A 1,153,433-nucleotide genomic window follows, 5' to 3' on the forward strand; every position below is an offset into this window, starting at 1 on the left:
AATGCCCTCCAGCTGCACTCTAGTATTCACTTTACTTTATTAGTAACGACTGAAACTGACTGCCTTCTTTCAGAGTATGATCAACGATTACTCCCAAATCATTTTGCTTTTCAGCCTATGCCAAGGGAGACCCTTCATGTGGTGACTGCCAATTTGCCATATGCCTTCAGGGATCAATGTCACCGAATGGGATTTCCCTCAATATTATTTCATCCAAATATATTTTTTAATTTATATATATTTTATTCTTAAAATTAATTTTTAGGTCAACACTTCCCCCTAAAATATTAGTGGTCGTCAGTTGAAGGTTGGCATTTGATTGCGTCTCTGTGTGAGCAGACTCATCTAACTCCACATTAGCACCATAAATCTGCAGGTGGCCTTGCACCATTGCAACCAAATAATGCAGGTGACACCATGAGGGACAGTCACCGCATGGATATAAAATTGGCTGAATGACAGGAAGGAGAGAGTGGTGCATAGTTGTTTTTCGGACTGGAGGAAGGTATATAGTGGTGTTCCCTAGAGGTCAGTGCTAGGACCCCATGCTTTTCTTGATATATATTAATGACCTAGACTTGGGCGTACAGGGCACAAATTCAAAACTTGTGGATGACACAAAACTCAGAAGTATTGTGAACTGTGAGGAGGATAATGATAAACTTCAAGAGGACATAGACAGGCTGGTGGAATGGGCAGTCAAGTGGCTGATGAAATTTAATGTAGAAAAGTGTGAAGTGATTCATTTTGGTAGGAAGAACGAGGAGAGGCAATATAAATTAAAGGCTACAATTCTAAAGAGGGTGCAGGAGGAGAGGGACCTGGGGCTATATGTGCAGAATTCATTGAAGTCTGGAGAGCAGGTTGAGAAAGCGGTTAATAAAGCATATGGGACCCTCGGCTTTCTAAATAGGGGCATAGAGAACAAGAACAAGGAAGTTATGGTGAACATATATAAAACTGAGGTATTGTGTCCAGTTCTGGGCACCACAGTTTAGGAAGGATGTGAAGGCAATAGAGCGGTTGCAGAAAAGATTCACAAGAATGTTTCAAGGGATGAGGAACTTCAGTTACATGGATAGGTTGGAGAAGCTGGGGCTGTTCGCCTTGGAGAAGAGAAGATTAAGAAGAGATTTGATAGAGGTGTTCAAAATCATGAGGGGTCTGGACAATAGATATGGAGAAACTATTCCTATTGGCCAAAGGATCCACAACCAGAGGATACCGATTTAAGGTGATTGGCAAAAGAACCAGAGGCGACATGAGGAAAATTCTTTTTAACGCAGTGAGTGGTTAGGATTTGGAATGTTCTGCCTCAAGGTGTGGTGGAGACAGATTCAATCAAGGCCTTCAGAAGAAAATTAGACAATAATCTGAAGATAAAATTTGCAGGGCGACAGGGAAAAGGCCGGGTAGTGGGACTAGGTGAGTTGCTCTTGCAGAGAGCTGGCATGAACACGACAGGCTGAATGGCCTCCTTTTGTATGACAGACATTCTATGATTTTATGAGGCTCAGGTCACCACCTGAATTCTGGTGGAACAACACATTAGGATATTAAAGCAGTGCTTCTAATGTTTGGATAGATCACATGGGATCCTACTCTAGAGCCCCAGGAACATCTGCAAGATTATTTGTGTTTGCACAACTTTGCCATGTGGAGAATGGAATCCATGCAATCAGAAGGGCTGGCAACGAAATGTGAAATCTTGCTTGAAGAGGAGGAGGAAAAGAAGAGGGCACAGAACAGAGGGAAGGAGAAGTGGTCTCTGCTGATGCATGATCAGGCAGACTGATGCAGCTTATTGATCAGACTTTCAGTTAAAAGTAGCTCTATTGTTCTAATATGAACTGCTCTACCCTCTTTTAATCCACTCTCCCATATCAACATGCTAGGTCACATCCCCTCTCCTTCCCTATGATCCCTAAATGTTTGTCTTCAATATGTGTGGTACTTCATTGCTGCTTCTCAATGGGGACCCTGTGGCTTACCTGTAATGGATACATTGTTTCTCCTGAATCATGAAGAGACCCTTCCACTGCCATCACTGTCTTGCCATCTGTGCTGTCTGACTGCTCCCATCCTCTACCTGCCTCTCTGCAGTCCTCTAAGGGCGGCTGTTGAGAGAAGCAGCTCACCTTGAGAGTTGAAATTTTTATTCATCTCACCTCCTGCCTCAGTTTAATGTCTCATCCACAAGGTGGTATCTCCAGCAATGTAGCACTCTCTCAGTACTGCACTGAAGTGTCAGTTTAGGCCAGGGGTCAGCAAATTTTTTTTTAACTTAAGGAGCCTTTTAAAAACAAAAATTTCTTAAAATGAAAATTATTGGGAGCCACAAGACGAAAATTAATTATTTCTAAAACAAATGCATGGCAAATTGCCAAGTGTCTCTGGCAGAATGCATAATTTGCATATATAATAAATAAAATACATTTACTGAATTTACATATCAATAGAAAAACAAACAAAATTAAAATAGACCTGACCCTGAATATCTCATTTTTTAAAACATTTTTTGTGTCTCTTTTTTCATATCGCCAGTGTATGCATGTACAGGTTTTATGTAAAAATTCAATTTGCATGAATTATGTGTAAGCATATGCGAAAAGAAAATGTAAAAATGGTGAACCATGTTAATTTTATGGAAAAACACTATGTTTCCACTTTGATTAAAAAAGTAATATGAAATTTACATATAAAGCTGAAAGAATGTTTTTCATCTTTTTATTGCAATTTTTAAAATATAATTTTTAGAGCAAATCTGTGATAAATGCAATTTTTTGTAATTTTGTCAGTAAAGCCATCTTTAAAAAGAACCCTTAACTTAAGATGATTAGAATTAAGACAATTTTTCAGCTATTAATTCTCGTGATAAAAAAGTTTCTAATAGCACATTCAGAATAATTTATTGTCTCAACTATATTAGAAACAATGATGGTCACAACCATAGAACCTGTTCCTTCAACCAAAGACATTGGGTTGGATTTTATGAGCCTGCTGCTGATCTCGGTGGTGGCCAAAAAAAATGGTGGCCTGGACGCCGAGCCGCTGCAATGTCGCAAGCAGCGGCTCATTGGCATGCTGTGGTTGGGCCACCCTGCCACCCCTCAGTGACAGGGAGGAGGTGGGCTGGACAACGCCATGAATGGCGTCAACTGACAATTCAGCCGGTGCTGGTGCCTTATTTAAATGGCAGCCAGCCCTGCATTCATCCTCATTCACGATTAAACATTTGCTGCTGGAGCAGACCATCCAGCTGTGAAGTCTGAAGAGCCCCAGTTGCCAAACAACACTCCCTGCAAGACACCAGAGATGGCAGAGGTGCGAGGAAGGGTGACCTCCATGATTCAGTGATGCCTCCCTGCTCACTCTCCTCCAGGCTGCTTGGGAAAGGCGGGAGGTCCTTTTCCCCAGCGATGGTAAGATGAGGCATTCCTGCCTGACCAAGCAAGCCTGGACAGAGATTGCAGAGGAGGTAAGCTGGCATGGGGCATCCACCAAGATTGGACCAGTGCCGCAAGAGGATGAACGATCCAATGCACCCGGCAAAGGTGTCACTTAGATCTATGGCTCCGTTTGACCTGGGTGTCCCCACACAGAGTGGCACATGGGTGCCACTGCCATGTTAAAGACAGGGAGGTAGGGCGCGGAGAATTGATGCCACATGAGTGCCTACATGTGTGAAACAACTCACCCTCGTTTGCACCTCAGAACATGGCACTTACATGACAGACTGAGTCTGTATTACAGACTGAGCTTCCCCAATCTTTGGTTTTAGCTCCCTTGTTGTGACATGTGTCATGTTGTTGTCTGGCAATGTTCAAGATCTGCATTCTTGCTCTTCCAGGCGAAGAGATTCCACAATGCGAGGGAGGCCTCCAGGATCGGTGGAGGGGTGTCAGACATTACAGCGCTAACACAGGCTGAGGAGGAGGCCCTCGAGCTAGGTGGCAGCCAGGGAGGACGTCATTTTGGACGAGAAGCTTGGGGTCCCAGGTGAACATACAGCTCTTTGACAAACACAGTAATTAATCATGACTTTTCATTTTTGGACACAATTCTGTCATATTTGTGACATGTGCACTATTAAACCTAAAACTGTGCTTTTCACATTGTGTCTTACAGGGCGACTTCCAGGACCTCTGAGGGAGAGACAACCTCAGAGGACGCAGCGTCCCATGACACTCCCCCACCTTCCACCAGTGCAGAAACACTCACCTCGGTGGGAATCCTTTTGGCTTTAGAGTCTGGGTCACAAACTGGTGAGAGCACCACATACTCGCCCGAACAGCTGGCTGAGGCTAAGAAAGGCAACGCCTCTGACAGTCGGAGGACTGTGGGCGTCCAGACCCATGCTGAGCCCCAGGCTGATGATGATCCTCTGGTGTCGACAGTACAGGGCATGCTGGAGGAGTGGTAAGACAACATCAGATGGAGATGCCACGGGCCATGCGCAGCCTTGAGTGGATGATGGGGGTATCCATCCAGGCCATGACAGCTGCCATGTCCCAGGCATATGAGCGCATGGCTTCCTCCATGGAGAGGTTGGCGATCCTCATCGAGAGCCACATTCCACAGATGCGCGCTGACCTGCAAACCCTCACCTCGGTCATGAGCCGGATGCAGCAGTGGCTAGGCAAGAGAGGGACCAGGGCCTGGAGAGTGTCTCAGTTCCTGGTTCTTCTCAGGAGAGCAGCGAGGATTCTACAAGCCTTGAGAGGGAGGAGGTGAGCCAGCGGTCCATATCTGGGGTCCCTCCTCAGGGTGATTCCAATGTGGACACCGGCTGATCAGCCCCTCCACCGGTGACTCCAGCTCCAGCAGCTAAGACGTCTGAGGACAGTTCTGAACTGGTGCAGGAGGCCGTCAGGCAGCCGGGGCCCTCCAGGCCTTGTGCGCACAGAGGACAACCGCCCAAGTCGTCAAAAGTCAAGGGGCATCCTGATCAGCAGCCTGTCTCCAGTCAAGCTGCTAATGCAGAGGTAGCACCATGAAGGAGCACCCACAAACATTTCAAAAATACACCATGACGTATATGGGTTTTCACAGGTGACACGCCTATGTATTAATTCCTTCTCACTAAATGTGCTTTTCTAACATGTATTTTCTTTTTACTGTGTAAATGACGCATGCCAACATGTGCCGATTATGTGTCCTCCAATTACATCATTTACCTGACAATGTAAAGAATAACATTATCGTCATGCTAGTATGTATGACGTGGCATTGCATGGATGCAGTCACATGGGAAATGGTTCAGTCATCTGCTGCCAGTAATGGTGGAGACTCAGATGTCACAGATGCAGAAGACTGCTTACCAGATGAAGCATGGTGGTGTGTGATGTGGGGAGCATATTGTGCACTTCAAGGATTGTGGAAGTGCTCAGCAATAAGGCATGCAGCCTTTGCTCATTGCTCGCCATGTCTGTGCTGCACCGCTGCTCGTCATCCTCCCAGTCGCATGTGTTGCTGCAACTCCTCTGTGTCCTCATCATCCGAGGATGTTTCCTGCTCCCGTCTCTGATCATCCTGCAAGGCCTCCCCCCTCTGTATTTCAAAGTTGTGCAGAGCACAGCACACAGCAACGATGTGCGCAACCCTTTCTGGTGAGTACTGTAGGGTCCCACCTGATCTATCCAAGCAGCAGAAGCACATCTTTAGCATGCCAATGGTCTGCTCGATTGTAACTCGTGTTGAGCTGTGGCAGGCGTTGTATTTCTCCTCTGCATCACTGGTGGGGTTAGGAGCCATGTATGCAAGAATCCACCCCTGGATCCGAGCCAGTGCAGTGAAGAGCAGTGGTACCTGAGACTGATGCAGGATGAATGAGTCATGGCAGCTGCTTGAAAAGCAGGCACTCAAATGTATTAAGAGCTTCCTGTAGTCACATACTATCTGCATGTTGAGGGAGTAGAAGCCCTTTCTTTTGAGGCATACGGCTGGTTGTCCACCACAGATGTCAGGCTAACTGGTCTGTAATTTCCTTGGCACTGATGATTTACTTATGTTAATTGTACTAAGTCCCTGTCACCTATCGGCTATTATTTTTTTCGGGACTTCCGGCAAGTTATCCTCCTTTTCAACTGTAAATACTGAGGCAAAGTAATTGTTCAACATGTCTGCCATTTCCCCATTATCAATGACAATATCTCCAGTTGCAGCTTTTAGTGGGCCTACATTGCTCTTGACCACCCGCTTTTCCTTTATGTAACTAAAACATTTCTTCTTATTGATTTTGATGTCCCTTGCAAGTTTCCTTTCATAATCTCTTTTAGTAGCTCTTAAAAGTTGCTTTGTGACCCTTTGCTGGTCTTTGTATCGATCCCATTTGGCCGGATCTGTGCTGCGTTTTGCATTTTTGTAAGCCATTTCTTTTTGTTTTATGCTATCCCTAATCTCTTTAGTTGTCCATGGCTGTTTTTTCTCTGATGTGGAGCTTTTTCAACTCAGGGGTATATACTCGCTCTGTATTTCGTTAAATGTTTCTTTAAATATTCTCCACTGTTTTTCAGTCGTTTGACCCATTAACAGATCTACCCAGTTTACCGTGGACAGTCTCTGTCTCATCCTGGTAAAGTCAGCCTTACACAAGTCTAAAATTCTAGTTGCTGATACGTTCTTTTCACTTTCAAACGCTACCTTGAATTTGATCATGTTGTGATCACTATTTGATAAATGCTCACGCACAGTTAGGCTACTAATTAAATTTGGCTCATTACTCATAACTAAATCTAATATTGCCTGTCCCCTTGTTACATCTAGGACATATTGCTGTAGGAAACTATCCCGGACACATTCCAGAAATACACTATCTTTCTGACAGGTGCGAGTCTGCCTCTCCCAATCTATGTGTAAGTTAAAATCCCCCATTAATACTACTCTGCCTTTGATACACACTTGCCTAATTTGTGCATTTATACAATCTAACGCCTCCGAACTGCTACCAGGAGGTCTATACACAACACCTATTATAGTTTTAGATCCTTTTCTGTTCCTCAATTCCACCCGTAAGGTCTCCACTGGATGCTTTCCCTTCATTCTATCCTCCCTCACCAATGAGGTGATATTATTTCTAATCATTAAGGCTACTCCACCCCCTCTGCCATTTTCCCTGTCCCTCCTGTAAACTTTATAACCAGGTATATTTAGTTCCCAGTCCTGACCATCCTGCAGCCATGTCTCCGCAATGGCCACTACATCATAATTTACCATTTGAATTTCCGCCTGCAGCTCATCTAGTTTATTTCTTACACTCCGTGCATTTGTAAAGAGAACTCTTATTTGGGCTATACCCCCTAACCTATCCCTCAGCACTGATGCTTTATTCGCCTGTTTATTATTTCTCTCTTCTGGTTTAACCAGTATACTTCTTGCAGTTTGGTAACAATCAGCCTCACCACTAACCTGCACGCCTACCTTCTCCTTTAGCTTCCTGTTTTTCCATGTAACTGATCCTTCCCCCCCCACGATTTAGTTTAAAGCCCTATCTACAGCCCTAGTTATACGATTCGCCAGGACTCTGGTCCCAGCATGATTCAGGTGGAGCCCGTCCCATCTGAACAGCTCCCTCCTTCCCCAATATTGGTGCCAATGTCCCATGAATTCGAACCCATTTCTCCCACACCAATTTTGAGCCACGCATTTACCTCTTTAATCTTATTGACCCTTTGCCAATTTGCTCATGGCTCAGGTAGTAATCCGGAGATTATTACCTTTTTGGTAAAGGTTAGTGCACAAAGTAGGAACTCATGGTGTAGTGGGTAACATATTAGCATGGATAGAAGATTGGCTGGGTGGCAGAAAACAGAGAGTATGCATAAATGGGTCCTTTTCTGATTGGCAGGATGTGCTGAGTGGAGTCCCACAGGGGTCTGTGCTGGGGCCTCAACTTTTAAAAATTTATATCAATGATTTAGATGAGGGGAGCGATGGCATCATAGCTAAATTTGCAGATGACACAAAGATAGGTAGGAAAGTATGCTGTGAAGAGGACATAAGGAGCTTGCAGACTGATATAGATAGGTTGTGAGTGGGCAAAAAATCTGGCAGATGGAATATAATGTGGGAAAATGTGAAGTTATTCACTTTGGCAAGAAGAATGAAAAAGCAGAGTATTACTTAAATGGAGAATGACTGCAGAATTCCGAGGCACGGAGGGATCTAGATGTTCTAGTGCCTAAGTCACTAAAAGTTATTATACAGGTACAGCAGGTAATAAAGAAGGCTAATGGAATGCTATCCTTTATTACAAGAGGAATTGAAAATAAAAGTAAGGATGCTATTCTTCAGTTATATATCTTGAATACTGTGTGCAGTTTTGGTCTCCTTATTTAAGGAGGGATGTGAATGCGTTGGAGGCAGCTCAGAGGAGGTTTACTAGTTTGATACCTGGAATGAGCGGGTTGTCTGATGAGGAAAGGTTGGAGAGACTGGGCTTATTTTCACTGGAGTTTATAAGAGCGAGGGGAGACTTGATTGAAATATATAAGATCCTGAACGGTCTTGACAAGGTGAATGTGGAAAGGATGTTTCCTCTTGTGGGTGAGTCCAGAACTAGGGGACACTGTTTTAAAATATAGGGTCACCCTTTTAGGAGAGAGATGAGGAGAAATTTTTTCTCTCAGAGGGTTGTGCGACTTTGGAATTCTCTGCCTCAGAAGGTAGTGGAGGCGGGGTCATTGAATAATTTTAAGGTGGGTGTATATAGATTCTTGTTAGGCAAGGGAATTAAAGGTTATCGGGGTAGATGGGAGTGTGGAATTCGAAACACAAACAGATCAGCCATGATCTTATTGAATGGCGGAGCAGGCTGGAGGGGCCGAATGGCCTACTTCTGCTCCTAATTCGTATGTTCATATCTCCGTGTGTATGTTCATCTCACCTTGGGTCTGCTTATCTCTCTGGCCAAGCCTTGCGCTGAAATTTATGTCGCCGCTGCCATGATTGGTGGCAGCGTATAGGCCACGCTTCGTAGAGGCGCCTCGATATTAAATGCAGGGTCTCATTTAAATGGTGGGGGCTCATTTAAATGGCGGGGGCAGACCGCACCCCCCCACCCCCTGACGACATGGAGGGGCAGGCAGCCCATCCCCAGAAACGGCGTCAGGCGCCATTGCACAGGCGCCAACACCATTTTTGAGGGGCCACAAAACCCTACACCTCAATTTAAATCTTTAAAGGGATAGTGAGTTACAATGGATTTGAAAAAACTAAATAAACAAATAAATGTTTCCAGACCCTCTCCCACCACCCCAATAACCATAAAATTCATCCCCTGCCCTCTCCCCCCCGAAATACTTACCTTGTGCATCTGAACTTCCCCCCCCGCCTCACAAAGTTCACACACCATGCACTTTACCTCTTCCCACCATCCCCTATAGCAATCAGAAGAGTTTGACCCCATTCCCACCCCTCCTGCACTGAAATACTTACCTGCTGCTCCCTCCCCACCAGTGTTATGCCTTGGATCTCTGGACAGAGATCCAAAGGCATGGGACTGACGGCCACCGGCAACAAAATCGGAGTGGAATGGACGACAGGAGCAGGTAAGTCATTAATTCCTTCATTAGCATATTTTTATATCTGTAAATTTGGCTTCCATCGCCAAGCGGTGGGAGGGGGGCTGCCACGAGGGCTCACTGCCGCGGGCAATATGGGGCTGGGCCTCCCTGCGTCGGGGAGCCTGGCAGGCCTCTCCCGGAGTTATTTTCCGGCCCCCCTGCTGCCACATCCCATGTTGGGAGGGCCGTAAAATCCAGCCCCTTATTTCCATATGCTTTGTAGTCCCCCTACTTTTGTAGAACTGAATTAACGATTTACTGTTATGTTTTGTCCTTGCACTGGGTTTCTTCTCAGTCTTTCCCTGTCACTCTGATCACCCTTTTAACTGGTTTCAGTATTTTCTGATATTCATCCCATTAAATCCACCGGGAACTGGATAGGAGGCGGGAGTTGGTAAAATCATGTGGGAGGGGGCGAGGTGGCAAACGGGCAACCTGACATGAGGCCAATTGTGGCCTTTAAGTGGCCAATTATTGGCAACCTAAAGGCCTCTTTCTGCCACTGCTGGTATTTTACTTCAGCACCTGAGGCAGTCATCTAGTAAAACCTGGTGGTCTCCCTGTGCGCTAGGGGGGACCCTCCTGTTCGGGCACCCTGTGCCCCATGGAGGCCCCCATTCCCCCAGCAGCACAGACTACCCCACTAAAACAACTTCCTGCCCTACACCTGGTGCTCCCCCCCCCACACCCTGGTCGGGGCCGAGCTGATTGTTCCCGGTGAGGCCCGACTCCAGTTACCTGCTCCGCACCCGGTTTCCATGTGACTCCTATCGCTGGGTGCAGTCCCAGAAGTGGCAACCGCTCCCAAATCGGTTGACCGCTCTTGGAGGCGGGCTTCCTGCCTCGGCGGGTGGGTGGGGAGGGTGTGGCGCGTGGTGGCGGTAACCCTGACTGAAGCCAATTAAGGGCGCGACTTTCAGGCAGAGGCGGGGCCATCACGTCTCTGTTAAATTCTAGCCTCGTCTCATTACTCTCTGTAAAATTTTTAAAGGTAATTTTTTTTCTCTTTATTTCACTTTTAAGTTGTTTGGTCATCCATTTCGAGTCAAGATTGTTTAGATTGAGCTTGCTGATCATGGGTGCTATCCTCACCATTGTCATTTAGACCCCCACCTGCCAAGAATAAGGCATATTAATTTTGTCATATGAACATTGATTTTAAACTGTTGCTGGAGTGAAGAAATGACTTGTTTGAAGATCACCAGACACTGGGTTGGAAGGACATTTACACACTAAGAGATGCTGCTTGTGGAGACAAAGGACTATTCCCTGCTCCAATTAACCCAAATGGATTTTGATCATCAGACATTGAAGGTGAAAAGGAAGAGCATTCCAGAGACTGCTAAGGTAATACAATCCACAAACCTCACAGGAGAGACTGTTCCAAATAAGGAGCTAGTCACATGACTAACCTGCTGGGCAACCTCAGGTTTTTTTGAATTGTTCTACAGAGAAAGACACAGAAGACAGAAGACAGTGTGCAATTGAAGCTGGAACAAGGAAGCCGCTCTCTCTCTCTCTCACTTTCTCCCAAGCCACCAAACCCATGGAAGACACCTAAATCTCAAGAGAGAAAAGACTCCGACATCGAAACAAGTTGAAGCGTGCACTGGGCCCCAAGAAATTGCAGGACTAACTGGCAACCAAAGACTCCACAGCAAACTCAAAGGACAGTAAAATAGAAGCCCATCTATTGCCTCAAACTTTTCCCCTTTATTCTTTTCTAGTTTTTCTGTCTCTATCTGTGTGTGTGCTTATTGCATATGCAGGCTAGCATGGTCGCGTCGCATATTCGTAGTCGGTAACTGGACTAGAGTTAAAGATTAATAAACCTCCACCTTTCTTGTTTAAATCTAAGGAAACCTGTCTGATTTCATTCGCTTACAATTGGAGCATTGAACAAGGATTCACTGAGGGGGAGCTAAAAATATGGTGTTTCTAAAATTACACCCGGTTACGGTCAAACCAGACAAAGGCTGAGAGGGAACCCCTAGGCCCCTTCTCAGCTGGTCGTAACGCCATATATAGTGGGTGCTTTTGTACTAGTGTGATTTGCCAATTTAATACAGTAGATGATAAATCCATTGGACTCCCTAATGCAAAACAAAAATGATTATTGAGTTTTACATGTTCGGATCTCTATTAATATCAACATCTGTGCAGTTCCTACCATTCTGAGCAAAACACAAGACAGAAACAGTACTCATTTAATACAGCTGTCATCTAACTTTGTTTTATAGTTCATCCCTTACTTTGACGTGTGATTTTGAATATTGAGCACATGTAATTCACTGCCATCGCGCAGTTGGCCTGGCACCGCTTTTCTGGGGCAGGAGGTGTCTCTGGGCACTTCCTGTGTGGCCTACATGGCCCACATGTGTTCTATCAGGAGCATCCCCAGCATGTGCGGCAAGGACAGCTATCCTGACGTCACACAGCCTAACCGGTTAATGCAATGCCAGGACACCTAATTTGGATCCTGCGGGTCCAGGCAACAAATTTGTGTATCACTCTTCAACCATCTACTATGAAGTTGCAAGAGGTGCCTGGTACAAGCATTCCTTAAAGGGCCAAGCACACAATTGGCAGGTAAAGTATTTTTTTCAGAATTTCTGCTATTGCAAAGACTCTGGAAGTACTCTGGAGTGTTTCTGGAGATGTTGTGATGAGTCCTTGAATTCTGTAGGAAGTGTTGCTGCACCCTTACAGAGATGGCAAAGGAGTAGGTGACCTCTCCACACAAAGGTTGCAAAAGATATGGGGGAAGCAATGGCTCTGGATCTGCAGCAGACTGGGAGATTGAGCAGAGGCTGTGGAAAGGGCAAGCTTCATGCAATGGCCTCTGCCAGCTTACAGCCGGACTCTTCTTTGCTCCTTGGCAGTGACAGAAGGGTGTCTGGGTGGCCAGCCAATGCACCCAGCATCACAGTGCATGCCCATCAGCATTTTCCTGTCTGCTGCCCCATTGAGGTCCTCAAACTAAGTCCTGTGCAAAAGAACTCATCTGCGAACTCACCCTCCAGTGTGCTGCCAAATAAACCCTCCTTTACCCCCAGGCCTGGCTGCAGCTCACTTGTGCCTGGATGGCTGACCACGTGCTGATCCCAACTCTGTACTTGCCTCCATGTCTCAGTTGCTGGCTGTGAGTGTCAGATCAAGTGATAGGGTCTCTTCATCAGTGCTGTGTTGTTACTCTCTCTTTTCCTCCTGGGTCTGCTGTGGCTGAGCAGGTTACAGTTCTTTGGTGTCTCCAAGCAGGTAATCAGAAGGGGAAGGTTAGAGTGAGGTAAGTGAGGTGGGGTGGAAAGCACTGTCATGCTCATCATGCCACAAAGCAGGTTGAGGGTGAGTTCAGAAAGGGCATAATGCAGAAACGTACCATCATCCTCAATGTTCTCAGTCATGCAGTATGCCATGGGCTTTGTTGCAGCCGGTCCCATAATGGGGAGAGCCATCTCCTTTATTGGGCTTAGGAGATGCAGGCATCCTTGTCCCCGACCAGTTCTGCTCTGCTTCATTCTATTGTGTGCCTCCTCATCCTGAAAGAAACAGGGAAAGATGCCATGGTTGTGCAGCTCTGTGTTTGGGTGATTTGCCTGCCATATAGCTGAATAGCTGGAGATATGTGGAGGTAGCCAAAGGGAGTGAGGCTGGCAGCATGGATAGGTGTCTGAGAGTGAGGTCGAGGATCTGGATGTTGAGTGTGAGTCCTGAGTGCCAAGTAGTGACGCGAAGTTTATGTCAGGAGTATGGTGCATTGAGCAGAGTGAGAGGTTGGTGTTGTGATGGGTAGGAAATATCATGTGAAGATGCATTAATTAATATTGACCAGCCATGTGAGGTCATTTGACTTCTTGTGGTACTGCTGCCAGGTCCTCGGGTCCAGGGACCGGGAATTGACCCCACTGGCCACCTGTTCCCACTTCCTTCTGATGATGATCCTTGAGGGCCTCGTGGCTCCCCACAGCACTAAGGCATCTCTCCGGCCCTGCTCCATCAGGAATGCTTCCAGTGCTGTATCTGTCACCCTGGGATTCTCTGTCTGTCCTGGTGTTCAATTTGCCATAATTTAAATTCCATCGACATTATTCAGTGCAGCTTCCCTTTCGGAGGGACAGCCTGTCTTTAAGAAGAACAGGCTGGCTGAACCACATGGTATCTGCACAAAGTTGTTCGGTCCCCTGCAGACCATACAGGCAGCTGGCAAAGCACAGAAGACAAAATACGGGAGCTGCTCAGTCACATGCTATAATCACGCAGGTGAGGCGGGTGCACCAAATTTGCGTGCTGCCCATCTCACTTGGAACCGGTGCAGATAGGTTGCAAATCGCGACGCTCATGCCCAAAAACCAGGACACAAGAATTTCTAGCCCTGAGTCCGTTGTACTGAGTTATCAAACTGGTACACTTCAAAGGGTGACTGCTTAATCTGCAACAGAACGAGGCTGGGAATTCACTTCAACTTTCAGTTAAAAGTTGGCCATAATACCCCATAGCATTGGTCAGCTGCAGTAGTGAGAAAATCATGTTAGTTTGTGAAAGTGGAATCCTTCTCGATGTTGACAAGTGAACTATAAGTAATATAGTACAGTACTGTATACTGATCAAGTGTGCTTATTTATAAAATATGTTGACTGTCCAGCCCCTCTCTATTGGATAATAATTTATTTAACTGGAAACCAACTGATTATCTGTATTCAGCAAACAGCTGACTGAAGTTGCTGGAAGTCTCCATTAGCAGTTCACACTGTTACCAATTACAGGAGGCAGTTGGAAAGTGGAGACTTTGGGCAACTTCAGTCAGCAGTTGCTGGAATATTAAAAGCAGTTAAAAGAGATGGGAGGACAGCACTTTCAATAGACAAGATTTGTACCAAATGAATTCCTTCTGCTGAAACATTTTTCATTACAGTGGTCCTGCAGCGCTGAGGCACTCAGCTCCTCAGATGAATAGTCAATAGTACTTACTCATACACTAGCAAGGTGCAAAAAGCTTATTGAATTGTTCGAAATAGCATACAGGCTGAATGTGTTATAAGCGGCTCCTTTGTAATTGAATTCAATTGAAATACAAAGGGTAGCGTCATTTACCTTATATAGGTGGCTGCCTGGGATAAGTGTGGATGATCTAAGTGCTGGGGACTGTATCTGAATGACTTGCTTGTCCAACATTGGAACGGATTTTGCGGTCCCAATAGTGGCAAATGCTGAGATGTTCATTGCTATTGATGGTCGCAACGGCACCACAACTATCGATGTGCACAAGCACATGCTTGCGCCAAAAAACGGATGTTGCAGTATGTGAGAATACGCTCCACTGATGGTTCCACTTTGTGAAAAGGCAGGGACTCGTAGTTCATGCATTTGGGCTAATTGCCCGCAGCTAACGCTGACTTTTATGTGGGTTTGCTTCGAGCTGGTATTTCCAGGTGCAGAGTCTCCTTGGAGGGTTTTTTCTGTTGTGTTCCGCAGCTCCACGATTCCAGTAAGGCGTTTGCAGCAGCAGGGGGGAGCTTTCAGAGATGAGAGCAGACATTTTAAATGTTGAATTTTATTTGTTAATTGTATGTAACTTTTTAGCATGGCTTATTACACTTCTCAAATGGATTTTATTTATCAGACATTTTTTAACAAGATTGAAGTGACCTAAAAGATCTTTCAATGTTTATGACTTTTTAATCAGTATTTATCTGACTACTTTGATGTTTCAATATAAAAGACTCTTTAACAAGACTGAAGTAACTGTTAAAAATCTTTAAATGTATATAACTTATCATCATCATTTATCTGCCGTAATTTATATTTCAATGCTTTTTTAAATTTTTTCAAGGGATGTGAGTGTCACTGGCTAGGCCAGCATTTATTGCCCATCCCTAATTGTCCATGAGAATGTAAAAGACTCTTTAGTAAGAGTGAAGTGACTTTTAACAAAAGTATCTGATGTTTTAAAATCCTGCTTACATGCATATGACAAGGCAAGATGACTTCAAAATAACTGGGACTATCTTTCTAACAGATACTGCAATACTTTAAAGATTACTTTAAAGCCTTTTCCACTCTGTGCATTGGTTTTGGATTGTTTCTGTGATATGACAACCCAATACAGGGATCAACAAAGAAGAGCCAGCCACCATGCATGTAGGCTGATTAGGAAGCATTATTGCACAACTTTGCCCTGCTTGATCCTCCACCCTGCAGGCAAGATTGTGTCAGAAATGGACAAAATGGAGAATCCCAACAGGGATTGCTGGAGCCATGCCTCATGGACCACCTGAGGAACCCTGGCTGCAGCTGCCAGGATGGCTAGAGAGCAGCTAGTGGCTGATGCATTTGGACATTGAGAGTGACAAAATTCTGCTCTCTCCCCGAGGAAATCAGACAAAAGAGCAGTTTAGATGGAAAGTGAAACAAATGACATTTTATTTGAGCAGCAAAGACTCATTGCAAGACATTTGAAGTAGTTATTGCTGAACAATGTAAACTTTAGGTGCTTCGTGCAAGACTTCTAACACAATTTGTGCTAATTAGCTATTTTTCTACTTTGTAAACTGTTGTAAGGTTAAAATGGTTCATGTTAATAAAATTATTTTGCATTGTTTGGAATGACCATGGGCTAATGTGTAAAAACAACAACATACTCAAGTAGAAACAAACAGTAATTTATAAATAGTACTCAATAATTATCACAACTGTACCTGGTCCTCTCTTCATACTCATTAAGGTCCTTTGAAAAGTTTACATCACCGCGCGCACTCATCCCCCTGCCCAGTCAATGAATGCCTCTGGAATTATGAGCCATCTTAACTTTTTTTTATTCTTTCATTGGATGTGGGTGGCACTGGCAAGGACAGCATTTGTTGCCCAACCCTAATTGCCCTTAAGAAACTGGTGGTGAGTTGCCTTCTTGAACAGCTGTAGTTCTCTGGTACTCTAAACAGACATGTAAAATAAATATCAATTCTTTGTTGGTTTGGATAAGACTTGTCGGGTGGGAGATAATTTCACACTTCCACTCTGTGGGGTGCAGTAAGAGATCTTTAAAAGTAATTAGTGAGCCCTGTCTCCAAAGGCAACTGAATTTTATGACCACTTGACATCATCTAATGCTGAACACACCATCCACCCACAGACAAGATCTTCACTTCAGAATCTTTTAAAGCTTAAATGAAAATGTAAATGAAAATTTTTCCAAGAACTCTATAAACCCTGCCAGATTACATTAAATTATTTACTTACTTGCGACATTGCTTCACAGTCTGTAGAACTGTGGTCCCAGAGGATTGGAAAGCCACAAATGTAACCCTTCTATGTAAGGAGGGAGACAGAAAGCAGGAAACTGCTGCATTGTAGGGTTTATAATAGTAGCATTGTAGGGCATTCTAGAGAAAGTCTTAGATTCCAGTAAAGGTTAACTAACAACTCTTTATTATTTGCAGTTACTAAATACACTCTTCACAAGCCACCTAAGCTAGCATCCTTTGTGCTGCTATACCTTCTTCTCAAGCCTATTTCATGTGACTGTTACATCACCACTCATACAGTGGGAGGGGTCTCTCTCACTGTTTTCAGTATTAACCCTTTACATCCTTATGCTAAGTCTTCCCCCAAGTCTTTATCCAACATTTTTCCAAATATTTATACATTTATAACTTCTCTACTATTCTCTCTCCCACCCACCCCCCCCCCCCCCCCCCCCCAAAGTCTCTGACTTTACAGATTCAGTCTAATTGGAGGTTTGACAACTCTCCCCAATCTGATTGTAATCTATCTGGGATGATCAGTGGTCTTCGTAGGAAGTCTGGGTTACTGACTTGGATTTTCATTTCTACAGGTTGTAGTATTTTGTTCAGTTTGGGTTTGTTCATCTTTATCTGGATCTTGCAGATTGATTATTGGCTGTTGCTTTTGCAGAATGGGAATGATATTCTTCCGATTCCTTCGTATGTTCCCTTCATTCATTCGTATAACATACAATCGCTGATAGTCCTCCTGCTTATGGATTACTGTACCTCTCGTTCCAGATCACATATCCAAACTTTTTGACCATTGTTTAATTTGGGTAAGCTTCTCTCTCGAAATTACCTATTGTAATTCTGGGTCTGTTTCCATCTGCAGGAGTTGTCTCTTTCTCGAACTTTCTCGTAGTCTTGAGCCTTCAATCCAGGCATTAATTGTTGAGGCATGGCTGGAAGCTATGTTCTTAATTTCCTCCCCATTAGTAATTCTGCTGGGGATAATAAGGAATTGTTTACCTTTGTTTGCTTGACTTCGGCTACCTTTTCAATCAACTGCAGTTCCAAGCATGCATTCCTGCTCAGTAAAGACAATTCTTGATTGTGTAAGACATATAAGGTCTCTACCAGTTGTCTGCCTTTATGCTGAAGAGTTGCTTGGAGTTTGCCTTTTACTCACAGTTGTGTCCCGCCTGGACCATGCAACTGTATATCTGTCAGTTGCAGGTAATGTCACTCCACCCAAGGCTCTTGGTCAGACAAGCTTAAAATTTGTGAGATGTCCATTCGCGTAGATGTCTGCTGTCCAGAAATCTTGGTCTGGGTTACAGATTTCTCCCAAGAAATCTCCTTGTTCTTTCTCTTATGGGTATAACTGTACTTGATACACTGATGTTTGTGTGAAGGTCTTCTTCGTTGTACCTTTAAATGCATACATTTTGCTATGGCACATCTTCCCATAACGTCCAGCCTTTCCACACTTAAAACACTCAGCTTTACTTGCTGGGCACTGCTCTCGGGGTCTGTGGATCTTCTTGACTCCACGGCATTGGCGAGGTTTTCCTATTTCATGCACCCTCTTACCTGTGTGGGTTTTCTGTTCCTCAAAGTGTTTCCCTGGCTTTTCCTTAACCAGTTGGACGGGCATTGGACTCTTTCTCATCCACGGCTTGTCTTCAGCTCATAGGACGTCCCTATTCTGTTTGCGAACTTTGCCTATCCTACCATTTGAATGGCCTTTTCCAGTGTAAGGTCTTCCTTGAATTGCAACAGGTCTGACAAGGATTCATCCACTATGCCGATGACTATCCTGTCTCTGATTAGCTCTGCCTTTAATTCGTCATAATTGCAACCTTCTGCCAATCTATACAGGTTATAAATGTAGGAGTCTACAGATTCATCAATCATCTGCGCCCACTTATTAAATTTGGCTCTTTCCAAGATCTTATTGGTGTGGAGATTAAAATATTTATCAAAGGCTTGGAGTACCTCTTCGAATCTATTTGTAGCCTCATTGATCCCTTGTCGGACAATTACATCGTCTGCAATCACTCCTACTGAATACAGGAGGGTGTTCATTTGTTCCACTTCAGATTTTGTATGGAGTTGTAGAGTGGTTCTAAATCTTAGGAACTTTTTTCTCCGTAAAACCCAGTTTTGAATCTGATTGGGCCCCTCTTGATTTTGGAAACTCGCTGGAATTCCTAATGTTGGATCCATATTGCTTTATTGAATAGACTTTTTAGAGTGTTCCACTTTAAGAAACTCTGTTTTTTTCAGGCTGGCTTGCTTTAATGGAGGTGTCACAGTTGTTCTCGCGTGTTCCCTGCTGTTTTAATAGGATTTTTTAAAAGTATTTTCCCCTTTGCTTGTGAAATTCACTGTTGTTTTCAGGCTTAGTTGCCTTAATAGGCTTCTTTAGGGGTTTTCCCTTTCTTTGAGAACTTCAGTTGTTGGTTTTTTTCAGGTTTGCTTGCCTTAATAGAGTGGCCCTGCTGGATTCAGGGGTTTCCTATGCTTTTCAGCAGTAAGCGAGCTTTTCGGGGGTTTCCCACTCTTTGTCCTCACGTTCAGCCTGAGTGAAGGTTTGGGTTTCTTCCCCTTATTTTTCTATTCGAGCACAATGCCATAAGAAAATTATTTTAAGCTTTTCCAAGGGCTTTTCCAAGGGCTTTTCACTCACCCGATCACTGGATTCTATTTGCAGGCAACCACACTTCTGTTCTGTGGTCCAGCCTGTATTTCAGTGTTCCGATTCACCACAGCTGGGGAGCTCCACACAGCCGCTTCTGTAGGTAAGTAGTTTCCTTACTGTTCCAGGCCAGTATTTCAATTTAAATTTCTCTGTTGTTCCCCTGGTGTTTCTTCTTAAGATAAGGAGATCTTCAAATTCTTCTGGTTGCTTTCACTTTTGCTACCATATTATGTTGTAGAGTTTACATTATTAGTGTTCTATGGTGTTCTAGAGAAAGTCTTAGACTCCGGTAAAGGTTAATGAACAACTCTATTATTTACAGTTACTTTCTATACTCTCTGCAAGCCACCTAAGCTAGCATCCTTCATGCTGGTATACCTTCTTCTTCTCAAGCCTATCTCATGTAACTGTTACATCATCGCTTGTACAGTGAGAGAGGTCTCTCACTGTTTTCAGTATTAACACATTACATCCTTATTCAACAGAAACTATAGGCCCGTTAGGCTAACATCTATCATTGGGAAAATGTTGGAATCTATTATTAAGGAAGTAGTAGCGGAAAATTTAGAAAAGTATAATACAATCAAGTGGTGGCAACATGGTTTTGTGAAAGAAAAGTGTGTTTGACAAATTTATTAGAGTTCTTTAAAGATGTAACCAGCAGGGTGGATAAAGGCGAACCAGTAGATGTAGTGTCTTTGGATTTCAAAAAGGCATTTGATAAGTGCTACATGAAAGGTTACTACACAAGATAAGAGCTCATGGTGTTGGGGGTAATATATTAGCATGGATAGAGGATTAGCTAACTAACAGGAAATAGAGAATTGGGATAAATGGGTTGGCAAACTGTAACTAGTGGGGTGCCACAGGAATCAGTGCTGGGGCCTCAACTATTTACAATGTATATTAATGACTTGGATGAAGGGACCAAATGCATTTTAGCCAAATTTGTTGACAATACAAAGATAGGGAGGAAAATAAGTTGTGAGGACGACACAAAGTGTCTGCAAAGGAATATAGATAGGTTCAGTGAGTGGGCAAAAAATTGGCAGATGGAGTAGACTGTAGGCAAATGTGAGTTTAGTTTAGAGATACAGCACTGAAACAGGCCCTTCGGCCCACCGAGTCTGTGCTGACCATCAACCACCCATTTATACTAATCCTATATTCCTACCATATCCCCACCTGTCCTTACATCCTACCTATACTAGGGGCCAATTTACCTACCAACCTGTAAGTCTTTTGGCAGGAAACCGGAGCACCCGGAGAAAACCCACACAGACACAGGGAGAACTTGCAAACTCCACACAGGTAGTACCCAGAATTGAACCCGGGTCGCTGGAGCTGTGAGGCTGCAGTGCTAACTACTGTGCCATTGTGCTGCCCTTGGATGGGAGGAATAGAAAAGCAGGATATTATTTAAATAGAGACTGCAGAATGCTGCAGTACAGAGTGATCTGGGTGTCCTCGTACATGATTCAGAAAAAGTTAGCATGCAGGATAAGCAGGTAAGGCTAGTAGGAAGACAAATGAAATGTTGGCCTTTATTGCAAGGGGGAATGGAGTATAAAAGTAGGGAAGTCTTGCTACAACTATACAGTGTGTTGGTGAGACCACATCTAGAGTACTGTGTACAGTTTTGGTCTCCTTATTTAAGGAGGGATATAGTTGCATTGGAGGCATTTCAGAGAAGGTTCACTAGGTTGATTTCTGGGATAAAGGGGTTTTCTTATGAGGAAAGGTTTACTAGGTTGGGCCTATACGCATCAGAATTTAGAAGAATGGGATGTGATCTCATTGAAACATAGATTCTGAGGGGGCTTGACAGGGTAGATGCTGAGAGGATATTTCCCCTCATTGGAGAATCTAGAACTGGGGGATACAGTTTCAAATAAGGGATCTCCCATTTAAGATGGAGAGAGGAGGAATTTCTTCTCTCAGAGGTTTGTTAATCTTTGGTATGCTGTAACTTAGAGAGCAGTGGAGGCTGGATCATTGAATATATTCAAGGCTGAGTTGGACAGATTTTTGATCTACAAGGGAGCACAGGGTTATGGAGGGCAGGCAGGAAATTATAGCCATAATCAAATCAGCCATTATCATACTGAATGGCAGAGCAGGCTCAAGGGGCCAAATGGCCTACTCCTGCTCCTATTTCTTATGTTCTTATGGAACAGTACTGTTAGCAGTCACAGCCTCTGTGACCTCCTTCTACACCAAGATGCTAACTTTTCTAGGCACCCTATACTTATCGTTACCAATAAGCTGGTGACCCTTTGCCTCCATCTTATTGAAAAGTGTGTTGAAATCTTCTTCACAAAAGTTATGATACCTGTTTCTCTCATCTGCCTTTTGCACTGACATCTTTTTTTCTCTAAGCATGTGTCATGCCAACTCGTTTTCTTGAATGATAATTTTCTTTAATCCACTGACTGGATATCTGAATTTATTTTATTGAAGTAATTTAAGAAAGAGCAGATGAAGGATGACTTTGCTGGCAGCTTAGGATGGCCACCTAATTTTCAACACTATATCCTACATTGCAAGGCCTGTGAGGAGGGAGACGAAACGTCTGCTCATTTCCTAGCAAGAACTGAGACCCAGGAAGTTTAAGGGATGTTCTTTTTCTCTTAGCAAGAAGAAATACTACTAACTTCTATGTTTGAATCACTGAGTGACTGTCATGTGACAAACCCCTCCCCATTTGTGGTTTTAAACTTATGTTTTTCTGCAGCAAAGAGGAGAAGCTTTTGGACATTGACATGTACAGACCCAAGTGGGGGTCCCTCTCTCTCTTTCTCTCCCTTTCAGCTTACAAGCTTTGAACTCTGCCTGTTGACTGACCACCGTTGCCATACTCCAGCTACAATCAGAAACCCAGTTGGAGGAAATCATCTGCATCGCTGTCTCCTAGAGACCCACCGAACTAGTGATTTACCTCTTCAAACTAAAAGCCTCAGGACCACTGAATTCAGCTGGAAGCCAGCCAAATCACCCAACCCTACAGACTGTATACCCCTTTTTTCTATGGACTCTAACTCAACCAAACTACCCTTTCCACTCTGTAACCTATTTGTGTGTGTGTATACCTCTAGCATGTGTGTGAGTGAAAATTGGAACGTAGTTTATTATTTTTATTAGTTCAGTTTAGGAACAATAAAGTTAACCTCTTTCTTTGTTAAACTCAAGAAAACTTGCCTGGTTGTTTCTTGTCATGATCATAGTAAGTAATCAAACACCTACTGAATTTGCCAGTATATCCACTTTAAGAAAGAATTAAACCTGTTGTGTTCAAACAAGGAAAGAGAAAAGACGGAAACCCTTCAACCCCTCCTCACATGACCATAACACAAGTAAAATAAGTAAATACGAGCTTTTCAAAAAACTGTCCATTTTACTTAGCTTATCTTTTTAAAGACTATACAATGCACTGTCCCATTTATTTTAAAGTTTTTGAAGTTTTAAAAAGTTTTGAAAGGTTTATTAAATTATGTCGAAATGTTTAAAAGTTTTGACACATTTATAAAAGTTTTTAAATATGTTCATAAGTTTTTAAAATCATTATATAGAACTCAACTATCTTTCAGCTGAACACTGACCTTAATGGGCATCTTTTTACTTGTGACATCATCAGGGTGCCTGGTTTTACCCAAATGTGCTTCATTGCATGGTCTCATTGTTCTGTAAGTCGGCAGGCCATGCTGCAGCTAGAAATTGAAAACCTTGTCCAGGCATAGAACTAAATGAGGGCGAACTTTTGAATGTGGTCAGCGGCAAATATTGCTGCATTGCAAGTGACTGTAAAATCCGGGCCATTATTCTTTTATAAGTGTTTACTTGTGATCTAGTGAAGTGATGTTAATCATCACTTTCCAGTTTTTTTGGTTTAAGTCTTCCCTCAACTCTTTTCACCCTAATTTGCTGAAAATGTTGTGGTGTGCAAACGCCGCACACGGTTATTAATGTGCAAATTGGCCAACAACCTATGACAGGGAAGAGGTACATCACAAATCAGCACAAGTTGCTGGCCAATTTCTGTTGCTTGGCATTAGCATCGCAAAAATGACATCTCACCCTTAACCTCCCTGTGATTTTCTTGAAGTTGCTCCACTTGCACATCAATTAGCCATTAAACTTACCACAGGAAGATAAATCTAGTCATGAATAGTGTGAGTGCCTTTTTAACAATGTGATAATTATAAATGACTGACAATCAATATCTCTGGCCCAAAAAATTAATAATTAAAAGTATGGGACTGAATTTTTAAAGCCTGCTGGGTGTGGAAATGGGTGTAAGCGTGATTTATAGATCATGTTCTTGGAAGTTGGCATTGGATCCCGTCACCTCCGGAATGCAATGCCATTTTTAAAGGGACGCTGGGAGAGAGGGAACGGCAGCCCTGCATGCCTCCAATTAAGTACCTGTTGAGTTGACTGAGGAGCTCATTAACAGGTTTGTCAATAGCAGTTTTGAATTTTTAAAGGAAGGGAATGGAGAGAATGCCATGTCTGGCCCACGGCAGGGTTTAGGAAATGTGAACAATGGGGAGGGCCATAAGAGCTATGGGAAGGGCTGATTAAAATAATTCAGAGACACAAAATAAAGCTCAGCTGCTCCAAAAGTGCCACAGAGTAGCCATTGCTGGAGCTGGAAGACTTGCTTTTCTCAGTGGTGCATGGCAGGAATCTGGAGAGGGACATGAGCCCACTGGCATCACTGGGGCATGTGGAAGGTGTGGTGAATGCACAAAGCCCAGTTGAGGAAGTTGATATGGGAACAGTCTACTCTGATATTGGACAGAGCAGCCAGGATGAGCTGCAGCAGATGCAACCTCCTGGACAGCAGGAGGCCAGAGGAGCACAGCAGGAGGCTGCAAGGAGAAGAAGGCATGACCCAAGGCATTGGCTGGGATTTTATCCTGGCGATAGGGGTCTCAACGTCTGAAAAAAGCGCCACTGAAAACCCCACGTAGCCTCTTCTGTGGGAGGCCCACCGAATCTAGTGCCAATTAAGCACTTAAGTGGAAAGCAGCGGGCCAATCAGAGGCTGGCAGCTCTTTCACTGAGCAGCACCACCACAGAAGCAGTGGCTGCTGCCAGTGGAGTACCTACCCGAGGCTCAGGAATGGCGCTGGACCCAGGCTACAGGTAGGTCGGTGCAGTATGGGTCTCGCAGGTTGGGGTTTGTGGGGGAGGGAGGTGTATGGAGTCAGTAGCAAGGGTGGGGGGCACTCGCTGAGAGCCACTAAGTGCCTTTTAACAATAAAGCCCCCTGCCCCCGCCCCAACCCTGTACCCAGGAAGCAGCCACGCTGTGCTTCCCATGCAGTGACAGGGCCGCCCTGCTAATTGTGACGGTGGTGGTGGATGGGGCGCTTAATTGGGGACTAATTGTCCAGTTAATAGGAGGTGGGGCGGGAAGGCCATTCACAGGCCTTCCTGCCCCTGACTTAATTTTAGTGGAGTCCAGAAGGTGGAGGGTTACATCCCTGCCATTATCCCACCCAATTTTATGCACTCCCCACTTCCAAACGCACTTCGGGGGAGAGCATAAAATTCCCCCCAAAATTCAGCTACCTGCAAATGACAGAGGGCCAGTGCCGTCGGAGCCTGTGATATCCAGGCAGATGGCATCGAACCTTTGTGCTCTGATCCACAATGACCTGAAGCCTTGTGTCCCTCATGGCAGTCCTTTACCTGCAGCCATCAAGGTCACCATTGCCCTGCATTTGTATGCAACCATTTCATTCCAGGGATCAGCTGCTGACCTTGATGGCATCTTGCTGTCACCTGTTCATCACGCCATCAGGCTGGCCATGGATGCCACGTTCAGAAGCGCGAGGGATTACATCCACTTTGATACAGATGGGCCTTAGCAGGTACAGAAGGCATTGGGTTTCACCTCCATCACTGGATTCCCCCAGGTGCAGGGCATCATCGATTGAGCCCATTTGACCATCAAGGCACCCAGTGACCGGCCAGTGAGATCTATCACCAGGTAGGGCTTCCATCCCTCAATGTCCAACTGGTCTGCGACCACAACAAGAGCATCCTCCATGGCTTTCCTGGCAACTGCCATGACTTCTTCATCCTCTGCCAGTCCAGGCTGCCTCAGATCTTCACTCCATCCCCCAAAGTGAGTAGATGGATTCAATGGGGACAAGGGAAATCCCTAGTAGAGATGGATACTGACTCCCCAAACAGAAGTACAGAGTAGATACAACCAATACCACCTGCTCAACAGGACAACCACTGAACAGGCCAACAAGGTTTCTGCTGGGACTGGTCAGGTGATGCCCGCCAATACCCTCCTGCAATGGTCTCGATCATTGCAATAGTCTGCTGAGGTCTCCATAGCATGGCCCTCCAGACCTTGAGGACAGTGAGCTCCGAGAAGGAGAAGCTCCTTTGCTGTTCTTACACAGCTCTCTTATTTGTTCCTAGAACAAGCTGTCCTCTTTCTTATGCTGACCTGTACATACCTCATACCTGTACATACATAGAGGTTTGTACATACCTCTAGTGTTCATTTGGATCTTTCCACTTTAGAGATTTCTTTTTAATTTGTTCATGGGATGTGGCACCACTGGCAAGGCCAGCATTTATTGTCCATCCTTAATTGTCCTTGAGAAGGTGGTGCTGAGTCACCAACTTTAACTGTTGCAGTCCATGTGGTGTAGGTTCACCCACAGTGCGGTTAGTTAGGGAGTTCCAGGATTTTGATCCGGCAACAATGAAGGAACGGCGATATATTTCCAAGGCCGGATGGTGTGTGACTTGGAGGGGAACTTACAGATGGTGGTGTTCCCATGTTTCTGTTGCCCTTGTCCTTCTAGGCAATAGAGGTCATGGGTTTGGGAGTTGCCGTTAAAGAAGCATTGGTGACTTGCTCCAGTGCATCTTGTGCATGGTACACACTGCTGTCATGGTGTGCCGATGGTGGAAGGAGTGGAAGTTTAACTTGGTGGGTGGGGTGGCAATCAACTGGACTGCTTTGTATGGGATAGTGTTGAACTTCTTGAATGTTGCTGGAGCTGCACTCATCCAGGCAAATGGACAGTATTCCATCACACTCCTGACCTGTGCCTTGTAGATGGTGAACAGGCTTTGGGGAGTCAGGACCCAGCCTCAGATGTGCTCTTGCATCCACAGTATTTGTGTGACTGGTCCAGGTAAGTTTCTGGTCAATGGCAACCCCCAGGATGTCGATTGTGGATGATAGTGAATGTTGATGTCTATCCAATGTTGTTCTTTATACAGCTTAAGATCAACTTTGGATCAATTTCTTTTGCCCCCTATTTGTCCCTGGAATATTTGACTACTCTACCTCCTTTACTGCCTTTTCTGAACACATTATGAACACATATGCTTGAATATTAAATTAGGTTATCTGGTTATTTCCTTAGTCTTTTTTTAAGCTTATTGATCAAGAACAGTTATTACATCTCTTTGTCCTTTTAATGTATCGGGCTTTCTTGTTGTTAGCATTCCACAGCAAAGACACCTCATAGCTTCCCTCTTGATTTTACTTCTGTCAAATGTTGCTTCTTCAGTCACAATTGTCTGGTTTGTCCAATTTTATCTAATTTTTATTATCTCTGGTGTTCTGCTTTTAATTTTACTCATTACTGGTGACCCCATTTGAGTTTTGCTTCCTACTGTATTCTTTTTATTTCAGTTGACTCTTTTAATAGTTATATGTATAAATGCTCACGTACAGTTAAGCTCCCTTCACTAATAAATTTCTTTTTCGCTGCTGTCACTTTAAAATGCTTTATCACTGGTGCTGTCCTTTTCATTTAAGAGGCTGTCATTACTTTATTTACCAGCAAACTGTATCCAGAGATTTACAGAATGGTGCTCCTTCATTTCACTGGCAATCACAATATTGATAGCTATTGATGGAGACTATTAGACAATTCTGGTTTTACTGACCTATGTCCAGGCACTTGAAGGTGGTTAGATTCTGATACCATCGTGCAAAATCTCCACAAGGAATCCACACTATCAAATCTAACATCACAAAACATTTAATGTTGAAAGGAGAGGTGGAGATATATATATATCAGATAATACATTGGGATAGATAGATACACAGAAGCAGACACCACATGAAAGACTCTGTTCAGACCATGGAGGTGGCAATGAAATCCATTTGGTCGAGACTGAATAAAGTAGATTGTAATTAATACCTCCAGTGATACTGCTTGCACATGGTCCACTGTGAGTTTTATCTTAGAAATTTGTATTGTGTTATCTTACTTGGTTCAGTAAAAAAAAAGATAGCCCATAGCTTTCGCAAGAATTCCTAGGAGTGAAATTTACTGTCAGTAAAAGTGGAACTTGGCAGCTCTGTCATAATAGTATATCCTATATACGGTCTGTGGAAAGGACTGGGATTGGTGCATCAAATTAACATTGGATAATTTCTAGCATTCTAAATTAACCAGCTGAATATATGCAACAATTTCTGCATCGATAGAAACGATACACATAACGGACAATGCAGAGAAATGTCAGAGGCAGTTCCGGGGTTCACTCCTTCTCTGTCGCCTCGACAAATTCCTGCAACACAGGTCACTTATTTCCCTGTAAATTACCTCTGCCTGTTGCAGCTGCAAGCAATATTTTACAATCCTTAAATAAAAGCAAAATACTGCGGATGCTGGAAATCTGAAATAAAAACAAGAAATGCTGAAACCACTCAGCAGGTCTGGCAGCATCTGTGGAAAGAGAAGCAGAGTTAACGTTTCGGGTCAGTGACCCTTCTTTGGAACTAGCAAATATTAGAAATGTCAAAGGTTATAAGCAAGTGAGGCGGGGGTGGGGCAAGAGATAACAAAGGAGAAGGTGTAGATTGGACAAGGCCACATAGCTGACCAAAAGGTCATGGAGCAAAGGCAAACAATATGTTAATGGTGTGTTGAAAGACAAAGCATTAGTACAAATAGGGTGTTAACGGACTGAAGGTTGAATAGCAGCAAGTACAAACATGAAAAAAAACAGTGGGTAAGCAAACTGAACAAACTAAGATGAAATAAAATAAACATTAAAAAAAAGTGGTAAAAATGTAAAAAAGAAAACAAGAAAAAATAACTAAAAATAAAAGTAAAATGGGGGCTCACACATGCTCTGAAATGATTGAACTCAATGTTCAGTCTAGCAGGCTGTAGTGTGCCTAATCGGTAAATGAGATGCTGTTCCTCGAGCTTGCGTTGATGTTCACTGGAACATTGCAGCAATCCCAGGACAGAGATGTGAGCATGAGAGCAGGGGGGAGTGTTGAAATGGCAAGCAACCGGAAGCTCAGGGTCCTGCTTGCAGACTGAGCGGAGGTGTTCCGCAAACCCGTCACCCAGTCTGCGTTTGGTCTCCTCAGTGTAGAGGAGACCACATTGCGAGCAGTGAATACAGTATACTACATTGAAAGAAGTACAAGTAAATCGCTGCTTCACCTGAAAGGAGTGTTTGGGGCCTGGGTCCAGTGAGGAGAGAGGAGGTAAATGGGCAGTTATTACACCTCCTGCGATTGCAGGGAAAGGTGCCATGAGACGGGGATGAGGTGGTGGGGGCAATGGAGGAGTGGACCTGGGTGTCGCGGAGGGAACGATCTCTTCGGAATGCTGACAGGGGAAGGGAGGGGAAGGTGCGTTTGGTAGTGGCATCACTCTGGAGGTGGCGGAAATGGCGGAGGATGATCCTTTGGATATGGAGGCTGATGGGGTGGAAAGTGAGGACAAGGGGAACCCTGTCACGGTTCTGGGAGGGAGGGGAAGGGGTGAGGGTAGAGGTGCGGGAAATGGGCCGGACATGGTTGAGGGTCCTGTCAACAAGAGTGGGGGGGAATCCTTGGTTGAGGAAAAAGGAGGTCATATCAGAAGCACCATCATGGAAGGTAGCATCATCAGAGCAGATGCGACGGAGACGGAGAAACTGGGAGAATGGAATGGAGTCCTTACAGGAGGTAGGGTGTAAAGAAGTGTAGTCGAGGTAGCTGTGGGAGTCGGTGGGCTTATAATGGATATTAGTAGACAACCTATCCCCAGAGATGGAGACAGAGAAGTCGAGGAAGGGAAGGGAAGTGTCAGAGATGGACCATGTAAAAGTGAGAGAAGGGTGGAAATTGGAAGCAAAGTTGATAAAGTTTTCCAGTTCGGGGCGGGTGCAGGAAACGGCACCGATACAGTCATCAATATACCGGAAAAAGAGTTGGTGGAGGGGGCCTGAGTAGGACTGGAACAAAGAATGCTCGACATATCCCACAAAAAGACAGGCATAACTGGGAACCATGCGGGTACCTATAGCAACACCTTTTACTTGAAGGAAGTGAGTGGAGTTGAAGTAGAAGTTGTTCAATGTGAGAACAAGTTCAGCCAGGCGGAGGAGGGTGGTGGTGGATGGGGACTGGTTGGGCCTCTGTTCAAGGAAGAAGCGGAGAGCCCTTAAACCATCCTGGTGGGGGATGGAGGTGTAGAGCGATTGGACGTCCATAGTGAAGAGGAGACGGTTGGGACCAGGAAACTGGAAATTGTTAAAATGACGTATGGCATCAGAAGAGTCACGGATGTAGGTGGGAAGAGACTGGATCCACGGAGAAAAGATAGAGTCAAGATAGGAGTAAATGAGGTCAGTGGGGCAGGAGCAGGCTGACACAATGGGTCTGCCGGGACAGTCCCGTTTGTGGAGTTTGGGAAGGAGGTAGAAGCGGGCTGTCCGGGGTTGCGGGATTATGACTCTTTTTCCGGTACATTGATGACTGTATCGGTGGCGTTTCCTGCTCCCGCCCCAAACTGGAAAACTTTATCAACTTTGCTTCCAATTTCCACCCTTCTCTCACTTTTACATGGTCCATCTCTGACATTTCCCTTCCCTTCCTCGACTTCTCTGTCTCCATCTCTGGGGATAGGTTGTCTACTAATATCCATTATAAGCCCACTGACTCCCACAGCTACCTCGACTACACTTCTTCACACCCTACCTCCTGTAAGGACTCCATTCCATTCTCCCAGTTTCTCCGTCTCCGTCGCATCTGCTCTGATGATGCTACCTTCCATGACGGTGCTTCTGATATGACCTCCTTTTTCCTCAACCAAGGATTCCCCCCCACTCTTGTTGACAGGGCCCTCAACGGTGTCCGGCCCATTTCCCGCACCTCTACCCTCACCCCTTCCCCTCCCTCCCAGAACCATGACAGGGTTTCCCTTGTCCTCACTTTCCACCCCATCAGCCTCCATATCCAAAGGATCATCCTCCGCCATTTCCGCCACCTCCAGCGTGATGTCACTACCAAACGCACCTTCCCCTTCCTTCCCCTGTCAGCATTCCGAAGTGATCGTTCCCTCCGCAACACCCTGGTCCACTCCTCCATTGCCCCCACCACCTCGTCCCCGTCTCATGGCACCTTTCCCTGCAATCGCAGGAGGTGTAATACCTGCCCATTTACCTCCTCTCTCCTCACTGGACCCAGGCCCCAAACACTCCTTTCAGGTGAAGCAGCGATTTACTTGTACTTCTTTCAATGTAGTATACTGTATTCGCTGCTCACAGTGTGGTCTGCTCTACATTGGGGAGACCAAACGCAGACTGGGTGACCGCTTTGCAGAACACTTCCGCTCAGTCCGCAAGCAGGACCCTGAGCTTCCGGTTTCTTGCCATTTCAACACTCCCCCCTGCTCTCATGCTCACATCTCTGTCCTGGAATTGCTGCAATGTTCCAGTGAACATCAAAGCAAGCTCGAGGAACAGCATCTCATCTATCGATTAGGCACACTACAGCCTGCCGGACTGAACATTGAGTTCAATCATTTCAGAGCATGACTGGCCCCTCATTTTACTTTTATTTTTCGTTATTTTTTCTTTTTTGCATTTTTTACAATTTTTTCTTAATGTTTATTTCATTTCATATTAGTTTGTTCAGTTTGCTTACCCACTGTTTTTTTTCATGTTTGTACTTGCTGCTGTTCAACCTTCAGTCCATTAACACCCTATTTATACTAATGCTTTGTCTTTCAACACACCATTAACATATTGTTTGCCTTTGCTCCATGACCTTTTGGTCAGTTATGTGGCCTTGTCCAATCTACACCTTCTCCTTTGTGATCTCTTGCCCCACCCCCGCCTCACTTGCTTATAACCTTTGACATTTCTAATATTTGCGAGTTCCGAAGAAGGGTCACTGACCCGAAACGTTAACTCTGCTTCTCGTGCCACAGATGCTGCCAGACCTGCTGAGTGGTTTCAGCATTTCTTGTTTTTATTTTACAATCCTTCCTTTAGAATAGAATGGAGAGGGCCTGGTTTACACCAATCATACCACTCCATGCCAGAAATAAATCCATACTTGTTTGTGCCTTGTAAATAATAACATGGGATTGCTGTAAATCAATTTATTGATCTACTCATTTTATTCCCATTTTTATTAATTTTATTTAACTGCTCTGCAGTTAGGTCTTGCTGCAGGAGCCCCAGAATCAAAGTGCAAGCAGGCAATGTGCTCCAGTTCCACTTTTCTGGTGGGTAGCAGGTGATGTGATTCTCCTTGTGTGGAAGCAGCTGGCCTCCACCTGTCACCTCCCCTGACAGTAAATCTATATCATGAACTTGAAATAAGCAAAATCATGGTTATGATGTATATCCTATATTCCTTTGATATGGAGGACTTGGCCGGGATTTTATCCTGGCAACGGGGGTCTCGAGGTCCAGATAAAGCGACGCCGAGTGCCCTGTGTCACCTTATCTGTGGCAGGCCCGCCAAATCTTGTGCAAATTAGGCACTTAAGTGGACAGTGGAGGGCCTTCCATGGGATCAAGGACCCCGGTGACAGAATTCGACACTTGGTGAACTACTGGCAAATCAGAGATTGACAGCTCTTTCACTGAGCAGCGCCACCACAGAGGTGGTGGCAGCTGCTTGTTGGAGCACATACCCAAGGCCCAGGAGTGGCACTGGACCCAAGCTACAAGGAGGGTGCAGGGTGGTCAGTAGCAAGGGCAGGGGAGGTAGCTCTCAGCAGGCCCCCAACCTTCCCGATACCAGGTCCCTCATTCAGGCACTAAGTGCCTTTTAATGAGGGTCCATGTTGGAGGCGGAAAGCAGCCTGCATGGTTTTTCGGGCCGTGCATCCCATGCGGTGACAGGACTGCCCGCTGCATGGCTAATGGTCGTGGTGGCAGGATGAGGCCCTTAATTAGGCATTAATTGCCCAGTTAAGGGCTTCAATTGGTGGCGGGGCAGGAAGGCCGTTCACAAATTTTGGCGGAGGCGGGAAGGTGGCAGGGACCCCTCCAAACCCACTGCTCTCCCCCCTCCAAACCCACTGCTGGGGCAGCCTAAAATTCCACCCCACCCCACCCCGCCACCGCCCTCGCAATACTGTAATACCATATTGTTTTTCATCTATATTAGTATATTATACCTCTAACTGCCTCTCACATTCCAATAAACTATATCACGACATTATTTCTCACATATACCAATATAGTTTATTACCACACTGTCTCTCACATATACCAATATAGTTTATTACCACACTGTCTCTCACATATACCAATATAGTTTATTGCCACACTGCTTCTCACATATACCAATATAATGTATTACCACACTGCCTCTCATATCTACAAATATAGTTGATTATCACACTGCCTCTCACATATACCCATATAGTTTATTACCACTGGGTGACCACTTTGCGGAACATCGCCGCTCAGTCCGCAAGCAGGACCCTGAGCTTCTGGTTGCTTGCCATTTCAACACTCCCCCCTGCTCTCATGCTCACATCTCTGTCCTGGGATTGCTGCAATGTTCCAGTGAACATCAACGCAAGCTCGAGGAACAGCATCTCATCTACCGATTAGGCACACTACAGCCTGCCGGACTGAACATTGAATTCAATAATTTCAGAGCATGACAGCGCCCCATTTTACTTTCATTTTTAGTTATTTTTTCATTTTTTCTTTTTTACATTTTTTACAATCCTTTTTTTTGCATTTATTTCATTTCATCTTAGTTTGTTCAGTTTGCTTACCCACTGTTTTTTTTCATGTTTGCACTTGCTGCTGTTCAATATTCAGTCCGTTTAACCTAATCTGTACTAATGCTTTGTCTTTGAACACACCATTAACATATTGATTGCCTTTGCTCCATGACCTTTTGGTCAGCTATGTGGCCTTGTCCAATCTACACCTTCTCCTTTGTTATCTCTTGCTGCACTCCACCTCACCTGCTTACAACCTGTGACTTTTCTAATATTTGTCAGTTCCGAAGAAGGGTCACTGACCCGAAACGTTAACTCTGCTTCTCTTTTCACAGATGCTGCCAGACCTGCTGAGTGGTTCCAGCATTTCTTGTTTTTATTTCAGATTTCCAGCATCCGCAGTATTTTGCTTTTATTTTAGTTTATTACCACACTGCTTCTCACATATACCAATATAGTTTATGATGACACTGCCTCTCACATATACCAATACAGTGTCTTACCACACTGCTTCTCACATACACCAATATGGTGTATCACCATACTGCCTCTCGCATAAACAAATATAGATTATTATCAAACTTCCTCTCACATAGACCAGTATAGTGTATTACCACACTGCCTCTCACATATACCCCTATAGTTTATTATCAAACTTCCTCTCACATATACCAATATAGTACATTACCACACTGCCTCTCACATATACCAATATAGTTTATTATCAAACTTCCTCTCACATATACCAATATAGTACATTACCACACTGCCTCTCACATATACCAATATAGTTTATTACCACACTTCCTCTCACATTCACCAATATAATGTATTACCACACTGCCTCTAACATATACCCATATAGTTTATTACCACACTGCCTCTCACATATACCAATATAGTTGATTACCACACTGCCTCTCACATATACCAATATAGTTTATTACCACACTGTCTCTCACATATACCAATATAGAGTATTACGACATTGCCTCTCACATATACTAATACAGTGTATTACCACACTGCCTCTCACATATGCCAATATAATGTATAACCACCCTGTCTCTCACATATACCAATATTTTTTATTACCACACTGCTTCTCACATATACCAATATAGTTTATTACCACACTGCCTGTCACATAAACTAATATAGTGTATTACCACACTGCCTCTCACATATACTAGTATGGTTTATTACCACACTGCCTCTCAGATGTACCAATATAGTTTATTATCACACTGCCTTTCACATATGCCAATACATTGTATTACACCACTGTCTCTCACATTCACCAATATAGTGTATTACCACACTGTCTCTCACATATACTAATATTGTGTATCAGCATACTGCCTCTCACATATACTAATATTGTGTATCAGCATACTGCCTGTCACATACACTAATATACTTTATTACCACACTACCTCTCACATATACCAATATGAAAGGCACAATTCAACATGGTGGCACCTCATCAGACCCCTTTCCTATCCTGAGTGGCGTGAAACAGGGCTGTGTTCTCGCACCCACACTTTTTGGGATTTTCTTCTCCCTGCTGCTTTCACATGCGTTCAAGTCTTCTAAAGAAGGAATTTTCCTCCACACAAGATCAGGGGGCAGGTTGTTCAACCTTGCCCGTCAAAGAGCGAAGTCCAAAGTACAGAAAGTCCTCATCAGGGAACTCCTCTTTACTGACGACGCTGCTTTAACATCTCACACTGAAGAGTGCCTGCAGATTCTCATCGACAGGTTTGCGGCTGCCTGCAATGAATTTGGCCTAACCATCAGCCTCAAGAAAATGAACATCATGGGGCAGGACGTCAGAAATGCTCCATCCATCAATATTGGCGACCACGCTCTGGAAGTGGTTCAAGACTTCACCTACCTAGGCTCAACTATCACCAGTAACCTGTCTCCAGATGCAGAAATCAACAAGCGCATGGGAAAGGCTTCCACTGCTATGTCCAGACTGGCCAAGAGAGTGTGGGAAAATGGCGCACTGACACGGAACACAAAAGTCCGAGTGTTTCAAGGCTGTGTCCTCAGTACCTTGCTCTATGGCAGCGAGGCCTGGACAACGTATGTCAGGCAAGAGCGATGTCTCAATTCATTCCATCTTCGCTGCCTCCGGAGAATCCTTGGCATCAGGTGGCAGGACTGTATCTCCAACACAGAAGTCCTTGAGGCGGCCAACATCCCCAGCTTATACACACTACTGAGTCAGTGGCGCTTGAGATGGCTTGGCCATGTAAGCCGCATGGAAGATGGCAGGATCCCCAAAGACACTTTGTACAGCGAGCTCGCCATTGGTATCAGACCCACCGGCCGTCCATGTCTCCGCTTCAAAGACGTCTGCAAACGCGACATGAAGTCCTGTGACATTGATCACAAGTCGTGGGAGTCAGTTGCCAGCGTTCGCCAGAGCTGGCGGGCAGCCATAAAGGCGGGGCTAAAGTGTGGCGAGTCGAAGAGATTTAGCAGTTGGCAGGAAAAAAGACAGAAGCGCAAGGGGAGAGCCTACTGTGTAACAGCCCCGACAAACAAATTTTTCTGCAGCACCTGTGGAAGAGCCCGTCACTCTAGAATTGGCCTTTGTAGCCACTCCAGGCGCTGCTCCACACACCACTGACCACCTCCAGGTGCTTATCCATTGTCTCTTGAGATAAGGAGGCCAAAGAAGAAGAAGAAAGAAGACCTCTCACATATACCAATCTAGTGTATTCCCACACTGCCTCTCACATATACCAATATAGTTTATTACCACACTGCCTCTCACATATACAAAAACATTTAATACCACGCTGCCTCTCACATATACAAATACAGTTTATTACCACACTGCCTCTCCCATATACCAATATAGTGTATTACCACACTGCCTCTTACATATACCAATACAGTGTATTACCACACTGTCTCTCACAGATACCAATATAGAGTATTACGACATTGCCTCTCACATATACCAATACAGTGTATTACCACACTGTCTCTCACATATACCAATATAGAGTATTACGACATTGCCTCTCACATATACCAATACAGTGTATTACCACACTGTCTCTCACATATACCAATATACTGCACCACCACACTGAATTTCACATATGCCAGTATAGTATTTCAATGCACTGCCTCTCATATATGCCAATATACCGTAAAAGCTTTGTTATGCGGCACTTTACCAATCGGCAGGCTGTATTATCTGGAATTTCCAAAACCTTCCAATGCTCTCCTGAGCGCAGTTCATTGTTCTCGGCATTAGTTAGTGATGCTCGTTGGACATGTAATACAGGTATATTGGTGCACCAACGCCAAAGGATTAAGAGAAAATTTAAAAATCAGCTTTTCCAATGCCGGGCCCTGGGTATCCTTTGGTCTTCCAGCAATAACTTTGGAATGGAATGTCAGATCTCCACCGACCTTGGTAAGCACAACTCTTGATTAACTGGAATCTTTGATTATTTGGCAACTCTCAGGTCTGGCACATGCCAGGTAACAAAGCTTTTAACTGTAGTGTATCAGCACACTGACTCTCACATAACAGTTATCAGAATCAGACACCAATCTCACAGTTTGGGCTGGATTTTACCAGGCCTTCAACGTCAGACTCCATGTCGGGGTAGGAGGAGTGGCTGAAAGGTGGGGCCGGCAGTGGTGTGCTACGGAGGCCGACGCCGGAATGGCCCGCCCCGATCCTCCGTGGCAGACCTCCCGGCGCTGGGCGACAGAACCTGGATTTCAATGCGTAAATTAATGACACGCATAAATTTAATTGAACGTACCTGAAATCTTCCTGTCCTGCTGCAATCTTCAGTGCGGCAGCCAGCACTCCCGTGCTTTCAATTCCCCATCTGAGGAAAACTGGCGTGACATTGGTGGGGACAGAGGAGCAGTTAAGTTTTTCCTGTGCTGGGTGGGGGTGGGGTGGGGGAAATGGGGTCAAATAAACATAATGAATGTAGAGGCTGGTGAGAAGAGGTGAACTTTAAACTTTGTGCAGTTTGGGAGGGGCAGATCAGATTTGAAAGTTAAGTGTTTTGGTGGGGGAGGAAAACGCAAATAGTTAATGTAATTGTTATGGGGGGGTGGGAAAGGGGCATTAGAAATTTATTTAATAAATTTTAAGGGGCATGTATTTTTAAAAGTTCAAATTGACTGGCTGCCCTTTAGAAATGATACCAGCGACTGCACACAGGCAGCTAATGCAATTGCCTGGGACAGACAGCCCCCGACCCTCCACGTGATTGGTGGGGGGGGGGTGGCGGCAAGCTGCTCTAGCTGTTTAAATGAGCCGCCACGCGTGAGATTGTGGCGGCTCTTTGGCCATTTTCTGAGCTCGCTACCATGATTAGCGGCGGGCTCTTAAAATTCAGCCCTACTGTAAGACTGATCTTTGCCTACTTTAGTAGTTTCTGAAGTCAGGTATCCTTCAGATGGGAACATCTTAATTCGTTCAGCCAATAATTCATGAAAGCTAGCACCAATTAGAGAATGCAGAATACAAAATATGGAATAAAGAATATGGGCCGGGTTTTCAAAGAGTCGTGGGGTTGGAAGTCAGTGAGACTTGAAAATCGCAGTCCTAGAGGTTGTCTCCAGAACCCGATGCCTCCAGAATGTCCATAATCTTCAATGTGAGGGCAGGGGGATGGGAACAGGGGAAGCTGCTTGTCTCTAATTAATGGCGCATTAAGCTACTTTAGGAGCTTGTTAAGGTGCTAGGGGGGTTCACACAGGAATTTTCAATGAGGATTCTGCTGAGCCCGACCAGTCTAGTGCACAATAGTGCATGGCTGTTGGGCTCGAAGTGGGCAAGCGATAAGCATTTGTCGTGAAGACTCCATCTGCCATGAATGAGGCATATTAATTTCGTCATATGAAAAATAATTTTAAACTGTTACTGGAATGACGAAATGACTTGTTCAAAGAGATCAGCAGTGGCTGAAGAACATTTGTAAACTAAGAGACAGTGCCTGGAGGCAATAGAATGGCTCTCTGATCCAATTAACCCAAATGGATTTTGATCACCAGACATTGAACATGTAAGAAAGCCAGCATTCCAGGGTGTCTGCTCAGATGAAGAATTCACAAATGCAGGAGTTGGTTAAAATATGACTAACCTGCTGGCCCAGGTTTTGGGTTTTGAACTGATCACAGGACAGATTGGGAGATTGCAACTGAACTTGGAAGGAGAGAGCCTCTCTCCTGGCTAGCTCTCTTTCTCATGAATTTCTGGATCCACTGAAGTCACTTAAACCTCAAGACAGAAAAGACCCCTGCATCAAAACGTATTTTAAAGCATGCACTGGGCCCCAATGAAACAGCAAGACTTACTGGCCATCAAAGACTCTACATTGAACTCAAAGGACCGTAAATAAATCCCAGCTATTGCCTCAAACTTTTCCGCTTTATTCTTTCCACTTTTCTGTCTCTATCTGTGTGTGTGTTTATCGCATACGCATGCTAGCCTGGTCGCGTCGTATATTTGTAGTCGTTAACCGAATTCGAGTTTAAGGTTAATAAACTTCCACCTTTCTGGTTTAAGTCTAAGGAAACCTGTCTAGTTGATTTCTTTGCCTTACAATTGGAGAGCAGTGAACAAGGATTCACTGAGGGGGAGCTAAAAACACAGTGTTTTGAAAATTATACCTTGTTACGGTTAAACCAGGCAAAGGCTGAGAGGGAACCCCTAGACCCTTTCTCACCTGGTCATAACAGAAATTTGGGGGCTTGTCCAGGATTTGACCCACAGAGAAATGAGAAGTGGGAAATCAAATTGATCCCGATCAAAAAGGGAAAAGATTTCAATACAGGTTTTCTTGTGATTGTGTGTGATTGAATACTAACATATCTGCGACTGAAGCCAGCAGCTCCCAAAGCCAGGGTGAAGTAACTTGGGATAAGTTAAAAGCACTGTCTATGGAGGAGTTGAGAAAAATGGCTGAGTAGTGTGGGATCACTGTCTGTGCCAAGGCTGGAAAGTCTGAACTCTTAAGAATAGTGGCCAACCAGTTTTCCCTTGAATCTGAAGAAGCTGAAACAGGGTTAGAAATAGACTTCAACAGGGTATTGCTAGTAGAGATACAATTGGAACAGATGAAACTTGAATCTGAAGTAAGAGAAAGAGAAAGAGACAGACAGGATAAAGAGAAAGAAAGAGCCTCCCAGAAGGAAAGTGAGGAAAGAAAAAGATAGGAAGCAAGACTGGAGAAAGAAAAAGAGAGAGAGGAGAGAGAGAAAGAAAGAACCTTCCAGAAGGAACGTGAAGAAAAAGAGAAAGAGGAGAAAGAGAAAGCAAGACAGGAGAAAAGATAAAGAGAGAGGAGAAAGAAAGAGAAAGAGCCTTCCAGAAGGAATGCAGAGAGAGCTGAGGCAGCTCGACTTAACTAGGGGGCAACAGAGTAACTCCAGTGAAAGCATGGCCAATATGGAGGAGCATAATTCAGGGCTGGGTAGAGAATTGTTAAAACTTTCCCAATTGATTCCAAAATCAAAGGAAGATGTGGAGGCATTTTTTGCACCTTTTGAAAAACTGGCAAGGCAGTTAAAGTGGCCAGTTGAGACTTGAATTCTGTTACTACAAAGCAAGCTAACAGGAAAAGCCCATAAGGTTTATTCCCTGTTGACAGATGAGAGTTCATCAAATTACGAACTGACAAAATATGCTATCCTCGGGGCATATGAGTTAGTACCGGAAGCTTATCGCCAAAATGTTTAGAACCCTCAAGAAGCAAGTTGATCAAACTTACCTGGAGTTTGAAAGAAATAAGCAGCTGGCTTTTGACCAGAGGCTGATGGCTCTTAAAGTGCAGCTCAGCTATGAAAATCACAGAGAGGTAATTTTGCTCGAGGAATTTAAAAATTCTCTCCCACTCTCCATAAAGACACATGTAGAGGAACAGAAGGTTCATAGAGCCTGGCAAGCCGCAGTTCTGTCTGATGAGTTTACTCTCATTTATAAGTGGGTTTCCCAGGAGAAAACCTTTCCTAACCACCCCCACAAATCCGAGAAGGACAAAGGGTGGGAAGATGATAGAAGCCCAAGCAATCCTGGGAGAGAAAGAAAAGCAGGAGACACAGGGAATTAGAGTTTAAGATTAATAAACTTCCACCATCTGGTTTAAATCTAAGGAAACCTGTCTGGTTGATTTCTTTGCCTTACAATTGGAGAACAGTGAACAAGGCTTCACTGAAGGGGAGCTAAAAACATGGTGTTTTTAAAATTAAACCCTGTTGTGGTTAAACCAGGCAAAGGCTGAGAAGGAACCCCTAGACCCCTTTCTCACTTGGTCGTAACACATTTTTAGTGGAAGATGAAATGTTTTGGGCCCACGGGAACCTTATGCCAGGCCCAGCACAGGACATTTTTAATTTTAGAAGCAGTGCCTCACCTTTTTATTCCATGGGCCCTCCATGGAGCTGTTTGCTCTCATTGGTAAGGCAGCGGCAGGCCCTTTCAATGGTTGCCGCCTTTCTTTGCTGTTTGCACTCTGCAGCCAGCTCCCGCCTCCTGCAGATGCTCGGCGCCACTAATTGGGTGTTCAGCTCGACTTCTGCCCAATTAGGGCATTTGCATTTCATGATTGTGGCGCGTTAGCCTGGAAATCATCCAGATTCCCAACCCCGTTTTGAAAATTCAGCCCTGTATTCCAACAATAAGGATGATAACTGGAAATGGTATTAAAAGTGATTTAGTTTGACTTCTTTCACAAGTAGAGTAAATTCTGTTTTCCAACAATTCACAATGAATGTCTGATTTTTTTCATGTTCAATAGGGTGCTGAAAGTGGATTGAGCAGATGATTACATGGCTCGAGAGATGATGCAGAGACATTAGGACTGATTCTGGGGTAGATGGGATCTGTACAGGCTGGATACATTGATTTGCTCGTGGTACTGGGTAGGTTTAAACTAACTTGGCAGTGGTGTGGGAACCATTAGGTAATATTAGACAGGAAAGTCAAGGTATAAAGAGAATTGGGAAAGACAGATCACACTAGGATAGAACTAGTAAGGTATTAGTTAGGGTCAGAGTAAGGGGGAAGGTAATAAGGTCTAAATTAGGTTTGCTGTGCATAGAAACATAGAAACATAGAAAATAGGAGCAGGAGTAGGCCATTCGGCCCTTCAAGCCTGCTCCGCCATTCATTATGATCATGGCTGATCATCCAACTCAGTAACCTGTTCCCGCTTTCGCCCCATAGCCTTTGATCCCTTTAAACCCAAGAGCTATATCTAACTCCTTCGTGAAAACATACAATGTTTTGGCCTCAACTGCTTTCTGTGGTAGCGAATTCCACAGGTTCACCACTCTCTGGGTGAAGAAATTTCTCCTCATCTCAGTCCTGAAAGGTTTACCCCGTATCCTGAGGCTATGACCCCTGGTTCTGGACTCCCCCACCATCGGGAACATCCTTCCTGCATCTACCCTGTCAAGTCCTGTTAGAATTTTATAGGTTTCTATGAGATCCCCCCCTCACTCTTTTGAACTCCAGTGAATATAATCCTAACTGACTCAATCTCTCCTCATACGTCAGTCCCACCATTCCAGGAATCAGTCTGGTAAACCTTCGCTGCACTCCCTCTATAGCAAGAACATCCTTCCTCAGATAAGGAGACCAAAACTGCACACAATATTCCAGGTGTGGCCTCACCACGGCCCTGTATAATTGCAGCAAGACATCCCTGCTCCTGTACTCGAATCCTCTCGCTATGAAGGCCAACATACCATTTGCCTTTTTTACCGCTTGTTGCACCTGCATGCTTACCTTCAGCGACTGGTGTATGAGAACACCCAGGTCTCGCTGCATATTCCCCTCTCTCAGTTTATAGTTGTTCAGATAATAATTTGCCTTCCTGTTTTTGCTGCCAAAGTGGATAACCTCACATTTATCCACATTATACTGCATCTGCCATGCATTAGCCCACTCACTCAACTTGTCCAAATCACCCTGAAGCCTCTCTGCATCTTCCTCGCAACTCACCCTCCCACCCAGTTTTGTGTCATCTGCAAATTTGGAGATATTACATTTAGTTCCCTCATCTAAATGATTAATATATATTGTGAATAGCTGGGGGTCCTAGCACCGATCTGTGCGGTACTCCACTAGTCACTGCCTGCCATTCGGAAAAACCCATTTATCCCTACTCTTTATTGCCTGTCTGCCTACCAATTTTCTATCCATTGCAATACACTACCCCCAATCCCATGCGCTTTAATTTTCCACGCGAATCTCTTATGTGGGACTTTGTCGAAAGCCTTCTGAAAGTCCAAATAATCCATATCCACTGGCTCCCCCTCAACAACTCTACTAGTTACATCCTCGAAGAATTCTAGTAGATTTGTCAAGCATGATTTCCCTTTCATAAATCGATGCTGACTCTGCCCGATTCTACCACTGTTCTCCAAGTGCTGTGCTATAAAATCTTTGATAATAGACTCCAGAATTTTCCTCACTACTGACGTCAGGCTGACTGGTCTATAATTCCCTGCTTTCTTTCTACCTCCCTTTTTAAATAATTGGGTTACATTAGCTACCCTCCAATCTGTAGGAACTGGTGCAGAGTCTATAGAATCTTTAGAATCTTTAGTATGTTTGTGAATGTGCATAACATGGTACGTAAGGTTGGTGAGCTGCAGGCACAGATGGCCTAGTGGAAATATGATGTTGTGGCGACATTGGAGACCTGGCTCAAAAAAGGGCAGAGCTGGGTGCGAAATATTCCTGAATACAAGCTGTCCAGTAAAGATAGGGAAGGAAAGAAAAGTGAAGAGGTAGCGGTATTGATTAAGGCGAACATTACCGTGCTGGAGATAAAGGATATCCTAGAGGTCAGAATCTATTTGGTTAGAGCTAAGAAACAATAGAGGTACCATTGCACTATTAGGTGTATTCTTTAGGGCACCAAATTGTGGGAAAGATATAGAAGAACAAATTTGCAAGGAAATTATAGAGAGGTGTAAGAATTATACAGTTATATAATGGGGGAACTTTAATTATCCTAAAATAAAAGCAAAATACTGCGGATGCTGGAAATCTGAAATAAAAACAAGAAATGCTGGAACCACTTAGGAGGTCTGGCAGCATCTGTGGAAAGAGGACGTTAACTCTGCTTCTCTTTCCACAGATGCTGCCAGACCTGCTGAGTGGTTCCAGCATTTCTTGTTTTTATTTTAATTATCCTAATATAGGCTGGGATAGTAATAGTATAAAGGGCAGAAAGGGCAAGAGTTTCTGAAGTGTGTTCAGGAGAATTTTCTACATCAGTATGTTTCCCATCCAACAGGAAGGAATCATTGCTGTATCTGGTTCTGGGGAATGAGGTGGGTCAAATGAATTAAGTGTCAGTAGGGGAATATTTGGGGGACAGTGACCATAGTATCATAAGATTTATATTGGCTATGGAAAAGGGCAAGAATCCAGGGGAAAAATAATTAATTGGTGAGGGACAACTTGAATGAGGTGGGAACGGATCTTTCCCAGGTAAGTTGGAATCAAAGATGGGTAGGCAAAACAGCAATGGAACAATGGGCTGCCTTTAAGGAGGAAATAGTTCGGGTACAGTCAAGGTACATTCCCACGAGGGGAAAAGATCAAGCAAACATATCTAGAGCTCCCTGGATGGCATAAGAGATAGAGAGTAAGATGAAACAGAACAAGGGTGCATATGACACATGTCAGGTGGATAATACAATTCAGAACCAGGCTGAATATGGAGGTTCAGAGGGGAAGTGAAAAAACAAATAAGAGAAACAAAGAGAGTATGAGAAGAGACTGGCAGCTAATATAAAAGGGAATCCAAAAATCTTCTATAGACATATAAATAGTAAAAGGGTGATAAGAAGAGGAGTGGGGCCCATTAGGTGCCTAAAAGGGGATTTACACCTGCAGGCAGGGGCATGGCTGAGGTACTAAATGAGTACTTTGCATTTCTCATTACCAAGGAAGAAGATGCTGCCCAAGTCAAAGTGAAAGAGGAGGTAGTTAAGACACTGGATGGGCTAAAAATTAATAAAGAGGAGATATTAGATACTTCAAGTTTATAAGTCACCAGGACTGGATGAGATACATCCAAGGATACTGAGGAAATTAAGGTTGGAAATTGTGGAGGTACTGGCCATAATCTTCCAAACCTCCTTAGATAAAGGGCTGGTGCCAGAAGACTGGAGAATTGCAAATGTAACACCCTTGTTCAAGAAAGGGGGTAACGATGAGCTCAGCAACTACAGGCCAGTCAGCTTAACCTTGGTGATGGGAAAGCATTTAGAAATGACAATTCAGGACAACATTAACTGTCACGGAGTCATAGAGGCACTTGGACCAATGTGGATTAAGTAAGGAAAGCCAGCACGATTTGTTAAGGGCAAATGGCGTTTAACTAACTTGACTGAGTTTTTGATGAGGTAACAGAGAGGGTTAATGAGAGTAATGTAGTTGATGTGGTGTGCATGGACTTCCTAAAGGCCTTTGATAAAGTACCACATAACAGGCTTATTGGCAAGGTTAGAGCTCATGGAATAAAAGAAACAGTAACAGCATGGATACAAAATTGGCTGAGTGACAGGAAACAGAGAGTTTGTGGTTTTTTGGACTGGAGGAAGTGATAGGGCTGAATTTTATTCTCCTGACGCCGGGAGCGGCAGCAGGCAAAAGAAATGGCAGCCCAAACTGCCATGCCGGCATGATCTAGCGTGTGGCAGCTCATCAACATACACAGGGCGGTCCACCTACCCAATCCTGCGGTGGGGATGGGCTCTGTGATGCCAGCAATGGTGTCAGCTGCCACTGCTCAGACGCTGGCGCCAATTTTAAAGGGCTGCCAGACCTGCACAGTTGGACAGACCACCCGACATCGACCTAGGCACCGGAAACGACAAAGGCAAACCAAGCCCTGTTGTCTCTGCAACGTCCTCCTTACTAACATCTGGGGCATTGTGCCAAAGTTGGGAGAGTTGTCCCACAGACTAGTCAAGCAACAGCCTGACATAGTCATACTCACCAAATCATACCTTACAGACAATGTCCCAGACACGACCATCACCATCCCTGGGTATGGGCTGTCCCACCAGCAGGACAGACCCAGCAGAGGTGGAGGCACAGTGGTATACAATCGGGAGGGAGTTGCTCTGGGAGTCCTCAACATTGACTCCGGACCCCATGAAGTCTCATGGCATCAGGTCAAACATGGGCAAGGAAACCTCCTGCTGATTACCACCTACCGTGCCCCCTCAGCTGATGAATCAATACTCCTCCATGTTGTACACCACATGGGTGGTAAGGGCACAGAATGTACTCTGGGTGGGGGACTTCAATGTTCATCACGAAGAGTGGCTCGGTAGCACCACTACTGACCGAGCTGGCTGAGTCCTAAAGGACATAGCTGCTGGACTGGGTCTGCAGCAGGTGGTGAGGGAACCAACAAGAGGGAAAAACATACTTGACCTCATCCTCACCTATCTGCCTGCTGCAGATGCATCTGTCCAGGACAGTATTGATAGGAGTGACCATTGCACAGTCCTTGTGGAGACAAAGTCCCGTCTTCACATTGAGGATACCGTCCATCGTGTTGTATTGCACTACCACCGTGCTAAATGGGATAGATTTTGAACAGATCTAGCAATGCAAAACTGGGCATCCATGAGGCGCTGTGGACATCAGCAGCAGCAGAATTGTACTCAACTACAATCTGTGACCTCATGGTCCGGCATATCCCCCACCATACCATTACCATCAAATCAGGGGATCAACCCCGGTTCAATGAAGAGTGCAGGCAGGCATGCCAAGAGCAACACCAGACATACCTCAGAATGAGGTGTCAACCTGGTGAAGCTACAACCCATGCATGCCAAACAGCGTAAGCAGCATGCGAAGACAGAGCTAAGTGATCCCACATCCAACGGATCAGACCTAAACTCTGCAGTCTTGCCACATCCAGCCGTGAATGGTGGTGGATAATTAAATAACTAACTGGAGGAGGTGGCTCCACAAATATCCCCATCCTCAATGACGGGGGAGCCCAGCACATCAGTGCAAAAGATAAGGCTGAAACATTTGCAACAATCTTTATCCAAAAGTGCTCAGTGGATGATCCATCCATCAGAGATGCCAGTCTTCAGCCAATTCAGTTCATTCCTCGTGATATCAAGAAATGACTGAAGGCACTGGATACTGCAAAAGCTACAGGCCTTGCCAACATTCCACCAATAGTACTGAAGACCTGTGCTCGCGAACTTGCCGCACCCCTAGCCAAGCTGTTTTAGTACAGCTACAACACTGGCATCTACCCGGCAATGTGGGAAATTGCCCAGGTATGTCCTGTACACAAAAAGCAGGACAAATCCAACCCGGCCAATTACCGCCCCATCTGTCTACTCTCGATCATCAGTAAAGTGATGGGAGGTGTCATTGACAGTGCTGTCAAGTGGAACTTGCTTAGCAATAATCTGCTCAGTGACGCTCAGTTTGGGTTCCACCAGGGCCACTCAGCTCTTGACATCATTACAGCCTTGGTTCAAACATAGACAAAAGAGTTGAACTCAAGAGGTGAGGTGAGAGTGACTGCTGTTGATATCAAGGCAGCATTTGATCGCATATGGCATCAAGGAGCCCTAGCAAAATGGGAGTCAATGGGAATCAAGGGGAAAATTCTCCACTGGTTGGAATCGTACCTAGCACAAAGGAAGATGGTTGTGGTTGTTGGAGGTCAATCATCTCAGCTCCAGAACATCACTGCAGGAGTTCCTCAGGGTAGTGTCCTAGGGCAACCATCTTCAGCTGCTTCATCAATGACCTTTCTTCAGTCATAAGGTCAGAAGTGTGGATGTTCGCTGATGATTGCACAATGTTCATCACCATTTGCGACTCCTCAGATACTGAAGCAGAATGTGTAGAAATGCAGCAAGAACTGGACAATATACAGGCTTGGGCTGATAAGTGGCAAGTAACATTCGCACCTCACAAGTGCCAGGCAATGACTATCTCCAACAAGAGAAAATCTAACCATCTCCCCTTGACATTCAATGGCATTACGATCGCTGAATCCCCCACTATCAACATCCTGGGGATTACCATTGACCAGAAACTGAATTGGAGTAGCCATATAAATACCGTGGCGACAAGAGCAAGTCAGAGACTGGGAATCCTGTGCGAGTAACTCACCTCCTGACTCCCCAAAGCCTGTCCACCATCTACAAGGCACAAGTCAGGAGTGTGATGGAATACTCTCCACTTGTCTGGTTGGGTGCAGCTCCAACAACACTCAAGAAGCTCGGCACCATTTAGAACAAAGCAACCCGCTTGATTGATACCCCATCTACAGACATTCTCTCCCTCCACCACCGGCACACAGTGGCAGCAACGCACCAAGACTACTCAGGCAGCACCTTCCAAACCTGTGACCTCTATCACCTAGAAAGACAAGGGCAGCAGATGCAAGGGAACACCATCACCTGTAAGTTCCCCTCCAAGCCACACACCATCCTGACTTGGAACTATATCACTGTTCCTTCAATGTCACTGGGTTAAAATCCTGGAACTCCTTTCCTCATAGCACTGTGTGTGTACCTACCCCACATGGACAGCAGAAGTTCAAGAAGGCAGCTCACCACCACCTTCTCAAGGGCAATTATGGATGGGCAATAAATGCTGGCTTGGCCAGCGACACCCACATCCCATGAAGCGAATAAAAAAAAGTTGAAGCCTGTACCACCACCCCGCACCCCCCCCCCCCCACTTTAAATTGAATTCTGGCTCGTAACCCCCCAATACAAAGAAAATAAATGGCTGCCCCATTCCTCACCCATGCTCACGAACACTTGCATTTAATATCTGACCTTCCCCCACCCCCTACTGCACAAAGTGCAGAGGTCACCCCTTCCCACCCTCCACACTAGGAACGCAGAGTTGACCCTGTTCCCACCCCCACTTAACTAAAAATCCTAAATTCCCCCCTTCCCCACCTTGGTGGCGCCAACGTTCCCACCGCCCAACCCACCACAGAGCCTGACGTCGGGAGCTCAATAAAATCCAGCCCATACAGTGGCATCCCCAGGGGTCAGTGCTCGGATCCCTGCTTTTCCTGATATATATTAATGACCCAGACATGGGTGTACAGGTCACAATTTCAAAATTTGCAGATAAAACAAAACTGAAGTATTGTGAACTGTGAGGAGGACTGACAGAATGGAAAGACAAGTGGCAGATGAAATTTAATTCAGAAAAAGTGCGAAGTGATTCATTTGGCAGGAAGAACGAAGAGAGGTAATATAAAATATACAATTCTAAAAGGGGTGCAGGAGCAGAGGGACCTGGGGGTACATGTGCACAAATCATTGAAGGTGGCAGGACGGGTTGAGAAAGCGGTTCATAAAGCATACTGGATCCTGGGCTTTATAAGTAGGGGCATAGAGTACAAAAGCAAGGACATTATAATAAACCTGTACAAAACACTAGTTCGGCCTCAACTGGAGTATTATGTCAATGTTCTGGACACTACATTTTAGGAAGGATGTAAAGACATTAGAAAGGGTGAAGAAAAGATTCACGAGACTGGTTCCAGGGATGAGGAGCTTTTGCTACATGGATAGATTGGAGAAGCAGGGGCTGTTCTCCTTGGAGAAGCATAGGTAGGTGAAGCCACATCTTCCCTATTCTACCCCTAACTCTACGGTTCGGCTGGGACCTATCCAAGCGGAGAAAATGGTCAAGGTGCACAGCTGTTCTTTTAATAGTTTATTATAACATTGATAAGCTTACCAAGATTAATATCATACTCACAAGCACCACTCCCTTCTGAGCTGCACTCATGCTGTTAACCCTCGAATAGCTGCTTCTGAAAAGCTGCTGCTTCGGTACTGCTGTCTGCTGCTAATACTACCATTAAAACACACATTTTTTTAAACTACCAAAAGAAAGGATATCACACCAGTCACAATGATTGCTGTAAACCCCTCCCCAAATCTGTGCCTTTTTACACATTGTAATAATCTCATGCATCCTGGGTTCACACATAGTTCATTAACATATGAAGGTGTTTCAATGGGGAAGTTTCTGGCTTATCCACATCATCAGACTTCTCTCTAATGGAACAGTTCTTTGGGTTTAGCATTTCCAAGGAATACGGGGGCACACCCAGACACAGTGGTTCCATAGCTCGTAAACTTGTAAGTATTATTTACAGTTCTATAGCAGTTCACAGCAATCCAATGGTTGAGACAAATCATTCAAATCTTCACCGGATGCATTGCATTGTGGTAACTTAATTGCCTCTGCCATCTGTTGGCTAGCATATTGAAGAAGTTACTCATTGTGTCTATGTAAGGTTTTCAAGGTTTTTTTTAGGTCCAAGGTCCCATGGAATAGTGGGAGCCAAAGTTTGTCCAATTTCAGAAAATTGTCCATTACAAACAACCTTTTTGTAATACCTTCCTTTGGACTTTATAATGTTGGTTTCTTTTAATTTGAATGTGTTTTTGCTGAAGGACTGGTTACAGAAGAGAAGATTAAGCGGAGATTTCATAGAAGTGTTCAAAATGATAAGGGGTCTGGATAGAGTAGATAGGGAGTAACTGTTCCTGTTGGCAGAACCAGAGGACACCAATTTAAGCTGACTGGCAAAAGGAGCAATCGCGACATGAGGAAAAGCTTTTTTATGCAGTAAGTGGTTAGGATCTGCAATGCACTGCCTGAGAGAGTGATGGAGGCAGATTCAATCATGGCTTTCAAAAGAGAACTGGACAATTATCTGAAGAGAAAAAAATTGCAGGGCTACAAGGAAAAGGTGGAGGAGTGGGACTAGGTGAGTTGCTTTTGCTGAGAGCCGGCTTGAACACGAGGAACTGAATGACCTCCTTCTGTGCTGTAACCATTCTATGATTATATGATTCTATGACTGATGGAATGAAAGTCTCCTCTCTTTACTGTAGGTATCCTACACAAAAGCAGGTTGGGAAGTCTCACTCCAGTTCCTTGCAGGCATGCATCTACAACAAAGTGCACGTTAGTGCAGTATTAAATTAGCAATCTCACTCCAGAAAGGGATAGTATGCCCGGCATAGGATTTCAAGAACTGAAATTCCATACTCGCCTCATTGGTGGAAATTTCACACATGCCTTGACACATTTTTTTGTTTGCTACACATTTGGGACTTCACCAGGTTTTCCGCTACCTCTCATTTATATTGTGATTGGGCACTCTCACCACTGTTTGCATACTGTGCTGGAAGTGCAAAGTGGGACTGTCTGAACAGCAGTATTTTTTTTATTCATTCATGGGATGTAGGCATCACTGGCTCGGCCAGCATTTATTGTCCATCCCTAGTTGCCCTTGAGCAGTATAAACATGATGGTACAGTTCCTTAAAGTGGCATTTGCACTGCTTGTTTGTTCCAAGTTGTTGAATTCTGCTTTTTCTCGTCTGTATTTTGCTGAGAAGATCCAGGAGTCTTCCAAATGATAGCAGGGAGGGAAGACAGCTCCCTTTTCTGAGAGATTGTGAGGGCCACCGTCATCAGCAAGCTGCATCGGGACTGCTCTGGGAAAAGGTGGCCAGGCAAGTCAATGCAGTACCTGCAATAAAGAGGTCATCCTTGCAGATAAGAAATAAATTCAACACTGTGATGAAGTTTGCCAAGATCAGTGAGTTCTTACTGTCTTCTGCAGGCTTTCGCAAAAGTGAACTCATAATTCATAGCAGGAGGTCAACTTTAAATGTACTTCTAGTGGCTGTGCACCTGCACAAGTGTGCTTAGTGTGTTAAAGTTTTTAAAAATCCGTCACGCTGGCCATGTGTTAAGTGCATTACATCAGAATTCCAAGGGCAGAAGTCAATATGGTAATGGGGTTTGACCCATGGAGCAGAACAAGCTCTAGTTAGGCCCACATGAAAACCTGGTGCGAGTGCAAAGCAGCGCAAAATGGGGAGCAGGCTTCTGCATCCCGTTTTTGAACCTCCTCAGCACCAGCTTCGCCAACAGAACTTCATGCCAGCAGAATTTCAGTTCTGTGGTTGCCACATTTTTCCCAGTTCAGTCAGGCTGCAGTTTAAAGAGCACAATACGCTGGACTTTCCACAAACCATCAGGAAAGTGGTGAGATGGGACTTCACCTGCTTGTACGATTCTGCAAGAAATCTGCCCCTTTTTCCCAGGGGTTTAGAGTTGTTTTGGAGGCTTAGAAGGAGCATGCCTGCTGCTCCTGAGCCCACAAAAATAAACACTCAAAATGTCTTGGGGCACTTTTTGAGTAGCCTCCAGTGGTCACTTTAAAGACACTGCCCAATTGTACCTGAATTTTGCAATTGAGATGCCACTGCACAGTGGCGCAGTGGTTAGTACCGCAGCCTCACAGCTCCAGGGACCCGGGTTCGATTCCGGGTACTGCCTGTGTGGAGTTTGCAAGTTCTCCCTGTGTCTGTGTGGGTTTTCTCCGGGTGCTCCGGTTTCCTCCCACAAGCCAAAAGACTTGCAGGTTGATAGGTAAATTGGCCATTATAAATTGTCACTAGTATAGGTAGGTGGTAGGGAAATATAGGGACAGGTGGGGATGTTTGGTAGGAATATGGGATTAGTGTAGGATTAGTATAAATGGGTGGTTGATGTTCGGCACAGACTCGGTGGGCCGAAGGGCCTGTTTCAGTGCTGTATCTCTAATCTAATCTAATCATACTTCAGGACCCTTATTTGCACTTTTAAGCAGCCTTACTCCTGCTATGATTTTACTTGCTCGTCCTGATATGCAGTAGTTAGGCTTTGATATATCCACATGACAAAGGATGTTTTGCACTATCAGAAATAATGGGGGTTGCTATGGCTTACAATAAAACATTGTTCTTTGATTTGTGTCTATACGTCCAATGTACACTCACTCAATGAGGTCCCACTATTGCCTGCGTTCAGAAAGCTTTAAAAGCCCAAGAAAGATGAACCCTTAAGAAGTTGAATGAAATGCTGCCAAAGAAGTCCTGATAAAGCAATTTATAGAGTGTAGACATAGTGATTTATGCCAGCACTCATGTCAGTGGCAGATGCTGTTGCACATAGTTCAACAAGAGTTAAAGGACCTGAGAACACAAATGAGGGCCTTCTGTTAAAGCCACATGTTGTACAACTGTGCTATTTATTATCTGTTAGCGAAGCTAGTACACAGTGTAAAACACAACACTGGCTTAAAGAAAGTCCTGAAAGGATAGCTTCTTTGGATTATTATGACAAAAAAAAATTGTTTTAAATTGCATTATTGCTATTGTTCTTAATGAATACGTTGCATCTGTCTTCACAAAATAGGGGGATGATGCAGATACTGTAGTTAAGGAAGAGGGGTGTGAAGTATTGGATGTGATCAATATAGGGAGAGAGGACGTATTAAAGGGATTAGCATTCTTGAAAGTTGATAAGTCACCAGGGCATGATGAAATGTAACCCAGGCTGTTAAAAGAAGCATGAGAGGAAATAACAGAACGTTTGACCATCATTTTCCAGTCCTCACTGGTGTGGTGCCGGAGGATTGGAGGACTGCTAACATTGTACCTCTGTTTAAAAAAGTAGCGAGGGATAGACTGAATAATTACAGGCCAGCCAGTCTAACCTCAGTAGCGGGAAAATTATTGGAATCTATTCAGAGAGACAAGATAAACTGTTACTTAGAAAGGCACAGATTAATCAAGGAAAGTCAGTATGGATTTGTTAAGGGAAGATCTTGTCTGATCAACTTGATCGAATTTTTTGAAGAAGTAACAAGGAAGATAGATGAGGGCAGTGCAGTTGATGTGGTCTATGTGGATTTTATCAAGGCTTTTGACAAGGTCCCACATGGCAGACTGGTTTAAAAAAAAAATCCCATGGGATCCAGGGAAATGCAGCAAGGTAGATTCAAAATTGGCTCTGTGGCAGGAAACAAAGGGTAATTGTTGACAGGTGTTTTTGTGACTGGAGGGCTGTTTCCAGTGGTGTTCCACAGGGCTCAATACTGGGTCCCCCACTTTTTGTGGTATATATTAACGATTTGGATGTAAATGTGGGGGGCATGATCAAGAAGTTTGCAGATGATACAAAGATTGGCTGTGTGGTAGATAATGAGGAGGATAGCTGTAGGCTGTAGAAAGATATTGATGGTCTGGTCAAATGGGCAGAAAAGTGGCAAATGGAATTCAACCTGGAGAAGTGTGAGGTGATGTACTTGGAGAGGTCAAACAAGGCAAAGGAATACACGATTAATGGGAAAATGCTGAGTGGTATAGAGGAAGTGAGGGACCATGGAGTAAATGTCCACAGATCCCTGAAGGTAGCAGGACAGGTCAATAAGGTGGTTAAGAAGGCATATGGAATCCTTTCCTTTATTAGTCGAGGTATAGAATATAAAAGTTATGCTGGAACTGTATAACTCATTGGTTAGGCCACAACTTGAATACTGTGTGCAGTTCTGGTCACCTCATTACAGAAAGGATGTAATTGCACTAGAGAGGGTACAGAGGAGATTTATGAGGATGTTACCAGGACTGGAAAAATGCAGCTACGAGGAAAGTTTGGATAGGCTGGGGTTGTTCTCCTTGGAACAAAGAAGGCTGAGGGGAGATCTGATTGAAATACACAAAATTTTGAGGTGCCTGGATAAAGTGGAGGTGAAGTGCCTATTTACCTTAGCAGAGCGGTCAGTGACTAGGGGGCATAGATTTAAAATGATTTGTTAGAAGGATTAGAGGGGAGATGAGGAAAAGATTTTTCACCCGGAGGTTGGGGGGGTGTGGCGGGGGGACGTCTGGAACTCACTGTCTGAAAGGGTAGTTGAGGCAGAAATCCTCAACTCATTCAACAGAAGTCTGGATATGCACCTCGAGTGCCATAATCTGCAGGGCTACAGACCAAGTGCTGGAAGGTGGGATTAAAATGGGTAGAACGTTTTTCGGCACAGATATGATGGACCAAGTAGCCTCTTTCTGTGCCATAAAGTTTCGATGGTTCTATGATTCCACATTGCCGACAAAATTATGAGGGAGTGCAAAAAGTACACCATTGTTCATTAAATAGAAACATCAGATCTACAATGTTCCTTCCATTATCCTGTTGGAAATTGGGTGGGATAGCAGTGGGTAAGGGGGAGAAATTGACCAGTATATCTTCTCCCCAATAACTTGTGAGACCCTTTCTTCTGTACCTGTAATATGCAAATATCCAGTGGAGGCAAGGTCTTGATTTTCACCCCATTTCCCTCCTGCCAGATAAAGTACTAGTCCTTCAGCAGTACAGTTGGTAGAATCTTCAGGGTTCCCCTGCCCCTTTAATATGGCTCTCTTCATCTGGTGTTGCAGCAGCAGAACCACTCCAGCACTTCTGGTATTTCAGTTAGTGCCAATGGCAGGCTCCGGCTTGTTGGAGAGAATCCTGCCAGGAGCCCACCACAAAGGAGCTGATGCAATGATTCTTTGCATTGCAATCAGTCACTAAGCATATTGTAATATCACTGATATCTGCAGTAAAAACTTCAATTATGCAACTAGTAAGTTCAGTGGCTACATCTCACAGATGTTCAAACCACTGCTATGGAGGTTATGGGAAAAGATGTAATCGTGGCAATCTTGGAGAACAGTTCAGGCAACCACAAGAGAGGGATTCCGAAACTTCTGAGATTCCTAGTGTTCTGTACTCAAACAGATCATTGAGCATCATGAGCAGATGTCCTCTACTAATGACATGTTTGAAGTCGCACATGAGCAGCTGGTTGGCATTCATGTCAGTGAGAGATGAATGCCATTACATGGCCTTAAACAAGTGAGGGTAGCTTTCACATCTAAGCCCAAAACAACCAAAGTAGCAGAAGTTCACCCCACCCCAAGAATTAGGACACGTCCATTGGAGTTAGTTGCAGATACAAGTGGTAGATCTATATATACTGCATCACTGCACCTGGCTATGCACACATGTGGGAAAAAAAGGAATGAAATACATTAAATATTCATACCACTATCACTTCACAAATTAATTCAATGAATTATCTTTTATTCATCTTGCAGTCTATTCTTCTTTCATCATACAAAATGAAGAGTCAGAAGTGAACATATGCAGTATACTTAGTTGCTAAGGGTCTTGCCACTGTGTTTAAAGGTTGTACCCATTGTAAGACTTGATCAGATAATCAAGGTGGACACTTCAATGCAGGACTGAAGTAATATTATTGGAAATGATATCTTTAGGATCATACATTAAATTGAGGGCATGTCGTCATCTTCAGCTGCATGTAAAAGATCCTATGACAAATTTCAATAGAACATGTTCTCTGAGTGTGTTGGCCAACATTGCCTTCTCAACCAAAATCAATCTCTTATGAACTGCTTGGGGGACCTTGATATACACAAATTAAAAAAAAAACTGTTGCCTGGAGTTACCTCCATACTGGAGAAGTGACCAAGCCATTGATTCCAGATAAATTTCTGAAATGTTTCATAATCACAAAGATGATATCAGTCATGGAAAACAGTAGTTATGAGAAGAGACATCAGATCTTAAAAGGGGTGGTTAATGAGTTAGTAGATGCGTTGGTGTTAATTTTTCAAAATTCGCTAGATTCTGGAAAGGTTCCATCGGACTGGAAAGTAGCAAATATAACCCCTCTATTCAGGAAGGGAGGGAGGCAGAAAACAGATAACTATAGGCCAGTTAGCTTGATGTCTGTCATGGGGAAGTTTTTAGAATCGATCATTAAGGAGGTTGTAGCTGGGCACTTAGAAAAACTCAAGGTAATCGGGAATAGTCAGCATGGTTTTGTGAAAGGGAAATCATGTTGAACCAATTTGTTGGAGTTCTTTAGCATGGATAGAAGATTGGCCGGCTGGCAGAAAACAGAGAGTATGCATAAATGGGTCCTTTCCTGATTGGCAGGATGTGATGAGTGGTGTCTCGCAGGGATCTGTGCTGGGGCCTCAACTTTTTACAATTTATATCAATGACATAGATGAGGGGAACGATGGCTCGGTAGCTAAATTTGCAGATGACACAAAGATAGGTAGGAAAGTATGTTGTGAGGAGGACATAAGGAGCTTGCAGACCGATATAGATAGGTTGAGTGAGTGGGCAAAAATCTGGCAGATGGAATATAATGTGGGAAAATGTGAAATTATTCACTTTGACAGGAAGAATAAAACAACAGAGTATTACTTAAACGGAGAACAACTGTAGAATTCTGAGGTACAGAGAGATCTAGGTGTTCTAGTGCAGGAGTCACAAAGAGTTAGTCTGCAGATACAGCAGGTAATAAAGAAGGCTAATGGAATGCTATCCTTTTTTATGAGAGGAATTGAAAATAAAAGTAAGGATTTTATGCTTCAGTTATACAGGGCATTGGTGAGACCACATCTCAAACACGGTGTGCAGTTTTGCTTTCCTTATTTAAGGAAGGATGTAAATGCGTTGGAGGTGGTTCAGAGGAGGTTTACTAGATTGATACCTGCAATGAGCGGGTTGTCTTATGAGGAAAGGTTGGACAGACTGGGCTTATTTTCATTGGAGTTTAGAAGAGTGAGGGGAAACTTGATTGAAGTTTATAAAATCCTGAATGGTCTTGACAAGGTGGATGTGGAAAGGATGTTTCCTCTTGTGGGTGAGTCCAGAACTAGGGAGCATTGTTTTAAAATTAGGGGTCGCCCTTTTAGGACAGAAATGAGGAGAAGTTTTTTCTTTCAGTGGGGTGTGCGACTTTGGAACTCTCTGCCTCAGAAGGTGGCGGAGACGGGGTCATTGAATATTTTTAAGGCGGAGGTAGATAGATTCTTGTTAGGCAAGAGAATCAAGGGTTGTCAGGGGTAGATGGGAGTGTGGAATTCGAAACACGAAGAGATCATTCATGATCTTATTGAATGGCGGAGCAGGCTCGAGGGGTCGAAAGGCCTACTCCTGCTCCTAATTTGTATGTTCGTATGCTGGAACTATTATTACAGCAGTAGGAAAGGCGGAGAGGAGATTAATGAAACTTTTTTAAATTATGAAGAAATTTGATGAAATGAATAGAGAAAGACTATTATTTCAGGTTGGCCAGTATATTCGTTTCATGGGATGAGGATGTCACTGGCAAGGCCAGCATTTGTTGCCCATGCCTAATTGCCCTTGAAAAGGTGATGGTAAGCCGTCTTCTTGAACTGTTGCAGTCCATCTGGTGCAGGTATACCCAGAGTGCTGTTAGGGAGGGAGTTCCAGGATTTTGATCCAGCGACGGTGAAGGAGCGCCCTTATAGTTCCAAGTCAGGATGGTGTGTGGCTTGGAGGGGAACTTGTAGATGGTGGTGTTCTCACACATCTGCTGCCCTTGTCCTTCTAGGTGGAACATGTCGCGGTTTAGAAGGTGCTGTCAAAGGAGGCATGGTGAATTGCTGCAGTGCATCTTGTATATGGTACACAGTGCTGCCATTGTGTGACAGTGGTGGAGGGAGTGAATGTTTAAGGTGGTAGATGGGGTGTTGATCAAGCCAACTGCTTTGTCCTTGTAATCGGGAGTCCTCAAATTAAAATTGTCAAGACGAGACTGAAAGGATTTTGGAAAAACTTTTTATGGTAGTTATTGGCGTATGGAATACATGGACACAGAAAGTGGTTGAGGCATCTTTTAAGGGTAAAGTTGTTAAATATTTGAAGCAAAGAAGCTAAAGGGCTATAGGCCAAGAACAGGGCATTGGGATTAATTATGGATTGCTTTGGCAGAAGAGCAGGAAGAGACTTGATGAACTAAGCGCACCACCCCCACCCCCCCACTCACCATCTTCTGTGCTATAAACGTCTATGCTTCTGAGGTCGCAGTGACGTAAATGTTGAATGCAGTAGTGTCCTTCACTGCCACTGATAGTACAGCAGGGCTGGTTTACTGTCCATACAGGTCTTGTTCATGTTCCAGGATATACCTTGGTCAGAGCCAGCTAGCCTGATGGACCTGAACTTCCTCATGTATTATTGCTCCACTATGCCCATTGGCCTTGCTCATGTATTGCTGCCACATCATAGAGTCATAGGTGGCTGACTCTGTAGTAGTTGCACTGCTTGGAATTGCATTTTCTGCAGTTCATGAGCTTCTAATATGTTCTGTGCATCCAGATCTCACTCAACTCTTCCAATAGCAGTCATGGTTACTGCCCCTATGCTCTTTATCAGAAGTCATTACTATTCTCCTGCCACTTTGAACTCTTTATGCCTCAGCTCACTGAAGTTAAATACTTATTTTTCATTGTACATCCACATGGGCAAGTGAATGGTCTTTAACAAAGCACGGACAACATCAATTGCCATTTTTTCCCACAATTTTCACTAATATTTTTAACATCATTTTAAGCAATTGGAATGCTGAAAGCAATGCTTAAGTTGTACATAAAAATGTATTGATATCTTTTCCACGCATTCCACCATTCCTGTCCAGATTTTTGCGAAATATCGCAAACATGTCAGGGTCCTCATTCTTTCATTCTATATTTTTATGTTTTCTTGTTTAATGGGAAAACCAGGAACACAGCCAAAAGGTATAAAAGGTTATCTTTTGATCCTCTGCCATCATAAGAATCTAATAAAAGTCCACTGATAATCATATACAGAAAAGTCTTCTGGCTAAAATAGACAATGAGGATAATTTTAACCTCCAGAAACGGGAGGCTTTGATTCAGGTGGGAGGTTAAAAAGCTAAAAATCTGAAACAAAAACCCAACCAGTCTCGAGCCTGTCCACTTCCGGTTTCAATGGAAGCAGTAAGACGAGTATGTGACCAATCTAGTCTAAGGAGGACAGTTGATCCCATAAATATGTTAATGAAGTTGCATCCCTTCATTTTAAGAGTGTTTCTACTTTAACCACAGTCAACTGGGTTTCCCTGGTCTTGGGAAACCCAGCAGGTGAAAGGTGGCGAGAAGGGCTGAAACAACAAGGAAATTTCCTTTACAGCACGACTTGTAGACCAGGAGAAGCAGAAGTATTTCCTCGAGGCACAACAGGTTTAACTGTAAACACCACCCCACCACCTGACCTCAAATTGTCTACTCCCCCTGCCCTCACCACACCTTGGGCTGCATTTTATTCCTGAAAGGCAGGGGGTGGGGGGTGCCTTGGCCTGCAGTACTGGCATGGCCACTGCTCTCTGTGGCACTGCTGCTTTTGCAGAGCTGTCAGCCTTCCAAATGGGTGGCAGCTCTGGAGGCAAGAGCTCGTCCCTTAAAGGGACAGCATCCCCGGTGACAGGAGGCCTGCAGTACAGAGGAGAGGGAAGACCCTGGGAAAGGTGAATGGGGACAGAGTTGCCGGGGGCCCAGCAACAGGGTCTGGGGGAGGGATTGCTGAGGGTTGGGGAGTGGGTGTCTCCCCAGGGGATCAGGCGACAATTGCCAGGGGTTTTCCAGGGCTTTGCCACCATAGGAGGGATCCCGCCAAGTCCACAAAGAGGCCACCAGGCTTTACCTGACAGCGTCTCCCTGCAGCAGCGGACTCTTCAACCTTCTACGAAATTGAGGTGGAGGCACGAAGAGGCCCTTAAGTGTCTCCTCTCTCCTCTCCCCGCTCACCTCTTTCCCCTCTCTCTCCCCTCTGGCACCCACTGCCATTTTGTTGGGCCCTGCCTCTGTGCCCACCTCCAAGGGCAGAATAAAATTGTGCCCCCTGACTACCATCTGCTCCCCTCGATCACCATCTACTTTCCCTGCGCATCATCTTTCGCCTCCTGTCTAGGATCAAACAACCCATAAGCACCATTTGCCCCCCACCCCTAATTGGACTCCAACAACAACCTTCTCAGTTGTCTTTGCAATTGGAGCCCCCGACCACCAATATCACCGCATCCCCTCCAACCCCCATGATCGCTCTGAGTTTTTGTGATGTTGATTGAAGGATAAATATTGGCCAAGACACTGGGAATAACTCCCCTGCTCTTTTTCAAAATTGGACCATGGGCTCTTTTACATCCACCCAAGCAAGCAGATGGGGGATCTCCAGGGAGGCTGTCGCCGAGCAGTGCGGCATGATGGAGGAGGAGCTGAGCCATAGGGGAAGTGATGGCTACCCAATGCCTGCCACACTGCAGGTCACCAAGGTGCTGAATTTCTATGCCTCAGGATCATTCCAGGGATCCTCTGGGATATCTGTGGGATCTCCCATTCTGCGGCTCATTGCTGCATCACAATGGTCACCAATGCCATCTTCATGAGGGCCAGTCAACATATGCACTTTCATACTGATCCAGAAAGTCAAACTGAGAGGTGTGTTGTGTTTTCTTCTTCCTGTGTTAGTGTAGACTTTACGCATGTACCAACCAGGCATAAGGGATTGGTTAACTCATAATGTAGGTTCTTTATTGATGACTATTCTGCATGTGTACAACGAGGAGAAGTTTCACATTGGTCTGGTCTGGATAACTGCTCTCTCCAGACTCACACACAAAGTAGAGGTCACATGGTACATTACATCACTTCCCTTTTGCAGTTGTCCATAAAAAAAAACCACACCTTCTTAAAGGTGTATCATAACAAGGGCCATTGTGTTCAGGGCCATCACTGGTTTCCACCAGGTGCAGGGTGTCATCGATTGCATGCATGTGGCCATCAAGCCTCACAAAGACTGGGCAGCAGCCTTCATCAACAGGAAGGGCCATCACTCACTCAATGTACAATTGGTTTGCGACCACTGCAAATGGGTCCTTCAGTTGTGTGCACAGTCCCCGGGAAGTAGTCACAACACCTACATACTTAAGGCAATCCCACGTGCCAGACCTTTTCAGGCACCTTCCCCCCTCCCCACCTACAAGATTGGATACTGGGTGATGAGGGATACCCAATGAAGATGTGGCTACTGATGCCTGTCCAGCACCCAAACGTAGATGCAGAGGAGAGATACAACACCTGACACAGGACAACTCAAGCGACCATTGAGCAGGCCATAAGGCTTCTGAATGTATGATTTAGATACCCGGATCCTGGATGCATCTGGTGGAGACCTTCAGTATGCCCCAGCAAGGGTCTCATGTATCATGGTGGTGTGCTGTGCTCTGCACAACCTGGCACTACAGAGGGGAGGAGCTTTGAACAATGAGAACATCCTGGAGCGGGATGTCTCCTCCGACGATAAGGTTTGGAAAGAAGATGCTGACCAGGCACTGGATGACGAATAACACTGGGAACTGCAGGCAAGTCGCAATGAGATACAGGCAAGGGAGGCTCGTGTTGCACTAATACAGACACGTTTCAGATGATCCTTACTTACAGATCCATGCCATCCGATAAAGTTACAGCCTTCTAGAGTCATAGAGTTAAACCGCACAGAAACAGGCCCTTCAGCCCATCATGTCTGTGCCAGCCATCAAGCACCTATCTATTCTAATCCCATTTTCCAGCATTTTTTGCATTCCTGTTGCCATTTCCTTGATTGCCCTTAACATTTACCTGCATCCATCAGTACACTAGAGAGCAGTATGGGGAATACATTGATCTCACTCAATGTGGTCCTTCCCATCACACTGTTTGAGGGAACCAGGGTACTGTTAAAGGCCCAGCAGTCCACAAGAAATTGAAGGTTTCCTCTTGCCTTCCAACATTCCACATTTATTGGAAAACACAAACCTTGCAAGATTGCATACATTAAAAAAAACGTGCTTCCCCCTGCACTGTCAGCTGAGGTGGAGTCAGGCTGCTGACCTTTGTACTCCATGGCTTTCAATGACCTTGGTGATTGTCCTCTGGCTGCCTGAGGCTGGAGGGCCCCGGCATATTGAGGGCCTCTTGCACAGGTGTAGGAACCACCTTTGTCATTGCAGCTACATGAGGCACTGACAGAGGGGCTGAACAGCCACTGTCCACATCAGGAGTTCCCTGAGAGGAGCCTCCAGCTGCATCAGGCAACTGCTCCTCCACCCTTTCAGGGCACAATTGTCCCACTCTGCTCACCTGAGGAGTCTGTGATCTGTCAGTGACTCCACGCACCTCACCACCCCCCCTCACCCCCCACTGCCCAGCCTTTGTTCCATGGAGCTCATGGAGATGGCGAAGCATGCAGGTCTACATGAATCTTCAGCATCCACTGGGTGGTGTGCTGGATGTGGCTCTCAAAAGGGTCACCACTATTTCCATGGAGGAAGTCAAGCATGCACGTGCCAGAACTAGTGATGGGGATAGAGCAGGGGAATGGGATTGATCGGAATGCTCTAAAGAGAACCAGCATGGATTTAATGGGCTGAATGGCTTCCTTGTGTGCCGTAATGACTCTATGATTCTAGGACAGGTGGCTTTCATGGCTTGGATGGACTCCTCCATCAACCCGGCTAGGGTGTGTAGAGCCTCTGGAAGCTCCGCCAGATGTTCCCACACCTCATGCTGCTGTATCAGCATCTGCCCCCTTGATGACAACTCCAAATGCATGTTATCAGCCTGAAGCTCAGCATCACCCAGGCCTCCCACAGTCCTCCTGGAGTGAGTGGCTTTGGCTTTCACAGCCTCCGTCAGATGCTCAAGCACGTCTGTTGTGTGCTCACCGGGTTGTGATCCTGAATCTACGCATGCACGGATACCCACTGATGTGAGAGCATCTGCCCGGAGATTCTAGGAGAGGAACCTTCACAGAGGTTGACATGTCACAGACAGGCAATGCTGCTGCCTGTCCATTGCCAGTGACTGGGTGGGAATTCCCTCTTTACTAATCCCACATTCACACCTAGTCACACGTACAACTGCAAGGAAAGCAATATGTGGTGCACTCACCTTGGCATATCACATGAGGTCATTAGCCCTCTTGTCGCACTGCAGCCAGAATTGAGGGATGACCCCACAGCTACTGACCTCTTCTATGATCTCTGTCCAGGCTTGCTTTGTCTAGCAGGCCATTCTCCTCATCCCAAGCCTAGGAGAAGAGGATCTCCCTCCTTACCGGAGCAGCCTGGAGGAGAACCTGCAGGGAGGCATCAGTAAATTGTGGGGCCACCCTGGATCGTCCTTCAGCCATTCGAAGTAATGCCTTGTTCTTCAGATCTCCCTCTGTGTTGTCTGTGTGGATGATTCCATTTGACAGAAGGTTGACAGCCCTTTAAATATGACACCAGAGCTTCTAATGGCATGACTCCATGCCAGGTGAGGCAGATGGAATGGGGAGAGAATCATGTGCAGTATAAACGCTAGCACAGTCTTGTTGGGATAAATGGCCTATGTCTGTGCTGTATATTCTATTTTAAAAAGTTACTTCTGACTCAGAGGCGACTGCTACCCCAGAGTCACAGCTGATACCTGTCACTTTAATGGATGTTAACTCGTTCCCCAGCATTATTGCAGGTGCTTTCAAATTGGAAAATAGTTTTAATGCATCTAACCTTCCAGAAAGTACACAAGGATGTGCCATGCTGTGTAAATTTAAAAATAGAAGAAAAAACTAATTCTGATTTTATGCCTTCTCTCATTCTCTTTGTGCTCAGAGAAATTTTCCCCTTTAGGATCAAATGACCTTAAGATATACTCTGATATATGATATTGTAAAAACAGGAAAATAAGAAAATATATCAGAGACGTACCACACTGGTTTTAGTCCAGATCTAATGTTAAATTTTAACAAAGTGCATCATTATAAGGCGGCAGCATACATTCTGTTCTAATGGACCTTGGCAATCACCCAGATAGAAGCTGCATAAATACAGGAAGCAAAGGGAACGCTGCCAATTTCTTTCAGTTCACTTCTACATCAGGACAGCCATAAACCTCTTGTCTGGTTTTGAAAAGGTAGCCAAAGGATTATATTTTTATGACCTTCTTATGTCAAGGCTTTGAGTTGGAATGGTAAATGAGGCTGTGTGATGTCATCAGAAGAATTTTCTTTCACAGTGGAAAATAGCAAAGATAGAGGAATAATATTCAAATATGGCTAATGGCATTGAAGATGGTCTTTTCTTTCCATAGCAAAAAATCAAATGGACATAAATTTGAATTGTTATTATTCTAATTGAGCAATTAACATATGGCAAATCGCCTCTCCAGAGGGGGTTGCATGCAAGCAGCCTAATGCGCTCCAGTGAAATGCAGAAGTTGGTGGGTTGGAGCCAGCTTCCTGGTGTGCTGTCAATTTCTTCAGTTTTAATCCCCACCCGCGCTCAAACCCCATGTGTTCCTGCAGATTAAAATTCAGCCTTGCATGTCTCCGTTAGGATTCTATCTGATTGGTTGAAGAGCGTCGCTGTTTCTTGCTCTGCTCATAGACATCACAGATCCACGGTAGGTGCCCCACTGGATCAGATGCCAGATTTGAACAAGTCTGTGCTGGAACGTCCATGAAAATTTTTGTGGGCAGCAGTCAGTGAGGTGAACGGTGAACGCTGTTTATTTGCTGCCGACCACAAAATCCGAGCCATACTTTAATAAAATTTCTTATTGCAATCTTTGTATACATACTTTATACTATTTGATTTCTTAAGGATATGTTTCAAGTTGCTCTGAAGCTGCCACTCCACCAGGAAATATGCAAGTTGATGCAGGGATCATTTGCCTCTTTTGCCTGGCTCTCCCTACAGTGGCATAATTAGGAGGAGGCAGGAGGAAAATGATAATCACAAACATATATTTCACTAATACATGGCACAGTTTGTTAAACTCCAGAAAGCTTGTTGTGGAAGGATAATGCTGGAGCCTATATTTACTCAGTTTCACATTTATTATACAGAGTAAAAGGGTTACAAACATGTAGCTCCTCACTCAAAACCCTCCACCACTGTCAGTGTCTGCTTATAAGTGCTCAAGTAAGACCCCATTTAACACCCTCCACCTGCATATAATCAAACAATTGATACACAATTAACAGATTAACACAGTTCACTGGTGCTCTGACGTGCTGTTACATGTGGAGAAAGAACTTTATTACATTAAGCAAATACATCTTTACCATTAATTACAATTCCACTACCATCTCTGCATTTATTTTACTAAAGTTGTTACACATTCAGAGTTGAAGCAACTATTGAATTCTATACTTAATTCTTGAAGACCATCTGCAGGCAACATTTTACATCCTAAAACAAATGGGAGTTTCGGCTATTGTTGCTCAGTGATGGAGACCACAGAGAAAGTCATATGGATATTAGTTTTGATCCTGTGACATCCAGTAGAACGACACCAGGACTGACAAACTGCAGTGCATGAGCAGCAATTCAATGAAAAGCAATCACTTCCAATTCAGTTCACCAAAATTTCTGCTGTGATAGTTGCTAAAAACAAATGGATTTAAATTGGGACCTTTTTTCAGGAACTGTTTATTTTGATGATCTGCACAATACTAATTATGAGGTTGATAAACTTTAAATAAAATGCACTTGTCTAAATTTTCATTACTACTTGCTGGTAAAGACATGTAATACAGCTCCTGATAGTGATCATAATTAAAGCAAGGGGAATTTTATCTCAATACAAATGTCAATCAGTAGGTTCTTTAATTAGAGTTCTGCCAAAATGAAAGGTTAGCTGCTTGTGTTCCAGCTTTGAAGGTCAATGAACTCCCAGTTTCTATTCTGTCAAGCTTGAAAAGGAAATAGTTCTGTTCAGGGGGAAAGTGAACTGAATCAATATCTCATGATTTTTTCATTGGAACCTTCATTATGACACATGCAAGGCAGCTTAGCACTTAGCAAAATAATTTTGGGAGACATGAGCTCTGTAATAACCAGAAATGTTCCAAATTTCAACAGTATTTGTATCAATAGCTTTTAAATATCAGAAATCTGGATTGTTTTTGTAGAGCAGGCAAGGCAGAACTGGCACTGATTTTTTACGAAAGGAAAAGCAACAGACATTAGATAGTTATGGACTTCCTATGAAATCAATGATCAAAAATTTAACCACATCAGAAGCATGCTATCATACTTTCAGATCAGAGGTTATATCAGATATGGTGGTGATGTAGTAGCAATGACACTAGACTAGTGACCCAGGCTATTACTCTGGGGACATGGGTTCAAATCCCACCACAGCAAATGATGAAATTTGAATTCAATTAATCTGGGAATTAAAACGCAAGTCTAATGGTGACCATGAAACCATTGTCGATTTTTGTAAAACCCCATCTGGTTCATTAATGTCTTTCAGGGAAGGAAATCTGCTGTCCTGGTCTGGTCTACATGTGACTCCAGACCCACAGCAATGTGGCTGACTCTTAAAAAATGCTCTCTGAAATGGCCTAGCAAGGCACTCAGTTCAAGGGCAATTAGGGATGGTCATTAAATGCTGGTCTAGCCAGTGGTGGCAACATCTAATGAATTTAAAAAATCATATAAATAAACAATAACATAAAAAATGCTGCATTACCTATTTATCAGCCACTATCTAGTTAACAAATCCAAATCTAGCTTTACTCTCTCTCTATATATATAGAGAGAGAGAGAGAGTGAGGGAGAACTTATCCATAAACGTAATTATTTATTATAATCCATCTCGTGTTTTCTTTTGTTTGAGGTAAGGTATGGGAATGCTGGAAATGTTCCTCTACAGCTAATGCTAACTTCAAACAGTCCCAAGGCAGGTACAGGATTGGACCAAGCAGCTTTTACAGCCCAAGTGTAGCATTTCCATTTGCTGCTCTACTTATGCTAATATTCAGTTACAATGAGGCTGCCTAGTTAAAAATCAGTTGGCCCCACATTGAAGGCAATTTTGTGCCCTCGGGGAACAAGATACATAGAATGCCTAAATGGATTGTTTGTAAATTAATGTGGTGATGTAGGCCCAAGGTTCTTTTGACAATACATCAGGTGCAAGTCTTCAGGTTTATGTATTGAAGGACTTTATTACCAACAGTAAATAAAATAAGGTAGGGTGCGAAAGGGCTGTTAATTAAAAAGAAATTTAAAAATGCACTTAGTGGACAGCATGTCTAGAAGCCAGGAAATCGGGCAAGGAATAGGTATATAATTGACATGGATACTCTGACCGATCCTTAGAATTTATTGCAAAATAAATAATTTTGCTGTTAAGCTAGAATCCATACCTTGAAGAGAACATGAAATAACACCAGCCAATTAATATTCTCACTGACTTGTTCTTGGACTGCAATAAAAACAGAAGGTGCTGGAAATACTCAGCAGGTGAGACAGCATCTGTGGAGAGAGAAGCAGAATTAACGTTTCAGGTCTGTGACCTTTCATCAGAACTGGCAAAACCTCTGTCCAATGGAGTTGTCAGCAGGCCATGCATCTGTCAGGTTCTAATATGGGTTGGATAATACAGGACAGTGTTGTTCTACTCACAAACAACTGCATAGAATAGAGAATTCTATGTGGTCAGCAACTGCACTGATAAACGTGGATTTCTGCAGCAAAAAAAGCACATGGACCCGAGACTGCATATACATATATTACAATAGGAGATGATGTAGTTTAAAAAAGAGAATAAAGACAATAATGGTTCCATATTTTATTACTGCTACATTTATGGATACATATTTGACTGTATCATGAGTGTAAAAAAATAACACAATATCAAAAATTTCCACAAAATTTACATAGAATGTTATTTTTCCAACATTTTTCAAATTTGAACTGCAGCTAAACACTGCAGGCACAACTTGAATAACTGTTACAGTTTCAGAATTAATAGGTGTGCAAAGATTACTGAATTCTTAAGGCCTTTACAATGCAGTAAAATGAGGCAAGAAAGAAATGGTCAAAAATATATAGCCATTTGCATGACCTCTGTATACTGAGCTCATAATCAGAATCAAAACAATACTCCAGATAGAAAGGGATTTAATTCAGCAAGTGAAGCTGGTGTGTTCTTTACGTAGCCTGATTGCAAAACTGTCAAAATATTTTCTGAGGAAAAAAATTCCCCTTAATGTCATTCAGTCATTGTAAATTGTCCCAAGTATTTATCTTCGCAGGAGAATCCATTTTACTTCATTTTTACGGAGCTGCTCACATTATAAGTTCTTGTGAATCACACAGGGTGGGCAATATGGCTGTGTACTATTACAGTCACCAGCAATGTTTCTATGGGATTAGCCAGGAACAGACAAGATGTTAAAAAGTTGAGCCAAATATTGCTGACACTCACGGGCTACCTCATTCACTCCCTCAGCAACTTGCCTGAGAAGTTGTGACAAACCCAATTAAAATGAAGTCCTAGTTATAGGAAGCCCTAGGACACAAATCTATCAATTTATGGTTTGGAATAATGGGCCGCCTTTCCTTCCAATATGCCTAATGAATCCCACTGTGAAAAAAGAGAGGTAATTTTGTTTTGTGAACAATTCTCTTCTCATTGAATAAAATGTATCAGTGCTAAGGCCGACCTTTGCCCGTTCCAAATGCTGTTGCTTTGTACAAATTAAACAAACATCCTATACTATTCATAACAACTTCAGAAAACATCCCCATTGCACCTTTGTTACTTTTGCATTTCATACTCCAGCCACCTTTGTACCCTCTCTGAATTAGATTGCCAAACTCTGGCAAATAAAACAGAATAAGACAGCTTTATGTTGTGTTATTCATCCACAAACATTGGAACTCATGAAGTTAGAACATTTTATTTCAAAATTCTGAGCTGACTTCAAAGCTGTGATTTAGAGTTACAAAGGTAGAAAGTGAATTTCACAAGCGTTCTCCTACTCATCCATTGTAACTTTGCTGGATGATCCACAGAATTCTGGGGAAAATGGTGCAAATGCCATCGATGCAGATTTTTCTAGTTTTTCTGTAGCTCTTCTGCCAAACTTCAGGTGGACTAGAAGAGCACTCGTGGAAATTTTCCCCCCATGGTGTTTTGGGCAGTGCAATGGTTAGCACTCTGTCCTGTGTTAGCTGTGGCTCAATGGTAAAACTCTCACCTGAGTCAGAAGGTCAGAGGTTCAAGTGCTACCCCAGAGACTTGAGCACAAAATCTAGGCACTGGTTCAGCACACCACTGTCAGAGGGGCCATCTTTCCGATAAAGTGTTACACTGAGGCCTTATCTGCCCTTTTAGGTGGGCATAAAGGATCCAGTGACGCTATGCAAAGAATAGCTGGGGAGTTTTACCCAGTGTCCTGGCCAATATTTATCCCTAAACCAAAATCACTGAAAATGATCCTCTGATCAATACATTGCTGTTTTTGGGACCTTGTGGTAAGCAAATTGGCTGCCATGTTTCCTACAATAAAATGGTAGCTACACTTGAAAAGTTCTTCATTGGCTGTGATTTTAAGATGGCCAGCAGTTGAAAAAGGCACTACTTAGAAGCAAGTTTTTATTTCTTTTCCTCAATGGCAGTACAGTTTGGGTCCAGCTCAGATTGAAGAAATAAAAGTATTATTTCTCTACCAATGGGAAGAATTCTCTGTGAGATGTGGTTGGCCAGCCTTAACTCAGTCCTCAGCCAGTGAAAAGCAAAAGAAAAACACCCTTAATTCAATTGAAATTGACAGCTTCATTCAAAAAGGCCATAATAATCATGTACCAAGCTGTAGTTGGGTTAGGCATGTTGTTGTGGGAGTATTGAGGGAGATTTACTCTGCAGCTAACCGAGTAGTGCTTGATGTTGATACTGGGTGACAAAAATAGAAATCTTATTCCTTCCATGGCACTGATACTCCTTAATTTTTTAAGTACAAACATTTACAAGAAAAGTAAATCAAGATGAACAAAAAGCCAACCACTCTAGTCCAATTCTTGAAAGAACTGACATTTTATCCTGTGAATGTGCTTCTTACGAAATCATGTATGGAGATATCAGTTATATGAGGTTGTAGCTGGAGGATTACAAAAGGTTGGAGGCGTAATATGTAAGAAAGTAAAGAGGGACAAAGAATTTTATTATACAAATCCTTCAAAATTTATGAACATTTTTAGTTATAATGTCATAAATTTTAGTTGAGTTTAAAGTTTTGGAACAATGTTCCCTCTAATCTACATGGGTGCTTGGCTGCACAGCAATCTGGAATGTGCCGTGCAGGGAACCATCAGACCATGCACAAGCAACATTCTCTTTAAGCTGTATGCAAGTGGACCATGCGTCAATCTTAAAGGGATTGCGCAATGCAACAAGCCAGCCACGCACAGCAAACAGAAGTTAGAGGGAATGTCGCATAGGAACATTTCATTTTTGACATTTTTGCAATACAGGCCAACAAAATCAATACTTTCACATAAGATAATTTGACCTCAAGTTTCTTAATCCCATTGCACCCTACTATTTACTGACATACAGAGTAAATGCATTTTGTTTTATCTATCACATGTAAAAGCACAAGCACCACCACAGTCTGCCATAGTCAGCCATCTTGCACAACTATTTAAAATATGCTTAACATGTTCACTACTTGAAGTGAGTACCTTTCTTTTAATTTGACTCAAATGTCACCAATTTGTTATATCAGAAGAGATTGTCATTACCAAATGATGTGGTAGGAATACGGGATTAGTGTGGGATTAGTATAAATGGGTGGTTGATGGTCGGCACAGACTCGGTGGGCCGAAGGGCCTGTTTCAGTGCTGTATCTCTAAACTAAAAAAAAAAAATCCTTTCAAAGAACATTAGGCATAAAACAAAGGCCTAGATTTTACTCCAGTTGGCATGTTAGCTGTAGGGGGGAGTTTGACCTGTCCAGATGACTCCACCACATTCCCACTGATTTTTGCTTTGGGGTGGGGTAGGAGCAGTACTACCTCCTCATTGAAAGGGAGGGAGGAAATTGGAGTGCTGCTGCATTTAAAATGCTGAATCTAATCAACATGGGGAGCTGCCTGGATTTTTTGGAGAGCAGTAATGACAAGGACAGACAGAAACAGTTTCAAGAGGTAGGGGAATCAGCACTAAGACAGGAGTTGCATATTTGCACATACATCCTTGGATAATTTACTAGCTGAAATAATGATAGATGGGAGAGCCTTTTGGATATTGAGGCAAGAAGCTCCATAGTAAGGTGGTTCAATGCCTATAGATGGAGGTTGCAGTTGCAGTTACTGCAACATCTATCAATCCAAGAGCTGTCACACAGTTCAGAAAGGATCAATGATCTAACAAGAGAGGCCAGGTAAGTCAAGGCACTGTTCCTAAGGCACCTCCTGTATTAATGGTTGAGGATTCTCTCACCCCCTTACCTCATGCTCTTTCTTTGCAATCAGCTGGGTGTCAGGGAAACTGTCTTGTGCAAAGAACCACCTCTGGAAACAGTGAAGCACCATGTTAATTCATAAGCACACTGAGAACTCACTGTGCTTACCACAAGGGGTTCTAAGCATTTTGAAGGACAGTTGATTTCAGAGGACAAAACAATTATATGTCTTATCATCATGGAATGCATGTGCTCATATTGGGGAAAAGAAGTATCCATGCCACTCACATTCCTTTAACATTATGTTCTCTCCTTGCAAAGAATAGTAGCAAAAACTGCTATACTTCAAGGGTCAGGCTCAACACTTTCTCAGGGCTTATGTACCTGATTCAGACTATTTGGGCTATAATGAAGTAGCATCACAGAGCCCCACATTAGTGAGCTGGAAGGAGTGGTCACAGAGATCATGGTCTCTCTGGGGAGTGGAAATATATTTACTTCTGTAATGCGGTAATAGGGTATTGAGTAAAACAGGAAATGGACCTGTATTTCAGAATTAGTATCCTAGTTTCTAAATTATCATTAATACAATGTTGTTTCAGCACTTTAATCTTCCCAACCAAACTTTTATATCTGTATACTAATTAAATAAAATATGGAAATTCACAAGATTTTCATGAATAGCCATTGTGTAGTAATTCAGGAGCACAGGGTAACAACACCAGTTTGGTAGTGAACATGTTAAGCCACCATATTACTCAAAATAAGATATTTAAAGGCATAAACACTCAGATTGGGGTTGTTTCGAAATGTTAGTACATTCAAACATACTGTATGACTAAAACATCAGGTTACAAGTGCCTGCAGGGCTTGAAGCATCTAGTTATACCAACCTTATCAAAGTGCACAGGAGATCAACACATTTTGATTAATACTGACTGATAAAGAAGAAGGCATTCCATCATAAATAAAGATAATCAGCTAAAATGAAGGTAGTCTTAAAATGCTTCCAGGTTGTACAGCTCCAGTGAGTTCAGAACATAGCATACAACAATCTATGTGTTTTATTTCACACTAGTATGTCATAGATGCATTTAACCATGCATTCAGAAGCCCACATAGAATTTCAAGTTGTAGGGTTTCCTTTCATTGCCCTGTATAGACAAACCTAACAAAACACAATTCATCACAATGTCTTCTTTAACATACCTCATTCTTAAAATGAAATGCTTGAAACAACAATATAATTCCCATAAAAAGGAGAGCAAAGCCCAGATGATATATTGTGCACATCTTAAAATGTAATTGTCCTAAAGCTGGAATGTGTAAAACCAGAAGGGGAAAAATCTAGAAATGGATTAATATTTATTTTAAATTCTGCATTGGTGTTTAAAAATATATACAAAAATGGAGGTTAAAATATGAAGGGCAAAATAGCTAAATAACAGAATGGAATCATAGATATGGAAATCACACAAGTCCTGATTTTCAGATTATTTAACAACCTGTTTATATGCTTCAATTGTTTCAACTAGGGATGTGAGAACTGGTGTGAACATTTTTCTAAGTTTCCAAAAATGTTATCATCTTTTATCATCACCATTAAGCTATTCGTAGCCATCTAGGTTTTGCCATTTTGTGCGATTTTGCAAAGCAATCAATCAAGTATTGGCTAAAGTATTATAAAGGTATACCAGGTCAGGCATAGCAGGGCTAGATGAAGATCAAAACTCCTTCTACCTTGCCCCAATAAAACGCCTTGACGAAATCTCAGAAGGGCAATCCTACAACATCTTACGTATTTTCTCACATTTCACTGCAGACATCCTTAAGAAGAGATTGCCAATTTTTGACAAATTCTTTGTAGTTTTTTTCCTGTTCGCTCACACCCACTAGAGAACATAGGAACAGCAGTAGGCCATTCAACCCTTGGAGCCTGTTCTGCTGTTCAGTTAGATCATGGTTAATTTTAAGACTGTGCCCTCATATTCTGAATTCCACCACCAGAAGAAATAGATTATTGGGGCTGGATTTTCAAATCAGGGTCAGGAACTGGGTCCCGACCCCACATCTCACCTGCATTGCTCTGGTGATACTATTTTTAAATGTAAATACCCTAGTTGGGCAGGAGGTGAGCTTGGTGCCCAATTAGTGGCGCCAAGTGTCTCCAGGAGGCAGGAGCTGCCTGCCTGGTGGCAGCGGCAAAGACAGGTGGCAGCCATGTTGGAGACTGGTGCTGCCTTGCTGAAGAGAGCAGGTGCGTCAACGAGGATGAAAGAGGTCACGTGGGAAAAATGAAGGTCCAGCATTAGCACCAGCACAAGAAGGTCCATTAGAAAACAATTTTAAGACAAAAACAAATAAACTTTATTGACCCAGCAGTGCAGTTGTACACTCACATTCACCACACTGTTTAGGTTTGCCGAAATTAAGTTTAAAAATTCCATTCTGCACCAGACAAACCCTTTAACAAAGTCCTTAAGGAGCTTAAGGGGCTGTTAACTGGTGGTGACAGGTTTCCCATTCCTTCTCCCCACAGCCCTTTGAAGATCTGGCCCGGGTGTCGAACATATCAAATCCTTTTATAATTTTAACATTAGATTATTCCTCAATTTTCTAAACTTAAGGAAATACAACTCAAGTTTATGAAACCTGTGTTCATAATTTAACACTGTAAGCCGCAGTCTCATTCTAGTGAATCTGCACTGTGCCCACTCCAAGGCTAATATATCCTTTCTGTGGTGCTGTTTCCAAAATGGAGCACAGTACTCCAAATGAAGTCTGTGTAAAGTTCTGTACAACTAAAGTATAACTTATTCTCCTTTGTATTCTAGCCCAGTAGAACTTTTTTGATTTTTTTTTTGTACCTGTGCACTAGCTTTAATGATTTGTGTACATGGATCCTTAAATTCCTTTCTTCCTCTACAGTTCCTCATCATAAAGAAAATATTTTGATTTGTCTCTTGTGGATCCAAAGTGGATGGTTTCACATCTCCCACATTTAAATGCTCTCCTGGCCTTTCACGTAATCTGTTTAGGCCTCTCTGTAACTTCTTGCTCCCATCGACACAACTTACTGTGCCCCCTAAATTAGTGTCATCTGCAAATTTGGATATAAATCTCTCTATTCCTTCATTCAATTCACTGAAGTGTATGGTGAAAAGCTGAGGCCCGGTACAGATTCCTGAGGAACACAACATCACACATCTGCTAATCAAAGTATATTCTCTTTATCCCTAGTTACCCCAGTTACCAACCCATGTCACAAGATTACCTCCAATTCTGTGCACTTTTATTCTTGCTAACAATCTCTTGTGTGGATCTGATCAAATGCCTTCTACAAATAGATAACATCCATAAACACTTCCTTATTCACCATGTTTGTGGCCTTTCAAAAAAGTCAACTAGATTATTCAGACAAGGCCTAACTTTTACAAATTCATGCTGACTCTCTGATGAGCTCATACTTGTTTAGGTGCACAGTCACTCTGCCCCGATGATACATTCAGTTACTTCCCCACAGACAACATTAAACTGACAGGTCTGTAGTTTTCTGGTTTCTCCCTCCCACCTTTCTTAAATCATTGACTGACTTTTGTGATTTTCCAATCCAAAGGCACAACTTCCAAATAAAGAGAGCTTTGGAAAATTCTGTGTGGCATCTGCAATTTCCTTACCTGTTTCTTTTATTACCATGGAGAGGAAACCATCAAATTCTCTAGATTTGTCCATCTAATTGCAGCCAGAGAATCACCTGCATTAGCTTCTCTTACGAATCTTTCTCTGTTACCTCAGAAGTTTCCCAAAGATCTATCCTTCTATTTCTCCTCTATATGCTACCCCCTCAGCGATATTATCCAAAAGCATTAGGTTCCACATGTATACCAACACTTAGCTCTATCTCACTGCCACCTCTCTGGACTCCTGTTTGCCGACATCCAACGTTAGATGAGCAGAAATTTCCTCCAACTAAAATTGGGAAGACTGAAACCATTGTCTTTGATCCCTGCTATAAAATCCATTTCTTGGCCACTTGTTTGTGTCCCTGGTTACAGTCTTAAGCTAATCAAGACCGTTGGCAACTTTGGTGTTCTGTTTGAGACCAAGATGCGTTTCCAACAACATATCTGCACCATTATCAAGACTGTCTATTCCATCTCTATAATATTGCTCAACTCTGACCCTGCATCGGCTCATCTGCAGCTGAAACTCTTATCCATGCCTTTGTTACTTCTAGACTTGACCATTTAAATGCTCTCCTGGCTGCCCTTCCATCTTCCACCCTACATAAACTTATGGTCATCCAAAATTCTGCTGCTCCTGTCTTAACTCATTCCAAATCTCATTCACCCATCAGGCTGGATTTTACAGCCCTCACAATGTCGGGGGTCGTGGCAGGAGGGGCTGGAAAATGCCTCCAGCAGAGGCTCGCCATGGGCCTCGATGATGGGATGGCCTGACCCGATATTGTCGGTGGCAAGGCCTTGTGGCAGCCCCCCTGCCGCTCGGTGATGGGAGACAAATTTACATAGGCAAAATTATATAAATAAAGGAATTAAGTACTAACTCACTCTGGTGCCATGTTGGTGTCAGTGGCGGCACTCCCGTGCCTTCGAATCGCCGTCCAGAGATTCAAGGCGGAACACTGGTGGGGAGGGGGGAGCAGATGTTTCTCTGTGCAGGGGGGTGGGAGCAGTGTAAAACTCCTCCGATTGGTCTGGGGAGTGATGGGAAGGGGTATTGTTTAAAGTTGATGAACTTTGTGAGGGTAAAGTCGGCAGCACAAGGTAAGTGTTTTGTGGGGGGCGAGGGCAAGTGATTACTTGTATGCTTATTGGGCGGGGGTGGTTTGGGAGAGGGTCGGGATCACTTTATTCTTTTTTTAAAAATTAGTAGTCCTTTAAAAATGTTAATTATACTCTAGGGCTCAAAATCCTTCAAAAATGGCGTTGGCGCCTGTGCAGTTGCGCCTGACGCCATTGCCGGGGTTGGACCACTGGCCCCCTCCACATCATGGGTGGTGGGGGGCAGTCCGCCCCAACCATTTAAATGAGCCACCTCGTTTCGTGTGACTCCATGAAGCTTGGTCCACACGTGCGGGCCATCGACCTTCACTTGCTCCCCATCCAAGAATGCCTCAATTTTAAAATCCTCTTCCTTGGTTTCACGTCTCTCTATGGCCTCGCCCATCCCTATATCTGTAGACTCCTCTAACTCTATAAGTCTTCAAGATCTCTGCACTCTTTGAATTCTGGCCTTTTGTGCATGCCTGACTTTAATTACTCCACCATTTCAGCTGCCTTGGCCCTAAGCTCTGGAAATTCCTCCCTAAACCTCTCCAAATCTCTACCGTTCTCTCTTCTTCTAAGATGCTCCTTCTCACCTACCTATTTGATCAACAGTTTGATCATTTATTGTGATTTCTCCTTCTGTGGCTTGGTGTCAAAGATGTCAAAAATGTTCTTAGTGATATTGCTCTTGTTAACCGCCTTGGGACATTTTACTATATTAAATGCGCTATATAAATGTACATTGTTATTGTTATTATAATTCCCATTATTTTCTCCTTCCCATTTTCGAATTATGTGCCCTGTCTTGACTTATTTTTAGGTCCCTTTGTGGTGCTGGTATGTTGTTCTCTTATGGTGAAAATAGATACATGGTATTCATTTAAAAAGTCTGCAATTTCCTTATTATCCATCATCCTATCACCTGATTCTGCCTTTTCCTGGTTTGGTACCGGCAACCACTTATAGAGAATAATCTTTTCCCACTAGTGTAAGTCGACTGCAAATCCAACTCAGAATGAAAAGTCAGCTTGCGACACTCGATGCATTGGAGGGATTTTTTTCTGGATTACAAATTTAATAGGCTTGTGTGGCGCATTAACACCAACATGGCCAGCTGGGCTGAATGGCCGGTTTCTGTGCTGTAAGTTCTAAGTAATAAAAAATAAAGCAAATTACAAATTGAATTGGAAATGGGTCATGTTTAATTCTATTTGATTGATGCAAACAACTCAGTTTCCCCTGCTCCCATCACTTGCAGTGCCTCACCCAAGTGGTCATTATTCATTTGTTGGTAAGTGATGATGATTGTGGAAAGGCTATTCAATCATGCAGAGCATCACATATGAACCTAATCATGCCATTATCAAATGTCCAAACATGAAAACTTCCAACAGGATTGCTGGATAACGATTTGGAGCAGGAACCATGGATGAAAACTAAAGCTGCTGAGACTAAGTGTAAAACCCCTGCTAACACCCCGATGCAAATCAGCTAACTCAGCATAGATAGAAACATATAAAATAGGAGCAGGAGTAGGCTATTCAGCCCTTCGAGCCTGCTGCACCATTCATTATGATCATGGCTGATCATCCAAATCAGTAACCTGTTCCCGCTTTCGCCCCATACCTTTGATCCCTTTAAACCCAAGAGCTATATCAAACTCCTTCTTGAAAACATACAATGTTTTGGCCTCAACTGCTTTCTGTGGTAGTGAATTCCACAGGCTCACCATTCTCTGGGTGAAGAAATTTCTCTTCATCTCTGTCCTGAAAGGTTTACCCCGTATCCTTAGACTATGACCCCTGGTTCTGGACTCCCCCACCATCGGGAACATCCTTCCTGCATCTATCCTGTCAAGTCTTGTTAGAATTTTATAGGTTTCTATGAAATCCCCCCCTCACTCTTCTGAACTCCAGTGAATATAATCCTAACCGACTCAATCTCTCCTCATATGTCAGTCCCACCATCCCAGGAATCAGTCTGGTAAACCTTCGCTGCACTCCCTCTATAGCAAGAACATCCTTCCTCAGATAAGGAGACCAAAACTGCACACAATATTCCAGGTGTGGCCTCACCAAGGCCCTGTATAATTGCAGCAAGACATCCCTGCTCCTGTACGCGAATCCTCTTGCTATGAAGGCCAACATACCATTTGCCTTTTTTACTGCCTGTTGCACCTGCATGCTTACCTTCAGTGACGGGTGTACGAGAACACCCAGGTCTCGTTGCATATTCCCCTCTTTCAGTTTATAGCCATTCAGATAATAATCTGCCTTCCTGTTTTTGCTGCCAAAGTGGATAACCTCACATTTATCCACATTATACTGCATCTGCCATGCATTAGCCCACTCACTCAACTTGTCCAAATCACCCTGAAGCCTCTCTGCATCCTCCTCACAACTCACCCTCCCACCCGGTTTTGTGTCATCTGCAAATTTGGAGATATTACGTTTAGTTCCCTCATCTAAATCATTAATATATATTGTGAATAGCTGGGGTCCTAGCACCGATCCCTGTGGTACTCCACTAGTCACTGCCTGCCATTCAGAAAAAGACCCATTTATCCCTACTCTTTGTTTCCTGTCTGCCAACCAATTTTCTATCCATCGCAATACACTACCCCCAATCCCGTGCGCTTTAACACGCTAATTTCTCATGTGGGACTTTGTCGAAAGCCTTCTGAAAGTCCAAATAAACCACATCCACTGGCTCCCCCTCATCAACTCTACTAGTTACATCCTCAAATAATTCTAGTAGATTTGTCAAGCATGATTTCCCTTTCGTAAATCCATGCTGACTCTGCCCGATTCTACCACTGTTCTCTAAGTGCTCTGCTATAAAATCTTTGATAATGGACTATAGAATTTTCCCCACTACTGATGTCAGGCTGACTCGTCTATAATTCTCTGCTTTCTCTCTACCTCCCTTTTTAAATAGTGGGATTACATTTGCTGCCCTCCAATCTGTAGGAACTGTTCCAGAGTCTATAGAATCTTGGAAGATGACCACCAATGCATCCACTATTTCTAGGGCCACTTCTTAAGTACTCTGGGATGTAGATGATCAGGCCCTGGGGATTTATCGGCCTTCAATCCCATCAATTTCCCCAACACCATTTCTCTACTCATACTGATTTCTTTTAGTTCCTTTCTCTCACTAAGCCCTGTGTTCCCCAACATTTCTGGTAGATTATTTGTGTCCTCCTTTGTGAAGACAGAACCAAAGTATGCATTTAGTTGGTCAGCCATTTCTTTATTCCCCATAATAAATTTCCCTGTTTCTGACTGTAAGGGACCTACATTTGTATTCACCAATCTTTTTCTTTTCACATACCTATCGAAACTTTTACAGTCAGTTTTTATGTTCCCTGCAAGCTTGCTCTTGTCCTCTATTTTCCCCTTCTTAATCAATCCCTTGGTTCTCCTTTGCTGAATTCTAAACTGCTCCCAATCCTCAGGTCTGTTGTCTTTTCTGGCAAATTTATATACCTCTTCCTTGGATCTAATGCTATCTCTAATTTCCCTTGTAAGCCATGGTTTGGCTACCTTTCCCATTTTACTTTTGTGCCAGATGGATGAATCCTGGGGACTTCCTGATTTGTATGACTGAACTATTCACACTGAGCCATCAATGAAATGTACCTGTTGAATGATCATTACTTAGCATTATCCTGTTGATTTGGCAAAGGGATTTAGCAGTAAATTTTATCTTGAAGTCTGCTAAAATACAACCTGATTGGGAAAAGGTGGAAATTTGGAAAACCATCTAAAGGTACAAATTAGATAAGCAGGCATCCAAGGAAGTGAACTGAGCAACAATGCAGGTTTCTGTAGAGAACAGTTGAGCCCACTTTCCAAAAATCACGTGACTGCTTTACAATGGGTAACATAACTTTCCTGTAGCAGCCCATGTCTTAATATCAGGCATCGCTTAGTGACTGCAATTTGCTTATCTCAGGCACATTATTCACTGCTTTGAAAAAGTTAGCAAAAGTGGAAACGATTATACTAAAACTGTGAAAATGTTTTTAATGTAATTTTGAGGTTTGTGTAGATACTGTGTAAATTTGATTTTTGATACTTTCGAGTCAGTCAATGCAAGCACTGGGAATAACAACCAGCAGTTTTAAAAGTATTTTTTTTATAAACAGCTATGTACAGTTTACTTGTAAGCAATATTAGTGCAGTCATATACTTAATAAAACATTATTTTCATGAAACATTAATAAAAATGTGAACTTGCATTTTTAATAAGCTCTTCCAAACAGAATTTGATTGGATTTTAGTGACAGAACTCCATTTAGGAACAGTATACTTGTCACTTGATAGAATTTTGTTGCTTCTAATTACATTTCTCACGCCAATTGAATTATTCGGTAAGCTCTGGAAATCATGTTCAATGACTAAAGGTGGTATAACACTGTGCTGCTCTCTATGGACTGCATCATAGCAATTATCTCAAATAATTGTATTACCTTCAGAATGATCCAGCAAAGCTTAACTTGGACTGGGATTTCTAGTTTAATCTTGCCCACAACAGCAAGATTTTTTTGGGGTCAAAGGACATTACCTAAAAACTGATGTTTTCCATATACAAGAAAATAGACTGTGCAACCCAAAAGTTCCCCTAGAACTACATTTCCTTCACATAATTCCCACATGTTTTATTGTACTACACAGGGACTGCATATGACAATGGTCTTTAATTGGCTGAGCCTCTACAACACTTAATACGTTTGATCTTGTTTAGTACACAGTTAGCTGCTATTTCTGTTATGTGCATTCATAATTTCCTATATCCCACACTTCACCATTTGTAGTTACAACTGATGCTTTTAACTATCTGTCATACATTACAAAACAGTTAGTTAATGCAGAATTTGATTTGAACTCCGAAGTCGAATTTTGTCTAACATATGTACTTACAGTCTAACACTGATTCCTCTTCAGCATTAAAGAGCCCCTTTGGATATACACACAGAGAGTGAATTATATGTGTTACTGTTAACAGATTCAGTAGTTAATTCACAATTCAGGTTTGTAGTATTAGCGAAAGCACTAAAGTCTGTTCTGAAATAATCAATCCATTGCTGCTCTGCAGTTGAATATAAACCATCTAAGAGAATTACACAACTTCAGCAATGAGGCAGGCTTGGGAGGGGGTAACAACTTCAAGTTAGCAGACTTGCAAAATCAGTTGAAAGCTCTCTTCAAGTCAAAATGACCAATAAGTTTTGATGAAACTTAGCTTTTCATTCCACTCATTTTATTTTATTTCTTCTGCTTAGTACAATGAGAAATAAACCTAGCTACTTTGGTCCTCTGTACTGATTTCCTGACAGATGTTGTCTGATTGCTGAGTTTAAACCTGCTGCATCTCCCAACTTCCACCACATAACCTGCAAATGGGTCAAAATGAAACTATCATGTTGAATGGAACCATACGAGACTTCCCTCAGAGAGTACACAAAGTGCGAGGAATCAAACAATCAGTTTGTCTTTTGGCGGTCAATTATTTCCTCTAAATAAATTACACATGATGCAGATTAAAAGTTTGGCACTTACTAATTCTTTAAAGGATGAGATCTGTTTAAACTGATATCTCAATACTAACGCTGAGTTAGAGCTGTCTTCCACAACACTTAAAATCCCAACAGATTAAAAACTTTTTGGCCCTTAATAGTTCTATTAAGGACGAGGCTTGTTTATACTGATGATGTCTCCAGATTGATTCTGAGTTAGAGCTGTCTTCCATGACAGTTAAAGACCTCACAAGTGAAAAAAATAATTGGAATGCATCGTCACTCAGGAAACATTTTGCTTATTCTAAGACTTGCAACTGTTTTCAACATTGTGAAATCTTTGCTGGATGTTTAAGTCCGTTAACAGAAGTCGCACAATATTGGTACCCTTTAATGATAATTTGTTGCAGTGGAGTATTGTCTTGTTCTATGTTTTGGTATTTAGTGGAAAGAATTATAACTTGCCTGCTCGGTCACAGCAACATTCTTCATTCCATAGATTCTGACACTCCCTTGAAAAATGACAGTTTCTTACAGTTTTTTTTTATAGTTCACTACACATCAGTACAATATTTTACTTCTAAAGTCTTAATAAAATGGTACTGATGGCATTGGTATGAGTCGTTGCTCACTAATTATCTCTTCTGATCCAGATTTAACTAAATGATCTTAAGATTTCACTAGCCATTCATATACTGGTCAAGTTAATAAAAATGTTGAAGCTATTTCATTTTCACTAACATGCTGCCTTTTGGGGCTTATATTTGAGGCACCTAATGATTTCCCAATACTTAGGAATGACTAGACTATTAAAAACATTGGATTATGTTTCTGTCACAAAGAAGCTGAGTCACGGTCAATGCAGGACAAACCCCTCATCCTGGACTTCAAAATCCACATGATTGGTGCATAACTCAACTCGCTCATAAATAGGTTCCATAAACCAGTAATTTAACCAATTAAAATGGCAACATTAAACTAAGGTGATGTATTTGAAGTTAATATTAGGTTTGTATTCTTGGATTAGTATGGAGAATACGAACAGCCATACCTAAGAGTACGAATATGCCTGCTGCGCTTGCAATGAAACAAGAAACAAGTAATTCTGTTTTCTAACTGGGCTTTTCTTTTACAAAAAGTTATTTAATAAAAGTATAACAAGTGTTTCTTTAAATTCTTATCCATTCTTGCTTTGTTCGTTTTCAAAGACTAAGGATCCACGATGTGAGAGTTGGGTGGGAGGCACAGCAGGAGCTGAATGCTGTGGCACAATTTACTCACATTACACATTTCTTTGACTATAGCTTTCTCTGTTTCACTCAGGTCATTTTCATAGTCTTCTTCTTTGTCTGTTTTTTCATGCACTTCCACACCCTAAGTTTAAAAAAATAAATATTTTATTGGCAGCAACAAACAGCTAAATAAATCAGAGCACAGCTGTCATAAAACAACAACACCACATACATTCTCAGATTTGAACAGCTAAAAGATGGCAATAGGTATATTTGAAAACAAAATTCACCGAGCCAAATGTGAAATATTGAAAATACATAGGCTACTACATCAATTCTCATTTCATCAATGTGGTTTCATCATTGGCTGATTGCAACAAAACAACTTGATATGACTGTGTGACTGATTTATTCCTAATCCAGATGTTGCATTAACTGACTGAAGACCACATTCCAAAAGATTAAAACGATTTGATAAGATATAGGTGAGTCAATCTTCAAACTGGGATACACCACAGTTTGTGGGAAACTTGAGCCACATTAAGATTTGATTACTACTGTGGACTGATACTGTTGATTAACTATCATGTGATGTTTCATTAGTTCTAGAAAACACAGTGATGAGATGGAAGTGAACATTAAACATGAACTCACCATAATCCTATTTCACTTATGCACTGCCTTGAGGTCAATTGATACTGAGCACCTCTAAGGGCAGTTCTGACTGTTTATATGACCGAGAGTACAAGAGGGAGGATTCGTAAAAGAGGTTGATGGAAGTCGTGGGAGGAGGGACTAGTGTATACAACTGAGCACATTCATTTCTCTACAAATAAATCATGTGAATAGTGAACTATTTCTGCAGTTTTCAAACTATGAGGAGAGATTTTCTTAATGCCAAGGTACCTCGCCTCCCATAAATGTGTATCAGAAAACTGTGATGTAATGTATGCTTATGATGGATAAGATGATCTACCTTGTCATAGACAAAGGTTCAGAAGTGCTACTTTCATTTTAAATACTCCTTCACTGCTATCATCAGCAGAATATTGCTTTGATTGACTGATATGCAGTAAATCCTTTTTATAAACTGACGTGTCAGCAGCCCAGGGAAGACCTGGCAAAATTTGCCAAATAGTAAAGTTAAAAACAAAGAATTGCATTTATAGAGCACCCTATTATGTGCCTCAGAAACATCCCTAAATGCATTACATAAAATGGATTACACTATGTAGTTAGAGTTGTATAGATAACCATAACAACCATTTTACACATGACAGGGCCCCACAACTGGTAAATGAGATGAATGACTGATCTCTAATTATTAGTGGTGATCGTTTTGGGAGGAATTTTGGGCAGTACACTCAAAGAATTCCTTACTCTATAGTAAACTACAATGCAATAGAATCTTTAACTAGCTGGTAAGTGATGACACTATTTAGTACTGGGGGTGCACCATAGTTGAGCCTGATCTTGTCATCATTAACAGCCATACATATGCAATTCTATCAAGAATCATTTGTTAGTAATCAGGAATTGGGCCTCCAGTTGATTTCCCCCTCCTTTTCCAGCCTTGGACAATTAAGTCAATAGCAGCATTTCCTTTGTCACCCTGTCTTAGATCTGTTAAGCCCATACAGACTAAAAAGCGAAAGTAAAAGCTCCCAGTTCTGTGTAAGCACAGTATCGCTTCATGTGGCTATTTACCCACCAGTCCAAAATTCAGATCTGCAGCGCAGCTGGAGACAGTGCGACGGAGGCCGGAGGTCCTCTGAATTTGGTGCACAGCACCTCCAGCCACTTCCAGCGGAACCCGCATAACGCCCATTCTGGGAAGGGCACTCGCATAGGTGTTCCCTGCATACACCAGAAACCTTCCAACTGGTGCTATCATTTCAAACAGCCATACCAACTATTTTGATGCTTTATTTACAAGCTTGGACCATACGGATCCATTCAATGTATCCACTTGTCACTCAACAACAACAACTTATATTTATATAGCACCTTTAATGTGAACAAACATCTCAAGGCACTTCATAGGAACATTACAGAACAAAATATGGCACTGAGTCACATAACATGTTTAGGTCAGATGACCAAAAGCTTGGCCAAAGATCTAGGCTTTAAAGGGTGTCTTAAGGGAGAAAAGCAAAGTAGAGAGGTGGAGGGGTGTTGGGAGGGTATTCCAGAGCTTAGGGCCTAGGCAGCTGAAGGTGTGGCCACCAATGGTGGAGTGATTAAAATAGGGGATACACAAGAAGTCAGAAGTAGAGGAGTGCAGATATTGCGGAGCATTGTGGGGCTGGAGGAGATTACAGAGATAGGGAGTGGCAAAGCCATGGAGGGATTTGAAAACAAGGAGGAGAATTTTACAATCAAGGAGTTGCTTGACCGAGAGCCAATCTAGATCAGTGAGCACAAGGTTGATGGGAAACAGGACTTGGTGCGATTTAAGACACAGGCAGCAGAGTTTTGGATGACTTCAAGTTTAAAGAGGATAGAATGTGGGAGTCCAGCCAGGAGTGCATTGGAATAATCAAGTCCAGAGGTAACAAAAGCATGAATGAGGGTTTCAGCATCAGATAAGCTGAGACGGGGTGAAGTCTGGCAATGCTACGGAGGTGGAAATAGGCAGTCTTAGTGATGATTCATCTTGGGGTCAAATGCGACACCAAGGTTGAGAACAGACTGGCTTAATCTCAGAATGTTTCCAGGGAAAGGGATGAAGTCAGTAACGAGGGAACAGAGATTGGAGCGGGGACTGAAAACAATGACTTCAGTCTTCCCAATATGAAATTGGAGGAAATTTCTGCTGATGCAGTACTGAATGGCGGATAAGCAGTCTGATAACTTAGTAACACTGAAGGAGTCAAGAGAGGTGCTGGTGAGTTACATCTGGGTGTTGTCAGTGTGCATGTGAAAACTAACACAGTACTTTCGGATGATGTCTGAATGATCAATTACAATCTCCAGGGAAACGGTACTGAGAAAACTATTAGAACTACAGGCTGACAAGTCCCTAGAACCTTATGGCCTGCATCCTAGGGTCTTAAAAGTAGTGACTGCTGAGATAGTAGATGCATTGGTTGTGATCTTCCAAAATTCCCTAGATTCTGGAAAGGTCCCAGCAGATTGAAAAACAGCAAATCTCACTCCTATATCCAAAAAAAGGGAGACAGAAAGGAGGAAACTACAGGCCAGTTAGCCTAACATCTGTCATAGCGACAATGCTAGAATCTATTATTAAGGAGGTTACAGGATGGAATTTATAAGATTTTAATGCAATCAGGCAGAGTCAAGTGGAAATCGCGTTGGACTAATTTATTAGAGATTTTGAGGAAATAACAAGCAAGGTGTTTAAAGGGGAACCTATAGATGTGGTGTACTTGGATTTCCAAAGGGCATTTGGTAAGGTGCCACATCAAAGGTTACTACACAAAATAAGAGCTCATGGTGCAAAAGGTAACATATTAGCATGGATAGAGGGTTGGTTAGCTAACAGGAAGCAGAGAGTAGGGATAAATGGATAATTTTCAGGGTGGCAAGCTGTAACTAGTGGAGTGTCACAGGGATCAGTGCTGGGGCCTCAAATATTTACAATGTATATCAATGACTTGGATGAAGGGACCAAAAGTATGATTGCTAAATTTGCAGATGACACAAAGATAGGTGGGAGAGTAAGTTGTGAAGAGGACATAAGGAGCTGATTTAATGCTCCGTTGGAAGGTGAGATTTCTGGCGGGGGGGAGGAGAATCGACGCAGATTCCTTCGCCACGGAATCCAACATGGTAATGCCGGTTTCCAATTTTCTTGGAGGTGGTTAAGTTCCTGCCATGATGCGACGGGATCGTGGTTTAAATATGTGAAATACTGTTTTGCATCCATTAGTATCTAATTCACGCAATCCTACCAAAGGTTCACAATCTTCTGCCTGACCTGCGGCACTCTTGTGCCTTCACTTTCCCGTCTTTGAAAAGCTGGTGCCACCGAGGTGAGAGTCCTCAGAGCCTGCAAAGGTTAGGTAAGCTATACGTTGATATCTAGTTAAATTTTTTTAACGTCGGACATTGCCGCTGAGCTCTGCATATGTGAGGGGACGATGGAACTCCGCAAGTAGATACTTTTGCGGAAGGAAGGGGGGATATCTGCAAGTGGATACTGTTGCAGGGGAAAAGGGGAAAGGAGGAATTCTGTAAATGGGTACTGTTGTAGGGGAAAGGGTAAATTCTGCAAATGGGTACTGTTGGAGGGAAGGCCGAACTCTGAAAGTGGGTACTGTTGGAGGGAAGGGCAAACTCTGTAAGTGGGTACTGTTGGAGGGAAGGGCGAACTCTGTAAAAAGGTACTGTTGGAGGGAAGGGCAAACTCTGTAAATGGGTACTGTTGGAGGGAAGGGCAAACTCTGCAAGAGGGTACTGTTGGAGGGAAGGGCGAACTCTGTAAGTGGGTACTGTTGGAGGGAAGGGCAAACTCTGCAAGTGGGTACTGTTGGAGGGAAGGGCGAACTCTGTAAGTGGGTACTGTTAGAGGGAAATGCAAACTCTGCAAGTGGGTACTGTTGGAGGGAAGGGCAAACTCTGCAAGTGGGTACTGTTGGAGGGAAGGGCAAACTCTGCAAGTGGGTACTGTTGGAGGGAAGGGCGAACTCTATAAGTGCGTACTGTCAGAGGGAAGGGTGAACTCTGTTAGTGGGTACTGTTGGAGGGAAGGGTGAACTCTGTTCGTGGGTACTGTTGGAGGGAAGGGCAAACTCTGCAAATGGGTACTGTTGGAGGGAAGGGCGAACTCTATAAGTGCGTACTGTCGGAGGGAAGGGTGAACTCTGTTAGTGGGTACTGTTGGAGGGAAGGATGAACTCTGTAAGTGGGTACTGTTGGAGGGAAGGGTGAACTCTGTTAGTGGGTACTGTTGGAGGGAAGGATGAACTCTGTAAGTGGGTACTGTTGGAGGGAAGGGTGAACTCTGCAAGTGGGTACTGTTGGAGGGAAGGGTGAACTCTGTTAGTGGGTACTGTTGGAGGGAAGGGCAAACTCTGCAAGTGGGTACTGTTGGAGGGAAGCGCAAACTCTGTAAATGGGTACTGTTGGAGGGAAGGGCAAACTCTGCAAGTGGGTACTGTTGGAGGGAAGGGCAAACTCTGCAAGTGGGTACTGTTGCAGGGAAGGGCAAACTCTATAAGTGCATACTGTCGGAGGGAAGGGTGAACTCTGTTAGTGGGTACTGTTGGAGGGAAGGGTGAACTCTGTTAGTGGGTACTGTTGGAGGGAAGGGCGAACTCTATAAGTGCGTACTGTCGGAGGGAAGAGAGAATTCTGTTAGTGGGTACTGTTGGAGGGAAGGGTGAAGTCTGTTAGTGGGTACTGTTGGAGGGAACAGCGAACTCTGCAAGTGGGTACTGTTGGAGGGAAGGGCAAACTCTGCAAGTGGGTACTGTTGGAGGGAAGGGTGAACTCTGTTAGTGGGTACTGTTGGAGGGAAGGGCGAACTCTGTAAGTGGGTACTGTTACGGGGGAAAGGGGGAAAGGGTGAACTCTTTAAGTGGGTACTGTTGGAGGGAAGAGGGAACTCTGTAAGAGGGTACTGTTGGAGGGAAGGGTGTACTCTGTAAGTGGGTACTGTTGGAGGGAAGGGCGAACTCTGTAAGTGGGTACTGTTACGGGGGAAAGGGGGAAAGGGTGAACTCTGCAAGTGGGTACTGTTGGAGGGAAGGGTGAACTCTGTAAGAGGGTACTGTTGGAGGGAAGGGTGAACTCTGTAAGTGGGTACTGTTGGAGGGAAGGGTGAACTCTGTAAGTGGGTACTGTTGGACGGAAGGGCAAACTCTGCAAGTGGGTACTTTTATGGGGGAAAGGGGGAACTCTGTAAGTGGGTACTGTTGGAGGGAAGAGAGAACTCTGTAAGTGGGTACTGTACCGGGGCAAAGGGGAAAGGGCGAACTCTGTAAGTGGGTACTGTCGGAATGGAAAGGGTGAACTCTCTAAGTGGGTGCTGATGGAGGGAAGGGCGAATTCTATAAGTGGGTACTGCTCCGGGGGAAAGGGGAAAGGGTGAACTCTCTAAGTGGGTACTGATGGAGGGAAGGGCGAATTCTATAAGTGGGTACTGCTCTGGGGGAAAGGGGGATGGGCGAACTCTACAAGTGGGTACTGTTGGAGAGGAAAGGGTGAACTCTGTTAGTGGGTACTGTTGGAGGGAAGAGGAAACTCTGTAAATGGGTACTGTTGGAGGGGAAAGGGTGAACTCTGTAAGTGGGTACTGTTGGAGGGAAGAGGGAACTCTGTAAATGGGTACTGTTGGAGGGGAAAGGGTGAACTCTGTAAGTGGGTACTGTTGGAGGGAAGAGGGAACTCTGTTAATGGGTACTGTTGGAGGGGAAAGGGTGAACTCTGTAAGTGGGTACTGTTGGAGGGAAGAGGGAACTCTGTAAGTGGGTACTGTTGGAGGGAAGAGGGAACTCTGTAAATGGGTACTGTTGGAGGGGAAAGGGTGAACTCTGTAAGTGGGTACTGTTGGAGGGAAGAGGGAACTCTGTAAATGGGTACTGTTGGAGGGGAAAGGGTGAACTCTGTAAGTGGGTACTGTTGGAGGGAAGAGGGAACTCTGTAAATGGGTACTGTTGGAGGGGAAAGGGTGAACTCTGTAAGTGGGTACTGTTGGAGGGAAGAGGGAACTCTGTAAATGGGTACTGTTGGAAGGAAGGGTGAACTCTGTTAGTGGGTACTGTTGGAGGGAAGGATGAACTCTGTAAGTGGGTACTGTTGGAGGGAAGGGTGAACTCTGTTAGTGGGTACTGTTGGAGGGAAGGGCAAACTCTGCAAGTGGGTACTGTTGGAGGGAAGGGTGAACTCTGTTAGTGGGTACTGTTGGAGGGAAGGGCAAACTCTGCAAGTGGGTACTGTTGGAGGGAAGGGCAAACTCTGTAAATGGGTACTGTTGGAGGGAAGGGCAAACTCTGCAAGTGGGTACTGTTGGAGGGAAGGGCAAACTCTGCAAGTGGGTACTGTTGCAGGGAAGGGCAAACTCTATAAGTGCATACTGTCGGAGGGAAGGGTGAACTCTGTTAGTGGGTACTGTTGGAGGGAAGGGTGAACTCTGTTAGTGGGTACTGTTGGAGGGAAGGGCGAACTCTATAAGTGCGTACTGTCGGAGGGAAGAGAGAATTCTGTTAGTGGGTACTGTTGGAGGGAAGGGTGAAGTCTGTTAGTGGGTACTGTTGGAGGGAACATCTCTTTCTTTTGGGCCTCCTTATCTCGAGAGACAATGGATACGTGCCTGGAGGTGGTCAGTGGTTTGTGAAGCAGCGCCTGGAGTGGCTATAAAGGCCAATTCTGGAGTAACAGGCTCTTCCACAGGTGCTGCAGAGAAATTTGTTTGTTGGGGCTGTTGGACAGTTGGCTCTCCCCTTGCGCCTCTGTCTTTTTTCCTGCCAACTACTAAGTCTCTTCGACTCGCCACAATTTAGCCCTGTCTTTATGGCTGCCCGCCAGCTCTGGCGAATGCTGGCAACTGACTCCCACGACTTGTGATCAATGTCACACGATTTCATGTCGCGTTTGCAGACGTCTTTATAACGGAGACATGGACGGCCGGTGGGTCTGATACCAGTGGCGAGCTCGCTGTACAATGTGTCTTTGGGGATCCTGCCATCTTCCATGCGGCTCACATGGCCAAGCCATCTCAAGCGCCGCTGACTCAGTAGTGTGTATAAGCTGGGGATGTTGGCCGCTTCAAGGACTTCTGTGTTGGAGATATAGTCCTGCCACCTGATGCCAAGTATTCTCCGAAGGCAGCGAAGATGGAATGAATTGAGATGTCGCTCTTGGCTGGCATACGTTGTCCAGGCCTCGCTGCCGTAGAGCAAGGTACTGAGGACACAGGCCTGATACACTCGGACTTTTGTGTTCCGTGTCAGTGCGCCATTTTCCCACACTCTCTTGGCCAGTCTGAACATAGCAGTGGAAGCCTTACCCATGCGCTTGTTGATTTCTGCATCTAGAGACAGGTTACTGGTGATAGTTGAGCCTAGGTAGGTGAACTCTTGAACCACTTCCAGAGCGTGGTCGCCAATATTGATGGATGGAGCATTTCTGACATCCTGCCCCATGATGTTCGTTTTCTTGAGGCTGATGGTTAGGCCAAATTCGTTGCAGGCAGACGCAAACCTGTCGATGAGACTCTGCAGGCATTCTTCAGTGTGAGATGTTAAAGCAGCATCGTCAGCAAAGAGGAGTTCTCTGATGAGGACTTTCCGTACTTTGGACTTCGCTCTTAGACGGGCAAGGTTGAACAACCTGCCCCCTGATCTTGTGTGGAGGAAAATTCCTTCTTCAGAGGATTTGAACGCATGTGAAAGCAGCAGGGAGAAGAAAATCCCAAAAAGTGTGGGTGCGAGAACACAGCCCTGTTTCACACCACTCAGGATAGGAAAGGGCTCTGATGAGGAGCCACCATGTTGAATTGTGCCTTTCATATTGTCATGGAATGAGGTGATGATACTTAGTAGCTTTGGTGGACATCCGATCTTTTCTAGTAGTCTGAAGAGACCACGTCTGCTGACGAGGTCAAAGGCTTTGGTGAGATCAATGAAAGCAATGTAGAGGGGCATCTGCTGTTCACGGCATTTCTCCTGTATCTGACGAAGGGAGAACAGCATGTCAATAGTCGATCTCTCTGCACGAAAGCCACACTGTGCCTCAGGGTAGACGCGCTCGGCCAGCTTCTGGAGCCTGTTCAGAGCGACTCGAGCAAAGACTTTCCCCACTATGCTGAGCAGGGAGATTCCACGGTAGTTGTTGCAGTCACTGCGGTCACCTTTGTTTTTATAGAGGGTGATGATGTTGGCATCGCGCATGTCCTGGGGTACTGCTCCCTCGTCCCAGCACAGGCATAGCAGTTCATGTAGTGCTGAGAGTATAGCAGGCTTGGCACTCTTGATTATTTCAGGGGTAATGCTGTCCTTCCCAGGGGCTTTTCCGCTGGCTAGGGAATCAATGGCATCACTGAGTTCCGATTTGGTTGGCTGTATGTCCAGCTCATCCATGACTGGTAGAGGCTGGGCTGCATTGAGGGCAGTCTCAGTGACAGCATTCTCCCTGGAGTACAGTTCTAGGTAGTGCTCAACCCAGCGGTCCATCTGTTTGCGTTGGTCAGTGATTATGTCCCCCGATTTAGATTTGAGGGGGGTGATCTTCTTGATGGTTGGCCCAAGAGCTCTCTTCATGCCATCATACATTCCTCTGATGTTTCCGGTGTCTGAGGCCAGCTGAATATGACTGCATAGGTGTTGCCAGTAGTCGTTTGCGCAACGCCTAGCTGTTCTTTGTGCAGTACTTCTGGCTGCTTTAAGTGCTGCGGATGTTAAATCGCTGGGGGCTTTCTTGTAGTTCAAAAGTGCAATGCGCTTAGCGGCTATGACAGGTTCCAGCTCTTCATTATGAGATTGAAACCAGTCTGCATTTCTCTTCGCACTTTTGCCGTAGGTGGTCAAAGCTGACTCATAGATGGCGTCTCTGATGTGGGCCCACTTGGTCTCAGCATCCCCTGTGGGAGTGTTTTGAAGGGCTGTTACAAGTGAATTTAGAAATTTTTGTAACAGCTGTGGGTGAGAAATTCTGCTCGTGTTGATGCGCGGGTGGCCCTTCTGCTTGGAATGATGCAACTTCTTTGGTCTGAGTCTAACCTGTTAGTGGGTACTGTTGGAGGGAAGGGCGAACTCTGTAAGTGGGTACTGTTACGGGGGAAAGGGGGAAAGGGTGAACTCTGCAAGTGGGTACTGTTGGAGGGAAGGGTGAACTCTGTAAGAGGGTACTGTTGGAGGGAAGGGTGTACTCTGTAAGTGGGTACTGTTGGAGGGAAGGGCGAACTCTGTAAGTGGGTACTGTTACGGGGGAAAGGGGGAAAGGGTGAACTCTGCAAGTGGGTACTGTTGGAGGGAAGGGTGAACTCTGTAAGAGGGTACTGTTGGAGGGAAGGGTGAACTCTGTAAGTGGGTACTGTTGGAGGGAAGGGTGAACTCTGTAAGTGGGTACTGTTGGACGGAAGGGCAAACTCTGCAAGTGGGTACTTTTATGGGGGAAAGGGGGAACTCTGTAAGTGGGTACTGTTGGAGGGAAGAGAGAACTCTGTAAGTGGGTACTGTACCGGGGCAAAGGGGAAAGGGCGAACTCTGTAAGTGGGTACTGTCGGAATGGAAAGGGTGAACTCTCTAAGTGGGTGCTGATGGAGGGAAGGGCGAATTCTATAAGTGGGTACTGCTCCGGGGGAAAGGGGAAAGGGTGAACTCTCTAAGTGGGTACTGATGGAGGGAAGGGCGAATTCTATAAGTGGGTACTGCTCTGGGGGAAAGGGGGATGGGCGAACTCTACAAGTGGGTACTGTTGGAGAGGAAAGGGTGAACTCTGTTAGTGGGTACTGTTGGAGGGAAGAGGAAACTCTGTAAATGGGTACTGTTGGAGGGGAAAGGGTGAACTCTGTAAGTGGGTACTGTTGGAGGGAAGAGGGAACTCTGTAAATGGGTACTGTTGGAGGGGAAAGGGTGAACTCTGTAAGTGGGTACTGTTGGAGGGAAGAGGGAACTCTGTAAATGGGTACTGTTGGAGGGGAAAGGGTGAACTCTGTAAGTGGGTACTGTTGGAGGGAAGAGGGAACTCTGTAAGTGGGTACTGTTGGAGGGAAGAGGAAACTCTGTAAATGGGTACTGTTGGAGGGGAAAGGGTGAACTCTGTAAGTGGGTACTGTTGGAGGGAAGAGGGAACTCTGTAAATGGGTACTGTTGGAGGGGAAAGGGTGAACTCTGTAAGTGGGTACTGTTGGAGGGAAGAGGGAACTCTGTAAATGGGTACTGTTGGAGGGGAAAGGGTGAACTCTGTAAGTGGGTACTGTTGGAGGGAAGTGGGAACTCTGTAAATGGGTACTGTTGGAAGGAAGGGTGAACTCTGTTAGTGGGTACTGTTGGAGTGAAGGGTGAACTCTGTAGATGGGTACTGTTGGAAGGAAGGGTGAACTCTGTTAGTGGGTACTGTTGGAGGGAAGGGTGAACTCTGCAAGTGAGTACTGCTGGAAGGAAGGGTGAACTCTGTTAGTGGGTACTGTTGGAGTGAAGGGTGAACTCTGTTAGTGGGTACTGTTGGAGGGAAGGGTGAACTCTGTAGATGGGTACTGTTGGAAGGAAGGGTGAACTCTGTTAGTTGGTACTGTTGGAGGGAAGGGTGAACTCTGTAAGTGGGTACTGTTGGAGGGAAGGGTGAACTCTGTTAGTGGGTACAGTTGGAGGGTAGGGTGAACTCTGTTAGTGGGTACTGTTGGAGGGAAGGTTGAACTCTGTTAGTGGGTACTGTTGGAGGGAAGGGCAAACTCTGCAAGTGGGTACTGTTGGGGGGAAGGGTGAACTCTGTAAATGGGTACTGTTGGAAGGAAGGGTGAACTCTGTTAGTGGGTACTGTTGGAGTGAAGGGTGAACTCTGTAGATGGGTACTGTTGGAAGGAAGGGTGAACTCTGTTAGTGGGTACTGTTGGAGGGAAGGGTGAACTCTGCAAGTGAGTACTGCTGGAAGGAAGGGTGAACTCTGTTAGTGGGTACTGTTGGAGTGAAGGGTGAACTCTGTTAGTGGGTACTGTTGGAGGGAAGGGTGAACTCTGTAGATGGGTACTGTTGGAAGGAAGGGTGAACTCTGTTAGTTGGTACTGTTGGAGGGAAGGGTGAACTCTGTAAGTGGGTACTGTTGGAGGGAAGGGTGAACTCTGTTAGTGGGTACAGTTGGAGGGTAGGGTGAACTCTGTTAGTGGGTACTGTTGGAGGGAAGGTTGAACTCTGTTAGTGGGTACTGTTGGAGGGAAGGGCAAACTCTGCAAGTGGGTACTGTTGGGGGGAAGGGTGAACTCTGTAAGTGGGTACTGTTGGAGGGAACAGCGAACTCTGCAAGTGGGTACTGTTGGAGGGAAGGGTGAACTCTGTTAGTGGGTACTGTTGGAGGGAACAGCGAACTCTGCAAGTGGGTACTGTTGGAGGGAAGGGCGAACTCTATAAGTGCGTACTGTTGGAGGGAAGGGCAAACTCTGCAAGTGGGTACTGTTGGAGGGAAGGGTGAACTCTGTAAGAGGGTACTGTTGGAGGGAAGGGCGAACTCTGTAAGTGGGTACTGTTACGGGGGAATGAGGGAAAGGGTGAACTCTGTAAGTGGGTACTGTTGGAGGGAAGAGAGAACTCTGTAAGTGGGTACTGTACCGGGGCAAAGGGGAAAGGGCGAACTCTGTAAGTGGGTACTGTACCGGGGCAAAGGGGAAAGGGCGAACTCTGTAAGTGGGTAGTGTTGGAATGGAAAGGGTGAACTCTCTAAGTGGGTACTGATGGAGGGAAGGGTGAATTCTATAAGTGGGTACTGCTCCGGGGGAAAGGGTGAACTCTCTAAGTGGGTACTGATGGAGGGAAGGGCGAATTCTATAAGTGGGTACTGCTCTGGGGGAAAAGGGGAAAGAGTGAACTCTGCAAGTGGGTACTGTAGGGGGGAAGGGCGAACTCTACAAGTGGGTACTGTTGGAGGGAAGAGGGAACTCTGTAAATGGGTACTGTTGTAGGGGAAAGGGTGAACTCTGTAACTGGGTACTGTTGGAGGGGAAAGGGTGAACTCTGTAAGTGGGTACTGTTGGAGGGGAAAGAGCGAACTCTGTAAGTGGGTACTGTTGGAGTGAAGGGTGAACTCTGCAAGTGAGTACTGCTGGAGGGAAGGGTGAACTCTGTAGATGGGTACGGTTGGAGGGAAGGGTGAACTCTGTTAGTGTGTACTGTTGGAGTGAAGGGTGAACTCTGTAGATGGGTACTGTTCGAGGGAAGGGTGAACTCTGTTAGTGGGTACTGTTGGAGGGAAGGGTGAACTCTGTAAGTGGGTACTGTTGGAGGGAAGGGTGAACTCTGTTAGTGGGTACTGTTGGAGGGAAGGGCAAACTCTGCAAGTGGGTACTGTTGGAGGGAAGGGCAAACTCTGCAAGTGGATACTGTTGGAGGGAAGAGCAAACTCTGTAAATGGGTACTGTTGGAGGGAAGGGCGAACTCTGTAAATGGGTACTGTTGGAGGGAAGGGCAAACTCTGCAAGTGGGTACTGTTGGAAGGAAGGGCAAACTCTATAAGTGCATACTGTCGGAGGGAAGGGTGAACTCTGTTAGTGGGTACTGTTGGAGGGAAGGGCAAACTCTGCAAGTGGGTACTGTTGGAGGGAAGGGCAAACTCTGTAAATGGGTACTGTTGGAGGGAACAGCGAACTCTGTAAATGGATACTGTTGGAGGGAAGGGCAAACTCTGCAAGTGGGTACTGTTGGAGGGAAGGGCAAACTCTATAAGTGCATACTGTCGGAGGGAAGGGTGAACTCTGTTAGTAGGTACTGTTGGAGGGATGGGTGAACTCTGTTAGTGGGTACTGTCGGAGGGAAGAGAGAGCTCTGTTAGTGGGTACTGTTGGAGGGAAGGGTGAAGTCTGTTAGTGGGTACTGTTGGAGGGAAGGGCGAACTCTATAAGTGCATACTGTCGGAGGGAAGGGTGAACTCTGTTAGTAGGTACTGTTGGAGGGATGGGTGAACTCTGTTAGTGGGTACTGTCGGAGGGAAGAGAGAACTCTGTTAGTGGGTACTGTTGGAGGGAAGGGTGAAGTCTGTTAGTGGGTACTGTTGGAGGGAAGGGTGAACTGTGTTAGTGGGTACTGTTGGAGGGAAGGGTGAACTCTGTTAGTGGGTACTGTTGGAGGGAAGGGCGAACTCTATAAGTGCGTACTGTTGGAGGGAAGGGTGGACTCTGTTAGTGGGTACTGTTGGAGGGAACAGCGAACTCTGCAAGTGGGTACTGTTGGAGGGAAGGGCAAACTCTATAAGTGCGTACTGTTGGAGGGAAGGGCAAACTCTGCAAGTGGGTACTGTTACGGGGGAAAGGGGGAAGGGTGAACTCTGTAAGTGGGTACTGTTGGAGGGAAGGGCAAACTCTGCAAGTGGGTACTGTTACGGGGGAAAGGGGGAAAGGGTGAACTCTGCAAGTGGGTACTGTTGGAGGGAAGGGCGAACTCTGTAACTGGGTACAGTTACGGGGGAAAGGGGGAAAGGGTGAACTCTGTAAGTGGGTGCTGTTGGAGGGAAGAGGGAACTCTGTAAGAGGGTACAGTTGGAGGGAAGGGTGAACTCTGTAAGTGGGTACTGTTGGAGGGAAGGGCGAACTCTGTAAGTGGGTACTGTTACGGGGGAAAGGGGGAAAGGGTGAACTCTGTAAGTGGGTACTGTTACGGGGGAAAGGGGGAAAGGGTGAACTCTGCAAGTGGGTACTGTTGGAGGGAAGGGCAAACTCTGCAAGTGGGTACTGTTACGGGGGAAAGGGGGAAAGGGTGAACTCTGTAAGTGGGTACTGTTACGGGGGAAAGGGGGAAAGGGTGAACTCTGTAAGTGGGTACTGTTGGAGGGAAGGGCAAACTCTGCAAGTGGGTACTGTTACGGGGGAAAGGGGGAAAGGGTGAACTCTGCAAGTGGGTACTGTTGGATGGAAGGGCGAACTCTGTAAGTGGGTACTGTTACGGGGGAAAGGGGGAAAGGGTGAACTCTGTAAGTGGGTGCTGTTGGAGGGAAGAGGGAACTCTGTAAGAGGGTACAGTTGGAGGGAAGAGTGAACTCTGTAAGTGGATACTGTTGGAGGGAAGGGCGAACTCTGTAAGTGGGTACTGTTACGGGGGAAAGGGTGAACTCTGTAAGTGGGTACTGTTACGGGGGAAAGGGGGAAAGGGTGAACTCTGCAAGTGGGTACTGTTGGAGGGAAGGGTGAACTCTGTAAGAGGGTACTGTTGGAGGGAAGAGGGAACTCTGTAAATGGGTACTGTTGTAGGGGAACGGGTGAACTCTGTAAGTGGGTACTGTTGGAGTGAAGGGTGAACTCTGCAAGTGAGTTCTGCTGGAGGGAAGGGTGAACTCTGTTAGTGGGTACTGTTGGAGTGAAGGGTGAACTCTGTAGATGGGTACTGTTGGAGGGAAGGGTGAACTCTGTTAGTGGGTACTGTTGGAGGGAAGAGGGAACTCTGTAAATGGGTACTGTTGGAGAGGAAAGGGTGAACTCTGTAAGTGGGTACTGTTGCAGGGAAGAGGGAACTCTGTAAATGGGGACTGTTGGAGGGGAAAGGGTGAACTCTGCAAGTGGGTCCTGTTGGAGGGAAGGGTGAACTCTGCAAGTGGGTACTGTTGGAGGGAAGAGAGAACTCTGTAAGTGGGTACTGTTCTGGGGGAAAGGGGAAAGGGGGAACTCTGTAAGTAGGTGCTGTACCGGGGCAAAGGGGAAAGGGCGAACTCTGTAAGTGGGTACTGTTGGAGGGGAAAGGGTGAACTCTCTAAGTGGGTACTGATGGAGTGAAGGGTGAACTCTGTAGATGGGTACTGTTGGAGGGAAGAGGGAACTCTGTAAATGGGTACTGTTGGAGGGGAAAGGGTGAACTCTGTAAGTGGGTACTGTTGGAGGGAAGGGCAAACTCTGCAAGTGGGTACTGTTGGAGGGAAGGGCAAACTCTGCAAGTGGGTACTGTTGGAGGGAAGGGCAAACTCTGCAAGTGGGTACTGTTGGAGGGAAGGGCAAACTCTGCAAGTGGGTACTGTTGCAGGGAAGGGCAAACTCTGTTAGTGGGTACTGTTGGAGTGAAGGGTGAAGTCTGTTAGTGGGTACTGTTGGAGGGAAGGGTGAAGTCTGTTAGTGGGTACTGTTGGAGGGAAGGGTGGACTCTGTTAGTGGGTACTGTTGGAGGGAACAGCGAACTCTGCAAGTGGGTACTGTTGGAGGGAAGGGCAAACTCTGCAAGTGGGTACTGTCGGAGGGAAGGGTGAACTCTGTTAGTGGGTACTGTTGGAGGGAAGGGTGAACTCTGTTAGTGGGTACTGTTGGAGGGAAGGGAGAACTCTATAAGTGCATACTGTTGGAGGGAAGGGCGAACTCTATAAGTGCATACTGTCGGAGGGAAGAGAGAACTCTGATAGTGGGTACTGTCGGAGGGAGGAGAGAACTCTGTTAGTGGGTACTGTTGGAGGGAAGGGTGAACTCTTTTAGTGGGTACTGTTGGAGGGAAGGGTGAAGTCTGTTAGTGGGTACTGTTGGAGGGAACAGCGAACTCTGCAAGTGGGTACTGTTGGAGGGAAGGGCAAACGCTGCAAGTGGGTACTGTTGGTGGGAAGGGCGAACTCTATAAGGGCGTACTGTTGGAGGGAAGGGCAAACGCTGCAATTGGGTACTGTTGGAGGGAAGGGTGAACTCTGGAAGAGGGTACTGTTGGAGGGAAGGGCGAACTCTGTAAGTCGGTACTGTTACGGGGGAAAGGGGGAAAGGGTGAACTCTGTAAGTGGGTACTGTTGGAGGGAAGGGCGAACTCTGTAAGTGGGTACTGTTGGAGCGGAACGGGTGAACTCTGTAAATGGGCACTGTTGGAGTGAAGGGTGAACTCTGCAAGTGAGTACTGCTGGAGGGAAGGGTGAATTCTGTAGATGGGTACTGTTGGAGGGAAGGGTGAACTCTGTTAGTGGGTACTGTTGGAGGGAAGAGGGAACTCTGTAAATGGGTACTGTTGGAGGGGAAAGGGTGAACTCTGTAAGTGGGTACTGTTGGAGGGGAAAGGGCGAACTCTGTAAGTGGGTACTGTTGGAGGGAAGGGTGAACTCTGCAAGTGAGTACTGCTGGAGGGAAGGGTGAACTCTGTAAGAGGGTACTGTTGGAGGGAAGAGGGAACTCTGTAAATGGGTACTGTTGGAGAGGAAAGGGCAAACTCTGCAAGTGGGTACTGTTGGAGGGAAGGGTGAACTCTGTAAGAGGGTACTGTTGGAGGGAAGGGCGAACTCTGTAACTGGGTACTGTTAAGGGGGAAAGGGGGAAAGGGTGAACTCTGTAAGTGGGTACTGTTGGAGGGAAGAGGGAACTCTGTAAGAGGGTACTGTTGGAGGGAAGGGTGACCTCTGTAAGTGGGTACTGTTGGAGGGAAGGGCGAACTCTGTAAGTGGGTACTGTTACGGGGGAAAGGGGGAAAGGGTGAACTCTGTAAGTGGGTACTGTTACGGGGGAAAGGGGGAAAGGGTGAACTCTATAAGTGCGTACTGTTGGAGGGAAGAGGGAACTCTGTAAATGGGTACTGTTGGAGAGGAAAGGGCAAACTCTGCAAGTGGGTACTGTTGGAGGGAAGGGTGAACTCTGTAAGAGGGTACTGTTGGAGGGAAGGGCGAACTCTGTAAGTGGGTACTGTTAAGGGGGAAAGGGGGAAAGGGTGAACTCTGTAAGTGGGTACTGTTGGAGGGAAGAGGGAACTCTGTAAGAGGGTACTGTTGGAGGGAAGGGTGAACTCTGTAAGTGGGTACTGTTGGAGGGAAGGGCGAACTCTGTAAGTGGGTACTGTTACGGGGGAAAGGGGGAAAGGGTGAACTCTGTAAGTGGGTACTGTTACGGGGGAAAGGGGGAAAGGGTGAACTCTGTAAGTGGGTACTGTTACGGGGGAAAGGGGGAAAGGGTGAACTCTGCAAGTGGGTACTGTTGGAGGGAAGGGTGAACTCTGTAAGAGGGTACTGTTGGAGGGAAGGGCGAACTCTGTAAGTGGGTACTGTTGGAGGGAAGAGGGAACTCTGTAAATGGGTACTGTTGGAGGGGAACGGGTGAACTCTGTAAGTGGGTACTGTTGGAGTGAAGGGTGAACTCTGCAAGTGAGTACTGTTGGAGGGAAGGGTGAACTCTGTTAGTGGGTACTGTTGGAGGGAAGAGGGAACTCTGTAAATGGGTACTGTTGGAGGGGAAAGGGTGAACTCTGTAAGTGGGTACTGTTGGAGGGAAGGGTGAACTCTGCAAGTGGGTACTGTTACGGGGGAAAGGAGGAAAGGGGGAACTCTGTAAGTGGCTACTGTTGGAGGGAAGAGAGAACTCTGTAAGTGGGTACTGTTCTGGGGGAAAGGGGAAAGGGGGAACTCTGTAAGTGGGTACTGTTGGAGGAGAAAGCGTGAACTCTCTAAGTGGGTACTGATGGAGGGGAAAAGGTGAACTCTCTAAGTGGGTACTGATGGAGGGAAGGGCGAATTCTATAAGTGGGTACTGCTCCGGGGGAAAGGGGAAAGGGTAAACTCTGCAAGTGGGTACTGTAGGGGGGAAGGGCGAACTCTCCAAGTGTGTACTCTTACGGGGGAAAGGGGGAAAGGGGGAACTCTGTAAGTGGGTACTGTTGGAGGGAAGAGAGAACTCTGTAAGTGGGTACTGTTCTGGGGGAAAGGGGAAAGGGGGAACTCTGTAAGTGGGTACTGTTGGAGGGAAGAGAGAACTCTGTAAGTGGGTACTGTTCTGGGGGAAAGGGGAAAGGGCGAACTCTGTAAGTTGGTACTGTTGGAGGGGAAAGGGTGAACTCTTTTAGTGGGTACTGTTGGAGGGAAGGGTGAACTCTGTTAGTGGGTACTGTCGGAGGGAGGAGAGAACTCTGTTAGTGGGTACTGTTGGAGGGAAGGGTGAACTCTTTTAGTGGGTACTGTTGGAGGGAAGGGTGAAGTCTGTTAGTGGGTACTGTTGGAGGGAACAGCGAACTCTGCAAGTGGGTACTGTTGGAGGGAAGGGCAAACGCTGCAAGTGGGTACTGTTGGTGGGAAGGGCGAACTCTATAAGGGCGTACTGTTGGAGGGAAGGGCAAACGCTGCAATTGGGTACTGTTGGAGGGAAGGGTGAACTCTGGAAGAGGGTACTGTTGGAGGGAAGGGCGAACTCTGTAAGTGGGTACTGTTACGGGGGAAAGGGGGAAAGGGTGAACTCTGTAAGTGGGTACTGTTGGAGGGAAGGGCGAACTCTGTAAGTGGGTACTGTTGGAGCGGAACGGGTGAACTCTGTAAATGGGCACTGTTGGAGTGAAGGGTGAACTCTGCAAGTGAGTACTGCTGGAGGGAAGGGTGAATTCTGTAGATGGGTACTGTTGGAGGGAAGGGTGAACTCTGTTAGTGGGTACTGTTGGAGGGAAGGGTGAACTCTGTTAGTGGGTACTGTTGGAGGGAAGAGGGAACTCTGTAAATGGGTACTGTTGGAGGGGAAAGGGTGAACTCTGTAAGTGGGTACTGTTGGAGGGGAAAGGGCGAACTCTGTAAGTGGGTACTGTTGGAGGGAAGGGTGAACTCTGCAAGTGAGTACTGCTGGAGGGAAGGGTGAACTCTGTAAGAGGGTACTGTTGGAGGGAAGAGGGAACTCTGTAAATGGGTACTGTTGGAGAGGAAAGGGCAAACTCTGCAAGTGGGTACTGTTGGAGGGAAGGGTGAACTCTGTAAGAGGGTACTGTTGGAGGGAAGGGCGAACTCTGTAACTGGGTACTGTTAAGGGGGAAAGGGGGAAAGGGTGAACTCTGTAAGTGGGTACTGTTGGAGGGAAGAGGGAACTCTGTAAGAGGGTACTGTTGGAGGGAAGGGTGACCTCTGTAAGTGGGTACTGTTGGAGGGAAGGGCGAACTCTGTAAGTGGGTACTGTTACGGGGGAAAGGGGGAAAGGGTGAACTCTGTAAGTGGGTACTGTTACGGGGGAAAGGGGGAAAGGGTGAACTCTATAAGTGCGTACTGTTGGAGGGAAGAGGGAACTCTGTAAATGGGTACTGTTGGAGAGGAAAGGGCAAACTCTGCAAGTGGGTACTGTTGGAGGGAAGGGTGAACTCTGTAAGAGGGTACTGTTGGAGGGAAGGGCGAACTCTGTAAGTGGGTACTGTTAAGGGGGAAAGGGGGAAAGGGTGAACTCTGTAAGTGGGTACTGTTGGAGGGAAGAGGGAACTCTGTAAGAGGGTACTGTTGGAGGGAAGGGTGAACTCTGTAAGTGGGTACTGTTGGAGGGAAGGGCGAACTCTGTAAGTGGGTACTGTTACGGGGGAAAGGGGGAAAGGGTGAACTCTGTAAGTGGGTACTGTTACGGGGGAAAGGGGGAAAGGGTGAACTCTGTAAGTGGGTACTGTTACGGGGGAAAGGGGGAAAGGGTGAACTCTGCAAGTGGGTACTGTTGGAGGGAAGGGTGAACTCTGTAAGAGGGTACTGTTGGAGGGAAGGGCGAACTCTGTAAGTGGGTACTGTTGGAGGGAAGAGGGAACTCTGTAAATGGGTACTGTTGGAGGGGAACGGGTGAACTCTGTAAGTGGGTACTGTTGGAGTGAAGGGTGAACTCTGCAAGTGAGTACTGTTGGAGGGAAGGGTGAACTCTGTTAGTGGGTACTGTTGGAGGGAAGAGGGAACTCTGTAAATGGGTACTGTTGGAGGGGAAAGGGTGAACTCTGTAAGTGGGTACTGTTGGAGGGAAGGGTGAACTCTGCAAGTGGGTACTGTTACGGGGGAAAGGAGGAAAGGGGGAACTCTGTAAGTGGCTACTGTTGGAGGGAAGAGAGAACTCTGTAAGTGGGTACTGTTCTGGGGGAAAGGGGAAAGGGGGAACTCTGTAAGTGGGTACTGTTGGAGGAGAAAGCGTGAACTCTCTAAGTGGGTACTGATGGAGGGGAAAAGGTGAACTCTCTAAGTGGGTACTGATGGAGGGAAGGGCGAATTCTATAAGTGGGTACTGCTCCGGGGGAAAGGGGAAAGGGTAAACTCTGCAAGTGGGTACTGTAGGGGGGAAGGGCGAACTCTCCAAGTGTGTACTCTTACGGGGGAAAGGGGGAAAGGGGGAACTCTGTAAGTGGGTACTGTTGGAGGGAAGAGAGAACTCTGTAAGTGGGTACTGTTCTGGGGGAAAGGGGAAAGGGGGAACTCTGTAAGTGGGTACTGTTGGAGGGAAGAGAGAACTCTGTAAGTGGGTACTGTTCTGGGGGAAAGGGGAAAGGGCGAACTCTGTAAGTTGGTACTGTTGGAGGGGAAAGGGTGAACTCTCTAAGTGGGTACTGATGGAGGGGAAAGGGTGAACTCTCTAAGTGGGTACTGATGGAGGGAAGGGCGAATTCTATAAGTGGGTACTGCTCCGGGGGAAAGGTGAAAGGGTAAACTCTGCAAGTGGGTACTGTAGGGGGGAAGGGCGAACTCTACAAGTGGGTACTGCTGGAGGGAAGGGCGAACTCTGTGGATGGGTACTGTAGTGGGGAAGGGTGAACTCTACAAGTGGGTACTGCTGGAGGGAAGGGCGAACTCTGTAGATGGGTACTGTAGTGGGGAAGAGCGAACTCTAAGTTTTTTTAAAATCATTCATGGGATATGGGCGACGCTGGCCTGGCCAGCATTTATTGCCCATCCCTAATTGCCCTTGAGAAGGTGGTGTTGAGCTGCCTTCTTGAACCGCTGCAGTCCATTTGGGGTAGGTACACCCACAGTGCTGTTAGGAAGGTAGTTCCAGGATTTTGACCCAGCAACAGTGAAGGAACGGCGATATAGTTCCAAGTCAGGATGGTGTGTGACTTGGAGGGGAAATTGCAGGTGGTGGTGTTCCCATGTATTTGCTGCCCTTGTCCTTCAAGTTGGTAGAGGTCACGGGTTTGGAAGGTGCTGTCGAAGGAGCCTTGGTGCATCGCTGCAGTGCATCTTGTAGATGGTACACACTGTTGCCACTGTGCGCTGGTGATGGAGGGAGTGAATGTTTGTAGATGGGGTGCCAATTAAGTGGGCTGCTTTGTCCTGGATGGTGTCGAGCTTCTTGAGTGTTGTTGGAGATGCACCCATCCAGGCAAGTGGAGAGTATTCCATCACACTCCTGACTTGTGCCTTGTAGATGGTGGACAGGCTTCGGGAAGTCAGGAGGTGAGTTACTCGCCTCAGGATTCCTAGCCTCTGACCTGCTCTTGTAGCCATGGTATTTATATGGCTACTCCAGTTCAGTTTCTGGTCAATGGTAACCCCTAGGATGTTGATAGTGGGGGATTCAGCGATGGTAATACTGTTGAATGTCAAGGGAAGATGGTTAGATTCTCTCTTGTTGGAGATGGTCATTGCCTGGCACTTGTGTGGCACGAATGTTACTTGCCACTTATCAGCCCAAGCCTGGATATTGTCCAGGTCTTGCTGCATTTCCACACGGACTGCTTCAGTATCTGAGGAGTCGCAAATGGTGCTGAACGTTGTGCAATCATCCGCGAACATCCCCACTTCTGACATTATGATTGAAGGAAGGTCATTGATGAAGCAGCTGAAGATGGTTGGGCCTAGGACACTACCCTGAGGAACTCCTGCAGTGATGTCCTGGAGCTCAGATGATTGACCTCCAACAACCACAACCATCTTCCTTTGAGCTAGGTATGACTCCAGCCAACGGAGGGTTTTCCCCCTGATTCCCATTGACCTCAGTTTTGCTAGGGCTCCTTGATGCCATACTCGGTCAATTGCTGCCTTGATGTCAAGGGCAGGCACTCTCACCTTACCTCTTGAGTTCAGCCCTTTTGTCCATGTTTGAACCAAGGCTGTAATGAGGTCAGGAGCTGAGTGGCCCTGGTGGAACCCAAACTGAGCGTCACTGAGCAGGTTATTACTAAGCAAGTGCTGCTTGATGGCACTGTTGATGACACTTTACTGATGATTGAGAGTAGGCTGATGGGGCGGTAATTGGCTGGGTTGGATTCGTCCTGCTTTTTGTGTACAGGACATACCTGGGCAATTTTCCACATTGCAGGGTGGATGCCAGTGTTGTAGCTGTACTCGAACAGCTTGGCTAGGGCGTGGCAAGTTCTGGAGCACAGGTCTGCAGTACTATTGCTAGAATATTGTCAGGGCCCATAGCTTTTGCAGTATCCAGTGCCTTCAGTCGTTTCTTGATATCACGTGGAGTGAATCGAATTGGCTGAAGTCTGGCATCTGTGATGCTGGGGACTTCAGGAGGAGGCCGAGATGGATCATCAACTCGACACTTCTGGTTGAAGATTGTTGCAAATGCTTCAGCCTTATCTTTTGCACTGATGTGCTGGGCTCCCCCATCATTGAGGATGGGGATATTGGTGGAGCCACCTCCTCCAGTTTGTTGTTTAATTGTCCACCAACATTCACGGCTGGATGTGGCAGGACTGCAGAGCTTAGATCTGATCCGTTGGTTATGGGATCGCTTAGCTCTGTCTATCGCATACTGCTTACGCAGTTTGGCACGCAGATAGTCCTGTGTTGTAGCTTCATCAGGTTGACACCTCATTTTGAGGTATGCCTGGTGCTGCTCCTGGCATGCCCTCCTGCACTCTTCATTGAACCAGGGTTGGTCTCCTGGCTTGATGGTAATGGTAGTGGGGGATATGCCGGGCCATGAGGTTACAGATTGTGGTTGAGTACAATTCTGCTGCTGCTGATGGCCCACAGCACCTCATGGATGCCCAGTATTGCATTGCTAGATCTGTTCGCAATCTATCCCATTTAGCACGGTGATAGTGCCACAGAACACGATGGACTGTATCCTCAATGTGAAGGCGGGACTTCGTCTCCACAAGGACTGTGCGCTGGTCACTCCTACCAATACAGTCATGGACAGAAGCAACTGCAGCAGGCAGATTGGTGAGGACGAGGTCAAGTATGTTTTTCCCTCGTGTTGGTTCCCCCACCACCTGCTGCAGACCCAGTCTAGCAGCTATGTCCTTTAGGACTCGGCCAGTAGTTTAGTTTAGTTTAGTTTAGTTTAGTTTAGTTTAGAGATACAGCACTGAAACAGGCCCTTCGGCCCACCGAGTCTGTGCCAACCATCGACCACCCATTTATACTAATCCTACACTAATCCCGTATTCCTACCACATCCCCACCTGTCCCTATATTTCCCTACCACCTACCTATACTAGGGGCAATTTATAATGGCCAATTAACCTATCAACCTGCAAGTCTTTGGCATGTGGGAGGAAACCGGAGCACCCGGAGGAAACCCACGCAGATACAGGGAGAACTTGCAAACTCCACACAGGCAGTACCCAGAATTGAACCCGGGTCGCTGGAGCTGTGAGGCTGCGGTGCTAACCACTGCGCCACTGTGCCGCTGTTCTGTTCTGGACAAGGTATCTTGGTGCCCATTATCTAGTCCTTCAGAGTCTTAAAATCAATATTCATCTTTCATCTGTCTCTTTTCCTGTGACAATATGCCTAATTTACATAAGCACTCCTCATAATCCAATCTTTCCAGCCCCTTAATCATTCTAATTGCAGTCTATTATATGAGTCATTACGGCACAGGAGGCTGCCTTTTGGCCTAACAAGTCCACGCCAGCTCTCTGTAGATCAAGCCACTCAGTCCCATTGCCCCGCTCTATCCTCCATAGCCCTGCAAATTAATTTCTCTCAAGTGCCCATCCAATTTCCTTTTGAAATCATTCATACGAGCACACAAATTAGGAGCAGGAATAGGCCACTCGGTCCTTCAAGCCTGCTCCGCCACTCAATAAGTTCATGGCTGAACTGATTACTCCACATTTCCAACTACCCCCAATAACCTTTCACCCCCTTGCTTATTAAGAATCTATTTACCTCTGCCTTAAAAATATTCAAAGACTTTGCTTCCACCACCTTTTGAGGAATATTCCAGAGGCTTGTGACCCTCAGAGAAAAAATTTCTCCTCATCTCTGTCTTAAATGGGCGATCCCTTATTTTTAAACAGTGACCCCGAGTTCTAGATTCTTCCACAAGGGGAAACATCCATTCCACATCCACCCTGTCAAGACCCCTCAGGACTTTATATGTTTCAATCAAGTTGCCTCTTCTAAATTCCAACGGATACAAGCCTAGCCTGTCCAATCTTTCCTCGTAAGACAGCCCGCCCATTCCAGGTATTAGTTGAGTAAACCTTCTCTGTACTGCCTCCAACGCATTTACATCCTTCCTTCAATAAGGAGACCAGTACTGTACACAGTACTCGAGATGTGGTCTCACCAATACCCTGTATAGCTGAAGCATAACCTCCCTACTTTATATTCAATCCCCCTCACGATAAACGATAACATTCTATTAGCTTTCATAATTATGTGCTATACTTGCATACTAATCTTTTGCAATTCATACTCCCCGATCCCTCTGCATCTCAGAGCTCTGCAATCTCTCACCATTTAGATAATATCCTTCTTTTTTATTCTTCCTGCCAAAGTGGACACTTTCCCACATTATACTCCATTTGCCAGGTCTTTGCCCACTCACTTAACCTCTCTATATCCCTTTGTAGCCCCCTTATGTCCTGTTCACAAGTTACTTTCCTACCTATCTTTGTGTCATCAGCAAATTTAGCAACCATACCTTCAGTCCCTTCATCTAAGTCATTTATATAAATTGTAATAGGTTGAGGCCCCAGCACTGATCCCTGTGGCACACCACTCGTTACATCTTGCCAACCAGAAAATGACCCATTTATACCTACTCTCTGTTTCCTGTTAGCTAGCCAAACTTCTATCCATGTCAATATGTTACCCCCTACACCATGAACATTTATTTTCTGCAATAACCTTTGATGTGTCACCTTATCGATGCCTTCTGGAAATCTAAGTACAATACATCCACCAGTTCCCCTTTATCCACAGCACACATAACTCACTCAAAGAACTCCGATAAATTCGTTATACATGATTTCACTTTCAAAAAACCATGTTGTGTCTGCTTTATTACCTTGAATTTTTCTAAATGCCCTTTGCTTCCACCACCCTCGTAGGCAGTGAGTTCCAGGTCATTCCCGCTTGTTGCATAAAAATGTTCTTCCTCACATTTCCCCTGCATGTCTTGCCCAATATCTTAGATCTATATTTCCTAATCACTGTACCATCAGCTCATGGGAACAGCTTCTCTTTGTCTATCTTATCAAAACCCCTCACAATCTTGTACACTTCTATCAAATCTCCCCTCAACCTCCGTTGCTCCAAGGAGAACACCATCACTTTCTCCAACCTAACCTTGTTACTAAAACCCCTCTTCCCTGGAACCATTCTGGTAAATCCCCTCTGCACCGTCTCAAGGACCCTGACATGCTTCCTAAAGTGTGATGACCAGAACTGGATGCAATACTCTAGTTGGGCCTATCTAGAGCTTTATAAAGGTTCAGCAGAGCTTCCCTGCTTTTGTACTCAATACCTATATTTATGAAGCCCAAGATCTCATATGATTTGCTGATTACTCTCTCAGTATGCCCTTCTCACTGTCAAAGATCTATGCACATGAACCCCGGATCCCTCTGTCCCTGCACGCTCTTTAGGACTGTGCCATTAAGTCTATATTGCCTCTCCCTATCCCTTCTGCCAAAATACATCACTTCACACTTATTTGTAATAATTCCATCTGCCACTTGACTGCCTATTCTGCCTATGTCCTGCTGAGTCGATTGGTATCATCCTCAGGAAGTGCAAGTGGTTGCATACTAGTTGGCCATTAATTGAATGAAACCCCTTTCTGTTTATGAAGGCGGCTGGATGGTCTGTGGGAGCTTTGGTGGCCACATGTGTGCAGTCAGTCACATTGGCAGTACTGTAAGGCTTATGATGGAATTGAAAGACACATAGGGCTGCATTTTAAAAGCCCGACACCGAAACAGGCGGAAAAATTTGCAGCCCGCACACGTGGGGCCACGTCGCGATTCCAAACGCGGCAGATCATTAGCATGGTCATGGTGGCGGCAGCACCTCCCCCGATGACATGGAGGGGGCGGGTGAGCCGTCCCTGGCAATGGCGTCTGGCACCGATGCGCAGGCGCCAGTGCCATTTTTAAAGGACTTAGAGCCCTAAATGGCCTTTGAATTTTTAAAGGAAAATGACATCTCACATTATTAAATGTGATTGAAAAGTTTTTACCGTCCCCTCTCTCACGCCCCTCCCCAACAGTCTCACATTAAATTCACTGCCCGCTCACCTCCCCCAAAATACCTACCTTGATGAAGTGACCTTCCACCCCCCAAGTTCGAAAACTTGAACCCTCAACTTCCTCCCATCACACTCCAACCAATCTGAGGAGTTTGACCCGGCTCCCCCACTCCTACACTGAGAAAAGCTCCCCCCCACCCCACCCTCCCCACAGGAGTCGTGCCTCATTTCCCCGAATGGGGATTCGAAGGTACGGCATTGCCGGCTGGCGGAATGAAGACTGGAACCTGCTCTCAGAATCGCTGCGGCCGGCCTGTTAATGAAAGGTAAGTATCTAGTTGCATATTTTATCACTGAGCGGTGGTGTGGTGGGGGGGAGCCACCACGAGGCTCTGTCGCCGCTGCTGCCGAGATCGGTACAGGCCCTGCCGGCATTGGGGTCAGTGGCAGGCCTCATCCATTGTGATCTTCATTCCACCCCCCAGTCCCCCCACTCCGGCGCAACTGTTCCCGGCATCGGAGAGCCTTCAAAATCTAGCCCTTAATCACTCCAAGGTGGAATGTGGTTTTCGGACTATAAAGGCTGATGATTGGCAGGAAATCACATTTAATTCAGGTAAACATGACATATCTGTTTCACCCGCGAATACCCATATGTGTCAAGGTGCCTTTTAAATACGTTTCCGGGTGCTCTGTCGAGGTGTTACCTCTGCGCTAGCAGCTGGACTGGAGGCAGGCTGTTGATAGGATGTCCCTTGGCCTGGGATGACTTCGGTGGTCGTCCTCTGGGTGCCTGAGGTCTGCAGAGCCCCGATTGACTGAAGGCTTCCTGTACCAGTGCAGGACTCTTCTCAGGCATCACAGCTACTGGAGCTGGACTCATTCGTGGAGGGGCTGAGGAGCCCATGTTCACACTTGGATTGCCCTGAGGGGAGACTCCAAATGCGGAGCACACCCTCTCCTCCTCTCTCTCAAGGTTCATTGGAATCTCCCTGCTCTCTGGAGAAGGACTAGGGGCGAGAACACTCTCCAGGTTCCTGGAGGGTTTGCAGGGCATGGTGTATCTGTGAGATCCGGCTCTCAATTAGGGTTGCCAACCTCTTGATGGATGAAGTCATGCGGTCACATGCATGAGACATGGCAGCAGTTATGGCATGGATGGACTCCTCCATTATCTGCTCAAGGTTACACATGGCTTCTGGTATCTCCGTCAGATGTTGCCTTACCTCTCCCTCCAACTCCAACAGGACTCGTCATCAGCCTGGGGCTCAGCATGGGCCTGGACACCCACAGTCCCCCGACTGTCAGAGGCCTCAGCTGTCTCAGCCTGAGGCAACTGCTCAGGTGTGTGTGGGGTGCTCTCACCAGCTTGTGACCCTGAATCTAATGCCGATTAGATACTCACCGAGGTTAAAATGGTATCACAGCCAGGAAGGGGACAAACAAGCACAGATCTGTCAGGCAGTCAGGAAAGAGGAGGGTGAAAGGGACAGCGAGGACAAGTTCGAGGGAGGCCTGGAGGATTCCCAAATCAAACCCCCAACCGTCCAGTTAGCAAATACTGAAATGTTAGGGAAATTAGACACCGTACTCTCCTATTTAAACCAGAACAGACAGGAGACCTAACAAGGCTGCTCACAGTGTTTAAAGGGATCAGGGACAAACCAGGATGCACAACCCTAACCCTACACGATGTGGATGTAGGAGAGACCCCTCCCATAAAACAAAATCCCTACTGCCTAAGTCCCAGCAAACTGACCCAGGTTCGGGAGGAAATTCAGAATGAAGACCTAGAAATTAAAGTTTTAAATTCTGAAGGAAGACATGGAAAAGCTCATCAGCCAGAGGAAAACCCTTAGCCCAACAAGGTTTTTGTGGCAGATTTGGAGGGTGGTGATGGTGTTGGTGACTGCAAGTCAAGTATCCTAACTGAGGAGGAATTGTGGACCGGGCTGGATGAGCTGGAACAACAGGAAGAGATGCATGATGAAATTGATGGGCGGTCTCAAGCTGTAAGGAAAAAAAATCCAGCACTGGGTTCAAGTACAAAATGACTATGAAGCACTTCAAGGCAGATTTATTACATTGCCTGACAAAGTGTCTTATGATGTTATGGTGTCATTTGGCCCATTTGCATTTATGCCAGGACAGCTAATCCACATTAATGAAGTCACTGTTTTATGAAGTGACAGTTGGTTTCCAAAGTGCTCTGCAAAGCAAGCTGTTGGCCTGGTGGAGCATAGGAAAAAATATGTATAAAAAGTACTGGATGATCTTCACAAATTTATGAACAACTTTGAATCTAGGGTTGAGTTCACTGATATAGAGGAACTGGAAAAGGAAGGTATTGTTGAAATACACAAGGAAATTCAGTGTATACTGGAGCACAAGCTGGTTGAGCCCAGTCAAAGCAGCTGGAGCTCCCCAGTTGTGCTCATTCCCAATCCCTGAAAAAAAAACTGAACCAGAGCATGGCTATGACAGTGAGACTGCTGAGTGTGTGTGTGTACAGTTTCTTTTCATTTGTGATCTCATAATGGAATGGTCCAGTTGTCACATTTCATTTCACACGGTGGGGAGGTGTCACGCCAATGTGCTTTGTTGAATGATAATTTTCCTTATTCCACCAACTGGAGATCTGAATTTATATTCTTTTGAAGGAATTTAAAGAAGAACAGATAAAAAAGATGACTTGGCTGGCAGCTTAGGATGGCCACCTAATTTGCAACAATGTATCCTACATTGCAAGGCCTGTGAGGAGGGAGGCAAAATGTCTGCTCAAGCCAACAAGAACCAAGATCCAGGAAGGTTTAGGGAACTCCCCGTTCTTTTTAGCAAGAAAAGAAATACTGTGACCCTGTTTGAATCACTGGGTGACTATCATGTAACTGGGTGACTGTCTGCTGCACAGCAGGGGAGGAAAAGGGTTGGAAGAGCTATAGTGAAAGGGGATTCGATCGTAAGGGTGCAGATAGGCGTTTCTGTGGCCATAAACGAGACTCCAGGATGGTATGTTGCCTCCATGGTGCTAGGGTCAAGGATGTCTTGGAGCGGCTGCAGGACATTCTGAAAGGGGAGGGTGAGCAGCCAGAGATCATGGTACACATTGGTACTAATGACAGAGGCAGGAAGAGAGATGAGGTCCTGCAAAGTGAATAGAGGGAGTTAGGCAGAAGGTTAAAAAGCAGGACCTCGAGGGTTGTAATCTCAGGATTACTCCCTGTGCCATGTGCTAGTGAGGGTAGGAATAGGAAGATTAGGCAAATGAATGCGTGGCTGAAGAGCTGGTGTAGGTGGGAGGGCTTCAGCTACTTGGATCATTGGGATCTCTTCTGGTGCAGAGGTGACCTGTACAAGAAGGACAGGTTGCATCTAAACTGGAGGAGGACCAATATTCTTGCGGGGAGGTTTGCTAGTACTACTCGGGAGGGTTTAATCTAGTCTTGCAGGGGGGGTGGGACCCAAAGTAGTAGTCTCTCCGATGAGATAGTTGAGGCAAATGTAGAGGTTAAAGCAAGCAAGTCCAGTAGGCAGGCCGGGCAGGAGCAGGACAAGGAGCGTGGAAGGTCTGGTAGGCTAAACTGCATTTACTTTAATGCCTTACAGGTAAGGCAGATGAACTCAGAGCATAGATCGGTACATGGGATTGTGATATTATAGCTATTACGGAAATGTGTTTGAGGGATCGGCAGGACTGGCAGCTCAATGTTCCGGGGTACCGATCCTTCTGGCGTGACAGAGGTGGAGGTAAGAGAGGAGGGGGAGTTGCACTATTGATTAAGGAGGACTTCACGGCAGTACTTAGAGAGGATATCCCGGGCGGAATGTCCAGTGAGGCCATATGGGTAGAATTTAGAAATAAGAAAGGGGTGACCACTTTGATGGGATTATACTACAGGCCCCCCAATAGTCGGAGGGACGTGGAGGAGCATATATGTAGGGAAATCACAGATAGGTGTAGGAATTATAGGCTTGTAATAGTAGGTGATTTTAACTTCCCTAGTATTGACTGGGACTGCCTTAGTGCTAAAGGATCAGATGGGGAAGAATTTGTTAAGTGTGTCCAGGATAGTTTTCTGAAGCAGTATGTGGATGGCTCTACTAGAGAAGGGGCTACACTCGGCCTCCTCTTAGGAAATGAGGATGGGCAGGTGGTTGATGTGTCAGTGGGGGAGCACTTTGGGACCAGTGACCATAACTTTATTAGCTTCAAGATAGTTATGGAAAAGGATAGGACTGGTCCTCAGGTTGAAGTCCTAAATTGGGGGAAGGCTAATTTCGATGGCATCAGACAGGAACTCTCAAAAGTTGAATGGGAGAGGCTGTTTACAGGTAAAGGGACGTCTGGCAAGTGGGAGACTTTTAAAAATGTGATAGGAAGAGTTCAGGGCTGGCATGTTCCTGTTAGATGGAAGGGCAAAGCTGGCAAGTCTAGGGAACCTTGGTTGACGAGGGATATTGAGGGTCTGGTCAGAACAAAGAAGGAGGCATATGTCAGGTATAGGCAGCTGGGATCGAGCGAGTCCCTCGAGGAGTATAGGGGATGTAGGAATACACTTAAGAAGGAAATTAGGAGGGCAAAAAGGGGCCATGAGATTTCCCTGGCAGATAAGATAAAGGAGAATCCTAAAAGATTCTATAAGTACATTAAGAGTAAAAGGGTAGCTAGGGAGAGAGTAGGTCCCCTTGAGGATCAGTGTGGCAATCTATGTGTGGAGCCATGGGAAATGGGAGAGGTCTTAAATAAATATTTCTAGTCCGTATTTACCGCGGAGAAGGTTATGAAAGCTAATGAGTTCAAGGGAGGGAACAGCGATATCCTGGAGCATATCAACATTACAAAGGAGGAGGTGTTGGAGGTTTTGAAGCGCATTAAGGTGGATAAATCCCCAGGGCCTGACCAGGTGTATCCTAGGATGCTATGGGAAGCAAGGGAGGAGATTGCTGGGGCCCTGGCAGAGATTTTTGTATCATCGTTAGCCATGGGTGAGGTACCAGAAGACTGGAGGATAGCTAATGTTGTGCCTTTATTTAAGAAGGGCAGCAGGGATAAGCCAGGAAACTACAGGCCGGTGAGCCTTACATCAGTGGTGGGAAAGTTATTGGAAGGGATTCTGAAAGACAGGATTTATATGCATTTGGAAAGGCATGGTCTGAATAGGGATAGTCAGCATGGCTTTGTGCGTGGGAGATCATGTCTCACGAATTTGATTGAGTTTTTCGAGGAGGTGACCAAGAGGATTGACGAGGGCAGGGTGATGGACGTTGTCTACATGGGCTTTAGCAAGGCCTTTGACAAGGTCCCGCATGGTAGGCTGGTCCAGAAGGTTCAAACACATGGGATCCAGGGTGAGCTAGCAAATTGGATACTAAATTGGCTTGGTGATAGGAGGCAGAGGGTGGTAGTGTAGGGTTGTTTTTCAGATTGGAGGCCGGTGACCAGTGGGGTGCCGCAGGGATCGGTGCTAGGCCCTCTGTTGTTTGTCATATATATTAATGACTTGGATGTGAATGTAAGGGGCATGATTAGTAAGTTTGCAGATGACACCATAATTGGTGGTATAGTGGACAGTGAAGAAGGTTGTCTAAGGTTACAACAGGATATAGATCAACTGGGAAAGTGGGCAAGGGAGTGACAAATGGAATTTAACGCAGACAAGTGTGAAGTGATGCATTTTGGGAAGTTAAACCAGGGCAGGACATATACAGTGAATGGCAGGGCCCTGGGGAGTATTCTTGAGCAGAGAGACCTTGGGGTGCAAGTACATAGTTCCCTGAAAATGGCAACACAGGTAGACAGGGTGGTGAAGAAGGCGTATGGCATGCTTGCCATCATCAGCCGAGGCATTGAGCACAAGAGTTGGGACGTCATGTTACAGTTGTACATAAGGTTGGTTAGGCCGCATTTGGAGTACTGTGTGCAGTTCTGGTTGCCGCACTACAGGAAAGATGTGATTAATCTAGAGAGGGTGCAGAAAAGATTCACAAGGATGTTGCCTGGTTTGGAGGGCTTGAGTTATAAAGAGAGATTGGATAGGCTGGGTCTCTTTTCCCTGGAATGAAGGAGGTTGAGAGGGGACATGATAGAGGTATATAAAATTATGGAAGGCATAGGTAGGGTAGATAGCCAGAGTCCGTTTCCCATGGTAGGGGTGACTAAAACTAGAGGGTATAGATTTAAGGTGAGAGGGAGGAGGTTTAAAGGGGATCAAAGGGGTAAATTTTTCACACAATGAATAGTGGGTATCTGGAATGAGCTGCCTGAGGAGGTGGTGGAGGCAGGAACAGTAGCGATATTTAAGAGGCATCTGGACAGGTATTTGAATGAGCAAGGCATAGAGGGATATGGAATTAATGCAGGCAGGTGGGATTAGTATAGATAGGCATTATGGTCGGCATGGACATGGTGGGCCGAAGGGCCTGTTTCTGTGCTGTACGACTCTATGACTCTATGACTCTAAGCCCCTCCCCATCTGTGGTTTTAAGCTTATGTTTTTCTGCAGCAAAGAGGAGAAGCTTTTGGACTCTGACATGTGCAGATCCAAGTGGAGGTCCCTCTCTCTTTCTCTCCCTTTCAGCTTACAAGCTTCGAACTCTGCCTGTTGACTGACCACCTTTGCATACTCTAGCTACAATCAGAAACCCCGTTGAAGGAAATCATCTACATCACTGACTCCAAGAGACCCGCCGAACCAGTCATCTACCTCTTAAAACTAGAAGCCTCAGGACCACTGAATTCAGCTAGAAGCCAGCCAAATCACCAAACGCCACAGACTGTATACTCTTTTTCTTCTATGTACTCTAACTCAACCAATCTACCTTTCCCCACTCTGTAACCTACTTGTATGTGTGTAAACCTTGAGTGTGTGTGTGCATGCGTGAATGAAAGTTTGCGCATAATTAATTATTTTTATTAATTTGGTTTAGGTACAATAAAATTAACCTCTTTCTTTGGTAAACTCAAGAAAACTTGTCTGATTGGTTCTTGTTATGATCATAGCAAGTAAGTAATCAAACACCGACTGAATTTGCCAGTACATCTACTTTAAAAATGAATTAAACCTCTTGTGGTCAAACAGGGAGAGGGAAAAAAGGAAAGCCCTTTGACCCCCTCCTCAGCTGACAATAACAATATGCAGGTGTCCTCCTCCCCCACCCTGCTCTGCTTTCTTCTATTGCGTATCATTGTGTCCTGCAACAAAGAGGGAAGAATGCCAGTGAGTATGTTGCACTGTGTTTGGGTGATGTGCCTGCCACAGCTGAATAGTTGGAGGTGTGTAAAAGCAGAAGGAGCTGGGTGTGAGGCTGACATCATTGAAAGGTGTGTGAGGGTGAGGTGGGTATCTGGATGTTAGGCATGAATTCTGAACACTAGAGACTGCTAATGGGGTACGCTGCAGGTTGATGGAGTGGCGGGTAGGAGATGTCACGTAAGGATGCATTCACTGACCTTGACCACCCAGGTGAGGTCATTACACTTCTTGTGCCATTATTGCCAGGTCCTTGTGGTCAGAGGGAACTGATCACCTTGGCCACCTGCTTCCCATTTCCTTCTGATGGTGATCCTTGAGGGCCTCCTGGTCTCCCGTGGAAACATAGCATGTCTTGCCCTGCCCACCTCCATGGTCTTCAGCACGGCATCTGTGAACTTAGGAGTCCTCTCTCTTCCTTGGTGTTTCATTTGTGCAGCTCCTACATTCAGCCAGTGTCAGTACAGGCAACGAGCAACAGCTCACTTTTGAGAGGGGCAGACTACCTTTAAAGAGAGCAGGCTGGCTGTACCATGTGAGATGAGCAAACACGGCTTGGCCCCCTGCAGATTGCCCATGCAGGCAGCAGCATGGGACCTGTTTCAGCAGGAATGTTATAATTGGGTGAATGAAGAGGCAGTGCCAAATTTGCATCCTCCCTACCTCCATGCAAGGGACACAGGCAGGTTGCAAATTGCAGCTCCCATGCCCAAACAATGGTGCAGACCAATTTTCTCGCACCAAATGTTTAATGTTAAAAAGTAGAAATGAAGAGAAGTGTAAGAGATCATGTTCTGGAATAATAGTATGAATTTTAACATTGATTTAAAAGGAAAATAAAATTTGCGCAATAATTTTTCATCAAGGTCACTTAGCACAATGGGAAAAGTTTCATTCAATGACATCAATAAGTGGTTGAAGTTACTTAGTTGCCATTGGGACTGTTGTAAGGTGCAATTTGCAATACTCCTGTAAAGTTGATAGAATTAACTACTTTTTATCTGAGTAGGTGCATTTATCATACTTAAATCATACTCTGCAATTTTGTAACTGTTTTGAGTATAACCAGTACCTTGATAGCATGAACCACAGCCTCAGGTTTCTGAGGTGGTGAACTATATCCACATTTTCCACCTTGATGGCTTGTAGATGACAAAATCCCATCAGCCCCCGACATCCGCCTAAATGGAGCCTGTAAAGAACAATATATGCATTATGAATTTTAGTCCAGTTGCATTATACTAGGTTATTTCAGATGGTGTACACTGAAGAAGTAATGAGATGCAATCAGCCCTTTCCATCATCGGTAAATGTAAATATGGAGTGTTATCGATCAACTACTATGATTTGTAATATTTTCTTCTGAAAGATGCAAACAGCCCTTGTAATGGTTACTTGCTGAAAATATTGTATACCCTATCATAGAAAATTGTCTCAGATAGAAAAAAATGTATTAAAAAATCCCAGCTCAATTCACTTGCATGCAGAGTAACAAGACATGATAGAAGCAGGAAAGCTTCACACAATGTCTTTCTTCTTTCTGGAAGTCGATCCCAGGTGATATCAAAGCCTGGAAACCTGAGCCTTCTGCAAAGAATTTCAAATTCACTTAACCATCACTTATTGAACCAAGGTTATTGGAGCATGCACAAGATGATGATTTGACTGCTGGTACTCCTGTACAATTTCTCCAACTGCTCTTTCTCTGCCCTCTCGAACCACTAGAGTCAAATTCATGAGACATTTATCCTCCTACAATTGCCTCGAGCAGTACTCTGTTACCACCTAATATACAATAATAAAGAGGAAAATAGCAAATGCATTTAGAATTTTCCAGCCGATTTTTCACAGCTGAAAGAATGTGAAAACTTGCACAATGAAAATACTAATGCTCCAGAGACATGAGTTCAAATCCCAACACCAATAACTCTGGAATAAAATGCTAATCTCATTAACAAAGTTTATGAATCCACCAGATTATCATAAAAATCCATCTGGTGCACTAATGCCCTTCAGGGGCAGGAAATCTGCTGTCCTTACCTGGTCTGGCCTACATGAGGTTCCAGACTCACAGCAATGTGGTTGACTCTTAACGGCCGAGCAAGCCACTCAATTGAATCAAAATGCTACTGAAAAGTTCAATAAGAAAGAAAATGGATGGACCACCGGGCATTGTCCAGGTACTGGAAACGACAAAGGCACACCCTGCCCAGTCGACCCTACAAAGTCCTCCTCACTAACATCTGGGGACTTGTGCCAAAACTGGGAGAACTGTCCCACAGACTAGTCAAGCAACAGCCTGACATAGTCATACTCACTGAATCTATCTTACAGCCAATGTTCCAGACTCTTCCATCACCATCCGTATGTCCTGTCCTACCTGTAGGACAGACCTACCAGAGGTGGCGACCCAGTGGTATACAGTCGGGAGGGATTGGCCCTGGCAGTCCTCAACATTGACACTGGACCCCATGAAGCCTCGTGGCATCAGGTCAAACACGGCCAATGATATCTCCTGCTGATGAATGCCCTCCCTCAGCTGATGATTCAGTGCTCCTCCATTTTGAACACCACTTGGAAGAAGCACTGAAGGAAGCAAGGGTACAGAATGTACTCAGGCTGGGGGACTTCAATATCCATCAGCAAGAGTGGCTTGGTAGCACCATTACTGACTGAGTTGGTCGAGACCAGCAGGTGGTGAGGGAACCAACAAGAGGAAAAAAAACTACTTGATATCATCCTCACCAATCTACCTGTCGCAGATGCCTCTATCCATGACAGTATTAGTAGGAGTGAACACCACACAGTCTTTGCAGAGATGAAGTCCTGTCTTCACACTGAAGATACCCTCTCTTATGTTGTGTGGCACTACCACCATGCTAAGTGGGATAAACTGAGAACAGATCTAACAGCTCAAAGCTGGGCATTCATAAGGCGCTGTGGACCATCAACAGCAGCAGAATTGTATTCCACCACAATCTGTAACCTCATGGCCCAGCACATCCCTTACTCTGTCATTACTATCAAGCCAGGAGACCAATCGTGCTTCAACGAGGAGTGTATGACAGCATGTCAGGAGCAGCACCAAGCATACCTAAAAAGGAGGTGCCAACCCGGTGAAACTACAACACACGACTGCATGCATGCTAAACAGTGAAGCAGCATGCAAGAGACAGAGAAAAGCAATCCAACAACCAATGGATCAGATCAAATTCTGCAATCCCGCCACATCCAGTCATGAAAACAACTAACTGGAAGAGGAGGCTGCAAAAACATCCCCATCCTCAATGATATCCAACATGTCAGTGCAAAAGACAAGGCTGAAGCATTTGCAACCATCTTCAGCCAGAAGTGCTGAGTGGATGATCCATCTTGACCTCCTCCAGAGATTCCCAACATCACAGATGCCAGTCTTCAGACAATTCAATTCACTTCACGTTATATCAAGAAATGGCTGAAGGCACAGAATACAGCAAAGGCTATGGGCCCTGACAGCTGTAGTACTCTAGCCGCGCCCTTAGCCAAGCTGTTACAATACAGCTACAACACTGGCATCAATCCGACAATGTGGAAAATTACCCCCAGATATGTCCTGTTCACAAAATGCAAGACAAATCCAATCTGACCACCTCCTACTTTCAATCATCAGCAAAGTGATGGAAAATGTCATCTTTAGTGCTATCAAGTGGCACTTTCTCAGCAACAACCTGCTCACCAATGCTCAGTTTGGGTTCCGCCAGGACTACTCAGCTCCAGACCTCATTAAAGCCTTGGTTCAAACATGGACAAAAGAAATAAATTCCAGAGGTGAGGTGAGAGTGACTGCCCTTAACATCAAGGCAGCATTTGGCGAATTATAGTATCAAGGAGCCCTAACAAAATAGAAGTCAATGGGAATCAAGGGGAGAACTCTCCGCTGTGTGGAGTCATACCTGGCACAAACTAAGATGGTTGTGGTTGTTGGAGGCTAATCATTTCAGCCCCAAGACTTTGCTGCAGGTGTTCCTCAGGGCAGTGTCCTCGGCCCAACCATCTTCAGCTGCTTCATCAATGAGCTGCCCTCCAACATAAGGTTAGAAGTGGGGATGTTCGCTGATGATTCAGCATCACTCACAATTCCTCAGATAATGAAGCAGTCCATGCCTGCATGCAGCAGACCTGGACAACTTTCAGCATTGGGCTGATAAGTGGCAAGTGCCACACAAGTCCCAGGCAATGACCATCTCCAACAAGAGAGAATCCAACCATCTCCCCTTTGCAGTTAATGGCATGACCATCACTGAATCCCCCACTATCAACATCCTGGGGGGTTACCTTTGGTCAGAAACTGAACTGGACCCATCATTTAAATACTGTGACTACAACAGCAGGCCAGAGACTGGGAATTCTGCAGCAAGTAATTCACCTCCTGACTTCCCAAACCCTGTGCATCATCTACAAGGCAGACATCAGGAGTGTGATGGAATACTCTTCACTTGCCTGGATGAGTACAGCTCCAACAACACTCAAGATACCATCCAAGACTAAGCAGCCCGCTTGATTGGCATCCCATCCACCACTTTAAACACGTACTCCTCCACCACCGGTGCTCAGTGGCAGCAGTGTGCATCATCTGCAAGACTGCAGCAACTCGCCAAGCTTCATTTGGCAGCACCTTGCAAACCCATGACATCTACCACCTAGAAGAAAAAGGGCAGTGGACGCATGGGAATGCCACCACCTGCGAGCTCTCCGCCAAATGAGACGCCATCCTGACTTGGAACTATATCGCTGTTCCTCCACCGCTGCTGGATCAAAATCATGGAACTCTCTCCTTAATTAGCATGTAAAGGTTCACTGAATATTTGACATATCGATTGGAGGCCATCCTGGATCTTTAAATTATGCAGGGGGAGTGTTTCAGGAAATACTGACTAATTGAGCTCCTTTGAGAAATGAATTGCTGGGTTGGAGGACCAACTGTGGACTATACACAAGAAGAAAGAGCAGCTTGCAGAGATTATGCATGCAGTTCTTACCTCCGATTATGCAGAAAACAATAAGATTCAAGTGGTAATAATAAAAGTAAAATACTGCAGATGCTGGAAACCTGAAATAAAAACAAGAAATGCTGAAAATACTCAGCAGGTCTGGCAGCATCTGTGGAGAGAGGAGCAGAGTTAACGTTTCAGGTCAGTGACCCTTCATCAGAACTGGCAAATATTAGAAATGTAATAGGTTTAAGCAAGTAAAGCGGGTGTGGGGCAAAAGATAACAAAAGAGGTGTTGATAGGACAAGGTGACAGAGAATAACTGACCAGAAGGTCATGGAGCAAAGGCAAATGGTATGATATTGGTGTGGTGAAAGACAGCGTTAGTACACAGAGGGTGTTAATTGACAGAAAAATGAACAGCCCTGGCCCCAAGGACAAACATGAAAAAGACATTGGGTAGTCACAGTCGAAACAAACTAAAATAAAATAAAAAAAACAAATAAAAAATAAAAATAGCTAAAAATAAAAAGGGGGGCCCGTCATGCTCTGAAATTATTGAACTCAATGTTCAGTCTGGCAGGCTGTAGCGTGCCTAATCGGTAAATGAGATGCTGTTCCTCGAGCTTGCATTGATGTTCGCTGGAACACTGTAGCAATCCCAGGACAGAGATGTGGGCATGAGAGCAGGGGGTGGTGTTGAAATGGCAAGCAACCGGAAGCTCGGAGTCATGCTTTCGGACTGAGCGGAGGTGTTACACAAAGCAGTCACCCAATCTGTGTTTGATCTCCCCAACGTAGAGGAGACCACATTGTGAGCAGTGAATACAGTGTACTAAATTGAAAGAAGTACAAGTAAATTGCTGCTCCACCTGAAAGGAGTGTTTAGGGCCTTGGATAGTGAGGAGAGAGGAGGTAAATGGGCAGGTATTACACCTCCTGCGATTGCATGGGAAGGTGCCGTGGGAAGGGGACAAGGTGATGGGGGTAATGGAGGAGTGAACCAGGGTGACGCGGAGGGAACGATCCCTTCAGAATGCTGAAAAAGGAGAGGGGGGGAGATGCCTTTGGCAGTGGCATCATGCTGGATGTGGCGAAAATGGCGGAGGATGATCCTTTGGATGCGGAGGCTGGTGGGGTGGAAAGTGAGGACAGAATCCTGTTGTGGTGCTGGGAAGGAGGGGAAGGGGTGAGGGTAGAGGTGTGGGAAATGGGCTGGACATGGTTGAGGGCCCTGTCAACCACAGTGGGGGGGAATCCTCGGTTGAGGAAAAAGGAAGACATATCAGAAGCGCTGTCATGGAAGATAGCATCGTCAGAGCAGATGTGTTGGAGATGGAGAAACTGAGAGAATGGAATGGAGTCCATACAGGAGGCAGGGTGTGAAGACGTGTAGCCGAGGTAGCTGTGGGAGTTGCTGGGCTTATAATGAATATTAGTAGACAGCCTATTCCCAGAGATGGAGACAGAGAAGTCGAGGAAGGGAAGGGAAGTGTTGGAGATGAACCATGTAAAGATGAGAGAAGGGTAGAAATTAGAAGCAAAGTTGCTAAAGTTTTCCAGTTCGGGGCGGGAGCAGGAAACGGCACCGACACAGTCATCAATGTACCAGAAAAAGAGTTGGGGTAGGGGGCCTGAGTAGGACTGGAACAAGGAATGTTCGACATATCCCACAAAAAGACAGGCATAACTAGGATCCATGCAAGTACCCATAGCAGCACCTTTTACTTGAAGGAAGTGAGTGGAGTTGAAGTAGAACTTGTTCAATGTGAGAACAAGTTCAGCCGGGGGGGGAGGGTGGTGGTGGATGGGGACTGGTTGGGCCTCTGTTCAAGGAAGAAGCGGAGAGCACTCAAACTATCCTGGTTGGGGATGAAGGTGTATAGAGATTGGACGTCCATAGTGAAGAGGAGGCAGATAGGGCCAGGAAACTGGAAATTGTCAAAATGACGTAGGGCGTCAGAAGAAGCACGGATGTAGGTGGTAAGAGAATGGACCAGGGGAGAAAAGATAGAGTCAAGATAGGAAGAAATAAGTTCAGTGGGGCAGGAACAGGCTGAAACAATGGGTCTACCGGGACAGTCCTGTTTGTGGATTTTGGGAAGGAGGTAGAAGCAGGCTCTCTGGGGTTGTGGAACAATGAGGTTGGAAGCTGTAGAGGGAAGATGTCTAGAGGAGATAAGATCAGTGACAGTCCTTTGGACAGTAGCTTGATATTCGGTGGTGGGGTCATGGTCCGGGGGAAGTAGGAAGAAGGGTCTGAGGGTTGGCGCTCAGCCTCTGCAAGGTAGAGGTCAGTACGCCAGACAACAACAGCATCACCCTTGTCTGCAGGTTTGACGACAATGTTGAGGTTAGACCTGAGAGAACGGAGTGCAGCAAGTTCAGAGGGGGACAGGTTAGAGTGAGTGAGGGGGGCAGAGAAATTGAGACGGCTGATGTCTCGCCGACAGTTTTCAATGAAAAGATCAAGAGTGGGTAAGAGGCCAGAAGGAGGGGTCCAGGTAGAGTGAGAATGCTGGAGGCGGGTGGATGGGTCTGCTGGTTGGGGGGAGGATGCCTGGTCAAAGAAGTGAGCCCGGAGGCGAACGCATAGGTGGTAGTTGCTTGGACATGTATAAAGAATAAGCAGAAATGGAGGAGGGTAGTGTTAAAATAACCCCAACTGTTTAGGAGGAAAAGGGTTGAAATTTCTTGGCCCATTGGAATCACTGGGGGGGAAGGGAAGGTTTTGCTTTTAGAATTGCCTTCTCCTGAACTGAGAAAGTTCATTCATCTTGGCAGCTGAATAATTAAAACAGATGGGAAGAAATTAAACTCGGGAAGTGAGGCAAAGGCATGAACGATGGTTTCAGTTAACTGAAACCTGACTAAAGGAATCTAATGGAAGGACAGAGGCAGGGCAAGATGTGCTTCTGTAATGAAAGGGCTTGGGGTGGTACAGCTTATCAGAGCAGGTTTTTATGCTGCAGACAGGAAAGAACTGGCAAGTAGCAGTCTCTATTGATGGTTCGGTAAGATAGAAAGAGGGAATGTTTGTTCGGAATGTTATAGGCCATTGGAAGACAAAATGATAGAACTACTGCTGTGGGAGGTCATTAAAAAAAATCAATACTAAGGCCTCAGTTCTAATCATGAGATGTCTATTTTTGCTGATTGACACTAGGACTGACAGCAGGGATAATCTATATGCATGAGGGAGCTCAGTGAAGTACGTCAGAAAATCCCTCAACTGGAAAGGTAATGTGGTATATTAATACCAGTGCCAGTGTGCAGTGCAATGCCGTTGTTACGACCAAGTGAGAAGGGGTCTAGGGGTTCCCTCTCAGCCTTTACCTGGTTTAATTTTAGAAACACTGTGTTTTTAGCACCCCCCCTCCCCTCAGTGAATCCTCGTTCATTGCTCCAATTGTAAGGCAAAGAAATCAGACAGGTTTCCTTAGATTTAAACAGGAAAGGTGGCAGTTTATTAATCTTAAACTCTAATCCGGTTAACGACTATGAATATGCTACGTGACCACGCTAGCATGCATCCGTGATAAACACACACATGCGGATGGGTCAGGAAATGTAGAAAAGAATAAACAGGTAAAGTTTGAGGCAATATCAGAATTATAATTACAGTCCTTTGAGTTCAATGTGGAGTCTTTGGTTGATGGTAAGTCCTGCTGTTGGGGCCCAGTTCACGCTTCAACTTGTTTCAACGTCGGACTCTTTTCTCTCTTGAGCTTTACATGTCTTCTGTGGGTCTTGTGGCTTGGGAGAAATCGAGAGAGAGACAGCCAGGAGAGAGGCTTCCTTGTTCCAGCTTTAGTTGCAAACTGCCTTCTGTTCCTTTCCTTGTGGCACAATTTAAAGCTCCAAGTTGGCCAGCAGGTTAATCATGTCACTAAGTGGCTTAACCACTCCTGCGTTTGTAGATTTCAAAGCTTTTGGTTGGGGGGTGGTGGGAGGGGTGTTGGTGTAGGGCTGTCTCTTACCCCAACAAGATGTGGATCACCATTGCCCAGCCCAATCTCTGTTAATTGAATCAGTGAGCAATTTTTTTGTCTCTTCATGCACTGTCTCTTAGTATGCAAATGTCCTTCCAGCCCAAATATCTGGTGATCTCTTTAACAAGTAATTTCTTCACTCCAGCAACAGTTTAAAATTAATGTTCATATGACAAAATTAATATGCCTCATTCTTAGCAGTTGGGGGTCTGCATGACACCAGGTACGTAGGCTATACATCTCAACGATGGGTGGATCGTATCAAACAACACTTCAGCTGTTTGCAAGAGACAGCGTACTAACTGTACTCAACCAGTCCGTGTTTGCAAAACTCAGAACGCAATGTCTAACATTAGATGTGATTCGGCGATTGAACAGTACTTATTGAACAATCCTGAATGAGCTAAGAATGACATTAGCAACCAATTTAAGATTATCAGTCAGGCTCGCAATGTGCTGCACTTAACGCTTGCAAGAAGCTACAGACATTCATACACAGGGAACTGTCATCTGCAGGCGAAAGGAATATATCCAGGCGTTGTGCCTTTTTTGAATTAAAAAAAATTTAGGGGACAATGGTTCCCTGGTACATTCTTCATGGAAACGCTTCGACCAATCATAGTCGACTTGCCAACCAATCAGCACCCTTTTTTCATGCAGTATAAATTGTTGCTCCCTTTGAAATTTGGCATTGTTGCTTCTGTCCTGATGAGTGCAAGATGAAAAGCTTTGACAGCATGTCTCTTTTTTCAGCAATAATCAAGTTCTGTACTACCAAGTGACTATTTGGAGAGGTAATACTGGATTTGTTGCTAATTAATGAGAGATTTATAAGCCAAATTGAAATAAGGAAATAATTAGGGTCTGTTAATCATAACATTGTTAATTCTCAGGTTTAATAAGGATAGAACAGATGATAAAAAACGATAAAACACTGGATTCAGGCAAGCGGACTTTAAAGGATTGAAGTGCCGTATGAAAGGAATAAAACAAGAACTATTTAAGGACAGAGTTATCGATGGAAAATGAGAGAGCTTTAAAGATTACTGTTTTAACGTACAGATGTAGTTTATCCCAGAAACAAGTCAAGGACAAAACAGTCCAGTCAAGAAGCCATTAACTAAATGGTGCTATTTTAAAAAGGGGGTGCTGGAACAGTCACCTGGGGCAGAAATTTTTGAAAAACCCCATTTGAACAAATATTTGAACATTCTGGGCGATATTTTATCTGTGACATGTTGTTCCCGACAGCGGAAGTGGAAGTGGGCAGCACTTAAACTTTTGCTCGGGAGCCGGTTCTCATGCGATTAATATTAAAATATTAAGGGCCAGCGACCGGCGCGGGAGACACGTGAGATCATGTGGTGGAGGAAGCTTTTCATTGCTGAAAGCCACCATCAGTTTAACAATGCAGAAGGTATGGAAGGGCTATAAAAGAGTACCCTGGACAAACAGGCAGGCTCTGCATTATGGCCACAATGTTCCTGCCCAATTCCATAGCCTAAGTCATTTTCTATTTTTTCTGTGCAACAGATTTCGGCCCTCACCCCCACTAAAACTTCTGTCAAATCATTCATTTCCTTATTATTATTTATTGTCATTGACCACCCCACATCACATCCAATGTCTGTGAGCAGACATAGACCGGCCCCACAGTTCAGCAATGCCGCCCTTCAGGTTCTCCTCCAGGCCATTAAGGAAAGGTGGGAGGCGCTTTTACCCCCAGATGGCACCAAAAGACCCTCCAACCTGACCAAGGTGGCCTGGATGGAGGTGGCAGAGGAGATGAGCAACTGTGGGGTCCATCTAAGAATGTGCGTCCAGTGTAGGAAATGGGTCAATGACCTGCTCTGAACCGCGAAGGTAACTGTCAGGGTCACATCGTATTAAAGGGTCTCTCGTGGGGTCATCAACAATTTATATTTGTGAGTGGACAGTTATGTCAGGCATGTGAATGGGTGATCAGTTTCAGTGCTGCATGGCAATTGAGGCCCAATAGTGTGAAAGTCTGGCGTATGTGAGCACTTGGATGCAATGTGTGACTGACAGGCCAGCATGTGTGATGGGGATGTGTACAGACAACGGGGTTAGGTGTCATTTGACATGTAAATAGCTCTGCACTTTGTCATACTAAATAAGCAGATCCACAGTGGCTCAGTGGTTAGCACCGCAGCCTCACAGCTCCAGCGACCCGGGTTCAATTCTGCCTGTGTGGAGTTTGGAAGTTCTCCCTGTGACTGTGTGGGTTTTTGCCGGGTGCTCAGGTTTCCTCCCACAGCCAAAGACTTACAGGTTGATAGGTAAATTGGCCATTATAAATTGCCCCTAGTATAGGTAGGGGAATATAGGGAAGGTGGGGATGTGGTAGGAATATAGGATTAGTATAAATGGGTGGTTGATGGTCGGCACAGACTCGGTGGGCCGAAGGGCCTGTTTCAGTGCTGTATCTCTAAATAAAAAAATAAATAATGCCAGACCGGAAGCTGCTCATCCCTGCTGAGGAAAAGGCTCTGCAGCTTGCGGGACAGGAGAGAGCACGAGTAGTAGCAGACGGAGAGGCTAGAAAGGCCAGGCATTAGTGTAGCAATACATTCAACCTGGTGATGGCATATAATGAACCTTATTGTGGTTCTGTTTGTTCTCTACTGCAGTTCATTGCAATCCTCGGAAAAAGCTGCAGCCACGGTAGGAGCCTGAAGATTTCACCTCTGGAGACAAGGGCAGTGCAGTGGCTAGCACTGCAGCCTCACAGCTCCAGTGACCCGGGTTCAGTTCTGGGTACTGCCTGTGCGGAGTTTGCAAGTTCTCCCTGTGACCGTGTGGGTTTCCTCCAGGTGCTCTGCTTTCCTCCCATATGCCAAACACTTGTGGGTTGATAGGTAAATTGGCCACTGTAAAAATTGCCCCTAGTGTAGGTAGGTGGTAGGAGAATTGAGGGAAGGTGGGGATGTAAGAGGGAAAATGGGATTAATGTAGGATTAGTAAAAATGGGTGGTTGATGGTCAGCGCAGACTAGGTGGGCCGAAGGGCCTGTTTCGGCACTGTATCACTTTATGATGATACCCAGAGGATGCACCTTGACCTGCCAGTCAGTTACAATCACAAAGATCGGGGAGGGGCTGCATTTAGAATCAGGGTCACAATTTGGTGAACACAACATGGGCATGTTACAGCTGTGGATAGAGACTGTGACAACTGGGTACGCTGACACGCGGAGAACTGCTGGGGACCAGGCCCCTACTGAGCTCTACACTACTGACAGGCCTCTGGTAGTGGCCACAAGAAGCCTGCTAGACATGCAGCAAAAGGTAGGGGAACATATCTTAGAGATGCCAGAGGTCACGCGCAGCTTTACACAGGTGATGGAGGAGTTCATGCAAGCCACGAGTTCTGCCATGTCTCAGGCATGTGAGCGTATGGCTTCTTCCACAGAGAGGTTGACGACCATCATGGACAACCAGGTAGATCAGTTGACCTATATGTGCTCTGACTTGCATTCCATCGCTTTAGCCACGAGCTCAGTGCAGCAGTGGCTAGGCGAGGGGGATGAGGCACACGGACCTCCCTCCAGGTGGTTCTACCCCTTAAGGAAACAAGAAGTGCCACTATGCACCCAGATGGATGAGTAGTGTTTGCCAATTGCCCCAGGGCCATCGTCTTATGCCACCCCCAGGGTGAGTAGCCTCTCCTCATCCCCTCTGACATTGACGCCATTACCTCCAGTAGGCGAGATCAAGGAGGATGCCCCCGCACCAGTGGAGTAGACTACCATTAGATCCCAGCCCTCAAGGCCTCGGACCTCCAGAGGACGCCCGCCATGGTCATCAAAGGCAACGGGGCAGCGCATTGAGCAGATGGCTTCCACCTCTGCTGCTGATATCAGGCTTGCACCAAGACGTAAGCACAAACGTAAGAGTTACGAGAGCACAAAGGTGACATGGGTGTTTTTCAATCTTAAATGTCACATGTAAATATTTCACATTATATCTGTTTCAAATTGTTCATGTGTGCATCATCTCCATTTGGTTGGACTAGCTGAGACGGAGAGATAAATGTACTGGCAGGCCTCATGGTTGGCGTGCTGTGATGGTTACAGAGGTGGGGACATTGCCGTTAATGTGGAAGCAATGATGTTGAGTTTCAGCATTCAATCTTTAATGCATGTTCATGTTAGTGTCCAGTTTTGTACTCACCAGTCTACAGGAGGTGGCTGAACATGCAGGCTCAGCTGGCCTTCCCTTTTTTGCATTAATGAGGAATCTGTCCAACAGTAATCTCAACGGGGATAATTAAAATGGTGTAGGTGCACTGAAAGACCTGGAACAATGGTGCAGGATTTGATTTCTCGTTCATGGTAGGCTGATTGATATCCGTCAAGGTGCGACACAGATTTCCTCAGTACTAGTATTTACTAGCGAATGTGTCTGACAAAGCTCCACTCCCCATGCTATTCAAGGTGTCACAGGATGCCCGTTTGGAGGTAGCTCCACCAGGGAGGCTGGCAGGGGTTGGTCTACATCCCAGGCAGTCAATGGAATTCCAGCGAGGGGATAATGGTCATTTAGTTGCCTTATTCTTGGGTGAATTGGTTGTATGTGAGGTTGTCTCTGATATTCCGTGAACATCCCTCCATGGCCCTGGCATCCAGTAAAGTGCGATGCACGTTCTTGGTCTCCTCTTCAGGCAGATCCTAATCATCCTCATCGAGTGCTGCTCCTCCCCTTCACTGCCACACACATGGCTGCAGATCTTACTGTAAAATCTCACACATCGCAGTGACCACTTCCAGGAACAGCCTCAGTCATGTCTGACATTGCTGTCCAACATCTGCAGGTAGTGAGTTCTTGTTCTGAGTATGCAGTGACAAACCAGTGCCCGTCTTCCATGATGCCTGCCCTGACTGGCTTCATACTGACCAGCCTCCCTCTCTGGTGCTGCCTGCTGCTGGTACTGTGGCCTTAGTTTCTGAGCGGCAAGAGCCCTTCTTAGTAGCATTCTCTCCTCCTGCTCCTGAGGTTCTAAGAATATTGGGTGTATAAAACCCATGTTATTCCAACAAGATAACTGTGTGCAAAAGGCAGAAAGGGAAATGAAAACATGCTTGTCCATTGTTTTCATCCATAGAGTTGACAAGCAGTGAGTTGCAAAACTCTTTCCATTGCCCACACACACAACTCCACCGACACCACCCTGGCCTCCTCCCACTTCGATCTGCAATCCTTGCATCCCCACGTGTGTCTTGAGAAATTGGTGCGCGTGAGCTTCCAGCTCGAAGCCGTGACCCTCCACCCTCCTCCTGTCACCCTCACGCTGGTCCCCATCACCCTTGACTCTTCCAACATCACCTTGGGCCTTACATTTTTAACCCTTCAACCACACCCGATTACCCTGGACCCTGCCACCATCCAATTAGACGTGCCCCTCTCCCCCTCTGATCCTAGACCTTCCCCGCATTATCCTTCGAGTTCTTGTTAAATCCCCTGACCTGTCTTATGAGGCCATTGCTTACCCCAACGTCAGACTAGACTTGCCCCCGTACTGAATCAAACTCTCCCCCTGTGACTCTGATCGATCCCTCTGCGAGCCAGCACCCTGAGTTTAATCCATAGGACCCCAATGTGGGCCCTACTGATCTCTCCATTTAGGCCCCTCATTTTCCGCACCTAGACTGAATGCTCCCCACCCTCCTCCCACACACCCCACTGGATGCCAAGCCCTTCCTACTTCATTCCTCCAATTACCCGACTCCACCCTCTGTCTTCCCTTGGATCCCTCTGCCACTCTTCCATTTACCCGATTCCACCCTCTGTCCTCCCTTGGATCCTACTGCCACTCCTCCTTGCACCCAACTCCAATCCCCTCCCACCCCTTGCCTCTCCCGAGTCTCCAGCCAAACAGCCATTCTCCTGTTGCCCTTCCTTGTGCCGTTGAGTTCATCAACGTAAACAGCTGACCTCAGACACAACTGAACACAACCGACTGTTGCATGCCACCTTTAAACAAGCGTGAAATGGGTGACATGAGATTCCCACACGCTGCTTATTTAATCTGGAAGGTAGGGCTTAATTACAAATAATTATAAGTTAATGAGTATTCATGGCATGTAAATGTATGGAAGTTGGAACCCACCATGGGGCAGCGTGAGGACCGACCTGCCACATATATGCCACTGATGCAATCTCTGATTTGCAACCCGCCATCAGGAAAACAAAATTTCAACTCCCGCCTTAATAAGTCACCTCGCCCACCACATTTCCTGCTCTTACAGGCCTCATAAAATATGGCCCTATGTTTGTAGCCTTGTACCAATATACCAACATCTACCTCGTGAAATAAAAAGGGGGGCTCAAGGGAGGAACTTCTTTAATCCAATTCTGATATTTTGCTTGGTATTCAAACATTAACTAAAATTTAACTTACATTGCTAATTCAACATATTAATGACTTTGCAAAAAAATTTAATCCAACAGCAACTATAATTAGATGTGTAATTACAAAGAAACACACTGCACCTGACTCATACAAACATCAATGAATTCTGACATTAAACTATTTCAATGAATACATTTTCTGTAATTTGCATTTCTCTTCATTGCCTTTAGTGAGCTTTGTTAAAATTACAAAATAATTAACAAATTAAACATTTATAATGATCTGACGTATAATTATTTTTTCTGCTGAAAGCCATTAAAAATTAGTTCATTTCAAATTTTAGACATCGCTATGATGTACTACTTTTTGCTATAAAAATATATAGAACACTGCCTCTGAAGCAGATAACATTAAACTCCTTGACACACACATATTGACCCAGATTTTGCTGGACCGGGCCATCTCATGCCATGCCCCATTAGTTAGACTTGTTCGTGCATACGTTTTAGATTCTAAAAAATCTAATCTAACAGCACAGCGAGGGCATCTGGGACCTTGATGAACAACAGAACAAACAGTAGGGACTGAATTTTGACCTTACAGACTGACTTGCAGTGGGGGAAACCAGCAGTAGGTCAGGAACCCGATTGTTGCAGGAAGCGAGCTTTGCCGTGGCTGTTTAACTCAGCCACAGCATGAGCATCCCACTTCCAGGTTTCCCGAGCAATCAAAGAGTGTGGGCGTGATGATGACCCGCACATGTCAAAGGAAGGATTTCTTGTTAACGGGACCCCAATTGCAGTCAGGGTGGCTGAATTCTGCATTGCTTCTTGAAGCTTCAGCAACCACAGGAATGGAAGCAAGATGTGCAAAGGCTGCCCCGGTTTTCTGACTCTTCTCTGGTGCGGACTGTGAGTGATTGAAGTGAAGTGCTGTTTCCCGTGGATGGGAGGAAAAGACCAGCCTCTCAAACCAAACAAGCGTGGATGGAAGTGGCTGAGGAAGTGAGCAGTAAGTGTCTGGTCCCTCGACCCTTTATATAGAGCCCCAAGAGAGTCAATGACCTTATAAGGGCAGGAAATGTGAGTGGTGTCCCCCTTTCAGATGCCAAGCCCCACACTCTGACTTCCCCAGCATTATCCTGCACAGCACTCCTCAGAACAACATGCCTTGCAGCTCTACTCATTCTTCTCTCTCCAGACACCTCCTCACATCCCCATCTGAACAGTCAATGCTCACCCTTCACTCCCATCTTTCACAATCACCGTCACAACTCTCTGATTTCTCTACCTGCAAGAGAAGAGAGCACAGAACACCAGGGAGAGCCAGTGAACCTGCCAGTGGGAGCCACCCTCCATAGAGACCATAGAGATCAGCAGGGTGATGAAGTACATGGTTGTTGGTGATGAAGAAATGGGAGTCTCCCACATACCTGGTGATAGAATTAGAAATCACACTGCCACTTGACACATAACAACCACTAATGTCGATTTGCTGTCACCAGTCACTGAAATGTGAACAAATGCACAATTTTGACATTTTATCCTTTCCCGATGTCACTTCTAATTCATGTCTTTCATCTCCCACAAGTCCATCAAGCATGACACAGCAGCTGGTGCAGGAGGAGGCCGAGGAGATCTCAGAGGAGGTTGCGCACTCTGAGGAAGCTCCATCACATGACTCATGTGCACCCTCCACCAGCGCAGATACACACACCTCAGTGGAAACTCCAAGGCGATAACTAGGTTGTCACATGGTGAGGCACACATCACAAGTGAGCAGGAGCAGGTGTTAGAGACAGGAACAGTAGAGAAGATTCCTGGTCAGAGGGTTCAGGACCCTCCAAGCTCAGCTCAGCTGGATGGAGGTGCTGAGCCTCAGCGGGCATTCACAAACAGGATGCTTCTGGAGCAGCAACAGAAAATATATGAGGTTGTATCAGCATTTCCAGAGGCACTGAGCACCCTTAGAGAGAGTTTTCAGGAGTCTGTCTTAAAAATGAGTGCCTTGATGTCTAAGGCGTTTGTGTTGATGTCCACCACCACGGAAAGTGTGGCCAACTGCAGGGACCATCAGACATGGCAGACAACTAAGTGTCTTCACCATTGCCCACACACTCAGTCTTCCACTTTAAACAGGATTGGAGAAAGCTTCGCTTTGGCCATTCAGCAGCTCATTGAAGTGCAGCAAAGTGCTCTCCAGCTCCTGGCTATCAGAGAGTGTAGGTAGGAATGAGAGGGAAGATGGAGAAAGAGTACAAAGGAGTAGGGACTCTGCTCAAGATGCCTCTACTTCTCATCCCGTGGCCTCCTCCACTCCACCAGACAGAGCCCCACATGTTGCATCCTGCCCCGATGACCAAACCTGTTCCTGCACAGGTGCAGGTGGGCAGTCTTTGGCAGGGCCCTCACGATCCCCAAAACCCAGAACAGGGGATGAGCAGCCTGCCTCTAAGTCCACTTGAAGCCACAGGGGTAGCACTACATAGAGGTAATCAGAAAAAGAAAGGAAAGACCTGTAGTTGCACAAGGGGATTCACTTGAGTGATTCCAAAAATGTCAGTGTGTCAATTGCAAAATGTAAATGAGTCATGCATTTTATTTCAAGTTTCCATTGTTCAGCCATCTCCATTGTTGCCTTCTGACTTCCAAATGGACATTAGCCGTGAGGAGAATGGTATGACCTGAGTGGAAGATGAGCAAAGGGTGTGAATGAGATGGTGGGATTTCTGATTGTGGGAATGATTTGTGTTCGGTGGGAATGGAGTGGCAGGAGGGGTGGCAGTGGGTTCAGCATTGTTGTACCATAAGGCTTCACACACTCAGGTTATCTGAATCATGCCTGGATAGGTTTGTCACGGGGTGCGACGTTGCAGGTACCCTGCCACATCAGGCTCCTCCTTCTCCTCATCTGAGGATGCAAAGCTGTTCATCCTCTTGGATCTCCAGTCCTCTCTGCAATGCAATGTTTTGCAAGGCATAGCAGGTCACGACCATTCAGAAGACCCTTACTGCTGCATACTGAAGGGTGTCCCCAGATCTGTCCAGGCACTTTAATCGCACCTTCAACAACCCAATGGCTTGCTCAATGACCACCCTTGTGGCTCATGTAGCTCCAGTTGCATCTTTCCTCTACATCAGTGATAGGGCTCCTCATCAGCCAGGTCCTCGGAGAGCAGTCCTTGTCTCCAAGGAGTCTCCTGCTCAATCTGTGCGGAGGTGCGAAGACCTGTGGGAAATGTGACTGACGCAGATTGAAGGAATCATGGCAGCTTCCAGGATATCTTCTACGGACATGCAAGAAAACCATACTGTAGTCACATACCAGCTGAACACTGATGGAGTGGAATCCCCTCCAGTTGACAAAGACTGCTGGATGATCTGAGGGCTCCTTGATTGCCACATGTGTACAGTCTATGACTCCCTGTACCTGTGGGAATCCAGCCACTGCAGCAAAAGTGAGAGCCCTTGGTTCTGACTGTCCTCATCAGTAGCAAAGTGGACGCAGGTGGCAAACATGGCATCAGTCACCTGGGCATGAAATTCTGGGCAACAGATTGTGAAATCTGGAGATGTTACCAGCAGATGACTGGAAGGAGTCAGAGGCAAAGAAATTCGGGGCTGTGGTAACTTAGATGGCCACTGGAATACATGTCAGCTGGTCCACTGGGAAGGAGGTCTTGTTCCAGGAGGCCGGAGATATCAGCACCAACTTGCTGTGAAAGTCTGAGCCTCCTGAGGCACTGTTGCCCCATCATGTCGAGTAAGCTGATCCCGTGCCTGTAGACCCTATGTTGGGGGTATAGCTTTCTTTGAGCTAGAGCTTTATGTCCATCCGCTCTGACCTACAGAGAGGCATGTGGCTGAGGAAAACACATTTTCTGCTGCTTTTGGTGTTGCTTCTGCTACTTCTGGTGCTTCTGCTGGTATTGTTGGTGCTGCTCGTCTTTTTCCTCACCCAAGCTAGAGCTGCATAAGTTGCTCCCATGCTGCAGTGAAGGTTGACAGCAGGGAAGTTCAGATTAAGGTGAGTAAAGTCCAAGGTCGGTGAAATGACTTCTAAAAAGTTGGAATTCACCTGTCAATTAGTGAAAGGATGCTTTCAGCAGAAGTCCTGTGAGCAGAAGCTTTTCACATAGACTATGACTTCCTGTGCAGCAGCTGTGCAGTTTCACTCTTTAAAGGCTTTCCAGCCTCTCAATTTCACTGAGCCACCAATCCTCGCTGTGCTCTTGCCTTGTTGAACCAGGCAAGTTCCACGCAGCTTGGGAAACTCATGCACTGGCTGTTAAAACCAGAATGCTGGGTTAAAGTCAGAATTAATTACCTTTTAACATATTTAAATTAGATTAAAATACATATTTAAATTAAAGACTTGATATCTCCATGGGGGTTTTCTGTGGCCCTCTGAATGTGCCCGAGTAAAAGTTGGAAATCAGGACCATGTTGGGTTTCTGACATGTCTACATTTTTGGGGGATTTAACTTGCCCCCGCACCCAAATCTGTGCCCCCTTACCAATTAAAATTCTGTCCTTTATTTCCTTAACCAGTGAGACTTAAGGATTGAGAAATAAGCAGAGGAAGCATTGAGAAGGAGGGTGAATTATAGTGGGTGAATTCAATGTCAAATCATGTACAGAAAGAGAGAGAGAAAAAAGAGGCAAAAAGGAAAAGTATGACAAAATGTAAAATTTAACATTTTACATTTTTAAAATCTCCTCAAATAATTCACAAACTAAAGGAATGAGACTCCACACTCATAATTGTTCTCTTTCTGGGCAAGAGAGGTTGATTTGCAGTCATTAACAATTATCATTAATAGGGTATCTGCACTTTTAATTACTAGACAACTTTCTATGGTGAGTTTAATGGGCAATTAATGTGAATATGCAGCAACTTCATGACAATCACAGTGAAGAATGAGATGCCGTTTTGCGAAGCTAATGATGGAGGGTCATAAATCAGCCGGCAACTTATGGCGAATCACAATTCATGGAGTATCTCTTCCTTCCTACAAGTTGCCGGATAATTTGCATATTAATAATGGTGGGTGTTGTTCAGAAAAATCTGGCCGATGTTATATAAAATTTTCTGTTGCATGGTTAAAAATGAAAAAGAAATCTGCCTTTGATGAATAAAGCTTTGGCCCTGCATGGCTGTCTTTTCATTTTTTGCTTGGTGCTGGGGCAGTATATAATAATGCCCCAAGATGCTTTAAATGCAGAGAGAGATTTGAAAGAGCAGCAGAACTCTGACCTTGTAAGGACAATGCACAGGTTATAAAGAACACCAATGGAACTGTCTCCACAGCAGAGCATAGCAAGAAAAGCAGGGCTATTGCTTAATAGCCGAAGAGCTCAATGAAGAGGTATGACCCTGAGAGAGTGCATAGTCCTCCCAAGAGTTTCACTGCAGCTCATCCATTTATGGCCTCCAGGCCAATCCTCATGTCATTTCTCTGACAATCCTTTCCATTCTATCTAAAAGTCCTTTCATTACACCTTCAATCTTGGCCACTTGCTCTTTCTTTTACAATGCCTCCACTCTGATACATCCTCTCAGCATCATAACCTCTTCAAATGATCTCTTTAGCTATTAATCCAAGACCCTGCTTTTGTTATGATACTCTGCTGAGGTGATTCCTTCTGTGATCTTTATAACCTCTTAAATGGCTTTACTAGGCTTCTGATCAGAATTCTGCTGCTCTTGCAAATCTTCCTGCTTCATCTCCAAATCCCTTCAGGGTTCTCTTTTACCTGTTCTTCCTCTTTTGCAGCTTTTTAGTCAGAGTTAAGGCAAGTAATTCTTCTATAATTACTGATTGAAACAGTGTTTTCTGAAAGGCAGTGGTATTATCCTGCATTCTTTAATCAATTGCGAAATCAGCACATTTTATTCTCTAATCTTACTGTCAACATTTAGTAGTGTGTCTCTGGCAGTTCTGTTTCTCTCAGCTTATTTATTCTGTGTGTCCCACAGCATCAATTGCAATCAATAGAAATGTGTGATTTCATTGCCTAAAGGCAGTATTGTTTCAATCTATGATATTGAGTGGCTATAATTTAAACAATTAATAGGATGGGAAAATGAACCAAATTTCAACCTGAATTGGACATTTACAGAATTATTTGTGAATTCCTAAATTGTGCTAGTTTTGTTAGTTCGAGTATAGTGATATACTTATGAAAGCAGAGAGGTACAATGTCTATGGGTTAATGCTTTTTAAATTTGCTTTAGTATCTTACCATTGTTACAATCACCTGGTTCATGGTTTATATTAATTTTCGAGAGGTAACTTTTAATTTGGGAATTGAATTTTTTTCTGCAAGGCAAAAGAAAACACCTGGTTGGAGAAGCTGGCAAACAAACCTAGGGTGGGTACAAATCAAAGGGTGGCCCATGTTTATTTAGTAAGGTCATATTGGGAAATGTAAAGACCCTACTCAATGGAAATCCCTCTTAACTTGTTGATGGAGACTATGTGTCTAAACTACCTTAGTCAGGGGTTTAAATTATCGATATGATTTCCCAGATCAAAGAGAAGACTTGGAGTTGGAAATAATTGGTTTAAATTGCTATCTGGGACATCCCATATATACCACAAGCTATGGTGTTAGATAAGGCAAGGGGTGTCTGTTGGTTTTTTGATCTGTGTACTTGCTGATACAGTCAGTCAGTTGGCTTTTGGAAAAGCAGTTGGCTTCAGACAAGTAGTTGGCTTTTAGAAAAGCCAGTTGGCTTTTTAAAGCTGTTGGCTTTTGGCTTTAAGATACTAGTTCAGCCACAGCTGGAGTACTGCATCCAGTTCTGGGCACTGCACTTTAGGAAAGGTGTGAGGGCATTGGAGACAGTGCTCAAAAGATTCACGAGAATGGTTCCAGGGATGATGGACTTCAGTTATGAAGATAGATTGGAAAAGTTAGGACTGTTTTCCTTGGAGAAGAGAAGGCTAAGAGGTGATTTGATAGAGGTATTCAAAATCATGAGGGGTCTGGACAGAGTAGATAGAGAGAAACTGTTCCCACTCATGAAAGGATCAAGAACAAGGGGGCACAGATTTGAAGTATTTGGCAAGAGAAGCAAAAGTGACATGAGGAAGAACTTTTCACACAGAGAATAGTTAAGGTCTGGAATGCATTGCCTGAATGTGTGGTGGAGGTAGGTTCAACTGAAGCATTCAAAAGGGAATTAGACTGTTATATAAGAAGGAAGAATGTGCAGGATTATGGGGAAAAGGCAGGGGAATGGAACTGAGTAAATTGTTCTTTCAGAGAGCCAGTGCAAACACGATGGGCCAAATGGCCTCCTTCTGTACTGTAACAATTCTGTGATTCTGTGGAAGTCAGTTGAACTGAGGAACAAAGAGGCCATCGGGAACCGGAGGTGTTTCTGTACTGCGGCAGGCCCATGCTCAAGCTGGGAAGTCCAGATTCAGGAGGTGATCACATACCTTGGAAGACAGCTGAGAAATTAAGGAAATTGAAGTGAATTCCGAACAGCTGTGGTACACTATGGATTGGTCCTAGGAGAGGTGAACAAACCACCAAGATTCTGTAACATATAGGGAAACATTTGGGGTAAAAGTAAAAGTAAAATGGAAGCGTTCTGTAAGATTTTAAATTTAAAATATAAATGTCTCAAGTTGTAGTGTTCAGTTAGTAGTTTGTTGCTTTGTTTAATTTAGTTTTTTTAAATTTAGTTTAGAGATACAGCACTGAAACAGGCCCTTCGGCCCACCGAGTCTGTGCCGACCATCAACCACCCATTTATACTAATCCTACACTAATCCCATATTCCTACCACATCCCCATCTGTTCCTATATTTCCCTACCACCTACCTATACTAGTGACAATTTATAATGGCCAATTTACCTACCAACCTGCAAGTCTTTTGGCTTGTGGGAGGAAACCGGAGCACCCGGAGGAAACCCACGCAGACACAGGGAGAACTTGCAAACTCCACACAGACAGTACCCAGAATTGAACCCGGGTCGCTGGAGCTGTGAGGCTGCGGTGCTAACCACTGTGCCACTGTGCCACCCACAGTTTAATTCTTGTACAGTAAAGATTTTTTTGTTTAAAACATGAAATCTTATGGTGTAATTCTTTCGGTAATGACTGGGAACTTGACTTTCTCTTCTAAAAGTTAACGGTCCCTAACAGGATCCTAACACTATCATGCTGAACAAAAAACTCTTGACTATCAAACGTAGATAATTTCACACTACATTATACTTAATCATTTAGTTCTGCTCAGGGGAAAAATAAATGCATGGTACCTCAGGGTAAAGGGACTGCAGCAGAGAGATTACAGAAATCAGAAGAGAGAGTAAAGAAATAAAAACAAGAAATGCTGGAACCACTCAGCAGGTCTGGCAGCATCTGTGGAAAGAGAAGCAGAGTTAACGTTTCGGGTCAGTGACCCTTCTTCGGAACTGACAAATATTAGAAAAGTCACAGGTTATAAGCAAGTGAGGTGGGGGTGGGGCAAGAGATAACAAAGGAGAAGGTGCAGATTGGACCAGGCCACATAGCTGACCAAAAGGTCACGGAGCAAAGGCAAACAATATGTTAATGGTGTGTTGAAAGACAAAGCATTAGTACAGGTTAGGTGTTAATACACTGAATATTGAACAGCAGCAAGTGCAAACCTGAAAAAAAACAGTGGGTAAGCAAACTGAACAAACTAAGATGAAATGAAATAAATGCAAAAAAAAATTGTAAAAAATGTAAAACAGAATGTAAAAAAAAAGGAAGAAAAAATAACTAAAAATGAAAGTAAAATGGGGGGTTGTCATGCTCTGAAATTATTGAACTCAATGTTCAGTCCGGCAGGCTGTAGTGTGCCTAATCGGTAGATGAGATGCTGTTCCTCGAGCTTGCGTTGATGTTCACTGGAACACTGCAGCAATCCCAGGACAGAGATGTGAGCATGAGAGCAGGGGGGAGTGTTGAAATGGCAAGCAACCGGAAGCTCAGGGTCTTGCTTGCGGAATGAGCGGAGATGTTCCGCAAAGCGGTCACCCAGTCTGCGCTTGGTCTCCCCAATGTAGAGGAGACCACACTGTGAGCAGCGAATACAGTATACTACATTGAAAGAAGTACAAGTAAATCGCTGCTTCACCTGAAAGGAGTGTTTGGGGCCTGGGTCCAGTGAGGAGAGAGGAGGTAAATGGGCAGGTATTACACCTCCTGCGATTGCAGGGAAAGGTGCCATGAGACGGGGACGAGGTGGTGGGGGCAATGGAGGAGTGGACCAGGGTGTTGCGGAGGGAACAATCACTTCGGAATGCCGGACTGAACATTGAGTTCAATAATTTCAGAGCATGACAGCCCCCCATTTTACTTTCATTTTTAGTTATTTTTTCTTCCTTTTTTTTTACATTCTTTTTTACATTTTTTACAATCTTTTTTTTGCATTTATTTCATTTCATCTTAGTTTGTTCAGTTTGCTTACCCACTGTTTTTTTTCAGTTTTGCACTTGCTGTTGTTCAATATTCAGTGTATTAACACCTAATCTGTACTAATGCTTTGTCTTTCAACACACCATTAACATATTGTTTGCCTTTGCTCCGTGACCTTTTGGTCAGCTATGTGGCCTGGTCCAATCTCGACCTCCTTTGTTATCTCTTGCCCCACCCCCACCTCACTTGCTTATAACCTGTGACTTTTCTAATATTTGTCAGTTCCGAAGAAGGGTCACTGACCCGAAACGTTAACTCTGCTTCTCTTTCCACAGATGCTGCCAGACCTGCTGAGTGGTTCCAGCATTTCTTGTTTTTATTTCAGATTTCCAGCATCCGCAGTATTTTGCTTTTATTTAAGAGAGAGTAAAGATGTGGAAAATGTAGCCAGGGCAAACTTATGAGGCTGAAGTGGCGCAGTGGTTAGCACTGCAGCCTCATGGCTCCAGCGACCCGGGTTCGGTTCTGGGTACTACCTGTGCAGAGTTTGCAAGTTCTTCCTGTGACCGTGTGGGTTTCTTCCAGGTGCTCTGGTTTCTTCCCACATGCCGAAGACTTGTGGGTTGATAGATAAATTGCCCCTAGTGTTGGTAGGATGTGAGATGGGGGGTGGGAGGGAAGAGGATTAGTATAAATGGGTGGTTGATGGTCTGTGCAGACTTGGTGGGCTGAAGGGCCTGTTTCAGTGCTGTATCTCTCTAAGAGGCAATGTCATATTTGCCACATAACATGTGTTAAGTGTAGCATACTTCAAAGGAACAGATGACTCCAGACCTATGGTTCCAAAGTGCCCACCAATGGGGGTATTGCACACTTTGGACTGAAATTTGTATAGGGGCCTCAGGTCTCTACAGCGGCTCCGGATGTTGGTGCCGCTTCCACTCAAGCAGCATGCGACTGGCTGAACGCGATCACGTGGTAGCTGGGCAATGAACTCACAGGAGGCACAGTGCTTGTCCAATTAAAGAAAGAGGGCCTGAATCGAGGTGCCTATGGTGGAGTCAGCTGACTGAACAGCAGATACTGGCACCCTATTTAAAGGGCTTCCTGTCCTGCATGCACTTCTGCCTTATTTTAAATGATTACCTGACCTAATTTACAGAAGACCTCTCCTGCTGACTACAGTGCAGCAGATCCCGAAGGAACTTAACAGGAACTTGCTGCAACCATGGCAGAGGGAAGGCACCGGGCTTCTACAGATTCTCCTCCATGCTGCAAGGGCCAGGCAGGAGGCTGTCTTCCCAAGGGACAGGAAGAATAGACCATCCCACCTCATCAGGCAAGCCTGGATAGAGATTGCAGAGGAGGTCAGCAGCTGTGGGGGTCATCCCTCAAACATGGGTGCAGTGCTGCAAAAGGGTCAATGACCTCCTTTGCTCCACCGAGTTGAGTTCTCCATACCGCTTTCCTCTTTGGGGCTTGAATGTGGCAACGTGAGAGAGTGTGCTAGGTCGCTAGGGACTGATCACCCAGTCGGTGGCAAGGGCATCCGGCAGCAGCATACCTTATCAGATGCATGGCTGCATCTCAGCAAAAGGAACCCGTCTGTCTTTGCTGACCCCCACAAGGACTCTTGAGAGTGGACATATGGAGGAAGCACGCGTGAGCCCCCATTATGGACAATTGAGCTACCACCAGCATAGTTGTTATGCTAGCCTTCGTGGAGAAACTAACAGTGTTCCTCCTTCAGCTCACAGGAAAAGCGGGCACACAGCAATGAGAGGGCCAAGACTGGTGGACGCCTTCCAGATCTATGTATCCTGACCCTGCCAGAGGAGGATGCTCTGGAACTGGCTGGGTCTCGGGTGGCCGAGCAATTGCTGATGGTGAAACATGAGTGCCATCACAGGAGAGTGAGTGAACAAGTGCAAGGCACAAGGGTGCTTCTGGGCAACAGAGCAGACACAGTGCTCATGTGCCCACCACTGGACTCATGGAGTTCCATATCAGGCATGGTTGGTATGAGGAGATGGGAAGCCTTTAACCTCAAAATGATTGTGTTCTCTCATGCAGGCCTCACTAATCTCAAATGACGCAAGAGATCAGCAGCCATCCATCCACCTTTGAGGAGGAGGAGGGATCCTCAGAGGGTGCAGCGTCATGTTATTCCCACCAACCACCAGCGCAGATACTATCACATCAGTGGGTATGCACTCATGATTAGATTCTGGGCCACAAGCTGGTGAGCACATCACAGATGCACCTGAGCAGCTGACAGATGCTGTGACAGCTGTGGCCACTGACAGTTGGAGGACAGTGGGAGGCCAGGTCCACGATGAGCCCTTAGGCTGATGATGGGCCTCTGGAGTTGTTAGCAACACGGCACCTGCTGGAGCTGCAGCTGGAGTTAAGGGTCAACTTGCGGAGCTGCCAGAGGCCATGTGCATCCTGGCACAGACAATGGAGGAGTCCATCCAGGCCATGAGGGCTGCCATGACTTAGGCCTGTGCTTGCATAGCTTCCTCCACTGAGAGGTTGGCGACCCTCTTGGGGAGCCAGCTCCAACAAAACACTCAGTGGATGCCAGAGATGCACGCAGATCTGCATACTGTTGTCTTCTTCGTGAGCTCTTTGCAGCAGTGGTAAGGCGAGAGAGGCTCGAGGCGCCTGGAGTCTCCACCAGGTACTCATCCTTCTCTGGTGAGCAGGAAGGTGCAAGGGAGGAGAAAGGGCTGCCTGATGCATCTGGGGGCTCTGCTTAGGACACTGCAGGTGCGGTCAGCAGCTCCTCGGCCCATCTGCCAATGACCCCAGTGCGTCCTATAGCCACGATGACAGACGAGTGTTCTGCACCTTTGCAGGAGTTCCTCAGCATGCCAGGGCCCTTCAGGCCTCAGACAACCAGAGGACAGCTGCCAAGGTCATCCCAAGCCATGGGGCAGCACGATCAACAACTTACCGCCACCTCAGCTGCAAGCGCAGGGGTGGCTCCACGTAGAAGAGCTCCTAGATGCACTTGGGGTTCACAGGTGTTTAGATTTTGTATGTGTTAAGACTTCATTATGTTGAGTCATTTAAAAAATGTTAGAGGCACTGCTATTGGTCATTCTTTCCATTCTTGCTGCCTTGTTGGATGTCATCTTCAGGCTTGGTCCCTCAATGGGCTGCTCGTGCTGGAGTAGGCTGTGTCTGGTCAGCTCCTCAGCTTTGTCAGTGTGTGCTGTGAACCTAGGCATTAGGCAATAGAATGTGAGATGAAGGAGGTGACAGAAGGTCCACATTAAGGCGAGTCTTCATTGAACTGATTGTGAAAGGGCATCAAGGACACAAGAAACGGTTATGGATGAAAATGTCCTGAGCCTCCCTTGCGCATCTCTCATTTCCCTTTGCCTCGGGTGCGAGGTTCCTCTTCCTGTGCTGCCTACGCAGGAAGTTCCTCCACATCCTCCTCATCGGATGAGGAGTGGTGATCGATGATATTCTCATTATTCAAGGCCTCCTCCCTCTACAGTGCTGCATTGTGCAGAGCACAGCAAATCACCACGATCTGTGAGATCCTTGCTGGGGAATACTGAAGGGCTCTACTGGATTGATCTAGGCACCTGAATCTCAACTCCAGCAGCTCAATAGCCTGCTCGATTGTCGCCCAGGTATACCTGAGGCAGGTATTGTACCTCTCTTCTGCTGTAGCGCATGGGTTCCTCACAGGCGTGAGCAGCCATGTCTTCAAAGGTAGACCTAGTCCCCGAGAATTCAGCTTTGAAGGCATGCGGGAGGCCGAAACAGCCGAATTATGTAGGCGCATGGCTGCTTCCTGGGAATGGGCACACACCTGAAGGATCCACTTTCTGTGGTCACAGGCCAGTTTTGGAATGGAATGGAAGTCCTTCCTGTTGATGAAAGCTGCTGGCTGTCTGTGGGAGCCTTGATGGCCACATGTGTGTAGTTGATGACACCCTGCGCCTGAGGAAATCCAGCGATGGCCGCGAAGCTGATTGACCTCTCTGCCTAACTGTCCGGATCGGTGAGGTAGCGTACATAGTCGCCAGTCCTCTTGAACATGACATTGGTCAACTCCTTGATGCACCAATGGACCACAGCCTGGGAGATCCCACACATGTCTCCAGTGGATCCCTGGAAAGGTCTGGAGGCATAGAACTTGAGAGCCACAGTGATCTTCAGTACCACTGGCATTAGGTCCACCACCAAGCCCCATGGGTCTCAGCTCGTCCAGAAGCATTGCACATAAATTGGTGACAGCCTTCCTAGCGAGTCTCAGTCTGCATTGACATTGCCGCTTGGACATGTGGAGATAGTTCTGCTGTTAACGGTAGACGCTCTCCCAGAGATAGGCCCTTTTCGCACAGGAAGCTGTTGGCACGTCCTTCTGTGCCCTTCTCTGGCATGCCTACCCAGAGGCTGGCCCTCTTGCTGCTCCTGACATTCCTGCTGCTTCCTGCATTTCCCTCCCTCTATGCTGCTCCTCCTCCTCAGGGTGGGCCACAAAGAGTGGATAGGTCACACCCATGGTAGGTGGGTCTCTCATAGTCCTGTGCATTCTTTGCAGCCCACCTTCCCCCACACATTTCCCTAGCTTGTTCCTTGGGAGCAAGTGCCACTGTCCCTCTGTAACCCTTGCAACACACCCCTCTTTGATGCTGCCATCTTCACATGCTCCCTCCGTTGACACTGCCATCTTCACACACCCCCTTGGTTGGTGCTGCCACCTTCACACACGCCCCTCCCCCTGTTGGTGCTGCCACCTTCACACGCCCCCTCTGTTGGTGCTGTCACCTTCATACGCCCCCTCTGTTGATACTGCCACCTTCACAGGTCCCCTTGGTTGGTACTGCAACCTTTACATCCCTTCTGCTAGTGTCTGGTAGTGGCATCCATTCCTCACCCTCCTTCCAATGCACGTTGGCTCTAAGTGTGGTTGGTTGGCAGAGGCAGCACCTAACTCTCACCTCCTTGCCACCTCCTTTAGCCAGGCAGGGCTCTGAAGCCTCGTGGCTCCGTATGCCATTCATAAAATTCTAAAAACACTGTAAAATTTGAGACAATTGCCATTTTAACTACCTTAATTGATATCCCTAGTGAGAAGTCTGCCCTCCATGGTTCCCGCTGCATGTAAAATTCGGAAATCACATGACACGTCGTGCTTCTGCCGAGTGCATCCCCACCACATCTTATAGCCCCTGGTCACTGCTCTCAGTGACCCAGTAAAATTCCGGCCTTCAAGTCTGAGTCTTTTGTAGACTAATTGATTCCCATGATTAATCAACAATTCCATTACCATTGTATCATGTGACTACCAGCATGGTAGAAGACAAATAGATGAACCTTGGCCTTCTTTCATCAGCAATTCATATGTTCCTATGAGCTGATATGCCTTCTTATCAAATTTTCCGGCCTGATAAAATTGGTTGTCGCTCATCTTATAACATGAAAGCCTGAGTTGCTGTTGCTTCTGTGCCATTTATGGGACCTCGCTGTGTGCAAACTGGTTGTTCTGTTGCTGCTGACTGCACTTCGAAAGTAATCCATTGTTTGTAAAACACTTTAGAAAGTCCCAGTGATGTGAAAAGCAGCTATATAAATGCAGGATCTTTCTTTATACTAAATAGTGAAACATAACATTGTAATGAACCTTTTGCTATGTGACTATCAATTTTCTATAGGAAATAGTGAATAGTAAACTTTTCCCATCAGAGTTTTAACGTTTTGAATTAGTTCTAATAATGCATTTGTGGCCTAGAGTTGCTGTGTTAATATGTCCCGATTTCCTCTCGTGGTTAATGGCAATGACCCTACTTTAAGACTGGTGAAAAACTGTTATAAATAAACTAGTTTTGTTAGTTTCAGCACCAGGCCCTGTGTTCTACCCATTAAAGAAAGATAGTGAAATAATCAATGACATTTCCTAGAATTTCATGCTATTTCCTGTTAAGTCCAATTAAGCTCTTGTTGGCTGCCTGTCAGTGGAAACTGAAGCTGTTTCCACTGTTTGGTATGCACATGACCTGGTGTATTGTGCTCACCTGCTGTGCTGATCTTATTTTATCAGAATGAACTTTCAGCACAAAATTGCTGATATGCAAAAAGGGTTTGGGCAACATATAAATAACAAAAATATCCAGCTCTGATATTTATTTACCTACATTTAACTGAGTATCTTTGACCACAGAACAAAAAATATATAAAATGTATTTATTGTTTGTCTAGCATAAATTGTTTTGCTAAAATGTGACTTCAATGTAAAGAGTAAACCCTCATTTCAATTTTCTCCCAAAACTGTTGATTTAATGAAACCAGCAAGATTATCTAAAAGCTAATTTGCTGCAAAATTGATTAGTGATATTCTGTCACCACAAATCTCCCATTGTACCTATTACCCACCATGCACAAAAAATCCTCTCCCACAAGATATTCAGCATGAAATTCACAATCCTGTATAATCAGAAGCCACTTGTTTCCATCAGTCAGCAAGCTATGATATAACAGTAAGAGCAGAATATAATGTGCAATACAGACTCGATGAGGAGGTTCTGTCTTTCAGATGAAACATCTCAGGTGGATGTAAAAGGTCTCATGGTATTATTTTGAAGAATAGTAGGGTAATGTTCCTAGTATTCTAACCAATATTTATCTCGCAACCCACAACACTGAAACTGATTATCTGTTCATTATGTCATTGCTGCTTGTGAGACATGGGGTTGAATTTTGTGGCGCCAGTGGGGCTCCCGGCGCTGGGCCGAAAAGGTGCGGGGAATCCCGCCTCTGCCATTTGAAAACTCCCTGGCGTAATTCTAGGGCACCAGGCCAATTAACAGCCCGGCACCAGGATCCCCATCTTTCCAAGGGCTTCCGACCAATCACAGGGCCAGCAGCTTGGTAGTATCGGGAGCGGTGGCCACTGCCGGTACTGCACGAGACCTTGGACCCAATCCCAGCGCTGGAGACCCCAACCTGAAGTGAGACGGCGTTGTCGGTGCTAGTCCAGCAGGCCTCAGCGATGGGGAAGTGGGCGTTCAGTACAGGGGGCAGGGGGGTTCAGGGAGGTGGGTTGTTTGCTGGCGGGGGCTCTCTGTGGGGCACAGATTCCCCACGAAGGGGGGCTTCCCCCCAAGCCAGCAGGGAGGTGGCCTCGTTTTACTGGGTGACCTCCCTGGCTTAATGCCAGTGGTGGAGGGAAGAGGCCCTTATGAGGCTGTTATTGGGCCTCTTAAGAGCCTCTATTGGCCTCTGGACAGGAAGGCTGTCTTCAGCCTATCCTCTCCCTGACATAATTCCATTGCAATGGGAAGGCTGTCTGCCCCTCCACCTTCTACCCGTCTCCAGGGGGCCCATAAAATTTAGCCCATATTGTGCAGAACTTGGATGCTGCGTTTCTGTACATTACTACAGTGACTATTCATTTGCTGTCAAGCACTTTGGGACATTCATGAAAGGCACTACAATAAGTAAAAGTTATTTCTTTCAATCAAAAAGTGACTGCTTGCCTTCATCTAATTCAATCCCAATCAGCAATTTCATCTGTATAGGGCTTAGAGCATTATAAGGATTAAAAAAAATATTTATTGGTTCCTTACACATTCAGGCAGTTATAATGTGTGGTAAGATGTATTCATTAAATACAAGTATGAACTTGTCAACTTTAATTAACTTAGTGGTAGTGCTCTTGCCTCTGAGTCAGAAGGTTGTGGTTCAACCTCCATTCCAGGGACTTGAGCACACAATCTAGGCTGTATTCAAATGCAGCACTGAGGAAGTGCTGCATTAGGTGAGACATTCAACCAAGGTCCTGTCTGCCCTCTCAGATAGACATATGAGATGCTACTGCAGTTTTCAAAGAAGAGCAGGGGAGTTCTCCAGCTGTCCTGGCAACATATATACCTCAACACCACTAGCAGCAGATCATTTATCTCATTGATCTTTGTGGATCTTGCTGTGCACAAGTTGGGTGCTGTCTTTCTCCAACCCCAATTCTTACTGTGTCTGTCACTGGAAAATCTCTCCCGCAAGTCAATTACAACTACACTTTCAAATTTGTAATGCTCTAGCATTTGGCCCTCCTTTCACCACAATATCTCTGCAGCTACCCAATATCACTGCTCAATCATACCTTCACCTCCACCTTTTGATGTCTTTGTCCCCATTAAAAGCATTACTCTCTCTTCCCTGGTCATTCCCTCTTATACGGTCCTCACTTACACTCTCTTAAGTCCAAGGGATGCATGCTTGAATGTTTATGGTGGGCAATGGTTGAGACATTTATTGCCACATCTGGCTGGACCACATAAAACACTATCGGGTCCTGCTCTCCTCCGCCAAAACTGCTCACTATTCCAGGATCATCCTGGAATGCAAAGATAATCCCCAGCTTCTCTTTTCCACTGTACATCTCCTTCTTGCCTTTTCTATCCTTGTTTTCAACAACAAGTACGAGAAGTTCATGGACTTCTTTGTCACTAAGATTGAGACCACTCGTTCAATTGCCTCTGCTACTTCCCTCCCTCCCCCTCGACCATAGGGTCAAACTTCCCCTCAGGTTCCTCCCTGCCCTAGCCCCGAATGTGCATCTTTCTCTAGTTTTTCTTCAATCTCCCCTCATGCCCTCTCCAAACTTACCTCGTCCATGATACCCATCCCCTCCTCCCTCAACCCTCTTCACACCAAACTGCCATTCCTGGCCTTCATTTTAGTATTATAATGGATTGCAAGAACATTCTTATTGACATGTAGGTACTGCAGGATATGGAACCTGTAGAAAGAAGAACCACAGCGCATGGTTGAGCCTTGCGTAGGCTATCCAACCATGAGAGCATATAAAATGCTTACGCTTGACTAAAACTAGCCATCTTTGAGAAATCTGAAGCAGGGCTGATGTGAAACAACTTGTTTTCCTCAAACTTGCTGAACTGTGAGATGTTTTTGTGAAGTAATCTTCTCATATTGAAGCCAGACATTTTTTATCAAGAGGGAACAAAGGTGAGTTATTAAACAGACCTTGAAGGTCTGCAAAACAAGACATATGTCAGTCAGTGTCTCCGGGACTTGATAAGCACAACTAATTACTAGCCGACAAATGAAGAACTCAGTCTTCATATCTGGAAGATTGCCAACTCAGTTGACTTGAACAGAGTTCAGCTGTGGGACACTGGAAGGTGAGAAACTGCCCCCAATATAGCACATGTTGATGGAACTCTAACTATACAAAAGGCTGTAACTTTAGAATTTCGGTACTGCAGTCAGAAGAAGGGTGATCTGGTCAATCACTGAAGACAAAAATCAACACCAAACTGACCATTCGCAGGAGATTTATAGTTATAGCTCTCCTTGTAATTCTATATTTCTGTGTGTTGTATTGTTTGACTAACAGAGAATTGAATGTATTGCAGTACAAAAGAGTAGTAAAGGTTTTTAGTGGTTAACTGTATGGATTGGTGCTCCCCATTTGCAGATTACCTTACTCAATGATATTCCTTGTCCATTTGCCGGAGTGCTGTTAATTCTAAGTTATTAGCACATAACTACTTACAATTCAAGCAACAGATCATGCATGAATTTAAAAGGTTCTCCAGCTCCCTCTTCACCCGTATCCATCTTGTGGCTTGTTCTTGCCCTAGCTCTCAATTTTCTTAATCCAAAATCCAAATTCCTTTTTACATTAATTTTACTCCCTCTGACAGGTTCTGTTGTGTTTAATGCTATCCTGCTTGTTTTAAAGTCAATTTCTCTGTGGAGTATGTGACAATGCCTTGATGATTTAAAATATTATCTCAGTCTATGGCCACAATAACCTTTTCATGTTATGCTGTTGTCAAGTAACTGAGCATGTCTGAGGCTCATTCTTCAGTGCAAATTCACCCTGCATTTCCATAAGTTAATTGCTTGACAGTAACAAATCACATTTGCACACTCACACTGGTATCCCAATATCATGCCATGTGTGCCATCTGATACAAGCCATTCTTGAACTTTCAGTGATCTTATCAAAAGGGAGGTGTCTGCCTCCATATCCTGCAGTCCACCCTGAAATAGGTGTGTCTGTCTGAAGATCTTTGTGTCTCTTCCCATACATGGCCCGATGTCTTGTGTAGTGGCCAGACTATCATCAAATGTAATTTTTTTTTAAAGATTCATAGGCAAGGATACAAATATCTCCAAGAGAAAGCTCTCAATTTACTATTTTCATGTAGGCTTTCTTTCCACTAGAATGTACATTGATACCAGATTGATATATTCTGTTGCACTGCATCCCAGTGATTTTTCAGATTCTCATTTGGTGATGTGATTTTTCCTGTCTCTATGTCCTATCCTCAATCATTTCTTCTCATTCAATTAGTTACCATTATACCCCATTCATGAGTCCTGGAGGAACTTTACTGTCCATTACAATATTCTCATAATTCTTTTAAAACATACAAAGCAAACATTCCCTCATGGTCCCAAGGTTTCAAAACTGACCCTTCGCAGGAGATTTGTAGGTATACCTCTCCTTCTCACAGAGTCATAGAGTTATACAGCACAGAAACAGGCCCTTCGGTCCATTGTGTCCATGCCAGCCATCAAGCACCTATCTATTCTAATCCCATTTGCCAGCACTTGGCCCGTAGCCTTGTAAGCTATGGCGTTTCAAAGTGCTCATCTAAATACTTCTTAAATGTTGTGAGGGTTCCTGCCTCTACCATCCCTTCAGACAGTGTGTTCCAGATTCCAACCACCCTCTGAGTGAAAATATTTTTCCTCAAATTCCCTCTAAACCTCTTGCCCCTTACCTTAAATCTATGCCCCCTGGTTATTGACACCTCCGCTAAGGGAAAAAGTTTCTTCCTATCAACGCTATCTATGCCCCTCATTATTTTGTATACCTCAATCAGGTCCCCCCTCAGCCTTCTCTGCTCTAAGAAAAACAACCCTAGCCTATCCAGCCTCTCTTCATAGCTGAAATGCTTCAGCTCAGGCAACATCCACGTGAATCTCCTCTGCACCCTCTCCAGTGCAATCACATCCTTCCTACAGTGTGACGACCAGAACTGTACACAGTACTCCAGCTGTGGCCTAACTAGCATTTTATACAGCTTCTAACTCCATATTTCTGTGAGTTCTATTGCTTGACTAACAGAGAATTGAATGTATTGCAGTACAAAAGAGTAATAAAGGTAAAAGTGGTTAACTGAAGCTTTTGAGTGTGATCTCATTACTTCTGTAATTCTTGAGTCAGAATTCTTATGATCCTCACTAGGAATGCAATGAGCATTTGTTTATAGCATTTGCTATGTTTAATGACATGAAGATAGTAGAAGTAAGGGAAGTCTTAGGGAGATTGAGCTCCACAGTTTTGAAACCTTGGGCAAATAAAGTGATGTACAGAACTGTAAAGACAAGCTAACTATTATGTGACCCCATAATTATTCTGGGAGGTAGAGAGATTAAAACACAGCAAAAGAATCAAAGTGCACAAATCATATGATAGGTATGTCATTTACAAAAGTGTCATAAATATTTAATAAAACTGCAAATTGCTTCAACATGAGAAGAAATTTCAATATTGCAGCCCAAATGAAAAATGATCTATATCAAGTATTCTTGTGTCAATTATGCAAGAGCCCTGACCCAATTTAAATGCAATGCTATTAAAAAATACAGTAGCTTCGAGAAGAAAATACAACTCAAAGCATTTTACTCTTTGAAAAAGTATTGATTGTTCATGATTTATGCAAATCGTAAAATTTATACCCACTTGAGTACCACACACCACTGATAAATCTTTGAGCTGGACTGAATGTTTTATTTCCTGTTAAATCCTGATGTGTAATTTGGAAATTAAATGGAGCTTGCAGATTCAGGATGGGATATCAAGTGCTGTTGTCAATTTTGCAACCAAAATGTGGGAAGAAGATTGCAGTCCATAGATTTAAAATGGTGCACTAGCAAGGTGGACTTTGACTGCCACTGACAATGCAATGCCTATTTTGCAGTTTGGCTGCACAAGGTGGCACAACTGTACATCTAGCTCCACATTGACCTGAAGCCTATGGAGGAAATGTCCTCAGTTACTGCAAGATGGCGATAGTGGAAATATGGTGTGTGGCATAACAGCTGATGCCAACTCATTCCAACTTTGATGACTGCTGATCTCCTTGGCATGTTTTCTTTCATATTGTGTCATTCAGCCTTGTAACACATAGATTCAAAGAAACCCCCATCATTACATTTCAAATTATCCAGCTGAATGGCATGAGATCCAGCAGTTTACTGTTTTATTAGACCTGGGAGATCTTATGATGGAGAAAAGGGACAAGTTGGGGGAGGGGAGACCTAAACATTTTTTCCCCTTTGTTTTAACCCCTGAAGAATATTCCTGCACTTCCTGGCCCTACAAGGAAAGCAAAAAAAAGTTTTAAAAATAACTTCTTTAGGCCTCTTCTGGCCCAAATGCTTCTGCCTGCTAGCTTTATCGGATGGAAAAGGCACATTGGTTTGCCCGCTCAGGCCAGTGTTTAAAAAAGGTCGAGGAACAGCACCTCATTTAGCGATTAGGCACGCTACAGCCTGCCGGACTGAACACTGAGTTCAATAATTTCAGAGCATGACGGGTCCCCCTTTTTATGCTTAGTTATTTTTTCTTTTCCCTTTTTTATTTGGTTACATTATTTTAGGTTTTTCAGTTTGTTTAGTTTGTCTCCACTGTGCTTACCCACTGTTTTGTTTTTTTTAATGTGTTTTTTTATGTTTGTGCTTGGAGTGCTCTGTGCTTTACAGTCATTCACACCATCTCTGTACTAACGCTTTGTCTTTCAACACACCATTAACATACTATTTGCCTTAGTTCCATGACCTTCTGGTCAGTTATTCTCTGTGACCTTGTCCTATCAACACCTTCACCTTTGTTATCTCTTGCCCCACCCCCGCTTTACTTGCTTAAAACCTTTTACATTTCTAATATTTGTCAGTTCTGAAGAAGGGTCTCTGACCTGAAAAGTTAAATCTGCTTCCCTCTGCACAGATGCTTCTAGACCTGCTGAGTATTTCCAGCATTTCTTGTTTTTATTTAAAATAGCAATCTGGCCCTTATGATGTTATTGGAACCTGATCTGCATATTTAAAGAAGGACTCTGCTGATTTCAGGTGGGTGGCCTTGCCACTTGCTCAGAAGAGCTGGTTACAATTGATGGCTGCAGGATGGGAACGGGATATGTGAGTGGAAGAAGGAGGAAACATATTGGGAATGCTGAACCACCACCCCATTGCAGCCGCAGTTGGGCAATGGGAGTGGCCATGTTGCCCTCATTCAGTTTGACAAGGTGTCCAGACCCTTACCACCTCTTCAACCAATGCCTCTCCTTGTGCAAGAAGGGAGCATCCCGTTCGAATAGTTTGAAAAGTGATCACTCAAGAAAGACACGATTGGCTCACTCCTGGGTGATAATTGGTTTGTAGGCATTTTTGTAAGCCAATAAACTTAGGACTCAGTTTGAAATCAGTGTGCGCAGTTTTCCTGTAGTAGCTGGCCACTATGCATTATCAGGTGTATGTGTATAATAACACATCAGGTATAATATCAGGTATAATAACAACAACTTATATTTATATAGCGCCTTTAACATAACCAAACATCCAAAAACGCTTTACAGGAGCATTACTAAACAAAGTATGACATCGACTCACAAAAGGAGATATTAGGTCAGATGACCAAAAACTTTGTCATAGAGGTAGGTTTTAAGGAGTGTCTTAAAGGCGGAAAGCGAGGTAGAGAGGCAGAGAGGTGTAGGGAGGGTATTCCAGAGCTTGGCCTAGGCAACTGAAGATGCAGCCACCGATGGTAGAGAGATTGAAATCAGGGATGCACAAGAGGCCAAAATTAGAGGAGCGCAGATATCTTGGAGGGTTGTGCGACTGGTGGAGATTACAGAGGTAGGGAGAGGTGAGGCCATGGAGGGATTTGAAAACAAGATGAGAATTGTAAAATCATGATGTTGCTTGAACAGGAGGCAATGGAGGTCAACAAGCACTGGGGTGATAGGGGAACAGGACCTGGTGTGAGCTAAGAAATGGGCAGCAAGGTTTTTGGATAACCTCAAGTTTACGGAGAGTAGAATGTGGGAGACCAGGCAGGTGTGCATTGGAATAGTCAAGTCTAGAAGTAACAAAGGTATAGATGAGCTGAGACAGGGGTGAAGTCGGACAATGTGACAGAGGTGGAAATAGGTGGTCTTAGTAATGACACGATTATGAGGTCGGAAGCTCCAAGGTTGTGAACATACTGGCTTAATCTCAGACTGTTGCCAGGGAAAGGGATGGAGTTGGTAGCTAGCGAACGGACTTTGCTGCAGGGACTGAAAACAATGGGCTGGATTTTATTCCATGTTGGGTGTCCCAGTGGTAGGCCAGAATGCGGGGGAGACCCTACCTTGGCCCTCTGTCAGACCCCCATTGCTATCTCAAGGTGTGCAACCAACTAACTGCCTGCTGTCGGGGATGCCTTGTCTATAAGGATGAGCTCCTGCCTCCAGAGCTGCCAGCCAATCAGAAGGCCGGCAGTTCTGCAACACCAGGAGCGGTGGCCACTGCAGTGCCGAAGATCGGAGCAAACCCCGGGAGAGGTAAGTGGGTTCAGGGTCGGTGGGTCCATGCAGGCATACCATGACGAGAGGTTGAGGGTAGGGGTGGGGGGGGTGGTGGAATGTGGTTTGGTGACATTGGGGACGGGTCTTCCTAAGGGGCCGGCCATTGCCACTGGCGGTGCACTCCAGGAGCCCTGGATTGACCTCAAAGGAGTCTGCTAGGAGGCAGCCAGGCTTTACCTGGTGGTGTCTCCACCTTAATGAAATTGAAGTGGAGGCAGGAAGAGGCACTTAAGTGACTATAAAAAGGCCTGGGGCAGGAATGCTGTTCTCGGCCTTCCCTGCCTTGGACAAAATGGCAAGGGGCCCGGGCAATGTTGTGAATGGCTCCCACAGCCATTTTAATCCCCCCAACCTCTGCCTCTGTGTCCATCCCCAAGTTCAGATTAAAATCCTGCCCAATGGCTTCAGTCTCCTTAATATCTAATTGGAGGAAATTTCTGCTCAGCCAGTAATGGATTTTGGATATGCAGTCTGATAATTTAAGAACAATAGATGAGTTAAGTGGTGGTGAGGTAGAGCTGAGTGTTGTCAACATACATGTGAAAACTAATGCCATGCTCTCGGATGATGTCGCCGAGGGGCAGTGTGTAGATGAGAAATAGGAGGGGGCCAAGGATAGATCCTTGGAGGATACCAGAGGTCACAGTGCAGGAGCAGGAGGAGAAGCCATTGCAAGTGATTCTCTGGCTACGACTAAATCAATAAGAATGGAATCAGGCACAAGCAGTTCCACCCAGTTGGCCGACAGTGTAGAGGCATTGGTGGAGGATGGTGTGGTAAACATGTCAAAGGCTGCTGACAGGTTGAGAAGGACGAGGAGGGAAAGTTTACTTTTACTTTTGTTACAGTCACATAGGATGTCATTTCTGACTTTGATAAGCGCTGTTTCGGTACTGTGCCAGGGCGGAAACCTGATTAGAGTGATTCCAAGATGAAGTTCCGTGAAAAATGGGAATGCATTTGGAGGCACAAACACATTTACGGACTTTGGAGAGGAAAGGGAGGTTGGAGATGGAATGGTAGTTTGCAAGTGCGGTAGGGGCAAGGGTTGGTTTTTTGAGGAGAAGGTGATAATGGCAGATTTAAAGGAGAGAGGGAATAGAATCAAGGGAACAGGAGGTGGGTCTCATGGACAAGATGAGCTCAGAGACGGCAACAGTGGAGATAGGAGAGAAACTAGAGAAAGAGGTGAGTTCAGGGCTAGGGTAGGGGGGAGCAGTATGGAAATTTGGTCTTTGGGTGGATATAGTTTATTGGAGGGTAGATGGACTGGAACAGATATTGAAGAGGATGGACCCTGAGGAGGTGGGGTGGAAATTGTTCAGCAAGTTGCTGCTGGTGAGGTGTTGCCTTCACATTGGTGTTGGTGCCCTCGCGGTGAGACATTGAATGTCCAACACACTTAATAAAGCCTGCCAAGAATAAAGACGTGGGCAGACCTGCAGGCAAGAGGGCAGTAAGGTGAATGCAGGAGGTCTTTAAAAGACCCATCTTGTTATTCCATGAACCTTTGTTCCAATTGCTGCTATTTATTTTATGCCTTTAATCGGCCACAGATGATTTGCTTGCAGGAATATTTTGAGTTGGCATGTTCAGAGGAATAGGGAACATGCAGAAGGATGCTAGGCTGGTTAGGCTGCCTGAGAGGTGCTCTGTACCTTCTCAACTTCAGCCAACATCTGCAGAGACAGGTAGTATGCCTCACTTTGGCAGACATTGTTGGTGGAGGTGCCACTTCCCAATCATGTCTGCCCCAGCAGATCTCCAGTGGCATCAGAACGAGATATTAAATCCTTCTGGATTCTTCAGAAGCATCTTGATCACAGCATTTCATGCTGCACATGGTATGACTTGAACAAAAGCAAGCCAGAATGATCAGGAGCCTGTTTATTTTGCACCAAACATTGTTTGCCATCAAACATTGCTGTGGGCCCTGTCAAACCCACATAGGAAAGATTGTGAGAAAGCAGGATGCACAATCTGGATCAGCACCCAGGAAGATGGCAAGTTCTGCCATCTGCTGAAAAGATACCAGCAGCTACCCTGCAGCACCAGGCTTGCAGATGTGCATGCACAGTCAGCTGTGGTCTGAAACTTAGCTGCGCCAATGCTGGCCCATGGGATGGTTCTGTGGAGTGGCACAGAGGGATCCCCCTCACAAGCACCTCATAGATGCCTTCAACAGCTATGAAAGATGAAGCAAGTGCTGGGCCGGACTATCACTTGTCTACAGCCACTCGCCTGTACCTACGGGTCCCTCTGTAATACAAGAGCCCTTTCGCTCAGCTCATTGTAATTTCAGAGATAAAACAACTTGACAGGTCTATGTTCCTCCTCCTCTTGAGGAAGATAAGAAGTAATATTGGTGCCATGTTTTTTTCTGAGTAACCAGTCATATGCAGCATCCAAACAGTAAATTGATATGCTGTAAAGTGTCAGCATAAGTTAGAAACCAGAATGGCATATTCTGTTTAATTGTTATAGGTCAGCCCTGCTTGCCACTCATTTAGTTACATCTAGTAGAGAGAAGGATAATACACTTTGTCGCTTCTAGTCTATACTAATAGTTCCTTTGAAATCAATCAAAAAAACTAGTTAGAGCAGTTTCAGAAAATAAGCTGATAACGGTGTAATTTTTCACAGAATCATAGAATCATGACAGCGCAGAAGGAGGCCATTTGGCCCATCATGTCCGCACCGGCTCTCCGAAAGAGCAACTCACTCAGTTCCATTCCCCTGCCTTCTTCCCATAACCCTGCACATTCTTCCTTTTCATATAACTGTCTAATTCCCTTTTGAATGCTTCAATTGAACCTGCCTCCACCATATTCTCAGGCAATGCATTCCAGATCTTAACCACTCGCTGCGTGAAAAAGTTTGCCCTTATGTCACTTTTGCTTCTCGTAGCAAATATTTTAAATCTCTGCCCTCTCGTTCTCGATCCTTTCATGAGTGGGAACAGGTTCTCTCTATCTACTCTGTCCAGACCCCTCACGATCTTGAATACCTCGATCAAATCACCTCTCAGCCTTCGCTTCTCCAAGGAAAACAGTCCTAACTTCTCCAATCTATTAATTTTTAATTTTAATTTAGAGATACAGCACTGAAATAGGCCCGTCAGCCCACCGAGTCTGTGCCAACCAACAACCACCTGTTTATACTAACCCTGCAGTAATCCCATATTCCCTACCTACACTAGGGGCAATTTACAATGGCCAATTTACCTATCAACCTGCATGTCTTTGGCTGTGGGAGGAAACCGGAGCACCCGACGAAAACCCATGCAGTCACAGGGAGAACTTGCAAACTCCACACAGGCAGTACCCAGAATCGAACCCAGGTCCCTGGAGCTGTGAGGCTGTGGTGCTAACCACTGCGCCACCCTATCTATCTTCATAACTGAAGTTCCTCATCCCTGGAACTATTCTCGTGAATTTCTTTTGTGGTTATCTTCCTTCAAGTGAGGAGAATGGAAATATCTAAGCACCTCCTATATTCATTCTTTGCAAGTTTATGGCTACATGGCATGCAGGTAAGAATAACAAAGATGCTAACCCCATCTGTACTTGGCCGGGTTCAGCCTTATCAAGTCAGGTTTTAATTTCTTGCAACGTGACCTTCTAAAGATAGCATAGACTGCCCAAGACAGTCCACCATAGAGAGAGTGGTCAGCACAGACTGATTGTAAATAGAGCGCATCGTAAACAGAGCTTAAAAGTTGGAAATTTGGCACAATTGGGAATTTGGTGCACAGCAGGACGAAGGTGCTGCTTTTTGCCGCCAATACTTGTAGTGGTTTGGGTTAGACAAATATTTAAATTCATTTACCTATAACTTAAACTAGATCAATTAATTAGTTAAAAAACTAAAACTATAAGCTAAGTTGATGAAACACAGGAGGTAATTAATGAATTAAATAAAACAAAGCTTTATAGGGATGGCAGTGGAGATGGTGTAGCTCAACTGCAGCATATCAAAGTTTGTGGAGAGCTTTGCCATTCCAGACAACCACATCTGCAGTAAGTGTGTGCATCTTGAAGATCTTCAGCTCAGAGTTGTTGAGCTGGGATCCGAAATGTAGATATTGCGGGGCATCAGGCAGGGAGAGAATTACCTGGAGACTATGATTCAGGAGACAGTCACATCCCTTAGGTTAGGAAGTGGTACCGGTCCACTCAGTAGTCAGGGGTAGGAGGGTGTGACTGATTGTCCGGCAGCTCTCAGTGGGTGGGACTTCTGGGGTCCTGATCCTGGTATGGCCTGCCGGTGGCCTCTCAAATGCCGGATTGGCTTGACATATGGTGGGCCTTCCTCAAAGGAGGCAACGTGGGTCTCTTGCTGGCTTTCCAGCTGGCAGCTGAGAACCCCCCTCACCTCCATAAAAATTCCCCTCAATGGATGCACTGGTTGTGATCTTCCAAAATACCCTAGACTCAGAAACAGTCCCAGTGGATTGGAAGGTAGCAAATATAACAACACTAGTCAAGAAAGGAAGGAGAGAGAAAACGGAACCAGAGGCCAGTTGGCTTGACATCAGTCCTGGGGAAATTGCTGGAATCCATTATTGGGTAATTAGTAACAAAATGCTTAGGAAGCTACAATATGATCAGGTCGAGTCAACATGGTAAGATTCTGAAGGGTTTTGACAGGGTAGACACTGAGAGGTTGTTTCCTCGGCTGGGAATCTGGAACACAGGGGCACAGTTTCAAGATAACGGGCCGATCATTTAGAACTGAGATTAGGAGAAATATCTTCACTCAGATGGTTGTGAATCTTCAGAATTCTCAACTTCAGAGGGTTGTGGTGCTCCATTATTGAGTATATTTAAGTCTGAGATATACAGATTTTTGGTCTCTCAGGGATTGAAGGAATACTGGGGAGTTGGTGAGAAAGTGAAGTCGAGGTCGAAGATCAGCCATGATCGTACTGAATGGCAGAGCAGGCTCAAGGGGGCATATGGTCCACTTTCTCTCCTATTGCTTGTGTTCTTATGTTCTTATAAAAGTGAAATTGTGCTGATAAATCTATTACAGTTTTTTGAGGATGTAACTAGCAGGGTAGGTAAAGGGGAACCAGCGGATGTAGTATATTTGAATTTTCAAAAGGCTTTCGATAAGATGCGACATGAAAGGTTGTTGAACAAGTTAAGGCCTCATGGATTAGGAGTAATACATTAACACAGAGGATTGGTCAACAGACAGTCAGCAAAGAGTAGGGATAAATGGAGCATTTTCAAGTTGGCAGGCTGTAACTACAGCGATGCCGCAAAGATCCGTGCTGGGGGCTCAGCTAGTTACAATGTATATTGATAATTTAGACGAAGGGACAAAATGTAATATATCCAAGTTTGCTGATGGTGCGAAGCTAGGTTGGACAGTCAGCTGTGAGGAGGACACAGAGAAGCTGTAAAGGAATATCAACAGGTTAAGGGAATGGGCAGTAAGGTGCCAGATGAAGTACAATATGGGGAAATGTGAGATTATTCACTTTAGTAAGAAGAATTGAAAAACTGAATATTTTTTAAATGTAAAAGGCCTTTAAATGTTGGTGTTCAGAGGTATTTAGGTGTCCTTGTTCAAGAATCAGAGAAAGTTAACATTCAGATACAGCAAGCAATTAGGAAGGCAAATTGTATGTTGGCCTTTATTGCAAGAGAGTTGGAGAACAAAAGTCTTTCTGCAATTGTACAGGGCTTTGGTCAGAGCACACCTGGAGTACAGTGTACAATATTGGTCTGTGTATCTAAGGAAGCGTATGTTTGCCTCGGTGGGTATGAAATAAAGTTTCACTAGATTGATTCCTGGGATGAGAGGGTTGTCCTATGAGGAGAGATTAAGGAGTATGGGCCTATACTGTCTGATGTTTAGAAGAGTGAGGGATGATCTCTTTGAAACATATGAGACTCTGAGAGGGTTTGACATGAGTAAATGCTGAGAGGCTGTTTCCTCTGACTGGAGAGTCTAGAACCAAGGAACAAAGTTTCAGGATAAGAGAATGGCCATTTCGGACTGAGATGGAGAGAAATTTTTTCACTCAGAGGGTTGTAAATTTTTTGCAATTCTCTACCCCAGAGGGTTGTGGTTGCTCAGTCATTGAGAGTATTCAAGGCTGAAATCGATAGATTTTAGACCCTAGGTGAATGGGGTTCGGGTAGGAAAGTGGTGCTGAGGTTGATTATTAAATGGTGGAACAGCCTCAAGGGGCTATAAGGCCTACGCTCTGATTGCTTATGTTCAAATGTTCTCAGCAGCTTGGCTAAGATCCTTCAGAAGAACTGCCTAGCTGACAGATATGATGAGCTGAATTTTGTGCTCCCGTCTAAAGCGAGTTCAGTGGCGTGGGAGGACAGAGAATTGCCGCATGCCCTCCGCCCTGAAATCCGATACTGTGCCAATCATGTCAGAGGCGGGGAAGGACGGTGGCAGTATTGACGCCTCATCGCGACGGCAATGTAATTTAAATTGTTGAAATGCTGTTTAGCATTTATTTGAATGTAATTATTTACAATTCTATGAATGGTGCATAATTTTGTGGCTGGCCCTCAAAAGCTGGTGGCACTGAGGCGAGAGGCTTGGTGCCGTGAAAGGGAAAGCAACCTGACCATAGCAGCATAGGGGAAGTGAGGGGTACAGTGGCCAGTGCCGCAACACTGAGTGTGCGAGGGGGTTTTGTTTATCGGCTGTGCTCTGCAAGGGCGATGAGTGTATTGCAGGTACTCTGCAAGGGTAGAGGTTATGTGTGTCGGGGGCCATTAAAGGGTAGCATAAATGACATTGTAATCTGTGTGGTGTCTCACACTGCTGGAAAAGATGGTAGACCAACAGTAACCTTTAGTCTTGAGGCACATCAGGCATCCAGACGAGCAAAGATTGACAAACATAGCTGCCTAGATAGGCTCATCTCTGCATTTGAAGGGAGCCATGGATCTCATACATCCTGTGTTTTTGGATCCCCTTGGCATGTTGAGGCACCTCCGATGGAGACAGGCCCAAGAGGCAGCTGCGCCTGACCCTGAAGCTCCAAGATGTGAACAGCAGCAGCAGGCCAAGCCGAGGAGGGCCCAAGTATGCCAGAGAGACTACAGAACTCGCATCACCTACCTCCGGATGTCCGAGCAACACTGTTAGCAAAGAACTATGGCTCTGCAGGGAGGTCGTCACAGACGTATGCAGCCTTCTGCAGGACGATTTGTGACCAATGGGATTTGGGAGTTCACCCTATACCTGTGGCCCTAAAGATAACCGTGGTATTCAAATTCTACACACCTGGATCATAACCAAGGATCCACTGGGGACACGTGTAGGGTCTCCCAGGCAGCAGCCCACCGCTGCATCAAGGAGATGACCAATGCCCTGTTCAAGAGGGATCGGTAACTATGTGCACTACAGGACTGACCCTGACAGTCAGATGGCAAGGGCCATCAGTTTTGGGACCGTAGCTGGATTCCCCAGGTCTAATAGATTATACGTAAGTGACCAACAAGGCTCCCATGAACCAACCAGCTGCCTTCGTCAGCAGGAAGGGCTTCCATTCAATCAATGATCAACTGGTCTGTGACCACCGAAAGCATTTCCTACAGGTGCATGCCCCCTTCCCGGGAAGCCAACATACTTTGACAGTCCCAGGTGCTTCAGTTTTTCAATCCTCCTGCCCTCAGGGGTGGCCTCTGGGGGACAGGGCTACCCATTGAAGATATGGCTTCTGACGCCTGTGAGGAACCCTTGCAATGCTGCAGAGGAGAGGTACAATGCTTGTCACGGATCCACCCAAGCAACCATCGCGCAGGTCATTGCTCTGCTGAAGATGAGATTCCACTGCTTTGATTAAGCTGGTGAAGCCCTGCAGTATGCCCCAGCGAGGGTTTCATGTATCGTGGTGGTCTGCTGTGCTCTGCATAATTTGGCACTGCAGAGGGGATAGGCTTTACATGTGGAAGCCATGCGTGAGCGACAAACATCCTCCGACAAAGAGGATGTGGAGGAGAGACAGGGCCAAGCAGCTGGGGAAGAAGACAACACAGCGATGGAGGCCAGACATGGTAATCATTGTGCAAAGGAGGCAAGAGACAACCTCATAATGACCCGCTTTCAGCCACCATGATATCTACTCGATGAGAATGCAATAAAGACTGACCTTCATGCATGTAGTCTTCTGCCTCCTTCCCATCTGTGTTACCTGAATGCAAGCAGCTACATTGTGCGCTAGTGCTCATGGGACAGCATACGCGGATTAGGTCTTCAGTCATATTGCTGTGATAATGAGGGCTGTGGTCACATTGGCACCTTACTAAGAGGTGTGTTGGAATTCAGAGGTTCAACATTAAGGCGTAATGGAAGATGCCTTTCACGCAATGACAGCTAATGATTGGCACAAAAGAGCATTTAATTACATTGCACATAACGTATTGATGTGACCCATGAATACCCATATGCAGTTAGGTGGTTTTCTTTAGATGCTTGTAGGTGCTCCTATGCGGTGTGATCCCTGTGCTAGCAGCTGTGCTGGAGGCAGGCTTCTGATCAGGCTGCTCCTTGGCCTGTGATGACTCCAGGGGCATCCTTTGGGTGCCTGAGGCCTGGAGGACCCCGGCTGCCTAAGGGTTTCCTGGACGGGTGCAAGACTCTCCTCAGGCGCACCAGCTGCTGGAGCTGGGCTTACTAGTAGAGAGGGTGAGGAGCTGGAGTCCACACTTGAAGCACCCTGAGGGGAGACCCCAGATGTGGAGTGCAGCCTCTCCTCCTCCCTCTCAAGGTTCGCAGGAACCTCCCTGCTCACCAGAGAAGGACCAGGAGTGAGAAAAGTCTCCAGGCTGCTAATCTGAGCTCATTGCCAAAGTGAGGATTTGCAGGTCCTGGCGCATCTGTGGAATGTGACTCTCCATGAGGGGTGCCAACCTCTCGATGGATAAAGCCATGCACTCATATGCCTGGGACATGGCAGCTGTCATGGCATGGATGGACTCCTCCATTTTCCACTCAAGGCTACGCATGGCCTCTGGCATCTCCGCCAGATGTTGCCTTACTTCTCCCTGCAATTCCAGCATGCTCTGTGCTGTCAACAACAGAGGCTCATCATCAGCCTTGAGATCAGCATGGGCCTGGCCAACCACCGTCTTTTGACTGGCAGAGGCCTCGGCTGACGCAGCTCAAGCCAGCTGCTCGGGCGCGTGTGCAGTGCTCTCACCAGCTAGTGACCCTAATTCTAAAGCCATGCAGCTTCCCACCGAGGTGGAAGTTGCAGAAGAAACATAGAATGGTGCATTCTCTGAGTGTTGCTCCTCCTCAGAGATTGAATGCAGTCCCTCTGGGGCTGCGGTCACCTGCGAACGCCACCCTGCAAGATACAGGAAAAACATATGTGGGTTAGCTTACACATGTCCCATTAAGGATAACATGCCAGAGCTGGCTTTCCATTATTAATGAATGTTTTGATGAGTGGCAATAATCATTCCTTTGCACAGGAACTCCGATCTCCCCATCTGATATAGTGGTCCGCCTTGACACCCTATTAGTTCTAGGGCCTCTTCTTTGGCCTGGCTGAGAGGACGCATGTCTGGCACACTGCCAGCGGTCCTGGCCATCTCCTTCCTGTTATGGGCCTACTTCTCCTGTAAAAGGAAGGATGCTACAATTATAAATTGGCATACGCTTCACCATGACTGTTCTGCTAACGTGGGCCCCTTGTCACCAACTGGGGGATGTAAGATATCTCATAGTGACTTACCCTGTCATGGGATTTCCTTGGGCTGAGGCATAAATGAAGGTGGCTGGTTTCACAGATGCAACAATGTATCTGTCATGATTTTGTTATTACCTCCTTGTCTTTGGAATGGCAGTGGCAACCTCATCATGTAGCACACCCTGTAGTGACACCCAAATCCCGCAAAGCATCTTTGGAACATCACACTTACCTTGGCTGAACGCAGGAGATCATTGACCCCATGACTGCTGACCTCCTCTGCGATCTCCATCCAGGTTTGCTTGGTCAGATGGAAGACCTCTTTTTGCCATCGTGAGGAAAGAGGACCTCCTGCCTTTCCTTTGTAGCCTGGAGGAGAATCAGCAGGGAGGCATCGCTGTAGCATGGGGCCACCCTTGCTCTAAACTCTCACCTCCTCAACAGTCTTCCTGGGGGGGCTGTTTGTTGAAGTTGTGAGTGTTGTTAATGTTGAAATGTTTCTGATGAATGAGCTGCTGTGCAATATAAGGAAAGAGTGAATGCAGGGCTGGCAGGCTTTTAAAGATGGCAGCAGCACTGCTCCAATGTCGGCTGATGCAGTGATCAGCGTCTCGCCTGCCACCCCCACCACACGATTGGGGGAGACGGCTGCCTCCATTATGTTAGATGGCCGCCCGTCGCATAATAGCAGCGGCACGGCTGCTCATGTGACACATAGGACTGCGACCATTTTGTACACACAGCCCGATAAATCTGTCAGATAATAATCATCATTGTGTCAGAATCCTTCCCAGTCTTGGAGTTCAGGAAGCATGGAATTTTTAAATTGTTGGCTGCCCCAGAATCATTTGGAAGACTGGAAATGTAGAACTGTGTCATCTCAATGGGTGTTACTGGATAATGATCCAATGCATTTGTCAACTGAAGAACTCTCAGTCTGGCTTTGCAACTTAAAATGTGAGCCTCCAGCAAGCTTCTAGTGAGGGGACAAAAACTAAAGTTTTTGCTCAGTTGCACTGTCTATCAGCACAATTCGCCCCAAATCAGCATAACTGGCACAAAAGATCCCAGAATTGTAAGTACAAATTAATTCAGTGCAAAACGCGTTTCAAAGATCTTTTGTACTATTTTCGAAAAGCATTACAAGTCAACCCCACCCACAAAACTGGCCGTGCCCCAGGATGAATTCATCACTATTGGGGAGTTTAGCTAATTGCATTCTTTTGAAGGCCTTTAAGGAGGCTCTAAAAATTAAGTTTTTTTTTTGGATTATGGGCCTTAATAAAAGCTTTTAAATGTAGTTTTTTTCAATATACTAAGAAACTGACTACTGTGTTCCAATATATCTAGCAAATGGTTCTGTTTATTTTTTCAGTCATTTTCACTCATTTAAAATCGGGCTACTCACATATGGCACACAAACACTGTGATTAAAAATGTTTATTTTTTTGTGATAAACCCATTTCAGTTGCATTATTCAAATAGCACCAAGTTACCATTCTTAAATAGATCAAGGAATGTTTATTAAAGGAATTTAAAAAAAATCAAATTAACATTCCATGAGACTGCCTGATTATTCCGGTTCATGGCAGATTTTACATTCAGCGATATGTAAGTGAGTTTGAGCAGAAACTCGAGGGAAAAAAGAATTCTCAGAAAGAACGTAATTTTGTACACAATTAGTGCCTGGATTACTGATTGCGCTGGAAGTGGAAACTCTACCCCAAGTAATGTTCTCACACATTGGAGAACAGCAATTTGATCACAAGGTATTAGAGATAGGAATACCTACACTGAACACACTTCTGAAGATGTGATTTCATCAGGTTTCCACTGAAGTACGATACCTAATTTTGCTTCTTCTTTTAACCATAATCTAACTGAGGCGATGGAAAACTGCTGCAGTAGAAAGTTTTCCTGTTAACAATTTCTTATTGTTGCCACATCCTATTACCCTGTGACTCACAATTCAAAATACAACTATAGATTTACTAACCACTTCCTCAGGTGCAATTTATGCCTTTGTATCTGTACCTATGTGTGTGTGGGAGGTAAGCAGCAATTGGCAGGTTAAGATTAACTGCTTTCTTTCGATTGACCACCATATTCACTCTGAATATCACTCTTCTCATGGTTTGAGATGGGTAGCTATTTAGAATGTAATAAAAAAAATTGTCTTCCTGGAGTCGAACAAAAAGAAAATCCAGAGCAGTTACGAGCCTATTCTGTAACCTCCCATGATTGACCCCAGGTATAAATTGGAACATAAATCCAATTATTAGAACATCCATTGACTGAACAGCACTCTTAACAATTTGAAAGCAAAAGAGTGCTATTTCCTTCTTCCTGCACAATTAATTTCACAACAGTGGCCAGTCTTAGAGAAACCTAGTGTCCCAAGCGCCTGGGTTTTTACTTTCCATTTTTCTTTGATGAAAAATAATAAATAAACCAATAGTCTGCTACAAGCTATCTCATTTAGATGGTGTAATATGGTTGTTTATTTCCATTTTCTATTTCTTTCAAGGACCATAAAAGTGAAAAATGGCTAGTAAAATGGATGTAAGGAATTCCTCCCAACTTATACTCCTCGGACTCTTTCTCAGAAGTGACACAATTGAAGAGTAATGTGTGGCCGATATAGTAGTATGTCAGCTATATATCACTGCAAGCTCCCAAATGCTTCGAGCTATTGAAGTTGCCATTAAGGTATGTTCTGCTTCTATTGAAAATGAATGATATGATGTGCTTACTTTTAACTTGACATCCCTTATTGTGGTAGGCTTACCTAAGGAAATACAATTCTTTTTCAAGACTACACATTATTCCACCATAGTCATTGCCTGAATTTTGTGGAAAATATTAGAGGATATTGTATAGATTTTTTTCATGTGTCTGTCCATGTGAAAACAGTGCACAACCACATTTACAAAAGGAAAAGGGCAGTATTGAAAGATGGACGGGCTAAAAATGTGATTGTTTATTATCCCAGCGTGGGGGTCACGACCAGTCCCAGTGGAGGCAGGCAGCACGTAAACTTTGTGAAGCCTCCTCATTTACATGACTGTGGAGTACGACCCAAGCTACTGGCTGGTTGCATGCTTTTAAGAGCGTGTGACGCCAATACGTGTTCTAGCCAGCTTCCAGCTCTTAAAGGAAGCTACACTGGAGCAGTAAAGGCTGAACAAAACATAATTGAAGATTAAAGGCAAAAAAATGGAGCACCAGACCAAGGAGAGGGCTCCAAGATTCAGTGATGTTACACTGGAGGCACTCTGAGGTGCACTCAAGGAGAGAGGCAATGTTTTCACGGTAGGGGAGGGTTTCAAGAGGTCCTCACACAAGACCCTCCAAAGGGAGTTGGAGAAGGTTGCAAGGGAGATCAATGCCCGGCATCTGACCCCAAGAACCTGGCATCAGTGCTGAAAGTTGTTTAATGACCTCATACGTGTGTGGAAGATCAACGTATCTTCACGTCAGCTCTTATTCCCATCAAACCACCAGCTTCTCATGCTGTTTAATGCACCACACCCTATCACTCAACCAGCAGCAGTACCTAACACTCAGGACTCACACCTAACATTCACATACTTCACTATACATAAACATGCCAGCCTCATAACCACCTTTAGCTGTCTACATATACATGGGATTGGCAGTGATTCCATGGAGCAGGAACTTGATGTCCTCTCTCAGGATGATGGCATTCATACTCCCACCACTGCCATTCTACCAGTGCGTTTGCTGTTGACTGTCAGCCAGCCAGCTTAGACTGTTGCTGCCCATGCCAAGGTGGTGCAGTATGAAATGGGGCCCTCAACACCCAGAGTTGCTTGAGGACGTCCTGCAAGGCCATCTGTAGTCTTCCCTCAACCATGCTGCAGCTATTGGGGATCACTGCATAGAAGCATTAGAACAGGCAAAGGCACCTGTGAGACAGGCACTTAGGGAATGCACAGGGGTAAATAGTTTGTACAATTGGATGTGTTGTTGGATAAGGATGTGATAGAAAGAATTGTGTTAGTGGCTTTTACTGTTGGATGGTGGCCAAGGTGACGTTGTGATTGTGTCCACATCTCAGGTGGACGTCACAGTGGGCAATGGTGGGTCCATGTTGGTGTGGGGAAGTTGTTTCACTGAAATCATAGCCTGGTAATCCAATCTCTCACAGCCCATCTGGTCAAAAGGGGTCCAGAATGCCTCCTGCCTGCCTCCTCCTGTTCCTCCTCCTTCTCTCGAGTTGGCCTCTACAGCCTTGGAAGTAATGACTGCGTCTCGTAATGCAGAGGTTGTGGAGGACACAGTAAACCACAACGAACTTTGAAATCCTCTCTGGCGTGTACTGCAGTGCTGCCCTGCAGAACCATTGTTTGAGGAAGCCGAGTACCTGCTTGATGATGTTCCGAATGGCTCCACGGCTCTCTTCTCTCGAGGGGGGATGGCAGAGGACAGCCACCAGCCATGCACAGAGGGAGGAGCCCTTGTACTCCAGCAGTCAGTCTCTGAGAGTGCCAAAGACGGTAGGTAGGGCCAATTGGTGCAGCATCAATGCATCATGGCTATTGCCAGGATAGCAGCATTCACTGAAACGATGGTCTTGGCATGGTTGCACACCAACTGCACATTTATAGAATGGAACTCCTTGCAATTCCTAAACCCCTTCCAGTTGACAAGGGGAGCTAGCAGAGTCATGTGCATGCACTTGGTGGGTCCCAGCACCATCAGGAATCCTGCTATCCTGAAGAAGCCACATGCCCTTTCACCCTGCTTGTTCTTCCTCAGCAAAAAGATGGTGAATTGTCCTTGTCTGGAGGATGGCCTCCACGACCTTCCAGATGCTGCAGTGGACAGCATACTGTGAAATGCTGCCGATTTCACCCACTCCCACCTAGAAGGAGCCAGTGAAATAAAAATTGATGGAGATGGTGACCTTGACAGCCACTGGCAGGGCCGTCCTCTCGCTGCTGTGTAACCCCAGGTTGGGTTGAAGGAGGTGACACAGTCAGTGACCACCTCCTTGTTAAACCTGAGTTGCCTCAGGCTGCTTCCAGATGAGGTGGAGGTAGGAGAATTGCTGTCTAAAAACCCTTCTGTGGAGAGCCCTGCCCCTCATCCCTCCTAGCAAAGCTTCCAGTCTCTGCATCCTGAGCTCCATTTTCTGGTCATGTTGCAGGCCAAGAGGCACTGCAACTATAGCCCCCATACATGGATCAGGATTTCTCTTCCCTCCCTGACTCTAAGCACCAGCTCTGTAAAACCAACTCCAATCACAAAGCAGAGACCTTCTACTGCAAAGGCACCTGACCTGAGACTTGTTGATTGGCCCTTTAAACAGGGCCCAACTTGCAGTTGAACGCTTGATTTTTGTTGTGATGTGTAAATTCATTCAATGTATTTGCGTTGTCCAAATTTGGAAAATGGGAGTCAAATCAACTGGTATGGCTATGTAGCATTATGATCTTGCCAGTTCCATTGTTTCCTGTACTCAAAGGGGAAGCCTCCATGTGCGCCCTTCTCAAACGGCGCTACTGATCTGAATTTCATGCCCGCACAACTTTAGTTTTTTTGTATTATTTGTTTCATGTTGTCAGCTTTTCCTCTCTAATGACATTGAAGCAAGCAAATTATAACAATAAACAATGTAAATGTTATAAGGATAATTGTCAATACAAGGACTGCCTCATCCTTTCTTTTGTTGACTTAAAGATACAGAAAAAACCCAATATAATTGAACCTCTTAATCTGTAACCATTTTAATAATACTGTTCTGAACATGCAAAAATGTTTTTGATAAAATTTTCCATATGAAGGTTGCATTGTTGAATCAATTTCTAAAATAGATATTGAAAAATTTTAACTAACTTACAATTGCCACCGTCTTGGTACTGTCACTTAGGTGACCATTCACACTGAAGCTTTAAGGTGCTATTATAACTATCCCTCTCCTCATGTAAACGTTTTCAACAGGGTTGGGAAAATACCTCATAGCTAAGAAAAATAGCCATTGGCATTTTTCCCATAATGGTGTGGAATGTAAATTAGTCTCATTGGAAGATGAATTGAGCCCTTAAAATAAAAAAAACTAAACTGAAGATACTTTAACAGAAGTAATAACTCAAATTCCTGCAGGATTCAATACCCCAGGAAGAACTATTTTCATATGAGCTCAGATGACAGTTTTCAAGAATTACAACTCACTTCAACTACTGAATTATGATGCTATAAATCAAGTAAAGGTTAATCCACTGAAGACACGATTCGTTTAAAGTGGTACTGCAGTACTCTGGTAAAGATTAGAATCAAGACTATATCTAAGACACCACTAGAAGGGCAAAACTAAAGTGAAGTACTGTAGATGCTAGAAATCTGGAATAGAAACAGAAAAAGCTGATAATACTCATTAGGTCAGGGAGCATCTCTGGAGACAGAAATAGAGTTAACATTTCAGGTCGATGACCTTTCATTAGAACTGGGAAAAGTTAGAGATGTAATAGGTTTTGAGCAAGTACAGTGGCAGGGAAAGTGGGGGAGGGGAGGAAAAAACAAATGGGAAGGTCTATGATAGGGTGGAAGGCAGGAGAGATGAAATGATAAAAGGGATGATGGTACAAGGCAAAGGGGGACAGTAATGGGACAAGTAAAGAAACAAAAGATGGATCGAGAAGAGGGGCAAACGAGAATAGCAGAATCATGACCAACAGCTGAAAAAATGGGAGCAGTGACGACGAGGGGGAGGAATACCTGGACACTTTGTTCCCGAAGATGGACACACCTCTTAGAACAAGGTCAGCTGTTTTGGTCTGCAGTGAGGGACTGGAGGATGTGACCATGAGTGAGGCAGGTAAAGGGACTGAGCAGACAGTAGTGGAGGAGCCTCAGACTTTGCAATTGTCGAACATCTACTTGTAGGAAAGTCTACATCAGACCAGTGGGAGTCATTCAAAAAGGAAATAGTGCGAGCTCAGGGCCAACATGTTCCCGTAAACATGAAGGGTAGGACCAACAAGTCCAGGGAACCCTGGATGTCAACGGATATAGCAAATTGGATAAGGAAAAAAAAGGAGGCTTATGGCAGATTCAGAGTGCTGAAAACAGTGGAGGCCCTAGAGGAGTATAGAAAGTGTAGGGGGGTACTTAAAAAAGTAATTAAGAGAGCAAAGAGGGGGCATGAAAAAACACTGGCGGGCAAGATAAAGGAAAATTCCAAGTCGTTTTATAAGTATATGAAGGGTAAGAGGATAACCAGGGTAAGAGTGGGGCCCATTAGGGACCAAAGTGGCAATCTGTGTGTGGAGCCGGAGGACATAGACGAGGTTTTAAATGATTACTTTTCATCTGTGTTCACTATGGAGAAGGATGATGTAGGTGTAGAGATCAGGGAGGCGGATTGTGATATACTTGAAAAATTTGCATTGAAAGGGAGGAGGTATTAGATGTTTTAGCGGGCTTAAAAGTGGTTCAATCGCCAGGCCCAGATGAGATGTATCCAAGGTATCATGTATCATGTATCACATGTTATGTGAGGCAAGGGAGGAGATAGCAGGGGCTCTGACAAATTTTCAAATCCTCGCTGGCCACAGGAAAGGTACCAGAGGACTGGAGGACAGCGAATGTGGTACCATTATTCAAGAAGGGTAGCAGGGATAAACTAGGTAATTACAGGCCAGTGAGTCTAACATCAGTGGTAGGGAATCTATTGGAATAAATTCTGAGGGACAGGATTAATCTCCACTTGGAGAGGCCAGGATTAATCAAGCATGGCTTTGTCAGGGGGAGATCATGTCTAACAAACTTGACTGAATTTTTTGAGGAGGTGACTAGATGTGTAGATGAGGGTAAAGCAGTTGATGTAGTCTACATAGACATCAGTAAGGCTTTTGATAAGGTCCCGCATGGGAGATTGGTTAAGAAGGTAAGAGCCCATGGGATCCAGGGCAATTTGGCAAATTGGATCCAAAATTGGCTTAGTGGCAAGAGGCAGAGGGTGATGGTCAAGAGTTGTTTTTGCGAGTGGAAGCCTGTGACCAATGGTATACCATAGGGATTGGTGCTGGGACCCTTGCTGTTTGTAAAGTACATTAATAATTTCGACGTGACTATAGGAGGTATGATCAGTTAGTTTGCAGATAACACGCAAATTGGTGGTGTCATAAATAGTGAGGAGGAAAGCCATAGATTACAGGATGATATAGATAGGCTGGAAAAATGGGCAGAGCAGTGGCAAATGGAATTTAATCCTGAGAAGTGTGAGGTGATGCATTTTGGGAGGACTAACAAGGCAAAGGAATATACAATGGATGGTAGGACCCTAGGAAGTACAAAGGGTCAGAGGGACCTTGGTGTACTTGTCCATAGTTCACTGAAGGCAACAGAAGAGGTAGATAAGGTAGTTAGGAAGGCATATGGGATACTTGCCTTTTTTAGCCGAGACACAGACTATAAGAGCAGGGAGGTTATGATGGAGCTGTACAAAATGCTAGTTAGGCCACAGCTGGAGTACTGTGCACAGTTCTGGTCGCCACACTATAAGAAGGATGTGATTGCACTGGAGAGGGTGCAGAGGATATTCACGAGGGTGTTGCCTGGGCTGGAGAATTTCAGCTATGAAGGGAGACTGGATAGGCTAGGGTTGTTTTCCTTAAGCAGAGAAGGTTGAGCGGGGACCTGATTGAGGTACACAAAATTATGAGGGGCACAGATAGGGTAGATAGGAAGAAACTTTTTCCCTTAGCAGAGGTGCCAATAACCAGGGGGCATAGATTTAAGGTCAGGGGCAGGAGGTTTAGAGGGGATTTGAGGAAAAAAATTTTCACCCAGAGGGTGGTTGGAATGTGGAATGCACTGCCTGATGGGGTGTAGAGGCAGGAACCCTCGCAACATTTAAGAAATATTTAGATGAGCACCTAAAACGCCATAGCATACAATGCTACGGGCCAAGTGCTGGAAAATGGGATTAGGATAGGTGCTTGATGGCCGGCACGGACACGATGGGCCGAAGGGCCTATTTCTCTGCTGTATAACTCTATGACTCTATAAACAGGTTTGAGGTGCTCTCAACCTGTGTGGACAAAAGCGAGGTCTGCATGGTGGATGAGCAGACTGGCCATGGCACTGTGGTACAGGATGCCATTCAAGTGGGGGTAGCAAAAAGGAAAGTAGTGATAGTATAGTGAGGGGGATTGACACTGTTTTGTGCAGCCGAGAGCGTGAGTCCAGAAGGCTGTGGTGCCTACCCGGTGCCAGGGTTTGAGACATCTGCTTAGGGCTGGACAGGAACTTGGAATTGGAGGGGGAGGATCCAGTTGTCATGGCCCATGTAGGTACCAATGACACAGGTAGGACTAGGAAAGAGGTTCTGCTTAGACAGTATGAGGAGATAGGCACCAAATTGAAGAGCAGCAGTTCAAAAGTAATAATCTCTGGATTATTACCTGAGCCACGCGCCAATTGGCAGACAGCACATTAGATTAGTGAAATGATACATAGCTCAAAGACTGGTGTGGGAGAAGTGGGTTTTGGTTTGTCAGGCACTGGCACTAGTACTGGGGAAATTGGGGCCTGTACCATTGGGAAGGTCTGCACTTGAACCATGGTGGGACCAGTGTTCTAGAAAAACATATAACTAGGGAAGTAGAGAGGGCTTTAAACTAAACAAGGGGTGGGGGTTGAGGGATCAAGCCTGGGTAGATGTAGCAAATCAAGGGGTAGAGTCAAGGCAGGAGAGCAGAATAGTAATAGTAATATACAGAAAATGGCAGGAAGGGACAGGGAGATAAAACCTAAGACCACACCAACAGTCAAGACTAAATGTTACAAAGATAACAAAAAGACAAAACGTAGCATTCATAACAAAGCAGATGAACTGATGGCGCACATTGAAGAAAATAAATATGATCTGACAGCCATTATCAAGACATGGTTGCAGGATGACAAGGGATTGGGTCCTGAATATTGAGGGGTATATGACATTCAAGAAGAATAGGAAGCTAGGTAAAGATGGAGGGGTAGCACCGTTAATCAAGGATGGTATTGGTGCAATAGTTAGAGATGAACTTGGTTCAGGAGATCAGGATGTAGAATCGGTTTGGGTGGAGATGAGGAATAGTAGAGGAAAGAAGTCACTAGTGGGGTTGGTCTACAGGCTCCCTAACAGTAGTCACAATGTAGGACGAAGTATACAAGAAGAAATATTGGGTGCTTGTGATAAAGGAATGGCAATAATCATGGGTGATTTTAATTTACATATACACTGGAAAAATCAGATTGGCAATAATAGCTTAGATGAGGAGTTCATAGAATGCTTTTGAGATAGTTTCTTAGAGCAGCACATTCTGGAACCAACCAGAGAGCAGCTTATATTAGACTTGGTATTATGTAATGTGACAGGATTAATTAATGACCTCAGAGTAAAGGCACCTCTAGGTAGCAGCGATCACAATATTATTGCATTTTACATCCAGTTTGAAAGAGAGAAGAGTGGGTCTAAGACTAGTATTTTAAACTTGAATAAGGGCAACTATGTGGGCATGAAAGCTGAGCTAGCTGAAGTGAACTGGGTTATTAGGTTTGGAGATAGATCAATAGAGAAGCAGTGGTAGACGTTTAAGGGGATATTTCAGAATACTCAGAATAAGTATGTTCCTACGATGAAGAAAAATTCTAAGGGGAGGACCCACCATCCGTGGCTAACTAAAGAAGTTAAAGAAAGCATCAGACTTAAGGGAAAGGCATATTATTGCGCAAAGATGAATGGTAGTTCAGATGATTGCTCAGAGTATAAAGAACGGCAGAGAAAAGGTTAATCAGGAGATAGAAATGAGAGTATGAGAGGAAGCGAGCTAGAAATGTAAAAATGGATAGCAGGAGTTTCTATAGGTATTTAAAAAGGAAAAGAGGAAGTAAAGTGAGTGTTGGTCCACTAGAGAGTGAGAATGGGGAGCTAATAGATAATAAGGAAATGGCAGATGCAATGAACAAATATTTTGCTTCTGTCTTCACTATAGAGGATACAAAAAAAACATTCCAGTAATAGCTGTAACTCAGGAGGTGGAAGGAAGAGAGGAACTTGATGAAATTACAATCACCAGGAAAGCGGTACTGACCAAACTGATGGAGCTGCGGGCTGACAAGTCCCCAGGTCCTGATGGACTTCTTCCGAGGATCTTAAAAGAGGTGGTTAATGAGGTTGTAGATGTGTTGGTGTTAATTTTTCAAAATTCGCTAGATTCTGGAAAGGTTCCATCAGTCTGGAAAGTAAGAAATATAACCCCTCGATTCAAGAACCAGGGGATGCAGAAAACAGGAACTACAGGCCAGTTAGCTTGACGTCTGTCGTGGGGAAGGTGTTAGAGTCGATCATTAAGGAGGTTGTAGCTGGGCACTTAGAAAAACTCAAGGTAATCGGGAAAGGTCAGCATGGTTTTGTGAAAGGGAAATCATGTTTGACCAATTTGTTGGAGTTCTTTGAAGGATTAACATGTGCTGTGGATAACGGGGAGCCCGTTGATGAACTGAACTTGGATTTGCAGAAGGCATTTCACAAGGTGCCACATATATGATTATTGCACAAAGTAGGAGCTCATGGTGCAGGGGGTAACATATTAGCATGGATAGAAGATTGGCTAGCTGGCAAAAAACAGAGAATGTGCATAAATGGGTCCTTGTCTGGTTGGCAGGACATGACAAGTGGAGTCCCTCAGGGCACTGTGCTGGGGCCACAACTTTTTACAATTTCTATCACTGACTTAAATGAGGAGAGCGATGGCATGGTAGCTAAATTTGCAGATGACACAAAGATAGACCGGAAAATATGCTGTGAAGAGGACATAAGGAGGTTGCAGACTGATATAGACAGGTTGAGTGAGTGAGCAAAAATCTGGCAGATGGAGTATAATGTGGGAAAATGCAAAGTTGTTCATTTTGGCAGGAAGAGTAAAAAATCAGAGTATTACTTAAATGGAGAACAACTGCAGAATTCTGAAGTGCAGAGGGATCTAGGCGTTCTAGTGCAGGAGTCATAACAAGTTAATACAAGTTAATATGCAGGTACAGCAGGTAATAAAGAAGGCTAATAGAATGCTATCCTTTATTGGAGAGGAATTGAAAACAAAAGTAAGGATGTTATGCTTCAGTTATACAGGGCATTGGTGAGACCACATCTCGAATACTGTGTGAAGTTTTAGTCTCTTTATTTAAGGAAGGATGTAAATGCATTGGAGGCGGTTCAGAGGAGGTTTACTCGATTTATCCCTGAAATGAGCGGGTTGTCTTATGAGGAAAAGTTGGACAGACTGGGCTTATTTTTACTGGAGTTCAGAAGAGTGAGGGGAGACTTGATTGAAGTTTATAAGATCCTGAATGGTCTTGACAAGGTGGATGTGGAGAGGATGTTTCCTCTTGTGGGTGAGTCCAGAACCAGGGGGCACTGTTTTAAAATTAGGGGACGCACTTTTAGGACAGAGATGAGGAGAATTCTTTTCTCTCAGAGGGTTGTGTGACTTTGGAACTCTCTGCCTCTGAAGGTGTGGATGTGAGCCCTTATTTTTAAGGCAGAGGTAGATAGATTCTTGTTAGGCAAGGGAATCAAGGGTTGTCAGGGTAGATGGGACTGTAGAATTCGAAACACAAAGAGACCAAAGAAATTATTGAATGGCAGAGCTGGCTCGAGGGGACGAATGGCCTACTTCTGCTCCTAATTGGTATGTTCGTATGATCTGAAATTGTTGAACTTAATGTTGAATCTGGAAGGCTGTAAAAGAACATACTTGTTCCTCAAGCTTCCACTGAACTTCATTAGAACAATGTAGGAGGCCAAGGTCAGACAATCAGAGTGGGAGTGGGGCAGAAATTAAATTGACAAGTAAGTGGAAGCTTAGTATCGCACTTGCAGACTGAACAGAAGTATTATGCAATGCGAGCATCTAATCTACGTTTAGCCTCTCCACTGTAGAGGAAACTGTCAGTTTGGCTGATATTTAAAACTTTTGCTGTTCTGAATGAGATACAAGCTCCACTCTAAATTTTGCCTCCACAATTAGCAGGAACCAGTTACACAAAACAATACATTCCCACTTCCATCCCACGCACTCGTACTTCATTTGTTCCTACTATGTTAGTTAATGCCATGGCTGGCAAAATCTTCCAAGATAAAGTTTTGAGCGGATGGTGTGCAAATCTTGCACAATCTATCTCTTTATTATTAAAAATTTGCATATGGCGCATACTTTCCATCGCATACTTTTATAATACAAAACATATAAGTCAATGTGTTGTAATGTAATGATCTAAGCATGTCAATATTTAATAATACAAAAAACCCCATCTAAATGCCAAAATTTCACCATCATAATTTGTTCATAAATTAGTTAATTGACTTACTGAAAATGCTTTTTGAAAAAGAAAACCTGTCCCTCATTTCATCTCAGTTGCTGAAATTTCTAATGTACAATGTTTTTTGTAAAAATCAAAAAGTCACATATTCAACATGAGTAAATGTACTTACTGAATCCCTCTTTACATATATTAATAACATCATTAAAGCTTTTTCTAGAAGGTCTCAGCCTCTCCCAAAAGCCTGAACTTCAATTTGGTACCAAATTTTTATCCTATTGATTTCAATGGAATGAAAATGGAGCAGGCTCGAGAAAGAATCATAGAATTATAGAATGGTTACAGCACAGAAGGAGGCCATTTGGCCTGCCATGTCTATGCCAGCTGTCTGCAAGAGAAACTCACCTAGTCCCACTCCCAACCTTTTTCCCGTTGCACTACAAATGTTTCTCTTCAGTTAATTAGCTAATTCTCTTTTGAAGGCCTCAAGTGAATCTGCCTCCATGACTCTCTCAGACAGTGCATTCCAGATCCTAACCACTCACTGCGTAAAAAAGTATTTCCTCATGGTACCTTTGTTTCTTTTGCCAATCACCTTAAATCAATGTCCTCTGGTTCTGGATCCTTCTGCCAATGGGAACAGTTTCTCCCTATCTACTCTGTCCAGACTCCTCATGATTTTGAACACCTCTATCAAATCTCCTCTTAATCTTCTCTTCCCCAAGGAGAACAGCAGTTGATGTGGTGTACATGAGCTTCCAAAATGTATTTGATAAAATGCCACATAACAGGCTTTTCAGCAATTTTAGATTAAAAGGGACAGAAGCAGCATGGATACAAAATTGGCTAAGTGACGGGAAACAGACAGTACTTGTGAGCCCAGCTTCTCCAATCTATCCTCATAACTGAAGTTCTTCATCCCTGGAACCATGCTTGGGAATCTTTTCTGCACCCACTCTAATGCCTTAATATCCTTCCTAAAGTATGGTGCCGAGAACTGGGCACAATACCCCAGTTGGGACTGAACCAGTGTTTTAAACAGGTTTTTTTCATAACTTCCTTGTTTTTGTACTCTATGCCCCTATTTATGAAGCCCAGGATCCCATATGCTTTATTAACCACTTTCTCAACTTGCCCTGCAACCTTCAATGATATGTGCACATATACCCCCAAGATCCCTTTGCTCCTGCACCCCCTTCAGGATTGTACCCTTTGATTTATATTGCCGCTCTTCATTCTTCCTATTAAAATGAATCACTTGAGACTTCTCTGCATTAAATTTCATCTGCCACTTGTCCACCCATTCCACGAGCCTGCCTATGTCCTCTTGAAGTTTATCACTATCCTCCTCACAGTTCACAATATTTCCAAGTTTTGTGCCATCTACAAATTTTGAAATTGTGCCCTGTACACCGAAGTCTAGGTCATTAATATATATCAAGAAAAGCACTGGTCCTAACACTAATCCCTGGGGAACCCCACTGTATACCTTCCTCTAGTCCGAAAAAGCACTGTCTGTTTCCTATCTGTTTCCTGTCACTTAGCTAATTTTGTATCTATGCTGCTTCTGTCCCTTTTAAACTAACATTGCTGACAAGCCTGTTATGTGGCATTTTATCAAATGCATTTTGGAAGTCCATGTACACCACATCAACTGTGTTACAATCATCAACACTCTCTGTTACCTCATCAAAAAACTCAAACAAGTTAGTTAAACACCCTTTGTCCTTAACAAATCTGTGCTGGCTTTCCTTAATTAATCCACATTGTCCAAGTGACTGTTAATGTTGTCCTGGATTATCATTTCTAAAACCTTACTCAAAGTTAAACTGACTGGCCTGTAGTTGCTGGGTTCATCCTTACACCCTTTTTTGAACAATGGTGCAACATTTGCCTTTTTCCAGTCGTCTGGCACCACCCCTGTATCTAAGGATGCTTGAAAGATTATGGCCAATGCTGCCGCAATTTCCTCCCTTACTTCCCTCAGTATCCTTGGATGCATCTTTATTTTAATTTATTTAGAGATACAGCACTGAAACAGGCCCTTCGGCCCACTGAGTCTGTGCCGACCAACAACCACCCATTTATACTAACCCTACAGTAATCCCATATTCCAGACCTCCACTAGGGGCAATTTACAACAGCCAATTTACCTATCACCTGCAAGTCTTTTGGCGGTGGGAGGAAACCAGAGCCCCCGGCGAAAACCCACACGGTCACAGGGAGAACTTGCAAACTCCGCACAGGCAGTACCCAGAACCGAACCCGGATCCTTGGAGCTGTGAGGCTGCAGTGCTAACCACTGCGCCACTGTGCCGCCCAATCTAATTCAGTTCCGGTGACTTATTAACTTTAAGTACAGCCAGCCTTTCTAATACCTCCTCTTTATCAATTTCTAGCCTATCCAGTGTCTCAAGTACCTCCTTTTTCATTATGACTTGGGTAGCATCTTCTTCCTTGGTAAAGACGAATGAAAAGTATTCATTTAGTACCTTAGCCTGCCCCCTGCCTCCATGAATAAATCCCCTTTTAGATCCCTAATCGGCCCCACTCCTCTTTTTACCACTCTTTTAATATGTATATGCTTGTAGAAGACTTCTAGATTCCGTTTTATGTTAGCTGCCAGTCTCTTGCTTCTTTTATTTGTTTTTTCAATTCCCCTCTGAACCTTCTATATTCAGCCTTGCTCTCCATTGTATTATCCATTTGACATCTGTCATATGCACCCTTTTTCTGCTTCATCTTTCTATCGATTTCATCATCCAGAGAGCTCTGGATCTGTTTGCGCTACCTTTCTCCCTCATCTGAATGTACCTTGACTGTCCAGGAACTATCTCCTTTTTAAAGGCAACCCATTGTTCAGTTACAGTTTTGCCTGCCAATCTTTGGTTCACATTTACTTGGGCCAGGTACATTCTCACTCCATTGAAATTGGCCCTCCCCCAATTAATTATCTTTACTCTGGATTGCTCCTTGTCCTGTTCCAATGCCAACCTAATCCTTATGATACTATGATCACTATCCCCTAAATGTTCCCCTACTGACACTTGAGTCACTTGACCCACCTCATTCCCCAGAACCAGATCCAGCAATGCCTCCTTCCTCGTTGGACTGGAAACATACTGATGTAGAAAATTCTCCTGATCATATTCTAGAAACTCTTTCCCTTCTCTTCCCTTTGCATTATTACTATCCCATTTATATTAGGATATCAGCAACGAAATGGAAGGTGTCATTGACAGTACTATCAAGCGGCACTTACTCAGAAACAACCCGCTCACTGATGCTCAATTTGGGTTCTGCCAGAGCCACTTGGCTCCAGACCTCATTACAGCTTTGGTCCAAACATGGACAGAAGAACTGAATTTCAGAAGTGAGGTGTGATTGACTGCCCTTGACATCAAGGCAGCATTTGACCAAGTGTAGCATCAAGGAGCTCTAGCAAAACTAAAGTCAGTGAAAATCAGGGGGAAAGCTCTCCACTGATTGGAGTCATACCTAGCACAAAGGAAGATGCTTGTGGTTGTTGGAATCCAATCATCTCAGCCCCAGGACATCACTGCAGGAGTTCTTCATGGTAGTGTCCTAAGTCCAACCATCTTCAGCTGCTTCAACAATGACCTTCCCCTCATCATAAGGTCAGAAGTGGGAATGTTTGCTGATGATTGCACAGTGTCCACTACCATTCGCAATTTTTCAGATACTGAAGTAGTCCATGCCCACATGCAGCAAGACATAGATAACATTCAGGCTTGGGCTGATAAGTGGCAAGTAACGTTCGTACGAGGCAATGACCATCTCCAACAAGAGAGAATCAAAACACCTCCTCTTGACATTCAACAGGCATTACCATCACTGAATCCCCCACAATTAACATCCTGAGTGTTATCATTGACCAGAAAATTCATTGGCTACAAAATCAGGTCAGAGGCTGGGAATTCTGTGGCGAGTAACTCATCTCCTGACTCCCCAATGACTGTCCACCAAATACAAGGTACAAGTCAGGAGTGTGATGGAATACTCTCCACTTGCCTGGATGAATATGGCTCCAACACAACTCAGGAAGCTCAACACCACCCATGACAAAGCAACCCGTTTGACTTGGCACCCCATCCACCACCTTAAACATTCACTTCCTTCACTGTCGGCGCACAGTAATAATGTGTACCATCGACAAAATGCACTACAACAACTCGTCAAGGCTTTTTTGACAGCACTTTCCAAACCCATGATCTCTACCACTTAGAAGAACAAGGACAGCAGGCGCATGGGAACACTGCCACCTGCAAGTTCTGCTCGAAGTCACTCATCATCCTTCACTGCCTGGGTCAAAATCCTGGAACTCCCTCCCTAACAGCACTGTGGGTGTATCTACACCACAGGGACTGCAGTGGTTCAAGAAGACCGTCACCACTACTTTCTCAAGGGCAATTATGGATGGGCAATAAAATGCCTACCTTGCCTGCAAAGCTCAAACTGATGAAGAATTTAAAAAAAGTATAAATGAAGATTAAAAGAGGAAGTGATTAGCGCCTTGATGCTTAATTTCCGTGACTCCTATTTTAACTGGATGATTGACCTGGTGGCTTAAATGATATAGCGTTGATTTTAACCCTTGGGAGGCTGAAAGAAGTGCTCAGGCTAGCCCTTTGATCCTGATAGCAGGAAGCACATCCATTTTGAGGTCCTGGGCTGAACAGGGATCTTGATTCAGTTTACCATTTCCAGTCTGGTGCAATATGATGGCCTGGAGGTTGCTGTGACAGGCAAGAAGGTAGTTTGTTTTTCTGGTGGGGGCTGGGGTGGGGAAAACTGATGATGGATGGGAAGAAACCTGCACAGGCAATGGCACACACTCTCCTTGTGAAGACTGAAGAAACACTCTTGCTCTTTCTGGCCCCACAAAAATATTATTTTACTTTCCTTTTGGGGCCAGGTGTAATTGACCTGAGCGTGATTCCCTTGGATAAAAGCAAAATACTGCGGATGCTGGAAATATGAAATAAAAACAGAAAGTGCTGGAAATACTCAGCACGTCTGGCAGCATTGTGGAGAGAAAAACAGAGTTAACCTTTTAAGTCGATGACCTTTCATTAGAGGTTCTGCTGAAAGGTCATCGACCTGAAATGTTAACTCTGTTTCTCTCTCCACAGATGCTGCCAGACCTGCTGAGTATTTCCAGAACTTTGCGATTCCCTTGGAATAGCACTCGGTTCTATGCACATCATAGGAACCTGATTTGCCTACAACAATGAGGCTCTGCATGATTCAAGCAGATGCCTGGGATGCTAAGCTGAAGGACCCAGTAAATATGGCAGCAGAGCATGGGGGAATGGGCCAGTTCGTTCATTGTGGCTATTTTAACTCTGCTACCGTTCCATTTGTAGAGTCATAGAGTCGTACAGCATAGAAGCAGGCCCTTCGGCCCACTGCGACCATGCCAATCATAATGCTTTTCTATACTAATCCCACCTGCCTGCATTAATTCCATATCCCTCTATGCCTTGCTCATTCAAGTACCTGTCCAGATGCCTCTTAAATGTCGCTACTGTTCCTGCCTCCACCACCTCCTCTGGCAGCTCATTCCAGATACCCACTATTCTTTGTGCAAAAAATTTACCCCTTTCATCCCCTTTAAACCTCTTCCCTCTCATCTTAAATCTATGCCCTCTAGTTTTAATCACCCCTACCAAGGGAAACAGACTCTGGTTATCTACCCTATCTATGCCTCTCATAATTTTATATACCTCTATCATGTCCCCTCTCAGCCTCCTTCGCTCCAGGGAAAACAGACCCAGCCTATCCAATCTCTCTTTATAACTCAAGCCCTCCAAACCAGGCAACATCCTTGTGAATCTTTTCTGCACCCTCTCTAGCTTAATCACATCTTTCCTGTAGTGCGGCGACCAGAACTGCACACAGTACTCCAAATGTGGCCTAACCAACATTATGAACAACTGTAACATGACGTCCCAACTCTTGTACTCAAGGCCTCGGCCGATGAAGGCAGCATGCCATACGCCTTTCCACTGGGCAAGACAAGTACCAACATTAAATTAACAGACAGAGCAAAGTAATGAGGACTTTTTAAGCAGGAGAAGAGGCTACAGTAAATTTCTCAGCTTAAATATTCATACAGTCCATCCACTAAATTTTTCAATTTCCCAGTATTTTGTAATAGAAAAGTGTCCAAAATCAACTTGTGTCCAATGATCCTTGCAGGCTGGTTGTTGATACGGGAAATACTGCAGGATTTGAAATTATATTGAACTTTCTTTCATTCTGATCTGCTATATTTTAAGGAAAGAAGATGAAGTGATTCAGTATCCAGAACTAAATGAGTTAAACCCTCATCTTTTTTGTCCATCGTCTACAAGGCATCCAATTACTCTCAGAACAAGATTTATTGCAGATTTGAATATCATCCAGGAAAAGAGATATTGCAGCTTGTTATAGATCAATCAGCATCTGCAGAGAGAAAAAGATGGCAAATATTTAGTGCAGTGTCCAAAACATTAACTTGTCTATTTTTGTCTACAGGTACTGACTGACCTGCTGTGCCTTTCATGCATTTTGGGCTGAATTTTCCCAGCCCTGTGGGGACGGGTTTGGAGGTGGGGAGGGACAGGGAAAATAGGGAAGAGCTGCCTCAGGCTGGCTCCCCAAAGCATTTCCACTTCCAGGTGAAATTCCCAGGGGTGGACTGGAAACAGGGTCAGCGGGAACCATTTTGCTATGTTGCCTGTAGTTTCCTGCTGTCGAACGATCCCCCCCCCCACCTCGCTGAGTGCAAAGTCCAGCAGCTCATTGGAGATGGCCTCCTGACAGCAGACTGGGTGCGGGGGAGGTCCATCAAAGCCAGGGCTCCATGCGCCAATGATGGGACCGCGAGGATAAAAGGCCGCAACCGCATCAAAAACCAATCCTGCGAAGTGGTTTCCCCTCTACCCCAATGGCCCTACCGGCTTCAGGCCTCTTAATTTGCTGACTTCTCTGCAGGCAACTGAGTGTGCCTCCACGTTGAAGCACCCTCACCATCGCCTTTCTGTCTCAGCAGTACCCACCTCTCCCAGTGGTGCTGTCAGCCATCCTGTGCTGCAGGGCCTCTCATAAGGCCTCCCGCATCAGAAACCTGCCTGCCATCCTTATTAAGACAGCAAGCCGGAGGCGGCCAATTAGGAGATCACTTCCCGTAAGTTGCGCCGGTGGGCAGGCTATGGACTCCTTTATGGGCCTGATGTCAAGAAGCAATGCCTGCTGGAAAATTTAGCCCTTTATGTTTTTGTTTCATCTTTCTAGTATTTTCAGTTTTACTTCTCTTTTCATTTGCATTTTGAGGTGTACAGATTTAAGTAATTATCTGCCAGAACTCGAGCCCCAATTTTAACATAACCTGACAAGTGAGAATGGGGCAGGTGAGCGGATAACATTGCTAACATTGATTTATTGCACCAATCTCATTGGGAATTTGACAAATATTATTTTTACTGTGAAGCAGACTCCAGTGCCAAACACACCCTCCAGAAAGACATGGGCGCCTCAACAATAAATTTGAATAATGCTGCATTTACAACGTTTGGGCCTCAACGTGATTCAACTGGGTGCATCAGAAAAGAGGGCGAGAAGCAATGAGTGCCTCCTACAAAAGACAGTACAGATGTTGGGGCTTCTGCAGATTTTGAGAAGGAAAAGAAGCAAGATTGTGCAAAAGGCAGCAATTGAGAAAAGAATGGTGCTTGTGCTGTTGTGATGGGAGCAATGAAGAGGTGAGTGTGTGTTTGTAATGAGAATGAGAAGTGGTATAATGTGGCCTTGCGCTGGGTGGTGAATGATATGATGGAAGAGGGTGGATTATTGAAAGTTGTGAGGTTGGGGGAAAGGACTGTTTCCATGGGATGAGAGAGATGGAGATATGAAGAGTCGTACACATTCTTGCTTCTCTTGAGAGATCATTGAAGCATATCCTGCTTTGGATCTAAGCCCTGAGAGTGTTGCCCCTGGAGCTGACAATCTCTGCAATGTCTCTCCATACTTGGTGGACTTGGTGATTTGTGATCATTCTCCCACTGGTTGAAACAAGAACTTCTCGATCACATTGGCCTCTTCCAGCAGGATCTCCATGGAAGTCTTAGAGAACTTGACAGCTTGAACGCAGCTCATGCTGAATCATTTCCTTCTTCCACCACTCCAACAATGAAATCAGCCAGTCGGCAATACAACCGCAGTCCAAGAAGTGCATTCCCACTTTAAGTAGGTCTCTGGCTGACCCACCAGCAACTCTCTTCTGGAAGTATTGAGTTGCCTAGTGTTCATTGAATATGAATGGAACCCACATGTGAGATTTGAATGAGTTAAAATACCCTGGGTGATTTTCTGGGGCAGCAGATGAGTTTCAAAGTCACCCTGATAACCAACTGCCCAGAGTCAAACTCCTGGATCTCTATTGTTCCTAAGGTTTGAAAGAAAAGCACTGATAATGCTCAATGAATAAAGTAAAAAAAATAACCAAAATGGTAAGCAACTTTTCAATGTATCTCAATATAACCACAATGATGTTGGCGTTCAGAGATAATTCATCCTCTTTCTAGCACTGGTCTTGCAAGCCAAGTTTTCCCTATGCTATAGCAAGGTACACAATATAGAGAATGATGATCTAATCCTAAACTTTATTCAAAAGTCTGCATTATACATAAGGGTCTACTCAATACAAACAGACAATCTGCTATTCAGTTCATCACTGCCATTGCAGATAAAATCTTCAATTGTCTGTTAAGCCCAGAAAATTGTTGAGAGGTATAGTTGAACGAAGATACTTAAGATGAAAATTGGCAAGAAATCCATCAGAATCAATGGATCCTCATTCCGACTGTAAGGAGTACAATAGCAAGTGTGATAAATCTTCAGCTATCCACTCACCACATCAACTTTGATAACCACACTATCCCATCTGCAACTGATAGTTAAGCTGACTGAGTGAAATATGCAAAAATTTCTATAGGCAAGTTTGTGATAAAGTATGTTATAAGCACCAAATTAAAAGATGTCCTTTATATCTGAGAAGTGTTTCTTTTTAATTTAAACCTCTTTGCTACCCAATGTGTGCTTCAAAATCCAAATCTGAAGGTATTGTTATCAAAATTGTACTGCAGAGCTTCTTATTGTGAAAACACTTCAGACAAAACCAAGGGGCCAGTTATAGTGTACCATCACAATGCCAGCAAGACTACAACACATGACATGATTTCAGGAGGTCATCACATTGTAATAATTAGCACACATTGCCTGCACAGATTAGCTGCTACACAATGAGAATGTTGTCATGTGAGCAAGATATCCAGCAAGTCAAAAAGGTAAGAAAATTATCCTCTTCGTGCCATTCTCAGGGTGTAAAATAGCAGCAAAAAAGTCCAATTTAAGGGTGCAACATCCCACACCCAGTTTCTGCTTGCATTAGAGATGCCACCATATTGGTAACGGCATCTTTCCAGGCATCCCTGGCACCTACCTGAAACGGGCATTAGGTGCCTTACATATGCAAATCTTGGTCTATGATCTTCTTAGTTCCAAACCTTTTCACTGTTGGTGTTCCCTTCCCAAAGCTTCAGACTTGCTGGCCTTTCCAATTTGGCCCCTTTCTTGACCTGGCTAGGCTTCCTGACCGCACCACAAACCTGCAGCTTTCCCAACCCTACTACCGTCCTGATCCTACTCCTTTGTTCTGCTTTCTTTCTGGATTCCAAGCTATTCCTGGAAATCTCCTTTCCTAGCCCAGTTTCTTTTTGCCAATGGCATTCCCAACTGCTAGCCTTGGACCCACTGCTCTTGCTGTTGCTTTCCTGAATCCTTGCTTTTAGTGCCAACCTTAAACTTTCTTGGCAGGAGAGATAAGGACACAAAGGAGAGTGAAAGTCAGAGGGACAAGTGTAGTCAGTTAGAAATGGTATAAACTGACACTAGGGGGGAGACTAGGGTGGCACAGTGGCGCAGTGGTTAGCACCGCAGCCTCACAGCTCCAGTGACCCGGGTTCAATTCTGGGTACTGCCTGTGTGGAGTTTGCAAGTTCTCCCTGTGTCTGCGTGGGTTTCCTACAGGTGCTCCGGTTTCCTCCTAGGTAAATTGGTCATTATAAATTGCCCCTAGTATCGGTAGGTGGTAGGGAAATATAGGGACAGGTGGGGATGTGGTAGGAATATGGAATTAGTGTAGGATTAGTATAAATGGGTGGTTGATGGTCGGCACAGACTCGGTGGGCCGAAGGGCCTGTTTCAGTGCTGTATAACTAAACTAAAACATGTGAGGGAGGCAGGGTGAAAAACATAAGACATCAACAATGCAGGCATGGAGGCAGAGGGATTGGAAACATAACTAGCCCAATAGATTACAAAGAATTGACAAATCTATCAAAATTTGAGGAAGCAACACTAATTTTGCCGCACAGCCTCAGTGATTGTAAGAAATTTGTGATGAACAACCAAAAATAGTGTTGTACATAGAGGAGGCACTCTGTTCGAAAGACAGACTTTTTTGTTTCTCCTCTTTAATCTTGGGGATGTTCTGTATTATGGGTCTTGCATCTTCACACAAGTTTCTCAATAATTTGTTTTCAATAGGAACAGGACAAAGGTAAAATAACTAATTGGGAACTTTTTCTTTCCTTGAGCAGGCCTGAAACACTTTGTTGCTTCAGTTGCAATATTTAATTTGGCACTCATTCTTGCTATCAACAGAAGTCAGACAAAACAAGACATTCAACCCATTTAGATGAGAAAATAATTAGAAGAATAGACAAGGAATGATGCATTCACACTAAAGAATCAACAAAGCCATTCACAAAAACCTTCCAGCAAGCCTTTTAAGAATTAAAACGAAAGTTGTCTCCTGAGTACGTTCATCTGCAATCATTGAGTATGTTCAAGACAGAAATCGATAGATTTCTGGATACTAATGACATCAAGGGATATGGGGATAGTGGGGAAAAATAGCGTAGAGGTAGATGATCAGCCATGATCTGTTTGAATGGCGGAGCAGGCTCGATGAGCCGAATGGCCTACTCCTGCTCCTATTTCCAATGATCCTGTGATCTGGACCTCAAAGTAAATGGCAATAACTACACCTAAGTGTCAATTTACACAGGGCAGAAACACCCAAAAATAGGATTGTGATTTGATTCAAATGGAAAGAAAGGACTTCAGATTAAAGAAATCCAAAGAAACTGGTCCATTATCTAATACTACAGGGTTTTATCTAACACATCAGCACAGAACGTGTATCTGCAAGCTCACTATTCTACCTGGATCAATTCTTTTCAAGTGAACTCAAGTAGACTGACTAGAAGTGTTTACAATCAATATTTGTTTCTTAATCCTATAGATACGTTTAAATTTAAAATAAATCCAATTTGTGCACAGAAAGGCTGAAGCCAGTTTATATAATTCGGAGGAAAATGTTTACAGATTGATAAATGACATATTACACCCAGAAGTCCTCCTGTTAACAGATAAATGAATGACTTTTGAGTTACACTTTTTAATAAATAAGCAATCATAATTTTAAAGTCATTCACAGTTTAAAGATTTTTGCATACCAACTTTTGGTAAGCTGCTGTTAATGGAATTGGAAAGTAGCCACCGACCTGACTAGCTGCTATATCCCACTCGGAGGCCGGAATTTTATGTTGGGCGGGAGGCCCTGCCCACCGGCTGAACAGTCAGTGGCAAGCCCGCCATTTGAATCACTCTACCCACCGCTTGATGGCAGCTTTAATTTCTCTCCTGTTGGTTGGGCTGTTACATGTAATTGCCTTTCGAAGAACATATAAAATATGTTCACTGACCTGAATCGTTAACTCTGCTTCTCTCTCCACAGATCCTGCCAGACCTGCTGAGTATTTCCAGCATTTCTTGTTTTTATTTCAGATTTCCAGCATCCGCAGTATTTTGCTTTTATTAAAATATGTTGGTCTGGATTTTACGGTCAGTGGCGATGCCAGGACATTTGCCACTGATCTCGAAGAAAGTTGCCCAAAAAGATCTAATGATCTCCATGGCAGGAATTTCCTCTTACACAATGCAGTTTAAATCTGGCACCAAGTCAAGGGGATGTTTTGGCAGGCAGGCAGCAGTGATGTTAGCAAACAGGTAAGCAGCTAATCAAATTGAAATATTCACACACAGCCAACCGGGAATTTTAAAGCACTTAAATAAAATCCTTCATTTTTTAATTTAAATTTTCAGGTGGCCAAAAAAATGTATAACTATTAAGATAGAGCTAAAATAAAGATAAACAGACTTGAAAAAAATCTGTTTTTTAAAATATGTGGAATTCTTCATTACTGTGAAGAAATTTGAGAGTCCACAAATATAAAATTAGCTTTTCAGGACCAGTAAGGGTGGTAGCAGTAATTATAAAGTTAGTACAGCATTAGAAATCCAGCAAACCTCATTCAACAAGGTGTATCTTTTCCAGGGTTTATACAGCGAGACTAACAGTGCAGAAATGGAAGTTCTCATCAATTCATGATGGCATGGGAGATCGCAGTCTGTTGGAACCTCTAAGGTGCACCCGATGGTAGAGTATAGACTCTAAGGCTGGAATTTTCCGCCCCCTAAAAGAACAGGCTGGTGGCAGGGGGTGGGGCTGGGGTGTAAAATGAAGGAGGCTGGGCAGGCCCTTCCTGACCCGCTCCTGCCACCGCTGCTAATTTACACGGGGCAGCAGCAGCAGTGCCCCAAGCCCATCAAGGCCCTTAAATGGCCAATTAACTGCCATTTAAGGGCCTCTGCCCACCGCCAAGGGTATTTTACATTTGGCTGGTGGACGGCTGAGGCCTCAGAAGACTCGTCTGATAAAACTAGGCGACCTTTTGGTGGGCTGGGGGGGCCCTCCTGATCAGAGGGTCACCCCCAAATCCCCAACCACCCCCAATGCACAACAAGTCCCCCAGACTCCCTAAGCGACCACCCCCACTCCCCCCGGCCTAGCCGGGGCCCGACCGAATCCCCCTGGTGACGCTCTAAAAACTTACCTCTTTTCTGGGGCCATCCTTCATCTTCATCCTGAAGCTGGGTGTAGTCCCGGTGGCGCTGCTGGGACTAATACCAGGAGTCAAGCCCTGAGGACCTGGATAGTGCTGCAAGAAGTTCAGTGACCTCATATGAGTGGTCACAGTCAGTGAATACATCTTCAAATGGCATATCCTACCAGCTGCATCACTTCCAACCTCATACACTCCTCAATTCACCATACTCCCATCAATCACTCACCACCAGTCTCGATCAATCAGGACTCATACCTAACATTCATATTCTCCACCTTACCCTTACACACTTAGCATTGCTGCAAGCCTCACACTCACATCTCACAGCGTGCACACACTACCATTACAGTCACAACACATTGCACAACACTCGCTGACACACTTCCCTCTCCCTTGCAAGACAAAGTGGTGCACAATTGGAGGCAACAGGACTAACCAGAGGGGGACAAACACACCTGCATATCTTAACCCCCAAGAGGAGATAGTGGATTATTGGAAGGGTAATTGCTGAGCCCTTGGCCAACAGTGGGGCTGAATCAATTGTAGATACATAATCCACCTTCTCACATCACACTTTCTCTTCATCTCACAATCTCTTCTGATTTACAAGCTGCAGATGGTGTAAGCATGTATCTCTTACTTTCACACCCCTCACCGTCCCTTCACCACAATCTTCTTCCTGTGCCTTTCTCCTTTCAGATACCCAAAAAGTATAGCCTGGCCAGAACGGCATGAAGTCAGTGATGATGGAAAAACACCTTCACTCAATTTCACACTCACAGCCACCAGCTCACATACTGGCAGTATGCATATCTACACATGGTGACACACTGGGAATGAGTGGCCTGCAGCCAGGGCAGGGGTCAGGATAGTACAGTCGTCAGCTCATTGGAGAATGATGTCACACACAAATTCTGATGCAGAAGACTCAGGTGAGGACTTCGATGGGGCAGGCTACAAAAGAAGGCTGATGGGTTTACACAACAAAATGCTTGATGCATTGGGAAGCCTGCCAAAATGTCTCTGTTGAATGTTAAGGAGCATGAAGGACTCTGGCATCAAATTGGCACAGAGCTTTGCGCAGAGCTTGGAACCCATCCTTTCCAGCATGGAAATGATCGCCAACTTCATTGGCACAATTATGGGCCATACCGTGATGCAGCATCTGATGCTGATGTCTCAGCTTCCATTCTAGCACTGGCAACTTCCACCAGAAGTCTGAGTGCTATAGTGGATATTCAAACTGAAGACATGCAGGGTCAGCTTGCTGCCATGCTGTAAGAGTAGATGATCCCTTTAAAGAGAGCTGGTGTGGTTAATGTGTTCAGCTCTGCAAGGTTATGAGAGGGCATTGCATGTTGATTGACATCAGGTTCTGCCTGCTGTGCATACTTCTGATGGACGTTAGCTGCACATGTGCTAACACCTTCACCAACATGGTGTCTTGCATGATTTGTGGCAGAAATGTGCACGTGGATCAGATGCTGTTTTAGTCCCTAAACGGTGCTTGTTGCACACAAACAACAGGCTCTACTGAGCCCAATTTAACACCCACTGTATTGTTTGTGTTTCTCAGTTTCATTTAGCCTTTTATCTTTGTAAAAGAAATTCAGTCTTAGGTTTAGGCTGTAAATGTATTCAACTTTGTGCTAAATTATTGTGACGGAAATCACACCTGCCAAAATGAGACGTATTAATTTCATCATATGGAGCATTATTTTTGAACTGTTACTGGACTTGAAATAACTTGTTAATAAAGACCACAGCAGTGGCTGAAAATATGGCTGCACCTTTGCATTCTAAAAGACAGTTACATGAAGAAGACAATGGGAGTGCCTCCCTGATTCAATTAGCCAGATGGATTTTGTCAATAGTGATGATCAAGAGACATTGAATGTGTAAGTGCTAGCATTCCACCCCCCACCACCCTTCCCCCACTGGGAAGCTTGAAGGAGTCCACATACCTCACAGGAGAGACTGTTCTAAATAAGGAGCTAGTCACACGACTAACCTGCTGGCCAATCTGGAGTTAATTGAATTGTGCACACCGAACAGTTTTGTGAAGAGACTGCAATTTGAAGACAGAAGAGAAGGAAGGTCTCTCCCTGTCTTTCTCTCTCATGCAAAGTTCCAGGGACCCAGGAAAGCATGGCCAATATGGAGAATAGTAATTCTGGGCTGTGTATGGGTTGTAAAAAATTTCCCTATTGATTCCAAAGTTCAATGAGGGAGACGTGGAAGTATTTTTTGTAACTTTTGAGAAACTTGGAAGGCAGTTAAAGTGGCCAGCTGAGGCCCGGACTCTTCTGCTGCAAAGTAAGTTCACAGGAAAAGCCCATGAGGTTTATTCCCTGTTGCCAGATGGGAGTTCATCCAATTATGAACTGACAAAAATGCTTTCCTCGGAGCATATGAGCTGGTACCGGAAGCCTACCTTCAGAAGTTTCAAATCCTCAGGAAGCAAGCTGATCAAACTTACTTGGAGTTTGAGAGAAGTAAGCAGCTGGATTTTGACTCATGGTTGAGGGCTCTTAAAGTGCAGCCCAGCTATGAAAATCTCAGAGAGGTAATTTTGCTAGAGGAATTTAAAAACTCTCTCCCCTCTCCATAAAGACTCATGTAGAGGAACAAAACGTTCATAGAGCAAGGCAAGCCACAATTCTGGCTGATGAGTTTGCTCAAATATACAAGTCAGTTCCCCAGGGGAAAATCTTTCCGAGTCACCCCCACAAATCCAAAAATGACAAAGGATGGGAAGATGATAGGAGCCCAAGCAGTCCTGGGAAAGAGAGAAAAGCAGGAGACACAGGGGGCCCTCCTCCAGCCAAAAAGGATAGTGCTTTAAGTAGGAGTGAGACCCGGAGACCTGTGTGCTTCCATTGTAATAAAGCAGGTCATCTAGGAGCTGATTGCGGGAAACTACGGGGAAAGCACGTCGGGTTAATCAAGGCACACCCACTCAGTGAAGGAGAAAGGACCCTGATGGAAAGCACAGCTGAATAAGCTGTGGCCTTAACTGCAGCAGTAGTAAGGCCCAGAAAACATACTGCTGTGCGTGCAGGAAAATGTAATAGGATTCCTGAAGGTTATCAGGATTTTGTGTCTAAAGGGAGAGTAACCCCATAACCCTCAAGTGGGGCAAGCAAGCCCATAGTACTCCGTAGGGATGCAGGGGCCACTAGATCTCTTTTCCTGGGAAAAGGCCTGACCTTTCCCCCAGAGAGTGCAGTAAATACCAGAATAGTGGTAAATGGTATTGGAGGGCAGTGTAAGCCTGTACCTTTACATCAGGTGCACTTGGAGTGCGACCTAGTTTTGGGACTGGGGACCATAGGGATTGTCCTTAGTTTGCCTGTGGACAGGGTTGCCCTGTTCCTAGGTAATGATCTGGCAGGGGCAAAAGTGGTACCATCCCCAGTAGTTGAAGAGAGACTGCAGAAGATCAGAGAGACAGGGCAGTGGCAGGAGACGATCCTCTGCAGTTCCCTTGAATGTGCAGTGAATCGGACCATGACCAAACCAGCTCCCCCATAGGAGACTGAATTGGCACTGCAGGCAGATGACCATGAGATCTGTCTGTCTGAGACTTTCTTTGGAAAGTTAGAGAACCCAGGGAATGAATTAAATGGACCTTCCCTAGCTGAGGCTCAGTAAGCCGACCCAGTACTGAAAGAGTTAGCACAGGCTGCCCAGTCTGAAATTGAAGCTCAGGGAGTCCCTGATCGCTACTATTTAAAGGACGAGGTACTGATGAGGAAGTGGAGTTCCCCACACAGACCTGAGAACGAGTGGACAGTGATTCACCAGTTAGTGGTGCCACAGAGGCACCGGAGAGAAATATTATGAATGGCCCATGAGATTACAATGGCTGTACAAGTCACGAGAAAACAAAGCCCACATAAGGCAGAAGTTTGACTGGCTAAGATGTGGTGGAGTACTGTAGGAGTTGCCACATGTGCCAGTTTGAGGGGAAACCTCAACTCACACTGAAAGCTTCACCCCTAATTCCCGTATCGGCTTTTGGTAAATCCTCCTGCAGAGGGCTGGTGAATTGTAAGGGACTCCTGCCAAGAACAAAATGGGACAGACAGGCACAGAGCTGGAAAAAAGTTAGAGAAGAAAGGGGAAACAGGGACAAAGAGGACAGGTTAAAGGAGATCTGAGAGGATTCCCAATGAAAACCGCTACTGTCTGGTCAGCCAACCCTGAAATGTTGGAAAAACTGAACCCTGCATCCTCCTATGTAAATGCAGACACCAGAAGCACCCCACCAGAGTTGCTAACAGCCTTTACAGAAACCTGCACAGCCAAAGAAATCCTCAAGAGGGCAGAGAAACCGTGAGGGTGATGCCTCACCTAGTCGAAGTGCCACAGGGGCGTGCAGTGGAATCTGGACAAATACCTGCAAGCAGGAATGTCTCAGAGGGCAAAGGGAAGATTAGTAAAGAATCATCCCCCAGAGTCAGGAGAAAAGGGAACCAACTATACCCTAAAGTGAAAAGCCCTTGCATGACTCATCAAAGCACTGCAAGAGAGATCAGAGTGTATCCACCCACTGCCGACACTCATGAGCAGACCTCCAAACCAGGGCTGACTAAATCTAACCCTCCCCCTGCAGACCTCAACAGGAAGAAAGGTACCTGAGGCAGTCATGGAAATGTGCAAACTGCACACCTCCCCAAAAGTCCCATGTTTATTGGGATGCCCATTGCCAACATATTGCAGGCTGTTAGTGAAGAAACTTCAAACCCCTTTGGACAATACATAACTATCTCAGACCCACCTCAACGGCAAAGGGGCAGTTTAAAGCAGCAGTGCTACAAAGGAAAGACAGGCTGTAAAAATTTGTAGGATTTCTGAATGAATGAGAAGGAATGAGAGAAATGCATGTGTGTTTCCTGTACTTTCTCTTCTTTCTATTTTTATAATGAAATGCTCTCCTAATATCACATTTCATTCTGCTGGATGTGGAGGTGTGACGGAAACCACACCTGCCAAAATGAGACTTATTAATTTTGTCAAATGGAACATTATTTTTGAACTGTTACTGGACTTGAAATAACTTGTTTATAAAGACCACAACAGTGGCTGAAAATATGGCTGCACATTTGCATTCTAAAAGACAGTTACATGAAGAAGACAATGGGAGTGCCTTCCTGATTCAATTAGCCAGATGGATTTTTGTCAATAGTGATGATCAAGAGACATTGAATGTGTAAGAGCCAGCATTTCACCTCCCCCCACTGTGAGTGTCTGGGAAGCTTGAAGGAATCCACAAACCTCACAGGAGGGGCTGTTCCAAATAAGGAGCTAGTCACATGACTAACCTGCTGGCCAACTTCAAGTTAATTGAATTGTGCACACTGAACAGTTTTGTGAAGAGATTGCAATTTGAAGACGAAGGAGAAGGAAGGTCTCTCCCTCTCTCTCATGCAAAGTTCCAGGGACCCACGGAAGTAACTTAAGCCTCAAGATAGAAGACCAGCCAAACAAGTTTGAAAGTGTGCCCTGGGTCCCAACGAGAACTGCAAGACTTAACTTCATAGAGAGATACAGCACTGAAACAGGACCTTTGGCCCACCAAGTCTGTGCCAGCCAACAACTACCCATTTATACTAATCCTACATTAATCCCATATTCCCTACCACATCCCTACACTAGGGGTAATTTACAATGGCCAATTTACCTACCAACCTGCAAGTCTTTGGTTGTGGGAGGAAACCAGAGCACCCAGCAGAAACCCACGCAGTCACAGGGAGAAGTTGCAAACTCTGCAGAGGCGTACCCAGTACTGAACCTGGGTCGCTGGAGCTGTGAGGCTGTGGTGCTAACCACTGCGCCACTGTAATCGTAGATTTTACATCCAGTCCAGAACCATTAACTAAATTCCATCTACTGCTTCAAACCTTTTCCCTTTGCTTCTTTCTCCTTTTCTGTCTCTATTTGCATGTGTGTTTGTTGCATATGCATGCTAGCATGGTTGCATTGTGTATTTCTAGTAGTTTTAACTGAATTAGAGTTTTAAGGTTGATAAACTTACACCTTTCTTGTTTAAATCCGAGAAAACCTGTCTAGTTGATTTCTTTGCTATTACAATTAGAGAGCAGTGAGCAAAGACTCACTGAGAGGGAAGCTAAAACACAATATTTTAAAACTTAAATCCTGTTACAGCCAAACCAGGAAAAGGTTGCGAGGGGGAGCCCTAGACCCCTTTCTCACCTGGTCATAACACTATTTATAAACAACGCATTGTTTCTGACATTGTTGGGACATAACTGACCAGAGGTATGGAGATAGATATCTTTCATTGGTTCCCTCCTAAACTGGGTATGCTGTGTATTTCCAAGGGACGGCACCTGCTGGAAGACCTACAACCAAAATCCAAGTTAAACACTGCACAGCCAATGATGGCCTGTTCACTTCAGCCTTGAACTTTTATGCCTCAGGCTCATTCCAGACAGCTGTAGGGGACACAGCAAAATCAGTCCAGCAGCAGTCAGCGAATATATTAAGCAGCTGATTGACGCCTTGTTGGCCACAGATAGCCACTTCATCACTTGGACAATCAGCACCAGAATGAGAGTACATCAGAAAGTTGATTTTCCACTACAAGCATGACTGTGGCTTTTAAGCCACATTACTGAAGTGAAGCCAGCCAGCAATACTGTGAACTGCATGCCTCCAGTTTTCTGCTTTAGCTCATTTAAATAATTAGAGGTTGACAGTGTGTAGCCCAATGGTTGGAACTTTTCTCAATATATAAATGGTGTGGACTTGGACATAGGGAGCACAATAGTGAAATATCTAATGGCTCAAAGTAGGTTTTTGGAAAACACCATACTGAATTGAAAAATAGAAAAGAAGACTTGCACTTATATTGCACCTTTTATGACCACCAGACATCTGAAAGTGATTTACAGCCAATGAAGTACTCTTGATGTGTAATCACTATTGTAATGTAGGAAACATAGCAGCCAATTTACACGCAGCGAAGTGCCACAAACAACAATGTGATAATGACCAGATAACCTACTTTTGTGATGTTGATTGAGGGATAAATATTGGCCAGGACACCAGGGATAACGCTCCTGCTCTTCTTCAAAATAATGCTATGGGATCTTTAGCATCTACTCAAGCAGGCAGATGGGGCCTCAGCTTAACATCTGCTCAGAAAGACAGCACCTCCAATAGTGAAGTACTCCTTCAATACTGCACTGAAGTGTCAGCCTTGATTTTTGCACCCATGTCTCGGAGTGGGACTTGAACCCAAGACCTCATAATTTAGAGGTGAGAGTGCTACCAACTGAGCCATGTGTGATGCCTATATGCCTCAGGCTAAATTAGATTTGATAGACAAGTGGCAAATGCAATTTAATGTAGAAAAATGTGATGTAATATACTTTGAGAGGCTAAACAAGGAATGGAAAAACAGAGAGATATGAGATTCAAATATATAATACCCTGCAAGTGCAAGTGCAGGGGAAAAAACAGAGAAAAAAGCCTTTGCATTTTGGGTTTAACAAATAAGGGTATAGAGCACAAGAGTAAAGTGGTCCTGGTAATGTTGTACAAGAAAATTATTAGGCCACAGAGTACTACAGGCAGTTTTGGAGCTATATTGTTGAAAGAAAGTTAGTTTGCTAACTAACAGCTAAATTAACCACAATAGTATTAGGGATAAGAAACTAATTATGAGAAGAGACATGAGATACTGGGATTATTTCATCTGGAGCAGAAAATGCTCTCTGGAAATGTAATAGTGGTTTTCAAAACTATTGACAGTTTTGATAGGATAAGTAGGGCAAGATTTTTTTTACTGCTTGGGAAGCCAGTATTGAGATCTATGGGATAACATTTCCGCTTAACGTATGCATGCAAGTGTGGTGATGAAAGTTATTCTACATTGAGAAAGGCAATGGTTTTATCACCTGGCGCAGTCCCATTGTTTGTCATGGAAGCAGACGCTTGGAAGTCCTCCCACAAACACTAGCGATGACCGAAGATTTTAATTTGTTAACTTTTCAGATTGTTAGCAATTCACCAGAGCGTGAAACAATACCAACATTTATGATGAAAATGAAAATCTGAAGGCATGAAATTGCCTATATTTGAGTTTCTGAATTCCACACTCTGTGCCAATTTGTTCCTACCAACCAACTCAGAATACAAATTACACACCTAGCGATTTACAGTGATCTCCAACAGCTTCTTCAAATCAAATACATCACAATTCCTAAAATAGAAACAAAAAGAATATTTATAAGTCAAAGCACAGGCTTAATTAGTTGGGATGGGCTTGGAGTGGGGGGAGGGTCCATTCTGACCTGTTAATTTTTCAGGCTGAAGTTTAATCTACATTTTCTCAGACAGGATTTATATACATTGTAAATGTGCACTTACACAGCTATCCTATCTGTAATAGAAGATTAGCAAAATACCATATTTCAGACTTCAGTCTATCCAGGCTGTTTCCCAGAGGTTCACATGGTAATATAACAAAGAAATTTAATGCCTGCTTCAAGTATGTTTGATGAAAATTTCTAAGCACCATTTATTTTCTAGGCAATGAATGCAGCCAGAATATCCCAGCAGCTTTAATAGTATTTGAGTGTATCTCTTTGGTGTTAATCATGGTAGGTCACAGGAAATGGTACAGTCCCAAATATCCACTGGTGTAATCCAAGCAGAAGTCAGCCAGGGGTGTAATAGTCGGGGTGAAAAATCAGTTGAGTCCTGGATACATTGGATTCTGTCCTAAGCTGTCAGTTTCCATCAGGATTTGTTTGGTGTGAAATCTCTATCTGACACAAATATCATGCATGACATCCAATACGAGACTTCAATATATAAAGGAGAGCTGATCTACCATGAAGCTTCTCAGGTTTAAATGAATAGGTGAATTATAAAGAAAGAGAAAATAGAACTAGCACTTTTCATGACTTCAGGATATCTCAAAAGACTTTGCAGCCAATTATGGAGATTTTGAAGTGAGGGCCGGAATTTTTCATTGGGTCGGAGGCCCCAAACATCAGCCGAAAGTCGGTGGCAAGCCTGGGGAGCCAGACAGGGGATTTTTCACTCCCCAGGCCCTTAATTAGTCTTGGGCGGGACTTCCACCTCCTTGAGGTAGGAAGTCCCACCTAATGGAGCTGCCGGACAATCAGCGGGCCGTCAGCACTTCTTCCCAGCAGCGCCATTGGGAGCGGTAGCCACTGCTGGGACTATACTCAGCCATCAGAACCATTGGGAACGATGGCCCAGGAAAAAAGGTAAGTTTTTAGGGCCTCACTGGGGACAATCGGTCAGACTCTGGTGAGGAAAGGGAGGTCGGTTAGGGGGGCATGTTGTGCATTGGGGGCAATTGGGGCGTCAGGGGTGGCCCTCCATGGGGCACAGGGTGCCTGATCAGGAGAGTCGCCTCCAGCCCGCAAAAAGGCCGCCTGGTTTCATCAGGCAGGTTTATTGAGGTCTCAGCTGCCTGCCAGCTAAGGGTAAAATACCCGTGGCGGTGGGCAGAGGCCCTTTAGTGCCAGTTAATTGGCCATTTAAGGGCCGTGATAGGCCTGGGGCGGGCGGACTGTTTCTCGCCACCGCTGCCCCAGGTAAATTTGCACAGGGTCTGGAGGGGGTCGGGAACGGCTCTCCCCCACCCCCACTCAATTTTATGCCCCTCCCCGCCACCAGCTCACTTGTTTGGGGGGCATAAAATTCCAGCCGTGGTTACTGTTGCAGTGTTGGAAACACCACACCAATGTGCACAAGGAAAGGTCCCATAAAAAACTATAATAACCAGTTACTATTTCTTTAATAATCTTGGTTGTGGGATAAATATTGACCAGGACATCAGGGAGAACTCTCCTGCTCGTCTTTAAAAGAGTGCCATGGGTTCTTTTATGTCTACCTGAGAGGACAGACAGGGCCTCAGTTTATCATCTCATCCAAAAGTACAGCACTCCCTCCATGTTGCATTGGAGTGTCAGCCTAGATTTTGTGCTCAAGTTTCAAACGTAAGACAGGAACTTACAATCTTCTGATGTCGAGACAAGAGTGCTACCACTGAGCCACAGTTGACACCATGGAATATATTATAATCACACCATTAATGTAAATATATTGTGCTGATGTTAAAGTGTAGGTGTTACTACTCTGCAAACTTGAACTCAATGGCCAGTTCTTGGTTAGACTGATTTTCTTTCTTTTTTGAAATGTTTCAGGTCGCACATTCTATTTATGAAGCAAACAGAGTCTGAGGTGAATAAAAGACTAATTGTGGTTTGGTCAGGGAATTTTATTACAGTTTAGGGAAATTGCTGGCCAGTTGTGTTGTGTGATTGCCTTTAAGAGTGATGTCCTTTTAAGATCTTAGTATGCTAATGAGTTAAGTACCAGGACATGGTCATGTGACTATGTGCCTGTCTCACTCTGGAACTGTAACACTGAGAGGCAGATCCTGTAAATAGTTAGCTCTGCACTGTATATACTTGTTAGCTGTTAATAAACCTGTTTGAGATCTTCAGTAACCTGGACCCCACGCATCAAATTATGTTGCATCAGAAAACATAAAAAGCTTCTCATGATATGTTGCACCTGTGGTTTAGTACTTTTTTTAAGACTTCCTTGGATTAGTAATGAATTGGTTAATTTTCTACTTCCAGATATCCATCATACCATTATAAATTGGGTGGTTGGGAGTGGAAATGGATTGGTATTCTGCTTCTCCAGAACTCTGCCCACTTTATTATCACTCTTGTTTGTACCGTCATATCCAATGAGAGGTTAATGGAAAAGAAAATGAAGTACAGTGCAAAAAGGGCTATTGATTCACTATGAACCTGTTTTACACCACTGACTAAGATTAATATCATCCCCATGGTCTCTGCCTGAAAGTACATTCAATCACAACTATGCAGCAAACTAAAGTAATGCATGGTAAAATGCAACAAAAAAATACAAAAAGAAACATTTTTCAGAAACCTACCTTTTCCTTTAAATAAGCCAACTTTAGCAGGCTCATGTGCTTAGTTTTTATGCATGAGATTAGTGCAATGGCCAGTGTACAGCAAAGCTTGAAGAGTTATAGCTCTATTCTAAAGCACTCGGTTCTTCCAGTTGTATAATCTGAATTTATATTGAGCATAATGTTAATGTAATGTCAGCAATATCATGCTCTGTGGGCATGAAAAGTATTGAATTTATAAAACTTCAAAGTTTATTGAATAGAGATTATAGTGAATCATTGGAGCACTCCAATTAAAAGTCATTTGGCACCCCGAATGTCACAGCTGAGAATCAAATATAATAGATGAGATTTTAACTTATTCAAAACCCAGTCACTTGCACAGAGTTAAAATCAGGTATAATCGCTGTTTCCATTTATTGATGTCTGTAAACTAGAAAAAATAGATAAGGGTGGAAGTGTAAAAGTGCATGAGATCACTTGTAGTTATTAACTATTCTTATGAACTCATTTAATAACCCAGATTTTGCTGTGATAATGACAGCGAACCTATCAGCGCTGATGGTCATTATTCTACTGACAGCAACTTTGGGAGCCTGGACATGTACAGAATAACGTGGAAATTCAGAACTTGCTGTCTGTGGGCTGGATTTTACAGTGGGGTGGGGGGGGGGGGGCACCGTCCACCAGCTGAAAAGTTGGTGGCAATCCCATCTCCGCCGGGCCTGGGGATCGAGACTAGATTTTATGGTCCCCAGGCCCATAATTGGTCTTGGGCGGGACTTCCACCTCATTGAGGCAGGTATTGACCCCATGGCTAACTGCTCCCATTGCCTTTTGACCATGTGCCTGAAGGGCCTCCTGGCCTCCAAAGATACAAGACATCTCTCCTATTTGCCACCTCCTCCACCAAGGCCTCCAGTGCAGCATCCAAAAACCTTGGAGCCCACTCTCCCCAATATTATGCCATTCTTCACTGTTCCCCTGATCAGATTCACTTGCTGCATGACTGCCAGCACCTGCTCTAGCCTCAATGTACCTCCTCTTTAAAAGATGCAGATTAGTTTTAAGCAATGCAGGCTAGATTTAAGTGGTGCTAGGAAGATACGATTTTGGGCCCCCTGCTGATGTGTGCAGTCAAAGAAGAGTGCGGTTAGTGCTGACTGCACGCAGCAATCATTTTAATGAACAGGCAGCATGAAGTTGGCATGCTGCCTGCATTTCAATCAAGGGTGCAGGTTAATCACACATTATAATCCCACGCCTATTTTGTTAGCTATCCAATTTAGCTCCCATTGCATTTAAACAGTGCAACAAAAGAAAATCATAAAGTTAGATAAACACCAATATCCATATTCTGAATCACAGAAATTGAAGTTTGTACTATGTAACCAACTGTTATAAATCTTTCTGTCTTTTTTCACCTGTGTTAGTAGTTCATTACTGTATTAAGATCATTCAACTATTCAATTGCAGTTTGGTAATAACTAGATGTTAGTAACACTCACTAGTGCTCATATTGGCATTCAACAAGAAAAATGACACCTTGGCACTAGAATGGTAAGCTGATTAATTTACTATGATTAATGACAGGTCTGCTGCTATCCCCAAATAAGACAAAAGTTCTAGGCCTTTGCAAGGAATAGTAAGAAATACATGTGAACTAATGGGTTTAACGAAATAAGTCTCAACATTATAGATGTTGACTTCAATAGTTGTAGTCATGAAAATAATGTGCAGCTTCTTTTGTGTTACTGCACACTGTTTCTTTACTTGAGAAAAGGATTTGTTCATGTCAAGTTTTCAAACTTCTATACTGGCCTGCATCTGAAAGATTTTCTTTCCTTCTACCAAACCTGCTGTGAGTAACTAGGTACTTCCTCAGAAAAATTGAAGAAAAGTAGTAGATGAAAAATTTGATGGCACCGTGCCCATTTCCTAGGCTTTAAAGGACAGCTAATCCTCTAATATGACAGGCAGGAAGTGCACATGCATTTCGAGCCAGAAATATTGGCGATATAGTTCTAAGTCAGGATGGTGTATGTCTTGAAAGGGAACTTGCAGGTGGTGGTGTTCCCCTGCTTATGCTGCCCTTGTCCTTCTAGGTGGTAGGGCATGCAGGTTTGGAAGGTGCTGTCGAAGGAGACTTAGCGAGTTGCTGCAGTGCATCTTGTGTATGGTACACACTGCTGCCACTGCCGGTGGTGGAGGGAGTGAATGATTAAGGTGGTGGATGGGGTATTGATAAAGCGGGCTGCTTTGTCCTGGATGGTATCGAGCTTCTTGAGTGTTGTTGGAGCTATACTCATCCAGGCAAGTGGAGAGTTACATCATACTCCTACTTGTGCCTTGTAGATGGTGCAGTTTTGGGGAGTCAGGGGATAATTCCTGCACCCCCTCCCCCACTCCCCATGACTTGCTCTTGTAGCCACAGTATTTATGTAAGAACATAAGAAATAGGAGCAGGAGTAGGCCCTTCAGCCCTTCGAGCCCACTCTGTCATTCAATGAGATCATGGCTGATCTTCTACTTCAATACCATTTTCCTGCACTATCCCCGTATCCCTTGATCTTTTTAATATGTAGAAATCAATTGATCTCAGTCTTGAACATACTCAACAACTGAGCCTCCACACCTCTCTGGGGCAGAGAATTCCAAAGATTGACCATCCTCTGAATGAGGAAATTCCTCCTCATCTCAGTCCTAAACGGCCTGCCCCTTATTCTGTGACTGTGTCCCCTAGTTCTAGATTCCCCAGCCAGGGGAAACATCCTTTTTGCATCTCCCCTGTCACATCCTGTAAGAATTTGATAGGTTTGAATGATATTCTCTTATTCTTCTAAACTCCAGAGAATAAAGGCTCAGTCTATTTAATCGTTCCTCATAGGACAATCCTTCCATCTCAGGAATTAGTTTGATGAACCTTCAAGTACATGTTTCCTTCAGTAAGGAGACCAAACCTGCACACAATGTGGCTGGTCCAGTTAAGTTTCTGGTCAATGGTAGCCCCATTATGTTGTTGGTGGGGGATTCAGTGATGGCAATGTCGTTGAACATCAAGGGAGATCATTAGATTCTCTTTTGTTGGAGATGGTCATTGCCTGGCACTTGTGTGGTGCGAACATTACTTGCCACTTAACAGCACAAGCCTGAAAGTTGTCCGGGTCTTGTTGCCTGTGGGCGTGGACTGCTTCAGTATCTGAGGAAATGCGAATGGTACTGAACATTGTGCATGCATCAGCGAACATCCCCACTTCTGACCTTATGTTGGAGGGAAGATCATTGATGAGGCCGCTGAAGATGATTGGGCCTGAGGAACTTGTGCAGTGATGCCCTGGAGCTGAGGTGATTGGCCTCAAACAAGCACAACCATCTTCCTTTGTGATAGGTATGACTCCAACTACTGGAGAATTTCCCCCTGTAATCATGAGGTTACAGATTGTGGTTAAATAGAATTCTGTTGCTGTGATTGCCCACTATGCCTCATGGATGCCCAGTTTTGAGCTACTAGATCTGTTCTGAATCTATCCCATTTAGCACAGTAGTAGTGCCACACAACACGATAGAGAGCATCATCATTGTAAAGACGGGACTGTCATGGACAGATGCCTTTGTGACAGGTAGATTAGTGAGGATAAGGCCAAGTAGGTTTTTCCCTCTTGTTGGTTCTCTCACCATCTGCAGGCCCAGTCTGGCAGCTATGTCCTACAGGAATTGGCCAACTTGATCAATAGTGGTGCTACTGAGTCATTCTTGATTTTGGACATTGAAGTCCCCCATCCAGAGTACATTCTGTGCCTTTACTGCTCTCAGTGTTCTTTCCAGGTGATATTCAATAAACAGAATTCTGGAATTATCAGTTGTCGGAGGGCAATAAGTGGTAATCAGCAGGAAGCTTCCTTGCCCATGTTAGACCAGATGCCATGAGACTTCAAGGGGTCCAGAGTCAATGTTAAGGACTCCCAGGGCCACTCTTTCCTGATTGTATACCTCAGTGCCACCACCTCTGGTGGGTCTGTCCTGCTGGTGGGACAGGACATGCCCAGGGATGGTGATGAAGGAGTTTTACCTTGTGACCACTTGTCTGATAATCATGTTTAATTTGAAGTAGTATTTCAAATTTGTCTTTTCTATATTGATTCCTATCTCATAAAATGAGATGGCAACACAGCCACTTACAGCTCTTGTATTGATGTAGTACGGCTCTTAACATTTTGTTCAAATTTTCTGTCATGTAGATCCCCCTTTCTGATTAGTTAAGGCAGTCTGAGCATGACCTGCCACTTGCTGTTGTTAATTGGGTAGTCACAGCAGCTGTGTGCATAGTACTAAGGAGTGGTAGCAGGAAGGAGTGTGGATGGAGCAGTGGGGAATTGACAATAGAGACCTGTGTTGTATGTGCTCCTACAGCAGGAAACAGATGAGTGAGGGATACACAATAAAACAAAAATTGTGGGCAAAAGAACTTTTTTTGACAGTAATTTGAATACTTATTAAAATGTAGAACTGAACCTAATGGGTAACGGAAGAGAAAGACTGATAACGGGAAACATTTTTCTTTGCAGCATGATTGCAACTCCAGGACCCAGTATGTGCTATGCAATTGTTTAAACAAAAATATACATATATTTTTTGGAAAACATTAGTTTCCCTGCTGGACTGGAGAACAGCAAATTGAATCTTCCTCTGCACTGGGCATTGGTGACATGAATTATGGGGAACATGCAGGAAATGACTCTTGTAAACAGCAGGGAGTGAGACATTAAACATGCCTGAGGGCCACCAGACCCTAGGAAATTGTACTACAAGTCAAGACCTTTAAAACTCTGCTATCTTAATAGAAGGTCATCAACTGAAGAGGTGCAATACTCATGTCATTGATGTTGGCTCTCCGGAACATAAATGACACAACCGCTGTGAGGTTGATGCCAGCAGTTCTTTGTCAGATGCAATTTTTTTGTCTGGCTCTTCAAGTTTGAAAAATAGACTCCACTGCTTCATGTTGTCCCTCTTAGTTATCTCATTTCAAGGCTGAAAAGCCCTAGGTTCCTAATAACTCAATTGTTTGATGGCAGGAATTGGCCTTGCAATTCTTCTCTATACTCTCTCTGTCCTTTCCATTTTGTTTCTTCCATGTTCAATTTAATTTTACTCATTGATGAGAGCTTCCAAATTATTGGCAGTGAACACAAGCCAATCCAGGTGGGGCAGATGGAAGAACAGGCACCATATGTAGAATTTCTGCTGAACCCTTCTGTACACATCATGCTTGACATCAGATCATTTTAAAATTAGTTTGCTTTCCTGCTGCAAAGAGTAATTCTATCTTTTAAAGTCAGAGCTTGCTGAATATTGAGAAATATTTTATTTCAATAGAAATATCAGCAGCATATAACTAATAAATTGGCACATGAGTGGGGCACAAACTAATTCTTATTGGCCAGACCATTATAGATGGTTAGACAATTAAATCTCAGTTCTCCAAGGACACAAGTAAATTAATGGCTTTTCTAAATCAAATGGTGTTTCCTTTTTTTTTTAGAAAGTTTGTCACAAATGTCTAAAGAAGTAATTTAGCTTTTATTTAGAATCTGCAGTTGCAGAAGTTGAAAATTTAAGGCCTTCACAATAACTTACAAATGATCGTCTGTGGAAATTTCAAGCTTTGCTGACTGCTGCTATTATTTCCTGAAGAAAGAAAGCTTCAGTTTTGTTAATGTGGTCTCCATCTCTGTGGAGGCTAAATTATCACAACTGTTCCTTAGACTCCAAATTACCCCTGAGCAACACCAAGTTGATCAGTTGGTTTACATAAATGATTAATTAAACATCTAATCATAGTAATTCAACATAAGCAACTACCAACCTATTGCTACTGCTCTGAAATTGCCCCTTCTCTCTGTGCTCTGTATTATTGTTGCACAGCCATGTAAAGAGGAGAATATTGACTGCATGTGAAAGATAGGCCTCTGTTGGGCACTTTACTCTTGTGCTTACGATGAACTTTTACTTCTGCACCAGATTCAGATGTAGGGACTAATGGCAGTTCATTAACTCAAGTACATGGTGAATTGCTAAAGTATATTCTTTTCTTTCTATGTACAATACATAACATGTTACTTTATGACAGAAATGACATAATGCTTGAATATGTACATTAATAAATATCCTCCAGCAAAAGCAGACAGCCTCAAGTCTATATTCATTTAACATCAGGCATTGAGAAAGAAAGTGCTGTGAGAGTGAAAAAAGACAAAGTAGCAGAAAGGGCAGAGACTGCCCATACAGATAATTGGCTCTCATGGGAAGATACACCAGAATTGTGGGAGGACAGTTATTCCAGCTTCCAGATGAGGGGAATGAGGGCTTTATGCCAGCATCTCCTTAAACACTGTTAGTGCCAGCAATAAAGAGGATGCACTAAGTCTTAGATTAACCATTGTTGGTTGGGGTTTTTGTACTAGGTCTCAATTAGCAATTGATTCACTGAGCATAAAAGAAGCTTCCCTCCCTACAGAAGAAATATTTATGTAAAGCATAGTATAACATTTTGCAAAAAGAGAGCCTTCAAGCACTTTACAGTCTTTTACCCTGCTACAATGTATTTCATTTTGTATGTTTTTCTCCGGTCTCTCCTGAAGGTGGTGCCTAATTCTTTGTATTTCAGTGATCATTGGTAGCTCTCCAGTAGCTTACCCAAGTGACCACTCGTAACATATCTAAACCCCATTCTATCATCATGTTATGTTTACATATGTAATTATAACAAGGATATATCAAGAGAATGAATCATTGCTAGCCATGGAATGTTGAGGACAGCTGGAGCATTCCCATCTTTGCTTTAGCTGGGATCAACAGGCTAAGCATCAATTCAAATACCTTCCTGCTCTGCACAATTCAGTCATACTCCAGCAAGGCATTTAGTCAATGAGTTATCAAGGGAACCCATTTGTATTCAAACCATTAAAACAGAAAATATTATAAAGATCATTGCAGCAGGATCTTTCTCAAGACCAAAGTCCCAGTTTTCAACCAGTGAAATTTAGAATGGACACATGTGCTTTTGAACTTTATCGCCAAGTTCAAGGTATCTGCTCTGCTGCCTCTGCCTTAGCCCACCTCTCTTGTTCCCACCGAACAAGATTCTGTAGTTTCTCTGAGCCCCTCAGCTATTACCCTGCTACACATGATTGCCACCCAACTTTTCACCCATACCACCCACATTCAAGTCAGTCCAGTTTGATTTCTAACTCATCCATAGCACCAAGACCAGCCTGGTCAAAATCACCAGGCATGTCCTCTGTAATTATGACTGTGGTATGCTATTCCACCTTGATCTTTACACAGCATTTGACAGAAATGATCATTCCACTCTCCTTCACTCCCACTGCTCTGAGGCCCATCACCCTGCCACTGCCCCCTCCTAGTTTCATTCCTACCCATCAAAATACACTCAATTAATTTCATGCAATGGTGCCCTCTCTCATGTCTGAAGAGACATCTTGTCACCTACAATATACAGAGACTGATGCTTCTGAGCTCACACTTTCAGGTACGGCACCTTTTTGTTTTAAATATAAATATATAAGGTTATCCAAAACTCCACAGACTTTCTGGAATACTTCTATTAAAACTTCGGAGATAGTTTGGCAGAACTGCTGGAGAATTGACCCAATGCTTGTGAGAGCACAGCCTCCATCTACCACTTGTAAGGCCATTGATTTAAGGGAATGTAAGGGTGATGGTCATGAGTTCTGAAGATTGAAGTTCCCATGCCATGGGTCTTCATTGGGAACTGAAATATAGTTGGTGCAAGCACGGCTGACAGTAGGGGATAACCTTGGGGTCCAGGCCAGGATTGTGACTGACACTATTGAAGATTGGTCTCCAATTTATTAAAGGCATTTTTGAACCAACTTCTTTTGAGGGGCTGTTGGGGCAACTAAAGGTTGGTTGGGAGGGTAAGGGGCAACATTCCCCCACTCTCAGTAAGACCACCTACCCCAGACTTTCAAGCATTGTTGCAAAGATGGACACACCAGATGGATTCCTAGTGACACAGACACCTGCCAATGGTACTTAAATGAAGGGAACTCCACCTGACACCACAGACTTTCACAGGGGATTGGCAGAGCTCTGGGTCAGGGTTATCAAACCCTTTTAATCAGGATATGCCACAACACAACCTTTTGAGGCTACAGTGCTTATCTTTCTACAAGTAAAGTAGATCAATTAAGATTTATCAGGGCATATATCTTTTCCTATTGACGTCATTTTTTTTAAGTATCATAAACCACTGCCATTGAATTCTCTATAATTAACTTTTGGGATTTCCATAAACATAAGAACATAAGAAATAGCAGCAGGAGTAGGCCATTCGCCCCCTCAAGCCTGCCCCGACATTCAATAAGATCATGGCTGACCTGCCCCAGACTTCAACTCCTCTTTCGAGCCAGCTCCTCATAGCCATCAACTCCCCAATATTTCAAAAATCTATCTATCTCCTCTTTAAATACTTTCAGCGATCTAGCTTAACGAAGTGATATCTCCAAGATATTTGTGCTCCTCCAATTTTGGCCTCTCATGCAACCTCAATTTTACTCCATCCTTGGCAGCTATGCCTTCAATTGCCAAGACCCTAAGCTCTGGCGTTCCCTCTATAAACTTCTCTGCCTCTCTTTCTTTCTTTCGGATGCTCCTTAAAAGCTACCTCTTTGATCTAGATTTTGGTCATCTGCTCTAATATCTGCTTTTGTGGCTTGAAGTCAAATTTTGTTTGATAACACTCCTATGAAGCACCTTGGGACATTTAACTATGTTAAAGGTGTTATATAAATACAAGTTGTTGTTGTTAATGTTCCAAAATCCAATTCAAATCACCCAGATAGATTGGGATCTAGTTTTGGGTTGGTGACATTGTCATCAGCCAACTTCCTAATCGCACTACCTGGCTCAGTAAGATAGCATAAGTGGCCCACAAGCTGCTTATCAAGCCACATTATGCCAAAACTGTTATTTTTTTATTTTACAGAGGAACCTTTGCCAACTAGCTGTAGGCATTGAGTGTAGTCAGGCAGTTTTACACTGCACCAGAGGAAAGTAGATTGAAAGGAGGAGAAGGGTTATGACACTAAACCGGAGTGTCCATGGTAAATAGTGTCTGGTTTCCTCATATACCAGGAAGGGAGTTGTTTTTGATGCATTTGTCTTCCTCATCTCAGATCAATAACTGATGAATAGATCCAAACTTTGTTTACAGTGCTTGTCTGGAACTCTTGATTGTAATATTGAGAAGAGAACTACAGAACGACATAAGTCCAGAGCTCCTTTCCAAGTTAAAAATTAAGGGGTAGATTTTCTTGGCCCCATGCCTGGCCAATTAAATTGCCTGGGTGCAGCAAATAAAGGGAAAACAGAACGAGGAGAAGAAAATGTTCCTTCGGGAACCCACCTGATTTTCTGTCCGTTTAATGAATGGACATATTGGACAGATGTATACTTCTCCTGTTAAAATTTCCCATATTCATTGTAGCCAGACAATTCAATACACCCATGCAAATGATTAACAAAATCCACTGAGAAACTCTTAACTACTTTGACAGCAGCTTCCAAACTTCAATAGCTTAATTCCATTTACACATCTCCTTTTAAATCTGTTACGTGGTGACAATGTATTGTCAATTTCTATCCATCACTTTTTAAATTAACGTTTTCTTGCATCTGTACACTTCATTACACCAATCAAATACAGATACAATGTGATCAAAATCCTACTAAACTAGTAATAACAGTCTGAAAAAGATAACTGACTTACTTCAAATTGATTTTTTTTAATCACAAATAAATTCATCTTTAATACTGATCAGATGAAAGTTTAATTTTTAAATAAAGTGCAATTACAGTAATTTTTACATGCCAAACTAAAGACCCTTGTGACGTAGGTTGATAATTGGGTGACAGGGAGGAGACAGAAAGTAAGAATAAAGGGAACATATTCTGGTTAGCAGAATATGACAAGTGGTGTTACCCAGGGATCAGTACTGGGACCTTAGCTTTTCACCGTATTTATCAATGCTTTGGATGAAAAAATAGAGATTTGTATATCCAAGTTGCAAATGATGTCCTTGGAGCTGCTGCCGCCTCCCAAATCCGTGCCCGTCTTTCCCAGAACCTCAAGTTTGAATCCCTCAATTAGATTTCCGTCCCTGCATCAATACCATAACAGCACGTATCAAAGTCACAAATGACATCCCATGTGACTCTGACAAAGGTAAACTATCCCTTCCGGACCTTCTTGAACTGTCTGCAAGTTATGACCTGGTTGACCACACCATCCTCCTCCACCATCATCCAGCTGGTTGGAACTGTACTTACCTGGTTCCATTCTTATCTATCCAGTCAAAGCCAGAGAATCACTTGCAATGGCTTCTGTTCCTGTTTTCATACCATTACCTTTAGTGTCCCTCAAGGATCTATCCTTGGCCCCCTCCTATTTCCCATCGCCATGATACATGCTGCCCTTCAATGACACTTTCCGAAAGCATAGCATAAGTTCCACGTGTACACTGATGCCACCCAGTTCTATTTCACTACCGTCTATTTCAGCCCCTCCATTGCCTCTAAAATGACTGACTGCTTGACCAACATCCAGTACTGGATGAGCAGAAACTTCCTCCAACTAGATATTGGGAAGACTGAAGCCAGCGTCTTCGGTCCTGCCATAAACTCCGTTCCCTAGCCACCGACTCCATTCCTCTCCCTGGCAAATGTCTGAGGCTGAACCAGACTGTTCACAACCTTGATGTTATATTTGACTCTGAAATGAGCTTAAGACCACATATCTAAGTCATGACTAAGAACACCTATTTCCACCTCCATAACATTGCCCGACTCTGCCCATCTGAACTCATGTGTTGCTAAAACCCTCATTCATGCCTTTGTTACCTCTAGACTTGATTATTCCAATGCACTCCTGACTGGTCTCCCATATTTTACCCTCCATAAACTTGTGGTCATCCAAAACTCTGCTGTCCATGTCCTAACTTGCACCAAATCCTGTTCAGTCATTCCCCTCTGTGTCCATTGATCTTGTTACGACCAACCGCTCCAGTCCAAAACCCCCAATCAAAATATACGATTCTGATTGTGGTGGGAGAAACGCACTGTTAATTCAATCCTGTCCCTCCATAGATCACCTAACATATCATTTTAAACTTTCCAAATTAAAGAAAGACCCAGCCAAATTGTATGATCTATTAACCCCCGAATGAGGCTAGCCAAACCAGGTATCTTTAAATCAACAAATTAGCTGTTTAATTTAAAAAACTAAGTTCTTAAACATTATGAAGATATAAACAACATTTAAAATAGAAAAAATTAGAGCCTTTGCAAATTTACAGTCCAGTGTTGCTTTAAGTCCTCACAACCGTCCAATGGGGGAAAAAGGTTCTTCCACAGTAGAACAGTCTGTAGTCTAACTCCAGCAGTAAGTGATGCTTCCTTCTTCAGTGAATTTCAACAATTAACAACTTGCAAACACTTTCAATAGAGTCAATCTGACTTCAGAGTTTTTGAGGGATAAAAGATTGTCACAGTCGAACTTCCCTTCCTTCAGTTCAAATTATCAGAGATCTCCATTTTGGCTTGACTTTTTTTTTTAGAATTTTGAGAGATAATAATAATTAAACAGACTAAAATTCTCTTCCTTCAGTTTAAATGGTTGAGAGCTCTTTCTTCAGGTACTAACCCCAGCTGTCTGTCTGTGTACTCTGTTAGAGCAAACTTTCTTCAACTAAAAGCCAGTTCAAAATTGAATTGTAACAAATGTATCGCTTGATACTCACTCCAAGTGGCTGTATCCATGGTAATGAGAGTGTACCCTTTGAATCGCAGTCTCCAAATGGTTGTATCCAACGGCAACTGAAAATGCATTTTCTCTAACTCCTGAGGCTTGCTGGTTCTCAAAGCAGTACTGATCCTTTGCCAGCCTTAAAGGCAAACCGCATATTCCCCAGAGAAAAAAATGAACTACATGACCATGACAATCTACATTGGCTCACAGTTAAGCAGCGCCTTGATTTTAAAATTCTCATCCTTGTTTTCAAAGCTCTCCATGGCCTTGTCCTGCCTATCTCTTTCATCCAGTTCAACATCCCTCCAATTCTGACCTCTTGAGCATCCCCAATTTTAATCGCTCCCCATTGGTGGCTCTGCCTTCAGCTACATCGGCCCTAAGCTCTGGAATTCCCTCCCTCAACTTCTCTGCCCCTCTACCTCTCTTTCTTCCTTTGACCTACCTCTTTGACCAAACTTTTGGCCATCAGCCCTAATATCTCCTTATGTGGCTCAGTGTCAAATTTTGTTTGATAATGTTTCTGTGAAGAACTTTGGGACATTTTTGGTAATCAATAAGCATCTCAGAACCAATGTATTCAAAAGTCTTTGATCCCCTTGTGGTTGTGAACAAAGGAAAATAAAATACTGAAACATCCAAAGGTGGCTGCAAGGATTTTAAAGAGAAGACTATGAGGGCTTTTGCCGTGCCTAAGAGGTTAGAGATATTGGATGTTTGTTAATTGTTGTATTGTTTAAATCACGTCAAATGGCCCATTGATGTGAGGAAGTACGCATGTTCTTTGTTAAGTATTGCTATGTGAAGATAAACCATTCTAATTGAATTAAGTGATTCCAATCATAATTACTGTCCTGTAAGCTTATCCACTCCTTATTGCTTCTTGTCATGCCAAGTATTTGCTTGGTCCACCTTCAGAGATATGGAAAAGGCAATGTGTGAAAGATAAGCATAGCTTGTTTAGGTCACAAGGGTATACTGCTGTTACACCTTTGGCTATGCTATCGTACAAGTATACATAAGGCACTGTGTGTCATTTCCTATAAAAGTATGATGCTCAGATCACTTACAAAAGCAACACCACTGAACCCGAGAATATATCTACAGCAGACCTGACTTTGTAGTAACAATTAACATTCTGAACCAAACCAACCATCACACAACTTAGTGAATAAGCAATAAAGATTAATGCTGTTATTTTGTTTCCACCATTAATCTGTTGTTTGCTTCTATTTACTTATTCATGTTCTCATTAATATTGATGGCTGCAGGATGATTGAGCAACAGCGTATTCTGCAAAAGAATTTCAGTATTAGAAGGTTAAAAGTCAAAGCAATCTTATGCCTTCCCCAAGGTCACATTGAATCATCAATCCACCTCTAACAACATAATTTATTTTTCAATTTTAGCTTTTGGAATTTGTGAAATGGTCTCAAAAAAATCTTTCATAGATTTTGCTAACATCTGCTAATGGCTTTTATAGTATCAGACCACTTTACAAATAAAAACTTATAACATTTATTAATTCAGAAGAACATTTTATCAGAGGTGTAATTAATGCAAAGGTTCAGAAAAAATGGCTGACTTATTTAATATGGCTTCGAAGGCTAAAGCTTAGATATTAAAATAATATTGACTAATATCTTATTTTGACTTGTAAATTGAAGAATATTGATGCATGCTAGGAATAAATACTAAAGTGAAATCTGCACTAGTCCAAATGTGACCAGTTCATAAATAACTACATTTTCCTCAGTTTGGCCTCGCTTGCCCTTTTAAACACACAGCACCAGCTAGCATCAGTGGAGAGAGCAGGGAAGTTAACATTTTAGGCTCCAGTGATTTTTCACACATGCAACATTGAAAGATGAGCAACCTTTTTAATAATCTTTTTAATAAAACCAGAACAAAAAGGAGTGGGAGGAAAAGAAAAACAGGAGATAGACAGACGGATGACCAGAAAATGGAAAGAAGCATAAAAGAAAGTAAGTACATTAGAAAAACAAAGTATGTATGAATATCTAAGACAGTGAGAGGCACACCCAAGGAGCAGACACGCCTGATGGGAGACATTAAAAGCCAGTAGAAAGGTTTGATATTAAAACATGAAACACTGGCAAAACACAGTGGAGTCTGTTGGTCCTGAAAGATGAAAAAGGTAGTGGGCAACATCAAGGGAACAAACTTCCCACTTAAAACTATGATGGAGGGTTGACCTCAAGTACTCAACTCCCCTCCCCTCCTGCAGGAAACTACTGCCAAGCCTATAAAATGATATTGTGCATGCAAATAGGATTAGAATTCTCCTCTGTCATGTGCTGAGCCAACGATTTCCTTCCATCATGATAAATAATGATTCCAATATAAAGATCCATACTAAAAAAAATTATGTTTGTTAAGGTAATAGAATGCCCTTTTAGTTGAAGTTTTATAGTGGCGTTCACGTTGAATCCCTTGCAGGTTGCAGGTGCAGCCTCCAGTCCCTAGGAATCTACTTCTGGTACGTAAAATATGGTTATCCCTCAAAAAATGTAATTGTCATCAATCAAGGGAAAAATGCCTTCCCACTTCTTCACCAATATTCAAGTTTTGGATGTGCATGATTCAAATTCAGCACCCATCAAATTTGTAGTCCAACTACATTCAAATGCTCATTTTAGCCTGTACTGACTGGAGTATTTTCAATGAAATCTGAAGGGTAGTTTTGGCCTATTGCTCTTCATCCTTAAAGGAAGGTTTTACCCTCTTAAATTGGAGAAAGTTAAATATTTAATGAAACTAGGGAATTGGAAGCCACTTCTGATACCAACATCCTGTAAGCTTCAGTACACCAATGGGAATGCAGTACTCAACATCATTAATCAAAAGAATGCAAATTTCTGCAGTTGCTCTCTCCCGTCTGCAATGAACTATGCTTCTAATTAGCTTCATTGTGCAGATTTAAACGGCAAATGTCAACCAACAAGAAAACATCAAATCAAGATGAATCTGGAGACAGACATGGTTGAATTACAATAGGTCTAAGTGATGTTTAAATTCAAAGAAAACAAACAGAAGTAGCCCATATATTTCAAAGGGTGACTAATAGTAACAGCAAAGATTCTGAGTAACTAGGCTTTTCCAAACCATGACTGAATGAAGCCTGTCAAATTGTAGCAAGTATTGCCTGCTAAAAAGGCAAATTAAAAATGCATCAACATTAGTAAATCTCCAGACAGTCACCGTTTCATCCAATAACCTTTGAGGGAGATACATTTAGAAATCAAATTTAATGGAAAAATGTGGTATCTACATACAAATCAGCTTGTACTAAAATCTGCCTATCTATCAAATGATTGTATTTATCACATTGAAAAGTAATTTCCGGTTAAGCTTAAGCTTCCATTTAAATTTAACCATTATCAGTTCAAAGAATCATCTACTTTCTTTGATTTATGTTATTTCAAGCAACTGGTATTTATTAAGGAGGCACTGGCAATATATATTCTATTAATCATTTATACCTAGTGATGAATTGCTGTTAGATATATGGTTATAACACATGTTTTTTGCAATATTAGGTGGCTTTCGATACCCTGTCAAGGTGCAGAATGCCAGTTCTAGTGAATGTAACATCATTTTATATTGACTGTTAACATCAAGCAATCCCAGGTCAACTATTAATGGATCAGACACAAGGCAATATTCTCCCTACATTGCCTTAACTCTGACTCAGAAGAAGAACTGTGCTATCGCTGCATAACACTGGAATTTCTCACACCAACTATCATTATGGAACTTTCAGAGGACCATGGCCAATTTAATACAAATTAGTCCCAAATTAAGGGCAGTTTTGTTCAGCAGAATTACATCCACTGGTGAATGGGCTGAGAAGGACAAAATATTTCATTTTCTATTCTCAACACGAGAAAATGAGGAATGTTTCAACCTTTCAATTAGGACTCGATTCAAATCTTAGCCTACATGTGCAAGGATAATATTTTAACTCCTCTGCCAACTCATCTCCATAATTTCGCCTTTCCTGGACTGCTTTTATTGGTTTTGAGCCTTGCTATGATATTTGGACAGAAAATCCTGCATGGCTTGCTGACCTATGCAACCAAATTCCCAATAATCACTCCTGGCACACAAAGCGTTGCCCCACAAGTGTGAACTCCTAAAATTTATCGGCCTGGATTTCATAGTCAGCAGCACAGTGACTGTGCTCACCACTGACCTCAAAGAAAGATTTCCACAAAGATCTAGCAATCTCGGTAGCATGGATTTCCCCTTCCTGACATTAGTTTGAATCTGGTGCCAAGTCAAGGGGATCTCCAAGCATCTAGAAACAGTGATGTCATCAAACAGGGTAAACAGCCAATCACATTGATGTATTTTCTCAGTCAGCAAACCAGGAAGTAAAATGCACTGATTCTTCTTCAATTGTTATTAAATTTTATGGAGAGTAAAATAAATAATTGGGGCATATACATCAGATTAAGATAGATGATGAAATATCATAAATAAACTTTTAAAAAGCAATCAAAAAATGTGAAGTTTTTTTTATCATAATGGAGAAATGTGACATTCCACAACTATAAAATTACTTTTTCAGGGCCGGAGAGTTTGTTCAGCAGTAATTGAGAACTTAGCATGCCATTAAAAACTCAGTTACACCTCATTCAACATGGTGTAACCTTTTCAAGGGTTTTTAGAGGGAGACTAACAGGGAAAGTTCTTATCAGATCAGTGCTTTCGAATTGAATGCAGTCTGGGGGACTTCAACAGTGCATCCTCTGCAGAAGTACAGAATCACCAACAGCAATTCCTGGATTACCGAATTTAGCTGCTTATACATGGACTCCAGAAGATGCTGTCAGTTTCAGGGGAGTAATGATGATCAACACTGACTGTTTCACCATCAATGCTACCTCAAAATTCAGGTTATCTTTTATGCTCTGCAAATATTTCAACTCCTTTTAAGTAGATATGAGTAATATTATAAGAAGCAAAGGGTCAAAATTATGGCATAGCTAAATATAAGTAAAAGACTTTGATAATATGGACCACTCTTATTTTTCTCACTGGAGGTGTACCACGTTGTCTAAGATTGCACCTGAATATTGTTACGCCAATGTGCTTTGTTGAATGATAATTTTCTTTAATCCACTGACGAGAGATCTGAATTTATATTTTTTAAAAGACATTTTAAAAAGACCAGCTAAAAGGATGACTTTGCTGGCAGATTAAGATGGCTACCTAATTTGCAATACTGTATCCTACATTGCAATGCTTGTGAGGAGGGAAACGAAATGTCTACTCACGCCCCAGCAAGAACCCGGACCCAGGAAGTTCAAAGGAACTCCCTATTCTTTTTAGCAAGAGAGAAATACTGCTAACTGCTATGTTTGAATGACTGAGTGGCTGTCATGTCACTGTGGGTATACCTACCCCAAATGGACTGCAGCGGTTCAAGAAGGCAGCTCACCACCACCTTCTCAAGGGCAATTAGGGATGGGAAATAAATGCTGGCCTGGCCAGTGACGCCTACATCCCATGAATGAATAAAAAAAAAAATCCCCTCCCCATCTGTGGTTTTAAGCTTGTGTCTTTCTGCAGCAGAAAGAGGAGAAGCAACTGGACTCTGACATGTGCAGACCCAAGTAGGAGTCTCTCTCTCCATTCCAGATTGAAAGCTTTCAAATCCTGCCTGTTGACTGACCACCTTTGCATACTCTGGCTACAATCAGAAACCCCGTTGGAGGAAATCATCTGCATCACTGTCTCCAAGAAACCCACCAAACCAGTCAACTAACTCTTCAAACTAAAAACCTCAGGACCTCCGACTTCAGCTAGAAGCCTGCCGAATCACCAATGCCACAGACTGCATACCCCTTTTTTATATGGTCTCTACCTCAACCAATCTACTTTTCCCCACTCAGTAACCTATTTGTGTGTGTGTAGACCTTCAAATTGCGTGTGTGAGTGAAATTTGGTGCATTGTTTATTATTTTATTAGTTCAGTTTAGGTGCAATAAAGTTAACCTCTTTCGTTGTTAACTCAACAAAACCTGTCTGATTGGTTCTTGTTATGATCATAGCAAGTGAGTAATCAAACACCTACTGAATTGGCCAGTACACCCACTTTAAGAATGAATCAAACCTGTTGTGGTCAAACAAGGAGAGGGTAAAGAGGGAAGCCCTTCGACCCCCTCCTCACTTGACCTTAACAGAAATCTGGGGGCCCATGTCTGGGAGTAAACCCAAAGACAAATGAGATATTGGAAGCAGGAAACCAAATTGATCCCTAGCAATAATTAAAAATTTCAATACAGGTTTACTTTTGGCTTTGAGTGCTAGAGTACTAAAATGTCCACATTCGAGGCCAGTACCTTCCTAGAACAGAGTGAAGTAACTTGGACTGGGTTAAAGGCCCTCTCTGTTGAAGAGTTGAGGAATGTAGCTGGGCCGTTAGAGATTACCATCTGCCCAAAAGCAAGGAAACCCGAAATCCTAAAACTTGTGGCCAACCTTTTTAAAATTGACATTGGAGAACCAGAGAATCTGCAATGGACAAAGTAACATTAGCTAAGGTACAACTAGAACAGAGGAGACTAGAACGAGAATTGCAGGAAAGGAAAAAAGAGCTTTCCAGAAGGAGAATGAGGAAAGGGAGTTTAGGCAGCTCAAACTAACTAGGGGAAGTCCCAATACAAACAATGAAGGCACTGCTGGTGAGGGAGTTACCCTGAGCTCAGGGCTGGGTGTTGAGATCTTAAAGTTCTCCCAGTTGATACCAAAGTTCAATAAGGGGGATGTGGAAGCAGTTTTTGCCTCTTTTGAAAAGCTTGTAAAACAGCTGAAGTGGTTGACTGAGAGCTGAATACTGTTATTGCAAAGCAAACTAACAGGAAAAGCCCATGAGGTTTATTCACTGTTGCCTGATGAGAGTTCATCAGATTATGCAATGACTAAAAATGCTATCCTGAGTGCATATGAGCTAGTACTGGAGGCGTGCTGCCAAAAATTCCGAACTCTCTGAAAGTAGCAGGAACAAACTTACATTGAGTTTGAAAGGGTTAAGCAACTCGCTTTTGACTGATGGATACAGGAATTTAAGATAGAGTCCACCTGTGAAAACCTGGGAGAGGTGATCCTCCTTGAGAAGTTCAAAAACTCATTTCCCCTTTCCATAAGAAATGACATAGAGGAACAAAAGGTTCCAAGAGCCATGCAGGCAGCAATCCTGGCTGATAATTATACACTTATTCACAAGCCCTTTCCCCATGGAAAACCCTTCCCTAGTCACTTCCAAAAACCTGAAAAGAACAGAAGGTTGAAGGGTGATAGGAGGATGAACAGCCATGAGCAAGAAGGGAGGACTAGAAACACAAGGGACCCTCCTCAGGTCAAAAAGAATGGTGCTAAGAACAGGAGTGACACCCGAAGGCCTATATGTTTCCATTGTAACAAGGCAGATCACCTTTGAGCTGACTGCTGGAAGTTACAGGGAAAACCCATAGGTTTAGTCAGGGTATACCAGAGCAGTGCAGAAAAAGGGGCCCTGATGGAAAGCACAGCGGACCAGGCTGTTGCTTTAACTGCGGCAGAAAAACCCAGTAAACCTACCACTGAGAGTGTGGGAGAACTTAACAAAATCCTTGAGAGTTACCAGGATGTTGTGTCCAAAAGAAAAGTGACCACATACCCCTCGGGTGAAGCAAGTAAGCCCATAGTCACATAATAAAAGCAAAATACTGCAGGTGCTGGAAATTTGAAATAAAAACAAGAAATGCTGGACATACTCAGCAAGTCTGGCAGCATCTGTGGCGAGAGAAGCAGAGTTAATGTTTCAGGTCAGTGACCCTTCATCAGAACCATAGTCATACTTAGGGATACAGCAGCCACCCAATCCCTACTGCTGGGAAAAGGCATGACCTTTCCCCCAGAGAGTGCATTGAATGCTAAGAGTCCTAGTAAATGGTATTGGAGGAAAGTATATGACTTTACCTTTAAATCGGGTGCACCTGGAGTTCAACCTTGTTTCAGGACCGGTAACCGTGGGGATTGTTCCTAGTTTAACTGTGGATGGGGTCAACCTGCTTTTGGGTAATGATCTGGCAGGGGAAAATGTGGTAGCTTCCCAGTGGTTTTAGAGAGACCCAAAGGGGTCAGGGAGACACACCTGTTACAGGAAAAGGTCCCTGGCATTTTTCCTGACTGTGTGGTGGCCCAGTCCATGGTCAAACAAGTTCTGTCAGAGGATGCTGAACTGGCACTGTAGACAGATGACCCTATTGTCTGGTTATCTGAAACCTTCCTTGGTAAGATAGAGGACCCAAAGGATGGGTTAAACAGGTCTTCCTGGGTTGAGGCTCAGCAAGCGGACCCAGGGTTAAAAAAGTTAGCACAGACTGCCCAAACTGAAGCTGAAGAAGGGGATATACAGAGTGCTACTATTTAAAAGATGAGGTAGTGGAGACCTCCTCACAGACCTGCAGTAGACAGTGTTTCACCAGGTAGTGGTGCCACTGAGGTATTTTTATTTATTTATTTATTTATAGATACAGCACTGAAACAGGCCCTTCGGCCCACCAAGTCTGTGCCAACCAACAAGCACCTATTTATACTAATCCTACATATTCTCTACCACATCCCCACCATTCTCCTACCACCTACCTACACTACAGGCAATTTACAATGGCCAATTTACCTGCAAGTCTTTGGCTGCGAGAGGAAACCAGAGCACCCGGTGGAAACCCACACAGACACAGGAAGAACTTGCAAACTCTGCACAGGCAGTATCCAGAACTGAACCCAGATTGCTTGACCTGTGACGCTGCAGTGCTAACTACTGCGCCACTGTGCCGCCCAAAGGTACTGTAGGAAAATATTGAGAATAGACCACGAGATTCCAATGGCTGGACATGTCGGTATCAGAAAAACCCAAGATGTCATCAGACAGTATTTTCACTGGCCACAACTCCTTAAGGATCTGGTGGAGTTCTGTAAGACTGGTCACATGTGTCAGGTTGTGGGGAAGCCTCAATCTGCAATAAAACCTGCACCCTTAATTCCCATAGCAGCTTTTGTGGAACCGTTCAGCAGAGTGCTGGTAGATTGTGTGGAACCCCTGCAAAGAACAAAAGGGGGCGGCCAGCATCTTCTCACCATTATGGATGTGGCTACTCGATTTCCAGAGGCTATCCCTCTAAGAACTGTCTCTGCCAAGGTAGTGGTGGAAAGGCTAATCCAATTCTTCACCCAATATGGGCTGCCTGTTGAGATCCAGCCGGATCAGGGCACAAATTTTATGTCCAGTATTTTTCAAAAGGCCATGGATAATCTGGGCATAACTCAGCTAAAGTCCTCAGCCTACTACCCATAGTCACAAGGGGCTTTGGAGCGGTACCACCAAACTCTAACGACAATGATCAGGGCATACTGTTATGAATACCCCCATGACTGGGACAAAGAACTGGGATTTCTTCTGTTTACTACCCAATGAGTCCACTGGCTTTAGTCACTTTGAATTAGTTTATGGACACAAGGGGAACGGTCCTGTAAAAACTAATCAAGGAGTGGTTTGGGGGGCACAGGGAAGAATCTTCCCTGTTAGACTACCTCTCCATGCTCATGAGAGCCTATGCAGTTGCTCAGGAATGCTTAAAAACCTCCCAGACAGCTATGAAAAGGCAGGAGGATAAACATGCCAAGGCCAAAACATTTCAGCCCAGAGACTATGTGTTAGTGCTCGTACCAATGCAGGGAGAACCATTGAAAGCCTGGTTCAGTGGCCCATACAGAGAAGTAAAGAGAATGAGCCAGGTGAATTATATAATTGACACCCCAAATCGTAGAAAAAAGCAAAGGCTGTGTCACATCAATATGTTAAAATGGTATCACAGACGGGAAGGGGACAAACAAGCATAAGTCTGTCTGGCAGTCAGGAAAGAGAAGGGCTAAAGGGACAGTGCGGACAAGTTAGAGGGAGGTCTGGAGGATTCCCAAATCGAACCCCCTACCATCTGGTTAGCTAACACTGAAATGTTAGGGAAATTAGACACCATACTCTCCTATTTAAATGCAAAACAGAGAGGAGACCTAACAAGGCTGCTCACAGTGCTTAATGGGCTCTGCACGGACAAACCAAGGTGCACAAACCTAACCATACATTATGTGGATGCAGGAGAGACCCCTCCCAAAAAACAAAATTCCTATCGCCTAGGTCCCAGGAAATTGATCCAGGTTTGGGAGGAAATTCAGAATGTAGACACAGAAATTAAAGATTTAAATTCTGAAGAGAGACACAGAAAAGCTCATTGGCCAATGGAAAAGCGTAAGCCCAAAACGGGTTTTTGTGGCAGATTTGGAGGTGGTTGATGGTTGTGGTGACTGCAAGTCAAGTATCCTAACTGAGGAGGTAGGGCCAGGCTGGATGAGCACAGAAAAAACGTACAAAAAGCACTGGATGATTTCACAAAGTTATGACCAACATTGAATCCAGGGTTGAGTTCACTGATATAGAGAAACTGAAAATGGAAGGTATTGTGGAAATACACAAAGAAATTCAGCATATGCTGGAGCAGAAGCTGATTGAGCCCAGTCAGAGCAGTTGGAGTTCCCCAGTTGTGCTTGTGCCCTATCCTGGATGAAAAAATACTAGAGTCTGGCTATGACACTGAGACTGATGAGTGTGTGTGTACAGTCTCTTTGTAATTTGTGACCTCATAATGAAATGTTCCTGTTGTTGCATTTTATTTCACACGGTGGGGAGTTATTATGCCGATGTGCTTTGTTGAATGAAAATTTTCTTTAATCCACCGACTGGAGATCTAAATTTTTATATATATATAAAAAAGACATTTTAAAAATGACCAGCTAAAAGGATGATCTTGCTGGCATCTTAAGACATCTATCTAATTTGCAGCACTGTATCCTACACTGCAATGCTTGTGAGGAGGGAGACAAAATGTCTGCTCATCCCCCAGCAAGAACCACGACACAGGATGTTTAAAGGAATTGTTTGGTTTTTTTTCACAAGAAGAAATACTGTTAACTGCTATGTTTAAAACACTGAGTGACTGTCGTGTGACACGCTCCTCCCATCTGCGGTTTTAAGCTTGTGTTTATCTGCAGGAGAGAGGAGAAGCTTCTGGACTCGGACATGTGCAGACCCAAGTGGGGGTCTCCTCTCTCTCTCCATTTCAGCTTACAAGCTTCGAACTCTGGACCACTGAATTCAGCTAGAAGCTAACTGAATCACAAAATGCCACAGACTGTATAACCCTTTTTTCCTATGGACTCTAAGTCAATAAATCTACCTTTCCCCACTCTGTAAACTATTTGTGTGTGAGTAAACCTCCAGAGAGTGTATGAGTGAAAGTTGGCATGTTTTTTTTATTGTATTAGTTCAGTTTAGGTACAATAAAGTTAACCTTTTTCCTTGTTAACTCAACTAGGCCTGTCCGATTGGTTCTTGTTATGATCATAGCAAGTAAGTAATAAAACACCTACTGAATTGGCCAGTACATCCACTTTAAGAAACAATTAAACCCGTTGTAGTTTAACAAGGAGAGGGAAAAGAGGGAAGCACTTCAACCGTTCCTCACTTGACCGGAACAGTACCCACAGATCACCTCTCACCAAGGTGAGTCCTCCACCCAAGAAAATATATATTTCAAATGAGGAAAGTGGATGCTTCCCTCTGAGGTGCTTCAGCTGAAGCTGCATTCTATAACCATTGCATATATAAATGTATGACTGTTTAATAATCATGCAGATTTGAAGGTTCTCATGAAAAATAGGCATCTGAAACCACACCCATAGTACTCTGAGATAAACTGTTTGTTATTTGACTGATGGCTCAGAAAATCCATTAAATTGGTCTCTTGTTGGTACACAAGACCATGACAAGCGTAGAACCGAGTTAATGGTGCTCAATTTAGACCTTTGTTCATGGCAGAAATCATTTAGGTCTATGTCCTGTACCTAAACTCTTGAATGATTGTTCTCAAGGTGATCACTTTGATTCTCTATTTTGAGGGAGTTGTATTGTTTTCTCACATTGAATCTGGATCTAAACCTTCCCGTCTTCTTTGAGAACCACCATGGCCTTCTGGGAGTTGACTGACTGCCTGTGAGAAGTCAGAGAGGAATTTTTGACAGAGCACTTTTGAATTAGCTACAAGTTTCTGTTTTCTTGCATCTTCCAAGAGATGGGGGTGGGGGATGTGGAAATGGGGGAAACAGGTACATGGAAATTACATCTGCCAAGAAAAGGGAGAAAATGCTTCTGGACCTGATGGCCTTTTCTTATCTCAGGTATGGAACATGAGATAAAAGCAAAATACTGCGGATGCTGGAAATCTGAAATAAAAACAAGAAATGCTGGAATCATTCAGCAGGTCTGGCAGCATCTGTGGAAAGAGAAGCAGAGTTAACGTTTCGGGTCAGTGACCCTTCATCGGAATCACTACACCAGAAATCTGCATAGTGCTATTTACATGGTCCTTATGGCCCAGGCCTTGTAAGGTGAGTTTAACCTTAACCTAAAGCTGTGACTGTGTTCCCTGAGTGAAAGGAACAACAGTGGTGACAGGTTGAAGCTGGTAGCCCTGTTGGGATGGCCATGGCCTTTACTTTTGGGTACAGACTCCTGTGATATTTCTGTAACAACTGGCTATGTCTGACAATACAGTGGCTGCCAGCGCCTGTCTGCTCTCAGAAACTTTCTCAAATCTTTGAAGGGCTTGTCTGGGATGATAGAATGTGTGGCCCCTTGAGAGGAATCTACCTCAATGTATGTTTCTCCCCTGGCATGCCCTCAAGGCTGGGCACACAAGCTGGGTAACCAGTGGGTTGCAATGACAGCAATCCTTAGAGTGGTAATGTCCACCATCGCTGCAAGCCTATCACATGATCCCTCTTCCTCTTTACTTTTTTATGATCTCAATTACATTTCTCCTTCCAATCTCATCCTTTGCCAAACTTTCACTACACCCTCTGAACTTTGAATCCACTCTCAGCAAGGGATATGTTAAACATTCTTTGTTCCAACCATACTCAGGTTCTCTCCCTACCCTTTTTTCCATATATCAATGACAGTGTTGGGAGATGTTGTAGATTGCCTGTGATTGTCCTTTAAGATCTTAGTATGATAATGAGCTAAGTACCAGGACATAGTCATGTGATGACAAGCCAGAGTCACTGCAACTGTAACACCCAGAGTAAGGTTCTGTAATTAGTTTGCTCTGTACTGCACATAATAGTTTAGCTGTTAATAAACCTGTTTGAGATCTTCAGCATACCTGGACTCCATGCATCTCATTTATGTTGCACCAGACAAGATAAAGAAATAATTATATGGTGACAGCTGTGGTGAGAAGAAAACAAGTCTAAGTTGAAGGCCACGGGTAAAAAAGCTTTGAAAACAACCCTTCCTACAGCCAAAGAGAGGAGGTTCCACAGAACTACTGGCCCAAACAGAAGAAAGAAAAAAGAAACTTACCCCCAGCTGTTGAAGACAGGGCACAGAATGACAGGCTGCAATGAGTCATTGTGCTTATGGTCAAGGGATTTCCATTGAAAAAAAAAAGCTTTGAAGTCCTTAAAAGATTGATGTTCTTCTAAAGACTCAGTGAAAAAAAAAACAGGGACAACCCGATTCCTCTCCCAGGCTGATCAAGGTCGAAGCAATTAAAGGAGGAGTCTGATTACAAAAAGCACAGGAAAACCCCAATCACTGCAGAGCCTCATCCAAGCAGCTAAAGGTTTAAAAAACTCATTAAATCACTCAAGTGTGAAGAAGAGCTTCCATTCACGCAGCCACAGCTATAAAATTACCATTAAACCACTCAAGTGAGAAGAACGTAAACAAACTCTAGCAAAAAAATCAATTGAACTGCCTAGTGAACAGGCCAGCTTAAGTGCTATAAGCAAGATAAGCACAGAGTACTATCAAACACCTGCTCCTTCAATTCAAGCAGCTAGTCTAAATAACAGAGAGTTTCTTAAGGGGGACACAGTGCAGAATCATAGAATAAGTCTTGAAGCAGGTTTTAAGAAAAACAGCAGCAGAAAGATGGATACCAAATTTCCCTGTATGAACTGGAAGGCCATGGATATTCTGTCTGAGTTCAAACTTTTCAAACAAAGAATGCAGTTATGCTTCATAGACCAAGTGATGCAGAACCAGAAAAACAGGCTATAAAAATACTGATAACAGTTGGAAATGAGGGATTACACAGAATCAATACCTCAGGCTTATCTGAAGAGGACCAGAAAGATCCCACAAAGATATGGAAAGTGCTAGATGATCAGCTCTGATTAAGAGTGAATTTTCAAATTGACCACCTGGAATTGATTTCCAACTGGCAACAGCCATAGGAATCAATAGACCAGTTCATAGCTGCTGGAAGATGGTAGGAAATATGAAGCTATTGTAGCTGGACAACAGCATCTGCAAGCTCTAGGTGCAGCCAAAAGTATCAGGATGATAACCAGGTTGAAAAGAGCAAGTAAGCTCTGTGGTAAATGTGGTTGGTCCCACTCACCACGAATTTGTCCTGCATTTCAAGACCTGTGCAAGGCGTGTGATGCAAAAGGATGCTGGGCCCGCCTAGGCAAGAAATCTGGCTCCAAAGACGCAGCCAGAAGTCACAGTAGGGCACAAACAAACAGACGACAGGTGCAGCAACATGGCAACAGCAGCAAGGATAGCACCAGAGACCTACGTAAATGCAAGCCGATACATGAATTGCACAGCGAAACAGAACTGAGAAAAGACCCAGAGAGAAGCAATTCTGAACCAGAAGACTAGCAAGTGTTCCACCTTGTGAACTTGACACATCATGTTGATGAAGTCAAACAACTGGAAGCTTTTGCTACCATTAACATCATGTGCCCAACAAAAGCTGGCAAACATACACTCTGGGTTAACATTATCATCAAAGCTAGTGAAAATATCCTACCAATCCGAATCCTGAAGGATATGTACTGGAGTCGTTGAAAACCAATGATACAACTGAAAACTGCAAAGTTATCTGCATACTCCGGGTCACCCATCTCTTGCAGTGGCACACTAACAATGCAATGCAGCTATGACAAGTTGGCATAGAAACCACAAATATTTTATCTGGTAGACACGAGTGAACCAGCAGTGGCAGGACTACCAGCAGTGGCAGGACCTCAACATTGTGACATTTCATGAGGTCTCCAAGGTACACGTTAAGTAGAAGTGACCAAGGGTACCCGCATTGAATCAGTCCACAACCTACAACAAATGTACCTGGACAGGGCCAACGCCATAGGAGATTTCAAAGGCGATGCCGGACTGCATCTCAAAGAGGATGCATTTCCGTCAATCGACCCTCCTAGAAAGTGCAGCATGCACATACAAGAAAAGCTTAAGCGTGAGTTAGATGACATGGAATGCAATGGCATCATCCAGCGTGTGCATCGTGACACAGACTGCTGTAGCTCAATTACATGCATGCTGAAGAAGGATGGAGCAATCAGGGTATGTCAGGTCCATGGTGTCTAAACCTCTCCCTAATGAGATGCCCTCACAAAATTCCGACATTATAGGAACTGAATCCCAACTCCACAGGAGCCAAATTCTTGTTCAAGTTGGATCCTAAACATGGATATTGGTCGGTACACTTAGCTAAGGAATCTCAGGAAGTCACCACCTTCATGGCACTGTTTGGAAGATATTGCTTCCAGGGACTATCCTTAGGCTTATCTGTCAGCCACGATCTGTTCAAGCAGCATATGGACAGAATTATAGACAATGTGCCTGGCTGCATATGCATTGCCGATGACATTATGATAATGGGCAAAACCAAAGGACAGCATGATCAAAATCTCCATTTACTGATGGCAGTAGCTCATTTCTGACAAAGCATCATCACTGAGGGAGCTCTTAAAGAAAGATGTACCATTTCTATGGCAGGAGAAACATCAGCATATGTTTCAGTCTCTCAAACAAGCATTGTCAGCTGAAACCTATACCCTGCAGTACTGCAATCCAAGGAAAAAGACAATCCTGGAAGTCGACGCCTCACAGAAAGGGCTAGGAGTGTGCATCCTGCAGGATGGCAAACCAATTGCATTTGGATCCAAATGTTTATCCCCAGCACAATCTAATTACTCAAACATAGAGCGTGAAACACTTGCTCTGGTGTTTGGGATCACAAAGTTCCACACCTACCTGTTCGGCAAGCAGTTCATGGTGGAAATTGACCACAAGCCACTGGAGATGATTTGGCACAAACTATTGACAAGTGCATCACCTCGACTACAGGAGTACGACTTTGACGTCTGCTACAAACTGGGTACCAAAATGGTCACTTCGGATATGCTGAGCAGATTGCCAAACCTGAGCAAGAATGAAGAAATTCCATTGGATCTACAAATAAACAGCATGAACATTGAGTTGGAAGATGTGCTCAAAATTGATTTATTGCATTTTGGTCAGCACAAATATGACCAACTACAATCAGAAACAGCAAATGTCCCACAACAGAAAGCACTGTGAAGAGTCATCATAGAAGGATGGCCTGACATGGTAAAAGAGGTGCCAGAAACCCTCAGATGCTTTTATGATATGAACTCGGTATCTCAAGGGTGTATCTTCAAAGGAAAACAATGATTGTGACTAAAGCTGTCCGACAGGACATTTTGTCACAACTTCACCAAGACCATATGGGCATAGAGCGAATATGACGACTGGCATGAGACACTGTATATTGGGAGGGATCAATAATGACATTAATAGGTTAGTGAGGATGTGCAAGGCATGCCAGAGGCACCAACCACAACACTGCAAAGAACCTCTACACCCTCACAAGATTCTGTCAGTCCCTTGGTCCAAAATCGCCACTGATCTATTTTCCACCAATGGAGAAGACGTTATCTTAGTCACTTATTACTTCTCCAAATTTCCAATTATCAGACAGGTAAAAGGCACTTCGAGCATGGTCGTCGCAGTCACATTGAGTGCCATATTCAACCTATTTGGTGCACCTTAAGAATTCATTTCCGACAATGGGCCACAGTATACGGTCAGACCTTTCAGGGATATGTGCGCTAAATGGGGCGTAAACCATGTAACATCCTCACCACATTACCCTAGACCTAAGGGTCTTGCTGAGCGAATGGTTCGCACAGTTAAATCACTTATCCTGAAGTGTAGGACAACAAAACAAGATTTTCATGTTGCCATGCTCCACCTCAGAGCTACACATATGGATATGGGCTTACCGTCACCAGCAGAGATCACGTTTGGCAGACAAATGCGAACGACTCTGCCAAACCATCATCTGTCCAAATTCTCCGAGATGCAGAAGACACTGCTCGAAAAATAGGGGAGAATGAAGATGGTGCATGATCGACACGCAGGGGTAGAGCTACCTCAACTACATGTAGGGCAAAATGTCAGGGTCATACACCCACAATGAGGACATGGTTACCCACAGAGGTATCCAAAATGTGCAGTGAGCCTAGGGCCTACGAGATTACAACATCTAGTGGAGCAGTGTTGAGAAGGAACCACAGCCAACTAAGAGAAGTGTGCAATACTCCAATTGTGCACAGTCAGCTTGAAAGAACATGCTCCAACGATGAGGGTGTGATGGAACAACAAGACAACAACCAACATATCGACAACATTCCGGCAAACCCAAAACAGCCAAGGGTCAAATCCACATCCTTAGAAGATTATACCATAACCAGATCTGGAAGAGTTATTAAACCACTGATATGGTATATGGACTCTTAAGCTTCTATACTTGTAAATTTTCTAATCTATAGCATTTTGATGTTACCTAATTTTATGTGATTTGACTGTTCTCATTTGAGACATAGCTTTGGAAAGAAAGGGGATGTTGTATGATTGCCTTAAATAGTGATGTCCCTTTAACATCTTAGTATGCTAATGAGCTAAGTACCAGGACATAGTCATGTGACTACAAGCCAGTCACTCTGCAACTGTAACACCCAGAGTAAGGTTCTGTAAACAGTTTGCTCTGTAACGTGCATAATAGTTTAGCTGTTAATAAACCTGTTTGAAATATTCAGCATAACTAGACTCTACGCATCTCATTTACGTTACATCAGACAACATAACACATTACAGGAGGATTCTTTCTTCTCATCCTCCCAACTGATAAGGAGCACCCTATCACCTCAGGAGGGGAAACCAGAGCAAAGGGTGGCCAGAGTAATGCTGACTCATTACATCTGAATAAATTTTGCCAGCTGTGCCACGGCAGAATAAGTAGGATTCCTGCCATACTCGGATCATATCTTATTAAGCAAGGGACCTGGATTTCTTGAATTTGTCACTACCTTGCCAGTTATTCTTGAGTATTCAGTGCTATAGAAGAAACTGACTTGTGCGTGAAACTCATTAATGTAATTGAGTATTCATGAATGCAAAGGCTTCTTGGCTGTTGGCTTGCTGAAATATTCCCACAAGATTTGCATAATAATTAAATATGTGCAGATAAGTATATATATATCGCCAACATACTCATGAAGTCTTATTATTGAAAAATAAAAGTTCTGAACTATTCAATAAATGGGTTACAGTTTTATTTTTCAATTCCTGATAAACATTTTACAAGTCGTTAACAGGGTTTTTTTTTGTTAATTCCTTATTAGGAACACGGTTTCAAATGGATTGTAAAAATATAAATGTAGGAATTACTGGACTGGCCAAGACTTTCTGTTTTTGTGAGGGTGAGACTTCTAGCTGTTACAAGGTTGCATCTCTGACCCTGGCTGATTTTCCAGGGTCAAGTAATTTGTCAGGAAGTCAACCAGAACGGGCTGGTTTTCGTTTACTGCCCTTTAAGTTTTGAAGTCCTTCCTTCACAATCCTTAGTGATGCTGAATGCTGGATGCGAGGGGTGAATTGGCATCCCTTGTGCCCTACATTGCCACAGTACATATAGTACATATGATGGGAAGTGCATCATATGACATATTCCTGGTATTTGTAAGTAATTATAATATGCCTACCCAGGTGACATCAGGCGAGCAATAGCCTAAGTGCACCTCTGGAAGAAGGTACTGCCACATTCTACTAAAGAAGCAACAGGGAGTTGGTGTAAATCCAGCAGAACGTTTAGTCTACTGCTGGAAATAATATTGGACAAAAATATGGCACATTCTTATATTTTACTGGAGGCATTAATCTTATCTCTGTTAAAACAACAGATAGAGCAATGCCCTACAACTGTCTCAACCATTTGTTACTACTGTCACCAATAGTAATTTCCAACCTCTATTGTCTTTGGAGATTTGTAAGCATTTGGAAATAAATAGTTTCTAGATTTTTGTCTGAATTATGTTCAATTTCTTAGTTCTTCCTCAGAGATGAAAGATGATCTCGTTTCTGATTTTTACCCATCAAATTGTCGAAATGTTCTCTTACGGAGTCTCTACCATCAGCATCCTGAGAAGCAGCCTGATTTCTGGTTCCACACATGAATGACTTAATTGAAAACAAATTAAAGAAAGCCTTCTAAAATTACTGTGACTGTTGTCCAGTTTATCGATAATACTTCCTGCCGCAACTTATATGAAAGCAATCTGTCAATCTGATACAGGATTTTTTTACAAAAGCAAAATACTGCAGATGCTAGAAATGCTCAGCAGGTCTGGAAGCATCTGTGGAAAGAAAAACAGAGTTAACGTTTCTGGTCTGTGGCCTTTTGTTATAAAACTCTCCTTGTCAGCTCAAAAATGAATAATGGCACATTGGACAATATATCAAAAGGCAGTCAGCACTGGGTGCAACCATACACTAGCAAGGAATCCATGTTTGGGAGAAGAAAAAAGATGTTGTGAAATACTGGTGAGAAAAGGAGAAATAATTCTTTCTGCATGAATGCAGTATCGTGTGGAACAATATTGATGTCTTTGAGCTGTGCTGCCTTTGTCTATTCTATGGAGCTTTGAAATCATGCTGTATCATACTGATGTTCAAATGCAGATTTGTTCATTTGAAATTCTTCATTCTATTATTTTGACTGTGGTATTAACCTATTTACATACAGTTTTTACTAAAATAGTGAGGAAGGCGATTTCAGATGAACATGTTGGTGTTTTCACGGTAGTGCCACACAGCATAATTTCAAGTCTCTGGTCTGATTATTCAAGAAAATGGTTTTTAGGAAAGATGCATTTCTTTACAGTAAATTAACATCTTGTACAGCAAATAACATTGGGTGTCATGTTGAATTCTTCTGGTCTGAACAATATTGACACTATCATTCCTGCTAACTTTAGTTGGCAGAATGTAAACTGCAGCATCGTTTTGGTTGACCTGAGTATAGACATAGAGACATAGGGCTGAATTTTACTCGCCCTCTGACGTCAGGAGTTGTGGCGGGGGTGCCGGAAAATTCTTCCGGGAGAGGCCCGCCACGACCCCTGAAAGATCTCGCCACATTTTACCGGCGGTGGCAAGGCCTTGATGCGGCCCTGCGGCTCTCGGCAGCGGAGCCTTCATTTCAATATGTTGATAAAGGTTAATGCATGCAAATAAACTTACTTTGTCCCGACAGCCATCCCACGCCAATATTCCAGCTGCTGGCTGGAACACCTGCGCCCTCGGATCTCCGAACGGAGATCCGAGGTGTGACTCTGGTGGGGAGGGGGAGGAGTGAAATTCTCAGGGCAGGAGGGGGTGGAGCGAGGAAAATTCTTTCAATTGGTGGGGGGAGGGGTGATGATGGGAAGGGGTTGAGGGTTAATATTATTAAAGGTCGGGATCTGAATAAATGTTTTTTGGGGGGGAATGTGCTATTAATAAATCAATTATTCCTTGGGGGTGTGGGTGAGGAGAGTGAAGATGTTATTTAATGTGTAACTTTAATTTTAAACGATTGTCCCCTTTAAAAATTCAAATGCTAGTGAAGGGCTTGAAGCCTTTTAAAAATGGTGGCGCTGCCTGCGGGGATACCATTGCTGGGGATGGAGCAGCCGCCCCATCTATGTCATCGGGGGCAGCCCCTCCGCCCCCTTCATTTACATGAGCTTCCGCACGAAATATCACGCGGGGCTCAGCGTCGCACAAGTCGCACGTGCGCCGCAACTTCTTTCAAGCTCACTGCTGTTCAGCCTATAGAGTTATAACGGCACAGAAGGAGGCCATTCAGCCCATCGCGTCCATGCGGGTCCTCTGTATAGCAATGCAGTCACTCCCATTCCCCAGCTCTAACCCCGTAGTCCAGTAGTTTATTTTCCTCAAGTGCCCATCGAATTTGATTTTGAAATCATTCATGCTGTCCGCTTCCAACACCGTTGTTGGCCGTGAGTTCCAGGTCATTATCACTCACTTCAATAAAAAGTTCTTCCTCACATTCCCCCTGCATCTCTTGCCCAAAACCTTAAATCTGTGTCCCCTAATCCTTGTACCATCACCTAAAGGGAACAGCTTTTCTTTATCTACCCTATCCAAACCTGTCAGAATCTTATACACGTCTATTAAATCACCCCCAGTTTTCAGACATCCGTTACATCATATCTCGAGATGCCACTTTATTCCCGCCTTTAATCATTTTTTTTCTCAATAATACAAACAGAACCTGAATTTTCTGCACCTGCGATCCCTGTTGTAAGTGTGGGGGGGGCGGGTGGGGGAGCTTTCACTCACTCAATGAAATGAATACTGACCCCACCACAGTATCCATGGTTAACCTCTGTTACAATATTTTAAAGTGGTTTAAATGGTCAAAGTATTCCAACATGCTTTGTTTTAATATTTTAGCCAGAGAGAGAATGTGGAGAAAAGGGGAATCTTTTGTTCCCGTGTGAACAAAATGAGCTGAGCCATGAGAATCAGGCACCGAGATAAGGGGGCAGTTGATAAGCTATCACATGCCACAGTAAAAGATAGCATTGAGATACTACAAAGACAATCAGAACTATGAAAGCCTGCAAAACTTGCAGAACAGAGATGGAGGCCAAAAAATTAGAAATAGAGCCAACAAATAAATAATTGGCCTCAGCAAAAATGCAACAATGTATACTGTTGTGTATAGGGACAGTTGAAGGTAGCCAAATAATAGAAGAATGGGTCCTGTATCCTGAAAGTTTGAGCATTCTTGGGACAACCAGAAGGTAATTTGCTGCAATGGTGACCCATGAAAGTTACAAGTCTGATCAACTTGAACAGGACTTTGTGGAGGAAACAGGTTGTATTAATTGCTCACCAGTTGTATAAAAACAATGTATACTAAAGCTTGTTGTTTAGAACTATTTGGGCCTGCGTCATGTAGAGATTATTGTTGTCGGACTAACAAATCTTTGTTGCAACCGTAACCACAGAAAATCTGCTAACAGTTTCTTTTGATGAATGATGTTGATCTCCAAGCATTGGAAAGGCTTCTCATTGGGACTGCGTTTGGGGGATGGGGAATAACATACTGCTTCAGGATTTCACTGCTTGCAACTGCTCAAATGGCCAGGTATCATTCAAAGATTTTCAGCTGGAAACCAGGAAGTTTGTTAGTGCAAAAGGTCATTCAGGCCAGCTGCAAAGTGCAAACGTTGGCATGTTCCTGCAGAAGGTGGTAGGAACAGTTTATCACTAACTGGTGAAGGGCATCACAGTGAGCTGTTTATTGCCAGTGGAAGAAAGTGACCAGAACAGCAAATGCTAAGGCAACCACCCAATGTATTCTGCATTAAATTTTCATCTTCACAGCACGTTCAACAGCAAATTAAAACTAAATCTGCTCATAATACCAAGTCAGTGAGCATCTGAAAGAGATGATAGTGTTTCAGATAAGACCCAAATAACTAACGCCTTCTTTATCAGAGTTGTGGGTTTTCTTAAGGCAGGGCACTTTTTCAAAACTTCGGTCACTTGATCCAGTTTTATTAATCCTAGTGTCTTTGCTTGTTTCCTTCTTTACACACCATCTGACAGAGGCAGATCTGAATCAATGCGATGAAAATCAGATGGGTTCTTTAACAACCAGACAGTCCTCGCCACTACATTACCACCCAAGCAGTGAACACAAAAATTTACCCCTGCCATTCAGTGCAGGAAGAAATTACAAGGCAACCTAGAAAAAAAAAAGTTAGTTACATCTTGGAAGAATGAATTAAACCAAACATGTCTGCCACTTACAATGCCATCCCTCTCATGCTGTTTTAAAGTGCTTGAATAGTTTCCATCAATCGCCAGGAGGCAGCAATGCCCTTTTCATCGTAGTCTCCATCCGAACATATTCTCTCATAAATACCTTTATATAGTAGATGCCACATAAAGCCTTGCTTGGTGCACAGAGTTAACAATTCTACTTGTGCGCTCCGAGCAGCTGTATATCACACACTTGTGCACTCCCGACCCATGATCTTCCATCTATCAAAACTGATGAATGGAAATTCACCAGTTAGGAACATTTAGATGTCAATCTCTGCTGTTGGCATATGCTGGGAGCATAGCAGCAGAGTTTTGAAAATAGTTGTCACCATGCCCATTATGGGCTGTGTGCAGACACCACGGTCATGAAATTCGGACCCGTAGCGCCACTGGTCCAGGTTCTACAGAAGCCGGGGTCTCCACAAATGTCGGCCGGACTGCTTCTGGAATGGCCTACATGATGCTCCATGATTGTAAAGGCAGTAAGACAGAAGTGCCTTGCGTGCATCAGAAGCATGCAGGCTGAGCAGATTGTGACATCAAATAGCGCCATGGCCTGCCATTTTGGACCTTGTAGGTCCTGTTAATGTCTCTCTCTTAATCACTCCCAGCTGAACATGTGTTCAGTTGCATGAGGGAATCCCCAGCACCCAACTAGCAATATTGAAAGAGATCTCCGTGGATCTTCCAGATGAGATGCTTTTGAGTTTTGTTTGCTGCTGCAGAGTTAGTAGAAGACTGTGTATAGTGTAATTGGAGATGTTTGGAAAAGTTTTTGGATTCACAAGGTGTGGTGCTGGAATTTGGCAAGGAGGCCAGAGGATTTGGAAGACCTGTCAGGAGAAAGGCTACTTTCAGTAACCGGAGCTATAGTTGCAGTCCCTGTGGGGCCGCAACATGACAGGGACTCAGCGCACAGGCAGTAGAGAGGTGAAGCTGTGCACAGAGTGAGGAGGAGGAGGACTCTCAATTAAAGGCTTTACCCACTGAGGATCTTCAGGGAGCCCTTCTCCTACCACCACTTCAGCCAGGAGCAATGCCTGAGGTGGCTACATTTCACCAAAGAAAGTGGTCTCTGAACTGTGCCACCTCCTACAAATGGAACTACAGCCACAGGGCAGCTGTCAGTGGCCATCAAGATCACTGTAACACTCATGTTCTATTCCAGCAGATCCTTCCAGGTGGGAGCAAGCAGCATTGCCAACATATCACAGTTTGGCGTCCATTGCTGCATCAGGGAGGTGACAGAGGCCCTGTCTGCCAGGAAAGAGGACTTCTCTAGCTGGAGAGAAGCAGGAGCAGTAAGCACATGACTTTTCCAGGGTAGAGGCATTCCTAATGATGCAGGGAGCCAGTGACTGCACCCATGTGGCTCTGCAGGACCCACATATTAACGGGGAGATTTCCTGCAACCGCAAGGGCTACCACTTCATGAGGGTGCCGTTGGTGTGTGGCCATGCACAGGGAATTATGTGGGTGAATGCCCGCTGTCCTGACAGCTGTCATGGCACATTCGTCCATCAAGTGCTAATCAGCCATATGTTTAAACTTTGAGGCATCACAGCAAACCAAAGGCTGGTTGTTTGGTGACAAGGGCTACCCTGTCTATGTGTGGCTTGTAACTCCCCTCTGCCATCCGGCTACTTGTGAACAGTGCACTTATAACAAGAACCATGCCATCAAGAATGTTGCAAAATAGACCACTGGCATCCTCAAACAACAGTGCCTCTGCCTGGATTGCTCAGGGGGAGCCCTCCAGTACTCGCTGGAACATGTCTCCAAATTTGTGACAGTCTGCTGCGTCCTGCACAACTTTGCTTTCATGAGAGCTCAGCCCTTGCTCCCAGGCCTTTGGAGGCACCTCAGCTGAATGGGGAAGAGAAGGAAGAAGAGGAGGAAGGAGGAGGAGGAGAAAGTGGAGGAAGAGGAAGAAGGAAGGAAGGAGGCATCCAGGACACCTTCGCTTCAGACAGGCTGTCTGTGAGCAGCTAATCAGACTCTGGTTCTCCTGAAATCACAGTCTCACATCACCGCTGCTCCAGAACTCCCCGCCATTCACTCCCTCTGCTGAGTATCTGAGCTGGTGGCTCAGACTGTCAGAGCAAGTGATGGCGTTTCTTCATCAGAGCTCTGGTGTTGTTTGCACCCTTGAGGGTGAGGTTACACTGGCAGACGGCAAATCTTGGGAATCCAATGGCAAAAGTCCAAAAGGGGAGGGTGAGGATTGGGGGATGGGTGTGGGCTAGTGGGGTGGAAAACAAGAGATCCATGGTCACACCATCTGCAGCTGTCACATCATGCCAGCTGGCAGGATGAGGGTGGAGTCAGAGTTGCAAGGTGCATAAGGCAGGAACATACCATTATCCTGAATGTTCTTGGAGACACAGGATGCAAAAGCCTCAATAACTGCCAGCACTATAATATGGAGCATTGATCTCCTCCACAAGGCTGAGCCGATGCAGGTCTGTCTGTCTTCCACTGGTTCTCTGCTGCTACCTGCAGTTATTTGCGACACTGTCCTGCAAGAGAAATAGAAAAATGTCAGTGAGTGTGTTGCAATGTATTTAGGTGATGTCCCTGCCATAGCTGAATAGCTAGAGGTATGTGGAAGCAGAGGTTGGTGTGAGGCTGGCAGCAATTGTAAGTGTCTGAGGGTGAGATGGAGTATCTGAAGTTAGGCATGTGTCCTGACTGCTGATGGGTGAGTGATGGGGCTGTGTTGCACTGAGCAGCGTGAGAGGTTGGTGGTGCAGTGGGTAGATGTCATTTAAAAATGTATTTACTGCCCCTGACCACCTGTGGGAGGTCATTGAACTTTTTCCATCATTGCAGCCAGCTATCCAGGGCCAGACTCTGGGAATTGACCTGTGTGGCCTCCTGCTCCCATTCACATTGCAAGGTATGCCTGGAGGGTCTCCTGGTCCCCTGTGGAAACATCAACTCTCTCCTCCTTAACCATCATCCATTAGTGAGACCTCCAGCACCACATCAGAGAGCCTGGTAGCCCTCTCTCTGACTTGTTTGCTCATTTGCAGTCTCTCTCCTTCCAGCAAGGCCTTTCAGGAAAGGATCCAATGACTGCTGTAGTCAGAGTGCAGCTCCCCTTTAGGAGAGGCAGCCTCCCTTTAAGACGTGCAGGCTAGCTGCACATGCCAGCTATACACGTTCCTGGGCCCCTCGCTGAGCATGCAGCCAGTCAGCAGTGTGTTTAGTGCTGGTCTGCATGGTGCAATCATGTTGCTGAGCAGGCAGCACAAAGTTTGCATGCTGCCTGCTTCGGTTTGATCGGGGGTGGCGTAATCGCACATTGTGATCCCTGCACCCGAAAATGGGACAAATCAAAATTCTTCCCTCCAGGTTTTACTGCATCTCTGAATTAAGGTGATTGGCCCTTTTGCATTTCTTCTCCCAACATAAGGCAGCCCAGCCGAGAACAGCCACGGGTGGCAGACCCCCTACGACTGAGATCTCTAACCATCAATGAGGAGTAAGTCCTGCAGATCCTGGGGAGGGAGCCTGTCCAAGTTGTAAGCAAAACCATATGTCAACTAAGGATTCATCATTCTGCTTTTCCAGCACTGGGTGTGAGCAAGGTGGCACTCAGCCACCACTGCACATAGCTCTGGTCACTGCTTTTAGTGTCCTCCTTCCATGCTAGCGACCATTCCCCTGGCAGATTTCATCCTCCGAGCAGCTGTAAGTCCACATCTAGAAATTTGTGAGCTCATCTCCTTTTGTAATCACTTGCCTGTGCCCTTCCTTATAATGCCTCAGTATATGATGTGGAAACCACAATGACGTTGTGAGAAAGCACATGGGTTCTTTTGCTATGAAATCACTGCAGCTTAATATTCTTGACAAAAGTTGCAGGAAAAAACACATACCATTTACTTGATCACCCTCCAGAAATCTGCTATCACATGAAGTTGCTGCAAGCTTTTAAATCCCAATCAACAGCACTACCAATTGACTCCCACCATACTGTATCTAAATGAGTTGACCCTGTAGATTTCAGCAGAGTCAGCAGCACACTTGGCAGTGGATGGAAGTGCTGTTAGTTAGTTAGTTAGAGATACAGCACTGAAACAGGCCCTTCGGCCCACCGAGTCTGTGCCGACCATCAACCACCCATTTATACTAATCCTACACTAATTCCATATTCCTACCACATCCCCACCTGTCCCTATATTTCCCTACCACCTACCTATACTAGGGGCAATTTATAATGGCCAATTTACCTATCAACCTGCAAGTCCTGCCACTGTTACTGCAGCATCGATGACCTCCACAGATTTTTGGCCTCAGTGTGTGTAGCTGGATTCAAATAACTTAATGATTGTATGACCTGCATACCGATTACTTGAATTGCGATGTTGATATTTTGCTTGCCAGAACTAAAATGGCCTTCTCCAAGCCATCTGTACACCAACACCTTCTACATTCTCAGTGAATGGTTGACAGCTGTTTGTTGGGGCTTTTCAAGCATTAACTTGGCCAGAACTGAGGATCCAAGAAATGCGTTAATATATAATTCATTCTGTTGGTGCAACTTTCAGATAATTTCTCAGTGAGTTTACAGATAGATGGACAGTTATAATGTGATTAACACTAGAAATGTGATTAACACTAGAGAGCCAACTGTGCAACAGCCCCAACAAACAAATTTCTCTGCAGCACCTGTGGAAGAGCCTGTCACTCCAGAATTGGCCTTTATAGCCACTCCAGGCGCTGCTTCACAAACCACTGACCACCTCCAGGCGCGTATCCATTGTCTCTCGAGATAAGGAGGCCCAAAGAAGAAGAAGAACACTAGAAAACAATTATAGTCATATTCACAATAAAAATATTTACTTTCTAGGGAATTTATTTAATGAGTATGACAAGATATTGCAATTATCTTTCCTTTCCATTATTTACTGATTAATGAATGAACCATGTGAATCTCAGTATGAAAGGAACATTAAATCAGAAAGTTGCATCAGGTGACTGATGGCATGCACCAATAGGGGCCAAATGGAAGCATGTTCAACATTAATGCTGTCATGATCTATGCCATGCAATGTGCCAGGGTATGTGTTGATCCAGAAGCCCACTGGTAGACTATATGATTATAATTCATCCAGGGAATGAATTGTATTTCATTGCATTTCCTGTATCTTCAGTTCTGGCCAAATTAATGCCCATGAAGTCCAGCAACAGTGATTGAGCCTTCTCGGAGGGTGTAGATTGTGCTGTATAACTGGCTTGAAAGGACTAATTTCTTCAGGAAGGATCACATTCTCGTGGGGAGAAGCAAGGCTGTCAATGAAAAAATGTGATGCAAGCCCCTTCAATTATATGACACCATACAGCACCCTGGAAACTACTGATCTCCACAAGCAAAGCCAATATGTTGAAATGTTTTAAATGTATTTTTTAAATTAGAAATGATAAATTGTACATTCATCCTTCTTTATACACCATTCTTAGTAATGCAGCATCACTTCAACTTTGAAGCTGATGTTAAATGCAAACTGAATCCAACAGAGATTGCTAATTTAAAATAGTAAAATATTGCACGTACCAAAGATTCTAAGAAAATGTTATCTATTTTATCATTTTATCATCATTTTATTCAGCAGAAATGAAGAACAATAAGAAGAACAAGCATTGCTCCAGGGGAACTTAGAAATGCATTAGAGAGTAAAAACATCTCATGTGGTGAACCAGAGATGACAAAGAGAATTGGTCTGGTTTTATTGAAGGACTTGTTAGTATTCAATTCAGGTGTAGCAAACAAAGCTTTAACTTTTTTTTAAGCCTCATAGAAGAAGTCAGAAGATTGTTGAACCTCACAACAACAGTTTGCAATAAAAAGAGCACAGACATTTCTAATGGTATACTGCTTTTAGACCTTGCATAAAAATCTAACTGATGCTCTAAAAATGGTCAGTCCAAATCTCTTAGCTTAGTCTGAGGGTGCCATTTTTAACTTCATCACAAGTGAAAACCTCAGTATCTCTGTCGAGCAGACTCCACTATTGCTGTATTCGGGGAAAAAAATCGATTCATAGAAAGTAATTAAATCAATTATTTCAAATGAATTGGAACAGAACTGTTATCATCTTTTGTATCATTCTCATTAAGAGAAATGATCAAGTGGCAAAATAATGGAAAGAAATAATGAAAGTGCACAGCCGGAGGTCGTGGTCCACGTTGGTACCAATGACATAGGTAGAAAGAGGGATGAGGTCCTGCAAAAAGAATTTAGGGAGCTAGGCAGTAGATTAAAAAGTAGGACCTCAAAGGTTGTTAATCTCTGGGTTTCTTCCAGTGCCACGGGCTAGTGAGTATATGAATAGCAGGTTAGAGCAGATGAATGCACAGTTCGGGAGATGGTGCAGGAGGGAGGGCTTTAGATTCTTGGATCACTGGGCCTGTTTCTGCAATAATAATAGGGTAATAATAGCAGGGGATTTCGACTTCCCCTATATTAGAGGGGATAGTATTAGTGCAAAAAGCTTAAAGGGGGTGAAGTTCTTCAAGTGCATTCAGGAGAGATTTTTGAGCCAGCACATAGAGAGTCCTACAAGAGGTGGAACACTACTGGACTTAATCCGAGGGAATGAAGCTGGACAAGTGGTAGAAGTGGCAGTGGGGGAGCATTTCGGGGATAGTGACCATAACTCTGCAACATTTAAGATTGTTATGGAAAAGGACATAGAGGGTCCGGAAATAAGAGTACTGAATGCAGGAACGGCAGATTTCAATATGATAAGACAGGATCTAGTCAAAGTGAACTGGGAGCAGCTTCTTATAGAAAAGTCTACATCAGACCAGTGGGAGTCATATAGAAGGGAAATTGTGAGGGTTCAGGTGCAGCATGTTCCTGTAAAGGTGAAGGGTAGGACCAACAGGTCAAGGGAACCCTGGATGTCAAGGGATGTAGAGGATTGGATAAGGAAAAAAAAGGAGGCATATGGCAGATTCAGAGTGCTGAAATCAGCAGAGGCCCTAGAGGAGTACAGAAAATGTAGGGGAGTACTTTAAAAAGTAATTAGGAGAGCGAAGAGGGGGCATGAAAAATCACTGTCAGACAAAAGAAAATCCCAAGGCATTTTATAAGTATGTTAAGGGAAAGAGGATAACCAAGGAAAAAGTGGGGCCCATTAGGGATCAAAGAGGCAATCTCTGTGTGGAGCCGGAGGACATAGGTGAGGTTTTGAATGATTATTTTTCATCTGTGTTCACTATGGAGAGGGACGATGTAGGTGTAGTGATCAGGGAAGGGGATTGTGATACACTTGATCAAATTAGCATTGAAAAAGAGGAGATATTAGCTGTACTAGCAGGCTTGAAGGTGGATAAATCCCCAGGCCCAGATGAGATGTATCCCAGGCCACTATGTGAGGCAAGGGAGGAGATAGCAGGGGCTCTGACATAAATTTTCAGATCCTCTCTGGCCACAGGAAAGGTACCAGAGGATTGGAGCACAGCGAATGTGATACCATTATATAAGAAGGGTAGCAGGGATAAACCAGGTAATTACAGGCCGGTGAGTCTAACATCAGTGGTAGGGAAATTATTGGAAAAAATTCTGAGGGTCAGGATTAATCTCCACATGGAAAGGCAGGGATTAATCAGGGATAGTCAGCATGGCTTTGTCGGGGGAAATCGTGTCTAACAAATTTGATAGAATTTTTCGAGGCAGTGACTAGCAGTGTAGTTGAGGGTAAACCAGTTCATGTAGTCTGCATGGACTTCAGTACGGCTTTTGATAAGGTCCCGCATGGGAAATTGGTTAAGAAAGTAAAGGCCCATGAAATCCAGGGTAATTTGGCAAACTGGATTCAAAATTGGCTTAGTGGCAGGAGGCAGAGGGTGATGGTCAAGGGTTGTTTCTGCGAGTGGAAGCCTGTGACCAGTGGTGTACTGCAGGGATCGGTGCTGGGACCCTTACTGTTTGTAGTGTACATTAATGATTTAGACGTGAATATAGGAGGTATGATCAGTAAGTTCGCAGACGACACGAAAATTGGTTGTGTTGTAAATAGTGAGGAGGAAAGCCCTAGACTACAGGATAATATCAATGGGCTGGTAAGATGGGCGGAGCAGTGGCAAATGGAGTTTCATCCTGAGAAGTGTGAGGTGATGCACTTTGGGAGGTCTAACAAGACAATGGAATATACAATTGATGGTAGGACCCTAGGGAGTGCAGAGTGTCAGAGGGACCTTGGGGTGCTTGTCCATAGATCAGTGAAGGCAGCAGCACAGGTAGATAAGGTGGTTAGGAAAGCATACGGGATACTTTCCTTTATTAGCCGAGGCATAGAATATAAGAGCATGGAGGTTATGATGGAGCTGTATAAAACGCTGGTTAGGCCACAGTTGGAGTACTGTGTACAGTTCTGGTCACCACACTATAGGAAGGATCTGAATGCAATGGGGAGGGTGCAGAGGAGATTCACCAGGATGTTGCCTGGGCTGGAGCATTTCAGTTATGAAGACAGACTAGATAGGTTGGGGTTGTTTTCATGGGAGCAGAGAGGGCTGAGGGGGGACCTGATTGAGATATACAAGATTATAAGGGGCATTGATAGGATAGATAGGAAGAGACTTTTTCCCTTAGCGAAGAGGTCAATAACTAGGGGGCATAGATTTAAGGTAAGGGGCAGGAGGTTTAGAGGGGGATTGAGGAGGAATTTTTTCACCCAGAGGGTGGTTGGAATCTGTAACACATTGTCTGAATCAGTAGTAGAGGCAGGAACACTCACGACATTCAAGAAATATTTAGATGGGCACTTGAAATGCCATAACATACTAGGCTACGGGCCAAGTGCGGGGAGTTGGGATTAGTTAGGACGGGTGCTTGATGGTCAGCGCAGGCGCGTTGGGCTGAAGGGCCTGTTTCTGTGCTGTAAAACGCTATGACTCTAAAAACATCAGACGAACATTAATTCGGCATGCCATCAGCATTACACCATTTCTTTTCTGTATCGCTGATACTTCAGTTCTGAAGAATAAAGCTCGTCACTAAATGGCGAACTTATCTGTAAGTTGCACACAAACCTCTAACTTTCACAATGTAATCTTCCACAACTGACCGCATCATTTTATTGTTTTCAGCTCTTAAGGAAAAATCAAAAGCCACTCTGCGAGAGAAAGCAGAGCTCCTGAATGTCTCACCATTCTGCCTTAGACAGAAATGTCAGTGATGGGATCATAAAGAAATAGTGGCAAGGGAATTAGGCAGCGAGATTGAAATTTAAACTATTAAAAGGTGTGTGTGCATGGTGGCTTCAAACATTATCCTTTCATCTCTAGATCTGTATTTCAACCTCATAGTTGCAGGATCATAAGAAAATAGGTTAAAGAATCTCAACAGGCTTCACAGTGGATACGTTATCATAGCAGAAAGTGTCCATAACTTGGCGATGTTGTTGACAAAAGTCATTCAAATGTCTGTTGTGGGAAATGGACTTTATCTTTACAGTGGGACAGTAATGGAGTTTGTCTAAAGATGAGGCCACCATCCATAATTTTTGCAGCAGTCACATTTGACAGAATGTTATCCCTAAGTTTTCCTGTGCTACACCTGCTGTAGGATACTGGTACAGGGTGCAAAGTTTGGGGGAAGAAAATTGTTCATTCCCCACTGATATACTGAACAAAATCATTATACCCAGCCAAGCCAAAGATTCTCAGAAAATACTGTTTTGTCTTGTACTTACAAAGCACTCAAACCAATGTACTTTCTTCTTTAATTTTTATTCCGAAAGACAAATTCATCAGAACTGCCTAATTCGAAGTATCATAGGCAAAAATATCTGTCCTGTCAGGAGCTGTTCCATTGACACAATATACTTCTTAATGCTGACACTGTCAACACTCAAAGAATCCTATCGTCCTATAGCAGTGTAAACTCTCTAAGCAATTTGTATTAAGTATCAAAATTTATGTGAGTTCCCACCAAGCCTACAATGACAAGTTTGTTCTTCACCCACCACTCAGGAGCAACAATGCAACATGTGTGACAAAGATAATCTACACACAGTGACGCACACAAATAATTGTGTACCACCTACAAGATGCACTGTAGCAACTTGCCTAAGCTCCTTCGACAACATCTGCCAAATCTGCAACTTCTACAATCTACAAAGGAACACCACCACCTGCAAGTTCCCCTTCAAGTCACATACCATCCTGACTTGGGACTATATTGTCATTCTTCACTGTCACTGGGTCAAAATCCTGGAACATCCTCCCTAACAGCACTGTGTGTGTACCCACACCACATGGACTGCAGTAGTTCAAGAAGGCAACTCACCACCACCTTCTCAAGGGCAATTAGGGATGAGCAATAAATGCTGGCCTTGCCAGTGATGCTCACATCCCAAGAACAAATAAAAAAAAAATTGCAACAGCTTTTGTCTTTTGCCTTTAAGACTCTGGGGCTAAAAATTCCCTTTTATAGCAATGCCTCTCGTGGTGCTATGGAGGCCCAGTGCCACTTTTGTGGAGTACCCTGCGCCACTAGCCACTTCCTGCATGGCCCGCGTGGCTTTGCAGCAAGAGAAGGGTGCACGTAGATGTGTCCCCTGCATGCACAGAAGGCATTGAATCCACACTATCCTGACATCACACAGCCATCCGGCTGATATGATGCCAGAATTCCAAATCTGGACTATTCAGGTTCTGTGTATGTATTCTGTCAGGCAAACCCCCCATCTGCCAAGACTGAGGCATACATGATTTCGCCACATAAACATAAATTTAAAATTGCAAGCTCCTGACTGGAAAGACATTTACATAGTAACTAGCAGAGTTGGAACAAGGGACAAAGGAACATGCCCTGACCCATTCAACCAACAATGGACTTTTGATTACCAGACGCTAAAGGTGGGGGGAGTTAGCATTCCAGGTTGACTGCTTAAGCAGAAGAAATGGTGAGACCAATTTTAGTCACATGACTAGCTGGCTGTTGAGATTTGAACTTCCATCAAGGGATTTGAACTCAGAAAGCCACGTGCTCCTGGAACTGAAGCGAAACCCTCTCCTGTCTGCCCGCTCATCTCTCAGGGAACTGAAACTTGTGAAGACACATGAACCTCAAGGAGAAAAAAGTCTCCTACAGTGAACAAGCTTTAAGAATACTTGGCCCCAACGAAAAACAAGACTACTTACAAAAGGACTAAAGTGAGCTCGAAGCACAGTAAACAAGAAACTCTTCTGATATTGCCTCAAAACCCTCGCTACTATATTTTCCTCTCCTTTTTTCTGTCCCTATTTGCATGTGTGTATCACGTGTGCATGCTAGCGTGGGCGCATCGTATATCCGTAGGCGTGAACCATATTGGATCTCAAGTTTAACTTTTAATAAAATTTCATCTTTCTTCTTTAAACCTCAGAAAGCCTGTGTGAATTGGTTTCTTTGTCTTATAATTGGAAAACTGTGAACAAAGATTCACAAAAAGGGGAGCTCAAAACACAGTGTGTTTTAAAATAAAACCCTGTTACAATAAGACCAGGCAAAGACAGCAAAAGACCCCTAGACACATTTGTCACCTGGTCGTAACAATTCGTTCACCATTCTTCAAAGATCTCAGCGTGATGTTGCAACATGGTGTCTTGACGTTCCTTAAAGGGCCAGGCGACCAAATTGGAAGCAAGGTAATTTTTGACAAGTTTTTCCTTTGCAAAGTGTGTGGAAGTACTCGGAAGTGTTTCTGGAAGTCTTTTGTGTTGCTGTGGAGTTTTACTGCATTCTTACAGGGTGTCAGGGTAATAAGTGGCCTGTCCACACAAAGGCTACAACAGGTATGGGGGCGGCTGTGGAGTGCCTCTGGGTCTGCAGGATGGCAGGGAGATGGAGAAGATGCGGCAGAGAAGGCAAGGTCTGTGCAATGCCCTCTGCCAAGTTGCTGGTCTCCTTCATGCTCCTTGACAGTGAAAGGACGCTGTCTGACAGGTCAGCCAATGCACCAGCATCTTCGTGTGCATGCCCATTAGCATTCTCCTGCATGCCGCCCCACTGATTTCCTCATTTGAGTCCTCCGTAATGGAACACGTTTGCGACCTTGCCCTCCAGGGGAGCTGACACATGAACCATCATTTACCTCTGGTCTGGCTGCAGCCCACTCATGCCCAGATTACTCACCATGTGCTGCTCCCAACACTATACTAGCCTCTAGGGTTCATACAGTGCTAGGTACCAGTTGTTAAACTTCAGAAAGCTTGTTTTGGAAGGATAATGCTGGAGCCCATCTTTACTCAGTTTCACACTTATTGTATAGAGTAAAAGGATTACAAACATATAACTCCTCACTCAAAACCCTCCACCAGTCTCAGTGAGTGTCTGCTTATAAGTGCTCAAGTAAAACCCAATTAACACCCGTCACCTGTACATAATCAAACCATTAACACCAATATCTAAGTTGGTGGCTGCGAGTGTCAGATCAAGTGACTGGGCCTCATCATCAGTACTGTGCCCTTACTCTCTCTCTTTCTTACTCTTGGAGCTGCAAAAGAGAGACAGAATGTCAGTGGCTATGTAGCACTGTGTTTGAGTGGTATGCCCGCCATTGCTGAATAGCTGTAGCTATGTCGAGGCAGTGTGGTGTGGGTGTGAGACTAGCAGCATTGGTAGATTTACGAGGGTGAGATGGAGTATCTGACTGTTAGGCGTGAGTCCTGAGTGCCAGGGACTGCTGCTGGGTAAGCAATGGGGATGTGTGGTGCATTGAGCAGTGTGAGAGATTGGTGTTGTGGTGGGTAGCTGGTGTCATGTGAAGATGCATTCACTGACCTTGACCACCTGCATGAGGTCATTAGACTTCTTGTGGCACTGCTGCCAGGTCCTCGGGTCCAGAATCCAGGAATTGACCTCCCCAGCTACCTGCTCCCTCTCCCCTCTGAAGGCCTCCTGGACCCCCACAGAACCGTGGCCTCTCTCCTCCTGCCCACTTCCACCACAAATGCATCCAGAGTCATATCGGTCATTCTGCAATCCTCTGTCTGCTGTGGTGTTCAATTTTCTATGTTTTAAATTTATTTCAGTGCAGCTTCTCTGACAGAGGCACAGCCAGCCTTTAAAAAGAACAGGCTGGCTGCACCACAAGGTTAGCAGCCATGGGGTCCTCCCCACATGAGGGTCAACGATTTCTTTCATTCTGCCAAGGTGACTGCTCCATATCTCTCTTGCTTTTAGGAATTGCAAATGTCTATGCAGGAGGAAGTGGAACATGGGGAGGGAGGCATCACAACTGCACTGGCAGAGGGGGTTAGGCATCACCTCATCCTGACAGATGCATGGCTGCATTTCGGACACAGGCCACCTTCTTTCATACTTTACCCTCATTAACTGCCCTGAGAGCGGACGGGAGCTTGAGCTCTATTTGATGCACCAGTATGGGAGGAGGCGCTGACACTAGCAGAACTGTCATGTTGATCTCTCTGCGAAGTATGATTATTTGCTTCTCCCACTTGCAGGACAAGAAGGGCCCATAACAGCAGGGAGACATCCTGGACTGGCGGAAGCATCCCAGATATTTGGCCTCTCTCCACAGCTGAGGAGGCAGCACTAGAATTAGTAGGGACCCAGGGCGGCTGCTCCATATCTAACTGAGAGACGGGACTCTCCGCATGAGAGAGTGAAGATCGTCTTCAATTGAAATATAGTTCACTTCTGGAAAACCACATCACACATGGTTGGCATGAAGAGATCTGCACAACCAAACCCACACATGTTTGTGTTCTCTCATACAGGTCATACACTCTCATACACTCGCAAGAGACTCCAGCAGAAGGGGGCCATATGTCCACCGCTGAGGAGGAACCACATTCAGGGAAAGCACTGTTCCATGACTCTCCAGCACCTTCCACCAGTGCAGATACTTTCATCTCGGTGGGTTTCCTCTCGGCTGCAGAGTCACAAGCTGGTGAGAGCACAGCACACACGCCTGAGCAGCTGGTTGAGACTGAGACAGACGAGGCCTCTGACAGTTGGAGGAATGTGACCAGGCACTTGCTGAGCCCCGGGTTCCTGACGAACCATTGGTGTTGACAGAACAGGGCATGCTGGAGCTTCACAGAGGGGTAATGCAATATCTGGCAGAGATACCAGAGGCAATGCACAGCCATGAGCAGATGATGGAGGGGTCCATCCATGCAATGACTGCTGCCATGTGAGCACATGGCTTCCTCCGTCGACAGGTTGGAGAGCCAGATCCCACAAATGCGCGCAGACCTGCACACCATTACCTTGGCCAGGAGTTCAATGCAGCAGTGGCAAGACGAAAGAAGGAAGAGGCACCTGGAGTCTTTTCCAGCTCCTTTTCCTTCTCTGGTGAGCAGGGAGGTTCAAATGAGCCTTGAAAGGGAGGACAGGCTGACATCCACAGCTCAGGGCTCCCCTCAGAGTGCTCTGAGTGTGGAGAGCGGCTCCTCAGCCTGTGAGCCAGCTCCAGGAGCTACGATGCCTGAGCAGAGTCCTGCACCTGTGCAAGAAACCCTCAGGCAGCCGGAGCCTTCCAGGCTGCAGGCAGCCAGAGAACGGCCGTCGCTCAATCTGCCTAGACCCTGGTGCAAGGGCTTCAACATCCAGTGCTGCTTGCTCCTCTCCCTCCTCCACGTCCTCCTCGTCGGTGGAGGAGTGTCACACATCATCATGCAAGGTCTCCCCCTCTGCAGTACAAGTTTGTGCAGAACACAGCAGACCACAATGATATGCGAGACCGTGGCATACTGCAGGGCTCCACCGGATTGATCTAGGCAACAGAATCTCACCTTCAGCAGCACAATGGCCTGCTCGGGTGGAGCCGTGACATGTGTTGTACCTCTCCTCTGCTGAATTGTGAGGGTTCCTCACAGGCATCAGAATCTTCACTGGGTGGCCCTTGTCCCTGAGAATCCATCCCTGAAAGAGGGAGGGAAGCCTGAAGAGCTGTGGCACCTGGGATTGTTGAAGTATGTAGGTGCTGTGGCTGTTTCCTGGCGAGCGGGCACAGACCTGCAGAAAATGCTTTCAGTGGTCGCAGACCAGTCACACGTTGATGGAATGAAAGCCCTTCCTGTTGATGAAGGTGGCTGGCTGGTCCTTGATGGCTGCATGCGTGCAATCTATCTCACCTTGCACCTGGGAGTATCTAATAGCCCTCTTGTCCTGACTGTCAGGGTCGGTTCAGTAGCACACATAGTCGCCGGTGCTCTTAAACAGGACATTGGTCACTTCCTTGATGCAGTAGTAGGCTGCTACCTGGAAGACCCCAGATATGTCCCTGGTTTATCCTTGGAATGATTCTAAAGGTTTAGGCCACGGTGAACTTCAGCGACATGGGCATCGGGTGACCATTGAATCCCATATATCACAACTCGTCCTGCAGCAGGGTGCATAAGTCAGTGACGGCCTCCCTGGAGAGCCGTAGTCTTCGCTGACTATGCCGCTTGGACGTTTGAATGTAGCTGATTTGAGTCTGTTTCACTCTCTGGCATAGGTGGGCCCTTCTTGGTATGGCTGGCTGCTGCTGCTCTCATCCTGGAGCTTCACGGGCAGACGCAGCTGCCCTTGCTCCGTCGGAGTGTGCATGACTGGATAACTCCGTGGAGAGCCGACATGGACTCGATGGGGCCAAATGGCCTCTTTCTGTGCGGTAAATGAATCCATGGCTGTTTCACGACAGCAGGGTCCAAAAAGACAGGGGGCTGGATTTCATCAAGCCCAAGACGTTAGGCTCCATGGAGTGGGGTAGGGGGGTTGGTGGTAGAGCAGAAGATGGCTGCGGCAGAGGCCGCCACAGAGACGACGCCGGAAGGGATCGTCCCAATCCTCTCAACAGCTGGGCGACGGGACCGGGATTTAAATATTTAAATTAATGAGATGAATCAATTAAAATCAACTTACCTCTGTGTCCGCCGTGATCTTCTGCGTGGCGGCTGGCACTCCCCTGCCTTCAAGTCCCCGTCTGGTGAAAACAGGCGTGACACTGGTGGAGATGGGGGAGCAGCTAAGATTTTTACTGCATCGGGGGCACGGGGTCAAATAAGCATCATCAGTGTAGGGGATAGTGGGAAGGGGTGCACTTTCAACTTTGTGCAATCTGGGGGTGGAAGGTCAGAATTCAAACGGAAGTGTTTGGGGGGGAAGGGCAAAAACCTATTCTAATTTTTACTGGAGGGTTGGAAAGGGGCGTTACAATTTTATTTTGTAAATTTTGGGGAAGTTCACTTCAAAAATTCAAATTTGCCAGCAGGACTGGCTGCCCTTTAAAAAGGGCGCCAGCGCCTGCACACAGGCAGCTGACACCACTACCGGCAACAGACAGCCTGCCCTCTCCACATGATGGTGGGGGGGCTATCCCGGCAATTTAAATGAGTCACCGCGTGGGAGATCACAGCAGCTCTTCGGCGTGTGGCCCTTGAGCTCACCACAGAGGGTAATGGTGGGCTCTTAAAATCCAGCCCACGGTGTATGACACCCATGCCAGGTGATCAGTGGGCCTCCAGAGCGCTGTCAATGCAGAGACGACCCTGCCTTGGAAGCTGTGCCTATGATACTTCTCCCGGCAGACTCCCTGATGGCCCTTGGTGCCCGCCCTTGCTGATAGTCAACCGTCTCACCCAGCAATATGGGCAACTCAACAGCTCACCCAACAGTTTGGCCACCTGATACAGTCACCTAAAACCAAGCCTCCCCCCCACCCACTTGCAGGCCACCGAGACCCTGCTCACCCAGTACTCCCACCTGAGGCCAAGACCCCCTGTTGGTTGACAATGGCATCTACGCTCCTCTCTTCCCCTATGCAGTGCTGGACATGGTTGCCTACCCGTTACGGTACTGAGGCCTCGCCTCGGTGCCACCAGCTTTCAACGGCCATAAATCTGAAGGCATGTGAAGGCCACCCATTGTCTACTTAATTCCAAGCCCCCTCATTGAATTGCAATGAAGAACATGCTAATGTATTCAAAGTGTTCTACAATTTAAATTGCTTTCCACCTGTTGACTAAATCCAGAACCAACATCACGACATTGGATTTCCAGACGAACATGTTCGGCGCGATTCTCCGGCCCCACCCCCCCATGCCTCCATTCCCGCTCCAAACACCTGCACTAAATTCAGCCCACAGTATGCAAGTAGCACCACATTTTGCATTACAAGATCACAGAGATATATGGACTAATACAAAATACTTCCCGAAACAAGCCTCATGATATAGTCCTGGAGCTGTAGATGGTTCCATGTACCATCAGTCTTCCATTACTAATAACTTTGCTATACTTCCACCTCCATGATACTATTTTTGCCACAATCGGTACACTTGTCACATAAATAAGTAATGAAAAAAAACAACTCACCCTTATATTATAAAGAACAGTAGTGAATTTAAGGCAATAATTCAATTTGAGGAGTCTTCTGATACTCATTGAAACCTTTTCATTGAATTATTGATTTGCTTGTACACAGTTTACTGTAGACCATTTCTTCCCCCATGTAAAAATAATCCTACTCATAAAACGAAACTTCACTGCCATAAAGGTGACCAAATATTGCTTAAGGGGTGTGTTAGCATTTGGGAAATATTCTCAGGCAACCCACTCCCTGTGATGACAATGGTCTGCCATATTGGCACACTGGGAAAGGTCCAAACTTAAGCAAATGGTCCAGCGACAGCAAATCAAGGCATTATTTAGTGGATTTTGTTTTTTTCTGGAAGAATTCTTTACTTTCCTGAAGTATTTAAAGTGTGTGCCAACATATACACAAGATGATAAAATGAATCACAAATAAGGCCTTGTTGTCTGTTATAAGATGATAGTTTTTAATCAGAACAATGGCCCTGTATTGCTTTTTGTGCTCAGAATGACAGGGCATGTACATATTCAAGGTTTAACCATGTCAGTATTGTTTTGGATAGGAGGGAAAATATAATTATGTTCAAGATAACCTCAGAGTATGTTCCTACTGTTAGATCAGTAAACAAGAGATTATAATCATAAAAGTGTTAGAAATACCAAAAGATGCTTAAATGTGACAGCAGCAGGTCAGCCTTCTAGCTCACTGGAATTGCTCGCTGACTTTCCCACACAGCATGCCTACAGGAGGCAATTTTTGCCAACTTCCTTCCCCTCCCCTTCATTACAACCACCAGAGCTTTGGACACTGCCAATGCATCAACAACCAATGCCATCTCTGCATTTTCCTCCAGAATTTTTCATTCACATTTGCAAACATGACCCTTGCCATCAAGACCTTATTGTGGATAATGGCATTATCATGGCTTTTGATGGAAATCATGGATGGTGACACATTGTCCTAGCTAAACTCTCCTTGCCCCTCTATGCTTCTCACCATCTGCCCTGCCCAAAACTCTGTGGTGGCCATGAAGCTTTTATCACCCTTTGGAATCCTCTGGTATCTTATCCTTCACCTTATTCCTCACACCTCTCCTTCAAAATTGTTGTTGTGTACAATCATGACCTAAATTTCTTGCTGAGATATACTCCCTCCTTTCCTTCCTCAGCACTGAGCAACTTCTCATGTTTGCTGATTTCAAAATCCAACTCAATTTACCTTAACCCTCTCTCCTTTGATTTTACTACCTTCCTGTTGTCTCTTAATCTCTACCTTCTTATGGCTACCCCCTTGGCCTTGCAATCTCATTCAGCTTCTCTACATCCATCATCTAGATTACAGATAAGATCATCTTGGACCACTTCCTTATCTCCCTCACCAGCCACATTGCCATATCCATTTCCAAACCCTCTTCCTTCTGTAACCCAGTCACTTACAACTGCACTTTCAAACTGCCAACTAGCTAGTCTATGGATCTTCATTTGCCACGATACTTCTGCAGCTGTCAACCTGCTCAACCACACCCTCACATCCATCTTTGATGCCTCTTTCCCCAGCAAATCCCTTTTTCTCTCCCACCATAACCATTTCCCCTTATGCGGCCTGCAGCATTGCTCCCTCAAGTCCAAGGGGCACAGACTTGAGGCCAGTGTATCTGATGCAGCACTGGTTTGGTTCAATTTGGCTGGACTATAACAAGCACCATCAGGCTTTGCTCTCCTCTGCCAGAACCACTCAATGCACCAGGATCATCCTGGAAAGCAAAGATCGCCTCAGGTTCTTTTTTCCACTACCAACTGGCTCCTTAGGTCCCTCTCCTCCGCCCCCACCACCCTCATCTCGAACAAAAATGTGAGTAGATCATGAAATTCCTTGTCACTCAGACTGAGATATTGTTCAGCATCCTCTGCTGTATTCCCCTCTAGCTTTTCTCAAGGTTTCCCTCTGCCTTAACCCTGAACTCACATCTCTCTCTGTTTTCCCTCTTGTATCCCCACTGGCCTTCTCCAAGATCATCTTGTCCATGAAACCTACATCCTGCTGCCTTGATACCATTCACACTAAACTGCTGTTCACCCAATTTCCTTTTATGGCTCCCATGCCAGCAGACATTGTAAATAGTTCTTTTTCCTCAGTTACTGCCCATCTCCCTTTCAAAACCAACATTATCAACTGCCACCTCATAAAACTCACCCACAGTTCCATTATCCTATCTCTAATATTCCCTTCCTCACCAATGACCTTGAATGTGTTTTCATTGCCTAAGTTTGTGCTCATTTATCCTGCAACTCCATGTTTGAATCTCTCCAATCAGGTTTCCATCCTGAAACAACTCTAACTAAGGTCACAAATGACAACCTCTGTGACAATGACCATGGTGCCATATCCCTCCTCTCTGCAGCCTTTCTGACACAACATTTTCCAACACCCCTCCTCTGTTGCCCAGATCAGTGGAGCTGCCCTCATTTGGTTCCATTCTTATCTAGCCGATCATAGCCACAGCATTTCCAGCAATGGCTTCTTTTTCTGCCCCTGCACTGCTACCTCCAAAGTCTCCCGAGGATCTATCTTTGGGTTTCCCCTCTTCCTGACCCATATGTTGGCATTAGTGATATCATCACTACTGATATCAAGACATGGGATCAGGTCTCACATGTATGCTGATGACAGCTGGCACTATCACCCCATCACATCTCTTGATCTCTCCCCTGACTCTGAGTTGTCAGCCTGCTTGTCCAATATGTCGTCTTGGATAAGCAGCAATTTCCTCCAGTTAAATATCAGGAGACCAAAATTATCTTCAGTCCCTATTGCAAACTCCATACCCTCACCTCCGAAAAGGTGGAGGGGTAGCTCTGTTAATTAATGATGGCATTAGCGCAATGGAGAGGGATGACCTAAGTTCAGGAGACCAAGATGTAGAAGCAGTTTGGGTAGAGATGAGAAATCATAAAGGCAAGAAGTCATTTGTGGGAGTGGTGTACAGGCCACCTAACATTAACCACACTGTGGGATGGGGTATAAAGGAAGAAATAATGGCTGCTTGTCAGAAAGATACAGATATAATTATGGGGGATTTTAACCTACATCTAGACTGGAAAAATCAGATGGGTAGAGGTAGCCTAGATGAGGAGTACATAGAATGTTTTCAGGATAATTTCTTGGAACAATACGTTCTGGAGCCAACTAGAGAGCAGGCTATACTAGATCTGGTATTGTGCAACGAGATAGGATTAATTAATGACCTCATAATTAAGGCACCCCTAGGTAGCAGCGATCACAATATGATTGAAGTTTACATTCAGTTTGAGGAAGAGAAGAGTGGGTCCAAGACTAGTATTTTAAACTTAAATAAGGGCAATTATGAGGGCATGAAAGCAGAGCTAGCTAAAGTGAATTGGTAAAGGGATAGGTCAATAGAGATGCAGTGGTAGGCATTTAAGGGGATATTTCAGAATACACAGACTAGATATATTTCAACGAGAAAGAAACATTCCAAGGTGGGACCCGCCATCTATGGTTAACTAAAACAGTTAAAGATAGTATCAAACTTAAAGAAAAAGCCTATAATTGTGCAAAGCTGGGAGGCAGATCAGAAGATTGGACAGAATATAAAAAACAGTAAAGAATGACTAAAAGATTAATAAGGAAGCTAAAATTAGAGTACGAGAGAAAGCTAGCTAGAAATATAAAGACAGATAGTAAGAGTTTCCATAGATATTTAAAAAAGAAAAGTTAACAAAGTGAACGTTAGTCCTCTAGAAAGTGAGTCTGGGGAATTAATAATGGATAATAAGGAGATGGCAGATGAATTGAACAGATATTTTGCATTGGTCTTCACTATTGAGGATACAAGTAACATCCCAATATTAGCTGTAAGTCAGGAAATGGAAGGGAGGGAGGAACTCAAGAAGATTACAATCACCAGGGAAGTGGTACTGAACAAATTGTTGGAGTTGTGGGTTGACAAGTCTTCGGGTCCTGATGGACTTCATCCTAGGGTTTTAAATAAAGTGAGTAGTGAGATAATTGATGCTTTAGTTTTACTTTTCCAAAATTCCCTAGATTCGGGGAAGATTCCGTTAGATTGGAAAATAGCGAATGTAACTCCTTTATTCAAAAAGGGAGGGAAACGGAAAGCAGGAAACTACAGGCCATTTGGCTTAACATCTGTCTTAAGGAAAATGTGAGAAGCTATTATTAAAGACGGTATGGTAGGGCATTTAGAAAAATTCAAGATAATCAGGCAGAGTCAACATGGTTTTGTGGAAGGGAAATCATGTTTAACCAATTTATTGGAGTTCTTTGAGGGAGTTACATGTGCTGTGGATAAAGGGGAACCAGTGGACGTATTGTACTAAGATTTCCAAAAGGCATTTGATAAGGTGCCACATCAAAGGTTATTGCAGAAAATAAAAACTCATGGTGCAGGGAGGTAACATATTGGTATGGATAGAAGATTGGCTAGCTAACAGGAAACAGACAGTAGACATAAATGGGTCATTTTCTGGTTGGCAAGATGTAATGAGTGGTGTGCCACAGGAATCTGTGCTGGGGCCTCAACTTTTTGCAATTTATATAAATTACTTAGATGAAGGGACCGAAGGTATGGTTGTTAAATTTGCTGATGACACAAAGATAAGTAGGAAAGTAACTTGTCAAGAGGACATAAGGGGGCTACAAAGGGATATAGATAGGTTAAGTGAGTGGCCAAAGACCTGGCAAATGGAGTTTAATGTGGGAAAGTGTGAAATTGTCCACTTTGGCAGGAAGAGTAAAAAAGAAGCATATTATCTAAATGGTGAGAAATTACAGAGCTCTGAGATGCAGAGGGATCTGGGTGTCCTAGTGCAAGAATCACAAAAGGTTAGTATGCAGGTACAGCACATAATTAGGAAAGCTAATAGAATGTTATTGTTTATTGCGAGGGGAATTGAATACAAAAATAGGGAGGGGAGGTTATGCTTCAGCTATACAGGGCATTGGTGAAACCAGATTTGGAATACTGTGTACAGTACTGGTCTCCTTATTTAAGGAAGGATGTAAATGCGTTGGAGGCAGTACAGAGAAAGTTTACTAGACTGATACCTGGAATGGGCGGGCTCTCTTACGAAGCAAGATTGGACAGGCTAGACTTGTATCTGCTGGAATTTAGAAGAGTAAGAGGCAACTTGATTGAAACATATAAGATCCTGAGGGGTCTTGACAGGGTGGATGTGGAAAGGATGTTTCCCCTTATGGGAGAATATAGAACTAAGGGTCACTGTTTAAAAATAAGGGGTCACCCATTTAAGACAGTGATGAGGAGAAATGTTTTCACTCTGAGGTCGTGAGTCTTTGGAATTCACTTCCTCAAAAGACGGTGGAAGCAGAGTCTTTGAATATTTTTAAGGCAGAGGGAGATAGATTCTTGATAAGCAAGGGGGTGGAAAGTTATCAGGGGTAGGTGGAAATGTGGAATAATCAGTTCAGCCAGGAACTTATTAAACGGCAGAGGAGGCTTGAATGGCCAAGTGGCCTACTGCTGCTTCTAATTCGTCTGTTCGTATTTTACCCCCTATTACGGACAGTGTGTAAAGTTCAAATAGACCTTTCAGAACCTTGTCATTCTATTTGACCCCAAAATGAGTTTCGAACAATACCCTTTCCATCACAATGACTGCCTACTTCCACTTCCATAATATCACTCATTTCTACCTCTGCTTCAGCCACTGAATCCCTCATTGTTGCCTTTGTCACCTCCAGATTTGATGAGTCCAGTGCTCTCCTGGCAGTGAACTAGAAGTGATCTACTGTCTTCAACTGAACTTTGTTCAGTGTGTGTGTGCGTGTGTGTGTGTGCAGGCAAATGAGTGAGTGGATGTGGTTGCAACAATTTAGGGATAAGGCGTATTGATCAATAAACAATTTTCTTTTTAACCTACAAGAAAACCTGTGGCTGTCTGTTTACTTGAAAAATAAAACATCAAGGGGTTAAGTCCTAATAACAAAGCACACTTGCTGTGGTCAGATGGGAGCTGAACATTGGGAACCACCAACATCTCACTATGTGGCCGTAACAAATCTAATCCATGACTTTATCAAATATGATTCTTACTGCATGAAGAAATTTCTCAGTATTCAAATGGTTAAGCAGCCAAAACTGAGATTTAGCTGAAAGAATCCTATGATATTAAAAATACATTCCAAAGCAGGTCCCTGATGGAAACTAGAAACAGGAATTTTATCTGATTGGCTAATACATCAAAGCTTACATTTGAGAGAGCAAGATCATATTTGGCAATATGTAAAAGACGATACAGTAAGGCGAAGACAAATTCAATTTACAATGTGGCATTAACATGCTCAGCTTCAGTCTCTGGACATGCAAGCATGAACATTTATGCCTCTGCATGTCAGTTCCTGACTGTGCACAGTGGCATATGTAATATATGGAAATGGATTGCATTAAAATGCCACACCAGAATTAAAGTATGACTGCAGTTTCTCCAAATGCTGATACATTTTTGTTAGTGATTAGTTGAGGGGAAAAGGAGTATTCAGTGAGTGATAGCATATGCCCAGTAAGAATTTATAATTACTCTAATTATCTAGCATGTGTGCTTTAGCACAGATTTCCATTTTGCAGTTCATGGTCTTTAAGATCATATCTGTAAATTTAGCTTCAATGTAGCCACTGCAAGGTCTTTTATGTATCATTATGTAAAAATTAGTATCGTTTCCTTTGGGGTTTAACCAAATAAACTTTAAAAAACTTATCTGTGTTCCTCCAATCTATTGAGAGTTTTAACCTTTAGAATGTGCTTTCATATTCTTCTATTGTTCCCAAAACATACTGTTATCTTTGCTGAACTGCATCTGCCTCACAGAGTCGTAGAGTCATTTACAGCACAGAAGGAGGCCATTCTTGATCATTCTGAAATAGTTTCTTAAGTGAGCAACTGGATGAACTGTATTATATCACTGCACTTGCATAAGTGCACTATCTTCTGTTTTCACTGAAGTGTTAATGTGCCACATTTAAGAAAGAGGTCAGGCTTTAAGGTAAATAAAAGCCAACTAACCTTTCATTTGACAAGTACTTAAAGTCCAACTTTCTCCTCTAACTGGTCCTAGTAAACGTTACAGGTGCAATGGAGAATACACCAGGCTGCTCTGCAAAGTGCATCCTTCCTTCTTGGTGCAACATCTGAGAAAATTATATGCAAGTTGCAGTAATAATAAAGGTTGAACACTATTTCCTCATCTTGGCACCCATTTAGCATTGTCCATATTTGAGCAACAATGGATTGAATCCTATAAGCTCTTAAAAGTGAAGCATTACTGTTACAATTAGAACATTACAGCACAGTACAGGCCCTTCGGCCCTCGATGTTGCGTCGACCTGTGAAACCATCTGACCTACACTATTCCATTTTCATCCATATGTCTATCCAATGACCACTTAAATGCCCTTAAAGTTGGCGAGTCCACTACTGTTGCAGGCAGGGCGTTCCACGCCCCTACTACTCTCTGAGTAAAGAAACTACCTCTAACATCTGTCCTATATCTATCACCCCTCAACTTAAAGCTATGTCCCCTCGTGTTTGCCATCACCATCCGAGGAAAAAGACTCTCACTATCCACCCTATCTAATCCTCTGATTATCTTATATGTCTCTATTAAGTCACCTCTCCTCCTCCTTCTCTCCAACAAAAACAACCTCAAGTCCCTATGCTTTCCTCGTAAGACCTTCCCTCCATACCAGGCAACATCCGAGTAAATCTCCTCTGCACTCTTTCCAAAGCTTCCACATCCTTCCTATAATGCGGTGACCAGAACTGCACGCAATACTCCAGGTGCGGCCTCAGCAGAGTTTTGTACAGCTGCAGCATGACCTCGTGGATCCGAAACTCGATCCCCCTACTAATAAAAGCTAACACACCATATGCCTTCTTAACAGCCCTATTAACCTGGGTCGCAACTTTCAGGGATTTATGTACCTGGACACCAAGATCTCTCTGCTCATCTACACTACCAAGAATCTTCCCATTAGCCCAGTACTCTGCATTCCTGTTACTCCTTCCAAAGTGAATCACCTCACACTTTTCCGCATTAAACTCCATTTGCCATCTCTCAGCCCAGCTCTGCAGCCTATCTATGTCCCTCTGTACCCTACAACATCCTTCGGCACTATCCACAACTCCACCGACCTTCGTGTCATCCGCAAATTTACTAACCCACCCTTCTACACCCTCATCCAGGTCATTTATAAAAATGACAAACAGCAGTGGCCCCAAAACAGATCCTTGCGGTACACCACGAGTAACTAAACTCCAGGATGAACATTTGCCATCAACCACCACCCTCTGTCTTCTTTCAGCTAGCCAATTTCTGATCCAAAGCTCTAAATCACCTTCAACCCCATACTTCCGTATTTTCTGCAATAGCCTACCGTGGGGAACCTTATCAAACGCCTTACTGAAATCCATATACACCACATCCACTGCTTTACCCTCATCCACCTGTTTGGTCACCTTCTCGAAAAACTCAATAAGGTTTGTGAGGCACGACCTACCCTTCACAAAACCGTGCTGACTATCGCTAATGAACTTATTCTTTTCAAGATGATTATAAATCCTATCTCTTATAACCTTTTCCAACATTTTACCCACAACTGAAGTAAGGCTCACAGGTCTATAATTACCAGGGCTGTCTCTACTCCCCTTCTTGAACAAGGGGACAACATTTGCTATCCTCCAGTCTTCCGGCACTATTCCTGTCGACAATGACGACATAAAGATCAAGGACAAAGGCTCTGCAATCTCGTCCCTGGCTTCCCAGAGAATCCTAGGATAAATCCCATCTGGCCCAGGGGACTTATCTATTTTCACACTTTCCAAAATTGCTAACACCTCCTCCTTGTGAACCTCAATCCCATCTAGCCTAGTAGTCTGAATCTCAGTATTCTCCTCGACAACATTTTCTTTCTCTACTGTAAATACTGACGAAAAATATTCATTTAACGCTTCCCCTATCTCCTCTGATTCCACACACAACTTCCCACTACTATCCTTGATTGGCCCTAATCTAACTCTAGTCATTCTTTTATTCCTGATATACCTATAGAAAGCCTTAGGGTTTTCCTTGATCCTATCTGCCAATGACTTCTCGTGTCCTCTCCTTGCCCTTCTTAGCTCTCCCTTTAGATCCTTCCTGGCTAGCTTGTAACTCTCAAGCGCCCTAACTGAGCCTTCACGTCTCATCCTAACATAAGCCTTCTTCTTCCTCTTGACAAGCGCTTCAACTTCTTTAGTAAACCACGGCTCCCTCGCTCGACAACTTCCTCCCTGCCTCACAGGTACATACTTATCAAGGACACGCAGTAGCTGCTCCTTGAATAAGCTCCACATTTCGATTGTGCCCATCCCCTGCAGTTTCCTTCCCCATCCTACGCATCCTAAATCTTGCCTAATCGCATCATAATTTCCTTTCCCCCAGCTATAATTCTTGCCCTGCGGTATATACCTGTCCCTGCCCATCGCTAAGGTAAACCTAACCGAATTGTGATCACTATCACCAAAGTGCTCACCTACATCTAAATCTAACACCTGGCCGGGTTCATTACCCAGTACCAAATCCAATGTGGCATCGCCCCTGGTTGGCCTGTCTACATACTGTGTCAGAAAACCCTCCTGCACACACTGGACAAAAACTGACCCATCTAAAGTACTCGAACTATAGTATTTCCAGTCAATATTTGGAAAGTTAAAGTCCCCCATAACAACTACCCTGTTACTCTCGCCCCTGTCGAGAATCATCTTCGCTATCCTTTCCTCTACATCTCTGGAACTATTCGGAGGTCTATAGAAAACTCCCAACAGGGTGACCTCTCCTCTCCTGTTTCTAACCTCGGCCCATACTACCTCAGTAGACGAGTCCTCAAACGTCCTTTCTGCCGCTGTAATACTCTCCTTGATTAACAATGCCACACCCCCCCCTCTTTTACCATCTTCTCTGTTCTTACTGAAACATCGAAATCCCGGAACCTGCAACATCCATTCCTGCCCCTGCTCTATCCATGTCTCCGAGATGGCCACAACATCGAGATCCCAGGTACCAACCCATGCTGCAAGCTCACTCACCTTATTCCGGATGCTCCTGGCGTTGAAGTGGACAATGCTCCTGGCGTTGAAGTAGACTCCATCTGCTGCCATCTTATTGAGTCTACTAGAGGTTCTTAAACTGTAGTATTTAAACATTAACAATTATTTCATAACTAAATACACTCCACACTAGCCTGTGTGTCTCCTTATAAAGCCACGCTGTATCTGTTCTTTAGTTTCTCCCACATGATCTCTTACATTATCATGATGGGCAGTAATCTTTACACTCTGTTATGAAAGTGCTTCCATTTTTTAATGTTTTAGAGGAATTGTGTTTAAAAATTGTGGAAATTGATTCATTCAAAATATGGAAGAGATTCCATAGGTGCTGGAATTATTTTTTTTTTAAAAAGGTCACTGGAAGGACTTGGGACTTGGTGTAAAAACAAAACCTTACTGGAAGTCACATGTCTTAAGCTAAGTAAACATCAGGAGCCTTGATGACTGTGGGAGTTGTTTACAGAGAAGTGACATCACAAGATTTATGGTGGTCAAGAGTTGGTTTCGTTTTTGGATATTGTTTTGGTTCAGTTGGGGGTAAGCCTGCTAAGAGAGAAGCCACCAGCTCATCCTTTTTCCACCTCTTTGAGAAACCCTGATAAATCAGTGTGATAGCTGAAACCCCTGATGCAGTGATTCTCCTGGAAAGCCTGCAAGACTAATGTTCAACATCGCCTGAAAAGAACTGCTCCAAAAGATCCCACTTTCAGCCGTCTATGCATATTTGGATGCCAGAATAAAGGATCAGCTGAGATATCCCATATCTTATCCTTTTTTCTTCAAGAATTAACAAGTATTTGGCCAAAGTGTTTTTTGTCTTTTTTGTAAAGAGATCGCTACAGAGAAAACTTGCTTACTTTTTTCTTTAACACGTATGTGTGTGCGTGTGTGTTGGGTTAATTTAGAAGAGGACTTTCATATTTCAACTTGTGTGTTGATAAGTTTTGCATCTTTATTGAATGAGTCTTGTTTTATAATAAATTAATAATTTTGTTGCTTATTAAAGAAACCTGGTTGCCGAATTTCATTCTGAAACTAAAGTAGATAAAGTATATAATTGGTATCGGTAACTGGGTAAAACATTTAAATGTATGTTGTGACCAGTGGAGAAGTGGAACTAGAGAAAGGCAATGCAATCCTCCAGCCTTGGTCCTAACATATAATTGGGGGCTCATCTGGGATAACTGAAAGCTGATGAAGTGCAATTGTAAGTGGGGGTAATAACTGAAAAGGGGAAAAGAAAAATGCCAGGTTTCCTGTACATTAAAGGAAAGCTTACACTACCGGGATGCTATTTTTGATGCAAGTGCATATGTGCAGCAGACTGGAATGGGTTATGAGTCTTTAAAGGCATTGTCCACTGACGAGCAGTCAAGTGTGGTGGAGTACTTGACGTTAAACATTAGACTGAAAGCTAGGTGGGCTGAAATTCAAAGACTAGTGGCCAGACAGCTGGAGATTGAAGTGAAAGAGCCAGAGGGACAAGTAGAATCTGAAGAAGACAAGGTAACACTGGCACAGTTTCAGTTGGACAGGAAGAAGTTAGAGCTAGAATTTCAGGTGCAAGAAAAGGAAAATGAAAGGATATTTTGAAGGGAACACGCAGAGCAGCAGCAGAGGGAGAAAAGAAAAAAGAGAGAGCATTTCAAAGGGAGTAAGCAGAGTGACAGGAGAGAGAAAGGGTAAGAGAAAGGGAGGAAAAGGAGAGAGAAAGGAAATACCAGATTAGAAGGCTGAACTAGAAAAAATGGATGCCCTTGACCCCAATAAAAATTTGGGTGTGAAAACACCTGAATCCAGCCCAGGACCCTGTGGAAACCTATTTAAATTTGTGCAAGCCCTCCAGATGTTTGAGGAAAGGGACGTAGAGGCAGTTTTCATTTCTTTTCAAAAGATAACGAAACAGTGGCTGAAAGAAAACTGGACACTGCTCATGCAAAGCAGATTGATTGGCAGAACTCATGAAGTTATGCTATGCTTTCTGAGGTGGTTTCTGCAGATTATGAGATGGTAAAAAAGGCTGTTCTCACTTCTTATGAGTTTAGTCCCTGAAGCATACCAGCAGAAATTTCAGAACCTCCAGAAACAGCTTGGGCAGAATTATATAGAATTTGATAGGGCAAAGCAAATTCACTTCGATCATTGGAACACCTAAAATCTTCCCAGAAAATCACCAGGAAATGGGCAGACAAGCATGCCAAGACCCGAACATTCCAACCAGGGGATGATGCGTTAGTATTACTGCCTTTACAGGGTGAACCACTGAACGCACGGTTCAATGAACCATGTAGTCAAAAGGATTGTTAAAGTAAATTATTTGATTGACACCCCAGATTGCTGGAAAAAGAATCAGCTGTGTCACATCAATATGTTGAAACAATATCACTGCTGGAAGCAGGATGAGCAAGAACAGGTATGTCAGGTAGTAGGGACAGTGAAGGATGAAAGGAATAGTGAGGATGAGGCAGAAGCAGGCCTGGACAATTCTCACATTGAACCTCCTACTATCCGGTTAGCTAATACTGAGTTGTTAGGGAGATTAAACACTATGCTTTCATATTTAGATGCAGAACAATGAGAAGGCCTGACAAGGCTACTCACAACATTTAAAGAAGTCTGGAGAGACAAGCCAGGATAAACAACCTTTGCCATACATGATGTGGATGTAGGAGAATCCTCTCCTATAAAACAGCATCCTTATCACTTAAGTCCAGAGAAGCAGGCCCATGTTGGAAAACCACCTAACTGAACCCAGTCAAAGCAACTGGAGTTTTTCAGTCATGGTAGCACCTAAGCCTGATGGATCAACTAGATTTTGCATAGACTACAGAAAGGTTAATGCAGTTACAAAGATAGACTCCTACCCAATTCCTCACTTGGAAGACTGTATTGACAGAGTTAGCAGTGCCATGTTTCTTAAGAATAGATTCGTTAAAGGGATACTAGCAGGTTCCTTTAACACTCTGAGCTAAAGAAATATCGGCCTTTGTCATACCAGATGGCCTTTTCCAATATCAAGTGATGCCACTCTGGCTAAAACATGTCCCAGCAACATTCCAGAGACTAATGAACCAAGCGGTAGCCAGTGTTCCTAATGGTGTGGTTTACCTTGATGATGTGCTGGTATACAGTGACACTTGGAAGGGCCACTTGGAACAACAAAAAGCTCTGTTTAGAAAATTAGTCAGCTGGTTTGGTGATAAACTTTGCCAAAAGTGAACTTGCAAAAGTGCGGGTAACTTACCTAGGGTATATAGTAGGGCAAGGACAAGAGTTGCCAAGAACAGCAAAAGTACAAGCATTGATGGAGTTCCTTGCCCCTAAGACTGAATGAGAAATCATGAGGTTTTTGGGGATGTGTGGTTTCTACCGCAAGTTTGCACCAAATTTCAGCACTATAGCTGCTCCACTGATGGATTTGCTACAAAACAAGAAAGCGAAGGTCGTGTAGTTTAGTTTAGTTTAGTTTAGAGATACAGCACTGAAACAGGCCCTTCGGCCCACCGAGTCTGTGCCGACCATCAACCACCCATTTATACTAATTTGTTTTGGTTCAGTTGGGGGTAAGCCTGCTAAGAGAGAAGCCACCAGCTCATCCTTTTTCCACCTCTTTGAGAAACCCTGAGAATACAGTGTGATAGCTGAAACCCCTGATGCAGTGATTCTCCTGGGTAGCCTGCCAGACTAATCTTCAACATCGCCTGAAAAGAGCTGCTCCAAAAAGATCCCAGTGATAGTCGTCTATGCATATTTGGATGCCAGAATAAAGGACCAACTTGGACATCCCATATCTTAATCTTTTTTTCTTCAAGAATTAACAAGTATTTGGCCAAAGTATTTTTTGTTTTATTTTGTAAAGAGATCTCTGCGGAGAAAACTTTTTTTTTTAAATGGTGTGTGTATGTATTTTGGGTTAATCTGGAAGAGAATTTTCATATTTCAACCTATGTGTTAATAAGCTTTGTATCTTTATTGAATAAGTCTTGTTTTATAATACATTAATAATTTTGTTGGTTATGAAAGAAACCTGGTTGCTGGATTTTATTCTGAAACTTAAATAGATAAAGTATATAATTGGCTGTATCAGTAATTGGGTAAAACATTTAAATATATGTTGTGACCCTTGGAGAAGTGGAACTAGAGACAGGCAGTGCACTCCTCCAGCCTCGGTCACAGTGGCGCAGTGGTTAGCACCGCAGCCTCACAGCTCCAGTGAACCAGGTTCAATTCTGGGTACTGCCTGTGCAGAGTTTGCGAGTTCTCCCTGTGACCGCGTGGGTTTTCGCTGGGTGCTCTGGTTTCTTCCCACCGCCAAAGACTTGCAGGTGATAGGTAAATTGGCCATTGTAAATTGCCCCTAGTGTTGGTAGGTGGTAGGGAATATGGGATTACTGTAGGGTTAGTATAAATGGGTGGTTCTTGGTCAGCATAGACTCGAAGGGCCTGTTTCAGTGCTGTATTTCTAAATAAATAAGTAACAACTCTCTCAAGATTAACCCTTTCATACCCTTATATTCCATCTCCCCCCAAGACTTTATCGCAATATATATTTACAGACATTCACTTTTTTTTAATTTACCTACTACCCCATCACCCCAAAGTCTCTGACTTTATAGATTCAATCTGTTATGAGGCTTCAATACTCTCCATGATTTTGTTGTCATCAGACGTGGAAGATTGGTAGTCTTTCTCTGATCACTTGTTTCTTGATTTGGACAACCTTCGTTGAGGTTTGTAGTATTCAGTGCTTTTTGAATTTCCAGTTCAATATCTGATTCATCTAAATGTATGACTGATTGACATCTTTGCTGTAAAGGAATAAGATTCCTTCTACTTCTCCATATAGTACTTTCTTGAGTTCATAGTATATAAGATCTCCATTGATTCTCCTCTCTAGAGAATTACTCCTTCTCTATTTTGGTCTCATATCCATACCTTTTGCCCTCTGACAGCTTCAGTAGGTTTCTGATATGGTATCTCCTGTTATAATTATGGGTTTCTTTGTTTCGATATGACTTTTCTTTGGCTTGTACTCTCTGATAATCCATGCTTTGTAAGCCTGGAAGTAATTTCTTGGGTAGAATTGGAAGTTGCATTTGAAGTTTTCTTCCCATTAAGAGTTCTGATGGCAATAATCTGCATAATAATGGGGTAGTCTAGTAGTGCTAACTGGAAATCTCGATTTTTCTTCAACATTGCTTAAACGGTTCTGACTGCTCACTCACCTTTTTCATTTGATTGCGGATACTTAGGAGAACTTGTTAAATGAACAAATCCCCATTTTTCCGCAAAATGCATGAAGTAATCATTTACAAATTGTGGTCAATTATTAGATACTATCTGATCAGGTATACCATGTGTTGCGAAAACATCTTGCAAAACTCTGATGACTGCTTCAGTTGTTGCTGTGTGCATCCATTTAACTTCAATCCATCTTGAGAAGCAATCAAATATAATAAGATAGGATCTCCTATCATATAAGAATAAATCCATCGCCAACCATTCCCATGGTCTAGTTGGGAATTGGGACCAAACTGATGCTCTTTGATCCTGTCTGCGAACTGCGCATACGTCACAATTTGAAATCAGTTCTTCGATGACCTTCGAGACTTTTGCCCACCACATGGGCACTTTAGCCATGCTCTACATTAGCTATGCCCATACGACCCTGATGTATTTTGTCCAATATCTCTCATCTGAGTGACTCTGGAATCACCAGTCGCTCATCATATATCAGCAAATCATCCACTATGGTGAAGTGTCTTCTGTGTTTGAAGATTTTCCTCCTCTTATCCTTGACATTCTGTTGTGGCCAACCTTGCTCGCAATTTTGGCCGATGTCTATGTATTCTTCACATTGCCTCTCTGCCTGACGAATTTGTTGGATTTGCTTATTCCCACATTCTCTGTCTGTGTAGAACTCCTGCAGGAACTTGCTGCATTTCTCTTTCTTGCTCTGGTAGTCTTTGAGCGACACTGTGGGCTGTGCTGTGTTGTACAGATTCTCCCTGTGTTGTGCGGGCTCTCTGGCGGAATCCAGACTCTCTGCAGTGCTCAGGTTGGGGTGAGGAGCTCTCCCTCTGTCCTGGCTCCTGGATTCTTGTTGTTTAACTTCTTCAACTTCTTCTGTAAGATGAAGGTCAATACAAGCTCTTCTGCTTTAGGAGTGAGAACTCCTAATTTCTCAGGACATACAGTGTATCTAATATCTGCTTTCCCTTGTATTGAAGTGTTGCCTGTAACCTCCCCTTTACTTCAAGTTCAACCTTCCTGGGCCATGTAACTGAGGTTCCGTTGGATGCAGAAAGTGTGTGAAAAGCCACAACTCTTGGTCTGATAAGACCATTACACTTGCTCCAGTGTTGAGTTTGAAATTAGTGATAAGTCCGTTGACATATACATCTGCTGACCAAAATGCTTGATTCAGATCATTGATCTTGCCAAGAAAATATTTTGATTGGTCTGCTGCAGGAGGTTGTTTAACTTCATTAACCTCTCTATTTTTAAATACTTTTTCGTTAGAGCTTGCGGTAGTCAAGATTTTATTTTGGCACATTTTACTGAAATACCCTATTTTTCTGCAATAAAAGCATTCTGCTCTATCAATAAGACATTGCTCGCACCTATGGGAACTTTTGGCCCCACATCGCATTGCTGGCAGGGTTTAATGGCATCTTTCACTTCCTCTTTAAGAAACTCTGTTTTTTTTCAGGCTAGGTTGCTTTAATGGAATGTAGCAGGTGTTTTCGAGTGTCCCCTGCTGCTTTTAATAGGTTGTTCTGGGGATTTTCCCTTTGTTTGAGCATTTCACTTTATTTGTTTATCTAATGGAGTTGACACAGCTGTTTGAAAGTTTCCTGCTGTTTCAACAGACAGTTCGAGGGTTTTCCCCTTTATTTGAGAGCTGCTTTTATTTATTTTTCTTTATCAGGCTTGTCTGCGTTAATGGAGTCTCCCTGCTCTGTTCGGGGGTTTTCCACACTTTCGGCAGTTCATGCTCTTTGCCCTCATGTTCAGCCCAAGTGAGGAATTGGGTTTTTCCCGTTTTTTTCTCTCACACGATGTCTTTAGAAAATAACTTGAAGCTCTTCAAGGCTTTTTTTTACCGGGGTTCCTCGACGTTGGTACTATGATTCACCCGATCAATTGATCTGTAGGCAGCCACACATCCATTCTGTGGAGCTTCTCTCAGCCTCCTAAGATCTGTAGTTTTTTTCTCTTTTCAGCGATTTGTTTTAAATTTTCTCTTCTGGCTGAAGGATGGGAGTTGCTTCAAACTTTTTTGCTGTTCACCATATTATAAGTTCTGTTCTGTACGTTTCATCTTATTAAATCTACCAGAGAAGCTCTTAGACTGTAGCATTTAAACATTGATATTTATTTCATGACAACTAGCCTGTGTCTCTCCATCAAAAGCCGCACTAAGTCTGTTCTTGAGTCTCTCCCAAAGATCTCTTACATCGTCGTGGTGGGCAGTAATCTTTCTCTCAAGATTAACCCTTTCATACCCTTATACTACAATTACTTTGCACCTGAAAATAATAACTTTAAATAAATGATTATGATCAACAAAACAATCTGAAGAGAGATCAGTTCAGTACAAAGCTGTTGCCTTCAGTATCATTTGTATTGCTAATAGGAAGAAGTGAAAACTGGATAGCAAGGCTTATCAAGGTTTACCCTGATGTGGAGTAAACCCCATCTCACAACCTCAACACCAACTTTTGTGATTGGGATTCTGCCAAAAATGTTGTACCATTCACAAACCTTTTCCCACACAAACAAGAGTTTAAAGCAATTTATGGAGGGAGTGCAAGGGAGGAATACTTATCCCTTTGAACATTCCCTGTCTTGTATCAGGAGACAAGAAATGAAGTTCCTCAAATTTGAAGACTTAAAATGCTGTCATTCCTGAAATGAATCATCAGATGTTTATTCAACAAAAGCGCCAATTTCTGTCCTTCCAATTACCGATAACAAAATGGAATGTGTTTATGTAGCTGTTGCCTGTCACAAATCCTTGCCATCTTAACAATGTATTCAGTGCATTTTTCTACAGGCTTTTAGTTACCTCAGTCACTTGAAGCAGGAAATAGAAAATATGTTTAGCTATTGCTGTACATTGCTGTAGAAATTGAACCAGTGAGGTAAACACATTTTTGTCAAGCAGCTATTTTATTATTGAAAATTAAATGCGTATATCATTTTATATTGCATTTATTGTTGACAGGTGAATGATCTAAGAGCTATTATAAATAGGTGCAATTAGCAGCAATCTATCTTGATATATTTCACAAGGCCAGCTCATTTAGTATGCAGACTAACCTGACTGAATAGATCTGCTGCATTCCCTTTATGTAGGTATATGGAAAAAAATACACCTTATCACATCCTCGGGACATTCCAAAGCCAATGATATACTTTTGAAATATAGTTACTGTTGTGATATAGATAACTGTGCCAGCTAATTTGCACACAGAAACAGCAAATGAATGGACAAACAGATAGTGGGCCAGAATTAGCTGGAGCAGGGCATCAGCAATGTCTGCCATTCATTAGATTTGACACTGCATCCTTCAGTATGAAGAAATATTATCGGCAAAGTTGCTGAAAGTGCGAGCTGGTACAGCACAGCAAGGTAAACAGGGCATCTGGGACCTGAGTGAAGAGGCCAATCAACAGGGTCTCTCTTAGCCAATCAGACTGAAGGATTGGGGGAGACCAGGTTATGGTGGCTTTTGACAATTTCTGGAAATTTTCACATTGAATTGTGAAGGGTAGAACCTCCATCCTCCCTACAGTGGACAAATGATGAGCATGGGTTGGAGCTTACTAAGCTAAGAGGTTCCCTGGTCCACGCCAAGGAAGGGGACATGTCGTAATAATGGCAGCTAATATACCAAGTGAGATGTAGAATACTGGCCTCCACAAGGGCATGTGACCCAGTCCAGTGGGGTCTAGGTCTGCCAAATGGTGTGTAATCCCATAAAGCAATTCTTTTTGGAAAACTACCAAATATGGATCCTTTGCTCGGGGATGTATCAGAACAGTAACAGGGTCAGGAGCTTCCCACAGGCAGCCACCTGCGTTTCTGGCCACATATGAAAGCCAGTTGCCAAAGGGGCACCCAAAGTGGCACTTGTGACTGTCTGACCCAGGCAAATGAGTTGTTGCCCACCCTCACAAATTCTGACAGGAGTCAGAGTTGTATGCCACCAGTGGGCAGCTACTGGAATGGCAGCTGCGGAATTTTAGGGCCATAATAGATAAAATGAACACAAGTGACAACCTTCCGCCCTCTTGGTTTGAAACAATCCCTTCAGTTTCCTGCCTTGTTGTTTATCAAAATAAAAGGACTTTTTTTGTCTGTGTTTCCCCTTCTTCTCCACAAGATTATCAGCCAATCAAAACTGGTGGAATTTATTTCCCATACAAAACTACATTTTGAAAGTTCACATCTTAAAGAAACTGTAATCTTCTAACGGTAACACACATAAAAAGGTACATGTAGGAGAAGGAAATAAAAAGCCTTCAGAAATTATATTGCAGCAACACAAATATTTTTGAATGCAAACCCTTTTGTATTTTTCTGCTTTTATAGATAGCATGGAACCCATGAATCATTGCTCTGTGCTAAAATATCTGACTTCTGCTCCCCTTCTCCCTTAATCTTCCAATCCAAAGAAAATCCATTAATAGAAAAAAATAAAGCAGATTGTCATTACACTTCTCTGACAATCAGTAATAGGTACCCTTTGGTTCAAACTCTATGAGCTCCTACCTGTAATATAATAATGTATTTGAAATGTGGTAAACAAGTTAGTTGTTCAGCAGGAAAGTGTAACCTATTGGAATGTATGATTATTATGTTTCATTAGTCTTTATATTCTACACCAAGAGAGGTGTCTGCAGCTTGCTGTCTCAGAGATGTGAACCAAACAACAAAACTATATAAATAAAGTATAGTTTTGCACACTTTTGTGTTGTGTCCTTGTCTTGTGATGTGCATTGCAGATGACACCTTATAGGACTAGACCAATTTATCGATAATAACCACAAAATGAAGATAAATTATTGCTGAAAAGCACAGCGAATCTCTGCCAGAAATCAATCACGTTTACATCACAAGTCATTAATCAAACAGCGCCTCTCCTGTCGGCCACTTTCCCAGATGCATTTATTAGCTCTCCATCATTCTGTTCGCAAGCCCCTGGCTCATTGCAAGGGGACAGTTCTAGGATGGCTCACAGATACCTGAAATGTGTGACTAACAAAGCCCTGATGCTCAGCCTCTTACTCTGTCTGGAAAGATTTGACTTTCACCTCTCAGTTATCAAGCCTGATCCCAAAAGGTCAGCCAAAGCACATAACTTGATAGGTCGGCAAGGTTACTTAATACAGCGGGACACTCTCCTGTCAATAACAATCACTACCTGATATTTAATGTGCTAGAACAAGATTGGGTGGAATGTTAATGGAAATATCTCACATAGACTATGCAAATATGCTTGCACCACAGCATTAGATAGAGCAGAGATGTGCTGCTACTATTTTGTAAAACTACGATTAATCTTACTTTGCAAATGTTTGTTGGCTCAATGTAATATCTCTAAAGAGGCCAAGCAGATAAGTCAATGACTTCTGTAAATGAGGTTGAGCATTATCAGATCTATCAAAAAAGACAACTTGTGTTGTCTTGCATACAGAATGAACAAGACAGATATTCTCATCACTACACTTGGTCCGATTTTATCACTCAAAGTGGCAAGTATGCCCTAAGATTGAAAAAAAAACTAAACTAAGAATAACACATTTATTGTAGCTTTCCTTCTAGTTTTTAAAATCTGATTTTGCCTTTTCTTTGCCAATTTTATCAGCCATTGTCAGCACTACAGGTTTAAGAGGTGCTCTGGGCAATCTGCCTCTTTACAGACTCAAAGAGATGCACAGCACTTTGAGCATCTAAACAGTTTACTGTAGAACTGTAATTGCCAGACTCCCAATAAAGTACCATCGTTCTTCATAGTATGTTGCATTAACCATATCTTAAATAAAGCTTTAAAGACTGATTAAATATTAACAGCATCACAATGAGGAAAATTTGAGATAAAAATTGGTGTGTGTTTCACCTGTTTTCCTAAGTAGCACAGATACAAATACCAGATTAGCAGTGGGGTGCTGCACAGGCATGATCCATTGCTAAATTTATGGAGGCCTTTTTTTTAAAAGGCATCCTGAGTGGACATCTAAAATGGGTATTAGATCCTTGAAAATGTAAATTAAGAGTCCAACACCTATTGAAAGACTTCCATCAATCATTTATTGCCAATAAGCAACGTAGACCCTGTCCTGCACAGAACTTTTCAGTGGACCCTACAGCCCCAACAAAAGGTAGACGATATTTTTTTTTAAAGTTCCTGTGGAGCCACATTGTTCCCCTCTGGCTTCACAGATATTGTGAGCACCAGCTCCCCCTCTCCAGAGAACTGGCAGCCCAAAATTAATTTCCTCACTCGTACAAGATACATTTGTAGGCACGACCAGCACCGCAGCTCCTGCCGAGTTTGCTGTTGAGGACTGAGGACCAATTTCCTCCGATCCTCAGGCCTCCCAATTTCAGCAGATTCTGGTTGCTCAACTTGAATTTAGGCCGCAAAACAGGCCCAGAACAAAATCTACCCCATTGTGTTTTATTTTGAAAAGCCATTATTCTTAGGGAGAACAGACATCTTGCGCAAAAGTATCGGCCTAATTTCATGTGGTGAAGAACTTCCACTTTGGCTGCAATCGATAATTCAGGTGCAAATTGGGCTTAAAATTCTCTTAGTTTTAAGAAGTAGTTTTCATCTTAAGTTTCCGCTTAAACTCTTCTTACATATTTCTGAACATAATATTTGTTACAAAATTGGACTGTGGTTTATAACATAATTTCTTTTTAAAATTAGCATTAAAAATATTCTTCATATATTAAAGAGTGGTAACTAGGTGCAATTTTAATACTACAGTTGAATATCGGTTTATCACAAAAAATAAGCATTTTCAATCAGTGTCTAGTCCACCACCTACAAGGAACCTGATTTTAAATAACTGAAAATGACTGTTATAAACTATACAAAACCATTTACTAGTTACATTTGTGTACCATAGTCAGTTTCTTAGTACATTTAAAAACAAAATTAGAAGCTTTTAAAATGTGTCCAGTAGTGTCCTTGCACCTAAAAGAAGCATCATTTTTTACGGTTTCCTTGAAGGCCTGCAAACAAATGCAATTAGCAGAAACTTGCAATGGTGATTAATTTGAAATAACCCAGTTTTGTGGGTGGGACAGGCTCCTAGTGCAATATTTTTTAAACCAGCGCAAAAGATTGCGGAAACTCAATTTGTGCAGAAAGTAATTTGTGCTTAAAATTCCGCAATCTTTTGCGCTGGTTTGTCTGACTTTGGGTAAAATGTGCTGGAAAAAGAACAGCACAACCTAGTGGAAACTCCTGCTCTATGTATCCAATATGACAATGGCAATTCAGTCCATCTCCATGTCCAGTCCCTGGTTGAAAGACGCTCTTTTTAATATTCCCTGAATTGACCTGCAGGTTTACATACAGGAAAGTATTTCCCTTTTAACAGAAATTCCAAACAACTGTGTAACTTTAAGGTACACTGTGCACAATTAAAACCTTAAAATAAAAACAGAAAATTTAGGAAACACATAGCACATCAGTCAATATCTGGTCGAGAAATATAAGATTAATAGTTGTAGGTGGATTTTAAGAACTCTTGATGAAATATCACACTTGAAAGTATAAGTTTGTGTTTTTTCTTTCAGATGCTTAGCTGACCTGCTGTGCATTTGCAGCATTTTCTATTTAGATTACAGTTTTCCAAGAGATGTTAAATTTAGTTTGTTGCAACTGCACTGTATGAGTTGGTTAATTATATATCAATAGGTTAGAAGTCATCACATATCAGCGATAACTTAATTTCAGACTGGTCCCAGACACTTTCTTTTCTAAAACTCACTTGATGGTTGAGAATCCAAGTAGAAGTTTGATTTCAGTCCTGTCAATCAATTAGCTACTAAAAACACAATAGTTAGGACTGAGTAATTGACTGCCAGGCGGCAAGTGCAGCCAATGTTATTAACAACATTCACAGATTTTCAACCAGATTACCTTAGGCATTGAGAAGCCATAGCTTTCCTTTCAAGGCAAGCATTTATTCACCCCTTCAATTTAGTGCACATGTATATATTCTGAGGTTAGGAATTACAAGGTGTTTCAAAAGCTGTATATTCTCACCCTTCAATTCCCCACCCCCCCCCCATCCCCCTACCATCTCCAGTTTTTTTCCCCTTTTATCTCCTTCTCTCCTGAAAGTGGCATGTCTTGCTAAGGTTTTAAAGACACTGCCAGATTTCCAGTACCTCACACAAACAGCCTTCCTTTGCGTGTGAAGCTTCACTTTTGAATGGTGGTCACTCATATTAGGGTCAAATCAAACCAGGTTCTCACCTATGCACGCAACAGGGGTCACAAGTTAGGGATCAGGGAAATATGCCTGAATTTTCCTAGAAGTAGTGGGCTGAATTTTACAGAGCCCCTGACATCAGGGGTCATGGCACGGGGGGGCCGGAAAATGCCTCCGGGAGAGGGCCGCTGCGCACCCCGACGGTGGGAGGGCCCAGCCTGATATTGGCGGCAGTGGCGAGGCCTCGTGGCGGCCCCCCACGCTGCTCGGCGAGGGGACCGCCATTTAAATATTTAAATTAATTAAAATTAATGAGACCTACGTTCCCATCGTCTGTCCCAGTTCAACCTTCGTGCCGCTGGCTGGCACTCCCACGCCTTTGGATCCCTGTCCGGGGAACCAAGCCAGAACACTGGTGGAGAGGGGTGAGGAGGTAAGTAAGGAGGTAAGGAGTGGGGGTGGGGTGGGGGGGGGGAGCGGGGTCAAAGTAATATCATTGGTGTAGTGGATGGTGGGAAAGGTTATGGTTTAAAGTACTTTGGGGGCAGGGGGATGGTCAGGTGAGCAAGGTAAGTGTTTTGGGGGGGAGAGGACACGTAATTAATCTAATTGTTATTGAGGGGTGGGAGAGGGGAAGATTAAATGTCCCGTTAAATATTTAAATGTAACGGTAGGGCTCGAAGCCCTTTAAAAATGGAATCAGTGTCTGCGTACAGGCAGCTGATGCCATTGCCAGGGATGGACAGCCTGCCCCCTCCACACCATTGGGGGTGGGGGGGGCCCGCTCCGGCTATTTAAATGAGCCGCTGTGTTTAATATCGCAGCGGTTCTGTGATGTGCCATTGTTTTTGCCCGCCGCCGATTTTGGCGGCGTGAGTATAAATGTCAGCCTTGTGTTTTAAATGTAGTCTCAGAATCATGAGGACAATCTCCACTGACAGTCTTCATTACAACAGCATTGTTCGTTTCTTTATTAGTGAAAAGTGGCTGGTTAAATAAATAATATTAAATTGCTGACTGAACATGTTGTTGGGCTTAGTGGCTATTCCTCATTTTATGTAGTCTTATATCCTTAATATTTTATAAGCTTTAGCAGGATTGATTCTGATCATTCTTTTTCCATTTTATTCAACATTAGAGCATTTAGTGGCTTTCATGTAAACATAATTTGTCTCACTTGCTGTGAGCTTGACCTACTGGTGTCTGGGAATGGATGACAATGTTATTAAGCGGAAGGTTAAGTCCCAAATTACTGCAAGATTATTTTCCTGTACAAATAATAAAGATCTAAACTTATGGACATGAAAAGGTAAAAATTACAGAATGCTTCCAGAATTTATGGAAGTTACTTATCAGTCACACAGACAAATGGCAATGATTTACTGATGTGCAGTAAAAGTTCAAATCAGAATCATTTTGGACAGCTTAAGTTCACTGATGTGTCCCAATACACTTGCTATTGTCACCACTCACTCATCTACAAAGAAGAAAAAAAATTGACTCTTCAACACAGTCATCTAAATACCCATAATAAATGTTAAAGGAAGTTCATTCTTAAATATTTTTGGACAAGTTTTAGAACTGCAGAGTTTAGTTCATAAATGAATAAAACTGGAGAATTTATATACTGTTTTCTGATGCAGGTAGTTTAATAGGAGAATGTATTGAAGCCCTGATTTTGTGAGAAAAAAAAAATCCAGGCTGAGCCACCCATGGAATCGGGGGACCCAACCTGATACCTTACCCTTTGCACAACCTCTGATCTGAGCAGTCCTAGTTGGAGGGCCTGAAGCCGAGCCATCCTTGACACTGTTGGAATTATGTGTTTGCACAGGATACCATGAACAAAATGAGTCAAGACATAAAAGGCATACATGGAGGCAGAGGGCATAGCTGAGGTATTAAATTAATACTTTGCATCTGTCTTTACCAAGGAAGAAGATGCAACCCAGGCAATTGTGAAAGAGGAGGTAATTCAAACACTAGAAGGGTTTAAAATTGATAAAGAGGGCATATTAAATACAAAGTGATTCCTGACAGCGCAGCCGGCCACTGACGTCATCAGGCTGTGTCAAGGTGTGCACATGCACAAACGGGTTCCTGCTGTCTGCGCGTGCACTGCGTTCCGACTTGCCAGGACTGGTTGACGCATGTGCTGATGACGTCATCGCGTGACGTGTGCGTCTTCGGGCAAAGCGCCTGGTCAGCCTCTGTGCATGCGCTTTACGCGCACAGCAATGCAATGCCAACGGGTATTCATCCATGTGTCAAGCTCCACTCCCCCCCCTTTGCTGCTCTCTCCAGCCGCTCCGCTCCCCCTCTCATTGCTTTCTCCGGCCACTTCGCTCCCACCCTTGCTGCTCTCTCCAGCCGCCCGGCTCTTTCAGCCGCTCCGCTCCTCCCCGTCCCTGGCCCGCTCCACTCCCCACCCCCCCTGTCCCCGGCCCACTCCCCCCCCCCGCACCCCCCATCCCTGGCCCACTTCGCTTCCCTCCCCCACCCCGTCCCCAGCCCGCTCCACTCCCCCCCCACTCCCCGTCCCATCCCGTCCCCAGCCAGCTCTGCTCCCTCGCCTCCACAGCCGGCTCCGCTCCGCCTCGCCTCGTTCCTGGCCTGCTTGCTCACTCGCTCGCTCTCTCCCTCCTGCCATTGTGTACTGCCATGTGTTTAGGTTAGGTTACCTTCGTGTGATTATTTGAGCAGCGCCATCTTTAGTCCTGGCAGCTGCCTGAAGTTGCAGACATTGACATTTTAGTGGCACATGCTGCATTTGCGCAAGTGCCACTGCAGTGCCACCTAGTGGTAGCATTGTCAGCAAACGCAGCCTATTAGATAGCCTGTCTGTACTTAAAGTGGATAAAGCACCAGAACCGGATGAGATGCATCCAAGGATATTCATGGAAGTGGACTGGAGATTTGCAAATGTTACCCCCTTGTTCAAAAACGGGTGTAAAGATAAGCCCAGCAACTACATGCCAGTCAGTCTAACTTCGGGGGTGGGGAAACTTCTAAAAAAAAATTCGGGATAAAATTAATAGTCACATGGACAAATGTGGGTTAATTAAGGAAAGCCAGCGTGGATTTCGTAAAGGAAAATCATGTTTAACTAACATGCAGGGGTTTTTTGAAGAAGTAAAAGAGAGGGTTGATGAGGGCAATGCTGTTGATGTGGTGTACATTGACTTTCAAAAGGCATTTAATACAGTGCCACACAACAGACTTGTGAGGAAACTTGTAGCTCATGGAATAAAACGGACGGTAGCAACATGGATACGGAATTGGCTGAGTGACAGAAAACAAAGAGTAGTGGTTAATGGATGTTTTCCAGGTTGGAGGAAGGTTTGTAGTGGAGTTCCCCAGGGATCAGTATTGGGACCCTTGCTTTTCCTGATATATATTAATGACCTAGACCTTGGTGTACAATTTCAAAGTTTGCAGATGATACGAAACTTGGAAGCATTGTGAACTGTGAGGAGGATAGTGTAGAACTTCAAAAGGACATAGACAAGTTGGTGGAATGGGCAGACAGGTGGCAGATGAAGTTCAATGCAAGAAATGTGAAGTGATTCATTTTGGTAGGAAGAACATGGAGAGACAACATAAAATAAAGGGTACAATTCTAAAGGGGGTGCTGGAGCAGAGGGACCTGGGTGTACATGTGCATAAGTCACTGAAGGTGGCAGGACAGATAATAAAGCATACCATATCCTGGGTTTTATTAATAGGGGTATAGATTACAAGAGCAAGGAAGTTATGTTAAACTTGTATAAGACACTAGTTCAGTCTCAGCTGGAGTATTGTGTCCAGTTCTGGGCGCCACACGTTAGGAAAACTGTGAGGGCACTGGAGAGAGTACAGAAAAGATTCATAAGAATGGTTCCAGGGATGAGGAACTTCAGTTTTGAAGATAGATTGGAGAAGTTAGGATTGTTTTCCTTGGAGAAGGCTGAGAGGAGATTTGATAGAGGTATTCAAAATCATGAGGGGTCTGGATAGAGTAGATAGAGAGAAACAGTCCCCACTGGTGAAAGGATCGAGAGCGAGAGGGCACAGATTTAAACTATTTGGTAAGAGAAGCAAAAGTGACATCAGGAAAAACTTTTTCACGCAGCGAGTGGTTAAGGTCTGGAATGCGCTGCCTGAAAGTGTGGTGGAGGCAGGTTCAATTGAAGCAATCAAAAGGGAATTAGACAATTATATGAGAAGGAAGAATGTGCAGGGTTACGGGAAGAAAGCAGGAGAATGGGACTGAGTGTGGGGACAGATCAAAAGTAAGCTAATCAGCTAACAAACTAACTGTGAAGCTGTGGAGAGACAATTTATAAAAAATAACAAGCAGAAGCTAACAGGATACTGCAGATAGCTTAATAGTAGCCTATTGTTTAATAATCAGCCTAACAGTTCAAGGAGGGGGGATGTGAAACTACTGAAATAAAATACAAGAATAAAATGCTGGGACGAATGAACCAATCATGCACTGATAATAGAAGTCTGCAAATCACTCAGAAACAAGGGGGGGTGGCGGCATTACTAGTTTTGTTTGAATAACTATAAGAAAGGCTTGCTGTAGTGAGCACAGGTTCTTTTGTTTTGTTCTTTTGCATGTTCTTTTGTTTTGCTTTTTATTCCTTTTGTATCCTTGTAATGTAACAACCATATACTGCAATAAAGTTTCTAAAAGTTACGGTCGGACTTCGTCTCTCTTTGTAACTGATGGGATCCAACACTGAGTGAGTTGCTCTTTCAGAGAGCTGGTGCGGACACAATGGGCCAAATGGCCTCCTTCTGCGCTCTAACAATTCTGTGATTCGGTGGTGTCAAGGGCCTCATCATTTCAATATTCTACTTCTGTGTTTGGTTTCTAATTGGCGTCATGAGCCATGGCTGCGAAGGGCAGCTCTGTTCTCCCAATGCAATATATTCATTTTCCCGGGAGCTTCAAATAATGATAGAATGTTGCAACAGAGAAGGAGGCCATTCAACCCAGCTGTGCCTGCTCTTTGGTAGAGCTATCCAACTCATTCCATTCCCCTGCTCTTTCCCCATAGCCCTGTTAATCTTTTTCCCTTCAAACACTATGGTCTAATGCATACTAGAGCATCATGGAGGCTCCCTGAATATTGTGAATTAACAGGCAGGATGACATTATAGTGGTTAAAAACCATCTGCATGTTTATGGAATCGTAACTCTTTTTTTGTTCAGCTATCCTTTAGGGTTGATGATGGCCACACTGATTCCATCTTGAATACCCTGGGGCTCATGAGAAGTCTGTCAGCTGGTAAAAGTGCTTTGCCCAGTTCAATTTGTCTCTCCTTTATGTGGGAGTTTCCTGGCAAACACTGCATCAGTAACTTGCTTTTTCAGCTATGAAGTGCAGGCTGGCTCTCTGAAAGATATCTCTTGCTGTGGCCTGGATGTTGCATAGCAACTGAGTCCCATTCTGACCTTCACAGTCTTTGGAAGAGACATCTCAGTGTTTGAAGTTGCCTTTCCCACAATGGAATGCAGTCAGAAGCGGGGACGGCAGAGATGCTGATCTCTGACATACCCGAGAAGAAGGGGTTTGGCCTGTAAAAACAGGTTCTTGGATGTCAGCAGAAACAAGCGTACTGCCTGAGGTGTCTTTGCACTGGAGATTTGCCAACAGGTAAAACTGTCCTCCTTGTGACATTCATGCACCCAATGGACCCCCAAAGAGATCTCCATCTATATCCAGAGTGCAGCAACAATTACCCAGTACACAGGGGAGTTTTTCCTAGAAAATGGAAAGTGTTAACAAAAAAACAGAAATGCATAAGCCAGAAAAGTTATGCAAAATGTTAACTACCCAGTGAAAAGATGCTACAGTTCATTCACAGGACTTCAGTCTCGCTTTCTGTATTAAACTAAAGTAGGTCAGTTAATCTGGCGTACGCCTTTTTTATGTAGACGAGGTGTGAATCAAGGAGTAGCTTCATCCAAAGTTTTTTTTAATTCAATGCAGGATCTCATTTGAATCACTTTAGTATTTAAATTTGTTGTTCCATTTGCCTACGATGTTGCCTCCTCTGGTTTCCAAAATTGAATGCATTAGGAATTGGCCACATGAGGTGGGGCACCCTACTTTGCAGCCTACACCTATCACCCTTAAGACTGCAGATCATCAGCAAATCCTCATAACACTGGGGAGTAGATGTACAATAAATATTTGTTAATAGGGCTAATTTTCTTGCATCCCATCAGCTTGGACACCACGGAGAAGCAATGTACCGAAACTGCAGTGTACCTGTCCAAACCCAGGAATCACCCCTATTTCCTGACACAGGTCCAAAGGCAGCTAAAGCACAGGCCTGTCCTTTGGCAGAGACTTGTGCATGTGGCAGAACCTGGAATTTGAAGCCTGCAGCTGCCTCTCTAGCCTGTGTCCTGAGTGCTGAAAGGAGAATGGGGGATCACGGGGAGACTGGGAATGGGAATTATGGAGAAAAATGGAGACTGGGGAAATGGGGTCTTGGGGGAGAGATGGGGTATTTGAGGATAGGAGGTTTTGAGAGAGAAGGGGACTGGTTGAGAGATTACAGTTCAAACAAGTGGTGGGGAGGGGAATGCGTTGGTGGTGGGCATGGTGACCAGCATTTTCCACAGAACTGAGAGCAACAGCAGTAAGTGGTGAGTGAGAGCAGCAGTGAGAGAGGAGCAGTCAGTAAAGGGATGAATGAAACTTGGGGACCTTATTGTGGGTAAACAGTGAAAGATTGTTTCCACCGGTGAGTGACTGGGGATCTAGGGAACAGAAAACACAGATTCTCACTGTAAGAAACAAGGAGGAAGGAAGGAAGTTCTTGAACTGAGGGCTATTAGACCATGTGATACTTCACCACATTATGATTGCGGTACGGATTAAGGGCTGAATTTTTACTTTCCTGACCCACAGGGAGTAAATTGGTTAGAAAGTGACAGGGATCCTGGAATACGAGATACCTCACCTGCTGTGAGCTTTAACGTGCGCATATGCCTCCAGTCAGGCACGGAGCCGGTCAGTGAAGGCTGCAGGAGTAGATGAGTCTGTGCCGGGATCAGGATGGGGGGAGGCAATCAATTATTGTGGGTGGATTGAGGAAGGAGAAGAGGAGGGACGTCAATCAGAGGGGGAAGGAGGGGAGATCGATTGGGGGTGGGGAGGTGGGGTGGCTGATCATGGCGAAAGGTGGAGCAATCAGGATGGAAAATCCAGTGATCTGCCAATCCAAGGGGGAGGGTAGTTTGTGGGCCTGGGTCGGGGGGTGGATTTGGAGGCCTGTGGGATATTGGAATTTTGGGAGGGGCAATATGACACCTGATGGTGGTGGGGGATTTGAGGGCTTTTTAGTACTGGAGAGGTTGGAGGTCTGGTTTGTAGGGGATGGTGATCAGAGGCCTTGTGGTGGTATCGAAGGCCTCAGGTGAAGGCTGGTGGGGGTGCCCGATCATGGAAGCTCTTCAGGATGCCAACTGGATCCAGCAGGTAGGTGTAAATGCACACATCTCGTGAATCTGCCAAATCCTTACCTCGATGAAGCTTCTGAATTTCCCAATGCTCGGGAAATCCGACCAACAACAGGTAACTTTGAAAAATGGAATGACAATGAGGTTTGCAGCTACATTATCATATTTAAAGTTCCAACCAGCCTCCTTGGAGTGGATTGGCTGCCCGCCCACTTTCCAGCCTCAGTTGAAGCTGGAACTGGATGGGTTCAAGGCTGGTTCGGTTCAGGAAATTGATGTTTCAGACTTTAACACCCAACCCAATACAAACCCGGCTGTGTTTTTAGATGAAAACTCCCCATAAAACTTCATTTCAAAGAGAATGGAATATATGTTGGATAAGGAAGAATGGGGTTGCAGAAGAGAGAACCATTAACGATGGCCTCTTCCTGTGCTGTAATTCTATCATTCGATGAAAACTCTCTTCCATTGATATTGAGCTTAGAGAGTGGTTTAGAAATGTGGATGTTGAGTTGAGTTTTGGACAATGTGCCTGTAACAAGTGGCCAAACCCTGATCCCACTGCCTTTTGTGTAATCACTTGGTTTAGTTCAGGTCAGTCTGTGCCGCCCGGTTTTGGTGTATGAAGTTCCCAATGCAGAGTTGTCACCTTCACACAGGACAGGAATGGAAACCAAAGTCCAAGGTGATAGGGACAGACAAGGGGTCTGTTAAAAGAGGCATCATCTGGGGAGCCTGACGAGACCTTATGCAGTGCTGTGGGACTCTGGCTATAGTTTTAGGGTAAATATCAACGTTTTATAGGATTACTACTAGTTACAGGTAGGCTATCAGGGCATTTTATCTATTATTACCAGTAACATATAGACGATCAATCAGTTAATGTATTACTGTTGGTTATGAGGGGAACCTGTGTGTTAATACTTTACTCTTAGTTATCAGTACAATTTCAGTGAATTGCCATTAGTTACTGGTGGTATCAAAGTTCCTTCCACTTCTGACTTCCCCTCTGCAACTCCCCTACCTTTGACTCCCCACTCGAGGAGGAGGGATTTTATGTAGGCGACAGGACACTCAGTCATTGGCTGAAGAGTCAGTGAGAGCAGGCACTTAAGTGGACAGCAGTGGGCCTTCCCCAGGAATAAGGACCCTGGCAATGCAAGTCCCACCTGTTCAGAGTTGCCGGCCAATCAGAGGCTGGCTGCTCTTTTACTGAGTAGTGCCACCGTAAGGCACCCACCCAAGGCCGAGGATTGTTGAGGGCCACAGGTGAGTCATGGCGGGAGAGGCTTCATGTGGTGGGGGTTGCGGGGGAGGAGGCTGTAGTGGGGTTGGCAGCAAGGGCGGGAGTGGAGTGACTCTCAGTGGGCTCCCTCCCACTGCCAGGTCCCTCAATCAGGCACTCAGTGCCTTTGAATGAGGGACACTCCGCCCACCGTGAGCTGGCAAGCAACCAACGCAGGTTTGCTTGTCGTGCTCCCCATGTGGCGACAGACCTGTCCGCGCTGGGCTAATACCGGTGGAGGCAGGATGAGGCCTTTAATTGGGCCTTAATTGCCCATTTTAGGGTCTCATTTGATCATGAGATGGGAAGACTGTCCACGGGCCTTCCTGTCATGGACTTAATTGAGGAGGAGGCGAGAAGGTGGTGAGGTCCCACCCGTCACCATCCTGTCCGCTTAATTGCTCTCCCTGCCTCCAAACCTGCTATGGTGGAGAGCATAAAATCCAGCCCTAGATTTTCTCCCTTCCCTGCCCTTTGTTTTTTCTCTTGCCCTTTAGATCCAGCCATTCAGAACATCTAATTTACCATCTCCCTATTAACTGATTTGGGGCTAGACATTTGTCTTGAATGGTGCATAATGGTTGGCACATTAGCAGTGCATGCCAGAAGTCCAAGGCACGAGGCTCGAGGCTTGACCAATGTTGGGCCTTAGGCCTGAACAGCATATTTATGGTGAGCTTAGGACCCAAGGAGATCCAGAGGCAGTTCATCAGTTTGAAGAGGATTATTTTGGTCCAGCTGCCTTAGCAACAGCAACCCTCAGTAAATCCTCAGTGGGGCAGGATGAGAAAGGAAAGGAGGTGGGTGGGGGAGGGGGTGGCTAAAGTGGGCCAGCAGTAGTGCTTTGGAGTTGGGAGAAGCATTTCTGTCCCCCAGCTCCACATGGGGATGTATGAAGTTTCGCATATCCCTTTCATTTTCATGTTTAAAGCATGGTACACACTGCTGCCATTCACCTTAACCACTCCTTGTAGTAGCAAGTTCCACATTCTAACCACTCTCTGGGTAAAGAACTTGCTCCTGAATTCCCTGTTGGATTTATTAGTGGCTATCTTATATTTGTGATCTCAAGTTTTGGCCACCCCCAAAAGTAGAAACATTTTCTTCACTTCTACCCTATCAAACCCGTTAATTTTATGAAAGACCTCGATCAGCTCATCCACCTCCCCACCCTCTCCCCCCCACCCCACCTTTTCTTTTCTAGAGAAAAGAGTATCAGCCTTATCAATCTTTCATAATAGTTATAATCTCTCAGCTCTCAGATCATCCTTGTGAATCTTTTTGTACCTTTTCCAATGTATCTACATCTTTTTTATAATATGAAGACCAGAAATGTGCACAATATTCCAAGAGTGATCTGACCAAGGTTCTAAACAACTTTCAGATAACTTCTCTGCTTTTCAATTCCTGCTCCCTAGAAATGAATCTGCTTTGCTACTTTTTAGTGATTTGTGCACCTGTATCCCGAGATCCCTTTGCTCTTCTACCCTATTTAGACTCTTATTATCCAAGCAGAATGTGGCCACCTTATTCTTCCTACAAAAATACACCACCTCACATACATCTATATTGAAATTCATTTGCCAATTGCACGCCCATTCTGCAAGTTTATTAATGTCTTCTTGTATTTTGTCACATTCTTCCTTTATATTATCTATGCTCCCAATTTGGCATTGTCCACAAATTTTGAAATTGTACTTCCGATTCCTGAGTCCAAGTCATTAATGTAAATGGCATGAATGTATCCATGTCTTGGTGATGTTTTGAAAATACTAGGGAAAGGAATAGTATTGGAGAAGCAAGATCAGGTGATATTAATAGATGTTGATTGTCATAAGGAGATGGTTTTATATAACCAATAGTCAAAAATTCTCTATTATATTCGCAGCAATCACACCTGCAGGACAATTAGGTTTTCTACTGATTTGGTTTCGCTGTTTCACTAAAATGGATAATGTTCTGTCTATCCACCAGGAGAACATGTCTGCATTAGAAATGTAAAGATTCAGTGCAGTGAGACACAGCAAAAATCTGAAATATCCTCCAACAGCTGCACAGCATATAAACACATAGGATGTGTAGTAATTATTTAAAAATTGGCAAAAATTGGCAATTACCTGGCAACGCAGGTAAATAGAGTGGTCAAGAAGGCATACGGCATGCTTTCCTTCATCGGACGGGGCATTGAGTACAAGAGTTGGCAGGTCATGTTACAGTTGTATAGGACTTTGGTTCGGCCACATTTGGAATACTGCGTACAGTTCTGGTCGCCACATTATCAAAAGGATGTGGATGCTTTGGAGAGGGTGCAGAGGAGGTTCACCAGGATGTTGCCTGGTATGGAGGGCGCTAGCTATGAAGAGAGGTTGAGCAGATTAGGATTATTTTCATTAGAAAGACGGAGGTTGAGGGGGGACCTGATTGAGGTGTACAAAATCATGAGAGGTATAGACAGGGTGGATAGCAAGAGGCTTTTTCCCAGAGTGGGGGTTTCAATTACTAGAGGACACGAGTTCAAAGTGAAAGGGGAAAAGTTTAGGGGGGATATGCGTGGAAAGTTCTTTACGCAGAGGGTGGTGGGCACCTGGAACGCATTGCCAGCGGAGGTGGTAGATGCGGGCACGATGGAGTCTTTTAAGATGTATCTAGACAGATACATGAATGGGCAGGAAGAAAAGAGATACAGAACCTTAGAAAATAGGCGACATGTTTAGAGAGAGGATCTGGATCGGCGCAGGCTTGGAGGGCCGAAGGGCCTGTTCCTGTGCTGTAATTATCTTTGTTCTTTGTTCTTTGTATTAAGAAACAGACATTGGCCGGGATTTTGTTGAGCTCCCAACATCAGGCTCCATGATGGGGGTGGGGAGGGAGGGGGGTGCTAGATGATCGCAGCGGCCCGCCACGGAGCCTGACGCCAGGATTGCCGTCCCCGACCTTCCTGGAGGCGGCGAGTCTCCACGGCAGCCCCTCCCTGCTGTTTGCGACGGGACCCAACTTTAAATAAAGGCAATGAATACATTTAAATACTATTCACCGTGACCTTATCGGCTGCTCAGGATCTTCCATATGACGGGTGGCACTCACGCTCCTTCACTTTCTCGTCCAGGGAAAGCTGGTGCCACCGAGGTGAGGAAGGGGGGGAATCTTAGAATTCTTAGTGCAGGGGTGGGGGGGGGGAGGGGGTTGAGCTCGGCATTTCTAGTGTGGGGGTGAGGGCGGAAGGGATGATCTCTGCACTTTGTGCAGTTGAGTGGGGAGGGGTGAGGTCAACTCAGCAGTTTAGGTGTTTTGGGGGGGGGGGGGCGGAGGGTGGGGAGTGGCTAACTATGCAAAGTAAATGTTTTGCGGGGGAACAGGACGACAATTTATTTCCGGTGTAGTTGGGGGGTAGGTACGGGGTTCAACTCTACCCTTTTTGTGGCGGGTCTGGCAGCCCTTTAAAAATGGTGCCAGCGCAGAGACAGCTGATGCTGTTCATGACGCCGCTGAGGCCGCCCCTGCCACGTGATTGGGTGCGGGGGGTCAGGTGGGGCAGGGGGGGGGCAGCCCGCCCTGCATATTTCAATGAGCTGCCGTGCACTAGATCGTGGTGGCATTGCGGCGCGCAGGCCATGTGCGCTGGCCGCCATTTTATTTCACCCGCCACCGCTCCCAGTGGCAGGAGAATAAAATTCAGCCCATTGTCTCTGCAAGTTTGATGAGCTATTACCAGTAATTTTCTTGCTTTTGTAAAGCAATATCTCTACTTTTCAAATGACAAATCAAAAGATACTGTTTCTGCTTTTAAATCCTTCCAAGTGACAGGAAAATGGAAGGAAAACATTTTCCTTTTTTATGAATTCATTTTGTGGCAGTTGTCTGTTGGCCACAGTAAGAAAGGTAAAAGAATGAAAGACTTCCATTTATATAGCCTTTCATGACCTCAGAATGTCCAAATTGTTTTACAGCCAATGAAGTACTTTTGAAGTGTCGTCACTGTTGCAATGTAGAAAATGCAACAGCCAATTTGCACAGCCAGCCAGGTTCCACAAACAGCAATGTAATAATGTCAGATCATCTGTTTTTGTGATGTTGATTGAGCCCAGGATACTGAATTCTGTATGTTCACCTGACAGAAGAGACTGGGCCTCAGTTTGACATTGCATTTGAGAGACAGTATCTCCGGCCGCGCAGCACATGATCAGTAATGCACTGGAGTGTAAGCCTAGATTTTTGTGTTCATGTCTCTGGAGTGGGACTTGACCCCTCAACCGTCTGGCTCAGTTCTGCCAACTAAGCCATGGCTGACATTTTGGTGTATGAAGTTTCAGATGTCCCATCCATTTTCATGTTTAAAGCAACATCATGTCATTTTGAATAAATAGTTAATTTTCTTTACTTGGGGAAGTTGTGTAGGGAAAGAAGATCAAAAGAAAAAGAGGAGCAGATCTCAACCTTCTCCCCCCAACTCCCATTCATCAACATAAATGATGCTGCAGCTTTGACAATGCACTGGCTTTTAAATATCAGTGCACTGTCTTATAGAAAAGTTGGACGTCCACGCATGGTTCCCTCTTCAAGCTGAGCTCCTATCTCAGCCCTGCTACTGTGGGAAGCTATCAAACAGATACCAAGTGCCTTTCCACAGGGAATGAGTGAAAATGGATGGATTAACATTCTTTAACACACAACTCTCAGCAGTTGCTTTCAGAAGTCATTGGCAAAAACCTGGGAATATATCACCATTCACTTGGTTGTGATTGGTGCCAAGATACCAAAACAAGTTGGGAGCAAGTACCTAATAAAGATACAATTGTATTTGCAAATACATGGCTTCACTTTGGAGATAAGAAAGCTCTCGACGGGGAAATAGGATAATTTGCTCCAATTTGTTGTATTTCTGTTTTCCTGTCTAATTCTTCCTGTGGGCCTCAATTTACTGTTATTTGTGATTAAAAACGAAGTATTTCTTTGGTCCTTTAGAACAGGTAACAAAGAGGAGTAGGTACATTACTGGTAGCAATGAAAAGTTATCACAAAGTTTCTGAATTATAACAACGATGAGCTAATTTTGAAATAAAATAGGCACTTCAGAAACAGTTTTGACAACAAATCACATGAATATCATCCATGTAATTTTTACCAAAGGAAGGACTAGTCCATAATCAGTGTGGCAGCTAGTTTAAGATTGGGGAAGTTGTATCTCTTTAATACTGGAGTTGAAGACAGATTTCTTATATGGATGTACATAATAATGCACCATTAGTAAGGCAGATGGTTAGCCCAGCTGTTAGACCTTGGTTTGAATCATAGGCTGGGGAAATGAAACACATTGCCCCAATAATAAGGTTCCACTGGCAGTTTGGATCCTCACTGATTGTGGCTGCAGGTCGTGAAATTGGGCACCCTACTTCGGGCACCCCACTTTGCCAGATATAATTTTTCTGGTCTAAAAGGGCAGCACTACTGGCAGAATGCAAATTAAGTTTTGAAAAAATTAAGTAAGATGTGACAATAAATTTTATGACTCATGAAGCTCTGCCAACATCTTCCCCACAGGATGAAGAGGGTGACATGAATAAAGTCGATGTACAGAGAGGGAGATTGTTGCTGAACTCTAGGATGGGGAATGAGCACATTTTTCCACTGTCTATCTTCATTTCTGCTACTAAAAAAACAAATATTGGTCCAGATTTTGTGGTCAGCAGTGAAGTAACAGCCCACAGACTTTTTGCAGGCTTTTGAGCAGCAACTTACTATATTTAGAGATCATTTTCAATGTGGTGTCCTTTACAAGAATCTGTGGTACGTGTGAACAGGGAAACCAACAGCATGTTTCTTCAACTGATCAGTTTGAAGAATCCTTACCATGACATGCAGGGGCTTAAACTGAATAGAACATGCAAATGGGCACAGGGATGGCTGGACGTGATTATCCCACACCCATTCACTGTGTTGAAGGTAGCACGGTAAATTTGCTGTTTTACATGATTGCTACATGCAGTCAGCACTACCATTGGTTGATGGGACCAAGTACCACGAGTGGATGGTGCTACTTAAAGGCAGACTGCAACTCTTAAAGAGGAAGGGCATTGTGGCTGCAGGAAGTGGTGGCAGCTTTTTTCAGAAGTGAATCCGTACTGTGAAAGAGTGAAGAATGGCAGACCATACAAGAAAGCGATCACCAAGGTTTTCAAACACTGCACTGGAGACCTCGGTCGAAGAGGTGGAAAGGAGGAGAGGTGTCCTGTATTCCAAGGAGAGCAGAAAGCCATCCAGACACATGATCGGGGGCAGTGGGAAGAAACAGGAGCAGAGGTCAATGCCAGGAGTGTTGTCCTAGAACCTGAATGCAATGCAGGATGCACTTTAATGATCTCACACGAGTTGTGAAGGTCAGTGAATTCATCTTCAAATGGCATATCCTACTGAGTGCACCACTCGCCTCATCCATTGCTCAATGCACTAGATCCCATCATTGATCTACCATTTATTTATCAATCAGGACTCAACCCTAACATTTATATGCTTTGACTCACCCTTATGCAATTAGAACTGTTGCAAGCCTCACACCACAACTCACAGCTTGCAAACATTGGCAGCTATTCATACATGGCAGCCACACTATCCAAACATATGGCAGGACACTCACTGATACTGTTCCTCTTTCTTGCAGAAGAAGGTGGCACATAACAGGAGGCAGCAGGAAAGAGCTGGAGGAGGACAAGCAATCCTGCATATTTAAAGCCCCCTTGGAGGAGACAGTGCTATCATGGGAAAGGGTTTCACAGGGGCCATGGCCACTGGTGGCACTTAAATGATCGATGATAAAGAAATAAGCATACTTCTCTTGCCCCACTTCTCCCTCATCCGGCAATCGCTTCTGACTCCCAAGCTACAGATGGTGTCAGCATGCACTTCTTACTTTCTTCTCCCCCTCATCACAACCTAACCCTTGTCCCTTTATCATTGCAGACGCCCAAGAACTGGAACCTGCTCAGTCAATGGAGAAAGAAGAAAGTGAAGATTACAGACACGGTCACTCAATCTTACAGTCCCAGCCACCTGGTTAGAGATCGGTACAGCGTATATTTTAGAAGCTAGAATATATGAGGTATCTGCATGTGGTAAAACATTGGGCACAAGTAAGCAGGAGCCAGAACAGGGGAAAAAGGTTCGCACAGTTGCCAGCTCACCAGAGGACATTGTCAGACACTAGTTCTGTTGTAGACGACTCAAATCAGGACTTCGATAGGCCAGGCTACTTCAGGAGTTTGATAGGTGTACACCTGCCAGAAAACCTATGCACAATATCAAAGAGCCTGGAGAAGTCCAGCACCAACTGGGCAGAGGGCTTTGTGCAGAGCTTGGAGCCCATCCTCTCCAGCGTGGAATGGGTGGTTACCTTCATCAGCACAGCTGTGGAACTCACCATGATGGTCACTGTCACAGCTTCCATTACAAAACAAACAGCTTCCATCAAATATCTGAGTGCTGCAGTGGGACCTTAGACTGTTGCCAACATGACTCTGGATACCACTATTCAGAGGGGCATTAATGACTTCACAGAAGTCCATCAAGTTATTCTCAAACAGATCAGTAGGGTTGCTAAAGCACTGCACGGGAAGAGTGTTGGTGGCTCCATGGAGCATGAATCTGCTGTTCTCTCTTATGATAAAAGCATTCCGCAGGCCCTCCTCCAGAGCCCTTGCTGTTGCCTGTAAGCCAGCCCAGACTGCTGCCGCCATGCTGAGATGGCGCACACTGAAGCCGTCCCTTCTAAGTCCAGAGCGGCTCAAGGTCGGCCTCCAAGGCCATCTGCAGATTCCTCAATGGAAGGTCAGTGGCCTCCCACTACCCATGTTGCAGCAACTAAATAAACACCTCATAGGAGCACTAGGATATACAAAGGCACATGGCACTAAAGGCAGACAGGCACGAAAGGAATGCACATGGGTGATTAGTTTATTTTTGTTTGCAGAATGTAATGATTGATTCATAAATTTAGACAGGAATGTGGAGTTTTTTAATTTTTGTGGTCGGAAACAGCATGATATCATGGTCAGTGATAGTGGAAAGGAAATTGTGGGATTGTTGGTAAAGGGGTGGTGTGGTTGAGGTTTCTGGTATTGCTCTTAAATTATTTGATCAGGTAGAGCCTGGGCAGAAAGTGACTGTCTATGTTGTAGCCTCTTTCTGTTCCTCCACTTCCTCAGTTTTTGCCTGAGAAGTGGCAGCAAGGGCTATTCCCTCACAGTGACCAGGTTGTGCAGCGTGCAGCATACTGCCACAAATCTTGATACACACTCAGCTGAGTACTGCACAGTCCCTCCAGATCAGTCCAGAGAGTGAAACCATTGCTTGAGGATGCCGATGGTGTGTTCTCTAATGATCTTTGTGGCAGCATGGCTCTCATTGTATGCCTACTGTGCACAAAACCAATTAGATTTTTTAAAAATTGCCACAAGGCTTTTATTTATTTTTAAAAATATTGCCAACAATAAATACATTCTGAAGGAATTCCACACTTGTAAATTTTAACTTTCAGTGCCAGAGAGGTTGTTTGGTAATAATTAAGACTTATCACACCATTAAAAATTCACTTACACCTGAAGGCACCAGCCTTAACTTTATCTGGCATAACTGTAACTTCATGACGTTCATGTGTTTTGATGCCAAGTCTAACAGTGAGATACCTGTGTAGCGAAGGTTATGGATGAGTAGGGAAAATCAGACAGCAGCTTCCAGATTTCCGTGTTTAACTGCACATGTGCTGATGCCAAATGTTGCTGCCTGGTTTATTCCATAATAACACTGACCATCAATAGCCTCACTTTTATTTCTATTGCACAATCTGGGCCATCATTTCTCTGAACATGCCCATCTCATCGACTAAAACTGAACTACCATTTTTCAGTTCATTCCCAGTGCTTATTAACTTTCCACAGGCCGACTCAACAACACAATCCATATTAAGGCGATATAAGATCAATATTTATTTACTTATATTTACATCAATTATGTGCTTTCAATCCGAGTCTTTTTTTTTCCCAGTAACCCCATAAGATAGATCATCCTACTAGTTAATCTGAGGCTATGTATAATTTTTACTTGACTGTATGGAGCAACTTTGGTGACAGGCTGTTGTTGGGTTTTCACTCCTGTGGGATGAAAATAGTCAAGAACATCCGGATATAGGGATATGACAATAGCTGGAGCCACACTAGACTGTGCAGTGGCATAGAAACATAGAAACATAGAAAATAGGAGGAGTAGGCCATTTGGTCCTTTGAGCCTGCTCCGCCATTCATTATGATCATGGCTGATCATCCAAATCAGTAGCCTGTTCCCGCTTTCGCCCCATACGCTTTGATCCCTTTAGACCCAAGCGCTATATCTAACTCCTTCTTGAAAACATTCAATGTTTTGGCCTCAACTTCTTTCTGTAGTAGCGAATTCCACAGGCTCACCATTCTCTGGGTGAAGAAATTTCTCCTCATCTCAGTCCTGAAAGGTTTACCCCGTATCCTTAGACTATGACCCCTGGTTCTGGACTCCCCCAACATCGGGAACATCCTTCCTGCATCTACACTGTCAAGTCCTGTTAGAATTTTATAGGTTTCGATGAGATTCCCCCCTCACTCTTCTGAACTCCAGCGAATATAATCCTAACCGACTCAATCTCTCCTAATACATCAGTCCCGCCATCCCAGGAATCAGTCTGGTAAACCTTCGCTGCACTCCCTCTATAGCAAGAACATCCTTCCTCAGAAATGGAGACCAAAACTGCACACAATATTCCAGGTGTGGCCTCACCAAGGCCCTGTATAATTGCAGCAAGACATCCCTGCTTCTGTACTTGAATCCTCTTGCTATGAAGGCCAACATACCATTTGCCTTTTTTACTACCTGTTGCACCTGTATGCTTACCTTCAGCGACTGGTGTATGAGAACACCCAGGTCTCGCTGCATAGTCCCCTCTCTCAGTTTATAGCCGTTCAGATAATAATTTGCCTTCCTGTTTTTGCTACCAAAGTGGATAACCTCACATTTATCCACAATATACTGCATCTGCCAGGCATTAGCCCACTCACTCATCTTGTCCAAATTATGCTGAAGCCTCTCTGCATCTTCCTCACAACTCACCCTCCCACCCAGTTTTGTGTCATCTGCAAATTTGGAGATATTGCACTTAGTTCCTTCATCTAAATCATGAATATATATTGTGAATAGCTGGGGTCCTAGCACTGATCCCTGCGGTATCCCATTAGTCACTGCCTGCCAATTGAAAAAAAACCCATTTATCCCTACTCTTTATTTCCTGTCCGCCAACCAATTTTCTATCCATCGCAATACACTACCCCCAATCCCATGTGCTTTAATTTTACATGCTAATCTCTTATGTGCGACTTTGTCGAAAGCCTTCTGAAAGTCCAAATAAACCACATCCACTGGCTCCCCCTCATCAACTCTACCAGTTACATCCTCGAAGAATTCTAGTAGATTTGTCCAGCATGATTTCCCTTTTGTAAATCCATACTGACTCTGTCCGATTCTACCACTGTTCTCTAAGTGCTCTGCTATAAAATCTTTGATAATGGACTCTAGAATTTTCCCCACTACCGACATCAGGCTGACTGGTCTATAATTCCCTGCTTTCTCTCTACCTCCCTTTTTAAATAGTCCGGTTACATTAGCTACCCTCCAATCTGTACGAACTGGTGCAGAGTCTATAGAATCTTGGAAGATGAACACCAATGCATCCACTATTTCTAGGGCCACGTCCTTAAGTACTCTGGGACGCATACCATCAGGCACTGGGGATTTATCGGCCTTCAATCCCATCAATTTCCCCAATACCATTTCTCTACTAATACTGATTTCTTTCAGTTCCTCTCTCTCACTAAGCCCTGTGTTCCCCAACATTTCTGATATGATATTTGTATCCTCCTTTGTGAAGACAGAACCAAAGTATGCTTTTAGTTGGTCAGCCATTTCTTTATTCCCCATAATAAATTCCCCTGTTTCTGACTGTAAGGGACCTACATTTGTCTTCACCAATCTTCTTTTCTTCACATACCTGTAGAAACTTTTACAGTCAGTTTTTATGTGCCCCGCAAGCTTGCTCCAGTACTCTATTTTCCCCTTCTTAATCAATCCCTTTGTCCTCCTTTGCTGAATTCTAAACTGCTCCCAATCCTCAGGTCTATTGTTTTTCCTGGCAAATTGATATGCCTCTTCCTTAGATCTAATGCTATCCCTAATTTCCCTTGTAAGCCAGGGTTTGGCTACCTTTCCCGTTTTACTTTTGCACCAGACAGGGATAAACAATTGTTGCAGTTCATCCATGCGCTCTTTAAATGTTTGCCATTGCCTATCCACCAACATCCCTTTAAGTAACATTTCCCAATCTGTCATGGCCAACTCGAACCTCATACCTTCGTAGTTTCCTTTACTAAGATTCAGGACCCTTGTCTCAGAATCAACTACGTCACTCTCCATCTTGATGAAGAATTCTATCATATTATGGTCGCTCATCCCCAAGGGGTCTCGCACCACTAGATAGTCAATTATTCCTCTCTCATTACACAATACCCAGTCGAGGATGGCCTGTTCTCCAGTTGATTCCTCAACGTATTGGTCCAGAAAACCATCCCATGTACACTCCAAGAATTCCTCCTCTATGGTATTGTGATGAATTTGATTTGTCCAATCTATATGCAGATTAAAGTCTCCCATAATTACGGATGTTCCTTTACCGCATGCATCTCTAATTTCCTCTTTAATGCCATTCCCAACATAACCACTACAGTTTTGGGGGTCTATATACAACCCCCACTAACATTTTTTGCCCCTTAGTGTTTCTCAGCTCTACCCATACAGATTCCACATCGTCAGAGCTAATATCTTTCCTCACTATTGCATTAATTTCCTCTTTAACCAGCAATGCAACTCCACTGCCTTTTGCTTTTTGTCTGTCCTTCCTAAATACTGAATATCCCTGGATGTTCATTTCCCATCCCTGGTCACCTTGCAGCCATGTCTCTGTAATCCTGACTATATCATACCCGTTTACATCTATTTGCGTGATTAATTCATCCACTTTATTGCGAATGCTCCGTGCGTTAAGGCACAAAGCCTTAAGGCTTGTCTTTTTAACATTACCCACTATTTTTCACTGTGGCCCTGTTTGATTTTGGCCCTTGATTTCTCTGCCTATCACTTTTCTTATTCCCCTTCCTGTCTTTTGTTCTTGCCTTTGATCCCCCCTCCTCTGACTCCTTGCAAAGGTTCCCATCCCCCTGTCACTTTAGTTTAAACCCTCCCCAACCACTCTAGCAAATCCCTAGGACATCAGTCCCGGTCCTGCCCAGGTGTAACCTGTCCAGTTTGTATTGGTCCCACCTCCCCCAGAACCAGGCCCAATGCCCCAGGAATCTAAAAGCCTCCCCCTCACACCAACTCTTCAGCTACGTATTCATCTGATATATCCTGCTATTTCTACTCTGACTAGCACGTGGCACTGGTAGTAATCCTGAGATCACTACTTTTGAGGTCCTACTTTTCAACTTACTTCCTAGCTCCCTATATTCTGCTTTTAGGACCTCATCCTTTTTTTTACCCATGTCGTTTGTACCAATGTGTACCACGACCACTGGCTGTTCACCCTCCCCCTTCAGAATGTCCAGTAACTGCTCTGAGACATCCTTCACCCTAGCACCAGGGAGGCAACATACCATCCTGGAGTCTCTTTTGCAGCCACAGAAACACCTATCTATTCCCCTTACAATTGAATCCCCAAAACTATTGCATTCCCACACTTTTTACTCTTCCCCTGTGCAGCAGAGCCAACCATGGTGCAACGAATTCAGCTATTGCTGCTTTCCCCTGAGAGGCCATTCCTCCCAACAGTATCCAAAGCAGTATACCTGTTTTGCAGAGGAATAGCCACAGGAGATTCCTGCACTGCCTGCCTAGTCCTCTTGCTCTGCCTAGTGGTCACTCATTCCCCTCCTGCCTGTGGGGTCTGAGTCTGCAGTGTGACCACCTCTCTATATGTGCTATCCACGATACTCTCCGTCTCGTGGATGCTCCACAGTGTCCCCAGCTGCCACTCCAGCTCCGAAACCCAGGCTTCCAGGAGCTGCAGCTGGACACACTTCCTGCACACATGCTGGTCCTGGGCACCGGAACTGTACCCAGCTTCCAACATGGAGCACGAGGAGCACACCACGGCTTTGAGCTGTCCTGCCATGACTTAACCCCTTAAATTAAATTAAACCTTCTGGAAGATCTTAATGTCCAATAATATCAGTTACTCTAGGGCCCTTCTTCCTTGGTCCTCGTTACTAAAGAACTCCCTAAAAAAAAACACTACTTACTTTATTTGAAATAAACTTTAAACTTTTAAACTTTTCTTACCTGAGATACTTACGCAGCTATTTAGAGCTATTCCCTAACAGCAGTGACTCACCAACCAATCACCTTGCAGCTCTCCGGTGATGTTACTGTTGGCTTTTTTTTCAAAACTCCGGTGCACTGGAAGAGCTCTGCTCCACTCCTGGAAGGTAAGAGTGGGCATCGATCCTCGGGCTCGATTTATAGGCTCCGCTCTCGGCGTTCTCCCCACAGGTCCGCTCCGCTCCCGGAAGGTAAGAGACAGTTGTTGTCAATGCTTGGCTGCCTCCTGGCATTTCACCATATCTTTGAGGGGACTGAATAGAAGGGAAGATGTGCAGCTGAACCTTCTCTGTCATGTACCAAATGTTGGGTACCTCAGTAAGATGACAAATACCCCACTCCTGCGCCGTGGCAGTCACCCGAGCCATTTTCCGCTTCGTCTGGGGATCTAAAATGGACCGGGTCCGGAGGGACACGATGTTCAAATCTCTGAACAAGGGCGGGAAAAATGTACCCAACGTGGCCCTCATCCTGATGACCACCTTCGTGTGCGGCTGCATCAAGCTATGTGTAGATCCCCAGTACGCAAACTCCAAGTGTCACTATGTGCTGAGGTTCTATCTGTCCCCGGTGTTGCGAAGGATGGGCCTGGTCACATTGCCGCGGAACGCACCATGCAGTTGGGCGGCGCCGTACCACCTATCCTTCGTGGAGCAGTTTCTGCGGAAAAACACCTTTGACCACCGGTCCATCAGGCAGTGGTCTGCACGGAATGTCCTCAAGGCCCTACGGGAAAAGGAAACGGTGGATCCTGTCGGATGGTTCCCCGAGCAGACCGTCAAAGTCATTTGGCGGAATGCCTCATCACCAGAACTTTCAAACAAGCACCAAGACGTAGCTTGGCTGGTGGTGAGAAGGGCCCTCCCCGTCAGATCCTTCATGCACACCCGAAGTCTCGCCCCCTCCGCACAGTGCCCCCGCGTTGGCTGTGGTGGGGAAGAGACGGTCGCCCACCTCCTCCTGGAATGTGCCTTTGCAAAGCAGGTGTGGAAAGAGATGCAGTGGTTTTTGTCAAGGTTCATCCCAAGCAGCTCTGTAACACAGGAGTCTGTGCTCTACGGGCTGTTCCCAGGGACGCACACCGAGACAAACATCAACTGCTGCTGGAGGGCTATCAATTCGGTGAAAGACGCCCTTTGGTCTGCCCGAAACTTGCTGGTCTTCCAGCGCAAAGAGTTGTCCACCGCCGAATGTTGCAGACTGGCACATTCCAAGGTCCAGGACTACGTGCTGAGGGACGCACTAAAGCTTGGGGCAGCCGCAGCAAAGGCTCAATGGGGAAAGACCACAGTGTAAGGTTCCCCCACCAAGCTGGACTGAGGGGCTGGATCCATGGGAAACCCCTCGAACTGTATCGTTAATATTCTGAATTGCTGTAAATGTAAAACTGTAATTGACATGACAATTGTGAAACGGAAGGGTTGGGAAGAAACTCATGACAGTATTGAAGGAAACTGATCTCCCTTGCAATGTTTGTATTTTTTGGTGCTGTTTGGAAACTGTTTGGCAATGTAATTTTTACAGATTTTTATGAATAAAGTATATTTTGGAAAAAAAAAATGATCTATATGAGAACAACCCATGGGACGTGGTCCATGTGGGATAAGCCTATCATCATTGGGCTTCTGACTGATAATCTTGACTAACAAGTTTGACAGCAACATACTGTTGGAAGCTGTCAGTAGTACTGTAAATGGTTGCACACAGTGTCAATGATACCTGCCACAAATTGGCATGGGGACAAACAGATATGGAAAGTCAACACATGGTTAAAGTGTGGGAAGAAGGGATTTCACTTAATGGGACATTAACGCCATTACTGGGACAGGAAGGAGATGTACCACTGAGATGGGCTGCACCTGAACTGAGTTGGGACCAAGGCTCTATCAGAAAGGATAACGAGGGCTGTAAAAATGAGACTTTATAAACTAATAACATGATGATGAGGGGGAGGGAGCAGCTAGAAATGACAGAAACCTAACAATAAAAGAATCAGGAAAAGAGATTAAAGGACAAACAAAGGACAAGAATAAGGATAATACAAATGGTCAGACATCAGATAAAGTTGTGGAGCAGAAAGGTAAAATAATTACTAAAAAAGAGAGGAATAATAAATAAAAACAATTTAAACTGCTAGTTATCATGAACATGCTATGCTGAATACAAACATACGAATTAGGGGCAGGAGTAGGCCACTCAGCCCCTCAAACCTGCTCCACTATTCAACAAGATTATGGCTGAACTGACTGTAACCTCAACTCCACATTCCCACCTTCCCCCTTGCTTATCAAGAATCTGCCTTAAAAATATTCAAAGACTCTACTTACACCGCCTTTTGAGGAAGAGAGTTTCAAAGATTCACGACCCTCCGAGAGAAAAAAATTCTCATCTCTGTCTTAAATGGGAAACCCCTTATTTTTAAACAGTGACCCCTAGTTCTAGATTCTCCCACAAGAAGAAACATCCTTTCCACATCCACCCTGTCAAGAGCCCTCAAGATCCGATATGTTTCAATCATGTCACCTCTTACTCTTCTAAACTCCAGCGGATAGTAGCCTAGCCCGTCCAACCTTTCCTCATAAGACAACCCGCCCAATCTAGGTATTAGTCTAGTAAATCTTCTCTGAACTGCTTCCAATGTATTTACATCCTTCCTTAAATAAGGAGACCAGTACTGTACACAGTACTCCAGATGTGGTCTCACTAATGCCCTGTATAACCTCCCTACTTTTGTATTCAATTCTCCTCGCAATAAATGATAACATTCTATTACCTTTCCTAATTACTTGCTGTACCTACATACTAACCTTTTGTGATTCATGCACTAGAACATCCAGATCCCTCTGTATCTCAGAGCTCTGCAATCTCTCACCATTTAGATAATATTCTTCCTTTTTATTCTTCCTGCCAAAATGAACAATTTCATATTTTCCCACATTATACTCCATTTGCCAGATCTTTGCCCACTCACTTAACCTATCTATATCCCTTTGTAGGCTCCTTATGTCCACTTTGCAACTTACTTTCCTATCTATCTTTGTGTCATCAGCAAATTTAGCAACCATATCTTCAATCCCTTCATCCAAATCATTTATATAAATTGTAAAAAGTTGAGGCCCCAGCACTGATCCCTGTGGCACATCACTCGTTACATCTTGGCAACCTAAAATTACCCATTTATGCCTACTCTCTCTTTCCTGTTAGCTAGCCAATCTGCTATCCATGCCAATATGTTACCCCCTACATCATGAGCTTTTATTTTCCACAATAACCTTTGACGTGGCACATTATCAAATGCCTTCTGGAAATCTAAGTACATTACATCCACCAGTTCCCCTTCATTGACTGCATGATGATTTTTAATTCATTGGTTGGAAACCCACATTAAACTTTTAAAAAGAAAGAAGGAAACCTAAATTCAACTTTTAACAAGAAAGCAGCTAAGGTGGCCCCCACAATTTCCATTGAAATACCTCACATTCCAAGGTATTGAGGTGGAGACGCATGTCTGAATAGCCCTCATCCAGAACAATAGCTTGAGCAGTTTGAATGAGCTATCTGACATTGAAAGCCATCTTGGAACATTAACACTAGTGGAGATGAACCTCAAAGAGTAAAACACTGAAACAATGAGACCTGAGCGAGATTGGAATTCTTAGCCTTGGATCACATTAAGGTGCAAAAGAGAATACACTGGGACAATCACGTGACAGTCTCTCCATCTGTGTGAAAACTTGGAGTTGCTTTGGCTACATCAGACAAGCATCCGAGTCAACCAGTGCGGGACCAAATGAGTCTGTCTGTCTCTCTCTCTCTAGGTAACACTAAGTTTCAAACCCTGCCTGTGAGCTGCAAAACATCCAAGTCTGTCATTTCTGCAGACAGAGACTCCAGGGATTCCAGTCTCCAAGAAAACGCTAGACCAGGTGGCCACCTCTAACAACCAGAAATCTCAGGACCACGAGTTCAGCCAGGAGACAATTGAATTAACAGAATCCACAGGCTGTATATTCTTTTATTTGTTCTGGACTCTAATCCAACCAATCTATCCTTTTTCACTCTGTAACCTATTTGTGTGTGTGTGCGTGTGAAAGTTGGAGCGTAGTTTATTATTTTATTTAGATCAGGTTTTGATTTTAAGTACAATAAACTAATCTCTTTCTTGTTTAAAGTCAAGAAAACCTGTCTGATTGGTTCTTTTATAATCATAGCACCTAAAAGGGTTAAACACTCACTGAATTGGTAAGCACATTCACTGTTTAAAGAAATAAACCCTGTTGCTGTCAGACAAGAGGGGAGCCTTTCGACCCCTCCTCACCTGATTGTAACAGTACAGAAATTTTTACTTTTACTTTTTACAGTATTCAAAACCCAATGGGCAATAATTTGTAGTGTGAATAGTAGGAATGACTGAAACATGGCTACATAGAAAACAGGATTGGCAACTAAATATTGCAGGATAGAAAAGGGAAGGAAGGAGTAGCTGTACTAATTAAAGATAACATAATGACTGTATAAAAAAGGATGTAACTTACAGTAAGATAGATACAGAATCCATATAGATTGAGTTAAAAGATAAGGAATCTGTCACCCTAACATGGACCACCAGATATGGAAGGGGATCGAAAGAGGAAATATATCAGAAAATCCACTTGGTGAGCAGCAGACATTTAATAATAATCATGGGAAGTTTCAACAACTCACAAATAATCTGGGAGGAAGAAGTAACAAAAGGAGAAAAGGGAATGAAGTTATTATAGTATATACAGGACTCCTTTCTCACTCAGTGGGCTGAATTTTATGCACCCGACATCGGGAGTTTTGTACAATCCCGGTCACAAGTCCAAGAAGAAAAGAATCATGCTGGGTCTTGGAACCAGGATAGATAAGAGAGGTAAGTGAAATGGAGCATCTTTGTAGCAGGGATCATAAGATTCAAGATTATGATCAAGAGTGACATAACTTGGACAAAGACAAAGTAATAGATTGGAAAAGAGCAAATTATGAGGAAATGAGGGTGGAACTATTGAAGGTAAATTGGGAGAAAATCTTGAACAAAGAGACAGGAATACAGTGGGAAATCATTAAAAATAATCAATAGTGTTGATGAGAAATGTATTCCACGAAAAGTCAATAACAAGCAAACTAACTATGGGGCGTCGTACATGAATAAAGACCTAAAGGGAACATGGCCAGGATTTTACCATTTTTGTGGAGGTCCCAACATACATACAAACATAGGAATTAGGAGCAGAAGTATGCCATTCAGCACCTCGAGCCTGCTCCGCTATTCAATAAGATCATGTCTGATCTGTTTGTGTTTCTCATTCCACACTCCCATCTCCCCCTGATTACCCTTGATTCCCTTGCCTAACAAGAATCTATCTACCTCCGCCTTAAAAATATTCAATGACCTCGCCTCCACCACTTTCTGAGGCACAGAGTTCCAAAGGCGCACAACCCTCAGAGAAAAAATTCTCCTCATCTCTGTCCTCAAAGGGGGATCCCTAATTTTAAAACAGTGCCCCGTAGTTCTGGACTCACCCACAAGAGGAAACATCCTCTCCACATCCACCTTGTCAAGACCATTCAGGATCTTATAAACTTCAATCAAGTCTCCCCTCACTCTTCTAAACTCCAGTGAAAACAAGCCCAGTATGTCCAACCTTTCCTCATAAGATAATCCGCTCATTGCAGGTATCAATCTAGTAAACCTCCTCTGAACTGCCTCCAACGCGTTTATAACCTTCCTTAAATAAGGAGACCAAAACTGCACACAGTATTTGAGATGTAGTCTCACCAATGCACTGTACAACTGAAGCATAACATCCTTACTTTTATTTTCAATTCCTCTTGAAATAAAGGATAACATTCCATTAGCTTTCTTTATTACTTGCTGTACCTGCATGCTAACCTTTTGTTACTCCTGCACTAGAACACCTAGATCCCTCTGCACCTCGGAATTCTGCAGTCGTTCTCCAATTAAGAAATACTCTGCTTTTTTATTCTTCCTGCCAAAGAGAACAACTTCACATTTTCCCACATTATACTCTATCTGCCAGATTTTTGCCCACTCACTCAACCTATCTATATCTGTCTGCAACCTCCTTATGTCCTCTTCACAACATATTTTCCAACCTATCTTTGTGTCAACTGCAAATTTAGCTACCATGCCATCGCTCTCCTCGTCTAAGTCATTGATATAAATTGTACAAAGATGAGGCCTCAGCACAGACCCCTGCGGGACTGCACTCGCCACATCCTGCCAATCAGAAAAGGACCCATTTATGCATATTCTCTGTTTTCTGCCGGCCAGCCAATCTTCTATCCATGCTAATATGTTACCCCCTACACCATGAACTGCCACATGCACAATAACCTTTTATGTGGCACCTTGTCAAATGCCTTCCGGAAATCCAAGTACAGGATGCCAACAGGCTCCCCTTGGTCAGGTAGAAACGTGTGGCGCCAGGACAGCCCTCATCATTTTACCATTAACAACTACCCCCATTACAGCAGGTAATAAAGAAAGCTAATGGAATGCTCTCCTTTATTACAAGAAGAATTGAAAATAAAAGTAAGGATGTTATGCTTCAGTTGTACAGTACATTGGTGAGACCACATCTCAAATACTGTGTGCAGTTTTGGTCTCCTTATTTAAGGAAGGTTGTAATTAATGAGTTGCCGGCAAGGGAGTCGTCCAATTAAAGGTCATGGGCAGGTTATAGTGCTGGGAGACCACACACAGCTGGGATTTTTTAAGACACTTGTGCAACAGTCAGCCAGCTTGAACCCAAAGGCAGGAAGGAGGGTTTGAACAGTTGAAAAGGCAATATAGAAATGGCAACAGAAAGAGGAAGGGTTACCCCATGTTTCAGCGATGCCTCCCTTGAGTGGAAGCAGTCCGTGAAAGGAGGCAGGTCCTCTTTCCAGAAGACAGGAGGAGTGAGCCAGCAAGTGTCACCAAGAAGGCATGGCTGGAAGAGGCAGATGTCGCAAGCAATCGAGTTATCATTGCCAGAACCTGGATCCAGCGCAGGAAGAGATTTAATGACCTGCTGTGGTCTGGAAAGGTGAGTGGCTTCTACAGTTGGCAACTGGAAGCCCAATATTAATTGAAAGGCGCACATGAAATCTGAGGCCAGGTGGTAGACTCATGCATGGGACAACACCAAGCAGCAATGTTAACATTAAGGTGTCCAGATATCATGCACCCAAGCCACAAGGTCAGTGATGAGTGAATGCTGCATTCAATCAGCTCATGGCCGCCTCACCAATCCATCCCAGTGGCTCTGTGCTGTACATTTACAGTGTCCTAGAGTGACCAGCACATAGGCACCATGAGACAATACTGACACGGCCTATGTTTATGCTTGCAGGAGAACTGCACTCAGAATGCCACGCAGCACCAATGAACTGGAGCTGGAATTGCTGTTATCGCCGTGGTGACACTGATGGAGGATAAGGCCATGCATATCGGATCGGTCACTGCAGGGGAGCCTGTCGCTAAGGGTGAGGTAGGTGTAGAAAGTATGGAGAGCGTCCAACATTCTCTACACTATGTCTGGAATGTGGGACCTGTGTAGGCCTTTACTGCCACTGGAAGCTCCTGAAAAAGGGGAGGAAAGAGACCTTGGATGAAGGACTACACGTTTCACTTTACTATTTTCTCTCCACCAGGCCCAGCAGCAGATGAGGGACAGACCAAGGATGCAGCTACACTTGAAAGCTCGCACGATGCAACACCATGTGATGACACTGGGATGGATTTTACAGACACCCCAACATCAGGGGTTGTGGCGGGGCAGGCCGGAAAATGCCTCTGGGAGAGGCCCGCCACAGACCTTGATGCTGGGAAGGCCTGGTCTGATATTGCTGGCAGTGGCGAGGCCTTGGGGCAGCACCGCACCACCCACCCGCCGCTCAGCGACAGGAGCCGAATTAAAAAATTTAAATAAATTTAAATAAATGAATGAATTACCTTCTTGCTCTTGCCGTCCATCTCGGTGCGATATTCGTGCCAGTGGCAGGCATTCCCGTGCCTTCGGATCCCTGTCCGGGGAAACGAGGCAAAACACTGGCGGGGAGGGGAGAGGAGAGGAGGTAAGTTTCTCAGTGTGGGGGGGACGGGGACGAGCAGACTCAAGGTAATATCATTGGTTTAGGGGATGGTGGGAAGAGTTATAATTTAAACTTTATGCACTTTGCGGGGGGAAAGTCAGGTGGACAAGGTAAATGTTCTTGTGGGGGGGGGGGGGGTGGAGAGGGTAAGTAATTAATTCTATGGTTATTGGGGGGGTGGGAGAAGGGCAAAATAAATTTATTTAATTTTTTAATATCAATTCTTCTTTAAATATTTCAATTTAACGATAGGGCTCAAAGCCCTTTAAAAATGGCATCAGTGCCTGCGCAAAGGCAGCTGACGCCATTACCAGGGATAGACGTCCCACCCCAGACGTCCCACCCCTTCCACATCATTCAGATGGGTGGTCCGCCTTAGCTGCAGCCACTTCCCTTCAGTGGAGTGAGGAGAAATCCAACAATGCGCAGCTCAATGCAGATGGTGAGCCTCGGGTCATAGAGTCATAAAGTCATGGAGCACAGAAACAGGCTCTTCATCCCATCATGTCTGTGCCTTGCCTTGTTAGTCCTCCCAAAATGCATCACCTCATACTTCTCAGGGTGTCAGCAGTAAACAGCAGAGGCTCCACCTAATGCATAAAATATGTGAACATCTGTTGAAATTTCCTGTGGCAGTGAAGTCCCAAGCACAAACGATGTAGGAGTCCATCCATAACACAAGTGGCTCCATTTCTCTCGCATGTGAATGCATGGTGTCCTCCATTGACAGAGTGGCAACTCTCATGGAGAGACAGATGGAGCATAGCACCGAGTGGATGAAGGGGTTGCGAACAGACATCCAGAGCATGGCCTCACCCACAAGGTCAATGGAGTGGTGCATGGGCGAGATGGGCCAGCCAAGCACTTCCCCATTGCCAGGAGCTCAACCACTCCAGGCGACCATAGGAGGGTGGGAGGGGCAGGCTTCAGGCAGTGGGCACTCTTCTCAGGGCGTTTCCACAACTGAAAACACATCTTCAGCCCTTTCAATGGTGACACTCACTGGATCCGGCTCTGGTTACTGAGGCGGCCCCTGAACAGATGCAGGGCTCCAAATGTGCTGGGCCCCAGTAGGATTCAGGTACCTCGAGGGCATAGGCCATGCCCATCTAATGCACTGGAGCAAGAAAGGCAGCAAATTGAGGTGTAGGAGGAGCACCCCATGGAAGTTACTGTGAATGTGCACCGAAATGCATGGACTAGCACTTGGGGTTCACTGGGTGATTTTTTTTTGTTTCAGTGAAACATGTTTAATATATAATGAAAGGTAAGGTTGGTGCAATGCAACCTCAACTGAATAGTATTTTTATTTCAATGCAACAGTTGACATTAGCCAGAAAGGTAAGGGACTCGTGACTGTCCGTTTTGATGAAGGCCTTTGCACATACTGGTCATGGGCACACAGAGATGTTGAGGGTCTCCAATGACAGGTCAGCAAGGACGCCTCTGGAGGAGAAATTCTTGGCTCAGCGTGCACCTCCACTTGTCCTCAAGTGAAACGTCTGCAGATCAGAGAGTCGTGACTCTCCCTGCCACGTCTGTCAATATCCTGTGGCCTGGGCCCCCCGACACCATCTTCATCAACTGGCACCTGTTGAGGTGCCTCATGATCACCTTCCTCCACTGAGGATGCAGCTCACTCAGTGTCTTCCTCTGACTCCAGTGCTACGCCCCTCTGGAGCACCAGGCTGTGCAATGCACAGTTGATGGCAAATATGTGGGATACCCTTGAGGATGCATTTGCTGTGCTCCCCCAGATCTATCGAGGTATCTAAACCTCATCTTGAAAAGGCCAATAGCCTGCTTGATGGTGGCCTTTGCAGTCATATGGCAGTGGTTACATGTGTCTTTTGCCTATGTGTTGGGGTTGCATACAAGGATCAGAAGACATGATTTCAGAGGATATGCCTTGTCCCTCAGGATCCAGCCATGAAGGCTCTCAGGTGGCCTTAAGACTTGAGACAATTAGGATTGCCTAAGGATGTAGGAGTCACACACCTGCCTGAACCACTTATGGTGGTCACACATTACCTGAACATTCAGTGAGTGGAAGTCCTTTCTGTTCACAAGGCACCTGGCACCTTGAGGGAGTCTGGATAACCCACAGCACCAGGGGAAATTCAGACCACTGCCTTCTCGGCCTGATCAGTAGTGAACTTGGACAGCCCGACAGTACAGGACATCCATGACCTTCTTCATGGAGCGATGGGCTGCTAACTGAGAGATGCCACAGAGATCGCCAGACGATCCATGGAACGATCCACTGGCAAACATTGAGTGCCAACATCACCTTTAAGGCGACAGGCATTGGGTCACTGCCACTTCCCAGTGGCTTCAACTCCTGTTCCATCATTCTGCAAAGCTCTGCCCCCACCTCCGTGGAGAGGTGCAGTCTGTGTAGGCATTGGTGCTCAGACATCTCAATGAAGCTGAGCCTCTGCCATTGAGCTGGGTAGCACCTTCTACAACCAGGCTGCACTTGTTGGCCCATGTGCCCACTTCATCCACCTCCAATGGTTTCCTCATGCTGCTGGAGCTCCCCGGCCAGTGCATAGCTGCACCATATGGCTGCCTTCCCATCACTGGGCCACTTTCCCCCTCACTGGAGGAGTCAGAGTCTGAAAGCACTAACCCCACTAACAGGATGCTGCCATCAAGTCAAAAAGACATCCTGCCTATCACACAAATCAGTAATGTGATATATAAATTCCAATGCCAGTGTGATGCTAGGTATATAGGCCATATGTCCCAAAGACTGGTGGATCATATCGAATAGCATGTCCCTTCCGCTGTTCGCAAAGGGCAAGATACAGGCCGTACCCAACCAGCCCGTACTTACAAAACTCAAAGCACAGTGTCCAACATTAGATGTGATTCTGCGATTGGACAACATTTGCTAAATAATCGTCAGCGTGCTAAGAATTACCCTGAAAATCAATTTAGGATTATCAGTAGAGCTCACAGTGTGGTGCATTTGTGCGTACTGGAAGCTACATATATTAGCAGATAGGTCTCTGTTCTTTGTAGACAGAAAGAACAGGTATAAACATTGCGCATGTTTTACCTAAACGAAATAAGTGAGAGCCATTCGCTGGTTCATTCCTCAGGGCAATGCCTTGACCAATCAGAGTCAAGCTGCCTGGTTTAAATTTCAAACAAAGCTTGGCAGTTAACTGTCAGTCACTGTAAATTGGTGCATGCTCCATGGCAACACCTCTACCAATCAGAATTCACTTGCCAACCAATCAGCACTCTCTTCTCATACAGTGTAATGTTGTTTTCCCTTACATTGATATTCTTGCAGATTGTCCTCATGAGTTCAAGACGAAAATCTTCAACAACATGTCTCTATTTTCAGCAATACTCAAGTTTCTGTACTACCAAATGACTATTTGTATACTAGATCTGCTAGTTCCTCTTTATCTACTCTACTAGTTACATCCTCAAAAACCTCTAATAAATTTGTCAAACATGATTTCCCTTTCATAAAATCATGTTGTTTCTGTCTGAGCATACCATGATTTCCTAATGCACTGTTAAGACTTCCGTAATAATAGATTCCAGCATTTTCTGAACGACTGATGTCAAACTAACTAGCCTGTAATTCCCTGTTTTCCCTCCCCCACCTTTCTTGAATAGCAGTATAAGGTTGCTAACTTCCAAATCGTTGGGACTGTTCTAGAATCTAGGGAATTTTGGAAAATCATAACAGTGCATCCACTATCTCTGCAGCTACCTCTTTTAGAACCCTAGGATGCAGGCCATCAGATCTTGGTGATTTGTATGAGCAGGATAAAATTTTAGGTAATGACAGAGAATTGGCAGAAGTATTGAATAACTAGTTCACTTCAGTTTTTACTAAAGATGATAACAAAATAGATACTTCACTGGAGGATAAGCTCAAAAAGAATATTAGTACAGTTGGGATAGAAAGGGAGAATAATTGGCAAGCCAGCAAAACTAAAAGAGGAGTAAGATCCCTTGTCTGAATGGTATGCATCTATGCACACTTTAGGAAACTAGGGAGGAGATAGCAGAGGCACTAGTAAATTCCATAGAAGAGGGGAGACAGAAAATATAACAAAAAATAGTGAGTATGGATTCCAAAAGGCTAAATCATGCTTAACTAATCTAATAGAATTCTTTGAAGAGGTAATGGAAAGGATAGACTAGGGTAATGTAGTAAATGTCGTGGTAGATTGTCAAAAGAATCAAAGGCAACATGAGGAAACAAAATGTTTACACAGCAAGTGCTTATGATCTGGAATGCATTGCCTGAGAGGGTGGTGGAGGCAGTTTCAATCCTGGCTTTCAAGAGGGAATTGGATTAGCACCTGACGAGAAACAATTTGCAGGGCTACAGGGAAAGGGCGGGATTTAAGCTGAGTTAAATTACTCTTGCAGAGAGTTGGCATGGACTTGACGAGCTGAATGGCCTCCTTCAGTGTTGTAACCATTCTATAATTCTATATAATTAGACGTTCAAAAGATCTTTGCTAAGGTATCACATGACAGGCTCATTGCAAAGGTTAGGGAGTCAGGGGACAAATAGGTGAATGGATAGAAAATTGGCCATAAAATAGATAGCAGAGAGCAACCTAAAGGGTATTATTCAGATTAGAGGAAGGTAGAAAGCAGTGTTTCACAAGTCCACAAGGATCAATGCTGGGATCATAATTATTCATAATTTGCATTAATGATTTGGACTTGGGAACAAGTACCTCAATAATCAAAATTTGCAGACGATGGCAAATTGAGGCATATAGCTAACACTGCTAAGGAATGTAACATAATGCAAGAAAACCCATCCCAGGGTTTTAAAGAAAGTAGGTGAGAACCTTGCAGTGCCCGAATTATAATCTTCCAAAGTTTTCATGATTTGGGAACTGTTCAGCATTGTCAGCAGTGTAGATGGAAGCATATAATTACAGAGTGATATTAACAGATTAAGTGAATGAGCAAAACTGTGAGGTCATCCACTTTGGACCTATAAAGGATAAAAGAGAGTACTTCCGAAACTGTGAAAAGCTAGAAATAGTGGAGGTCGAATGGGTACATAGATCATTTAGATATCATGAACAAAGAATCAAAAAGGATAACAGAATGCTGGTCTTTATATCTAAAAGACTAGAATACAAGGGGCTAGAAGTCATGCTTCAGTATACAAAGTCCTGGTTAGACTGCACCTGGAGCACTGTGAATAGTTCCGGGCTCGACACATTAGGAAAGTTTATTTTGGCCTTGGAGGGAGTGCTGTGTAAATTTACTAGAATGATACCTGGACTCCAAGAGTTAATTTACAAGGAGAGATTACACAAACGAGGGTTGTATTCCCTGGAATTTAGAAGATTAAAGAATGATTTGATTGAAATTTTCAAGATACTAAGGGGAACAGATAGAGTAGATAAGGGGAAACTATTTCCACCGGTTAGGGAGTCTAGGACAAGGGGTATAGACCACAAATTAGAACCAGATCTTTCAGGAGTGAAATCAGAAAACATAAAGGTGGTCAAAGTATGGAACTCTCTTCCACAAATGGCAATTGATGCTAGATTAATTGATAATTTAAAATATGAGGTTTTTGTTAACCAAAAATATGAAGGAACACTGAGCAAAGGTGGCTATATGAAGCTAGGTTGCAGATCAGCTATGATCTCACTGAATGGTGGAACTGGCTCAAGAGACATAATGGTCTACTGTCCTGTTCTGAAGTTCCTATGAAAGAATGTTGAGGAAATGAGCAAAGATTATCTCCAAGTTTGACAGGCTGTTCCTGAGAATACAAGAGTTAAACATTTAGAAATGTTCCATGCCTTGTACTACAAAACAGTAATCTTAGGGTTGAGTTTTTATGGGGGTTCTTCTGATTGTGTTCGTGTTTTTAACAGCTTGTGCTTGTGTTTTTGAGACAGTCCCTGATTTGAAATTGAAACTCAAGGTGCTGAATTTTGTTTTGGAAAAAAAAATGGCGGCCAGCATGCACGGGCCTCGCGCCGCCACGCCCCCGCGAACTTGAGAGTGGCGACTCATTTAAATATGCATGGTGGGCCACCGCCTCCCATCACGTGGCAGGGGTGTCCTCAGCAATGCCGTTAATGGTGTCAGCTGTCTCTGCAAAGGCGTGGCACCATTTTTAAAGGGCTGCCAGCCCTGTTCAGAGACTGCAGAGTATGTTCCTGATTTCAGATGACACAATTCCCTTAAGAAATGATACGAGACATCAGAAGTGGAGATAGTCTTGTGCAAGAGGTAGCTGAAATTTAGGAGAATTACACCTGACCACTGTCTGAGTCATCAAACGATGTATGGCATTGTAGGACCGGAAGAAGAGGAATAGAAAATGTAAACCACCAGGTAGACTGGAAACACAACTGCCTCTTTGTTAAATTAGAAGGGGAATATGTTACAACAGGAAACCATAGACATTCACAGCATGGAAAGACGCTGTTGGTGCACTAAACAAATCCTATTTCCCTGCATCTTCAGCTTCAAACATTTGTCCATTTTCCCTCAACCAATCCCGATAGCAAAGCTTTACAACACTTCTTTAACCCATCACATAACATCTCTCCTGCTAGAAATTATAATAAAGCCTTGAAAGATGATTCAATATGCAACATCACATTGTACCCACCACACCAAAAATAAATGTTCATCCCATTCCCCCTGCCCACTACACTACGAATGCAGAATTCCTCCCCTCCCCACTTCGGTGGTGCCAACTTTCCCTGGATGGGAAAGTGAAGGTGCGTGAGTGCTGCCTGTCGCAAGGAGGATCCAGATCTGACGGTAAGATCTTGGGTAATTCAATTTAAATGTATTCATAGAATTTATTTAAATATATAAAGTCGGGTTCCATCACTGAGCAGCGCAAGGGCCACCACGGAGCCTCGCTGCCACCAGGATGACTGGGCCCAGAAATCCTGGCGTCGAGCTCCATGGTGGGCCATTGCCACTCTGATCTTCCAGCCGCACCCCAGCCACAGAGCCCAATGTCAGGAGCTCAACAAAACTCAGCCCATCGTTTCCAAGTTCTGGGTAGCCAACCCAGGTTAGACAAACAAACCGTCCTGTGACTGAGAACAAGCAAGCAGTTTTTTTTAACCAAAGACACCTGACTGGAGGTTTTAGTTTCAGTTTGTCAAGAAAACTGTGCAGCCAACAAAAAGGCTGTGTGTGTTTCCTAAAAAAAATGTTGGGAAGTTGTGAAGAACTCTGAGGTGGATGGAAAATTAGGCAGATTATTTTAAAGAGACAGGCTGAGAGCTGCAAGTTTCTGGGCTTCTAGTGAATCAGACCACAAAGCAGCTGGTTCAAGCAGTTTGACTGCAGGCAAAGGAGCTTTGACTGCGGGCTGACCATCAGTGTATGACTTAAGGCAATTGTCTTTGGCAACTGAAAAGTTATCAGTAGAGCCCTGCCATCAGGACAATAGTGGGCAAGGCCAAGGTTGTTCAAGAGGTGACAAACCAAACTATTAAAGGGAAGATTGCATTGCTTGCTATAAACGGGACCTCATTACTTCAGTATTTGCATCCTGGAGGACAGAACTTGAAGAACTACCTGAGGGTGACCCTGATATTATTGAACTGTGAGACTGCTCAGCACCACCATTCTAATAAGACTATTCCGAAGATGGTAAGGACTATCTTTGTTGCATCTACTAATTAACACATAACCTTTACAATATATATATTGAGTGGTATTTAACTGTTAGTTTGTGTTTAATTTTGTTGATTTTGGTTTGAGTGTTACAGTAAAATTTATAAAAGTGAAATCTTGTCCGTTTGGTTTTTGGGGTCCTAAACTGGGGTCACTTGGTGGATACAATTCTTTTCATTTGTTGGTGGTCTCCACGGGATCATAACAGAACCGCCATGGAATATTAACATGTATACAAAAATGGACCATTCTTCCTTTAAATGAAAAAGCAGCATTTTAAAAGCTGCTTATTTCTAAATTTCCATCCCAGTCACTCCTGTAGTTATCAAATGGAATTAAGAGAAACCCAGGAGGACAGCGGAAACACTTTAGAGATATCCTCAAAGCATCCCTGAAGAGATCAAACATCCCTGTCGATGCATTGGAGTCTGTGGCTCGTGATCAGCCTAGATGGGGAAAGCCCATTTGGAAAGGCATTGCACACCTCGAGGGACTTCTACGGGAACATACAGAGGTGAAGTCGAGGCATCGGAGGGAGTGCACAAACCTCCAAACTACACATATACTTAACCCTTCAGGAACCACCTGCCCCTCATGTGGCAGAGTCAGCAGATCATGCATTGGACTTATCAGCCATCTCAGAACCCATTGAACCGGAGTGGAACCAAGTCATCCTTGATCCCGAGGGACTGCCTAAGAATAAGTATCAAATGAAAGTAAATCTAAGTGCATTGTTGGCCTTCCTTGCTGCTGGTATCGGTGCCGTGGTCAAGTGCACCTTGATTCTATTAGGCACTAATATTACAATGCACCAGACTTTGGGAAGGTTCTTACTGTCAAACTATGGAATTTTGAAATAATATAAAGACTTAAATAAAGAATTTTAAACAAAGAATCATGGAATCATAGTATATTCCACACAGGCTCTTTGCAAGAGCAATTCAGCTATGTCCACTCTGCGCCCATTTTCCCAGAACCCAGCAAATTTAAAAACAAAAATGTCAATTAAATAAACATTTGCCTCATGAATATTTAATAATATTTTACTCAAAGTCACAAAAGAAATAATTTTATTGAGCTAAGGCATAGATAAGAAAAGAGAAATCTGCTTTCCAGTCCAACCAAAACTACATCATCTTCCAACCACATAATTTTAACTCTCCAGAGGTGATACAATCATTATGTCTCTTTTATATCACATGTAGAAATCTGGGTGCTATCAATTAAAATCAGACTCCTGTTTAAATGAGTAGTGATAGCACAGAGTTCCTGACTAGTGGGCTCTCCTGTGTGTTTTGTAACAGGTGCTCTGCTCTATCAATGGCTGTCGTTGAATCTAGATAAAACTAGAAAACTCTTGGCAACATATTTTAATAATCCTGGAAAGTATTCATGATACAGCTTTGTAGTGTTCAATAATTCGAACACTTAAGGAGGTGAATGTCCTCAGGGCTTCTCCTAGTTCACTGCCATAATCTCTGCGGAAATAGAACTTTCACTGCATTAATGGGGTTTCCGCCAATTTTCCACTGAAGTTACAGCAGGCAATCAGGAGAAGCCCTGAGGAAATTCCCAGTGCAATTGTTGAACATCTGAGTAAAGCTAATTCTGCATTGACAGCACATGGAATAATGGAAACAAGCCAAATGATCCCACCCTGCAAAGTTCCTGATCGAAGCCATTTCACTATAGAATGATATCAAGCAGAAGCTATATGCCTTTCCACAAAAGAAGGGAAGGTGCATGGACAGTCATAGAATCATAGTGTCATTTATGGAACAGAAGGAGGCCATTCGGTCCATTGAGGCAGTGCCGGCTCTCCACAGAACTATGCAGTCAGTCCCATTCTCCAGCCCTGTAAGTCTATTTCTCTCAAGCGGACACCCAACATTCTCTTAAAGTCATTGATCCCCAGGATTCTCTCACACAACATCTGGTGGCTAGCTAAGACATCATCGCTGAAGAGCTGTTCACTCACCTATCATCTTGAAAACGTGCAGCTACATTCCCCAGCCCAGGAATTTCGGAATAGTCATTTTAATGGATAAAAAAATCATGGGCTGGAGAATCCATAAGCAGGAATCATCATGATAGTAAAATACTACTAATCAAGGATATTTTGTTTGGGAATAATTCATTTTGCTGTTTGAAGCTGTGATGTCCTTGAGTGCATTTGGAATGAACAGCACATAAAATACAGCAAAAGCACTACCTGTTCTAAGCCCCTTCATTAGGATGAACTACCACTTACAGTGACTGAATGTTGAAAGGAAACAGCAGCAGATACAATAGGTAATCCTAACTATTTGCCCTATACAAATCAAATGGACTGCAGCTAAACTTCTGGTAAGAATAATGACTCATTTTCTAAAAGATTCTAAATCTTGTTTCCCAAAAGACTGCCACAAGAAATCTCTATTGCATTGGCAGATGACTAAGGGTGGTTTATTCAATTATTGACAGCGGCAATGCGGAAGATTAACTTTGCCACACAAGCATTTCTATGATGTATGCATACAGATTCTACATTATTTCAGCAAGCTAATTGCCAAAAAGCCTCCACAAGTATTCAGCAGGCTGTATTTCCTGGTAAAATCTTGTCTACAGTAATTCAGACAACCAAATTTATATAAAAGCAAAATACTGCAGATGCTGGAAATCTGAAATAAAAACAGAAAGTGCTGAAAATACTCAGCAGGTCTGACAGCATCTGTGGAGACAGAAGCAGAGTAAATGTTTCAGGTCTGTCATCTTTCATCAGAACGATGAAGGGTCACTGACCTGAAACATTAAACAAATTTATATATTTGGTATAGAGACTTCATGTTCTGGGAATGTGGGCTGGAACTATGTTCTGCCAGGATTTCACCCTGTTTAGACCAGAAATTTAAATTTCAGACAGGGAGATTGTGGACGAATCTTCTACCCACTTCTTATGTCGGTAGAATAGGCTCGAGGGGCTGAATGGCCTGCTCCTGTTCTCATGTTCTCTTGTCAAGTGAGCATGTTGGCAGCATTTCCTGGGCTTTATTAAAGAAGACCACTGCCATTCCAAAAGGGTTACGAAGGTCTAACAGCAGCTTGCCACCACAGTTACTTCTCCCATTTACACAGTTTGACACAGTCAAACGAGCACCCTTTATAGTGTCACAGAGGGGAAGCACAGTGCACAGGCCCCACAGTGTTCTATTCCATGCAGACAGGTGGTGAAGGATAGAACTGGAGCCTAATTTTTACTTACAAGCTTTTACTTAACAAAGACACAAACATACACCTCCTAACCCCACAACCATAGTTTCAGTCTGCTTCTATATAAATAAGCCCAAGTGAATACAATTTATTTATTTATTTTTTAAGAGATATGGCACTGAAACAGGCCCTTCGGCCCACCGAGTCTGTGCCGACCAAGAACCACCCATTTATACTAACCCTACAGTAATCCCATATTCCCTACCACCTACCTACACTAGGGGCAATTTACAATGGCCAATTTACCTATCACCTGCAAGTCTTTGGCGGTGGGAGGAAACCGGAGCACCCAGCGAAAACCCACACGGTCACAGGGAGAACTTGCAAACTCCGCACGGGCAGTACCCAGAATTGAACCCGGGTCCCTGGAGCTGTGAGGCTGCGGTGCTAACCACTGAGCCACTGTGCCGCCCCTAACTACTCAATTACTATACAAGTAACACCCAGACCATCACTCTGGTTGGTCGCTTTGTCCTGTTTTGAATCCATCAAGTGTGCCCTCAGTCCTCCATATCCAATTATGGAGGGTGAGCATGTCATCATATTATCAGCCACTTAGTGTATATTAGCAGTTCCTTAATGTATATCTATCTACTAGAATTCACAAGTTTTGTTTCTGTGACCTTTATATTTACAGGAAGGTGGAGAGCAAGCTGGGGCTTTGGGGGGAGGTATATGCAACAAAGGTCCTGTCAAATTTAACAGCAGGGCCTCAGGATAATATTTTTCTTTCATTTTTTGCCTGCCAGCTGGTCAAATTGACAGATTGGTCAGCTGCCGGGTCGGAAAACCAGTGGCAGGAGGTCACAGCCGAGGACTCATGGGGGTGGTCACTGACAATTGGAAGGGGAACAGCTGCAGATCGGGGGAGAGTTGAGGGACAGGTGGTGGGGGTGGGAGGGGGGGGGGTGTCAGCTGTGATCGTGGGCAGCAGATCAGGGTTTGGAAGGCTGCGATCGGTAGAAGGAAGGCTGAACGCTACATTGAGGGGCCATAGGGAGCACTCCTGCTCCTCCTAACCCATAAGCAGTGCTATAAAAGGCACTATCTTCTGGAGCCCTGGGAAACCTGGTCAGTAGCAGTTAAGTTTAAATCAGGCTCCCAATTTCACTAGGGGAACTTGATTTAAATATGTTAATGAATTGCTCCATGTCTTCAAGATGGGACACTCATATACCTCACTATCCACCATTGTAAAAAATGGAGGCAGGAATGCATGTGGCAGGTTGGGGCCATGTTTCACATTTTTCCAGGTTTAACCCTCTGACCCCCACCTGTCCATCGTTGATGTAGCACACGTGTCAGATTGCTGATAGGGTCTATATTAACTATGTGATGCGACAGACCAATCAGAAACTTTGAAAACATCTTCAATCCATTTCCATCTGTCACAATGGTTTCCAGTTGCCTTTGCAAGCCTTCAAGCGGGGCATTTTACCCACACTGCCTAGTCATTTCTCCCTCCTGGAACCACTCAAGAAGTTCTGCATCACTTCCTCCCATACCTATCCTAAGTGCTCCCATACCAGCCCTGATCCCATTTTTCCACAAGGCCCATTTGATTTCTTATCTTCTACCTGCAGCACTGTTTTTGATTTTAAAAAATTATCAATAGGAGGCATTTTCTATCCACTGAACTATACTGTGAATGTCTGTCACCAGATTGACTGTGCCACATTTGAAATTCAAGACCATTGGTATATTAAAGACTGCATGACAAGCCATGCTTGCATCTGTGGCTTTGAAAAACAAAGCGTCTAATTATTCCTAGATTAATTACTGTAAATAGATCCTCAGGCAATAACATTGTAGCTATTCATCACCTTTTGATGTCTTTGTGTTATTCATCTTTCTTCAGCTTCACTTCAAAGCATTGCAGTACCATGAGACACTCATTCAATCCATCAAACATAGGCATGATATGCCAGAAATATATAGTAAACATTGAAATACTTCCCAGAATTCTGAAATTTACTGTTCCTAAAATTAATTATGTAATCATTCAGAGGACACTATAAAATATGCCTGAGGCTCAGTGATTGTAAAGATGGTAATCACTACAACTTGTTCTCATTAGAGACTGCATTTATTGTGACAATATGTCACATCTGTGCTTAACATTGACAAATGCCATTTTTGATGCACGTGGGTCAAGGCTTATTACCAGTGCTGTGATCAATGTCTGACAAGTGACTAAAAAACCAAAACTAGACATGACGTGTATGAATATGGATGATCAAAGCCCTTTGTTTGCTTCTTTCCCAGCACGAGAAGTTAGGAAAATAAAATTGACAACAATCTTGGCAAACAATGATGTATAACAGCAATGAGAAACATTTAAAACAGTGTTGAACAGAGTCCAGGAAAAATATATTCCGCTAAAAATAAGAACTAAAAAATTATGCGATACCATTAATTTGGAAAGAAGTCAAAAAAACCAATCAGGAAGACAAAAGGAAAATATGAAATTAAATTATCAAGGAACGTAAAACAAATTAGTGAAATATTCTACAGGGACATAAATTCAAAAAAAGGAAAGTCAGAATGGGAATAAGGTCACCGTGGGACAGACAGGATAAAGATCACTGGGAGTGCGAGCAAAATGGCAGAAATATTCAAAAATTATTTGGCTTCAGTATTTATCAGGGAGCTAGACCTGGTGGACATGACATCAAAATATGAGATTAGAAATGATATAATTATATTTAAGTTAAAAATAGGAGAAATATAATAAATCCAACTCAATGAGGATAAAGCCCCTGGTCTGACAGATTGCATCTGCACATTTTAAAATAATCTAGCAAAGAAATAAAAGAGGCTCTATTACTTAGCAATTCATTAGAAACAGGTATAGTGCCAGAGGACTGACAGATTATATATCTATATTTAAGAAGGGAGCTAGAACATGTTCAGGAACTATAGACCAGTCAGCTTAACATCAGTGGTAGGAAAACTAATGGAATCTCTACTAAAGGAAAAAATTGAAAAATATCTAGCAACCAAAAATATAATAGTGAATAATAATCATGGATTTCAAAAGGGGAAATCTTGCTTGACTAACCTCATTGAATTCTTTGAAAAATTAACGAGTGGACAGGGGGAATGCAGTAAATGTAACATATTTAGATTTCCAGAAGCCCTTCGATTAAGGTACCACGTAATAGATTAATGCATAAGATCAGAGCATGCGGAGTCCCACAAGGATCAGTGCTGGGACCACAGTTATTCACAACTTATATTAATGACTTAGCCTTTGGAACTCGCTACCACAGCAAGTACTTTGGTGAATAATAAAAATAAATTTAAGGGGAAGCTAGATAAGCCTAAGAGGGAGAAAGAAATAAAGGGTTATATTGAGCTGACGGAGTTAGGTGAGGAAGGATGTGAGGAGGCTTGAGTACCGTATAAATGGACAGATTAGGCTGACTGGCCTGTTTCTGTGTGGCATATTCTATGTAATTCTACGTAATTGTTAGAAATTGTTGAACGAGGATCCCTTGATCACAAAACAACTTATCTCACTGAACTGAACAGAAAAAAGTTATTTTCAATTGACCACGAAGAGAAGGACAAGTTGTCCGGGTACTCAAGGCCTTGAGCTTAATTGTATTAAACTGAAAGCTACTGTAAATTCAAATAACTTGCTGAAATAATGCTCCCAGTGAGAAGCTTCACCAGCTGGGAGCACAAAATGGAACATAATGGAACACTAACTATCTCACTATTTAAATTAACGGTCAGAAACCTTATGCAGTGTGCACCCAATTTTTTTACATACATTCCAGTGGCAAAAGCTTCCTATCGGAAGGGCAAGTCAGATAATTACCCATATTATGAGCTTCTTTTTGGTTAGTTTAATATTCATAAAACATGGAAAATTCTCACTATCTCACTTATCAATCTCTTAACTAAAATAGCAAAATAATCCATGGGCTGGATTTACCAGCCCCCCGATGTTCGGAGATCCAAGGCAGAACAGTGGTGGGGAGGGGGAGGAGTTACGTTTTTAGGGTGGGTGGGGGGAGTGGGGAGTGGGGTGAAACCTTCCTGATTGGTCTAGTGGATGGTGGGAAGGAGTAAAGGTCAGAGTAAATAAACTTTGTGGGGGGAAAGGTCAGGATCGTAAGTCTTTTTTTGGGGAGTGGAGAGGGCAACTAGTAAACTGTTTACTCATGGGGAGGGTGGGAGATGGGATTGAAACTTTTCATAAGTTTTTCATTTTAATTTTTCAGTTCCTGTTACTTTAAAAATTTAAATTGAACTGAAGGCTGGAAGTCCTTTAAAATGGCGCCAGCACCTGTGCGGTGGTGCCATACCCCGTTGCCAGGGACGGAGCGCCTGCCCCCTCAATGTCATCAGGGGCGGGCCACTGCTTTTGAACGACAGTGAGCTGGATAAATTCAGCCCCATATAATTAGGCATTTCTTTGCCCAACATGGGGTTAGAAATTGTTCAGCACCCAACATGAACATGAAATGATCGGCAATATGAAAGAGATTGCTGATAGGATCTCCTGAAATTGATCTTTGGCACTCATCTTAATTATCATGGTGAGCTGCTGGAGCTTGTTGCATCTCCAGGGACAGCTTGCCAGTTGCTGTGGGGCCAATTCAGGATGACTGGCTGCCATGATGGCAACTGTATCAGACAAGTCCTGGAAGGGGGGAAGAGAATGTAGGGATAGCTAGTGATCTGCCAGCAGCAGCCTATGATAGTGCTGAGGAGCCAAAGGAGCATTTTAGAAAGTTTTGCTTACCTTTTTGGTGACAGCCTCCAGCAGTTTCTGTAAGTACTGTTGATTAGGCTACGTCATGATCCAAAATCGGAGTGAAGCAGACCCAGAACCTTTGCCTAGTGCCTGCTTTGCTCAGCACCAATGAGATTCATGGAAAGCTCCTCAAACAGGTGTTAGGATTCTCATTAACATATTCAAGGGGGTTTAACACTCAGCCCAGTATGGAGTCGAATGTATTTCAGGCATCCTCTAAGTGTGGGACATTGCATCTTGAAAATAGTCCTTTGTTCCTGCTTTTGGCCTAGAAAATGGATGTAACTACGACCAATTTCCACCCCATAACCTATGCTCCCTTCCCGTTCCCCCCCCCCTCCCCCACCATGAGTTGTGTGGTACTGGCAACATAATCATCATTATTGTAATTCGAATGTATGAAAAACCACATACAGGAAAAGACCCACCGGTCCATCAGCCTATCCAACTAATTGTGATGTTTGTGTGTCACAATTGTTACAACCGAAGCAGGAGGAGTGCACTGTTTATTCTAGGCCCACTTCTCCACAGGTCACAACAAATATTTAAAATTTTCCCACTTACTGATACGGTCAATCATATACTCTATTTTTCCTAGAATATAACACACTAACCAGGTTTTTTAAATGAACAACAAAATTATCAGTTTATAATAAAACAAGTCTTAACTAGTAATGAAGTAAAGCATAAACATGCAGATTGAAATTTTTAAAGTTCCCTTTTTACCTTAGCCTCTTCACACTCACGCACACACGTATACATACACCAGTTAACTGGAAAAACAAAAGGAATCTTGGTTCAGAACTCAGACAAAAAACACTTGGGCTGAATACTTGCTCATTTTTGAAGAAAACAGCAGATGACGTATGCTGTTCCAAAACTGGTATACAGTCTAACTGCTGAGTACACGTAGACAGGTCAGTGAGATCTTTTAGAACAATTCTTTTTAGGCGCCATTGAGAAGTAATTTAGCATGCTTTCCTTCAAAGACAGGAGCCGAGATGAATTGACACAGTGGGCTTCTCAGGGTTTTTTAGAGATGCTGGAAAGTGAGCTGGGTTGCGATCTTCTTTCGTTCCTTCACTGCTTCAGCAGCAGGCTAACTTTATTAGCCACTTACTCCAGGAGGTAAAATACACTGACACTACAACCGAAAGCCTGTGAATTTTCTGCTCTCTCAGGTGCTCTCTGCTGCTCCCTGGGCTTGTCCAATCAAGAGGCATGCAACTGACTTCTCTGCCTACATCTTCTGATACCAGGGTTTCTGTTCTATTTTTAACTTGAGTCATGTGACAACCATGACATTATTGACGAACCAGTTCTTTCAGTGTCCCCTGATGACTTTCTTGAAAAAAAAACTGGTCCAACATTTATTCAGTTTGACTATGAACTCTTCAAAAATATTTGAACAAAAATAATCATTTCCATATCACAATACAACTCTACCCCAGCCAAATATTATGTGATCTCCTGGGAAAAGTGAAATAACAGATAAAAACCTCAGGCCAATTTGGGAAAAAGTCTGGGAAATTCCTCTTCTAGGCAATCAAAACAATTCCTCCCTGACATATTTATTTGGAACAAATTGTCAACTCAAACACAGCCCTACATCAGATCACCCTTAAGTCTACATTTCTCTAAAGTATAGAGACTCAGCTCTTTTAGCTTATCTTGAAAACTGAGCCCCTTTCAACTGGAAATTAGTCTATTGGTCCTCTTCTGCACCCTTTCTAAAGCCTCAATATCACCCACCATGTGAGGAAATCAAAACTGAATATGGTATTCCAACGGAAGCCTGACCACGGCATTGTACAAGAACAAAATACTATGCGTTGCCTTATAATCAATGATTCTATGAATGCAGCTCAACATTCTATTTGCTCTAGATATCACTTCACAGCATTGTTCATGAACCTTTAGAGATCTATGCAGTAGAATACACAGATATCCTTCTTTAGTGCTCTTCCCTGATGGGTGTGTATATATGTATATTGAGCATTCACCCTGCCTATATGTATAACACTGCACTTTTCCAAATTAACCAAAATTTATCAGTCATGAGATCAATTCCCTCAACACGTAAAGATCCACCTGAAGCAGTCAAGCATCTTCTACAGTCCTTACACTCACACAGATTTTAGTGCCATCTGGAAACTTGCAGACTGTGACACCACCTACATCTAGATCATTAATAAAAATGGTAAAGAGCAACGGTCCCAACACCAATCCCTGCAGGACATCACTGGTGATTGGTCTCGAGACACAAAACAGATGAAAATATATCTAAAACTACTTCCTGATTACATCCTTCCTGTCATTTCTCAATCCAGTTCAATATATTACTATTGATAACAGAGGCTTCGATCTTGTAGAGAAGCTTTTGTGAGGAACCTTGTCAAAGGCTTTTTGGAATTCTAAGTAGTCAGTTTGGGTTCCGCAAGGGCCACACAGCTCCTGACCTCATTACAGCCTTGGTTCAAACATGGACAAAAGAGCTGAACTCACGAGGTGAGGTGAGAGTGACAGCCCTTGACATCAAGGCAGCATTTGACTGAGTATGGCACCAAGGAGCCTTAACAAAACTGGAGTCAATGGGTATCAGGGGGAAAACACTCCGCTGTTTGGAGTCATGCCTAGCACAAAGGAAGATGATTGTGCTTGTCGGAGGTCAATCCTCTCAGCTCCAGGACATCACTGCAGGAGTTCCTCAGGGTAGTTTTCTTGGCCCAACCATCTTCAGCTGCTTCATCAATGACCTTCCTTCAATCATAAGGTCAGAAGTGGGGATAGTCGCTGATGATTGCACAATGTTCAGCACCATTCGTGACTCCTCAGACACTGAAGCAGTCCGTGGAGAAATGCAGCAAGACCTGGATAATATCCAGGCTTGGGCTGATAAGTGGCAAGTAACATTCGCGTCACACAACTGCCAGGCAATGACCATCTCCAAAAAGAGAGAATCTAACCATCTCCCCTGGACATTCAATGGCATTACGATCACTGAATCCCCCACTATCAACATCTTCGGGGTTACCATTGACCAGAAACTGCACTGGAGTAGCCACATAAATACTGTGACTACAAGAGCAGGTCAGAGGCTAGGAATCCTGCGGCGAGTAACTCACCTCCTGACTCCCCAAAGACTGTCCACCATCTACAAGGTACGAGTCAGGAGTGTGATGGAATACTCTCCCACTTGTCTGGATGGATGTAGCTCCAACAACACTCAAGAAGCTTGAAACCATCCAGGACAAAGCAGCCGGCTTGATTGGCACTTCACCCACAAACATTCATTCCCTCCACCACCGATGCACAGTGGCAGCAGTGTGTACCATCTACAACATGCACTGCAGCAATGCACCAATGTTCCTTCGACAGCACCTTCCAAACCTGCGGCTCTACCACCTAGAAGGACAAGGGAAGCAGTTGCATGGGAACACCACCACCTGCAAGTTCCCCTCCAAGCCATGCACCATCTGACTTGGAATTATATCGCCGTTCCTTCACTGTCACTGGGTCAAAATCCTGGAACTTCCTTCCTAACAGCACTGTGGGTGTACCTACCCCTCATGGACTGCAGCGGTTCAAGAAGGCAGCTCACCACCATCTTCTCAAGGGCAATTAGGGATGGGCAATAAATGCTGGCCTTGTCAGTGAAGCCCATATCCCATAAATGAATAAAAAAAAGTCAATGACTACTGGGGTTACCCACATCCACAAACTTGGTGATGTCTTTAAAAAAAAGACATTTGCAAGACGATATCCTTTTTATGAAGCCCTTGTTGGGTATGCCTAATATGTCCCTCTCAATCCAAGTAATCATATATATCTCTAATAAGTCCCTTAAGCATCATTTCTGTTACTGATATTAAACTAATTGGCCTATAGTTATCTAGTCCATCTTCCCTCCTTTTTTTAAAAAAGTGAACAAGTCAACAAGACCTGTCCCAGAGTACAGTGAGCTTATAAAAATATGGGCAAGGAACTCGCACAGCACATATCCCATCTCCCTGAGGACCCTTGGGTGGCTATCATCCAGCCTGTCTGCTCTATCTATTTTCTGGTTCTCAATCCTATCTAAAACAACATGTTCATTTATGTTAATATTATTACTATTATTATTTCCATCATTAAATTCCAGCAGTCGAACATAATCTTCAAGAGTGATGACTGATGCAAAGTACTCATTTAATATTTATGCCATATCCAGTGAGTCCTTTGTAACATTCTTCAAGGCCCCAATACAATCTTTGACAGTTCTCTGACTCTTCACATTACTGAAAAAGGTTTTCCTGTTACTGGCATAATTGTTTATAATCCTTTAGCACAGATTCTGATGAATGGAAAGGATACAAAGAACAGTAAAGGGTGACAAAATAGATAATAGGAGCTACAAAAAGGAAGTATGAAAATAAATTTGCAAGGGATATCAAAATCAACTCAAAATGTTTGTACAATTATTTTAAGAAAGAGGGTGATCAGGAGCAATGTGGGCCCCTTGATGAAAATACAAAACAGCAGACATGCTGTATAATTGCTTTGCGTCGGTTTTTACAGTAAAGGAAGAGATCAGCATGCCAGCCATCCCAAGGAAAGTAATATTGAATCAGGCACTCATCAAAATTAACATAAGCAAAATAACAGTAATAAGGGAAATAATAGCACTGAAGAGTGACAAACACCCAGGATCAGATGGTTTCCATCCTAGAATTTTACAAGTAAACACCTTAACTATAATTTTCTGAAGTACTCCAGATTCATGAACAATCCTTTTAGATTGGAAAATAACACATATTACTGCATTATTTAAGAAATGTGAGAGAGGAAAAACAGGGAATTATAGATCAGTTAGCTGAACAACTGTGGTCAGGAAATTGCTGGGGTCTATAATTAAAGACAAGGGGGCAAATTTTACAGACCCCCCAATATCCGGGGTCGTGACTGTGGGGGGCCCACCACAGACCTCGCGTCGGGAAGGCCCAGCCCCATATTGCCAGCGGCGACAAGGTCTCGTGGCAGCCCCCCTGGCTGCTCGGTGGTGGCATCAAAATGTAAATATGTAAATTTATTATGTTACGACTGGGTGAGAAAGGGATCTAGGGGTTCCTCTCAGCCTTCACCTGGTCTTACCGTTAACAGGGTCTAATTTTTAAAACACCGTGTTTTTATCTCCCCTTGGTGAATCCTTGTTCACCGCTTTCCAATTATAAGGCAAAGAAACCAGCACAAACAGGTTTTCTTAGGTTTAAAGAAGAAAAGTTGAAATTTATTAAACTTGAACTTAAACTCCAATTCGGTTGAAGCCTACGGATACACTGCGCGCCCACGCAAGCATACATACGTGGTACACACATGCAAATAGAGACAAAAAAGAGAAGAAAAATAAAATGGAAAAGTTTGTGCCAATATCTGAAGAGTTTATGTTATGGTTCTTCGAGCCCGCTGTAGAGTCCTTGCTTGTAGGTAGCTCTTGTCTTTCGTTGGGGCCCAGTATTCTTCTTAAACCTTGTTCGCTGTAGGAGACTTTTCACTCTTGGGATTCTTGTGTCTTCCATGGATTCAGGGGCTTGTGAGAAAGATATGGGAGCAGACTGGAGAGAGATATTCTCAGTCCAGGAGCAAACAGTCTTTCTAAGTTCAAACTGTCTGGGGCTAGTTCAAAAGAAAACCCTAGAAAAGCCAGTTAGTCATGTGACAAGCTGGTCTAACCAGTCCTGGTCGTGGTGGATTGTATTCTCCTTAGCAGGCCCTGGAATGCGCTTCTTCACCTTCAATGTCTGTTAGTATGTAATTTTTTTTTCAAACCACGGCTGATCTATTTAACAAGTCATTTCCTCGCTCCAACACAGTTTAAAATCAATGTTCATGAAAAAATTGATGTGCCTTATTCTTGGCAGGTGACAAGTAAACTTAGCATGACAATTAAAAGCAATGAATTAAATACTTACCTACTCCTGCCTTCGGTCCTGGTGTGATATCCCCAGTCGTAACACTGGTGGGGAGGGGGGAGCAGGTAAGTATTTCAGTGCGGGGGTGGGGGGTAGTGGGGGCAAATTAATATTATTGCTGTAGGGGATGGTGGGAAGGGTTAAAGATAAAAGTTTGTGAACTTTGTGGGGGTGGGGGGCAGTGGAGTGAAGGTCAGGCACACAAGGTAAGTCTTTTGTTGGGGGAGAGGGCAAGGAATGAATAGTTTGGTGTTTGGAGGGGTGGGAGAGAGGCAAGAAACAATTATTTAATTTTTTAGATACATTTTAATGCAAGGTCTCCTTAAAAATTTCAATTGTAATGTAGGGCTCAAGCCCTTTAAAATGGCATTGGCACCTGCGCAGTGGTGCCTGACACCATTGACAGGGATGGACCGCCCGCACCCTCCAAGTCATACAATTTCTATAATACTTTTTTTGTTCACATTATAGACAGTCAGAGGTCCAAATAGGGCCAAGAATTATGTTAGAAATGGTAGCACAGTTTCATCTGTCAACATCACTGGATTGTTTTCACTTTGACATTTTATAGATAACCTATAATTCAAATGACCTTTGGAACAAAGTTAATGCATGATCTATTCTGAGTCTTGTTATTTAGTATTAAATGGGGTCGTTTTCTTTACAATGTGCACTCCAACCTGTCTGACGCTGTGACGTTCACAGTGTCCAGTTTATCCGGTATTTTTGGGCACACACCCAGATAAACCTCCCCTATTGGGGTCAATTTTAACCCAGAGGGGGTTTGGGCGTGTGAAAGGCATCAGGGTGGAGAGTGAAAACCTCATTAGCTGACCTGAATTTCAGACCCAGGGTATTTTAACTGCAGTGCCTCATTTAAATGCCACCAGATGTCTCATCCAATGCCAAACCAGTAGCATTAAAATTGAAAATCAGCGGGAACAGAGCAGGAAATGAAACTGTTCCATCTTAACTTCCTGGCCGCTGCATTCCCCCTTTGCAGGGGAATTAAATTTGCCCCGTTATTTTGACATATAAGTATAAACTGTCTATCTGCGTTGAAAGGAATTACATTCTTATTTTATCTGTTTGATTATTTATAACGTCAAGGAAAAGTCAGAGGCTGCATTGTCAAACAATGCTTTAATTACAAAAGCTTTTACAGTCTTAGGCACTGATCCAACTGTCAAAAATACTCATACTATATTACAGGTACAAGTACAGTTAATTGCTCAGCTTGTACACCAATGATGCTCTTCTAGGAATTTATGTCAAAGCTGTTGTTAGCGACTTCAGAATGACAATTCATTTTCCAGTCACAAAACACCCATTGACCATTACCCTTTGCTTCCCACTACTAAGCCAATTTTGGGTCCAACTTGCCACTTTCCCTTGGATCCCATGGGCTTTTAATTTTCTGACTAGTCCAATTTATTGCAATGTAATTCCAATTATGAAAGCTGTTAAAGCATTTCACGGGTGCAGAACAGTTCTCCTTTTCATTGGTTGTTTTAGTGCTGTAGATCATGTAACATGGAGAGTTATCTGATCACAAAGGACAGGTCAGCCGCGCATTCCTGCTAGTTGGCGCTAATGTTTTTAAATGGCAACTTTGCCACCACTGTTTCTAGAAGCAGTGTAATTAGTTGCTGATGATGGATAATGGAAGATGGGAAGGGAGCAAGAATGAGCAGACATCCAGATTTATGGATCCATCCCATTTCCTATTGCTCCTTGCCTAATTATCAGTACCAAACAAGGCAGAGGCCAGCACAAAATGTGGGTTATGCCTCACTCCCTAACTCTTTCTGATACATTCATGAGCTCGTATTTGCTGTGCAATCACCCTGAAGCAAATTCTTGTACTTTAATAGATTTACTTGACTCCAGTGTTTGAAATTGCATCAATAATACCAACAGCAAAATTAACTTTATACAATGCCATTCCTTCTTCAATTACCAAGCCATGCCACCACAACACACGCCGAGTCCTCTGTACCTATCTCAGATAAATGTTGTCATATTGGATGCTCAAGTCTATCTCTCTCGTCATTTTGAATCAGCCAATTATGATGGTTTTCACATGCACACTAATCTGTCAGGAACTCTATTTCACGATAGAGAAATGTGCCACATGCCTAAAATAACAATAGTTTTAAACTAAACTGAAGCACAAAATTACATTCCATGGTCATAACGGACACTACAATTACAATTACCACCATTTAAAACACACATAAATTTTTTACGTCAACTTGACTGTTCTGCAAAGTGACAATTTGTGATTCCTTCATAAATAATGGATTACTATCACCCAAAATACAATCAGTTTATTCTAAGATCCAAATGAAATGAGTTCCTCAGTCATGAGTTTCACTCACAAGCTAAGAAATTCAAAGAGGTATCAATTAGCAGAATGCAGTCAAACAAATGCTATATTCTTGCAGGCAGGAGGTTAATTACCATAGTTAAGTTTTATATCATGTGATGACATTTCTACTATTTAAAAATGTGTAGCAGTTTTTCAGCTCACTGCTACTAAAATTTACATCAGATTGGAAATTGATTAGATTGATATAATAACTTGTCAAATTCTCAGGTCAAGATTACCACTGAGACCTAGTTCATCAAATACCTATTCATTAAAATGTAGCTGTCAGGAGGAACTTCAGTTCTGTTAGTTATATCTTGCCATGAAGAGAGAAAAATTAACTGCACTGAATCACATCCCTATACATCATAGTGGCAAATGAAGGGGCTACGTCTTAATGAAAAAGCATTATAAATCTTGTAAACAGCTGTAGCTATTTAGTTTGGAAACAAACAACTCCCATCATCAACAGCAGCATCATGGTAAATGTGAAATATTTTAAATTATATACCATCTTGCAATATTTCTTGTCTGGCAAAATGATTGTTTCGAGAAAGTATCATAATGGGCTGGATTTTGTAGAGGCCTCGACGTCGGGATCTGTGGTGGTGGGGGGATGGGAGGGGGGTATGAAGATTGCCCTGGATGAGGCCCGTCATGGACCTTGACACCAGCAGGGCCCATCCCGATATTGTTGGCAACAGTGAGGCCTTGTGGCAGATACCCCGCCACTCGGCAATCGGACCGTAATTTAAATATTTAAATAAATTAACTTACCTGCATTAATGACTTTCCCGTCACCTCCTGAAGGGCTGCCTCGATCTACATCCTGGCGGCTGGAACTGGCGCGCCTTCGGATCCCTGTCCAAGGGAAAGGAGGTGGAGAGGGGGGAGGAGGTAAGTCTCTCAGTGTGGGAGTGGGGGACAGGGTCAAATGTATGTCACAGGTGTAGGGGATGGTGGGAAAGGTTAAAGTTTAATGTTTGTGCAGTTGTGGGGGGAAGGTCAGATAGTAAAGGTAAGTTCTGATGAAGGGTCACTGACCTGAAACGTTAAATCTGCTTCTCTCTCCACAGATGCTGCCAGACCTGCTGAGTATTTCCAGCATTTCTTGTTTTTATTATAGTAAAGGTAAGTATTTTGGGACAGGAAAGGGCAAATAATTAATTTAATTATTATTGGGGAGGGTGGGAGAGGGGCAAAAGAGAGGTATTTATTTTTCTTAATGCCATTTCATTTTAAATGTTTAAATTTACCAGTAGGGCTGACACACAGGCAGCTGATGCCATTGCCGGGGATGGACAGCCCGCCTTCGCCACGTGATCGGGGGGAGTGGCCCGCCTTGGCTATTTAAATGACCTGCTGCACTTGGAATCACGGTGGCTCTTTGGCGTGTGGCCCGGATGTGTGGGCTGCCATTTTTTTCACTTGCCGCCAATTTCGGTGGCAGGTCTATAGAATTCAGCCCGATATATCAATAACGAAAATATTGCATGATATTGCTCTAATTTTTGATTGTATTGTAATCTAAACCTTTTTCTAGAAAAACACAAGCATGAAGAGATTCTTAACTTTTATCCATTGGTCTATTAGGCTGGTTTATAACTATTCAAAAAGGAAAAATAGACAATATAAGTACTGTGGGTTTTATCTGTTTGTTGGTGTGCTGTTCCTATACTATTACCTTCAGAGTCTCTCACTCTCATATATATATATATATATATATATATATATTGTCAAGAAAACATGCTATGCCATTTGAGGATTTTTAATTCATCAGTTGGAAATTCACATTAAACGTAAAAAAGCCAAGGAACGCTGGAATATTACAGGCAACTTTTACAAAGAATTTGCCACAGCTAAAATAATGGCCTCCACCACATGCATTTGAAAACTTGCACATTCCAAGGCATCAAAAGTACAGACACATGTCTGATTAGCCTTTACCCAAAACAACGGCTTGCCCTATTGATTGAGCTACCTGAAATTGCTTTCATTCACAAGAAATTCAAAGCCATCCTGGGATATTAACATTGAAAGGGCAAACCATTCCAGGGCAAAACATTGACACCATAAGGCTTGACAGATGGAAATTCCTAAACTTGAATCTCATTAGAAGGTACCAGAGAATACACTGAGACAGTCACGTGACCGTCTGTCCATCTCTGTGAAAGTGGGGAGTTTCCCTTGGTGGGGTATGTGAAACCTAACGGCCGGCTACTTGATCCAAGACAAAAACACTGAGAAGGAAGCCCTCTGCTCAACTGTCTCCAAGAACAATTACCAACACAAAACTTCATGACCACAAATTTAACCAGAAAACCACCAAAGTTGCCAGACAACACAGACTGTGTATTATTTTTATTTGTTCTGGACTCTAATCCAACACAAATCATTTCCTCATTACTCTGTAATCTATTTGTGTGCATGCAATTCTCATGTGTATGTGTGAAAATGTAGCGTAATTTTATTATTTTATTTAAATCGGATTTAGATTTTTAAGTGTAATAACCTCAACTCTTTCTTGTTTAAACTCAAGAAAACCTATCCAATTGGTTCTTTTAAGATCACAACAAAGGTAAAGGTAAAACACTCACTGAAGTGATAAGCACCGTTGCTGAGGTCAAATAAGAGGAAGGACAAGAGGGGAGCCTTGTGACCCAACCTCACCTGATCATAACTATATATATATTATACACACACATGTATATATATATACATACGCGCGGGAGCTCATTTAAATGGAGAGGGCGGAACGGCCGCCCCCGACTTACAGGGGGTAGCCGCTCCATCCTCATCAATGACGTCCAGCGTCACCGCATAGGCACCAGCACCATTTTTAAAGGGCTTCAGGCCCTTCATTTTTATTTACATTTTTAAAGATGCCATGTTCACACAAACTGCAGAAACATTTTAATTTATCTTTGATTCCCCTCTTCCACCAACACCCCCAATGAGTTCTCATTTAGTCGTTTGGTAGTACAGAACTTGAGAATTGCTGAAAATAAAGACACGTTGTCGAAGCTTTTCGTCTTGCACTCATCAGGACAATACGCAAGAATAATCAATGTCAGGGAAAACAACAACTTATACTGCATGAGAAGAGAGTGCTCATTGGTTGGCAAGTGAATTCTGATTAGTAAAGGCATTGCCATGGAGAATGCACCAGTTTACGGTGACTGACAGTTAACTGTCAAGCTTTGTTTGAAATTTAAACCAGGCAGCTTGACTCTGATTGGTCAAGGCAATGCCCTGAGGAATGAACCAGTGAATAGCTGTCACTTATTTTGTTCAGCTGAAACAGGCACAATGTGTGTACATGTTCTTTCTGTCTGCAAAGAACAGAGCCCTGTGTATTAATATATGTAGCTTCTAGTATGTGCAAATGCGCCACACTGCGAGCCCTACTGACAATCTTAAATTGGTTGTCAGCATAATTCTTAGCACACTGCAGATTATTTAGCAAATGTTATCCAATCATGGAATCACATCTAATGTTGGACACTGTGTTTTGAGTTTTGCAAGCACAGGCTGGTTGGGTACGGCTTGTACCTTGCTCGTTTTGGCTTGATGGCAGCATCCTGTTAGTGGGAAACACCACACGTTTTGCTACTGCATAGTAGCAGTGTGAAACAGCTAGCTTTACCTGTTGCTCAAATTTTTGGGATACATTACCCTTCCAGGGTAATTTGGGGTGGATTGAGCACTTTGCAGAGCAGAAAATGATGACCTTAGGCCCGTTCATAAGTTTGCCCGATATACAGCGAGATCTGATCTGATCAGGGTATCCACTGTCATGCAGGATATCTTTGATTCGCCCTATTTCAGTATCAAGCTTGCATGGTGAGCAAATGGCTCAGGCCCTATTTACGAGGTTGCCTATAAGGCCAATCTTATACCATGTGGAACTGTAAGAATCCCAATGCCTGGGTTGACCAGTAAAGGTAGGTTTGCGGTAGACCGTGGTAGGGAACGACTTAACAGATTTCTCAACTAGTACGTCAAGTATAGGCAAACTCATAAATAGGAACTCCCTGTCACAACCCCCGACGACGGAGGGCTGGTAAAATTCAGCCCATGGAGTCAGCTTCCACGTGTATGCTGACAAGACTCAGCTCTACGTTTCCTCCCCTCTCTCAACCCCTCCACTGTCTCTGCATTGTTAAACATTGGGAGGACTGATGTCATCATCTTGGCTACAAATTCCATACCTTGAAGCTGATTCTGTCCCCTTCCTCGGCCACTAGCCCGGGTTGATGCCAACTGTTCACATCTCAGTGTCCTAGTTGATTACGCCTGTGTGAAGGACTTTGAGATATTTTTCTACGGTAAAGGCACTATATACATTAAAATTGGTGTTGTTGTGGTAAGCGTGTCGTTGCAGCAAATCAAGGAAAATTTCAGAATAATACAACTTTGGGCTGAAGTCGGATTTCTTTTCATTCAAATATATTTCATGGAGTCAGAAAATGAAAGGTGCATCAGTGTGGCATTCCTCTGGGATGATATCGATATCATGAATCTAATATTGATGAAGCCCAAGATCTGTAATGATCTTTCTGTCAACTTGGCACTGAAGATGTTAATAAAATGTAGCAGGTGAACTACGCAGCTATTAATTTACTGAACACTAGTGATAGGTCAAAGATATTAAACAGTCATAGCATTTAAGTGAAAAGCAGGGGACTGTCAATGCATTTGATAGCTTTCATTAAGTGATTTTTTATGTAATGAGTAGAGGCCATTTGTTAATAAAGCATTGTCAGGAATACGATGTGGAGGCTTACCTAATATTCAATGAAATGAGGAGTTGAAAGGCTGTTTCAGAGGGGCTTACTTATTAATTATACGAATAGAAGATTAAATTAACCTCAATGGTGATATGCCACTAATGCCTTATGGTTTAGTCCCAAAGTAACCAACTACAGAAATCTAATCTGGTCCTCCTGAACCAGTTTCTCAGCAATGGAAATCCCTATTCCCCACCACTCAATGCAATGAAATAATGACAGATATTAAAATATTATCTATGCAGTGGGCTTGAGAAGCTGTATTAATTATGAGAATTAATTTGTAAGAGAAGGATCCTATTTATTAGTAATCTCATTCATGTACATAACGTAAACTGAATAATTCAACATATGATAGGTACATGTATATCTTATTAAATTGCAGCCTGAATGAACACCCACTGGATATTAAGGGTACTGTAGGCTGGGTAAATTATTCTACAATCCTTAAACTATTACAAAATTACTCACAAAGTTACTAAAATACAAATCAGATTTTAAAAAGTATTTAAAAAAAAATTCTACTTAAAATACTGTTGATGTGCATACAACTCGTGGCATTTGCAGACAATATTTAAGAGAGTCCAGTAATAATTAAAATAAAATAACAATGAGAGCTGCAGTTACAAATATTTTAGGGATGTCATGCATCAGAAAATTCAACGTCATCATTAAATCCTCTCCCCTGTCTCCAATCACATCAGTGGAACTAAATACCACAAATTTAAAAAAAACTGAACTACAGAATTTTTCAATTAAGAAACCTTCAAGGCTACTTGGATTTGAGTAAGTACTTAACAATATATACTTTTTTAACTTCAGCGATTGCTAAAAAATATTCCAACCTGATTAGTGGATGCAACAAACTGACTTGTACAGCCTTAATCCCTAGATTGGACATGTCATGTTTTGCTTCCGGCTTGCACTGTATGGGGGTAATTTTAACTTTTGGCAATAGTGTACAACGAATGATAAAGGATCAGCAATCCATTATACAACTCTCCCTTTCTCTTCCATCATGGTCTTGGAGCATTTGTTGGAACGTTTTAGAGTCCGGCATCACGCAATATGTGGTCCTGCAGCATGACATCACTGGTGAGAGGCTCTAAATTTTAACAGCAGTGAAAGGGGAGATGGTGGCATGGTGGTAATGTCAGTGAGCTAGTAACCCAGTAGACCTAGGCTAATGGTGTGGGGACATTGATTTAAATGTTTAAATCCCACCATAGCAGCTGAATAGAAAAAAAGGGGCTGTCCTGGGGGCTGGTAACACTGAGATAGGTCCTTGATTCTGGCTGCACTGGTAAGGATACTAACATGTGGCAGAAGTAGGCAGAAATCCTGAGGTCCAGTAGCACTTGACAGTGCCCCTTAGGCTTGGATTTTTTTCCAAATGCAGCTGATTCAGCTGCCCACTGCCTGAGAATACTGACTGCTGCATGCGTGGTACATGCTCTGCTCAGGTACAAACAAATTTTGTAAAGGGTATTGTAGTGTTATATTGTTTTGAAATTGCAAATGAATTGTGCACTCTAGAGGATGCTGTAGAACAATATGCTGAGGAAATTGAAACTAAAACAGATTAAAGAAGAGGCCTTTATATTCAGCAGCCTGTAGTCTCTGTCTCACATATCTCATACTAAACTTGGTTAAACCTCACTCCAGTCCCAAGGATATCACAGGTATCTCAACAGGCGATAGGCCCCTATTTGCACAGACAGGAGCATTTACCAATATGACTAGAGGTGCACTTCCAACATAGAACGATCATGTGCAGGCCACCCACTATATTAGACCCTTAGGCACCCAGCTTTAGGCCTGTGGTATGGCCATGTGGTGTGACGTGGGTGGTTCTCACTGTTTAACTCTCCACCTGACCACAGCAAGTGTATTTGTATTAGAGGTTAGCCCCTTGGGATTTTATTTTTAAAATAACCAGATAGCGACAGGTTTTCTTGTAGGTTTTAAAAATAGAAAGTCAATTATTTATTGATCAATATGCCTTATCACAAAATTATTATAATCGCATTGACTCATGCATTTGCTCGCGCATGCACACATACACAAGAAGAAACAGATAGAGAAGGGTAAGAGAGAGGTTTTTTTTAGTGGGGTAGAAAGATAAACCTGTTGCATTCTCTTGAGACTCAAGTTCTAGATGGATGCAGGCCTGAGATGATTGTAGATTTCTCTCTTGATTGAACATTCTGTTGAAGATGGTGGGTCCCTTCTATCTTTCTCACTCTCTGCTCGATAATGCAGATGTTGGATTTTTCAGCAGGGCATGTGCTTTCTGGCTTGCTGGAATGTCAGCTGTTACAAGTAGCTTCATCTTCTGGATCAGTCTCTCTCCCTCTCTCTCTGGCTGTCTATTTTAAGGTAAAACTGTGCCACTTCTCACCTCCTGGTAGGAGACATTCTGGTTTCTTTCCCAGGATGATCACATAATGGCCCAGGATGTGGCTATTTCATAGCTCCTTTGTTTTAGAAGACGACATTCAATTCTGGAATGTTTTTAGTACAGGTGTAAGATGGGTTTCTTTAACACCTTTTGGCTTTGAAGATTTGTCTTTTGTCTTTATCAGACAACTTGGACACACAAAAGGCCAATCTCCTTTTTCTTCGGTGGCCATTTTGGACTATTGTTCACTTTTTAAAATAAAGGTTCATTTTTTGCAAAGTCCATTTTTTCATAACTCTTCAGAGGTAGTCCATGAATGTTGAATCACATCATGTCCAATGTGCGTGAAACCTGTTAGATGGGTGCAGCCTCATTGGATTTCTAGTCCAGTATATTTAGTTAATTAAATATTTTATATCAACCTTGGTTCACTGGTGGCATTCTCACCTGTGGTTCAAGCCTCACTCCAGAGACTTCAACATATAATCTAGGCTGACACTGAGGCCCTGTTTGCCCTCTCGGATCTCATGGCACTATTCAAAGAAGTGGCACTTACCTTCAATGAATGGAGAGGAGCCAGACCTACACGGGAGCACCTAACATCGGGAGAAAATAAACAGACTGAGGCTCTAGGCTTTCACTTCACTTACCTACAGGGAGCGGAGAGGAGCCGGACCTGTATGGGAGCACCTGGACAGCTTCAGGAGTTGGCGCACGCTGACTGAGTTTGAAAAAAGGAATCACACAGTGACATCACAGGAAAGCTGTTAGGGAGTATCTGTAAATAGTTCAGTACACTGCTGTTAGGGTGTGTGTGTTAATAGCTGGAAATTTAAAAAACGTAAAATTAAAATTTAAGTAGCTACCTTATTATTAATTTAGGCATACAAGCAAAAGGGAAATAACAAGCTGGTGAGTCTATTGTTTTATTTTTAAGTGGTATTATTGTATTACCAGGGTTAAGTTAGTACAGTAAATGCTGGTGAGGAGAGGCATTAATTAAAAATTAATTAAGTAAATAATTAATTAGTTATTTGAAACACCATCGGGCAGGGCAGGTGATGTGTTGCAGCTGCAGTATGTGGGAGCTCGTGGACACCAGTGTTATCCATGGCAACTACTTCTGCAGTAAATGTCTACAGCTCTAGCAGCTTCAGCTCAGAGTTGATGATCTGAAGGCTGTGCTACAGAAACTGCGATGCATCAGGTAGGGGGAAAGTTACCAGGACACTTTGTTACAGAGGGCAGTCACACCCCTTTGGATAGAGTCTTCTGATTTGGTCAGTGGTCAGGGACAGGAGGGTGTGACTGTGAAAGGCTGAAGTGGAGGAGCCTCAGCCCTTGCAATTGTCCAACAGATTTGAGGTTCCTTCATCTTGTAAGGATGAGAGCGAGGGCTGCAGGGTGGATGAGCAAACTGACCATGGCACTATGGTACAGGAAGCCATTCAAGCAGGGAGAGTAAATAGGAGCGTAGTGGTACCAGGGGTCAGTGTAGTCAGGTGGATAGACACAGATCTGCAGCCAAGTTCGAGAGTCCAGAATGCTGTATTGCCTGCCTGGTGCCAGGGTTTGGGACATCTGCTCAGGGCTGGAGAGAAACTTGCAGTGGGGGTGGGGGAGGATCCAGTTGTCATGGTCCATGTGTGTACCAACGACATAGATAAGACTAGGAAAGAGGTTCTGCATAGCGAGTATGAGTAACTAGGGGTTAAATAAAAAAGCAGAATCTCAAAGGTAATAATCCAGAGCCACAAACAAATTAGCGTAGGATAAATAAGATTAAACAGTTAAACGTACGGCTCAAAGATCGGTATAGGAGAAATGGGTTTTGATTCATGGGGCACTGGCACGAGTACAGGGGAAAGTGGGAACTGTATTGTTGGGACAGTCTTCAACTGAACCATTCTGGGACCAGTGTTCTGGCGAGTCGCATAACTAGGGCAGTAGAGAGGGTTTTAAACTAAATACTGGGGGCAAGGGATCAAGTGAGGGAAGATTTGATAATTTAGAGAGAGAAAAGAAGGAACGAAAGCATGGTAGCAATAAGGGAATTGATAATCTGATTGTGGTAGGAAGGGAAGATTGGAGGGAAGGAAAACTGGTAACAGGAAGTAGAAAAGTAGCAAAATTAGAAGGCAGACAAAGTGAAGGCAAGCATCAAATAGGATCAGAATGCAGAATAATGCTAAAGAGGCAAAGTTAAAGGCACTCTATTTGAATGCACCCAGCATTCACAACAAGGTAGATGATTTGAAGGCACAAAAAGAGATAAAAGGGTATGAATTAATTGTCATGACAGTGTAACCAAGACTGGGAACTGAATATTCAAGGATATTCATCATTTAGGAAGGATAGGCAAAAAGGAAAAGGAGGTGGGGTACCACTCTTAATAAGGGACACGTTTAGTACATTAGTGAGAGAGGATCTTAGATGAAGGAATCAAGATGTAGAATCGGTTTGGGTGGAGCTAAGAAACAGCAAGGGCAGCAGACATTGGTGGGAGTTGTTAATAGACCACCAAACAGTAGTGGTAATGTTGGGCATGATATAAATCAGGAAATTAAAGTTACATGTAACATGGGTAATGCAGTAATAATAGGTGAATTCGATTTACATATAGAATGGGTAAACCTCATCAGTATTAATGCTGTGGAGGATGAAATCCTGGAGTGTGTACAAGATGGGTTTTTACAGCAATACATTAAAGAACCAACTAGGGGTTGGGTTATTTTAGATTTAGTATTGTGTAATGAGAATGAGCAAATTAATAACCTTGCTGCAAAGAAGGCTTTGGGTAATAGTGACCATAAAATGATAGAATTTTACATTAAGTTTGAAAGTGATATAGTTCATTCTGAAACTAGGGTCTTAAATCTGAACAAAGGAAATTATGAAGGTATGAGGAGCAAGTTGGCTATGGTGGATTGAGAAAATACATTAAAAGATTTGAAAGTAGACAAGTCATGGCTAGTATTTAAAGAAGTATTACATGGTCTGCAACAAATATACATTCCTCTAAGACACAAAAACCCAACAAGAAAGATGAATCAACCGTGGCTAACAAAAGAAGTTAAAGATTGCATGAGATCAAATGAAGTGGCTTATAAGGTTGCCAGAAAAAGTGGTAAGCCTGAGGATTGGGACCAATTTAGAATCCAGCAAAGGATGACCAAGAAACTGATAAAGAAAGGGAAAAGAGAATACGAATGCAAGCTAGTGAGAAACATAAAGGTGGACTGTAACTGCTTTTTAGATATGAGAAAAGGAAAAGATTAGCAAAGACAAATGTGGGTCCATTACAGGCGGGGACAGGAGAATTTATAATGAAGAATAGGGAAATGGCGGAGAAACTTAACAATCATTTTGTGTCTGTCTTCCTGGAGGAAGATACAGAAAATATCCTAGAAATACTAGGGAACCAAGGGACTTATGAAAATGTGGAATGGAAAGAAATTAGTATTAATAAAGAGGTAGTACTCAAAAGGTTAACTGGATTCTAGGTTGATAAATCCCGTGGACCGGATGATCCACATCCCAGAGTGTTGAAGGAGGTGGTTATAGAGATAATGGATGCATTGGTGCTTATCTTTCAAAATTTGATCCTGGAAAGGCTCCTGCAGACTGGAAAGTAGCAAATGTAACTCCACTATTTAAGGAAGGTGGGAGAGAGAAAACGGGGAACTACTGACCTATTAGTTTGACGTCCATAACAAGGAAAATGTTAGAATTTATTATAAAGGATGTGATAACTAGACATTTAGAAAATAATGATATGATTGGGCAGAGTCAACATGGATTTATGAATGAGAAATCATATTTGACAAACCTTGTGGAGTTTTATTCGGCTGTTACTTGTCGCATTGATAAAGGAGATCCAGTGGATGTCGTGTATTTGGATTTTCAGAAGGCTTTTGATAAGGTCTCACACAGGAGGTTAGTAAACAAAATTATAGCCCATGGGATTGGAGGTAATATACTGGCATGGACTGAGAATTGGTTAACAGACATACAGCAGAGAGTAGGAATAAATGGGTCATTCTCAGGATGGCAGGCTGTTACTAGTGGGGTACTGCAAGGATCAGTGATGGGGCAACAACTGCTCACAATCTATAAAAATGATTTGAATGTGGGGAACAAATGTAATATTTCCAAATTTGCTGATGACACAAAACTAGGTGAGAATATAAATTGTGAGGAGGATGCAAGGAGGCTTCAAGGGGACTTGGACAGGCCAAGTGAGTGTGCACGAACAAGGCAGATGAAATAGAATGTGAATAAGTGTGAAGTGATCCACTTTGGTAGAAAAAAGAATATTTCTTAAATGGTGAGAGGTTGGGAAGTGTTGATGTCCAAAGGGACCTGGGTATCCTTGTTCATGAGTCAATAAAAGCAAGCATGCAGGTGCAGAATGCAATTAAGAAGGCAAATAGTATGTTGGCCTTCGTCACAATAGTTTTGAATACAGGAGTAAAGAAGTTTTGCTACAATTGTATAGAGGCTTAGTGAGACCGCACCTGGAGTATTGTGTACAGTTTTGGTCTCCTTATCTAAGGAAGGATATACTTGCCATAGAAGGAGTGCAAAAGAGGTTCACCAGACTAATCCCTGGGATGGCTGGATTGTTTTATGAAGAGAGATTGAGGAAACTGGGTCATATTCTCTAGAGTTTCAAAGAATGAGAAGTGATCTCATTGAAACTTACAAAATTCTTACAGGACATGACAGGGTGGATGGAGATAGGATGTTTCTCCTGGCTGTGAGTCTAGAACCAGGGAACAGAGTCTCAGAATAAGGAATAGGCCATTTAAGACAGAGATGAGGAAGAACTTTCTCAAGAGTGGTAAATCTTGGAATTCTCTACCCCAGAAAGCTGTGGAAGCTCAATCATTGAGCATGTTCAAGACAGAAAGCAATAGATATCTGGATGCTAATGACATCAAGGGAGATGGGGACATCGCAGGAAAGTGGCGGTGAAGTAGATGATCAGCCATGATCTAATTGAATGGTGGACCAGGCTTGATGAGCTGAATGGCCTGCTCCTGCTCCAATGTTCCTAAGAGCAGGGGAGTTCACGCCAATTCCCTGGCCAAAATTATTCCTCTGCCAACAGCTGAAACAGATAATCTAGTCATTTAAATAAAAATAAAATACTGGGCTGAAATTTATGAGCATGCTGCAAATCACAGTGGTGCGTTCTGATCTCGGCAGTCTTCCCGCGTGGATGCGCCATCACTAAGCCCCCCTCGGCAACAGAGTCCGGCGCCACCGCGCAGGCGCCATTTTTAAAGGACTTCAAGCCCTTCAGGTAAATTTAAATGTTTAAAGGTCCCGCCACACTAATATTAGAAATAAAATTTTACTCAAACTTTGCATCCCCTCTCCCACCTCCCCCTCCAATGATTTCTCAATAAATAACATTACCTATACCCCAGGAAAACCAATTTTTTAAATAATGAACTTTAACCTTCAGAACATTTGACCCTCAGCCCCTTCCCACCATCCCCACAAGCAATCGTAGCGGTTTTCCCCACTCCCACACCCCTCCCGACCTGAAGATTTCACTGGCACCCCCACTCCCCACCAGTGTCACACCTGTTCTGAAGGCGCGGGAGTTCCAGCTGGCAGCCGGAATATTGGCGTGGGATGGCCACCTGAACAAGGTTGGTTTGAATCTTTTTAACATCATTGTAATATTGAAATGAAGGTAGTGCTGGGGGCCGCACCAAGGCCTTGCCGCCTCCAGTAACATGCGACGGGGCCTTCATCGACCGGGGGTCATGGCGGGCCTCTCCCAGAAGAATTTTCTAGACCACCTCCCCCCCGCTACAATCCCCGACACCAGAGGCCTCACAAAATTCAGCCCACTGTGTTTGTTGAAACTCTGAAACAAAAACGCAAAATGAAAGGTCATCAACCTGGCAGGTAAACTCTGTTTCTCTCCCCCACAGATGCTGCCTAACCTGTTGAGTGTTTACAGCATTTTCCATTTTTAGATCTAATCATTTATTTCATTGCTCTTTGTGGAAGCTTGTTGTGTGAAATGTCATTACCATATTTCCTTACATTATAATAGTAACTACACTTCAAAAGTCATTGGCTATGAAGTGCTTTCGTACACAGGTTGTAGAAGACATTGGATAAATGTACATTTTTTTTTCTTTCTTTCCATGCCATTTTGTCTTCATTTCTATTTCATTAGTAGATGTTTGATGGAAAACTTACAGTACTGGTTCAAGGACAACCAGGTAAAATGCTGGTTTGAAGCAGCATAATACAGCGGAATAGTGGTATTGCCATCCATGAGTAAAGGCAAATAAAAGGAAATTAGGGCGAATGGAAGAAAAGGTGGCCATACCGGTAACCTATTTTGTTTGATTGGAGGTTGACCAGAAATTGTTCATATAACAGTCAAATTATTCCCACTCAGAACTGAACTCGAAGAAGAAACAAGTTAGAAAAGAAAAAGAGATTAGAAGGAAATATCTACGTTAATACTGAAAGTCTAAAATAGTAGAAAATGCTGGAAATATAGAGCACGTTTGTTAGCATCTATAAAGAAGAGACATCTTAATGTGTTTGGAGACAGTTCTAATTTTCTGTATTGCCATCATTTTCTGTTCTTATTTTTTAATGTCAAAACACCCACTTTAGGCAACTCAATAAGTTACCCCAATTTACCTCCAGTGGAAAAGAAATTACAAACAATTATTCCTTCATCACACATAGAAGAAGCAAGGGTGCAATCTGCAGCAAGCTTTTTCTTTGGCTCTTTGAAAATTTTGGCATGATTTCTGGCAACATTGCATTACACATTGAAAAGGTAATATCTAAAACAGGCAGGTAATACAGAGGAACGTGCACAGTTTATTTAGGTTATAGATAGCCTGAGGAGCAGATCATTCATTGTAGAAAAGAGTAAAGTCATCCATGGCCTGAGTGTCCCTTATATGAAGCAATTAGGGGAGAATTCTAGTGTTGCCATCTGGGCAGTAATCTCGTGAAACAGATCACCTGCCTGTTGTAGAACCTTCCCATTTCCATCCATTGAGATTAAAATTGGGAGGATTCTAAATGGGACAACAATCATTCCTCACTAACATCTGGGGACTTGCACCAAAATTGGGAGAGCTGATCCACAGACTAGTCAAACAACAGTCATATTCACAGAATCGTACCTGTCAGCCAAAGTCCCAGACTCATCCATCACTATTCCTAAGTATGTCCTATCACACAGTGGTATACAGTCAGGAGGGAGTGGCCTGCAACTCAGGACCTCATGAAGTCTCATGCCATCAGAACAAATGTGGGAAAGGAAACCTCCTGCTGATTACCACAAACTGCCCTTACTGAGCTGATGAATCAGTACTCCTCCATGTTGAACACAACTTGGATGAGGTAGCAAGGGCATAGAATGTACTTTAGATGACAAAATAGGCTCCATGAACATCCCCATCCTCAATGATGGCGGCATTCAATACATGAGTGCAGAAGACAACGCTGAATTGTGTTTGCAAACATCTTTAGTCAGTGATGCCATGTGGATAATACATTTCTGCCTCCTCCTGAGGACTCCAGAATAACAGCTGCCAGTCTTTAGCCAATTTAATTCACTCATCAAGAAATGGCTGAGTGCACTGGATACAGCAAAGGCTATGTGCCCTGACAATATCCCAGTTGCAGCACTGAAGATTTGTGCTCGAGAACTAGCCGTGCTCCTAGCCAGGCTGTTCCAGTACAGCAACAACACTGGCATCTACCTGACAATGTGGAAAATTGTCCAGGTACGTTCTGTCCACAAAAAAAAGGGACAAAACCAATCCAGCCAATCAATCTATTCCCAATCAACAGCAAAGTGATGGAAGGTGTTGCTGACAGTGCTATCATGCAGCACTTACTCACCATTAACCTGCTCACTGGTGCTCAGTTTGCATTTCACTTGACTCCAGACCTCATTACAGCCTTGGTCCAAACATCGACAAAAGCACTGAGTTCCAGAGGTATGGTAAGTGTGGCTGCCCTTGACATCAAGGCAGCATTTGGCCAACAACGGCGTCAAGGAGCCCTAGCAAAATTGAAGTCAATGGGAATTGGGCGAAAACTCTGTACGGGTTGGAGTCATATTTAGAACAAAGAAAGATGGTTGTGGCTATTGGAGGCCAAATATTTCAGCCCTAGGACATTGCTGCCGGAATCCATCAGGGTAGTGTCCTAGACCCAACCATCTTCAGCTGCTTCATCAATGACCTTCCCTCCGATATAAGGACATAATTGGGGATATTTGCTGAGTCTGCATAGCGTTCAGTTCCATTTGTGACTCCTCAGATAATGAGGCAGTCTATGCCAGCATGGAGAAGACTTAGACAACATTTATGCTTGGCTTCATAAGTGGCAAGTAACATTAACACCACACAAGTGTTAGGCAATAAATATCTCCAACAAAAGGGAGTTTAATAACCTCCCCTGATATTCAATGGCATTACCATCATTGATTCCCCCACCACCAATATCCTATTTGGTCACCATTGACCAGAAATTTGACTCGAGAGGTTACATAAATACTGTGGCTACAAGAGCAGGTAAGATGCTGTGGTATATGGACTTAAATATGGGAGACATGATTGGGAAATTTGCTGATGACATAAAAATTGGCCGTGTAGTTGATAGTGAAGAGGTTAGCTGTAGACTCCAGAATTACATCAATGGTTGATTGAGTGGGCGGAAAAGTGGAAAATGGAATTCAATCCAGAGAAGTGTGACGTAATGCATTTGGGGAGGGCAAGCAAAGTGAGGGAATACACAATAAACGGGAGGATATTGAGAGGGGTAGAAGTGAGACCTTGGCGTGCATGTCCACAGGTCTCTGAAGGTGGCAGGACAGAGTGGTGAAGAAGGCATATGGAATGCTTTACTTTATTGGCCAAGGTATAGAATACAAAAGCAGGGATGTAATGCTGGAACTGTATAAAACTCTGGTTAGGCCATAGCTGGAGTACTGCATACATTTCTGGTCACCACATTACAGAAAGGACATAATTGCTCTGCAGAGAGTACAGAGGAGATTTACAAGAATGTTGCCAGGGCTTGAAAGTTGCAGCTATGAGGAAAGATTGGATCGACTAGGGTTGTTTTCCTTAGAACAGAGGAGGCTGAGGGGTGACTTAATTAAGGTGTACAAAATTATGACAGGCCTAGATAGAGTAGACAGGAAGGACCTGTTTCCCCTAGCGGAGAAGTCAATTACCAAGGGGCACAGATTCAAGGTGATTGGTAGAAAGATTAGAGGGGACATGAGGAAAAGGTTATTCACCGAGAGGGTGATGAGTGTTTGGAATTCACTGCCAGGAAAGGTGATGGAGGCGGAAACCCTCAACTCATTAAAAGGAACCTGGACATGCACCTGAAGTGCTGCAAACTGCAAGGCTACGGACCAGGTGCTGGAAGGTGGGATTAGATAGGGCGGCTAGATTTTTCAGCCAGCGCAGACACAATGGGCTGAATGGCTTCCTGTGCTGCAATTTTTCTATGGTTCTATGCTGGGTATTCTATGGTGAGTGAACCTTCTTCTATGGTGAGTGAACCTTCTTCTGACTTCCCAAAGCCTTTCTAGCAACCCAAAGGCTTAAAACAGGAAAGTGATGGAATACTCTCCACTACTGATGAATATATGAAAGATATAAAAGATATATCTGTCAGACCGGACCAGTGGCAGGTGGTGAGAAACCAACAAGAGGGAAAAACTAATTTGACCTCATCCTCACCAATCTCCTTCTCGCAGATGCATCTGTTCATCACACAGTCCTTGTGGAGATGAAGTCATGTCTTCACACTGAGGGTACCCACCATCATGTTGTGTGGCACTACCACCATGCCAAATGGAATAGATTCAGAACAGATCTAGCAGTTCATAACTGGGCCCCTGTGAGGCGCTGTGGACCATCAGCAGCAGCAGAATGGAATTCAACCACAATTTGTAACCTCACTGTGTGCCATATCCCTCACTGTACTATTCTCACCAAGCCAAGGGATCAACACTGATTCAATGAGGAGTGCAGGAGAGCATACCAGGAGCATCACCAGGCATACCTAAAAATGAGGTGCCAATCTGGTGAAGTTACAATGCAAGACTACAAGCATGCTAAACAGACCTAAACGATCCCACAACCAACGGATCAGATCTAAGCTGTGCAGTCCTGCCACATCCAGTCGTGAATGCTGGTGGACAATTAAACAACTAACTAGATGAGGAGGCTCCACAAACGTTCCCATCCTCAGTGATGGGGAGCCCAGCATGTTAGTGCAAAAGACAACGCTGAAGCATTTGCAATCATCTTCAGCCAGAAGTGCTGAGTGGATGATCAATCACAACCCCACCATTACAAATACCAGTTTTCAGACAATTCAATTCACTCCACGTGATATCAAGGAACAGCTGAATGCACAAGAGACAGCAAGGATTATGGGCCCTGACAACATCCCCGTTGCAGTACTGAAGACTTGTGCTCCAGAACTAGCCGCATCCCTAGCCAAGCTGTTTCAGTACAGCTACACCATTGGCATCTACCCAACAATGTGGAAAATTGCCCAGATATGTCCTGTTCACATAAAATAGGACAAATCTAATCTGGCCAATTACTGCCCCATCTCTCTACTCTCAATCATCAGCACAGTGATGGAAGGTGTTGTTGACAGTGCTATCACGTGCAACTTACTCAGCAATAATTCTGCTCACTGATGCTCAGTTTGGGTTCCGCCATTGCCAGTCAGCTCCAGACTTCATTACAGCCTTGATCCAAACATGGACAAAAGAGCTGAATTTCAGAGATGAGGAGAAAGTGACTGCCCTTGACATCAAGACAGCATTTGACTGAATGTGGTATCAAGGAACCCAAGCATAATTGAAGTCAATGGGGATCAGGGGGAAACACTCCACTGGTTGGAATCATACCTAGCACAAAAGAAGATAGTTGTGGTTGTTGGAGGTCAATCATCTCAGCCCCAGGACATTGCTGCAGGAGTTCTTCAGGATAATGCCTTAGGCCCAACCATCTTCAATTGCTTTATAAATAGCCTTCACTTTATCAAAAGGTCAGAACTAGGGATCTTTGCTGATGATTGCACAGTGTTCAATACCATTCGCAACTCCTCAGATACTGAAGTATCTGTACCTGCATGAAGCAAGACCTGGACAATATTCAAGCTTGAACTGATAAGTGGCAAGTAACATTTGTGCCACACAAGTACCAAACAATGACCATCTCCCCTTGACATACAAGGGCATTACCATTGCTAAATACCCTTACCATCAATATCCTGGGGGTTACCAGTGACCAGAAACCTAACTGGGCAAACCATGGTTACAAGAGCATGTCAGAGGCTAGGAATTTGATAGTCAGTAATTCAACACCTGTCTCCCCAAAGCCTGTCCACCATCTACAAGGCACAAGTCAGGAGTGTGATGGAATACTCCCCACTTGTCTGGATTAGTGCGGCTTCAACAACACTCAAGAAGCCCGACACCATCCAGGGCAAAGCAGCCCACTTGATCGGCACCCCATCTACCCATCTACAACCTTAAACGTTTACTCCCTCCTCCATCAATGCACAGTGACAGCAGTATGTACCAGCTACAAGATGCACTGCAACAACTTGCCAATGCTCCATCGACAGCACCTTCCAAACCCACGATTTCTACAACTTAGAAGAACAAAGGTAGCAGACACATGGGAACACCACCACCTACAAGTTTCCCTCCAAGACACGCAATACCCTGACTTGAAACTATATCACCTTTCCTTCACTGCTGCTGGGTCGAAAACCTGAAACTTCCATCATCAAAGCACTGTACCCATACCACAAGGATGTAGCGGTTCAAGAAGGCAGTTCAACACCACCTTTTCAAGGTCAATTAGGGATGGGAAATAAATGCTGGCCTTGCCAGCAAAGCTCACATCCCATGAATGAATACAAATAAACTTGGCTGGATGACGGCAGCTCCAATAACACTCAAGGACCTTGACAACAGACAGGACAAAGTAGCCACTTGATTGGCAACTGAACCGTCACCTTAAGCAGTCACTCCCTCCACCATTGGCTCACCATGGCTGCAGTGTGTACCATATACAGGATGCACTGCAGCAAATCAACAAGATTTCTTTGACAGCACCTCCACCACCTAGAGGAACAAGGCAGCAGATGCATGGGAACACCACCATCTAAAAGTTCTCATCCATGTCACACATAATTCTGACTTGGAAATATATCACCGTTCCTTCAATGTAGTGGGATCAAAATCCTGGAACCTCCTCCCTAGCAGCACTTTGAGAGTACCTTCACCACACGGACCGCAGCAGTTCAAGAAGTCGGTTCACCACCACCTTCTTAAGGGTAATTAGGGATCGGCGATAAATGCTGGCCTTGCCAATCACGTCCAGATCAGTAAATTCATAAAAAGATTATCATGCAGCCAGTGAAGGTGAAATTACTCCTTTATTGTCATCAGTGTTCTACAGAATTAGTAGAAGTAGTCAGAATATATTTAGAGTTGTACTATGTAGCTTAGAAAGTGAGCATCGCTACCACAGCCTGAAAAGATCTAACATGTGAAGTAAACTGGTGCACTGTTATGAATTCAGGTTTGCTGCATGCATGTTCTCAGGTTCAGTGGTGTTTGTCACTCTCTCAGGCTATCTCACTGTCTTACTTTTATTGGAGTTGACTCACACTGTCCTAAATCTACTTGTGTGCTATCGTAGCTTGTGGCATAATAATAGCACCCCCTTGTGATCTGGACTGGGTACCTGTGTCTTTTGAACGTGCATTTCTTCCATCTCTATCACAGCGGGCTGAGCTACCATGCGGTGAGCAAGGCTTGATACAATTTGTTAAGCTGCTTTAGTTGACTTTAAGGTGAACATAAAGTGAAATAGTTATGATCAGACTCACATTTCTATCAATGCAGTAGCAGATTAATAATATGAAATTAATGAATACGATATACATAATTTTTCTTGGCTTCAAGCTACCACATCTTTCCAGTATTCCATCCTTCTCACAACCCTTTACACAACCCTTAGATTTTGCAGCTCTCCAGTGTTAGCTTTTAGTCAAACTGACTATACTCCACACCCACAAAATTGACCGCTACTAAGTTTTAAATGCTTGAGAATGCAAACTTGGATTTGCTGATGAAGATCTGCAGCTCCTAATAGATTGCACGGAGCATGGAAAAGTGCTTTCTGTGATGCAATACTGATAAACTGAGAGTAAAGCAGGTATCAGAGCTTATCTCTTTGGCAGTGAATGCGAGGTCATATCCTTGGAGAAACCAACAGATAGTCACAAGAAGGTATCTGACCTCCAGTGAAGCACCAAATCAAGCAACACAGGTATCTATGGCCAAATACAAGCTGTAAGTACACAGAAAATTATAAATTTAAATCAAATTACAGGTATCAGGTGCATTTGTTTCAGTAGCGTAATATAGTTAACCTAAATTGATCCAGCAACCTGCTGCAATTGCAACTCAAAGGGAAGTATTAAAAGTCGTTGAGAACTAGGAGAGCCATAATAGCAACTTGCATTTCCATAGTAATTTTCACGTACATGATGATGCCTCAAATCACTTTATATTAAAGAGAACAAAACAGTGGATAATTGTAAATTAATAATTTGTGAATGCGTACTCATGAACTACACCATTACTATTATCTGCAGAGCAAGGTCCTAAAAGTTATCATTTAAGGGCACACTGACCAGGACTAGGAAGAAAAGAAGAATGAACCCCCTGTGGCCACATGTCCATCCACTTCATAACCTTTTACCACCTCTCTCAAGTTGAGTGACTGACATTCTATTGCACTTATTCACATGAAGAGACTTCCTGAACTGTAGCAGACCTTCCTTCACTAGCTGTGACCTGGCTTCTGTTAAATGCCACCTTCGCCTATAGAGATATATAAGACTTCCAAGATCTACTGCAGCATCATAATACCCCTTTATTAGCAGTGTCTTTTCCTTTTGAAGTCAGAGGTAGTTGCAGTTACTATTATGCATAAAGACTAATCAGATTTCATCAGAAATAATTTTACAGATTATAAGAAAATAGCTCTCAGAGGAATAGGTAACAAAAGCTACTACTAGAGTGATGACAAGGTCAAAGGAGGAGAAGGTTGTGGATAATTGAGGCAGCATTTTAGTCCGAGGTTGATAAAGGATTGCTTAGGGTCATTAATTGATTCCTTAGGGCAGAGTCAGGTGAACTTCCAGGACGTGGTTGAGGTTTTAAATGGCTAGTTTAGAACAATCTTTACTTCTGTAGACAGTGCTCAGTTACCATTAATGTGTTGTTAAATCTAAAGTTGTAAATATTATCGGAGATGCAGAACTAATTTCAGAAAGAATAAGTGATGTAAAGTCAGATTGAGTACTGGTCCATACAGCATTTACTCAAATAAAAACAAGAAATGCTGGAAATACTCAGCAGGTCTGGCAGCATCTGTGGAGAGAGAAGCAGAGTTAACGTTTCAGGTCAGTGACCCTTCTTCAGAACTGGCAAATATTAGAAATGTAAAAGGTTATAAGCAAGTAAAGCGGGGGTGGGGCAAGAGATAAAAAAGGTGTAGATAGGACAAGGTCACAGAATAGCTGATCAGAAGGTTGTGGAGCAAAGGCAAACAATATGTTAATAGTGTGTTGAATGACAAAGCATTAGTACAGATAGGGTGTTAATGGACTGAAAATTAAACAGCTACAAGTGCAAACATGAAAAAAAAACAGTGGGTAAGCAAACTGAACAAGCTAAGAGGAAATAAATGGAATAAACACAAAAAATTAAAAAAGGAAAAAGAAAAAAATAACTAAAAATAAAAGTAAAATGGGGGGCCCGTCATGCTCTGAAATTATTGACCTCAATGTTCAGTCCGGCAGGCTGTAGAGTGCCTAACTGGTAAATGAGATGCTGTTCCTCGAGCCTGCATTGATGTTCACTGGAACACTGCAGCAATCCCAGGAAAGAGATGTCAGCATGAGAGCAGGGGGGAGTGTTGAAATGGCCAGCAACCGGAAGCTTGGGGTCCAGCATTTACTCAAGGTTGTTCAAAGAAATGGGAGCAGTGCTATGTGAGTTACTCAATCCTATGCTGGAACCTGGAATCAATTGAAAGGAGACTAATATAAAAGCAAAATACTGCGGATGCTGGAAATCTGAAACAAAAACAAGAAATGCTGGATTCACTCAGCAGGTCTGGCAGCATCTGTGGAAAGAGAAGCAGAGTTAACGTTTCGGGTCAGTGACCCTTCTTCGGAACTGAAGTTTGCAGTTCCGAAGAAGGGTCACTGACCCGAAACGTTAACTCTGCTTCTCTTTCCACAGATGCTGCCAGACCTGCTGAGTGAATCCAGCATTTCTTGTTTTTGTGTGTGAAAGGAGACTAATGTTGGACTGATATTTAAAAATAGCTGAAATCAGAATCAGGAAATTTATAGTCCCATTAGCTTGAAATCAGTTGTCGGACAGTTGTTAGAATAGATCATTAGGGATGCTCTGCACAACCATCTTGACAGAGAAGGAGTTGTTAGTGTCATGCACCACGGCTTCTGGAAAAGGGCATGTGTTACCAACCTGATTGAATTCTTCGTAGTGATTACTAGGCTGATGGATGAAGGTAGACCAGTTGACATTGTAAGTTTGAACTTGCAAAAAACTTTTGGCAAGTTGTCTCACATAACAAAGTCCTCTTGGGTTAGAGGGAAATTCCTGGGTTGGATAAGGAATTGGTTGTGTTTTTAGGATTAATGGTAGCAATTACATGTGGAGACGGGTTACAAGTGGAGTTGCACAGGGATTGATGTTATGATCTGCATGAAAGCACTGAGGGCACGCTCTTCAAGTCTGCAGAAGACATGAAAATCTGTGCTATTGTCAGAACCCTTGAGGATAAAAAAAAATTACTCTATATTAATGACCTAGACGTGGGTATTGAAGGCATAATTTAAAAGTTTGCAGATGACGCATAATTTGGAAAAGTAGTAAACAGTGAAGAGGATTATAGCACATTTCAGGGAATTGTAGACAGACCTTTGAAATGGGTGGACATATTGCAGATGCAATTTAACACAGAGAAGTGTTGAGTGATGAATTCTGGAAGGAAGAATGACGAAAGGCAATAGGGAGGTTCAGGACAGACAGACCTGGGGATATACGCATACAAATCTTTGAAGGTGGCAGAATAAATTAATATGCCTGTTAAAAAAATGGACGCTTAGCTTTTTCAATAGAGGCACAGGGGATTATTTTAACCCTGAGGGCAGGTAGGAGAGGAAGCAAATGGGGTGGGTTAAAAATAAAAGAAATGAGAAACCCGACCCCTCTCATCAATCCAACCCTCTCACTTCTGGTTTTAACAGAGGCGGGTTTGGGGGCACAGGTGACCAATGTGCTCTTAGGAGGCAAGCCAACCAGTAAAATATTTTAAGGCCACGCGCCTCCATTTTAGCTAATATTTTATTTTTAACTTCTGAATGGCCGAATTTCCTGGGACTCTGGAAAGCTGGCAATGCAAGGAGGTAAGATGGGTTGGATCCATGATCGTATAAAGTGCCTTTATTGCACTGCTTGTGGGCCAGGAGGAGAAGGAGTGTTTCCCCATCCTCTCCCCCACCCCCAGCTCACTAATCTTATCTTTTAGATAACAGGTGATTGGCTGAACAGCCCCTCCACTATGTTCAATCCCCATTCCACCCATCCCAGTATCCAATCCCCTCTCCCAGTGATATTCGATCTCCCTTCCCCCCATGATGTTTGATCTCCCCTCCTCCCACAATGTCTGAGTACCCCACCCCACATGTCAGACTTAGCTGCCATCAGCTCTCTGGCTGCCTTCCAGCCCAACAAACAGCCAGTCTGTGCCTTTGACAGGCTGTCGGGCAGAAGATCTGCTGTGATAATTTGAAATGGGTCCTGGCATTAAATTCGACCAGGCTTGTGGGAAGGCCTGACAAATTCTGCCCTCACCACTACCACCCCACCACCCCCAACTCTCCTCCCAGATCCAAGTTATCATTGGGGCCTTTCATTTAGTGCCAGCATGCACTACACAGGATTGGCATCAGCCCCACCAAAATTTCCCCCTAGGTCTGTTGAGACGGAAAGAAACTTGGGTGTTACAGTGTGTGTGTCACTAAAGGCCCACAGCCAATGCTGAAAGAGTGTAGTGTAAGCAAATACAGTATGAGGATATATAGCTATGATGATTCAATAGGGTTCAAGTTTGCGCTTTAGTTGCAATCAGCGATTCCAGCACAAATTGCACTGAAAATTGTGTTGTATGATGGCCTTTAAGAGTGATGGCCCTTTAAGATCTTAGTATGCTACTGAGCTAAGTACCAGGATGCAGTCAGGTGACTTCAAGCCAGAGTCATTCTGTAACTGTAACACCCAGAGTAAGGTTCTGTAAATAGTTAGTTCTGTACTGTATACAATAGTGTAGCTATAAACAAACCTGTTTGAGATCATCAACCAACTGGGCTCCACGCATCTCATTTATGTTGCATCAAACAACAAAAAAGAAACTCATTACAAATTGAGGCTGCTTTTAATTTTTTTTTTACCCACAGGTTTCCACTCATGCTTATTTGCATATCACTGAACACAAGATCTGCCATGAACCAGCACAAATTGGCAGAGTTTTAAAATGTAATCTTTTTAAAGAAAACATTGCTTTCAAAAATATTCTTTTATATATTTAAGAGTGATAATTTGGTAAAGTTTGATTAACACAGTTGAAAATTGTTTTATCACAAAAAATAAGGATTTTAAATCACAGTGGCCCTTCGCTACCTGTCAGTAACTCGATTTTAAATGACTGAAAATGACTTTCTAGTTAGACAGTACAGTGGTCAGTTCTTTTGTGGGTTTAAAAATAAAATTAATTCAAAAGCTTTTAAAATGCATCTGTTAATGTCCTTGTGCCCAGAAGGTCCCGCTTAATTTTTGGAGCCTCCTTGAAGCCTTGCAAATGAGCACATCATTGCCTGCTTGATTGGCACCCCATCCACCACCTTCACTCCCTCCACAACCGACACATAGTGGCAGCAGTGTGTACCATCTACAAGATGCACTGCAGCAACGCACCAAGGCTCCTTAGACATCACCTTCCAAACCCGCGACCTCTACCACCTAAAAGGCCAAGGACAGCAAATGCATGGGAACACCACCACATGCAAGTTCTCCTCCAAGCCACACACCATCCTAACTTGGAGCTATATTGCTATTCCTTCACTGTCGCTGGGGCAAAATCCGGGAACTCCCTTCCTAACAGCACTGTGGGTGTACCTACCCCACATGGACTACAGCAATTCAAGAAGGCGGCTCACCACCACCTTCTCAAAGGAAATTAGCGATGGGCAATAAATACTGTCCTAGCCAATGACGCCCACATCCCATGAACAAATTTTAAAAAAATCATGGTACCACAGGGATGTCTCCTGCGGCCACTCAGTAGCAGCAGTGCATGAGCCAACTCTGACTGACCGGGGTCCTCCAAAGAGAGGCTTACATGCCTCTGACAGCCAATGATGATGCCTGAGCATTGCATGTGGCTGGGTGGGCACCCCCTTCCCAATTTCACATTCATCCTTAGACACATATTAATCCACCCTGGGAACATGGCCAGTTTTGTGGGTGTAGCCTGCTTCAAACACAACGTTTTTAAAACTAGCACTAAAGATCACGGACTTGTAATGAATGCAATTTGCACTTAAAATTCTGCAATTTTTTTCATTGGTTACGGGCAAATTGCCCCAAGTAAATAACACAATCAAGCAGAAACTCCAGGCCTGAGTCCCTGTACAAGCCATTGTTAAGCCCTATCTGGAATATTTTGTCCAGTGCTGGCCCTTTCATATAGTCTAAGATATTGAGGCCCCAGATAAAGTTCAAAGGAGGGCTACAAGGTTAATACCTAGTTTAAAACACTTTGTTATCACAATTGGGAGCTGGGTTTTCTTACTAGAAAAACATAGGCTTTGAGGAGACTTAGTTTAAGCATTTAAAATGAAAATGGACTGTTCTATGCATGTGTAGGAAGATTATTTGAATTAGATCAGTTAGGTAAATCAAGGGGACATGAATACAAGCTACATAAGCACAGAACAAGATTAAGGCTGGGATTTTACCAACAGCAACCAAGTCCTGACTTCGGTAGCGAGGCTGGAGGTTAATGACTGGTCAAGAAGCTCACTGAACTCCTTCAGTCTATGTGGGAGCAATGGAACCATCCCAGAAGAACCCAAAATGCTTCCATTGTCCACCTGTACAAACAGAAAGGAATTCACTAGTCTTGTGGCAATCATAGAGGAGTTACACTCCTCTCCAGCAAAATCTTTGCCAGAATCCTTCTGAACCACTTTGTGCAACATATTGACTAGAATCTGCGGCCAGAAAGTCAGTGCGGTTTCAGAACCGGTCGAGGAACCACTGATAATGGTGTTTACAGTTAGACAGCTCCCGGAGTAATAATAAGAGCAGAATATGGACCTCTACATCACGTTTGCTGACCTGACCAAAGCCTTCAACACAGTCAGTCGTGAGGGTCTTTGGAAGGTAATGGAGAAATTCGGCTGCCCTGAGAAATTCATTACAATGGTTCGACAGTTACAAGATGACATGTTTGTGTGTGGACTGGATGATGGTGAGTCTTCTGACCCATTCCCGGTCACCAATGGAGTTAAGTAGGGCTGTGACCTAGCACCAATCTTCTTCAGCGTGTTTTTCTCTGCCATGCTCTTCGATACTTTCCATGATGCTGATCCTGGCATCAAAATCAGATATCACATGGAAGGGAAGATGCTCAATCTGAGATGACTCGTGCAAAATCCTAGGTCTCCAAGGAAATACTTTGCGATTTTCTGTTTGCCGATGACTGTGCACCAGTTGCCGGTTCAGAGCTAGACATGCAATGTAGCGTGGACTTGTTCTCCAATACATGCAACAACCTGGCCTTACGATCAACACAAAGGAAACTGAAGTTATGTACCAGCCTGCTCCAGGGAAGCCCTATCTGAAGCCCAAGCTTTCCGTTCATGACTAGAACCTGTCAGCAGCGGATACGTTCATTTATCTCAACACCACACTCTCTCAAGCTGTCTATATTGATGACAAAACACATACAAGAATTGCCAAAACAAGTTTCGCCTTTTCCAGACTTCAACTATCAGTCTAGGAATGAAGAGGAATAAGTCTACCGACCAAACTGAAAGTCTATAGAGCAATGGTCCTGCCCACTCTGCTTTACGCATGCGAGACTTGGACTGTGTACCAGTGTCATGTCAAGAAGCTCAACCACTTTCACTTGAGCTGCTTTCGGAAGCTTCTGATGTTCGGATGGCAGGACAAAATACCAGACAATGAGGTGCTCACCCACACAGGCATGCCAGGCATCCACACCATGTTGAGACAGTCACAACTGAGTTGGGCTGGTCATGTAGCCAGAATGCCTGACACTCCCTTATAAAAGCAAATCCTCTGTGGACAGCTGGAATCTGGGGTGTGCTGTCATGCTGGTCAAAGGAAGCACCACAAGGGCACTCTGAAGGCTTCACTTAGGAGTTTTGATATCAAAACAGAGTCCTGGGAGAAGCTTGCCCAGGATCGCTGCACCTGGCGCAACCAAATAAAAAAGGGTGCAGCCTCCTTCGAAAGCAAGTGCAGAGAGAAAACACATGGAGAGGAAATCCCGAGTCAGCAATTCATTCAAAACTCATTCATCTGCGGTATCCTGCCCAATTTGCAGCAGAACCTTCCGAGCGCAGATTGGCCTTAGCAGTCATCGATGTACCCACTGGAACCTTACAAAACAGACCAGCTGATAGACATGGTCATATTTGCCTTGAAGGATGAACAACATGTGTCTTCAATGAATTCTGAAATGCTGGACCATTACAAGAATCCTTTACTTTTTTTGAAAAACTACTGTTTGCTGGCTGCCACAAAATGTGTGATGGAAAAGACCACACTGCATGAGATCCATGCATTCCCATGCTGTTGCCTCTTGTGATGATGGGTCCAGGGAAGTGGTAAGGGCATTCAAGGAAACAGCAACAGGTCTGCAGAGGTGGAAAATGTCTTGAATTGACTGGGCTTTTCAGTAAGGTTCATGTGAAATGTGCCTTGTATTAGCGAGTAGTGAGCCTCCCTTGTGCGTATCTCACTGCCTTGTCTGCAGTCCCTCAGGGTTTTCATCATGTTACGCCTCTTCGCCACCCCCCTTCATATCCTCATCCTCAGAGAAGGCATTGCACTCCAAGACGTCCTCATTGTTCAACATTTTCCCCTCTGTAGCACCAGTTTGTGCACAGCACACCACCATGACCCTTGCTGGGGTATATTGAAGGGCTCCACCAGATCTATCCAGGCATCAGAACCACATCTTCAGAAGGCCTGTGGCTTGCTCAATGGTCGCCCGCATTGTCCCATGTCAGCTGTTGTATCTCTCCTCTACATCTGTGTTAGGGTTCCTCACAGAGGTAAGCAGCTATCTCTTCAGTGGATAGCCCTCCCCACCCAGTATCCATCCATGAAGGCGTGTTGGGGCCTGAAAAGGTTGGGCACCTGGGATGGCCTTAGTATCTAGGCATCATGGCAGCTTCCCAGGAACCTCACACAAACTTGAAGGATCTGTTCCCGGTGGTCGCAGACCAGTTGTACATTGAGTAAGTGGAAACCCTTCCTGTTGATAAAGGCTGCTGCCTGGTCTGTGGGAGCCATGATGGGCCCATTCATGCAGTCAATGACACCCTGCACCTGGGGGAATCCAGCGATGGCCTCAAATTCTATAGCCTCTCAGCCTGACTCTCTGGATCAGTGCGAAACCACACGTATTGTCTGGCCCATTTGAATATGGCATTGGTAACCATCTTGATGCAGCGACGAGATCCCACACATATCTCCAGAAGATCCCTAAAATGATCGTGAGACATAGAAATTCAGCACCAAGGTGACCTTCAATGGCATAGGCATTGGATACCCATCACTTCTCATATGCTCAGTTCCTCCTCCATTTTGCGCAAAGCTTGGTGACTGCCTCCCTGGAGAGAAGCAATCTTTGGCGACACTGCTGCTCTGACATTTGCAGAAAGTTGAGCCTCTGATGGTATACACTGTCTGGACACAGGAGGCTGGTTGCCTGCCCGTCTGTGCCCCCAGTACATTAATCTTAAGGACTGTAGCAAGAATTGTGCTCCTATGGCTGTTCTTCATTTCATTTCATGCTACTTCATTAGCAGCCAGAGCTAACAGATTACAGATGGTGGCTCTAAATGCTGCACATCTCCCCTAAAATGTGTATATGAGTCACTGTGCTTTCAGTTTAGTCAAGATGTGGCTTTTTGCTTTAACACACTTTAATAATTCATTTGTGGATTTGTTTAGTTAACATCTACCTTAATTTAGACTACATTTATTATCTGCAGATTGTTAAAAATAAGAGTGCTTGCTTACATTTCATGAACTGATTTCAACAAAATTATCATACGCCTTCCTTCTTTGGCCTCCTTGACTCTTCCACAGGTGCTGCAGATAAAATTGGTTGTTGAGGCTGTTACACAGTTGGCTCTCTCCTTGTGCTTCTGTCTTTTTTCCTGCCATCTGCTAAGTCTCTTCGACTCACCACTCTTTAGCCCCGCCTTTATGGCTGTGCGCTAGCTCTGGCGATCACTGGCAACTGACTCCCACGACGTGTGATCAATGTCACAGGACTTCATGTCGCGTTTGCAGACGTCTTTAAAGTGGAGGCATGGACGGCCGGTGGGTCTGATACCAATGACGAGCTCGTTGTACAATGTGTCCTTGGGGATCCTACCATCTTCTATGCGGCTCACATGGCCAAGCCATCTCAAGCGCCGCTGGCTCCGTAGGGTGTATATGCTAGGGATGTTGGCCGCCTCGACGACTTCTGCGATGGAGATACGGTCCTGCCACCTGATGCCAAGGATTCTCCGGAGGCAGTGAAGATGGAATGAATTGAGGCACAGTGTGGCTTTCAAGCAGAGAGATCCACCATTGACATGCTGTTCTCCCTTCGCCAGCCACAAGAGAAATGCCGCGAACAACAGATGCCCCTCTACATTTCTTTCATTGATCTCACCAAAGCCTTTGGCCTCGTCAGCAGACGTGGTCTCTTCAGACTACTAGAAAAGATCAGATGTCCACCAAAGCTACTAAGTATCATCACCTCATTCCATGACAATATGAAAGGTACAATTCAGCATAGCGGTGCCTCATCAGACACCTTTCCTATCCTGAGTGGTGTGAAACAGGGCTGTGTTCTCGCACCTACACTGTTTGAGATCTTCTCCCTGCTGCTCTCACATGCGTTCAAGTCTTCAGAAGAAGGAATTTTCCTCCACGCAAGATCAGATGGCAGGTTGTTCAACCTTGCTCCTCTAAGAACGAAGACCAAAGGACAGAAGGTCCTCATCAGGGAACTCCTCTTTGCTGACGATGTTGCAGTAACATCCCACACAGAAGAGTGTCTGCACAGACTCATCGACAGGATTGCGGCTGCCTGCAACGAATTTGGCCTAACCATCAGCCTCAAGAAAACGAACATCCAGGGACAGGACGTCAGAAATGCTCCATCCATCAATATCGGCGACCACGCTCTGGAAGTGGTTCAAGAGTTCACCTACCTAGGCTCAACTATCACCAGTAACCTATCTCTCAATGTAAAAATCAATAAGCGAATGGGAAAGGCTTCCACTGCTATGTCCAGTCTGGCCAAGAGAGTGTGGGAAAATGGCGCACTGACACGGAACACAAAAGACCAAGTGTATCAAACTTGTGTCCTCAGTACTTTGCTCTACGGCAGCGAGGCCTGGACAACGTATGTCAGCCAAGAGCAATGTCTCAATTCATTCCATCTTCGCTGCCTCCGGAGAATCCTTGGCATCAGGTGGCAGGACCGTATCATAAGCCACCAAATGGATTATTATGCATTTTTCTGTCTCAAATATTGAACTACTTTTGTTGAAACTTAAATCAACTTTTGGTTGACTTTTATTCAATTCTTTCCTTTATCAATAACACAAATATTGACAATATTTTTAATAAAAGGGATGCATACTTCAATTATATTAAAGCCCTGGAACCTAAACAGGATCTTAATAGTACTGTATAATTAAGTCAAAATAATTAGTTTGAGAGAGCAAATAATGCAAGCAGATGGAGTGACAGCACTCACATTCATTTGTAAAGAAATATTGCAGGGCTACGGCGAAAAGGTGTAGAGTTGGAGTCGGTGAATTGCTCTTGCAGAGACCCATCACAGACAGGGCAGGCTGAATGGCATCCTTCCGTGCTGTAACCATTCTAAGATTCTATGCATACCAACAAGCTTCCCTTTTGGCTGACCTTAAACTATTTCTGTCTGCAACTAGAAAAAAAGTAAAATATAATCCTTAATGGATGGTTCATATGTGATTCTGTGCCACTTTTACAGCATGTCTCGAATTAGATGAATGGGCAGATGTAGCCATAGGCCACTGCAGTGTATTGCAAGCAAGCAGAAAAGAACAGCACACAATTTCAATCAGACCCAGCTTAAAACTTTTCTGGATGAGACACAGTAACGGACAGAAACACTGCTTGGTGCCCATGGAAGGAAATTGCAGAAAATGTTTTTACAGCAAACCAGTGCTGAAAAAGATCAATTAATTTGTAAGGGTAGGTAAGGCAACACACTGGGACTCAAGTCTCATGGGTACTCACCAAAAAAAAATCCTCGAGGATCATCAAACCTCTGTGGTCAATCTCCAAACATGTGCAGCAACTAATAGCTGGAACCAGAATTTACAACCTTCATTTGCAGGAAGAGCAGGGAAGCAGTTTCTGCATTCCAGGCATCAATGGAATGTGTGGCATCTTCATCGGTAATCCCACTGCCTCAGAAGTAATCTGTCGCAGTCAGTGTCTCCTCCTCCATGGAAGGAGGGACTATAACTCTGGTAAAAGTTAGGTGACAGATTAGACAATCCCTAATGGTTGGGATGCTGGCTGTTGTCTCTCAGAGCTGTCAGAACCTGATAACTGGGATTACACTGAACACTGATTGGTGGAATGGTGATGGCTGTAGATGACCTGTACATGCTTGCCATCTCTCAGGACAGCATCACGTGCCAGCCATCCTGCCCTTCTCCTCAGAGAACCATAGATGGCATGCAGGAAGTGGAAACAGACTGCCCAAGCACAAACTTCAGAGGTACCGCCAGCAGCAGGTCCATCCCAAAACCAACCTTGCATGAGAGGAGAGCTACCTCAGCCGTATGAGCCACAGGAACAGTCAACCACCTCTTGCGATACAGGTCTTTATTTTGCATCTAGCAGAAGAACTAGAGTTGTTTTAAAAAAATCACATTTAAACAATCAGAGAAGGGCGGCAAGAGGACAGAGTAAAATAGCTTATGATCATTTCTATGTTACTTGTATTAAAGGAGAATCTGCATTTATTGTGACCTCTGTTATTCATTGAGATTATAGTCATCCAGGAAAGGGTGCACTTATTATACTCATTTTGTATCAGATGTCAATATTGGCTCAGTAGTGGTATTCCTGACTCTCATTGTGACTTCAAACCCCACTACAGAGTATTGAGTGCATTATTTAGGCTGACAAGGGCAGTACTAAAGGAGTGCTCCACTGTTTGAGGTACAGTCTATCGGATGAGACATAAATTAGTACCTTTGTTCTTTCTCAAGTGGACATAAAAAAACCCATGTCATAATTTGAAGATCAGTGGTGTTCTCCTGGGACCCAGGCCACTTTAATCCCTCAGTGAAAAACCACCAAAACAGATTATCTGGTCAATTATCTCTGTTGTTTGTCGGACCTTGCTGTGACTATGCTCCAAAAGGTATTTCATTGGCCGTAAATGACTTTGGGATATTGCAACATTGTAGAAGTTGCTACATAATGCATTTTTATTCATTTACGCTAGCTCAATCAATGAGGGATTAAGACTTGATTGGCATGCCAAGGTAATGAAGTCAAATGTGATGTAATGCTCTAAGATGTTGACTGTACTGAAGGATTGCCATTTATTTGAAGATGGGAGAGAAGGAATTATGGCAGTGGTGACCAAGGTATACTGCGTTAAACGGATTAGAACACTTAAGTCATTGAGAAGCTGTTATTAATGAATCCTCTGAATGATAGTCTTTCTGGTGTTCTACGTTGTCTTGCCTCCAAATCAGGTAGGGCCACCTCCTCAGGAATCTCCATGTCCAGACCGTTATTGGATGGAAAAGTTGTACAGGGCACAGTAAGTCACCACTTTGTGCATACAGACTCTGAAACCCATTTCAAAGTCGCTCCTGATCTAACAAGACACTAAATTGTCCCTTCAAGACCCCCATGATTCTCTCAACGATCACTCTAGTAGATACATGTACTTTATTAAAGCAACACTCAGCTGTTGCTCCTGCAACTCTTAGAGGGGGCATTATCCACGGCAGCAAGAGAAATGCCTTGTCACCCATAGCCATCTGTTCACTTGACTAGCTTCCTTGAAGAGATCCTGGAGGGTATATCTGACATTTCTGTGAAGGATTTTTTGCATCTGATCACATAAAATATGGATGTTCAGTGAATAAATCCCTTAAGAAAGTTGAGGGGTTAAACAGTAGGAGCTCACAATGATGGGTGGTGGCATTTTTTTCAACCTGCACTTTGTTGCACTAGGTTATGTGATGAAACTGAACGACCCCACACACACACTACACACACTGGACGAATACTCCATCTTCCAAAGAATGTAACATTGTCCTGTCGAATACATGCTCAGATGTCTCTTTGGGTGATATTGCACAGATCCCGCTGTAGCTACTTGAAATGATCCCATGACATAAAAGCTAAATGCAGTCATCACTTTCAGAGCCATGGGCAGAGCTGTCTGGGCAGTTGATTGTGGCTGAAGATCTTCATTTTGCAGCTGACAAAGCTCCTCTACTGCCTCTTTGGTAAAGTTTCATCTTCTGATACAGAGCTTCTCACTACAGTCTTCTTCTGTTTTTCTAGTTTTGTTACTCTCTTCTTGTGTCTCTGTAACACTTGGCCCCTTTCTCTCTTTGCTTCTTTCTTTTTATTTTCTGCTCCTGGTACTTTCTTTGTTGATCCAGCACGAACTGCAGTCATCTTTTGTCAGTGAGCTGCAACCTCCCTTGAGCAAACAAGAATGGAACCCTGGGAGCTGAGATGAGAGTCACTGGGGCAGTGAGCGGGAAAAGAGAGAGCAGCAAGAACAGAAAGAAGAGCAATGGGAGGGAGTTTTATATATTGTTATATTATATGTAAAGAGCCAGGAACTAATTACCTAAGAACTAATTGTTATGGGTAAGACTGCGCCAGGCAGCCACATTCACTGTTGCACTGGAGCCATGTGATATGTAACACTACACCAGTCTACAAGCAGTTCCGACCAAGCAGCATGGATGGCTATGTGAAATAAACAAAGAGCTCCAGACTTTCCAAGCCTATAATGTGACCGTTTCTAAATTATCGTAACCAAGAGATGTAACAGTGAGTAAAAGAACAGAGTAGCTACAGACCTCCATAACTCTCATCATGTTCAATAAATAAAAATATTTTGGGAAAGAAATTTGTTCATGGCAGACGTTGACTGACTCCTCGGGGGCAGGGAGCTTCAGTTCACTACCTGTGCGGATCACTCGGTTTTCTTCAATGATATCAATGAAGAACAATGGGCTATGTGAACAAATTTCTCCCCTTGATTTTTTAGCACTTTCAATGAAGGTTATTCAATATAGATGCTCTATAAGACTGACCCATGTGTTATGACATTAATGTTAGCACTATGCCCTGAAAAGGAGAAAAATATAACTTTTAATTAATATGGTCGAATATGAACGTCCAAACTCAAGAATAGAACTATACCACAAAAGTGTTCAGATCATGGAATCAGTGACTTGTGAATACCAGAAAATATGTGCTCCTCTATTAACGATGCTTTGCCAAAAAGAGCAAACTTAAGTAAAGCTTTGTCCTCATGTCTACATTTTCAGCGAAAATAACAAAGAAGGGAAAACATAGTCACAAGTATCTAGTGTTCATAAGTAGCGATGGGGGAACAAAGTGTTCTTCACAAACAACTTACTTGGCTGGTCATTTAATACATTTCACAATACAGCTAACATATCACACATTTTCCAGTGTCAAATAATTCACAAGAGAGTCGACATTACCAATTATTTAAAAGGAACACCAATTTAAGATAACTAATTAGTTCTAATAATGGCAAAAATGTGCAAAAAGCTGCATTCTAACTAGCGTTAGTTGGATTGAAAAAGTGGTTAGATATTAACAACATCACTATCATAGGGCTGGAAATTGTGAGGTGAAATACATGGCAAAACTTCAATGCAAAAGAAACTTTTCAAAATGAATTGCGAGGCTGCAGAACTTGATGGAGAAATGATATCAGCATGCAAGGATGAATGGATAGGTGGATGAAGGAAACATTGATAAAGTGATATGGGAACTGGATGTATAAATGTGGTTACAACTATTTGTTCATGTGGACGATAAACAATACAGACTGGTTAGGCCAATTGGTCCCTTTCTGTGTTATAACTTCTATTTATTTCTATCATGTCTTACTTTTCCACTTTAAAAATTGGACAATGTAGCAGAAACAACAGATTTAAAAATTAGACATGGCTAATATAAATACCCACAAGATTAATTGTACATTGTTGGAGCCAATGCAATCAACAGTTTGCCAATGAATCTTCTAATTAGCTGAATACTGACTATTTGCTTGTCTTGAGATGGAGGCTATACAGTAATATGGTTATTTCTGCTCATAAAATGGTTCGCAAGGACATACAGTTAACTATTGAGCTGGGTTACGGACGGAGAACAGTCACGTCTCATTGAAAATACATTCACAACATGTCAATCAATTACCCAATTCAGTACATCAGCACTAGTGAAGAGTTCTGCATGACTGAACCTAAGCAGCAATTCTTCAAAGTTCCTGAGTGCCAGAAAACCATGGTAATACCTGAAACAGTAGCAAACACTGTGATCAAGGTAATAATAATGGGTTCTGCTTGCACTGTAACATAAAATCGAGGTCAATCAAAGCACTGAAGCAGCAGATTAACCTGCCTATGCTTAGTTCCACAATTTCCTGCTACAGTACAAGCAATTTGAAATTATGATTTAAAAGGAGCAGGAAATCCCCAAGGTGCATTTTTTGCTGGAAGTCCTGTACTACCCATTTTTATGGAAGAAAATGAGTCAGTCATAAATTTCTTTGGTTACTTTTTAGATACCTATTTTCTTGACAACATGACAACTCAGGAGTAAACTGTGCCGCGCTTCTCTGCTACTTCTTGATGATAAATATCTGCAATGTGCCAGGGTGAAATTACAAACTAGTCTGACAGCTGCTATGGAGCTGCCTAATCCCAGAGATCATGCTACAAGCTGAGAAGGCAGATTTCACAGCCAATTGGAAAGGTAATTTGGTAGTCTGTGGTAGACCACTGGATTGTAGAATACTAGCCTTAGCTTTCATTGAAACTTGACTATGTTCATTGGATTAGTTTGTCAGTTTGAATTCAGAAGCTGGCTTACACTCTAAAAGCACAACTCCTTTCAATCACAAAGACAGAGCTAAAAACTCAGTGGGTAATACCCTTCAACCCTATTATCGGCTGTGGAAGCAGGATATAGCAGTAAACAATCTCAAATAAATAACAAAGCTGTGCAGGTGATCTGCTGGCACACCAATGTAAGTGCTGTAATAGTTATGGGAAGCAATTTCAGTTCCTCCCTCCCTATAATGCTGAGTTCCTGATCTAAACTGCATTTTTACAAGGTGTTAATTAGAGACTAAGAGACAAGGAAGGATCGCTGAGTAAATTAAACACTGACAGTGAAGCTCCAATCAAGCTGAATTTTCATAGTCCAGCCCATCCTCTGATCAAATCAACAATAGTTTCTCGCATGGTCTGTTCAACTGCATAAAAATATTAGCCTGGATTTTGAAGTCAGCGTCGAATGAATGACACTAGCCACTCATTATACTTCCACTTACCCACAGACTTTCTATGGGCTTTTGGACTGGAACTTCTTGTAATTAAAAGGCCATTTCAGTGTATCGCCCTCTAGAGGGGATCTGAATCCTGTCTGAACAAGGCAAGCAGCTCTGTATCGCCTTAACCAATCAAATTAATTATTATTAGTGAGGTGTTCAGAGTCTAAAATAGGAAGAGTAAATTATAATATTTAATTCAATGCCAAATCATAAACAGAAAGTAGAATAAAGAGAGAAGAAAGATGAGATTCAGGGAGAGTGATTTAAAAAAACAAAATAAAAGTTAAAAAAAAGTATTTTTTTAAATCACCAAGAATAATTAAAATCCGAAGGAATGAGACTCCACTCCTGTAAAAGTAAATTTTCAGTGCTAATGGGGTTGTTTGGCAGTAATTAGGACATATCACATCATTAAAAATTTCCATATACTGGATTAGACAAGTCCTCACTTTTTCTGGTTTAGTGCGTATCTGTCAAATAAGTACAGCAACTTTGTGCCATTTCATGTATTTGATTGTGTCTATTGTGAGATGTAGCCTTAGTGAAGCTTCTGGAGGAGCAGGGTAACTGGGATATCAACTTCCTGATTTCTGTATCTAATTGTGTATGTGCGCTCTCCAGAAGTTGCTGCCCAACTTACTCTTTAATAAGAGTGAGTACTTAGAGCCTAACTGTTACTTTTACTGCAAAATCTGGCCATCATGTGCAAATTAAGAATTTGAAAGTGCAATTAAAGGCTTTATTTGGACATCAATTTCATAACACAAAAGCATGAATATCTAAAGTACATCGAGAGATTTAAGCAGTCTTGTTGGGTAATCCAGTGTATTTCTTAATTGGATTCAGATTTTGAAAGTGTGAATGTGAATCAACAGATACACTTTATGATTTTATCATTTAATTGTACATTAAACACAAAAGAATGGTAAAATACTTTGGCTGAAACGGTCAGAGCAATGGATGCCAATGATAGTGAACTATTCACCTCCTTAGTGGTCTCTGCTTCTTGCCTCTTGTTGCCTGAGATTTGACACAAAAATCTCTAACTTCTCGACATGACTAGATTAGATTGATTAAACTGTCTGTTGATTTATCTGGACAGCAAGATGCAGTTTTCGATATATTACTCCTTATACGAGCAGTGCTCTGTTGACGATGCTCCCCTGGTATTTACAGCAACAGCTATTACAACTACATATTGATGGGAAAGATATTTTTTGGGATGGACAGGGGAACTGCTGCAGTCTTTTAAGAAAAAAGCAGCCAAATTTGCACTCTATGAAAAGTGATACCTCTCCTCCTCAACTTAAACACCCAACAGACTACAGCAAAACGACAAGGACCTGGATTTGCATTACAGAGGCGAGAAACAGGAGCCAGGTCTCGTTTTGGGTCAGAAACCCACCTCCAGCGGGAAACTGATTTGATTTCAGAGTTTCAAATGGGTAAGCCCTTCATTTTTGTGGGGATGTGCTTCCTGTTCACAGAGCCGGGGGGCCGGGAATGGAGGCACATCAGATCAAGTGCGGGGCTCAAGTGGACACTCCACAGCAGCCATCACTGAGGATATTGGCAAGAGGACAAGTAATGTTAAAAAGACAAGCCTTAAGGCTTTGTGCCTTAATGCACGGAGCATTCACAATAAAGTGGATGAATTAATTGCACAAATACATATAGTCGGGATTACGGAGACATGGCTGCAAGGTGACCAGGGATAGGAAATGAACATCCAGGGATATTCAGTATTTAGGAAGGACAGACAAAAAGCAAAAGGTGGTGGAGTTGCATTGCTGGTTAAAGAGGAAATAAATGCAATAGTGAGGAAAGATATTAGCTCTGACGATGTGGAAGCTGTATGGGTAGAGCTGAGAAACAGTAAGGGACAAAAAACATTAGTGGGGGTTGTATATAGACCCCCAAACTGTAGTGGTGATGTTAGGAATGGCATTAAACAGGAAATTAGAGATGCATGCAATAAAGGAATACCTGTAATTATGGGTGAATTTAATCTGCATATAGATTGGGCAAATCAAATGAGTCACAATACCATAGAGGAGGAATTCTTGGAGTGTACATGGGATGGTTTTCTGGGCCAATACATTGAGGAACCAACTGGAGAACAGGCCATCCTAGACTGGGTATTGTGTAATGAGAGAGGAATAATTGACAATCTAGTTGTGCGAGACCCCTTGGGGTTGAGCGACCATAATAGGACAGAATTCTTCATCAAGATGGAGAGTGACGTAGTTGATTCTGAGACTAGGGTCCTGAATCTTAACAAAGGAAACTGCAAAGGTATGAGGCGCGAGTTGGCTATAATGGATTGGGAAACGTTACTTAAAGGGATGACAGTGGAAAGGCAATGGCAAACATTCAAAGAGCACATGGATGAAGTGCAATAATTGTTTATTCCTGTCTGGCGCAAAAGTAAAATGGGAAAGGTAGCCAAACCATGACTTACAAGGGAAATTAGAGATAGCATTAGATCTAAGAAAGAGGCATATAAATTCACCAGAAAAAACAACAGACCTGAGGATTGGGAGCAGTTTAAAATTCAGCAAAGGGGGACAAAGGGATTGATTAAGAAGGGAAAATAGAGTACGAGAGTAAGCTTGCGGGGAGCATAAAAACTGACTGTAAAGGTTCTATAGATATGTGAAGAGAAAAAGATTAGAGAAGACAAATGTAGGTCCCTTACAGTCAGAAACAGAGGAATTTATTATGGGGAACAAAGAAATGGCTGACCAACTAAATGCATACTTTGGTTCTGTCTTCACAAAGGAAGACACAAATATCATACCAGAAATGTCGTGGAACACAGGGCTTAGTGAGAGAGAGGAACTGAAGGAATCAGTATTAGTAGAGGAATGGTGTTGGGGAAATTGATGGGATTGAAGGCTGATAAATTCCCAGGACCTGATGGTATGCATCCCAGCGTACTTAAGGAAGTGGCCCCAGAAATAGTGGATGCATTGATGGTCATCTTCCAAGATTCTATAGACTCTGGAACAGTTCCTACAGATTGGAGGGTAGCTAATGTAACCCCACTATTTAAAAAGGGAGGTAGAGAGAAAGCAGGGAATTATAGACCAGTCAGTCTGATGTCGGTAGTGGGGAAAATTCTAGAGTCCATTATCAAAGATTTTATAGAAAAGCACTTGGAGAACAGTGGTAGAATTGGACAGAGTCAAAGGGAAATCATGCTTGACAAATCGACTAGAATTCTTCGAGGATGTAACTAGTAGAATTGATGGGGGGAGCCAGTGGATGTGGTTTATTTGGACTTTCAGAAGGCTTTCGACAAAGTCCCACAGAGCAGATTAGTGTGTAATATTAAAGTGCATGGGATTTTGGGTAGTGTATTGCGATGGATAGAAAATTGGTTGGCAGACAGGAAACAAAGAGTAGGGATAAATGGGTCTTATTCCGAATGGCAGACAGTGACTAGTGGGGCACCGCAGGGATCGGTGCTAGGACCCCTGCTAGGTCACAATATATATTAATGATTTAGATAAGGGAACTAAATGTAATATCTCCAAATTTGCAGATGACACAAAACTGGGTGGGAGGGTGAGTTGTGAAGAGGATGCAGAGAGGCTTCAGAGTGATTTGGACAAGTTGAGTGAGTGGACTAATGCATGGCAGATGCAGTATAATGCGGATAAATGTGAGGTTATCCACTTTGGTAGCAAAAACAGGAAGGCAAATTATTATCTGAATGGCTATAAACTGAGAGAGGGGAATATGCAACGAGACCTGGGTGTTCTCATACACCAGTCACTGAAGGTAAGCATGCAGGTCCAACAGGCAGTAAAAAAGGCAAATTGTATGTTGGCCTTTATAGCGAGAGGATTCGAGTACAGAAGCAGGGATGTCTTGCTACAATTATACAGGGCCTTGGTGAGGCCACACCTGGAATACTGTGTGCAGTTTTGGTCTCCTTATCTGAGGAAGGATGTTCTCGCTATAGAAGGAGTGCAGCGAAGGTTTACCAGATTGATTCCTGGGATGGTGGGACTAACGTATGAGGAGAGGTTGAGTCGATTAGGATTATATTCGCTCGAGTTCAAAAGAGTGAGGGGGGTATCTCATAGAAACCAATAAAATTCCAACAGGACTTCACAGGGCAGATGCAGGAAGGATGTTCCCGATGGTGGGGGTGTCCAGAACCAGGGGTCATAGTCTAAGGATACGGGGTAAACAATACAGGACTGAGATGAGGAGAAATTCTTCACACAGAGAGTGGTAAGCCTGTGGAACTTGCTTCCACAGAAAGCAGTTGAGGCCAAAACATTGTATGTTTTCAAGAAGGAGTTTGATATAGCTCTTGGGTTTAAAGGGATCAAAGGTTATGGGGCGAAAGCAGGAACAGGCTACTGAGTTGGATGATCAGCCATCATCATAATGAATGGCAGGCTCGAAGGGCCGAATGGCCTACCCCTGCTCCCATTTTCTATGTTTCTATGACTATCCCGTTAGCTCCTACACCCTCTTACAACTTGCTCTGGAGAGATGAAGAAAACTATAAAAATAACTACTATACATTAATACCTTGATAATATTTAAAGCAGAAATTACTACCAGCTAAAAAAAAAGTGTATTTCAATAGGGAAAAATTATGGGGCCAAAATGCCAAGGTCTCTTTGGTGTACTGCTGGTATAAGTCCAGTGGAAGCCTGCTCGGAAATAAGTCAGGACCCAGATAGATTGGTTTCTAACCTCCACCCACCCCAGGCCAGGCCACTAAAGTTGAAGGGAAAGGGACTCCCTGTGCAGGGCATTCCTGCTTCTCAGAGGTCAATATGACAAGAAGAAAGAGGCACACCTATCTCAGATACAATGGAAGTGCAGCTGACATTGACAGTCTACATCTAGGTGATAGCTCCTGGACTCCCTGAGGATGAAGTAGGGCAAAAAAAAGAATTCTATACAATTCTGATATACGGCCTGCCCAGGCAGATTGAAATACTGTGGTGGGCTCCGTTCGTTGTCAACTCATTTTAATGGATCCACATTCTAGCACATAAATTCCTGTGTCCTAACTTGAATGCAGTATGTGTGAATGTAAAAATTACTGCACACTGTTTTGTGTTACTGTTGTGTATATCTGGTACTTTCTGCAATCCTTTGGTTGTATTTTATACTCAGTAATGCATTACATGTGAACTGCTGCATTGTCTAGCCAATATAAATAGTTCTGTTATAGCATCATGTCAATCAATGCATCCCTGGCCAATTGAACTGTTGCCTACTGCAGCCATTCCTCTCAGTCCATGCAACAGTGTATTATCAAACTGGAGCAGTGCAGAAGAAATGTTCGAGGTAAAACTAGCTTAGGCCAGCAGCACGAAACGGGCTCGCGGTGAATCAGCAGCAATTTTTCACTCACCAGTTTTTATTTCCCATTGACTTGGAAAATATTGCCAAGATTTTTAATTTCAAACAAAGTAAAAGCGACAGTGAGACAAGGAAATGACTCTCCAACAAGATTTTTTAACTACTGTTCTGTAACCTTCAGTGGAAGGATGATCAGGCAAGGTGAAAAATTGACTGTCGATTCGTCAAGAGCCCATTTCACGCTGCTGTCGTAGATTAATTTCATCCCATTATCTGTTGTAAAGAAGTAAAAATAATCAAAGCTTTGGTGATCCAACCAAAACGTACAAGGGTACTGCTGAACAATTCAAGCTGTCTACATCCACGTATGCATTATTGCTTAAAACAAATACGACTCACGAAAGATGGTGACATCAGCAGGGGAAAGACTCAAGAGATGGAGACAATTCTATGAATACAGCAGGTCATTTACAAAGAAAAGGAGGCAATAACAACTGGACATTCTAAAGGCAATTTATTGTTGAAGGCGTAGGGCCCCATTTTAACCCTCAAGTAGCTCTATTTTCAACAGTTAACAAAGCGAAATACTGCATACAAAGATTTCCTGCAGAAAAGGCAGGTTCCAATATTGTGCCTAATTTCAATAATTCTTTTCAGTGAAATATATATTTAAAAACCTTTCAAATCTATTAATGTTTAAAAAAAAAGTCTCAGAGCTCACTGGCAGTGTGCAATGCAGCTGCCTGCAATCTGTTTTTGTTCCCATGGTATGCAATGCTCTGTCCCCCAAGTGCTCCACAAATGTTTGTCTCCACAAATGTTCTGCCATCCTTTCTTGCTGGCTCTGTATCTGAAGACATCGCAAATAGTGATCAAATTGTCAATTTTCTGTGAGTGAGCGGAAATAAATCAAAAGGAGCGTATTTCTGACTTGGTGGGCTGGATTTTTGTTCTGGGGTTGAGACCCCAACGTCAGGTGAATTTCCGGGTCCCAACCCCACATCGCGTTGGCGCCTGACGCCCAATGCAATCTTTGACCAGCAAGCTAATTAGTGGCCAGGGTGTGTACTCGCCATCCAATTAAGGACATCAGGTGGGCTTTCGAGGCTGGAGGGCCAATAGGAGGTTCTCAGCAATGACGCATCAGCAACCCCTCCCCCCATCCTAGGTGGGAGCTGCCAATGCAGGTAAGATAAAGTGAGGGTACCTCATGATGCAGACATCCTCTGACGAGATTTTTAAAATGTTCTTCATTATAAAGGCCACAGCTGCTAGACCATTATCTTGGGAGGGACAACCCCTCCTCTGGACAGCTACAGCTGTAGCCCAACAGCCATGGCGGGGATGGTGGGGTGAATTCCATAGCAGGATGGTGTGCTGGGCTCCAACCCTTGGCTGCGTTATGGCCTCAGTGGGGGGGCCAACCAATCAGCTTGCACTGAATGGCCTTAATAGGCCATTTAATTGGCCTAATAGGCTCTCTGCCACTAGCAGGCAGGTAGCCATTACCACCCCACCCCGGTCCTCACAGAATAATAATGGTCCGGAGGCAGGATCATTGCGGCAGACCGGCACGCTGGCCGGTGTCATGAAATTACGAGCCTGTCCGTCTCCGGTTCCACCTCTGTGGCCATTTTAAAAATTCGGCCCGGTATGTGCCAATATGACAGACACACACAAAATGAAATTATTAATTATTGGAAACAACCATATTGTTTCTACAGTTACCTCAAAATCTACTGCATATCCAATGCAAAGTAAATTCCACTGCTTAAATAACCGCAGTTCTTTTTTCGACAAAATGGCAAAAGGGATCAATGAAGGCACAGGCGCTGTAAAATCGAAATTATTCTGGACACTTGCACAAGGTGCTTATACATCATAGCTCGCAAATGTCAAACTGATTTTTCTCCCAACAAACACTTCATAGATATAGCTGTTAGGTCAACATATAATTAAAAACTTGAACAGGAATATAACAGTGATTCGAATTTTATGTGCATTTTATGATGAAAGGAAGTGTACAGAATCATAACTGATCAAACAGGTTACTACCCTTGATGTACACCACATGCTTATTGCTGCCTAGGGCACTGTGAAACCAGCAACAATCAAGCTGGTTTTGTACTGGTGAAGAAAGCGAGCAATGCAGCTGTGGAAAATATGGGAGCTGAACATGACAATGAATTTGAGGATACAGCAGACTGCGGTGGACCTATGACCCAACTGTCAATCTCTAACTATTGGTACGAATGATATTGAAGTGGAACAGAAGAATGATGTTGCTGAAGATTGCCTGTTTGTCACTTCAAAGATCCTGTGGATCTTTCAGCATCTCTTGCTTTGGGAAAACTACATCGACCAACTGTCGGTCAAAATTGGAAGCCAGGCTAAGATAACATAATTTACTGATAGAATTATCTCAGGTGCAGATAACTTTTATTGTTTTACAGTACAATAATTTGGTGACATTTTTTAAATGTTTATCCAGTTAATGGGAGGATATTTCAAAATACTTAAACTGTTTTACAACGTTAACATTGAAGTGAAAGGTTCTGATGAAGGGTCACAAGCCTGAAACTCTGTTTCTCGCTCCATAGATGCTGCCAGACCTGCTGAGTATTTCCAGCACTTTCTGTTTTTATTTCAGATTTCCAGCATCTGCAGTATTTTGCTTTTATTGAATTGAAATTAGTTTTTAAGGTTCCTAATAAAATAATTTCACCTAAGGTGCATCTTGATCTCTCCATCCTCCTCTACTATAGTCTTATTCCTAAATGCCCCAGTGTAATCAGTTGGCTACTTCATTCATGTCCGCAAAGCTATGGCCTAGAGCTGTAACGTCAGCTCCTCCTATTCCTTGTCTACTTGCTGTCCCTGAAAACATAGGGTCAATTTCCATACATATGCAGATGAAACCAAACTGTATGTATCAGCTTTCACTCATGATTCCACGACCATTGTTGGGCTGTCTGATCAAGTGTGAAACAAACCAGAGTTTTCTGCAGCTCAACATCAGCAAAACTGAGGCCCTGTTCAGTTCCTGCCAGAAATATTGTGTCATAGGTACCAATTCTCTTTCTGTCCCTGGCTGCTTGTGCAGACTGAGCCTGCAGATGCACACCCTTGTCCTGATCATCTTTGGTCTAAACTTCAAAATCCACATCAGTCCCGTGATCCAGAACACTTACGTCCACCTCCTAACAGCTTGCACCTATATTTCTGCCTTATCTGCTCGGTGCTCATCCGCACTTTCTACACCTTAAAGCTTATTTTTCCTGAAGCTATTCTCAATATTTTCCTAATCTGTAGACTACTGTCATGCTAGGCCCCCACCTGCCAAGAATGAGGCACACTAATTTTGTCATGAACATTGATTTTAAACTGTTACTGGAGTGAAGAAAGGACTTGTTAAACAGATCAGCCATGGCTGGAAAAGATATTTGCATATTAACAAACAGTGTTTGGAAGGCCAAAGCATCCATTCCCTGACACATTCAACCCACAATGGACTTTCGATCACCAGACATTGAAGGTGGGGGAGCGTTTAAGTTCAAGTTTAATAAATTTCAACTTGTCTTCTTTAAACCTAAGAAAGCCTGTTTATGCTGGCTTCTTTGCCTCATAATTGGAAAGTGGTGAACAAGGATTCACCAAGGGGGAGCTAAAAAAAGTGTGTTTAAAAATTAAACCATTACAGTAAGACCAGGTGAAGGCTGAGAGAGACCCCTCGACACCTTTCTCACCTGGTTATAAAACTACACAAACTCCAACTTATGCAGAACCCTGCAGCCCACAACGTGCCCCACACACCAATCATCCCTACCCACCAATATATTGACTTTAATATCCTCATCTTCAAATCTATTTATGGTCTCACCACTGCTGAAATCTGAAATTGTGCTTATCATAAATTGTGATCCTAATTTGTATTATATCTGCTTTAGATGTAGCAGATGGTGGCAATGAAGTTGGATATTAGCGGAAAACGTTGGGTTTTATCTGTTATTGTCCTGGGGTGGAAACCCGATGCCTGGACCATTTCCGGGTCCCGACCCCGCTACGTGTCAGTGACTATTTTCAACAGCGAAAGCAGTAATTGGCCAGGGGGCAAGATTGGTGTCCAATTAGCAGCATCGGGACCTGCATGGAGGCAGGTCTCGGTGAATGAGAGCCCTTTGAAAAGGTGAGCGGCAGCTATGTCTGGGCTTGCCGCTTGCTAAAGAAATGGAGCCGCAGGGGACTTCGAGGAGAAGCGATGAAATGGGCTGACAGGTGGCTCCACAATTCTCAGACCCCTCCCTCGAAGCATAAATGGAGGCTGTCAGTGAGAGGAGAGATGTCTTCCCATCATCTGGGAGAAGGAACCCACCAAAAAAACAAAGACATGGATGGAGGTGGTGAGTGAGGTCAGCGGCAGGGAACTGACCCAAAGGATGTGGGTCCAATGCTGGAAGAGATTCAGTGACCTCATAAGGTCTGGAAAGGTGAGTGGCAAGTGGCAGCAGGGTGCCAATGGGCCAGTTTGTGGGTGATGGGGAGACAGGAGGCCGAGATCAAATGGGTCATTTGATACAAAAACAGAAAATGCTGGAAATACTCAGCAGGTCTGGCAGCATCTGTGGAGAGAAAAACAAAATTAATGTGTCAGATCTGTGACAGACTTTAGCCGTATAACTGATGTCTTCAGTAACTCCTTCTTCCCCTTGCGGCCCCCACTGTGCTCCTCTGGCCTCCTCCTCCTGTCCAGGAGCTGCTTTGTCCAGTATCAGAGTAGCCTGTTCCCATATCAACTTCCTCAGCTGGTGCTCATTCATTCACCAGGCTTCCCCTGCCAACCCCAGTTGCCCAATTGATGCCAGTGGCCTGACATCCCTCTCAAGATTCTTACCACTCACCACTCACAAATGCAAGTCTTTCAGCTCCAGCAATGGCTACTCTGTACCAGTGTTTGAGCAGTTGAGCTTTATTCTGCACTTCTGAAATATGTTCAACAGCCCTTCCAATAGCCCTTAAGGCTCCTCCACAGTGCACATGATAATTGCACCCTACCATGTCCCGGACTTTGTGTTTTCCCTGTGCCCTCCCATTGAAAATCACAAACTGCTCCTGACAAGCCTTTTAATGATCCCCCCAACGAGCTCAACAACCAATTAATTGGAGGTGTGCGGGTTTCCCGTTCCTTCCCTCCCAACTTTCTTTTCAAAATCACTTTGTGTTCTGGTGGCATTGGGATCCGAAGCCACCTTCAAGGAACGTGATATTCAATCCTCGCCCGCACGGTTTCTTGCCACCCGACCGCATCGAAAGCCCAGCCCCTCATCTCTTGGGGATAGCTGTGTGCACTTGCAAGGAGAGGCAGTGGTGACCAAATGTGAGATTCAGAAATTACTTTGGAAAGCCCTCCAAGTGGGCAATGTCAATCTAACCAGATTCCTGTGACCATTTAACCACAGCACAAATTGTGCAGCTCCTCCATGGCCAATATTTCAGTATGATTGTTTCCATTAATAATTAATCCATAATATTAAAGAAAGCTGAATGAAGGAAAATAAATCCTGTGTTACTGTGATGTTGCATTGTTAAAAGGAAATGTTACTTGAGTAATCAGCTTTCTCACCCTCATCACCACAAAGAGGGCTGTCTGCACACTTCCACTTTTCCATATCCTTGCAGTTAATTATTTCAAAATGTTCTGCTTTGAGAAAATAATATTTGTCAGTTTAGCTTAGTATGCACTGTCACCTCTGTGGTTAATGATTCTCAATTTAAGCCTTATCTCAGGACTTGCGGAATACAAAATGCAGACCAAATACTGAGAGGGCTAAATTGACAGTGATGATGTCCTGTCTCTGTCTCTCTCTCTGTTTCTCTGTCTCTCGCTGTTTCTCTCTCTCTCTCTCTCTCTCTCTCAAGGTTTAGTCTTCCTGTTCAAATGGTCCTAAAAAAATCATGATACTATCTGAAGAACAGCAGGGAGTCCTGACCAACATTCATCCCTCAACCTACTCCACCAAAACAGATTAGAACAAAGAACAAAGAACAGTACAGCACAGGACAGGACCAGGCCATTCGGCCCTCCAAGCCTGCGCTTGATGCCTGCCTAAACTAACACCTTCTGCACTTCCGGGGCCCATATCCCTCTATTCCCTTTCTATTCATATATTTGTCAAGATGTCTCTTAAACGTCGCTGTCGTATCTGCTTCCACCACTTCCCCTGGCAGCAAGTTCCAGGCACTCACCACCCTCTGTGTAAAAAACTTGTCTCGCACATCCCCTCTAAACTTTGCCCCTCGCACCTTAAACCTATGTCTCCTAGTAACTGACTCTTCCACCCTGGGAAAAAGCTTCTGACTATCCACTCTGTCTATGCCGCTCATAACTTTATAAACCTCTATCATGTCACCCCGCCACCTCTGTCGTTCCAGTGAAAACAATCCGAGTTTTTCCAACCTCTCCTCATAGCTAATGCCCTCCCAGGCAACATCCTGGTAAACCTCCTCTGTACCCTCTCCAAAGCCTCCACGTCCTTCTGGTAGTGTGGCGACCAGAATTGCATGCAATATTCTAAGTGTGGCCTAACTAAGGTTCTGTACAGCTGCAACATGACTTGCCAATTTTTATACTCTATGCCCCGACCGATGAAGGCAAGCATGCCATATGCCTTCTTGACTACCTTATCCACCTGCGTTGCCACTTTCAGTGACCTGTGGACCTGTACTCCCAGATCTCTCTGCCTGTCAATACTCCTAAGGGTTCTACCATTTACTGTATACCTCCCACCTGCATTAGACCTTCCAAAATGCATTACCTCACATTTGTCCGGATTAAACTCCATCTGCCATTTCTCCGCCCAAGTCTCCAACCGATCTATATCCTGCTGTATCCTCTGACAATCCTCATCATTATCCGCTACTCCACCAACCTTTGTGTCGTCCGCAAACTTACTAATCAGACCAGCTACATTTTCCTCCAAATCATTTATATATACTACAAACAGCAAAATTAACTGACTGTTTAATAAAAACAGAAAGTGCTGGAAAATAGTCAGCAGGTCTGGCAGTATCTGTGGAGAGAGAAACAGATTTAACATTTCTCCATTTCTCTCTCCACAGATGCTGCCAGACCTGCTGACTATTTCCAACACTTCGTTTTCATTTCAGATTTCCAGCAATAGCAGTATTTTGTTTTTCACTAACTGACTGTTCATTTCATTTGATATATGTGGCACCTTGCTTGCACACTCTGACTACTGTGTTAGCCTAATAACCATGACTGTACTTGAAAATTGTAAGTCACTGGCTAAGAAGCCTTTAGAATATCTTGAGGACATGAAAAGTGCTTAGAAAATGCAGCATCTTTCTTTCTTTCCATCTCCTGTTTCCTAATCAGTGTCAACTGCTCCTGCTATAAGCAGGGAAGTTATGTTGCATGAAAAGCATAATAAAAATGAAACATACACAGTGGGGATAATTTTAACCCCTCAGGGCAGATGGGAGTTAAAAGGTTAAAAAAAAGGGCAACACAACACCAATCCACCACTTTAGGAGATGGGTCGATCCTTAAATTATTTTAAGGAGCTTGTTTTATTGTTCACAATGGAAGATCAAGTTTCCTGGACCTTGGAAGACATGGTAGCTGAAGGGAGACATAAAAGGCCAGATGGAACAGATCAGGTAAGTGCCTTTATAATGTTGCTTGTGTGCCAAAATGCGCGGGGGTGTTTCCCCCCAGACCAACAAGCAAATTTTATCAACCCCCCCGCACCCGACCCTCCCACTCCTCAATCTGAAGTAACCCAGCAATCTGACCCCGTCGAGATATGACTGACATCATGCCCCACCCCCCCCCCCCACCGCAGTGAACAGAACCCTCCCGGTCATTTACCCCTTACTGATGTCAAATCCCTGGTTACAACCTGGAGCCACAGGCCTACCTGGCATCAGCTAACCAGCCTCCAATCTGACTGGCTGTGACCGGAAAACAGATATTTTTCAAAAAGTCAAGTCCTGCCATTAAAGTCATCAGGGCCTTCAGAAAACTGTACTTTCAGGTCTCCTGACCACTAAACTTCTCCCTACATATTTCCAGCCTACCTGTTATTACCGGGACCAATGAGTTACTCCAGCATTTCGTTTGGTAATGAAGTGAGATATCCTCTCCAGGTAGAATTAATGACAGGAAACATTATGTAGTTTTTAGTTTATGCAAGCTCACTTTTCGTCCTGCTTGGGTGTAAATGGTGTTAACCGAACTGCTAAGAGATGATCAGGGAAAGTCATTTTAAGATTTAGCTGCAGTGTTGGTTAAGCTAAAAGTTGCCTAAAACTGATAAAGTCACTGGCAGCCCTAATCTATTTTTATTGTTTACTCGTGGTTTCCAGAATGAAGATTAAAACAAGTGATTAAAAGCTACTCATGCGACTGTGGCCTTGGTGGCACCTGCTGCCGTCTGGTTTTTAAAACCATTTAAATATTGACTTCACCCCCAATATTTTATAACTGGACCTTTTCATTCCAAAATCAATAATGCTGAAAACAATGGCTCTATTTCGATTGTGATAAGAATCACAGGAATTGGGCTGCAGGAGAGGATTTCAACTTCAGTGTTTTTTTTTACTGTCAACAGTAAATGATAGCACACAAAGCTGCATCTTACACAGTTCATCAGTCAGCAGAAATAGGAGTATTGGGTTGCAAGTCTTGCACATGAAACCGTGATGTTGACTTTTTAATTTCACAAGCCCAAAGTATTCCTAATATCTGGGTTAGTATATATGTATACATTTGAGTGATAGATATGCATGGCAGTAAAACTTGTCATATTTCATGCCCGAGAATAATAAGCTGCTCCAAGGTGAAAGAAGCTGGCTCTGCTGTCTTTGAAGGCATGATTCTATTCAAGCCTAACATTAAAAAGTGCGTACAGCAATTTTAACCTTGTAAAGGCACAAGCCTATATATACGTTTGATGAAACTGCATTAACTTTTACATAGGATTTACAGCCATTTGAACAATATTCAGTCTTAACACAAAATATCTGCTGCTCCAACAGCTTCAAAGCAAACTCATCAGGCTGGAAAATTGATTTGAGAGCAAGAAGCACTGTGGAAGAGCTAAAAGGTCACTTATCAGTACGGTCAGGATCTATTTTTGTCCAATTAAATAATGCTGTTGAAGACAGAATTGCCACCAGAACTTGTTAAGGCTATGGAGCTCCTGAGTCTTCCAATAGAATTTGATACCTGGACAATCACTTGCTGTCACAGATTTTATTAATGGCGCTTAGCTAAGCAAACCAGCTTGTGCCAGAAGTCGTTCACTGCCTCTGGTCTTGCTTCATAAAGAGGTGACCTTTGCTTTCAATTTCAGACCTGGAAGCTTCTGAACACTGTCCTGTTCATGCAAGAAGAAATTCTGAACTATATAAATGAACTTATGGAACAAACCCAAACAGACTTGAGGCGCGCCAAAAACAGCCTGGATTCAAACTGACCAATCAGGAGAAAGGATTGTGATTGGCAACGGCAGCATGAGAGTGAAGCGCCATTGCGTTCTGGAACAATGGGAGCGGAATCACTGTTGGTTAATTCAGTTATTAGCTCAAAAGTAAGAATTCCATTTTATTCCATTGAACAGGAAGAACCCTGCCTAAGATCACCATCTTTAACATGTAGGTAGAGACTGGAGATGACCTTGAACTCCCTATCTGAAAATTGAACTAGGCTTTCGCCATTGAACTGTGACTGAGATATAACAAGAGAATTCTGCAACAATACATGTGTCCTCCAGAACCTTCCGAGTTTTTTATTTTATCTTCTCCAGTGAACCAGAAAGAAAAGGAAACTCAGGCCTGCACCATTTCAAGTCTTCACCCCAAGGAAAAAGCAAGTTTTACTTTTTTTTAAAACCATCAGACCTAAACGTATATTATCTTTGGAACAAGCTGATACCTGAACAAATAGTATCCAATATAGTTTCTGGAAGGGAAGATCCTATTTGGCCAATATCATTTATATGTTTGAAAATGTGAATTCCAAAGTGGACTGGGAAAAGCCCTGGCAAGATAGGTGCTAAATTGGATAGCCCCTGAAAAAAGGCATGGAGATCGCGATGTGCAATTATCCCAAGCCTGCATGTTGTAATGCAGATATCATGGCATTTTTGTGCTGCCTGCTAACTAACATGATTTTTGTGTGCAGTCATTGCTAACTGCACTGTTGAGTGGCTGCACAAATCGGGGTGGGGGAGGTGCAAAATAGACACTTGTGAGCGCTATTTAAAAACTAGTCTGCATTGCTTAAAACTAGACTGCATCTCTAAAAGGGGTCTGTGGCTGGAGCAGGTGCTGGAAGTCCTTTATGAGCTGAATATGACCTGGGAAAAGGAGAATAATGGCTGAACATGGAAAAGAGCAGACACCCAGGTTTTCTGAAGCTGCATTGGAGGTCATGGTAAAAAGGCAGTGGAAGCAGATTGCCACAGAGGTCAATGACAGGTGTTTAGCCCCAAGGACCTAGATGCAGGGCTGCAAACAGTTTAATGCCCTCACATGAGTTAGCAAGGTCAGTAATGCATCTTAAAATGCCATAGCCTATCAACTGCATCATGAGCCTCAGTTACTGCTCAAATCATCACCATCACTCACCTACCAATAAACCTCGCTAATCTTAACTCATATCTAACGTACATAGGCTTCACCACACTCTGACACACTTGGCAAAGTTGCATGCCTCACACCCACATCTCACAGTTGTACACACTGCCAGCTATTTAACCATCACAGCCACATCGCCCAAACATATTGCACAATGCTAACTCACACACTTCCCTCTCTCTTGCAAGAGAAGATGGTACACCAAAGGCACCAGAAACTAATCAGAGGGGAACAGATGCAGTCGCATGCCCTAACCCCCATGGAGGAGACAGTGCTAGTCATTATTAGAAGGACCATTACTAAGGCCATGGGCAGTGATGGGACTGAATCCATCCCACTTGCCCCGCATCCTACAAACTCTTCTGTTTTACAGCTACAGATGGGTAAGCATGCACCTCTTAATTTCCCCTCTCCCCTCACCATAACCCTACCCTTGTGCCTTATTCCTTTCAGGTATTCAAGAAGTGCAACCAGACCAGGCAGTGGAGGAAGGTTGAGAAGACAGTGATGAAGAAAGCACCACCGCCAATTAATTCCACACTCGCAGCCACCAGCTCAGATACTGACACTGCGCACATCTTAGAGGATAGATTAAAGGCAGGATTACATGTGGTGAAGCATCAGACATGACTGTGCTACAGTCAGACAAGAGACAATATGGTGCAGGTGCCAGCTCACAGAGGGCGAGGCCACACATGAATTCTGTTGCAGAGGACTCAGATGAGGGCTTCAGTAGGCCAGGCTTCAGAAGAACACTGATGGATGTAAACAACAAAATGCTTGGTACATTGGGAATTTTGCCAGAAAGCCTGTAGTCAATGACATGTAGCATGGAGGAGCCCAGCAACAACTTGGCACAGGGCCTTTGTGCAGAGCTTGGAGTCCAACCTTTCCAGCATGGAAGTGATGGCCAGCTCCATCCGCACATTTGTGGACCCAGTCATGATGCAACGTCTGACAGATGTTGACTCAGTTTCGATTGCAGCACAAGCAGCAGCCACCCAACATGTGAGTGCTGCACTGGAAGCTCAGACTGAAGTCAAGCAAATTTGGAGTGGTAGTGGCTGCTTCAGTATCAAACTGCTGCCTTCTTTCAGGATGACAGCATTCATGCTCCACCCTGCCACTCCACCAGTGCCCTTGCCATCTGCAGTCTCCTCAACTGGAAGTCAGCAGCCTTCCACCAGCCATGCTGAAACCACTGGGGTAGTACTGCATAACAACTAGGACAGGCAAAGGTATATGGAAGACAGGCACTAAGGGTGATCAGTTTAAGTTTGTATGCAATATGGCATGATTTCATTTTTCAATTTAGTTCAGAATATTTATTTCATTTCGCTTTTTTTTAGCATTGTGGCCAAGAGGACAATATGATGGTCAGTGACAGAGGCCAGGTAAGGAGTGTGGTCTGTTGGTGGATGGGGATTTGATGCTGAGGATACTGGTATCGGACTTGAATTAATTCTTCACCTTCAGTCCGGGCAGAAAGGGGCTATCTAGTTTTCTGCCTCCCTTCCTCTTCCACCTCTTCCTCTTGCTCCTCAATTCTTACCTGATAGATGATGGCAAGGACTTGCCCCTCATGCCAGGAAGGTTGTGCAGAATGCACCATACCACCACGAATCTTGAGACCCATTCAGTTGAGTACTGCAGGATTCCTCCAGAGCGGGCCAAGCAGCAGAATTATTGCTTCAGCACATTGATGGCCCACTTTATCACATTTCTTGAGGCAGCATGGCTCTCATTGTGTGCATGCTGTGCACTAGAGTCAGTAACTATGTCATCAGCAAATAGCTCTTGTCGCCCAGTAGCCACCCTTTAGTTCGCCATGTTGGCTGAAATACAGCTGGCACTGCAGGTGCTGTAGAATGATGGCTTCATGACTGCTGTCAGGATACCGGGAATTGACCTGTATGATGCATAAGGAAATGGAATCGCTTTCAATTCTGATACGTCAGAATTGACATGTGGCGGCCGCAAAGCAATATGCATGCAGTCAATGGCACCCTGCAACATAGGGAAGCCTGCAAACCTTGCAAATCCTTGTGCTCACTCTACCTGCTTAAATCTGGCAAGAGAGAATAAAATGTATTTAGTTCTCATTGAATAGAGAGCTTGAGTGACCTCACTTATGCAACAATAGATGGAAAGCTGTGAGATGCTGCTAATAACTTCAGCAGCAGCCTGGAAGGAGCCAGATGCATAAAAGTTCATTACCAAGGTCACCTTCATAGCCACTGGCAATGCTGTCCTCACCCTGCTCTGAGGCTGCAATTAGAGGCAGATTTCAGTGACAACCTCTTTCGTGAAGCACAGGCATCTCACACATTGTTCCTCGCTGAGGTTCAGGTAGGAGAATTGCTCCCTGAACACCTTGGGCAGTTAAGGCCTCCTGTTGAGCGCCCTTCTCCTCTTCCTCAACCTCCCTTTTCAAGCAGTTTGTTCTTCTTTGCATGGCCTCTGTTCATTCTCCCAGTCTTAATCTATTTGAAGAGGAATGCCTATTAGTGCACCCATGCCTGACAGCAATTGATTTATGCAGGAGCCTTGAAGTCAGCAAAAGTACTTCAGCACCTGCCACACTACTCCCTGTAGACTTTTGAAACTTGAAGCAACTAAAGAAAGCACTCAAAACTTGTAGAATTGAAGCAACAACCAGAAAAAATTCATCAGCAACTAACCTGTAAGTAGTTGATGATCCCTTGAGATAGTACTGGTAGCAGTGTCCTTCCTGCTGCTTAAAATGTGTTCAGCTATGCAAGTTACAGAGAGAGTGTGTTGACTTAAGCATTGGGCTCCAAAATGGAAATATTGTACGTTAATTGACGGAATGATCTGCATGCTCTGCATATTTCCAGGGATATTAACTGTATACACACGCTAATGCCTTTACCAAGTTGACGTCTAGCGTGCTACACCACAGATGTGTGCGCACATGTCACAGACAACCATTTTGGAACCCTAAGGATACTCTTAGCGTCCCAAAAAACATGCGCTTCTGAGCCTAATTTTTCAGTGGTACATCTAGACTTCCAAAAGTTTTGACAAGATTCTATTTGGAGGGTTTTAAAAGTAAGCTTAAAGTGGTGCAGATTCAACATAAAACTTGGAAATTGATTAGAGTGGGAATTATGTCAGGATAGGGAGGTGCTGAATGGCATACCCCAAGAATCATTGCTGGGGTCTATTATATTAATGATTTGGATTTAGAAGATTAATGTAAACTAGTTGTCATGCAGACCCCAACCCCCCACCTGCCAAGAATGAGGCATATTAATTTTGTCACATGAACATTGATTTTAAACTATTGCTGGAGTGAAGAAAGGACTTGTTTAAAAAAATCACCAGACACTTGACTGGAAAAACATTTACATACTAACAGACAGTGTTTGGCAAGACAAAGGACTATTCCCTGGTCCACTTAACCCAAGATGGGCTGTGATCACCATACATTGAGGGTGAGGATGCTCACATTCCAGGATGACTGCTAAGATAGCAGAATCCACAAACAGAAGTGGTCAAACCAGCTAGTCACATGACTAACCTGCTGGGCAACCTGGGGTTTTTGAATTGTGCCACAAAGAAAGACAGAGGCAGTTGAAACTGAAGCTGGAACAAGGAAGCCTCTCCCTCTCTCTCACTTTCTCCCAAGCCACTGGACCCATGGAGGACATGTAAACCTCAAGAGAGAAAAGACTCCGACCTTGGAACAAGTTGAAGCGTGCACTGGGCCCCAACGATTTGCAAGTCTGACCGACAGCCAAAGACTTCACAGCAAACTCAAAGGACAGTAAAATAGAAACATATCTGGTGCCTCAAACTTTTCCCCTTTATTCTTTTCTACTTTTCTGTCTCTATCTGTGTGTGTGTTTATCGCGTATGCATGCTAGCGTGGTCACGTCGCATATTCGCAGTTGGTAACCAGATCAGAGTTTAAGATTAATAAACTTCTACCTTTTTTTTTTAAATCTAAGAAAACCTGTCTGTATTGATTTTTTTCCAATACAATTGGAGCAGTGAAGAAGGACTCACTGAGGGGAAGCTAAAAACTCCCAATTTTTAAAATTAAACCCTGTTACAGTTAAACCAGGCAAAGGCTGAGAGGGAACCCTTCCTTCTCACCTGGTCGCAACATAGTCAATTGACAGATGATACCCGACAGAGGGTGGGGAGTTGGTGGGGGCAGGAATGGTGGGGGGGGGAGGGAAAATGGCAGCATAATCTAAAAAGCCAACCAAAGAGTTAGAGCTAACTGGCTAGACTGCCCACCATCATTTCCCCACCAATTATTTGGTGGATCTGGGGCAAGTGGAGGTGGAAAGCAACTTAGTGATGTGCTTGCCTACATAGCTACCTCCCTCTTCTTTCAGTGGGTCACCTGCGATCTGAGAAACTGTGACTGCCCATTTGTGGGTGTGCACATGATAACACAATACAAAAAAAGGAAACCTGCCTGTTATGGTATGGTGAGGATCCTGAAGCCAGAAAACCAGCTGAGATCAAAGGGGAACCTCAGGGGCAAGCAGAAGTACACAACAGCTTATATTTATAAAGCACTTTTAACATAATAAAATGTCCCCAGACACTTCACAGAGGCATTATAAAATAGCATATGAGACCGAGCCACATAACGAGATATTAGGACAGATGACCAAAAATTTGGTCAACGAAGCAGGTTTTAAGGAGTGTCTTTAGGGAGGAAAGTGATGTAAGATGGAGAGGTTTAGGGAGGGAGTTCCAGAGCTTACGGCTCAGGCAACTGAAGGCACGGCCACCAACGGTGGAGCAATCAAAATTGGGGACGTTCAAGAGGCTGGAATAAGAGGAGCTCAGATATATTGGAGGGTTGTGTGGCTGGAGGAAATTACAGGGGTAGGGAGGGACCAGACCATGGAGGATTTGAAAACAATGAGAATTTTAAAATTGAGGCATCGCTTAACTGGGAGTCAATGTAGGTCCAGCAAACACAGATGTGTTGGGTGAGCAGGACTTGGTACAAGTTAGTACACAGGCAATAAAGTTTTGGATGACTCCAAGTTTACAGATGGTGGAATGTGGGAGGCCGGCTAGGGGTGCATTAGAATAGTCAAGCCTGGAGGTAACAAAGGCATAGATGAGGGTTTCAGCAACAAAACAGCTGACACAGGGGTGGAGTCAGGCAATGTTAGAGAGGTGGAAATAATCGGTCTTCATGACAGCATGGATATGTGGTTGAAATCTCATCTTGGAGTCAAATATGACACCAAGGTTGTGAACAGTCAGTTGCCAGGGTGGGAGTCGGTGGTGAGGGAGTGGAGTTTGTGGTGGGGACCGAAGACAATAGCTTCAGTCTTCCCAATATTTAATTGGAAGAAATTTCTGCTCATCCAGTACTGGGTGTCGGATAAGCGTGCTTCAATTGTGCAACTTTCAGGCCAATATGGATGAACTATTGGTGGATGAATTTTAATGTAGTCTTTTTTTATTTCCCTTTGTTCACACCCTGAAAGGCCAATCTTTGCCAAGTGTCTGGAACTAAGGGCTGCCAACACAGCCAAAACAAGCTAATTAGTTAATTATTGTTTACATTATTTGGTAAAACAGCTTTGCATTTTAGCTCATTAGTGTTTTAACAACTTTTGTCTTGGTCCTTATTTTAATTTGCGCGTATATATTTTGTTTTAAAATACAGCTCATTAATGGTAATTCTGATCGTATCTATAGGGCAGAATTAACCAGTTGATATTCAGTAGAGATTTGCTCCCTGCTCAGGTGAGATGTAGGTGGAAGAGGAGGGGCTGAATTTTCCCCTCCAAGGGGGGAAATGGGAGTCAGACGGTTTCGAGTCCTGAAACAACCTCTGGTCGGAAACTGATTAAATCAAGATTTTCACATGAGTGAGCCCTTAACTGTCATAGAGACAGGTTTCCTGTCCAATTAAGGATGGCAGGCAGGCTCTCAAAGCTGAAGGGACAACCAGAGCCCTTTCAGCTTCAGAAAAGCACCTGGTTGCAGATAAGGTAAGGAACTGAGCAGTCGCTTCAACAAGAAGGTCCCATCTCAGACACTTTTTAAAAACTTTAATAAAAAAATACAAAAAGCAGCCAGGTCACCACTGTGTGGTAGTGAGCCTCGCCATAGGGGGGCCTTTGGCTTTACCCCACCCAGGCAGACAGAGGGGGCTTGTAGGCCTGCCAAGAGCATGGCCTCCAGGCAGTTGATCTGGCCTGTCACGTCGGGAAACTGGAAACTGACTGGAAAATCCCAGTCGGCCTCCATTACCTATCTTGAAGAGGCTCCTAACGAGCTTAATAGCTTGCCCACCTTGTGGAGGCAGGCGGCCTTCCCAGGGCCCGAAACCACATCGCCCAAAATGGCTGATGTCGAGAACTGGCTCAGGAAGCCGGCAATGCTGGCTGGCTTTGCAATTTTTGGGCCCTGTCTGCCTCTGTTCCCCATGCCAGCGGGGCCTGGAAATTCAGCCCGAAGGCAAAATTCTTCCTTATGTCCTTAAATGGACAATCTCTTTAAACTTTGTGATGGCTGCAAATATTTTAAAAGTACTCATAGATCTCCCATGGCTTACAGCAAATCAAAAAGTTCAATTTATAGAACCCATAGAAAAGTTACGGCACAGAAGGAGGCCATTTAGCCCATCGTGTCTGCACCGGCTGAAAAAACTAGCCGTCCAATCTAATCACACCTTCCAGCATCTGATCCGTAGCCTTGCAGGTTACAGCACTTCAGGTGCATGTCCAGGTACCTTTTAAATGAGTTGAGGGTCTCTGCCTCCACCACCGATCTGGGCAGTGAATTCCAGACACCCACCACCCTCTGGATGAAAAAATGTTTCCTCATGTCCCCTCTAATCCTTCTACCAATCACCTTAAATCTGTGCCCCCTGGTAATTGACCTCTGCTAGGGGAAACAAGTTCTTCCTGTCTATTCTATCTAACTGACAAGATGCAGAAATTGAGCAAGTGTATAAATGAAAGGCGTCAAAAGGCCGAGTATATTATAATATGTATGGGTCAATTATAACAGAATTCTTGACAATGAGTGCAACATTGCGGATGAAAACTATTTTGAAAACATCAAAGAAACTATATCAAGTAATTTTGATGTTTATTCAGCAGGAAATCTATCAGGATTATTGCAGTTATATACTATTAATAAAGGTGGGTGATATTTGCAGGAATGACTCTCCTGCAGTGTTCAAAGATTTCCCAATCATGACCTCCAACATTTGTAAAACCAGAAACAATGAATATCAAAGGCTGATATTACAGTTGAATTGGGGAAACCTGCAGAACTATGAAATACTAAACTCATTGTTCTTTTTAATCCTTTATAAATGGCTACTGCAGTCATTAAAAGATTAATTCTCCCTTGTATCAATTTGAATACAATATAAAGAAACAATACAGTATGCGCTCACTTTTACCTTGGACTATTTGTCAAATTGTATATTCAGAATTTCTGTCACAGTGTCAGTCATTTCTAAAATAAAAACAAGAAATGCTGGAACCACTCAGCAGGTCTGGCAGCATCTGTGAAAAGAGAAGCAGAGTTAATGTTTCGGGTCAGTGACCCTTCTTCGGAACTAGCAAATGTTAGAAATGTCAAAGGTTATAAGCAAGTGAGCCGGGGGTGGGGCAAGAGATAACAAAGGAGAAAGGTGTAGATTGGACAAGGCCACATAGCTGACCAAGAGGTCATGGAGCAAAGGAAAACAATATGTTAATGGTGTGTTGAAAGACAAAGCATTAGTACAGATAGGGTGTTAATGAACTGAAGATTGAACAGCAGCAGGTACAAACATGAAAAAAAAACAGTGGGTAAGCCAACTGAACAAACTACGATGAAATGAAACAAACAAAAGAAAAAAAAATTGTAAAAAATGTAAAAAAGAAAAAATAACTAAAAATAAAAGTAAAATGGGGAGCCCGTCATGCTCTGAAATTATTGAACCCAATGTTCAGTCCGGCAGGCTGTAGTGTGCCTAATCAGAAAATGAAATGCTGTTCCTCGAACTTGCGTTGATGTTCAGTGGAACACTGCAGCAAGCCCAGGATAGAGATGTGAGCATGAGAGCAGGGGGGAGTGTTGAAATGGCCAGCAACCGGAAGCTCAGGGTCCTGCTTGCGGACTGAGCGGAGGTGTTCCGCAAAGCGGTCACCCAGTCTGCATTTGGTCTCCCCAATGTAGAGAAGACCACATTGTGAGCAGCGAATAAAGTATACTACATTGAAAGAAGTACAAGTAAATCGCTGCTTCACCTGAAAGGAGTGTTTGGGGCCTGGGATAGTGAGGAGAGAGGAGGTAAATGGGCAGGTATTACACCTCCTGCGATTGCAGGGGAAGGTGCCATGGGATGGGGACGAGGTGGTGGGGGTAATGGAAGAGTGGACCAGGGTGTCACGGAGGGAATGATCCCTTTGGAATGCTGACAGGGGAAGGGAGGGGAAGATGCGTTTGATAGTGGCATCATGCTGGAGGTGGCGGAAATGGGGGAGGATGATCCTTTGGATATGGAGGCTGATGGGGTGGAAAGTGAGGACAAGGGGAACCCTATCACGGTTCTGGGAGGGAGGGGAAGGAGTGAGGGTAGAGTTGCGGGAAATGGGCCGGACACGGTTGAGAGCCCTGTCAACAACAGTGGGGGGGAATCCTCGGTTGAGGAAAAAGGAGGTCATATCAGAAGCACCGTCATGGAAGGTAGCATCATCAGAGCAGATGCATCGGAGACGGAGAAACTGGGAGAATGAAATGGAGTCCTTACAGGAGGTAGGATGTGAAGAAGTGTAGTCGAGGTAGCTGTGGGAGTCGGTGGGCTTATAATGAATATTAGTAGATAGTCTATCCCCAGAGATAGAGACAGAGAAGTCGAGGAAGGGAAGGGAAGTGTTGGAGATGGATCAAGTAAAGGTGAGAAGGGTGGAAATTAGAAGCAAAGTTGATAAAGTTTTCCAGTTCAGGGCGAGAGCAGGAAACTGCACCAATACAGTCATCAATGTACCAGAAAAAGAGTTGGGGAGGGGGCCTGAGTAGGACAGGAACAAGGAATGTTCGACATAGCCCACAAAAAGACAGACATAACTAGGACCCATGCGGGCACCCATAGCAACACCTTTTACTTGAAGGAAGTGAGTGGAGTTGAAGGAGAAGTTGTTCAATGTTAGATCAAGTTCAGCCAGGCGGAGGAGCATGGCGGTGGATGGGGACTGGTTGCGCGTCTGCTCAAGGAAGAAGCAGAGAGCCCTCAGACCATCCTGGTGGGGGATGGAAGTGTAGAGAGATTGGACGTCTATAGTGAAGAGGAGGCGATTGGGGCAAGGAAACTGGAAATTGTCAAAATGACATAGGGCGTCAGAAGAGTAACGGATGTAGGTGGGAAGAGACTGGACCAGTTGGACGTTGAGGAACTGGAAGCCCTTCTGTTGATGGATGTCACTGGGTGCTTTGATGGCCACATCAGTGCAATTGATGCCTTGCACCAGGGGGAATCCAGCTATGGAGGTGAAATCCAATACCCTCTCTATCTATGAGGTAGTGTCAATCATTAAATGAATGTGCTGTCCAGCTCTAGCAACGAGGGCATTAGTGGCCAGTGAGATGCAGCGGTGTGCAGCCATTTTTGAGATACCACTAAGGTCCACAGCTGATGTTTCGATGGAGCCAGAAGTGAAGGAATTCAAGGCCACTGTGACTTTGCCTGCCACTGGCAGGGGATGATGACTATTGCTATGAGTTGCAAGGCCTCCTGCGGTGAGGGCACATGTGTCTGTGACCATCTGCTTGGAGAGTCGCAGTCTCCTGCGGCACTGGTTTTCGGTCATCTCCAGGTAGCTCCATCTTTGACTGTCGATCCTGTGTTGAGGGTTTGACCTCCGTTGCTGTGCTGCCCATTTTTCCTCTCCTGTGCCCTCCTGATGACCAGACCTCTGCCTTTCCTGCGAATGGTGTTGCCTCTTATCGTCATTGGGTCCAAAACCTCCCAATTGTGGCCGCCCAATTGACTGCCCCCACGATCCCTGTTCAAAGCCAGTGCGCTGAGTTCCCACTCTCTGTGCCAACTGTGCAGTGCCAAGGGCAGCCCCTTGCTAAGTGCCCAGTCCCCCTTTGCTGCACAGACCCACTTAGGGGGTCGCTACAGCCTGCTAGACTGAACATTATGTTCAATAATTTCAGAGCATGACGGGCCCCCCATTTCACTTTGATCTTTAGCTATTTTTTTCTGTGTTTATTTCATTTTAGTTTGTTCAGTTTGTTTCTACTGTGTCTACCCACTGTTTTTTTTTAATGTTTGTGCTTGTGGCTATTCAGTTTTCAGTCCATTAACACCCAATCTGTACTAATGCTTTGTCTTTCAGCATACATATTGTTTGCCTTTGCTCCATGACCTTCTGGTCAGCTATTCTGTGACCTTGTCCTGTTTACACCTTCTCCTTTGTTATCTCTTGCCCCACCCCTGCTTTACTTGCATATAACCTTTTACATTTCTTATTTCTGCCAGTTCTGAAGAAGGGTCACTGACCTGAAACATTAACTCTGCTTCTCTCTCCACAGGTGCTGCCAGACCTGCTGAGTTTTTCCAGCACTTTCTGTTTTTATTTCAGATTTCCAGCATCCGCAGTATTTTGCTTTAATTTAAGAGTTCCTGCCATGTGTGCACTCTCTTTTCTGGCAGCTGCCATGACTCCTTCATCCTCCACCAGTGAAGACTGCCTCAGATCTTCATTCCGCCCCCTAAAGTGCATGGATGAATCCTAGGGACAAGGGAAATCCCTTGAAGAGATGGCTATTGATCCCACTACAGGAGTCCCAGACAGAGGCACAAAGATGACCAATGCCACCTGCTCAGCAGAACAACCACTGAGCAGGCCATCGGGCTTCTAAAGATGCAATTTTGGTGCCTGGACCGATCGGGTGGTGCCCCCCCAATAGCCTCCTGCAAGGGTCTCGGTCACTGTGATGGTCTTCTGCACTCTCCATAACATGGCTCTTCAGAGAGGAGTGGACCTTGAGGACGGTGAGGACCTGGAAGAAGACATCTCATCGGGGGAGGAGTAAGAGCTGGAGGTAAGAAAGGAGGAGGAATTGGAGGCGCAGGAGATGATGCTGAACAGAGAGGTGCCCCTGTTGCACAATGAGGTGGATTCTTCCTGCCACCTTCCGGGTCGTGGATCTCCCTCATGTCGTCCAGCATTAGATACCAGTCGGCATCAATGAAGTGAGGATCTACCCTGCCCCGGGTGCCCAGCCTCCGGCTCCCCTGTGACATTTCACTTCCCTCTGGTGCAGTGGAAGGCTTTGGAACAAATTGTAAATCTTTCCTCAGAACAACCAGCATTCTCAGTGATGGCTGCACTGGAGTGTGACGGAAACCACACCTGCTAAAATGAGACATATTAATTTTGTCATATGGAACATTATTTGAACGCTTACTAGACATTGAATATAACTTGTTTTAAAGAGATCACAGAACAGTGGCTGAAAACATGGCTGCACATTTTCATTCTAAAAGAAAGTGGCATGGAGAGACAATAAGAATACCCTGGATTCAATTAGCCAGATGGGTTTTGTCAGTAGTGATGATCAAGAGACATTGAGAGTAATTGAATGTTGAACAGCCAGCATTCCAACCACCAACCACCCCCCTACTGAGAGTGTCTGGTAAGCTGTGAGAAATCCACAATCCTCGCAGGCGAGGCTGTCTCAAGCAAAAAGCTAGTCACATGACTAACCTGCTGGCCAACATGGGGTTCTTTGAATTGTGCCTGATACAAAACAGTTTTTGGAAGAGACTGCAATTGGACTTGAAAAGAGCACTCCCTCTCTCTGTCTCTCTCTCACAGAAAGTTCCAGGGACCAATGGAAGTAACTTAAGCCTCAAGACAGAAGACAGGCAAAACAAGTTTGGAAGTGTGCACTGGGCCCCACCGAGAACTGCAAGACTTAACTTCAATCAAAGACTTTACATCCAACCCAAAACCAGTAACTGAACTCTATTACGTCAAACCTTTCCCCTTTAATTCTTTCTCCTTTATCGCATATGCATGCTCGTGTGGTCACATCGCGTATTTTTAGTCGTTTTAACTGAGGTAGAGTTTTAAGGTTAATAAACTTACACCTTTCTTGTTTAAATCAGAGAAAACCTGAATGGTTGATTTCTTTGCAATTACAATGAGAGAAGCAGTGAGCACGGACTCACTGAGGGGAAGCTAAAAACATGGTGTTTTAACAGTTAAACCCTGTTTAAGGCCAAACCAGGAAAAGGCTGAAAGGGGAGCCCTAGACCACTTCCTCACCTGGTCATAACAGGGGTGTCTAAATGAGTCCCAAACTCCATCCGACCCACCTCCATTCCTGTCCCCACTGTTTCTAAGTGGACAGGAAACCCATCTCCTTATCAATCATGGGCTCACCGCTGTGAAAATTTGTACTTTAATCAGTTTCCCACTTGAGGTGGGTTTCTGACCCCAAAACAGGCCCAGCTCCTGTTTCCTGCCTCTGTGACGAAAATTCAACCCATAAAACAATGGCAAGTGGTGGGCTAAACCATCAAGTTTCCTGTGCCTAAGCATTATATCACTGAAGAATCTATAGCCAAAAATAAGCAATGGAAAGTAACACTGTTTGGAAAATTCAGGGATTTAGATTACCATAAGTCTGATGTTCGTGTACTTCATTTAACGCCCACAAAATTAAGCAGGATAGAGTTTTTATTTAAAAGCAATGTCATAGTTATGGGTCAGAATTTTACACCGCCCCAGTGGGTTGGATGGTGGCGTGGGGGGTGGGGGTGGGGGGCGTCGTAAAATTGAGCAGGAGGCTCCGGGAGGACTACCTGCCCCATTTCCACCTCCGACCAACTTTACGGAGGTCCGGTGGTGGGGTGGGGTGGGGGGCGGCGGGGGCGGAGTGGGGGGATGGAAACGGTCTGCCCACCCGATGCCAATCAAGACCCTTAAGTGGCCACTTAACGGCCACTTAAGGGCCCTCGCCCGCCTCCATGGGTATTTTACCAGTGGCAAGCGGGTGTGCTGGGGATGTGAAAGGCTGCCCAGTGATAGCTGCCGGTCTTTCCGTACCCCGGGGGTGGGGGGCATGGCAGTCGGGCACAGGGCGCTTGATTGAGGGCCGCCCCCGCCTCCCAACCCACACCCGGGATCCAAGATGCCTCCCTCCCAACAAACCACCACCCTAGCCTCACCAGGGCACGACCAATCTCCCTGGTGAGGCAACCCAAACTTACCTTCAGTCCCGGCGCCATGGCATCCTCCTTGGTCGACTGGGCAGCAGTCCCGGCAGTGGCCACCACTACCAGTGGCGCTGCTGAGACTAAGAACTGTCGGCCCGCTGATTGGCCGGCAGCTCACTGAGGCAGGACCTCCTCCCTCAAGTAGGTGGAAGTCCCGCCTCGGGCCAATTAAAGCCTGGGAATCCGTAAAATACGGGACGGATCCCCAGGCTGGGCAGAAGCGGGTTCGTCACCGACATTTACGTCGGAGTCCAGCTCCCGTCTGCCCACTGTAAAATTCCGGCCATGATGTGTCAATTCTCATCAAAAGCCTCTTACTTACAGTGAAAAACCAACCCAAAATATTAGCTAACGTTTAAAGTGGATGACAGGATAAGTAAAATTTAGTAATAATAAATTGGAAGAGCTTTGACAAGGCTGTCTATCCAAAGCTACTTATCAACATAAACAGGATAGTATTGAATTGATGCAGATGAAAAAATCAAATAGGACAATTGAATAAGTTGTGTTTTATGTCTATTTATCACAAGCCTCATAATTTATTAAATGATATTCTTCCTGTGCAACGCAGACTTCAAGCAGTTAACACCTCATGGAATCCATTTTATTCAGTTATTTTGTTGTCATATTTTATGCTACAAATGCACAGTCATTTTGTTTGAGTCTAAGTAGCACTGCATATCTAAACGAATACTGATAAAAGGAGGGAAACATAAGGTATGAGCTGAATGCAATGATACTGAATGCTGTGGCCTGACATTAACAGTTAAAATATGCACTTCTGTCATAACCTACCACTCACAATTCTAATAGCATGGTGAACTTGGACTGGAATTAAACACATCGTCAATGTTAGATTGCAGACAAAGGACATCACACAAAATATTCCTTTTACTGGAAACAAGACCAGATAGCAATTATTTCGTTTGTTGGGGTTAAGGGTTACTTAGTGCAAAATGGTCAAAACCTCCCGACGGAGGTCAATAGTTTTCTCAAGAGACTTTGCACTTTAGATTTGATATTGTGTCAAGGAGAATAGAAATAATTAATTTGCATTTATATAGTGTTACATAGTATCATGTCCCCAGGAAATCCCAAGGTTCAAAATAGCAAATCAGTTATTTTTGATGTGCAGTCACTGTCATTATGTAGGAAAATGAATGAGCCAAACACTCATTAAGTAACTGTTTAGAACTAATTCAGATTAAACTGAATTTTAGCTTTTCATTTCTTGAATCATGTTTGAGCTTCCTCCTTTCCTTCCTCTGCAGTGCTACACAATCTGGAATTCATCTCAAGCCTCCAACCAGGTCACTGAAAACACATCACTGTTCCTTTTCTTGATCAAAACTGCTCATCCCTCCAGACTTCAAAAGGCATAGATATTGCTTGAAAATATGTGCAGTAGTGGCAAGTTAAACTACATAAACCCCCAATCTCTGTTGCCATAGTTCCCAACTGCAGGAACATATTAATGTGTCAACTATAGTATGGTGGAAACCAAAGGTTACAATCATTTCCATCCATGCGAAGATGATGAAAATTTATCCCATGCATTTGTTGATCTTTTATCAGTCACTACCGTTAAATGATGATAGATTTATTTGGAGTAACAGATTCTCACACAATGGGCTGGATTTTCTGCTGGAGGCGGGTTTACCGGCACTGGGCCGAAAAGGAGGGGGCAGCACTGCCTCTGCCTTTTCGTGCCACCCCGCCCCCCTCCGTCCCCAGGGGTGATCTTCCAGTCTTTTAGAATCAAAGTTTTAGGAGGCGGGAACCCCATTCTTTTAGAGACTTTAATAGGACGAGGCTCCCACCTCCAAGAGCTGCCGGCCAGTCACAGAGCCGACAGCTCAGCAGTATCAGCAACACCACCAGGAGCAGTGGCCACTGCCGGTACTGCAGAGAACTTGGATCCACGCCCAGCGGTGGAACCGCGGAATAGAGGTAGCTGAGGCGGGGACTGGGACCAGTCCGGACGGCCCCGGCAAGGGGGGGTGGGGTGTTGAACATGTAGTCCAGAGGGAGAGGGTTCCAGGGGGGTTAAAGTTGATCCTGGTGGGGGTCCTCTGTGGGCCACAAATTGCCCAAGAAGGAGGGACCAGCCCCCAGGTCCACAGACAAGGTGCCTCGTGTTACAAGGCATCCTCCCCGTGTGGTGGAGAGCCCCCTCCCCCGCCACTGGTAAGATCCCACCGGTGATCGGTGGTCGTTAATAGGCCAGTAAAGGGCCTCAACTGGCTTCTGGGCGGGAAGTTTTCTGCCTATCCCACCCCTGGGAAGATCGCTGGGTGACGGGGAGGCAATGGGCCCTCTGCCCCACCACCACTCGTCATGATACTCCATGCTACCCCGTCTCCGATCCTGCCTTAGGGGGCCTCTCAAAATCCCAGCCAATGGAAACAGATGGAAAAAAGTTACACTGAGACATTTGCTGCTGCTGATGGCTGCAACGGAACCACAACTTCTGGCGATCGCACTTGTGCTGAAAACTGGAAGTTGTGGAGTGCCTCAATGTGCGCCAGAGGAGTGCACGCTAATGAACCCGCTGGGCCAGGCAGGGACCTGTAATATGGCAATTTGGCTGATTGCCCAGATGTTACACTGATTTTCATGGAGATTTTTTTAGGGCTGATACTAACAGGCGCAGAGCCTGCTCAGCAGCACATCCACCATTAGAAAGGCAGCAAATTTGAAACATTTTTCAGCTTCTTTCATTTTAAAGACTATACCCCACTGCCTTTTGCAAGGAGCTGTGCAGAATGTAACTTTTTCCCAAGCTGTTTTTAAAAAATACATTTTTTGCAGAAAGGAACAGCTCGTTGTAAGCAGAACATTAAAATGTACTCCAACACTACTGCAGTCAGCTCCATATCTACTCCCACTGAGTTTGTCCATCAGCGTGCACTCCTCCAGAGCACATTAGAGGTGGACTGCAACCTCCGGTTTTCGACGAAAGTGCATTCGCCAGAAGTTGCAGTGCCATTGCAGCCCACAACAGCAGCAAACATCTCACCATTCACCGCAGTTGAGACAGCAAAATCTGGGCCAATAAATCTTAAGTGTCTCAGTTTTTGCCCATTCAGGTTTTTAATTTAGTTTTCACTTTTGCCAGTGTTGCTGGAATGGAATGGTGACTTGAGTGTTTTGAATTGGGCAGACATTGCTTATGTTGGATCTCTACCCATTGATCCTTAGAGCAGCTTTTACTTAGCCTAAAATACCTTTGTACAAAACGTTCATTTTAATAGTAACATTAATGTTGATGAGATGAAAATCTCATATACATGAACACAAGCTTTAAATTTGGGTTTTTGGTGGTTGAATGCCCCAGTGTTCATTTTTATCTGGCAGTTAGCTTAATTTTGAACTTTTTTACTTCCAGATTTTTAGCATCAAGATCTTTAATTGCTGTAACCAAAATTCCGAACATGGACATTCCAATAGGTATTCGGTTTTCTTGTTCTTTCCATTAGATTCTAAGTTGTTTGTGATTAAATCAACATACATATTCCAGGGCAGTTGTGTTGTAGGATTGGTTTGTGAACTCCTTTTTCTAAATGTTAAAACAACAGTTCCAGTTTGAAGTGGCAGTAATAAAATAAGCACGACTTCAGGTGACGTCTCCTGTACTGTGAATACACATGGTAACTGCTGGACCCCTGAATAAATCGTCCTGTCTGAAGAAAGCATTAGAAATGTGAATGGCCCATTCAATTTCTTCAACAAGTTGTGCTAACAATGACTTTGCAGACATAGAGACTCCAGACTCAAACTCAGAATAATGGGTGTGAAAAATACATCAAAATGGCATAGAGATGGGCAACATGTCTAACAATTGCCACTCCATCAAACGCCATTTATGAAAACACAATGGGACAGAAACTTAGGTCACCTGACAGAAGGCATGACTCTGATAAAGAGATTTTAATAAGAGACATTTTCTGTGAAAAGCCAGAGAAAGCCAGAAGGAAGACAGACCCATCCCAGCAAGAAGAATCCTGCTAGAATACCATCATTAAACTACCTAGAGGCAGGGATGAAAAGGGACCATGAATCTCCCTACCTGAGAAATTTTAAGAGGATTTTTTTTGCCATTGAACTGTGACTGAGATTTAACCAGAAAAATCTGCAGCAAAACATCCGTCCACCTGAAACTTTCCAAAGTCTGACTTCGGTGAACCAGGAAAAAGGACAAACAGGCCTGCACCACTTTAAATCTTCCTCCTGGGGAAACAAGCAAGGTTTCACAACAAACTCTTTTTAAAACCATCCGACCCAAATGCATGCTATCTTTTAATCCCTACCTTTTCTTGTGTGTGTGTGGGTGGTGTGAGTATTTTCGGGTATTGCTTAATAAACGTTTATCTTTCTTTAAACCGATGAGAAAACCTGTTATTTGTCTGTTTATTGACTGTTAAAACACTCAAGGGTTAAAACACATTCTAATAAAAGCACAGTCTTTGGTCAGTTGAGAGGTGAAAAAGGGAAACCACCCAATCATTTCCCACCTGTCCATAACACTTGATAGAGTGGCATTAACAGATACTGTCAGCTTGGCGGATTTCCTAAGGTTATTAATCTTTTTGACTCATCTGCTCTCATGTCTTCTGACTGTTTGATACAACATTTCCTGTGTCCATCACCTATTACCAACCTGAGTGTATACTTCTTCCTTGGGAAGGGTAGCCTGTGGTCTGAAACAGTGAAACAATCCTTCGCTGCACTTCTTGGACAAGTGCGTGCAAAGCATCATATTCAAATGGAGGCACTTTTACATCAGCAAGCTATTTCCATTATTTTCCCCAGCAACAATCAGGCCGCACCTTTAAATAGTATTTCTCACCAACCATTGACCGTGAACTTGCCCCAAACAAGCTAAATCTGGTGAATGCATACGAGACTGATCTTGGAAAATTATGTGGAATTGCTCCAGTACTTTGTAGGTAATCAGGAACCTCACTGTTATCTAGTCCCAAAACTGTCATTGGGCCTGAGCAGGGAAGCTATCATGGGTTTTCCTGCCAGGTGAAGGTCAGTGTGAAGAGGATAGGAAGCTGATGAGTCTCTCCAAGTATGTTTATAAATTTTCATCTGTGGACAAGGAGGAGCGTGTATGTTCTTCTAGGCTCCCCAGGGAAGTTTAAGCCACCCCCAACCCAAACTCCCCCTCCTTCCATACCATTGCATATCAATTGGGTGTTAATTGTTTGCAGTTATTAACTGGGGAATCATCTATGGCAGTAACAGTCTGAAAAAGAGGTTTGTGTGGAGGTGCTCAGTAAGCAATGTCTGTCTCTTGTAAGTGACCACCGCAGTCCTTATGGAGACAAAGTCCCATCTTCACACTGAGAATACTTTCCATTGTGTTGTGTGGTACTATCACTTTGCTCAATGGGATAGATTCAGAAAAGATTTAGCAGCTCAAAACTGGGCATCCATGAGGCACTGTGGGTCATCAGCAGAACTGTATTGAACCACAATCTGTAACTCATAGCCTGGCATATCATAGGAACATAGGAAATAGGAGCAGGAGTAGGTCATTAGGCCCCTTGAGCCTGCTCCGCCATTCAACTAGATCATGGCTAATCTTATACCTCAACGCCATTTTCCTGCACTGTCCCCATTTCCCTTGTTATCTTTAATATCTAGAACTCTATCAATCTCTGTCTTGAATATACTGAATGACTGAGTTTTCACAGCCCTCTGGGGTAGAGAATTCCAAAGTTTCACCATTCTCTGGGTAAAGAAATTCCTCCTCCCCGCAGTCTTAAATGGCCTACCTCTTATTCTGAGACTGTTTCCACTGGTTCTAGAAACCCCAGCCAGGGGAAACATCCTTCCTGCAACCATCCTGTCAAACTCTAAGAATTTTGTATGCTTCTCATTCTTCTAAACTTTAGAGAATACAGGCCCAGTTTCCTCAATCTCTCCTCATAGGACAATTCTGCCATCCCAGGGATCAGTCTAGTGAACCTCCTTTGCGCTCCCTCTATGGCAAGTATATCCTTTCTTAGATGAGGAGACCAAAACTGTACCCAAGACTCTGGGCATGGTCTCACCAAGGCTCTATACAACTGCAGCAAGGCATCTTTACTCCTGTACTTAAATCTTCTTGCAATAAAGGCCAACATATCATTTGCCTTCCTAATTCCTTGCTGCACCTGCATGTTAGCTTTTAGTGACTTATGAACAAGGATACCCAGGTCCCTTTGGACATCAACACTTCCTAATCGCTCACCATTTAAGAAATACTCTGCATTTCTGTTTTTCCGACTGAAGTGGATAACTTCACATTTTCCCACATTTTATTCCATCTTCAATGTTCTTGCCCATTCACTTAGCCTGTCTAAATCCCCTTGAAGCCTCTTTGCATCCTCCTCAAAACTCACATTCCCACCTAGTTTATGTCATCAGCAAACTTGGAAATATTAGAATTGGTCCCCACATCCAAATCATTGATATAGATTGTGAGGAGCTGGGGCCCAAGCACTGATCCTTGCGGTACCCCACTAGCCACAGCCTGCCAACCTGAGAATGACCCATTTATTCCTACTCCCCGTTTTCTGTCCATTAACCAATTCTCAATCCATGCCAGTATATTACCCCCTAACCCATGTGCTCGAATTTTGCTTACTGTCACGCACACCATAAATGCGACGATACAACAATTGTGGACTAACTATGAAGCATTATGAAAAAGGACTTTGTCTTTAAAAAATGAAACTGTATTTCAAAAAGTGAACAATGGTCCAAAATGGCCACCGAAGAAAAGGGAATTGGCCTTTAGTGTATTCAAACAGTCTGACAAAGACAAAGTACAAATCTTCAAAACCAAAAGATGTTAATGGAGCCCATCTTACACCTATCTTACACCTATCCTAAAAACATGGACATGAGAGGTGATACAGTTTAATCTTAAAAAAAAAGACAGCCAGAGGGAGAGAGAGAGAGACTGAGCCAGAAGGTGAAACTACTTGTAACAGCTTGACTTCCATTCAAGCCAGGAAGCATAGTGCTGTGCTGAAAAAATCCAACATCTACAGTGTACAGCAGTGAGAACTAGAAGTAACCCACCATCTTCAACAGAAACTTCAATCAAGAGAGAAATCTACAATCATCTCAGGCCTACAACCATCTAGAACTTGTTTCTCAAGAGAGTTCAACAGGTTTATCGTAACCTTCCCCACCCCCCCCCCCCCCACCCCCGCCAAACATCAGAAATTTAAGAGAAAAAAAAATGTCTAACAAGACAGTGCTGTGCCACTCAATCCTATGGTCTCTTAACTCCAATAAACCCGATTAAAAATTCAGGTGCGCCACAACCTTCATTCTTTTGAGTTCATTTGATAAAACATCCAGGAATTCACACGTTGAATTAAGGTGTTACTTCCTCTTTCCCTTCTCAATCTGTTTCTTCTTGTGTGTGTGTGTGTGCGTGCATGAGCGAATGCGTGAGTGGATGTGGTTGCAGTAACTTCGGGAGAAAGCGTATTGATCAATAAACAAGTTACTTTCTGGTTTTTTTTAAACCTACAAGAAAACCTGTTGCTGTCTGGTTATTTGAAAAATAAAACACCAAGGGGCTAAACTATAATACTGCTGTGGTCAGGTGGGGAGATGAACGGGGGGGGGAAACACACACGCCACACCATGTGGCCGTAACGTTACTAACCTCTTGTGTGGGACCTCATCAAAAGCCTTCTGAAAATCCAAATACACCACATCCACTGTTCCCCCCTTATATATTCTGCTAGTTACATCCTCAAAAAACTCCAACAGGTTTGTTAAGCATGATTTCCCTTTCATAAATCCATGTTGAATCTGCCCAATCTTACCATTTTTTTAAAGTGTCCAGTTATCACATCCTTTATAATAGATTCTAGCACTTTTCCTCCTACTGATATCAGGCTAACAGGTCTGTAGTTTGCCAGTTTTTCTCGCCCTCCTTTCTTAAATAATGGGGTTACATTTGCTACCTTCCAATCTTCAGGAACAGCTCCAGAATCTATAGAATTTTGGAAGATGATCACCAATACATCCACTATCTCAGCAGCCACCTCTTTCAACACTGCAATGTAGATCATTTGGTCCAGGGGATTTATCAATTTTCAGTCCCATTAATTTCGCCAGTACTACTTTTTTTTTAACTAATATTAATTTCTTTCAATTCATCATTCTCGCTACTCCCTTTGTTCTCTAGTATTCCTGGGAGGTTTGTTGTATCTTCCTTTGTGAAGACAGCCACAAACTATTTATTTAGTTTCTCTGCCATTTCTTTACTCCCCGTTATAAATTCCCTTGACACTGCCTGCAATGGGCTCACATTTGTCTTTGGTAATCTTTTCCTTTTTACATACCTATAGAAGCTTTTACAGTCCGTCTTTATATTTCTCGCTAGTTTACTCTCATGCTCTATTTTCTCTTTCTCTATCAGTTTCTTTGTCCTCCTTTGCTGAATTCTAAAATGCTCCCAATCCTCAGGCTTACTACTTTTTTGGCAACTTTATAAGCCTCTTCCTTTGATCTAATACAATCTTTAACTTCTCTTGTGAACCAAGGTTGGATCCCTCACTCTACTATTACCATCAAGCCAGAGGATCAACTCTAGTTCAGTGAGGATGCGGGAGAGCATGGCAGGAGCAGCACCGGGCATACCTAAAATGAGATGCAATCTGGTGAAGCTCCATCAAAGGACTACATGCATGCTAAACAGCCAAAGCAGCATGCAATAGACAGAGCTAAGCGATTCCACAACCAACGGATCAGAATCAAGCTCTCTGCGACACTTAGTCATGAATAGTGCTGGACAATTAAATAACTAACCAAAGGAAGAGGCTCCACAAACATTCCCATCCTCAATGATGCAGGAGCCCAGCATATCAGTACAAAAGACAAAGCTGAAATATTTGCAAACATCTTCAGCCAGATGTGCCGAGTGGCCAGCATGTCCCCAGCATCACAGATACCAATATTCAGTCAATTCAACACATTCCATGTGATGTCAAGAACAGCTGAAGGCACTGGATACTGCAAATGATATGGGTCCTGACAACATCCGGCTGTAGTACTGAAACTTGTGCTCCAGAACTAGTCACACCCCTAGCCAAGCTGTTCCAGTACAGCTAAAAGACTGGCATCTGCCCGACTATGTGGAAAATTGCCCAGGTATGTCCACAAAAAGCAGGACAAATCCAATCCGGCCAATTACCGCCCCATCAGTCTACTGCCAATCATCAGCAAAGTGATGGAAGTGCCATTGACAGTGATACCAAGCAACACTTACTCAGCAATAACCTGCTTACCAATGCTCAGTTTGGGTTCTGCCAGGGCCATTCAGCTCCAGACCTCATTACAACCTTGGTCCAAATATGGACAAAAGAGCTGAACTCCAGAGGTGAGAGTGACTGCTCTTGACATCAAGGCTGCACTTGACTGAGTTTGGCATCAAAGAGCCCAAGCAAAATTCAAGGCAATGGGAATCAGAAATTCTCAACTGGTTGGGGGTCATGCCTAGCACAAAGTAAGATAGTTGTGGTTGTTGGAGGCCAATCATCTCAGCCCCCGAATGTCACTGCACAATTTCCTCAGGGTAGTGTCCTAGGCCCAATCATCTTCAGCTGCTTCATCAATGACCTTTCCCCCAACATAAGGGCAGAAATGGGGATGTTCGCTGATGATTGCAGTGTTCAGTACCATTCACAACTCTTCAGATACTGAAGCAGTCCATGCCTACATGAAAGATCTGGACAACATTGAGGCTTAGGCTTATAAGTTCAAATAACATTTGCGCCACCCAAGTGCTAGGCAATGACCATCTCCACTAAGAGAGAATCTAACCATCTCCCCTTGATGTTCAATGGCATTACCCTCATTGAATCCTTCACCATTAACATCCTGGGGATCACCCTTGACCAGAAACTTAACTGAACCAGCCCTATAAATAATGTGGCTACAAGAATAATGCACCTCATGACTTCACAAAACCTGTGCACCATCTACAAGGCACAAGTCAGGAGTGTGATGGAATACTCTCCACTTGCCTGGATGGGTGCAGCTCCAACAAGAAGAAGCTCAACACCAACCAGGAGAAAGCAGTCAGCTTGATTGGCACCCCATTCAAAACATTCAACATTCATTCCCTCCCCCATCAGCGCACAGTGGCAGCAGTGTGTACCATCTACAGGATACACTGCAGCAACTCAGCAACTTCTTCGACAGCACCTTCCAAATCTGTGACCTCCACCACCTAGAAGGACAAGGGCAGCAGATGCATGGGAACACCACCACCTGCAAAATTCCCTCCAAGCTACACACCATCCTGACTTGGAACTATATCGTCATTCTCTCACTGTCGCTGGGGCAAAAAGCTGGAACTCCCTTCCTAACAGCACTGTGAAAGTATTGACACCAGATGGACTGCAGCAGTTCAAGAGTGCAGCTCACCACCATCTTCTCAAGGACAATTAGCGATGGGCAACAAATGCTGGCCTAGCCAGCAAGGCTCACAGCTCAGGAATGAATACAAAAATAGTGAATAAAGTTATGGCTCCAGTAATCTATCCCTTACCACCTGGCTAACTGAGTTTTAACGAACACCCCATCCTCCCCACCGAGCCCTCTTCCCTACGCTTAATGGAGTGCTGGCAGGCAGCAAAATGCCACTCATTTTTGGGAGGCTGACAGCTGCTTTCTGCCTACTTCCAAGCTGGAATGCACAGGAAATGAACAGGCAACATGTTAATAAGACCCAGCATCGAAAATGCCTGTGGCCTCATGCTGCCGCAGGAAGGTGGGAAACTAACTCAAACCACCAATTTCCCACCAGAACCTGCTGCGAGTTAAATTTTGCCCCCTGTGCTTATGAGTGAGAACAAAGAAAGAAAAAAAAAGAGACTTGCATTTATCTAGCACTTTTAATGACCACAGGATGTCTCAAAATCTCACATGAAGTACTTTTGAAGTATAGTCACTGTTGTAATGTCAGAAACGCAGCAGCCAATTTGCACACATCAAGCTCCCACAAATAGCAATGTGATAATGATCTGATAATCTGCTTTTATGATGTTGATTGAGGGATAAATATTGGCCAAGCCACCAGGGATAATTCCTCTACCCTTTGAAATAGTGCCATAGGACCTTTTACGTCCACCTGAGGGGGCAGGCAGGGATTCAGTTTATCATCTCATCCAAAAGACAGCACCTTGGCAATGCAGCACTCCCTCAGTACTGCACTGAGTGTCAGCCTTGATTTTTGTGTTCAAGGCCAGAATTTTATGTCCCTCCCGGGAGTGGGCTGGAGGTGGGAGGGGGGGGCATAAAATCAGGTGAGATGCGGGGAGTTCAGTACCTGTTGCCTACCCACCTCTGCTGCCATTTTACCAGCAGTGAGGAAGGTGGCAAACAGCCAGCCCGCTCCAGGCCATTTGAGGCCCTTAAGTGGCCAATTAATTGCCACCTAAGGGCCTCCTCCTGCCACCATTGATATTTTACCAGCAGCAGCCAGGCACTTCGACAGCTGAGGAGGCCACCCCGAAATACTAGGCGGTCTCCTTGCGGGCCCAGGGGGGAGGGCGGGGGGAACCCTTCTGATCAGATACCCTGTTCCCCACAAAGGGACCCCCAGCAGCACAAACTGCTAGAGCACCTTTCCCCGCCTTCCTGATTAACTCCCACCCCCCTCGCCAGGGCCCAGCCAATTGTCCCCAGCAAGGCCCGAAACATTCCCTTACCTTTTTTGGAGCTGGCATCCATACTGCTCCTCATACTGGGTGCAGTCCCAGCAGTGGCCACTGCTCCTGGTGTCACTGCTGGAACTGAAGAGCTGCCAGCCCGCTGATTGGCCGGCAGCTCTTGGAGGCGGGACTTCCTGCCTCAGTGGGGTGGAAATCCTGCCTGAGGCCAATTAAGGGTCAGGGCCACATAAATTCACAGCATGGCTCCCAGGCCCAGCGGAGGCGAGCTTGCCCCTGACTCTTAAGCCTGTGGGCTGGGCCTACATCTCCAAGTAAAATTCTGGCACAAGTCTAGGAGTGGGATTTGAGCATGGAAGCTTATGACTCAAAGGTGAGAATGCTACCAAGTGAGCCATGGCTGACAGCTAAAATAATAGCCTCCACTTTAAGAAAATAAATCACAGAATTTGGAAGACAGAATAAAAACCCTGTTCCACAATCCTGTATGCAACTATATGAAAACCTGTAGCATAAACAAGTGAGAGACAGTGAGAAAGATGGGAATAGAAATGTTAAGCAGGGTAATACTTGTTTCTGGATAGCTGTTCTTCTCTATTCCATAAGTTTCTATATTTTAATCAGAATATCCATTCTAATCAATAATAATGCATACATATAATTTTATACACGTATGTCTAAATTTTCATCTGTTCCGGAGCTAGGCTCCTCAGATCAAATGCCACTTTTTCCAAGACCTTCAGGAATGTTATTTCTGATGTTAAAGCATTAAACCTGCTATTGATTTAATCTGCATTTTAAAAAAAATGTCCCAGAATTTGGAATACAGAATAAAAACCGTGTTCCACGATCCTCCATGTAAATGTATGAAAATCCATAGCATAACAGGTTCCTTACTAATTAAAGAATAGAAAGTTAAAAGCACAAGAATATTTGGTCAGACCATTCTTATAACATGTAAATATTAGCCTGGTCTTCTGCTTTCCAGATAGAAGACTTACATTTGACTAAACATTAGATTTTGGTTGTTTTCAGATATGAATAGGTGCCAGAAACTGTGGGCGAATAGTAACAGATTTCAGGAGGATGTAGACAGACTGGTGAAATGAGCAGACACATTGCAGATGAAATTTAATGCAGGGAAGTGTGGAATGATTCATTTTGTTTGGAAGAATGAGCAAAGCCAATATAAATTAAATGGTACAATTTTAAAGGATGTGCAGAAACAAAAATAGCTGGGGGCGTACAAACAGAAGTCTTTGCAGATGGTAGAACAAGTTGAAGAGGCTGTTAAAAAGGCAGGCAGGATCCTTGGCTTTATAAATAGAAGCATGGAGTAGAAAAGCAAGGAAGTTATGCTAAACCTTTATAAAACATTGGTTACTTCCCAGCTGGAGTATTGTGACTAATTCTGGGCATCACAGTTTAGGAAGGATGTCAAGGCTTTAGAGAGGATACAAAAGAAATTTATTAGAATGGTACCAGATATGAGGGAAATCAGTTATGTGGAAAAAACTGGAGAAGCTGAGGTTAATAGAAACAGAAAGTGCTGAAAATACTCAACAGCTCTGGCAGCATCTTTGGAGAGAGAAGCAGAGTTAACGTTTCAGGTCTGTGATCTTTCATCAGAACTAGCAAAGGTTAGAAATGTAATAACCTTTAAGCAAGTGAAGGGAGGCGGGGAAAGAGAACGAAAGGACGGGTGTTTGATAGGGCAGGAGAGATTAAATGACAATGATGTCATGGGACAAAGGCAAAGGGAGTGCTAATGGTTGTGATGAAAGACAAAGCATTAGTCCAGAGAGAATTTTAATGGCAGAGTAATGAACAGCTCTGTCCCAAAGCACAAACATGAAAAAACAAGTTTAAGGCAGGCAAATGGTTAAAAATGAAATAAAATAATAATTTAAAAAAAGGCCAGTCATGCTCTGAAATTGTTGAACTCAAGTTGAGTCCAGAAGGCCTAATTGAAAGATGAGGTGCTGTTCCTCGAGCTTACGTTGATGTTCACTGGAACACTGCAGCAGGCCAAGGACAGAAACGTGGGGGTTATGAGAGCAGGGTGGTGAATTGAAAAGGCAAGCAACCAAAAGCTAGCATTGTTCTGCTTAGAATGGTAAAGATTAAGGGGAGATTTGATAGAGGAATCTTGAAGTATTTTGATAGAGTAGATAAGCAGAAACTGTTTACTTCAGCAGAAGGGTTGGTAACTGGGGCCACAGATTCAGGTAACTGGCACAAGAACAGGGAGGAAAAAAACATTTGCATAGCATAGCTATGGTCTAGAATGCACTGCCTGAAGGATGATTGATGCAGATTCAATAATAATTTCCAAAAGGGAATTAGATAGAAACTTGAAAATGAAAACAAAAATACTGGGCTATGAGGAAAGAGCAGGGGTGTGGGATGAGTTGGATAGCACTTGCAAAGGGCCAGCACAGCATGATGGGCTGAATGGCCTCCTTCTGTGCTGTATTATTCTATGATTTTAAACTGTAAACATGTAAAGGTATTTAGAGTCCAGGACAATAATATAAATGTTCCCTTTAAGTTTAGGATGCAGTATGCATTGTACAGATAGTTCCAACACTCCAATTAGCAGACAGCAAGCTGAGCTGCAACAATTTCTTTTACAGTAAATACTTTTCTTGTTATTACTAAAACAGTATATACTTCCTGTACTCCAAGCAATGCAATACGGTAAGTTCAAGTCACCAACTCAGTTCTGAAGTGTAATGCATTTGTATAATATGCTAATGATGTGATGACATATTGATATTATGAGTAAATAAATGCTTCCTTGAACTAGCCATGCTGAGTATCCAACTTGTCTCTTAGTACCATCCAAATACATCACAGGAAGAAACATCAGGGGAGTTATTTTGGTGAAAGTGTGAAAACAGGCGCTGAATGGGTGCTGTACTAATAAGACATGACTGTTTCTAAGTCTGGTTTTAGCTTGTAATTTTGGTCCTAATTGCTGATCACCGTAATTTGAACTTGCTTGGCAGTGCTAAAACATAGACATACCTGCAGGTTTAGTACTCAAGTGCTGATTACATGTAATATTCATAGAGCAGTATATGTGGGCTCCATTCACTACCTTCACTGAAGGTGTGGAGTGGGCTGACTGACACACAGCAACAGCTTTCAGGATGGCTCAGTGAGAGGGTGCACAAGTTCTTGGATGCGGCCCTGGAGGTCCTGGTGGAGGAGGTCCAGAGAAGGAGGGATTGTCCTGTACCCACGGGGGTGGAGGTGGGGTGTGAAAAGAGTCCACCTAGCCATCCTCTCCCTCTCTCCACCACAACCTCCTCTTTCTCTTGTAGCTCCTCAAATTGACCCTCTGGCATGCATCAAGTCACCACAAATCTGGATCCCTCCTCACTGTCATCTCCCTCCTCTCTTCCAGCAGCTGGTGCTTCTCTCCTCCAGGCCTCATGCCTTCTTCCTATTCCTCCTGCAAACCAAGGGGGACCCCTAGCAAAATACTGATGACCAAGCACTCCCTTTCTCCTGGTGACTCCTATAAGGTGCCCAATAAGGCACAGTAACACAGTACTCACTCTTTTTAGGTGAAGTCATCAGAGAATTTCCAGAATAAATGTTGATAGTGTCTTGGTGAAGTCTTGACAGTGTCCTAGAAAGACTCCTGATGTGTTTCAAAAGTTCCCTTCAAGACTCCAGCAGTTAGTGAGCAGTAAATGGTGGTACATCTTTAAGTAGAAATCAAATCTTCAGCAATGAATAATTTACTCACAATCAGCTGGTCACTGTTAGCAGACTGCGTTAGATTAAGCGCTAGCCGCCAAAATACCATGCAGCCTTATTAATGAGTGATACCATCAGCTATTCAACAATCGTCAAGGTAGCTGTTCCTAGCTCAAGCTTCAATTCCTTTACCAAGATGGTGTCTTGCACTAAAGGAGGGCTAAAACAGTGTTTCAGCTTAAGATACCACCACAGAGACTCTTTAGAGTCTAAAGGATCCAGGATAAATCACTTCCTAGTGCTTTTACCATATCCTTCAAAGCTCAAGTTCCTTGTACTTTGAGGCCACTAGTTTGGCTCATTTGGGTATAAACTTCAGTAAAAATTCACTTTGTACCAATTGACTTACTTAGTATCTACCAAGCAGACTGATGTTTGAATTCTCAAAACTTTATGCATTTGTAAATAAGCAACATCATCTCACAAAAAGGTCTTTGACAACAATCGCACATTTGTAAATATGATCTGTCTTGAAGAAGTCTAATCATTTCATTTTAATGCAGAATCAGGCTCATATATAAGTTTAAACTAATGTTCCTATTAATCTGTCTTTATCTAAACTGTTCATGCTCTGATTTAGAATGTATCAAACAATGAGATAACAACACTTCCAAAACACCAGGCCCATCAAATTCAAATAAGATATATGAGCCAAATAAGAAATATAGGCTGGGAATTTCCTCAGAGCTGCTCCTGCTCTGATGAACTGCCATAATTTTACCAGAAATTTGGCTGAAACCGTTTTCTGTTCCATTTCCTGTGAGTTTACAGCAGTGGAGCAGGTGCAACTTGAAGGGAATTCTTTGCCATAAATGTAAATGGTGCTTAACTGTGACACAGGTGTCAGCTGTGACTCAGATGGTAGTATTCTCACCTCTCAGTCAAACGTTCACAGGTTCAAATCCCACTACAGGGACTCAAGATCAAAATTTAGAGATAATTTCAGCCCAGTAGTGAGGGAGTGCTGGACTATTGGAGTTGTTGTCTCTCAGATGAGATGCTGGCCCAGATCTTGCTGTAATAATGATGGTAAAACTGTCAACGTTCACTGTCATTACTCCTCTGAAACTGACAGCAACTTCTGTTGTTAACCACCACAGGTCTGAAACCTGACATGATCCCGCTCACTTTTGGAATTTACCAGAGCAAGTTTGGAGCCAAGCGGGAAACCCCCATGGAAGTAAAAACAAAAAGTGCTGGAAATACTCAGCAGGTCCTGCAGCATCTGCAGAGAGAGAAGCAGAGTTAACGTTTCAGGTTAGTGACCTTTTATCAGAACTGGCAAAGGTAAGAAATGTAATAGGTTTTAAGTAAATAAAGCAGGAGTAGGGGAAAAGAGCACAAAAGGGAAGGTGCTGTTAGGAAAGAGGGTCAGAGAGCTTAATTGACAAAGAGGTCATGGGGCAAATGCAAAGAGTGTGCTAATGATGTGGTGAAAGACAAAGAATTAGTGCAGAGAGGGTGTTAAATGATATAATAATGAACAGCCCTAGTCAAAAGCACAAATATGGAAAAAACAGTGTGCATGCACATGGTAAAAAAAAATGAATAATGAAACAAACTAAAATAAAATAATAATAAAAAATAAAAAAGGGTCAGAAATGCTCTGAAATTATTAAACTCACTTAGTTTGCAGATGACACCAAAATTGGTGGTATAGTGGACAGTGAATAAGGTTGACTAAGGTTACAACAGGATATAGATCAACTGGGAAAGTGGGCGAGGGAGTGGCAAATGGAATTTAACGCAGACAAGTGTGAAGTGATGCATTTCGGGAAGTTAAACCAGGGCAGGACATATACAGTGAATGGCAGGGCCCTGGGGAGTTTCTTGAGCAGAGAGACCTTGGGGTGCAAGTACATAGTTCCCTGAAAGTGGCAACACAGGTAGACAGGGTGGTGAAGAAGGTGTATGGTATGCTTGCCTTCATCAGCCGAGTACAAGAGTACATTGAGTACAAGAGTTGGGACGTCATGTTACAGTTGTATATAACTTTGGTTAAGCTGCATTTGGAGTACTGTGTGCAGTTCTGGTCGCCACACGACAGGAAAGATGTGATTAAGCTAGAGGGGGTGCAGAAAAGATTCACAAGGATGTTTCCTGGTTTGGAGGACTTGAGTTATAAAGAGAGATTGGATAGGGTGGGTGTGTTTTCCCTGGAACGAAGGAGGCTGAGAGGGGACATGATAGAGGGATATAAAATTAAGAGAGGCAAAGATAGGGTAGATAGCCAGAGTCTGTTTCCCATGGTAGGGGTGACTAAAACTAGAGGGCATAGATTTAAGGTGAGAGGGAGGAGGTTTAAAGGGGATCAAAGAGGTAAATTTTTCATACAAAGAATAGTGAGTATCTGGAATGAGCTGCCTGAGGAGGTGGTGGAGGCAGGAACAGTAGCGAGATTTAAGAGGCATCTGGACAGGTACTTGAATGAGCAAGGCATAGAGGGATATGGAATTAATGCAGGCAGGTGGGATTAGTATAGATAGGCATTATGGTCGGCATGGACGCGGTGGGCCGAAGGGCCTGTTTCTATGCTGTACGAATCTATGACTCAATATTCAGTCCGTTAGGCTGTATGTTCCTTATCAGTAAATGAGATGCGGTTCCTCGAGCTTGAGTTGATGTTCACTGGAACACAGAGATGTGGGAATGAGAGCAGGGGGGTGTGTTGAAATGGCAAGCGACAGGAAGCTCAGAGTCATGTTTTTGGACTGAGCGGAGGTGTTCCGCAAAGCGGTCACCCAATCTGCGTTTGATCTCCCCAATGTAGAGGAGACCGCAGATGAGCAGCTAATACAGTATACTAAATTGAAAGACGTACAAGTAAATCGCTGCTACATCTGAAAGGAATGTTTGGGGTCTTGGAGAGAGGAGGCAAAAGGGCAGGTATTATACCTCCTGCGACTGAATGGGAAGGTGCCGGGGGAAGGGAACGAGGTGTCGGGGGTAATGGAGGAGTGGACTAGGGTGTCGCAGTGGGAATGATCCCTACGGAATGCTGACAGAGACCCAACCAGTCCCCATTCACCACCGCCTTGCTGAACTTGTTCTCACATTGAACAACTTCTCCTTCAACTCCACTCACTTCCTTCAAATAAAAGGTGTTGCCATGGGTACCCACATGGGTCCTAGTTATGCCTGTCTTTTTGTGGGATATGTCGAACATTCCTTGTTCCAGTCCTACCTAGGCCCCTCCCCCAACTCTTTTTCCAGTACATTGATGATTGTATCGGTGCTATTTTCTGCTCCTGCCTTGAAATGGAAAACTTTATCGACTTTGCTTCCAATTTCTACCCTTCTCTCAACTTTACATAGTCCATCTCCGACACTTCCCGTCCCTTCCTCGACTTCTCTGTCTCCGTCTATGGGGATAGGCTGTCCACTAATATTCATAAGCACACCGACTCCCACAGCTACCTCGACTACACTTCTTCACACCCTGCCTCCTGGAAGGACTCCATTCCATTCCGCCATCTCCAGCGTGATGCCACCACCAAATGCATCTTCCCCTTCCCTCCTGTCAGCACTCGAAGGGATTGTTCCCTCCGCGACACCCTGGTGCACTCCTCCGTTACCCCCGACACATCATCCCCTTCCCATGCAATGGCAGGAGGTGTAATACCTGCTGTTACAAACAGGTGAGAAAGGTGTCCAGCAGTCCCTCTCAGCCTTCACCTGGTCTTGCCGTAACTGGGTTTAATTATAAACACCGTTTTTTAGTGCCCCCTTGATGAATCCTTGTTCACTGCTTTCCAATTATAAGGCAAAGAAACCAGCACAAACAGGCTTGCTTAGGTTTAAAGAAGAAAAGTTTAAATTTATTAAATTTAAACTTAAACTCTAATTTGGTTAATGCCTACGGATACATGACACGCCCAGGCTAGCATGCATACGTGATACGCACATTCAGATAAAAAAAGAAAAGAGCAGAAGAAAAATAAAGTGGAAAAGTTTGAGGCAATATCTGAAGAGTTTTTGTTACGATTCTTCGAACTCACATAGAGTCCTTGATTGTAGGTAGATCTTGCTTTTCCCAGTATTCTTCTTAAACCTTGTTCGCTGCAGAAGACTTTTCTCTCTTGGGATTCATGTGTCTTCAGTGGATTTAGAGGCTTGTGAGAAAAAGATGGGAGTAGGCAGACAGGAGAAGCTGTGGCGAGCCAGCCAGGAGAGATCATCTCAATCCAGGAACATTCTGCTTTCTGCCCAAACTGTTCGTACAAATTCAAAACACTCAGGTTGCCCAGCAGGTAGTCATGTGACTAGCTGGTTTGACCATGTCCGTTTGTGAATTCGGCTATTTTAGCAGTCAACCTGGAATGCGAGCTCCCCCACCTTCAATGTCTGGTGATCAAAAGTCCATTGTGGGTTGAATGTATCAGGAAGTGGTCCTTTGTTCTTTCCAAGCACTGTCTGTTAATATGCAAATATTTTTCCAGCCAAGGGTCCATTGTGGGTTGAATGTGTTAGGGAATGGCTGCTTTGTCCTTCCAAACTCTGTCTGTTAGTACGCAAACGTCTTTCCAGCCAAGATATGGCAATTTTTTAAAACAAGTCCTTTCTTCACTTCAACAACAATTTGAAATTTAATGTCATAGAGTTATACAGCATAGAAACTGGCCCTTTGGCCCTTCAGTGATCTATGGACAAGTACACCAAGGTCCCTCTGACCCTTTGTATTTCCTAGGGTCCTACCATTCATTGTATATTCCCTTGCCTTGGTAGTCCTCCCAAAATGCATCACCTCACATTTCTCAGGATTAAATACCATTTGCCACTGCTCTGCCTATCTTACTAGCCCATCTATATCATCCTGTAATCTAAGGCTTTCCACCTCACTATTTACGACACCACCAATTTTCGTGTCGTCTGCGAACTTACTGATCATACCTCCTATATTCATGTCTAAATCATTAATGTACACTACAAACAGCCAGGGTCCCAGCACCAATCCCTGCGGTACACCACTGGTCACAGGCTTCCAATCACAAAAACAACCCTCGACCATCACCCTCTGCCTCCTGCCACTAAGCCAATTTTGGATCCAATTTGCCAAATTGCCCTGGATCCCATGGGCCCTTATCTTCTTAACCAATCTCCCATGCGGGACCTTATCAAAAGCCTTACAGAAGTCCATGTAGACTACATCAACTGCTTTACCCTCATCTACACATCTAGTCAACTCCTCGAAAAATTCAATCAAGTTTGTTGGACGATCTCCCCCTGACAAAGCCATGTTGACTATCCCTGATTAATCCCTGCCTCTCCAAGTGGAGATTAATTCTGTCCCTCAGAATCTTTTCCAATAGTTTCCCTACCACTGATGTTATACTCACTGGCCTGTAATTATCTGGTTTATCCCTTCTTGAACAATGGTACCATATTTGCTGTCCTCCAGTCCTCAGTCACCTCTCCTATGGCACAGAGGATTTGAAAATTTATGTCAGAGCCCCTGCTATCTCCTCCCTTGCTTCCCATAACAGCCTGGGATACATCTCATCTGAGCCTGGGGAATTATCCACTTTTAAGCCCGCTAAAACCTCTAATACCTCCTCCCTTTCAATGCTAATTTGTTCAAGTATATCACAATCCCCCTCCCTGATTTCTACACCTACATCGTCCTTCTCCATAGTGAACACAGATCTGGCTCCACACACAGATTGCCACTTTGGTCCCTAATGGGCCCTACTCTTTCCCTGGTTATCCTTTTGCCCTTAATATACTTATAAAACGCCTTGGGATTTTCCTTTATTTTGCCTGCCAGTGTTTTTTCCTGCCCTCTCTTCGCTCTCCTAATTACTTTTTTAAGTCCCATAATTAAATGGCTGGCCCATAGAAGACAGAGGGTGGTAGTCGATGGAAAGTATTCAGCATGGAGCTCGGTGACCAGTGGTGTTCTGCAGGGATCTGTTCTGGGACCTCTGCTCTTTGTGATTTTTATAAATGACTTGGATGAGGAAGTGGAAGGCTGGGTTAGCAAGTTTGCCGATGACACGAAGGTTGCTGGAGTTGTGGATAGTGTGGAAGGCTGTTGTAGGTTGCAACGGGACATTGACAGGATGCAGAGCTGGGCTGAGAAGTGGCAGATGGAGTTCAACCTGGAAAAGTGTGAAGTGATTCATTTTGGAAGGTCGAATTTGAATGCAGAATACAGGCTTAAAGACAGGATTCTTGGTAGTGTGGAGGAACAGAGGGATCTTGGGGTCCATGTCCATAGATCGCTCAAAGTTGCCATCCAAGTTGATAGGGTTGTTAAGAAGGCGTATGGTGTGTTGGCTTTCATTAACAGGTGGATTGAGTTTAAGAGCCGCGAGGTTATGCTGCAGCTCTATAAGGCCCTAGTTCAACCACACTTGGAATATTGTGTTCAGTTCTGGTCGCCTCATTATAGGAAGGATGTGGAAGCCATAGAGAGGGTGCAGAGGAGATTTACCATGATGCTGCCTGGACTGGATGGCATGTCATACAAGGAAAGATTGAGGGAGCTAGGGCTTTTCTCATTGGAGCGAAGAAGGATGAGAGGTGACTTGATAGAGGGGTACAAGATGATGAGAGGCATAGATAGAGACTTTTTCCCAGGGAGGAAAGGGCTATCACCAGGGGGCATAATTTTAAGGTGATTGGAGGAAGGTTTCGGGGAGATGTCAGAGGTAGGTTCTTTACACAGAGAGTGGTGGGTGCGTGGAATGCGCTGCCAGCAGTGGTAGTAGAAGCAGATACATTAGGGACATTTAAGCGACTCTTGGATAGGTACATGGATGATAGTAGAATGAAGGGTAGGTAGTTAGTTTGATCTTAGAGTAGGTTAAAGGGTCGGCACAACATCGTGGGCTGAAGGGCCTGTACTGTGCTGTACTGTTCTATGTTCTATGTTCTACACTTTCTATACTCCTCTAGGGCCTCCGCTGTTTTCAGCCCTCTCAATCTCCCATAAGCCTCCTTTTCCTTATCCAATCCTCCATATCCCTTGACATCCAGGGTTCCCTGGACTTATTGGTCCTCCCCTTCACCTTTTTGGGAACATGTTGGCCCTGAACTCTATTTCCATTTTGAATGACTCCCACTGGTCTGAGGTAGACTTTCCTACAAGTAGCTGCTGTCAGTCCACTTTGGCCAGATCCTGTTTTATCAACTACCTTAAATCTTACAGAGTTATGGTCACTATCCCCAAACTGCTCAGCTACTGACACTTCTACCACTTGTCCAGCTTCATTCCCTAGGATTAGGTCCAGTACCACCCCTTCTCTTGTCGGACTTTCTACGTGCTGGCTTAAAAAGCTCTCCTGGATGCACTTTAAGAATTCCGCCCCCTTTAAGCCTTTTGCATTGACTATCCCAGTTAATACTGGGGAAGTTGAAATCCCCTACTATTATTATCCTATTATTTTTACACCTCTCTGAGATTTGCCTACATATCTGCTCCTCTATCTCTCTCTGACTGTTTGGAGGTCTGTTGTACACTCCCAACCAAGTGATTGCCCCCTTTTTGTTTTTAAGTTCTACTCATATGGCCTCATTTGAGAAACCATCTAAGATATCATCCCTCCTTACTTCAGTAATTGACTCCTTGATCAATAGTGCAATGCCACCTTCTCTGTTACACCACCCCACCCCCACCATGCCTGAAGATTCTATACCCTGGAATATTGAGCTGCCAGTCCTGCCCTTCTCTCAACCATGTCTCTGTGAAAGCAATAATATCATATTCCCATGTGTTAATCAACGCCCTTAATTCATCTGCTTTACTAGTAAGACCCCTTGCGTTAAAATAGATGCAATCCAGCCTTGCATTATTCGCTTGTGCCTTAACAGGTCTATATTTGCTCTGCGTTCCAGACTGACCAAGTTTCTCTTCTATATTTGACTGTGCATCACCCCCTACTGTACCTCCACTCTGTATCCCATCCCCCTGCCAAATTAGTTTAAACCCCCCGACAGCACTAGCAGACCTCCCAGCAAGGATGTAGGTCCCGTTCCGGTTCAGGTGAACCCGTCCATCATGTACAGGTCCCACCTTTGCCAGAAACAGACCCAGTGATCCAGGAAACTAAAGCCCTCCTGCACCATCTCTTCAGCCACGCATTCATCTGCTCTATCCTCCTATTCCTATACTCACTGGCACGTGGCACCGGGAGTAATCCAGAGATTACAACATTTGAGGTCCTGCTTTTTAATCTGCTACCTAGCTCCCTAAATTCTTGTTGCAGGATCTCATCCCTCTTTCTACTTATGTCGTTGGTACCAATATGAACCAGAACCTCTGACTGTTCACCCTCCCCCTTCAGAATGTCCTGCAGCTGCTCCATGTGGCGAAATCAATATGCCTCATGCTTGGCAGGTGGTGCTTGCATGACATTGCCCTTTTACCTCCTCTCTCCTCACTATCCAAGGCCCCAGACACTCCTTTCAGGTGAAGCAGTGATTTACTTGTACTTCTTTCAATTTTGTATACTGTTTTCACTGCTCACAATGCCCTCTCCTCTACATTGGGGAGACCAAACGCAGATTGGGTGACTGCTTTGCGGAACACCTCTGCTCAGTCCGAAAACATGACCTCGAGCTTCCTGTCGCTTGTCATTTCAACACACCTCCCAGCTCTCGTGCCCAAATCTCTGCATAGGGTTTGCTGCAGTGTTTCAGTGAACATCAACGCAGGCTCGAGGAACAGCATCTCATTTACCGATTAGGTACGCGGCAGCCTCCTGGACTGAACATTGAGCTCAGTAATTTCAGAGCATGTCTGGTCCTTTATTATTTTTATTTTATTTTAGTTTGCTTCATCATTCATTATTTTTTACCATGTGCCTGGCCACTGTTTTTCTTCATGTTTGTGCTTTTGGCTAGGCTGTTCATTATTTTGTCATTTAACACCCTCTCTGCTCTAATGCTTTGTCTTTCACCACATCATTAGCACACTCTTTTCCTTTGCGCCATGACATCCTTGTCAATTAATCTCTTTGACCTTCTGTCCTATCAACACCTTCCCTTTTTGTTCTCTTTTCCCCCACCCCACTTTATTTGCTTAAAACCTATTACATTTCTTACCTTTGCCAGTTCTGATGAAAGGTCACCGACCTGAAATCTTAACTCTGCTTCTCTCTCCACAGATGCTGCCAGACCTGATGAGTATTTCCAGCACATTTTGCTTTTACTTCAAGTTTCCAGCATCTGCAGTATTTAGCTTTTAACCCCCATGGAAATGTTAGGTCAGTCACTTAAATATGTAAACAAGCTTTACAGCTTCAGCTATGGTTCGTTTGGTGGCAAATTCATCTCTGAAAGTTCCGGGTTCAAGTCCTATTCCAGGACTTGAGCACAAAAACTAAGGCTGGCACGTCAGTGCAGTACTGAGGGAGTGCTGCACTGTCAGAGGTGCCGTCTTTTGGATGAGACATTAAACTGAGCCACCTCTGCCCTCTTAGGTGGATGTAAAAGATCCCATGGCACTATTTCAAAGAAGAGCAGGGGAGTTATCCCTCAATCAACATTACAAGTACAGATTACTGGTCATTATCACGTTGCTGTTTGTGGGAGCTTGCTGTGGGAAAATTACCTGCGTCCTACATTACAACAGTGACTATTCTTCAAAAGTACTTCATTGGTTGTAAAGTGCTTTGCGATGCACTGTGATTGTGAATGGTGCTATATAAATGCAGGACTTTCTTTCATTCTTCTTTCTTCCAATTTTCTGTGAATTTAACTCAGGATTCTGACTTTAACATCCAGTGAACGGGTTTTCCAGCTGTGTGGAACTAGCCAGGATCAACAAGGCGAGAGCACAGTGGGGAGTCATTGAACAATAAAACTGACAGGCTGGAAAGCTGAAGTGTGAAACTGCATAGCTGCTGACTTGCCTGTGTGAAAGGCTTATGCCCACAATCCTTGTTCTGAGATCCAGATTTCACAATTTTGCAGGTGATTCCCAACTTTTTAGAAACCATTTCACCTACCTTGGACTTTGTGCACCTTTGTCTGAACTTTCCTGCTGTCAGCCTTCACTGCAGCATGGGAGCAGCTTATGCAGCTTCACCTTGGACCTCTGATGAGGAATAAGAGGAGCAGACACTGCAATATTAACAGCACCAGGAGCCATACCAACAGCAATAGCAGCTGGCTTCTCCACAGCCACACACCACACCACAGGCCAGAGGGGATGGACACAGAGCTCCAGTTTGAAGGAGGAGATATCCCCAGCTCAGGATATACAGACAGAGGATCAGCTTCCTCAACATGACAGAGCAACAGTGCCTCAGGACAATCAGGCTGTCAAGGCAGATCATTGTTGACAACTGGAGCCTCCTGGAACAATACCTCCTTCCAAGACGACCAGGTGGGCACCCATTGCCAGTGGCTGTCAAGGTCACCACTGTCCTAAATTTCTTCACCTCTGGTGCCTTCCAGGATCTGCTGGTGACATCATCCATATTTCATAATCTGCTGCCCACGATTGTATCTCCCAGGTGACTGATGCCATGTTTGCGAAGGCTACCACTTGTGCCCACTTTAACACTGGCGAGGCTATTCAGACTCAGAGAGCACATGCATTTGCTGCAGTGGCTGGATTCTCACAGGTACAGAGAGTCATAGACTGTACACATGTGGCAATCAAGGCACTCTCAGATCATCTTGGACTATTTTTCAATGAGAAGGGAGTCTACTTCCTCAATGTTCAACTTATATGTGATCACTGGAAAGTTTTCATACCTGTGCAAGATATCCTAGAAACTGTCATGATTCATTCATTCTGCGACAGTCACATTTCCCATAGGTTTTCGCACCTCCACACAGAGTGAGCGGCTGCTATTCCAAGGCTACCCCCTGAGGATCTGACTGCTGAGACCTGTGAGGAGATGCACTGATGCAGAGGAGAGGTACAACAAAAGCCACATGACCACAAGGGCAATCATTAAGCTAGCTGTTGGGTTGCTGAAGATGCAATTCAGGTACCTGGACAGATCTAAGGCCACCCTTCAGTATGCACCAGCATGGGTCTCCAGAATGGTTATGGTCTGCTGTGCCGTGCACAACATCATGCTGCAGAGAGGAATGGAGCTGCAGAGGAGGAAGGTGCAGACTGCTTGGCATCTGCCTCCAAGGAGGAGGAAAAGTCATATGTGGCCACGGTGCCTGCAGCTGCTCACCTGGCCGCCAGTGAAACCTGCAGTGGCCTCATACAGCGTACTTCAGTTAATCGGAGTGTGTGAGGCCATATGGTAGTGCAACATAGACTCTGAGCCCCCCATCCCCAACAACACAAATCATTCCCATAATCAAAAATCCAACCATTATATTCACATCCTTTCCTCATCTTCCAACCTGGTCATACCATTCTCCTGAAGGCTACTGCTCATTTAGAATTTTGGATGCAACAAAGTAGATGGCAGAAGAATGAAGAAATGAAATAGAGTGTTTGATTCATTTAAATAAATATATACATAACGGCATGAATACTGTTACAAGCACCCCAGTGAATCCCCTTATACAACTAACAAGTCTTCATTGGCCGGAGAATGCTGAGGAAGTCAGAGTGTTAGGGTTGTGCCTGCAAGTGTTATGCCACTCACCTTTCCTGCCCTTATTAGGGTCATTAAACCTTTTGCAGCACCGTATCCAGCTGCAAGGGACTATAATCCTACTGCTCACAACTTCTGAGACCTCCAGCAATGCCTGAGTGGCTGGCCTCTTCCTTCTCTTCTGACGCTCATCGCCTCCAACATCACCTCCAGGGGAGAGTCAGAGAACCAGGGGCAACCTTCCCGTATCTTCCTGCTATCATTCTGTTTTCTTCTGCCTTCACAAGGAATGCTGGATGGAGCCATTATGACCTTTGCCGGGGTCCCCTTAAATACAGAGCCTTCTATTGACAGGTGCAGGTCATCATCACACCCACGCTCTGTCAGTAGTCAGGAAGTCTAGAAGTGGGATGCTAATGTGTTGGCTGAGTTAAACAGCCACGGCAAAGCCAGCTGCTGAAACAAACGGGTTCTCAACCCGCTGCCAGCTCCTGCCCCTTCCATTACAAGCAGGTCTGTTACAATAAGATTCCTCACCTGCAGTCCACACATGCAAAGTTAAATGCAGAAATCTGGAAGTTGCTGTCTGTGATACTACCCTTCTCCATAGGGTACGCTGTTGAAGTACTCGAGACTGCAATCAAATATAAATCACTGAACTGATGAGAACTTTCCCTTTTCATCTATTAATGTCACTATAAAAACCACTGAAAAAGTTATACCTTATTAAAGGAGGTGTAACAGGGTTTTTAACGACCTACTAAGTTTATAATTACTTCTGAAAAACCTTTCTGGCACTGAAAAACTAATTTTATCTTTGCAGAATATCACATTTCTCCATTATGATAAAAAGAGGTGCCATAATTTTAAAATAGTTTTAAAAGAAAATTTGTTTAAGCTATTTTAGGTTCTACCTTATACCCATTGTATCCATTTATTTAAGTCTCCGTAAAGTTTAATAAATCGTGAAGGATAATCAGTGCATTTTACTTCCTGGTTTGCTGTCTATGAGAATACTCCAAGGTGACTGGCTGCTTACCCTGCTTAATGATATCATTATCACTGGATGCTTGGCGATTCTCTTCACTTGGCACCAGATTCGAACTTACATCAAGAAAGGTGAAATCCATGCCACGCAGATCGTTTGGTCTTTGTGGGCAGCTTTCTATGGAGTCAACAACGAGTGTCATTCATCACCACTTACTGAAAAATCGAGTCTCCATCTGCCCTCGAGGTGGACATAAAAAAATCCACTGACATTATTCAAAGAAAACCAGGGGAGTTCTCCCTAGTGTCCTAGCCAATATTTATTCTTCAACCAGCATCACTAAACAGATTGTGCTGGATATTGCAGTCAGTGGCGAAGCAATAGTGCTCGCCACAGCCCTTAAAGAAAGCTCCCCACAAAGATCTAGCAACCTGTGGGGTTTGCCCCTTTCCTGATGGCAGTTTAAATCTGGCTCCAAGTCAAGGGGATGTCTTGGCATGCAGCAGTAGCGATGTCAGCAAACAGGTAAGCAGCCAGTCACATTGAAGAATTCACACACAGCAAACCAGAAAGTAAAATGCACTAACATCCTCCACTTTTAATTAAAATTTGCAGAAAGTAAAACAAATGATTATGATTGCATCAGCATAGGAGGTGAAATAAAGATGAACAAAATATGTGGGAGTTTTTATAATTATGGCAAAATTTGACATTCCACGAATATAAAATTAGCTCCTCCGGGCCAGTGAGGGTGTTTAGAAGTAAGTATGAAGTTAGTATGCAGTCACAAACCCAGTTACACCTCATTCAACAAAATATAACTTTTTTAAGGGTTTTCACAGAGAGACTGACAGAATAAGAGTGGATGTTCTCATCAATTCAATTGATTTCCCATTGATTGCAAACTGGATGTGCCTCAACAGCACACCCTCTGGAAAAGGTTAGAACCACTGACAGTTGCTGTAAGTTTCAATGGTGCAAAGATGGTGAATACTGACAGTTTCACTATCATTACTGCCACAAAATCTGGGCCAATATTTGGTCATTACCTCATTGTTGTGTGCAAGTCAGCTGTTGCCTTTCCTACATCATAACAGTTACGACACTTCAAAAGTACTTCACTGGCTGTAAAGCGCTTTGGGACGTCCTGTGATTGTGAAAGGTATTATATATATATATATATATAAAGTTTTCCTTTCCTTAATTTCCTACCTTCAAGAGCCAAATTATGCAGGGCTGGGAGTCCAAAGGTGGCCTGAGGGTTGCAGTCTGCATGTTCCTGGATTTTCCTTTAGTGTTAACAGCCTATTAACCTGCACAGGTATGTCAATGTTGTTTCTGGCATTATTTTCAAAGTCACATCATTTTGTATTAAAACCAATCATAGCAGATAGCCTAGAGTAGATAATGAAAATGCCATGAAGCAGGTTCTTCAAGCTGGTCTAACAGTTAATCCATAAACCTTCCACAAAATGGCACTAAGCACTAAATCTATTCTGTACTACTGCTGGAATTTTACATTGGGCAGGAGGCCACGCCCACCAGCTGAAAGGTCAGTGGCGAGCCCGCCTTCACCGGGCCTGGGGAGCCAGGCTGGGATTTTCCGCTCACATCCTTGAGGCAGGAAGTCCTACCTAATGGAGCTGCTGGACAATCAGCGAGCCGGCAGCTCTTAGTCCCAGCAGCTCCACTGGCTTCACCAGCTTCAGGAGGAAGAGGAAGGATAACCCGGGAAAGGAGGTAAGAATTTAGGGTCTCACTGGGGACAATCGGCCAGGGCCCGGCAAGGCAAGGGGGGGTGGGTTTGTTGGGGGAGGTGGGTGCTGTATGTGCTTTGGGGGCAGCCCTCCGTGGGGCACAGGGTGCCTGATCAGTAGGGACCCCCAGCCTGCAAGAACTAAAGAACATAAGAACATAAAAACTAGGAGCAGGAGTAGGCAATTCAGCCCCTGAAGCCTGCTCTGTCATTCAATACGATCATGGCTGATCTCATCTCGGCCTCAACTCCGCTTTCCTGCCCATCCTCCATAACCCTTCAACCAATTACTAATTAAAAATCTGTCTATCTCCTCAAATTTAGTCAATGTCCCGGCATCCATCACACTCTGGGGTAGTGAATTCCACAGACTCAGGACCCTTTGAGAAAAGTAATTTCTCATCTCTGTTTTAAATCTGCTACCCCTTATCCTAAAACTATGACCTCTTGTTATAGATTGCCCCACAAGAGGAAACATCCTCTCTACGTCTACTTTGTCAATCCCCTTAATCATCTTATATACCTCAATTAGATCGCCTCTCATTCCTCTAAACTCTAGAGAGTAAAGGCCTAAACTGCTCAATCTCTCTTTGTAAGAATAACCCCTCATCTCTGGAATCAATCTAGTGAACTTCCTCTGAACTGCCTCCAATGCAACTACATCCCTCCTCAAGTAAAGGGACCAAAACTGTACGCAATACTCTAGGTGTTGTCTCACTAATGCCTTGTACAGTTGCAACAACACTTCCCTACTTTTATACTCTATTCCTTTAGCAATAAATGCCAAAATTCCATTTGCCTTCCTTATTACCTGCTGCACCTGCATATTAGTTTTCTGCGATTCATGCATGAGGACACTCAAATCCCTCTGCATCAAAGCACTTTGAAGTTTCTCTCCGTTTAGATAATAATTTGCCTTTCTATTCTCCCGACCAAAGTGGATAACCTCACACTTATCCACATTAAACTCCAGCTGCCAAGTTTTGGCCCATTCACCTAACCTATCCATATCCATTTGTAAATGTCTTATTTCTTTATTGCAACTTACAATCCCACATATTTTAGTGTCATCTGCAAATGTAGCTACAGTACCTTCTATCCCTGCATCCAAGTCATTAATGTAGCTGGTAAGTGGTTGGGGCCCAAGGACCGAATGCTGTGGCACCCCACTAGTTACATTTTGCCAACCAGAAAAAGACCCATTTACCCCGACTCTGTTTTCTATTGGTTAGCCAATCCTCTAGAATGCTGCCTGGTTTAGCAGGTGGGGTTCTTGAGGCCTTTGCCATCCAACCACCGAGGGTAAAATACCCGCGGCAGCAGGAGGAGGCCCTTAAGAGCCAGTTAATTGGCCACTTAAGGGCCTTGATTGGCCTGGGTGGGGCGGGGGGGGGGCGGCCCCCCGCCGCCTCCCACTCAATTTTTCCCCCCTTGCAACCTGCCACCAGCCCACTCGTTTGGGGGCCATAAAATTACGGCCATTGAACTCTGATAGTTTTGAAATGGGGCAGTAGTTGAAGAACTTTCACTTACTATCTTCAGTTGTTATGAAATACTAAAAGCACGTCACTTTCCAACTGGAATGAACAAGGACATGGACCCACCTGGGGTAACATTCGGTTTTCTTCCTCTAGTTGCTTCACTCTGGTCTCCAGCTGTTTGACATAAGTAAGTGCTGGCTCTGAAACAAAGAGTCACATTTCATTAATTCAATGGATCATTCAGATGACAACTGCTTCCTTTCAACATCTTCCAAAAAAATTAAAATTCCAAGATCACGCAACATTATAAGCACCTGATCATGATCAAGGCAGCTGGTGTCACTGGAGTTCACATCAATCTTTAAATACTTTTTAAAATCAATAAAACTAATTATGGTGGTGAATCTTATAGTAATTACAAGGTTCAGACACAAAGTGGACTTTTAAACCTTTACTGTAGCCCTGGTAACCCAAAAGATGTGAAGAAGGAAAAATGTCAAATTCAACTAGGAATATTACTGATGAAAATTACTAAATAAGTGTCCCAAGTCCTTCAGCATTGCCTGAATGAAATTATATGACTTGCATAAATTTTTTATCTTCATGGTTAGCACTAAAAATAACTCTCTCACTCAACTACTTTTATGGTTGTGCTTAGTTGAAAACTATATTTACAGTTAACGGGTTTTCGATAAGCTATTTTTCAAGACTGTATAGGTATTAAATATCTACGCAGTCACGTACTGTGGAACACAAAAACAGTTAAATAGTTAGTTACTGGTAAGGCAGTTCATACAGAGCATGAGCAATTCATATTTAAATATTACACTGAAAAGATTTTGCAGAATGAATCGCTGGAATTCATTATTTATTTTTTGAATTTGAAAATAAATTGTTAAATTGGAATAGTGGCCTATAGTATGGAATAATTTATACCTGCAAGCGAATTACAAGGTTATAATCTAATCAGGGGTTTAAGGTGATAATACAAACTGTTATAAAGGACTGCTTATATTCTTGACTTTATTCCCTCATATCCACTTTTTTCTGTCTATTCTTTGTATAAATTGTCCAACTTCTATAGAGAAAAATCTGGAAGCTCCATGTGAAGCAAAGTAAAGGAAAAAGGTAACAACTTTGCCTTGCATGACACTCGAACACAAATTCTTCAAATATTCTCAAAAACTGCTACAAAACAGATAATAAAAGTGTTCCGAAGAAGGGTCACTGACCCGAAACGTTAACTCTGCTTCTCTTTTCACAGATGCTGCCAGACCTGCTGAGTGGTTCCAGCATTTCTTGTTTTTATTTTATAATAAAAATGCATGCTGGCACTATCCTCCCTCAGCTGACTATGTAGGAAAAGCAGTTGTTTCTATACAAATAGTCTAGTGTTTTTTCTCTGAAGGAATGTTTATTGACAAGACCATCATTAGTGAAAGCAGCTGAAGTAGGCCAGATGTTCAAGATGCAAACATAATGAGCAAGTAATTTGTTATAGCTAACGTAGAAGATGAAATCAAGCGTAAATTATGGAAGAAAGAGCCCAGGAAATCACAACAGGAAGATGCACCTGTGAGCATTAATATGTTTTGGATAGGCTTCCCAATCGAAATGTTGTTGCTTCTACTGGATTTTACACAGATCATGAGAGCCTATATTAGCTGCTAAATGCTTAACACATTCATACAATAATTGTATATCAACTCGTTGTTGTAATTTCTATAGCTTTAGATGGATAAGATAAAGGTGATTTAAAAATAGTTTTCCCTTGACAGTAGCTGAAAAGCAATCTCTTTGGTTCCATGGCAAAATGCTTACACAGAATAATTGGAACAAGTTGTTTCAGCTGAAAATTAGGTAGGATGTAAAAGAATTGTTTTGAGTGCTAATCAAATTACATATTGTTAAAGCAGTAATAGATGCTCAAAACCTGGATGAAGTCTAATCATTTGATGATCACGTGAGGCTATACACTGGATTCTTCTGTATCTTTGATCTTGGTTGACTGACAGCATTCAGAAGCCTGTGAACTGGGATAAATATTGCAGGATTTTCTCAATATTTGTTAGCTCAGAGTGCTGGTGAACTTGAATGCTTGAGGTTGACCTAGAAATCATGTCACCCACAGAAGGCATTAAATACGCAAGTCTGTGAAATATTTTCATCCACAATCTTGTAGATTATCGGACTGTGTAAGAAATACGGTTCAGAAATGGCATTTTAGTTCTTGTGGCATGCTTTTATCTTTATTGTTTTCTATGTGCTGTACCATCATTGACTTGTGTATCTTTCTACTGCTGTATATGATCTTATATGTAAATACATCTGATTGATAAAGCTGCCTGAATGTAACAGTGTGATAGTATGTTCTTTGTTGCCTGTCAGAGCAGAAACATAGACAACAGAATGTAAAGGGCATAACATGAGATCTTTAGTACAATAAACCATAGCTAAGGGGCAATTGTTAGTCCCTTGGGACACTATTCCAATCAAGTCGGTGATACATGTTTTAGTTCAATGGAGATTCAGTCTACTTATGGAAACTATTTTGCTGCTCTAACCTCAAGTTGAAAAGTACTTGAAAATTCCTTTTCAGTTATTTAGCCCATTAAAATAGACTAACACCTTTGCAAAAATATGGGATAAAGCCATGTCAAATGAACTTTATAAGTGTTCATTTATTACTACTGTTCGACTTGGTGAGGAAGGGGTCTCAGGCTCACCTCCCGCCCCTTTCCTGGTTTGGCCATATCAGGCTTCAACTTTTAAAACACAGTGTTTTTAGCTTCACCTCAGTGAGTCCTTGCTCACTGCTTTCTAACTGTAATTGGAAAGGAACCAATCAGACAGGATTTCTTAGGTCCAACAAGAAAGATGTACGTTTATTAGCCTTATCACTCTAACTCAGTTAAAATTACTAAAAATAAACAATGCAACCACGCTAGCATGCATGCGGGATAAACACACACGCAAATAGATACCGAGGAGCCTTTGTCTCTTACAAAGTCAGTGGCCCTCAATGTCTTTTGATCACCACTATTGACAAAACCCATCTCGCTAATTCAATCAGTGAGCACTCCCATTGTCTCCCTATGTGACTGTCTCTCGGAATGCAAATGTGCAACCATGTTTTAGCTGTTCAGATCTGTGGCCCTTTTAAACAAGCTATGTTTAATGTCCAGTAAAAACACTTCAAGCAGCATTCCCTACGATGAAATTAATACGTTTCCATTTGGCCAGTGTGGTTTCTGTCACACCTCTACCATTAGGGGGAGCATTTCATTATAAATTAGAAGGAAGAGAAAGTACAGGAAAGCACATAAGCATTTCTCTCATTTATTCAGAAATGTTTAAATTGTTACAGCCTGTCTTTTCTCTGTAACAGTGCTGCTTTAAACTGCCCCTTTTCCTTTGAGGTGGGTCCGAGATAGATATGTGTTGCCCAAGGAGGTTTAAAGATTCTTCACTATCAGCTTGCAATAAATTGGGACCAGGCAACCCAATAAACATGTGATTTTTGAGGAGGTTTGAACAAAGAACAAAGAACAGTACAGCACAGGAACAGACCATTCAGCCCTCCAAGCCTGCGCCGATCTTGATGCCTGCCTAAACTAAAACCTTCTGTACTTCTGGGGACCATATCCCTCTATTCCCAACCTATTCATGTATTTGTCAAGATGCCTCTTAAACGTCGCTATCATACCTGCTTCCACCACCTCCCCCGGCAGCAAGTTCCAGGCACTCACCACCCTCTGTGTAAAGAACTTGCCTCGCACATCCCCTCTAAACTTTGCCTCTCGCACCTTAAACCTATGTCCCCTAGTAACTGACTCTTCCACCCTGGGAAAAAACTTCTGACTATCCACTCTGTCCATGCCACTCATAACTTTGTAAACCTCTATCATGTCGCCCCTCCACCTCTGTTGTTCCGGTGAAAACAATCCGCGTTTATCCAACCTCTCCTCATAGCTAATGCCCTCCAGACCAGGCAACATCCTGGTAAACCTCTTCTGTACTCTCTCCAAAGCCTCCACGTCCTTCTGGTTGTGTGGCGACCAGAATTGCATGCAATATTCCAAGTGTGGCCTAACTAAAGTTCTGTACAGCTGCAGCATGACTTGCCAATTTTTATACTCTTTGCCCCGACCGATGAAGGCAAGCATGCCGTATGCCTTCCTGACTACCTTATCCACCTGCGTTGCCACTTTCAGTGACCTGTGGACCTGTACGCCCAGATCTCTCTGCCTGTCAATACTCCTAAGGGTTCTGCCATTTACTGTATACTTCCCACCTGCATTAGACCTTCCAAAATGCATTACCTCACATTTGTCCAGATTAAATTTTTCCGCCCAAGTCTCCAACCGATCTATATCCTGCTGGATCCTCTGACAATCCTCATCACTATCCGCAACTCCACCAACCTTTGTGTCATCCGCAAATTTACTAATCAGACCAGCTACATTTTCCTCCAAATCATTTATATATACTGCAAACAGCAAAGGTCCCAGCACTGATCCCTGACTAGTCACAGCCCTCCATTCAGAAAAGCACCCTTCCACTGCTACCCTCTGTCTTCTATGATTGAGCCAGTTCTGTATCCATCTTGCCAGCTCACTTCTGAGCCCATGCGACTTCACCTTTTGTACCAGTCTGCCATGAGGGACCTTGTCAAAGGCTTTACTGAAGTCCATATAGACAACATCCAATGCCCTTCCTTCATCAATCATCTTCATCACTTCCTCAAAAAACTCAATCAAGTTAATGAGACATGACCTCCCCTTCACAAAACCATGCCGCCTCTCGCTAATAAGTTCGTTTGTTTCCAAATGGGAGTAAATTCTGTCGCGAAGAATCCTCTCTAATAATTTCCCTACCACTGACGTAAGGCTCACTGGCCTATCATTTCCTGGATTATCCTTGCTACCCTTCTTAAACAAAGGAACAACATTGGCTATTCTCCAGTCCTCTGGGACCTCACCTGTAGCCAATGAGGATGCAAAGATTTCTGTCAAGGCCCCAGCAATTTCTTCCCTTGCCTCCCTCAGTATTCTGGGGTAGATCCCATCAGGCCCTGGGGACTTATCTACCTTAATGCTTTGCAAGACGCCCAACACCTCCTCCTTTTTGATAATGAGATGACCGAGACTATCTACACTCCCTTCCCTACACTCATCATCCACCAAGTCCTTCTCTTTGGTGAATACTGATGCAAAGTACTCAATTAGTACCTCACCCATTTCCGCTGGATCCACACATAGATTCCCTCCTCTGTCCTTGAGTGGGCCAACCCTTTCCCTGGTTAACCTCTTGCTCTTTATATACGTATAAAAAGCCTTGGGATTTTCCTTTGCACATTTCCATGATTGTCTCGGGTGTCTTTGATCATGTTGGGGTCTGCAGGGGGATGGTTAGATTTGATGAGCCCTGGTTTGGAGCTCTGATCGATCATGGGAGGCGGCATTGGGTGGATCCACTCTGACCTCACTTTCAGTACTTTGGTGAGTCATGCGTGCTGCTCACTGCAGGGTTCCCTTTTCTTCTAACTGTGGGGGAGGATTGATTGCTAATCTTCCTTTTGTCCTGTGGAATATTCCTGTTTGCAGGTATTTGTCCAGATTCTACTGCACTCCACTGCGGCAATACGGCTAGGTGAGGCATCATCCTCATGGTTTCTCTGCCCTCTTGAGGACTTTCTTTATCCCTGTATGTTTCTGTAAATGCTGTTAGCAACTCTGGTGGGGTGCTTCTGATGTCTGCATTTACATAGGAGGATGTGGGGTCTAATTTTTCAAACATTTCGGAGTTGGTTGACCAGACAGTAAGGGTATTCATTTAGGAATCCTCCCAGACCTCCTTTAACCTGCCCTCTTGGTCCCCTTTTTCCCCTTTCCTCGCTATCTTTTTTTCGACCCTGTGCCTGTCTGAATCCCTTTTGTTCTCAGCAGGGGTCCCTTACAATTCACCAGCCCTCTGCTGGAGGGTTTTCCAAAATCCTATACAGGAATTAGGGGTGCAGATTTCACTCTAGGTTGCGGTTTCCCCTTAAACTGGCACATGTGACAACTCCTACAGTACTCCACCACATCTTTGTGGTGTTTTGGCAAGTCAAACTGCTGTCTTATGCGGGCTTTGGATTTTCGTACACTGACATGCACAGCCATTGTAATCTCATGGCTCATTCTTAATATTTCTTTCCGGTGCCTCTGTGGCACACTACCTGATGAACCACTGTTCTCTCTTTGTCCTCAGCTCTGCGAGGAGAGCTCCACTTCCTCATCAGTATCTCATTCTTTAAATAGTAGCACTCAGGGATTCCCTCTGCTTCAATTTCAGTCTGGGCAGCCTGTGCTAACTTTCTCAATACTGAGTCGGCTCACTGAGCCTCAGCCAGGGAAGATCCATTTAATCCATTCCCTGGGTCCTCTAATTTCCAAAGAAAGTTTCAGACAGGCAGACAACATGGTCATCTGTCTGCAGTGCCAATTCAGTCTCCTCTGGGGGAGCTGGTTTGGTCATGGCCCGATTCACTACACAATCAGAGGTACTGCAGGGAACTGTCTCCTGCCGCTGCCCTGTGTCCCTGACCTCCTTCGGTCTCTCTTTCATTACTGGGGAAGCTATCAGCTTTGCCCTGCCAGATCATTACCTAGGAGCAGGTCAACCCCGTCCACAGGCAAACTGGGGACAATCCCTACGGTCACCTGTTCCCGAAACTAGGTTGCACTCCAAGTGCACCCGATGTAAATGTATGGGCATATACTGCCCTCCGATATCATTCACTAACACCCTGGCCTTCACTGCACTCTCTGGGGGAAAAGCAAGGCCTTTTTTCAGTAGAAGGGACTGGGTGGCCCCTGTAACCCGGAGTATAATTATGGGCTTGCTTGTCCCACTCGAGGGGTATGAGATGACACTCCCTTGGGACACAAAATCCCGATAGCCTTCAGGGATACTAGTACCTTTTCTCACACTCACAGCAATAGGTACCCTGGACCTTTTTGCTATAGTGAAAGCCACAGACTACTCAGCTGTGTTTTCCAGCAGGGTTCCTTCCCCTGCACTGAGTGGGAGTATCCTGATTAACCCTGCAGACATTCCCCATAGATTCCAGCAGTCAGCTCTTAGATGACCTACCTTATTAAAATATCAGCACACAGCCCCGATTTAGAGCATGACTACTCGACCCGAACCTGGCAGGACCTGACGACATGTATTGGGTTCAGGTCGGGTCGCTGTTCCGGGTCCAGTATTCAGGCTCGGGTCGGGTCAGGCCGGGTCGGACACACTTGATCACCACCTCCAGTACGTGGCTCCAACCTCAATGTACTTTTTAAACAACCTTTTGAGTCCAGTTACAGTTTTTGTTGCTTATCTTCACAAGCTTAAAAAGTGAGAAACGGAAGCTAGGTTAACTGAACATTCCGGTGGTCGGGTCGGGCGTGGGAAAAAATGAAAGGACTTGGGCTGTGTCGGGCTTGGGTCAGATGTGGTTCTGTCAGGCTCGGGTCAAGTTTCATTTGCTGACCCGAGCAGGACTTTACCCTGAATTACTATTTGCCCTTTCATGCTTGCCATTTCAACACTCCCCCCTGCTCTCATGCTCACATCTCTGTCCTGGGATTGCTGCAGTGTTCCAGTGAACATCAACGCAAGCTCGAGGAACAGCATCTCATTTACCGATTAGGCACACTACAGCCTGCCGGACTGAACATTGAGTTCAATAATTTCAGAGCATGACAGCCCCCCACTTTACTTTCATTTTTAGTCATTTTTAGTTATTTTTTCTTCCTTTTTTTTTTACATTCCTTTTTACATTTTTTACAATCTTTTTTTGCATTTATTTCATTTCATCTTAGTTTGTTCAGTTTGCTTACCCACTGTTTTTTTCAGGTTGTTTTTCTTCAGGTTTGCACTTGCTGCTGTTCAATATTCAGTATATTCACACCTAATCTGTACTAATGCTTTGTCTTTCAACACACCATTAACATATTGTTTGCCTTTGCTCCGTGACCTTTTGGTCAGCTATGTGGCCTGGTCCAATCTGCACCTTCTCCTTTGTTATCTCTTGCCCAACCCCCACCTCACTTGTTTATAATCTGTGACTTTTCTAATATTTGTCAGTTCCGAAGAAGGGTCACTGACCCGAAACGTTAACTCTGCTTCTCTTTCCACAGATGCTGCCAGACCTGCTGAGTGATTCCAGCATTTCTTGTTTTTGTTACTATTTGCCCTATTGGCCATGCTTTCACTGGGGTTACTCTGTGACCCCCTAGCTAACTCAAGGCACCTCTCTTTTCTCCCATTCCTTCTAGAATGTTCTTTCTCTCTCTCTCTCTCCCTTTCCCTGTCTTCTAATTAAAGTTTCCTCTGTTCCAATAGTATTTTTGTTAGCAATACCCCGTCAGAGTCTGTTTCAAACTCTGTCTCTGATTCTTCGGGTTTGATGAAAAATGGTTGGCCCCTCGTCTTCGGAGTTCCAATTTCCTAGCCTTGGCATGCAAAGTGATCCAACACTGCTCAGCCATATTGCTCAACTCCTCCGTAGACAGTGCCTTTAACATATTCCAAGTTACTTCAACAAAAAACAAAAAGTGCTGGAAATACTCAGCAGGTCTGGCAGCATCTGTGGAGAGAGAAGCAAAGTTGACGTTTCAGGTCTATGACCTCTCAAAGGAACTGGCAAAGGTTAGAGCAGAATTAGGTTTTAAGCAAGTGAAGGGGAGGTGGGTGGGGGAGAGAACAAAGGGGAAGGTGTTTGATAAGGCAGGAGATATTAAATAACAACAAAGCTGTCCTGGGACAAATGCAAAGTGTGTGTTAATGCTTGTGGTGAAAGACAAAGCATTAGTCCAGAGAGAGTGTTAATAGCAGAATAACGAGCAGCTCTGACTACAAGTCAGGAGTGTGATGGAATACTCTCCACTTGCTTAGATGAGTGCAGCTCCAACAACACTCAAGATGCTCGACACCATCCCGGATAAAGCAGTCCACTTGATTGACATCTCATCCACAAACTTAAACATTCATTCCCTCCACCACCGACAGTGGCAGCAGTGTGTACCATATACAGGACCCACTGCAGCAACTCATCATGGGCACTTCAACAGCACTTTCCAAACCCACTACCTCCAACACCTAGAAGGACAAGGGCAGGAGATGCATGGGACCACCACCACCTGCAAGTTCCCCTCCAAGCCACACACCATCCTGACCTGGAACTATATCGCCGTTTCGTCACTGTCGCTGGGCCAAAATCCTGGAATTTCGGTTGGAATTTTACGCTCCCCACAGGAGCAGGCTGGTGGCAGGTGGGGGGGGGGGGGGTTGGGGGAGGGTGGTGTCATAAAATTTAGTGGGAGTGGGGTGGGGGGGGGGGGGGGTGTGGCGGGGGGGGTGGGGGGGTGGGAGGGATGCCGTTCCTGACGCTTCCCGCCCCTGCTGCAACATTACCAGGGGCGGCAGAGACAGGAAACTGCCCGCCCGGCCCAGGCCAATCAGGCCCCCAAGAGGCTGTCAAGCAAAACTTGGTGGTTTATACATGCACCAGATGGACTGCAGCGGTCCAAGAAGGCAAATCATCACAATCTTCTCAAGGGCAATTAAGAATGGGCAACAAATGCTGGCCTTGCCAGTGATGCCCATATCTCATGAAAGAATATAAAAAAAGCAAAATATCCTTAACAGTCTTCTCAAATAGTCATTTAGTCGTGCAGAACCTGAGCATTGCTGAAAATAGTTTTCAATGGGCAAGGTAAGAGCCGTACCCAACCAGCCCATGCTTGCAAAACTCAAAACACAGGATCCAACATTAGATGTGATTCCGCAATTGGACAACATTTGCCCAGTCTACCTCAAATTACCCTGGAACCAATCAGCACTCTCTTCTCATGCAGTATAAGTTGTTGTTTTCCCTTACATTGGTTATTCTTGCGATTGTCCTGATGAGTGCAAGATGAAAAGCTTCGACAACATGTCTCTATTTTCAGCAATATTCAGTCTTCTCAACTTAAAATTTCAACTTTCGGTTTATGTTGCTTCTTCTCATTCTTCCTACCAAAATGTATCACGTCACACATCTCCGCGTTAAACTTGTTCTGTCATGTATTTGTCCATTTCACCAATCTATGCCCTCCTGAAATCTTTTCCTATTCTCCTCACTGTTCTGTATATTTTCGAGTTTTGTGTCATTTGCAAACATTAATTATACCCTGTGTACCCAAGTCCATCTCATTAACATATATTAAATACTGACCCCTGAGAGATACTACTGTATACCCCCTATTGTCTCAAAAACAACTATTCACTACTATTGTCTGCTTTCTGTCCCTTAGCCAATGTTGTGCCCTTGCAGACACTGCCCCTTTAATCCCATGGATTTCAAGTCAGTTGAGTTTATTGTATGATGCTTTATCAAATGCCTTTTGAAAGTCCATATACACCACATCAATCACACCACCCTTGCAACCCTCTTTATTACCTCATCAAAGCACTTAATCAAATTCGTCAGACACAACATGCGTTTAACTAATCTGTGCTGGCCTTCATTTCATAACCCATATTTTTCCAAATGTCAAGTAATTTTGTCCCAGATTATTGTCTTTAAAAGCTTCTGCAGCATTGCCGTTAAGCTAACTGATCTGCAGTTGCCGATTTTTGAACAGGATTGTAACATTTACAATCCTCCAGTCCTCTAGCACCACTCCCATGTCTAAGGAAAATAAGAAGATTGTGGATAGAGGATCTGCAATTTCCACCCTTACTTTCCTCAACAACCTAGGATGCATTCCATCTGGACTGGGTGGCTTTTCTGTTTTAAGAGCTGCCAAATTTCAAACCTCCTCTATCTATTTTTATACTATCCAATTTCTCTACTGCCTCCTCCTTTACAGCAACAGGTTTATTGAAAATGAAGACAATTTAGTTGTCTTCTTCAAGCATGAAATTTGTCAAGCCTGCTATATGTGTATTATAACAAAAAAATTCAAGGTTTAATTTAAGTAGTACATAAAAATCTCACGGATTTTTAAATTAGACAGGTGACAAAAGAAGAATTAGAAACAGAAGGTGTAACCTAAGCATTTAAATAATTGAGGGATTAAATCAAGGAGCAAAATAACCCATGATTACTGTACAAGCAATTTATTGCAGCATCCTCCCTATTATTATAGGAAGTTCCATTATTATAATGGCATAGGGTTAAAACTGCATACCGATGTTTTAAATTATATCATAGATGCAGTTGAGCTTGTTAGTCTTAATGAAAAAATGTTTATTGTACATACAACTATATGAAAAGAAGCATGCAAAATGACTATCAAGCATTTCATTACTCCATTAGGAATGTTAACCCCCATGAAAGGCAAAAAGGCCAGAAAGGAAAAGAATGGTGGCCATTTGCAAAATTACTTCTGGGATCTACCTCAGGAACATCACCTCAAAGCCACCTTTTTTCCAATATAAACATCCCTTTTATTTATTATCCTTTCCCATAACTCTTCGAACCATAGAAAAATTACAGCACAGAAGGAGACAATTCAGCCTGCCGTGTCTGTGGTGGCCGAAAAAACTAGCCGCCCAATCTAATTCCACTTTCCATCACCTGATCCATAGCCTCGCAGGTTACAGCACATTAGGTGCAGGTCCAGGTACCTTTTAAATGAGTTGCAATTTTTTGCCTCCATCACTGATCTGGACAATGAATTCCAGACACCCACTACCCTCTGGTTGAGAAAGATTTTCCTCATGTCCCCTCTAATCCAATGTAGTTGCCCTTCGTTGTGCTTTCTTCAAGACCAAGATGTTACCTTGTGCCCAAAATGGGACACAATGGTCAATGTGTATACATGATCTATGCATGGAACATAACAAATGAAGGATGAGAATAAGCTATTAAGTTCATCAAAATGTATCCTTCTGGAACCCAGCTTTCCCATTATAGATTACAGCTCCATTAAGCATCTTCAATATTTTTGTGTTAACTCTCCAGTAGGCAGATCATTGCAGACATTTATCATTCCGAGTAAAAGAGGGTGCAACGCATACCAATTTCTACTCCTTGCTTTCTCTCCATGTTCAATAAAAATGTACCAGGCTGTACCCCTTCTCAAACATTGCATTGGGTACTTAACTATAAAACTGGAAATCAACCTTTGGCTTTTTGTTTCACATTTGTAGCAAGTGCTAGAAAACAGCTAGCAGCACAGCGACCTTGATGGCTTTAGGCAGTGCAGTCCTAATTAATAAGGATACACTCAAGTTATCGATTCACATTAGCAAGTGTCAACAAGTGCTTTCTTGGAAAATCCCAGCTTCCGCGGGCGAAGTTTTTCTTTAAGGTTCTGTAAAGATAGCTTTGCCCTGTATGCTCTCATCCTGCGATAAGGTCTTATTCTGAGAGTTCTGAACCTGTGTGCCCATAACAGCCACTTACCATGGTCCTCATCTGACAGAATGTTAGCAGCATGAGGGGTGATAAAGTCAAGGTTGTGCAGGGTTTAGAAATTTCTCTAACCTTGAGAGAAGGGTCTGCAATGTTTACTAGATCATGCACTCATTCAAACTCTCCACTCTATTAGTAAAAATTCTGAATTCGACTTCAAGTCAAACTGTTCAGGTTAGGGCAGTAAAGGTGTGTGTGTATTTTTTTAATTGGTTCCAGATATCAATTAGTAAGATTAATTAGAGTTTGGATGACAGTTTCAGAAAAGTACATCCAACAACTGAACGTAAGGAGCAATCATTTCACCTCCATCCACAATAAATTACTGTTTTTTTAAATTCATTCATGGGATGTGGGCATCATTGGCTATGCCAGCATTTATTGCCCATCCCTAATTGCCCTTGAGAAGGTGGTGGTGAGCTGCCTTTTTGAACCGCTGCAGTCCATGTGAAGTAGATACACCCACAGTGCAGTTAGGGAGTTCCAGGAATTTGACCCAATGACAGTGAAGGAACGGTGATATAGTTCCAAGTCAGGATGGTGTGTGGCTTGTAGGGGAACTTGCAGGTGATGGTTTTCCCATGCATTTGCTGCCCTTGTCCTTCCAGTTGGTCGAGGTCGTGGGTTTGGAAGGTGCTGTCTAAGGAGCCTTGGTGCATTGCTGCAGTGGATCTTGTAGATAGTACACACTGCTGCCACTGTGCTTTGGTGGTGGAGGGTGTGAATGTTTGTAGATGGGGTGTCAATCAAGTGGGCTGCTTTGTCCTGGATAGTGTTGAGTTTCTTGAGTGTTGCTGGAGCTGCACCTGTCCAGGCAAGTGGAGAATATTCCATCATACTTGCACCTTGTAAATGGTGGACAGGCTTTGGGGAATCAGGAGGTGAGTTACTCAATGCAGGATTCCTAGCCTCTGACCGGCTATTGTAGCCATGGTATTTATATGGCTAATCCAGTTCAGTTTCTGGTCAATGGTAACCCCTAGGATGTTGATAGTCAGGGATTCAGCGATCACAATGCCATTGAATGTCAAGGGGAGATGGTTAGATTCTCTGTTGTTGGAGATGGTCATTGCCTGGCACTTGTGTGGTGCGAATGTTACTTGCCACTTATCAGCCCCAGTCTGGATATTGTCCAGGCCTTGCTGCATTTCTACACAGACTGCTTCAGTATCTGAGGAGTCGCGAATGTTGCTGAACATTATGGAATCAGCAGCGAACATCCCCACCTCTGACCTTATGATTGAAGGAAGGTCATTGATGAAGCAGCTGAAGATGGTTGGGCCTAGGACATCTTGCATCTTTTAATTTTATGCATGATTTCAGACTATCAGAAACATTTCCAACATTTAAAACTTTTCCTCTTGCAGTCTTATAGTTCAGAATTTATTTACATAAATGTCTGTGCTGAGATACTAGTAATTACTAATTAAAATGCATCAGTTCTATACATGACAAGTAAGTGGACAATTGTAATGTTATCAAAGGGGAGGGATCTGATGTTGTCAAAAATCGAAGCGAAGTGCTGGAGGTTGATAAACATCTTATAACACTCACTTGAAGCCAAAAATTAAGTTATAGTCTCGAAACTATATACAATATATGTAACTATATAGATTTTAACCTTCCCTCTTTGTGGCTGCTCATCCAAAAAAACATTGACAAGTTTGATGGAAGTAATTTGTTTTTAATTTGAAGTGGTAGCTTTCATAAAATGTCCCTCTGTTCATTATCATCAATGTTTGGAAGCATAGCTACAGCTCAGGTTAATGTGGAATGTGCTAAATGGTGCTCACCCAGTGCTCCCAGCCTTGAATCACCTTTTATTTCTCTCCTTGCCCTCACATAATACTTTGGATTTCAGAAAGACTTAGACACTCCCCATACCATGAAGTCAAAGAGAATGTTATACATTTTTCAGAAAATGTAACTATTTTAATGTTGTTTTATGTTACTAGTTTCCTCCTTTGTCTCTTTCCTTCTTTAAGACACTCCTTTAAACCTACGTCTTTAACAAAGCTTTTGTTCACCTGCCTTAATATCCCTTATATAAAAGCAAAATACTGCAGATGCTGGAAATCTGAAATAAAACCAAAAAATGCTGGAAATACTCAGCAGGTCTGGCAGCATCTGTGGAGAGAGAAGCAGAGTTAATGTTTCAGGTCAGTGACCTTACATCAGACCTTTGCCAGTTCTAATGAAAGGTCACTGACCTGAAACGTTAACTCTGCTTCTCTCGCCACAGATGCTGCCAGACCTGCTGAGTATTTCCAGCATTTTTTATATTAATATTCCTTATGTAGCTCAGTATCAAAGTTTGTTTGATAACACTCCTGTGATGCGCCTTGTAATGTCTTACTATGTTAAAAGTGCTACACAAATGCAAGTTGTTGTAATAAACGTTGCAATGCAATTTTCAAATATATTTTTCCAAATCTAAAATTCAATCCATTAACATATAAACATGTCCAATTCACATATTTGATATCGTAATTTTTTTTTTGTCCCTTTCTTTCAACACTGTTGTGATGGAGCACAAGATTCTTTGATCTCCTCTCTACTAGCCTCAAGGAGCCCAGGGAATATATTTCAGAACAAAAATGCACTAGTCAGGATTAGGGTTAGAATTGGTTTTAAATTATGATTACTGCATCTGGGTTTTGTGAAGAATTTATTTCAAATCAGGAATTTCATTACCAATCTGAGCATTTGTTTCACCCAGCAAAGACAAAAAGGATGGGTCTCCAGGAGGGATACAGTGGCATCAGAATATATATCTGGAACTCAGGAAGGGCATTTGGTTGCAATAGCATGGCTAGTGAGGGTGGCAGCAAGGTTTAGAAGGGCAGACAACAACCTTAAGCCAAAAAAGGTTTTAAACAATAACCTTAGCCCCCACTGGCAAGGGAAAAGTGTGTCTGGAGGGATGTAATAGTTAAGTTAGGCGCAGCTGAAGCAGAAATGTAGGAAGGATTCAAAGTCTTTTGCTTTTGCTAATCACGAAGGTTAACTTTTGGATCAAATTGGTTTCTAGTTGTGTTTGGAGAGTCCTCTTTCTGTAATTGGGCAGATGAACTTTATGCTTCTCTACCTCTCACCTTGCAGCAAGTTGATGTTGATTTACATATCTTGCTGCTGTTGGTGCAGATCAGGACTGCTTTATTGCAGGAAAATGTGTCCTGAATGAAGGCATGAACACTATTTAAAATTTTATAATTAAACTACTCATTTGTATTTTCTTCCTGCCACTCAGTACTACAATTATTACTTCAGGTAAGTTGTTCCATGCATCTATGCACCAAGATCCCAAATGAACTTGCAGAATTACATTTTCCCCATGGTGCCAATGAAAAAATGCCAAATTTATCCAAGCCTGAACCTATCTTCTCTCAATTTCTCGACACACACTTGCTAGCAGGTTTTCATTTGAAGACACCAAGTGCAGCCATCTGAAAAACTAATAATATTAGAGGATGTTAAACCGACAGTCAAAAGTGGTCGTCTACTAATTAATTAACATGTACTACAGAAAACTGCATTAAACTACAAGATATCCTGTCCGAAATTAAGAGAATAGCTGCCACCCAAGTGAAGTGGCAGAGGAATAGTTTCTGTTCACCATTTGTCCACATAGACCGGTGAATATCTGGTACAGACTAACTTTCTGCAAGTTTATTCTAATCAAATGATGAGTGATCCTGTGTCTTTGCTATCTGATTTAAGCAGTGCTTGGCAATGATCATTTCCAGCTTTATGATGCAATAATAGGGAAGCTTTTCTTACATTTCATTAACCGAAAGCTTAAAAAGGAGCAATTGTCAAGTAACAAAAAACAATCAACAGTGTACGCTTTGCGGTCATAATAAATCCCAGACTGATTCATACAAATGTTTGAATGTACTTCAACTGAAGGGCTAAACATTTGTTTGCGTAACACTGCTTTAAGCTGTGCTGCGAGGGTTATGTCTCTTCCCCTTGGGCAGACAGTGACGCAGGCCACATATCAATGATATCAATGAGAAACCTAACCTGGCAGCGCAGGTAACAGTCTGAGGTGCTGTCTGCCCCTGGGGAATTGATGTAGGCTTCATAGCCCCACTTTGAAGTGGCACAACATGAACAAATTTTTAGCCCTTAGTTTTGTCCATAGGTCTTCTCTTCAAACTGCACAATTCACAATTTATACTATCTAAATTTGTAGCAGTTATTACAATATAAATATCTGATTATTTCAATAAAAAGTCTGCTTTCAAAGAAACAGCTGCTTAAAACTAATATAAGATTGTGCTTTTATTTTGGTTTCCCCAAATAATTTTTGAATAATGTCACCTAGTTGAAGGTCATGAGGATTTAGAGCAACAAAGAAAAAACAAAAGGACGGTTTGGAGACCTTTGCTTCTAACTTTTTAAAACTATTATGTTAATTGCTAAGGCGGACATGAAAAACATGTTCAAGAATTTTATAAGCTATTTTATATCCAGAATAATGTGGGCTCTTATAATGAACAGAACACCTTGGATTGTTGACACCAGACATGACTAACAGAGCAGGATCTTTCTGCTTTGAAGTAAATGAAAACTAACAGGGAAACAAAGTTGAGTGCTTTCATAGAATACAAGTTAGATTAATTAGAATCACTGGGCCTCAGGTTTTGTTGGCCTGGATGTGACTTAACTGTTGTATGTTTGATTAGTATGCTGCCACCTTAATATACCTAGTTAGTCTAGCTTAGAATGATTCCTTAGTCTTGGATACTGAGAACATCAACCTTTATTACATTGTACCTATGTACAGCTTCACACCAGTCTGTGTGACTCCTCTGAGGCCATGCTGCATCTCTCTTCAATTCTCTCTCACACGTGATCTCTTACATCATCATGGTAGGAGGTATTCTTTACACTTTTTCAACATTAACCCTTTCAGACCCTGATACTACACTAACAGGTGACCGTCACTACAAAGTTAAATTTTAAAAAACTGGTGTCAGGAGGAACAGGAGTGTTCCTCCCAGATCCAAAGCACTCCCAAGGGCTACTGCCAGCCAGCCAGCTCTCCACCCCCATTCTCCTAATCTCCACCCTTTTCCCAGCACTTGGTATGAGGGCTGCTGTTGGCAAGACAGGTACCCAGAAATTGGTACCCTCAACATGGGCAACCGCCTTCTGGAGACACGACAGACACCAGCAGCTCACTTGAAATATTAAAATAAAGACCAATTTCAGGAGATCCTTGAGTCAGTCTCTTCTGGCACATGTATTATGTGCACAACCAACTTATCCCCTTAAATATTTATCTTAGCTTTTCTGAGCCTTCTGATGTCCACCATTTAATTTAGAAGTGTTAGCCATGTGGAAAGATTTTGGCTGAAAACATTTTTTAAGCCAATAGAGGCCTATATTAATGAAGATTGACACAAGCATGTCTTGACATGACAATTTCAATGTTTAATGAGATTTTCCACTCTCACCCTGTCTTCCTGAGTAATACAGTAAGGATTACGAATCTGATGCAAGATACATTAATATACCTTTATTCAGCTACATACCATATACCTGACTCTCATTTTTAGGCCAGTTATCACATTCCAATCAGACTGTCATGAGATATTTAAGCACTCTCAATTAGACTGACGTTTATTTCTTAATAAAAAAATATTTTCATGTTTTTGTGTGAGAGTGATCACCAATTCCAACTTCAGACAAAATCAGTTACACTTAAGATTTTTTGCAATAGAGGTTTAACTGAAAATGTAAAATATGCATCTAACAAATATTATTTTAGTGATAAGTTACTTGGTGAATTTTTGTTAGCATGTGTTTAACCTAGTACTAACAAAATAGCTTGAATTCAAACGTAAGTTGCAAAGACAAAAGGGCTGTGTTCCAACTCACCATCTTCAAGCAATTCTGTAACTGCATATTTCAAAGGTCTTCCAGCAAGTATTGATCAATAGAAAGGGAGAATTGCAGTGTATTCATATTCAGAATACTGGATCTATATAATCTCTGTTAGCAAGGTGGGCCACGAGTAGGTTTTATAGACCTTAAGAGAGGTTTCACCCAGAGTCAATACTGCACTGCAAATGGTCATTACATAATTCTGTAATTTACTACTTCAAAACAATTACATGGCTGCAAAATTGGACTCCACTAATGCCAGTGCTATGGAAGCCTCGAACCCAGAAAATGGCATGTGTTATGCCACTTCCGGCACAGCCCTGCTGCCCTGTACTGGGAAGGCTGTTAACCCGGGCGTGCAGTGCATACGTCAGAACATAAGAAACAGGAGTGGGAGTAGACCATACAGCCCCTTGAGCCTGCTCCACCATTCAATATGATCATGGCTGATCTTCTGCCTTAACACCACTTTCCTGACAACTCCCCATATCCCTGGATTCACTGAGAAACCAAAAATCTGTCCATTTCAGCCTTCAACAATGGAGCAGCCACAACCCTCCGGGGTCGAGAATTCCAAAGATTCACAAACATTTGAGTGAAGAAATTTCTCCTCATCTCAATCCTAAATGATTGGCTCCTTATCCTGAGACTGTGCCCCCGTGATTTAGATTCCCCAACCAGGGGAAACAAGGGAGTGAATTTTATAGACCATCCGACATTGGGGATCGTGGCAGGGAAGACCGGAAAATGCTTCCAAGAGAGGCCAGCCACAGACCTCGATGCAGTTGCAGTGCCTCTGGGTCCATGACATGATAAGGAAATGGACTAGAGGCTGCAGAGGGGTAGCTCTGGAAAGAGGAAGGAGAGGTAAGGCTCTCCACAGAAGGCCCTACGCACTACAGGTTTTCAGGGAGCACTTCTCTACCCCTACCCCACCCCGGAGCAATGCCTGAAGCACCTGAGATTCATCAAGAAGGTGGCTACAGACCTGTGTCACCTCCTTCAACAGGACCTGCAGCCTCTCAGCAGGGTGAGGACAGCGCTACCAATGGCTGTCAAGGTCATCAACACTCTAAACTTCCACACAACTGATTCTTCTAGGTGGGAGCAGGCGACATAGTGAACATATCCCAGTATACCGTCCATCCATCACTGCATCATGGAGGTGACAGAGGCCCTATATGCAAAGAGAGGCGAGTTCATCATTGTCTCTAAGCAAAGAGAAGCAGGATGAGCAGCCGCATGGCTAAGCCTGGATCATGGGATTCCCAAAGGTGTAGGGAGCCATCAATTGCATGCATGTGGCTCTGTAGGCCCCACATGTTAACAGGGTGAGGCAGAGGAACCGCAAGGGCTACCACGCTATTAATGTGCACATGGTGTGTGACCATGCATACACCATCATTTCAGTGAACACCCACATCCTGGCAGCAGCCACAATACTTTCATCCTAAGGCAGTCTGCCCTTCCTGCTGTCTACAGGCCAGCATAAGGAACCAGAGGGTGGTGACAACCTCCCCCACCCCCCCCCACCCCTCACCATCCAACTACACGAGGACAATGGGCGTACCACAAAAGCCATGCAGCCACCAGAAACATTGTGGAGCAGGCCATCAGTGTGCTTGAGCAATGGTTTCACTGCCTAGATCCTTGGGAAGCCTTTCAATACTCGCCACGGCATGTCTCCAGCTTCATGGTGCTCTGCTGCATCCTCCAGAAGATTGCTATTATGAGGGGGCAACAACTGCCACCAGGTCTCCAGAAGCCACCTCAGGAGGAGGAGGAAGATGAGGAAGCATCTTCGCTCCGTACGAGCTGACTATGAGCACATACACAGACACGGGTTCTCTTCAGAGCTTCATTCTTTCAACACCATTGTCTCACTATTTCCCACTTTCCCATCCATCTGCGACATCTCATCACAGAACCTCTTGTCCAAAATCCTGCAATAAAAGCCACCAACAAAAATCTTGCCATGACATTTAAATCCAAATACACATCAAATTATAGGAACTAAAATGAACTATTCACCCTGTACATTCCCTTACTGCCTGTCTTGCAAGTGCCTTTGCCTGACCTACTGCTTCTTAGCCAGTTGCTGCAGCCTGGCTGGTGGAAGATTGCTGACTTTCAGTGGAGAAAACTAAAATGACTTGCAGGATGCCCTCGAGCCAATGTGGGCCTGGAAGAAAACCCAGCTTCAGTCTGCACCACCTCAGCTTGGCGGAAGCAGTCTGGGCTGGCTGACAGAGAGGTACCAGCAAGGGCACTGGCTGAGTTGCAATGGTAGGAGCACAAATGCTGTTATCCTGAAACAGGACTAAGCACTATGATCCTCAGCCATGATGGCAGCAGTCTGAGCATGCCTGGCAGAAGGCATAGATGTCATGACCTACGTCTGAACTTCCACTGCAGCACTGAGACATTGGTGGCCTCCACATGTGCTGCAGTGAAAGCTAAAACAGCAGCCACCAGATGTTGCATCATGACTGGGTTTGCAAATGCTGCCATGGAGTTGGTCCTCACTTCTCTGTGTGATGCCCTCTGTCACGTTGGAGCCGGACCCCTCTATACTCCTTGACAATGACAGAAGGCTATCTAGCAGGCCTGCCAATGCACCCAGTATTTTGTTCATCAGTATTCTCCTGTAGGCCACCCCATCGATTCCCTCATCTGAGCCCCCCTGTAACAGAACTCATATGTGATCTCGCTCTCCAGTGAACTGGCAAATGTACTATCCTTTCCCCGAATTAGTGGCAGCCCACTCATGGCTAGTGTCTATGCTACCATCTAAAGTTCATACAGTGCCTGCGTTTGTCAGATCAAGTGATGGTGACTCGCCACCAGTGCTGTGGTGTTGCTCTTACCCTTCCTCCTGGGACTGTGGTGGCTGGGCAGGCAGCAGTTCTTGGCTGTCTGAAAGCAGAAAATCAGAAAGGGGAGGGTTAGGGTGAGGGAAAGGCGGGGTGGGGTGGAAAGCAAGTGGTTCATGGTCAGACCATCAGCAGCTTGTACTTGATGCCAGATTGCAGGATGAGGGTGAGGTTGGAGTTGAGAAAAGGCATAAGGCAGGAACATACGATCATCCTCAATATTCTCAGCAATGCTGGATGACTAGGTTATTCTCTGCTCTTGACCACCTGCGTGCAGTTCTTGAACTTCTTTCTGAACTGCTGCCAAACCCTTGGGTCAGACTCGGGAAGTTGACATCTCTTGCCACCTGCTCCCATTGCCTTTGGAGGATGATCCTTGAGGGAGTCCTCGCCTCATGATCTTTCGACCTCCATCACTAATGCATCCAGTACCACATCCATGAACCTTGTAGCCCTCACTCTCGGCTGTTGCTCCATCTGTTCAGCTTCTACTTGTAGCCAATTGTCGTTCAGGGTGTCAGCAGCAGCTCCCTTGTAACATGTGCAGCTCCCATTTAAGATGGCCAGGCTGTCTTTAAGAGGTGCAGGCTAGCTGGAACACATGCCAGCCATGCACACTGCTAGGCCCCCTGTTGAGCATTCAGCTAGCCAGCAGCACAGGTTGCATATGACTGCATTCATGCAAAACAGTCGGCAGAATAAAGTTTGCGTGCTGCCTTCCTCAATGGGTCTGGGCTCAGGCAGATCACCAATCTCAACCCTTACGCTTGAAAACAGGAGCAAACAAACTTTTACTCCCATATCCCTATAGTCTCTCGTCAGTTAACATGTTCAAATTGCATGCTGATAAATCTTGCACAAAATATGATATAATTATATATACCTGCATATTAAATATGAAGTCAAAATTCATTTCCTTACATTTGTAAATTTAATCTGCAGACATGGTAAAATGTATTTCAGAAGTAATAAACAATGAAAGGGTTTAAAGGCTCTTCTGTATACAGGTGAGTTCTGTTCTCTGTTTAACACCACCATCCTTCAGAATTTCAATGGAAAAAACATATGGAAATTGAGAAGTGTTATGAGACTCCAAGAGCCTGTCAAGGCCAATGCAGCCATTTGTATCTATTTAGACTGACTAAAGTCCACGACTCATTAAAATGAAATTCAGTGTCCCTTTTGATGGGCTGTACACTAGAATTTTAAACTGTCATCAATTTAAGTCAATGATTTTATCATGTCCTCATATTGTAAAATAGTATTTTAAATCAACTTAGCAGAGGAAGGAGATATCTCGGTAGCACCACTTTTAAGTCAGCAAAATTAGGGTCTAGATGGATGTCAACACAAACCTTTCTTCTCGAGGAGTCAAGTTTGAATGTAGTGCTGTTTTGTTGATTTGCATTGAGAATCCTAAATAAAATGATGGGACAGATTTAGCGAATGAGGTTACTTGTGTAAGAAATACAAATGCTGAACTGCTGAATATGTGTGCTCTTTCAAATTTGAAGTGAAGGTACACTGTTTTAGGTGTCTGAACTGTAACAGACATAACCAACACCATCTGGCAAAATTTCGTAAAACTCTGCAGGAGACTAACAAAAGAGCAAGAATAATTTCATAACTTAAAGTAATTGAAATAAGGAGATAACACCAACCCACCCACCCCCACCTTGCCCCTATCCCGACCTGCGCCCCCTCAAGAATGTTTAGATTTAGGTTCACCCAATCATGGCTGAATCTAATTTTGACACAAAAGCTAGTTGAGCTCATTACATCTCAATTATAATTATAAATAGGCAAAGAATTGCCAGAAGACAGTTAATTTGGCTCCTGTTTACTGCTATAATTATAGAAACTATCTCTGGAACAGCTGTATTGATATGCATCTGATTGACAACTTGTTGGATAGATAATCCAATATAAATTGGCTAGAATCTGACACTCTCAAGTAGGGTGCCAGCCAGTAACTTATGTTGTGTGTGAAACAGAAATGTTATTTGATTCAAAATGTTTACCTTACTATATACAGATTGCAGGTCACTAAACAGACACGACTATATATGCATTTAAATTGCTCTCAGTGTACCATGTGGTCTGGCTGCACTGATCGTTAACTTACATTCCTGTGTCTTAATTAATTGTTTTTGTTTGATGTAATTGCCTCTGGCGCAACATCTGAAAAGAGTAATGAAAAGGATCCCGGGTCTAATCTAAGCAGAGCAAGGATAGTCAAACTGAAATCATCTATCATCTTTCTACATATTCTACACATTCACTTGAAAAGGATGGGCATTCACAGAAGTTACAGATAGAAACCTGGCAATTGGTGATATTAATGGGCGAGTGCTAAATTAGTAGAGGCACTGACCTATTTAAAATAAACAAGCTAGCACCAGCATTGAAATAGCAAAACATAATCATAGAAATGGATCAAGCATACATTCACCAACATCACCTACTGCAAATAATAGGCTAGATTCACATAAAGCTTGTCCCCCAAAATTCCTCAGAAGTTCCACCAGTCTCCTGTCATAACTCCAGCTGAACATCCAGTAAAACAATGGAGACCTAATTGTGCTGAGTTTGCACCCTTTCTGGGAGTTTCAAGGCTGCTTGGAAAGGAGTGGCCTCTGTCTACTTTTTGCAAGGCAATTAGTGGTGAGGGGCTGGAACCAGGGCAGAGATTCGCTAAGCCAGGAGTTCCTGCTCCTGTTGTTCAATTGGAAGCCGGTGTAGTTATGGTGACGGGTATGCCAAATGAGTGGATGCGTATCAGCCTCCACAAGGCAGAAATGAGCCCTGGTGAAGAGATCCATATGTGTATCAATAAGAAAATAGCCAGTATGGGGACAGCTTAATCCCCACCACTGGCAGACACCAGATTTTTCAGCAGAAAATTTGTCTGAAGTGGCGTGTGTACCTACCTGAAGTGTCCTGTAACTGGTCCACAAACTTCTGCAGAGCCACCACTGCAGGGCACAATCCTGGCATAACCATTGGGATGGTGATCCAAGGAATTTCAAGGCCATTATTTTTATCGAGATGTGCCCCTTCAAAAATCTACTTTACAGAAGAAAGAAGCAACTACCTCACCAGTCTCAAAAGACATAAGAATAATAAAATAAATGGCTCCTTCAAATCTACCCACCCTGTCTTTACAGTAATAAAGGCAGAAACACAATATATTCAGCAGTAAAGGGGGAAGTGATTTTAGAGATGTGACAAATGAGAACAGAGGCTCATTCTGATCTGCAATCAGCTAATCTTGCCAATGGTCCTAATAAAATATATACAACAGCTCAAAGGTTAGCATCAAAATGCAGTCCCCCTGAACAAGTACAGTAATATTTCATAATTAAAAGCTGTCATATTGAACCTCTTACTGGAAAACATAATTATTCACGCAAATAAATAAGTTCTGCATTTGCCTTGGAGACTAGACGAAGAGACGTGATTTATTGCCATCAAGGCAATGTAAACTGGAGTCTCCCGCAATCATAGCTTCACAATTATTTTACAATGGTCTCAACTACAGCTTAATGATTGTAATTTTCCTGCTTAAATTAGTAGTGGTGTTCTAATGAAAGCTGTGAGGTAAAACAATGAATAAATACCAACAAGACCTTGACTTCATGTCATTTTCAGTTTTTGGCTGCACACATTCAATTAATCATGCGATTCACCCTGTGTGGGTAATGTTAGCATATATTGACTTCAAATTGTACTGTGCGACACCAGCAGTAATTACTATTTTGCTGCAGCTCCTATTAAAACCAGCTGTAAATGAAACCACAATTTGGTAAAAGCATCAATTATAGTCAACTATTAGGGTGGATCTTATTTGATTAAGCATTCTGCATTTTTCTCCAGGTAATGCAAAAACCAAATTAGAAGTCTAATTTACTGACTCCCATTGTTTTGAGCTGAATTTATCTATAGATATCAGTTTTTGCCCAAATATGAATCTATTGTGTGTCATCTCTTAGTATGATGCAATACCTAATACATATGGCAATGTTAATTACCAACTAATCCTTGAAAAATTAAAATTCAGATTTTGTTACATAATTCATTTTAGTCAAAAAGGCAAGAATTTTAAAGTAATTTGCCATTTTACCCCAGATATTTTTATACAGTCAGGCAAGCCCCCCCACCTACCAAGACTGAGGCACACATTATTTCGCCACATGAACATTAAAACTTAAAATTGCAAGCCCCTGACTAGAACAACATTTGCATAGTACTAGCACTGTTGGAACAAAAGGGGCCCAGTCGTTGCTTCCCCAATACACAGAAGTAGTGGTCAGACCAGTTTTGGTCACATGACTAGCTGGCTGTTGAGATTTGAACTTTCAACAAAGGATTCAAACTCAGAACACTGTATGTTCCTGGAACTGAAACAAGAATTACAGCCTCTCCTGTCTGCCTGCTCCCATCTCCTTCCCATGGAATTGAATCTTGTGAAAACACACGAAACATAAAGAGAGAAAAGTCTCCTACGTGAACAAGGTTTAAGAAGAACACTGGGCCCCAACAAAAGCAAGTCTACTTACAAAAGGACTAAACCATGAGCTTGAAGCACCATAACAAGACATTGCCTCAAACTGTTCCACCTTATCTTTTCTGTCCCTATCTGCATGTGTATATCACGTATGCATGCTAGCATGGGCGCATTGTAAATCCGTAGGCGTGAACCGTATTAGAGTTTAAGTTTAAGATTTAATAAATTTCATTTTTTCTTCTTTAAACCCGAGAAAACCTGTTGTGCTCATTTCTTTGCCTTATGATTGAAAACTGTGAACAAGGATTCACAAAAAGAGGAGCTCAAAACACAGTATGTTTAAAATTAAACCCTGTTACAATAAGAACATCTTAAGGCAAATAGTACTAGATCAATTGTACAGTGCAGTCTGCTTAAGTGAATTAAATATCAGTGCAGACTCCTTTTCTTATGACTACCTGGGTCAAACTTTATGATTTAGTGCTCTGGGCATATATCTCCATGCAACTGGAGTGCATATCGTAGAACTCAAGCAGAAAGATCGATGGTGGGCGAATTGCAGTCTGGACAATTCTTTCGTACATCAGCTTTACACTATTGCACTTCATATACGAGAGGATTTCAACTCAATGTATTTTGAAACCTTTCCAGGGTGTAAACATAAAGGGGGCATACATGTGAATATGTTGCATAAAGTGTTAATAACCTCTAGATTCAAGTTTGTCACAATTACATGTGATTGTTATTAATAAATAGTGAATGGCAGTGAGGGGACACAGTTGAGAAGATACGGTTGCCTGAGTGAGACATTTGCCACAGTGAATTGGGAAATTTGGTGCATGTGGGAATTCAGTGCAGAGGGGAAAGAGGGGCACCTTTCCTATCTTTTTCAGCCTCCAGCAGTTGGTGAGTCATCTTCTTTTGACTCTAAGGTAGATGAGTACAGCTTTCCATTATTTCAATTTGAATTATTAACTAACTGACTAAAAAAATATTCTACAGAGATGGAAGGGACAGTGGTGTGCTGCAACTGCAGCATATGGGGATCTGTGGAATGCACTGCAATCCCGGGCAACCATGTCTGCAGTAAGTATCTGCAGCTTGCACGACTTCAGCTCAGAATTGCTGAGCTAGAGACTGAGTTGCAGACATTGTGGAGCATCAGGGAGGGGGAGAGTTACCTGGACACTTTGCTCCAGGAGGCAGTCACACCCCGTAGAGTAGGGAGACCATCAGAGATGGCCAATGGTCAGGGACAGGAGGGCATGACTGCAAGTGACTGCAAGGTAGAGGGAATCAGCATGTAGTGATGGAGGAGCCTCAGCCCCTGACATTGTCCAACAGGTCCCTGCTACCAGTCTGAATGAAGAGCAGGACTGCAAGCTGGATGAGCAGACTGACCATGACACCATGCCATTCCAGTGGGGGGAGTGAAGAGGAATGTGGTAGTGATAGGAGACAGTATGGTCAGGGGTTAGATACTGTTCTCTGCAGCCGCAACCGGGAGCTCTGATGGTTAAGGACATCTCGTGGCTGGAAAGAAACCTGGAGTGGGAGGGGGAGGATACAGTTGTCATGGTCCATGTGGGAACCAATGACATGGGTAGAACCAGAAATGATGTTCTGCTTAGAGAATTGGAGGAGTTAGGGTCCAAACTAAAACGCAGAACATCAAAGGTAATCATCTCCAGATTGTTCCTGAGCCACATGCAAATTGGCACGGGGTCAGGCAGATTAGAGAATTAAATGTGTGGCTCAAAGAGTGGTGTGGGAAGAAGGGGGTTTCAATTCTTGGGGCACTGGCATCAGTACTCAGGGAAGAGGGAGCTATTCCGTTGGGATGGGCTTCACTTGAACCGGGCTGGAACCAGTGTCCTGGCCAATCACATAACTAGGGCGGTGGACAGGACTTTAAACTAAACAGAGGTGGGGGGAGGGTTTGGGTAAAGGGAAATTTAGAAATCCAAAGAGACAGGACAAGGCATCGGAGCAGGATAGTGATGCCCGGACAGAATGGGACAGGAAGGGACGGAGAGTTTAACAAAAATTGTACATTGGCAAATAAGGTCATTGCAGGGAATAGAGGTTAAAAAAAAATTAAATTAAAGTTCCTTTATCTGAATGCACGAAGCATCTGCAATAAGATAGATGAACTAATGGCACAAATAGAGGTAAATTATCTAGATTTAATTGCCATGACCGAGACATGGTTACAAGGAGATCAAGGTTGGGAATATTCCAGGGTATACATTATTTCGGAGAGACAGGCAGAATGGCAAAGGAGGAGGGGTAGACCTGATAGTAAAGGATGGCAGAAGGACATTAATAAGAAGGGATCTGGTCTCAGAAGATCATGAGGTGGAATCAGTTTGAGTGGAGATTAGGAATAGCAGGAGTCGGAAAACACCGGTGGGAGTTTACAGGCTCCCTAATAGTAGTTATATTGTTGGACAGAACATTAAATGGGAAATTATTGGAGCATGTGAAAAAGGTAATGAATTAATTGTGGGGATTTTAATCTGCATATAGACTGGGACAATCAAGTTGGCAACAGTGGTCCAGAAGATAAATTTGTAGAATGCTTTCGTGACAGTTTCTTGGAGCAATACATTGTAGAACCGACTAGGGATAAAGCTGTATTTGATCTCATATTGTATAATGAAGTAGGGTTAATAAGCAATGCCATAGTAAAAGATCCACTGGGAAAGTGTAATCATAATACCATTGAATTTCATGTTAAGTTTGAAAGTGACACATTTCAATCACAACAAGAATCTTAAACTTAAACAAAGCCAATTACGAAGGTATGAGGGGAGAACAGGCTAAGGTTAATTGGATAAATAGAATGGAAGATATGGCAGCAAATGAACAGTGGGAAATATTTAAGGAAACAATTCAAAAGGTTCAACAAAAGTACATTCAGTTCAAAAACAAAAACTCGTCAAGAAAGACCCATCTGTGGCTCACTCAGGAAGTTAAGGCGAGTATTAAAGTAAAAGAAGGGGCTTACAATGTTGTAAAAAATAGTAGCAAGTCTGAGGATTGGGAGTGTTTTAGAAACCAGCAAAGGGCCACCAAAAAGTTGATAAAAAGGGAAAAAATGTAGAATAGGAAAGTAAATTAGTCAGCAATATAAAAACAGACTGCAAGAGCGTTTATAAATACATAAAAAGGAAGGGAGTAGCTAAAATTGATGTTGGTCCCTTAGAGGCAGAGACAGGAGAAATTATCATGGAGAATGAGGAAATGGGAGAGGTATTGAACAAATATTTTGTGTCTGTCTTCACAGTAGAAGACACTAGTTCCATACCATAATTAGGCAGTAACCTAGGGGCCAAAAAGAGTGAGGAAATTAAGGATATTGATATCAGTCAATAAACAGTATTGGAGAAACTTGAGGCACTAAAATCTGACAAGTCCCCAGGACCAGATGGCCTACTCGGGTTCTAAAAGAGATAGTTACAAAGATAGTGGATGCGCTGGCTATGATTTTCCAGAATTCCTTAGATTCAGGAATGGTCCGGTCAGATTGGAAGTTGGCAAATGTTATACCACTTTTCAAGAAAGGAGGTGGAGAGAAAACAAGGAACCTCAGGCCAGTTAGCCTACCATCAGTCATTGGGAAGATGCTGGAAAATATTATTAAAGAAGTCTTAACATTGGACTTGGAAAAGCACAGTATGATTAGAACAAGTCAGCATGGTTTTACTGAAGGGAAATCCTGTTTGACAAATTTATTAGAGTTTTTTGAGGATGTAACTAGTAGGGTAGATAAAGGGGAACCAGTAGATGTAGTATACCTGGATTTTCAAAAGGCATTCAATAAGGTGTCACATAACAGATTAATACGCAAGATAAGGGCTCATGGAGTTGGGGGTAATATATGAGTGTGGACAGAAGATTGGTGGGCATAAATGGGAGATTTTCAAGTTGGCAGGCAGTGAATGTTGGGGTGTTGCAAGGATCAGTGCGGGGGCCTCAACTATTTACACTCTATATTACTGACTTGGATGAAGAGACAGAGAGTAATGTATCTAAGTTTGCTGATGATACAAAGCTCGGTGGAAAGGTAAGCTGTGGGGAGCACGTAGAAAGGATGCAAAGAGATATAGACAGTGAGTGATTGCACAACAAAATGGCAAATGGAGTATAACTTAGGGAAGTATGAAGTAGTTCACTTTGGTCGTAAAAATAGAAAAGCAGAATATTTTTTAAAAGGTGTGAAACTGGTAAATGTTGATGTTCGGAGAGACTTGGGTGTACTTGTACAAGAAATGCACAAAGTTAACATGCAGATGCAGCAGGCTATTAGGAAGGCAAATGGCATGTTGGCCTTTATTGCAAGGGGATTGGAGTACAAAAATAAAGAAATCTTACTAAAATTGTACAGGGCTTTGGTGAGACCTCATCTGGAATACTGTGTGCAGTTCTGGTCTCCATGTTTAAGAAAGGATATATTTTCACTGGATGCGGTGCAGCGAAGATTTACTAAACTTGTCCCTAGGATGAGGAGGTTGTCCTATGATGAGAGGCTGAGTAAATTGGGCCTATATTCTCTGGAGTTTAGAAGAATGAGAGGTGATCTAATTGAGACATACAAGATTCTGAAAGGGCTTGATAGGGTAGAGACTGAGAGATTGTTACCACTGGTCAGGGAATTTAGAACACGGGGCCACAGTCTCAGGATAAGGGGACGATCATTCAGGACTGAGATGAGAGAAATTACTTCACTCAAAGAGTTGTGAATCTTTGGAATTCTCGACCCAGAGGGTTGTGGATGCTCCATCATTGAGTATATTTAAGGCTGGGATAGATAGATTTTTGGTCTCGCAGGGAATCAAGGATATGGGGAGCAGGCAGGAAAGTGGAAATGAAGCCCAAGATCAGCCATGATCGTATTGAATGACGGAGCAGACTCGATGGGCCATATGGTCTATTTCTGCTTCTATTTCTAGTGTTCTTGTGTACAGAAGTCTGAAAGATCCATGGGCCACGATCCCAACATTTATGTCACAATTGCATATGTTGGTACACTCCAGCACTGACCCCCACTTGAGCATAGAGGGTCATGGGCTGTTAGAAACCTGCACCACTATTGGGAGCATTTCTATCACACTGCTGGAAACTCTCGCACATTGTTGTCCTGCGAAACCTGTCTGAACCACCTTAAAAAGGGAGCCAATTCTTTTCAAACGTCATCCTTCTGGTGCTGTGGCTGTGTCCCACTGTTGGTTTCCTCTTTTACACACTGACAGGTTTCCTCTTGTTGGCAGAATTGCAGCTGGGAGCCTACTGTGCATTATAAATAACACCCAACTCCTGGAAAAAGGTCAGGATCAGATGGGTACATGAGGACAGTTGGAAATCCTATCCCAATGGTATTGACCAGAAAAAGGAGAATCTATTCCTATCTCCCAACACATTGAATTTAAACATCAAGTCCCATTCACCCATCACCCCAGGGTTTGCTGAACTATATCAACTCCAAATCTGGCAATGCCTCAATTTTAAAATTCTCATCCTTGTTTTCAAATCCCTCCATGATCTTGCCCCTCTTTATTCCTGTAACTTCCAGCCCTACAACCCTCTGGAATCTCTGCATTCCTCCAATTCTAGCCTCTTGTGTATCCCCTATTTTAATGGCTCCACTATTGGCAGGAACTCTTTTCGGTGCCTAGGCCCTAAGCTCTGGAATTCGATCCCTAAACCTCTCTACCTCGCTCTCTTCTGTCATGCACACTGGAAGTGCGATGATACAAACTATGGACTAACAATGAAGAATTATGAAAAACTGACTTTGTCTTTTAAAAAGTGAATCTATATTTTAAAAAGTGAACGGTCCAAAATGGCCACCGAAGAAAAGGGGATTGGCCTTTTGAGTATTTAAACTGTCTGACAAAGACAAAGGTCAAATCATCAAAGCTAAGAGATGCAGAGGTCACCCCTTCCCCTCTCCCCCACACTTGAAATGCAGAGTTGACCCCATTCCCCCCTCCCCACTGCACTAAGAATCCTAAGATCCCCCCTTCCCCACCTCAGTGGCACCTGCTTTCCCTGGGCAGGGAAGTGAAGGCACATGAGTGCTGCCTGTCGCACGGAGCTCTGGATACAATCTGTCAAGCCAGAACCCTCATATGAAAATCTAAGGGAAGTGATGTTGCTGGAAGGATTTAAAAATAGCATCCCAAGTAGTATAAGAACTCATATTGCAAAACAGAGTCACAAGAGTAAGGGAATCAGTTAAAATGGCTGACAATTATGAATTAATACACAAATCCCTAACTCCAAATGAATTTGGGTCTAGTATCTCATACAAGCTAGGGAGAGATAGTAGAGAAGCAGAGGAAGCAAAAATAGGCTCAAGAGAAAAGGAGAGCAGGGAAAGTAAACCCAACCAGTCTCCAACTTTTAAAAGAAGGAACCCAGGGGATAAACCAGTAATGGTCTGCCCAGCATGTTTCCAGTGTGGCAAATCTGGGCATGTCCAGGAAAATTTTTGGTATGCCAAAAAAACCAACAGGAGACACTGCAATCAAGTCCATGTCTGAGGCTTTGAAAGTGGTAAGCCTGTGTTCTGATATCACTCAAGAGCAAAGCACCTATCAGAACTTTTTGCACAAAGCAAAATGACTGCTTTTGTGTCCCAGGCACCATACAAGGAGACAACCATCTTCAGGGACACCGGTTGTTTGCAAACCCTACTGGTAGCCAAACTGACAGATACGCCACTGGTAAGCAGAACAAATATCATGGTATTAGTAAAAGGACTTAGTGGCAAATGCTTGAAGGTTCCCTTCATTAAAATTTACCTACAGAGTAAGTTGGTCACTGGGGTAGTGACAGTTGGAATCATTCCAAGCTTGGTGGTAAACCTATTGCTGGGCAAGGACTTGGCAGGAAGCACAGTATTATACCCGGAGGGTCCAGAACAGTCCACGGAGACTGGCAAAACTGAGGGGAGAAAACAAAACTCTGAACAGCTGCAAAGGGCTGGGGAAGTCCCAAAAATCCCACAGGGGGCGACAGAGTCAGAAGTATTTAAAAGGGCCCATATAGAGCCAAAATGATTTAAAGAAGCTAAGATGAAAGTCACAAAAGTTGAAGGAATAGCATCCAAGATGTGGGTAGCTGAAACCTTTTTAAAGATTTAAATAGGGATGAGGAAAGTTCCCAAACAGGAAAGCCAAGAATGAGGGAGGTGGCTCACCTAGTTGAAGTACCACAGGGGAATGCAGTGGAAGCTGGACAACCACCTGTGAGCAGCCGTATCCCAGAGGACATAGGAACATAGGAGCAGGAGTAGGCCACTCAGCCCATCGAGCCTGCTCCACCATTCAACCCGAACATGGCCTATCATCTACCTCAATGCCACTTTCCCGCATTATCCCCATATATCTTGATGTCATTAGTTTCCAGATATCTATCAATTTCTGTGTTGAACATGCTCAGTGACGGAACGTCCCCAGCCCTCATGGACATGGGGCAGATTAGGGAAACACCTATCTTGGAAGTAAAAGGGAAAGGGAAGGTAACATACCCTAAAGTTAACCACACTTCTGAAAATCACAAGAAAACTAAAACTGAGGTCAGCATGGATCTACCCACTGAAGAATCAAACACTCAAGCTCCAAATCCAAAGCTAATCAAACCCAACAATTTAGAGTCAGAACTCAGCAAGAACCAGGGGCAAGAAGAAATCCCAGATGCTTCGCAGGGGCTAAAACAAAGCATCATCCACTATCGCCCAAGAAAGAACTATCAATGTGCCGGAACATGAATGATAAACCCCATGTTTTGTGGAAGCAATAGTTAAGGGGTTGAATCTTGTACAAACAGAAACCTTGCCAGAAGCAGTAACAGACATTTGCATACTACAAGCTTCACCAACAATCACATGGTCCTGCAGATTAACATTCCTAAAGTAGTACAAACTGGTGTGAGAGAAACTACAACCCCATTTGATAACACATAAACAAAAGAAATACCATTTTTGATGGTACCACATCCCAAAGGAAGAATGATGAAAAAACTTAAGCTTGAACCTCAAATGGCTGTTACAAGCAATGCGAGTTGTAAGATTGAGGAGTGAATGAAATGAATGCAGACAGTGGTGTGACCCCAAACCCTTTACTGTTTCTTTTTCCCTTCTTTCTCAACCCAAAAAACCCCATAAAAATGAAACCCAAGGAAGTTCATTTTTTTCCTTTTTGGGGGGGTGTCATGCCAGAAGTGCGATGATACCAACTATGGACTAACTCTGAAGAATTATGAAAAACTGATTTTGTCTTTTAAAAAATGAATCTTTATTTTAAAAGTAAACAATGGTCCAAAATGGCCATTGAACACAATGAGATTGGCCTTTTGTGTATCCAGACTGTCTGACAAACACAAAGGACAAATCTTCAAAGCTAAGAGGTGTCAATTGCATCCCATCCTAAAAACACTCCAGAATTGAATATCTTTTTCTGAAACAAAGAAGGTGTGAAGTAGTCATGTCCTGGGCCATTGTGCGATCACCATGGGCCAGAGATGAGAACATCTCCTACCAGGAAATGAGAGGTGACACAGTTTTACCTTAAAAAAGGACAGCCAGAGAGAGAGAGAAGCAACATCCTACAGCTTGTGTTCCAGCCAGCACCTGGTGTCAAATTTTCCTTGATAATGCTTCTGTGAAGTGCTCTGGGATGTTTTACTACATTAAAGGCGCTATATAAATGCAAGTTGATGTAGTTGTTATGGAACCCATGGGCCTCTGTATGTCTCTCCTTGTATCAGAATACCTTGACTGTCCATATTTTTAGTCAAGCTTTCATTCACCTTTCCTAACTTTCTCCATCACGGTTCAACTTTTGTTTACTTGCTATAATGTTTTCTCTCTAAAGCACATAAGCATGATTTTTCACATCGAAGTTGTTACATTAATGCAAGTTGCTGTGGTTATATTTTATGAAGATAAATCAAGTAAGTGAAAGCTTGTCAGAATAGTCAGTGAGAGGACAACGGCAATATCGTCATTGGCTGAACACTTGTTCTTGGACTGATGTGCTTTATTGACAGATATTATGTACCTAGCAGCATATTGAACAGATGGTATGTAATAGCTGCACAGCATATCAGACAGAAGACTCTGCTTGGGGCCAGCAGGAGAATCCAAATCTCCTTCTATGCAACAACTAATACACCTGTGCTCAAACAATCTGAAACTGCACCTGTTCTGCTCTATGCCCTAAGATCATTTTTGTTCAAGTGTACAAATTTACAGACTACATTCCATTTATCAACTGCACGAGCTTCTCTGGAAGTTGTTCATCAACAGAGTAAATACATAAGGATTTTGTAGTCCTGCCACCAGGAGTGGCGGTGTGTGTAGAAAATGGCGGCCATCCTCAAGGGACCTGCACCGCAGTGATTACACGTCAGGCAGCCACTTTACATATTGACGGCAGCTGCTCTTCCTCAATCACGTGGTGTGGGCGGCCTCGGCAACGCTGTTCATGGCGGCACCTGTTGAAGGAGCAGGTGCTGGAGGCATTTTAAAAGGCTGCCAGCCCTGTGAACAGCACACCATAACACAGAGTTCACCCCCACCCCACTCCCCATATCAATCAGAGTGCAGATTTCACCCCAACCACCCCCCCCCACCCCGCCCATTACCCATCAGAGTGCAGAGTTCACCCTTTCCCCACCCTCATATCCATCAGAGTGCAGAGTTCACCCATTCCCCTCCCCCCATACCCATCAAAGTGCAGGGTTCACACCTTCCCCACCCCCACCCAGCAGAGTGCAGGGTTCACCCCTTCCCCTCCCCCCATACCCATCAGAATGCAGAGTTCACCCTTCCCCTCCCCCTATAGTCATCAGAGCGCAGGGTTCACCCTTTCCCCTCCCCCCATCCTCATCAGAGTGCAAAGTTCACCACTTCCCCACCCCCACCCATCAGAGTGCAGAGTTCACCCATTCCCCTCCCCCCATATTCATCAGAGTGCAGAGTTCACCCCTTCCCCTCCCCCCATCCTCATCAGAATGCAAAGTTCACCACTTCCCCCCTGCAAACCCATCAGAGTGCAGGGTTCACCCTTCCCCTCCCCCCATAACCATCAGAGTGCAGGGTTCATCCCTTCCCCTCCCCCCATACCCATCAGAGTGCAGAGTTCACCCCTTCCCCACCCCCACCCAGCAGAGTGCAGGGTTCACCCCTTCCCTTCCCCCCATACCCATCAGAGTGCAGAGATCACCCCTTCCCTCCCCCCATACCCATCAGAGTGCAGAGAGCATCCCTTCCCCTCCCCCCATACTCATCAGAGTGCAGAGTTCACCCCTTTCGCTTCCCCCATACTCTTCCGAGTCCAGAGTTCACCCCTTCCCCTCCCCCCATACCCATCAGATTGCAGAATTCATCCCTTCCCGTCCCCCCATACTCGTGCAGAGTTCACTCCTTCCTCTCCCCCACCCATCAGAATGCAGCATTCACCCCTTCCCCTCCCCCCCCCAACAGAGTGCAGAGTTCACCCCCTCCGCCCATCAGAATGCAGAGGTCACCCCTTCTGCAACCCCACCCAGAGTGCTGAGTTCTCCCCTTCCCCTCTCCCAAACCCATCAGAGTGCAGAGGTCACCCCTTCCCCACCACATAACTATCAGTGCAGAGTTCATCCCTTCCTCCCCCATACTCATCAGAGTGCAGAGTTCACCCCTTCCCCTCCAACACCCAGAGTGCAGAGTTCACCCCTTCCCCACCCCCATCCATCAGATTGCAGAGTTCCCCCTTTCCCCACCTAAGTGACGCCAGCTTTCCCTGGATGCTGAAGATCGAGAACTGAAGGTAAGATCGCTGCAGTTTACATTTTTAATTAATGCAAATATGTGATTTAAATATGCTAACTCGGGTCCCATCACAGAGTGCCGAAGGGGCAGCCACGGAGCTGCCAGGAAGATCGATCCCGGCAATCCCGGTGTCGGGTTCCTTGGTGGCCGCCACTGCTCCAATTCTCCTGCCCCGCCCCGGAACCCTACATCGGGCTGGGAACAAAATCCAGCATATCCTGTAGGCTGTTCCTAATAGCTATACTGTTGTAAATATCAAATTGGGGCAGGGTTTTCACCTCAAAATAGGGGTGGGAACAGAGGTGGGTGGGCACGTAATTTTGTGCCATCGGCCGGTGTCTGTTTTTCTGGTACCATCCCACCCCCGAGCCATTGTCCTGGAACTCAGTTCAGGAGTGGAACAGCTACCCACCTGTAAGTGGCGGGTAGCTTAAATGAATTAAGAGGCCAATTAAGGCCAATGAACAGAGGCCAACTGGAATTTTCCAGTCAGCCGGTGGCAATCCAGAGGGCCAGCACTCCAGGAAGACCTTGAAGCCTCTCCCCACCTATGTGGTCACAGCTGCAGCTACAGGCCGCCCTGTTGGAGCTTCACAATGGCTATCTGGCAGCTGTGGCCATTTTTTATTTCAAAAGGTTTAAAAGTGCATAGGGAGCGCCTTAAGATGGAGGTGCCCTCTCTCTCCCTTACCTGTAGCAGCAGGCTGCAGCTCCTTCTGTACTAGAGGGCCTCCTGTTGACCCTCCAGCTTCAAGAGGCTGCTCGCTATTCTTAATTGAACAGCGAGCACGCCCTCTGACATTAATTGGCCTGCCCAGGCAAAATCGATGTCGGGTGACTGTTCCTGACACAGTGTGGGGTTAGGACCCACGTTTGATCCTGATGTCAGGGTTCAGACCCAAAATGGAAAATTCTGTCCTGGGTGTTTATCCCCAAATAAAGGTTACACACACAGCAATTTGATCATTTTTAAGTGTGTAACCCAATAATATAGATGCAGTTCCATAAACATCTGTAAAACACTTAACAGAAGTGCACTGTACTGCCACATAACATCTTCTCCTGCACCCTGTTCCTGCCCTGACACATACATTAGATCGCTAGAGAGAAGGAACATGAACCAAATGGTGTGAGATCAGAGACTGGTCATTTTATAGGGATTCCGGATGCCACTCAGAAGAAAAATCCATCCCTATATCTTTTCAATTTAAATAAAGCTGTCAATCAAATATAAACTTAAAAAAACCGAAAGGATGCTTGTATTTGAATTGAGTGGCTTGGTCACATTCTGGGAACAAAATTAATTTGTTCCAAACATATCAGACATCTCCTCATTGAGGAACACTGGGAGCAGTAAGTATTCACAAACCAGTGATGTTGAAATTATCTTCTGCATTTCAGAGTATAATATAATGGGTATTCTCTGCAACCTGGGGAAGAATTCCATCACAGAACATGGCGGCCATCCCCAACGAGACCCGTGCCACTGCGATTGGCGGCAGGCAGCCAATTTACATATTGATGGCGGCTACAGCCGCAGCCCCCGCCCATGGCGGACGGGGCCTCGGTGTCACTGTTCACATCGTCACCTGTTGAAGGAGCAGGTGCCAGCCCTGCAAACAGCAAAACATAACGCAGAGTTCACCCCTCCCCCCGCCACCCATAAGAGTGCAAAGTTCACCCCTTCTCCATCTCAGTGGCACCAGCCTTCCCTGGACAGGAAAGTGAAGGTGGGTAAGTGCTGCATGTCGCGCTGAAGATCAGGAACTGAAGGTAAGATCGCTGCGGTTTACATTTTAATTCAAGCAAATATGTAATTTAAATATGCTAACTCGGGTCCCATTGCAGAGCAACAGAGGGACTGCCACAGAGCTTCCCTGCCGCTGGGAAGATCAGGCCTGGCAATCCTGGCGACAAGTTCCATGGCAGTCGCTTCTGCTCCAATTCTCCAGCCAACCACCCCTGCCCACCCCAACCCTGCCACAGAACCCGACATCAGGCTGGGAACAAAATCCAGCCCCATGTTAAAAATGTGACCAAAACTCTCTTTCCTCACAAGAGCTAAATGTCATCTGTATTATTTGATGGAGCCAGATTAAAAGTAATCATGTTACATTAACATGGACAGGCATAATACTTGGAGCTAATTCTTTTGGCAAAGATGTAAGATGCAGAGGTGAGTGATTTGCAATGCTAATAAACATAGACTGCAAATTTCTCTTGTGACATATTACAATAATGAAAGTAATTAGAACATTAATTTACATAGCATCAAAGTGTGCACTGGCATAAACTCTGACCAGCATGGAGAGACTGTGAAAACAATAACTACAATCTATTTTTGATCAGAATTATATTTGTGCAATTAAGCAACAACCTTTATTGATAAAGAACTGTTAATGTCGAAAAAATATCCAATGTGCTTCACTGAGGAGGGAGTGGATTTGAGGCATTTGTGGGAGAGTTAGAAGAGATTGCTAAATTGGTAAATTCAAAACTGGAGCAATTCAGTGAGGGAGATTCAGAAATGGTGGAAGGCTTTGCTATTAATAGTGGAGCAGAAACAGTGGACGCACAGAGGGCAGGAGAACATGGGAGAGGATTCAAGGTTGGAGTCGGTTGCAGAGCTAAAGTAAAGCTTGTGATAGTATTTTCAGATCAGGATTTCATGGAGGTTATCCAGCTGATGCTTTAAATCTAAAATAAAGTGCGCCAGTGCATGAACCAACATGCTTACAATAGTTATTGCTCAGTTAATACAAGTTCTCACTTCATTTGGAGCTAATCGGACATTGCTACAATTTGGGAAACAAGATCAATAATTGCGCAAAATAAGCAAAGAGCCAGGTGAAAGAAATCCTCCAAGGTGTCTGCTGAAGAATGAGCTAAACAAAACAAGCCATTCCAGTGAATGAGTGGCTAATGGCACCAAGGAACTTCAGGACTGTGAATGACACTGGGACAGTGTAGAAATCAGTATTGCAATATGAGGAAAATTACTGATATATCAATTATCACAAAAACAAAGAAAATCTGGAATTATGTAACAAAAATAATAGGAAAATCTGCAGAGTATTTATGATAAAATATCTCTACAACAATATAACCTGTCAAAGGACAACTAACTACAAAAAGGCTACAAACAAGATTCAATTAAAAAATGGCAATAATAACACCATTAACAAATAGGTTGACATATGAACTTATCATTCAAAAAGGAACCTTGCATCTTCTCGTCTTGCAATTAAACAGCAGTGTAAACATGTATTGCAATTCACAACCAATCATATTCTAGGAACAGAGGTCAAACCGGTCAAGTACAATCCATCAGTTCCTCTCTTATCGCCTTCAAAATAGGCAGGCTGTCAATCTCTTTACTACAAGCACTTTGTGTCAAGTAAAATGCAAAAGAGGTCATTCAGTAACGGAGGGCACAAAAGCATGCAACTCCATTCAGTGTTCTTGCTGGCCAAACACTTTCCTGGTTGTGATAAGAGCAGGCATCAAGCTGCTTTTGTAAAACAACACATGCTCTATGTAAGCTGACCTCGAGGATGTCTCTTGTAATTTCATGTGATTAACCATTCTCTGAAAATTTGCTTCTTCTTCTTCTTTAGCCAATTGCAAATTTCAGGCATTTTTTATGTAAGAGGTTCTGGTCTTCGAAATACAATTTCAGGCAGATATGAATGATAGATCATATACCTGTTTAAATATACCAGTTATCTATGCAATACTTGTTCAAGTATACCGGTGTTAAAGACAATTCAATTTGCTTCGAAGGTACAGCACACTGCACTGCTGGAATTCTAAATCATTGATAGAAAATGAATATATTTTTAAGAATTACACCTAAAGCATAATAATAGAAACTTTAAATGGGTTATCTTGGGTTTATTTGTAAAATGCACAGTTTTATACCTCTTAACTTTGGATTCACCTGTCCTATAGTAACCTAAGAATGTTTTGTACACACTTCATAGCGTTCTGAGCATTTATTGATTTTATTCAGTGAAATATTGTATTATTTTGTTCGAATAGTTATTATCTGGGGGGCAAGATATATCTTGTTTTTATTGTTTGAGTTAAGGAGGAATGTCAAGCTGAAACTCAAGCATTGGCCTGAATCATTCTGATGAGGTAGACAAGTGATGTTCAACACAAGCAGGGCCTCTTTTTGTGAAATTGCAACATTTCACAATTCTCTTCCTCTGTAACCTTCATACTAGTGTGACTAATTAAATCTTTAAAGGAAATTTCCCTGAGCTTCTCTCCTATCCTTCTTAAGTGCTCTTTCATTCCCCTCATTCCCTAAACCGCACTCCCTGTTTCCTCACAGTGGAAAAGCAAGGGACAATACGATAAGAGCAACCACCTGTATTTATATCACACCTTTAAAGTAATAAAATGTCCCAACGCGCTTCACAGGAACAGTATAAAACAAAATATGACACAGATCCACATAAAGATATATTACGGCAGACGACCAAGAGGTAGGTTTTAAGAAGTGTCTTAAAGGGGGAAAAAGAGGTAAAGAGGCGGAGAGGTTTAGGGAGGGAATTCCAGAGCAAGGGCCTTGACAGCTGAAGATACAGCCATTAAGGGTGGAGTGATTAAAATCGAGGATGCTCAGCAGGCCAGAATTGGAGGAGCGCACATACCTTGGAGGGTTGTAGGGCTGGAGGAGACTCCAGAGATAGGGAGGGCAAGGCCATGGAGGGATTTGAAAACAAGAATAAGACTTTTAAAATTGAGGCATTGCTTAACTGGGAGGTAGCATAGGTCAGCGAGCACAGGGCTGATGGGTGAACAGGACTTGGTCTGAGTTAGGATACAGGTAATAGTGTTTTGGATGACCCCAAGTTTAGAGCTGGTAGAACATGGAGGAGGCAGTGGAAGGGTTGAGAGAGGTGATGGTGAGGTATAACTGAGTGTTGTCAGCAAAAATGTGGAAACTGAAGCTGTGGTTTTGGATGGTGTCACCTAGGGACAGCATGTAGATAAGAAATAGGAGGGGGCCAAGGATAGATCCCTGGGGGACTCCACAGGTAACAGTGCAGGTATTTCTATGGCTACGATTAGATGGTTATGAAAGGAGCTAGGCTAAGTGCAGTCCAACCCAGCTGGACAACGATGGAGAGCTGTTAGAAGAGGATAGTGTCAAAGACTGCAGACAGGTAAAGAAGGATGAGGAGGGATAGTTTCCCTTTGTCACATTCATAAAGGATGTCGTTTGCAACTTTAAGAGCTGCTTCAGTGATGTGGCAGGAGCAGAAATCTGATTGGAGGGATTCAAACATGGAGTTCCAGGAAAGATGGACGTGGATTTGGGAGGTGACAACATGTTCAAGGACTGTGGAGAGGAAAGGAGATTGGAGATGGCGGGCGGGCGGGTGGTAGTTTGTAAGGAGTAGAGGTTAATGGAAGACGAGAGATTCATGAAGACAGTAAACGTACAGTAATTAGCCTAAATAGGAAAATTATAATGGATATAATTTGTAAGATTAAACCCAAACACACCTCCAGAACCAAACAGTTTCCACCCAAGGGTACTAAACTAAATAGGCAAGGAAATTGGAAATGCTTTGGTTTATAATCTCCAAATCTCACTAGTATGAGATATAAAATGGAGAGTTGGAAGATAAAAAAAGGGAGGAAGGCATTAACCAAATAATTAGCAAAATAATAATAAAGTTCAGTTTAATAGCAGTGGGAACATTTTTTAATTCTATTAACAGAAATTAAGTATATAAGTATTTGAAAAAATATAATGTGATTAGGAAGAGCCAGTTCTGAAAAGTGAGGTCATATATAATTAACCCCATAGAGTCTGTGATGGAGCAATGAAGTAGTAGATAGAGGATGATCTATGGATGCCATTTGTCTGGACTTTCAAAAGGCTTTTGATCAGTTTAGTATATGATGGGAGAAATTGGTATACTTTGCACCCTTTTTCAAGTATGAATTGGATGTAATTTATACCAATTTCTGGGTGCGAGGTTCTGCATCCAACCTATGCTGATGGCACGGTCACTGTCATATTTGCACTCACTGTTTTTAGATGTCCAATGGTTGCCCCGAAAACACAATTATACCAAATTAAATAAGCAAAGACGGTCACTCCACCTGTTTCAACACTCTTCTGTAAAATTCATTAAAAAACAGACAGAGCATGAATCAGGCATGCATCAACTAGGTTTTACAGTTCTACAGCAGTCTAACGAAAGGTGCTTAATTGGACCACTGAAAGTTGCGAAAAAAATGTTAGGTTTTTAATGTTTACGGACCTTGATGTGCACACAGAAGAAACACTAGCTCCACAGCAAAACCTCTGGTCTCTGTTGGGCTATGCTTGCATCCCGACAATGCCCACAACCCCCATACCCCCTCCCACCACATCGCCCCTCATCCCAACACCTTACCTGACGGCTGTCTTGGCATATGGGCCTGCCTAAATTAGGAAGGCCCAGATTGGCTTCCTGCTCTTAATATAGTGAGGCTCAAGGGCCACGTTCTCGCAATGCAGGGACCTCTGTCTTTGGGGGCAGGGATCATTCCTGTCCACATTTGCTCCCTGCAAACTGCCCCAAACTAACTTCTACCCCATGAGGTTATAAGATAAAATTTGGGCATGTGGAACCGGATACAAACTCCCGATATTGATTGGAAATTTGTTGGGAGGTAGGAGGCAGAGAATTAGAACAAATGTGGCATTTGCCAATTGCTTTGCAGTGGCAAGTAGTGTGCCTCAGAAATTAGTGCTAAGGCCCCAGATTTTTACTCCATATGCAAATGATCTAGATTTGAGAATAAAGGGGAGTATATTCAAATTTGCTGTTGATAGTAAGCCGAAGATATGTGTCTAGAACTTCCTCAGGGAGTTCTTTCAAATCAACCAGAACTTTGGTAGAATATTGGTGGAAAACCTGGAGAAACAGCACGGATGGCACAGCAGCAGATACGAAGGATGGAATTGCAACTGGATCGACCCGCACGCAGCAGGGAGGATGGTAGGGTTTAGAAAACTGTTTTTCAATTGAAGCAGGCTTTGCTGTGGCTCTTTAACTCAGCCACGGCATTAGCATCTGATTCTGGATTATTTGGAGAGGGCGGGTGGGATGACGCACCAAATCTGTCAAAGGAAGGATTTCCAGTTACAGGGAAGCCAGTGGACGTCAGATTGGCTGAACTTTACATTGATTCCTAAGATTTCAGCAACCACAGGAATGGAAAGGAGATCTGGGAGGGTTGCCCCTGGGACTCTGACTCTTACCTGCTGTGGGATCTGAGGGACTGAAGTGAGCTGATGTATGCCAAGGACAGGAGGAAGTGGCCAGCCTCTCAAACCAAGCAGGCATGGATGGAAGTGACCAAGGAAGTGAGCAGCAGGAGTGTGGTCTCTCGACCTTGGATACAGTACCCCAAGAGGTTCAAGGACCTCAGAAGGGCAGGAAAGGTAAGTAGCAAAACACGTTCAGATGCAGAGCCCCACACTCTGACTTTCCCAGCATTCCCCTGCACGGCACTCCTAACACCAACACAGCAACTCATTCTTCTCTCTAAAGGCACCTCCTCACATTCCCATCTGAAGAGCCAACCCTCACACTCACCCTCATCTTTGTGTCATCTTGCACCCATGTCTCACAATTGGCCTCCACAAATGTTGTCATTTTCTCCTCTCCAAACAATCCATTTCTCACAACTCTATGCTTTTTCTCCTTGCAGGAGGAGAGTGCACAACTTGACAAGAGGCAGAGACCCGGTGATGGGGAGCCCTACAGTGACAGGCACCTTATCTGCCACCCGCAATACGTGCCTACCTGCTTCAATGGGAAGGAGGTCTTGTTCCATGAGACTGCAGATGTTAGCAATGTCTTGCTGTGAAAGCCTGAGCCTCATGAGGCACTGGTACTCACACATGTTGAGAGAGTCGATCTTCTGTCTGTAGACCCCTCTGATGGGGGAGTGTCACCTCCTTTGAGCTAGATCTCTGTGTCCATCCCCTCTGTCCTGTGAAGTGGCATGTGACTGAGGAGAAGACAGCTGGTGCTGCTGCTGGTGTTGCTCCTGCTGCTGTTGGTATTGGTGTTGCTGCTCCTCTTATTCCTCATCAGAGATACAAGGTAGAGCTGCATATATGCCCCCGTACCTCGCTGAAGGCTGACAGAAATGAAGTGCAGATCAAGGTTGGTGAAGTCCAAGACATGTGAACTGACTTCCACAAAGTTTTAAATCACTTGTCAAGCAGGAAAAAGCACTCTGAGCACCAGCCTCTCACCTAGGCATGGCTGCAGCTATTCAGTTTCACTGTTTGAAGGTTCTGAGACTGTCAGTTTCACTGAAGCATTCTGGCTTTAACAGCCAGTGCACAGGTTTCCTGGGCTGTTTGCAAAACACCAGGGTCAACAAGGCGAGAACACAGTGAGGAGTGCTTCTTCAGTGAAGCACTCCTCACTGTGTTCTCGCCTTGTTGACCCTGGTGTTTTGCAGACAGCCCAGGAAACCTGTGCACTTGCTGTTAAAGCCAGAGTGCTGGGTTAAATTCATAGTTAATTGCCTCTTTCAATATTTCAATTGCTTACCCAAGAGCCACAGAACCTGCAAACCCACCCGGGTTAAACCCAGAAGTGAGAGGGAATCATGTCAGATTCCCAAATCCAACGCCACTTTTCGGGGTTTTAGCCCCTCACCCACACCTGAACCTACCCCCCCTTGGAAATTAAAATTCTGCCTGGAGTGGAGGATATTACACTTTGCATATAAGCATAACAAATGAGAACATTGTTTATATAGAGAAGTACTATGGAATAAATAAACACAATGATTTAGAGGTCCAGGTATCTAGGTCATTAAAAGCTAGCTCAAGATGCAGTATATTATCAAAAAGGTCAATTGAATGCATTAGACAGAGAAAAAGCAGGTACTTCTACAATTATACAGAGTACTGGATAGACCATGTTTTATGTACTAAAGCTGAATTTTCCTCCAGGGTAGTTTCACTACAGAAAATGTGGTTTCACTTGGAGTAGCACATATGCCTGCTCCTTGATATAGTCATGACTGTCTGACACATTTGCCTGGGCTGGAGTTCTCTGCGGCACAGAGGGAATGCTCCAATGTCAATGAGTTAAATCCAACAGTGCTGCAGTGAGACATTTGTTGCTGTTCAGAAGGTGAAGGAGTTGTACTTAAGGGGGGCACAAGCCACCTAAAAATGAAAAGTATCTTTGGCTGATGTAGCTCAGGAAGAACCCACAAGGAAGCTCTTGGCATGTTTAGCAGAGAATAAAAAGCCAGTTTCTCTCCCTCCTTCTGTCCCTTCAGCAAAATTCCAACCACTGCTTGAGCTGGTATTGCCACCCTTCTTCTGAACTCAGTGGTACACTGCAGGGAAATAAGTGGTTATTGAGATATAGTTGCTTAAAGACACGAAGACAATATAGGAAATTGGGATTAAATAGATAAATGGCTGTCATGGCTAATTCATGTTGGATTAGGCTCAACCGAGCCAAATGGTCCATTGCTGTTCCTAGATTCTGGAGGCATTCCTTGCTGACCCATTTTACAAAAATGCTGTGCTATCCTTTCAAATGTCATTCCTTGCTACTAGAGCTGCTCTCCCAGCTCCTGAAGCACTTCTGCCTATCACTCAGGCACTTTCCTTCATCATGTTTCACTCCATGCGCCGCCCCGCCCCCCCAAACCCCATCAATCTCACAGACGTATTTTCCCTACTGCTGTGGCATTCCTTCCTACCACAGCTCCTTGGCTGCCAGATTTGACTCACAATTCACCTGGAGCTCATACTAAATTGCAAGGGTAAGCTTTCTGCTGCATCGAGAAATTCCTGATCTAGTAAAAATTGTCAGAAGATCAGCAATTGCCACCTGTAGCATGCAGCAAAGATTTCTGTTCTATATTTTCTACCATAAGGTATGCTTTCAAATTGATATTTATTGAATTTGCAAAGTTAGTTTGCACTTTTACAAGCATGGTTATACATTGGCATATGGATGGATGCAGCTTAAGGATGAATCCTTTCATTTTTCTCGAAAATCGATTGGCTTTTAAAAACATCTACAACCAGATTCAAAAATTTCAGACAATCAAGGGTACTTATTTCATGAAGTATTCATGGAATTTTTGAGATGGAATAATATGCTAATAGTGAAATTGGAAGTACAGTTCCCATAGCCCAACTTTAACAACTATCAGCTTTGAAGATTTAATTCCCAGTAGTTAAGAAAGCCAAAGCTATTTCTTATAGCCTTTGTAAGTACTGAACAACATTGGCATCCAGAAGCACTTGACGGTTTAGAAAGGCTTTTCAGAAGACAGCCCTACAATCTTTACATGATGCCCTTAATACTCAAGGTCTTGTCTCACACATTCTCCCCTGCTCATCCCTCATACTCAACAATCCTACGACATTCCAATACAACAGCGCCCGAAAAGGCTTGCCAGCATATTGGGTGGGATTTCAATTCTGTGGTCGGTACCCCAACGTCACTTTCATTTCTAGGTCCCAAACTCACATCATGTCAGCAATGCACATACATTGCGATTTCAATTCAAAAGACATTTATTTGGCCCAGAGTCACATTCTCCATCTAATTAGTGGCAGCGCGCACAGAAGGAGGCAGGACACAGGAGCAGTGGACCAAATTTAAAGGGCAAGTGGCAGCCATTGATGTAGTTGCCGTTTGTTTCAATCATGGAAGGAGAAGCTGAGCAGAGGGCAGTGGGCAGGGAGGATCCCCGTGCCAGGGCAACCCCCATTTCTCAGACGCCTTATTTGAGGTGCTGCTGGAGGGGGTGACATCATGGAGAAATATCCTATTCCCTACCAGCGGCACAAGAAGGCCTGCAAGGCAGACCAAGAAGGCAGGGCTGGAGGTGGCTCTTGAGGTCAGCAGCAGAGGAGTGGTGAGGAGAAACTGGGTCCAGTACAGGAAACGTTTCCATGACCTGCTTAGGTCTGGCCAGGTGAGTTCAAACATAGACCCAGGTGGCATACTTCCTGCTCAGCAGTCACCAGAATGCAAAAGAAAGGAGCATCCTGAGAGCACATAGAGGTCTCCTGACCACAGGAGAGATGTGTACACAGCAACACTGATGACCCATGAGCATAATTCATAACCCAAGCACTATTGGACCGTAGGCTACTGTGAAGACTGGAACATCTTATGCCAATGAAAAGCTGCAAGTGGTGAGGGAGAGAGGCATTGTTCGAACAGCATCTTTCTTCACCTCACAGGCCAAATGGGAGAACAACACCAGGGAGGGTGAGATGGAATGTTTGAACAGTGAGGTGTCCCAGCTTAACGCATTTTGAGGGGTTGGCCCTTGATCTGGCCAGAGTGACAAGCCACTGGGACATTGAAGATGGAGAAACGGGAGTCAAACATAGACAGGATGAAAAGCTGTCAACATCTCCAGGTTCAGGGGATGCATGGCAATCCTCCCCATGCAACAAACTGTCAATGCATAAGCTGTCATCTGATTATTATAAGCAGCAGAAGCATCTGTTGATTGTGCTGATTTCTCATGACCACCTTCTGTTATATTGTCCACAGGACCAGCTAAAGATGGGGGAGGAGTTGATACCCCGCTAACGTGTTCTGGAGGAGTCAGAAGAAAGGGCGGCACAGTGGCGCAGTGGTTAGCACTGCAGCCTCACAGCTGCAGGGACCCGGGTTCGATTCTTGGTACTGCCTGTGTGGAGTTTGCAAGTTCTCCCTGTGTCTGCGTGGGTTTTCTCCGGGTGCTCCGGTTTCCTCCCACAAGCCAAAAGACTTGCAGGTTGGTAGGTAAATTGGCCATTATAAATTGTCACTAGTATAGGTAGGTGGTAGGGAAATATAGGGACAGGTGGGGATGTTTGGTAGGAATATGGGATTAGTGTAGGATTAGTATAAATGGGTGGTTGATGGTCGGCACAGACTCGGTGGGCCGAAGGGCCTGTTTCAGTGCTGTATCTCTAATCTAATCTAATAATCTAAAGCCTGCACCAACACATCTTTCTTACAGACCCTTCAACAGCACAGACACTTGCACCTCGGTGGGTTCTTGCGCAGTATTAGAAACGGTAAAGTGCAGATCACTTCAGAGCGGGAGGAGAAGGGGAGGCATCGCCCCGAGGATGGAGGACAGGCGCAGTCCTGCTCAGCAGGGCGGAGATGCAGAGCCTCCGGAGTCACCAAACTGTTAGTTCTACCTGGAAAACCAGCATGAGATGTGTGTTAACATGTCAGAGCTACCTGCGGCACTGCGGAGTCATAGGATGAGCATGGAGGAGTCCATTCATCTCATGTGCTCCACAGTGTCTCAGTGCTTTGAGCGCATGAGCTCCTCCAGCACTCTGAATGGATGCAGGAACAGCGCATTGACATGCACAGAATGCATGTCAGAGTTGTAGTATTGACCTGTCAATGGCGCAAAGAAGTATGGAGTGGATGCCAGCTGTGCCCCAGCTTCCTTCTACTGATCAAGGGCTCCTTGAAAAGACTGAGGAGGCAACAGATGGTGATGAGAGTGCCAGCTCCCACAGAGCTCCATCTTAATCATCTGCCTCCATAGGCTTTCTGGTGGAGGAAGCATCTGTAGGGTTACGTCTTGTGACACAATATTCCCCTGCAGTGATGCCAGTGCAGCAGCCTTAGGAGGTGCCTCCCCAGCACAGGGATCTCAATCCCAGAGAGGTGCTAGCAAGCAGTCTGGCACCACCTCATCCTCAGCCACAGGGGGGCAACTGATAGGAGTGGCCGTGAGCAGAGGCCACCACGTCAGTAAGGTCACTTGGGTGTTTCTGTTGTAAATGATTTCAAACTATTGTGTGATTAAGCACTGGGCATGTTGTCATGATCCTGTTTTTTTTCCTTAGGAAATATTGCGGTACGCCTTTAAGGCAGTAAAAAGATCAATACTGTTCTAAGGCAACAAGCTCCAGGGACTGTAAGCCAAAGTGTATTCTGGTTACCTGTCAATAACCATACAAATCAAGAAGAGACAAAATACAATGTTGCCGTTTGACTTTGAAACTGGCTGGCAGACACAGACAGTTAGCACAGCTGTGTGCTGGCACCTGAAGGGAGAAAGAAGAGCTCTCAACCCATTTAAACTGAAGGAAAAGAAGTTAGTTTATTATTCTCTCTCAGAATTCTAAAAGTTCAAGCCAGATTAATTCCTTAAACAAAAAACAAATTATTGATCTGTGCTCATCGCTGGAAAGAAGAATTTGATACTTCAGATGCTGAACTGCTGAATTCCTATCTCTGAAAAGGTATTTGTAGCAGAGGACCGTATGTCAGGAAACATAATCTGCAAAGACTTTACTGTTATTTCTGTTTTTTTCGGGCAGCTAATTAAACACTAAACTACCGTTCGTTTGGGTATAAGTATGCGAATGCGGGAGTTAGATTTTTTTAATAAGTTGTAAGGTCTTTAGATATCGGTTTATCTTAGTAGTGTTTAAGAGTTTTTTTTATATAGTTAATTTGTTGATATCTAAAGATACCTGGTTTGGTTCGCCTCATTCAGGGGTTACTAGATTATTTCAATTCGGCTGCTGCTTTCTTTGATCTGGAAAACTTAAAGATATGTATGATACGACCTGTGGAGCGGCAGGACTGAATTGACAGTGCGTTGCTCCCACCGCAATCAGAATTATATATATATTGATTGAGGGCTTTGTCTTGAGCGGTCGCACCATTACATATTACTTCTTGCATTAAGGTCAATTGTGTCTTTCCACTTCATTATGTTGAAAAGCAGGAGAATGGAAAATAAGTGTTAGAAAAGCAAAGCAGTGTGTTGGGGAAGTGTGTGTCAGGTGGAGACTCTGTAGTCTTGCAGTGTTGTGCCATTGGAAGGTTACTGACTTGTGTTCTTAATGGATACTTGCTCTTACTCAGATGAAGGACAATCTCCTCTCCAAATGTCCTGCAGACTGAGTCTCGCTCAGGGAAAACATGTCTGCATCAGAATGTCCCGAGCCTCCCTCTCATCCTGATGTACACTGTACATCCCGAGCCTACCACGGAGACATTCTTGAAAAGCATGGGAACCATTCTCCATCTCTCCTTCAGCCATCTTCTCCTCTTCCTCCTCCAAGATGCAGTGGTTAGCAACGCAGCCTCACAGCTCCAGCGACCCAGGTTCGATTCTGGCTACTGCCTGTGCGGAGTTTGCAAGTTCTCCCTGTGACCACGTGGCTTTCCGCCGGGTACTCCAGTTTCCTCCCACAGCCAAAGACTTGCAGGTTGATAGGTAAATTGGCTATTGTAAATTTCCCCTAGTGTAGGTAGGTGGTAGGGGAATATAGAGACAAGTGGTGATGTGGTAGGAATATGGGATTAGTGTAGGATTAGTATAAATGGGTGGTTGATGGTCGGCACAGACTCGGTGGGCCGAAGGGCCTGTTTCAGTGCTGTATCTCTCTATGACTCTATGCTGTGCCGTTCCTGTACTTCTCCCTTTTCCAGGTCCAAACATCTCTGGAGGCCAATGTTATAGAGAGCGTAGCAGACCACCACAATGCGTGAGACCCTTGAGGGAGTGTACTGGAGGGTGCCACCTGACCGGTCAAGGCACCGGAACCTCATCTTCATGAGGCCGATGGCCTGCTCAACGATCACCCTTGTGCTCAGGCGCCATCAGTTACAATGTGTCTAAGCCTCTGTGGCAGGGTTACACACTGGTGTGTGACGGAAACCGCACCTGCCAAATGGAAACATATTAATTTTGTCAAATGGATCACTACTTTAACTGTTACTGGACCTTGAACATAACTTGTTTAAAAAGGACACAGAACACTGGCTGAAAACCAGGGCTGCACATTTGCATTCTGAGAGACAGTTGCCTAGAGAGACAATGGGAGTGCTCCCTGATTTAATTAGCCAGATGGCTTTTGTCAATACTGCTGATCAAAAGACATTGAGACTCATTGTCTGTCGAAGAGCCAGCATTCCACCACCGCAGCTGTATCGCGCATGCATGCTAGGGTGGTTGCGTCGTGTATTTTTAGTAGTTTTAACCGAGTTAGAGTTTTAAGGTTAATAAACATACACCGTTCTTGTTTAAACCTGAGAAAACCTGTCTGGTTGATTCCTTTACAATTACAATTATAGAGCAGTGAGCAAGGACTGACTGAGGGGAAGCTAAAAAAGAAGCACTGTTTTAATAGTTAAACCCTGTTACAGCCAAACCAGGAAAAGACCAAGAGGGGAGCCCTAGACTTCTTCCTCACCTGGTCGTAACAGATGTCCTGGGCGGGAGGTTTGCTAGAGCTCTTCGGGATGGGAACCGGAGCCACGGATCAGTGGATGGGGTAACTGTTGAACAGGCAGATACCGAGTGCAGAGAGTCTGTTAGGAAGGTTAGACAGTTGACAGGGCAAAGTTGCAGCCAGTATGATGGGTTGAAGTGTGTCTATTTATACGCTAGAAGTGTCAGGAATAAGGGTGATGAACTTAGAGCATGGATCAGTACTTGGAGCTACGATGTTGTGGCCATTACGGAGACGTGGATATCACAGGGGTAGGAATGGATGTTGGATGTTCCGGGGTTTAGATGTTTCAAAAGGAATAGGGAAGGGAGGTAAAAGAGGTGAGGGAGAGGCATTGTTAATCAGGGATAGTATCACAGCTGCAGAAAGGGAGGTCGTCGAGGAGGGTTTGTCTACTGAGTCATTATGGGTGGAAGTCAGAAACAGGAAAGGAGCAGTCACTTTGTTGGGAGTTTTCTATAGACCCCCCAATAGCAACAGAGACATGGAGGAACAGATTGGGAGGCAGATTTTGGAAAGGTGCAGGAGTAACAGGGTAGTTTTCATGGGTGACTTCAACTTCCCTAATATTGATTGGAACCTCCTTAGTGCAAATAGTTTGGATGGAGCAGTTTTTGTCAGGTGTGTCCAGGAAGGTTTCCTGACTCAATATGTAGATAGGCCGACTAGAGGGGAGACTATGTTGGACTTGGTGCTTGGCAACAAACCAGGCCAGGTGGCAGATCTCTCGGTGGGAGAGCATTTTGGTGATAGTGATCACAACTCCCCGACCTTTACTATAGTCATGGAGAGGGACAGGATCAGACGGGATGGGAAAATATTTAATTGGGGGCGGGGGAATTACAATGCTATTAGGCAGGAACTGGGGAGCATAAACTGGGAACAGATGTTCTCAGGGAAATGCACGACAGAAATGTGGAGGTTGTTTAGGGAGCACTTGCTGCGACTGCTGGATAGGTTTGTCCCGATGAGGCAGGGAAGGGATGGTAGGGTGAAGGAACCTTGGATGACAAGTGATGTGGAACAGCTAGTCAAGAGGAAGAAGGAAGCTTACTTAAGGTTGAGGAAGCAAGGATCAGACAGGGCTCTAGAGGGTTACAAGGTAGCCAGGAAGGAACTGAAGAATGGACTTAGGAGAGCTAGAAGGGGACATGACAAAGTCTTGGCGGGTAGGATTAAGGAAAATCCCAAGGCGTTCTACACTTATGTGAGGAACAAGAGGATGGCCAGAGTGAGGGTAGGGCCGATCAGGGATAGTGGAGGGAACTTGTGCCTGGAGTCGGAGGAGGTAGGGGAGGTCCTAAATGAATACTTTGCTTCAGTATTCAGTAGTGAGGGGGACCTGGTCGTTTGTGAGGACAGTGTGGAACAGGCTGATATGCTTGAACAGGTTGAGGTTAAGAGGGAGGATGTGCTGGAAATTTTGAATGATATGAGGACAGATAAGTCTCTGGGGCCAGATGGGATATACCCAAGGATATTACGGGAAGCGAGGGAAGAGATTGCTGCGCCTTTGACGATGATCTTTGCATCTTCACTGTCCACTGGAGTAGTACCGGATGATTGGAGGGTGGCAAATGTTGTTCCCTTGTTCAAGAAAGGGAATAGGGATAACCCTGGGAATTATAGACCAGTCAGTCTTACGTCGGTAGTGGGCAAATTATTGGAGAGGATTCTGAGAGACAGGATTTATGATTATTTGGAAAAGCATGGTTTGATTAGAGACAGTCAGCATGGCTTTGTGAGGGGCAGGTCATGCCTCACAAGTCTTATTGAATTCTTTGAAGATGTGACAAAACACATTGATGAAGGAAGAGCAGTGGATGTGGTGTATATGGATTTTAGCAAGGCGTTTGATAAGGTTCCCCATGGTAGGCTCATTCAGAAAGTAAGGAGGCATGGGATTCAGGGAAAGTTGGCTGCCTGGATACAAAAGTGGCTGGCCTATAGAAGTCAGAGGGTGGTAGTAGATGGAAAGTATTCAGCATGGAGCTCGGTGACCAGTGGTGTTCCACAAGGATCTGTTCTGGGACCTCTGCTCTTTGTGATTTTTATAAATGACTTGGATGAGGAAGTGGAAGGCTGGGTTAGCAAGTTTGCCGATGACATGAAGGTTGCTGGAGTTGTGGATAGTGTGAAAGGCTGTTGTAGGTTGCAACGGGACATTGACAGGATGCAGAGCTGGGCTGAGAAGTGGCAGATGGAGTTCAACCTGGAAAAGTGTGAAGTGATTCATTTTGGAAGGTCGAATTTGAATGCGGAATACAAGCTTAAAGATAGGATTCTAGGTAGTGTGGAGGAACAGAGGGATCTTGGGGTCCATGTCCATAGATCGCTCAAAGTTGAGAGGGTTGTTAAGAAGGCGTATGGTGTGTTGGCTTTCATTAACAGGTGGATTGAGTTTAAGAGCCGTGAGGTTATGCTGCAGCTCTATAAGGCCCTGGTTCGACCACACTTGGAATATTGTGTTCAGTTCTGGTCGCCTCATTATAGGAAGGACGTGGAAGCTTTAGAGAGGGTGCAGAGGAGATTTACCAGGATGCTGCCTGGACTGGAGGGCATGTCCTTTTCTCATTGGAGCGAAGAAGGATGAGAGGTGACTTGATAGAGGGGTACAAGATGATGAGAGGCATAGATAGAGTGGATAGTCAGAGACTTTTTCCCAGGGTGGAAAGGGCTATCACCAGGGGGCATAATTTTAAGGTGATTGGAGGAAGGTTTCGGGGAGATGTCAGAGGTAGGTTTTTTACACAGAGAGTGGTGGGTGCGTGGAATGCACTGCCAGCGGTGGTGGTAGAAGCAGATACATTAGGGGCATTTAAGCGACTCTTGGATAGGTACATGGATGATAGTAGAATGAAGGGTAGGTAGTTAGTTTGATCTTAGAGTAGGTTAAAGGTTTGGCACAACATCGTGGGCCGAAGGGCCTGTACTGTGCTGTACTGTTCTATGTTCTATGTTCTATGTCATCAGCCATCTCTTCAAGAAATAAGCCTTATCCGCTAACAGCCATCCACGGATTTCTGATGGCTCCATGAAGAGCTGTGGCACCTGAAATTGGTGGAGGATGAAAGCATTATGGCAGCTTCCAGGATAGCGTACACACACCTGCATAAAGCATTTGCTGTGGTCGCAGAGCAGCTGGGCATTTAGCCAGTGGAATCCCTTCCTGTTGAGGAATCTCCCTGGCTGGTCAGTTGCTGCTTTGATGGCCACAGGGGTGCAATCAATGATCCCCTACACCTGAGGGAATCCAATGAAGGAGGCAAATCCCACTGTACTTTGAGCTTGAGTGCCGCCATCCACCTTGAATTCAAGGTAATCCCCTGCCCTCTTGAACACAGCATCCATTACCTCTGTGATGCAATGATGTGCTGCTGCCTGCAAGATGCCACCAATGTCTGCTGCCACTTCTTGGAAGGACCTGATTGCAAAAAAGCGCAAAGCCACAGTGACTTTTACTGCCATGGGAAGACCGTGGCAACGGTTCCTGCGAACCCTCAGATGACCCTCAACAAGGGCACACAAGTCAGAAACCATCTGCCTGGACAGGCACAGCCTTCTGTGGCACTGACACTCCGACATGTCCAAGTAGATTTTCCTTTGGTGCTAGACTCTATTCTGAGGGCATTACCTTCATTATTTTCCTGCGCCTCATTCCTGACCCCTGTGCCCCTGCTGCCCAGGTGTCTGTCTCTGCTCCTGCAGGTGCTACTCCTCATCGCTAGCCTATCCTACCTCAGAGTAGTTTAATTCCATTTCTAGTTATGCCCTTCCTTCCTTTCAAATTGGAATATGAGTCTTCCAGAATGCCCCTTTCATAAACCCCTGAGGCCTGTATGCAGAAGGACCCTTCCACCCACACTGCCGAAGCCAACCCCCCAAAATGTCCTTGTCCAGAGTGAAGAGATATTACAGATAATTCTACTGATGCTGTACAACTGATTGCCCGTGCATGGGGGCCTTCTCTGAGACTTCCCTCTTTAATGGTGCCTATTGCTGCTGTCCTGCCATCCTGACTCGCACCCCACTATGTTACCGTCTCCTCCTCCTTGTCGTGGTTGAGACCCTGCATGGATCCCGTGCCTTAATAAGAAAATTCCAAACTGGCCGTTAACAAGCTGACAAGCTCATTAACAACCTTAACTAACTATTTAGAACCACAGAAAAGTTACAGCACAGAAATAGGCCATTCAGCCCATCATGTCTGTGCCAGCTGAAAAAACTAGCCAGCCAATTTAATCCCACCTTCCAGCACTTGGCCTTGCAGGTTTCAGCACTTCATGTGCATGTCCAGGTACCTTTTAAAGGAATTGAGGGTTTCTGCCTCCACCACCGATCCAGGCAGTGAATTCCAGACACCCACCACCCTGTGCGTGAAAAACTTTTTCTCATGTCCTTTCTAATCCTTTTACCAATCACCTTAAATTTGTGCCCCCTGTTAATGGACCTCTCCACTATGGGAAACAGGTCCTTCCTGTCTACTCTACCTGCCGTCAAATGGCTTCGGGAGTCTGATGGAGGGTCGAGGCGGGGTCTTCCCTCATCTTCCGACCTGCTACCAGGACCCCTGCGCCATAATAAAACCCAGCCCTAAGAGTCTAACTTCTTCATCTTTTACAAAATACAAGAGACTTAGCAACTCAAACCAGTCATAGTTTTCTGCTTTCCCAAAAACCTCCATCAATTAGCAGTCATCTTCACCAGACAAACCATAGAAAAATTACGACACAGAAGGAGGCCATTCAGCCAGTCATGTCCGTGCTGGCTGAAAGAAAAACTAGCCACCCAATCTAATCCCCCCTTCCAGCACCTGGTCAGTAGTTACAGCGTTTTAGATGCAAGTCCAGGTACCTTTTAAAAGGATTGAGGGTTTCTGCCTTCACCACCGTTCCTGGCAGTGAATTCCAGACACCCACCATCCTCTGGGTGAAAAAGTCTTTCCTCATGTCCCCTCCAATCCTTTTACCAATCACCTTAAATCTATGTCCCCTGGTAATTGACCTCTCCGCTAGGGGAAACAGGTCTTTCCTGTCTACTCTATCTAGGCCTCTCATAATTTTGTACACAGCTATTAAGTCACCCCTCAGCCTCCTCTGTTCTAAGGAAAACAACCCTAGTCGATCCAATCTTTCCTCATTGCTGTAACCTTTGAGCCCTGGCAACATTTTTGTAAATCTCCTCTGTACTTTCTCCAGAGCAATTATGTCCTTTCTGTAATGTGCTGACCAGAACTGTACGCAATACTCCAACTGTGGCCTAACCAGCATTTTATGCAGTTTCAGCATTACATCCCTGCTTTTGAATGCTATACCTCGGCCAATAAAGGAAAGCATTCCAAACGGTAAACCCGATGAATTGTGCCTGTACGTATTTACAGTTCTTAGATTATGTTCCATCTGGCAGACAGAAGCACAGCAGCAATTCGAAATTTTATAGCCTAAGGTTCCTGGTCATGTGCAATGCTTTGTAGGAGGTCCATGTACAACCAGGAGCCCACAGATAAATAAATGTGACAGGAGTCTCCAGTGACTCTCGGTCTGTGATCCTCAGAGTCTTTTAGCACAGTCAATGGCTACTGTCGTCATGGCAACATGTAAAACAGCAACCCAGCTAAGTTTGAGGAACATGAAAGCAATCTAAGTAACATATTAGCACTAATATGCATCCAGGAGATAGTCAGGAGGTAGATGCCACATGAAAAGTAGTGGGTGTGGGAAAAGACAGAGCAATGGACACAATGAGTATCTGATCAATGCTGGGCATTGGAGTTCAATGTAGGATTATTTGAGGAAATGCTGTTGGTAACCATATCAACTTAAAATAGGCAATGTATTGACACTGCACTGCCACTGGCTTGCTGTATTGATGTGCAACTGAGCAGGATAAGAACCATAGCCTTGATTCTCCTGTCTGTGCTGAGCTAATTCATTTCAGCCTGTGTGCTGACAGAGGTGGTATAATTTGTCTCTGTATCCTTGGATTAAGCTGGGTGCTGGTCGAGGTGGTATAATTTTGTTCAAAAAATGTCACTTAAACTATAATGTTTATATTTCCTTAAGCACAGAAAAACAACATAAATAGAACCTTGTAGTAACACTTGTGCTTTTACAAATTGTGAACCACATCACACTCAATAAACACTGGCCATTGGTGATTTGTATTTTAACCCAATTCAGCGTTCCGGTTCAGATTTTGCAGGATTTGAAACCCAGGTATGCTAAAGCTGAATCTAATGCAGAATTGATAATGGGCAACTAAATGAGTCAAAATGGCAATAATGCTCCTCAAAATAAGTAAAACCACTTTGGATCCTTCAAAGGGCTGGGGAACACGGGGGAAGAAACAGTGCAATCTGCAGTCAGATTTCTTCCACGAGTAGGACATAAGCAATAGCAAAAACAACAACTTGCATTTATATGGGTACAACATTACCTGGGCAAACATTCTCCTCTTAGTGTAAACCATTATGAGAAAAGATACTGAAAGCAAAGCAGATGTGAATTATAAATAGTCCTCAGACTGTTTTATTATTGCCTATTGGCAGTTACTTCCCATTCAGAAATGCTGGTACAGAGGCAGAGAATTTGTAGAGAAAAAAAAAACTTGCTGAAGACTTGTTTTCCAACCCTGCAAGAACTCTGTGCTCCTCCAATTCTGGCCTCTAGTTCATCGTTGATTTTCATCGCTCCACCATTGGCAGCTGTACCGTCAGCTGCCTAGGCCCTAAGCTCTGGAATTCCCTTTCTAAACATCTCCACCGCTCTATTTCTCCTTAATGATACTTCTTAAAACCTATACCTTTGACCAAGCTTTTAGTCACCTGTCCCAATATATCCTCATGTGGCTCAGTGTTAAATGTTGTTTTGTAACGCACCAGTGAAGCACCTTAGGATGTTTTACTTCATTAAAGGCGCTATATAAATTCAAGTTGTTGTTAATGTCTGAAATAAAATTGAAGGGAATAATTTTAACCTCCCTCCCACCACCACAAAAATGGGTTGGAGTTAGATTTGAAAAGACGAGAAACCCCAACCTGCTGGGAATGCTTCCTGTTTAACTGGGACAGGTTTAGGGTCAGCTGAGTAACCCACTCTGGAAAGGCAGATTGGTAATCATAATACTTAAATGATACTCCATGCCTCAGATTAGCAACAATTTGAGTTTAATATCTGCGGGTCCCAGGGCTCAGGAAATCCAGAATCTGAAGAGAGACAAGAAGTTGGCCTGCATCAGGTAAGTGCTTTACCAGCACTGCATGTAGAACAGATGGAGCAGCAGTGTTTCCCCTCAGCCCTTCAATCTAGCCTACAGTGATCCATTCCTTCTGTGCAACTGATTCCTCCAGCTTCGCGTTCTCTTCCCCCTCGATCTCTCCCCACCTCCACGATCCAAGTCCATCTCCGATCTTTCCCCAATCTGCAATCCCTTCCCACTCCCACAATCCAAGTCCACCTCTGATCTCTCCCCATCCCACGATCCAAGTACACTCCTGATCTCTCCCTACCCCTGCAATCTTCTTCTGTCCCATGATCCCTCTCCATCCTTCGATCCCCTTCTGCCCCCACGATCCGAATCCACTCCCAGTCTCTCCCCACCCCCAAGATCTCTACGCCCCTGCGATCTGAGTCCACCCGGCAATCTCTCCCCATTCTACATCAACCCCTGATCTTGTTGATTGCTCGTGACTGTTCCCACGATTCATGGCTGCTGGTTGTGCTGCAGGCTTTCCTACCTGACAACCAGCCAGCCTCTCAATCTGGCCACATACACACACTTTTATGGTACCGGTTTCCAGTCCTAACCTAGATCAAAGGAACTGTCAATTCAGATGAAGCACATGAAATACGACATGGCATTTCTTTTGCAGATGAAACTTACATTCTCTGGTGGTGAGCAAACTCCAACCAGCCAACTAAATCATCATTGTTTGACTCTGCAATGGCTGTTTAATATTTCAAGCCTTGCATATATTACATAAACACTAGTATTAGATAAAATGGGCCAACTTGTATAAAGTCATGTGATGAGCAATGCTATGGAATGTCAGTGGTGATCAATGGTAACCATCCAGTCACCAGTCATTCATTTCAGGTCAGCCTTCAACTTTACGCTGGAAGAACTGTACCAAGCTATAAAATGTTACAAACAGAGCTTTGAAATGAGCAGAGGGAGATTTGACCATGTGAAGGATAGTTCTGTGAATCAAATACCTACACATTCAAAGGAATACCGATACCTGCTCATTATCTTGGGTCAGATATAGGGAGAGCTTCTGCCACTCAAAATTAACATGGTTTGGAATCAACAGCTCAAAATCATGAATGCTAATGTGCACTATCTAGTGTTTTGTGTGATTCATTCAAATTCAGGCAATCCATGTCACCAATTGCTTGAAGAAGGAAGGTCAGATGGAGGACTGTGAGAAAAGGAAGGGAATGCAGCCCATTCTTGGCTGTCATCACGTCAGTTATTCCCCATTTTGCTCTCTCATTTGTATTGGAAAAAATACATCGTTTTCCTGTTTCTTAAGAATGGAACATTTTTACTCATTAGGGATAGCTCAACTTGCACACAATTTTCTTTTCAATAAAATAACAGAATGCAATTCATGAATACAACGGTGTGCATTCCTCCTCAGGACCAGGAGTGTACTGGCTGTCTCCAGTTAAGGAATTACAAAGCTAGCGTAATGTATGCACAACAAACCTGTGTTCTAAAAGGGACAGGAGAAGCCATTTCCTCTTTTAGAACAAAGGGTTTTTTTGTGCAATGAATTGGTAGGGTACAGTAGCACAGTGGTAATGTTACTGGACCAGTAATCCAGAGGACTGGATTAATGATCTAGTGATGTGAGTTCAAAGCCCATCATTGCAGCTGGGGAATTTAAATTCGGTTAGTTAAATAAATTTGGAATTTTAAAAAGCTATTATAAGTAATGGTGACCATGAAACTACTGTTGTAAAAAACCATCTGATTCTCATAATGTCCTTTAGGGAAGGAAATCTGCTGTTCTTACCCAATCTGGTTTATTTGTGACTCCAGACCCACAACAATGTGCTTGACTCTTAATTGTCCTCTGAAATGGCCAATCACTTAGTCATCAAGAACGTGGCTCAATCACCACCTTCTCAGGAGCCATTAGGGATGGATAATAAATGCTGACCTTGCCAGTGATGGCCACATTCTGTAAATGGATATTTAAAAAATGGAGTATTTGATGAAGCAACCAAAGTGGCCTAACTTATATGAGATCAGATTCTGAATGTGGTTCTATGCTCACCTGTTGACATGCATACATCTCTGGTATTATTTGATCAGATACATTCATTACATTGATATGGTATCATGTCAGAGCCATGGACCATCTACTTATTCTTTACTTCATTCACACAAGCTGCATTAATATAACCAGAATACATGCAGAGTAAGCAGTGCAGAGGGAAGGATAAAAATTACAAAGAGCTATAAATAGATTATTTGCACAGAACTGTGGCACATGCATTTCAATGTATGCAGATAGAACAGGGAACTTCCTAAATGGTGAAAAGCTAGAAACAGCGATGGCCCAAAGAGACTTAGGGGCTCATGTACATAGATCTTTAAAATGTCATTAACAGGTACAGAAAATAATCAAAAAGGCTAATGGAATGCTGGTATTTTTAACTGGAGAACTATAAAGCAAGGAGGTTATGCTTTGCATGTACAAAGGCCTAATTAGACCACAGATTGGGTGACTGCTTTGCGGAACACCTCCACTCAGTCTGAAAGCATGACCTCGAGCTTCCGGTTGCTGGCCATTTCAACACACCCCCCTGCTCTCATGCCCACATCTCTGTCCTGGGATTGCTACAGTGTTCCAGTGCACATCAACGCAAGCTCAAGGAACAGCACCTCAGCATGCTACAGCCTGCCGACTGAACATTGAGTTCGATAATCTCACAAAGTGATGGGCCCCGCTTTTTATTTTTAGTTATTTTTTCTTTTTTCTTTTTATTTGTTTATTTTATTTTAGTTTTTTAAGTTTGTTTCCACACTATACCTACCCACTGTTTTTTTTCATGTTTGTTCTTGGGGTCAGGCTGTTCATTTTTCGGTTAATTAACACCCTCTCTGCACTAAAGCTTTGTCTTTCAACACACCATTAACATGCCATTTGCCTTTGCTCCATGACCTTTCTGGTCAGTAATTCTCTGTGACCTTGTCCTATCAACACCTTCTCTTTGGCTATCTCTTGCCCCACCCCTGCTTTTACTCGCTTTTTGCTTTTATCTAATTAGACCACGCCTGGAGTTCTGGGCACCAGACCATAGGAAGGATATATTGGCCTTGGAGGGAGTGCAGCACAGATTTACCAGATTAATATCTGGACTCCAAGGGTTAAATTACCAGGAGAGATTAAACAAACTAGGGTTATATGCCCTGGACTTTAGAAGGTTAAGGGGTTATTTGATCAAAATTTTCAAGATATTAGTGAGAGCTGATAGAGAAACTACATCTACTGGTCGGGAAGTCTTGGACTGGGGGCACAGTATAAAAATTAGAGATAGGCCTTTCAGGAATAAAGTTAAGAAAGACTTCTACATGCAAAAGTGGTTGAAATGTGGAACACTCTTCCACAAACAGCAGTTTATGCTAGAACAATTGTTAGTTTTAAATCTGAGATCGATACATTTTTGCTAACCAATGGTGTTAAGGAATATGGAGCAAAAATGGGTATTTGAATAAGCCACAACTTAACTGAATGGCAGAAGAGACTTGAGTGACCTACAGGTGTTACTATGTTCCTAGTTCCTTTTCTTAGCTCTTTACTGCATTAGTATTTGTCGAAGTACAACTCCTAGTGCATGAAGAAACATCTAGTAACAATAAACAGGTGGCCGATACTACAAACTCGAGGGAAGTTTGGGAAACTAAAGTGACGTGAAATTCAGCAGCCAACATAAAATTCAAAGCAGAGAATATAAACTTCTTCTCGTCATGCATTCATATAATAAAACACCCTGCATACTACTCCATTGAAACAAAAAATCTAACCAACGCCTTAACAACTGCTAATTCAGTTTGGATGAAAATTTTGGCTGTTTCTTATTAAAAATGTAGCTTGTAAACACTGCAGATATGCAACGTATGCTCAGCAAAAATATAAGCCATGGCCCTGAATTTCTGCAGGGGACATCTTAACCTCCTGCATAACTTTGGTAGGACATCAACGGATCCCCTGGATAAACAATGTATTTATGAAACAGAATGGTCTGGGAACTGCCAGTCTCCCTAAAGATGGTACAAAGTCTCGTTGTAACATTCTAAAGCTGTGAGAAACAGAGCAGAAGACTGCCGAACATCAGAAGGCTGAACAGACAGATCATAGTCAGGTCGATTTTACAGGACAGAACAGGTTCTGTCTGAATGGGTTTCTTGGATCAAACCTGCAACAGTACAGTACTTTGTGTGGCTTGGCTCCAATTCAACCCATTCTGGGTTTGGCCTCCAGAGCTCATTGAAATGCCAGTCAGAACAGGAAGGAAATGAAACACAGCAACATTAAAATGACGGCAACATTTTTGTTTTGGAGTCGGGTCCCCGACATTGAACTCAAATCCTGTTCCTGACCCTGCACCATGTCTGAAATAGTCACCCGGCACAATTTTCAAAGGAATGGTCAATTAATGGCCAGAGGGTGCACTCGCTGTTTAATTAAGGATGGCGGTGGGTTCCCGACACTGCAGGACCAGTAGGAGGCCCTCCAGCACTGAGGGAGCTGCAGCCTGCTGATGCAGGTCAGGGAGAGAGAGGACACCTTAAGATGGAGACACGCTCTCAGCACTTTTTAGAAACTTAAAAAAGAAATGACCACAGCTGTTGGACCATCATTATGGAGGGCAAACGCAGCTGTGGCCAGGTAGGTAGAGTGGAGGTGGTGGCGTAGTGTTAATGTCACTGGACTCGCAATCCAGAATCCCAGGGTAATGCTAGTGGGGCATGGGTTCAAATCCCACCATGGCAGCTGGTGGAATTTAAATTCAATTAATAGATCGGGAACTAAAAAGCTAGTCTCAGTAATGGTCACCATAAAACCATTGTTGATTGTCGTAAAAACCCATCTGATTCACTAATGGCCTTTAGGGAAGGAAATCTGCCATCCTTACCTGGTCTGGCCTACATATGACTCCAGACCCACAGCAACGTGGTTGACTCTTAAATTCCCTCTGAAATGGCCCAGCAGGTTGCACCAAACTGCTAGAGAAAAGTCTAAAAGAATGAAACCGGATGGACCACCCGGCATTGATCTAGGCACCGGAAACGACAACAGCACCTGTCGACCCTGCAAAGTCCTCCTTACTAACATCTAGAAGCTTGTGCCAAAGTTGGGAATTTTGTCCCATAGACTAGTCAAGCAACAGCCTGACATAGTGATACTCATGGAATCGTACCTTACAGCTAATGTCCCAGACAGCACCATCACCATCCCTGGTTAAGTCCTGTCCCACCGGCAGGACAGGTCCACCAAAGATGGCAGCACAGTGGTATACAGTCAGGAGGGAGTTGCCTGGGAGTCCTCAAAATTGACTCCGGACCCCATGAAGTCTCATGGCATCAGATCAAACATGGGCAATGAAACCTCCTGCTGATTACTACCTACCACACCTCCGCCCCGCCCCCATCAGCTGATGAATCAGTACTCATCCATGTTGAACACCACTTGGAAGAAGCACTGAGGGTAACAAGGGCATAGAAAGTACTCTGGGTGGGAAACTTCAATGTCCATCACCAAGAGTGGCTCAGTAACACCATTACTGACTGAGCTGGCTGAGTCTTAAAGGACATAGCTGCTAAACTGGGTCTGCACCAGGTGGTGACGAAGCCAACAAGAGGGAAAAACCTACTTGACCTCGTCCTCACCAATCTACCTGTTGCAGACGCATCTGTCCATGACAGTATTGGTAGGAGTGACTACCGCACAGTCCTTGTGGAGACAAAGTCCTATCTTCATGTTGAGGATACCCTCCATCGTATTGTGTGGCCCTACCACCGTGCTAAATGGGATAGATTTCGAACAGATCTAGCAATGCAAAACTAGGCATCCATGAGGTACTGTGCGCCATCAGCAGCAGCAAAACTGTATTCAACCACAATCTAACCTCATGGCCGGCATATTCCCCACTTTACCATTATTATCAAGCCGGGGGATCAACCCTGATTCAATGAAGAGTACAGGAGGGCATGCCAGGAGCAACACCGGGCATACCTAAAAATGAGGTGTTAACCTGGTGAAGCTACAAAACAGGACTACATGCATGCAAAACAGTGGAAGCAGCATGCGATCGTCAGAGCTAAGCGATCCCACAACCAGTGGATCAGATCTGCAGTCCCGCCACATCCAGTCCTGAATGATGGTGGACAATTAAACAACTAACTGGAGGAGGTGGCTCCACAAATATCCCCCATCTTTAATGATGGGGGAGCCCAGCACATCAGTGCAAAAAACAAGGCTGAAGCATTTGCAGCCATCTTCAGCCAGAAGTGCTGAGTTGATGATCCATCTCGGCCTCCTTCCGAGGTCCCCAGCATCACAGATACCAGTCTTCAGCCAATTCGATTCACTCCACATGATATCAAGAAATGACTGAAGGCACTAGCCACTGCAAAGGCTATGGGCCCTGACAACATTCCGCCAATAGTACTGAAGACCCATGCTCCAGAACTTGCTGCACCCTTAGCCAAGCTGTTTCAGTACAGCTACAACAATACTTGGCATCAGGTGGCAGGACTATATCTCCAACACAGAAGTCCTTGAAGCGGCCAACACCCCCAGCTTATACACACTACTGAGTCAGCGGCGCTTGAGATGGCTTGGCCATGTGAGCCGCATGGAAGATGGCAGGATCCCCAAAGACACATTGTACAGCGAGCTCGCCACTGGTATCAGACCCACCGGCCGTCCATGTCTCCGTTATAAAGACGTCTGCAAACGCGACATGAAATCGTGTGACATTGATCACAAGTCGTGGGAGTCAGTTGCCAGCATTCGCCAGAGCTGGCGGGCAGCCATAAAGACAGGGCTAAATTGTGGCGAGTCGAAGAGACTTAGTAGTTGGCAGGAAAAAAGACAGAGGCGCAAGGGGAGAGCCAACTGTGCAACAGCCCCAACAAACAAATTTCTCTGCAGCACCTGTGGAAGAGCCTGTCACTCCAGAATTGGCCTTTATAGCCACTCCAGGCGCTGCTTCACAAACCACTGACCACCTCCAGGCGCGTATCCATTGTCTCTCGAGACAAGGAGGCCCAAAAGAAAGAAAGAACAACACTGGCAACTACCTGGCAATGTGGAACATTGCCCAGGTATGTCCTGTACACAAACAGCATGACAAGTCCAACCCACCAATTACTGTCCCATCAGTCTACTCTCAATCATCAGTAAAGTGATGGAAGGTGTCGTCAACAGTGGTATCAAGTGGCACTTGCTTAGCAATAACCTGCTCACAAATGCTCAGTTTGGGTTCCACCAGGGGCACTCAGCTCCTGACTTCATTACAGCCTTGGTTCAAACATGAACAAAAGAGCTGAACTCAAGAGGTGAGGTGAGGGTAACTGCCTTTGACATCAAGGCAGCATTTGACAGAGTATGGCATCAAGGAGCCCTAGCAAAACTGGAGTCAATGGGAATCGGGGGGAACTCTCCACTGAATGGAGTCATATCTAACACAAAGGAAGATGATTGTGGTTGTTGGAGGTCCTACAACACTCAAGAAGCTCAACACCATCCAGCACAAAGCAGCCCACTTGATTGGCACCCCATCCAACACCTTCCAACATTCACTCCCTCCACCACCGATACACAATGGCAACGGTGTGTACCATCTACAAGATGCACTGCAGCAACTCACCAAGGCTCCTTCAATAGCACTTTCCAAACCCGCAACGTCTACCACCTAGAAGAACAAGGGCATCAGATGCATGGGAACACCACCACTTGCAAGTTCCCTTCCAAGTCACACATCATCCTGATTTCAAATTGATACTGGAGTGGTGACCCCCGGTCTGCCACTGGGAGGCCACCTCCAGGCATCTGCAGTGCTCTGGACACTGCGAGAGTCCTGCAGGCCGACTGGAAAATTTCAATCAGCCTCTGATTATTGGCCTTAATAGGTTTTTTAACTATGTTAACAAGCTACTCACCCTGTCCAACCTGCCTCCTTAAAAATGGCCCAAAGGTGGGAAGATGCCAGCAACCTGGCATGCTGGGAAATTCTTAGCCCGCTCACAACCATTCCCACCTCCGGCAGGCTTCCAAAATCCAAGGCCTGATTACAAGACTGAACTGAAATGAAGGCAGTCTGAGGGTTCCAGTGGTATCCAGATGTACCAATAGCAAAACCCAAAATGTCAATAATATCAAGCATTCCTCAAAGCCACAAACTCCATCTCATTAAATGTAGCATGGCTCACTGTTAGTGACACTAATTGCCTGTGCTGGCACAAAACACAGCACTAATAAGAAGCACGAATATTATGAGGAACTGGATTGGATATTTCATGGGAAGATTGTGTAAAACTTTGATAGTTGTTCTAATTATTCAGTTAAATAAGATAAAATCATGCATTACAGAAGAATCTGGGAGCAAAAAGTTAGCATGCAGATACAGCAGGTAATTAGGAAGGCAAATGGAATGTCGGCCTTTATTGCAAGGGGGATAGTGTATAAAAGTAGGAAAGTTTTGCTACAACTGTAACAGGGCCTTGATGAGACCACACCTAGAGTACTGCATACACTTTTGGTCTCCTTATTCAAGGAGGGATATACTTGCATTGGAGGCAGTTCAGAGAAAGGTCAGTGGGTTTATTACTGGGATGAAGGTGTTGTCTTATGTGGAAAGGTTGATCAGGTTGGACCTATGCTCACTGGTGTTCAGGTGATCTTATTGAAACATATAAGATTCTGAGGGGGCTTGACAGGATAGATGCTTATAGGATGTTTCCCCTTGTGGGGAAATCTAGAACTCGGAGGCATAGTTTCAGAATAAGGGGTCACCCATTTAAGACAGAGATGAGGAGGAATTTCTTCACTCAGAGGGTCATGAATCTTTGAAAATCTCTACCCCAAAGAGCTCTGGAGGCTGGGTCATTGAATATATTCAAGGCTGAGATAGACAGATTCTTGAACTGTAGTGGAGTTAAGAGTTATAGGGAACAGACAGGACAGTGGAGTTGAGGTCAAGATCAAATCAGCCATGATCTTATTGAATGGTAGAGCAGCTTGAGGGCCGAATGGCCTACTGCTTTTTTTTATGTTCTTATAAGTGTTAAAGCTGAGGTAATAAAGCATAGCTTATGTCAGTTAAGGATTATGAATGAAGTACAGTAAGTTACTGAGTCTTAATAACAATCTACTTGTCTCATATTTGGCAGTTCTATTAATGTGGTTGTAACTTCTGATTCTAATATCTGAACTGTTTGACAATGTGTATGGTAATCATTAACATAATATGTTTTTATAGTAACCTTATTTTAATATATTTAGGGCAAGGCAAGAGAATTCTCATTAAATAATTCCTCTGTTTGCAATATTTACTGTGCTCTGCCAACCCAACGATTACTTGCAGAATTATAAATCCACGATATGGATTTAAGTGATCTTGTCACAAGCTTATAATGGATAATGTGGATTTTCTATTAACTCATCTGAAATAGTTCAATATGTTTCTTTCCTTTTATTTAAACTGTTAAAAGCTAAAACTTATAATGTAATAATGTGGATTAACACACAACAGGATTTGTGTGTTTGATGCACAATTTGTTTCAAGTGTTCCTTGTCTTTCTGCATGGTGCAACAACAGATTTCTGAAAGACATGATTAAATTATTTTATTTGTGATGCATTATTACTTTCATGCTGTTGATCTATAATTTAAGGCTATACAATGAGGATGTGGGAGGTGATAGTATAGAGGCCTTGATTTTGACTCCCCTCGCACAAATAGCCCCCACACCCGCCATCTGGCAGAAACCAGGCAGTGACAGTTAAAATGGAACAGAGGAATTACCCACTCTTATCTCGCTATGATCCAGCCAACTCCAATTTTAAATTGCAGGCTACAAGGACCCCGCTCCAAGTCAGTGGGTCCTTTTCAAATATGATGGTCCTTGGAATACCTCTGCCCCAGGCTTCACCCCCATCCCTTGACAAGGATTCCCCAGCGACAGTCTCCTGCTGCTGAAATTCTCACTCCTGCCATCTGGCATTGATTCCTTCAGTGTCTGACAGAAGTCTAATCTTGTATATATAAATAAGGCCCAGGAGCTAAAATTTCTCTGGGCGCCATGGACCCCCTTTCCCTCCACCTCCATGCTCCTATCCTGCCAAGAGTTAAAATCAAGGCCATAAAGACAGATTCATTCCTACAAACCTTTGTTTTAAATTATTTTCATGGTCAAGTGCATATGAAGTTACATTTTGTTACTAAACATGCGATCATACTAAACCTGCATCTTAAAAGTGGTTTTGTACCAGTTCTGCTCAAATTCACCTTAGCAGCAATTTTGGCCCAGAAATTCATGGAATGTTTTGGCATAACTATAGCATAAGAGCTGGGATGCACTGTTTTTTTCCCCCGAATGAATTTGTGTGCAACTGATTTGTGCCAGTTTGACACGACATCTGTGGAATTGAGCAGTTTCAGCCCTGGCAGTGTCCCCAAACTTCACAGCCTTATTCTGCATTTTTATATAGATTTTTTCTCGCAATTCTTTTTTTTTTGTCATTGTCACCTACACTAATCTTTAATCAATCTATGAACCCTTCTCCCCATTTCCCCACTTTATATATGCAGAAAGCAGCTGCACTGGACTTACCTAAGGGCAGGAATGTATCCAGTCAAATGTAGGTCATTACAGCCCTGACCATCTACAGTTCCCGATCCTTCCATCACTTGTGATGGATCTATGAATTATCAGACAGGGAGCTTTAAGGGTTTGTGTTCACCAGCTGGCAGGTTCCCTTTTTCAGAGGGCATCAGAATTCAGATCCTATGGTATGTCACAAGCACGAGGCAGCTCTTCAAGCTTGGCGGTTTCCCAGGGTGCAGCAAGAAATCAAAAAAACCCACGTGATTTACATTAATAATGGGGGGCTGGGGTGGTGGTACCACTTTACATGCAGAATGTGTGTGATGCATTTGGGAGTTGCCATGACAATTTCATCCTTCACAATAAGTGATTGTCCAGATGTTCAGTGAGTATAGGTGAATCGACAATTGAATTCTGTGGGGCAAAGCCCACCCCGTGATGCACGCGCAGTGGAGCAGCATTAGAACCATGGCCACTCATCAACTAGGCAGCTAGTGGAGACACCGTCAGGCTTCTTAAAGGCCAGGAGAAGTCAGCAGGTAGCCTGCAACATGCACTAGAGACAGGGCTAAAATGACTGCACTGCACAAATTTCATCTTGCAGGAAGGGCTGAGCCTGGACATCCTTGGCAAGGAGGCCTTGGAGCTAGTAGATCTTGAAGCCAAGGGGTGATGCCAGTTTTGATGACTTGTCACTTCAAACTACCAGGGCAGTCAGAGGGTAACTGTTTTCCTCCATCATCAGAACACAGTTTTCCCACATTCTCTTTTGCTCTTAGACAGTTAAGATTTTAGGAAGGCAAAGCCTGTCCATGCTCTTGGCAACACATCAACCCTCCGACCACCTCAAGAAGGAAATGCTAACTCTCATCAGCCAAATGAACAAGTTGAAAGCAGTTATGTGGATCATTCCCAAATTGGCATAAGTTACAATGCATTTTTTACATACACACAATCCAGTAAACTCTGAGCCAATCTTTAAGGCACAATTAGATTGGCTTGGTTGGGATTTACCTGCATGCACACATTCTGTAACCATAACACAGGAGTTAAGCTGCTGCTTTTAATTCAAACAAATTTTATCTGTTGATGTGTGTTAAGAAGATTGAGAAGAATCCAGAACTCTACCATTGCAAGATAGTAAATGTGAAATAAATTCATTGAGTAATCAGTAAAATATATGAAAATAATCATCCATCTAGTGCAAAGATTGAAGTATATTTCTAACTGGAGTATAAGGGGACTGTCATGAGTTCTTTGTGTTATCTTAAGCAACACAATGAGGTACGTGGATTCCACTTCCTTGAAGATCTTTAGAAGGTTTATTAACAGCTAAACTAGTATATACAATACAGAGCAAACTATATACAGAACCTTTGTTTAGGGTGTTACAATTGCAGAGTGACTATGGCTTCCAGTAACATGACTAAATCCTGATACTTAGCTCATTTAGCATACTGAGTTCTTAAAGGGACATCACTCTTAAGGTGATCATGCAACATCCTCTTTCTTTCCAAAGATAAGACTCGTATGCTATAAGTAAAAACACATAAAATTGGATAATATCAAAATTAGTTATATGGAATAGAGATCATAAAATTTACAGGTATAAGGATAGGGATTGTGACATTGATGAGTGCAGCATCTTAAGAGTCCATATATCATTTTGGTGGTTTGACAAATCTTCCAGACCTTGTTATGGTATAACCTTCTGGGGATGTGAATTTCACCCTTGGCTGTTCTTGGTTTGCAGATAGGTGGCCAATGTGTTAGTTGCTGTCCTGTTGTTCCCTCAACGTCAGGGTGTGTTCTTTCGAGTCCGCTGTGTGCAATTAGAGTATTTCACAATTCTCTTAATTGGCTTCGGTTCCTCCTCAACACTGCTCCGTTAGATGCTGTAACCTCGTAGGACCGAGGCTCACTGTATACTTTGGATACCTCTGTGGGTAACCATGTTCTCACTGTGGGGTGTATGACCCTGACCTTTTGTCCTACATGTAGCTGAGATAGTTCCACCCCTGCATGTTGGTCATGCACCATCTTCATTCTCACTTGTTTTTTGAGCAGTGTCTCTTGCATCTCTGAGAATTTAGACAGATGGTGGCTTGACAGAGTCAGTCACACTTGTCTGCCAAACATGATCTCTGCTGGTGACAATAAGCCCATATCCATAGGTGTAGCTCTGAGGTGTAACATGACAACACGAAAATCTTGTTCCATTGTCCTATGTTTCAGGATAAGTGATTTAACTGTGCAAACCATTCGCTCAGCAAGACCATTAGATCTAGGTTAATGTGGTGAGGACATCACATGGTTTATGCCCGATTTGGCACACATATCCCTGAAAGGTCTGCCAGTATTCTGTGGCCCATTCTCAGAGATAATTTTTTCAGGTGTACCAAAAAGACTGAACATGGCACTCAATGTGTCTGCGACAACCAGTTTGAAGTGTCTTTTACCTGTCTGACAATTGGAAATTTGGAGAAATAATCGATGACTAAGATAAAGTCGTCCCGATTCACGGAAAATAGATCAGTGGCGATTTTGGCCTTATAGAGATGAACTCAGTATCTCAAGAGCCGTCGTCTTCAAAGATAAACAAGTGATTGTATCCAAAGCTCTCCGACAGGACATCTTGCCACAACTACACCAAGGCCATATGGCTTTAGAGCGAATGAGACAACTGGCACCAGACACTGTTTATTGGCCAGGGATCAATGGTGACATCCAAGGGACTGATGGAATCTCGTGAGGGTGTAGAGGTTCTTTACGTTGTTGTCGCTGGTGACTCTGGCATGCCTCCCACATCCTCACTAACCAATTGATGTCACCGTTGATCTCACATTTGTGCTGACCAAAATGCAATAAATCAACTTAAGCACATCTTCCATCTCGATGTCCATGCTGCCTACTTGTAGATCCAGTGGAACTTCTTCATTCTTGTTCGGGTTTGGCAATCTGCTCAGCGTATCCGAGGTGACCATTTTAGTACCCTGTTTGTAGCAGACGTTTAAGTCGTACCTCTATACTTTCACTAAGAGTCGCTGTAGTCAATGTGGTGCACTTGTCAATGGTTTGTGCCAAATCATCTCCAGTGGTTTGTGGTCAGTTTCCACAGTGAACTACTTACCGACCAGGTAGGTGTGGAATCTTGTGATCCCAAACACCAGAGCGAATGTTTCACGCTCTATGTTTGAGTAATTGGATTGTGCTGAGGATAAACATTTGGAGCGGAATGGAACTGGTTTGGCATCCTGCAGGATGCATTCTCCTAGTCCTTTTTGTGAGGCATCGACTTCAAGGATTGTCTTCTTCCTTGGATCATAGCACTGCAGGGTACAGGTTTCTGCTGACAATGCTTGTTTGAGAGACTCAAACATATGCTAATATTCCTCCTGCCATACATATGCTATGTCTTTATTTAAGAGCTCTCTCAATGATGATGTTTTGTCAGAAAAATTTGGAACGTATGGTGCTAAGAAGTTGAAAAATCCAAGACATCTCTGTGGCTCTTCTTTGTCTTGCAGGGTAGGCATATGCCTTACATCTTCGACTTTGCCTGGGTCAGGATGGATTCCGCAACCTCAATAGATGGAGCCAAAGAAATTAATTGGACTTGCAGTCACCAGGCACTTCTTGCTGTTAAAAATGAGCCTTTTGCGATGAGCTACTGCCATCAGTGAATGAAGATTTTGATCATGCTCTTCTTTGGTTTTGTCCATTACCACAGTATCACCGGCAATGCATATACATCCAGGCAAGTTTTCTATAATTCTGTCCATATGCTGCTGTAACAGATCTTGACTGACAGATAAGCCGAAAGGTAGTGTCATGAAAACCACACCTACCTATTCATTTCATCATATGGAACATTAATTTTAAACCATTGCTGGACTGAAAGTGGCTTAGTTTAAAAGACCACTGAAAACATGGCAGCCTATTTGCATTCTTAAAAGTTATTGCCTGGAGAATACAATGGGAGTGCTTCCCCTCATTCAATTAGCCAGATGGACTTTGGATCAAGAGACATTGAATATTTAAAAGCCAGCATCCCATCCCACTAAGGGTGCCTGCTAAGATTGAAAGAATCCACAAAACCTCGCAGGAGAAGTTGTCCCAAATAAGGAGCTAGTCACATGACTAACCTGCTGGCCCAGGTTTGGCTTGAATTGTGCTCACAGAACAGTTTGAAAACAGACTGCAACTGAACTTCAAGAAGACAGCATCTCCCTGCCTCTCCCTCTCTCTCATGAAAAGCACAGAAGCAACTCAAGCCTCAAGACAGAACATCAGCAAAACAAGTTTGAAAGTGTGCACTGGGCCTCAATGAGAACTGCAAGATTTAACTGCAATCAAAGATTCTACATCCAACTCAAAACGAGTAACCGAACTCCATATTACTTCAAACATCTTCCCTTTAATTCTTTCTACTCCTCTGTCTCTATTTGCATGTATGGTTATCGCGTATGCATGCTAGCATGGTCACGTATTTCTAGTAGTTTTAACTGAATTAGAGTTTTAAGGTTAATAAGCTTACAACTTTCTTGTTTAGATCTAAGAAAACCTATTTGGTTGATTTCTTTGCCAGTACAATTAGAGAACAGTGAACAAGGATTCACTGAGGGGCAGCTTAAAACACGGTGTTTTAAAAGTCAAACCCTGTTATGGTCAAACGAAGCAAAGGCTCAGAGGGAACCCCTAGATCCCCATCTCACCTGGTCGTAACAGTAGTCTCTGGAAGCAATATCTTACAAATGGTGTTCTGAAGGTGGTGACTTCCTGAGATTCCTTAGCTGGGTGTACCGACCAATATCAATGATTAGCATCCAACCTTAAGAATTTGGCTCCTGTGAACTTGAGATTCAATTCTTCTAGTGTTGGAACCTTGTGGGGCATCTCTTTAGGGAGAGATTTAGATGTCTCGGATCTAGATATACCCTGATTGCTCCATTCTTCTTTAGTATGCACGTAATTAAGTTGCACCAGTCTGTGTGATGATGCACATGACGGAAGATGCCATTGCATTCCATGTCATCCAACCCGTGTTTAAGCTTTTCTTGTATGAGCACGCTGCACTTTCTGGGAAGGTCGACTGATGGAATTGTTTCCTCTCTGAGGTGCAGTACAGTATCGCCTTTTCCTCTGGTGTCAAACCGCTCCGAGTACATTTGTCGTAGGTCATGGATGAAGATGCTGTTGTCCAGCTATAATGGCTTCATATTTTCTGACATCTTATAGAAATGCATCAATGCTTTTACTTTTATTTTTCCTCGAGGTCTTTTTGAAATACTTCAACACACGTTGAGACAATCACCAGCTCCATTATTCAGTCCAACAGCTGAGTTTCTGAAAAATCGCATCCGCTGCCCTGACGAATTGATCTATTGATTCCTGTGGCTGCTGCCTGTCGGACATCAATTCCAGGTGATGAATTCTAAAATTCACTCTTACCTGGAGTTGATCTTCTGGGACTTTCCATATGTTTATGGGATCTTTCAGGTCCTCTTCAGATAAGCCAGGGGTATTGATTCTGTGTAACCCCTCATTTCCGACTGCTGTCAATATTTTCACAACCTGCTTCTCTGGTTCTACAACAGGTCTGTGAAGCAGAAATGCATTCTTTGTTTAAAAAGTTTGAACTCGGATAGGATATAAATGGCCTTCCAGCTCATGCTGGGAAATTTGATATCCATCTTTCTCCTGTTCTTTTGCTGTCTACTCTATATATAACTTTGTTCATCTCTGTGTGTACCTTCAGCACTTGTTATGACTTTTCTATTTGTGATTGGAAACTCGTTTTAACACTTGCTCTATTAATGCTGCGTGCTGTTCCCCTTTTAAGAAATTCTCTTTTGTTTAGACTAGCTGCTTTGATGGAAAGTAACAGGTGCTTCACAATGTTCTCTATTTATTTTGCTTTCAACACTTCAGCTTGAATGTTTACCAGCTGTTTGATAGGCAGTTCAAGAGTTTTCCCCATTGCTTTTTTTTTGCTAGAGTTTATTTATGTTCTTCATGCTTGACTGGTTTAATGATTTTTTTCAACTTTGGCCGTGTGAATGATACTCTGTTGTGTTCGGGGATTTTCCACGCTTTTTTTAATGCCTCCTGTAATGGTGTCAACCTCGATTAGCCTGAGAGAGGAATTGGGTTTTCCCCATTTTTTTCCTCTCTCCCATGGAGCCTTTGTAAAATCAATTTTTTAAGCACTTCAAAGCTATTCTTTTAAATCGGGATTCCTCAACTGTCGGCACCATGACTCACCTGGTCACAGGAATTTATTTGCAGCCTGTCGTTCAGTGCTATGTCTCCCACAGCTGGAAATAAGTTTTTTCTTCTTTCCACTGTTTGGGCCAGTACTTCTTTTGAACTTTCTCTCTGTTGGCTGTAGGAAAGGTTGCTTTTACAGCTGTTTTACCCATGGTCTTCAAGCTTAGATCTTGTCTTTTCATCACCGCTGCCACCATATCATGAGTTCTTTTTGTTATCTTAAGCAATACAGTGAGGTATGTGAAAATCCAGTTCATTGAAGATCCCTAGAAGGTTTATTAACACCAAAACTAGTATCTACAATACAAAGCAAACTATATACAGAACTTTTGTCGAGGATGTTACAGTTGCAGAGTGATTATGGCTTCTTGTCACATGACTACATCCTGGTACTTAGCTCATTAGCATGCCAATTTCTTAAAGGGACATCACTTTTAAGGTGATCATAGAACATAGAACATAGAAAAATACAGCACAGAACAGGCCCTTCGGCCCACGATGTTGTGCCGATCCTTTGTCCTCTGTCAAGGACAATTTAATCTATACCCCATCATTCTCCTTTATCCATATACCTATCTAAAAGCCGTTTGAAAGTCCCTAAAGTTTCTGACTCAACAACTTCCCCAGGCAAGGCATTCCATGCCCCGACCACTCTCTGGGTAAAGAACCTTCCCCTGACATCCCCCTTATATCTCCCACCCTTCACCTTAAATTTATGACCCCTTGTAACGCTTTGCTCCACCCGGGGAAAAAGTTTCTGACTGTCTACCCTATCTATTCCCCTGATCATCTTATAAACCTCTATCATGTCACCCCTCATCCTTCTCCGTTCTAATGAGAAGAGGCCTAGAATGTTCAGCCTTTCCTCGTAAGACTTATTCTCCATTCCAGGCAACATCCTGGTAAATCTCCTCTGCACCCTCTCCAAGGCTTCCACATCCTTCCTAAAATGAGGCGACCAGAACTGCACACAGTACTCCAAATGAGGCCTTACCAAGGTCCTGTACAGCTGCATCATCACCTCACGGCTCTTAAATTCAATCCCTCTGCTAATGAACGCTAACACCCCATATGCCTTCTTCACAGCCCTATCCACTTGAGTTGCAACTTTCAACGATCTATGCACATAGACCCCAAGGTCTCTCTGCTCCTCCACATGCCCAAGAACCCTACCGTTAACCCAGTATTTTGCATTCGTGTTTGTCCTTCCAAAATGGACGACCTCACACTTTTCAGGGTTAAACTCCATCTGCCACTTTTCAGCCCAGCACTGCAACCTATCCAAGTCCCTTTGCAGACGACAATAGCCCTCCTCGGTATCCACAACTCCACCAACCTTTGTATCATCTGCAAATTTACTGACCCACCCTTCGACTTCCTCATCCAAGTCGTTAATAAAAATCACAAACAGGAGAGGACCCAGAACTGATCCCTGTGGCACGCCACTGGTAACTGGGCTCCAGGCTGAGTATTTACCATCTAAGACCACTCTCTGCCTTCTATCAGTTAGCCAATTCTTAATCCAACTGGCCACATTCCCCACTATCCCATGCCTCCTGACTTTCTCCATAAGTCTACCATGGGGGACCTTATCAAATGCCTTACTAAAATCCATGTACACCACATCCACTGGTTTACCCTCATCCACTTGCTTGGTCACCTGCTCAAAGAATTCAATCAGGCTTGTGAGGCAAGACCTACCCCTCACAAAACCGTGCTGACTGTCCCGAATCAATCATACAACAGGGGCTAAATTCAATAGCCTGAAAACAGGAGTGGGAGCGTGGATTTCAATATACAATTAATCCCCAGCCATTGATTGAAATGCAGGCAGCGCACCAACTTCATGCTGCCTACTCACAAGAAAGATTTCTGTGTACAGCTAGTGCTAACCATACTGTTCATTGGCTGCACACATCGGCAGGGGCCCAAAATCATAACTTTCTAGCATCATTTAAAACTAGCCTGCACCGTTTAAAGCTAACCTGCACCTCTTAAAAGGAAGGTGCACTGTGGCTGGAGTAGGTGCTGGGAGGCATGCAGGAAGTGAATGTGACTTGGGAATCACTGGTATACGGCACAATATGGGAGTGTGCAGGCTCCATGGTGTTCGGATGCTGCATTTTGGTCTTGGTGGAGAAGTAGGTGAGATGTCCTGTATCCGCAAACGGTAGGAGGCCCTCCAGAAACACAGTCAAAAGGCAGTGGGAGCAGAGAGTCATGGAAGTCAATGTCAGAGGTCAAGCCCTGAGGACCTGGAATCAGTGCCGCAAGAAGTTCAATGACCTTACTCCAGTGAGTAAGGCCAGTAAATGCTTCTTCAAAGGTCATACCCTACCAGCTGCATAACTACCCGCATACATTTCTCAAATTACCACACCCCCATCACTAACCTACTAATCACCTTTATCAATCAGGACTCATATCTGACAGTTATATGATTCAAACACTTAGCTTGCTGGAGGCCTCAGATCCACATCGCACAAATTGCAAACACTTCCAGCTCTTCAACCACGATAGTCATATCATCCAAACAGATTGCACAACATTCATACATAAGAACGTATGAATTAGGAGCAGGAGTAGGCCAATCGGCCCCTCGAGCCTGCTCCACCATTCAACAAGATCATGGGTGATCTGATTGTAACCTCAACTCCACATTCCCACCTACTCCCAATAACCTTTCACCCCAGTGCTTATCAAGAATCTATTTACTTCTGCCGTAAAAATATTCAAAGACTCTGCTTCCACTGCCTTTTGAGGAAAAAGTTCCAAAGACCCTCTGAGAAAAAATGTCTCCTCATCTCTGTCTTAAATGGGCGACCATTTATTTTTAAACAGTGACCCCCAGTTCTAGATTCTCCCACAAGAGGAAACATCCTTTCCACATCCACCCTGTCAAGACCCTTCAGGATCTAAATGTTTTAATCAAGTCGCCTTTTATTCTTCTAAACTCCAGCAGATACAAGCCTAGCCTGTCCAACCTTTCCTCATAAAACAGGTATTCCAGGTATTAGTCTAGTAAACCTTCTCTGAACTGCTTCCAATGCATTTACATCCTTCCTTAAATAAGGAGACCAATAGTGTACACAGTACTCCAGATGTGGTCACACCAATGCCCTGTATAACTGAAGCATGACCTCCCTACTTTTGTATTCAACCCTTGCAATAAACGATAACATTCTATTAACTTTCCTAATTACTTGCTGTACCTGCATAATAACCTTTTGTGATTCATGCACTGGGACACCCAGACCACTCTGCATCTCAGAGCTCTACAATCTCTCACCGTTTAGATAATATGCTTCTTTTTTATTCTTCCTGCCAAAATGGGCAATTTCCCACTTTCCCACATTTTACTCCATTTACCAGATCTTTGCCCACTCACTTAACCTATCTATATCCCTTTGTAGCCTCCTTATGTCCTCTTCACAACCTACTTTCCTACCTATCTTTGTGTCATCAGCAAATTTAGCAACCATACCTTCGGTCCCTTCATCCACTTATATAAACTGTAAAACATTGATGCCTCAGCACTGATCCCTGTGGCACACCACTCATTACATCTTGTCAATGCCAATATGTTATCCCCTACACCATGAGCTTTTATTTTCTGCAATAACCTTTGATGTAACTAACACCTTATCAAATGCCTTCTGGAAATCTAAGTAAAGTACTTCCACCAGTTCCCCTTTATCCACAGCACATGTTACTTCTTCAAAGAACTCCAATAAATTGGTTAAACATGATTTCCCGTTAACAAAACCATGTTGACTCTGTTTAATTACCTTGAATTTATCGAAGTGTCCTGCTATAACGTCTTTAATAATAGCTTCTAACATTTTCCCTAAGACATATGTTAAGCTAACTGGCCTGTAGTTTCCTGCTTTCTGTTTCCCTCCCTTTTTGAGTAAAGGAGTTACATTTGCTATTTTCCAATCTAATGGAACCTTCCTCAAATCTAGGGAATTTTGGAAAATTAAAACCAACGCATCAACTATCTCACTATCCACTTCTTTTAAGACCCTAGGATGAAGTCCATCAGGACCCGGGAACTTGTCAGCCCGCAACTCCAACAATTTGCTTAGTACCACTTCTCTGGTGATTGCAATTTTCCTGAGTTCATCTCTCTCTTCCATTTCCTGACTTATAGCTATTTTTAGGATGTTACTTGTAACCACATGGTGATGCCGATGCAAAATACCGGTTCAGTTAATCTGCCATTCCCCAGACTCTCATTCTATAGGACCAACGCTCACTTTGTTAACTCTTTTCTTTTTTAAATATCGATAGAAACTCTTACTATTTGTTTTTATATTTCTAGCTAGCTTTCTCTTGTACTCTAATTTTTCCCTCATTATTAATATTTTAGTCATTCTTTGCTTTTTTATATTCTTTCCAATCTTCTGACCTGCCACCCATCTTTGCACAATCATATACTTTTTCTTTAAATTTGCTACTATCTAACATTTTTAGTTAACCATGGATGTAGTTCCTCCCCTTGGAATTTTTCTTTCTCATTGGAATGTATCTATTCTGTGTATTCTGAAATATCCCCTTAAATGTCTGCCACTGCATCTCTACTGACATATCCCTTAACCTAATTTGCCAGTTCAGTTTAGCTAGTTCTGCTTTCATACCCTCTTTATTGCCCTTATTTAAGTTTAAAGTACTAGTCTCTCCCTCAAACTGAATATAAATTTCAATCATATTATGATTGCTGCTGCCTCGGGGTACCTTCACTGTGAGGTCATTAATTAATCCTATCTCATTGCACAATACCAGGTCGAATATAGCCTGCTCTCTGGTTACAGAATGTGCTATTCTAAAAAACTATCCTGAAAACATTCTATGAACTCCTCACCTAGGCTACCTTTGCCCATCTGATTTTTCTAGCCTATATGTAGAGTAAAATCCCCCATGATTATCCCCGTACCTTAAAGCATGGCTACCCCACCCGAACCCAACCAGACTCTCTTCCGGATCCGGCATTCAGGCTCGGCTCGGGTTGGGGTCGTCGCGGACACAGTGCTGCCTTGCTCAGGGAGGGAACTTCTGCATGATTCTGCAGGAATAGCCTGCTGCCGGAACGGATGATCACAACATTTGGATAAGGTATGTTTGCTATAATTAACTTTATTACAGTAGCCGGGTCGGGCTGGGTTGGGCGTGGGAAAAAAATCAAAGGACTCGGGCCCGGGTTTCAATTTAATACCCGAGCAGGCCTTTACCGTACCTTTCTGACACCATTATTTCTTCCTTTATACCCCGTCCTACCATGTTCTTACTGCTAGAGGGCATGTACACCACTCTCACAAGTGACTTCTTGCCTTTATCATTTCTCAACTCTACCCAAACCACTTCTACATCCTGGTTTCCTGAACTTAGGCCATCCCTCTCTATTATGCTAATAACATCATTAACTAACAGAGCCACCCAACCACCTTTTCCTAGATTCCTCTCCTTCCTAAATGTCATGTACCTGTCAATATTCAGCTCCCATCCACTGATACACTTCTCTCTCTCTTGCAGGACAAGGTGGTGTACAACTGAAGGTAGCAGGAGCTAATGGGATGGGGACAAACTTGCCTACATGTCCTAGCTCCCATGCAGGAAATTGCAATGGCCAGAATTGGAGGGGCCATTACTGAGGCTGTGATTAGCAGTGGAGTTGAAACCATTGAAGATGGCAGTATCCTCATACCTAGTTCTCCTCTTAAATCCATTTTACCCCTCATTCCACAATCTCTTCAGATTTACAAACTACAAATGATGTAAGCATGAACCTCTTACTTTCCTGCCCCTCCTCTCACCACAACTTCACCTTTGTGCTTTTTTCCTTTCAGGTACCAAGACGTACAGCCTGATCAGGCAGCAGAGGAACAACTTGAAGAAGTTATGATGAACTCAATGCACCGTCACTTGACTTGAAACTAACAGCCACCAGCCCAGATACTGGCACTGCGCAAATCTTAGAAGATAGATTATATCTCAGACGATCTGCATGTAGTGAGACTCAGAGCATGAGTGGGCTGCAGTCAGGGCAGAGGGCAAGGATAGCACAGGTATCAGCTCATCCGAGATTGAGATCAAACACGGGTCCTGCAACAAAGGACTTAGATGAAGACTTGGATGGAGCAGCCTGCATAATAACACTAATGGGTATATACAACCAAATGCATTGGGAAGCCTGCCAGAAAGCCTGCGCTCAATGTCAATGAGCATGGAGCAGTCCAACACCAACTTGGTGCATGGCTTTGTGCAGAGCTTGGAGCCCATCCTTTCCAGCATGGAAGTTATCGCCAAGTCAAATAGTGCACTTATGGACCCAGCCATGATGCAGCACCTGATGACCAATGTCACAAATTCCATTGCAGCACAAATAGCAGCCACCCAACATCTGAGTGCTGCAGTGGAAGCTTAGACTGCTGTCATCATAACTGTGGATTATAATGTTCAAAGGGGCTTGCAGTGTTTAACAGCAGTACAGCAATCTGTTCTCCAACAGATTACTAGGATAGCTGAGGCACAATCCTGGTGCTCCATGGAGCACAAACTTGCTGTCCTTTCTCAGGCTGACAACATTTGTCCTCCTATCACTGCCATTCCATCAGTGCCCTTGCTGTTGCAAATCAGGCAAATCAGATTTATGCTGCCCATGCTCAGATGGTACAAACTGTAGCCAGACTTTATAGGCTCACAGATGGTCAAGGGCATCCTCTAAGGCCATCTTCAGTCTCCTCCACTGAAAGTCAGCAGCCTTCTACCAACCATACTGCAGCCACTGAGGTGGCACTGTGTGGGAGCACTTGGATAGGCAAAGGGACATGTAAGACAGGCACTGAGGGAATGAACAAGGGTAATTAGTTGACTTTTGTGTGAAATATGGGATGGTTTGATTTATAAATTTGGCTTGGAATGTTTATTTTATGGTGGCTTTTATTTTTGCATTGAAACCAAGTGGGCATTGTGATGGTCAGTTACAGAGAGAAAGTGTGGGACTGTTGGTGAATGGGAAATTGAGGTTGCAGTTACTGGTCTCACACTTGAATTAGATCTTCACGGATAGCCAAGGCAGAAAGAGGCTGTCCAGGTTGCCGTCTCCTCCTCCTGATCCTCAGCTGCTCACTGTATAGCTGGGACCAGAGCTGCACCTTCATGATGATAGGGTTGTGCAGCATGTAGCAGACCATCACAAATCTTGGCATGCACTCAGATTCCTTCTGAGCAGTCCAGGCAGTGGAAGCATTGTTTCAGCACACCAGTGGGCTGCTCATCACAGTTTGTGTGGCAGCATGGCTTTCATTGTATGCATGCTGTGCGCACCAGAGTCATCCATGTCGTCTATGGATAACCCCTGTCTCCCAGTAACCAACCTGGCCAGGGAGACTGAAATGTCATCAGCTCTCCTTGAATAGAGAGCCTCTGTGATCTCCCATACACAGCAGTGGACAACAAACTGTGAGATGTTGCAAATATCTCCAGTTCCAGCCTGGAAGGAACCACCTGCTTAACACACGTTCAGCTATGCAAGGTTAAGTGAATGCATCAGCTGGAGCAGTGAGCTCCAAAATGGAAACACTGGCATTAAGTCAGCGTTGAATGCTGTTTTGGCTCTGATTGACATCATGACCTGCCTGCTCTGCATACTTCCGGCAGACTTTAGTTGCGCAGGCACGAACACCTTCACAAACATGGCGTCTCACACGATTCATAGCAGAAATATGTGCACACATAGCGGACACCATTTTGGTCCCTGAATAGCACCCATAGGGCTGAAGTTAATGGGACCACCAGAAGCAGCTAAGAGGTGGGGAGCCCATGGAATTGTGATGGGAGGTTATGGGGGCGGACGTCTCGTCAACGTCCCGTCGCACCACAATTAAGTTTGGACGCAGATAGGCTGATGACAGCCTTCCTGCCCAGAGGCCAATTGAGGCAGTTAGAGGCCTGTTATCAGCAACTTATGCCAACAGCTGGCAGGGTGGGGGAGGCAAACTGTAGCCCACGAGGGCCCCCAGCAGTAAACAACTCACCTCCCTGAATTCCCCTCCCCCCATGCACTCAACGCCCACCCTCCCTTCCCCCATCGCCGGGGTCTGGCTGACTGGGTCCGACGACTCCACCTCACTTGCCTGAGGTCTGTGTCTCCAGTGCTGGGCCTGGTTCCAAAGCTTCCTGCAGTACAAGCAGTGGCCACCATTCCCAGTGGCACTGCCGATACTGCTGAACTGATGGCCCTCTGATTGGCCGGCGGTTCTGGGAGGCGAGATCCCTTTCTTTAACTACAGTCTGTGGGGTTCCAAACGGCCGAGGCAGGTTTCCCACCGCCTTTTCGGCCTGGCGCCAGGAGCCCCGCAGGCTCCACTAAATCCAGCCCATAGTGTCTAAACAATGAGCACTACCAACCCTAATTTCATGCCCTAAATTTCAGAGGCTGTTGGTGCTGGTAAATTAAACACCTATGATTTCCTTTAATCTTTTATCAGACTATTTTCGTATTGATGGATTGTTATTGGATTGTGAGATGCACACAGGTTCATTGAGGATTTATCCCACTATTTTCTGTTTATTGCTTCTAATGTCATAAATTGATTCTGTTTTTCTTTCAAGAGGTAATTTTCCCGAAGAATATTTGAAGTGCAACCTTAATGAGATGTCATGCAGCATTCTACCAAACAACACTGGTGCTCATCTTCTCTTGGAATTTAATTCCGAGTTAAGTACTTGGTAATATGTGACCTTCATAAATTGCTTTCTAATGAGTTCTTTCTCAAAATGTCAGTACATGAATGCCAGAATAATATAGGAGTATTTTAATTTTGTGTAAACCAGCTCAATTTAAGTTAGCTAAGTGTTTGCAGATTGCAGCGTGGGACATAAAATATCCCGTATGCAATTTGGTAATGTTCATATTATGTTAATTTTTAGCGTTGAAACAAAAATTTTTCCAGAATTTACAAGTACAACTGGCAAAAAAAAGTGATCCCATTCGGGAAGTGTGAAATATGGAAGACAAGCTGCATGCAATCTGCCTATGGAAGTTCCTTGTACCCTCTACATGTATTCTCTTGCAAACCTGCATATTGTTGGTAAAAATGATGCTAATACCTTTCTGAAGACATCACTTAACACTGTGTTGAGCCACTGAAACTCTCCTGGAAAAAAACTGGCAAGAAACACAAGACAACTCCTAAAATGTAAATGAGACTGATTGCAGCGGTACCATATGTTGCTATTTATTTTATAAGCATTGAAGATCTATAATTAGGAACTCTATTTCACAAATGGAATGAACACATTAATGCACCATTCGCAGTGTTATATTTTGTTCATTCCGCAAAATAATAGTGAAGTTATTTATAAAGAATTTCTCTCACAGCTCGAGTCTGCTCAATGAGTAGCTCAAATCAGCAGGTACCAACTTGGCCAGATCCCCAGTGCTTCACTTCTCAGCTCAGAGTATGTCATGCTAAACATCACAACTATGCTCCAGAACCCAGGCTACCCATGATCATTGAAAATCAGCAGTAGTGTGCTTTTAATATGTCAACTAGAGAGGCTCACTATTAACATTTTATTTAACAGACAGCTTGACAAAATTTTTATTAAACAGCAATTTTTTTTTGCTAAACAATGATATGAACACACAGAATGCAAAGATCAGCCTTGGTTCGGGGAAGGGGACATGACAGGCCAGAAAGTCTACCCAATGGTACCTTCTACCACACCACGCAACATTCTCATTTACAGTGATTTAAATAGTAGAATTGGAAGCTGATCTTACTCCCATAGCATACTTCATCAAGGTTCCTGTTTCAAAAGTGAAACCTACCTGTCATTCCTTTGAAATAGATGATGAGAATGTACGAGAGAGCTTTTGAACAGCGCCAGGTTCTGGATCACCCAGAAACAGCCAGCTCTATTCAAATCGCATCATTTGGGCTGTTTTTAAAAATGTCAACTTTCCAAGCACAGATTTTGCACTTTTAAGCTTTTAGTGAAACTGACAAAGGAATTTAAAGAACGTTGGGACAGTGCATGGTTAGCAATTATATTTGACAGATAGAGAAATAAAGGCTGGAAATCTCCTCGGTACTGCTCCCACTCCGCTGCTGCAACATCAAAGCAAACTGCAAACATTATAACAGATGTTCTGAAACAGCAGAATTACTGTCAAAGTGATGCCACTGTTACTACCACAGAAGTAAGATACTTCTTTACTTACAGTGATGCACAAAGATAGATAACAGACAAAACAAATGAGAGAGGCAAGGCTACAACCAAATATTTCTATTGAAATGACAAACTGAAGTTAAAGAGACCACTTAGGAAAGCATTGATGTAGATGGAGTATTTCATCTTCAAATTATTGATCTCCCTGGCATTTCTTGATTATCTGTAGATTTTTAAAATTAATTATGTCCTATTAATTTCTGTTTCACTTTGAACAGTAATGATTATCAGAATTTTATGGCTATATATAAAATCCTGTTTGTAATTTAGGCACTATCTGAACAACCATTGTTTAATTCTGTAAATAATGTCTATTCCTTCACAAGCTTGTTTCAATATCCAGGATTGAGAACAGCTGGAGCTGCACTTTGCATTCTGTCTTGTATACTGATTAGATAGCGTGCACTTCTTTTTAAACTGATGGACCGGGAAAGACCAACTGGTCCATCAAACCTGTCCCAAACAATCATGTTGCAACTAAGCATCATGACTGTCAATGCTCTCCACCCATCTGCGGCCACATAACATCCTTATAGAGGCAAAAAAAAAAGGTTAAAGAAAACATGAGACCAATGCAGGGGAAATACTAACCTAGGGAAATCCCTCTGCAATGCCCAAAGACAATCGAAACAAGGTCCAGGAGACAAATGTGACTGTAAGGCACATTGTCCGACACCCCTTTTTTTTTTGCAGTGAGCTCAGCCTTCAGCAAGAACTCACCCAACTTCCTTTTGAGCACTTGCAGCAAATCCACATTCACTGCATGAGCCAGCAACTTGTTCCTTAAGATCGCTAACCCTCTGCAAATGGAAAAACCTCACATTTATCTTTATGCTTACATCACTTACATGTAGACCTCTAGTCCTATCGAACCTATCTAATTCAAATAGTTTATCTTCAAGGACATTGTCTAGTCCCTTTATTACTTTAAATACCTCAATCAAATCTCCTCAAAGTCTATGCTTTTCTGGAGTAAGAATATCCAACTCTGTAAGCTGAGGGCTTTCAATCTACTGATCCTCTTCTGAACCTTATTCACAGATTCTACATATCATACATCGCGTGAGGGGAACCAAAACTGGGCATAGTATTCTAAATGAGGTCTGGTCAAGATCTTGTACAAGGGCAATACAGTGTTTTTGTTTTATATTGAATCATCCTAGTAACGCATCCTAAAACTCTATTTATTTTGCTATAGTCATTGCAGCAATGGTCCTGCACTATCACACCTAGGTCACCTTCTTGCTCAGCAGACTTTAATTTGGAACCCTGCATGGTACAGACATGCTTGATACTAATCCTACCCTTGTGCATAACACTACATGTATCTACATTGAATGCCATCTGCCAGATGTAAGCCCATTCCCCCATCACAACTAGATCTGATTGATTTTTTTTCTCCATTCAAGGTTAAAACTTTAGCACAAATCTTTGTGTCATCCACAAATTTGTGGACAGTTCCCTCAAAGCTTTCATCCAGTAAATTAATATAGATCGTGAAAAGCAATACAGATAGTAAAGAGCAATTGTGTTTAAACAACCTTTGTATGTATAGATCCAAACTCCGCTCAAATGAATCAGATGTAACTGCTTCACCAGTTCATTCTTAAAAGTGCTAATTCTCTTTACCTTCACTGTAGTTACATATAAAAATATGAACATTCCCAATGGAGGGTAGCATGCAATTAGCATGAGTAGTAAAGATTTAATGTCTAACTTTAACTGGCAGAAACCAGTCCGATAGTTAAAATGGCCACAGGGATTTGTGCCTATCAATTTCAATGTCTTCAAAGGATTGCAATTTTAACCTCTTCTTTTGAGCAGGCGAAAGGTATACTCATTCGAAGGCATTGGGTTCCTTCTTTAAATATGTAGATTTGGCTCCAATGGCATCAGTTAGATCAATCGAATAGATTAATTCAAATTAGATAGATTCATGTGCCATAGATAAATCAGCTTGTTGGTTTTATTAATATTGACAGAACTGCAAGCAAGTTCAAGTATTTACAAGTAGGATATCCATCAGGGTACGCAAACAACTAACCAATCCAGGTAGCTTTTCAGCACGGGATACCAAAGAATACTGAAAGTCAGGCTATTTATACATCTAGATAGGCAATATGATGACTTGCTCTGTACCTATCAATTCTGAAATAATTGTTATGTGTGGATAGAGTTTCCGCTTTGGGTACAAGCGGTGACCAGGGTGCAAATTGCATCTGTTTTGAGCAATGTTTTTTTCCCCTTGATTTTCATGCAAACTCATTTGCATATTGCCCAACATAAAATCTGGCATGAAACAGCCCAATCGGGCAGTGTTTCAAGTTGCTTTTAAAAATATTGCTTGATATATTTAAGGATCTAAATTCATGCAGTTGGATTAATGCAGCTGAAAATATCACAAAAAATAAGCATTTTATTTGCAGTGTCAATCCATCACCTGTGTTATGCCTAGTAAAGACATATCATATTCCTAACTTTTAAGATACAAACTTTATTCAATGTGGCCTCTTTGAAGCTGACTTTTCCTTTACAAATTGAACAATATGCTGCAAATATGGCTGCCAAAGGTCAGATGACCTGGCCTGTGTATTCAAAAACTGCCTTTCTGTCTCAAAAGGACAAAAGGATACATTCCAGATTAAGAGGTGTCAACTACACCCATCCTAAAACCATCAAGAGACATTTCTGAATTGAATCGGTTTCTTCTGAGACAAAGAACGTGACTGTGTCTTAACCCAACTCAGGATGAATGTCTTGCAACAATAAACCAGGGTGTGGTTAATCAATCTAAGACTACTACTATATTAGGAAAAGGAAATGTAAGCAGTCACATGGTAGGGCAGCCATGTGTGTCTTCTTTATAATCTTTCAATGCTGACTGAAAAAAGGACTAGCTGCAGACAAAGCGGTACCATCTATGCCTTTAAAGACTGGAGACTGTAATATCACAAGGTCTCCAAGCCTGTTCCATTTCAGGTCCACAAATACAGCAAACTGACCTCCCAGTAACGCAAGTACAAGCAACCAATTTCATGACCTGCAAGTTGTCAACACACTCAGGGGTTTAAAAAAAGAGAAACACATACATCCTCCTCTCAAAAGCTTATTGATTATGGACAGTTGGGAAGGGAACAAGGATTTCAGCAGTTCTTTCTCACCCTGTCCATAACACCCATAAGTAATCCAATTTTAAATTGAAAATTTATTGAAAATTACTTTTATAAATGATAGACCATTTTTAGTTATATTGTGGTACAGTAGTGAGTTTCAAAATCATATTCAAAAGCTTTTAAAAGGTGCCTATTAATGTCCTTGTACCTAAAAGTACTAGCTTAATTTTACAGCCTCCTCAAAGGCCCGCAAACGAGCACAGTTAGTGGAAACTTGCAAAGGTAATTGATTCAACCTGGGGTCATAGCCAGCTTTGTGGGAAGACCTGGCTTCCAGGGCCATGTTTTCAAACTAGCACAAAAGATCAGGGAAACTCAATTTGCACTTAACGTAATTTGCGTTTAAAATTCCATTAACTTTTGTGCAGGTTATGCCGATTTCGAGAGAAGTGCACCAGAAAATCAGCACAATTGAGCAGAAGCTACGCCATGATATTGTGAGAATAAAAAATACTGAAATGTTGTTTCTACAGCTTGTGGAAAATTACCGAGAAGTCATTTCTACACAACATAATGAAATCACTGAAAAAGAGAACTGATAAGGGTATGTAAGTAAAGACCTTGAGACAGTACAGCAGTTAAAAATTGTGCTTAGGCAGAGAAAAGAGAAATAGCAAGAGTTAGAACAAAGGATGTAGTGAATAAGAAACTGCCCCACTAAGATAAAGGCTGACAGCTGCAAGTTAAAACACACAATGGAGAGCCAAATAAGGTAAAACAACAACAAGAGTTAGGGGCTAGAAAGTTAGAGTAGGGGGAGAAGTAAACAGAGGAGGAGACTGTAGCAACTATAGGATAGGTTAGTGTCATAATATGTTATAACCAATAATGTAAACTAAAGGCGTGGAAAAATGGATTTGTATTGTATAAACATGAACTGAATATGTTGATCGGTGTGCCTGCTTGTAGGACACCCGATCTTGCAAGAACGGTAAATAAACTTACTTCTTCAGAGTTTGACTTGGTGTAAATTATCAAGTGGGCTACGTTTCTCACAATATTTACGTGTCATATGTTGCTACACCAATAGATGCCAATGTCACAACAAACGTACTCCATTCTCACTGGAATGTGGCTGATGTTTATTTCTTATCCATAGAAGATAACACAATTTTGCGTACTTATAAGCATCATTCCTCACCAGAATAATGAATGACATTAGACATGTTGGCTCCAAACAAGTAATAATTCTTTACACAAATCCTTTGATGCTTCAATTGCAGTAATCTGACACCTCCTGCTTGTTAGCATTCTCTTGTGAAATCATGATGACCTAATCACACCCATGTGTTAGTCCCCATCATACAGAATACATGCTCATAATCCAAAATGTATCGATAATGACTTCTAAAATTGCTAAGATTTTTTTTCTATTGTTAGATACTATCCTACAACCTGACTGCAGTTTTATCTCAAGGCCTGTGCGGGTAATTAAACCTGGCAGCAAGAGGAGGCTGGCCGAGGTCCAGGCCTCACTCGGAAACTTTGGGATTCCCTCCTCCTACCCTATACATAATGCCTTTGTGACCCCCCCCCACCCCGGCCTCCATCCACAACCATGTCCCTAGAGTGCTGAGGACCATTCCTTTGGGTCACTGGTGGCAGCCTCCAGTTGCCTGACATCCCACTCCTATTCACCAGCTAGCCAGTGCTTGCTGCTGGGTGAGACACCGACAAAACCTGTCCATAAAAGGCCCAGGAGCTTAAATCTACAACCTGCTTAGACATGGACCCCAACCCACACAACTCCACCACTTGGCCTGTTAACTTCACCTTTTCAATGATTTTCCAGTCTCATCATTAAGAGAGTGTGCTCAGTGACAAGGCCTAAACTTTAGCTGGAGGTACATTTTTAAGTGCAGGGCATCATTATTAATGTTTTTTTCTGTAGGTTTCCCATCCACAGCCAGCCTGATTAACAGGTTAGAGGCCTGTCGGGCTGAAACTCCTAAGGCACATGGTAACAGCCAAGCTGGCTTGAGAACAGATCAATCTAGTGGGCTAGTTGGATGGGATCCAATCACAGGGGGGAGATGGTTGTGGGGGGAGGGAATGCATCTGATGGTGGTTGGGGGGGACAGAAGGAGGTTCGGGACAGGGTTTAATGGTGTGGGGTGTGTAAGGAGACTGATCACGGAGTGGGGTTAGTTTACCGTGTAGCTTGTTGGACCTGGAGAAAACATTTCTGCTTCTTCTGGTCCATAAGGAGTGCTGTAAAAGCACGTGCCCAGGGATTCAACCTTTCTCACCTCGTTTAACATGCTGTATTTCCTGAAGTCTGGGAAACAAGGCTGACTTGAGTTAAAAATACAATGATGTTAAAATGAAGGCACACAGCCTTCTTATAATATTTAAATGTCCAACCTGCCTCCCAAAGCAATTGGTTGTCCACCTCCCCATTTTGCCTTCATGAAAACCAGAAGTGGAAGTGGGTGGTTGGGGTGGGAGTGGGTTCCAGTTCCTATTTCAGAGTTTTTGAATTTTAACCTCTGATGTGATGCAAACCATCTGTTTTGGGAGTTAAGAATCAGTCCAAAGTGCCTACATTTTAATGGTTATAGCTAAATGTACTTTTTAAAAATCCCTCACATCCCTTAATGCCATGATTGGAGTCCTGCCCCACTGAGGTGACGACTCGAGCAATGCAACCAGGTTAAGATGAAAATAGGTGGTGAGGAGTTAATGAATGCTTCGATTCTTTTTTCATTGTTGCTTTTTAAAGAAGATGGAAAATCTGGTGCATATGGTAATTCTGCTGTCTTGCACCAATTACTCTATTCTGCTCACACATGCTGTCATTTTCTGGATGATTTTTGTGAGATTGTTTCATCTATACTGGATGGATGTGAAGTGCAAACAGTGGGCTAAATTCAGTGAGTCTGCTGCAGGTCCCAGTGGCAGACCCGGAAATGGGCATTGTTCCCGTTTGTCACAAGGTGGCTGCCCAGCACGATCACGCAGTGGGTGGCCATTTTGCATAATGGAGGCGCAGAGGCCTCCCCCTCCAAATCATGCAGTAGGGGCAGGAGGTGAGATGCCAAATACGGCGCAGATGACTTCGGAGCAGGTGCTGGCAGCATATTTAAAGCCCTGCCAGCCCTGCTTGCATTGCTGCCTTGCATTCATTTGCTGCTAGCTACTCCAAACTGAGAACCTTGTTGCAGTAACTCTGGGCCCCCAAAGGCATACCCCACAGGATGGCAGAGGCAGGTCGCAGGGTGGCCCCACGTTCAGTGAGGCCTCCCTCAAGATTTTCCTCCAGGCTGTAAGGGAAAGGCAGGAGGTCCTCTTCCCTAACGATGGCAAGAAGAGGTCCTTCCGCCTGACCAAACAAGCCTGGAGATCGCTGAGGATGTCAGCAGCCATGGATCACCACCACCACCCCCCACCAACCCGGACACAGGTACAGTGCCGCAAAAGGGTCAACAATCTCCTGCATTCTGCCAAGGTGAGTGTTCCACACCTCTCTATTTTAGTGACTGCGAGCGGCTACGTAGGAGGAAGCGGGACATGGGGAGGGAGGCACCACAACAGCAATGGCAGAGGGGGTTAGGCATCACCTCATCCTGATAGATGCATGGCTGCTTCTCAGCCACAGACCACATTCTTTAACAGCTCACCTTCCCCTCCCCCCACTTAACAGCCCTAAGAGTGGATGGCAGCATGAGCTATATGTGATAGTCCAGTAGGGGACAAGGGGCTGACACTAGCAGAACTGTCATGTTGATCTCTCTGTGAAGTATGACTATCTCCATCTTTCCTCTTGCAGGACAAGAGGGCCCACAACAGGAGGGAGACATCCTGGACTGGCCGAGGCATACCAGATCCTCGGCCTCTCAGCACAGCTGAGGAAGAGGTATTAGAATTGGGAGAGACACAGGGCGGCTGTGCCATATCCGATGGAGAAACTGGAGTCTACGCACAAGAGAGTGAGGATTGGCTTCCATCAACATACAAATCACTTCTGGAGACCCACATCACGTATGGTTGGCATGACGGGATCTGCACAGCCTAAACCGCACATGTTTGTATTCTCTCATGCAGGTGGCGTCTGCAGGAAACTCAATCAGAAGGGGGACAGCGATCCACCTCGGAGGAGGAGGAGCACTTAGAGAATGCACCATCCCATGACTCTCCTGCACCTTCCACCAGCACAGATACTTTCACCTCAGTGGATTTTCGCTTGGCTGTAGAATCGGGGTCACAAACTGTGAGAGCACCTGTTACGCCAATGTGCTTTGTTGAATGAAAATTTTCTTTAATTCACTGACTGGTGATCTGAATTTATATATTTTTAAAAAGACATTTTTAAAAGACCAGCTAAAAGGATGATTTTGCTGGCAGCTTAAGTTGGCTACCTAATTTGCAACACTGTATCCTACACTGCAATGTTTGTGAGGAGGGAGACAAAATGTCTGCTAATTCCCCAGCATGAACCAAGACCCAGGAAGTTCAAAGGAACTGCTTGTTCTTTTTTGCAGGAGAGAAATACTGATAACTGCAATGTTTTGAATCACTGAGTGACAGTCATGTGACATGCCCCTCCCCATCTGTGGTTTTAAGCTGGTGTTTTCTCTGCAGAATAGGAGAAGCAACTGGACTCTGTCTTGAGCAGACCCTAAGTGGAGGTTTCTCTCTCTCTCTCTCTCCATTCCAGCTTGAAAGCTTCAAATCCTGCCTGCTGACTGACCACCTTTGCAGACTCTGGCTATAATCCGAAACCCCATTGGAGGAAATCATCTGCATCGCTATCTCCTAGAGACTTATCGAACCAGTCATCTACCTCTTCAAACTAAAAGCCTCAGGACCACTGAATTCTGCTAGAAGCCAGCCAAATCACCAAACTCTACAGACTGCATACTTTTCTTTATGGACTCTAACTCGATCAATCTACCTTTCCCCACTCTGTAACCTACGTGTGTGCGTGTGTGTGTGTGCGCGAGTGAAAGTTGGCATGTTGTTTTTCATTTTTACTGGTTCAGTTTAGATACAATAAAGTTAACCTCTTTCTTTGTTAACTCAAGAAAACCTGTCCATTTGGTTCTTATGATCATAGCAAGTAAGTAATCAAACACCTACTGAATCCACTTCAAGAAAGAATTAAACCTGTTGTGGTCTAACAAGGAGAGAGAAAAGACAGAAGCCCTTCAACCCCTCCTCACTTGACCATAACAGCACCACACATGTGCCCGAGCAGCTGGCTGAGACAAAGACTGCTAAGGCCTCTGACAGCCGGAGAACTGTGGGTGTCCAGGCCCATGCTGAGCCCCAGCCGACAACACAGGATATGCTGGAGTTGCAGAGAGTGGTAAAGCAACATCTGTCGGAGATGCCAGAGGCCATGCGCAGCCATGAGCAGACAACGGAGGGGTCCATCCATACCATGGGTACTGCCATGTCATTAACGTGTGAGCACATGGCTTCCTCCATTGAGAGGTTGGCCACCCACATGGAGAGCTAGCATAGACCTGCACACCTGGAGTGGAGACAGAGAGAGAGAGAAAGAGGGACCCCCACATAGGGTCTGCTCATGTCAGAGTCCAATTGCTTCTCCTCTTCTGCAGAGAAAACATGAGCTTAAAACCACAGGAGCTTGTGCAGCAGTGGCAAGGTGAGAGAAGGAACAGGAGCCTGGAAACTTCTCCAGCTCTTCATCCTTCTCCAGTGAGCAGGGAAGTTCAAGTGAGCCTTGAAAGGGAGGAGGAGAGGCTGACATCCACATCTGGGCGCTCCTTCAGGGCGCTCCGAGTGTGGACACCAGCTCCTTAGCCGCTCCATCAGTGAGCCCAGCTCCAGTAGCCGTGACACCTCAGGAGCGTCCTGTACCAGTGCAGGAAACCCTCAGGCAGCTGGGGCCCTCCAGGCTTCAGGCAGACAGAGGACGGCCGCCAAAGTCACCAACAGGCCAAGGGACAGCCTAATCAGCAGCCTGCCTTCAGCCCAGCTGTTGGTGCAGAGGTCACACCTCGTAGAAGCACTTACAAACATATAAAAAAAAGCGCCTCGCCACACATGATATGTGACATGTAATGCTTCATATAAAGTTCTTTTGTTAAAGCCATTAATGCTCATTGCGTAATAGTGATTATTCTATTATGCATTAATTATGAACTGCTGACTTCACCCTTCCTCCTCAGTGGAATGCCAATGTAAGCACAGCCCTCATTTAAATATGATCTCCCATGGACACTAATACATGATTCAGCTGGGCGCTTGGCACGGAACACAAATAGAAAGGAAGCGACAGATTACATGCATTGAGGTCAGTCTCTATTGGTTTCTTAGTGAGTGGACATCAGGGTGGCTGGAAGTGCGTAATTATTGAGATTGTCTCTTGCCTCCTTGGCATGTCGCTCAATCTGCCTGGCCTCTGGCGCAAGGTCTTCAGCTTCCACTGATGCTGACTCCTCTCCCTCCTCCCCGTCCTCCTTGTCATTGGAGGAGTGTCGCTCAGGCATCTCATCATCATGAAGGCCTCCCCCTTCTGCAGTGTTAGATTGTGAAGAGCACAGCAGACCACCACAATACAAGACCCTCGCTGGGGCATCCTGCAGCTTCACCAGATCGACTGAGGCAGCTGAATCTCATCTTCAGCATCCCAATGGCCTACTCGATGTGGGGAGTTGTGGCAATTCTTGCATCTCTCCTCTGCTGCATTGCATGGGTTCTCCACAGTCTTCACAGGTGTAAGCAGCCAAGTCTTCAATGGGTAGCCTTTGTCTCTGAGAATCATTCCCTGAAGGCGAGCATGGGGGCCTGAAAAGCTGTGGCGTCTGGGGCTGTCGATCTAGACATTGTAGCTCTTTCCGAGGAAGCCAGCACAGACCTGCAGGAAATGCTTTGAGTGGTTGCAGACCAGTTGAACATTGATGGAATGAAAACCCTTCCTGTTGATGAAGACAGCTGGCTGGTCCGTGAAAGCCTTGATGGCCACACATGTGTAATCTACCACACCTTGCACCCGGGAATCCCTGATAGTCATGGTCAGTCCGGTAGCGCACATAGTCGCCGGCCCTCTTGAACAGGGCATTGGTGTGCTACTGCCTGTGAGACCCCACACATGTCCCTGTTGGATCCTTGGAATTATCCAGACACCAGGTTTAGTGCCACTGAGATCTTCAGAGCCACAGGCATAGGGTGACTTCCAAATCCCATAGCTCACAACTTGTCCTACAGCAGGGTACAAAAGTAAGTAATGGCCCCCCTGGAGAGCCGTAGTCTTTGCTGACAATGCCACACAGACATTTGGAGGTAGCTGATTTGAGTCCAGTACACACTCTGACACAGGTGGGCCCTTCTTGGCATGGCCAGCTGCTGTCACTCTTGTTGTGGAGCTTTACAGGTAGGTGCAGCTGCCTCTTGGCCCTCTTTCCATTGGAAGCACTACATCACGTCACAGGGGTCCAAAAATACAGGGCATATGAGACCCATGCCAGGTGACCAGTGGGCCTGCAGGGCGCTGTTGGTGCAGAGGTGACCCTGCACTGGCAACAGAGCTTCTGCTGATTTTCCTGGCAGACTCCCTGATGGCCCTCAGTGCCACCCTTACTGATGGCAAACCCTCTAATCCAGCAGCATTGGGAACCACACATCCCACCCAACAGCGTGCTCACCTGATACAGCCACGTAAACCCAAGCACCCACCTTGTTGAGCCCCCGAGACCCCAATTCGCTTGCAGAACCCCTGAGACCCCGACCCTCCTTGCAGAGACTGAGAGTCCAACACCCCTTGCAGAGCACACAGCACTACAGTTCAGAAATGGTCGCTACCCCCTTTTCCCTTATTCAGTGCTGGTCACGGCTGCCTCCCCATCGCAGCACTGAAGCCTTGCCTCTGTGCCATCAGCTTTCAGCGGTCATGAACCCGAAGGCCCATGAGTGCTGCCCGCTATCCACTTAATCCCAAGCCCTGCATTAAATTGCGATGAATTAGAGGCAAATGCATTGAAATTAACTGCTCAGCAATTTAAAATACATTTCCCATCACATCGAGGCATTGATTTCGCCTTGGTGCTTTCCTGCCACTGACTAAATCTGGATCCAATGTCACAATGCCATATTTCTGGGTCAACACTTCTGATATGATTCTCCGTTCCCCCCACACCACCATTCCCGCTTTAAATGGCCGCACAAAATTCTGCCCAGTGACATTATTGTAATATCCAGCAAATATATCATCAAGGGCAATCGCGCCAAAACTAAAGTTAGGCCTTTGTATTTCTACTCTCCCTGCTGCGCTGAACTGCAACTTAGATGGTTTTTGAAAATATACTTTCTGAATTGTAATCAAGGTTACCCCAGCAAAGGTGAAAATACATATTTCTGTTTATTGGCATGAATCACAACTTGGCTTATGAAAGCATGGTACACATGTACCACTGTGACATTTCCACTTCCATGACAACTGTTCTCAGAATTTCTCCAAGCAAGACTGACAATTTAGTGTTAATAGTGGCAAGTTATGGTCATTTTCTCTTAAGCTGTTGCACCTGCTAGAAGATAGCTTGAGTTCAAAAATATTATATATCCATAACCATTACAGGCATTTTAGACTGAAAACCTCCTTTCTGTCAGTCTGAGTTGGATTCAAGCACAGATGTTGGGAGTCAAAGAACAGTGTGCTAACTCCACTGCACACGAAAATGAAACTTAATGAACTGTAATTAAATGAAAAGAGTATCTTTTAGCACAATCATCCTTGTTATAACAATGTCATATATATAGGAACAGAGGAACATAGGAAGATAGGAACAGGAGTAGGCCATTCAGCCCCTCGAGCCTGTCCCGCCATTCAATGAGATCATGGTTGATCCGCTTTCTAACTCCATATACCTGCCTTTGGCCCATATCCCTTAATATCTTTGCTTAACAAAAATCTATCTATCTCAGATTTAAAATGAACAACTGTTCTAGCTTCAACTGCTGTTTGTGGGAGAGAGTTCCAAACCTCTACCACCCTTTGCGTGAAGAAGTGCTTCCTAACATCTCTCCTGAACGGTCTCGTCCTAATTTTTAGACTATGCCCCCTAGTTTTAGAATCTCCAACCAGTGGAAATAGTTTATCTTTATCTAGACTGTATTTTCCTGTTAATATCTTGAAGACTTCAATCAGATCACCCCTTAACCTTCTAAATTCTAGCGAAAGCAGGCCTAATTTGTGTAATCTCTCCTCGTAACTTAATCCCTGTAGTCCAGGTATCATTCTTGTAAACCTACGTTGTATTCCCTCCAAGGCCAATATATCGTTCCTAAGGTGTGGTGCCCAGAACTGCTCACAGTACTCCAAGTGGGGTCTAACCAGGGTTTTGTACAGCTGCAGCATAACCTCTCTGTCTTTATACTCCAATCCTCTGGATATAAAGGCTAGCAATCCATTAGCCTTTTTCATTATTTTCTGCACTTGCTCGTGCCATTTTAAACATCTATGCACCTGAACCCCCAAGTCTCTTTGGACATCCACTGTACTTAACCTCTTCCCATTTAGAAAGTACCCTGCTCTATCCTTTTTTGGTCCAAAATGGATAATCTCACACTTGCTCGCATTGAAATCCATCTGCCCACTCACCTAGTCTGTCAGTATCTCTTTGCAATTTTATGCTATCATCTAGACTGTCTGGAATGCCGCCTAACTTTGTATCATCAGCAAATTTGGATATGTCACTTACTATGCCATCATCCAAGTCGTTAATGAATAATGTGAATAATTGAGGCCCCAACACAGATCCCTGTGCGACACCACTAGTCACATCCTGCCAATTGGAGTACTTACCCATTATCCCTACTCCCTGTCGTCTACCACTCAACCAACTTTCTAACCATGTCAATAATTTGCCCTCAACTCCATGGGCTTCTACCTTAGTTAACAATCTCTTATGTGGGACTTTATCAAATGCCTTCTGGAAGTCCATATAAATAACATCCATAGACACTCCCCTGTCCACTACCTTAATCACCTCTTCAAAAAATTCAATGAGATTTGTCAGGCATGACCTTCCTGTCATGGATCAATGCTGGCTGTCCCTGATTAACTGAAATTTTTCGAGGTGTTCAGTCACCCTATCCTTGATTATAGACTCCAGCAGCTTGCCCACCACAGATGTCAGGCTAACTGGTCTGTAATTTCCTTGGTTCCTCCTTTCACCCTTCTTTGGAGTGACATGTGCAACTTTCCAATCCAGAGGGACCACTCCTGAATCTAGGGAACTCTGAAAGACTATAGTTAGGGCATCTACAATGTGCTCTTCTACTTCCTTTAACACCCTCGGATAGAAACCGTCAGTTCCTGAGGATTTCTCACTCTTTAGTTCCATTCATTTCCCTGTTACTGATGATTTACTTATGTTAATTGTATTAAGTCCCTGTCACCTATCGGCTATTAATTTTTTCGGGACTTCCGGCAAGTTATCCTCCTTTTCAACTGTAAATACTGAGGCAAAGTAATTGTTCAACATGTCTGCCATTTCCCCATTATCAATGACAATATCGCCATTTTCAGCTTTTAGTGGGCCTACATTGCTCTTGACCACCCGCTTTCCCTTTATGTAACTAAAAAATTTCTTATTGATTTTGATGTCCCTTGCAAGTTTCCTTTCATAATCTCTTTTAGTAGCTCTTATAAGCTGCTTTGTGACCCTTTGCTGGTCTTTGTATCGATCCCATTCGGCTGGATCTGTGATTGGAGTGCTCTATGACTATTGTATGAGTTCAAAACAATCATCAAATGCTGAATTCTGCACTCAACGTTTCTATATAGAATGAATTCTTATATATAATGTGATCATCTATAACAAATGGATAACCACTATGAGCTTTCTCTCTCATTTATTGCATTATTACACCTAGATTTTTTTTTTAAATGATCAAATGATGCATTTTCTATCAAAGTATCAAAACACCAAACACCAAAGAGTTACTTCCACCTGAACTTGAACTTAGAGAAACAGCATTAGAATACTTCCTGCATCCACATACCAAAGCAATGTCCAAGCATGCAACTTCTGTGGAATCCACTCAAACAACAGCTTGCTGCCCTGATGAAAACACTGCTATTATATTCCACCAAATAGAAACTCGGAAGCTAGCCAATTAAATGCTGGCACAGGATTACACTAGCATTACTGCTTCCTTTACTGGTCAATCAGTCATTAAAGCATGATTATTATTTCATAGAAATAGCTTTACTAATGCAATGCAAATGAATAATTTGCTTCATTGGTACAATCATGAAGGGACTGAACACATTTAGACAACATTCTAAATGTGTATATACAAACGATCTCAGGCCAGCATACAGAAAGATGCACAATATATATATTATATACATAAAGGCTAATATAATAATGTTTGCCAATCAGGGATCAACATCCAAAAATTGAACAAAGCATACTGCAAGCAGGGAGGTAATATTCACAAGATGGGCAGGGATTACAAATGCAGGCTGGGTTAGGAATGATAATACACCCTTATTGATTCACCACCGTTGGGGGTGGGGGAGGGAAATAAGACTTGCAGCCTTTAAGATTCTTATTCTTTCTTCACTCTCGGGATATGCTAGCAAGGTTGGCATTTATTGTCCACCCCTTGTATTGTTGCAATACTTTGTAGTGATTTGATACAACAAAGTGGCTTGCTTGGCCTCTTTAGAGTGCAGTTAAGAGTCAACTACATTGGTGTGGTCTAGTGTCATAGAGGCCAGACCTGGTAAGGCTAACAAATTTCCTTCCTTAAATGAAATTAATGAACCAGTTTAGTTTTTTGACAATCAGCTTCAGGGTCACTTTTACTGAGGCCAGCTTATATTTCTAAATTTTAAAAATTGAATTCAAATTCTCAAACTGCCAACTAATGTTCACTGAATTATTATTTCAGTAGTATAACTGTTATACTACTACACCCTGCAATTAATTAAAGGGCAGCAGGTCTTTTTAGTCAGCAGGAGCACAAATGAAGCATTAATACAAAAGCAAAATTCTGCAGATGCTGGAAATCTGAAAAAAAAACAGAAAATGCTGGAAATACTCAGCAGGTCAGGCAGCATCTGTGAGAGAGAAACAGAGTTAATGTTTGAAATATTAACCCAGTTTTTCTCTCCACAAATGAAGCATGTCTCATGTGGGGAGTGGGTGCCAGTAGCACAAAGGGGTCACAGATTCTCTGGTGCCTCCATGGATGTTTGACTAACTGAAGTAAGAACTAGAAGGGAAAGACAGTTGGGGACTGAGGACAGGTATCTATATAATAGAATGGTTCAATACCCTATGGAGCAAGGTTGCTGAAGCAGTCAGTGCAACCTCCACCATCTTAACGATTTGTGCAAAGTGCCAGATGAGGTTCAATGACTTTACAGGGTTGGCTAAGATAAGTCAAGACACTGTTTACAACCCAGCTGCTGTAAGAATCTAGAAGTTTCACTCACTCCTTTACCTATCTGCATCATTGGCTGGAATTTTCTGTTGGAGGCAAGGCTCCCGGTGCTGGGTCGAAAAGGAGGGGGAAAGTCCGCCTCTGCATTTTTGTGAGCCCCCGGGGCAATCCTCTAATCTTTCTAAATCTAAGTTTCACGAGCTGGGATTCCCGGCCCTTTAAAGACGGGAATCCCGCCTCGAGCAGCTGCCGGCCAAACAGAAGACTGGCAGCTCAGCAGTATCAGCAGCGCTACCGGAAGCGGTGGCCACTGCGAGTACTGCAGAGGTCTTGGGTCCAAGCACAGTGCTCAAACCCCAGACCTCAGGTAAGTGAGGTGGGGTCGCTGGGGCCAGTCCGGAAGGCCCTGGCAAGGTGGAGATGGGTGCTCATGCAGTTCGGGGGAGGGGGGTTCCCAGGGCAAAGTGGTTCATGGTGAGGTCCATCCATGCCACAGATTGCCCACTGAGGAGGGACCCCTCCCCCAAGCCTACAGGGAGTGTGCCTTGTGTTACAAGACACCCTCCCCGCATGGCAGATGCACTCCCACCACTGATAAGATCCCAGCAGCAGCAGGAAGAGGCCCTTAATTTGACGATATTAGGCCACTTAAGGGCCTCAATTGGCCTCTGGGCAGGCAGGCCGTTGTTGGCCTATCCCGTACCCGGTAAGATTGCTTGGTGATGGGGAGGCGACGGGCCCTCCGCCCCCCTGCCAGTTGTCGCGATTCTCTGTGCCCCCCCCACCCCCGCCTCTGGCCCTGCCTCAGGGCGCCCATAAAATCCAGCCCATTACGTGCCATCAGCTGACTGCAAAGTAGAAACGTCTGGAAACAGTGAAGCACCATGTTAATTCACAACCACTCTGCAAACTCACTGCCTTCCCCAGGGGATTTTATAGTCTTGAAGAAGTTTATTTAAAGGAACCATGCACCTTCAGTTTTCACCTCGTAGAATGCATGCTGTCATAGAAGCAGATAGGCAGAGGAGACTTTTGCAGATGGCAAGAGAAGTTTGGTAAAGGTCAGGCATCATACTTGCTGTCAGTTTCATGTGCTTTCTGAAAAGGTTATTTCTTCAAGGTCAACTATTACTGTGGTTATAGATTTACAAACAAAAGCATGTCTGTTTTGGGCACCATTGGGGGATATCGCGGAGAGACAGGCCAGACACTCCAATGACTACCTTAACACATCCAAATACACATCTTGTGTCATGTCCTCATCAACCTCATCATAGCAACGTACCTACACAAGTCCAGCCAAGATACATCCATCAGGAAGATTTAATTAGTGTCACAAAAATGTGCTAGTCGAATGATGATTTTTTAATCCATCGGTTGGAAATCTGAATATTAAACTGGTGGAGACAAACCACTCAAAAACCTTGCAAGCTTTGAAAACTGTTTGCTGACCATGAACACCGAGGCACATTCCCTGCTGCAGACTGCAGTATTCAATGGTTTAATTGATCTGTGTTTGATTGTGTTAGTCTGTTCATCCATTGGTGCTCACTGTGCTTAATGACCTAAACTTGATAGGGGGAGCTAGAGAGTAGAGAACTTTCCAGAAAGAACAGAGATCTCCCTTGAAGGAATTCATTCATATTGCTGTCTCCCAGAAAACCACTGAATCAGCGTTCACCTCTTCAAACCGGACGCTGAAGAACCACCGAATCAGTGTCCACATCTTCAAACTAGAAGCCTGAGGACCATCAAAGAAAGGTTGCACGACCACCAAATTCAGCCTGACACCAGCCAAGTCACCAACCTCCACAGACTGTATACCCCTTTTATTTCTCTGGACTCTAATTCAACTTATTATCCTTCCTCACTCTGTAACCTATTTGTGTGTGTGTGTGTGTGTGTGTGAAAGTTGGAGTGTATTTTATTACTTTTACTTAGATTTGTTTAAATACAATAAAGTTAACCTCTTTCTTTGGTTAAACTCAAGAAAACCTGTCCAATTGGCTCTTTATATGATCACCTTACATAAACAAGTAAACACTCACTGAATTGGCAAATATATCCACTTAAAGAAATAAATCTGTTGTGGTCAAACAAGGAGAGGGAAAAGAGGGGAGCCCTTTGACTCCTCCTCACCTGATCCTAACATTAGTGACTCAGAAAGTTTTCACTAGGTAAACACAGAGCATCAATGAGCATGAAGACTTGGGAATAGAAGAGTGAGAAAGTGTCATTATATAGAGACTAGAGGAATACATGCTGCAAGCTGAGAAGCCTAAGGACCCAAATCTCAAGGCCTAGTCTTCAAAAAAGCAATGATTCAAGAGCATAGATCTCAAATCTTTTCTGGCTGTAGGCATTGTGCTGGAGGACTGAAGGGCTGCTATCGTTGTTCCGCTGCTTAAAAAGGAAGTGATTGTCCGTGTAATTACAGGCCAGTCAGCCCAACCTCGGTTGTGGGCAAATAATTGAATAAAGTTCTGAGCGACAGTATAAATCGTCACTTAAAAAGGCACAGATTAATCAAGGACAGCATGGATTCGTTAAGGGAAAGCCATGCCTGACTAACTTGATTGAATTTTTTTTATGCCATAACAAGGAGGGTCGATGAGGGTAGTGCATTTGATGCAGTCTACATAGATTTTAGTACATTTTTTGACAAAGTTCCACATGGCAGACTTGTTAGAAAAGTAAGATCCCATAGGATCCAAGGGCAAGTGGCAAGTTGGATCTAAAATTGGATCAGTGGCAGGATGCAAACGGTAATGGTCTAGGGATGTTTTTGTGACTAGAAGTCGGTTTCCATTGGGGTTCCATAGGGTTCAGTACTGGGTTGCTTGCTTTTCATGATATATGTCAATGATTTAGACTTAAATGTAGGAGGCATGATTAATGAGTTTGCAAATGATACAAAAATTGATTGTGTAGTTGCTAGTGAGGAACAAAACTGTAGACTGCAGGAAGCTATCAATGGACTGATTCAACTGGGCAGCCAAATGGTATTCAATCAGAGAAGTGTGAGGTAATGCATTTGGGGAGGGCAATAAAGGCAAGGGAATACACAATAAATTGTGGTATACTGAGAAGTGTAGAGGAACAGAGGGACCTTGGAGTGCATGTCCACAGATCCCTTAAGATAGCAAGACAGGTAGATCAGGTGGTTTAGAGGGCACACAGCATTTTTTCCTCTATTAGTTAAGGCATAGAATATAACAGCAGGGGGTTATGCTATAACTGTATAAAATATTAGTTAGGCTAGAGTACTGGGTATAGTTCTAGTCATTTTACAGGAAGGTTGTGATTGAACTAGAGAGGGTGCAGAGGCTATTTTGAGGATGTTGTCAGGAATGGAGACTTTTAACTATGAAAAGAGTTTGGATGGGCTGGGGTCATTTTCTTTGGAACAAAGGAGGCTGAGGGGAGATTTAATTGAGGTGTATAAAATTATGAAGGGCCAAGATAGAGTGGATAGGAAGGACCTATTTCCCTAAGCAGAGAGGTCAATAACCAGGGAGCATAGATTTAAAATAATTGGGAGAAGGATTAGAGGGAAGTTGAGAACTCTTCATCCAGAGGCCTTACTTGGCAAGGAAGTGACTGAGACTTGACAAACCTATCAGGTCCTGCTTGTTGTACTTGCCTTGTACCGTGTGCAGTTTTGGTCCCCTTACATTAGGAATGATAGTATTGCCATAGAGGGAGTGCAACGAAGGTTCACCAGACTTGTTCCTGGAATGGCGGGATTGTCCTATGAAGAGAGATGGGGGAAACTGGGCCTGTATTCTCTAGAGTTTCTAAGAATGAGAGGTGATCTCATTGAAACCTACAAGATACTTAAAGGGATAGACAGGGTAGATGCAGATAAGATGTTTCCCCTAGTTGGGGAGTCTAGCCCAGGGGACACAATTTCAAAATAAGGGGGAAGCCACTTATGAACCAGATGAGGAGAAATTTCTTTACTCAACGGATTGTGAATCTTAGGAATTCTCTACCCCAGAGGGCTGTGTGGAAGCTCAGTCATTGAGTCCGTTTGAAGTAGAGATTGACAGATTTCTAAATATCAATGATATAAAGAGATATGGGGATAGTGTGGGAAAAAGGCATTGAAGTGGATGATCAGCCATGATCATATTGAATGGCGGAGCAGACTTGATGGGATGCTTGGCCTACTCCTGTTCCTATGTTCCTCCCAGTTTAGCAGCAGAACCAGGGTGTCTTCCAGATCTGTTCATGCTTGCAATTTTTGGAATTGGGCAGTATTGATCCAAGGAGCAGGGTGTACAATCAATGACGTGGGATAAAGAGGGTGGTGGGAGTCCAGAACTCACTGCCTAAAAGGGTGATAGATGCAGAAACCCTCATCACATTTAAAAAAATACTTGAATATGCACTTGAGTTGTCGTAACCTACAGCACTACAGATCAAGGGTTGGAAACTGGGATTAGGCTTGATAGCTCTATCTCAGCCAGCACAGACAAGATAGACCGAATGGCCTCCTGCTCCACTGTAAGTTTTCTATGTTTCTATGCTTTTATGTGAATGTTGTGGAGCTGCTTTCAATGCACATGATTGATTATAAAGGACAAATGGGAGGCATACACTACACATGTCCCTGCATCATATTTCAGGAAGTTTCTCATGGCCTGCAGAACACCCTGGAAAGAGCAACAGTGATTACTATGGTAACAAGGCTCCAGGAGGGTCTAGTAAGTACATTGATGGCTTTCAGAATGACTATTATCACTGATCGAATGGATACCTTAGTGGTCAGTGTGAACACTGCACCTACAGAGGACTTCCAAGACTTGACTGGAACTATTTAATCTGAGATAATACCAACAAATTGTAGCTCCGTTCCAAGGCTGCAAAGAGTGGTCACAAATGTTACTCTCTCTCTAAAGATTGATAACCATCTGGCTTCCTTGAGGCCACATTCAATGCCTGCACAAGGGGCCATCAGATATGGATTGCCCCATTCCCCCTCGTCACTGCAAGAGAAAGGCTGCCTGAATCTGGTCCATCTGCAACAGCTGCTTCATTGAGATGAGAGCCACACTTGACCTCTAATGTTTCAGGGGTACCTTCCTACCCACCACCACTCAATGTTAGCTCATTCAGGGTTCACCTCCTGGAAGTAGTTGATTAAGAGCTAAAAGATGCAAAAATATGTGGGAATGCACTGTCTGAAAAAGGGATGGAAGTAGATTCAATAGCAACTTTCTAAAGGGAATTGGATATATACATGAAAAGGAAAAATTTGCAGGGCTATGGGGAAAGTGCGGGGAAATTGAACTAATTGGATAGCTCTTTCCAACATACTGCTCAGTCGGCTAGCTGCTACTGCTCCAGAGCCAACCACCACCCCCTTCTGGCTGTCCCTAAGTACAGTGAAGGAACAGGAGCATGGCTGAGAAATAAGGAGGCTTGCCCTGTGTAAGTAATCAGCCCCAACCTAAGAGTCTAGCCTGCTGACCCTGGCTCCCTGCCTTCAGTTACATGCATGAGGGTAGTGAAGGAACAGCCTTCTTGGCAGGGGCAGTGGAGTAAAAGAGGTCCTGGTGGGAATATAGCAATAGCCTCACTGCCCAATTTTGCTGCATTATTAATACTTGAGCTACAGTGGGAGTGTTCAAGTAGAATTTTCACAGCAGATTCTCCTCGGCCATTCCACAGACATGTCTGGAAATTGCAGTAAGGCAACCGTGACCATTTGAGATATCCCAGTTAAGCATGATAACTTATTTACAATAAAATCCTGGCCAAGTGCAACTTAAAGACATAACATGGTAAGTGGATGCAACACATAAGAAGACAGAATAGTCTCGGATATTTCTAGCTGCTTCGTTCAATGCTGCTGTCATTTGACAATGATTTTGAATCTTTTAAAATTAGTAAAGATTGAATTTTTTCTGCCTTAACATGTCTAATAATTTTTCACTATAGGCAGCTTCAATTTTTCCTTGACCATATCTTAACTTGCATAAATTCTGCCTCCTATGGCTAATTTAAAATTCCTTTTTTTTATTATAACACAATACATCTGTTACAGGTTTTCAGCATAGGAACCTCAGTCATTAGAACAGAACCTTTTACAGCTTAATCAAGTTCATATTCCATTGATTTAAAAGGCAATTGAGTCATTTAAAAAAAAGCCAGCTTGACAACTGTGCATAGTACAAAACAAAACTGCCTCAAAAGCTGCATCAAGCAGAGTCAAAAATTACATGTTAGGGAAGCTTTCAACATAATATCATCAGTGTCACAATGTGTAACACCAACAGTATTTAACAGGCTGTGATTAAAACTTCACATTTTCTTTTTGCTGCCCATTTTATCCCTCATGTGGAGAATGATGTCTTGGTAGCATATTGAGTTAGCACACTGACCTTTCACCTCTGGGATAGGAGATGGGATCTAGCCCACAGTCTTAGTTTTGGCAGTTTTGATTTTAATTCCTGGTAAAGATTGGCCCACAGCACAAAACCACCTTTAATTCATTCCAGCACCGGCTGCAAAGTGTGGAATGGTATCATTCACTTTGATGACCATAAAATTTCACTTATTTCCATCTTCTTATTTCCTGTGGTATGTGCTGCCAATCAAATGGAGGTTCCCGAATGAAGTGCCAATTATACCACAATTATGCCACTGCACGACTTCTTTCGAGTAAAAGTTGTCATTTCATTTCATTCTGCCTTTTTGCTCTTCCTAAGGGCTACAACTGGATTCTGTGACAGCACTCTCAACTTTCAGTCAGAACACCAAGGGTTCAAGCCCGATGCCCGATGAACACATAAGCCGGAATTTTACGTTGGGCAGGAGGCCCCGCCCACCGGCTGAAAAGTCAGGGGCAAGCATGCTTCCGCAGTGCCTGTGGAGCCACCCCGGGATTTTACGCTTATTTGGCCTTGGTTGGGACTTCCACCTCTCTGAGGCAGGAAGTCCCATCTAATGGAGCTGCCGACCAATCAGCGGGCTGGCAGCTCTCAGTCCCAGCAGCACTACTGGGAACAGTGGCCAATGCTGGGACTGCACCCAGCCACAGCAGCAAGAGGGACGATGGCCCCAGAAACGAGGTAAGATTTTGGGGCCTCGCTGGGGACAATCAACCGGGCCCAGGCGAGGTGGCGGGGGGGCGAGGTCATTTCGGAGGGGGGAAGGGGACTTTATTTCAGTGGCAGTGGTTGGAGCTTTGGAGGGAGCCCTCTGTGGGGCACAGGGTGCCTGAACAGGACTGCACCCCCCCAGCCCACAAGGAGGTCACCAGGTTTTACCTGATGGCCTTCTAAGGGCTTGATCTGCCCACCCGACGCTAGTAAAATACCAGCGATGGTGGGAGGAATCCTTAAGTGGCAATTAATTGGCCACTTAAGGGCCTTGAATGGCTTTGGACAGGCGGGCCGTTTCTCACCTCCGTCACCTCTCATAAAATTGCAGCAGGGGTGGGAAGGTGTCGGGTATGGCCCCCCCACCTCACACTCAATTTTACGGCTCCCTTCCACCAGCCCGCTCCTATTGGGAGGGGGGGGGGGGCATAAAACTCTGGCCATAAACTCGGCTGACTGAACAGTACAATATACTGCTAGAGGAGACATTAAAACTGCCTGTGCAGGTAAATGTAAAAGAATCCCATAGCACTATTTGTAGAGCAGGGGAGTTCTCCCTATGTCCTGGTCAACAATTGTTCTTCAACCAACAACACTAAAACAGATTATTGAGTCATTTAGCCCACTGTGTGCAAATTAGCTTCTGTATTTTCCTGTATAAGAACAGTGACTACACTTCATTGTCTGTGAAGCGCTCTGTGGATGTTGTCACATCAACCTGCTTTGTTGAATGATAATTTTGTTTAATCCACAGACTGGAGATCTGAATTTATAATTTTTTAAAAGAAATGTAAAAAGGAACAGATAAAAGATGACTTTTCTAGCAGCTTAGGATGGCCACCTAATTTGCAACACTGTGTCCTACATTGAAAGGTTTGTGAGGTGAAGACGAAATGGCTGTTCATCCCAGCAAGAACCAAGACCCAGGAGGTTTAAGGGAACTGTCTGTTCTTTTTAGCAAGAAGAAATACACTGCTACCTACCATACTTGAATCACCGGGTGATTGTCATGTGACCCCCCCCCCCCCCCCCCCCTCCACTCCACCCCATGGTTTTAAGCTGTTGTTTCTCTGCAGCAGCAAGGAAAAGCATCTGGACTCTGATACATGCAGACCCAAGTTGGGGTCCCTCCTCTCTCTCACTCTCTCTCCATTCCAGTTTGCAAGCTTCGAACCCTGCCTGTTGACTGACCACCTTTGAATACTTTGGCTGCAATCAGCAACCCCTTGGGAGGAAATCATCCACAATGCTGTCTCTAAGAGACCCACCAAATCAGTCATCTACCTCTTCAAATCAAAAGCCTCAGGACTACCGAATTCAGCTAGAAGCCAGTTGAATCACCAAACTCCACAGATTGTATACCCCTTTTTCTATGAACTCTAACTCGACCAATCTATCCTTCCCCACTATGTAACCTATTTGTGTGCATGTGAACCTCTAGTATATGTGTGCATGTGAAAGTTGGCGTGTAGTTTATTATTTTCATCAGTTCGGTTTAGGTACAACAAAGTTAACCTCTTTCTTTGTTAAACTCAGGAAAACCTGTCCGATTGGTTCTTATTATGATCATAGCAAATAAGTAACCAAACACCTACTGAATTGGCCAGTACATCCACTTTAAGAAAGAATTAAACCTGTTGTAGTCAAACGAGGAGAGGGAAAAGAGGGAGGCCCTTCGACCCTTCCTCACCTGACCGTAACAATGTCCTGCATGAAAGGAGCTACATAAAGGCAAGTTTTTTCTGAAACTCTTCTTTCATTGAGGGCAGTCAAACTACTCACCACCCAATATCTATCTGAGTATAGCAGATGAATGGCACAATGATGACTCTTCATCTGTTACTGTGTAAAAACCTCTAGATTGATTTGAAGTCTCTCCAGCATAGTGTCATTGAGATTAGGAACTCAGCAGAGCAAGGGATCTAAATATGCATCCAGTCAGTGACACCATACAATGTTGTAATGTTTTTATTTACCTTATGAAATAAGATTAAAATGCTCAGTGCAGCTATCCACCACTGATTGTGAATGGAAGAAAATTTCACCCACCATCACTGAGCCAAATGTGACAATGATTTCATATAATGTTCGTGTTACTTCAAAACAAATGACAACTGTATGTTTGAGCCAATTTGCCCAGTGTGGTACAATGGAAATAAAAGAAAAAAATAACTGCAAATAAGGGAACTATGAAGTCAAAATTTAAAATTATAGAAATACACAGAAGATTCATCAGCATCTGTGAAGAGAAAAATAGAATATTAATCGTTCTGATGTGAGGTCTACCTCCAAATCATTAATCTGTCCTTTCTTTTTTCAGGTGTTGAAAATTTTTCTATATTTATTATACTTTCTACTATAGTAGAACAGCTAGCAACTCAGTTCTGTCTGTTTTTGCATATCAAATATGATTCCGTCTTTCCTTGGTGTTTCAGTAAAATATCTTTAGTTTGCATAATAACAATATCCAGCACACGATCTGAACTTGTTATGAGAGGAATAAGAGTTATGGCTGGCATAAAGGCGGACTGTATGACGGACTGCCTTGGCAACACTGCTGGTGAGCAGGCCTGTGTTACAGTCTTTCATATAACCTAATGATTAGTTCGTGAGCAGCACTGGCAAAGCCTTGGAGCTGGTCATTTGTTAACTCTCTCTTACCTTCAATGAAACCTAACAGTGGGCAGAAATGTGATTAAAGAGCAATAAAGGCAAACAGAAAATTTATGTCAGTTCACAGAGGGTAGAATGTTAACTTGAACTCTCACAATTAAATTTATGCTGCACCTTTTGGGAACTCAAACTGGTGAGAGGCAGTGTCCTGCAGAGGTTCACACCAGAGAGCTTCAGTTCACCATTGCAGTTTTCTGCCACTTTTGCATTGGTGTGAATCACTTTGCATCACTGCTAAAATGGCTGTATAAATGCAGCCAATAAGTGGCCAATTCTCCCTAATGCTCAGCAAAATATATAACTCTAGTGGAAAAGCTCAGTGACATAGATTTACACAGACATATTTGTAGATAGTAGCAGTCAACTTCACTTTGCAGCTATAAATAAAATCAATTTTAGTGTCAGAAGCATTTGTCTTGTTTTGCAGTAAAGAGATGTTACCCTATATGTGCCGAGCTGATATCAGACAGGAACCTAAAAAAACCCTCAAATATCCTACCCTTGATGGCTGACATTAGCAGAAATTGTAGAGTTCTCCCTGGTCATCTGCTTGTATTTTTAGCCAGAGCTCAGAATGCAAGGAGCTGAAAATATCCAAAAATAAATAAATTAAATAAAAATGGGTGGTGGGTTCTGTCATGCCGCACATCAAACAGCAGCATTTTGAATTCAATCAGTGCACTGGTAACTTGGGGATCATGAAACTTATTGAAATACTCTGCTGAGGATTCAAAAGGTTTAGTTCAGTATCACTCGCAGTGATTTGATTTGAGCTGCACCACTGCACTCCATCATTTGAGTGTGAAATAACTGCAGCCATTTCAAAAAATACATCACTAAATATTAAATCAAAATTTTAAAAACTGATTTGATGTAAGTTTAACATTTAAAAAAGACTTGCATTTATATAGTGCCTGGATGTTACAAAGTGCTTTACAGCCAATGAAGTGCTTTTGAAGTGTCGTCACTGTCGTAATATTAATTTACAGTGATACTTGAATCGTGAAAAGTATTATGGAACAGAGCTGCAGGTTACTTAAAACTGTGCGACCTTAAAGGAAATGCTATTGCCATGTTCATACAGTAAGGCAGTGGCCATTTATAAATAGGCCACTGCATATACTGCTGTTCATGGAAACATATAACGATGTAACTTTACGTTTTATCTCCTACATGAATGTGACATAGTTGATATGTAACAGATTTAATTTCATTATAATGGTATGGTCCCTATCTACGCTCCTTTTATTCCATGGGACTTAGACTTGAAAGGATATGGCAGACAACTGGTTTAGCCATTCACTGCTAGATCTGGCCGGAACACATAAAACACTGGAAAACTGAAATAAAAGCAGAAAATGCTGGAAATACTCAGCAAGTCTGGCAGCATCTCTGGAGATAGAAGCAGAGTTAACGTTTCAGGTCTGTGACTGGCAAAGGTTAGAAATATAATAGGTTTTAAGCAAGTGAAGCGGGAGTGGGGAAGAGAACAAAAGGGAAGAGGGCAGGACAGATTAAATGACAAAGATGTCATGGGACAAAGACAAAGGGAGTGCTAATGGTTATGGTGAAAGACAAAGCATTGGTCCAGAAAGAGTGTTAATGACAGAATAATAGACAGTTCTGTCTAAAAGCACAAACATGAAAAACCAAGTTTAAGGCAGGCACTTGGTGTAAAAAAAAACCAAAATAACAGCCCCACAAGCTTCCAAGATATCTGTGTTCCTCTAATTCCGGCCTCATGAGCATCCCCGATTTTAATTGTTCCACTATTGCCTAGGCCCTAAGCTCTGAATACCCTCCCAACACGTCTCCACCTCTCTACCTCACTTTCCTCTTTTAAGATACTCCTTAAAACCTACCTTCTTGAGCAAGATTTTAGACATCTGACCAATATCCCCTTCTGTGGCTCGGTGTCATTGTTTGTTTTATAATACTCCTGTGAAGTGCCTTGGGACATTTTATAAACATTAAACATGCTATATAAATATAAGTTGTTATTGTTGTATAACTTACTTTAAAAAAAGCATATGTCCGCTAATTTCTTAACAATGTTAATTCATTTCAGTTGAGTATGATCATATACAGTCAGGACATACAAGGGAACATAATCCACAGGAGAAGAGGTGCTTCTCTGTTTTTTGGATCACCGCACTTCTGAAATCTAGCTTTCTTTTTTAAATGTAGACGAAAATATATCACGATATGATCAAATAACTGCAGTAATAAAAGAGTTAAAGACTTCACCTCATTTTCGCTGGTAGCGCAAAAATTTGGTAAGAATGACAGTTTAGAAATTAATATATAGAAATTAACCCAACAGACTCAGCCTTTTTGAATCAATAGAAGGTATCTGACTGAAAAATTAGTGATTGCTTACTCTGGTACAATGAGTTCCTGCACAAAACTTAGAATAGCTAAATGATTGGAAATTGAGGCCAAAATTAGGGCAATAACATGTCAATACATATGTTTTCACTCAGAATATATATTTGTGAATGCAAATAGCAAATCAAGTCACAGGTATTTTGCCATGTGCAGTGCTTAAAATCTGACTGTTAGTTCCCCTCACCCTATCCCAAAGGTTGCATTGTTTATGATGGATGGAGGTTATAAATTCCAGATGAGCAGACAGTCCCTCACTCTGTTTACTTAAAGTTCAACCTCTGCAACTCCCTTTAGGGGAAATAAATTCCTGAAATATAAAACCTGAGCAGTGGGCAAACATTATCCAGACTGTCATCAGCTTTAGATGCAATAATTCTTCCAGAATTATCCGATCCTCAAAAGAAACAACAGCTCAATTATCTGATAAAGCTAAGTGCAATGAGGATGGAAATTATGGGAATTTCAATGTACAGTATCATGTAAACAACAGGCAGAGTGTTCCAGCAGTTATATTTCAGCAAACTGTAGGGGAAGTTTGTGCATTTCAGCAAAAAAAAGGTACATATCAGTTCCATATGAATTTTGTGTGAAAATATGATACAACATTGCTCTTACACCATAGTTACACTGAAACTCCAGGCCACGGTCTCTGCTTCGATCACTAACTCTAGTAGCCCATTCCACAGCCTCACAACTCTCTGTGTAAATAGGCTCAGCAACTTTACTGTTTCCATCAGAGAGAAGAAATGGCAGTGGACATAAACCAAGCATTTAAAAGCTGCAATACAGAAATAATTGAATTGCAATCAGGTTATTTAATTCAACATTGTGATGAAAGAACTCAAGTACCAGTCCAAAATAAAATTAGAAATTGGAAGGATTTCTCCAACCTCAAGCGATAGGTAACTTGGGCCTAGAAATTCAGGCTCACCCATTTCATGGGTGGTCTCAGAGTTCATTGCCTGCACCTGAATAGTGTTTCCCAAGGCTCCCAGCTTTTAAGTCACAAAGCACATCATATTGGAGACAGCACCTCACCAAAGCCTGCTGGTGAACAGTAGCAAAAGATCGGGTAAGTGGATCTGAGGGTAGTGAATCACATGACCAGGGCTCACAGGGCAAGGATATCAGCTATTGAAGCTGGGAGTGCCTGTAATGTGATGGAAGGGGGGAGTGGATGCAGTCAATGTCATGAGTTTCTTTGTGTTATCTGAAGCAACACAATGAGTTTCGTGGATTCCAGTTCCTTGGAGATTACCAGAGGGTTTATAAACAGTTAAACTAATATATACAACACAGAGAAAAAATATACAGAACCTTTGTTTAAGATGTTCCAGTGTAGCGTGAGTATGGCTTTCTAGTCACATGACTACAACTGGTACTTATCTCATTAGCATACTGAATTCTTAAGGGGATATCACTCTTAAAGTGATCATGCAACATTCCCTTTCTTTCCAAATATAAGTCTCAGACGCTACAAGTAAAAAACATAAAATTAGATATCAAAATTAGTTATACAGGGATAGAGATTATAAAATTTACTAGTATAAGGATAGGGATTGTGAAATTTATGAGTGCAGAACCTTAAGAGTCCATATATCATTTCGATGGTTTGACAACTCTTCCAGACTTTGTTATGGTATAACCTTCTGGGAATGTGGATTTCACCCTTGCCTGTTCTTGGCTTGCATATGTGTTGTCAGTGTGTTGGTTGTTGTCCTGTTGTTCCGTCACACCCTCATCATCGGAGTCTGTTCTTTCCAGTCCGCTGTGCACAGTTGGAGTATTGCACACTACTCTTAATTAGCTTCAGTTCCTCCTCAACACTGCTCTGCTGGATGTTGTAACCTCATAATACCTAGGCTCAATGCATACTTTGGATACCTCTACAGGTAACCATGTTTTCATTGTGGGGTGTGTGACCCTGACCTTTTGTCCTACATGTAGTTGAGGTAGTTCTGCCCCTGCATGTCGGTCTTGCACCATCTGCATTTTCCCCTGTTTTTTTGAGCAGTGTCTCCTGCATCTCAGAGAATTTGGACTTGGCAGAATCGTTCTCATCTGTCTGCCAAACATCATCTCTGCTGGTGATGGTATGCCCATATCCATACGTGTAGCCCTGACGTGTAACATAGCAAAACGAAAATCTTACTTCATTGTCCGACACTTCAGGAGAAGCGATTTAACTGTGTGAACCATTCGCTCGGCAAGACCATTAGATCTAGGGTAATGCATTGAGCCTAGGTATTATGAGGTTACAACAGCCAGCAGGGCAGTGTTGAGGAGGAACTGAAGCCAATTAAGAGTAGTGTGGTCACATGGTTTATGCCTGATTTTGCACACACAACCCTGAAATGCCTGCCCGTATACTGTGGCCCATTGTCAGAAATAATTTCTTCAGGTGCACCAAACAAACTGAATATGGCACTCAATGTGTTTGCGTACAACTGTGCTTGAAGTGTCTTTTACCTGTCTGACAAATGGAAATTTGGAAAAATAATCGGTGACTAAGATAAAGTCGTTTCCATTCATGGTGAATAGATCAGTGGCGATTTTGGACCAAGGGACTGATGGAAGCTCGTGAGGCTGTAGAGGTTCTTTATGTTAATAAAAGCAAAATACTGCGGATGCTGGAAATCTGAAATAAAAACAGTTCCGAAGAAGGGTCACTGACCCGAAACGTTAACTCTGTTTCTCTTTCCACAGGTGCTGCCAGACCTGCTGAGTGGCTCCAGAGGTTCTTTATGTTGTTGTGGCTGGTGGCTCTGGCACGCCTCGTACATCCTCACTAACATTTCAATGTCATTATTGATCCTTGGCCAGTAAACAGTGTCTCGTGCCAGTCGTCTCGTTCATTCCACACCCACATGGCCTTGGTAAAGTTGTGACAAGATGTCCTGTCAGAGAGCTTTGGGCACAATCACTTGCTTTCCTTTGATTGTGAGGCCTCTTGAGATACCAAGTTCATCTCTATAAGGCGAAAAGCATCTGAGGGTTTCTGGCACCTCTTTTATCGTATCAGGCCATCCTTCTATGATGACTCTCCACAGTGCATTCAGTTGGGCCATTGGCTGTTTCTGACTGTAGTTGGTCACATTGGTGCTGACCAAAATGCAGCAAATCAATTTTGAGTACATATTCCACCTCAATGTCTATGCTGTTTACTTGTAGATCCAGTGGAACTTCTTCATTCTTGTTCAGGTTTGGCAATCCACTCAGCATATCCGAGGTGACCGTTTTGGTACCCATTTTGTAGCCGACGTTAAAGTCGTACTCCTGTACTTTCACTAAATGTCGCTGTAGTCGAGGTGGTGCACTTGTCAATGGTTTGTGCCAGATCATCTCCAGTAGTTTGTGGTCAGTTTCCACAGTGAACTGCTTACCGAACAGGTAGGTGTGGAACCTTGTGATGCCAAACACCAGAGCAAACGCTCTATGTTTGAGTAATTGGATTGTGATGAGGATAAACTTTTGGATCCGAATGCAATCCTGCTGGATGCACACTCTTAGCTCTTTCTGTGAGGCGTCGACTTCCAGGGTTGTCTTCTTCCTTGGATCATAGTACTGCAGGCTACAGGTTTCTGCTGACATTGTTTGTTTGAGAGACTCAAACATGTGCTGATTGTCCTTCTGCCATACAGATGGTACGTCTTTCTTTAACAGCTCTCTCAGTGAAGATGCTTTGTCAGAAAAATTTGGAATGTATGGTCCCAAGAAGCTGAAAAATCCAAGTCATCTCTGTAGATCTTACTTGTCTTGCGGGGTAGGCATACGCCTTATATCTTTGGGTTTGCCTGGGTCAGGACAGATTCCGCAACCTCAATAGATGGAGCCAAAGAAATTGATCTGTCTTACATTCACCTGGCACTTCTTGCTGTTAGAAATGAGCCCTTTGCAATGAGCTACTGCTATCAGTGAGTGAAGATTTCAATCGTGCTCTTCTTTGGTTTTGCCCATTACCACAATATCATCAGTAATGCATATACATCCAGGCACATTTTCTATAATTCTGTCCATATTCTGCCAAAACAGATCTTGACTGACAGATAAGCCAAAGGGTAGTCTCTGAGAAGCAATATCTTACAAATGGTGTTCTGAAGGTGGTGACTTCCTGAGATTCCTTAACTAGGTGTATCAACCAATATCCACGTTTAGCATCCAACTTGGAGAAGTATCTGGCCCCTGTGAACTTGGGATTCAATTAGTCTAGTGTTGGTATCTTGTGAGGGCATCTCTTCAGGGAGAGGTTTAGACGTCTCGGATCTGAACATGCCCTGATTGCTAAATCCTTCTTTAGTACGCACATTAATTGAGCTGCACCAGTCTGTATGATGATGCACAAGACAGATGATGCCATTGCATTCCACGTCATCCAACCTCGCGTTTAAGCTTTGCTTGTATGTGCACGCTACACTTTCTGGGAGGGTCGATTGTCGGAATTGCATCCTCTCTGTGATACAGTACAGCATCGCCTTTGATATCTCCTATGGCGCCGAACCTCTCCGGGTACATTTGTTGTAAGTCCTGAACTGACTCAATGTGGGTACCCTTGTTCTCTTCTGCTGTCATGAGTATCTTGGTGACTTCATCAATAGTCACAATGTTGAGGTCCTTACACGCTGGTAGTCCGGCCACTGCTGGTCTGCTCGTGTCTACTAGGTAAAATATTTGTGGTTTCCATGCCGACTTGCCATAGCTACATTGCATTGTTAGTGTGCCACTGCAAGGGATGGGTAACCCATTGTATGCAGTTAACTTTGGAGTTGTCGGTTGTATCATTAATTTACAACGACCATACGGTACATAATCTTCAGGATTCAGACTGGTAGGATATTTGCACTAGCTCTCGTGTCAGTCTTAGTTCTGAGTGTATATTTGCCAACTTTCTTTGGGTACCTGATATTAATAGTAGCAGAAACCTCCAGTTGTTTGATTTCATCAACACAATGTGTCAGGTTGACAATCTGAAACACCTGTTTGTCTTCTGGCTGAGAATCGCTCCACTCTGAGTCTTGTCTCAGGTCTGTGTAGCTGTAGACTTTGTGTATTGGCTTGCGTTTACACAGGTTTCTGGCGCTCTCCTTGCTGCTGTTGCCATGTTGCTGCGCCTGTCTTCTTTTTGTTTGTGTCCTCTTGTGACTTCTGGCTGCGCCTCTGGAGCCAGATTTCTTGCATAGGCAGGTCCAGTGTCCTTTTGCATCAGGCGCCTTGCACAGATCTTGGAATGCAGGAAAACTTTGCGGTGGGTGGGACAAACCGCACTTACCACACAGCATGCTTGCTTTTTGTGACCTGGTTACCATGCTGATACTGTCGGCTGCACCTAGTACTTGTAGCTGCTGTTGTCCAGCTACAATGGTTTCATATTTCCTGCCATCTTCTAGCAACGCATCAATGCTGTGAGCTTTCTTTTTCCCCAAGAGGTCTTTTTGAAACTCATCGATAGGTGTTGAGACAATCACCAGCTCCATTATTCGTTCCGACAGCTCAGTTTCTGAAAAATCACATTCGTTGCACTTACTATGCCATCTACTGATGAATTGATCTATTCATTCCTGTGGCTGTTGCCTGTAGGATGTCTTTTCAGGCAATGAATTCTAAAATTCACTCTTACCCAAAGCTGATCTTCTAGCACTTTCTATATCTTTGTGGGATCTTTCTGTTCCTCTTGAGATAAACCAGAGGTATAACCCCTCATTTCCAACTGCTATCAGTATTTTCATAGCCTGCTTCTTTGGTACTGTAACCACTTGGTCTATGAAGCTTTACTGCATTCTTTGTTTAAAAAGTTTGAACTTGAAGAGGATATCAATGGCCTTCCAGTTCATGCTGGGAAATTTGATACCCATCCTTCTGCTGTTCTTTTGCTTTCTGCTCTATATTTAACTTTGTTCAGCTATGTGTATGCCTTCAGTGCTGTACTTATTATGTCTTTCTATTTGTGGCTTAAAATTTGTTCTGTTAACTCTGCGCTGTTCCCCTTTTAAGAAATTCTTTTTTTCTAAGCTAGCTGCTTTGATGGAGAGTAACAGGTACTTGACAGTGTTCTCTGCCTTTTTCTCTTTCAGCACTTTGCTTGTATGTTGACACAGCTGTTCGATAGGCAGTTCAAGAGTTTTCCCCTTTTCTTTTGTTTGTGAGAGTTTATTTATGTTCTTCACACTTGACTGGTTTAATGATTTTTTCAGCTTTGGCTGCGTGAATGGAGACTGTACTGTGTTCGGGATCTTTTTGGACTCCTGTAATGGCGCCGACCTTGATCAGCCTGAGAGAGGAATTGGGTTTTCCCCGTTTTTTTCTGTCTCCCATGGGGCCTTTAAAAAATCAATTTTTTAAGAACTTCAAAGTATTTTTTTTAAAATGGGATTCCTCGACTATCAGCACAAGGACTCACCCGGTCACAGGAATTTATTGGCGGCCTGTCATTCAGTGCTCTATCTCTCACAGTTGGAAGTAAGTTTCTTTCTTCTTTCCACTGTTTGGGCCAGTATTTCTTTTGAACTTTCTTTCTTTTGGCTGTAGGAAGGGTCGCTTTCATAACTGTTTTACCCATGATGTTCAAGATTACATCTTGCCTTTTCACTACCACTGCCACCATTTCATGAGTTTTTTTATGTTATCTTAAGCAACACAATGAGGTATGTGGATTCCAGCTCCTTGAAGATCTCTAGAAGGTTTATTAACAGTTAAACTAGTATATAAATACAGAGCAAACTATATACAGAACCTTTATTTAGGGTGTTCCAGTGCAGAGTGACTATGGCTTCTAGTCACATGACTACATCCTGGTACTTAGCTCACTAGCATACTGAGTTCTTAAAGGAACATCACTTTTAAAACGATCATACAACAGTCAGTTCCTTTAATTTGGATTTGGGAGGACCACTCCTGCTCCAAAAACAAAAAAGCAAAATACTGTGGATGCTGGAAATCTAAATTAAAAGCAAAAAATGCTGGAAGTGTTCAGCTGGTCTGGCAGCATCTGTGAACGGAGAAACAGAGCTAATGTTTCAAGTCTGGGACCCTTCATCAGAACATTCCTGCTCTGCCTGACTTCACATTCAGGTAAGTTACTTCCCTTCTTGATTGGCGATCCCTAGGTCTGCTTTCCTTGAGTGCTTTTCCTATTTTTGTTTCAGATTCACAGCATCTCAGACACCTGAACTATGGCTTCAGCATTACAATTATGTGCTCTATGATGACTCTTGTGGCAGCATTGCTCTGCTGGTATCTAGGAAAGCACACATGTGTCATCAGTGGATAGCCTTGATCTCCTCGGATTGAGTGACGCAGTCACCTTCCTTCTCCAAAGAGTAGTGAAGCAGTGGTTGCTTTAAAGTGAAAGCAATCTGACAACTGCAGTACAGAAAGTTGGATATTGAATTGAGTGGAATTCATTCCCATTGTAGAAGTGGATGGAATTGAAGGCAGCATGTTGTTACAATCATCTGGTTCATGGTTTGTATTAATTTTCCAGAGGTAACTATTAATTTGGGGATGAAACTTTTTTAATGCACGACAAATGAAAACATTTTGTTTGAGAAGCTGGTAAATGAGCCTAGGGTGGTTACAAATCAAAGGGTGGCCCATGTCGATTTAGTAATATCATATTGGGAAGTGTAAAGACCCTACACAATGGGAACCCCTCTTAACCTGTTGATAAAGGCAGTGGGCTGAAGTGCACGGAAGTACCGCTGCTGAGCCCCCACGATATTACGCACAGGGGCTCATTTAAATGGAGGGTGCGGAGCACCCGCCCCCAATGACATAGAAGCAGCGGGCGCCATGTCCCCTGCAAGGGTGTCCGGTGCCAACGCGCAGGCGCCGGCGCTTTTTTAAAGGACTTCAAACCCTTCAGTGACATTTACATTTTTAAAGGTCCCGGTCTCCGGGAAATAGAAATAAAATTTTAATTCAACTTTAAATCCCATCTCCCACCCCCTGCCAATGGATAATCTACATATAAATTGCCCTCTCCCCCCAGAAAAAACTTTTATTGATATCCCGAACATCCCCCCGCCCGCTGCAATTTGTTCTTTTTGACTCTCAACCCCTTCCCCTCATCCCTGTAACCAAGAATAAGTATTTTCCCCGCTCCCCCCCCACTCCCGCCCTGATAATTTTATTCCACCCACCTCCCCACCAGTATCTCACCTTGGAACTCCAATGGAGTTTCGCAGGTGGGCAAGTCGCATCCGGTTAGTCATAAAATTGATGTTGGACAGCAGCCGTCGGCAGGTGAGTTCATTTGAATGTTAATTATCTTTATTTTAATATTGTAATGAAGGCCCCGCTGCTTGGCGGCGAGGGGGCCTCACTGAGGCCTTGCCGCCGCCACTAATATCCGGTGTGGCCTTCTCGGCATCATGGGTCGAGGCGGGCCACTCCCGTTAGCATTTTACGGGCCGCCCTGCAGCAACCCATGGCATCAAGGGGCTGATATAATTCAGCCCAGTGTGTCTGCAGCTACCTCAGTCACTTGTTTAAATTATTCATATGATTTCCCAGAACAAAGAGAAGATTTGAAGTTGGGAATAATTAGTTTAAATCGCTATCTGGGACATCCCACATTTACCACTTGCTATGGAGATAGATGATGCAGGGGCTCCTGTGGGATTTTGATCTGTGTGCTTGCTGACATAGTCAGTCAGTGGGCTTTTGGAAAGCTGTTGGCTTCAGACAAGCAGATGACTTTTGGAAGTCAGTTTGACTCAGGAGCAAAGAGGCCATCAGGAACCAAAGGTGTTTCTGCTTTGAGCAAGGCCTGTGTGCAAGCTGGGATGTGCAGAACCAGGAGATCTGATACTTCAGAAGATAGCTAAGGAATTAACGAAGTTGAAGTGAATTCCTAAGTGCTATGGTACACTTTGGATTGGTCCCAGGTGAGGTGAACAAACTGCCAAGATTCTGTAACGTATAGGAAAATTATTGGGGTGGAAATAACAGTTGAATAGGAGTGTTCTGTTGAGATTTATAGTTTGAAGTATACGTCTTGATGTTTTGTTAATATTTTACATTTAAAATATGTGTTTCCAAATTGTAGTATTGAGTTAGAGTTTTGCTTTGTTTAACTCATGTACAGTAAGGTTTTTTGTTTAAAACATGAAACCTTGTGTTGTAATTCTTTCAGTAATAGCTGGGAAATCGACTTTCTCTTTCTAAAAGTTAATGGTCCCTAACGGGATTGTAACAATGTAAAGCCACATGGGTGCTTTGTATGACTCCTTGTACTTTGGAGAATCATTTTGCAGGCAAAAGTGAAGCATCCTGGATCGGAGAAAAAAAAGGCATAGTTCACAAATGAAAGTTTTACTGCTTTAACTAATGCCTGTTACAGCCCTGTAAATATATATCCACATTTATGCGGCTGCAACATTTAATGTCATGCTGCAGAATGCAATGCCAATTTCACACCAGCATTCTTACCATTGCATGGTACAGGATAAAAAACGTACGGAAAATGTTGGGGGTGCCTGGAGTTTGTCCCTTTGGCAGGGATGAAAAACTGACAGGTACTAGTTTGACACCTGCTATGTACCCTGCTCAATATTTTTTTCCATTGAAGTCAGTGGAAAGGAAGCTTGGGTACGATGTACAACAGATGACTCATCCACTACCCACAGTTTTCCACTTCTGCCAAAGTTGAAAATTACCACCAGGATTTCTGACATTGCAACACTATTTAAATATAATTGGCCTCCAGTTGCCTCCATTTGGGCAGTAACTTCCTGACAACACATCACTTCTGACAGAAGTTCATAAAGTTAACTTTTAATGGGCAGGGATGAGATGTTACGTACCAGAATCAGCCAAAATTGGACGAAACATAGAAGGAAAATCTAAAACTTCAGTGTCCTGCCTCACAAAGTACGATTGGCCACTTGGACAAGATATAAGCAGCCACAGGACAACTAGCCCAGCATTAATCAGTAGCTTCAGTAGAGGAAGAAAGATAAAAACCAGGGGAAGCAGGACTGTACTGTGGCACTTTAAACTGTATTATACTGGACTGGACCCCTTCCATTTCCCATCATTTTTAAACCTCCCTAAGTTTTAATAAGGGTCAAAAAGAATTAAAGTCAATGCTAATTTGAAGTTTTCCTTTCATATGTGCATGTATATAAATGTAAAAGCAGAGAATACTAAAAATTGAAATCCTTCTCCCAAGTCTCGATTGAAATTATTCATGGATAATTATATTAAAATTTCATCGAAAATACCTCATCTATTTCAGAATAATCAGATTCAGGGGATATAAATCATTATAACTTGTACTTGAAACATTGAAGATTATTTTTGTCATTATTATCTGAAGCCACGATATATTTATATTTTCTTTTTATAGGCTTTAAGATTGTGATTTAATGATGTGCAATTTCACACATCAGCTCAACTAAATCAATGCCGTCTGTTTTATGAGCTGAAATTCAGGTATTAGATGCTGGAATACTTGTAGTAACCCCAACATATCAAATGGTTGAATTGAGTTGATCTGCTCTGCGGTTTAAAAAATGAGGTGCGCAGAACAAAAGGCATACAAGAAATGTCTTTTAATGAAATATTAAAATAGTTCCTTCTAGCAGGGAGTTGAAACCCTTGAAATAGGTTTCAGTCAGGTAGCAATTGTATGCCTGTTGTTTTCATATTTACATAAAGTGTAAGTCGCATCTGTAACTTTAGTATTAGTTACATGTTGGTCAATGTTTACATTGCTAATCTGCAAGTCTCAGGAGGCTCTGCAACTCTTTTATCTTGGTGCAGCTTGTGACACAACAGAAAGCTGACGTCACTTGAAACCAAGGTGCCAGTATCACTGCAAGGGCCTTCATTCTCCCTGGCATTGTTATTGAAAGCACAAACTACAGCACAAATCAGAATGATTATTTCAAGATGTATAAAATTAGCATGCAATGGCACAATTTCCTCCAGTATTAAACCGACTCAGGGTCTTTAAAGGTGTCCTTGTAAAAGGCACACATTAAAGGACAAAATAGAGAATAAATTAGAAACAATCTATAAGCAACAAGGGCTAGAAATTGGCGTGTCCTGGTTTTTGCGTGCGGGATGCGATTTGTGACCTGCCCGTGCAGGTTCCTACCAAGTTGGGCAGCACGTAAAATTTGTGTGCCCATCTCATTTCCATGATAGTGTATGGCCCTGAGCGGATCCTATGCTGTACTGCTCCTTATAGCACTACTGGCAACCTCTGCGTACTGCAGAGGGTCGACTAGCGTTGTCAGGAAACCACCTGCTCCAGGCAGCCATCCCTTTTTAAAGGCAGAGTCCCTATTAAAAGGAAGCTGTACTAACGGACTGAAGGCTGCTGGATAATCAGTTTGGAACACTCAGACTCAAGGGAGGTGTCGCATCACGTCAGGGAAAAGGCTCCCTAGTTTCCATGATGCCTCCCTCGAGATACTGGTCAGACAATTGGAGGCCACGAGTGGAACCATGTTGCCATCAGGGGGCAGGAAGCCTTCGAGACACACCTTCAGAAGGGAATGGGAGCAGGTGGCAAGGGCAGTTAATGCCCAGAGTGTCACCTGAGGATATGGCAGGAGTGTAGAAAAAAGTTTAATGACCTCACTCAGGTGGTCAAGGTAAGCGAATGTGTCTGCATATCATATCTCTGACCCATGACCCCACCCACCTCCCACACTGCTCAATGCACAAGACCCTCATCACTCACTCGGCCGCACACTCTGGCACTCAAGACTCACCCCTAATATCCTTTAAACCACATCTCACCCACAATCATGCCAGTCACACACACACCTCTCCATGCCTCTGCAAACCTCCAGCTATTCAGCTATGGCAGACACATCACCCAAGCCCAGTGACACCTTCACCTGCAGGAAAAGGTGGCCCAAAATAGAAGGGAAACCGAGAGAACCAGCGGAGGACAAGCACGCCTGCATCTCCTCAGTGCCCTCGAGGAGATGGTCCAATGAAGCATAGGGACCGATGCATCAGAGCCAGTGGCACCGGGTGCTGCAAAGGCCATTAAGGATGATGGTAAGTTGCTGCTTTATGCACCTTCTCCACTCACTCCTCACGCTCATCCTCGAAGATGCCATGAAATGGAAACTGCAGATGGTGTAACTGTGGAACTCCTGCTTCCCTCATTCCAACCTTCCCCTTATGCTTTTGTGTTTTCAGATATTCAAGAACTGATGACTGCTCACCTCCAAAGGGCCAAGAGGAAGAGGAGGAGCAACCCCACAACAGTGAAGAGGAGACACTGTGACTTGACTTAACACTTGCAGCCGCCAGCTCAGATTCTGGCACTGTGTGAACTTTAGAGGCTAGTACAGAGTCGGAATCAGCCTGTGGTGAGTCATCAGGCATGAGTAGGTGCAGCCAGGCTGGACAACAGTGCATGTGCGAATTCTCCGGATGGCAAAGTCACAGATGAGTTCTGCTGCGGGAACTCAAGTGAGGGCCTGATTTGAGTGGACTACAAGAAAGTGCTGATTACAATGCACACCAGGATGTTTGGCGCACTGGCAGGCCTGCCAGACAGCCTCCACTCACTGGCAAGAAGCAACGGGCAGTTCAGCTCCCACCTGTCGGCAGGCATCGCACACAGCTTGGAGCCCCTCCTTTCCAGCGTGGAAGTGATGGGCAACTCCATGGCAGCACTGCCAGACCGACCATGATGGAGTGTCTGCTAGTCGCTGTCTCAGCTTCCATTGCAGCACAGGCGGTAGCCTCCCAATGTCTCAGTGCTGCAGTTGAAGTTCAGACAAAAGTCATGAGATCCGTACTTGCTGCCATGCAGGCTCGGACTGCTACCATCATGGCTGCGGATCTCAGTGTTCAAAGGGAAATGCAGGCTCTAACACCCATCCAGAAATCTTCACTTCTACAGATTACTGGGATTGCTGAGGTCCCGCCCACATGGGAGTGGCAGTGGCTCCATGTAGCATGAACTTGCTGTCCTCCCTCAGAATGACAGCATTCATGCTCCCACCATTGCCACTCCACCAGTGCTTCTGCTGTTGCCTCTCAGACAGCCAGCCCAGACTGCTGCAGCCCATGCTAAGGTGGTGCAGAACAAAGCTGGGCCCTCAAGGTCCAGAGTTGCTTTAGGTCATCCTGCATGTCCATCTTCATTCTCCCCCAGTGAAAATCAACAGCTTTCCACTAGCTACGTTGCAGGTACTGGGGTAGAATTGTGTTCAAGCATCAGAAAAGGCAAGGGCACCCATAAGACAAGCACTAAGGGGATGCACACGAGTAATTAGTTCTGCTTTTTTTGTATTATTGATATGTTGCTGGATAAAGTTAGTAAGTGAAGGTTTTTGCTGTTGGTCTATATTGAATGAAGTTGGCCAAGAGGACTTTATGACGGGGAGTGTGAAATGGATGTAAAGTTGACAATGGTGGGTCCATGTTGGGGTGTGGAAGTTCCTTTTAACTGGTGAAGCCTCACAATATAGTCTCTTTTGCTGCATCCTGTTGCATGTGATGGATGTGGTCTCTTCCCTACCTCTTCCACCTCCTCCTTCTCCCAAGGTGGCCTGCCGATCCCAGGAGGTAGTGGTTGGGTCCTCAGAATGGCTAGGTTGTGGAGCATGCAGCACACCAACACAAACATGAACACGATCTAAGGCGAGTACTGTAGAGATTGTCCCCAGTAATCTAGGCAGAGAAACCATTGCTTGAGGAGGACGATGGCTTGCTCCACGGTGCTGTGGGTCATTCCATAGCTTTCATTAAAGCCCCCCTGACCTCTTGTTGTGGGATGGCAGAAGGGGCTCATCAGCCACGTGCAAAAGGTGTAACCCTTGTTGCCGAGCAGCCATCCACTGAAGAGGCGTGGAGGCCCAAAAACAGTCTTGTGGTCCCTCGCAGGGTAAACGCATCGTGGGTGCTGCCACGATAGCGGGCATTCACCGAGATGAATTTCTTGGTGTGTTTGCACAACAACAGCACGTTCAGAGAATGGTAGACTTTACAATTGCAGTATCGTTGATATAGGGGGCCCACAGAGCGACGTGCGTGCAGCCAATAGCACCCCATACCATTGGGAAGTCAGCTATCCTGGCAAATTCATTCTGCTATTTCCTCCCCTGGGAGAAGAGGATGACGTTCCTGCTCCTCGAGTACAGTGCCTCTGGGACTGCCCTAATGTATCTGTAAATGGCGAACTGCAAAATGCTATTGATGTCGGCAGCTTCAACCTGGAGCCAGATCACACAGATCGGTGCTGACCTGCACACCATTGCCTTGGCCATGAGTTCGATGCAGCAGTGCAAGATGAGATAAGAAACAGAAGCCCAGATGATTCTGCTGCTCCTGTCCCTTCTCTTGTGAGCAGGGAGGCTCAAGAAAGCCTTCAAAGGGGGTAAAAAATGTTGACAGCCATATCTGGGGGCTCCCCTTAGGGCGCTGCTAGTGTGGCACCCAGCTTCTCAGCCTCTCCACCAGTGAGCCCAGCTCCAGCAGCCTGACGCCTGAGGAGAGCCCTGCACCAGTCCAGATACGCCTAGGCAGTAGGGGCCTTCTGGGCCTTAGACAGCCAGAGAACGCTTGCCAAAGTCATCACAGGCCAAGGGGCAGCCTGATCAGCAGCCTGCCTCCAGCCTAGATGCTGTCGCCAGGATCACACCACATAGGAGCACCCATAAATGGATTAAAAAGCGCACAAAGCAATACTTTCACAGGTGTAGATTATACCTTTTGTGTTAAATAATTAAAAGAGGCTTTCTTCAAATCATTAGACCTCATTGTCTGAAAGTCATGTGCCATTATGTCATAATTGTGAAATGTGGACCTCACCCTTCCCCTTAAGGTAATGCCAATGTGACCACACCCCTCTTTTTTTTTATTCTTTCATGGGATATGGGCATTGCTCGCAAGGCCAGCATTTGTTGCCCATCCCTAATTGCCTTTGAACTGAGTAGTTTGCTCGGCCATTCCAGAGGACAGTCAAGCTGTAGTTCTGGAGTCACATGTAGGCCAGACCAGGTAAGGATGGCAGATTTCCTTCCCTAAAGGACATTAGTGAACTAGATGGGTTTCTATGACTATCGATGATAGTTTCATGGAACCATTCAGGCGACTAGCTTTCAATTCCAGATTTTTATTAATTAATTGAAAAAGGAAATAAGTGAGGCAGGAGAGAATATGAGAAGAGAATGACAACTCACATAAAAGGGAATCAAAAAATCTTTAGGCATATAAATAGTAAAAAGGTAGTAAGAGGAGGGAAAGGGAATAGCTGAGGTACTTAATGCATATTTTGAATCTGTCTTTACCAAGGAAGGAGATATTTCTGGAGTCATAGTGAATGAGAAGGTAGTTGATATACTGGCTGGACTAAAAATTGTTAAAGAGGAGGTATGAGAAAGGCTGGCTGCACTTAACGTTCATCAGTCAGCGGGACTGGATGTGATGTACCCGAGGGTACTGAGGGAAGTAAGGGTTGAAATTGCAGAGGTACTGGCCGTAATCTTCCATCCTCCATAGGTACAGAGGTGGTGCCAGAGGATAGAAAATGGCAAATGCTATACCCTTGTTCAAAGAAGGTTGTAAACCAGTGACTACAGTCTGTTTAACCTCGGTGGTGGGAAAGCTTTTAAAAACAATTAGCCAGGACAAAATTCACAGTCACTTTGACAAGTGCAGATTAATTAGAGAAAGCTAGCACGGATTTGTTAAAGGCAAATCATGCTTAACTAACTCAATTGAGATTTTTCATAAGGTAACAGAGAGGATTGATGAGGGTAATGTGGTTGATTTTGTCCATATGGACTTTCAAAAGGTGTTTAATCAAGTGCCAATTCATAGACCCACCAGAAAAGTTGAAGCCCATGGAATAAAAGAGGCAGTGGCAGCATGGATACCAAATTGGCTGACAGGGAACAGAAAATAGTGGTGAACGGTTGCTTTGTGGATTGGAGGAAGGTATACAATGGGGTTCACAAGGGGTTGATACTGGGACCACTGCCTTTCTTGATATATATTAATAACTTAGACTTGGGTGTACGGTGCACAATTTAAAAATGTGCAAATGACACAAAATTTGGAAGTATTCTGAACTGTGAGGAGGATAGTGATAGACTTCCAGAGGATACAGACAGGCTGGGACAGACACGTGGCAGATGAAATTTAATGCAGAGAAATGTGAAGAGATACATTTTGGTAGGAAGAACGAGGAGCGGAAATATAAACTGAAGGGTACAAATCTAAAGAGGGTGCAGGAACAGAAAGATGTGTGGGTATATGTGCACAAATCATTGAAGGTGGCAGGGCAGGTTGAAAAAGTCATTACAATGGCATATGGGATCCTGGGCTTTATAAATAGAGGCATTAAACTGGAATTAATGGGTCCCTTTGAGGTGGGCTAGGAAGAGTGGGGGGCTCATAGAATTGCGACGGGAGGCAGGGGGCAGAGAGCCCATTGCCTTTCCGTTGCACTGCAATTAAGATTGGGATGGGATAGACCGACGACAGCCTTCCCACCCAGAGGCCAATTGAGACCCTTAAGAGGCCTATCATTAGCCAATTAAGGGCCTCTTCTTGCCATCGTGGGGGCCTCTGCCACACGGGAAGGTCTCCCAATTAAATGAGGCCCTCATGAGGGCCACCGGCGGTAAACAACCTACCTCTGTGAACCCCACTCCCCCTGTACTCAACACTCACCCTCCCTCAACAGCCACCCTCCCTCACCCCATTGCCATGGCTTACCAGACTGGCCCTGGCGACCTCGCTTCACTTACCTGGGGTCCGGGTCGCTAGTGCTGGGCCTGGTTCCAAGGACTCATGAAGTACTGGCAGTGACCACCGCTCACAGTGGCGCTGCCGATACAATTGATCTGCCAGCCCTCTGACTGACCGGCATCTCTTGGAGGTGGGATTCCCATCTTTTAAGGGACAGGGATTCTGGCACCGGGCAGTTAACTGCCTGAACACAATTAAATAGAGCTGGGGGGGTGGGATCTGAATGACCGAGGCATGGTTCTTACTGTCTTTTTGGCCCAATGCCAGGAGCCCCGGCAGCTCCATTAAATCCAGCCCATAGAGTGTAAAAACAAAGAAGCTATGATGAAACTTTATAAAACACTAATTCAACCGCAACTGGAGTATTGTGTCCGATTCTGGTTGTTGTATGATTGCTTTAAGAGTGATGTCCCTTTAAGAACTCAGTATGCTAATGAGTACCGGAATGTAGTCATGTAACCCAAGGCCATGGTCTCTCTGCACTGTAAAACCCTGGACAAAGGCTTTGTATATAGTTTGCTCTATATTGTGTGTATTAGTTTAGCTGTAAATAAACCTTCTGGAGATCTTCAAGGAACTGGAATCCAAGTATCTCATTATGTTGCTGAGATAACACAAAGAAACTCATTATATGGTGGTAGCGGTGGTGTAAAAACAAGATATAACCTTGAAGACCACGGGTAAAACAACAAACAAGGTTTAAAAACAGTATAGAAAACGGAAGAGGAAATTTGAAGCAACATGTGAAGAAACTTTAAAACAAGTTCCTGAAAAGAGTGAAAGAAAGTGACATACCTTAGAAGGATGAGCAAAGCTCCATAGAATGGAAGCATGGCTGAAAAGCAAGTGATCGGGTGAGTCATTGTGGCAATGACCGAGCAATCCCGGAAAAAAAGCATTTGAAGAGTTTAACAAAATTCATTTTCTAAAGGCTCCGTGTGAGTGGGGAAATAAAGGGGAAAACCCTGAAAATCATGGAAAAAGCACGTGGGAAACCCCTGAGTCTCCATTAAAGCAGTCAAGCTGAAAAAAAAATTAAACCAGTCAAACGTGAAGAAGATACATAAGATCTATTAAAAAAGCAATAGTGGCAAACACTTGAATTGTCCATCAAACAGCTGTGTACACATACAAGCGACGTCTAAAAGAGATAAAACAGTGAACACTGTCAGGCACCTGTTGCATTCCATCAATTTCTTAAAATGGGAACAGTGTAGGGTTAATAGAACAAATTTTAATATAGGCTTTAAGCCACAAGTAGAAAACACAGTGCTGAAGGCACACACTGAGCTGAACAAAGTTAAATATAGAGCAGAAAGCAAAAGAACAGCAGAAGGATGGGTATCACATTTCCCAGCATCAACTGGAAGGCCATTGATATACTTTTTGAGTTCAAACTTTTTAAACAAAGAATGCAGTTATGCTTCATAGACCAAGTGGTCACAGAAGCAGAGAAGCAGGCTTTGAAAATACTGATAGCAGTGGAAAATGAGGGACATCCAGAATCAATACCTCTGGCTTAGCTGAAGAGGACCAGAAAGATCCCGTAAAGATATGGAAAGTGCTAGAAGATCAGCTTCGGGTAAGAGTGAATTTTAGAATTCATCGCCTGGAATGGATATCCTACAGGCAACAGCCACAGGAATCAACAGATTAATTCATCAATAGTAGTAAGGGCAATGAATGCGATTTTCCAGAAGCTGAGCTGTCGGAATGAATAATGGGATGGTGATTGTCTCCACACCTATTGAAGCATTTGAAAAAGACCTCTTGGGAAAAAAGAATGGTCACAACATTCATATGCCGTTAGAAGATGGCATGAAATACGAAGCCATTGTAGCTGGACAACAGCATCTGCAAGCACTGTGTACAGCCAACAGTACTGGCACGGTAACCAGGTTGCAAAAAGCAAGCAAGCTGTGTGGTAAATGTGGTTTGTCTCACTCACTGCAAAGTTGTCCTGCATTTCAAGATCTGCAAGGTGTGCAGTGCAAAAGGACACTGGGCCTGCCTATGCAAGAAGTCTGGCTCCAAAGACACAGCCAGAAGTCACAATAGGACACAAACAAACAGAAGACAGGTGCAGCAACAGGGCAACAGCAGCAAGGAGATCGCCAGAGACCTGCCTAAATGCAAGCCAACACACGAACTCCACAGTGAAACAGACCTGAGACAAGACTCAGAGTGGAGCAATTCCCAGTCAGAAGATGAGCAGGCGTTTCACAAAATGACTCTGACACATTGTGTTGATGAAATCAAACAACTGGAAGCTTTCACTCCTATTAATATCATGTGTCCAAAGAAAGTTGGCAAATACACATTCAGAACTAAGATTGACACGCGAGCTAGTGCGAATAGCCTACCAGTCCAAATCCTGAAGCATATGTACTGGGGTCGTTGGAAATTAATGATACCCCTGACAACTGCAAAGTTATCTGCATACAATGGGTCACCCATCCCTTGCAGTGGCACACTAATAATGTAATGCAGCTATGGCAAGTCGGCATGGAAACCACAAATATTTTACCGGCTAACCACGTGTGGACCAGTAGTGGCAAGACTACCAACGTGTAAGGACCTCAACGTTGTGACTATCCACGAGGTCACCAAGTTACTCATGACAGCAGAAGAGACCAACGGTACCTGCATCGAGTCAGTCAAAGACTTACAACAAATGTACCCGGACAGGTTCAATGCCATAGGTGATTTCAAAGGTGATTCCGTACTGCACCTCAGAGAGGATGCAATTCTGTGAATTGACCCTCCCAGAAAGTGCAGCATGCACATACAAGAAAAGCTTAAACGCGAGTTGGATGACATGAAACGCAATGGCATCATCCGTCATGTGCATCATCGCACAGACTGGTGCAATTCAATTAACGTGCATACTGAAGAAGAATGGAGCAATCAGGGTATGTCTAGATCCGAGGTGTCTAAACCTTTCCCTAAGGAGTTGCACCCACAAGATTCCAAAACTAGAGGAAATGCATCCCAAGTTCACAGGAGCCAAATTCTTTTCCAAGTTGGATGCTAAACATGGATATTGGTTGATAAACCGAGTTAGGGAATCTCAGGAAGTCACCACCTTCAGAACACCATTTGGAATATATTGCTTCCAGAGACTATCCTTCGGCTTATCTATCAGTCTAGATCTGTTTCAGTATCATACGGACAGAACTATAGAAAACGTGCCTGGACCTACATGCATTGCCGATGATATCGTGGTAATGGGCAAAACCAGAGCATGATCGAAATCTTCACTCTCTGATGGCAGTAACTCGTCGCGAAGGGCTCATTTTTAAACAGCAAGAAGTGCCAGGTGAATGTAAGTCAGGTCAATTTTTTTGGCTCCATCTATTCAGGTTGCGAATCCGTCCTGACCCAGGCAAAGTCAAAGATGTAAGGCATATGCCTACTCCACAAGACAAAGAGGATCTACAGCGATGCCATGAATTTTTCAACTTCTTGGCACCATGCATTCCAAATTTTTCTGACAAAGCATCATTACTGAGAGGGCTCTTAAAGAAAGACGTACCATATGTATGGCAGGAGGACCATCAGCATATGTTTGAGACTGTCAAACAAGCATTGTCAGCAGAAACCTGTACCCTGCAGTAAGGAAGAAGACAATCCAGGAGGTCAGTGCCTCACAGAAACGGTTAGGACTGTGCATCCTACAGGACGGCAAACCAATTGCAATTCGATCCAAAGTTTATCCTCAGCACAATCCAATTACTTAAGCATAGAGCGTGAAACACTTGCTCTGGTGTTTGGGATTACAAGGTTCCGCACCTACCTGTTCGTTAAGCAGTTCACTGTGGAAACTGACCACAAACCACTGGAGATGATCTGGCACAAACCATTGACAAGCGCACCACCTCGACTACAGCGACATTTTGTGAAAGTATAGGGATACGACTTCGACGCCTGCTACAAACCAAGTACCAAAATGGTCAACTCGGATACACTGAGCAGATTGCCAAATCTGAACAAGAATGAAGAAGTTCCACTGGATCTGCAAGTAAACAGCATAGACATTGATGTGGAAGATGTGCTCAAGATCAATTTGCTGCATTTTGGTCAGCACAAATGTGACCAACTGCAATCAGAAGCAGCAAATGACCTACAACTGAAGGCACTGTGGAGAGTCATCATAGAAGGATGGCCTGATATGATAAAAGAGGTGCCAGAAACCCTCAGATGCTTTTGGCCTTATAGAGATGAACTCAGTATCTTGAGAGGCATAACCTTCAAAGGAAAACAAGTGATTGTGTCCAAAGCTCTCCGACAGGACATCTTGTCACAACTTCACCAAGGCCATATGGGTATAGAGTGAACGAGACGACAGGCAAGGGACACTGTATATTGGCCAGGGATCAATGGTGACATCGATAGGTTAGTGACAATGTGCGAGGCATGCCAGAGCCACCAGGCACACCAACGTGAAGAACCTCTACACCCTCACGAGATTCCATCAATCCCTTGGTCCAAAATCGCCACTGATCTATTTACCATGAACGGAATCGACTTTATCTTAGTGACTGATTACTTCTCTAAATTTCCAATCGTCAGACAGGCAAAAGACACTTCAAGTGTGGTTGTCGCAGACACATTGAGTTCCATATTCAGTCTGTTTGGTGCACCTGAAGAAATTATTTCTGACAATTGGCCATAGTATACGGGCAGGCATTTTAGGGTTCTGTGTGCCAAATGGGGCATAAACCATGTGACGTCATCATTACATTACCCTAGATCTAATGATCTTGCCGAGCGAATGGTTTGCACAGTTAAATCACTTATCCTGAAGTGTCAGACAACGAAACAAGATTTTCGTGTTACCATGTTACACCTCAGAGCTATACCTATGGATATGGGCTTATTGTCACCAGCAGAGATCATGTTTGGCAGACAAGTGCGAACGATTCTGCCAAGCCATTATCTGTCCAAATTTGCTGAGATACAGGAGACACTGTTCGAAAAACAAAGGAGAATGAAGATGGTGCGTGATCGACATGCAGGGGCAAAACTACCTCAGCTACATGTAGGACAAAAGGTCATGGTCATATACCACACAATGAGAACATGGTTACCTGCAGAGGTATCCAAAGCAGGCAGTGAGCCTAGGTCTTACGAGGTTACAACATCTAGCAGTGTTGAGGAGGAACCGAAGCCAATTAAGAGAAGTATGCGATACTCCAATTGCATACAGTGGACTGGACTCTGATTATGAGGATGTGATGGAACAACAGGACATTAACCAACACATTGACAACACGTCTGCAAACCAAAAACAGCCATGGGTGAAATCCACATCCCCAGAAGGTTATATACCATAGCAAGGTTTGGAAGAGTTGTCAAACTGCCAAAATGATATATGGACTCTTACGTTTCTGCACTTGTAAAGTTCACAATTTCGATCTTTATACTTGTAAATGTTATAATTTTTATCCCTGTATAACTAATTTTGATATTATCCAATTTTATGTGTTTTTACTTGTAGCGTTATCTTTGGAAAGAAAGGGGATGTTGTATGATCGCTTTAAGAGTGATGTCTGTTTAAGACTGCACTATGCTAATGAGTTAAGTACCAGGATGTAGTCATGTGACTAGAAACCATGGTGTCTCTGCACTGTAACACCCTGGACAAACGTTCTGTATATGCTCTGTTTGCTCTGAAGTGTGTGCATTAGTTTAGCTGTAAATAAACCTTCCAGAGATCTTCAAGGTACTGGAACCCACATACCTCATTGTGTTGCTTAAGATAAACACAAAGAAGTTCATGACATTGGGCACCACACTTTAGGGAAAATGTGAAAGTTTTGGAGAGTGCAGAAAAGATTTACAAGAATGGTTCCAGGGATATGTGGACAGATTGGTGAGGCTGGGGTTGTTCTCCTTCGGAAAGAGAAGGTTGGGAGGAAATTTGATGGAAATGTTCAAAATTATGAGGGGTCTAGACAGAGTAGATATAGAGAAATTGGCAGAAGGATCGGGAACCAGAGGTGATTGGTAAAAGAATGAAAGGCGACATGAGGAAAAACTTTTTAAGCAGCAAGTTGTTCAGAACTGGAATGCACTGCCTGAGATTGTGGTGGAGGAAGATTCATTTGTGGCTTTCAAAGGGAACTGGATAAATACTTGAAGAGAAAACATTTGCAGGGCTACAGGGAAAGGACGGGGGAGTGGGAGTAGCTGAATTGCTCTTGCAGAGAGTCGTCATGGACTCGATGGGCTGAATGGGGTCTTCTGTGCTGTAAACATTTTAATATTCTATGATTCTATAACGTGCTGGTGGAGATTTGAAGAGGACTTTTGAAACACATCAGGAGACTTTCTAGGACACTTTGTCAAAACTTCACTAACACTCTAACAACATTAATTCTGGAAATTCTCTGAGGATTTTATCCAAAGAGAGTAAGGTCTGTGCTACAACAACACAAAATACTGTAGAAGCTAGAAATATGAAATACAAACAGAAATGCTGGATGCATCTGTGGATATTTTTTTTATTTAGAGATACAGCACTGAAACAGGCCCTTCGGCCCACCGACTCTGTGCTGACCAACAATCACCCATTTATACTAATCCTACATTAATCCCATATTCCCGACCACATCCCCACCATTCTCCTACCACCTACCTACACTAGGGGCAATTTACAATGGCCAATTTACCTATCAACCTGCAAGTCTTTGGCTGTAGGAGGAAACAGAGCACCCGGCGGAAACCCACGCGGTCACAGGGAGAACTTGCAAACTCCGCACAGGCAGTACCAGGAACTAAACCTGGGTCGCTGGAGCTGTGAGGCTGCGGTGCTAACCGCTGCGCCACTGTGCCACCCCTAGAGAGAGAAGTTCTGTGATACTCTGCCTTATTGGACACTTTATAGAAGTCACCAAGAGAAAGGGAGTGCTTGGTCTTGAACATCTTGCTAGGGGTCTTCCTTGGTCTGGACGAGGAAAAGGAGAGGTACATGAGGTCAGGCAGCAACACCCTGCTTCTGCAGGAGAAATAGATTGGAGGGCAAGGTGGACTCCATCTGCCCTGTGGTACAGGACATTCCACCTCCTCTGGACCTCCTCCACCAAGACTTCCAGTGTTGCATCTGAGATCCCATGCACTCTCTCACTCGATCCCTGAGTCATTCTGAAACCTGCCACTGCATATCACCAGCCCACTCCATATCTTCACTATACTCCATGAAAATTGCATCTAATCAGCAATTGAGTGTAAACCTGCAGGTGTCTCTGTTTTAGCACTGCCAGGAAAGTTCAAATTATGGTAATCAGCAGTCAGGACCAAAACTGTATGCTAAAACTAGACCTACATGTGTGTCATATTTGCACAGCACCCATTTAGCACCTGTTTTCACCTTTCACCAAGGCAACACCCTCAATTTTTGCAGGTAATTTTATTGTTAATCAAATGTCAGCAACCTACTAGTCTCATAAAAAGATATACAGCAAAACTGAAGTGTTTAAGAATAGGGCAGGTGTCACTTTTTATTTCATCGATTAAAAATGAATTGTTGCAATAACATTATTCTGCAGTAATTACTTATTAGTAGTTGATTTCTTTGCAGAACCGTCCTGTGCTGCAGTTTCACCTTCTTTCCCGTCCTACAACTGCCCCACCTGTGCAAAACCTGAGAGTGCTCCAGAGCAGGCAGCAGCTTAAGTGCCTTAATACCAAACCATCATCCATTCAACACACACAGCAACCGATTTTCAGAAGTTTTGCTCATAATTAATAGGCTTTGTGTTTACATGAACATTATTTTTAGTGGTCGCATTTACACTACTCATAAGAAGAAAGGTTTGCACCTGCTGGATTTCAACATCAATAAATCAAGAACAATAAAGATGGCAAGTACAAATCTGTCTGAGAACTGTGTTTTCAAAAACAGGAAAGGAGGTACAAGCTGAGCACTTACATTGGTTTACTTACACTTGAAGCAAGCATAAAACATGGACAAATGCACAAATTTCAACTGCAAATTTAAATGCAACCTTTGAATAATGTCAAATCATGTGAACATTTTTCAGTTAGTAGACCAAAACAGAAAAGATGAGCTTTTTTTCAGCTATTACTAATGTTTTAAGGAGCTTGCCATTTATTTTCTTTCAATTTTCCTCAATATTTCTGATCAATGTTTTCTTTATTACATTGATTTCAGTCAAAAGCAATGCATGGAATCTCCAGTTGTAACAAATATGTCATTGTCATTGAAAAATTTGGTTTGGAAAATGTAATAGTAAATGTCAAAAGTGAGGAAAATAATAGAGATTATATATTTCCACAGAAACTGTGCAGCATAATAAACAATGTGCAAAAATAGCAGAAACTTCTGGAACTTAACATCAGTCAAAACTAAAAGAGAAAATAGATTAATGTTTAGATTGTAGCCTTCAATTTCCAAAGCATTAATCCACCTTTTCACAGAATCACTGAATTGCTACAGTGCAGAAGGAGGCCATTTGGCCCATTGTGTCTGCACCAGCTCTTCGAACGAGCAATTCACCTAATGTCCTTTCCCCTCCTCCCTGTATCCCTGCACATTCTTCCTTTTCAGATAACAGTCTAATTCCCTCAGTTGCTAACACACCTTTCTAGGACTTTGATTTTATTTCAGATTTCTTGCATTCAGAAGTTTTGCTTTTTATCACGATAGATTGTGCAGTTTAAGTATAAAAAAATTGAAAAAAACTTTTTGAATTGCTAATCTTGATTAGTCCCCTTCAGTCTCAATTGTCTCTGGGAAACCAATGCCCAAGTAAGAACCATTCTCCCAAAGCAGCCAGAGGCAGACAGTCAGGCCATATGTCGCTATCATTGCACTCTAGGATCACCCAGTAAGCAAGAAGAGGCAAGACATACAACTTGGTTCATCATGTTTTTCTTTACCTTCTGTCCAGTGTATTAACCAGTGAATCAAGCCAAGAATGAGAAGACACACCACACCTTGACAAATAGTCTAGAGTGATGTGAAGACCCAAGACTCTGACTTGCCAACTTCTAGTTGAACGGTGAGTGTTCTGATTCCCCATGTTACATGGGTGAAGTAAATTTACAAACATCACTTTCTCCATTACCTGATGTAAATTACTTTAAAACCCCACCCTCTCAGTATTACAGTTCGCAGGAACACACAAGATAACAGTCTGTGCTTCAAATGTGTTGGCATCTTCATTTTCAGTGATGCATAAGTACAGCAGTGCTATCCATGTTATCTCTGACTTTACAAATCTTGCACCAGATGTATCTTATACATAACTCAGTTCAAGAGTTTACACATAAAGAACATGAATTAGGTACCTTATGCATTAAAATATTTTACTAGGAGATATGTTACTTGAGATGGAATATCTCATTTACAATAAATCATCTGGTAGCAGCAAAGTGCAACATTCTACCATGTGGAGAGAAAACAGACACAGAAAACCAACACAGCTAATTGAAAATTAAGGCTTTTATCAAGCAATAATAAGATGTGTAATAATTTGAAGATGCAACATAATAGTGAGTAAAAAGTGGAGAACTAATGATTGCAATTGTATTTTAACAAGTAGGTGCTCCTACAATTTAGAGTTTAAATATATGTAAATAATTAGATACCATTAGATACATTTTCCTCTATTTGGTAATGTTAATACACAAGTCAGCACAAGTCAGTGAAGAGGAAAGATATGTTTTATACTCACTCACGCTGACCTATTTTGCAAGTGGTAGGAAGTATAGTCCTAATTAACCTCCCTTTCAGAGTGGCATACAGTACCAAAACCTAAATGCTAGTGGGTCACATAAGGGCATATAAAGACAGTAGAACATAACTGTTTCTCAAGCACAAACTTAACTGATTTCAAAGCTGACCTACCCTGTATGAATTTAAGTTTCTTATTTCCGTTGCATGTTTTCTGAAGGTTTTTCCAGCAGTAATATGTTTACCACATCAGTTATATCTGATCTGTTCTAAAGTGATATGAAGGGTTGGCAAAATGAACACATCTCCTTCAGTGGATCTATAATAAAAAAACACAGGGGTAGAACTTTGTCTTGGGAGATCACACAAAATGGGTAATATTGGATCGGCCGCCCGTTACAGGGAGCACCTGCTATTCAGTTCCACTTACTGCAAGACTTTATTTCATTTGTGTGCTTCTGGAATCCCAGTGCTATTTCATGGACTGGCTTCTTCTCAAAGCCTTGAATGGGACAGTCCTTGGAGCTGCAATAGTTGTGATCCTATGCTGAAGAGCTCGGAATCATCCTGCGTCAGGATCTTCCTCCCTTTCCTACAACTGCACTGAGATAAAGACTTGACTCTTGTTATTTGCTGCTTTCCACAAAGATGTGCAGATTTATGTGCAGTTTCCTAGAAACTATCCTGAAGCCAGTTTCCTCCAATTTTCAATATCTGTCAAAGGCACGGGCGTCTGAATTTGATGTTCCCAATTCGGGGTTTACCCGACACCATCTTTGACAGATCTGTAAAATTATTGGGGTTAAAATGGAAAGAAGCTGCTGCTGGAAGTGTTGATGGATTTGAAGAAGTGTCATGCACCTCCTAGTATGGATTTCACTGTTTCTTGTGTTCTAATTCACTACTAGTGCTAAAGCAGAAATCACCTGGACAACTCAGAATGACCACACGTCCATACGCCAGGGTAAAATGGGACTATATTCAATGCCTGTTTTAGGGCAGAAGAGTGGCAATCCTATTTGCTGTTAGGATCTAAACATAAACAGCCAATTTGGTATGCTACTCAGCAGTGCATTCAAGTCTTATGACAACAGGACTTTATCCATCTCAATTGAAACAGTAAGGCAGAGAGCCATTAGAAGCATAAAATGGATCGCCTACATGTGAAGAAGAGACACTTTAAACATGGGCCAGAATTTTATGCCCCCCAACCGAGCGGGCTGGTGGAGGGGGCGGGTGGGGGTGTGGGTGCAGAGGATGGTGGCGTAAAACTGAGTGGGAGGTAGAGGGGTCTGTTCCTGACCCACTCTCGCCCCCGCTGCAATTTTACATGAGGCGGCGGCCAGAAACGGCCCACCCACCACAGGCCAGTCAAGGCCCTAAAGTGGCCAATTAACTGGCACTGAGTGAAAAATCCCAGTCTGGCTCCCCAGGCCCAGTGGAGGCGGGCTCACCACTGAATTTTTGGCCGGTGGACGGGGCCTCCCTCCCAATGAAAATTCCGGCCTTGGTCTCTGGTTCCAGGTATTGTGCATGAGTTGCATCAAATAGGTTTCCTTTATATCTCCTGATTTCTTGGATGCCTTCTCTCTGGGTCAGTTGACTTGATGTCCCCGATGTTAGTCTAATGAAAGCTGACTCATTGGATTTCATTTTGTTGTGGTGAATTTCATGAATAGTCACATATCCCAGCAATATGTCCTGACCTGTTCTCTAGTGACCTGGAGTTAAGTGTTACTGGTTTAAGTTCTTGACATAATTGGAGTACGGAACATCTCAACCTTTCTTTCTTTCTCTCCCCTTCCCCTCCCTTTGGTTGCTAGTTTGGAACATTGATGCCTGACACAGTATGTGCATGAAAATTGTGAACAGGTTTGGTTCTGATGCTGTTCTCTTTCTTGACACTGGTACAGCCTGAGCATCATGTTGCTGTTGATTGTATTGTCAATTTTAATTGTTACACAAGGCAGCCTTGAAAATCCATACGTAAACATTGCAAAGCAAATTCTAAATGTGTAGTCTACATACAGGAATCATGTTATTTTTGTGCAAAACTACATAATAGTAGGCTTTAGTACTTGTTAATGTCTGCTGGTGTTTGCCTGCAATTTAAATATAATCCTCCCCATTTGCAACACCAAATTTTGTCACATGGTTGTATCTTCGGCAGCTTGACAACAAAAACAACAACAACTTGTATTTATATAGCACCTTTAATGTAAGAAAACATCCCAAGGCACTTCATAGGAGCACTATGAAGCAAAATTTGGCACTGAGCCACAAAAGGAGATATTAGGAGAGATGATCAAAAACTTGTTCAAAGACATAGGTTTTAAGGCGTCTCTTAAAAGAGTAAAGAGAGGTGGGGAGGTTTGGAGAGGGAATTGCAATGCTTAGGGCCAAGGCATCTGAAGGCACAGCCATCTATAGTGGAGTGATTAAAATCAGGGTGCTCAAGAGGCCAGAATTAGATGAATGGAGATAGCTCCAAGGGTTGTGCAGCTGAAGGTGATTATAGAGGTGGGGAGGGCCTAAACCATGGAGGGATTTAAAAATGAGGATGGAATTTTAAAATGGAGGTGTTACTTGACTGGGAGCCAATGTAGGTCAGTAAACACAGGGATAATGGGTGAACGGGACTTGGTGCAAGTTAAGACACAGGCAGCAGAATTTTGGACGACTTCAAGTTTAAAAAGGGTAGAATATGAGATGTCAGCCAGCAGTGCATTGGAATAATCAAGTCGAGAGGTAACAAAGGCATAGAGTGAGGGTTTCAGCAGCTGATGAGCTGAGGTGCGGCAGACTTGGGCAATGTTAAGTGGAAGTAGGCAGTCATAGAGATGGAACAAATATGTGGTCAGAAGCTCATGTTGAGCTTAAAAATGAGATCCAAGTTGTGAACAGTCTGGTTCAGCATCAGACAGTTGCTAGTGGCTCACACTCACACTCCTCAGAGGCAGCGATCATGCAGCTGCAAACATCTGGGCTGAGAAATTATCTGCAAAAGAGATGGAAGTACCAAGGCTCCACATTGCAATATACTAGCTGCTTGCGGAGCAGTTATTTATTTACAAAACCTAACCGAGAAGTAATGCAAGTAACATCACATTAAGGTTCACTGAAATTTTGAGCATTAGCAGATGTCCTAGATTAATTAAATCGACACACTGCATATTATTTAAGAGGCTGAGAAATCAAATCAAATCTGTGCCTGTTTGCATTTGTGGTTAATTCTTTACAAAAGTAGCTATCTGATTTTTTTATCTCAGTTGGGAAACAATATGCCACAGAGAAAGACTTTCGAATGGTAAATTACTACAAGAAGGTGAGCAAATCCCTTTCTTCTCTCAGTTCATTTGGAAATAAAATGCATGAGATTGGGGCTTAAGGCTCCTGAAAGAGTCACAAACTAATATGAATTGATCATCATTTTATTTGGTTGTGGAGATGAAGAGGAGGTTCTGTTTTGAGGACAATGGTTTGACTTTAGCATTTAATTTGAGTAAATGGATTGTCCTGGGTAATTACGCTAATAAAGCACAATGGGTTAAAAATTTATTTTATTTTTTTATTTAGAGATACAGCACTGAAACAGGCCCTTCGGCCCACCGAGTTTGCGCCGACCAACAACCACCCATTTATACTAATCCTACATTAATCCCATATTCTCTACCACATCCCCACCATTCTCCTACCACCTACCTGCACTAGGGGCAATTTACAATGGCCAATTTACCTATCAACCTGCAAGTCTTTGGAGGTGGGAGGGAACCGGAGCACCCGACGAAAACCCACACAAACACAGGCAGAACTTGCAAACTCCTCACAGGCAGTACCCAGAACTGAACCCGGGTCGCTGGAGCTGTGAGGCTGCAGTGCTAACTACTGCGCCACTGTGCCGCCCAATTGGATAGTGCCATTAGTCGGGTGTGGGTTGCGATTCTCATGGAGGTTGGCGGCACAACAATTTGGCGCTGCTACCTCATTTTCATGACTGTGGCGTGGAGGCATCAGGTGGCAGGACCGTACTACCAACACAGAAGTCCTCGAGGCAGCCAACATCCCCAGCATATACACCCTACTAAGCCAGCGGCGCCTGAGATGGCTTGGCCATGTGAGCCGCATGGAAGATGGCAGGATCCCCAAGGACACATTGTACAGCGAGCTCGTCACTGGTACCAGACCCACCAGCCGTCCATGGCTCCGCTTTAAAGACGTCTGCAAACGTGACATGAAGTCCTGTGACATTGATCACAAGTCGTGGGAGTCAGTTGCCAGCGATCGCCAGAGCTGGCGGGCAACCATAAAGGCGGGGCTAAAGCGTGGCGAGTCGAAGAGACTTAGCAGTTGGCAGGAAAAAAGACAGAAGCGCAAGGAGAGAACCAACTGTGTAACAGCCCCGACAATCAATTTTATCTGCAGCACCTGTGGAAGAGTCTGTCACTATAGAATTGGCCTTTATAGCCACTCCAGGCGCTGCTGCGCAAACCACTGACCACCTCCAGGCGCTTACCCATTGTCTCTCGAGACAAGGAGGCCAAAGAAGGCGTGGAGGGTGAGCAGATCCCATGCTGCTGGCAGCCTCTGCCTTGTAGTGTGCTACTGATACCATGTGATACAACCAAAGTTCTGTTCTTATAGACAGTCTGTCCCTCTGCAATGGAAGCTGCACTGAATGACAGGAAGATGCTGCTGAATACTACTGCTGCAATTCTAAACAAGGAAAATGGAACATCCAGGCAGAGAGAGGGCTTCTGAATCACAGACGCAGTGCTGGAGGGCTTAGCAGTGGAGGTGGACTGGAAGAAAGATGACATGGTTCTGCGGGGGTACCAGAAGGCCCTCAAGGACACCTTAAGAAGGGATTGGGAAAAGGTGGGTGGAGGAGTCAATTCCCAAAGTCTGGACCTGAGGATCTGGCAGTAGTGCCACAGGAGAAAGTTTTATGACCTCACATAGGTGGTCAAGGTCAGTGAATACATCTTCACATAACATCTCCTATCCACCACCCAACCAATTTCCCACATTGCTCAATGCATCAGACCCCCATTTCTCACTCAGCAGCACTCCTTGGTACTCAGGACTCACGCCAAACATCCAGATACTCCACCTCACCCTCACAAACATACCAATGCTGCCATATTCACACCCACCTCTTGCTGCCTCCACATACCTGCAGATATTCAGATATGGCAGGCATCATCACCCAAACACAGTGCAACACCATCACTGACATTCTCCCATCTCTCTTGCAGGTCAAGGTGGCAGAATAGAACGGGGCAGAGGAAAGCCGGCTGGGGACAAGGACGCCTGCATCTGCTGAGCCCTATGAGACCTATGTCACTGTGAGCATTGAGGATGATGGTATGTTCCCGCCTTATGCCCTTTATCAACTCCCAGCTGACTCTCAGATAGTGTGACCATGGACCTCTTGCTTTCGACCCCACCCCTTCCCTCACACCAACTGTCCCCTTCTGGTTTTCTGCTTCCAGACACCCAAGAACTGTTGGCTGTCCAGCCATAGCAGCCCCAGGAGGAGGGGGAGAGAGCAACACTGCACCACAGATAAAGAAGCACCATTCAGTTGCTTCTGGCGCGCGCAGGGGATGCCTGCGTCAGCACCCTTTTCAAGATGGTGCACCTCCAACATCGCTACTGAACCAAATTTCACACTTTATGAATCTCCTTCCCCTGTGTGATATATTTCCACATTAAACAGATTGAAATCAAAAAACATGAAATAAGTAAACTCATTTACTGCATATGGAAATAGCAACAATTATATTCAGCGGGCAATCTGATCATAAAACATGATTGGAAATACAGCCAAAATATATCAACTCCATAAAGTTCACCTGGGTCTGAAGCTCTGGAAAAGGTGCCAATTTTAAATGGTGACTAGTAACGTGATCACAAAATCCAAAATCAAGATTGTACACGAAGGATGCAAAATTTCCAGGCTCTGCTGCTGGAAGTGCAATGGGATGGACGTTCAAAGATGTCAGACCTTATTCCTGACATCAAGGATACTTTTTCTCCATTGCAGTGTTACTATCAGGTGAGGAGGGGTTGAAAGACTCCCCTCTTGTCCCTCTCCTTGTTTGACCGCAACAGGGTTTATTTCTTTTGAACAGTGTATATGCTTACCACTTCAGTGGTAAGGTGTTTAACCTTTTTAGGTGCTATGACCACAAAAGAGCCAAATGGAGTGTAAACAAGAAAGAGGTTAATTTATTGTACTTAAAATCAAAAACTAATCTAAGTAAAAATAATAAACTATGGTCCAACTTTCACACACACACACACACACACACACACACACACACACACACACACACACACACACACACACACACACACACCTCACACACATCTCACACACACACATCTCACACACACATCACACACACACACAAATAGATTGCACAGTGAAGAAGAATGGATTGGTTGGATTAGAGTCCAGCACAAATAAAAGAATATACAGTCTGTGGTGTCTGGTAATTCAGTTGTCTTCCAGCCGAATTCATGGTCCCTGAAGTTTCTGGCTGGTGGAGGTGGCCACCTGGTTCAGGGTTTTCTTGGAGACAGTGACTTGGATGGCTTTCTCCCCAGAGTCTCTGACTGAATCAATTATAGATTTGGATGTTTTACAGTCCGCAGGCAAGATTCAAAACTTACAGTGTTACCTGGAGAGAGAGAGACAGAGAGAGAGACAGCCCCACTTGGGTCCTGCATTGGTTAGCTCAGACGCTTGTCTGATGTGTCCAAAAGAAACTCCAAGTTTTCGCACAGCTGGGGAGACTACCATATGATTATCCCACTGTATTCTCTTTTGCACTTTAATGAGATCAAAGTCTAAGAATTCTAATCTCTCTCAGGTCTTATTTGTTTCAATGTTTACCCCTTGAGGTTCATCTCCACTAGTGTTAATGTTCCAAAATGGCTTTGAATGCCTTGCTAATGAAGGCAATATCAGGTAGCTCATTCAACTGCTCAAGCCATGTTCTGGATGAGGCTATTCAGACATGCATCTCCACCTCGATACCTTGGAATATGAAGTATTTCAATGCAAATTGCGGCGGCCATCTTAGTTGCTTTCTTTTCAAAAGTTGAATTTAGGTTTGCAGCTTTCTTCTTCCATGTTTAATTTAGGTTTCCAACCGATGAATTAAAAATCATCATTCAGCACAGCATGTTTTCATGGCAGCAGCTATTAATGGTAAATGTGTTAATGTGCATGCAGTCGATTGTACCCTGCACCATGGGGAAGCACCCTAATCTGGTAAAGCCATGTGCATGCTCTGCCTGCTTCTCAGGGTCAGAGAGACCAAAATGAACAATCCTCCACCCCCCAGCATAAAGGGCATCAGTCACCTCTCTGATGCAGCAGTGCACGGCAAAATGCGAGAAGTTAAAGACGTCCCCTGCTCCAGCCTGGGTGGATCCCAACACAAAGAAATTCAGGACCATGATCATCTTCAGAGTAATTGGCAGAGCAGTCTTTGGTGGTGGTATAGTATTAATGACACTGGACTAGTAATCCAGAGGCTCAGGAAAATGGGCTGGGGATACTGGTTCAAATCCCACCACACCAGCTGGTGGAACTTAAATTCAATTAATTAATTTTTTAAAATCTGTAATTAAAAGCTAGTCAGTAAGGGTGCCAAGAAACTATCTTGATTGTTGTAAAAACCCATCTGGGTTCACTAATGTCTTTTAGTAGACTTGCAGAGCTATGGAGATCGAGCAGACAAGTGCGACTGACTGAAGAGTTCCATGGAGAGCTGGCACAGACCTGGTGGTCCGAATGGCCTCCTTTGTGACATAAATGACTCAATGGTTGATGATCCCTTAAAAAAGAGCTGGGGGAGGGGTTCCTTCCTGCTGCTGAATGCATGTTCAGCTGTGCATGTTTAAGACAGGACATTAGTTGGAATGGTAAGGTAGAAAATGTGTCAGGTCAGCACTTTATGCTGGGGGTCGAGGTAGCTTCTTGTGGTGCCAAATCAGCACGACACACTGAATGACATCACAATTTGCCAACTCTGCATACTTCCAGTGCACACTCCGAACACCCGCACTAATGCCCTCATTCAGGTGGCATTTGGTGCGGACATACCAGCAGGGTGCATGTGGAAGCAAATTGTTACTAGAACTGTACCTGTAGCACCAAAACTACGGGCACTATGGAGTCCAATTTTTCAACCTATATATTCTGAGGATACGGTGAGGAATAATTATATTATGCCTGAAACCACTTGGGGGAAAAGGCCAACAATATGTTACATATATGCATCTCTGGTCATTTACTGAAGAACATTGCGCGCTTTAAAATGATTCAGGAAGGTATAAAAGCAAGAGCTATAGTGGCATGAATGTCATTTAACCAGAACTAGAAATGGTAACTCAATTTAGTAAGAAAAAGGACACAGTTGGGAATTTCTGGATTATAAAACAGAGATTCCTATGTAAAAGCACATTGGGAACTCAGAGATTGAAAGGCGGAAACACTATCTCTGTTATTTCTATACAGTAATTGCTAGTAAAGGAGCAGAGTTTTCATTCAGAAAAAACAAATTTTGCTGGTTTTCAAATACAAAATGCAAGGCTATAAATAAAGTTGAAATATCCATCACTTAGAGCATCATTATTATATAAATGCCACAGGCTCTTACTACCTGAAATAAAAAGAAAAGTTTGCTCAGCACTTTCTTTTGGAAACAGTGCATCTTAAAAACATTTTCTTAAAGACCAACTGTGTAGGTAGTTTTTTTTTCTTCAAAGATCTTGGCATTGATGAAATGACATTTCATTATAAAGACTATATTGGCTCCATATGTTGATATGCATATCCTCAGCAATGCTATTTTGCTCCCCCATTTAAAAAAAGTAATTCTGAACAGGTTTGCGCCATTAAAGAATAGAAGGTAGGATTTCCACTTTGGGAGCAATCAACAATCCATGTGCTAATTGTGCTCAAAATTGCACCAGCTTTCAGAAGTGTATTTTTCTCAAGTTTCCACTCAAAATCATTTGCACATTGGCAAATGTAAAGTCTTTCATAAACCAGTGCAATCAGACAGTGCTAATTTGCATTTAAAATATTCCTTGATATATTTGAGGGGTAATCTAGTACAGTTTTATTAATACAGCTGCAAGTAGTCTTATTTCAAAAAATAAACCTTTTTGGTTAGTATCTCGTCCACCACCTGTGAGTAACCTGTTATGAATCACTGAAAATTACATTTAAAACTACACAGAACCATTTACTGGTTTCATTGGTGTACTGCAGTCAGTTTCTTAGCAAATAAAAGACAAATGGGCACAATGAGTGAAAACTCACGATGGTGATTAGTTTGATCTGGGAGCGTCCAGTGCAAAAGATTGCAGAAACCTGCTTTGGGGTGGATGCAGGTGACATAATTAGAGCAACAAAGACACATATATAAAAAGATATGAATATATAAGTATTTACAAATAATCAGGAAAAAATCAACATGCACTTGGAGAGGTTTGAGTTAATTAAGGAGAGCCTGCATACATTTGTAAAAGGCAGATCATGCTTGAAATTTTGGTTGTACTTATAAACTCTAATTTTTCTTTTAAGAAAGAAAAGAAAATCTGTTAAGTGTATGCAGGTGGTGGGCATAACTGGGCATTCACTTGAGCTTCCTATAAATAGACACAGAATAAAACTTATTTTTTTAGGAGTTAGGAGGTGTTTGCTTACAATGTAAATAAATATAACAGTTCAATCCTTCACCAAGTGGCCGTCTGGAATAGAAGATAGGAAGTATGCACCTCATGTAAGATTTTTAACATAATAGAAGATTGATTCTGCACCACTTGAATTCAAGATGCTGTGTTACAGCTTAGCTCCTTAATATTCTTTCCAGCATTCTTCTCACAGCCCCCTTTTATTATCCTTTCTTAAAAAGATCTGCATTTAATTCCATATAATTGGTCGAATAGTATCAACCTTTCGCTGAGCTCCAATTTAGTTTTTATTGAGATTACAGAACCACTGTCAAGCTGTCAAGCTTATACTTTTTAACATCAGCAATTATGTCACTGAAGCAGATGAAATGCAGAACCTATTTAGTTTTGTTCCTATCCCTTAGTTATTTCCTTCATGTGTTAAGACTTTAATGGATTTTATTTCTTGTGATGATATTTAACTCAAATCCCTTCTTCAAATCATTGATCTTCATTAGCGGTTGTAAATCAGTTTCACTAATGTATATCCAATAATGTTAATAAGCAACCCCAGACTATTTAGTCCAAGAATGGAAGTACAATTGTGCAAATTAGATACAAATGGGACAAAGAATAATTGGTACCTTAAATGAATCCCTAAAGTTTAATTCTCAAAATAATTCAAGTATTGACAAAGCATTGCTCTAATCTACAGAATGTGATGTTGAATAGATACTTTTTAATCTGATGCATTACCCTAAGGATCTTTTGACCAAGTTTTTCTTTCTTGTATCAGCTACATTTTTACATTTTAGCATGAAATTTAGTTTCTTTCTCACTTGACAGTAGAAGTTGAAATTTAAGAAATCATGTGTTGCTCTCATTTTCAGGTGTAAAACATGGGGCAAAGAATACCAACTTAGCAGTGGGGGATGGCCTGCTCCCAATCTGCCCAGGTGTTGGGCCCACTGTGAAATTCTTCAGGGCTAATTTTTAGGCAACCCAGGTGGCCACCTGAGACAGGCATTACATCCCTTGAAGATATTAAGTAGGGAACTATTGGCTGTTGAAGAACCAGTTGCAAGAATTTGTTGCCAATGAACAGCGCAGATGTTGGGCCTGCGCCCAGGATTCTACAGCATTCCCTGCAGCCACCAACTACTGGAAAGTTATTTTAATTTTGAATTTAAAGAAAACTTTTGCCAGAGACATTATAACAACAAGAAGTTGCATTTATATAGCGCTCTTAACATAATAAAATGTTCCATGGCTCTTCACAGGAGTGATTATGAGACAAAAATTTGACAACACATAAGGAGATATTCGGACAGATCACTAAAAGCTTGGACTAAGGGGTAGATTTTAAGGAGCACCTTAAAAGGAGGAGAGAGGGGTAGAGAGATGGAGAGGTTTAGGGAGGTAATTCTTTCGGGCTTAGGCAGCTGAAGGCATGGCTGCCAGTGGCAGGGCAATTAGAATTGGGTGTGTTCAAGAGACCAGAAGTGGAAGGGCACAGAGATCACAAAGGCTTGTACAGCTGGAGCATGTTACAGAGATAAAGAGGGGCAAGGCTTTGAAGGCCTTTGAAAACAAGGATGAGACATTTAAAATTGAGATGTTGCCAGACTGGAAGCCAATGTAGATCAACAAGCTTAGGACTGATGGGTGAACGGGACTTGGTGTGAGTTAGGACACAGACAGCAGAGTTTTGGATGAGCTCAAGTTTATGTAGGAAGGTGGGAGGCCTTGAATAATCAAGCCTAGAGGTAACAAAGGCACGGGATGAGGGTTTCAGCAGCAGATGTGTTGAGACAGGTCAGAGTGGTGTGATGTTACGGAGGAGACAGTCTTGTTGATTGAGATGTAGTGGGAAGCTCATCTCGGTGTCAAATACAACACTGTCTGGTTCAGTCTCAGACAGCTGCCAGAGAGAGCAATCAAGTCGGTGGCTAGGGCACTGAGTTTGTGGCAGGGCCTATAGACAGTGACTTCAGTCTTCTCAATATTTAGTTGGAAGAAATTACTGCTCATCCAGTTCTGGATGCAGGACAAGCAGTAGGACAAATCAGCGACAGTGGACGGGCAAGAGATCTGGTGGTGAGGCAGTCCTATCAGCGTGAAAGTGGAACTTCGCATTGTGTTTACAGATGACAACACCAAGGGGCAGCATGTAGATGAGAAATAGGTGGGGGCCAAGGATAGATTCTTGGGGGAATACAATGCTAATGATGTGGGAGTAGGAAGAGAAGCCATTGCAGGTGACTCTCTGGCTAAGACTGGATAGATAAGAATGAAATAAGATGAGTGCATTCCCACCCAGCTGAATAAAGGTGGAGAGGTATTGGAGGAGCATGGTGTGGTCAACCGTATCAAAGGCTGCAGACAGGTTGAGAAGAACGAGGAGGAATAGTTTGCCTTTGTCACAGTCACATAGGATGTCATTTGTGACTTTGATAAGAGCCACTATAGTGCTGTGGCAGGGGCAGAAATCTAATTGGAGGGAGTCAAACATGGAGTTCTGGGAAAAATGGGTGCGGATTTGGGAAGCGACAACACATTCAAGGATCTTGGTGAGGAAAGGGAGTTAGAGATGGGGCAGTAGATTGCAAGGTCAGAGGGGTCAAGGTGGGTTTTTTTAAGGAGATGAGTGATGATGGCAGATTTGATAGGGAGGGGGCAGTACCTGAGGCAAGGAAACTGTTAAAAATATCAGCTAATATGAGGGCCTGGAAGGGAAGTTAAGTGGTCAGCAGTTTAGAGGGAATAGGGTTGAGGGAGCAGGAGCACTTCCCATGACTCAACAGTTCTCTCAGATCTCTCACGCATCCTGGAACTTAGATACAGGCTGCTGACCAAAATTGAGTTTTCTCAAGGGGCAAGCAGCTCACACTGAATATGCGCTGAGGCCCAAGGACAAATTCCTGTCATCATTGTACCTCTTGGCTTGGGTGCGGGCTACCCTTGCAGCATTTTGTTTGGCCCCGAAAATGGGCCCAGATGAAAATAACTTCAAAACGAATAATTGTGTTGGAACAATTTAAAGAATACTGACATATTTTAGATTGGGAAAACAATATTGCATTCTAAAGAAACTTAAAATAATAGTGTGCTTGCAACATCAATATCAGATACAAATTGTAAGCTGAATTCCACCTTGCAGCACCATTCAATTTCAATTTCATACCTTCTTGGCAATCATGAGTTCCATTTGGATGAATGCAACTAGCAGAAGATTAAATTGTGTTGCTGATAGTATGCATTCTTTGTGTACAACAACCTTCATTCAAAACTGGTCTATCAATTTGTCATCTAATCTCAAAGCGTTTATTTTTTTATTATAAATGCCTTTTAGTAGCTGCACAAGTTTATCAACTATTCTACAGCTCATTTGCATATTATAAATTTTTTCTTGTCACACACATGCCTAATTAGGATCTATGAGATTTATGTATCGGGCCTTATTCATCTCTATATCGTCTCTGCTAGCTGTCAAACAGTATGCAGTTTATTAAGTGTGATCCAATTGTATTTGCTTGTTCCTCTGGTAATAGCCCCTCATGGTCACTCAGAGGACTCTTGGTAAATTAACATCTGTGTCAAGGCTAACTTCTTGCCATTACATTAACGTTGCTGCATGATGTTTCAGATGCTGGTAATTTTTGGGCCCTAACAGGGGTTCTATTCTAATTCCCTATTAAACACAACAACGTTATTTACATCTCCTCTGAATTAATTCTGCTGCAGCTGCTATTTGATTGAACAGCAATGAGAAATCTCATAGCGGGTTGTATTTTACTCTCAAATCCTCACTGCGGCTTGCAAAACATTTTAACACATTGAAGTGTACAACAATGCAACAAAGCTGCCACAATGAAAAAACTGATAGAATTACTCCAATATCATTGAGTGAGGAGCAAAGGATGTTAATAACTATCAAACAATGAAAGAGGAGTGGTCTTGTTACGCTCCTTTTCTTTCTTTCCTTCCTTGCTGAAGGTATCCATCACCGGGAGGCTCGATTCCACAACCAACTGCACCCATTGGTACCTCACTTGAAAGTCCATTCTTCAGGTGTGAGTCAGACAGTGAATAACAACAGTTATTCCTGGAGTAATTCTCTTCCCGCTCCAGCACCATTACCTCTCACATCACCCAAGGATCTAGCATTGGCCCCCTCCTATTTCTCACCTAAATGTTGTCCCTTGGTAACATCACCTGAAAGTAGTGTTAGTTTTCATATGTACACTGATGACACCCAGCTCTACCTCACCACCACCTCTCTTGATTCCTCTACTGTTGTTCAATCATCAGATTACTTATCTGACATCAAGCACTAGATGAGCAGAAATTTCCTCCAATTAAATATTGGGAAGAATTAAGTCATTGTTTTCATTCCCTGCTCCAAACTCTGTTCCTTAGATACCAATGCCAGCCTTCTCCCTGGTAACAGTCTTAGACTAAACCAGTCTGTTCACAACCTTGGTGTCATATTTGACCCTGAGATAAGCTTTCGACCACATATTCACGCCATTGCTAAAACCGCCTATTTCCACCTCTATAACATCGCCTGACTTAGCCCCGATTCAGTAAGCTGCTGCTGAAACCCTCTGTTACCACTAGACTTGACTATTCCAATGCATTCTTGACTTGTCTCCCACATTCTACACTCCGTAAATTTGAGGCCATCCAAAGCTCTGCTGCCCTTGCAACATTCCCTTCACCCACCACCCCTATGCTCACTGACCCACATTGGCTCCTGGTCAAGCAACATCTTAATAATAAAATTCTCATCCTTGTTTTCAAATCTCTCCATGACCTCGCCCCTCCCTATCTTTGTAATCTCCGCCAGCTCCACAACCCTCCAAGATATCAGCATTCTTCTAATTCTGACCTCGAGTGTCCTCGATTTTAATTGTTCCACCATTGGTGGCCATGCCTTCAGTCACCTAGGCCCTGAGTACTAGAATTCCCTCCCGACACCTCTCCACCTCTCTACCTTGCTTTTCTCCTTTAAGACATTCCTTAAAACCTACCTCTTTGACCAAGGCTTTGGTCATCTGACCTAACATCTCCTTATGTGGCTCGGTATCATATTTTGTTTTATAATGCTCCTGTGAAGTGCCTTGGGACGTTTTATTATGTTAAAGGTGCTATATAAATATAAGCTCTTGTTGTTGTTGCGAACACCACAGCCACTGCTGATCCTGTCTTCACTCAATGTTCTCACACACAGTTGTCAACAGGAGTCAGTCATTTGGTAACAGTCAAGACCAAGATGCAAGGCTGACCTTACCCCTCCCCCCATTTTATTGTTTTAATGGTGTTATTTTTAACACTGAAATATTATTGTCACTGGTGAACTCTTATTACACGGCACAATCTGATTAGAAAAGGACTGCATGTAGTCAGATAAATAATTACCTTCAATAAACTCAGTGACTTGATTTTTCAAGGCATACACAATCACCTTTTTAATGAACTTTTACAAATAATATAACAAGTACTGATGGAAAGAACAGGCCTCGAGCTAGTGGCTGTGTAAAATTTTTACATTTTAGGTGGATAACATAAATAATTTATAATAAAGGTGTCATGAATACATGCTATGCTGAATGATGATTTTTTAATACATCTGCTGGAAATGTGAATAAAATTTTTAAAAAGGTGACTGCCAGCAGCTAAAATGGCCACCAAAATTTGCATCAAAATCCCCTACATTCCAATGTATCGAGAGGGAGTCAAATTTTCTGGCCAATGCCCTCCAGAAAAAGACTTGGGAAGTTTGGAGTGCATCACCTAGCCAGTCACCATTAACACGATATTTAAAGGCAAACACTTGGGACATTAAACTGGTGAAGACAAACCATTCAAAGGTAATCACTTGAACAATGGGACCCTGATTGAGAAAATGGAATTCCTAGTAAAGATGAACAAATTAAGCTGCAAGACGTAATACACACTGAGTCATCATGTGACAGATCCACCATCTGTGTGTTTTGAGCTGTGTTTTCTCTCCCTGCAGTAGAAAAGCAACTGGACACAGATCAGAAGAGACCCAAGTGGGGTCCCTCTCTCTCTCTCTCTCCCCAGTCAACCTGGCAAGTTTCCAACCCTGCCTGCTGGCTGTAACAACCTAAGCCCATCACCGCGAAGGAACTCATCTATATCACTGTTTCCAGGAGGACTGCTGAACTCACTGGCTAAGTTTAAAAGCTGGTAGCCTCAGAACCACCAAGTTCAGTTGAAAGCAAACCGAGTCACCAAACTCGACAGACTGTATATCCTTTTTATTGCTATGGACTCTAATCTGACCAATCTATCCTTCCCCACTCTGTAACCTATTTGTGTGTATTTATGACCCTCAAGTGTGTGTATGTGAAAGTTGGAGTGTAGTTTATTGTTTTACTTAGCTCAGTTTAAGTACAATAAAGCTAACCTCTTTCTTTGTTAAACTCAAAAAAACCTGTCCGATTGCTTCTTTTATGATCATAGCATGTAAATAGTAAAAGACTCATTGAATAGACAAGCACATTCCTTCAAAAAGAGAAATAAAATCATGTTGTGGTCAAACAAGGAGAGGGACAAGAGATGAGCCCTTCAACCCCTCGTCACCTGATCGTAACATAAGGGTTTTGACAAGAGCAGGTAAAGGGTTAGATCTATATGATTCCTAACTAGATTTTGTTGATCAGTGCTTGAACACAATCGTCAGGATCTGATGTCAGACTTACGCTCTGATTAAGTAATATAACGTGAGCAAGTATATACACAAAATGGGAAAGCCTGGTTCAATTTACTGATAAATACTATTTGCAATATTTAGAGGACAATGAATGCTTTTAGGAAATGGTGTTGTTATGGATGTTTCAAATAAAGTTATGTCACATTTTGTGCAATCTCACAGAATTCCACCTTATTCACATAGTAAATTATGGAAAGATTTACTACTCATATATAGAAACAGCAGTTCTGAAAGTATAATTTGATTAATAATATTTCATCGTTTGGAACATAAACAGCAAAGTGGCTTTTGAAAACTTTGATCAAGATTTGAAATGTGCCTTTCCTGCTCATGCCTACTCTGTTACATTGGCAAATGCTGCAGTTATATGAGCTTGACATTTTTCCACATTACACCATTGATTAATCTTCCAATTTCAAAGTACTTATTGATGCTCAACATGCCATGAAATCAAATCTTTCACATCCTCTTAAATGACTTCACAGAGTTTTAACCCTCATTCCAATCAGCTCAGGTCCACAGTAATTTACTACTGACAGGGACTACGATACTCTGATATGGTGATTCACTCTCTATGGCTAGCGTACACCCATTCTTGTCCTTTATGAGACCTGTTGGACTAACCAGAATACTTGAATGTAGTACTTAAAAGGCGATGAAATGGGATCAAAGCTTCCCAATATACCTTTGCACATATTCAATAAATTCAGCAAGCAGCACGGGTTTATCTTGTGCTAAGTTAGAAATCAATGTAAAAATTCATAGTCACTTACTCGGCAAATATTTTACCTACAAGCAGCATTTACCCAACAGATACTGTTTTAGGCTGAATCATATGGTTTCTACTTCTCATCAGTATCTTAAAGAGCAATTTTAAATAGAATAGCAACAAACTGAACCTCGGTGATGGGAAAAACTTTAGAAACAATAATTTGGGACAACATTAGCAGTCACTTGGACAAATGTGGATAAACTCAGGAAAGCCAGCACAGATTTGTTAAGGGGAAATCGTGCTTAACTAACCTGTTTGAGTTTTTTGATGAGGTAACAGAGAGGTTTGTTGAGGATAATGCAGTTGATGTGGTGTACGTGGATTTCTAAGAGGTGTTTGATAAAATGCCACATCACAGGCTTGTAAGTAAAGTTGAAGCCCATGGAATTAAAAGGGACAGTATGGATATAAAGTTGGCTGAGTGACAGGAAACGGAGGGTAGTGGTGAACGGTTGTTTTTCGGACTGGAGAAAGGTATATAGTGAGGTTCATCAGGGGTCAGTATTAGGACCACCACTTTCTTGATCTGTATTAATGACCTAGACTTGGGTGTGTAGGGCACAATTTCAAAATTTGCAGATGACACAAAATTTGGAGGTATTGTGAGGGGGATAACGATAGACTTAAAGGGAACAGAGACAGGATGGTGGAATGGGCAGACACGTGGCAGATGAAATTTAATGCAGAAAAGTGTGAAGTGATGAATTTTGGTAGGAAGAACGAGGTGTGGCAATATAAAATAAAGGATACAATTCTAAAGGGGGTGCAGGAGCAACGGGACCTGGTGGGTATATGTTCATAAATCATTAAAGGTGGCAAGCAGCTTGAGAAACTAGTTAATAAGGCATATGGGACCCTGGGCTTTATAAGTAGAGGCATAGAATACAAAAGTAAGGAAGTTATGTTGAACGTTTATAAAAAAATGTGTTTCAGCCTCCACCAGAGTATTGTGTCCAATTCTGAGCATCACACTTTAAGAAGGATGTGAAGGCTTTGGAGAGGGTGCAGAAAAGATTTACAAGAATGTTTTGGGGATGAGGAACTTTAGTTACGAGGATAGATTGGAGAAGCTGGGGCTTCTCTTTAGGGAAGAGAAGGTTGAGAGGCAATTTAATAGAGGTGTTCAAAATCATGAGTGGCCTGGACAGAGTAGATAGGGAGAAACTGTTCCCATTGGTGGAAGGGTCAAGCACCAGAGGACACCAATTTGATTGGCAAAAGAACCAGAAGCGATATGAGGAAAAACTTTTTACGCAGCAAGTGGTTAGGATCTGGATTGCACTGCCTGAGAGTGTGATGGAGGCTGATTCAACGGTGGCTTTCAAAAGGGAATTGGATAATTATCTGAAAAAAAATTGCAGGGCTACAGGGTAAAGGCAGGGGAGTGGGACTAAGTGAGTTGCTCTTGCAGAAAGCCAGCACACAGACACGATGGGCCAAATGCCCTCCTTCTGTGTTGTAACCATTCTATGATTCTATGAAATCATTATTAATTCTTGCAGTACCAATTCCTTGCCTACCAGATCCTAAGTCCTTAACAGTGGAAGACATTGTATAATAGACAGAATGGAATAAATAACAATGCAGAAGTCTAATCAAATGACATTCTTGTGATTTGCAATGTTATCTGAACCCCGAGATTAGGCTACAACCTTGATATTAATATATTACCGGGCATTTAAAACAGTAAATTAATTTCAGGATTCTTGTTGATTCTAGTTCTACTCCATTGAGTCTGAATTGAACTGACAGCTGAGACTTATGCAAGTGTGATATTCATAGGATCTGGTAACTGTTATGTTATTAATGCTGCTTTATCAAGTAATAATTTGCAGTTGATTCCAGGGAACCTTCAGTGTACATGTATTTAAAATAATATTCATACCCAGGAACGAATTGCATAAACCATCAAAAATTTGCTTGTACGTTGCCTGAAATCATTTAAACTCCTCAGTATTTCACTGCATCGATGCATATGTCTAGCTGATAAAACTTTTCTTAGCATCTTTGGTATGTATCAAAGGGGAGTTCAGACTTTCTCCCATTGTGCATTCATAGGGAAGTATTGTTTTACCATGTGATTTCTGAGAGATTGGATAAGTTACAAGTAACACACAGCTGAGGAGCCAATCAGAATGGACCTGCTATAATACTGCTGAACTACTTGTTAAGCTGCGAGCCATGCATTCAAAGAGCTCAAACCTAAAATATTAGCAAATTCTCCAGTCACATACATATGCCTCAAATGTGTTTTGTTCTGATTGCCTCAAAAAAATTGTGGGACCTGATGTACCAAGAAGGATAGACATCAGTTTATGACTGTAAAGACTGTAAAGGCTTTGTGCATAGGTACAAAAAAAAATTAGCTTGTGATGGGATTGTTCCTTCTTGTCCATTCAGCCATGATCTGTTTGAATGGCGGAGCAGGCTTGATGGGCTGAATGGCCTACTCCTGCTCCTATTTCCTATGTTCCTCTATGTTCCTATTTCATGAAGCTGATCACCAGCATTGGCTCATTGAATAAGGCATTTATTTTTCAAAAGCCTGAGGATGAAATCATAAGGCATGCCTCAACAGGAAGGGTGTGTTGGCAATATAACATTTTAAATCATTGTTCACAGATAATGAAAGTCAGCAGTGCAGAGTCTTACCAATTAAGATACACAAATGTGATATGGCTAAGGATTATTTTGCACTGTTAATAATGAAAGCTATACATTTAAATATGTTGGCCCAGATTTTACAGTGCAAATAATGGCAACACTTTCAGGGTTCACCATTATTGCATGTCAGAGAGGCTCTGAAGAGCTTCAATCCAAAAGTTGTGGTCAATCTGCACTACTCCAAAGGCCTTGCAACTTCAATTGTCGACCTGCAGATTTAAACAGCAGATATGGAACATGCAAGAATTTGGGCTAATTTCCCACTAACAATGAACTATTTACACAGAAACATTTTGGGGCCAGTATTTCCAGATGTTAAGGGGCCTCCTTTCATTTTGCGAATACTTATGAGGAAGCCCATACTGGAAAGGATCTTTTAAATGTTTTACAATGGATTCATGTAAATTACTTTTTAAGAACATTAATCTGACTTTTTAAATGTTTCCATAAAATTTATCATACTTCTTATTGTTTTAATGCAAATGTTATTTTAAACAAATCAGATAAATCTTGTTAAAAGGTCAAATTTATATGACTTACCATGATTTATTAGACTTTTTAAATGTTTCAATGTATATCACTTTAGAAAATGATTTGTCTGACTTCCTCAAAATATGTATAACATTGATGCTGGTCAAAATTATCACACTTTTTAAAAATATGTTTAAATTTTCAGTTTTGTAAAATGACTCATACCAAATAAATCTGATTTAATCTTTTCTTCCAATGCCTTTTAACTCAGCAGCCTTGGTTTATACAGAGTTCGGGGGTGAAATGACAGGAAGCCACACCTACAACTATCTGCCTATTTCACCCATGCTACACAACACTGCTGGGGCTCACTGAGACCGATGCTAGAAGGGAATCCTCCCTCTTTCAAACTCAATTCTCGCCATGGGAATCACGGTAAGCAGGTTTGTAGTTTGATTCAGGGTCAGCGGCAAGCCCCATCACTGCGCCACTGACTGCAAAATCCAGGCCATATCTTTTATTTTTTAAACATCTTGTTACTACTCAGCGAACTATGTGATTATACAGATCTTTCATCCACTTGAAACAACAGCTGTTGGTGAAAAATGATCCTGTTCTTTTATAACTGCAACAAAATGAATAATGAGTCTAAATTTCAGCTCAGGATATTTTAAATTATGTAAGCTGTGAGTTTGTTAGATAATTGTGAGCTGAAAGGTTCAAGAAAGGTTTGGAGACAGGCTGCTGTTTAAAAAGTCATAGATAGCTGTTGAATGACATGGAATGAGGCATTTCCAGCAGGGATCCAAAGGGACTTCCTAGCATGTCCTTCAGGATTATCTTGCTTCCTGTGAGCATCCCACTCATTTTGTCAGTATCCTACTGAGCATGCATGTCATAGGCTCACAGCTATTGCCACAGTTTATGCATGTACTCAAGCCTTGCAGGGGTATTGAATGCACAGCATTCTGGCTCAGAGGCATAACTGCTAGCAGCTGAGCCAAGAAATAACAAAGTGTGATTTCTAAAGAGTGGCATGTGCGTGTGCTGAATGAGATAGAGATATAAAAAGAAAAGACTTGCAATTATATTTTATCTTTCACAAACTCAGGATGTCCAAAAGTGCAACCAAGTAAGTATGTTGAAGTGTAATTACTGTTGTAATGGAGAAAGCGAGAGCGATGGATAAATAAATAGATAGTGATGTTTTGGTGGAATAATGTTTATTTTGAATCATAAACAAAAGCAAAAATGTTAGTCAAGTAGTTACATTAGCTACAGTTTATTGCAGTAGTGAATAATAAGGCATCTAATGCCTTATTGGGGCGGCACAGTGGCGCAGTGGTTAGCACCGCAGCCTCACAGCTCCAGGGACCCGGGTTCGATTCCGGGTACTGCCTGTGTGGAGTTTGCAAGTTCTCCCTGTGTCTGCGTGGGTTTTCTCCGGGTGCTCCGGTTTCCTCCCACAAGCCAAAAGACTTGCAGGTTGGTAGGTAAATTGGCCATTATAAATTGTCACTAGTATAGGTAGGTGGTAGGGAAATACAGGGACAGGTGGGGACATTTGGTAGGAATATGGGATTAGTGTAGGATTAGTATAAATGGGTGGTTGATGGTCGGCACAGACTCAGTGGGCCGAAGGGCCTGTTTCAGTGCTGTATCTCTAATCTAATCTAATCTAATGGATCTGTGCAGTTGAGCAATGACCAGATCATATCTGTAGGAAAATGTGGGGAAAAATTTTGATAAAACTCATTAGGGATCATGAAGTGCAATTACCCTGTGCCCAATGGAAATGATGCAGAAATCCTAGTCCTAAGCACGCTGCACAATGGCTGCACCATCAGCAGGCGGCCCAGATTCATGCAAGGCACGAACCAATTAAAGTCAGTCTACACTTCTTAAAGCCAGTCTGCACCTCTTAAAGGGAAGGTTCATTCTGGCTGCAGCAGATGCCAGAACTGGCTGGGGAAGAGTCTCTGAGCAGGAAGAAAACACAGCAATGGAGCAGCAGATCAAAGAGAGGGCTTCCAGGATCTCAGATGCAGCGTTGGAGGCTGTAGTGTAGAAGGTGGAAAGGAGAGAGATAATTTTTCTGCAGGAGTCAAGGAGGCCCTCCACACTTGCACTACAAAGGCAATGGGAGCAGAATGCAATGGAGGTCAATGTCAGGATGCTGGCCCCAAAGACTGTCAGAAAAAGTACAATGACCTCACATCAATTCAAATGCCACATCCTAACAGTCACACCGCTCAATGGACCACACCCCTATCACTCACCCATCAGCAATATACAGCAATCCAAACTCATGCCTAACATTCATATGCTCCACCTCACCCTGCTGCAAGCCTCACACATGCTTTCAGCTATTCAGCTATGACAGGCACATCACCCAAACACATTGCAACACACTCACTGACTCTCTTCCCTCTCTCCTGCAGGAAAAGGTGGCACACAACAGGAGGCAGCTGCAATGAAAAGGCAGGGAAGGGCATTACTGCATGTCCTTATCCACTTGGAGGTGATGGTGCTCGGCTTATTGGTGCAGCCATCACTGAGGTCACGGAACCGTTATCTCTGAAGCCATTCAGTGCAATATTACTTGTTACTTTGGTATGTAAACTATTGTAAGATTCACAAGACTCCAAGAAATATCCAAAGAATAGGTGGGTTTATCATAAATTAACTGGAACATATATATATATATATATACACTGTTACTACACAAGCACATCTACACACATCTCACTCTGTCAGGCTACACCCACAGCTCCCTGGTCATGTGTGATGCAACATCACTTCCTCCAGTGACCTTCACTTACAGCCTCTTTTTCAAAAGATAAAAACATATGTACAATATATAATGATGTTGAGGTTTGGACTAATATATATGATTAAAAGAAAATAATTTACAAGTAAGCAAGATTATTACTCTCTAAAATGTAGAGGAGGTTTGCTTATTCATCCCGATCTTGTTATCGTGACCCTTTTCTCAGAGCTGAGCTCATCTTGATGATTCCTCTGAGACTCTGGTAACTCAGTACTCTGGTTAGCATGTTCTTCCTCTGTGCTCCTAGCCTCTGTACATTCATCTTCAAACTTTGTCTTTAAACGTGTCTGCGATTCCACAGGGTTGTCACATGTAATGTTGTCATACAGCTCTCTGAATTGACTTTAGTTCTGTCTGAGAATCACACCATTGGGTGTCTAGACCTCATACGATCTGGGCTGGTTGCATATCCTAGCAACCTCCGCAGGATACCAAGTTCCCAATGCATGATTGAGGACTCTGACCTTCCTACTCGCAATCGAATTAATTCTGATCCTGCTTGCCTATCAGACGAAGCCTTCATCTTCTGTTGTTTAGAAAGCTTAGAAAAATGATGACTGGCAACATTACCAATCACTGGCAATCCCTCTGGCCTCCAGATACTGGCAGCAATGAGGCCTGAGGAGAGATTCCCGATAATATTACCTCTTCATGTCAAGTCTCCCAGCCTTTGTGTCGTCCTTTACATGGACAGCCACGATTCACTCGACCTGGGTATTTTCTAACATCATCGGTGTATTACTTATGTCATGTATTGTGATGATTCATAAACCTCAGCATACCGGAAGTCCTGTGACAGCTGGTTCAGTTGTGTCTAAAATATAAATCATTTGTGGGGGCCATTCAGAGCTCGCATAGCTGCACTGCAAATTTATCGTTCCAATGTCATTGATTGGAGAACCATTGTAGGCAGTCAGCCTAGCCATGGTGGGTCGCACCATAGATTCCTATTTCTTTAAGTCTTTTAGTAGATGGATGGACAGAATATTTGCACTTGCTCTGGTGTTGACTTTTATTCTGAGCTATGCCTGCCACTCTTCTGTGGACATATAATCCCGATCATGGTGAACACCTCAAATTGCGTAGTAGCATTGACATGTTGATCTAAATTAAGTACGTGAAATGCTTGATTGCTGTTCGCATAAGTGCATTCTTCACCCATGTCCTCCTGACAATCTGTCTCTCTGCTGACCTGATGTACCTGCTTGGGCATTTGTTGTGTGTTGGCATAGCTTTTGTTGTGTTTGCCATCCCATCTTGCAGACGTTCTCTCTGCTTGCGATCTGCCACCATTCCTGTATGCATTATCTGAACTCGGCCTTATGCACTGCCTTGCCCAATGTCTTCGCAAGCCACAAGCTTTGCATTGGTCTTGGTACGCCGGACAACTGCATATTGGATGAGTCAGGCCACATTTTCCACAGGCTTGGCAGACTTCTGAGCCTTGGTTACCATACCAATTGTCGTAGCCAGCCCCAATGCTTGTAACTGTTGGCACCCAACCCTGATAGATTCAAATTTCCTTCCATCATTGATTAGTTTACAATCTCTATAACCCATTCCAACAATTTGATATCTGCAAAGTCTTATTCTTGAGCTTTGTCTCGGCACCTTGCAACAAACTGGTCAATGGACTCATCTTGCCTTTGCTGGTAGGTCATAAGCTCAAGCTGATGTACTCTTAAATTGGCCTTTACCTTGAGTTGCTCCTCTAGGAATGTCCATATCTCGCTAGAGTCCTTCTGCTCCTCAGCTGACAATCCTGATATATTGATCCATTGCAGGCCCTTGTTGCCCGGTGTGATCTTGATTTTTATAACTTGTTTCTCTGGTTCGCTCACTTCTTGATCCAGGAGACACAGTTCCATCTGTTGCCAAAATTGTTTAAACTCAGACGTTATGTCTGACATTTTCCAATCCATAAATGGATACTTGAATGCCATTTTCTGGATGATCCTGCTTTTAAAAAAAAAAACAAATATAGGCTTTTTCACAGGTATTCTTTTTACCAGGCACAATTCTTTTACAGACTCTTTGCTTTTCATATTTTCTGTCTCACAGGTACAGCTTTATGTTTCCTTTTTTAGACAAATTTGTTTTTGCAGGCTGGCCCTTTTAAGAGTGAAAGAATACAGCTGCTTTCTTTGTTTGCATAGCTCTTTTTTTTAAAACAGAGAGAGCAGTTCTTTTTTTCTACAGAGAACTTCAGTTTGCAGTAATGGCAACTGCCACAACCAGTCTTTTACTTTGTGCTGGAGTTCCAGTGGCGCTGTTGAGCTCTTCCTGCTCTTTTTTGGCTTAGGCCCCATCCATGAACCCAAAAGCCCAGAGAAACTAATGCAATAATGGTTACAGCTATTTCTTTTCAAATTTTTCAACTGCCAGATTAGTTGAAAGCTCCAATCTCCTGGCAATTTGCCTGCTGTACTCACAGAGTTTCAACACCTCCCAGTGTCCTATCTGCAGGCCTCGCTCACAACACTGTTGTGGAGTGTCCTGCAAATTGCTCTCCTGAAGAATCTTCTGCCGCTCCAGGTAGGCAATCATTTGTTCCTTGTTCTCTCTTGGTGTGCTCTTCAGAAAAGATCAAACATTGCTGCAATGTAATACTTGGTGGTTTTCAGAAAAATAAATCCCACTGTTGCCTCCATGCAATCTTTTGTAAGATTCACGGGACTCCTAATAATATCCAAGGAATATGTGGGTTTTTATTATAACTTAACTGGAACATATACACACATATATATATATATATATATATATATATATATATATATATATACACACACAATTACTACATAAGTACCCCGACACATGTCTCACTCTGTTGGGCTACACCCACAACTTATTGGTCATGTGTGACGTGACATCACCTCCTCCGATGACCTTCACTTACAGCCTCTTAAGGTAGTCCCATAACATTCAGGATGACAGTAGGTCTGTACCTTATACACCTTCTCAAATTCAACTTCGCCCTCATCCTGCAATATGGTATGATGCACAAGCTGCAGATGGTGTAACCAGGCAGCTCTTGCTTCACACCCATCCCACTACCCTCACTCCAACACTCCCCTTGTGCATTTATGCTTTCAGATACCTAGGACCTGCTGCCTGGCCTGCCATTGGTGCCTGAGAGGGTACCTTGGAGGGTAGTAGAAGTGGCATCTGCATGTGGTGAGTCACTGGGCATGAGTGGGCTGCAGCCAGGCCAAGAGGAAAGGATTGCTCATGTGGAAGCTCACCAGACGGTGAACCTGCAGATGAGTTCTGCTGCAGACGAGTCAAATGAGGACTTTGATGGGGTGGCATACAGGAAAAAGGTTGATGGGCACACAAAATGAAATACTTGGTGCAATGACAGGCCTGCCAGAGAGCCTGATGTCACAGTGAAGAAACATGAAGGAGTTTGGCTCCAACTCAGCACAGGGCATCGCACAGAGCTTGGAGTTCACTCTTTCCATCATGGAAGTGGTGACCAACTCCATGAGAACACCTGTAGACCCAGCCATGATACAGCATTTGGTGGCTGATGTCTCAGCCTCAATGGCAGCACAGGCAGAAGCGACTCAACATTCGAGTGCTGCAGTGGAAGCTCAGCCTGAGTTCATGAGATTTCTGCTTGCTGCCATGCAAGTCCAGCTTGGTGCCACTGGATACCATTGTTCAAAGGAGCTTTCAGGGTCCCACAGCAGTTCAACAATCTTTGCTCCAGCAGATTACTAGGATTGCTGAAGCACCGCTCTAGGGGAGTGGCAGTGGCTCCAAGGAGCACGAACCTGCCGTCCTCTCAGGATGGCACCATTCATCTCCCTGCTACTCCACCTGTTGATGCCAGGCAGCAAGCTAGCCCAACATGCTTCTCTTTCCACAGATGCTGCCAGACCTGCTGAGTGAATCCAGCATTTCTTGTTTTTGTTTCAGATTTCCAGCATCCGCAGTATTTTGCTTTTATTTTAGCAAGCTAGCCCAGACTGCTGCTGCCCATGCTAAGGTGGTGCAGTCCAAACATGGGCCCTGAAGGCTCAGAGCTACTCAAGGGCATCCTGCAAGGTCATCTGCAGTCTGCTTCAGTGCAAGTCAGTATCCTTCCACCAGTCATGTTGTAGCCACTGGAGTAGCACTTCATAGGAGCACTCGGATAGGCAAAGTCACCAGCAAGACAGGCACTAAGGGATTGCACAAGGGTGAATAGTTGAGTATTTATGTATTGTTGGAAGGGTTGTTGGTTAAAGTTGGTTTGGAATAGTTGTTTTGTGTTGTCTTTTATTTCCTGATTTTGGCCAAGGTGATACTGTGATTGTCTATAACAGATGGATGGTAGGGTGGGGAAGTGTGGAGCATTGGTGATTATGGGGATTTTTTCAGGGGAACCAGAGTCTAATGAGATGCTCAGTGACAGCCCATTTGGAGTGATGCTGTTCCGCATGCCTCCTCCCTTTCGCCTCCTCCTCTTCCTCCTAATACCAAGGTCTGCCCATCATGATGACAAGGTTATGGAGGATGCTGGAAACCACCATGAATCGGGAGACCCACTTCAGTGAGTATTGGGGGCCTCCATTCAAGTAGTCCAGGCTACAGAACCATTGCTTTAGGACACTGACAGTCTGCTCTATGATGTTTCTAGTTACTGCATGACTGTCATTGTAGGAGCATCGGCCGTGTGTGATTGGATGGCAGAGTAGAGTCATTATTGCTGAGCAGCCAGCCTCTGACTGGAATGGTGACTCGAAGATGGCTGGACCAGCTGACTAGTCCAGGATAAAAACATGACTATTGCCAGGATCTCAGAAATTCGGCAACCTGATGGCCTAGGTGTGATCACACACCAACTATATGTCCAGGGACTGGAACCCTTTGCAGTTGTAGAACACTTCCCATTGAGATGTGGTGTCCGCAAGGCCATATGCATGCAGTCAGTGGTTCCCTGCACCATGGAGATGCCTATTATCCTGACAAAACCACATGCCTACTCCTCCTGCTTCTGTCTAGAGAAGACAATGAACTCCCCTTTCCTGGTGTACAGGGCCTCTGTGACCTCCTGGATGCAGCAATGGATAGTGAATTGAGATTTGTTGATGATGTTGTCGGCTCCAGCCTGGAAGGATCCACTGGTGTAGAAATAGAGAGCCATAGTGACCTTGACAGCTTCTGGCAGTGCCATTCTCACACTGCTCAGTTCAAGGAGGTGGAACAGTTCTGTGACAACTTTCTTAGTGTAGTGTAGCCAATGCAGACACTGCTCCTGACTGAGATGGAGGCAGGAGAAGTGCTCCCTGAAGACCTTGGAGCTTGGTGTCATAGCGCATGAATCACAAAAGGTTAACATGCAGGTTCAGCAAGTAATTAGGAAAGCTAATAGAATGTTATCATTTATTGCGAGGGGAATTGAATACAAAAATAGGGAGGTTTTGCTTCAGTTTTGCAGGGTATTGGTGAGACCACATCTGGAGTGTTGTGTACAGTATTGATCTCCTTATTTAAGGAAGGATGTAAATGCATTGGAAGCAGATCAGAGAAGATTTACTAGAATAATACATGGAATGGGCGAGTTGTCTTATGAGGAAAGGTTGGATAGGCTAGGTATGTATCTGCTGGAGTTTAGGAGAGCAAGAGACAACTTGATTGAAACATATAAGATCCTGAGGGGTCTTGACAAGGTGGATGTGGAAAGGACTAGGGGTCACTATTTAAAAATATGGGGTTACCAACTTAAGACAGAGATGAGGAGAATTTTTTCTCTCAGAGGGTCGTGAGTCTTTGGAACTCTTCCTCAAAAGGCAGTGGAAGCAGAGTCTTTAAATATTTTTAAGGCAGAGGTAGATAAACAAGGGGGTGCAAGTTTATTGGGGGTAGGCGGGAATGTGGAGTCGAGGTTGCAATCAGATCAGCCATGATCTTATTGAGTGGTGGAGCAGGCTCGAGTGGCTGAGTGGCCTACTCCTGCTCCTAATTCGTATGTTCGTATGCAAGACCCTATGTAGGTAAAACCTCTTACTGAGAGCCCTCCTCCTCCTCCCTCTGAGAACAGCTTCTCTTCTCTGCTGCTTCTTCTCCATCTGCTTGTCATGCTGCAGACAAGAGGAAATGCAACTGTAGCCCCATGACTGGGCAGAAGTGGTCAACTCAGAAGCATTTCAAAATCATACCAGTTCTTCCAAAGTTCCAGCACCACTCCCTCTGACTGAAAGAACTTCCATCAAGTGCTCCACACAGCACTTCTATCAACACAGTACTGATACTATTCTTGCAGCAACAAATAGAGAGGCAAAAGCACCTCTTCTGAAAGTTGAATGGTGATGCTTTTAAATAGTGCTGTTGCGGGAGGTGTCCTTCGTGCAGCTGAATACATCTTCAGTCGTGCATGTTTAAGAGAGAGTGCGAAAGAACCTGCGAGGTCCAAAATGGCAGATCAGGCGTCAAATCCATGTTAGACGCTGACTGACATCACAGTCCGCCCACTCTGCATGCTTTCAGCACAAGCACGGGGCACCTGTGTAATCCCCCTTCAAAACATGGCGATTGGCGTGGGCTGCGCAGGAAGTCGTTGGAAGTGGACTCCCCACCATTTTATCATCTCCCAGCTCCCTGGGCACTGAAACCATTGGCCCTACAGAACCGAATTTTGTAATCTATGGCTTTAATAAAATCAGCATGAACAGGGCTTGCACTTAACTTTCATGCATTTCAACTGCACTAACACAACAAGAATAAAGGAAGACGGGCTGAAATAATAGAGAGGTTCTCATCTCTCATGTGATCATCTGATGATGGAATAATGCTGTAAATCAAGCAACAGAATTGCATCACTGGTACAATTGGTTGGTTTAAAAATAAATTTATCCCGCAGTGCAATAGTTACAATACAACACTGCTGGATTAAGCAGGCTCCAGTTTAATCAACAATTAGGCTTCTCTAGGGGCCGTGTTTGGCAGTGTTCAGACAGGTGGGTATAGAAAATCAGCAGTGGAGGGATCTGTGCATTACTAAATCATATCACTGGATAGTTGGCTAAGGATTAAGTCAATGAATGGAAAGATATAGAAACAGTACATAAGTGCAGATAAGACAAAAGACATGTGGCCTTCAAGCCTGTTCACTTCATATACATTTTCATTGCAAGATTTATGTAACTTCCTGAGCGAAGCATTCCAAAATATAACATTCTGAAAACTTTCCTTGATCTCAAAGACAATAAGTAATGCCTCTGGGACATCAGACTAACTTTAAGATATATTGTACATCATTCATTATCATCTAGTTACATTCTTCCGCTAATATATATGTCATTCCGACAGAACTGCAGGTATGAAAATAGAAATTACTATCAGCAATATTATTGACCAGATGTATTCATATCAAATTCTACTAAAAGTAGTGGAGTGAGGAACTTAATAATAATGTGTTAAGTATTTCCACACTTAATGCCACTCACAGTGATTTCTACTCTGCATTGTTGTGGAGAATTTGAGGGGGAGAAATTTGTTTGCGTAGCACTGTGGCACTGTGCAGACTTACATTGATTCAATGGGACAGCCAGCACTATGGGCTGCTACCTACAGGGCCCATGTGACAACCTTCAATGATATCAATTCACATTCATTAACATGCAACTGAAAAGGTGAGTTGACACCTGACAGGCAAGAACGGACAACACGTTAGTTATTAATAATTAATAAATTTTATCTGATATGATTAAAAAAGAAACTTCATAACATAGCATTTCACAAACACCCATGTGCATACCTTTGGTGAACTACAAAGTTTTACTCCTTCTTTATCTACCACTCCTACATGGTGCAACCCCTGTGCCTTCAGCAGAGGTACAGTCAAGCTGCACCAGGGTTGTCCAACCTTTTCACATGGGGGACGAGTGAGACAATTTCGAAAAGATAAAGGTATTCCATTTATCATACTATTATTAATCAAAACAGCAATAAATGTACATTTTGGGGAAGAAGCTTTAAATGAGGAGACTAATTTATTGACTTACTTTCTCTTCGCTTGGTGAACACTGATTTAGTGCAATACCTGGCATTTTTTTGCATGCACAAGTAGTCAATGTTTGCCCGCACACATGTAGCAATACAGAGTATTCCAGATAGATGACATTCTATCAGGAGTGATCTTGATCATTCTCTCTTTCTCGCTCTCTCTCTGCCCACCCCCCACCCCTCTCTCTCTGCCTCCCTCCCTTCTCTCTCTCTCTGCCCCCCTCGCTCTCTGTCTCCCTTTCGCCCTCTCTCTCACTGTCTGACAGTTGAAGAGAGTGGGAACTCCCAGAAGATAATTGATCATTTTTTTTTTCTAAATCGGAAGTCAGTTTCACAGCTGACAGGTCCTTTAAGCATGCACGGCAGTTTCTGAACTTCAGACAGATTTGGGGTTTTCCGGTGAGCTTTTGAAAACCCTGAAACTGTCCGAAGTTGGGAAACGGCTGTTCTTGATGTCAGCTTTGAAAATGACTTGCAATTTTTTTTTAAAGCCGGTCTGCAAAAAGAAGACAAAGGGAAGTTTCTCATCTGCAGTCACGTACCCATGGCGAGAATGAGGAATGGCTCGGGTACAGTTTACATCCGCGGGCCAGATGGAAACCTTTGAAGGCCAGATCCTGGCCCGCGGGCCGTATGTTGGACAATTGTGAGCTACACAGACCCCTGTGCCTTCAGCAGAGGTACAGACAAGCGACACAGACCCCTGTGCCTTCAGCAGAGGTACAGACAAGCTACACAGACCCCTGTGCCTTTAGCAGAGGTACAGACAAGCTACACAGACCCCTGTGCATTTAGCAAAGGTACAGACAAGCTACATAGACCCCCGTTCCTTCAGCAGAGATAACAAGAAGCTACACAGCCCCCCATGCCTTCAGCAGAGGTAGAGTCAAGCTGCTCTGACTATTCAGATGTTCTTGGCCGATGACCTTGAGGTGTTGGAGTTCATGAAAGCCCTGCCATATACTGCTCCACCTGCAATTTTGTGGAGCCAGACGTTTGCACTGGAGTGCTGACTTGGGTTGCATTAGAGTGCTGAAGTGGGAGTTCTGTGACTGAGGGAGTTCAGTGAGGAGGGAGCACGGAGCTCCTTTCATTTCCTACCTGTCCTCAAAGAGTGTGAGGGGAGCCAAGAGTTTACACAGAGCACAGCTGACTGGTGAGTAAGTCCTGGTGGGTATTTTTCAAACAGGATTGAATTGTAAGTCATTGTTTTAGCAAGACTTAGTTGATTTTTTTTTATAATAGTCTTATAAAGTTTTAAATTTAAAGGGTTTAGTCATGGCAGGTGAGCTTAAAGCCGTGGTTTGCTCCTCTTGTTGCATGTGGGAATCCAGGAACATTTCCAGTCCCCGGGACCAGCATGTGTGCAGGAAGTGTGTCCAGCTGCAGCTCCTGGAAGCTCGGGTTTTAGAGCTGGAATAGGGGCTGGAAACACTGTGGAGCATCCGTGAGTCTGAAAGCATCGTGGATAGCACATATAGAGAGATGGTCACACCGCAGCTGAAGGGACTTGAGGAAGGAAGGGAATGGGTGACAACCAGGTAGTCCAAGAGAATCAGGCAGGTAGTTCAGGAGTCCCCTGGGGTCCCACTTGTAAATCAGTATTCCATTTTGGAGGCTGATGAGGCTGGTTCCTCCAGGGAGTGTGGATAGAGCCAAGCTTCTGGCACCACAAGCAGCCTGTCTGCACAGGAAGGGGGAAAGAGAGGTAGAGCAATAGTAATAGGGGATTCTATAGTCAGGGGAACAGATAGGTGCTACTGTGGCCGTCAACATGACTCCAGGATGGTGTGTTGCCTCCCTGGTGCCAGGGTCTGGGATGTCACTGAATGGCTGCAGGGCATCCTGAAGGGGGAAAGTGATAAGGCAGAGGTCATGGTACATGTTGGTACCAATGACATAGGTAGAAAGAGGGATGAGGTCTTGCATCAAGAATTCAGGGAGTTAGGCAGCAGACTAAAAAGCAGGGCCTCTCGGGTTGTAATCTCTGGATTACTCCCAGTGCCACGTGCTAGCGAGTATAGAAATAGGAGAATAGCACAGATGAATGCGTGGCTTAAGTGTTGGTGCAGGAGGGAGGGTTTTAGATTCCTGGACCACTGGGACCGTTTCTGGGGAAGGTGGGACCTGTACAAGCAGGACGGTCTACATCTGAACCAGAGGGGGACTAACATCCTTGCTGGCGGGTTTGATAGTGCTGTTGGGAGGAGTTTAAACTAATTTGGCAGGGGGAAGGGGACGCAGACTCCTAGCAGAATAGGGACGCAGCTAAACACAGGAAAGCAAACAAGTCAGAGGGAATACAACGGACGTAAGTTTCAAGGGAGTAAGGCCAGGATTGATGGCCTCTACTTTAATGCCAGGAGTATTACAGGTAAAACGGATGAGTTAAGGGCAAGGATTGACATGTGGAATTGTGATATAGTAGCCATCACGGAGACATGGTTGAGGGAGGGGCAGGATTGGCAGCTCAATATCCCGGGATATAGAATCTTCAGGCGAGACGGAGGAGGGGGTAAAAGAGGAAGGGGCATTGCAATATTAGTTAAAGAGTCAGTTACTGCAGTAAGGAGAGATGATATCTTGGAGGGGGCATCAAATGAATCTTTATGGGTAGAGTTTAGGAATAAAAAAGGGACAGCCACATTGCTAGATGTTTATTATAGACCCCCAGATAGTCAGCGGGAAATTGAGGAGCAAATAGGTGCGCAATTCACAGAGGTGTGTAAAAACAATAATCGGGTAATTATATTAGATGATTTCAACTTTCCCAACATTAATTGGGATAGTCATCGTGTTAAGGGCTTAGATGGAGTGGAGTTCTTAAAATGTACACAGGAGAACTTTTTAGCTCAATATGTAGAGGATCCAACAAGTGGGGGGTGGGGGGGGGGGGGTGGGTGCAGTGCTGCACCTAATTCTGGGGAATGAAGCTGGACAGGTGGTTGATGTGTTGGTGGGGGTGCATATTGGTGATAGCGACCACAACATGGCACAATTTAAGCTTGTTATGGAGAAAGAAATAGACAAGTTGCAAAAAAAGGTTTTGGATTGGGGGAGAGTGAATTTTAGTAAAATAAGGCAGGATCTGGCCAAGGTAGACTGGAAACAGTTACTTGTCGGGAAATCTACAGAAGAGCAGTGGGGGGCATTTAAAAAGGAAATGGGGAGGGTACAGGCCCAACATGTTCCCTCTAGGGTAATATGTAGGAGCAACAAGCCCAGAGAACCATGGATGACCAGAACCATTCAGGGGACGATGAGAAGGAAAAGAGAGGCTTTTAGCAAATACAAGGAGAGCAAATCAACGGAAGCATTAGTGGAGTACAGAAAGTGTAGGATGAAGCTTAAGAAAGCAATTCGGAGAGCAAAGAGGAGACATGAGAAAGCTCTGGCTGGTAAAAGTATGGAAAATCCCAAGATATTCTATAAGTATATCAATGGGAAGGAGTAGGACTCATTAGGGACCAAGGGGGAAATCTGTGGGTGGAGCCAGAAGACAGTGGTAGGGTGTTGAATGAATACTTCACATCTGTCTTCACCCAAGAGAATGAGGATGTAGATATGGAACTCAGAGAGAGAGACTGTGAGGTTCTTGAGCAAATTGTCATAGCGGTATTGGAGGTTTTGGCAGGCTTAAAAGTGGACAAATCTCCAGGTCCGGACGATTTGTGTCCCAGGATGCTGTGGGAGGTGAGGGTGGAGATTGCAGGGGCTCTGACCCAAATTTTAAATTCCGCTCTGGCCACGGGGGAGGTGCCAGAGGACTGGAGAACAGCTAATGTGGTCCCACTATTTAAGAAAGGTTGTAGAGATAAGCCAGGGAACTATAGACCAGTGAATCTCTCATCAGTGGTAGGGAAACTATTGGAGAAAACTCTGAAGGAGAGAATCTATCTCCCCTTGTAGAGGTAAAATTTGATTAGGAATAGTCAGCATGGCTTTGTCAGAGGGAGGTCATGCCTAACAAATTTGATTGAATTTTTTGAGCATGTGACGAGGTGTGTAGATGAGGGTAGTGCAGTTGATGTAGTTTACATGGATTTCAGCAAAGCCTTTGACAAGGTCCCACATGGCAGACTTATCAAGAAAGCAAATGCACATGGGATACAGGGTACCTTGATAAGGTGGATTCAAAATTGGCTTAGCTGTAGGAGACAGAGAGTGATGACAGACGGCTGTTTTAGTGACTGGAAGACAGTGTCCAGTGGCATACCACAGGGATCTGTGCTGGGTCCCCTATTGTTTGTCATTTATATAAACGACATAGATGACTATATGGGGGGTAGGATCAGTATGTTTGCGGATGACAAAAAGATTGGCCGAGTGGTTAACAGTGAGGTTGAGTGTCTTGGGTTACAGGAAGATATAGACGGGATGGTCAAATGGGCAGAAAAGTGGCAGATGAAATTTAACGCTGAAAAGTGTGAGGTGATACACTTTGGAAGGAGTAATGTGACACAGAAGTATTCAATGAATGGCCTGACACTGGTAAGTTCCGAGGAACAAATGGACCGGCGTGTTTGTCCACAGATCTCTGAAGGCAGAAGGGCAGGTTAATAGGCTGGTGAAAAAGGCATATGGGACACTTGCTTTTATCAATCGAGACATTGATTACAAAAGCAGGGAGGTCATGTTGGAGTTGTATAGAACTTTGGTAAGGCCACAGCTGAAGTACTGTGTGCAATTCTGGTCGCCACATTATAGGAAGGATGTGATTGAACTGGAGGGGGTGCAGAGGCGATTCACCAGGATGGTGCCTGGGATGGAACATTTAAGCTATGAAGAGAGGTTGGATAGGCTTGGGTTGTTTTCGCTGGAGCAGAGAAGACTGAGGGGTGACCTGATCGAGGTGTACAAGATTATGAGGGGCATGGACAGGGTGGATAGGGAGCTGCTGTTCCCCTGAGTTGAAGGGTCAGTTATGAGGGGACACAAGTTTAAGGTGAGGGGCAGGAGGTTTAAGGGGGATTTGAGGAAGAACTTTTTTACCCAGAGGGTGGTGACAGTCTGGAATGCACTGCCTGGGAGGGTGGTAGAGGCGGGTTGCCTCACATCCTTTAAAAAGTACCTGGATGAGCACTTGGCACGTCATAGCATTCAAGGCTATGGGCCAAGTGCTGGCAAATGGGATTAGGTAGACAGGTCAGGTGTCTTTAATGCATTGGTGCAGACTCGATGGGCTGAAGGGTCTTTTCTGCGCTGTATTATTCTGTGATTCTGTGACGTGGCCACTGTCACATCGCAGGCTGAAGAATCACACTTGAAGTCACAGATTTAACTTTAACAAAGATTTAACAAGCTTTTATTAAACACTTCTGGTCACTACAGCAGCATATGCTTATCTGACCTTACAACGACCCCCAGGTCAGGTGTTTTCCCCAAAACACTGAGTTCCTTTCAGTTTCACTTCCAAGTACCACATAGTCTGTAATACTCAAGCCCACACATACAATTATGACATTCCTCTCCTTTCAGATGAAAACATGTCCATGATTGTCCTAACTCACTGAGTAAATGAATTTCTTCAATTACATTTGCTTTCAAGGGCAGCATTCAGTGTACACCCTTTTTGCTTTAAACACAATCACAGCACAAAATCTTCATATCGTTTTGGTGGTCTCCTCTCACAGCGTGGTCTTCCTATTGTCTCAGGAACTTTGGTCACCACGTCAGGATCAGGAAATGACATTGGCCCCTCTGGAACCTATGTGTCTCCCTCTGGATAGTAAGCTGTCCGCCTGCCAACAGCATCACTGGCTTGGACGTCTGAATTGCTGAATGTCAGCTTCACCTCAGCTCCTTCATCTGGTTCATCTGCTGTTGTGTCTTTGTCACCATGATACTTTTTGATGCAGGAATAATTTCTGTCATACCGTACTCCTTCAGGCGACTGCACAGTCACACTGTTTCCCTTCTTGGCAATAACCGTGTACGACTTGGGATAATATGATGTATCTATCTTACTCGGACTCTCCCATCTCAGCAATACTTCGTCACCTGCCATCACGTCTGACTGCCTAGCTCTCCTTCTGTGGTCTGTATAAAACTTTGCAGCACCTTTTTTCTCAGCATCATGATCTCAAACCTCCTGATCAACTCTAATGTCCCTCAGCTCTGGTATCTTAGTGCATATTTTGAGTCCAAATAACAACTCAACCAGGCTCTTTCTCATTGTTGTGTGTGTAATTGCTCTATACATGGCCATGTATGACAACAACACCTTCTTCCAGTCTTTAAGCTCAGCCTGAGCAATCCTCATCCGTTTCTCTAAGGATTGTTTTTGTCTTTTCACTTCCCCATTTGTCTGTGGCCATTTAGGTGTTACATTATGATGGTGAATGCCTGTGTCTTGCATGTAATCTGTGATAAAGCCTGGCTCAGGTGTAGAATTAAAACGCGACCCGGGCTCAACCTGAAAACAGCCAACCCCAACCCGACCCGAGCCCGAGTCCTTTAGCTTTTTTAAATACCTGAGCCGACCCGACCTCAACACGTATTCAGGTTTGGTCGGGTAGCCAGGGTTTAATCAGAAGTGAGAAGAGTTGGGGGGAAAGGAGGGGAAAGAAAGTTCTGACATAAAGCACCCGAGTGCAATTAACCCAAACCCGTACACTCTGAAATCTATCAAGTCCGGGAGAAACTGACAAGCCCGGAGAAGATACCAGTAACAGCAGTAAGTACAGAAACATCAACTGAGCTCTTGCTTTAATCTATACTTGCTCAAGGATTTAAAATTATCTGGAAATAGGGAGATTAAACTTCCCAACCTGAGTTCTCCCTGGAGATTTTTTTTTGATAATGACATCAGAACTTGATACGGTTCAGAAGCTTGTTCGTTACATTGCATGATTTCCCGAAGTGGATACTTTTTTTCCCGCGAGTGCTCAGGGTCGGGGCGCTTTCGCCTGTTTGAAATCAGTGTTTGTTGGTTTTTTTTAAACTTTATGATGTTAATTGAACATGTGTACATTAACAACTGGCACCTGTATTCGATCACTGTATGCGGTTGAGCATTTCACACCTCGATATTCATGTGAGGGTGTCAGCAATAAGACCACAGCAGCCACCTGGAGGTTACTGAGATATGTTTTCAAACAGGAAGAATAGTGCAGATTTCAGAGCACTGCACGTTTCCCACCTTGACGTCCTGAATGTTCATTTGAAGATTACTTCCCGGAGCAAGGCAGCACTGTCCATGTCCAGCCCGACCCGATCTTTGGATCTGGAAGAGAGACCCGACCCAATCCGAACCTGACACATGTCGTTGGGTCTAGTCAGGTTCGGGTCGCCACGCTTTAATCCTCAAAGGTCTGTGAAATGAATTGTGACCCATTGTCTGAATACGAAGTGTCTAGTAGACCATGCCTTGCAAATATTTCAGTCAATGCAAACACCGTTTTAGTGGCCGTTATAGACTTCATTAACACATACTCATAATAATGGCTGTAATAGTAAGTCACCAGTAATATGGACTCTCCTGATGGAAATGGACCGAAGAAGTCAACTGTTACGTCCTCTCATGGTCCAGTCAGTAACAGTGTACTGAGTACTGGTTCTGGTGGATTGGGTCGACTGACAAGGTGGCATCCATGACATATTTTGACAAACTGCTCCACATCTTTTTCCATCCCTGGCCACCATACTTTGGTTCGTAACTTTTGCTTAGTACCAACCACGCCCAAGTGACTCTCATGAGCTCACAGCACCAGTCTAGGCCTAAGCTTTTTTGGCATTACAAGTCTGTTATCTCTGATAACACACTTCCCAATTGTGCACAGTTCATCTCAAAATGGTCTCTGCCCCCACATTTTCTGCATATCTTTCCCTTAGCAGGGCAGCAATCATCTCTTCCATAGTGCCCCAAGTTGCCACATCTGAAACACTCTCTCAGACTTTTGCTGTTTACTTTTCCACGTACCTGGATTCTGTTGTGTCACTTGATTAATCTCAGATTTGGTTGTGTCAATGGCGGAAATGGGACCAAGTTACATGCTGTGAACTTACCCATCCAATGCAGCCACTATTTTCAAAGTGTCATCCGACATTAAGTCACCTCCTCTTTCCAACAGCCTGAGTCTCAACTTATCCGACTTGTAATGTTGGACCACCTGGTCCATTATCTGGTTATTCAGATCCGTCGCAACATAATTGCATCCATCCGATGCCTGCCTCAAATGAGTCACAAATTGGACTACTGTTTCCTCCTCTTTTTGTCTCATTTAATGGAAACATGCCTTTGGAATGTGGCATCTGGCACCATCACATAATAGTCCTTCAAAGCTTTCACTGCACGTTCATAATCCGCCTTTTCTCAGCATCTTGAAAATCTCCCTCATCGATGCACCCGCATTGAGTAGCAATGAGGCCCATCGCTGTGCTTTCTGCACCTCCGTTGCCCTGTCCAAAAGCAAACCGTGACTGTCAACATATGCTTCAAATTCCTCCAGACATACTTGCCATTTCACATAGACAGAAGTAGCATCACCTGTCGGATCAAACAGCTCAATTCCCCAGACTGCAGACAAATCAGCTCCAGCAATTGCCATGACACAATCTTAAATATCTCTGAATTTACCTCTGTATTATTTCTCTTTATATCCTCGTTGCCACTGTCACATCTCAAACTCAAAGAATCACACTTGAAGTCACAGATTTATCTTTAACATTTTATCATTTTTATCCAGACACTCTCCCACCCATCATGGGGTGGTTAATTTCAAAGCCTTTTAATCTCATTGTTCACTTTAATTTTGTACTTAAGCCTTCCAGTCCTGTAACTGCAGTTTCAGTTGTTTCTCTTGCCCCAATTGTTCAGTACAGACCAGGGATTGAACCTGGAGCCTTCCTGATCTGTAGGGTTCAGTGTGTTACTGGCCATAACAGATCAGGAAGGCCCAAGGTTTAATATGCAGCTTGTGCTGAGGGAACTGACCCCACATGGGTACAGTGGAGTGTTCGTGTGTTGTGTCCAAGTACCATTTAGAGCTTTTCTGGCAAAGTTACAGAAAAGCCTAATTTTGATCAGCCTGGGAATGTAACAATCACAAGTTTGTTGACTTTCAATTCACAAATTTGTCATATATGAAAAGCAAAACAGGTTTGAATGATCAGTCATAATAAAGTGCCGCAAATCTCACTTACCTGATCTAAAATTTATGAATTTCTGCTTGATATTCTACAAAAACAGGGCAGGTGAAATTCCAAACTCACATGTCAATGAAATTAAAGGTGATAATGTAATCGGGAGAATAAAGAAATAAACATCTTGTGCACAAGACCATTCACGTATTTCTGATGCACACAAAACAACAGCAATTGATGAAAAACAATGCTATTCCTTTATAACGGGTCTAAATTTCAGCTGTGGATTAATTAAATCAAGTAAACTGTGGGTTTGTCAGATCTTCATAAGCTGATAATATCTCAAACAAGGGTTTGAGACAGACTGCTGTTTAAACAGTCATGGATGGTTGTAAGATGACATGGAATGAAGCATTTCCAGCAGGGATCCAAAGAGACTTCCTGGCACGTCCTTTAGGATTATCTTGCTTCCTGTAAGCATGTCATTCATTCTGTCAGTATACTACTGAGTGTGCATGTCACAGGCACACAGCTATTGCCATTTCCACCTGCTGTGTGACATCTTCAGGCATTTTATTTATCTCAAAGTTAGCTTATGTAACCCTTGTAGATCATCAGAGTACCAGTCTATTGTTATATGTAGCATATTTCCAGCTTGTTTGGGTAAACTGGTGTTCTGCCATTTCTTTTCAGTAATCAGTACAATGAGAATAAAATAACATGCAGATGTACTTTTATTCCTTTAAGCTAACCAACTCTTGCTTAACTTTCAATCAGGAATATTGGAATTAACAGTCATGGTTAATTAGGTTACCAATTTCAGATATTGGGATTGAAATCAAGGCACAACAAAAATGTGATACTGATCAGAAACTGTTGTCATGCTAGGCCCCCATCTGCCAAGAATGAGGCACATTAATTTTGTCATGAACATTGATTTTAAACTATTGCTGGAGCGAGAAAATGACTTGTTAAACAGATCAGCGGAGGCTGGAAAAAGACATTTGCATATTAACAACCATTGCTTGGAAGGACAAAGGACCATTCCCTGACACATTCAACCCACAATGAACCTTGATCACCAAGTATTGTGTGTAAGAGGAGCATTCCAGAGACTGCTAAGGTGATACAATCCAGGACTGGTTAGACCAGCTGGTCACACGACTAACTGGCTGCTCCAGGGTCTTTTGAACTAGCCCCAGAGAGGTTGAACTCAGAAAGACTGTTAGCACCTGGACTGAGAAGATCTCTCTCCTGTCTGCTCCCAACACTTTCTCACAAGCCTCTGAATCCATGGAAGACACATGAAACCCAAGAGAAAAAAGTCTCCTTCGGCGAACAAGGTTTAAGAAGAATACTGGGCTCCCACGAAAAGCAAGATCTACCTACAATCAAGGACCTTACAGTGAGCTCGATGAACCGTAACAAAACCTCTTCAGATATTGCCTCAAAATTTCCATTTTATTTTTCTTTTGCTGTTTTCTGTCTCTATTTGCATATGTGTATCACTTATGCATGCTCGCATGGGCGCATCGTGTATCCATAGGCGTCAACCGAATTAGAGTTTAAGTTCAAGTTTAATAAATTTCAACTTTTCTTCTTTAAGCCTAAGAAAACCTGTTTGTGCTGGTTTCTTTGCCTTATAATTGGAAAGCGGTGAACAAGGATTCACCAAGGCGGAGCGAAAAACATGGTGTGTTTAAAATTAAATCCTGTTACAGTAAGATTGGGTGAAGGTTGAGAGCGACCCCTGGACACCTTTCCCACCTGGTCGTAACACTGTATTAAATATAAAAAAGGGTTATCAAATGATTGAGAAATGGTAAGCCAAGATACCGATTTTTTTCAGCTCTGTATTTTGTCAAACAAACACCTTGGGTGGAATTTTCCCAGGCAAGGGGAGGTGGGTTTGGATGCTTATGGGAAGTTTAATCCTCTAAAAGTAGCATTGGGTCGGGATCCCGACATTATCTTGCCTACCTCCGGGTTTCATCACGCGAGTGAGAACCCTCATGCAGCTGTTGGCTAAGAAAATAAAATAATCAAATAGTTCATTAGGTACTGTTTTAACCCTCGATTTTGGCTGGTGTCAGCTATGGATCAGTGGATAGCACTCTCACCACTGCCTCAGAAGATTGTGGGTTCAGGTCTCAATCCAGGACTTGAGCAGAAATAACAAGGTTGATACTCCAGTGCAGTACTGAATGCTGCCCTGCTAGAGGTGTCGTCTTTTGGATGAGACATTAAACCAAGGTCCTATTTGCCCTCTCAGGTGGACAAAAACAATCCCATATCAGTATTTCAAAGAAGAGCAGAGAAGTTATCCCTAGTGTCCTGGTCAATGTTTATCCCTCAATCAATACCACGAAAACAGATTTTCTGGTCATTATCACATTGCTGTTTTGGGGAATTTGCTGTGCACAAATTGGCTGCAGAATTTTCCACATTGCAACAGTGACTGCACTTCAAAAGTATTTCATTGGCTGTAAAGTGCTTTGGGACGTCCATTGGTTATGAAAAGTGCTATATAAATGCAAGTCTTTCTTTTATTTTCCAGCCTGGTCACCTGTTTCCTGCCCTGTTAGCAACTCGCTGGGGTCACTGAGGGGAGTGCAGAGCAGGGAGAGCCTCTTCAGTAAAACTGACAAGCTAAGAAGGCTCTGATCGGTGGAACTAAAGATCTCCAGCCCTGGCTAAGTGAGAGGCTGCTGTTCACACCACTACTCTCAGAGAGTGCTTTCACTGCTTGACAGGCATTTGCCAACTTCTTGGAACGCACTTCACCCAATCCAGCATTTCACTCACTTTCAGCTGCACTCCCTTGCTGCCAGCCTTCACCATGACATGGGAGCAGCTTATGCAGCTTCACCTTCCACCTCTGGTAAAGGGCAAGAGGAGAAAAAATACCACCACTGACAGCAGCAGCAACACCTGCAGTAGCACCAGCTAATTTCTCCTCAGTCACATGTTCCTCCACAGGGCAGAGTGGATGGGCACCAAGATCCAGCTGGAAGGAGGCGAGACCCCCAACACAGCTCTCTTGACATGTCTGAGCATCAGTGCCTCAGGAGGCTCAGACTCTCACAGTCGGTCACTGTTGACATTTGCAGTATCCTGGACGAAGACCTCCTTCACAATGAAGCAGGTGGGCACGCTTCGCCAGTGACCAATAAGGTGCCTGTCATTGGAGGGCCAACACCCTCACCCCCTGGGTGTCTGCTTCTTGCCAAGTTGTGTGATTTATTCTGCAAAGAGAGAAAACAAAGAGGTGTGTGGAGAGAAGCGAAATACATCATTTGCAGAGGGAGACTGTGAGGCATGGGTGTGAGAAGGCAATAGGATGAGGGTGAGTGTAGGTGTTGGCTGTTTAGATGGGGATGTGAGGATGTGCCTGCAGAGTGAGGAATGAGTGCAGCTGCATGGTGTGTTATCCTGAGGAGTGCTGTGCAGGAGAATGCTGGGAAAGACAGAATGTGGAGCTTGGCACCCGATAGTGTTATGTCACTTACCTGTCATATCCTCCTGAGGTCCTAGATCGTCTTGGTGCACTGCCTCCAGTTTGGAGGAAGCACAATCCTGCTGCTGACTTCCTTGGTCACTTCCATCCATGCCTGCTTGTTTGGACAGGTCGTCTTCTTCCTCATGTTCTTGGGAGAGCTCATCTCACTGCAGCCCCTCAGATCCCACAGCAGGACGTCCAGGTAAGAGTGAGAGACCTGGGAGTAATTTTCCCACATCTACTCTCCATTCCAAGTGCTGGTGAGCCTTGTAACCCATGTTATGGTCCCTTTAATTAGAAATCCTTTCTTTGACCAATTCATTATGTCATCCGCCTCCCCTCCCCGATTGGTCAGGGAACATGCAGGCAGGATGCTAATGACATGGCTCAGTTATAGAGCCTCAGCAAAGCCCATCCTTCACCATTCATGTTCCAGACTCACAAATACTGCCGCTATTTGGCCAGGGACTAAGTTAAGAAAACCTCTTGAGTTCTAAATTTGTCTGAGTGCCCAATCCTGGAATATACCACCCAAGAATAGTATTTTAATGCTTCTCTTTGTCTTTTTCTAACTTAGAATGAATTGATTACTTAAGGGGGTAAATTTCTGTGGGGGGTTTTCTCAGTTATCCCCTGAAACCTGGGCGAAAATGAAACCTCAGGAATACTACATAAGCTTTGCTGACACGGCTGTTGCGCTGAGGTTACAGTGGGCAAGCAGAAGAACACCCATGGAACTCAGTCCCTATGTGATTAATAGATCAGTTGTAAAAAGTACAGATAACATACAAAAAGAAAAACGGCAGACAGGAAAGGACCTGCTTGCCCATCCGCCTTTTCCCATATATCACCGTACGTGTCACAATACATACACTCCCCATCCCACCCTGTAATTAAAGTCAAAACATTCTGCTGAATTTTAAAATTGGAGAAAGAATGTAATTAGTTTTTATAACAGGTATGGGCATACCGAGAGCTCAATGGGCAAATACAACTGCTTAATGTAGTACTGAGTTGTACAGAGCAGGGCGGTCTCAGGTCAGATGAATCTCTGGCCTGTGCTGATTTACTGGGTGAGGGCAGAGGATCTCAGCTGGTCTCATTGTCCTCGGGCTTCTTTTTTTCCTTAGCTTAAACAGAATGGAAATTTCAAACCTCAATTCTGAGAAGATTTTTTTTATTCATTCATGGGACGTGGGCGTCGCTCGCTGGGCTAGCATTTTTATTGCCCATCCCTAATTGCCTTTGAGAAGGTGGTGGTGAGCTGCCTTCTTGAACCGCTGCAGTCCATGTGGGGTAGGTACACCCACAGTGCTGTTAGGAAGGGAGTTCCAGGATTTTGACCCAGCGACCGTGAAGGAACGGTGATACAGTTCAAAGTCAGGATGGTGTGTGACTTGGAGGGGAACTTGCAGGTGGTGGTGTTCCCATGCATTTGCTGCCCTTATCCTTCTAGTTGATAGAGGTCGTGGGTTTGGAAGGTGCTGTCGAAGGAGCCTTGGTGCATTGCTGCAGTGCATCTTGTCGATGGTACACACTGCTGCCACTGTGCGTCGGTGGTGGAGGGAGTGAATGGCACCACATCCACAAACAATCAAGCTGTCCTGAATGGTGTCGAGCTTCTTGAGTGTTGTTGGAGTATGTACCAACCCCTTCTCCAGCTACTTATTTCAGTGTTTTCGAATCTAGAATAATTCTCCTTTCCCCCTTAAATGCACTGACTTATGCTGTGGTATGGTGCTATGCTGGAAAACCTCTGATATCTTGGCTAAGTGGGCATTCTATTTATGAATCAGCAGTTTTCCCTCTTCTAATCCAAGACTATTCTGTGATCACTGATCTAAACTGGAGAGGCAGTAGTGATGTTGCAATTCATCTCATATACTTAAGGCTGGAGAAGAAAATAATCAACACAGTTCTCAGTCCTCATTACTATCCCGTACCCTCCTGCAAAGTATACCTGTGTGAATATCAGGGAAGGATATGGCCACACTCTGCTTTGCGATAGCTCCCAAATTTGGATAGCCTGTTGACATTTATTGACACTCATTTCTTTAGTTTACCAATGAAGAATTAGGTACCGGTGATCAGCTAATCATATTAAAAAATTTCCCATAGAATTTTTGTTTTAAATTCTTTCTTTTTCTTCCAATTATTTCCTTCCTCCTACTATCCAATACTTTCTGTACCATTCTTTGTTCTTCTGTTTGTCTTCCACTTTTTTTAATCTTTCTCTGTGGCTGTGAAACACTTTTTCTCATTGTGCTGTTCATACCTTGATTTGTTTCCAACACCATTTTCCTTTTCATTTCTCATTCTTTGTGCAACTCTATCCTTTCCTGTGTTTCCCTCTCTCTCTCGCTCAGGTCTGGTACAAGTTCATTAACTGATGTACTCCCAGAGTATACAACAAATAGGGTAGCCAGCATGTCCTGGATCAGAAATGGGCATCTAGACTTTCTCAAATCAAAACAGAAGATGCTGGAAATGCTCAGCAGGTCAGGCAGCATCTGAGAAGAGCGAAACAGTTAACATTTCAGGTCGGTGACCTTTCATCAGAAAGGAATTTTCTAATGAAAGGTCATTGACCTGAAATATTGGCCCGCATGTTATTCTGGTGATGGGGGCTTCCGGCAGCAGGATGGAAGCAAAGCCCCCCCTTGGTCCTCTGTCAGATCCCCATAGCTATTTAACAGCAGCAAGCAATTAATTGCCCGCCGTTGGAAACGCTGTCACTTTAAGGGATGAGCTCCTGCCTTCAGAGCTGCTGGCTAATTGGAAAGCTGGCAGCTCTGCAGTACCTGCAGTACCACTGGGAGCAGTGGCCACTGCAAGTACTGCAGGAGGCCAGCAATGCAAAGAGAGAAGACCCTGGGACAAGTGAGTGGGGTTGGGGTCACCATTCGGGCAGGACCCAGCAACAGGGTGGGGGGTGTTGTTAGTGAGGGTGTGGGAGATTTACTTGCGGGGAGGAGGAGATGGTGATCACCAGGAGGGGGGCCCTTGATTGTCCTTAAGGGACCCCCCCCAACATCGCTAGGAGGCTATCAGGCTTTACCTAGCGGCGTCTCCCCATGGCGGCGGGATCCTCTGCCTTCAGCAAAATTGAGGTGAAAGCTGGAAGAGGCCCTTAGGTGGCCACAAAATGGCAGGGGGCCCGAGCAATGTCGGGAATGGCGTCCCTGCCTCACGTCCTTACCCACTGTCAAGGGCAAAACAAAATTTAGCCCATTAACTCTGTTTCTCTCTCCACAGATGCTGCCTGACCTGCTGAGTATTTTAGCATTTTCTATTTTGATTTCAGATTTCCAGTATCTACAGCATTTTGTTTTTGAATCAAGAGTTTCTGTAAGCTGATGGGAGTCACACGGGTGCAAAGAAAAAAAAGAGTTGATTAAATGGGTAAACTTCCATGGCACTTCTGCCAGTCATCCCCTGTAACTTTGAGAAAGAGTGGGAAGCACAGAAAAACAGCATAAACATAAATTAGTGAAGTGAAGTTTTGAAATAGACATTGGCTCGAATTTTATGCCCCCCCTGCAGGAGCAGGCTGGTGGCGGAGTGGGAAGGAGGGTGTTGTAAAATTCAGTGGGAGGTGGGGGGCGCTGTTCCCTATGCCTTCCCTCCCCCGCTGCAATTTTATGAGGGCGGTGGTGGCAAGAAATGGCAGGCCAATCAAGGCCCTTAAGAGGACCCAGAGACTTGCCTTTTTTCTGGGCCGGTGTCCATGATCATGCTGTGGCTAGGTGCGGTTCCAGCAGTGGCCATCGTTCCCAGTGGCGCTGCTGGGACTGAGCTGCCGGCCTGCTGATTGGTTAGCAGCTCTTGGAGGCGGAACTTCCTGCCTCAGAGGGACGGAAGTCTTGCCCAGGGCCAATTAAGGGCCTTTGGAGCAGAAAATCCTGGACTGGTTCCCCAGGCCCAGCGGAGGTGGCCTCGCCCCTGACTTTCTGGCCAGTGGGTGGGGCCTCCCACCCAACGTAAAATTCCAGCCTTCAGGTTGAATCTGCCAAGAGGCATTATAGAGGCAAAAAACGTGACTGTTTTTATAATGAGGCTGGGCGTTCTACTGAGAGACAAAGGATTGTGCAAGGAGAAAATTCAAAAGGCTCTGTGGCCTTTTCTCATCTTTTGTTCATGTTCTTTATATTCTAATGAGTCAGCACTCCGAGGAGAAACAGAGAAATGACTGATAAAATGAAGATTTCTGAAGGTCCAGTGCCAACACACCACTCAAAATATACCACAGTTTATCTGAATATTCCCTGCACATATAAAATACATCAGTTTGAGGAGTAAGGTTCTTAGCACCATGATCTGTGCCAAAATCGCTGCTAAAAATATAAAGCTATTGTTACGACCGCGATGGGAGGAGTGCACTGTCTTTTCTAGTCCCACCTCTCCACTGGTTGCAACATATATTTTTAAAATGTTAACCCAGTTACCAATTCGTTCAATCATATGCTCTACTCTTTGGCTCAGAATAAAATACACTAACCAGGTTTCTTTATTAAACAACAAAATTATAAGTTTATCAAATAAGACACATCCAGTAACAAAGCAAAGCATTAACACACAGATTGAAATCTGAAATAAAAACAAGAAATGCTGGAAATACTCAGCAGGTCTGGCAGCAACTGTGGAGAGAGAAGCAGAGTTAACATTTCAGGTCAGTGACCCTTCTTCAGAACTAGCAAATAATCGAAATGTGAAAGGTTATAAGCAAGTAAAGCGGGGGTGGGGCAAGAGATAGCAAAGGAGAAAGTGTAAATAGGATGAGGTCACAGAATAGCTGACTAGAAGGTCGTGGGCTCCGGGTATACAGAGGCAGGTCACTGGGATCTTTTCAGAAGCAATTCATTTTGGAGATGTTGAGAAATCGTCTGGTAGGCTTTCCAGGAGACATGTGGCATCAGGAGTTTCAGGCAACGCACACTTGGTTTTCCCAAAGACAGGAGGAAAGAGGATTTGACATACTGGCCTTATCAGGGTCTCTTAGAGAGGTGCAAGCAAAATGAGCTGGGGTTTCTTTTTCCTTGGCAGTCAGAAGACCAACTGTCTTAAAAACAGTTCACACCCCAACTGAACCAAAACAATATCTAAACCCCCAAACAGAAAGTCAGCCTCCTGACCTCCATAAACCTTGACATGTGGCTTCTCTTTAAACATCTTCCCCAGGTCACCAAGGTTTCTGTTTATTTAGCCTAAAGCACATGATTTCCAGCAAAGATTGTTTTCAAACAACAACTCAAGTGTCCTTTCACTGAACTTTGTAAAAATATCACATCCATGGAACCTTTTCAATTTTAACACGCAAGTGCTCAAAAAAATTTAACAAAAAATGGAAGCACTTTCGTAACACAATGAATTCTGTTTTGAAATGATAGTAGGCAGGAATACCGAATTCTAAAATGCGCGGGCGGTACTTAACACAAGTTTAAAATATAGACAAGGCAGGCAAAGAAAGAGGAAGTATCTTGGATATGAAAGTGTTATATTTCTGTATTTGAAATAATGCCTGTATTAAGTGGGGATCAGCTCTATAATGTTTTCATTCTCAGTTTATCTGAAAAGCCATAAATCTATTAAGTACTCAGTGGCTCAAATTCCATGCTGTCTAATGACTGTTTGAACCTATCTTCTTCCTATATCAGGTTCATAAAAAGGACATTTGCTCACTGTTGATGTTTTTGGTAATGAAATAGAAATGATCCAGACAAAGACTCATATAACCCCATCCATTTACTTTCCAATTAGATTATTTATCTCAAAGTTCTCAAATCGTTAAAGTGAGATATTGAAATATTTCTGCTTTGCCACTTGCATTAGCCAAGCTGCAAGAACTAGACCATTTATTGATCTTCCGATTCCTTTATAAGATTTATTACCCAATTTGTGTATATTTGCATGAAACCACAGCTAATTAGTCACTAAAAGTTGAGTATTTAAAGTTTTAGTGAAAAAAGGTGTGTGTGGGGGTGGGTATGTGTGTACATATTTTAACTACCAGTGAGTTTCTGGTGTGAATCCACTGGTTAATAAGCTTCCCACTTACCCACAGCAGTTTGAGACCACAGCAATTTTAACTTCTGGGCCTCATTAATGTGCTGTCAGCCTTCAGAAAATCAAGCTGCAGCTTCCCCAATCAGGCCAAAGTTAAATTCACTGTCATGACCCGATGATGGTCATTGGACCCTGATTAGCATATGGGGCAAAATGGCCTGCTCCTGCTCCTAATTTGTTTATGACTACCAGCTTTGGGTGGTGCTGTTTGCACACAGTGCCTCAGTCTCCATATGCACATCATTATCAACTGGTTATCTTGTTGGTATAAAATTTGTGGCTATTTTTTGAGGCAGGCTTGTGGTGGGAAACCACATCTCTACATTTTACATAATGTCACACCTCAAAACTGCAGTTTTCCACAAGAAAATCTAGGCCTATAAATCTGAAGTTTGCACTGTTTGCTAAATAAACAGTGAGGGAGACCAACAACTACATTCCACGATTAATGATACTGCCAGTCTAATTATGCCTAAATGAGATAAAATCAAACTATGGGTTCAGCAAATCTACAAATCTATGGATTCATATATTTTTGTTTGGTCAATCTTTTTTGCTCATTTAATGTGAGGAACGGCCGTGCTGGAGAACAGATTTCTTCCAATTTTAGCATTCAGTGATGGCATTAAACACTTGGTCAGATCCCTCTACTCGGCTCAAATGCACCTTAACCCGAACCTCACAAAAACATACACTACTGAAACCAAGAAAAGTTCGTCATTTCCCACATCAATTAGTCGATCAATACTCGATAGGAACTGGGTTGAAATGGCTCCAATCTGTTTCATGTGCATCCTTCAGAGTTGGCGGAGGAAGGAGAATTTCGTCCATAAATTCTGGCTAGACTCAAAGCTAAGCTCCAGCTGTGAAAGGGATGCGTACTCATCAACTGCATCAAAACCTCTCATTTTGAATCTATTTAAACCCAGCAGAAAACCAAGCATTCAGAGGAGACGGGTGGTGTAGTGGTAATGTCACTGGACTAGTAACCCAGAGGCCCAGGTTAATACCTTGGGGACATGAGTTCAAATCCCACCATGGCAGCTGGTGGAATTTAAGTTCAGTTAATGAGTAAAAATCTGGAATTGAAAGCTAGTCTCTGTAATGGTGCCATGAAACGATCATTGATTGTTGTAAAAAATGGTTCGCTAGTGTCCTTTAGGGAAAGCCTATATGTGACTCCAGAGCCATAGCAATGTGGTTGACTTTTAACTGCCCTCTCAAATGGCCTAGCAAGCCACTCAGTTCAAGGACAATTAGGGATGGGCAACAAATGCTCACCTTACTAGCAACACCCACATCTCATGAAAGAAAACTTCTAAGGAGTACATCTAAACATCCTGACAAACTGAATTCCATTCAAAACTGAAGGAACAAAGCATAAATCTGACACAGTAAACGTATCTAAATATCTGTGCATTCACATACAAGTGTATGTTAGATAGATATTACTAATACAGTCCAAAGGGAAATACGTGTCAAGTCTAGCTAATATTTCTGCAAATAAAATCATGTTTTAGGAGATTGCTTCATCACGTTCACTTGCATTCAAGCAAATTTTCGAAAAAAAAATGATACTGTTTCACCCTGAAGACAAGTTATGTTTTGAACAAAGATGGGAAAAAATGATTATTCCTGGTCTCCAAGCTATATTATACCTCAGATGAAGAAAATAAAAAAACTGTAAATGTTAATCTAAACTGAAAACAGATAATATTCCTAATACATGACAGACCCATCAACAAGTATAAAGGGAAAAGACAGTTTAACATTCCATATTTATATGCAAAATGCTAACCAGTCTGTTTTATTTACTAGTCCTGATGAACGTGATTGTGTATTTTTCAGCATTTTCTGATGATAATCACTTCAGTTGCCAGATCGTAAAGGGGAGGGGAGGACTGCATAAAAACTTATAGCTACTTCTAGTACCACTTGTCTGTACAGTAATTGAATTGTATAAAAAATGCCTTTTATTATGAATTATTTTACAACATTCTCAGTGGCCAACATCCAACCAAACCTATTTCTGTTGTAATTGAGAATCGATTTAAAATCACACCAATGCTCTGTGACTGACAGTATTTATCAAGAATATGTCAGGCCACCAACAAATTGAATTTTTTTTTTTTACACACAAACCAAGGGAAGAAAATTCTTTGAACAAATGCTCCTGGTGTTGCTCAAGGCTATAGGTTTCCTGTTTGAAATGTCCCCTGCAGTTGCATACTAACATCTCAGCTCATTACATTAATAGGCCTTGGATACTGGTGAGACAACAAGATAAACTCTTAACAAAAATAAACGATAGGATGTTTTGATCTACAAAGGCACTGCTTGCAGTCAACTGAAGCAACATTTAGAACAAATACTTGATAGCGTTTATACCTCCCCACAGGCATAAGCTGACAGATTTCATTCCCTTTGCTGCTTTAATTTTGCATCAATAACTAATTTTGTATGGATAGAAACTTGCACAATTTTTGATTCAAACAAAAATTATGTGAGTGCTATGAAGAGAGGATCATGTCACCAAGCTTTTTGCTTACAATCCTTATTAATAAAGCAGTGATGTACAGAAGATTACTATGGAATTATCAGGACCGTAATTGGCTATCACTGCATTATAAAAGTTCTGAATATTTGCATAGGGAGATATTGCCCTGTACAGTGATAAAATGGGTCAGACTCTGGCCTTTCATCACTAATGTCAGAGTTTTAATGCAGCCCAGATGGAACTTCTGACAACTGTAAAATGAAATTGGGCATTGAATGAAATGGCAAATATCACATTACTTCAGTAGCATGAGCTCTTGTGAGACTATGGTGTTGACAGAATAAAATGAATTTGACTCAGCATTTGATCGTGCTATACATGACCAGGGACTGCTTAATGTTGATATACAGTGGGAGGCAAAATCCATGGATCCACCAGTGCACTCCGACCAAAACTAACTGGAGTACACGGGAAGGGCCAAACTTCGGCCGAGATCTGGTTGTTCTGGGTCCTGATCTTCGGAGAGAGGTTTTACTGGGCATTTTTGGAGCTAGGGTCTCTGCTCACCAGAAACAAGATCAGTAACGCAAGAGAGGTAGTGCGGTGGGGGCGTGGTGGCGCTCGTTGAAATGGGAATTCCCCAAGTACATAACGGAGGAACATCTCCCCTAAGGAGTTGAAAAATCAGCTGTAGTCAGAATTATGTTGTTATTTTGATGACATAATAGATGTCTAGTGAAGCACGGGATGGGTCCAGTAGCTAATGACATTTACAGAAAGGTTTTCTGTTTCTTGTCCTGAGCTTGTGCCAGAAACATAGCTTAATACAAAAGTCAGTGCAGATACTCTCAAGAAGGTACAGAACTATATCTCACCTTGTCAAATTAACTGCAGCAAAAATAATGACAATTTTCCAGTCTTGGTGCTAAAGCAACAGCATGCCATACCAACGCAGGAGGATTCCAAAGGTCAGTCTCATTATATAGGCGATGTGAGCTCTCAGGCTGGATTAGACCTGCTAGTGGGAGATCATTGTCAGCAAGGGGTGGGAAAGAGCTCCCAGCTGCAGCTCCTTTTAAAAGGGCTGCTTCATTGCTGCTGGCATAAACTTGAAAATACTGATCAATGACACAGAATACCTCCGTTTTATAAACTGGTTTGGAGGTACTTCTACAAAAGCAAAGGAGGGTTGTCATGTGCAAGATTCCCCTACCCTCCAACGAATAACACACTGCTTGCCCCGAAGATGGCACAGCAGTACATGCTGTGTCAAACAGCCGAATGATATGGTTGCAAATGAGGGGGAAATGTATAAATTCAGAAGAAAAGGGAAAACTAATCAATATTTCACTAAACATAGTCAACGGGCAAATTATGCATTCATAGAATAGAAAAGCTCTTCTCAAGCAGTTAAACCATAACTTAGGCGATATGCAAAATCCTCAGAGAACAGTTCTTCAAAATTGATGCACTGTTATTGGCACTTAAAATTGGAATTGTCATCATGTTGCCATTAGAAAGGTGAGACCAGAAAACAACATTACAACATAACATGCATGGTCAATTATTCCATACAAGCTGAGAAGCAGGCAGGGCACGTGGGCCCATGGGCTCGTCAGCCTTGCCACATAGGAACTTATGATCAGGAGGAGGCCTTCATCTCCTTGAGCCTGCTCCAACATTAAATTAAATCATGGCTGATCTGTATCTTAACTTCATTTACTTACCTTAGCTCCATATTGTTTGCTGCCTTTACATAACAGAAATCCATCGATCTCAGTCATCAAAGCTCCAACTATCCCAGCATCCTCACTGCTTGGTGGACCGAAGAGGAGGGGACCGTTAATGAGAGGAATCTCCCCACAATTTTAGCTCGCTGAGTCGATTGAGTCATAGAGTCACAGCACAGAAGGAGGTCATTCAGCATATCAAGTCTATGCCAGCTCTCTGTAGAGCAATCCAATCAGTCCCATCCCCTGGTTCTATCCCCGTAGCCTGTAAGTTTATTTCCCTCAGCTGCCCATCCAACTTCTTTTTGAAATCATCTATCGTGTCCGCTTCTACCACCCTCGTAGGCAGCGAGTTCAAGGTCATTACCACTCACTGCAGAAAAAGGTTCTTCCTCACATCCCAACTGTATTGCTTGCCCAAAACCTTCAGGCTCTGACTCCTAGTCCTTGTAACATCAGCTCATGGGAATAGCTTTTCTTTTTCTACCTTTTCTAAACCTGTTATAATCTTGTACACCTCTATCAAATCTCCCCTCAATCCCCTTTGCTCCAAGAACAACCCCAGCTTCTCCAATCTAGCCTTGGAGCTAAAATCCCTCATCCCTGGAACCATTCTGGTAAATCCCCTCTGCACGCTCTCAAGGATCCTCATATCCTTCCTACAAGTTCCCCTCCAAGTCACACATCATCCTGACTTGGAACTATATCGCTGTTCCTTCTCTATGGCTGGGTCAAAATCCTGGGACTCCCTTCCTAACAGCACTGTGGGTGTACCTACCTCACATGGACTGCAGCAGTTCAAGAAGGCAGCTCACCACCACCTTCTCAACGGTAATTAGAGATGGGCAATAAAATGCTGGCCTAGCCAGCGATGCCCACATCCCATGAATGAATAAAAAAAAAATTACTTTGTATTGCAATATCCAAGTCATTTATATATATATATTTTTTATATATATATATATAAAAAAAAACAGTGGTCCTAGCACTGAACCTTGAGAAACACTGCTGTCCACCATTCTCCAGACTGAAAAACAGCCATTTACCATGGCTCACTGTTTTCTGTCCTTAAGCTATTTTTTTTTTAATCGAAGCTGGCACTGACCCTCTCCCCTCCCACACACTATTCCATGAGCCTCAATTTTGGTAACCAGCCTTTATGTGGGACTTTGTCAAAGTTTTTCTTAAAATCCATATGGACAACATTCATTGTTTTCCCTTCACCAATGTTCTCTGTTAAAAACAGATGGGAAATGATAGGAATGATTTCCACTTTTCACCTCTCAACTGACCAAAGACAGTGTTTTATTAAATAGTGTTTTAACCCTAGAGCAGTTAATAGTCAATAAACAGACAAATGATAGGTTTTCTTGGAGGTTTAAAGAAAGATAAAGGTTTATTAAGCAATACCCAAAAATATTTGCAAGTTCACCCAATCACACACACGCACACATGCAAGAAAAGATAGAGATTAAACGACTGAATACATTTAGGCCTGATGGTTTAAAAAGGAGTTCATTGTGAAACCTTGCTTGTTTCCCCAGGAGGAAGATGTAAAAATGGTGCAAGCCTGTTTTTCCTTTTTCCTGGTTCACTGACGTCAAACTATGGAAAGTTTCAGGTAGACAAACGCTTTGCTGCAGACTTCTTTTGTGAAATCTCAATCACAGTTCAATGGCAAAAAATCCTGTTACAATATCTTGGTAGGGAGATTCAAGGTCACCTTTCATCTCTGCCTCTAGATAGTTTAAAGATGGTATTCTGGCAGGGTTCTTCTTGCTGGCATGGGTCTCTTGTCCTTCTGGCTTTCTCCACAGAAAGTCTCTTATTCAAAATTCAGAGACTTGGGGCTGGATTTTATGCACCCGCCACCAGAAGCGGCGGTGGGTGAAAACAATGATGGCCTGCACATGTGTGCCACGTGCTGGCATGCCACCACGATCTTGTTTGCGGTGGCCCACAATGATATGCTGGTCAGGCCGTGCACCCCCACCCACCCAAACATGTGGAGGGGGCAGGCTCTCTGATGCCAACAATGGCATCAGCTGCCAGTGCGCTGGTGCTATTTTTAAAGACATGCTGTGTAATTTTCATTTTTTAAAGTTATATCCCCTCCTCCCCACTGTACTGATTAAAATCTGCCACCCCTTTTCCACCCCCAATAACAATAACATTCATTATTTTCCCTCTCACCAACAACCCCCACCCCCCCACCCACCGCCCCCAAAGCACTTACCTTCCACACTTGACCTTTCCCCTCCCCAAAATGAACAAAGTGCACAGGTCACTCCATCCCCTACACTAAAGATGTAAATTTACCCCTATCCCTACGCCACACTAAAAATCTTAAGTTCCCTGCTTCCCCACCACTGCGGCGCCTGCTTTCCCCAGAATGCCATCCACCACTCAGAAGGTCACGGCCCGATGGGCCGCCATGGAGCCTCGCTGCCACCAGGAAGATCGGGCCCGGCACTCCTGGCATCGGGTGCCATGGCGGGCCATTGCCAAACTATCTTCCGGCCGCTCTCAGCCATCGAGCCCGACATCAGCAGCTTTGTAAAGTCCCGGCCTTGGCTTCTGTTAGGTTACGCAAGTTTCTCTCAGTATGTTTTCACAAATGATGTTTGTGGCCATCGTTAGACAATGGGTTTGGATATTGCTCATCTCTGTGCCATCTTAATAAAGTGGTGTTTTTTTACACACCCTTAATCCTGAGTTTGAGTCTGGAGTCTCCATGTCTGCAAAGTCATTGTTAGCCCAACTTGTTGAAGAGGGGTAGCCATTAAAATTGAATGGGCCATTTCCATTTCTAATGCTTTCTTCAACATTTGACCAGACATGATGATTGGTTAGGGGTTCCAACAGTTACCATGTGTATTCGCAACACAGGAGTGGTCACCTGACCTCTTACTCCACCTGGTTTTGCAGTGAAATGTGTCCATTTTGAGTTCAATTCATCAATTCATTTTACAGTTCATAATTTCTCCTTGTGTGACTGTGACACTTCATCAAAAAATCAATTAGATTAGTCAAGCATGATCTATCTTTTACAAACCTGTGTTGTCTCTCCCTATTTAACCCAGACCGTTCCACATGCCTGTTGGTTTTTTCCCTGATTATCGTTTTGAAAACCTTACTCTCGACACATGTTAAACTGACCAGCCTGTAATTACTAGGAATGTCCTTTCACCATTTCTTGAATAAGGGTGTCACATTTGCCTCTCCAATCCTCAGGCACCTCCCCCACACCTAGTGAAGATTGAAAGATTATGGCAAGTCCTTCTGCTATCTCCACTCCCATTTCTTTTAGCAACCTGGAATGCAAGCCATCCAAACCAGGCAACTTATCCACTCTAAGTATAACCAGCCTTTCCAATACATCCTCATCCACCTCATCCATTACCTCTACCATCTCTGTCTTTGTAGTCCTCCCCTATCGAGTATGGTACTACTTCCTTCTCTAGTACTATCCAACACTCTCACTGCTTTATGCACCTTATTCCTCTTTTCTACTTGTATATACTGGTGTGCATTCCCATGCCAATTTTGTTTAAACCCTCCCCAACCACACTAATGAACCTCCCCGCGAGGACATTGGTCCCAGTCCTGTTGAGGTGCAACCTGTCCCTTTTGAATAGGTGCCGCCTGCCCCAGTACTGGTCCCAATGACCCAAGAACCAGAAGCCCTTCCTCCTGCACCATGCCTCAAGCCACACATTGATCCTCCTTTCCTTCTTATTTCTACTCTCACCAGTGCATGGCACTGGGAGTAATCCAAAAGTTACAACTTTCAAGGTCCTACTTTTTAAACTTCCTCCCTAGCTCCAGAAAATCTGACTGTAGGACCTCAATACCTGTTCTCACTATGTCATTGGTAGCAACATGTACCACATCTTCTGGATCACTCGCTTCCCCCGGAAAATATTCTGTACCCTCTTTGTGATGTCCTTTACCCTGACACCAGGGAGGCAACACACCATGCGGGACTCACGCTGTTGGTTACAGAACTGCCTGTCTGTCCCCCTAACTATAGAATCTCCTGTCACGACTGCATTGCTACTCTTTGCTGTTCCCTCCGATGCAGTCCCTTGCCCATTGGTGCCATAGTCTGGACTGCACTCCTTCATGGTGTCATTACTCCCAGCAGTCTCCAAAGCTAGTCGTGGTTTGACAGTGGCACATACCCCAAAGACTCCTGCACTTCCTGCCTCTTCCTACTCTTCTGGATAGCCATCCATCTACTATCCTGAACTCTCACTACCTGTTGGACCACTTCCTGGAACATACAATCCAGAAAACTCTCCTGCTCCTTGATGCTCCGCAATGACTGCAGCTACCCCTCAAGCTCGGAAATCTTGAGCTCAAGCTCAAGCAGCTGGAGACACCTCCTACACATGTGGTCACCCAAGACATGTGAAGTGTCCTGTCGGTCCCAATGGCACAGGAATTCCAAGCAACAGGTCTCAGCTGCCCATCCATGACCCAAGACAAGATATTTCTCTTCCCTCTGTTATAATCTAGTAAGGACCTTGTATAAACTATTATTTTTAATTAAAATACCTCAAGATCTGCTCTGTGCTAATACTCTTATTAATTTGGTTACTGTTATACTTAACCCAATTGGAATTCTATTAATTCATCCAAGCTGTATATTTAATTCAGTACTTTACAGTTTCCCGTTGCTAGTTTAAATGACTACCCTAGATTAGAGAGGGAAAAAAACCCTTAAAACTCACCAACCAATCACTACCTGCTATCCTCTGCCATCACTCCTTGTTTTTTCTGGAAAATGTCATGGAAGGTTCATTCTTTCCACCACTGCTGCTGCTGCCAGATCTTGCTGTCTCCCGCTTCCTTATTCAGACCATTCCTTATTTTGTAAAAGACCAGAACTGCACTTCTTCCCTCCACTGACTAAATTTCCCAAGTTACGTACTCTGTCGCAGCAGTACTCCATCAAGCTGGACTTTGTGGCATTAGCTAAAATCTCCTGTACTTATACTAGCAGAAATTCCAAGACCTAGGTCAGCCTCTGCTAACCAGTTCTAACTAGCCACCTAATTAACCAACTGTGCAGCTGCCATTGTCAGGTACCTTGTTTACCACTAACTAAGACTGTGAAAGAAACTACAAGTTAAATTAAAGTTAAGTTAAATGCTAAATGCAAAACTTGACTATATTTTAGAAAGAGATCAACCCTTAAAATTCCCTCACTGACCAAATTCTCTGAGTTATGTACTCTGTCACAGCAGAACTCCATTGAGCTGAACTTCATGCTACTTACTTAAATATGCCACACTCAACATTCTGGGACATGAGACCAGAAGGCAAGTGGGTCAGAGTACAGTAAATGATGTCACTTACTCATTCCAACATAGATATATCCACCCTGTAGAATTTGGATAGTCAGTTTGAAGAGGATGCAGCAGTTGAAAGACAAAGCACAAGTGGGAATACTCAGGCTGTGACAATAAAGGCTTTGGGCTTCAGTTTACAAAAAGGTCACTTGTCTGCCTTTAACAGCCTCCCTACCTTAACTGAGAAAAGATGTGCAGGAGGCAGGCATGATAGCCTGTCAACACAGCATTGAACATGGTGGCATCAATTGTAGGACACTCATGACCCAGCACAAGAGTGTATCCAGCCTACCCAACCTCATGAGACACCACCCAACTTTTTCACTGTCTACTTTCTGTGAGGGTGCATTTATACAATAGATGAATCCACAGCGTGCAGCAGTTTCGCTTTGCATTGAAGTTGCAGCTATAGTGTAAATATAACCGGAATCTGTTGTCAAGGCTCAACCTCTTTGATACCCTCTGGGGAAGCCTTATTTTGTTTCATAGTCAATTTGGGGTTTAACACTTAGTTTGTCCTCCAAATTTTAAATTGGTGCAAAGTGCATTTGACTTTATTCTTACTGTAGTTAAGATATATCATATTCCTACTTTTAAGATACAAATTTTATTCAATGCGGATTCTTTGAAAATGACTTTTCCTTTAAAAAAGTGGACAATGTGCTGCAAGATGGGCACCAAAGGTCAGATGTATTGAAACTGCCTCACTGTCTCAAAAGGACAAAAAGATAAATTGCAGACTAAGAGGTGTTGACTACAACCATCCTGGAACCATCAAGCGACATTCCTGAATTGAATGGTTTTCTTCTGAGACAAAGATGTGAAATAGCCACATCTTAACAGAATGATACTCATCCAGACATCAATATATAACCATGGATTCCACATCCTGGTCCACTGTGTGGTCATACCCATGGAGAAGGCCATGTCTCAAATAACAGAAATGCGAATATGATGAATTTTGACCTTAAATGGTAACCTTCTGGAGAGAGAGGGAGATATCACAGCAACATCACAAAAGGCAGTCCAACCGGAGCTGTGGAAGGATCCTGCTTAAAAAGAAGAAGCCTTGCTGCTAATTCTACACTTCAACTTGCTGCAGTAAAGAACTGAAAGTGACTGCCACTTCCTGTCTGAAATCTTAACCACCAGAAATCTACAACACCTCAAAAAGTTCAAGACTGCAAACAACCCAGGCCTGCATCTTTAAAAGAGACTGTCCTATTTAGAAGATTCAACAGGTTTGCCATAAACCACAATCACCTACCACACCTTGAACTCTTATCCTTTACCTTATGTCTATCTTCTCTTGAGAGTGCATGTTAAAGTGAATATGTGTGTGAGTGCTGTTGCAAACATTTCAGGGAATGAATATTGTTCAATAAATAATTAATCTTTTGTTTTAAACCGACAAGAAAATCTACCACTTGTCTGCTTATTTGACCTAATAACACTGAGGGGCTAACTCATCATTTTAAACAAAACAAGAATACGGTCAGTTGGGAGGTGAACAGTGGGAACCACCCACATCCTCTTACCACCTCTCTGTAACACTGGCATTAAACTTGCATGCACCAAAACTCTTCAGTATTCTGCTTGCTTGAAAGAACTTGCCTTATGTTACAGTTGCAGGTTCCTTCTTTTGCGATCAATTTCAGTTTTCTTATCGCTTCTTACTCTGCAGGATCCTAAAGGATTCCCACAATAACTGATATTTGGGGGGAAATGATAATTGTAAATGTCCCTGGAAGTTTTCTGCTTCTTCACTAAGATCTTTTCACCAATGACTCATCTTTCTCAAGACAGTTATCAAGAGGTCCTGCTGATCACATGCAATATAGTGGCCTCAATTCCTACAGTTGACAACTGTTACCACCTTTTAAGTCCTTTGCATCCATTTGGCCTGCCTTGTCTGATCTTGGGCTTAATTTAATTTATGTGCTATTTTTCATGTATCAGTTAGTGTTCACATAAACTCCTGTGTATTTGTCAGTTTATTACACATAATTTATTGGCCACAATAAATGTGGGAAAGAAAGAAGCAGTTAAGACAGAGTCCAATTGCACTGCTATAATAACATGAAGACGCTCGCCAATCCTGAGTAACCCATATCATAAACTGATCGAACCAATCTGCCACGAATCACTTCAACACTTACTCACCAATAACCTGCTCACCAAGTCTCAGTTTGTGTGCTGCCAGGACCACTCAGCTCCTGACTTCATTACGACCTTGGTCCAAACATGGACAAAAGAGCTGAATTCCAGAAGTGAGGCGAGAGTGATTGCTCTTGACATAAAGGCAGCATTTGACATCAAGGAGCCCTAGTAAAATTGAAGTATATGAGAATCTGAGGAAAACTCTCCACTGGCTGGAGCCATACATAACACAAAGGAAGATGGCTGTGGTTGTTGGAGGCCAATCATTACACCCCAGGACATCACTGCAGGAGTCACTCAGGGCAGTGTCCAAGGCCCAACCATCTTCAGCCACTTCATCAATGGCCTCCCCTTCATCATAAAGTCAGCAGTGGGGATGTTCGTTGATGATTGTACAGTGTTCAGTACGATTCACAGCTCCTCAGATAATGAAGCAGCCTGTGCCACATGCAGCAAGACCTGTACAACATTCAGGCTTGGTCTGATAAGTGGCAAGTAATAGTCGCACCACACAAGTGCCAGGCAATGACCATTTCCAACAAGAGAGAATGTAACCACCTCCCCTTGACATTCAATGGCATTAAACTACCTTGGCAGGGGGAAGGACAAACAAAATGAACAAAGGACTGGGAGAAGCAGATAGCACCAGAGTAAGATATTAGTAAGGTATTTGGTGCGGCCAGACTAAGAGGGAAAGCAATAAGGTCTAAATTAGGTTTGGAGTGCATGTATGTAAATACACAAAATGTGTTAAATAAGGTTGGTGAGCTGCAGGCGCAAATAGCCGCAAGGTAATATGATGTTGTGGCAATAACGGAGATCTGGCTCAAAAAAGGGAAGGACTGGTTACAAGGTGTTCAGGGAAGATAGGGAAGGAAAGAAAGGAGGATGGGTGGGTGTAATGATTAGTGAGAATATTGCAGTGCTGGAGAGAGAGGATGTCCTGGAGGGGGTCAAGGACTCAAAATATTTGGTTAGAGTTAAGAAACAAAAGAGGTACTATTAACCTACTGGGTGTATGCTATAGGTCACCAACTAGTGCGAAAGATATAGAGGAACAAATTTGCAAGGATATTAGAGAGAAGTGCAAAAGTTAAAGAATAGAGATAATGGGTGACTTTAATTATCCTAATATGGGATTGGATTGTAATAAAATAAAGGGCAGAGAGGGGGAAGAGTTTCTTACATTTTTTCAGGAGAATTTTCATGATCAGTATATTTCCAGCCAATTGAGGAAGGAGGAATTACTGGATCTGGTTCTGGGGAATAAGGTGGGTCAACAGAATCAAGTGTCAGTTGTGGAAGTTTCAGGGAACATTGATCGTACTATCATAAGGTTGAGGTTAGCCATGGAAAAGGGCATGGAGCAATCTAAAAAAAAATAATTAAATTGGAGGGGAGTAAATTTCAGTGGGGTAAGAACAGATCGGTCCTGGGTAAATTGGAATCAAAGAGTTGCAGGCAAAACTGTAATGGAACAATGGACTGCTTTTAAAGAGGAGATAATTTGGGAACGGGAACAGTTAAGGTGCATTCCCATGAGGTGGTGAGGTAGGACAACCAAAGCCAGAGCTCCCTGGATGATGAGAGAGATAGAGAGAGTAAGATGAAGCAGAAAAAGGGGGTGTACTACAGATGTCAGGTTGATAATACAAGTGAGAACCAGGCTGAATGTAGAAGGTTTACAGGCGAAGTGAAAAAGGAAGTCAGAGCAGCAAAGAGAGAGTACGAGAAGAGACTATCAGCTAACATAAAAGGAAATCCAAAAGTCTTCTATAAGCATATAAATAGTGCTATGCCAATGTGCTTTGTTGAATGATAATTTTCTTTGGTCTGCTGACTGGAGATTTGAATTTATATATATTTTTAAAAAGACATTTTAAAAAGACCAGCAAAAAGGATGACTTTGCTGGCAGCTTGGGATGATCACCTGATTTGCAACACTGTATCCTACACTACAATGCTTGTGAGGAGGGAAATGAAATGTCTGCTAATTCCCCTGCAAGAACCAAGACCCAGGAAGTTTAAAGGAACTACCTGTTCTTTTTAGCAGGAGAGAAATACTGCTAACTGCTGTGTTTGAATGACTGAGTTACTGTCATCTGACCAGCCACACCCCATCTGTGGTTTTAAGTTGGTGTTTTCTCTGCAGCAGAAGAGAAGCAATTGGACTCTGACACGTGCAGACCCGAGTGGGGGTCTCTCTCTCTCCATTCCAGCTTGAAAGCTTTCAAATCCTGATTGGTGACTGACCACCTTTGCATACTCTGGTTACAATCACAAACCCCGTTGGAGGAAATCATCCACATCTCTGTCTCCAAGAGACCAACCAAACCAGTCATCCACCTCTTCAAACTAAAAGCCTCAGGACCGCCGAATTCAGCTAGCAGACAGCCGAATATCCAAACACCATGGACTTTTGTTTCATGGACTCTAACTCAACCAATTTACCTTTTTCCACTCGGTAACCTGTTTGTGTAGGTTGAATTTTATTAGTTCGGCATCGTTCTCAGCAGTGAGCTTCAAAAAGTGCACGGCACACACGCGAGACGTGTGCCATGGAGCCGCTGCGATATTTTGCATGGCGGCTCATTAGCATGGAGGGGGCGGAATGCCCACCCCCAATGATGTAGAGGCAGCAGGCGCTTTGTCCCCGGCAAGGGCAGCCAGCGCTACCGCACAGGCGCCAGTGCCATTTTTAAAGGGCTTCAAGCCCTGACAGGTCATTTTAATTTTTAAAGGGGCAGGTTTGGCAAAAGAGTAAAATAAAATTATACTCACACTTCCAATCCCCTCTCCCACACTGCCCCCCCCCCCCACCAATGAATAAACCATTTATTATTTGTCTTATCAACCCCAAAAAAGTAAGTTTTCACTCATGACCTTTCCCCCCGAATTTTATTCTCTTTGACCCTCAACCCCTTTCCACCATCCCTGTAACTAATCACACAGATTTTTGCATCTACATGTATTTAAATAATTAAATGAAGGCTTCGCCACCGAGCAGTAGGGAGGCCGCCCTTAAGCCTCCCTGCTGCTGGTAAAATGCGACAGGGCCTTCCCAGCATCGAGGCCCGTGGTGGGCTCCTTCTGGAATTATTTTCTGCACCCCCCCCGCCATGATCTTCAACGCTGGGGGGCTTCTAAAATTCAGCCCTGTATGTGTAAATCTCCAGAGTGTGTGTGTGTGAGTGAAAGTTGGTGCATTGTTTATAATTTTATCAGTTTGGTTTAGGTACAATAAAGTTAACCTCTTTGTTAACTCAAGAAAACCTGTCTGATTACTTATTTGCTATGATCATAACAAAAACAAACACCTATTGAATTGGCCAGTACATTCACTTTAAGAATGAATTAAACCTATCGTGGTCAAACAAGGAGAGGGAAAAGGAGGAAGCCTCTTCATTTGAGGACCCCTCCTCACTTGACTGTAACAATAGTAAGAGCTTGGTAAAAGGAAGGGTGGGCCATTTAAGAACCAAAAAATGGATCTATGCATGATGGAAGAGGGCATGACTGAGGTACTAAATGAGTACTTTGCAACTGTCTTGACCAAGGAAGAAGGTGCTGCTAAAGTTATAGTGAAAGAGGAGGCAGGTGGGAAACTGGATGGGCTAAAAATTGATAAAGTATTGGAAAGGCCAGATGTACTTAAAGTTAATAAGTCATCAGGACCAGATGGGATGCATCAGAGAATGCTGAGGGAAGTAAGGGAGGAGATTGCAGAGGTACTGCCCATATTCTTCCGATCCTCCTTATATATGGGGTGGTGCCAGAGGACTGGAGAATTGCAAATGTTACACCCTTGTTCAAAAAGGATAAAGCTAGCAACTACAGTTTAACCTCGGTGGTGGGAAAGCTTTTAGAAACAAAGGCCAGAATTTTACCAGGCCTTTGGGGATGGATTGGGCGCAGGAACGCTGGCAAAATGTTGTGGGATATTAAACTGCAGAAAGCTTGTTGTGGAAGGATAATGCTGGAGCCTATCTTTACTCAGTTTCACATTTATCCTACAGAGTAAAAGGATTACAAACATGTAGCTCCTCACTCAAAACCCTCCACCAGTCTCAGTGTCTGCTTATAAGTGCTCAAGTAAGATCCTAATTAACACCCTCCACATAATTAAACAATTGATACACAATTAACAGATTAACATGGGAAACCTTTTTTATGCCTATAATCCATCTTGAATGCAATTTTGCAGGTCACTAAACAATTAGTGTGGTTAGTTATTTTGTGTCCCATCAAACAACAAGGAGCTATGTGACAGAAGCAGCCAGAATCTACATGATAACAGAAGATATACCTTTTTTTTCTTAAACCAACTCAATAATTGCAAAGTGCTTCTACCAGGAAAGGCAAAAATTCCAAGAATGTTGACTTCCTGTGTGCATATACAATTTGCCCGCAATCCATAGGTTAAAAGTCTGTGCTTAGAAATAACTGCAACGGGGTTAATTAAGCCCCAGCATCTACTGGTTTATTTGTAAAATGCCCATGATCCAAATGAGCTTCTTGGTTCTAATGGTTTCCAATCAGTTACTGGAGAAATGGGCCATTTTTTCTGTTATACAAACTTTTCCTTACTGATGGGCTTCTGCTAATGGGAACAAGAGAAGTTGGATTTTTGTTGTTGTTATTTCCAAAGGAAAAAGTAGACATGCATTAATTGCTATTTTCTACCATTTATTTTTTGTCAATGTTCCTGTCAATTATCTTAACCCCAGCCGCTTTCCTCAGCCCCATCCACTATCCAGTTTTGGATGTGCTAAACGGTTACATACCAAGACTTAGGTGCCGTTATTGTCTATTCACTGCAAATTTCCAGATAAAATAAAACTGTTACCAATAATACTAATCAAACACTAGGATACAGCTTAGGACACTTGACTATTCTATCTTTGCACAGATCAGAAAATGAGACTGTGGTTGGAATATTATATGCAATTTTGGAGCGCTCCACCTTCAAAAGGGCAAGGACAGTTGGATTACATAGTTATACATAGTATTTACAGCGCAGAAACAGGCAAATTGGTTCAACAAGTCCACGCAGGTGTTTTCACTCTACATAAGCCTCCTCCCATCCTTCTTCATCTCACCCAATCAACATACCCTTCTGTTCCTTTCTTTCTCATATGTTTATCTAGCTTCCTCTTAAATGATTCTATGCTATTCGCCTCGACTACTCCTTGTGGTAGTGAGTTCCAAATCTAACCACTCTTTGGGTAAAGAGATTTCTCCTGAATTCCCTGGATTTTTTTTGTGACTATCTTATATTTATGGCCCCTAGTTCTGGTCTCCCTCACAACCAGAAACATCTCTGTCTACCCTATCAAACCCATCCATAATTTTAAATACATCTATCAAGTCACCCCTCAGTCTTTTTTTTTCCAGAAAAAAAAAGCCCCAGCCTGTTCAATCTTCCCTTATGGATGTAACCTCTTAGTTTTGGTATCATCCTAGTAGATCTTTTTTGCACCTTCTCCAGTACATCTATTCCCTTTCTATACTGTGGAGACCAGAATTGTGCATAGGATTCTGAGGCTTGGAGTTCAAAATCATATGAGCCACTTGCAGTATTAAACTAGAAATTAAACAATTAAAATACTGAGACTCGGTTGATGTAGATCTAATCAGACTACTTAACTTTGACTGTTGGTATAAACTAGTGGATGCAGGTTTAAATTTAACAAGTCCCCAGAGAGACTAGAGACTAAATCCAGTCTCCAACAAAATAATGAATGTGAAAGATACTCCAGGTAAAAGCAGATGATGCTGGTTAATTAATTCTTTAAGAACAATAGATGGATTAATGGTTTGTTGGGACAGCATCAGAGGTTAGAGGATTATTGTCGGTGAGATGATTGAATACTTCATGGGAGATTTTCCCTTACTGCTGGATGTCACACATTCTCAAACGGTTAGAAACAGGTTTTGCACTGACACCAATGGAAATGCGCTATGGGCATTCAATTTTCCATCGTCATTATCATAATAATGTATAAATCCATGTACAGATTAAGATGTGCACAGTGAGCACATTGATGATGAGAATTAAAAATTGTGAATATTTGAAATTTAAAGGGATGGAGACAAGTAAAGTGGAATGAGGCAAAAAATTTGAAAACCTTTGGAAAAGCTCAAAAGTAATTTTAAAACATGATTAGCAGCCTTTTCCAAAGCTAAAGATGGAGGAGATTAAGAAGTGGCAGATAAAAATGAAGGGAAAGAAACCCAGGATGCACTTATGAGTCTGCAGGCAAGAGATCTGTTTGATGGCTGTCAAGTGGTACTGTGCGAGGGAGTTGGAATGAAGGCTGCTCTCTGTGCTACTCCACAGCACCAACACCATAGGTTAGCACTGCAGCATGTCTGTGAAGAGGTGTAAGCATTAGTCCACAACCTCATGCTGCTTAGTAGTTGCGAATGTTCTTACAGCAGTTGGCACAGTTCTGCATCCACCTTGCTGATTTTATGTGAGTCAGCCACAGGCATTGCCAGGCAAGTGTGCAAGGGCCTGCTGATAATGTGGGTGGCACCTTGGTATTGGCTGCTCATCAGCTTGGGATACCCTTGTTCAAGTAGCAATACTGTGGATGAGAAGGCCCTATTCCCCTTAGTTGAGGGGTCCATATCCAGGAGGCATAGATTTAGGCAAGAGGTAGGAAGTTTAGAGGGGATTCGAGGGGAAATGTTTTCACCCAGAGCTGGTGGGGATCTGGAACTCACTGCCTGAAAAGATGGTGGAAGCAGGAACCCTCAACATTGAAAAAGTACTTGGATATGCACTTGAAGTGTCGTAACCTACAAAGCTACAGACCAAAAGTTGGAAAGTGGGATTAGGTTGGATGGCTACTTGCTGACCGGCACAGACACGATGGGCTGAATGGGCCCCTTCCGTGCTGTAAATTTCTATGATTCTGTGAACACTTGGCAAACCGTTATTGGGAAGCTTCTAAGATAGCAGCCAACATTACAGTTACCCAGGATCTACCATTTTGATGTCAAACGGACTTGGGCCATGGAGGATTGGGACCTCCATGTGCATTATTGTCTGTCAAAGCGACATATGTTTACCTCTGTCTGCTAATACTGGTATGTAGGTACCATTAGGTTAGCCCTGATTAATATCTGAATGAAGCTCCCGCTAGTTTTGGGGAAGTTTCTTCAAACATTGGTATTCTGTGGCCTCCAAAACTGTGCTTGGCATAAAGTGGGCAGAAATTTGGCATTTTGAGTCTCAAATCACTTTTCTACCTTTGTCACTGCAAATTGGGCAACCCTGATCAGAAGTTCTAATGTGTTCTGTGGTCCTGAGGGTTTGTGGACTGTGTGGAGGCCAAAGTGAAGTAGTTGAGACATGGGGATTAATGAATATTTTGGAGTTGTACTTGATAACCTTAGAGATCAAATAATTGTTATGCAGAATTTTTGTCAGGTGATTAAAGGAATTGGGTAGTTTAGAGTTTATGATGAAGTAGATTGTGCATGATCTTTGGAAGGATTGAGTTTGATAGTCCTTATTTCATATTTCCTTGCATTCTTGCATAGAATTCTAATCAACAGGAACATTACTTTCCAGAAGTATGTACAGGCACTTGTATTTACAAATGCAAACAAAATACATCTCATTCGGAAAATTCTCACCTCGTTATTGGCAAAACATTATCTAAAATCGTGTTGTATGGAAAGCTGACCATGGGTAAAAAGAACAGAGGGGCCTGCAAAGGTTTCAAGGACTCCCTGAAGAAGTCCCTCTCTGTGTGTCACATCGACCATCACAAGTGGGAAGTGCAGGCCATAGATCGCGATGCCTGGAGATGCTACATCAGGAGGGCTACAGATAACTGAGACTGAGCGAAGAACCAGCATGAAAGAGAAAAGGAGAAGGATAGATCCAAATGCCCCCAGCAGCGACTATACCTTCACCTGTACCCGCTGTGGAAGAATCTGCCGGTCACCAATCGGCCTGACTGGCCACCAGCAGGCCTATAACCAATGACTACAACCTTCCCAAAATCTTCACCTGCCAAGAAATGCCAAGAGAGATTGGGCTTAAAATGTAGTGATACTGGAAAGCTAAGAATGTTTTTCTTTACTGTGAATTGATTATGAAGGAGGGGAAAAAGACAATACTAAAGGAGTACTTGTTTGCTCTGTCATAATCCACATGTATTTAGTTTTATGCTGTGTGAATTTCTCCACCCATCATTTATACATCATCATTTCTTTGTTCCATCACACTTGGTAATTTGCCTGCTCTATTTTTTCATTTCATATTTACCCATTTCTTCTCTGTTTCCTATAATAGCAAATGAACCCCATCAATGATTCAGAGGAATTGTGTGTCTCCGATATTGCCTCAGATTGCCTGGCCAAGAAATTCAGCTCCGCAGCACAACGAAAGCCAGAGACCATCTGAGTGGGCTGGACAGAGCATCTGGTCACTTCTGGTATGGCCTATTCAGCGCCCCATGCTGGAAGGGGCCAGATTGTGACATCAAACAGCTGTACCAGTGGGTGTGATGCTCAAATTCCAAACTTGGACCATGCGGTCTGTGGTGGGCCTCATCTGGGGCCATCTTCAGGCCCCCCCCACAACCATGGATCCCGATATCAAGATCTCTTTAAAATCCAGCCCAGTGACAGGAGGCTGTCTGGCAGGTCATCCAATACGCCCAGCAACTCAATTGTGAATCCTCATCAGCATTCTCCTGTCTGCCGCGTCGTTGAGGTTCTCATCTAAGTCTCCTGTAGTAGGACTTCTGTGACCTTGTCCTCCAGTGAGTTGGCACATGAACTATCTTTTCACCCTGTCCTGGCTGCAGCCCATTCATGCCCGGTGATTCACCACGTGCAAATCCCAACATTATACTAGCCTCTCAGGTATGTGCCGTGCCAACATCTGAGTTGGTGACTGCAAATGTCAGATCAAGTGACAGTGCTTCTTCTTCAGTGGTGTAATGTAGCTCTCTCCCTTCCTCCTGGGGCTGCTCTGGCTCTGCAGGAAATCAAAAAGGGGTAGAATGGGGTGAGGGAAGGGGATAGGGAGAAATGCAAGAGCTCCATGGTCACACTATCTGCAACTTGCTCAGCATGCCATGTACCAGGACGAAGGTGAAGTGTGAGTTGAGAAGGGGCACGAAGCAGCAACATAGCATCATTTTCAGTGTCCTTATTGACACCAGGTGCCACAGGCTCTGTCACAGCCCTCACCAAGATATGGAGAACTATCTCCTCCATAGGAGTCAGGAGATGCAGGTGTCCTTGTTTCCCACCAGTTCTTCTCTGCCCCTGGTGGTTATGGGCCACCTGGTCCTGTAATAGAGTGGGAAGAATATCATTGATTGCATTGCACAGTGTTTGAATGATGTGCCTTCCACAGTTGAATAGCTGGAGGTTTGTGGAAGCAGCGAGAGCTGGATGTGAGGCTGGTACTTTGGAACGTGCATGACATGGAGTATCTGGATGTTAGGTCTGATTCCCAAGTGTAAGAGATTGCTGAAGGGTGAATGTGATCCATTGAGCAGTATGAGAGGGTGATAGAGTGGTGAATAGGAGAGGTTATGTGAAGATGCATTCACTGACCTTGACCACTTGCATGAAGTCATTTAACCTCTTGTGCCATTCCTGCCAGGCCTTCAGGGCCTGACTTCAGACATTGATCTCCCTGGCCACCTGCTCCCATTCCCTTCTGAGGATTTGTCCTTGAGGCCTCCTGGCTCCCCAGTGGAAACATGACCTCTCTCTTCATGCCCACCTCCACCACTAAGGCCTTCAGTATCATATCAGTGAATCTGGGAGCCCACTCTCTTGCCTGGTGCTACATTTGTGCAGCCCCCACTTGCATCCATTATCAATATAGGCAGTGAACAGTAGCTCCCTTCTACTGACTGCAGCTCCCCTTTAAGAGGGGCAGGCTGGCTGCACCACATGATCTCAGTGAACGCTACTTGGCCCCCGGCTGAGCGCTCAGGCAGCCAGCAACATGGGCCACACTCAGGCCAATGCTCCAATCATATAAATGAGGAGGCAGCACCAAGCTGTGTGTACTGCCTTCCTCAATGGAAACATACTTGGGCAGATTATGAATCAAGACTTCAGCGCCCAAAAATAGGCTTTAACGAATTTTTAGCCCTCTGTGTATAACAGCGAAACTATACCCAGACTGCAGACATTTTCCCATGGGATATGACTACCATGTTATATCACAATACACTTCAATCTATTCTCACAAGCACCGAACAAATAAGTTATGAGTCATGCTATACTATCAAATATTGTTCAACAGCCTTAATTGAACAATATTTAAGAGTTTCTAGCCTACAAAACAATGGTACTTTCTCTTTGTACTATGGGCAGACTTTCACTACAAGTAGTAATGTTACTACTCTTTGCAAATTGTGTGTGTCATGGCACAAAATAACTATTCTAATAAAGTTACGGCACATAATCAATCAATATGTGACCAAATAAACATGTAAATCTCATTTAAATATGTTCCTGTCATACTTTCATGCCACCAGGACTAGGGTGCTCAACTAATGACATTATTTCTGTCTCCATCCTGTAGTTAAAAGCAGACATCTCATCAAACTGTAAGTGGCCGTTCATCATGGTTGCAGAGGAAAGGGGGTATAGGGGAGAGAAGTAATTGAAATGACATTGTTAGCTGCACAATAATATTAGAATTGGAGGCACGGAATCCAGGTTCCATCAAGACCATTGTGCTCCATTACCTTATTTACATTATGCCAAAGTGATCTTATACCCTCAGACCTGAAGTGTGAAAACACTGGTTAGTAATGAAAAAAAAAACTTGCATTTAGAGAGCTGCTTTCATATTCCTTGGACATTCAAAAATATTTCACAGCCAACAAATTATTTTTTAAGTGGAGCCTCAGCCGTTATGTAAGAAAACACAACAGATAATTTACAAAAAGCAAATGAAATAAATGACTAAAATAAAAGCAAAATACTGCAGATGCTGGAAATCTTAAATAAAAACAGAAAGTGCTGGAAATACTCAGCAGGTCTGGCAGCATCTGTGGAGGGAGAAGCAGAGTTAACATTTCAGATCTGTGACCTTTCATCAGAACTGGTAAAGGTAGAAATGTAATAGGTTTTAAGCAAGTGAAGCAGGGGTGGGGAAGAGAACAAAAAGGGAAGGTGTGTGATAGCACAGAGGGCAGGAGAGATTAAAAGACAAAGATGTCATGGGGCAAAGGCAAAGGGAGTGCTAATGGTTGTGGTGAAAGACAAAGCATTAGTCCAGAGAGAGTGTTAATGGCAGAGTAATGAACAGCTCTGTCCAAAAGCATAAACATGAGAAACCAAAGTTCAGGCAGCACATGGTTAAGAAATAAAATAAAATCATAAAAAAGGTCAGTCATGCTCTGAAATTGTTGAATTCAATATGGAGTCTGGAAGGATGTAGAGTGCCTAATCAGAAGATGAGGTGCTTAACAAAGGATTCAGTTTTATCCCCTTACGCCCCCACCTCAAGGAATTTCATGCTCGGCATGACATTGAGCTCTTCTTCCATCGCCCTCGCCTACGGGCTCACTTGTTTGATCAGGAGTCCTCCCCCCGAGCAGCAGACCCATTCAGCCACCTCCAGTATTCTTCCTCTACCTGGAGCCCTCCCTCTGGCCTGTTACCCGCTCTTGATATTTTCATTGAGAACTGTTGGTGTGAAATCAGCCATCTCAATTTCTCCTCTCCCCTCACTCACTCTAACCTGTCTCCCTCCGAACTGTGTTCTCTTAGCTCTAACCCTGGCTTTGTGATCAAACCTGCTGACAAGGGTGGTGCTATTGTTGTCTGGCATACTGACCTCTATCTTGGTTAATCTGTTTTGGTGATGTTGGGTGATGGATAAATATTAGGCAGGGCACTGGGAAACTCTCTGCTCTTCTTTGAATAGTGCCATGGCATCTTTTACGCCCACCTAAGTAGGCAGATAGAACCTCAGTTTAATATCTCAGCTGAAAGATAACAGTGATGCATCCCTGAGTACATCAGTGAACATAAGTTGCACTGAGATTTGAACCCACAACTTTCTGACAAAAGAAATGAGAAGGCTATCACTGAGCCAAGCTGACACCACAACTTGGCATTGCTTCCCTATACATCCACTTGGTTCCATTTCCAGCCAGCTGACTGTCAAACTTAATACAATGAACATTTTCTTTCCAGCCTTGTCTCAAACTTATGATAATCTGACAGTATTTACCAAGCATCAGTATCATATTTGTGATTTTTGATCAATTGTTTGTTGTCTTCATGGAAAGAATTTGAGAATAGTTATGGTTAAGTGTTGTGATGCTTCTGGCACCAGTTAAAATTTATTCTATCTCAAAGTTGGAAAATAGTGAATGCACCCCTTCAGCTCTCACCAGTACCTGTGTACCTCTGGGCTCAAGTCCATCAACCTAATGACTGCCACCTCAGATATTAAGAAATCAGAAAGGCTGCACTGCTAGTTTGCTCAGCATGACTGCAGGATGTTGACAAGTGCCTCCCACTCCCAGCAATGATGCAGCCCCTGCAAGACCCACCTCCTCCTACATCACTGCTCAAGTTTAGACCTAGAGTTCTGTGCATGCTGAGGCAGGTCCCAACTGGGATCAGAGAATTGCTCGAAACAATTCTTGTGTCAATCTACTGCATTCCCACTGTGGGTGCTGACAGTGCTGCCAGTGTCATTTGGTAGTGACAGATTATTTGCATTTCACAGTGGATTTTTCAAAGTCAATGTATTTCATTAATAGAGCTCATCTCAGTTATCGGTAACTCTATACTGGGAGCAGGAGGGATCGTTAGGAGGTGCAGCTCTGGAATCAGATAAAACTGAGAAAAAAGGAGTCATGACAACTACGACCTGAAGTTGGATATCCTTCTGTAGATGATTGTGATGTAACCTCAGAACATTCAGATCCTAGACAGACAGCCTCTCAATGTGCCACTGACAAGAATGCATATGAAAAGAGGTCCGGGCTGCATTGGCAGCCTAAATAGGGTATCTTCAGGTAGGAAGGGAGGAATGTTAACCCTTAATTAATACGAGTGATCTTCAGATTTCTCCAACAAAGTGAAATATTTAAGGTGGAAGCATAAACTGCCCCTACTAATTTTAAACAATGTGTTGGGCCCATGAATTATGCAACAACTGTTTCAGATCAGAAACAAGACCAAATTGCAATAAAAAATGTAAAAAAAAATACATTTGGTAGGGAGTTGGCCAGGATATTTAAATATGCTTCAACATGTCTATATTTATCTGTCTCAAGAACAAAAATTGTATGGCAGTCTATTATTCAACTTAAGATTCAAACTACACCACAAGAAACACAATAATTACTGTAGTACAAATCAATTCTGCCTGTTGTGAAATTATTCTCCATGATTTGAGGGCCAATAATTTATACCTCAGACAAGTAGAGAATAATAAAAGATAATTATTTTCTAGAGCCTGTGCAAGGTACATGTGTGTTTATTTATTTCTACCTTCTTTACAATAATCTGTTTCTGATGAAAATATTTGGGCAAGGCTGTTCATCATATGAGAAGGGCATCATGAGTGAAAATTCTGCCACAATAAAGCCAACAAGAACGCCACTACTCCATCACTAACTACAGCCAAGTTGTTAAGGTGCCTTCAAAATGGACAATCCCAATAGCTGTTATTCAATTCTAACATGTTCTCAGTGGTACAATAGAAAGCTAGCTTAAACAAGAAAGGAAAGAACATAATATTTTATTGCAGCTACACAACATATTGTTCAATTTTCCTCTCAGTGCTTGGATAAAGTTATTTTATTCAGTGCTGCAGAGTGCCAATCTGTGCCAATCGATGTCACCAAATAAATGTAATCACTTGATAGTGGCTTCATGAACAAGTTATAATTTTTCATTTTTAATGTGCAACTAGCAACTGTGCCATGGTATTACGGATGAATTGTAGGACACACTCTTTTATGGACTGAATTCCACAACTGTATCAAAATTCTGTGAAGACAGTAAATAAATGGCCTTATGTCCATCTATTCCATCACTTATATGTTAATTTTATCCCTTACCAGTTTTAAATATGAAAATACAAAGCAAAATTGTATTCAAGTTTGATTGAGGTTGAGTTACACTGGGTTCTGCTGTGTTGTTGGTAAAACTGGAGGAAGGTCCTGGGTTTTGGCAGAACTTGGGGACACCCTGGAATTTGGCAGCACAGTAGTGGGCTACTGAAATTTTGCAGCATTAGGGTCTGCAATCACTGAGAGAAGGAACTACAGGAGGAAGAATATTGAGGTTTGGCAGAACTGTCAGTCACTCAGATTCCTGTGGGGATGGAATATAATCTCATTGCACCTGTATTCCTGATGGTAAATAGGAGCACAGAGGTGCAATTTCGAATGCCAACCTCTCACGCCCAAACAGCATCGGAAACACATCCAATGCCCCTATGTTTGACTTTAGAGGCATCGGCCTAAAACAGATGTGAGCTCACTGAATAGCATCTAATTTAGGTCCTCTTTCTGAAATTGTTCAGAACTTTCATGATGTAATAAAAATCTAGACTTTTTACTGAGGATATAGTCAACTCCAGGATCATTAAGCTGTGAGGTTGTATGATAAATGTTATTCTCTGTGAGGAAAGAAAGATATGGGAATAAAAATTGTGGACACTAAGAGTTGGTGTCATGTGTATCATGCAACCCAAACACACGTGATCCTTCAAATGTATTATAATGTCAATCGTGACTAGTCAGCTACAGTAATAAAACTGTTTAGGAGCAGAAAGCCACATACACCAGTGACCGCTATGAATGGGGAATAGGGAGAATAGGATGCACTGTTTGAGCATCACACATTTGTATGTATCATTTTTCAAGAAGAAAGGAGGTTGACAGAAAACAGGGAACTACAGACCAGTTAGCCTAACATCAGTCGTTGGGAAGATGCTGGAAACTATTATTAAAGAAGTCTTAACATTGCACTTGGAAAAGCATAGTATGATTAGCACAAGTCAGCATGGTTTTACTAAAGGGAGAACCTGTTTGACAAATTTATTTTTTGAGGATGTAACTAGTAGGGTAGATGAAGGGTAACCAGTGGATGTAGTATACCTGGAATTTCAAAAGGCATTTGATAAGGTGCCACATAAAAGATTAATAGGCAAGATAAGGGCTCATGGTGCTTGGGGCAATATATTAGCGTGGATAGAGGATTGATAAACAGACAGGAAGCAGAGAGTGGGCATCAATGGGGCATTTTCAATTGGCAGGCAGTGAAGAGTGGGGTGCTGCAAGGATCAGTGCTGGGGTCTCAGCTATTTACAATCTATATTAATGACTTGGATGAAGAGAGAGAGAGTAATGTATCTAAGTTTGCTGATGATACAAAGCTCGGTGGAAAGGTAAGCTGCGGGGAGGACATAGAGAGGCTGGAAAGAGATATAGACAGGTTAAGTGAGTGGGCAACAAGATGGCAAATGGAGTATAATGTAGGGAACTGTGAAGTTGTTCACTTTGGTCATAAAAATAGAAAAGCAGAATTTTTTTTAAAGATGTGAAACTGGTAAGTGTTGATGTTCATAGTGACTTGGGGGTACTCGTACAAGGAACGCACAAAGTTAACATGCAGGTGCAGTAGGCTATTAGAAAGGCAAATGGCATGTTGGCCTTTATTGGAAGGGGATTGGAGTACCAGGAATAAAAAAGTCTTACTAAATTTGTACAGGGCTTTGGTGAGACCACACCTGGAATACTGTGTGCAGTTTTGGTCTCTACATTTAAGAAAAGATATACTTGCACTGGAGGCAGTGCAGTGAAGATTTACTAAATTGGTCCCTGGGATGAGGGGGTTGTCCTATGATGACAGGCTGAGTAAATTGGGCCTATATTCTCTGGAGTCTAGAAGAATGAGAGGCGATCTAATTGAGACATGCAAGATTCTGAAAGGACTTGATAGGGTGGAAGCTGAGAGATTGTTCCCACTGGTCAGGGAATCTAGAACACAGGGACACAATCTCAGGATAAGGGGCCAATTATTCAGGACTGATTCAGGAGAAATTACTACACTCAAAGGGTTGTGAATCTTTGGAATTCTCTACCCCAGAGGGTTGTGGATGCTCCAACATGGAGTACATTTAAGGCTGGAATAGATGGATTTTTGCTTTGCAGGGAATCAAGGAATATGGGGAGTGGGCAGGAAAGTGGAATTGAAGCCCAAGATCAGCCATGATCGTATTGAATGGCGGAGCAGGCTTGATGGGCCACATGGTCTACTTCTGCTCCTGTTTCTTGTGTTCTTATATCTGCATCATGAAATATAATAGGACATGACTGCCAACATGCAAAACCACAAAGTGTTATGAAATTCGAAACACAGCTTATTCGGAATACTCTCATTTTAGACTTGTAGGAGGCACACCATTGTTTTACTGACAATGTACAGTCATTCATTCCCTGTTCCAACATCTCACAAACTATATTGCCGATATATTAGCCAGCTCAAAACAGATGCTATACTTTCTCAATCTGAGAAGCCAGTAGGAAATTCATTTTAATTAATTTCATAAGTATTTTCTTCCTTTAATCCATTAAGTAAAAGAATCGGTTGAAGAAGCTAAATTTTATATTCACTAGCTTGCAGCCAGTAAATTGAATTTTACACGTCACTGTAAAAGAAAAATATTACTTCAGTAATCTAACTTAGAAGCAAAGAATTGTGTTAAACTACACAAATTCTCTGTCACGTACAGATGTCACAATTGCAACTGATTGCTTCAAGTTTCATATTCATTTAAAAAAGAAAATCATATCTAAAGAGGTAGGGAATGTAACAATCAGCAAAGTGCAACAGGAATGAAAATCAATCATGAACAATGATGAGAAATCAAAACAGACAGACAGTCAACAGCAGCTGACAATATCAAACCGTTCAAAGTAGATTTTGAAACAGCTTTTGGCTGTCACCTTGAATCCTTCACTACCTATTGAAAACAACTTTGTATTATAATAAAAATATAAAGGCATAAAATTCATTATGGCCTGTTCTTGGGCGTGGGGGTCGTGGTTCACGATTTGCCCACACCTGCTGCCATTGAAGCAGGCAACATGTAAACTTGATGCTGCCTCCTCATTTGCTTGATTGTAGCTTTGTTCCTAGTGGAGCACACACTGCTGGCAGCCTGAGTGCTCAGCAGGGACTAAGCAGCATGCTCTGATAGCACGTGGTGTAGCCAGCCTGCTCCTCTTAAAGGAAATCTGCCCTCTTAAGGAGGAGTTGAATTCAGTGAAATGGAACTGCTGATGGCTACCTGTACTGGCTGTATGCAGGAGCTGTACAGATGGAGAACCAGGGAAGAAAGAGGGCTCCTCAGTTCACGGATGCAGTGCTGGAGGCCTTAGTCATGGAGATGAACAGGAAGAGAGGGGTCATGATTCCACGGGGGACTAGGAGGCCTTCAAGAATCAGATAATAGGTGGCAGGTCAATGCCAGGAGTCTGGCCCCAAGGACCTGGAAGCTGTGCCACGAGAAGTTTGATGTCCCCACGCAGGTGGTCAGAGTCAGTGAATGCATCTTCACATGGCATCTCCTTCCCAACACTTCACCAAACCCTCACGCTGCTCAATGCACCACACGCCCAATACTCACCCAGCAGGACTCACTGGCAGTCAGGACTCATGCCCAACATCCAGATACTCCACCTCACCCTTACACCCATTCCAATAACATTAGCCTTACACCCAGCTCCTACTGCTTCCACATACCTCCAGCTATTACAACTATGACAGGATCATCCAAACAAAGTGCAACATAATCAGTGACATTCTGCCCTCTCTCTTTCAACACACAGAGGTCCATGACCACCAGGAGCAGTGCAGAGACAGCAGGGGACAAGGACGTCTGCATCTCCCAAGCCCAACAGAGGAGATGGTTCTCCATGTCATGGAGCCAGCTGCGACAAAGCCCATGGCACCCGGCGTCACTGAGAACACTGAGGATGAAGGTATGTTCCCTATGCCCCTTCTCAACTCCAGCTCACCCTCATCCTGCTATCTGGCATAATGAGCAAGCAGCTGATGGTTTGACTCTGGATCTCCTTCTTTCCAGCCCACCCTTCCCTTTTTGAATTTCTGCTTTCAGATACCCAAGAACTACTGCCTGCCCAGCCACAGCTGCAGGAGGAGGAGAGAGAGCAACAGCAAAGAACTGATGAAGAGGCACTTTCACTTGATCTGACATTTGCAGCAACTGCAGATACTGGCACTGCATATAATTTAGAGGCTAGTATAGAGTTGGGATCTGCACATGGTGAGTCACCGGGCATGAGTGAGCTGCAGCCAGGCAGGGGGAAAGGATAGTTCATATGCCAGCTCACTGGAAGGTTTGGTCATAGTTGCTTTCTGCTACAGGGGACTCGGATGAGGACTTCAATCTGGCAGCATACAGGAGAGCATTGATGGACATAACACTGAAATGCTGGGTGCATTGGTTGGCCTGCCAGCCAGCTTCCTGTTACTGTCAAGAAACATGGAGGAGTCCGGCTCCAGGTTTGCAGAGGGAGTTCCACAGAGCTTGCCCACTCTGTATCCTCTGCTCAAGCTCCCTGTCATCCTGCAGACCCAGAGGCACTGCAGCTGCAGCTCCAACACCTGTTACAGGCTTTGTGTGGACAGAACATTGATTCCTCTGCCTTCCCTGTGAGGATGCAGAAACACACCCTGCCAAATCCAACAACCCACCACAACACCTCCAAAAACACTTCACAGTACTTCCAAAGTGTTTTCAATAGCTTAAGTTATTCTAAATTACCTTACCAGCAATTTGGGTGCCTGGTCCTTTAAATAACATTAATGCTAGGCCCTCTTGCAGGTGGACACATGTTCTTTGAAGAGTGACAAGTAAATATGTTGAATGAACCTGTGTGGTCCAAGTTGGCACATAATGCATGACAACAGCTGGTAGGGAAGAGTGATGTCATGACAGCACCCGTTCAGATGCTTCTGGCTCACACAGGGATGGTGGCATCAGCACACTTCTTGACATGGGGCACCATGTGGTCCACAGCGGAATTAGTTGGAGGCACAGTGCAGCCACTCGGAGGGCTTCCAACACCAGTGGAGCAAGGATCCACATTTCATGCCCTTATTCTAAGTTTATCCTAAGCTTGTGTGCAAGATCTGTTGTCTCTAACAGTCATCCCTAAAAGCTTCAAACTTCTAACATCATGCAGGATTCTGGACAATGCATTTTAATATCATTCTTTGGAGTAGACAATGCATTTAGAATATTCTGTCAAAGCTGCAACTCATTCCCAAAGAGTTAAATTCAAACTACACTTTACAATTGGATAGTTGAGCAAACAAATAATTGCTTGTGCTGATATTGCGGAGATAGCAGATGTTTGAATGTTGTGTACTAAACTGAATTCCCTGTTTTACCCAACATATCATTTTTAAAGAACTGAAGACTTTCAGACCAGCAGATAAATTTCATCTGCATCTGTTCTTTCACATATATCATGAGCAATATTTTGAACTCCCTGTAATTCACCAGTGGCATTTCTCCTCCTGTCCACTTTGTTGTATGACTGCCTATAAGAGTGATGTCTCGTTAAGATCTTAGTATGCTAATGAGCTAAGTACCAGGATGCAGTCATGTGACCACAAGCCAGAGTCATTCTGCAACTGCACAGACCAATTTCTAGCTCAAAGACTTTTCAAAGTAGGGGTAAATCAGATCCAATTATAGTTGTCATTGGAATGGTCTGTTGAACAGAACAGATTGTTTATTAAACTTAAAAAAAAATACCAGTGGCATGATTGCACCCACTCTTCCCACTGTGAAAAAAAAGCTCAGGAACTTTGCAAAAAGTGGCATCTATCACCTTCTACTCAATCGAAACACATAATAAAATGCCGTGTAAAATGTTAAGCCAAGCTTGTATACAGAAGAACTTGAAAAGTCACAACCAATCACGTTGTTTTAATACTAGCCACGCTGGTCACAATAAATTACTTTATTGCAGCTTGAGCAAATAAACTGCAAAGGTTTGTTTTATGTTTCTACTGCATCACAGTCTATGGAATTAGTTCAGCAATAGTTCTGAGCAGACAATTCTTGGCTGTTCCTGGAGTACAGACAATCATCCAACATAATTAATGTATCCTTAAAAATCACAGAGCTGCCTACATTAAATCTATTGTTTTTCTTTAGGATATACTGAAGATGTGATCTAGTCCAAATTGAATTGAGGCCTTCTTAAATGGGATCTTTATCTGTAAAGATGTAATAGATATTGCTCTCAAATTGTCTATGTTCCTTCTGCATATTTCTCATCTTAAAATCCAATAGTAAACCAGATTCTCCATCATTACTTTTAAAATTCATTGCATTTATGGTTGTACTTTGAACCTTTAGCAACGGGTCTCTTTTCTGTTATTTAGGTAATATTACTGGTGAATTAATTTAAAAAATCCAAATAAACAGTTCAATTCACACCTCCAGGCGCGTATCCATTGTCTCTCGAGATAAGGAGGCCCAAAAGAAAGAAGAAAGAAAGAATATTCAGAACTAGTCGCATGAAGGTGTTGTAAACTCCTCATGCTGATTGAAAATCTAACATTCCTAGCACACATGAACACAGCATTTCCCTATCGTCACACCTGAACTGTATTTTCCCACATTAATGGAGAGTCATTTCCTTCAATTATATATTTTTGTATTTTAGAAACTCTGGTTAGACTTCGATACCACCTAAGGTATCAGAGTAAGTGTGGATTATGAATCACAGGTGTTACGACCAGGTGTTAAAGGTGTCTAGAGGTCCCCTTTTAGCCTTCACTGGTCTTAGTGTAACAGGGTTTATGTGTTTAAACACATTGTGCTTTGAGCTCCCCCTTGATGAATCCTTGTTTACCACTTTCCAATTACAAGACAAATAAATGAGCATAAACAGGCTTTCTTAGATTTAAAGGTGAAATTTATTAAAAATTAAACTTAAATTCTAATTCGGTTAACGCCTACGGATACACGCCGTGCCCCACACTAGCATGCATACGTGATACGCACATGCAAATAGAGACAGAAAAGAGCAGAAAAATTAAGTAGAGGGGTTTGAGGCAATATCAGAAGAGTTTCTTGTTACTGTGCTTCAGAGCTCACTGTAGTCCTTTTGTAGGTAGTCTTGTTTTTTGTTGGGGCCCAGTATTCTTCTTAAACCTTGTTCACTGTAGGAGACTTTTCTCTCTTGAGGTTCATGTGTCTTCAATGGGTCTTCAGTTCCGTGAGAAAGAGATGGGAGCAGACAGGAGAGAGATATTCTCAGTCCAGGAGCAAACAGCTTTCTGAGTTTCAAACACTCTGTGGCAAGTTCAAATTCAAAAAACTCCAACAGCCAGTTAATCATGTGACTAAACTGGTCTGACCACATCTGTTCATGTATTCAGCCATCTTAACAGTTAACCTGGAATGCAAGCCCCTCCACCCTCAACGTCTGGTAATCAAAAGTCCATTGTGGATTGAATGTGTCAGGAAGTGGCCCCTTTGTCCTTTCTAAGTACTGTCTGTTACTATGCAAATGTCTTTCCAGTCAAGGGCTTGGCAACTCCTTATGATAAGCCCTCTTTTTTTCCCGGCAACAATTTTAAGTTTTAATGTTCATGTGGGGAAATATGTGTCTCATTCTGGGCAGGTGGGGGCTGCATGACACAGGTGTGAGACACATTACTGCTCTGACATGCAGAGGCCATGACTCCCACTGAGTCAGAACGATTAGGAAACCTCCCTGATATTTGTTGTATTTTAATCATCTCTGAACTCAGATACAAATCTTCTTGCTTAAGTGCACAAATTTATTGAAAGAAGGTGGAAGAGGAAATAACTTGCCACAAAAGATGTGCTCATCAGTAAAGCATTACAAATTGGAAGCAGGTCTACTATTTGAACATAGGGATTGACATGCTTTCTGTGCTGGACGCAATAACAAACCCATCAAAACATGTTGGAATATTTTCTTAGCACATTGTTCATTGGATTTTATGTAAAATCTGAACTTTGCTGTTATAGGTTTACTGGTAAATGCGCTTGCCTATATATTAAGTGATTGCATTTCATAAAGGCAATTTGTTATGTGACGTCCTTTGAGGTGTTTTGACAAAAGGGAGTCTTTGGGGTAGAAATTTGTCCAGACCAGTTTTTGGTCCCAGAATCAGCAGTGCACAGGCAGCACAGGTCTAATCACATGGGCACAAGTAGCAGCTAAAATTGGACAACGTTGTCATTATCACAGGATAAACATGGTGCCAGGCTGCCTGTGGCAGTTTGTCTAATTGGGAGCAGGAATATAGGGCATTTTGGGTTCAATTTAAAGGCAGCCTTTGCCTGCAGGCAACTTCTCAGCATAGTAGGCCAAGGAGAAGCTTCAAGGACCCCTCTCCCTAGAATGCTGCATTGGAGGTCTTGGCGAAGGAGGTTAATAGAAGGGGCACCTCACTGTAATGAGTTCTTTATGTTGTCTGTTGCAACATAAATGAGATGTGTGGAGTCCAGTTATGCTGAAGATCTTAAGCAGGTTTATTATAGCTAAACTATCATACAGTACAGAGCAAACTATTTAAAGAACCTTACTCTGGGCGTCAGTTGCAGAGTGACTCTGGATTGGAGTCACATGACTGCATCCTGGTAATGAGCTCATTAGTATGCTAAGATCTTAAAAGGACATCATTCTTAAAGACAATCATACAACACTCACCCCACCAAGGCGCATGAAATTTGCCTGACAATTGCTTTGCAGCAGTGGGCAGAAGTGGCAGAGCAACACAGTGCAGGAGCATTGGCCCCTGGACCTGGCTACAATGTATGAGCTGATCAAGGTGGTTAAGGTAAGACATCTAACTTCTATTTCACTTTACGTGCTACATAACCCCGCACTACCTGAAGCCCCAGCACTCATCATTCTACTTACATATTTTAATTGGCTCTGTATTCACTTCAGGCAGTTGCGAGGGATGCATAAGGATTGGCTTAAGTAAAATGACAGCGATTGCATTTCTTGCATACTTCCAATGTGGTATGTGGAACACCAATTTAGTTGCTGAAAACTGACTAAAATGCAATCAATTTTCTACCCCTATAAATACAATTATTATTTTATGAATCTTATGACAGAACAAATGTAGAATTATTAAAATGATCGTGATGGTGTTACATTGGGGAATTCTCAAGTTGAGTCTGACTCAGGAAATCTGCTCCCTTTTAGCTTCTAGAGAAAGCTCAATTTCACCCAATTGCTCAACATGCAGCAAGTGGTTACGATCTGGAATGCACTGCCTGAGAGTGTGGTGGAGACAGATTCAATCATAACTTTCAAAAGGGAATTGGATAATTATCTGAAGAGAACGGAATTGCACAACTACGGGGAAAAGGTGGAGGAGTGGGACTAGCTGAGTTGCGCTCATAGAGAGCAGGCACGGACACAATGGGCCAAATGGCTTCCTTCTGTACTGTAATCATTCTGTGATTTACTTTTAACATATTTTGTATCAAATTGATTATATCATAGTTTTTGTTCATTAATTTTCATAAGCAGCCACAATTGATTATAGAGCAGTGTGAATGTATGTCCCTTTCTTGCTCTGACTTGGAAATATATCGTCATTCCATCATTGTTACTGTGTCTCAGTCCTGGAGCTCCCTCCCTAACTGCGCTGTGGGTGTACCTACACCACATGGAACGCAGCTGTTCAAGAAGATGGCTCACAGCCACTTTCTCAAGAACAATTAGGGATAGGCATTAAATACTGGCCTTGCCAGTGACGCCGACATCCCATGAACGAATAAAAAAAGTGAAGAAAGACAATTAGCCATGGGCCCACTTAGGGCTGGGTTTAGTATTCCTGCCGCCAGAACATGGTAGCCGTCCCCCACGGAACCCACACCGCTGTGATTATGCAGTTGGCGGCCACTTTACATATTGACAGCGACCGCCCTCCCCAATCACATGACAGGGGCGGCCTTGGTGATGCCGCTGATGCAGGAATAGGTGCTGGCACCATCTTTAAAAAGCTTCCAGCCCTGCATTCAATCTCTCCCTGCATTGCAGTAGGAGTGTTGAAGAAATCCCAAACTCAGCAAGCGGCCCCACTGAGCAACCTTTGTGTGATGGCTGAAGTCAAAGCAAGGGTGGCTCCATGGTTCAGTGATGCCTCCCTGCTTATTCTTCTCCAGGCTGCAAGGGAACAGCAGAAGATCCTTTTCCCCAGCGATGGCAACATAGAAACATAGAAAATAGGAGCAGGAGTAGGTCATATGGCCCTTTGGGCCTGCTCCGCCATTCAAAAAGATCATGGATGATCGTTTAATTCAGTACCCTGTTCCTGCTTTCTCCACATATCCCTTGATCCCTTTGGCATTAAGAAATATATCTATCACCTTCTTGAATATATTTGGCCTCCACTGCCTTCTGCGGTAGAGAATTCCACAGGTTCACCACCCTCTGAGTGTAGAAATTTCTCCTCATCTCGGTTCTAAATGGCATACGCAGCATCCTGAGACTGTGACCCCTGGTTCTGGACTCCCCAGCCATCGGGAGCATTCTCCCTGCATCTAGCCTGTCTAGTCCTGTTAGAATTTTATAGGTTTCTATGAGATCCCCTCTCATTCTTCTAAACTCCAGTGAATATAGGCCTAGTTGACCCAATCTCTCCTCATATGTCAATCCTGCCATCCCAAGAATCAACCTAGTAAATCTTCTTTGCACTCCCTCCATGGCAAGAACATTCTTCCTCAGATAAGGAAACCAAAACTGTACACAATACTCCAGATGCGGTCTCACCAAGGCCCTGTATAACTGCACTAAGACATCCTTGCAGTTAAGACATCCTTGCTCCTGTACTCAAGAAGCGATCCTCCCGCCTGACCAATCAAGCCTGGACGGAGATTGCAGAGGTTAGCAGCTGCGGCGTCACCCGACAACAAAGAACAAAGAACAAAGAAAAGTACCGCACAAGAACAGGCCCTTCGGCCCTCCAAGCCTGCGCCGATCCAGATCCTCTATCTAAACATGTCGCCTATTTTCTAAGGGTCTGTATCTCTTTGATTCCTGCCCATTCATGTATCTGTCTAGATACATCTTAAAAGATGCTATCGTGCCCGCGTCTACCACCTCCGCTGGCAACGCGTTCCAGGCACCCACCACCCTCTGCGTAAACTGACAACACTGGGAGCAGTGTCATAAGATGGTGAATGACCTCCTTCGTTCAGCCAAAGTAAGTGGCATGATTCCAAATTGCCCGGTGTGATCTTGTTGGCCCCACACGGTATGCCACATGGGTGCCACTGCCATTTCAAAGACAGGGAGATCAGGGAGGGTTGATGGCACATGACTGGCTGCATTTGTGAATCAAATCCCCCTTGTTAGTATCTTAGAACATGTCAGACCCTGACAGGGTGAGTCCATATGCCAGACCAAGCATCCCCCAGGCGTTGATGAAGCTCCCATGTTGGTACAACTGTGATGCTGACATTTGCCAATGTTCAATATCTGCATCCTTGCTCTTTCGGAAGAGGGCCCACAACAGCAGGGAGTCGGCCACGACTGGAGGCAGGGTGCCCGACCTGAGGCTGTTGTCACAGGCCGAAGAGGTGGTGCTGGAGTTACCCGGGATCCAAGGAGTCCGTGCCATTTTGGACATGGAGCTCAGGGTCCCAGTTGATGAGAGTGATTATTGCCTAACACAGAATGATTCAAAATTTCATCCCCTATGTTGTCATCATTGCGACATGTGTACCATAACACCTAAATGTCTTATCTTCTCATTGTATCTTTCAGGGCTACACTCGCCAATGCCCCCAGGGACCGAGGGAATGACAGCCACCTCTGAGGATGAGCAACACTTAGAGGATCCACAGAGATGATTCTCCTGCACCTTCCACCAGCACAGATTTGGTGGGTATCCAATTGACATTAGATCAGGGTCACAAGCTGGTGAGTGCCCGAGCAGCTGGCTGAGGCTGAGACAGCCAAGGCCTCTGACAGTTGGAGGACTGTGGATGTCCAAGCCCATGCTGAGCCCCAGGCTGATGAGCCTCTGGTGTCGGCAGCACAGGGCATGCTGCAGTTGCAGAGAGAGGTAAGACAACATGTGGCAGAGATGCCAGAGGCCATGCGCAGCCTTGAGCGGATAGTGAGGCAGTCCAATCATGCCATGAGTGCTGCCATATCCCAGGCATTTGAGCGCATGGCTTCCTCCATGCAGAGGATGGCGACCCTCATGGAGAGCCGCTTCCACAGATGCTCAATCACCTCCAAACCCTCAGGTATGACCACAGTTCAACAGTGGCTGGGCTAGAGAAGGACCAGGAGCATGCAGAGTGTTCCCACTCCTGGTCCTTCTCCAGAGAGCAGGGAGGTTCTAACAAGCCATGATAGGAGGAGGAGAGGCTGTGCTCCATATCTGGCGCCTCCCCTCAGGGCGCACAGAGGGCTAGATTATACCAAGCCCACTACGTTGGGCTCCATGGCAGGGGGAGCAGGAAGATGGTTGTGGCAGAGGCCCGCCATGGAACTTGACGCCGGGAGAGCCCAGCCTGATCCTCCTGGCGACAGTGAGGTTCCGTGGCGGCCCTCCCGCCGCTGGGCAATGGGACCTCAATTTGAATATTTAAATCAACTGGATTAATAAATTTAAATGAACTTACCTTGAATCATCCGGGCACGCCGCGATCCTCAGTGTGGCTGCCGGCACTCTCATACCTTCAATTCCCCGTCTGGGGAAAGCCAGCACGACACTGCTGGAGAAGGGGGAGGAGTTAAGATTTCCAGTGCTGGGGGACAGGGATGGGGTCAAATAAATGGAATGAGTGTAGGGGATGGTTAGAAGGGGTGAACTTTACACTTTGTGCAGTCTTGGTGGGGGAGGTCAGATTTAAAAGGTAAGTGTTTTGTGGGGTGGGGGGGGGTGGGCGGGTGCAGTGGTAAAGGGCAAATACCCAATGTAATTTTTATTGGGGGTTGGAAAGGGGCATTACAATATTATTTTGTAAATTTTGGGGGAGGCTAACTTTAAAAATTCAAATTTGCGGGCAGGGCTGGCTGCCCTTTAAATATGGCGCCAGTGCCTGCGCTCACGTAGCTGACACCATTGCAGGCAACGGATAGCCCACTCCCCTCCACATGATTGGGGGAGGGTGGCGGGCCACCCAGCCATTTAAATGAGCCTTGACGTGGCGGTTCTTCGGCATGTGGCCCGCACATGCAGTCGCCATTTTTTGAGCTTGCCACTGTGAGCAATGGCAGGGTCTTAAAATCCAGCCCCGTGTGTGGCACCAGCTCCTCAGCCGCTCTGCCAGCGAGTCCAGCTCTAGCAGCCGCGACACCCGAGGACAGCCCTGCACTGGTGCAGGAGGCCCTCAGGCAGCATGGGGCCCCTAGGCTTCAGGCACATAGAGGATGACCGCTGACATCATCCCAGGCCAAGGGGCAGCCTGATCAGCAACCTGCCTCCAGTCCAGCTGCCAGCACAGGGGTTACACCGCGAAGGAGCACCCGCAAACATTTTAAAAAGATACCTTGACACATTGGTATTCACAGGAGAGACAAATATGTCATATCTAGTTTAATTTAATGTGTTGTGCTGACAATCAGCCTTTATTCTCTGAATAACACGTCACCATGGATTGGTTATGCGAGGTTTGCTAGCGTCACTCGGGAGGGTTTAAACTAGTGTGGCAGGGGGGTGGGAACCAGAGCAGTAGGACAGCAAGTGAAATAAATGAGGGGGAACTAGTAAATAAGGCCAGTAAGACTGAGAGGAAGAGCAGGCAGGGAGATGTTGTGGAGCACAGTGGGACTGGTGGTCTGAAGTGCATTTGTTTCAATGCGAGAAGTATAACAGGTAAGGCAGATGAACTTGGAGCTTGGATTAGTACTTGGAACTATGATGTTGTTGCTATTACAGAGACTTGGTTGAGGGAAGGACAGGATTGGCAGCTAAATGTTCCAGGATTTATAAGCTTCAGGCGGGATAAAGGGAGATGTAAAATGGGTGGGGGTGTTGCATTACTTGTTAAGGAGAATATCACAGCTGTACTGCGGGAGGACACCTTGGAGGGGTCGTGCAGCGAGGCAATACGGGTGGAGCTCAGGAATAGGAAGGGTGCAGTCATGATGTTGCGGTTTACTACAGGCCTCCCAACAGCCAACGGGAGGTAGAGGAGCAGATATGAAGACAGATTTTGGAAAGATGTAAAGGTAACAGGGTTGTAGTGGTGGGTGATTTTAACTTCCCCTATATTGACTGGGACTCACTTAGTGCTAGGGGCTTGGATGGGGCAGAATTTGTAAGGAGCATCCAGGAGGGCTTCTTGAAACAATATGTAGATAGTCCAACTAGGGATGGGGCTGTACTGGACCTGGTATTGGGGAATGAGCCCAGCCAGGTGGTCGAAGTTTCAGTAGGGGAATATTTCGGGAACAGTGACCATAATTCGTAGGTTTTAAGGTACTTGTGGATAAGGATAAGAGTAGTCCTCAGGTGAAGGTGATAAATTGGGGGAAGGCAAATTATAACAATATTAAGCAGGAACTGAAGAATTTAGATTGGGGGCGGCTGTTTGAGGGTAAACCAACATCTGATATGTGGGAGTCTTTCAAACGTCAGTTGATTAGAATCCAGGACCAGCATGTTCCTGTGAGGAAGAAGGATAAGTTTGGCAAGTTTCGGGAACCTTGGATAACGCGGGATATTGTGAGCCTAGTCAAAAAGAAAAAGGAAGCATTCATAAGGGCTGGAAGGCTAGGAACAGACGAATCCCTTGAGGAATATAAAGACAGTGGGAAGGAACTTAAGCAAGGAGTCAGGAGGGCTAAAAGGGGTCATGAAAAGTCATTGGCAAACAGGATTAAGGAAAATTCCAAGGCTTTTTATACATATATAAAGAGCAAGAGGGTAACTAGGGAAAGGGTTGGCCCACTCAAGGACAGAGAAGGGAATCTACGTGTGGAGCCAGAGGAAATGGGCGAGGTGCTAAATGAATACTTTGCATCAGTATTCACCAAAGAGAAGGACTTGGTGGATGATGAGCCTAGGGAAGGGAGTGTAGATAGTCTCAGTCATCTCATTATCAAAAAGGAGGAGGTGTTGGATGTCCTGCAAAGCATTAAGGTAGATAAGCCCCAGGGCCTCATGGGACCTACCCCAGAATACTGAGGGAGGCAAGGGAAGCAATTGCTGGGGCCTTGACAGAAATCTTTGCATCCTCATTGGCTACAGGTGAGGTCTCAGAGGACTGGAGAATAGCCAATGTTGTTCCTTTGTTTAAAAAAGGTAGCAAGGATAATCCAGGAAATTATATGCCGGTGAGCCTTGCGTCAGTGATAGGGAAATTATTAGAGAGGATTCTTCGGGACAGGATTTACTCCCATTTGGAAACAAACAAACTTATTAGCGAGAGGCAGCATGCTTTTGTGAAGGGGAGGTCATGTCTCACTAATTTGATTGAGTTTTTTGAGGAAGTGGCAAAGATGATTGATGAAGGAAGGGCAGTGGATGTTATCTATATGGACTTCAGTAAAGCCTTTGATAAGGTCCCTCATGGCAGACTGGTACAAAAGGTGAAGTCACACGGGATCAGAGGTGAGCTGGCAAGATGGATACAGAACTGGCTCTGTCATAGAAGACCGAGGGTAGCAGTGGAAGGGTGCTTTTCTGAATGGAGGGCAGTGACTAGTGGTGTTCCGCAGGGATCAGTGCTGGGACCTTTGCTGTTTGTCGTATTTATAAATGATTTGGAGGAAAATGTAGCTGATCTGATTAGTAAGTTTGCGGACGACACAAAGGTTTGCGGACGACACAATCCTCTGAGGATTGTCAGAGGATACTGCAGGATATAGATCGGTTGGAGACTTGGGCGGAGAAATGGCAGATGGAGTTTAATCCGGATAAATGTGAGGTAATGCATTTTGGAAGGTCTAATGCAGGTGGGAAGTATACAGTAAATGGCAGAACCCTTAGGAGTATTGACAGGCAGAGAGATCTGGGTGTACAGGTCCACAGGTCACTGAAAGTGGCAACGCAGGTGGATAAGGTAGTCAAGAAGGCATACGGCATGCTTGCCTTCATCGATCGGGGCACAGAGTATAAAAATTGGCAAGTCATGCTGCAGCTGTACAGAACTTTAGTTAGGCCACACTTGGAATATTGCGTGCAATTCTGGTCGCCACACTACCAGAAGGATGTGGAGGCTTTGGAGAGGGTACAGAGGTTTACCAGGATGTTGCCTGGTCTGGAGGGCATTAGCTATGAGGAGAGGTTGGATAAACTCGGATTGTTTTCACTGGAACGACGGAGGTGGAGGGGCGACACGATAGAGGTTTACAAAGTTATAAGTGGCATGGACAGAGTGGATAGTCAGAAGCTTTTTCCCAGGGTGGAAGAGTCAGTTACTAGGGGACATAGGTTTAAAGTGCGAGGGGCAAAGTTTAGAGGGGATGTGTGAGGCAAGTTCTTTACACAGAGGGTGGTGAGTGCCTGGAACTTGCTGCTGGGGGAGGTGGTGGAAGCAGGTACAATAGCGACGTTTAAGAGGCATCTTGACAAATACATGAATAGAATGGGAGTAGAGGGATACGGTCCCCGGAAGTGCAGAAGGTTTTAGTTTAGGCAGGCATCAAGATCGGCACAGGCTTAGAGGGCCGAATGGCCTGTTCCTGTGCTGTACTGTTCTTTGTTCTTCCCTTACATTATAAGCCTGACAGTGGTGCCAATGTATTGCAATTACATCATTGCCATGCCAATATGCACAATGTGACACTGCATGGACTAAGTCACATGGGCAATGGCTCAGTTAGCTGCTGCCTATCATGGCGGAGAGATGGATGATACAGAGGCAGAAGACTTCAGACGAAATGCAGCATGGTGCTTTGTGCTCTGAGAAACATGTTTTGAACTTCAGGGATTGTGGAAGTGCTCAGTTATCAAATCAATAGATTATTGAATACTAACGACATCAAGGGATATGGGGATAGGGGGAAAATGGCATACAGGTAGATGATCACCCATGATCTGTTTAAATGGTGGAGCAGTCTCAATGAGCTGAATGGCCTACTCCTGCTCCTATTTCCTATGCTCCTATGGCATGACGCTATATGCACAAATTTTAGATAAGCGCGAGCCAATCATTCATTTGCCTGCACTGGACCACTGACAACAGCAACCTGTAGTTTCCCAGTTGTCACCCCTCCCCCCCACTCTCCCAAACAGTTTATCCAGATGCAGAGTAGACTCCTTCCCCCTCCCCGATACACGAAAACGGATGTAGAGTTCCAATCCGCTTCATTTCTGGTGATTTCACTTCACTGCAAATGTCCGAGTTTGCTACAAAAACGAATAAGAGCAGGGCATTACTTACCAACCTTTGCAAACACTGAGGATTCTCGCCTCGGTGGCGTCAGCTTTTGAAGGACGGGAAAGTGAAGGCATGCGAGTGTCGCACATCGAGCTCAAGATTGGAAATGGCTGGTAGGATTGCGGTGAATTCCATTTAATTGAATGCAGAAAGGTAATTTAAATATGCTAACTCGAGTCCCATCACAAGTCGGCGGAGGGGCCGCCACAGAGCTTTCCTGCTGCCAGGAAGATCGGGCCTGGCAATCCGAGCATCGGGTTCTGTGGCGGCTACCGCTGCTCCAATTCTTCACCCCTCCTCCCCCGCGATGGAACCCGACATCGGGCTGGGAACAAAATCCAGCCCTTAGAGTACTGGATCAAGTGCCAATTAGACACTTAAGTGGACAGCGGCAGGCCTTCCACGGGATCAAGGACCCTGGTGACGGTAGTCCCACCTGCAGAGAGCTCTCAGCCAGAGGCCGGCAGATCTTTAACTGAGCAGCACCACCACGGAGGCAGTGACTGCTGCCAGTACAGCACTCACCTGAGGCTCTGGACTGAAGCCACAGTTAAGTCTCAGCAGGAGGGGTTTCGTGGGGAGGTTGGCAGAAAGGGCTTGGGGGGGGGGGGGTTGCTGGCTGTCAGCGGGACTCCCCCTTCCCAATGCCTGGGCCCTCGATCAGGTACTAACTGCCTTTTAACAAGGGCCATCCCTCCACCCCCGGAGCCAGCAAGCAACCCGCATGGGTGACAAGCTGCCCGCTGCTGAGCTAATTCCGGCAGCAGTGGGATGAGGCCCTGAATTGGGCATTAATTGCCCATTTAAGGGCCTTAATTGGCAATGGGGCAGGAAGGCTGTTCACAGTCCTTCCCACCCTGGAATTAATTTGGGTGGAGGCGGGAAGGTAGTGGGATTCCCTCCCACCACCATCCCACCTGATCTCCCAGCCTCCAAACCCGATGCGGGGGAAAGCAAAAAACTATGCCTCCCCTCCTCCCCCAATGGCTTTGATCTTCCTGATGTTTAATTGGAGGAAATTACAGTTCATCCAGGATTGGATATCACACAAGCAGCCTGACAGGACAGAGACAGTGGAGAGTTTGAGAGAGGAGGTGGTGAAGTAGAGCTGGGGGTCATCAGTGTACAAGTGGAATCTGGCATCACATCTTCAGATGATGTCACCGAGGGGCAACTTGTTGATGAGGAACAGGGGGAGGGGGCCATTGCACAGCAGTACAACGAGGGGTTGCAGTCACGTTTTAACAGAGCTAGCCTCTGTAGCTTGACAGCATGATTAAACATAGTTGGTGAATAAGATTGTTCTACATGCATATATCTAGGAATGAAACTATAGCCTGAGGGAATAATAAAACAGATTGCCAATGCAATTTTCTCATCATACAACATTGTTATTTGTCACCGGTTACAAAAATAAACCTCCACGTACTTTAGGAATAAACCTGAGTGCAGCACTTTTACACTGTTGCCCTTCAGAGCAGTCAATACTTGAATCCTGACATTTTAATAAGGAAGCATGACAATTACCAAAGTAATGTAACAAATATCTTAACTTGATATTCCAAACATTAAATATTTCCTTGCACAGTGCTGTTTTATAAAGGTACAATATTAATTGGTAATTCCCAAATCTACCTTTGATCACTAGACATTCTATCTGAATTTTACTTCCACCTCTGTAACCTCACCTGACTCTGCCCATACCTCAACCCATCTGCTGCTGAAACCCTCTTCCATGCTTTTGTTACCTCCAGACTTGGCTATTTCAATAACTGGCCTCTCATCTTTCAAACTCTGCTAACTTGAACTCATCCAAAACTCTTAGCGGACAGATCAATTACCAGGGGGCACAGATTTAAGGTGATTGATCGAAGGATTAGAGGGGACATGAGGATACTCCATTTCACCCAGAGAGCGGTGGGTGTCTGGAATTCACAGCCCGGATCGGTGGTTGAGGGAGAAACCCTCAACTCATTCAAAAGGCTATGGACCAGATGCTGGATGGTGGGATTAGATTGGGTGGCTAGCTTTTTTCAGCCATCACAGACACGATGGGCTGAATGGCCTCTTTCTGTGCTGTAACTTTTCTATGGTTCTACTTATATTCTAACCCACACCAAGTCCCACTCACCCATCAATGCAGTGTTGTCGTGTTTTGAAATTGCAATTGCATTGCACACTCTAGAAGCTGCTGTAGAACGCACTTGCTACCAAAGTGAAAGTGAAGTTATGAATAAGAGAAGCCTTCATGTTCAGCTGCTGCAGTTTTTGTCTCTCTACCTTTGTCTCATATCCTGTACCAAACTTGGTTAAACCTCACTCAAGTCCTGAGAGCATCACAATGGCGAAAAAGGAAAAAACAGAAATATTGCTTTCAGGTATGAACATTTTGGAGGTTTTTTGTCTACTTTCACAAGCAGCATTTTAACTTTGAGACTGTGTTAGACACACACAGGAAGCTTGTGCAGTGTATACTCACACACTGATCTCTCAAACAACCATCCAATCAAAAAAATAATAATCTCGGATCACTGCAGAGAAATTTCCTTTGAAAAGGAATGTGATCCCAAATCCTTTATCACTGCATGGCTGATCAGTATGGCATTGTCTATGCATAATCTACCACCTTCTGATGTGCATCCAGAGCCATCATCTGTATCCCCACGTTGGCAGAAGTGACTGATATTTCGAAGGCGCAATGGCAGGTTTTGCAATCACAGACGCACAGGACAAAGGCCTTGCTTCTGCACTATGGAGGTGAAGAATTAGAAGATATTTTTGAGACACTGAGCAGAATGACTACAACTCAGCAGAAAATGCACTAACGACCTACTTCACGCCCAAGAAAAAGACCATATACAAAACCATTGTCTTCCAATGCACTAAGCTGGAAGCAAACAAGACAATTGACCAATATTGGACTGTTTGAGCCAACTAGCAACCAGATGTGACTTTGGTGATATTGAACATGTAGAATGGGAAATCAAACACACAAATAATCGAAGGCTATCTCTCCAGTCAATTACGCCAAAAAGCACTCGAGAAAGACTGAAAGCTATCGGAGCTGCTGGAGTTAGCAAGATCGCTATTGCTTTCAGAGTTCAGACCTACTGAAGTTGAGGCTAATAGTAACTAACACACTCCAAGTTCAACTCCTGTGAACACTATTCATCGCTCATGTGCCAGGAATCCACCTGCAAAGCAACAACAGCCGTCTCACAAACAGAGCTGTGTCTTATTCAAAGAATGTTTCCACTGTGGCGCTGCTTACCCACACCAGATAGAGTGTCCTGCTACCGGTAAATGATGTAAAGCCTGTGGAAAACCCAACCACTTTGCTTGCGTTTATCACATCAGCAAAATCAACTACTAAGACCAATACCAACAGAAGGGTGCCACGTATGCGTACCACAGCAAAAAGGTGAGAGAATGTAGCAAAAGTAGAGGCAGATGACCCTGAACATACTTTTGAGCTCTCTCTCAGATACAGCAAACAGCCATGTGTGACAGTGACCATTGGCTGCTCGGACATAAATGCTCTCATCGACACAGGAGTGTCGGTCAACGTCATGGAAGACAAAACATTCAACAAACTTCAGGATTGCCCCATTCTCTGCAAACAACAGAATATGAAAATTTTCCCTTACAACAGTGACAAGTCACTGAAATCCTCGGAAATTTTGAAATGCCAGTCTCAAAGACGCTAGAATGAATGCTCTATTCACTGTCATATCTGGAGAATGTTACGTACTTATCAGTTTCCACACTGACAGATTTGCAGATGATTGAAGTCACATACATGATTCCTTCACATAATGAAAACGATCTCGGACTGTATGCAGATGGCTTCGCTGGTATTGGCGAACTGAAAGGTGTTACATGCAAGTTACATGTAGACTCTAATGTGCCCCCAGTTGCACACCAACAGCAACGAATACCATTTCATGTCAGGAAACAGAGAAGGAACTTCAACACCTTCTTGACCTTGACAATATTGAGAAATTTGGGGTTGATCCTACCCTTTGGGTCTCACCCATACAAGTCATCAAGAAACCCAAGAGCAAGAACCAGGTTAGAATCTATGTTGATATGCAATCACCAAACCAAGCTACACAATAAGAAAGACACTTGACACCGACAATTGGTGATATCAAAGAGAAAGTGAATGGCGCAAAACACTTTGCTAAACTTGACCTCAGTGCAGGCTACTATCAAATCAAGCTTGCAGAAGATAGATAGATATGTTACAGTATCCTCTACTCACATCGTACTTTTCCGATACAACAGGCTTAACTTTGGAGTCAGCTCAGCAGCTGGGGGTTTTCAGCACTTGATTCAATCTGTATTTCAAGGACTTGAAGGCACACTAAACATTATTTATGACATTTTCACCTATGGTCACACCAAAAAGGAACTCGAGACATACCTACATGCATGTCTACAATGTCTCATTAAATGTAACCTCACCTTGAACAAAGTCAAGTGCTTGTTCAATGAAAGCAGAATTGAATTCTTCGGTCATATGTTCAGCAGTGAAGGAGTATCACTAGATCTATGGAAAGTTGAAGCCATTGCAACTGCTGCAGATCCTACAAACATGCAAAAAGTCTGCTAGGACTTGTCCGTACAAGTTTCATTCCTGACCTTGCTATGCTATTTGCCTCCCTACGCAATCTGACAAAAGGCAATGGACTAAATCACATAAACAGGTGATACACGAGATCAAGTAACATTTGTCAGAAAGTTGCACAAATGCCTATTTCGACACTGAGAAAACCACCCAGCTAGTTGTTGATGCAAAGTCGGTTAGCTTAGGTGCAGTTCTCATACTGTTACGAAAGTGCTTCCATTTTAAAAATATTTTTTGAGGACTCATGTTTAAAAATTGTAGAAATTGATTCATTTGAAAGACTGAAGAGATTCCATAGATGCTGGACTTTGTTTTTTAAAAAATGGTCACTGGAAGGACTTGGGACTTTGTGTAAAAATAAACCCTTACTGGAAGTCACATGTCTTAAGCTAAGTAAACAGCAGGAGCCTTAATAACAGGGGGAGTTGTTTACAGAGAAGTGACATGTCAAGGTTTATGGTGTTCAAGAGTTGGTTTCGTTTTTGGATATTGTTTTGATTCAGTTGGGGGGTAAGCCTGCAAGAGAGAAACCACCAGCTCATCCATTTTCCACCTCTTTGAGAAACCCTGTGAATCTCCTGGAAAGCCTGCCAGACTGATCCTCAACATCGCCTGAAAAGAACTGCTCCAACATATCCCAGTAATAGCCATCTGCATATATTTGGACACCAGAATAAGGGACCAGCTGGGAACAAACCAAATCTTATCCTTTTCCTTCAAGCATTAACAGGTATTTGGCCAAAGGGTTTTTTTTGTGTCTTTTTTGTAAACAGATCTCTGCAGAGAAAATTTCTTTATTTTTTCTTTAACCGGTGTATGTGTGTCTGTGCATGTGTCTTGGATTAATTTAGAAGGGAGCTTTTAATAAGCATTTTAATAAGCTTTGCATCTTTATTGAATAAGTCTGGTTGTATAATAAATTAATTCTTTTGTTGATTATTAAAGAAACCTGGTTGGTGGATTTTATCCTGAAACTAGAATAGATAAAGTATATCATTGGCTGTATCGGTAACTGGGTAAAACATTTAAATCTATGTTGTGACCCGTGGAGAAGTGGGACTAGAGAAAGACGGTGCACTCCTCCAGCCTCGGTCGTAACAGTACAGAAAGACAAGACATGTAACCTATCAATCATTGCAATGACAAGCAGATTATTAACACCTTGTAAGATTATTAGATTACTAAAAGTTACTAACCAGGGTACTAATTGTTCTAGCAACAAACTAACTAACATAAACTAACATTTAGCTTTATCAGAACCCTTCCTTGTAGTATGGTAAAGTGGAAAAACAAGGCACAGCATGGACAAGATGTCAAAAGCAGAGGGAGATTATGTCAAGTTTTAAAATTCTTACTTGCAGCAAAAGGGTGAGACCTTCAGAGTAGACAGTGAAAACACCTTCTGTGTAGATTTGTCTTGTAATGAGGTTAGGAACCTTGAAATGTAAAAGCATTGAGATAAAATAGTCAACACAAAGGGGTACTACTTGCGTAAATCCGAAAGGTTAGCAACCATCACAAAATGATCCTTGGTTGGTTAAGAAAGGCATCCTTTAATACAAGATGAATCACTGATTGGGAGGGGGGAGAGTTAACCGGAAAGCTCCCAGAATAAAAGAAGTTGTGTCTTTGGCACTGTACGTCAGAGAACAACAAGAGACAAGACAGAGACCGAAAACTTGAAGACCGCAAGCTGCAAGAGAAAGAGTTGTGCGCTCTGCCGTCCAGTCTGTAATACAGGTAGTATCTGTATTAGACTGTTAATTGCTGCCTGAGTTTGTGACTATGGTTTATCTGAAAACTTAACAAACTTGTACTTACCTTTATCTCAATAAAGCCAATTCATAACAAGCTTTATGCTGCCAAGTCTGTTCCTATTTTAGAAGGTGGTATAAAACACCCCTATCTTATCAAATCTTACAGCCTGTAGAACAACGTTATTCACAAAGGGAGAAGCGCTCTCAATCACAGGTAGTATCTTATACTTTTATCTTTATTTATATGGAAGCGAATTTGAAGTAATAACTGATCAGAGACCACTAGTGAGCTTAATCAACAATCCACATAGCAAACCACCAACTCGAATAGAATGTTGGATACTCAAACTACAAGAGTGCGAGTTCCATGTTGAGTATCAGCCTAGCAAGCTCAATCCAGCAGACTATCTTTCATGACATTCGTTGCCGACAGTTGGTCCTACTAGTCGTGAGGAAAAAGTTGCTGAGCAACATCTTAACTACGTAAGTATAAATGCGGTGCCAAAGTTTCTAAAACTAGCTGACATCAGAGCAGCAAAAAAAACAAGATGAGGCTTTGAAACTATGTATGAAGACAAAACTGGAAAGACGTGATCAAGAAAGCATCTACAAACAAAATTGCTCACACAATTTCTTCACAATGTTCAAAATAAGCTATCCGTTACAACCACATCTGATCTTGTATTATGCAACAATTGTATTGCCATTCCACATTCATTAAGGGAATGTGTCATTGATATAGCACACGAAGGACACCAGGAAATAGTCAAGACCAAACAACTCTTTAGGGAAATGGTATGGTTCCCAGGAACTGGCTGCATGGTAGAGCACAAAGTCAGTCAGTGTTTGTCATGTCAAGCCAACCACAATGTCAAATCTTCATTATCTTCTCAAGATGTCCGAATTACCTCCAGGACCATGGATCAAAGTTAGCATTGATTTCGCAAATTTGCCCACAAGTGAATACCTACTTGTTGTCACTGATGACTACAGCAGGTTCCCAATCCTGGAATTAGTTATGTCAACTTATGACATAACTATGGGTGGCATAGTGGCGCAGTGGTTAGCACCATAGCCTCACAGCTCCAGCAACCCGGGTTCAATTCTGGGTACTGCCTGTGTGGAGTTTGCAAGTTCTCCGTGTGTCTGCGTGGGTTTCCTTCGGGTGCTCCGGTTTCCTCCCACAGCCAAAAGACTTGCTGGTTGATAGGTAAATTGGCCATTATAAATTGCCCCTAGTATAGGTAGGTGGTAGGGGAATATAGGGACAGGTGAGGATGTGGTAGGAATATGGGATTAGTGTTCTTTCTTTTGGGCCTCCTTATCTCGAGAGACAATGGATACGCGCCTGGAGGTGGTCAGTGGTTTGTGAAGCAGCGCCTGGAGTGGCTATAAAGGCCAATTCTGGAGTGACAGGCTCTTCCACAGGTGCTGCAGAGAAATTTGTTTGTTGGGGCTGTTGCACAGTTGGCTCTCCCCTTGCGCCTCTGTCTTTTTTCCTGCCAACTACTAAGTCTCTTCGACTCGCCACAATTTAGCCCTGTCTTTATGGCTGCCCGCCAGCTCTGGCGAATGCTGGCAACTGACTCCCACGACTTGTGATCAATGTCACACGATTTCATGTCGCATTTGCAGACGTCTTTATAACGGAGACATGGACGGCCGGTGGGTCTGATACCAGTGGCGAGCTCGCTGTACAATGTGTCTTTGGGGATCCTGCCATCTTCCATGCGGCTCACATGGCCAAGCCATCTCAAGCGCCGCTGACTCAGTAGTGTGTATAAGCTGGGGATGTTGGCCGCTTCAAGGACTTCTGTGTTGGAGATATAGTCCTGCCACCTGATGCCAAGTATTCTCCGAAGGCAGCGAAGATGGAATGAATTGAGACGTCGCTCTTGGCTGGCATACGTTGTCCAGGCCTCGCTGCCGTAGAGCAAGGTACTGAGGACACAGGCCTGATACACTCGGACTTTTGTGTTCCATGTCAGTGCGCCATTTTCCCACACTCTCTTGGCCAGTCTGAACATAGCAGTGGAAGCCTTACCCATGCGCTTGTTGATTTCTGCATCTAGAGACAGGTTACTGGTGATAGTTGAGCCTAGGTAGGTGAACTCTTGAACCACTTCCAGAGCGTGGTCGCCAATATTGATGGATGGAGCATTTCTGACATCCTGCCCCATGATGTTCGTTTTCTTGAGGCTGATGGTTAGGCCAAATTCATTGCAGGCAGACGCAAACCTGTCGATGAGACTCTGCAGGCATTCTTCAGTGTGAGATGTTAAAGCAGCATCGTCAGCAAAGAGGAGTTCTCTGATGAGGACTTTCCGTACTTTGGACTTCGCTCTTAGACGGGCAAGGTTGAACAACCTGCCCCCTGATCTTGTGTGGAGGAAAATTCCTTCTTCAGAGGATTTGAACGCATGTGAAAGCAGCAGGGAGAAGAAAATCCCAAAAAGTGTGGGTGCGAGAACACAGCCCTGTTTCACACCACTCAGGATAGGAAAGGGCTCTGATGAGGAGCCACCATGTTGAATTGTGCCTTTCATGTTGTCATGGAATGAGGTGATGATACTTAGTAGCTTTGGTGGACATCCGATCTTTTCTAGTAGTCTGAAGAGACCACGTCTGCTGACGAGGTCAAAGGCTTTGGTGAGATCAATGAAAGCAATGTAGAGGGGCATCTGTTGTTCACGGCATTTCTCCTGTATCTGACGAAGGGAGAACAGCATGTCAATAGTCGATCTCTCTGCACGAAAGCCACACTGTGCCTCAGGGTAGACGCGCTCGGCCAGCTTCTGGAGCCTGTTCAGAGCGACTCGAGCAAAGACTTTCCCCACTATGCTGAGCAGGGAGATTCCACGGTAGTTGTTGCAGTCACCGCGGTCACCTTTGTTTTTATAGAGGGTGATGATGTTGGCATCGCGCATGTCCTGGGGTACTGCTCCCTCGTCCCAGCACAGGCATAGCAGTTCATGTAGTGCTGAGAGTATAGCAGGCTTGGCACTCTTGATTATTTCAGGGGTAATGCTGTCCTTCCCAGGGGCTTTTCCGCTGGCTAGGGAATCAATGGCATCACTGAGTTCCGATTTGGTTGGCTGTATGTCCAGCTCATCCATGACTGGTAGAGGCTGGGCTGCATTGAGGGCAGTCTCAGTGACAGCATTCTCCCTGGAGTACAGTTCTAGGTAGTGCTCAACCCAGCGGTCCATCTGTTTGCGTTGGTCAGTGATTATGTCCCCCGATTTAGATTTGAGGGGGGTGATCTTCTTGATGGTTGGCCCAAGAGCTCTCTTCATGCCATCATACATTCCTCTGATGTTTCCGGTGTCTGAGGCCAGCTGAATATGACTGCATAGGTGTTGCCAGTAGTCGTTTGCGCAACGCCTAGCTGTTCTTTGTGCAGTACTTCTGGCTGCTTTAAGTGCTGCGGATGTTAAATCGCTGGGGGCTTTCTTGTAGTTCAAAAGTGCAATGCGCTTAGCGGCTATGACAGGTTCCAGCTCTTCATTATGAGATTGAAACCAGTCTGCATTTCTCTTCGCACTTTTGCCGTAGGTGGTCAAAGCTGACTCATAGATGGCGTCTCTGATGTGGGCCCACTTGGTCTCAGCATCCCCTGTGGGAGTGTTTTGAAGGGCTGTTACAAGTGAATTTAGAAATTTTTGTAACAGCTGTGGGTGAGAAATTCTGCTCGTGTTGATGCGCGGGTGGCCCTTCTGCTTGGAATGATGCAACTTCTTTGGTCTGAGTCTAACCTTGCTGCACACCAGGGAGTGGTCGGTGTCGCAGTCCGCACTGTGGAAGCTGCGTGTGATTTGAACACTGTTTAAGGCGGCTCGCCTTGTGACAATGAGGTCTAGCTGGTGCCAACGACGTGATCTTGGGTGCCTCCATGAAACCTGATGACAGGGTTTAGTGTGAAAGAACGAGTTGGTGATGCAGAGGTTATGATAGGTACACAACTCAAGCAGTCTCTGCCCGTTCTCATTCATCCTTCCAACGCCATAGCGCCCAAGGCAGGAGGGCCATGAGTCATGGTCGGCCCCAACCCTGGCATTAAAGTCCCCCAGCAGGAATAGGTGTTCGGTGTTGGGGATGCTGCTAATGATGTTATGGAGTTGTTCATAGAACTGGTCTTTAGCTTCAGGTGCGGAACAGAGTGTTGGAGCATAGATGCTGAGTAGGTGTACTGGACCAGAGGGGGTGAGCAGTCGGATGGACAGTATGCGTTCCGAGCCATTTGAGGGAGGCTCTATCATGCTGAGCAAGGAGTTTCTGATGGCGAAGCCCACTCCATGCTGTCTTGGTTCTTCAGGATCCCTGCCCTGCCAGAAGAAGGTGTAGTCTTGCTCTGCTAGAGAGCCACTCGCGGGGAGGCGAGTCTCCTGAAGTGCTGCAATGTCCACATTGAGTCTACTGAGCTCGTTGTTAATGATGGCGGTCTTCCGAGAATCGTTGATTTGTGTAAGGTCTTCCGACAGGCCAGGACACATAGTTCTGACGTTCCAGCTTGCAAAGCGAAGGGCTGGTACCTTCTTTCCTTTTTTCATGTTGTTTGGTGCGGTGTATCAGTCCACCTTTCGGGCAATGACCCTGAGCTCCAAGCACCCATTGAAGCAGGCAGACTGTGGCGGGACAGAACCTTATTGACCGGGGGCTGCCCAGTTTGAGGCGGGCGGTAGCTGTCCAGTGAGGTGCAATGACCTCTCCCACCGACAAAGGCAACCCGTGGCGCCCAGTTTCTACGCCAATTTATCTGGACTTATAACCCGTAACTGCTGCCTTCCGTGTTGTTTCAGTCGCTGTGAGGCAACTATGGAGTGACCTCTCCATGGCGCATGCCTGGGCAAATTTATGGAGGTTGAGAGTTGCCCAGTCGTCAAAACCCCCCTCTCGGCCTTCCTGGTGGGGTCCAAAGGAGTGCAGGACACGACGTTTGGCACCAGTATGGCTGCAGGAACTGCCGGAAACATGCCAAAGGTGACACATGACCGCCTACGGGGTTCCGCTCCGGATTTTCTGTTAGGGTTTACTCCCTTAGCCTTGGTCTCTCCCGAGACGCCCACAAGGCAGTGGGGTTGCTGGGGCCCCTACACAGGTGTAGGATGGTGCCGGTGGGAGGAGGGGATGCAAGGGGGAGGGGTAGAGGGAGGGGGTGGGGGGGGGGATTGCAGGGGAAGGGGGTGCGGGGTGAAGATGGTGCGAGGGGGGGGCGGGCTGGGACGGGGTTGTGAGGGGGTGAGCTGAGAGGGTGGAGCAGGCTTGCTGTTCAACTCTATCCATGGCCATCTGCTCCCATCCCTAACGTTTTCTCCCCCAATCTGCCCTCTTAAACTGTTTAAATTCCCCTGGCTCTTTAAATCAGTTCATTTTAGCCCTATCTAAAAGTTAACAGTTAATTTAGTGTATGTTACCTGGGCCCACTGCCCTCCCCCAGCCACACCTGCTCTTTGTTTTCTCAATGAAATTGATCCGGATGAAACTGACGAGAACAGCTGCCGATACTTTAATCTCCGATCCTGCTGTCTTCACAGTCCAGAGTGTCTGCAGCCACGGCATGCGGTAAGTCCATTGAGGTGAAGAAGGAGCTGCGGGACCCGAGAGAAGTCCTGTGAAAAGGTGCCCCGAACACCCAAAACATCCACGAACGGCCCCCCCCGGCCGCAACTTCAAAGCGCCCGCGGGAGATGGCTCGGAGAGCATCTGCAGCGCACTGTCGGCAATGCTGCATGCTTTTATTTAAACCACTGCAAAAAAAAAAAACCCTTAACAAATGTAATCACCTCTAAGTCTGCCAAATGATGCTTCACCTCCCGAAGGACGTGGATGAGCTTTCCGGACGTCGATGGTGGGCACTGAGGAAATGGTGGGATTAGTGTAGGATTAGTATAAATGGGTGGTTAATGGTCGGCACAGACTCGGTGGGCCGAAGGGCCTGTTTCAGTGCTGTATCTCTAAATCAAAAATCTAAATCAAAAACTTCAACTAAAGCAGTCATCCCAAAGCTTGATCAGATCTTCACCTTGTTTGGAATCCCTCAAATGGTAAGAAGTGACAATGGACCCCCGTGCAACAGCGATGAGTTCAGTAAATTCACAAACCACCTAGGGTTCACCCATAGGAAAATCTAGCCAAAAGCTAATGGTGAAGTCAAAAGATTTATGTGAACCTTGAAAAAAGTGGTGTGTACTGCTACAGCTGAGAATAAGTCATGGAAGCAAGAACTATATCACCTTCTTCATAATTACAGAGTGACACCTTACTCGACTACTGGCTACATTCATCTTTGCACATCCAATGCACACATGTCTACCTGAGCTACCCTGTGGAGCTAATATTTAACATGTACATGAAACGATTGAGAACAGAAGGATAAAATGAAAGTAAATGCAGAGCAGAGCATGAAACTTAGAGCTATACTGCTTAAGCCAGGAGATAAAGTACTGGTGAAATGTCATGGTCATATTGGAAGACAAACAATCCCTTATGACATCCAACCATTTGTTGTGATCAACACAAAGGGATCAATGATCACTGCTAAGCACGGTTCACAAATCATCACAAGAAACGTGTCATCTTTCAAAGCACTGAAAACACCACTCGCAAGCATTGAATCTGATTCTGATATCAACACCTCAGATGAAGAACATGAATCAAATGAGGCCACATCTGATGTCAGACAATATCCTACTCCTGAGAGAAAACACCCACCATGCTAAAGTGACCACGTTATGAAATTAACTATTTATGTTTAAGTTTATCATTTACAATTTTGAAAGCAAACTACTGAAACATGCTATGTCTCTCATTTACTAAGAAGAGGAGGGATGTGGTTTTGTAGTGTTTTGAAATTGCATTTCCATTGTACATTGTGTACACTAGAAGCTGCTGTAGAACGCACATGCTAGCAAAGTGAAAGTGAAACTAAGGTGGAATAAAAAGAGAAACCTTTATGTTCAACTGCTGCAGTCTTTGTCTTTCTACCTTGGCCTCATTTCCTATACCAAACCCAGTGTTACTGTCAAGTGAGGAGGGGTTGAAGAGCTTCCCTCTTTTCCCTCTTCTTGTTTGATCCAACAGGTTTAACTCTTTCTTAAAGTGGATGTACTGTCCAATTCAGAAGGTGTTTAATTAACTACTTGCTATGATCATAACTAAAACCAATTGGACAGGTTTTCTTGAGTTTATCAAAGAAAGAACTTAACTTTATTGTACCTAAACTGAACTAATGAAAATAATAAACTACGCACCAACTTTCACTCACGCACACACTTGAGGGTTACACACATACAAATAAGCTAGAGAGGTGAAAGATTGATTCGCTGAGTTAGAGCCCATATAAAAAAGGGGTATACAGTCTGTGGGTTTGGTGATTAGGCTGGCTTCTAGATGAATTCAGTGGTCCTGAGGCTTTTAGTTTGAAGAGGTGGATGACTGGTTCAGTGGGTCTCTTGGAGACAGTGATGCGGATGATTCCCTCCAACAGAGTTTCTGGTTGCAGCAAGAGAATGCAAAGGTAATCAGTCAACAGGCAGATTTGAAGCTTGCAAGCTGGAATGGAGAGAGGGAGGGATCCCCACTTGGGTCTGCATGTGTCAGAGTCCAGATGCTTCTCCTTGCTGCTGCAGAGAAACACAAGCTTAAAACCAGAGATGGGAGGGGCTTGTCACATGACAGTCACTCAGTGATTCAAGCATAGTAGCTTGCAGTATTCCTTCTTGCCAAAAGAAAACAGGACAAGCTGTTCCCTGAAACGTCCTGGGTCTTGGTTCTTGCTGGGATGAGCAGACATTTCATCTTCCTCCTCACAGGCCTTCCAATGTAGGATACAGTGCTGCAAATTAGGTGGCCATCTTAAGCTTCTAGCAAAGTCATCTTTTACCTGTTCTTTTTTAAATTTCTTTAAAAAAAATTCAGATCTCCAGTCAGTGGATTAAAGAAAATGATCATTCAACAAAGCAAGTTGGTGTAACACTCAGCTAAACCTCATGCAAGTCCCGAGGACATCACAATCACCCCTGTGCTTGCTGATCTATATTGGCTCCTGGTCTATCATCACCTCAATATTTAAATTCTCATCATATTGTTCAAATCCCATCATGGCCTCATCTTATCTATTTCTGTAACCTCCTCTTGCCCTACAACCCTCCAGGAACTCTACGTTCCATCAACTCTGGACCCTTGTGCATCCTCACACTTTTTGTCCTACCATGGGTGGCCATGCCTTCAGCAATCTAAACCCTGAGCTCTTCAATTTCTTCCCTAAACCCCTCTGCCTATCTTTTCGCTTTTATGACCCTCCTTAAAGCCTACCTCTTTGACCAAGTTTCTAGCCAGTCTATATCTCCTCTTTAACGCAGTTTCAACTTCTGTCTGATTACACCCCGGTGAATAACCTTGGCACGTTTTCCTATGTTAAAGGTGCTATATAAATGTAAGTTCTCGTTGTTATGGCCCAATTCAAGATCGGATTGCAATCAAGTTTCACTACTAGTAATTTACATCAATTATGATTCATGTTATGTCTCATGCTGGGACATAAGCTGACTGTAATGTTACATTCAGGCGCAAATTCCGAGCACTGAAGCAGCGCAGCAGACATCAGCAAATTCTTCCCTTTACAGATAAAATTACAACTCTAGTGCTAGGAACTATTTTACAATCCTGGGTTTTGATGGGAGGAGAGTATAGTGTACGTCAAACTACTGCTGAGCATCCATCCATTGTCTCTCGGAGTTGAGGGGGAGGTTTGTAGATTATGGCTATTGGTAAACAGAGAAAGTATGGGGCTGAATTTTACCCTTGGCAGATGGCAGTATCCACCGACTGAAAAGTTGGTGCCGAAACCGCCTCCACCTGGCCTGGGGATCAGGCCCGCATTTTACAGTCCCCAGGCCTTTAAATGGTCTGAGGTGGGAATTCCACCTCATTGAGGCAGGAAGTCCTGCCTAAAGTAGCTTTTGGCCAATCAGCGGGCCAGCAGCTTAGTCCCAGAGGCGCCACCAGGAATAGTGGCGACTGCTGGGATTGCAACTCAGCCATTAGAAGGAAGATGAAGGATGGCCCCGGAACGAAGGTTAAGTTTTTGGGGCCGCGCCAGGGGTGATCAGTCGGACCCCGGCTGGGCAAGGATGGTCGACTGGGGGGACAGGGGGTGTGAAGCGTGTTTAGGGTAGTTAGGACATTGGGGCTGGCATCTCCATCGGGCAAAGGGTGCCTGATCATGACAGCATGCCCCCCAGGCCATCAGAAAGCCGCCTGCTTTTGTTAGGCGGCTTTTCGCAGACCTGCGCCGCCCGACCTGTCAAGGGCAAAATCCCCGTGGCGGCGTGGCGGATGCCCTTAAGTGGCCGTTAACTGGCCACGTAAGGGCCTTGATTGGCCTGAGGCAGGCGGGCCATTTTTCGCCGCCGTCACCCTGTGTAAAGTGGCGGCAGAGGCAAGAGCAGGTTGGGAACGACCCCCTGAGCCTCCCTCAGCATTTTACACCATCCACTCTTTGGGGTGGGGGGGGGGGGCGCGTAAAATTCAGCCCATGTTTTTGTATTCCATGTTGGTATTGAGAGATTTATGTATCACAGCAACAGGATCACTTCAATCTGATTTACATAGATAAAGCCAAAAAAAAACAAATGTAATTCTTCCCGCTAAATATTGTATTACACAATAGGATTATATAAATGTACAGAATGCAATCTTAATTACTTGTTTTCAGCCAAGAAATCATAATCTTTAATCTTTTATGTTTGATTAATATAGAAAGGTGACACCTGCCTTTGGTTAAATTGTACAGAGGGATAGTTAATTTGATTATAAACTCTAGACAAACATGGACATGTTATAAAATTGTCCCTTTAAAAACTTAAGGGAAGAGGAAAGTGCAGGAGAAATGTTTTATTCATCTCCTTTGATAAAATAAATAAGTTCAGCTTAATTTTACTTAACATTTCAGTAAAAGATCAATTTTGTTGTTAGTTTAAGAGCCACATGCAATAGTTCCTCCCCTTTCAACCACTCTAGTGACATCACTGACAGGAAGAGACATCCCTAAGTGTCTGAAGGAGCTGTACAAGAAACGTCAAGGGCGCAACTTTGGAGGGCCTGAAAGCTGCTTGACAGCCATGGGACTCTTGGAAATGAATATTGCAGAATGAAAATACAGACTTGCCAGCTGACAGCATGCTTTTCCAAGGTCCCACAGCTCCAGAGGGGCTCTCAGAGCAGTGTAAAGTTGAAAACCTCTCTTTTTTTTTTAAATAGAAGGGAATGGTATCTCTGAAACTGCTGAAAAATAATAGAGCAAAAGGGCTTTTCATTAGGCCTCAGGTTCGACTTCTTAAATACGATCTTCTGGTCATGTGACAGTACGGGTTCTCAGAAGAAAAAAGCCAACACTGAATGAATCAATCAATCACCTTCATAAAAAGCTGGAAAATTCAAGTTGAAATTTTAATACCCTTTATTTATAGCTCCAAAATCAAGACTTAGAGCAGCAAAAATAGCAACATTTGGCCACTTAGGACTAGTTTTGATCATGTGATTTTGAAATAGTCTAATTTCCTCTTTCAAAATTCTTGTGAAAACAGTACAAGGTGACTGGTTCAAGAACTTAACTGAATTAAGAATGTTCTCAAATTGCTCCAAATAGCACTTGGTTAAAAATAGTGATGTTTCTGCTTTCGAGTTAATGGTATGTTTTAACAGTGACTCACAATTCTATACTGTCATGCTCTACATGTCATGCTCTACAATCAGAATAATGCTCAATGAAAATAAAATTGAGGTGCAACCTCAAATATTATTTGATTAATGAGACTACCAAAGCAAATTGAAAAATATCCTTAAAATTAAAACAAGAATTCTGTCTTTTTAAAACCATCTCCTTTAAAACCACTATTCTACCAATTTGAAATAAAGAAATTATGAGCTAAAAATTAGCATACACCATTTTTTGCGAGCAGTGATTATGATTCATAACCTGCCTGCGCTGGTTCTGGTGGAGGTGGGCAGCACCCACATGTGGTGTTGCCATCTCATTTCCGTGATTGTAGCATAGAGGCAAGCATCTGCCATGCTGCTGGCTGCCACTGCGCTCAGTAGGGAGCCCAGTAACATGTGCTAATAGTACATGGTGCAGCCAGCCTTCTGTTCTTAAATGCAGTCCGTCCATCTTAAAGGGAAGCTGCACTGAATTACAGGGGAATACTATTGCTGCAATTCTAAACAAGGAAAATGGAACACCAGGACAGAGAAAGTACTCCAAGTTCACTGATGTGATGCTGGGCAGCCTTTGTGGTGGAGGTAGACAAGAGCAGAGAGCCATGTTTCCACTGGGAGATCGGAGGTGCTCAATGACAAATCTCAAAAGAATTAGAAGGTCAATTCCCAGCATCTGGCCCAAAGGATCTGGCAGCAGTGCCACTCGAAGTGTAATGATCTCATGCGGGTGGTCTAGGGGTCAGTGAAAACATCTTCATATGACATCTCCTACCACTACTCCACCAACCTCTCACTTCTCAATACACCACACCCCTATCACTCACCCAGCAACAGTACCTGGCACTCAGGCCTTATACGATGCCTCAAAGCTCTCCAAACTTTCTCTGAGATCTCAGCCTAGATAACAGCTCGTTTCCTGCATGTAAAACATTCAAATGTGCAGAAAAATGTGAACTATTTGTAGGACCTACCAGAGCAGGAGGACTGTCGCACAGCACAGAAGGCAACTTGGGATTTTGCCCATAGACTAAATGATAGGGACCATACCCTCCAACCAGCTAAAGCGAATTCTTTGCATGAACCGCCCATGCCAGGGTGGTTGTCAACTTGCAGTTTGGTTGGTCAGCTAATATTTTATGCAGCATTTCATCGATCACTGCGTGATTCATTTCACAGAGCCCACTGCTGAAAGGACTTTCAGCTGCAGTATTCATGACCATAATGTTCATGTTTTCACACATGTCTCTAAACTTGTCATTGGCAAATCCTCCTCCTCATCAGTTAGCTACTTAGCTGGTGCCCCAAGTCCAATCCCTATCCCCTCCATGATTTTATCTATAATCACCCTTTTGTCCTTGCTACGTATTATTGTAGAAAGACTAAATCTGGTTGCCAGGTCTATAAAATGTAGAATGAAAATATTTCTGTCTTTGTCCCATATCTTTAAATCCATGGCAACTACCTCATTAAAGTCACATGCCAATGGAAGGCTTACAATAGGACTTGATGGCATCCTTCAATATGTTTTACAGATTTCACACTGTTCATCAATCTCTTCCATTATTCTTGTATATTCTTCATCAATCACATCTGCATCCTTTAGCAGGGTTTTTAATCTTGGACAAGAAGGGTGAGCAAATTGTCTGTGTAACGTTAAGACAATTTACTTCTTTTCTCTGATTATGATGACCTGCTGCCATTAATACTTCTCTAACACGCTGACTAGAAACATCATGTTTTGTTAAGGAGATACAATAATTCCCTGACTGGGTAAACTGCAAATCCATTGACTTTCCAAAAACAATTGCCTTATCATGCTCCATATCAAGTTTCATTTGCGCCTTTTTCATAGGTTTACTCAACAGTAAAGGTGTCTCACTAGGGATTACATCCATACTGATAAAGTGGCTTACTCCAGCTATTTTACATGGAATTACAACTCTCATTCGTGACTTCACTGTGTGGTCATCACTAAACCTAAAACAAGTAGTACTTTTATACTCCTTAGCCTTGAGTTGATCCTTAGTACTGATTGGTTAAGATGTTATCTGGATTCAATCAGCCCCACATATTGTTGATGTGCAAGCACTATCCAACACAGCATAGTTGAATGAATCCATGGCTAACACATTCATCACAGGACTAAAACTCCTTGTGACTAGTACAATTTGTTCAGATTCATCATTATCTTCCTCTTATGCCTCAGAATTTTCTGTGTCATGTGTTATTTCGAGGACTCTGTCTTTTCACTTTGGACAGTTCCTTGAAATAGCGCAACTTCAAGTCACACCGGAAGTAGCTAGTAACTGTTCCTTGGGCGTTCCTGGGATTCATTCACCTGATTTCTGTTCCAATTCTGTCTTCTGCTGTAATAGCCAGACCTGCTAAAGGTGCTTTTCATCTTCATTTCTCCTGTCTTTAACTTCTCCATTGCACTGGTGCCTGCATCCACTATCTGGATCATTTTGAAATCCGGCAATCATTGAGTCCTCCATTCTTTGTGTCACTGCAGAATGTACAATTTGTTCTGATAAGGCTACAGGAAATAAATGTTACCCCAGAATTTTTTTTTAATGCAGCAGACATTTGATCCAAAAGGATTCTTTTTCAGAGAACCAAACGTCAGTTAGAACCAGGAACCTGACCATATGCAACACCTTGCACAATCTAGCAATTTAAATGCTAGCAATGAACCGGGCGGTCTCCAAATTGAATTTCCTCAATCTTCTATACAGTCCGTTAAAGTCCATGATATATTCCTCCACTGAATAACATCTGTTTTCTGAAATCTATCAAAGTCTGACAGTGCCTCATAAGCACTTAATAGATCATCTTGCTTGTAAATCTCATCGAAGAATTCTAACAGAAGATCCAAACCTTCATGACAATACCAAGGTGATACCTTGGGCTGCATTGTAAGACTCCACTGCCGAAATAGGTGGTGGACGAAAAAAATGCGGCCCGCATGAACAGGGACCATGTCGCTGAGCCGTTGCGATTTCAAACATGGCGGCTCATTAGCATGGCCACGCACTCACCTCCCTCCCCCACTCCCGATCACGTGGAGGGGGCAGGCAAGCCGTCACTGTCACTGGCGTCAGGCACCAATGCCATTTTTAAAGGACTTGCAGCCCGAGATGAGGTCTTACATTTTGAAAGGGCCAATTGATTTAAAAGGTTAAAAAATGAATTGACAAGTCTTCGCATGCATTCTCCAATGGCATATCACAACATTCCTGCTCTTATTCCCTCCGGAATACCTACATTGAAAATTTGACCTTCCCCCAGTCCCTCCCAAAGTTCGGCATCTTAGTCCTTTGCCCCTTCCTGTAAGCCCCCTTGACCAATCTGAGGCACTCTATCCCTATTCCCCCCCTTACGCACAGAGAAAAAAAAACCTCCCCTCTCCCCACAGGTGTCGCACCAGACTTCCCCGATCGACAATTCGAAGGCACGGCTTTGCTGGCCACCAGAATAAAGATTGTAACGTGCTGGAAGAACCGCTGCGGCCTGCATGGTAAGTAAGTACTAACATATTTTAATGTGATTCCTGCTACAAGGCCTCACCGCTGCCGCCAAGATCGGTACGGAGCCTACCGACACCGCAGTCACTAGCAGGCCTCCTCCATACCTATCTTCATTGCCCCCATTCCCGGCAGCGGAGGGGCTTTAAAATCCAGCCCCTTGTTTCCTCTTTGGCAAGGATGTAACCTATGTCCACATATCTGCTTCATTCTTCCACTGGTCATATGGTTCAGACTCAAGAGAACATCAGAGGATAATCATACCCTGACAATTTACATTTGTTTTCTGTCATTTTCCACAATAGCCACTGGGATTTTATTTTTCTGTGTGAACATTTTTTTTTCCTGAGTTTCCAACCTTCGCCTTTAGGCAACCATTTTCTGCTGACATGTACTTCAAAAAGCTTGTTGAAGGATTATTTTGGAGCCAATCTTTACACAGTCTTGCATTTATTTTACAAAGTAAAAAAATTACAAACATGCAGCTCCTCACTCAAACCTTCACCCAGTTTCACGAAGTATCTCCTTATATATACTCAAGTAAGACCCGAATTAACACCCTCCATCTGCATATGATTAAACACAATTAACATCCAGATGCTCCACATCACCCTCACGCACCAACCAATGCTGCTAGCCTCACGACCACCTGTCGCTGCCTCCACATGCCTCCAGCTATTCAACTATGGCAGGACCATCACCCAAACACAGTGCCACACGACCAGACATTCTTCCCTCTATCATGCACTGGCACATACAATAGAAGGGAGCAGAGCACAGCCCAGCAGAGGGCAAGAACACCTGCATCTCCTGAGCCCTATGGAGGAGATGGTTCTCTGCATCATGGGACTGGCTGCGACAAAGGTAATGGCATCCAACATTAAGGATGACGGCATGTTCTTGTCTTATATATGCCCCTTCTCAACTCCCAGATCCCCCTCATCCTGTTATCTGGCATGGCAAGCAAGCTGCTGATGGTGTGACCATGGACCTCCTGCTTTCCACCCCACCCCGCCTTCCTTCACCCCAATCTTCCCCTTCCGATTTTCTGCTTTCAGACACCCAAGAACTGCCACCTGCCCAGCCGCAGCAGCCCCAGGAGGAAGAAAGAGATCAATAGTACATCACTGATGAAGCTGTCCACTGATTTGATCGGACACTCGCAGCCACCAGCTCAGATACTAGCACTGCACATACCTTAAAGGTGAGTATAGAGTTGGGATCAGCATATTGTGAGTCACCAGGTATGACAGGGCTGCAACCAAATCAGGGTAATGGATGGTTTGTGTATCAGCTCACCGGAGGGCAAGGTCGCACATGAGTTCTGCTACAGAGGACACAGATGAGGACCTTGATGTGGCTGTATACAGGAAAGTACTGAATGAGCATGCACACCAAGATGCAGGGTGCATTGGCTGGCCTACCAGACAGTTTCCTGTCACTGCAAAGGAGCATGAGGAGTTTGGCTCCAAGTTTGCTGAGGAAATTGCACGGAGCTCATCCTCTTTGCAGTCTCTGCTCATCTTCCTGTTGTGCTGCAGACCCAGAGGCATTGTCACTGCTGCCCCCTACCTATTGCTGCCTTTGCGTGCATAAGTCACCTACTTCTCTGCCCTCCCTGTGAGGATGTAGCAAAACTCACTGCCAAATCCTGGAACTTACCAGACCACCTCCAAAAACACTCCACAGCAATTTCAGATACTTTGCATTCGTAGACAATTTTCAAAATCAATTAATCTGCAAGATATGTGCCTCGCCCTTTGAATACTGCTAGTGCTGGGCCTGTCTTGCAGCTGAATGCTTGACCTTTGGTGAGTGGCGTGCAAATTTGTTGAATGGACCTGTGTGGTCCAAATTGGAAAATGGCATCACAGCAGCCAGTATGGCTTTGTGGCATCTTGAAAGGAGCAGTTCAGTTGCTTCCATTGCTCATAGGGGACGAACGTGTGAGCACTCTCCTCAAGATGGTGCACTGCGAAGGCTATGCCAGAAGTGACTGGTGGTCCAGCGCGCAGCAGCAGAAGGGAGATTGGCTTCCATAATGCTGTCTCCAGTGGTGCTGCAGATTGGAATTTTGTGCTCAAATTGAGGGCAGGAATGGACCACTTTTCTACTTAGAGCATCCAGTATCAGCATCAAGCATTCCCAAGTCAAGTAAAGAATTATTTTTAAATAACATGATGTTCTATTGCAAAAAACAAAGTGATATAACTGGATTAGAAATCAGTATCCTACTACACACTTACAAATATAGTTGGAAACGGAAAGCTCTTCAAATTAACAATATATACTGATCATATCTGAAAGGTTTGGGGTACATAGAATTAAGTAATTTGCTTGAATTGCAAGGTAGGTTGATTCCCACTTAAATTGCATTACAAAGTAGATAGGTGAGAGACATTTTGAGATCTGAAAAGAGAGAGAATAATACAAGATGTTCTGGGATGCACAATGCAAGAGTTTAAGTCAAAATATATCTCTTCAGCAGTTGGAAAGTAAAGTTTAACTTAGGTGGTGAAAAGTATAAGCAATCTATCCATTCTATTCCAAACATAACTCACTTCTTTATTTCTATGCAGAATCTGCATAATACATTACATAAAATACAAAATGCAACTTAAGAGGGATCAGGTCAGTCATTTTTCTTGCATCCCGGTATTTCCAGCATTCACTTTCTCTGAATTATAGCCTTCATGCATTAAATCAGTTCCTAAATATTGTCCACTTACTATTATTTTAACGTCAGCATGTAAAGGTCACAACTCTTACTTTTTGTTAAGCCAGATAGTTAAGTGTCAAAATAAAATAGTTCAATAGCACATGTGTGTAAATTGGTAAGAATTTGGGTTTGATCAATATGCACAACATTATGCAGAAATGAAACTGGACATTGAACATTGCTGATCAGAAAAGTTCATCCTTTTACATGAGAAACTATTGATATTGTTCAGCACCAAGTTAACAGCAGTATATCATACAATACTGAACCCAAGCATCCTTTCATTCACAACTTAAACATGTGATGTTCCACATACTAATTTTGTTTTACATACTTACATTGTTATTAAGATTGGGTTCTTAGCTAACACATGATTCATATTTACAGAAAATGGACTGTAAATACACCAACATTGAAATGTTAAATGTATTATTGCTAGCATCTTCATCTGTTCCTTTAGCTGTAGTTTGTGAAGTCACACAATTTCCAGCCATGTAAACTGGAGTCTCATGATCAATTGAATCTGGACCTTCCTTCAGCGAGCGAGCGAGAGAAATGGGATCCTTAGTCTCGGAGCAGAAACAGCTGTGGTCTTCTTGCCAAACAGGATGTTTATTTGAAGGATTTATCTTCTGTCATAGGTCATTTTAGATTGTCTATTGACAAACCTTCATTGAAAAGATATGCCATTACACTCTCTGTGATTATCACAATTATCTTGCACTGTGACCCAATTCTAAGCTACCCAGGCAAAACTTTCTGCAATGAGGATTGTTAATGTGTTGCTTTAAGGTGGAAATGGACTTAGCCGACATAAGCAGGGTATATCTCTATAGCTGAAAATTTAAGAGCACCAACTATCACATTTGGAGTTTCACCCTCTTCAACTGCCACATAATTTGCATTACTATCAACTGCCCATAGTCATGGAACTCTTGTGTCGGAGTCAGATGGCTATAGGTTCTAGCTGCAGCACTTGAGGACACAATCTAGGCTGACAGATAAGTGCAGTACTGAGGAATGCTCCATTGTCAGTGTTGTCATTCATCAAAGAAGATATTAAACCATGCCTGTGTGTTTAGATGTTAGGGATCCCATGGCACTATTTAAAGAGAAGGCAGGAGTACTCCTGCTAGTTAACATTGGTCCTTTGAACAACATTGCTAAAGAACAGATTTATTGGTCATTCATCTCAACTGTGTAAAAAAAAGAACTTGCATTTATACAGTGCCTTTCACAAATTCAGGGTGTCCCAAAGCACTTTACAGCCAATGAAATACTTTTGAAGTGTAATCACTGTTCCAGTACAAGAAACATGGCAGCCAATTTGTGCACAGCAAGATTCTACAAACAGCAATGTGATAATGACCAGATAATTAACTTTTGCGATGTTGATTGAGGGATACATATTGACCAGGACATCAGAGATAGCTCCCATGGCCTTTTTTGAAACTGTGGCATATTATGTCCACTTAAGAAGTCAGACAGGGCCTCAGTTTAATTCCTCACTAGATAGACACCACCTCCAACAATATACTACCCCCTCAGTACTGCAATGGTATGCCAGCTTAAGTGTCTGTAGTCAGATTTGAGCTCACAATTTGCTAAGTGAAAGTCAGCAATGCTGCTGACTGAACCGCAGCAGCTATATAACATTTACACTCCATGAAATGGTTTTAAGGACAAGAGAGAACAATGATTTACAATGCCCAAATAATTTTTTGTTTTTATTACATAGGGGTCCAGACTTTATTTTTACAATTCTATTTATAATTAGAGGCATTTGTTAAAGACTGAATAAATCAATTTTTATTTTTATTTTGTGGGATTCCTAGATTTTTACCAATATTTTGGGGATAAGTCTTTGTAATTCATCCACTTTTCCCATGTTAACCACAAATCAGTGACCTTGAGCAATGGTTTATTTACGATATTGTCTTCTAAGTTTGACAGTGGTACGAAAAATGGGATCCATTTCAAAAAATACTCTCTATGCAGAGGTTTGGGAAGGAATTGCAAGGCAGTACTACATTATCTGTGGACAGCATTGAGTGGATTTAATGCCAGTAGTTACTAAAGGAGGTGGTGGCACAGTGGTATTGTCACTGGAATTAGAAACCTAGAGACTCACAGTATTGGTCTGGGGACATGGGTTCAAATCCCACCACAGTAGAAAGTGGAATTTGAGTTCAAATAATAAATCTGGAACTTAAAAGCTCATCTAATGATGGACATGGAACCATTGTTAATGGTTGTAAAAACCCATCTGGTTCACTAATGCCCTTTAGGGAAGGAAATCTGCTGGTCTGGCCTACATGTGACTCCAAACCCCCAGTAATGTGGTTGACTCTTAGATACCCTCTGAAATGGTCCAGCAAACCATTTAGTTGTATCTAACTGCTACGAAGTAAATGAAACTGGACAATACCACCTGGTATTGACCTAGTCACCAGAAACAACAAAGGCAAACCCAGCCCCATTGACCCTGCAAAGTCCTCCTTAATAACATCTGGGGATTTTGTGCCAAAGTTGGGAGAGCTGTCCCACAGATGAGTCAAATAATAGCCTGACAAAGTCATACTCATGGAATTGTACCTTACAGACAATGTCCCAGACATCACCATCCCTGGGTATGTCCTGTCCCACTGGCAGGACAGACCCAACACAGTGGTATACAGTCAGGAGGGAGTTGCCCTGAGAGGCCTCATCAACTGTGGACCCCATGAAATCTCATGGCATCAGGTCAAACATGGGCAAGGAAACCACCTATTGCTCTCCCTCAGCTGATACGTCAGTACTCCTCCATGTTGAGAAGCACTGAGGATGGCAAGAGTGCTGGATGGAGGACTACAACGACCGTTACCAAGAGTGGCTCGGTAGCACCACTACTGTCTGAGTCCTAAAGGATATAGCTGCTAGACTAGGTCTGCGGCAGGTGGTGAGGGAAAAACATAATTGTCCTTGCCAATCTGCCGGCTGCAGATGCATCTGTCCGTGACAGTAGTGGTAGGAGTGGCCACCGCACAGTCCTTGTGGAGATGAAGTCCCACCTTCACATTGAGGATACCGTCCATCATGTTGTGTGGCACTATCACCGTGCTAAATGAAATAGATTTCAAACAGATCTAGCAATGCAAAACTGGGCATCCATGAGGTGCTGTGAGGCAGCAGCAGAATTGTACTCAACTACAATCTATAACCTCATGGCCCAGCATATCCCCCACTCTACCATTACCATCAAGCCAGGAGACCAACCCTGGTTCAATGAAGAGTGCAGGAGCAGCACCAGGCATTCCTAAAAATGAGATGTCAACCTGGTGAAGCTACAACAGAGGACTACTTGCGTGCCAAACTGCATAAGCAGCATGCAATGGACAGAGCTAAGCGATCCCATTACCAACGGATCAGATCTAAGCTCTGCAGTCTTGCCACATCCAGCCATGAACGGTGGCGGGCAATTAAACAACGAGGTGGCTCCACAAATATCCCCATCCTCAGTGATGGAGCCCAGCACATCAGTGCGAAAGATAAGGCTGAAGCATTTGCAACAATCTTCAGCCAGAAGTGCCGAGTTGATGATCCATCTCGGCCTCCTCCTGAAGTCCCCAGCAACACAGATGCCAGAATTCAGCCAATTCGATTCACCCCGCGTGGTATCAAGAAACGACTGAAAGCACTGGATACTGCAACAGCTAAGGGCCTTGCCAGCATTCCGGCAATAGTACTGAAGACATGCTCTCCAGAACTTGCCGCGCCCCTAGCCAAGCTGTTCCAGTACAGCTACAACACTGGCATCTACCTGGCAATGTGGAAAATTGCCCAGGTATGTCCTGTATACAAAAAACTGGACAAGTCCAACCCGGCCAATTACCACTCCATCAGTCTACTCTCAATCATCAGTAAAGTGATGGAAGGGGTCATCAATAGTGCTATCAAGCAGCACTTGCTTAGCTATAACATGCTCAGTGACACTCAGTTTGGATTCCACTAGGGCCACTCAGCTCCTGACCTCATCACAGCCTTGGTTCAAACAAAAGAGCTGAACTCAAGAGGTGAGGTGAGAGTGACTGCCCTTGACATCAAGGCAGCATTTGACCGAGTATGACATCAAGGAGCCAGAGCAAAACTGGAGTCAATGGGAATCGGGGGAAAACTCTCTGCTGGTTGGAGTCAAACATAATGCAAAGGAAGATGGTTGTGGTTGTTGGAGGTCAATCATCTGAGCTCCAGGACATCACTGCAGGAGTTCCTCAGGTTAGTGTCCTAGGCCCAATCATCTTCAGCTGCTTCATCAATGACCTTCCTTCAATCATAAGGTCAGAAGTGGGGATGTTTGCTGATGATTGCACAATGTTCAGCACCATTCGTGACCCCTCAGATACTGAAGCGGTCTGTTTAGAAATGCAGCAAGACCTGGACAATATCCAGCCTTGGGCTGATAAGTGGCAAGTAACATGTGCACCACACAAGTACCAGGCAATGACCATCTCCAACAAGAAAGAATCTAACCATCTCCCCTTGACATTCAATGGCATTACCATCGCTGAATCCCCCATTATCAACATCCGAGGGGCTACCATTGACCAGGAACTGAACTGGAGTAGCCATATAAAATACTGTGGCTTCAAGAGCAGGTCAGAGACTAGGAATCCTGCGATGAGTAACTCACCTCCCGACTCCCCAACACCTGTCCACCATCTACAAGGCACAATTCAGGAGTGTGATGGAATACTCTCCACCTGCCTGGATAGGTGCAGCTCCAACAACACTCAAGAAGCTCAACACCATCCAGGACAAAGCAGCCCGCTTGATTGGCACCCTATCCATAAACATTCACTCCCTCCACCATCGGCGCACAGTGGCAGCAGTGTGTACCATCTACAAGATGCATTGCAGCAATGCACCAAGGCTCCTTAGACAGCACCTTCCAAACCCGTGACTTCTACCACCTCGAAGGACAAGAGCAGCAAATGCATGGGACCACCAGCACCTGCAAGTTCCCCTCCAAGTCACATTATATCGCCGTTCCTTCACTGTCGCTGGGTCAAATTCCTGGAACTCCCTTCCTAACAGCACTGTGGGTGTACCTACCTCACATGGACTGTAGCAGTTCAAAAAGGCAGCTCACCACTACCTTCTCATGGGCAATTAGGGATGAGCAATAAATGCTGGCTTAGCCAACGACGCCCACATCCCATGAATGAATAAAAAAAAAATTACAGATGGTTTGTTTTAGAAAGCTATTACTGAAAACGTTAATTAACATATCAGCACAACACATACTTCTATATGCTCCCGGTAAGTTTTGCTCCTGTTTGCTTAAAATGTATACATAGTTTGGTGAATTCAAAACACACAAGAACACAAGAAATAGGAGCAGGAGTAGACCATATGGCCCATCGAGCCAATACGATCATGGCTGATCTGAGGCTTCAACTTCACTTTCCTGCCCACTCGCCATGTCTCTTGATTCCCAGACAGACCACAAATCTGTCCATCCCAGCCTTAAATGTATTCAAAGATGGAACATCCACAACCCTCTGGGGTAGAGAATTCCAAAGAATCACAACCCTTTGAGTGAAGTAATTTTTCCTCATCTCAATCCTAAATGATTGGCCCCATATCCTGAGACTGTGCCCCCATGTTTTAGATTCCCTGACCTTGAAATAATCTCTCAGTGTCAACCCTATCCAGCCCTTTCATAATCTTGTATGTTTCCATGAGATCACCTCTCATTCTTATAAACTCCAGAGAATACAGACCCAATTTACTTAGCCTCTCATCATAGGGCAACTTCCTCAACCCAGGGACCAATCTAGTGAACCTTCGCTGTACCATCTCTGATGCAAGTACATCCTTTCTTAAATATGAAGACCAAAACAGCACACAGTACTCCAGATGTGGTCTCACCAAAACCCTGTACAATTGTAGCAAGACTTGCTTATTCCTGTATTCCAATCCCCTTGCAATAAAGGCCAACATTCCATTTGCCTTCCAAATTGCTTGCTGTACCTATATGTTAACTTTCTGCGTTCCTTGTACAAGCACATCCAAGTCTCTTTGAACATCGACACTTATAAGTTTCACACCTTTTAAAAAGTATTCTGCTTTTCTATTCTTAAGACCAAAGTGCATAACTTCACACTTCCCTACATTATACTCCATCAGCCATCTATTTTCCCACTCACTTAACCGGTCTATATCTCTTTGCAGCATCTCTGTCCTCCCTACAGCTTACCTTTCCACCTATCTTTGTATCATCAGCAAACCTAGATACAATACTTTCGGTCTCTTCATCGAAGTGATTAATAGAGATTGTAAATAGCTGTGGCCCCGGGACTGATCCTTGCAGTACTCCACTATTCACTGGCTGCCAACTTTTTTTCCCACTTGTTGCTTCCTGTCTGTTAACCTCTATCAATGCTAATATATTATCCCCAACTCCATGAACCCTTATCTTGCCTCATTACCTTGTGTGGCACCTTATCGAATGCCTTTTGGAAATCCAGATATACTACATCTACTGGTTTATTAAATTTATTAATTTAAAATTAGTCTGATTCGAAATGCACCTGCTAATTTACCTAACATCTGAGAACAAAGATAAAATGAGTGTTCAGCCATATTTCTTTAAAAATCAGAATAATCAATGCTACAAAACACAGAAATTTCCCCTTAAAAAGCAAGCTTTACTAGATAGCCAACAGTCAGACATCATATTAGGAAAATCCGGTACCAGAGGCTAATCAGATGTGGAACTGAAGCAAAATGTCGCTTTAGTTTATTCTCATCTTTTATTGCTTTTATTGCCGGGGTGGCACAGTGGTTAGCACCGCAGCCACACAGCTCCAGCGACCCGGGTTCAGTTCTGGGTACTGCCTGTGTGGAGTTTGCAAGTTCTCCCTGTGACCACGTGGGTTTTCGCCGGGTGCTCCATTTTCCTCCCACAGCCAAAGACTTGAGGTTGATAAGTAAATTGGCCATTGTAAATTGCCCCTAGTGTAGGTAGGTGGTAGGAGAATGGTGGGGATGTGGTAGGGAATATGGGATTAATGTAGGATTAAGTATAAATGGGTGGTTGTCGGTCAGCACAGACTCAGTGGGCTGAAGGGTCTGTTTCAGTGCTGTATCTCTAAATAAAATAAATAAAGTTTGTAACATTTTGTTATGTGACCACAGGCCATTTCTGATGGATTAAGGGCAGGTTGAAGAGCTGAAGAGCAACATTACCTAATTTGCAGAGATGGGGACAAGCAATGAAGTCAAATTAAGCCTTAATATAAATAGAACCAGTTACGCATATCCAGAATATAGTGCCACATGGATTACAAGAAATAAAAACTATTATAAATATATTCTTGAGCAGATTTTGCTTTCACTAGATTTGTGGAGCAGAATTTCATGTTTGCCACCTGGCATTATGCATTGCCCTAGTCGAGGACAGAGAGGAAACTCTTACAGAAGGGACTGCATGGCCCTTACAGAACCAGAATGGTTATCCTTCCATTTAAATCAATGGAAATAAAATCTGGTTAGTTCTGTTACCTGCTTCCGGTGCATCCCGCCAGATTTTCTTCGCTGTGCTGCACTTGGAACAATACCTAACACTTAGGCCTTAAAGACAAAAATCTACCTCATATTGTTTTATTTTGGGATATCAATGTAAAATGGTACAGTAGAGACAACTGTAAGAGGCTAGATGTTTTACAATATTTAATCATTGCTCAGAAAAACAGGATGCGAATGTGACAGTTCACAAAATAAATATGGACAAGATAAGCTGTTCAGCCCATCCTACCTCATTCTTTCAGAAAGACCCTACACTTCCCCGATCACAACATTCAATTGTTTCTTAAATTTTTCCAGGGTTTTCAATACTATAACTGGAAATCCATTGCATGTACTGATCACTGTTTATATGGAGAAAAACAGTCCTAACTTTGTATTTTACTAATTTTAACTTGAGTCTGCCTATCCTTTAATCAGAAATAATTTTCTGGATCTATCTTTTCCAGTCATTGTGATCATCTTGCATTTGCTTGAACAAAAAGGAACTTCTTGGAATTTTTCCTAAATTGGCCAAGGAGTTTTTTTTGTTTTTTCCAGGAGACTGCATGAGTGCGAGGGCTAGGGGAGTAGATGGAGGCAATGATGTGCTGAAGTTACACCATGTCAAGACGGGAAAGGCTCAATGGACCATTTGGTGATTACCGGCTCATGGTTCCGGAAGTTCCTTTGTACTGTTTACCATCACTATTTTTCTTCAATTATTATTGAAGGGAGGGGATGGTAGCTTTTCTGTAGTGGGGGTCATAATCTTTATCATCACAAAAAGTATCACTTGACATGACAACAACCAGATCAATTATCGGGTTAAGGAGCAGATTGAGGCAATCACACTTCACTTAGGGACTGCTGTTCGGATAAGGAAAAAAAAAATCATGAACTTATCATGTCCTCCAACAACTCATCAGGTACAACAAAAAAGGTCAATTATGTAATAAGGGCAGGATCCTATACTTCACTTCTCCTCGTCTCCCCCCTATTCTGGAAAAAAAATTGGAAAAGTTGCTGGGGCCTGCTCTGGGTATGAAGAAATTTCAATTCTAATTATGTTGGGAGTACTACCAGCTAAATAGTCTGAATCCAAAAGATGGCAGCTGTAACTGAGATAAAGGGGAAGATTTTAATTCCCTTTAATCAGCAGAAGTCGGGGGCTTATAGCAACAGAATTAAAATGAAGATGGCGGACTTACTGCCCCCTTCTCACTCTGCTGTAATTTTTCCCGGTGCCATCTACCGTGTGCCCAAGATTCTTGTCTGAATCAGACAGGAGCTTCAATCAAGATTCCACAATGTACATAAAGCTACAATACCATTTTAACTGCCGATTGAGTGGTGTGATCATCATGGGTACTTTTCCCAATAAAACCTGGTGGAACAGCAGAAGAGGCCCAAAGAAGGAGCATGCTAAGATTATTTTTGTGGGGCCAAGAGGAGTAGGAGTGCTTCTCAAGACTCCACATGAATAATGTGGGTGGCTTCTGCCCAGGCTGCTGCTCTCCGCCATTGCAATCCCCACAACCTACTATTTTTTGGCAAAGGTGGATTGCATCAAACTGAAGCTGGAAAGCTGCTTTGGGATGCCCATTTTAGGCAACCAGCTCACTACATATATTTTAATGAAACCTGGCCCTCAAAATGAACCAGGCCTCCTGCCAGCACTATTGGGCCTTGGCCAGTATATTCCACCAGTTGGCTCCTCGATAGTTAAAATTTGTCCCAGTGTTCCAATAGCTTGTCATTCATTATAGTCACCATGAGTTTTCACATATCAAATTTATAATAATCATCTCTTTGGATCTCCAAAATTCAAGTTATGTTCTTTCTTAAAAATCAAACCAATGATGAAATCTCTCTGATCCCAGTCTCTCTCTCCTTCAGTTTAATACACTTTTTTTAAAGTTTATAGAGCACCATGCAAAAGCTACAAGAGTTATGTAATCAGAACACTCAAATTTTGCAGCATCTCACACACACAGCCTTTTTTTTTAAATGTTCAATATAAATTTTGCCACAATAAAACTTTTGAATTTTATCTTGGTTTTCTAACTTATTTAAAGACTAGCTGCAGCATAGAATTTACTAGAAGCTAAAGCAAGGTATTCTATCAATACAGATAAGTGAATGGTACTGATATATCCTGTAAAGTTAGATACACTGTAGATGCTGAGATTGCACAATTCAAATTCAGTTGACTTCTCTGGAAAAAATAGTTTGTTTTGGGAGAGGCTGAGACCTTCAAGTAAACTCGTTACAAAAGGCATTAAAAGACACAAAAGACAATTTGGTGGATAAATTTAAATCATGGCATAGTAAAATGTGTACTTTTGGTCTTTTTCTTATTTTACTTAAACCTTATTTTGAACTGTCGAAATTTCAGTTACTGAGGGAAAGAAAAGCTAATTAGGAAAATTACAGATAATATTGAGTGATGTGAGCGAACCGTGGTGCCAGATTGCATAATTACTGGGTGGTATACTTTCATTATAAAATAGAAGCTATTATGTATCACACAACATAACACCTTGAACTTTGAAAATGCTTATCACTCATTACAAATACATCTTATTGTTGTAGGTTGCAGTATGAAAGAAAAAATCTTGCATTTATATAGCACCTTTCCTTTCATGACCTTAGGCCATCCCAAAGCATTTTACAGCTGATTAGATACTTCTGAAGTGTGGTCACTGCTGTAATGTTGCTTGCACAGCAGCCAATTTACGCACAGCAAGATCCCTCAAACAACAATGTGAAAATGACCAAATGAATACTTCAGTAATGTTGGTTGAGGGAGAATTATTGGCCAGGACACCAGAGAGAGCTCCCCGGCTCTTCTTCTAAACAGTGCTATGGAATCTTATACATCCTCCTGAGAGGGCAGATGGGGCCTCGGATGAATGTCATATCCAAAAGATATCATCTCCCACAGTGCAGCACTCCCTCAGCACTTCACTGCAGTGTCAGTCTCAATCTTGTGCTCAAGTTTCTGGACTAGAACCCGAATCCATAACCTTCTGATTCTGAGATAAGCATGCTACCAACTGAACCAGAGAGATGTGAGAAATGGGAGACTTTTCTCACTTTTTGAACCTGGCATTGATCATTTCATGATCAGAAATAGTAGAGATGCAGAGCAAAAATTCCATTACCCAGTTCCAACAATGCTTCTTAACTTTGTTCTTCATAGAGTCCCCTACTGTGCTTTTGTGATTCACCCCTTCTATTTCCCAATTGTAATGCTTCCTCTAGTGAGCTGCCAATTTATTGCCAATCTGTGGGTACTTGTGTTGTAACCCATACCAACCGGGATCTGGGTTAAGAATTAGAACTCATCACATGCAGTAATCCTAAAGCCATCAAAGGAAAGTTTTCATCAGGTTCACGTGAATTAAAACTCAAGCTCCTTCAGTGAAAAGACAGTGGCCCTGAATTTCCTTAGAGCTACTCTTGCTCTGTTGCTATGACTACACCAGAACTAAAGCAGAAACCTGGTTTACATGCAGTTTTCCATCACACTTCCAGCAAAGTTACAGCAGCAGAATGGAAGCAGCTCCGAAGAAAGTCTGGGACAGTGTGCTTACCAGACATACCACTCAGTCCACTTTAAAATCCTAAGAATATGTTAGAAATATAGTTAATCTCTCTCTTTCCTGTTTGTTAGCTTACTTGTATTCTTGATTTTGTTAATAATTTTACCTCAAGAAGATAATACATCAGATACATCAGTTAATGAAACTTGCTAAATGTCTCTGGAATAAGTTTATAACATGACTGTTGAAATATGAAACTCATTTCCATAGTGAACAAAAATTTAATCACTATTAAAAAGAATTAAAAATTTAATTTGCATTTCTTACAAAGCAACCCTAATTTGCCATAGATCGTTCTATTGAACTAGCTTCTGGTTTTGAAGAGAATGTGGATAGAATTTCCAATGTACTGAAAAATGTAATTTTATCAAGCAGCAAATTCCGAAAACTGTTATTACTTTGTGACCCAAGAGGGGAATGCAAATGATGGGAATTACTTTCAACTTAAAACAAGGTCTGATCAATTATTTTCTAATTAACACCACTTTGTTAAAAAAGGATAATCAATATTACTCTAAACACATTTGGATTAAAACAGCCTAAATGCACAATTTCACTTGTTGAAGGGAATACATAAAGTTGGTCACTCATATCGAAAATATCTACCCACTGCCCAATGTTTTGACTTTCTATTGTAGGAGGTGATAAAATGGGGTATGGTTTGCCTTATTTCTGTACTGCTGCTATTCTGTGTTAATTTTCTTTTACAGGACTGCTTTTACTTCAATACACTGGGACTCCTGGTGCCGTGGAACCTGTTCTATTTACATTGTGAAGTGGAGTCCACAGCACCAATGGCAACAGAGAAATAAATGGACATGCGCAAGAATAGTGACCTTCGTTTTTCAGTCATAGACCTTTCCCGATGTCTAGGGAGCAATGATTGAGGTAACCCACTCAGAGGAAGTAGAATGGACAAGTGACAATGTGGAGGATTGTTCACTGGCAGCTTCTTGTTCCTTGATTTCTAAAGTAGCACTAATGCTAAAACCTGCATTACTGTCAGCATCAGTGGTGCTTTATAATGGGGACGTTAAAATCCAGTCCACTTGGGCAGAGTCCCAGAAGTTTGTATAACTGCAATTCATAGTGCACGTTCACAATGAATATATTTGTGATGCTGCAAGCAGGTACACCACTTACTGTACCATGATTACACCTGCAGAAAGTGGTCAATGAGATAATTAAATATCTTGGTTATCACCAGAATGAAAAATAATGAAAATTGTTGAAGGATTTTCTGCGAATGATAACCCACAACAAGCAGCCATAGCAAAATCCAGGCTCTCACTGTTCAGCATATGACCTTCAATAATTGAACATGAAGTAAAAAGACAGGAGCTGCACTTCCTTAGTGTTCAGAATGCTCATAAATCCATGTCATCAACAATAGCCCTGAAATTTCCACAGAATTTATACTGCTGTTGAAGTTTATTCAATCCCAAAATAGAAGCAAGATGTTGATTGTGTCAGTGGGAGTGAATTTCACTCAACTTGTATGCAAATGGCTGAGATGTGGAGAAATTGAAATAAAAGGCATCCAACTGACAGATAATTTTAATGATGACGAGCATCATGGCTGTGTGAATGAATCTGAGGTGATGGATATCAAAGTGTTGATCTCATTAAGAGATAAGGGACTCACACTATTTGCCGCAACTAGATTTAGGTGATCTTAGACCTCAATTTCACTACAACATCTTCACGAATGCGAAGTTAAACTGTGGGCTGAATTTTATTCAGCTGGCAGGGGTCCCGACACCAGGCCAAGGAGGCGAGAGGAACCCTGCCTTGGCCGTCTGGGGGACCCCCAACTGCATTATATGGCAGACGAGCAATTAACTGCCCAGCGTTGAGGCCCGCACCCTTTAAAAACGGGGATCCCACCCCCAAAAGCTACCGGCCAATCAGAGGGCCAGCAGCGGCACCAGGAGCAGTGGCTACTGCAGTAGGCTGTGGATCAGGAGCAGCCCTGGAGGCTCGGACTTCAGGTAAGTGGGGATGGGCTCGGTGGGGCCAGTCAGGCAGGCCTCGGTGAGGGTTGGGGGGGGGGGGTGGGTTGTTGAGGGCATGGGGGTGGGTATAGGCACAGGGGCAAGCTTTTTTGCTGAGGGCCCTCCATGGACCACAGATTGTCCAAACAGTAGGCCACCCCCACAAGCCCACATGGAGTCCACCTGGTGTTTCAGTAAAATGCTAGTGGCACCGGGATGAGGCCCTTAAGTGGCCATTAATTCAGCCCTGTGTGTATAATGCATCTGATAGTCAACGAAAGTAATGGATTCCTACAAATAAGTAGATATGCAACAACAAGGAGTTGCACTTATACACATTTAATTAAGAAAGTGAACATTTTAAATTTGAGGTGTTCGGGAACTGGGAAACAATGTACGACCAAGGGCAATGATGACGAGTGGATGGGACTAGGTGTGGGATAGGATACAGGAAGAGGAGATTTGGATGAGATCAAGTTTAAAGAAGGTGTAAGATGGGAAGTCAGCCAAGGGAGCAATGGAATAGTCAGCAGGGGGGAGTGTTGAAATGGCAAGCAACCGGAAGCTCAGGGTCCTGCTTGCGGACTGAGCGGAGACGTTCCACAAAGCGGTCACCCAGTCTGCGCTTGGTCTCCCCAATGTAGAGGAGACCACACTGTGAGCAGCGAAAACAGTATACTACATTGAAAGAAGTACAAGTAAATCGCTGCTTCACCTGAAAGGAGTGTTTGGGGCCTGGGATAGTGAGGAGAGGAGGTAGTAAATGGGCAGGTATTACACCTCCTGCGATTGCAGAGGTAGGTGCCCTGGGACGGGGACGAGGTGGTGGGGGTAATGGAGGAGTGGACCAGGGTGTCGCGGAGGGAACGATCCCTTCGGAATGCTGACAGGGGAAGGGAGGGGAAGATGCGACTGGTAGTGGCATCACGCTGGAGGTGGCGAAAATGGCGGAGGATGATCCTTTGGATATGGAGGCTGGTGGGATGAAAAGTGAGGACAAGGGGAACCCTGTCACGGTTCTGGGAGGGAGGGGAAGGGGTGAGGGTAGAGGTGCGGGGAATGGGTCGGATACAGTTGAGGGCCCTGTCAACCACAGTGGGGGGAAATCCTCGGTTGAGCAAAAAGGAGGTCATATCAGAAGCACCGTCATGGAAGGTAGCATCATCAGAGCAGATGCGTCGGAGACGGAGAAACTGGGAGAATGGAATGGAGTCCTTACAGGAGGTAGCGTGTGAAGAAGTGTAGTCGAGGTAGCTGTGGGAGTCGGTGGGCTTATAATGGATATTGGTAGACAACCTATCCCCAGAGATGGAGACAGAGAAGTCGAGGAAGGGAAGGGAAGTGCCAGAGATGGACCATGTAAAGGTGAGAGAAGGGTGGAAATTGGAAGCAAAGTTGATAAAGTTTTCTAGTTCGGGGCGGGAGCAGGAAACGGCACCGATACAGTCATCAATGTACCGGAAAAAGAGTTGGGGGAGGGGGCCTGAGTAGGACTGGAACAAAGAATGCTCGACATATCCCACAAAAAGACAGGCATAACTAGGACCCATGCGGGTACCCATAGCGACACCTTTTACTTGAAGGAAGTGCGTGGAGTTGTTCAGTGTGAGAACAAGTTCAGCCAGGCGGAGGAGGGTGGTGGTGGATGGGGACTGGTTGGGCCTCTGTTCCAGGAAGAAGCGGAGAGCCCTCAAACCATCCTGGTGGGGGATGGAGGTGTAGAGCGATTGGACGTCCATAGTGAAGAGGAGGCGGTTGGGACCAGGAAACTGGAAATTGTCAAAATGACGTAGGGCGTCAGAAGAGTCACGGATGTAGGTGGAAAGAGACTGGACCAGCGGAGAAAAGATAGAGTCTAGATCGGAAGAAATAAGTTCAATGGGGAAGGAGCAGGCTGACACAATGGGTCTGCCGGGACAGTCCCGTTTGTGGATTTTGGGAAGGAGATAGAAGCGGGCTGTCCGGGGTTGTGGGACTATGAGGTTGGAAGCCGTAGAGGGAAGATCTCCAGAGGAGATGAGGTCAGTGACAGTCCTTTGGACGGTGGCTTGATGTTCGGTGGTGGGGTCATGGTCCAGACGGAGGTAGGAAGAGGTGTCTGTGAGTTGGCGTTGAGCTTCTGCAAGGTAGAGGTCGGTACGCCATACAACAACAGCACCACCCTTGTCTGCAGGTTTGATGACCATGTCGGGGTTAGACCTGAGAGAACGGAGTGCCTCAAGTTCAGAGGGGGACAGGTTAGAGTGAGTGAGGGGGGCAGAGAAATTGAGACGACCAATGTCTCGCCGACAGTTTTCAATGAAGAGATCAAGAGCGGGTAAGAGGCCAGGGGGAGGGGTCCAGGCAGAGGGAGAATGCTGGAGGCGGGTGAATGGGTCTACTGGTCCATGGGAGGACTCCTGGTCGAAGAAGTGAGCCCGGAGGTGGAGGCGACGGAAGAAGAGCTCAACGTCATGCCGAGCGCGAAATTCATTGAGGTGGGGGCATAAGGGGATAAAACTGAGACCTTTGCTGAGTACAGAACGCTCAGCATCAGAGAGGTGGAGGTCAGAGGGTATAGTGAATACACGGCAAGGGGTCAGATCAGAAGGGGTGGGGTCAGAGGGAAGTGAAGCGGAAGGAGGATCTGGAGGGGCATTAGTCCCCATCAGCTGCTGGAGCTTGCGTTCCTTAACACCTGAAAGGAAGAAAAAAAGTTTTTTGTTAATGCGTCGGATGAGACGTAAGATGAGATGAAACTGCGGAGTAGAACAGCTTTGAGATAAGGTGAGACGGTGCTGCTGGAGAGAGAGGTCCAGTGTGTGCATGTGGCGGCGCAAAGCACTGAGTGTGGATCTCAGGATGCGGCGAGAGTAGCAGTCGGAGGAACGTTGTATTTCTCGGAGATACCTGTGATCCTGGGTGGTTTCAAAGCATGATGGGTGAAACTGCAGTTGGAATCTACGTGGAATAAGTCGGAGCCGGAGACAGTCACTGAGGAAGGAGATGTGGCTGTGAAAACGAGTTTTGGTAGATACCTTATCAAACACCAGGAGGGAAATAGAAAGCAATGAAGGTGAACAAGGTAAAAGAGACAAACGAAAATCCCATCGGAGAGAAGAGCAGAACTTCTTCAAGGTAGGCATTCCTGGAAGAGAAGTGGCAGTGAATTAAACACTAAAATAAAAGCAAAATACTGCGGATGCTGGAAATCTGAAACGAAAACAAGAAATGCTGGAATCACTCAGCAGGTCTGGCAGCATCTGTGGAAAGAGAAGCAGAGTTAACGTTTCGGGTCAGTGACCCTTCTTCGGAACTGACAAATATTAGAAAAGTCACAGATTATAAGCAAGTGAGGTGGGGGTGGAGCAAGAGATAACAAAGGAGAAGGTGCAGATTGGACCAGGCCACATAGCTGACCAAAAGGTCACGGAGCAAAGGCAAACAATAAATTTCCTGGTTCCTAAATTTCCTGGTTGCGCTTACACAGAAATTAAGCCAACATTTACTTGGTCTTTATCTTTCCAACAAGAACATGCGCCTAAATTTCCTGCAACTCATTTGTTTATGCCAGAATGTAAAATCCAACATAAGTTTTGACATAAAACTTGCACAAATCAGTTAAGCAAGAATTTTCTCAGGGGTGGGAGGTGGGGGGTGGGGGTGGGGTGGAGAATAGGGCAAAGCTGCTGTTAACATAGATATACCAAAAAGCTCCAGGGATTTCAGATAAGAACTTGCAAAATAAACATTTGAGAGTCATCCAGGGATTCAAATGTGACAACTGAAGGAAGAAATATTTCCTAGCAGCTGCTAAAAATCTGAAAGCCTCATCCCACAAGAGACTAAGCATATTTTAAAGAAAATTTTAATAGTGATAAAATGTAAATGTGGTGGACAAACATTCAAAAGAGTTTAATCAACTATTATCCGAGAGCAGTTTAGGAAGTAATAAGTGTTTTCTGGAGCGCTAAAGGAGGTTCTATAGTTACAATGAAATGTAATTTGCTTGTGATCCCAGCAGTTATGCTGGGATTGTGCCCAAAGGCACCCTCTGCTGGAGTTAGTGGGGTCAATGGAAGGCATCTTATTTGCATGGGCCAAGTGGGTGCAAGCAGCATTTTGGATACATCACTAGCACCGACCCAAAAACCAGAAATTCAGGTACCGCTGTCCCCTCCACATGGCTCCTCCAGTGTTCCCATCAGCCTCATGAGCAAAAGGGCTGATTTGGCTAAATCATTATTTAAAAAAAAAATCAGATTCATTGGAATCCAAGCTACTTGTCTCACCTGGGTCCCACCAATTGGGTTGGAATATGCCCTTAGGGAGGCCAACACATCTCCACTTACTCAGCATCCTGGCTGCCACACAATTGGCAGGTCTCAAAAGTACCATACAACCATATGAATCAGGAGCAGAAGTAGGCCATTCGGCCCCTCGAAGCTGCTCCGCCATTCAATGGCTGATCTGTTTCTGACTCAAATTCCACTCTCCCATCTACCCCGATAATCTTTGATTTCATTGCCCAAGAATCTATCTAGCTCCACCTTAAAAATATTCAATGACCGTGCCTCCCCCACCTTCTGAGGCACAGAATTCCAAAGTCGCACAACCCTCTGAGAGAAAAAACTTCTCCTCATCTCTGTCCTAAATGGGCGACACTTAATTTTAAAACAGTGCCCCCGAGTTCTGGACTCACCCACAAGAGGAAACATCCTTTCCACATTCACCTTGTCAAGACCATTCAGGATCTTATACTTCAATGAAGTCGCCCTTCACTCTTCTAAACTCCAGTGAAAACAAGCCCAGTCTGTCCAATCTTTCCTCATTAAAACAACCAGCTCATTCCATGTATCAATCTAGTAAACCTCCTTTGAACCGCCTCCAACAGATTCACATCCTTCCTTAAATAAGGTGACCAAAATTGCAGAGATTCGAGATGTGGTCTCACCAATGCCCTGTATAAATGAAGCATAACATTCTTACTTTTATTTTCAATTCCTCTCATAATAAAGGATTGCATTCCATTTTCCTTCTTTATTACTTGCTCTACCTGCATGCTAACTTTTAATGACTCATGCCTAGTATAGGTAGGTGGTAAGGAAATATAGGTGGGGATGTGGTAAGAATATGGAATTAGAGTAGGATAAGTATAAATGGGTGGTTGATGGTCGGCACAGACTTGGTGGGCCGAAGGGCCTGTTTCAGTGCTGTATCTCTAAACTAAACTAAACATGCACTGGAACACCTAGATTCCTCTGCACCTCGGAATTCTGCAGTCATCCTTTGTTTAAGTAATACTCTGCTTTTTAATTCTTCCTGCCAAAGTGAACAACTTCACATTTTCCTACATTATACTCCATCTGCCAGATTTTTGCCCACTCACTCAACTTATCTATATCTGTCTGCAACCTCCTTATGACCTCTTCACAACATATTTTCCTATCTATCTTTGTCTCATCTGCAAATTTATCTACCATGCCATCTCTCCCCTCATCTAAGTCATTGATACAAATTGTAAGAAGTTGAGCCCCCAGCAGGGACCCCTGAGGGACTCCACTCATCACATCCTGCCAATCAGAAAAGGACCTGTTTATACATACTCTGTTTTCTGCCAGCTAGCCGATCTTCTATCTTTTTACCCCCTACACCATGAGCTCCTACTTTACACAATAACCTTTTATGTGGCACCTTGCCAAATGTCTTCTGGAAATCCAAATACAGTACATCAATGGACTCCTCTTTATCCACAGCCCATATTATTCCTTCATCGAACTCCAACAAATTAGTTCAACATTATTTCCCTTTCACAAAACCATGCTGACTATTCCCGATTAACTCGAGTTTTTCTAAGTGCCCAGCTATATAAATCAGCAACAAAAGTAGAAAATCAGAGTTTAAGGAGTCCCACCTTGGCTCAATCTCGGTTCATCATTTGCCTTTCAAGGCAGTGAGGAAATTCACAGAAATTCACAGATCAATGGCTCTTCAGTGTTCAAATTTTTTAGCCCACGCTTTCTAAAATCAGTATCTTTTTGCACCTTCAATCTTGTGCTTTTTGCCGTCTCCCTTGTTAGGTTAATCAAATCTCAAAAATATCCTTACATGGATATATTATTCTCCAAAAAAGGTAAACTTTTGTGTTCAGTGTGAGGGATATTGATGCTGGGAAATTGAAATTTAATTAGTAACTTTAGCATTCCTTGGTCAGATATAGACCAGGCAACGTACAAAGTAAAGATTTTTTTTATTCTTTCATGGGATGTGGGTGTCACTAGCATTTTGTTGCACATCCCTAATTTCCCTTGACAACTGAGTGGCTTGTTAGGCCATTTCAGAGAACAGTTAAGAGTCAATCACATTGCTGTAGGTCTGGGATCACATTTTGGCCAAACCAGTGGCATGCTGGGCCCCCACCTGCCAAGAATGAGGCATATTAATTTTGCCATATGGACATTAAATTTAAAATTGTTGCTGGGAAGAAAAGAAGGCCTGTAACAAGGGCTGCCAGACACTTGGCTGGAGTACATTTGCATACCAATAGGGACAAGAGAGGTTACTTCCCTTATCCACTAATCCTAAAATGGACTTTGATCACCAGGTATTGTGTGTAAGAGGAAACATTCCAAGGTCTGCTAGGACAAGAGAATCCACAAACACAGATGTGGTTACACCAGTTGGTCACGTGACTAACCTGCTGGCCAATTTGGGAAGTTTTTAAAAATTGTACAGCCAGTTTGAACAACTTTGCTCCTGGACTGAGAAGACCTCTCCTATCTGCTCCCATTTCTTTCTCAAGCCTCTGGACCCATTGAAGACACATGAATCTCAAGGGAGAAAAATCTCCTACATTGAACAAGGTTTAAGAAGAATACTGGGCCCCAATGGAAAGCAAGACCTATCTACAATCAAGGGCTCCACAGCGAGCTCGAAGAACAGTAACCAAAAACCATCTTCAGATATTGCCTCAAACATTTCCACTTTATTTCTTCTGCTCTTTTCTGTCTCTATCTGCATGTGTGTCTCGCGTATGCATGCTAGCGTGGGTGCGTCGCACATCCCGAGGCATTAACCGAATTAGAATTCATGTTTAATAAAGTTCAACCTTTCTTCTTTAAACCTAAAAAAAATCCCAGCCTATCCAATCTTTCCTCATAGCTGTATTTTTCCAGTCCTGGCAACATCCTCATAAATCTCCTTTGTACCCTCTCGAGTGCAGTTACACCCTTTCTGTAATGAGGTGACCATAACTGCACACTATACTCAAGTTGTGGCCTAACTGTACAATTATACAGTTCCAGCATAACCTCCCTGCTCTTATAAAGGAAGGGATTCTTAACTACAATATCGACCTATCCTGCTACCTTCAGGGATCTGTGGACATTCACTCCAAGGTCCCTCACTTCCTCTACACTTCAGAATTTTCCCATTAATCATGTATTCCTTTTCCTTGTTTGAGCTCCCCAAATGTATCATCTCGCACTTCTCTGGGTTGAATTCCAGTTGACACTTTTCTGCCCATCTGACCAGACCATCAATATCTTCCTGCAGCCTACAGCTATCCTCTTTGCTATCTACCACACGGCCAATCTTTGTGTCTGTAAACTTCTTGATCATGCCTCCTACATTTATGTTCAAATTGTTAATACATACCACAAAAGCAGGAGACCCAGTACTGAGCCCTGCAGAACGCCACCGGAAACAGCTCTCCAGTCACAAAAATACCCAACAACAATTACCCTTTGTTTCCTGCCACTGAGCCAATTTTGTACCCACCTTGCTGCATTTCCCTATATCCTATGGGATTTTATTTTTTTACCAGGCCGCCATTGACCTTGTCAAAAGCCTTGCTAAAGTCCAAGTAGACCACATCAACTACACTCCCCTCATCTATCTTCCTTGTTACTTTTGCTTGCAATTTCAACACTCCCCCCTGCTCTCAAGCCAACATTTCTTTCTTTGGACTGCTCCAGTGTTCCAGTGAACATCAACGCACCTTTGAGGAACAACACCTGATCTTTCGATTAGGCACTCTTCAGCCTTGCAGATTGAACATTGAGGTCAATAACTTCAGAGCATGACTAGCCTTTTTTTAATATTTTATTTTTTAACCATGTGTCTGCTTTCATATAGTCAGAGCTGCTCATTATTTCGCTATTAACACTCTCTCTGGACTAATGCTTTGTCTTTCACCACAAGCATTAACACACACTTTGCCTTTGTCCCAGGACAGCTTTGTTATTTAATCTCCCTCTACCTTATCAAACACCTTCCCCTTTGTTCTCTCCCCCACTCGCTTAAAACCTAATTCATTTCTAACCTTTGCCAGTTCTGATGAAAGATCACAGATCTGAAACGTTAACTTTGCTTCTCTCCACAGATGCTGCCAGATCTGCTGAGTAGTTCCAGCACATTTTTGTTTTGTTTGTCCCGCTTAAAGGACAGATGCACTCATTTTAAGAAAACTGCTGCTGAATGTCTCTGCAGGAATTGGTTGCGTGGAGAAGCACATTTGTTTTCCAGTCAGTGACCCTCGCTGATGTCTCGGTAATGTCCATTGAGGTAACCCACTCAGAGGAAAAAGGGTGGACAATGACAATTTGGGGAGGGGTTGGGGGGGTGGGGGGGAAAGAGGGGTTGTTTACTTTTCCTGGCAGCTTCTTGTTCCTTGATTTCTAGGGTAGTGCTCATGGAAAAAAATTACATTACTATCAGCATCAGTCGCGCTTTATAATGTTAGAAGTTAAAATCCAGTCCACTTTGGGTAGAGTCCCTGTAGTCTGCATAAGTACATTTCATAGCGCAGATGGACAATGAATATATTTGTGATGCTGTAAACAGGTGCACCACTTAATGCACCATGGTTACACCTGCAGAAAATAGTCAATGAGATAACTAAATAACCTGGTTATCACTAGAATGAAAAATAATGAAAACTATTAAAGGATTTACTGCTAATGGTGATCCACGACAAGCAGCCATAGCAAAATTCAAGATCTCACTGTTCAGCATATGACCATCAATTATTGAACAACACACAAGGGGCCAAAAATTGGTTTGCTCCTGTGTTCAGGTGAGGGGGTTATGTTTCGCAATCAGCCAGGACCCAGTCCCGTTGACGTAGGCACATGCAAATTTCATGTTGCTTCTTCATTTGAATGCTTGTAGCATTCAGCAGAGCACAACCCGCGCTGCTGACTGGCTAAATGTTCAACAGGAGGCCCAGCATCATATGTGGCTCGCATATATTTCAGCTAGTCTGCACCTCTTAAAGTTAGCCTGTACCTCTTAAAGGGGATTTGCACGCATTGTAAGGAAGCTGCTGCTGACTGTCTGCAGGAATCAGCTGTTAGGAGAAGCAACCTAAATGGAGCAAGAGGGAAGCGTGAGGGCTCCTGGATTCTCAGATGCAGCACTGGAGGAGGCCCAAGGCTCGGAGGTAGACAGGAAGAGAGAGGCCATGTTTCTGAGGGGCCAGGGGGTGAGGGGAGGTACGGTTGGTGAATGCAGGAGGCCCTCAAGAAACACCCTGAGAAGGGAATGGGAGAAACTGGTCACGAACATCAATTCCCAGTCTCACTCTAAGGACCTGGCACTAATGTCACAAGAGATTCAAAGTCCTCATGTGAATGGTCAAGGTCAGTGAAAACATTTCACATAACATCTCCTACCCACTGCACCACCACCCTCTCACACTGCTCAATACACCACTCGCTCATTAGCAGTTCCTAGCAGTCAGGACTCAGGCCTAACATTCAGAATGCTCCACCTCATCCTCACACATCCACCAATGATGCTTCTACATACCTCCAGCAATACAGTTGTAACAGGCACATCATCCAAACACAGTGCAATACATTGACTGACATTCTTCCCTCTCTCTTGCAGGTCAAGTTGGCCCATAACTGCAGGGAGTAGAGCAGAACTGGAGGGGGCCTGGCACACCTACATCACCTAAGCTTGCTGGAGGAGACTGTGCTCAGCATCATGGGGATGGCTGTCACAAAGGCCACTACATTCAGGACCACTGATAATGATGGATGAAAGTATGTTCCTGCCTTAAATCCCTTCTCACATCCTACCTCACCTTCATCCTGCTATCTGGCATGAAGTGCAAGCTGCAGATGATGTGACCACGAGCCACTTGCTTTTTAACCCCAACCCCTTTCCCTTATCCCAACCTTCCCCTTCTGATTTTATGCTTTCAGATACCCAGGAACTGCCACCTAGCGAGCCACTACAGCCTTATGGTTGTGGGGGGGTGGAGAAAGAGCTACTACAGACCTCTAAGGAAGAAGCACCATGACTTGACCCACATTCCCAGCCATCAGCTGAGATACGGCCTCTGCACGTACCTTGGAAAGTAGTATAGAACTGGGATCTGCATGTGGTGAGTCAGCAGGCAAGAGTGGGCTGCAGCCAGTCCAGAGGGACAGGACAGTTTATTTGCCAGCTCCCCGGAGGGCAAGGTTACACATCAGTTCTGCTACGGAAGACTCAGTTGAGGATTTTAATGGGGCGGCCTTCAGGAGAATGCAGATGAACATGCACACCAAGATGCTTGGTTCTAGACAGCCTGTTGGCAGTGTCAAGCAGCATGGGTCCAACATGGCACAGGACTTGGAGTCCATCCTTTTCAGCATGGAAGTGGTGGCCAGCTCCATGACAGCAATTTCAGACCTAGCTTTGATGCAGTGTCTGGTGACTGCTGTCTCAGCTTCATGAGCAGCACAGGCAGAGCCACCCAATATCTCAGTGCTGCAGTGGAGGTCCAGACCGAGGCCATGAGATCCACACTTGCTGCCATGCAAGCTCAGATAGGTGCCATCATGGCTGTGGATCTCAGTGCTGAAAGGGACTTGCAGGCTCACACAGCAGACCAGCAATCTGTTCTCGAGCACATTACTAGGATTAGTGAGGCACTGCCCCGTGGGAGTGGCAGTGGTTCCATGAAGCGCAAACCTGCTGCTCTCTCTCGAGAAGACAGCATTCACTCTCCAACCACTACCAGTCCACCAGCTGTTGCCTCTCAGGCAGCCAGCTCAGACTGCTGTTACCCATTCTGAGGTGGTGCAATCTGAAGCCGGGTCCTAAAGGCCCAGAATTGCTCAGGGCATCCTACAAGATCATCTACATTCTCCCCCATTGAAAGTCAGCAGCCATCCACCAGCTATGCTACAGCTACTGGGGTAGCACTGCAGAGGAACCCTAGACCACGCAAAGACATACACTAAGAGGATAAACAAGGGTAAATAGTTCCATTTCTTTTGTATTACTGGATGTGTTGTTGGATAAAAAGGTTTTTATGGAAACGTTTTATTGCAGGACTTTGACCAAGAAGGCACTGTGATGGGACATCGCAGATGGATGGGAAGATAGGGAATTGTGGAATGATGGTATGATGTCCTAAGGGAACTCGAGTCTCAGTAGGCACTCACAGATGAAGGGGTCACAGATGAAGGGGTCCCAGATGCCTCCTCCCTGCCTCCTCCTAATGTGGCTTCTGTATACCTGGTGGCAATATAGTTGTGCCCTCGCAATAGCAAGGATGTGGAAGATGCAGCAGACCACAATGATCTCGTTGTAGACCCATTGTCCTTGTGTGGTTGGGTGATGGAGGGGTGTCAATAGTATACAGGGGGTATCCTTTGACTCCAAGCAACAAACCTCTGGTTCTTCTTGGCGACCCGAAGATGGCAGAAGCAGCAGACTGCCTCAAGATGAAGGCGTTGTGTCTGCTGACAAGATAGCAGGCATTTACTGACATGATAGTTTGGACATGGTTGCACATCAGCGAAAAGGAATCCTTTGCAGTTACTGTTCATCTCTGTTGACACGTGGGCCCGTGGAACTGCGTGGGTGCAATCAATGGCTCCCTGTAGCATTGAGAATCTTGCTCTGCTGGCAATGCCAGGTGCTTCTTATTCGAATTAGGAGCAGGAATAGGCCATTCGGCCCCTCATGCCTGCTCCGCCATTCAATAAGATCATGGCTGGTCTGATTGTAACCTCAATTCTACTGGTCATTCTGCTTCCCTCTGGTTAGAGAGAAAACAATGAACTCTCCTTTCCTTGCATATAGGGTCTCCATTTCTTGAACGCAGTGTAACTGGGAACTTGCAATGTCGCCTGCCCCCGCCTGGAAGGATCTGGTTGTGTAAAATGTGAGTGTGATAGTGACCTGGCACTGGCAGCACTGTCCTTGCGCTTTGAGGCTGCGAGTCATGTTGAAGGAGGTGACCACAGTTCTCTGACCACTTCCTTGGTGAGTCTAAGGTGCGTCAGGCATTGCTCCTGAGTGAGATGGAGGTAGGAGAAGTGCTCCCTGAAAGCCCTTGGTGGGTAGGGCTTTCTGTTGAAAGCTCTCCTTCCTCTGTGCACAGATTCCCCTCTTTGCAGCTTCAGGCCAATTTCCCTGTCATGTTGCAGACCCAGAGGAACAATAACTACAGTCACCATAACTGTAGCACCCTTTCTGTGAACAGGTCACAAAACACCTTTGACTTCCCTGTCAGGGTGAAGCAACGCCCCTTTACAAATCCTGTAAGTGAACAAAACTCCTCCAAAACACACAATACTTGCACAAACTTTGCAAAAGCAACTGCAAGTCAAAAGCAACTCGTGCAAATTGGATGATTGGTCTTTTAAATGGTGCTGGGGGTGGGGGTCCCTCATGCAGCTGAACACATCTTCATCTGTGAGTGAAATAAAAACAGAAAGTGCCGGAAAAGCTCAGCAGGTCTGTCAGCATCTGTGGAGAGAGAAGCAGAGTTAATGTTTCAGGACCTTTCATCAGAACTGAGCTGAAACATTAACTCTGTTTCTCTCTCCACCGATGCTGCCAGACCTGCTGAGCTTTTTCCAGCACTTTGTTTTTATTTCAGATTTCCAGCATCCGTAGTATTTTGCTTTTATTTTTTCAGCTGTAAGCGGTTAGCACAGGCCATTCACTGGATCTGTGCAGTTCAAGTTTGCAGAACATGCATCAAATCTGCATGAGAGCTGTTTGACATCACCATCTGCCGACTGTCAAAGCTTCTGGTGCACACGACACACCTATTCTAGCGCTCTTTCCAACGTGGCTCGCTGCATGGGTCACACTGGAAGCAGCCACAAGCACTGCGCACGTCATGTTGAGAACTCCAGCTTCCTCAGTGCCGGCTCCAGCGGTGCTATGGAGCCAAATTTTGCAGCCCCAAAGTATTCAGCATCAGGTAGTGATGTGATAAAACCTTTTCTTTATTCAAGATAATCATAAATTAAATCCTTTCTTGACTGCCCCTGAAGATCTTAGTAACTAATCAGTAACTCAGGGACCTGTAGCTCCAGGTTTATAGCGAAGCACATAGCTCCTGATCTAGATCTGTTATTATTGGAAAATTGTACACAATCCCTCAGATATTCATTTGCATGAAATTTACATTGCCTCACCTTATTCAAACAGCAGAAAAGCCATAAAGGAAGTTTGGGTGTTGTGCTATTCAACTACTAATGGGAGTAAAGGATTATTGCCCATTTTTCCTTTGCATTACACCTGTTATTCAGCAAGACAGAGGTCAGTTGATGCTATTCTGTCTGGTTATTCAGTGGAAGGTTTCCTACAGGTAGGATATTATTTTGATGGGAGAATGTGCATGAACTATCAGCCAGGCCAGTACTTGACTTTAAGTGGAAGGTTATCTTACTGATGTGGGTTATAACCACAATCCTGTCATTGGCTCCACTCCTTATCTGAAATGATGATGGCAGCCAATAAGAGATGAAACGAAACTCTTCTTAATTTGACAAAGACTTTGCTCTTTTTTGGGCAGCGCTGAACAATACTTAGACTGGAATTTAACGGCCTCCTGGGAGCAGGCTGGGAGGCGTGGGGTGACATGAAATTGAGTAGGATGGCAGGGTGCCGTGCCTGTCGCCTACTCACCTCCATTGGTATCTTACGAGCAATGGGGGAGGTGACAGGCTGCCTGCCCTTAGGCCAATTGATTACCTTAAATGGCTTAAGTGGCCAATTAATGGCCACTTAAGGGCCTCACCCGTTGCTGCTGCTATTTTACCAGTGGCAGATAAACACTTCACCACCTGAGGAGGTCACCCAGTAATACCTGGCAGCCTGCTTGCGGGCCCTCCATGGACGGCCACACCAGCAGTACAGGCCACCCCCGCTGAAACATCCAGCCCTGCCCTCTCCATTGACTCCACTCCCACCCCTCAGTAGAGCCTGGCCGATTGGCTCTGGCGAGCCCCGACTCCACTTACCTGTTCTGAGGCCAGCATCCACCATGGCTACTCTCGCTGGTGCGGTCCCAGCAATGACCACCACTACCAGTGGTGCTGCTGAGCCTGAAGAGCGACCGGCCCTCTGATTGGCCAGCAGGTCTTGGAGAGAGGACATCCTGCCTTAGAGGGGTGGAAGCCACGACTGCAGAAAATTAATTTCCTGAGCCACACAAAATAGCAGTGTGGCTTCCAGGGTCACTGGAAGTGGGCTGACACCTGGCTTTCCAGCTGGTGAGCAGGGCCACTGCTTCAGCGTTAAAATCTGGCCTCAAAATGACAGTTTTGTAGGCTCATTAAATATGCAGAAACAATGCAACCTGCTTAATTAGTTCATTTCCAATTAATAGGCTTAATTTGGCATTCTGCCTCAAATGTAGGAGATAGGCAGTAGAAAAGAGTAACCTCCTGACAGCTGACAAGCTCATGATATCCTTCTACCATTGGAAAAAGATCTCAGCCTACAGAACTTCACTCCTATACTAGCAAAGAAAGTTTCAAATCAGTTAATTTTACAGATATTCAGTCGGTGACATGAAATTTATTTTGCTACAGCCATCACTGAGTTGGCTAAATCACAATACCATCCCCCTCTAAATAAATCTATGAAGACATTTGGATTCAACAGAAGTACTTGAGGCCCCATTGATTTCACTTAAAATAAAATGGATTAGTTGTAATAAATAGAGTTACTCCTATAACAAATTACAGACCATTGAAATCATCCTGGTCATGTGTTGATAATGATCTTCTCGACAAGCTCAAAATGCACACTGTGCTTCATTTAACACATCTGCTTTGTATTAGTGGGGCCATGGCCCGTTTCCTTAACCATGAAGAATGTGGGGAGATTGGATGTCACATACTAACCCCTGAGAATTTGTACTTAATATACTAAGAAATATGCTGACCCTGACCTCTGCACCACAAACAGTACTGTCAGGCTTCATATTCACACCACCGCATACTCATGGCACTAAAAGAAAACAGATCCAGTTAATAGCCTGGCTTCCATCACTAAATATACAAACTGGCTCTTTTCTGCTCTGGTCAGGCACCTGAAATGTCACTGATAAAAAGTTATTTAAAAAAAATGTCATACCAACTTCACAGAAGGCTTTGGACCTCTCAGCTATCCGGTTTTAAATCAAGACTTGCTAGGTGATTTTCAATCCTGTCCCAACTTCAGAATGAAATTCTGAATCTTAAAATTCTCTCTAAACCAAAACAGTTAGGTCCTGAGGTTTGATTTTGCAGTCAGAGAAATTGAAGGATAAAGAAACACTGAAATGCTTAGTTTGAATTTTCACACTAAGTCAAAGGAGCTATTTATTGTATTTTGCTGGTACATATTGCAAGATTAATGTGTGAAAAAGAATACAATGGGGTAGACAGGCAGTGGGAAGAACCGTTGCAGACAGGCATGTGCCATTTTGAGGGCAGGACCACACTTACATAAAAACATAAGAAATAGGAGCAGGATTAGGCCATTCAGCCCCTCGAACCTGCCCCGCCATTCAATAAGATCATGGCTAATTTGATTGGAGTTAAGGCCACACTTTCCTGCCTGCCCTTCAGAACCCTGGACTCCCTAGTAGATCATAAATCTGTCTAACTCAGCCTTGAATATATTCAATGACTCAGCCTCCACTGCTCTCTGGGGAAGAGAATTCTGATTTCCATAATCGCAGTGAGCTGCAAGGTGCTGTTGAAGGAGCCTTGGCGAGTCACTGTAGTGCATCTTGTAGATAGTACACACTTCTGCCAGTAGTAGAGGGAGTGAATGTTTAAGATGGTGTGGATGGGGTGCCAATCAAGCAGGCTGCTTTGTCCTGGATAGCGTTGAGCTCTTCAGTGTTGTTGGAGCTGCACTCATCCAGGCAAGTGCGGATTATTCCATCACACACTTGACTTGTGCCTTGCAGATGGTGGACAGGCTTAGGGGAGTCAAGATGTGAGTTACTTGCCACAGACTTCCCAGCCTCTGACCTGCTCTTGTAGCCACAATATTTATATGGGTGGCCCGGTTAATTTCTGGTTAATGGCAACCTCCAGGATGGTGATGGTGAGGGATTCAGCAATGGTAATTGTCATGAAAATGTGCCATGCCAAATGATGTTTTTTTTTAATCCATAGGTTGGAAACCTGAATTAAACAGAAAGCAGGAGACAAAGAACTTGAATTAAACTTTAAAAAGCAAGAGATAAAAAAATCGCTGCTAGCAGCTAAAATGGCCATTGCAATTTGCATCTAAATACTTTACATACCAATGTATTGAGGTGGAGACAGAGGTCGAGTAAAATCTCCCACCAGAACAATGGCTTGCGAATTTTAAATGAGCCACTTGCCATGCCTTCATTAACAAGCCATTCAAAGCAATCTTGGAATATTAACACAGGTGGAAATGAACCACCCAAAGAGTAATCCTGAAACAATGGGACTCAGAGATTGGGAATTCTTAGACCTGATCAAATTAAATTGCAAAAGAGAGAATACACTGGACAATCATGTGATAGTCTCTCCATCTGGGTGAAAATTTGCAGTTCCTTCTCTCTATGGCACACAAGCACTTGAGTTTGATCAGTGCAGGACCCAAGTGGTGGTCTTTCTTTCTCGCTCTCTCTCACTCCAGGCCACCCTATAAGTTCAAACCCTGCCTGCTGGCTGCAAAACATACAAGTCTATCATTGTTACTGAGAGACACCAGGAAAACAAAAACATCTGCATCATTGTATCCAAGAAAACCTTGAACCAGGTGGCCACCTCTGCTAGCTAGAAACTTCTGGACCACGAGTTCAATCGGAAGACAACTGAATCATCAAACTACACAGACTGTATATTCTTTTGTTGTTCCAGGCTCAAATCCAACCAATCTATTCCTCTTCACACTGTAACCTATTTGTGTGTGATTCTCATGTGTGTGTATGTGTGCGTGCGTAAAAAGGGAGCATAGTTTATTCTTTTACTTAGATCGTGTTTTTAGTTTTAAGTACAATAAACCAAATTCTTTCTTGTTTAAACTCAAAAAAACCTGGCCAATTGGTTCTTATGATCATAGCATGTAAAGGGCTAAACACTCACTGAAGTGATAAGCACATCCACTGTTTAAAAGAAATTAAACCTGGTGCGTTCAAAAAAAGGAGAGGGACAGGTGATCCTTTTGCCCCCTCCTCACCTGATCGTAACAGTAATTTTATTGAACATCAAGGGATGATGATTAGAATCTCTCTTGTTGGAGATTGTCATTGCTTGGCACTCATGTGGCATGAATGCTATTTGCCACTTATTAGCCCAAGCCTGAATGCTGTCCAGGTCTTGCTGCATGCAGGTACAAACTGCTTTGTAATATGAGGAACTGCGACTGGTATTGAGCACTGTGCAATCATCAGTGAACACCCCCACTTCTGACTTTTTGATGGAGGGAAGGTCATTGATAAAGCAGCTGAAGATGGTTGGGCCGAGGTCACTACCCTGAGGACCTCCTGCAGCGATGTCCTGGGGCTGAGATGATTGGCCTCCAACAACCACAACCATCTTCCTTTGTGCTAGGTATGTTTCCAACCAGTGGAGAGCTTTTCCCCCTGATTCCCATTGAAAATTTTACTAGGGCTCCTTAAGGTCACATTCAGTCAAATGCTGATTTGATGTCAAGTGCAATCACCCCCACCTCACCTCTGGAATTCAACTCTTATCCATGTTTGGACCAAGGCTGTGATAAAGTCTGGAGGCATGTGGCCGTGGGGAACCTAAACTGATCATTGGTGAGCAGGTTATTGCTGAGTAAGTCCCACTTGATAGCACTATTGACGACACCTTCCATCACTTTGCTGATGATTGAGAATGGACTGATGGGGCAGTAATTGGATTTGTCCTGCTTTTTGTGGACCAGGCATACCTGGGCAATTTTCCACATTGTCGAGTAGATGCCAGTGCCGTAGCTGAACTGGAACAGCTTGACTAGAGACGCAGCTAGTTCTGCAGCTCAGCCTTCAGTATACAGCTGGGAAATTCCCAGGACCCATAGCCTTTGCTGTATCCAGTGCATTCAACCATTTCTTGATATCATGTGTGAATCAAATTGGCTGAAATCTGCTGCAGGGGACCTCAGGAGGAGGCCGAGATGGATCATCCATTCAACACTTCTGGCTGGATGGTTGCAAATGTTTCAGCCTTGTCTTTTGCACTGACACGGTAGACTCCACCATCATTAAAGATGGGGATGTTTTTTGAGCCTCCTCCTCCAGTAAATTGTTTAATTGTCCAGCAACATTCATGACTGAATGTGGTAGGACTGCAAAACTTTGATCTGATCCATTGGTTGTGGTATCATTTAGTTCTGAATGTAGCATGCTGCTCCCGCTGTTTGGCATGCACAAAGTCCCGTATTGTAACTTAATCAGATTTACACCTCATTTTTAGCTATGACTGGTGTTGCTCCTTGAATTCTCTCCTATACTCCTCATTGAACCAGGGTCAATCCCCTAGTTTGATGGTAATAGTAGAGTGAGGGATATGCCAGGCCATGAGGTTACAGATTGTGGTTGAATAGAATTCTGCCCATTGATGGCCCACAGCACATCAGGAATGTCCAGTTTTGAACTGCTTGACCTGTTCTGTACCTATTCCATTTAGCACAGTGGTAGTGCCACACAACATGACTGAGATCATCACTCCTACCAATACTGCCATGGACAGATACTCCTATTAGATTGGGGAGGATGAGGTCACATGGGTTTTTCCCCCCTCTTGTTGGTTCTCACTACCTGCCACAGGGTCAATCTGGCAATGTCCTTTGGGACTCAGCCAGCTCGGTCAGTAGGGGTGCTGCCAAGCAACTCTATGATGAGTATTGGAATTCCCCACTCAGAATACATTCTATGCCCTTGCTACCCTCAGTGCTTCTTCAAAGTGTGTTCAACACGGAGAAGCATTGATTCACAGCTGAGGGAGGGTGGTATGTGGCAAGCAGCAGGAGGTTTCCTTGCCCATTTTTGACCTGACGTCATGAAACTTCATGGGGTCTGGAATCAATGTCGAGGACTCTCGCGGTAACTCCCTCCCGACTGTATACAATTGTGCCACCACCTGCTGTAGGTCTGTCCTGCCGATGGGAGAGGACATTACCAGGCATGGCAATGGAGGTTTCTGTGACATTGGTTGCAAGGTATGATTCGGGGAGTTTGAATAGGTCAGGCTGTTGCTTGTCTAGTCTATGGGACAGCTCTCCCAATTTTGTCACAGGTCCCCAGATGTTAGTGAGGAGGACTTTGCAAGGTTGACTAGGCATAGTGTGCCTTTGTCATTTCCGGTGCCTAGGTCGATGCCGGGTTGTCTGTTCAGTTTTATTCTACTTCCATTTTCTATAGCAGTTTGATACAACTAAGTGGCTTGCTGGGCCATTTGAGAGGGCAATTAAGAGGCAACCACATTGCTGTGAGTCTGGAGTCACATATAGGCCAGACTGGTTAAGGATGGCAGATTTCCTTCCCTGAAAGACTTTAGTGAATCAGCTGGGCTTTGACAACAATCCATTAGTTTTATTGTTATCATTAATGAGACGAGGAGCTGGATTTTCAATTACCCGCAAGGGTGAAGTCAGGTATGTACGGACATTGAAAATCGTGACCTTGTATGGCGTCACTGGTCCCTGTCGCCTTTGGAATGCAATGCGATGTTCAAACGGGCGGGCAAGAGGAGGGGAGCTGACAACCTACAAGCCTCCAATTTACAGACTGTTGAGTTCATTGTGGAGCATATTAGCAGTCTTTGGAGCAGCAGTTTGAGATTTTCAATTGGGAGGCACTGGGAAAACAGAGGGTCTGGGACACATTAGGGTGCAGCTGCTGGGAATGCAGCGGGGAACCATGAGTGCTAATAAAGGCACTGCTCAACAGTTGTGAGAAATGGGAGATTTAAAGTCAACTGCTCAACTAGTGGCACAGAATTTCCATCATTGGTGCTGAGAGGCTTGCATTTGTGAACAGTGAGTGGTTGGATACTTAAGAGGGACATGAGGCTGCTGGTGTTAACTGGGCATCAGAGATGGACAAAGGAAGCCCTGGCAAACCAACAAGCGGCAGGTGAGGGAGTTAAGATAGGAGCAGTCTATCATGATATTGGACAGAGTAGCAAGGAGGTGGTTCAGCAGATGCATCCTCCTGGTCAGGAGGAGGCTACAGGAGCACAGCGAGGGGCTGCACTACCCAAGACATTGGATGAATTGTCCAAGAGTCAGCTACTTGCAAATGAGAGAGTGCCACGGTCACAGGAGACAGCACCTTGAGTCAGTTGGGTCTTGGACTTCTGTGCTCTGGTCGACAATGCATGGGGTTTGCTGCATCAATGGATTCCCTCAGGTCCAGGGGTCATTGATAGTACCCACATAGCCATCAAGACACAAAGACTAGCCAGCTAGATTCCTGAATGAATGTCCAGCTGGTCTGTTACCACAGGAAGCACCTCTTGCAGGTCTGTGCTTGGTTCCTGGGCAGCCTTCATGGTGCCTTCATCCTTTGGGAGTCCCAGTTGCCTTACTTTTTCAGGTAAACATCCAGACACCATGCTGCTGGGGGATAAAAGTTATCACCTGAAAAGATGGCTCTTGATGCTTATCTGGTCCCCAGCCACAGATGCAGAGAGGTGCTACAACCAAAGCAATCTACTAATATGTACCTGCATTGATCAGACCATTGGCATCTTGAAGATGCGCTTCCGTGCCTTGACCAATTGGATGGTTCCCTCCGATACAAGCCAGCCAAGGTGTCTCATTTTCTTGTCGTCTGCTGCATGTTGCACAACATGATTGGGCAAAGAAGTTTCAAGCCGAATGAAGAGGGGGTCCTGGTACACCACTCTTCCTCAGGAGGAGGAAGAGGAGGACAAAGGGAATGCTCCAGAGGTGCCCAGGCATTGGAGGAAGTCTACCGAGGCCATCCCAGGGCTCACAGCAATCAGCAGGCTGGCATGGCCACAAGGGCTGCGCTAATTCAATAACACTTCACTTGAGCAGCTCCCAGCCCTTATGACAGACTGCAACTCGTCTTCCAACGGAGAAAGAAATTATCCAGTAAGCACATACATCTGAATGATCGCATTGCCAACCACATTAATTGAAAATGGTGTCTGCACTGCCAACAGCCTCCCTCAACACGGACCATCACCCAGGCGATCCAAAAAGTGCATCTAACAACGCAGCACCTTGCACTCACAACCAGTCCTACTGGGTGCTCCCCCATGGCTGAGGATGAGGTGGAGGCAGCCTGCTCCCTTGTCTCTGCTCGGGGCTGCGATGCCTATGATTTCTGTCTTCATCGTGGAGGTGCCCATGGGGGTTCCTCCACAGGCTGTTGCACTTGCATCATTGATGGGGCAGCCTCTGTCACAGGGGCTTGCTGCATGGATCGTTTCTCAGTCAGAGGGGGAGAGCAGATGAAGGATGATGCCAGTGCCCCCTGATGAATGGCCCCCTCATCAGCCTCTTTGACTGCCTCAGCTCTTTCATGATGCTCTTGCATGCTGGATGAGACCTCCAGCTGGGTTGCAGCTGGCACCACTCCATGCATCATTGTTCCGTCAGCGACACTGAGTGGTCAATGCTACAAACAATGTGTCTCTTTCTGTGCATTTCAGCATGTTGCTCCTGCATCCACTCAGAGTGGTGCTAAGAGGTCGGCCACCCTCAATGGAGGAGCTCATGCACTCAAAACCCGGAGACAGAATGGAGCGCATGTGCCGGGTGAACTCCACCCCTGTCTGTCCTTGGCTCTGCAATGCCTCAGGAATCTCCAACATGGGGAAACTTATCTGCCTCTGATGTTCCAGAAAGACCCTCCTTTTGTGTGTGAGACACCAGAAGCCCAGCAAAGCATGGCTGTGACTTTCTTCTGTCCTCCAAGGGGGACTGCACATACCTGACTGACTCAACCTCTTCCTCCTCCTACTCACTCATGAGGTGTGATTCACCCACTGCTCCCCGTTCGAAGCCAAACTGAGGCCCAAACATGGTGAGTGTGTCTGCGCTGGTGGAATGTGCGGTGGAATGATGTGACGGTGCTGTCTCAGGGACACCACTCCCTGCCGTGGAGGCCAGCAATGGCTGAGCTGCTGCATCTTGCTCCCCCTCCACAACTGGCCTTGTGGGAAATGCAAGAATATGAGAAGTTGGGCTACTCAGCAGGTGCCTCAGCATAACCAATCCAATAGATGACAGCAGTCATATAGCCACAGTGCATCTTGGGCAGGAGTGACCTCCATGCCCTTCACCTCTAGATTGAGCTATCAAATGTCCCTGCTCTGGATGACCTTCTGTCTCACTATCGCCAACTGCTTGATGCGATAGCATTCTCACCATCTCCAGGGTTGCCTCCCCCATAGGGGTCAGTGTGTGGAGCTGCAACATACTTCTACCAGCCTACCACCAGTGAGACGTCTCATGTTGATTATATGTTTTTTTTCTCCTATAGGATGAAGAGACAAAGATTTATGCTGAGAAGTGATTTAGCAAAAGTGGACAGGAAACAGCTACTTTAAGGCAAGTCAGTTTTAGAGCAGTGGGAGGCATTCAAAGATGGGATTTAAATAGTTCAGAGTAAACATGTTCCCACAAAGAAAAAAGGGTGGGACAACCACATCTAGTGCCCCCTGGATGTCAAGCAGCATACAGATGTAAGAAAAGACAGAAAAGGAATTAGCATCCTTAAAAGTGAATAAACCACCAGGGCCAGATGAAATGTAACCTAGGCTGTTGAAAGAATCCAGGAAGAAAATAGCAGATGCTCTGACCATCATTTTTCAATCCTCACAGGATGTAGGTATGATGCTGGAGGATTGGAGGACTGCTATTGTTGCGCCATTTTTTAAAAAAAGGGAGCGAGGGATAGATCAAATAATTACAGGCCAGTCAGTCTAACCTCAGTAGTCGGCAAATTATTGGAATCAATTCGGAGAAACAGGATAAACTGTCACTTAGAAAGGCACAGAGTAATCAAGAACAGTCAGCATGGTGTCACAAAGCATGCTATGTCAAATGATGATTTTTTTAATCCACCAGCTGGAAACCTAAATTAAATTTAAAAAAGAGAAAGAAACAGATAAAAGGTGATTCTACTAGTAGCTAAGATGGCCATCCTAATTTGCATCATTATACTCCACATTCCAATGCATTGAGGTGGAAATGAATTGTCTGCACAATCCCAGCAAGAACAATGACCTGGGGAATCTGAGAGACCTAACTATCCTGTTCCTATCAGCAAGACATGAAGGCCATCATCTGGACAGTGAATTGGTGGAGATGAACCACTCAAACCTAATCCCTTGAACAATGGGACCCTGATTGTGAGAAGGGAATTCCTAGACATGGACTGATTAAGTTGCAAGAGGGAATACAAACTGATAAACCACCATGATTAAATCACTGGATGATGGTCATGTAACAGGCCCACCATCTGTATGCTTAGGGTGGTGTTTTCCTTGCAGCAATGAGACAATCAGCTAGAGACTGACAAGAGAAGACCCAAGTGGGGTCCCTCCTCTCTCTTCAAACCACCTTGCAAGCTTCGAACTCCGTTTGCTGGCTGTAACCACCTAGGCATATCACTGCCGCAGACAGAGACCTCTAGAAGGATATCATCTGCATTGCTGTCTCCAGGAGAACCATTGAATCAGCTGTGCACATCTCCAAACAGGAAGCCTCAGGATCAATGAATTTAGCCAGAAGCCAGCCAAGTCACCAACCTCCACAGACTGTATTGTCTTTTTATTTCTCTGGTCTCTAATTCAACCAATCTATCTTCCCCACTCTAACCTATTGGTGTTTGCGTGTGAACTTTGAGCGAGAGAGAGAAATTGGGAGCATAGTTTTTTTTATTTTACTTAAATTGGTTTAAGTACAATAAATCTCACCTCCTTCTTTGTGAAACTCAAGAAGACCTGTCCGATTGGTTCTTTTTATCGTCATAGCGCATAACTAGTTAAACATTCACTGAATTGGCAAGTATATCCACTTTAAAAAAATAAATAAACCTGCTGTGGTCAAACAAGGAGGGAAAAGAGGGGAGCCCTTTGACCACTCCTCACCTGATAATAACAATGGATTTGTTAAGAGAAGATCATGTCTGACAAACTTGATTGAATTTTTTGAGTAAGTGCAGTTGATGTAATCTACATAGATTTTAGCAAGGCTTTTGACAATGTCCAAAATGGCAGACTGGTTCAAGAAAAAGCCCATGGCATCCAGGGGAATGTACCACGCTGGATATAAAATTGGCAGGAAACAAAGGGTAATGGTTGACAGATGTTTTTGCAACTGGAAGGCTGTTTCCAGTGGGGTTCTGCAGATCTTAGTCCTAGGTCGCCTGCTTTTTGTGGTGTATATTAACGATTTGAACTTAAATGTATAGGGCATGATCATGACATTTGCAGACAACAGAAAAATTGGCCGCATGGTTGATAATGAGGACGGAAGCTATGGACTGCAAGATGATATCAATGGACTGTTCAGGTGGGCAGAAAAGGCAAATAGAATTCAACCCGGAGAAGTGTGAGGTGATCTATTTGGGGAGGTCAAACAAGACAAAGGAATACACAATAAATGGGAGCATTCTGAGAGGTGTAGAGGAAGTGACGGACCTTGGAATGCATGTTCACAGATCTCTGAAGGTAGCCGGACAGGTTGATATGGTGGTTAAGAAAGCACATGGAATACTTTCCTTTATTAGCAGAGGCGTAGAATAGAAGAGTAAGGTGGTGATCCTGGAGCTATACAAAACACTAATTAGGCCAAAACTGGAGTACCGTGTGCAGTTCTGGTCAGTTCATTAGCGAAAGGATGTAATTGCACTAGAGAGGGTACAGAGGAATTCTACGAGAATGTTGCCAGAACTGGAAAATTGCAGCTGAGGAAAGGTTGGATAGTCTGGGTTGTTTTTCTTTGAACAGAGGAGGAAGAGGGGAGATTTGATTGAGGTGTACAAGGCCATGAGGGGCTGGATAGAGTGGATGGGAAGGACCTACTTCCCTTACCGGAGGGGTCAGTGATTAGGGGGCATAGATTTAAAATGATTGGTGGAAGGATTAGAGGAGAGATGAGGAAAAGATTTTTCACCCTTGGGTGGTTGGGGTCTGGAACTCACTGCCTGAAAGGGTAGTAGAGGCAGTAACCCTCAACTCAGTTAAAAAAGGTACCTGGATATTCACCTGAAGTCCCATAACCTCCAGGGATATGGACCATGTGCTGGAAAATAGGATGGGTGGCTTATTTTTCAGCTGGCACAGACACGATGGGCAGAGTGGCCTCCTTCTGTGCTGTAAATTTTTCTACATTTTATGAATATTCCAAATATCTGAAAAAGAGGAAGGTGTAGGGATGTGTGGAGGGGGCAGTACCTGAATTGCTCCTTAGGAGAGCTGGCATAGACATGATGGGTCGAATGGCCTTCTTCTATGCTGTAACAATTCTATGATTATGTGAAGGCTGCCCTCCCTCATACATTCCAACATGACATTTACAGAAGATGTTGCGTTCCTCAGTGACGGCCCCTGCTCAATTGTGCTCCATCTGTGAGGGTTGCTGACATCTCATTGATGCAGCTGGTCACTCAATCTGACAATTTAAGGAGAACTAAGGCCACTCAGTCTGCTCAGCTCATGTGCATGCTACAGAGTTAAAAGACTGTCACCCAGGTGCTGTTTGCCACTCACCTTTCCAGACCTTAGCAGATCATTAAAGCGCTTTCTGCAGTGCACCCATGTCTTCAGAAAGACTCACTGGTTGCTGACCTCCATGCCGTCTTGGTCTGGCTGGGAGGATTTCTTCTTCTGGATAGGGGAAGAGCACATCTCTCTTCTCAGAGACAGTGTCCAAAGCCTCAAGGGAGGCATCAGAAAAGCATGGGGCTGCCCAGGGACGCCTGCCCAGGTCAGCACTGGCCCTCTGAGCTCCCTGCTGCTCCATACCTCCAGATGCCCAGTCTCGGCTGCCTTTTACCTTTTAGGATTGCCCTCCATAATGAGGTCCTGCCTCCAGGACGCTGCCGGTGATGTTAATTGATCACCAAACCAGCCTCTGGACCAATTAGGAACCCGGAAATGATCTGGCTGTCAGGATCCCGAACCTAGACTGAAAATCCAGCCCTTGTTGTTCATTCCAGATTTTATTAATTAATTGAATTTACAGAATCACAGAATTGTTACAGTGCAGAAGGAGGCCATTTGGCCCATCGTGTCCGCACCAGCTCTCCAAAAGTGCAATTTCCTCAGTTCCATTCCCCTGCCTTCTACCCATAACCCTGCACATTCTTCCTTTTCATATAAAGGTCTAATTCCCTTTCGAATGCTTTAATTGAACCTGCCTCCACCATGTTCTCAGGCAGCGCTAGACCTTATCCACTCGCTACATGAAAAAGTTTTTCCACATGTCACTTTTGCTTCTCTTACCAAATACTTTAAATCTGTGCCCTCTCATTCTTGATCCTTTCATGAGTGGGAACAGTTTCTCTCTATCTACTCTGTCCAGACCCCTCATGATTTTGAATACCTCTATCAAATCATCTCTCAGCCTTCTCAAGAGAAACAGTCCTAACTTCTCCAATCTATCTTCCTAACTGAAATTCTTCATCCCTGGAACTATTCTCGTGAATCTTTTCTGTACTCTCTCCAATGTCCTCACGTCTTTCCTAAAATGCAACACAGAACTGGAAGCAATACTCCAGTTGAGGCCGATCTAGTGTCTTATACAAGTTCAACATAACTTCCCTGCTCTTGTACTCTACACCCCTATTAATAAAGCCCAGGATACTGTATGCTTTATTGACTGTTCTCTCAACCTGTCCTGCCAATTTCAATGACTTACGCACATATACACCTAGGTCCCTATGCTCCTGCACCCCCTTTAGAATTGTACCCTTTACTCTATATTGTCTCACCATGTTTTTCCTACCAAAATGAATTACCTCACATTTCTCTGCATTGAACTTCATCTGCCACATGTCTGCCCATTCCACCAACTTGTCTATGTCCTTGTGAAGTTCTACACTATCCTCCTCACAGTTCACAATGCTTCCAAGTTTCTTATCTGCAAAGTTTGAAATTGTGTCCTGTACACCAAGGTCCAGGTCATTTTAATGACCATCAGGAAAAGCAAGGGTCCCAACGCTGATCCTTGGGGAACTCCACTACAAATTTTCTTCTAGCCCAAAAATCATCCATTAACCATTATTTTTTGTTTCCTGCCACTCAGCCACTTGCATATCCAGGTTGCTACCATCCCTTTTGTTCCATGAGCTACAAGTTTGCTCACAGGTCTGTTGTGTGGTACTGTATCAAATGCTTTCTGAAAGTCCATGTACACCACATCAAAAGCATTGCTTCATCAACCCTCTGTTACCCCTTCAAAAAACTCCAGCAAGCTAGTTAAACATGATCGTCCCTTAAGAAATCCATACTGGCTTTCCTTAATTAACTTGCAATCGTCCATGTGATTATTGATTTTGAACAAGGGTGTAGCGTTTGCAATTCTCCAATCCTCTGGCACTACCCTCAAGTCTAAGGAAGAATGAAAAATTATGGCCAATGCCTCTGATTTCCCCCCTCACTTCTCAGTATCCTTGGATGCATCTCATCTGGTCCTGGTGTTTAATCCACTTTAAGTACAGACAGCCTAATACGTCCACTTTAACAATTTTAAAACCCCCTAGTGTCTGACTTACTTCCTCCTTCAACATTGCCTGGGTTGCATCTTCTTCCTTGGTAAAGACAGACACAAAGTATTCATTTAATACCTCAGCTATGTTAGAGAAATCGCCAAGCCGGTTTGTGAAGACACTGAGACTAGAATGCTTTGGTGTAGATTTATTGCTTGTCACAGAGCTTACTTCTGCTCTCGAAACACCTCAAACTAGTGCTGGCTTGCTCTTTATATATACATGCTTGAATACAATTAACTAATTAACACCCAACACCTGTTCAACCTATTATCTTGAACGACTAGGTATTTATCATCCATTAACAGAACTTCAGACCCTAACAGATTCCCCTTTTCTTCTTTAAAAGAAATACAGATATATACAAGAAATAAAAAACAAATAATGACACTTTTTTAAACATTATTTATCATTAACTTTCAACAGCACCAGCCATTAACATGCTGTATATTCCCCCCTTTAAAAATAAATTTGTTTAAAGAAAAAGCGATCTTATCGTATAAAAAAATTCCATGTTTTCCTAACTTATTGTAACACAAGAGGACATCTTTGAGGACATCCAACAATTTTTTCCTCACAAGCACCTCTTAGTAAAACAATCCGACAACTAATGACTTGCATCAACCCATTTTATTTTGGAAACATCTTTTCTTTCCAACATTTCTTTTACACTCGCGAGATCAATCCTCAACCTCTTTTCTGCAACACCTTTTGTTGAATGGACATTGTCCCAGAGAGAATGGTTATCTATGTGGCATTCTATAGGAAAACTTCTCCAATCGCCCCTTATACAAGAATTCCTTTAAAATACTCGATAAATACATACATATATCTATCGTTTCTATCAGTGCAAGTGTTTCAGCAGCTAAGGTGCTTTTAACTATCCTCTTTATTTTATTCGATCCCTAGGCTTATGGACAGCATTTATCATTTCCTCCCACCAGAAACATAATGAACCTTGCTGTGCTCGAATAACCATCGGGAAGATTCATGTGTGAAGTGTTACTGAAAAGGACCAATTTCATCACTTCTAGGTCACCCAATGCTGGAAACTTAAGTGTACGTTTACCAAAACTCAATCTCTTCAATGTCTTATTTACTTTCTGCACTTCCCCAACAGTAGCATGTTTCAGCATGGTGCTCAGTTCTAATACATCATAGCAAGCATCCAGCCTAGTTTGATTGCACAACCAGTTCAACTGCCCGATTAAGCTCCTTAACTAGTCTACTTCTCCCTTGATTGCAAAGTCTTCCTTTTGAGGGGATCTGGCCCGATTTATTGGGATCTTATTAACATTCTCTAGGGAAGACTGTTGATTAATTCCTGCAGAACTTTATCTACCACAAATTTCTGAAATGCCTCAGATCCTCCCCACAGAAAATCGTCCGCAGGCATCAAGAAAATACCTGCTAGTTTTTCTTCATAGTACCAAGAAAAACATTGCCAGATCCACCTTTAGTTGAATATAACCAGCTTTTAGTAGGATGGACCTAACTGAAAAATACCACACCCTGAATGCATCATTTAGCCCATAAACACACTTGTTTAGCTTCCATAATTTCCCTTCCAGCTTCTTTAGGTGGCTTAAAAGATACTTTCCTTTGAAAATTTCTCCCCTTGCAAAAATGCTGTTTTGAGGTCAATGGACTTACATTCCCATGAGTGTGTTGCTAAAAGGGATAGAAAATCTTGAAACTTGCTTTTCCTGCTGTTGGGGAATCCACTCTAACTTCCCAGTCGCCTAATCATTCCTCAAATCCCCAAGCTACAAGTCTGTCCTTCATTTTATACGTACCATTGGGAAATACTTTCTCTGTACAGATCCATCTATGGGACAATGCTGGTTGACCTCTATCTGGCATCTCTGTGTATATGCCAAACTCTTTCCAACTGTCAACCTCTTTTTGCTTGGCATCCTTTATCAATTTACCATCTAACTTGTTAGTAGCCACTAGAGCTTCTCTATCGTAAGGGCTCCTACTTCTTGTGGTGCCCCTCACCTGCTCTCTGGTCTTTGCTCTAGTGAAACCACCTCCCCTATTAGAGTTCCTATCCCTTTCTGGACTACTACTTGAACTGTCCCTCCTACAACCAGACTTCCTTTCACAAGTTCATGACCTTTTCCTTGGACTATGATCAGCTTCAGGCCCACTGTCTGAACTCATACTAAGTCTTCTGGCCGTCCACATTTTCACTTCCTTCCGGCAGTCTATAGGTCTGATATTCTGTCTTGCATATTCAGCCAGTGTTTGTATTTCCCTGTGGCCTTTCCTAGAATGGTGGCTTCCCTCCACTCACTAGTCCCTTCTGGCATATATGTCACTCTAGTCCCAACTTTCAGTAGTTGACCTTTGGGATAAATGGCCTCATCTGGAACTTCACTATCACTTGGTCCACTCTCAGTCAGCCCATTATCTGCCACAATCTGTTGCTCGCAAAGGTCTGACATATGTGCATGCGAAATATATGGTGCATCATTAGTGTCCATCATTTGTTCAGACGTCAATCTATAATCAGTGCCAATAAGCGGTGAGGAATGTACTCTAATGGTTTGGTTGCCATGTTGCAAAATTACCGTTTTGCCATCAGTGCCTATAACTTTTCCTGGGCCTCTCCATTCTTTCTGCCCTTCTCTTTTGTAATACACCATATCCCCAGTACCAAAATCCTTTTCTGGTGATACCTCAAAGCTCTCCTGTTGTTTCCTGAAACCTCCGCCTTACTAAATGCTCTTTTCCCTGCAGACAAGGCATTCAAATGTTCTGCAAAAATTGAACTAATTGGAGTCCCCTCTAAAGCCGGGGGATGATCCCGCATTACCAAAGGTATTTTCAGATTCCTGCCATAAATTAATTGATATGGGCTGTAGCCCCCAACCATTTGAAGCGTGTTTTTCGCATGTACTGCCCACGCCAGAGCAGTAGTCAATTTACAATTTGGCTGGGCTGCTAAAATTTTTGGAAGCATTTCATCGCACGATTTTTCTCACAAATCCCATTACTAAAAAGAACTTTCTGCTGCATTGCTACAATATTCATATTTTCAGACATACTCCTGAACTCATCATTGGCAAATTCTCCTCCATTGTCAGTTAGAAACCTAGCCAGTGCTCCCAGTCCTGTTCCTATCCACCTTTCCATTACCTTGTCAACTATTACTTTTTTGTCTTTACTATAAATTACCATCGACAGATGAATCTAGTCACCACATTTATAAAGTGCAGAATGAAAATGATTTTTTCTTTATCCCAAACCTTCAAGTCCATTGCTACAGTTTCATTAAAGTCCCTTGCTAATGGGAGACTCACTATGGGTCACTGTGATGTCCTCCTGTATTTTTTTTTAAATATCATATTTACCACTGATGTCTATTACCCCTGCATCTTTTAACAGAATCTTCAACCTATGACGAGATGGATGTGCAAACTGTCAATGTAGTTTTAAAATAATTTGCCTTTTCTCCTTTCATTGCAGCAGCTTACTCGGGAGCAGAGAGTGCGAGCGAGTGAGCAGCTGGGAAGGTCAGTTTCAGCTTAAACTTAATTCCCTTTTGTTTTCGGCGGACCAAGGGGCTGCTGGGTAAGTAAAACCCTATATATTTGGGCCTTTTCTGAACCCGAGAAACTACACGGGTAGTGTCTCCCACCCGCCCTCCTCCTCTAACCAAAAAAAAAAAGACTCTGTGGTGTGTAGATAAGGTAAGGCTTTTTCTACTTTTTTTTTTTATCGTGTGATTGGTAAAAACTTTTCGTTCCTTTTTCATTTTTTCTAAGTTTCAGACTAAGTTAAGCTTAAGATTAAAAATGGCAGGAGATCTTAGACCCATGTTATGCTCCTCTTGCTCAATGTGGGAGCTCAGGGACACGGCTGATGTCCCTGACTCCTTCACGTGCAGGAAGTGTGTCCAGCTGCAGCTCTTGTTAGACCGCATGACGGCTCTGAAGCTGCGGATGGACTCACTTTGGAGCATCCGCGATGCTGAGGAGGCCGTGGATAGCACGTTTAGCGAATTGGTCACACCGCAGATTAGGATTGCTGAGGGAGAAAGGGAATGGGTGACCAAAAGGCAGAGAAAGAGCAGGAAGGCAGCGCAGGTGTCCCCTGTGGTAATCTCCCTCCACAACAGGTATACCGTTTTGGATGCTGTTGAGGGAGATGGCTCACCAGGGGAAGGCAGCAGTAGCCAGGTTCATGGCACCTTGGCTGGCTCTGCTGTTCAGAAAGGCGGCAAAAAGAGTGGAAGGGCTATAGTCATAGGGGATTCGATTGTAAGGGGAGTAGATAGGCGGTTCTGTGGTCGAAAACGAGACTCCCGAATGGTATGTTGCCTCCCAGATGCACGGGTCAGGGATGTCTCAGATCGGCTGCAGAACATTCTGAAGGGGGAGGGTGAACAGCCAGCTGTTGTTGTGCACATAGGCACCAATGATATAGGTAAAAAACGGGATGAGGTCCTACAAGCAGAATTTAGGGAGTTAGGAGCCAAGTTAAAAAGTAGGACCTCAGAGGTAGTAATCTCAGGATTGCTACCAGTGCCACTGATAGTCAGAGTAGAAATGAAAGAATAGTCAGGATGAATGCGTGGCTTGAGAGATGGTGCAGGAGGGAGGGGTTCAGATTTTTGGGACATTGGGACCGGTTCTGGGGGAGGTGGGACTATTACAAATTGGACGGTCTACACCTGGGCCGGACTGGAACCAATGTCCTTGGGGGTGCTTTTGCTAACGCTGTTAGGGAGGGTTTAAACTAATGTGGCAGGGGGTTGGGAACCAAATGAGGAGGTCAGTGGACAGTAAAGAGGTAGTAACTAAAGCCTGTAAGGAACTAGATAATGAAGTCAGCGTGACTAAGGGAAAGAGTAGGCAGGGAGCAGATGATGAAAGCAAAGGGACTGGTGGTCTGAGGTGCATTTGTTTTAATGCAAGAAGTGTAGTAGGTAAGGCAGATGAACTTAGGGCTTGGATTAGTACCTGGGAGTATGATGTTATTGCTATTACTGAGACTTGGTTGAGGGAAGGGCATGATTGGCAACTAAATATCCCAGGATATCGATGCTTCAGGCGGGATAGAGAGGGAGGTAAAAGGGGTGGAGGAGTTGCATTACTGGTCAAAGAGGATATCACAGCTGTGCTGAAGGAAGGCACTATGGAGGACTCGAGCTGCGAGGCAATATGGGCAGAACTCAGAAATAGGAAGGGTGCGGTAACAATGTTGGGGCTGTACTACAGGCCTCCCAACAGCGAGCGTGAGATAGAGGTACAAATATGTAAACAGATTATGGAAAGATGTAGGAGCAACAGGGTTGTGGTGATAGGAGATTTTAATTTTCCCAACATTGACTGGGATTCACTTAGTGTTAGAGGTCTAGATGGAGCACAATTTGTAAGGAGCATCCAGGAGGGTTTTCTAGAGCAGTATGTAAATAGTCCAACTCGGGAAGGGGCCATACTGGACCTGGTGTTGAGGAATGAGCCCAGCCAGGTGGTTGAAGTTTCAGTAGGGGACTACTTTGGGAATAGTGATCACAATTCCGTAAGTTTTAGAATACTCATGGACAAAGACGAGAGTTGTCCTAAAGGAAGAGTGCTAAATTGGGGGAAGGCCAACTGTATACCAAAATTCAGCAGGAGCTGGGGAATGTAGATTGAGAGCAGCTGTTTGAAGGTAAATCCACATGTGATATGTGGGAGGCTTTTAAAGAGAGGTAGATTAGTGTGCAGGAGAGACATGTTCCTGTGAAAATGAGGGATAGAAATGGCAAGATTAGGGAACCATGGATGACAGGTGAAATTGTGAGACTAGCCAAGAGGAAAAAGGAAGCATACAAAAGGTCTAGGCGGCTGAAGAAAGACGAAACTTTGGAAGAATATCGGGAATGTAGGACCAATCTGAAACGAGGAATTAAGAGGGCTAAAAGGGGTCATGAAATATCTTTAGTAAACAGGGTTAAGGAAAATCCCAAAGCCTTTTATTCATATATAAAGGAGCAAGAGGGTAACTAGAGAAAGGATTGGCCCACTCAAGGACAAAGGAGGAAAGTTATGCGTGGAGTCAGAGAAGATGGGTGAGATTCTAAACGAGTACTTTGCATCGGTATTCACCGAGGAGAGGGACATGACGGATATTGAGGTTAGGGACAGATGTTTGATTACTCTAGGTCAAGTCGGCATAAGGAGGGAGGAAGTGTTGGGTATTCTAAAAGGCATCAAGGTGGACAAATCCTCAGGTCCGGATGGGATCTGTCCCAGGTTACTGAGGGAAGCGAGAGAGGAAATAGTTGGGGCCTTAAGATATCTTTGCAGCATCTTTAAACACGGGTGAGGTCCCGGAGGACTGGAGAATTGCTAATGTTGTCCCCTTGTTTAAGAAGGGTAGCAGGGATAATCCAGGTAATTATAGATCAGTGAGCCTAACGTCAGTGGTAGGGAAGCTGCTGGAGAAGATACTGAGGGATAGGATCTATTCCCATTTGGAAGAAAATGGGCTTATCAGTGATAGGCAACATGGTTTTGTGCAGGGAAGGTCATGTCTTACCAACTTAATAGAATTCTTTGAGGAAGTGACAAAGTTGATTGATGAGGGAAGGGCTGTAGATGTCATATACATGGACTTCAGTAAGGCGTTTGATAAGGTTCCCCATGGTAGGCTGATGGAGAAAGTGAAGTCGCATGGGATCCAGGGTGTACTAACTAGATGGATAAAGAACTGGCTGGGCAACAAGAGGCAGAGAGTAGCAGTGGAAGGGAGTTTCTCAAAATGGAGACGTGTGACCAGTGGTGTTCCACAGGGATCGTGCTGGGACCACTGTTGTTTGTGATGTACATAAATGATTTGGAGGAAAGTATAGGTGGTCTGATTAGCAAGTTTGCAGACGACATTAAGATTGGTGGAGTAGCAGATAGTGAAGGGGACTGTCAGAGAATACAGCAGAATATAGATAGATTGGAGTTGGGCAGAGAAATGGCAGATGGAGTTCAATCAGGGTAAATGCGAGGTGATGCATTTTGGAAGATCCAATTCAAGAGTGAACTATACAGTAAATGGAAAAGTCCTGGGAAAAATTGATGTACAGAGAGATTTGAGTGTTCAGGTCCATTGTTCCCTGAAGGTGGCAACGCAGGTAAATAGAGTGGTCAAGAAGGCATACGGTATGCTTTCCTTCATCGGACGGGGTATTGAGTACAAGAGTTGGCAGGTTATGTTACAGTTGTATAGGACTTTGGTTCGGCCCCATTTGGAATACTGCGTGCAGTTCTGGTCGCCACATTACCAAAAGGATGTGGATGCTTTGGAGAGGGTGCAGAGGAGGTTCACCAGGATGTTGCCTGGTATGGAGGGTGCTAGCTATGAAGAGAGGTTGAGTAGATTAGGATTATTTTCATTAGAAAAGGTGGAGGTTGAGGGGGGACCTGATTGAGGTGTACAAAATCATGAGGTATAGACAGGGTGGATAGCAAGAAGCTTTACCCCCCCCCCCCCCCAAGAGTGGGGGATTCAAATACTAGGGGTCACGAATTCAAAGAGAGAGGGGAAAAGTTTAGGGGGGATATGCGTGGAAAGTTCTTTACGCAGAGGGTGGTGGGTGCCTGGAACGCGTTGCCAGCGGAGGTGGTAGATGCGAACACGATAGCATCTTTTAAGATGTATCTAGACAGATACATGAATGGGCAGGAAGCAAAGAGCTACAGACCCTTAGAAAATAGGTGACATGTTTAGATAGAGGATCTGGATCGGCGCAGGCTTGGAGGGCCGAAGGGCCTGTTCCTGTGCTGTAATTTTCTTTGTTCTTTGTTCTAAATCCCTACCCCCGGCTGCCATTAATACTTTTTAACATTCCGACTGTGTAAACCACAAAGCTACAGATTTCCCAAAGACATTCGCCTTATCACATTCCATACCCAATTTTATCTGAAGCTTTTTCATAGATGGTTTACTTAATAGCAAAAGTATATCACCAGATACTACATCCATACAAATAAAATGGTTTACCCCCGCTATTTTACATGGAATTACCACTCTTTTTAGTGATTTCAATGTGCTGTCATCCCCAAACAGGTAGAACGGTCGTATTCTTTAACCTTATTTCAGTCTTCCTTACTTAAAGGATCCAAGTAACACCTTAACCAATCCACTCCACATACTGTGGACATTCACCACTGTCTAGTACTGCGCAATTGAGCGAATCTGTGACTAGGACACTCATTATCGGACTGAAACTTCTCACGACACGTACCATTCCTTCTGATTGATCAGTAGCTTCATCCTTAACTTCCAAACCTTCCACGTCACGGGTCATCTCAAAAACCCTGTTACTCCTTTTTGGACAATGCAACACAGTGATAATTTGAGTCACATTGGAAACACCTGTTGGCCACCCCTTGGTTATTCCTCAGATTCCTCCTTCTGCCATAATTACCCAACTCCTGCCATCAGTTATAGTTGCCAAAAGGGTCTCTATCCTCATTCTTTTCATACTGACGCTTGGGCCCTATACTTGAATGGCCTCGAAATGCTGCTAGCATTGTATCCTCCACCTTTGCTGTCACTGCTAAAGAGTCCCTCTGCGCCATGAAAGCAGCCAGAAAGGAATGTTTTCCCAAAGTGTTTTTTGCACGTCAAACATCTAATCAAAACAGATTATCATTTTCATTGAATCTAACTCTGGTTAATACCAAGAGCCTCGCCATGTTCAATATTCTAGCACAATCCAACAATTTGAAGGCAAGTACTGATCTAGGAACTTCCAAGCAGAATCACAGCAACCTTCCATATAGTCAGTTAAACTCCATAATATATTCTTCTATGGATGAACCATCCATTTTTCTAAATTTATCAAAGCCTAACCACTCCTCAGACAACTTATTGAGTGCCTTTCATATGAACTTTATCCATATATTTCAAGAGTTTGTCCAAACCTTCATCGTCCAAATGATGAGCCTCGAGAACACTTTGCCCCTGATATTGCTTATGGGGGGTGGGGGTGAAAGTGCAAGGGCTATTCCTTGCTTACTTTTAGTTAAAGACATAACCTGTGTCCATATATCAACTTCATTCTTCCATTGATCGTAAGGTTCAGCTTCACAAAACAGCAGTGGAAAAATCATATCCCAACACCTTACAATTGGTTTCAGTAATTTTTCTTCAAATACAAAACTCCAAATACAGCTTTCTCAAAAAAAAATTCCAATTCTAATCTCCTGTCCGAAAACAGATCTTCGTCTCCAACCTTCACTTTCAGGCAACCATTCTCTACTACCAATATTTGAAAAATCTCCAAGCCTGTTTATAAAGAAGATACTATGATGGCAATTGCTTATCACAGAGCTTACTTCTGATCTCCAAACACCAGCCAATGCTGGCTGGCTCTTTATGTATACTCACTTGAAAACAATTAACTAATTAACATCCAACACCTGTGCACTCTATTATCTTTAACTACCAGGTATTGATCATTCATTGACAGAACTTCAGTCCCAAACAAGCGATGCCCTCTGCCTCCATGTGTAACTCCCCTTTCTGGTCCATAATCAGCCCCACTCCTTTTGCCACCCTTTTACTATTTAAATGCTGACAGAAAACTTTGGGATTTCCTTTCATGCTAGCTGCCAGTCTCTTTTCTTGCTCTCTCTTTGCTTCTCTTATTTGTTTTTTCATTTTCCCTCTGGACCTTCTATATTCAGCCTGGTTCTCAATAATATTTTCTACGTGGCATCTGTCATAAGCACACATTTTCTTCTTTATCTTAATCTCTACCTTTTTTGTCACCAGGGAGCTCTGGATTTGTTTGCCCTACTTTTCCCCTTCGAGGGAACATACCTTGGCTTTGACCGAACTATCTCTTCTTTGATGGTAGCCCATTGTTCATCTACTGGTTTTCCTGCCAGCTTTTGACTCCAATTTATTCACCCCAGCTCCATTCTTACCACAGTGAATTTGGCCTTCCCCCAGTTAATTATTCTTACCCTGGATTGCTCTTTGTCATTTTTCATAGTCAGCCTAAACCTTATGATACAATGATCACTATCCCCTAAATGCTCTCCTACTGATACTTGATCCACTTGGCCCACCTCATTCCCAAGAACCAGGTCTAGCAGTGCCTCCTTTCTCGTTAGACGAGCAACATACTGTTGTAGAAAATTTTCCTGAACACACTCTGGTAACTCTTGGCCCTCACTGCCCTTTACACTACTATTATCCCAGTCTATGTCTGGATAATTAAAGTCCCCCATTATAACTATCCTATAATTTTTTCACCTCTCTGTAATTTCCTTGCAAATTTGTTCCTCCATGTCCTTCCCACTAGCTGGTGGCTGGCTAGACAACATTGAGCAATGTAACTGCACCTTTTGTTCCTTAGCTTTCGCCAAATTGATTCTATCCTCGACCCCTCTGAGGCATCCATTTTGTCCAGTACTGCAATGTTCTCCTTAATCAATACTGCCACCCCCTCGCCCTTTTTTCCCTTTCCTATCTTTCCTGAACACCTTGTACCCAGGAATATTTAACATCCAGTCCTGCCCTTCTTTGAGCCAGGTCTCTGTTATAGCCACAACATCATATTTCCACACGGCAATCTATGCCTGTACCTCTTATTAATCACACTCTGTGCCTTCACAAACATACACATTATTACTGATTCAGACTTTGTGACTTTCTCCCTTACTCTGACCCCACCTAATAACTTACTATTTCCTACTCTCATGTTATCTATCTCCCCCAGTATTCTGGGCACCTTGGTATTCCTCTCTGATACTTGCTACTTGCTCCTGGCTCCCACACCTCTGACAAGTTACCAGGTTTGCTTCCCTCCAATCTGAGCTCCCTCTCAGGTTCCCATCCCCCTGACAATTTAGTTTAAATCCTCCCCAACAGCACTAACAAATCTCCCTGCAAGGATATTCATCTCAGTCCTGCTAAGATGCAACCTGTCCATCTTGTACAGGTACTACCTGCCCCAGAACCAGTCCCAATGTCTCAGAAATCTGATGCCCTCCCTCCTACACCAGTTCTCCAGCCACATGTTCAATTGTTCAATTCTCCTATTCCTTTGCTCACTTGCACATGGGACTGGGAGTAATCCTGAGATTACTGCTTTTGAGGTCCTGCTTTTTAATCTCCTTCCTATCTCCTTAAAGTCCGCTTTCAGAACCTCATCCCCCTTCTTACCTATGTCATTGGTACCAATATGGACTACGACTTCTGGATATTCACCCTCCCCCAGAAGAATTACCTGCAGTCGCTCCGTGACATCCTTGACCCTTGCACCAGGGAGGCAACACACCATCCTGGAGTCACGTTTACTGCACAGAAACGCCTGTCTGTTCCCCGAACTACAAGTCCCCTATCATTACTGCTCTTCTACTCTTCTTCCTCCCTTCCTATGCAGCTGAGCCAACTGTGGTGCCAAAAACTTGGCTCTGACTGCACTCCTCTGAGGAACCATCACCCTCACCAGTATCCAAAAGGAAAAACCAATTAGCGAGTGAGATCATATCAGGGGACTCCTGCACTACCTGCCTAGTTCTCTTAGACTGCCTGGTGGTCACCCATTCCCTATCTGCCTGCATGCTCCTAACCTGTGGTGTGACCACCTCCCTAAATGTGTTATCCACGTAGTCCTCTGCCTCGTGAATGTACAACAGTGACTCCAGCTGCTGCTCGAGTTCCGAAACCTGGAGTTCAAACTTCTGGACCCAGTGACACTTCCTGCAGATGTGTCTGTCTAGGACACATGGCGCATCCATGACTTCCCATATGCCACAGGCTGTACATTCCACTTGGCAGAGCTGCCCTGCCATACCTTAACTTTACAGACTATTTATTATAAGTAGAACAGCTTACCAGGTACTCACCAAACAGCTCCTTCCACTGCATTGAAGCAAGAACCAAATACTGGAGGGTTAAAAAGTGGAAAAAAAAGTAGAAAATGGAGCACCTCCTCCCCCCTTCACCAAACTCGCTACTCACCAAACTCGAATCTCCACACTCTGCTGGCAATCTTCACACCGTTTGTAGGCTGCACCAAGACCTCTGTATTTATACCTTTTGAAGCTGAAACTGCAGCTACCAGATTAGACTGGTCAGCTACTTAACTAATCAGCTACTCTGCAGTAGAGCTTCTTAATCCCTGCCTAAGACTAAGAAAGTTACTTTACTTTCTTAACCCTACTTTATTTTCTTAACCCTACTTTAAACTAGAGGGTAAATCCCAGTTAAGTGCTAACTGCAGATTAGACTTTTATAAAGATAACAGCTATTACGACCAGGTGAGTAAGGTGTCTAGGGGTCTTTCTCAGCCTTCACCTGGTCTTACTGTAACAGGATTTAATTTTTAAACACACTGTGTTTTGAGCTCCCCCTTGGTGAATCTTTTTTTTTTTAGTTTAGTGATACAGCACTGAAACAGGCCCTTCGGCCCACCGGGTCAGTGCCGACCATCAACCACCCATTTATACTAATCCTACACTAACTCCATATTCCTATCACATCCCCACCTGTCCCTATATTTCCCTACCACTTACCTATACTAGGGGCAATTTATAATGGCCAATTAACCTATCAACCTGCAAGTCTTTGGCATGTGGGAGGAAACCGGAGCACCCGGAGGAAACCCACGCAGACACAGGGAGAACTTGCAAACTCCACACAGGCAGTACCCAGAATTGAACCCAGGTCACTGGAGCTGTGAGGCTGCGGTGCTAACCACTGTGCCGCTTTCCAATTATAAGGCAAAGAAATGAACACAAACAGGCCTTCTTAGGTTTAAAGAAGTGAAATTTATTAAAACTTAAACTTCAACTCTAATTCGGTTAATGCCTACAGATACACGACGCACTCACGCTAGCATGTATATGCGATACACACATGCAAATAGAGACAGAGAAGAGCAGAAGAAAAATAGAGAGGTTTGAGGCAATCTCTGAAGAGGGTTTTTTGTCACTGTGCTTGGAGCTCGCTGTAGTCCTTGCTTGCAGGTAGATTTTGCTTTTCGTTGGGGCTCAGTATTTTTCTTAAACCTTGTTCACTGTAGGAGACTTTTCTCTCTTGGGGTTCATGTATCTTCAATGGGTCTTCAGTTCTGAGAAAGAGATGAGAGTAGACAGGAGAGAGGTATTCTCAGTCCAGGAGTCAAGAGCTTTCTGCCAGTTTAAAACTCTGTGGCAAGTTCAAATTCAAAAAACTCCAAAAGCCAGTTAGACATGTGAATAAACTGGTCTGACCATGTCTGTTTGTGTATCGGTGCAGGGATGGGTTCCTTTGTTCCAACACTGTCTGCTAATATGAAAAAAAATGTCTTTCCAGTCAGGAGCTTGGCAACCCCTTGTAATAGGCCTTCTTTTCTTCCCAGCAACAATTTTAAAATTTAATGTCCATGTGGCGAAATATATGTGCCTCATTCTTGGCAGGTAGGGGTTTGCATGACACAACACTTAAAATCCCCACTCACCAAACTCGAATCTCCACACTCAGCTTGCAATCTGCACACTGTTTTAAATTCCTTCAGCTGCCGTGGTGGGACTTGAACCCATGTATCTGAAGCATCAGTCTGGGCCTCTGGATTACTTGTCAAATAATATCACCACTATGCTATTGTTCCTTGTATTGCAATAATACAAATATTAGGTTATTTTTACATTCTCATGGAGCTGTGCAAAGTAAGATACTAACCTAAAATCCCATATTGTATCTGAAGTGGGAGGAGATGTAAAAGCATGGACTTCTTCCTGCCACTTTGGCCTACCGTGAACCCTGTCGTGGAGGATGATGTAATTTAATATTTTGTGCAGGCACCCACAGCTACAACAGTGCAATGGAAGCCCATCCTGCAGACCAACAGCTAAAATTCTCCTCAGGGTTCAAAGGAAGAGGTTAGTTTCCTGCTGTGATGGGGCATTCAGTAGGTCCACAATGGAATCTGAGCCTGTTCACTGCACATGTGGGTCCCGCTGGGCCTATCGGAAACAAGATGGGTGAAATTCCTACTGCAGCCTGGGAACAATTGCTCAAAGTTGTTCCTCGATATTATGGGGGCAGCCCAAGAGTTGTCACTTCTCTCATGGAGCCCAGTTTCTCAAGGCAGTTGTCATGAGACAGAAACCTGGATGATCCAGGTTCCAGGCCAAATGATTCTCTCCCCACTAACTGGAACTGCACCACAGTTCCCCCATCAAGATACTTGAAGATTAGATTAAATTTGATCCTTTTCATCCCTTTTTTAAAAAACTACCAGCATCTTTGATTGAAAGGCATACTTTACAGATAACTTCTACTTCTCAATATTTACATTTTGTGGATTTTGGAATTTATCACTAGTGATCTTTTAGTATCTTAATTTAAACTTAAAAAGAGTCAACATTTATATAAAATCTGGTAAAATCAAAACAGGAGATATATCTGGAAAAGAAAATATGAATATGTTGAGCTGAACTTTATGAGTGGTCTGCAAATGGTGGCGGCGCGTTCTGATCTCGGCGATCTTCAGGCGCGGATGCGCCATCGCTGAGCCCCCGCGATATTTCGCACAGGGGCTCATTTAAATGGAAGGGGCAGAATGGCCGCCCCGAAGACGTCATCGGAGGTCGCAGTTCTGTCCCAGGCAACGGCGTCCGGTGCCACCGCGCAGGCGCGGCACCATTTTTAAAGGGTTTCAAACCCTGCTGTTCCATTTGAATTTTTAAAGAGACATTCATTGCACATTTGTGTAAAAAACTAAGTAAAAGCTGGAATCCTCTATCCCACCACCCCACCCGCCCCCCCCAACAATGTTTGGCTTTGGGCCTATCCCACCCAAAATAAACTTAATTTCCAACCCAAAATTCCCCCCCAAGCCTCATTACATTTGCCCTTCAATCCCTTCCCACCATCCCCTCAGCCAATAGAAAGTGTTTTCTCTACTCACTCCCCCTGCCCCGCCCTGAGAATTTCACTGCTCCTCCCTCCCCACCAGTGTGGGAGTTCCGGCCAGCGGCCAGAATATCGGCATTCGACAGCCATCGGATCAGGTAAGTTAATTGAAATTTATTTACATTGATTTCAATATGGAGCTGAAGGCCCCGCCGCCAAGTGGCGGGGGAACCGCATCGAGGCTTCGCCACCACCAGTAACTACGCCAAGGTAAAATGCGGTGAGACCTTCCCAGAGTTGGGGATCATGGCAGGCCTCTCCTGGAAGAATTTTCCAGCCCCCCTCCCCCTACCCCTCCACGATTCTCAACGACAGAGGGCTAGTAAAATTCTGCCTGTTGAGCCTCTTGGTCCTCAGTTTCTCTCTGTGAAATCATTCAGGCAGAATTTTGTTAAATTTCACTCCGACTTATTTTGTTACTTTGTTTTTCCATAATTGTCATGGTTTTAAACAGGAGTGCTGACTTCAAAATAGTGCTGCCAGTGTTATTATTGTTGTTAACTTAAAATCAGGAATTTTAATAATTGGTTAAGTTACTTGTGTTCATTTATTTTTCCAGTGAATAGATTATACATGATTGACTGGCTATAGACTAATGCTCGATAAGAAATGTCATTTGATTTTGAAAGCGGCAGTGTTGCAAACCCGTTATCGACTGATGGCTATCAAGTCCAATCTCCTTTACTTTCTATTTTGGTACAGAGAGCCTCAGACTATTTAAAGCACTCAGCTGCCACTCTGCAATATGAACTGCTCCCTGTCTACTACAGCTGCTTTTAAATCAGATTCTGAGAGACTGACATCTGTGCGCTGTTGCACATACCTAAACCTGACTGCCTTATACCAGCAGCAGTCATATTGGCACACAAGAAACTGGATCCACGAGTCTGCCACTGGATTGAGAAGCACAATTCCAGCACAGCGGGAACCGACACACAGATGCTGGTCTCCTGGAATTTGAATTATACAATGCAAGTATAAAGGTAGCTTAATAGTGCAATTCTCACTACTTATTAAAGTATCTTCTGAGTGCAACACTAATGAAAGGATTTTTAAAAAGTGTGGCATTTCAAGTTTTCAGCTTACAAAACAATCACTGATTCGTGGGTTACAGAAGAAATCCATGTAACAATAATCCTACTTCAAAGAAATTTATTGCACATGAACCACTTGAGACTTTGAGCCAGGTTTGTTCTCCTTCTTTCAGTCTCCTCCTTACTGTTGAATATAAATCTAGCATTCCTAATTATGCCTGGAGTACAAAAACAGGATAGAAGCTTCTCCTTAGAATGCCCTTGCTTAAGAGAGGTATTTGACAGTGCACTTGATCAGATACTCCCCTTTCAGTTCTGAGATTCGGGGCTGAATTTTCCCAGCCCTTTGGAGATGGGCTGAAAGGAGAGAGGGCTGGTGATATGGCGAGGGGGAAAGCATTGGAAGGGGAGCCTGAAGTCTTCCTGCTGCCTTATTGCCAGTGATGGGAACTTCAGCAGCAGAGCCGCCCGATGGGCGGCCAATTGAGACAATGAATTGCCCAAGTTAAGGGCACCTTCAGCCCCGCCAGCATTTTTCTGGCATTAAGAGGGACTGCAGCCACATGGGGAGACCGCCAGGTTGTCACACTTTTATGAAAGTGCTTCCATTTTTTAATATTTTTTGAGGATTTGTGTTTTAAAATGGTGAAAATGGATTCATTTGGAGGACTGAAGAAGTTCATTAGATGTTTGATTTTGTTCTTTTTTTTAAAAAAAAGGTCACTGGAAGGACTTTGGGACTTACTGGAAGTCACACGTCTTCGGCTAAGTAAACAGCTGGTGCCTTCTGTCCATGGAAGATGCTTACAGAGAAGTGGCACGTCAAGATTTATGGTGGTCAAGAGTTGGTTTCGTTTTGGATTGTTTTGAGTCAGTTGGGGGTCAGCCCAATAAGAGAGAAGACACCAGCTCACCTTTTCTCCACCTCTCTGAGAAACACTGAGAATCCAGTGTCAGCTGAAAACTCTGAAGCCGCATTTATCATGGAAAGCCTACCAGACTAATCCTTGATATCACCTGAACAGAACTGCTCCAAAAAGATCCCGGTGACAGCCATCTACGCATATTTGGGATATCATTCCATATCTTATCATTTTCCTTCAAGAATTAACAAGTATTTGGCCAAAGTTGCTATTTTTGTCTTTTTTGTTAAGAGATCTCTGCAGAGAAAATCTCTTTATTCTTTCTTTAACTGGTGTGTATGTGTACGTGTGTGTATGTGTGTGTCTTGGGCTAATTTTAGAAGGAAACTTTCATATTTCAATCTATGTTAATGCTTTGCATCTTTACTGAATAAGTCTTGTTTTATAATAAATTAATAATTTTGTAGTTTATTAAAGAAACCTGGTTGGTGAATTGTATTCTGAAATAAAAATAGAGTATATAATTGGCTGTATCGGTAACTGGGTAAATATTTAAATATATGTTGTGATCCGTGGAGAAGTGGAACTTGAGAAAGACCGTGCACTCCTCCCACCTCAGTCGTAGCAATGCACAGTGGAAGTGCAACGATACAAATTATGGACTAACTCTGAAGAGTTATGAAAATCTGATTTTGTCTTTTAAAAATTAATCTTTATTTTTAAGAAGTGAACAATGGTCCAAATGCCTGAAGAAAAGGGATTGGCATTGGTGTATTCAAACTGTCTTGAGAAAAAGGACAAATTTTCAAAGCTAAGAGCTGTCATTTGCACACCATCCTAAAAATATTCCAGAATGGAATGTCTTCTTCTGAAACAAAGAAGGTGTGAAGTAGTAACGTCCTGGACCATTCTGTGATTACCATGGGGAAGAGATGAGAACATCTACCAGGAGGTGAGAAGTAACAAAGCTTTACCTTAAAAAAAAAGTCTAAAGCCAAAGAGAGAGAGAGAGAGGCAACATCCAACAGCTTGTGTTTCAGCATGTGCCCTGCTGTAAAATCCTACATCTACATTAGACAGCAGTGAACCAGAAGTGTCCCGCGTCTTCAACTGAACCTTCAATGAAGAGAAAAATCTACAATCATCTCAGGCCTGCACCCATCAAGAACTTGAATTCGAAGAGAATTCTACAGGTTTATCCTGATCTCCACCCCCCCCCCCCACCCCCCACACCCCGCCACTCAAAATCACTTTCTTTTTTCTCCCTCTGTCTCGTGTGTGTGTGTGTGTGTCTGAATGTGCGCGCAAGTGAACGCATGTGTGGCTGCGGTTGCGACAATTATGGGATAAGGCTTATTGATCAATAAATAATAGAGTTTCTGTATTTTAAAACCCGCAAGAAAACCAGTCGCTGTCTGTTTATTTGAAAAATAAAACACCAAAGGGGTTAAACCCTAAAAACAAAACATTACTGCAGTCAGGTGGGGCGTTCAACAGTGGGAACCATCCACATTGCACCACATGGCCATAACAAATTGGGGCTCGAAGCCAGGATCTGAGCCACCATATAAATGAGAGATTTGGAAAATGGGAAGAAAATTGACCTCTAAAATTGTGAAAAATAAACAAGCAGGTTTTCCTGTATTCTTATGTTTTTTTCTCTACGGTGCTAGAAACAAAAGAGATAGCCACATTTAAGGAGTTTGTAGAGAAGGGAGAGATATCCCATGATAAGTTAAGCAAATTAAGTGTCAAAGAATTAAAAAGCTTAGCTACAGAGGTGGGAATCACTTTCAGACAAAATGCAAAAAAAACAGAACTGGTGAAAACTCTAGCCAACCCATTTTAAACTTATCCCTGAACTAGTAGAAGACAGCATGGAACCAGAGACTGAAAAAATCATTCTAGCTAGAGTTTGGTTGCAGATGAAAAGGGAAGAAATACAATTACAGTTGAAAAGGGAGGAGGTGCAGTTTCAGAGGAAAAGGAAGAGCGAGAGTTTCAGAAGGAAAAAGAGGAAACAGCGATGCAAAGAAAGGGAGCAGCAAGAAAGTTTGAGTTGCAAAGACTGCAAACTCAAAATGAAAATGCTGCCAGCCACTCAAACCTTATCCCCAATTCACAGAAAAACTTTGATGCGCTGAGACACTCAAGACTAATGCCAACATTTAATGAGGAGGAGATTGAGTCACATTTTATCTCCTTTGAGAAAATAGCTACCAGGCTAAAATGGCCGAAAGAATTTTGGACACTCCTCTTACAAGACGAGTTTGTGGATAGGGCTCATGAAACTTTTCCGTTATCAGAAGAAAGTTCGTCTGATTATGAACAAACTAAAACCGCAATTCTAAATGCAAATGAGCTGGTACCGGAAGCATATACACAGAAATTCCAACACACCCGGAAAAGAACCACACAGACCTAGATTGTATTCGAAAGAATTAAACATATGACTTTTGATCTCTGGATGCGATCTCTCAATCTAGAACCCTCATATGAAAATTTGAGAGAAGTGATGTTGCTGGAAGAGTTTAAAAATAGCGTCCCAAGTAGTATAAAGAACCCACATCGAAGAACAAAGAGTCACAAGAGTAAGAAAAGCTGCTAAAATGGCTGACAATTATTAATTAATACACAAATCCCTAACTCAGAATAAATTTCGGTCTACTAACTCGAACTAGCTAGGGAGAGATAGCAGGGATGCAGATGGAGCTGAAATGGGCTCGAGAGAAAAGTAGGGAAGGAAAATCAGACCAGTCTCCAACTTTTAAACGAAGGAACCCAGGTGATAAACCAGTAAGGGTCCACCCGACATGTTTCCAATGTGGCAAATCTGGGCGTGTTCAGGCAAATTGTTGGTATGCCAAAAAAACAGCAGGAGGTGCTGCAATCAAGCCCGTGTCTGTGGCTTTATAAGTGGTAAGCCTGTGATCTCATATAACCCAAGACCAGAGCACATACCAGAACATTTTACACAAAGAAAAATGACTCCTTTTGTGTCCCAGTCGCCAGACAAGGAGATAACCATCTTCAGGTATACCGGTTGTTTTCAAACCCTACTGGCAGCCAAACTGATAGAACTGCCACCGGAAAGCAAAACAAATACTACGGTATGAGCAAAACAGCTTACTGGCAAATGCTTGAAGATTCCCTTAGTTAAAATTTACCTGGGGTAGTGGCAGTAAGAATAATTCCAAGCTTACCTACGCAGGGGGTAGACCTATTGCTCATCAATGACTTGGCAGGAAGCACAGTATTATACCCAGAGGGTCCAGAAGAGTCCACGGAGACTCTTAAAATGGCCTAGCAAGCCACTTAGTTCAAGGGCAATTAGGTTTGGGCAATAAATGCTGGTCTCGCCAGAGATGCCCACATTCCACAAACAAATAATAAAAAATAAAGAATTTAAAAAGGCCCAGATAGAGTCAAAAAGATTTAAAGAAGCTAAGATAAAAGCCACAAAAGTTGAAGGAAAAGCACCAGAGATATGGTAAGTAGAAATCTTTTTTAAAGATTTAAATAGGGATGAGGACAGTTCCCAAAAAGGAAAACCAAGAGTAAGGGAGATGCCTCACCGAGTTGAAGTGCGACAGGGGAGTGCAGTGGAAGCTGGTCAACCATTTGTGAGCGGTAGTGTCCTAGAGGACATGGGGCAGAATAGGGAAACATCTATCTCTGAAGTAAAAAGAAAAGGGAAGGTAACATACCCTAAAGTGAACCACACTTGTGAAAATCACAAGAAAACTAAAAGTGAGCTCAATGTGGATCTATCTACTGAAGAATCAAAATATCAGGTTCCAAATCTAAAACTAATCAAACCCAACAATTTAGAGTCACAACTCCACAAGAACAATGAGCAGGAAGAAATCCCAGATGCCTCACAGGGCGAAAAAACAATGTATCATCCACTGCCACCCTAGAAATAGGAACTATCAATGGGTCAGAACCTGAATGGTTAATGCTATGTATTGTGGAAGCAGTAGTTAAGGGGTTAAAGCTTGTACAGACAGGGAGCCTTGCCACAAGCAGTAACAGAAATTTGCATACTACAAGCTTCACCAACAATCACATGTTCCTGGAGCTGAACATTCCTAAATTAGTACAAACTGGTGCGAGAGAAACTACAACTCTATTTGACAACACGTAACCAAAAGAAATGCAATTTTTAATGGTACCTCATTGAAAGGAAGGATGATGATGAAGAAGCTAAAACTCAAAGCCTGAGGAATGATTGAACATTGGAACATAGGAGCAGGAGTAGGTCATTCAGCCCATCAAGCCTGCCCCGCCATTCAATATGATCACGGTTGATCATCCACTTCAATGCCCTTTTCCCACACTACCCTCATATCCCCTTATGTCACTTGTATTTAGAAATCTGTCAATCTCTGCTTCAAACATACTTGATGACTGAGCTTCCACAGCCCTCTGGGGTAGAGAATTCCAAAGATTCACAACCCTCTGGGTAAAGAAATTTCTTCTCATCTCTGTCCTAAGTGGCTTCCCCCTTATTTTGAAATTGTGCCCCCGATTCTAGACTCCCCAACCAGGGGAAACATCTTACCTGCATCCACCCTGTCTATCCCTTTAAGTATTTTGTAGGTTTCAATGAGATCACCTCTCATTCTTTGAAACATGAGAAAATACAGGCCCAGTTTCCCCAATCTCTCATCATAGGACAGTCCTGCCATCCCGGGAACAAGTTGGTGAACCTTCTTTGCACTCCCTCTAGGGCAATAATATCCTTCCTAAGGTAAGGGGGCCAAAACTGCACACATAACTCCAAGTGTGGTTTAACCAACGTTCTATATAATTGAAGCAAGACTTCACTACTCCTGTACTCAAATCCTCTTGCGATAAAGGCTAACATACCATTAGCCTTCCTAATTGCTTGCTGCTCCTGCATGTTAGCTTTCAATAACTTATTGACAAGGACACCCAGGTCCCTTTGCCCATCTGCACTTTCTAATCTCTTACCATTTAAGAAATACTCTGCACATCTATTCCGCCTATCAAAATGGATAACCTCACATTTTTCCACATTATATTCCACCTGCCACATTATTGCCCACTCACTAAGTCTGTCCAAATCCCCTTGAAGCTGCTTTGCATCTTCCTCACAACACACATTCCCACCTAGTTTTGTGTCATCCGCGAACTTGGAAACACCACATTTGGTCCCCACATCCAAATCATTGATATATATTGTGAACAGCTAGGGCCCAAGCACTGATCCCTGAGGTGCCCACTAGTCACTGCCAATGTTTATTCCTACTCTCTGCTTTCTGCCTGTTAACCAATCCTTAATCCATGCCAGTACATTACTTCCTATCCCATGTGCTTTAATTTTGCTAACCAACCTCCTGTGGGCGACTTTATCAAAAGCCTTCTGAAAATCCAAGTATACCATGTCCACCCAGTCTCTGTATCAGTTCTATTAGTAACATCCTCAAAAAATTCCAACAGATTCATCAAACATGATTTCCCATTCATAAATCCATGTTGACTACATCTAATCAGGTCATTATCATCTAAGTATCCATTTATCACATCCTTTCGAATAGATTCTAGCATTTGCCCAACCACTGTTTTAAGGCTAATAGATCTGTAATTCCCTGTTTTCTCTCTCCTTCCTTTCTTAAATAGTGGGGTGGTATTTGTGACCTTCCAATCTGCAGGACCCGCTCCAGAATCTATAGAATTTTGGAAGATGATCACCAATGCATCCACTATCTCCATAGCTACCTCTTTCAACACTCTGGGATGTAGAATATCAGGTCCTGGAGACTTCAATCTTCAGCCCCATTAATTTCTACAATACAACCTTCTTACTCATATTAATTTCCTTCAAATTCCTAATTTTCCTTTAGATCTGTAATTCTGGGAGATTTCTTGTATCTTTCCTCAGCGAAGACAGACACAAAGTAATCATGTGGCTTCTCTGCCGTTTCTCTATTCCCCATTATAAATTCTCCTGACTCTGCCTGTAATGGACCCGTATTTGTCTTGGCCAAACGTTTCCTTTTTACGTACCTGTAGAAGCTTTTACAATCCGTTTTTATATTTTTTGTTAGCTTACATTCATATTCTATTCTCCCTTTCTTTGTCAGTTTCTTCGTCCTCCTTTGCTGTATTCTAAAATCCTCCCAATCCTCAGGTTTACTACTATTTCTGGCAACTTAATAGGCCTTTACTTTTAATCTTATACAATCTTAACTTCCTTTGTTATTCACACTTGACTGCCTTTACTTTTGGGGTTTTTGTGCCTTGAAGGAATCTATAGTTGCTGTAAACTATGAAATATTTTTTTCAAGACTATCCATTGCCTATGTACTTTCATACCTTTTAATGTATTTTCCCAATCCACCTTAGCCAGTTTGTTCCTCATACCTTCATAATTTTCTTTGTTCAAATTTAACACCCTGGTTTCAGATTGAACTACTTCATTTTCAAACATAATGTAAAATTCTATCATATTATGGTCACTCATCCCTAAAGGCTCTTTTACGACAAGATTATTAATTAGCCCTTTCTCGTTACATAAAATTAGATCAAAATAGCCTATTCTCTAGTCGATTCCTCAACATACTGCTCTAGAAAACCATCCCTAACACACTCTAGAAACCCGTCCTTCACAGCATTAGTGCCCATTAGGTTTACCAAGTCTATATGCAGATTGAAGTCACCCATGATTACTGTATTACCCATGCCACATGCTGCTCTAATCTTCTGATTAATACCATGCCCCACACTACCACTACTGTTTGGTAGCCTATAAACAACTCCTACTAATGTTTGCTGCCCCTTGCTGTTTCTTAGCTCCACCCAAACAGATTCCACATTTTGTTCTTCCAATCTGAGATCCTCCCTTACTAATGGACTGATCCCATCCCTTATTATCAGCACAACACGACTTCCTTTTCCTTTTTGCCTGTCCTTCCTAAATGTTGAATATCCTTGAATATTCTGTTCCAGTCTTGGTCACCCTGTAGCCATGTTTCCGTTATGGCAATTAAATCATACCCATTTACATCTATTTGGGCCTTTAGGTCATCTACCTTGTTGCGAATCCTGCGTGCATTCAGGTAGAGTGCCCTTAACCATGCCTTCTTGACACTATTCTGCATTCTAAGCCTAGTTGATGCCCGCCTTTGTTTTGCCTGCCTTCTAATGTCACTTGCTACCTTTCTATCTCTTGTTACCAACTTTACTTCCTTCAAATTTGAGCTACCCCTCAGGTTCCCATCCCCCTGACAAGCTAGTTTAAACCCTCCCCAACAGCATGAGCAAATCTCCCTGCGAGGATATTAGTTCCGGTCCTGTTAAGGTGTAGCTCATCCATCTTGTACATGTCCCACCTGCCCCAGAAGAGGTCCCAATGCCTCAGAAATCTAATGCCCTCCCTCCTACATTCATTCTCCAGCCACATGTTCAATCGATGAATCCTCCTATTCCTATGTTCACTAGCACGTGGCACTGGGAGTAATCCTGAGATTACTGCTTTGGAGGTCCTGCTTTTTAATTTCCTTCCTAACTCCCTAAAGTCTGCTTTCAGGACCACATTCTTCCTACCTATGTTATTGGTACCAATGTGGACCACGACCTCTGGCTGTTCACCCTCCTCCAGAAGGATGTCCTGCAGCCGCTCCATGACATCCTTGACCCTGGCACCAGGGAGGCAACACACCATCCTGGAGTGATGATTACTGCCCCAGAAACGCCAGTCTGATCCCCTGACTATCGAATCTCCTACCACTATTGTTCTTCCACTCTTCTTCCTCCCTTTCTGTGCAGCTGAGCCACCCGTGCTGCCACAAACTTTACTCTGGCTGCATTCCCCCGAAGAAACATCGCTCTCACCAGTATCTAAAATGGAAAACCGATTAGCAAGCAAAATAGACTCGGGGACTCTTGCATTGCCTGCCTGGTTCTCTTAGACTGCCTGTTGGTCACCATTTCCCTATCTGCCTGCATGCTCCTAACCTGCAGTGTGATCATCTCCCTAAACATGCTATCCATGTAGTCCTCTGTCTTGCAGATGCACGACAGTGACTCCAGCCGCTGCTCGAGTTCCAAAACCTGGAGCTCGAGTTCCAAAACCTGGAGCTCAAGCTTCTGCAGTCGGTGACACTTCCTGCAGATGTATTCATCTAGGATGCGTGGTGTGTCCATGACCTCCCACATACTGCAGGACCTATATTCCACTTCGCCAAGCTGACCTGCCAAAATGTAACTTTAAAAATGGTTTATTACAATGAGAAGTAAAATAACTTGCCAGTTATTCAGCTATCAACTTCTTCCCCGGTACTGAAGAGTGAGGCAGCTATTGGAGGCTGGAAAAAGGTAGAAGAAAGAAAGGAGCCCCTCCCTTATGCACCAAACTCCCACATTACACTCTGTTCACTCAAATTTATTTTCTTCTTAATTTATAGTTCCCCTCCTTCCTGAACTCCCTCAATTACCAAACTCCCTTCTTAACACTGTCCAGCAGCACTCAATGCAGTCAAGCAGCACTCAGAGTCCCCTCAATTTATACTCTGAAAACAATGCTGTGTCAGCTTTGCTAGAACTCTGCTACAGCTCAGAAACCAGTTGAAACTAGCTACCTTATTAACTAGCTATAGCTACTCTCAGAGTGTTAGTATACCCCTGTTTAAAACTGCAGGAAACCTAACTAACCTCTTAACTGAAATGGGAATTTCAATTAATTGCTAGATATAAACAAAACAAAAACTAATCTTGAGAGATTAACCCTTAAAATTCACTCACTTACCAAATTCCCTTCTTCATACTGTATACAGTGGCGTGACCCTAAACTTTCTTACTGTTTCTTTTTTCCTTCTTTCTAAATCCTGTCACAGAAACACGCTATGTCGAACAATGATTTTTAATCCATTGGCTGGAAACCTGAATTGAATTTTTAAAAAACAGATAAAAGATGGCTCAATACTGGCAGCTAAAGATGGCTATCCCAATTTGCATCACTGTACTTTCCATATTCTAATGCACTGAGATAGAGCCTGCATGTCTGCACAGTCCCTGCAAGAACAAATATCTCGGGAATCTGAGTGAACCACCTATCCTGCTCTCATTAGGAAGGTGTCAAGGCTATTACCTGAATTTTCAACTGGTAGAAACGAACCACTCAAACCTAATCACTTGAACAATGGGACCCTAGCTATGAGAAGGAATTCCTAGACATGGACTGATTAAGTTGTAAGAGGGAATACATACCAGTAATCAAAATTCTTGAATCACTAGATGACGGTCATGTGACAGACCCACCCTTGTGTACTTAAGCTGGTGTTTTCTCTGCAGCAGAGGGACAAACAGCTCAACACTGACAAGAGAAGACCCGCATTGGGTCCTTTCTTCCTTTGTCTCTCTCCAATCCACCTTGCAAGCTTCGAACTCTGCCTGCTGACCATGATCACCCAGGGATACCTCTGCTACAGGCAGAGACTCTTTGAGGGCGGCACAGTGGCGCAGTGGTTAGCACCGCAGCCTCACAGCTCCAGCGACCCAGGTTCAATTCTGGGTGCTGCCTGTGTGGAGTTTGCAAGTTCTCCCTGTGTCTGCGTGGGTTTCCTCCGGGTGCTCCGGTTGCCTCCCACAAGCTAAAAGACTTGCAGGTTGGTAGGTAAATTGGCCATTATAAATTGCCCCTAGTATAGGTAGGTAGGGAAATATAGGGACAGGTGGGGATGTGGTAGGAATATGGGATTAGTGTAGGATTAGTATAAATGGGTGGTTGATGGTCAGCACAGACTCGGTGGGCCGAAGGGCCTGTTTCAGTGCTGCATCTCTAAAAAAAATTTTTTTTAATTTAAAAAAGAAGTAATTCAACCGCCCTACTGTCTCCAGAAAATCACCAAATCAGCAGTCCACATCTTGTAATCAAAAGCTTCAGGACCACCAAAGGAAAGTCACACGACCACCGAATTCAGCCTGAAGCCAGCCGTGTCACCAACCTCCACTGTATACCCCTTTTATTTCTCTGGACTCGAATTCAACCAATCTGTAACCTATTAGTGTGCATGTGTGTGTGTCTGTGTTTGAAAGTCAGGGGTATTTTTATTATTTTACTTAGATCAGTTTAAGTACAATAAAGTTAATCTCTTCCTTTGTTAAACTCAAGAAAACCTGTCCGATTGAATCTCTTTATGATCATGGCACATAAACAGTTAAACACTCACTGAATTGGCAAATATATCCCCTTCAAAAAGAAATAAACCTGTTGAGGTCAAACCAGGAGAAGAAAAAGAGGGGGAGCCCTTCAATCCCTCCCCACCTGATCATAACAACCCAAATAAAATCCAAGGAATTTCATTTTTTCCCTTCTTGTGGAGGTGTGACGCATGCTGGAAGTGCAATGATACAGATTATGGACTAACTCTGGAGAGTTATGAAAAACTGACTTTGTCTTTTAAAAATGAACCTTTATTTTAAAAAGTGAACAATGGTCCAAAATGGCCACTGAGGAAAAGGGATTGGCATTTGTGTATTCAAACTGTCTGACAAAGACAAAGGATAAATCTTCAAAGCTAAGAGATGTCATTCGCACACCATTCCAAAAACATTTCAGAATTGAATGTCTTCTTCTGAAACAAGGAAGATGTGAAGTAGACACATCCTGGGCCATTGTGCAATCACCATGGGGAAGAGATGAGAACATCTCCTACCAGGAGGTGAGAAGTAACACAGTTTTCCTTTAAAAAAGACAGCCTAAAGCCAAAGATAGAGAGAGAGAGAGAGAAAGAACATCTAACAGCTTGTGTTTCAGCAAGCCAGAAGGCATGTGCCCTGCTGTAAAATCATACATCTACATTAGACAGCAATGAACTAGAAGTGATCCACCATCATCAACTGAACCTTCAATCAAGAAAGAAATCTACTATCATTTCAGGCCTGCACCCATGAAGAACTTGATTTCCAAGAGAATTTAACAGGTTCATCTGAATTTCCCCTGACTCAAAATCACTTTCTTTTTTTCCCCCTCTTGCTGTTTGTTCTTGTTCGCCTGGTGTACTACCCCGCATGGACTGTAGCGGTTCAAGAAGGCAGCTCACCACCACCTTCTCAAGGGCAATTAGGGATGGGCAATAAATGCTGGCCTATTCATTGATGCCCGCATCCTATGAACAAATAAAAAAAAGAATCTATTTGATTGCAAGATGTAGGATTTAAAGATTAATACAGTAAACCATTTATATAAATCCTGACAAAAATTCTCTTCACTATCACTCATCAGATGAAATGAAGGAGACATTTATTATATTTTAGAAAAGAAATAAGAAAACAACTTATCTTCAAGCTAGCAGGAAAGCCATCAAGATACCATCATTCCAAGTTTTAACCCGCTGTAATGAAGAAGCGTCAAAGACAACTGGCCAAAGCCGGCGAGTTCCTTGTTTTACATATGCATGTTGGGTCCTGATGTCATCACATGGACCTGACTACAATATTAACCTGTGTCCTGAGCACAGAGTTGAGCAGCTTTCTTGCAGGTGAAAACAATGGTAAAAGAACTGTTTGGGCCACGACTGACCCTGGCTCAAGTACTTTCCTTTCCTTTTGGGATGGTCAAAAGGAGCTGCTGCAGCTCCCAAATGCGAGACTCCTATGTGATGGCCACAAAACTGATCCTGCCAACTAACTGCTGTTAGCAAGTGGTCTCTGGTTCGTACTATGTTCCACCATTTTCAGTAAACTTCCCAACTGTTCTCAATGGAATTTAAATGAGGCCACAGAATTAAAATTGTCTGGCCTCATTTCTGAGGAAGGAGGTGAGTTTCCAATACACCTTGCTAACCAGCTGTCCAAAACCTGCCTAGAGTTAAAATCAGGACTCAAGGCTAAGCTTTGGCCACAATGTCTAATGTAAACAAGATTTTATTTTCAAACTCAATAGGTGACTCAGTGGTGCCATGCAATGCATTCTTGTTTGGCACCTGGATGGTGGATTCAGATTCACTTCACAATTAATGACCAGCATTCCAACAATTTTGAATAATGAACTTGAGTTCAGTAACTCCTCAGGCAGAACGATTACCACACAAAGAAAATGAATAACTAAAAGGATAACCCATCTTTTCTCTTTATAGCTGCTAACAGACCTCCTGTGTAATTCTAGCATTTTCTGTTATGTCAGATTTTCAGCATTTGCCGTTTTCTTCTTAGCTGTTGGTACAAGAAAGGCAAGAGATAATTTCAAGCCCAGAAAGTGACTGCAGGCAGCATGACCTCACATTATGCCACATTTTGTTTGCACAGCTTACACTGAGACGAAAGCTAAGCTCTAACCAGCATAAAAAAAAACTTGACTGATGTGATGCAGTGATTAGTATTGTTTAATGAATATCCAGCAGTTCACTTCAATGCATGACAGAGCTCCCAGTGTTGCCAGCATTGCAGCACCAGGAGAAATAGCTGTAAACAACACAGGGACTTAAAAGATAGCTTGTCCATCGGCAATACTTTCAAAACATTTATAAAGCATGCCAAATATTACTCTAAAGCCAGCAAGATAAATTCATAAATTTCATGCAAAATTTGGGCTGGAATTTTACTTTGGGTGGGAGGCCCCATTCACCAGCTGAAAAGTTGGGGGCGAGCCCGCCTCTGCCGGGCCTGGGGAGCCACTCCAGGATTATTCGCTGTCCGGGTCCTTAATTGGTCTTGGGCGGGACTTCCACCTCCTTGAGACATTAAGTCCAGTCTAATGGAATTGCCAGCCAGTCAGAGGCCCAGTAGCTCAGTCCCAGCAGCGCCACCAGAAGCGGTGGCCACTGCTGGGACTGCACCCAACCAACAGCAGCAAGAGGGACAATGGCCCCAGAAAGAAGTTATGTTTTTGGGGCCTTGCCAGAGACAATCAGCCAGGCCCCAGCTAGGCAAGGTGTGTGTCAGTTGTGGGAGGGGTAGTGTTGTGAAGTGGGGGCAGTTGGGCCTTGGGAGCAGGACTCCGTGAGGCACAGGGTGCCCAATCAGGAGGGCCCCCCCACCAGCCCACAAGAGGGCTGCCAGGATTTACCTGGCAGTGTTCTGGGGGACCTCAGCCACTCGGCCGCCGCTGGTAAAATGCCAGTGGTGGCAGGAGGAGCCCCTTAACTAGCAGTTAATTGGCCGCTTAAGGGTCTTGATTGGCCTGGTGCAGGCAGGCCGTTTCTCACCATCACCACCCCACACCAGGCCAATCAAGGCCCTTAAGTGACCAATTAACTACTACCTCCCACTCGATTTTTTGGGCCCCCCACCAGAGAGGGCTGGTAGTGGGGGGGCCCAAATTCCAGCCTTGATTTATAGTGTCACTGCAGAAACATAGCACTAATTATGCACATCATAATATTTTTAAGGTTACAGTGAAGGTTCTTCCTACATTTAATTATTTTGGATTTTCCCGTCCCACCCTTATGCCATTCTACTGGATAGATATCATGCACTGTTGCAAAAGGTCGATAGAATTATGAGCATATGACAGACTACTACAGAACAGCCATGTCCTACGGGTAGAAGGATAGTAGCTGTGTAGCTACAACTGTGACAGGTCAGCAAAAACAATTACTCTCACTTTTTTGAAATCCCATTATCTTCAAGGTTTCACCGGCCATATTTTGTCTGAAAGATGCCAATGATAATGAATAAGATAAACATTGAATCTAAATTAACCTGAGGAAAGCAAACAAACGACAAACTAATAGAAATGTTAATCATGGAGTCTAGTAGTTCTAATGATTGAACATTGAACTCCAATCAGATGGTTGTAAGTTTATATCCCTAGCATGGTTCGCACTTGAACCTCGGTCATTGGAGTAGCATTCGAAGTATCAAGCAGAAACATCAGGTTTCCCCATCTCAGGGAAGCTACAACAATAACAACTTGCATTTATATAGTGGCTTTAATATAGTTCAACATCCCATGGGACATCAAAGGAGGGTTATCAAACAAAGTACAACACTGAGCCACATAAGGAGATATTAGGACAGGTGATCAAAAGTTTAGTCAAACAGATAGGTTTTAAGTAACATCTTACAAGGAGGAGAGAGGTGGATAAGTTTAGGGAGGGAATTCCAGAGCTTAGCGCCTCGACAGCTGATGGCACGACTACCAATGCTGGAGTGATTAAAATAAGGAATCTGCAACAGGCCAGAACTGGAAACGCACAGAATTTCAGGGGGTTCTCGGGCTGGAGGAGGTTACAGAGATAGTGATGGGCAAGGCTATGGACAGATTTGAAAACAAGGAAGAGAATTTTAAAATCAAGCTATTGCTGGACCAGGAGCCAATGTCAGCCAACAAACACAGGGGTGATGGGCGAACAGGATTTGATGCACGTTCGGATATGGCCAAAAGACACATCCAGTCCTACAGAAAGTACGCTTCTAATCAATCCAAGAATTAAACTAATTGAAGACAAGATAAAGTGTATTGTCCAGTTCTCTGGGATGAAAAGTTCCAATTTTAACAAAGGAATTAAAACAAGGGAAGGAGCTAAAAAAAAGGAAATAAATATCAGTCAGGTGGTGAAATTCATCAATTGCCTCTCTATATAGTGTAGGCCATAGAAACTTTTACCATTTACAGAAAGTCAGTGAAATTAATCATCAGACTGCAAAACTCCTGGAAACCACTGGAAGCTTTCAGTTTGTGCATCCTTTAAATATCTATTTGATCATCAGAGTTGACTTATAATCAATAGAATCATTAGAAAAGCAGGTCAAAGATTTCCTAGATCACACAGAACGCTGCACTTGCAAGAGGCAGTAATTCTGACATCTTGTTTAGAGTCCCAACAGAATGTGAAATACTGTTGGCATTAAACACTCAACCTCTGAGCACTGACAAGACATATTGCTTCTTAAATTGATGACATATTTTACATCCCATAACTTTCAAATTAAAGAGCTTGAAATTATCGTTGGAAAATATAATGAGAAATTGTTTGAATGTCTTTAGAGTGACAGATACAAACCTCATTAATGTTCATAAAAGCTTCTTTTAGCACTGGAAAGGTACAGATGAAATGTTAGTTCAATAAAACAGTGAGCTTATGATGTGCTCTGTGTACTATTTACACATAATGCCATTTATAATTTCTGTAAAATATGATTGTACGGGAGGTGAATATTATTGGATAACATTTATTACAATGTGATGCTAGATGTTTGATGGCATTATAAGTTAGTAGTAATGTAATGTAGCTGAAGGCTTGTATAATAAATGAATCTTCAGTCAGCATGGGAATTTGAGTGGCATTCAGAAGAAAATTATATTTAATTATGTATATCAGCTTCATAAGCAAGTAAATGTTTCACAATTATATTTATGTATAACCTTTACAATTTTCTGTCCTCACAGCAAAGCAGATTACTTATAAAATCCTCCAAAATGTAAGCTACTGGTTAATTTTATTTTTCTTAATCACAAGGCTCTAAAGTTCTATATTTTGCACAAATATAGTGAGTTAAAATGCACAAAGATTTGCAACAATAATGATGTACAGTACTATAGTCAAAAGCACATGAATTTTCTGCTGATAGTTAGGTCTTGGGGAGAATGACAAAAAATCATTTTCAATGTGTTATGCTTACCTTTTATGCATGTGTTTCGACCAGGTAAGAAAGAGGTCTAGGGTTCCCTTTCAGCCTTCACCTGGTCTTACTGTAACAGGGTTTAATTTTAAACACACCGTGTTTTTAGCTCCCCCTTGGTGAATCCTTGTTCACCGCTTTCCAATTATAAGGCAGAGAAACCAGCACAAGCAGGCTTTCTTAGGTTTAAAGAAGAAAAGTTGAAATTTATTAAACTTAAACTCTAATTTGATTAACACCTACGGATACATGAGGTGCCCACACCAGCATGGACAGGCGATACACACATGCAAATAGAGACAGAAAAGAGCAGAAGGAAAATAAAGTGGGAAGGTTTGAGGCAATATCTGAAGAGTTGTTGTTATGGTTCTTCAAGCTCACTGTAGAGTCCTTGATTGTAGGTAGACCTTGCTTTTTGTTGAGGCCCAGTATTCTTCTTGAACCTTATTCACTGTAGGAGCCTTTTCTCTCTTGGGGTTCATGTGTCTTCAGTGAATTCAGAGGCTTGTGAGAAAGAGATGGAAGCAGACAGGAGAGATCTTCTCAGTCCAGGGGCAAACAGTCTTTCTGTCTTCAAACTCTCTGTGGCCAGTTCAAAAGAAAACCCTGGAACAGCCAGGTAGTCATCTAACCAGTCCTAGCCCCTGTGAATTGTATCTTCCTTAGCAGGCCCTGGAATGCGCTTCCTCACCTTCGATGTCTGTTAGTATATAAATGTTTTTTTCCAGCCACGGCTGATCTGTTTAACAAGTCATTTCCTCACTCCAAAAACAGTTAAAAATCAATGTTCATGACAAAATTGATGTGCCTCATTTTGGGCAGATGGGGGCCTAGCATGACACATGGTATTTTCTTTTTGCCCTGAAATCCTTCCCCAAGCCTCTTCATGAAGTTGTTATGCTAGAGATCATGCTAAAGGCCTACATCAAGGCCTGTGTCAATTCTGCTTAAGAACCAGCCACTGCTATGTGCATAATCTCAGTTAAATGTGAGACATTAAAAAGAAGTGACAATTATACCTTGAATGGAGGAAGATTAAATGATGTGGAAGAGTACAGAGACTTTGGGGTTCAGGTTCAGAAGACATTAAAAGCAGCACCTTAAATTCCCAAGGCCTTAAAATAGCTAATGGACAACTGGGTTTTATAGCAAGAAGTATATAATATAAACATTAAGGTGTAAAGGTGAATCTATCTAAAATCTTAGTAACACTATAATTGGAGTGATGTGGGAAATTTTGGGCTCCATGCTATAGGAAAGATGCTGAAGTAATAAAAAGAGAGAGAACAGCATGCTTTTCACTAGGATGTTGCTTAGTATGAGGACATAAAAACATGAAAAAAGATTTGAAGACCGGGAATGTTTTAATTGCAATGGAGGAGACTAAGAGGTGATTTGATCGATGGGTTCAAAAATAGTGAAGGGATTGAACATGGTAGATTTAAGTGTAACTTTAATAATGTGTCAGCTGTAGCTCAGTTGGTAGCAGTCTTGCCTGAGTGACTCAATTGTGTGTTCAAGTCCCACTCCAGGACTTGAGCACAACAACCTAGGCTGACACTCCGAGGCAGTGAGGCACTGTCTTTTGGATGAGGTATAACATCGAGGCCCCATTTGTTCTCTCAGGTGACCATAAATGATCCACAGCACTATTCTGAAGAAGAGCAGGGGCGTTATCCCCAGTCTCAAGCCCAATATTTATCCCTCAACCAGCACCACAAACAACAAATAATCTGGCCATTATCACATTGCTGTTTATGGGAACTTGCTGTGCACAAATTGGCAGTCATGTTTCCTACATTACAACAATGGCTACACTTCAAAAACTGCTTTGGGACGTCCTATCATCGTGAAAGGCGCAATAGATATGCAAGTCTTTTTTTCCAAGGATAGATTTAAGAACAACAGAGAGGCACCATGGTAAGCACTTTGGTAATAAGAAGCATTTGCTGTAAATATATATGTGCATAGTAAAACTACTTTGTGCTATTAAGACCAGTGTTCCGAAGTAAGTCTATTCTTTGCTGTGTGTTCGATGGATGCTTGGAGGTCAGTTTGCAACAGAAGACACAGAGTTCCTTCTATGTTTCCTTAATGAACCATTGTCTCCTTAAAGTGACTTCTTCTGAAACATCATCAAGAGAACAACATGGTCTGATGGAAAAGTAGCTTCTTCTCCTTTGATGTAACCAAATCCTGTGAGCACGTTTTGTCTTTGTCGTAAAGAACAAATATAGAATGCCCATAGTGAAGGTTCAATGACAGATGATGGGAAGCAAAATATTTTCCCATCTGAAAAGGCTATAAGGCAGCTTGCAGAATTGTTCCTTAATTGCACAACAGGGGAGAAGATTTTGCTAATTGCTTCAGTCAATGCTAATATTTGAGACATAAGGTTGGATTTTATCAAGACTCTTCAGATGGGCAGGAAGGCTCAGAAAATGGCGAGGAAAGGCTTTTTTATTTTAGAGATACAGCACTGAAACAGGCCCTTTGGCCCACCGAGTCTGTGCCGACCAACAACCACCCATTTATACTAACCCTACAGTAATCCCATATTCCCTACCACCTACAAACACTAGGGGCAATTTAAAACAGCCAATTTTACCTATCACCTGCAAGTCTTTGGCTGTGGGAGGAAACCGGAACACCAGGCAAAAACCCACGTGGTCACAGGGAGAACTTGCAACTCCACACAGGCAGTACCCAGAATTGAACCCAGGCCCCTGGAGCTGTGAGGCTGCGGTGCTAACCACTGCACCACTGTGTCTTCCCAAAGACATCGAATTTTGTCAGGGGCAGGTAAGATCGAGGACAGCCTTCCTGTCCAGAGGCCAACTGAGGCCCCTATGTGGCCAATTAGTAGCCACTTAAAGGCTTCTTCCCACTGCTGTAGGTATTTTACCAGCAGCTGCTGGGAGACATGCCATGTGGGGAGACCACCCAGTAGAACCAGACAACCTCTCTTTGGGCTGAGACAGCCTGTGGACCACAAGGATCCCTCAGCGGCAAAGGCTGCCCCTGCGCCAACACCCTCCAAACTGCCCTCAGCAACCAATCCCCCCTTGCCAGGGCCTGTCTGACTGGCCCTGGTGAACTGACCACACTTACCTGCTTCTGAGGCTGGCATCCATGTTGCCACTTCTCGCTGGGTGCAGACCCAGCAGTGGCCACCGCTCCCATTGGTGATGCTGAGACTGCTGAGCTGCCAGTCCCCTGATTGGCTGGCAGATCTTGGAGGTGGGATCCCCGTCTTTAAAAGGATGGGAACCCCTGCTCCTGGCAGTTAACTGCCTAAGCGCCATAAAGTGTGGCTGGGTGACCCCCAAATGGCTGAGGAGGTGTTACCGCCACCTGTCAGGAGCCCCGCTACCTTCATAAAATTCAGCCCAAAGTTTGTGGCCATTCAGAGCCTGTGAACTCAACTGCTTCCTGGTTTGACAAGTTTAATAAATCACATACAATTCTGATGTAAATGGGAACATTTCTGGGACCTCAGCTTTTGCTCAGTATCGGTCATTCCCTCTCTGAGTTCTGCCCTTCCACAATGATATCCCCTGACCTGACCTGTAATTGCTTCACATCACCTGTCCAAAGTGTTGAATAAACCGAACAATCAGATGGGCCATATTTAACACAGAAGTGTTAGTTAGACAAACATTATTGGTCAGGTGGTCTTTGGTCAGAAGCGTGTTGGATTGAAACGATGGATGAAACGAGAGATTCTATTGGTTACTTTTGACGGACCCCTTGAAAAATTCTTGCAGACCCTTTAGTTGAGATCCTCTAGTCTAAGAGATCACTGTAAACAGTGAATTTACCAGGGATTGTCACACTCATCCATTGTAATTACACAGGAAGAGCAGAGGAAACGTCACATATACTCTGTTGTTTCTAAGAAATTCTAAGAAGTTATGGTGAACACATGGAAGAACCCACCCAGAACTATAAATAACAATTCAGAAAACTGCAGTAAAAACTAAACGGGCTCATTAATAAGCTTCAGGAAGAGGATCAAGGCCTACACAAGATTCTAGTCCACACTACATGAATTGCCCATCATTCCCTACACGCAGAAGTTGTTGCAATGTCTCTGAATCCTTCCTTCATGCCTCCACCTACTGGGCTGAATCTACTGCTCCTGCCATTGATGTCGACGGTGGGCAAAGAGAAAGGCGGGCCGCATGTCATGGAGCCACCACAATCATCTGTGCGGCGGGTCATTATAATAGCTGGGGCGGGCCGCCATCCCCTGATAACATGGAGAGGGCTGGCTGTCCAAAACTGGCAATGACATCAGCTCCCTGTGCGCAGGCGCTGATGCCATTTTTAAAGGGCTTTGAGCCCTACTGGTAAATTTAAATATTTAAAGTGCAAGTAAGGCACAGTGGCGCAGTGGTTAGCACCGCAGCCTCACAACTCCAGCGACCCGGGTTCAATTCTGGGTACTGCCTGTCTGGAGTTTGCAAGTTCTCCCTGTGTCTGCGTGGGTTTTCGCCAGGTACTCCGGTTTCCTCCCACCACCAAAAAGACTTGCAGGTTGATAGGTAAATTGGCCATTATAAATTGCCCCTAGTATAGGTAGGGGAATATAGGGATAGGTGGAGATGTGGTAGGAATATGGGATTAGTGTAGGATTAGTATAAATGGGTGGTTGATGGTTGGCACAGACTCGGTGGGCCGAAGGGCCTGTTTCAGTGCTGTATCTCTAAATAAAATAAATTTAAAAAAAGACATTTCTTCTGCCTCTCTCCCACCCCCCAAGAACAATTTAATTAATTATTTGCCCTCTCCCTCCCAAAGCACGCCTTGTCCACCTGACCTTTCTCCCCCCACAAACTGCATAAACTTTAAACTATAACCCTTCCCACCATCCTCTACACCACACCAATGATGTAACTTTGAACATTCCCTCTCCACCCCCCGCACTGCGAAACTTACCTCCTCGCCCCTCCTCCTCACCAGTGTAGCATCCCGTTTCCCCTCATGGGGATCCAAAGGCACAGGAGTGCCAGCCACTGGGCCGAAGATCGGAATGGGAACTCAGGCGGCGACAAGAGTATCACTAATGCATTCATTTAAATTTATTTAAATATGCAAATGGAGGTCCCGTCGCCGAGCGGTGGAGGGTGGGGGGATGGCTGCCACGAGGCCTCGCCACCGTCGGTAATATCAGGCCGGGCCCTCCTGGCTTGGGTGCGTGGCAGCCCTCTCCCGGAGATATCTTCATGCCACCCTGCCACGGACCCCGACGTCTGGTGAAGAACTAAATTCTGTCCATAGTCTGCACAGCAGAACCCCATTGTCGCATTTCATTCTCCTGGGTAGTAGAATCCACAATTGTAATGAAATTAGCTTGTGATGAAACAAATGATTCACTTGTCAGTTCATGCTGGTGAAGTAGCATCCATTTCATCAGGCACCCTTCAAGTATATCTAAAACATTGCTTTGTAGGGCCAGCAGGAGCAGGAATGATCCTATGACAACCCCCATTGCTCCAGACTCTTGCATTAGGCCTCCTTCCGTCCCACATAGCCTCCCAAAACCCCCTCCCCACCACTGATCTGGAAGCCAGCAAATGACCCTTGGCTGCCTGATTTATAAATGGTGGCAGCTGCTCATCATCCTCTTAAATTTGTTGCAGATGGAAAGTGAACTGGCAGCATTTAAATTAAGCCAGTGGTTACAATCACCGTAGACTTCTGCTGCTGCTGATGGGCAGGAAAATATCATATGGAGCATCAACAACAGTACAGATGTAATGCGTTCATGAGGTTCCCACGAGTCAGACAGGTGCCTCAACTACCTATTAAACAAGCAGTGGGAAGATAGTGGTGAGGTGGCAACCAGCAGTTAAGTCTACTGCTTTGATGCTAACTCCTGTAACATCCAGTTACCAATTATGTTTCATAAACACTATTTTGAATTTGATGCAAGTGCAAATCAGTGCAATAGTATGTGTGTGTATGCAATTATTACTCCACAAACAAAGAGCACTGTTGTGCCCCCAAAATGTTTTATCTGCCACATGTCATCACCAATCCCGGTACAAAGCTGCCAGTTGAAGCCTGTCTTCTTCTACAAAGGACAGCATGTATTACTTGAGATAGAAGTTTTCAAAGAGAAAAGTCTGCACAACAATGTATATATTTCCAAATCACATAGAATGAAATGCTAAATACTTTTCTTGCTGAATTTCGCAAAGCAACTATTGTGGTATGGTCAGTTCTGTAGGTGTCTATAGTTAGGTCAGTTATCTTCCTGTCTTTACTAATCTGTTGTAATAATTTAGAAATATACGTATTACTTCTCTATCGTACTTATTTACTGAAAGGTTCAGGCTAGATTTCCATTATCAATACTAATGTGTGAAACTATTTAAGCAAACATGTTCATCATGCCGACAATCTGCTTGGACATGTATTACAACAATGCACTATACTTGGCACTCTGACATACATAACAATATAAGTGACCATCATACTCACGTACAGGAGCACAGCAAAGGTAAAAGTGACCCTCACAGCTTCTTGTTTCAATCATGCTAGGTTGTTGTGCACACATTTAATTGGAATATATCGTAAAGAACCCAGACTCCAAGGCGGGGATTTTATCCGGGCAATGGGGGTCTCAATCTCGGCAAAAGTGCCGCCGAGAACCATGCATTGCCCCTTCTGTGGGAGGCCTGCCAAATCAAGCGCCAATTAGGCACATAACTAGACAGCGGCAGGCCTTCCACGGGATCAAGGACCCCAGGGACAGAGGTCCCGCCCTTTGAGAGCTGCCGGCCAATCAGAGCTCTTTAACTTTATCTTTCAAAAATATACTTCATTTGAGTATTGCTGAAAATAGAGACATGTTGTTGAAGCTTTTCGTCTTGCACTCATCAGGACAATCTGCAAGAATACCAATGTAAGGGAAAACATCAACTTTAATGCCAGTGTGATGCTAGGTATACAGGCCATATGTCCCAAAGACTGGCGGATCATATCAAACAACATGTCCCTTCTGATGTTCTCAACAGGCAAGGTACAGGCTGTACCCAACCAGCCTGTGCTTGCAAAACCCAAAACACAGTGTCCAACATTAGATGTGATTCTGTGATTGGATAAAATTTGCTACATAATCCTCAATATGCTAACAATTACACTGACAACCAATTTCAGATTGTCAGTTGGGCTCGCAGTGTGGCGCATTTGCGTTTACTGGAAGCTACATGTATTAATACACAGGGCCCTGTTCTTTGCAGACAGAAAGAACATGTACAAACATTGAGCCTGTTACAGCTGAACAAAATAAGTGACAGCCATTTGCTGGTTCATTCCTCAGGGCAATGCCTTGACCAATCAGAATCAAGCTGCCTGTTTGAAATTTCAAATAAAGCTTGGCAGTTAAGTGTCAGTCACCATAAACTGGTGCATTCTCCATGGCAACACCTCTACCAATCAGAGTTCACTTGCCAACCAATCTGCACTCTCTTCTCATACAGTATAAAGTTGTTGTTTTCCTTTGCATTGGTATTCTTGTGGATTGTTCTGATGAGTGCAAGACAAAAAGCTTTGACAACATGTTTCTATCTTCAGCAGTACTCAAGTTCTGTACTACCAAATGACTATTTACATACTTTATTCATAAAAATTTGCAAAAAATACATAACAAAACAGTTCAAATTTGAAATTCTGGAAAGTGAAATAGAAATCAGATTCCTTCGACACAGAGCATGAAGTGCCTCATAACTCTTGCCATTCCATTTTATATGCAATGTACATCTGCATTATACAGCAAAACACATTGTTGGTGCAAACAGCCCGAGGCATTTTATGCTCTTTAACCGGGCAGCGCCATCACAGAGGCGGTGGCTGCAGTTGGTAGAGCACCCACCTGAGGCTGAGGAGCAGCACTGGACCCAGGCCACAGGTAGGTTAGGGTGAGAGGGGTCTCGCATGGTGTGGGTTGTGGGGGAGGGGTTTGTAGGGGGGTTGGCAGCAAGGGCAGGGGGGTGGCTCTCAGCGGACCGTCCCCTTCCCAATGCCGGGTCCCTCCTTCAGGCTCAGCTAATTGCGGCGGCGGCAGGTTGAGGCCCTTAATTGGGCAATAATTTCCCAATTGGTAACGGGGCAAGAAGGCCTTTCACAGGCCTTCCTGCCCTGGACAATTTCTGCAGAGGTGGGAAGGTGGTGCGGTTCACCCTGCCACCATCCCACACAATTATTTGCTCTTCCCACCTCCAGACCAACCACGGGGGAGAGCATAAAATTCCTCCCCAAGAATTCACTAAGAGGAAATCTATAAACCTGAGTATGTTCAAAAATCAGGAGGATAAAAACAAACTTATCTAGTGCATATAGTGTACTTAAAGCAAAATAAACCTTATTCTGAGCTTCTTACATGCCCCGCCAGGGTATTATCAGTTGTTTTTGATACCATAGCGCAGAGTTCTTCAATTATGCAATGATTTCTGTGGCATGGGGCCAGTTGTGGTTTTAGTCTGAAGAGTCATGTTCAAATCAATCAATTAAAAGAAAAATGCCTGAATTCTGAACTAAAAACAGAAAACAATGGAAAAAAATAGCAGGTCAGCCAACAATTGAAATGATAAAAGCCAGATCAACATTTCCGACAAAAGATCTGTCTGAAATATCAACCTGTCCTTTCTCTTCACAGATCTTGGTAGACCTGCTGTGTATTTCATAGAATCACACAATAGTACAACACAGAAGAAGGCCAGTCGGCCCACCGAGTCTGTGCCGGCTCTTTCGCAGAAAGAAAATTCCACACACTGGTACTTTCCCCATATCCCTGGAATTTTTTCTCTTTCAAATATTTATTCAAGTTACTTTTGATAGCTAATAAGACTATGCTATCAGGCAGTGCATTCCAAATCCTAACCACCTCATGGTTTTTCCTCATGTCCCCTCTGGTTCTTTTGCCAATCACCTTAAATCTTTGCCTTCTGGTTATTGACCCTTCAGCCATTGGAAATAGTTTCTCTTTATTCACTCCATCATGATTTTAAACACCTCTGTGAAATCTCCTCTTAGTCTTCTCTGGTCTGAAGGGAACAACCCCAGCTTCTCCATTCTATTCACATAAATATAATCCCTCATTACGGGAACCATTCTAGTGAATCTCTTCTGCACCCGTTCCAAAGCCTTCACGCCCATCCTAAAGTGTGGTGCCCCGAACTGGACATAATGCCCAAGAGTTTAGCCTGGAGGTGAGTTCTGTGCAATGGGTGCCGTTGTGAAGTCCGGAACCCAGAAGAATAGCTTTCCTGAATGTCCTGCAGAATTTAACTGCAGAACTCCTTTTTTTTTCTGTGGGTTCCTGCCCAGAGGGAGCCTGATTAACAGGCTGGAGGCCTTTCAAACAGGAAGCCTGCTTCACATAGCTGAAGCCTACAAGAGCAGGTACGCCTCCTTTAAGCTGCCAAGTTTCCCAAGGTCTGGAAAACCCCGGCAACAGGAGTTAAAAATAGAATCACTGTTAAAATGAAGCCTCATTATAATATTACATGACCAACTTATTCCTGAGAGTGGATTGGTCACCCACCCCTTGGCCCAGCTCTGTTAAAACTGGAAGTATGTAAGTTTGAAGAGAGTTTGGTTCCTGTTCCAGATTTTTTGAATTTTAAATTCTGACACAGCCCAGCTCACCTGTTTTTGGAGTTAAGCTTCAGCCCAATACTGCACTAGAGATCAAACTGGTGTTTTATATAGGTTTAGCATAACTGCCCGACTTTTATACTCTATGTGTCTATTTATAAAGCCCAGGATTCCATATGCTTTATTAACTGCTTTCTCAACCTGCCCTGCCATCTTCAATGATTTGCACATTTAATAATTTCTAGCATTTTCTGCTCAAATATTCTAATAAAAGATAATTTTATGAATTCCTGGTCTGGTGGAATGGCTCGCCTACTGAAGGCTAGATTTAATGGGCCCCCCCCAGAGATGGGCTGGGAAGTCAATAGAATTGCGATGGGAGGCGGGTGGGGGGTGGGGAGGGATGGAGGAGCCATCACCCTCCAGTTGCAATGCGATAAAGTCGGGGGTGGAAAGGCCGAAGACGGCCTTCCCACCAAGAGACCAATAGAGGCCCTCAGTGGCCTATTATTGGCCCTCTGCCCACCGCTGCTAGAATTAAACCAGTGGTGGGAAAGGAGGCGGGCCTCCCCCAAGTCAGGATGTCGCCCAGTAAAATGAGGTAACCTTACTGCGGGCTTGAGGGTGGGGCCCTCCTCCATGGGCAATCCATGGCCCACAGAGGGCCCCCAGTGGCAAACAACTCAACTCCTGTAATAGCCCCTTTGCTGCTCTCATCATCCAAACTCCCCAACCACCTCCCCCACCAGCCCCACCCACCCATAGCCGGGGCCTGCCAGACTGGCCGCAGCAACCCCGCCTCACCTTTAATCTGGGTCTCCAGTGTGGGGCCTGCTCCCAGGCCTCCTGTAGTACCGGCAGTGACCACCACTCCCGGTGATGGTGCCGATATTACTGAGCTGCCAACCAATGTGATTTGGTCAGCAGCTCTTGGAAGCAGGATCCCCATCCTTAAAGGGAGAGGGACCAAGGTGCGGGGCACTTAAGTGTCTGAGCACCGTAGAATCACAGCAGGTGGCCTCCAAAAGGCTGAGACGAGACTCCCACCATCCTTTTGGCCCGTGCTGGTGCAACTATGGGTGCAAATCAGGAAAATGGTATGCACTTTTATGATTTTCCATCTGGCAAAAATCATTGGAAGTATGTGCTTGAATTCCTGACCTGCAAGAGCATTGTATAAGGCTTCCCACCACAACTGTAACTTTGTAAAATGACCTTTATCATGCTTAGCTGAACAATTAATTGATCATTGAAGAATTATTTTCAAAAAAACACGAGGGCTGAATTTTACAGACCCCCTGATGGCGCAGGTCGTGGTGTAGGGGGCCGAAAAATGCTTCCGGGAGAGGCCCGTCATGGACCTTGATGCTGGGCAGGCCTGGCCCGTTATTGCCGACGGCGGTGAGGCCTCGTGGCCCACCACATACACCCACCCCCCACACCCACTGCTCAGCGACAGGAGCCCAATTAAAATATTTAAATTGATGTAAATAAATGAATTAATTACTGTTATGCTCCCGCCATCAGTCCCGGTACGATCTTCGTGGGGTGGCTGGCACTCCGGCACCTTCGGATCCCTGTCCGGGGAACAGAGGCAGAATACTGATGAGGTGGGGTGAGGAGGTAAGTTTCTCAGTGCGGGAGGGGGGGAGCGGGGTCAAAGTAGTATCATTGGTGCAGGGGGTGGTGAGAAGGGTTATAGTTTAAAGTTTATGCATTTTGTGGGGGGGCAGGTCAAGAAAGTGTTTTGCGGGGAGAGGGCAAGTAATTGATTACATGGTTATTGGGGGTTGGGAGAGTGGAGAAATAAGTGTTTTTTTTTTCTTCAATCTCTCTTTAAATATTTACATTGAAATGTAGGGCTCGAAGCCCTTTAAAAATGGCATCAGCGCCTGTGCAAAGGCAGCTGACACCATTGCTGGGGACAGACAGCCCGCCCCCTCCACATCATCAAGGTGGGCAGTCCATCCTAGCTATTTAAATGAGTCACCATGCTTAATATCGTGGGTAGCTCCGCAAAGTGTGGCCCACATCGACAGGCCGTCATTGTTTTCGTTGTCGGTGGTACCATAAATTTCAGCCTAAAAATGGAAAGATTAGAGCTAGAAAATGGAAACCCTAATCAGTTTTCGGTAAAATAACGTGAAACAGAAGGACATTATTCAAGAAAATATTGAGGTCAAATTAGCTAGTGTACCGTACCATTAGCAATGGCTTAACACTCTTTAATACTCTTGTTGCAAGCATTGTGGCCATGCAGATGCATCTATTTACCACTAAACAATACTGGGGCATTAGCAAACTAATATGCCCACACTTGTGTTTTCTCATCCCTACAGCTCTGCTGAGAACAATGTTATTGTCACAGAACCTAAATCACCCTACGATATAACACAGAAATAGCATCATCCGTAGTAAAGGATCAAATATACCAACTGAAAAACTTACATAAATCTTATAAAAAAGAATTTCCACTTATTACTGTTGACAATATAACTCATTGACCTTTTTTCCATGAAGCAAAATTACTCCTCAGAAATGTCACCTGAACAGAGCATAGATTTGAGTCACCAATGGCCCACTCTTACTATGGTACCATTTAACTATTATTTTGAGCCAATTAATTAAGGTTTTCTTCCTCCAAAAAGCAAGCCCATAATTAATGGTTTCAAGCACATATCACAGAAGCTCTACAATTACGTGAATTAAAGCACCAACAATCAGCTGCAATTTTTCAGAAAGAGAGTCAGATCTCAAATTGCCGAGACCTGCGTTCAACCCACACTCTCAATAAAGGGTTTCCTCTGCCTCCACTTCAATAACCTCATGTGATTACAATGTTTTGACTGCAGGTATAAAAAAATTGAGCCGAGTGTGTCACGGCTGTCACGGTTAGCACCGCAGCCTCACAGCTCCAGCGACCCGGGTTCGATTCCGGGTACTGCCTGTGTGGAGTTTGCAAGTTCTCCCTGTGTCTGCGTGGGTTTTCTCCGGGTGCTCCGGTTTCCTCCCACAAGCCAAAAGACTTGCAGGTTGATAGGTAAATTGGCCATTATAAATTGTCACCAGTATAGGTAGGTGGTAGGGAAATATGGGGATGTTTGTTGGGAATATGGGATTAGTGTAGGATTAGTATAAATGGGTGGTTGATGTTCAGCAGACTTGGTGGGCCGAAGGGCCTGTTTCAGTGCTGTATCTCTAATCTAATCTAAAAAAACTTATAAAGAAATTGAAAATATGGGTCATAGAACATCAATTGTGGCAGGTGGACTTTCAAATAGTCTACAGCTATCCAAATGTTTAGCCATTTGTTGCCATATGTGTTCAAGTTGAATGAGCCCTACAAGTGACTTAGGTAATAGGATGCAAGAGCAACAGCAAAGACAACTGAGTTTCTTGAAATCCAATGACTTGCTTCAGGTTTATGAATGTTTACAGAAGTACTGAACACAAGCCAAAACAAAGCCTAAAACCAGTCAGGTGTTGCTTTCATTGACAAAGTAAGTACTGGGCACTATGCCAAGCCTTCAATACACCATCAGGCTGGAAGAGAGCAATAGATCAGACATTATCCACATTAAATGGGCACCTATCTTCTTATCCCTCATCAGACGGTGATGAACTATTAATAAGGTGTGGCTCAGTGACCTCTAAGTTAAAAGGCTGTGGGGTCAACTCCTATTCCAGAGACTTGAGCACAAAAATTGAGGCTGGTCTTCCAGTACAGTACTGAGGAAGTGGTACACTGGAGGAGGTACCATCTTTTGGGTGAGATGTTGAGGCCCATTCTGCTCTCTCAGGTGGAAATAAAAATTCCATGGCACTATTTTGAAGAGTAGAGGAGTTAGCCCCAGTGTCATGGCCAATATTTATCCCTCAATTAATATCAGTAAAAACAGATTATCTGGTCATTAGTGCATTGCTGTTTGTGACAATTGTGCGACAATTGGTTGCCATGTTTCCTACAATAGAACATAACTACACTTTGTCATAGGAGTTGTTTTTATTTTTTAAAGAAACATGGAGGTCTGTGTGCCTTTAAGACTGAAAACATAGACTGTGAACAGTGACTGAATGTTGACATTTGCTGTTTGGAGTATAGGCTGCAAGGCAATTTGTATCCAAGCAACAGGAAGATTTTATGACAGTCTTATGACTACTGTGGAAAGACTTTAGTTTCAGTTCTGCAGAGGGAAACAGAACAGCTAGCAGTGGCTGGAGCTGTGATTTGCTGATAGACCAGAGAAAAAGTCCTATTCTCTCTGAAAAAGAACTTTGCATTTCAAGGGAAAAAGTGCTACATTTAAGGTGAGGTTTTGACCTGCCTGAAGACAGGAAGAGACCCAGGGAAAAGAGGAATTGCTACACTCTGCAGAGAAACACTACTTTGGCGAAAGGAAGCCTGTGTTTCGGGTGTGGCAGGTTATTATTGCCTCCAGTCAAGAATCCCTGCCTCAAGAGTGAGTTCTGTAATTGCTGTGCTCTGTGGAGAAGGCACCTTTTCTGAGAGTAAGTCCTGTTGACTTTTGTATTTTTGGAAGTTCCTGAAATCTCAAGAAAGTTTCTATTATTAGACTGCTACTTTAAAATTTAAATAGACCTGTTGCTGAAAGATCTGTGTGATGCCTGCTGCAGACGGACTACCTTGAACACCTACCCACCATAGACGTTTCATTAATTTCACCTGGAGAGACATCGAGTGGCATCTGACCATTCAACTCTGGGATACCTCACCAATCCAGGCAAATACTACTGGAAGTTACAACCCAGTTATTTTTTTTATTCCTAAGAAACTGTTGTCAAGTCAATATTTCCATTTTCTCCAGTTAACCATTGGGAATTGAATGTATGTGTATGCATGAGGGTTAGGAAGATTAAGGAGTTATAAAGTCTTGTTATATATATAGATTTAATTCATTATCGTTTAAAACTTGGTTTATTAATAAATAGCTAATTTTGTTGTTATTTAAAGAAACCTGGTTTGGCGTGCTTTATTCTGGGGATAAATAAAGTGATTAATTTGGCTATTTTTCCAGTAGGTTGGGAAACGTCACTAATATGCTGTGACCTGTGGAGTAGCGGGACTGAATTTACAGTGCATTACTTCTGCCTTGGTCGTAACAACTTCAGAAGTACTTTATTGGCTGTAAAGCACTTGAGGTCATGAATGGCACCAAAAAATACAAGTCTTTCTTTTTTAGTGAAAGCACACTACTGACAGGATTCCTCCAAATTTTCTGAAGAAATTCAGCTTGTTGTATGGAGAGTTAATATGTGGATTATTAGACTGATAGTCGTTGGGCAAATGATGAGACTATTCGTGGGTCAGTAACCCATTGTGCGCTGCAGCGGGCTTTGTCATGGCTCTTTAACTGAGCCTCGGCATTAACATCCCAAAACTGGGCTCCTCAACCAATCAGGGAGGGGTGCAACAACACACAAACACAAGAATTAGGACCAGGAGTAGGCCATTCGGCCCCTCACTGCTCCACCATTCGATATGATCATGGCTGATCTGATTGTGGCATTAACTACACTTTCCTGCCTGCCCCCCATAACCCTTGACTCCCTTGTCAATTAAAAATCAATCTAACTCAGTCTTGAATATATTCAATGACCCAGCCTCTACTGCTTTCTGGGGCAGAGAATTCCACAGACTAACGACCCTCTGAGGGAAAAAAATTCTTCCCACCTGTCTTAAATGAGAGATCCCTAGTTTTAGACACCTACAAGGGGAAACATTCTCTCAGCATCCATCCTGTCAAATCCCCTCAGGATCTTATATGTTTCAATAAGATCACCTCGCCTTCTTCTAAACTCCAATGGGTATAGGTCCAACCTGCTCAACCTTTCCTCACAAGATAACCCTTTCATCCCAGGAATCAGTCAAGTGAACCTTCTCTGAACTGCTTCGAATGCAATAATATCCTTTCTTAAGTAAGGAGACCAAAACTGTACACAATATTCCAGACGTGGCCTAACTAAGGCCCTGTACAGCTGTAGCAACACTTCCCTACATTTATACTCAATTCTCCTTGCAATAAACACCGACATTCCATTTGCCTTCCTAATCACTTGCTGTACCTGCATATCAACTTTTTGTGATTCGTGTATCAAGACACTCTGTACCATAGAGTTCTATAGTCTCTCTCTATTCAAATAATATACTGCTTTTCTATTCTTTCTGTCGAAGTGGGCAAGTTCACATTTTCCCACATTATACTCCATCTGCCAAATTATTGCCCACTTACTTTAACCTATCTAAATCCCTTTGAAGACTCTTAATGTCCTCTTGCAGCTTACTTTCCTACCTATCTTTGTGTCATCAGCAAATTTAGCTACTATACATTCGGTCCCTTCATCCAACTCGTTAATAAAGATTGTAAATAGTTGCAGCCCCAGCACTGATCCCTGCGGCACTCCACTAGTAAAGGCTTGCCAACCCGAAAATGATCCATTTATCCCTACTCTCTGCTCCCTGTTGCTAATCAATCCTCTATCCATGTTAATATGTTACCCCCTGCACCATGAGCTCTTATTTTGAGTAGTAACCTTTGATGTGGCACCTTATCAAATGCCTTTTTGGAAATCCAAATACACCACACCTGCAACACCTCACCTGCCCTATCATTCTTATTGTGTATGATGCAGGTGCAGCAGCCTCTGGAGGTGCTCCCACAAGGATAACCACCATGTGCATCTCAGCTGCAGCCACAGGGGCAGCACTGTATAAAGGTAGCCAAGCATGGAGGCCACCGCGTCAGGCAGAGCACTGAGTGGGTCACTGGAGGTCTTCTACCTGTAACTGTGCACTGTTTTCCTTTAAATGAACCATGTAAATAATGACATATGAAGCCAGATGTGTGAGCCTCTTTTAATGGTGGGACAAAAAAAAGAGGTATGAAGTGGCAAAGGTGAGCAAGAGTCTATCTACAGTGATGGTGAAAACTCTGTGCAGATGTACATCTTCATTGGTGGTAAGAGTTTATATGTTCCAGGCTGTGTCTTCAATGGAAGTATTCTCACAGGCAGTTCAGAGTGAGTTCCATACCATGCCCTTCCTCCTGGATCAGAGTGCCTCAGTTGAAATGAGCCTGAATCACATAAAATCATAGAAAATTTAAGGCACAGAAAGAGGCCACTTGGCCCATTGTGTCTGTGCTGGCCGAAAAACGATCCACCTATTCTAATCCCACCTTCCAGCATTTGGTCCATAGCTATGCAGCTTACGGCATTTGAGGTGCATATCCAGACTCCTTTTTGAATGAGCGGCACAGTGGTTAGCACCACAGCCTCACAGCTCCAGCGACCCAGGTTCAGTTCTGGGTACTGCCCATGTGGAGTTTGCAAGTTCTCCCTGTGATTGCGTGGGTTTCTGCAAGGTGCTCCGGTTTCCTCCCACGGCCAAAGACTTGCAGGTTGGCAGGTAAATTGGCCATTGTAAATTGCCCCTAGTGTAGGTTGGTGGTAGGAGAACTGTGGGGATGTAATATGGAATGTAGGATTAGTATAAATGGGTGGCTGATGGTCAGCACAGACTTGGTGGGCCAAAGGGCCTGTTTCAGTGCTGTATCTCTCTATGAATCTATGAGATGAAGCTCTCTGCCTCAACTACCCTTTCAGGCAGTGAGTTCCAGACCACCACCACCAACTGGGTGAAAATGTTTTTCCTCATCTCCCCTCTATTTTTTCTACCAATCACTTTAAATCTATGCCCCCTCATCACTGACCTCTCTGCTAAGGTGAATAAACCCTTCACTTCCACACTATCCAGGCCCTTCAAAGTTTTGTACATTTCAATCAGATCTCCCCTCAGCCTTCTCTGTTCCAAGGAGAACAACCCCACCTTATCTAATCTTTCCTCATAGCTGCATTTTTCCAGTCCTGGCAACATCCTCGTAAATCTCCTCTGCAGCCTCTCTAGAGCAATTATATCCTTCTGTAATGAGGTGACCAGAACAGCACACAATACCCAGGTTGTGGCCTAACCAATCAGTTAAACAGTTCCAGTATAACCTCCCTGCTCTTGTATTCTATACCCCAGCTTATAAAGGAAAGGATTCCATATGCCATCTTAACCACCTGTCCTGCTACCTTCAGGGATCTGTGGACATTCACTCCAAGGTCCCTTACTTCCTCTATACTTCTCAATATTTTCACATTAATCATGTATTCCTTTGCCTTGTTTGACCTCCCCAAATGCATCACCTCACACTTCTCTGGGTTGAATTCCATTTGCCACTTTTCTGCCCATCTGACCAGACCATTAATATCTTTCTGCAGCCTACAGCTATCCTCCTTGCCATCTACCACATGGCCAATCTTTGTGTCGTCCACAAACTTCTTGATCATGCCCCCTACATTTACGTCCAAATCGTTAATATACACCACAAAAAGGAGTACTGAGCCCTATGGAACGCCACTGGAAACAGCCCTCCAGTCGCAAAAACAGCTGTCAACAATTACCCTTTGTTTCCTGCCACTGAGCCAATTTTGTATCCACCTTGCTGCATTTCCCTGGATCCCATGGGATTTTATTTTTTTAACCAGTCTGCCATGTGGAACCTTGTCAAAAGCCTTGCTAAAATCCATGTAGACCACATCAACTATAATACCCTCATCTATCTTCCTTGTTACTTCTTCAAACAATTCAATTAAGTTGGTCAAACAAGATCTTCCCTTAACAAATCCATGCTGACTATCCTTGATTAACTTGTGCCTTTCTAAGTGACAGCTTTTCCTGTCTCTCAGAATAGATTCCAATAATTTGCCCACTACTGAAGTTAGACTGACTGGCCCGTAATTATTCGGTTTATCTTTCGCTCCCTTTTTAAACAGGGTTCGGGTTCGGGTTCGGGTTGGGCTGGATGTGGACACAGTGCTGCCTTTCTCAGGGAGGGAAGTAGTCTTCAAAATTTGAACATTCAGCCCGGACGTCAAGGCGGGAAACGTGCTGCTGGAATGGAACATCACAACATTTGGACAAGGTAGAGCACAATAACCTGTTTGATATAATTAGCTTTATTATGGTAGTCGGGTCAGGTCGGGTCAGGTGCAGGAAAAAATCAAAGGACTCGGGCCCGGGTTGGGTTCGGGTTGGATGTGGTCAAGTCGGGCCTGGGTCGGGTTTCAATTTCATACCTGAGCAGGCCTTTATGTCCCACCCTTTTACTTTGGGGACATGGGAACATGTTTACCCTGAACCCCTTGAATCCAGCCTTTGAATGCCTCCCACTGTTCTGACACTGATTTACCTTCAAGTAGCTGTTTCCAGTCCACTTTCGCTAAATCACTCCTCAGTTTAGTAAAATTGGCCTTGCCCCAATTGAGAACTAACTCCTGTTATATCTCTGCCCTTTCCCATAATTATGTTAAAACTGACTGAATTATGATCACTACCATCAAAATGCTCTCCCACTACCACTCCTTCCACCTGCCCATCTTCATTTCCTAAAACTAAGTCTAAAACTGCACCTTCTCTTGTTGGACCTGCTACATACTGGGCAAATAAGTTCTCCTGAATGCATCTCAAGAATTCTGTTTCCTCAATTCCTTTCACACTAAAATTATCCCAGTTAATATTGGGGTAATTAAAATCCCCTACTACTACTGCCCTATTGTTCTTGCACTTCTCAGGGATTTGCCTACATTTCTGATCTTCTATCTCTGACTGTTTGGGGGTCTATAGTACACTCCCAACACTGTGATTGCCCCTTTTTTGTTCCTTAGCTTAATCCATATAGCCTCATTTGATGAACCTTCCAACATATCATCAATCCTCACAGCTGTAATAGTTTCTTTGACTAAAATTGCCACTCCCCTCCTTTCTTATCCCCTTCCCTATCGCATCTGAAAATCCTGTAACCAGAAACGTTGATCTGCTATTCCTGTCCCTCCTTAAGCCATGTTTCTATAATAGTTATGATATCATACTGCCACCTGTCTATGATCCCTGACAAAACCCTCAAGCCCCATCCTGGGCCTTGCCACCTCCATGAGCAGGCGGGGCACATCGTTCTGCATCTTCCCCCTCCGCCTCCTCTTCCTCTTCCACATCCTGTTCCTCCTCTTCCTCCGATGAGTTGTGTCCTTCCAGGACATCACCCTCTTCAAGATCCACACCCATCAGGACAGCTATGTTATGGTGTGCACAGCAGACCACCACAATGAACAAGAGCCTTGCAGCAGTGTACTGTATGGCATCACCTGACCGGTCCAGGCATTGAAACCACATCTCCAGAAGCCCAATGGCCGCTCAATGGTTGTCAGAGTGAACAGATGGTTTTGATTGTATTGCCTCTGTGCCTCTGTCTCTGGTTCTTATAGAGGGGTGGGTAGCCATCTCTGCAAGGGATATCCCTTGTCCCCTAGAATCAATCCACAGAATTTGGGGGGTGTAGTGAAGAACTGCAGCAGACTGGAATAGCAGAGGATGAAGGAGTCATATCAGCTGCCTGCAAAATGCGCATAAACATGGAGGAAGTTTTTGTTGCAGTCACAGACCAGCTGAATATTGAAGAAGTGGAAGCCCTTCCTGCTGATGAATTTCACTGGCCTGTCACTGGGTGCCTTGATGATCACATGTGTGCAGTCGATGATGCCCTGCACCTGGGGGAATCCAGCAACAGAGGCAAAATCCACTGCGTTCCGTATCTGTGAGGCTCCTTCTGTTGTGAACTAAACGTACTGTCCAGCTTTTGCAAATAGGACGTCAGTGACCTACGAGATGCAATGGTGTGCAGCTGTTTGTGAGATTCTACCAAAGTCCACAGCTGCTCCTTGGAAGGAGCCCGAACCAAAGAAGTTCAAGGCCATAGTGACTTTGATGACTACAGGCAGGGCACAGCGAGCAGTGCTGCGAGGTGTCAGGTCCTCAGCACAAGGGCACAGATCTCTGTGACCCTCTGTCTGGAGAGTTGCAGTCTCTCGGTGCACCAGTTCTCAGTGATCTCCAGGTAGCTCCATCTTTGGCAGTAGATCCTATGCTAAGGGAATGGCCTCCGTGTCCTTCCTGTCCCTCTTCTTTGCCTTCCTGATGCCCAGGTCTCAACCCTTCCTGCAGAGGGTGTTGCTCATCATCATGACTGATCTGAGATTCATGCCCCTATTACCAGCTCCTGCCTTCCTTGTGCTCAGGTGGTCCCCAATTGTGTTTGTCAGCCTTGCTGCATCCTCTTATGACCCATGGTGCCAGGCGGGTGACAACCACCTGCACTGCCCAAACACTTACTGCCCACTATCCCTTCAACCTGTGCTGTCCCGATGGCACCTGTGTGCCAAAGGCTTTAACCCTTTCATGGGGCCCACTTAATTCCCTGGCATGGCTAAGACTGGCTCCCCACCTGGTGTGCCCCAGACAGCGCCTGCAGCCCGTGTGAGCCCATCAAAATCGGAACTTGCCCCTAAAAGAGCTCTCAATCAGCTCTTTAACAATGTTAATTGGCACAGTTAATGGATCGGGTGGGATCTTGGAACTGTTCTCCCCCTGCCCTGGTGGAACTCGCCAGTGCCGGGAACGGCATCAGGAAATCAGAATGCCATTGGTGCCGATATTTTCGTTCCCTGCCCGCCTCTGTTCCCAACCCAGCAGAACCTTAAAATTCAGCCCTCTGTGTACATCCCCTCTGCCCTGTGGAGCAGCATGTGTCTGGGGAGAAGGCAGCTGGTGCTGGTGCCAGTATTGCCCCTGCTGTTGGTGTAGGTATTGCTGCTCCTATTGCTTTATGATAGTGTCAAAAAATGAATAAATTCTACAACATAATGATGCATTAAACTGTATACCAATTGATTTTTTCAAATATTGTGAAGTCATACTGTCACTCACTGTGAAAACCATGAGTAAAAGGGTTTTGAGATGGTCAAAAAAAATGTGAACAAACACAGGGGTATAGGGCTGCATGTATGTAATAATAAATCAACATGAGTTTTCACAGATGTATTATGATTATCCTGTTGAGAAGATTGTTCAGCACACAAGTATGATGATGTACCTTCTTTTGCTATCTCGCAACATAAGAACATAAGAAATATGAGCAGGAGCAGGAGTACAGCATACGGCACTGAGAGCCTGCTTCACCATTCAAAACGATCACGGCTGATCCTCACCTGAACTCCACTTTATATATCTTGATTCCCTGAGAGACCAGAAATCATTAAAAATCAAAAAGCATTACCTCTGCCTGAGACACTTTTAAATTCTCAAGAAGTGAAATTCCACTTAATGAAAAATGGAATTATGTTGGTTTTTCTCCATAATTCAGGTCCCACAAATGGAATCACGTTCTCAGAAATTGCATGTTTCAAAGGCCTGCATTTCTGTAATTTTGATGCATGAATCCTTAATTCTATCATGTTTTATTAAAACAAGAATGCAACCCTTCCTGTCACCCCTAATAGCTTGACATTTCCAGAGTCTCTATCACCTTGTTGTGATGTATCATACAGCTCTACATAAATTTTAATTTAATATTACTTTGAAGAAAAGTAATTTCATCAAAGTCCTCCTCATACAAAGGCTATTATAATTGTGCCTAGAATTGTTCTCACCTGAGAAGGTCACATTTTTTTATATTTTGGAGCCACAAAGCAGTCTGGTGTGATCCACTATGTCCAGTCTCCTGGCTATAAATTACCCCTTTGGAGTATTACATGTCTGACTTTGGCTAGCTTATATCATGAGCGGGACTCAGCACTGCCATAATGCAGACTAGAACTGGGACCAAAATGGGCCCAGGCCTGGGAAAGAGACCCATGTCACCCATCACACACGCACCTCACCTGAGCAAGTCTTTTTCAGCTGGAAGACCAAGCATTACTGATGTTGATTGAGCTGCATTGTGGCTGAAACGTGTTGGATTTTTTATTTAAAGTTCAAGTAGTAAACATATTCATATGTATAAAAAATGAACAGTAGTCTGCAGGAAGTACTTTTAATCTAAACTGTAAATATATAGTAAATGTACACACATATACCATATATAATATATCATATTGTATACATATAATAAAACAATGGCAAGTACTTCCCCAGAGTACTGTTCATTTTTTAACAGAATCCTGAATTTATTACAGAGATCCCTCTCACACAATGGATTTCTCCTCTGCTTGTAGCTCTGACGAACTCATTTTACTTTATTTACCTTCCTGAAGACTTCAAAGAACTTCAGAAGTTTCAACTTTAATGATGAATTTGCAGTAAAACACAAGTTTGAGGAGCAGTCCATCAGGCATCGGTCACTTCTGAACACTCCCAAAGTCAATCAGCAGGCAATGTTTCTTCATAATACATGGAAAACAATTCTTAAGAAATAAAGAGACCAGAAGCAGCCCAGCCCAGCAGTTAAAAAGAGCAGTAAACTGGAGAGGTTTAAAAGAGACCAACAGCAGTTATACAAACACAGAGAAAATCGCAAAGTGACGTCACAGTCAGCACACACTATGGAGCAGTGGATCCCAAGGAAATTAAACTAAGTATTTAAATTACCATTGACACATATAAATACATAGTTAAATAAATAAATAATCAGTGTAATTAATAACTAATTTAAAATCTAGCTAAAATCCATCTACTAAATACAATCTAGACCTGAGGGGAGAAAAGTTGGTCTGCACATGTTTTTGGGCACGGGGTTGCGATTCACAACCTGACCGTGCCGGTTCCCGTTGAGGCAGGTGTCACGCTCGCATGGAGAAATTATGAACCTATAAAAACAAACCCGAAACTGAGACTTTTCCTGAATAACAAGATGCAGTCAACAGGTCTGGTAACCTTATCCTGTACTGTCAATATACATGAAAACTACAAGAACCCTGAGTCAACCTTCATGCCTGGACCAGTCTTGGAGAAGGCATTAAAATCTAAATGGCATATTCTGTGTTAATGGCTATGTCTTCTCAACAAGCTGGGTTAACAATAACATGGCAGGCATGGTATTTCCAAACTCAAACTCAAATGAATGAGTGTGAAAAACTCCACTTTATAAAATGTAATGAAGATGGGTGATACCCAAACCCCAGTGTCTAACAACGGCTCCACCGACAGACACCCTTTATGAGGACAATGGTAAAAAAAAAACAGGAGTCTGATAAGGAGCTTAATAGAAGTATATGCTAGGTAGACAAAGACAGAAAGCCAGAGAGAGAGAGAGAGATTCCATCTTCTCCAGTGGAAGAAGAAGGCCCTAAGAACACCATCTTTAAACTACAAGCAGGCAGTGACTGGAAGTGGCCTTGAACTCCATACCTGAGAAATTGTACCAGGGTTTTCAGAATTGAACTGTGACTGAGATACAACAAAATAAAGTCTGAAACTATGTATTTGCCCTCCTGAAACTCTCCAAGTTTTGTCTTCAAGAAACCAGATAAAAGGAAAAACAGGCCTGCACTAGGTTTTAAATCTTCACCCCCGGGGAAAAACGCAAGGTTTAAAGTGAACCCTTTTTAAAAAACTCATCAGACCTAGCAGCATAGTATCTTTTAATCTCTATCTTTTGTTGTGTGTATGGGTGAAGTCATAGAGAGATACAGCACCAAAACAGGCCCTTCAGCCCACCAAGTCCATGCCAACCTTCAACCACCCATTTATACTAACCCTACATTAATCCCATTTTCCCTCTCACATTCCCACCTTCCCTCAATTCTCCTACCATCTACCTACATTAGGGGCAATTTTTTTTACAATGGCCAATTTACCTATCAACCCACAAGTCTTTGGCATGTGGGAGGAAAGCAGAGCACCTGGAGGAAACCCACGTGGTTAGAGGGAGAACTTGCAAACTCCACACAGGCAGTTCCCAGAACCGAAACCAGGTCGCTGGAGATATGAGGCTGCGGTGCTAGCCACTGCACCACTCTAAAGTCGTAAAGTCATGAATATTTTTGGGTGTTGCTTTTACCTTTCTTTAAACATATGGGGCAACCTCTAATTTGGCTGTTTGCTGACTATTAAAAACTCAGGGGTTAAAACACATTTCTAATCAGCACACTGTCTGCAGTCAGTTGAGAGGTGAAAAAGGGAAACCATCCCTTTCATTTCCCACCTGTCCATAACACAGCAGCATGCAAATTTCATGCTGCCTCCTCATTTCCATGATTTCTGCGTGCAGCCCAGCACATCCTATGCTGCTGGCTGACTGCATGCACAACAGTGGTCCTAACAACATGTGAGGCTAGCACATGTTGCAGATAGCCTCTAACTCTTAAAGGCAGTGTATTTCGTTTAAAAGGAAGCTGCACTGATTCACAGGAGGCTGCTGTTGAATACCACTGATGGAACTCCAAACAAGGGAGATGGAACACCAGGGCAGAGAGAGGACTCCGCAACTCACGGATACAACACTGGAGGCCTTCATCATGGAGATGGACAGGTGGATTGAGGCCATATTTCTGTGGGGGGACAGGAGGCCCTAAGGAATGCACTGAAAAGGGAATGTGCGCAGGTGGCCATGGAGGTCAATTCCCAGAGTCTGGCCCCGAGGCTTGGCAGCAGTGCAGCAAGGTTAATGGTCAAGTCCAGTGATCAGTGAGTGCATCTGCTCATGACATCTTCTTCCCACCACACCAACATCTCACATTGCCCAATGAATCACAACTGCATCATCCCTCCAGCAGCAGTTCCCAGCACTCAGAACTCACTTCCAACATTCATATACTCCACCTCACCCTCCAAACCTTCCACTGATCCCAGCATCACACTCACCTCTCACTGCCACCACATATCTCGAGCTATTCAGCTATGGCAGGCATATCACCCATATGCAGTTCTACAGAATCACTGACATTTTGCCCTCTTTCTTACAGGACAAGGTGGCACAAAATAGAAGACAGCAGCAGAGAACCAGCTAAGGCCAGACACACATTCATCCACTGAGCCCAATGGAGGAGATACTGCTCCAAATCATGGGGCTAGTTGCAACAAAGCCTTGGCATCTGACATCACTGAGACTATTCATGATGATGGTATGTTATTGCTTTATGACCCTTCTCAACTTCCACTTCACCCCCATCCTGATATTTTGTATGATATGCAAGCTGCAGATGATGTGACCATGGATCTCTTGCTTTACACTCCCCCTACTCTCCCCAACCCTTCCCTTCTGATTTTATGCTTTCAAACACCCAAGAACTGCCACCTAGCCAGCCACAGCACACCCAGAAGGAAAAGAGAAAGCAACACAATGCCAGTAATGAGGAAACACCATTACTTGATCTGACACTCGCAGCCACCAACTCAGGTACTGGCACTGTGCATACCTTAGAGGATGGTATAGAACCAGGACCTGCACAAGGCCCGGGCAGAATTTAATACAGCCATTTGAGATGGTGTAGGATGACGGAGAACTGTATCGAAACTATCCACCTGGAAATCCGGTGTTATGACATTGGTTCCAGATTTTGTCAGCGGCAGGATAGCACCATGGTGGCATTGATGCTCTGACGCAGCAGAAAGCTATTTTAAATTGCTGAGCAGCTTTTTCAAATGCCTTTAAATCTTTTTATTTCTGATTTAGTGGACAGCGGGCGACACTCAGGTGTCTTCAGGCTCACGACCGTTAAAACCTGGCGGCACCAAAGTGAGAAGCCTCATTGCCGCGACGGGGAGGCAGCCATGAGCTGCATTGGGGAAGAGGGGGGTTCAGAGGCCCTTGTCGGACTGTGTTGTTGTATGCTCTACAATGGGGTTTGGGATCTCAGGGGCTTTGCAAGGGTTTGGGGGGGGGGTCTCTATTGGGTGTCTAAACTGCTATATGATATATTTGGTTGCTCTCTCTGCTGAAAAAGAGGGTCAATCATCAGCAAGGTTGGGCTCTGAGGTCCATCAGGGACTCCACCGAGAAAATTGTCAAAAGCTCAGTTTCCAAGGCAGGGTTATCTCTGCATTGACAGCAATCTGCAGGAAAACGGGTTACCTGGCATGTTTCTCATATGCCCTGTTTTATTGAACTCCCGTGGCATGATGCGGTGCCTCCAACAGAGGGAAGGCCAACTGGCTGCTGCGCCAGTCCATGACAGCAACAGCAGTCGGCCATGCCAAGAAAGGCCCACGAATGCCATAGAGTGTACCGGGCTCGGATCAGCTACCTCCAAATGTCCGAATGCCATTGTCAGCAAAGACTACGGCTCTCCAGGGAGGCCATCACTGATTTATGCACTGTGCTACAGGACGAGTTGTGATCATGGGATTTGGAGGTCGCTAACCCGGTGACCCTGAAGATCACAGTGGCACTAAACGTCTACACATATGGATCTTTCCAGGGATCCACTGGAGACATGTGTGGGGTCTCACAGACAGCAGCTTACCCTGCATCAAGGAGGTGACCAATGCCTCATTCACTAGGGCCAGTGACTATGTGCACTACCAGACCGAACCTAAAGTTCAGGCCATGCTGGCCATCGGATTCGGGGCCATCGCTGGATTCCCCTAGGTGCAAGGTGAGATAGATTGCACGCATGTGGCCATCAAGGCTCCCACGGACCAGGGAGCCGCTATCATCAACAGCAAGGGGTTTCTTTTTATCAATGTTTAACTGGTCTGTGACCACCGAAAGCACTTCCTGCAGGTGTGTGCCCACTTCCTGGGAAGCAGCCACAATACTTGCATACTTCCACAGTCCCAGGTGCCACAGTCCAAAGCTGCTCTAGGTCATCATGCAAAGTCATCTAGGTACACAGGAACAGGAGAAGGCCATTTAGCCCCTCCAGCCTGTTCCATCATTCAATGAGATCATGACTGATTGCAACTTAACTCCATATTCCAACCCTTGTCCCACATCCCTAAATAACTTTGGTTAACAAAAGTCTATCAATCAATCTCATATTTAAAATTAACAATTTATCTAGCTCACTTGCAGTTTGCAGAAGAACATTCCAAACTTCTACCACACTTTTCGTGTCACAAGTGTTTCCTAACCCTGAAAGGCCTGGTTCTAATCTTTAGATTATACCCACTAGTCCTAGACTCTCTAGTCCTCGAGTTCTGGCATGCTAACCTCTTCCTCTATTGTAAATACTGACGCAAAATAATTATTCAGCATGTCCACCATTTCCTTATTTTCATTGATATCACCATTATCGGTTTTCAAGCGGTTCACATTGCTCCTGACCTCTCTCTTTCTCCTGATATAATTGTAAAAAAGTTTGTTAATTTTGATATTCCTTGCAAGTTTCTCTTCACTGATTTTACTAGCTGTCTTGTCCCCCTTTGCTGTCCTTTGTATCTTTCTCATTCTCATTCGCCAGAATCTGTGCAAATGTTTGCATTTTTGTATGCTTTTTCTTTTAGTTTTATGTTGTCTCTTACCTCTTTAGTTGTCTACTACTTTTTTTTGGTAAGTAGAGCTCTTGCCACTTTGGGGTATAAACTGTTTCTTTATAACATTAAATTCTTTTTTGAACACCTGCGTCTGACCTTCTGTCATTTTACCCATTAATAGATTTGCCCGGTTTTCTCTCTTCCTGCTTGTTCCTGCTGAGCAAGAAAACTAAATGGCCTCAGTCATCTCCCGAATGGGTAGCACACTGGAAGAAGTTTGAGATGTCACCCGTTCCTGCCCTGAAAGACCTGGACACGTAAATGTTCAATACCACTGTGACCTTTAAGGCCACTGGCAGGGCCATCCTCGCTCTGGGGTGAGGCTCCAGGTAAGACTGTACAATGTGGCATAGTACTGTGACTACCTCCTTGTTGAAACTGAGTCATCTCAGACATTGCTCCTGAGTCAGGTGGAGGTAGCAGAAGTGCTCCCAAAATGCCCTTGGTGGGTATGGCTTTCTACGGAGAGCCTGCCTCCTCCTCCTCCTCCCTCTTTACAAAGCTTCCCCATCTACTCCATTTGATGGTCACACTGCAGACCAAGAGGCACTGCCACAACAGCTCCATATCACGGTCAGAAAAAATCCTGTGACCTCCAAAAATACAGCACAGTACTTCTACAGACTAGGCCTAAGCAGAAGTAAGTCAAAAGCACCTCACCTGCAAGTTGGTATCTGGTCATTTAAATAGAGCTTTTGGGCTGTGGGTCCCTTTTCCTGCTGAATGCCTGTTCAGCTATGAGTGATCAGGCTACGAGGCATACATAGCATACGAGGAACAGATAGCATTCCTCAAAGTAGCATCAAATCAACTGGAATGACTCTTGATGTCATGATATCATCATCCCTGATGATTCCTGTGACCTCCAAAAATATGGGCGGCACAGTGGCGCAGTGGTTAGCACCACAGCCTCACAGCTCCAGGGACCCGGGTTTGGTTCTGGGTACTGCCTGTGCGGAGTTTGCAAGTTCTCCCTGTGTCTGTGTGGGTTTTCGCCGGGTGCTCCGGTTTCCTCCCACATCCAAAAGACTTGCAGGTGATAGGTAAATTGGCCGTTGTAAATTGCCCTTAGTGTAGGGAGGTGATAGGGAATATGGGATTACTGTAGGGTTAGTATAAATGGGTGGTTGTTGGTCGTCACAGACTTGGTGGGCCGAAGGGCCTGTTTCAGTGCTGTATCACTAAATTAAAAATTAAAAAAATGTGTGGCACACCCATGTTAGCGCCCTTCCCAGCATGGGACGCCATGCGGGCAATCCCTTAAGTGGCTGGAAGTGAGGGCAGTGGCATTTTCTTGCTTCGGCGCCAGCATTGCGGGACCCAATTTTGCACCCAAGTGTTTCTATTACTTCTAGAATTAGATTAGGGATACAGTAACATAGTGGTTATTTTACTGCACTAGTAATGAAAAGGTCGAGACTAAGGATCTCACCATGGCAATTGGGGAATTGAAATTTAGTAAATTAAACAAATCTAGAATAAAAAGCTAGTATCAGTAATGGTGACCATGATACTGCAGGCTTGTCATAAAAATCCAATCTGGTCCACGAGCGTCCTTTAGGAAAGGAAATCTACTGCCCTTACCATGTCTGGTCTATATGTGACTCCAAACCCACTGGAATGTGGTTAACCCCCTCTGAAGTGGCCTTGCAAGGCACTCAGTTGTATTCAAGGAGGAGGCTTACCACCACCTTCGCAAGGGCAAAAAGGAGTGGGCAATAAATGCCGTCCATGCCAGCGATGCCCACATTTTATGAATAAAAAAAAACTATCAAATAAATTACATAGAATATACAGCACAGACGCAGGCCATTTGGCCTAACTCGTCTGTGCTGGTGTTTATACTCCACAAGTTCTCTCCCGTTCCATCCTCCTCAACTCAATCTTTCATCACATTTTTCTATTCCCTTTCCTCTCACATACTTGTCTAGTTTATTTTTGAAAGCATCTAAGCTGTTTGCTTCAACCACTTCGTGTGGTAGCAGTTCCACATCAATAAATAAAAACTAGAAATGGTAGTATAGGCTATGTGCTGGGAGTGTGATATGTGGGAATTTGTGGACAGTAAGATTGTCTGAATGACCATATCTCCTGAAAATGTCTCTGCCTTGAGATACTCCAGCTCAGAGCCCTCGAGCTGGAGTGCGAGTCAGAGATACTCAAATGCATAAGGGAGCAAGAGAAATTTCTGGGTAGTTTATTCCAGCATACAGTCACACCTCAAATGGAAAGCACAGGTGCAAGAATGGAACAATATAACTATCAATCAGCAGGATTGGGGGGACCTCGGGGTTTCTGGTCTTTTCCATTAGATACAATGTACTTGCTACTTGTCAGGATAAGGATGAAGGCGACAAGGAGGAATGCCAGAATGCTATCCATGACAATGTGGTGCAGGAGGCAGTCCTAGGCGTAGTGGAGGATGGAAAGAAGTAGAAAAAAGGGTTGTAGTCAAAGGGATTTCAAGAATTAGGGGTTAAATAGCATTCTCTGCAGTCACGACCAAGAGTTTGGAAATGTCGGTTGCCTACTTGGCGCAAAGGTAAAAGGATATTTTGGAGCAAGTGGAGAGGAATTTGGAAAGGAATTTGGAAAGGGCCGTGGAATATCCAGCTGTGGTCCATGTAGGGACTAAAGACATAGGGAAGAAAAAGGAGGAGGTTCATGCTAAGGGAATATTCAGAAGTTGGGAACTAAATTAAAAGACAAGATCTGAGCTACATGCTAATTGGCAGAAAGATAGGTAGATCAGGAAGGTGAATGAATGACTGAAAGGTTGGTGTAGGAAGTAGGGGTTCCATTACTGGCACTAGTACTGGGACCGGAAGGAGCTGCACAACTGGGACAGAATAGGACCAGAGTCTGAGCGGAAAGGATAAATAAAACTATGGATAGACTTTTAAACTTGGAAAAATTAACAAAGAGATAGAACAGTAGTGGGAAATATTTAAAACAGTGATCCATAAATTTCAGGAGAAATATGTTCCACTAAAAGACAAGAACAAACCAGCCAATAATGAAACACCATGGATGAATAAAAGAGACAAGGGTGAAATTGAAATAATGAAAAATGCAAGCACTGACAATAAAAGAAAAGGATGACAAAAAGGAACACAAAGAGGTCAATAAAGAAGTCAAAAACAATTACAAAAGCAAAATGGAACTATAAAATTAAATCAAGAAATTGTTATGATCACCTGGGTTTATGGTTTGTATTAATTTTCTGGAGGTAACTTTTAATTTGGGAATTGATTTTTTTAATGCAAAACAAATGAAAACACCTGGTTTGAGAAGCTGGCAAACAAGCCTAAGGTTGTTACAAATCAAAGGGTGGCCCATGTTTATTTAGTCAGGTCATAATGGGAAGAATAAAGACCCTACTCAATGGGATCCCCACAATGGGTTCTGATAAAAGGCCACAGACCTACAACGATGGGCTGGATTTTACCTTAGGTAGACGGGAATTTGCCACCAACGTGAAACCAGCTTCTGCCTAGCCTGGGGATCTGCCCCGTATTTTACGGGTCCCCGGGCTTTAATTGTCCCGAGGCGGGACATCCACCCACTCCGATGCCATGAACCCTGGAGAATGGGTAAGTTTGGGTTGCCTCATCGGGGGATTGGTCATGCCCTGGTGAGACTAGGGTGGTGGTTTGGGGGGAGCGGGGGGTCTTGGGTCCCGGGGGTGGGTTGGGAGGTGGGGGCGGCCCTCAATCGGGCATCCTGTGCCCGACTACCCCAGGGCGTGGAAAGGCTGGCATCTATCGCTGGGCGGCATTTCACATCCCCAGCACGCCCGCTTGCCACGGGTAAAATACCCATGGAGGTGGGCGCGGGCCCTTAAGTGGCCGTTAAGTGGCCACTTAAGGGCCTTGATTGGCCTCAGGCGGGTGGGCAATTTCCCCCCGACGCCAACCCACTGTACAGTCGACTGGAGACGGGAGCGGGGCAGGTAGGCCTCCCGGAGCCTCCCGCTCAATTTTACGCCACCCCCACACCAACAACTGACCCGCTGGGGTGGCGTAAAATTCAGCCCTATAACTTTGCTTCTCTCTCCACAGATGCTGCCAGACCTGCTGAGTATTTCCAGCAGTTTTTGTTTTTATTTCAGATTTCCAGCATCTGCAGTATTTTCCTTTTAATTTAGGGAACCTCTTCTTAACTTGTTGATGGAGATGGTATGTCTGCAGCTGCCGCAATCAGGTGTTTAAATTATTCACATGATTTCCCAGAAGAAAGAGAAGATTTAAAGTTCACAAATCTCTCCATGAGTGCTACAGAGGCAGAGTTAGAGAGGTGAGAGCCATAACACCGGAGGTAGCCTCGTTTCGTTGGGCAATTGGAATCAGAAAGTTTAGGAGAGTTTGTTCTGTCATTGTTAGCAATGTCAATTATTCATTTGGGTAATAGGAATCAAAGAGAAGATTTGAAATTGGAAATAATTAGTTTAAATTGCTATCTGGGACATCCCACATGTACCACTATGCTCTGGAGATAGATGATGCAGGGGTTAGACCAGGAGCTGTTTTTTGGAAAAGCAGGTTGAGTTTTGGAAAGCAGTTGGCTTTCAGACAAGCAGTTGGCTTGTGGAAAAGCAGTTGGCTTTTGGGAAAGCTGTTGGCTTCAGACAAGCTAATGGCTTTTGGAAACTAGTTGAACACAGGAGCAGAGAGGCCACGGGAAACCAGGAGTGTTTCTGTTTTGTGGTATACTTTGGATTGGTCCAGGAGAAATGAACAAACCACCAAGATCCTGTAATGTTAGGGGGAATTCTGGGAGTAGAAGTACAAGTCAAACGGAAGTGATTTGTAGATTTTAATTTAAAATGTAAATGTCTCAAGGTGTAGTGTTAAATTAGTACTGTTTTGCTTTGCTTAACTCTCGTACAGTAAAGTTTTTTGTCTAAAGCATGAAATCTAGTGGTGTAATTCTTTCAGTAATAACTGGGAATTTGACTTTCTCTTCTTAAAAATTAGCAGTCCCTAATGGGACTGTGACAGAATATATAAAGAAACATATCCTAGATACATATAAATAACAAAATAAATAAGTGCCTTTGAATGAGGGGACCGCCGCTCCCGCACCTCCCCCCCACCCCACCACCCCTCACTGCCGAAGCCAAGAAGCAGCCAGCATGGTTTCTCCTACCATGCTCCCCATACGGCAAAAGGGCCACTTACCGCAAAGGTAATTGCAGCTGCAGTTTGAAAGAGGTCCTTAATTGGGGGTTAATGACCCAGTTAAGGGCCTCAATTGGCAGCAGGCAGGAAGGCCATTCACAGGCCTTCCCAGGCCGGACTAAATTTTGGTGAAGGATGGGTGGTGGTGGCAACACCCCCCTGCCACCATCCCACCCGATTTTATGCTCTTCCCACCTCCAAACCTGCCACGGGGGAGAGCATAAAATTACACCCACAATGTCAGAATTTGCCGATTACACCAAATCGGGCAATGTACGAAGGAAGACGGGACAAAATAAAAGAAGGCACTAATAAACTGGCAGAATGGACATTTAATTGGCAAATAAATTTCAGTATAGATAATTGTGAGGTTGTGAATTTTGGTCGGAAGCATAAGGAGGCCACATACTGCTTGGATAAGAAGAGTTTAAGTGGGGTAGAGGAGTAAAGGGATCTCGGGGTACAGATGCACAAATCACTAAAAAGTAATAAATCAGGTTAACAAGGCCATTTTTAAAAAATCAAACAAAGCACTAGGGTTTGTTAGTTGAGGAATAGAAATGAAAAGCAACAAAGTCATGTTAAACATTGAGAATCTTTGTTATATCACAATTGGAGTACTGTGCACAGTTCTGGTCTCTGCATTATAAAACAAGCGATAGAGGCACTGGAGAAGGTGCAAAAAGGATTCAAAGAACAAAGAACAGTACAGCCCAGGAACAGGCCATTTGGCCGTCCAAGCCTGCGCCAATCTTGATGCCTGCCTAAACTAAAACCTTCTGCACTTCCAGGGACTGTATCCCTCTATTCCCATCCTATTCATGTATTTGTCAAGATGCCTCTTAAACATCATTATCTTACCTGCTTCCACCACCTCCCCTGGCAGCAAGCTCCAGGCACTCACCACCCTCTGTGTAAAGAACTTGCCTCGCACATCCCCTCTAAACTTTGCCCCTCTCACCTTAAACTTATGTCCCCTAGTAACTGACTCTTCCACCCTGGGAAAAAGCTTCTGACTATCCACTCTGTCCATGCCATTCATAACTTTGTAAACCTCTATCGTGTCACCCCTCCACCTCCGTCGTTCCAGTGAAAACAATCCGAGTTTATCCAACCTCTCCTCATAGCTAATGCCCTCCAGACCAGGCAACATCCTGGTAAACCTCTTCTGTACCCTCTCCAAAGCCTCCACGTCCTTCTGGTAGTGTGGCGACCAGAATTGCACACAATATTCTAAGTGTGGCCTAACTAAAGTTCTGTACAGCTGCAGCATGACTTGCCAATTTTTATACTCTATGCCCCGACCGATGAAGGCAAGCATGCCGTATGCCTTCTTGACTACCTTATCCACCTGCGTTGCCACTTTCATTGATCTGTGGACCTGTACACCCAGATCTCTCTGCCTGTCAATACTCCCAAGGGTTCTGCCATTTACTGTATACTTCCCACCTGCACTAGATCTTCCAAAATGCATTACCTCACATTTGTCTGGATTAAACTCCATCTGCCATTTCTCCACCCAAGTCTCCAACCGATCTATATCCTGCTGTATCCTCTGACAATCCTCATCACTGTCCGCAACTCCTCCAACCTTTGTGTCCTCCGTAAACTTACTAATCAGACCAGCTACATTTTCCTCCAAATCATTTATATATACTACAAACAGAAAAGGTCCCAGCACTGATCCCTGCGGAACACCACTAGTCACATCCCTCCATTCAGAAAAGCACCCTTCCACTGCTACCCTCTGTCTTCTATGATTGAGCCAGTTCTGTATCCATCTTGCCAGCTCACCTCTGATCCCATGTGACTTCACCTTTTGTACCAGTCTGCCATGAGGGACCTTGTCACAGGCTTTACTGAAGTCCATATAGATAACATCCACTGCCCTTCCTTCATGAATCATCTTTGTCACTTCCTCAAAAAACTCAATCAAATTTGTGAGACACGACCTCCCCTTCACAAAACCATGCTGCCTCTTGCTAATAAGTCCATTTGTTTCCAAATGGGAGTAAATCCTGTCCCGAAGAATCCTCTCGAATAATTTCCCTACCACCGACGTAAGGCTATAATTTCTTGGATTATCCCTGCTACCCTTCTTAAAAAAAGGAACAACATTGGCTATTCTCCAGTCCTCTGGGACCTCACCTGTAGCCAATGAGGATGCAAAGATTTCTGTCAAGGCCCCAGCAATTTCTTCCCTTGCCTCCCTTAGTATTCTGGGGTAGATCCCATCAGGCCCTGGGGACTTAGCTACCTTAATGCTTTGTAAGACACCCAACACCTCCTCCTTTTTGATAATGAGATGACTGAGACTATCTACACTCCCTTCCCTAGGCTCATCATCCACCAAGTCCAATTCGCAAGGATAATAGCAGAACTGAGAGGTTATAATTATCAGGAAAGATTGAACAGGGTGGGGCTCTTTTCTGTAAAAAAAGAGAAGGCTGAGGGATGACTTAATAGAGGTCTTTAGAAATACTGAAAGGGTTTGATAGGGTAGATATGAAGAAAATGTTTCACTTGTGGGGGGAGACCAAATCTAGAGGCCATAAACATAAGATAGTCACTAATATATCTAATAGAGAATTCAAAATAAATGTCTTTACCTAAGATAGTCACTAATATATCTAATTGAGAATTCAAAATAAATGTCTTTACCTAAGAATGTGGAACGTACTACCACATGGAGTACTTGAGACAAATAGCATCGATGCATTTAAGGGTAAGCTACATTAGAACATGAGGGAGAAAGGAATAGAAGGATATACTGATATGCTTAGATGAAGAGGGGCGGGGGGAGTTTCGTGTGGATTATAAATGCCACCTTAGACATGTTGGGTCAAATGTCCTGTTTCTGTGCTGTAGAATCAATATAACTCAATGTAAAAAAGTGAAATGGTATGAAATGTATAAATAATACGATCCTCTAACTCAAGTTACAAACATTGTGCATTTTGTCACTGATCAATATGATATATCACCAGGCCTAATGTTAATGCTACAATGGTAGGGTATAGTAACAGTCTTGCAATTTGATTACACTGCCACTCTGATACAAAAGTAATAGTAAATATTAAAAAGGTGCTTGTAGGATGCAATAGAATGACTAGGTTTGATTGTGTCCAATCTCAGCTGTGCCACTGCAGGGAAGGACTAAGCAGAAAGCGTGGCATTTCCTTGCAGGGAAAAATGGAAAATATAATGAATTCCTCGATCTCAGTTTTGGCCAGAACAGTGCTGGTGAAAGCCTGGGAGCTCACCCTCCTGGTTAAAAGGGGATCAATGGAATGGAAAGGTATAGTAGTGTAAAAAATATTTGAAAGGAATGACATCAGCCTCACCAACAATATAAATGCCTATAGATTCTTAGCATTGGCAATTTATCTTTAAGCTGAATTCACCCATCTGTAAATAATTATGGATATTTTAAACTCAAATATTAGTAATTCAGGTAGTTTAAAAACAAAATCCTCTCACTGACTTTGTATCCGACAATGTACCAAATTAAAGTCAACATAATGCATCAAAATTAAACAACATGAAATCTTGGATAATGATTGTTTCTAAAATTCTCCTCAAAGTTCAATAAGTAAATCTCAGATTACTTCAATTTAAATAAAGAATTGCCAGGCTCCTCAGGGTGTGTAGCTCTTCCTAATAATGCTCAAGGCCTAATAACCCATGAGAGTTAGATCCACTGCATCCACTGCACAGCCTCAAGGTCCATTATGACATCTTTGCTTCTATTATCACAACTCTTTTTTGTGCATAAGAAAATGTTTGTTCTGTCAGCACCACTTCAAGAACTCCCATTCATCTATAGCAAAATCTCAAGCACACCATAGTTCACAAATAGTTCCCAGCTTGCTGCCTACAAGCTGTAATTAGCCAGACACAATCATGTGAAAACTGAATACAATTGAACTCAACAAGAAATTTGATGGCATGCAAAATTACAGATTGCTTATTAATTTAAGAGTTAAATAGTAATTATAGTTTCCCAGCAGACTGAAACATATTAATGATTTGAGGAGTCTGAAGTACTAAATCATAAACAGAAATAAACTCATGAAAGAGAAAGTTTTTACAGTAAGAAGCTAACGTAAGGCAAAGTAGACATTTAAACTGGATTATTACACTCTTGGAATAACCCCTCAGATTTCCTATTCAAAATTCCACAGGATTGAGCTGCAGTTTTTGTAAGTAAAATATAGACAAACTAAACTGTGTATTTTATGATGTTTCAGAAGATCTTTCACAAGTCAGCATTCTTTTTCATATTATTACTTTGCAGTACAATATTAGCATCTGCTGCACTGCAACATTTCCAGTTAAAGATGATAGAAACATGACACACATTCAAAGACATGTTTATTCTACATCCCTTGTCAGCATTGAACAAAGAAGGATTTGCACTGATGACTCCTAATCCGACACTGAAAAAAAAAGTCAACCAGGTATGAGACTGACAGTAATTCTGTAGTGAAAATTATTATTATACCATTACTACACATGAAATACAGGCTGAGAGTGGTTATATACATCACATAGGTTATGTCTCCATAAAGGAATAATTCCAGATATGGATGCATTAAGGATTCATCCACACTTAACACAGGGTATAATTTAAAGGCCTCAAAATTCTGCTGAGTATTTGTGGTAAGGACAGTAATACAATAAATCATTATGAATCATAACATAATCCTGGAGTTCCTCCTATTTTTTGTAACCTTCTTTCAGCCGTGACAGTCGAATATCTTGCCTGTGAACTTCAATAATTTAATTTCACTCTGTTTAAATGTCCAACAGGAAGTGGACAGTCAAGATAAAGACAACACCAAAAAAAACTCATCTAGCCATTAAAGGTTAGTCGGGGTCAGGATTCACCACATTAATGGAGCTAACTGAATCGGTCTAATTAACATTAGTATTAAGAAGATAGAACAGAGGAACTTATAAAAAAGCATTACTAAATCCATACACCCATAGTCAGCATTTCCTGACTAGTATTCATTCGCCATGTTATCTGACAAAATTACACAGGATATAAATTTCATTTACTGCCACTTACTACACATGTGAAGCACCTTGGGACATTTTACTACGTTAAATGCATTATATAAATGCAAGTTGTTGTAATTGTTGATGCCCCAAGGTTGTCCCATAATGCACTTTAGCAAATGACTCTGTGCTACACTGATCTTTCACTGATACATGACCAGGTCAGATGGCTCTTGTGCTTATAAGCAGATGCTAGACATCTGGCCTAGGGTGTAAGAAATATTTAATATTTTCTCCAACTTGATTATAGCAGATTGCTGTCAATACGGTCTCTGAGATTATTGTGTGGATCTATTTTTCTGTATTTAAATCAGAGAAGAATGTTTTAAATAAAACAATAAGCAGATTGTCACATTTTTGTAGGATAGATAACTGTTTGACATAGATTATCTGCAAGTTGAAAAATCCAGACACCCTAGTGCAATGTGTCATTATTAATAAAATGGAAAATAAGTTTTCTGCTTTTGCACTGAGTCTGCTGTCTTCTCTCAAAGGAAATGTGGTGTGGTGTGGTTTGGCTGGTACAATTTGCTGTGGGGAGGGGCGGGGGGTTTGAAGAATTCAGCCAAGAATGGTAGTGCCCCACACTGAAGTGGTGCTGAGGGGAAGAAGGCTTGTTCACTCCATTAGAGGCAACACTAAGCTAGGACAGAAGAGAGAGACAGACAAGTAGAGAAAAAGGAGACAGAAAAGAGAGAGAAAAAATCGATTGCAAATAAGGGAAAAGAATAGAGAGCAGAAGCTGGGAGCAGTGTTTTGAAGGTAAAGAAGTAAGGACTGTATCAGCATTAATTCAGACAGATAGCAATGACGACTGCTGATCTCAGCTTGAAGAGGTTAGAGAGGCCCCAAGTGCGGTAGCTTTGAGTTCAGGATGGTTCTGATTCACATACATTGAGATTCTTTGCATTCCAACAGTCCTTACTTATTGCAGACAGTCAGTGTTTTAGAGTCTGTGGACTGGATTTTTGACCCCCAGAAGCAGGAGGATGCTGGCTGGTGTACTGATTCCGCTGGCTCCATCCCACCTCCACATGGTTTTTTTGGAGGTGGGATCGAGGGGCAGCAGGGCTATCTGCCGCAGATGATGCGTAATCGATCAGGCTCATTAAGAGCCTAATTTAGGCCAATTAGAGGAGATCAACTGGGATTTTCCAGTCAGCCTCCAGGTTCCCACAGGCCGCGGGACCAGTTTAGGTGCTTGGAGGCAGACTAGGGGGGCCAGTGCTCCATGCAGGCCTAGAGGCCCTCCCTCCCTGCTTGCCTTGATGCAGGAGCAGCCACAGACTGCCATGTAGAGGGGATTCCCTGCCTGCTCCACAGTGGTGGCCTAGCTGCAAAAGCCATTTTTTAATGTATATTTGAAAAAGTTGGTGAAAGGGTGCCTCAGTCTTTAACTGCCCTCTCTCTTACTTACCTTCCGTCACAGTCTGCTGCTCCTTTCAAGCTGGGAGGCCTCTGATTGACCCTTCAGCTATGAGTGCCTGCCTGCCATCCTTAATTGGATGGCAAACCTGTCTCTAGGCCAATCAAGGAGGCGCCCCCATGGAAAATCATAATGAGTGGCTGTTTCACCCCTGGAGGCAAGTTCGGCACCCAGGAACAGTCCAGACCTCTGTTTCCCATCCCCAGACGGGAATGTCTATGTTTGTCAATAAAACCCCACAAGTCATGGCATCTCAGTTTATGTGCAAGAAAGGCTATTAATGACCAGAAAAATCAGAGAAGTAGGTTGCCTGAAAGGCTCATGGCTGCATGCACCATGCATATTTGCTATAAGAAAATTAGTGCATAAGAAATAGCAGCAGGAGTAGGCCATATGGCCCCTCGAGCCTGCTTTGCCATTCAATAATTTATTGTTGGAGAGATTGAGAGCTGTGAAGATTTGACTCAACTGAGGTAAAGTACTCAAGCTACCAAGAGCTGGCAAAAGCATTAAAGTATGATGAGGGATCAGTTTATTAATAGCTAAGGATTCCTCATTCTCTTTACCTCCTCCACTTTGTTCCGAGGGGTTACTGGTTGTAGCTGTGCCCTCACCCAAGCTTCCTGTCCTGAGGGTCACTTCTTGAAACCTATGCCTCTCACCAGTGCATGGAGGACACTGACAACTGACAGTGATTGACCCAGACACCCATTTTCAATCAATGCATTGACAATGTCAATTTTATCTTGCGTCCTGTATATCAAATCCCAAGGATGAACCATCCAGTGAGGATCTGGCAGCAAAATGGCCAGTCTGGGTCAATCCCACATCAGTACAATGAATAATTGATATTGTTATTATAACAATTGCATTAAATAAAAATGATTAATTGCCTACAATGTAACTCGCAGATAGAAAAAAAGTAACTTAATTGTGGTGAATGAGAGTTATTTGCTGTGTGAATAAAATCAAGTCAATCCAACGTAATGAAAAAAGTAATTCAGACGAATGTTTCCCTACAAGAGTTTCTGAAACATAATCTCATTAAAAACCCCACTCAGGTTTCTTCCCCATCTCTTAATGATCAGCAAAATCAGAGAAGCAGGTTGCCTGAAAGGCTCATGGCTGCATGCACCATGCATATTTGCTATAAGAAGATTAGTGCATAAGAAATAGCAGCAGGAGTAGGCCATATGGCCCCTCGAGCCTGCTTTGCCATTCAATAAGATCATGGCTGAACTTCTACATCAGTTCCACTTTCCTGCTTTATCCCCATATCCTTTGATTTCTTTAGTATCCAAAAATCTATCAATCTCAGTCTTGAATATACTGAGCATCCGCAGCACTTTGGGATAGAGAATCCCAAGGATTCACAATCCTCCAAGTGAAGAAATTTCTCAATATCTCAGTCCTCAATGATTAAGCCCTTATCCTGAGACTATGACCACTAATTCTAAGCTCTTCAGCAAGGGAAAACAGCATTGAAAAATAGAAAATAGGAGCAGAAGTAGGCCATTCGGCCCTTCAGGCCTGCTCCGCAATTCAAAAAAGATCATGGCTGATTGTCTAATTCAATACCCTGTTCCCGCTTTTTCCCCATATCCCTTGAGCCCTTTGGCATTACGAAATATATCTATCTCCTTCTTGAATATATTTAATGATTTGGCCTCCACTGCCTTCTGGGGTAGAGAATTCCACAGGTTCACCACCTGTGAGTGAAGAAATTTCTCCTCATCTCGGTTCTAAATGGCATACCCCATATCCTGAGACTGGGACCCCTGGTTCTGGACTCCCCAGCCATCGGGAATATCCTCCCTGAATCTAGTCCTGTTAGAATTTTATAGGTTTCTATGAGATCCCCTCTCATTCTTCTAAACTCTAGTGAATATAGGACTAGTCGACCAAATCTCTCCTCATTCGTCAATACTGCCATCCCAGGAATCAGCCTAGTAAATCTTCTTTGTACTCCCTCCATGGCAAGAACATCCTTCCTCAGATAAGGAGACCAAAACTGCACACAATACTCCAGATGTGGTCTCACCAAGGCCCTGTATAACTGCAGTAAGACATCTTTGCTCCTGTACTCAAATCCTCTTGCAATGAAGGCCAACATACCATTCGCCTTCCTAATTGCTTGCTGCACTTGAATGCTTGCTTTCAGCGACTGGTGTACAAGGACAACCAGGTCTCGTTGCACCTCCCCCTTTCCCAATCTATCACGATTCAGATAATAATCTGCCTTTCAATTTTTACAACCAAAGTGAATAACCTCACAATTATCCATGTTATACTGCATCTGCCATGCATTTGCCCACTCGCCCAACTTGTCCAAATCACATTGGAGCCTCTTTGCATCCTCCTCACAGCTCACATTCCCCCCCCAGCTTTATGTCATCTGCAAACTTGGAAATGTTACATTTAGTTCCCTCACCCAAGTCATTAATATATATTGTGAATAGCTGGGGCCCAAGCACTGATCCCTGCGGTACCCCACTAGTCACTGCCTGCCACCCGGAAAAAGACTCATTTATTCCTACTCTCTGTTTCCTGTCTGTCAACCAATTCTCAATCCATGCCAGTATATTACCCCCAATCCCATGTGCTTTAATTTTGCACACTAACTGGACAGTACATTCATTTCACAAGAGACATTATCTCACAAGGACAGAGGGTATTGGGTTTCGCCTCCATCGCTGGATTCTCCCAGGTGCAGTGAGAGCATCATCGATTGCACCCATGTAGCCATCAAGGCACCCAGGAACCATCCACTCAAATACATCAACAGGAAGGGCTTCCACTCCCTCAACGTCCAACTGGTCTGCCAAAAAGTGCTTCTTCCACGTGTGTGCTCGCTGTCCTGGTAACTGCCATGATTACTTCATCCTCACCAGTCCAGGTTGCCAGAGATCATCACTTCAACCCCCAAAGTGCGTATTTGGATCCTAGAGGAGAAAGGCTATCCCTTGAAGGGATGGCTACTGACACCTCTATGGAAACCCCAGCCAGAGGCACAGAGGCGATACAACCAATGCCACTTGTTCACTAGGACCGCCATTGAGCAGGCCATCGGGCTTCTGAAGTTGTGATTCTGCTGCCTGGATCAGTCATGTGGCACCCTCCAACACCCTCCTGCAAGGGTCTCCGTCAATGTAGTGGTTTGCTGCATTCTCCATAACGATGCCAGCCCAGAGAGGTGTGGATGTTGAGGGCAGTGAGTCCTTGGAATGGGACAGCTCATTGGGAGAGGAGCTGCAGCAGGAGGTGAGAGGAGGAAGAGGAGGCAGAGGGAGATGACACTGACAGAGGTGCCCCTGCTGCCCGCCTCTGGGAATAGATCCTCCCTCTTCTCCCTTACAGCCTCCATAATTAGATCCAGGCCAGCATTGTTGAAGCGAGGGGTAACCCTGCCCCAGGTGCCAAGCCTCTGGCTCCCCTGTGACATCACCCTTCCCTCTGGTGCAGTGGAAGTCTTTGGCACAAACTAGATTTCTCCCTTAGGACAACCAGCAGCCTCAGTGACAGCTGCCCCGGGGAGTCTAAATCAGTCCCACACTTCATGTGTGATCATCTTTTTCCCCACCCCCTACTGTCTCTAAGTGGACAGGAACCCCATCTGCATACCAATTAATGCTTCACTATGTGAAAATATTAACTTTAATCAGTTTCCTACCAAAGGCGTGTTTCTGACCCAGAAACAAACCCAGCTCCTGTTGCCCACCTCCCTGGTGAAAATTCAGCCCAAAGAGCGACACAGGCCCAGAGAGAAAGAAAAAGAGACAGTAAGTGTTTTTCTCATCCTAATTTGCATTATTTGTTCTTCTCCATATGAAATAAATGACTATTGAAAGCTTTGCAGGTAAACATAAAAACTTTGATTGCTATCACCAGCATCTCACCATCTACCCTGTCAAACCCTCCAAGAATTGTATATGTTTCAATGAGACCATGCTTCATTCTTCTAAATTCTAGAGAATATGGACCCAATGACTCAATCTTTCTTTAGGGCAGCCGCCTCATCCCAGTAATCAATCTAGTTAACCTTTGTTGCACATCCACCAAAGCAAGAATATCCTTCCTCGGGTAAGGAGACCAAAACTGTACACAGTACTCCAGGTATGTTTTTACCAAATCCCTATTTTGCTGCAAGATTCCCAACTCTTAGGGCTGAATTTTATTGGGGCGCCGCGCTCTGCGGAGGCACCCTTTGAACTCGGCGACATGCCCGCATTTGCCAGCTGCCGCCAAGCCCCCGCGATTAATATCGCGGGGGCTCATTTCCATAGAGACCGTGCGCCGTCGCATCCCCCCCCCCCCCCCATATTACGTCGCAGCGAACGTTTTGACAGTTGTGCATCAGGTGTTGGAACCCTATTTTAAACGCTCCAGCACCTACTTCCTGACAGCTGTCAAAGAATACTTACCTGACTGCTGAAGAGTGGGGCTGCTGTCAGTCTGGCAGCAAAGCAGAAAGTGCTGCAGAAATCCAGCAGGTCAGGCAGCATCCATGGAGAGAGAAGCAGAGTTAACTTGTCCAAGTTCACTGACCTGAAAGTTAACTCTACTTCTCTCTCCACAGATGCTGCCTGACCTGCTGAGTTATCCCAGCACTTTCTGCTTTGCCACCAAATACTTACCCTGCTGTGTCCTAGTGTCCTGTTAGGTTGCGATCCTCTTCTCCCACTCAAATGGAACATTCCTTCTTGAAGGATGTCGCATCTGGGTGAATAATCGTACATTTGCACATGCCAGGACGTGAGACTTAAACAGACCATAAAAGGTATTAGAGAGGTTTACAGAGAACACACTGAAACAAACGGGAATGCATGGGTGTCACAGCAAGGTAAATACGTCTTTCACTAAATGTTTCTCACCAACATGTGTGTCCTTTTCTCTGTCTGAATGATGTGTGCCAGCATGTAGCGCCAACGTCACATCCCTTTACACCGTTGGCTCTTCAGAGGAGCCAACATATGCAATAACATCATTGCTATGTCACCATTACTCATCAGCATCTCCACGTCTGCAATGACATAGACATTGGCTCAGTCAGCTGCTGCATCTAATGGTTTACACAGGGATGCTGCAGATGTGTACTGGTGCACAGCAGGTGAGCGAGGGTGATGTGTGGCTTGCAGAGCTCTTGTCAGTTCCTATGGTGCAGACAGCCTTTGTCTGATAAGCCACTTCCGTACCTCCCTACCTCACTGCTAGCCCTGTGTGCAGAGCCTGGGTATCATCTGCCCTCCCATGTGTCTTTCATGTTGTAGGTCCTCAGCGTCCTCATAGTACGAGGAGGAATAAACAAAGAACAAAGAACAAAGATAATTACAGCACAGGAACAGGCCCTTCGGCCCTCCAAGCCTGCGCCGATCCAGATCCTCTCTCTAAACATGTCGCCTATTTTCTAAGGTTCTGTATCCTGTTGACGTTTGTCCTCATCATGCCAGGCCTGGCCCCTACTGGGTGCCTAGTTGTGCAGAGCAGCAAAGAAAGGAGCTGGCCTGTTCGGCCCATTGTACAGGGCATCACTATCCATACAGGCATTGGAGGCGCTCTTTCAGCATGCCGATCTCCTGCTCAATGGTGGCTCATGTAGCTCAGTGGCTGGTGTTGTATCTCTCCTCTGCAGCAGTGGTGGAGTCTCTCACTGGTGTCGGGAGCCATGTCTGCAAAGGATAGCCCTTATCTCCAAGAAGCCATCGCTCCATCTGAGCCAGTTCAGTGAACAGCAGTGGCAGCTGGAACTGATGCAAGACCCAGGTGTCATGGCAGCTGCCTGAGATGCGGTCACATATTCGCTGCAAGCATCTGCGGTGTTCACCTACCAGCTTCACCTAGATTGAGAGGGCTCCTTTAATGGTGACATCTGCAGGTGATAGCCAGGCAGTAGGCCTGATGGCCACATGAGTGCAGTCTATGAACAATACAACCTATGGTTCTCCGGCAATGGTGCCAGAACCAATGGCGCTCTGGGCCTGGCTTTGAGAGTCTGTCCTGAAGCGGACATCCTCACTGGCCCTCCGGTGCAGGGCATTGGTGACCTCCCTGATGCAGGGGTGCAATGCTGACTGTGTGTCCCCACAAAGGTCTCCGGTGGGCCCCTAAAAGGCTGCAGAGGCTTGAGAACCACTGCCACTATGAGGAACAAAGGCATGGGATGTCCACCGGAGCACCGCGACCCATGGCGTCGAGGGGCCAGTAAAATTCAGCCCTTATACTCCAAACCACTTGCAATAAAGGCTAATATACCAGTTGCCTTCCTAATTGCTTTCTGTATCTGCATGTTAACTTTCAGTAATTCATGTACAAAGGATACCTAGGTTCCTCTGCATATCAATATGTACTGGTCTCTCACCTTTTGAAAAATATTCTGCCTTTCTATTCTTCCTACCAAAGTAGACAGTTCCACACTTCTCCACTTTATACTCCATCTGCCACTTTCTTGCCCATTTACTTAACTGGTGTTTATCCTTAGTGGGCGGCACAGTGACACAGTGGTTAGCACTGCAGCCTCACAGCTCCAGCGACCCGGGTTCAATTCTGGGTACTGCCTGTGTGGAGTTTGCAAGTTCTCCCTGTGTCTGCATGGGTTTCCTCCGGGTGCTCCGGTTTCCTCCCACAAGCCAAAAGACTTGCAGGTTGGTAGGTAAATTGGCCTTTATAAAATTGCCACTAGTATAGGTAGGTGGTAGGGAAATATAGGGACAGGTGGGGATGTTTGGTAGGAATATGGGATTAGTGTAGGATTAGTATAAATGAGTGGTTGATGGTCGGCACAGACTCGGTGGGCCGAAGGGCCTGTTTCAGTGCTGTATCTCTAAACTAAACTAAACTTTTGCAGCCTTATTACCTTCCCACGTGGCTTGGTATCATCAGCAAACTTGGATACACTGCACTCAGTCTCTTCATTTATGTTATTGATACAGATTGTAAATAGCCAAGGCTCAATCCAAAAGGAAAGAATGTTAGGTAAACCTACAGCTTTTTTGTAATAAGCTCAAGTTTTAATTTAGCAAAAATTAACCTGCTTTGTTCCATCATCTGTTGGCATGCCCCGAGTTACATCCTTCCATCCCAAAATTCCTACTCTCCATTTTCTATCCATTAACCGATCCTCAATTTGACCCTATTCCCATCCCCCGGATGGGGATCCAAAGGCGTGGGTGTGTCGGCCACCAGGCCAAAGATCGCAGCGGGGCATCAAAATTAATGGTAAATACATGCAAATCTATTCATTTACTTTATTTGCTTATGGTGATTGTGCTCCTGTCGCCGAGTGGCAGGGTGGCCGCCATGATCCCTGCCACCACAGGGAGTATCGGGCTGGACCCTGCCAGTGTCAAGGTTCGTGGCAGGCCTCATCTGGGGTCATAATCAGCCCACCCACCCCCCACCACAGATCCTAACGTCAAGGGCTCCTTAAAATCCAGCCCATTAACTCTGATTCTCTCTCCACTGATGCTGCCAGACCTGCTGAGCATTTTTAGCATTTTCTGTTTTTATTTCTGATTTCCAGCATCCACAGTATTTTGCTTTTGTACCAAAGAAAATGTCCCCACACACACACCCGAACCCAAAAGAAAAGGTATACCTATAGCTTATATTGTAATACATTCAAGTTTTAATTTAGCAAAAATGAATTTGCTTTGTTTTGTCATGCTACATGCAGGGATATAAAAACAATAAATAGGATTCTGTCTGCACATTATGAACAAGGGGATAGTCCAGGTAGAACCACTAAGTGATCAAGGAAGCAAACTTGTAGTGGAGAGTAAAGGAATGGTAGAAATATTAAGTAAATACTTCGTTTCACAGAGGAGGTAGATGGTAAAATTGTGGAAGCACCAGAAATGACTATAGAAGAGTTAATGGGGGATATTATTCTGAGTGAGACAATACTAAAGAAGTTAATCAAACTAAAAGGAAGTCAAATCACAAGGGCCTGGTGGTTTACATCCAAGAAGCCTGAGAGAAAATAGAGAAGAGATAGTGGAGGATTGGACTATAATGTTTCAAAATTGTGTGGATAGGAAAATTGTGCCAAGTACTGGAGGTTGGTAAATGTCACTCCTCGATTCAAAAAAAGGAGAAAGGGATAAACCATGAAATTATTGACCAGCTAGTCTTACTTTAGCGCTTAGGGCTATCAAACCATCTGTGCACAGTGTTACGAAAGTGCTTCCATTATTTTTAATATTTTTTGAGGACTTGTGTTAAAACTGAAAAGATTCCATAGATGTGTTTTTTTACCAAGTTCACCGACATGACAAGATGTTGTTTGAAAGCCACCTATGCTGGAGGCCACCTTTGATTTGGGCTCAGAAAAACAGCAGAAACCTTGGTGACTTGGGGAAAAATGGTTACAGAGAAGCCACATGTGAAGGTTTATGGAGGGCAGGAGGTCGACTCACTGTTTGGGATTTGGACATTGCTTTCAGTTAGTTGTGGTGTGAACTGTGTGAAGACAGTTGGTGCTTTCCTGCCAAGGAAAAGGACATCATCCAGATCACCTCCTTCTCTACCTCTTCGAAGAAATCCTGCCAAGATTCATTGTGGAAGAGCAAAAAAAAATCCCTAGTGCCGTATAACTCCTGAGGAGCTGCAAAAAAATGCTGCGATTCAAGTATGTGCTGGCAGAGAAACCTTGATGCCACATTTCTCCTAGAAAGCCTACTCGAATAATTCTCCACGTCTCTAGAACAGACTGCTTCTGAAACGATCCTAGTGACCCATCTCCATATACCCGGATGCCAGACCAAAAAAAGGGACAACTGACTTCCTTCCATATCTTCTTAATTTTGTTGTCAAGAATTAGCAAGTATTTGGCCAAAGTTGGGGTTTTTTTTGTCTTTGTTTTTTGTAACAGACCTCTGCAGAGTGAATTTCTGTATTTTTTCCCAGTGTGCATGTGAGTATAGTTGGGGAATTTTTAAAAAGGGTACTTTAATATTTCAATCAGTGTGCTAGTGCTTTGCTTCATTTCTGGTTAAGTCTTGTTTACTAATAACTGATAATTATGTTGTTTATTGAAGAAACCTGGTTGGTGTAATTTATTCTGGGGTAAAAAATAGACGATATGATTGGCTGTATCGGTAACCGGGGAAACATTTAAATAGATTTTGTGACCTGTGAAGAAGTGTAAGTAGAAAAGACAGTGCACTCCTCCCACCTCGGTCATAACAACAGTAACATAAGAAAAAATCAGGCCGAGAGAAGTACATCCCTGATTTTCCATCCATGCATCTCCCATCCCAGTTTTTCTGTGTTTGCTACACTGGGGCAATCATATAGCTTCAGGAAGAGAATAAGATACCCCTGTAGTGAGGGGATGAAATAAGTGCTTGGAGAAACAAGAATTAATGAGGGCCAGTGGTATGAATTTTTATAGGGCAGGTCATTTTTAACTTATAAAATTCAAGAGTAAACAGAGTGGATGTGGTTTATATTGGTGTGACAAAATAATTTGATATGGTATCACACAAGATACTCCTGGAAAATGACATTTGAAATAAGGGAAATATGATTACATGGATAGAAACATTTGAAGTCCAGAAAACATAAAAGATTGGGTGAGTTATATTCTGCAGGAGTCTGTGTTGCGACTTCTGTTTGTTACTATATAGAGAAATGAACTGCAATTAGGAAATGAGCAAACAAACTGTAACAAAGGCAATGATAGGCTGTAGGACACACAGAGCTAGGATATGGGCTGATAGGTGACAGATGCAGTTCAATGTAGAGAAATGTGGAGTAAAAATAATATAAACCTAAATGGTAGAATTCTTAATGAAATAAAAGGAGCAAAGGTTGCTTGGTGTATAGATATATGGGTCATTATAGGTGACAGCACTATTAACTTAGGATAAAAGGCAAATCGAAACCTTGATTCTGCAATTAGGTGTAGTTCACGAGCAAGGAACAAATGTTGAACTTGCATCATATCAGGGACCACAGTTGGAGTATTTTGTACAGTTTTAGATATATCCATGTAGGAAGGATATCAAAACAATGGAAAAGAAGCTTGATTAGGGTCACAAAATTGAGGGGTTACAGTTATGAAAAAAGACTTGAGAAATTCAGAGTTTTCTCATTGGAGCAGAAAGGATCAGGGATGATCAGGTAAATATCAAGATTATGGAAGGTTATGTCAAAGTAAATAGTAATACTGGGCTGGATTTTGTTGAGGTCCCAATGTTGGGCTCCATAGAGGTGGGGGCCAGAAGATCGCACCACGGGCCTGATTTTCCCGGCAGCGGGGAAGCTCCATGGCAACACATCCATCGCTCCATGGTGGGACCTGGATTTCAATATTCAAATCAACCATTTAAATGGAAGCCAGAGCAATCTTACTGGCAGTTCCAGATCTTCTGAGTGATGTGCAGCACTCCCGTGTCTTCACTTTCCCAACCAGGGAAAGCTGGCGCCACTGAGGTGGGAAAAGGGGGAGCTCTGCATTTGTAGTGAAGTGGTGGGTGGAGGGGAAGGGGTCAAGTCTGAACTTATGTCAGTTGGGGGGGGGTGTGAAAGGGATCAATTCTGCACTTCGTGCAGTTGGGATGGAAAAGGGGTAATCTGGGCTTTTCTGGTGTAGTTGGGGGTGGGGGGTTGTGGGTCAAACTTTATTGTTTGTTTCAATTGTGATGGGGCGGGGGGGCTGAAGATAGCGGCAGCATGACATCACGCAGCCCGTGCATGTGGGCCGCCATTCTTCTCGCCCGCCTCCACTTCCAGCAGTGTGAAAACAAAATTCAACCCATTGTTTCTGCTGTTCAGTGAGTCAGTACACAAGGGCACAAGTTAATGACGTCACTACGCCACATTTAAAATAAGCATTGGAAAATGTTAATGTTACTTCCCACTCAAATTAGCTGAGATATGAAAAATAACATACAGGAAAATAGCTTTAGATCTGACTAAATGGAAGACAGTAGGGTAAGGTTTACAGAAATCATTTCGTGAAGCTTCCCTGGAGCATTTGTTTCATAGTTCTGTCATACATTTTGATTTTGGTTTATTCAGCACTTCTCAGAATATATTACAAATGATCCAAATACTACATTTTATGCAGTACGAAATGTGTCAAGAGATTATAAAAAAAAAGTATGTTTAGTTTTCTTACAAATCACTCCCTCTCCCCGCAAAGGTTATTCCGAGTAATGAACAATCCACTATTAGCCAATTTAGTTACTGACTGTTCTGCTAGGTTATGAGCAATTCATCTAAGAAATCTGCCTTATAGTATTTAGATTTAAGGGACAAAAACATTGCATGTTACATTTGGAGTTTCATTCTGTAGTCCGTGATAACTTTAAACAAGGAAAACCTCCACCTACAGCCAGTGATCACTTTAAGATGCACGCGCGTGAGGTCATATGTGGAATGTACTGTGCATTGAAATAAACAGGCAGCTCATAGCTTTGCCAGTTTGTTGGGAGAAATTTCCAGCATAATGCAAGTCATGACTTTAAAATGTAAGCTGCCCATAGACAAAAAGTCGTGATCGGTGCAAAGAAAATTTAGAGGAAACATTGCCGACAGCTGATAATTCATTTGCAAAATGATTATACAGGGCCTAGGAATGTTTTGAAGTCAAATTCTCCCACTTACATAGGAGCCCTAATGTTTCAGTGATAGCAAAATATGGCATATTAGAGAAATAGTTGGAGGACAGAAAACAACACATATGGTCTAGGAGTGAAAAGGTATAATGAGTGGTGTTTCAATATTATTCAGTGTTGCAGCAGCCCTTATTTCCCATACACATAAATGATCTGGACTTCATAATGGAGGCTTCAATAAGTAACCTCATCTGTAGTACAAGGAGTGAACTTGGTTGAGTTTCTAATGGGAGAACTTGCTTCCAATACAGATAGATTGGCTTGCAGTACTTTGTCTCGGGATTACCAAATCTGGTGATGAATAACTCTTAATGGACAGCCCTTAAAGGGTAAGTTCCGGTGGATGCAGAACAGTGAAGACAACACTGCTCCCTTTGAAAATGAAAAATTGGAGACACTGCTACAGAGGGAGCACTAAAAGAAGATGGCCCTATTTGGGGCTGAAGCCCATCTTATTAAAAACACAGGTGCCAGCTGAATCAAAGGAGGTCACCAACCAAAATCACCCAGGTCCCTTGGATCCTGCTGTATATGTGGTAGGATGAAAACCTAGTATACCTCATACTTTTGCACACGTTTTAGATAGGACCCCATCAAGCACATCACAAACCTAGATGGGAATACCTACATTCTTTGAGAGGTATTATTTCAAATACTGTTATATTGCACACACCTTTTCATTGTGCCAAAGCTGAATGACACAATTTTCTTACAATAGGAGTTGGCAGATCTGGAACAGCGAACAAATGCTCAGAGTGTTTTGCTATTAGGCAGTTTCTATATGTAGAAATGGGTGTAGAAAAATCCCTCACATCCTAAAAGTCTCCCCACACCTCAATGTTCCTTCTCCAAAAATGCAACCACTGGACTGCAACTTACCGATGGCATTATTGTTACTAACTACGCAACACATATTGATACGTATATGGATATTTCGTGGCCAGATACCACCTGAACATTAGTGGAATGCATGTAGCCAATATTGTTCATATGGTGAATGCCTCTGCCCATAAGTTGCATCTCCGACACACTACACTGTCAGGAATCCTCTAACCTGATGAAAGCTCAGCATCCTATCTAACTGATTCCTTTTCCTGCGGAAAGGAGGCAAAATATTGTCCCCTGCAAAGATTGCATCGGTCACCTGCTTGATACAAGTGTACTCTTAGGATTCTTGATGAGGCAGATTTCCCTGGGTGGGTTGGGAGGATCTGATAACATGAACGTTCTAAGTTGTGGTAAGTTTCAGTCGCTAGGCAGAACTGTATCGGTTCCAGATGTCTGCATTTCCACCAGCAGCAGCTGGTACAACTGAGTGACAGTTCATCTTATGAAACAGAGGCAGTGAAGATAGAATGAAACAAAGTACATGTAGTGATGAGGCAGACAGAATATCTCAGGTATCATATGCCTGTATTTGGGATCCTTCATGAGCAAAGCAGACAGCACATTTGAAACATGGAAGGAATGCACATGCTTAGCACTTTATATGGTACTATTTAAAATGTCCACAGCAACCAGAATAATGAAGGAAAGCACTGACAGCAAAACAAAAGGAAAATGCAAAAATGGCAGAGTTCTGAATAAAAGCAAATGCATGCGGCAAAATAATGTAAAATTGTTCTGCAACTGCAAAAAAACCTGAAGAAACAATCAAAGATATCAACTACCTGCAAGAGACCTATTTTGAACAGGAGAGACCCAAGGGTTCCTAAAGAATCCATGTAAATTGGTTGAGCAGTAAGCAGTGGATGGTCCCTTGTCCACAGTCAGTAATTCCAGTGGGGGAATTGCATTTACATGATGTATCATTTAATTGAGGTTGATACTTATTGTTCAGCAGCTTCAGTTTTTTTCCTGCAGAATCTGCTACTCAGGAAATTTGGCGCATTCAGCTGCAGGCTTCAAGTAACCAACCACTGCCTGCTTCCTGTGAGGTGCTGCATGCTGGTGGAGCCTGGAAAGATCAGTGCTAGAACCTTTTGTATTGCCTGGGGACCTATAGCCAGTAGACTCTTTAGCCACAGTTGTCAGTGCTCCTACACACTGTATTCTGAAAGAGAAAGGTTGCTTGATTTTCTTGATTTGTACACTGAAATATCAAAACAAATTGACATCAAATCATCATGTCAGGAACACTCAGGCTTTCCACTCAGTGATAGAAGGTACGTAAAATAAGTTTTATTTGTAATAAAGCTTGTGACAGAGAATGATATTTCTGAAACAGGAAATCACAAGAAGTAATTTTTGCTGTTTTTGATTTTGCTCTCCTTGTAGGAATGATCATTTATGGATATGACCTACAGTGATATGATTACATAGAAATTTTACATCATAAAACTGAAACTCAAATTTTGGAAAGGGTGTTTCAGTTAATTAAATGACAGGGAACTGGGTAGTGGAATTGGTTAGTACACTGTAATTTCTGGAGTTTGAATCTAGCCCAGACGAATAAAGAGGTCTCCTTTGTCTACTGACTGTAAGGGCCCTATATAAAATTAGATTGGGCAATTCCATTCCAGTTCTTGGCACATAGTGTTCACAGAACAAAACTACTCCTAACTTTCATTCACGGGGACCAGCAGAAGGAAAATGTGAAAATGACACACTGATGCAATCTTTCCTGAGGTTGAGGGGCTGAAGAAGACAAAGTGGGAAAAATTTGGTTGTGTAGCACTATGCAGATTTACGACAATTCAGTATTTAAAAAGGTTTCCAGCCTGTCAATTTCACAGCCTTGTCAATCCCAATTGTGCTCTCGCCTTGTCAACACTGGCAAGTTTCAGACAGCTTGGGGAGCCCGTGTGCTGGCAGTTAAAGCCAGAATGCAGTGGTAAATCGTCAAGAAATTGCCATTTTGTATATGATAATCACCTATTTGCCTGTCCCACAGGGGTTTTCCCCTGTACCTTGAAACATGCACTGATTAAATATGGAAGTCAGTGGGATCATGTTGGTTTCCAACACACAGGGGGAAATTTTATGCTCTGGCCCATGTCGGGTTTGGAGACAGGGACAGAATTTAATTGGGCGGGATGGTGGCAGGGTGGGGGTAACCCCACCACCTTACCGCCTCCACCCAAATTAAGTCCGCTGTCAACTGAGGCCCTTAATGGGGCAATTAATTAAACTAGAATTAGCCCATCAGCGGGTGGGCCTGTATCCGCACTCCAAGCAAACCTATGCGGTTTGCTTGCCGGCTCTGGTGGTGGGGGGGTCCCTCGTTAAAAAGACACAGCGGCTGATCGACGGATCCGGTATCAGGAAAGGGGGGGTGCCTGCTGAGAGCCACCCCCTGCTCTTGCTGCCAAACCCCCACACCCCCACTTCCCCTGCAACCCCCACCCTGCGAAATCCCTCCTGCCCTGACTTACCTGTGGCCTGGGTCCAGTGGGTCCGGTACCTGCAGCAGCCACCACCTCCACGGTGGTGGTGCTTAGTTAAAGAGCTGTTGGTCTGATTGGCTGACAGATCTCAGTAGGCGGGACATCCATCATTGGGGCCTTCAATTCTGGGGAAGGCATGCCAATGTCCACTTAAGTGTCTAATTAGCATGTGATGCAGCAGGCCTTCCACAGAGGAGGCGACAAGATAAAATCCCAGCCACAATTTTTAAATTCCCATCATTGTCTGTAAAGCATTTGCTATGTCTTAAGGTCACAAAAAACACTATATAAATGCAAATTATTTATTTCTGAATGCAAGCCCAACTCCCGGAGGTTTTAGGGTTGTGTGCGAATCTACTGTGTTACTCCGTTCTGTGCAATCCAACCCAAAACTTTAATCTAGACACTGAGAGGAATTTTCTCAACTTAATCCCTGCCATTAGTGGGTCAGGAATGCATTGCACTCTGCAGTGTGTTTTGCCAAGGCTCTTTAACAGAGTCACAGCATTAGCATCCCTCTTTCAGGTTCCCTGACTACTTAGGGAGGGTGGATGAGATCACACACTGGACCTGCCAATTGAAGGATTTTGAATAATTGGGACCATGCATGGATTACAAGGGCTCACCTGGACATTATTGTTTGAGGCTGCAGCAACCACAGGAATGGAGAGTAGACCTGGGAAGGCTCGTTTCCAGGTCTCTCACTCTTACCTGAAGGGCTTGCTGTGGGATCTGAGGGACTGCAGTGAGGTGACATTTCCCAAGGATGGGAGTAAGAGAACAATCGCTCCAACCAAGCAGGTGTGGATGAAAATTACCAAAGAAGCAGAAGTGTGGTCATTCCAATCTGGAGACCGTGCACCAAGAGGGTCCAGAACCTCAGGAGGGCACGAAAGGTGAGCAGCATAACCCTTTTAGATGCCAATTCCCACACTCTGGCTTTCCAGCATTCTCCTGCGCAGCACTCCTCAGGACAACACATTTTGCAGCTCCATACATTCCATCATTAACAACGAGCTCAGTGTGGACATTGCAGCACTTCAGCAGAAACGCCTCCCTGCGAGTGGATCTCTAAGAGAGCAAGACTACACCTTCTTCTGGCAGGATAGGGATCCTGAAGAACCAAGACAGCATGGAGTGGGTTTTGCCATCAGAAACTCCTTGCTCAGCATGATAGAGCCACCTTCAAATGGCTTGGAATGCATACTGTCCATCCGACTGTTCACCGCCTCTGGTCCAGTACACCTACTCAGCATTTATGCTCCAACACTCTGCTCCCCACCTGAAGTTAAAGACCAGTTATATGAGGAACTCCATAACATCATTAGTAGCATCCCCAATACCAAACATCTGTTCCTGCTGGTGGACTTTAATGCCAGGGTTGGGGCCGACCACGACTCATGGCCCTCCTGCCTTGGGCGCTATGGCATTGGAAGGATGAATGAGAATGGACAGAGACTGCTTGAGTTGTGTACCTATCACAACCTCAGCATCACCAACTCGTTCTTTCACACTAAATCCTGTCACCAGGTTTCTTGGAGGCACCCAAGATCACGTCGTTGGCACCAGCTGGACCTCATTGTCACAAGGCGAGTCTCTTTAAACAGTGTTCAAATCACACGCAGCTTCCACAGTGCGGACTGCGACACCGACCACTCCCTGGTGTGCAGCAAGGTTAGACTCAAACCAATGAAGCTGCATCACTCCAAGCAGAAGGGCCACCCGCGCATCAACACGAGCAGAATTTCTTATCCACAGCTGTTACATAAGTTTCTAAATTCACTTGAAAAAGCCCTTCAAAATACTCCTACAGGGGATGCAGAGACTAAGTGGGCCCACATCAGAGGCGCCATCTATGACTCAGCTATGACCACCTATGGCAAACATGTGAAGCAGAACGCAGATTGGTTTCAATCTTACTTTGAAGAGCTGGAACCTGTCATAGCCGCTAAACACATTGCACTGTTGAACTACAAGAAAGCCCCCAGCGAGTTAACATTCGTAGCACTTAAAGCAGCCAGAAGTGCTGCACAAAGAACAGCCAGGCGCTGCGCAAATGACGACTGGCAACACCTATGCAGTCATATTCAGCTGGCCTCCGACACCGGAATCATCAGAGGAATGTATGATGGCATTAAGAGAGCTTTTGGGCCAACCATCAAGAAGATCGCCCCCCTCCAGTCGAAATCAGGGGACACGATCACTGACCAACGCAAGCAAATGGACCGCTGGGTGGAGCACTACCTAGAACTGTACTCCAGGGAAAACGTTGTCACTGAGACCGACCTCAATGCAGCCCTGTCTCTGCCTGTCATGGATGAGCTGGACGTACAGCCAACAAAATCGGAACTCAGTGATGCCATTGATTCTCTAGCCAGTGGAAAAGCCCCTGGGATGGACGGCATTACCCCTGAAATAATCAAGAGTGCCAAGCCTGCTATACTTTCAGCACTCTACGAACTGCTTTGCCTGTGCTGGGATGAGGGAGCAGTACCACAGGACATGTGTGATGCCAATATCATCACCCTCTATAAGAACAAAGGTGACCACAGGGACTGCAACAACTACCATGGAATCTCCCTGCTCAGCATAGTGGGGAAAGTCTTCACTCGAGTCGCTTTAAACAGGCTCCAGAAGCTGGCTGAGCGTGTCTACCCTGACGCACGGTGTGGCTTTCGAGCAGAGAGATCCACCATTGACATGCTGTTCTCCCTTCGCCAGCTACAGGAGAAATGCCGTGAACAACAGATACCCCTCTATGTTGCTTTCATTGATCTCACCAAAGCCTTTGACCTCGTCAGCAGACATGGTCTCTTCAGATTACTAGCAAAGATCGGATGTCCACCAAAGGTACTAAGTATCATCACTTCATTCCATGACAATATGAAAGGCACAATTCAACATAGCAGCGCCTCATCAGACCCCTTTCCTATCCTGAGTGGTGTGAAACAGGGCTGTGCTCTCGGACCTACACTGTTTGGGATCTTCTTCTCCCTGCTGCTCTCACATGCATTCAAGTCTTCAGAAGGAATTTTCCTCCACACAAGATCAGGTGGCAGGTTGTTCAACCTTGCCCATCTAAGAGCGAAGACCAAAGTACGGAAAGTCCTCATCAGGGAACTCCTCTTTGCTGACAATGCTGCATTAACATCCCAACACTGAAGCGTGTCTGCAGAGGATTGTGGCTGCCTGCAAAGAATTTGGCCTAACCATCAGCCTCAAGAAAATGAACATCATGAGACAGGATGTCAGAAATGCTCCATCCATCAATATCGGTGACCATGCTCTGGAAGTGGTTCAAGAGTTCACCTACCTCGGCTCAACTATCACCAGTAACCTGTCTCTTGATGCAGAAATCAACAAGCGCATGGGAACGGCTTCCACTGCTATGTCCAGACTGGCCAAGAGAGTGTGGAAAAATGGCGCACTGACACGGAACACAAAAGTCCGAGTGTATCAAGTCTGTGTCCTCAGTACCTTGCTCTACGGCAGCGAGGCCTGGACAACGTATGTCAGCCAAGCGCGACGTCTCAATTCATTCCATCTTCGCTGCCTCCAGAGAATCCTTGGCGTCAGGTGGCAGGACCGTATCTCCAACACAGAAGTCCTCGAGGCGGACAACATCCCCAGCATATGCACCCTACTGAGCCAGCGGCGCTTGAGATGGCTTGGCCATGTGAGCCGCATGAAAGATGGCAGGATCCCCAAGGACACATTGTACAGCGAGTTCGTCACTGGTATCAGACCCACCGGCCATCCATGTCTCCTCTTGAAAGACATCTTCAAAAGCGACATAAAGTCCTGTGACATTGATTACAAGTCGTGGGAACAAGAGCAGGTCAGAGGCTAGGAATCCTGCGTGGAGTAACTCACCTCCTGACTCCTCCAAACCTGTCCACCATCTACAAGGCACAAGTCAGGAGTGTGATGGAATACTCTCCACTTGCCTGGATGGCTGCAGCTCCAACAACACTCAAGAAGCTCGACACCATCCAGGACAAAGCAGCCCGCTTGATTGGCACCCCATCCACAAACATTCACTCCCTCCACCACCGACGTACAGTGGCAGCAGTGTGTACCATCTACAAGATGCACTGCAACAACTCACCAAGGCTCCTCAGACAGTACCTTCCAAACCCGCGACCTCTACCAACTAGAAGGACAAGGGCAGCAAATGCATGGGAACACCACCACCTGCAAGTTCCCCTCCAAGTCACACACCATCCTGACTTGGAACTATATCGCCATTCCTTCACTGTCGTTGGGTCAAAATCCTGGAACTCCCTTCCTAACAGCACTGTGGGTGTACCTACCCCACATGGACTGCAGCGGTTCAAGAAGGCAGCTCACCACCACCTTCTCAAGGGCAATTATGGATAGGCAATAAATGCTGGCCTAGCCAGCGACGCCCACATCCCATGAATGAATGAATAAAAAAAAACTTCAGTAGCAGCCACATTATCCTTGAAATACTGTAACTGTACAGCATGAAGATATGTTACAAATAGCACATTTCTATCAAGTGAAAAGGACTTTCATAACACTGAGCCAATGTAATCTGGGGAGTGGTGATGGGAGAGCTTTAGGGGGAAGCAGTCATGGACCAGATACAGCTCTTTTGCATGGTCCAACTTCATGATTGCAAGAAGATCTTCCTGTTCCTATCAAATATAGATTAATTGTAAAATATGATTGTAGTACAAACAAAATAAAGCAGGCTATTCACTTCTGGGATGAAATTTGTGATGTCCAATATTAGTCTATAACCCGTTAGGTTGATAAATTCACTGAAACGTATTCTCAACCAGCCTTCCAGATACAAAGGAATAAAGCTCTCACTCCTGCAACTAACAATAAACAAGAATATTGCTGTTTTTCAATACCCTAACGCAAGATACAGCATTGGCAAAATGTATCCAGTCAATCTGAAATTGCTATCAACAAGAAAAATCAAGTGCAGAATGCATCACAAAGCATTTGATTATGATTACTCTAACCTTATTCAAACCACAGTGAGGTCATATTTGGAATACTTTGTCTAATTTTGGGCTCTCCTTTTCAAAACAACATTAATGTGTTTGAAGAGAGTCTAGTAAATGAGGAAGAGGGACACAGAGAACTCACTGTGCTTTCAATGGAGAAAATATTAAGAAGCAAGAAGATTCGGGTTCTTAGGGCATTGAGAGGAATGGATAATCTCTTCCTCAGAATTATTAAAGCAGTTAATGCTGCATCAATTAATCCTTTCAAAAACAAATGGGACAAATATTTGGTTAGGAAGCCGTTTGGGATTTATATGGATAATTGAAGATGAGTCAATAAAATGCTGCAGGGAACACACCTCAATGGCTTCAGCGGCTCAAAAAGCAAGCAGTGAAGTATTATTACAGTTATTTTTGGGGCATAGTGAAATTTTCCAAAACCTATCCTCATCAAATTAAAAAGGTTGGATTTAGACACCGATAAAGCAAATAGCATCTGGCCTGTGAAACAAGTGTAATGGATCAGATGGTACTAGGGTCTGTGCTTTCTTAACTTCTTAGTATCTAATTTAAAGGTTCAAAATTTCAATGGTAAACTTTGTTTTCTCTTTGGGAAAATGCTGAACCAGAAGATGCCAGATTTCATTTTTGTCATAATGTTATCGCAGTAATGGGTTTAAATGTGATTTTATATTATTGCATTCTATATTTGTAAACAAATAAGATCTGCTGAGTAATTTCATAAGGATAGTGGGGTAGATCTTCATCAGCTTTCCCACTTTAACTTTGTCAGAAACACTCGAAAAAAGAAAAGCAGGCCCTTCTGGATGAAATTCGCTTAATGTTTCCAAGTAGTTTCTTTATATATGGTTACACACAGCTAGGTCTGAGGAAAATATTATAAGCAGGACACATACAGATCAAGTACACATAATTTCTACATTCTTTGACCTCAGACCCAAAAAAGCTGGTGAAAGCCTACATCTTGACCAGGTGTTGGTGTCAAACAGAGATGGAAAAACACAGAAACTTGCAATCTTGTTTTCTTCCAGCAGGTTCTAGCTCAGCAGTAAGGAAGGACTCTTAACATCCAGTGGGTGGAACAAACCACAAGTGATGCACATAGGTAAGCATAGTTAGCTTTGTATTGAAGCAACCAAAGAACAAAGAACAATGAAAAAAGAACAGTACAGCACAAGAACAGGCCATTCGGCCCTCCAAGCCTGCACCAATCTTGTTGCCTGCCTAAACTAAAACCTTCTGCACTTCCGGGATCCGGATCCGTCTATTCCCATCCTATTCATGTATTTGTCAAGATGCCTCTTAAATGTTGTTATCGTACCTGCTTCCACCACCTCCCCTGGCAGCAAGTTCCAGGCACTCACCACCCTCTGTATAAAGAGCTTGCCTCGCACATCCCCTCTAAACTTTGCCCCTCTCACCTTAAACCTATGTCCCCTAGTAACTGACTCTTCTACCCTGGGGAAAAGCTTCAGACTATCCACTCTGTCCATGCCACTCATAACTTTGTAAATCTCTATCCGGTCACCCCTCCACCTCCGTCGTTCCAGTGAAAACAATCCGAGTTTATCCAACCTCTCCTCATAGCTAATACCCGCCAGATCAGGCAACATGCTGGTAAACTCCAAAAATAGTTCTTCAATATAAAAGTTCACTTAACAAATCAAATCGAACAATCGAGTGGATCTGTCCTTAACACATCCAGTACATTATAGGAAAATTTTTCTTACAGCAGGGAAATTAAATAGAGCACCTTGGAATCTGGTTGACCCTTGACAGTGAACAAATTCTATTAATAATGGGACAATAGCGATAATTTGTTACTCTGATTCTAGTTGACAGACAAAATGATGGTGCCTGTTTAGCTGAATTTATACATATATAAGTTCCACTTGAGGAGGCATGTTCTAAACATAAAATTTCAAAAAAATGTCATAATTGAGGCAGCACTGCCTTTGGAAGTGCCAGGGATATTGTTATGACCAGGTGAGCAAAGTCTCTAGGGGTCTCTTGCTATCTTCCCCTCGTCTTATTCTAACAGGGTTTAATTTTAAATACACTGTGTTTTCAGCTCCCCCTTTGTGAAGCCTTGTTCACAACTTTCCAATTATAAGGCAAATAAATGAGCACCAACAGGCTTTCTTTGGTTTAAAGCAGAAGGAGGAAATTTATTAAACCTTAAACTCAACTCTGTTGCGGTTCACACCTATAGATATACGACTCGCTCACGCTAGTATGCACAAGCGATTTAAATATGCAAAAATAGGGACAGAAAAGAGCAGAAGAAAAGATAAGTAGAACAGTTTGAGGCAATATCTTGTTTCTGTTTCTCGACCTCGCCGTAGTCCTTGATTGAAGTTATAGTCTTGCTTTTCATTGGGGCACAATAATCTTCTTAAAACTTTGTTCACATGGCAAACCTTTCTCTCTGTGAGTTTCACGTGTTTTCAATGGTTTCAGTTCCCTGAGTGATGAGCAGGCAGGCAGACAGGCAGGCAGGAGTTGTTCTTGCTTCAGTTCCAGGAGCACACAACATTCTGCCTCCCAATTCCTTTGTTTGGGAGTTCAAATTCAACAAAAAATACTCCCAGGTTGCCCTGCAGGTTAGTTATGTGACTAGTTCTTTATATGGAACAGTTTCTTCACATCCTTGGTTGGAGGTTCAAATTTCTCTGCAGCAACCAGTTAGCCATGTGACTAAAACTGGTATGACTACTTCTGTGTATTGGAGGGACAAGGACTGCTGAATACCCATCGTTTCAACACTGTTTGTTACCATGGAAATGCCTTTCCGGTCAGGGCTTGCAATTTTAAGTTTTAATGTTCATGTGGCAAAATAATGTGTGCCTCAGTCTTGGCAGCTGGGGTTTGCCTGACAATATATTCACTGACCCCTCTATAGGATGCAGACCCTCAGCTACAATTACGTAAGTGGCCTCTGCAGGCAACAGTGAAAATCATCTCCTCATTGGTCCTACTGTCTCCAAAGACAGCAGCCATTTTTTCTACTTGATAGCAAACTAAACAGCCAGTAATGCAGTGTCACTGGCATGTATCAACCTTGACCAGCCACTGGGGAAATCTCCTGGGTGGAAACAAGTTAATGAATTCTGATTTTCAAATACTAAGCACACACAATTGCTTCAATATTGTGGAAATTTCCTTACAATACAAAAGAACAAATGCTGCAGAACTGGGAGGCTGTGGGATTACCAAACTACTTTTCGTGAGACAGAAATAGATGACAGTCTGATAAAGGTAAATCAACAGCACAGAAATACCAATACTTCAAGGTATCCTTGTAATATAAATGGCAGAGCATCCAATTTCTGCCTAAATAATCATGAGGTTGAAATTGACCTTGGCAGTAGCACAAAATGGGCGAGAGTAAATCAACAGACCGTTTAATACCCCACGAATGGAAACAAAAAAAATCAGGCAGGGTGCCATTTCCCAAGACCAATTTCACCCCACATATGTTGATCTTTTACTTGACCCCAATCACAACTGTCAAGAGCAAATGTAATTTGTTCTTGCCAGGCTTCCAGAATGAGCATCGTGATGTGGCAGGGTGTTTGATCTTGAGAAGCAAATAATTAGTTAGCTCTGTCCTTCCTCCCAATCTTATGGAGCAGGGTTGATGGAGACTCAGGAAACATTTCACAGAAATGTCCATTCTTTCCACCTGGCCAAGAGCAATTTCTGCACAGAAAGGAAGTTGAGGGATTTTAACAAAAACAGGATGTCTATTTGGACGAATGATGCTCTGCAGCAATCAGAAAAATCAAGTAAAGCTATTTTATATTTTCAATATATTTGTAACTGAGGTGAATCTTTGATGACTAAAACAATTCAAATACCGTGCAGGTTAACTAAAGAGAACTTGGAATTATGAATCGCACTTGATAAAATATTGTACAAGAACGACATATATCATGTACAACGTGATGTACAACATCTGTAGTGAAGCTGGTTTCTGCATGCTTCATTTGCATTTGCTCTGTTAGGAAAAGCTTCTTATCTTTATCCTTTTGAGTCAACTCTTTCACTCCATTCCTCTCTCATCCGTCCTCCTTTTTCTGGATGCTTTGTTTAGTTTCAATCAGTCATCTTTTCTTTCTCTGCTTCTGTTTCACAAAGGTTCTTATCCCTTGGTCCTTCATTTTCCTGATCTTTCTGTCAGACATTTCTCTGTATTTTGTTTCTTTCACTTACCTTCTGTTTTCCTGCTGCCTCACTACATCGTCAGTTTGGTGCTTTTGTTAAAATAGCAGAAAAATTTTTTTCCTACCAACATATTAATGTATGCATTACTAAAATGGCACAGCATTTCATTCCAATAATGATGATTATCCCAATTGCTTCTTATTAATTAAATTAAATATACTATTACAACATTAGTAAGAAAGAATATAGGCAACAGAAAGTAATGAATGGCGAATCAATGGTTAGAATTCAGGAATAAGAGAGGACTTAAAACTGCAATGGGAGTTATCTACAGGCATTCTGATAGCAACAATGTATTAAATCAGAGATGAAAGATGGGAGACTTGAATTTTCATCCAGATTGGGAAGAGTAGAATATCTCATGTCACAGAGGTAGTGAATTTGAGTGCATTCAAGATAGCTTTCTGGAGTAATATGTTCGAGAACCAACAAGAGGGCAGGCCATACTAGATTTAGTTTTGAGCCAGACTTAGTTAATAACCTAATAGTAAGGAAACATTTATTTAACAATGATTTCATGATCGAATCCAATGTTACTTTTGAAAGGGACAAACGTTACACAGTTACTAAGATTCAACTGCTTGTTCGCTATGCAGTATTGGATGGGCAGAAATTTCCTCCAATTAAATATTAGGAAGACATTGGGCTGAATTTTACAGACCCCCCGATGTTGGGGGTCGTGGCGGGGGGAGGGGGGTGTGGGGATGCTGGAAAATGCCTCCAGGAGAGGGCCGCCATGCACCCCAATGCCGGCAAAGCCCAGCCCAATATTGTCGGCGGCAGCGAGGCCTCGTGGTGGCCTCCCCGCCACTCGGCCACGGGAGCGCCATTTAAATATTTAAATCAATGCATTAATGAGACCTATGTTCCCGCCGTCTGTCCTGGTACGATTTTCGTGCCGCTGGCCGGCACTCCCACGCCTTCAGATCCCCGTCCGGGGAACCGAGGCAGAACTCTGGTGGGGAGGGGGGAGGAAGTAAGTTTCTCAGTGCAGGAGGGTGGGGGGGAGCAGGGTCAAAGTAATATAATTGGTGTAGCGGATGATGGGAAGGGTTACATTTTAAAGTTTATGTACATTGGGGGTGGGGGGAAGGTCAGGTGGACAAGGTAAGTGTTTTGGGCGAGAGGGCGAGAAATTAATTTAATTGTTATGGGCGGGTGGGAGAGGGGAAGAATAAATGTATTTAATTTTTTTTTATTAAATGTGCCTTTCAATATTTAAATGGAACAGTAGGGCTCGAAGCCCTTTAAAAATGGCATCAGCACCTGCACACAGGCAGCTGACATCACTGCTGGGGACAGACAGCCCGCCCTCCTCCACGGGTGGGTTGCCATTGTTTTTCCCCACTGCCGATTTTGGCGGCAGGAGTATAAATGTCAGCCCATTATCTTTGGTCCCCATCACAAACTCCATTCCTTGACCATTGATTCCATCCTTCTCCCTGGTAACTGTCAGAGGCTGAGCCAGATCATTCACAACCTTGGAGTGGTATTTGACCACATATCCGCACGATCACGAAGACCGCCCACTTCCACCTTCATAACATCACCAAATTCCCACCCTGCCTCTGTTCATCTGTTGCTGAAACCCTCATCCTTGCGGTTGTTACCTCTAGATTTAATTATTCCAATGCTCTCCTGGCCAGTCTCCCATCTTACACCCGACATAAACTCGTGATCACCCAAAATTCTGCTGCTTGTAGCCTTAACTTGCACTGAGTCCTGTTCGCCCATCATCCCTTTGCTTGCTGACTTACACTGGCTCCCAGTCAGATAAAGACTCAATTTTAAAATAGTTATATTCATTTTCAAATCCCTCCATTGTCTTGCTTCTCATTATCACTCTAACCTCTTCCAGCCTGAATAAGTCTTTGCAATCACTACATTTTCAATTATGGCATCTTGTGCAATCCTGATTTTAATTGCTCCACAATTTGAGGCCATGCTTCCAGCTGCCTAGGCCTTAATCTCTGGGATTCCCTCGCTAACCCTCTCCACTGTTCTCTGCTCCTTTAAAATGCTCCTTAAAACTTGCATCTTTGGCCAAGCTTTTGGTCATGTGCCCTGATTTCTCCTTTTGTAGCTCAGTGTCAGAATTTTTATTGTTAAACCTCTTGTGAAGTTCCTTGGGATGTTTTGCTTTGTTAAAAGCTTTATATAAATACAAGTTGTTGTTGTTGCTGATTATAGATTTTGGTAAGGCTAACATCAAAAGGATGAGACAGCAACTGACAACAGCAAACTGGTCAAACTATTATCGGGTAAAACTACAGTGAAGATTGGGCTGTGTTCAAAGAATAATTTAGCTGAAAGCAGGACCAGTATATGCCCCTTAGGGACAAGAGCTTTACTTTCCAAATAAACATCCATGGTCAACAAAAGAGTGAAAATAACATAAAACTAAAGGAAAGAGCATATAAAAGTGCAAAGAATGCTGTAGATTCTGGGGATGAGTGAAGGTATAAAGAACAGCAAAGGAAGATCATAGAAATCATAGAAAGTTTAAGGCACAGAAAGAGGCCGCTTGGCCCATCATGTCTGTGCCAGTCGAAAAACGATCCACCTATTCTAATCCCACCTTCCAGCATTTGGTTCATAGCCCTGCAGATTACGGCACTTTTGAGGTGCATATCCAGACTCCTTTTGAATGAGTTGAGGGTTTCTGTCTCAACTACCCTTTCAGACAGTGAGTTCCAGACCCCCACCACCCTCTGGGTGAAAAAGTATTTCCTCATCTCCCCTCTAATTTTTCTACCAATCACTTTAAAACTATGTCCCCTCATCACTGACCTCTCTGTGAAGGTGAATAGACCCTTCACCTCCACTCTATCCAGGCCCCTCAAAATTTCAATCATATCTCCCCTCAGCCTTCTCTGTTCCAAGGAGAATAACTCCAGCCTATCCAATCTTTCCTCAGAGCTGTATTTTTCCAATCCTGGCAACATCCTCATAAATCTCCTCTGTACTCTCTCTAGTACAATTACATCCTTTCAGTAATGAAGTGACCAGAACTGCACACAGTACTCATGTTGTGGCCTAACCAATGAGTTATACAGTTCCAGTATTATCTCCCTGTGTATATATTCTATACCTTGGCTAATAAAGGAAAGGATTCCATATGCCTTCTTAACCACCTTATCGACCTGTCCCACTACCATCAAGGATCTGTGGACATTCACTCCAAGGTCCCTCACTTCCCCTACACTTCTCAGTATTTTCCCATTAATCATGTATTCCTTTGCCGTGTTTGACCTCCCCAAATGCATCACCTCATTAGGGTGGCACAGTGGCGCAGTGGTTAGTACCGCAGCCTCACAGCTCCAGTGACCCGAGTTCGATTCTGGGTACTGCCTGTGTGGAGTTTGCAAGTTCTCCCTGTGACTGCGTGGGTTTCCGCCAGGTGCTCTGGTTTCCTCCCACAACCAAAGACTTGCAGGTTGATGGGTAAATTGGCCATTGTAAATTGCCCCGAGTGTAGGTAGGTGGTAGGAGAATTGTGGGGATGCGGTTGGGATTAATGTAGGATTAGTATAAATGGGTGGTTGATGGTCAGCACAAACTCAGTGGCCCAAAGGGCCTGTTTCAGTGCTGTATCTCTCTATGACTCACACTTCTCTAGGTTGAATTCCATTTGCCACTTTACTGCCCATCTGGCCAGACCATCAATATCTACCTATAGCTATCCTCCTTGCCATCTACCACCTGGCCAATCTTTGTGTTATCTGCAAATTTCTTGATCATGCCCCCCACATTTATGTCCAAATCGCTAATATATACCACAAAAAGCAGGGGACCCAGTACTGAGCCCTGCAGAATGCCACTAGAAACAACCCTCCAGTCGCTAAAACACCCGTCAACAATTACCCTTTGTTCCCTGCCACTGAGCCAATTTGGTATCCATCTTGCTGCATTTCCATGGATCCCATGGGATTTTAATTTTTAACCAGTCTGCCATGTGGGACCTTGTCAAAGCATTGCTAAAATCTATGTAGACCACATCAACTGCATTGCCCTCATCTATCTTCCTTTTGACTTCTTCAAAAACATTGATCAAGTTGCTCAAACAAGATCTTCCCTTAACAAATCCATGCTGACTATCCTTGATTAACCTGTGCCTTTCTAAGTGACAGTTTATCCTGTCTCTCAGAATAGATTCCAATAATTTGCCCACTACTGAGGTTAGAAGCCTACTACTGAGGTTCGATAAAACAGATAGTGAGAGCTGCTAAAAGGAAACATAAAAAGAAACTTGCGAGAGCTATCAAAATTAACACAGAAGGTTTTGCGATTATATTAGAAGAAAAAGGCAGTCAAGGGTAATATGGCCCTTTTAAAAACAGATGCGGGTAATATTTAAAATGAAAATAAGGAAATGGCAGGCTTGTTGAATAATTACTTTGGCCCTGATTCTTGCGACCTTGAAGAGAGTGGAAGGGGGATTTCTGGATGGGAAAGGTGAGCTGAACTCAAGATGTGAGGTGAATTGACTGCCCTTGACATCAAGGCAGCATTTGACAGAGAGTGGCGTCAAGGAGCCTTAGCAAAACTCTCCACTGGATTGAGTCATACTTACACAAAGGAAGATGTTTGCGCTGTTGGAGGTCAATCATCTGAGCTCCAGGACATCACTGCAGGAGTTCCTCAGGGTCGTGTCCTCGGCCCAACCATCTTCAGCTGCTTCATCAATGACCTTCCCTTCATCATAAGGTCAGAAGTGAGGATGTTCGCTGATGATTGCACAATGTTCAGCACCATTCGCCACTCCTCAGATACAGGAAGACCTGGACAACATTTAGGCTTGGGCTGATAAGTGGCAAGTAACATTCATGCCACACAAGTGCCAGGCAATGACCATCTCCAACAAGAGAGAATCCCACCATCTCCCATTGACATTCAATGGCATTACCATCGCTGAATCTCCCAATATCAACATCCTGGGGTTACCATTGACCAGAAACTGAACTGGAGTAGCCATATAAATACCGTGGCTACAAGAGCAGGTCAGAGGCTGGGACTTCTGCAGCGAGTAACTCACCTCCTGTCTCTCCAATGCCTGTCCACCATCTACAAGGCACAAGTCAGGAATGTGATGGAATACTCTCCACTTGCGTGGATGAGTGCAGCTCCAACAACACTCAAGAAGCTCAACACCATCCAGGACAAAGCAGCCCGCTTGATTGGCACCCTATCCACAAACATTCACTCCCTCCATCACCGACGCACAGTGGCAGAAGTGTGTACCATCTACAAGATTCACTGCAACAACTCACCAAAGCTTCTTCGACAGCACCTTCCAAACCTGCGACCTCTACCACCTAGAAGGACAAGGGCAGCAGATACTTGGGAACACCATTCCTACATGTTCCCCTCCAAGCCACACACCATCCTGACTTGGAACCACATCGCCATTTCTTCACTGTTGCTGGGTCAAAATCCTAGAATTCCCTTCCTTAGGGTGGTACAGTGGCACAGTGGTTAGCACCGCAGCCTCACAGCTCCAGCGACCCAGGTTCAATTCTGGGTACTGCCTGTGCGGAGTTTGCAAGTTCTCCCTGTGACCGCGTGGGTTTTCGCCGGGTGCTCCGGTTTCCTCCCACAGCCAAAGACTTACAGGTTGATAGGTAAATTGGTCATTATAAATGGCCCCTAGTATAGGTAGGTGGTAGGGGAATTGAGGGAAGGTGGGGATGTGAGACCGCAATGAGACTAATGTAGGATTAGTATAAATGGGTGGTTGATGGTCGGCACAGACTCAGTGGGCCGAAGGGCCTGTTTCAGTGCTGTATCTCTAAATTTTGGGTGGCACAGTGGTTAGCAGCGCAGCCTCATAGCTCCAGCGACCCGGGTTCAGTTCTGGGTATTGCCTGTGCGGAGTTTGCAAGTTCTCCCTGTGACTGCGTGGGTTTCCGCTGGGTGCTCCGGTTTCCTCCCACCTCCAAAAGACTTGCAGGTTAATAGGTAAATTGGCCATTGTAAATTGCCCCTAGTGTAGGTAAGTGGTAGGAGAATGGTGGGGATGTGGTAGAGAATATGGGATTAATGTAGGATTAGTATAAATGGGTGGTTGTTGGTCGGCACAGACTCGGTGGGCCAAAGGGCCTGTTTCAGTGCTGTATCTCTAAATAAATAAATAAACAGCACTGTGGGTGTACCTACACCACATGAACTGCAGCGGTTCAAGAAGGCAGCTCACCACTACCTTCCCAAGCCAATTAGGGATGGACAATAATTGCTAGCCTAGCCAGCGATGCCCACATCCTGTGAAATTATTTTTTAAAACCCAGAGGTATGGATTTCCCTGCCATCATTTTTAAAAATTTATTCTTGGGATATCAGCATCGCTGGCAAGGCCAGCATTTATTGCCCATCCCTAATTGCCATTGAGAAGGTGGTGGTGAGATGTCCACAATTGAGTGGCTTGCTGGGCCATTTCATAGTGCAGTTTAAGAGTCAATCACATTGGTGTGGGTCTGGAGCACGTGTAGGCCAGACAGGGTAAGGACAGCAGATATCTTCCTCTGAAGGACATTAGTGAACCAGATGGATGTTTACAACAATGTAGTAGCTTCATGATCATTATTAACAAGACTCGCTTTTTATTCCAGATTTATTCATTAATTGAATCTAAATTCTTCCAGCTGCCATGGTGGGACTTGCACTCATATCTCCAGATCATTAGTCTGGGCCTTTGCATAACTAGTCCAGTAGCATTACCACTATGCTACTGTCTTGCAGAAATTCACTCCAGGACATCTTTCAAATTTCCTCAGTAGGTTTTGTGCCTGACAGCCAGCCAGATTTATAGGCTGGTTGCCCATCAGGGGGAAAGAAGCTGGGAAGCGGATGCCAGGTAAGTATGACTTGCGGTGGGGTAGGGGTGGATGAGCAGTCAGAGATGGAGAGGCGGGTATGTGAGGAGTCAGTTTTAGGGATCTTATTGTGGGGTCTGTAAAGAGGTTAGCTTGGGGGACAGGGAAATATATCTACTCCACCTGGCCAACATGTAGTATTGTAAATGCATTTACCCCCAACCCTTCATGCCTCCTTTTATCTGCCGGGATTCCCAAGCCGCAGATGACCCGGCCTCTGTGGGTTAAAAATAAAAAGGAAATTATAGGCCAGCGAGTCTAACTTCTGTTGAGGATAAGTTATTGGAGTTAGTAATTAAGGGCAAAGCAACTGAGCACTTACAAAAATTTGAGTTTATTTGAGAGACCCAACATTGATTTGTAGAGGGTAGGTCATTTCTAATGAAGCTAATTGAATTTCTTGAGGAATTATCAAAAGTAATAGGGAGGTAAATGTCCATGGATGTAGTTTATATGGACTTCGAGAAGCATTCTATAAGGTTCCACTTAAAAGACCATTAGCTAACATTAAATCTCATGGAATTGAAGGCAGATTATTGACCTGGTTAGGGGATTTGTTAGGCAATAGACAAAAGAGAACAGGAATAGTAGCCATGCACTCAAATTACAAAGAAGTACTAGTGGTATCCCACAAAGATCTATGTTGGGGCCTCAACTATTCACAATATTGATTAATGGCTCAAATAACACAATAGGGAGCCACGTATCCAAATTTGCCAATGACACCAAGGTTGGTAGTTCAGAAAGTAGTGTAGAAAATAGCATAACATTGCAAATAGACATTTTAAGATTCAGTGAGTGGGCAAAACTGTAGCAGATGGATTTCAACACAGTCTAGTGTGAGGTTATCCATTTTGGACCAAAAAAGGATAGATCTGAGTATTATATAAATGGTGAAAATTTAGGAAGAATGGAGGCCCAAAGAGCTTTCAGGGTACATGCACAGAGATCATAAAAATATAACGGTCAGGTACAAAAAAGCTAATGGAATGATAGCCTTTATATCTAGAGAGCGAGAATATAAAGGGAAGGAAGTTTTGTTACATGTATACAAAGCCCGGTTAGACCACAGCTGGAGTACTATGTACAATTCTGAGCACAGTAACTTAGAAAAGATATATTGGCCTTGGAAGGGTTTATGGGTTGGCATCCCAGGTGCAATTGTCCTCATTTAGGGCCTTCATGTAAAGGCCTGCTTGGGTCTGGAAAAAAAACCCGACCGGAACCCGACAGAGCCACATCGAACCCGAGCCCCACCCGGCCCGAGTCCCTCCATTTTTCCCCCCGCCCAACCCGATTCGAGCCTGACCTGACCCGAGCCTGACCCGACCACCAGAATGTTCACTTTCTCCAGTTGACAGCATTCGTTTTACACCCAATGCACTCACTGTACTTAGCACTTTTGGATAGATGGAATGGAAGGAAGCTGCAGCATGATCATTTGATGACGTCATAGAGATGCTCACTCGCTCACTGCACAGACTCTGTGGAGTCTGGATGCACAGTTTCCTCCTTGATGGCCCGGACTCCCAGCTCAGGCAGGCTTTTCAAATTTAGATGCTTACTTACTCAACTTCCCTTTTCCTCCCAGCAGAGCAAAAGGTAGTACTGTGTTTGTCCTACCCGGACCCGGCCCGACCTGGACCCGGCCTGACCCGGACCTGGCCTGACCCGACCCGAGCCCGAAAGCCGGACCTGGATGAGCGAACCGACCCGACCCGAACCCAGCACATGTCATCAAGTCCCATCGGGTTCAGGTCGGGTAGCAGGCTGTTACCTTCATGTCACACTTGCAAGCATCCTGGAAGCAGAGCTTTGGGCGCCCCACTGGTCGTCTGGCCCTGGCTACCTCAGCATACAGAAGGTCCTTGGCTATGCGACTGTCTTCCATCCTGCGGACGTGTCCAATCCACCGAACCCGCCTCTGTTTGATTAGTGACAACACACTTGGGAGCTCTGTCTTTGAGAAGCCTGCCACATTTATGATTTTGTCCTGCCAGGATACACCCATAACGCGCTGCAAACAGCAAAGTTGGAAATTATTGAGCTTCTTTTCCTGGTAGCTGTAAGTCACCCATATTTCACAGCCATGCAGCAAATTGTTTGGCCTTGGAAGGAGTGCAGTACAAATTCACCAGAATATTACCAGGGCTTCAAGAGTTAGATTATGAGGAGAGCTTACATAAACTAGACTTGCATTCCCTGAAACAGAGAAAGTTAAGTGATCTGATTGAGATTTTTAGGATTTTGTAAGGCACTGACAGGGTAGATAGAGAGTAACTTGTTCCACTGATGGGAGAGTCTAGGACATGGGGACATAACCTTAAATCAGAACCAGGTTATTCAGGAGAGCAGATAGGAAACACTTCTTCACACAAAGGGTACGAGAAGTGTAGAACTCTCTCACAAAAAGCAGTAGATGCTAGCTCGATTAAAAATTTTAAATCAGAGAATGATAGATATTTGCTGGCCAAAAGTATTAAGGTGTATGGAGGCAAGGTGGGAGGCTGAATTTAGGACACAGATCAGCCATGATCTCATTGAATAGCAGAATAAGCTCCAAGAGCAGAATAGCCTACACCTGTTCCTATCATATTTCCTTCTGTGTCTATTCACCAACCATAGCATCTTGGGAAAGTATTGTTAATCCCTCCTGTATTTCTTGCAACCAAAGATTCGGGGAAAGAAATTCATGGAATTCTGCTGGTTGCTAGAATCAACACATTTTTCTTCACACTTTGAACTAGATATTTTAAATCGCTTGTTTTAGAGATAATCCATGCTTTCCAACTGCGTTCACAGAGCCGCTCTCACTGCAAGATAAATAGCATTACACTCTCCTGTTATTGGTCAAGGTACATTGGTTATATTTTGCTGAACATCAATTCCCTACTAATTACTTCACAAAGACATTAAACAGTAAAATAACCCCTACCCTCCTGCCAAATAAAACATAGTGATATCAGGAAGAAAATTCAGCTTTTAAAAAAGAGCTGTGAAAGCAGGAGGTAGATAGGCAGAAAGGTGCTGCGAGAAGTTTAACAAAACAGAAGACTGCAGGGAAACAAACCTCTGCCCTGTGCTATAAGACAGAATGCAAAGGAGTTAATCTTCTAAGTGAGACGATCAAAGCGAGGTGGCATTGCATGTTCATTATTTTTAAATCAAAGGTTAGTTTTATCATTTGTACTGAGTGAAGCTAATCATAAATGTTGCTCTGTACATTCACATTTCAGAGGAAAGAAGCAGCATAATGATTTGACTCAAGCCTCACCTCACGTTATGTTAATTTGGTCTGCCTTTGAAGGGTTTAAAGAAATACATCTATCAAAGACACCAATATCTGGTTCAGTTCACATGAAGATGCAATTGTTACTCCGCTGGGTCCTGTTATTGTATAAGTAGGTATAGGGCTGTGTGAACCAACTTTCAGAAATGTAAGAGCCCAAGACCATTTAAGGAAACATCACTGAAGTGAGCATGGAATTCACAACAATTGCAATATAAAACATTTTCATTTATCCTTTGAGAAGATTTACAACTACACCGTAAATGAAATAAAGAATATTAATCTTTTCTCACTCAACTTTAACATTATTCAATTCCTACAATAAAAGTTAAATAATCGACAGCTATGAATAACTGTCAACTACAGAACTACAACCAGCAAAAAATAAACAAAGAAACAAACAAAAAGTTGGCTATTTCTTAGACCTGTAAGGAAACTGAGTAACCTAGTCCATGGTTAATGCATTGAATGGCATAATGCTGAGCCATATGGACCAGTTCCTGGATGGTTCTGAGTTAGTCAAGCCAAGCAGAGGGAAGGAGGAAACTGTGCCACACAATTGGCCTCAGCTGTATCGAGGATCAGAGAGGAGGGGCATAAAGAAAAGGTTCCCGCTCCTGATGGGAAGTAGACATATGTAACCATCGGATGGTTAAGTGTAATACCCTCCGTGACCCCCCAATAATAATCTCGTCATGAAGAATGTTGATTTAGATCATGTACTGGAAAGCTGATGTCATATGTAGAACCACAGCTCAGTATGGATCATCAACTTACCAAGAGGGAAATAAAAGAGGAAAAAGCTGGAAAAGAAAACAAAAATGATTAACAGCAAGGTAGAACAAGTGATCGAGAAGTCTATATAAAATGAAGAAGTCATACCATGTATAGTTTCCAGTAAAAATGTCATCACAACTAACTTCCTGCATAAAGATAGAAATCAGACAAGGATATTGTTTCTCATAATAAAAGCAGAATACAGGGTGGATGCTGGAAATCTGAAATAAAAGTAGAAAGTGCTGGAAATACTCAGCAGGTCTGGCAGCATCTGTGGAGAGTGAAACAACGTGTCAAGTCTGTGGCCTGTCATCAGGTCATCATGGATGCTGCCAGACCTGCGAAGGATATTGTTTCTGTCTGGTATACTATTAACAACCACATGTGCTTCAGTATAGTCGGAGGTGTGTGGAACTGTGTGGGCAATACTGGCAAATATTTATATTTAATATTACAAAATGTCAGTGAAAAAACTGTAATATCATTTGATATCATATTAAAAATTATAACATTCTGCTTCAAATTAGAAATTTACAGCAATATTCTGTGAAAAAAGTTTGTCAATTGCAAGCACCGTAATTATATGGTCTTGTAAAATGAACGCTGAGATAAAAGACCATCAGACCTGTAGTATAATGTGCATAAGCTGTTGCTGGGTAGATTAATACATAGCCCTTAAGCATCATCACGGGATGTGATGTCATGAGTCTGAACCTCGTGTTGGTCAGTGTTAATGTAGATGCCTTAGAAATAAGACCCCTGTAAATAAAGGTCACCACACTGATTCCTGGGATGGCAGGAATGACGAATGAAAATAGATCGGGTCGATTAGGCTTATATTCACTAGAGTTTAGAAGAATGAGAGGGGATCTCATAGAAACCTACAAAATTCTACCAGGACTGGACAGACTAGATGCAGGATGTTCCTGATGGTGGGGGAGTCCAGGACCAAGGGTCACAATCTAAGGATAAGATAAGGGGTAAGCCATTTAGGACTGAGATGAGGAGGATTTCTTCACCCAGCAAGTGGTGAACCTGTGGAATTCTCTACCACAGAAAGCAGTTGAGGCCAAATCATTAAATATATTCAAGAAAGAGTTAGATATAGTTCTTAGGGCTCAAGGGATAAGGGGAGAAAGCGGAAACAGAGTACTGAGTTTGGATGATCAGCCATGATTGTATTGAATGGTGATGCAAGCTCGAAGGGCCGAATGGCCTACTCCTGATCCTATTTTCTATTTTGTATGTGTCGGGGCGGAAGATGTTAGTATTGTTCTTAATGAATACTTTGCGTCTGTCTTCACAAAAGAGGGGGACGATGCAGATATTGTAGTTAAGGAAGAGGGTTGTGAAGTACTGAATGTGATAAGCATAGGGAGAGAGGAAGTATTACTGGAATTAGCATTTCAAGGAGGTGGTGGCGATGTGGTAATGTCACTGGACTAGTAACCCAGAGACCCAGGGTATTGCTCTGGGGACATGGGTTCAAATCCCACCACAGCAGAAGACGGAATTTGAATTCAATTAATAAATCTGGAATTAAAACCTAGTCTAATGATGTCCATGAAACCATTGTCAATTGTTGTAAAAACCCATCTGGTTCACTAATGTCCTTTAGGGAAGGAAATCTGCTGTCCTTACCTGGTCTGGCCTACATGTGATTCCAGACCCACAGCAATGTGATTGACTCTTAAATGCCCTCTGAAATGGCCCAGCAAGCCACTCAGTTGTATCTAACCGCTACTAAGTCAATAAAGAATGAAACCAGACGGACCACCCAGCATCAACCTCTTTCTTTCTTCTTCTTTCTTTTGGGCCAGCATCAACCTAGGCACCGGAAATGACATCTGCAAACCCAGCCCTGTCAACCCTGCAAAGTCCTCCTTACCAACACCAGGGAGCACTGTCCTACAGACTAGTCAAGCAACCGGCTGACATAGTCATACTCAGGAAATCATACCTGACAATGTCCCAGACACTGTCATCACAATCCCCAGGTATGGCCCGTCTCAACAGCAGGACAGACCCAGCAGAGGTGGTGGCACAGTCATATACAGTAGGGAGGGAGTCTCCCTGAGAGTCCTTAACATTGACTCCGGACCCCATGAAGTCTCATGGCATCAGGTTAAACATGGGCAAGGAAACCTCTTGCTGATTAGCGCCTACCGTCCTCCCTCAGCTGATGAATCAGTACTCTTCCATGTTGAATACCACTTGGAGGAAGCACTGAGGGTGGCAAGGACACAGAATGTACTCTTGGTGGGGGACATCGATGTCCATCACTAAGAGTGGCTTGGTAGCACCACGACTGGCCGAGTTTAAAGGACATAGCTGTTAGACTGGGTCTGCGGCAGGTAGTGAGGGAACCAACAAGAGGGAAAAACATACTTCACCTCTTCCTCACCAATTTGCCTGCAGCATATGCATCTGTCCATGACAGTATTGGTAGGAGTGACCACCGCACAGTCCTTGTGGAGACGAAGTCCCGCCTTCACATTGAGGATACCCTCCATCGTGTTGTGTGGCACTACCACTGTGCTAAATGGGATAGATTTCGAACAGATCTAGCAATGCAAAACTGGGCATCTATGAGGCGCTGTGGGCCATCAGCAGCAGCAGAATTGTACTCAACCACAATCTGTAACCTCATGGCCCAGCATATCCCCCACTCTACCATTACCATCAAGCCGGGAGACTAACCCTGGTTGAATGAAGAGTGCAGGAGGGCATGCCAGGAGCAGCACCAGGCATACCTCAAAATGATGCGTCAATCTGGTGAAGCTGTAAGCCAGGACTACTTGCGTGCCAAACTGCGGAAGCAGCATGCGATAGACAGAGCTGAGCGATCCCATAACCAATGGATCAGATCTAAGCTCTGCAGTCCTTCCACATCCAGTCATGAATGGTAGTGGTTGATTAAACAACTAACTGGAGGAGGTGGTTACACAAATATCCCTATCCTCAATGATGGGTGAGCCCAGAACATCAGTGCAAAAGATAAGGCTGAAGCATTTGCAACAATCTTCAGCCAGAAGTGCCGAGTTGATGATCCATCTCAGCCTCCTCCTGAAGTGCCCAGCATCACAGATGCCAGACTTCAGCCAATTTGATCCACTCCGCGTGATATCAAGAAATGACTGAATGCACTGGATAGAGTCACAGAGTCATACAGCACGGAAACAGGCCCTTCAGCCCATTGTGTCTGTGCAGGGCATCAAGCACCTACCTATTCTAATCCCATTTTCCAACACTTGGCCCCTAGCCTTGTATGCTATGGTGTTTCAAGTGCTCATCTAAATACTTATTAAATGTTGTGATGGTTCCTGCCTCTACCACCTCTTCAGGCAGTGCATTCCAGACTCCAACCACCCTCTGGGTGAAAACATTTTTCCTCAAATCCCCTCTAAACCTCCTGCCCCTTACCTTAAATCTATGTCCCCTGGTTATTGACCCCTCTGCTAAGGGAAAATGTTTCTTCTTATCTAATCTATCAATGTCCCTCATAATTTTGTATACTTCAATCATGTCCCCTCTCAGCCTTCTCTTCTCTAAGGAAAACAAACCTAGCCTTTTCAGTCTCTCTTCAGAGCTGAAACACTCCAAGCCAGGCAACATCCTGGTGAATCTCCTCTGCATCCTTTCTATAGTGTGTTGCCCAGAACTGTACACAGTACTCCAGCTGGTTACTGGATACTGCAAAGGCTATGGGCCCTCAAAACCTGTGCTCCAGAACTTGCTGGACTCTTAGCCAAGCTGTTCCAGTACAGCTACAACCGGTATCTACCAGGCAATGTGGAAAATTGCCCAGGTATGTCCTGTACACAAAAAGCAGGACAGGTCCAACCCGGCCAATTACCGCCCCATCAGTCTACTCTCAATCATCAGTAAAGTGATGGAAGGCGTCATTGACAATGCTATCAAGCAGCACTTGCTTAGCAATAACCTGCTCAGTGATGCTCAGTTGGGTTCCGCCATGGCCACTCAGCTCCTGACCTCATTACAGCCTTGGTTCAAACATGGACAAAAGAGCTGAACTCAAGAGGTGAGGTGAGAGTGACTGCCCTTGACATCAAGGCAGCATTTGACTGAGTATGGCATCAAGGAGCCCTAGCAAAACTGGAGTCAATGGGAATCAGGGGGAAAACTCTCCGCTGGCTGGAGTCCTACCGAGCGCAAAGGAAGATGGTTCTGGTTGTTGGAGGTCAATCATCTCAGCTCCAGGACATCACTGCAGGAATTCCGCAGGGTAGTGTCCTAGGCCCAATCATCTTCAGCTGCTTCATCAATGACCTTCCTTCAATCATAAGGTCAGAAGTAGGGACGTTCACTGATGGTTGCACAATATTCAGCACCATTTGTGACTCCTCAGATACTGAAGTAGTCCATGTAAAAATGCAGCAAGTCCTGGACAATATCCAGGCTTGGGCAGATAAGTGGCAAGTAACATTCGCGCCACACAAGTGCCAGGCAATGAGCATCTCCAACAAGAGAGAATCCCACCATCTCCCCTTGACATTCAATGGCATTACCATCACGGAATCCCTCACAATAAACATCCTGAGGGTTACCATTGACCAGGAACGGAACTGGAGTAGCCATAAAAATACCTTGGCTACAAGAGCAGATCAGAGGCTAGGAATCCTGCAGCGAGTAACTCACCTCCTGTCTCCCCAAAGCCTGTCCACCATCTACAAAGCACAAGTCAGGAGTGTGATGGAATACTCTCCACTTTCCTGGATGAGTCCAGCTCCAACAACACTCAAGAAGCTCGACACCATCCAGGACAAAGCAGCCCGCTTGATTGTCACCCCATCCACAAACATTCACTCCCTCCACCACTGACGCACAGTGGCAGCTGTGTGTACCATTTACAAGATGCACTGCAGCAATGCACCAAGGCTCCTCAGACAGCACCTTCCAAACCCGTGACCTCTACCAACTAGAAGGACAAGGGCAGCAAATACATGGGAACACCACCACCTGCAAGTTCTCCTCCAAGTCACACACCATCCTCTTGGAACTATATCGCCGTTCCTTCACTGTCGCTGGGTCAAAATCCTGGAACCCCCTTCCTAACAGCACTGTGGGTGTACCTACCCCAAATGGACTGCAGCAGTTCAAGAAGGCAGCTCACCACCACCTTCTCAAGGGCAATTAGGGATGGGCAATTAATGCTGGCCTGGCCAGCGTCGCCCACATCCCATGAATGAATAAAAAAAAAGTTTTGGTCCCTTTACTTGAGAAGGGATGTAGTTGCATTGGAGGCAGTTCAGAGGAGGTTCACTAGATTGATTCCAGAGATGAGGTGTTTGTCTGATGGAGAGATTGAGCAGTTTAGGCTTTTACTCTCTAGAGTTCAGAAGAATGAGAGGAGATCTAATTGAGGTATATAAGATGATTAAGGGGATTGACAAAGTAGATGTAGAGAGGATGTTTCCTCTGGTGGGGCAATCTAGAACAAGAGGTAATAGTTTTAAGATTAGGGGTAGCAGATTTAAAACAGAGATGAGGAGAAATTACTTCTCTCAAAGCTTTGTGAGTCTGTGGAATTCACTACCCCAGAGTGTGGTGGATGCTGGTACATTGAGTAAATTTGAGGAGGAGATTGACAGATTTCTAATTAGTAAAGGGTTGAAGGGTTCTAGAGAACGGGCAGGAAAATGGAGTTGAGGCCAAGATAAGATCAGCCATGATCATATTGAATGGCGGAGCAGGCTCAAGGGGCTGAATAGTCTCCTCCTGCTCCTTGTTCTTATGTCAGTTGACGACAGCCTTGCCAAATTGGGAAAAGCTCCGTATTCACTAAATTAGTTGCAAATAGTGGGTTCTGGCTCTTGCCTTTGGTCGAGGAGTCTAAATTGTTAACTACCTTTATCACGCTCTTCACTAGATTCTGTTTCAACAGATTGCCATTCAATATTGCATCGGCACCAGAGATATTCCAGCGGATGATGTCGGCAATCCTAGAAGGCTTCGAGGGAATTATCTGCCGTAAGGCTGATGTCCTGATTCATGGCGTAAACCAAGAAGAACATGACACAAGGGTAAGATCTGTATTGCACACATTACAGGAGGCCGGACTCACAGTCAATGAGAAGTGTATATTCTCACAGATGACAGTGCATTTCCTTCGCCACATAATTGATGGATCTGACATCGAGGTAGATCGACAGAAAACAAAGGCAACAGATTTACAGCAATTCATGGGTATGGTTAACCAGATAGGGAAATTCCTACCAAACCTAGCCACTGTTAACGAGCCTTTGTGACAACTGCTAAAGAGCAGTAATGCCTGGTGCTGGGGAGACTAACAGAAAAATTCTTTCGAGAAGATCAAGGAAATGTTAACTTCATCAGAAATACTGGTGCATTATGATCCGGAGCTTGTGACCATTATTCAGCAGATGCATCGTCAACAGGATTAGGTGCAAACCTGTTCCACATTCAAAAAGATGGATGGTGCAGGCCTCTGCACTTTGCCTCTCGTTCGTTGTCAGAGACAGAACAAAGGTACGCAATGATTGAAAAGAAAGCATTAGCAGCAATATGGGTGTGCGAAAAATTTTCAGACTACGTACCGGGCCTCAAGGTCAAGATTGAAACTGACCACAAGCAACTAATGACATTGCTTAATTCAAAAGAGCTATCAAAATTACCCCTAAGGGTACAGAGATTTTTACTACAACTAATGAGATATGACACAACGACTGGGAAATATCAGGTGACAGCTGATGCATTATCAAGAGCATCAATTGCTATACCTGAAGTGGGAGATGTCTCATTCCTGCAGGAAGTAGAAGTTTTTGCTTTAGCTATAACTGAAGTTCTGTCAGCAACTGCTCAAAGGTTACACCAAATTAGAAATCTATAGAAAGAGGACGAAGTCTGTGAAAAAGTAAGACAGTTTTGCCAAAAAGGTTGGTCTCAATATATTCCTTCTCACCCGGTTTTAAGCAAATATCATGATCAACAAAGCCATCTCACTTTTGTGGACGATTTACCCTTCTATGACAAAGGACTAGTTATTCTAAGGGTTTTAAGGTTGGGCATCCTTCAGAAACTACATCAAAGACACTTAGGAATCATCAAGTGTAGAGCAAGAGCGAGAAACTCGATATGGTGGCCGGGTGTTTCCAAGGAGATCGAAGACATGATTTTCAGGTGTAACGCATGCACTATTATCAGACAAGACACTAGAGAGCAACTCATGTCGTCTTCATTTTCCATCCAGGCCGTGAGAACACCTGGGAATGGACCTATTTGAACATAAAGGGATGATTTTCCTTACTGTCAGTGACTAGTTCTCCAGATGGGTTGAGGTCAAACATGGCCAGAGTTCTGAAGCTGTAATCAAATCACTCAAAGAAATTTTCACCACTCATGGCGTTCCAGACCTAGTGTTCTCCAATAATGGTCCACAAATAGCGAATGAAGCCTTCAAAGATTTTGCAGAAACGTATGGGTTTGCCCATGTTACTAGTTCACCTAGGTACCCCAGGGCAATGGAGAAGCACAGATAGGCGTTTGAACCATGAAAATCCTACTGAAAAAGAATAAGGATTTTCAGTTGGCCCCTTGTGAGTTGCTGATGGGTAGAAGATTGAGGACACAACGACCCACACTCCCTGGAACCCTTCAGCCACGAATCGGTGCAGAAGAGTGGGAAAAGGTGAGGGTCAGAGAAGAGAAAGAGAGGTCAATCCAAACAAAGAATCATGATAGATGCTACAGAGTAAAAAAATCTAACAGACCTACGACCCAGAGATATGGTTTGGATTAAAGATCAGGGTGTATATTGCGAAGTGATGGAGAAATCTCCATATCCTCGATCCTACATATTCCAGACAGACTAGGGATGGATAAGGAGTCGTGAGAACCCCACAGCATTACAGACCTGATGAAATGAAGTCAGAGACTTGTGGGGAGATGAAGTATAATGTACATAAGCTGTTGCTGGGTAGATTATATATATCTTCCTTAAGCATCATCACAGGATGTGTTGTCACGAGTCTCAATCGCGTTTTGCTCAGTGTTAATGTAGATGCCTTACAGATAAGACCCTTGTAAATAAACTCCTGTTACTTTGACCCAAAATCTGCTATCCTCATTTAATATTAACAGCACACTGACCAGTATAGTACAAGGCCCATCAATGCACATCCTGTCCATTAGATACGACAACTTTGTGCACCAGTCTTCCTGCCAACCAGTCACATTAAATCAAGGAGAGGCAAAAAAAGAAGCTACGCCCAATTTCAGAAAAAATTCTGGAAAGGTCTTTCGCACCCCATTCCTCACTTGTCTCACCATCTCAGAGAGGTCAGAAAGAGAAAATAATTTTGAATGCAGGAAACCGTGGTTACTAATGATGTAACTAGAAATATTTAAACTATCCCCACCCTGCCTCCCCCCACATGTTTCTAATTCCTTAGCAACATAATGCAGGAACATAATGATCAGCTCTATCTATCAAGCCATCCCAAAATATATGCCTTACTCAACCTTTCCACTGATACCTTCAATCGCACCTTTTGTCAAAAATGTATATATTGTCTTCTTAAAATTTATAACATTCCCTGTTTCCAGTAACTCACTGGGCTGGCCATTCCATATTTGGCCCTGTCTGCATAAATAAATTCTGGCTTAACTATGTATTAAAAGATTGAGTTTACGTCTCCATGTCCTAGAGCTTGTGTCAATATCAAACAGCTCCCTAGGATCAAGGGTTATCTATTCCAGTGAAGATCCTAAATCCTTGAATTTTCATTTTTACCACTAGGTAGAAAATGGGAAGTAGCAGAATGGCCGCCAGTGGATACTCCACTCAATTTTCTTTTCTATTGAAGTCAATAAAACTGAAAAATTGTGCCGGCTGTAAGTCATGAGGCAGATCTGTCCAGCATTAAAATGGAAATTCACCCTGGCCAGTTTTCTCCACAGATGCCAGTTAACTTCCTGAATATGTCCAGGATTTTATATTTTAATAATTTAGTTACCACTGATTTAAAAGATTCTCATATCTCAGTTATGTTAATCTGTTAATTGTGTCTCAATTGTTTGATTATATGCAGTGTAGGGTGTTAATTGGGGTCTTACCTGAGCACTTATAAGCAGACACTTACTGAGACTGGTGGAGGGTTTTGAGTGAGGAGCTACATGTTTGTAATCTTTTTACTCTGTACAATAAATGAGAAACTGAGTAAAGATTAACTCCAGCATTATCCTTCCATAACAAGCTTTCTGGGGTTACCTTAGTTACCCTTTATACTTTCTCAAGGCAAGTATATACCCCATGTGGTGCAACACACAGAACTGTAAACAGTAGGCTAGGTTTGTTGGGACTAGTGCTTTGTACATGTTATTACTTCCTGGGAATTATGTTCTATCCCTTGACCCATACATCCTAAGTTCCTATTTGGCTTTATTACCACTGCTGTGCATTCTGCCAATAGCTTAAGGGTGTTTTCTACTAAAAACCCTCTGATCCCTCTCCTGTATAATTTCCTGCACATTGTTTTCATTTATTTTAGACACCTGTTGTTTGTTTCCCTTTCCCAGCTTCATGGCTTTGCTTCTTTTTAATCAAATGATTTATCTGACTTTTTGGCTCAATCCCCTTCTCTGTACAGAACCCTCTGCAGCTGATCTACTTGTAGACTGTTTGCAGTTATTCTCAATTTTCATCATCTCCATGCTTGAACTCATTTTATATGTAATTTTAAGTGAAATACAACTGAAAATTATTTTGCAAGTTAGAAGAAAAAAAGTGCTTTATCAGGTTAGAAAAATCACAAATTGCTTCGCATAAAGAATTACTTTAAAGCACTTAGAGAAACATATGTTAATCAAGGTCACTCAGAACAGGTTTCTAAAAAGGTGGGAAATGCTTGAAAAATGTTACAGAATTCATTGAAAAAAGGCAAATAAATTTATTGGTTGTGATTTAAACAGAACTATAAAGCATTTGAAAGACATCACACAAGAGGTTTGTGACAAAGATAATGGAACATGTAATTACAGAGAATGTGGCCATATGGATAGAAAACTGGTTGAAGACCAAAAGCAAATGGTAGGAGTAAAATAAAAATTCTCAGATTGGAAAGATGTGGAAAGTGGTGTTCCATATGGGTTGTGTTGGGGATGTTGTCATTTACTGTGTATAGAAATGATCTTGTCTTGTGAATGGAGTGACCAATATCACAATTGCTGATGACACCAAATTGGGGGCATGGCAAATTGATCAGAATTTTAAAGAACTGCAGGACGATAGCAGGATGCTCGGGTAAGTTGCAGATGTAGTTTCATGTAGAAAATGGCAAAGTAATACATGTTAGAAGTAAGAGTAAAAAAAATAAGTATACCTTAAATGGTAAGATTTTAAAATGGAGTTGAGATACAGAGGAAATACTATTATCTACCTTCAACTTCCACTCTAAGTCGCACAGCATCCATTCTTGGGAGAAAATCACCATCCTTCATTGTTGCTGGGTCAATATCCTGGAATCCCTTATCTACCAGCATTGTGGGAGTACTACAAGGACTGCAGCAGTTCAATGAAAAATCCCACCACCACCTTGTCAGAGGAAAGAAGTATGGGCAATAAATGTAGTTTTACCAGTGTCACTTACGTTCTGAGAACAAATTAAAGAAAACCTTGATGTGCAGATATGAGAGATAATTAAAAGCTGGGAATGCAAGTAGATGTCCATAAATTACATTAAAAATGAATTGCATGGTGGAACAAGACAGCGAAGTTATGTGGAAAAAGACACTGAAATAGGTTTGATGGACCAAATAGTTAATGTTGTTCTGTGACATTTTATGGCCCTAAGTGCTGGTTATGTAAGAAATGCGACAGTCATATCGCATACAGCAAGAATCGACAAATAACAATGAAATTAATGATCAATTAATCTGTTATTTGGGTGGTATTGATTGAGGGAGGACACCTGGAAAACTCACGGCGTTTCTTCAACTAGTGTCATACGATTTTTAACATACCGGATTGAAAGGAAGATGGTTGTAGTTGTCGGAGGTCAATCACAACCCAGCACATCACTGCAGGAGTTCTTCAGGAAAGCATCTTCACTGGCCTTCCCTCCAACATAAGGTCAGGAGTGGAATTGTTTTCAGTGGCCAGTTCCATTCACAAATCCTCTGATCGTAAAATAGCCCATGCCAACCTACAATAGAACCTGAATAAAAGCCAGGCTTGGATTGACAAGTGACAAGTACTATTCATATCACATAAGTTCAAGATAGTCCCTAAATGACAAGAGGTTTAAGCGCAGCCATTTCGCTCTGATATTCAATGATACCAACATCACCAATTTGAAGGTCATCATTGGCAGAAGCATAGTTGGACCAGTCATATCAACATGGTGGCTACAAGAGTAGGGATATTGGGCTCTCATCTTGATCCTTAAAAGCCTCTCCACCATCTACAAAGCTAGGATCAGAAGTGAGATTAAATATTCACCACTCATCTGGATGGCGCACCATCATTCAGGACAAAGTAATTTGCGCCATTGGCGCTCATGCCACTGGACAAATATCCACCCCTCCAACCCTGGTTGCAGATGATTTACAGAATGCAATGCAGCATTTCATCAAGGTTACTTCCCTAAAACATCTACCACAGAGAAGGCAAAGAACAGTAATGTTATGGTAATATCATCAGCTCCAAATTCCTGTCCAAATCACACACCATCCTTACTTAGGCATAAATGGTAATTTCCTCATTGTTGCAGGGTGTTACGACCGATTGCTCCAGTCAAAGCCTCCAATCAAAATATACGATTCTGATTGTGGTGGGAGAGACGCACTGATAATTCAATCCCATCACTCCAGCAATCGCCTAACATATCATTTAAAACTTTCCAAATTAAAATACAGCCAAATTGTACCATCTATTAACCCCCAAATGAGGCTAACCAGACCAGGTGTCTTTAAGTCAACAAATTAACTCTTTAATTAGAAGAACTAAATTCTCAAACACTATGAAGATATAAACAACATTTAAAATAGAAAAAATTAGAGTTCTTGCAAATTTACAGTCCAATGTTGCTTGAATTCCCCACAGAATGTTGCTTGAAGTCTTCATAGAATGTTGCTTTTCTTCTCCAGTGAATTTCAACAATTAATGACTTGTAAACACCTACAACAGAATCAATCTGACTTTAGAGTTTGTGAGGGATAAAAGATTGTCACAGTCTATCTGCCCTCCCTTCAGTTTAAATTACCAGAGATCTATGTTTTGGCTTGATGTTTTAGAATTTTGAAAGATAATAATTAAACAGACTAAATTCCTATTCCTTCAGTTTAAATGGCTGATAGCTCTTTTTCCAGGTGCTGACACCACAGCTGTGTCCTCTGTCTGTCTATTAGAACAAACTGTCTTCAACTAAAAGCCAGTTCAAAACTGAATTGTAACAAATGTATGGCATGACACTCACTCCCAGTGGCTGTATCAGTGGTAACGGGAATGCACCCTTTGAATTGCAGTCTCCAAATGGCTGTTTCTAACAGCAACTGAAAATGCATCTTTCTATAACTCCTGAGGCTTGCCGGTTCTTAAAGCAATACTGATCCTCTGCAAACCTTAAAGGCAAACCGCATATTCCCAAAAAAAAGACTACAGGACCATGACACAGGGTAAATATTCTGGAAGCTCTTACTTGACACTACTGTGAAGCACCATCAGCACAAGAACTACAGAGATCAAGAAAGCGTCCAACCCCACTATCTTTACAGGGCAATTAAGGATAGGCAAAAAATACAGCTTTGGGCATTATCCAGATCCTGAGAACAAGGAGAGCTGCATTCAATGTCTGAAGAACAGCTCCAACGATACAGCACACCCTCACTACTGCACTATTGTGCCAACCTGCATTACATGCTGAAGTCCAGGAGTGAGGCAAGAATGTCATTAATTGTGCTGACACTTGAATGATACAAAGAATCAAAAATCAATGAGGATTCTGAATCACATTAAACAAATCTACTATCAGGGCCATGGTGGAACTAGAAAGATAGGCAATAGAGACCAGCAAGTAGAAGAAAAACAAATATGTAAGTCACATACCAAGTAGGTGGAATGTTGAAGAATACAGAAAAGGAAATAATTGTGCAGCAATGTTTATGAGGTAAAAAGAATTTAAAAAAAACAAAAATGCAGATGTTTTGGATTAATTCTTCACTAAGTAAAGACAGTGGGGAAATGCCATATCCAAACAAACTAACACAAGACCTTATAACCTTTGTAAAGGACAGTAAAACATTTGCTATGAAGAAATTTGAACACAGGAAATACATCCCAAATCCTCAAGGAAATGAGGGAAACAAGTCTTTGGGTATGATTTTTAGGAACTACAAACGTAGAGGTTGTAGCTGAAGAGCTGAGAGTGGTTTCTGTAAACCTGGTACTTAAAACTGAGCCATTTACAATAAAAACATTATAGACTAGTTAAAGTAATATTAGGAACTAGACAAACCATCAAGAGATGCTCTTACTGTTCATCCAAACAGCAGAGTCCATACAACAGGCAGCAATCATAATTTCAGAAGCAAAACTAGGAAAATTTTTGATAGCTCATGTAAGGCCTTGTAATATTGAAGGATTTTTTGACTATTTTTCCACAGAAAGTGTTTGGGGAAGAAAACGAATTCCTTTAAATTTTGTGTTTAGAAGCATAATGGACTAGTGCCAGTAAAAAAAAAGGTCCAAGCCACATGGTGATTAAAATGCTGTTCGGCACATTTGATAGTTTAGTTTTAGTTTAGTTTAGAGATACAGCACTGAAACAGGCCTTTCGGCCCACCGAGTCTGTGGCGACCATCAACCACCCATTTATACTAATCGTACACTAATCCCATATTCCTACCACATCCCCACCTGTCCCTATATGTCCCTACCACCTACCTATACTAGGGGCAATAGCTTGTCTCTGCAATTTTTAAAAAGCTCATACCCACGGACTTGGAAGGTTTTTGATCTCTTTCGGTGAACAGTCAGGAAATGACACAGAGGCCAGAATTTTAAGCCACCCCAACGAGCGGGATGGTGGCAGGGGGTGGCATAAAATAGAGCAGGAGGCTTTCCCAACCCCCTCCTGCATCCGCCGTCCTCTATGTAGGGCAGGGAGGGGAAAAAATGGCCCGCCACTTAACGGCCACTTAAGGGCCTTCGCCCGTCTCCATGTGGATTTTACCCTTGGCAAGCGGGTGTCCTAGAACTGGGAAAAGCTTCCTGGGAAAACCAGGTGGCTGCTGATCATTCTGGGGGGCGGGGGGGGGAGGGGGGTGCCCTGCTCATCTGGCACAGGGTGCCCGATGGAGGGCCGCCCCCACTACCCCAACCACACCCAGCACCCAACACGCCCCCCTTCCCCCCAACCAACCACCCTTGCCTCGCTGGGGCCCAACTGATTGCCATCGGCGACGCAACCAAAACTTACCTTTCGTCCCGGCTCCACGTCTTATTCTATCTTCGGCTGGGCTGCAGTTTCAGCAGTGGCCGCCACTCCCGGTGACTCTGCTGGGACTAAGAGCTGCCGGCCCATTGATTGGCTGGCAGCTCATGAGGCGGGACTTTCTCCCTCAAGCGGGTGGAAGTCCCACCTTGGAACAATTAAAGCCTGGGGACCTGTAAAATATGGAATAAATCCCCAGGCGAGGCGGAAGCGGGTTCGCCACTGACGTTTACGTCGGAGACCGGCTCCTGTCCGCCCACCGTAAAATTCTGGCCAGAATGTCGGATCCTAAATGGTGATCTAACTATTGAAACAAAGGTGGCAGTTGTGGTAAAGAGGCTTGAGGACAGGCAGGCTCAAACTGTCAGGATCCAGAGGAATAGTTGTAAGATGACCCTGTGAAACTGGGGCAGCACAGCACATTCAATATTTTCATGTCAGCATGTGGAGATAAGTTGCATTGATTGAACTAAGTGAATCTGACCATCGTCAACATTCTGTGCATTCAATTTACTGTGGAATAAAGTAGATTAATGATTCAAACCAAGCTTCAGTACTGACTTGGTCTGCCATACAGAGAGATTGAAGAAATGCATATGGAAAAGACACGGACGTCTGGTTAAGGTCACAAGGAAGTTTCATTGTTACACCTCCAGATTCCAGTATTGTACAAGTAGATATAGGGCAATAGTTCCGAAGAAGGGTCACTGACCCGAAACGTTAACTCTGCTTCTCTTTCCATAGATGCTGCCAGACCTGCTAAGTGGTTCCAGCATTTCTTGTTTTTATTTCAGATTTCCAGCATCCGCAGTATTTTGCTTTTATTATAGATATAGGGCAATGTGAGTCAACTTCCATGAAAAGTAAGATCCTCAGACTGATTAAGGGAGGACTGATACCACTGAATTCGAGATGGTATCAATGGCAGATCCAAACCCATAACAAGTCTTGTAATGTTCCCGCTGTTCTGTTCCTCCTTTGGGTCTACGTTACTCTTTCCTTCTGCTGTTTCTCAAACAGTGAACTTGAGATGCACAGCACTTGTATTGTCAGACTTTTATAATAACTGAAATATCCCTGATTCACTTGAGTTCATTGAAATTATCTAATAAATCAATTAAATTGGTGTTTTTCTATTCCATAGCTGTGAATGGTCACCACTTTTGAACCCACTTCAGAACATGCATGATGTAAACACCAGTAATAGTACCTTACTGCCCTGAGCAATTTTCAGCTTGGCATTGATCAGCTTGAAGTTACTGACTGGTGGGATATTTGATCCAATCTTGCTTCAGAATGGTTCTGAAGATGGCCTTCCTCATAATTCTGGGCAACACAACAAGCATAATATAGTTAAAACTTTCATCATGGCCCTTTTAGCAGCAAATGCATGATTATTCAGGGTGTGTTTTCCTATTTACTTCTTTTATATGTGGAGGCTATGCTTGTCCACAACTTTTCACCAGTGGCAAAAGTCAGCATCGATTTCTGCTACTGATGGTATTTTCAAGATGAAGTCCAAGACAAATCTGTACACTTCAGAAACTACAAATGCAATCTTTGTAAAGTTGACATTTACTATTGGCTTGTCAAAGGTCACAAATGATAGGATTCCTTGAACCACAGATATTTGTTCACATAATGTTCAAAGATATTTTCAGCAGATTACATTCCAGTGGAAAACATGTAAGAAAATGTAATGCTAACTGTGGTACTACCACTTGAACAGTATTTAAAACTGAGAGAATATTCATTTCCTGCGGACAAATCCGAGCATGTGTACAAATTCATAATGTGTGCACACAAACCAATCTAGACAGCCACTATTTTATTCAACCACAGGAGGAACAGGAACACAAGGTGCACATCAAGGCAAGCAGTCATTTTATCTATTTCTTGGCAAACCAGCAGTGAAATATGTGCCTATTGTCGTGTGCCCAAATGAAATGGAATCTCTTAACATCTTCGCTTTTGAGTCAGTTTTTGGGTTAAAAAGGATCATACTCCCAAATGAAATCATTCAGAGATTTCTATGTGAATTATAGAATCCTTCTATGCCTGTTGATAAATATGGCCTCTTTACTGACAGTTACCCAAAGACTCAACAGTACAGAAACCATCTATTTTTAAAAGTCTTTATTGATTATCTAACCATATTGTAAAGGTCCAGTTAGATTATACATGTCAAAAGTACTGTACTAGAATATTTCAAAATACTATGGTGTGTCAAGAGCTAATGTGCAGAGACAAGCCTCAAAGAACAAAGTGTTAATTGCAATACTCTACATAATGGCTGCTAAATGTACCCAATTGAATTATTGAGAGTAAATGGGATTCCAAGTGGTTGCCATTATCGAGTACCACTTCATCTCAAACCTATCTCAGGATCTCTCATCAACACATAGTCATAGACTTTGGAAAAAGTCAACTTTGGAGAGAGAACAAGAATGGATTGACGGATTAGCAATCCAAGGGGAAACCTCTTACCTCTTGAGACACTGTTCTTGCCAATCTCTCTCTCTCAGTGCAATACTGCTGCCAGATTTAACAATATAAAGTGCAGGGCCATTAAAGGCCATTCAACCCATCAAGCCTGTTGTGTTCCACTCATGGTCTGGACACAGACTTCCCTATTGAATCTACAGAGAGAAGGATCTATATAAATATTTTCTGCTTCCCAAAGTTTAGTAAGAACACATCCAGAATCTTCACATTTCCACTATTGAAACCTGCCCTATTGTCCTCCAGCCTGGCCCCAGAGCACAGAACCATTATGTTTCATATTCAGTATACATGAATCTTTTAAACCTCCAAACAAGTATTTACCCAGCTAATTTTCAACTAAATTGATTGTCCTATAGTGTCACTTAATTTTCATTTTCAACATATGTCCCCTAATTTCTATTCAAATAACCTGCTAATGCCTTTTAGTATTTTAAAGAGCTATATCTACAAGATGTGATGACTCATACATATCAATCATTAGCATTTCCTGGTGGGAAAAAAAATCAAGTTCAGCTCCACATCTGTTTCTAGAAGCCACGTATGCATTTACTTTTTAAAAAATGCAGCATGCATTTTTTTTTCAAATTTCCAATAGAAGTAAATCAACCCCTTTTCAGGTTCAAAAAAACAAAACAGGGTAGAAATCACCATTGATGAAAAAGAATGGGGACAGAGAGTTTCAGTATGAACTGGTTGGGGGGGGGGGGGGGGGTAAAGGAAGCCAGCATATTAGAGAGGAGTGCCAGTTTAAATGGAGGGAGTGTGGGATAAGAGTACCAGCTTAACTAGCTTAGAGAGGGAGAAGAGTGCCAGTTTGAATTGACAAGGGAGAGAGAAAAACGTATCAGTATGAATTGAGAGGACAGAAGAAGAGTGACCTGGTAGAAGGATGAGGAATTGTAGGGAGTGCGGTGTTTCTGAGAACTGGGTCCAAAGGGGTAGAGTGCTTTTATGAATTGAGACTGTAGAGGAATTTGATGTGAGAGAGTGACCAATGAGATAACTTTTTCAGTAAGTAATGCTCTGGTCGGTCTGTTGAAAATCCAAATGTCGTTTTGTTCTTTTTTAAAATTAAAATCTATTAGTTGTGAAGTATAACACTACTTTGTATTAACCCCTCCCAAAAGGAACTACCAATTTTGTGGCTTCAATATTTGGTTTTCCCATTTCATACTTCCATATAATACGATTATTGGATAGCAATCAGAAGAGAGAATCCTGGATGATCTCTTCTCTCCTAATTGAATTTTTAGTACCTTGTACTGCCCTGCTTGAATTAAGTTTTCAGCATAGAATAGGGATCAAATGGAAGACTGTCCTGGTCTGTGATTCAGGGGCACAAGAATGCAGTGCATTTATCAATGAAGAAATCCAGAAGGTCTTACAGACAGTTTGTGCAGGTTCCACTTTAATTTTCAGAACTGTATTTTTTAATCTTATTCACTTCTATTGCTCTTCACATTCTTTCTAAAAAGAAGTATGTTACTCCATCATCTGAATTTTTGATTGTGTTGACTTACTATAACCCACACTGCAAGAGTAACTGTTATTGTTAAATCTGGATTGGATTCATTTCATGCAGAAACTTTTCCTGCCCATAGCACAGAACACTTAAGGGTTGTATTGCAGCAATCAGTTGTAGTTTATATGCAAAACTGTCTCTCATCTTTCACTAACATAACATGGGTAATGTGCCACCTTGCGTAATAGGTTGCATTTGTTTTTATAGTTAACAGTACACAAGGTATGTAATTCCTACAGTTTGCTAATTGTTGTAATTATTTCTTGCTCTCATGATGACTGTAGTTATTCAACCACATCCAATCCACTCATTCTGGTTAAATAAAAAGCATATGACCCATCATCATTGTGATCCTTCAGCTTCCAAAGAATTGCAATCAGTGCTCTCAAAATATAGTTTCCCAGTTGCCACATGTAAATTAGGTTCTGTGATGGCAATTCAATTCTCCGTCTGTTCCTGAATGTTACACTATAAATATCACACCATTAATGATATGGACTTGAAAGGTCAGCTCAAAGCATTTTCTAAGAGTGGTTTCACATCAGAAATTGCATGTAGCTGTGGTATGTTAATTATTCCCAAATCTGCCATATAAGTTCAATAAATAGCATTAATTACCTTAACCTGTCCAGATAATGAAACAAAGTAATGAAACTGCATTCAATCTCAGAATTCAAGTACTTCATAGCAGATAAGACGAAAAATGCCAAACATGACATGGTGGTAAGAACAAAATCATCTAATAATAAGCTTAACTCCTAATGGAGGCCATTTTTATCTTTATTTAACAGTGATTAGAATTGCAGATCCCTGTTACTAATCAATAGACAGTGCTTAGCTTGCCAAAACAATTAGTTTTAAGGTGTCCGATCTTAATATCAGTCAAAAATTTCACTTTTCTGTGAACTGAAAATGTGTAAGTAATTTCCCATATTGGTGTTTTCCAAACTGATGGTCAGTATTTTCTATTGATTTATTAAAAGCCTGCAGTCATGTGACTCAAGGAGCACTACTGCAAACATTCATCTTGGATTAGTTAAACTTTTATACTAAAAGCATAAAGCTTTACACCTGAACAAATGAGCATGTGCTTTGCTGGTAGTTTATAACTGCTGAGATTTGGCAAATCATAGGCTAGGAATTTTCACACACTGTTAAGCCCCAACAATCTACTTCGGGCCTGTTTTTCCCACCCACAAAAAGAAAACAATATACTATTAAAAACTAAGGTTAGATTTAGAAAAATATCAACTGTAATTGCAAAGCCACTTGTGTGTGACTGGGATACATGAAGTGGGCTTTCCTGGATCCACAAGATATTTGGGAGAAGTAATATGTTTGAAGGTTGTGTTGCTTAAGCAGAAAAATGCTGAGCTCAAACAAAATGTTCAGACAATGTCCCACCGGCAGGACAGACCCAGCAGAGGTGGCGGCACAGTGGTATACAGTTGGGAAGTAGTTGCCCTGGGAGTCCTTAACATCGACTCCACACCCCATGAAGTCTCATGGCATCAGGTCAAACATGGGCCCTCCCTCAGCTGATGAATCAGTACTCCTCCGTGTTGAACAGCACTTGGAGGAAGCACTGAGGGTGGCAAGGGTGCAGAATGTACTCTGGGTGAGGGACTTCAATGTCCATCATCAAGAGTGGCTCGGTAGCACCGCTGCAGACTGAGCTGGCTGAATCCTAAAGGACATAATTGCTAGACTGGGTCTGCGGCAGGTGTTGAGGAAACAAACAAGAGGGAAAACCATACTTCACCTCATCCTCACCAATCTGCCTGCCACAGATGCATCTGTCCATGACTGTATTAGTCGGAGTGACCACTGCAAAGTCCTCGTGGAGACAAAGTCCCGCCTTCACATTGAGGATACCCTCCATCGTGTTGTGTGGCACTACCACCGTGCTAAATGCAAAAGTTTTTGAATAGATCTAGCAATGCAAAACTGGGCATCCATGAGGCGCTGTGGGCCATCAGCAGTAGCAGAATTGTACTCAAACACAATCTGTAACCTCATGGTCTGGCATATGCCCCATTCTACCATTACCATCAAGCCGGGAGACCAACCCTGGTTCAATGAAGAGTGCAGGAGGGCATGCTAGGAGCAGCATCAGGCACAGCTCAAAATGAGGTGTCAACCAGGTGAGTGCCAAACTGCGGAAGCAGCATGCGATAGACAGAGCTAAGCGATCCCATAACCAATGGAGAAGATTAAGCTCTGCAGTCCTGCCACATCCAGTCGTGAATGGTGGTGGACAATTAAACAACTGACTGGCTCCACAAATATCCCCATCCTCAATGATGGGGGAGCCCAGCACATCAGTGCAATAGATAAGGCTGAAGCATTTGCAACAATCTTCAGCCAGAAGTGCCAAGTTGATGATCCATCTTGGCCTCCTCCTAAAGTTCCCAGCATCACAGATGCCAGACTTCAGCCAATTCGATTCACTCCACGTGATATCAAGAAACAACAGAAGGCACTGGATACTGCAATGGCTATGGGCCCTCACAATATTCCGGCAATAGTACTGAAGACCTGTGCTCCAGAACTTGCTGCACTGCTAGCCAAGCTGTTCCAGTACAGCTACAACACTGGCATCTAGCCAGCAATGTGGAAAATTGTCCAGGTAAGTCCTGTAAACAAAAAGCAGGACATATCGAACCCGGCCAATTACCACCCCATTAGTTTACTCTCAATCATCAGTAAACTGATGGAAGGTGTTGTCAACAGTGCCATCACGCGGCACTTGCTTAGCAATAAATAACCTGCTCGCTGACGCTCAGTTTGGGTTCCTCCATGGCCAATCAACTCCTGACCTCATTCCAGCCTTGGTTCAAATATGGATAAAAGAGCTGAACTCAAGGGGTGAGGTGAGAGTGACTGCCCTTGACATCAAGGCAGCATTTGACTGAGTATGGCATCAAGGAGCCCTAGCAAAACTGGAGTCAATGGGAATCATGGGGAAAACTCTCCACTGGTTGGAGTCATACCTAGCACAAAGGAAGATGGTTGTGGTTGTTGGAGGTCAATCATTTCAGCTTCAGGACATCACTGTAGGAGTTCCTCAGGGTAGTGTCCTAGCCCAACCATCTTCAGCTGCTTCATCAATGACCTTTCTTCAATCATAAGGTCAGAAGTGTGGGATGTTCGCTGATGATTGCACCATGTTTGTCACCATTCACAACTCCTCAGATACTGAAGCAGTCTGTGTAGAAATGCAGCAAGACCTGGACAATATTCAGCCTTGGGCTGATAAGTGGCAAGTAATATCCGTGCCACACTAGTGCCAGGCAATGACCATCTCCAACAAGAGAGAATCTAACCATCTCCCCTTGATATTCAATTGCAGAACAATCACTAAATCCTCCACTATCAACATTCTGGGGGTTACCACTGACCAGAAACTGAACTGGAGTAGCCATATAAATACCGTGACTACAAGAGCAGGTCAGAGGCTCGGAATTCTGCGGTGAGTAACTCACCTCTTGACTCCCCAAAGCCTGTCAAAGCCAGGGCAATGTAGGCCCCACTAAAAGCTGAAACTGGAGATATTGTCATTGATAATGGGGAAATGGCAGACATGTTGAACAATTACTTTGCCTCAGTATTTACAGTTGAAAAGGAGGATAACTTGCCGGAAGTCCTGAAAAAATTAATAGCCGATAGGGGACAGGGACTTAATAAAATTAACATAAGTAAAACATCAGTAACAAGGAAATTAATGGAACTAAAGAGTGAGAAATCCCCAGGACCTGATGGTTTCCATCCGAGGGTGTTAATGGAAGTAGGGGAGCACATTGTAGATGCCCTAACTATAGTCTTTCAGAGTTCCCTAGATTCAGGAGTGGTCCCTCTGGATTGGAAAGTTGCACATGTCACTCCACTTTTTAAGAAGGGTGAAAGGGGGAACCAAGGAAATTACAGACCAGTTAGCCTGACATCTGTGGTGGGCAAGCTGCTGGAGTCTATAATCAAGGATAGGGTGACTGAACACCTAGAAAAATTTCAGTTAATCAGGGACAGCCAGCATGGATTCATGACGGGAAGTTCATGCCTGACAAATCTCATTGAATTTTTTGAAGAGGTGATTAAGGTAGTGGACAGGGGAGTGTCTATGGATGTTATTTATATGGACTTCCAGAAGGCATTTGATAAAGTCCCACATAAGAGATTGTTAACTAAGGTAGAAGCCGATGGAGTTGAGGGCAAATTATTGACATGGTTAGAAAGTTGGTTGAGTGGTAGACGACAGGGAGTAGGGATAATGGGCAAGTACTCCAATTGGCAGGATGTGACTAGTGGTGTCGCACAGGGATCTGTGTTGGGGCCTCAATTATTCACATTATTCATTAACGACTTGGATGATGGCATAGTAAGTGACATATCCAAATTTGCTGATGATACAAAGTTAGGCGGCATTGCAGACAGTCTAGATGATAGCATAAAATTGCAAAGAGATATTGACAGACTAGGTGTGTGGGCAAAACTGTGGCAGATGGATTTCAATGCGGGCAAGTGTGAGATTATCCATTTTGGACCAAAAAAGGATAGAGCAGGGTACTTTCTAAATGGGAAGAGGTTAAGTACAGTGGATGTCCAAAGAGACTTGGGGGTTCAGGTGCATAGATCTTTAAAATGCCACTAGCAAGTGCAGAAAATAATCAAAAAGGCTAATGGAATGCTAGCCTTTATATCCAGAGGATTGGAGTATAAAGACAGAGAGGTTATGCTGCAGCTGTACAAAACCCTGGTTAGACCCCACTTGGAGTACTGTGAACAGCTCTGGGCACCACACCTTAGGAAGGATATATTGGCCTTGGAGGGAGTGCAACGTAGGTTTACAAGAATGATACCTGGACCACAGGGGTTAAGTTACGAGGAGAGATTACACAAATTAGGCCTGTTTTCGCTAGAATTTTGCAGGTTAAGGGGTGATCTGATTGAAGTCTTCAAGATATTAACAGGAAAATACAGTCTAGATAAAGATAAACTATTTCCACTGGTTGGAGATTCTAAAGCTTGAGGGCATAGTCTAAAAATTAGGGCCAGACCGTTCAGGAGAGATGTTAGGAAGCACTTCTTCACGCAAAGGGTGGTAGAGGTTTGGAACTCTTTCACCCACAAACAGCAGTTGAAGCTAGAACAGTTGTTAATTTTAAATCTGAGATAGATAGATTTTTGTTGAGCAAAGATATTAGGGATATGGGCCAAAGGCAGGTATATGGAGTTAGGCCGCGGATCAGCCATGATCTCATTGAATGGCGGGACAGGCTCGAGGGGCTGAATGGCCTACTCCTGTTCCTATCTTCCTATGTTCCTGACCACTATCTACAAGGCACAAGTCAAGATTGTGATGGAATACTCTCCATTTGCCTGGATTGATACAGCTCCAACAACACTCAAGCTGCTCGACACCCCATCCAGGACAAAGTATCCCGCTTGATTGGCACCCCATCCACAAACATTCACTCCCTCCACCACCGATGCACAGTGGCAGCAGTGTGTACCATCTACAAGATGCATTGCAGTAACTCACCAAGGCTTCTTAGCCAGCACCTTCCAAACCTGCGACCTCTACCACATAGAAGGACAAGGGCAGCAAATGCATGGGAACACCACCACCTGCAAGTTCCTCTCTAAGCCACACACCATCCTGAATTGGAACAATATTGCCGTTCCTTCACTGTCGCTGGGTCAAAATCCTGGAACTCCCTTCACAGTAGCACTATGGGTGTACCTACATGGACTGCAGCGGTTCAAGAAGGCAGCTCACCACCACCTTCTCAAGGGCAGTTAGGGATGGGCAATAAATGCTGGCCTAGACAGCGACGCCCACATCCCATGAATGAATAAAAAAAATTTTGAAAGCTGATCACACTCTGCACTATACAAAAAGAGATGGTAAATACTCAGCCTGGAGCCCAGTTACCAGTGGCGTGCCGCAGGGATCAGTTCTGGGTCCTCTCCTGTTTGTGATTTTTATTAACGACTTGGATGAGGAAGTCGAAGGGTGGGTCGGTAAATTTGCAGATGATACAAAGGTTGGTGGAGTTGTGGATACCGAGGAGGGCTATTGTCGTCTGCAAAGGGACTTGGATAGGTTGCAGTGCTGGGCTGAAAAGTGGCAGATGGAGTTTAACCCTGAAAAGTGTGAGGTCGTCCATTTTGGAAGGACAAACACGAATGCAAAATACTGGGTTAACGGTAGGGTTCTTGGGCATGTGGAGGAGCAGAGAGACCTTGGGGTCTATGTGCATAGATCGTTGAAAGTTGCAACTCAAGTGGATAGGGCTGTGAAGAAGGCATATGGGGTGTTAGCGTTCATTAGCAGAGGGATTGAATTTAAGAGCCGTGAGGTGATGATGCAGCTGTACAGGACCTTGGTAAGGCCTCATTTGGAGTACTGTGTGCAGTTCTGGTCGCCTCATTTTAGGAAGGATGTGGAAGCCTTGGAGAGGGTGCAGAGGAGATTTACCAGGATGTTGCCTGGAATGGAGAATAAGTCTTACGAGGAAAGGCTGAACATTCTAGGCCTCTTCTCATTAGAACGGAGAAGGATGAGGGGTGACATGATAGAGGTTTATAAGATGATCAGGGGAATAGATAGGGTAGACAGTCAGAAACTTTTTCCCCGGGTGGAGCAAAGCGTTACAAGGGGTCATAAATTTAAGGTGAAGGGTGGGAGATATAAGGGGGATGTCAGGGGAAGGTTCTTTACCCAGAGAGTGGTCGGGGCATGGAATGCCTTGCCTGGGGAAGTTGTTGAGTCAGAAACTTTAGGGACTTTCAAACGGCTTTTAGATAGGTATATGGATAAAGGAGAATGATGGGGTATAGATTAAATTGTCCTTGACAGAGGACAAAGGATCGGCACAACGTCGTGGGCCGAAGGGCCTGTTCTGTGCTGTATTTTTCTATGTTCTATGTTCTAGATAAGGCTTGTGGATGATAAGTTTGAGGAAGTTATCACTCCACAGGCATAGAGGAGTAGTAGAAATGAGTACCCACTTGTAGGGCAGGAAGGAAAAGCAGAGAGGAACAGGAAACCTCTACATCTGAACTGCTTAATTATTATTCAATTATGAGACAAGATTGGAGATACAAGGGAGAATTTCCAGAAACATTGCCATGGCAGTATGGAGGAAGCGGTTACGCAGGGAACAAAAATAGAGAAGAATAAACAAATGGTATAGAAAGGACATTCAATCGTTAGAGGGATAGATAGCTATATTTTGCAACCATGACCATGAGGCCTGAATGATGTGTGGTCTTCCTGGTGCCATGGTGAAGGGACATAACAAAGCAGGTGGAAAGACATTTGGAAAAGGAGGGAGAGCAGCCAGATGTCATAGTCCAAGTAGGAGCCAATGATATGGGAAAGAGTAGTATGGAGTTTTTGCAGAAGCAGTATGAGGGGTTAGAGTCGAGGATGAGGAACAAGACCTCAGGGTTGGCAATCTCAGGATTACTTTCTGCACCACATGCTGGACAGGTTAGACAAGGACAGCTTGAAATCATTAATATGTGGTTTGAGAGATGGTCCAGGGTAGAGGGTTTCAGATTCCTAGGCCATTTGGACTGTTCAAAGACAGAAGAAAGCTATTCAGGAGGGATGGACTTCACCTGAACCACAGGAGTACCAATACACACTCAGAAAGGGTAAATAAGGCGATGGGGAGAGGAAAGCAAAACAGACAAATAAAAGGAAAATACTGCAGATGCTGAAAATCTGAAATAAAAACAAAATGTGCTGGAAATACTCAGCATATCTGGCAGCATCTGTGGAGAGAGAAGTTGAGTTAACGTTAAAGGTCACTGACATGAAATGTTAACTTTGCTTCTCTTTCCACAGATGCTGCCAGACCAGCTGAGTATTTCAGCACATTTTGTTTTTAATATAGCAAAACAGACCATAGATTAATATTAATTAGGAAAGAGGATGCCAGGATAATATAGGATTACTTAAATAGCGCTTGAGATGGCTTGGCCATGTGAGCCGCATGGAAGATGGCAGGATCCCCAAGGACACATTGTACAGCGAGCTCGCCACTGGTATCAGACCCACCGGCCGTCCATGTCTCTGCTTTAAAGACGTCTGCAAATGCAAAATGAAGTCCTGTGACATTGATCACAAGTCGTGGGAATCAGTTGCCAGCGGTCGCCAGAGCTGGCGGGCAGCCATAAAGGCGGGGCTAAAGTGTGGCGAGTCGAAGAGACTTAGCAGTTGGCAGGAAAAAAGACAGAAGCGCAAGGGGAGAGCCAACTGTGTAACAGCCCCGACAACCAATTTTATCTGCAGCACCTGTGGAAGAGTCTGTCACTCTAGTATTGGCCTTTATAGCCACTCCAGGCGCTGCTCCACAAACCACTAACCACCTCCAGGCGCTTACCCATTGTCTCCCAAGACAAGGAGGCTGAAGAAGAAGAAGAAAAAAGAATAAAGAATAAAATGAGTGAGCTAGAAGTGCTGGCACATAGGGAGGAACTAGATGTTATAGAAGTGACTAAAACCTAGTTGAAAACATGAGATGATTGGGGAGCTAATTTGCAGGGCTTTTTTGTGTTTTAGAAAGGACTGGGATGGTAAACCAGGTGGTGGGGTGGCATTATTTGTTACAAAGGGACTGGTTAGAACAGAGTTGGAAGCTGAAAGTGGTTCTGGGTATCTTTGGATAGAATTAACGGACAATAAAGAGAAAAAGCTAGGAATAGGAATATGCTACAGACCACCAAATAATCAAAATGAGGCTGATGCAGTTTTGTGTCAGATGTTAAGACAGATGACTGCCACGTTTTCAGTAGTAATCTTGAGGGATTTTAATCTTTCTCATATTGACTGGACAATGTGGACAGTCTGCATGTGAATGGGAATTTGCCCGAAATTGTGAGGGACTCATTTCTAAAAAAGTATGTTACAGTACCCATAAGGGGTAATACTGTGTTGGATTTGGTTCTAATGAATAAGTAGGGAACAGTAAGCAAAGCAGAAGTAAGGGCACATTTGGAATCTGTGTAGACATGAGGGGGACAAAATTCGATAGCCCCTGAAAAAGGGTGCGGGGATTATGATGCAAGATTAATCCATGCTCATTCCTTCTGATGCTGGCAAAATTCACACTGTCGTGTTAATTTAAATGTGCGTAATGTGGAGCCCAGCTCACTGTTAAGTGGCTGCATGCCTCAGCAGGGGACCAATGTTCTGGTGAGGCCAGCACCACTTAAAGTTAGCCTGCACTACTGAAAGCCAGCCTGCAGCTCTTGAAGGGGATGTCCATTCTGGCTGGACCAGGTGTTGGAAGTGGCTGAGGAAGTGTGTCTGACATGCATGAAGGGTTAATATGGCACTATAGGGCAGAGGACATGCTCCAAACTTCTTTGATGCAGCATTGGATGCCTTGGTGCATGAGGTGAACAGGAGGAGAGAGGTCCTCTATCAACAGACAAACTCTGAGAACGCAATGGGAGCAGATAGCTATTGCTATCAATGCAGGCAGTGTAGCCCAGAGGGCCTGGATGCACTGCAGGTGGAAGTTTAATGGCCTCACACGAGTTGTCAAGGTCAGTGAATGGCATATCCTTACCACTGAACCATTAGCCTCTCACACTGCTCAATGCACACCCTCTTCACTCACCCACCAACATTCTCTATCAACCACGACTCATGACTCACATTCATAGCTTTACCTCACTCTCCCACACTTAGCCCTCCTGAAAGCCTCACACCCACATCTCACATCTTTCACACACTGCCAGCTATTCAGCAATGACAGCCACATCATCTTTGCACCACATTTACTGAGACACTTCCCTCTATCTTGCAGTACAAGGTGGCGCAACACTGCAGTCAGCAGGAACTAACAGGCAGGGGACAGGCATCGCTACATGTCTCACCCTGATCAAGAAGATAGTGCTTCCCATTATTGAAGTGGTCGTGACTGTGAGGCCATGGCCAGTGGCATGGCTGAATCAAATGAAGGTGATGGTACGCTCATACCTAATCCTCCGTCTCACATCCCACTCCCCGCTCAGCCCAAAATCTCTTCTAATTTTTAAGTTGCAGATGATGTAAGCGTGCACCTCTTGCTTCCTCCCTCCCCTCATCACAATCCTACCCTTGTGCCTTTCTCCTTTCAGATGCCCGAGAACTGCTTGCTGGCCAGGCAGTGATGCAGGAGCAAGAAATGATCGAGGAAGAAAAGACTGATGATGAGAAACACTGTCACTCGCTCTGATACTTGCAGTCACCAGCTCAGATACTGACACTGCCCATACTTTATAAGGTAGCTTAGAAGCTGGATCTGCATGTGGTGAGAAAACTGACATGAGTGACCTTCAGCCAATGCAGGGGACAAGGGTAGTGCAGGTGGCAGCGTACAGGAAAAGGCTGATCGGTAGGCACACAGGAATGTTTGGTGCATTGGCAGACCTGACAGAATGCCTGCAGTCACTGTCAAGAAACGTGGAGGAGTCCAGCACTAACTCTATACACGGTTTTTCACAGAACTTGGAGCCCATCCTTCCTAAATTGGAAGTGGTGGCCATCTTCATGAGAAGACTTGCGGACCCAACCAGGATGCAGTAGCTGATGGCCGATGTTGCAAATTCCATTGCAGCACAAGCAGAAGCCACACAGTGTCTGAGTGCTGCAGTGGAAGCTCAGAATGAAGTCATGCAAGCTCAGCTTGCTGCTATGCAGGTCCATGGCTGTGGATACCAGTGCTTGAAGGGTCTCACCGCAGTCCAGGAATCAGTGTTCCAGAAGATTACTGGTATTGCTGAGGTCCCAACCGAAGGAAGTAGCAATGGTTCCAAAGAGCACAAAACTGCTGTCCTCTCTCAGGATGACAGTATTTGTCCTGCCACCACTGCCACTCTGCTAGTGTCTTTGCTATTGCCTGTCAGCCAGCCAGCTCAGATTGCTGCAACCTGAGGTAGTACAGTCCGACGTCAGGCCTTCTGGGCCAGAGATACTCAAGATCATCCTGCAAGGCCATCTGCAGTCTCCTCCTCTGAAAGTCAGCAGCCTTTCACCAGCCTTGCTCTAGCCTCTAGGCTATCACTGCGTAGGAGCACTAACACAGGCAAAGGCACTAAAGGAATGCACAAGGGTGATTAGTTGACTTTTATATGTAATATAGGATTCTTGTTTGATAGAGTTGGTTTGGAATGTTTGTTTTGTGTTTGCTTTTATTTCAGCATTGTAGCCAAGAGGACATTGTGATGTTCAATGACAGCGGGATGATAAGGTTTGGGACTGTTGTTGAAAGGAGAATTAGGTTGAGTTCACTGGTGCCACAGTCAAATGAGCCGAGTATGGCCAGCCAGGCTACAAAATGGATGTGTTGGTTGCCTCCTCCTCCTCTGCTGCTTGCTGTATACTGTTACAAAAGTACTTTCATTTCTTGTTAAATTTTGAGGACATGTGTTTTTAAAACTGAAAAGGATTCCATAGATGCTGGACTTCATTTTTTTTAAAAATAGGTCATCAGAAGGTCTTTTGGACATGGTTTGTAAACCCTTACTGGAAGTCACCTGTCTTCAGATAAGTACCCATCAGGGAGTTTTTGACCTGAGAAAGATGTTTACGGAGATGTGACAGGTCAAGATTTATAGGGGTCAGGAGACGTGACTCTTGCGATATTCTTTGGTTTTGCTTTGGACAGTCAGTTGGGGTATGGACAGCGTTTTGAAAGGAGTTTAAAAATCAACCTGAAGGACAAAACTGCAGCTCAGCCTTTTCCATCTTTTTGAAAAGGCTGCCAGCTTTTCTATCTCTTAGAAGTGAGTGTAAGCAATAGAGAAATTGATGTTACATTCCTCCTGAAAGGCCTGCCAAACTAATCTTCAACACTGCCAGAAAACAACAGTTCTAGGAAGATCCCAATGACAGCCATCTACGTGTATTTGGGATGCCAGAATAAAGGGACAAATCACATCTTTGCATATCTTTTTTTTTCAAGAATTAGCAAATATTTGGTTAAAGTATTCTTTTTGTTTTTTTGTAACAGAGCTCTAAAGGGAAAATCTCTTTTTATGGTTAACTGGTGTGTATGTGGGGAGGGGTGTTGGGGGGGTCGCTAAGGTGAAAGCGAAAATTTCATATTTCAATCTGTGTGTTAATGCTTTGCTTCATTACTGGTTAAGTCTTCTTTAATAAACAAAAAGAAACCTGGTTGGTGTATTTTATTCTGGGATAAAGAGTAGAGTATATGATTGACTGCATCGGTACCTGGGTAAACATTTAAAAATATGTTGTGACCTGTAGAGAAGTGGAACTAGAAAAGACAGTGCACTCCTCCCACCTCGGTCGTAACAATACACTGTGACCAGGCTCTGCCCTCATGATGGTGAGGTTGTGCAGGATGCAGCAGACCATGATAAATCATGGCACATGCTCTGGGGAGTACTGCAGGGCTCCTATAGAGCAGCCCACAGAACAAAGGCTCTGCTTAAGTACCACAAAAGTCTGCTCGATGACATTTCATATAGCAGCATAGCTCTCATTATATGTAGGCTCCCCATGTGTGTATGCATTGCACATGAGAGTTATGAGCCTGCAGATAGCGCTTATAGTCAACTGCCACCTTCTGGTCTCTCCAGGTGGCTCAAATACTGATGGTACAGGGGACTGACACTGAATAAAGGCAACATGACTGCTGCCAGAATATCGGGCATTGACCTGCGTGGTGTGCTGAGTAAGGTTGCACACCAGCTGCATGTTGAATGAGTGGAACCATTTGCAAATACATTAAATCTCTGCATTTAGATGCAGTGCTGCACACATGTTGTATTACAATCAATGGCACCCTGCACTATGGGGAAGATCACTATCCTGGCAAAGCTCAGGTGTATGCTCCATCTATTTCCCTCTGGAAAGAAAGAATGCAATGTATTCCCCTCTCTTTGCATAAGGTGCATCAGCCACAACCCTAATACAACTTTGGATGCCAAACTGCAAGATGTTGGAGATGTCCCCTGCTCCAGCCTGAAGGAGCCCAACACGAAGAGGTTCATGGCCTAGGTCGTCTTCACAGCCATTTAGCAATGCCATCCTCACCCTAGTCTGAGGCTGCAAATCAGCCTGCAAGAAGTGGCAGATTTCAATGAGAACCTCCTTAGTGAATCAGTGGCATTTAATGCACTATTCTTCTCTGAAGTTAAGGTAGGAAAATTGCTCCCTGAAGACCCTGGGTGGATATGGCCTCCTCCTGACAGCCCTTTTCCCACTCCTTCTCTTTCCTCTTCCAACTGCTCATTCTCACCGTCATGCTGCAGATCAAGAGGGGATTGAAACTACAGAACCGTAAAGTTAGAAACAAGAACTTCACCACATGCCACACCACTTGCTGTAGACTTCACCAACTTTAAATAATAGTACAAACCAAACACTTCTATGAACTCAGCAGCAGCCAATAGAAATCAATGAGTAACAAGCCTGACAGTGGTGGTTGATCCCTTTAAATAATATTGATTGTGGGGGGTGCTTCTACTGCTGAACACATGTTGAGCTGTGCAAGGTTAAGAGGGGCATTAGCTGGAGCACTGAAGTTGAAAAGGGCACCGCTAGAGTCAAATCAGTGTTACAAGCTTTTTTTAGAGATACAGCACTGAAACAGGCCCTTCGGCCCACCGAGTCTGTGCCGATCATTAACCACCCATTTATACTAATCCTGCACTAATCCCGTATTCCTATCACATCCTCACCTGTCCCTATATTCCCCTACCACCTACCTATACTAGCGGCAATTTATAATGGCCAATTCACCTATCAACCTGCAAGTCTTTTGGCTGTGGGAGGAAACCGGAGCACCCGGAGGAAACCCACGCAGACACAGGGAGAACTTGCAAACTCCACACAGGCAGTACCCAGATTTGAACCTGGGTCGCTGGAGCTGTGAGGCTGCAGTGCTAACCACTGTGCCACTGTGCCAGCTGACTGACATCATGATCTACCTACTCAGCAAACTTATGGCCCATGCTCCTACTGCCCATGCTACCAATCTACCCAAAATTGCATCCAGCACAGCCACACCAGAAGTGTGTGCATGCTGAACAGACCCCATTTGGGACCAGAAACAGCACCATGGTGCTGAAAATACAGATGCTACAGAGCCAAATTTTATGGCCAAGCATAGAAAATAGAAGGAAGCCATTAAAAAGTTATATCTTAAACAAGCTGACTTTGAGGGTATGAGAGAATGCTTTGAAGTAGTTAAATGCAAAGGGATACTTGAAGGAAAAGATGTGGAAGAAAAGTGGAATAGTTTCAAAGGGATACTGTTCAAGATACAAAAAGGAATGTATTCCTGAAATAGGTCAGGGATGGAATAAAAGAGTTCAAATCCTACCATGCTAGCTAGAGAACTAAAATTCAGTTAATTAAATAAATCTGGAACAAAAAGCTAGTAATGGTAATGGTGACCATGAAACTACCAGATAATCATTTAAAAGCCATCTAGTCCGCTACCAGAAATTTGCTGTCCTTACCTGGTCTGGCCTATATGTGACTCCAAATCCACAGCATTGTGGTTGACTCTTAACAGGCCCCTAAAATGGCTGAACAAGCCACTCAGTTATATCTAACCATTATGAATACATCTCATAATAAAACTGGACAGATCACCCTGTATTGACTTACACAACAGGCATACCCTGCCCAGTTGACCCTGCAGAGTCCTCCTCGCTAACATCTGGGGACTTGTGCCAAAATTGGGAGAGTAGCCCCAAAAACTACTCAAGCAACAACCTGACATAGTTATCCTCACAGAATCATACCTTTTAGCCAACGTCCCAGATTCCTCCATCACCATCCCCACCAGCAGGACAGACTCACTAGAGGTGGCAACACAATGGTATTCAGTCAGCAGGGAATGGCCTTGGGAGTTCTCAACATTGATTCTCATGGCATCAGGTCAAACATGGGTAAGGAAGCCTCCTGCTGATTACAACTCACTTCCTCCCCTCAGCTGATGAAGCAGTACTCTTCCATGCTGAACACAACTGGAAGAAGCTCCGATGAAAGCAAGGGCACAGAATGGGTTCTGGGTGGAAAATTTCAATGCCATTCACCAAGGTAGCACCACCACTGACGGAGCTGGCCGAGTCATGGGAAGATAGCTGCCAGACTGGACCAACACAAGGAAAAAACCTACTTGACCTACTCCTCCCCAATTTACCTACAGCAGATACATCTGTCCATGACAGTCTTGGTGGGAGTGATCACCGCAAGCTCCTTGTGGAGATGAAGTCCTGTCTTCAGACTGAGGGCATCCTTCATTGTGTTCGGCACTACCACTGTACTAAATAGGATAGATTCAGAACAGATTTAAAAGCTCAAAACTGGGCATTCGTGAGGCGCTATGGGCCATCAGCAGCTGCAGAACTGTATTCCACCACAATCTGTAACCTTATAGCCCAGCATATCCCTCACCTTGCCTTTACCATCAAGCCAGGGAATCAACCCTGGTTCAATGAGGAGTGTAAAAGAGCGTGCCAGGAGCAGCACCAGGCACACCTCAAAATAAGATGCCAACCCGGTGAAGTTACAACACAGGACTACACGCACGCTAAACAGCAGAAGCAGCATGCTATATAGAGTTAAGTGATCCCACAACCAACAGATCAGTTCGAGGCTCTGCAGTCCTGCCACATCCAGTCGTGAATAGTGGTGGACAATGAAACAACTAACTGGAGGAGAAGACTCCATGAATATCCCCATCCTCAATAATGCAGGATCCCAGCACGTAAAAGACAAGGCTGATTGTTTGGAACCATTTTTAGCCCAAAGTGTCAAGTGGATGATCCATTTCAGCTTCTTCCTGAGGTCCCCACCATTACAGATGCCAGATGTCAGCCAATTCGATTCACTCCACCTATAATCAAGAAACAGCTGAGCACACTGGATATAGCAAAGGCTATGGGGCCCAACAACATCCCAGCAGTACTGCTGAATACTTGTGCTTCAGAATTAGCTGCACCCCTAGCCAAGCTGTTCCAGTACAGGGCAAAGTGGAAAATTACATCTACACGACAAAGTGGAAAATTGCCCAGGAAAGTCCTGTCCAAAAATGCAGGACAAATCCAATCCAGCCAATTACCGCCCCAACCATTGGCAAATTAAGGGAAGGTGGTGATGTCAGTGCTATCAAGTGTCACTTACTCATCAATAACCTGCTCACTAATGTCATGGCATTACAACCTTGATCCAAAAATGGACAAAAGAGCTGAAATCCAGGCATGAGGTGAGATTGACTGTCCTTGACATCAAGGCAGCATCTGGCAAACTATGGCATCAAGGAGCCCGAGTAAAATTGAAGTCAATGGGAATCAGGGGAAAGCTCCCCATGGGCTTGAGTCACACCAAGCACAAAGAAAGATGGTTGATCCCCAATTCCTGCAATCATCTCAGCCCCAGGACAGTGCTGCCAGAGTTCCCAAGGGCATTCTCCATGACCCAACCATCATCAGCTGCTTCATCAATGACCTTCCTTTCATCAGAAGGTCAGAAGTGGCGATGTTTGCGAATAATCAAACAGTGTTCAGTTCCATTTGCAACTCCCAGATAATAAAGCACTCCATGCCCACAAGCAGCATGACCTGGATAATATTCAGATTTGAGCTGCTAAGTAGCCAGTAATATTTGTGCCACACAAATTCCAGGCAATGACCATCTCCAACTAGAGAGAATCTAACCATCTCCCATTGACATTCAACAGCATTACCATCACGGAATTTCCTGCCATCAACATCCTCAGGGTCGTCACTGACCAGAAACTTAGCTGGACTAATCACATAAATGCTGTGGCTGCAACAGCAGGTCAGAGGCGGGGAATTCTGTGGTGAGTAACTCCCTTCCTCACTTCCCAAAGCCTTTCCACCACCTGCAAGTCACAAGTCAGGAGTTTGATGAAATTCTCCACTTATCTGGGTGAGAGCATCTCCAACAATATTCAAGAAGCTTGATACCTTCGAGGACAAAGCAGCATGCTTGACTGACATCCCATTTACCATCTTTGGGCTTTGGGAAAGGGCAGTGGACTAATTGAATATGTCTTTCAAAGAGCCAGCACTGGCACAATGGGCCAAATGACCTCCTTCTGTGCTATAAGATGCTATCAATATATCAAGTCCTATTAGCTCAATTGGTTGACAAGCACAATTTTAATTTCTGAGGAGGCAAATCTTAAATTGTCAATCACACTGAAAAAGCTTGGATTTTTCAAAGCTGCTACTAGTAAAACCATGGGCAATTAGTTCAGATGACTCATCAAAATGAAGGACAGCTCAATTTACAGATTAATGACTGCAAGTACCATGGAGTCCTCAAGGATCTATTCTTATTTGCAAAAGAAAAAGTTGATATCTCGATGACTGGTGGGACTGTCACTCACAGATTTTTTCCAGAAGCAGCAAATCTCTGGTGGCCTAAATAGATTAGAGCCATCCTATAAATTTATAGACTGTGAAATTTGACTCGTTCTCCTCTTACCACATTGACATTCGCGGTGTCAATATCATAACACCCACCACTGCTGACAGACTGACAGATGAGAAAATGTGATTTCAATATTAGAAATGTATCCAGAATCATTTTCAATTGAGTAGTAAGGAATTGTACTGACTTAATAATTAGGGGCTGCCCTAAGGCACAATTAATAACGTCAGGTCCTAACTGAACCACACACAACAGAAGGCCCTAGATTTGATTCTCAGTCTGTGCTGAGTAAGCCAATCTTGGCTGTGGTGGTATTAGGTGGAATAAAACTTGCCTCAGTACCTATGGACTAGAAGGAAGGAAGAAAAACCAGTTGCCCTACCTTCTTCTAAGCATTATACACTGAGCATGTGTGGATCTCATGCAAGAACAGGCTTGGGCTTGGCTTCAAACATTTAATGGTCCAGTAGCTTGCTGGTACTTATTGCCTAGGCCAAGTCATGAAGAATGACCACATTGTTGAGATGTTGAAGTTCCTGTGGAACCATATACGGAATTTTCAGCCCCTCATGGGAGCGGGCTGAAGGTGGGGAGGCCATAAAATTGCATGGGGGGGGGGGGGGTGGGGGGAGGTGCCGTTCCCATTGCCTTCCTGGCCAGGCTACGATTTTATGAACGTTGGGGAGCTGACAAATGGCCCACCTGCCCCAATTGAAGCCCTTAAGCAGGCAATTAATTGCCATTTATGGGCCTCCTCCTGCCATCACTGGTATATATCCAGCAGTGTATGGGCACTCCATCAACAAGGAAGCTGCCCAGTAATACCTGTCAGCCTCCTTGTGGTCCCAAGAGGGTGGGGGGCCTACTTATTGGGCACCCTGTGCCCCACGGAGGGCCTCCCTCAACAGCACCTACCACACTCACTGGTCCACCCCTGATCCTCCTGATTGACACCCACCCCTTTTGCCACGGGCCAGATGCTTATTACCTTAGTGGCCCACTGGTTGACCAGCAGCTCCTGGAGGCAGGTCTTCCTGTCTCAGAGGAGAAGCAGTCTCGCCCGAGGCCAATTAAAGGCTTGGGTCATGTAAAATCTCTGCGTGGCTCCCAGGCCCGGCGGAGGCAGGCTTGCCCCCGACTTTTAAGCTGGCAGATGGGGTCTCCACTCTGACGTAAAATTCCGGCCCATATCTCAGAAGGAGTTAGCATCTTCAGGAGAGAAAGGAAAAAAACTGAGGAAAATTGTTTCAATATATAATGTATATGTTCTGTAGCAAAGAATTCATTGGCCCAGATTTTAATGTGAGCAGTGGAGGAACACCTTTTGCCATTCACCTCAGATGTTGTTGCCCACACTGCTGCATCACGTTGGGTGTAGCATGGAAACATATATTCTTCTACTCTGTTAATTTAGATAAAAGGATAGTTTATGTATTTTTTAAATTAATAATTGTCTTAAAATGTAGTACTGAAGATAGCCATTTCCCGTCTTTGTGTTATGTCATAGCAGAAATTATTTCTGAGCCACCTTCAAATACAGAGTCTAATTTTTGACATGCCAGTCATCTCCTGGAACCACAACAGTGCCTTGCATTCCCAGCAGAACCAGAGATACTGCCCTACCTACAGTCGGAGGTTTCTCGCTTTTTCTTCTTCCAACCCTTCCCCATTCAGCACTGCATCTCTCTCTTCCCCCAACACCCCCACCTCAACAGGAACCCTCCCCTTTCACAAGTCCTCTACTCGCCACACAATAGGGGGTATCTCATGTTCTTCTCTCACCTCTAAATAAGAAGATCCCTTTTCTTCTTCTCCTCCACCACCACTATCTCAACAGGATATTTGGGCTGAATTGCCCCCATGGAGGCGGGAATCAGGAGTCGGGACTGTTTTCAGATCTGGTGGGAAACTGATTACAGTAATGATTTCCATGTGGGTGAGCCCTTAATTGATATGGGGATAGGTTCCCTGTCAAATTAGAGCCCGTGGAGATGGGAACAGAGGCGAGTCAGATGAAGTGGGGAATTGATTTAGACTCCCCACCGCAGCTATCACTGAGGCTTCTTAAGGAAGAAATCTGCTGAGTGTACCAAAGTCTTCCACAGTACCAGAGGGAAATGAGATATCACAGGAGAATTCGAGGCCTGCCACCTAGGGCAGGGCTGCCCCTCGTTTCATCAATGCCAACCTGAGTCTAATGTTGGAAGCCGTGAGGGAGAGGGGGAAGGTCCTTTTTCAAGCGGGTAGCAGGAGGAAGCCACCAGCCAAAACTCAAGAGGCCTGGCTTCAGATAGCTGCCACTGTCAGTAACAGAAGTAAGACGAGTAGAGCCTGGATTCAGTGTCGTAAAAGGTTCAACAACCTCATACATTCTGACAAGGTGAATGCACAGATCTCAGGGCTTGCCCTCTCCAGCAGGCACACCACTTGAGGAGCACATGCTGCTTCTGAACATGGGGAGTACATGAACCCAGGGCACTTACTCACCTCTCAGAATGGCTCAGCCATATCGCTGCTGAGGACCTGTCACCACTAAGACATGCAGCTTCTAATGGATAGGGGCAGATGACATTGGCAACAGAGGACAACAGTGCTTTATCTTGCCCTCTTTTGTCCTTGCAGGAGAAACGGTAGACAATGTCTGGCAGACGGCCCAGATGGGAGGAGGAGTGCCGTTCTTCTGCATCACCCCAATGGAGCAGGCAGCAATGTAGATAGCCAGGATAGTGAAAGAGGAGGCAGTCTGGCCTGGCAAAACAGGAGCTCATGTTGGACCTGGTGATTATAGAGGGCAACGTGGTCATTAAGGGGGTGCAGTGCACGCCACCCGTCCGATAGCATATCGTGCACTGAGTAACATTTGCTAGCCTCAGCACTGCTCCTAATCTCCTAGGCTAACTCTCATCATCTCTTCTTGTCTCCCATAGGTGCAGGTGTCCAACTCAGGGCACCTTCTCCCCTCCCTCTGTGGGCCTAGAGGATGAAGAGGGAAGACACTACCCTGCTTAGCTGGGTAAAGGTGCAGGGCCTCTGGAGTCACTGGAAAGGAGGCCCCACCTTGTACAGCAGCAGAAGATGTGCTCCCACATGTCAGAGTTCCCTGTGACAGTGAGGGATTTTGGGCAGAGGACGGAGGAATTCAACCAGCTCATGTGCACCACAATGGCTCAAGGCTATGAGTGCATGAACTCCTCAATAGAGAGAGTGGCTAGCCTCTTGAAGAACAGTATGTGGCAGCACTTGAAGTGTGGGCAGGAGCTGCACACTCACACCCACATGCATAAGATGCCATGTAGTGTGGACCGGTCAGTGGCGCGGATGGCACAGAAATCTTTGGAGGGGCTGCCAGCTGCACCACAGCTAGAGACCTCCTCCAGGCATCCGGAGTGCCTGACAAGGGTGGAGGATGAGTGTGCCACCCCTCATGGGGTTCCCTCATCATCTTCAGTCTCATTGGACAGAAAGATGGAGTGGTAAGTAAATATTTGCAAAGTTCACAGCCGATCCTTGGAAGGAGCCAGAAGTGAAGTTCAAGACCACAGTGACTTTGATGGGTACTGGCAGGGTATGGCAAGCAGTTCTGCGAGGTGTGTGGTCTTCGGTGATGAGGGAACAGACCTCTGTGACCATCTGCCTGGAGAGATGCAGTCTCCTGAGGCACTGGGTCTTGGTCATCTCCAGGTAGATCTGTCTTCGGTGGTAGATCATGTGTTGTGGGTATGCCTACGTTGCCTTCTTGCCCTCTTTCCTCTCCCATGCCCACCTGCTGCTCGGGGTTCCACTTTCCTGTGGAGTGTGTTGCCCCTCATCACCATGGGGCCCAAAATCTGACAGTCATGCCCTCATTGCCAGCTGCAGCCTTCCTTGTGGACAGGTGACCGCCCCATTGTGATTGGCAGCCTTGCCCCTGCTCTTCTGCCTCTGTGATGTCCAAGGCTGGTGGTCCCATTCAATGTCTGAGCACTGACTGCCCACTCTCACCACCACCTGCACAGTGCCAAGGGCACCTCCTTCCCAAAGGCCAATTCCTCCTCTGCCCCACTGACCCTTTTATGGGGCCAGGGTAATTCCCTAGGCAGCCGTGATTGGCTCCCCATCTCTCTTCAGCTGGTGAGCAACAGACAGTGTGTGTAACCCATGTGCCACCATGAAAATTTCAACCTCCCCTTTAAGGAGCTGTTAATGAGCTCTTTAATAACTTTAATTGGCCTTAATCGGGAGGCAGACGGGCTCGCTTTCCTATCCTCTGCCTGCCCTGGTGAACGTCGCTGGTGCCGGGAACAGCACCTCCAAACCAATACGCTGGCTGGCGCCAGTATTTTCGAGACCCACACACTTCTGTTCCCAAAACCCATGGGGCCCAAAAATTCTGCCCTTTGTCTTTCTTCCTGCTGCTCACCTCAATGACGTCCCTAAGAAGAAATTTTCACCCTGCCCCTCAACATGGTAGCTCTCCCTATCCATTGCCCTCTTTATCTTTTTCTTTCCTTCCCTTCATCACATTATCTACCTCTTTTATTTTTCCTCGTTCCCGGGCTACCACTGGAATTTTTTTTTATTCATTCATGGGACGTGGGCGTCATTAGCTAGGCCAGCATTTATTGCCCATCCCTATTTGCCCTTGAGAAGGTGGTGGTGAGCTGCCTTCCTGAACCGCTGCAGTCCATGTGAGGTAGGTACACCCACAGTGCTGTTAGGAAGGGAGTTCCAGGATTTTGACCCAGCGACAGTGAAGGAAAGGCGATATAGTTTTAAGTCAGGATGGTGTGTGACTTGGAGGGGAACTTTCAGGTGGTGGTGTTCCCATGCATTTGCTGCCCTTGTCCTTCTAGTTGGTAGAGGTCGTGGGTTTGGAAGGTGCTGTCCAAGGAGCCTGCGTGTGTTGCGGATGGATGGTACACACTGCTGCCACTGTGCGTCGGTGGTGGAGGGAGTGAATGTTAGTAGATGGGGTGCCAATCAAGTGGGGTGCTTTGTCCTGGATTGTGTCGAGCTTCATGAGTGTTGTTGGAGCTGCAACCATCCAGGCAAGTGGAGAGTATTCCATTTCGCTCCTGACTTGTGCCTTGTAGATGGTGGACAGGCATTGGGGAGTCAGGAGGTGAGTTATTCGCCACAGGATTCCTAGCCTCTGACCTGCTCTTGTAGCCACTGTATTTATATGGCTACTCCAGTTCAGTTTCTGGTCAATGGTAACCCCTAGGATGTTGATAGTGGGGGATTCAGCAATGGTAATGCCATTGAATGTCAATGGGAGATGGTGGGATTCTCTCTTGTTGGAGATGGTCATTGCCTGGCACTTGTGTGGCATGAATGTTACTTGCCACTTATCAGCCCAAGCCTAAATGTTGTCCAGGTCTTCCTGTATATGGACAGAGACTGCTTTAGTATCTGAGGAGTGGCGAATGGTGCTGAACATTGTGCAATCATCAGCGAACATCCTCACTTCTGACCTTATGATGAAGGGAAGGTCATTGATGAAGCAGCTGAAGATGGTTGGGCCGAGGACACTACCCTGAGGAACTCCTGCAGTGATGTCCTGGAGCTCAGATGATTGACCTCCAACTACCACAACCATCTTCCTTTGCGCTAGGTATGACTCCAGCCAGCGGAGAGTTTTCCCCATGATTCCCTTTGACTCTAGTTTTGCTAGGGCTCCTTGATGCCATACTCAGTCAAATGCTGCCTTGATGTCAAGGGCAGTCACTCTCACCTCACCTCTTGAGTTCAGCTCTTTTGTCCATGTTTGAACCAAGGCTGTAATGAGGTCTGGAACTGAGCAGCCCTGGCGGAACCCAATCTGAGCGTCACTGAGCAGGTTATTGCTAAGCAAGTGCTGCTTGATGGCACTTTCCATCACTTTACTGATGATTGAGAGTAGACTGATGGGGCGGTAATTGGGTGGGTTGAACTTGTCCTGCTTTATGTGTACAGGACATACCTGGAAAACTTTCCATATTGCAGGGTAGATGCCAGTGTTGTAGCTGTACTGGAACAGCTTGGCAAGAGGCGCAGCAAGTTCTGGAGCATAGGTCTTCAGTACTATTGCTGGAATATTGTCAGGACCCATAGCTTTTGCGGTATCCAGTGCCTTCAGTCGTTTCTTGACATCACACGGAGTGAATCGAATTGGCTGAAGTCTGACATCTGTGATGCTGGGGACTTCAGGAGGAGGCCGAGATGGATCATCAACTCGGCACTTCTGGCTGAAGATTGTTGCAAATGTTTCTGCCTTATCTTTCGCATTGATGTGCTGGGCTCACCCATCATTGAGGATGGGGATATTTGTGGAGCCACCTCCTCCAGTTAGTTGTTTAATTGTCCACCACCATTCATGGCTGGATGTGGCAAGACTGCAGAGCTTAGATCTGATCCATTGGTTATAGGATCGCTTAGCTCTGTCTATTGCATGCTGCTTATGCAGTTTGGCATGCAAGTAGTCCTGTGTTGTAGCTTCACCAGGCTGACACCACATTTTGAGGTATGCCTGTGCTGCTCCTGGCATACCCTCCTGCACTCTTCATTGAACCGGGGTTGGTCTCCTGGCTTGATGGTAATGGGAGAGTGGGGGATATGCTGGGCCATGTGGTTACAGATTGTGGTTGAGTACAATTCTGCTGCTGCTAATGGCCCACAGCGCCTCATGGATGCCCAGTTTTGCATTGCTAGATCTGTTCGAAATCTACCCCATTTAGCACGGTGATAGTGCCACACAATGTGAAGGCAAGACTTCGTCTTCACATGGACTCTGCGGTGGTCACTTCTACCAATACTGTCATGGACAGATGCATCTGCAGCAGGCAGATTGGTGAGGATGAGGTGAAGTATGTTTTTCCCTCTTGTTGGTTCCCCCACCACCTGCCGCAGACCCAGTCTAGCAGCTATGTCCTTTAGGACTCGGCCAGTAGTGGTGCTACCGAACCACTCGGTGATGGACATTGAAGTCCCTCACCCAGAATACATTCCGCACCCTTGCCACCTTCAGTGCTTCCTCCAAGTGGTGTTCAACATTGAGGTGTACTGACTCATCAGCTGAGGGAGGGCAGTAGGTGGTAATCAGCAGGAGGTTTCCTTGCCCATGTTTGACCTGATGCCATGAGACTTCATGGGGTCCAGAGTTGATGTTGAGGACTCCCAGGGCAACTCCCTCCCTACTGTATACCACTGTGCCTCCACCTCTGCTGGTCTGTCATGCCAGTGGGACAGGACATACCCAGAGATAGTGATGGCAGTTTCCGGGACATTGTCTGTCAGGTATGATTCCATGAGTATGACTCTGTCAGGCTGTTGCTTGACTGGTCTGTGGGACAGCTCTTCAAATTTTGCCACAGTCCCCCATATGTTAGTCAGGAGGACTTTGCAGGGTCGACAGGGTTTGCCGTAGTCGTTTCCGGTGCCCAGGTCGATGCCGGGTGGTCCGTCCGGTTTCATTCCTTTTTATTGACTTTGTAGCAGTTAGATACAACTGAGTGGCTTGCTCGGCCATTTCAGAGGGCATGTAAGAGTCAACCACATTGCTGTGGGTCTGGAGTCACATGTAGGCCAGACCAGGTAAGGACAGCAGATTTCCTTCTCTAAAGGACATTAGTGAACCAGATGGGTTTTTACAACAATCGACAATGGTTTCATGGACTAGCTTTTAAATTCCAGATTTATTAATTAAATTCAAATTCCACCTTCTGTTGTGGTGAGATTTGAACCCTTGTCCCCAGAGCAACACCCCGGGTCTCTGGGTTGCTAGTCCTGTGACAATACCACTACACCACCGCCTTTCTGTTGTAATGAGAGTTGTGAGACTAACTTCTGTGAATGCACCTATATTACTTTTTCCATTTCCTATCTGGTACCTCTGGTTTACATGCACCCTCCTTTTTCTATTCAGCTTCATTTCTCTACTTTTCTTTTACATTTCGCTCACCTTTGATGCTGAGATCCATAACCATTGTGCATTGCAACATTGTCCCAGCGGCAGCAATTGACGGCTTCCTTGAAAACAGTACTTGCTCAGATCAATAGTGGAAATGTATATTTTTAGGCATAATTAATGATGTTTTCTACTGCTTGTGGCTGTATAAAGTAAGTGGAATGTGCAAAATGAAGGCTCTCAGTGTCATGTACATTAGATTCTATTACATACAGTTCTCATGAAAGCCTTGAACTGAACAGTTAAAACTCATTGTTTGCTAAATGTTTATGAATTATATAGAAAATAGCACTATGACTATGGGCTCATATCTGCGTACCTGATAAATTCAATTTGGAAAGCTGGAGGAACAAATAAATTCCTTGTAATTAGACCAAGATACACCATTTGTGCACTACTGGTGTAAAAGGATTTTAAAATTTAAAATTTTAAAGATTGTAAAGGACTTGACAGGGTAGATGCAGGAAGTTTGTTCCCAATGGTGGGGGAGTCCAGAACCAGGAGTCATAGTCTAAGGATATGGGGTAAACCTTTCAGGACTGAGATGAGGAGAAATTTCTTCACCCAGAGAGTGGTGAGCCTGTGGAATTCGCTACCACAGAAAGCAGTCAAGGCCAAAGCATTGTATGTTTTCAAGAAGGAGTTACATATAGGTCTTGGGGCAAAAGAGATTAAAGGATATGGGGGGAAAGCGGGAACAGGTTACTGAGTTGGATGATCAGCCATGATCATAATGAATGGCGGTGCAGGCTCGAAGTGCTGAATGGCCTACCACTGCTCCTATTTTCTATGTTTCTATGAAAGATTACTTATGGATCAAAATATAAGTACTGGACTTATTAGATACTGTTTTTTGTTATGCATTTATTTAGCAGTTAAGCATTCTTGTTTCAAGTTGCTTTTGTTATGGTTTCATAAAAAATGACTTGGAATTAGTATTGTGAACTGTTTCATAACAATACATGGCTTGGATAAATCATATTCCGAACACATGGCATCCAGATGAAACTCTTACATGCCAGTGTTTGCCGCTCACTTCAATACACTTAATTGATTCATCAACAAACAAGTAAACCTGACGAAAATCAGGTAAATATGAACTTACTGTTACAGACATTTTTCTGCATACTTCCATTGCACATTGTACAGGCAATTTACAAAGCTGAAGAGTTCAGAAGTGATTTTAGTTTGAGGAGTGCAATGATGGTGGCTTTGAAGGGTAGAGAACAGTTTCTTGTGCAGATGCATTGTTACGTGTTCTGGTTGTTTTCTGGTTCCCAGATGTTGGAAATAATCACACTTTAAACTTGGAAAGGCTGGAGTCTTTGTTTGTTCATTCAGCCACCATGCTGCCTGGTGTAGGACTGCTTGAGACTGGTTTCCTGTTACACATCGCATGACTCTCCAGTGCAGCTGTGAATGTGGTCCCAATGGAACACTTACACATAACAATTGGTTCCTATCTAATTAGTTCTGAGCACATTACAGATAGTATAACAATATAATATCCTTCTTTCTTTAAAACATAATGCCCCATATCAATATAACTGTCCCAGTTCTTAACTTTTCTTTAAACTAAAGAAGATAATCAACTGACGTTTGGAAATAATAAGAACCCCTTTTTAGAGTTTTTTTATAGCGTGTATTCTTTTCTCAAAATATTATTCACGGTATCGCTTAGGTGGTAAGATGTTGTGCCTCCATTTTATACATTTGGCATTTGTTGCTCTCAGTGGTAAGTTGGCTCGCTGCACAGGCAATGTGTCACTTGTTGGTGACGTTAATGTTGTCTTGCTGGATAGTGATGTTTCCGGTGTTGTTGATGGTCTTTTCTGTTGTTCCAGCTCAACTGTAGGCCGAATATGGATTCTGTTCCTTCCCATTTGGTTACCGGTTTCGGTCTCAATGATATATGACCTTGGGGTCTCAGCTTCACCAACAACTTTTGCTGGGCTCCAGGTTTTCATGATTGGATCCTGTACATATACAGTTTGTCCTTTCAATAGCTCAGATTGGGATTCAGCATGATTGTTAAAGTGTTGCTCTCCTCCTAGCTGTGCTTCCATAAGTTGTTGTCTCACTACCTCCTGGTCACTTGAAGGACATAGTTTGCTTGGCAGGATAGTCTTATATTTTCTTCCATTCAACAGCTCTGCCAGTGATTTCATGTCAGCCTTGAGAGGTGTGGATCGATGCATCAATAAGGCCAGGTTTGGGTCTTCCTTTGTCTCTTGGCATTTCACAAGGGTTCTTTCTGACCTTCTGAACGTGTCTTTCTATTAACCCGTGTCCCATTGGGTAGTGTGTGATGAGGTGATGGTGTTGAACCCATACTGGTCAGCAAATTGTTAAATTCTCTGGATGTCAATTGGGTGCCATTGTCACATTAACCTTTCAGGAATCCCTTGCTCAGCAAACAGAACTCGTACTGCTGAGATGATTGTTATGGCTCTCCAGTCTTTCACCTTCCAGATAAAAGGGAACTTTGAGTAATAGTCTGCGGCTATGAGATACTATTCTTGATTATGTGTGAATAAATTAGCTCCTACAGTATGCCATGGTCTGAATGGTACTTCAGTAGCTATCATCTCTTTCTGTTGTGTGTTTCTGTACTTCTGGCATACATTGCATGTAAACACCATATTTTCGATAACTTTGTATATGCCTATCCAGTACACAGCTGATCTGGCTCTGAGCTTACACCTCTCCATTCCCTTGTGGCCTTCATGCGTCTTTTGCAGAAGTTCTTCCTGCATTGTTTTGGGTATGATTATTCTGGATCCGGCTAGTAGAACACCATCTTCTCGTGAGATGTCATCTCTGATAGATCAGTACTGCTGCATTGCTGGCTGTGTTTGCTATATCTTATCAGGCCATCCCTGGATCACTTGTTGAGATAGCAACTGTAGCTCCTCATTTTTGCTGGTCTCATCTCTAATTTGACTAAATTTTGATGGTGTTACATTCAGTAGGTGATGAATCTTTCTACCTAGATAATCTATCTCGTGTTTCTCCTGTGGCGACAACTGAGATAGGGCATATGCCAGCACCATTTCGCTTCCTGGCTTGTATTTCAGAGTGAAATCGTAACTCAAGAGTAACCTCTGCAGTCTTGCTGGTGCTTTACATCGAACTTTGAGTAATAGTCTGCGGCTATGAGATACTATTCTTGATTATGTGTGAATAAATTGGCTCCTACAGTGTGCCATGGTCTGGGTGGTATTTCAGAAGCTATCAGGCCGTCCCTGGATCAGTTTTTCTTGTAGATCAGCTCCAGTGGACGATGATCACTCTCCACTATGAACTTTATCCCATGGAGATATGTGTGGGACTTCTCACATCCATACACAACTGCCAAAAGCTCTCTTTCTATGTTGGCATATCTTGTCTCAGCTGATGTTAGAGCTTGGATGCAAATGCTATTGGCTTTCCCTCTTGTACCCGGGCTGTTCCCAGTCCTTTTGTGGAAGCATCTACTTGCAGAGTGACAGGTTTCTTTCTGTCGTAGTATGACAGACTTGTCTCCTTGCATATTACCTTTTTGAGTTTGTTGAAACTCCTGTCATGTGAGTATGACCACTGGTACTCTTTCATTAGCTCCCGCAGATTTGCTGTGTGTTGCGATATGTGCGGAATGAAGGAGCTCATATATTGGATCAAGCCAAGGAAACTTCTCAACTTTCTTTTATCTCTTGGGGCTTCCATCCCAGAGATAGCTGAGATTCTTTCAGGACTCAGTTTGATTCCATCAGGTGTGTACGCCATTCCGAAGAACTGGCATTTTTTCACTTTCACAATGCATTTGTCTGCGTTTAGCTTAATCCCAGCTTTCCTGGTTCTCCCCATGGCTTCATGCACATGGTTGTCATGATCTTTTCCATCGATACCATATATCTGGATATCATCTGCTATACTGGCTGCTCCTGTATGTCTCATCTACTTTCTGTTGGGACATATCCTGGCTCACTTTGAGGCCAAAAGGCAGACTCAGGAATTTGTACCGTCCAAAGGATGTGTTGAATGTTGTCAACAATGTAGATTCTGTGTCTAGCTTCACATTCCTGTAGCCATTTCTGGCATCAAGCTTGCTGAAAACGTTTGCCCCTGCCAGTTCCGATGTGATCTCTTCCAGTGTTGGAATATGGTAGCAATCCCTCTTTATTGCTTGGTTAAGATCTTTGGGATCGAGGCAAATTCTTAGCCTTCCATTTGGCTTCTCTCTCACTACAATAGAATTTACCCAATCTGTAGGCTCTGTGACTCTGATGATCATTTCTTTTCTTCCATTTCTTGCAGCTCTCTTTCAAGCTTTCCTTTTTAGTTCTATTGGTACTCTACGTGGGGGATGAATCACTGGTTTCATCACTGGGTCCATAGTGATGTGATACGCAAAATCTTCAAAGCATCCGTCTGATCAAAACACTTTGGATACATTTGGACCAGACCTTCTTTGCTTCTGATTGGAAGGCACTTTTCAATGGGTGTACTGTCTTCAACCCTCAGTGTCGCCTCCTTCACCTCATGGTTTAAAGAACAAAGAAGAACAAAGAACAGTACAGCACAGGAACAGGCCATTCGGCCCTCCAAGGCTGCGCCAATCTTGGTGCCTGCCTAAACTAAAACCTTCTGCACTTCCGGGGACCATATCCCTTTATTCCCATCCTATTCATATATTTGTCAAGATGCCTCTTAAACGTCACTATCGTACCTGCTTCCACCACCTCCCCCGGCAGCAAGTTCCAGGCACTCACCACCCTCTGTGTAAAGAACTTGCCTCGCACATCCCCTCTAAACTTTGCCCCTCTCACCTTAAACCCATGTCCCCCAGTAACTGACTCTTCCACCCTGGGAAAAAGCTTCTGACTATCCACTCTGTCCATGCCGCTCATAATTTTGTAAACCTCTATCATGTCACCCCTCCACCTCCCTTGTTCCAGTGAAAACAATCCGAGTTTTTCCAACCTCTCCTCATAGCTAATGCCCTCCAGACCAGGCAACATCCTGGTAAACCTCCTCTGTACCCTCTCCAAAGCCTCCACATCCTTCTGGTAGTGTGGCGACCAGAATTGCACGCAATATTCTAAGTGTGGCCTAACTAAAGTTCTGTACAGCTGCAGCATGACTTGCCAATTTTTATACTCTATGCCCCGACCGATGAAGGCAAGCATGCCGTATGCCTTCTTGACTACCTTATCCACCTACGTTGCCACTTTCAGTGACCTGTGGACCTGTACGCCCAGATCTCTCTGCCTGTCAATACTCCCAAGGGTTCTGCCATTTACTGTATACTTCCCACCTGCATTAGACCTTCCAAAATGCATTACCTCACATTTGTCCGGATTAAACTCCATTTGTCATTTCTCCGCCCAAGTCTCCAACCGATCTATATCCTGCTGTATCCTCTGACAATCCTCATCACTATCAGCAACTCCTCCAACCTTTGTGTCGTCCGCAAACTTACTAATCAGACCAGCTACATTTTCCTCCAAATCATTTATATATACTACAAAGAGCAAAGGTCCCAGCACTGATCCCTGCGGAACACCATTCGTCACTGCCCTCCATTCAGAAAAGCACCCTTCCACTGCTACCCTCTGTCTTCTATGACCGAGCCAGTTCTGTATCCATCTTGCCAGCTCACCTCTGATCCCATGTGACTTCACCTTTTGTACCAGTCTGCCATGAGGGACTTTGTCAAAGGCTTTACTGAAGTCCATATAGATAACATCCACTGCCCTGCCTTCATCAATCATCTTTGTCACTTCATCAAAAAACTCAATCAAATTAGTGAGATATGACCTCCCCTTCACAAAACCATGCTGTCTCTCGCTAATAAGTTTGTTTGTTTCCAAATGGGAGTAAATCCTGTCCCGAAGAATCCTCTCCAATAATTTCCCTACCACTGACGTAAGGCTCACCGGCCTATAATTTCCTGGATTATCCTTGCTACCCTTCTTAAACAAAGGAACAACATTGGCTATTCTCCAGTCCTCTGGGACCTCACCTATTGATACTGAGATAATCTGCAGCTCTTCGCAACTGCTCAACCCCAGGATAGCAGGACCATCTGTTTCAGTGACGTAGAACATACAGTTAACATCTTTTCCTTTGTGTGTTCCTCTGATTTGGGTTGTTCCTGGCTGTTGAATCTCAGTTGCCCCGTATGCTGTTAGCATGACGTTGTTTGGTTTCAGAGCACCTTTCCTTGGATAACCATTTTCCTCCAAGTTATCAGGAAAGATCTTCTGGTATAGTCTGAGCGGGATGATGTTACTCTGTGCTCCAGTATCAATCTTCACCTTCAGATTTATCATTGTGGGCTTGTTTCTCACCCTCTTCCTGATCTAAATGGTTGTGTGAATTCCTTTTCTCTGGCAACTGTCATATCCAGACGTTTTGTGCAGTTGTATGGTTCCTATGGCTATCATGTTCTCAAACCCATTGTCATCTTCCAGGGTATGGATGTTTTGGTTTCTTCCACTATTCATTTGCCCTGTTAATCTGGTTCTGGTGACTCGTCTACCACCTTCTTATCTTGTTCTGCACATCTTTTCCCAGTGATTGGTCTTTCTGCAGGCTCTGCAGATTGATCCATATGCGGGACATTTCCTTCTGTCTGTCAATTCATGTGGTCGTCCACAGCTCCTGCACATCTTTCTCTCTGTCTGGTGTACATTCTTTCATTGTTGTTTCACTGCATCAACCCTGCTGCTTTTCTCCTGGCTTAACTGAAGGCTAGCTGTTTGGGTAGTGAGTGTCTTCATCTGTCTGCTCGTGGCTTCATGTGCTCTGGCAGTAGCTACAGCCTGCGATATTGTGAATTTGTTCTTTCCAATTAGAGCTTTCTGTACTTCAGGATGTGCAGAAACCCAAATTAGCTGATCCATCAGCCTTTCATCTGTGTCCTTAAATTTACATTTTCTGGCTGCATTTTCAATTTTGTAACAAAATTGTCAATAGGCTCACCTAGTTCCTGTCTGAGGCCTTGCAATTCATATCAGTTCATCCGATGATTTGATTTTGGCTGGAGATGGGTGCTGAATCTTTCAAAAATTTGGTCTGGGTTTCTCCTGTCCTCTTCATTTAGGTCCCAGCTGTTAAATAAATGTAATCCTTTATCTCCAGTCTACAGAAGCATATAACTGACACTCTCCTCTTCACTCGTGCCTTTTAGGAAACTACTGAATGTCAATCTGCACTTTTGTTTAAACTTCTCAAATTCCTCTATGACATTATCAGCTTCCCAGTACATTATGGGCTGTAGCTGTGCATTCATTCCTGTCCTGGCTGACATTTTATTTTTCATTTTCTCACGAGTCACTCAGTTTTTCTTTCTCTCTCTCTCTCTGGCACTAATTTGGGTCAATTTTTCCCAATCTAATACTTTTAAAATGTTCTAGGTTTACTCACAGACACTTGCTGCACCATGTTACGTCTTCTGGTTGTTTTCTGGTTCCCAGATATAGGAAATAATCACACTTTAAACTTGGTAAGGCTGGAGTTTTTGTTTATTCATTCAGCCACCATGCTGCCTGGTGTGGGACTACTTGAGACAGGTTTCCTGTTACACATCGCCTAACTCTCCAGTGCAGCTGTGAATGTGGCCCTACTGGAACATTTACACATAACAATTAGTTCCTAGCTAATTAGTTCCCAGCACTTTACAGATAGTATAACAATGTATATCAGGCATTTACAATGTCGTTCAGCACCTGGAAAAGAGAAACGCGGCAGGGATGGGATCAAAGGAGCAAGAGATGAATCTCCAAGGAGATAAACTGACTGAGGATTAGAAAGGTAAATGTGATAGTAATTAGATTTTTCTTTAATGTGCTGGAGCAATGGCACAGAACACTGGAGATCTAATGTATTTAATTGAGCAGTAGTGGATTGTTGATTCTTCCTAACTGATTCCCCACATGATAAGGGCAATGTTGACTTTTATAACTGGACGAGAAATGGATGATGGTGAATCACCCATTTTACACTTCAACTATTGACTTCAACAGAAATGAAAATTGCAGCCAATTCACTATTGACTGTTTTCTGCCCAGAAATAAAAGTTAAAATTACCCTTCAGTGAGTTCTCAATCTCAGCCATGCAGCCAGAGTTTACTTTTAGTTTAGAGATACAGCACTGAAACAGGCCCTTCGGCCCACCGAGTCTGTGCCGACCATCAACCACCCATTTATACTAATCCTACACTAATCCCACATTCCTACCACATCCCCACCTGTCCCTATATTTCCCTACCACCTACCTATACTAGGGGTAATTTATAATGGCCAATTAACCTATCAACCTGCAAGTCTTTGGCATGTGGGAGGAAACCGGAGCACCCGGAGTAAACCCACGCAGACACAGGGAGAACTTGCAAACTCCACACAGGCAGTACCCAGAATTGAACCCGGGTCGCTGGAGCTGTGAGGCTGCGGTGCTAACCACTGCGCCACTGTGCCGCCCATGCGTGTAGGGCAGAATCGAGTTTCTTTCAATAGGAAGAGCAGGAGAGTCACTCCAGGCAGTCTTCACTCCACCTGACAACTGGATCAAGAATAGCATAGATCTGGTCAGCTACCTATACTTCTGGCCCAGGTGTGCTGACTGTCGGGGAGAAAGCTAGCAATGGATAAGCAAAGAACTATAAGCCTGGAAATTAAAATAATTCATATCAAATTCCTCTGAACATTATTTTAACACACCCTTTCATTTGTAAATATTGCATAGTGTAATTTCCAAGTAGCAATCTTACCAAAAAATTGCACGTTGTTTAAGTCAGTAAAAGTTGAACTGTAGCCCAGGGCCATTTGTGGCTCACCTGCTCCTCAGATTCCCAATAAATGTGCTGCTTTGTGTCTCTGGACATTGGTATATGTATTTGAGAGAGAATTTGTCTACTGACCAAAACTTAATGACTGACCCAGCTTTAAGCTGGCATTTTGTAACTGTAAAAATCTAGACAGTGGAAAATTGTAAACTATCATTAAAAATAGATGGACTTTCCCAGACTCATGAACGCAATGCAGCCAGTAACCTATGTTTAACATTTATGGGAAACACACACAAAATAAAAATCCTTAAATCCCTCATCCAGGCAGACAAATAAGTGGCAAGGAACAGGAGGTAGTTTAGTTTTTTTTTAAATAATGTAATAATCAGGGTTAATTTTCCCTGAATCATGTAAAAGCACTGCAGTATCCTGCTGTTAAAATGGTGCACCTTTAATTTTGCAATTTATTCTGAAAACGGCATGAGTTTTTTCTTTAAAGCTGAAGGTATTCCGGCATTTCTGCACTGCATCAATAAATTGAATAATAAAAGGAACATTGTTAATTTATTTGTAAAGTATATAAATGTGATGTGTGGTTTGAGATCTATACTAATTTTAATGACGTGATTACACTAATAAACATTTACCAATTCCCAATGTATGATTAATTTTTTCTAAGCTGTGTAAGAAACCCTGGCTTCAGAAATTTATAAGTTAATTTCTGCAAAGAATTTAATTACCACAGAAACTGCAAAGCTACACAGCATTCACCAGGTCTGTGATAATGGAGAGTCGCACTGTACATGAGAGAAACGCTTTATTAAATGAATTAATAATGTTAAGAATTAGTTTGTATGATCCAGAGGTCAAACACTTCAAGAACAAAAAATCTGGTAGAAGGCAACTAGAGCCTCATGTTAAACATTGGTAGGAGACCTTATTCAAAGTAAAGTATTCATTCATTATCAGCCCATCACAGGTCCCAGTGGCAGGACTGGATGAAGGTGGCATCGACAAAAGTCATGCGGCCGCCAGCCCATTTGACTTCAGGAGGCGCGGGGCCTGTCCCGTTGGAGGACCGGGTGGGCAACGAGATGCCAATAGTATCATCAGCTGAGACGAATGCAGGTATTGGCACCATATTTAAAACACTGCCAGCTCTGCTTGAACTGCTGCTTCACTTGTTGAATTTGATGCTGGTTTGCCTTTGTGCTGCTGACTGGAGACCCTGTGCTGCTGACCCCACCCCCCCCCCCCACTACCCCCACAACTGGCTGGAGACCCTGTGCTGCTAACCAAGGCCTCATAAGGCTCAGCTGACCAAGAGCCAAGAGGGACCATGTCAGGCAGAAGACACCAGGTACCCCAGAGTTTAGCGATGCCTCCAGTAGATTCTCCTCCAGGCTGTAAGGGAAAGACGGGAGCTCCTCTTCCCAAGGCAGAGCAGGAAGAGACCCTCTCCCCTAACCAAGCAAGCCTGGATAGAGATTGCAGAGGAGGTCATCAGCTGTGGGGTCCAGTGCCCCAAGAGGGTCAATGACCTCCTTCATTCCGCCAAGGTGAGTCCTCTATATTCATCTCGTCTTTGGGGCTTGCATGTGGCCATGCGGGAAGGAACATGACACAGTCTGGGAGTCGCTGCAAAGTGAGTGGCAAGGGGCTGAAGCAACAGCAGATCATGGCAGATGCATGGCTGCATCTTCAAGACAGCCGGCCTTCTGTCCCAGCTTGCCCACCCCCAAATGTCCCTTGAGAGCGGACATGAGGAGGAGGCATTCGGAAGCGCCCATCAGGGTCCAAAGGGCTGCCACCAGAACAAGTGTCCTGCTGGTGTCTGTGGGAAGACTAACAGAGTCCCTCTTTCTGCTCGCAGGAGAAAATGGTCAACAACACTAGGGAAATTATGAGACTGGAGGTGGGATCCTAGACATTCGAGAACTGACCCCAACTGAGGAGGAGGCCTTGGAATTATCAAGTTCCCATGGCAGCCATTTCATAACAGATGGAGAGACTGGAGAGTCCACCCAAGAGAGTGAGGAGGCATTCTGTTCATATGCCCACCACTGCCCTTCTACAGAACTACATCACACATGGTTGGAATGGGCAGATCCATGAAGCCAAACCCCCAAATGTTTATGCTTTCTCATGCAGGTTGTGGCATCTTGGAGGGAAGATCATCTGCTGGCACCACTAGAATCCCGTGGTCCTCTGAGGACGAGGAGGAAGAATCCTCAGAGGGTGCACCATCACACTGTTCCCCTGCACCCTTCACCAGCACAGATACTCTTATTTCGGTGTGTATGCGCTCGGGCTTAGATGCAAGGTCACAAGCGGGTGAAAGCACCACACATGCATCCGAGCAGCTGACAGAGGCCATGACAGGCGAGGCCACTGGAAGTCCGAGGACTGTGGGAGGCCTGGCCTATGCTGAGCCCCTGGCTGATGATGAGCCTCTGGTGTCAGCAGCACAGAACAATCTAGAGTTGCAGAGAGGTAATGAAACATCTGGCGGAGCTGCCAGAGGCAATGTGTAGTCATGTGCGGACAATGGAGGAGTCCATCTATGCCATGAGTGCTGCCATGTCTCAGGCATGTCAGTACATGGCTTCCTCCATTGAGAGGTTGGTGACCCTCCTGGAGAGCCAGATCCTGGAGATGCACGCAGACCTGCACACCATCACCTTGGCCACGAACTCAATGCAGAAGGGTCAGGTCAGCAGGGCAGTGCAAGTGAGCCTTGAAAGGGAGGAGAGGCTGACCTTCACATCTGGGGCTCCCCTCAGGGTGCTCTGTGTGTGGACAGTGGCTTCCCAGCCCTTCCACCAATGACGCCAGCTCCAGTTGCTGCAATGACTGAGGAGGCTCCTGCACCTGTGAATAAGCCCTTCAGTCTGCCGGAATCCTCCAGACCTCAGGCAGCTGGAGGACACCCACTAAAGTCATCCCAGGCCACAGGTCAGTGTGTTCAGCAGCCTGCCTCCACTTAAGCTGCTAGCGCAGCAGGAGCACTTCATAGAAGCTCACTGAAGCGCGTGAAGAAGAGCACCTAGACACATTTGGGGTTATGAATGTTTAAATAAATGGAGGTCACTTTCATTGCTAAGAATCTCTCATGCTTTCCCTGCTGCCCTGTCAGATCCCTGGCTCCCTCAATGCGCTGCCAAGCAGGGGCAGGCCGCATTTGGTCTCCTTCTCAGCTCTGCGAGTGCGAATGGTGAGCCTGGGTGCAAGGCACAGGAGTGTGATAGGAAAGAGGTGACAGGAAAGAGGCGACACACGGAATACAGTGAGGTGAGTATTGAGTTCACTTGGAACAAGCATCATGGTGACAGAAACCGCATATGTATGAGATTGTCCTGAGCCTCCCTTGTGTGTATCTCAATGGTCCTTTCTGCTGGTACAATGGCTTCGTCATCCTGAGCTGCCTGCTCGGCATCCTCCTTGCCAAATGAGGAGTGGGATTCAATCATCTCCTCTTGATGCAAGGTCTCTCCGCTCTTTCTTAAAGTGGATGTACTGGCCAATTCAGTAGGTGTTTGATTACTTACTTGCAATGATCAAAACAAGAACCAATCGGACAGATTTTCTTGAGTTTAACAAAGAAAGAGGTTAACTTTATTGTACCAGACTGAACTAATGAAAATAATGAACTACGTGCCAACTTTCACTCTAACATACACACACTAGAGGTTTACACCCACACAATTAGGTTACAGAGAGGGGAAAGGTAGATTGGTTGAGTTAGAGTCCATAGAAAAAAGGGTATACAGTTTGAGGTGTTTGGTGATTCGGCTGGCTTCTAACTGAATTCGGTGGTCTGAGGCTTTTAGTTTGAAGAGGTAGATGACTAGTTTGGTGGGTCTCTTGGAGACAGCGATGCAGATGATTTCCTCCAACAGGGTTTCTGATTGTAGCTGGAGTATGCAAAGGTGGTCAGTCAACAAGCACAATTCGAAGCTTGTAAGCTGAAATGGAGAGAGAGAGGGGGGCCCCCACTTGGGTCTGCGCGTGTCAGAGTCCAGAAGTTTCTCTTTGCTGTCGTAGAGAAATACAAGCTTAAAACCACAGATGGGAGGGGCTTGTCACATAACAGTCACTCAGTGATTCAAACATGGCAGTTCGCAGTATTTCTCCTTGCTAAAAGAAAATGAACAAGCAGTTCCCTTAAACTTCCTGGGTCTTGGTTCTTGCTGGGGAATGAGCAGACATTCCGTCGTCTTCTTCACAGGCCTTGCAATGTAGGATACAGTGTTGCGAATTAGGAGGCCATCCTAAGCTGCTAGAAAAGTCATCTTTTTTATCTGTTCTTTTTAAAATTTCTTCAAAAAATATAAATTCAGATCTTCAGGCAGTGGGTTAAAGAAAATTATCATTCAACAAAGCAAGTTGGCATGACAATAGCCTCAGCAGCTTTTTAAGGGAGAGACTTCCAGATTTCCACTACCTTTTGTCTGGAAAAGTGCTTCCTGACATCACTCCTGAATGGCCTAGCTCTAATTTTTTGATGATGACTCCTTGCTCTGGACTGTTCCACCAGAAGAAATAAGGTAGATAGAGAGAAACTATCAAGTCCTTTAATCATCTTAAACACCTCATCATTGTGGTGAAGCTGCTGTACATCCCCTCCAAGGACAATATTATCCTTCCTGAGATGTAGTGCTCCGAACTGAATGCAGTACTCCATTTAAATGAAGACTCTTAGTTTTCAAAAACTACAACAATCCCAGGAACTATAAGAATGAATAAGATAAAATAAAATGAAATAATTTCTGTTAAACATGTAATGTTACTTCTAGTAATTATAAGACAGACTTAGTAATATTCTGATAATAATTACAAGAAGAATATACTTCCATTGATTCCTTTGCCTGACTACTTTGTACGACGTGACATTAGACATGCTTGTTCTCACTATTTTCTTGAAATCTAGTTTGTACTTGGCTAGCAATGAATGTAACAATACTGAAATGTGACTAGCCAAAATAGATTGTTTCTTCTATTTTATTTTTCATGCTGAAGTGCACAGAAAGATTTGAGCAAAAGATGAACTGAGTACAGACATCAGATGTCTTGATGTTAAGGTCCATCTGACATTGCATAGTCATCCAAAATCAAGTATTCTCTCTTTTAGAATTGGCTTCTTTTTGTCATCTTCAAGCAATTCAGTCACTTCTAACTGAAATACTGTTTCAATGTTAACTGATAGAGACTTAGAGCAATCTGTCTTCGAGCTGAATAGGTCAAGTGGAAGTCTAACCTGAGACCTTTTGACTGGGTGAAGGATTGTGCAATGCTTGGAACTCTGGGTCTTCTACCATTTCACCATTGTTTGATTCTTAATCACAAATAGCAATGCATCAGTTCACCTATCTAGAACTAAATCAGCAACTTCTTCATCAAGGTAAACATATTCAGCATAATGGCAGGAAACAACTTCACCTTTCCTTGTATTTCCACATTTAATTTGCTTAGCAGCAGCAAAATGTCTGTTAGAAGGGCCAAATCCAAAACCCAGTAATGGTCTGTTAATTCAAGGAATGCTTTGCTCTTCTTCCACAAAATTGAGCAATTCAAAAAACGAACCATTGCTTTTCCTTTCGACAGTCAGCACACTGACAGCACTTGGGACTGGATTTTAACTTTGTGACATGCCTAGTCTGACAGCATGCGGGAAGCCCAGAGATAAGTGCTGCACGTCTGTCAGTAGCTTTTTAACCAGCTGAATTAACATAGTATTTTCGGGTTTCTTGACTAATTAGATTGAGTGGGTGTGATGATGATCCACGTGAGTCAATTTTAACTCCAGTATTTAAAGCAACATTGCAAACATGAAATTTGATGGATTCTAGAGTTGTGAGAAGAACACAAGGAATTGACAGAATGGAGTGTAGATGCTCAAAGACTGCACCTCACTTTAGTGACGACTTCCTGGAGGTGATGTTGGGGGATGCGAAGGTCAACAGGGAAACATTGTTTCCAAATGACAGGTAGAAGAAGCCTACCAGTGAAACCGAGAAGGAGTGGCTGGAATGTAATGGAGGAGGTTAGCAGCAGGATTGTGGTACCACACTCATGGACTCAATGCTGAAAGTGGTTTAATGACCTAGGAAGGGCAGGAAAGGTGAGTGCAGTGGCACATACACCTACATCCTGATGTGTGTATCACCCCAGCCCGCACTCTGCCTTCTCAAGACTACTCCAGCACATCACTCCTTATCCAACTTACCTTGCAGATACACCCATCTTTTATAGTGTCAGCTATGGCTCAGTTGGTAGCACTCTTGCCTCTTAGTCAGGAGATTATGGGTTCCCAATCCAGGACTTGAGCATTCAAATTTAGCTGACACTTCAGTGTAGTACTGAGGGAGTGCTGCAATGGAAGAAATGCCATCTTTTGGATGAAATGTTAAACAGAGGTCCTGTCTGCCCTCTCAGGTAGATGGAAACTATACCACAACATTATTATAAAAAAGAGTAAGGGAGTTATCCCTGGTGTCCTGGCCAATATTTATTGTTCAATCAACATCACCAAAACAGATTTTCTGGTCATTGTCACATTGCTGTTTGTGGGAGTTTGCTGTGTGCAAATTGGACAAGTGCGGATTAATTAGGGAAAGCCAGCACAGATTTGCTAAAGGCAAATCATGTATAGTTAATTTGATTGAGTTTTTTAATGAGGTAATAGAGAGGGTTAATAAGGGTAATGTGGTTCACTTCATGTGGTGTATGTACATTGACGTTCAAAAGGCATTTGATGAAGTGCCACATAACAGGCTTATTAGCAAAGTCAAAGCCGATGCAATAAGAGGGGCTGTGGCAGCATGGAAATGAAGTTGGCGAGTGATGGGAAACAGACAGTAGTGGTGAACAGTTGTTTTTTAGACTGGAGGAAGGTATACAATGGGGTTCCTTAAAGGTCGGTACCAGGACCACTAATTTTCTTGATTTATGTTAATAACTGAAACTTAGGTGTGCAGGGAACAATTTCAAAATTTGAGGAAGACACAAAACTTCGAAGTATTGTGAACAATGAGGAGGATAATGATAGACTTCAAGAGGACATAGACAGGCTGGTGGAATGGACGGACACGTTGCAGATGAAATTTAATGCAAAGAAGTGTGAAGTGATACATTTTGGTAGGAAGAATGAGGAAAGGCAATATAAAATAAAGGGTATGATTCTAAAAGGGGTGCAGGAGCAAAGGGTCTTGGGGATATATGTGCACAATTCATTGAAGATGTGAAGGCAGGTTGAGAAAGTGATTAAAAAGGCATAGAGGATCCTGGGTTTAATAAATAGAGGTATAGAGTACAAAAGCAAGGAAGTTACAATGAACCTTTACAAAACAGTGTCTAATTCTGAGCACCACACTTTAGGACGGATGTGAAGGCATTGGAGAGGGTGCAGAAAAGATTTACGAGAATTATTCCAGGGATGAGGGATAGATTGGAGAAGCTGCAGCTGTTCTTAGGGAAGAGAAGGTTGAGAGGAGATTTGATAGAAGTGTTCAAAATCATGATGGGTCTGGACAGAGTAGCTAGGGAGAAACTGCTTCCAAGACAGTGGCCTGCTCATCAATGATATCTGGCTACCCCTACTCAAGAAACACATCACCATCTGCTCTGCAGTCAAAATACCCCAATAGGAAAAATAATATGTATCAACTTACCACGAGACACAATAGCTGACCAATCAGCAGCAAGAACAATAACATGTACCAACCTATCACAGAGCACAATTAGCCGACCAATAGCAGCGAGAACAACATGTAATGACCTATCAGCAGTAATATCCCACCCACATTCCCATTCTCCACGACATATAAACCCACTGTTTCCACCCATTCCAGTTATTTCTCCAGATGACAGGCAGAGTATGTTACCCGAAATGTCAAGGCCTGCCAGTTCTTCCTAGAACTCTTTTTTCAAGGTAACAATTGCTAAAAACCATTAGTAAGGAAGTAGTAGCAGGATATTTAGAAAATCATAATACAATCAGGCAGAATCAACATGTTTTATGAAAAGGAAGTTGTGTTTGAAAAATTTTAGAGTGCTTTGAGGATGTAACAAGCAAAGTGGATAAAGGGGAACCTGTAGATGTAGTTATGTGGATTTCAAAAAGGCATTTGATAAGTGCTACATAAAAAATTACTACACAAGATAAGAGCTTGTGGTGTTGGGGGTAATAGATGAGCATGGATAGAGGATTGGCTAACTAACAGGAAACAGAGTAGGGATAAATGAGGCATTTTCCACTGGGCAAATTGTAACTAGCGGAGTGCCACAGGGATTAGGATCAGTGCTGGGCCTCAACTATTTACAATCTATAATAATGACTTGGATGAAGGGACAAGTGCATTGTAGCCAAATTTTCTGATGATACAAAGATAGGTAGGAAAGTAAGTTGTGAAAAGGACACAAAGGCCGGGATTTTATCCAGGCGACAGGGGTCTTGACCACCAGCAAAAGCGTCAGCGAGAGCCCCATGTCGCCTCCTCTGGGGAAGCCCTGCCAGATCAAGTGCGAATTAGGTACATAAGTGGACAGCAGCAGACCTTCCCCAGGATTAAGCACCCCAGTGGTGTAAACTGAGAGTTGCTGGCCAGTTAGAGAGGCCAGCCTCTCTTTCACTGAGCAGTACCACTGCAAAGGTGCAGATGGCTGCTGTTGGTGGAGTACTCACCCGAGGCCCTGGACCCAGGCCACAGCTAAGTCTCAGGGGGAGGGGTTTCGCGGGGTGGGGGTCATAGGGGTGGGGGAAGTGTAGGTGAGTGGGCAGCAAAGGCTCTCAATGGGCCCCCGCCCCTTGCGATGCCAGGTTCCTTGTTCAGTCAATAAGTGCCTCTTAACAAGAAATTGCTTGCCGTGCTCCCCATGTGGCAACAGGTCCACCCACCGGAGGGCTAATTCCAGCGGAGTTTGCCCCACTACCATCTGGCCTGATTATATGTTCTCCAAGCCTCCAAACCCGGCATGGGAAGAACATAAAATTCACCCCCCAAAGAGTCTGCAAAGGAATGTAGATTAAGTAAGTGGGCAAAAAATTGGATGATGGAGTATAATATGGGAAAGTGTGAGGTTGTCCATTTTGGCAGGAAGAATAGAAAACCAGAATATATGTAAATGGAGAGAGACTGCTGAATGCTGTGGTACAGAGGGATATGTGGGTCCTCGTACATGGTTCACAAAAAATTAGCATGCTGGTACAGCAAGTAATTCAGAAGGCAAATGGAATGTTGGCTTTTATTGCAAGGGAGATGGAGTATAAAAGTAAGGAAGTTTGCTACAATTGTACAGGGCATTAGTGAGACCGCATCTAGAGTACTGTGTACTGTTTTGGTTTCCTTACTTAAGCAGGGATATACTTGCATTGGAAGCAGTTCAGCAATGGTTTACTAGGCTGATTCCTGGGATGAAGGGTTGTCTTATGAGGAAAGATTGAGCAGTCTGGGCCAATACTCATTGGATTTAAAAGGACGAGAGGTGATCTTATTGAAACATATAAGATTCTGAGGGGACTTGACAGGGTAGATGCTGTGAGAATTATTGGAATCAGTTCTGAAGGACAGTATGAACCTTCATTTAGAAAGGCATAGATTAATCAAGGAAAGTCAGCATAGATTTGTTATGGTAAGGTCATGTCTGACTAACTTGATTGAATTTTTTGAGGAGGTGACAAGTAGGGTTGATGAGGGCAATGTGGTGAATGTGTTCTGCATGGATTTTAGCAAGGCTTTCGACAAGGTCCCTCCCACATAGCAGGCTGGTCAAAAATGTAAAAGACTTGGGATCTAAGGGAGAGTGTCAAATTGGATTCAAAATTGCCTTCATGTCAGGAAGCAAAGGTTAATGGTTGATGGGTGTTTTTGCAACTGGAGGACTGTTGCCAGCAGGGTTCTGCAGGGCTCAGTACTCGTTCCCTTGCTTTTTGTAGTTTGCATTAATGGTTTAAACTCAAATGTAGAGGGCATGATAAAGAAGTTTGCAGATGATATAAAAGTTGGCTTTGTGGTTGACAGTAAGGAGGAAAGCTTTAGACTGTAGGAAGATATGGATGGTTTGGTCAGTTGGGCAGAAAAGTGGAAAATGGAATTCAGTGTGGAGAAGTGTTAGGTAATGCATTTTGGGAGGTGCAACAAGGCAAGGGAATAAATGGGTCAATACTGGAGGAACATTGGAGTATGTTTAGTTTTGTTTAGTTTAGAGATACAGCACTGAAACAGGCCCTTCGGCCCACCGAGTCTGTGCCGACCATCAACCACCCATTTATACTAATCCTACACTAATCCCATATTCCTACCACATCCCCACCTGTCCCTATATTTCCCTACCACCTACCTATACTAGGGGCAATTTATAATGGCCAATTTACCTACCAACCTGCAAGTCTTTTGGCTTGTGGGAGGAAACCGGGGCACCCGGAGAAAACCCACACAGACACAGGGAGAACTTGCAAACTCCACACAGGCAGTACCCAGAATTGAACCCGGGTCGCTGGAGCTGTGAGGCTGCGGTGCTAACCACTGCGTAGTATATGTCCACAGGTCCTTAAAAGTAGCAAGACAGGTCGATGAGGTGGTTAAGGAGGCATATGTTCTGTACAATATCAGTAACAGACACGTTCAAATGAATTTTTTTTGTCTCCATTTTAACAAAAGCATTCCGCTATTTATTTTAAGTGGGTTAAAGTCTTTGATAAGATAAAGAGGAATTTTCTACAAACATATTAATCTGTTCATTTTTAATATCGCACACCATGATGTCAATCTGTATAAGATTCCCAGGCAATTGTACAACTGCACAAAGAACGATGAACTTGTTCTCCTCAAAGAAGGCAAAATATTTTGTCCGGAGAACACATAATTATCTTATAAAGCTATCCAGCAAAATCCATATGATTGATGGATCTATTAATTGGGTATTATTTTAATTTAGCATTGTTTTAAGGACTCCTGGCACAATAGGATTGTTTGTTAATTGTTGTTGAAAGTTTGATTAACTATTTCCTTGCCTTTTCTCCTTGCTCACTTTTTTTTTAAACAGGACATGATTATCTAACAGTAGAAAAGTCTTGTGTAGGATGTCACACATCAAAATATATGTAGGGTAAATAATAGTGTGAGACTGAAATAGCCACTGTCAAATTAACAGTACTCTCTGGTTCAACTATTTAAAGATGCCATCATCAACAAGAAACCACCACAAAGCAAACAATCCAATGCTGATTTTTTTTCAAAGCTGTGGTTCCTAACTGGAAACTGGTGGTGGTTATGGTAGTCCTTAATATTCAAAGTTGACCTTTGCTGGAAAGGGAATCTGCATCTCCTCTTCCAACAAAGTTAAAAACCTACATAGGAATTAATTTAAGAGAAAATGGTTTGCATTGGCGCCTTTCCATCCACAGCATTAGTGCTCCAATGCCAAGCTGAGGCAAGATAGTTGACACACTTCAGAAAATCTGATCCCTCTTTAGTTTACAGTACAACATTGGGCATTGCTGTAGCCACGGCCTGCAGGTTCACTCTGGCTCTGAGTTAGAGCTCCTCCAAGATACTCCGCAAAGCCAACTATCAAATTGTTCAGAGTATTTTGCACCATACTTTGGTAGCCAAGTTGTTGTTTTAGCTACTGACTACATATGCACCTCAAAATAGATATAGCAATAAACCAAATTTAAAGCAATGATCAGAATTATCAGAAAACTTCTTAGTGAAATCATTAAACATCCATTAAAAAAATGCCTTAGCATATGCTGTAATAACATATATCCAAAGCCTCAGTATGTGTTGTCTCCCTGGTGCCAGGGTCAAGGTCGTCACGGAGAGGGTGAGAAGGCGCAGGATATTCTGCAGGCGGAAGGGAGTGAGCCAGAAGTTGTGGTACATGTTGGTACCAACGACATAGCAACAGCAGGTATTGAGGTCCTACGTTCAGATTTTCAGGAGCTAGGGAGGAAGTTAAAGAGTAGGACCTCGAAGGTCGTAATTGCTGAATACTCCCAGTGCCATGTGCTAGTGAGAGTAGAAATAGGAAGATAGGGAGGATCAATCTGTAGCTTGAAGCATGGTGCAGGAGGGAGGCTTCAGATTCTTGGGGAATCGAGACCAGTTCTGGGGAAGAAGGCACCTATTCAAAAGGGATGGGTTGTATCTCAACAGGGACAGGACCAATGTTCTCGCAGAGATATTGACTAGTGTGGTTGGGGAGGGTTTAAACTAAATTGGCAGGGGCATGGGAACCAGCATATAGAGGTAGAAAAGAGGAATAAGGTATATAATTTGAGAGTGTTGGACAGTACTAGAGAATGGAATAATTCCAGATTAGATAGGAGCAGACTGAGAAGGACTCTGAGGAATGTAAAGACAGGATTACAATGCATGTATGTGGTGAATAAGGTTGGTGAGCTACAAACACAAACAGCAGTGTGGGTATATGATGTAGTGGCAATAACGAAAATGTGGCTTAAAAATGGTGAGGACTGGGTGCTTCATATACAAGGATATAAAGAATCCATTTAGCTAGAGTTGAGAATCAAAAAGGGTATGATCACGTGACTAGGGGTATTCAAATGGTTCAAGGACTAGGGGACGCAGATTGAAGGTTTTGGGCAATAGATGCAGGGGAATATGAGGAAGGATTTTTTATGTAGAGAGCAGTAATGACCTGGAACTCGCTGCCCACAAGGCTGGTGGAAGTGGAGACGATCAATGACTTCAAGAGGAAGTTGGATGGCCACCTGAGAGAAAGAGACTTGCAGGGCTACAGGGATCGAGCGGGGAGTGGGACTGACAGCATTGCTCCATTGAGAGCTGGCATGGACTTGATGGGCTGAACGGCCTCCTTCTGTGCTGTAACTGACTCTATGGCATCCTTTCCTTTATTTGCCAAGACGTAGAATATAAGAACAGGGAGGATATGCTGGAACTGTATACAACTCTAGTTAGACCACAGCTTGAGCACTGCATACAGTTTTGCCACATTACAGGAAAGATGTAATTGCACTGGAGACAGTGCAGAGGAGATTTACAAGCATGTTGCCAGAAGTGGAAATTTTTAGCTATGAGGAAAGATTGGATAGGCTGGGGTTGTTCTCCTTGAAACAGAGGAGGTTGAGGAGTGACTTAATTGAAGTGTATAAAATTATTGGGGCCTAGATAGAGTAAATAGGGATCACCTATTTACCTTAGCAGAGGGGTCTAAAACCAGAGGCATAGATTTAAAATAATTAATAATAGGATTAGAGGGGAGATAAGGAAGTATTTTTTCACCCGGAAGGTGGTAGGGACCTGGAACTCACTGCTTGAAAGGGTGGTAGAGGCAGAAACCCCCACCACGTTTATAACGTACTTGGATGCCTACTTGAAGAACTGTGACCTGCAGGGCTATGGACCTAGTGCAGGAAGATGGGATTAGGCTGGGTTGCTCATTGTCGACTGGCATGACATGATGGGCCAAAGGGCCTCCTTCTATATCATAAACTTTCTATGATTTCTATAGGCACTTGAAACTCTTCTTCAGCATACAGATGGCTTATTCAATGACACATTTCGTTGCCATATGGCTTTCATGTCTCACCCCTGGGTCTCATTGGTTGGATTCCTCACGGGTGTCATCAGCCATGCTTTAAGTTGATAGCCCTCGTATCCAAGGATCCAGCAGGTAAATCTGCTTTGAAGTGCCAAAAGATTAGGCTGGGTGCAATGCCACAGAATGAAAGCATCATGGTAGCTGTCTGGCAATCTTGCATGTTCCTACATAAAGATCTTCTGTGGTTGTACACATTGATGGAGTGAAAGCCCTTGCAGTTGATGAATACTCCTGTGTGATCTACAGATGCCTTAATTGCCACATGTGTGCAGTCGATGGCACCCTGCACCTGAGGGAAGCCAGCCAGAGACGCAAACCCAAGAACCCGCTTATTCTGACTGGCATCATTGGTGGAAAAATTGACATAATTGCCAGCCCTGGTAAAACAAGGCATTGGTTTGTGGACTGACAACTAAGAAATCATGCAAATGTTTCTGGCAGAGCCCTGGAAGGTGACTGAGGCAAAAAAGATTGAGGGTAGTGGTGATTTTGACAGCCGGCCATAAAGCATGGTTACCAGATATAGTTGGCAGCAGGTCTTGTTCCAGCAGCCTACACCTGGCTTGAGACTCTAAGCCTCCTGAGAAACTGGTGTTCTGACATGTCAGGGAAGCTCATCATCTTCCTGTAGACCCTGTGTTGAGGGTATGGCCTCCTGCAAGCTGCACCTCTCTGTCCATCCCCTCTCTCCGGTGGAGCGGCAGATCTGTGAGGATCAGGCTATTGCTGCTTCTACTGATGCTGCCACTGGTGCTGATGCTCCTACTAATGCTGTTCCTGCTGCTTCTGCTGCTGCTGGTGCTGTTGATGCTGCATGTCATCTTGGTCCTCATCTGAGATCCAAAGTTACACAGCAAAAGCAGCACCCATGCTGATCTGATAGATCACAACTCCAAAGTGGAGATCAGATGTACAAACCTCCAAAGTTGTGAAAGTAACGTCTCAGCAAAAGTATTATGAACAAAGTACAAGCAGGCAAGCAATCAGCTGTGAAGTTTCAGTACTTATTGGCATCTTTTCCTGTCATGTCTTCAACCCCCTCAATTGCCGCTGTGTTCTCGCCTTACTTTCACTGGCGAGTTCCAGGAAGCTCGGGAAACCCATGCATCCACAGTTAAATTTCAAAAGCCATGTTAATATCACTCTAATTGAGCAATTAACTTATTGAAATTGGCATCCAACCTCTCCTTAGGGGGTGCTCACACGCAGCCTAACGCGCTGCAGTTAAATGCACGAGTCGTGGCAGGGGGTGGTTCTGGCATCTTGACGCACTGTCAATTTCCCTGATTGTAACTTCCCACCCCTCCCACCCCAACTCTGCAGGATCATGCAAGCTAAAATTCACCCCATCAGGTCTGAATGGAGACTTTTGCCACTGACTTCTTCAATCAGAATTTTTGAATTACCTGAGATTCAGTGTGTGGGTCTCAATGTAATTCCAATTTCAGAAATAATCTTCATGACATGCTTCAATTCAGGTGCTAAGACACCAGCTGCTCCCTAAGAATGATGTGATGTAATGTCCAGAATTCGATATACCTGTTATCAGCTTTACAAAATGCCACAGACATTGGTAGGACTCCATCCATAACAGTCCCTTAGCTTTCTGAATAACTTCTACAATATCCAATTTCTTACCCCCCACCATGATGTCTGATGCCCCCTAAAATGTTGCCTTATCATCCACTTCCCGGCTGTTTTCCAGTCTGACAGAAATCCAGCCTGTGAATCTGGCTGGCTGTCGAATGGGAAACTTGTTGAGATAATATAAAACAGATCCTGCTTTTAAATTCAAAAGGACCTGAAGGGAACACTTACTTCCAGGTTTTCTGTCCACACTTCTTCCCCATTCTCCTCCCAGTTCCAATTTATTATTAGGCCAATTCGGTTTCTTTAACATCTGAGTGTGATATTTGACCTTGACACAATGTCGACATTTAATGCTTCACAGAGCAATCATCAGATGCAGTACAGTGCTAGCTGAGGCTTGTCCTCAATGTCAGATGACTTATCTGATGCAAGACTTAAATACAACAGTGGTTCAACATCATTACTTAAATTCAGGATTCAGCATTCAACTTAATGATTAGACAGCTGCAAATCCGACATTTATTTTACCATTTGATTGTTACTTGGGTAGATAGTATTGTTATGACCAGGTAAGAAAGATGTCTTGGGGTCTCTCTCAGCCTTCACCTGGTCTTACCATAACAAGGTTTTATTTTTAAATGCACTGTATTTTTAGCTCCCCCTTGGTGAATCCTTGTTCACTGCTTTCCAATTATAAGGCAAATAAACCAGCACAAACAGGTTTTCTTAGGTTAAAGAAGAAAGGTTGAAATTTGTTAAACTTAAACTCTAATTCAGTTGACGCCTACGGACACACATTGCACCCATGTTAACATGCATACATAATACACACATGCAAACAGAGACAGAAAAGAGAAGAAATATATAAAGTGGAAAAGTTTGAGGCAATATCTGAAGAGTTTTTGTTACAGTTCCTTAAGCTCACTGTAGAGTCCTTGATTGTAGGCAGATCTTGCTTTTCGTTGGGGCCCAGTATTCTTCTTAAACCTTGTTTGCTGTAGGAATAATTTCTCTCTTGGGGTTCATGTATCTTCAGTGGATTCAGAGGCTTGTGAGAAAGAGATGGGAGCAGACAGGAGAGATCTTCTCAGTACTGGAGCAAACAGTCTTTCTGAGGTCAAACTCTCTGTGGCTAGTTCAAAAGACCCCTGAAACAGCCAGTTAGTCATGTGACCAGTTGGTCCAACCAGTCCTGGCCCCTGTGGATTGCATCACCCCAGCAGGCCCTGGAATGTGCTTACCCACTCCCTCACTATCCTGTGATTAACATCCATTGTGGGTTGAATGTGTCAGGGAATGGTCCTTTGTCAACACAAGTACCGTCTGTTAACATACAAATGTCTTTTCCAGCCATGGCTGATCTGTTTAACAAGTCATTTCCTCACTTCAGTAACAGTTTAAAATCAATGTTTATGACAAAATTACTGTGCCTCATTCTTGGCAGGTGGGGGCCTAGCATGACAGTATCTACAATATAATACCCAAGGACCTCTGTATGATGGGCCAGATGACCATTGGGGTGCCCAAAGCTCTTCTTCAAGGATGCTTGCAAGCATGCCACGAAGGCCCTAAATGTCACTAGCTGGCGAAAGAGGGAAATGGCAACACATGCTGTGGACTGGTGTGCACTACCATGATGACCATCTGCTACAGCAGCTTGGCAACAGGCGCCAATGTCAAAAACAACTCACAGCGTCACTTGGCAGCTTCACATGCAGCATTTGTGGCAGAACCTGCCTCTCAAGGATTGGCCTTCACAGTCATCAGCAAAGGTGCACCAAGAGAAGACACCACATCTGAATAGATTGTTTGCTGCATGTCCATCATCTTTCATAAATGGAAGGATGCCGACCAACCAGTATCTACAATATCACTGGCACACACTATACTACAACTTTAATTATGAAAAACAAAGTGTATTACAGCACTGAGTTGAAACATGCCAAAAAAGAGTTGCTGTTCTAAAATTGGAGATACAGTAAGAATATTTGTCATCAGATTTACATGTTCTAATAGGGAAATAGTGGCATTAGAAATAATTAATGTAAAACTAGACAGTTTACTGAGTTATTATGGCCTCCTTCTATGCCCTAAATGATTCTATGACATTGTATATTGTATAATTTATCACTTAATTACATCCAGTGTTTAATTAATTAATAAGATCCGGGGAGGATAAAGATAAAATTAACTAAAGAGGGATAGTAATATTAAAGGATTCCAAATATTTCGTTCAATTAAAATCTGAGGTAGAAAGACAGAATTAAGTAAAACATTTAAGCTGACCTAACTATAATTTTGATGAGGTAACAGAGAGGGTTGATGAGGGTAATGTGGTTAATGTAATGTATATGGACTTCCAAAAAGTATTTGATAAATTGTCAAATAATAGACTTTCCAGCAAAGTTGAAGACTAAAAAGGACAGTGGCAGCATGGATGCAAAGCTAACTGAGTGACAGGAAACAGAGAATATTTGTGAATGGTTGTTTTTCAGACTGTAGGAAGGTATACAGTGGGGTTCCCCCTGGGTCGGTACTAGGACCACTGTTTTGCTTCATATATATATAAATAATCTAGTATTGAGTATGTAGGGCACAGTTTCAAAATTTGCAGCTGACATAAATCTTGGAAGTATTGTGAACTGTGAGGAGGATAGTGATCAACTTCAGGAGGACATAGACAGACTAGTAGAATGGGTGCACACATGACATTTAAAGCAAAGAAGTATGAAGTGGTACATTTTGGTAGGAAGAATGAGCAGATGCATTACAAAATAAATGATACAATTCTAAAGGGGATACAGAAACAGAGACCTGGGGGTATATGTGCACAAAATGATGGAGGTGGCAGGGCAGTCGAGAAAGTGTTTAAAAAGGCACATGCCTTTTATGGGCTGTATAAACAAAGGCATAGAGTACAAAAGCAAGGAAGTTATGGTGAACCAAAGGACACCAATTTAAGGTGACTGGCAAAAAAACGAAAGGTGACATGAGGAAAAACCTTTATATCAAATGACTGATTATAATTAGGAATTGTCATGCATGGAAGGAACTGTGATGAAATAAACAATGAAGTGGAAGAATTATGAATTAAGCTGTCAACTGTTAAACAAACCACAAGAACATGGACATTTGTAGCACAGTTAAAATGGAGTAGCAGTCACGTGACCCTCCTCCTGTACTAGAAATCAACAAACCTGTCTGAAATGATGGAACTCATTAATCTCTTTTGAAATAGCTCTGGGAAGAACCCCTTTGAAATTGAAAGGAGCACTATTATATATTAATAACTCTTATCAACATGAATGAACTATCAAAGTATTCTGGAGGCAGATTGATTCACAGTCCAAACCAAGATGAATGGGTGTGAAGCAGCACTGTGTTACCAGAATGGTCCCCATTCAGACATCAATCGATAGCACAGTAATCATATCCATTGTGTGGTCATACCAAGGTAGAGGGCCATGTGTCTCCCAACAGAAACTCTAATGTGATGGATTTTTATCTTAAAAGGTAGCCCTCTGGAGAGAGAGGGGAGATCAAGCCAACACCTTCAGAAAACAGTCCATCCAGAAGCTGTGCAAGAGATCCAGTGAAGCAAGAAGAATCCTGCTGAACAACAACTGAACAGCCATTACAGCAAATACATTACCAAGTGACTTTAAGAACTCTCCATCTATGAAGGTAACAAAATCCACACCACCAGCTATGTGCTGTGTTGTAACCATTAGAATTCTACACCTCAACAAGTTGAAGACTATAAAAACCCAGACCTGCACCTTTAAAAAGACTTTCCATCTAAGAAGATTCAACAGGTTTACTGTACACCACAAACAATTACCTCACTTTGGACTTTAAACTACCTACTCTTTTCTCTCTATCTGTCTATCTATTCTTGTGTATGTGTGTGTAAGTGAATGTGTGTGTCTGTGTGGGTGAGGTTGTGACCATTTCGAGAATTGTCTAAAAATAGTTATCCTTTTCTAACCTATGGGAAAACCTGTCATTTGTCTGCTTATTTGATCCAAAAGACACTCAGGGACTAACGCATCATTTTTTTAACAAAACATGATATTAGTTAGTTGGGAGGTGAACAGTGGGAACCACCCACGCCCCTTTCCACCTGTCCATAACAAAATTGGGGACTCAAAGGCTGAGGTTTTTGAACAATCAGATCAAACAAGAGATTTAGAAACAGGAGCGAAATTGACCTCTAAAACTGTGGCAAATTGAACAAATAGGTTTTCTCATATCATTCTTGTCTTCTTCATGGTGCTAGAAACAAAAGACATGGCCACATTTATTGCTGAAGAGTTTGTAGAGCAGGGAGGCATATCCCATGATAAGTTAAATCAATTAAGTATTGAAGATTTAAAAGCTGTAGCCGCTCAGGAATCACTTTCAAACAAAAAATGAAGAAACCTGAAATAGTGAAGAATTTGGCAAGCTGTTTTAATCTTGCCCCTGGACCAGAAGAAACAGGCATGGAATCTGAAACAGATAAAACTATACTAGCTAAGATTCAAGTGGAAGGGGACATTGCTATGCAAAAATTGGAAATGCAGTTTCAAAAGGGGAAAGAGAGTTTCAACTACTAAAGGAAAGATAGGAAAGAGAGTTTCAGTTGAAAAGAGAGGAAACAATTGAAGAGGAGAAAAGAGAAAAGAGAGCAAGAGGCAAAGTAGGTTGTGTTAAAAAGGCTGCAAACACAAGGTGGTAATGCCACCAGCCACTCAAACCTTATCCCCAAGTCGGAGCAAAACTTTGATGTATTGAGACACTCACGATTAGTGCCAAAATCTCATGAGGAAGAGGTTGAGTCCTATTTTATCTCCTTTGAGAAAATAGCTAACAGGCTAAACTGGCCAAAAGAATATTGGACCCTCCTCTTACAAAGCAAATTGGTGGGTACAACTCATGAAACTCAGTCCATGTTATCAGCAGAAAGCTCCTTCGATTATAAACAGACAAAAACTGCAATATTAAATGCATCGGCAAGAGTTTCAAAATGCTAGGAAAAAACCTGCCCAAACCTTTATTGAATCTGAAAGAATTTAACAATATGGCTTTCGATTGCTGGATCTGATCTCATAAATTAGATCTCTTATATGAAAACCTGAGACAAATGATTTTATTTGAAGAATTTAAATAGCATTCCCTCTAACACAAAGACTCATATTGAAGAACAAAGAATTACAAGGGTAAGAGAAGCAGCTGTGATGGCAGATGATTATGAGCTTACTCATAAATCCTTTTTTCAGATAAAGCCCTTCCATAGTAATCCCCAGAGGTCCGGGAAGGACAGAAAGTGGGATAATGATAAAAGATAGTGTGCTAATGAAAAAGGAACCAAAAGGGAGAATGCAAGAAGTCCTCCACCATTAAAGAAAGAAAGTGCAGGGGGGTAGGAATGTTTTCCACAGACATGTGTGTTCCCATTGCAAAAAGCAAGGCCTGTGAAAGTCAGCCACTGGTATTTAAAAGGAAACCCATAAATGTTGTAGGTGTTCACAAGGCTAGCCTAGAAAAGGATGCCCAAGCAGGCAGTAAGGCAGACAAGCCTATGACGCTAAGCACAGTAATGGACCCCTCAAAGAATACTGCCCTAGATGTGGCAGAAATAGAACAGATCCCTGATGGTAATTAAGATTTTGATTCAAGGGAAAGGTGTCCCCATACCCCTCTAATAAAACAGCCAAATCATTGTCCTTCTTCGAGATACGGGGGCTGCTCAATCCTTAATGCTGGGTAAAGGCATTACCTTTCCACCAGAAATCTCGCTCAAGGCAAAGGTGCTGATAAGAGGCATTGAAGGACAATACATGTCAGTGCCCTTGTATCCGATCCACCAGTGTGACCTCATATCTGGACAATTACAGTAGGGATTGTTCATAGTCTGCCTGTGGCTGGAATAGATTTGCTGCTAGGCAATGATTTAGCTGGAGGTAAAGTGGAGCAGTAGTAGCTCCAGTGGTCTTAGACCAGCCAAATAAGCCAGGAAGACAGAACAAGTACAGGAGGAAGCCGCTGGAATCTTTCCTGCCTGTGCAGTAACCCGGTCTATGACTAAGCAAGTTCCAACAGAGCAGGTTGATCCAGTAATTCAGCCAGACGACCCCAAGGTCTGGCTGGCTGAAATTTTTTTGGGAGATTTAGCAGAGGTATAGAACAGACCCTCCTTAATTGAAGCCCAGCACAGACACTGATTTAAAAAGGATCGCACTGACAGACTATTCAGAGCCAGAGAAACTGCCTGACTGCTACTATTTCAAAAATAAAATGCTGATGAGAAAATGGAGACCCCCTGCCCCCCAACAGTGACCTGCTGAGGAGGAGTGGACAGTAGTTCACCAAGTTGTAGTTCCCCCTAAATATCGTAAGAAGATTTTGAGAAACACCCGTGAAATCCCTATGGCTGGGCATGTGGGTATCAGAAAGACCCAGGCCTGGATAAGCCGGCACTTTCACTGGCCACAAATCCACAAAGATGTGGTTAACTTTTGCAAGGCCTGCCATACCTGCCAGGTTGTTGGGAAACCACAACCTACAATCAAACCTGCACTACTAATCCCCATTCCTGCTTTCAATCAACTTTTCAGTAGAATTCTAATCGATTGCGAAAACCAGGACAGGTTAACAATACCTTTTAACCATCCTGGATATGGCCACCCAATTCCCAGAGGCCATACCCTTAAGGAAAATTATTGCGAAAGCTGTAGTTGAGGGACTGACACAATTTTGCACATGATAGGAAATTCAGTCCAATCAAGGTTCTAGTTTCATGTCCCGAACATCCAAGAAGTAGCACACAGCCTTGGTATTGACTAGCTGAAATCTTCAGTATACCACACACAGTCTCAAGGGCTCTGGAATGATACCATCAAACCTTGAAAACCATGATCAGGGTATATTGCCGTGATTACTCCCATGACTAGGATAAAGGAATAGCTTTCTTGCTGTTTGCTACTAAATATTCACCAAATGAATCCACATGTTTCAGTCAATTTGAATTAGTTTTTGGACATGAGGTGAATGGACCCCTGAAACTGATTAAAGAACAATTCCTGGATCAAAGAAAGGAAACCTCATTACTAAATTACATATCCACCTGCAGTGAGAGATTTTTTAAAGCCTGTGCTGTAGAAAAAGAACACCTAAAAGCAGCTCAACAAAACATGAAAAGGCAAGCAGACAAAAATGCTGCAGCCCGTGAATTCAAACCAGGGGACCATGTTCTGGTACTGTTACCATTGCAAGGCGAACCTCTAAAAGCCAGATTCAGTGGCCCATACAGTACAAGGAAAAAGGTGAATGATGTGAATTACTTGATTAATACCCCAGACTGGAGATAAAAGCAAAGACTGTGTCACACCAATATGCTAAAACAATGCCACAGCCAGGAACCAGATAAACCAGTAAGTGTATGCCAAACAGTAAGTGCAATAGAGGAAGAAATGAGGAAGAGAACACAGAAACTACATGCAGAACTCTCACCTCATGTCCAAAAACTAATTCAAATGGACTGAAACCTGTGGATTTGTTTGGTGAATCTACAGTAGCAAACAGCAAGAACGCTATTCCTTTATCCCAGTCATGGGGGTGATAACAGCAATATGCCTTGATCATGGTTTTCAGGGTTTGATGGTATCATTCCAGAGCCCCTTGAGACTGTGGGTGGTATGCTGAAGATACAAATTTAACCCCCTCTCCACCATAAAATTGTAAAATACAGAAATATTAAGGAGATTGGACACCACATCCAAGGAATCAGCAGAGACAGGACCTAGCAACACTGCTGAGGGAGTTCGAGGAAATTTTCAGGGACAAACCAGGTAGCACATCCTTAACAACACATGATGTAGATGTAGGAGAGACCCCACCAATAAAACAACATCCGTACTGTCTGAACCCTGACAAATTGCCTCAGGTCTGCACAGAAATCCAATATATGCTGGACAACGATTTAATGGAACCCAGCCAAAGCAGCTGAACTTCTCCTATTGTACTGGTACCCAAACCCAATGGACTAACCAGACTTTGCATTGATTAATGCAAAATTAATGCAGTAACCCAAGCAGACTCATATCCAATCCCCCATTTTGTGGATTGCATTGACCAAGTAGGAAGCTCCACTTACATTAATAAAAGTGACTTATTGAAAGGATACTGGCAAGTCCCCAATGGCTTGTACCAATATAAAGTAATGCTATTTGGTTTAAAAAAACGCATCAACAACTTTCCAAAGACTCATGAACCAGGTAGTAGTTGGTTTAAACATGTGTGTTGTCTACCTGGATGACCTGTTACTTTACAGTGATACCTGGGAAGAACACATGAACAATCTAAGGAAACTCTTTAAAGGTTTACATAAAAACCATCTCGTGGCCAACCTAGCAAAGAGCGCATTTGCGAAGGCTAAAGTAACCGATTTAGGACACATCGTAGGCCAAGCTCGAGTGTTGCCAAGGGCAGCAAAAGTGCAAGCTCTGGTAGATTTCCCCAATCCCAAAACAAAGAGGGAAATAATGCATTTCCTGGGAATGTGTGGTTTTTACTGAAAATTTGTTCCAAATTTCAGCACCATAGCTGCTCCTTTAACTGAATTTTTGAATAAAAGTGTAAAAGTAGTGTGGTCAGAGCGGTGCCAGCTGGCTTTCGAAATGTTGAAGGCAATCTTAACAAATGACCCAGTATTGGCAGCCCCAAATTTCAACAAGCCCTTTAAAATGACTATTGATGCCAGTGATGTCATAGTGGGACCATCCTACTCCATGACAATGATTTAGGCCTAGAAAGGCCAATTGGCTATTTTGCCCAAAAAATTAGGCAGACTTCAAAAAACATATTGCACTATAAAAAAAGTTTTAGGGCTCCTACTCACCCTTCAACATTTTGAAGTCTATGCCAATAACAGACATCGAGAAATTCAGATTTACACCGACCACAACCTCCTAACATTCCTGGAAAATTTAAAATTTAAAATTCCAGACTATTTTAGATGGAGCTTGCTCCTCCAGCCTTTCAACCTGAAAATTGTATATATGGCTGGGAAGAAAAACATTATAGCAGATGCCTTGTCCAGAATGTAAAACACTGCACAACCAAAAAGCCTGTACAGAAGTCCTGACTAGAAGGCTGAAGAATGCATGAGATGACTGTGTACATGTGTGCTATCCTAAATCTTATTTTCCTTCTTTCTGAGAGAAAGCAAAACAAACACAAAAAATAAAATACAAGGAATTTCATTTTTTCCCTTTTGTGGGGAAGTGTCATGCATGAATGGAGCTGTGATGAAAATAAACAATGAAATGGAAGAATTATGAATTAAAATGTCAACTGTTAAACAAACCACAAGAACATGTACACTTGTGCCACAGTTTAAATGAAGTAGCGGTCACGAGACCCCCTCCTGTACAGGAAATCAACAAACCTGTCTGAAAAGATGGGACTTGTTAACCTCGTCTGAAATAGCTCTGGGAAGAACCCTTTTGAAATTGAAAGGAGCACTATTGCATATTAATGACTCTTATCAACATGAGTGAACTAACAAAAGATTCTGGAGACAGACTGACTCCCAGTCCAAACCAAGATGAATAGGTGTGAAGTAGCACTTTGTTAACAGAATGGTCCCCATTCAGACATCAATCGATAAACATGGTTATCATATCCTGGCCCATTGTGTGATCACACCAGGGGAGAGGGCCATGTGTCTCCTAGCAGAAACTCTAATGGTGATGGATTTTTAGCTGAAAAGGTAACCCTCTGGAGAGAGGGGTGAGATCAAGCCAACACCTTCATGAATAAGTGCAGCCAAAGGCTGTGCAACAGATCCAGGCAAGCAAGAAGAATCCTGCTGAACAACTGAACAGCCATTACAGAAGAGTGACTTTAAAACTCTCTATCTGTGAAAATAACAAAATCCACACCACCAACTTTGTGCTGAGTTGTAACCACCAGAATTCCACAACACCTCAACAAGTTCAAGTCGATAAAAACCCAGGCCTGCACCTTTGAAAAGACTTTCACCTAAGAAAATTCAACAGGTTTACTGTGACCCACAAACACTTACCTCACTTTAGACTTTAAACTACCTACCTTTTTCTCTTTATCCATCTAGTCTTGTGTATGTGTGTGTGATTGAATGTGTGTGGGTGAGTTTGCGACAACTTTGGGAATTGTGTAAAAATAAATAGCTATCCTTTTTTTAACCTATAAGAAAACCTGTCATTTGTCTGCTTATTTAACCCGAAAAACACTCAAGGGCTAACGTATAATTTTTTAACAAATCACGATTGCTGTCAGTTGGGAGATGAGCAGTGTGAACCACCCACGCCCCTTTCCATCTGTCCATAACAGAATGCACTGCCTGAAAGAGTGGTGGAGACAGATTCAATTGAGGCTTTCAAAAGAGAATTCGATAAGCCCCTGAAGGGAAAGAAATTGCAGAAGGGAGGGAGAGTGGGACTAGCTAAATTACAAAGAGCCAGCACAGGCTCCATGGGTCAAACTGCCATCTTCTGTGCTGTAACTATTCCATGAGAATTAATGATACCCTGCTCCAAACATCCATTTGAAGGCAATAGAGGTACCTATTCAAATCAGTTCATCATTTGGACTGGCATTAATTGAAATATGCAACAGTGTGCCTCCTGCAATAATTTTGCAACAAACAACTACAAACAACCATGTACATGTATCTGGTTTCCAGCAATCATTTCCACAGTCACTAGAGTACTGTATATAAACAGAAACCCCTCATACAGCATTAGTAGCCCAGGTTTTGCAGTCAATGGTGAAGGGGCAGAACTTGCCGCTGACCTCAAAGAAAGCTGCCCACAAAGATTTATCAAGCTCTGAACTATGGATTTTCTCTATTCTAATGTGACTTTCAATCCGGCTTCTGGGAGATCTGTGTGAAGCCCGTTTTGTTCTCTGATACTTGAAACTCTTTCTATTTGTTCATGTTACGCATTGGACATCAGCTCCAGCATCCTACGGGCTGCTGCTACTGTTAAGGATGATCCGTGTCTACATAAGAACATAAGAGATAGAAGCAGGAGTAGGCCAATCAGCCCCTTGAGCATGTTCTGCCACTCAATAAGATCATGGCTGATCTGATTGTGGCCTCAACCCCACTTTCCTGCCTGTCCCCCCATAACCCTTTTAGTTCAAAAATCTGTCTAACTCAGACTTGAATTTATTCAATGACTCAGCCTCCACTGCACTCTGGGATAGAGAATTCCAAAGATTAATGACCCTCTGAGAGAGGAAACTCCTCCTCATCATCTTAAATGGAAGATCCCTTACTCTGAACGTGTGCATCCTAGTTTTAGATCCCCCACAAGGGGAAACATCCTCTCAGCATCTACCCTGTCAAGACTCCTCAAAATCTTATATGTTTCAATAAGATCACCTATCATTCTACTAAATCAAATGAACATAGGCCCAACCTGCTTAACCTTTCATCATAAAGCAACCCCTTCATCCCAGGAATTAATCTAGTGAACCTTCTCTGAATTGCCTCCAATACAAGTATATTCCTCTTTAAATAAGGAGACCAAAACTCTATGCAGTACTCTAGGTGTGGTCTCACCAAGCCCTGTAGCAAGTTGTAGCAAGACATCCCTACTTTTATATTCCATCCCCCTTGCAATAAAGGCCAACATTCCAATTACCTTTCTAATTACTTGCTACACCTGCATGTTAACTTTGTGTGATTCATGTACGAGGACACCCAGATCCCTCTGTATCGCAGCATTATGTAGTCGCTCTTTATTTAAATAATATTCTGCTTTTCTAGTCTTCCGATCAAAGTGGATAACCTCAAATTTTCCCATGTTATACTTCATCTGCCAAATTTTGCCCACTCACTTAACCTATCTATATCCTTTTGTAGTCTTTTTGTGTCTTCCTCACAACTTGCTTTCCCACCTATCTTTGTATCGTCAGCAAATTTGGCTACAATACACTTGGTCCCTTCAACCAAGTCATTAACATAGTTGAGGTCCCAGCACAGATCCCTGTGGCACCCCACAAGTTACAGTTTGCCAACCTGAAAATGATCCATTTACCCCAACTCTCTGTTTCCTGTTAGTTAGCCAATCCTCTATCCATGCTAATATATTACCTCCTACATCATGAGCTCTTATCTTGTGCAGTAACCTTTTATGTGGCACCTTATTGAATGTCTTTTGGAAATCCAAATACACTACATCTACTGACTCCCCTTTATCGACTCTGCTTGTTACATTCTCAAAAAACTCTAACAAACTTGTCAAGCACAATTTTCCTTTCATAAAACCATGTTGACTGTGCTTGATTGTATTTTGATTTTAAAAAAGGGGGTTGCCCATTTAAGACAGAGATCAGAAGAAATGTTTTCTCTCAGAGGGTCATGATTCTTTGGAACTCTCTTCCTCAAAAGGCAGTGGATGCAGAGTCTTTGAATATTTTTAAAGCAGAGGTAGATAGATTCTTGATAAGCACGGCGGTGAAAGGTTATTGGGGGTAGGCGGGAATGTGGAGTTGAGGTTACAATCAGGTCAGCCATGATCTTGTTGAATGGCAGAGCAGGCTCGAGGGGCCAAGTGGCCTACTCCTGCTCCTAATTCGTATTTATATATGTATACAAATATGTATGATTTTCTAAATGTCCTTCTACTACTTCCTTAATTACAGCTGCCAGCATTTTCCCAATCACAGTTGTTAGGCTAACTGGCCTGCAGTTTCCTGCTTTCTGTCTCCCCCTTTCTTGAATGGAGGTGTTACATTTGCGATTTTCACATAACTCCTATCTTCTGTATTTATCATAGTTGTCAATCATGTTCACAGGACTCCGTTGATTTCTGCTTAGACTGAATTGGTAATTAGATAATACTGGTATGTAAAAAGATTTCCATGTCAGAAATTTATAGGATATTGCCTGTGGACTTGCATGCAATTACACATACACATCGCTGAAGCTCAATGGATATTAAGACCCTAAAACTATTTTGGAATTGGTGAGAAATATTAACGGTGTAAGTGGGAGATTTAATTTTGTTGTCAATCAAAGCGACAGTTCAATTCACTGCAACTTAGGTGTCATTTTAACTTCCAAAGTGCCAAGCACATCAATTAGCATTTGCATTACTGGGAAAAAATAGAGCCAAAATGAAACAGTTGCTCTTATACCAGCTAAGAGTCATGTTACAGCAACTCCCCAAAAGCAACAATTTATGCAAACAAACACAGAACGTCTTGTTTGTAACATGACTGGAGTTCAGGATAATCTTTGTGTTCTTTTCAAACATTACTTTCTTCGCCTAAATTTAAAATTAGTACCATGGTTAAAATTCTGTCAGAAAAGATAAGACAGGCAATAGGTAACTGCAGCTGCTATTTAACCTCTTAATATTCATGCTGTCATACTAGACCCCCATCTGCCAAGCATGAGGCATATTAATTTTGTCATATGACATTGATTTTAAACTCGAGAGTAAAATCAAAATACTGCGGATGCTGGAAATCTGAAATAAAAACAAGAAATGCTGGAACCACTCAGCAGGTCTGGCAGCATCTGTGAAAAGAGAAGCAGAGTTAACGTTTCGGGTCAGTGACCCTTCTTCGGAACTGACAAATATTAGAAAAGTCACAGGTTATAGGCAAGTGAAGTGGGGGTGGGGCAAGAGATAACAAAGGAGAAGGTGTAGATTGGACAAGGCCACATAGCTGACCAAAAGGTCATGGAGCAAAGGCAAACAATATGTTAATGGTGTGTTGAAAGACAAAGCATTAGTACAGATTAGGTGCTAACGGACTGAATATTGAACACCAGCAAGTGCAAACCTGAAAAAAGAACAGTGGGTAAGCAAACTGAACAAACTAAGATGAAATGAAATAAATGCAAAAAAAAAGATTGTGAAAAATGTAAAAAAGAAAAAAAGAAAAAATAACGAAAAATGAAAGTAAAATGGGGGGCTGTCATGCTCTGAAATTATTGAACTCAATGTTCAGTCCGGCAGGCTGTAGTGTGCCTAATCGGTAGATCAGATGCTGTTCCTCGAGCTTGCGTTGATGTTTACTGGAACACTGCAGCAATCCCAGGACAGAGATGTGAGCATGAGAGCAGGGGGAAGTGTTGAAATGGCAAGCAACCGGAAGCTCAGGGTCCTGCTTGCGGACTGAGCGGAGATTTTCCGCAAAGCGGTCACCCAGTCTGCGCTTGGTCTCCCCAATGTAGAGAAGACCACATTGTGAGCAGCGAATACAGTATACTACATTGAAAGAAGTACAAGAAAATCGCTGCTTCACCTGAAAGCAGTGTTTGGGGCCTGGGATAGTGAGGAGAGAGGAGGTAAATGGGTAGGTATTACACCTCCTGCGATTGCAGGGGAAGGTGCCATGGGATGGGGACGAGGTGGTGGGGGTAATGGAGGAGTGAACCAGGGTGTCGCGGAGGGAACGATCCCTTCGGAATGCTGACAGGGGAAGGGAGGGGAAGATGCGTTTGGTAGTGGCATCACGCTGGAGGTGGAGCAAATGGCGGAGGATGATCCTTTGGATATGGAGGCTGATGGGGTGGAAAGTGAGGACAAGGGGAAATCTGTCACAGTTCTGGGAGGGAGGGGAAGGGGTGAGGGAAGAGGTGCGGGAAATGGGTCGGACACGGATGAGGGCCCTGTCAACCACAGTGGGGGGAAATCCTCGGTTGAGGAAAAAGGACATATCAGAAGCACCGTCATGGAAGGTAGCATCATCAGACTCCCACAGCTACCTCGACTACACTTCTTCACACCCTACCTCCTGTAAGGACTCCATTCCATTCTCCCAGTTTCTCTGTCTCCGACGCATCTGCTCTGATGATGCTTCCCTCCGCGACACCCTGGTCCACTCCTCCATTATCCCCACCACCTCATCCCCGTCCCATGGCACCTTCCCCTGCAATCGCAGGAGGTGTAATACCTGCCCATTTACCTCCTCTCTCCTCACTATCCCAGGCCCCAAACACTCCTTTCAGGTGAAGCAGCGATTTACTTGTACTTCTTTCAATGTAGTATACAGTATTCGCTGCTCACAATGTGGTCTTCTCTACATTGGGGAGACCAAGTGCAGGCTGGATGACCGCTTTGCGGAACATCTCCGCTCAGTCTGCAAGCAGGACCCTGAACTTCCGGTTGCTTGCCATTTCAACACTCCCCCCCTGCTCTCATGCTCACATCTCTGTCCTGGGATTGCTGCAGTGTTCCAGTAAACATCAACGCAAGCTCGAGGAACAGCATCTCATCTACCGATTAGGCACACTTCAGCCTGCCGGACTGAACATTGAGTTCAATAATTTCAGAGCATGACAGCCCCCCATTTTACTTTCATTTTAAGTTATTTTTTCTTTTTATCTTTTTTACATTTTTCACAATCTTTTTTTTTTGCATTTATTTCATTTCATCTTAGTTTGTTCAGTTTACTTACCCACTGGTTTTTTATTCAGGTTTGCACTTGCTTCTGTTCAATATTCAGTGTATTCACACCTAATCTGTACTAATGCTTTGTCTTTCAACACACCATTAACATATTGTTTGCCTTTGCTCCATGACCTTTTGGTCAGCTATGTGGCCTTGTCCAATCTACACCTTCTCCTTTGTTATCTCTTGCCCCACCCCCACCTCACTTGCCTATAACCTGTGACTTTTCTAATATTTGTCAGTTCCGAAGATGGGTCACTGACCCAAAACGTTAACTCTGCGCCATCCATTGATTTTAAACTGCTGCTGGAGCGAGAAATGACTTGTTAAACAGATCAGCTGTGGCTGGAAAAAAACATTTGCATACTAACAGACAGTGCTTGGAGGGACAAAGGGGCTATTCCCTGCTTCAATTTAACCCACAATGGACTTTGAGCACCAGGTATTGTGTGTAAGAAGAGACATTCCAGAGTCGGCTAAGGCAAGCGAATCCACAAACAGATGTGGTCAGACCAGCTAGTCACATGACTAACCTACTTGGCAACCTTGGATTTTTCTGATTTGTACAAAGAGTTTGAACTCAGAAAAGACTGTTTGCTCCTGGAATGAGAAGACCTATCCTGTCTGCTCCCATCTCTTTCTCACAAGCCTCTGAATCCACTAAAGACACATGAACCCCAAGAGAGAAAAGTGTCCAACAGCGAACAAGGTTTAAGAAGAATACTGGGCCCCAATGAAAAGCAAGACCTACCTACAATCCAAGGACACTACAACGAGCTCGAAAAACAGAAACCAAACCCATCTTCAGATATTGCCTCAAACCTTTCCACTTTATTTCTTCTGCTCTTTTCTGTCTCTATTTGCATGTGTGTATCGTGTATGCATGCTAGCGTGGGCGCAACGCATATCCGTAGACGTTAACCAAATTAGAGTTTAAGTTTAATAAAGTTCAACCTTTCTTCTTTAAACCTAAGAAAACCCATTTGGCTAGTTTCTTTGCCTTATAATTGGAAGTTAGTGAACAAGGATTCACTGAGGGGGAGCTAAAAAAAAGTGTGTTTAAAAATAAAAGCCTGTCTGGGTAAGACCAGGTGAAGGCTGAGAGGGAACCCTACACCCCTTTCTCACCAGGTCGTAACAATGCCTACAGTCCACATTTTATGTTCGTAGCATTTGAACCCCAATTTTAACCTGCATCAAAAATTAGGGTTGGGAGCTGCACTGGATGACAATCCAAGTAGCCTCATGTTGCATGAGACTAGCGATTTTAAGATCTGGGCCTCATCTATACAGTGCTGAACTGTCTCCCGCCCAAATCTAGCAGGAATGGTGCCAACACTGGTGTGTGAAAATAGGAATTGGAGCAGGAGCTAAACATCACCAGGGATCCAGGAAAATGGTCCCCAGCATAAGGTTAGTGGGTGAAGTGAGCATCGTGCATGCCCTTCCCTGTATCAGCTAGCAGTCTGCTGAAAAGAAGTCCAAAGATAGATACATCTTCATTTTTGTGGAGCTCAGAGGTGCATGCATACTGTTCCATGCTCTATTCTCCATAAAATGAGCCTGCGCCGCTGACACTTTGGCTTCCCACCCCTGAAATTGGTACCCTCTCCCTCCCCCAGTCAGAGTCTGGCCGGGTCACCCAGTATTTCAGACTGGTTCAGACTGGAGGGCTGTTTCGGGGCCACAGTCCGGCAGCTCGTTGCTAAACAGATCTGGACCTCAAATTGGACCTGGTACCCCAGCTCGACTACTGGGCAGTTGCTGCATTTGACCAGCTGAGCCATCATTCCCCAACCTTCCATACGTATCAGACTCCCCATGACAAAGTCCCCTTGGCCAACATCAATCAATAAAGGCCAACAGCAAAATCCTTCGCTCAACAATTTAATCCTGTAACATATCAATCATACAAAAAAACCCCATCACTCTTGTGCATCCCCTTAGTATCTGTCTTGCAGGTACCCTTATCTACTCAGTGCGCCTATGAGGTTCTCCCCCAATTGCTCAAGAATGGCTGGTGGAAGGCTGCTGATTTTCACTGAGGGAGACTGCAGACACACCCTCAAGCTGCTCTGGGCCTTAAAGGCCCAGCTTCGGATTGCACCATCTCGTCGTAGGATGTGGCAGTCTGGGTTGGCTGGCGGAGAGCCAACAGCAAGGGCACTGGCAGAATGGCAGTGGTGGCATCATGAATGCTGTCATCCTGAGAGAGGCACCACTGAAGTGGGGAGCCTTCTCCCTGACACATTGGAATTTCTTAGCCTTCACTCCTGTGGTGGAGCTTCCCTTTTATAGGGACTGCTCCATTACAAAGGGAGGGATTGAAAAAGTCTTGAAGGCCAGGTTTACATTCTAATTTATTTTAGATTTGAAGGTCCAATCGGTTGGTCAGATGCTCATAAGCCTATTGTCTGGTTTAATTGTTTCAATGAATAGGCAAGGGAAGTGAGGGGGTGGAGGGTGAAGTGGAGAAGAGTTAAGTACTTGTTGCCAGAAAAGCAAATATTTTATATGTCCGTAATCTAGAGGAAAGAAAAGGCTCTAGATTCAGTAGCTGGGCAGCATTGTACCTGTGTGCTGACACTTGGGGTAGGATTTTTAAGTCCCAATAGGGGTGGGACCAGAGGCAGGCAGGTGTTAAAAATAGCACTTCTGGTCGGCATGCTATTGCCACTGGCAATTTTCCTCAGGACGGGGAAAGTCTGGCCCCGAAAATCTGCCTGATTTGGGAATGAGGCCAATTAATGTTAATGAGCTCACTGCCAGCATGTTCAGGGGCAGTTTGGAATTTTAGTAGGGACACACATGTTGCACGTTGGATCGGGGACAAACCAGGTGCATGGAGGCAGTAACACAGTGGGGAGCCAGTCATGGCTGCACCATTAACATAGGTGGGCCCATAAAATGAAGCACAGCTGAAAGGGGCACTCAACCATTGGCACACAGGTGCCATCGGGTGTGCACAGAGAGAGTGGTCAGTACACACTCATCACTGCAGGGATCATGACCCTCCTGGCATCGTGGGGGCATAAGAGCAGGGGGTTAGGCTTCCACACATTACTGGGAGTCCATCTGAGAACAAGGAAGGCAGCAGCTGGCAATGTGAGCATGATTCTCAGAAAGTGGGTCGAGTGGCGATAAGGATCAATATCCTCAGCAGCAGAGGCTCAGCCCCGGGCATGAGGAGGGCAGAGGAGAGGGACGAGGGGCGAGAAGCCAACAGAGGCCATACCCTCAGTATAGGATCTACTGCCGAAGACGGAGCTACCTGCACATCTTGGAGAACCAGTGCTGCAGGAGACTGCACCTCTCCAGGCAGATGTTACGTAGATTTGTGCCCTCATCACGGAAGACCTCACACATCGCAGGACTGTTCACCATGCCCTGCCAGTAGCCATCAAAGTCACTGTGGCTTTGAATGTCCTCGCCTCTGGCTCCTTCCAAAGATCAACTGCGGCCCTTGGAGGTGTCTCGCAGGCAGCTGCATACCACACAGGTCAGTGATACCCTATTTGAGAAAGCAGGACATTACATCCAATTTCAGACTGATGGGGCCTCGCAAGCACAGAGGGCAGTAGGTTTTGCCTCTTACCACTGGATTCCCCCAGGTGTAGGGCATCTTCATTTGTGCCCATGTGGCCATCAAGGCACCAAGTGACTGGCCAGTGAGATTCATCAACTTCCACTCCCTCAACATTCAGCTGGACTGCGACCACAACAAGAGCTTCCTCCATGTGTGCTCTCGTTTTTCTGGCAGCTACTATGACTCCTCAATCCTCCAAGAATCCAGGGTGCCACAGCTCTTCATTCCATCCCCAAACTAGGTTGATGGATTCTAGGGGACCAGGGGTATCCCTTGAAGAGATGTCTACTCACCCCTTTACATGACCCAACACAGAGCCACAGAGGCGCTACAACTGCTCACAAGGACCAACACGAAGCAGGCTATCGGGCTTCTGAAGATATGGTTCCAATACCTGGTTAGGTCGGGTGGTGTCCTGCAGTACACTACTTCAAGGGTCTCACACATTGCAGTCGTCTGCTGTGCTCTCCATAACACGGCCCTCCAGAGAGGTGTGGACCTTGACAAGTCTCATCAGTGGAAGAGGAGGAGGAAGACAAGGAGGAGGAGGAGAAAGGTACAGAACAGAAAGCTGCACTGGCTGCACAGGGATGTGACTGGGCCTGGTGTGCAACTCAATGGTCTCATCAGGATGTTGTCAATGTCAGGGATCATCGGATACAGGCATGTTTCAGCTGAGCCCTTCTATCCCATGGGGATGGCATGCTTTGGAACTCACTTTGAGATGCCTGAGAAAACACTTGCAATGAAGACATAGTCTTGAATAGGTCCACTTTTAACACCATTGAATGATGCACATCTGTCCAGAGGTTTCACAGTCCCCCTTCAGAGACCTTTGCTTCTCTTCACCAACTCCTCCCACTTTCTGAATTTTGCCATTAAAGAATGGAAGCTCACAGGTCTGGCATCATGTATCAACATGTATGTTGTGTTCAAAAAATAAAAATGCACACATTCACAAGTGTTGCAAACCCCAGTGAACCACTTAGTGCTTTACCCGACATGGTGACCTCTGCTCTCTGTCACTCCCATGCAGTGCTCCCTTTGTGGCCTCAGATGAGGTGGAGGTATCCTTCTCGCCTGTCTCTGCTTGTGACTGAGATGCACATGGCAGTTATCTTCATTGTGGAGGTGCCTGTAGGGCACTGGTGTCAACTGGGTCCTGCTGCATAGATGGTCCCTCAGTCAGAGGGGCCAAGGAGGCCAATGATGATTGTGATGGTTGTGCCATGACTTTCATTAAAGGCTCTGTGACCTTGCATGGTAGGATGACGGAAGGGGGTCATCTGTAGAAGGAGTAGCCCTTGCCGTTGAGCGGCCATCCTTCGATGCATCTTGGAGGTAGTCTGGACTGGCACAGGATAAATGCCTTGTGGGTGCCACCAGGATGGCAGGAATTCACCAAGATGAATTTCTTGGTGTGGTGGCACACCAACAGCACATTCAGAGAGTGACAGCCCTTGCGGTTCCTGTATTGCTCCCAGTTGACATGGGGTCCCACAGAGCCACCTGCATGCATTTGGTGCTGCCCTGCACCATTGGGAAGCCCAGTAGCCCGGCAAATCAATGTGCCCTTTCATCCTGCTGTTCCCTTGTCAAGAAGAAGAGGATGAAGACTCCTCTCCTCACATCCTGTACCTCTTTGACCTCCGTGATGTATCCATGAACCAGCAAACTGCAAGATGTTACTGATGTCACTTGTTCCCACCTGGAAGGATCCTCTGGCATAGAATGTTAGAGCGAACGTGAACTTCACGACCACTGAGAGAGCCATTCTCACCTTACTTTGAGGCTTCAGGTCAGTGTGAAGGAGGTGGTACAACTCCCTGACACCCTGCTTAAGTCAGAATAGTGCGTCCAGAGCCCTCCTTCTTCTCCCTCCTCTCACAGCTTCCCCTGTCTGCCTCTTCCTCTCCGGGTCCTGGTCATGTTGCAGAGCAAGTAGTACTGCAACAACTGCTGCCATACCTGTGTACGGCACTTGCCTTTCCTCCCTTAATGTGTGCAGCAAATTATCTTACAATAGCTCCAGGAACTCACCACAATCTTTCCACTGCACTGTCTTAGCAGAGATAGGTCAAAAACACCTCACCTGCAACTTGTTGAGGAGCCCTTTAAATAGCCCCAAAACAGGGCTCACCTTGCTTCAGAATGCTTGTATCAGGAGTGATTAAACAAAGACACTGCCTGCAAGTGCATTGACCAAATTTGGTATTCTGGCATTGCATCAACCTGTTCGGCTGAGTGATGTCACGATAGCGCTGATTCACACCCTTCTGGCGCACTCTGGGGATGCACCTGCGGGTGCCCCTCCTCAGCAGTTACACCACACTGGAAATGGCCAGCGGCATACAGCGCACCTGGAAATCAGTGGTAGGCTTCCGTAGGGCTGCAAGAAGCGCGCTCTGCAATGCAATTTCGGGCCCCCAGCCTTCAGTATTATGTCTAATCTTTATTTTCAAAACACTGATTTTTTCCCAAATTAATGGTCTCTTCAGACTACTAGATAAGATTGGATGTACACCAAAGCTAGGAAGTATCATCACCTCATTCCATGACAATATGAAAGGCAGAATTCAGCATAGCGGCGCCTCATCAGACCCCTTTCCTATCCTGAGTGGTGTGAAACAGGGCTGTGTTCTCGCACCTACACTGTTTGGGATCTTCTTCTCCCTGCTGCTCTCACATGCATTCAAGTCTTCAGAAGAAAGAATTTTCCTCCACATAAGATCAGGGGGCAGGTTGTTCAACCTTGCCCGTCTAAGAGCGAAAACCAAAGTATGGAAAGTCCTCATCAGGGAACTCCTCTTTGCTGACGATGCTGCGTTAACATCTCACACTGAGGAGTGTCTGCAGAGACTCATCGACAGGACTGCGGCTGCCTGCAATGAATTTGGACTAACCATCAGCCTCAAGAAAACGAACATCATGGGACAGGAAGTCAGAAATGCTCCATCCATCAATATCTGCGACCACGCTCTGGAAGTGGTTCAAGAGTTCACCCATCTAGGTTCAACTATCACCAGTAACCTGTCTCTCGATGCAGAATCAACAAGCGCATGGGAAAGGCTTCCACTGCGATGTCCAGACTGGCCAAGAAAGTGTGGGAAAATGGCACACTGACACAGAACACAAACGTCCGAGTGTATCAAGCCTGTGTCCTCAGTACCTTGCTGTACGGCAGCGAGGCCTGGACAACATATGTCAGCCAAGAGCGACGTCTCAATTCATTCCATCTTCGCTGCCTCTGGAGAATCCTTGGCATCAGGTGGCAGGACCGTATCTCCAACACAGAAGTCCTCGAGGCGGCCAACATCCCCAGCATATACACCCTACTGAGCCAGCGGTGCTTGAGATGGCTTGGCCATGTGAGCCGCATGAAAGATGGCAGGATCCCCAAGGACACATTGTACAGCGAGCTCATCACTGGTATCAGACCCACCGGCCGTCCATGTCTCCGCTTTAAAGACATCTGCAAATGCGACATGAAGTCCTGTGACATTGATCACAAGTTGTGAGAGTTGCCAGCGATCGCCAGAGCTGGCAGGCAGCCATAAAGGCGGGGCTAAAGTGTGGCGAGTCAACGAGACGTAGCAGTTGGCAGGAAAAAAGACAGAAGCACAAGGGGAGAGCCAACAGTGTAACAGCCCCGACAACCAATTTTATCTGTAGCACCTGTGGAAGAGTCTGTCACTCTCGAATTGGCCTTTATAGCCACTCCAGGCGCTGCTTCACAAACCACTGACCACCTCCAGGGCTTACCCATTGTCTCTCAAGACAAGGAGGCCAAAGAAGAATGATGGCATGGATGGGAAAACCTCAATTTTCCAAAATCTCTTATGTATTTTTCAATTTGATCAAATTTTAGGTTCCAAGCAATTCTTTCTTTTGCAAATCACAATATTGTTTAGCACAATCTGTACCATTCTACTTTGCCTTCCATGAGAAATAAATGTTTTTTGTTTACCTCCAATGAAGTAAATAATAAATCAAACTAGAATTCATTTTTATGTACTTGACATTACTATCAATAATATTAATGTCCAACAGTAATTGATATCTTTAAATGGCCACTGACAAATAACTAAGTCTTAAGTGTTGAAACTAAGCGAATCCTAACAATCCACCTCAGAAATCCCAAGCAGCTTCCAAGGAAAAATTTGCAGATCTATGAGAAAAGAGCAGGGGAGTGAACACAGCACTGTTTCACGCCAGTCAGGATAGGAAAGGGGTCTGATGAGGCGCCGCTATGCTGAATTCTGCCTTTCATATTGAATTAAAGCAAAATACTGCAGGTGTCAGAAATCTGAAATAAAAACTGAAAGTGCTGGAAATACTCAACAGGTCTGGCAGTATCTGTGGAGACAGAAACAGAGTTAACGTTTCAGGTCTGTGACCTTTCATCAGATGTGGCAAAGGTTAAAAATATAATCGGCTTTGAACAAGTGAAAAGGGGGAGGGGGGAAAAGAACAAAAGGGAAGGTGTGTGATAGGGCAGGAGAAATTAAATAACAAAGATGTCATGGAACAAAGGCAAAGAGAGTGCTAATAGTTATATTAAAAGACAAAGCAATAGTCCAGTGAGTGGGACTAATTAAACAGCTCTTTCAAAGAGCTGGCACAAGCATGATGGGCCTACTAGCCCCAGTCTGTGTTGTACAATTCTATGATTCTATTCTATGAACTCTGTTTCAATTTGTACTTCTATTTCTTACTTACCTGCTTGTCCTGTTTAAACATTGTGGGCTTTCAGCTTTTTGAAAAGAACTGTTTTTGTGACAGAAGGCTCGGTGGTGCATAAATCCTAAATCAGAGAACCAAGACCTGTTAGTATCTGCTGCATGAGATATAAGCAACTTCTTGAGATCAAGGGTCGAAACAATTATGTTGCCCAATGCTCCATGTATGCTCCAAATATACTATCAAAACTTTGGGCACTCCTTGGGTAAATGTACAAAGGGTTTCTTAGTAGCAGTGATTTATCTTCCAATTTCACCCAGGAGAATATAAGGATATTCTCCACTCTAACTTAAAGTCTGCTCCCTAATAGGAAGGATTTTGTGGCAGAGAACTAGAATACAAGGCTTCGTGAAACATACAGTCAATCTCCACCCAGGCTCTTTAACAGTGAAGCCTCTCTACTACAGCAGTTTCATCATAATAATGCAGGATATAAAGTAAATGTAGTTCTGACCTATGTTCTTATCGTTACAAGTAAAGATTGGAGCTGTTATGACTTTAGGGGATGCACTAAGGTTTGAACTTTCAGATCTCAGTTCACATCTGGAATACAAAAAAACTAAATTTCCAGCCCTCTGAAGCCAAATTCAATCCCAAAGTCTGGGATGTTCCATGTTCGAGGTGGCATACTGACAAGTGTGGGCTATTGCAATGTTTAGTAAAATACAAACTCCAGCACAAAATTCACTTTCCTCATTTAAGTCTTTCTTGCACAGATAGCCCCCTGATTAGTTGCATTGTTTTCTAATTTATCAGCACTAGGGTTTTTTTCTCTGAACTGTATTCTTCATATTATTCTTGGTTGATGAGAACCAGAAATTCTCGGCACCTTTATCATTAAACTTGACATGCTCATTTCTTTTTTCAGCCCAGCCTTTTTCATTACCAGTCTATTCTTGATCACAACCTAACCTTCACCAAAAAGCTGTTGAGGTTAGGTAAATTGAAAATGTCAAAACAGATTAATAGGCTTTTGTTAGGCAAGGGTATTAAGGGTTATGGAATTCCAGCATGCAGATGGATTTAGACACAGATCAGCCATGATCTAGTTAAAAGGCGAAATAGGCTCGAGGGGCTGAAGGGCCTACTCCTGTTCCCATGTTCCCAACAATCAATTTGTTGAATTATTAATTTAAATGGAGCTCAAAGTTTCTGAACTTCTTTTCATCGTTCTTCTTCAAATTCAGTGCTTCATAAGCCATGTACAGGCAGGATCAAAACTCTCAGTAATCAGTCTGTATTTCCGACTAACACTGTCATCCTCCTAGAGTTCACTGTGTTAAGACCAGGTGAGAAAGGGGTCGAGGGGTCCCTTTCAGCCTTCACCTGGTCTTACCGTAACAGGGTTTAATTTTAAACGCATCTTGTTTTAGCTCCCCCTTGGGGAATCCTTGTTCACTGCTTTCCAATTATAAGGCAAAGAAACCAGCACAAACAGGTTTTCTTAGGTTTAAAGAAGAATGATTGAAATTTATTAAACTTAAACTCTAATTCAGTTAACGCCTATCATTACACAGCCCGCCCAGGCAAGCATGCATACGCTATACACACACGCAGACAGAGACAGAAAAGAGCAGAAGAAAAATAAAGTGGAAAAGTTTGAGGCAATCTCAGAAGAGGGTTTTTGTTATGGTTCTTCAAGCTCACTGTAGTGTCCTTGATTGTAGGTAGATCTTGCTTTTCGTTGGGGCCCTGTATTCTTCTTAAACCTTGTTTGCTGTAGGAGACTTTTCTCTCTTGGGGTTCATGTGTCTTCAGTGGTTTTGGAGTTCCGTGAGAAAGAGAAGGAGAGCCAGACAGGAGCGGTCTTCTTCAGTCCAGGAGCATACAGCAGTCTCTCTATTCAAAACTCTTTGTACAATTCAGAAAAACCAGGTTGCCAAGCAGGCTAGGGACGTGAACAGCTTGTCTGACCACGTCTGTTTGTGGATTCGGCCATCCCAGCAGTCATCCTAAAATTTGAGCTCCCTCACCTTCAATGTCTGGTGCTCAAAGTCTATTGTGGGTTAAATTGGATAAGGGAGTCACCCCTTTGTCTTCACAAGCACTGTCTGTTTCTTTGCAAATGCCTTTCCAGCCAAGGGCCTGGTAATGTTTTTTAAACAAGTCCTTTCTTCACTTCAGCAACAGTTTTCAAATCAATGTTCATATGACAAAGTTAATATGCCTCATTCTTGGTAGGTTGTGGGGTGGGGGGGGGGGGGGGGTCCGCATAACAACTGACAAACTGGGCTGACATTGCCAATCTGATTCTGGGTCGTTGAGGTATTGGATTCACTTTTCAATTGCACTGCAAGGTACTTGAATTGAGCTGCTTGTTTTGGTTCTTATACTCTGACAGTACAACATACTGTAAAATATATTCACTGTCCTTAAGTCACATTCCATTATGCTTAAGTGTGACCATTCAGCACAGTTATGTTGATTAGAAACTGGATCAAGATCATCCAAGTTCACTTCAACTGGTAACCATAACTACCAAAAAGCTGAACAATAAACGTTTCCCTTCATTAAAAAAAATTAGAGGATATATTACATTTGTCAAGATGTGCTGTACATGATTGTAGGGAGTTGTATCCAATGTGTAGGTTCTGATACTACATGGAAATTATTAAAATGGGTTCCTTCAACTAGCACAAAGATTGAAAGCTAATACATGTTATAATATACCAAAAAAATACAGCCTGACACAAAAAGGTCTGTTTCTAGAATACATATTTAAAGAGAACAATAATTCACCACAGATAAATTCCTCATGTAATCTATCAGGATCCTGTTAGTGTTGAAATAACTGCACTAGAATTTATGGGGGAGGAGTTTTTTTAGATTCAGAGCAGTAAAAAAAAGTATCTCAATCCAGAACTGCTCCTCTTAATTTTGAGCACTTCTCCAGGTTTTAAACCAAGCTTTTCAGAGGAGTATTTGACACTGCTTTGGTCTTTAAAACTTGTTAAAATGAAATCATCTCAGCCCATTACAAGTTCCTCTTCTTTTAACTGATCTCAGAGCAGCATTATGTGAAACTGGTAAAACAACAGCCTAGCCTACCAGAAAGAGAGAGAGAGACAGCAAGAAAAGTAGCAGACAACTTGGTATGGATTTTTTAACTAAATATTAGAACACTTAAAAGTACGATTGATTATAAGTACAGACAAATCTGTGCCAACAAAAGCTTATTTAAAAATAATTATCATCAATTGTCTTCCCTAAATCCACTAATGGACAGGCTCATCCTGTTCTTACCAGACATTTATATGTACACTTTGCAGTACGAGCCACAGCATAACAATCAGGAGCAGTTTTTTTTCTCCTTCCCCAAACCAATGATTCCCATTATTTCACCCCCATTCCTGCCCATCTCAGCACATGGTAGGACCATCTTAGTCTGTGTGGCTCACTTCCATACATAGCAGTGCATTTCCTAACTGACTCATTAGGATGCTCACTTCGCATATAATTATCCATCTCAAGTCACATACATTTAAGGACTACATTTATCTCTGCAGGTACATGAAGAAAGAAATTGACTCATAATAATGTAAAGGTTAAAGGGGTCATTTCCTCCCCTACCACAGAATGGGCATATTATTTTAAAAATTGCTAAATCTGTAAGTAAGTGAGCAACTACTTCCATTGTTATGACCAGGTGAGAAAGGTGTTTAGGGGCCCCTCTCAGCCTTCACCTGGTCTTACCGTAACAGGGTTTAATTTTAAATACACTGTGATTTTAGCTTCCCTTGGTGAATCCTTGTTCATCGCTTTCCAATTATAGGGCAAAGAAGCCAGCACAAACAGGTTTTCTTAGGATTAAAGAAGAAAAGTTGAAATGTATTAAACTTATACTCTAATTCGGTTAATGCCTACAGATACACGATATACCAGTGCTCGCATGCATACGTGATACACACATGCAAATAGAGACAAAAAGAGCAGAAGAAAAATAAATTGGAAAATTGAGACAATATCCGAAGAGTTTATGTTATGGTTCTTTGAGCTCACTGTAGAGTCCTTGATTGTAGGTAGATCTTGTTTTTCGTTGGGGCCCAGTCTTCTTCTTGTTCACTGTAGGAGACATTTCTCTCTTGGGGTTCATGTGTCTTCAGTGGATTCAGAGGCTTGTGAGAAAGAGATGGGAGCAGACAGGAGAGATCTTCTCAGTCCAGGAGCAAACAGACACTCTCAGTTCAAATCTTTGTACAATTCAGAAAACCCCAGGTTGCCAAGCAGGTTAGTCATGTGACTGACTGGTCTGACCACGTCTTGGATTGTATCACCTAGCAGTCTCTGGAATGCTCCTCTTACAAACAATACCTGGCGATCAAGGTCCATTGTGGGTTGAATGCGTCAGGGAATGGTCCCTTGTCCTTCCAATCACCGTCTGTTATTATGCAAATGTCTTTTCCAGCCACGGCTGATCTGTTTAACAAGTCCTTTCTTCACTCCAGTAACAATTTAAAATCAATGTTCATGACAAAATTAATGTGCCTTATTCTTGGCAGGTGGGGCCCTGCATGACACCTAGACACTGAGCGAAATGAAATGAGATGAGAAAAGGCACATTTTATTAAAAAGGTAGAAAGAAAATATAAGATGCAGAAAAAACCCAAGCATTTCCCTCATTCATTCACAAATCCTAAAACTTATTAAAATCACCCCTTTTTTGGCATTCCAATAAACATGTGTTCCTTTTTGGGGAAGTTTCTCTTCCATTTCCCATTTCCATGGCTGCCTAGGGTCTTTGTTCCTGCTGAGGTAATTTTTTTTTCAAGAGAGTCAGTAGTGGGCAGGTCTATCCTGAACTCTCCTTCAGGGCTTCGCGGAGTTATGCAAAGGCTTGACTTTGGGGGATGGGTGGTTATCTTTTTTCTGACTGCAGGGGAGGATTCTTTGCTAATCTCCCCTTTGTTCCAAAGGACACTCCTGCCTGCAGGTATTTGTGCAGACTCTACAGCACTCCCATGTGGCACTTCAACTAGATTAGGCATCACCCACACAGTTTCTCTGCCCCCTGGAGATCTTTCTTTGTCTCTGCAGTTCAAGCAAACACTGTTAGAAACTCTGGTGGGGTGTTTATAGTGTCTACGTTTATGTAGGAGGATGTGAGGTCTAACTTTTCACATTTTTCAGGGTTGGCAGACCGGACAGCAGGGGTTTTTATCCAGGATTGCTCCTGGACTTCCTTTAACCTGCCCTCTTGGTCACTTTTTCCCCTTCCCTTTCTAAACTTTTGCCAGCCTTGTGCCTGCCTGTCTCCTTTTGCTCTCAGCGGGGCTCCCTTCAGTTCACCAGCCCTCTGCTGGAGGGTCCTCCTAACACAAGTACAGGACTTAGGGGTGTAGGTTTCACTGTACGTTAGGGTTTCCCCTCAACCTGGCACATGTGGCAACTCCTGCAGTACTCCACCACAGCGTTGTGGAGTTTTGGCCAGTCAAACTGCTGTTTTATGCGGACTTTGGTCTCTCGTATACCGTCATGTACAGCCACTGTCTTCTCGTGGGTCCTTCTTAATATTTCTCTCCGATAACTCTGTGGCACCACTAACTGGTGAACTACTGTCCACTGCTTGCTCTCAGGTCTGTGAGGAGAACTCCATTTCCTCATCAGTACCTCATTCTTTAAATAGTAGCAATCAGGGACTCCCTCTGCTTCACTTTCAGACTGGCAGCCGGTGCTAACACCCGCAATACTGTGTCGGCTCACGGAGCGTCAGCTAGAGAAAATCCATTTAATTCATTCCCTGGGTCTCCTAACTTTCCAAAGAAAGTCTCAGACAGACAGACCTTGTCATCTGCCTGCAGTGCTAATTCAGTCTCCTCTGGGGGAGCTGGTTTGATCATGGCCTGATCTACTACACATTCAGGGAAACTGCAGGGGTCTGTCTCCTGCCACTGCCCTGTCTCTCTGACCTCCTGCGGTCTTCCTTTCACTGCTGGGGAGGGGGGTACCACCTTCACCCCTGCCAGATCATTACCTAGGAGCAGGTCAACCCTGTTCACAGGCAAACCAGGGACAATCCCTACCGTTGTCCGGTCCCGAAACTAGGTCGCACTCGAGGTGCACACAGGCATACACTGCCCTCCAATACCATTCACCACCATTCTGGTGTTCACTGCACTCTCTGGGGGAACGGTCAGGCCTTTTCCCAGTAAAAGGGATCTAGTGGCCTCTGTGTCCCTGAGAATTAGTATGGGCTTGCTTGTCCCACTCGAGGGGTATGGGGTTACGTTCCCTTCAGAGACAAAACCCTGATAGCCTTCAGGAATCCTATGAAATTTTTCTGCACTTGCAGCCATAAGCTTCCTGGGTCTCACTCTTACTGCAGTTAAAGCCACAGCTTGTTCTGCTGTGCTTTCTACCAGGTTTGCTTCTTCACTAAGTGGGTGTGCCCTGATTAACCTTACAGGTTTTCCCTTTAGTTTCCAGCAGTCAGCTTTGAAATGCCCTGCTTTATTACAATGGAATCACATAGGTCTCCGGGTCTCAATCCTGCTCAAAACACCTTCCTTTTTGGCTAGAGGAGGACCCCCTGTGTCTACTGCTTTTCTTTCTCTCCCAGGACTGCCTGGACTCCTATCATCTTCCCACCCTTTGTCCTTTTCAGATTTATGGGGGTGATTAGGAAAGGTTCTCCCCTGGGAAACCGACTGATATATTAAAGCAAACTCATCGGCCAGCATGGCTGCTTGTCAGGCTCCCTGAATCCGCTGCTCATCTACATGTGTCCTGATAGAGAGTGGGAGAGAGTGTTCAAATTCCTCTAACAGAATTACTTCTCTGAGATTCTCATAGCTGAGCTGTACTTTAAGAGCCCTCAGCCACTGATCAAAAGCCAGCTGCTTACTTCTTTCAAACTCCAGATAAGTTTGATTAGCTTGCTTCTTGAGGGTTCTAAACTTTTGGCAATAGGCTTTGGGTACTAATTCATATGCACCTAGATAGCATTTTTGGTCAGTTCACAATTTGATTAACTCTCAGCTGGCAATGGGATAAACCTCAGGGGCTTTTCCAGTTAGCTTGCTTTGTAGTAAAAGAGACCAGGTCTCAGCTGGCCATTTTAGCTGCCCTGCCAGTTTCTCAAAGGACACAAAAAATCTTCTACATCTTCCTCATTGAATTTTGGAATTAATTGAGCTAGTTTTAACAATTTTGTACCCAGCCCTGAAATACGTTCCTCCATATTGGCCATACTTCCCCGAGGTTACTCTGTTGCCTCCCTAGTTAACTCAAGCTGCTTCAGCTCTCTCTCTTCACATTCCTTCCAGAATGTTTTGTCTCTCTCTCTCTCCTTTCTCTCTCGTTCCTTCTCCTGTCTTTCTTTTTCTTCACATTTCTGCTGGAATGCTCTCTCTTTCTCTCCACTTTCCTTCTGGAAGGCTCTCTCTTTCTCTCTCTCCTGCCTCTCGCTTTCTATTTCTCTTTCTTCTAATTCAAGTTACCTTAGTTCCAATTGTACCTTTGCTAACAACACCCTGTCAGAGTCTGCTTCTAGCCCTGTTTCTGCTTCTTCAGTTTGAAGGAACAAATGGTTGGCCACTAGCCTTAGGAGTTCAGACTTCCTCGCCTTGCCACATACAGTGATACCACACTGCTCAGCCATTTTTCTCAACTCCTCCATAGACAGTCCTTTTATGTTATCCAAAGTTACTTCACCCTGGCTTGGGGAGCTACTAGCTTCAGTTGCATATGTTAGTATTCAAGCACACACAATCACAAGAAAACCTGGATTGAAATCTTGCTCTTTTTTGATTGAGAATAATTTGACTTCCCACTTCCAATTTCTCTTGTTTGTCTGTGGGTCAACTCCAGATGCTAGCACCCAAATTTCTGTTATGATCAGGTGAGAAAGATGTCTAGGGGTCCCTTTCAGCCTTCACCTGGTCTTTCCATAACGGGGTTTAATTTTAAACACACTCTGTTTTTAGCTCCCCCTTGGTGAATCCTTCTTCACTGCTTTCCAATTATAAGGCAAAGAAACCAGCACAAACAGGCTTTCTTGGGTTTAAAGAAGAAAAGTTGACATTTATTAAACTTAAACTCTAATTCGGTTAACGCCGACGGATACACGACGCGCCCACACTAACATGAATACGCAATACACACATGCAAATAGAGACAGAAAAGAGAAGAAAAATAAAGTGGAAAAGTTTGAGGCAGTATTTATTTAGAGATACAGCACTGAAACAGGCCCTTCGGCCCACCGAGTCCGTGCCGACCATCAACCACCCATTTATACTAATCCTACATTAATCCCATATTCCTACCACATCCCCACCTTTCCTCAATTCCCCTACCACCTACCTATACTAGGAGCAATTTATAATGGCATACAATATAACATGCAAGTCTTTGGCTGTGGGAGGAAACCGGAGCACCCGGCGAAAACCCACACGGTCACAGGGAGAACTTGCAAACTCCGCACAGGCAGCACCCAGAATTGAACCCGGGTCGCTGGAGCTGTGAGGCTGCGGTGCTAACCATTGCGCCACTGTGCCGCCTGAAGAGTTTTTGTTATGGTTCTTCAAGCTCACTGTAGTGTCCTTGATTGGAGGTAGATCTTGCTTTTCGTTGTGGTCCAATATTCTTCTTAAACCTTGTTTGCTGTAGGAGACTTTTCTCTCTTGGGGTTCATGTGTCTTCAGTGGTTTTGGAGTTCCATGAGAAAGAGAGGGAGAGCCAGACAGGAGAGGTCTTCTTCAGTCCAGGAGCATACAGCAGTCTCTCTATTCAAAACTCTTTGTACAATTCAGAAGCAGGCTAGGGACGTGAACAGCTTGTCTGACCACGTTTGTTTGTGGATTCGGCCATCCCAGCAGTCATCCTAAAATTTGAGCTCCCTCACTTTCAATGTCTGGTGCTCAAAGTCCACAAGCACTGTCTGTTACTTTGCAAATGCCTTTCCAGCCAAGGGCCTGGTAATTTTTTTTTAAACAAGTCCTTTCTTCACTTCAGCAACAGTTTTCAAATCAATGTTCATATGACAAAGTTAATATGCCTCATTCTTGGTAGGTTGTAGGGTGGGGGGGTCCGCATAACAACTGACAGACTGGGCTGACATTACCAATCTGATTCTGGGTCGTTGAGGTATTGGATTCACTTTTCAATTCCACTGTAAGATACTTGAATTGAGCTGCTTGTTTTGGTTCTTATAGTCTGACAGTACAACATACTGTAAAATATATTCACTGTCCTTAAGTCACATTCCATTATGCTTAAGTGTGACCATTCAGCACAGTTATGTTGATTAGAAACTGGATCAAGATCATCCAAGTTCACTTCAACTGGTAACCATAACTACCAAAAAGCTGAACAATAAACGTTTCCCTTCATTAAAAAAAATTAGAGGATATATTACATTTGTCAAGATGTGCTGTACATGATTGTAGGGATCCATTACAACGTGTAGGTTCTGATACCACATGGAAAGTATAAAAATGGGTTCCTTCAACTAGCACAAAGATTAAAAGCTAATACGTGTTATAATATACAAAAAATACAGCCTGACACAAAAAGGTCTGTTTCTAGAATACATATTTAAAGAGAACAATAATTCACCACAGATAAATTCCTCATGTAATCTATCAGGATCCTGTTAGTGTTGAAATAACTGCACTAGAACTTATGGGGGAGGAGTTTTTTTAGATTCAGAGCAGTAAAAAAAAGTATCTCAATCCAGAACTGCTCCTCTTAATTTTGAGCACTTCTCCAGGTTTTAAACCAAGCTTTTCAGAGGAGTATTTGACACTGCTTTGGTCTTTAAAACTTGTTAAAATGAAATCATCTCAGCCCATTACAAGTTCCTCTTCTTTTAACTGATCTCAGAGCAGCATTATGTGAAACTGGTAAAACAACAGCCTAGCCTACCAGAAAGAGAGAGAGACAGCAAGAAAAGTAGCAGACAACTTGGTATGGATTTTTTAACTAAATATTAGAACACTTAAAAGTACGATTGATTATAAATACAGATAAATCTGTGGCTACAAAAGCTTATTTAAAAATAATTATCATCAATTGTCTTCCCTAAATGCACTAATGGACAGGCTCATCCTGTTCTTACCAGACATTTATATGTACACTTTGCAGTACGAGCCACAGCATAACAATCAGGTGCAATTTTTTTCTCCTTCCCCAAACCAATGATTCCCATTATTTCATCCCCATTCCTGCCTAACTCAGCACAAGGACCTTCTTGGTCTGTGTGGCTCACTTCCATACATAGCAGTGCATTTCCTAACTGACTCATTAGGGTGCTCACTTCACGTATAATTATCCATCTCAAGTCACATACATTTAAGGACTACTTTTATCTCTGCAGGTACATGAAGAAAGAAATTGACTCATAATAATGAAAAGGTTAAAGGGGTCATTTCCTCCCCTACCACAGAATGGGCATAATATTTTTTTAAAATTGCTAAATCTGTAAGTAAGTGAGCAACTACTTCCATTGTTATGACCAGGTGAGAAAGGTGTCTAGGGGCCCCTCTCAGCCTTCACCTGGTCTTACCGTAACAGGGTTTAATTTTAAACACACTGTGATTTTAGCTCCCTCTTGGTGAATCCTTGTTCACTGCTTGTCAATAATAAGGCAAAGAAACCAGCACAAACAGGCTTTCTTAGGTTTAAAGAAGAAAATTTGAAATTTATTAATCTTAAACTTAAAATCTAATTCAGTAACGCCTATGGATACACGACGTACCAACGCTAGCGTACATACGCAACACACACATACAAATAGAGACAGAAAAGAGAAGAAAAATAAAATAGAAAAGTTTGAGGCAATATCTGAAGAGTTTATGTTATGGCTCTTCGAGCTCACTGTAGAGTCCTTGATTGTAGGTAGATCTTGCTTTTCGTTGGAGCCTTCTTCTTATACCTTGGTCGCTGTAGGAGACTTTTCTCTCTTGGGTTCATGTGCCTTCAGTGGATTCAGGGGCTTGTGTTTTTTTTTTATTCATTCATGGGATGTGAGCATCGCTGGCTAGGCCAGCATTTATTGCCCATGCCTAATTGACCTTGAGAATGTGTTGGTGAGCTGCCTTCTCGAACCACAGTGCTATTAGGAAGGGAGTTCCAGGATTTTGACCCACTGACAGTGAATGAATGGCGATATAGTTCCAAGTCAGGATAATGTGTGACTTGGAGGGGAACTCGCAGGTGGTGGTGGTCCCATGCATTTGCTGCCCTTGTCCTTCGAGTTGGCAGAGGTCGTGGGCAGTGCATCTTGTAGATCGTACACACTGCTGCCACTGTGCGTCGGTGGTGGAGGGAATGAATGTTTGTGAATGGTGTGCCAATCAAGTAGGCTGCTTCATCCTGGATGGTGTCGAGCTTCTTGAGTGTTATTTGTGCTGCAGCCATCCAGGCAAGTGGAGAGTATTCCATCACACTCCTGAATTATGCCTTGTAGATGTAGTCAGGCTTTGGGGAGTCAGAAGGTGAGTTAATTGCTGCAGGATTACTAGCCTCTGACCTGCTCTTATAGCCACAGTAATTGCATGGCTGCTCCAGTTCAGTTTCTGGTCAATTGTAACCCCTAAGATGTTGATAGTGGGGGATTCAGTGATCATAATGCATTGAATGTCAAGGGGAGATGGTTAGATTCTCTCTTGTTGGAGATGGTCATTGCCTGGCACTTGTGTGTCATGACAAAGATATGGGAGCAGACAAGAGACATCTTTTCAGTCCAGGAACAAACAGACACTCTCAGTTCAAACTCTTTGTACAATTCAGAAAATCCCAGGTTGCCAAGCAGGTTAGTCATGTGATGAACTGGTCTGACCACGCCTTGTATTGTATCACCTTAGTAATCTCTGGAATGCTCCTGTTACACATAATACCTGGTGATCAAGGGCCATTGTGGGTTGAATGTGTCAGGGCATGCTCCTTTGTCCTTCCAATCACCGTCTGTTAATATGCAAATGTTTTTTCCAGCCACAGCTGATCTGTTTAACATCCTTTCTTCACTCCAGTAACAGTTTAAAATCAATGTTCATGACAAAATTAACGTGCCTCATTCTTGATAGCTGGGGCCCTAGCATGACACCATAATAAATAATTCCTGAAAATTATTGCAAAGTGTTACCTGAATACTGCTCTAGGATAGTCTGGCTCAGACTGTCCATCATAAATATGCCCCATAAATTCTGAAAAATCCTTATTAATACTGGGATTTCTTTGGTGGTGCAGCCCAAAAACACAATGCCACTAATGGGACAGAGACTGGGATTAAATGTGCATTTGAACATCATCTTAAATGGGACAGAATCCTCCTCTAAATCCTCTTAGGTTCACTACTTGTTAGGCATAGCACTAACTGATCTCATTACATTTCAGAAAACATCTTTTGGAAACAAACACAATGCTAACAGGAATAAAGAGCTGTGTTTTTAAGCTCCGATGGGAGTGGGCATGGAGGCAGGCGGGTGCGGAATTCACCCCCAGGCCATTTTCCCAGAGGCGGGATGGGGTGTGCAACAGGGCTACCCAACTGCTGTTTTCCAGTCAGCCTGCAGATCTCCAGAGGTATCAGGGAACAGTGTAGCTGCCTGGAGGCCACCTCCTGACATCAGACTAGGGAGTCAGCACTCCAGGCAGGCTTAATGACACTCCCTGCCTGCCTTGTTTCAACTCCATCTTGGGGCGCCCTCTCTCTCTCTCTCACTTACCAAGGCCAGCTTCTGCTCTTTCTGAGCTGGAGGGCCTCCGATTGGCCCTCCAGCTTCGAAAGACTGCCTGCCATACTTAACTGGACAGTAAGGCAGCCCTTTGGCCACTCATTGGCCAATTAAGGGAAAATCACAGCTGAGTGACTGTTCCCCACACAGTGCGTGCTTCTGGCCCTCATTTGAGCCTGAAGTTGGAGTCCTGAAGCCTGCAGCAAAAATCCTACCCAAAGTGTTTAGTACATAGGTGCCTGTACCTCTCCGGAGTTTATTCACCCAAGGACCTTATCATGGATCTTTACAAAGTCTCTTGAGACGAATAAACCCTTTACAAATAAAGAAAACATGTTCCCCTGTCTCTTCTCTTCAGTACCAGAAAGTTTCTTAGCACAGCATCAGACAGGTAAGATTAAAGTCACATTTGTAAATGAGAATAAAACATGGCACAAGTCGGGAATATCAATAGCTAGATTTTCCTCCAGACTCACTCTTGGTAATTTATTCCAAGTTGCATGATTAATACTATCAAGAGTTTAGACGAGATACTTCTTAATGAACTGCCAGTTTTACTGAGATTCCAAATCTCACCTCATTTCCTGTGTGTGTCTACCAGTATCTGGTATTTCAAAGTTATTTCTGAAGCTACATCTATTAATACTCCTTGTAAAGAATATGATCTATTCAAATTGAATTACTTTCACTCAGAAACATTCTTCATAATCAGAATATTAATAATATTGTGATCACATCACTTATACAAAGATACAAGTATCAGCAGAACATGAAATATCAGTTATGCCCTCGAGGTATTCAGCAGTATTTCCACATTATGTCCTGCAAGTCTCACGAAATCATGTGCTTTAAACCAGCTGTTGATTAAAAGCACATGATTTTATGATGCTTGCCGGTGTTGAAATAATGTTCTCTTTTTAAACTGCGCAGCTGTCCATGAAACATTTTTGTCAGAGCTATCAACTTGGGTAGGGAATGTAAACTGGGCGATACCGGATTAGCTGCCAGTTATATACCTCACCTGATTTTCTTGTCATTGAATAAGGGAAAGAAAAATCAAGTAGGATGTACAACAGGCAGCCAATCCAATATCGCCTGTCTTACATTGCCACCAAAGTTTAAAGTTCTGTCCTATAGATCATCCAAGCTCACTTCACCTGGTAAGCATAACTAGCAGAAACCACAGTATCTGTAAAAATGAACATTTTTTTAAAAATAGAAGTCATTGGGCCTGCACCTGTAGCAGCTCTTTGTCTCCTTGTCCTTTCCACTCTGCTTAAGGACAGAGTGTTTCCCATGTACTGCAATGAGGAAAATTAGCCCTTGGAGCTCTTATCAGACAAACTTCTACAATTCACTTTGGATTTTTGTATAATGAATTGGAAACAGCAGTAGACACAATTGCTGATGGAAACATCTTATTGTATTATTGGTTGTGCCACTACATACTTGAGTTACAAACCTTGTAAAATACTTTATTAGGAATTAGTGTGTTTTTTGGGGGTTTTTTTTGCTATTTGAGCCCTTCACGTCCTTTCCTCACAGTGCTTGCTCATGTATGATACAATTCCAAAGGTGAGCACCAAGGAGCCTTTTTTCATGTTTGAGCCTATACAGTGTCATGAGACTACTCAGTTCTGGAAATTATCAAAGCTGATGTATACACACACACACACACATACTGACACAGAAATTACTCGGTAAGTATCAGGAGTGGGAGCCCTAGCTGATTTTTCCCTTCCCTAATTCAAAACTATCAGGTTGATAACTTCTCTACTGTCACAGCACTGAACAATAATCAGCCCTGGAACCTTGATAAAACTCTTAATAATGAAACAAACACAGCCAATTAAAAAAAAGCATAATATCTTGGTAAACTGCACACAACTTTCAAAATATACAAATTATCTACCACACATATTTTTATCAGAACAATTTAATATAACATAAAACTAAGGAATCATATTAAGGACAAACCAAACTGTACAAGTTGACTACACATTGAATATTGTCAACTTTCAGCTCTGGCAAGGAAGACTTTCAAATTCTATCATTTTAGGCATACTGAATTTACCAGTTTGCAGCTGCTGTCAGCAGAATTGGCAGATACCTAATGGAATACCCTCGACTTGACAAGCCATGCGAGAAAGTGGTAACTGCTGATAGAGAATAGATCAGCGCTCCCCCTACTGGTTTGGTGGAACAGCAATGCAGCGACCAAAGTCATGAACATCGCGACTCAACTAACTACTTGGAAGTTCACGAGGACCTAAAACCTAGGTAGGGAACAACGAGCTGAAAAGTACAAAGAGGCGAGAAACTATGCCTTTACTTGCAATATTACATAAAATTAACAGGCCATTCGCCCCAACAGCCTCCTCCCACCCTACTTCAGCATAACTTTTTATTTATTTCTACCTCATGCTTATTTCGCTTCTCTTTAAATGAATCCATGCTGTTCACTTCAAGTACTTCTTGTTGTAGTGAGTTCCACATTTTAACCACTCTGAGTAAAGAATTTCCTCCCGAATTCCCTATTGGATTTGTTGGTGATTTTCTTGTATTTATGATCAATGGTTCTGGTCTCCTCTACAAGTGGAAACATCCTCTCTACATCTAACCCCTCAATCTTCTCTTTTCTAGAGAAAAGAACCCCAGCTGTTTCAGTCCGTCCTGTTCGGTACAACCTCTCAGTTCTGGTATCAACCTTGTAAATCTTCTGTTCACCTTCTCTACTGCCTCTATATCCTTTCTATAATATGGAGACCAGAACCGTGCATAGTACTCTAAGTGTGGTCTAACTAATGTTGGCACATAAAAAAGACACCAACACCTTAAGAAAGAAAATCCACGCAGATTTTACTTAAGAATGAGTAATTGTCTGAAATGTGGTAAAGTCAGAATCTGCAATAGAGGCATGGAACAATGCAATACTTTGTGTTGCTATACAAAGCTCTTTCTTCATCTGACTGTACTAAACAGGTCTAAAACCATTCTTGGCTGATACAAAATTTCTGCAGGACCAACTAAAATCTCCCCCTGCTACGGGCTTAATGAAAACATACTTTATCACTCATGTATACAGCATGAAATAAGTAAAGAAACATTGTCCAATAGCAACTGAATGCATCTTATCTTTAAATGTATCACTTAGACAATTACTACTTGTTCTCCTTTTTCACACTACAAAGCATAGAAGAAAACAACTAATGATTCCAATTTGCAGGATATAATTCACTAACCTCTTGTTCATTGGCTACAGAGGTGAACTCTATGGTACATAACTGATCAACTTCTAACTTTTTCTACATTGGGTTCTGTAGAAATCAGGTCAATAGTTCAACATTACCACCTTCAATTTAAGTTGAATACTATTGAACTTGTGAACTAATAAAAGTATATGGAAAATGCTGCAGTACTTTTCATGGCTTCACAAATTTTTCTTCCAAATTTTTATGGAGTTATTAAGTGAACTTGAGATGTACAAGAATCAATCTTTCACACAACTTCTTGTGACTCATAAATATAGGGTGTGACATATTCACAGATGCAAATGGCCTTTTATCCACTTGACAGACCAGCATAAAAATTACAAGCATGAATTTTACATCAGTATAATACAATATATTATGTACATCAAATAATATATTTAAACACCAGTTGGAGATAGCAAATCACTTCAATTTGTGACAAGGGCTTGGTATAAATGGACAGCAGTGGTTTTAGCTGAGAATGCAGTGGTTGTTTGGCAAGGATTATCAGGCTGATGTGAAAATGGCATCAGTGTAGTCAATGAAATGGTTCCAGTTCTGATCAACCTCCCTATGGACGGATAAATCATTAAGACCACTAGCAGCCCTTATGCTGACAACCCGAATTTTCCAAAGGCTGCCCAAACTTCTTTTTGTTGAGCTCCATCTTTTCATTATAACACATGCTATGAAGTCTGTTTCCATGTTATTTCCCACATAAAACCCACTTGCCTGGTCGTTTTGTATCCAGCAACAAGACAAACAGTTTTAGCAGCTGCGTAAGAAGTCTTTGTTCCATTTAAAGAAGTGATAATTATCACAGTATAATTTTCCATGCTATTGTTTTTGTGAGCAATACCCTGCTGTGTGTTATTGTGAGGACACATAGTAGGAAGGAGCATTTCCTAAAATAGCCGATTAATGCGGAAACAATAAACCGTTTATGACACATAAACTGTGTCAAGTGTCATAATAAATCAGTGAATATTTACAGTGAGAGGCTGTAACTGCAAAGGCTAGAAACAGATTGAGGCAGTTTCAGTAATGTAGTCGACATATGAAACTGTTTATAACAATGACTACATTTTTAATTACTAAACCTGGTGCACCTGTTGGAAGCAAGAAGCGTTATGGCAAGGAGCAAACAGACCTTACCTAATTCTTCTGTAATTTTTTTCCAACTGAGTTCCTTTTTAACCCTACTCAGATTTCTGGACCCACCGCATGTTTCATGTGCAATGCCACACGGTAGGCTGTGATATAAGCACACAAAATTAAGAGAATTTGTTCCAAAGTATCTAAAATGAAAGGAGGGTTCATAATTTCCTCTCATGGTACTGTTTTTCATTCTGTTTAAAATTTATTTTCAATTCTTTCTTTCAATGCATGCCTCCATAACTTAAGACATTTAAGTTATTTGACCACAATTCCCTTTTTTCCTTCATAGTTAGTAACTAAAATAGCATGCACACAGGAAAGCACTTTGTTCCAAATTCAATGTCTTACAGTATTGCGCCCCAGAAGGAATCCATGTCAGAAAGCGTAGTTTCCATATATTTACAGCCCTGATTCGGCTCTAAATTCCTAATTCCCTGCATAACTAAAGAATAACAAATCATATGAAGAAGTTTAGGAGCGTATGAACATATGAGTTAGGAGTAGGAATAGGCTACTCGACCCCTTGAGCCTGCTCCGCCATTTATTAAGATCATGGCTGATCTGATTGTAGTCTCGACTCCACATTCCCGCCTACCCGCAATAACCTTTCATCCCCTCGCTTATCAATGGATCTATCTACCTCAGCCTTAAAAATATTCAAAGACTCTGCTTCCACTGCCTTTTAAGGAAGAGAGTTCCAAAGACTCACGACCCTCTGAGAGAAAAAAATTCTTTTCATCTCTGTCTTAAAAGGGAAACCCCTTATTTTTAAATAGTGACTCGTAGTTCTAGATTCTCCCACAAGGGGAAACATCCTTTCCACATCCACCCTGTCAAGACCCCTCAGGATCTTATATGTTTCTATCAAGTCGCCTCTTACTCTCCCAAACTCCAGCGGATACAAGCCTAGCCTGTCCAACCTTTCCTCATACGACAACCCTCCCATTCCAGGTATTAGTCTAGTAAACCTTCCCTGAACTGCTTCCAATGCATTTACATTCTTCCTTAAATAAGGAGACCAATACTGTACACAGTACTCCAGATATGGTCTCACCAATGCCCTGTATAACTAAAGAATAACCTCCCTACTTTTGTATTCAATTTCCCTCACAATACATGATAACATTCTATTAGCTTTCCTAATTACTTACTCAACCAGCATACTAATCTTTAGCAATTCATGCACTAGGACACCCAGATCCCTCTGTGACTCAGAGCTCTGCAATCCCTCACCCTTTAGATAATATGCTTATTTTTTATTCTTCCTGCCAAAATGGACAATTTCACATTTTCCTACATTTTACTCCATTTGCCAGATCTTTGCCCACTCATGTAACCTATCTATATCCCTTTGTAGCCTCCTTATATCCTCTTCACAACTTACTTTCCGACCTATCTTTGTGTCATCAGCAAATTTAACAATCATACCTTCAGTTCCTTCATCCAAGTCATTTATATTAATTGTAAAAAGTTGAGGCCCCAGCACAGATCCCTGCAGCACACTGCTCGTTACATCTTGCCAACCAGAAAATGACCCATTTATGCTCACTCTCTGTTTCCTGTTCGCTAGTCAATCTTCTATCCATGTCAATATGTTACCCCCTGCATCATCAGCTTTTAGTTTCTGCAATAACCTTTGATGTGGCACCTTATCAAATGCCTTCTGGAAATCTAAGTACAGTATATCTACCGGTTTCCCTTTATCCACAGCACACATTACTTCTTCAAAGAACTGTGCAATTCCCTATAATTCTGCTGCCAAAGCATCTTAAAAATGACTGTTTGAAAATGTAAAAATCACATCATCTTCTTTTATCTCTGTGAAAAACAATTATGAGCATTCTCACCACATAGTGAATTTATGCACAACCCCCAACCCCCACACTTGAAATCTTTGACCAAGACTTAATCCGTTCTTGGCCTTTCATCCCTCATTCTGTTGGCATTCTTAATGATCCTTAACTGTTTCTGACCTGCTACCTCTAACTCACAGATATGTGCATTCTGCTCTGTGTATCTTTTACCATTAATCCACTAATTACTCACACCTGTCATTCTACTCCCTTTAGAACACAGATCGTTTGCATTCTAATGTCACTCCCTCAGTCAGGAATCTTCAATTTCAGGATTCTCCCAAAACAGATCTACATTCTTTCTAATCTGAATTGCCTTCCAAAATGGATCCTCAAGCTCCTTGATTTGTGGCAGTGGCTTCATCTGGCATAGCAGAACCTGACTTGCAAATTCCTTTAAAAATATGCCATAGAATTATGAACATTTTTATTTGACTGTTCATGAGCAGCTTATGAGTGATCCTCATCCAAAAGATACAAATGGTATTTCCGTTTTTATCATGTATGTTTGTACCACAAGTTTTTTAAAATGATTTTAAATGTGATATTTTCCTGATTCTATTTGTTTTTCAGAATGCTAATGAGGTAGCCTTCTTGCGAGAAAAGGATATGCACACTAGTTTCTTGGAATTCAGCTTTCTTTGGAGCAGGGACTTCAGAGAGCTAGTGTCATGGGAAGAGTGCCAGCAGCAGAGGAGAGAGCAACCTTTTGTCACAGCAACTGTCAGCAAGCAAAAGAAGTGAGTAACTGCAACTAAAATTTTGATGATTACTGACACCGTACATCCAACTGGAATCCCAATCTTTCAAACTTTGTTAAATATTGACATTAATCATCGACCTGAAGACATGAACCTACATATTAGCATGCAGGTGATAGGTCAAAAAAAACTTCACTGGTCTTCAATGCGACATTTTGTGAAGAATTGAATTACAAGAACTTCAACATTGAGTACTGACTCATCAACACTATAATTACCACACTGCATTGGTATTGATTTTATTCAATACAGCATGGTTGTTTTCGAATGTTTATGTTCCTGTTACAGATAGGTGAGAAATTAAGTAACTACTATATCCCAGACTAGTTTTTCTGGACCAGATAGTCATCAATTCAGAGTTACACAGGCATCCATAAACTCAAGGAAAATGTTGAATCCAACATTACCGACAGGAAAGACTTTTCCCTTCTTGAGTGCAACAGATACAGAAAAATCAGGTGGGTTCCTTTACAAGTGTGCGATCCTCCTCCCATCCTAATTTTTCCATATGTGCTGCACCCAGGAGTTTTAAAAGGTCCAGCTACAGGAATAGGAAAACGCAGCCCTTGCTTCTTTACTATTCCATCCCATCTCCACTTTGTCCCTTTCACGTGGAATGATCTGAAAGTGCACCACTTTTTCCCTCTCGCTCTACTTCAAGTCATACCACTTGTCCTTGATGCTTTACATATAGAATCATAGAATAGTTACAGCACAGGAGGCCATTCAGCCTGTCATGTCTGTGCCAGCTGTCTGCAAGAGCAACTCAGCTAGTCCCACTCCCCCACCATTTCACCATAGCCCTGCAAATTTGTTTTCTTCAGATATTATCCAATACCCTTTTGAAAGCCAGTGAAGTCTGTCCAGTAGTATTCAACAAAGTTCATATAAATAAAATCTGCTTTTGGAGAAAAAAATGCAGAAAACTGCTCGATGTTAATGAATAGAGACAAAAATAAAGATCAGTATATCCAATCATAATTACAAGTTGTGGATTGTTAAAATATGTTCTTTTGGTCTAACCTGTAGAATTTAAAGAAACACCACTGTTAGTTTTAATTATACTGCAATGTATATGAAGTCGCTTTTTCTCAATATGGGCTTTATTTTTAAAAAATGTTAAACGTTTTTTCTATTCAAAAGCTGCTCGAGTAGAAATGTTATTCAGATTTATTAACACAGGTAGATTACTTGCTAATTTGTATGCTGGAGATGGGTACAGTTTATTAGACAGTTTCATATGTTACCAGACACCATTTTTGTTTAAAAGAGTCAAGCGTGCCAGAACAGAAACCGAGAGCTGAATTTTTCCAGCTCACTGCCAGCTTCAAAAACGGCGGGCGCGTGCATGGGATTTACTGCGTGGAGCCACCGCGATATTTAGCACGGCGGCTCATTTACATGGCCGAGGCAGACCGCCCCTCTGCTCCCCCTGATGATGTGGGATGGGGCAGGCATTCCATCCCCAGCAACGGCACCCAGCGCCACTGCGCAGGCGACATTTTTAGAGAGCTTCCAACCTTCAGTTTAATTTAAATTTTTAAAGTTACAGGACCTATAAAATTAAAGTGGAGAATTTAATAAACGTTTCAATCCTCTCGCTGACACTTCCCCCCCCCCCCAACAAATGACTAAACAATTTATTAATTGACAACCCCCCAAAAAAAACTTGCATTGCGATCCTGACCTTCCACCACCCACCAAAGTTTATAACCTTTGACCTTGAACCACTTCCCACCATCCCCTCCACCAATCGCAATAGTTTTCCCCGCTTCTCCCCACCGCCGCCACCCTGAAAACTTAACTGCTCCCCCCTCCCAACCAGTGTTCTGCCTCAGATCTTCGAACGCGCGTGAGTTCCGGCAACTGACCGGCAGCAGGCAAGTGGTTAATTCATTAATTATAACATATTAGCATATGTAAATTGCGATGCCGCCGCTAAGCAGCGGGGCAGTCACCACGATGCCCCTCTGCCACCGGTAATATGGGGCATCGAGGCCCGTAGCAGGCCCCTCCCAGAGGTATTCTCCTGGCCCCCCACCGCCATGATCCCCGATGTTGGGGGCCTGGTAAAATTCACCCCCTAATGGTTGGATTGCTGCATCGCTTGCATCCCATTTGATGGAACAGCAAAAATGTTGTTTCTTTCAGTCCATCAAAGACACAGCTTTTTCTTCTCTCTCACATGTCTATTAAACAGATACCACCTCAGACTTTACTAGCTTCACACTTAGTCCTTGTTCATCTATCTGCATTTAGTCCTTGTTCATCTATCAGCATTTTTGGCCCTTCTTCTCTGAGAAATCAAACACCAACATTTTCTCTTTTGTTAAAGCTCCAAGAAACCCTTGTTTTCATCTAACCTATTAACTTTCTGTAAAGCCCAAATCCATCTAAACTTTGAATGCTGTTGTCAAATCTGGGGACCGTTTCCTAACTCTACTAGTCAGGAAGCAAGATAGGACTGTCACATATTAAGTGATCTGTCTCTCACTTTTAAGCCCCAGCCTCTTGCTCTACATTGCAACCTTTTCCGTGTCTTTCTATTTATCAATACTATACATAATGTTAGCCATCCTCCATTGTTTAAAATAAGCAGTAAATACAGCACCCTACATGCTCTTCCTCTTGCTTTATGCAAATCAAGACCATCTCACATTCTCCTACCCTAATTCAGTTTTTCCCACAATTTCAAAACTGTGGAACTACTTACTTCCTTCGGTCTTTCCTTCCTCTTAAATGTCCATGTTTTCAAAGCCCAAGCTTGGTGGCTTAATCACTACTTTCTGTCTTCTCCTTGACTGTTTCAACCTTGATGATGTCCTGCACTATGGGCCTTGGCCCTTCATCCTGTTTTCTTTTCACTTAAGAATGGAAAACAAATAAAGCTAACTAATTCCACTAGGACACTGTTTAGCTTTCAATTTGACAAATCTAGTTTTTGATTTTGATTGTTAACATCTTCTTTCAGGAAGTTACACATTTGCACTAAAACAAACAACAGGTAGCTCCTCCAATATCTCAGTTAAACCAGTGAGTAGCTAAGCCTTAGGACGAGCTAGGTGCAATCAGGTTAGCTAGTTTTAACCAGGGTGTCGATATGGTACTAGAATTGGCCTCAGTACCCCTGCATTGTAGGTGAAAATCAGCTAGGATTCTTGACTATGGTCATCAGTGACACCTGCTAGAAATATGTCTGTGTAGATATCAGGTGAGGGCAGGTTCGATCTCACCGGTGATGCACTCGATAATAAAATATTCTTCTATCACAGTATAGGCTCAAACATGATGAATAGCTGACTTGCCTATAAAATTATGCCCCAGTCAGAAGGCAAAGAGGAGGGGAGAAAAGGAGAAAAACAAAACAAAGTGAAGGAAATACTCACTTCACTGGGAAATCCAGTTCAGAGGTTATTAAAAATAACAGGAACTGGGTAACTGGCCAAACAGCATAGAAAGGAAACTTGCTTGTAAATATTGAAAATAATAACTGCTATAAAATAGTGTAACTTAAAAAAAGATGAAGAGAAAAGTAGTCCTCTGGCACACCTCCTCTGATAGTTCAGTGATTAATGCAATAAACAATGTGGTATTGAACCATCAAGAGTTACCTTATTTCTATCAGGTGACAGTAATGACAGTACAATTGGACTCATTACTCTTGGGTAAGGGAGAGTAAAAAATTATTCACCCAAGGTTCACACTCCTGATCACTGTGCAGTGATCGCTCCTGTAAAGTGCATGTGAGTGGCCTTCAAGTAATAACATATTCAGACTTAGTGAAGATGCCACACTTTAGAATAGCCTATCAATAGTCGTTGCCCAGGCTTACACATGCTGAATGGACACATGGCTCACAACAGCCATGGAAACATATCCCTACAACAATCAAGGCCTTTTTTAAGAACAGATAACTGGGGCAGAAAGATCATGAAGGATTTAGCCTCAGTTAAAAACCTTTGGTATGGGCATTAAAATAAAAGCGTAATGAATGTTTATAAGACTTAAAAATCATAAAAAAGCAAAGAATTAAAAAAGTACTAAAGGTCAGGAGAATTCAGAGAATTAGACTTAATGAGAATAACTGCAGTCAACACACCACCATGCTGATTATCAGATAAGGACGTTTACTTACATTTAACACTGGACAGATATATTTTTGGAGATTCTGTTAGTACTGAACAATGTGATACAGTATTTAGACAACCATTGACCATTTATACAGACAAAGCTCATCAATACAAACTCAAGAAGACACACCAGTTAGTTCTGAAATGGAACCCATCTATGAATATTGTGCCAGGATGTCCGTTAGCAGCTCCTCTTACGCCTAAAGGTTTACTGTACCTGTGCTTCTACCTAGCTTGGAGGCCACAGAGTAGATGCAAATTATTATTTTCACAAAAATACGAGTGCTTTTTTACTCAACCATGATCTCCCTCAATAAAATACAGTGAAATAAAAATGGACAGGCATATGGAGTATTTACTTCCTTTTACTCTTTGTACACTTGCAAAAATTATGTGTCACTGCTAAGATTATATTTACACAAGGCCAGTATGATGAAAACATTGTCTATAAGTTTGCATTAACAAAGTTTGTCTGTAGCTTATGAGAAGAACACCAATTAAAAAGGTCACAAAATCTAAGCATTGAAGCAAAAGGAACAAGAAGTTTCCACAAGAATATCTGTTGTCCTGCATTGTTCTAAAAACCTCAGAAGTTTAAAAGGTAATATTCATCAAGTTGTCAAAGTGGGAAGTAGGGGTTCCAGCTTTACAAATTACATCAATAAAACCTGGCATTTGTATGCTCACGTTTATCGTGATCAATCACTTGTCACAGTAAACAGGAGATGGTAAACTCAGTTTCATTCCTGAAGTAGGAATCATTTCTGGATATGTTTGCATTGTTTCCAGGTGCATTTTTTAATCAGTATTTGTGATTCTCACGGTATATGTATTTTTTAAAGTTAAGAAACAAAAGCAAAACTATTAGAACTTGAAACTAAATTAAAAACCATATCATTTTTTTCTGCTGAACAAAGAAGGTACTTGCCCCCAACTTAATTACAAGCTTTATTCTCACAGCAGGTTTCAGGACCTGTTAACAAGGAGACAAGTGCTTAGATTTAATAGTGCTCTCCCCATGAATATAGAGCATTTCCAGTAATTCACCACGTTAAAACTTCTGAACTCACAATAATTTAAAAAGTAATTCTGAGCCCCTTCCCAACTATAAATGAGAGCTTTTCTTTCTTAAACGGAGGGAAGATGAGGAGAATGTTTTTTTTATGCAGCAAGCTATGATGAACTGGAATGCACTGCCTAAGAATGTGCAAAAGCAGATTCAATAACTGTCCAAAGGGACGTGTATAAGTGAAAAAAAATTTAAAAACTGAAGGGCTACAGAGAAGGAGCAGGGGAGTGGGACTACTTGGATAGCTCTCTCAAAGCACTGGCATAGACACGATAGGCCAAATGGTCTGTACTGTGCTGTAGGATTCTATGATTCTACATTGTGAATTCTTCCAGCCTGAGCTTTGTCCCAGTGATATCCATTCATTACACATAGCTCTTCACCTGGTTGATTTGCAGTTTCCAACTCTCAGTTCTCTATGTGGATTCTGTTCCACTTACGTCTTGCTATAAAAGCAGTACTAGTCAGGCCTATCATCCCACAGCCTTCATAACAATGGTCAGTGCAGCCTTGAGTGACTCTCCCTTTACACATCTGTGATTTGGGCTTAAAGACCATGCTGCCTCCAAGCAGATACCAGTTTGGATTGCAAAGTAATTCCCTAGTCTTTCCACTGATTATTGCATTCACTGTTTGATTCCCATTTGATTTATTATGGGCATTCCACATCCATAACTGGAGAAATCAATTTAATTGTTTTGTACTTAATAAGGAATTGAAAATGTTTTTGCTATTGCACACTGAGTTAGCATCAAGACAAATCACTTACAGTGTGGATTACATACAGAGTAAAGATTCTACAATAATACTCCCAACAACATGCCTTAATCCTGACTTCAGACAAGCACACAATTGTAGCTTTGCTTAGAAATATGATAAATTAATTTTAAAATATAGACAATTTCATGCTGTGGACTCACACCTATTTGGAATGAACTGAAACTGACCAAATCCATTTCACTTGGAAGTCTTACAGCTGTTATAGTTTGGGCTGGATTCAGACCAAGATCTCAGAAATAAGAGGGCAATATTGATACTGAGTCTGCTATCCAATCTAACGTTAAACACTGGCATATTGAAATCCAAAAATACTCAAGATCCTGTTTCAGGTGTTAAATTTTAGTGACTTGGAACTAAATCAACAATCAAGGCTTGGCTCCTGAAAACAGCATGAATTTCATTGAAGCCAAAATTGGCAATGATTCCACCTGAGCAGTCACAAAATTCTTGACCTGAAACCTCTCTGACTGCTTTGTGATCAGGATCTTCCAATTGTACACTGGCATTAAACTTTGTAGTTCCTTTAATTCCTTCCCTCAAGATCAGTCACACAAACAATGACTGTAACAGAAACAAATGTTCTGGAAAATTACAGATAATTATTATACCTTATGTTAGATTAATTAACAAAATGAAAAACATATATCAGTGAAACCTGGGTATTACCTTTTAAAAAATCAATGGTACATCATTCAGCATGAAATACAGAGCTTGTTTTAGAGCCTTAATACTACACAAGTACATTCATTAAATTTCACTTGCCTGATCCATATGCTAGATACTGTTAAAATTTTAGAGTTTCCCCATTAATTCCAGTTAACTATGAAATCCAGCTTAAGTCAAAGTTTATAAATGCATTTACAACTAAAAACAATTTTATATAACAATATGTACAATTGAATAAGGCTCAAATATGAAACTCAGATATTTGTGTCAATATGATGGGGGTTTGTTTTATATATTTTATGCAAAAAGGCACAAACCAATTCAAGGAATAAAATCTATTTTCCTAAATCATCTGCAATTCAACTAATTGCAAATAATCTAATAAGTAGCTTTCATTATTACAAAAGCAATATAAAGTCTGTAATCCTAATGGACTTTAATTATATACACAGCACCAAAGGCCTAAAAACCCACCATTAGGGTCATACTTAGATATTTCTACTGAAGACAGCCTGTATACTATCTGCCTAATATGTTGATATGGAAAAGATTTTAACTGCATTTTATCAGACAAATGGGTACATAGATACATTTACACAATGTATACCCTGTCAGACTGATATACTGTGCCACACATGAGGGGCATCAATTTATCGTGCAATGGAAATTATTCCTCTAGGTGGAGAATAAATGGTTATCATTCATTAAATAACCTGTGAAGCTGAATTTTAAATAGGAATCTCAAAACTTCACAAACAAAAAGCACTACTCTTCTGTGGGTTTAGCTGCTATCTGAAAACATATTTAGCATTTTTGGTCTAAAGTAAGAAATGTGTTTTCTTAATATATTATAATATAAATGCATTGATTTCATGCATAAATTGTAGTGTTACAGTAAAAGACCTGCAAATTGGTCTGCTGGCTAATTTTAAAATTAACAATTTGTAGGTATTACAATACCTTAAAAGATAGGTATGATGCACAAGCAAACGAGCATGCATCAGTAAGTTTCATGTCATTATTGAACACATGCGTTATTGTTGCATGTGGTCAGACAACGCATTCTAGTGATGCACTGAAATCTATGCATTAAACCCAAACGTAATTCAGATATTGTGGCTATGTGCTTGTAGTCTCTGCAAAAACACCTGTGGTTTCAGTAGGTCTACCAACCCACCATTCATCCCATTGTACACACTTCTGTGATGAGGCGAAAGCTCGTCTGCTGCTGCTGCCGATGGTCTCCGTAGAGTTCCGTCCCTGCTGCTGCTGCTGCTGCCACCGCCCAGGTGTTTAAGATGCTCAGGACTGCCACCGTAATGTTGTTTAAGGCGCTCGGGGCTGCCACCTCTGTGCTGCTGCAGATGCTCCGGAGTCGGAGTGCCAATCATCATGTGCTTTTGATGCTCGGGGCTTGAGCTGATCATGTGCTTCTGGAGATGCTCGGGGCTCCCGCTCATGTGCTTTGGCAGAAGCTCGGGGCTGCCAGTGCTGAGGATGTGCTTCTGATGCTCGGGGCTGCCCCCTCGGTGCTTTTGGAGATGCTCGGGGCTGCCCCCACTAGCAGCCCGGTGTTTCTGGACATGTTCGGGGCTCCCTCCTGCTAAGTGTTTGTGATGGTCGGGACTGTCTGTGCTCCCTGTGCTGGAGGTGCTGCTCCCATCCCCAACGTCCCTCAAACCACTTGTGGCGTTCAGGTGGAGCAGGCTGGACTGACTGTCTATGGAGCTCCGGCTACCGGCGCCAGCGCTCTTGTCCTCGTCCAGCATCAGGCACATCTCCTTCAGCTCCAAGTTCTCCTTCACCACCTCATCCTGCCTCACCTCCAGCTCCTTCATTTTCTGCAAGTACAAGGCAACTTCTTTGCGCATCACTCCCGCAGTGTACCTGCCCAGCCGCTGCCATTCCCGGGACACCTTCTTCCCTTTCTGCCTGTCGTCGTCCAGGAAGCAGCAGAGGTCTCGGAGCTCCTGGTTGTCCTCCTGCAGCTTCTGGTTCACCTCTTTGAGCCCCCGGATCTCGGTCAGATGCACCTGCAGCCGCCGGTTCACCTCTTTGATCAGGTTACTGTGATCGATCATGACCGTCATCTTCTCGGCATCCGATCTCCGGAGTCTCCTCACCAGCTCCTCCTTGCTCCACTTCATCAGCTCTTCGTCCGCGATTTTAGACAGCTCCTCCCTCGAGCCTTCCGCGTTTTTAGTCATTTTTTTTAAAAAAAAAGAACAATCACAGTAAAAAAACAGAATTAAACAAGACTTTTTTTTCTAATTATTCCTTCTGCCGGTTACTGTGGAGCACCGTTCAGGTTTTTGTGTGTCTTTCAGCAGTGGCAGTCCTTGCCCATTTGAGAAGCCCTGGTCGAGGTGTCGATGTGCTGCCCGCTAACAGCAGCTTCTCTGCGGAGCGGATCAGCCTCTCCCGCAGCCGCAGCCCCGACGCGAATGCCCGCGCTCTCTCCGAAGGGCGCCCGGCAAGATTACTGCGCATGCCCGCCAGTGCTGCGCGCAAGGCAGCCTGGTATTTGTAGTCTTTCCATCAGATCAGCCTGCAGTAACAATTCTTCTCCCAAACTTCTCTGTGAAAGCTCCAGCATTCGAACGATTTTAATTCATCTGTCCCAAACGACCAATTCCCCCACCCCCCCCCCCCCGCATTGCTGCCAGGATTTCCACTTCCACCCATCATAAAAATCGATTTCAAGTATTGATCACTCTCTGCTTGAAAAGAACCTCCTGCTATCAGTCTTAAAATTATCTTTCAGTACTTTAAACCTGTGTCTGTTGTCCTACTCCAACTGTTCAAAATTGTATTGTGGATTCACGTTTCCCATACTTTTATACCTCTTTATGATTGCCTCTCAGATCCCCTCCTTTCAGAACAGGGAAGCCCATGTTTCTCCATTCTTTTCTCATAACTTAAATTCCTGAGATGAAGGACCAACCTCATCTCATGGCTTTTCTCTGCAGTGCCTCCAGCGCTTGTTTTTTTTCTTGGTGGCCCCAACTCTCTTTCAACTTCATCCTTAGCTATTTCAACACCATTCATGAAGAATGCACAGTGGCCATTTTTCCTGTTAATGTTTAGTACTTTACCTCTGTCATTGTTTGGCCATTCACAAATTTTGTTTGGTTCATCTAGTTGTTATTTGTGGAATCTCACAGTGTTCAATACTGATTTCTTTGTATTGCCACAATCCGTCATAGACTACATTCTCCATTCCACTCAGCATACCTTAACTGTGACTTTCCATAGGATTCTGGTTCATCGTGTCTTTGAAGTGCTTCCACAAGCCAGCACCGATTGTTTTTCTGTCTTTAGCTGGGAGTATACTGCAGTCCTAGAGATAAGTTAGATGATATTATATCAAGTGTCTTGGCTAATACAATGTGTACCTTTAACAACACCGCCTCTGTTCTGCTCTGGACAGTGTGTTACAGGTGGGAAACATGTCCTGCTATTTGAAGTTAAAAATACCATGGCGAATCGCATATGGAATTTCTCTATTAACTGATGTACTTACAATGAGGCATCCATGTTTCACAGCTCTTGAGTAGGGACATCAGTATAACAATATGAATATTTAAGTTTTGAAACAATCCTATTGATAGTATCAAAAATTATATTGATTAATGACTGTGATAATCACCACAACAGAATTACAGTGTCCATTGAGGGCTATCGAGATTGTGTGCACATGTATATATGTGGGTCAAAAACAAGAAATGCTAGAATCACTCAGCAGGTCTGGCAGCATCTGTGGAAAGAGAAGCCGAGTTAACGTTTCGGGTCAGCGACCCTTCTTCGGAACCTCTGGGTACATGTTTATCAGAACATATGATCCAGTCTTCAGCAATTATACTGCAGAAAACTATTACTTTTTCAGCCACATATCATGAGAAATATACCAACAACTCAATAATATATTCTTGCCACTAAGGGGGTAAAATTAAACTTTGACATGGGCACAAGACAGCCATTATACACCCTGCCCAAGTCACTGGAAAGGAAAATGGGCAGGAGATATAACAGGTAACCAATTTGTAACCACCTATTTTTCACTCCCACATAAGTTGAATGTTACACCCTAAATTCTTATATAGGAGCATGAGGAAGAAAATCAGTAATACTACAAATGTTGTATGCGACTTCGCAACCTTGGTGTCATTTTTAATCCCAGGATGGGCTTCAGAACATCACCCAACTGCAGCCCTGCCTCAACTCATCTGCTGCTGACACCTCATCCATGGTTTTGCTACCTCGAGACTTGACTATTTCATCGCACTCCTGGCCAGCCAGCCACATAATATCTTCTGTAAACTTGAGGCCAACCAAAACTCTGTTGCCTGTGCTTGCTGACCTACATTGGTCCCAGTAAAACAATACCTCAATTTAAAAATTGTTATCCTCATTTTCAAATCCATTCATGGCCTCTCCCCTCCCTATCTCTGTAACCTATCCACGCCCACAACCCTCTGAGATATCTGCGCTCTAATTATAGCCTCTTGAACATCCTCAATTTTAATTGCTCCATCTTTAGTAGCAGTAGCTTTAGCTGCCAAGGCCATAAGCTCTGAAATTCCCTCCCTAAACCTCTCCACCTCTCTACCACTCCTCCTTTAAGATGCTCCTTAAACTTACCTCTTTGACAAAGCTTTTGGCCATCTATCCTAATATTTCCTTATGTGGCTCAGTGTCAAGTTTGTTTTATAACATTTCTGTGAAGCTCTTTGGGATGTTTTGCCATGTTAAAGGCACTATATAACTACAAGTTGCTGTTTGGGCATAGGCTCCTGATTCATAAAATTAGTTCCTTTTATTTCAGATTTATAAAATTCACATTTTCTTTTTGTTTCCCAAATTCTAAATGGCTTTTCTGTTGGACAGGTTCTGGGGACTCTACCTCCTGATGTACAGGTATTGTGTGGTGCTGGAGTGGACTTGTTTGGGCTGGATGCTGGGAAGACTGGTTTTTATGAGGTCCTCCTGGTGACAAGCCTTGACTTGTCTTGTGGGTTTACTTTTGGATTTGTCATTAGCTGCATAGGATCCAAGACTAGAAGCGAGCGTGCTGGTGTCCCTCTTGCACTAATATGGAAGGCATCCCCTTGCTATTTCAGCATTATTGTACAATTACTGTATCCTTTTGTTCTTTTAATGAGTTTCCATTGTATTGCTGAGATTGTATTAATACATTATCCACCAGTTTTTATCTCTCCAGTTTTTCCAAAAGCTTCCACACTGTGACAGGAGATCAAAATTGCTGATTTACAATGTTTTCTTGTCATTCCCTTCCCTTTCTCCTACTTATTTTGATCAGTTCTATTCTATGCTTATCTTTCAGTTTCCAGTATTAGCAAATGATCTTTACTCATAATGTATGATGTCTTTCTTTTCACCTAACAGTTGCTGATTGATCATCTGTGTATTTCCAACATTTCCCAGTTTTGTCATAAAACTGTTTGTGTTCTGTGCCTTGTGCCACTTTCTACTACATTTATGTTACAAATATGAAAAATCTCCACAGCATAAAAATTAAATAATTGCTATCTACCTTATATTATAATTGATAAAATAATATTATTGATAAATAAATTTCAAGTTATTTAAGATTATCCTATTTCAGGGTTTAAATGATATGCAAAACTATTCAAGCTTCATTCTGTTATGTTATAACCATATCTGAGATTGGTTAGATTATTGTTTTCTAAATCATTTCTAAATAAACTTACAACATAAGGAAGAATACAATAGGATGTGAGAAAGGGCGGAGAAGTGAGATAAGATAGCACTAGCACAATAGCCTCCTGTGCTGTAATCTCTATGATTCTATAGTTGTCCATTATTCTGTAAAGATCAGCACTTCTCATTTAGCACCTGTGGAGGATTTTTTTTGGATTTCTTTTTAGCAATATTTATATTTTAACATTATCAAAATGTGCATTCTCAATTGTTCCAGTCTGCCATCCTCCATAATTTGCCAGGGTTAGATAGTGTTGTAGATGTAAAGTACACTTGTGCTGCCTAGGAAATAGTGTCAGTTTGCACTAGGGGCAGGAATGCACTGCTACAGTGTCCTCAGGTGGCCCAATTGAAAATGACGATGTTTGCAGAGTCAGCAGCACTTTTCAGTTTCTCATTGTTGTTTTGCAAAGATCGGAGATTGATTTTTTAAAATTATGTTTGGTAGGTAATTACTGGTATAATCATAATATCAAATAATATACTTTTAAGAAAACAACATGCATCTATATAACCCTCTCACTATCAGAAATACATCTCAGAGTTCGTCACAGATTAGAAAATGCAACAGAGCCAAACGGAAGGAAAAATAATAAAGTTCTAGAGGATAGGAGTATGGTGTTTGAAAGAGAAGCTGCCAATGTTAGAACAAAGGTGACAGGAAAGAAGGAGTACAGCATACAATAGTCAGAAGGGTGAAAGTTGGGGCAAAGGGATCAAGGAGATTTTTGTGTTAATGTGGAGGTATTTGAAGTTTCATGGGGGAATGGGGAGCTAGTGGTCGGTTGGCATCCTTCCATCGATGAAAGATGATGGACACGCAACAAGCAATCTATTTATGTATGGTGTTTTCTCTTGGTGCACCTTTGCTGATGACTGTGAAGGCCAATCCTTGAGAGGCAGGTTCTGCCATAAATGCTGCGCGTGAAGCTGCCAAGTGTTGCTGCGAGTTGTTGTTTTTGATGTTGGTGCCCATTGCCAAGCTGTTGTAGCAACTGGTTGTCATGGTAATGCACACCAGTCCACAGGATGTGTCGCCATTTCCCTCTTTCGCCAGCTGGTGACTCCCAAGTGCGATGGTCGACATTTAGGGCCTTCATGTCATGCTTGCAAGCATATCTGAAGTGGAACTTCGGGCGCCCCACTGGTTGTCTGGCCCTGGCTACCTCACCATACAGAAGGTCCTTGGGTATGCGACCATCCTGCAGACATGTCCGATCTACTGAAGCTTCTGTTTGCTTAGTGCCAAAGCACTTGGGAGCTCTGCCTTCGAGAGGTCAGCCGCATTTTGTAATTTTTGTCCTGCCAGTACATTCTTATAATGCGGTGCTGACAGCGAAGATGGAAATTGTTGAGCTTCTTTTCCTGGTAGCTGTAAATCGCCGATGTTTCACAGCCACATAGCAAGATGCTGAGAACACAGGCCTTATTAACCATCAGCTTAGTCCTAAGGGTCAGCTTGGTGTTATCCCATGTGCATTTTGTGTGTCAGCTAAATGTGGTAGCTGCTTTCCCTACCCATGCATCGAACTCTGCATCAAGGGACAGATTGTCTGTCACTGTGGACCCAAGATAGCAAAATTTGCTAATGACTTCAAATGGGATGTTATTTAGTGTGATCAGGGGCGGAGATGTAACAGCTTGTCCCATGACCATGGTTTTCTTGATGCTTATAGTCAGGGAGAACAAGTTACAGGCATAGGAGAGACAGTCCATGAGTCTTTGTAGCTGAGTTTCTATGTGAATGACTAGTGCAGCATCATCAGCATAGAGGAGTTCTCTGATCAGGACACAATGTGTTTTTGTCTTTGCTTTCAACCTTGATAGATTGTCCAGCTTGCCGTCTGACCTAGGGTGCAAGTAGAATCCTTCCATATCTGCAGGGAAGGCGAAGGTCAAGACCATGAAGAAGAAGATGCTAAACAGAGTGGGGGCTAGGGCACAACCCTGTTTCACTCCATCCTTCACTCTGAAACTGTCGGAAGTGCAGCCATTAAATAGTACAGTGCAGTGCATGTTGTCATGGAAGGAGCGGATGAGACTAAGGAGCTTCGGTGGACAGCCAATTTTTCTCCAAATCTTGTAGATCCCTGTTCTGCTGACAGTGTCGGATGCCTTAGTGAGATCCACGAAAGTAAGGTAAAGGGGTATACTCTGTTCCCTACACTTCTCTTGTAGCTCACTTATGGAGAAGATCATATCCACAGTTGATCTGCCAGCACGGAGACTTCACTGTGCTTCTGGATACACTTGGTCTGCAAGTAAATGGAGTCCTTTAAGTATGACCCTAGCAAAGGCCATCCCCATGACGCTAAGGAGTAGATGCCCCTGCAGTTACCACAGTCTCGTCTGTCGCCTTTGTTTTTGTCTAGTGTGATGATTTTGGCAGTGGAGTTCATCAAGAATTCAGGTAATTGAACTGCGGGGCTTTGATTGGGTAAGCACATATCATTCTGAAGGAGTTGCAGTTTGTGGAATGCAAAAACATGGGAGCTGACTATGAGATCATTAGATAAATTAAGTCTAGAGGTAATAAAGGATTGAAATAGAATCTCAGCTGCAAAAGGAGGAGATGAAGCAGAGGTGAGAAATCTTATTCTCATGGAAGAAGGTGAAGAGGCAGTGAGGAAGAAAAGTCAGCTCTAAGGAAATGCTCCTTAAAGCCAGCTTATAGAATGATAACATGATCTGAATGAGATCAAGTCAAATAAAGTAGGTCTTCACTTAAGGACATATTATGAAAATGGTGTTTTGCATGGAATTATGAAGAACAGATTGATTATTGCATGTGCTCAGATCATTGCCTACTCTAGGCTTGTGTTAATGAGCTCATGTATGATTGATATACTTGTACACGGCACACAGTTGTGCAAGGTTTGTTGTGATCATTAACACTCAGTGAGAACTAGTGCCCTGCATATAGGAAATCAAGATCAAGTGTATTCAGCTGAGGAGGGGAGCTGACGGTGGGGAATAATTGGACCATGTATTCATACATAATTCCGTCCTTATTTAAAAATCATATCTTTTTTCAGAAAAATGGTTGCTCTCCTATCATGCTACTTACTGGGAGTCAAGACAAAGTGTAGCCTTCAGGTAAAGCAAGATTAGAAGCTAGGGATAATGGATAGGGCATGCAGGTATTTCTTCAGTCCCCAATTTAAAGTGCTGCATTCGGTCTGCATGTTTATGCATTGCCATTACAAACTTGTACAATTGCATTTCTAATGGAAATTACCTATGTAAAATTGGCATCTTGTAATTATACCTTCCTGCTAGTAATGGCATTACAGGGCCTCCACTGGGGAGAAGGTGTCATTACAGCATAACAAGTTTACATTGTCAATTTCTATTTTAAATATGGACATCAGGATTTAAACTGCAAAATGCGTGGACAGGATGTATGTGCAAACATGAAGGGGTAGAGTTTCTGCTTTGGGCACAATAGGCAATCTAGGTGCAAATTGCTCCCAAAATTGTGCTAGTTTTCAGAAGTTTATTTTCCTCAAGTTTTCAGTCAAACCTATGTGCATGTTGCCAAATCAGCTCACTCGGGCAGTGCTTTTGAACTTTTTTTAATATTTGCTTTAAAATATATTTGTTTGTATATTTAAGAGTGGTAAATTTGTGTAGTTTGAATAATACAACTGAAAGTGGGTTTATCACAAAAAATAAGCAATTTTAATCGGAGTGCAAATCTACCATTACCTGTGAGTAACCCAATTTTAAATAACTGAAAAAAGCATTACTTATAAAGTGTCAGATAATTCACTATTTTATGGTAATAGGGGTGTTTATGCTATGTAGAGGATAAAGCCACAGCCTTTACTGTGCCTAAGTCAAATTCCATTTTTATTTAAATGTACTCTAAGACTACGTATACTTCGGGCATTGAATTTCATATCTGTCCAGAATCGGTGAAAGTTGTAGATTAGTGGTCTTTAAATTATTTCTCTTATGAGTCAAGATTCTGAGATTACTTGGCAAGGTGCCTTGCAAAATGCACCAATTGGATAGAGCTATCTGCTGTACATGTGAAGAGAAATGGGGTTTAGGGCACCTGGGGGCAGTCCTTGATTTTGGTAGATGATCCTAGGCTTCTTTAGCACTAAGAAATAATGTTAGATTGTAGAGGAACTGAGATGGGATCCTGGAATTTGATGGTACTGCAGTGAGGCAGGAGTTTGGCAGTATGAGAAGTCCTTTGGGTTTGGCAGAACTGTTTACAATTGATCTGAGGTGTTCCCCACTGGGGGCCGAGAGTGAGGTTTTGCTTTCTGGTGGATTCTTGGGGAGAATTTCATACATTCACTGCACCGGTTGAAGTGGAAAATGGAGAAGTACGCAAACAAATGTTTTAAAAGAACAATTCCTCCCCATGGCTGCCAAGGTTCGCCTGACTCAATTTTTGAATGAGCCCTGAAATGGGGGGCCAGTGCTTCTGCCTCATTTCAATATTTAAATCGATGTTGTATGCCCATCGTTGCAAATTTTTATGGGGCCAGAAAGAAAGAAAAAAAATAACTTGCATTTATAGCATCTTTCATGACCTCGGGAGGCCAAAATGACTTTATGGCAAGCAAAGTATTTTTAAGTGTCATCAATGTTGTAATGTAGGAACTGCGGGAACTAATTTGTCCTCAGCTATGTCTGAGAAAAGCAAAGAAATAATGACCAGGTAACCTGTTTTCGATAAAAGCAAAATACTGCGGATGCTGGAAATCTGAAAAAAAAACAAGAAATGCTGGAACCACTCAGGTCTGGCAGCATCTGTGGAAAGAGAAGCAGAGTTAACGTTTCGGGTCAGTGACCCTTCTTCGGAACTGACAAATATTAGAAAAGTCACAGATTATAAGCAAGTGAGGTGGGGGTGGGGCAAGAGATAACAAAGGAGAAGGTGCAGATTGAACCAGGCCACATAGCTGACCAAAAGGTCACGGAGCAAAGGCAAACAATATGTTAATGGTGTGTTGAAAGACAAAGCATTAGTACAGATTAGGTGTAAATACACTGAATATTGAACAGCAGCAAGTGCAAACCTGAAAAAAAACCTGAAAAAAACAGTGGGTAAGCAACCCATCCAGCATCCGCAGTATTTTGCTTTTATCTAAAACAGGTTACCTGGTCATTATTTCTTTGCTTTTCTCAGACGTAGCTGAGGAACGCAAGCTCCAGCAGCTGATGGGGACTAATGCCCCTCCAGATCCTGCTTCCGCTTCACTTCCCTCTGATCCCACCCCTTCTGATCTGACCCCTTGCCGTGTATTCACTATACCCTCTGACATCCCCCTCTCTGATGCTGAGCGTTCTGTACTCAGCAAAGGTCTCAGTTTTATCCCCTTACGCCCCCACCTCAATGAATTTCGCGCTCGGCATGACATTGAGCTTCCGTCGCCTCCGCCTCCGGGCTCACTTCTTCGACCAGGAGTCCTCCCCCCGACTAGCAGACCCATTCACCTGCCTCCAGCATTCTCCCTCTACCTGGACCCCTCCCCCTGGCCTCTTACCCGCTCTTGATCTCTTCATTGAAAACTGTTGGCGAGACATTGGTCGTCTCAATTTCTCTGCCCTCCTCACTCACTCTAACCTGTCCCCCTCTGAACTTGAGGCACTCCGTTCTCTCAGGTCTAACCCTGACATGGTCATCAAACCTGCAGACAAGGGTGGTGCTGTTGTTGTATGGCGTACCGACCTCTACCTTGCAGAAGCTCAACGCCAACTCACAGACACCTCTTCCTACCTCCCTCTGGACCATGACCCCACCACCGAACATCAAGCCACCGTCCAAAGGACTGTCACTGACCTCATCTCCTCTGGAGATCTTCCCTCTACGGCTTCCAACCTCATAGTCCCACAACCCCCGACTGCCCGCTTCTACCTCCTTCCCAAAATCCACAAACGGGATTGTCCCGGCAGACCCATTGTGTCAGCCTGCTCCTGCCCCACTGAACTTATTTCTTGCTATCTAGACTCTATCTTTTCTCCGCTGGTCCAGTCTCTTCCCACCTACATCCGTGACTCTTCTGACGCCCTACGTCATTTTGACAATTTCCAGTTTCCTGGTCCCAACCGCCTCCTCTTCACTATGGACGTCCAATCGCTCTACACCTCCATCCCCCACCAGGATGGTTTGAGGGCTCTCCGCTTCTTCCTGGAACAGAGGCCCAACCAGTCCCCATCCACCACCACCCTCCTCCGCCTGGCTGAACTTGTTCTCACATTGAACAACTTCTCCTTCAACTCCACGCACTTCCTTCAAGTAAAAGGTGTCGCTATGGGTACCCGCATGGGTCCCAGTTATGCCTGTCTTTTTGTGGGATATGTCGAGCATTCTTTGTTCCAGTCCTACTCAGGCCCCCTCCCCCAACTCTTTTTCCGGTACGTTGATGACTGTATCGGTGCCGTTTCCTGCTCCCGCCCCGAACTAGAAAACTTTATCAACTTTGCTTCCAATTTCCACCCTTCTCTCACCTTTACATGGTCCATCTCTGACACTTCCCTTCCCTTCCTCGACTTCTCTGTCTCCATCTCTGGGGATAGGTTGTCTACCAATATCCATTATAAGCCCACCGACTCCCACAGCTACCTCGACTACGCTTCTTCACACCCTGCCTCCTGTAAGGACTCCATTCCATTCTCCCAGTTTCTCCGTCTCCGACGCATCTGCTCTGATGATGCTACCTTCCATGACGGTGCTTCTGATATGACCTCCTTTTTCCTCAACCGAGGATTTCCCCCCACTGTGGTTGACAGGGCCCTCAACCGTGTCCGACCCATTCCCCACACCTCTACCCTCACCCCTTCCCCTCCCTCCCAGAACCGTGACAGGGTTCCCCTTGTCCTCACTTTTCATCCCACCAGCCTCCATATCCAAAGGATCATCCTCCGCCATTTTCGCCACCTCCAGTGTGATGCCACCACCAGTCGCATCTTCCCCTCCCTTCCCCTGTCAGCATTCCGAAGGGATCGTTCCCTCCGCGACACCCTGGTCCACTCCTCCATTACCCCCACCACCTCGTCCCCGTCCCAGGGCACCTTCCCCTGCAATCGCAGGAGGTGTAATACCTGCCCATTTACCTCCTCTCTCCTCACTATCCCAGGCCCCAAACACTCCTTTCAGGTGAAGCAGCGATTTACTTGTACTTCTTTCAATGTAGTATACTGTATTCGCTGCTCACAGTGAGGTCTCCTCTACATTGGGGAGACCAAGCACAGACTGGGTGACCGCTTTGCGGAACATCTCCGCTCAGTCCGCAAGCAGGACCCTGAGCTTCCGGTTGCTTGCCATTTCAACACTCCCCCCTGCTCTCATGCTCACATCTCTGTCCTGGGATTGCTGCAGTGTTCCAGTGAACATCAACGCAAGCTCGAGGAACAGCATCTCATCTACCGATTAGGCACACTTCAGCCTGCCGGACTGAACATTGAGTTCAATAATTTCAGAGCATGACAGCCCCCCATTTTACTTTCATTTTTAGTTATTTTTTCTTCCTTTTTTTTACATTCTTTTTTACATTTTTTACAATCTTTTTTTGCATTTATTTCATTTCATCTTAGTTTGTTCAGTTTGCTTACCCACTGTTTTTTTCAGGTTTTTTTTCAGGTTTGCACTTGCTTCTGTTCAATATTCAGTGTATTCACACCTAATCTGTACTAATGCTTTGTCTTTCAACACACCATTAACATATTGTTTGCCTTTGCTCCGTGACCTTTCGGTCAGCTATGTGGCCTGGTCCAATCTGCACCTTCTCCTTTGTTATCTCTTGCCCCACCCCCACCTCACTTGCTTATAATCTGTGACTTTTCTAATATTTGTCAGTTCCGAAGAAGGGTCACTGACCCGAAACGTTAACTCTGCTTCTCTTTCCACAAATGCTGCCAGACCTGCTGAGTGATTCTAGCATTTCTTGTTTTTGAACCTGTTTTAGATGTTGGTTGAGAGACAAATTTTGGCTAGAACATCCCTGCTCTTCTTCAAGTGAGATTCCTTAGTTAGGGGAACAGACAGGCATTTCTGTAGCCATCATTGTGAGTACCCCATTGTGTTTTGCCTCCCTAGTGCCAGGTAAAGGACATCAGAGAGAGGGTGCAGAATACTCTGCAGGGGGAAGAAAGTGAGACAGAAGCTGCGGTGCACAGCTATAATCTTCCAATCTCCCCTGCATATGGGGGGAACGTGTCAGAAGATTAGAGAGTGGCAAATGTTGCACTCTTATTCAAGAAAGGGTGAAAGAACATTCCTAGTAACTACAGGCCAATCAGTTTAACATCACTTCTGGGTAAAGTTTTAGAAACAATTGTCAGGGGAAAAGTCAACAGGCACTTGGAGAGGTTTGAGTTAATTAAAGAGAGCCAGCACATATTTGTTGAAGGCAGCTCTTGTTTGACTAATCTAATTGAATTTTTTGATGAAGTAACAGAGAAGGTTCATGAAAGGAATGTAATAGATGTTGTCTACATGGATTTTAAGAAAGCATTTGACAAAGTACCACATAAAAGGCTGATTAACAAAACTGAGGCTCATGGAATAGGAGGGTCAGTGTCAGCTTCGATAAAAAAATTGGCTTAAGGACAGAAAACAGCGGGTTGTGCTAAATGTTCGGTTTTCACACTGGGGTGTGGTAGACTGTGGTGTTCCCCAAGGTGCACTGCTAGGACCACTGCTTTTTTGATATATATAAATTACTTGGATATTGGAATACAGAGTAAAATTTCAAAATTTGCTGATGATACCAAACTTGGAAGAGTGGCAAACAGTGAGGATGATACCAGTCGACTGCAACAGGACATAGTTATGGAAGGCAGAATGGGCAGACAAGTGGTAGATGGAATTTAATAAAGCGCAGTGTGTGGTGATGCATTTTGGCGAAAGGGATATGGACAGGCAATATAGACTTTATGGCAGAGTTCTAAAGAGGATTCAGAGACAGATTGACCTGGGGGTCCATCTGCATTGTTCTTTGAATTTGGCAGGACATATCGAGAGAGTAGTTAGCAAAGCATAAGAGATCTTGGGCTTCATAAATAGAGGTATTAAGTACAAAAGCAAGGAAGTTATCCTGAACCTTTATAAAGCTCTGATTAGACCACAACTAAAGTATTGCATCCGGTTGTAGTCACCACACCTTAGCAAGTACATGAAGGTCCTTGAAAGAGTGCAGAGAAGATTTACCAGAATGTTCAAGGGATGGTGCATTTTCACTGCAAGGTTAGGTTGAAGAAGCTGGGGTTGTTCTCCTTGGAGCAAAGGAGATTGAGGGGAGATTTGATAGAGGTGTACAAGATTATGATAGGCTTAGATAAGGTAGAAAAAAAGCAGTTCCCATTAGCTGATGGTACAAGGACTAGGAGACACAGATTCAAGGTTTTGGCCAAGAGGTGCAGGAGGATGTGAGGATGAACATTTTTATGTAGCAAGTGGTAATAACTGGAACTCACTACCTACAAGGGTGGTGGAAGAGGAGATGATTAATAATTTCAAAAGGAAATAGGATGGCCACTTGAGGGAAATAAACTTTCAGCGCTACGAGCATACAGCAGGAGAATGGGACTGTCTGGATTGCTCTACAGAGAGCTGGCATGGACTCGATGGGCCAAATGCCCTCCTTCTATGCTGTAATATCTCTATGATTCTATGACTCTAAATAGTATCATGGTATTGGGGCCTCAGTTTAAACTTTCATCCAAAAGATTGCACTACCGACACTGCAGCACCCCCTCAGTGACTTGGCATGCATATGTAAAGTAGGACCTGGGTGGGTTTGTTAAAATTCAGACGGTGGGTTCTTGGTGGCTTTGCAATGAGTAAGTAACAAGGGCAATTTTGATTGCCTACCCATTCAGTTTCTGCTGGTCAGGTGGAGTTAAACAGAATCACCCCTCTCATCTCTGTCTGTCTATTTTTATTATACTGTAGGGAAACGCAAACTTTCTAACTACTAAATGTGAATAAAGCACAGGTAGTAATTAGAACTTTAAAAGGTTCAACTCATTTGGTTTTATTTGAAAAACAATTTACATGAGAAAAGATATTCTGCTTATTATACCTGTCTCCGATGCTTAACACTCAGAATATTTACTTTTTCTCACTGTAAACACTCCATGGTGATAATCAGATGAGATAGTTTGAGGTAGTTGGTAGTTTCCTTCAAAGTTCAACTATGTGTTATAAAATGAGCTTAATTATAATGTGGATTGATGCTTTTTCTCTCAGCTTACTATTTCTGCTCTTTATAGAACACAATAATAATGCGAAAATAGTTCTGTAATCAGTTGTCTTTTTTCTCACATTCATATATACATATGTGCATGTATACTCACACACATACAAACACACACAGCCTTGCTGCTTGATAAAAACTATAAATGTAAATTTTATCTAAATGATTTTGAAATTTGTCTTCAATCTTCAGCTACTTAAAAAAGGAGAAAAAAGTGCTAGAGGCTGAAGAAAAAGTATCCTATCAGTACAGGTGACTGAGTGGTATTAATGAGTTGTGGGAAATGAGGTCTGGGAGAGCAGAGAGATTTAGGGGTCCATGTATAGAAATTTCTGAAAACTGGTGAACAGATGCAAAACAAATTAAAAAGGCTAATGGCATGATTACCTTCATCTCATGAGAGCTGGAATACAAAGGGATGGAAGTTATGTACTATTATATAAAGCACTGGTTAGACACCATATGGAATACTGTGTTCACTTCTGGGCACCGCATCTCAGGAAAGATATATTGGCTTTGAAGGAAGTGTGTGTAGATTCACCAGAAGGATACCAAAGTAAAAGGATTAAATTATGAGGACAGGATGCATAGATTCAGCTTGCATTCCCTTGAGTACAGAAGATTAAGGGGTAAACTAAATGAGATGTTTAAGATGATTAAAGGATTTAATAGGGTAGATACAGAGAAACTATTTCCTCTGGTGGGAGAATCCAAAACAAGGACCTTAAAATTAGAGTTGGGCAGTTCAAGGGTGATATTAGGAAGCACTTCTTCATACAAAGTACAATGAAAGTTTGAAGCTCTCTCCCCCAGAAAGCTGTTACAACTAGGTAAATTGAAAATTTCAAACCTGAGATTGATAGGTTTTTGTTAGCCAAGGGTATTAAGGGCTACAGAATTAAGGTGGGTAGATGGAGATAAGATACAGATCAGCCATGATCTCAAGGGACTGAATAATCCACTTCTATTCCTACATGCTTAGGCTCCATAATTCAAATTCAACTCACAGAGTAACAGCTCTGGGAAAATTATCAAGTCAAGGCTTTTGGGGTAGGCTGAGATCTTCAAGTAAACATTTAAATAATGGCATGAAAGATACAAAAGACAATTCAATGAATATATTTAATCTCATTGTTGTGAAGTAGGCACATTTTTCTTTAAACCATTATTTTGCACTTTAGAAATTAAAACTACTGCAAAAAGAAAACGGCATATTAAAAATAAAGTTCAGAAGGCATTTTGAGTGATTTGTTGCATCTGTGACCAAATAATACTAGAGTGATGAATTTGTATAGGCAAAACCCACTTTAATGTAAAGGTAGAGATTTGTGTTGGGAAAAAAGTTGACACAAAAAGTTTAACAAAAAAAATATGACAACAGGAAGTCAGGTTGTGCAGCCAGGATGAAAGCTATTGTTACCTTCCATTGTGTATTAAGGCAACTCCAGATTCCGAGCAATCAAGAACTACCTGCTCCAGAAAGTCTGCCCTGGAATCACAGTGTTGCAGTATACATTTTTAAAATACATTGCCTTGTATTTCAATCTTTTAAAAATTAAAATAAAGATTAAAACAATAAAATTATCACACCAAATGAATTCACTGCATAATCAATTGTATTGTTGCGCATTTCTCGAGCTGTGAACATAGTAAATAAATTGTGATGCAAGATAATATCATGGTAACAGTCCCCCATAGATGAGCTTAATGCTTCTTTAAAGCAATTGCTGTCCTTTGTCTTACAGCCTAACTAATATAGGATATCACATTAATTATGATCAAACTATTCTTTTCTGAATATTAAATTCCCATAACTACTAATGGGCCTTTTCATAATATTACATCACCAGTGCAATGTTCTGTTTACCCCATGGAGAAATTTTAGTTATGTTTTCAAAGACATTCTAGAATATGGCATGCAGATCTGACAATTTATTGTTATTTATCAACTTTAATTTTACTTCAGTGAATTGTCACATCATTGGGCAATTAAATCACTCATAACAACCATAGAATAATTTAAATTAGTTCTACCAAATAACAAGAAGGTGAAAATATAGAAGGTTGATTCAATATTTGTGCCTGGCCATATGAAATCACATGGAACCTTTTCTAAAAATATTCTAGCTTCTAAAATATTTGTCAAAAAACATTTATTTTTGACAAAAGATGACGTAGTAATGGTGATACATAAGTCATGAACATGGAGAAGTACATGTAAGCTCCAATAGATTTGCTTCATTAAGCGAGAACTCTGCAATCTATTGATAAGATGTTCTGTTTTAATTTGAAGAGTCGTTCTAGGGATTCTAAGTGACCTTCAAATCCACAATTATTAAACATTCAGAATCACATGGATACTTTAAAAAAACCATGGCTGTTATTGCTTCTATTGAATCATTAATTAAAGTATAGAACAGCAGCTTTTCAACAGAGTATTGGAGGATTTTCTCCAAATTTCATTCATGACTTGAAGATAAATACTGTGGCTACAAAAGCAGGTCAGAAGCTAGGCATTCTGCAGCAAGTAATTCACCTCCTAATTCCCCCAAAGCCTGTCCATCATCTAGAAGACACAGATCAGAGCTGTGATGGAATATTCCCCAATTGCCTGGATGAGTGCAGCTCCAACAACACTCAAGAAGCTTGACACCATCCAGGACACAGCAGCCTGCTTGAATGGCACCCCATCCTTTACCATAAGCATTTACTCCCTCCACCAGCACACAGTGGCTGCAGTGCGTATCATCTACAAGATGCTCTGCAGCAACTCGCCAAGGCTCCTTCAATAGCCCCTTCCAAACCTACAACCTCTACCACCTAGAAAGACAAGGACAGCAGGCGCATGGAGACACCAGCACCTGCAAGTTCCCCTCCAAGTTTCACACCATCCTGACTTGGAACTATATTGCTGTTCCTTCACTGTCGCTGGGTCAAAAACCTGGAACTCACAACCTAACAGCACCGTGGATGTACCTGCACCAGATGGACTGGAGCAGTTCAACAAGGCAGCTCACTACCAATTTATCAAGGGTAATTAGGGACGGATAGTAAATGCTGGTATTGCCAGTGATGCCCACATCCCGTAATTTCCTCTGTGCACACTTTGTTACAAATTGTAAAGTGGTTCTTTATAAATTGGTTCGGATTTAGTTAAATGTAGACCACATAGGAAATCTTTCCCAGAGTTAACTCAAGAAGAATTTTCTGGAAAACTCTGACACTGTTTATTGAAAAGAAGAATTAGTGAGTTGCACAGAAATAAAGTGCATTGTACAATTGAAATTAACTTGTTATGCAGGCCCCCACCTGCTTAGAATGAGGCACATTAATTTCACCACATGGACATTAAACTTCAAATTGTTGCTGGGAAGAAAAGAGGGGCCTATTACAAGGAATTGCCAGGCCCCTAGCTGGAAAGACATTTTTGCATACTAGCAGACAGTGTTGGAACAAAGGAACCCATCGCTGCTCCCAAGACACAGAAGAGACCTGGTCTAACCAGCCAGTCACATGACCACCTGCTGCCAACTAGGGGAGTTTTAAATTAGAGAAGCAGTGTTTGAAGTTAGAAAGCTCCTAGCTCCTGGATTGAGAACATCTCTCTCCTGTCTGCCCCCATCTCTTTCTCATCAGCTTTGGAATCCATTGAAGACACAGGAACCCTAAGAGAGAAAAGTCTCCTATAGTGAACAAGGTTTAAGAAGAATACTGGGCCCCAACGAAAAGCAAGAACTACCTACAAAAGGACTCTACAATGAGCTTGAAGCACAGTAACAAGAAACTTCTCAGATAATGCCTCAAACCTCTCCACTTTATTTTTCTTCTGCTCTTTTCTGTCCCTAGCTGCATGTGTGTATCGTGTATGCATGTTAGCGTGGGTGCATTGTGTATCTGTAGGCATTAACCGAATTAGAGTTTAAGTTTAGGTTTTAATAAATTTCGCTTTTCTTCTTTAAACCTAAGAAAACCTGTTTGTGCTCATTTCTTTGCCTTGTAATTGGAAAGCGGTAAATAAAGATTCACCAATGAGGAGATCAAAACACAGTGTATTTAAAATTAAGCCTTGTTACGGTAAGACCAAGTGAAGGCTGAAAGGGACCCCTAGACACCTTTCTCACCTCGTCATAAAAAACTAAACAAAACTATATTATTATAAACAAGACTATATATTGGTGCTGAAATGTTGCTGCATACAAGAATATGCATGGCTACATTTACAACTTACCCATTTTTTAACTCCAATATACAGGCACATTTGTGCATTATCCAAAGTCCAGTTTTTGTTTAGGTAATACAACTTTCAATATTGAAAGGGAATAGGTTTGATAGGAACATATGACATAGGAGCATAGGATCAGAGGAACAGGAGTAGGTCATTTAGCCCATCGAGCCATTCCATGGCTGATCTGCACTGAAATCTATATACCTGCCTTTGCCCCATGTCCTGTAAAACCTTTGGTTGACAAAAATCTAGCAATCTCAGATTTAAAATTAACAATTGATCCAGCATTAATTGCTGTTTGCGGAAGAGATTTCCAAACTTATACACCTTTTGTGTATAGAAGTGTCTCCTAATCACACTCCTGAAAGGTCTGGTTCTAATTTTTAGAATCTGCTCATTAATCCTAGACTCCCCATTCAACAGAAATAGTTTCTCTGTCCTATCTGTTACCCTTAATATCCTGTAAATTTCAATCAAATCACCCCTTTACTTTTTAAATTCCAGGAAATACAACACTAGTTTGTGTAATCTGTCCTCATAATTTAACTCTTGGAGTCCAGGTATCATTCTAGTAAATCTATGCTGCAATCCCTCCAAGGCCAATATCTTTCCTAAGATATGGTGCCCAGAACTGTCCACAATACTCCCGGTGTGGTCCGACCCGGGCTGTGTTTAGCTGTAGCATAACTTAAACCCCCTTGTATGCTATTCCTTTAGATATAAAGGCCAGCATTCCATTAGCCTTTTTCATGATTTCCTGTACCTGTGCATGACATTTTAACATTCTATGAACATGGACCCCCGAACCTCCTTGGACCTCCACTGTTTCAAACTTTTCACCATTGAGAAACTTCTATCCTTTTTAGGTCCAAAAGTGGGCTAGTCACTCTGGGCTGAATTTTATTAGCGCGCTGCACATTGCGGCAGCACACTTTGAACTTGGCGGCCTTCCAACATGGAAGCATCACCACTGAGCCCCCGTGATATTTCGCACGGGGGCTCATTTAAATGGAGGGGGCGGAGCGGCTGTCCCCAATGATGTAGAGGGGGCGGCCACTCCATCCCCAGCAATGGCGTCCATTTTTAAAGGGCTTCAGGCCCTTTAAACTCATTAAAATTTTTAAAGTGACAGAATGCTGAAAAATAGAGATTGACATTTACTCACATTTTCAATTCCCTCTCCCACATGCCCAATGTGTAACAAATATGTAAATTGCCTGCTCCTTCCAGAAAAAAACATTTTGAGATCTTGAACATTCCCGCCCCCAAACTTCATTACCTATGACCCTCAAACCCTTCCCACCATCCCCACAGTCAAGAAGAAGTGTTTTTCCTGCTCCCCACTCCTGCCCTGATAATTTTAGTCCTGCCGCCCCCCCCCCCCCCGCCCACCAATGTCTTACCCTGGAACTCCGAACAGAGTTCCGAAGGCACACGAGGTGCTGCTGGCAGTCATAAAATCGGTGTGGGACGGCTGCTGAGACGAGGTAAGTTTATTTGCATTTTGTTTTAATTAATTTTAATATGTAAAGAAAGGCCCTGCCACTTAGCGGCGGGGGGGAAACCACATCGAAGCCTCACCATCGGCAGTAAAATGCGACGGGTCCTTCTCCGAATCGGGGTCATGGCGGGCTCCTCCCGCAAGTATTCTACTGGCACCCCCGGCCATGACCCCCAACATCGAGACGCTGGTAAAATTCAGCCCTCTGATTATCAATGCTTATTTTTTGTGATAAACCCATTTTAGCTGCATTAATAAAATTGCAAACGGTTGCTACTCTTCAATATATCAAGGAATATTTATAAAGGAATTTTTTTTTTATTTTAGAGATACAGCACTGAAACAGGCCCTTCAGCCCACCGAGTCTGTGCCGACCATCAACCACCCATTTATACTAATCCTACATCCCTACCACATCCCCACCTGTCCCTATATTCTCCTACCACCTACCTATACTAGGGGCAATTTATAATGGCCAATTTACCTACCAACCTGCAAGTCTTTTGGTGGTGGGAGGAAACCGGAGCACTCAGCGAAAACCCACGCGGACACAGGGAAAACTTGCAAACTCCACACAGGCAGCACCCAGAATTGAACCCAGGTCGCTGGAGCTATGAGACTGCGGTGCTAACCACTGCGCCACTGTGCCGCCCAATTCTAAAATGCTACCCAATTGCACAGGCTCGTAGAGCTTTTTGTTTGCCAATATACAGTTTGAGTGGAAACTTAAGCGAAAGAAATTCTGAAAATTAGGTTAGTTCTGAACGTAATTTGCAACCAGATCGTCGATTGCACCCAAAGCAGAAACTCATGGTCGAAAATTGTGTGCAGCAAAGATAGGGCCAGTTTTTAAAAAATAAATTTGTGTTTGGCATTAATGGGGTACAGTTTAAATTGAGCCAGGAGATCAGATATAAATCTTGACAGATGTTCTGAAATCTTAAAAACCATTCTTATATATAAACCATGAAGTTGCATCCTTAATTATAGATTTACATTAAAAGCTGCAAAATTGTAGACAGCAAAATTTCCACTTTTACTCCTATAGCAAGGTTTTTCTTCTTTTCCCACTTTTCTTCACTATCCTGTTCTGAAGGCACTGAGTTTTCTGGGATATGATTCCAGGGGTTTTGATGGCCCTCCTTGTGTCTTGGTCAAGTGATCAATCTTCCTGTGTGAGTCTAGAGCATGAGGGCAACTGTCAACGGGGCACAGGTTTGGGTGCCTGGGGGGGGCGTGATGTGGTGGTGGTGGTGGTGGTGGTGGGTGGCGGTGGGATTGGTTAAAGCCCTGAAAGGTGCCAGCGGGTCAGAAACCCGACATCATTTCACCCACTTCCAGGTTTAACTGGCCGTGTTTGGAGGTCAACAGGAAACTCCTGTGGAACTGTTGGATAAGTAATTTAAATATTTAAATCGTCAATTAGTTGTGGATTTAACCCAAGATTCTGGTTTTAACACCCAATGACTGGGTTTCCTGAGCTGTGTGAAACTCACCGAGGTCAACAGGTGCGAGCACAATGAGAACTCGTTAATCGATGAAGCTTACAGTGTTGAAAGCCTTTAAACAGTGAAACTGCATAGCTGCTGGGTTGCCAGTGTGAAAGGCTTTTGCTCATGGCATCATTTCATGTACCTTGGACTTCACTCACCTTCCCTACTGTCAGCCTACACTGCAGCATAGGCGCAGCTTATGCAGCTCCACCTTAGACCTCCGATGAGGACCAACAACACCAACAGCAGCAGGAGCAACATCAGCAGCAGCAGCACCAGCTGCCTTCTCCTCAGCTACATGCTGCTCCATAGGACAGAGGGGATGAACACAGAAATCCAGCTTGAAGGAGGTAATGCCCACAACATAGAGACTACAGGCAGAGGATCAGCTCTCTCAACATGTCAGAGCACCAGTGCCTCATGAGGCTTAGACTTTCACAGCAGCCTTTCGATATCCTGCTATCCTTCTTCTTTCTTCTGCCTTCAGCAGCAATGTTGGTTGTTGTCATTCTGAACCCTGCTGGGATCCCATCATTTGACAGAGTACGGGTTGTCATCATGCCTGCATTCTGTCATTAGTCAGGTAATCTGGAAGTGGGATGCTAATGCTGTGGCTGAGTTAAAGAGCCACGGGAAAAAAAATCACGCTGATAAAACAACTGGGTTCCCGATCCTCTTTGCCACCCACTCACCCCCACATCCCTGCCCCCTGCAACTGCGAGTGGGTCTATTTTGGTAAATTTCAGCCTGTCAACAGCTAATTCACTGTGGACAATCAAACCCAATCCTAATCCCATCAATGATGTCCACACATGTACTTTTCAGCAGGAATCACTGCATAGCACTCAGCTCCTCCATAACTCATGAATGCTGGTTGCAGTGTCCCAACTGGTACTCCAGGTGAAAACAGCTAACTCACTATTGAATGTGAATCAAAACTGCAATCTTCTGATATTTTGGCTTTGTACCAGAACAGCAATAGAGTTACACATGAGCCAGGGGAACAGAATTAACTATTTTTTTTGAAAAAAAGCTTCTACTGCCTGCTATGCCCACACTTTGGGTAAAATTTTCAACACTTACTCCCTGCCAAGAAGGCAGCACCATTAGCAGGTTGGGTGGGTTTTTCCGTGGCTCTTTAACTGAACCATGACTTTTGCATCCCGCTTCTGGGTTCTCCAATCAATCAGAGAGGATGGGTGGGATCTCGGGCAAAATTTGTCAAAGGAAGAATTTCTAATTAAAGGGACTTGGCAGGGATCAGAAAGGCTCAACTGCACATGTATCTTTGAAGCTGCGGAAACCACAGGAATGGAGAGGAGACCTGTGACGCTGCTCCCCAGGTCTCTTACTGGAGGTCCTCCTGTGGGATCTGAGGGACTGCAGAGAGGTGATCTTTCCCAAAGACAGGAGGAAGAGGCCAGCCTCTCCAACTAAGCAGGTGTGGATGAAAGTGACCAAGGAAGTCAACAGCAGAAATGTGGTCGCTCCAACCTGGAGACATTGTACCAAGAGGATCCTGGACCTCAGAATGACATGTGAGTGACATAACCTTTTCAGGTGCCAAGCCCCACACTCTGACTTTCCTAGCATTCTCCTGCACAGCATGCCTCAGACCAATCCACCTTGCAGCTGTACTCATTCCCCTCTGCAGGAACCTCAGATCCCCATCTGAACAGCCAAAAACTCACACTTACCCTCATCCTATTACGCTCTCACATCCATGCCTGACAGAGACCCTCCACAAATGTTGTCCTTCCCTCCTATCTACACAAGCCATTTCTAGCCTTTATAACTCTCTGCTTTCTCTCCTTGCAGGAGATGACAGTACATACATTTGGGGAGAGGGGCATGGCCTTTCAGTGACAGGCACCTTGACAGCTACTGGCAATACATGCCTACCTGGTCCACTGGGAAGGAGGTCTTAGTCCAGGCGGCTGTAGATATCAGCAATGACCTGCCGTGAAAGCCTCTGCTTCCTCAGGCACAAGTGCTTACTCATGTTAAGAGAGCTGATGCTATGCCTGTAAACCCTGTGTTGGGGGTCCCGCCTCCATTGAGCTGGATCTCTGGATCCATCCCTTCTGTCCTGTGGAGTGGCATGCAGCTAAGGAGAAGGCAGCTGGTGCTGTTACTGGTGTTCCAACTGCTGCTCTGGTGCTGTTGGTGTTGCTGGGGCTGCTCCTCTTATTCCTCATCAGAGGTGCAAGGTAGAGCTGCACAAGCTGCTCCCATGCCACGGAGAAGGCTGGCAGTAGGGAAGTGCAGCTGAAGGTAAGTGAAGTACAAGGTAGGTGAAGTGACTTCAAAGAAATTGGCAACGATCTGTCAAGTAGTGAAAGCACTCTATGAGAAGAATTACTGTGAACAGCAGCCTCTCACCTGTGCATGGCTGAAGCTCATCAATTTCACTGATCAATGGCTTCCCAGCTTGTCAGTTTCACTGAAGAAGTTCTCCCTGCTATGAACTCACCTGGTTATCCCTGGAGAGTTGCAACAGCTCAGGAAATAGATCTGCTGGCTGTTAAAGCCAGAATACTTGGTGAAAATCTTACTTAATTACCTATTAGAATATTGTTATGGCCACGTGGTGAGGGGCGTGGGTGATTCCCACTATTCAACTCCCAACTGACCACAGCAAGTGTTTTTTGTTACTCGGGTTTTTACCCATTTTGTTTTATTTGGGAAAAAAAAGACAGCAACAAGTTTTCTTGTGGGTTTAAAACGAAGATTAACGATTTATTGAGCAAATATTCATTATTCCAAAATTGTCACAACCACAACCACTCACACGTACATGCACACACACACACACACACACACACGAAGAGACAGGTAGAGAGGAAAAGGGGTAAGTGGTTTGAAGTGAGGTAGGGTTTTGGGGTTCTTGGTAAACCTGTTGAATCTTCTCAGAGGTCAATTTCTCTTTAAAGTTGCAGGCCTGAGTTGTTTGTAGATTTCTCTGCTGGTTGAAATTTCAGTCTGAAGACAGGAGATCACTTCCAATTCTCTGCTGCACAAGTTGATGTATAGAACTTGCTGGATTTTCTCCCATCTCCCAACTGGACAGACTTTGGTGATGTGTGTCCTGACTCTTGCTCTATCTCTCCAGAGAGCTACTTTTAAGATCAAAGTGGTCTTACATCTTGCCTCTGTTTGAAGACATAGATCTTCCTCCCTGTGGTGACTGAAAATGGCCCAGGATGTGGCTACTTCAAACTTTCTTTGTTTCAGAAGAACCACTTCAATTTAAAAATGTCTTTTCATGTGTTCAGGATGGATTTAATTGACACCTCTTAGCTTAGACGGTATCCTTTTGTCCTTGCTAGACAGTAAGACAGTTTGAATATACAGTTTGACCTTGACCTTCAGTGGCCATTTTGAAGCACAATGTCCATTTTTTAAAAGAATGTCCATTTGTATAGCCCTTCAGTTTGAGTTCTTGTATTTTCAATCAGTGCACTTCATTTAAATGTAGGATCAGGAAAACATGCTAAGCTGAATGTTGATTTTTAATTTATTTGTTGGAAACCTGCATTCAACTTTTAAAAAGGAAATATGGAATCCTACATCCAGCTTTTTTAAAACTGGCAGCTAAGGTGGCCACCACAATTTGCATTGAAATACCTCACATTCCAAGGCATCGAAGTGGAGATGTATGTCTAAATAGCTCTCATCCAGAACAATGGCTTGAACAGTTGAGTGCAATATCTGATATCACCCTCATTAGCAAGACATTCAAAGCCATCTTGGTGTATTCACACTAGTGAAGACAAATCTCCAGGGGAAAACATTGAAACAATAAGACCTGAGAGAGATTGAGATTCTTTTAGACTTGGGTCTCATTAAAGTGAAAAATGGAGTACGTTGAGAGAATCATGTGACACTCTCCCTAGTCTGTGTGAAAACTTGGAGTTTCTGTTATACACAGCAGACAAGCTTTGAGAGCTAATGAGTGCAGGACCCCAGTGGGGCTGTCTCTCTCTTTCTGTCTCCAGGTAACACTGCAAGTTTCAAACCCTGTCCAAGTCGATCATCACTATAGACAGAGACCCCGGGGAGAAAGTCACCTACATCACTGTCTCCAAGCAAACCCTGAACCAAGGGAGCCACTTCACCAGCCAGGAACTTCAGGATCACAACTTCATCTGGAAAACAACTGAATTACCAGACCCTGCAGACATATATTATTTTTATTTGTTCTGGACTGTAATCCAACTAAACTATTATTCATCCCTCTGTAACCTATATGTCTGTGTGTGATTCTCGTGTGTGTGTGTGTGTGTGTGTGTGTGTGCATGTGAAAGTTGGAGCATAGTTTATTATTCTTACTTAGATCGGGATTTGATTTTAAATAGAATAAACTAATCTCTCTCTTGTTTATACTCAAGAAAACCTGCCCGATTGTTTTTTTTAATGATCATAGCACATTAAGGATTAAACACTCACTGAACTGGTAAGCACATCCACTTTAAAAAGGAATAAACCCTGTTGTGGTCAAACAAGGAGAAGGACAAGAGGGGAACCTTTTGACCCTTTCTCACCTGATTGTGGCAGTAACAATATTAAATGACTTACCCGACAGCTCGAAGAGGGTTCCCACTTGCCTTCAAACCCACACCTGTAAAAGCAGTAAGTGGGCAGAATGATGTCAGGATCTCAACCCAATGTCACTTTTAAGGGATTTAACTCTCTGCAAGCACACAAACCTGCCTCCCTTTGCCTGTAAAAATTCCCACCTTTGTTTCTGTTGATTAAAAAAAAGACTGTCTCATTATCTCTTTGTAGTGATAAGGAAATAAAAGCAGCAGTACATGATGTGGTATAAATCAAATTATTGTGTTCAACAAAACTTAGTTGCAAACCCTTCACAAGGCATGTGCCAGTGAGCAGTACAATTCAGCACTATCTACTCATATCACAATGTAAGTGGAGCTATTGCCATATCAAGGGTGTCCACAAATTATAAGATTTGTCCTGTCGGCAAGGAATTGGGTACAAACTAATTAAGGTTATGTCATGACAGAGGACATTCTGGTGGACCCAAAGGTGAAAGAACAATGGCCCAAACTTTCCTCAGAATTTTCAATGTAACAAGAGTTATGTTGTGCTGGTTTTCCCGAGGAATGCACTTGCACGTTGTACCTGAATCTCATTATTTGTGAATTTCCTCTGTCATTTGGGCTGCTCCGGAGTTATGTCCACTGAAAACCCACTTAGCTCATTAGCATTGCTCCTCTCCCCAGGCAAAAGACCAGAGAATGTGAGTTTCCTGCATTTACACCTGTTCTGAACAGGGATAAGTGTACATCTAAATATGGGTGTAGCAGAACTCAAAGTCACTGGTGTTTTACAATTATATTTTTGAGCAATTTTATTTTAGTTTTGAGAGGCATGCTTGATTTTCTACAAATGCTTATTAATAACATCAGAATCTGTTACATTTAAAAGAGAAAAGCCTCCACAACTGCACTTTCTTAAACATGCCCTGCTACTGTGGATAATTGATAGTTTGATGGCTTCTAACTTTAACTTTTTTGATATCAGTAAGATAAAGATGGGCTTAAGGACATGGTGTATGTTCAATATTTTTCATGATTGTTTACACTGAGTTCTGTTTGGTTTACACTGATCTTTACATTCCAGCATATGCTCATGAATTTCAGTACATTTTGGCAAAAGTTACCATTGACAAGGCTGGCATAGAAACTAATGGAAATCTAGGTGTCATTTTAGCTAAATCAGATAAGGAAATGTGGCTCGATATGTGAACCCAACCTGCCACCCAGTTTTATTCTGTGCTATCCCTCCTAAAGAAATGATACCTTTTTTATAACTCTATATATATCATAAAATATAATTCATATACTGACTCTAAATGTATTACTAGCCCATTGTAATCACTTACCCATTGTGCTTTTATTGAAATCATAAAATGACAAAACCAATTCCTACACACATTCCTACAAAAGAACTAGGAGACACCAAAATGAAAAAAGGTGGTATCCATCAGCTACATTTTTATGATAATAAGACATAACAGTTTTGGACTAAGAGCTGGTTTGAAGTAAGAGGAAGTTGCGAATACCGATCACAGAAATTGAGAAAAAAAATAACTAAATGGTACGGAAAGAAGGATGAAGCAATTTGCATTTATATATTACCTTTTACGATCTCAGGATGTCCCAAAGTACTTCACAGCCAATTAATTGCATTTGAAGTATTGTCACTGTTGTAATGTAGCGAAAATTGTAGCCAATCTGTGCATAGCAAGATCCCACAATTAGCAATGCGATAAATGACCAATTAAATTGTTTTGGTGATGCTGGTTGAGAATAACCATTGGGTCGGACACCATAATAACTACTCTGCTATGCTTCGAATAATGCCACAGAATCTTTTACATTCACCTGAGAGGGAAAACAGAACCAAAGTATAGCATCTCATTCAAAAGGCAGCGTAATAGTCCCTTAATACGGCACTGGACTGTCAACCAAGATTACATGCTCAGATCCTGGAATGGGGCTTGAACGTGTTAACTTTCTGACCCAGAGGCCAGAGTAACACCACTGTACCAAGGCTAGCATCAGATGTTTTACAAAGTGAATGAGAATGTTGAGCCGCACTTTTAAAATATTTGTCAGTATACTTCAACTCATATTTACAGAATGGATCCTTTCCCACAATTATCTCTGTAGAGCATATCTAGCTGTGTCAAATTTCAAAACATGGAAAGTGCAGAACCAAAAGAGACTGGAAGAGTATGATGCAACAGACTTTTGCAGAAATTCTAGTGTCTCCAATTTCCTGACATTGAAGTATTTTCTTCAGAGAAGCTTGAAATATTTTGTTAATTTATTATATGTCGGGATCAGAATTGATCTAGCAGCAGTGATAATAATGGAGTTATTTTTCCAGAACTTTACCAGAGCAACACAAAAAAAGCTCAGCCTGTTTCTTTACCCAATTTTTCCCCTGCTTTCCCGAGATGCTGATCCATGCTGGATATGGTCCCACCGGTACCTGCAATCCTCTAATATTTCACCAAAGTGGCCATTCTTCATGTGTGAGCCTTCACAATGAGTATGTTGTATCATGGCCAGGTATAAACTTGTCCTTCCAGCATTGTGTGAAGATCAAGAGGGGATACTCGGACTGATTGCTTTGGGTCTCCCCAACTGGCTGAAATGTTGGCAATTGTAGTATCACTATTGAGATTTCTCAGCTCAGATTAATACCTCACCAAGTACCTGAGCACAAAAATCAAGGCTGGCGTTCCAGTGCAATACTGAGGGAATGCAGCACTGCAGGAGGTGCTGTCTTTATATTTGTCCCACAACCAACATTGCGAAAAACAGATTAACTGGTTATTATCATATTGCTGTCTGTGGGAACTTGCTGTGAGCAAATTGGCTGCCACATTTCCTGCATTACAGCAGTGACTACACTTCAAAAGCACTTCATTGGCTGTAAGGCGTTTTGAGAGGTCTGGTGGCGGTAAAGGGTGCTATGTAAATGCCTCCTATATCTTCTTTCTTTCAAGTGAGGTACTTACCCTCTAGGCTATCAGCGGGCCTGCTGTTTTTAAAACTCTTGTTACAGTCAAGTGAGGAAGGGTCGAAGGGCTTCCCTCTTCTTGTTTGACCACAACAGGATTAATGCTTCCTTAAAGTGGATGTACTGGCCAATTCAGTAGGTGTTTGATTACTTACTTGCTATAGAGTCATAGAGAGATACAGCACTGAAACAGGCCCTTCGGCCCATCGAGTCTGTGACGACCAACAACCACTCATTTATACTAATCCTACATTAACCCCATATTCACTACCACATCCCCACCATTCTCCCACCACCTACCTTTCCCATGGGCAATTTACAATGGCCAATTTACCTATCAACCTGCAAGTCTTTGGCTGTGGGAGGAAACCAGAGCACCCGGAGGAAACCCACACAGTCACAGGAAGAACTTGCAAACTCCGCACTGGCAGCACCTAGAACTAAACCCGGGTTGCTGGAGCTGAGAGGCTGCGGTGCTAACCACTGCACCACTGTGCTGCCCCATGACTGTAACAATAACCAATCGGACAGGTTTTCTTGTGTTAACAAAGGAAGTGGTGAACTTTATTGTACCTAAACTAAACTAATGAAAATAATAAATTACCGGCCAACTTTCATTCACGTACACACGAGGGGCTGAATTTATTCTTAATTTTTATACGGCAAAATAAATGGTGGCCTACACGTATGGGCCACGTGCCACCACGTGGCCGCAATCTCGCTCATTTAAATAGGCAGGGCGGGCTGCCCCCCCCCCCAATCACATGGCTTAGTGACACAGGGCTGCCAGACCGGCACAGAAACTACAGGGTTTAATGATGTACCCCTGCTACACTGTAAATATATTTCTGACCCGTTCCTCTCCCCAAAATAATGAAAATAAATGGCCACCCTGTTTCCCCCCTACAAAACACTTGCATTGAAGGTGAATACATTAGGAATGCCTATGAACTTCAAGGAGCGGGGGGAGGGTTAATAAAAGTAATAATATGACAATGTAATGAACTATTATTGGGCATTTATAATTAGGCTGTGAAATGTGTAACTTCCACACTCAAAATATCAGCTCCCTTTCGTCAACATGATTACAAGATGGACAGGCTGTGGCAGACAGCACACAAGCTGGGAAGGTTCTTGGTTTGGGTGAGAGGTTGGTGAGTGGATTACTTTACATGGATGTTGCAATCACAAATATATTGTATGAAATTTTATTGTAAACCCTTTTAAAATAAAATTGTGGATTAAAGAGCTTTACCAGCCGTGCTAGAAATGTATTGTATCAAGGAGACTGTGGTAAGGAAACTGCTGAATGAGCCAATCATGTTCCTGCCAGTAGACAGGAACAATAGGCAGTGCAGTCTGAATTATTAATATCTTGAAATATAATGGCAATATTGACTTTTGCATTAAAATTGATAGCATTTGCCAATGAAACACGAACACATCTCAATATTGCTGTGATTGAAAATACTTACTGAAAATTACAGTGTATTTGTGCTGTAACCCTGGTCAGATATTCAAACTGCAGGAAAAAATGTCTTCTCTGAAATGGGGTTTAACATTCAATGATCATCCCAAAATGTAATAAAAGTAGTGTAGATGTCAAGTTATAGCTTAAATTCCACTCAATAGACAGAAATATTAACTTATTGGGAAATTGTTCTAATTATTCAGGTAAATAGACCATAGTTGCACAATTAAAATAATTGGCAGTATTAGCAAGTTTAAATTACCACATACTCAGAAAGTTATCCATATAATTACTTTACAAATGGGCTCTCCTTTGTTTCTTAACTTAAAGTGTAATCTTAATACACGGGTCATGAAATTTGATAAGACCTGAAAATGGGCACAAGGATCGTGATGCATAATTAATATTCCTTTAAATAGCACAGGTGGGGCAGCGGGGTGGGGAGTCCTTCCTGATGCTGAATGTGTGTTAAGCTGTGCGAGGTTATGAGAGGGTGTTAGCTGGAGCATGCTGATTGACATCATGATCTGTCTACACTGCATACTTCTGGCGGACGCTCCCTGCATGCACACTAACGCCCTCACCAGAATGGCGTCTGGCGCAGTCAGAACTAGAAGTGTGCACATCACGCACACCATTTTGGATGAAAGACAGGACCCATAGTACTGAACAAACAGGAGCTATGCATGTATAGTTTGTGGAAACTGTGTTTCTCTTTAGAATCCTTGATACATGCAGGTCATTTCTCTCTTGCTGTTTAAGCAGAGTACATTCAAAATTGTGTGCAGCTTCTCCATTCATAACATAGGGTGTTTATATATTTCTTAAATTCAGGAAAAAATATCAACAACCAGCACCATTTTAAAAACTGCTGCCAGACCTTAAGTCTATGCTCTATGTTATGGACCGCTAGAGGCTACCATTTAAAATAAACATTATTTTACTCAACTGAATGTGGAGCCAGGAGGTTGATATAGTTAGTATATTTCAATTCGCGACCAGTGAAAAAATATATGGTTTGATTGTAACAGCCAAAACAATATGGATTTTCCCACTGCCTTCTGCTGACTATAAGACAAAGGTTATAATTTAAACTGATTCTAGTATCATTGCTGTATTTACAGAAATCACAACTGGAGATTAAATCAAAGAAAGATCCAAGAGCTTGCCCTAAGTGTAATCCTCCCTTTCCCATGGCTATAATTTCCAAAGGTTACAAGTTCGTCAGCCCATCACAATCTATAATGAAGGTGTTTGTTCTATATTACTACTACGCTTGTTGAGTTTGCCTTTCCCTTTTTCTTGTTCTGTTAAATCTTCCTACTGTTAAGTAGATATCTTTCATATGATAGGAAAATGTTGGCTTAGAAATTGGTTCATGCAACGTCCATTTTTCAGGCGAAGATCTGGCGCTGAAGAGTCCAATATGGCGTTTGACATGAGTGCGCTCATTTTGCACTGAGTGTGCACCACACACCATACTGTTTCGGGCACCCTGTAGTTATTCAGCGTGCCTGCTTGAAAGAGGTATTTGGCCCACTGCCTGTGCAAATCAGGCACCTAAAGCCTATTTCAGATGCATTCCCAAAACTGGTCGATGCCTGAGTGCATCATTCATGCTGTGATCAGCTTTCTCAGGCACAGAGCAACCAAACCAAAAAGATCCTGAAAGGGACCACTGGAGGCGGTAAAATAAACATTATTTTACTCAACTGATTGTGGAGCCAGGAGGTTGATTTTAATCTTTCAAAGATAGCTGATGTTATAACTATCTAATCAATCAGGATCGACTGCAACTGATTTGGTGGTTATGTTGACTTTAATCAGAGTTTAAGATGGAATAAAGCACACTAGTTACACAACAAAATCATACGACCATGACAAGTATCAAGTACCAATCCAAATTAGGCAGGATGATTGGTGTGTGTGGACAGCTCTTTCTTTCTTCTATTTCCACTTCTCTTGTCGATGTCCCAGTTCTTCTCAACTTCTCGAACCACTCAGGACTGTTGGCCCAGAGTCTTCCTTGAGAGTTCTTCTCCACCACTTAACAGCACTGAGGTCTCCTGAAGTCTCTTACTTTATACTCTATTTTAGAGATGGACACCTGGATGGATTATTGACAAGGTCTTTTCATCCTGTAAGGATTTACCTTATTTTGAAATATCCCATAAAATGTTGAGTTCTTTGTATGAACTATAGGTTGAAAACCCCACCTTTAATGTCATTCACTTGCCATTTGCTTCTTGAGTCTTTTCATGTACTTTCTGTCCTTGATCAATTACTTTTACCTCATCCCTTCCTTATCACATATCAAGCTGTTCTCCCTCACTAGTTTCATCCTCCCCAGAAACATGCCATTCCAGTGTCAAGTTAACTCCCAAAAATTTTATTATCCGTATTTGTCCTATCACCATTTATCTATACCCAAAGCTTTGCATAAGGCTTGTTAATGAGCTATTCATGAATGGGCATTCAGTCCATTGTCCTTGTGCCTTATTAGAATTTCGCACTATGGTGATTGTTAAAGTAACTCCTATTCTATTCCGATGTATCAATTAACTTCTACATTCCAATGCGTCCTAATTAAGCTAGGTTAAATGAGAAACTTAGCACAGCTTTGTGGTATGTTTATCCATTTATGCATTTTTCCAAATGGGATATGAAACCTTAAGTAATTTACAGTAAATTGAAACATGCAGCAGTAACCTATTCCTTTACCTATTTCAAACTGATTATATATATTATATATTCTAACCATAGTTCTAATTTCTAACAACCACTGCACCACCCCCCCCCCCCGCCACCACACACCCATCCTCAAAACCCCCAACAGACAACCTCCCCTTGGACTCACTGTTGGTTCAATGTCAGCGTCCCAACCGGTTGATCTTTATCTTCAATGTGACTGGCACACCATCTCTTGGGGCACTCCACCTCTTGTGGCGCACCACTCCTTGGGGCACAGCTGACATCCCCAGCTTGCCGGTCATGTCTTGATGCCACAAAAGACCCAATTTCACATGATCCCCTTGCTCAGCAGTTTTGGCTCTGTGGTTCCCATTTGCCACTGAGTATGCTCCCAAATTCAGGAGTAAACAAATTTCTAGCCCACTGTAGTTTCCTGCGTGTAAGTTTTAAACCTTCTTATCAGTTGACTGGCTGATACAACAGATGCATTTGTGAAAATGAAGAATACTAGGATCTTTTTCAGTGACATTTATTTAGTGACTTATAAGGAAATATTAGCCTAAAAATGCGATCACAGCACTTCCAAAATGCCAGCTTCTCCATAAATGTCTAGAGTGTACAGCGGAACTACTTAAAGCAATTAATAATTTGTGTAAATGAGAGGCTAATGTTGTTGAAGGATCCTTTTCTAATTTTGGTATGCCTCAAAGTCTGGCCTGCTGTATGCAAAACTCATCCAGCATCCTGTGGCACTAACAGACAGGAAACCCTTCACCAGTGATAGCCCAAGATGAGCTCCTGACCACATATCCATGCCATCACTAAGACCCCCTATTTCCACCTCCATAACATCACCCAGTTGCGCCCCAATCTCAGCTCATCTGCTGCTGACACCCTCATTCATGCCTTTGTTACCTCTAGATTTCATTATTCTAATACACTCCAGGCCAGCATTAAACATTCTAACCTCCATAAACTTGAGGTCATCCAAAAGTCTGCTGCCCATGTCCTTACTCATCCAAGTCCCATTTACCCATCACCTCTGTGTTCATTGGCTCTTGATTAAGTAACACCCGGACTTTAAAATTCTCTTCCTTGTTTTGAAATCCCGCCATGGCCTTGCCCTTCCCTATCTCTGTAATCTCCTCTAGCCGCACAACGCATCAAGATGTGTGTGCTCCTCTAATTCGGGCCTCTTGAGCATTCCCGATTTTAATTGTTCCATCTTTGGTGGCTCTGCCTTAAGCTGCTAAGGCCCTAAGCTTTGGAATTCCCTCCCATTTCTCTCTGCCTCTCTGTCCCTCTGTCTTCCTTTAATGCAATGAGAAAGGGTTAATTAGTAATCTTGTAGTAAAGTGGCCTCCAGGGAACAGTGACCATAATATGAGAGAATTTTATACTGAGTTTGAAAGTGATTTAGTCGAGTACAAAACTAGGGTCTTAAATCTAAACAAAGTAAACTATGTAGATATGAGGGGCGAGTTGGCTAAGGTAGATTGGGAAACTACATTAAAAGATATGTTGGCAGAAAAGTAATGGATAGCATGTGAAGAAAGAATACAAGCCAAAAGACTTGCAGGTTGGTAGGTAAATTGGCCATTATAAATTGCCCCTAGTATAGGTAGGTGGTAGGGAAATATAGGGACAGTTGGGGATGTGGTAGAAATATGGGATTAGTGTAGGATTAGTATAAATGGGTGGTTGATGGTCAGCACAGACTCGGTGGGCCGAAGGGCCTGTTTCAGTGCTGTATCTCTAAACTAAAACATAATTTGCAACAAATATACATTCCTTTAATCACAAAAGCCCACAGAAAAAGTGGCCCAACCATGGTTAACAAAAGGAGTTAAGGATAGTATTAGATCAAAGGAAGAGGCTGATAAGGTTGCCAAAAAGAGTACTAAGAAAGCCTGAGCATTGGGAGGATTTTAGAATACAGTAAAGGAGGACCAAAAAATTGATATGGAAAAGGAAAGATAATATGAGAGTAGTCTAGCAAGAGACATAAAAACAGTTTGTAAACATCTGTATAGGTATTTAAATCAAAAGAGATTAGTGAAAGTAAACATGGACCCATTGAAGGCAGAGACAGGTGAAATTATAATGGGGAATATGGAAATGGAATTAAACTACTACTTTGTACCTGTCTTCACAGTAGAAGATATAAAAACATTTCAGAAATAATGGGGAATCAAGGGTCTAGTGAGAATTTTATTTTATTAATATTAATTCGTGGGATGTGATCATCCCAGGCAAGGTCAGCATTTGTTGCCAATCCTAACTGGCCTTGAGAAGGTAGTGGTGAGCTAACTTCTTGAACCACTGCAGTCCATGTTGTGCAGGAACACCCACAGTGCTGTTAGGAAGGGAGTTCCAGGTTTTTGCCCCAGCGACACTGAAGGAATGGCGATATAGTTCTAAGTCAGGATGGTGTGTGACTTGGACGGGAACTTGTAGTTGGTGGTGTTCCCACATGTCTGCTGCCCTTGTTCTTCTAGTTGGTAGAAGTCACGGGTTTAGAAGGTGCTGTCTATGGATCCTTGGCGAATTGCTGCAGTTCATCTTGTAAATGGTACACACTGCTGCCACTGTACGCCAGTGGTGGAGGGAGTAAATGTTTAAGGTGGTCAATGGGGTGCCAATCAAGTAGGCTGCTTTGTCCTGGATGGAGTCGAGCTTCTTGAGTGTCGTTGAAGTTGCACTCATCCATGCATGTGGAGAGTCATCACAGTCCTGACTTGTGCCTTATAGCTGGTGTCCAGGCTTTGGGGAGTCAGAAGATGAAGCTGAATCCTAGCCTTTGACTTGCTTTTGTAGCCACAGTATTTATATGGCTGGTCCAGTTCACTTTCTGGTCAATTGTAACCCCTAGAATGTTGATGGTGGGAATTCAGCGATGGTAATGCCGTTGAATGTCAAGGGCAGATGGTTAGATTCTTTCTTATTGGAGATAGTCAATGCCTCGCATTTGTATGGTGCGAGTGTTACTTGCCACTTATCAGCCCAAACCTGAATGTTGTCCACGTCTTGCTGCATGTGGACATGGACTGTTTCAGTATCTGTGAAGTTGTGAATGGTATTAAACATTATGCAATCATTAGCGAACACCCCCACTTCTGAACTTATGTTGGTGGTAAGGTCATTGATGAAGCAGCTGAAGATGATCGGGCCTAGGACACTACCCTGAGAAACAGCTGCAGCAATGTCCTGGGGCTGAGCTGATCGGTCTCCAACAACCACAAACATTTTCCTTTGTGCTAGGTATGACTCCAACCAGTGGAGAATTTTCCCCTGATTCCCATTGACTCCAATTTTGTTAAGGCTGTTTGATGCTGCACTTGGTCAAATGCTGCCTTGATGTTAAGTGCAGTCACTCTCATCTCACCTCCGGAATTCAGCTCTTTTGTCCATGTTTGAACCAAGGCTGTAATTAGGTCTGGGATCGAGTGCCCCTGGTAGAACCCAAACTGAGCATCAGTGAGCAGTGAATTGCTGAGCAAGTGCCACTTGATAGCACTGTGAACAACAACTTCCTTCACTTTGCTGATGATTGAGAGTAGACTGATGGGGCGGTAATTGGCTGGGTTGGATTTGTCCTGCTTTTTTTGGGCAGGTCATACCTGGGCAATTTTTCACATTGTTGGGTGGATGCCAGTGTTGATGCTGTACTGGTTGGAGTGCCACTAGTTCTGGAGCACAAGTCTTCAGCACTACAGCCAGTATGTTGTCAGGTCCCATAGCCTTTTCTGTATCCAGTGCCTTCAGCCTTGGTATCATGTGGAGCAAATTGAATTGGCTGAAAACTGGCAACTATGATGCTGGGGACCTCAGGAGGAGGCTGAGATGGATCATCCATTCAGCACTTCTGGCTGAAGATGGTTGCAAGTGCTTCAGCCTTGTGTTTTACACTAATGTCTTGGATTCTGCCATCATTGGGAATGGGGACGTTTGTGGAGCAACCTCCTCCAGTTTAGTTGTCCACCACCATTCACAACTGGATGTGGCAGGACTGCAGAGCCTTGATCTGATCCATTGGTTGTGGGATCGCTTAGCTCTATCTAGAGCATGCTACTTCCACTGTTTAGCATGCATGTAGTCCGGTGTTGTAGCTTCAACTGGTTAGCACCTCATTTTTGGTGTGCCTGATGCTGCTCCTGACATGCTCTCCTACACTCCTCATTGAACTCAGGTTGGTCCTTGATGGTAATGGTAGAGTGAGGGATATGTCAGGCCATGAGGTTACAGATTGTGGTTGAATACAATTCTGCTGCTGCTGATAGCCCACATCGTGTCATGGATGCCCAGTTTTAAGCTGCTAGATCTGTTCTGAGGAACTTTAAAAAATCATTACAAGTAAATAATCTGGGAGAAATTAATGGGACTAAGTGGTGACAAATTCCCTGGGCCTGATGACCTGCATCCTAGGGTTTTAAAAGAGATAGTGGATGCATTGGTTTTTGAACACTTCCCAAGGATTGGAAGATAGCAAACATAAACCCGCTATGGAAGAAGGATGAGAGAAAATGGGGCGTAATTTCAGTAGTAGACAAAATGCTGCAATCTGTTATTAGGTACATTGTAACAGGGCACTTAGAAAATCATAATATGATTAAGCAGAGTCAACATGGATTTATGAAGGAGAAATCATGTTTGACAAACCTGTTTTTTGAGGATGCAACTGATAAGATGGATAAGGGGTAACCAGGGGATGTAGTGCATTTGGGTTTTCAAAACGCATTCAGTAAGGTGCCAAGCAAGAGGTTCTTAAATAAAATTAGGACTTATGGGATTGGGGGTAATATATTAGCATGGGCAGAAAACAAAGAGGAACAAACGGAACATTTCTGGGTTGGCAGGCCGTAACTAGCAGGGTACCACAAGGGTCAGTAATTGAGTTTCAGCTATTTACAATCTATATTAATGCCTTAGATGAGGGGACAGAAGGTAACATATCCAAGTATACTGACGATACAAAGTTAGGTAGGAAAATAAGCAGTGAGGAGGATGCAAAGAGGCTGCAAAGGCATACAGACAGGTTGGATGAGTGGACAAGAACATGGCAGATGGAATATTATGTGGTTAAGTGTGAAGTTATCCACTTTGATAGGAAAAATAAAAAAAGCAGAATATTTTTTGAATGGTGAGAGAATCTGAAATGTTTGCATTCAGAGGGAACTGGATGTCCTTGTACATAAATTATAGAAAGTTGACAAGCAATTACAGCAAGCAATTAGGAAGGCAAATGAAATGTTAACTTTTGTTACACAGGAATTAGAGGATAAGAATAAAGCAGTCTTACGACAATTATACAGGGCATTGGTGAGGTCACACCTGGAGTACTGTGTGCAGTTTTGGTTTCTTTATCTAAGGAAGGACATACTTGCCTGAGAGAGAGTACAACAAAGGTTGCTGGGATGAGTGGATTATCCTATGAGGAGAGATGAGTAAAGTGGGCCTATATTAGAAGAACAAGAGGTGATCTAATTGAAAATTTTAAATTAAATTCCTGAGAGGCTCGACAGAGTAGATGCTGCGAAAATGTTTCCCTGGTTGGGGAATCGAGAACACAGAGTCACAGTCTCAGAATGAGAGGTCGGCCATTTAGGACTGAGATGAGAAATGTCTTCACTCAAAGAGTTGTGAATGTTTGGAATTCTCTACCCCAGAGAGCTGTGGATGCTCAGTCATTGAGTATATTCAAGACAGAGGTTGATAGATTTTTCAGTTTTTGGGGGAATTAAGGGATCTGGGGATAGTGAGGGAAGGTGGAATTGTGGTAGGAGATCAGCCATGATCTTGTTGAATGGCAGAGCGGGCTCGAAGGACCAAATGGCCTACTCCAGCTCCTATTTCTTATTTTCTTATATTTAAGAAACTCCTTAAAATCAAGCTTCTGGCCATTTTCCCTAATACAGCTTGATGTGGTTGAGTGCCAAATTTTGCTTTATAAAGTTCCTGTGAAGCGCCTTGGGATGTTTTATTATGTTAAACATGTTATATAATTACAAGTTGTTGTTCATATTTAAAGAACTCATGCAGTACTTACAGGTTAGTTGCTGGTTTGTCATTTCAGGCTGCTGGTTAACTTCTGGGCGTTGTTTGGCCTGTTTTCTTACCCTGAAGAGTTATGTTTGGCTGCTGAGGAGAGGTTTTTGCTGATGCTGCACTGTTTCCTGGATGCTTTATAAGCAGTTTAATGCAGCCATGGGTGGTCTGAAAGGGCTGCTTTAGAGGCTGAAAGACAGGAGACAGCAGGAGCAGGTCGCAGCAGAGGCAGGAGGCCATTGTGCAGGAAGCCATCTCCACAGCAGGTATTCAGCAAGCACTTAAGTATCAGCTGTTGTTCAGGGAAAAAAAACAAAGCTGACACTCCAGTGCCGTTCGAGGAAGTGTAGCACTGTTGGAGATGTAGTTTTTCAGATGAGATGTTAAACTAAGGTGAATATAGAAGATCCCATGGCACTATTTCAAGGAGAAGGGGAGTTATCCTTAGTCAATATTTATCCCTCAATCAACATAATAGTAAAAAGATTATATGGTCATTGTCACATTGATGTTTGTGGGAGTTTGCTGTGTTTCCTACATAACAACAGTGACTATACCTCATTGGCTGTAAAGCACTTTGGGACGTCCTTTGGTCGTGAAAGGTGTAATATAAATGCAAGTTTTTTTTTCTCTACATGAACCTCACTGAGAACTGGTGTATGAGGCACCTTCACTTTATGAAGGGAGCTGACAGTGAGCTATGTCACCTACTGCAGCCCCAGCTCATGCCTTGCACAAGGATATGGGCAGCACTGTCTGTAGCTGTCAAGGTCACCATGGCCCTTAACTTTTATGCATGGTCTCCTTCCAGCCTGCAATATGAGACATCAGCAATATCTCACAGTTTGCAGTCCACTGTTGTATCAGGGATGTCACTGAGACCCTCTACGCCAGGAGGAACACATACAACGTGTTGCCCATGGATAGAGCAAAGCAGGATGAGAGAGCACCAGGCTTCGCCTGCATGGCAGGCTTCCCCAGGTGGTAAGGTGCCATAGATTGTGTTCACATTGGCTTGCATGCTTCTCAGCCCCAGCGCCACATCTCAGCCCCGGCCCCCAACATACAACTCATATGCGACCACAGGTAGTGCTCTATCTGTGCCCGCTATCCTGCAGCAGTGATGACGCATCCTACCTGTGCCCGTCCTCTTTATTATGTCGCCTTTATTCTAGCCAAGCCTTTAAGTTGCAGGGGTTGGGGGGGACTGGGCAACAAAGGGTTATCCTCTCCAGAGATGGCTCGCGTCTTCTGTCAGCAATCTGGGCATAGCTGCAGAGCATGCCTATGAGAGCCATGCCACCATAAGAAACATGGTCAAACAATCAACATGCTTGTTTCTGTTACCTGGGCTATTGTGGAGAAACTTTGCTGTATATCCCTGCATGGATATCTAGATTTGTGGTCATCTGCTGCATGCTCTACAACTTTGCCATGACTTCTCCAGTGCTACCAGCTGCCACAGCCATGACTCTGTCCCTGCTTATGATGGCTACCACCCTTTCTTCAAGGAGGGGGAGGGTGTGCAGGTAGAGTTGACCTCTGCTGGCAGCCTGCTGTCTGGAGTTGCAAGAAAGAAAGGACAGTGTGGTTACAGTCTGGCGAGGTGTTTAGAGAATGTCCCTGTCATGGTAAATTAGCTGGCAGGTGTGAGTGTGTGTCTGAGGAGAAGCAGGTGGAGTGAAATGTGGAGCAGTGATTGTAGGAGAGTGAAGTTAAGTGGCTTAAGGACAGAAAACAGCAAGTCGCGGTAAATGGTTGTCTTTCAGACTGGAAGATGGTAGACAATGGTGTTCCCCAAGGGTCAGTGGTAGGACCACTGCTTTTTTTAACATATATAAATGGTTTGGATATTGGAATTTGCTGGTGATACCAAACTTGGAGATATGGCAGACAGTGAGGATGATACCAATCAACTGCAACAAAACATTGACAGGCTAGCAGAATGGGCAGACAAGTGGCAGGTGGAATTTAATGCAGAAAAGATGAGGTTATGCATTTTGGCAGAAGGAAATGCAATAAAGACTTAATGGCACAGTTCTAAAAAGTGTGCATGAACAGAGGGACCTTTGGGTTCATGTGCATAGATCTTTGGAGGTGACAGGACATATTGAGAGAATAGTTAGCAAAGCATATGGGATCTTGGGCTTCATAAATAGAGGTATTGACTACAAAAGAAGGGAAGTTATACTGAAGCTATATAAAGCTCTGGTTAGGCCACAACTAGGGTATTGCGTCCAGTTCTAGTCACCACGCTTTAGGAAGGATGTGAGGGTCCTTGAATGGGTGCAGTGGAGATTTACAAGAATGGTTCTAGGAAGGAGGGGTTTTAGTTACAAGGTAAGGTTGGAGCGAAGGAGGTTGATGGGAGATCTGATAGAGGTGTACAAGATTATGAAAGGTTTAGATAAGGTAGACAAAATAAGCTGTTCCTATTAACTTATGGCAAAAGGAGTAAGGGACACAGATTTAAGGTTTTGGGCAAGAGATACGAGGCGTGGGGGCGGGGGGGGGGGGGGGGGTGGTGAGGAAGAACTTGTTTATGCAGCAAATGGTAATGATCTGAAACTCACAGCCTATGGGGGCAGTGGAAGAGGAGACGGTGAATGATTTCAAAAGGAAATTGGATATGCACTTGAGGGAAATAAACTTGTAGGGCTATGGGGATAGAACAGGGGAACAGGAGTGGCCAGATTGCTCTGCAGAGAGCCAGCATGGATTCAACGGGCTAAATGTCCTCCTCCTTTGCTGTAATGACTCTATTACTCTAGGAAAGGGGAGTTTTTTGAGTCATGAAGCTGGAGATTTGAGCATAGAGCAGTATTGTTACCTTGACAACTCTAGTGTGGTTATTAAGTGTCTTTCAGCATTGCAGCCATGCCCTGGAAGCTAAGCTCCTGGCATTGACTCCTCTATGATGCCTTCCCATTAGTGGCGAAGATGCTTCTCTTGCCTGGAAGAAACAGGATTTCCCTCCTCCTGTCCATTGCCTGCATCAGGATCTCCAAGGCATCATTGGAAAATCTTAGTCTCCTCTCAGTACTTGCTATAGCAATTTCTCTGGCCACAAGGGTTTCCTTGTTGTCTGCTGCCAGTTTGAACCTCCAAGAGGTGATGCTGCCTTTAACTGGTATTGAGACACCTGATATCTGCTCCCCGAAGCAAGCATGCAGATAATGAATAGAGCGGGTAGTGCTGGCTGCACAGATAACTCATCATAATGAGCAGGCAGCACGAATATTATGTGCAGTCTGGGACAACAGTAAAAGGCAAATGCAGTGCATATCTCACCATTCTTGGGTGTGATCTAATTTCTCAACTATTATGTTTTAAATATATTGGACAATCTTTTGTGCTGTTGCTTGTGAGTTTGGGTTGTGGAGCACAATTGAGCTTTTCTGGTGCTAAAGTGGAATTGTATTTAACCTAGACTTTCCCTTCAATGTCACTATACAAGTGTTGCCTTTGTGGAAATGCTCAAAATAGGGAAATCTTAGAGACAGATAGAGGCTAGATTGTTCAGGGAAGTCTCTGGAGATTGGCAGCTGGTTGCTAATCTTGAGTTTCCTTAGTAAAGGGCAAGGTTATCTAGGTTAAAAACCAGCAAGAAATGATTGAATGTTTTTTTAATATACTGTTACATTGATGTGTAATAGCTATGTGGGAGACATAAGACGTTCACATATGTAGGCTGGGATTTAATGGATCTCCCCGAGGCGATGGGTGACACGGAGTATCGCGATGCAGGGTGGAAGGGCAGTGGGGTGGAGGGCCTGTTGCCTCCCCGTCGCTCAGCAATCTTCCCGAGAGTGGGATAGGCTGACGATGGCCTTCCCGCCCAGAGGCCGATTGAGGCCCTGAAGTGGCCTATTAAGGCCAATTAAGGGCCTCTTTCCACCGATACTGGGATCTTAGCAGGTGAGATGCCTTCCCTGCGGGCTTGGGGGCGGTGGTCCCTCCTCCGTGGGCAATTTGTGGCCCACAGAGTACCCCCACCAGGAACAACATTACTCCCCGGGACCCCACCTCCCCCTGACTAAATGACCATCTCCCCACACCACCTGCCAGGGCCTTCCAGATTGAAACTGGTAGCCCCCCTGCCCCCCCACCACCTACCTCTGGTCCGGGGTTCCACCCCTGGGCCTGGGTCTGAGACCTCTATAGTACCGGCAGTGGCCACCGCTCCTGGTAGCACTGCCAATACTGCTGAGCGGCTGGCCCTCTGATTGGCCAGAAGCTCTCAGAGGCAGGAACCCCATCCCTTTAAAGTCTTTTAAGACTGGAGGATTGCTCCGACCATGGCGGGGTGGGTGGGGGAGGGGATGGGGAAGGGCACAAAAAGGCAGAGGCAAGGTTTCCCCCCACCTTTTCGGCCCAGCGCCGAGAGGCCCGCCTCCAACAAAAATCCAGTCTGTAGTTTTTTTGGTGGGAAAGATTACTGGGAGACATAGCTTTGTAGTAAACACCTGCAAACTATTAAAAAAATGTTTCTTTTCCCTTTCTTCTCTTCACTTCACCTAAATATCAATTCCTTCATTTGTTAGTCCTAACAGTATCATAGATAAGCCCAACCTGCCCTTTTTAGACACCAATGTATGTACAGTTTTATTTGGATTGCAATGTGGACATATAATATCACTGTCTGATTTTTCCCTTCCAAACTCAAGGGCATTAAGCTGAATAATAGCACTTAACTGACTCTCCGACTGAAATCAGCATAGACCAGGAATTGAATCTGTGACCTCCCTGGTGTGTATTATCTAGCTATTTACTGGATAAACTTACAGAGACATCGGGGAGCCTAAAAAAATGGTTGAAAATGCACAGCAACAGAAAGGGTTTGCATTCAGCCAAATGCTCCCTCCTACTTTAGTTGGAGTTATTAATGTATCATTTTATTGAGAAATTAGATTGTTAAAGAATTATTTTCATACATCTGATTTTGAAAAAGCTTTGAAAAGCTGCCAAGTTTTAAAAAAATAGAGTTTACACCACAGCTGTGGTTTTAGGTTCCAGGTTTGTTGTCAGGAATTGTTGGACAAATTCCAACTTGTATAATTTAATTGGACAAGAGCCAAAGAGAAAACTAGGCTCCTGTTTGAAATGTTTTTTTAATAAGCTGGGATCCCAATGGGCTGGATTTTGTGGCAAGGCCACAGGTCCCGGCGGTTACACCAGAAGTGGGTGCCGGCGACATGCAATCTCACTGTGGCCAGCCAATCAGGGGAAGCATGGTAGCCATCCAATTCAACCGCAGAGGCGGGAAACGAGGCAGCGAAGGTGGCGTCAGGTGACATCTGGCAGGTGCTGCACCATATTTAAAGGGCTGCCAGCCCTGCATTCACTGCTGCCTGCTCTGAAAGAGCCTCTGCCTGACTGCTGCCAAGGAGCTGAAGGGAAGCCTACAGGCAGAATGGCAGAAGGAAGACCCTGGATGGCCCCACGATTCAGCGATGTTTGCCTACAGGTTTTTCTCCGGACTGCAAGGACAAGGAGGGAGGTTCTCTTCCCCAAGGATGGGAGGAGGATATAATATTACTTGTCCCTTTGGTGTGAGAGGCTATAGCTTTTGTTGTTTACATGGCTTGTTTCTTTAAACCAAGAGATCAGCTTGTTGTTTACACAGCTGTTTGATTTTAACTGGGAGTGAGTTTTTTAGGAGAGCTGCAGCTTGCGGTGCTGGCAGCTGCCACAACCAGACTTTCTCACTGTGCTGTGACCATCCAGTGGCGCTGCTGAGTTATTCCTGCTGTTTTCAGCTTAGACCCTGCCCATGAAGCACAAAAACCCAGAAAACTAAAACACAGTAATGGCTTCAGCTACTGCTTTTCAGACTTTTTGGCCTACTGCCAGATCAGGTGAAAGTTCCAATCTCCAGGCAGATTGCCTGGTGTACTCACAGAATTTCAACATCTCCCAGGGTCCTGTCTGTGGCTCAGATTTCTGCAGTGTTGTGAGGTTTCCTGCTAAATGCTCTGCTGCCGAATCTATAGCCACTCCAGGTAGGCAGCCTGCTGTTCTTTGTTCGCTCTTGGTGTTTTCTTCAGAAAAAAACAAACATCACCATGATGTGGTGGTCTTCAGAAAAAATATATCCCAAATGTTGCCACTATGTAATATTACTTGCCCCTTTGGTATATGTACTATTGTAAGATTCACAGGACTATAAGTACTATCCAAAGAAAATATGGGTTTTTATTATATTTAACTGGAAAATATATATACAGTTACTGCTCAAGGACACCTACACATGTCTCACTCTGTTGGGCTCCATCCACAACTAACTGGTCACATGTGACATGACATTACTTCCTCCGGTGATGTTCATTTACAGCTCTTAAGATGGTCCACTCTTAAGGTTGTCCCACAAGAGAGGAGACATGCCCATCTGACCAAGCAAGCCTGGATGAAGATTGCAAAGGAAGTCAGCAGCTGTGGTGTCACCAGAGAACTTGGATATAGTGTCAAAAGCAGGTGAATGACCTCATTCAATCTGCCAAGGCGAGGACTTCATACTTCTTTTCCCTTTGGGACTTGCATGTGGCAACATGACAGGGTGCACCTGGTGGTGAGGTAGTGACACACAGTCGGTGGCAAAGGCGTCAAGATGTGCTATATCCTGTCAGAGGCATGGCTGCACCTCGGTGAGAGGCACTTATCTGTCAATTCTGATCCCCACACGGTCCTTAGGAAATGGCCACATGCATGGCCCCTCATCATGGACCGCTGGGCTATCACCAACATAGTCATTATGTTTGTCTCTGTGAGGAAACTAACAGCATTCCTTCTTGTGCTTGCAGGAGAAGACAACACACAACAGCAAGGAAAGGGCCAAGACCGGCAGAGTGATGCCATACTGACCCTGATGGAGGAGGAGACCTTAGTACCGGCAGGACACCAGGGCAGCTGTGCTGTCGCTGATGGCGAAGTATGAGTGAATGAGTGGAGGGGCTGAAGGGTGCAACTGGCACACAAGAGGCATAGTGTTCATGTGTCCACCACAGGACACATGGAGCTCCACAGCAAGGATAGTCGGGGTGAGTAAATGGGAAGGCCTTAACTCTTCAATATGTCTGTCATACGTATCAGGGTCATGCCACAGCGTGGAGAGATCAAGACAGTGGGAACAGCCGGCTGCCTCTGAGAAGGAGGAGGGATCCTCAGAGGATGCACTATCACATCATTCCCCTGCACCCTCCACCAGCGTAGATACTCTCATGTTGGTAGGTATCCATTCAAGCTTAGATTTGGACACACAACCTGGTGACCACAGCACGGACGTGCTTGAACTGCTGACAGAGGTATTGACAGCCGAAGCCACTGAAAGTCAGAGGACTATCAGAGTCTAGCCAAAACTGATCCCGGGCTGATGATGAGCCTCTGGAGTCGTTGGCAACAGGCAACAGCGTGAAGTGCAGGAACATCTGGCGGAGCTTCCAGAGGCCATGCACACCCATGCACAGATGATGGAAGACTCCATCCAGGCAATGAGTGCTGCCATGTGTCTGGCATGTATGCACATGGCTTCCTCCACAGAGAGATTAGTGATCCTCATGGAGAGCCTGATCCAGCAGACCACACAGTGGACGCTGGAGATGCGTGCAGACCTCCAAACTGACGCCTTGTCCATGAGCTCAATGCAGCAATGGCAAGGTGAGAGAGGGAGAGGAACCTGGAATCTCCACCAGGTTCTTGTCCTTCCCAGGTCAACAGGAAAGAACAAATGTTCCATGCAAGGGAGAATGAGCAGCTTCCTTCAGCACCTGGTGGCTCCTCTCAGGGTGTTCCTGGTGTGGACAGCAGTTCCTCAGCCTCTCTGCCGGTGACACCTCACATAGTCTCAACAACAGAAGAGGTCCTGCACCTGTGCAGGAGCCCCTCAGCATGCTGGGGCCCTCCAAGCCTCTGGCAGCCAGAGATCGACAGCCAAGGTCATCCCAAGTCACGGAGCTGCAGGATCAGTAGCCTGTAGCCACCTCAGCTGCAAGCTCAGGGGGAGTACCTCATAGGAGCACTCGTAGGAGCATTAAGAAGGGCATCGAGCTGCACTTGGGGTTCACAGGTCAATAGAGTAAATCAATGTCTAGCCTCGCGTTTGTTGTGCCGTGTAATAAAGGGTTCACGCATTGTTGTTGCTTCTCCTAATTCTTGCTGCCCTTTGAGACCTCAGCTACAACCTGGCTGCCTCATTGAGTTGGAAGTGATGGACTAAGCCACGTTTGGTCAGCTCCTCAGCCTTGCCAATGTGCGCTGTGCATCTGGACGCTGGGTGACGGAGTGCAAAATGAGGGAGGCGATAGCAGGGCTGCATAAAGGATTGGCTTCATTGGAATGTTTCTGAAAGGGGTCACAAGAAAAGTCTGTGTATTAGTCTGTCCCAAGCCTCCCTTGCGTGTATCTCATTGCACCTTGCCTGTGGTCCCTGGGGTCCGTCATCTTGCATTGCCTGATCAGCAACCTGCTCCACATCCTCATCATTGGAGGAGACATCGCAATCATTGTTCATTACCTCCCCCCTCTGCAGTGCCACATTGTGAGGTGCAGAGCAGACCACCACAGTACACGAGACCCTCGCTGGGGCAAGCTGAAGGGCTCCACTGGATCGATTGAGGCACCTGAATCGCATCTTCAGGAGACCCAAGGCCTGTTCGATGGTCACTCGGGTTGAACCATAACAGGTGTTGTACCTCTCCTCTGCATTCCTGCATGAACTCTTCACAGGCGTGAGCAGCCATGTCTTTAATGGGTAGTTCTTGTCAACCAGTATCCATCCCTGAAGGCGCGCCGGGGTCTGGAAAAGCTGTGGCACCTGGGACTGGTGAAGTACGTAGGCATCATGGCTGCTTCTCGCGAACCATGCACACTCCTGACGGATCTGCTTATGGTGGTCACAGACCAGTTGAACATTGAGCAAGTGGAAACCCTTCCTGAAAGCTGTTGGCTGGTCCATGGGAGCCTTAATGGCCACATGCATGCAGTCGATGACACCCTGCACCTGGTGGAATCCAGCGATGACTCCGAATGCAATCGTCCTCTCTGCCTGACTGACTGGATCGGTGCAGTAGTGGACATCTCGTTGGCCCTCTTAAATATGGCGTTGGTCACCTCCTTGATGCACTGATGGGCCACAGACTAGGAATTCCCACACATGCCCCCAGTGGATCCCTGGAAAGACATAGAAGTTGAGAGGCACGGTGATCTTCAGCGCCACTGGAATTGGGTGTCCACTCACTCCCATGGATTTCAGCTCGTCCCGCAGCAAGGCGCAGAGATCAGTGACTGCCTCCCTGGAAGGGTGCAGCCTTTCCTGACACTGACGCTCAGACTTCCAGAGATAGTTAAGCCTCGGAAGGTAGACTGTCTCTTCTGCGTGCGGGAGACTGTTGGCGTGGCCCTCTGTCTCCATCTCCAGCATGCCTACCTAAAGGCTGGCCTTCTTGCTGGTCCTGAGGTTGTTGATGTGCCCCTGGCAGTACCTGGTCCTCCCTCCCTCACAGCTGCTGCTCCTCCTCAATGGGGGTCCCAAAGCCTGGGTAAATGAGGCCCAAGGAAGGTGGCCTATCTGCTAGCTCTAGGCCTTCTAACCACCCCCCATGCAGCCTTTCCCTGAATCATTCCTTTGGAGCAAATGCCACTGCCATTGTGTCACCTCGGCAGCATGCCCCCGTAGTGCTGGCACCTTTCCGCCCTTCTGCTGTTGTTTAACAATGCCCACTGTACATCACCCTCCCTGGCACGGCACGCTGGTGCTCTTGATGGCTGGCTGAAAGAACCAGTACTGAGCTCCCACTTCCTTGCCGCCTCCTTTAGCCAGGCGAAGCTCTGAAGCCCCATGGTTCCTGTGCATCATCAGTAAAATCAGAAATGCGCCTTACGATAGCAGTGAATTGACCTTTTAAATGCCTTAATTGCTCTCCCACCACACTGAAGTTCACCTTCCATGTCTACCGCCATCGGTTAAATATGGAAATGACATAATGACGGAGACTTCTGGTTTAATGTGTTTGGTTTGGATTTTATGTTCCTCGCTCCTTGCCTCTGAACACGTTCTAAGGAGCCCGGTAAAATCCAGCACAATATCTTCAAAAACTTGCCATTTAGTTTAGTCAGTTCCTTTCTATCTGAAAATGTTTTCAGTGTGTATGCACTCTACAACCTCTCTTTCAGGACAACAAAGATGGCACATGATTGTTGTACCATTAGCAACATAACCTTAAGTAACAGTGAAGATTGAAAACTGATGAAGGTAAAGAACTTAATAGTCTCATCTGTGCATTTTCTCTCTTCAACACCCTTCATTGCAATAACAGGGAAGTACAAAGTACAACACTAAAAGCCATTCCCCTTTGATAGTCTGCAAATATTATTTAAGAAAAAGTGATGGTAATTTAGTCTTGAATGTACTAAAGAGCAGGATAATTATAAACCAAAAATGTTATTATTTATGAAAGAGCTTGCATTTGCACCTTTAAGATATCAGTAGAAAATGGAACATTATTATTTCATTGTACATCCTAATTCTTGTAATATATTCTTAAATAATCAATGTATATATTTTATATATAATATATAAAGAATAACATATTTGAGAAGATTTTTCAAGACAGTAACTTATTTCATGATTTTGATGTCATTTGTAGTCCTTGTTTGCTTTTAACTGATCTCCAGCTATTTGTTATCTGTGTCATGACATAATCCTTTGGCAGTTCCATTCCAAAATAAAATGTTAATCTTAAGAATTATGTTCCACTGAAAGGGGTACTTGGCAAACATGGAGCATTCTATGCCTATTACTCAACTGATACTATTTTATATACTAGCTACTTGGACTAATGAACTTATGTCCGTGAAGAGATATTCTATCAGACTCAAGAACAAGTGATAAATTTTATCTGTGGAACTATTCCCCACAGTCAGTCATGGACTAAGTCTGTTTATTCCAAGATAGAGGTATGTGTTGGAGGTGTGACGCTGCAAAAGGCTGTGCTAATTTCTTTGGCATAGGAGAGCATAAATGTCAATCCACCTGTGAAGTACATAAAACATAAGCAGATTCTTTAAAGGAAAAAAGGTAACTAGTGCAGTTTAAGTGAGACTAAAGGGGAGAACAAATAATTATTGATTGTGTTTATAATTCTCCCACATCTTGAGATGAAGTCTCCCCCTCAAGGATTAAAGCAGTAGTACAGCGTCTTATGACAGTAACAAGAACAATAGCTTTACTCAGTTACCCCAAAGCGGTATGTATGATGCATGAAGATCATGTACGAGAATAAATACGTTTTTGGTTGCAATTTAAGATTTTAAATAATCCTAATCTATGAAAAGATAAAGAAAAAAAAGGAGAATGTATTGATCCCTACAAATGACCTGTAAAAAGTAATACTTTTTTTAATGTAGTGGAATCTCAGAGGCTAATACTGATGTAACAGGAGAATTACTGACATAGTTCCATCTTGAGAATGTGTTCCCTTGAACATCATTAATCACAATTACAGAAAAGCACAAACTACAACAAATTACTGAAAGGATCTTTCCACTTTACTAATCTGCAGCAATCACACATCGTTTAAAAAAAGTGGTAACAGTTCATTTTGAAAGTGTCAAATAACAAGCTTTCTTTCCATTGATTGCGAGACCTAAGAGAAGGACCATAACAATTGAGCAGAGTTGTAGGGAAGGGCAAGGATTTTGCAATCCAGTGCAATGCCAGCAAAATCTCAGCAAGATGTCCTTTGTCTCTACCTCATATGTTGAAGATCAGAGTCTGAATGGCAGCAGTTTGAGCTTCCAAATAAAAGCTGCAAATGCTGGTGATACAGACTCCTTGGGTGGAAATTTAGTGAAATAGACACGCAAGTGGGGGGCCTGCAGAGTGTAGTAGTGGTGACCTCACTTTTAAGTAACCTTCCTTTAAGAGACTAGGCCACTGATGTAACTGATAATGTCACCACATATGTATATATAGGCAGGAGACACCATTTTCTAAGGAGACTGAGTCCATGGCCTGCAGACAGAGCACACATAGCAGCATGGACAAGACCTGGACCTGAGTAACATATAGAGTTCATACAGTGTAAATAGTTAAGGTAATAAAGAGTGTTGGTGTTGAACCTGAATGTCAAGCCTGTGTCTATCCTTAAGAAGACTCGCTGATCTGCTTAACAGCTCTACATAAAAAGAAACGCAGCACAGCATTACATTTTTCTGGTGATGAAACGAGAAAAAATGTCGAGAACACAGGGAAAAAAAAATAAGTTGAGAGAAAACCAGGACTGGATCCAAGAGAAAACATGAACTGGAACAGGGAGAAAACCTGGGCTGGAGCAGAAAAAACGTTTTGCAGCTGCACAGAAATAAGGAAAATAACCATGATGCTGTCATAAATTAATTATTAATAGGGTGCAAACCTGAACACACTTGCCATTTAAAAAAAACAAAAACAAAGCGTTTACGAGAAGACAAACCACACGGGCAAGCCAGGAACATAAAGAAGATTTACATTGATGATTCCAGCATTAAGCAAAAACAATCACCTCTTGCGTGTGCAACAATTACTAGCCTATACAGAGACAGACAGCAACCCAGGGGCACTGGAACAAATGGCCAGCAAGACTCAAACGCCTAATGGTGGCACCTAGTATCAATACACCCAGAAGAAAGAGAGCGTTATTCCTACAATAATGAAAGCAAAATACTGCAGATGCTGGAAATCTGAAATTAAAACAGAAAGTGCTGGAAATACTCATCAGGTCTAGCAGCATCTGTGGAGAGAGAAACAGTTAACGTTTCAGGTCGATGACCTTTCATCAGAACTGGCAAAGGTTAGAAATGTAATCGGTTTTGAGCAAGTGAAAGGGGCGAGGGGGGAAGAAGAACAAAAGGGAAGGTCTGTAATAGGGCAGAGAGTGGGAGAGATTAAATGACAAAGATGTAATGAAATAAAAGGCAAAGGGAGTGGTAATAGTTGTAGTAAAAGACAAAACATTTGTCCAGAGAGAGTGTTAATGGCAGTGTAGTGACAGCTCTGTCTGAAAGCAAAAACATGAAAAACAAGTTTAAGACCAGCACATGGTATTAAAAAAAACCAGTCAAAATGGGGGTCATGGTCTGAAATTGTTAAACTCTATGAGCTGTAAAATGCCTAATCGGATGATGAGGTACTGTTCCTCAAGCTTGCATTGAGCTTCATTGAGACACTGCAGTAGGCCAAGGATAGAATTGTGGGTGTGACAGCAAGATGGTGAATTAACATGTCAAGCAAGCAGAAGCTTGGGGTCATAGCGTTACTCCTACACTATGCTGGACCAAAAGTCAATTATATCTTCAATGCACTCACTGACACTGGAACGACGATGATTATGATGCAGCAAAGAATGCTCTAACAAGATATTTCCAACTGAGGGCAAATCCTCACGATGAAATCTATGTTTGCGGGCAAGCAAAACAAGATAAGTGCGAGACCCTTGACCACTACACAATGAGACTCAGAAGTCTGAGCCAGAATTGTAATTTCACAGACGTGCATGAAGAAATCATTTCCCAGCTTATTATGATCTGCCAATCATCAAGACTAAGAAGGCAAGCTCTTATAGAGGGTGAATTGTTAAACTTGCAAAGGTTATTCCAAATTGGCAGAACGCTGGAAACCAGTGAAAGACAAGCTGAAGTATTAGAAGGCAAATAACGTAAGACAAGAATCTTCTGAGGCCAGGTCAGGATTGTCGACAGAGTTGGTGAATGCCACAGGAAGAAGGTTTCACCAGAGAAAAAGGTCTTGCTCCAGGAGGCTGCAGATGTCAGGAATGACCTACCATGAAAGCCTGAGTCTTATGAGGGACTGGTTCTCAGACATGTCAAGAAAGCTGATCCTCTGCCTGTAGATCCTATGTTGGGGGTCTCGCCTCCTTTGAGCTGAATCTATGGGTCCATCCCTTCTGTTCTGTGGAGTGGCATGTGGCTGAGGAGAAATCAGCTGCTGCTGCTGGTGTTGCTCCTACTCTGCTGGTGCTGTTGGTTTTGCTGGTGCTGCTCCTCTTGTTCCTCATCAGAGATCCAGGGTAGAACTGCATAAGTTGCTCCCAAGCTGTGGGAAGATCAGATCAAGGTGAGTAAAGTTCAAAGTGGGGGAAATGACTTTCAAAACGTTGGGAATTACCAGTGAAGCAGTGAAATCTGGCTCTCGAAACAAGTGCTATGAGCACAAGCCTTTCATATAGACAGCTTAGAAGCTGTTTCACTCTTTTAAGGCTTTCCAGCCTGTCATTTTCATTAATGAATAGTTCCCTGCTCTGCTTTCACCTTGATGAATTGGGCAAGTTTCACACAGCTTGGGAACTCCATTCACAGGCTGTTAAAACCAGAATCCTGGGCTAAATCCACAATTAATTGACTAAATATTTAAATTACTTATGCGGCAGCTTCATGGGAGTTTCCCACTCGCCTCAAAATGTGCCCTGGTGAAACCCAGAAATGGGCGGGATCATGTTGAGTTTCTGACTGGTCAGCGTTTTTAGGGGCTTTAACCCCCACCCTCAGCCAATCCCGCTCCTCCCTTGGCAGATAAAATGTTGCCATTTGTGCGAAGGTCCCGATGCAGCATCCATGGTGGTGGCCACATGCTTTATGGCAGGCTGCAGAATGCTAATACCCTGCAACAGGATACCAGAAAAGCTGGAAGCAGACTCCTCTAAACTTTCAGACATGATGGGAGGAATTTTATGAAGGCAATGGGGGTCTTGGCCGCCAGCTGGCGAGCCGGCGAGAGACCCACACTGCTTCCTCCGGGAAGGCCAACCGGAGTTACATGCCAATCGGGCAGTTAAGAAGTCACTGATGGGCCTTTCGGGATCAGGATCCTGTGGGAAGAAGTCCCTCTTGCCTAGAGCTGCTGGTCAATCTGAGGCTGAAGCTCTTTTGCTCAGCAGCACCACTGGCCAGGCTCGGCGCTGGATGATGGCGGGAGTGGTTTCCCGGGGTGGAGGTCATGGTGGAGAGGGGTGTAGCAAGACAAGGGATGGCTCTCAGCGCCACCCCCCCCCCTCCCATTTCCCAATGTCAGGTCCCTCAATCAGACACTGAGTGCCTTTGAATGCGGGACCGCCCTCCGGGGAAGCTGGCAAGCATCCTGCATAGGTTTGCATGTCATGCTCCTCATGTGGCAACAGGCCCATCCGCTGCTGGGTTAATATCAGCGGCATTGGGAAAAGGCCCTTAATTGGGTATTAATTGCCCCTTAATGTCCTCAATTGGCAGCGAGGCGGAAAGACCATCCACAGGCCTTCCTGCCACGGATTTAATTGGGGTAGAGGCGGGAAGGTGGAAGGTTCCCCATCAATCCCATCCCACCCAAATAAATGCTCTCCCCACCTTCAAACTCACCATGGAGGAGAGCATAAAATCCAGCCCAATGTGTCAACTCTTCCGAACATCATAAAATTGAGTTCTGATGAAAGGTCAGTGACCTAAAACGTTAACTCTGCTTCTCTCTCCACAGATGCTGCCAGACCGGCTGAGTGTTTCCAGCATGTTTTGTTTTTATTTCAGATTTCCAGCATCTGCAGTATTTTGCTTTTATCATATAATTGTACATGTGCCAAATTCGAAAATTGGGCCCCTAAAGTCAGCATCTCTCTACTCCTTAGCAGAGCTTGGAGCCTAGCTTTCCCTCTTGGAATATCTTTTCAAATAACCCCTGTTTCTGCTCACTCATGTTGGATGTTTCACCAAATGCAGATCCCTCTAACCCAGCAAGGGAACCCATTTCTGTCCTGGTGCTTGGGTGGGATGGAACGCATGATGGTGCATCTTCCAGAGGATTGCCCACCTCCAATTCCTCCTTGAGAGGGTCCAGGTGCTGACAAGGACCTGGAGAAAGGAGAAAGCCATAAGAGTTAGCCTAGCACTAGACAGGCTAAACTGTACCATCTTATGGAGGGAGAATACCTAGGGAGAAGGTAGAGGGTGTGGAATAAAGGAGGAAGGTACAGCAGGGTTAAAGACTGGAGAGGATGAAGGCAGTCTGACGAGAAAGTAACAGAGATTTGGAGGCTGAGGAGGGAGGGGGTTGGTAGGAAAAGGTTAAAGATACTGGGAGAAGGGAGTACAGGTTTCTAAATTTTTGTTGAGCACAAATTACTTTATCACCTTGAACCTACCCCAGGGAAATGTAATTTTTAATATTTAGCCAGGGTTGAAATTCCTGAGAACTACTTTTAGCATGCTGGTTATTGTTCATGAGGGATTTTCAATTCCTCCACATGCTATTGTGGTCGAGCACCTTCACTAAAATTTTTCGGGTGTATTGACAAGTATATGTAAAAATAGTGCTTAGTGGAATTTCTACCATTCGTGTAAAGTGTGTATTACGTATTTTATTTTGAGAATACAGTTAATGGTGAAAGATTTTACACCTTTCTTCCTGGTCTGTTGAATGTCCTAAAGGTTTTCATTTCTTTTTGGGTTTTCCAGCTTTCAGCCCCATGGGTGGGGTAGGTTGAAATATTGAAAATTTTGCTTTTATCTTAAGTAAAAATCGTAACCAGAGAAATATAGTGAATTGTCACCTGGATGTAGTAACTAAGAAGCTGGGAGAATGATATGTGGCCAAAATGGGCATGAAAATTCCATTTTTACTTAGAAATGCAATGCAGTTTGCTGTGTCAAAAAAATTATACTCCAATCATAGGTTTATTTTTATTTTTAAAAGCAAAATAACCAGTTTATTAATATTCAGTAGTAATTTGAATTAATGCTATTTGTAATTTTCAGGAAAAAAATCTAAAATACATCAACACATGATGAACAGACTTATTGCTGGCATTGTGAACAATGAATGCAGCTTATTAAGATATAATTTAACAGAAACACAGCTTTGATCCCCCCAGCTATTTTGTAGTAATACAAGATTGTTATTCTCAGATGACTTTGTGAAGCTATAATTTGTTACAAATGAATAATTATATGAATGCACTTTTACAGTTAGGCACCACACTTTAGGAAGGATGTTCAGGCAAAGAGAGGGTGCAGAAAAGACTCATGAGAATGGTTCTAGGGATGGGGGACTTCAGTTACATGGATAGGTTGGAGAAGCTGGGGCTGTTCTCCTTGGAGAAGAGAAGATTAAGAGCAGATTTGATAAAGGTGTTCAAAATCATGAGAAGTCTGGACAGAGTAGATAGGGAGAAACTGTTCCCATTGGCAGAAGGATCGAGAACCAGAGGACACCGATTTAAGATGATTGGCAAAAGAAAAAATGGTGACATGAGGAAACACTTTTCTATGCAGCGAGTGGTTAGGATCTGGAATGCGCTGCCTGAGAGTGTGATGGAGGCAGATTTAATCAAGGCCTTCAAAAGAGAATTGGAGAAATATATGAAGAGCATAAATTTGCAGAGCTGAGGGCAAAGGGCAGTGGAGTGGGACTAGATGAGTTGCTCTTGCAGAGAGCCGGCACAGACACAAGGGGCTGAATGGCCTCCTTCTAGGCTGTACCATTCTATGATTCTATGATTCCATATGAGATGGGGTAAAATTTTACTGTGCAGTATTTACACGTAAACAAAATAATGAATTTGTATGAAATGGCTCGATTGACTATTTTATTGAAGGTGTTAACCCACTTAAAAACAGCAAAAGAATTAAAGGAAATGAAGGATTGTGTCTTACTCATTTCTGGGGTGAGGGCCTTGAAATATGAACTCAACAGTTATCTGCAAATGTTATCATGTAAAAATTTCTCTCCGAAAGCAACTTCTGAAATGCATTAATCAGTGAAGTTTTAAAACATGAAATATTTGTGTATTGCATCTCTGTCCTTGCATTGCACTGACTATAGGACAAAAGGTCATCTCTGAGCTGTAATATTGAAATATATCTTCAACACCTTAGCTTCTGGGATGCACAATGCAAGGTTCTTTCAAAGCTTTTATATGGTCTGCATATCCCATGTACTGAATTAATACATTTTCTGATCTTAGGGTCAAACCTGATAATTCTCCTGAAATATGGGGCTAAATTTTCCCAACTCCATGGAGACTGGTTTGGAGGTGGGTCTGGAAAAATAGGGGGAAACTGCGTTGGGACAGCTCCAAGGGAATTTCGCAGGGGTGGGCTGGGAACAAAGTTTGCAGTCCGCTCCATGGAGACGGACAGCCAATTAGGAGTATTAGGATATACTAGGGACCATTTGCTAAAGGCGACTGCAGTTTCCCGCTGTCGGAGCAGCACCCCCCTCCCCCTCAGCCCCGAATGTGGAGCCTGCCAACAACTTGGAGAGCGCCTTCCGACAGCAGGCCAGAGGGGGCATTGGAGCAGGAAGCTCCATGCCCCAATGAAGGAGCTTCCAGAATGAAAGGCCACAGCCGCAGCCAAGCTAATCCTGTGGAGGGGTGCCCTCTCCACAATTATGGCCTGATTAAGCTGTGGTACAGACAGCTTCCCCTATCTCCAATGCTGTTAAGCAAGGGTGTGTTCTGGCACAGACCTTTTTCTCTATTTTCTTCAGTATGATGCTTCAAGAGGCAAAAGCAGTCTTGGCACAGGGTAGATACATGCGGTTCTGAGCAGACAGCAGTCTCTTAATCCTGTGACAAATACTGGCACATACAAAAACCACAGCAGAGCTTATTGTGGAGCTTCCATTTGCTGATGATTGCACTCTTCCGGCACTCACAGAGGAGGCAAGGCAGCTCATTGTAAATTGTTTCTCTGAGGCAACAAATGCTTTTGGCCTTATTATTAGTCTAAAGAAAACAGAAGTGCTGTACCAATCATGGTCCCGAGGAAACGACAATCCACCGCAGATCAGCATTGACATCAGCAACCCCAATGCAGTAGAACAGTTTACCTATCTAGGTAACATGATCTTAAATTATGCCATTGTCAACAAGGACATAAACAATTGATTGTCCAGGGGCAACAGCTCTTCTAGCCACATCTCAAAGCATGTCTGGTGAAACCATTCACTACACATCTCTACCAAAATTCAAGTATACAGAGTAGTTGTCATCACCAACCTCTTGTATGTGTCAGAATCATGGGTTCTGCAGAAAACAAATATAACTGCTGGAGCACTTCCATCAACGCTGTCTTTGATCCATCATGAACATCAGATGGCAGGATTACATCATAACAATAAAGTCCTCAACAGAGCCAATATGCCCAGAATTGAATGCATTCTTTTATGATGCTAATTGCGCTGGGCAGGATATATGTCGCACATGCAGGATTCCAGAATGCCAAAAGCAATGATTTATTGTGAACTATGTTTCGGTAAAGGAGACAGAGATGCATCTCGCAAATGCTGAAAAGACAGCTCCCTCTGGCTGCCATTGACCGATGGATGTGGGAGCAGGAGGCTGCCTACAGAGACAGCTGGTGCCAACAACTAGGAAAGCAGCCTACAAATTTTAAATAAATAGCTGCGAGGCTGCCGAAGAAAGACGCAGACAATGGAAGGGGTCTGCTTATACCAGCGCCCCCCTAAACCAGGAGTTCTTGTGCCCCAACTGTTCAAGAGCCCGTAGATCAAGAATTGACCTCTTCAGTCACCGATAATCATGCCAGCTATCACAGAGGTAAGCCTTCCCATGATCTTCACCTGCGAAGAATTGGCCATTCTCATCACCAGCTGTGGGCCTCTTTATTCTCAAATTTGCAGAAGGCATCCCAGAGCGCATTCATGTTGAGGCCCCCTCGCAGTTGCCTTTCTGCTCCAGCAGTGCCCCTCTCTCCCAGTGGGGCTGCGGGCCATCTCATTGAGCCATTGGCCATCCATAATAGGACAGTGAACACTGAGGTGGCCAAATAGGAGGCCATCTCCCAGAAGATTGCATTGGCCCTGACGACATGCGCCAATGTTGGAGTCCCAAACCCGCTGGAAAATTCAGCCTATGAATTCCAAAATTAGAGATAAATCTGATATAATTTAGGCACATTGACATCAGCTTACTGCAGTTCTGGTGTGACATATGGCTGCTTTCCCTCGTTGATGCTGGGAACACTTTTTCTTCTCTCCGTGCCGATGGGCAACATTGACAAATAGTGTACCTTCAGTAGCCTGCCCCATGTACAGATGGCCGAATAAAATTCCTCTGGCATAAATGTACTGAGGATAAATCTAATGAAGTAAAACAACAAGTTATGCATTATACTTTGCAAAAAGAGTTGTAAGCATTTATTATCCATTATAAATTAACATTACAGAATTGCAAAATTCTATTTCAAAATGCGTCGACAAGTACTATGTCACATGGTCTCAATGGGAAAAAGCATTTACCTATAGGTAGGTAACTATTACCTATATCAGTTACAACAGTAGGTGGTACGGCAATAGATTTTTCGATGTTAAATGTCACACAACTAAAGCTGCTAAATAGAGAAGAATAAGAGGGAATTTGATCGAGATGTCCAAACTTATGAGGGGTCTGGAATGAGTAAATAGGGAGAAAATGTTCCCATTGGCATAACAGTCGAGAACCAGAGGGCACCAGTTTAAGGTGATTGGCAAAAGAACCAAAGGCGACATGAGGAAAAGCTTTTTTACACAATGAGTGGTTAGGATCTGAAATGCACCACCTGACATTGTGGTGGACACAGATTCGATCAAGGCCTTCAAAAGAGAATTGGATAGTTATCTGAAGAAAAAAAAAAATTGCAGGGCTACGGGGAAAAGGTGGGAGAATGGGACTAGGTGAATTAGTCTTGCAGAGCGCTGGCATAGACATGAAAGGCTGACTGGCCTCCTTCTGTTCTGTAACCATTCTGTGATTCTATGATTCTATGGAATATTTAGAGTTAGCACAAACAAAAAACTGATTGAGTGAAGATGAAATTATCAGCTGCAGCTATTGATCTTTGTTGTAGAGCAGCCTTACATTTATGCATCTCCATGGCCTTACCCAGTGGGAATTGATAACTAAAAGAGGTAAATCTTAAAGTGTAAAAGTAAAACCTGTTGTGAAAATTTGGAATCTTCACAGCTCTCTTGCAATGCTTCCCCTCACAGAGATGGATCCGTTTTCTGTGTGGCATTTATTTTTCAGGGCTCTATGTTGTCAGCCAACAACCCAGCAAGAGTGGGCTGGTGGCGGGGGTTCGTAAAATTGAGTGGGAGGCGAGGGGGTGGGGAGAGGGGCTGTTCCCAATGCCTTCCTGCCCCTGCTGCAATTTTCCGAGGGGCAGCAGAGGTGAGAAACGGCCTGCCTGCCCGCCTCATGCCAATCAAGGGCCTTAAGTGGCGAATTAACTGCCACTTAAGGGCCTCCTCCCACCGCCACAGGGTATTTTACCTGGCGGCCTCCTTGTGGGCTGAGGGGACGGTCCCTCCAGATTGGCACCCTGTTCCCCACAGAGAGCCCCCCCCCCCCGTCACGGCCCAACTGTTCCCACCACACAACACTTCCCCCCCTCCCACTTCCCACAAGCAAACCCCTTGCCTCGCTGAGGCCTGGCCAATTGTCCCCAGCGAGGCTCCAGACACTTATCTTGTTTCTGGGGCCAGTGTCCTTCTTGCTGCTGAAGGTAGCTGCAGTCCCAACAGTGGCCACCACTCCTTGAGACGCCGCTGGTACTGAGAGCTGCCGGCCCACTGATTAGCCAGCAACTCTTAGAAATGGGACTTCCTGCCTTGGGAGAAGTCCCGCCAAGGCCAATTAAGAGCCTGGGGTGTGTAAAATCCTGACGTGGCTCCCACCAACGTAAATTTTTAGCCCCAGTGGCAGGCACTGACTTCAGAGGTTTCGACATTGTCCCTTTCTACTGTCAAGCTCTGGGTCGCTCAACCTGGTTCGACCGTCTCCTTCCCCGACCATTAACAGTGTTGGCTGACCCTTGCGTATGATTTTTTCACTAGTTTGACTGATGGCTTGCCTGGGGATTGCCTGAGTAATATTGGGGCTCATATGTCGCTTGCTTCTGACAGCAAAATTGGAACCTAGGGGAAAAAAAGAGAGTTGCCAAAAGATCAGCATTTACAATGGCAGTAGAAGCAAATGCTTTGTGAGGCCCTATAGCTATTTTAATCACCAGCTCTAAGGCAAGCTACCTGTTTTTTTTACCAAAATACTACTTCCCCTTTCAGAAACTGTGAAAACTGATGTGCTTGTCTTGTCTGCTGCACCACGTAGCTGGCATTAGTTGATTTCAGAACAAACGGAGAACTTTCTGTTACACAAGGTCACATGTTGGTTGGGGAGGGGTGGAGAAGGTTAATTAAAAGTTTCCTCCTTTCTGTACCATTCATTAGCTGTAATCTATCATTTTCACAGAGATTATTTGCATTGTTACATTAAAGTTATTCTGTCATGCAGGCCTCCACCTTCCAAGAATGAGGCATTTTAATTTTGGCATATGAACATTGATTTTAAACTTGCTAGGAAGAAGAGAAGGCCTGTTACAAGGGCTGCCAGACACTTAGCTGAAAAATATTTGCATACTAACAGACAGCGCTTGTGGAGACAAAAGGATCATTCCCTGACACATTCAACCCACAATGGATTTTAATCACCAGACATCGAAGGTGCAAGGAAGAGCATTCCAGAGACTGCTAAGGTGATACAATCCACAAAAGCCAGGACCGGTTAAACCAGCTGGTCACATGACTAACTGTCTGGTCCAGGGTTTTTTGAACTAGCTACCGAGTTTTTGAACTCAGAGAAAGACAGTTTGCTCTGGAGTGAGAAGACCTGTCCTGTCTGCACCCATCTTTTCTCACAAGCCTCTGGACCTAATAAGGACACATGAACTTCAAGAGAGAAAAGTCTCCTACATCGAACAAGGCTTAAGAAGAATACTGGGCCCCCACGAAAAGTAAGACTTACCTACAATCAAGGACTTCACAGCGAGCTTGCAGAACAGTAAACAAAACCATCTTCAGATATTGCCGCAAACTTTTCCACTTTATTTTTCTGCTTTTTTCCGTCTCTATCTGCATGTGTGTATCGTGTATGCATGTTAGCATGGGCGCTTCGTGTATCCTTAGGCGTTAACCGAATTAGAGTTTAAGTTTAATAATTTTCAACTTTTTTTCTTTAAACTTAAGAAAACCTGTTTGGCTAGTTTCTTTGCCTTATAATTGGAGATTAGTGAACAGGGGATCCACTAAGGGGGAGCTAAAAAAAAAAACTGTGTGTTGAAAATTAAACCCTGTTACTGTATGACCAGGTGAGAAAAGGGTCTAGGGTTCCCTCTCAGCCTTCACCTGGTGGTAACACATATGCTTTGTGAATGCGGCAACATTTATGTAGAAATGACGTGAAATCAATGTCAGGACATGTAAGGTGAGGGAAGTGATAACATTTTATAAGTAAGTAGATGTGATTAGTTGTATCAACAGAGGCAGATGCCCCAGCCAGCTGAACAAAGTCAGGGAGATTTTGCCAGCTCTGAACTGGGATCTTTGGCAGGATACTCCTGTTGGGGGCAAACTTGCTGTTGTCGTACCATCCCTCTACTATTTGCATGTATTCTTCAATTGGCTAATTAAGCAAAAGTACGGGATACCCTCCTCGGCCACCCTCTTAATAGCAGAAACATAATGTGATGCTGAGACTGAACAGCAACAAGAAGGACACAACATTAAAATGATGTCCTTACTTCCCAGTAATTTGTATTTTTTTTATTTGTATGTGAGATGTGGGCGTCGCTGCCTAGGTCAGCATTTATTGCCCATCCCGCATTGCCCTTGAGTGGCTTGCTAGGCCATTTCAGAGTCAACCACATTGCTGTGGATCTGGAGTCACATGTAGGCCAGATCAGGTAAGGATGGCAGATTTCCTTCCCTGAAGGACATTAGTGAACTAGATGGGTTTTTACAATCAAAAATGGTTTCCTGATCACCATTAGACTAACTTTATAATTCCAGATTTTATTGACTGAATTCAAATGTGGGATTCGAACTCATGTCCCCAGAACATTAGCTTGGGCTCTGGATTACTAGTCCAATGACATTACCACTACGCCACCACCTCCGCTGATATGGTTTGAATTATTCTGTAATTTCTTTGTGTATGTGTTTATGTACTAGCTACTGGTTGGCAGTTGAAGAATTGGTTCTAGCTGGGCATTGTTGTATTATCTCTTTCTAGATTAATACAAACAAAGCTGAAGTGCAGGGATAGAAGTTGAACACAAAGCTTTAATGGAGACTTGTTGCTTCAGTTTACAAGTGCTAACTGACTGTGCAAGAGAACTGGATCACATGATATTGCAACTCTTCCTGTGATGACATACATATTAGCATAAACATATATTTAAATGATTATATTTAACATACTAACAAATACACTATCACAACCATTCCCCTTCTCTTAAATGATAACCCCATATAGTATAACATTAAAATGTATATGAATAAGCAATCCTAATGAGATCTAAGAAATTTGACAACTATAACACTATTGACATAAAACAGTAAACAGTAACAAGAGCATTTGGAACACTTCTCTTTGAGGTGTTGTCTACATTTGGAACCATACTGGCCGTCAGTTGACTCGACCAGACCTTGTGACAATGACATATGGGTGTGTTCTTGAACCATCCGTCCTCTACTCTGAAAGATTGTGTTTCGGTGGGTGTCTTGATCGTTGTCTCTTCATCTGCAAAACGAACGTGGTTACGCATAGGCGATGTTGGTTGGTCACTTTGCGCATGGCTAGCAGAGAGTCCCCTGGAGTGAGATCGATTCCTTCACAGTACTGCACCATTTGGTGTTGTCACACCTTGGGCACCTCTGCTGGGATCCATATCTGTTCTTGCAGGTGTAGGATCCTCACCATCTAGCCAACGTATAGTGGCGGTAATTCTGCACCCACATGCATGTCATGTGTGTCTTTCATCTTATCTTGTTTCTGACATAACCGATCTGTGATCAAGGACGACTTGGTGAGCTGATAGTTTGGTAGTGTGGTTCTCTCTGGTCGACCAAACAGAATCTCAGCAGGTGATGGCAATCCAGAGTCTAATGGCAAAATACTGCAGATACTGGAAATCTGATGAAGGGTCACTGACCTAAAACGTTAACTCTGCTTCTCTCTCCATTGATGCTGCCAGACCTGCTGAGTATTTCTCGTTTTTATTTCAAAGTCCAATGGCATTGCACGAGGATGCAATAATGCAACTTGAATATCTTGCCCAGTTTCCAAACACTTTTTGATCAGCGGTTTGACTGTCCTGACCATACGTTTAGCCATCCCATTTGAATAAGGATACCAGGGTGATGATGTGACATGGTTGATGGACCATTGTTCACTCATATCCTGGAATGCTTTTGCTGTGTATTGAGGACGTTGTCGGATACCACTTCACCCAAGGCACCAAAAAGACTAAGATGGCCCTAACAGTGTTAGCAACTGCTTTACTCGATAGGTCTAAAAGCTTCTGCACAATCGGAAGTTTGGAGTGATAGTCAGTCACTAGCAGATAGTATTTGCTCACAGAGCACAAATCTGTTGCTAACTTGGTCCACGGTGATGACGGTATATCATGCCATGGTTGGAGAGGCTCTTTCTGTTGACTAGCTTGGTATTCCTAACATACATCACCAGAGCTCACCATCTGGTCAATGTCTTTGCTGATGCCGGGCCAGAACACTGATGCGTGAGCAAGTCGCCTCGTCCCTTCTATTCCCATGTGTCCTTGGTGGAGCTGTCCAAGTATGTCAGACTAAAGTCACCAGAACTGAAAACATTTATGTGATCAGCCTTAATGGAGCACTTTTTGCCATTAAAAACCAAACCATCATATCTGGCGGTCTCCATTAACAAGTGTAGGTTTCTGTCATGCTCTTCCTTCATGCGTCCTACTCCGGCGATTTTGTCCACAGTACACACACAGCCCTGGACTCGTTCCGTTAGCCTGTTGAAATATATCCTGTATGACTGACAGCCCAAATGGTAAATAGAGGAAACAGTATGTGCCAAAAAGAGTTCTGAACATTGTCAGCTCTTGCGACCCTCTTGACAAGTGTACGGACCAATATTCATTTTTTGCGTTTAATTTGGAAAAGTGTTTCACTCCAGCAAACGTTGGGTTTAACATTTCTAGCATTGGGACCTAATAAGGAAATCTCTTTAAGGCTTTGTTTAGCCTCCTTGGGTCGAAACATAATCAAATTGAACTGTCCTTCTTAATTGCGGTACGGATGGAACTGCACCAGACCGTGTGATGTTGCACTCATTGAATTATGCCTTGTTTTTCCATTCCATCCAGTTCCATCTTCAACTTATCTCAAATGGGCATGCTGCATTTTTCAGCAGGTCAATTGACAGCATTGCACCTTCTTTAAGGTATAGGACTGCATCCTCGTGGAAATTCCCAATCCTGTCAAACTGGTCCGGATACAACCTCTGGAGGTCTTGTGCTGATCCAGTGGGTGTGCATCTGTTTTGACTGCTGCGGTCTTCTGACTAAGTTTATTGCACACTGGCAGTCCTGCTGCTGCTGGTCCTGACACATCCACGATGTAAAATATCTGAGTAGACTATGTTGACTCTTTGTACCTGCATTCCAGATCTAGGGAACCTAGGCACCATATTGTCGAGTCACTGTATGCCATAAGCTTCAAGCTTGTGGGTTGGACCACAGACTTCCATGCCTCGTGGTACATGTCCTTGTGAATGCAGAAAGGTATGGTGTTGGCAATGGCTCCAATGTCAATCTTCACTCTCAGCTGATGCTTTACAGCCTTTTTGGGGCAGACAATCTGGAGTGTTGCAAAAGCTTCTGTTTTGTTAACAGAATGGACCAGTTCTACTAAGGTGAAATAGTTATGCACTGTAGTGTCTTCACGTCAATCCACCTCATTCATTTTGGTCAGGCATTCCCCTATTTCATGGATGGGTCTATGCTTTTGGCAATGGCTGGAAGTGTCTTACCTCCCTTCGCCTCTGGGTGGCATACTCCTGTGGTTTGAGCACTGCCCACTCTAGCTTCTCCCCGTGTTCCTGCTGCTGGACCTTATGCAAAGTTTGACCCAGTGCCCGCTAAGCCTGCATGCCTTACACGTGTCTGCGTATGCTGGACATCTACACAGTTAGTGGGAGAGCCTGCAGTTACTACACACCTAGTTCTGCCTGGGTGCCTTGGGCATTGTACTGACAGATGTGTTGGACCCTAAGACTTGCAAACACTGTCTGCCTGTGATAATTGTCTTGTATCTGCAGCCATCCTGTAGTATGCTCTCCTCTCCGTGTTCCTTCAGCTTTTCCAGGAAGTCTTTCTGGAATGCCTCAATAGGACTGGAGGCGATAACCAACTACATAATTCATTCTGAGAGTTCAGCATCAGAGAAGTTGCATTCTTTTGCTTTATCTCTGCATTGGTTAACAAAGTTGTCCAGCCTCTCATTAGTTTTCTGTCTGTGCCGCATGAGTTCCAGGCAGTGTGCTCTGAAATTGACATTAATCTTAAGCTGATTTTCTAATGTTGCTTTGATGGATCCTTCTGGTCAGCATCAGATAAACCAGAAGTATTGATTCTGCACAGACCTCAGTTTCCTATGGTGATCCTAATTTTCACACTCGGCTTCCAAAACCTCCTGGTTTAGGAAGCATAGTTCAATCCTCTGCTTAAACAATTTGAACTTCCTGGGACATCAGATGCTTTCCAGTCCATCTCTGGGAATCTGGCTGTCATTGACTAAGCCTTCTACTCATTTCTCACCCTGAAGAGCAGACCTTGCTTTAAAAGTTGCAGCAAGCTGTGATGTCCGCAGAGCTGAGCAGGAGCCACACCCTGAGCTGTGTTGCTGCATCGCGGGCTTGTGAGCTTGGAGGCGGGGGGGGGCCCTGGCATCGGGGTTGGCTAATTACTTGCAAGTGCGGCGATGGTGGGAAGGAATCCGTGCCAAAACACAATGCTGCACTGATCTCTGTGGCTGAAACTACCCTTAATGTTTGTCCTGCCAGCTCCAGGCAAAACCAGGAATGCACCCAAATCACCCTCAATCTCCATTCACAACGTTGCATTCCCGATGTGAGAGCTGTGATCTAGTCACAGTGCCTCAGGTAGGATTCCTGACTTGAATTGTCAGTTTCAGCTGCTGATCAATGCTGTTGACACAATACCATTGCCATCATATTGTATTACCTCTTTCTAGATTAATACAAGCAAAGCCAAAATGCATGCTAGGATCTTCCAATTTGGTCAGGGCCGGGAGGTGGGGGGGGTGCGGGGTTGTGATTGTGGGTGAGGGGATTGAGAATGTACAGGTGGAGGAGCCTCAGCCCTTGCAATTGTCCAACAGGTTCAAGGTTCTTGCAGCTTGTATGGATGTAGGGTGGACGAGCAAACTGACCATGGCACCATGGTGCAGGAAGCCATTCCAGTTGAGGAAGTAAATAGGAATGTAGTGGTAGTAGTGGTTAGTATAGTCAGGGGGATAGACACAGTTCTCTGCAGCCAAGAGTGAAAGTCCAGAAGGCTGTGTTGCCTGCCCGGTGCCTGGGTTCAGGGCATCTGCTCGGGGCTGGAGACGAACTTGCAGTGGTGGCGGAAGATCCAGTTGTCATCCACGTGGGTACCAACAACATAGAGAGGATTTGGAGAGAGGTTCAACTTAGGGGTTATGAGCAGCTAGGGGCTAAATTAAAAAGCAGAGCCACAAAGGTAATAATCTCTAGATTACTACCTGAGCCATGAGCACATTGCCGTAGCGTAAATAATATTACAGAGTTAAATGCATGGCTCAAAACTAAGTGTGAGAGAAATGGGTTCCAGTTTGTGGGACACTGGCACCATTACTGGGGAATGTGGGAGCTGTACTGTTGGGACGGTCTTCACCTGAAGCATGCTGGGACCATTAATCTGGTGAACCATATAACTAGGGCAGTAAAGAAGGCTTTAAACTAAATAGTGGGGGTGGGGGGGAGATTAAGTGAGGGGAGATATGGTAAATTAAAGGGAAAGGACAAGGCAATAGTGCAGGGTGTCGACATGGGTAATGATAATCAGAGTGTGGCAGAAAGGAACAGAGCATACAAACTTAAGAGTGCACCAGCAGATAAGGCCAGAGTTTGCAAAAATGGTAAGAAGACAGAACTGAAGTCTCTGTATCCGAATGCACGCAGCATTCATAAGAAAACGGATGAATTGTTAGCACAAGTATAAATAAATATGTATGACATGATAGCCAATACAGAGATGTGGTTGCAAGGTAGCCATAACTGGGACTTGAACATTCAATGGTATTTAACATTTCAGAAAGACAGGAAGCTCTGTTAATTAAAAGTGACATTAGTACTATAGTGAGAGATAACCTTAGTTCAAAAGATCAAGATATTGAATCAATTCGGGAAGAGATAAGAAATAGCAAAGGAAAGGAGTCACTTGTGAGAGTAGTTTATTGGTCCCCTCACAGTAGCTACATTGTAGAACAGAGTATACAGGAATAAATAATAGGGGATTATAAGAAAGGTACTGCAATAATCATGGATGACTTTAATCTACATATAGATTGGACAAATCAGATTGGCAAAAGTAGTCTGGAAGATGAGTTCATCGAGTGTATTTGGGACAATTTCTTACAGGAGTACATTCTAATGCCAACTGGGAGCAGGACATTCTAGAGCTGATAATGTGCAATGAGACAGGTTTAATTAATGATCTCATAGTAAAGGAGCCTCGAGGCAACAGTGATCATAACATGACAGAATTTCACATTGAATTTGAGGGTGAGAAGTGTGGGTCCAAGACTAGTATTTTAAACTTAAATAAAGACAACTACAAGCATATGAGGACAGAGTTGGCCAAAGTGAACTGTGAAATTAGGTTAAAAGAACAGTAGGGAAGTGTTGACAGACATCTAAGGAGATATTTCAAATTTCCAATGAAAAAGAAAGACTCTCGGAAAAGGGTGCATCATCTGTGGCTAACTAATGAAGTTAAAGATAGTATCAAATTGAAAGAAAAAGCTTACAATTCTGCGAAGATTAGTGGGTGATCAGAAGATTGGACAGATGTTAAAAACTAGCAAAGAATAACTAATAAAAGGGAGGAATTAGAGTATGCGAAAAAGCTAGCTAGAAATATAAAAACAGATAGTAAGAGTTTCTACAAGTATTTAAAAAGGAAAAGAGTAACTTAAGTGAGCATTGGTCCTCTAGAGAGTGAGTCGGAGGAATTAATAATGGTTAACAAGGAAATGGCAGAAGCTTTGAACAGGTGTTTTGCGTCAGTCTTCACTGTCAAAGACACAGAAAACATCTCAAAGATACTTGAAAAACAAGAGGTAAAAGGGAGGGAGGAACTTAAAACAGTCACAATCAACAGGGAAAAGGTACTGGGCACACTATTAGAACTAAAGGCTGACAAGTCCCAGGACCTGATGGCCTGTATCCTATGGTCTTAAAAGAAGTGCCTGCAGAGATAGTAGATACATTGGTTGTGATCTTCCAAAATTCCCAAGATTCTGACAGCAGATTGGAAAATAGCTAATGTAACACCTCTTTTCAAGACAGAAAGCAGGAAACTATAGGCCAGTTAGTCCTACATCTGTCATAGGGAAAATGCTAGAATCCATTATTAAGGAGGTAATCGCAGGACGTTTAGAAAACTCATACTGCGGTCAGGCAGAGTCAACATGGTTTTGTGAAAGGGAAATCATGTTTGACTAATTTATTAGAGTTCTTTTAGGAAGTAACAAGCAAGGTGGATAAAGGGGAATCTGTAGATGTGGTGTACTTGGATTTCAAAAAGACATTTGGTAAGGTGCCACATCAAAGGTTACTACACAAAATAAAAGCTCATGGTGTAGGGGGTAACATATTAGCACGGATAGAGGATTGGTTAGCTAACAGGAAGCAGAGAGTAGGATACATGCGTAATTTTGGGGTTGGCAGGATGTGACTAGTGAAGTACAGCAGGGATCAGTGCTGGTGTCTCAACTATTTCTACATTAATGACTTGAATGAAGGGACCGAATGTATGGTACCTAAATTTGCGGACAGCACAATGGTAAGTAGGAAGGTAAGTTGTCAAGAGGACATAGAGTCTACAAAGATTAAGTGAGTAGGCACAAATGGGCAGATAGAGTATATTGTGGGAAAATGTGAACTTATCCACTTTGACAGGAAGAATAGAAAAGCAGAATATTATTTAAATGAAGAGAGACTGCAGAACTCTGCAGTACAGAGGAATCTGGGTATCCTGGTACATGAATCACAAAAAGTTAGTATGCTGGTAAGCAAGTAATTAGAAGGAAAATGGAATGTTGTTGTTTATTGCAAAGGGAATTGAATATAAAAGTAGAGATGCTTTACTACAGCTGTACAGTGCCTTGGTGAGCCATCTGGAGTACTGTGTACAGTCCTTACTTAAGAAAGGATAAAATTGCATTAGATGCAGTTCAGATAAGGTTCACTTGACTGATTCCTGGGATGAAGGGGTTATCTTATGAGGAAAGGTTGAACAGGTTGGGCCTGTATCCATTGGAATTTAGAAGAATAAGAGATGATGATAATGAAACATATAGAGGCTGTGGGGACTTGAAAGGGTGGAAGCTGGAAGATCTTATGGACAAGACGAGAACTAAGGGACACAGTTTAAAAATAAGGGGTCTCCCATTTAAGACGAAGAGGAGGAGAGATGTTTTCTCTCAGTGGTTTGTTAGTCTGTGGAATTCGCTTCCTCAGAGAGCAGTGGAGGTTGCGTAATTGAATATCTTCAAGGCTGTGTTAGATAGATTCTTGATAGACAAGAGAGTCAAGTATTATGGGGGCAGGGGGGGCAGACAGGAAACAGGAGTTGAGGCCACATTGAGATCAGCCATGATCTTATCAATTGGTGGAACAGGCTCGAGGGGCTAAATGGCCGATTTCTGTTCCTAATTCATATGTTCATATATTCATAGGCCTAGAGGTTGAACACAAAGCTTTAATGGAAACTTGTTGTGGCTTCAGCTAACACAGGCTTACTGACTGTGCAAGAGAGCTGAATCATGTGATATTGCATCACTTCCCATATTTAATTGATTATATTTAACATACTAACAAATACACTATCACAACAGGCATCACTATGTTGATACAGTATGGTCCCTGCCTAACTCCAAATTGAATTTTTTTAGGTAGGCTGCAGAATGAGGTGGTGGCTGTGTTCTTTTCTCTGTCTGTACTTTCTTTCTGACATCTTACTTATCACTGCACTCTTGACTTTTCCCACCCTATCACCATTTAGATTCCTCAGCTCTGAATCCTTTTCCACAACATCCCCAACTTCCTCCCTCCTACAATCACTGTTTAATGTATTAAGGAGATTGCTCCTATTGGAGATTATTGTGTTCAAATGCAACTGTGCGATGAGGTGTCCTAATTTTTAAGGTTTTAATCAATTGTTCGAACTTTAGGAAGCTACCTCATTGGCAGGTGAAAATTCTGGTCGGTCTGCAACTGGATGGGTATATTTACCATGCAGTCATGTTCAAGGAATGCAAAGCTGAGGCCATCAACAATGACACTTTTTATGCTACAGCAATGGCAGCCACTTACCTTTTTTTTCTCTCCATCAACATTGTAAACAACATGGAAGTGAAAGCTAAAGAGATACAGTTTCGGAAGCACTCAAAGCTGTACCCGCGTCTGCTGCTTTCTGTTCAAATCTGCACTTCTGAATTATTTCTGGTATCTCCTCAAATCTCATTTCTTCCCATTTCTAACCCTTTGAAAATTTGCTTGTGATCATATCTCCCTGAGAAAGAGGAATAGAAATTGGTATGGATTGTGCCCTGTTTTTCATTGGTCCCACCGCTAAATTTGTGGGGATCATGTTTTAGGCATCCACAAAAACCATTAGGTCCCTTGCATATGCTAATGATGGGCCTAACATCTGTTGAAGGATTCCTCTACAAAATTTGCTACCGATGAACAGGGCAGGCTTCTAAAGTGGGAATGTTCCTTGACTCCACATTTCCAGCAATCGTCACCCTTGCCTTTTGCCAGATCCAATCCCTCTCCTGGAACTTTCCCAATGGCCACTGCCAAAATTATTTTTGCTTGTGGGGAGAGCTGCCTGACTTTGTGCAGTTTTTGTCAATGTACAAGGGATCAAGAGTGGAGAAGTGGTTCTTGTCATAGTTCCCAGTCACATTCCCTCAAATGAAGGAACAGGAATCCATATTAAGCTAGATTCAGTGCATGTATCAAATACCTGTTCGAAGTCAGCTGTATGTCATTTGTACAGGAGACTGAACTGTCAAATATTATTCTTATTCTCTCACTGCTGAGTAGCGTTAATGCTGTCCTGTGTGGTTCTGATGTCATTTTGTGATGTGTAATTTATTCCCTCACCCCTCCTTGCGGCAATGCCAGATGTTTTGCTGCAAACAGGCAAGAAAGGACAAGTCCCTAGCACACCTCATAGTAAGCATCAGCAATTTTATATTTCATCAGCACTATGCAGCTGTGGCTTCGCAACATTGCTATTGCTGTCCTGAAGCAAAGTTGTAATGGTTCTAACCTGTTGTCTTATAACTCCGGGGTAAATTATTTATTTTTACTACCTAGGTAGTAATCTTGTGGAGTGGATCATCCAACCATTATAGAACCCGTCCCACTTTCATTCCATTAATTTCAATTTACTCCTATGTCTTTAATAGGCAGGCTTTGCAAATTATCATTAACTCCAGAATTAGTATAATCATATACAATGCAAGTAAGATCTTGCTCCACTGCTTGTACAATAGCTGTCTCTATCTGAGAAGACAAATTACATGGCTGTATCCAAACTGTTAAATCACCAAGGTAGCTGTCAAATAACTGGTTCTCTGTTCTAGTAAGTATATGGTTTACCCAGTTTTCAGCATACAAGTACAGGAACTGATGCTGACATACATGTGTTATACAGCACCAGAGCTAGATGAATTGGCTGCGTTATGAAAGTGCTTCCATTTTTAAAATATTTTTTGAGGACTCGTGTTTGAAGATTGTGTAGATGGATTCATTTGGGACTGAAGAGATTCCATAGATGCTGGACTTTGTTTTTTTTTAAGGTCACTGGAAGGACTTGGGGAACCTTGTTTAAAAACAAACCCTTACTAGATGTCACATGCCAGAAGCTAAATAAACAGCAAGAGCCTTGGTGGTGATTAGGAGAGTTGTTTACAGAGAGGTGACATGTCAAGATTTATGGTGGTCAAGAATTGGTTTTGTTTTTGGATATTGTTTTGGTTCATTTGGGGGTAAGCCTGCTAAGAGAAGCTACCAGCTCATCCTTTTTCCACATCTTTGAGAAACCCGGAGAATCCAGTGTGACAGCTGAAACTCCTGATGACGTATTTCTCTGGAATGCCTGCCAGTCTAATCCTCAATGTCGCCTGAAGAGACTGCTCCAATAAGATCCCAGTGACAACCATCTATGCATATTTGGGATGCCAGAATAAAGGGGGAACTGATATCATTCCATATCTTCTCCTTTTCCTTCAAGAATTAACAAGTATTTGGCTAAAGTTGTTTTTTGTCTTTTTTGCAGAGAAAGCCTGTTTATTTTTTCTTTAACCGATGTGTGTGTGTGTGAGTTGGGCCAATTTTAGAAGGGAACTTTCATATTTCAATCTGTGTGTTAATGTTTTGCATCTTTACTGAATAAGTCTTTTTTATAATAAATTAATAATTTTGTTGTTTATTAAAGAAGCTTGATTGGTGAATTTTTTTATTCTAAAATAAAAAGTGTATATAATTGGCCGTATCGGTATCTGGGTAAACATTTAAATATATGCTGTGACCCATGGAGAAGTGAAACTAGAGAAAGACAATGTGCTCCTCCCGTCTCAGTCATAACATATAATTGGGGGCTCTGTGCGGGATAACCCAAAGTTGACGACATGCAATTGTAAGTGGGGTAATAAGAATTGAAATGGGGAAGAGGAAAACACCAGTTTTCTTGGGAATTAGAGTAACTACTGGAATAGCCTTGTCAGTTGTTATAGCCTTTCTGGAGAGGGAAGATTTATCCCTCACTGATTTGCAAATCTTAACCAAGACTAGGCTAAAAACATTGGCAGCAAAGTTGGTATTAGAGTTAAAACCAGGAGCTAAGCAACCAGACATAATTGAGGTAACAGCACAGCATTTGAAATTGGAAGAAGGAAAAGGCAATCCAGATGGCAGTTTAGTTGAATTAGCTAGAACTCAGTTGCAGATGAAGCAGCTTGAAGTTGAAAGAGAAAAAGAAAGGAAAAAGGAAGAAAGAGAGGAAAAGGAAAAAGAGAGAGCATTTCAAAATGAAAGAGAAGAGAGGCAGGAGCAAGAAAGGGAGTGAGAAAGGGAATTCAAATTAAAAAAGCTGGAACTAAAACAAAAGGGTGGCCTTGACTCCAGTGAAAGTTCTAAGGAGGAAGAATCTGACTTCAACCCAGGACCCAGTGGACCCAGCTGTTTAAATTTGTGCAAGCCCTCCCAAAGTTTGAGGAAAGGGATGTAGAGGAATTTTTCATTTCTTTTGAAAAGCTAGCTAAACAAATGAGGTGGCTGAAAGAAAACTGAACATTGCTCATGCAAAGCAGGTTGATTGGCATAGCTCATGAAGTTTATGCTATGCTTTCTGAGGAGGCTTCTGTCAATTATGAGATGAGAAAATGGCTTATGAGTTAGTCTCTGAAGCTTACAAGTAGAAATTTCAGAACCTCCAGAAACAGCCTCGGCACACTTATATAGAATTTGAGAGGGTAAATAAAATTAATTTTTATCATTGGATGTGGGCACTAAAGGTAAAGGCCTTATATGAGACCCTTAGGCAAATAATTCCCCTGGAAAAATTTAAACATTCACTCCCTCCATTAGTAAGAACCCATGTATAGAACCAAAAGGTTTCAACAACGAGACAGGCAGCTGAGATCGCTGATGACTATGAGCTTTGTTACAAGCCAAACCCCTTTTCCGTCACCCCCACAAACCCGAGAAGGATAGAAGGTGGGAGGGCGAGAGGAAGGCAACTAGCCAGGGATAAGAAGGGACAGCTGGGAATGCCCTGGGATCTCCTCCTCTGGCCAGAAAGGGATATGTTGAGGATGGAAGTGAGGTCTGAAAGCCTAACTGTTTTCATTGCCACAAGGTAGGACACCTTTGTGAAGAATGCTGAAAGTTGTGGGGTAAACCCATGGGACCTATTGGGGTAGACAAGGCCAATGCAGAGAAAAGGGCCCTGACCAAGAGTATGACAGAGCAGACTGTAGCTCTGACTGCAGCTGTAAGGCCAAGTACAAAAAATGCTGTGAGTGAACAGGATACCTGAGAATTATAAGGAATTCTTTTAAAAAGGCAAAGTAGCTCCTTATCCCTAAATTGAGGCAGGGTAAACCTATAGTTACACTGAGGGATACAGGAGCCATCCAAACTCTTTTGCTGGGAAAAGGCATGGTTTTTCCATCAGAAAGTGCCCTGAATACCAAGGTTTTAGTGAATGGGATTGATGGGGAGTATATACACATACCTTTGTATCGGTTGCACCTGGAGTGTGACATGATGTCTGGAATGGTAACTGTAGGAGTTGTCCATAGTTTTCCTGTCAACAGAGTTGACTTACTCCTGGGGAATGATTTGGCCAGAGTGAAGGTAGTAGCTTCTCCAGTAGTCACAGAAAGACCAAGTGAAGTCAAAGAGACAGAGCAGTTGCAGTAAAAGGTTCCAGGAATTTTTCCTTCATGTGTAGGGACCTGAGCAATGGCTAAACAAGTTGCATTGCTGGAGGTCGAATTGGCACCATAGACAGAAAGCCGAATATCTGAAACTTTCTTTGGGGATTTGGATAATCTGAAAGAAATGTTCAATAACTCTTCCCTGATCAAGGCTCAGCAAGCCAGTCCAGGGTTAAATAAAGTGGCACAATCGGATCTCACTGAAGCTGAAGCAAAGGAAGTTCCAGAAGGCTATTATATTAAAAATGGGATTCTGATGAGGAAGTGGAGACCTCCTCACAGACCTGTGGACGAAGAATAGGCGGTAGTTCACCAGATATTGGTAACGTCCAAGTATCGCCAGGAAATATTAAGGATAGCCCATGAAATTCCTCTAGGGGGACTTGTGGGGATCCGGAAGACCCAATCACATATAGGGGTAGGCGGTGGTGTAGTGGTATTATCACTGAACTAGTAACCCAGAGACCCAGGGTATTCCTCTGGGGCCATGGGTTCGAATCCCACCACAGCAGAAGGTGGAATTTGAACTTAATAAAAAAAAATCTGGAATTATAACTGGTCTAATGATGGCCATGAACCCATTGTCGATTGTTGTAAAAACCCATCTGGTTCACTAATGTCCTTTAGGGAAGGAAATCTGCTGTACTTACCTGGTCTGGCCTACATGTGACTCGAGACCCACAGCAATGTGGTTAACTCTTACATGCCCTCTGAAATGGCCTAGCAAGCCACTCAGTTGTAACTAACCGCTACAAAGTCTATAAAAAGGAATGAAACTGGATGGACCACCCAGCATCGACCTAGGCACCGGAAACAACTACGGCAAACCCAGCCCTGTCGACCCTGCATAGTCCTCCTTACTAACATCTGGGGGCTTGTGCCAAAGTTGGGACAGCTGTCCCACAGACTAGTCAAGCAACAGCCTGACATAGTCGTACTTACGGAATCAGACCTAACAGACAATGTCCCAGACACTGCCATCACCATCCCCGGGTACGTCCTGTCCCACCGGCAGGACAGACCCAGCAGAGATGGTGGCACAGTGGTATACAGTAGGGAGGGAGTTGCCCTGGGAGTCCTCAACATCGACTCCGGACTTCATGAAGTCTCATGAAATCAGGTCAAATATGAGCAAGGTAACCTCCTACTGATTGCCACCTACCGCCATCCCTCAGCTGATGATTCAGTACTCCTCCATGTTGAACAGCACTTGGAGGAAACACTGAGGGTGGCAAGGGCACAAAATGTACTCTGGGTGGGGGACTTCAATGTCCATCACCATGAGTGGCTCGGTAGCACCACTACTGACCGAGCTGGCCGAGCCCTAAAGGACATGGCTGCTAGACTGGGTCTGCGGCAGGTGGTGGGGGAACCAACACGAGGGAACAACGTACTCGACCTCGTCCTCACCAATCTGCCTGCCGCAGATGCATCTGTCCATGACAGTGTTGGTAGGAGTGACCACTGCACAGTCCTTGTGGAGACGAAGTCCCGTCTTCACATTGAGGATACCGTCCATCGTGTTGTGTGGCACTATCACCGTGCTGAATGGGATAGATTTCGAACAGATCTAGCAATGCAAAACTGGGCATCCATGAGGTGCTGTGGGCCATCAGCAGCAGCAGAATTGTACTCAACCACAATCTGTAACCTCATGGCCCGGCATATCCCCCACTCTACCATTACCATCAAGCCAGGAGACCAACCCTGGTTCAATGAAGAGTGCAGGAGGGAATGCCAGGAGCAGCACCAGGCATACCTCAAAATGAGGTGTCAACCTGGTGAAGCTACAACCCAGGACTACTTGCATGTCAAACTGCGTACGCAGCATGCGATAGTCAGAGCTAAGCGATCCCATAACCAACGGATCTGATCTAAGCTCTGCAGTCCTGCCACATCCAGCCGTGAATGGTGGTGGACAATTAAACAACTACCTGGAGGAGGTGGCTCCACAAATATCCCCATCCTCAATGATGGGGGAGCCCAGCACATCAGTGCGAAAGATAAGGCTGAAGCATTTGCAACAGTCTTCAGCCAGAAGTGCCGAGTTGATGATCCATCTCGGCCTCCCCCTGAAGTCCCCAGAATCACAGATGCCAGACTTCAGCCAATTCGATTCACTCCACGTGATTTCAAGAAACGACTGAAGGCACTGGATACTGCAAAAGCTATGGGGCCTGACAACATTCCGGCAATAGTACTGAAGACCTGTGCCCCAGAACTTGCCGCGCCCCTAGCCAAGCTTTTCCAGTACAGCTACAACACTGGCATCTACCCTGCAATGTGGAAAATTGCCCAGGTATATCCTGTACACAAAAAGCCGGACAAATCCAACCCGGCCAACTATCGCCCCATTAGCCTACTCTCAATCATCAGTAAAGTGATGGAAGGTGTCATCAACAGTGCCATCAAGCGGCACTTGCTTCACAACAACCTGCTCAGTGATGCTCAGTTTGGGTTCCGCCAGGGCCACTTAGCCCCTGACCTCATTACAGCCTTGGTTCAAACATGGACAAAAGAGCTGAACTCAAGAGGTGAGATGAGAGTGACTGCCCTTGACATCAAGGCAGCATTTGACCGAGTATGGAATCAAGGAGCCCTAGCAAAACTGAGGTCAATGGGAATCAGGGGGAAAACCCTCCGCTAGCTGGAGTCATACCTAGCGCAAAGGAAGATGGTTGTGGTTGTTGGAGGTCAATCATCTGAGCTCCAGGACATCGCTGCAGGAGTTCCTCAGGGTAGTGTCCTAGGCCCAACCATCTTCAGCTGCTTCATCAATGACCTTCCTTCAATCATAAGGTCAGAAGTCGGGATGTTCGCTGGTGATTGCACAATGTTCAGCACCATTCGCGACTCCTCAGATACTGAAGCAGTCCGTGCAGAAATGCAGCAAGACCTGGACAATATCCAGGCTTGGGCTGATAAGTGGCAAGTAACATTCGCGCCACACAAGTGCCAGGCAATGACCATCTCCAACAAGAGAGAATCTAACCATCTCCCCTTGACATTCAATGGCATTACCATCACTGAATCCCCCACTATCAACATCCTAGGGGCTACCATTGACCGAAAACTGAACTGGAGTAGCCATATAAATACCATGGCTACAAGAGCAGGTCAGAGGCTAGGAATCCTGAGGCGAGTAACTCACCTCCTGACTCCCCAAAGCCTGTCTACAATCCACAAGGCACAAGTCAGGAGTGTGATGGCATACTCTCCACTTGCCTGGATGGGTGCAGCTCCAACAACACTCAAGAAGCTCGACACCATCCAGGACAAAGCAGCCCACTTGATTGGCACCCCATCTACAAACATTCACTCCCTCCACCACCGACGCACAGTGGCAGCAGTGTGTACCATCTACAAGATGCACTGCAGCAATGCACCAAGGCTCCTTAGACAGCACCTTCCAAACCCGCGACCTCTACTAAATAGAAGGACAAGAGCAGCAAATACATGGGAACACCACCATCTGCAAGTTCCCTTCCAAGTCACACACCATCCTGACTTGGAACTATATCACCGTTCCTTCACTGTCGCTGGGTCAAAATCCTGGAACTCCCTTCCTAACAGCACTGTGGGTGTACCTACCCCACATGGACTGCAGCGGTTCAAGAAGGCAGCTCACCACCACCTTCTCAAGGGCAATTAGGGATGGGCAATAAATGCTGGCCTGGCCAGCGACGCCCACATCCGTGAATGAATAAAAAAATATATAAGTCAACATTTTTGCTGGCCTGGTCTTTAAAAGGATGAGGTGCAGTTTTGTGAAACGTGTCATACGTGCCAGATTGTTGGAAAACCGCAACCAACAATAAAACCTGCACCTCGAATGCCCATACCAGTTTTTGGGAACCATTTAGTCTGGTGTTGGTAGACTGTGTAGGACCTTTACGGAAATCAAAAGCGGGACATCAATATATACTCGCTATTATGGATATGGCTACTCGGTTCCCAGAGGCCATTCCCTTCAGAACAATTTCTGTTAAGGTAGAAGTAGAAAAGTTAACCCAGTTCTTCACTAGATATGGATTACTTATTGAGATCCAGTCGGATCAAGGTTCCAATTTTATGTCTAAAACTTTCCAGGAAGTTATGAGTAATCTGGGTATAACACAGTTAAGGTCCTCAGCATACCAACCACAGACACAAAGGGTTTAGAACGATACCATCAGACCCGCAAAACGATGATCAGGGCATATTGACAACCCAGATCACCAGAAAAAGCATCGGCTGTGTTACATCAATACGTTTAAACAGTATCACCGCCAGGAGGTGGATAAACAAGAACAGGTCATGTAGTAGGGACAGTGAAGGATGAAAGGGATAGTGAGGATGAGGCAGAAAGAGGTCTAGACAATTCTTAAATTGAACTTCCATGGAGAAGTGGAACTAGAGAGACAGTGCACTCACATTTTCAATAAACACTAGGTGGTGCACATGAACAAGTTATTCTCACAAAATCTCCACAAAGATTGTAATAGCATTTCCAAGCTGTGCTCACTGAAAAGCAGCATTGTATTCAGCATCTAGCTGAAACATGTTCCAGTTTCAGACACACGTGAGACACAGTTCTGCACTCCACCTCCATTCAGGCAGCTCTGGAATTATTCCATATTGGAGTGTGGCCTTCTCTTCCTAACAGAGCTACCATTTGCTGCAAGACTCCCAAGCCACTATTTTGTTGCAAACAATGAAGTTCATCTTTTAGGATAGCCAGAAGCCCTTTAAAGCTGCGGGCACTGAAAATCTCACCCTCATAATATTTGCAAGTTCCCATTATGTCATGTATTGAATAAACATAAAGTCAATGAGGTGAGGACTGCTCTGTAGGACATCATTTGAGAAGCAGCAGTCTCAGCGCTGCTGTGCCTCAGCTGTCTTATTAAAGCATTAACACATTTGCAGCTGTTTTAACTCTTATTTTAACTGGTCATTTTGTGGTATTTAAACATTGGCTTTTGCAAAACAAGTAATTATGTTCCTTTTTTCATTGATCGAAAGAAATTAACTCCCAGTAAAAGTTTAATTTGAAACACAATTATCTCTTATTTTTCAGCTGTTTATATAGGTTTTATAGATTTACACAGATTCATTTCACGTAAAATGTTGGCAATTGCTCAGAACAGAGTATGTTCTGTCAACCAGTAATTCAGAGATCGAAGATTTCAGTTGGCACTCATTCAGAACATTTCAGGAATTTGTTGTGCTTTATTTACACAAACGATCTTGCCAAAATAACTAATTTTCAAATTTGAGCCAGAACATGATGCATTGGAATTTTGTTTTATTCATACACATTGCCTTATCATAACATGATTATTGGTATATAATCATTTTGGATATTGTGATGAGGTGTGGGTTAAAGTTAATGTTATGAAACATTTTAATGCACAATACTTGAGCTCGAAACAAAGATTCTCGTAGCTTAAAAATCTATTTGAGACCCTTAAATCAGGGTTGTCTATTTCGAGACTAGCTTAACATGGAGCCTTGATCATGAGACAAGGATTGGAGATATGTGAATAAACATCCACAATATGTCATGCTGTGACAGTATACAGTACATCCATGTTCACAGGGAAATGTATTGTGTTATGTATTATGTTTAAAATGTATTCACTGCATTGTAGCACCGAGGGTGATCTATAGGTTCAAACATGCTGGAGTCTGTAAGTTTGATTGCGTGAGATGGGCTGAAAGCCACACTAGAATTGTGGGCCTTCTACTTGGCTGTCTGAAGACTGGTGTTGCAGTATTGTGGGAACAGCTGTTCATCCTCTCGAGTAATGAGGGCACGTGCTGCCCAGCATCTGCATGTGGAAAAATATCTCAAAAAAGGGGGAATAAAACATCCTGCAATGTTTATGAGTTTTGTGAGTAGTTGCTTGTGTAGAAGTATATTGTTACTTGGCATCAGGTGGCAGGACCGTATCTCCAACACAGAAGTCCTCGAGGCGGCCAACATCCCCAGCTTATACACACTACTGAGTCAGCGGCGCTTGAGATGGCTTGGCCATGTGAGCCGCATGGAAGATGGCAGGATCCCCAAAGACACATTGTACAGCGAGCTCGCCACTGGTATCAAACCCATCGGCCGTCCATGTCTCCGCTTTAAAGACGTCTGCAAACGCGACATGAAATCCTGTGACATTGATCACAAGTCATGGGAGTCAGTTGCCAGCGTTTGCCAGAGCTGGCGGGCAGCCATAAAGACGGGGCTAAAGTGTGGCGAGTCGAAGAAACTTAGTAGTTGGCAGGAAAAAAGACAGAGGCGCAAGGGGAGAGCCAACTGTGTAACAGCCCCGACAACCAATTTTATCTGCAGCACCTGTGGAAGAGTCTGTCACTCTAGAATTGGCCTTTATAGCCACTCCAGGCGCTGCTTCACAAACCACTGACCACCTCCAGGCGCTTATCCATTGTCTCTCGAGATAAGGAGGCCAAAGAAGAAGAAGATATTGTTATGACCTCAGTGAGATTATTAATATGAAAAAATCGAGATATGAACCCCCAGACCAATTTCAAGAATTACACGACAACATTTCATATTTCAAGACTTTTATTATAACAACTAAACTAAAAGAAATCCCCAGTTAATTGAATAGTACTTTGTAAGTAGCTGATACCCCAAATTACAAAGAAAGTTATCTTTTTTACTTATTTAAGAAAATTATATTTGAAAACCTCACACCTCACTTATATGTTACACAGTCTTCTCTAATGATGAAATCCTTTGTGGTTAAAAGTCCCAAACTCCTCACAGTTGCAATGGGTTGGATCTCCCAGACCTTTTCAAAAATCAATGTCCCCTCTTCACTCACTTCTCCAAACACTTCCAACTTGGACATCCGTGAATAAAGCATTTCCTGGTGATCCAGCTGGTCGTCTACTTCGCAAGCTTCAATTTTCAAAACAGGTTCAAGTCTTCACATCCCTTTATTGTATCTGGCTTCTGACAGCAGGTGTGCCCTCTCTCTCTCTTTTGAGTTGCCACTGTTGGTTGTCTTCCTTTCTTAAAACCTGCTGTGAAGCTGCAACTGCTGACTTCCCTTCTTACAGCCTGCCTGACTTCAGAAAGTCTGTTAAACTTATGTGGATTTAAAAGTCAAGAGGTTATTGTACTGTTCCAATACGCAGAGTGCAGAAATCTGGTTTCACAGAGCCACTTGGGCCTTCCATTCTTCCTAGGTGTTAACAGCTGCCTGGTACATTTGCATCTTTCAAATTACTGACTCCTTGTTTTCTGACTCGCAGTCTGGGAGGGTTCAACCCATTGTTCTTCAGCTGTTAGTCCTGCTGTCTCTGTTTTTCAAAAGAAAGTCTTTGATCTGTGTTTTCTGTTGTCCTGGTAACCAAAACTTCTGTCTTGTCCTTTTGTAGAGGGGATGTGAGGTCACCTGACCTTCTGGACTCCATATCGAACTTTAAAAAATCACAATTTTTAAAATGTAATCATGTTACAGGTCCAGTGTTCATAATAATATCACGAATCGCTCCTCGCCCCACAAAACTACTACCGGCACAATGTATAATTCAGATTATAATATTCCATTTGGGATAGATAAATTGTGATAAGTTTCTTATTTTTTAAGGCCTGGACGATGTAATGCATTGTGAATACTCAGTAATAATGTATGCTGCCTCTCATCTCTCTCCAGAAAAGACTGGCTACCAACTGAAAATCACACTTAATGGAAAATATAGGATCAATTCATTAAATACAACTAGTTTCAGAGATAAATTGTGAATCTAGCAGTAATCATTTCCTCTGTGACCTTAGGTAAAATGATACATTTAGTACATGCAACCTTTTCAAATCTGGGCAGGGTCACAGTATAGGGTGGTTCATAACAAGATACGAAAAATATAAAGAAGAAAGACAGACAAATTGCTTATCATTCACCTGCACCTGGTTTTCAGTATGTGGCTGGTTTTTGATCAAAATGCCTCTTCTTAAAAATAGTCTTTTGAACTACAAATTGAAAATGTTGCTATTCTCACGGCTCCTTTCATAAATGTACCAGATCTTATTCCTTTGAACATGAGTAACTGCCTGAAGAGAGAGGCAATACCAAACACGTGTTAAGCTTTTGGATCTGCAAGACTTCAATAACATTATCAATTGGAATCAGACGTGGTACCAGCACTTTCCTCCCCCTTTTACTTCCTACAGTCATTGGATGGCCCAACGGGGAATGCTGTTCACTTGATCTGTTGGGCTGTTGATCGAAATGAGAGGGAAAACATATATCTCAAGCACTGAACATTCTGGGAGTCATAGCCTCGTTTTGTGTTTAGACATATACCCTTCAACTACTAGAATGTAATTAGGGACTATTTTGCTGAAAGATCCGAGCTGCTGTTGACGTGACTGGAAGTGGGAGATGCTGCCCAGCACAGGCAGCGTGAGGTCATGCTGCTGGAAGTGCTGGCGCCATATTTAAAGGGCTGTCAGCACTTTGACAGTTACATCCACCCACACAGGCAGCATGGTGAAGCCCTGAAGAAAAAGATAGCACAAGAACTGGCAGAAGGAAGATCTAGGATAACCCCACAGTTCAGTGATGCCTCCCTGCAGGTTCTCCTCCAGGCTGCTCAGGCAAGGAGGGAGGTCCTCTTACTCTGAGATAGGAGGATGAGATCGGCCCATCAAACCAAATAAGCCTGGACGGAATCACAGAGGAGGTCAGCAGCCATGGGTCGTCCCTCAAACCTGGCTGGAGTGCCGCAAGAGGGTTAATGACCTCATGTGATATGCCAAGGTAAGTGCACCACACATTGTTTAACTTACACTCTTACATGTGACGAGGTGTGAATGTGAGATTGGTAGAAAAGGCATGCCAGCCCAGTCACTGGCAATAGCCAGGCAGCTGCATTGCCTGTCAGAGGCATGTCAGCCTCTGTGAAGGGCCCCAGTCAGAGTTGACTCCTGTACTGTTGCTTCTGAGTGGCCGCATGCAGCAGGCATTGCTGTGGCACCATCATGGACAGTCAGGCTGCCACCAGCATTGGTGTTGTGTGTGGCTTTGGTGGGCGATTAACAAGAACATGTATGTGCTTGCTGGGGAAGACTGCCCACAATGCTAAAGAAAGGGCCAAGATGGGCAGTGGTATCCCTTACCTCGCCATGCTGATGCTGATGGAGGAAGAGGCTCAGGAGCTCGGAGGCCTGCATGCAAGGCGGTCCATAGCAGATGGTGAGACAGGAGTGGAGTCCTATGGCTGCGCGCAAGTGAGCCTCTGGCGAACATGAGGCATAGTGCTCATGTTCCACTACTTGTCACATCAATCTCCACAGTAGAAGTAATTTGAAGGACGTAAAGAAATGTGCATTACCCTCAAATTAATCCTCCCTCTCAAGCAGGTCGAGGACAAGAGTAGCCACCTGCAGTGACCGGGAGACAGCCATCCACCTCTGAGGAGGAGGAGTGGACCTCAGAGGGTGCATCATCACATCATTCCCCTGCACCTTCCACCAGCACAGATACTCTCACATCAGAGGTATACGTTTGCGCTTGGATTGGGAGTCACAACCTGGTGAGCACATCACGGATGTGCCCGAGCAGCTGACAGAGGCTGTGACAACCAAGGACCCTCACAATCAGAGGACAGTGGGTGGCCCAGGTGATACTGAGCTTCAGACTGATGACATGTCTCTGGAGTCGTCAGCAAGGTGGCAGATGCTGGAGCTGTAGCATGAGATGCGGCAACATCTGGCGGAGCTCTCAGAGGCTATGAGGAACCTGGCATGGATGATGGAGGATCCCATCCAGGCCATGAGTGCTACCCTATCTCTGGCATGTGCGTGCTTCACATTCTCCATCAAGAGACTGGCAACCGTCATGGAGAACCATGTCCAGCAGGCCACTCAGTGGATACCGGAGATGCGTGCAGACCTGCAGACCATCATCTCCTCTATGAGCTCTGTGGAAGAATGGCTGGACGTGAAGTTGGGGGGTGGGGGGTGAGGTGCCCAGACTCACTGCCAGGTCCTTGAGTTGGGAGGGATAATTGTGCCCTGAAAGGGTAGAGGAACGGCTGCCTGATGCATCGGGGGGCTCCTCTCGTCAGTGCCACCAACACCTCATGTAGCCATGATGACAGAGGTGGCTCCTGCACCTGTGTAGGAGGCCCTGAATATGCCGGGGCCCTCCAGGCCTCAGGCAGATAGAGGACAGTCACCAAGGTCATCGAAAGTCATGGAGCACAAAGGTCAGCAGCCTGCCTCCATCACAACTGACAGAATAGGGGAATTACCATTAGGACAACAGCTAAGAGATTTAAAGAGAGCACCTAGCTGGAGTTGGAGTACGTGGGTTTAAATTTTGTTAATGGATGCTGCCTTGCAATCCTTTTGTTCTCCAACAAATTTGTAACGTTGCAAGGCAAGAGGAATCCGTTTATTTTTTGCAGACTGCTGGGCCTTCAGCAATATATTGGCTCCCGCAAGGGGGTGTGATGGGAAGGACCATACTACTTGAGGTCAATGCATTCTCCATGCCGTTGTCTAATATCTTAATGGATGTTAAGGGCAATGAAGGAAATGGCAACAGGGCTGCGGAGGACTGTAGTTTTATTGGATTCCATGGATGTGTCATTAAGGATCATCTGAAACACTGCTGTATTAGTGTGTCATGAGCCTCCCTTGCCCTTTTCTCATTGCGTCGCCTGGGGGTCTGCATTATTCAGTGCCTGGTCAGCATCTTCCTGTATATCCTCATTGTCGAAGGAGGCATCGCAGTCTGGGATGTCCTCATTGCTCAAAGCCTCCCTTCTTTGTATGTCAGGGTGTACAGTGCACAGCAGACCACCTTGATATGTGAGACCCTTGCTGGGGCATACTGAAGGGCTCCACCAGATCGATCTAGGCATCTGAACCATACCTTCAGAAGCCCGCTCGATGGTCGTTTGAGTTGTCCCAAGAACCTTGCACACACCTGAAGGATCCATTTGCAGTGGCCGCAGACAAGTTGTACAATGAGCCAGTGGAAGTGCTTCATACTGATGAAGGCTTCTGCCTGGTCTGTGGGAGCCTTGATGGCCACATGCATGCAGTTGATGACATCCTACACCTGGGGGCATCTAGCAATGGTCCCAAACTTTATGGCCCTCTCAGCTTGACTGTCTGGATTGGTACAAAAGCACACATAATGGCTGGCCCTCTTAAAGATGCCATTGGTGACTATCTTGATGCAATAGTGAGCTGCAGACTGCAAGATCCCACACATATCTTCAGAAGATCCCTGGAATGATCCTGGTGTAAAAATTCAGCGCCATGGTGATCTTTAATGGCACTGGCATTGAGTGGCTACCACTTCCCATAAGGCTCAGCTCGTCCTCCATTATGGCACATAGCTCTGTGACAGACTCCCTGGAGAGTCGTAGTCTTCGGCGACACTGCTGATCCAAAATTTGCAGGAAGTTCAGCCTCTGATGGTAGACCCTCTCTGGTGGGTAACCTCTTTTGTGCTGGTTGTGTGCCCCTTTGCACCCTCCTCCAGTGTTCCCTCTCTGAGTCTGAAGCTCCTGTTGGCCCGCTGCCTGTGGCTGCAGCTCTCGTCCTCTCTGGTGCTGGAGGTCTAGCAGTCTGGGCGAATGAGGCCAATGGCAGATAGCTGCATTCAGTTTCCAGGGCCTCATTCATCCGCCCTGCTCTATTTACACAACTGCCACTTCTAAGATGCCACTGAAGCGGCATGCCCCTTCTGTGCTGGCACGTTTGTCCCTTCTTCAAACTGCCAATGCCCAATCTGTTCCACCCTCACTGCTGAGCCATTCTAGGATTCCCAATGGCTGTTATTTGCAGCCAGCACTGACCTCCCACCAATCCACCACCTCCTTCTACCTGGCAAGGCTCTGAAGTCCCATAGTTCCCGTGGACTCTTTGTAAAATTCAAAATCCCTGGTGAAATTGCAATAAATTGCCTGTTGAACAGGCTTAATTAACTTCCCACCACTTTTCAGCATGAGGTCCTCCTGCCATGCTGACCACCCTTCGGAATATCCGGTTGTGATGTAAAGACATCGGACTGCCTTCCCGATGCCTTTTGTCATGATATTCTGACTTCTCCCACCTTCCAGCTCATCGCCATCCAGCTGGTAAAATCCAGCCCTAGGACTGGAAATCACAGCCAGTCCTTAGTTCAAGGAATCTGACACCAATTGATAATGCCTTACCTCACCCAGTACCTACATTGTTGAGGTTAACTAACACACTCACCAGAGTTTGAATACAGTCCAGATTTGCAAATCCCCTCTCTTTCAGCTGACTCCAAAGGCTCCATATGAAGTGAATTTTCAGTAGCCCCATTCTAGTCCCAAGTGGAAATGAGCCCACAGCACAGAATTTACCACAAGGCAATTTGGAAGATTCAGCTCCTGGTGCCAAGCCTCGCCAAACACAAGCTGGTGTTGGAAATTGAGTTATAACATTAGGATCAACCAGATAGAGCACAGTGGTCTTTTCTATTCCTATATGATCCTATGTAACAGAATGGACAAAAGATCTGATGCTTGTGGATGCCTGCGCCTCCGTGCTGATAGTGCATCTTTGCCATCTTAATCCTCATAACTTATAATAAGTAGACATTGGATTAGCAGACTCACTTATAGGGCAGAATGATGTCTGCTGTCAAAAATGAAAACATCAGGCTGATACAGTAGGAAGAGCAGGGACTTCTGGAGTTAAGATAACATGTTTGATCCTAAGCTGTTCTATACCTGATCTGGGAGTGCCTTATACTCACATTGGGTGCAAAATGTGGAAGCATTTTCTATTCCTCAATTGTAGGATCTTCCAACTCAATGAGCTTAAGATCCCCCCTTTCTCCAAGACAAAAAATAGTGTATTATAATCGAATGAAATCACGATCTGCCAAGCAGCAGCTTTATGATAGAGAGACACCATTATAATTTTACAAGTATTAAGTACGATAGACCATACTATTGCACAGGTATAAAATTAGAAAATATACAGTATGCCGTTTAGTTTCACTTAAGAATAAATAAAAATGATTTTCTGAATATTACGTTTTACATTTTATTGTAATTTTAAGCAGCATTCTTGCAGTTCCAATACATTTCTGATGGTGGCAGTGTGGAACTGCCTCAGCTCATTGCTGTTTATCGGCAGCTCCACCAACAAGAAATCAATGGCACTGCAGTTTTGACTGAAAACTTATGCCATTTATTCTGTGCGCACAGATTTTTATAATTTCAGATAATTTTATATAAACTAATTCCCTAAACTGAATAGGTGCTTCCTCAGATCCATAAAATTCATATTTCGGTGCAGATGTTACATAAGAACTGGAGTAGGCCATTCAGCCCCTTGAATCTTTTCCACCATTCAGTTCTCGAGCTGGGGTGCACGAACCCCTGGGGAGCCATAGAGACTTTTCCGTGGCTCTGCGAAATAGTGTGAAAGTAATAATGAGATGGACACGGTGTAAGCCGGGAAGCAGGAGCAGAATGTGGCAAACAACAGACCAAGGATAAACTGGCTTTGCAGTGAGGAGCAGGCACACCTATCTCACTGGTATCTGCAAGTAAATATCTGTTTTCTTAAAAGCATTATTAAAACACTCTTTATTTGCAGCACTTCCATATTATGAGTATTATACAGTATCATAATTTAAATGGGGGGGGGGCACTGTGATTACTAATCCATTTGAAAAGGGGTACTTCAACCAAAAAATGTTTGAGAACCACTGAGTTAGATCATGGCTGATCTGTATCTTAACACCATCTACCCTTCTTGGTTCCAGATCCTTTAATACCCTTACTTAACAAAGACCTAGTAACCTCAGTTTCGACATTTTCAACTGACCTAGCCTCAATAGCTTTTTGTGGAGAGTATTCTAGATCTCCACTGCCTTTTCTATGAAGCAGTGCTTCCTGTTCTCACCCCTGAATGGCCTAGCTCTACATTTAAGGTTATGCCACCTTGTTCTGGACTCCCCCACCAGAGTTTCTCTCGATCTATGCTATGAAATATTTGAATGATCACCTCAATTGGATCACCCCTTAATCCTCAATACAAGCCTAGTCGATGCAACCTGTCCTCATAATTTAACCTTTTGGCCCCAATATCAAGTTATTTTCTTGCCAGCGTCCCACTGTTTCTTGGTTTACTGAGGTTTCTCCCAGCACTTCAGCTGACAAAAGATGATGGAGTAAAAACTGGCTACATCTCATTCTCAGACACATAAATAACAGTCACAATGACCTGCCAGATCCAATTTGGGCTGCTACCTTTTTTTTTTCCAAAATATACTTTATTCATAAAAATCTGTAAAAAAATACATTACACAATAGTTCAAAACAGCACCAAGTTGACAATACAAAGAGTGCAAAGGAGATCAGTTTCCTTCAATACAGGAGTGAGTTGCCTCACAATTCTTCCATTTCATTTTACATGCCATGTATATTTTGCAGCAAACCCATATTTTCTGGATACAGTCCGAGGGGTTTCCCATGGATCCAGCCCCTTGGTTCAGCTTGGTGGGGGGACCTTACACAGTGGTCTTTCCCAATTGAGTCTTTGCTGCGGCTGCCCCAAGCTTTAGTGCGTCCCTCAGCACGTAGTCCTGGACCTTGGAATGTGCCAGTCTGCAACACTCGGTCATGGACAACTCTTTGCGCTGGAAGACCAGCAAGTTTCGGACAGCCCAAAGGGTGTCTTTCACCGAATTGATAGTCCTCCAGCAGCAGTTGATGTTTATCTTGGTTTGTGTCCCTGGGAACAGCCCATAGAGCACAGACTCCTTTTTTACAGAGCTGCTTGGGCTGAACGTCAATAAAAACCACTGCATCTCTTTTCACACCTGCTTTGCAAAGACACATTCCAGAAGGAGGTGGGCAACTGTCCCTTCCCCACCACAGCCACCTCGAGGGCATTGTACGGAGGGGTTGAGATTCCGGGAATGCAGGAAGGATCTGACGGGGAGGGCTCTTCTCACACCAGCCAAGCTACATCTTGGTGCTTGTTCGAAAGTTCTGGTGATGAGACATTCTGCCAAATGACTTTGGCGGTCTGCTCGGGGAACCATCCGACAGGATCCACCATCTCCTTTTCCCGTAGGGCCTTGAGGACATTTCGTGCAGACCACTGCCTGATGGATTGGTGGTCAAAGGTGTTTTTCCGCAGAATCTTTTCCACGAAGGATAGGTGGTACGGCATGGTCCAACTGGATGGAGCATTCCGCAGCAATGTGACCAGGCCCATCCTTCGGTAAGAATATGGGATTAATGTAGGATTAGTACAAATGGGTGGTTGATGGTCGGCACAGACTCAGTGGGCCGAAGTGCCTGTTTCAGTGCTGTATCTCTAAATAAATAAATAAATAAATAACACTGGGCACCGATAGAACCTCAGCATGTAGTGACACTTGGTGTTTGCGTACTGGGGCTCTATGCACAGCTTGAAGCAGCCGCACACGAAAGTGGTCGTCAGGATGAGGGCGACGTTGGGTACATTTTTCCCGCCCTTGTCCAGAGGTTTGAACATCGTGTCCCTCCGGACCTGGTCCATTTTGGATCCCCAGATGAAGTGGAAAATGGCTCGGGTGACCGCCAAGGCACAGGTGTGGGGTATGGGCCAGACCTGTGCCACATACAACAACGTGAGCACCTCGCACCTGATGACCAGGTTCTTACCCACAATGGAGAGAGATTGCTGCTCCCACATGCTCAGTTTGTCGTACCCTGGCTACCCGCTCCCTCCAGGTTTTGGTGCAAGCCCTGGCCCTTCTGAACCATATCCCCAGCACCTTCAGGTAGTCTGACCTGATGGTGAAGGGGACAAAGGATCGGTCAGCCCAGTTCCCAAAGAACATGGCCTCACTCTTGTTGTGGTTAACTTTGGCTCCCGAGGCCAGTTCGAACTGGTCGCAGATGCTCATCAGTCTGCAAACAGACCGCGGAGCTGAGAAGAAGACGGCGACGTCGCCCATGTACAGGAAGGTTTTAACCTGAGTGCGTCCGCTGCCTGGGATTGTCACCCCTCTTATGCCCGCATCCTTCCTAATAGACTCAGCAAATGGTTCAATACAGCAAACAAACAAGACAGGGGAGAGAGGACAGCACTGTCTGACTCTAGATTGTTTCGGGAAACTTTCCGATTCCCACCCGTTGATTGAGACTGCGCTACTGATGTTTGTGTAGAGCAGTTTGATCCAATTGCAGATTCCCTCCCCAAACCCCATTTTGGAAAGCACGTCCATCATGTAGGTGTGTGATATCCTGTCAAAAGCCTTCTCTTGGTCCAAGCTGATGAGGCAGGTGTCCACCCTCCTGTCCCGTACATAGGCGATCGTATCCCTGAGTAGTGCAAGACTATCAGAGATCTTCCTGCCGGGTACAGTGCAGGTCTGGTCAGGGTGAATCACCAGCTCCAGAGCAGACTTGACTCGACTGGCGATGACTTTGGACAGAATCTTGTAGTCAACATTGAGCAGTGAGGTGGGCCGCTAATTTCTGATTTCTGCCCTCTCCCCCTTCCGCTTGTAGATGAGGATGATGATGCCTTTCCTCATGGATTCTGACATGCTGCCAGCCAGGAGCATACTCTCGTATACTTCCTGCAGGTTGGGGCCGACCCAGTTCCACAGGACCGAATACAACTCAACTGGTAAGCCATCAATTCCGGGAGCTTTACTCGACTCGACGGCCTTTGTCAGCTCGTCCAGAATTAGCGGCTTGTCCAGTCTCTCCCTCCTGCTGTCATCTAAGACCTCTGTGATAGATGACAGGAAGGACTGGGAGGCTCTGCTGTCTGTGGGCTTCACGTTGTACAACCCAGCATAAAAGGATTTACTGATCCTTAGTATGTCGGACTGCGAAGACGTTACCAAGCCATCCTCTTCCTTCAGGCTGCTGATAACAGAGCTCTCTCTGTGTACCTTTTGGAAGAAGTAACGCGAGCAAATCTCATCTTGCTCAATGGAGCGGACTCTGGACCGGAAGATGATCTTGGAGGCCTCCGTGGCGAAGAGCGAGGCCTGCTGGCTCTTCACCTCATGTAGGTCCTCCTTGACCTCGACCCCCATCGACTGCAGCCGGAGCAGATTTTGCATTATTTTCTGGAGTCAGGACATTTCCCTCTGTCTCTCTCTCTCGTCCTCTGAACATCTTTGAAGATAAAGAAACTCTTGACATTCTCCTTGATTGCCTCCCACCAGTGAACTGGAGACTCAAAGAGGGGTTCACCAACATTTGTAATCCCTTTTGAGTTCCTCAACGTTCTCCAGGGTTAGTGTAGCATTGAGCTTCCATGTCCCCCTGCCACCCCACTGGTCATCCTGTAAGTGACAGTTGGCCAGTAAAAAGCAATGGGCGGAGAAGAACACCGGCTTGACGTCTGTGGATCTGACCGTGACAGCACGGGACACAAACAGGAAGTCAATCCTGGAACGGGCAGATCCATCCCATCTTGACCATGTGTACCTACGCTGCGCTCCGTCTGCAGGTTTGCTGAAGACATCGTGCAGTTTGGCATCTTTAACTGTTTCTATTAGGAATCTGGACGTAGCGTCCAGTTTGCTGTCGTCTCTGCCGGATCGTCCAGCTGCATCGATGATGCAGCTGAAGTCACTGCCTAGAATGACCGGCCTGGACGTCGCCAGCAGCAGTGGGAGCTACTGGAAGACGGTCAGCCGCTCGCTGCATTGAACCGGGGTGTACACATTGATCAACCGGAGCGGAGCATTTTTATACATTACATCTGCTATGAGGAGGTGACCGCCCACCCCCTCCTTAACCTCGGAGATGGTGAAGTTACCTCCCTGCAGCAGAATATCCAGGCCGAAGGAGCGGCAATCATTACCCCCTGACCGGATCGATGGCCTGTGGGACCACCATCGCGACCACTGCCTGTAGGTGCTGAGGTGTGGTATTCCACACTCCTGCAGAAACAATAGGTCGGCTTTGACCTTGGCGAGGTAATCCAAGATTGAAACACATCGCGTAGTGGATTTAATGCTACGCATGTTAATTGAAGCAATCTTTATACCCATTTTTTTTGTTAGTTGTTGCTTCCTATACCATTTGTCCTTGCTAGTCCCAGTCCTTCGGGATGTTCCTGCATACCCATCGTGTGAGCAAGCTGTTTCACAATAGTTGGGCTCAGAAACCCCGCCTGATTTTTCATGCAGGGTTTGTTCCGCTGGGGTGACATCGGGGGGGTCTTGTAGGCAGCAAGGATTGAGTTGTCCTCTGCTGTTCCCCTCTGCTCCTCCTCGAAAACATCACTGCTCCCGGCTTCCCGGAGCTGGAATGCGCCAAACATGTCATTGCTCTTGGTGTCCCGGAGCTGAGGTGCGCTGGGCATGTCGTTAGGTTTGGTGCTTTGGGTTTGGGGTGCGCTGGGCCCATCACAGCTTCCAGTGCCCGGGGGCTGGTGGGCTTTATCTTCCAGCTCCTTTGAGTTCTGCCGCCTCTTTTGAAGATGCCATCGTTCCGGCACTTCCTCATCCAGTGAGGAGGAAATGCTGTAGTCTGTCTCAGACGGTAGCCTCCTCTTGTCACTGGTTTGGGTGGTGGCCTGTTCCGCTTTTGGAGGTTTTTTCTTTGTGGTTTTCCTTTGTACCACTTTTCATTGACCTGTTTGTCCATCTGCTGCCTCCTCCTCCATTGATTCTGTCTGTGGAGGAGGGGTTTCCAGGCACAGGGTAGGTGCTGGGTTGCTGGTTTCAGCTGCCTCCCCTTTCTTCTCCTTCTCAGGTAGACTTTCCTCGCTGTGGAGACAGTTGCTTGTCTCCTTCCCAGCACCAGACGCATTGGTGGTTCCTTCTCCCGGCCTTTTCTAGGACCTTGCCACCTGAGCATAACTGAGGCAGCGTTTGGGGCAGGTTTTGTAGAGATGGCCAGCCGCACCACACAAGTTGCAACACTTACTCTGCTTACAGTCCTTGGTCTGATGCCTTCCTTTTTGCAGTTCTTGCAGACAACCGTGCTGCAGTTTGCTGCCACGTGACCAGATTTGCCACAGGTGCGGCAAACTCAGGGCTTCCCAGGGTAGACCAAGAAGCCTCAACTTCCCCCGATAGCGAAGCTGGAGGGAGGGTGGATGATGGCTCCATTGACATCGACCTTCAAGGTCACCTTGACCTGCCACTTGCTGGTCCAAATCCCAACTGGGTCCTTGACATCAGTGCTGCTGCCGGCCATCTCGACGTACCTGGCGAGAAAGGTGAGTACATCCACGACAGGAACATGGGGTTGTAGAGGTGAATTGTCACCACCCGGTCACGTTGTGACGGAAGCGTGAAGAGTGGCTGCGCTTTGAGGATGGACAGCGACGCCAGGTTCCCTTTCTCCTTGAACACCTTCAGGAACTTGATGCATCCCGCCACATTCTTAAACGTCACGTCGAAATATCCACTGCTGGGGTAATCCTGCAGGCAGAAGACGTCTGTAGCTTGGAATCCACAGCAATCGATGAGGATTTTCTTGTTGAAGAAAGTACGATCAACTGGCGCATCTCCTTCCTTGTCCTTCACCACCACCCGAATGGTGTTACGCACTCCCTGGCCTGAAGCTCTAGAATTGGTTACAGCCATTTTACTCAAAGCATACGTGGAATGAAATTGATTTGTTTTCCCCCATTTTATCCCCTGAAAATGGGCACAAGTTTCTTTGGTGCATGTTACCAGTCATGTTCAAGCTAATTGTCAGAGATACGAAGCAGAGATATGAAAAAGTCTTGGAAGCCATCAACACGGTTGCATTGCCTCTCTAATTTAGTGCAATCGGCAAGTGCAAAATTGTCAAGACACTTCATTTAAAAAAAAATTAATTTCCTCTGAAGGTGCTGACTCATGCTGACAAAGGGTCCCAGAATCATTGCCCCCTTCTCCGGATCCTCCTAAGAGGCTGCTATTGTATATCAGCCCAGAAATGTTTGTCAACAAACTATTTAAACTTGGGAAGTGCCACTGTCAGCACTGGTCCACATATATGTAATTCTCAGCAGGAGACATTGAGCATCAATCAGAATCCTAGAATGATATAGCACAGAAGGAGGTCATTCGGCCTATCAGGCCTGTGCTAGCTCTTTGGTATCCTATTAATCCCACTCGCCTCCTCTTTCCCCATAGCCCTGTAAGTGTTCTCCCTTCAAGTATTTACCAATTCCCCTTTGAAAGTTACTATTGAATCTGCTTCCACCATTCTTTCAGGCAGTGCATTTCAGATCATAACAGCTCGCTGCATTGAAAATGTTCTCCTCATCTTGCCTCTGGTTCATTTGCCAATTACCTTCAGTATGTTTCCTCTGGTGGCTGACTCTTCTGCTACTGGAAACAGTTTCTCCTTATTTATTCTATCAAAACTATTCATGATTTTGAACAGCTCTATTAAATCTCCCCTTAATCTTCCCTGCTCTAATGAGAACAATCTGAGATCCTCCAGTCTTGCCACATAACTGAAGGCCCTCACCCCTGGTACTAACATTATAAACATCCTCTGTACCCTCTCTAAAGCCTTGGCATCCTTCTTAAAGTGTGATGCCCAGAACTGTGCACAATACTGCGGCTGGAACCTAATTAGGGTTTTATAAAAGTTTAGCAAAACTTCCTTGCTTCTGTACTCTATAGCCCCAATATTTACAGAGAGGTGGAGAGAGAGCGGGGATGTGTGTTTGCCAGAAATGCTGGTAACATGGAGGGTTTGCCCAACTTTACTCTGTTTTTCACCCAGCAAGAAGCCAGATTGAGAGGCTCGCTGATGGGAAAGCCAGCAATAGGAGGCTACAGCCGGGGACTGTTGGGAATGGGCCCTGGCAGTCATAAAAGATCTGAGCATGGTGTAGGGAGCCTTGGAGTAGGGCAGCAAAGAGGGAGGGAGAGAATGATCAAGATGGGCTTTATAAAGGGGGGGCGGGGGGGGGTGCGGATTTTAAATAAAAACAAAAAGTGCTGGAAATACTCAGCAGGTCTGCAGCATCTGTGGAGAGAGAAGCAGAGTTAACATTTCAGGTCAGTAACCTTTCAGCAGAACAGGAAATTTTAACTCCCCCACAAAAGACAGATTGTGTATGGGGGGGGGGATTAAATCAGTAAATATGTGAAATGTTAAAGTGGGGTAAGTCAGCAGATTACCCCGAGGGAGGCCTAGTGTGAGGAGAGGCAGAACGCAGCAGAAGATTTGCTTGAGGGGTTGGGAGGTAAACAACTTTGCTCCTTCTGGCCGACATCAGTGCTCTAAGAAATGCATACCAGCTGGTAATGTCAGCTCCCACCTCTCTTGAGCTGCCAATTTCCCAAGCTCTGGGAAACCCAGCCCACAGCCATAAATTTAAATAGCTTCCAAAATCTGAGAAATGGAGTCTCATTAGCATATTATAATTACCGTCCCACCTTGCCAGTGCAGATAACTCGGATGCCCCCAAACCCACAGCAGTGAAACTGGAAGTAGACTCATTCACAGCACGTTGGGGTTGGGTTTTGTATATTTACTCATTGAACTCCCCCCACCCCCGCCACCTATCCACCCTGCCTCCACACCCAACCCTCACCTGCCTGTTGTGGGGGAAATAAAATTCCCCCCATGCCTTTGTTTATAAAGCCAAAGACCACTTCTGATTTTTAACAGCTTTCTCAGAATTGAACACAGTACTCCAGCTGGAGCCTAACCAAGGGTTTATAAAGGGTTAGCATGATTTCCTTGCTTTTTCACTGTGCGGCAGGAAATTGAGCTCCAAAGGACCACTGGTGCGACCATTACTGAAACCATAAAGCATAAAATGGCATGGGCCGCACTACTGGCCACTTCCGGTGAGTCCCGCAGGCTCCCAATACTGGCAGGGCACTGGCATGGGTGTGCCATGCGTGGTAGTGTGAGGAGAGGTCGGATTGCAGTGTCAATCAACCGTTGCAGCTGATTTAACACAAATGTCACTAACTTGGTCTGTGCATGTCCACTGAACACTTCTTTTATCTCAACCTAGCCCAGGAGCAGTGCCTGAGGCAACTCAGGTTCATCAAAGAGGTGGTCACACCAAAGTGAGGACAGCACTATCAATGGTTTTAAAGGTTACATTGGCAATAAACTTCTACGTGTCCGCACCTTTCCAGGCAGGAGCAGGTGACAGCGAACATCTCCCAGTACGCCGTCCATCAATGCATCCGGGAGATAAAGGAGGCAATCTATGCCAGGAGAGAAGAATACATCAATTTTTCCCTCAGCAGAGAGAAGCAGAGTGAGAAGACACATGATTTTGCCAGGATAGCAGGATTCCCAATGGTGCAGGGAGCAATTGACTGTATGAACATGGTGCTGGGGACCTCACAGGTCAACAGAGAGAAGTACAGGAACCACAAGGGCTACCACTCCATTAATGTGCTATTGCTGTGTGACCATTGTTTTGTTTTCATGGGATGTAGGTAACGCTGGTGAAAGAAGAATGGTGAGTTGTTGCAGTGCATCTTGTAGGTGGTACACAGTGCTGCCACTGTACATCAGTGGTGGAGGGAGTAGATGTTTAAGGTGGTGGATGGGGTGCCAATCAAGCATGCTGCTTTGTCCTGGATAGTGTCGAGCTTCTTGAGTGTTGTTGGAGCTACACACATCCAGGCAAGTGGAGAGTATTCCATCACACTCCTGACTTGTGCTTTGTAGATGGTGGACAGGCTTTGGGGAGTCAGGAGGTGAGTTACTCACCACAGGATTCCTAGCCTCTGACCTGCTCTTGTTGTCAAGTATTTCTATGACTGGTCCAGTTCAATTTCTGATCAATGATAACCCCCAGGATGTTGATAGCGGGAGATTCAGCAATGGTAATGCCATTAAATGTCAAGGGGAGATGGTTAGATTCTCTCTTGTTGACGATGGTCATTGCCTGGCACTTGTGTTGTGCGAATGTTACTTGCTGCTTATTAGCTCAAGCCTGAATGTTCTCCAGGTCTTGCTGCATATGGTCACGAACTGCTTCAGTATCTCAGGAGTCACGAATGGTACTGAACATTTTGCGAACATCAGTGAACATCCCCACTTCTGCCCTTATGATGGAGGGAAGGTCACTGATGAAGCAGCTGAAGATGGTTGGGCCTAGAACACTGCCCTAAGGAGCTCCCCCAGTGATGTCCCATTGACTTCAGTTGTCCCATTGACTGGGATTGGGCTTTTTGACGCCACACTCAGTCAAGTGCTGCCTTGATATCAAGAGAAATCTCTCTCACCTCACCTCTGGAATTCAGCTCTTTTGTCCATATTTGGACCAAGGCTGTAATGAGGTCACGAACCGAGTGGCCCTGGTGGAATCCAAACTGAGCATCAATGAGTAGGTTGTTGCTGTTTAAGTGGCTTGATAGCGCTGTCGACAACACCTTCCATCATGTTGCTGATGATCAAGAATAGACTGATAGGGTGGTAATTGGCCAGGTTGGATTTGTCTTTCTTTTAGTGGACAGAACATGCCTGACAATTTTCCACATTGTCGGGTAGATACCAGTGTTGCAACTGTACTGTAACAGCTTGGCTAGGGGTGCGACTAGTTCTGCCGCACATGTCTTCAGTACTACAGCCGGGATGTTGTCAGGACCCATAGCCTTTGCAGTAACCAGTGCCTTCAGCCATTTCTTGATATCACATGATGTGAATCGAATTGGCTGAAGACTGGCATCTGTGATTCTGGGGACCTCAGGAGGAGGCCGAGATGGACCATCTACTTGGCACTTCTGGCTGAAGATTGTTGCAAATGCTTCAGCCTTATCTTTTGCACTGATGTGCTGGGCTCCACCATCATTGAGGATGGGGATATTTTTGGAGTCTCCTCCTCCGGTGAGTTGTTTAATTGTCCACCACCATTCATGACTGGATGTGACAGGACTGCAGTGCTTAGATCTGATCTGTTGGTGGGGGATTGCTTAGCCCTGTCTTTTGCATGCTGCTCCACTGTTTGACATGCAAGTAGTCCTGTATTGTAGCTTCACAAGGTTGACACATCATTTTTAGATATGCCTGATGCCGTTCCTGGCATGCCCTCCTGCACTCTTCATTGAACCAGGGTTGATCCCTTAGCTTGCTAGTAATGATAGAGTGAGGGATATGCCGGGCCACGATGTTACAGATTGTGCATGAATACAATTTTACTGCTGCTGATGGCCCACAGCACCTCATGGATGCCCAGTTTTGAGCTGCCAGATCTGCTCTGAATCTATCATGGTTAGCATGGTGGTACTGCCACACAACACAATGGAAGATGTCCTCGTCTCCACAAGGACTGTGCAGCGGTCACTCCTAACAATACTGTCATGGACAGATGCATCTGCAGCAGGTAGATTGGTGAGGGCAAGGTCTAGTAAGTTTTTCCCTCTTGTTGGTTCCCTTGCCACCTGCCATAGGTCCAATCTGGCGGATATGTCCTCAGGGATTGGCCAGCTCGGTCAATAGTGGTGCTATAGAGCCACTCTTGGTTATGGACATTGAAGTCTCCTACCCCGAGTACATTCTGCAGTGTTTGATTGATCAGGGTTTGATTGTATAAGTCTGTCCACTATCAGTGTTCACTGCATTTGATTGCTTTGGAGCTGCAGAGTGAAAGTGAAACTAAGACACACACACAGCTAGAAGCTTCCACAGAATACTGGCTGCAATGAGAAAACATTGCACTGAAATCCTGTAAGAACCATTATAGTTTAAGTCCTCTAAATAAACCAGTTGGCTATTTGACACAAGTGTGATATCTGCATTGCTCTGAGTTAAATCAGATATTACAAACTAAACCAAGTAACCTGGTGTAAACATAACAAAAATGTGGCGATGAAGATGATTCAACAAAATCTAATGTGACCAGCTCCAGAACCTTTCCTTCCGACACCAGGAAATTCTCCTTTGTGTTGGGAACGATGGATTTCAGAGTTCAAGACCTACTTGCTCGCTATGGGGATGGGCAGCCCAGATATAGCAGAAAATAGTAAGAAAGCGATACTTGTACATTGTTTAGGGGCAGAAGGACAGCATGTTTTCAAGCAGTTCACAAAAGAAATGTTTACGTTTGATGCGGCAGTGAGTGCTCTTGAAAAATACTTTGGGCCACAGAAAAGCACAGTGGCGCAGTGGTTAGCACTGCAGCCTCACAGCTCCAGGGACCGGGGTTCGATTCCGGGTACTGCCTGTGTGGAGTTTGCAAGTTCTCCCTGTGTCTGCATGGGTTTTCTCCGGGTGCTCCGGTTTCCTCCCACAAGCCAAAAGACTTGCAGGTTGACAGGTAAATTGGCCATTATAAATTGTCACTAGTATAGGTAGGTGGTAGGGAAAGATAGGGACAGGTGGGGATGTTTGGTAGGAATATAGGATTAGTATAAATGGGTGGTTGATGTTCGGCACAGACTCGGTGGGCCGAAGGGCCTGTTTCAGTGCTGTATCTCTAATCTAAAAAAAGCATGATGATAGAGCGATACGCATTCCTCCAGAGATCCCAGGAACATGATGAGTCCATTAAACAATACGTGATAGCATTACAGCAATTGGCGGCTACGTGTAAATTTGGCACAGTAATCAATGAACTGATTTGTGACCAATTAATTGAAAAGACTTCAATTCCATGATTAAGGGAAGGTCTTCTCATGGAGGGTGATGATTTTACTTTGGAAAAAGCCATAACCTTAGCAGTCCAGATCGAATCTGCCATGTTAGACTCAAAGAGGTTAGACACACATGCACCCTTAGACTCAGGGTTGCAGATACAGCTTGCCCAACCAGCTTCAGTGCAAGGGTTAAGGACAAGAAGACCTCAACAACCTTATCAAAATGTACCTAATTCATGGTCAGTTACCTTCAAAACTGTGCCCAAATTGTGGAAACCCTCATCAAGTCACAATGCCATGTCCAGCTCAAGGAAAAAAGTGTAACTCATGTTCAAAGTGGAACCATTTTGCAAAGATGTGCAGGTCGTCAAAGAAAACGACTTCAACAGCTCAACACGTACGGGGTCTCACAGTAAACAGATGCACCCTGTTCTTGACACATGCACGAGTACATAGAGAGTGTTTCAGAGGGCTAGAATACAAGGGTGTAGAGGTCATGCTTCAGCTATGCAAAGCCTGGCTAGACCACACCTGGAACCCTCTGAGCAGTTCTGGGCACCACACATTAGGAAGGATATACTCGCCTTGGAGGAAGTGCAGCATAGATTTACTCAAATGATACCTGGGTTAAGCTACAAAGAAAGACTAAACAAACTAGGGTTGCATTCCTTTAAATTTAGAGGGTTAAGGAGAGATTTGATCAATGTTTTCAAGATTTTAAGGGGAACAGATAGGCTAGATAGAGGGAAACTATTTCTACTGGAGCATAGTCTAAAAATTAGGGAGAGACATTTCAGAAGTGAAGTTAGAAAATACTTCTATGCACAAAGGATGGCAGAAATTTGGAGCTCTCTTCTGCAAATGGCAATTAATGCTAGATCATTTGCAAGTTTTAAAGCTGAGATTGATAGATTTTTGTTAACCAAGGTATCAAGGAATATGGGGCAAAAGCAGATATATGGAGCTAGGTTGCAGATCAGCCATGATCTCATTGAAGGACGGAACAGGCTGCTTTCCCTCTTTTACCTTCTGTAACAGCGGTGAAAAGTGCAAATTCCCAAACTAAAGGAATGGTTTACAGATCAAGAGAACTTTGCAAAATTAAAGTTAGGGCATCTGCAATGTGTTCTCACTTACTTCCTTTAAAATCCTGGGATGGAAACCATCTGGTGGGTAATTGTCACTCTTTTGTGACATTATTTTGTTCAGTTCCATAGGTTGGGGTTGTATTCCCTTAAATATAGAAGATTTAGAAGTGATCTAATTGAGGAGTTTAAGATGATTAAAGGATTTGGTAGTGTAGATAGTGAGAAGTGGGCTGGATTTTAACAGCCTTTGGGGACAGGCTGGTAGGCATGCCTGGCGTCTTCCCACTAACATGTCATTTTGCCAGCAGTGGGAAAGGTGGCAGAAGGCCTGCCTGCCCGGAGCCCAATTGAGCTACTTATGTGGGCAATTAAGGGCCTTTTCCTGCCTCCGCTGGCATTTTACCAGTGCTAGGGAGGCCCTCGGCCGCATGAGGAGACCGCCAGGTAAATCCAGGCGGCCTCCTGGAAGGCTGTGGAAGGGGGCCCACCTTTTCAAGCACTCTTTGACCCAAGGAGGTGTCCCCCTGGTGGTAATAGCCACCCCTGTGGCAACGCACTGCCTACCTTCAGGAACCGCTCCCCCTCTCACCGGAGCCGGCCTGACTGGCCTCAGCACACCCAGACCTCATTGATGCGCCCTGATCCTGAAGGTGCAGTCCCAGCAATGGCCACTGCTAGCATTGGCGCTGCTGAGGCTGCTGAGCTGCCAGTCCTCTGATTGGCTGGCAGCTCTGAGGAAGCAGGATGCCATCCCTAATAGGGACGGCAGCCCAGGAGGCAGTCACTTAATTGGCTGCCGCCGACAAGATGCTGACCGCTGACACAGGTTTGCCCCCCGCTTTCGGCCCCGGCAGCAGGACCCCACCACCCCCATAAAATTCAGCCCACTGTTTTTTCTAGTGTAGGAGTCCAGAACAAGGGGCATAACCTAAAAGTTGGAGCTAGGTCATTCAGCAATGATATCGGAAAGCACATCTCCACACAAAGGGCAGTGGAAATCTGGAACTTGCTCCCCAAAAAGCTGTTAAGGCTAGGTCAATTGAAAATGCCAAAACTAAGATTGATAGATTTTTATTAGGCAAGGATATTAAGGGTTACAAACCAAGCTGAGTAGATAGAGTTAATATACAGATCAGCCATTATCTAACTGAATGCTCAAGGGACTGAATGGCCTTCTCCTCTTCCAATGTTCCTTTAACCTAAACCATAATTTATGGTTAGTAGATAGTCACATATACAAGTACTTAGGCAATGTGTATAAATAAATAATACAAACATGGTAGACTTTTGGCTGGTGTATTGTGTTTATAAGGCTGCAGAGAAGAGCAGATTGTTTAAAATTTAATAATCCTCCCTGATTATTTTTGAGAACAAAGAGGAAAAGCAAAACAATAGCTTTTTAAATTATTTAACCCACACTGACATATTTTATATTCTTTCCCCTCTATTGTGAAACTGGCCATAAAATCTAACATCAGTAAAGCCTTTACCAATATTAAAGAGTTTATGCAGTGGCCATTGAATCTAGGAAAATTTATTTAATAGACTTTAAAACTATAAGAGGACTACAATCGAAAACACAAAATTCCTTTCAAGCAGGATAAAAATATCATAAGAATGAAAAAGAAACAAATATTAGAAACCCCTAATGCCGAAGTCAATTGCAGAATAAATTAAAACTGGAAAAGGGGCTACCTGGCTGGGAAGCCCATGAACAATCCTTTCCAGTTAAACCTATGCAGCAGGGATAGGCACCGACATGTTGCATGATAGACATTTGACAAAATTATTGACTCAGCCGTGGACATGGGAGAAATTAATCTGTATATAAAGTGTATAGCTAACCTAGTGCCATGGAAACACAGTCCAATTTAAAACACATTGCTACCTATTTGGTGAGATACCTGGTATTGTCCCACCCTTTGTGTTTTTGCTTGCACAAGTAGTCAATATCTGCCTGCACACTTGATGTAGCGATGAGGAGAATTTGAATAGATGTCCATCTGTCAGGAATGATTGTGATCTCTCTCTCTATGCCTCGCCATGTCTGTCCACCATCCCTCTCTCTCTCTGTTCATTCCCCTCTCCCCCCGCCCCGTGACCATCCCCCCTCCCCCCTCTGTGTCCATCCTCCTCTGTGTTCACGCCCCTCTTCCTGCCCTTTGTGTCCACCCCACTCTCCCACCATCTGTGTGCACCTCCTCTCCCCCCCTCTATGTCCATCCCCCCGCCCCACCCGGTCTTTGGGCTGGTGCTTGTTTAAAGGACTGCCTGACTCTCAGCATGCTCCCTCCACAACGGCGCTTCCGGCTGTGTGCTGTCCCACTTCCTGGTCTCCCCTCGGCCATTCTCTCCCTCTCCCCCTGACAGCAACCACTCCCACTCACTTCCTGAACTGCGTGAAAACAGCATGGGCGGCCAATCCCAGTGCACCTACACTGTGAAACACCGATCAACGCTCGTCCCGCCCAGGCATTCTACTGTCAGACACAGACAGTGACCAATCACAGACACGCATCCACCATCTGTCAGACACAGGTCCTACCTCTCTGATGAAGGGTCACTAACCTGAAACGTTAACTCTGCTTCTCTCTCCACAGATGCTGCCTGACCTGCTGAGTATTTCCAGCATTTCTTGTTTTTATTACAGGTTCCACCTCTGCCTGATGTACACTTTAATTGGAGAACTGTCAATGAAAGCCAAGCCACAGGCAGCCCACTGTCAGTCGGGATTGGCGGGCCAGATGGAAACCACAAACCTCAAAAATTTTTTACCACGAACACTGGTGTCCATGTGCAGACATGTTGCCGACCACAGTTAACACTTGAGTCCCTCTTCCTGTTACTGTAAAATGAATAGTTCTTCAGTCTGGTTTGATACAGGTCTCCAGTATCTCTTCAGGATTGTTTCAATGACTTGGTCTAAAATAAGTTTATTTCATGTGAGCAAAATCAGAAAAAAACATATTTATTTATCATTGTGCTGAAACATCCATTTCAAGAGACATCCTATCACAAAGGAATACAATAGATAACACTGGAAATACACAACAGGTTAATTAGCATCTGAAAAAAGACAAAATGCAGGTCAGTATTTCAGGTCTAATTCTTCATCAGAACATATCTCTTAGGTTAACTAAAAACAATGTGGGCTACAATTTCCACAGGAGTTTTTTTTCCCAAACTCTTCCGTGAGAGAGCAGTGGAGAGCGCAAAGAAACAATGGCCCAGAATTTATTGGAGTGGGATGTCTTATAGCATTCTCCGTGAGTTAGACTTTTTCTCGGAACATTCAGGTCGAAAAGGTTTTGCCCTCCAAGTTGCTAGAAATTCGAGCTGATAAATCTGCAGAAAAAGCAGTGGAGTAACTGAGACCCTGGTGAATGATGGAACCAACAATCTATCTCCTTAACCAATGAAATTTAAGGATAAAGTAACAGCAATGGAGAAGGAAATAATGTGAATTAGAAACAAAGAAACATAGAAAATAGGAGCAGGAGTAGGTCATTCGGTCCTTCAAGGCTGCTCCGCCATTCATTCTGATCATGGCTGATCATCCAACTCAGTAACCTGTTCCCGCTTTTACCTCATAACTTTTGATCCCTTTAGACCCAAGAGCTATATCTAATTCCTTCTTGAAAACATATTATGTTTTGGGCTCAACTGCTTTCCGTGGTAGCGAATTCCACAGGTTCACCACTCTCTGGGTGAAGAAATTTCTCCTCATCTCAGTCCTGAATGGTTTACCCCGTAGGAGACTATGACCCCTGGTTTGGACTTCCCCACCATCGGGAACATCCTTCCTGCATCTACCCTGTCAAGTCCTGTTAGAATTTCATAGGTTTCTATGAGATCCCCCTCACTCTTCTGAACTCCAGTGAATATAATTGTAACCGACTCAATCTCTCTTCATATGTCAGTCGCACCATCCCAGGAATCAGTCTGGTAAACCTTCGCTGCACTCCCTCTAAAGCAAGATAAGCAGATAAGGAGACCAAAACTGCACACAATATTCCAGGTGTGGCCTCACCAAGGCCCTGCATAATTGCAGCAAGACATCCCTGCTCTTGTACTAGAATCCTCTCGCTGTGAAGTCCAACATACCATTTGCCTTTTTTACCGCCTGTTGGACCTGCATGCTTGCCTTCAGTGACTGGTGTACGAGAACACCCAGATCTCGTTGCATATTCCCCTTCCTCAGTTTATAGCTGTTCAGATAATAATCTGCCTTCCTGTTTTTGCTACCAAAGTGGATAACCTCACATTTATCCACATTACACTACATCTGCCATGCATTAGCCCACTCACTCAACTTGTCCAAATCATCCTGAAGCCTCTCTGCATCCTCCTCGCAACTCACCCTCCCACCCAGTTTTGTGTCATTTGCAAATTTGGAGAGATTACATTTAGTTCCCTCATCTAAATCATTAATATATATTGTGACTAGTCACTGCCTGCCATTCGGAAAAAGACCCATTTATCCTTCCTCTTTATTTCCTGTCTGCCAACCAATTTTCTATCCATCGCAATACACTACCCCCAACCCCATGCGCTTTAATTTTACATGCTAATCTCTTATGTGGGACTTTGTCCAAAGCCTTCTGAAAGTCCAAATAAACCACATCCACTGGCTCCCCCTCATCAACTCTACTCGTTACTTCCTCAAAGAATTCTAGTAGATTTGTCAAGCATGATTTCCCTCTTGTAAATCCATGCTGACTCTGCCCGATTCTACCACTGTTCTCCAAGTGCTCTGCTATAAAATCTATGATAATGGACTCTAGAATTTTCCCCACTACTGACATCAGGCTGACTGGTCTATAATTCCCTGCTTTCTCTCTACCTCCCTTTTTAAATAGTGGGGTTACATTAGCTACCCTCCAATCTGTAGGAACTGTTGCAGAGTCTATAGAATCTTGGAAGATGACCACCAATGCATCCACTATTTCTAGAACCACTTCCTTAAGTACTCTGGGATGCATATCATCAGTCCCTGGGGATTTATCGGCCTTCAATCCCATCAATTTCCCCAACACCATTTCTCTACTCATACCGATTTCTTTCAGTTCCTCTCTTTCACTAAGCCCTGTGTTCCCCAACATTTCTGGTATGATATTTGTGTCCTCCATTGTGAAGACAGAACCAAAGTATGCATTTAGTTGGTCAGCCATTTCTTTGTTCCCAATAATAAATTCCCCTGTTTCTGACTGTAAGGGACGTACATTTGTCTTCACCAATCTTTTTCTCTTCACGTACCTATAGAAACTTTTACAGTCAGTTTTTATGTTCCCCACAAGCTTGCTCTCATACTCTATTTTCCCCTTCTTAATCAATCCCTTGATCCTCCTTTGCTGAATTCTAAACTGCTCCCAATCCTCAGGTCTGTTATTTTTTCTGGCAAATTTATATGCCTCTTTCTTGGATCTAATGCTATCTCTAATTTCCCTTGTAAGCCTTGGTTTGGCTACCTTTCCCGTTTTACTTTTGCGCCAGACAGGGATAAACAATTGTTGCAGTTCATCCATGCGCTCTTTAAATGTTTGCCATTGCCTATCCACCGTCATCCCTTTAAGTAACGTTTCCCAATCCGTCATAGCCAACTCGCACCTCATACCTTTGTAGTTTCCTTTACTAAGATTCATGACCCTTGTTTCAGAATCAACTACATCATTCTCCAGCTTGATGAAGAATTCTATCATATTATGGTTGCTCATCCCCAAGGGGTCTCGCACCACTAGATTGTCAATTATTCCTCTCTCATTACACAATACCCAGTCTAGGATGGCCTGTTCTCTACTTGGTTCCTCAATGTATTGGTCCAGAAAACCATCCCATATACACTCCAAGAATTCCTCCTCTACGGTATTGTGACTAATTTGATTTGCCCAATCTACATGCAGATTAAATTCACCCATAATTATAGATGTTCCTTTATTGCATGCGTCTCTAATTGCCTGTTTAATGCCATTCCCAACATCACTACTACAATTTGGGCGTCTATATACAACCCCCACTAAAGTTTTTTGCCCCTTAATGTTCCTCAGCTCTACCCATACAGATTCCACATCGTCTGAGCTAATATCTTTCCTCACTCTTGCATTAATTTCCTCTTTAACCAGCAATGCAACTCCACCGCCTTTTACTTTTTGTCTGATCTTCCTAAATACTGAATACCCCTGGATGTTCACTTCCCATCCCTGGTCACCTTGCAGCCATGTCTCTGTAATCCCAACTATATCATAACCGTTTACATATATTTGCGCAATTAATTCATCCACTTTATTGCGAATGCTCCGCGCGTTAAGGCACAAAGCCTTAAGGCTTGACTTTTTAACAATACTTGTCCCTTTCCCATTCTTTTTCACTGTGACCCTGTTTGATTCTAGCCTTTGATTTCTCTGTCTATCACTTTTCTTATTCCCCTTACTGTCTTTTGTTCTTGTCTTTGATCCCCTCTCCTCTGACTCTTTGCAAAGGTTCCCATCCCCCTGCCATTTTAGTTTAAACCCTCCCCAACCACTCTAGCAAATACTCCCCCTAGGACATCATCCCGGTCCTGCCCAGGTGTAACCCGTCCAGTTTGTACTGGTCCCACCTTCCCCAGATCCGGTCCCAATGTCCCAGGAATCTAAAACCCTCCCTGTCACACCATCTCTTCAGCCACGTGTTCATCCGATATATTCTGTATTTCTACTCTGACTAGCATGTGGCACTGGTAGTAATCCTGAGATCACTACCTTTGAGGTCCTACTTTTCAACTTACTTCCTAGCTCCCTATATTCTGCTTTTAGGATCTAATCCTTTTTTTTACCTATGTCGTTTGTACCAATGTGTACCACGACCACTGGCTGTTCACCCTCCCCCTTCAGAATGTCCTGTAACTGCTCTGAAACATCCTTGACCTAGCACCAGGGAGACAACATACCACCCTGGAGTCTCTTTTGCGGCCACAGAAAGCCTATCTATTACCCTTACAATTGAATCCCCTATAATTATTGCATTCCCACACTTTTTACTCTTCCCCTGTGCAGCAGAGCCAACTGTGGTGCAACGAATTGGGCTGTTGCTGCTTTCCCCTGAGAGGCCATTCCCCTCAACAGTATCCAAAGCAGTATATCCATTTTGCAGGGAAATAGCCACAGGAAATTCCTGAACTGCCTGCCTTGGTCACCCATTCCCTTCCTGCCTGTGGAGTCTGAACCTGCGGTGTGACCACCTCTCTATATGTGCTTTCAACAATACTCTCCACCTCGCGGATGCCCCACAGTGTCCCCAGCTGCTGCTCCAGCTCCGAAACCCAGGCTTCCAGGAGTTGCAGCTGGTGACACTTCCTGCACACATGCTGGTCCCGGGCACTAGAAATGTTCCCGGCTTCCGACATGGAGCACGAGGAGCACACCACGGCTTTGAGCTCTCCTGCCATGACTTAACCCTTTAAATTAACCTTTTGGAAGATCTTAATGTCCAATAATATCAGTTACTCTAGGGCCCTTGTTCCCTGGCCCTCATTACCACAGAACTCCCTAAAAAAACACTACTTACTATATATGAAAAAAAAATGTAAACCTTTCTCACCTTAAATACTTACCCAGCTATTTAGAGCTATTCCCTAACAGCAGTGACTCACCAACCAATCACCTTGCACCTTTCCTGTGACGTTAATGTTGGCTTTTTTCTTTTTTTTTCAAAACTCCAGCGCACGCTGGAAGAGGTCCGACTGCTCTCCGCTCCTGAAGGTAAGTCAAATTAGATACAGAAAAAGACGAGAAGGAAAAAAGATTGGATTAAGAAGTAGTGAGAGAAAAGAGACAGAAAGGAAAAATAAGAAAAACCTATTTTTGTCACAGTTTAACTTTTAAAAATATCTAGGAACAATTTTCCACCAGCAGGAATGAAATGCCACAATTTCAATTGATCTGTCCCTGGGCCTCCGAGATAAAGTGGCATGGCAGGAACATAAATATTGTCATTAAAAGGGTTCTTCCTGTGTTAAGTACGTACCCTAAAATTTTGCATTGAGTTTAACACCATCCAGGACAAAGCAACTCGCATGATTGACACCCCATCCACCACCTTCAACATTCACTCCCTCCACCATCTATGCACATTGGCAGCAGTATGTACCATCTACAAGATGCACTGCAGCAACTCACCAAGGCACCTTCGATGGCAACTTCCAAACCCGTGACCTCTACCACCTAGAAGGGCAAGGGCAGCAGATGCATGGGAACACCACCACCTGCAAGTTCCACTCCAAGCCACACACCATCCTGACTTGGAACTATATAGCTGTTCATTCACTGTCGCTGGGTCAAGATCTTGGAACTCCCTTCCTAACTGCACTATTGGTGTACCTACACACAAGCACGGCAGTAGTTCAAGAAGGCAGATCACCACCACCTTCTCAAGGGCGATTAGGGATGGACAATAAATGCTATCCTAGCCAGTCACGCCCAAATCCCCTGAACGAATAAAAAAAATTGTTTTAACAGTGCAAATGCAGCAATTTCTTGAAACTCACGAGGAGACTGATGGCGAGCTCCAGTGTCTGCCAGGCATATGGCAGAGCAGCTCATGTCTTCCAAACATTTATGGTGATCTGCAACTCATGATGTATTTCTTCCTCACCTTAAGCTGCTGCGAGTTTTAGCCAATAATAAGGGTGTGCACTGTGAGCTTAGCATTATTTTCCCTGAAGAAGGGGATGGGAATTAGGATGATACATTAGAGAGCAGAAACAAGGTGCAAGGAGGACTGAGAGAGACAAATACACTAGAGTAAAGAATAGTTCAGAAGTAGGAGGGATCAGACAGGGAGCAAATGCAAAGGACTTTAAGGTGAATTTGGAGTGTGTGTAGGTAGCATGATAAATACGGTTGGTAACCTCAGGCACAAGTCACCACATGGGACTATGATGCAGTGGCAATAACAGAAACTTGACTAAAAGACGGGGAGGATTAATATTCCTGGCTTTAAGGTATTCAGAAAAGGTAGGGAAGGAAGAAAAATGAAGGGATGACTGTATTCATTAAATAAAAGCTATTCTAGCACTGTAAGCGGATAATGTAGTTGAAGGGCCAAGACAGAATCCATTTAATTAGAATTAAGAAACAATAGAAGAGCTTTTATGTTGCTGAGTGTATACTATAGGCCAACAAATCGTGGGAAGAAGAAAGAGGAGCATATTTAATGGCAAATTATAGAAAGCTACAAGAATTTTAGAGTAATGATAATGGGGAATGTCAATTATCTTAACAGTCATAGTCATAGAGAGATACAGCACTGAAACAGGCCCTTCAGCCCACCAAGTCTGTGCTGACCATCAAACACCCATTTATACTAATTCTACATTAATCCCATATTCCCTACCACATCCCCACCTTCCCTCAATTCTCCTACCACCTACCTATACTAAGGGCAATTTACAATGGCCAATTTACCTATCGACCTGCAAGTCTTTGGCTGTGGGAAAAAATCGGAGCACCCGATGAAAACTCACACGGTCACAGGGAGAACTTGCAAACTCCACACAGGCAGTACCCAGAACCTAAACCAGGTCACTGGAGCTGTGAGGCTGCAGTGCTAACCACTGCACCACCCAGTGTAAAGGACAAAAATGGGGAGGAATTTCTGAAATCTGTACAAGAGAACTTATATGATCAGTGTGTTTCCAGCACAATGAAGAAGGAACCAGAGCTGGATCTAGTGCTAGGAAATGAACTGGGGCAAGTGGAGGAGGTTTACATGAGGGAGCATTAAGGGGTCAGGGATCATAGGAACAGGTCAAGGCCATTCATCCCCTTGAGCCTGTCCCACCAATCAATGAAATCATGGCTGATCATGGGCTGGATTTTCAAAGCAGGGTCGGGAACCTGACGCCTGGATGATTTCCGGATCCCGACCCTGCACCTCAGCTGCACTGCCAACGCGATGCGATCCTCAAATGGGCAGGAGGTGAGCTCAGTGCCCAATTAGTGGCACTGAATGTCTGCAGAAGATGGGAACTGCCCTCCTGCGCCAGAGGCAAAGGCAAGCGGCAGCCATAATGTGATCTGCCACTGCCTTGCAGAGGAGAACAAGCAGCTCCTCAGCCAGGACAGCAGAATGAACAGGTGAGACAGCAGTTCCATAATAAAAAAAAAATATCCTGAGCTGGGCCCAGCGCAAGATCCCCATAGGTTGAAAACATTTCTTCTTCAAAGAACAAAGTTGGGCCCCGACCCACTGCGAACCCGACAGCTGTGCATTATTGTGCATCACACTGGTCGGGCTCGCAGGTTCCTCTTTGAAAATTGTGGTGCGGACCCCCCCCCCCCAACCCCCCAGCCTCCTTAACGAGCTCCAAAAGGTGCTTAATGGCCCCTTAATTGGAGGCGAGCGGCTTCCTCGTTCCCTCCCCCCCACCCTCACATTAAAAATTGCGGACATCCTGGGGGCGTCAGGTTAAATCGCGTCTGCCCCGGCTCCCGACTCCACGGCCCTTTCAAAATCTGGCCCCATATATCCGCTTTAGCCCCATATTGCTTAACACCTTTGGAGAACAAAATCTATCAATCTCAGGTTTAAAATTTACAATTGATCTAGCATCCTGGGATGGAAACCATCTGGTTCTGAGGATTTATCATTCTTTAATGCAATTATTTTCTTCATTACTGTTATTTTGTTCATGTTAATTTGGTGAGTCTCTGTCCTTGATTCAGTATTAGTTTCCTTGGGATTTCTGGCATGCTGACCTCTTCCTCTACTGTAAATACTGTTGCAAAGTTATTATTCAGCCGATCAGTCATTTCATTATTCTCATTGACAGGATTACCGTTATCAGTTTTGAAGGGGCCCGCATTGCTCCTGGCCACCCTATTTTTCCCAATAAAATCGTAAAACATTTTTATGTTGATTTTGTTATCCCTTGCAAGTTCCTTTTCATACTCACTTTTTGTAGCTCTTACCATCTGTTTTGTCACCCTTTGCTGTTCTCTTTATCTTTCCCATTCACCAGGATCTGTGCCATTTTTTGCATCTTTGTCTCTTTTATTCATTTAGTTTTATGTTGTTTCTTACCTCTTCAGTTTTCCATGGCTGTCTCTTTTGGCAAGTAGACTCTTGCCCTTTAGGGGTATAAACTGGCTCAGTAACACATTAAATTCTTTTCTTTTTTTTTATTTCCAAAATAAACTTTATTCATAAAATTCTGTGAAAATTACATTGCCAAACAGTTTCAAACAGCACCAAAAAATACAGACATTGCAAGGGAGATCAGTTTCCTTCAATACTATCATGAGTTTCTTCACAACCCTTCCGTTTCACAATTGTCATGTCAATTACAGTTTTACATTTACAGCAATTCAGAATATTAACGATACAGTTCGAGGGGTTTCCCATGGATCCAGCCCCTCAGTCCAGCTTGGTGGGGGACCTTACACTGTGGTCTTTCCCCATTGAGCCTTTGCTGCGGCTGCCCCAAGCTTTAGTGCGTCCCTCAGCACGTAGTCCTGGACCTTGGAATGTGCCAGTCTGCAACATTCGGTGGTGGACAACTCTTTGCGCTGGAAGACCAGCAGGTTTCGGGCAGACCAAAGGGCGTCTTTCACTGAATTGATAGTCCTCCAGCAGCAGTTGATGTTTGTCTCGGTGTGAGTCCCTGGGAACAGCCCGTAGAGCACAGACTCCTGTGTTACAGAGCTGCTTGGGATGAACCTCGACAAAAACCACTGCATCTCTTTCCACACCTGCTTTGCGAAGACACATTCCAGGAAGAGGTGGGCAACCATCTCTTCCCCACCACAGCCACTGTGGGGGCATTGTGCAGAGGCGGCGAGACTTCAGGTGTGCATGAAGGATCTGACGGGGAGGGCCCTTCTCACCACCAGCCAAGCTACGTCTTGGTGCTTGTTTGAAAGTTCTGGTGATGAGGCATTCCGCCAAATGACTTTGACGGTCTGCTCGGGGAACCATCCGACAGGATCCACCGTCTCCTTTTCCCGTAGGGCCTTGAGGACATTCCGTGCAGACCACTGCCTGATGGACCGGCAGTCAAAGGTGTTTTCCCGCAGAAACAGCTCCACGAAGGATAGGTGGTACAGCACAGCCCAACTGCATGGAGTGTTCCGAGACAATGTGACCAGGACCATCCTCCGCAACAACGGGGACAGATAGAACCTCAGCACGTAGTGACACTTGGAGTTTGCGTACTGGAGGTCCACACACAGCGTGATGCAGCCGCACACGAAGGTGGTCATCAGGATGAGGGCCACGTTGGGTACATTTTTCCCGCCCTTATCCAGAGATTTGAACATCGTGTCCCTCCGGACCCGGTCCATTTTAGATCCCCAGATGAAGCGGAAAATGGCTCGGGTGACCGCCACAGCGCAGGAGTGGGGTATGGGCCAGACCTGCGCCACGTTCAGCAACAACGTGAGCACCTCGCACCTGATGACTAGGTTCTTGCCCATGATGGAGAGAGATCGCTGCCCCCACATGCCCAACGTTTGTCGTACCTTGGCTACTCGCTCCTCCCAGGTTTTGGTGCACGCCCCGGCCCTTCCGAACCATATCCCCAGCACCTTCAGGTAATCTGACCTGACGGTGAACGGGACAAAGGATCGGTCAGCCCAGTTCCCAAAGAACATGGCCTTGCTCTTGCCGTGGTTAACTTTGGCTCCCGAGGCCAGTTCGAACTGGTCGCAGATGCTCATCAGTCTGCGAACAGACCGCGGAGCCGAGAAGAAGACGGCGACATCATCCATGTACAGGGAGGTTTTAACCTGAGTGCCTCCGCTGCCTGGGATTGTCACCCCTCTTATGCTCGCATCCTTCCTAATAGACTCAGCCAAGGGTTCAATACAGCAAACAAACAAGACAGGGGAGAGAGGACAGCCCTGTCTGACTCCAGATTGGATCGGGAAACTTTCCAATTCCCACCCGTTGATTTAGACTGCACTACTGATGTTTGTGCAGAGGAGTTTGATCCAATTGCAGATTCCCTCCCCAAACCCCATTTTGGAAAGCACGTCCATCATGTAGGTGTGCGATATCCTGTCAAAAGCCTTCTCCTGGTCCAGGCTGATGAGGCAGGTGTCCACCCTCCTGTCCCGTACATAGGCGATCGTATCCCTGAGTAGCGCGAGACTATCGGAGATCTTCCTGCCGGGTACAGTACAGGTCTGATCAGGGTGGATCACCAACTCCAGAGCAGACTTGACTCGACTGGCTATGACTTTGGACAGAATCTTGTAGTCAACATTAAGCAGTGAGATGGGCCGCCAATTTCTGATTTCTGCCCTCTCCCCCTTCCGCTTGTAAATGAGGGTGATGATGCCTTTCCTCCTGGATTCCGACATGCTGCCGGCCAGGAGCATACTCTCGTATACTTCCAGCAGGTTTGGGCCGACCCAGTCCCACAGGGCCGAGTACAACTCGACCGGTAAGCCGTCGCTTCCGGGAGTTTTACTCGTCTCGAAGGACTCGACGGCCTTTGTCAGCTCGTCCAGAGTTAGCGGCTTGTCCAGTCTCTCCTTCCTGCTGTCATCTAAGACCTCTGTGATAGATGACAGGAAGGACTGGGAGGCTCTGCTGTCTGTGGGCTTCGCGTCATACAGCCCAGCATAAAAGGATTTGCTGATCCTTAGTATGTCGGACTGCGAAGACGTTACCGAGCCATCTTCTTCCTTCAGGCTGCTGATGACAGAGCTCTCTCTGTGTACCTTTTGGAAGAAGTAACGCGAGCACGTCTCATCCTGCTCGATGGAGTGGACTCTGGACCGGAAGATGATCTTGGAGGCCTCCTTGGCAAAGAGCGAGGCCTGCTGGCTCTTCACCTCTTGGAGGTCCTCCTTGACCTCGACCCCCATTCACTGCAACTGGAGCAGATTTTGCATACTTTTCTGGAGTGGGGACATTTCCCTCTGTCTCTCTCTTGCCCTCTGAACACCTTTGTGGATGAAGAACCTCTTGATGTTCTCCTTAATCGCTTCCCACCAGTGAACTGGGTTTCACGGTCCTCCAACCTCTGTAATCCCTTTTAAGTTCCTCAACGTTCTCTGGGGTCAGCAGTGTAGCATTGAGCTTCCACGTCCCTCTGCCAACCCGCTGGTCATCGTGTAAGTGACAGTCGGCCAGTAAGAGGCAGTGGTCGGAGAAGAACACCGGCTTGACATCGGTGGATCCGACCATGACGGCACGGGACACAAACAGGAAGTCAATCCTGGAACGGGCAGACCCGTCCGATCTTGACCATGTGTATCTGCGCTGCGCTCCGTCTGCAGGTTTGCTGAAGACGTCGTGCAGTTTGGCATCTTTAATTGTTTCTATTAGGAATCTGGACGTAGCGTCCAGTTTGCTGTCGTCACTGCCGGATCGTCCAGCCGCATCGATGATGCAGTTGAAGTCACCACCTAGGATGACCGGCCTGGACGTCGCCAGCAGCAGTGGGAGCAGCTGGAAGACAGTCAGCCGCTCGCTGCGTTGTACCGGGGCGTACACGTTGATCAACCGGAGCGGAGCGTTGTTGTACATTACATTTGCTACGAGGAGGCGACCGCCCACCACCTCCTTAACTTCGGAGATGGTGAAATTACCTCCCCGCAGCAGAATACCCAGGCCGGAGGAACGGCAATCATTACCCCCCGACCAGATCGATGGCCCGTGGGACCACCATCGCGACCACTGCCTGTAGGTGCTGACGTGTGGTATTCCACACTCCTGCAGAAACAGTAGGTCGGCTTTGACCTTGGCGAGGTAATGCAAGGTTGAAACACATCGCGTAGTAGATTCATTGCTATGCACATTAATGGAAGCAATCTTTACACCCATTCTTTAAAAAGTTAATTGTTGCTTCCCATACGATTTGTCCTTGCTAGTCCCAGTCCTTCGGGATGTTCCTGCATACCCATCGTGTGAGCAAGCTGTTTGACAATAGTTGGGCTTAGAAACCCCTCCTGGTTTTTCATGCAGGGGTTTTTCCGCTGGGGTGACATCGGGGGGGTCTTGTAGGCAGCAAAGGTTGGGTTATCCTCTGCTGCTTCCATCTGTTCCTCCTCGAAAACATCCCGGCTTCCCGGAGCTGAGGTGCGCCAGACGTGTCTTTGCTCCCGGTGTCCCGGAGCTGAGATGCGTTGGCCATGTCCTTACGTGTGGCGCTTTGGGGTTGGGGCACGCCGGGCCAATCACAGCTTCCAGTGCCCGGGGGCTGGGATGCTTTATCTTCCATCTCCTTGGAGTTCTGCCGCCTCTTTTGAAGGGGCTGTCGTTCCAGCATTCCCCCGTCCAGTGAAGAGGAGCTGTTGCAGTCTGATTCAGAAGGTAGCCTCCTCTTGACATTGGTTCGGGTGGTGGCCTGTTCCGCTTTTGGATGTTTTTTCTTTGTGGTTTTCCTCTGGACCACTTGCCACTGACCTGTTTGTCCATCTGCTGCCTCCTCCTCCATTGATTCTGTCTGTGGAGGAGGAGTTTCCGAGCGCAGGGTAGGTGCTGGGTCGCTGGTTTCAGCTGCCTCCCCTTCCTTCTCCTTCTCAGGTTGAAGTTCCTCACTGCGGAGAAGGTTGCTGGTCTCCTTTCGAACACCGGACGCCTTCGTTGAACCTTCTCCTGGCCTTTCCTTGGACCTTGCCGCCTGAGCATAACTGAGGCAGCGTTTGGGGCAGGTTTTGTAGAGATGGCCTGCCGCACCGCACAAGTTGCAACACTTAGCCTGCTTACAGTCCTTGGTCTGATGGCCTTCCTCCTTGCAGTTCTTGCAAACAACCGTGCTGCAGTTGGCCACCACGTGACCAGATTTGCCACAGGTGCGGCAAACTCTGGGCTGCCCAGCGTAGACCAAGAAGCCTCGACTTCCCCCGATAGCGAAGCTGGAGGGAGGGTGGATGATGGCTCCACTGGGATCGACCTTCAAGGTCACCTTGACCTGCTGCTTGCTGGTCCAAATCCCAAAGGGGTCCTTGACATCTGTGCTGCTGCCAGCCACCTCGACGTACCTGGCGAGAAAGGTGAGTACATCCACCACCGGAACATGGGGGTTGTAGAGGTGAATCATCTCCACCCGGTCCCGTTGTGAAGGAAGCGTGAAGAGTGGCTCTGCTGTGAGGATCGATCGACAGTGGTGCCCAGTCCCCTTTCTCCTTGAACGCCTTCAGGAACTTGATGCATCCCGCCACGTTCCGGAACGTCACGTCGAAGTATCCACTGCTGGGGAAATCCTGCAGGCAGAAGACGTCCATCGCTTGAAATCTGCAGCAATCGAAGAGAATTTTCTTGATGAAGAAGGTGCAATTGACCGGTACATCTCCTTTCCTGTCCTTCATGACCACCCGAACGGTGTTGCGCACTCCCTGACCCGAAGCTCGAAGATTGGTTATAACCATTTTACTCAAAGCTTCCCCATGATCAAAAGGCAATGATCATGGTCTCTTCTCAACCAAGTAAGCACTGATAAGAGCAGATACTACACTTGATTTTAGCCAAAAGGCCGAGAAGCATTAAATTCTTTTCTGAACATCTCCCACTAATCTTCTGTCATTTTACTCATTAACAGATTTGCCCAGTTGACTGAGGGCTGTTTCTGTCTCATCCCTTTGAAGTCAGCCTTACCTAAATCTAGAATCTTAGTAGCTGTCTCTCATTTCTCCTTTTCATTTATTACTTTGAATATGATCCTATTGTGATTGGCATGAGAAAATGTTCATGCACCATTCGGATGTTAACTAAATCTGGCTCATTACTTATTACTAAATCTGGGGCTGGATCTTTTTATCCTTTTGATGTGGGTTCCATGGTGGGAGAGCTGGAGAATCGGAGTGGCTGTGGCCTCCACAGAACCCGACACTGGGATTGCTGAGCCCCATCTTCCCGGGGTTGGAGAAAGCTCCATGGCGGTGCGTCTGCCGCTCTGCAATGGGACCCTAGTTTAAATTTTTAAAGTACCTCTCTGCATAAATTTCAATGTCATCTGCCACAATCCTCCCATCCATTCCTGATCTTAAGCTCGACATGCGGCACTCATATGCCTTCACTTTCCCATCCACGAGAAGTTGGCGTCACCGAGGAGGGGAAGGGGTCACCTCTGCATTTTGTGTATCGATGTGGGGGGGAAGGGATGAACTCTATTATTTTATGAATGGGGGCGGACAGGGGGATCTCTGCATTTTGTTTTCCAGGGTTGGCAGCCTGCGGTGCGGGTCCCGTGTGGGGTGGCCACCATTTTCTGCCCCCGCTGCTGCTCCCAGCAGTGGGACAAGAAGATCCAGCCCCTAATGTGGCGTTCCCCCTTCTTGGTTCAAGGTTATATTGTTGCAGAAAACTATGCCAGAAACAAAGAAATTCATTACTTTTCTGGCATGTACTAGTCTGCTTATCCCAATCTATATGAAAGTTAAAATCCCTGTTAAAACCATTCTGCCTTTGCTACATGCTTGTCTAATCTCTGCATTTGTGAGATTTACCACTTCACAGCTGCCACCAAGGGGCCTATGTACAACTCCCAGTCCTGTCTTAAATCCTTTTCTGTTTCTTAATTCTATCCACAAAGTTTCCACTGCCTGCTTACCTCTCATTATATCCCCTCTTGCCATTGAAATGTTTTAATCTTTAATTATGAAGGCTACTCCTCCCACTCTGCCATTTTCCATATCTTTCTTGTAGACCTTATAACCAGGTATGATTTGTTCCCAGGCCTGATCGCGTGGCAGCCATGTCTCAGTAATGGTCACCATGACATACCCTCCAAATTGAATTTTCACCTGCAATTCATTCAATATGTTGTTTATGCTCTGTGTGTTTGTATAAAGAACCCTTCTTTGGGCCATACACCCTAACATGTCCTCCTGCTCTAATGTTTTGCTCACATATTTCTTATTTCTCTCTCCTGATTTAATAGCATTAGATTTAGAATAATCATGGAAAAGGACAAAGAATAATCAAGCATAAAAATACTTAACTCAAGGAAGGCTAATTTCAATGCATTAAAAAGGGATCTTGCCCAGGTGAATTGCAATCAAAGGATAGTAACAAACATCAGGAAGACGTAGACAGATATTGGCTGATTGATAAAATGGTAAGACACATGGCAGATGAAATTTAATGCACAGAAATGTAAAGTGATGCATTTTGGAAAGAAAAATAAAGGCAGCAGAAATTAAATGGTACAATTTTAAAGGGTGTGGAGGAACAGAGAAACCTGGGGATGTATGTACACAAATCTTAGATGGCGGCAGGACAAGTTGAGAAGGCTGTTGGAAAAACATATGGCATCCTTGGCTTCATTAATAGCGGCATAGAGTACAAAAGAAAAGAAATTATGCTAAAACTTTATAAAACATTGTTTAGACCTCGGGTGGAGTACTATGTTCAATTCTGAGAACCACATGGTAAGAAGGATGTCAATACTTCAGAGAGGGTGCAGAAGAGATTTACTAGATTAGTACCAGCAATGAGGGACTTCAGTTAGTGGAGAGACTGGAGACTGGGGTTGTTCTCCTTATAGCAGAGAAGGTTGAGAGAGATTTGATTAAGGTGTTCAAAACCATGAGTAAATAAGGGGAAACCATTTCCAGTGGCAGAGGGTCAGTAAGGGCACTGAATTAAGGTGATTGGCAAAAGAACCAGAGGTGACATGAGGCAACTTTTTTATGCAGTGCTTTGTTACAATTTGGAATGCACTGCCTGAAAGGATGGTGGTAACAGATTCAATAGTAACTTTCAAAAGGGAATTGGACAAATAGTTGAAGAGAAAAAAAAATTACAGGCTACAGAGGAATTGACTAGTTGGATAGTTTTACCAAAGAGCCTTCACAGGACTGAATGGCCTCCTACTACTATGATACTACTATGAAATTGTGAACCAAATAAGCTTGTCAATTGCATAATTATTCCAAAGATGTTGCCTATCTTTCTGCCAAAGTTATGACAGGAGATCAGGAAAACCTCAATGCAAGTTCTACCCTTTTCTCTTTTAGACAGCTGCAGTCAGGATTTTAGGTTCAGAACTGATCCAGCACTTACGATCAGCAGTGAACTTTAAATACCACTGTCTAAGATGCTGGACAAGTTCATTGCTTTGGCAGTCAGAAAATGAAGATTCAAATGGAGTAATTAAAATGATGAAGTTAGCTCTTAGACTTGAAATAAAGTCCTGATTTATCTAATGTAATTGCCTCAGCCTCAGTGAGAAGATGTACTTTCCATGCGTTCAATGACCAATAATTAAGCATGTGCTGAAACTAATGTAATCCACAGTAATTGAGTTTTAGACTGCAACTGTCAGAAGACTAGATAAAGATGATTTGTCTCTAGAAAATTATGTTTTTGTTTATAATGAGAACTGATTGTAATTAAAATATTTTGACAAGAGCAGCAAAATTACTGAGTGTGTTTAACCTTTCCATTGCTTACTGGTTTCTGTAATAAATCTAACTTGGTGGAGGGTTGTGTTGCTGTTTTCCTTTTAAATATTACACAGGATCTGCAGCCAAGTAGCATAGTTAAAAAGCCTGCTTTGCAGTAGTTTGGTTAGATTAAAGGGCTTGGTGCGTTAGCTAGTATTTAAAGCAAGTGGTCACAAGTGCACAGAATCTCATCAACTTTGAATAGATTGAAAGGGAGACATCTTTAAGGAATTCATAATGTGTTGGCAGAGCAATTGCTAAATCAAATATTCTTATCCTATTAGGTGAGCAGAAGTAGATATGAGTCAAAACTCACAAAGCAGTGAAGTGCTCTTCATGTCAAGATTTATGGACCAAATTCAACTTATTTGCAATACTTCCAGTTAAAAGGAGGACACACAAAGCACTCTTGAATAGGTGAGGAAACAATATAGGTAAACACAGAACAAATGTTCATGCCACCAGATTCTAGATTTTACACTTTATGTTCTATGGAATTCATGGACAATGGATGATTTGGGCATGAAAATTGAGGGAATAATAAGAATTTGCTGAGAATATCAAATTAGACAACAGAGAAAATTGTGAGGGAGAATGTGGGAGACTGTAGGATATAAATAAATTAGAGGTATGGGCAGATTAGAGGCAAATGCAATTCAATGTTGATAAATATGAGGTCATATATTTGGTGATAAAGAGCAAAAAATGAAAATTTACCCTAAATGAAGAAAAAATCAGTGGAATCAAAGAACTACAAAATTTAAAATACAGACCACAAATCTTTAAAAGCAAGATTGCAGATGGAAAAAACCATAAACATGGCAAATTGGATTCCAGGTGTTATATTCAAGGGCGTCAAATATATTTTAAAAAACATGGAAGTGATAAGAAATCTTCCCCAGTTAATGTACTGTATGTAATTTTAAGGACCCATTATAGAATGAATATTAGATTTATGGAAAAGGGGAACTGATTCATCAGAATGATAACAGGATAAGAGGCGATCATTGCGATGGGAGACTTGAAAACGAGGGCTGTATTAAATGGGCCAGAGGAAATTATAGGTAAATAATAGATGTGTCACAATTATGCAAGAGTTGGAGAGAGTAAAATTATTCCTATTGACCATTCGAAATTTCCCTTGAGAAGGACTGGTGAGCCGACTTCTTGAACCACTGCAGTCCATGTGATGTAGATACACCCATGTAGATTTTGCGCAGGAGGTGGGGCTCCCAGCGCTGGGTTGAAAAAGCAGGGGAAACCCCATCTCTGCATTTTTTCAGCCCCCTGGAGCAATCCTCCGGTCTTTTGGGGTGAAGGTTTAAGGAGGCAAGATCCCCATCCCTTTAAACACCTAATAGGGATCCACCAGGAGTGGTGGCCACTGCTGGTACTGCAGAGGACTCGGAATCAGGCCTAGTGCTGGAAATCCGGGAAAGATGTAGCTGAGGCGGGATCACCAGGGCCAGTTCGGATGGCCCTGGCAAGGGGAGTTGGGGGGTGGTCGTTCAGTCCAGGGGAAGGAGGGCCTCGGTGGGTGAATTGGCTCCCAGTGGGGGTCCTCCATGGACCACAAATTGCCCACGGAGGAAGGCACCGCCCCCAAGCTCACAGGAAGGGCTTAAGGGCCTCAATTTGCCTCTGGGTAGGAAGTCCGTCATTGGTCTATCCCACCTCTAGGAGAATTGGAACCGACATTTCCAGCATCGGGTTCCGTGGTGGCCGCTGCTGCTCCAATTCTCTGGCACCGCCTCCCCACAAAATCTGCTGTTGGGAGGAGAATAAGATCTGGCCCATAATGTTGTTAGGTAGGGAGTTCCAGGATTTTAACCCAGTGATGATGAACGTGTAGAGATATATCTTCAAGTCAGGATGGTGTACAACTTAGAGGGAAAATTGCAGGTGGTGGTGTTCCCATGTGCCTTCTTCCCTTGTGCTTATAGGCGGTAGAGGTCACAGGTTTGGAAGGTGCTGTCAAAGATGCCTTGGCGAGTGCATGAGGTACATCTTGTAGATGGTACACACTGTAGCTATGGTGCACCGCTGGGGGAAGGAGTCAATGTAGGTTGTGGATTGTGTCCCAATCAAGCAGGCTACATTGTCCTGGATTGTGTTGAGCTTCTTGTGTGTTGTTGGAGCTGCACTCATCCAGGCAAGTGGAGAATATTATATCATATTCCTAACTTATGCCTTACACATGGTGGAAAGGCTTTGAAGAGTCAGGAGGTGAGTTACTCACTGCAAACTTCCCAGAATCTGACCAAGATACATGGAATCATGGAATGGTTACAGCAAAGAAGTGGGCCATTGGACCATCGATCCCATGCTAGCTCTCTGCAAGAGCAATTTAGCTAGTCCTACTCCTCTGCATTTTCCCTGTAATCCTGCAAATCTTTCCCTTCAGTTGTTTATACAATTCACTTTTGAAAGCCACAATTGAATCGTTCTCCACCATCCTCTCAGGCATTGCATTGCAGACCCTAACCACTTGCTATGTAAAAACATTTTTCCTCATGTTACGTTGGTTCTTTTGCCATTCACCTTAAGTTGGTGTCCTCTAGTTCTCAACCCTTCTACCAATGGGAATAGTTACTCTCTATTTACTCTGTCTAGACACATCATAATTTTAAACACCTCTATCAAATCTCCACTCAACCTTCTCTTCTCTAAGGAGTAAACCCCAGTTTCTCCAAACTATCCATGTAACTGAAGTTCCTCATGCCCAGAACCATTCTCGTAAACATTTCCTGCACCCTCTCACGTCACAGTGTGGTGCCCCGAATTGGACAAATACTCCAGTTGAAGGCGAACCAGTGTTTTATAAAGGTTCGCCATAACTTCCTTGCTTTTGTACTTTTGTTGCCTTTTAAGATCTTAGTATGCTAATGAGCCAAGTACCAGGGTGCAGTCATGTGACCACATGCCAGTCTCACTCTGTAACTGTCACACCAAAAAGCAAGTCCTGTAAATAGTTTGCTCTGTACATATAATAGTTTAGCTGTTTAATAAACCTGTTTGAGATCTTCAACAACCTGGACTCCACACATCTCATTTATCTCATATATCAGACAACAGAAAAAGTTTCTCACTACACTCTATGCCACTCTTTATAAAACACAGGAACGTGTGTGCCTTTTTAACCACTTTCTCAACCTACCCTGCCACCTTCAATGATTTGTGTACATATACCCCTAGGTCTCTCTGCCCTGCACTCCTTTTAGAATTTCACCCTTTCATTTATATTGCTTTTCCTCATTCTTCCTACCAAAATGTATCTCTTCACACCTCTCTATGTTGAATTTCATCTGCCATGCGTCCTCTTGAAGTCTATCATTATCCTCCTCACAGTTCACATTATTTCCAAGTTTTGAATCATCTGCAAATTTTGAAATATCGATCAAGAAAAGCAGCTGTCCTAGTACTGACTCCTGAGGAATACCACTATATACATCCCTCCAGTGTGAAAAACAACAGTTCACCACTATGCTGTCTTGTCTCTCAGCCAACTTTGTAACCATGCTGCCACTTTTTTTCCTTTTATTCCAGGGCTTCAATTTTGTGGCAAGCCTGTTATGTGGCTTTATCAAACACCTTTTGTCTCATGGACCAGATGAGCTCAGAGAAGGCATGAGGAAAGATAGGAGCGAAACTAGAGAAAGATGCGAGTTCAGAGCTAGAGCATTAGGAACCTTAGAGGAGGTTTGGCCCTGTGGACTCAGGGAAAGGAGGGAAGCAGCAGAGGTAGCTAAATGGATGGTCTCAATCTTAGTGACAAGAAGTCCATGAACTCTAGCACATATTGTTGGAGGTGAGGGTGGGGGAGGCAGGAGAGAGGAGTTGAACAGGAATGTTTGCTGTAGAGAAAAGAAGCCGGGGTTATCTTTGCATTCCAAGATCACCCTGGAATAGTGAGCAATTTTGGCAGTGGAGAGTAGAAGCTGATACTGCTTTATGTGTTTCAGCCAGATATGGGGATGACTGGCTAAATTGGTTGCCCACCATATACTTTCAAGTAGTTTCCCTTGTATTAATGGAGCAAGATGGGCTGTACCATGGGGGATGGCTAAAGTGAGAGAGAGCAATGGTTTTAATGGAGACTGGGGCATCATAAATGGAGGTGAGGGTTTGGTTAAGATCAGTAGCTGCACAAATATCATGGTGAATGGAGAGCCAAAGGCTAGAAAGCTGGGATTTTGAAAGTGCAGATGTAAGTGAAGTGGGTGATAAATATTTGCAGGCACAGGTACAGAAGGAAGTAAGGTTGGGAGAGGGCAAGGGGATGTGGGTGGTGAGCGATACAAGGAAGTGATCAGAGATGGCTTTATCTGTAATTGACAGAATAGGAGATGGCAAGTTTGAGGGCATAGCCAGGAAGATGAGTAGGGAACTTTATATGGAGGAAGAGATTAAGGGAGGATAGGAGGGCAGTGATATCAAAGGAGAAAGGGCATACTGAGTTGATGTGGAGGCTGTAATCACCAAAGCTGAGATGTCACTTGGTTCAGAGGCTACAGGAGGAAAGCAGTTGCCATGGTGTTTAGGTTGGCAGTCAATGAATGAAGTTTTTAAATGAGAGGTGAGAGGGGTAGAACAAGGTGAGATGCTCAAAGGTGGAGAAGGTGCAGAGGAGTAGTGGGACAGACCAAGGTGTGATTCAGTGATAAGAGCCACTCTACCACCAGTAGTTGGGAAGTTTTACTAGCAGATTAGCTGAATTATGTGGGGTGTGGAGTTTGTGGAGGTGGGCAATATTATGTAAGGAAGTTTGCGATCTTTGCGATAGAGAGGATGTGAGATCAGAAACCCAGGGTGGAACAGGGCTTCAAGTTTGTAAACAGATTTGTTGGGCCCAAGATAGCGGTTGGGAAAAGGTACAGAGTTTTTGGTGGGGACTGAAAATGATTGCTTTGGTCTTTTCAACATTTAGCTGAAAGACATTGTTGCTCATCCAAAACTATTATAATGCTCAGAAGGAGCCGTGATGAAATAAACAATGAACTGTAGAAATTATGAAATTAAATGTCAACTGTTAAACTGAACCACAAGAAAATGGGCACATTTGTACCACAGTCAAAATGAAGTAGAGGTCAGGTGACCCCTCCTGTACTGTCAATAAACAAGCATGTCTGCAAAGACAAAACTCACTAACTGCGTCTGAATTAGCTCTGGGGAGAACCCATTGAAATTGAAAGGAGCCCATTACATTTTAATGACATGAATGAACTAACAAAAGTTCTGTAGACAAACTGACTCCACAGCCCAAACCCAGATGAATAGGCGTGAAATAGTACTATTGTAAAAGAATGGTTTCCATATCCTGGACCATTGTGTGGTCACACCAGGGGGAAGGGTCCTATGCCACCTGACAGAGACTCAAATGTGATATATTTTTACCTTAAAAGATAGTCCTCTGGAGAGAGAGGGACGATCAAGAAAGACCACAGAAAGTCAGTTCCAGCAAAAGGCTGTGGAATCAGTCCAGCTAAGGAGGAAACCCTGCTGCTGATACTATACTTCAACTTGCTGCAGCAGAGAAATTAAAAGGTGACCACCGCCTCCAGATTGAAGTTTTAACCACCAGAAATCTATAACACCTCAGCAAGTTCATGGCTACAAACAACCAGCCCTGCACCTTTGAAAAGACTTTCCACTCAAAAAGATTCAATAGGTTTCTGTGAATATGAACTCTTACATCACTTGGGACTTAAATTGCATCTTACTCTTTCACTTCTATCTATCTGCATGTGTGCATGTGTGTGTGACTGCATGAGTGGGTAAAGGTCGAGAACAATTTAGGTTTTGCTGTTTAAATAAAACCTTTTTTTCGTAAAACCTATGAGAAAACCTGTCATTTGTCTGTTTATTTGACCCTAAAAAACACTCAAGGATTGACACACCATTTTTAACAAAACACTATCTGTCAGCTGGGAGGTGAAAAGTGGAAACCACCCAAACCACTTCCCAACTCTCTGTAATACTATATTTTGAACAAGCAGTACTGAGGGACTGCTGCATTGTCAGAGCTTTTGGCCACCATTCCTTCTTCAAGCAGCATCACTATAAGCAAGGGTCACAATGTTTTGTTTCTGTGATTTTCTGCCTGTTCACTTTAATTGGTGGAAAGTTGTCAACTGGTGACTGCAGAAATAGAAAACTCCAGGCAGTTTATTTGGTCATCCATTCATTTGCTGTTTGTGACTCCTTGCCATATATAAATTGGTTGCTGTGCTTGCCTGCAATTCAAAAGTAACCCCCAGTTGTAAAACAGCAGAGGATGCTTTTTCCAACCAACCTTCCATCCAACAAACACTCTTCATTCAAAGAAGATTTAAAAATATTAATATTTATTTCAGGATATTTGCACAGCTGATGTGCTGTTAATCCAAAATTAGGCTTCCTTTTGGCAATCTTATAAGTTTGCTTGTTCAAATTCTTAACCTATGGCTGTGCCTGAGGCCTCCCCAGATGGAAGGAACAAATATGGTGGTGGGTTGAAGCTTGATAGGGTAGGCCTGTTATTTGGTCATGGTCTTCAACCTCTGGGTACAGGCTCCTATGATATCTCTGAAATAGCTGAAGGCCTGTCTCTTAGCTGTATTGCAATGGAGCACATCGTGAATCCTCGGAAGGGGTTGGCTAAGCAAAGCCAAGACATTTGTGCAGTGGTCATGTTACTGGACTAGTCTGTGGAGCGTAGGAGAATGATAGTGAGGCTGTTTATGCTTTAGTCATGCCTTGGTTTCTGTTGCATAAAATTGATAAAGAGTGATTGTATGGTCCAATGGATTGGTCACAAGGTTGTGAATGTTTTTAAATATTAGATACATCCAATAATTAAAACAGTGTTGCTGGGCTAATAATCAAAGAGGTCTGGATTAAACTCCAGAGAACATGCTTTCAAAGCCCACCATGGTGGTTTGAGAATTTGAATTCAGTTTAAAAAGTCTGGAAATAAAAAGCTGGTATCAGTCAAAGTGACCGAGAAGCTATCCAGGCTGTTGCAGGAACCCACTGATTCACCGGTTATCCTTTAGGGAAGGAAACTAGCTGTCCTTACCTGGGCTGGCCTATATGTGACTCTCGTCCCTCACAATGTGATTGACTCTTAACTGCCCACTGAATCCGTCTATTGAAAACGTAATAGGACAAATTTTAATGAATGTTAACCTTGCTAGAGATGCCCATATCTTAAGAACGAATTTTAAAAAAGAAAGAAAAAATCATTTGCTTATGGGGGTGGCATGCAGTGTAGACTCACAGCATGGCCAAATTTTTTGCCAGTGTTTGATGCTGTAGGTAGGCGAACCGGCACCTCTCCTCTTATACTCTTAACTCTAAAATCCCACCCGAACCTGTCTGGGTGGGGAAAATGGTCAAGGCTCACGACTCAGTACACTCAGTATTCTTTTAACAGTTTATTGTACCACCAATAACTTACAAACATCAGTACTCTGCTACCTTCAAGTTGAATCAGTAATCACAAATGCTGTTCCTAAATTTCCGAACTGCAGTCACCCTGATGATCACTCAGAGGAGTATGTTCCCATCTGTGCGGATGATCAATCCTGCCCACGGTTCCCTTGCAAGTCGCTGCTCTTGTCCCTGAACATACATTTCTTAGAGTACAAAAATTGCACCCATGACAATGATTGACGTAAACCCCTCCTGCGTTTGATTGTAACTTCTTAAATCTTGCAACAATTCAACATCTTGGGTTCGTGCACAGCTCATTAACATATGACGGTGTTTCGATGGGGAGAATTCTAGCTTATCAGCATCATCAGATTGGTGAATGAATTTCACCTTAATGAAATGGTTTTTGGAATTCGCTTTTCCAAAGTATGTGAGTGTTTGCCCAGACATATTGGAACCCACAGCTCATTAGCTTGTAAGTGCTATTTACAGTTTGGCTACATGAGTTCAATGGTTGCGATAATTCACTTAAACTTGGATAGATGCATACCATTACATTGTCTGATTGCATCAACTATTTCATGGTGAACATATTCATGAAGTCAATCCACCGTGTCTGTGTCTCTGTATGAATAATTTCATTTCAGCTCCCAGTTTGTTTTGAGAATTCAGTTAAAAGTCCTGTTAGTTCCCAGGATACAAAACTTGGCCCATTTCTGGTGATTGTCAATTTACAAACTGCCTTCGTCATGCAGCGGCTTGATTCTTTAATGTCCATTTACTATAACTTAAATATGTTCTTGCTGCAGGGCTGGCTATTATGCCACCTGCACTTCTTCACTTATGACTTGTAATTTATTCGCTGCCCTTTCTTTAAACTACACTCTCTGGAGTGGTGGTGTTTGGGATAGGTGGTGGGTTTGGCCTAATGTGCTATGATGTGCCTGTGTTGGTAGTGCCACTGCTGTCAATTCCTCATCTTGGGAAGAACCTAAAGGAATAGGGAAGGATAAAGTTGTAAAATGCATCCCCAGACAATTTCTTCGAAGACAGGTTAGATGGCAGTGCTGCAAAATCTGGTTGCGTGGTGCCCATTTTATCAGCGCTACAGGTGCTGTTTTGGTTCCAAAACAACAGCAGCGGTGCCTTCGCACAAGAGGCCATTTTAGTGAGGGAGTTAGCACACATGCAGGGAGCATACGCCAGAATTATGCAGTCAGTAGATCGTGACATCATTCAGCTTGTAATGCTGATTTGAAGCTTGCACTACCATTTTTGACCTTAATGTTCCAGCTAACATCCTTCCTCAACCTCGCACAGCTGAAAATGCATCAGCAGCCGGTAGGACCAACTACCAGCGCTATTTAAAGGGATCATAAACCACACTCAGGTTAGTTGCTGATTGATTTCTACTGGGCGTTGCTGTGTTTATAGAAGTGTTTGGTGGTTTGGACTGCTATTTAAAGTTGCTTAAGTCTACAGGGAGTGGTGTGGCACATGCTGAAGGACTTAGTCCTGACTTCAAGGTTTCTACTCAGAACAATCGCTCTGAGATATGGGTGCAGTGGTTTGTATTCCCCTTGGCCTGCAGCATGACAGGGAGAATGAGGCGGAAAGGGAGAAGGGCTCTCAGCCAGAGGCTAGATCCATCCAGAGTCCTCAGAGAGCAATTCTCCTGTCTCAAACTCACTGAGGAACAATGGGCTAGATTTCCATTACAAAGGCAGAAAATAGGAACCAAGGCTGGGATTTTACTGAGCTCCTGACATCAGGCACCGTGGCGGGGGGGGTGGCGGTCGGAAGATCATTCTGGCAGTGGCCTGCCACAGAGCCCGATGCCGGGTGTGCCGGTCCCAATCTTCCTGTGGCAGCCATCCCACTGCTGGGCGACGGGACCCAGATTAACTTATTCAAATTAATGAAATGAATACATTTAAATAAAATCAACAACGATCTTACCTTTGGCCCGCAATCTTCCGAGCAGCGGCTGTCATTCACGTGCCTTCACTTTTCTGTCAGGGAAAGCAGGCGCCACTGTGGTGGGGAAGGGGCTAAGTAATGATATTTAGTGCAGTGGTTGAGGTGGGGGAATGGGCTCTACTACAAATTACTAGTACAGGGGACGTTGGGAAGGGGAGACCTCTGCACTTTGGTTTGTGGGGGGAAAGGTCAAGTGTTGAAGGTAAGTGTTTTGCGCGGGGTGGGGGGCAAAGGGCAAAAATTGAATTTAATTGTGATTGTGGGGGGAAGGGGTGATAGATTTAACAGTGGTACTTTGGGGGGAAGCCCTTTAAATATTGAAATGACCCAGCAGGGCAGTCTGCCCTTTAAAAAGGGCACCAGCACTTTCGCACAGGCAGCTGACGCCATTGCCAGCGTCAGAGAGCCCGCCTCCTCCACGTGATTGGGAGGGGATGGATGGCCCGACTGGCTCATTATCCTGGGCTGCCATGAGGAAGATCGCGGTGGCATGGTGGCATGTGATGTGCGGGCCTCCATTTTTTTCACCCACCACTGCGAAGAAAATCCAGCCCCAGGTCTGGTTTTGGGTCAGAAACCCACCACTGGTGGTAAACTGATTCAGATTGAGATTTTCAAATGGGTAAGTCCTTAATTGGTATGGAGACAGTCTTCCTATCCATTTAGAGCCAGTGGGCCCAGGAATGGAGATGAATCAGATCAAGTATGGGATTCATGTAGACTGCCATGGCAGCCATCACTGAGGCCAATGGTTGCCCTGAGGGAGAGAGCTGCCTTCCACAGCACCCGAAGGAAGTGAGATGTCACAAGGGAACTGGCGGCCTGGCACCAGGGGCAGGGCAGAACTTCGCTTCATTGATGCTGACGCGGATATAATGCTGGAGGCCATGAGTGAGAGGAGTGAGGTCCTCTTCCCAGATGGTGGCAGAAGGAGGCCACCTTGTCATGCAACAGGGGCACCTCTCTGTTCAGTGTCATCCCCCTCCTCCCCTTCTTCCTCCTCCTACTCCTCCCCCGATGAGCTGTCTCCTTCCAGGGCCTCAATCTTCTCGAGGTCCACACCTCTCTGGGGGGCCATGTTATGGAGAGCACAGCAGACCCTTGCAGAAGGGCATTGGAGGGCACTACCCGACCTGTCCAAGCATGAGAACCGCATCTTCAGAAGCCCGATGCCCTGCTCAATAGTTGGCCTGCTGAGCAGGTGGTATTGATTGTATCACCTCAATACCTCTGTTTCAGGCTCCCGTAGAGGGGTTAGTAGCCATCTCTTCAAGGGATTTCCCTTGTCCCCTTAGATCCACCCATGCACTTTGCGGGATGGAGTGAAGTACCAAGGCAGCCTGTACTGGTACAGGACGAAGGAGTCATGGCAATTGCCAGGAAAGTGAGCACATACATGGAGGAAGCTCTTGTTGTGGTCACAGACTAGTTTTATGTTGAGGAAGTGGAAGCTGTTTCCCTATTGTTGAGGATGGGGATATTTACAGAGCCTCCTCCTCCGGTTAGTTGTTTAATTGTCCACCACCATTCATGACTGGATGTGGCAGGACTGTGGAGCTTAGATCTGATCCATTGGTTGCGGGATCGCTTAGCCTTGTCTATCGCATGCTGCTTCCTTTGTTTGGCTTGCAAGTAGTCCTGTGTTGTAGCTTCACCAGGCTGACACCTCATTTTAGGTATGCCTAGTGCTGCTTCTGGCATGCTCTCCTGCACTCCTCATTGAACCTACCAATATACCCGATGTTTCATTATGCATACACATCAGCTTTTTTCTGTAGGACGCCCCATCAAAGTCCTCATCTGAGTCCTCTGCAGCAGAACTTGTGTGGGCCCTGCATTACCCTTGTCCCCTGCCCTGGCTGCAGGCCACTTATGCCTAGTGTCTCACCACATGCAGATTCTGCTTCTAAGCTAGATTCTAAAGTACTTGTAGTGTCAGTATGAAAGCTGATGGTTGTGAGTATGAGAGTGAGTGACTATTTCTTCTCCATTGCTGTCTTTCCTTCCACCACTGCCTTGTCAGGCTGTAGTTCTAGGGTATCTGAAAGGAGAAAGGCACAAAGGTAAGTGGGAGGTGAGAAGCAGGATTAAGTGTAAGCTTACTGTCATCTTTGATGGTTTCAGTACCACCGCTGGCCAATGGCCTCTGTTGTGGCCTCCCTCATGATTGCCAGCACCATCTCTTCCATGGAAGTAAGGACACGCAGCCGTGCATCTCCCCTGCCAGTTGGATACTGCTGCTTCCAGTTACGTGCCACCTTATCCTACAAGAGAGAATGAAGTGTGCCAATGACTATGGTGCAATGAGTTTAGGTGATGTGACTGTCATGGTTAAATAGCTGTCTGTGTGTGCAAGCTATGAAATGCGAGTGTGAGGCTTGCAGCAATGCTAAGTGTGTAAGCATGAGATGAAGCTTTGAATAATAAGTTATGAGTCATGATTAAAAGAGATTGTTGGTAGGTAAGTAATGGGGGTGTGATGAATTGAGCAGTGTCTGAGGCTAGTATATCTGTTGGAAGGATATGGTATTTGAAGATGAATTCTCTGACCTTGACTGCTCCTGCAAGGTTATTAAATTTCTAGTGGCACTGCCCTTGAGGCTACATTTCTTACATTGATGGCAATGGCTGTGTGCTTCCATTGACTTCTCAAAGTTTGTCTGGAGGGCCTCCCGGGCCCCAGTGGGTAGAGGACATCTCTCCTCTTATCCAATGCAGTGTCAGAGAACCTTGGAGTATGCTCTCAACCCTGCTGCACCATTAGTCACTCTTACTGCTCACAATGTCTTCCCCTGACACTTACAACACCTATTCCAGGCCGAATTCACCTCCTCTTAATGAGGTGAAGGTTGGCTTTAGGTAACTCAGGTTAGATTGAAGTCGTGTTAGCCTCGAACGAACTTGGGCCCCTGCTGACGTGTGCAGCCACTCAACAGTGATGTACGGGGAAAGGGCGAGATTAGGTGAGTTGCTCTTGCAGCGAGCTGGCACGGACACGACAGGCCGAATGGCCTCCTTCAGTGCTGTAACCATTCTATAATTCTAAAGCTGGGCTGCAGTCTACTATCATTTAAATTAAAAGGCAGTACAAAGCTGCCTGCTTCAGAAGAAATGGGTGCAGGTTAATCCCGCATTACGATCCTCTGCCTGTTTTTGGGGCTATCGAATTTTGTTCCCTAAGACTTTTCAGTGTGTCATTCAGCCTCTTTGCAAAATGTATTATTGTCCACCACTGCAAAAATGCCATGCAACTTCTGCTGTGCCCAGGGGAGTTGAAAAAATGGGTGAATGGTAGGTGCATACTTTGCACCCTGTCTCGCCAAATGAGCAGGAAATTAATACATTGGGCCAACTCTGTATGAAATCAAAAATACCAATGTATGCAAAGGTGTCTGCACTTAACCATGGTACTTCTCCTCATGCCATTAAACTCTTTTCTCAGTCATTACAGAAAGCAGGGCCTGGATTTTACTGATCGGGGGAGTGACCGGACATCAGGGGGATATGCAGGTTAGCGCCACGCATGGGCGGACGGCAGGATTTACTCTGAAATAAAAACAAGAAATGCTGGAAATACTCAGCAGGTCTGGCATCATCTGTGGAGAGAGAAGCAGCGTTAACGTTTCGGGTCAGTGACCCTTCTTCGGAACTGGCAAATATTTGAAATGTCAAAGGTTATAAGCAAGTAAAGCGGGGGTGGGGCAAGAGATAACAAAGGAGAAGGTGTAGATTGGACAAGGCCACATAGCTGACCAAAAGGTCATGGAGCAAAGGCAGACAATATGTTAATGGTGTGTTGAAAGACAAAGCATTAGTACAGATAGGGTGTTAACGAACTGAAGATTGAACAGCAGCAAGTACAAACATGAAAAAAAAGCAGTGGGTAAGCAAACTGAACAAACTAAGATGAAATGAAATAAATATACAAAAAAACATGTTAAAAATGTAAAAAAGAAAAAATAACTAAAAATAAAAGTAAAATGGGGTGCCCGTCATGTTCTGAAATTATTGAACTCAATGTTCAGTCCGGCAGGCTGTAGTGTGCCTAATCGAGATGCTGTTCCTCGAGCTTGCGTTGATGTTCACTGGAACACTGCAGCAAGCCCAGGATAGAGATGTGAGCAAGAGAGCAGGGGGGAGTGTTGAAATGGCAAGCAACCGGAAGATCAGGGTCCTGCTTGCGGACTGAGCGGAGGTGTTCCGCAAAGCAGTCACCTAGTCTGCGTTTGGTCTCCCTAATGTAGAGGAGACCACATTGTGAGCAGCGAACACAGTATATTACATTGAAAGAAGTACAAGTAAATCGCTGCTTCACCTGAAAGGAGTGTTTGGGGCCAGGGATAGTGAGGAGAGAGGAGGTAAATGGGCAGGTATTATACCTCCTGCGATTGCAGGGGAAGGTGCCATGCGAAGGGGATGAGGTGGTGGGGGTAATGGAGGAGTGGACCAGGGTGTCGTGGAGGGAACGATCCCTTCGGAATGCTGACAAGGGAAGGGAGGGGAAGGTGCGTTTGGTAGTGGCATCACGCTGGAGGTGGCGGAAATGGCGGAGGATGATCCTTTGGATATGGAGGCTGATGGGGTGAAAAGTGAGGACAAGGGGAACCCTGTCACAGTTCTGGGAGGGAGGCGAAGGGGTGAGGGTAGAGGTGCGGGAAATGGGCCGGACACAGTTGAGGGCCCTGTCAACCACAGTGTGGGGGAGTCCTCGATTGAGGAATAAGGATGACATATCAGAAGCGCAGTCATGGAAGGTAGCATCATGGAAGGCAGGATTTACTCCGTGAATAATTTACCAGGAAGAGCCAGTTAAGGGTCAGCAGGCAGGGGAGTCAGCCAATTAATGGTTGCGGGTGTGTCATAGTGCTGGCAGCTTGCACAGAGGCAACATTTTTAAAGGCACACGTGCAGCAGTCAAGCAGGCTGAAGACGCAGGCAGAAAGGAGGGAGTCTATAGCAATGAAGGCAGCAGAGAAATGGCTTCAGCACAATACAGCAACGCCTCTCTGGAGGTGCTCCTGCAGGCAGTCAGAGAAAGGAGAGATGTCCTCTTTCCATCAGACGGGAAGAGGAAGCCAACAAGCCTCAACAAGAAGGCATGGCTGGAGGTGGCAAACATAGTGAGCAGCTGAGGGGTCATCGCAAGAACCTGGATCCAGTGCAGGAAGAGATTGAATGACCTGCTGCGGTCTGGAAAGGTGAGTGACATTTAGATTTGCAAACTGGAAGCCCAGCATGAATTAAAAGGCAGCCATGAAATTGAGGCCCTGTGGTAGACCAATGCTTGGGGCAACACCAGGCATCAACATCCAGGTGCCCAGTTCACATAGAACCAACCCCATGGTCAGTGATGGGTGAATGCTGCATTGAGGTGGCTGAAGGACCGCCTCACCATGCCATCCCTGCGGCATGGTGCTACACATTTACAGTGCCTCAGAGTGACCAGCACAGATGGGCCATAAGACAGGAGTGACATTGTGTATGTCTGTGCTTGCAGGAGAAGCACGCTCAGAATGCCAGGGAGCATCAACACGTCAGAGATGGAGTGCCATTCATCGCCGTGATGACATCAATGGAGGAGGAGACCATGGATATCAGATGGGTGACAGCAGGATAGCCTGTTACTGAGGGCAATCAGGTTGAAGCTACGGAGAACGAGTAAAGCGATTGTCACAGCCAACATTCCCAAGACCATGTGTGACCTGTGGCACCTGTGTGGGCTTTTAACACCACTGGAAGCTCCAGACCAAGAGGAGGCACCAGAGCTTGGTTGAAGGAGCAACTGTTTCACTTCATGTCTCCCATGTCTCTCCAGCAGATGAGGAAGGGACGAGGGCTCCTGTTACAATGGAAAGCTCTGTGGATGCACGGACGTCTGAAGACATTGTGTCACTTTATTCCAGCGCACCTTCCACCAGCACAGATACACTCACATCAGTGGGCTTTGGTGCATGTATAGAATAGGTGGCACCATCTAGTGAGCACTGCCCAGATGCCCAGCAGGGCGTAAAGGAAGCAATGACCGCGGCAGCCACTTCCCCTCAGAGGATTGAGGAGAGGCCCAGAGATGCTCAACCTCATGCAGATAGCGAGTCTCGGGTGCCATCAGCAAAGCAGCAGATGCTTCAGCAACAGCAGAAAATGTGTCGGACATCTGTCGGATTTTCCGGAGGCAGTGAAGTCCCATGCGCTAATGATGGAGGAGTCCATCCATGCCATGAGTGGCGCCATATCTCTGGCATGTGAATGCATGGCATCCTCCATTGAGAGAGTGGCAACTCTCATGGAGAGACACTTGGAGCATAGCACTGAGTGGATTATTCGGGTGGGGGGGGGGGGGGATGCACAGAACTCCATAGCGTGGCCTCATCGATGAGGTCTATGGAGCAATGTGTGGGTGAGATGGGCCAGCCACGTATCTCCCTGTTGCCAGGAGTTGAAACACTCCAGGCCAGCACAGGAGTGCTTGTGGGGTCTGAAAGGGCAGAGGAGGGTCAGGCTGAAGGCAATGGGGGCTTCTCTCAGGGCACTTTGATAGTTGAAGGCAGATCCTCAACCCTTTTGATGGTGATACCAACGTGCTTGCTGATCTGATGACTGAGGTGGCCCCCTGCATAAATACAGGTGGTGTCGAATTTACTGGGCCCCAGTAGGGCTCAGGAACCCAGGGGATGCAAGCCACAGCCATCTAATTCACCGGAACACGAATGGCAATGGCCTCCCTCCACAACAACTCCAGGTGAAGCGGCAGCACCCCGTAGAAGTGACCATAAGCGAGCATGTAAATGCATGGACAAGAACTTGGGGTTTCATTAGGTGATAATAATTTGTTAACTGCAGAAACGTTTAATGTTTAATGAAAATTAAAGGTGTTGGCATTCAATGTATAAAGATTCATGTATTTCTTTTTATGCAGCAGTGACCAGATGTGGAATCAAATAGATGGGTGGGATATAAACGTGAAGGTTTCATGAGCACCTCTGTTTACAGAAGGCCTTGGCATATTGTGTTGACGGGTACATAGAGATGCTATGGGTCTCTCATGAAAGCTTAGCAAAGCCGCCTTGAGACGAGAGAGAACTTGTTGGTTCGGTGGCCCCTTGCATTTGTCCTCCAGTGAAGTGTCTGCTGATCAGAGAGTCGCAAATCTCTCTGCCATGCATGTCACTGTCCTGTGAGCTGGGCCCCACGGTGCCATCTTTATTGGTTGGCACCTGTTGAGGCAGCTCATGTTGATCCTCCTCCTCTAAGGAGGTGGCTCGCTCAGTGCCTTCCTTTGGCTCCAACATGACTCCCCTCTAGATTGCCAGGTTGTGCAATGTGCAGCAGACGACAATGATGTTGGATACTCTAGAAGGTGCATATGGCAGGGCTCTCCCAGATCTATCGAGGCAGCCAAACCCCATCTTCAAAAGGCCAATGGCCTACTCGATGGTGGCCCTTAGAGTCATAGAGAGATACAGCACTGAAACAGGCCCTTTGGCCCATCAAGTCTGTGCCGACCATCAACCACCCATTTATACTAATCCTACCTTAATCCCATATTCCCTACCATATCCCCACCTTCCCTCAATTCTCCTACCACCTACCTACACTAGGGGCAATTTACAATGGCTAATTTACCTATCAACCTGAAAGTCTTTGGCTGTGGGAGGAAACTGAAGCACCCGGCGGAAACCCACGCGGTCACAGGGAGAACTTGCAAACTCCACACAGGCAGTACCCAGAACCGAACCCGGGTCGCTGGAGCTGTGAGGCTGCAGTGCTAACCACTGCGCTTGTAGTCAGTCATATGGCAGCCTGTGTGTTGGGGTTGCATACAGGGAGAAAAAGCCACAAGTTCAGTGGATACCCTTTGTCCCCCAGTATCCGGCCACGAAGGGTTCGGATTTCCTGAACAGCTGAGGCAATGTCTAAGGATGTAGAAGTCATGGCAGCTTCCCGGAAACCTTGCACACACTTGCATGATCCACTTATGGTGGTCACAAACAATTTAAACATTGAGGGACTGGAACCCCTTCCTGTTCACAAAGGCACCTGGCTGCTCTGAGGGAGCCTTGATGACCACATGAGTATAGTCAATGACCCCCTGCACCTGGGGAAATCCAGCCATGGCCCCAAAGCCAAGTGCCCTCGCAGCCTGACTGGCCTAATTGGTGTGAACTTAATATATTGGACACCCCGACGGTAAATGGCATCGTGACCTCTTTTATGCTGTGATGGGCCGCTGACTGAGAGATGCCACATCGATCTCCAGACGATACCTGGAATGAACCACAGGCAAAAACGCTGAGTGTCAACTTCACCTTTAAGGCTACAGGCATTGGTTATTTCCCATTGGCATCAACTCCTGCTCCAGCATACCACATAGCACACAGATCCGCCGTCACCTCACTGAAGAGATGCAGTCTTCATAGATATTGATGCTTGGACACCTCCATGAAGCTGAGCCTCTGGCACCCTTTAAGCTGGGTAATGCCTTCTGCAACCACGAGGCTGCCCTCTTGCCCACATGCACCCTTGTCATTCATGTCCAATGGCTTGCTCAGGCCACTGGAGCTCCCCTGGCCACTGCACGAGTGCTCCATGTGCTTGCATCCCCATCTCTGTGCCTCTCTCCTCCTCACTGGAGTCACAAAGCATTGACGCCATAGTCAGACAAAGCCTCCACTGTGATATACCTCTCAAGAACCTTGTCACCGCCAGTGGCTGCTGTGCACCTGGGAGACACATTTCCACTAACATCACTTCACTTTGGCCCCACCGTCTGCAGTGCCTCCAAACTTGATAGCATCACTTCTTGAAGACACAGCCTGCAGACAGCTCAAACTATGGCTGCCAGTTCCCTTCACAACTCAACTGTTGCTCAGATCTCGTTTGAGTATGCGAGACTCTGAGCCTCTGTGCATTGATAAAATCAGAAAAAGGTAGGAAAAGAATCATAGAACAGTTACAGCACAGAAGGCAGCCATTCAATCCATCATGTCCAAGCCAGAGCAACTTACCTAGTTCCACTCCCAGCTGCCCTGCAAATTTTTGTTCTTCATATAATTATCCAATTCTCTTTTGAAGGCCTTGATTGAATTTGCCGCCACCACCACACTCTCTCAGGCAGTGCATTCCAGATCCTAACCACTCGCTGTGTAAAAAAGTTTTTCATGCTGCCGTTGCTTCTTTTGCCAATCATTTAAGTCTGTGTCCTCTGATTTTGGATCCTTCTGCCATTGGGAACAGTTTCTCCCTATCTACTCTGTATCTTCTCCCTATCTACAGACCCTTCATGATTTTGAACGTCTCTATCAAATCTCCTCTTACTCTTCTCTTCTCCAAGCAGAACAACCTCAGGTTCTCCAACCTATCCATGTAACTGAAGATCCTCATTCCTGGAACCATTCTCGAGAAACCTTTCTGTATCCTCTCTAATGCCTTAACATCCCTCCTAAAGTGTGGTGCCTAGAACTGGACACAATATTCCAGATGAAGCCAAAACAGTGTTTTATGCAGGTTTATCACAACTTCCTTGTTTTGGTACTCTATACCCCTATTTATAAAGCCCAGGATTCTGTCTGTTTTTTTATCGGTTTCTCAATCTTCAATGATTTATGCACATATACCCCCAGGTCTCTCTGCTCCTGCACCCCCTTCAAAATTGTATTCTTTAATTTATATGGCCTCTCCTTGTTCTTCCTACCAAAATGAATCACTTCACACTTCTCTGTATTAAATTTCATCTGCCACTTGTCCGCCCATTCCACCATCCTGCCTATGTCCTCTTGAAACTTATCACTATCCTCCTCACAGTTCACAATACTTCCACGGTTTGTGTCATCTGCAAATTTTGAAATTGTTCCCTGTACACCCAAGTCTAGGTCATTAATATGTATCAAGAAAAGCAGTGGTCTGAACACCAACATCTGGGGAACCCCAATATATACCTTCCTCCAGTCAGAAAAACAACCTTTCACAAGTACTCTCTGTTTCCTGTCACCAATTTTGTATGCTGCGACTGTTCCTTTTATTCCATGGGCTCTAACTTTGCTGACAAGCCTGTTATGTGGCACTTTATCAAATGCCTTTTGGAAGTCCATGTACCCAGGATCAACTGCTTTACCCTCATCAACCCTCTCCGTTACCTCATCAAAACACTCGAGCAAGTTAGTTCAACATAATTTGCCCTTAACAAATCCATGCTGGCTTTCCTTAATTAATCCACATTTGTCCAAGTGACTGTTAATGTTGGCCTAGATAATCACTTCTAAAAGCTTTCCCATCACCGAAGTTAAACTGACTCGCCTGTAGTTGCTGGGCTTATCCTTACACCTTTTTTGACAAGGGTGTAATATTTACAGTTCTCCAGTCCTCTGGCACTACATTTGTATCGAAGGAAGATTGGAAGATTATGGCCAGTGCCTCCACAATAGTCACTCTCACTTCCTTCAGTATCTTTGGATGCATCTTGTAGTATAAGGGATCATAGAGTTAATCGTGAGAGACTGTAAGGATTGTCGCCCACCATGATGAGGTAAGCGATCATGTGGGAGAGATTCAAGAACAGTTACAGCATGGGTTTTGAAGGAGACACACAGGTGTGCTTCCGTTTTCAAAAGAAAAATGTTTTTCTCTACCTTGAACTATATTTGCAAATCAAGTTTAATAACAGGTTTACGAAGTCTTTCTGATCTCCTGACAGGTTTTGGTGTGGAGTCAGGTTTTAGACTGCTTGGTTTAGGTTCAGAACTTAGAGAAGATCTTGTTCCTTTCTCAAAAATTGACATGTCAGACACTGAGGTCTGAACTGGTTCAAACCCAGACATGAGTGCGTGATCATGCAGATCGTGCTCATGTTTTAATTCATCCCTTGCCAGGATCCCGTGATTTACATGGACATTTCTGACTTTACCATCAATCTCAACCAAGTATAACACTTCTATTACATTTTCCACATCCGAGCTCCTCTTCGCTTAGGCACTCTGGATTCTCTACAAGATTGTGAATTTCACCCTTGTGACGTCACTGTTTTCCATTACCACTGGAATGAGTTCCCTTTCCTGTTTTGGCCTTTGCTTGACAAGCAGTTGCAATATGACCTTTCTTTTGGCAATTAAAACACTTGACATGACTGTACTGACATGCTTGTGCCGTGTGGTTGCCCTTAGAGCAATAACAGGACACTAAACTGCTATCATTAGCACTCTTCTGACTAGGTCTCTCTACTTCAGGCTTGACAGAAGCCTTCTGACAGTGGGAAAAAGCTGTACTAGTCACTTGCATAGAACAAAATTCATTAGCATTCCTTGATGCCATCTCTATCGAAAGAGCAATCTTACATGCTAGCTCAAATGTAAGATTTACTGTGTGTTTAGTAACTTCAATTGGATTCTTTCATCCACAAAATCGATGCAAAAATCAGTCCCGTAGTGCATGATCCAAGAATGTGCCAAAGTTGCAATGTATTGATAAATTCTCCAGTGCCACAATGTATTCACCAACTATTTCACTACTTTTCTGATTTCTGGTTCCAAATTTGTAGTTTTCTGCTTTCTCTAGTGGCTTAGGGTTGAAAATTTCCTCCAACATGATGATGATTGTTTTGAAGGGCACACCCTTTGTCTTGTTGGGAACAAGAAAGTTCATTAGCGTTCCATACGCTTCCGAGCCAATTTCCGTTAGCAAAATTGCTTTCTTGCATTCAAGAATTGCCTTATTCTGAGTCTTGACCTTTTCATTATCGCCTTCAAGTTCAAAAATGTTATTAGCTTTGAAAAACACGTCCATTCATTCAATATACGAACTGAATGGTTCTTGAGCCCTCTCGTATGTTCCTAGCATTCCAATGTATCCCATGGGCGCAGCATATTGTCCTGTTCGCAATTTAACAGGAATTCAGTAAACACTTTACTGCAGCTGTCAGTAACAGTGCTACCTAAAACCAGTCTAGTCATTGGTTGAAAATATTCTCTTACCCAAATGAACACTTTGAATCCGATGCATTTTAGGACCCTGCAGAATCCCAGTCAACCAACTTGAGGCTCGGGTTCTGCACAAACCAGCCAAAATCTCCACCAACTGAGCAGGTAGACCATCAGAAGCTAGATGAACTTTTTCACTGCAGTCCCTGCTGCTGTTTGCTGCCTACATTGATGGACATTTATCCTATCTTCATCACCACTTTCTGCGATATATTTGGGTGGCACTAACAGACAAGACGGACACCAAGCATGACCAGTTCAAGAAAGTGTTTACTTACATCATGACATCATCATGCCATTACATCATTAACATAATATACAAATACATTACAGAAAGTAAGTAAAATATCCTCCCTGGTCAGGCCTTTTCTGCTTAGGATTCTCTTCCTGCTGTCTTCACCTGGCGGGAAAGTGCAGTTGGGTCTTGATAATGTCATCAGCATCCAGTATGCATATAAATGAAGAAGGGTCATGGGTGTCCTTTCCACCTCCTCAGTACAGTAGGTAAAGATCCAAATTTTTGTTTTATTCATTCACAGGATATGGGCATCATTGGCAAGGCCAGAATTTATTACCCATCCCTAATTAAACTTAAGAACATTCAAAATAGGACCAGGAGTCAGCCATTTGGCCTCTTGAGCCTTCCCTGCCATTCAATAAGATTATGGATGATCTGATTGTGGCCTTAACTCCACTTTCCTGCCTGCCCCCCATAACCCTTTACTCCCTTGTAGATCAAAAATCTGTCTAACTCAGCCTTGAATATATTCAATGACCCACTCTCCACTGCTCTCTGGAGCAGAGAATTCCAAAGTTTAACAACCCTCTGAGAGAAGAAATTCCTCCTCATCTCTGCCTTAAATAGGAGACCACTTATTTTGAAACTGTGCCTCCTAGTTCTAGATTCCCCCATGAGGGGAGACATCTTCTTAGCATCTACCTTGTCAAGCTCCCCTTAGAATCCTATATGTTTCATTAAGATCACCTCTCATTCTTCAAAATTCCAATGGGTATAGGCCCAACCTGCTCAATCTTTCCTCAGAAGGCAACCCTTCATCCTAGGAATCAACCTAGTGAAGCTTCTCTGAACTGCATCCAATGTATTTTATCCCTCCTTCAATAAGGAGACCAAAACTGTATGCAGTACTCCAGGTGTGTTCTCACCACACCCTCTACAGATGTAGCAAGACTTTGAGACTTTTATACACCATCTCCCTTGCAATAAATGCCAACAATCCATTTACCTTCCTAATTACTTGTTGTACCTGCACAATAACCTTTTGTGATTCATGTATGAGGACACCCAGATCCCTTTGTACCGCCATTGAGAAGGTGCTGGTAAGCTACCTTCTTGAACCACTGCCTGCCGTGTATCGTAGGTGCTCCCGTAATGCTATTAGATAGGGAGTTCCAGGATTTTGACCCAGCAGCGATGAAGGAATGATGATATATTTCCAAGTCAGGATGGTGTGTGACTTAAAGGGGGAACTTGGAGCTTGTGGTGTTGCCTTGTGCCTGCTGCCCTTGTCCTTCTAAGTGGTAGAGTTTGCAGGTTTGGGAGGTGTTGTTGAAAAAGGCTTGGTGAGTTGCTGCAGTGCATCTTGTAGATGGTACACACTCTAGCCACATTATAGTGGTAGTGGACTTTTTAAAGTGGTGGATGGGATGCTTTTCCCTGGATTATGTCAAGCTTCCTGAATGTTGTTGGAGCTGCACCCAACCAGGAAAGGACAGAATATTCCATCACGTTCCTGACTTGTGCCTTGTAAGTGGTGGACAGGCTTTGGGGAGCCAGGAAGTGAATCATTTGATCTAGAATATAACCTCTGACCTGTTCTTGTAGCTACATTATTAATGCGGCTGGTCAGTGGAGACCCTAGGGTGTTGATGGTGGGTGTAGACAAACATACAAATTAGGAGCTGAAGTAGGCCACTCAGCCCCTCGAATCTGTTCCATCATTCAACAAGATCATGGCTGATCTGATTGTAACCTTAACTCCACATTCTCACCTACCCCCGATAACCTTTCACCCCCTTGTTATCACAAATCTATCTATCTTTGCCTTAAAAATAGGCAAAGACACTGTTTCCACCGCCTTTTGAGGAAGAGTTCCAAAGACTCACGGCCCTCTGAGAGAAAAATTTTCTCCTCATCTCAGTCTTAAATGGGTGACCCCTATTTTTAAACAGTGACCCCTAGTTCTAGATTCTCCCATAACAGGAAACATCCTTTCCACATCTACCCTGTCAAGACCCCTCAGAATCTTATATATTTCAATCAAGTTGCCTCTTCGTCTTCTAAACTCCAGTGGATACAAGCCTGGCATGTCCAACCTTTCCTCATACGGCAACCTGCCCATTCCAGGTATTAGTCTAGTAAACCTTCTCTGAACTGCGTCCAATGCATTTACATCTTTCCTTAAATAAGGAGACCAATAGTGTACTCTCCAGATGTGGTCTCACCAATGCCCTGTATAATTGTAGCATAACCTCCCTACTTTTGTATTCAATTCCCCTCACTATAAACGATAATATTCTGTTAGCTTTCCTAATTATTTGCAGTACCTGCATACTAACCTTTTGCGATTCATGCTCTCAGCCACCCAGATTCCTCTGCATCTCAGAGCTCTGCAATCTCTCACCATTTAGGTAGTATTCTTCTTTTTTATTCTTCCTGCCATTACCCCAGCACTGATCCCTGTAGCACACCACTCATTACATCATGCCAACCAGAAAATGACCCACTTATGCCTACTCTCTGTTTCCTGTTAGCTAGCCAGTCTTCTATCAATGCCAGTATGTTACCCCCTACACCATGAGCTTTTATTTTCCACAATAACCTTTGATGTGGCACCTTATCAAATGCCTTCTGGAAATCTAAGTACAGTACATCCACCGGTTCCCCTTTATCTACAGAACGTGTTACTTCTTCAAAGAACTCCAATAAATTAGTTAAACATGATTTCCCTTTCATAAAACCATATTGATGCTGCCTGATTACCTTGAATTTTTCTGAGTGCCCTGCCATAATGTCTTTAATAATAGCTTCTAACATTTTCCCTATGACAGATATTAAGCTAACTGGCTTCTAATTTCCTGCTTTCTGTCCCCCTCCCTTTTTGAATAAAGGAGTTACATTTGTTGTTTTGCAATCTAATGGAACCTTCCCCAAATCAAAGGAATTTTGGAAAATTAAAACAACACATCAACTATCTCACTAGCCACTTCTTTTAGGACCCTAGGATGAAGTCCATCAGGACCCAGGGACTTGTCAGCCCACAACTCGATCAATTTGCTCAGTACCACTTCCGTGGTGATTGTACTTTTCTAGAGTTCCTCCCTCCCTTCCATTTCCTGATTTACAGCTATTTCTGGGATGTTACTTGTATCCTGTTTAGTGAAGACCGATGTAAAATACCTGTTCAATTCATCTGCCATCTCCTTATTATTCATTATTAATTCCCCAGACTCATTTCCTATCAGACCAATGCTCACTTTGTTCATTCTTTTCTTTTTTAAATATAGAAACTTTTATTATCTGTTTTGAAATTTCTAGCTAGCTTTCTCTCATACTCTAATTTTTCCTTCCTTATTAATCTTTTAGTCATTCTTTGCTGTTTTTATATTCTGTCCAATCTTCTGACCTGCCATTCATCTTTGCACAATTATATGCTTTTTCTTTAAAGTTTGATACTATCTTTAACTTTTTTAGTTAACCATAGATGATGGGTCTTCCTCTTGGTATTTTCCTTTCTAATTGGAATGTATCTATTTTGTGTATTCTGAAACAACCCCGTGAATGTCTGCCACTGCATCTGTATTGACCTATCCCTTAACCTACTTTTCCAGTTCACTTTAGCTAGCTTTACTTTCATGCCCTTATAATTGCCCTTATTTAAGTTTAAAGTACTTGGACCCACTCTTCTCTCCCTCAAACTGAATGTAAAATTCAATCATATTATGATTGCTGCTGCCGAGGGGCGTCTTCACTGTGAGGTCATTACTTAAACCTATCTCATTGCACAATACCAGGTCTAGTATAGCCTGCTCTCTGGTTGGCTCCAGAATGTGCTGTTCTAAGAAACTATCCCAAAAACATTCTAGGAACTCCTCATCTAGGCTACCTTTGCTCATTTGATTTTTCCACTCTATATGTAGATTTAAATCCCCCATGCTTTTCATCATATCTTTCTGACAAGCTCTCATTATTTCTTCCTTTATATCCCGTCCTACCATGTGGTTACTGTTAGGAGGCCAGTACACCACTCCCACAAGTGACTTGCCTTTCTCATTTCTCATCTCTATCCAAACTGCTTCTACATCCTGGTTTCCTGAACTTTGGTCATCCCTCTCTCTTGTGCTAATACCATCATTAATTAACAGAGCCACCTCTCCACCTTTTCCGAGCTTCCAGCCCTTCCTAAATGTCATGTACCCTTCATATTCAGGTCCCAATCTATGTCATCCTGCAGCCATGTGTCTGTAATGGCTATCAGATCATATTTACTTATTTTATTTGTGCTATCAGTTGATCTGTTCTGTTTTGAATGCTACGTGAATTCAGTTACAGAACCTTTAGTTTTGTCCTTTTATTATTTTTGTAACCTCTAGCCCTATCTGCTGATTTACTCAGATTTGTACTCTCTGTCCCTTCCTTTCATAGTCTATTTATCATTTCCCATATTAATACCTTTCTCTCTTGCCTTGTCTCTACTCTTTGATTTACCCCCTCTTCCCAACCTTGATCCCTTGCCCCCGCTATTTAGTTTAACCTCTCTCTACTTCCCTCGTGATGTGGCTCAGTAGAACAGTGGTCCCAGCATGGTTCAGGTGTAGACTGTCCTAACGGTACAGCCCCCACTTTCCCCAGTACTGGTGCCAGTGCCCCACAAACCGGAACCCACTTCTACTACACCAGTCTTTGAACCACGCATTCATTTCTCTAATCTTATTTGCCCTTTGCCAATTTTCACGTGGCTCAGGTAATCTAGAGATTATTACCTTTGAGGTTCTGCTTTTAGTTTAGACCCTAGCTTCTCATATTCCCTCAGCAGGACCTCTTTCCTAGTTCTACCTATGTCGTTAGTACCTACATGGACCACCGCCACTGGATCCTCTCTTTCTAACTGCAAGTTCCTCTCTAGCCCAGAGCAGACGTCATGAAGCCTGGCACCAGGCAGGCAACACAGCCTTCTGGACTCTCACTCTCGGCTGCAGAGAACTGTGTCTATCCCCCCTGACTATGCTATTCCCTACTACCACTACATTCCTATTTAGTCCCCCAGCTTGAATTGTTTCCTGTACCATGGTGCCATGCTCAGTTTGCTCATCCACCTTGTAACCCTCACTTTCATCCATACAGGTTGAGAGAACTTCGAACCTGTTAGACAATTACAAAGGCTAAGGCTCCTCAGCTTCTCCGTTCTGGGCTCCCATGCCTACCTCACTCGTAGCCACACTCTCCTGTCCCTGACCATGGACCAAGTCAGAAGACCCTATCCTAATGGGTGTAACCACCACCTGGTACAAAGTGTCCAGGTAACTTTCCCCCTCCCTGATGTGTCGCAGTGCCTGCCACTCGACCTCCAGCTTATGAACTCTGAGCCAATGTTCCTCGAGCCACAGACACTTACCACAGACGTTGTTGCTGTGGAACTCACTGGTGTCCATGAGCTCCCACATACTGCAGCTGCAACACATCATCTGCCCTGTCATCCTTATTGTGTTTTAAATAACTAATTAATTAGTTACTTTATTTTAGTTACTGGCTCTCCTCACCAGTACTTACCACGCCAATTTAAACCTTGGTAATACAAGAAACCTTACTGCTCAAAAATAAAACAGAACAATATACTCACCAGCTTCTTACTTCCCTTCTGCTTTTGTGTCTTAATTAATTATAAAGCAATTACATAACTTTTAATTTTATTTTTTTTCTAAATTCTAGCTATTAACACATTCACCCTAACAACCCTCGCTATTTACAGATACCCCCCACAACCAATCACTTTCTGTGATGTCACTGTTTGAATTTATTTTCAACCTCAGTTCAGCGCGCACCAACTCCTGAAGCTGTCTAGGTGCTCCCCCGCAGGTCCGATTGCTCTCAGTTCCCAAATGTAAGTGAAGATAAGTGAAGGCCCCAAGCCTGGCACTGCATTTATTCTCTCCCAGTTTTAGATGATTTGTCATATAGTCCTAGACCAATAAACATAAAGTCATTGGGCTGGATTTTATGGCACCCCTGAGGCAGGGGTCCCATAGAATCATGATGGGAAGGAGGGGGTGGCGGGCCCATCGCCACCCCATTGCCAAGCGGTTTTGCTGTCGGCGGGAATGCCCACAACAGCCTTCCTGCCCAGAGGCCAATTGAGGCACTTAAGTGGACAATTAATGGCCACTTGAGGGCCTCTTCCTGTCACTGCTGGGATCTAACCAACAGCGAGGAGGTGTCTCTGCCACGCGGGGAGGGCGCCTTGTAAAATGAGGTGCCCGCCCTGCGGGCTTGGGGGTATCCTTCCTTTGTGGGCAATCTGTGGCCCACGGAGTACTCCCGCCAGCAAAACCTACAACTCTATGGCAGCTCCCTTCTGGATTTCACACCCACCCTCCCAAACCCCCTCGCCAGGGCCTTCTGGACTGGCCCCGGTGACCTCTTCTCACTTGCCTGAGGTCCGGGGTACCAGCGCTGGACGGGATCCAAGGCCTGTGATTGGCCGATAGCTCTTGGAGTGGGATCCCCAACTTTAAAAGAATGGTGATCCCGGCGCGGGACACTGAGGCAGCAAAATAATGGAGGATCGCTCCAGGGGAACACAAAATGGCTGAGGCAGAGCTCCCTCCGCCTTTTTGGCCCACACCAGGAGCTCCACCTCCTCCACAAAATCCTGCCCATGCAGTCATTACAGCACAGAAGGAGGCCATTTGTCCCCCTGAGTCCATGCCTCTGTAAAGCAATCCATTCAGCCCCATTCCCATGCTCCATTCCTGTAGCCCTGCATGTTTATTTTCCTCAGTGCCCATCCAATTTCCTTTTGAAATCATTCATCGTCTCCACTTCCTCTATCCCTGTAGGCAGAGAGTTCTAGGTTATTATCATTTGCTGTGTAAAAATGTTCTTCCTCACTTCTTCTTCCTCCCCTGTATTTTTTGCCCAAAATCTTAAATCTGTGCCCCTAGTCCTAGTACCATTAGCTAATGGAAGCAGATTTTCTTTGTCTACTTTATTTAAACCTGTCATAATCTTGTACACCTCTATCAAATCTTCCCTCCTTTGCTCCATGGTGAACAACCTCAGCTTTTCCAACCGAACCTTGTAGCTAAATTCCATCATCCCTGGAACTATTCTGGTAAATCTCCTCTGCACCCTCTCAAGGACCATCACATCCTTCCTCAAGTGTGGTGACCTGAACTGCACGCAATACTCTCGTTGTGGCCTAACCAGATCTTTATAAAGGTTCAATATAACTTCCCTGCTTTTGTACTCAATACCTCCTTTTATGAAGCCCACGATCCCATATGCTTTGCTAGCTACTCTCTCAATATGTCCTGCCACCTTCAAAGATCTATGCACATGAACTTCCAGGTATCTGTGTTCCTGCACAGTCTTTAGAACTGTATTGCCTCTCCCTATGCCTTCTGCCAAAATGCATCACCTCATCTTTTCTGTATGAAATCCCATTTGCCACTTTTCTGCCCATTCTGCTTGCCTATTTATGTACTGTTGTAGTCAATTGGTATAATCCTCATTGTCTGTCACACTTCCAAGTTTGGTATCTTTGACAAAGTTTGAAATTATACTCTGTATTCCAACATCCAAATCATTTATATATATCAAAAAAGCTGTGGTCCTAGCACTGACCCTTGGGGAATACCATTGTCTACCATCCTTCAGTCTGAAAGACCATATAGAACGACTCATTGTTTTCTGTCCTTAAGCCAATTTTTTTTATCCAAGCTGACACTGACCCTCCTATTCCATGTGCCTCAATTTTGTTAATTAACCTTTTACCTGGTACGTTGTCAAACATTTTCTTCAAATCTACATAGATAAAATCCATTGCTTTTCCTTCATCAATCTTCTCTGTTATTTCATCAAAACATTCAGTTAGAACAAATCCATGCTGGTTCTCCCTAATTAACTCAAACCTCTCCAAGTGTCAGTGGATTTTTTTCCAGGATGATTGTATCTAGAACCTTACCCACTACTGATGTTAAACTGACCGGGCTGTAGTTACTTGGAATGTCCTTACACCCTTTCTTGAATAAGGGTGTCACATTTGTCACTCTCCAATCCTCTGGCACCCCCCCAGTATCTAGGGAAGATTAGAAGATTATGGAAAGCCCTTCCACTCTCTCCACCCACATTTCCTTCAGCAACCTGGGATGCAAGCCATCTGGACCAGGCGACATATCCACTCGAAGAAAGCCAGCCTTTCCAGTATATCCTTCCTATCAATTTACACCCCATCCATTACCTCTAACATCTCCGCTTCTACTGATATTTTGTCAGCATGCTTTTCCTTAGTCAACACCGATACAAAGTACTCATTAAATATTCTAGCCTTGCCCTGTTCTTCTAAGCATATATCACCCTCTTTGTCCCAAATAGGCCCCACCCACCTCTGACGACGCGCTTACTATTTACATGGCGGTAGAAGATTTTTTGGGCTACCTTTTACGTTAACTGCCATTCTATTCACACATTGGACTCAGTTTTATGCAGGAGGCAGGGCTCCCGGGATGGGCCGATAAGTCAGGGGAAACCCGCGTTGAAAGACAAAGCATTAGTACAGATTAGGTGTGAATATACTACTACTGCTTTGTCTTTCAACACACCATTAACATATTGTTTGCCTTTGCTCCGTGACCTTTTGGTCAGCTATGTGGCCTGGTCCAATCTGCACCTTCTCCTTTGTTATCTCTTGCCCAACCCCCACCTCACTTGTTTATAATCTGTGACTTTTCTAATATTTGTCAGTTCCGAAGAAGGGTCACTGACCCGAAACGTTAACTCTGCTTCTCTTTCCACAGATGCTGCCAGACCTGCTGAGTGAGTCCAACATTTCTTGTTTTTGTTTCAGATTTCCAGCATCCGCAGTATTTTGCTTTTATTATAATGGTGTCAGCTGCCTGTGCACAGGCGCTGGCACCATTTTTAAAGGGCAGCCAGCCCTGCTGCCTAATTTTAATTTTTAAAGACATACCCCCAAAATTAAATAAATAAATTTCTCACGCACCTTTCCCACCCTTCCCAATAACAATCACAATAACTATTTGCCCTTCCCGCCCAAAACACATCTTTTAAATGTGACCTCCACCTCCCCAGACTGCACAAAGTTTGAAGTTCGACCCTTCCCACCGTCCCCTACATCCATTACATGTATTTGACCCTGTCCCCCCACCTCGCACTGAAAGCCTTACCTCCTCCCCCCTCACCACCAGTGTCACACTATCTTTCCCTGGGTGGGGAGATGAAGGTGCAGGAGTGTTGACTGCCACGCTGAAGATCGCGGCGGGACCTCAAGATTGCAAGTAAGTCTCTGTCAACTTATTCATTGGAATATTGTAATTGAGGTCCCGTTTCCCAGTGGTGGGGGGGCCGCCACGGAGCTTCACTGCTGCCAGGAGGATAGGTCTGGGTCCTCCTGGCATTGAGATCCATGGCGGGCCTCTCTGGATCCATCTTTAGGACACCCGCACCCCCCAGTGCCCCCCACTGTGGAGCCCGACGTCGAGGGCATGGTAAAATCCAGCCCCCTGGATCAGGAAATCTCCGGCAACCATACAGTTCCCTAACCAAAGGGCTGAAAAAGAGGCACCAGGAATAAAGGCACACTGGGGGGTAAAAGCGAAAGATGCCATTAAACCCTGCCAGCGATGTGGCGCAAAAAGTACCCACAGTCCCAAATAGTGTCCTGCAAATAGAGTAGAATGCTTCCACTGTAGGAAAATAGGGCATTTTGGTAAAATGTACCAAAGTAAAATCTCGACTCCCTCAAGTTCAAAAGGAAAAGCATTCAAGATTAGAGTGGTTAACGAAGTTAAAAAACCTCCTTCAGGAAAGCAATCGAAACACTTTGTTGGTGAGATCAATGATCCTAATCAGGCATTTTGGTCTGCAGATATATATTTCAGTGGACATATTGCTCATTTTAAACTCAACACCAGAGCAAGTGCAACGGTCTTATTGGACAAAGAGCCATGGTTATCAACACACTTTCTGCAACCAACAGAAACTCAGTTACATGGCCCAGGAGGGGTTGAACTCAAAGTAAAGGGGAAGCTACAGACAACACTCCAGTGCAAGGGAAAGCAGATATTAGAAACACTTTTATGTTCTAAAGAATCAGGAGTTCTCACTTTTAAGTAGAAGAACTTGTATTGACCTTCATTTCATAAAGAAAGTAGACGTTAAGCAACAAGAATCCAGGAGTCACTTCCAAAAGGAATTCCCAAAATTATTTATTGGTCGAGGGAGACCGAAGACCGAATATAGTATTACTTTGTGAAAAGATGCTAAACTAGTACATTTTTTCATGCCTAGGAAGATTCCACACCCACTAATGAAGCAAATCCAACATCAATGACTAGGATGGGAGTCATTTCTCCTGTTACTGAACCTACAGAGTGGTGCTCGGGAATGGTTCCAGTTCCTAAACCTAACGGTGATCTTCACATTTGTGTAGACTTAATTCAATAAGACTATGGCACGAGAGGTCCATCCGATTTCATCAGTGGATGAAAGCTTGGAAAAAATACTGTGCTCATGAAGCTTGCCGCACATAGTGGCTTTTAGCAAGTTCCATTGGTTAAGAAGTCAAGGTTATTGACAATCTTCATTACTCCATTTGGAGGATTTTGTTTTAACCGTTGTCCATTCAGTATCACGTCAGCACCGGAAATATTCCAAAGAACTATGTTGAATACTATACAGAGCCTTGAAGGTGTAATATGCCATAAAGATGACATCTTAGTTCACGGTGAGTCCATTGAAGAACATCACCTAAGGGTTAGAGTAGTTTTGAATCATCTGCAGGACAAAGGCGTAACACTCAATGAGAAGTGTGAGTTTTCAAAAACGTCCATTTGTTTTTTGGGACACATCATCAGCAGTAGCGGCATAATGACAGACCCGCAAAAGGCGAGAGCCATTAGTGAATTCTGACTTCCTACTTCTGTCCACGATCGTCAATGGTTTCTTGGCATGGTCAATCAGTTGGCAAAATTCCTACCTAATTTAACCCAAGTTACTGAGCCTTTTTGACAACTATTAAGGAAAGTTCAAGCATGGTGCTGGGTTGCACATCAGAAACAAGCATTTCAAAGGATCAAGGAGATTTTGATTTCGCTGGATGTTTTAGTCCATTACAACCCTTCACTTCCAACCACAATTGCAGCTAATGCCTTGTCCACAGGGATAGGTACAGTCCTTTTCCAAGAACAGCCCGATGGAAGTCAAAGACCTGTTTATTATGCATCACGCACATTGTCTGACATTGAGTCGAGATACGCGTGATAAAGAAGCTCTCGCAGTCACCTGGGCTTGTGAGAAGTTTTTGGACTACATTATAGGCTTAAAGGTTGTCATAGCGACTGATCCTTATTTGATGATAAGGAACTCTCTAGGATGCCACTGTGGATCCAGAGATTCCAGTTGAGGCTAATGAGGTTCACGTATGAAACGGTATACGTACAGGGCAAGCAACAAATGACAGCAGATGCATTGTCCAGAGCGATGGTCGACCATCTTACTCAACAGGATGTTAACTTTATTAACAAAATGTAGTCATATTCTCATGTCACTGCATCAGAATTGCCGGAAAGTTCAAATAAACTCGTCAGGCACAGATGCAAGGTGAACAATGCATCTATGTCGGCCAATATTGCAAGCAAGGTTGACCGCAACAGAGTCCTAGTGGTAAGAGAACGAAAATTTTCTTTGAACAAAGAAGACACCTTACAATAGTGGATGATTTGCTGGTATATGACAAGAGACTGGTGATTCCAGAGTCACTCCCAGTAGATATCTTAGAGAAAATACACCAGGATCATCTGGGCATAACAAAATGTAGACCACGGGCTCAGGCATTCATGTGGTGGCCAGGAATATCAAAGGATATAGCATAAATTATTTAAAATTGTGATGTATGTGCAGTTCACAGCCAGGATCAGAGCGAACCTCTTATCTCGACCCAATTCCCAACCAGACCGTGGGAACAGTTGGCGATGGATCTATTTTTTGATAGAAAATCCTATCCAATTATAGTCGATTACTTTTCAAGATGGATCGAGATCAAATGTATGTACACAACAACCGAAGCAATCATTAGAGTTTTACAAGAAATTTTTGCAACACCTGCTATACCTGATCAGATAGTATCCAATAATGGACTACAATTTGCCAATGATTACTTCATGCACTTTAAGGAAAACTGTAAATTTGTACATCTAAAAAGTTCCCCTATGTATCCACAAACTAATGGAGAAGCTGAACGAGCAGTCAGAACTATTAAAGCACTGTTAAAGAAAAATCAAGATTTTCAAACAGCACTTCTGAACTACAGAACTACTCCATTGTTATGCGGATTGGCACCATCTGAAATATTAATGGGAAGAAAACTTCGAACGCAATCTCCAAGCCTACCCAAGAGATTACTTCCAGGGTTACAAATCAAGGATTATCAGAGAGTTCAAGACAGAGAAAGGTCTTACCAAAAAGACAAGCCAATAGTTATAACAGGAAATACTGTACCAGGAACCTACCAAAGTTGTCAAAAGAGCAAAAGGTATGGGTACAAGACCAAAGCAGAGAAGGAGTAATTCTTCAGAGAGAGGAAAATCAACAGCAATCTTATTTACTAAGAACTTCAGAAAGAACAATAAGGAGAAATAGAAGGAATTTTATTCCTATTTATCAAAGACATCAATCGGTCATACATTTGGACAAGTCAGATGTTGAATCTGAAATTCAGAAAGCACCGGATACTCCAAACCTCACTGAAGGCCATCCAAGAGTTCAGAGAAAGACTACCAATCTTCCGCATCTGATGAAAGCAAGATCAGGGAGAATTGTGAAGCCTCCTGACAGATTGAATCTATGAATTCAGAAACTTGAGGGGAGATACATGTAAATAAAAAGCAAATGTATGTGAATATATATTTGGATAAAGACTTGGGCGGGGTTGTAGTATAAGCATCTGAAAGGGTTAATGTTGAAAGAGTGTAAAGGATACCGCCTACCTTGATGATGTAAGAAATCACATGTGAGAGAGACTTGAAGATAGATGCAGCATGGCTTTAGAGGAGTCACACAGACTGGTGTAAAGTGTAAATAGTTATATTGTAATAAAGGTTAATGCTCTAACTACTCCAGACTAAAAAATCTCTCTAGCTAGACTATCTAAGGTGGCAGCATACCGAACAAATATACAGAAGTAAATGTAGGAGATCAAGTTACTACGCTTAGTTTTCTTGAATAACTGGAGCTAACAGATGGAGATTTGAAGATCTACATTCTCATTGGTTATTGAAGCCGCTGCATGCCAGGACGTTGAGCCATTCATGCTGTAGACTGCAGGGAGTGGAACTCTCTGTGAGGGAAAAATCAGGAAGATTTTCATGTGCCCATTTTGCCGATGTTTATTTACACCTGAATTTCCTGCCAATCTTATTAGCATATGCTGGAATGTAACAATGGGTGTAAACAAAGCAAAAGGGAATAAGAAATGAGACCAAAAATACTCAGCCGGTCTGGTAGCATCTGTGTAGAGAGAAAGAGTTAACATTTCAGGTCTGTGACCCTTCATCCCAGGATTCTGGGACCCCTATTGTTTCTTAACTCTAGCCAAGTAGATTCTGTCCTTGACTCATCCGGGACAACCTTTCTCTCCAGCACTGTAATATTCTCCTTAATCAATACTGCCACCCGTCCTCCTTTCTTTCCCCATCTTTCCAGAACATCTTGCATCCTGGGATATTTAGTACCCAGTCTTGTCCTTTTTTGAGCCAGTTCTCCATTTTCACCAGGACATCATATTCCCATGTGGCTATTTGCACCTATAGCTCACCAACCTTATTTACCACACTTCGTGTGTTTACATATATGTATTGTAAAGCTAATTTAGACTTATGTATTCCCTGTTAGTCTGACTCCACCTAATATATGACAATTTCTTGCTGCAGTGCAGGGTTGTCCAACCATTTCGCGTGGTGGGGGGGGGTGTGGTCACATTATAATTTTTGTCTTACATAGGGGGCCGTTGAGACAATTTCAGAAAGATGACAGCATGAAAAATTTATCTTACTATTAATCAAAACAACAACAAATGTGCATTTTTGTGAAGAAGCTTTAAATGAGAAGATTAATTTATTGACTTACTTCCTCATCACAATGTTGGACACTGATTTAGTGAAACACGTGCCGTTCTTTTGCCCATACAAGTAGTCAATGTTTGCCGGCAGACTTGTAGCGATGCAAAGTATTCCGGATAGATGTCCATCTGTCAGGAGTGATATTGATTATCACTCATGCTCTCACCCTCTCTCTCTGTGATCCCCCTCTCTGTGACCCCCCTCTCTGTGTCCCCCTGTGTGATGTCCTCGCTCTTTATGTCCCCCTTGCTGTTCCCCTCTCTCTGTCTGTACCTCTCTCTCTGTCCCTCATCACTGTCTCGCTCTCTGTCTCCCCTCACTCTCTCTCTCTGCTCCCCTTGCTCTCTCTATGTCCTCTCACTCTCTCTGTGTCAACCCTCTCCTCTCTCTCCCTATCTCTTTCCCTCTCTTCTCTCTCTTCCCCTCTTTGTCTCTCTGTTCTCTCTCTCTTTCTCTGTCCCCCCCCCACCCTCTCTCTGTAACCCTCTCCCTCTGTCTGTGGTCCCTTTCTCTATATGGCCCCTCTCTCTCTCTCTGTACCTTTTCTCTCTATGCTCTCTCTCTCTGTCCCCCTCTCCCCCTCTGTCACCCCTCTCTGACTCTCTCTCTCTGTACCTCCCCTCTCTCTGTCCCTCTCCCTGTCTCTATCTGTCCCCTCTCTCTCTGTCCCCCCTCTCTCTGTCCTCTCTTTGTCCCCCACTCTCTCTGTCTGCCTCCCCTCTCTCTTTGTCTCCCCTCTCTCTCTGTCCCTCTCTCTCTCTGTCCCCTCTCTCTCTCTGTTCTCCCTCTCTTTCTCTCTATCATTCCCCCTCTCTCACTCTGTCCTCTTCTCTCCCTCTCCCTCTCTGCCCCCTCTCTCTCACCCACTGTCCCTGCTCTCTCTGTACCCCAGTCTCTCTCTCTCTCCCTGTCCCACTGTCTCTCTCTCTCTCTCTCTGACAGTTGCAGAGTGAGAAGACTCAGCAGAGCAACTGACTGTTGTATGATCGCTTTAAGGGTGATGTCCCTTTAAGAACTCATTATGTTAATGAGCTAAGTATCAAGATGTAGTCATGTGACTAGAAGCCAGAGTCTCTCTCTGCACTGTAACACCCTGGACAAAAGTTTCTGTATATAGTTTGCTCTATATTGTGTGTATTAGTTTAGCTGTAAATAAACCTTCTAGAGATCTTCAAAGAACTGGAATCCACGTTAAAGGCCGACTACCTGACCCAGACCCAACGGGACCCGACGAGTTATGTTGGGTTCGGGTCGGGTCGCACTTTCAGGTCCAGTATTCGGGCTCGGGTCAGGTCAGGCCAGGTCAGACCCGTTCTATCACAACCTCCAGTAAGTGGCTCCAATGTTAAAGTAATGTTTGGACCAGAAAGGTGGTTTTATTACAGTTATTTTAAGCTTGTGCAGATAAGCAACAAAGTGAAAAATGGAAGGTAGGTTAACTGATGGTCGGGTCGGGTCAGACGCGGGAAAAAATGGAAGGACTCGGGCCGGGAAGGGCTCGGGGTCAGATGTGGTTCTGTTGGGCTCGTGTCAGGTTTCATTTGCAGACCCGAGTCGGCCTTTAATCCTCGTACCTCATTGTGTTGCTGAAGATAACACAAAGAAACTCATGACACTGACGGGTGATGGGAGCCGGAAGAGTGGTTTCCCAACTTCGGGCGGGTTCAGACCTTTTTCTAAAATCCTGTCGGAAAACCCTGCATCTGTCCAAAGTTGGGAAACCGCCGTTCCTGCTTCCAGCATCTGTCAGCTGTGAAACTGACTTGCAATTTTTTTAAAAAGCCAGTCTGGAAGAAGAATCCAATGGGAAATTTCTCATCTCTGAAATTGCCCGTCACAGACCCCTGGCAAGGATGAGGAACAGCTCAGTACAGTTTACATCTGCAGTCTGGATGGAAAACTTTGTTGGCCGGATCCTGGCTCGTGGGCCGTATGTTGGACAACCCTGCTCTAGAGCTATATGTCTTTCCCAATTCTCCATGCACCTTGTTTGTGCTTTCTCATGCCACATTCTGATTCCCATTCCCTGCCACGTTAGCTTAAACCCTCCCCAATAGCAAGAGCAAACTGCCCCACTAGGCTATTAGGCCAGGCTCTGTTCAGGCCAGAAACGGTCCCAATATCCTATGAATCTAAAACCCTTCCTCCTTCTCCATCTCTCCAGCCATGCATTCAACTGCTCGATCCTCCTATTTCTATACTCGCTAACACATGGCATTGGAAGATATACTACCTTTGAAATCCTGCTTATTAATCGCTTCCGGAGCTTCCTAAAATCTGCTTACTGAAACTCCGTCCTCTTTCTACCTATGTCGTTGGTACCAGTACAAACCATAGCCTCTGACTGTTCACAGTTGCCCCCAAACCCGCCCACACACCCACCCCCCCACCCCGCCCCCCACCAGAATGTTCTGTAGCCACTCAGTGATATCTTAGATGCTGGAACCAGCGAGACAACATACCATTCTGGAATTCTGTCTGTGGCCACAGAAACACCTGTCGATTCCTTTAACTATTTCATTCCTGATCTTCCTCCTCCCTTCCCCACCCACGTACAGCTGAGCCTCTCGTGGTGCTGTTGACTTGGCTCTGGCTGAACTCCCAGAGGAATCATCACTCTCACCAATATTCAGAATTGAATACTGTTTCGAGACCGAATATACTCATGGGTCTCCTGCAGTACCTGCCTGGTCCTCCTTTACCGTTTGGCAGTCATGTATTCCCTCTCTGCCTGCACACTATTAAGCTGCAGGGTGACCATGTCCAGAAACATGCTCTCCACATAGCTCTCAGCCTCACAGATGCACCATAGTGATGCAAGCTGCTGGTCAAGCTCCAAAATCTGAAGCTTGAGCTCCTCCATTTGAGGACAATTCCTGCACATGTGCTCATCCAGGACACGACAAGTGTCCTGTAGTTCCCACATGGAGCAGGATATGCATTCCATAGGACTGAGGTGCCCTATCAAGCTTCTATTTATTAGACTACTAAATAACCTAACAGAAATAAAAACTAAAAAAAAACACTCAGCAGCTACTCACCAATCAGTTCCTTCCCTTGTGCTGACATTAGAGGCAGAGGAGCAGATATGTAGACAGATTTTGGAAAGATGTAAAGGTAACAGGGTTGTAGTGGTGGGTGATTTTAACTTCCCCTATATTGACTGGGACACACTGAGTGCTAGGGGCTTGGATGGGACAGAATTTGTAAGGAGCATCCAGGAGGGCTTCTTGAAACAATATGTAGATAGTCCAACTAGGGATGGGGCCGTACTGGACCTGGTATTGGGGAATGAGCCCGGCCAGGTGGTCGAAGTTTCAGTAGGGGAGCATTTCGGGAACAATGACCATAATTCCATAAGTTTTAAGGTACTTGTGGATAAGGATAAGAGTAGTCTCGGGTGAAGGTGCTAAATTGGAGGAAGGCTAATTATAACAATATTAGGCAGGAACTGAAGAATTTAGATTGGGGGCAGCTATTTGAGGGCAAATCAACATCTGACATGTGGGAGTCTTTCAAACGTCAGTTGATTAGAATCCAGGACCAGCATGTTCCTGTGAGGAAGAAGGATAAGTTTGGCAAGTTTCGGGAACCTTGGATAACGAGGGATATTGTGAGCCTCGTCAAAAAGAAAAAGGAAGCATTCGTAAGGGCTGTAAGGCTAGGAACAGACGAATCCCTTGAGGAATATAAAGACAGTGGGAAGGAACTTAAGCAAGGAGTCAGGAGGGCTAAAAGGGGTCATGAGAAGTCATTGGCAAACAGGATTAAGGAAAATCCCAAGGCTTTTTATACGTATATAAAGAGCAAGAGGGTAACCAGGGAAAGGGTTGGCCCACTCAAGGACAGAGAAGAGAATCTATGTGTGGAGCCAGAGGAAATGGGCGAGGTACTAAATGAGTACTTTGCATCAGTATTCACCAAGGAGAAGGACTTGGTGGATGATGAGCCTAGGGAAGGGAGTGTAGATAGTCTCAGTCATCTCATTATCAAAAAGGAGGAGGTGTTGGGTGTCTTGCAAAGCATTAAGGTAGATAAGTCCCCAGGGCCTGATGGGATCTACCCCAGAATACTGAGGGAGGCAAAGGAAGAAATTGCTGGGGCCTTGACAGAAATCTTTGCATCCTCATTGGCTACAGGTGAGGTCCCAGAGGACTGGAGAATAGCCAATGTTGTTCCTTTGTTTAAGAAGGGTAGCAAGGATAATCCAGGAAATTATAGGCCGGTGAGCCTTACGTCAGTGGTAGGGAAATTATTAGAGAGGATTCTTCGGGACAGGATTTACTCCCATTTGGAAACAAACAAACTTTTAGCAAGAGGCAGCATGGTTTTGTGAAGGGGAGGTCATGTCTCACTAATTTGATTGAGTTTTTTGAGGAGGTGACGAAGATGATTGATGAAGGAAGGGCAGTGGACTTCAGTAAAGCCTTTGACAAGGTCCCTCATGGCAGACTGGTACAAAAGGTGAAGTCACACGGGATCAGAGGGGAGCTGGCAAGATGGATACAGAACTGGCTCGGTCATAGAAGACAGAGGGTAGCAGTGGAAGGGTGCTTTTCTGAATGGAGTGATGTGACTAGTGGTGTTCCGCAGGGATCAGTGCTGGGACCTTTGCTGTTTGTAGTATATATAAATGATTTGGAGGAAAATGCAGCTGGTCTGATTAGTAAGTTTGCGGACGACACAAAGGTTGGTGGAGTTGCGGACAGTGATGAGGATTGTCAGAGGATACAGCAGGATATAGATCGATTGGAGACTTGGGTGGAGAAATGGCAGATGGAGTTTAATCCGGACAAATGTGAGGTAATGCATTTTGGAAGGTCTAATGCAGGTGGGAAGTATACAGTAAATGGCAGAACCCTTAGGAGTATTGACAGGCAGAGAGATCTGGGCATACAGGTCCACAGGTCACTGAAAGTGGCAACGCAGGTGGATAAGGTAGTCAGGAAGGCATACGGCATGCTTGCCTTCATCGGTCGGGGCATAGAGTATAAAAATTGGCAAGTCATGCTGCAGCTGTACAGAACCTCAGTTAGACCACACTTAGAATATTGTGTGCAATTCTGGTCGCCACACTACCAGAAGGACGTGGAGGCTTTGGAGAGGGTGCAGAAGAGGTTTACCAGGATGTTGCCTAGTCTGGAGGGCATTAGCAATGAGGAGAGGTTGGATAAACTCGGATTGTTTTCACTGGAACGACGGAGGTGGAGGGGCCACATGATAGAGGCTTACAAAGTTATAAGCGGCATGGACGGAGTGGATAGTCAGAAGCTTTTTCCCAGGGTGGAAGAGTCAGTTACTAGGGGACACAGGTTTAAGGTGAGAGGGGCAAAGTTTGGAGGGGATGTGCGAGGCAAGTTCTTTACACAGAGGATGGTGAGTGCCTGGAACTTGTTGCCGGGGGAGGTGGTGGAAGCAGGGACCATAGAGACGTTTAAGAGGCATCTTGACAAATACATGAATAGGATGGGAATAGAGGGATACGGACCCCGGAAGTGCAGAAGGTTTTAGTTTAGGCAGGCATCAAGATCGGCACAGGCTTGGAGGGCCGAATGGCCTGTTCCTGTGCTGTACTGTTCTTTGTTCTTTGTTCTTATTACTTTTGTTTTTTGTTTAACCCTCTCTTCCTAACGCTCATGCTGCCTTACCTCTGGGCTCTCTAATTCAACTTAGCTTATTTGTAGTTTTAAATTAATTTCTTGATCTGTATTAAGTTAACTTAAATGTTTTACTTAGCTTATTATCAATATATTTCAAATTTTATGTTAATGAAAAATTTGGAACCTTTTAATATTACTATCCCTCTAGCTAATTTTAACTTTATCAGTGTTTATTAAACAGTGATTGTGCATTGTATAATCTATCATTTTTTAAAAATTCATTCCTGGGATGTAAGCATCACTGGCTATGCCAGCATCTATTGCCCATCCTTAATTGCCTTTGAGAAGGTGGTGGTGAGCTGCCTTTTTGAATCGCTGCAGTCCATGTGGGGTAGGTACACCCACAGTGCTATTAGGAAGGGAATTCCACAATTTTGACCCAGCAGCTGTGAAGGAATGGCAATATAGTTCCAAGTCAGGCTGGTGTGTGATTTGGAGAGAAACTTGCAGGTAATGGTGTTCCCATGCATCTGCTGCTCTTGTCCTTCTCGGTGATAGAGGTCGTGGGTTTGGAAGGTGCTGTCTAAGGAGCCTTGGGTTGTTGCTGAAGTGCATCTTGTAGATGGTACACACATATGATGGTAGATGGTACACACATATAATGTATGAAATATGATATATTAAAGTTTATTATTTAATCAAGTTGGCTTATTTTTTAGTTTTAAACTATTCAGTTGAGCTAGTTTACATTACAAGTAAACATTTAATTTAATCTACCTGTAGACATAATCCCTGTAGATTGACTCAACTCTGATTTCATCATGCTAATCTACTCTGTTGTCTTTCTATGGCTTTAATGTCCTTTCTAAAGGTTTCACAACTCTCCCGATGTTATTAATGTTTCTCCTATTTCAACATATGTTTCCTTCAGTTGTGTGAACCACATACGATCTCTGGTAGTTTACATCTCTGTGGATTACTGTACCTTCCCTTTCTAGGTCACATATCCACACTCTGAGTGTTAGAGTCATAGAGTCGTAGAGGTATACAGCACAGACACAGGCCCTTCAGCCCATCGTGTCTGTGCTGGCCATCAAGCACCTATCTATTCTACTCCCATTTTTCAGCACTTGGCCCATAGCCTTGTATGCTATGGCATTTCAAGTGCTCACCTAAATACTTCTTAAATGTTGTGAGTGTTCCTGCCTCTACCACCCCTTCAGAGAGTGTGTTCCAGATTCCAACCACCCTCTGGGTGAAAAAATGTAATGGACTGTCCAAAACTGCACACAATACTAGAATTATGCCCTAACTGTTGCATTGTACACACTTTCATAACCATTTTTTGTTCCTTTGAAAAAAAATCCAGAATGTTATTGGCCTTTCTTGTGGCATTAGCTACCTCCACTTTAATATACTGATTCAGCCCATTCCAGTAAATGTTTTCTTTAGAAATAGCAACTATAGGTCTGGTACAGTCATCATCAGAGGTTAACTAAAAACTGGACAAAAACAGGAAGTGCTGGAAATACTCTGGCAGCATCTGTGGCGAGAGAAACAGAGTTAATGTTTCTGGTCGATGACCTTTCATCAGAACTGGCAAAGGTTAGAAATGCAATAGGCTTTGAGCAAGTGAAAGGGTGAAGGGGGACAGAAGAACAAAAGGGAAGGTCTGTGATAGGGTGGAGGGCAGGAGAGATTAAATGACAATGATGTCATGGAATAAAAGGCAAAAGGATTGGTAATAATTGTAGTAAAAGACAAAGCGTTTGTCCAGAGAGTGTTAACGGCAGATCAATGAACTGCTATCATAGCTCTTACAAAAACATGGCTTAAGGAGGGACAGGAATGGCAGCTCAATGTTCCTGGTTACAGAGTTTTCAGGCATGATAGAGAGGGGGATAGGAAAGGAGGTGGGGTGGCAAATTTAGTCAAAGATTACAGTTACAATTACAGTCATGAGTAGGGTTGATGTGTTGGAAGATTTATCAATTGAGGCCATATAGATCAAGCTAAAGAACAAAAAAGGGGCAATCACACTGCTGGGAGTGTACTATAGACCCCCAAATGGTCAGAGGGAGATAGAAGAGATGTATGCAAATCTCTGAGAAGAGCAAAAACAATAGGGCAACAATAACAGTGGATTTTAACTACCCCAATATTAACTGGGATAGTTTTAGTGTGGAAAGAGGTGAGGGAGCAGAATTCTTGAGGTGCATTCAGGGGAAATTTTTTGGCCAGTATGTAGCAAATGCAACAAGAGAGGGCATAGTTTTAGACTTAGTTTTAGGAAATGAAGATGGGCAGGTGGAAGGAGTGGCAGTGGAAGAGCATTTTGGTGGAAGTGATCATAATTCAGTCAGTTTCGACATAATTAGGGAAAAGGACAAGGATAGAACAGGAGTTAGAGTTCTCTATTGGGGAAAGGCCGATTTTACTAAGCTGATGAGTGATTTAATGAAAGTGGACTGGAAACAGCTACTTGAAGGTAAATCAGTGTCAGAGTAGTGGGAGGCATTCAAAGGAAATATTCAAAGGTTTGTCGTAAACATGTTCCCACAAAAAAAAGGGTGGGACAGCCAAATGAAGAGCCCCATGGATGTCAAGGATTTTACAGGGTAAGATAAGGCAGAAAAAGAAAGCTTATGTCCGACAGCATAGGACAGAAAGCCAAGAGGAGTATAGAAAGTGGAGGGGTGAAATCAAAACGAAAATTAGGAAACGAAGAGACGGAATGAAAGAATATTGGCAACCAAAATCAAGGTGAACCCAAAGATGTTTTATAAATACATTAGGAGTAAGAGGATAACAAAGGAAAGAGTAGGGCCCATAAAAGACCAAAAGGGTAACCTATCTGTCAGGGTGGAAGATGTTGGTATGGTTCTTACTGAATACTTTGCATCTGTCTTCACAAAAGAGGGGGACGATTGTAGTCAAGGAAGAGAGGTGTGAAGTATTGGATGTGATAAACAGAGGGAGGGAGGAAGTATTAATGGATTAGCATCCTTGAAAGTGGATAAATCATCAGGGTCAGATGAAATGTACCCCAGGCTGTTAAAAGAAGCCAGAGAAGAAATAGCGGAAGGTCTGACCATCATTTTCCAGTCCTCACTGGATACAGGTGTGGTGCCAGAGGATTGGAGGACTGCTAATGTTGTACCTCTGTTTAAAAAGGAAGCGAGGGATAGACCGAACAATTACAGGCCAGTCAGACTAACCTCAGCAGTGGGCAAATTATTGGAATCAATTCTGAGAGACAGGATAAACTGTTACTCAGAAGGACATAGATTAATCAAGGATAGTCAGCATGGATTTGTTAAGTGCAGATATTGTCTGACTAACTTGATTAAATTTTTTGAAGAAGTACCAAGGAAGTTTGATGAGGGTTGTGCAGTTGATGTGGCTACATGGATTTTAGCAAGGCTTTTGACAAGGTCCCACATAGCAGACTGGTTAAAAAAATAAAAGCCCATGGGATCCTAGGAAATGCAGCAAGGTGGATACAAAATTGGCTCAGTGGCAGGAAACAAAGGATAATTGTTAAAGGGTGCTTTTACGACTGAAAGGCTGTTTCCAGTGGCGTTCCGCAGGACTTAGTACTAGGTCCCCTGATTTTTGTGGTATAAAGGATTTGAAAATAAATGTAGGGGGCACGATCAAGAAGTTTGCAGATGACACAAAAATTGGCCATGTGGTTGATAGCAAGGAAGAAAGCTGTAGGCTGCAGGGAGATATCGATGGACTTGCCAGGTGGGCAGAAAAGTGGCAAATGGAGAGGTGTGAGGTGATGCATTTGGGGAGGTTAAACAAGGCAAAGGAATACATGATTAATGGGAGAATACTGAGAAATTAAGAGAAAGTGAGGGACCTTGGAGTGAATGTCCACAGATCCCTGAAGGTAGCAGGACAGGTCGATAAGGTGGTTAAGAAGGCATATGGAATCCTTTCCTTTATTAGCTGAGGTATAGAAAACAAGAGCAGGCCGGTTATGGTGGGACTGTATAGATCATTGGTTAGGCCACAACTTGAGTATTGTTTGCAGTTCTGGTCACCTCATTCCAGAAAGGATGTAATTGCACTAGAGAGGGTACAGAGGAGATTGGGGAAGTTGATGGGACTAGAAAAATGAAGCTATGAAGAAAGATTGGATAGGCTGGGGTTGTTCTCCTTGGGACAGAGAAGGCTGAGGGGAGATCTGATTGAAATGTACAAAATTGTGAGGGGCCTGGATAGAGTGAATGTTAAGGGACTATTTACCTTAGCAGAGAGGTCAGTGACCAGGGGGCATAGATTTAAAATGATTGGTAGAAAGATTAGAGGGAAGATGAGGATTTATTTTTCACCCAAAGGGTGGTGGGAGTCTGGAACTCACTGCCTGAAAGGGTAGTAGTGGCAGAAACCCTCAACTCATTTAAAAGCTGTCTGGATATGCACCTCAAGTGCTGTAACCTGCAGGGCTACAGACCAACTGCTGGAAGGTGGGATTAGGCTGGGTGGCTTGTTTTTCAGCCGGCGCAGACATGATGGACCAAGTGGCTTCTTTCTGTGTTGCAAACTTTTTATGATTTCTATAAAAAAGCTCTGTCCAAAAGCAAAAACATGAGAAACAAGTTTAAGACTGGGTCATGGTCTGAAATTGTTGAACTCAGTGTTGAGTCCAGAAGGCTGTGAAGTGCCTAATTGGAAGATGAGGTGCTGTTCTTCGAGCTTGTGTTGAGTTTCACTGGAACATTGCAGCAGACCGAGGACAGAAATGTGGATGTGAGAGCAAAGTGGTGAATTAAAATGGCAAGCAACCAGAAGCTGGGGGTCATGCTTGCAGACCGAGTGGAGGTGTTCGGCAAAGTGTTCACCCAATCTGCATTTGGTCTGTCCACTGTAGAGGAGACTGCATTGTGAGCAGTGAATACAGTATAATAAATAGAGAAAAATAAATTGCTGCTTCACCTGGAAGGAGTGTTCGGGCCATGGATGGTGAGAAGAGAGAAGGTAAAAGGGAAGGTATTACATCTCCTGCGATTGCATGGGAAGATGCCATGGGAAGGGATGAGGTGTCGGGGGTGATGGATGAGTGGCCCAAGATGTCACAGAGGGAACAGTTCCTTTGGAATGCAGGTAGGGAGGGGAAGATGTGTTTGGAGGTGGCATCATGCTGGAGGTGGTGTAAATCGTGGAGGATGATCCTTTGGATGTGGAGGCTGGTGGGATAGAAAGTGAGGACCCCTGGCAAAGAGGGCATCAGTGACCAGCAAGATGAAGTGCTGTGCAGCCACTCACAAGATGCCACCAAGGTCCGTAGCTGATCCTTGGAATAAGCCAGAAGCAAAGAAGTTCAAGGCCACAGTGACTTTGACAGCTACTGGCAGGGCATGGCGACCAGTACTGCAAGGTCTTTGGCGACGAGGTCACAGACATCTGCACCTGGAAAGATGCAGTATCCTGCAGCACTGGATCTCGGTCGTCTCCAGGTAGCTCCGTCTTCAGTGGTTGATCCTGTGTTGAGGGTAATGCCTCTTTTGCCTTCCTGCCGTTCTTTCCTTTCCTGTGCCCTCCTGCTGCTCAGGGTTCCACCTTTACTGCAGAGGGTATTGCCCCCTCATCACCACTGAGCTGATAAACTGACAGTCATGCCCTCATTGCCAGTTGTAACCTTCCTTCTGGGAAGTTAGCTGTCCAAATGTCCTTGGCAGTTTTTTCCCCTATTCTTCTGCCCCCATGATGCCAGGGTGCCAACCTCCTTCAATGCCCAGGTGCTCAATGCCCCTCTCCCTGCCACTGGCACAGTGCCAAGTCCTCCTTTGCCCCACTGAACATCTTATGAGATTGGGATGATGCTATGCGGCAACCATGACTGGCCCTTCACTCTGTACCCACCTTCTTTACTTTGATCTGTTTCTGAATGCACAGGTACCCTGTGCACCCCTTTAAAAATTTCACATTCCAGCCTTGACAGGCTCTTAATGAGCTTTTAAACTGTTTTAATTGGCCTCATTCGGGCGGAGAATAGGATTCCTCTCCCATCCTCCCCCCCCACCCTGGTGAATATTACCAGCGCTAGGAATAGTGTCTTGAAATTTACACGCCACCTGACACCGATATTTTTGGGGCCCCCTCACCTCCATTCCCAACTTCAGCCATTCAGCCCAAAATATTTGTTCAACATCTCTGTCATTTCCTCATTCCCCAGGATAATTTCTCCTGTCTCTGCCTCAAAGGGACCAAAGTTTATTTTAGCTACTCTCCTTTTTATATAATAAAAGCAAAATACTGTGGATGCTGGAAATCTGAAATAAAAACAAGAAATGTGGAAATACTCAGCAGGTTTGGCAGCATCTGTGGAGAGAGAAGCAGAGTTAATGTTTCAGGTCAGTGACCCTTCTTCAGAACTAGCAAATATTAGAAATGTAAAAGGTAATAAGCAAGTAAAGCGGGGGTGGGGCAAGAGATAACAAAGGAGAAGGTGTAAAAAGGACAAGGTCAAAGTATAGCTGACCAGAAGGTCGTGGAGCAAAGGCAAACAATATGCTAATGGTGTGTTGAAAGACAAAGCATTAGTAGAGATAGGGTGTTAACAGACTGAAAATTGAACCGCCGCAAGTACAAACATGAAAAAAAACAGTGGGTAAGCAAACTAAACAAACTAAGATGAAATAAAATAAACACAAAAAAAATTTTAAAAAAGGAAAAAGAAAAAAAATAACTGAAAATAAAAATAAAATGGAGCCTATCATGCTCTGAAATTATTGAACTCAATGTTCAGTCCGGCAGGCTGTAGAGTGCCTAATGGGTAAATGAGATGCTGTTCCCTTGAGCTTGCGTTGATGTTCACTGGAACACTGCAGAAATCCCAGGACAGAGATGTGGGCATGACAGCAGGGGGGAGTGTTGAAATGGCAAGCAACCGGAAGCTCGGGGTCCTGCTTGCGGACCGAGCAGTGGTGTTCTGCATAGTGGTCACCCAGTCTGCGTTTGGTCTCCCCAATGTTGAGGAGACCACATTGTGAGCAGCGAATACAATATACTAAATTGAAAGAAGTACAAGTAAATCGCTGCTTCACCTGAAAGGCGTGTTTGGGGCCTGGGATAGTGAGGAGAGAGGAGGTAAATGGGCAGGTATTACACCTCCTGCGATTGCAGGGGAAGGTGCCATGGGAAGGGGATGAGATGGTGGGGGTAATGGAGGAGTAGACCAGGGTGTCACGGAGGGAACGATCCCTTCGGAATGCTGACAGGGGAAGGGAGGGGAAGATGCGTTTGGTAGTGGTATCACGCTGGAGGTGGCAGAAATGGCGGAGGATGATCCTTTGGATATGGAGGCTGATGGTGTGGAAAGTGAGGACACCATCACTTGTGGTGTCGCGATTCTGGGAGGGAGGGGAAGGGGTGAGGGTAGAGGTGCAGGAAATGGGCCAGACACGGTTGAGGGCCCTGTCAGCCACAGTGGGGAGGATCCTCGGTTGAGGAAAAAGGAAGACATATCAGAAGCGCTGTCAAGGAAGGTAGCATCATCAATGCAGATGCGTCGGAGACGGAGAAACTGGGAGAATGGAATGGAGTCCTTACAGGAGGCAGGGTGTGAAGAAGTGTAGTCGAAGTAGCTGTGGGAGTCAATGGGCTTATAATGAATATTAGTAGACAACCTATCACCAGAGATGGAGATAGAGAAGTCGAGGAAGGCAAGGGAAGTGTCGGAGATGGACCATATAAAGGTGAGAGAAGGGTGGAAATTAGAAGCAATCCTTAGAAGCTCCTTTTTATATACTTGTAAAAGCTTTTATATACTTATAAAAGCTCTTACAACCTGTTTTTATATTCCTTGCTAGTTTATTCTCATATTGTATCTTGCCATTTTTATCAACATTTTGGTTGCACTTTGCTGGTTTCTAAAACACTCTCAATACTCAGGCTTACGAATATTCTTCACATGTTCAGCTTCTTTTAATCTAACACTATCATTAACCTCCCTACTAAACCACAAATGGATCTTTCCTGTTGATTTTAATGGAATACATTTTTGTTGAAAATTTTGAATATTTCTTTAAATGTTTACCACTGTTTAATTACTGCCATACCATTTAGTCTACTTGCCCAATCAACCTTAGCCAGCTCTCCACTCATACCTATGTAATTGGCTTTGTTTATGTTCAAAGGTCTTGTTTAGGATGGGAATCTGTAGCTTTTAAACCGAATATGGAATTCAGTTGTATTATGATCACTATTTCCCAGAGGACCTTTTACTATAAGATTACTAATTAAAGGTGAGGTGAAGTGAGAGTCACTACCCTTGACATCAAGGCAGCATTTGACTGAGTATGGCATCAAGGAGCCCTAGCAAAGTTGAAGTCAATTGGAATCAGGGGGAAAACTCTTCATTGGTTGGAGTCATACCTAGCGCAAAGGAAGATGGTTGTGGTTGTTGGAGGTCAATCATCTGAGCTCCAGGACAACACTGCAAGAGTTCCTCAGGTAGTGTCCTAGGCACAACGATCTTCAGCTGCTTCATCAATGACCTTCCTTCAATTATAAGGTCAGAAGTGGGGATGTTCGCTAATGATTGCACAGCAATGTTCAGCAACATTCGCGACTCCTCAGATACTGAAGCAGTCCGTGCAGAAATGCAGCAAGCCCTGGACAATATCCAGGCTTGGGCTGATAAGTGGAAAGTAATATTCGCACCACACAAGTGCCAGGCAATGACCATCTCCAACAAGAGAGAATCTAACCATATCCCCTTGACATTCAATGGCATTGCCATTGCTGAATCCCCCACTATCAACATCCTAGGGGCTACCATTGACCAGAAACTCAACTGGAGTAGCCATATAAATACTGTGGCTACAAGAGCAGGTCAGAGGCTAGGAATCCTGTGGCGAGTAACTCACTTCCTGACTCCCCAAAGCCTGTCCATCATCTACAAGGCACAAGTCAGGAGTGTGATGGAATACTCTCCACTTGCCTGGATGGGTGCAGCTCCAACAACACTCAAGAAGCTCGACACCATCCAGGACAAAGCAGCCCACTTGATTGGCACCCCATCTACAAACATTCACTCCCTCCACCACCGACGCACAGTGGCAGCAGTGTGTACCATCTACAAGATGCACTGCAACAATGCACCAAGGCTCCTTAGACAGCACCTTCCAAACTCATGACTTCTACCAACTAGAAGGACAAGGGTAGCAAATACATGGGAACACCACCACCTGCAACTACCCCTCCAAGTTACACACCATCCTGACTTGGAACTATATTGCCGTTCCTTCACTGTCGCTGGGTCAAAATTATGGAACTCCCTTCTTAACAGCACTGTGGGTGTACCTACCTCACATGGACTGCAGAGGTTCAAGAAGGCATCTCACCACCACCTTCACAAGGGCAATTAGGGATGGGCAATAAATGATGGCCTAGTCAGCGACACCCACATCCCATGAATGAATAAAAAAACCTACGTCATTGCACAATACCAGATCTAAAATAGCTTTATTCCTAGTTGATTCCATAGCGTATTGTTCCAGGAAACTGTTGTGAAAGCATTCTACAAATTCATCTTCCAGATTGAAAAGTGTGTACGGGTCAGATGGAGTATGAGTGTTAGGAGTGAGACCTGAGTGCCAGGGAGTGCCACTAAATGAGTGATAAGGATGTGGTGCATTGAGCAGCATGAGAGATTGGTGTGGTGGTGGCTATAAGATGTGATGTTAAGATGCATTCACTGACCTTAGTCACCCATGTGAGGTCATTAAACACTTTTCAGCACTGTTGCCATGTCCTTGGTGCCAGCCTCTGTGCATTCAGCTCCATGGCTACATGCTCCCATTCCCATTGTAAGGGTGTTCCTTGAGCGCCTCTTGCAATTACCCAACATGAAAACATGGCCTCTCTCCTGGCTTCCCTTGGGTGATAAGTGCCTCCAAGGCAGCAATGCTAAATCTGGCAGTTTAATATTGCAAAATCATTTACCAGCAGACTTTAGTTCATTAGTGTTGCTTTCCTTTTATAGCGAGAGTTCCTTTAAGTAGCAAAGGCTGCCTACTTCAGGTGCTATCAGCCTAACTCTACTCAGCCCCCTGCTGATCGCAGAGGCCGCCAGCAGCGCAACAAGGAGCTTGGGATATGCTCAGATCCACAAGACAATCAAGTTAATAAGGTGGAGTTCCAAAATAACGTGCTCCCCACCTCCATCAGAATCGGCGCAGTCAGGTCCAAATCATGGTCCCCGTACTCCGAAAGGGTAGGGCAATTTCTAGTACAAAAAAAATTGAGGACAGAAATAAAAACAGACAATAGACAACAGATGCATCATCATTTGTATTTGAAAAAAGTGGGCTGGATTTTAAGAGCCCGCCACCGATCTCGATGGCAAGCTCAAAAGATGGTGGCATGCCCCTCCCCCAAGCCGCCGCCAAAGAGCTGTTGCGATCTCAAGCGCAGTGGCTCATTTAAGTAGCTGGAGGGCCCGTCCCCTCCCTCCCCCAATCAAGTGGAGAGAGTGGGCTGTCCATCCCAGTCAATGGCGTCAGTGTCATTGTTGAAGAGCAGCCAGCCCTGCAGGTCAATTTGAATTTTTAAAGATACATACCCCCAAAATTTATTAAATAAATTTCTAACACCCCTTTCCCACCCCCCAATACCAATTACATTAACTATGTGACCTCCCACCAAAACGCGTACCTTTCAAATCTGACCTAGCCCCCACCCCAGACTGCACAAAGTTTGAAGTTCACCCCTTCCCACCATCCCCTACACCCATTACATTTATTTGACCCCGTTCAACCACCCCCACATTGAAAATTTTAACTCCCCCACCCTCCACAACAGTGTCATGCTGGCTTTCCCCGAACAGGTAATTGAAGGCACAGGAATGCAGCTGCCGCGCCGAAGATTGCAGTGGGCCCAGAAGGTTGAAGGCAAGTCCATTTAAATTTATGCATGTAATTAATTAAAATATTGAAATCCAGGTCCCGTCGCCCAATGGCAGGGAGGCTTACATGGAGCTTCACCGCCACTGGGAGGATCGGGCTGGCCCCATCTTTCGGCCCCACCCACCCACTATGGAGACCGACGTCGAGGGCTTGGTAAAATCCAGCCCAGAATGTTAATGTTCCAATATAGAGCCTTAGGTTTTTTTTATATTTTCTGCCCTTCTTACTCTAGATACTTTGATTTCAGTATTTGAGATTACTTATAAATGAGATTTAGCTCCTTTCAATCTCAGAGACCAGATATCTGAATGCATTATTGATAACAGGCCCAACATGAAGAATGAAAATACTTCCTGTAAAATGCTTTAGCTACTGGATTTTTCCAGTGCCCCACAGGTCCTTTGTCCTCTTCAAAAAGCAACATCAATCATTGCTTCAATCTTTAACTAAGAGGTGAATTTATTGAATAATTGATAGCACAGAAATCATAACATGGAAACAGGCCATTTGACCCAATCAGTCCATGTTGGTGTTTATCCTGCACACGAGCATCCATCCTAATCCCATGTGCCAGCCTTGTTCCCATATCCCTTTATTCCCTTTTTCTTAACTACTTATTTAACCTATTAAAAGTGGACTTGGGGCTGAATGTTCACCAAGGAGACGAGAAACAGGAGTCAGGTCAGAAACCTATGTGCGGGGAAAACTGAGTAAAGGTAAGATTTTCGCAGGGACAAGCCTTTAATTTGTATGGAGATGAGTTTCCTGTCCAGTTACGGCCAGTGGGAGTGAGAACGGAAGCAGGTCAGATGAAGTGTGGAACTCATTTAGACACCACACTACAGCCGTCACTGAGGCTTCTGGTTGTCTGAAGGGAGAAATCTGCTGATTGTGCCAAAACCTTCCATCACACCAGAGTGAAGCAAAATGTCACAGGGGAGCCAGAGGCCTGGCACCTGGGGCAGGGAAGCCCCTCGCTTCATCGATACCCAACTGGATCTAATGCTGGAGGCCATGAGGGAGGGAAGATCCCATACCCGGATGGTGGCAGGAGAAGACCACCTCGTCATGTAGCGGGGCGTCTCTCTGTTTACCACCGCCAATTTCCTCTGCCTCCTCTTCCTCCTCCTCTCTCACCTACTCCTGCCCCTCCCCCAATGAGCTGTCTCATTCCAGGGCCTCATTGTCCTCAAGGTCCACATCTGTCTGGAGGGCCATTTAATGGAGAGTGTAGCAGACCACCACAATGACTGAGAAGTGTATTGGAGGGCAACACCCAGGCACTGGAATCACATCCAAGAAGCCTGATGGCCTGCTCAATGGTTGTCCTACTGAGCAGGTGGTATTGGTTTTATCGCCTTTGTCTGGGGTTCCCATAGAGGAATCAGTAGCCATTTCTTCAAAGGATTTCCCTTGTTCGCTTGGATCCACCCAAGTACTTTGGGGGATGGAGTGAAAATCTGAGGCATCCTGGACTGGTGGAGGATGAAGGCGTCATGGCAGCTGCCAGGAAAATGAGTGCACACATGGAGGAAGCTCTTGTTGTGGGCGTAGACCAGTTGAATGTTGAGGGAGAGGAAACCCTGTTGACGGATCTCACTGGCTGGTCACTGGGTGCTTTAATGGTCATGTGGGTACAATCACTGATGCCCTACACCTGGGGGAATCCAGCGATGGAGGCAAAACCCAATGCCCTCTGGCCTTGTGAGGCCCTGTCTGTCAGTAAATGAATGTGCTGTCCAGCTCTGAGAAAGAGGGCATCAGGGACCAGTGGGATGCAGTGGTGTGCAGCTATTTTTGAGATGCTGCTAAGGTCCTCAACTGATCCTTGGAAGGAGCCAGAAGTGAAAACGTTCAAGGTCACAGTGGCTTAGACGGCCACTGGCAACCTGTGCTGCAAGGTGCAAGGTCTTCAGCAAAGAGAGCACAGATGTCCATTCCTCTGCTGTGCCTTCCTGCTGCCTGGGATTCTTCCCTTCCTGCAGACAGTGTAGCCCCTCATCGCCACTGGGACCAAACTCTGACAGACATGCCCCCATTGCCAGCTGGAGCCTTCCTTCTGGGCAGGTGACTGCCCAGTTATCATTGGCAGCCTTGCCCCCTGCTCCTGTGTTCCCGTGATGCCCAGGCGCAGAGGGCCCACTTTTCCTGCCACCTGCACAGCACCAAGGGCACCTCCTTACCCTGTTCCGAGTCCTCCTTTACCCGCTGACCCTCTCATTAGGCCAGAGTGACATTGTATGATCACTTTAAGAGTGATGTCCCTTTAAGAACTCAGTATGCTAATGAGCTAAATACCAGGATGCAGTCATGTGACTAAAAGCATGGTGTCTCTGCACTGTAACACCCTGGACAAAGGTTCTAGATATAATTTGCTCTGTATTGTGTGTTAGTTTAGCTGTAAAGAAACCTTCCATAGATCTTCAAGGAACTGGAATCCACGTACCTCATTATGTTGCTTAAGATAACACAAAGAAACTCATGACAGTTGATGCCCTGGGGCAGCCATGACTGGTTCCTGACTCTTTACCCACCTCCCTTCTGCTGAACTGCTTCGGAAGGTGCAGGTAAACCGTGTATCCCTTAAAAAAATTATACTTAAATCTTGAGCTTTTAACAAGTTTTTTAACAGTTTTAATTAGCCTCAATTGGAAGGAGAGCAGGATTCCTGTCCCACCCTCCACCTGCCCTGGTGATTATTGCCACCGCTGGGAACGGCATCCTGAAATTGACATGCCACCAGGTGGTGGTATTTTCAAGGCCACACCCCCCCACCCCACCTTCTTGATATCGGTGGGGGGGCCGAAAAATTCAGTTCTTGAACTCAGCTGCAATTACAAACTCTGGTACTGAATTCCAAACCTCGCAACCCTCTGCATTTAAAGTTCTCCTGCTCTTTATCCCAAAGCTCTTCCAATTTATCTGTATCTTTGTCCTCTTGTTCCAAATCTCTAAATCACTGAAAACAGTTATACCCCCCTCCACCCAATTTTCCTTTTCATTGAAGACAATGAGGTGTATAGCGGGCTGTTGATCTGATACTGTTACAACCAGGTGAGAAAGGTGTCTAGGGGTCTTTTACTGTCTTCACCTGGTCTTATTGTAACAGGGTTTTATTTTTAAACACACTGTGGTTTGAGCTCCCCCTTTGTAAATCCTTGTTCACAGCTTTCCACTTATTAGGCAAAGAAATGAGCACGCGAGGTTTTTTTTTATTTTTAGAGATGCAGCACTGAAACAGAACCTTTGGCCAACCAAGTCTGTGCTGACCATCAACCACCCATTTATACCAGTCCTACATTAATCCCAATACCCTCTCACATCCCCACCTTCCTATACTAGGAGCAATTTATAATGGCCAATTTACCTATCAACCTGCAAGTCTTTGGCTGTGGGAGGAAACCAAAGCACCCAGTGAAAACCCACACGGTCACAGGGAGAACTTGAAAACTTCGCACAGGCAGTACCCAGAATCGAACCCGGGTCGCTGGAGCTATGAGGCTGCGGTGCTAACCACTGTGCCACTGTTTTCCTGAGGTTGAAAGAAGAAAAATGAAATTTATTAAACCTTAAACTTAAATTCTAATGTGGTTGATGCCTACAGATATACGACATGCCCACGCTAGCATGCACAGCAATACACACGTGCAAATAGGCACAGAAAAGTGCAGAAACAAACTAAAATAGAGGTTTGAGGCAGTCTCTAAAAGGAAGTTTCTTGTTACTGTTGTGTTTCCAGCTCGCCATAGAATCTTTGATTGTAGATAGCTCTACTTTTCATTGGGGCCCGATATTCTTCTTAACCCTTGTTCACTGTAGGAGACTTTTCTCCTTTGGGGTTCATATGTCTTCAATGGTTACCGAAGCTGGTGAGAGCGAGACGAGAGCAGACAGGTGAGAGGTGTTCTCAGTCCAGGAGAAAACAGCCTTCTGTTCCCTGTTGGAAGTTCAAATTCAAAAAACTTCAACCATCTTCAGCCATGTGACCAAGCCAGTCCTACCACATCTGTTTGTGTATTCAGCCATCTTAGCAGTTAACCTGGAATGCTAGCCTTTCCACCTTCAACGTCTGGTAATCAAAAGTCCATTGTGGATTAAATTGGAGCAGGGAATAGCCCCTTTGTCCTTTGAAGTATTGTCTGTGGACGTGCTAATGACTCTATCCAGCCAAAGTCTCCAATTGTTTTTTAAAACAAGTTCTTTCTTCATCAGCAGTTTAAAATCAATGTTCATGTGGCGAAATTAATTTTCCTCATTCTTGGCAGGTGGGGGCCTTGCCTGACAAATACCAACAGTTTTGAACCCCCACTGATGTTTAATGTCATCTGTCTCTTTCTATTTACTCCAACTCTTAATCATTTTAAACACCTCTCAAATCATACAAAATAGCATATTATATGCATATTTACCATCGATATTATATTAACCATATCTTCACAGAACAATAAATGATCCCAATTTATTTGTTCTATCTTATTTTGCAGGTAACCCTTATATATGTAGCACCTATTTCTCCCTCTCATCTTTATAACTGCAGGAACTAAATGGCCTAAGCTACCTTTGTAATGGTTCTAGAAGACTAAATTCAACTCCACTTAACTCAATTTTGAATATTGAATTACTCCAGTTCACTAAATATCTCTGAACATGTTGCAGGACTTCCTGGATTTGAATATCTGCCAGCTACATTTAAAAGTAGTTTCTAGTAATACAAATAATTGAACAAATCACTCAGCATGTGTGCGATGTCCTCCGGTCTGGAGTGACGTTTGGCCAGGTTTGGTGTAAGATATGCGAGACAAAACTGCAGGCTGCTGAACACAAAGGCTTCTTTATTCTGTTTTAATTGCAATTTCCCTTTGCTTGCATGTGTGTTCTACAGCAGCCTTTAGAGTACACAATGCAATTGCAATTTCAAAACACTACAACAGTACAATGTGTTTGTTTGAATATGGCTTAAATCCTCCTTCAAGATTTGGATACAGCCAAAAAAAATTGCAAAATTTGCATTGAGTAAGGCAGGGCACATAATTTTTGCTCTTGTTGGTTTTTAAACTCCTTGTAAGTTAAAGGGACTGCTACAAAATTAAAATTGAACAGAAGTGCTTCAGTTTTGTTCAGTATCTATCAAAACTGTATAAAAAAGACTAACAAAAATCAGAATATAGAGAGCAACAGAATTTCTGCCAGCCTTGCATTCCCGAAAAAAAGTTGCAAATACTAAAAACCCAAAATTAAAAACAGAAAGACACAATGCAAGAAAAGATAGGTGAACTTTTCAGGTGTTGACCCATTTTAGACCTTATGAATAATCGTGATTAGAGTTTATTTAATATTAATGATATATGATTGAACCATTTAATTACAGGAAAGGAGATGGATTGTCTTATGAGAATCCAGTTATTAGGAATCAAATGGTATGGTTCTTTGGGTACATGCGGTCCCTGGTGTGGTACTGGAATATAATAGAATATAATGTAGTATAAGACCATGGAATAAAAGGGACAGTGGTAGCATGGATACAAAGTTGATTGAGTAACAGGAAACAGAGAGTAGAGGTTAACGGTTGTTTTTCAGACTGGAGGAAGGTATATCGTGGAGTTCCCCAGGGATTGGTATTAGGGCCACTGCTTTATTTCATCTATATTAATGACCTAGACCTGGTGTGCAGGACACAATTTCAAAATTTGTGGCCAGCACAAAACTTTGAACTATTGTGAAAGTGAGGAGGATAGTGATACAATTGAAGAGGACATAGGCTGGTGGAATGGGCGGACAAGTGGCAGTTGAAATTCAATGCAGAGAAGTGTGAAGTGATACATTTTGGGATGAAGAACTTGGAGAAGCAACTTAAAATAAAGGTTGCAATTCTAAAGGTGGTGCAGGAGCAGAGAGACCTGGGGATATATGTGCACAAATTGTTGAAGGTGGCAAGGCAGGTTAAGAAAGTGGTTAAAAAAAGCATATGGGATCCTGCGCTTTATAAATAGAGGCATAGTGTACAAAAACAAAAAAAGTTATGGTGAACATTTATAAAACACTGGTTTATCCTCAACAGGAGTATTGTTTCCAATTCTGGGCAAGGCACTTTAGGAAGGATGTGAAGGCATTAGAGAAGGTGCAGAAATGATTTGCGAGAATGGTTCCAGGGATGAGGGACTACAGTTATGAGGACTGATTGGAGAAGCTGAGAACAGAAGGTCGAGAGGAGATTTGATGGAAGTGTTCAAAACCATGAGGGGTTCAGACAGAGTAGATAGGGAGAAACTGTTGCCATTGGCGAAAGGGTTGAGAACCAGAGGACACCAATTTAAGGTGACTGGCAAAAGAACTAAAGGCAACATGAAGAAAAACTTTTTCACGCAGCAAGTGGTTAGGATCCAGGATGCACTGCCTGAGAATTTGGCTGATTCAATCATGGCTTTCAGAAAGGAATTAAATAATTATCTGAAGAAAAAGTGGGGGAGTGGGACTAGCTGAGTTGCTCTTGCAGAAAGCCAGCAAGGACACGACAGGCCAAATGGCCTCCTTCTGTGCTGTAACCATTTTATGATTCTATGACTCATACAGAACAAGTTTACATCCTGCTTTATGTGAAATTAGCAGATTTCAGCCAGTAGGTGCACTACAGTTTGCTTTGGTACTCCTGGATTAAGGAGTTAACATCCTCATCATGCACTGACTCTCACTATACAAGTGTCAGGTGAAGAATGGATTAGGCTTGGCTGTGTTGCTTGCCATGACCAGATAGTTGACCATCATGCACTTCTCAGGTTCGCACAGGAAGAGCAGTTTGGGCAAGGTGCAGGAGCCCAAATACAGTCAGCATAAGTTGCTGCCTTCAGGACAGATGGGGAGAAAGTAGGGGAAAAAAATAGTTTGCAGCTGAAATGATTGTTGTTTGTAAACAGACTATGTAGTTACAGTTAAAGACCACAGCATAACAGAGCCTAGCCCTTAGGTAGCACGTAAAGTGTCTGCTATAATGCCACCTGACAGGTTAGTCCATCATTAACAAAGTTTCATGTAAGGGGATACTTGTAATTTATAACCATATTTATCATTAAGTTAGTCAATGAACTTATTGCTGAATATTTTTTTCACTAAGGAGTGAATCAACATTTGAGATTTGATGTGGCCTTTTTAAGGACCATTAATCAGACATTACTGATAAAAGTGTTTCAGACCATTAAATATAAAAATAGATTTGCTCTTTTATTGACATAAACTATCTACAATCCTTCTTTATGAATTTTATTAAGGCAATTTTCTGTAAGAAAGACTATATAAATATATTGAGAGAATACAAACTGTGTTATGTGCTAATGTATTTCAGAGGTTCCTAAGTACTCAAAGCACAAAAAGGGGGTTTGTGCTTGTGGTAAAGTATTCTGCAACATCATGAATGTATACTGAAGAGAATGCAAGAAAATGAATGGTTGCAATGATGACCACAATAATTCATTATTTTTACTATAGTTTCAAAAGAATGAAATTCAAAAATCAAAAAACACATAATAAAAAATTGCTGTACTTTTGGTTTTCCCCAGCAGCCAAAAAATAGTGTTATTGTAGAATCTTTGTAGTAGGCTATTATTGGCTTTGAATAAAAACAGCTTTACCCAAAAAACCTCCTGCGCGATTCAATGTGACAAAACCATTAAAATTAACCATGTTTGATGCTTTCTTTCTAATATTTTCATCAACTAAATTCACGTACTTTAAACAATGTGTTTATATAGCTGAGTAGCTGAATTGTACTAGATCAATGAAATATGTAAGATAAGAACAGTTATAAAAGATGCTGCAATGTGTACATACTATGGCATTTGTGTTTCATTGATGATCAACAGTCAACTATGGTGAATATCACATTTGGCATTCAGTCCGTGGAAATTTGTAAAACAAAACAATGAACTTAGAAATTGGGCAGTTAAAGGGTTAAGTTAAAGCAGAATCTTTCGCTCATTACAATTCTGATTTAAGGTGGGAGCCTGGGTTGAAACAGCTGATCTAACTTCATCAATAAAGAGCTTCTTGACCTTTAACCCTTAACCAGCTGAATAAATAGGAATTTAGTTTATCTTGTATAACAGCAGTGTGTTCAGTATTTTATTGGCTATGATGAAATCAAACATTTATGTTTGTTACATTTGAGTCAACAAAGCCATTACTTCCCCTGTTATATTTTAAGAAGTTTATGAGCTTCATACATGAGAAAGTTACAATTGCCACCCACATTAGATGCAGAAGATATAATCAAGATTGTAACACCTCTCCGTTGTCATCCAGCTGGGTGGGGCTGAACTCACCTGGTTCCATTCTTATCTATCTAATCATAGAACATTACAGCGCAGTACAGGCCCTTCGGCCCTCGATGTTGCGCCGACCTGTGAAACCATCTGACCTACACTATTCCATTTTCATCCATATGTCTATCCAATGACCACTTAAATGCCCTTAAAGTTGGCGAGTCCACTACTGTTGCAGGCAGGGCGTTCCACGCCCCTACTACTCTCTGAGTAAAGAAACTACCTCTAACATCTGTCCTATATCTATCACCCCTCAACTTAAAGCTATGTCCCCTCGTGTTTGTCATCACCATCCGGGGAAATAGACTCTCACTATCCACCCTATCTAACCCTCTGATTATCTTGTATGTCTCTATTAAGTCACCTCTCCTCCTCCTTCTCTCTAACGAAAACAACCTCAAGTCCTTCAGCCTTTCCTCCTAAGACCTTCCCTCCATACCAGGCAACATCCTAGTAAATCTCCTCTGCACCCTTTCCAAAGCTTCCACATCCTTCCTATAATGCGGTGACCAGAACTGCACGCAATACTCCAGGTGCGGCCGCACCAGAGTTTTGTACAGCTGCAGCATGACCTCGTGGCTCCGAAACTCGATCCCCCTACTAATAAAAGCTAACACACCATATGTCTTCTTAACAGCCCTATTAACCTGGGTGGCAACTTTCAGGGATTTATGTACCTGGACACCAAGATCTCTCTGCTCATCTACACGACCAAGAATCTTCCCATTAGCCCAGTACTCTGCATTCCTGTTACTCCTTCCAAAGTGAATCACCTCACACTTTTCCGCATTAAACTCCATTTGCCATCTCTCAGCCCCGCTCTGCAGCCTATCTATGTCCCCCTGTAACCTACAACATCCTTCGGCACTATCCACAACTCCACCGACCTTCGTGTCATCCGCAAATTTACTAACCCACCCTTCTACACCCTCATCCAGGTCATTTATAAAAATGACAAACAGCAGTGGCCCCAAAACAGATCCTTGCGGTACACCACTAGTAACTAAACTCCAGGATGAACATTTGCCATCAACCACCACCCTCTGTCTTCTTTCAGCTAACCAATTTCTGATCCAAAGCTCAAAATCACCTTCAATCCCATACTTCCGTATTTTCTGCAATAGCCAACCGTGGGGAACCTTATCAAACGCCTTACTGAAATCCATATACACCACATCCATGGCTTTACCCTCATCCATCTGTTTGGTCACCTTCTCGAAAAACTCAATAAGGTTTGTGAGGCACGACCTACCCTTCACAAAACCGTGCTGACTATCGCTAATGAACTTATTCTTTTCAACATGATTATAAATCCTATCTCTTATAACCTTTTCCAACATTTTACCCACAACCGAAGTAAGGCTCACAGGACTATAATTACCAGGACTGTCTCTACTCCCCTTCTTGAACAAGGGGACAACATTTGCTATCCTCCAGTCTTCCGGCACTATTCCTGTCGACAATGACGACATAAAGATCAAGGACGAAGGCTCTGCAATCTCCTCCCTGGCTTCCCAGAGAATCCTAGGATAAATCCCATCTGGCCCAGGGGACTTATCTATTTTCACACTTTCCAAAATTGCTAACACCTCCTCCTTGTGAACCTCAATCCCATCTAGCCTAGTAGTCTGTATCTCAGTATTCTCCTCGACAACATTTTCTTTCTCTACTGTAAATACTGACGAAAAATATTCATTTAACGCTTCCCCTATCTCCTCTGATTCCACACACAACTTCCCACTACTATCCTTGATTGGCCCTAATCTAACTCTAGTCATTCTTTTATCCCTGATATACCTATAGAAAGCCTTAGGGTTTTCCTTGATCCTATCCGCCAATGACTTCTCGTGTCCTAGCCAGAGTTACACTTGTAATGGCTTCTCCTCCCACACTGTTACCTCTGGTACCCTAAGGATCTATCCTTGGACGCCTTCTATTTCTCATTTACATGCTGCACCTCAGCAACATCATCCGAAAACACAGAATTAGTTTTCACGTGTACATTGATGGCATCCAGGTGTACCTCACCACCACCTCTCTTGACTCCTCAACTGCCTCTAACTTATTAGACTGCTTATCTGACATCCAATTCTGGATGAACAGAAATTTCCTCCAATTAAATATTTGGAAAACCAAAGCCTTTGGATGGAATTTAATCTAAACAGACCTGCACGCAGCAGGGAGGCCAGTAGAAAGCCAGGAACCCATTTGTTATTGAAGTGGGCTTTGCCACAGCTCCTTAACTCAGCCACGGCATTAGTATCCTGATTCTGGCTTTCCGACCAATCAAAGAGGGCAGGCGTCAAATGAAGACTTTTTTGTTAAAGGGACCCTGGCAGTGTTCAGAACAGCTGAACTGTACATTGATTCCTGGGCCTTTGGCAATCACAGGAATGGAAAGGGGACCTGGGAAGGCTGCCTCCCCTTCCCCACCACCCCTCCCGATTCCACCCCAGGTCTCTCACACTTAGCTGGAGGTCCTGCTGTGGGTTCTGAGAACCTGAAGTGAGGTGATCTTTCCCAATGATAGAAGGAAGAGGCCAGCCTCTCAAGTGGTTGGTAGTCACCAAGGAAGACAACAGCAGGTGTGTGGTCCCTCGAACCTGGGGACAGTGCACCAAGAAGTTCAAGGACCCCAGGAGGTTGGGAAAGGTAAATGGCATAACACTTTAAGGCCCCAGTCCCAAACCCTGGCTAGAATTTGGAAAGCAGAAGCATAAAATCGGGTGGGATGGCAGGGGTTGCCATGTCCGTCGCCTACCTGCCTCTGCTGGAATTTTACCAGTAGCGGGGGAGGTGTTGGGCTGTCTGTCCACCCTTAAGCCAATTGAGGCCCTTAGGTGGCCAACTAATAGTCACTTAAGGGCCTCTTCCTGCTGCTTCTGGTATTTTACCAGCAGCGCATGGGCACTTCACCACCTGGGAAAGCCACCCAGTAAAACCTGGTGGCCTCCTTGTGGGCTGTGCTGCACAGAGGACCCCCCCAGTGGCATGGGCCTCCCCCTGCTGGAAGACCCCCCCTTGTCCTCACGAACAATCCCACTCCCTCTCGATGGGGCCTGGCTAGCTGGCCCAAGGAAGCCTCAATCACACTTACCTTTTTCTCTGGCCTCCATCGTTGGCTGGGACCAGGGCCTGCTGCAGCCCCAGCAGTGGCTACCCCTCCCAGTGGTGCTCCTGAGACTGATGAGCTGCTGGCTCTCTGATTGGGTGACAGCTCTTGGAGGTGGGACATCCTGACTCAAAGTGGCGGAAGCCATGGCCTCAGGCAATTAAATGCCTGAGCCACGCAAAATAACGTTGTGGATTCCTGGGCCAGCGGAAGCAGGCTCACTCCTGACTTCCCAGCCAGTGGACAGGGCCACCGCCTTCTCGGTAAATCCCAGCCTCTGTCTTTCCCAGCATTTTCCTGCACAACACTCCTCACACCAACACACGTTGCAGTTCCATTCATTCCTCATTTCCCCATATGAACAGCGAACACTCACATTCACCCTCACCTTTGTGCCATCTCACTCCTATGCCTCAGTTACCCTCCACAAATATCCTTCTTCCCTTCTCCACACAATAAATTTCCCACACTCACAACTCTCTCCTTTCTGTTCTTGCAGAAGAGAATGCAAAATTCAGGGGAGAGGCAGAGAACCTGGGGGCGGGGGTCGGGGGGAGCCCTCTACTGACAGGCACCTTGATGGCCACTGGCATTGCATGTCCACCTGGTCCGCTGGGAAGAAGGTCTTGTTCCAGGAGGCTGCAGATATCAGCAACACCCTGCTTTAAAAGCCTGAGCCTCCTAAGATACTGGTGCTCAGACAAGTTGATAGAGCTGATCCTCCACCTGTAGACCCTATGATGGGGAGTTACAAGCATACAAATTAGGAGCAGGAGTAGACCACGGCCCCTCAAGCCTGCTCTGCCATTCAACAAGATCATGGCTGATCTGATTGTAACTTCAACTCCACATTCCCGCCTAACCCCAATAACCTTTCACCCCCTTGCTTATCAAGAATCTATCTACTTCTACCTTAATAATATTCAAAGACTCTGCTTCTACCGTCTTTTGAGGAAGACAGTTCCAAAGACTCCCGACCCTCAGAATCTTATATGTTTCAATCAAGTTGCCTCTTAGTCTTCTAAACTCCAGTGGATACAAGCCTAGCCTGTCCAAGCTTTCCTCATAAGGCAACCCACCCCATTCCAGGTATTAGTCTAGTAACTTTCTCTGAACTGCTTCCAACGCATTTACATCCTTCCTTAAATAAAGAGACCAATACTGTACACAGTACTCCAGTTGTGGTCCCACCAGTGCCCTGTATAACTGAAGCATAGCATCCCTACTTTTGTATTCAATTCCCCTCACAACAAATGATAACATTCTATTAGCTTCCCTAATTATGTGCTGTACCTGCATACGAACCTTTTGCAATTCATGCACTAGGACACCCAGATCCCTCTGCAATTTCTCACCATTTAGATAATATGCTTTTGTTATTCTTTCTGCCAAAATGGACCATTTCACATTTTCCACATTATACTCCATTTGCCAGAACTTTGCCTAATCATTTAAACTATCTATATCCAGTTGTAGCCTCATTATGTCCTCTTCACAACTTATTTTCCTACCTATCTTTGCATCATCAGCAAATTTAGCAACCATACCTTCAGTCCCTTCATCCAAGTCATTTATATAAATTGTAAAAAGTTGAGGCCCCAGCACTGATCCCTGTGGCACACCACTCATTACATCTTGCCAACCAGAAAATGATCCATTTATGCCTACTCTGTTTCCTGTTAGCTAGCCAATCTTCTATCCATACCAATACGTCACGCCCTACACCATGAGCTTTTATTTTCAACAATAACCTTTGATGTGGCACCTTAATAAATGCCTTCTGGAAATCTAAGTACAATACATCAACCTGTTCCCCTTTTGGGCGGCACAGTGGCGCAGTGGTTAGCATCGCAGCCTCGCAGCTCCAGGGACGCAGGTTCAATTCTGGTACTGCCTGTGCAGAGTTTGCAAGTTCTCCCTGTGACCTTGTGGGTTTTCGTCGGGTGCTCCGGTTTCCTCCCACAGCCAAAGACTTGCAGGTGATAGGTAAATTGGCCATTGTAAATTGCCCCTTGTGTAGGTAGGTGGTAGGGAATATGGGATTACTGTAGGGTTAGTATAAATGGATGGTTGTTGGTCAGCACAGACTCGGTGGGCCGAAGGGCCTGTTTCAGTGCTGTATCTCTAAATAAATAAATAAATAATATCCACAGCCCATGTTACTTCATCAAAGAACTCCAATAAATTGGTTAAACATGATTTCCCTTTCACAAAACCATGTTGACGCTGCCTGATTACCTTGAATTTTTCTAAGTGCCCTGCTATAACGTCTTTAATAATAGCTTCTAACATTTTCCCTATGACAGATGTTAAGCTAACTGGCCTGTAGTTTCCTGCTTTCTGTCTCCCTCCTTTTTTGAATAAAGGAGTTACATTCGCTATTTTCCAAACTAATGGAACCTTCCCTGAATCTAGGGAATTTGGAAAATTAATACCAATGCATCAATTATCTCACTAGCCACTACTTTTAGGACCCTAGGATGAAGTCCATCAGGACCCGGGGATTTGTCAGCCTGCAGCTCCAACAATTTGCTCAGTACCATTTTTCTGGTGATTGTAATTTTCTTGAGTTCCTCCCTCCCTTCCATTTCCTGATTTACAGCTATTTCTGGGATGTTACTCGTATCCTCTATAGTGAAGAGTGATGCAAAATACCTGTTCAATTCAGCTGCCATCTCCTTATTTTCCATTGATAATTCCCCAGACTCACCTTTTATAGGACCAACGCTCACTTTGTAAACTTTTTTAAAAATATCTATGGAAACTCTTACTATCTGTTTTTATATTTCTAGCCACCTTTCTTTCGTACTCTAATTTTTCCCTCCTTATTAATCTTTTAGTCATTCTTTGCTGTTTTTTATATTCTGTCCAATCTTCTGACCTGCCACCCACCTTTGCGCAATTATATGCTTTTTCTTTAATTTTGATACTATCTTTAACTTTTTTAATTCACCACAGATGGTGGGTCCTCCCCTTGGTATTTTTCTTTCTCGTTGGAATGTATCCATTCGGTGTATTCTGAAATATCCCCTCAAATATCTGCCACTGCATCTCTATTGACCTATCCCAGTTCACTTTAGCTAGCTCTTCTTTCATGCCCTCATCATTGCCCTTATTTAAGTTTAAAACATTAGTCTTGGACCCACTCTTCTCTCCCTCAAACTGAATGTAAAATTCAATCACATTATGATGTCTGCTGCCTGGGTGCACCTTCACTATGACATCATTAATTAATCCTATCTCATTGCATCATACCAGGCCTAGTACAGCCTGAATTCACTTCCTTGAAGTTGGATCTCGATGTCCATCCTCTCTCTGCTATGAGTAGGTGTCTGGTGCTGCTGCTGGTGTTGCTCCTGCTGCTTTTGATGCTGTTGGTTTTGCTGGTACTGCTCCTCTTGTTCCTCATCAGAGGTCCAAGGTAGAACTGCATAAGCTGCTCACATGCTTCAGTGAAGGCTGACAGCAGGAAGATCATATCAAGATGAGTAAAGTCAGAGATAGATGAACTGACATCCAAGAAATTGGCAATCACCTGTCAGGTAGTGCAAGGACTCTGAGAACAAATGCTTTGAGCACTAACCTTTCACCTGGGCAGGGCTGTAGCTAGTCAGTTTCACTCTTTGAAGGCTTCCTAACCTGTCAGTTTCACTGAATAAGCACTCGGGCTGTGCTCTCGCACTGTTGAGTTCCACACAACTCGGGAAAACTGTGCATTGGCTGTTAAAACTAGAATGCTGGGTTAAATCCTGAGTTAATTGGGATTTAAATATTTTATTTACTTACCCGCCAGCTCCACAGGGGGTTAAACCCGGAAGTGGAGGGATCATGTCTGGTTCCCAACATGGCACCACTTTACAGGACTTTGACCTTCTGCCAGCACTTAAGGCTGTTTTCCCACCCCAGCCAAATGCGTCAGTATTTTAAATTCTGCCCGTTGTCTTCGGAACCTATTTCAAACTCTGTTCCCTAACTACTGACTCCATCTCTCTCACTGATAACTTTCTGAGGCTGAGGCAGACTGTAACATGGGCTGGTATTTTACGCCGCACCGCCCCCCCCCCCCCCCCAACAGGAGAGGTCTGGTGGCGGGGGTCGGGGATTGGCATAAAATTGAGTGCAGGGCGGGGAGGCCGTTCCCAACACCTTCGGCCTTCTCCCTCCGCTGCTGGGATTTTACCAGCAGTCGGCAGGCACCTTAGGATGCCGCCAGTTAAAACCTGGTGGGGGGAGGGGCCTCCTAATGGGGCACTCTGCACCCCATGGAGGGCCCCCCCCCTGAAGCCCCAACCTCACCCACTGAAATAAAGTCCTCCCCCGATCCCAACCGAATGCCCCTTGCCTCGCCAGGGCCCAGCTGATTGTCCCCAGCGAGGCACAAAATCTTACCTGTCTTCTGGGGCAGATGTCCACGATCCTGCCATGGCTTGATGCAGTACCAGCAGTGGAGACTGCACCAAATGGCGCAACTGGGACTAAGAGCTGCCGGCCTGCTGATTGGCCTGCAGCTCTTGGAGGCGGGACATCCTGCCTCAAGGAGGTTGAAGTCCCACCCAAGTCCAGTGAAGGGCCTGGGGAACGTAATATCCTGGCGTGGCTCTCCATGCCCGGCAGATGCGGGCTCGCTCCCGGCTTTTGGGCCGGTGCGTGGGGCCTCCCACCCAAGGTAAAATTCCGGCTGTGTTGTCATATTTGACCCCAAGATGAGCTTCTGATCACATATCCACGCCATTATTAAGACTACTTATTTCCACCTTCGTAACATGTCCTGATTCCACTCCTGCCTCAGTTTTTCTGCTGCTAAGACTCAGATCCAGGCCTTTGTTACGCCTAGACTTGACTATTCCAATGCACTCTTAATTGGCCTTTGACATTCTTCCCTCCATAAACTTGAGATCACCAAAACTCTGATGCCCATATCCTAACTCGCACCAAGTCCTGTTCACCCATCACCCCTGTGCTCGCTGCTCTACACTGGCTCCCACTTAAGCAATGCCTCTGTTTTAAAATTCACATTCTTGTTTTCAAATTCGTCTGTGGCCTCGACCCTCCCTACCTCTGTAATCTCCTGCAGCTCAAACCCCTTCTAGACATCTGAGCTCTTCTAATTCTGGATTCCCCAATTTTAATTGCTCCACCATTGATGCCCGTGTCTTCATCTGCCTGAGCTATAAGTTCTAGAATTCCCTCCCTAAACCTCTTTACCTCTCTACCTCTCTTTCCTCATTTAAGATGCACCTTAATACCTATGGCCGGAATTTTACCCCACCCAAACAAGTGGGCTGGTGGTGGGGGGGGGCGGGGGGGGGGGGGGCGTAACTTTGAGTGGGAGATGGGGGGTTCCTCCTGCCCCCATTGCAATTTTATGTAGTGTGGTGGCAGCCAGGAATGGCCCGCCGGCCCCAGGCCATTCAAGGCCCTTAAGTGGCCAATTAACTGGCACTTGAGGGCCTCCGCCCACCGCTATGGGTATTTTACCTTTGGCTAGTGGGCAGATGAGGCCTCAAGAAGCCCACCCAATGAAACCAGGCAGCCTACTTGTGGGCTGGTGGGGGGCCCTCCTGATCAGGCACCCCCAAAGCCCTAACTGCCCCCAATACACAACACTTCCCCTCCCCCTAACCAATCCCCCTTGCCTCTCCGGGGCCCAACAGATTGTCCCCAGCGAGGCCCTAAAAACGCACCTCTTTTCCGGGGCCGTCCTTCATCATCTTCTGATGGCTGGGTGTAGTCCCAGCAGTGGTCACCTCTCCTGGTGGCACTGCTGGGACTAAGAGCTGTCTGCCCGCTGTTTGGCCGGCAGCTCCATTAGGCGGGACTTTTTTACCTCAAGGAGGTGGAAGTCCCGCCCAAGACCAATTAAGGGCCTGGGGAGCAGAAAATCGCGGTCTGGCTCCCCAGGCCCTGCAGAGGCGGGTTGAACACTGACTTTTCAGTCGGTGGACGGGGCCTCCCGCCGAACAAAAAATTCTGGCTTATGTCTTTGTTCAAGCTTTTGGCCATCTGCTTTAATATCTGCCTCATGTGGCTTGGTGTCCAACTCTGCTTATAATGCTTCTAGGAAGCACGTTGGAAAGTTTTATTATGTTAAAGGTGCTATATAAACATACATATTTGTTGTTGTGAGAAATGTTATCTTCACATTATTACAATCATACTGTCTCTGAGAGCAATGCAGTCTCCTCCCTACTCTCATAAGAACTAAAAATAGGAAAAGGCCATTCAGTCCTTCAAGATTGCTCTGCCATTCAATTAGATTATGGCTGACCTTCGACCTCAACTTTACTTTCCTGTCCTATCCTCATATCCCTTGATTCTCTTAGAATCCAAAAATCTAGCAATTTTGTCTTGAGTATACTCAACAATTGAGTATCCACAGACCTCTAGGGTAGAGAATTCCAAAGATTCGCAACTGAGTGAAGAAATCTCTCCTCTTCTCAGTTGTAAATGATGGAGACCTTGTTCTCAGACTGTGACACCTAGTTATACACTTCCCAGCTTAGAATCATAGAAAGTTTAAGGCACAGAAAGAGGCCACTTGGCCTATTGTGTCTGTGCCAGCCAAAATACGATCCCCCTATTTTAATCCCACCTTCCAGCATTTGGTCCGTAGCCCTGCAAATTACAGCACATGAGGTGCATATCCAGATTCCTTTTGAATGAGTTGAGGGTTTCTGCCTCAACTACCCTTTCAGACAGTGAGTTCCAGACCACCACCACCCTTCGGGTGAAAAAGTTTTTCCTCATCTCCCCTCTAATCTTTCTACCAATCACTTTAAATCTATGCCCCCTAGTCATTGACCTCTCTGCTAAGGTGAATAGGCCCTTCATCTCCACTCTATCCAGGCCCCTCAAAATTTTATACATTTCAATCAGATCTCCTCTAAGCCTTCTCTGTTCCAAGGAGACCAACCCCAGTCTATCCAATCTTCCCTCATAGCTGCATTTTTCCAGTCCCGACAACATTCTCATAAATTTCCTCTGTATCCTCTCTTGTGGCCTAACCAATGAGCTATACAGTTCCAGCATAACCTTTCTGCTCTTATATTCGATACCTCGGCTAATAAAAGAAAGGATTCCATATGCCTTTTTAACACCTTATCGAACTGTCCTGCTACCTTCAGGGATCTGTGGACATTCACTCCAAGGTCCCTCACTTCCTCTACACTTCTCAGTAGTTTCCCATTAATCATGGATTTGTTTGCCTTGTTTGGCCTCCCCAAATGCATCACCTCACACTTCTCCAAGTTGAATTCCATTTGTCACTTTTCTGCCCATCTGACCAGACCATCAATATCTTCCTGCAGCCTACAGCTATCCTTCCCGCTATCTACTAATCTTTGTGTCGTCTGCAAACTTCTTGATCATGCCCCCCCACATTTACATCCAAATCGTTAATAAATACCACAAAAAGCAGAGGACCCAGTACTGAGTCCTGCAGAACGCCACTGGAAACAGCCCTCCAGTCACAAAAACACCCGTCAACAATTACCCTTTGTTTCCTGCCATTGAGCCAATTTTGTATCCACCTTGCTGCATTTCCCTGGTTCCTATGGGATTCTAATTTTTTAACCAGATGGCCATGTGAGACCATAAGATCATAAGAAATAGGAGCAGGAGTAGGCCATCCGGCCCCTTGGGCCTGCTCCACCATTCAATAAGATCATGGCTGATCTGATTGTGGCCTTAACTCCACTTTCCTACCTGCCCCTCACTAACTCTTGACTCCCTTGCAGATCAAGAATCTGTAACTCAGCCTTGAACATATTCAATGATCCAGCCTCTACTGCTCTGAGGGAAGAGAATTCCAAAGATTAATGACGCTGAGAGAAGAAATTCCTCCTCATCTCCATCTTAAAAGGGAGACCCCTTATTTTGAAACTGTGCCCCCTAGTTCTAGATTCCCCCACGAGGGGAAACATCCTCTCAGCATCTACCCTGTCAAGCCCCCTCAGAATCTTATATGTTTCAATACGATCACTCCTCCTTCTAAACTCCAATGAGTATAGGCTAAATCAGCTCAACCTTTCCTCATACCAGGAATCAGCCTAGTGAACCTTCTCTGAACTGTTTCCAATGCAAGTCAATCGCTCCTTAAGTAAGAAGACCAAAACTGTACACAGTACTGTAGGTGCGATCTCACCAATGCCCCGTACAATTGTAGCAAGACTTCCCTACTTTTATACTCCATTCCCCTTGCAATAAAGACAAATATTGCATTTGCTTTCCTAATTACATGTCGTAGCTACGTGCTAACTTTTTGTGATTCATGTACAAGGACACTCAGATCCCTCTGTACCACAGAATTCTGCAGTCCCTCTCCATTTAAATAATATTCTGGTTTTCTATTCTTCCCGCCTAAGTGGACAACCTCACATTTTCCCACATTATACGCCATCTGCCAAATTTTTGCCCACTCACTTAACCTATCTATATTTCTTTGCCGACATCTTGTGTCCTCCTGGCAACTATCTTTGTATCATCTGCAAATTTAGCGACAATACACTCAGTCCCTTCATCGACATCATTAATATAGATTGTAAATAGTGGAGGCCACAGCATTGATTCCTGTGGCACTCCACTAGTTACAGTTTGCCAATCTAAGAATGCTCCATTTATCCTGACTCTCTGGGCTGGAGTTTTACGGAGGCACCGCGATATTCAGCACAGCGATTCATTTAAATGGCCACCCCGATGATGTGGAGGAGGCGGGCTGTCCATCCCCAGCAATGGCGTCAGCTGCCTGTGCGCATTCGCTGATGCCATTTTTAAAGGGCTTTGAGCCTTTCCATTCGATTTAACTATTTAAAGAAAGAGATTACAAAAACATTTTAAAGCTCTCCCGTAACCATGAAATTAATTTCTTGCCTTTTGCCCACCCAAAACACTTCCCTTGGTCCACCTGACATCCACACCCACCCCCGCCCCCCTCCCCCCCACCACAAGTACATAAACTTTAACCCTTCCCACCATCCCCTAAACCAATGATATTAGTTTGACCCTGCTCCCCACCTTCCCGCACTGAAAAACTAACCTGCTACCCCCTCCCCACCAGTTTTCCGCTTTGGTTCCGCGGACAGAGATCCGAAGGTGTGGGAGTGCAGGCCACTGGCACCAATATTGCAGCTGGATGGAAGGCTGAGGTGCAGGTCTGATTTATTCATTAATTTTAATGTATTTAAATATGTTAATGAGTGTCTCATTGCTGAGCGGCGGGTGGACCACCATGAGGTCTTGCTGCCACCAGCAATATCGGGTTGGGCCTTCCCGGTGTCGAGGCCCATAGCGGGCCTCTGCCGGAGGCAATTTCCACCCGCCCCCCCACCCCCAATACGACCCCGGCGTCGGGGGTGGTGGGGTCTGTAAAGTTCAGCCCCCTGTTTTCTGTTAATCAGCCAATCCTCTATCCATTGTTAATATATTACCCCCAACACCATGAGCTCTTATTTTGTATAGTCACCTTTTATGTGGTATCTTATCAAATGACTTTTGGAAACTTTTGGGTCGCACTGTGGCGCAGTGGTTAGCACCGCAGCCTCACAGCTCCAGTGACCCAGGTTCGGTTCTGGGTACTGCATGTGCAGAGTTTCCACCGGGTGCTCCGGTTTCCTCCCACAGCCAAAGACTTGCAGGTTGATCGGTAAATTGGTCATTGTTAATTGTCCCTAGTGTAGGTAGGTGGTAGGAGAATAGTGGGGATGTAGTAGGGAATATGGGATTAATGTAGGATTAGTATAAATGGGTGGTTGTTGGTCGGCACAGACTTGGTGGGCCGAAGGGCCTGTTTCAGTGCTGTATCTCTAAATAAAATCCAAATACACTACATCTACTGGTCCCCCTTTATCCACTCTGCTTGTTTCATCCTCAAAGAACCCTAATAAATTTATGAAACACCATTTTTAGGGAAAACATCCACCCTACATCTATCCTGTCAAGTCGAGGAAGGATTCTTTATATTTCAATGAGTTCACCTCTCAGTCTAAATGCTAGGGATAAAGGCTGCGTCCACTCAATCTCTCCTCACAGAACAATCCTCTCATCCCAAAAATCAGTCTAGAGAACCCTCATTGCGCTTCTTCTATGACAAGTATATCCTTCCTTACGCAGTGACCAAACTGTAAACAGTACTCCAGGTGTGATCTCACCAATGTCCTCTACAATTGCAGTGAGTCATCTTTGCTCTTATACTCTAATCCCTTTTTAATAAAAGGTAATGCAGCATTTACTTTCCTAATTGTTTGCTGAACCTGCACATTAATTTTCAGTGATTTATGTAGAAGGATACCTATGTCCCTCCGAATACCAACATTCCCAGTCTCTCACTTTTTAAAAAAAAAATCTGTTTTTCTATTTTTCCCACCAAAGATGCCAGTCTTCAGCCAATTTGATTCACTCCACGTGATATCAAGAAATGGCTGAAGGCACTGGATACTGCAAAGGCTGTGGGTCCTGACAACATTCCGGCCATAGTGCTGAATACTTGTACTTCAGAACTAGCCGCGCCCCTAACCAAGCTGTTCCAGTACAGCTACAACACTGGCATCTACCCAACAATGTGGAAAATTGTCCAGGGATGTCCTATTCACAAAAAGGACAAATCCAATCCGACCAATTACCGCCCCATCAGGCTACTCTCGCTCATCAGCAAATTGATGGAAGGGTCATCGACAGTGCTATGAAGTGCCACTTAAACAGCAACAATCCTGCTCACTGATGCTCAGTTTGGGTTCCACCAGGGCCACTCAGCTCTTGACCTCATTACAGCCTTAGTCCAAACATGGACAAAAGAACTGAACTCAAGAGGTGAGGTGAGAGTGATTGCCCTTGACATCAAGGCAGCATTTTACTGAGTGTGGCATCAACGAGCTCGAGCTAAATTGAAGTCAATGGGAATCGGGGAGAACTCTCTACTGGCTGAAGTCATGCCTAGCACAAAGGAAGATGGTTGTGGTTGTTGGAGGCCAATCATCTCAGCCATAGGACATTTCTGCACAAGTTCCTCGGGGTAGCGTCCTAGGCCCAGCCATCTTCAGCTGCTTCATCAATGACCTTGCCTCCATCATAAGATCAGACGTGGGTATGTTTGCTGAAGGTTGTAAAATGTTCAGTACCATTCATAACTCCTCAGATACTGAAGCAGTCCATGTCCAAATGGGCAACATTTAGGCTTGAGCTGATGTGGTAAGTAACATTCGCCCAACACAAGTTCCAGGCAATGACAACGTCCAACAAGAGAGAATCTAACCCTCTCCCCTTGGCATTCAATAGCATTACCATCACACTGAATCCCCCACTATATACATACTGGGGGTTGCCATTGACCAGAAACTGAACTGTAGCAGCCACATAAATGCTGTGACTACAACAGCAGGTCAGAGGCTGGGAATTCTGTGGTGAGTAACCCTCCTCTTGACTCCCCAAAGCCTTTCGACCATCTACAAGCCACAAGTCAGAAGTGTGATGGAATACTCTCCACTTGCCTGGATGAGTTCGGCTCTAGCAACACTCAGGAACATTGATACCATCCAAGATAAAGCAGCCTGCTTGATTGGCACCCCATCCACCACCTTCAGCATTCACTCCCTCCATCACCAACACACAGTGGCAACAGTGTGTATCATAAAGAAGATGCACTGCAGCAACTCACCACACCTCCTTCAACAGCACCTTCCAAACGTATGACCTCTTCCACCTAGAAGGTCTTGAGCAGCAGATGCGTGGGAACGCCAGCATCTGCAAGTTCCTCTCCAAGCCACTCACCTGGCTGAATTTTATCAGTGCGCCCTGTTCCGCAGTGGCACACTGTGACAGCAGTGCTTTCTGACGTGGAAGTGCCGCTGCAGAGCCCCTGCGATATTATGTGTGGGGGCTCACTTAAATGGAGGGGGCAGAGCGGCCGCCCCTGATGACATAGAGGGGGCGGCCGCCGGGTCCCCGGCAATGGTGTCTGGCGCCACCGCGCAGGCGCCAGTGCCATTTTTAAAGGGCTACAAGCCCTTGGAAGTAATTGTAATTTTTAATGTAATATTTCGGTGCATTTAGTGTATAAATTGCAATAAATGATAGAGGTCCTTTC

At 43.9% G+C, this 1,153,433-nt stretch overlaps 1 protein-coding gene and 1 pseudogene across 1 annotated transcript; both read right to left on the minus strand.

Annotated features, from left to right (window-relative positions):
• Positions 1 to 82,995: 82,995 nt before the first annotated feature.
• Positions 82,996 to 956,447, minus strand: ccdc85a (coiled-coil domain containing 85A). Its single transcript, XM_068044891.1, has 4 exons — positions 955,294 to 956,447; positions 431,448 to 431,524; positions 118,033 to 118,152; positions 82,996 to 83,160 (listed from the first exon to the last, which is right to left on the minus strand). Exons 1-4 carry the CDS (start codon positions 956,321 to 956,323, stop codon positions 82,996 to 82,998), a joined length of 1,392 nt encoding a protein of 463 aa, XP_067900992.1. The 5' UTR covers positions 956,324 to 956,447.
• A 118,159-nt stretch (positions 956,448 to 1,074,606) lies between these two features.
• LOC137376847 (U2 spliceosomal RNA) lies at positions 1,074,607 to 1,074,774 on the minus strand (annotated as a pseudogene).
• Positions 1,074,775 to 1,153,433: the final 78,659 nt, after the last annotated feature.

This window comes from Heterodontus francisci, chromosome 13 (assembly GCF_036365525.1).
Source record: "Heterodontus francisci isolate sHetFra1 chromosome 13, sHetFra1.hap1, whole genome shotgun sequence".
Lineage (NCBI taxonomy): Eukaryota > Metazoa > Chordata > Chondrichthyes > Heterodontiformes > Heterodontidae > Heterodontus > Heterodontus francisci.

Excerpts from the sequence above, each read along its gene's own strand:
- ccdc85a (XM_068044891.1), bottom strand. The coding sequence starts at position 956,323 with ATGACTAAAAACGCGGAAGGCTCGAGGGAGGAGCTGTCTAAAATCGCG. Across the intron at positions 118,153-431,447 it reads AAAACCGAATGTTACCCCAG|GCTCCATTTAGGCGGATGTC; the intron begins GTGGGTCCATGT and ends TGTTCTTTACAG. Across the intron at positions 83,161-118,032 it reads CTGTGGTTCATGCTATCAAG|GGTGTGGAAGTGCATGAAAA; the intron begins GTACTGGTTATA and ends TTTTAAACTTAG.